This window comes from Scyliorhinus torazame, chromosome 2, assembly GCF_047496885.1.
Source record: "Scyliorhinus torazame isolate Kashiwa2021f chromosome 2, sScyTor2.1, whole genome shotgun sequence".
Taxonomy (NCBI): domain Eukaryota; kingdom Metazoa; phylum Chordata; class Chondrichthyes; order Carcharhiniformes; family Scyliorhinidae; genus Scyliorhinus; species Scyliorhinus torazame.
The window spans coordinates 188777038-189858143 of record NC_092708.1 but is presented as its reverse complement, the minus strand read 5'-3'; the positions used below and the strand labels follow the sequence as shown (position 1 = coordinate 189858143).

At 53.5% G+C, this 1081106-nt stretch overlaps 7 protein-coding genes and 1 pseudogene across 14 annotated transcripts in view; 4 read left to right on the top strand and 4 right to left on the bottom strand.

The window, feature by feature from the left end:
* Nucleotides 1-21808: 21808 nt before the first annotated feature.
* Nucleotides 21809-151661, bottom strand: LOC140394390 (putative methyltransferase DDB_G0268948). The gene is made up of 6 exons (XM_072481626.1): nt 151420-151661; nt 78358-78518; nt 66711-66924; nt 65911-66011; nt 36012-36149; nt 21809-22047 (listed from the first exon to the last, which is right to left on the bottom strand). Exons 1-6 carry the CDS (start codon nt 151528-151530, stop codon nt 21960-21962), a joined length of 813 nt encoding a protein of 270 aa, XP_072337727.1. The 5' UTR covers nt 151531-151661; the 3' UTR covers nt 21809-21959.
* A 35347-nt stretch (nt 151662-187008) lies between these two features.
* LOC140394381 (uncharacterized) lies at nt 187009-581669 on the top strand. Of its 3 annotated transcripts, none has more exons than XM_072481601.1 (27): nt 187010-187935; nt 194038-194304; nt 194886-195033; nt 228497-228685; nt 251865-252085; nt 254323-254491; nt 257083-257225; nt 257963-258146; nt 269894-270124; nt 276020-276250; nt 286255-286485; nt 297549-297722; nt 318625-318753; nt 320743-320811; nt 326632-326700; nt 345037-345105; nt 355289-355377; nt 363116-363167; nt 365281-365499; nt 370563-370677; nt 371527-371680; nt 374741-375083; nt 376324-376625; nt 378461-378660; nt 380111-380283; nt 381022-381241; nt 580598-581669. In XM_072481601.1, exons 1-27 carry the CDS (start codon nt 187849-187851, stop codon nt 580788-580790), a joined length of 4671 nt encoding a protein of 1556 aa, XP_072337702.1. In that variant the 5' UTR covers nt 187010-187848; the 3' UTR covers nt 580791-581669. The 3 variants fall into 3 exon arrangements, with proteins under 3 accessions (XP_072337713.1, XP_072337702.1, XP_072337694.1); XM_072481593.1 differs by having other exon boundaries at nt 276017-276250; XM_072481612.1 differs by lacking the exon at nt 320743-320811 and having other exon boundaries at nt 187009-187935; nt 276017-276250.
* On the top strand, nt 249166-249310 carry LOC140408077 (U1 spliceosomal RNA; annotated as a pseudogene).
* A 1326-nt stretch (nt 581670-582995) lies between the features above and the next one.
* On the bottom strand, nt 582996-702065 carry LOC140394368 (caspase-8-like). 2 transcript variants are annotated; one of them, XM_072481572.1, is made up of 8 exons: nt 701812-702065; nt 700174-700505; nt 697997-698102; nt 697019-697181; nt 685175-685239; nt 682983-683091; nt 682328-682880; nt 582996-583810 (listed from the first exon to the last, which is right to left on the bottom strand). In XM_072481572.1, the coding sequence occupies exons 2-8, from the start codon at nt 700488-700490 to the stop codon at nt 583651-583653; spliced, it is 1473 nt and encodes a 490-aa protein (XP_072337673.1). In that variant the 5' UTR covers nt 700491-700505; nt 701812-702065; the 3' UTR covers nt 582996-583650. The 2 variants fall into 2 exon arrangements, with proteins under 2 accessions (XP_072337673.1, XP_072337682.1); XM_072481581.1 differs by lacking the exon at nt 701812-702065 and adding an exon at nt 701140-701287.
* A 59902-nt stretch (nt 702066-761967) lies between these two features.
* Nucleotides 761968-842688, bottom strand: LOC140394342 (CASP8 and FADD-like apoptosis regulator). Of its 4 annotated transcripts, none has more exons than XM_072481557.1 (11): nt 842594-842688; nt 841496-841609; nt 839197-839630; nt 832261-832366; nt 821864-822005; nt 800063-800172; nt 791259-791358; nt 790594-790676; nt 784821-784899; nt 775993-776500; nt 761968-764468 (listed from the first exon to the last, which is right to left on the bottom strand). In XM_072481557.1, exons 3-11 carry the CDS (start codon nt 839487-839489, stop codon nt 764339-764341), a joined length of 1551 nt encoding a protein of 516 aa, XP_072337658.1. In that variant the 5' UTR covers nt 839490-839630; nt 841496-841609; nt 842594-842688; the 3' UTR covers nt 761968-764338. The 4 variants fall into 4 exon arrangements, with proteins under 4 accessions (XP_072337658.1, XP_072337645.1, XP_072337663.1 ...); XM_072481544.1 differs by lacking the exon at nt 842594-842688 and adding an exon at nt 842443-842583; XM_072481562.1 differs by lacking the exon at nt 842594-842688 and adding an exon at nt 842443-842583 and having other exon boundaries at nt 839197-839625.
* Nucleotides 842689-856864: 14176 nt separating this feature from the next.
* On the bottom strand, nt 856865-864205 carry ndufb3 (NADH:ubiquinone oxidoreductase subunit B3). The gene is made up of 2 exons (XM_072495074.1): nt 864031-864205; nt 856865-857157 (listed from the first exon to the last, which is right to left on the bottom strand). The coding sequence occupies exons 1-2, from the start codon at nt 864141-864143 to the stop codon at nt 857001-857003; spliced, it is 270 nt and encodes an 89-aa protein (XP_072351175.1). The 5' UTR covers nt 864144-864205; the 3' UTR covers nt 856865-857000.
* Nucleotides 864206-887598: 23393 nt separating this feature from the next.
* Nucleotides 887599-1027402, top strand: LOC140394332 (hyccin 2-like). 2 transcript variants are annotated; one of them, XM_072481531.1, is made up of 12 exons: nt 887599-887820; nt 913740-913815; nt 915190-915291; nt 928380-928559; nt 940129-940209; nt 943942-944057; nt 970108-970203; nt 982984-983100; nt 984926-985013; nt 990159-990318; nt 990714-990869; nt 1026400-1027402. In XM_072481531.1, the coding sequence occupies exons 1-12, from the start codon at nt 887636-887638 to the stop codon at nt 1026963-1026965; spliced, it is 1923 nt and encodes a 640-aa protein (XP_072337632.1). In that variant the 5' UTR covers nt 887599-887635; the 3' UTR covers nt 1026966-1027402. The 2 variants fall into 2 exon arrangements, with proteins under 2 accessions (XP_072337632.1, XP_072337623.1); XM_072481522.1 differs by lacking the exon at nt 990714-990869 and having other exon boundaries at nt 887607-887820.
* A 22787-nt stretch (nt 1027403-1050189) lies between these two features.
* The window catches only part of orc2 (origin recognition complex, subunit 2), a 50276-nt gene continuing 19359 nt past the window's right edge, over nt 1050190-1081106 (top strand). The window contains exons 1-6 of the mRNA XM_072494831.1: nt 1050190-1050347; nt 1060599-1060745; nt 1061106-1061201; nt 1069031-1069117; nt 1074479-1074510; nt 1075283-1075337. Coding sequence (XP_072350932.1) covers nt 1050278-1050347; nt 1060599-1060745; nt 1061106-1061201; nt 1069031-1069117; nt 1074479-1074510; nt 1075283-1075337 — 487 coding nt within the window. The 5' untranslated portion in view covers nt 1050190-1050277. The remainder of the gene's footprint in view (nt 1050348-1060598; nt 1060746-1061105; nt 1061202-1069030; nt 1069118-1074478; nt 1074511-1075282; nt 1075338-1081106) is intronic.

Below are 1081106 nucleotides of genomic sequence, written 5' to 3'. Positions count from 1 at the left end.
TTACGGTGCAGGACATAAATAAACGGATGTGGCAAGGGGGTGGGAATCGGAACAGTAAGGCAGCAAGACTGGGGATGAGCATAATACCAGTGCCAGGCTGGCTAAGAGGAAGGGCAAGCTGGGGGAGGTCGATCTCAGTGGGCCTGGAGGTCTGGAGTATATCTGCTTCAATGCACGGAGAAGAGACAGATGAACTTAAAGCCTTGATTAGCTTTGGCAAAGCTTTGACAAAGGGTCATCTGGACTCGAAACGTTGGCTCTTTTCTCTCCCTACAGATGCTGCCAGACCTGCTGAGATTTTTCAGCATTTTCTTTTTGGTTTCAGATTCCAGCATCCGCAGTAATTTGCTTTCATTTTTATTAAAGCCTTGATTCATGCGCAGAACTTGGATGTGGTAACATAGACTTGGTTGAAAAAGGGACAGGACTGGCAGCTAAATATTCCGGGATATAGGTGTTTTAGGCGAGGTAAAAGAGGTGGGGGAGTTGCAACACTGGTTAGAGAACATATTGCAGCTGTTCAGAAGGAGGACACCTTGTAAGAATCAAGTAATGAGACACTGTGGGTAGAACTCACAAACAGGAAGGGGCAGTCACTATGATGGGGGTGTCCCTGCTGATTTCATCTGTGGGAAGTGCACCCATCTCCAGCTCCTCAGAAACCATGTTAGGGAACTGGAGCTGGAGCTGGATGAACTTTGGATCATTCGGGAGGCAGAGGTGGTTAGAGATAGAAGTTTCAGGGATGTAGTTACTCCAAAGAATAAAGATAGATGGGTGACGGTGAGAGGGGCTGGGAGGAAGCAGTCAGTACAGGGATCCCCTGTGGTCGTTCCCCTTTGTAACAAATATACCGCTTTGGATAATGTTGGGGGGGGGACTTACCAGGGGTAAGCCATGGGGTACAGGTCTCTGGCACAGAGTCTGTCCCTGTTGCTCAGAAGGGAAGGAGGGAGAGGAGTAGAGCATTAGTCATTGGAGACTCCATAGTTAGGGGGATAGATAGGAGATTCTGTGGGAACGAGAGAGACTCGCGGTTGGTGTGTTGCCTCCCAGGTGCCAGGGTCCGTGATGTCTCGGATCGTGTTTTCGGGATCCTTAAGGGGGAGGGGGAGCAGCCCCAAGTCATGGTCCACATAGGTACCAACGGCATAGGTAGGAAAAGGGATAGGGATGTAAGGCAGGAATTCAGGGAGCTCGGGTGGAAACTTAGATCTAGGACAAACAGAGTTATTATCTCTGAGTTGTTATCCGTGCCACGTGCTAGCGAGACGAGGAATAGGGAGAGAGAGGAGTTGAACACGTGGCTACAGGGATGGTGCAGGAGGGAGGGTTTCAGATTTCTGGATAATTGGGCTCATTCTGGGGTCGGTGGGACCTCTACAAACGGGATGGTCTACACCTGGACCAGAGGGGTACCAATATCCTGGGGGGAAATTTGCCAATGCACTTCTGGAGGGTTTAAACTAGCTCAGCAGGGGATTGGGAACCTGAATTGTAGCTCCAGTATACAGGAGGGTGAGAGTAGTGAGGTCATGAGTAAGGTTTCAAAGTGGCAGGAGTGTACCGGCAGGCAGGAAGGTGGTTTAAAGTGTGTCTTCAATGCCAGGAGCATCCAGAATAAGGTGGGTGAACTTGCGGCATGGGTTGGTACCTGGGACTTCGATGTTGTGGCCATTTCAGAGACATGGATAAAGCAGGGACAGGAATGGTTGTTGCAGGTGCCAGGGTTTAGGTATTTCAGTAAGCACAGGGAAGGTGGTAAAAGAAGAGGAGGGGTGGCATTGTTAGTCAAGGACAGTATTACGGTGGCAGAAAGGACGTTTGATGAGGACTCATCTACTGAGGTAGTATGGGCTGAGGTTAGAAACAGGAAAGGAGAGGTCACTCTGTTAGGGGTTTTCTAAAGTTCCAGCGATGTAGAGGAAAGGATTGCAAAGATGATTCTGGATAGGAGCGAAAGCAACAGGGTAGTTGTTATGGGGGACTTTAACTTTCCAAATATTGACTGGAAACGCTATAGTTCGAGTATTTTAGATGGGTCCGTTTTTGTCCAATATGTGCAGGAGGGTTTCCTGACACAGTATGTAGATAGGCCAATGAGAGGCGAGGCCATATTGGATTTGGTACTGCGTAATGAACCAGGAAAGGTGTTAGAATTGGAGATAGGTGAGCACTTTGGTGATAGTGACCACAATTCGATTACGTTTACTTTAGTGATGGAAAGGGATAGGTATATACCGCAGGGCAAGAGTTATATCTGGGGGAAAGGTAATTATAATGTGATGAGGCAAGACTTAGGATGCATCGGATGGAGAGGAAAACTGCAGGGGATGGGCACAATGGAAATGTGGAGCTTGTTCAAGGAACAGCTACTGCGTGTCCTTGATAAGTATGTACCTGTCAGGCAGGGAGGAAGTGGTCGAGCGAGGGAACAGTGGTTTACTAAAGCAGTCGAAACACTTGTCAAGAGGAAGAGGGAGGCTTATGTAAAGATGAGACATGAAGGTTCAGTTAGGGCGCTCGAGAGTTACAAGTTAGCTAGGAAGGACCTAAAGAGAGAGCTAAGAAGAGCCAGGAGGGGACATGAGAAGTCTTTGGCAGGTAGGATCCAGGATAACCCTAAAGCCTTCTATAGATATGTCAGGAATAAAAGAATGACTAGGGTGGGAGTAGGGCCAGTCAAGGACAGTAGTGGGAAGTTGTGCGTGGAGTCCCAGGAGATAGGAGAGGTGCTAAATGAATATTTTTCGTCAGTATTCACACAGGAAAAAGACAATGTTGTCGAGAATACTGAGATTCAGGCTACTAGACTAGAAGGGCTTGAGGTTCATAAGGAGGAGGTGTTAGCAATTCTGGAAAGTGTAAAAATTGATAAGTCCCCTGGCCCGGATGGGATTTATCCTAGGATTCTCTGGGAAGCTAGGAAGGAGATTGCTGAGCCTTTGGCTTTGATCTTTAAGTCACCTTTGTCTGCAGGAATAGTGCCAGAAGACTGGAGGATAGCAAATGTTGTCCCCTTGTTCAAGAAGGGGAGTAGAGACAACCCCGGTAACTATAGACCAGTGAGCCTTACTTCTGTTGTGGGCAAAGTATTGGAAACATTTATAAGAGAAAGGATGTATAATCATCTGGAAAGGAATAATTTGATTAGAGATAGTCAACACGGTTTTGTGAAGGGTAGGTCGTGCCTCACAAACCTTATTGAGTTCTTTGAGAAGGTGACCAAACAGGTGGATGAGGTTAAAGCAATTGATGTGGCGTATATGGATTTCAGTAAAGCGTTCAGTAAAGGTTCCCCATGGTAGACTACTGCATAAATTACGGAGGCATGGGATCCAGGGTTATTTAGCAGTTTGGATCAGAAATTGGCTAGCTGGAAGAAGACAAAGGGTGGTGGTTGATGGGAAATGTTCAGACTGGAGTCCAGTTACTAGTGGTGTACCACAAGGATCTGTTTTGGGGCCACTGCTGTTTGTCATTTTTATAAATGACCTGGAGGAGGGCGTAGAAGGATGGGTGAGTAAATTTGCAAATGACACTAAAGTCGGTGGAGTTGTGGACAGTGCGGAAGGATGTTACAAGTTACAGAGGGACATAGATAAGCTGCAGTGCTGGGCTGAGAGGTGGCAAATGGAGTTTAATGCAGAAAAGTGTGAGGCGATTCATTTTGGAAGGAATAACAGGAAGACAGAGTACTGGGCTAATTGTAAGATTCTTGGTAGTGTGGATGAGCAGAGAGATCTCGGTGTCCATGTACATAGATCCCTGAAAGTTGCCACCAGTTTGAGAGGGCTGTTAAGAAGGCGTACGGTGTGTTAGCTTTTATTGGTAGAGGGATTGAGTTTCGAAGCCATGAGGTCATGGTGCAGCCGCATTTGGAGTATTGCCTGTAATTCTGGTCGCCGCATTATAGGAAGGATGTGGAAGCATTGGAAAGGGTGCAGAAGAGATTTACCAGCATGTTGCCTGGTATGGAGGGAAGATCTTATGAGGGAAGGCTGAGGGACTTGAGGCTGTTTTCGTTAGAGAGAAGAAGGTTAAGAGGTGACTTAATTGAGGCATACAAGATGATCAGAGGATTAGATAGGGTGGACAGTGAGAGCCTTTTTCCTCGGATGGTGATCTCTAGCACGAGGGGACATAGCTTTAAATTGAGGGGAGAAAGATATAGGACAGATGTCAGAGGTAGGTTCTTTACTCAGAGAGTAGTAAGGGCGTGGAATGCCCTGCCTGCAACAGTAGTGGACTCGCCAACACTAAGGGCATTCAAATGGTCATTGGATAGACATATGGACGATAAGGGAATAGTGTAGATGGGCTTTAGAGTGGTTTCACAGGTCGGTGCAACATCGAGGGCCGAAGGGCCTGTACTGCGCTGTAATGTTCTATGTTCTATGTTCTACTCCGGGCCTCCCAACAGCCCACAGAAAGTTGAAGAACAAATATGCAAGCAGATTCTGGATAGATGTGGAAATAATAGAGTTGTTGTAGTGGGAGACTTTAATTTTCCTCATATTGACTGGAAATTCCTTAGGGCTTGGGGTCTGGATGGTGAGGAGTTTGTTAAATGAGTCCAGGAAGGTTTTTTGGAACAATGTGTGGATAGTCCGACGAGAGAGGGGGCTATACTGGACCTAGTACTAGGGAATGAGCCTGGCCAGGTCATCAAGGTTGCAGTGGGGGAACATGTGGCGAAGAGTGACCGCAATTCCGTAAGCTTTCGGATACTCTTGGGAAAGGACGAATGTTGTCCTAGGGTTAAGGTGCTAAATTGGGGTAAGGCTAACCACAACCAGATTAGGCAGGATTTGGAGGCTGTTGTTTGGGAGAAGCTGTTTGAGGGTAAATCCACATTTGACATGGAGTCTTTTAAGGAGCAGTTGATGGGAGTGTAGGACAGGCATGTGCCGACGAAAGTCAGGATTCAGGATCCGTGTATGACGGGGAAAAGCGAGTCGAGTCAAAAAGAAAAGATGCATATGTGAGGTCTAGGCAACTAAAAACAGATGAAGCACTTGAGGAAATCAAGGAAAGTAGAAAAGATCTCAAACAAGGAGTTAGGAGGGCAAAAAGGGGTCAGGAAATGTCCTTGGAAGACAGGATTAAGATGAATCCCAAGGCATTTTATACAGATATTGGGAACAAGAGGGTAGCTAGAGAAAGAGTTGGTCCACTCGAGGACAAAGGAGGAAATTATGCGTAGAACCAAAAGAAGGTGAGATCCTTAATGAGTATTTTGCAAAGGTGTTCACAAAGGAGAGGGACACATTGATTGGTGGTGTCTCAGACGGATGTGTAAATACTTTACAACACCAGGTCGTTATTACGAGGGAGGAAATTTTAGGTGTGTTAAAAAGCATTAAGGTGGACTTCCGGTGGCGGCCATGCGCGGGTAGGTTGCGTTTTCGGCAGCTCCCGCCGCTAATGGACCAACGCGCCCTTTCAAGGAGCTTTGATGGCCCCTTTTCGGCAGGCAAACGGCGCTAGAAGGCTCCCCACAGTAGTTTTTGGAAGGGACCAGGAGCAGGACGGCCAAACAAACGAGCAACGAGAAGCGGCAAGAACGGGCGCGGGAACAGAAAATGGCGGCCGGCTTGGATCAGGCAGCACGGGCCCAGTGGTCCCGGGAACAGCAGGAGTTCCTTAGATGTTTCTTTGCTGACCTGAAAATGGAGATGCTGGCTCCAATGAAGGCCTCAATGGAGAAAATGGTTGAGATCCAGAAGATGCTGGAGAAGGCGATCAAGGATATTGAGAAAAAGGTCTGGGATAATGAGGATGAGATACTGGGCCTGGCCGTCAGGGTGGAGGCGCATGGCGCCCTACATAAGAGGTGGCAGGAGAGGCTGGAAGACCTTGAAAACAGGTCCAGAAGGCAAAACCTGAGCATTCTGGGCCTACCTGAGGGTGCGGAGGAGTCGGATGCGAGCGCATTCATGACCACGTTACTGGGGACCCTGATGGGGCCAGGAGCATTCCCTCGGCCTCTGGAACTAGATGGGGCGCACAGAGTCCTTGCAAGGAGGCCCAAAACGAATGAACCGCCGAGGGCCATGGTGTTACAGTTCCACTGCTTCTCGGATAAGGAACGAGTCCTGTGATGGGCTAAAAAGGAGCGGAGCAGCAGGTGGGAGAACAGCGTAATCTGCATCTACCAGGACCTGGGAGCAGAACTGGCCAAGAGGTGCGGTGGATTCGACCGGGCTAAGGCGGCCCTCCACAGCAAAGGGGTGAAGTTCGGGCTGTTGCATCCGGCGAGCTGTGGGTCAAGTATCAAGATTGCCACCGTTACTTTGATACACCGGACGAGGCGTGGAACTTTATCAAGCAAGAAAAGTTGGACTCAACCTAAAGGACAGCCAGACTGGGATGTTACTCTGGTGGGGATGGTAATTGCCGAGTAGCCGGGGGGAGCGGCATTATGTTGTTCCCTCTTATTTTTGTTTGTTCCCTGTGTCTTCAGCCATGTTTTCGGCTTCTGTGAAGCTCGGCCGCAGAGGGAGGAGAGGGGCCTACACGTCGGGCTGCTCTCCTGGCAGCCGGAGCCGTTTCTTTTGTGGGGTTGGGTTTGTGCCCAGGGTTTGCTGTTTGTTTCGTGCGGAGAGGGGGGCGGGAAATGTTCTTTGGGGGCCGTTGAAGCAGATAAGCTGGGCTTTCCACAGGGAGGGAGGGGCCCGAAAAAAACAAGGCATCTGAATAATCGGGGACAGAGGCGGGAGCGGCCAGGATCAGCATGGGTCAGCTGAATCACGGAAGCGTAATAGGGGGCGAGCCAGTGTCAAGCGGGTGCTTGACTTGGGGGTTTGGGATCACGGGGCTGCTCGGGGGTGGGGCGGGGGGGAAGGGGGGGCTGCTGCTTTGCTGACAGAAAAGGAGCCAACATGGGGGAACAGAGGGAGAGTCGGGGAGGGGGGGACCAATGGGAGGGCTCGAGTAAGTGGGGAGATGCGGGCTCGTGGCTGGCCGAAAAAGGCAGATGGCTCATCGGCAGGGGAGGGGGGGGCCAGCCCCCCATCCAGGCTGATCACGTGGAATGTGCGGGGCCTAAATGGGCCGGTCAAGATGGCTCGCATGTTCTCGCACCTAAAGGGGTTAAAGGCAGACGTAACCATGCTCCAGGAGACGCACCTAAAACTTGGGGACCAAACAAGATTGAGAAAAGGGTGGGTGAGCCAGGTGTTCCATTCGGGGCTGGATTCAAAGACCAGAGGAGTAGCAATCCTGGTCAGCAAACGGGTGGCTTTTGAGGCAGGGAATATTGTGGCTGATAAGGGGGGCAGATACATCATGGTTAGCGGGAAGCTGCAGGGGACTCAGGTACTGCTAGTGGATGTTTACGCCCCAAACTGGGATGACGTGGAATTTATGAGATGCAGGCTGGGTAAAATTCCGGACTTAGACTCACACAATCTGATTATGGGGGGTGATTTCAACACAGTCATAGACCCTGTATTGGACCGGTCAAACCCCAGGTCGGGGAAGCGACCAGCGGCGTCTAAAGAACTGAGGGGATTCATGGAACAGGTGGGGGGCGTAGACCCATGGAGATTCGCCCGACCGAGGGCAAAGGAGTTCTCTTTCTTTTCCCATGTCCACAAGGTTTACTCCCGTATAGATTTCTTTGTGATGAACAGGGCGCTAATCCCTAGGGTGGAGGGGACAGAATATTCAGCCATTGCAGTCTCCGATCATGCTCCACACTGGGTGGATTTGCGTCTTGGGGTGGAGAGAGGTCAGCCCCCATTATGGAGGCTAGATGTGGGGCTGCTAGCAGACGATGAGGTTTGTGGACGGATAAGGAGGAACATTAAAAACTACCTGGAAACTAATGATACGGGGGAGGTAGCGCCGTCCACGGTGTGGGAGGCCCTGAAGGCAGTGACCAGAGGGGAGTTGATCTCTATCAGATCTCATAGAGAGAAGAAAGAAAGAGCGGAGAGAGAAAGGCTAGTTGAGGAGATACTCAGAGTAGACAGAATTACGCGGAGACCCCCGTGACAGAGCTAGTGAAAGAGCACCGGAGGCTACAGGTGGAATTCGACCTGCTGACCACTGGAAAGGCGGTAGCACAGCTGAGGAAGGCCAAAGGAGCTGTCTATGAATACGGGGAGAAAGTGAGTAGAATGCTGGCACACCAACTTCGCAAGAGGGAGGCGGCCAAGGAAATTGGGGAAATACGGGATAAGGAGGGCAACACGGTCATAGACCCAGAGGGGGTGAACAAAGTTTTTAGGGCGTTCTACGGTAAATTGTATGAGTCAGAGCCTCCGCCGGGAGGGGACGAAGCAATTCATGGAGCAACTGAAGTTTCCAAAGGTGGAAGAGGATCTGGTGGAGGGACTGGGGGCCCCGATAGAGCTGGAGGAGATGGTAAAGGGGCCAGGGAACATGCACTCGGGCAAGGCCCAGGGGCCGGATGGCTACCCTGTAGAATTCTACAAGAAATTTTCGGAACTGCTGTGCCCACTCCTACTAAGGACCTTTAATGAGGCCAAAGAGAGGGGGACCCTCCCCCCAACAATGTCACAGGCTTCGATTTCACTCATCCTCAAACGAGAGAAAGACCCGCTACAGTGTGGATCTTATAGACCGATATCGCTCCTGAACGTAGACGCCAAATTGCTGGCCAAGATCTTGACTGCTAGAATTGAGGACTGTGTCCCTGGGGTGATAGGGGAGGATTAGACAGGCTTCGTCAAGGGCAGGCAATTGAACTCTAATGTACAGAGGCTCCTAAACATCATCATGATGCCCTCAAGAGTGAGGGGAGGCAGAATTAGTGACGGCGATGGACGCAGAGAAAGCCTTTGACCGGGTGGAATGGGACTACCTGTGGGAGGCGCTAAGAAGGTTCGGGTTCGGTGAGCGGTTCATAGGTTGGGTCCAGCTACTCTACCAGGCCCCCGTGGCAAGTGTGTGCACGAACAGGATGAGGTCGGAATACTTTAGGCTCCACCGGGGGACGAGGCAGGGGTGCCCCCTCTCCCCGTTACTATTCGCCCTTGCAATAGAGCCGCTGGCTATGGCGCTGCGGACTTCAAGGAACTGACGTGGGCTGGTTGGGGGGGGGGGAGGAGCATTGAGTCTCGCTTTACGCAGATGACCTGCTCCTGTACATCTCGGACCCACTAGAGGGGATGGGGGAGGTCATGCAGTTTCTGAGGGACTTTGGCAATTTCTCGGGGTACAAGCTGAACAAGAAGAAAAGCGAGATGTTTGTGATCCAAGCTAAGGGGCAGGAAAAGAGACTGGGAGAGCTTCCGCTGAAGATGGTCGAGCAGAGCTTCCGGTACCTATGGATACAGATGGCTCGAAAGTGGGATGCCCTCCACAAGCTTAATCTATCTCGGCTGGTAGAGCAGATGGAGGGGGACTTCAAAAGGTGGGACATGCTCCTGCTTTCTCTAGCGGGGAGGGTGCAGACCGTTAAGATGACGGTTCTCCCCAGATTCCTGTTCGTCTTCCAGTGCCTTCCCATCTTCATCCCTAAGTCCTTCTTTAAGCGGGTGAACAAGATCATCTCGGGATTCGTATGGACAAATACGACTCGCGAGTAAAGAGACTGTATCTAGAGCGCAGTCCGGGGGGGGGGGGGGGGGGGGGGGGAGTTGGCATGCCAAACCTTTGCAGCTACTATTGGGCGGCTCACATAGCCATGATTAGGAAATGGGTATTGGGGAGGGGTTGGCGTGGGGGCGGTTAGAGGCGGCCTCATGCAAAGGCACCAGCTTAGGGGCACTTGTAATGGCACCTCTGCCATTCTCGCCGGCCCGCTACTCCTCCAGTCCGGTGGTGGTGGCGACATTAAAGATCTGGGGTCAGTGGAGAAGGCAGAGGGGGGTGGAGGGAGCCTCAGTCTGGACCCCGATACGCAACAATCACGGATTTGTCCCGGGCAAGATAGACGGAGGGTTTTAATGCCTGGCATAGGGCAGGTATTAAAAGGATGGGGGACCTGTTCATAGACGGGACCTTTCCCAGCCTGAAAGCGCAGGAGGAGAAATTCAGTTTGCCCCCTGGAAATGCTTTCAGATACCTTCAGGTACGCGCCTTTCTCAAAAAACAGGTGATGTCATTTCCGCTGCTACCCCCATGCAGGATACAGGATAGGGTGGTCTCTGGCACCTGGGTAGGGGAGGGGAAGGTATCGGACATCTACCAGGAACTACAGGAGGTGGAGGAAGCCCCAATGGTGGAACTTAAGGGCAAATGGGAGGAGGAGCTAGCGGGAAGCTAGATGCGGGCCTGTGGGCGGATGCCCTAAACAGGGTCAATTCCTCCTCATCATGTGCCAGGCTTAGCTTAATCCAGTTTAAGGTGGTCCACCGCGCGCACATGATGGCAACCAGGATGAGCAAGCTCTTTTTGGTTGAGGATAAATGTGCGAGGTGTGCGGGAAGCCTTGCAGACCATGTCCATATGTTCTGGGCATGCCCGGCTCTTAAGGGATTCTGGCAGGGATTTGCTGTGACAATGTCCAGGATCTTAGACACGCGGGTGGTGCCGAGTCCAGAGACAGCGACCTTTGGTGTGTCAGACGATCCGGGAGTTCAGGAAGCGAAAGAGGCGATGCATTGACCTTTGCCTCCCTGGTAGCCCGGAGACGGATCTTGTTAATGTGGAGGGACTCGAACCTCCCGAGTGTAGAGACCTGGGTTAGTGACATAGCTGGGTTTCTCAGTCTGGAGAAAATAAAGTCCGCCTTGAGAGGGTCCATGGCGGGGTTCACTCGGAGGTGGCAACCGTTCCACGACTTTCTAGGAGTGCAGTAATGTTCAGCAGCAGCAGCATCCGGGGGGGGGGGATCGTTACGTTGTATTGTTCTTTTCTTTGTATATATGGTTAACTCTTATTTAATTTTGTTATGTTAATGGTTGCGCATGGTTATGCAAAAATTATGTTTTTGACAAAAATTTTGAATAAAAATAATTTTTTAAAAAAGCATTAAGGTAGACAAATCCCCAGGGCCAGATGGCATCTATCCCAGATTTTTGAAGGAGACAAGAGATTAAATCGTTGGGCCTCTAACAGAAATCTTAGTTTCCTCGTTGGCCACGAGTGAGATCCCAGAGGATTGGAGGATAGCCAATGTGGTCCCGTTATTTCAGAAGGGTTGCAAGGGTAACCTGGGTAATTATAGGCCAGTGGGTTTGAAGTCAGTGATAGTGAAATTGTTGGAAAAGATTCTCAGAGATAGGATCAATGCACATTTGGAAGTGAATGGTCTTATCAGCGACAGACAGCATGATTTTGTACAATTGAGGTCATGTCTCACTATTTAATTTGAGTTTTTTGAAGAGGTGACAAAATTGATTGATGAGGGAAGGGCTGTGGATGTTGTCGACATGGACTTTAGTAAAGCATTTGATAAGATCCCTCATAGCAGGCTGGTGCAAAACATTAAATCACATGGGGTCAGCGGTGAACTAGCTGCCATGGATTCAGAACTGGCTTGGCCATAGAAGACAGAGGGTAGCGGTGGAAGGATGTTTTTCCGAATGGAGGTCTGTAACTAGTGGTGTTCTGGGATCAATACTGGGACCTCTGCTGTTTGTAATAAAAATAAATGACTTGGAAGAAAACATAGCGGGTCTGATTAGCAAGTTTGCAGATGTGACTAAGATTGCAGGAGTTGCGGACAGTGATGAAGATTTTCAGAGAATACAGCAGGATATAGATAGGCTGCAAAATTGAGCGGAGAAATGGCAGATGGAATTTAACCCGGACAAATGCGAGGTGATGCATTTTGGTAGATCCAATTCAGGTGGGAGCTATAAAATAAATGGCAGGAGCATAGAGACACAGAGATCTGGGTGTGCAGGTCCATAGTTCCTTAAAAGTGGCAGCACAGGTGGAAATGGTGGTAAAGAAAGCATATGACATGCTTGCCTTCATCGGACGGGTTATCGAGTATGAATGCTCACAAATTATGTTGCAGTTATATAGAACGTTGGTTGGGCCACATTTTGAATACTGTGTCCAATTCTGGTCACCACACTACCAGAAGGAAGTGGAGGCTTTGGAGAGAGTACAGAAAAGGTTTACCAGGATGTTGCCTGGTATGGAGGGTATTAGCTATGAGGACAGATTGGATAAACTGGGATTCTTCTCCCTAGAGAGACGGAGGCTGATGGGCGACCTGATAGAAGTTTATAAAATTATGAGGGGTATAGATAGGGTGAACAGTTGGAGGCTTTTTCCCAGGGTGGAAATGACAATTACAAGGGGGCACAAGTTCAAGGTGAGGGAGGATAGGTTCAGTGGAGATGTGTGGGGGACATTTTTTACACAGAGGGTGGTGGTGGCCTGGAATGCACTGCCAAGTGAGGTAGTTGAGGCAGATACTTTAGTGACCTTAAAGATTTATCTGGATAGGTACATGAACAGACGGGTATAGAAGGATATAGGCGGCTGATCTCGATACATGTGATCGGCGCAAGCTTGGAGGGCCGAAGGGCCTGTTCCTGTGCTGTGCTGTTTTGTTCTTTGAAGAGTAGCCCAGTGTGACTGGGCACACTCACAGTTTTAGTGTCCAGTGATTCACTGTCTCCAACAGCCGAGGCGGAAACCCCCTCCAGCAGCTGCGGAGTCTGCTCCTCATCTAAATCCAAGGCACCCCCTCTGCTCACCTCTCCCCTGAAGATTGGGAGCCCATTTTGCCTGGAGTAGATGGCACTGAGGCTCAAAGACCTGAGGAGACCCACCCCTCCCAGCTGGTAAAGGCACATTTCTGAATCCCATCTGTCTGTCCCAGTCATTTAATTCACTCTATGAAACTTAAATCGAAAGTGCAGAAAGTCAGTGGTTTGCTGTCAGTGGGAATCCTTCAATGTGATTGGCTGCGTACCCTGAGTGATGACATCACTGCTACTGGATGCCTGGAGATCCCCTTGAGATGGTGCAAGGTTCAAACTTATGCTGAGAAATGCGGGATTCTCCCATCGGGTGGTTAAGTGCCGAGGCCAGCGTAAAAACGGGAGTGTTTTACTCCGGCGTCGGCGCCCGTTCCCAGACCCAATTCTCCGGGGGCCGCTCCAGCTGCTGATCCCGGCCTGAACCCGGCGCCGCAGGGTCCACGCATGCGCAGTTGGGCCGGCTCCAACTAGCGCATGCACAGTGGCCTTCTTCCCCACAGCAGCCCCGACGCCAAATGGCGCAGGGCTACAGGAGCCGACGCGGAAGAAAGGAGGCCCCCCGACAGAGAGGCCGGCCCGCTGATCGGTGGTCCCCGATTGCAGGCCAGGCCACTATGGAGGCCCCTTCCCCCAGGGTCGGACCCCCCCCCCCACAGGCCGCCCTGGACCCTTCAACGCCGAGGTCCCGTCGGCTCAGAGGATGTTAGAACTGCACCGGCGGGAATCGGCTTTTTGGTGACGGCCCCTCAGCCCATCCGGGCCGGAGAATCGGCGCGCCGGCCCGGGCCAGAGAGTCGGCGCCAACCCCGACCGCCGCCGCGCCGGCCCCAGTGCCGCCGATTCTCCACTTTGCAGAGAATCGCGTCCTGGCATCTGGTCGGCGTGGCGCGATTCGCGCGGCCCGCCGGCAATTCTCCGACCCAGCGGGGGGTCGGAGAATTCTGCCCGAGAAATCCACAGAGATTGTTCGGTTTGTGTGGGAAATTTTCTTCAAGGTCAGCCTCGAGACACATCACTTTACCACTGACAAAGAACAAGAACAAAGAAAGTACAGCACTGGAACAGGCCCTTCGGCCCTCCAAGCCCGTGCCGACCATGCTGCCCGTCTAAACTAAAATCTTCTACACTTCCGGGGTCCGTATCCCTCTATTCCCATCCTATTCATGTATTTGTCAAGGTGCCCCTTAAACGTCACTATCGTCCCTGCTTCCACCACCTCCTCCGGTAGCGAGTTCCAGGTACCCACTACCCTCTGTGTACAAAACTTGCCTCGTACATCTACTCTAAACCTTGCCCCTCGCACCTTAAACCTATGCCCCCTAGTAATTGACCCCTCTACCCTGGGAAAAAGCCTCTGACTATCCACTCTGTCTATGGCCCTCATAAATTTGTAGACCTCTATCAAGTGTGGCCTAACTAAAGTTCTATACAGCTGCAACATGACTTGCCAATTTTTATACTCAATGCCCCGGCCAATGAAGGCAAGCATGCTGTATGCCTTCTTGACTACCTTCTCCACCTGTGTTGCCCCTTTCAGTGACCTGTGGACCTGTACACCAAGATCTCTCTGACTGTCAATACTCTTGAGGGTTCTACCATTCACTGTATATTCCCTACCTGCATTAGACCTTCTAAAATGCATTGCCTCACATTTGTCCGGATTAAACTCCATCTGCCATCTCTCCGCCCAAGTCTCCAAACAATCTAAACCCTGCTGTATCCTCTGACAGTCCTCATCGCTATCCGCAATTCCACCAACCTTTGTGTCGTCTGCAAACTTACTAATCAGACCAGTTACATTTTCCTCCAAATCATTTATATATACTACAAACAGCAAAGGTCCCAGCACTGATCCTTGCGGAACACCACTGGTCACAGCCCTCCAATTAGAAAAGCATCCTTCCATTGCTACTCTCTGCCTTCTATGACCTAGCCAGTTCTGTATCCACCTTGCCAGCTCACCCCTGATCCCATGTGACTTCACCTTTTGTACTAGTCTATCATGAGGGACTTTGTCAAAAGCCTTACTGAAGTCCATATAGACAACATCCACTGCCCTACCTGCATCAATCATCTTTGTGACCTCCTCGAAAAACTCTATCAAGTTAGTGAGACACGACCTCCCCTTCACAAAACCGTGCTGCCCCTCACTAATATGACCCCTTGCTTCCAAATGGGAGTAGATCCTGTCTCGAAGAATTCTCTCCAGTAATTTCCCTACCACTGAAGTAAGGCTCACCGGCCTGTAGTTCCCTGGATTATCCTTGCTACCCTTCTTAAACAAAGGAACAACATTGGCTGTTCTCCAGTCCTCCGGGACATCACCTGAAGACAGTGAGGATCCAAAGATTTCTGTCAAGGCCTCAGCAATTTCCTCTCTTGCCTCCTTCAGTATTCTGGGGTAGATCCCATCAGGCCCTCGGGACTTATCCACCTTAATATTTTTCAAGACATCCAACACTTTGTCTTTTTGGATCTCAATGTGACCCAGGCTATCTACACACCCTTCTCCAGACTCAACATCCACAATTCCTTCTCTTTGATGAATACTGATGCAAAGTATTCATTTAGTACCTCGCCCATTTCCTCTGGCTCCACACATAGATTCCCTTGCCTAGCCTTCAGTGGGCCAACCCTTTCCCTGGCTACCCTTTTGCTTTTTATGTACGTGTAAAAAGCCTTGGGATTTTCCTTAACCCTATTTGCCAATGACTTTTCATGACCCCTTCTAGCCCTCCTGACTCCTTGCTTTAGTTCCTTCCTACTTTCCTTATATTCCACACAGTCTTCATCTTCCCAGTCTTCAAGCCCTGACAAATGCCTCCTTTTTCTTTTTGATGAGGCCTACAATATCTCTTGTTATCCAAGGTTCCCGAAAATTGCCGTATTTATCCTTCTTCCTCACAGGAACATGCCGGTCCTGAATTCCTTTCAACTGACACTTGAAAGTCTCCCACATGTCAGATGTTGATTTACCCTCAAACATCCACCCCCAATCTATGTTCTTCAGTTCCCGCCTGTTATAATTAGCCTTCCCCCAATTTAGCACATTCACCCAAGGACCACTCTTATCCTTGTCCACCAGCACTTTAAAACTTACTGAATTGTGGTCACTGTTCCCGAAATGCTCCCCTACTGAAACTTCTACCACCTGGCCGAGCTCATTCCCCAATACCAGGTCCAGTACAGCCCCTTCCCTCGTTGGACTATCTACATATTGTTTTAAGAAGCCCTCCTGGATGCTCCTCACAAACTCTGCCCCGTCCAGGCCCCTAGCACTAAGTGAGTCCCAGTCAATATTGGGGAAGTTAAAGTCTCCCATCACAACAACCCTGTTTTTACTCTTTTCCAAAATCTGTCTACCTATCTACTCCTCTATCTCCCGCTGGATGTTGGGTGGCCTGTAGTAAACCCCCAACATTGTGACTGCACCCTTCTTTTTCCTGATCTCTACCCATATAGCCTTGCTGCCCTCTGAGGTGTCCTCCCGCAGTACAGCTGTGATATTCTCCCGAACCAGTAGTGCAACTCTTCCACCCCTTTTACACCCCCCTCTATCCCGCCTGAAACATCTAAATCCTGGAATGTTTAGCTGCCAATCCTGTCCTTCCCTCAACCAGGTCTCTGTAATGGCAACAACATCATAGTTCCAAGTACTAATCCAAGTTCTAAATTCATCTGCCTTACCTGTTATACTTCTTGCATTAAAACATATGCATTTCAGGCCACCAGTCCCGCTGTTTTCAGCAACATCTCCCTGTCTGCTCTTCCTCAGAGCCATAGTGGCCCTATTTCCTAGTTCTCCCTCAATTTTTAAAACTTCTGACCTATTGCTCCCGTGCCCACCCCCCTGCCATACTAGTTTAAACCCTCCCGTGTGACACTAGCAAACCTCGTGGCCAGGATATTTCTGCCTCTCCGGTTTAGATGCAACCCGTCCTTCTTATACAGGTCACACCTGCCCCGGAAGAGCTCCCAGTGGTCCAGATAACGGAAACCCTCCCTCCTACACCAGCTGTTTAGCCACGTGTTTAGCTGCTCTATCTTCCTATTTCTAGAACCACTGGCACGTGGCACAGGGAGTAATCCTGAGATTACAACCCTTGAGGTCCTGTCTTTTAACTTTCTGCCTAGCTTCCTGAACTGCTGTTGCAGGATCTCACGCCCCTTCCTGCCTATGTCGTTAGTACCAATATGTACAACGACCTCTGCCTGTTTGTCCTCCCCCTTCAGGATGCCCGCTACCCGTTCTGAGACATCCTGGACCCTGGCACCAGGGAGACAACATACCATCCTGGAGTCTCTTTCACGTCCACAGAAGCGCCTATCTGTGCCCCTGACTATAGAGTCCCCTATGACTATTGCTCTTCTGCGCTTTGACCCTCCCTGTTGAACATCAGAGCCAGCCGTGGTGCCACTGCTCTGGCTGCTGCTGTTTTCCCCTGAGAGGCTATTCCTCCCGACAGTATCCAAAGGGGTATACCTGTTCGAGGGGGGACAACCACAGGGGATTCCTGCACTGACTGCCTGCCCCTTCTGGTGGTCACCCATTTCTCTGCCTGTACCTTGGGTGTGACCACATTTATATAACTGCTATCTATGACGCTTTCTGCCACCTGCATGCTCCTAAGTGCATCCAACTGCTGCTCCAACTGAACCATGCGGTCTGTGAGGAGCTCCAGTTGGGTGCACTTTCTGCAGTTGAAGCCATCCGGGATGCTGGAAGCCTCCCGGACCTGCCACATCTCACAGTCAGACCACTGCACCCCTCTAATTGACATTGTGTTAATTAATTCATAAATTAAATTTGTAAGTTACTGTTAACTATATGTTTCCTAGCATTAGATTTCTACTATAAATGTGAAAGCTAAATACAGTACTCTCCGATCTCTGGCTTCGATACCCCTCTAAGTTATGATTAAGTAATTAATTAATTATGTTTAATTAGTTTAACAATGTAGGACAGGCATGTCCGTGCAAAAATGAAGACAGGCTTAGGGAACCTGGATGACAGGGGAAATTGAGACATTAGTCAAAAAGAAAATGGATTCATGCATAACGTCTATGCAACAAAAACGGTCAAAGCTTTTGAAGAATATAGGGGAAGTAGGAACAAACTCAAATGGGGAGTTAGGAGGGCTAAAAAACACCATGAAATGTCTTTGGCAAGCAGGGTCAAGGAAAGTCCCATGGCCTTTTATACATTTAGAAGGAGTAAGAGCTGGGGAACGAGTAGGCTAGCTCTAGGACAAAGATATGTGTGGAGGAAGTGGGTGAGATCCTTAATGAGTACTTTGCATCATCGGTATTCACCAAGGGGAGGGACATGATGGATGTTGAGGTTAGGGATGTGTGTGAATATTCTAGGTAGGACATGTCAGCATAATGAAGGAAGTGTTGGATATCTTAAAATGCGTTAAGAGCGATCGGGGCATTCATATCCATAGTTCCATGACAGTGGCAGTGCAGGTGGATAAGGTTGTCAAGAAGGCACACGGCATGCTTGCCTTCATCAGCTGGGGCATTGAGTACAAGAGTTGGCAGGTCATGTTACAATTGTATAAAATTTTAGTTAGGTCACATTTGGAATATTGCATGCAGTTCTGGTTGCCACACTACCAGAAGAACGTGGATGCTTTGGAGAGAGTGCAAAGAAGGTTTACCAGGATGTTGCCTGGTCTGGAGGGCGTTAGTATGAGGAGAGGTTGAATAAACTCTGATTGTTTTCGTTGGAAAGACAGACGCTGAGGGCACACTTGATTGAGGTCTACAAAATTACGAGAGGTATAGACAGGATGAATAGTCAGAAGCTTTTTCCCAGGGTGGAAGACCCAATTACAAGAAGGCACTGGTTCAAGGTGAGAGAGGGAAAGTTTAGGGGAGGTGTGCGTGGAAAGGTTTTCACCCAGAGGGTGGTGGGTGCCTGAAACATGTTGTCAGTGGAGGTGGAGGCAGGCACGATAGCAACGTTTACAATGTATCTTGATAGATACATGAACGGGCAGGGAATGGAGGATGCAGATCATTGGGCAATAAGTAGGTCTAAATAAGGGATCTGGATCGGCGCGGGCTTGGTGAGCCGAAGGGCCTGTTCCTGTGCTGTATTGTTCTTTGTGTACTGGACAGAGACTTGTGTAGAAGTAAGCATGGCGCTAGCTCATGGCTTAAGATCTACCCAAATTATATGTATTTGGTTTTGTGTTACTAATAAATAGTTAATGTTCAAACATACAAGCCTCTTCATAAAACCTACTGAACAGAACATAAATCACAGACTGCAAACTCTGGGCTTTTAGTTTTTCTGTTGGTTTCCCTTTTCCATTTGGGCTCCTCTAGAATAAACCCAAATAATGTAATACAGCATGTCTACTGTACAACAATTAAGGAACAGGCTTGATTTTAACTCTCAAGAGGGCAGTTGTTAACAGTTTAACCTGTTTCAATGGCAAGGGGGGAGGTGAGGACAATTATTTTTTATTGCAGCGCATTGCTGTGATCCAGGATGTACTGTCTGTGAGTGTGATAGAGACAGATTCACACAGCGAGTGGTTAGGATCTGGAATGTACTGTCTGAGAGTGTGGTGACGACAGATTCACACAGCGAGTGGTTAGGATCTGGAATGTACTGTCTGAGAGTGTGGTGGAGACAGATTCACACAGCGAGTGGTTAGGATCTGGAATGTACTGTCTGTGAGTGTGATAGAGACAGATTCACACAGCGAGTGGTTAGGATCTGGAATGTACTGTCTGAGAGTGTGGTGGAGACAGATTCACACAGCGAGTGGTTAGGATCTGGAATGTACTGTCTGAGAGTATGGTGGAGACAGATTCACACAGCGAGTGGTTAGGATCTGGAATGTACTGTCTGAGAGTATGGTGGAGACAGATTCACACAGTGAGTGGTTAGGATCTGGAATGTACTGTCTGTGAGTGTGGTGGAGGCAGATTCACACAGCGAGTGGTTAGGATCTGGAATGTACTGTCTGAGAGTATGGTGGAGACAGATTCACACAGTGAGTGGTTAGGATCTGGAATGTACTGTCTGTGAGTGTGATAGAGACAGATTCATACAGCGAGTGGTTAGGATCTGGAATGTACTGTCTGAGAGTGTGATGGAGGCAGATTCACACAGTGAGTGGTTAGGATCTGGAATGAACTGTCTGTGAGTGTGATAGAGACAGATTCACACAGCGAGTGGTTAGGGTCTGGAATGTACTGTCTGAGAGTGTGGTGGAGACAGATTCACACAGTGAGTGGTTAGGATCTGGAATGTACTGTCTGTGAGTGTGATAGAGACAGATTCACACAGCGAGTGGTTAGGACCTGAAATGTACTGTCTGTGAGTGTGATAGAGACAGATTCACACAGCGAGTGGTTAGGATCTGGAATGTACTGTCTGAGAGTGTGGTGGAGGCAGATTCACACAGCGAGTGGTTAGGATCTGGAATGTACTGTCTGAGAGTGTGATGGAGGCAGATTCACACAGTGAGTGGTTAGGATCTGGAATGAACTGTCTGTGAGTGTGATAGAGACAGATTCACACAGCGAGTGGTTAGGGTCTGGAATGTACTGTCTGAGAGTGTGGTAGAGACAGATTCACACAGCGAGTGGTTAGGATCTGGAATGTCCTGTCTGAGAGTGTGGTGGAGAGAGATTCACACAGCGAGTGGTTAGGATCTGGAATGTACTGTCTGAGAGTGTGATAGAGACAGATTCACACAGTGAGTGGTTAGGACCTGAAATGTACTGTCTGAGAGTGTGGTGGAGACAGATTCACCCAGTGAGTGGTTAGGATCTGGAATGTACTGTCTGAGAGTGTGGTGGAGACAGATTCACACAGTGAGCGGTTAGGATCCGGGATGTACTGTCTGAGAGTGTGATAGAGACAGATTCACACAGCGAGTGGTTAGGATCTGGAATGTACTGTCTGTGAGTGTGGTGGAGACAGATTCGCACAGCGAGTGGTTAGGATCTGGAATGAACTGTCTGAGAATGTGGTGGAGACAGATTCACATGGCGAGTGGTTAGGATCTGGAATGTACTGTCTGAGAGTGTGGTGGAGACAGATTCACACAGCGAGTGGTTAGGGTCTGGAATGTACTGTCTGTGAGTGTGATAGAGACAGATTCACACAGCGAGTGGTTAGGATCTGGAATGTACTGTCTGAGAGTGTGGTGGAGACAGATTCACACAGTGAGCGGTTAGGATCCGGGATGTACTGTCTGTGAGTGTGATAGAGACAGATTCACCCAGTGAGTGGTTAGGATCTGGAATGTACTGTCTGTGAGTGTGGTGGAGACAGATTCACATGGCGAGTGGTTAGGATCTGGAATGTACTGTCTGAGAGTGTGGTGGAGACAGATTCGCACAGCGAGTGGTTAGGATCTGGAATGTACTGTCTGTGAGTGTGGTGGAGACAGATTCGCACAGTGAGTGGTTAGGATCTGGAATGTACTGTCTGAGAGTATGGTGGAGACAGATTCACACAGCGAGTGGTTAGGATCTGGAATGTACTGTCTGAGAGTATGGTGGAGACAGATTCACACAGTGAGTGGTTAGGATCTGGAATGTACTGTGAGAGTGTAGTGGAGACAGATTCACACAGCGCGTGGTTAGGGTCTAGAATGTACTGTCTGTGAGTGTGATGGAGACAGATTCACACAGCGAGTCGTTGGAGACAGATTCACACAGCGAGTGGTTAGGGTCTGGAATGTACTGTCTGTGAGTGTGATGGAGACAGATTCACACAGCGAGTGGTTAGGATCTGGAATGTACTGTCTGAGTGTGTGTTGGTAACAGAGTCAAACTGAAGAGATGATTCTGTCTGTCATGATTAAGTGAAATTCATTGATATGAAAATTATTCAAGTTATGGAGGCTAAGTTGAAGGCACAGATTGAGGTCGACGAAAATCCGAGCTTGAAGCAACACCTGACTCATAGTGTACTAGTTTTCTCTGCACGTGTTCCGACACGTTGTTCCTTTGCTCATGAATGATTGACATTGTTTTGCTCATAAAAACCCTCAACCTGAATAAAACTGTTTTTCTCCCCAAAAGCCTGAAACATATTCACTGCAAGAGATGGAATCTGATGGGCGTGAGCTGTTTAAAAGCGAGGTGTGACTTTTATTATGAGCTACCACATTGAATTGATTTCTTAAATTCATTAACACAGCTCAAGCAATTCATCTGTTTTTATTGTGTTTAAAAATTGGATCCCATTTCTGATTGAAATCCTGAGCTGGGAGATTCAGAGGGTCTTTCAATGGAGGTTAGTCTGAAGGGCGGCTGTGAAAGGCTCTGGGAGACGGCTTGCGAACATCACTCAGGTTTACTGGCCAAGAGACAAAAATATTTGATACTGAATTCCACAATGGTCTCACTCGACCCTCCAAGTGTCTTTAGAAGCCTAGAGGGAGAGAAAATTAATCAAAGTTTAATCTACAGAATGAAACTCTATTCAACGTATCAAAAACAATGTGGCTCTGTACTGAAGTGCAGCCCATCGAACAGACAATAAATGGACTGGATCACAGCATCATACAGCATGAAGGGGACCATTCAACCCATCACACCCTTTGCAAGAGCTACAATTTATCCCACTACCCTGCTCTTTCATAACAGCCTCAAGCTACTTCCCCTTCAAGGTACACAAATGAAGGTTTTGTGGCACGGTGGGAAGTGTCCCTGGTGTCTGGGGCAGAACCTCCAGGTTTGAGTCCCACTCTTAGCATGCAATTCAGTGACCGCGTTGTGCCCAGCGCAGATCCAGGCAGGCCGAGTGAATAGCGGGAGAGGATAAAATCAAGATTTGCGCCAGGTGCAAAGCATTTTGCGATTAACCTGGCCCGCTCATGATGACGAGTTCCGGATCTCATCCAAAAATTATGAGAATATCATTAACCCTCATTTGCATTCATTTCAATCTCATTAACGAGATTGAAGTTGAATGCAGCGACCTCCCAGGAATTACCCGACTCCCCAGTGGGAATCACGAAGGCACCGTTTAGTACTCCTGATCAAAAACGTGTATCTGGCGCAATGGCTGGAGGGGGAGTAAGGAGCCATTTCTATTTACCGGCTTACAGCTCAAGGGTTCTGGTGCTGCTGCCCCATTCTCGGGAAGGGGACCCCTGGGCGTTGGGCTTGGTCAGGGGGATTTTTTTTTTGATTGATTTATTTATTGTCACATAGGTCTTCAGGCGTCTGTACCTACTGCCTGATGGAAGGGTCTGGAAGAAGGCAAGCCTGGGTGGGAGGGGTTTCTGATAATGCTGTCTGCCTTCCTGAGGCAGCGAGAGGTGTATATTTAGCATTCCACGCCGTTGAGGAAATGCTTTTGCAGATTGCTGATGCTTTTGTAGCTGGTGTGGCAGTACTGCATGTAACTGCATGTCACTGCATGTCACTGCAGGTTAAACACGCTGGAAGTCAAGGATGTTCAACTGCATCTTGAGCACCAGTGAAATATGCAGATGCCAGGAATTGAATCCGGTGAGATTGGGCCGTGTGGGAAGGCCTGCATAGAAGCATACATAGAAAATAGAAGCAGGGGGAGGCCATTAGGCCCCTCAAGCCTGCTCTGCCATTCATTATGATCATCGAGTTCAATACCCTGATCCCGCCTTTCCCCCATACCATTTGATCCCTTTAGCCTCAAGAGCTATATCTAATTCCTTCTTGAAATTAGACAATGTTTTGGCCTCAACTACTTTCTGTAGTAGTGAATTCCACAGATTCACCACTCTCTGGGTGAAGAAATTGCTCCTCACCTCAGTCCTAAAAGGTTTATCCCTTATCCTCAAACTATGACCCCTAGTCTTGGACTCCCCCGCCTTCGGGAACATTCTTTCTGAATCTACCCTGTCTAATCCTGTTTCTATGCGATTGCCCCTCACTCTTCTAAACTCCAATGAATATAATTCTAACCAATTTAGTCCCACTATCCCAGGAATCAGCCTGGTAAACCTTCGCTGCACTTCCTCCATAGCAAGAACATCCTTTCTCAATTAAGGAGACCAAAACTGCACACAATACTCCAGGTGTGGCCTCACCAATGCCTTATACAATTGTAATAAAACATCTGTATTCCTATTCGCAAATCCTGTGGCTATGAAGGCCAGTTTACCATTTGGTTTCTTTACTGCCTGCTATACCTGAGCACTTACTTTCAGCCACTGATGCACGAGGACACCAAGGTCTTGCTGAGTATCCACCATTCAAATAATAATCTGTCTTCTGTCATGTGAGAGTACCTTTAAGACATGGATGTTTAAGCAATGGACCTTTAAGAAAACAGTGATGTCAGAGAGTGGGTGGGGCTGAGGTCAGGTCAGCCATTTTGCAGGTTTTGTTTGAAAAGAGCTGGGTGTGTGTCTGTGTTTTGCGGTGAGCTGGATATCTGCCATGAAAGACTATCTCTGGATCATTTGGGTGATTTAAAGTAAAGCCTTTAACCTGATGTGATTTTGTTTAAAGGTGTCAAGTCTCTTGGAAGTTTGAAGGAACATTTTAAGGAATTATTTACTGTTACAATATTTTCTGAGTTATCTTTGAAGTAAGGGATGTTAAGAGATCCAATGTTTATTTAAGATGTTAAGTTGAGTTCATGGAATAAACAGTGTTTTGTGTTTAAAATCCCACGTGTCCATAATTGTAATCCCACACCTAGGGAACAAGCCGTGTGCTAGGAAAAGCAACAAATCCATTAAAAGGAGAGGTTGGTTGAACTCCATGATACATTTTGGGGTTCTGAAAACGCCTCGCCCATAACACTTCCTATTATTGCTATCAAAGTGGATAACCTCACATTTACCCATGTTTTACTGCCATGCATATGCCCACTCACTCAGCCTGTCCAAATCCCACTGAAGCATCTCTGCATCCTCCTCACAGCTCACCCAACTTTGTATCATCTGCAAATTTGGAAATACTACATTTAGTTCCCTCACCCAAATCATTAGTATATAATGTGAACAGTTGGGGTCCTCGCACAGATCCGGCCAGCATCCCACTGGTCACTGCCTGCCATTCTTAAAAAGGCCCATTTATTCCAACATTTTGCTTCCTGTCTGCTAACCAGCTGTCTATCTATCTCAATACACTACCCGCAATCCCATGCACTTTAACTTTACCTAGTAATCGGCCTGCACAGCAGCGGCTCCTAGATGGAGAATGGCACTGATACATGGATCAAGTCACACTTTGATAGACAGATCATTTCTACGACAAAGTTCCAGAAATGATAACACATTCTCAAGCTTATCCTCCATTTCTCTTGAGGAACCTGTGAGGGTGATATGGTGGCCAGGATTCTCCAGTCGCCGACGTCAAAATCGCGTTCGGCAATCGGCCGGAGAATACTCGATTCCGACTAAATCGGGGGGGGGGGCGCCGCTTTCGTGATATTCCGTCCCCCTCCAAAGGACGCCACGCCACGTATTGACGTCCTCAGGCCATTGCCTGAGGCCCGCCCCCCCCCCGCTGCTCCGTCCCCAACCAACCGAGTTCCCGATGGGGTGGGTCTCATGGTCTCACCCGCCAGGAACTCAGCGTGGCAGCTGCGGACTCAGTCCAGCACCGCCACAGTCAGGGGAGGACCGATCCGCGGGCAGGGGGGGACGGGACATTATTCGGGACTGGGGGCACTGTTGGGGGGTGGTCCGGGGCATGCGAGCAGGCCGAAGGGGGACATTATTTCGCGGGCCGGGTCCGCGAGCAGCCTCCCCCATGTAGCACGGCACGGCCGCTGCAAGCCGCCGCCGTGAGCATGAACGGCCTCAGACCCGGCAATTCTCCGGGGCGTATCGGCAGCTAGAGCCGGGTGCTCTACGCTGCCGTCATGCTCGCCCCCAGCAAAACGGGGAATCGGTGGCCGTTTTGCGCCATTTTGTCTGGCATTCCCACGCCGGCGTGGGGACAATAGCCCCAGAACCGGAGAATCCAGCCCCATGTGTTTGTTTTATTTGTGAGAATTAGCTGAGATAGCTTTGTGTTGGTACCAATATGGAACGGTGATGTTTCCTTGTTGTTTAATGGTTAGTGTGACATATGGAATGTTATTTAGTTGATTTTCAAATCAAAGTTACTGTTGACCGTTTAAGAAACAAAATATTCTCAAGTGGCTTCTCGAGGGTACACATGCCATGATTTAGAGGATGATTAATGCATTGCATGTCCAGCAAGCTTTGGCGCCTGAACAGTGTGCCTGAACTCTTAAGTGTCAGCACCACAGAGGCAGCTGTCAACAACACTAATAATAATAATAATCTTTATTATTGTCACAACTAGGCTTACATTAACACTGCAATGACATTACTGTGAAAATCCCCTGGTGGCCACACTACGGCGCCTGTTCGGGTACACAGAGGGAGGATTCAGAATGTCCAAATTACCTAACAGCACATAGAACATACTGTACAGAAGGAGGCCATTCAGCCCATTGAGTCTGCACCGACCCACTTTACGCCCTCACTTCCACCCTACCCCGTAACCCCTACTAACCTTTTTTGGGCACTAAGGGCAATTTAGCATGTCCAATCCACCTAACACGCACGTCTTTGGACTGTGGGCGGAAACCGGAGCACCCGGAGGAAACCCACACAGGCACAGGGTGAATGTGCAGACTCCGCACAGGCAGTGACCCAAACGAGGAATCTAACCTGCGCTAACCACTGGACTACCACGCCGGCCTCATCAGATTGTACATGTGGTCAGTGAGAGGGAAGGGCCGTTTTGTCTGACAGGAACTCACTTGAGACAGGTCATCTGGGTGAAGGAGCAGTGAATGGATCCTCGCCTCTCAGGCGCAGGTCAACATCGCTGTTGGTGACTGCCCACTCCGCAGGCAGCCCCGTGATTTCCAGAGCCCGTTCCTCATAAGCGATGAGAGCTTATAAATCTCTGTGATTCCTCCCAGTCTTGGCCCTTGTCCGGGGACAAAGAGATGTACTGTGAGCTGCACATTTGATGGATCACGGGGCCCGCAGCACAGCTGGACATAAAGGGGTTGTTCTGTGGATGCCAAGGGATACTGAGCAACAAGGGATGTGGGGAGGGTGTGAGGTGTCAGCCAGTGGATTGGTGGGGGGGGGGGGGGGGGGGGAGGTGGTGGAAAGGAGAGGGGGGGGTTTGAGAATTTGAGGGGTGGCAGGCAGGACTGATGCCAGGAGAGACGTGGTAACTTTTCATTGCAGCTCGTTGGAGGTCGTTGGTCTTCTTCCGACATTGGATGGCGTCCTCCTGGTCATGCTGCCGCACTGCCAGCCACTGCCTCCCTGGCAGCATTACTAACCCTGCTGCTGGTTCACTGAGCCCCCAGCAGGGGAACAGGATGCCTCATCTCTTGTCCACAGTGTGAAGAAGCCTGGACAGTTCAGCATCCCCAAAGTGAGAAGCAGGAAAGTGCGCTGCCATGCTTGTATGTTTACTGGGAGTGAGTGGTGAGGGAGCATTTAAAAGCAGCTCCCCCTTGTTAGCGGCAAGAAGCTGAGGCGCGAGTCGGTCGAATCAGGCGGCGAGGGAGCGAGTAATGTTGAGAATCTCATATAGGCTCATTTATGGCACTAAGTGCCATTGCATATGTACCACAAACTAGCCAACGCGGCTGTCGGGAAACTCCCCGGCAAGCATTTATCCAATTCTCCTTTGGAAGCTCCAAATGAATCTGCTTCCACCATCCTTTTAGACAGCGCAATCTGGATCGTAACCCATTTGGTTATCAAACAACTTGCTCCCGTACCAGCCTCCCCGAACAGGCGCCGGAATGTGGCGACTAGGGGCTCTTCACAGTAACTTCATTTGAAGCCTACTTGTGACAATAAGCGATTTTCATTTCATTTTTTCATTTTCATGTCACCCAGCAACCAAAAAATGTCTAAGTGTCATTTTGGGCGGGTGTGGCAGCCTGTTTGCCACCGGCTTTTTGGGTGAGATCCACACCGATACCCAACCACACTTCCTATCGGTCGCAGTGCACCCTAAAAGCAGTGCGGCATGGCTGGTAAGTGCAGGGAAATCCCTCTTCCAGGGTCTAATGGTTTAGCACAGTGGGCTAGACAGCTGATTTGTGATGCAGAACAAGGCCAGCAGCGCGGGTTCAATACCCGTACCACCTTACCCGAACAGGTGCCAGAATGTGGCGACTAGGGGCTTTTCACAGTAACTACATACTTGTGACAATAAACGGTTATTATTATTATTATTATTATTAATGCAATCTCAACAGATGTTGCGAGTGAATCCCACTAATTGTGGGCAGGATCACTTTCTGGCAAATCATATTAGAGTGAAACAGCTAATCTCAATCTAAAATGCATTCCCGAGGTGTACACAAGGCATGGGATCTGACCCCATCGCCTTGGAGACCTTGGGCAGGCGCCATTCAGTGATGGAACCCACAAGCGGGACCAGATGGAACAGCACTTGTGGAGGTTTCCCAGGGTATCGGAAGCCCCCAGGTGAATCCCCTCTGGGTACGGTGGCACCCTGGCACTGCCTGTGCCACCTGGGCACCCTGGCACTGCCATCTGGATGCCAGCTTGGCACTGCCCAGGTGGCACTGGCAAGGGCACTGCCAGGGTGCCAGATTGGCACTACCAAGGTGCAATGTTTTGGTTGGCAATTTTTCCGTGACGGGGATTGGGCCCAGGGGTGCCCTGCGCGGGTGTGGCGTTCACCGAGGACCCCCTTATCGCAGAGATGGGGCTTAGGGGTGTTTCGGGGATCATGTCGGGGCGGGGGGGGGTCATGAAATCAAGATGGCATTTATAAATGGCATCCCATTCTGTCCCTGCATGGAGGAGCTCCGGCAGCAGAACTCCTCAGTGCAGAAAAGGGGACTCGCGCGGCCTTGGCCGCGTGTTCCCTGTTGAGGACCCAAACTACCCGAATGGCCATTCGATAACATAGCGTTTCCTGGCGTGCCGAGCGTCAGAAAATATCTAGCTAATCATACGCGCTATGGGACTCTGTTCCATTCAGATAGATCGCACCCTTAATCATTTTTTCGGGTCCTGGGGAGTTTCTCCCTGAACAAGCCCACACTTCAAAATGTTTTTATCACTGGGAACTCACCAGTCAGACCGGCACCTCAGTGATCGAGCTGCCATTTTGAAAGGATGCCCAATCTCTAAATGATTTTGAAGATCCCCCACCCATGAACAATGTCACCTTCCGCACATATGGGTATTATCCCACACCCCCTAAGTGAGGACACCCGCTATGGGGCCGCTGAGGGGCCCCCCTTTTCAGCCCCCCCCCCCCCCCCACCCCGCCTCCTCCGCTTTCAGGACCTCCATTCTTAACCCTCCCCAACCTTTATGTGACCCTTCATACCCACCCTTCACCCTGCTACCCTTCATAAGCCCCCTCATCCCCCTTTAATGGGTATGGGGGTATGGCCCCCCTCAGCCCTAACCCTGAGCAGTGCCACCTTGCAGTGCAAGGGGGCCACCCTGCCCTGTCCATGACCACCCAGAGGTTTCCAATGGCCTGGGAAACCCCATGAATGTCATTAGATCTGGTCCAGATTGGTGTGGACCAATACCATCCGGCGCCTGGTTCAGGCTTCGCTGGGGAGGTGTTAGTTCTCAGGCGCTGGGAGAATGCAGTGCAGACATATTTAAATGAGCTGTACGGATGAAGATTAATCTTCATCCGTGAAGATTAATTGTGTTGTCGAAGGGCGAGATCCAGATCACGACATCTCTCAGGGTCCGATGAATCTCAAGCGTTGTGAATCTGGCGAGAGACCTCATCGCGTCTCCAAGTCGGGTGTGTCGAGAGCGGTAAATCACACCCCTTCACCTTCTCTACGGAGAACAAGCCCAGCATCTCCAGTCCCTCCAGGTAACTGATTCCACTCACTCCAACTTCTATTCCAGTAAATCTCCTCTATCCACCCCCAAAGCCTCGGACGTCCTTCCTCAAGCATGAACTGAGCACAGTAAAGCAGCCAAGTGATTTAGAATGGGTCAGCATAATTTTCTTACCCTTATACTGTACACCTCTATTTATAAAAAAACAGGATTCCGATGCTCTTTCAACAACTCTCTCAATTTGCCCTGTCACCTTCAAAGTTTTATGTACAGAAACCCACAGAGCTCTTGATTCCTGTAAACCCCTTAAAACAGTACCAATTAATCCTTGACCTTATTCACTGATATTCTGAACAGATAGAACATTAAGATTCAGATAGTTACAACACTGTTCAGTTACATTGTAAGTTGTACAACTCTCACTATCAACTCTTAATACATTTAAAATGTAGGGTCCTGAAATTCTGTCTGGTTACAGTGCCCAAGGTGACAGAGAAGCTGTACTTTATATTCATGCACAGGGTGTGGACAGCACTCGCAAGGCCAGCGTTTATTGCCCATTCCTAATTGCCCTTTAGAGGGTGGCGGTGAGGGGGACTTCCGGTTGCAGCTATGCCTAGGTAGATCGCACGTTCGGCAGCTCCCGCCAGGAACGGACTTTTGGGCTCTTCAGGGGGGCCCCAACGGCAATTGTTCGACAGCTTCCAGTGTGGGAAGGTGACAGCAAGGTCCCCCCGACATTATATGGATTGGACCAGGAATGGAGCGGTTAAAAAAGCGATCCTGGTGCAGCAGAAAGTGCGAGGGAGGAAAAGCAAGATGGTGGCGGGTGGAGACCAAGCAGCGTGGGCGCAGTGGTCGCAGGAGCAGCAGGAGTTTCTTAAACGCTGCTTTGAGGAGCTGAGGACAGAAATGCTGGCGCCAATGAAGGCGGTGATTGAGAAGCTTGTGGAGACCCAGAAGGCCCAAAGGGCGGCGATCCGGGAGGTGCGGCAAAAAGCCTCGGAGAACGAGGATGTGATCTTGGGCCTGGTGGTGAAGGTGGAGGTGCAGCACAAGAGGTGGGCGGAAAAATTCGAGGACCTGGAGAATCGGTCGAGGAAGAAGAATTTTCGGATTCTGGGTCTCCCTGAAGGAGTGGAGGGGCCCGATGCCGGGGCATATATGAACACGATGCTCAATTCGCTGATGGGCGCGGGAGCCTTCCCGTGGCCTCTGGAGCTGGATGGGGCTCATCGGGTCCTGGCAAGGAGACCAAAAGCCAACGAGCCACCAAGGGCTGTAGTGGTGAGGTTCCACCGCTTTATGGACAGAAAGTGTGTCCTGAGATGGGCCAAAAAAGAGCGGAGCAGCAGGTGGGAGAACACGGAGGCCCAAATTTACCAGGACTGGAGTGCGGAGGTGGCTAAGAAGAGGACTGGTTTTAACCGGGCTAAGGCAGTGCTCCATCGGAAGGGGGTGAAGTTCGGGATGCTGCAACCAGCGCGATTGTGGCTCACGTTCCAAGATCGGCACCACTATTTTGAAACGCCTGATGAGGCATGGAACTTTATCCAGACTGAAAAGTTGGACTCAAACTAAGGGTTCGTCGTGGGGGGATGTTTACTGTGTTTACTGCGTTTGGGGAATGTTCTTTTTGTTTTGGTGCTGGGTGGGGTTGGGTGAATGGATTTGATGTGGGGGCTGTGGGAGAGTGTGGGCGTCAGTGTTGGAGGGGCAGGGCCCCGCGGAGGAAGAGGGGGGGTCGAGGCCCAGGGATGGGGAGTTGGGGTAAGGCCGCAAAAAGGAGCTGCGCCAGAGGGGGCGGGGCCGGCTCAGGAAAGCGCGGGCTTTTTCCCGCGTTAGGGAAGGATGGGGGCGGGGCCAGGAGGGGGGGGCGGTGCTGGAGAGGAGCTCACACTGACTGCCAAGGGGTGGGGGGATTCTCACACTGGGGGGTCGACGGAATGGCGAGAGAGGCCGGGGTCAGCAGGAGTCAGCTGACTTACGGGAGTGTCATGGGGGGAGCAAAATGGCTAGATGAGGATCTAGCGGGGGGGGAGGGGGGGGTGGGGGGAAATGGGTTGCTGCTGCATTGGCCAAAGGGGAGCTGGAAGTAGGAGACATAGTCGGGGTGGGAGTCCACCGCCTGGGGGACTGGAGGGTTGGGAGGCGCGGGCACGTGGCTGGCCTAGAAAAGGTGATGGCTAGTCGGCGGGGTGGGGGGGGGGGGGGGGGGCGAGTAGCCCCCCGATCCGGCTGATAACTTGGAATGTGAGGGGCCTGAACGGGCCGGTCAAGAGGGCCCGGGTGTTCGCGCACTTAAAGGGACTGAAGGCAGACATGGTTATGCTCCAGGAGACACATCTGAAGGTGGCAGATCAGGTTAGGCTGAGAAAGGGATGGGTAGGGCAGGTCTTTCATTCAGGACTGGATGCGAAGAACAGAGGGGTTGCAATACTGGTGGGGAAGCGGATGTCGTTCGAGGCACTGAATATTGTAGTGGACAATGGAGGTCGATGTGTGATGGTGAGCGGTAGGTTGCAGGGGGTGCGGGTGGTACTGGTGAACGTATATGCCCCGAATTGGGATGATGCCGGATTTATGAAACGCATGTTGGGTCGGATTCCGGATCTGGAGGTAGGGAGCTTGATAATGGGGGGGGGGGACTTCAACACGGTGCTAGATCCAGCACTGGACCGGTCTAGGTCCAGGACGGGTAAGAGGCCGGCTGCGGCCAAGGTGCTCAGGGGGTTTATGGACCAGATGGGGGGAGTGGATCAATGGAGGTTTGCCAGGCCACTGGCCAGGGAATTTTCCTTCTTTTATCACGTCCATAGAGCCTACTCCCGGATAGATATTTTCATTTTGAGTAGGGAGCTAATCCCAAAAGGGGAGGGAACGGAATATTCGGCCATAGCCATCTCGGACCACGTCCCGCATTGGGTGGAGCTGGAGTTGGGGGAGGAGAGGGACCAGCGCCTGCTGTGGCGCCTCGATGTGGGACTGTTGGCGGATGAGGGGGTGTGCGGGCGGGTGCGGGGGTGTATTGAAAGATATTTGGAGGCCAACGACAACGGGGAGGTGCAGGTGGGGGTAGTCTGGGAGGCATTGAAGGCGGTGGTCAGGGGAGAGCTAATCTCCATTAGGGCCCACAGGGAGAAGAGAGAGGGAGGGAGAGGAAGAGGTTGGTGGGGGAGATTTTAAGGATGGACAGGAGGTATGCAGAGGCCCCCGAGGATGAGCTACTAGGGAGCGATGGAACCTCCAGGCGGAATTCGACCTGTTGACCACGGGGAAAGCAGAGGCACGATGGAGGAAAGCGCAGGGGGCGACGTATGAGTATGGGGAGAAGGCGAGTCGGATGCTGGCACATCAGCTTCGTAAGAGGGAGGCAGCGAGGGAGATTGGTGGAGTTAGGGATAGCGGGGGGAATACGGTGTGGAGTGCAGTGAGAATAAACAAGGTATTTAGGGACTTCTATGGGGATCTGTACAGGTCTAAGCCCCCAGCGGGGGAGGAGGGGATCCGACGATTCTTAGATCAGCTGAGGTTCCCGAGGGTGGAGGAGGAAGAGGTGGCTGGTTTGGGGACACCGATTGGGCTGGAGGTGCTGGTTAAAGGATTGGGGAGCATGCAGGCGGAGAAGGCCCCAGGGCCAGATGGGTTCCCGGTTGAATTTTACAGGAAATACGTGGACCTGCTGGGCCCATTGCGAGTAAGGACTTTTAATAAGGCGAGACCTTGCCCCCGACAATGTCCAGGGCGCTGATTTCTTTGATCTTGAAGCGGGACAAGGATCCATTGCAATGTGGGTCGTATAGACCGATCTCGCTCCTCAATGTTGACGCTAAGTTGCTGGCGAAGGTGCTGGCTACGAGAATTGAGGACTGTGTCCCGGGGGTGATTCATGAGGACCAGACGGGATTTGTGAAGGGTAGGCAGCTGAATACAAATGTGCGGAGGCTCCTCAATGTGATTATGATGCCCTCGGTGGAGGGGGAAGCGGAGGTAGTGGCAGCTATGGACGCGGAGAAGGCCTTTGATCAGGTGGAGTGGGAGTATCTTTGGGAAGTGGTGTGGAGGTTTGGGTTCGGGGAGGGGTTCATCAGGTGGGTCAGGCTGCTATATAGAGCCCCGGTGGCGAGTGTGGCTATGAACCGGCGGAGGTCGGAGTACTTTCGGCTGTACCAGGGGACGAGGCAGTGGTGCCCCTTATCCCCCTTGCTGTTTGCACTGGCAATTGAGCCGCTGGCCATGGCACTGAGGGAGTCCAGGAAATGGAGGGGACTGGTCCGGGGGGGAGGGGAGAACCGGGTGTCGTTGTATGCCGATGACCTGTTGTTGTATGTTGCGGATCCAGTGGAGGGGATGGCGGAGGTCATGCGGATCCTTGGGGAGTGTGGGGACTTTTCGGGGTATAAACTCAACGTAGGGAAGAGTGAGCTCTTTGTGGTGCACTCAGGGAACCAGGGAAGGGGGATAGACGAGCTACCGCTGAAGAGGGCGGAAAAGAGCTTTCGGTACCTAGGGATCCAAGTAGCTAGGAGTTGGGGGGCCCTGCACAAGCTCAATTTGACGTGGTTTGTGAAGCAGATGGAGGAGGATTTTGTGAGGCGGCAGGTGAGGGAATTCCCGCTGCTTCCGGCACGTGGGTTCAGGACAGGGTGATTTCGGGTGTATGGGTTGGAGAAGGCAAGGTTTCGGCAATTTACCAGGAGCTGAAGGAAGAGGAGGAGGCCTCGGTGGAGGAGTTAAAGGGCAAGTGGGAGGAGGAGCTTGGGGAGGAGATAGATGAGGGTCTGTGGGCTGATGCCCTGAGTAGGGTTAATTCTTCCTCCTCTTGCGCCAGGCTCAGCCTAATACAGTTCAAAGTTACTCGCAGAGCGCATATGACAGGGGCGAGGTTGAGTAGGTTCTTTGGGGTGGAGGACAGATGTGGGAGGTGCTCGGGGAGCCCGGCAAACCACGTCCATATGTTCTGGTCGTGCCCGGCGCTGGATGGGTTTTGGAGGGGTGTTGCGAGGACTATGTCCAAGGTGGTGAACGCCCGGGTCAAGCCGAGCTGGGGATTGGCATTATTTGGGCTATCGGACGAGCCGGGAGAGCAGGAGGCGAAAGAGGCCGGTATTCTGGCCTTTGCGTCCCTGGTAGCCCGGTGGAGGATTTTGCTACTATGGAAAGATGCGAAGCCCCCTAATGTGGAAACTTGGATCAATGACATGGCAGGGTTCATCAAGCTGGAGAGGATAAAGTTTGCCTTGCGAGGGTCTGTGCAGGGGTTCCTCAGGTGGTGGCAACCGTTCCTAGACTATCTCGCGGAGCGTTAGGAGCAGGTCAGCAGCAGCAGCAGCCCAGGGGCGGGGGGGGGTCTTTTGGGGTGGCGTTTGGGTGAAGGTGTTTTTTTCCCCCTATTTGTGTTTTTAAATGTTGAATGGGAGGTTATTGAATATGGGGGTAATCCAATGTATGATTTCTGATTGTTATGTCCTTGTTTCTTTCTTTTGTTGGGGGGGGGGGGGGGTTTGTTGAAAATTTGTTGAAAAACTTGAATAAATATATATCTATTTTTTAAAAGAGGCGGTGAACCGCCTTCTTGAACCGCTGCAGTCTCTATGGTGTAGGTACATCCACAGTGCTGTTAGGGAGGGAGTTCCAGGATTCTGACTCAGCGGCAGTGAAGGAACGGCCGATATATTTCCAAGTCAGGATGGTGAGTGACTTGGAGGGGGACCTTCAGGTGGTGGTGTTCCCAGGTATCTGCTGCCCTTGTCCTTCCAGGTGGACATGGGTTTGTAAATTGATGGTTCAGTCAAGGTGACTGTGTGAAGTCTGCACGTTCTCCCCGTGTGTGCGTGGGTTTCCTCCGGGTGCTCTGGTTTCCTCCCACAATCCAAAGATATGCAGGTTAGGTGGATTGGCCATGATAAATTGCCCTTTTGTGTCCAAACGTTTAGGTGGGGTTACAGGGTTACGGGGATGGGGGTGGAGGCGTGGGCTTAAGTAGGATGCTCTTTCCAAGAGCCGGTGCAGACTTGATGGGCCAAATGGTCTTCTTCTGCACTGTAAATTCTATGAAAACGTGACGGTTTGGGGGATGAAGTCTGTTAAAACTGAAGATATTACAGCTGATCAAAGGAGGTTTTGCTGTGGAACATACTTTGTAACAGAGGAAAGGAAAGTTTAAAAAGCAGATGTTCAAAAAATACTTCAGAATTTAAGACGGGTTGGCCTTTAAGTGTAATTATTATCGGTCTCATTTTATGTCTAATGTCTCTAAAATTCAATAAGTGCCTCTGAAATTTACCATCTTGTATCTTCATTATCAGTTATCTGTATATAATTTGCCAGATTACCTATTTGATCAAACGTATCTGTCAGTCCCCAGAATTTAACTGTCTGCTCATCTGACCAGTTCCCTCAGCCTTTCCGAATCTGAGTCATTCACATGAATAAGGGGCCACAGGCCCTGTGGGCCAGCCTCTGCGAGTCACTGGGAGCCCTTAGCTAACCTGGTCCAATTAAACATTAGTAGACAGATCGGCAGAAAGGGTGTGGTTTTCATAGAGTTTTGTACCTTTGTTCAGTTTTTTCCAATGTGGCTTTAGCGTTTTCCGGATCATCCTTCAGGTATGATTTATATAAAATCGAGGAATTCAGATACCCAATGAACCACGAAATAGGTTTCTTCAGCTTAATATAAATGTCTTCAGCTCTGTGTCAAAGAACATATTGTTACTGTAGGAATTAAACACTCATGTAGGACTTTGATCAATTGGGTTTCCCTGGAGGGGTTGGTGTACTATACAAAGTTTATTCCACAAAGGGTTAATTTGGGACTGAGTTGCATCATCACCCAGACAGTGATGTAAAGGAACATATGACACGCACTGAGTATATGGTTGGACAGACCAGTGTCTAGAAGCAAGCATGGAGACAGCTCCTAGCTTGGACTTTTTATTGCACCTATGCGTATAGTTTATAGCAGAGACCAGGTCGAGGCGGAGAACCAATAATGCAGCTCGCATTCGGGTTGAAGAAACGGAGTGAAAAAAACAACTGTGGCATCACAGGAAACTGGTAAGTTGATTGACCAGTAAATGGTTGATGTAAGCGACAGCATGTTAATAGCTAGCTTAGGACATGGGTGTTACAGCATATCTATAAATATAAACAAGTAAAACTTTAAAATAAATAGTACAGTAAAATTCCTAAAACACATACCTATGTAATTAAGGAACGTATAACTTAATACTCACTATTCATAAGCATATTACATTGTAGCACACAAAGGAATTATTCTAAGTTAGTTAAATTAATTTAACTTAATTAACTAAATAAGTAACAGTGGCAGGACAGGTGTTTTGCAGCTGTGGAATGTGGGAGTTTCTGCATACTCGGACTATCCAGGATAATGCAGAAACCATAAGCAGCTGAAGGAATTCCATATCAGGATTATCGATCTGGAGGCTGAACTGCGGACACTGACCAACAGGGGGATAGATAGGAGATTCTGTGGGAACGAGAGAGACTTGCGGTTGGTGTGTTGCCTCCCAGTTGCCAGGGTCCGCGATGTCTCGGATCATGTTTTCGCGATCCTTAAGGGAGAGGGGGAGCAGCCCTAAGTCGTGGTCCACATAGATACCAACGACATAGGTAGGAAAAGGGATAGGGATGTAAGGCAGGAATTCAGGGAGCAAGGGTGGAAACTTAGATCTAGGACAAACAGAGTTATTATCTCTGGGTTGTTACCCATGCCACGTGCTGGCGAGACGAGGAATAGGGAGAGAGAGGAGTTGAACACGTGGCTACAGGGATGGTGCAGGAGGGAGGGTTTCAGATTCCTAGATAATTGGGGCTCATTCTGGGAGAGGTGGGACCTCTACAAAAGGGATGGTCTACACCTGGACCAGAGGGGTACCAATATCCTGGGGGGTAAATTTGCTAATGCTCTTCGGGAGGGTTTAAACTAGTTCAGCAGGGGAAGCTAGGGAGGAGATTGCTGAGCCTATGGCTTTGATCTTTAAGTCATCTTTGTCTACAGGAATAGTGCCAGACGACTGGAGGATAGCAAATGTTGTCCCCTTGTTCAAGAAGGGGAGTAGAGACAACCCCGGTAACTATAGACCAGTGGGCCTTACTTCTGTTATGGGCAAAGTCTTGGGAAGGTTTATAAGAGATAGGATGTATAATCATCTGGAAAGGAATAATTTGATTAGAGATAGTCAACACGGTTTTGTGAAGGGTAGGTCGTGCCTCACAAACTTTCTTGAGTTCTTTGAGAAGGTGACCAAGCAGGTGGATGAGGGTAAAGCAGTTGATGTGGTGTATATGGAGTTCAGTAAAGCGTTTGATAAGGTTCCCCACAGTATGCAGAAAATACGGGGCCATGGGATTCAGGGTGATTTAGCAGTTTGGATCAGAAATTGGCTAGCTGGAAGAAGACAAAGGGTGGTGGCTGATGGGAAATGTTCAGCCTGGAGTTCAGTTACTAGTGGTGTACCACAAGGATCTGTTTTGGAGCCACTGCTGTTTGTCATTTTTATAAATGACCTGGAGGAGGGCGTAGAAGGATGGGTGAGTAAATTTGCAGATGACATTAAAGTCGGTGGAGTTGTGGACAGTGCGGAAGGATGTTACAAGTTACAGAGGGAAATAGATAAGCTGCAGAGCTGGGCTGAGAGGTGTCAAATGGAGTTTAATGCAGAAAAGTGTGAGGTGATTCATTTTGGAAGGAATAACAGGAAGACAGAGTACTGGGCTAATGGTAAGATTCTTGGTAGTGTGGATGAGCAGAGAGATCTTGGTGCCCATGTACATAGATCCCTGAAAGTTGCCACACAGGTTGAGAGGGTTGTTAAGAAGGCGTACGGTGAGTTAACTTTTATTGGTAGAGGGATTGAGTTTCGGAGCCATGAGATCATGTTGCAGCTGTACAAAACTCTGGTGCGGCCGCATTTGGAGTATTGCGTGCAATTCTGGTCGCCGTATCATAGGAAGGATGTGGAAGCATTGGAAAGGGTGCAGAGGAGATTTACCAGAATGTTGCCTGGTATGGAGGGAAGATCTTATGAGTAAAGGCTGAGGGACTTGAGGCTGTTTTCATTAGAGAAAAGAAGGTTAAGAGGTGACTTAATTGAGGCATACAAGATGATCAGAGGATTGGATAGGGTGGACAGTGAGAGCCTTTTTCCTCGGATTCAAATGGTCATTAGATAGACATATGGACGATAAGGGAATAGGGTAGATGGGCTTTAGAGTGGTTTCACAGGTCGGTGCAACATCGAGGGCCGAAGGGCCTGTACTGCGCTGTAATGTTCTATAAGGGAGAGGGAGAAATACCTGGAGACTGTGTTTCAGAAGATCTAAGCTCTGCAGTCCTGCAACATCCAGCCATGAATGGTGGTGGACAATTAAACAACTCACTGGAGGAGGAAGTTCCGCAAATATCCCCAACCTCAATGATGAAGGAGCCCTGCACGTATGTGCAAAAGACAAAGCTGAGGCATTCGCAACAATCTTCAGCCAGAAGTGCCGAGTGGATGATTCATCTTGGTCTCCTCTGGAGGTCCCCAGCATCACAGATGTCAGTCTTCAGCCAATACTGTTCACTTCACGTGATATCAAGAAATGGCTGAAGGCACTGGATACTGCAAAGGCTATGGGCCCTGACCATATCCCGGCAATAGTACGAAAGACTTGTCCTTCAGAACTTTCCGCACCCCTAATCAAGCTGTTCCAGTACAGCTACAACACTGACATCTATCCGGCAATGTGGAAAATTGCCCCAAGTGTGTCCCGTACACAAGAAACAGGACAAATTGAACCCAGCCAATTACTGCCCGATAGGTCTACTCTCCATCATCAGCAAAGTGTTGGAAGGGGTCAGCAAAAGTGCTATCAAACAGCACCTACTCAGCAATAACCTGCTCAGGGACGCTCAGTTTGAGTTCCGCCAGGGTCACTCAGCCCCTGACCTCATTACAGCCTTAGTTCAAACATGGACAAAAGAGCTGACTGCCAGAGGTGAGGCGAGAGTGACTGTCCTTGACATTAAGGCGGCATTTGACCGAGCATGGCATTAAGCAGCCCTAGCTAAACTGGAGTCAATGGGAATCATGGGGGAAACTCTCCGCTGGTTGAAGTCATACCCGGCACAAAGGGTGATGGTTGTGGTGTTGGAGGTCAATCATCTCATCTCCAGGACATCATTGCAGGAATTCCTCAGGATAGTGTCCGAGGCCCAACCATCTTCAGCTGCTCCATCAATGACCACCTTTCCATCATAAGATCAGAAGTGGGATGTTTGCCAATAACTGCACAATGTTCAGCACCATTCGCGACTCCTCAGATAATGAAGCAGTCCGTGTCTAAATGCAGCAAAACTGGACAATATCCAGGTTGGGCTGACAAGTGGCAAGTTACATTTGTGCCACACAAGTGCCAGGCAATGACCCTCTCCTACAAGAGAGGATCTAACCATCGCCCCTTGACATTCAATGGCATTACCATCGCTGAATCCTCCACTATCAACATCCTGGGGGTTACCATTGATCAGAAACTGAACTGGACTAGCCATATTAATACTGTGGCTACCAGGGCAGATCAAAGGCTAGGAATCCTAAGGTGAGTAATTCACCTCCTGACCCCCCCAAAGCCTGTCCACCATCTACAAGGCACAACTCATGAGTGTAATGGAATACTCTCCACTTGCCTGGATGAGTGCAGCTCCAACAACACTCAAGAAGCTCAACACCATCCAGGACAAAACAGCCCACTTGATTGCTCCCCCCTTCCATAAACATTCACCCTCTCCACCACTGACGAACAGTGACAGCTGTGTGTACCATCTACAAGATGCACTACAGTAACTCACCAAGGTTCCTCAGACAGAACCTTCCAAACCCATGACCACAACCATCTAGAAGGACAAGAGTAGCAGATATCTGGGAACACCAACATCTGGAGGTTCCCCTTCAAATTACTCGCCACTCTGACTTGGAAATATTTTGGCGTTCCTTCACTGTCACTGGGGCAACATGCTAGCCCTCACTAACAGCACAGTGGGTGTACCTACAAAGGACTTCAGTGGTTCAAGTGGGCAATTCACCACCACCTTCTGAAGGGCAACTAGGGATGGGTAATCAATGCTGGCCTAACCAGCTTCGCCCACATCTTGTAAATGAATAAAAAATAAGTCGGGGACAGAATACATATGGCATTAACCCTTTGTATTCTGAACATTTCCCATAATGTAACAGAGGGGGGATTGACATTGTTTTCAGCAGCAACGAGCAAGGGCAATAGCTTCCTCAGAGTAGGAATTTGTGGCACATTGCCCTCCATATTGACTTCTTATCTGCATTTAAATCCTTAACCGCCTGACCTTCCTGACTCAGGCCGGATGAGATTCAGGCAGCACAACACTTCCTGGGCTCCAGCAACAAAGTGTAAATGGATCAGAGTGAAAGAGGTCACCCCCCCTTTCTATAGCTTCCGTAAAGCAGGGAAATTTAAATGTCACATTGAAAATAGTAGGGGCAGAAAAGGAGAAGGTCATTGTTTAAGGTAAGTGAATGGGATGTGGGGGATGTTAGTTTGGACATCGACTGGGGTAGTTAGACATGGGGGGTATTGGACATCGGGGGGGGGGAGCTAGCTGGAGTTAGACATCAGCAAGGGTTGGGGATTGGGAGTCGGGCATCGGGGAAATGCAGTCTGGACTTTGGGCGGGGGCAGAATCAGACATGGGGAATGGGATGTTCGGACAGTGGACGAGGAGTCAGACATCGGTGGGGGGGGGGGTGAGTCAGACATCAGGGGTGTGAGGGGTTCGGACATCCGGGGGGGGTTGTCAGATATGGGGTTGGGAGTCAGACATAGGGGTGTTGGGGGGGGGGGGTTCAAACATCAGAGGAGGGAATCAGATGTCGGCGAGTGGTGGGGGCAGGGGGTGGGATACCCAGGAATGCGGAGTCTGGACTTCGGATGGGGGGGTTCAGACATGGCGGCGTGGGGGATTTGGACATTGTGGGGAGAGGCAGATACGGGGAGTTTGGGGGTTTGGAGCTGCGCAGGGAGTTAGACATGGAGGGTGGGGGGTTTAGACATCTGAAGGGGGGTTGGACATCAGGGGGGGGTGGGGCTTGGCCATTGGAGGTAGTCAGAAATCAAGTGGGGGAGTTAGACATCGGGGGTGGGGGTTGGATCAGAGAGCTGGGTCGGGTTGGGTGAGGGTCATTCATCTGGGGGGATAATTGGGTCGGTGGTCCAATTAGGTCAGATCGAGGGGGGAGTGGGGAATCTTGTGAGGGGTTGGATACTTAGTTGTGGCAGATTATAGGGGGGTCTCCAGAAAGTTGGGAGTTTGGGGGGAGTCCTTTATGGGGTTCAGTGTGAGCTTTTAATATAGTAACGCCGAAGTTAGAAATGCTTTATTTCTTTCTAACTCTTTCAGAATAACCACGAGGGTAAAACTGGCAGAACCATCCAAAGTTAGTGATTCAAATCACTCCTGTCAGACGGCTCCCAGATCGGTATAATTGTCTAGAGGAAGTTAATGCTTCTGGACAATTGCCGGGTAAATCCTTACCCCGGAACTTCCTAAAGGGATTCCCCAGCACATCTTTGGAGTACTCCCCAATCCAGCGCTGGGGAGCCAGGATGTTGCAGGCCCAAGAGTCCAGGTGGCTGTGTTGCCCACTGTCAGGGTTTGGCAGCTCAGGGTGGGAGAGGAACTTGCAGTGGGATGAGGAGGATCCAGAAGTCATGGCCCATTGAGGTACCAACAACGTAGGCAGGACAAGAAACAATGTCCTACATAGTCAGCATAAGGCGTTAGGCACCAAATTACAAAGCAGAACCTCAAAGGTAATAGTCACTGGATTATTGCCTCAGCCACGAACAAACTGAAATTGGACAAATAAGATTAAAGACATGAATGCATGGCTCAAAGATTGGTGTGGGAGAATTGGCTTTCAGTTCATGGGGCACTGGCACCAGTAATGGGGAAAGTGGAGGCTGTACCATTCGGACCATGCTGGGGACCAGGGTTTTAGCAAGTGGTATAACTAGGAAGTAAGGAGGGTTTTTAATTAAATGGTGGGGCCAAGGAATCAAATTTGGGAAGATATGGTAAATCAAAGAATAGAACAAGGCAAGTGAGAAAGGTATTAATGTGGGAAATGATAAATAGACCATGACAGGAAGGACAGAGAGTACAAATTTAAGAGTAAATTAGCAGATAAGAGATTGCAAAAATAATAAAAGGACAAAATGTGAGGCTCTGTATCTGGATGAACATTGCATTCGAAACAAAACAGATGAACTGATCGTGTAAATAGAATATTAAGATCTAATAATCATTACAGAGACATGGCTATGGCCCCGTGTACACCACCTTCTCAGGCAGAGAGTTCCAAAGTTGCACAATCCTCTGTGAGAAAATAATTTCTCATTTTTGCCCTAAAAGGGTGACCCCTAATTTTAAAACAGTGCCCCTTGGTTCTGGACACACCCACAAGAGGAAACATCTTTTCCATGTCCACCTTGTCAAGACAATTCAGTATCTTATATACTTCAATCAAGTCATCCTCTCACTCTTCCAAATTCCAATGGAAACAAGCCCGTACACAATGGAGAAGGAAGGGAGACACATAGCTCCATTTGCTAACATCTGGATGTGATTATGTTGTATTATATTGTATGTACTGCACTGCATACAAGGGTATTAAGGTAAGGCCCCTGTACTACAGGTACGGGGGTAGATCCCTGCCTGCTGGCTCCGCCCAGTAGGCAGAGTATAAATGTGTGTGCTCACCGAGCTGCAGCCATTTCGGCGGCAGCTGCAGGAGACTCCACATCTCTGTGTAATAAAGCCTCGATTACTCTCTACTCTCGTCTCGTCGTAATTGATAGTGCATCAATTTATTATACAGAGATTTTACAAAGATGGACCTCTGCATCAAGCTAGATCGCCTGCAGCCGCATCCTCAAGCAGACAATGCCAAAAAGGACTTCGCACATTGGCTAGCTTGCTTTGAAGCATACATCGGATCTGCGACAGACCCAATCCCAGAAGAACAGAAGCTCCAGATTCTGTACACGCGGCTGAGCTCCGATGTCTTTCCCCTCACCCAGGACGCGCCTACCCAAGCAGAGGCCATGGCGCTACTGAAGGAGAACTACGCTCAGCAGACCAACAAGATCTATGCCAGGCACCTCCTGTCCACGCGGCACCAACTTCCTGGTGAGTCTGTGGAAGATTTCTGGCGTGCCCTGCTCGCCCTGGTGAGAGACTGTGATTGCCAGGCCGTTTCAGCCGCTGAACATTCTAACCTGCTAATGAGAGACGCGTTCATTACGGGCATAGGGTCGGCCGACATCCGCTAACGCCTCTTAGAAGGGGCTACGCTTGACCTCGCGGCGACCAAGAAACTAGCGCTCTCACTCACAGTCACCTCACGCAAAGTACAGGCATATGCCCCCGACCGCACGGCCCACCCCTCCTGGGCATCGTGGACCCCGCCAGCGGCCACCCCATCGTGCACCCCATCAGCGACCACCCCCAGCCAACCCCACGCCTGCGCCGCGCGGCAGCCAACCAACCCCGGGGGACCCAAGTGCTACTTCTGCGGACAGACAAAACACCCCCGGCAGCACTGCCCGGCGTGGAGCGCACTCTGCAAGGCTTGCGGCAAGAAAGGACATTTCGCTGCAGTGTGCCAGGCCCGCTCAATCGCCGATATTGTCCCTGCACCCCCGCATGCGGCCAGTGGGCGCCGCCATCTTCCTCGCCTCAGACCACGTGCGGCCCGGGGCACCGCCATCTTGCTCCCTTCACAACACGTGCGGCCCGTGGGTGCCGCCATCTTGCTTGCCTCACAATCAATGGGCGGAGCCATCTTGCCACCCCAGGGCACGTGCGGCCCGAGCACGCTGCCATCTTGCCTGCCTCAGGTACGTGCGGCCCGTGGGCGCCGCCATCTTCCCCGCCTCAGGACCCCTGCACATCAGGCACCACATCGGGCCGCTCATCGCCTGCAACCGCCAACGACCAGTCACGATCTCCGTCACGATCGACCAGTCCCGACCGCACAACCTCGCGACAAAGGTGAAGGTCTATGGGCATGAGATATCCTGCCTTTTGGACTCCGGGAGCACTGAGAGCTTCATCCACCCCGATAAGGTAAGGCGCTGCTTCCTTGCGGTACACCCCATTAACCAAAGAATCTCCCTGGCCTCCGGATCCCACTCCGTGGCAATCTGGGGGTACTGCATCACCACCCTCACAATCCAGGGCGTAGAGTTCAGCGGCTTCCGGCTCTACGTCCTCCCCAACCTCTGCGCTGCCCGGCTACTCGGCCTGGACTTCCAGTGCAACCTCCAGAGCCTAATCCTGAAATTTGGCAGGCCCCTACCACCCCTTACTGTGTGCAGCCTCACGACCTTTAAGGTTGACCCACCTTCCCTGTTTGCGAACCTCACCCCGGATTGCAAACCCGTCGCCACCAGGAGCAGACGGTACAGTGCCCAGGACAGGACCTCCATCAGGTCTGAGGTCCAGCGGCTGCTGCGGGAAGGTATCATCGAGGCCAGCCACAGCCCCAGGAGAGCCCAAGTGATAGAGGTGAAAACGGGGGAGAAAAACAGGATGGTCGTTGACTACAGTCAGACCATCAATCGGTACACACAGCTCGACGCGTACCCCCTCCCATGCATATCTGATATGGTCAATCAGATTGCACAGTGCCGGGTCTTCTCGACAGTGGACCTGAAATCTGCCTACCACCAGCTCACCATTCGCAAGGCGGACCGCCAATACACTGCGTTCGAAGCAGACGGTCGCCTTTACCACTTCCTTAGGGTTCCCTTCGGCGTCACTAACGGGGTATCAGTCTTCCAATGGGAGATGGATCGAATGGTTGACCGGTAAGAACTGCGGGCCACTTTCCCGTACCTGGATAACGTCACCATCTGCGGCCACGACCAGCAGGACCACGACGCTAACCTTTCCAAATTTCTCCACACCGCCAAACTCCTCAACCTAACCTACAAGGAGAAGTGTGTGTTCTGCACGAACCGATTAGCCATCCTCGGCTATGTGGTTCAGAACGGAGTTCTAGGGCCTGACCCTGATCGCATGCGCCCCCTCATGGACCCACTGACCCACTTCACTGACCCAAGGCCCTCAAACGATGCCTGGGGTTCTTTTCGTACTACGCCCAGTGGGTCCCTAACTATGCGGACAAGGCCCGCCCACTCATCCACTCCACCGGTTTCCCACTGACGGCCGAGGCTCACCAGGCCTTCAACCGTCTCAAGGCCGACATCGCCAAGGCCGCGATGCACGCGGTCGACGAGACGCTCCCCTTCCAAGTCGAGAGCGATGCATCAGACGTCGCTCTGGCCGCCACCCTCAATCAGGCAGGCAGACCCATGGCATTCTTTTCCCGCACCCTCCATGCCTCCGAAATTCGGCACTCCTCCGTCGAAAAGGAGGCCCAAGCTATCGTTGAAGCTGTGCGACACTAGAGGCATTACCTGACTGGCAGGAGATTCACTCTCATCACAGACCAACGATCGGCTGCCTTCATGTTTAACAACACACAGTGGGGTAAGATCAAAAATGATAAGATCTTGTGGTGGAGGATCAAGCTCTCCACCTTTAATTACGAGATTTTGTATCGCCCTGGTAAGCTCAACGAGCCCCCCGATGCCCTATCCCGAGGTATATGTGCCAGCGCACAAGTGGACCGATTCCGGACCCTGCACGACGATCTCTGTCACCCAGGGGTCACCCGCTTTTATCACTTCATTAAGGCCCTCAATCTGCCCTACTCCATCGAGGAAGTCAGGGCTGTCACCAGGGACTGCCAGGTCTGCGCGGAGTGTAAACCGCACTTCTACCGGCCGGACCGTGCGCGCCTGGTGAAGGCCTCCTGTCCCTTTGAATGCCTCAGCGTGGACTTCAAAGGGCCCTACCCTACACTGACCGCAACACGTATTTTGTCAATGTAGACGACGAATATTCCAGATTACCCTTCGCCATCCCATGCCCCGATATGACGTCTGCCACCATCATCAAAGCCCTCAACACCATCTTCGCTCTGTTCGGTTTCCCCGCCCATGTCCACAGCGATCGGGGATCCTCATTCATGAGCGATGAGCTGCGCCAGTACCTGCTCAGCAGGGGCACTGCCTCGAGCAGGACGACCAGCTACAACCCCCGGGGAAACGGGCAGGTGGAGCGGGAGAATGGGACGGTCTGGAAGGCCGGCCTGCTGGCCCTCCGGTCCAGAAATCACCCGGCCTCCCGCTGACAGGAGGTCCTCCCCGACGCACTTCACTCCATTTGGTCGCTCCTGTGCACAGCGACTAACGAAACCCACCATGAACGTCTCTTCGCCTCTCAGGAAGTCCACCTCCGGGGTTTCGCTCCCAACGTGGCTGGCAGCTCCAGGACCCGTCCTCCTTCGCAAACACGTGCGGCTCCACAAGGCAGACCCGTTGGTTGATAGGGTACAGCTAATCCACGCAAACCCGCAGTACGCTTACGTAGCGTACCCCGACGGCCGCCAAGACACAGTCTGTCTCAGGGACCTGGTACCAGCTGGGTCCCCACACACACTCTCCTCTGCCCCGGCGCCACCCTCCCTTCCCCCAGCGCACCCCACCACAGCCCCCGCTCCAGGACAATCCGTCCTCCCCTTGGTCCCACCCGGGGATGAAGAGAATGTTGACACGCTCCCGGAGTCACCGACGACCGAGCCGATGCCTGACTCGCCACCAGCACTGCGGCGCTCTCAACGACAGATCAAGGCGCCCGACCGTCTAAATTTGTAACCTTCTCTGAAATTTTAATGACAATATGTATGTATATAGTTTTCCACCACCCCTGCTGGACTCATTTGTAACCGGGGGTGAATGTGGTAGTCACCACTGTTGTATTATATTGTATATACTGCACTACATACGAGGGTATTAAGGTAAGGCCCCTGTACTACAGGTACGGGCGTAGAGCCCTGCCTGCTGGCTCCGCCCAGTAGGCGGAGTATAAATGTGTGTGCTCACCGAGCTGCAGCCATTTCGGCAGCAGCTGGAGGAGGCAACACATCTCTGCGTAATAAAGCCTCGATTACTCTCTACTCTCGTCTCGTCTTAATTGATAGTGCATCACTGGACAGATGTCAGCAAACTGATGAAATAATTGTATGCCTGTACCTAGTTTATTTGAATGAGCATGCATTATGTGGCTTCAAAACAAACACTAGCTTAAACTGCATCATAAAAGCTCGCAGTCTGGACACAGACATCACTTGGGTAGCTTACAAGGGAGCAGGAGAATACTGTCTTGCCACCTCCCTGCAACAGTACCAGTGTGGTGGTATGTATTAGGGGTAATACGGTACACCATGAATGCCGAGGAGCCATTGGAGGACAGATGCTGGATCCCGATTGGATCCGCCGCCTACTGGGATCCACCCAGATAGGCGGGGCATAAGAACCTGGGTTAATCCCCGCAGCTGCATTCTGTGACTGAGCTGCTGGGGAACGAGTCTGAACAAGTCTGCTCAATAAAGCCTCGATTGAAGTTCTTTACGTCTCACCTCGTGTGTGATCGATGGTGCTACAATTTATTGAGCAGACTTAAAAAGGAATATGGAGCCCCAGATCGCCCCGGAGTGCCTGCGAATCGGCCCCCAAGCAGCTAACGCAACATCGGCGTTTAAGCACTGACTGGCATGCTTTGAGGGGTACCTCCGAACGGCCCCCGGCAGACCAACAGAAGACCAGAAGATGCAGGTCCTGCATTCCAGGGTGAGTCCCGAAATCTACTCACTCATCGAGGGCGCGGAAGAATTCCCAGCAGCGCTCAACTTGCTGAAGGAGATCTACATTAAGCCCGTCAACCAGGTCTACGCACGCTACCAGCTCGCGACGAGACGACAAATCCCCGGGGAATCGCTAGACGATTTCTTCAATGCTCTAACGATCCTGGGACGAAACTGCAACTGCCCAGCGGTTACGGCGAACGAACATACGGACCTCCTGATCAGAGACGCTTACGTAGCAGGTTTGGCATCGTCGCAAATTCGCCAGAGACTTTTAGAGAAAGACTCTCTCGGACTCACAGAGGCACGGGTCCTTGCAGCCTCCCTCGACGTGGCCTCCCAAAACGCCCGCGCCTATGCCCCCGACCGCGCTGCAGCCCCTTGGGCTCCGTGGACTCCCGCCGCCACCGACCCCCCGGCAACCCCCACCCCTCCACAAGCGTGCGCAGCCAGAATCCCAGACCACCCGGCGGGGCCCCGCTGCTACTTTTGTGTGCAGCCAAAACACCCCCGCCAGCGCTTCCTGGCCCGCTTGGCCACCTGCAAAAGCTGCGGTAAAAGGGGGCACTACGCAGCGGTGTGCCAGTCCCGTGGGGTCGCCGCTATCTCCGGGGAACAAATGGGACCACGGGCTCAACCCCCTCAGCGACCCACGGGCGCCGCCATTTTGGACCCCGGACACCACGAGGGGGGGACGGGCGCCACCATCTTCCTACCCACGGGCCGCGTGCGATCCATGGGAGCGGCCATTTTGTCCACCCCCGGCCGCGTGCGACTCATGGGAGCGGCCATTTTGTCCACCTCCGACCGCGTGCGATCCATGGACGCCGCGATCTTGGCTGACAGGCAAGGACCCCAGCGTGGAAGGCTCCACACTGTCTGAAGACAACGATCTGATACACCAACCACGTTTGGCATCGGTGACCCTTGACCAGTCGCGGCCCCGGACGCTCCAGACGACAACGACAAAGGTGCTGGTGAACAGGCACGAGACGCCGTGTTTGATCGACTCGGGGAGCACGGAGAGTTTTATTCACCCGGACACGGTAAGACGCTGTTCCCTTGTAATTCAGCCAAGCACCCAAAAAATTTTCCTGGCGGCGGGGTCCCACTCCGTTGAAATCAAAGGGTTCTGCATCGCAAACTGAACGGTGCAGGGGAGAGAGTTCAAAAATTACCGGCTGTATGTCCTTCCCCACCTCTGCGCTCCCACCCTCCTGGGGTTGGACTTCCAATGCAACCTCCAGAGCTTAACATTCGAATTTGGCGGCCCTATACCCCCACTGACTATCTGCGGCCTCGCGACACTCAAGGTCGAACCGCCCTCCCTGTTTGCGAACCTCACCCCGGATTGCAAACCCGTCGCCACTAGGAGCAGACGGTACAGCACCCAGGACCGGACGTTTATCAGGTCCGAAGTCCAGCGGCTGCTGAAGGAAGGCATAATCCAGGCCAGCAATAGTCCCTGGAGAGCCCAGGTGGTAGTAGTGAAGACAGGGGAGAAGCAAAGGATGGTCGTAGACTACAGTCAGACCATCAACAGGTACGCGCAGCTAGATGCGTACCCTCCTCCCCGCATATCCGACATGGTCAATCGGATTGCACAGTACAAGGTCTTCTCCACCGTGGACCTTAAGTCCGCCTACCACCAGCACCCCATTCGCCCCGGTGACCGCAAGTACACTGCCTTCGAAGCAGACGGGCGGCTATACCACTTCTTAAGGGTTCCATTCGGCGTCACGAACGGAGTCTCGGTCTTCCAATGGGAGATGGACCGAATGGTCGACCAGCACGGTTTACGGGCCATGTTCCCGTACCTCAACAACGTCACCATCTGCGGCCACGACCAGCAGGACCACGACGCCAACCTCCAAAAATTCTTCCAGACCGCTAACGCCCTCAACCTCACCTACAACGAGGAAAAATTTAGCACCGACCGTCTAGCCATCCTTGGCTACGTAGTGCGTAATGGAGTGATAGGCCCCGACCCCGAACGCATGCGCCCCCTCATGGAGTTCCCTCTCCCCCACTGTACCAAAGCCCTGAAGCGCTGCCTGGGCTTTTCTTATTACGCCCAGTGGGTCCCCCAGTATGCAGACAAGGCCTGCCCACTAATCCAGTCCACTACTTTTCCCCTGTCGACAGAGGCCCGCCAGGCCTTCAGCCACATCAAAGCAGATATCACAAAGGCCACAATGCACGCCATCGACGAGTCCCTTCCCTTCCAAGTCGAGAGCGACGCGTCCAACGTAGCTCTGGTGGCCATGCTCAACCAAGCGGGCAGACCCGTGGCCTTTTTCTCCCGGACCCTACACGCTTCAGAAATTCGCCACTACTCAGTAGAAAAGGAGGCCCAAGCCATAGCGGAAGCTGTGCGACACTGGAGGCATTACCTGGCCGGTAGGAGATTCACTTTCCTCACTGACCAACGGTCGGTAGCCTTCATGTTCGATAGTGCACAGCGGGGCAAAATCAAGAACGACAAGATCCTGCGGTGGAGGATCGAATTCTCCACCTACAATTATGAGATCTTGTACCGTCCCGGAAAGCTGAATGAGCCGTCCGATGCCCTATCTCGCGGCACTTGTGCCAACGCACAAGTGGACCATCTCCAAGCCCTGCACGAGGACCTCTGCCACCCGGGGGTCACTCGTTTCTACCACTTCATAAAGGCCCGCAACCTCCCGTACTCCATCGAGGAGGTCCGAACAGTCACCAGGAACTGCCAAATCTGCGCAGAATGCAAACCTAATTTTTTCAGGCCAGATAGAGCGCACCTGATAAAGGCTTCCCGTCCCTTTGAACACCTCAGTTTGGACTTCAAAGGCCCCCTCCCCTCCACCGATCGCAACACGTACTTTCTTAACGTCGTTGACGAATACTCCCGCTTCCCCTTCTCCATCCCCTGCCCCGACATGACCGCGGCCACGGTCATTAAAGCCCTCGGCACCATCTTTACCCTGTTCGGTTTCCCTGCCTACATCCATAGCGACAGGGGGTCCTCCTTCATGAGTGACGAGCTGTGTCAATTCCTGCTCAGTAAGGGCATAGCCTCGAGCAGGACGACCAGCTACAACCCCCGGTGGAACGGGCAGGTAGAGAGGGAGAACGGAATGGTCTGGAAGACCGTCCTACTGGCCCTCCGGTCTAGGAGTCTCTCAACTTCCCGCTGGCAGGAAGTACTCCCGGATGCCCTTCATTCTATCCGGTCCCTGCTGTGCACCACCACTAACCAAACGCCTCATGAGCGCCTCCTTGTCTTCTCTAGGAGGTCCGCTTCTGGAACGTCACTTCCGACCTGGCTGGCAGCCCCGGGACCCATCCTGCTCCGGAAACATGTGCGGGCGCACAAATCAGACCCACTGGTGGAGAAGGTACACCTACTCCACGCAAACCCGCAGTACGCCTACGTGGCGTACCCAGACGGCCGACAGGACACGGTCTCTCTGCGGGACCTGGCGCCCGCCGGAGCTCCCCACCCCCCCCCAACACAAATCACCTCCCCCTCACTCCCGCCGGTGCACCCCACAGCCACCCCCTTCCCGGGGGGGTCAGTTCTCCTCCCAGGCCCATCCAGGAGTAAGGAAACAGAGGGGGACAGCGCGATGCTCCCAGAATCGTCCGGACCCGAGCCAGCACCACCACCACCACCCGGGCTGAGACGATCGGAAAGGGCGACCAGAGCACCATCTCGACTCATCGAATCGACTTAAGATGTATATAATTCAGTGGCCCAGCAAAGCGGCATTGTTGTAAATAGTTAACGCTGCAAATCGGGTAAAATGTGAATAATTCGGTGGCCCAGTAAAAGCGGCAAGATTGTATATAGTTCAATGGTTAAGGCACCGACCCTGCAAACCTCTACCACCATACCACCCACCACCCCACCGGGTTCTTTTTTAACAAGGGGAGAATGTGGTGGTATGTATTAGGGGTAATACGGTACACCATGAATGCCGAGGAGCCATTGGAGGACAGATGCTGGATCCCGATTGGATCCGCCGCCTACTGGGCTCCACCCAGATAGGCGGGGTATAAGAACCCGGTTTACTCCCCGCAGCTGCATTCTGTGACTGAGCTGCTGGGGAACAAGTCTGAACAAGTCTGCTCAATAAAGCCTCGATTGAAGTTCTTTACGTCTCGCCTCGTGTGTGATCGATGGTGCTACAACCAGTATGACACAACCTATTGCGACATTACCAACAGCACATTCTGTATTAAATCAGAAAAACCAGTCAGGGTGGGTCTCACCCAGCTAATCGACATACACAAAAGGGAAAGGGTGGATGTAAATGCCACTGACAAGCTCAGACAGACCTTGGGGGAATATTATGAAGAGTATGATACAGAGCTAAAACCCCGATCAGAGGAATTACACCAGTCTGGATAACATTGGCTACTGCACACAAAACATTTACTGAAGTAATCCAACAATCTCAAGAAGTAAAAAGGCAAATTAAAGAAATTAAAGCCACCACTTGGTGGGATGATTTTTGGAACTGGGGCTCAAACATACAAATACACCCATTTGTTCACCTCACATCACACCTGGCTGTAATCCTGATCCTGTTCACTTTAATATATCTCATCATCCTCACAGTCAAATTCCGCCGATGGAAAGCAAAAATTACACAGCAACAGTATATGGGACCTGATGCACGATCAATTAAACTCAAAGACGAGGTTGTAACATAACTGAAGGCTTTAATAGGCTAGATCTGTTCCCCAGCAGCTTCGGTACAGAATGAGGGCTGCTGGGACGGCACCTGTTCTTATACCCCGCCTATCAGGGCGGAGCTACATACCAAACAGCCAATGGTAAACTCCTAGGTTTACCCAATGATCTACAGCTTCTCGGGTACTGCAATACCTGACACTACCACAGGACCCATGCTTGCAGCACGGTCCCCTCTTATTATGTCGAACTAAAGAACCCTCCAGGACTCCTATTTTTGCATAATGTGTAAATGTTATGCATACACCTCAGTCCCATGAATGTATGATGCCAGCTATAATGTATTTTGTAGACAGTGACAGAATATTTCAGCGGGAGCGGAGCAGGTTAGTCAATTTCAGCGGGAGCAGTGCGGAAGTGATTTCTGGGAGGTAAGTCTCTCCTTTAAAAACAATTGCCTTTGCAGGAGCAGGCCAGTCGATTTCAGCGGGAGCAGAGCAGGTTAGTCAATTTCAGCGGGAGCAGTGCGGAAGTGATTTCTGGGAGGTAAGTCTCTCCTTTAAAAACACTTGTCTTTGCAGGAGCAGGCCAGTCGATTTCAGCGGGAGCGGAGCAGGTTAGTCAATTTCAGCGGGAGCAGTGTGGAAGTGATTTCTGGGAGGTAAGTCTCTCCTTTAAAAACACTTGTCTTTGCAGGAGCAGGCCAGTCGATTTCAGCGGGAGCGGAGCAGGTTAGTCAATTTCAGCGGGAGCAGTGTGGAAGTGATTTCTGGGAGGTAAGTCTCTCCTTTAAAAACACTTGTCTTTGCAGGAGCAGGCCAGCCGATTTCAGCGGGAGCAGTGCGCTAGTGATTTCTGGGAGACCTTCACAGGAGCAGGCTAGTCAATTTCAGCGGTAAACACTTACCTGGTCCCGTTTTCGGTCCCTCTTTGCTGTTTTAAAAAAAAAAAAATTTTAGTGTTTAAGGTGGGAACAGGAAGTTCGACCCGCGGACTTCTGGGAAGACCCTCACCAATAAATTCTGGTGGAGAGGAAACCCGAGACACTACACGTGTAGTGTCTCCCACCCGCCCTCCTCCTCTAACCCAATAATAAAACCCATTGGTGTGAGGTAAGTACCATATTTTATTATTATTATTATTTTTTTTAAAAATTTAATTTAGTTGTTAGCCAGATCTTGGTAGAAAGTTAGAGGGATGGCAGGGAAGGGAGTGCAATGTTCCTCCTGCAGGATGTTTGAGGTGAGGGATGCCGTTAGTGTCCCTGCTGATTTTACCTGCAGGAAGTGCTGCCATCTCCAGCTCCTCCAAGACCGAGTTAGGGAACTGGAGCTGGAGTTGGAAGAACTTCGGATCATTCGGGAGGCAGAGGGGGGTCATAGATAGCAGCTTCAGGGAATTAGTTACACCAAAGATTGGAGATAGATGGGTAACTGTAAGAGGGACTGGGAAAAAGCAGTCAGTGCAGGGATCCCCTGCGGTCGTTCCCCTGAGAAACAAGTATACCGCTTTGGATACTTGTGGGGGGGACGACTTACCAGGGGTAAGCCATGGGGTACGGGCCTCTGGCACGGAGTCTGTCCCTGTTGCTCAGAAGGGAAGGGGGGAGAGGAGCAGAGCATTAGTAATTGGGGACTCGATAGTCAGGGGCACAGATAGGAGATTTTGTGGGAGCGTGAGAGACTCACGTTTGGTATGTTGCCTCCCAGGTGCAAGGGTACGTGATGTCTCGGATCGTGTTTTCCAGGTCCTTAGGGGGAGGGGGAGCAGCCCCAAGTCGTGGTCCACATTGGCACTAACGACATAGGTAGGAAAGGGGACAAGGATGTCAGGCAAGCTTTCAGGGAGCTAGGATGGAAGCTCAGAACTAGAACAAACAGAGTTGTTATCTCTGGGTTGTTGCCCGTGTCAGATGAGGAATAGGGAGAAAGAGCAATTAAACACGTGGCTACAGGGATGGTGCAGGCGGGAGGGATTCAGATTTCTGGATAACAGGGCTCTTTCTGGGGAAGGTGGGACCTCTACAGACAGGATGGTCTACATCTGAACCTGAGGGGCACAAATATCCTGGGGGGGAGATTTGTTAGTGCTCTTTGGGGGGGTTTAAACTAATGCAGCAGGGGCATGGGAACCTGGATTGTAGTTTTAGGGTAAGGGAGAATGAGAGTATAGAGGTCAGGAGCACAGATTTGACGTCGCAGGAGGGGGCCAGTGTTCAGGTAGGTGGTTTGAAGTGTGTCTACTTCAATGCCAGGAGTATACGAAATAAGGTAGGGGAACTGGCAGCATGGGTTGGTACCTGGGACTTCGATGTTGTGGCCATTTCGGAGACATGGATAGAGCAGGAACAGGAATGGATGTTGCAGGTTCCGGGGTTTAGGTGTTTTAGTAAGCTCAGAGAAGGAGGCAAAAGAGGGGGAGGTGTGGCGCTGCTAGTCAAGAGCAGTATTACGGTGGCGGAGAGGATGCTAGATGGGGACTCATCTTCCGAGGTAGTATGGGCTGAGGTTAGAAACATGAAAGGAGAGGTCACACTGTTGGGAGTCTTCTATAGGCCTCCAAATAGTTCTCGGGATGTAGAGGAAAGGATGGCGAGGATGATCCTGGATAAGAGCGAAAGTAACAGGGTAGTTATTATGGGAGACTTTAACTTTCCAAATATTGACTTGAAAAGATATAGTTCGAGTACATTAGATGGGTCGTTTTTTGTACAGTGTGTGCAGGAGGGTTTCCTGACACAATATGTTGACAGGCCAACAAGAGGTGAGGCCACGTTGGATTTGGTTTTGGGTAATGAACCAGGCCAGGTGTTGGATTTGGAGGTAGGAGAGCACTTTGGGGACAGTGACCACAATTCGGTGACGTTTACGTTAATGATGGAAAGGGATAAGTATACACCGCAGGGCAAGAGTTATAGCTGGGGGAAGGGCAATTATGATGCCATTAGACGTGACTTGGGGGGGATAAGGTGGAGAAGTAGGCTGCAAGTGTTGGGCACACTGGATAAGTGGAGCTTGTTCAAGGATCAGCTACTGCGTGTTCTTGATAAGTATGTACCGGTCAGGCAGGGAGGAAGGCGTCGAGCGAGGGAACCGTGGTTTACCAAAGAAGTGGAATCTCTTGTTAAGAGGAAAAAGGAGGCCTATGTGAAGATGAGGTGTGAAGTTTCAGTTGGGGCGATGGATAGTTACAAGGTAGCGAGGAAGGATCTAAAGAGAGAGCTAAGACGAGCAAGGAGGGGACATGAGAAGTATTTGGCAGGTAGGATCAAGGAAAACCCAAAAGCTTTCTATAGGTATGTCAGGAATAAGCGAATGACTAGGGAAAGAGTAGGACCAGTCAAGGACAGGGATGGGAAGTTGTGTGTGGAGTCTGAAGAGATAGGCGAGATACTAAATGAATATTTTTCGTCAGTATTCACTCAGGAAAAAGATAATGTTGTGGAGGAGAATGCTGAGACCCAGGCTAATAGAATAGATGGCATTGAGGTACGTAGGGAAGGGGTGTTGGCAATTCTGGACAGGCTGAAAATAGATAAGTCCCCGGGTCCTGATGGGATTTATCCTAGGATTCTCTGGGAGGCCAGGGAAGAGATTGCTGGACCTTTGGCTTTGATTTTTATGTCATCATTGGCTACAGGAATAGTGCCAGAGGACTGGAGGACAGCAAATGTGGTCCCTTTGTTCAAAAAGGGGAGCAGAGACAACCCCGGCAACTATAGACCGGTGAGCCTCACGTCTGTAGTGGGTAAAGTCTTGGAGGGGATTATAAGAGACAAGATTTATAATCATCTAGATAGGAATAATATGATCAGGGATAGTCAGCATGGCTTTGTGAAGGGTAGGTCATGCCTCACAAACCTTATCGAGTTCTTTGAGAAGGTGACTGAACAGGTAGATGAGGGTAGAGCGGTTGATGTGGTGTATATGGATTTCAGCAAAGCGTTTGATAAGGTTCCCCATGGTAGGCTATTGCAGAAAATACGGAGGCTGGGGATTGAGGGTGATTTAGCGATGTGGATCAGAAATTGGCTAGCTGAAAGAAGACAGCGGGTGGTGGTTGATGGGAAATGTTCAGAATGGAGTTCAGTTACAAGTGGAGTACCACAAGGATCTGTTCTGGGGCCGTTGCTGTTTGTCATTTTTATCAATGACCTAGAGGAAGGCGCAGAAGGGTGGGTGAGTAAATTTGCAGACGATACTAAAGTCGGTGGTGTTGTCGATAGTGTGGAAGGATGTAGCAGGTTACAGAGGGATATAGATAAGCTGCAGAGCTGGGCTGAGAGGTGGCAAATGGAGTTTAATGTAGAGAAGTGTGAGGTGATTCACTTTGGAAGGAATAATAGGAATGCGGAATATTTGGCTAATGGTAAAGTTCTTGGAAGTGTGGATGAGCAGAGGGATCTAGGTGTCCATGTACATAGATCCCTGAAAGTTGCCACCCAGGTTGATAGGGTTGTGAAGAAGGCCTATGGAGTGTTGGCCTTTATTGGTAGAGGGATTGAGTTCCGGAGTCAGGAGGTCATGTTGCAGCTGTACAGAACTCTGGTACGGCCGCATTTGGAGTATTGCGTACAGTTCTGGTCACCGCATTATAGGAAGGACGTGGAGACTTTGGAGCGGGTGCAGAGGAGATTTACCAGGATGTTGCCTGGTATGGAGGGAAAATCTTATGAGGAAAGGCTGATGGACTTGAGGTTGTTTTCGTTGGAGAGAAGAAGGTTAAGAGGAGACTTAATAGAGGCATACAAAATGATCAGGGGGTTGGATAGGGTGGACAGTGAGAGCCTTCTCCCGCGGATGGAAATGGCTAGCACGAGGGGACATAGCCTTAAACTGAGGGGTAATAGATATAGGACAGAGGTCAGAGGTAGGTTCTTTACGCAAAGAGTAGTGAGGCCGTGGAATGCCCTACCTGCTACAGTAGTGAACTCGCCAACATTGAGGGCATTTAAAAGTTTATTGGATAAACATATGGATGATAATGACATAGTGTAGGTTAGATGGCTTTTGTTTCGGTGCAACATCGTGGGCCGAAGGGCCTGTACTGCGCTATATTGTTCTATGTTCTATGTTCTATTTGCATTTGTGTGTAATTTTTAATTTGTGTGTGTGTAATTTTTTTAAGTTTAGGATTAATTGGATTGTAAATATGTTGAACTTAGTGTGTAAATGTATTGGCCCTTGCTTGACTGATGAGTGACTGGGAATGATGAGCAGGTATTGGTCCTGAGTCTGTGATCCGCCACGCTTTGCGTTCAGGATCAAGAGGAGGGACATGTGGCCACCTAAAATGGCATCCGGCAAGGGATGCTGGGTAAAGAGGCCAAGTTCAAGGACAAGCAAGCTGCAACTCAGAATAAACAGTTCAGCTGCCCAGACTCTTGCAATACACAGGCAATCAGTCATCTCCAGGCCATCCAGGAACAATAGGACTTGCATGTTAATTTCACACAGCTAACAGACACCACGGGCCTACCTTACTTATTTGGAAGGGCCGACGTGCCCTGGGCACCTACGGACATGGTCGGTAAGGACACAATAAAGGTGGCGGACCTTGATTGGACTTTATCGATCAGGGTGATCGAACCCGGATCGATTGATTGGTGGCCCACTGGGACTGCCCAAAAGAGTGCAAAATCCCCAGGGATAAAAGATGCTACACAAGCCTACGATCTCTCTCTGCAGCAGCAACCAAACAACAATGACCATCACCCAAACAGCAGAAGGAAGACCAGAGCCAGCAACAGACCAGACCAAGGGCCGACCATCGAGGACTGCAAGACTCAGGATCACAGATAAAGGCCAATATCTGTCCGATACTTGTCAGTCACCTCCAAAGTTAAGTCAAGGTCTTGTATGAACTTGTTATGTAATGTAACTTATGTTGTGTGTGTGTGATTGTATAACCTTAACCTTGTGTGCACATGAGCACATAATAATTTTTAATGAAACAGATTTGCAGTCATTTGTCCACTGTATACGGGTTCAGACACACTGGTTTAGCAACAACATCTCCACCCTGACTTGGAAATTTATCACCGATCCTTCACTGTCGCTGGGGCAAAATCATGGAACTCCCTCGCTAACAGCATAGTAGGTGTACCTACACCTGAAGGACTGCAGCGGTTCAGGAAGGCAACTCATCAACGCCTTCTGAAGGGCAACTAGGGATGGGCAATAAATGCTGGTCTAACCAGCGACTCCCACATCCCATAAATGAATTTTTTTTAAGTTTAATAATTGCGCCCTGGAGGCACTCATCAATGTTGTATGGCAACAACAGGGTGTCCTCTAGCCAAGGGATCTCTCCAGGAGGCCCACCAGCCTCCACTTGCCAGCCTAGGGGGCGGTTGCAAGGGAGGTCAGCTCGTCAGGTGTTCATTTGATGTAGACAGACGATGAATGATCTCATCCACTGTAGAAGCCAACTATTTCCTAACACACCTGATAGGTAAAAGATAGCTATTTAGGATAAATATTAAGCCCCAGTTTTACCCATTTTAAATTAAGGATTTCAACTCTCATAACCTCAGTGTCATAATATTCAAACATACATCATAACACATACATAATGATAGACAGACCAACAGACCAATTAGCACACATAACACGACAGCCAATCACAGACAAGAGCAGACACAGAATAAGACAAGAAACACGACACTTCCTGGGCAGTCCATCTGGAGACAGCACAGGGCCAGGACCTCATAGCAAGACACTCACACAGTCACAACGTGCTGAGTACCAAGTCTGATGTATAAATAGTTGGTTGGAATAAAAATGCGTTGTACCAATCGCAACCGTGTTGGTTCGTCTGTACCTCAGAGCACCCAACACTTCATGATACCAGGAGTGAATCGATACCTACCGGCAAATCTGCCATCCTGAGCCATGGACACCCGCAACAAACCGCAGCCGTTGCAAGTCGCTGGGAACCTGGGCACAAATTGGAAGCTCTTCAAGCAGCGCTTCGAACTCTTCATGCAAGCCAATGAAAAACAGGGCGCCTCGGACGAAACAAAGATTGCCATGCTCCTCACTACCGCAGGTCAGCACGCCATCGATGTATACAACTCCTTGGTGTTCGCGGAAGGCAAGAACAAAGCTAAGTATGACACGGTCCTCCTCAAGCTCGACAAGCACTTCAACGTTGAGGTCAACGAAAGCTTTGAGAGGTATGTCTTTCAGCAGCGCCTGCAAGGTAAGGATGAGCTCTTTCAGTCCTTCCTGACGCACCTCCGCATACTCGCGCAGTCCTGCGGTTACGACACCACCTCAGAGTCCATGATCCGGGACCAGATCGTTTTTGGCGTTGCCTCCAGTGGCCTACGCCAGCAGCTTCTAAAAATTAAAGGCCTGACCTTAGCATCTGCAGTTGAAGCCTGTGTCCTGCATGAAAATGCGACCAGCCGCTATGCCCAATTTCAGGCGACCGAATCGGCACGGAGGGGGTCCCACGCGATCGAATCGGCAAGCCAGGCCGCCCACGAGGCCGAACGCATCCAGGCAATTGAGTTTCTCCCGGCCCGCGGCCCGGACGAGGGCGGCCATTTCGCGCGCTTTTTAAAGGCTCCCGCTTTTGTGCGCGCCAAAACCTACGGCAACACTGAGGGACGTGCTGCGCAGGCGCGCCTGACGCAAGACCGAACTGCGCATGCGCAGTGGCGTAACGAACGCCATGACGTCATGACGTGCGGCAACTGTGGAGCTGCACATTTAAAAGGGCAATGTCCTGCAAAAACCCGACAATGCCTACGCTGTGGCAAGATGGGCCACTACGCTGTCTACTGTCGAGCGGCTCAACCTGTTGATCTTCCACATCCCCGACAACCTCGCAGGAACGTGCGGACCATTCAGCCTCCACATCACGACATCCAAACCGACGACACAGATGACCAAGACGCCGCCCGGGTTGCGGTCATTGATGCGAACCAGGTCAACACCATCAATCCGGGCAATGAATGGAGTGCCACCCTAACGATCAACCCAAATTCGTCGCCCACCTACTAGACTGGACTTATGAGACTGTTCACACGTCAAACTTTAGCAACTACTGTTTTGTAACATGTCACTGTTTTATCGTTCCAGGCCTTGTTTGATCATTCCAAATTTCAACGTTGTTCTTCTTTTGTTATGGTACAACCTCGTTAGCATGTCACACCTGACATCGCCCCTTGTATATAGTTAAGCCCCATGTACATGATGTAAATATTACGCACACACACCTTTAGCTGCACTCAGGACACATTTATATTTATAACCACGTAGGCACATAATCTTGTAAAAAAAGGGGGGATGTCATGATATTCAAACATACATCATAACACACACATAATGATAGACAGACCAACAGACCAATTAGCACACATAACACGACAGCCAATCACAGACAAGAGCAGACACAGTATAAGACAAGAAACACAACACTTCCTGGTCAGTCCACCTGGAGACAGCACAGGGCCAGGACCTCATTAGCAAAACACTCACACAGTCACAACGTGCTGAGTACCAAATCAGATGTATAAATAGTTGGTTGGAATAAAACTGCGTTGTACCAATCGCAACCGTGTTGGTTCGTCTGTACCTCAGAGCACCCAACACCTCACTCAGGTCATCTCAAAACATACAGCTTACAAAACAGCATAACACAGCATAATTCACTTTACTCCATTATTCTAGCAAGACAGTACAACATAAAAACAACAGAAACACAAAAAGAATCTGATACATGCAAAAGCAGTAGAGATTAATACATAAACTTTAACTGAACTAATGAATACATTTTTCAAGACAGTGTCCAAGGATAGGGCAGGCTCTTTAGCAACAGAATAGCAACGATACAGTAACATGAAGGCTCTATTGTGATAACAGCTAAGTCAGCAAAAGACCAGTTCAAACTGCTCTTGATAACAGCACAATATCGCATTCCTTAACATACACAAGTATGCAGACACAAAACAATTAAAACTAATGTTGCATATTAAAGATGGACGGCTTGCCATCAAATCAGATGTGTTTGAGTCTAACCCAAACCAATTAGGATTATATTGGGGTGTAATTAGATGCTAAAGACAGATATGATACAATATAACTGAAGTTTCATTTGGCCATTTTTAGCTGGAGCTGGAGCTGGGCTGGATCATTAGCTGGATCTCTCTCTCTTACATGAATCACCTATACTTTGATCTGAACTATTCACTGTCTCCCGGTCTTCGTATTTCATATTGCGAGCTGTTTGCCGAAGCAAGAAGATCATTTCTGTGATTCTTTGAAAGCTTCAAGTTGTCTACGAATTGCCTTTTAAATGACTTTCAATTGTAATCAATAGAAGACAAATAAAACAATTCTCATTTGCACCTGAGAAGTTTTAACTTAAATTTCTACTGAGTTCCAGTAATCGCAAAGTGCTACTGAATCCGCATGGTAAATCTATCATCCACTCCGCCTGAGTAAGGGGAAACCTTCACGTTAAGGATGCTGCCGAGTTGGCAGACAAGGACAGAGACCGTGCCCGTGGGGAGGGTGAAATCATTCTCTTCCACTAATCCAGTGTGCATGAACCCTCCATGAGTTGATAACAACATGACATTCTCAATGAGTGACAGGCAATAATGCATTCAGTCTGTTCATGAACTCAATCTATCTGTTTTCTCCTACAGGAACCAGCAGTTCCAGGCATACCTCTGGATGCAGCATAAGCCCCAGACCTCAGGCCACATCAGACGAGAAAACTGAAGAAGGGGATCCTTCACTGCATTCACCGGCACCTTCCGCCAGCTATACAGCTGTACAGCAGACTCACTAGGGGTCAAATTCTGGGGGACACCTCACAGGAATGGCTCCACAACACTCAGAGGCAGGGACACCTCACTCTGGTACTTGGAGGATTTCTGGAGCTCAGGCACCTGCTGAATCCCTACCTGGGACCCTCCCTGTTCTCCCTCTAAGGTTGGTGAGGCCTAGCCAGACTTCCTGTTCATCCAGCAGAAGTGCAAGCTTCTTTCTTTTCAAAACATTCTGCCCCGTTTGGGACCTTTCTGCGTCTCTGTTTTGTCCTGTATATTTGGGGGTATCTTCAATCACAGAGGGTGGGCTAACTTCAACTGCTGTTCCCTTCAGTTCTTCAACTAAGTTGGGCATCACCCTCACGCTTCCTTGTCCTATATGGGAATTTCTCTGTTCCCCGTTTAAATTTGTAATGAAACTATCAAACCAAACAAACGTTAGCTCATTTGCACCCTCTGTTATCTTGGAACTCTGCATTCTCCCGAACCTCTTCCACACCTCCTGGAACATTACTGCCCCCAAATAAATGTTTACCTCCTGCTGTACTCCCTTGTCGCTCTTCAACCAGGTGAGGCATCTCCCTCACTATCTGCTTGCCTGTTTGGGAACTCCCCTCATCACTGTTTCAATCTACCAGGAAGCTGTCTGCCAAAGAGACCACTAGCCTATCCCACTTTGCCTCTCCAGGTCCCTCAGGGACCTCTTTTATTAATGTTGGTCGAGCTTTGACCTTTTCAACTTGCTCAATTTTTACCTTGTCCCTTTACACTTCTGCTGGCCTCTCTTTGGCATTTTTAACTTCCAGTGTCTCTGCAGGTAGGTGTGGTTCCTCTCTCATGGTCTCCTTTAATTGTTTTGGAACTCCCCTGGTCTCTGTTTAATTCTGCAAAAATGTACCAACTAACTCAATTTCCACATCATCCTCTTTGCCTGTTTTAAGTTTCACTGGTCTTTCCAGGGCCCTCATTAAAATATTTTCACACTTACCTTCTGCCTGGCTTCTCAGAGTGACTGGACCTTTAAACTTACCCGCTTTACGGCAGCTAGTGCTGCAAAAGAAAGGGCGTGACTTCCTCACACTTGACTCTCCTGCCGGTTTAGCAGGCTCAGGAAGCCGCCGCACTGCTCCTTTCTCACACCAATTGGGAATTCCGGAAGGTAAGACAATTGCTGGGGTACAGGGAAGGAGTGGAACGAGCTGTCCTGCAGGGACAGGATGGGCTGAATGGCCTCCTTATGTGCAGTGACCATGCTGTGATGCTCCCAGCCCTGGAAAACTATCTGTTACCTTTCACATTGGTGCCATTGGCACCATTGCAGAGTTTTTTAAAAATAATTTTTATTCTCCTTTTTCACATTTTCTCCCAAATTTACACCCAACAATAAACAATAATCAGTAACGAATGTAATGTCAATCCCCATATCAATAACAATGATCCCATCCTCCCACCAAACCCCAGACATTAGCCCGCATGTTCACATAAACAAATGACAAAAAGGAATCAGGAATCGCCCATAGTCGCCATTAACACACACTGCCCCCCTCCCCCCAACCCTCCCACCACTAATGTTCGACGGGATCCAATTCTCAAAAGTGCATAATGAATAACGCCCATGAATTGTAGAACCCCTCCATCGTTCCCCTCAGTTCAAATTTGACCTTCTCAAGAGTCAAGAATTCCAGCAGGTCCCCCCGCCCCCCCAGGGCACAGGGTGGAGAGGTTGCGCTCCATCCCAACAGGATCCGCTTTCGGGCGATCAACAAGGCGAAGGCTACAACACCTGCCTCCGCACCCGTTTCCAACCCCGGCTGGTCCGACACCCCGAATATGGACTCCCGGGGGCCCAGGTCCAGTTTCATGTGTAGCACTTTAGAGATTACCCTAAACACCTCCTTCCAGTAATCCTCCAGCTTTGGACACGACCAAAACATATGAACATGGTTTGCGGGGCCACCCTCCGCGACGTTCACACACATCTTCCACCCCCCTCACAGAGCCGGCTCATCTTCGCCTTTGTGAGGTGTGCTCTATACACCACCTTCTGCTGTATCAGCCCCAACCTCGCACACAAGGTGGAGGCGTTCACCCTCCGGAGCACCTCACACCAGAACCCTCTCCCAACCATGATCCCTTCTAGCGTCACCTTCTCCTCCTCCAAAATAGCTCCGTAAACCGCTGACACTACCCCCTTCTCCAGTCCCCCTGCCGTCAGCACCTCCCCCAGCAATGTGGAAGCAGCTCTACTGGGAAGCTCTGTATCTCCTTTCTGGCAAAGTCTCAAACCTGCATGTATTTAAATATTTCCCCCTGCTCCAGCCCATACTTCGCTCCCAGCTCCTTCAGTCCCGCAAAACGACCCCCAAGAAACAAATCTTTTAGTGGTCCTCGTTCCTTTCTCCTCCCATCTCCGAAAATTTCCATACCTCTTCCCAGGCTCAAATCTATGGTTCACCCGAATTGGTATTTCGCTTGACCCTGCCCCAAACCCGAAGTGCTGTTGAAACTGCCTCCAAATTCTCAATGAAGCTATTACTACTGAACTCCCTGAGTATCTCCCCGGGGCCGTCGGGAGCGGCACTGTTGCTAGCACCTTCAATCCCGACCCCCTACCCAAACTCTCCTCCATTCTGACCCACTGGGAAACAACCCCGCTGACCCAGCTTCGCACCTTCTCCACATTCGCCGCCCAGTAATAATACATCAGGTTCAGAAGACCCAAACCCCCTGCCTGCCTTCGTCTCTGCAGTAGCACCTTTTTAATTCTGGTCACCTTCCCTCCCCATATGAACGAGGTAATCATCCCTTCAATCTCTCTAAAAAATGCCTTTGGCAGGAAAATCGGCAGGCATTGAAAAATAAACAGGAATCGCGATAGTGCAGGAACCGCCTGTACCTGACCCGCCAGTGACAGAGGGAGACCATTGCATCTTGCCAGATCAGCTTTCACTCTCCCCACCAAACTAGAAATGTTGTACCTACGGAGCCCCTCCCCCCCCACAATCTTGAGCAAACTGCACCCCCAGGTATTTAAAGTGAGTCCCTGCCTTACGGAATATCATTGCAGGGTTAATGTTAAATATAATAATATTTCCCACTCAGGATCCAGGTGAGAGAATAAACTTGTGGTTTAATTGTTGATGGGTGTTGGTGTACATTCCTGTGTACATTATATATTTACCTCTCTTTGTCAGGGAAAGTGATTGCATCAAATATTTCCTGGTATTCAGTCCAAACCGCTTTATTTTCTTTATTTTCATAGGGCTTTAACAGTGCGAACATCTGTAAATGAAAAATACAAGAGAAAGAATGACCACATTGGATCATAGGCCTAATGGATATTACATTAACTCTGTGTTCAAACAAGTTCAAAGTAAACTCTTATCAAAAATAACTCCTTCATTGGAAACCCAGGATACAGCTCCTGTGAAAGCAACTCCCACTGGACCACTGCTGTCAATGAGAATTCTACCACCCAATTCTTAATTGTACAATAAATGCATGAGATACAATTCACTCCTTCACCTTTAAACCAGTGAAATAATTTGCAGTTTGAGTGGAAGTTACTGAGTGCTCTATGTTTCCTATGTCAGCCCATGGCTCAGTTAGTAGCCATCTTATCTCTGAGCCAGATGTCTCACGCCCTGCTTCAGACACGTGGACACAAGATTGAGAGCTGGCATTCTAATTTCTAGTCCAGTATGGAGGGGGTGTTGCACAGTTTCTCAGATGAAATGTCACACATAGTTTCTGTCTGACGATGCAGTTCACTCAGGAATTTCCCATGATGAGCTGCTGATCTCACCATGGTGGCTTGGTCAATGTTTATCCATCGCTAAAACAGATTATCTGATCATTATCACCGTGCTATTAGTGGGATCTTGCTGTGCAGAAATTGGTCACTACAATTCATTGGCTACAAAGCACTTTGGGATGTGGAAGTTGTTACATACATGCAAGTTTTTCTTTCATTTTACTTACCTCTTGTACAATCCGGGCTGGGTTCTCAGGGCAGTTGTCATAACCTAATATACGGGGAACTTCATTGCAATACAGAGCCACACAGCCTCTAGGATTTAGAATCCTCTCAGCCTCCTTCATAAACTTCTCCATGTCAAACCAATGAGCTGCTGCTCCAACTGATATCAGGTCGACGGAACCATCCTCGAAGTCCAGCTCCTCTGCCAGACCCTGTCTGTCGAGTGAATCAACAAACACAAAAATATAGAATCAATACAGTGGAGAAGGAGGCCATTCGGCCCATCAAGTCTGCACCAACTCTACAAAAGACCACCCCACCTAGGCCAAATCCCCCTAAGGGGTTGACCCCCTGGGCACTAAGGGATAATTTAGAATGCCAATCCACCTAACATGCACATCTTTTCAATATCTCTGCAGATTTTGAATGGATGCACCAGACACATCTAATATCTCAGGAGGTTATGTGGCTTGGCCATGTTAAATTGACCCTTAGGGTCCAAAGGTTAGATGGGGTTATGGGGTTAAGGCGGGGAATTGGGCCAAGATAGGGTGCTCTTCCAGAGGGTCGGTGCCTCCTTCTGCACTGTAGGGATTCTGTGAACTTTCAGCAAAGGAAGGGTAATTTGGACCAGTGTATGATTTAAACATGTAAGATTCTTCGGGGGTCAGACAGGTAAATGTTGAGAGGATGTTTCCACTCATGGGAGAGTGCAGGAGCAGAGGGCATAGTCACAGAATAAGGGGGAGCACATTTAAGATGGATTTGAGAAAGAAGTTTTTCTCTCAAAGAGCGGTGAATCTTTGGAATTCTTTACCCCAGGAAGCTGTGGAGACTGAGTCCTTGAACATTGTCAAGTGTGAGATCGATAGGTTTTTAATCAGACGGGGAATTAAGGGTTAGGGAGAGAAGGCAGTAAAGTGGACTTTGAGAGTGTTAGATCAGCCATGATCTTATGAAATGATGCAGCAGGTTCGAAGGGCTGATTGGCCTCCTCCTGTTCCTATTTCTTATGGTCTAATGGTCTTATTGTTGTACTGCCTGGCCAGAGCTTCTTCTGAGTGACCTGCTGATCAAATGGGCAGCACGGTAGCACAGTGGTTACCACTGTTGCTTCATAGCGCCAGGGTCCCAGGTTTGATTCGCTGCGTGGGTCACTGTTTGTGCGGAGTCTGCACGTTCTCCCTGTGTCTGTGTGGGTTTCCTCCGGTTGCTCCGGTTTCCTCCCACAAGTCCCGAAATACGTGCTTGTTGAGTAAATTGGACATTCTGAATTCTCCCTCCGTGTACCCGAACAGGCACCGGAGTGTAGCGACTAGGGGATTTTCACAGTAACTTCTTTGCAGTGTTAATGTAAGCCTATTTATGACAATAAAGATTATTATAATTATGTTAAAGCAGCAAATTGGCAGGCAGCTCAGGAAGGCAATATTAACCTGGCAATCAAACCAGAAACCTACATCGTGCGACACTACATCATCACAAGGTCTTCAACAACGGATGTTAATCCAGTGTCTGGAATTCAGCTCACTCTCCGGGGCCTCCCCGGCACTCTCCGGGGCCTCCCCGGCACTCTCCTCCGGAGCCCGACCCGGCACTCTCCGGAGCCTGACCCGGCACTCTCCGGGGCCTGACCCGGCACTCTCCGGGGCCTGACCCGGCACTCTCCGGGGCCTGACCCGGCACTCTCCGGAGCCTGACCCGGCACTCTCCGGGGCCTGACCCGGCACTCTCCGGAGCCTGACCCGGCACTCTCCGGAGCCTGACCCGGCACTCTCCGGGGCCTGACCCGGCACTCTCCGGAGCCTGACCCGGCACTCTCCGGGGCCTGACCCGGCACTCTCCTCCGGAGCCCGACCCGGCACTCTCCGGAGCCCGACCCGGCACTCTCCGGGGCCTCCCCGGCACTCTCCAGGGCCTGACCCGGCACTCTCCGGGGCCTCCCCGGCACTCTCCTCCGGAGCCCGACCCGGCACTCTCCGGGGCCTCCCCGGCACTCTCCTCCGGAGCCCGACCCGGCACTCTCCGGGGCCTGACCCGGCACTCTCCGGGGCCTCCCCGGCACTCTCCTCCGGAGCCCGACCCGGCACTCTCCGGAGCCCGACACGGCACTCTCCGGGGCCTGACCCGGCACTCTCCTCCGGAGCCTGTCCCGGCACTCTCCTCCAGGGCCTGACCCGGCACTCTCCAGGGCCTGACCCGGCACTCTCCGGGGCCTCCCCGGCACTCTCCGGGGCCTGACCCGGCACTCTCCGGGGCCTCCCCGGCACTCTCCTCCGGAGCCCGACCCGGCACTCTCCGGAGCCTGTCCCGGCACTCTCCGGGGCCTCCCCGGCACTCTCCTCCGGAGCCCGACCCGGCACTCTCCGGAGCCCGACCCGGCACTCTCCGGGGCCTGACCCGGCACTCTCCTCCGGAGCCTGTCCCGGCACTCTCCTCCAGGGCCTGACCCGGCACTCTCCAGGGCCTGACCCGGCACTCTCCGGGGCCTGACCCAGCACGCTCCTCCGGGGCCTGACCCGGCACTCTCCTCCAGGGCCTGACCTGGCACTCTCCGGGGCCTCCCCGGCACTCTCCTCAGGAGCCTGACCCGGCACTCTCCGGAGCCTGACACGGCACTCTCCGGGGCCTCCCCGGCACTCTCCTCCGGAGCCTGACCCGGCACTCTCCGGGGCCTGACCCAGCACTCTCCTCCGGGGCCTGACCCGGCACTCTCCGGGGCCTCCCCGGCACTCTCCTCCGGGGCCTGACCCAGCACTCTCCTCCAGGGCCTGACCCGGCACTCTCCGGGGCCTCCCCGGCACTCTCCTCTGGGGCCTGACCCGGCACTCTCCTCCAGGGCCTGACCCGGCACTCTCCAGGGCCTGACCCGGCACTCTCCTCCAGGGCCTGACCCGGCACTCTCCAGGGCCTGACCCGGCACTCTCCGGGGCCTGACCCGGCACTCTCCTCCAGGGCCTGACCCGGCACTCTCCTCCGGGGCCTGACCCGGCACTCTCCGGAGCCTGACCCGGCACTCTCCGGGGCCTGACCCGGCACTCTCCTCCGGAGCCTGACCCGGCACTCTCCAGGGCCTGACCTGGCACTCTGCTCCAGGGCCTGACCCGGCACTCTCCGGGGCCTGACCCGGCACTCTGCTCCAGGGCCTGACCCGGCACTCTCCTCCAGGGCCTGACCCGGCACTCTCCGGGGCCTGACCCGGCACTCTGCTCCAGGGCCTGACCCGGCACTCTCCTCCGGGGCCTGACCCGGCACTCTCCTCCAGGGCCTGACCCGGCACTCTCCGGGGACTCCCCGGCACTCTCCGGAGCCTGACCCGGCACTCTCTGGAGCCTGACCCGGCACTCTCCTCCAGGGCCTGACCCGGCACTCTCCGGGGCCTCCCCGGCACTCTCCGGAGCCTGACCCGGCACTCTCCAGGGCCTGACCCGGCACTCTCCGGGGCCTGACCCGGCACTCTCCGGGGCCTGACCCGGCACTCTCCTCCAGGGCCTGACCCGGCACTCTCCGGGGCCTGACCCGGCACTCTCCGGGGCCTGACCCGGCACTCTCCGGGGCCTGACCCGGCACTCTCCGGGGCCTGACCCGGCACTCTCCTCCAGGGCCTGACCCGGCACTCTCCGGGGCCTCCCCGGCACTCTCCGGAGCCTGACCCGGCACTCTCTGGAGCCTGACCCGGCACTCTCCGGGGCCTCCCCGGCACTCTCCGGAGCCTGACCCGGCACTCTCTGGAGCCTGACCCGGCACTCTCCGGGGCCTCCCCGGCACTCTCTGGAGCCTGACCCGGCACTCTCCGGGGCCTCCCCGGCACTCTCCGGGGCCTGACCCGGCACTCTCCTCCGGGGCCTGACCCGGCACTCTCCTCCAGGGCCTGACCCGGCACTCTCCGGGGCCTCCCTGGCACTCTCCGGAGCCTGACCCGGCACTCTCCGGGGCCTGACCCGGCACTCTCCTCCAGGGCCTGACCCGGCACTCTCCGGGGCCTGACCCGGCACTCTCCGGGGCCTGACACGGCACTCTCCTCCGGGGCCTGACCCGGCACTCTCCGGGGCCTCCCCGGCACTCTCCGGAGCCTGACCCGGCACTCCCCGGGGCCTTACCCGGCACTCTCCGGGGCCTGACCCGGCACTCTCCGGGGCCTCCCCGGCACTCTCCGGGACCTGACCCGGCACTCTCCAGGGCCTGACCCGGCACTCTCCGGGGCCTCCCCGGCACTCTCCGAGCCTGACCCGGCACTCTCCGGGGCCTGACCCGGCACTCTCCGGGGCCTCCCCGGCACTCTCCGGAGCCTGACCCGGCACTCTCCTCCGGGGCCTGACCCGGCACTCTCCTCCAGGGCCTGACCCGGCACTCTCCGGGGCCTCCCCGGCTCTCTCCGGAGCCTGACCCGGCACTCTCCGGGGCCTGACACGGCACTCTCCTACAGGGCCTGACCCGGCACTCTCCGGGGCCTGACCCGGCACTCTCCTCCGGGGCCTGACCCGGCACTCTCCTCCAGGGCCTGACCCGGCACTCTCCGGGGCCTCCCCGGCACTCTCCGGAGCCTGACCCGGCACTCCCCGGGGCCTGACCCGGCACTCTCCGGGGCCTGACCCGGCACTCTCCAGGGCCTCCCCGGCACTCTCCGGGGCCTGACCCGGCACTCTCCGGGGCCTGACCCGGCACTCTCCTCCGGGGCCTGACCCGGCACTCTCCTCCAGGGCCTGACCCGGCACTCTCCGGGGCCTCCCCGGCACTCTCCGGAGCCTGACCCGGCACTCCCCGGGGCCTGACCCGGCACTCTCCGGGGCCTGACCCGGCACTCTCCGGGGCCTCCCCGGCACTCTCCGGGACCTGACCCGGCACTCTCCAGGGCCTGACCCGGCACTCTCCGGGGCCTCCCCGGCACTCTCCGAGCCTGACCCGGCACTCTCCGGGGCCTGACCTGGCACTCTCCGGGGCCTCCCCGGCACTCTCCGGAGCCTGACCCGGCACTCTCTGGAGGCTGACCCGGCACTCTCCGGGGCCTGACCCGGCACTCTCCGGGGCCTGACCCGGCACTCTCTGGAGCCTGACCCGGCACTCTCCGGGGCCTGACCCGGCACTCTCCGGGGCCTGACCCGGCACTCTCCGGAGCCTCCCCGGCACTCTCCGGAGCCTGACCCGGCACTCTCCGGGGCCTCCCCGGCACTCTCCGGAGCCTGACCCGGCACTCTCCGGAGCCTGACCCGGCACTCTCCGGAGCCTGACCCGGCACTCTCCGGGACCTGAGCCGGCACTCTCTGGAGCCTGACCCGGCACTCTCCGGGGCCACCCCGGCACTCTCCGGAGCCTGACCCGGCACTCTCCGGGGCCTCCCCGGCACTCTCCGGAGCCTGACCCGGCACTCTCCGGGGCCTGACCCGGCACTCTCCGGAGCCTGACCCGGCACTCTCCGGGGCCTCCCCGGCACTCTCCGAGGCCTGACCCGGCACTCTCCGGGGCCTGACCCGGCACTCTCCGGGGCCTCCCCGGCACTCTCCGGAGCCTGACCCGGCACTCTCCGGGGCCTCCCCGGCACTCTCCGGGGCCTGACCCGGCACTCTCCGGGGCCTCCCCGGCACTCTCCGGAGCCTCCCCGGCACTCTCCGGGGCCTGACCCGGCACTCTCCGGGGCCTGACCCGGCACTCTCCGGGGCCTGACCCGGCACTCTCTGGAGCCTGACCCGGCACTCTCCGGGGCCTCCCCAGCACTCTCCGGGGCCTGACCCGGCACTCTCTGGAGCCTGACCCGGCACTCTCCTCCAGGGCCTGACCCGGCACTCTCCGGGGCCTCCCCGGCACTCTCCGGGGCCTGACCCGGCACTCTCCGGGGCCTCCCCGGCACTCTCCGGAGCCTGACCCGGCACTCTCCGGGGCCTGACCCGGCACTCTCTGGAGCCTGACCCGGCACTCTCCGGGGCCTCCCCGGCACTCTCCGGAGCCTGACCCGGCACTCTCCGGGGCCTGACCCGGCACTCTCTGGAGCCTGACCCGGCACTCTCCGGAGCCTGACCCGACACTCTCCTGAGCCTGACCCGGCACTCTCCGGGGTCTGACCCGGCACTCTCCGGGGCCTGACCCGGCACTCTCCGGAGCCTGACCCGGCACTCTCCGGAGCCTGACCCGGCACTCTCCTCCAGGGCCTGACCCGGCACTCTCCGGGGCCTCCCCGGCACTCTCCGGGGCCTCCCCGGCACTCTCCGGGGCCTGACCCGGCACTCTCTGGAGCCTGACCCGGCACTCTCCTCCAGGGCCTGACCCGGCACTCTCCGGGGCCTCCCCGGCACTCTCCGGGGCCTGACCCGGCACTCTCCGGGGCCTCCCCGGCACTCTCCGGAGCCTGACCCGGCACTCTCCGGGGCCTGACCCGGCACTCTCTGGAGCCTGACCCGGCACTCTCCGGGGCCTCCCCGGCACTCTCCGGAGCCTGACCCGGCACTCTCCGGGGCCTGACCCGGCACTCTCTGGAGCCTGACCCGGCACTCTCCGGAGCCTGACCCGGCACTCTCCTGAGCCTGACCCGGCACTCTCCGGGGTCTGACCCGGCACTCTCCGGGGCCTGACCCGGCACTCTCCGGAGCCTGACCCGGCACTCTCCGGGGCCTCCCCGGCACTCTCCGGAGCCTGACCCGGCACTCTCCTCCAGGGCCTGACCCGGCACTCTCCGGGGCCTCCCCGGCACTCTCCGGAGCCTGACCCGGCACTCTCCGGGGCCTGACCCGGCACTCTCCGGGGCCTACCCGGCACTCTCCGGAGCCTGACCCGGCACTCTCCGGGGCCTCCCCGGCACTCTCCGGAGCCTGACCCGGCACTCTCCGGGGCCTCCCCGGCACTCTCCGGAGCCTGACCCGGCACTCTCCGGGGCCTGACCCGGCACTCTCCGGGGCCTACCCGGCACTCTCCGGAGCCTGACCCGGCACTCTCCGGAGCCTGACCCGGCACTCTCCAGGGCCTGACCCGGCACTCTCCGGGGCCTACCCGGCACTCTCCGGAGCCTGACCCGGCACTCTCCGGGGCCTGACCCGGCACTCTCCGGGGCCTACCCGGCACTCTCCGGAGCCTGACCCGGCACTCTCCGGAGCCTGACCCGGCACTCTCCGGGGCCTGACCCGGCACTCTCCGGGGCCTACCCGGCACTCTCCGGGGCCTACCCGGCACTCTCCGGAGCCTGACCCGGCACTCTCCAGGGCCTGACCCGGCACTCTCCAGGGCCTGACCCGGCACTCTCCGGGGCCTGACCCGGCACTCTCCGGGGCCTGACCCGGCACTCTCCGGGGCCTCCACGATGCTCGGCCTCCACTGGAAGGAATTCCGGACAGCCGATGAGGTGGAGAGAGGAGGGAGGACATGCAGAGGCACGGGCTGCCGATTCTGCCGCTGGCGGGGCTGGCTGTGGGTTGGGGCATCTGCCAGGCCCGGGGGGGGCAGCGGGGGACGATGAGGGGTGACCAGGGGGTGGGGCGTGGGATCGTGGTGACCCTCCCACGGGACCGGGGCGTCCAAGCATGACTTGCATACAAGGCATCCATCTTGCTACACACCCCACTGACCGCCCATCATGCCATTCGTTGTGCAGAGTGCCACCGGCCATATAGGTGCACCCATCCCACCACCCCTTGCCTCCACCCACAACCCCATCAACCCCACTCACCCCCCCCCCCACCCTCCACCCCACCAACTCACCCCCAACTGGCCGACACCTGGCGACAGGCATCGGTCACAGTAGCCTCTGCAGGAGGGTTCCGGAGGTGGCACATGGAGCATACCACTGGTATGGGTAGCGCCAGCCACCGGTATCCCTGGCAGCAGGGACTGGCGCCAGGGCCAGAGGGCCCACGGTGTCAGGCACCGACTGGGCCAGGGGTGCAGAGGGCAGAGTGCTGGGGGAACAGCCGGGGTGGGAGTGGATCTGGGAGAGGGACGGGGACATGCAGGGGCAGGGTCTGCAATGCACACTGGGTTAGCCCAGTGGATCTGGTTGGGCAAGGGGGGGGGGGGACACCATGCTAACATGTCTGACTTTCACCAACTGCAGACAATGGACTTCAGAATTCAACCAAGAATGGTGAAAACCTTCATAGTCGTTGCAGCTCTGGGCAGTGCCCTGAGGCTGTACGAGCTGGAGCTGCTCGAGGAGGACTCTGCAGCAGTGGAGCCTGCCCCAGAAGAACAGGAGGCAGCTGGTGAGGATGAGACCAGCTGGGCAACAGGTTGAGGAGAGGGTGGTGAAAAGGGGTAATGAAGCCTTGTGTGTATTGGCAGCGCCTGTTATTCGAATACCTGCCAGACCGGGCTTGCCATCGAAGACTCCCGCAGAGCAGGGAGACGGTGCGACACATCTGCCAGATCATAGCACACCTGGCACCGTGGGGAAATGGGGGAGGAAACCGCACCCAGTGGCCGTCAAGGTGACAATTGCCCTGAACATTTACGCCATGGGCTCCTTCCAGGCGCCGAGTGGGGACCTGTCTGGAATCTCATAGATCTCGGTGCACAAGAGCATCCGTGTCCTCACAGGTGCCCTATATGCCAAGCGTCTCAATACATCAATTTCAATGTGCCCACCAGGATACCCGAGCAGCGGGGTTCGCCACCATCGGCGAGATGCCCCGGGTCCAGGGGTTATGCATGTCCCCCGACGAGTACAAGAAACTTACAGGTCAGGATTTACAAACTGAATGGGGTCCCACTCGATGAACATGAAACTGGTGTGTGACCATGAGCTGCGCATCATGTACATCTGTGTCCAATATGCAGCCAGTATGCACAGCGCCTTCTTCCTGGCGCACTCAATGGTTGCTGCCCTGCGAGGTGCACCCCTGGCTGGGGGTTGACTCCTGGGAATGGATTATCCGCTGCAGCCGTGGCTGGTGGCGACTTTCCGGTGGCCATGGACTGACGCAAAGACCTGCTACAACGATGTCTATTCGCGACCAGGTGCGTGATTGAGCGGTGTTTCAGCCTCCTGAAGATGTGGTTCAGGTGTGTGGGGAGCTCTGGAAAGGCCCTCCAGTATAGCGCTAGGAGCCACATCGTAGTGGCTTGCTGCGCCCTCCACAACATCGCATAGCAGAGGGGTGACATGCTGGAGGAGGATGCACGCCAGGCCTCTTCCAACGGGAAGGATGTGGAGGAGGACCAGAGCGGGAGGGGACCAGCTGCCGATCCAGGTAACGCTATGTGGGGGTGTCCGGGTCTGGGGTCGGGTGAAGGGCGGCCATCTGCAGCCGGGGGTGTGTGGGCAGGACATGCTGGATGTGGGGGAGAGCGGGGTAGGGGGAGATGGGGTGGGGGGGGGGGAGATCAATGGGGGTATGGAGGGTCCCGGGTTGGGAGCCCCCGCTGTTTGTCAGTCTAACACCCTCTCCCAATGCCGTACAGATATTGAATGGGTATAGACAGTATTTTGGACCCCGCAGAACAGGCCCTAGTGGTGCTGCTGGTATGCCGGGTGGCCGGATGGCAGAGACGGCGGCAGCAGCGTCTGCAGAAGCTCGAGACGGTGGCCCATGGGCTGGACCCTGCATCTGGGAGCCTCCCCAGGTCCGGGTCTCCAAACCTTGGGGCTGGGCGTCTCAGTGCCATGGCTGCGAGCTGCTCCACCTGGTTGCGGAGGGCTGGCGGACAGGCCTAGAGAATCAGCTGGTGAGACTTCATTTGCGGCGTAAAGCACTTGGGGCCTCGTTAAGTGGACAAATTAACGTTGTATTGCTGGCCTAGCCAGGCCGAGCACTGGGATGCTCGCAGATTTCCAGCAACCGCAGTATTTTTCCTCTCTCCGTGACTGGACATGACGATTCTTCCTGCACTGAGTCACCTCGCTAGATGGGTTTATATTGATTATAACCAATGATCACTTCAGGAATCAGAGTTCTACTTCCCCAAATCTTTCTTCGCTCCAGCAGCTGCCCTTTGAGGGCAGAATACCCAATCTGAACACCAGCAGTCCATTCTGTTCTTCAAAGGTCCTGAGAGAGTTCAAATAGTGGGCCCAGTTTTACTGTCCTCCCATAGCAGATAAGATTGAGACTTTGGGAATTGTGCAGAAAGCGACGTCAAGAACAATGGTGTTCCACAGGGATCAGTGTTCAGGGCTCAACTGTACGCTATATTTATTAATGACTTAGATGACGGGAAAGAGAGTCACATCCAAATTCAGCAATGACACCGTGACAGTCGTCACTGTAAATAGTGTAGATGGAATCAGAAAATGACAAAGTGACACTAATCAGCAAAATCCATTTGGCTGGTTGAGTGAAGCTCCAACAACGTGCAAGAAACTCGAGATCCTCCCGAACAAAGCAGCCCTCTTGATTGGCACCCCATCCACCACCTTAAGAATTCACTCCCTCCACCACTGACACACAGTAGCAGCCATGTGTACCATCTACAAGATGCACTGCAGGAACTCACCAAGGTTCCTTAGACAACACCTTCAAAACCCACGACCTCCACCATCTAGAAGGACAAGAGCAGCAGACACATGGAACCCCACCACCTGGAAGTTCCCCTCCAAGACACTCACCACCCTGACTTGGAAATATATCAGCTCGGTCAAAAACCTGGAATTCCCTCCCTAACAGCACTGTGGGTGTACCTACACCACATGGACTGTAACAATTCAGGAAGGCAGCTCATCACCACCTTCTCAAAGGCAATTAGAGCTGGACGATAAATGCTGGCCTAGCCAGTGACACCCACATCCAATAAACAAAAAAATACGAAAAGTGTAGCAAATGGATTTCAATATGGACATGTCACCCAGTTTGGACCTAAAAAGGATATATGAGAATGTGTTCTAAATGGAGAGGGTTCAGAAGTGACAACATTTATTCTCAGTTTAAAGCATCTTCATTTCCCAGGATTGGGGTTGGGAACATCAGGAGATTAACATCTACACTTTACGCAATTCCAATTCTCCTCCCACACCTAGTGGTGCACTAAGACAGACTTTCATCTGTTACCATAGTTAGTCATTCCTAGAACATGTCGCTGGTCTGTCACTAGGGGTTTATAGCTTGAGGGGCGCCACTCCACATCGAGCATGTCTGACCAGGAGGAGTGTTGCCCATTCTTACCGCCAGTCATTGGCATGTTTGGAAGGATTTTACAGGTTGGCACGCAACCCGTTTAGCCCATTATAAATGCACCTTCTTTGGTCATCAAGTCCTGGGATGGGACTCAAACCCAGAACTTCTGGCTCAGAGACAGAGGTGCTACCCATTGCACCACAAGACCTCTAGACATGTATAGAGCCTGGGATGAACTGACTGAGGTTTATAAAATTATTGTGCGAGAGTGGACCTTGAATCTATAATCAGATCACCTCAATATAAAGCACAGGGCGTGAATGTTGACAATGGCACCACTTTGACTGGATATTTTGAGTCAATGACCCATAATCACATCCAAATCCTTTTTCAACATTCCTAATGAAACCTCCTTGTATCTGCATCCCAGATCCATATTTCCTGTTGTCACTCAGGTAGTTTTATTAAATCCCATCGAGAATTCCGATCAGCATGAACTTTATTGGTCTCGATCAGTCTGAATGTGATCAATCTTCCTGAACTAAATTGGATCATTTTCAACAAGGCTGTCCCTTCAGTTTTTGTAGTCGCTGCAAAGCCCCGAGATCGCTATGGTTACCTGTAAGAGATGTTATCAGGCCCATCCACCTTCTTGGCTTCTTCAATCTGAGCTTCACTCATATCAATTCCGACCACTTTTTCAAAGTAAGGAGCCAATCCCCTGGTGCTCTGACCCGAACCACATCCAATATCCACTGCGAGGGTGAACGGCTTCCCCTTCTGAGAATAGAATCACACCTTGAGTCAAACACACATCCCCTCCCCCCCTCTCCCCACAGAAATATCTGTGTTCAGTAATTCCATGTCCAATTATTACAACTGCTCAACCTCACATTCAAAATAATTGTTGCATCGACAGATGGTCGCAGCTGAGATGGGAGGAAATTCCTTCCTAGGTTACACAAATTGGCAGAATACTGCCAATTGGGCCCACCTCTGACTGAGATGCTACGTGATAGGTTGGTGTGTGGAATTGACAACATCGCAACTCAAAAGAAATTACTGGCAGAACCAATCTGGACCTGAAAAAGGCCTTTGAGATAGCCTTGTCCCTGGAGAATGCTGAAATTGCGGGCTCAGGAACTTCAAATGTCCTCAGGTTGATGGGAGGGGATTCGCATCGAGAGACCTGCATTCCAGATGTGCTTTGCCCATTACCGACCCAAAATCCGATAGGGACACCCTGGTGGTCTAAAAAACAACATGACAACCCCAAATATACCAGGGAAACTAGTCCCGAGTAATGTCCATGTCAGCCGCTGGACTGTTGTAAGTGCTGCAGAAGTGCTGCGTGGATGGCCATTTCTTAGAGTTGGAGGTAGATACGGAGGGTCACTGTCTCCGTCATTGATGAACAAACATTCAATCGCATCCAAAAAGGTATTCTGCTCTTAAACCTAAGGGATACCAGAGCCAGACTAGCCACGTATAGGGGGGATCTTTGCGAATTATGGTGGCCACCATGACCCCGGTAACCTACAGACAACAGTCGGTCCATTTCCATTCATGATCGTGCGAGGAACAGGACCGAGCCGCCTGGGCAGGGATTGACTCCAGAGAATCCGACTGGACTGGCAGGAAATGTTTTAATTGGGGATTGGAGTTTATTAGTTAATACCCAGACATTTTCCAAGGGGGCCTCAGTAAAATTAAAGGAGCCAGGGCCAGAATCTACATCGACCCCAATGCCATGCCAAAATATTGCTCGAGAAGGTAGAAACTGAACTTGAGCGATTAGAAAACCTCGGGATAAAATGGCCAGTGCAGTGAGTAAATTATCTTATTGTGGTACTGGATGGACAAGAAAGACCTACACCCCATGGAGGACAAGGTCAAGTCCATTAAGGGGGTGCCTAGCCCACGAAATATGATTGAATTGAAGTTTTTCCTGAACTGATGACACATGGGAAATTCATCCCAAATTCAGCGACTCGGCTGTCACTCTGACATCTGCTGCTGAAAAAGCACCAAAAGTGCCCGGTGCAGTCTCCACAAGATAGAATCCCTACAGTGCAGAAGGAAGCCATTCGAGTCTGTAGTGATATCATGGTTGTGTTGTAATTCACCGACTGACCACTAGGAATATAGTGAATACAAGTGACTTCAGACTGACTGGGGAGCTGGAAGAGAGAGGTTGCTTGTACACGTTCATACTGTTATTCATCTGTTGTTTTGTATATAGTTAACCCACAGTTAATGTTGATAAATCATTTATAGCTTTAGCTAAAAGTGTTGTTGCAATACAAATCAGGCCACCCGACAAGAACATTACATGGTACCAGGGTTGGATGGTATTAAACATTAAGAGAGAAAAAAACAAGTCTGCCACGAGGTCCACAGAGGTTTGAAAATGTTGCAGGATGCAAGAATTAACAACATGGAGTCGTTGAAGCCACTGGAAGGAATTGGAGGAGTCTCAGATTTCATAGTAATGTGGACAGCAATGGCGTGTGTTTAAACAGCAATTTAATCTGTTTCTTACTGCAGTAAATTTAGGAGATCAATCAGATTTGCGTAAGGTAGCGATACTCCTAACAGCAGCAGGGCCCCAAGCAATTGCTGTGTTTAATACGTTTAAATTTGCAAACGATGAAGATAGTAAAAATGTTAATGAAGTAATTTGAAGATTTGATGAACATTGCACCCCCAGAAAGAATGAAATTTATGAACACTATGTGTTTAAATCACATTTACAGAAGACAGACGGGTTCATAGATCATTTCATCAATGATTTAAAGTTAAAAGCTAAAACCTGTAATATTTCTACACTGGAATCTTCCATGATTCGGGACCAGATTGTGTTTGGTGTGAATGAAGATAAGCTGAGGGAACGGTTGCTGAGGGAATCGGAGCTGTCTTTGGAACAAACAGTTAAGATTAACCAGGCTCACAAGCTAGCATAATAATAATCTTTATTGTCACAAGTAGGCTTACATTAACACTGCAATGAAGTTACTGTGAAAAGCCCCGAGTCGCCGCATTCCGGTGCCTGTTCGGGTACACTGAGGGAGAATTCAGAATGTCCAAATTACCTAACATCACGTCTTTTGGGACTTGTGGGAGGAAACCGGAGCACCCGGAGGAAACCCACACAGACACAGGGAGAACGGGCAGACTCCACACAGACAGTGACCCCAAGCCGGGAATCGAACCTGGGACCCTGGAGCTGTGAAGCAACAGTGCTAACCACTGTGCTACCATGCCGAGCAGCACATAATTCTAAAATGTTTCTCAGTAATGGCAGCGCGTCTTGGAGGAAATCACTCCGGTTGCTGCTTTTTTTCCAAAAAGGCGGGAAACTTAAAAAAAAAGGCAGGAACGTTCCTGCAGCTCCTCGCACACCAGGATGAAGTATTTCTGTAAAAGATGTGGTCAAAGGTTAAATTAAGTCTGTGTCCAGTGTTTGACAAGTTTTGTTCCAGATGCAAAGGAAAAATCACTTTGCTCAGAATCGTTACACAAAGCTCAACCCCAGATCAGTCAGCACAGTGGAAGACACGTCTCCAATGATGAAACATCATTGTTTGTTGGAGTAATAAGAGAAGAAACTGATACTCCATTTAAAATAAATGTGGTTGATGAGGACAAATGGCTGCTACCACTTAAAGTGAACGGTACAGTGGTCCAATTGAAGTTAGACACTGGGGTCAAATCCAATTTAATCAGCATGATTGATTTTTAAAATCTAAAAATTCAGCCAATTAGAAGAAATCACAAAATATCTCTGAGAGATTATAATATAGTTCAAGCATTAAATGTTATGGTGCTTGTGGCCTGAGTGTGGTGGCGAAGAACATAGTTTATTCCGTCCCATTTTGTATTGGATCCGAGGGTTTGGATTCATTATTAGGTGATCAGTCCTGTGAAGAATTAGGTCTAGTGCAGTTGGTATATAGCATCCACAACGGGTTGGATCAATACTCCAATGATTCTGAGAGCATTATCTGCAAATTCAGCGATGTGTTCACTGATTTTAGTGCACTACCATTCTCCAACGACCTACAATTTAAAGAATATGCATTATCTAAAGCACTAATACTAACTATTAGTAGTAAATTTGCCGAAGGTATAGATCTGCATGTCAATCTAATTTCTACGCTACCACCCATAACAGATCCGAAACCACAAGTTTTCAAGAAGATAAAAGAACCGACCAATGGGGTAAATTCCATGGTATGTGCGAAACAAAAAAAATCGGTGATGCTCGTATAGGCGTAGATCCCAAAGATCTTAACGAAAAAGTGAACATATTGTAAAACAATTGTTACAGAAAGCAATGGACAGCCAATCTGATCCATACCTTGCGAAATCACATTACAAAGCTTTACCATTGTCACATGGTAGATCGCCAGCAGGGTTACGCATGAATCGAAGGTTGTGTACCACACTTCCATACTTGGAAAATGAGGAGGAGAATGCAATGGTACTGCAGGAAATGCAAAACATTAAAGCAAAACAAAAGCAGTTCTATGACAGAGTGTGTAGAACTTTACCATCTCTGGGTAGTGATGACATAGTGAGAATAGAAGATTCAGGCAATTGGTCAAGAAAAGCCATTGTACTTGAAGAATTAGCACCTCGTTCCTTCAATGTACAGACAGAGGATGGGTCGGTTTTAAGAAGAAATCGTCGCGCACTCTGGAAAACCAGAGAAGACTTTCACAACAACGTGCTGGATGGCGAATCTACGTCAGAATCAACACAAGCTGCAGTGTCAGATAGTTCAGCAGTTCCTGAGCATGAGAATGTCAGGGAGAACATTGAATCTACAAGTTCTGAGCAGCATCGTCAAACTTTGAGAAGATCAACTAGAGCCAGAAGAAAACCTGATCGACTCAATTTGCAGATTTGGACGATTTGTACAGACTATGCTTGCTGTTCTTGTATATGTATGCCAGTTGTAAAAATTTTAAAGAAAAAATTAATACTGTTAGACTCACAGGTTAATGATATTACATGTAAATATACTGATGATAATGCATTAATTTATTCCTTCAAAGCAAAGGGGATGAAGTGATATCATGGTTGTGTTGTAATTCACCGCCTGACCACTAGGAATCTCGTTAGTACATAAGTGATTATTATAGTCAGGTGACCTCAGACTGATTAGGGAGCTGGGAGAGAGGTTGCTTGTGCATGTTCACCTGTTGTTTTATATATATTTGACCCACAGTTAATGTTAATAAATCATTTATAGCTTTAGTTACAAGTGTTCTTGTAACATAAATCAGGCCATCTGACAAGAACACTACAGAGTCTGCACCAACTCTCTGAAAGAGCTCCCTGCCTAGACCCACTCCCCCACCCTATCCCTATAACCCTGCAGCCCCAATTAAACTTTTGGACACTAAGAGGAAATTTATCATGGCCAATCCATCCAACCTGCACATCTTTGGACTGTGGAACACCCGGAGGAAACCCACATGCCCAGAACATGTGGACATGATTTGTGGGCCTCCCCGTGCATTGCCCACACCTATCCTCTACCCCCTCAAAAAACCTACTCATCCATGCTACCGTCATATGTTCTCTATGAATTACTTTAAACTGAATCAGGCTTAGCCTCGCACACGATGAGGACGCATTCACCCTCTGCAGGTCCTCAGCCCATGTCCCGGCCTCCATCTCCCCTTCCAGCACCTCCTCCCACTTAAGCTTTATATCCCCCTACGCAGCCCCCTCCCAATCCATTTGCTCCTTTTAGACCTCAGAGAACTTTCCCTCCCCGATCTCATCCTTCGACAGTACCTTACCTTGCAACCCCAAGGGCGGTAACCCTGGAAAAGACTACACCTCTCCCTTCACAAAACCCCAAACCTGCAGGTACCTGAAACTATTCCCCCTGGGCAACTCATACTCTTCCCCCAGGTCCTCCAACTTCCAAAAGTTGCCCCCTATAAGCAGCTCTCCGAATCGTTCAATCCCTGCCTTCCACCACCCCCGAAACTTCAGATCCAGCCCCCCTGGTGCAAAATCTATGGTTGTCACAAATCGGTGTTCACACCAAGTCACCCTCCAGTCCCAAATGCTGCCTCCACTGCTCCATGACCCTGAAAACCGACACCACTATTGGGTTCACGGAGTATCTGGCCGGTGGGAACGGCAGTGGCACCTCAACAATGCCCTTAAGCTTGTTCCCTGACAAGAAGTAGCCTCCATCCGCCCTCATGCTGACCCCTCCCCCACTGCCCATTTCCTAACCATGGTGATGTTTGCCGCCCAGTAGTAGTTTATTATATTCGGCAACGCCAGCCTCCCCCACCCCCCCCCCCCCCCCCCAACTCCAGAAAAGCCCTCTTGACCAGAAGGGTCTTACCTGCCCACACAAACCCAAAGATCAGCATGTTAACCTTTTTAAAGAATGCTTTCGGAACAAAGATCGGGAGATACTGAAAAACAAACAGGAACTTTGACAGCACCGTCACCTTTTTTAAAAACATATTTTTTATCAGAGTATTTGCAATTTTTATGATAATAATATCAGCGACATAAACATGGCACAACAAACATTTCCACCCCATCACAATCATCACCCCCCCCCCCCCAACAATAAAACAACAGTCTGGCTTTACCCCCCCTTTTTTGGAATTCTGCTTCTGCTGACATTTTATTTTCCCCGAGAAAGTCGACGAACGGCTGCCATTGACCCTCTTAAGGCAAACTTCATTTTCTGGAGACTAAGAAACCCAGCCATGTCACTAACCCAGGTCTCTACACTCGGGGGCTTCGAGTCTGTCATGATATGCAGACATGCAGATAATTATATACAGATAGGCACAGGCAGGCAGCTAATGAACACAGAGAACAGGACATGACCAATGAGCAGGCAGGACACTCAGGGGTGGTATCTCACTATAAAAAGCATGAGGCACTCACACTCCGCCTCTCTCCACTGATGAACATCTACAGAGTGAGTCAGGGTGTATGTACAGTATCACACCTCCAGCACGTGGCTAAGAGCTAGTCTGGTTCAGTCAGACAGAGTAACCACACTTAGGTTAGCAGAGAGTCGAACTCATAGAGAACTGTGCTAACTGTGCTACTGGTTCAATAAATCAGATTGAACTAACTTCAAGGTCTGGAGTATCTTTTGGTCAAAGCTGCATCCAGTTGCAGCCTGTGTTATCCCAGCGTACATAACACATCATGCTGCCAGGAGACTGCTTAATCTAGGTGGTTTACCTCAGTTCGTTCCGTGCCGACCAGCGAATGTATCCCGGCACCATGGAGAAGATTCAGGCTCCTCACCAGCTCAGGACCTCCGGCAATCTCAGTGCCAACTGACAGACATTTAAGTAAAAGTTTCTGTTGTACATCGAAGCTTCAGACCTCGTGGGTGCGCCTGATGCAAGGAAGATCGCGCTTCTCCTCTCAACAGCGGGTGATCAAACCATCCAACTCTTCAACTCTTTACACTTCACCGAAGGCCAGGACAAGACAAAGTTTCAGACCATCCTGGACAAGTTTTTTAATGTTTTTATTCTCATTTTCACATTTTCCTTCAAAATTTACACCCCACCCACAAACAGTAAACGGTAACAAATACAAAATCAATCCCCTTAACAATACCAACGATCCCATCCTCCCACCACCCCAAACAACGGCCCACCTGTCAATATATGCATCCAATAAAACAAACCCTCCCACGGTGGCAACAAAAAAACAGAGAAAAAGAAAAAGGAGTCCGGGACCACCCATGGTCACCATTTACCTATAGAGTCCGCTCTCCCCCCACCCCCCCCCCCCCCACTCAACGCCATCCAACCTCTGAAGGAGTACCGTACATGATACCCAAGAGTTGTGCCCCCTCCCCACCCACCCAGTCTCCAGTTCCTCCCATCCACTGCCTCTTGTAAAACTCCTCCTCCCAACCTCGGTTCCTTCCCCCCAACTTTCCACCCCAGCTAGACCACTCGGACCCTGTTCTGTCAGGCTCCGATGGCCGCAGCCTCTCCCCCCACCTCACTCCCGTTCACTGGCCAGCTTAAACCGGCCAGTGTGGCGGCCCCCGCCCGGGTCCCTTTCCCCCTTGCCCGGCCCCAGGAAAGCCCAGAAATCCCTTTTAGCACACAAACCCCGATTATCCACCTACACCCCAAAGAGCCCTCATTTCGAGTGAAAGTCCCATCACTTCCCTTGTCCAAATATATACAACATTGGCTCCTTTAGCCCATACACCTGCACGCAGCGATACAAAAAAGAAGAAAATACAGTCATGAGGTTACATCGGCACATGACCATTCCTCAATTTGTCAGTTCTGCCACAGTCCTTCTGCCTTCGCAAACTCCTCCGCTGCTTCCGCCGTTCCAAAATAAAAGTCCCTGAGCTTATAAGTCACCCTCAGCTTCGCTGGATATACAATGCCGCACTGCACCTTGCTAATGTACAGTGCCCTCTTCACCTTAGCCATCATCAGCCCGCCTCCTCGCCAGCTCCACCGTAAAGTCCTGGTATACACGTATACCAGCTCCAGCCCACTGCACCACCCGCTTCTGCTTGGCCCAGCTCAGGACCTTTTCCTTCACACTGTACCTACGGAAGCACAGAGTCACTGCCTTTGGCGGCTCACTCGCCTTTGGTACAGGCCTCCACGACCGATGAGCTCGATCCAGTTCATATCAGGAAGGATCCTGCCCCTCCAACCCCTCCATTATTTCCTCAATTTCAATTGGGACTCCCAGCCCTTCCACCAGATCCAGATCCACCCTCGGGAACCTCAACTGACCTAAGAACTGCCTCATCCCCTCCACCCCAGCCAGGGATTCCGACTCGTATAATTTACTTTTGAAGTCCTTAAGCATCTCATTCACTCCCGCTGGGTCCAGGACCGTGATCCCACCTCTACTCTTTACTCTCCCTATCTCCCTGGCCGCCTCCCTTTTTCTGAGCTGGTGCGCTAACATTCTGCTTGCCTTTTCCCCATACTTATAGATCGCCCCCCTCAGCTGTTCCACCGCCTTCCCTGTAGTCAACAGCCCAAACTCCGCCTTTACCCTCCACCGCTCCCTCAGTAGCCCCCGTCCGGGGCCTCCGAGTATCTCCTGTCAACCTGGAGTATCTCTTCAACTAACCTATCCCTCTCAGCTCGTTCCACCTTTTCTCTGTGGGCCCGTATCAAGATTAATTCCCCTCTGACCACTGCCTTCAAAGCTTCCCAGACCGTTGCTGCAGAGACCTCCCCCGTATCATTTGTTTCCAGGTAGTTCTGGATGGACTTGTTAACCCGCCCACAGACCGCTTCGTCCGCTAACAATCCCACATCCAGTCTCCACAGCGGACGTTGTCCTCCCTCCAAACTAACCCGTAGATCCATCCAATGTGGGGCATGATCCGATGCTGCGATTGCCGAGTACTCAGTATCCGCCACCCCTCCGGTGGTAGAGCCCGGCTCGGAACAAAAATGTCGATGCGGGAGTATACCTTGTGGACATGGGAGAAGAAAGAAAACTCCGTCGTTCTTGGCCGTCCAAACCTCCATGGGTCTACTCTCCCCACCTGTTCCATCGCGACTGGCACCCTCCCTGTCCTGGATTTAGACCGGTCCAATTCCGGATCAATGACTGTGTTAAAATCTCCCAGCACCGTCACCTTTACTGTCTGCTCCCCTCCCGCCAGTGACAGCGGCAGCATATCCCACCTCTTGAATGATTGAATCCCTACAGAGCAGAAGGAGGCCATTTGGCTGATCGAGTCTGCACTGACCCTTCGAAAGACCACCCTACCTAGGCTAAAGTTAAATACCAACAGCGGACTGTGTGCGGGGTTCAACAGGGCCAAGGCGGTGCTGTATCGACAGCAGAGAGGTTTGGAGTGCTCTACCCGGTGAAATTTGGGTGACCTATGAAAGCTGGGAATACTATTTTGAAACCCCAGAAGCGACTTTATCAAGGACCATAAACTGGGGGAGAACTGAACTGAATAATTTTGGGAGACAGATGTGCTGGCAAATGAGAACAGGGGAAAGTGGGGGTTAGAGAGAGGTTTCTTTTTCTTTTCCTCCGATTTTTTCTTTTCTTTACCGATGGGTTGACAAAGGGTAGCAGGGGTGAAAAGTTTGTAAGGGGACGGCTGTCCCTGTCCCCCTCCTGCTGCCTGGGGCTGTGGGTTTTTTTGTTTGTCTTTGGGGAGGTGACCTGTGGTCCGAGATGAGTCTTTGTTTGGATGGGAGAGGGTGAGGGCGGGGAATGGGTGGGGAACAGTGGGAAAGCCTTCGGGCAGGGGTCGCCATGCTAGCAAGTAATGCTGGTGAACGGAAGTGAGAGGGGGAGAAGGCCGAAAGGTGGCTGTAGGGGGGAGGGGGAGGGGGGCGGGGAAAGGGAGGTTGGTGCAACAAGGCAGTGTTGGAGAAGAAACATAGTCGGGGCAGAGAAAGGGGACATCTTGGATGGGCCAGGTATCGGGTGAAATTAACAAGGGTAGAGCCAAAAGGTGAGGATGACGGATGGTAGAGGGGAATGGAGGCGTGATGCACCAGTATGGCTAATAACATGGAACGTGCGAGGGCTCAATGGACCTGTGAAGAGATCTCGGGTCTTTGTGCACCTTATGAGCTTGAAAGCGGAGGAGGTCTTTCTGCAGGAAAGGATCAGGTTAGGCTGAGGAAGAGATGGGTGGGCCAGGTTTTCCACTCGGGATTTGATTCAAAGTCGCGGGGTGGCCATTTTGATGAATAAGAAAATGGGATTTTGAGCGCGAAGGAAGTGAGCTAACCAGATGGGAGATGTGTGATGGTGAGTGGGGTATTGGAAGGGGCACCGGTGGTGTTGGTAAATGTGTATGCCCCAAATTGTGATGATGTGGGTTTTATGAGGGGGTTGCTGGCAGTGATCCCGGACTTGACCACGCAACAGTTGATTATGGGAGGAGATTTTAATTTTGTCCGAGTGCCAAGGGTGGAAAAGTTGAGCCCCAGGTCAATGGGTTGGATATGAACAGCAAAGGAGCTGGGTGGGTTTATGGAAAAGATGAGGCTGGTGGACCCGTGGTGCTTCAAGAACCCAGAGGGAAAGGGACTGTTCCTTTTACACACGTTTATAAGGTGTATTCAAGAATCAACCTTTTTGTGTTGAGCCAGGAGGTTTTGGTTGAGGTGGAGGGGGTGGAATACATAGGAACAGTCATCTCTGACCATGCACCCCATTGGCTGGAGATTCGGCTTAGACCGGGATGGGAGCAGAGGCCGGGGTGGAGGCTCGATTTGGGGTTGTTGGCAGATAGAGGGTTTTTGTGACAAAGTGTGGGCTGTGATTAAAGATTATGTAGAATGGAACCAGAATGGGGAGGTGCCGCTGCCACATTTTGGGAAGCACTAAAAGCGGTGGTCAGGGGGGAGATTATTTTGTTCAAGGCACTTGCAGATAGGGAAAGGAGGGATGAATATGAACGGCTAATGAACAAGATAGTTGAGGTAGATAGGGAGTACTCAAGGGCGCCCACTACAGAGGGATTGGCGACGAGGAAATAATTACAGGGGTATTTTAATAGGTTGATGACAAGGAAGGCGGTAGGACAGGTGCGTAGGGAAAGGGCGTGTTGTACGAATACGGGGAGCAGGCGAGTCGAATTTTAGCACAACAGCTGTGGAGGCAGGCCACGTCCAGGGAAATATTGAAGATACGGACTGGAGCAGGGGATCTGCTTTCGGAGCTGGGGAAGATAAAGAAGGTATTCAGGGGCTACTATAAGGAGCTGTACAGGGTGGACACGGGTGTGAAGAGGGGGACATGGGATGGTACTTAAATGAACTGGCGTTTCCATAGTTGGAGCAAGACAAGAGGCAGACATTAGAAGAGCCCTTGGGGCTGAGGGAGGTATTGGAAAGTATAAGGCCCCGGGGCCCAATGGTTACCCAGCAGAATTCTATAAGGAGTTCGCGGTGGACCTGGCACCACATCCCTTGGGGGTGCTGAATGAGGCTTTGGAGAAGGGGGAACTGTCGGGGATGATGACGCAGGCAACAATCACATTAAATACCAAAAAAGGTGAAGGACCCGTTGGAATGTTGGATACGCCCATATCGCTGTTAAATACAGATGTGAAAGTGCTGGCTAAGTTGGTGGCCCTAAGGATGGAAGATTGAGTCCTGGGGGTGGTTGCAGAGGACCAAACAGACTTCAAAAAGGGCAGGCAGCTTTCTAGTAACATAAGGAGGCTGTTAAATGTGGTCATGACTATGTCGAGAGCTCAGGTACAGGAGGTAGTGGTGTCCATGGACGCGGAGAAGGCATTTGACCGGGTGGTGTGGCGGTACTTGTTTGAGGTCCTGGGAAAGTTTGAGTTCTGGCCAATGTTTATGGCATGGGTGCGCCTGTTATATGTGGCACCGAGGGCGAGTGTGCGGACTAATGACATGGGTTCACGGAACTTTGAACTGCACAGGGGAACAAGGCAGGGGTGCCCGCTTTCGTCGCTGCTGTTTGCACTGGCTATAGAGCCTCTGGCAATGGCTCTTAGGGGGTCAGCAGAGTGGCAGAGTGGCGAAGGATTACGAGGGGACAAAGGGAGCATCGGGTGTCGCTGTACACGGACGACAGACCCGCTAGAGAGCATGGAGAGGATCATGGGCCTGTTGGGTAAGTTTGGGACGTTCTCGGGATATAAGTTAAATGTAGGGAAAAGTGAAGTGTTCCCGGTGAATGAGTTGGGTCGGCGAGCCGATTTTGGGGGGTTGCTATTTAAGGTGGCCAGAGACAGGTTTAGATACCTGGGGATTCAGGCAGTGAGGGAATGGGCGATGCTTCACAACTGAAATTTAACAAGACTGGGGGAGGAGGTTAGGGAAGATCGGAAGAGGTGGGACATGCTGCACCTGACTCTGGAAGGGAGGGTGAACATTCTGCCGAGGTTCCTGTTCATATCCCAGACACTCCCGATCTTTGTACCGAAGGCCTTCTTTCGAAAACTGGATATGATTATTTCAGACTTTGCCTGAGCAGGGAAGGTGCCAAAGGTTAAGAGGACCCTGTGACAGAGATAGATGGGAGGGTTGGCGTTGCCGAACCTGCTACATTATTATTGGGTGGCAAACGTGGAGAAAATGAGGCGGTGGTGGGAAGGAGAGGGGGCAGAATGGGTCAGGATGGAGGAACAACCTTGAAGGTGGTGCAGTCCATGGTGAAGATCGGGAATCAGCTGCGGAGGCACATTAGGATAGAGGGGATGTCGGTGTTAACACCGTTGTGTGAAAACCGCATTTCTGAGCTGGGTGGGGGAGGGGGGCTGGTAGACAGCATGTAGATGAAATAGAACATTACAGCGCAGTACAGGCCCTTCGGCCCTCGATGTTGCGCCGACCTGTGAAACCACTCTAAAGCCCATCTACACTATTCCCTTATCGTCCATATGTCTATCCAATGACCATTTGAATGCCCTTAGTGTTGGCGAGTCCACTACTGTTGCAGGCAGGGCATTCCACACCCTTACTACTCTCTGAGTAAAGAACCTACCTCTGACATCTGTCCTATATCTATCTCCCCTCAATTTAAAGCTATCTCCCCTCATGCTAGACATCACCATCCGAGGAAAAAGGCTCTCACTGTCCACCCTATCCAATCCTCTGATCATCTTGTATGCCTCAATTAATTCACCTCTAACCTTCTTCTTTCTAAAGAAAATAACCTCAAGTCTCTCAGCCTTCCCTCATAAGATCTTCCCTCCAGACCAGGCAACATCCTGGTAAATCTCCTCTGCACCCTTTCCAATGCTTCCACATCCTTCCTATAATATGGCGACCCAGAATTGCACGCAATACTCCAAATGATGCCGCACCAGAGTTTTTACAGCTGCAACATGACCTCATGGCTCCGAAACTCAATCCCTCTACCAATAAAAGTTAACACACCGTACGCCTTCTTAACAACCCTCTCAACCTGTGTGACAACTTTCAGGGATCTATGTACATGGACACCAAGATCTCTCTGCTCATCCACACTGCCAAGAATCTTACCATTAGCCCAGTACTCTGTCTTCCTGTTATTCCTTCCAAAATGAATTACCTCACATTTTTCTGCGTTATACTCCATTTGTCACCTCTCAGCCCAGCTCTGCAGCTTTTCTATGCCCCTCTGTAACCTGTTACATCCTTCCGCACTGTCCACAATTCCACCGACTTTAGTGTCATCTGCAAATTTACTCACCCATCCTTTTACGCCCTCCTCCAGGTCATTTATAAAAATGACAAACAGCAGTGGCCCCAAAACAGATCCTTGTGGTACACCACTAGTAACTGGACTCCAGGCTGAACATTTCCCATCAACCACCACCCTTTGCCTTCTTCCAGCTAGCCAATTTCTGATCCAAACTGCTAAATCACCCTGAATCCCATGCCTCTGTATTTTCTGCAATAGCCTACCATGGGGAACCTTATCAAACGCTTTACTGAAATCCATATACATCACACCAACTGCTTTACCCTCGTCCACCTGTTTGGTCACCTTCTCAAAGAACTCAATGAGGTTTGTGAGGCATGACCTGCCCTTCACAAAACCGTGTTGACTATCTCTAATCAAATTATTCCTTTCCAGATGATTATACATCCTATCTGTTATAAACGTTTCCAAGACTTTGCCCACAACAGAAGTAAGGCTCACTGGTCTATAGTTACCGGGGTTGTCTCTACTCCCCTTCTTGAACAAGGGGACAACATTTGCTATCCTCCAGTCTTCTGGCACTATTCCTGTAGACAATGATGACATAAAGATCAAAGCCAAAGGCTCAGCAATCTCCTCCCTAGCTTCCCATAGAATCCTAGGATAAATCCCATCCGGCCCAGGGGCCTTATCTATTTTCACACTTTCCAGAATTGCATTTTGGAAGGTCTAATGCAGGAAGGGAATATACAGTGAATGGTAGAACCCTCAAGAGTGTTGAAAGTCAAAGAAATCTAGGAGTACAGGTCCACAGGTCACTGAAAGGGGCAACACAGGTGGAGAAGGTAGTCAAGAAGGCATACGGCATGCTTGCCTTCATTGGCCGGGGCATTGAGTATAAGAATTGGCAAGTCATGTTGCAGCTGTATAGAATCTTAGTTAGGCCACACTTGGAGTAATAGTGTTCAATTCTGGTCGCCACACTACCAGAAGGATGTGGAGGCTTTAGAGAGGGTGCAGAAGAGATTTACCAGAATGTTGCCTGGTATGGAGGGCATTAGCAATGAGGAGCGGTTGAATAAACTCGGTTTGTTCTCACTGGAACGAAGGAGGTTGAGGGGCGACCTGATAGAGGTCTACAAAATTATGAGGGGCATAGACAGAGTGGATAGTCAGAGGCCTTTCCCCGGGGTAGAGGGGTCAATTACTAGGGGACATAGGTTTAAGGTGAGAGGGGCAAAGTTTAGAGTAGACGTACGAGGCAAGTTTTTTACGCAGAGGGTAGTGGGTGCCTGGAACTCGCTACCGGAGGAGGTGGTGGAAGCAGGGACGATAGTGACATTTAAGGGGCATCTTGACAAATACATGAATAGGATGGGAATAGAGGGATACGGACCCAGGAACTGTAGAAGATTGTAGTTTAGTCGGGCAGCATGGTCGGCACGGGTTTGGAGGGCCTGTTCCTGTGCTGTACATTTCTTTGCTCTTTGTTCTTTGTAATTGCTAACACCTCCTCCTTAAGAACCTCACGCCCTTCTAGTCTAGTAGCCTGTATCTCAGTATTCTCCTCGACAACATTGTCTTTTTCCTGTGTGAATACTGACGAAAAATATTCATTTAGCACCTCTCCTATCTCCTCGGACACCACGCACAACTTCCCACTACTGTCCTTGACTGGCCCCACTCTTACTCTAGTCATTCCTTTATTCCTGACATATCTATGGAAAGCTTTAGGGTTATCCTTGATCCTTCCTGCCAAAGACTTCTCATGTCCCCTCCTGGCTCTTCTTACCGCTCTCTTTAAATCCTTTCTAGCTAACTTGTAACTCTCGAGAGCCTTAACTGAACCTTCACGTCTCATCTTTACATACGCCTCCTTCTTCCTCTTAACAAGTGATTCAACTACTTTAGTAAACCACGGTTCCCTTGTGCGACCACTTCCTCCCTGCCTGACAGGTACATACTTATCAAGGACACGCAGTAGCTGTTCCTTGAACCAGCTCCACATTTCAATTGTGACCATCCCCTGCAGTTTCCCTCCCCATCCTGTGCATCCTAAATCTTGCCTTACCGCATCATAATTGCCTTTCCCCCAGCTATAACTCTTGCCCTGCGGTATATACCTATCCTTTTCCATCGCTAAAGTAAACGTAATCGAATTGTGGTCACTATCACCAAAGTGCTCACCTACCTCCAAATCTAACACCTGTCCAGGTTTATTTCCCAGTACCAAATCCAATTTGGCCTCGCCTCTCGTTGGCCTATCTACATACTGTGTCAGGAAACCCTCCTGCACACATTGGACAAAAAAGGACCCATCTAGCGTGCTCGAACTATAGCGTTTCCAGTCAATATTTGGAAAGTTAAAGTCCCCCATAACAACTACCCTGTTACTTTCGCTCCAATCCAGAATCATCTTTGCAATCCTTTCCTCTACATCTCTGGAACTTTTCGGAGTTCTATAGAAAACTCCCAGCAGGGTGACCTCTCCTTTCCTGTTTCTGACCTCAGCTCATACCACCTTAGTAGACGGGTCCTCATCGAACGTTCTTTCTGCCACCGTAATACTGTCCTTGACTAACAATGCCACCCCTCCCCCTCTTTTACCACCTTCCCTGAGCTTACTGAAATATCTAAATCCCGGCACCTGCAGCAACCATTCCTGTCCCTGCTCTATCCATGTCTCCGAAATGGCCACAACATCGAAGTCACAGGTACCAACCCATGCCGCAAGTTTACCCACCTTATTACGGATGCTCCTGGCATTAATGTAGACACACTTTAAACCTCTTTCCTGCCTGCCGGTACACACCTGCAACTTTGAAACCTTACTCCTGACCTCACTACTCTCAACCTCCTGTATATTGGAGCTACAATTCAGGTTCCCAGACCCCTGCTGAACTAGTTTAAACCCTGCCGAAGAGCATTAGCAAATTTCCCCCCCAGGATATTAGTACCCCTCTGGTCCAGGTGTAGACCATCCCGTTTGTAGAGGTCCCACCTACCCCAGAATGAGCCCCAATTATCCAGGTATCTGAAACCCTCCCTCCTGCACCATCCCTGTAGCCACGTGTTCCACTGCTCTCTCTCCCTATTCCTCGTCTCGCTAGCACGTGGCACGGTAACAACCCAGAGATAATAACACTGTTTGACCTAGATCTAAGTTTCCACCCTAGCTCCCTGAATTCCTGCCTTACATCCCTATCCCTTTTCCTACCTATGTCGTTGGTACCTATGTGGACCACGACTTAGGGCTGCTCCCCCTCGCCCTTATAGATCCCAAAAACACGGTCCAAGACATCGCGGACCCTGGCACCTGGGAGGCTACACACCAACCGCGAGTCTCTCTCGTTCCCACAGAATCTCCTATCTATCCCCCTAAGTATCGAGTCACCAATGACTAATGCTCTACTACTCTCCCCCCTTCCCTTCTGAGCAACAGGGACAGACTTTGTGTCAGAGACCTGTACCCCATGGCTTACCCCTGGTAAGTTGTCCCCCCCAACAGTATCCAAAGCGGTATACTTGTTACACAGGGGACCGACCACAGGGGATCCCTGTACTGACTGCTTCATCCCAGCCCCTCTCACCGTCACCATCTGTCTTTATTTTTTGGAGTAACTACATCCCTAAAGCTTCTATCTATGACTACCTCTGCCTCCCGAATGATCCGAAGTTCATCAAACTCCAGCTCCAGTTCCCTAACACGGTTTCTGAGGAGCTAGAGATGGATGCACTTCCCACATATGAAATCAGCAGGGACAATGATGGTGTCCCTCACCTCAAACATTCTGCAAGAGGAACATTGCACTGCCTTCCCTGCCATCCCCTCTAGATAAAACAAGAAGAAGAGAAAAAAAGAAAAAGAAAAGAAGAGCTTACCTTATATTCACTAAACCCCTTAGGTTAGAGGAGGTGGAAGGGTGGGGGACACTACAAGTGTAGTGTCTCGGGTTTAGCAACCGCCCAACTTATATACAGAACCTACCTGATTCCTAAGCTGCACTCCGGCTCCCTCTCTCTCTCCCGCTCCCGGAAATGAAGGCCGCTGGAACCTGGGGGTAAGTTCAAAGAGTTACCTGATTCCCAAGCTGCACACCAGCTCCCTCTCTCTCTCCCGCTCCCGGAAATGAAGAGAAATGGAGAGAAGTGAGGCTTGTTAAGGTGAAGGATTTGTATCTGGGAGAAGGGTTTACCAGTAAAGGGAAACTGATGGAGAGAGTAGAGCTCCCAAGAGAAAGTGAGTTTAGTTAACTGCAGGTAAGGGACTTCACACGGATGGTATGGAAAGAGTTCCCCAGGTTGCCGAGGTACACCATGTCAGGGCAACCACTGCTTCCGGATGTGGAAGGGGATGGCAGGATCGGGGACATATACGGTGGCTAGGAGAGCAGGGAGGTGAGTAGGTGGTGAAGATTAAGGAGAAGTAGGAGGGGGAGCTGGAAGGGGAGCATGTAGTGAGGCACTACGAAGGGTAAATGCGACCTCCTTGTGTGCAAGGATGAGCCTGATAGTGTTCAAGGTGGTACATAGGGTACATATGACTCGGGTAAGAATAGGTGGGTCCTTCCAGGGAGTGACAGAAGAGTGTGAGAAGTGTGGGCGGGGACCAGCGAATCACACACATATGTTCTGGGGTTGAGAAAAGTTGGAGAGATTCTGGGTGTGAGTGTTTGTGGCGCCAACAAGGATAGGGAGGAGGTTCAGCCGGACCCTTTGGTGGCGATATTTGGGATATCGGAGAAGTAAAGCTGATGGACGGGAGGAAGGCGACAAATTCTGCTGGACTGTCGGTCAGTAACTCCACCGGGGGTGGAGGCCTGGCAGGGGGAGCTATATGACTTCCTTCGACTGGAAAATGTGAAGTACAAATTAAGGGGTTCAGTGGAGGGTTTTGAGGCAAGACGGGGGAGGTTTGTGGCTGTGTTTGAGGAGGTGTTTGTCGCGGGTGGCGGGATAGGGGGAGGAAGAAGGAGGGTGAAAAAGGGGAAATTCATACAAACTGTATAGTTGTGTGTTGGGAGTTTGCTCCCCGAATTGCTTATGTTTTATAACCTTTTATATACGTTTGGAAAAAAATACCTTATATTAAAAAAAAGAAACACTTGCACAAACTCCTCCAAAGTTTAATGTTCTCACTCTCCTCCTAGTCCCTCACGAACTCCATCGCCTCTTCTATTGTGCCAAAATAGTACTCTCACTTCTGGAAAGTCACCCAGAGGCAGGCCAGGTACAGCACCCAAACTTCACCCCTTTTTTAAAGAGCGATTAAACCCGCCCTCCTATTCGCCAGTTCTGCGCCCAAGTCCTGGTACACCTGCAGCTCATTCCCTTCCCAGGTGCACTTCCTCATCTACCTCGCCCATTGGAGAATCATCACCTTATCCAGAAAGTGGCACATCCGCACCACCATTGCCCGCCTGCGGCCTCCTCCTCAGCGCCCTGTGCGCTTGGTTGACCTCCAGGGGCCAGTCAAAGGCCCCCTCCCCCATCAGCTTCTCCAACATTGTGGCCACACACACGCCGGCCTCTGCACCTTCGATGGTTTCGGGCATCCCACAATCCTCAAATTATGCCTTATCGAGCGGTTCTGCAGATCCTCCACCTTCTCCTTCCGCCTCTTCTGGGTCTCCTGCATCACCCCCACCTCACCACCAATGAGACCAGCTGCTCCTCATGATCCCGCACCACCTCTTCCACCTTCTGGATCGCCCGGCCCTGGGACTCCAGCTCTCTCGATACCTGCTTTAACCGGCTCCATCATTTTGACCAGGTCTTCCAGGGCCTCCTTCCCCTGCTGGCTGAACTTTGCATTCAAAATCTCTACCAGCTGCTCTGTTAACCACTGAATGAGCAGAACAACCCCCTTGCCCTCCGCAATCTTAGCCTGTGGCGCAGCACGAAGACTCTCCTGCACCAACAGCTCCTTTCTTCTCCACCCACCCCTAGTTCGTGTATCCGTCCACCAGCCACACCAGAGGAGTTACACCTTCTCCAGGTACTCCTACTCCTCTTTCCATCCAAAAACTTCACCCTTTGTGTTGTGTTCTGTGATATAACCACTGTAATGATGTACACAGAACATGTAGTTATTTAACTAGGAAGATGATTTATTAACAAAGGCATGGAAAGATAACACAGGAACTATAATACAGACAAAGGCTACTAAATGAATTCAGTGAATTCTCCTGGTGCGACTATCCTGTTGTATGTCTTACTACCAACTGGTGAATGTCTTTGGTCACATGATAGATCTCTATCACCAGATGCTGGTTGGAGGTCACATTGCAAACTGTATACAGAACTGTGCACAGGCATATCACCACACTTTGGACGGGGAAAAGAGCCATCAAATGTGCGACTGCCTCTGGAAGTCCTTAAAAGCCCTTTCAAGATGGAAATCACAGCAGTTATCTCCACCAATTGGTTAAATCCATTTAAACATTGTTGAATGGTATTATGTCTTAATTAGTCACCAGGAGAGTCATGAATCGCTCACGGATGCTTTAAACAATTGAGTTTTCTAAACACGTATGAACACGCGGTCAGAACGTTATGTTGATCAACTGGGTACGAGACTCGGAGGCGTGTGGAATCGTGCGAGGACTTATCGGGCGTGCACATTCTGATACCATTGCGCTCGTGCGCAACAGTACAGCTAGCAGGCGCATGCGAGATTCTGAAGCCAACCCGCCAACAATTAAATGGACATTTAAGCCCATTGAAGAGGCAATTGGTGACGGTTTTATTTTGGTGTTCGTCCACTATTAGGATTGACGGATGGTCCAACTAACTAGGTGGCCTTTCCATTCACGCGACAAACACATTCCAGCACGGATAAATCGTCTGGGTGATAGAAAATAAAAGCAGACATTTGAGGCCTGAGGGCCTGTGAGGCCTGCTGTCAGTTGCTTGACACAGTGTAGACACAGAGCTTTCAGCATTCCTTTCTGCTCATTTCATTTATACGGTACTACAGCTCCCTGACGGAGCGCCACAGCGACGGTCAGCCTTCAGGGAGCTTGCTGGAAACATCTACTTGCACCTTCACTTCACTCAGCACCCTCCCTCCCCCTTCATGGATGAGTGACTTTAAGTACTGAATTGGGGGTGGGGTTAATTGGCGTGGGGGGGGTTGGTTGAGGGGAGTGAGTTGGGGGCAATGTTACCCAGCTCTATTTCTGGGAATGGGATAGAATTCCTCCTCTGGTCGGACTCCACGATAATGTAAATTGGAGATGTTTCGGGACCATTATCTGCCGTGTGGCCGGCGGAAGACACTTTATAGGTGGCTGCTGTTACCAAAGCTCTCGCTCAACACCCTGGTTTTTATAATATCACATTTATGCCAAATGGAAAGTGTTTCTGGATTTATTGCACAACTGAAAATAGTGTTTTGTTGCTTTTGTAACTTGATAACTTTGTCTTCACGTCCACACCCCTCAATCTCGCTCTCCCTCATTTTCATCAACATGCATTTTCTTGTTCAGAACATGTTCAATTAATTTTCAGATCCACCAGGCCCTGGGAGAATGAAGTGAATAGAAAAGTGGGTTGGGCTGCAGGAACTGAGGCCAAGGTCCTAAAGCCCCACATTGTGAGTTAGTTGATGAATCAAACAGACAGATATTTATGTACATGGTCCAACCTGCCTCACACATGATGCATTCTTAAAACCATGAGTGGTCAGGGTTAGAATTGGGATTTTCTGGCCATCCACTGAGGGTGCCCCCCCACGGCGGGTTCCCCAGTGGTGGGGCGGGCGAGGCATACAAAATGGCACAGGTCTCAGCGGCACCGATAGATCACGACACCAGCCAATGACGAGCTGCCTACACCGCCAGAAAACCCACCACGGTGGGGGGGGCATCCAGTGGCGACATGGAGGTGGAGGTCACACGTTGGTGGCTCCCGCTAAAGCTTTCGTTGTTTTGCACTTTTCACCCAGATTTGGGGTAAAGTTTTACATGATTGATCTTTAGAAAAGTTGCGGTAACTAAAGGATGTCGAAATACCAGGAGAAGAATACGGGAGAAAAAGGTGCCAGCCCCTCAAGCAGTCCCACGATCTGCAGGTTCTGCCTTCGTGACCTGTTCTCCAGGTGCTTCACTTTGTCTCTCAGCCCTTTGTTACTCTCTGCCGGAGAGCACGTGTTCGGTGGGGAGGACAGTTGGCGGGAGCAAGCTCGCCGGGTGGGGCTGCGCCCATTACAGTGGACCAGCTGGCTGAAGTGATGGCTTGGGTGAGTCAGGTGCTCCACTCGGGTGTTGGTGGTAGGCCCGGGGGGAGGGGGGGGGGGGGAGGCGGGGGGGGGGAGGCGGGGGGGGGGGGGCGAGAGACACTGGTGGGTAAGAGGGTGAGGTTTCAGATTGAGAAGGTGGTGGCTGACCAGGGGGGCAGGTACATTATGGTAACGGTGCGTTAGAGGGGAGGATGGTTAGCATGTACGGCCCAAATTGGCACGTCGCAGGGCTTATGAAGTAGATGTTGGCTGCCATACCGAATTTGGATACGCACTTTTTAATACCGAGGTGGGGGGCCTTGAATACAGTGCTGAATCCAAAGGTGGATAGGCCCAAGCCCGTGTGGGGGTGGGGGCGGGGGAGCACAAAGGTGTTGGCTGTATTTATGAAGGAGGTGTGGGGGATCCGTGGAAGTTTCTGCATCTGCGGGACACGGAGTATTCTTTCTTTTCGCCGGTGCATAATGCATATTCAAGGATCAACGTTTTTATTATGGGGAAGGTGTTGTCGGGTGTGAATAAGCGGGAAGCATGGCGATTGTTATCTCGGACCGTAGGACATAGGAACACAGGAATTGGGAGCAGAATTAGTCAATTCAGCCCTTCGAGCCTGCTCCACTATTCAATCAGATCATGGCTGATCTCTTCCTGGTCTGAAATCCACCTTCCTACCCGTTGCCCATGTCCCTTTACCCATTTTTAATCAAAATCCCTCCCTCCCCCTTCATGGATGAGTGACTTTAAGTACTGAATTGGGGGTGGGGTTAATTGGCGTGGGGGGGGTTGGTTGAGGGGAGTGAGTTGGGGGCAATGTTACCCAGCTCTATTTCTGGGAATGGGATAGAATTCCTCCTCTGGTCGGACTCCACGATAATGTAAATTGGAGATGTTTCGGGACCATTATCTGCCGTGTGGCCGGCGGAAGACACTTTATAGGTGGCTGCTGTTACCAAAGCTCTCGCTCAACACCCTGGTTTTTATAATATCACATTTATGCCAAATGGAAAGTGTTTCTGGATTTATTGCACAACTGAAAATAGTGTTTTGTTGCTTTTGTAACTTGATAACTTTGTCTTCACGTCCACACCCCTCAATCTCGCTCTCCCTCATTTTCATCAACATGCATTTTCTTGTTCAGAACATGTTCAATTAATTTTCAGATCCACCAGGCCCTGGGAGAATGAAGTGAATAGAAAAGTGGGTTGGGCTGCAGGAACTGAGGCCAAGGTCCTAAAGCCCCACATTGTGAGTTAGTTGATGAATCAAACAGACAGATATTTATGTACATGGTCCAACCTGCCTCACACATGATGCATTCTTAAAACCATGAGTGGTCAGGGTTAGGATTGGGATTTTCTGGCCATCCACTGAGGGTGCCCCCCCACGGCGGGTTCCCCAGTGGTGGGGCGGGCGAGGCATACAAAATGGCACAGGTCTCAGCGGCACCGATAGATCACGACACCAGCCAATGACGAGCTGCCTACACCGCCAGAAAACCCACCACGGTGGGGGGGGCATCCAGTGGCGACATGGAGGTGGAGGTCACACGTTGGTGGCTCCCGCTAAAGCTTTCGTTGTTTTGCACTTTTCACCCAGATTTGGGGTAAAGTTTTACATGATTGATCTTTAGAAAAGTTGCGGTAACTAAAGGATGTCGAAATACCAGGAGAAGAATACGGGAGAAAAAGGTGCCAGCCCCTCAAGCAGTCCCACGATCTGCAGGTTCTGCCTTCGTGACCTGTTCTCCAGGTGCTTCACTTTGTCTCTCAGCCCTTTGTTACTCTCTGCCGGAGAGCACGTGTTCGGTGGGGAGGACAGTTGGCGGGAGCAAGCTCGCCGGGTGGGGCTGCGCCCATTACAGTGGACCAGCTGGCTGAAGTGATGGCTTGGGTGAGTCAGGTGCTCCACTCGGGTGTTGGTGGTAGGCCCGGGGGGAGGGGGGGGGGGGGGGGGGGGGGGGGAGGCGGGGGGGGGGAGGCGGGGGGGGGGGGCGAGAGACACTGGTGGGTAAGAGGGTGAGGTTTCAGATTGAGAAGGTGGTGGCTGACCAGGGGGGCAGGTACATTATGGTAACGGTGCGTTAGAGGGGAGGATGGTTAGCATGTACGGCCCAAATTGGCACGTCGCAGGGCTTATGAAGTAGATGTTGGCTGCCATACCGAATTTGGATACGCACTTTTTAATACCGAGGTGGGGGGCCTTGAATACAGTGCTGAATCCAAAGGTGGATAGGCCCAAGCCCGTGTGGGGGTGGGGGCGGGGGAGCACAAAGGTGTTGGCTGTATTTATGAAGGAGGTGTGGGGGATCCGTGGAAGTTTCTGCATCTGCGGGACACGGAGTATTCTTTCTTTTCGCCGGTGCATAATGCATATTCAAGGATCAACGTTTTTATTATGGGGAAGGTGTTGTCGGGTGTGAATAAGCGGGAAGCATGGCGATTGTTATCTCGGACCGTAGGACATAGGAACACAGGAATTGGGAGCAGAATTAGTCAATTCAGCCCTTCGAGCCTGCTCCACTATTCAATCAGATCATGGCTGATCTCTTCCTGGTCTGAAATCCACCTTCCTACCCGTTGCCCATGTCCCTTTACCCATTTTTAATCAAAATCCCTCCCTCCCCCTTCATGGATGAGTGACTTTAAGTACTGAATTGGGGGTGGGGTTAATTGGCGTGGGGGGGGTTGGTTGAGGGGAGTGAGTTGGGGGCAATGTTACCCAGCTCTATTTCTGGGAATGGGATAGAATTCCTCCTCTGGTCGGACTCCACGATAATGTAAATTGGAGATGTTTCGGGACCATTATCTGCCGTGTGGCCGGCGGAAGACACTTTATAGGTGGCTGCTGTTACCAAAGCTCTCGCTCAACACCCTGGTTTTTATAATATCACATTTATGCCAAATGGAAAGTGTTTCTGGATTTATTGCACAACTGAAAATAGTGTTTTGTTGCTTTTGTAACTTGATAACTTTGTCTTCACGTCCACACCCCTCAATCTCGCTCACCCTCATTTTCATCAACATGCATTTTCTTGTTCAGAACATGTTCAATTAATTTTCAGATCCACCAGGCCCTGGGAGAATGAAGTGAATAGAAAAGTGGGTTGGGCTGCAGGAACTGAGGCCAAGGTCCTAAAGCCCCACATTGTGAGTTAGTTGATGAATCAAACAGACAGATATTTATGTACATGGTCCAACCTGCCTCACACATGATGCATTCTTAAAACCATGAGTGGTCAGGGTTAGGATTGGGATTTTCTGGCCATCCACTGAGGGTGCCCCCCACGGCGGGTTCCCCAGTGGTGGGGCGGGCGAGGCATACAAAATGGCACAGGTCTCAGCGGCACCGATAGATCACGACACCAGCCAATGACGAGCTGCCTACACCGCCAGAAAACCCACCACGGTGGGGGGGGCATCCAGTGGCGACATGGAGGTGGAGGTCACACGTTGGTGGCTCCTGCTAAAGCTTTCGTTGTTTTGCACTTTTCACCCAGATTTGGGGTAAAGTTTTACATGATTGATCTTTAGAAAAGTTGCGGTAACTAAAGGATGTCGAAATACCAGGAGAAGAATACGGGAGAAAAAGGTGCCAGCCCCTCAAGCAGTCCCACGATCTGCAGGTTCTGCCTTCGTGACCTGTTCTCCAGGTGCTTCACTTTGTCTCTCAGCCCTTTGTTACTCTCTGCCGGAGAGCACGTGTTCGGTGGGGAGGACAGTTGGCGGGAGCAAGCTCGCCGGGTGGGGCTGCGCCCATTACAGTGGACCAGCTGGCTGAAGTGATGGCTTGGGTGAGTCAGGTGCTCCACTCGGGTGTTGGTGGTAGGCCCGGGGGGAGGGGGGGGGGGGGGGGGGGTGGGGGGGAGGCGGGGGGGGGGGGGGGGGGGGGGGGGCGAGAGACACTGGTGGGTAAGAGGGTGAGGTTTCAGATTGAGAAGGTGGTGGCTGACCAGGGGGGCAGGTACATTATGGTAACGGTGCGTTAGAGGGGAGGATGGTTAGCATGTACGGCCCAAATTGGCACGTCGCAGGGCTTATGAAGTAGATGTTGGCTGCCATACCGAATTTGGATACGCACTTTTTAATACCGAGGTGGGGGGCCTTGAATACAGTGCTGAATCCAAAGGTGGATAGGCCCAAGCCCGTGTGGGGGTGGGGGCGGGGGAGCACAAAGGTGTTGGCTGTATTTATGAAGGAGGTGTGGGGGATCCGTGGAAGTTTCTGCATCTGTGGGACACGGAGTATTCTTTCTTTTCGCCGGTGCATAATGCATATTCAAGGATCAACGTTTTTATTATGGGGAAGGTGTTGTCGGGTGTGAATAAGCGGGAAGCATGGCGATTGTTATCTCGGACCGTAGGACATAGGAACACAGGAATTGGGAGCAGAATTAGTCAATTCAGCCCTTCGAGCCTGCTCCACTATTCAATCAGATCATGGCTGATCTCTTCCTGGTCTGAAATCCACCTTCCTACCCGTTGCCCATGTCCCTTTACCCATTTTTAATCAAAATCCCTCCCTCCCCCTTCATGGATGAGTGACTTTAAGTACTGAATTGGGGGTGGGGTTAATTGGCGTGGGGGGGGTTGGTTGAGGGGAGTGAGTTGGGGGCAATGTTACCCAGCTCTATTTCTGGGAATGGGATAGAATTCCTCCTCTGGTCGGACTCCACGATAATGTAAATTGGAGATGTTTCGGGACCATTATCTGCCGTGTGGCCGGCGGAAGACACTTTATAGGTGGCTGCTGTTACCAAAGCTCTCGCTCAACACCCTGGTTTTTATAATATCACATTTATGCCAAATGGAAAGTGTTTCTGGATTTATTGCACAACTGAAAATAGTGTTTTGTTGCTTTTGTAACTTGATAACTTTGTCTTCACGTCCACACCCCTCAATCTCGCTCACCCTCATTTTCATCAACATGCATTTTCTTGTTCAGAACATGTTCAATTAATTTTCAGATCCACCAGGTCCTGGGAGAATGAAGTGAATAGAAAAGTGGGTTGGGCTGCAGGAACTGAGGCCAAGGTCCTAAAGCCCCACATTGTGAGTTAGTTGATGAATCAAACAGACAGATATTTATGTACATGGTCCAACCTGCCTCACACATGATGCATTCTTAAAACCATGAGTGGTCAGGGTTAGGATTGGGATTTTCTGGCCATCCACTGAGGGTGCCCCCCACGGCGGGTTCCCCAGTGGTGGGGCGGGCGAGGCATACAAAATGGCACAGGTCTCAGCGGCACCGATAGATCACGACACCAGCCAATGACGAGCTGCCTACACCGCCAGAAAACCCACCACGGTGGGGGGGGCATCCAGTGGCGACATGGAGGTGGAGGTCACACGTTGGTGGCTCCTGCTAAAGCTTTCGTTGTTTTGCACTTTTCACCCAGATTTGGGGTAAAGTTTTACATGATTGATCTTTAGAAAAGTTGCGGTAACTAAAGGATGTCGAAATACCAGGAGAAGAATACGGGAGAAAAAGGTGCCAGCCCCTCAAGCAGTCCCACGATCTGCAGGTTCTGCCTTCGTGACCTGTTCTCCAGGTGCTTCACTTTGTCTCTCAGCCCTTTGTTACTCTCTGCCGGAGAGCACGTGTTCGGTGGGGAGGACAGTTGGCGGGAGCAAGCTCGCCGGGTGGGGCTGCGCCCATTACAGTGGACCAGCTGGCTGAAGTGATGGCTTGGGTGAGTCAGGTGCTCCACTCGGGTGTTGGTGGTAGGCCCGGGGGGAGGGGGGGGGGGGGGGGGGGGGGGGGGGGGAGAGGCGGGGGGGGGAGGCGGGGGGGGGGGGGCGAGAGACACTGGTGGGTAAGAGGGTGAGGTTTCAGATTGAGAAGGTGGTGGCTGACCAGGGGGGCAGGTACATTATGGTAACGGTGCGTTAGAGGGGAGGATGGTTAGCATGTACGGCCCAAATTGGCACGTCGCAGGGCTTATGAAGTAGATGTTGGCTGCCATACCGAATTTGGATACGCACTTTTTAATACCGAGGTGGGGGGCCTTGAATACAGTGCTGAATCCAAAGGTGGATAGGCCCAAGCCCGTGTGGGGGTGGGGGCGGGGGAGCACAAAGGTGTTGGCTGTATTTATGAAGGAGGTGTGGGGGATCCGTGGAAGTTTCTGCATCTGCGGGACACGGAGTATTCTTTCTTTTCGCCGGTGCATAATGCATATTCAAGGATCAACGTTTTTATCATGGGGAAGGTGTTGTCGGGTGTGAAGAAAGCGGGAAACACGGCGATTGTTATCTCGGACCGTAGGACATAGGAACACAGGAATTGGGAGCAGAATTAGTCAATTCAGCCCTTCGAGCCTGCTCCACTATTCAATCAGATCATGGCTGATCTCTTCCTGGTCTGAAATCCACCTTCCTACTCGTTGCCCATGTCCCTTTACCCATTTTTAATCAAAATCCCTCCCTCCCCCTTCATGGATGAGTGACTTTAAGTACTGAATTGGGGGTGGGGTTAATTGGCGTGGGGGGGGTTGGTTGAGGGGAGTGAGTTGGGGGCAATGTTACCCAGCTCTATTTCTGGGAATGGGATAGAATTCCTCCTCTGGTCGGACTCCACGATAATGTAAATTGGAGATGTTTCGGGACCATTATCTGCCGTGTGGCCGGCGGAAGACACTTTATAGGTGGCTGCTGTTACCAAAGCTCTCGCTCAACACCCTGGTTTTTATAATATCACATTTATGCCAAATGGAAAGTGTTTCTGGATTTATTGCACAACTGAAAATAGTGTTTTGTTGCTTTTGTAACTTGATAACTTTGTCTTCACGTCCACACCCCTCAATCTCGCTCACCCTCATTTTCATCAACATGCATTTTCTTGTTCAGAACATGTTCAATTAATTTTCAGATCCACCAGGCCCTGGGAGAATGAAGTGAATAGAAAAGTGGGTTGGGCTGCAGGAACTGAGGCCAAGGTCCTAAAGCCCCACATTGTGAGTTAGTTGATGAATCAAACAGACAGATATTTATGTACATGGTCCAACCTGCCTCACACATGATGCATTCTTAAAACCATGAGTGGTCAGGGTTAGGATTGGGATTTTCTGGCCATCCACTGAGGGTGCCCCCCACGGCGGGTTCCCCAGTGGTGGGGCGGGCGAGGCATACAAAATGGCACAGGTCTCAGCGGCACCGATAGATCACGACACCAGCCAATGACGAGCTGCCTACACCGCCAGAAAACCCACCACGGTGGGGGGGGCATCCAGTGGCGACATGGAGGTGGAGGTCACACGTTGGTGGCTCCTGCTAAAGCTTTCGTTGTTTTGCACTTTTCACCCAGATTTGGGGTAAAGTTTTACATGATTGATCTTTAGAAAAGTTGCGGTAACTAAAGGATGTCGAAATACCAGGAGAAGAATACGGGAGAAAAAGGTGCCAGCCCCTCAAGCAGTCCCACGATCTGCAGGTTCTGCCTTCGTGACCTGTTCTCCAGGTGCTTCACTTTGTCTCTCAGCCCTTTGTTACTCTCTGCCGGAGAGCACGTGTTCGGTGGGGAGGACAGTTGGCGGGAGCAAGCTCGCCGGGTGGGGCTGCGCCCATTACAGTGGACCAGCTGGCTGAAGTGATGGCTTGGGTGAGTCAGGTGCTCCACTCGGGTGTTGGTGGTAGGCCCGGGGGGAGAGGGGGGGGGGGGGGGGGGGGGGGGGAGGCGGGGGGGGGAGGCGGGGGGGGGGGCGAGAGACACTGGTGGGTAAGAGGGTGAGGTTTCAGATTGAGAAGGTGGTGGCTGACCAGGGGGGCAGGTACATTATGGTAACGGTGCGTTAGAGGGGAGGATGGTTAGCATGTACGGCCCAAATTGGCACGTCGCAGGGCTTATGAAGTAGATGTTGGCTGCCATACCGAATTTGGATACGCACTTTTTAATACCGAGGTGGGGGGCCTTGAATACAGTGCTGAATCCAAAGGTGGATAGGCCCAAGCCCGTGTGGGGGTGGGGGCGGGGGAGCACAAAGGTGTTGGCTGTATTTATGAAGGAGGTGTGGGGGATCCGTGGAAGTTTCTGCATCTGCGGGACACGGAGTATTCTTTCTTTTCGCCGGTGCATAATGCATATTCAAGGATCAACGTTTTTATTATGGGGAAGGTGTTGTCGGGTGTGAATAAGCGGGAAGCATGGCGATTGTTATCTCGGACCGTAGGACATAGGAACACAGGAATTGGGAGCAGAATTAGTCAATTCAGCCCTTCGAGCCTGCTCCACTATTCAATCAGATCATGGCTGATCTCTTCCTGGTCTGAAATCCACCTTCCTACCCGTTGCCCATGTCCCTTTACCCATTTTTAATCAAAATCCCTCCCTCCCCCTTCATGGATGAGTGACTTTAAGTACTGAATTGGGGGTGGGGTTAATTGGCGTGGGGGGGGTTGGTTGAGGGGAGTGAGTTGGGGGCAATGTTACCCAGCTCTATTTCTGGGAATGGGATAGAATTCCTCCTCTGGTCAGACTCCACGATAATGTAAATTGGAGATGTTTCGGGACCATTATCTGCCGTGTGGCCGGCGGAAGACACTTTATAGGTGGCTGCTGTTACCAAAGCTCTCGCTCAACACCCTGGTTTTTATAATGATATCACATTTATGCCAAATGGAAAGTGTTTCTGGATTTATTGCACAACTGAAAATAGTGTTTTGTTGCTTTTGTAACTTGATAACTTTGTCTTCACGTCCACACCCCTCAATCTCGCTCTCCCTCATTTTCATCAACATGCATTTTCTTGTTCAGAACATGTTCAATTAATTTTCAGATCCACCAGGCCCTGGGAGAATGAAGTGAATAGAAAAGTGGGTTGGGCTGCAGGAACTGAGGCCAAGGTACTAAAGCCCCACATTGTGAGTTAGTTGATGAATCAAACAGACAGATATTTATGTACATGGTCCAACCTGCCTCACACATGATGCATTCTTAAAACCATGAGTGGTCAGGGTTAGGATTGGGATTTTCTGGCCATCCACTGAGGGTGCCCCCCCACGGCGGGTTCCCCAGTGGTGGGGCGGGCGAGGCATACAAAATGGCACAGGTCTCAGCGGCACCGATAGATCACGACACCAGCCAATGACGAGCTGCCTACACCGCCAGAAAACCCACCACGGTGGGGGGGGCATCCAGTGGCGACATGGAGGTGGAGGTCACACGTTGGTGGCTCCCGCTAAAGCTTTCGTTGTTTTGCACTTTTCACCCAGATTTGGGGTAAAGTTTTACATGATTGATCTTTAGAAAAGTTGCGGTAACTAAAGGATGTCGAAATACCAGGAGAAGAATACGGGAGAAAAAGGTGCCAGCCCCTCAAGCAGTCCCACGATCTGCAGGTTCTGCCTTCGTGACCTGTTCTCCAGGTGCTTCACTTTGTCTCTCAGCCCTTTGTTACTCTCTGCCGGAGAGCACGTGTTCGGTGGGGAGGACAGTTGGCGGGAGCAAGCTCGCCGGGTGGGGCTGCGCCCATTACAGTGGACCAGCTGGCTGAAGTGATGGGTTGGGTGAGTCAGGTGCTCCACTCGGGTGTTGGTGGTAGGCCCGGGGGGAGGGGGGGGGGGGGGGGGAGGCGGGGGGGGGGGCTAGAGACACTGGTGGGTAAGAGGGTGAGGTTTCAGATTGAGAAGGTGGTGGCTGACCAGGGGGGCAGGTACATTATGGTAACGGTGCGTTAGAGGGGAGGATGGTTAGCATGTACGGCCCAAATTGGCACGTCGCAGGGCTTATGAAGTAGATGTTGGCTGCCATACCGAATTTGGATACGCACTTTTTAATACCGAGGTGGGGGGCCTTGAATACAGTGCTGAATCCAAAGGTGGATAGGCCCAAGCCCGTGTGGGGGTGGGGGCGGGGGAGCACAAAGGTGTTGGCTGTATTTATGAAGGAGGTGTGGGGGATCCGTGGAAGTTTCTGCATCTGCGGGACACGGAGTATTCTTTCTTTTCGCCGGTGCATAATGCATATTCAAGGATCAACGTTTTTATTATGGGGAAGGTGTTGTCGGGTGTGAATAAGCGGGAAGCATGGCGATTGTTATCTCGGACCGTAGGACATAGGAACACAGGAATTGGGAGCAGAATTAGTCAATTCAGCCCTTCGAGCCTGCTCCACTATTCAATCAGATCATGGCTGATCTCTTCCTGGTCTGAAATCCACCTTCCTACCCGTTGCCCATGTCCCTTTACCCATTTTTAATCAAAATCCCTCCCTCCCCCTTCATGGATGAGTGACTTTAAGTACTGAATTGGGGGTGGGGTTAATTGGCGTGGGGGGGGTTGGTTGAGGGGAGTGAGTTGGGGGCAATGTTACCCAGCTCTATTTCTGGGAATGGGATAGAATTCCTCCTCTGGTCGGACTCCACGATAATGTAAATTGGAGATGTTTCGGGACCATTATCTGCCGTGTGGCCGGCGGAAGACACTTTATAGGTGGCTGCTGTTACCAAAGCTCTCGCTCAACACCCTGGTTTTTATAATATCACATTTATGCCAAATGGAAAGTGTTTCTGGATTTATTGCACAACTGAAAATAGTGTTTTGTTGCTTTTGTAACTTGATAACTTTGTCTTCACGTCCACACCCCTCAATCTCGCTCACCCTCATTTTCATCAACATGCATTTTCTTGTTCAGAACATGTTCAATTAATTTTCAGATCCACCAGGCCCTGGGAGAATGAAGTGAATAGAAAAGTGGGTTGGGCTGCAGGAACTGAGGCCAAGGTCCTAAAGCCCCACATTGTGAGTTAGTTGATGAATCAAACAGACAGATATTTATGTACATGGTCCAACCTGCCTCACACATGATGCATTCTTAAAACCATGAGTGGTCAGGGTTAGGATTGGGATTTTCTGGCCATCCACTGAGGGTGCCCCCCACGGCGGGTTCCCCAGTGGTGGGGCGGGCGAGGCATACAAAATGGCACAGGTCTCAGCGGCACCGATAGATCACGACACCAGCCAATGACGAGCTGCCTACACCGCCAGAAAACCCACCACGGTGGGGGGGGCATCCAGTGGCGACATGGAGGTGGAGGTCACACGTTGGTGGCTCCTGCTAAAGCTTTCGTTGTTTTGCACTTTTCACCCAGATTTGGGGTAAAGCTTTACATGATTGATCTTTAGAAAAGTTGCGGTAACTAAAGGATGTCGAAATACCAGGAGAAGAATACGGGAGAAAAAGGTGCCAGCCCCTCAAGCAGTCCCACGATCTGCAGGTTCTGCCTTCGTGACCTGTTCTCCAGGTGCTTCACTTTGTCTCTCAGCCCTTTGTTACTCTCTGCCGGAGAGCACGTGTTCGGTGGGGAGGACAGTTGGCGGGAGCAAGCTCGCCGGGTGGGGCTGCGCCCATTACAGTGGACCAGCTGGCTGAAGTGATGGCTTGGGTGAGTCAGGTGCTCCACTCGGGTGTTGGTGGTAGGCCCGGGGGGAGGGGGGGGGGGGGGGGGGGGGGGGGGAGGCGGGGGGGGGAGGCGGGGGGGGGGGCGAGAGACACTGGTGGGTAAGAGGGTGAGGTTTCAGATTGAGAAGGTGGTGGCTGACCAGGGGGGCAGGTACATTATGGTAACGGTGCGTTAGAGGGGAGGATGGTTAGCATGTACGGCCCAAATTGGCACGTCGCAGGGCTTATGAAGTAGATGTTGGCTACCATACCGAATTTGGATACGCACTTTTTAATACCGAGGTGGGGGGCCTTGAATACAGTGCTGAATCCAAAGGTGGATAGGCCCAAGCCCGTGTGGGGGTGGGGGCGGGGGAGCACAAAGGTGTTGGCTGTATTTATGAAGGAGGTGTGGGGGATCCGTGGAAGTTTCTGCATCTGCGGGACACGGAGTATTCTTTCTTTTCGCCGGTGCATAATGCATATTCAAGGATCAACGTTTTTATCATGGGGAAGGTGTTGTCGGGTGTGAAGAAAGCGGGAAACACGGCGATTGTTATCTCGGACCGTAGGACATAGGAACACAGGAATTGGGAGCAGAATTAGTCAATTCAGCCCTTCGAGCCTGCTCCACTATTCAATCAGATCATGGCTGATCTCTTCCTGGTCTGAAATCCACCTTCCTACCCGTTGCCCATGTCCCTTTACCCATTTTTAATCAAAATCCCTCCCTCCCCCTTCATGGATGAGTGACTTTAAGTACTGAATTGGGGGTGGGGTTAATTGGCGTGGGGGGGGTTGGTTGAGGGGAGTGAGTTGGGGGCAATGTTACCCAGCTCTATTTCTGGGAATGGGATAGAATTCCTCCTCTGGTCAGACTCCACGATAATGTAAATTGGAGATGTTTCGGGACCATTATCTGCCGTGTGGCCGGCGGAAGACACTTTATAGGTGGCTGCTGTTACCAAAGCTCTCGCTCAACACCCTGGTTTTTATAATGATATCACATTTATGCCAAATGGAAAGTGTTTCTGGATTTATTGCACAACTGAAAATAGTGTTTTGTTGCTTTTGTAACTTGATAACTTTGTCTTCACGTCCACACCCCTCAATCTCGCTCTCCCTCATTTTCATCAACATGCATTTTCTTGTTCAGAACATGTTCAATTAATTTTCAGATCCACCAGGCCCTGGGAGAATGAAGTGAATAGAAAAGTGGGTTGGGCTGCAGGAACTGAGGCCAAGGTACTAAAGCCCCACATTGTGAGTTAGTTGATGAATCAAACAGACAGATATTTATGTACATGGTCCAACCTGCCTCACACATGATGCATTCTTAAAACCATGAGTGGTCAGGGTTAGGATTGGGATTTTCTGGCCATCCACTGAGGGTGCCCCCCCACGGCGGGTTCCCCAGTGGTGGGGCGGGCGAGGCATACAAAATGGCACAGGTCTCAGCGGCACCGATAGATCACGACACCAGCCAATGACGAGCTGCCTACACCGCCAGAAAACCCACCACGGTGGGGGGGGCATCCAGTGGCGACATGGAGGTGGAGGTCACACGTTGGTGGCTCCCGCTAAAGCTTTCGTTGTTTTGCACTTTTCACCCAGATTTGGGGTAAAGTTTTACATGATTGATCTTTAGAAAAGTTGCGGTAACTAAAGGATGTCGAAATACCAGGAGAAGAATACGGGAGAAAAAGGTGCCAGCCCCTCAAGCAGTCCCACGATCTGCAGGTTCTGCCTTCGTGACCTGTTCTCCAGGTGCTTCACTTTGTCTCTCAGCCCTTTGTTACTCTCTGCCGGAGAGCACGTGTTCGGTGGGGAGGACAGTTGGCGGGAGCAAGCTCGCCGGGTGGGGCTGCGCCCATTACAGTGGACCAGCTGGCTGAAGTGATGGGTTGGGTGAGTCAGGTGCTCCACTCGGGTGTTGGTGGTAGGCCCGGGGGGAGGGGGGGGGGGGGGGGGGGAGGCGGGGGGGGGGGAGGCGGGGGGGGGGGGGCTAGAGACACTGGTGGGTAAGAGGGTGAGGTTTCAGATTGAGAAGGTGGTGGCTGACCAGGGGGGCAGGTACATTATGGTAACGGTGCGTTAGAGGGGAGGTTGGTTAGCATGTACGGCCCAAATTGGCACGTTGCAGGGCTTATGAAGTAGATGTTGGCTGCCATACCGAATTTGGATACGCACTTTTTAATACCGAGGTGGGGGCCTTGAATACAGTGCTGAATCCAAAGGTGGATAGGCCCAAGCCCGTGTGGGGGTGGGGGCGGGGGAGCACAAAGGTGTTGGCTGTATTTATGAAGGAGGTGTGGGGGATCCGTGGAAGTTTCTGCATCCGCGGGACACGGAGTATTCTTTCTTTTCGCCGGTGCATAATGCATATTCAAGGATCAACGTTTTTATTATGGGGAAGGTGTTGTCGGGTGTGAAGAAAGCGGGAAACACGGCGATTGTTATCTCGGACCGTAGGACATAGGAACACAGGAATTGGGAGCAGAATTAGTCAATTCAGCCCTTCGAGCCTGCTCCACTATTCAATCAGATCATGGCTGATCTCTTCCTGGTCTGAAATCCACCTTCCTACCCGTTGCCCATGTCCCTTTACCCATTTTTAATCAAAATCCCTCCCTCCCCCTTCATGGATGAGTGACTTTAAGTACTGAATTGGGGGTGGGGTTAATTGGCGTGGGGGGGGTTGGTTGAGGGGAGTGAGTTGGGGGCAATGTTACCCAGCTCTATTTCTGGGAATGGGATAGAATTCCTCCTCTGGTCAGACTCCACGATAATGTAAATTGGAGATGTTTCGGGACCATTATCTGCCGTGTGGCCGGCGGAAGACACTTTATAGGTGGCTGCTGTTACCAAAGCTCTCGCTCAACACCCTGGTTTTTATAATGATATCACATTTATGCCAAATGGAAAGTGTTTCTGGATTTATTGCACAACTGAAAATAGTGTTTTGTTGCTTTTGTAACTTGATAACTTTGTCTTCACGTCCACACCCCTCAATCTCGCTCACCCTCATTTTCATCAACATGCATTTTCTTGTTCAGAACATGTTCAATTAATTTTCAGATCCACCAGGCCCTGGGAGAATGAAGTGAATAGAAAAGTGGGTTGGGCTGCAGGAACTGAGGCCAAGGTCCTAAAGCCCCACATTGTGAGTTAGTTGATGAATCAAACAGACAGATATTTATGTACATGGTCCAACCTGCCTCACACATGATGCATTCTTAAAACCATGAGTGGTCAGGGTTAGGATTGGGATTTTCTGGCCATCCACTGAGGGTGCCCCCCCACGGCGGGTTCCCCAGTGGTGGGGCGGGCGAGGCATACAAAATGGCACAGGTCTCAGCGGCACCGATAGATCACGACACCAGCCAATGACGAGCTGCCTACACCGCCAGAAAACCCACCACGGTGGGGGGGGCATCCAGTGGCGACATGGAGGTGGAGGTCACACGTTGGTGGCTCCCGCTAAAGCTTTCGTTGTTTTGCACTTTTCACCCAGATTTGGGGTAAAGTTTTACATGATTGATCTTTTGAAAAGTTGCGGTAACTAAAGGATGTCGAAATACCAGGAGAAGAATACGGGAGAAAAAGGTGCCAGCCCCTCAAGCAGTCCCACGATCTGCAGGTTCTGCCTTCGTGACCTGTTCTCCAGGTGCTTCACTTTGTCTCTCAGCCCTTTGTTACTCTCTGCCGGAGAGCACGTGTTCGGTGGGGAGGACAGTTGGCGGGAGCAAGCTCGCCGGGTGGGGCTGCGCCCATTACAGTGGACCAGCTGGCTGAAGTGATGGCTGTTGAATTTGAACGGCAGTTCGCCAAGCATTTCGATAGGCACCGAACGGAAATGACGGCCTCATGCACGGAGCTGGTAGATGACATACTTGCCTCGATAAAGGAGACTTTGGGAAAGACGTCGACGGTGGTACTGGAGCAAGGAGAGATGTTGAAGGGAGTGGAGGAGGCATTGTCACAGCACAGTGACCAGTTCACCTCGGTGGGTGAGGAGATGCGGAGGGTGGTGGAGAGTAACAAAAGGCTGAGGGTGGAGGATCTGGAGAACAGGCCACTAAGGCTAAATCTGCAGATCGTGGGATTGACTGAGGGGCTGGAAGCCAACAAAGTATATCGCAGAGATGTTTGCCATGTTGTTCGGGGAGGAGGAGGACGCCTCCCTTAATGAGCTAGATTGGGCTTCCCGGTCGCTCCGGCTGAAAGCGAAGGCAAATGATCCACCTAGAGCTGGGATAGTGCGTTTCCATAGCTACCAGGTGAAGGAGAAAGTGCTGAGATGGGCGAAGCTGAATCAAGAGGTGAGTTGGGAAGGTGTTGGTATTCGTATGTATCTGGATCTTATCGTGGAGCTGGCAAGATGGCAGGCGGCCTTTGGCAGGGTGAAGGCGACGTTGTACCAGCGTGACGTGCAGTTTGGGGTGGTCTACCGGGCAAAGCTGAGAGACACGCACAATTCCAGAGATTACTACTTTGAGACAGCAGAGGAGGAGGAGGCGTTTCTGAAGGCTGAAGGACTGAATGGAGTTTGAACTTTGTTTCGATCGTTTTTCTCTCCTTCAGTTTGCGTTTGGGAGGGGAAGGCTTTTGCACTTTACGGTAATATGTTGGGATTTGTTTCTTCTTTGTTTAGGGGTTGATTGTTTTGGGGCGTTTGGAAGGACTGGATGTGAGGGGCCTTTATGTTGGTTTTCTTTTTGGGATTGGGTATGTGGGAGCAGGGGGCTCGGGCAGGGCCAACCATGCTGGCAAACGTAAGTTGGTTAGTGAACGGGAGTGAAGTGGGGCGAGAAGCCACAGCCGTTGGAACCTTTATGGACAGGTCTTGAAGGGCAATGGGGGTGTGTGAATGGTGGAGGGGTGGGGACGATGCAGGGAGATGTGGTTTTGAGGAGAAGTGGTTGCGGGAGTTTCGGGGAAGAGGGGAGGGGGTAGTTGCTAACGGTGACTCGGGGTAGGACTGGATCCCACCGGCCAGGCGGGGCCAGGAGCAGTGGTTATAATTGACAGGTGGGGCAGGAGGCGTGAGAGACCTCCGGTCCTTATGGTAACATGGAACGTGCGAGGGCTGGAGGACTGGTGAAGCGAGCGAGAGTCTTCTCGCAGTTCAAGAGCTTGAAAGCTGATGTGATGCTGCTGCAAGAGACCCATCTGTGGATGAAGGACCAGGTGAGGCTTCGGATGGGTTGGGTGAGTCAGGTGCTCCACTCGGGTGTTGATGGTAGGCCCGGGGGGGGGGGGGGGGGGGGGGGGGGAGGCGGGGGGGGGGGGGGGGGGGCTAGAGACACTGGTGGGTAAGAGGGTGAGGTTTCAGATTGAGAAGGTGGTGGCTGACCAGGGGGGCAGGTACATTATGGTAACGGTGCGTTCGAGGGGAGGTTGGTTAGCATGTACGGCCCAAATTGGCACGTTGCAGGGCTTATGAAGTAGATGTTGGCTGCCATACCGAATTTGGATACGCACTTTTTAATACCGAGGTGGGGGGCCTTGAATACAGTGCTGAATCCAAAGGTGGATAGGCCCAAGCCCGTGTGGGGGTGGGGGCGGGGGAGCACAAAGGTGTTGGCTGTATTTATGAAGGAGGTGTGGGGGATCCGTGGAAGTTTCTGCATCTGCGGGACACGGAGTATTCTTTCTTTTCGCCGGTGCATAATGCATATTCAAGGATCAACGTTTTTATCATGGGGAAGGTGTTGTCGGGTGTGAATAAGCGGGAAACACGGCGATTGTTATCTCGGACCGTAGGACATAGGAACACAGGAATTGGGAGCAGAATTAGTCAATTCAGCCCTTCGAGCCTGCTCCACTATTCAATCAGATCATGGCTGATCTCTTCCTGGTCTGAAATCCACCTTCCTACCCGTTGCCCATGTCCCTTTACCCATTTTTAATCAAAATCTTATCTCTTTCTTGTAACTATTTAATGACTCAGATTCCACAGCACTACAGCACTATTGGGCAGCGAGTTCCGCAAATTCACCACCCTCTGCGAGAAGTAGTTCCTCCTCATCTCAGTTTTAAATCTACCACCTCTCAACCTATATCCGTGACCTCTCGTTCCAGATTATCCCACAAGGGGGAGCATTTGCGGCGAGATTCTCCGTTTCTGAGACTAAGTGCTGACGGCAACACAGCATCCGTGGACATTCACGACAGCAAAACTGGTGCCGCACCTGGACCTATTCCGGTACTGTTGAGGGGCTAGCACCGGTGCCACATGGAACACAATCGATTCTAATGAGAAAATGTGCGGGATTTGCCGGGTCTGAGATCGACACTCAGGAGGCTGCCAATCTGCAGCCACATATACACACTGTACTCGCCACACACATCATGCCAGCCAACAAGATGACAGGAAGACACACAGCCCCACGTTTCACATATGCCGAGCAGGACTGGCAGTGCCAGGTGGCAGGGAAGCCTCAGGGGATGGCTCTGCTCGCACCCCAATCCCATGGAGTAGCCCGGGGTCCATTGGGCACTCCGAGAGAGGATGAGTTGATGGGCCCGTGCCGGTGACTCCCACAGGGGAGCTGCCGCACTCCGCAGCACCTCGTACCCCTATCCCTGGTGCATCTGGTGGGCAGCGGGCGGAACAGGGTGGGCAGCACCATGCCACCTGGGACACCCTTTGTCATCTGTCTTCCCTCTAACGTTCCCCTAGGTAGCCCCAGAAGACAGCCTTGGTCGCCCCAGAAGACAGCGTCAATGGGGACCCAGGTCGCAGGGCAGGAATCACAGCAGGTCGCCACTCCTGCTGTACCATCTGAGGAACCACCTAGGCGTAGCGTTAGGGCCCGTAAGGCCAGGAAGTTAGACACCAGTTGAATTGGCGCGGGTGGAGGATTGGTTCTACCGAATCTGGGCGACTACTATTGGGCCGCCAATGTGGCGATGATTCGTAAATGGATGATGGAGGGAGAGGGAGCGGCGTGGAAAAGACTGGAGAGAAAGTCCTGTAAAGGGACGAGCCTAGAAGCGCTGGTGACGGCGCCGCTACCGCTCTCACCAAAAAAGGTTTACCACGAACCCAGTGGTGGCGGCAACATTGAATATTTGGGGACAATGGAGGAGACAGAGAGGTGCGCGGGGAGCCCTAGTGGGGTCCCCAATCAGGAACAACCACAGGTTTTCCCCAGGAAGGATGGATGGAGGATTTCAGAGCTGGCACCAGTTGGGAATTAGGAGGGTGGGAGATTTATTTATAGATAGGACTTTTGCGAGCTTGGGAGCATTGGAGGAAAAGTATAAGTTGCCCCGGGGAAACTTCCTTAGATATATGCAGGTGAGGGCGTTCACAAGACAACAGGTGAGGGAATTCCCGCTGCTCCCGGCACAGGGGATCCAGGACAGGGTGCTTTCGGGGGTGTGGGTCGGGGAGGGCAAGGTGTCAGAGATATACCGAGAGATGAGGGAAGAGGGGGAGGAGCTGGTGGGCGAACTAAAAAGAAAGTGGGAAGAAGAGCTAGGGGAGGAGATAGAGGAGGGTATGTGGGCGGATGCCCTAAGCAGGGTAAATTCCTCTTCCTCATGCGCCAGGCTTAGCCTGATTCAATTTAAGGTGCTACATAGAGCACACATAATGGGAGAAAGGTTGAGCAGGTTCTTTGGAGTGGAGGACAAGTGTGGGAGGTGCGGGGGAAGCCCGGCAAACCACGCACATATGTTTTGGTCGTGCCCGGCACTGGAGGGGTATTGGAAGGGAGTGACGGGAGTGATCTCGAAGGTGGTGAAGGTCCGGGTCAAGCCAGGCTGGGGGTTAGTTATATTTGGAGTAGCGGATGAGCCGGGAGTGCAGGAGGCGAAAGAGGCCGACGTTGTGGCCTTTGCGTCCCTAGTAGCCCGGCGCAGGATCCTACTCATGTGGAAGGAAGCGAAACCCCCCCGGACTGGAGGCCTGGATAAACGATATGGCGGGGTTCATAAAATTGGAGCAGATGAAGTTTGCGCTGAGAGGATCGGCTCAAGGGTTCACCAGGCGGTGGCAGCCATTCCTCGACTACCGAGGGGAACGTTAGAGGGAAGACAGATGACCAGCAGCAGCAACCCAGGGGGGGAGGGGTGGAGGGGGTGGGGGGGTGGAAAGTTTTAGTTTATGTTAAATGATTAGTTTACCATGTTGATTAGCCATTTGTTCATTGTTAAATTTTCTTTTTTGTTATGTTTGATTTGTAAGGGGAAAAAATTGTGATCGAAAAATTTTCAATAAAATATATTTTTTAAAAAAAGAATTGGCGCGGGTGCAGGGCACAGTTTAGTTTTAGGGGTTAGGGCACAAATCTGTATATATTTGTTCACATTAACCAACTGTCACCACCGTTACAACAAGGGGCTTTTCACAGTAATGTCATTGAAGCCTACTTGTGACAATAAGCGATTATTATTATTTTTATTATTACAACCTGCCTCGGTGCTCTGTCAGATGGGTGTGCGGGATGGGCTGGGCTGGGCTAGTCAGGGCGGGGCTGCACACTCCGCTGCTGCAGCTTCCTCCTCCTCCTTGAGCAGCACCAGCTCGTGCAACTGCAGGCCATCCCCCAGGGCTGCGGCAACCAGCAGGAAGGCCACCAAAACCACATCAATCTCTCCCCCAATGCCGGCAAAAACTAAAGAGCTGGCCATGAGTTCAGGAAGCAAAGTATCGTACACACCCCTGTCTGCATCAACAGGGCTGAGGTGGAGATGGTTGACAGCTTCAAAGTCCTAGGTGTGCACATCACCAATCTGTTCTGGTCTACCCACGTTGACGCTATCACCAAGAAAGCACAACAGCGCCTCTATTTCCTCAGGAAACTAAGGAAATTCGGCATGTCCACACTGACTCTTATCAATTTTTACAGATGTACCATAGAAAGCATCCTATCAGGCTGCATCACAGCCTGGTATGGCAACTGCTCGACCCAAGACAGTAAGAAATTACAGAGAGTCGTGAACACAGTCCAGTCCATCGCACAAACCTGCCTCCCATCCATTGACTCTATCGACACCTCCTGCTGCCTGGGGAAAGCGGGCAGCATAATCAAAGACCCCTACTACCAGGGTTATTCCCTCTTCCACCCTCTTGTCATGTGAGAGTTCCTTTAAGAAATGGGTGTTTATAAATGGGTGTGTATATAAATATCTGTAGTGAGAGTACCTTTAAGAAATGGGTGTTTACTACTGCAGTGATGTCAGAGAGTGGGTGGAGCTGGGCTGTCTGTCAGCTTTTTACTTTAGTTTTAGGCTGTTTGCTGCAGGCTGTGTTTTAGTTTCATTTTCAGTGTTGGAGCTGAAGCCAGACCAAGCAGGTGTACTGTTGATCTCTCTGCCATCAAAAGACTCTCTCTTGATCATTTGGTGAGTTCAGAATTATAAATGTTTTCAGTAGTGACTTTAACCTGATGTGCTTCTGATAAAGGTTTTGTTTTTAAGTAATTTCGATGTTAAAAAGGAAAGCTTAAAGGATTACTTAGTGTTGTTATCTTTGGGGGTTGTATGTGAATTAATGGTTGCTAAGATGTTCACTGTATGTTTGAAAAAGGTTAACTTGAGTTCATAGAATAAACATTGTTTTGCTTTAAAAATTACTTTTCCATTTCTGCTGTACCACACCTGTAGAGTGGGCCGTGTGCTCCCCATACCACAATCTATTAAAAGTTGTGGGTCAGGTGAACTCCATGATACACTTTGGGGATCTCTAAACCCTGGCCCATAACACTCTTCCATTGGGCAGGAGGTACAAAAGTCTGAGAACATGCACAAATAAATTCAAAAACACCTTCTTCCCTGCCGTTACCAGACTCCTAAACAACCCTCTTATGGACAGACCTGATTAATACTACACTCCTGTAAGCTTCACCCGATGCCTGTGTCTATGTATTTACATTGTGCACCTTGTGTTGCCCTTTTAAGTATTTTCTTTTCATTTTAAAAATAAATTTAGAGTACTCAATTCATTTTTCCAATTAAGGGACAATTTAGCGTGGCCAATCCACCTAGCCTGCACATCTTTGGGTTGTGGGGGTGAAACCCACGCAAACACGGAGGGAATGTGCAAACTCCACACGGACAGTGACCCAAAGTCGGGATCTAACCTGGGGCCTCGGTGCCATGAGGCAGCAGTGCTAACCACTGGGCCACCGTGCTGCCTGGATTTTCTTTTCATGTACTAAATGATCTGATTTCACTGTACCTCGATACTCGTGACAATAAACAAATCCAATCCAATCCAATCCATTGCTGGTTGAATTCCAATATCCATTGTCTGCAGTGGGTGAAAGGCCAACATGTTAGCATGGTGTGTATCCCCCGTGTCCAACCAGGTCCTATGGCTACATGGTGGCCCCGGTTGGCACCGCGGGCTGTGCCCCCGCATGCCCCTACCCCCCAATCCGCACACCAAGCCCCATTGGTGGCCAGCACTATGGGGGCGCCTGGCCCTGTTATCCATCCCTGATGCCAGAGATACCGTCAGCGAGCACTACCCTCACCAGGGGTATGCACGATGGCCCCCGTAGGGCCTACTGGTGGGTGTTGCCTGGTTGGGCCAGCCGGGTGCTTGGGGGGGTGCGGGGAGGGGGGTGGGGGGGGGGGGGGGGAGTGTGGAGTGCAAGGGTAGAGGCGTGGGGGGACCCATATGGCTGGTGTCACTCTGCAGAACCATGGGCCAGTGTGGATGCACAGCAAGATGGCCACGGTAATGGCGGTCCGTGCCTGGACACCATCCCAGTTCCGTGGGGGCGTCACCCCGGCCACTCGGCCTATTCCCCCTGTCACCCCCCTTCCCCCGGCCCTGGTGCCCCCCCCCCCCCCCCCCCCCCCCGCTCCCACCCGGGCCAGTTTCCAGCCCAGCAGCCTGTACTCGCTCTCCTCTGCGGCCTACCTCCTCTCTCTCCCTCATCAGCCACCACACCGGTTTCACAATTTTTAAAAGCACAAGTGAACAGCACCATCAAGAAGTTGGCCCACCAGCAGAGAAGAATCGCAAAGGCCCCAGAGAACCAGGTCGGGCCCACTTATGTTATGCAAACAGTGTTTACTGTACGTGCGTTCCGGGACATATTGACGCCGCTGTCGAGGTGATGCAGAATTGTGACTTACCGTTAAATCGGCGCCTGCCGCAATTTTGGAGTCAGAACCTATTCTCCGCCCAATCACCTTTCGCAATTTTGACGCCAGCAAATGGAGAATCCCACCCACAGAATATGTTTATTCTATCAATCCCATTTAGTATTTTATATATCTCGATCAGATCCCCTCTTGTCCTTCTAAACCCCAGTGAGTATAAGCCCATGCACTTTAATCTCTCCTCATACGTCAACCAGAATCAATCTGGTGAACCTCCTCTGAACTGCCTCCAAAGCCACTGTGGTGATATGCATCACTGTAAATACACAAGGGGTTAATGCAAATACACTAAGACTAAGTAAACACTAGAGGGAGCACCAGAGACATCATGACATGCAGACATACAGCTAGTGAACACATAGAATAGGACATGACCAATGGGCAGTCAAGACACCCAGAGGTGACACTACCACAAGGGGGCAACCCATATAAAAGGACAGAGCACACATGCTCTGTCTCTTTCCACAGGCGACACTTAGAGAGTAGGACAAGGGCAGATCAGAAGCATCACACCCACCACGTGGCTTAGAGCAGACTGGTTAGTTAGACTGAGTTACTATAGCAAGATTAGCAGGAGAGTTTAACTCATAGAGAACTGTGCTAATGGTTCAATAAATCACATTGAACTTACTTCAAAGTCTGGAGTATCTTTTGGTCAAAGCTGCATCGAGTTGCAGCCTGTGTTATCCCAGAGTACATAACACAACAGTGGGATCCCAAACCTCTCCCCCACGGGATCCCAAACCTCTCTCCCGCGGGATCCCAAACTTCTCCCCCGCGGGATCCCAAACTTCTCCCCCGCGCGATCTGAGGTGGACTCTTTTCTTTTTTTTATGCTTGTGGTAGCAATTCTTGATGACATCTTTCCTGAAAGCTGGTTTGCTTGTCCGTAGTGTAGCAAACTTAAATTGGTAAGATGCGTTGACATGCCATGGTTTGTTTGCACTCTCACCATTGTTCTGAGCTGAGCAGTAACATTGTCCTTCATGGACAGAGTTGTACCATGTCGTACCAGTTGTTGTTCTATTGTTGTTGTCATTGTTGTTTTGACGGGCTTGTTGTTGTGTTTGTTGCCTCTGGTACACTTCTTGTTGTTGTTTTTGTAGGTTTTGTTGTTATGTTTGTTGCGCTCAATGACCACACCGGGTGGAGAATTCGAGTCCTTCACAAAGTTACTTGTGTCCTTTGTGGCATCTGCTGTTCCATTGAACGTGCCGTCTCTGATTCCTCGGCGCTCCCCGTCTGGAGTCATTTCAGGTTCACCTGAATCACCTTTGGTTACTTGATGTTCCCCGTCTGGAGTCATTTCAGGTTCTCGTGGAGAAGCTCGAGTAGATGGGGTTTGAATTAACGTGGTGTCACTGGAGTCACTAGTAGCCTCACTTTGATTGTCGAGTGCCTCTGTACAGACCAGCTGAGACCTGTCAGTCTCGCTGAGATGTCGCACATCTTGTATGGGAATTGTGAAGCCTTTGTCACTTGTCACACATACAGTGGGTAGACCTTCAGTGTCTTCTTGTCGGTTAGATGAGCTGGGTAGACTGTCAGAGTCTTCTTCTGGTGGCTCAAATAATCTGGGTGGACTGTCATAGCCTTTTTGTTGTTCACGTGAGCATGGTAGACTGTCATAGTCATCTTGCTGTGCACTTGAGCGTGGCAGACTTGCATCGTCTACTGCTGGTTGCTTAGATAAGGTTGCTAGACCTTCATGGTCTTGTTCATGCAAGGACTGCGCTCTGGAGTCTTGCGTTGCTTCCATCGTGGAGTCTGTCAACGAGCTCGCTGTGGAGGCTTGTATCGCTCTCTCTGTGGAGTCTGGCATCGTTCCCTGTGTGGAGTCGTGCAGTGGTCTTGCTGTGGTGTCGATCTGTGCGCTCTCAACGGAGTCGTGCAGTGGTCTCGCTGTGGAGTCTGTGATCGCTTTCTGTGCGTAGTTGGGCACTCTTCGTGGTGCGAGTGGTACAAGGGCCGGGATGTCGTCTATGCTGGGCTGAGGAACCTCAAATCCGAAGAACTCGTCCATGACTGTGTTGGATGCTTCAATGGGCAACACATCTCGTTGCGGTTCGGATTTGGTACTGAGGTCGCCACGTCCAATGATGAAATCATCGTCTGAGTCGTAGTCTTCAAGGACTAAATCATCTCTTAGGGCGGTGCTAACTGCTTGTTGCAGGGTTCTGCGGAGGTTACTTTCAGCTACTGGTCGAAGTTCAGGCATTGTGCTGTCGTTCCAGGTGAAAGAATTGTGTTTTCTGGCTTGAAATCTTTTTTTCACTTTTTTTGGACATTTCCCCTTTAAGTGGGCGTGGTCCGCAGTCTCTGACATCATGATGCTTATGACGTAGAGCGTAGGAATGGATTGCGCATGCGCAGATCGCTTTTCCTTCACTGTGCGCTCCTTTCGCAACTGCACATACGCGGCTTCTTGCCCGTACGCAAAACAATGTTTCGCCAGTTCGCGTCTTCTGGGGAACTGCGCATGTGCGGCTCCTTGCGCAAGATGGCTGCCAATCAAAATTGCCGTTTGCTTCTGTTGCAACCCTACTTGTGCCTCGTGGTGAGTATAGGTGCCAGTTTTACCGATGTCTGTTGTGTTCACCTCGCAGTAGTTTTCAAACTTGTCCAGGACTGTCCGGAAGTCTCTCTTGTCCTGAAGGAGTTGAAGATTCCTGTTGCACTTTCTCCCGCAATGCTGAGTAGAAGATTTATCTTCTCAGCATCGGCCACGCCATTTAGGTCGGATGCTACCATGTAAATCTCAAATCTCTGCTTGAATGCACGCCAGTTGGCACTGAGATTGCCGTGGTACCTGAACTGCTGAGGAACCGGAATCTCTATCATCTCGCCTGGGTGCTGTTGCTGGTAGTCACGGATCTTGCTGAGTTGAACTATATAGATTCAACAGGCACTACTGGTACCATGTTGTGTTATGTATTCTGGGATAACACAGGCTGCAACTCGATGCAGCTTTGACCAAAAGATACTCCAGACTTTGGAGTAAGTTCAATGTGATTTATTGAAACATTAGCACAGTTCTCTATGAGTTCAACTCTCCTGCTAATCTTGCTATAGTAACTCAGTCTAACTAACCAGTCTGCTCTAAGCCACATGGTGGGTGTGATGCTTCTGATCTGCCCCTGTCCTTCTCTCTAAGTGTCGCATGTGGAAAGAGTCAGAGCATGTGTGCCCTGCCCTTATATATGGGTTGTGTAATGTCCCCTTGTGGTAGTGTCACCACTGGGTGTCTTTACTGCCCATTGGTCGTGTCCTAGTCTATGTGTTCACTTGCTGTATGTCTGCATGTCATGATGTCTCTGGTGCCCCCTCTAATGTTTACTTAGTCGTAGTGTATTTACATTAACCCCTTGTGTATTTACAGTGATGCATATCACCACACTCACGGGGGGAGAGGTTTGGGATCTCGCGTGGGACAAGTTTGGGATCCCGCGAGGGAGAAGTTTGGGATCCCACGGGGGAGAAGTTTGGGATCCAGCGGAGGAGAAGCTTGGGATCCCGCGGGGGAGAAGTTTGGGATTCCGTGGGGGAGGAGTATGGGATCCCGCGGGGGAGACGTTTGGTATCCCGTGGGGGAGAAGTTTGGGATCCCGTGAGGGAGAGGTTTGGGATCCCGCGGGGAGAGAAGTTTGGCATCCCGCGGGGGAGAGGTTTGGGATCCCGCGGGGGAGAAGTTTGGGATCCCGCGGGGGAGAGGTTTGGCATCCCACGGGGGAGAGGTTTGGGATCCCGTGGGGGAGAAGTTTGGGATCCCGCGGGGGAGAGGTTTGGCATCCCACGGGGGAGAAGTTTGGGATCTCGCGGGGAGAGAAGATGGGGATGCCGCGGGGGAGAAGTTTGGGATCCGCGGGGGAGAAGTTTGGGATCCCACGGGGGAGAAGTTTGGGATCCGCAGGGGAGAAGTTTGGGATCCCGTGGGGCAGAGGTTTGGAATCTCACGGGGGAGAAGTTGGGAATTCCGTGGGGCAGAAGTTTGGGATCCCACGAGGGAGTGGTTTGGGATCCCGGGGGGGAGAAGGTTGGAATTCAGCGAGGGAGAAGTTTGGGATCCCGCGGCGGAGAAGGTTGGAATTCCACGGGAGAGAAGGTGGAAATTCCACGGGGGAGAAGTTTGGGATCCCGCGGGAGAGAGGTTTGGGATCCCGCAGGGGAGAGGTTTGGGATCCCACGGGGGAGAGGTTTGGCATCCCGTAGGGGAGAGGTTTGGGATCCCGCGGGGGAGATGTTTGGGATCCCTCGGCGGAGAATTTTGGGATCCCGCGGGGGAGAGGTTTGGGATCCCGTGGTGGAGAAGGTTGGAATTCCGCAGGGGAGAAGTTTGGGATCCTGCGGGGGAGAAGGTTGGAATTCCGCAGGGGAGAAGTTTGGGAACCTGCGGGGGAGAAGGTTGGAATTCCGCAGGGGAGAAGTTTGGGATCCTGCGGGGGAGAAGGTTGGAATTCCGCAGGGGAGAGGTTTGGGATCCTGCGGGGGAGAAGGTTGGAATTCCGCGGGGGAAGGTTTTCAGGTACATGCAGGTGCAGAATTATGCGAAGAAGGTTTTCCCGACTTTTCCGGTGGCACTGCCCTCCTCATTGTTGGACGGGGTGCTGTCGGTGATGGGGATGGGGAGGAGGAGGTGTCATCTCAGTGATCTATGGGACTATCCTGGGTGAGGGTTAAGGCCAAGTGGGAGGAGGAGCTGGGGATGGTGCTGGAGGAGGGGTTTTGGTGTGAGGTGCTGCGGCGGGCGAACGCCTCAGCCTCATGCATGAGACTGGGGTTTAACAACTAAAGGTGGTACCTAGAGCACACCTGACAAAGTCGAGGATGAGCTGATTGTTTGGGGGGTGGAGGACATCTGTCAACGGTGTGGGAAGGGTCCGGCCAGCATGTACACATGTTCTGGCCATGCCTGACGTTGCTCAACTTCCGGTGGCGGCCAGGGAGTAGGAGGTCACACATTTGGCAGCTCCCGCTTGTGACAAAACGTTTGGACCTTTACTCCCGTTTTGTTTCGGAATTTTACTGGATATATCAGTGGAGAGTGAGACAGTGAGGAGAAATCCCCCACCAGTGTATGGAGCATTGGATTAGAAGTGTAAGGAGACATAGTTAAGTAAGGAAGACACGAGCAGAGCCGGCAGCGCAGGAAAGCATGGTGGAAGTGCAGGATCCTGGCGTGGTGGCACAGTGGTCGATGGTACAGCTGGTGAAATTCTTTAGGGAGAGCTTCGCCAAGCTAAAGAAAGATACTCTGGACCCGATTAAGGCATCGATTGATCGGTGGAACAGGGTGATTCAGAAGGTGGAGGAAAAGGTGTCCGAGCACGAGGACTATCTAACCGCTTTGGAGGCTGAAGTGGGGCTGATGAAAGACCACCAGAAAAGGTTTCAGGAGAAGCTGGAGGACTTGGAGCACTGGTCCAGGAGACAGAACCTGAGGATCGTCGGCCTCCCCAAGGGCAGTGAGGGATCGGACACGAGGGCATATGTGGCAAGTATGCTGGAAAAGCTGATGGGAGATGGGGCGTTTACGCGACCCTTGGAAGTGGATAGAGTGCATAGAACTCTTGCATGGAAGCCGCAAGCCAATGAACCGCCGAGGGCGATGGTGGTGCGAATGCATCGGTTCCTGGACAAGGAACAGATTTTGCGGAGGGCCAAGCAGGTACGGAGCTGCAAGTGGGAGAATTGTGAGTTGCGCATCTACCAGGACCTGGGCGCGGAACTGGCCAAAAAGCGAGCCGGATTTAATAGCGGAAAATTTGGCCCTCTTCAAGAAGGGAGTGAAATTCAGGATGTTGTATCCAGGGCGTCTTTGGGTCACATTTGAGGGCCAGGAACTTTATTTTGAATCACCGGACAAAGTGATGACCTTTATCAAGGACAAAAGGCGAGCAGGGGATTAAGGTCACTGAACCCTGGGGGAGGACATTATGGTGGCGATTTGGTCAAAATCACTTCTGTGTTGTTCTGAATATATAGTGCTCTCTGTAACAAGGGGTTATTGTTGTTTCTTGTTTTTTTTTTACTTTGGTTGCTTTTGCCCCTTCCTTTTTTCTTTGGGTTTTGTTGTGATAAGATGTTTGAGCAGCTGCTCAGAAATGTAAAGTTAACTGTTCCATTGCAAGATGGGTGGAGGGATTTTTTCTACTGTTTGTTTACTGGGGACTGTGATGCTTTGAATATGTATGTCGAAGCGGGGAAGGGGGGGGGGAGGAGGGAGAACAATAGGGAGGCAGGATGTCTGGTGCCATGGACGGGAGCTACCAGGCTAGCTAGGTTAGCTAGCTCATGGAAGCGCAGTGGGGGGTGAGGCAGGTGATAAGTTTGATATGGGGGGTTGGGTTTCTGGTGCTGTTACTAGGGGGGAGGGAGCGGCTGCTCTGCTGACAGGGGAGGATCTGTTGCTAGGTGACAAAGGGGAGGTCGAGGATGGCGGATGCACGAGGGCAGGCCCGAGGAGGCGAGGGACGCGAACTGGCAGCTGGCCTAAGAAGGGTGATGGCTAATCGGCAGGGGGGGTGGGGGGTGGAGCCCCCCAACTAGGTTGTTTACTTGGAAGGTCAGAGGGCTAAATGGGCCGGTTAAGAGGGCCACGTGGGACGTCCGGTGGAGTATGCGAGCGGGGCAGCCGCATCAAGAAAGGCTCCCGCCGGTGGCCATGATTTATGCCACTTTCGGGGATTTCCCCAATTTATTGATCACCCCTCGACTATTGTCGGCCTTTGGGGCCGTGACGGGCAGGTAGCGGGGCCGGATTGAAAACCGGCGAAGAACCCCGCGCGGGTGTCGGGTGGTGGGGGCTGAGGCGCTGGGCCCAGTGCGCTCGAAGGCTGGAGCAGCAGGGGCGGAGCCAAAAGGAGGCCGAGTCTGCAGGCCCGAGGCCAGGGCGCGATGCAGGTGGGATGTCCCACATCGGGCGGCTCCCACCTAGAATGTAATAAGAAGGCTGAAGTCGGTCCCAGGGGAACTCTGGGGGAATGTAAGAGAGAAGAGAAAGAAGTTTTAAAGAGGTTTGGTGTAAGTTTTTTTTTCTCCCCTTTTTTTGTGTGAAGGAAGAAAAATTGTTTTTTTTTCACAAAAAAAAACAGACTGATGAAGGACAGAAGGGTGAAAAGGGGAAAAAATAAAGGGAAAACAATAAGCCGCTAAAGGATGCAAAGAGCAGCGTCGAAGAAAGGAGGAAACGCGGGCTCGCGGCTGAATGAGAGGACGAGCAAACAAGATGGAGGAAGCTGAACCGCATGGTGGGGCCGCACTACTTACGGTGGAGAAGATGACTGAGGTGATGGCGGTGGAGCTGGAAAAACAGTTTGCGAGGCACATGGAGGCCTTGAGGAAGGGGACGGCGGTCGCATTGAAGTCATTGGTGGAGGAGGCAATCGTCCTGGTGAGGGTAGCTATGGCAAAGACATCAGCCGAGGTGAGAGAGCAGGGCGAGAAGATGGAGGAAGTGGAGGAGGCCGTGTCACAGCACAGCGACCAGCTCACCTCGATGGGGGACGAGCTGCGGAGGGTGGTGGAGGTCAACAGAGGACTCCGAGCAAAGCTCAAGGACTTGGAGAACCGCTCGAGGCGGCACAATCTGAGAATTGTGGGATTGCACGAAGGGACAGAGGGCCCAAGGCCAACAGAGTACTTCGCTAAGAAGTTGGCAGAGTTGATGGGGGAGCGGGAGAACCCCTCCCGGTACGAGCTGGACAGAGCTCATCGGTCATTAAGGCCGAAGCCCAAAGTGAACGAGCCGCCAAGGGCAGTAATTATCTGCTTCCATGAGTACAGCATGAAGGAGAAGGTGTTAAGTTGGGTGAAGCAGAAGCGGGAGGTGCAGTGGGATGGTGCTAGAGTTCGGATCTTCCAGGACTTGACGGTGGAGTTGGCAAAAAGACCAGCGGCGTTCGGGCGAGTGAAGGCGGTACTGTACAACAAGGGGGTGCGATTTGGTATGGTGTACCCGGCTAAGCTGAGGGTAACGCATAATGGCAAAGACTTTTATTTTGAGACAATGGAGGCGGCTGAGGAGTTCGTGAGGGCAGAAGGCTTGGGACAGACATGAGGAGCGGAGCTGGAAGAGAGTCTGTGGACTGTGCTTGGGCAGCTGGAAAATGTATAAATGCTACAACTTTCTTTTTACTGACGTGTATTGTAATTAACTTCACTTCACATTGTTACAGAGTTCAAGTTATTGGTTGGGGTGATTGGCATTCTGTGTTGCAATGGTTATATCTTATTTTAGTGAATTGTATGGGTTGAATTGTTGTTTTTGTTTTTTCTTTCTCTGGGACTGGGTGGAAGGGGACGATATATCTTGGCAGGGGTAGCCACCCACGCTAGCTAACTAAAGTCGGCAAGTGAACGGAGGTGAGGTGAGAGGAGGGCTGCGGACATTGGAGCCTGAATAGCAGGTTTCGATGGGCCTACGAGGCGAGCGAGGGGGGGGGAAGGGATTGATGCTGGGAGATGTTTTTTCAAGGGGAAATGTAGGGGGGTTCTTAGGAGGGGGGGAAGGGGTTCAATGTTAATAATGGACAGGGGCAGGTCAGGCTTATGGGGCAGGGCCCAGTGGTATGTTGATGGTGGATAAGAAGGATGGAGGGGTGAGAGACCCCCAGTTAAGATAGTCACATGGAACGTGAGGGGGTTAAGAGGTCCAGTCAAGAGGTCAAGGGTGCTTGCGCATCTTAAATGTTTGAAAGCTGATGTGGCAATGCTGCAGGAGACTCACTTGAGGGTGAAGGACCAGGTGAGACTTAAAAAGGGCTGGGTTGGTCAGGTGTTTCACTCTGGATTTGACGGAAGGGCTCGAGGTGTAACGGTAATGGTCAGCAAAAGGGTGCGCTTCAAGATGGAGAAAGTGGTGCCAAATCAGGGGGGTAGATATGTGATTGTGACAGGGGCGCTGGAGGGGAGGTTAGTGGCGCTGGTAAGTGTATACGGTCTGTAGCCATCTGAGTTGGCCACTTCCCGACTTAAAATGGAGAACTGCAAAGGCTGAAGGGAAATTCAGCCAACACAGGCAAAGACTAGCAAATAAAGAAATCATGTGTATTGAGATCTGTAAGGAACCAGACAGCACTGAAACCAGCAGCCAGCTGCATAGTAATGCAGCAGCCATCTACATATTAATGAGCGATCCCCGGGAACAATCGAAACATTTTAAGGTAAACAAAGCCAAGCCAGACTCGTCGGCGCCAGCAGGAGCCAACAAAAAAGAGGTTAATGGACACTTAAAGACCGCCCAACGATCAGGGAACTGCTCCAGCATTGGAGAAATTGAACCAAGTGATTGGAACAAAGTCCAATCACTTGAAACCAGGTACGGGGTCCGCCCCGAAGGGCGGGAAGCCCCTGGGGACTATAAAGTAAAGCCCCCAAGTTCAAATAGTCCTTCTTGGCAGGGTCACTCAGCAGCGAATCAACCCTTGACAGTGACCTGCCTCGCTGCCTCCAACCAAGTAAGTCTCAAGTCAACGCTCGCTACGAGATAGGCGCTCCTAGCTACCAGTCCATACCAGCTTTTGAATCCCGTAGACTCAGAATCCGAACGAAAGGCCATTTGTTCCCCTGACCTGGTGGGCCAGTCCGAAGCTAAGTATAGGCCTGTTAGTTATAGAGATCATTTATTATTAAGTAGAATTTATGCATGAGTAGCGATTGACTGTGTATAATAAATGTGTTTTGATTTGAATCTTACTCATTGGTGTGTTGAGTTATTGATCATTAATTGCACTTGTACCTCGTGGCGGTATCATAAAGATACCTGGCGACTCGAGAGCAAAGGTTATAAAACAGAGCCAATTGAACCAACCAAAAGTTAGCAACAGGTCCCAATTGGGACGATGTGGGATTTGCGAAGAAGGTGTGTGGGGCCATCCCTGACTTGGACACACACAACTGATTGTAGGGGGGGACTGGAACTTGGTGCAGGAGCCAAGGTTGGACAGATCACGGCCGCGCTCGCTGGTCCCATCAGGGGGGGCAAAGGCGTTGGCTGGGCCAATGGTGGAAATGGGAGGGGTGGACCCTTGGAGGTTTCTGCACCCGAGGGAACAGGAGTACTCGTTTTTCTCAGCAGTCCATAAGGTGTACTCGCGGATCGACTTTTTCATGGTGGGGAACGCTTTGCTGGCTGGGGTTAAGGGGTCGGAATACTCGGCAATTGCAGTGTCAGATCATGCTCCGCATTGGGTGGATATGGTACTGGAGAAGGGGGTAGCGCAGAGGCCGGGGTGGAAATTAGATGTGGGACTTTTGGGGGACCAAGGGTTCTGTGAGAAAATTGAAAAGGTAATTGAGGAATATGTAGGTTTCAACTGTACGGGTGAGGTGTCAAAGGCAGTTGTCTGGGAGGCTCTAAAGGCAGTGGTGAAGGGTGAGGTGATTTTGTTTAAGGCCAGGGTGGACAAAGAGGCGAGGTTGGAGCGGCGGAGGGTAATAGATGAGATGCAGAAGGTGGGGACCAAGTGAAGTTGGAAAAGCGGAAGGAACTACAGACGAGCTTTGACCGACAATCTACCAAGAAGACGGTGCGCTAACTGAGGCGAGCAAGGGGTGCAGTTTATGAACATGGAGATAAGGCTGGTATGTTAGCAGGACAGCTCCGGAGGGAAGCAGTGGCAAGGGAAATTGTTCAGGTGAGGGATAGGGCAGGGAAGTTGGTGGTGGCTCCGGATCTGATTAACAAGGTTTTTGAGGAGTTTTATGAGAGGTTGTACAGGTCAGAGCCACCCGGGGGAGACCGTGAGATGCAGGAATTTCTAGATGGGTTGGAGTACCCGAGGTTAGGGGAGAGGGACAGGGCTACATTAGAAGGAGCGATAGTGGAGCAGGAGATAAAGGATGCGATTGGGAGGATGCAGTCGGGGAAGGTGGCAGGGCCGGATGGGTTTCCGGTGGAATATTATAAAAAAATTCAAGGATAAGCTGGCACCCCTGATGGTGGGGATGTTTGAAGAGGCGATAGGGAAGGGAGTGTTGCCGCAAACCTTGGGGCAGGCATCGATTTCACTGTTGCTAAAAGATAAGGATCCGACGGAGTGTGGGTCGTATCGGCCCATATCACTTCTGAATGTGGACGTAAAAGTGTTGGCGAAGGTACTAGCGGGTAGGCTGGAGGAGTGCCTTCCGAAGGTAATAGGGGAGGATCAGACGGGGTTCGTGAAAGGGAGGCAGCTGTTTTCAAACGTTAGAAGGGTATTGAACGTGGTTATGGCACCAGCAGAAGGGAAGGAAACAGGTGGTTGTGGCATTGGACGCCGAGAAGGCATTTGACCGGGTAGAATGGGGGTACTTGATGGCAGTTCTGGAGCGGTTTGGGATTGGACCAAGATTTGTGAACTGGGTAAAGCTACTATACAAGGAGCCGAGGGCGAGTGTCCGCACAAATAATATCAGCTCGAGATACTTTTCTCTCTACCGTGGGACTAGGCAGGGATGTCCTATGTCCCCCCTGCTGTTTGCACTCGCGATTGAGCCGTTGGCCATCGCATTAAGAAGTTCGGGGGTATGGAAAGGAATAGTGCGGGGGGGGGGGGGGGGGGGGGGGGGGGGATAGAGCACAGCGTGTCCTTATATGCCGATGACTTGCTGTTATATGCGTCGGAACCGAGTGTGTCGATGGGAATATTGGAGCTACTGCGAGTATTTGGGTCTTTCTCGGGGTACAAGCTGAATCTAGACAAGAATGAGTATTTTGTGGTGTCTTGGCCAGGGGTGGGGGGGCTGCCATTCCGTAGGGCAGGGACTCATTTTAGGTATCTGGGGGTGCAGGTTGCCCGGGAGTGGGGGAGGCTTTGCAGGTCCAACATTTCTAGTTTGGTGGGGAGAGTGAAAGCCGATCTGGCAAGGTGGTATGGTGTCCCTCTGTCACTGGCGGGTCAGGTCCAGGCGGTTAAAATGAACGTGTTGCCGCGATTTCTGTTTATTTTTCAATGCCTGCCGATTTTCCTGCCAAGGCTTTTTTCAGAGAGATTGAGGGAAGGATTATCTCGTTCATATGGGGAGGGAAGGTGGCCAGAGGGGAAGGCAAAAGGGGGTTTGGGTCTTCCGAACCTGATGTATTACTACAGGGCGGCGAATGTGGAGAAGGTGCGGAGCTGGGTCAGAGGGGTTGATTCCCAGTGGGTCAGAATGGAGGAGAGTTTGTGCAGGGGGTCGGGACTGAAAGCACTGGCAACAGCGCCACTCCTGATAGCTCTGGGGAAATACTCAGGGAGTCCGGTAATAATAGCTTCATTGAGAATTTGGAGGCAGTTTCACCAACACTTCTGGTTGGGGGCAGGGCCAAGGGAAATGCCGATTCGGGGGAACCACAGATTTGAGCCAGGGAGGTGGGATGGAAATTTTCGGAAATGGGAGGAGAAGGGGATTAAGACGCTAAAAGATTTGTTTCTTAGGGGTCGGTTTGCAGGACTGAAGGAGCTGGAAGCAAAGTATGGGCTGGAGCAGGGGGAAATGTTTAGATACATGCAGGTTCGAGATTTTGCCAGAAAGGAGATACAGAACTTCCCGGAGGAGCCGGCCTCCACATTGCTGGAGGAGGTGCCGACAACAGGGGGACTGGAGAAGGGGTCAGCAGTTTACGGAGCTATTTTGGAAGAGGATAAGGCACCACTGGAAGGGATCAAAGCAAGTCGGAGGAAGAGTTGGGAGAGGTTATAGAGGAGGGGTTCTGGTGTGAGGTGCTCCTGAGAGTAAATGCCTCCAGGTTGGGACTGATACAGCTGAAGGTGGTTTACAGAGCACACCTCACGAGGGCAAGGATGAGCCGAATCTTTGAAGGAGTAGAAGATGTGTGTGAGCGTTGCGGGGTGGGGGGGCGGGACAGGGGGGGGGGTGGGGGGGCCCCCGCTAATCACGTTCATATGTTTAGGTCCTGTCCAAAGCTAGAGGATTACTGGAAGGAGATTTTTAGGGTAATTTCTAAAGTGGTGCACGTGAAACTGGACCCGGGCCCCCGGGAGGCCATATTTGGGGTGTCGGACCAGCCGGGGTTGGAAACGGGTGCGGAGGCAGATGTTGTAGCCTTCGCCTCGTTGATCGCCCGAAGGCGGATCCTGATGGGTTGGAGAGTAACCTCGCCACCCAGTGCCCTGGTGTGGCGGGGGGACCTGCTGGAATTCTTGACTCTTGAGAAGGTTAAGTTTGAACTGAGGGGAAGGATGGAGGGGTTCTACAATTCCTGGGCATTATTCATTATGCACTTTCAAGAACTAGATAACATCGAACATTAGTTGGGGCGTGTGGGAGGGAGGGTTGGGGGGAGGGGGGCTGTGTGTATTAAGGGTGACTAGGGGTGATCCCTTATTCCTTTTTGTCATTTGTTTATGCAAACACGCGGGCTAATGTTTGGGGGTTGGTGGGAGGATGGGATCATTGTTATTGTTTTGGGGATTGACATATTTGTTGCTGATTATTGTTTATTGTTGGTGGGTGTAAATTTGGGAAAAAATGTGAAAAAGGAGAATAAAAATATATTTTTTTAAAAAGAGGGCTCGTGTGTTCACGCATCTGAGCGTTTGAAAACAGACGTGGCAATGTTACAAGAGACACACCTAAAGGTTTTAGACCAGACCAGATTGAGGAAGGGGTGGGTCGGCCAGGTATTTCATTCAGGGCTGGATTCTAAGACCAGGAGGGTTGCGATCCTGGTTGACAAACGGGTGGCATTTGAGGCAGGGAGAATTGTGTCAGACGGGGGAAGCAGGTGCATTATGGTGAGTGGGAAGCTTGAGGAGATGCGGGTGGTATTTGTGAATGTATATGCACCAAACTGGGATGATGTGGAATTTATGAGACGGGTGTGAGATAAGATCCCGGACCTAGAGTCGCGTAAGCTGATCATGGGGTGGGGACTTTAATACAGTCATTGACCCAGGGTTGGACCGGTCAAAATCTAGGACAGGAAGGATGCCAGCCGTAGCAAAGCAATTAAAGGGGTTTATGGAGCAGTTGGGGGGAGTAGACCCATGGAGGTTCAGATTGCCAAGAGTGAAGGAGTTTCCTTTTTTCTCCCATGTCCACAAAGTATACTCTCGGATTGACTTTTTTATCCTGAGCAGGGCTCTACTGCCGGGGGTGGTGGATACTGAGTACTCGGCAATCGCGGTGTTGGATCATGCCCCACACTGGGTGGATCTACCGGTTAGTATGGAGAGAGGGCAGCGCCCGTTATGGAGGATGGATGTGGGACTATTAGCAGATGAGGGGGTGTGTGGGAGGGTGAGCAAGTTCATCCAGAACTATTTGGAAATAAATGATGCGGGAGAAGTGCCGGCAGCAACGGTGTGGGAAGCTCTGAAGGCAGTAGTTAGAGGGGAGTTAATTTTGATACCGGCCCATAGGGAAAAGATGGAATGAGCAGAGAGGTTGGTTGGATAGGAGATATTCAGAAGCTCCGGACACGGTACTACTGAAGGAGCAGCGGAGGTTACAGGTGGAGTTTGGGCTGTTATCTACAGGGAAGGCGGTGAAACAACCGAGGAAGGCAAGGGGAGCGGTGCATGAGTATGGGGAAAAGGCCAGTAGGATGCTAGCACACCAGCTGAGGAAATGAAAGGAGGCCAGGGAGATAGGGAGAGTAAAGAACAGAGGTGGGAATGTGGTCCTGGATCCAGTGGGGATTGTCATGATATGCAAACACACACATCATGATAGACAGACCAAAAGACAAATCAGCACACATAACACGACAGCCAATCACAGACAAGGACAGAGACAGTATAAGAGAAGAAACACGACACCTGGTGGCCAGTAGATCTGGAGACCAGGACAAGGACAGGACCTGATCAACAAGACACTCAGAGAGTCACCACGTGCTGAGTACCAGGACAGGTCTGTAAATAACAAGTTGAAATAAAACAGCGTTGTACCAAATACAACCGTGTTGGTTCATCTGTACCTCAGAACACCCAACACCACATGGTACCTAGTGAGTGGATCGATACCTGCCGCCATACCTCAGCGTACAGAGACAACCAGCAATACCCAGGCAAGATGTACGAGCTCCCGGTTCCGCAGCCGCTCCAGTGCCACGGCGATCTCCGCGAGAACTGGCAGCGATTCCGGCAGGCGTTTGAATTCTTCCTGGTGGCAGCCGAACTTCAAGACCTGGCCGATGATGAAAAAAATAGAGTCTCTCCTCACCATCGCCCGTCCAAGAGCAGAAGAAATCTTTAAAAAATTCAAGTTCTCCAAGGGGCAAAACAGGTACGATTTCCAGGCAGTCCTGGACAAATTCGCCAAATACTGTGAGGAAAACACACTCCAATCGGCAAGGAAAGGTAAGAGAAGCGCCAGTACTCACCTCGAGGCAGAGGGCTTGGACCAGAGAGAGATTTGGGTCGAGGTCGGCGGCCATCTTGCTAAAGGTATTACACTAGCGCAGTTGGGCGAGAAGTGCGCAGAACCGGAAGGCTTGTTTGCGCATGCGCGAGACGCCGCGAATGCGCAATCAAGAAAACGGCCATCGGTAAAGGGACGTCGATCTGCGCGTGCGCAATCGCTTCCTCCGTGCCTCGTCACGCGCGTCATGACGTCAGAGGCCCCAGACCGCACCAATTTAAAGGGGAAACGTCCCAAATCCAATTTAAAGGGGAAACGTCCCAAATCAAAGAAAAAATCTTTTAAAACTGTAAAACAATCTTCCTTCACCTGGAATGACAGCACAATGCCTCAAATTGAACCAGGAAATGAATTTAACCTCCGAGGAACCCTGCAACAAGCAGTTACCTACGCACAAACCGATGATTCCGACCTCGAATACGTCGATACCGATCTTTACATTTTTTCCGGACCTCGCGAGCCCAATGACAGCTCCATGGTCCTAGACGACTATGACCCGGACGAACCTTTCGTGTTGAAAATTGGCGACCCCCACATTGAATCCGACGCAGATGCGGATTCATTCTTCGGATTTGAGGATCTTCAACCCAGCAGATATGATGTCCCAACTCATCAGTGCAGGATGATGCTGCAGCCTGAAATTAAGAGACAGAGAGCAGTACAAGCCCACAGAGAGCGGCCTGCTGCCACACAGAGCGTGGTCCACGTCCCGCTCAGCATTCCCGACTCTATGAAAGAAGACATGCAAGACTCCACACCCCAGTCCTTGCATGCACAAGAAGTTACTCCAGTATCACAAGACTCCGCAGCGAGCTTGTGGAGGCTCCACAATGGCAGAAACGCATGACTCCGATGCGCAGTCCTTGCAGGAACAAGACCATGAGGGTCTAGCAACCTCCTCTGACCAACTAGCGGCAGACGATGCAAGTCTGCCATGCTCACGTAAACAGCAAGAAGACTATAACAGTCTACCACGCTCCACTGCACAGCAGCATGACCATGACGGTCTCTCATGCTACAGTGAAGGGCACAGCGCTGATGACTGTTCAAGCCCAACTGAAGACAGGCCAAAGGAACCGCCTCTTCCAAGCCCGAACAAAAAAGGATTATGCGCTGACCTTCAGGATCATTATAGCCGAAGAGATATTAATAATGCTGCACAGTCACAGAAGGATGCTGAGGATTTGCTAAAGAAATTACTTGTATGTCTAACTTGCAAGGAGCAGACTAAAAATTGCCATTGTTTTAGTACGGATGAAAAAAATGGACAAGACATTGATCCTCATTTAATGGAAATAACACAACCTGAATCATATCTACAGCAGGGACAACTGTCTCCCTTTAACACAAAACCGCAAAGTCCCAACTTCAGAGACCAGCAGTTAGTCAGTAATGACTCTTCAAACCCTGAGGGGAATATTAATCGCATTGAACCTATGCACACTCCACTGATAAATGAGCAGAACATTGGAGCAAGAATCCTGAGGACACCGACATCGAGTAGCCAGACAAAGCACTTAAAACCCGCAGCAGTTTCAAGTGAACCAATTGTGCTTTCCAGTGATGGTGAAGATGCAGATAAGGTCGACCCGATTATCCATTGTACCACACTAACCCCAGAGATTAAGCATTTATGTCTGGGGAGTAGAATGTGGGCAATTGAGAACAGTAAAAGAGAGACTGTGACTATGCCAGTCCCAGCAAAATCAGACCCAGAGACTATGAAGGCATGTACATTAGAAAAAGATACATATGAAGTAACTGAGAAGAAAATTGAAACGGACTGTTCTTTGGAAACTAGTACAATGACGAAAGAAACATTGGATCCAACATTTGATGCCCTACATATGGGAGAAATTGAGGGAAATGAACAAGGTTCTGCAATGTCTGGGGAAAGACTTAAAATTCCAAAGAAGAAAAGCCCAAATGAAGGACAACGGCAAGACAATGACAGTCCACCGACATGGTTTGCACAACCAGATGAAAACTCTGACAATTTACCCAACCCTAGTGAACAGCAAGCAGCTACTGAGGATCTACCCACGGTATGTGAAACGAGTGACGACAGCATCCCACTTCCCATGCAAAAGGTGCAAAGTGACAGACCTCAGCTAGTGCGTACAGAGGCACTCGACGATCACGGTGAGACCACACTACTTCCACCCTCAATTGCTCGAACCTCTCCACTAGTCAATGCATTCCTGCATGTTCCGACTCCAGAAGTGCAGCTTCAAGAAATCTCAGCTGACTCCAGTGAACCTGCTAAGACTCCGGACGGGGAGCATCAACAAAAAAACAGACCAGACTCCAGATGGGGAGCAACCAAACACCGACTCTGATTCACGTAAGCCAGACTTTACTCCAGACAGGCAGTGTCGCAACCTCAGTGATGGCACGCTCAGGGTGACAGCAGATGCCACAACGACAGGAGATGGATCACGTGACAATCACACTGGGTCAGCAATAACAAGCAGCGGCTACAGTCCAAGAGGAATACACCAATTTTCACCACAGCTATATCCACACATTTGTTCCACACCGGCAGTGCGGCCAATGACAGCTCATGCTGGACAAACCCAGTATTCAAGCCTGCAGCAGCCAGCAGTCTATGCAGCATATTCTCAAACAGGCCAGCACTACGGATTGCCCACTAATGGAATCAAGACCAAAGGAGGACTACCACCAGCGCAATCTGCACTACAGACTGGATGCCTTAGTTACTGCCCAGGATTTGCTGCACCACAGCCTGGCCAGATAGCATATTCCTATCAGATGCAAGGTTCTAGTTTCACACCATCACCAGACATTGATGCGAGCAGCAATTCTGTCTCCAAAGCGACATGCTTCAACGCTTCTCAGCAGAATCACCCTTCCAGCACAGCACGTGGCCAGAACCAGCATGCACAGTCTCATCCAACTTCAACATCTGGCACATCCATGACCTTGAATGATATTGTTGATGGTACCTCTTCAATGTCAACGACCTATCAACTACAAGATGCCATCCGACACCACCACCACAAACATAAAAAGAAAAAGACTCCACCTCGTTCCTGGTACGCATGACGGATGGATCGGTGCGTAGGCGCAATCGGCGAGCCTTTCGCCTACTTCCACGCTCGCAACGGGACCCTACACAGACGCCGTGTCCTCCACTGGTTCCTGATAGTGACTTCGTGGAGCTGCCATATACCATGCCACTTCTGTCGCCGCCCGTGGCCAGGCTCGCACCTCAGCCGGTGGTTCTCGACCCACCCTTGAGGCGGTCAACCCGAATTCGTCGCACACCTACTAGACTGGACTTATGAGACTGTTCACACGTTAAAGTTTAGAAACTATTGTATTGTAACATGTTATTGTTTTATCGTTCCAGACCTCGTTTGACCGGACCACACTTCAAAGTTTTTCTTCTTTTGTTATGGTACAACCTCGTTAGCATGACACACCCGACATCGCCCCATGTATATAGTTACGCCATATGTACATGCTGTAAATATCACGCACACACGCCTTTCGCTACACTCAGGACACATTCATATTTATAACCACGTAGGCACATAATCTTGTAAAAAAGGGGGGATGTCATGATATTCAAACACACACATCATGATAGACAGACCAACAGACAAATCAGCACACATAACACGACAGCCAATCACAGACAAGGACAGAGACAGTATAAGAGAAGAAACACGACATCCGGTGGCCAGTAGATCTGGAGACCAGGACAAGGACAGGACCTGATTAACAACACACTCAGAGAGTCACCACGTGCTGAGTACCAGGACAGATCTGTAAATAACAAGTTGAAATAAAACAGCGTTGTACCAAATACAACCGTGTTGGTTCATCTGTACCTCAGAACACCCAACACCACAGGGATGAGTGAAGTGTTTAAGGACGTTTATAGCAAGTTATATGAGTCGGAGGGGATGAGGCAGTTCTTGGGTCAGCTGAGGTTCCCGAGAGTGGAGGAAGAACTGGTGGGAGGGCTGGGAGCCCCAATTGAAATTGAGGAAATAATCAAGGGGCTGGAGGCCATGCAGTCGGGCAAGGCCCCGGGGCCGGACGGCTATCCGGTGGAATTCTACAAGAAGTTCTCGGAGATATTGGGCCCACTGCTGGTGAGGACATTTAATGAGGCAAGAGAGAAGGGAGCCCTCCCCCAAACAATGTTGCAGGCCTTGATCTCATTGATTCTGAAGCGGGAGAAGGACCCTGAACAATGCGGGTCATACAGGCCAATCACCCTAATGAATGTGGACGCCAAACTGCTGGCTAAAATATCCTCGTGTCTGACCCCTGGAACACAGTCTTCAATCCTCATGGCCAATACCTTTGCTAGCAGTTTCGCATCCACATTAAGGAGTGAAATTGGCTTATACGATCCGCACGGTACAGAGAGTCCTTGTCCCGCTTCAGAATTAGAGAAATCAATGCCCTAGACATCGTCGGGGGCAGGCCCCCCCATCCCTTGCCTCGTTGAAAGTCATAACCAGCAGCGGACCCAACAGGTCCACGCACTTCCTTTGAATTCCACCGGGAACCCATATGGCCCTGGTGCCTTCCCCGCCTGCACACTCCCCAGTCCCTTGACCAGTTCCTCCAACCCAACCGGCGCCCCAAGCCCCGCCACCTGCCCCTCCTCTACCCTCGGGAACCTCAGCCAGTCCAGAAAACAACCCATCCCCCCCTCCTCCGATGGGGGCTCAGACCGATACAGTCCCTCGTAAAAGTCCCTGAAGACCCCATTAATACCCACCGCACTTCGCATCCCTAACTCCCCTGATCTCCCTCGCTGCCTCCCGCTTCCGAAGCTGGTGTCCCAGCATCCGGCTAGCCTTCTCTCCATACTTGTACACCGCCCCTTGTGCCTTCCTCCACTGCACCTCCGCCTTCCTGGTGGTCAACAGGTCGAACTCGGCCTGGAGGCTTCGTCCTGCCTTGAGTAGTCCCTCCTTGGGGGCCTCTGAATATCTCCTAGCCTCCCTTACCATCTCCCTCAATAGCCTCTCCTTCTCCCTCCTCCCCTTCCCCTCTCTGTGGGCCCTAATGGAGATCAACTCACCCCTGACCACCGCCTTCAACGCCTCCCAGACCTACCTGCACCTCCCCATTCTCATTGGCCTCCAGGTACCTTTCTATACACCCCCGGATCCGCCCGCTCACCTCCTCATCCGCCAACAACCCCACCTCCAAGCCTCACAGTGGGCGCTGGTCCCTCTCCTCCCACAGCCCAAGGTCCACCCAATGCGGGGCATGGTCAGAGATGGCTATCGCCGAATACTCCGTGCCCTCCACCCTCGGAATCAGCGCCCTGCCCATTACAAAAAAGTCAATCCGAGAGTAATTTGAAGGAGAAATTTGAACTGCCAGCAGGGAAAGGGTTTCGGTATCTGCAGGTACGGGATTTTTTGAGAAGGCAGGTTCCGACCTTTCCGCCCCTGCCACCACGGGGGTTACAGGACAGGGTAGTTTCCAGAACGGGGTGGGAGAGGGGAAGGTATCGGATGTCTACCAAGAACTTATGGAGGCGGAGGAAACTCCGGTGGAGGAGCTAAAGGGCAAGTGGGAAGATGAGCTCGGAGGAGAGATAGAGGCGGGTCTATGGGCAGATGCCTTAAACAGGGTTAACACATCCTCATCATGTGCCAGGCTTAGCCTGATACAATTCAAGGTAGTCCACTGGGCACACATGACGGTGGCCTGGATGAGCATGTTCTTTGGGGTAGAGGACAGGTGTGCGAGGTGCATGGGAGGTCCAGCAAATCATGTCCACATGTTTTGGGCATGCCCGTAGCTCAGAGGGTTTTGGCAGGGTTTCGCACGGGCAATGTCCACGGTGCTAAAAACACGGGTGGTGCCGAGTCCAGAGATAGCGATCTTTGGAGTGTCGGAAGATCCGGGAGTTCAGGGGGCGAAAAAGGCTGACGTCTTGGCCTTTGCCTCCCTGGTAGCCCGGAGACGGATACTGTTAATGTGGAGGGACTCGAACACCCCAAAATCAGAGACCTGGGTTCGTGACACGGCTGGGTTTCTCAGTCTGGAGAAAATAAAGTTCACCCTTAGAGGGTCAATGTTAGGGTTCACCCGGAGGTGGCAGCCGTTCGTTGACTTTCTCGGGGAAAATTAAAATGTCAGCAGAGGTAGAAATCTAGGGGGAGTTAGGCTATTTTTTCTTTGTTGGGGGTGTGAGGAACGTGTCAGGGATGGAAATGTTTTATATACTATGTTTATGTTGCTGTTATTGTTATTATTGTAAAAACTACAAATACCCTAATAAAATGTTGTTTTTTTTAAATGCCTGAAGTTGCTCGCGTTCGGCGGGACCAGAAGATTCCATTGATGCGAAGTGCTGAAAATTCCTGGCTCATGTTTCCACAAGTGTATTTCTGCTCACACAGAAAGGCTATCCCTGTTTTGGGTATTGGGCCAATCATTGTATATTGGGCGGCACGGTGGCACAGTGATGGCACATTGCTGCAGTGGATACATGTTCGATTCCGACCGCGGGTGACTGTGTGGCGTTCACACATTCTCCCTATATCTGTGTGGGTCTCCTCCGGGTGCTCCGGTTTCATCCCACAATCCAAAAATATGCAGGTTAGGTGGATTGGCCATGATCAATGCACGGGGTCACGGGGATAGGGCGGGGGATTGGGCCCAGGTAGAGCACTCTTTCAGAGGGTTGATGAAGACTCAATGGACCGAATGGCCTCCTTCTGCACTGTAGGGATTCTACGGATTTCCCTGAATTGGAGAATTCCGTCTTGAACATTTCAGTCACTCGCCAGTCACAGGAAAGAAGTGAACAATCCTGGCTTGAAATCACAAGCTGCATTTATCACAAACTATAAGATATGGGACTGGTTTAGCACACTGGGCTAAATCGCTGGCTTTTAAAGCAGACCAAGGCAGACCAGCAGCACGGTTCAATTCCCGTACCAGCCTCCCCGAACAGGTGCCGGAATGTGGCGACTAGGGGCTTTTCACAGTAACTTCCTTTGAAGCCTACTTGTGACAATAAGTGATTTTCATTCATTTCATATGTCAACAGGTCACGTTGAACTTGGGCCTAATGGACCTAATTAGCAGCTTGGCGTCAACCAATAATCACAGACCGTTCTCCACCTTCACCTTCAATCAAAAGCAACGGAAGAAACTTTAACTCCTGGGTGGCACGTTTGAGGTGTGGGGGAGGGGGAAGGGGAGAGGGTTGAAGGCAAGCAGCATGGCGGATTATGCAAGGGAGAGGGACAAGAGGGTAGAAGAGGCAGACAGTGTGGAGGATTGTGGGGAGAAGAGGGTAGAAGAGTCGGCAGTGTGGAGGATTGTGGGCGGAAGAGGGAGAAGAGGTAAAGGGTAGAAGAGGCGGCAGTGTGGAGGATTGTGGGGGAAAAGAGGGGCAGGGGCTGGGGAGAGGGAGAGGTTTGAGGGACATATGGGGTGGGATGGGAATGAGAGTCTACAAACTGACCCTTTAAATCTTGAGGATCTGGGATTATGTCAGGCGGGTCATCATTGTGCCTCAGACCGTCGGGCGGCATGGTAACACACTGGTTAGTGTCATGATATCCACATCAGCATATCATGGTGCAGTCACACACACACTGATGGACAGGCAGTTGGACCAACCAGCACACACATAACATCGCAGCCAATCACCAGTGAGAGCACAAGCACTATAAAACAGGGAACACCACAGTTCCCGTTCATTCTACCAGGAGATAGCTCAGAGCACAGAGCTCACAGCACGCCACTCAGACATAGACCATGTGCTGAGTGCCTCACTAAGATAGTGATAGGGCTGGGTCCACAGGTTAGCTGGTGAAGCACGTACCCAAGCCAGCAGTTAGTTGTAACCGTTGTTAAGATAATAAAACAGAGTTGTACCATCTACAGCCGTGTTGGATCATTTGTGCATCGGAACACGCAACACGACATGATACCAGTAGTGGAAGCTAACCAGCGACTGTGAGACCTACCTGCACCCTTTCAGAAATCCGCCATCCTGCTCCAGGGAAACCATCAGCCCACCGCAGCCACTCCAAATCGCTGGAAATCTTGGCGTAAACTGGAAGCTGTTTAAACAGCACTTCCAGCTCTTCCTAGAAGCCACAGACAGGGAGAATGCATCGGACACCAGGAAGATCGCCCTCCTCCTCTCCACGGCGGGGCAACACGCCATCCACATCTATAACTCCCTGGCATTCGCGGAAGGCGAGGACAAGACAAAATATAAGATGGTGCTTCTGAAGTTCGAGGAACACTTCAGCGTGGAAGTCAATGAGAGCTTCAAGAGGTACCTATTCCAGCAGCACCTGCAGGGTAAGGATGAGCCTTTCCAATCTTATTTGACACACCTCCGTATCCTCGCGCAGTCCTGCGGCTATGAGGCCACCTCCGACTCCATGATACGGGATCAGATAGTTTTTGGGGTCATCTCGGACACCCTACGCCAGCAGCTCCTTAAAATAAAGCGCCTCACCCTAGCGACTGCCATCAAGACCTGCGTCCTCCATGAGAACACGACCAGCCGGTACTCCCAAATCCAGGTGGCCGAAACGGCACGGCACGGGTCCTACGAGGCGGAGCAGGTCCAGTCGATCGAGTTACTCCCGGCCCGCGGCCCGGAAGAGGGTGGCCATTTTGCGCGCTTTCCGAGGGCCTCCCGCGCTTGTACGCGCCAAAAGAGGGGACGTTGATGCAGAGGGACGTGATGCGCAGGCGCGCTCTACGCAGGACCGCACCGCGCATGCGCGGTGGCGCAACGAACGCCATGACGTCACGACGTGCGGCAACTGTGGCTCCGCCCACTTGAAGCGGCAATTTCCGGCCAAAGCGCGACAATGCCTCCGCTGTGGCAGGATGGGCCACTACGCTGCCTGCTGTGGAGCAGCTCAACCTGCCAACTCCCAACAATTCCGCCAGCTTCGCAGGGACGTGCGGGCGATTCAGCCCCCCTACACTGAGTCATATCCAGATAGTATGCAGACCAGCGATACCAAAGACCGGGAGCCCTTCCGCTTTGCGGTAATCCACAAGAACCGGATGTCCCCAAGTCGGAACCACCAGCCGCTGCCAGTGCACAGCATTGATCCGGGCGATGAGTGGTGTGCCACCCTAACGGTCAACCAATCACAGATCACATTTCGCCTGGACACTGGTGCCTCCGCCAATCTCCTCGCATGGTCAGCCTTCCAGACCTTGAAGGTTAAACCACCGATTCTGCCATCCCACTGTCAGCTGGTTGACTACAATGGAAACGTCATCCCGGCCACGGGGTCCCGCCAGCTCGATGTTACACACAACTCACACAAAGCCACATTATCATTTGAAATCATAGGATCCTCGAAGGACTCTCTGTTAGGCGCACAAGCGTGCAAGATCCTCCACCTCGTTCAACGGGTACACACTCTGTCTCCAGAAGGCACGTCCGATTTCCCGGATGCAGACTTTAGGGCGCAGCTCCACTCTCTCCTCACGCACAACCAGGAGGTTTTCGAGGGCATGGGCACACTGCCCTACACGTACAAAATACGGCTCCAACCGGACGCCACCCCGGTCATTCACGCACCTCGTAGGCTCCCAGCACCACTCAAGGACCGCCTCAGTGGGTCAGCTCCATGCTGTGCGTAAAGAAGCCCTCCGGCGAGTTCCGGATCTGTATCGACCCGAAAGATTTGTATCACAACATGATGAGAGAACACTACCCCATACCCAAACGAGAAGAAATCACGAGCGAAATGGCTCGGGCAAAAATATTTACCAAGCTTGATGCCTCCAAGGGCTTTTGGCAGATTCAATTGGATCGGTCCAGCAGGAAGCTGTGCACTTTCAACACTCCATTTGGCAGATACTGCTACAATAGGATGTCGTTCGGCATCATCTTGGCCTCCGAGGTGTTCCATCGCATCATGGAACAGATGATGGAGGGCATCGAAGGGGTACGCGTCTACGTAGACGACGTTATCATCTGGTCCACCACACCACAGGAGCACATCAGTCGTCCCCAGCGTGTCTTTGTACTGATACGAGATCAGGGCCTGCGCCTCAACCGAGCCAAGTGCTCTTTTGGCCAGACCGAGCTCAAGTTTTTGGGGGACCACATCTCCCGGTCGAGTGTGCGGCCGGATGCCGACAAAGTGGCAGCTATTGCAGCCATGCAGCAGCCGTCAGACAAGAAGGCAGTGCTGCGCTTTCTCGGGATGGTCAACTTCCTGGGGAAGTTCATTCCTAACCTTGCTTTACACACGACTGCTCTTCGCCACCTGGTCAAAAAGACAACGGAATTCCAGTGGCTGCCCGCACACCAGAGTGAATGGGAGGAGCTCAAGGTCAAGCTCACCACCGCCCCGGTACTGCCGTTTTTCGATACCACACGGGAAACAAAGATCTCAACTGACGCCAGCCAGTCCGGCATTGGGGCGGTACTCCTGCAACGCGACGACACCGCATCATGGGCCCCGGTTGCCTATGCGTTGCGGGCCATGACCCCCACTGAACAGCGCTATGCGCAGATTGAGAAGGAGTGCCTAGGCCTGTTGACTGGCATCGACAAGTTTCACGATTATGTATATGGTCTTCCGCAGTTCACTGTGGAGACCGACCATCGCCCCCTGGTCGGCATCATTCAGAAGGACCTCAACGATATGACCCCTCGCCTCCAGAACATTCTGCTCAAGCTCCGGAGGTACGACTTCCAACTTGTCTACACCCCGGGGAAGGATCTCATCATCGCAGATGCTCTGTCCAGGGCGGTCAACACACCGCCCGACTCGGAGGGGTTCGTTTGTCAGGTCGACGCACAGGTAGCCTTCACATCAGCCAATCTGCCGGCCACTGATGCACGTCTGGCCCACATTCGCCATGAGACTGCGGCTGATCCCCTTCTACAACGTGTGATGCGCCACATGACGGCAGGGTAGCTCAAGGGGCAGTGCCCACAATTTTACAACGTCTGGGCCGACTTGGCCGTCGTTGATGGTGTCCTCTTGAAGTTGGACCGGATCGTGATCCCACACAGCATGCACCGGCTTGTCCTCGAGCAACTGCACGAAGGCCATCTCGGAGTTGAAAAGTGCAGGCAGAGGACCTGAGAGGCTGTGTACTGGCCGGGCATCAGCAACGACACCGCCAACATGGTGCTCAACTGCCCCACCTGCCAAAGGTTTCAGCCGGCGCAACCCCCTGAGACGCTTCAGCCCCATGAGTTGGTCACGTCCCCCTGGGCGAAGGTGGGCGTCGACCTCTTCCATGCGCTCGGCAGGGACTACATTATTCTGATTGACTACTTCTCAAATTATCCGGAGGTCATACGCCTGCACGACACAATGTCATCAGCTGTCATCCGGGCATGCAAAGAAACCTTTGCTCGCCATGGAATTCCGCTCACCGTCATGTCTGACAACGGGCCTTGCTTTGCGAGCCAAGAATGGTCTTCCTTTGCCACTTCATACAACTTCGCACACGTGATGTCCAGTCCCTTGCATCCTCAGTCGAATGGCAAGGTGGAAAATGGCGTCCACATTGTGAAGCGGCTCCTCTGCAAGGCTGCCGATGCCAGATCTGACTTCGGTTTAGCCCTGCTGGCCTATCGCTCGGCCACACTGTCCACGGGCCTCTCGCCAGCCCAGCTGTTGATGGGTCGCACCCTCAGAACCACTGTGCCATCCATTCATGCTCCTGACCTCGACCATGCTCCAGTACTGCAAAGGATGCGACAGCAGCATGCTCAGCAGGAGGTGGCACATGACGCTCGGGTGACTGATCTTCCTGCCCTGGCGCCTGGAGACAACGTCCGCATACACCTACCGGAGGGTGGCTGGTCGGCAACCGCCGAGGTTCTCCGCCACGTGGCTCCCCGCCATGTGGCGGTTCCTGGTTCGTATGCTTGATGTCTCCATTCGCCGCCGTAATCGGCGGGCCCTTCGGCTGCTTCCGTGCTCGCTACGTGATCATGCACCGGTGCCACGCCCTCCTGTTGTTCCTGATGTCAAATTCGTGGAGCTTCCTGACACTCTGCCTCTTCCTCTATCGCCAGTGGCCAGGCCCATTCCTCAGCCGGTGGATCCTGACCCACCCTTGAGGCGGTCAACCCAAATTCGTCGCCCACCTGAGAGACTTGACTTATGAGCCTGTTAGCACATTGGACTTACTGAATTGTTTTACAGTACTGTTAACGAGTTTCTTTTCTTGTCGCTCATTGTTCCAGAAGTTTTCTTTCGTCATTTGTTGATTGCATTTGTTCTGTTATTGGTACAACCTCGTTGTTCTGTTGCACCTGACACCTTCCTATGTATATAGTTTAGCCTCATGTACATGTTGTAAATATTGCACACACATACTCAGATGCACTCAGTACACATTTCTATTTATTAGCATGTAGGCACATATCCTTGTGAAAGGGGGGGATGTCATGATATCCACATCAGCATATCATGGTGCAATCACACACACACTGATGGACAGGCAGTTGGACCAACCAGCACACACATAACACCGCAGCCAATCACCAGTGAGAGCACAAGCACTATAAAACAGGGAACACCACAGTTCCCGCTCATTCTACCAGGAGATAGCTCAGAGCACAGAGCTCACAGCACGCCACTCAGACATAGTCCATGTGCTGAGTGCCTCACTAAGATAGTGATAGGGCTGGGTCCACAGGTTAGCTGGTGAAGCACGTACCCAAGCCAGCAGTTAGTTGTAACCGTTGTTAAGATAATAAAACAGAGTTATACCATCTACAGCTGTGTTGGATCATTTGTGCATCAGAACACCCAACATGACAGTTAGCACTGTGGCTTCACAGATCCAGGGTCCCAGGTTCGATTCCCGGCTTGGGTCACTGTCTGTGCGGAGTCTGACATTATCCCCGTGTGTGCGTGGGTTTCCTCCGGGTGCTCCGGTTTCCTCCCACAGCCCAAAGGTTAGGTGGATTGGCCATGATCAATTGCCCCTTTGTGTCCCCCCAAAAAAGGTTAGGTGGGGTTACGCGTAGGGTGAAGACTTGAGTAGGGTGCTCTTTCCAAGGGCCGGTGCAGGTTCAATGGGCCGAATGGCCTCCTTCTGCACTGTAAATTCTATGATTCCATGATCAACATCAAACCCAGCAGTAAGATTAGAATCTGAGGTGGAGGCCATTCAGTCACTCTAACCCCTCCTCCATTCAATAAGACTGATCGGCTATCTCAACACCATTTTCCCTGCACTAGCCACATATCCCTTAATACCTTTCATATCTAGAAATCTGTCAATTTCTGTCTTGAATATAGTCAGCGACTGAGCTTTCTATGCCCTCTGGGACGAGAATTCCAAAGATTCAACATCCTCTGAGTGAAGAAATTCCCCATCTCAGTTCTGAGACTGAGACTGCCTCTGGCAACTGAACCGGTCAGAGCTCTCGCTGCAGAGCTCCCCATGTTTATATCTATCACATTGTTACCTTTGCCTTTAGGTAGTTGAGGACGAGCTCGTCGACTTGACTGGGTGAAGAAAGCCTGCTTTTCCGATACATGGCAGCGTGACTGCGCTCCTTGAAAAAGAGGACTGCCATCTTGGTATTGTCACTGTATCGCCGTCAGTTTCTGGTTATAATCACAGGAATATATAACAGGAATAGTATTTAAATAATGAATTGGGCAACTGCCAGAGAGTTCACCCAATAAAAACGCTGTATTCTCCCGAGATTGTTTCTGCCAATGATAACAATCTGTGAACTACGTGGAAACTTGCAGCTGCGAGGGAAGATTATATAGGTGGGGAACAGGGGCGGCTCAGGGAGGATTTAATTCATGTTTTTAAAGTTATGAGGGCCTTTAACAGAGTGGATAGAATCTATTTTTATCAGCAGAGTGCACAATCCTGAGGCACAAAGCCAAGTTCAAAGGAAAATATCCAGTTTTAAATGTATTTGAGAATTGTCTGATGTTTATTGCATTAATATCTCTTTCACTTACTACAGGTTCGGCATTTCAAACATTTTTTTGCAAAAATGTGCACTATTTATTGTTCCGAAACCCCGCTGATGTCATGTGTGAGATTGTTCCAGCTTAAAACATTGGTTTCACGTAGTGTGTTGTTTTTTGTTTTGGATATGAGTGAGAAACGTTTGTGGAAATAGTGAGAACTCAAAGCTCTTTCAATAGACAACAATAAAAGTATTTATTAAAGTAGAAGACAGATAATGAAGCACTACAACAAACAGTCTTCTATTTCGGCACATTAACAGTAAGCACTTAGTCCCTCAAAGACCGAAAATCCAAAACGTCTGTTTCCCCTTCCCATCATACATCACCCATATTTTCGTCAGGTAGAGCACCCCAAACCCTGTCTGCGTTTGATATAACACCGCCTTGGCTCTGTTGAACCCTGCATGCCGTTTTGCCAGTTCAGCTCCAATGTCCTGGTATATTCGGACCTTGTTCCCCTCCCATTCGCGCTTCCGCTTCTCACTGGCAAGATCTTTTTCCACAAACTTGTGGATTCTCACGATCACCGCCTGCGGCAGCTCCCCAGCTCTTGGCTTCTGCCTCAGAGACCTGTGCGCTCCGTCCACCTCAGGGGCCTTGTCCAGCACCCCCTCCTCCACCAGCACACTCGAAACGTACCGCGTGGCATTCGCATCTTCCACTCCTTCAGGCAGGCCAACTATTCGCAGATTCTGCCTCCTCGACCCGTTTTTCTGCTCCTCCACCTTTGCTCTCAACATCCTGCAAAGGTCTCCTAAGAGCCCCACCTCCGCCTCCAGTGTCATCACTTTATCGCTGAGCTCGGGCATCGCCATCTCAATCTCTCGGATCTGTGACCCCTGAGCCTCCAGACATTTCGCCACCCTCTCCATTGAGCCCTTCAGGGGTGTCACAGCCCCTTTGATGGCCTTCGATCGATCCTCCTGCAACTCTTTCCTCTGCTCGGAGAACTCCCTGATGAAGGTCATCAACTGTACCATCTGGGGCCTTCCAACCTGCACTGACCCTTCCCCCTCCACCATCCTTCCACTGGCTGCTGCACCACAAGTCCCTACCAACTCCTTGGCCAAGTCCTTCACCTTCTTCTGCCAGGTTTGATAACCAGTGGACATGCCACTCCAGGGCGGAACTTCTCCAACCTTCAGCTACACGTTTCTGTCGAAGTTACACCCGATTTCGGGTAAAAAGAACTCTTTTCTCGACTTCAAGCAGGAGCCACTCTGTGTGCAACCACTCACACCATGGCCACCACCTGAAGTCCCCTTCTTGCTGCCATCGTGTTGGCTGGGATGGTGTGTGTGGGGAGTGCAGTGTATATATGCGGCTGCAGCTTGTCAGCCTCCCGAGTGTCAATCTGGCACCATTCTCATTGGAATCGATTGTGTTCCATTTGGGGCCGGTGCTAGCCCCTCAACAGTAGCAGAATCAGTCCAGGTGCGGCATTAGTTTTTCTGTCGTGGAACTCCATGAATCCTGCGCCAGCCTCAGGAACGGGATTCTGTGATCCTGAGGTTAAGTGTTGACGGCGTCGTAAACGCCGTCGCGTTTTACAGCGGCATCAACAGGCCCCCAGGAGCAGCAATCCTGCGCCCTACAGGGCGCCAGCACAGCACTGGAGCGCTTCACGCAGCTCCAGCTGCCGATACTGGCATCAAACAGGCGCCTCGGGTCTGCGCATGCGCGCTGCGACCGGCATGAACCTGCGCATGTGGGCTGCGACCGGCGCAAACTCGCGCATGCACACTAGCTTCCTTCTCTGCGCCAGCCCCGACGAAACATGGCATAGAGCTACAGGGGCCGGCACGGAGTAAAAGAGGCCCCCACCAGGAGAAGCCGGCCCACCGATTGGTAGGCCCCGATCATGGGCCCCCCCCCGGGGCCGGGTCTCCTCTCTCCCCACCAGGCCACCCCCCGCACGATGGACGCAGAGGTTCCGCCGGGTAAGACCACATGTGAACGGCGTTGGCGGGACTCGGGCTATCTCAGCGGCCACTTGGCCCATCCCACGCGGAATATCGCCGGGGGGACCAGGTAGAGCGACCTCCGACCGGCGCCACGCCAATCGCGCCGGCGCCGATGGCGCCGATTCTCCGGTCACCGGACAATCGGCGGACCGCCGTCGGGGCGGCATCACGTGAATCGCGCTCCCCACCCCACCCGGCGATTCTCCGACCCGGCCCGGCGTCAGAGAATCCTGCCCCCGCCTCTCTTCTGTGTCAGACTGGCTGGCCAGCCCACAGCCCTCTGACTATGAAAGGCTTCAATTGTCAAGAACAGCATGTTCCCTATTCTTCCTGTTCCTCTCTTTCATTTGGTTGCTGCCCAGAATAGCTATTTTTGTAAAATACCTGGCAGTTTAGGGATGGGCAATAAATGCTGGCCTAACCGGCGACACCCACATCCCGTAAAGTAATTGAGGTACCCTCAATAATGATGCTCAGAGATTAAACTGTAAAGAAGGCTTTATTAGGCTAATAACTATGCTACAGATTTGGACGAGAGCTGACTGCTACACAGACCATGAGGCGGGCCTTTATGTATGGCTCCCAGATGGGCGGAGCCAGAGGCGGAGTCCCCAGGGTTCCAAGCCTGGTCTTAAAGGGGACATCACCTTACATGATGATAAGGCAGTAACCGTTCATCACATTCACCCCCTGTTTAAAAAGGAGTCCGGCGGGGGTGAAGTGCCATCATAGGTCCATCCGTCTCGGCGGCCGGATCATCCTCCTCGATCTCCTCAGTTCGGGCGGCGGTGCGGCGGGCATGGACGTCCTGGTTGAGGGCACATCCGGGAGCACAGCGGTCAGAGCTTCGGTCCGGGTCGGGGCAGAGGAACTAGGCAGGGCCGGGGGTAGTGGAGCCGGGGCAGAGGAACTAGGCAGGGCCGGGGGTAGCGGAGCCGGCGCCGGCGGGGTGTGTAAAGGGGGGGCTCACGGTAGGAGCTCACCCATGGGTGGTAGGGCCGGAAGGGGGTGTGTTGTAGGGGGCGACGGGTCCTGCAGGGGAGCAACGCGGGAAGGGGCGTCTGTGGTGGAGGATCCAGCGGGCGCCAGATCCCGGAGGGAAACCGTATCTTGCCTGCCGTCGGAGTACTCCACGTAGGCGTAACTGGGGTTGGCGTGGAGCAGTCGGACCTTTTCAACTAGGGGGTCCGTTTTATGGCTCCTCGCGTGCCTCCGGAGAAAAACAGGTCCCGGAGCCGTCAGCCAAGGTGGAAGCGAGACCCCGGAGGTAGACTTCCTGGGGAAGCGAAACAATCGCTCATGAGGGGTCTCATTTGTGGCCGTGCAGAGGAGTGACCTAATGGAGTGTAGGGCATCGGGTAGGACCTCCTGCCAGCGGGTGGTTGGGAGATTTCTCGACCGCAGGGCCAGAAGGACAGCCTTCCACACGGTCGCGTTCTCCCTCTCCACCTGCCCGTTTCCCCGTGGGTTATAGCTGGTCGTTCTGCTCGAGGCGATGCCTTTGCTGAGCAGATACTGACGCAGTTCATCGCTCATGAACGATGTACCCCGGTCGCTGTGGATATAAGCAGGGAAACCGAACAGGGTGAAGATGCTGTGCAGTGCCTTAATCACCGTGGCTGAGGTCATGTCGGTGCAGGGAATGGCGAATGGGAAACGGGAGAACTCATCGATCACGGTGAGGAAATAGGCATAACGGTTGGTGGACGGGAGGGGCCCCTTGAAGTCCACGCTCAGTCGCTCAAAGGGGCCCGAGGCCCTCACGAGCCGAACCTTGTCTGGCCGATAGAAGTGCGGTTTGCACTCCGCACAGACCTGGCAGGCCCTGACCATGGCCTTGACCTCCTTAGTTGAGTAAGGTAGGTTGCGGGACTTGATGAAATGGACGAGCCGGGTAACCCCCGGGTGGCAGAGGTCATTATGGATGGCTTGCAGGCGGTCCTCCTGCGCGTTGGCGCATGTGCCGCGGGACAGGGCATCTGGGGGCTCGTTGAGCTCCCCTGGACGATACTTGATATCATACGAGCAGGTGGAGAGTTCGATCCTCCACCTCAAAATTTTATCGTTCTTTATTTTGCCCCGTTGCGTGTTATCGAACATATAGGCGACCGACCGTTGGTCGGTGACGAGGGTAAACCTCCTACTGGCGAGGTAGTGTCTCCAGCGCCGCACAGCCTCCACAATGGCTTGTGCCTCCTTTTCGACTGCAGAGTGTCGAATCTCGGAGGCGGTGAGGGTTCGGGAGAAGAACGCTACTGGTCTGCCTCCTTGATTGAGGGTAGCAGACAGGGCGATGTCTGATGCATCGCTCTCTACCTGGAAAGGGATGGTTTCGTCCACCGCGTGCATGGCGGCCTTGATGATGTCGGCCTTGATGCGGTTGAAGGCCAATTGGGCCTCAGCCGAGAGGGGAAAAGTGGTGGTCTTTAGGAGTGGGCGGGCTTTGTCCGCATACTTGGGGACCCACTGGGCGTAATAGGAGAAAAGCCCCAAGCACCGTTTGAGGGCCTTGAGGCTGCGGGGGAGAGGGAGTTCCTTAAGGGGGCGCATGCGGTCGGGGTCGGGACCTAGGACCCCGTCTTCCACGACATAGCCGAGGATGGCCAGCCGGGTGGTGTGGAAAACGCATTTGCCCTCGTTATAGGTCAGGTTAAGGGCTCGGGCGGTCTGGAGGAACTTTTTGAGGTTAGCGTCATGGTCCTGCTGATCATGGCCGGAGATGGTGACATTGTCCAAGTACGGGTATGTAGCCCGCAAACCGTACTGGTCCACCATTTGGTCTATCGTCCTTTGAAAGACGGAGACCCCATTTGTGACACCAAAGGGGACCCTGAGGAAGTGGAAGAGCCGGCCGGCTGCTTCGAAGGCAGTATAGGGGCGGTCTTTTGGTCGGATGGGGAGCTGGTGGTAGGCAGATTTGAGGTCGACCGTGGAAAAGACTCAGTATTGGGCGATCCGATTTACCATTTCCGCGATGCGAGGAATGCGTGAATCGGTTTATGGTCTGGCTATAATCCACGACCATCCGTTTCTTCTCCCCGGACCGGACTACCACCACTTGCGCTCTCCAAGGGCTGTTGCTAGCCTCGATGACCCCCTCTCCCAGTAAACGCTGGACCTCTGACTTGATAAAAGCCATATCTTGGGCACTGTAGCGCCGGCTCCTGGTGGCGACGGGCTTACAGTCAGGAGTGAGGTTAGCGAATAGCGAGGGGGGTGCGACTTTCAGTGTCGCAAGGCAGCACACCGTAAGGGGGGGCAAGGGTCCGCCGAACTTCAGTGTCAGGCTTCGGTGGCTGCACTGGAAATCCAGTCCGAGCAGCAGGGGGGCACAGAGGTGAGGGAGGATATAAAATTTGAAACGGGTGTATTTGGCACCCTGGATCGAGAGATCCGCAATACAGTACCCCGTGATTTGTACCGAGTGGGACCCAGATGCGAGGGCTATGGTTTGGGATGTGGGATGGGTGCGTAGGGAGCAGCGCCTTACCGTTTCAGGGTGGATAAAGCTCTCCGTGCTCCCGGAGTCGAAGAGGCATGCAGTGTCGTGCCCGTTGACCTGGACCTGCATCATGGAGTTCTGCAGGTGTTTTGGCCGAGTTTGATCGAGGGTGATCGCACCCAGTCGCGGGTAGTCGGAGTCGTAAAATGGCCGCTGCCATTGGTCGCACGTGTCGGGTCGAGAAGATGGCCGCTCCCATGATTCGCACGAGGCTGATGACGCGTCAGAAGAGGACGTGTCGGATCGGTGCGCAGCAGCATTGCGAGGCCTACGGGCCTGGGAGCCCGATTTTCGGGCCGGCTGTTCTTTGTTTTTCTGGCCCCTGGGTCTGGCCAGGCAGACCCTCGCAAAGTGCCCTTTCCTCCCGCAGTCGCTGCAGATCGCGGAGCGGGCTGGGCAGCGTGGGCGTGGGTGCTGGCCCTGCCCGCAGAAGTAGCATGGTGTGCCCTCATGGTGAGCGGGTCGCCGCGTGGCGCAGGCCTGTAATACGGGCGAGTCTGAGGAAGTCCGGGGGGGGGCTGGCAAAGTCCGCGGGGTACGTACCCAAGTTATGTCGGGCCACCTCCAGCGAGGAGGCGAGCGTTAGCGTCTCCTGGAGGTCTTTTGCCCCGTTTTCGAGCAGTCGCTGCAGGATGTAGGTCGAGCGGATGCCGGACACAAAAGCATCCCTGATGTGCAGGTTCATATGGACTTCCCCTGTCACATCCTGATGGTCACAGTCCCTGGCAAGCGCGGTGAGTTTCTCGATGAATTCGTCGAGCGATTGCCTCGAACGCTGCCGGCAGGCAGAGAGCAGGTGCCGGGCATGCACCTCATTGATGGGTTTGACAAACCGCTTGCGGAGCAACTCAATCGCTTCCTCATAAATCGTCGCCTTTTCGAGCGTGGCGGAGATTCTGTGACTCACCCGGGCGTGGAGTAGACGCAGCTTGCATGGCCCCAGGATGGGAGTCTCTGCGGAGTCCAGGTAGGCCTCGAAGCACCGCAGCCAGTATTTAAAGCTTCTCTGGTTTTAGGCCTGCGTCCATCCTGAATCTAGTTTAGCCTAATAAATTGAGGTACCCTCAATAATGATGCTTAGAGATTAAACTGTAAAGAAGGCTTTATTAGGCTAATAACTATGCTACAGATTTGGACGAGAGCTGACTGCTATACAGACCATGAGGCAGGCCTTTATGTATGGCTCCCAGATGGGCGGAGCCAGAGGCGGAGTCCCCAGGGTTCCAAGCCTGGTCTTAAAGGGGACATCACCTTACATGATGATAAGGCAGTAACCGTTCATCACAGTAATTTTTTAAAAAGAGTTTGATTTTACTTGCGCAAAAAACATTTTTTGATAGCATCCAATCATTTTGTGACATTATAAAACATCTGAAAGAACATTAGAAGACTTTTCAGAATGACCGTCACATTAAGATTCAGGTTTTCTATATAGTTCAAGTTGCAATCTGAGGTGCTTCAATATAACTGTGATGTGGAATATTCACCATGTTCTATACAATTCCCCTCCCCCCCCAGTTCACTCTGGCTGAAAGGCCTTAGGCAGCGGCCGGCCCTCATTGTATCTCTGTGGTGCCTGCCCTGATACATCACCTGTTTACGGAGAGGTTACAAGAGTTCATGACTGGCTGCTCCCATTCAGCAGATATGGACTGATATCCTTGGCCATTCTTTCTCTGTTCCACTGTCTACGTTCCTCGGAGCGATCAATAGACGGCTTTCATCCCACACTGCAAGATAACGGCTAGTTCACAATTAACTGGGAACACACAATTAACCGGGAACATTGCCCAACTTGTGACCCACAACCTCTGACCTTGTGTGGTGAGCCACGTATGGCTATTGTATACACTTGCTGTTGTTCTATTATTACTAATGTCATCGACATCCACTGTTGTATATACTTACTGTTGTTCTATTATTACTAATGTCATCGACATCCACTATTGTATATACTTAATGTTGTTGCTGTTACTGTTGCTGTTGAATTGTTGTGTTGATGCTGCTGTTGGCTCCGCCTGTGGCTCCGCCCCTCTGAGGAGGTATATAACCGGCCGATCTGAGACAGGCTCTCAATGCGGGAGAAGCTACAGGTTGGCACACATCTAGTTGATTAAAGCCACTGTTCTTTGGTACAAACTGTCTCGACTGAATTGATGGTCATCAATTTAATCAACTAGTTTTTTTTACAATGGATGCTGCTCTGAAACCTGATCGTCTTGAACTCGACGCACAGGCAGCTGGAGCTACGGCTATCTTCGAGCATTGGCTCAGTTGCTTCGAGGCCTACCTTGACTCCTCAGCCGCCGTGGTCCCCCTGGTACTCAAACAGCATCTCTTCAACGCCCAGGTGAGCCACAGGATTTCTCGGCTAATCAGGGACACGGCCTCGTACACAGAGGCAGTGGAGCTGCTCAAAGGACAGTTTGTGAGGCCAGTGAACAAGGTACTCGCTCGACACCTCCTGACCACGCAGCGCCAGGGTGAGTCGCTGGCTGAATATCTGCGCGAACTGAAGGTACTCGTCCGGAGTTGTAACTGCCAGGCGGTCACGGCTGTACAGCACGCAGAGCTGTTGATCCAAGACACCTATGTGGCAGGAGTCAGGTCCAGCTACATCCGGCAACGGCTTCTCGAGAAAGGGTCCCCCGACCTCAAGAAGATGGTGAAACTAGCTACCTCGCTGGAAGTGGCCTTCCAGAGCATGGACCCCTTTCCATCCGACCACGCGGCATCCTCGGGGGCATCGGAGGCGCAGCCATCACCTGACCCGGGCGTGCCCCATACCTGCGCCGTGCGGCAGCCTGCCAGCTCAGGAGGGCCGTATTGTTACTTCTGCAGGCAGGGCCAGCACCCCAGGCAGCGTTGCACGGCTCGCAACAAGACCTGCAACGAGTGTGGCAAGAAAGGGCACTTTGCTGAGGTATGCAGGTATGCCTGGCCCAACCCAAAGTCCAAAAATCAAAAGCCTGCCAGGCCTGGCCTGAGGCTCACAGACCCCGCAGCATGGCATCGTGCCTGCAGGGCCCGCCCTCTTCAGACGCGTCGTCCGCTTCGTGCGACCCAGTGGGGGCAGCCATCTTGGTCACCATCTTCGATTCCGCCCGCAATGTGCGACCGGTGGGGGCCGCCATTTTGGCCGACATCCTCGATGCCACCCGCCACGTGCGTCTCATCGGAGCCGCCATGTTGGGACCATCCCGCCACTGCCGCTACCAGTCGCCCGCAACTCGGCTCGATTCAGCTCGACCAGTCCCGGCCTTATCCCCTTCAAAACTCCATGATGACCATCCGACTCAATGGACAGGAGACTCAATGGACTCTTCGACTCCGGGAGCACAGATAGCTTCGTCCACCCGGATATGGTAAGGCGCTGCTCCCTCCTGGTCCTCCCAGTCTCACAAACTATCTCCCTTGCTTCCGGATCACACTCCGTGCAGATCCCGGGGTATTACATCGCTAACCTTGCGATACAGGGCGTCGAGTACGCCGATTTCAAGCTTCACGTCCTCCCCCATCTCTGCACCCCGCTGCTACTAGGTTTAGACTTTCAATGCAACCTACGAAGCCTGACCTTAAAGTTCGGGTGACCCCTGCCCCCTCTCAACGTCTGCAGCCTCACGACCCTGAAGGTCACCCCTCCCTCGCTCTTCGCGAACCTCACCCCAGACTGTAAACCCGTCCCCACCCGGAGCAGAGGGTACAGTGCTCAAGACAAGGCCTTCATCAGGTCAGAGGTCCAGCGGCTCCTGAAGGAAGGGATCATTGAGGCCAGTAACAGCCCCTGGAGAGCACATGTGGTGGTTGTCAGGACTGGGGAGAAGAACCGGATGGTAGTTGACTACAGTCAGACAATCAACCGGTACATGCAGCTCGATGCGTACCATCTCCCCCGCATATCTGACATGGTCAATCAGATTGCGCACTACCTGTGCTGATGTGCATCAATGTAAATACATGTAGGCTAGCTAGACACTAGAGGGAGCACAAGAGACATCACACACACACACTCAACCAATAGATCAAGTAGATAGGATGCGACCAATAGAAATTCACGATGCACAAGGAGGTGACACGACCACAGGGGGGCATTACGCCAACCCATATATAAAGGACACCACACACATGATCTGCCTCTTTCGCGTGGAGACAGTCAGTGAGTACAGAGACAGGGTTGATTCAATATTACACCCACCACGTGGATTGCAGCAACTGGTTAGTCAGTCTGGGTAGCTATAGTAGGATTAGCAGTAGTGTCGAACCCGAGTAATAGAAGTGTAAATAGTTTAATAAACGTGTTGAAGTTATCTCCACGTCTGAACCTTCCTTTGTCAAGTGCACCACAAGGAAGTCGCTTATGTTACACCTACAACATAACAAGTCACTACCGAGTCTTTTCTACGGTGGACTTGAAGTCTGTGTACCACCAGCTCCCTATCCGGCGGGAGGACCGCCAATACACTGCCTTTGAGGCAGACGGCCACCTCTTCCATTTCCTCAGGGTCCCCTTCGGCGTCACCAATGGGGTTTCGGTCTTCTAACGAACGATGGACCGAATGGTCGACCAGTACAGGCTGCGGGCCACGTTCCTGTACTTGGATAATGTTACCATTTGCGGCCATGACCTGCAGGACCACGACGCCAATCTTAGAAAATTCCTCCGCACCGCCCAACTCCTTAACTTGACGTACAATAGGAGAAATGCGTTTCCCGCACAACCCGGCTAGCCATCCTCGGCTATGTCATGGAAAACAGAGTCCTAGGGCCTGACCCCGTCTGCATGCACCCCCTCCTGCAGCTCCCCCTTCCCCACTGCCACAAGGCCCTGAAGAGATGCCTGGGGTTCTTTTCTTACTATACCCAGTGGGTTCCCAATTACGCAGACACAGCCCGCCCACTTATTAAGTCCACTACTTTTTCCCTGACGGCTGAGGCCCGCCTGACCTTCAACCGTATCAGAACCGACATTGCCAAGGCCACGATGCACGCTGCGGACGAATCCATCCCATTCCAAGTGGAGAGCGATGCATCTGACTGTGCCCTGGCAGCCACTCTTAACCAGGCAGGGAGGCCTGTCGCCTTTTTTTCCCGTACCCTCCATGCCTCTGAGATTCGACACTCCTCTGTTGAAAAGGAGGCCCAAGCCATTGTGGATGCTGTGCGGCATTGGAGGCATTACCTGGCCGGCAGGAGATTCACTCTGCTCACAGGCCAACGGTCGATTGCCTTCATGTTTAACAACACACAACGGGGCAAAATTAAGAACGACAAGATTTTGTGGTGGAGGATCGAGCTCTCCACCTATAACTACGAGATCTTTTATCATCCTGGGAAGCTCAATGAGCCCCCAGATGCCCTGTCCCGCGGTATCTGCGCCAACGCGCAAGCAGACCGGTTATGGGCTATCCACAATGACCTCTGTCATCCGGGGGTCACCCGGCTTCTCCACTTCGTCAAGGCCCGCAACCTGCCCTACTCCACTGAAGAGGTCAGGGCCATGACCAGCGACTGCCAAATCTGCAGAGTGCAAACCGCACTTCTATCGGCCAGACAAGGCCCACCTGGTGAAGACCTCCCGCCCCTTCGAATGCCTCAGCATGGATTTCAAAGGGTCCCTCCCCTCCACTGACCATAACTTGTACTTTCTCAACGTTGATGATGAGTACTCACGATTTCCCTTTGCCATCCCATGCCCCGACAAGACCTCTGCCAGTCATCACCCTGTTCAGTTTCCCTATCTACATACATCGTGATCGGGGAGCCTCTTTTATGAGTGACGAGCTGCGTCAATACCTGCTCAGTAAGGGCAACGCCTCGAGCAGGACTGCCAGCTACAACCCCAGGGGAAACGGGCAGGGGGAGAGGGAGAATGCTGCAGTCTGGAAGGCCGTCCTTCTGGCCCTACGGTCTAGATGTCTCCCAGTATCCCGCTGGCAGGAGGTCCTCCCCGATGCACTCCACTCCATCCGGTCGCTCTTGTGTACTGCAACTAATGAGAACCCTCACGACCGGCTATTTGCCTTTCCCAGGACGTCGATCTCCGGGGTCTCGCTTCCGTCCTGGCTAACAACACCTGGGCCTGTCCTCCTCCGGAAACACGTGAGGAGCCATAGGCTGACCCCCTGGTCGAGAGGGTCCAGCTCCTCCACGCGAACCTCAATATGCCTACGTGGCACACCGCGACGGACGGCAAGACATAGTCTCCCTCCGGGACCTGGCTCCCGCAGCTAAACCCGCACCCACCATCACCGCGCCCCTTCTGTCTACCTCCCCATCTACACCAACATCCCTCCCTGGGTCCATTAGCTCCGCTCCTGCGCCATCGCCCTGTCCGGGACCCTGTTGTGAGGACGACATGCTCCCGGAGCCGAAGGTCTCGACACCTTTGCCCACACCGCAGCCGGGGCTGCGGCGCTCTCAGCGGACGATACGGGCTCCTGTGAGACTTAACCTATGAGCCCACTTCGCCCCCGCCGGACTTTTGTTTCATAACAGGGGGTGAATGTGGTGAGCCACGTATGGCTATTGTATACATTCACTGTTGTTCTATTATTACTATTGTCATTGACATCCACTATTATATATACTTACTGTTGTTGCTGTTACTGTTGCTGTTGAATTGTTGTGTTGATGCTGCTGGTGGCTCCGCCCCTCTGAGGAGGTATATAACTCGCCGATCTGAGACAGGCTCTCAATGCGGGAGAAGCTACAGGTTGGCACACATGTAATTGATTAAAGCCACTGTTCTTTGGTGCACACTGTCTCGACTGAATTGATGGTCATCACCCTGACCACTGCCCATCCCCCGGTAATACCTGCTCATTACTGAAATGCAACTTCCCAATTAATGCAATCTGCTGGCGAGACTCGGTTTTCCAACTGGACCAGGCGATCAGACCCAGCTACTGCCAATCCGATTTGTTAATTTGTTTCATATGTTTTAAATCAACTTTATCCAACGTATAGGCAGTGATAGCAATAATCTCAAATTAATCCCTAGGGTCTCCCACATTAAATCCTCAGATCTCACACACTAAACCCTGGGATCTCACACACTAAACCCTGGGGTCTCACACACTAAACCCTGGGGGGGGGACACTAAACCCTGGGGTCACACACACTAAAACCTGGGGTCACACACACTAAACCCTGGGGTCTCACATACTAAATCCTGGGGTCTCACACACTAAACCCTGGGGTCTAACACACTAAACCCTGGGGTCACACACACTAAACCCTGGGGTCACACACAGTAAACCCTGGGGTCTCACACACTAAACCCTGGAGTCTCACACACTAAACCCTGGGGTCTCACACACTAAACCCTGGGGTCACACACTAAACCCTGGGAACTCACACACTAAACCCTGGGGTCTCACACACTAAACCCTCGGGTCACACACACTAAACCCTGGGGTCACACACAAAACCCTGGGGTCACACACTAAACCCTGGGGTCTCACACACTAAACCCTGGGATCTCACACACTAAACCCTGGGGTCTCACACACTAAACCCTCGGGTCACACACACTAAACCCTGGGGTCACACACTAAACCCTGGGGTCACACACTAAACCCTGGGGTCTCACACACTAAACCCTGGGATCTCACACACTAAACCGTGGGGTCACACACTAAACCCTGGGGTCACACACACTAAACCCTGGGGTCACACACTAAACCCTGGGGTCTCACACTCTAAACCCTGGGGTCACACGCACTAAACCCTGGGGTCTCACACACTAAACCCTGGGGTCACACACTAAACCCTGGGGTCTCACACTCTAAACCCTGGGGTCACACACACTAAACCCTGGGGTCACACACTAAACCCTGGGGTCTCACACTCTAAACCCTGGGGTCATACACACTAAACACTGGGGTCACACACACTAAACCCTGGGGTCACACACACTAAACCCTGGGGTCTCACACACTAAACCCTGGGGTCACACACACTAATCCCTGGGGTCACACACACTAAACCCTGGGGTCTCACACTCTAAACCCTGGGGTCTCACACACTAAACTCTGGGGTCACACACACTAAACCCTGGGGTCTCACACACTAAACCCTGGGGTCACCCACACTAATCCCTGGGGTCGCACACACTAAACCCTGGGGTCTCACACTAAACCCTGGGGTCACACACACTAAACTCTGGGGTCACACACACTAAACCCTGGGGTCTCACACACTAAACCCTGGGGTCTCACACACTAAACCCTGGGGTCACTCACACTAAACACTGGGGTCACACACACTAAACCCTGGGGTCTCACACACTAAACCCTGGGGTCACCCACACTAATCCCTGGGGTCGCACACACTAAACCCTGGGGTCTCACACTAAACCCTGGGGTCACACACACTAAACTCTGGGGTCACACACACTAAACCCTGGGGTCTGACACACTAAACCCTGGGGTCTCACACACTAAACCCTGGGGTCTCACACTCTAAACCCTGGGGTCTCAAACACTAATCCCTTGGGTCTCACACACTAAACTCTGGGGTTACACACTAAACCCTGGGGTCACTCACACTAAACTCTGGAGTCTCTCACACTAAACCCTGGGGTCTCACACACTAAACCCTGGGGTCTCACACTCTAAACCCTGGGGTCTCACACACTAAATCCTGGGGTCACTCGCACTAAACCCTGGGGACTCACACACTAAACCCTTGGGTCTCACACTCTAAACCCTGGGGTCTCACACACTAAATCCTGGGGTCACTCGCACTAAACCCTGGGGACTCACAGACTAAACCCTGGGGACTCACACACTAAACCCTGTGGTCACACACTAAACTCTGGGGTCTCACACACTAAACCCTGGGGTCACACACACTAAACCCTGTGGTCACACACTAAACCCTGGGGTCTCACACACTAAACCCTGGGGTCTCACACACTAAACCCTGGGGTCTCACACACTAAACCCTGTGGTCACACACTAAACCCTGGCGTCTCACACACTAAACTCTGGGGCCACACACACTAAACCCTGGGGTCTCACACACTAAACCCTGGTGTCTCACACACTAAACCCTGGGGTCACACACACTAAACTCTGGGGTCTCACACACTAAACCCTGGCGTCTCACACACTAAACCCTGGGGTCACACACTAAACCCTGGGGTCACACACACTAAACCCTGGGGTCTCACACACCAAACCCTGGGGCCTCACGCACTAAACCCTGGGGTCTCACACACTAAACCCTGGGGTCTCACACAGTAAACCCTGGGGTCACTCACACTAAACCCTGGGGACACACACACTAAACCCTGGGGCCACACACACTAAACCCTGGGGTCTCACACACTAAACTCTGGGGTCACACACCCTAAACCCTGGGGTCTCACACACTAAACTCTGGGGTCACACACCCTAAACCCTGCGGTCTCACACACTAAACCCTGGGGTCTCACACACTAAACCCTGGGGTCACACACACTAAACCCTGGGGTCTCACACACTAAATTCTGGGGTCACACACACTAAACCCTGGGGTCTCGCACTCTAAACCCTGGGGTCTCACACGTTAAACACTGGGGTCACTCACACTAAACCCTGGGGTCACACACAGTAAACCCTGGGGTCACTCACACTAAACCCTGGGGACACACACACTAAACCCTGGGGCCACGCACACTAAACCCTGGGGTCTCACACACTAAACTCTGGGGTCACACACCCTAAACCCTGGGGTCTCACACACTAAACTCTGGGGTCACACACCCTAAACCCTGCGGTCTCACACACTAAACCCTGGGGTCTCACACACTAAACCCTGGGGTCACACACACTAAACCCTGGGGTCTCACACACTAAATTCTGGGGTCACACACACTAAACCCTGGGGTCTCGCACTCTAAACCCTGGGGTCTCACACATTAAACACTGGGGTCACTCACACTAAACCCTGGGGTCACACACACTAAACCCTGGCGTCTCACACACTAAACCCTGGGGTCTCACACACTAAACCCTGGGGTCACTCGCACTAAACCCTGGGGTCACACACACTAAACCCTGGCGTCTCCCACACTAAACCCTGGGGTCACACACAATAAACCCTGGGGCCTCACACACTAAACCCTGGGGTCTCACACACTAAACCCTGGGGTCACACACACTAAACTCTGGGGTCTCACACTCTAAACCCTGGGGTCACACACACTAAACCCTGGGGTCACACACACTAAACCCTGGGGTCTCACACACCAAACCCTGGGGCCTCACGCACTAAACCCTGGGGTCTCACACACTAAACCCTGGGGTCTCACACAGTAAACCCTGGGGTCACTCACACTAAACCCTGGGGACACACACAATAAACCCTGGGGTCTCACACACTAAACTCTGGGGTCACACACACTAAACCCTGGGGTCTCACACACTAAACCCTGGGGTCACACACACTAAACTCTGGGGTCTCACACACTAAACCCTGGGGTCACACACACTAAACCCTGGGGTCACACACACTAAACTCTGGGGTCTCACACACTAAACCCTGGGGTCACACACACTAAACCCTGGGGCCACACACACTAAACCCTGGGGTCTCACACACTAAACTCTGGGGTCACACACCCTAAACCCTGGGGTCTCACACACTAAACTCTGGGGTCACACACCCTAAACCCTGCGGTCTCACACACTAAACCCTGGGGTCTCACACACTAAACCCTGGGGTCACACACACTAAACCCTGGGGTCTCACACACTAAATTCCGGGGTCACACACACTAAACCCTGGGGTCTCGCACTCTAAACCCTGGGGTCTCACACATTAAACACTTGGGTCACTCACACTAAACCCTGGGGTCACACACACTAAACCCTGGCGTCTCACACACTAAACCCTGGGGTCTCACACACTAAACCCTGGGGTCACACACACTAAACCCTGGGGTCACACACGCTAAACCCTGGCGTCTCACACACTAAACCCTGGGGTCACTCGCACTAAACCCTGGCGTCTCACACACTAAACCCTGGGGTCACTCGCACTAAACGCTGGGGTCACACACACTAAACTCTGGGGTCACACACACTAAACCCTGGGGTCACACACACTAAACCCTGGCGTCTCCCACACTAAACCCTGGGGTCACACACACTAAACCCTGGGGTCACACACTAAACCCTGGGGTCACACACACTAAACCCTGGGGTCACACACTAAACCCTGGGGTCACACACACTAAACCCTGGGGTCACACACTAAACCCTGGGGTCACACACACTAAACCCTGGGGTCTCACACACTAAACGCTGGGGTCACACACACTAAACTCTGGGGTCACACACACTAAACGCTGGGGTCACACACACTAAACCCTGGGGTCTCACACACTAAACCCTGGGGTCACACACACTAAACCCTGGGGTCTCACACACTAAAGCAGGCAGGCACAGAGCCTGTACGTGTATTGGAACCGCAGCTCCCAGACGAGACTGAAACTGCAGGTCAATTAACATATTGATGGCCCATCTCCGGCAACAAAGGGAGATCCTCAGGTAACCGATCTGGCTCCAGACCTCGCGGCGCCCGTTCCCCAAACCGAAAGCACAAACAAAGCGAGGCCAACGGCCACGTAGGACACGCCCAGCCATCAGGGCACCCACCCCTTCATTGGTCAAGATCAATACAAGTGACCGAGATACGGTCCAATTGATTGGGGCCAAGTTCAAGGCCTGCCCAAAAGCGCGCGAAACCCCTTCGGGTATAAGAAGAAGGCCCCAAAAGCGAATCGCTCTCTTGGAATCGGCTCTCAAAGCGGAGAGACCCTTCCACCAGCTACACCAGAAGCAAGTAAGTCCAAGGTCAACGCTCGCTACCAGACGGACGACCTTAGCGGTTCCCTTGTACCACTTCGACCCCAGCAGTCTCAGAACCGAACAACGGCCATTGTTCCTCTGACTGAGTGGGCGCCCAAAGCTAAGTATAGGCTTTAGCAGTAGTGATAGTTTAGTTTGTAGTATTTCGTGCATGAATAGATATTACTGTGTGTGTAAATAAATAGTATTGACTTTGAACTAACTAATTGGTGTATCGAGTCTTTGATCAGTATTCGGTTTGAACCTTGTGGCGGTATCGAAAGATACCTGGCGACTCTAAAGCAAACGTAATTAAATTAAGGAAGGCGACCATATTGACCGCCATATTTAGAAACAACCAAAGAGAGCAACATTTACTGGCGACATCTGACGGGATTCGACCTAGAAGTGGCTTAGCCACTCCGAGAGAACCCAAATTTGAATTGGAATCCAATTGGAAACAGAAAAACCACAAGCGTAAGACCAATACTGATGAAACCTCCGCGATTCGGAAGTGTGTTAATGCATGCGTACTAACAGGGATATGAGGTAAACCTGAGAGATTTTGTTGCGTAAAACTGTCGGGAGTTTTGTAGGCCGGAAATTAGCGTAAGCTGTACCCGTGTTTACATCACCACTTTATCACCCCTTGTTCCAAATTCGGTAGAGAACCCAGAGAGAGAAAATGGCAATGAAGGCAATGGAAGGCCTTATGAATCCCCAGGAATTTGAGGTCGCAGCGATCAGTAGAGTAGGACAGTGTCCCGTATGGGAAGAAGAGATCAAAAAATATCTCAAAGGGAAAGGATGGCCCCTTTGGAGTGAATTCTGCGCCAATGATGAAACAGGTCCCGGGAAAATAGGTTATACTGGGTGGGAGAACCTGACAGAGATCAATAGGAAGAGCTTAGGGAAAGCTCGCAAGCCGATGGCAATCGTGTCCTGCTTGGCACAATTGCGAGGCACAGAGGACGTCGTGAGGACGCTCCGTAGAGAGATTGAGGAGAGAGACAAGAGTAGTGAAGGAGATGTGAACGGATATGAGAGAGAGAACAAGGAACTGAGAGAGCAGTTAGCGGCGAGGGACAAGGAGGTGGAGGATGCCAAGCAGCACACCAGTCTTGTCTCGCCCATTTAAGCAGCTTTCAGTTCCAATATGACAAAGCCGACCAGGACAGGAAACCGAACAACAGGTCGAGCAGTTGCAGAAAGAGTGCAACGACTTAAAAGCAGCCCTACGAGCACTCCACACTTCCACACGTAGATCACGCAAAGTGCCGGAAGCAAATTGCAGAATTGCAATCTCTGCTTTCTGTTCAGAATGGGTTTCAGAGCATGTTTGGACCCCAGTTAGACCAGGAAAACGGCCCCGATTGGCAGGAGATAAATGAGACTGTCCACAGATATGTACATGGGACATGTACACAGGAAAAACCCCAGAAACGAAAAGCACCCCAACCCCCGACTGCACAAACAGAACACACCCCATGAACCCTGTAACCACACATCGCAGGGCCGCAGCAGAAGGAGACTCAGATTTCCTATACACTACCCCCGTTATCCATCACACAATTAAGAGACACATGTGATAAAATAACACCGCTCCTACCCACATCGGACCCACACCAGTTCTTTGCTGGAGTAAAACAGTAGGCGACCATGCACAGCCTGGATGAAAAGGAGCAAGTGAAGCTCACAGTTTTAAGCCTCAACCCTTCAGTCGTGGCAGCCCTTCCCGACCCACAGAATGTAGGAGGAGGCACACTCCAAGAAATGCACATAGTGATCCGAGATGCAATCGGCTATAACAAAGGAGACCCCGTAGAAGGCCTAAACAAGTGTAGGCAAAAGAAGACAGAGCACCCCACAGCATTTGCTGTACGCTTGTGGATACGTTTCACAGCAGTATTCGGAGAATTAGCCCGTACCCATTTGTCCCCAGATAATATGGCCAAATGGACTTGCATCCTAGCCTCTCATGCAATAGAAGCAGGACAGAGAGCTTGCTCAAATTACAACCGCTCAAACGAGGCCCACAATGAGAAATGGGTTTTAAAGACACTGTCCCGCGCTTGGGAACAGTCCATCCAAGGCAAAATCGCATTTGTTAAGGCAGAGGAAGAACAGGCAGACATGCATCCAATTAGGATGCACCAGAACCCCGCATGGGTAAATGAGAGCAGGAACAGCCCACAGCAACCCAAATCCCAGGAGTGTTATAATTGTGGACAATTAGGACACTATGCACGTGAATGCAATGCGCCCCAGGAGCAGCAGAGAAACCAACAGCCAGGCACCCTAAATAATAGGGCAAAGCCAATCCACAGCATTAGCGCCCGTTCTGAGAACGCAGATATGAACGGCACCGACTGACGGTGTTCGGGCTCCCCAACTTGGGACTGCGACACCCTTTGGCACAAGTTCGGTAGACCGGTAGTGGCATGCTCAGTCCGGGGACACCCCGTAGAATTCCTCTGGGACACAGGAGGGTCCCACACCACGTTCAATTCCTCCACGATGTTTCAGCGAGACACGTGGCCCACGACGGACACCATTACACTCAGCGGTTTTACAGGTCATTTGCAGCAAGGACACATCACAGTCCCTGCAGCAATCCAGATTGGGAACATTAAAACTAAACACCCCGTAGTTCTGGTCGATCTGCCCCAGACAGCCGAACACATCTTAGGAATTGACTTCATGAGCTCCCACAGCCTCTCATTTGATCCGGTAAATAAATATGTATGGAAAATGGCAAAGGCAGCACGAGCCCCCGCCATGCTCGCTGTTGGAGAGTATGAAAATAGGATTAGCGCAGTAGGAGACTTCTGGTTCGACCCTCGAGCCATTAGTCGGGATACACATGTTAGGGAAGTCCTGCAGCAACACAAAGCAGCATTTGCACAGCACAAGCACGACTGTGGCAAGATCACTGGCTTAGTGAATATTACAGGTCCCGACCCCAGACCCCAAAAGCAGTACGGTTTTCCCCAAGAAGCAGAAGGAGAAATCTCAAAAGTGATACAGAGTTTGCTTGATCAAGGCGTACTCCGATCAGTAGCCTCCACGAATAATGCACCAATTTGGCCCATCAGGAAACCCGATGGATCATGGCGACTGACCCTTGATTACCGGGAACTGAACAAAGTCACCCCCGCAGCAGTTCCCACCATATCCACGAGTCCCGAGATCATGCTCAAACAGGGACTACAGTCAAAATAAAATTCAGTTTTGGACATTAGCAACGGCTTTTGGTCCATTCCATTGGATAAAGCGTACCAATATAAAATTCGCATTCACATTCCAGGGACAGCAGTATACGTGGACGTGCCGTCCACAAGGCTTCCACAACTCCCCCTCCATTTTCCACCGACAGCTGGCAAATGTATTAGCAAACTTTTCCCGACCCGATTGTCTGGTCCAATATATAGATGATCTGCTACTACAGACGGACACAAAGGGAGAGCACATTTCGCTTCTCGCCAAATTATTAGGACTCCTACAACAAATTGGCTGTAAAGTGAACCCCAAAAAGGCCCACATTTTACAGGAAAAAGTGATTTACTTAGGTACAGTAATCACATATGGCAAACGCGAGATCGAGCAGAAAAAGGTCGACTCGATCGTCAAATTACCTCTGCCCCATAATGTCTCCGCCCTCCGGTCATTTCTAGGACTGGTTGGCTATTGCCGAAACCATATCGACGGTTTTGCCACAAAAGCAGCGCCCCTATCCGAACTTCTCAAGAAACAAGCACCTTGGGAATGGCTTCCACAGCACACGGATGCCGTGGATGCTTTAAAGAGAGCCCTCAGCACAGCCCCCGCATTACAGGTCCCAGGTCAACTTTCCCCGTACGCAATCGAAGTAGCAACTACCGACCAAACCCTTTCGGCCGTACTCCTCCAAGAACGACATGATCACTTAGGCCCCATGGCATATGCATTAGATCCAGTCGAGCAAGGATTTTCTGTCTGCGAAAGGCACCTGCTCGCAGTTTTTTGGGCAGTACAATACTTCGCCTACATTACAGGACTCAACCCCATCACCATTCTCACTGAACACACCCCAACACAGCTACTACTAGATGGTCGACTTAAGGATGGCACAGTCAGCCAAATCCGCGCAGCCCGTTGGACCCTTCTTTTACAGGGACGGGACATCACAGTTAAGAGAACCAAGACCCACACTTTCCAAGCCGATAATTTACAATATGCAGGCACCCCACACGAGTGTGAAATCATCTCCACTAAACACAATACAGGACCCTTTATACCAAAGTCAGCTCCCCAGAAAGCAGGTACTACACCCCAGAGGCCCCAGCCCACAGACACATGCGCACCCCTGACAATCTATGTGGATGGCTCCTCCACAGTTTTAAACGGGAAAAGAATTACCGGTTGCGGTATTTATGTGGAGGACGCGCAGGGACGCGCCCTAGAAGAGATTTCGTTAAAATTGCCAGGACATTTAGGCTCGCAGGCAGCAGAACTGGCAGACATAGCATATGTTGTAGATCACCCCGACTCGTTTCCGACCCCAGCCGACATATATTCGGACAGTTTATATGTCTGCAACAGTTTAACCAAATTCCTACCCCTGTGGGAAACTAGAGGATTTGTTTCCGCAGACGGAAAGCCCCTACCCTCAGCCCCATTATTCCAGCATATCCTAAAAACGGCCAAAGACCATAAATATGGAATCATCAAAGTTCAAAGTCATCATCGTTCTTCCCCCCCCATGTAACGTTAAAGCAGATGCCCTCGCGACAGCAGGTTCCAGACATGGTCACTTTTGGAACCCCCCCGAAAGCGCCCCAGTACACGCGGTTCAGGTCTCACAGACCAACATTCAAGATTTGGCAAAGGCTCAAAAGGAAGATGAGAAGCTCAGGGGAGTTTTAAAAGGCAACTTCCCAGCCCTTTATGATAAGTTTAAAAACACGATAACCACACATGACGGTGTGATTTTAAAAGACTGCAATTATGTAGTCCGCAGCCAGGACAGGAATCAAATTATTTGTCAGTTCCATGACAATTATGGACACCAGGGCATTGAACCCAGCTTAGCCCACCTCAGACCTCTCTGCTGGTGACCTGATTTAAAAGCCAATGTTACACATTACATTGAGAATTGCTTAATCTGCCCAGAACAATCCGGACAGATATGCAAGAAAGGCTCAGCTTAGTCGCACCCGCCCCGTTAATGGCCCCTGGACGAATTTGCAAATCGACTATATAGGACCCCTACCCCCTGCAGAAATGGTTTTAAGTATGTGTTGGTGGTCATCGACACCTTCACAAAATGGGTGGAAGCTTTTCCATCCAGAACAAACACTGCCAAAACAACAGCTAAAATCCTAACCCAGCACATCATCACAAGATGGGGCCTCCCATGCAGTATCGAGTCCCATTTTACAGGACGAGTGATGAAAAACGCCCTCACAATTTTCGGAATAAAGCAAAAGTTTCATATTGCATACCACCCCCAATCAAGCGGCAGTGTAGAAAGGATGAGCAGAACTTTAGAAACCACCCTCAGGAAAATGGTGCAACAGCACAACAGCACCTGGGACACAGTTCTCCCATTTGCATTAATGTTCATTCAAAACACAGTATCCATGTCCACAGGATACACCCCCCACACCCTCATGACCGGACACCCCATGAAAGGGACAGAGTATTTATTAGGACTGGATTTGGCAGCCCCGCAGTCACCGCCCTCACACATCAGAAAGCAGTATGACAGGTTATTGAGAATGTGAAGGCCGCCCAGCTTGCAGCAGCCGTCAGGCTTGGAACCCGCAAGAAACAAAGCAAAGTTTGCTTTGATAAAACACTACACGCCACCGAGTTTGCAGTAGGGCAACAAGTGATGCTATCCCTGTACAACCCGTTCATTCCTTTCCTGCAAATTTTCCGGACCCTACTCCATCTCAGATAAAGTCAGCCCCTCTGTGTATACGATCGCCTATCCGAATGGCAAGTCTGCGTGGTTCCACATAAACCAGCTTAAGGCTTATGGCTCGCAGAACAACCATTCACATCACATCTCGCTTGCAGCAGCAGATGAGCACGTCCTGCCCATGAACGACATAATCCTACCCTCCCCCAACCTGTCCAGCCCGTCCTCAGACACAAATTCAACCCCACCCCCAGAGGCACGACTCCACCTCTCCCTTCCTTCAACCAGCAGCGACAGCGATAGCGATGATGACAGCCCCAGCACACCACGCTACGATTACACCCCTGCACCAGGCCCCCCTCCCAGCGATACTGAACATGATTCCAGCGACCCCTTTGAGATAACGTACGTTAAAGCCCCTGATCCAGACCCACCGCCCGACGATTATGGATTAAACCCTTGCAGCTCCAACCTCGACATAAGATTCTGGCACCGAGTCAATTCGTTCAGGCTCATCCAGAATGATGAGATGGACCCCAATTCGCTCCAAGCAGTTTTAGCAAACCTACTCCAGTCAAGAGTATGGCAGCCGGGAGAAGATGATGACAGAGAGTTTGACTCCCACCAAACAAATCCCTTTGCGACTCCCTGTTCGCTTTGGAGCAATGAGGTGTCCAGATGATGGTAAAAAGGAACCGATGGAGAGTTACGGTGTCCTTTCTGATGGAACCTGCACCATGTTTGTAATGTATGTTTGTTTGTTATTGTGAATGTTAAATGTTGTTTGTCAATTTAAAGTTTTCATGGCCCCATGCCACCACTCTTTTAACGCCCACTGGCTGTTAATGGAACAAGTTTGTCCGTGGAGAACCAATCATAGCTACTCTTCTGATTCGAAGGTAATCATAAGAGGCAGCCCCCACGACGACCACAAATTCTCACCGTTCTTGCTGGTCGCTCAGGCAGTGGAGAAACGGCACTAATCCTCGCCCTGTCTGAGGACGCCCCATCTGGTCAGCTACGTTCGGGTAGAGCACAAACGGCACTGATCACCATCCTACCCGGGGATTCCACCCATTCTTACCCGCCGTGGCCCAAATGCACCCTATTTGGCACTTTAAGTTCAAAACTCTTCTGTTTGTTTATGGCAACCCTTAGGTTGCTTCCAAATGCTATTTACATCCTCAAACACGAGGATGGTAGATCACACAGGCTGCGAGACGGCTCGCACTGTGTCAGTATCTTACTGGATGTCTTGTCCCAAATATTTGGTTTAAAAAAAATGAGGGAGTCACAAATGGTGACCAATTATAATGGGTGATTGGCAATAAAGGACAGACAGACAGACAGACGAGATCTTAAACAAGATAATAACAGAAATTATGCTTGTGTCCATAGAACTCGGGAACCTCAAAAGAAGAAAAGAAGAAGACAGAAAAAAAGAAAGATGAAGACAACGTTCATGCTCTACAGTTGGATCTTAGCGGGATCCCTCCAGTTGCGCGTGGACGCTACCCTCCTGACCCCTACCACACAGGCCATGAATGTTTCCCACCCCAGCCATACACTAAACCCCGAGATAGTGTCCAATACACCGAACTGGTGTGACAAGTTCATCACCTGGTATTCCCTGTCCTACGTTGTGGAAGCACTGTTAGTACTGGCGATACTCTGCAGTGTCGTTCAGACCCTTAGACTCAGGAAATGGCAGAGGAAAGCCTCCCGCACCCCGGTATACACCCTCAGGTCCCCTATTTTCGGACTTCAACAAACCCCACAAACCCCTTTAAGTGAATTAAAGTACATCCGTTTTTTTGTGTGTGTTCGTTTCGTTTAATAAAGAAATGTAAAACTCTGCGCTTGACTGCCAAGCCAGAGAGACCTGTGTTGCTGAGCCTGAATGTCATAGCGCCCCGTAGAATTTTATAATGATGTATGTACATAAAGTAATTTAGGTAAAAGTTGCAATTCATAGGACAGAGCAGTGTAGAGCCTGTCAGTGCTTATGGGTGCCCGACTCGGGAGGAGAACGAAGACGATGCGGTAATGTGATCCTTCACGCTTCGTGTTGAGAATCACAAGCAGGGAGTGTAGCCATCTGGGATGGCCACTTCCACAATACAAAATGGATGTTTGCAAAGACTGTAGGGAACTATGGACAATGCTAAGAAAGCAGGCAGGCACAGAGCCTGTATGCAATTGGAACCGCAGCTCCCAGACGAGACTGAAACTGTAGGTCTATTAGCATATTGATGGCCCATCTCCGGGAACAAAGGAAAGACACTCAAGCAACCGATCTAACTCCAGACACACGGCGCCAGTTCCCCAAACCGAAAGCGTAAACAAAGCGAGGCCAACGGCCACCTAGGACACGCCCAGCCATCAGGGCACCCACCCCTTTATTGGTCAAGATCAATATGAGTGATCAAGATACGGCCCAATTGATCGGGGCCAAGTTCAAGGTCCGCCCAGAAGAGCGCGAAGCCCCTCCGGGTATAAGAAGAAACCCCCGAGAGAGAATCGCTCTCTTGGAATCGGCTCTCAAAGCAGAGAGACCCTTCCACCAGCTACACCAGAAGCAAGTAAGTCCAAGGTCAACGCTTGCTACCAGACGGACGACCTTAGCTGTTCCCCTTCACCACTTCGACACCAGCAGCCTCAGATCCGAACAACGGCCATTGTTCCTCTGACTGAGTGGGCATCCGAAGCTAAATATAGGCGTTAGTGTTAGAGATAGTTTAGTTTGTAGTACTTTGTGCATGAGTAGATATTACTGTGTGTGTAAATAAATAGTATTGACTTTGAACTAACTAACTGGTGTATTGGCTCTTTGATCAGTATTCGGGTTTGAACCTTGTGGCGGTATCGAAAAATACCTGGCGACTCTAAAGCAAACGTAATTAAAATTAAGGAAGGTGACCATATTGACCGCCATATTTAGAAACAACCAAAGAGAGCAACACCACACTACCAGAAGGATGTGGAGGCTTCAGAGAGGGTGCAGAAGAGATTTACCAGGGTGTTGCCTGGTATGGAGGGCATTAGCTATGAGGAGCGGTTGAATCAACTCAGTTTGTTCTCACTGGAACGAAGGGGGTTGAGGGGAAACCTGATAGAGGTCTACAAAATTATGAGGGGCATAGACAGAGTGGATAGTCAGAGGCTTTTTCCCAGGGTAGAGGGGTCAATTACTAGGGGGCATAGGTTTAAGGTGAGAGGGGCAAGGTTTAGAGTAGATGTACAAGGCAAGTTTTTTACACAGAGGGTAGTGGGTGCCTGGAACTCGCTGCCGGAGCAGGTGGTGGAAGCAGGGACGATAGTGACGTTTAAGGGGCATCTTGACAAATACATGAATAGGATGGGAATAGAGGGTACGGACCCCGGAAGTGCAGAAGATTTTAGTTTAGACGGGCAATGGGCAGCACGGGCTTGGAGGGCCGAAGGGCCTGTTCCTGTGCTGTACATTTCTTTGTTCTTTTGTTCTTTGTCACACACACTAAACCCTGGGGTCTCACACACTAAACCCTGGGGTCACACACACTAAACCCTGGGGTCTCACACACTAAACCCTGGGGTCACACACACTAAACCCTGGGGACTCACACACTAAACCCTGGGGTCACACACTAAACTCTGGGGTCTCACACACTAAACCCTGGGGTCTCACACACTGAACCCTGGGGTCTCACACACTAAACCCTGGGGTCTCACACACTAAACCCTGGGGTCACACACTAAACTCTGGGGTCTCACACACTAAACCCTGGGGTCTCACACACTGAACCCTGGGGTCTCACACACTAAACCCTGGGGTCTCACACACTAAACCCTGGGGTCACACACACTAAACCCTGGGGCCTCACACACTAAACCCTGGGGTCTCACACACTAAACCCTGGGGTCTCACACACTAAACCCTGGGGTCACACACACTAAACCCTGGGGACTCACACACTAAACCCTGGGGTCACACACTAAACTCTGGGGTCTCACACACTAAACCCTGGGGTCTCACACACTGAACCCTGGGGTCTCACACACTAAACCCTGGGGTCTCACACACTAAACCCTGGGGACTCACACACTAAACCCTGGGGTCACACACACTAAACTCTGGGGTCTCTCACACTAAACCCTGGGGTCTCTCACACTAAACCCTGGGGTCACACACACTAAACCCTGGGGTCTCACACACTAAACCCTGGGGACTCACACACTGAACCCTGGGGTCTCACACACTAAACCCTGGGGTCTCACACACTAAACCCTGGGGACTCACACACTAAACCCTGGGGTCTCTCACACTAAACCCTGGGGTCTCTCACACTAAACCCTGGGGTCTCTCACACTAAACCCTGGGGCCTCACACACTAAACCCTGGAGTCTCACACACTAAACCCTGGGGTCACACACTAAACCCTGGGGCCTCACACACTAAACCCTGGGGTCTCACACACTAAACCCTGGGGTCTCACACACTAAACCCTGGGGTCTCACACACTAAACCCTGGGGTCACACACTAAACCCTGGGGTCTCACACACTAAACCCTGGGGTCTCACACACTAAACCCTGGGGTCTCACAATCTAAGGTAATGGGAATCATTTTGCATTCCTCCTCACTCACCCAGCAAAAAACTGAACAATCCAGCTTTAACTGTTGTAAAAGGGGTGATGAATGTCCGTGTCAGCTCCCCACTAGTACTGGATCCATCAGCTGCCTTCCAGCCAAAGCTCTAACCTGTGTCATATCTTTTTTTAAAAATATTTTTTAAAATGTTTTTTAACAACATAATTTTTTCCCCTTACAAACAATAACCCCCCCCCCGTCACAAAATAACGCAAATTCTCCCTGAGCAAGATATATACAAGGCAAGATGGTATATTTACATAGCTTGAAACACTGGCTCTTGGCCGCGCGAACCGTTTCCCCCCACCCTCCATGCTATCTCCCGCTCGTCCATCCCCTCAAACAATCTCTCGTTCCCCCCCTCCCCACCACCCCCCCCCCCCCCCCCGCCCCCCCCCCCCCCCCCAGGATTGCTGCTGCTGCTGACCGACCTTCTAACGCTCCGCGAGATATTCTAGGAACGGTTGCCACCACCTGTAAAACCCCTGTGCAGACCCTCTCAAAGCAAACTTAATTCTCTCCAATTTTATGAACCCCGCCATGTCGTTAATCCAGACCTCCAGGCTAGGGGGCTTCGCCTCCTTCCACAATAGCAAGACCCTTCGCCGGGCTACTAGGGACGCAAAGGCCAGAATTCCGGCCTCTTTCGCCTCCTGCACTCCCGGCTCATCCACTACTCCAAATATTGCTAGTCCCCAGCTTGGCTTGACCCGGACTTTCACCACCTGGGATATTACTCCCGCCACTCCTCTCCAGAACCCCTCCAATGCTGGGCATGACCAAAACATATGGACATGGTTCGCCGGGCTCCCTGAACATCTTTCTACCCCAAAGAACCTACTCAGCCTCGCCCTCGTCAAATGCGCTCTGTGAACCACCTTAAATTGTATCAGACTGAGCCTGGCACACGAGGAAGAGGTATTAACCCTACCCAGGGCGTCGGCCCATAGCCCTTCCTCAATCTCCTCCCCCAGCTCCTCCTCCCATTTACCTTTCAGTTCTTCTACTAGCGCTTCCCCCTCTTCTTTCATCTCTTGGTATATTTCCGATACCTTGCCCTCCCCGACCCATACCCCCGAGATCACCCTATCTTGAACTTCTTGTGCCGGGAGCAACGGAAATTCCCTCACCTGTCGCCTCACAAAAGCCCTCACCTGCATATATCTAAATGCATTTCCCGGGGGTAACTCAAATTTCTCCTCCAGTGCCCCTAGACTCGCAAATGTCCCGTCAATGAACAGGTCCCCCAATCTTCTTATCCCCGCCCGATGCCAGCCTTGGAACCCCCCGTCCATCTTCCCCGGGACAAACCGGTGGTTACCCCTGATCGGGGACCACACCGATGCTCCCATTGCACCCCTGTGTCTTCTCCACTGGCCCCAGATCTTTAATGTTGCCGCCACCACCGGGCTTGTGGTGTATTTTGTCGGCGAGAGCGGCAGCGGTGCCGTTACCAAAGCCCCCAGGCTCGTTCCTTTGCAGGACGCCATCTCCATCCTCTTCCATGCCGCCCCCTCTCCCTCCATAACCCACTTATGGATCATCGCCACATTTGCTGCCCAGTAGTAACTCTCTAGGTTTGGCAAAGCCAACCCTCCTCGGTCCCTGCTGCGTTCCAAGAACCCTCTCCTAACCCTCGGGGTCTTATTTGCCCACACATACCCCATAATACTCCTACCTACTCTCTTGAAAAAGCCCTTGGTGATCACGATGGGGAGGCACCGAAACACGAACAAAAACCTCGGAAGGACCACCATTTTAACCGACTGCACCCTACCCACCAACGAGAGCGGGAGCATGTCCCATCTTTTAAAATCCTCCTCCATTTGCTCCACCACCCTCGTCAAATTCAATTTATGTAGGGCCCCCCAACTTCTGGCTATCTGGATCCCCAGATACCGAAAACTCCTCTCCGCCCTCCTCAGCGGCAGGTCCCCTATCCCTCTTTCTTGGTCCCCTGCCTGTAGTACAAAAAGCTCACTCTTCTCTACATTAAGCTTGTAGCCCGAAAACGTATAGCAGCAGGTCATCCGCATATAGCGATACCCGATGCTCCTCTCCCCCGCGGACTATCCCCCTCCATTTCTGAGACTCCCTAAGTGTTCGATCGCCAATGCAAACAGGGGGGACAGGGGGCATCCCTGTCTCGTCCCTCGGTACAGCCGAAAGTACTCCGACCTCCGCCGGTTTGTCACTACGCTCGCCACCGGGGCGCTATAAAGGAACTTAACCCATCTAATAAACCCTCCCCCGAACCCAAACCTGCGCAATACCTCCCAGAGGTACTCCCACTCTACTCGGTCAAAGGCTTTTTCCGCGTCCATAGCTGCCACTATCTCCGCCTCTCCCTCCTCCGATGTCATCGTTATCACGTTTAAGAGCCGCCGCACATTGGTATTTAACTGCCTGCCCTTTACAAATCCCGTTTGGTCCTCGTGTATCACCCCCGGGACACAGTCCTCAATCCTAGTGGCCAGTACCTTCGCCAATAGCTTAGCATCCACATTGAGGAGCGAAATCGGCCTGTACAATCCACATTGCAGTGGATCCTTGTCTCGCTTTAGGATCAGGGAGATTGTCGCCTCCGACATTGTCTGGGGCAGGGTTCCCTCCTGTCTTGCCTCGTTGAAGGTCCTCACTAGTAGCGGGGCCAGCAGGTCCACATATTTTCTGTAGAATTCCACCGGGAACCCATCCGGCCCCGGGGCCTTACCCGCCTGCATGCTCCCCAAACCCTGACTCAACTCCTCCAGTCCAATTGGTACTCCCAAACCAACCGCCTCCTGCTCCTCCACCCTCGGGAACCCCAGCTGGTCCAGGAATCGCCTCATCCCCCCTTCCCCCCCTGGGGGCTGGGACCTGTACAGCTCTTCATAAAAGTCCTTAAATACCTTATTTATTTTTGTTGCACTTCGTACCATGGCTCCCCTTCCATCTTTGATTCCCCCTATTTCCCTCGCTGCCGCCCTCTTACGGAGCTGGTGCACCAGCATCCGACTAGCCTTTTCCCCGTACTCGTAAGTCGCCCCTTGCGCCTGCCTCCACTGTGCCTCCGCCTTGCCCGTGGTCAGCAGGTCAAACTCCGTCTGGAGCCGTCGCCTTTCCCCAAGTAATCTTTCCTCCGGGGCCTCTGCGTATCTCCTGTCCACCCGCAAGATCTCCCCCACTAACCTCCCCCTTTCCATTCCCTCTATCTTCTCCCTATGAGCCCTGATGGAGATCAGCTCTCCCCTGATCACCGCCTTCAACGCCTCCCATACCACCCCCACTCGCACCTCCCCGTTGTCGTTGGCCTCCAAGTACCTTTCAATACACCCCCTCACCTTCCCACACACCACCTCATCGGCCAGCAGTCCCACATCCAGCCGCCACAGCGGGCGTTGATCCCAGCTCCAGTTCTCTCCCAGCTCCAGTTCCACCCAGTGCGGGGCATGGTCCGAAACGGCTATGGCCGAATACTCCGTCCTCCCCACTCTCGGGATGAGCGCCCTGCCCAGAACAAAGAAATCTATCCGGGAGTAAACCTTATGCACGTGGGAGAAAAAAGAAAATTTCCTGGCCTGCGGTCTTGCAAACCTCCATGGGTCCACTCCCCCCATCTGATCCATAAACCCCCTAAGTACCTTGGCCGCCGCCGGCCTCCTTCCCGTCCTTGATCTGGAGCGGTCCAGTGCTGGGCCCAGCACCATATTGAAGTCCCCTCCCATTATTAGTCCTCCTATCTCCAGGTCCGGAATGCGCCCCAACATGCGCTTCATGAATCCAGCATCATCCCAGTTTGGGGCGTATACATTTACCAACACCACCCACGTCCCTTGCAACCTACCGCTCACCATCACATATCTCCCTCCATTATCCGCTACGATAGTCTTGGCCTCAAATGACACATGCTTTCCCACCAGAATTGCCACCCCTCTATTTTTTGCGTCCAATCCCGAATGAAATACCTGTCCTACCCATCCCTTTCTTAACCTGATCTGGTCCGCCACCTTCAGGTGTGTCTCTTGGAGCATTGCCACATCTGCCTTCAGTCCCTTCAAGTGCGCGAACACTCGAGCCCGCTTCACCGGCCCATTCAGGCCCCTCACGTCCCCGTCCCCCCCCCCCCCCCGTCCCCCCCGACTATCCATCTCCTTTTCTGGGCCAGTCCCTTGTCTGCGTCTCCCTCACTCTCCAGTCCCCCAGCTGGGGGACCCCCGACCCAGCCACCTCTTCTGTGTCCCGTTCTCTTTCGGCCAGTGCAGCAGCAACCCTTCCCCCCCCCTTCCCCCCCTCCCTCCTCTCCCCCCCCTCCCGCTAGATCCCCGTCTAGCTTTTTTTGCTCCCCCCATATCCCTCCCGTAAGTCAGCTGACACCTGCTGACCCCGGCTTCCCCCGCCATCCCTTTAACCTCCCCGTGTGGGTCTCTCCCAATCAATGTACATTACTTTGTCCCCTTCCCGCCCTTTTTATTTATTTTTTTTGCCGCGCGCGGGATAAACCCCGCGCTTCCCAAAGCCTGCCCCGCTCCCCATGGCGCTGCTCCTGTCATGGCCTTGTCCCTCTCCCCCAGCCCATATATCCTTTCCTGCGCGTGGTTGACCCCCTATGTACAACAAACATCATACTTCACCCCTCAAACACCCCCCTCCCACACAAACCCTCAATTAGAGTCCAATTTTTCAGCTAATATAAAGGTCCACGCCTCTTCGGGCGTTTCGAAGTAGTGGTGTTGGCCATTATGTGTGACCCACAGTCGCGCTGGCTGCAGCATTCCAGATTTCACCTCTTTCCGGTGCAGCACCGCTTTGGCCCGGTTGAAACCCGCTCTCCGCTTAGCGACCTCCGCCCTCCAGTCCGGGTATATTCTGATCTCCGCATTGTCCCACTTGCTGCTCCGTTCCTTCTTGGCCAATTTCAGGACCCTCTCTCTGTCCGTAAACCGGTGAAATCTCACCACCATCGCCCTTGGCGGCTCTTTTGCCTTGGGCTTCCTCGCTAGCACTCGGTGCGCCCCATCCAGCTCCAGCAATCTCGGGGGGCCTCCACACCCATCAGCGTCCCGATCATTGTGCCCACATATGCCGCGGCATCGGCCCCCTCCATTCCTTCTGGGAGACCCAGGACCCTCAAGTTGTTTCTCCTTGATCTGTTCTCCAGGTCTTCGAGTCTTCCCGCCCACGTCTTGTGCAGCGCCTCGTGCCGCTCCACTCTCTCCGCCAGGCCCACAAGCTCGTCGCCGTTCTCACTCACTTTTTCCTGGATCTCCTGAATCTTCACCTCTTGGGCTTTCTGGGTTGCTCCAAGTTTTTCCACCATTGCCAGTATAGGCACCACCATCTCCTTACGCAGCTCCTCAAAGCAGCCCTTGATGAACTCTTTCATCTCCTCTCTGTCCATGGGCGCCGCCATTTTGTTTTTTTCTTCTTTCTTCTCCCGCTGCTCCAGGGTCGCTTTCCTCGCCGTTTCACTGCGGGTCCGGTCCATGCAGGGCTGTAGGGGGCTTCCTCCGTTCTTCCCCACGGGTTTTTTTTTTTTTAAAAGGTCCGTTGGGGCTCCGTTAGCGGGCCCAAAAGTCCGTTTCTGCGGGAGCTGCCGACTCGCGCGGCTTAGCTCCGCATCGCCGCGACCCGGAAGTCAACCTGTGTCATATCATCATACAACGTAGGCCAAGGTCCCTCAAGCCTGCTCTGCTATTCAGTAAGGTCATGACTGATCTGATTGTAACCTCAACCCCCCCATATTCCTGCCCACCCCTGATAGCCTTTCACCCCCTTGTTAATTGAGAATCTACCTTAAAAATATTCAAAGACTCTGCCTCAGCCAGTGTTTCAGGAAGTGAGTTCACAAGCTCTCGACCCTTGGAGAGAAAACATTTGCCCTCATCTCTGTTTTAAACAGACAACCCCTTATTTTTAAACAATGACCCCCTAGTTCTAGATTCTTCCACAAAAGGAAACATCCTCTCCACATCCACCCTGTCAATACCCCTCACAATCCGCAACGTTTCAACCAAGTCTCCTTGTGTTCTTGTGACCTGCAGTAGGTACAAACCTAGGTCTCCAACCTTTCTTCACAGGACACCTGCCCATTCCTGGTATTAGTCTGGTAAACCTTGTCAGAACTGCTTCCAATGTATTTACATCTTTCCTGAAATAAGGAGACCAATACTGTACACAATACTTCCGATGTCCCCTTTGTAGTGATATGTATATATGCTGCTATATATAAAGAGTTAACAACAACATCATAGTGTAAGACAACCAGTAGATGGCAGCACCAGATTCACGTATAAATATGGGGCTGGATTCTCCATAGCCCCCCGCCAAAATCGCATTTGGCGCAGGGACGGAGAGTCAACTTTCATTCCGTAATCAGCCAGGCGCCGGTCCGGTCGGATCTTCGGGAATGCGGCAGATCGGGGAACCTATATTCTTCAGCTGCCTCCGCAGTCAGAGTCCGCCATGGTGGTCAGCGCAGCCGCTGGAGTCCGCCGCCGTGTGCATGTGCGGACTCCAGACCGGAAGTGCGGGGACCCGTATCCACAGCTAAAGCTGCGTGAATCACTCTGCTTCCCTGCTAGCCCCCTGAAGGTAAGTGAATCGACTAATCTTTTTTACTGGAAACTCGGGAGTGAAACGGCAGCGCTTTTACGTCGGCGTGGGGACATAGTCCCATTTTGGGAGAATCCAGTCCATGGAGCTCAAAGGATCACGGTCATCTTCGAACCAGGAGTGGAGGACAGTAGTTACAGAGAGTTATCGCATACTCATAGTGAAATATAGTTAATACTTATTCTGATTTACGTGATCACCAGTTATGATTCTGTAAGAGTGAACAAACTCATTAGTATTTAATTCATTATTTATTAAACCTATGTTGCTTTGAATTGAAGATTGATAGTTTCTTTGAAATCGAACGATCAGACCATTCTGGAAGGAAAGCAAAGAGTAACGACATATTAAAAACAAGTAATAGAACACTCTACTCAGTAAACACCTCATTGGACTCACAAAGGACCCAGACACAGACAGATCTGACATGTAAAATTACAGACGCTCTCGCTTTGAAATGAGAATAATAAAGGAGTTTAAAATAACACTCTGTTCTCTGTGTTCGGGACGAAGGGTAGTGTAAGCTTGCTCCTTACAAACAACCTGTGGGCTGTTTGTTCTCGCTCAGCTGTGTCTTGCTGTTCCTATGGCAACTGAGTAACACGGCACAGAGCCAGAGGGAGAGACTGTCAGCGGCCACTAGCTTATAGTCTTTAAACTCCTTCATTCCAGTGAAATCCAGGATCCACCCCAGCTCGGCTCCAGGATTCGGGATCTACGGGGACTCGGGATCCACCTGACTTCTGTTCCACCAGGATTGTGTCCGACTGGGACTAGGAATCTACAACAATGCTGTTCCATTAGAATTAAGGATCCACCGAGAGGCTGCTTTACCTAGATTGGGATTCGACTCTGATTCTATTCCACTCGGATTGGGGATCCATTGAAATGTTGCTTCACCCGAATTAGGAATCAATTGGCATTCTGTTCCATCAGGGTTACGGATTCACTGGGACTCTGCTCGATCTGAATTAGAGATCCACTGAGTTTGTCTTCCAGTGGGATTAGAGATCCACTTTGATGGTGCTGAGAATGACTTAGGGATTTACTGGGATCATGTTCTTCCAGGAGTGGAGATCCATGGTGCTGTTCTGTTGGAATTAGGGATGTATTGAGATTCAGGTGTTAGGGATCCATTTTGATGCTGCTACATTTGTATTCGGGGGTCACTAGGTTTGTGTTCCCCTGGGATTCACGGTCTACCAATATTATGTTCCTTAGGAATTAGGGATCTATCAGGATCCTGTGCCAGCAGGATTCTGGATCCACAGGTGCCTTTATGTTGGGATTTTGGATCCACTGGGATTCAGTTTCATCAGGATTGGGAATCCATTGTAATGCTGCTCCATTTGAATTAGGGATCCACTTGGATTTCAGGTACACCGTGCCTTCCAATCAGCACTAGTGGAATTTGCTGAGAGAAATGTAGATTGGATTGGGAGAGGACAAAGGAGGATTTGGGAGTGTGCAAAATGTGGAACTTGTCCGTACTGAGTCGCGGCAGTGGACAGCTGGTGAACAGGGAACACGAGCGATTGGATGTTTACCTTGAAGCACAGGTGAGGCCATAAATGGGATCCTCTGTTCAAAGAGTCGGTAATCTGGGGAAAACCAGCGATCTGCAGGCCTACCCCACAGGCCTGCTGTAAACGAGGTGGGAAGGCTGGGAGTCGGAACCCAGCCTTCCCATCAGGCTAGGGGTAGAGTCGGCCTAGTTGGAGATGGAGGTGCATCTCGGGGCCCAGACCTGGATGGCGACCCGGAGTACCTAAATATACGAAGGGCCCCAACAAGCACCCTCACCCCCAACCCAGCCACTGAGCCCGGAAGCTGTGGTCTCCTCTGGCCTGGAATAGGCTCCTGCTGATGTTACTTCCTCCTGACCTCACCCAGTTTGCTGGGCTCAGTGTTGGGGGCCATCAATTGGCTCTCGCACAGGCCAGTGTCACCAGTGAATTGGTTTTCGAAGAGCCAGTGCCGTTATTGACCAACCGGTCAACCTCAGTCAGAAACATTGTGATTCCTTTATAACTGTGGTGCCACCCAGGAATGGTGACAGAATTGGCACTGCCCCATGAGAATGGCGCCAAGAGGTCAAAGAGAATGGCACAGAAATGCGGTCAGGGTGAAAAAAACAGGGAGGGGGTCAGAGGCAGAAGATTACAGGGGGGGCTGGACCAGGGCAACAGGGAGGGATCGGGGTGGAGTTCATGGAAGAGGATCATTGAGGGGGTCAGAGAGAGAGGTCGGAAAGGGCACAGGGAGTGGGTGTGAGGGGGAAAGCAGTACAGAGAGGGGCCATGGAGTGAGGGGTTCAGGAAGGCGTTCTCCCTGACCCCCTACAGGTCACCCGGCAGTGGCAACAGCAGGCTATGCTAAGCCACTCTGTTGGGATGGTTAAGGGCAGATAGGGAATAATCAAAGGGTTTTGATAATGATATCAGGAGAAACTGTTTCCACTGGCAAGAGAGTCCATATCCAGGGGACGCAAACTGAAGATAATTGGCAAATGATAAACAAATCCCGGTGTGTTCACCAGCTCCTCGGAGGGGTTCTCTTGTTCAAAGGCACAGTACCTGATTGAGGGGCCCAGTAGCAGGAGAGGGCTTGTGGGGGGGGAGGGGGGGGGGGGGGGGGGGGGGGGGGCTGGAGGGATCCGTTCAAAGCCTCCCAACACTCACCCTCGCCCACCATCACTCATGTTTGTCTCCTCGATCTGAGGCCTCAGGTGTGTGTCATACCAGCAGCAGCCACCTGCTCTCCGCTGGCATTGCAGGTACAGAAGAGTTGCCGGTCTCTGATTGGCTGGCAGTTTGTGGTTGGCAGGGTTGCTAGGGCCCAGGGTCCTGTTGGTAGGCCCTGTCGATACCCGGTTGGTAGGCCATCCCAGTGGACCCCCCCAGAAAGGGCCGTCACGGACCTCTCGCCGGTTCTCCAGTCAGTAGCTGACACCCCCAGTGCTCGATTCCGCCCAACATCTGGTGAGTTCATTTTTTTTACCACAGCGAGATATGCCATCTTGAATAGATCGACTGAAAGGGTGCGGGAAGGCGGCATAGAAGTAACTTCTGAAGGGAATTGGATGAAGGAACAACCAACAGGGCTGTGGGCTGGATTTCTCATTCAAAGAGTCAACAGGGGAAGTATGATGGACCGAATGTTTTTTTTCTGTGCCCGTTTCCAATGTGAGTGATGCACTATCAATTACTACAAAGACAAGAGTAGTGAATAACCGAGGCTTTATTGAGCAAAGTTGTGTTGCCTCCTGTAGCTGCTACCAGAATGGCTGCAGCATCGGAGAGCACACACATTTATACACCGTCTACTGGGCGGAGCCAGCAGGCAGGGATTTACTCATGTACCTCTAGTACAGGAGTCTTACCGTACTACATCTAATACAGTTAGTGGTGACTACCACATTCGCCCACTGTTAAAAAAAGAGTCCGACGGAGGTGGTGGAAAAACTTTACATGTTAAGTCTGTCGGGGGCCTTGACCCTCCTCTGCGATCGCCTCAGTCCTGGTGGTGATGTGGGTGCCGACTTGGTCACCTGCGACTCCGGGAGCGTGTTCTCCTCATCTTCGTCGCCCCTGAGTGGAACCAGTGGGAGGATGGATCCTCCTGGGGCAGGGGCTGCGGTGAGGTGCGCTGGGGGGAGGGTGAGTGGCGCCGGGTTGAATGGGGCAACCGGGGGGGGGTGTCGGGTGGGGGCCGTGGGTGGGGATCCAGCGGGTGCCAGGTCCCGGAGGGAGACTGTGTCCTGGCGCCCGTCGGGGTGTGCCACGTAGGCGTACTGCGGGTTTGCGTGCAGTAGTTGGACTCTTTCGACCAACGGGTCTGACTTATGGGTCCGCACGTGTTTCCGAAGGAGGACGGGTCCAGGAACTGTCAGCCATGTTGAAAGCGAGACCATGGAGGTGGACTTCCTGGGGAAGGCAAAGAGACGTTCATGGGGGGTTCGTTAGTGGCGGTGCAGAGGAGTGATCGGATGGAGTGGAGCGCGTCGGGGAGGACCTCCTGCCAGCGGGACACCGGGAGATTTTTAGACCGCAGGGCCAGCAGGACGGCCTTCCAGACTGTCCCGTTCTCCCTCTCCACCTGCCCGTTTCCCCGGGGGTTGTAGCTGGTCATCCTTCTCGAGGCAATGCCCTTGCTGAGCAGGAACTGACGCAGCTCATCACTCATAAAGGAGGATCCCCGATCGCTGTGGACGTAAGCGGGGAAACAGAACAGGGCGAAGATGCTGTTGAGTGCTTTAATGACCGTGGCAGAAGTCATATCAGGGCATGGGATGGCGAAGGGAAATCGGGAGTACTTGCACTCTGCGCAGACCTGGCAAGTCTCTGGTGACAGTCCTGACCTCCTCAATGGAGTAGGGCAGATTGCGGGCCTTGTGAAGTGGAAGAACCGGGTGACCTCTGGGTGACAGAGGCCATCGTGACGAGCCCGGAGTCGGTCCACTTGTGCGCTGGCACATGTACCACGGGATAGTGCATTGGGGGGGTCGTTGAGTGTCCCGGGGCGATACAAAATCTCATAATTATAGGTGGGGCGCTCGATCCTCCACCTCAAGATCTTATCGTTTTTGATCTTGCCCCGCTGTGTATTATTGAGCATGAAGGCATCCGACCGTTGGTCAGTGAGGAGAGTGAATCTCCTGCCTGCCAGGTAATGCCTCCAATGCCGCACAGCTTCCACAATGGCTTGGGCCTCCTTTTCGACAGAGGAGTGCCGGATTTCGGAGGCATGGATGGTGCGGGAAAAAAATGCCACGGCCTGCCCGCTTGGTTGAGGGTGGCGGCCAGAGCCACGTCCGATGCATCGCTCTCAACCTGAAAGGGGAAGGACTCCTCGACCGCGTGCATCGTGGCCTTGGCAATGTCTGCCTTGATGCGGTTTAAGGCCTGCCGGGCCTCAGCCATCAGGGGAAAGACTGTGGACTGAATGAGTGGGCGGGCCTTGTCCGCATAGTTATGGACCCACTGGGCGTAACAGGAGAAGAACTCCAGGCATCGTTTCAGGGCCTTGGGGCAGTGGGGGAGGGGGAGTTCCATGAGAGGGCGTATGTGGTCGGGGTCGGGCCCTAGAACTCCATTTTCCACGACATAGCCAAGGATGGCGAAGCGGTTGGTGCGGAACACGCATTTCTCCTTATTGTACATGAGATTAAGGAGTTTGGCGGTGTGGAGAAATTTGAGAAGGTTAGCGTCGTGGTCCTGCTGATCGTGGCCACAGATGGTGACGTTGTCGAGGTACGGGAACGTGGCCCACAGCCTGTGCCGGTCAACCATTCGGTCCATCTCCCGTTGGAAGACCGAGACCCCATTAGTGACGCCGAAGCGAACCCTAAGGAAGTGATAGAGGTGGTTATCTGCTTCGAACGCAGTGTATTGGCGGTCCACATTGCGGATGGGGAGCTGGTAGTAGGCAGACTTCAGGATCTACTGTGGAAAAGACCCGATACTGTGCAATCTGATTGGACATATCAGATATGCGTGGGAGGGGGTACGCGTCGAGCTGCGTGTACCGGTTGATGGTCTGACTGTAGTCAATGACCATCCTGTGTTTCTCCCCAGTCTTTACCACCACCACTTGGGCTCTCCAGGGGCTGTTGCTGGCCTCAATGACCCCTTCCTGCAGAAGCCGCTGGACCTCCGACCTGATGAAGGTCCTGTCCTGGGCGCTGTACTGTCTGCTCCTGGTGGCGACGAGTTTTCAATCCGGGGTGTGGTTCGCAAACAAGGAAGGTGGATCAACCTGAAGGGTCGTGAGGCCGCATACGGTGAGGGGGTAGGGGTCCGCCGAATTTTGAAGTTAAGCTTTGGAGGTGGCACTGGAAGTCCAGGCCTAGTAACAGGGCAGCGCAGAGGTGGGGGAGGACGTAGAGCCGGAAGTTGCTGAACTCTACGCCCTGGATGGTGAGGGTCAAGATGCAGTACCCCCGGATTTCCGCAGAATGGGATCCCGAGGCCAGGGAGATTTTCTGAGTAACGGTGTGTACCACGAGGGAGCAGCGCCTTACCGTAGTGGGGTGGATGAAGCTTCCCATGATCCCGGAGTCAAGAAGACAGGAAGTCTTGTGCCCATCGATTTTCACCGTTGTCGTTGCGGTTGCGAGGTTGTGGGGCCGGGACTGATCCAAGGTGATCGAGGCGAGCTGCGGCCGATGCTGGGAGGCCCCGGGCTGGTCAGCGGTGGTGGCAGGCGATGAAATGAAATGAAATGAAAATCGCTTATTGTCACAAGTAGGCTTCAAGTGAAGTTACTGTGAAAAGCCCCTAGTCGCCACATTCCGGCGCCTGTTCGGGGAGGCTGGTATGGGAATTGAACCGTGCTGCTGGCCTGCCTAGGTCTGCTTTCAAAGCCAGCGATTTAGCCCTGTGCTAATGAACGGCCAGACGAGCTTCCCGACGAGCAGGGGTCCTGAGGCGCCTTCCAAAATGGCGCCGAAGATTGCGGCACCCACGGGCCGCACGTGGCCTGCGGAAAAGAAGGTGGCGGCGCCCACGGGTCGCATGTGGCTTGCGAGGAGGAAAATGGCGGCGCCCGTGGGTCGCACGTGGGGGGTGTAGGAACGCTGGGCCTAGAAACAGCGGCAAAATGCCCCTTCTTTCCACATCCGTCGCAGGTTGCGCTCCGCGCCGGACAGCGCTGCCGGGAGTGATTGTACTGCCCGCAGAAGTAGCATTTGGGCCCCGCGGGGTTGGCTGGCTGCCGCGCGGCACGGGCTTGCGGTGGGCTGGGGTCGGTAGTTGGTCGATGCCCATGAAGGTGCCGTCGGGGATGTACGACTGGATGTTACAGGAGGCCACTGTTAACGGGTTCGCGAGCTGCCTGGTTCCCGCAAGATCAAGCGTATCCCCTTCCAGTCGGCGCTGGCAGACGTACGCAGACCCCATGCCCGTAACGAAAGCGTCTCTGATTAAAAGTTCTGTGTGCTGGACTGCCGAAACTCCCTGGCAGTCACAGTTCATCCCCAGGATGTGCAGGGCACGCAAGAAATCGTCCAGGGACTCGTGGACAGGAGGTGCCTGGCGTATAGTTTGGCCGAACGTAATGTCCTTTTAGGAGCTCCATTGCTTCAGCGTAAGCTGGCGCATCCCGGATGAGAGGAAAAATATCAGGGCTCACCTGTGAATAAAGGACCTGGAGCTTCTGTGCGTCCAAGGGTTCCTCAGCGGATGTTCGGAGGTAGCTTTTGAAACAGGCTAGCCAGTGGTCAAAAGCGGACGTAGCGTTGGCTGCTTGAGGGCTCAGCTGTAGGCAATCAGGCTTGATGCGAAGTTCCATTGTTTTAAAATCTTTGAACAATAAATTGATGCACTATCAATTACTACAAAGACGAGAGTAGTGAATAATCGAGGCTTTATTGAGCAAAGATGTTGTGCCTCCTGTAGCTGCTACCAGAATGGGAGCAGCACCGGTGAGCACACACATTTATACACCGCCTACTGGGCGGGGCCAGCAGGCAGGGATTTACCCATCTACCTCTAGTATATGAGTCTTACCTTAATACATATAATAGTTAGTGGTGACTACCACAGTGAGCGAATTGATGAGCTGGGTTTAAGTACTCTCATTGGTAAATCCACCTTCTTTGTACTGACCCTCCGTTATTCCGGAATTATATTCCTCTCCTCTTCCTTGCTTCCCTTTCACAGGATTATTTTAACTGGAGGTCCACGAGGAGTTCTGACTGTGTCTCTCTCAAGCTGCACAATCCCAAGGGCTTCCTACACCGTCACCTAAAGCCACCACCTCCCAAAACCTTCAGCACGCGTCGAGGGGCCCTGGTACTCTACTCCGAGGACTTGGCCCTGCAATCCTGGCAGCGCCAGCATGATGCCAAGTGGAGACACATGGCAAGACTCTATTTCACCACTCTGCAGGACCTGGCCATGGCAGTCCTCGCCTACGGACAGAGAACGGTGGGTATGACAGAGTCATCAGAATTTCGATCATCCACATTTATGCAGGTTTGGCAGCCTGTCTACACAGTTTGACTAGTGAATCAGCCTTGCCTAGACAGTTTGGGCAGTGAACCAGCCTTGTCTAGACAGTTTGGGCAGTGAACCAGCCTTGTCTAGACAGTTTGGGCAGTGAACCAGCCTTGTCTAGACAGTTTGGGCAGTGAACCAGCCTTGTCTAGACAGTTTGGGCAGTGAATCAGCTTTGTCTAGACAATGAGGCAGCATCTCCAGATAAGGAATTGTTGCCTCTCAGTGACTGACTTCACCCAGGTGAATCCAATGGTGGAAGCATTTTCAAAATCTGACTCCTACCCCTTCACCTTTCATGCTTCACCCAATGTGGTGTGTGGGCACCATGGGGGATACAGTGAGAATTTTGGTGCGTGGGAATGATTTATTGGGAAGGGATGGCTCAGTTTGGGTTGGCTGAGCTTTGCTAAAAATTAAAATAGAAATGTTTAAACTTGTGTTGACTGCAATTTAGACCCCTCTCCCTGCGTGGAAGTTTCCTAAAGGAAAAATTGATGATTTGTTCCCAGGATGGCTCAGGCCTCAAGCGAGCAGAGCCCTACCTGCATTTCCCCATCGGGCAATCGTGGAATCGTAAAATCCGCCCTGGCTACTCGGCCAAGCGATACCTTGCTTGCCTGGCTGAGACCTGTGGTCCTTATCGGCAACGAGCCTCGGGTAAGTTTGGTCATCTGTTTGTATCCAGGGGACGGGAGTACTCAGGGGAGACATACAGCGTACCAACAACAACAACTTATATTGAGCACCTTTAATGTATTGAAACTTGCCAATGCATTTCACCAAAGCATCAGAAAGCAAAGTATACAGAGCCTCGTTATGAGATGTAAGGTCAAATGTCCAAAACCTTTCTCAAAGAGGTAGAGTTTAAGGAGTGTTTGAAAGGAGCAAAGCGAGGCAGAGATGTTTAAGGGTCATAGAAGCTCTACAGTTCAGAAGGAGGCCATTCGGCCCATTGAACCTGCGCTTACCCTCCGAAAGAGCACTCCACCCAGGTCCACTGCCTCATCCACCCCACCCCCGTAACCTAACCTGCACCAAGGGGCAATTTAGCATGACCAATCCCCCTAACCTGCAAATGGTTGGATTGTGGGAGGGAACCGGAGCATCCGGAGTAAACCCACCCAGACAGAGAAAGTGCAGTCACCCAAGGCGATCGAACCCGGGTCCCTGACATTGCGAGCCAGCAGAGCTTTTTAAAAAAATATATTTTTATTCCGGTTTTTCAAATTTCGTTGCCAACGTCACAGGGCCAGACATTTACAGTAATTTATATACTTTGTGGTTCAGGTGTAATTTGCCATCAACCCGTCTTCTCTTCTGCTTGTCCTGGGTTCATCTTGGGTTCATTCATCCCTACGCCCACTCCTCCCTTGCCACGGACCCCTCCCGTTCCCTCTCCTTCCTCTTTCTTCCTTATTCTGTGACTTGTCCCATGCCCCCCCACCCCTCCTTCCTCCTCCCTATTGAGGCAGCAGGCTAGCCGCCACCGTGTAATGAGGGGTATCCAGAGCATGGAGCCCTGGCTACTCAAGATGTGGTCGCCAATGTTGGAGCCACTAAATTCAGTGATATGTAAGAGGCCAGAATTAGAGGAGAGCAGAGATATCTCTGAGGGTTATGGGGCTGGAGAAGATTATAGAGAAAGGGAGGGGCGAGCACATTGTGGTATTCAAAAGTAAGCATGAAGGATTTTCAGCCAGGCTTCCTGTAATGCAGTGTTCTTCAAACTTTTTTTCAGGGGACACATTTTTACTAACCGGCCAACCTTCGGGACCCAACTCGGCCAACCTTCGCGACCCACGCCAGCCGACCTTCACACACACACTGTACCCCATCCAACCTTCGCGACCCACGCCAGCCGGCCTTCACACACACACACTGTACCCCATTCAACCTTCGCGACCCACGCCAGCCAACCTTCACACACACACACTGTACCCCATCCAACCTTGGCGACCCACGCCAGCCGACCTTCACATACACACACTGTACCCCATCCAACCTTCGCGACCCACGCCAGCCGACTTGCGCGACCCACCATTTTCTCTTACCTTGTTTGCTGCTGACAATGGAGGAAATGGTTTTGGGTCCCTTTGGCCCTCGTACACGCTCCTCCAATGGAACCTGTTGGATGAAGGTGAAGCCTTCTGGTGTCGGAAAGTATGGAGTCTCCATCTGTCCAAAGTTCTGCATTTTTTTCCTGTAGGATTTTATCAAATAAACCCTCCCCCCCGAACTTCTAACAAAAATAATAAAATGAATAAAATAAATGAACAAAATGAATAATGAATAAAGACGAACTTGGAAAACAAAAGCTGCGACCGTTTAAAAAAAGGCGGCGGCGCTGTGCGTGCGCGCCGATGATCGGGCACACATGCGCAGTGCGGCCGCAATTTCTTTACATGATCGTGGCCATTTTGAAGTTATTAACAGATGGCTGCTGAAGCTGTCGTGCGCAGAATTGCGCGACCGGAAGGGCCGCGACGGACGGTTCCGCGGACCTCCCGACATCCGCCCGTGACACACGCACATGTCGCGCCCCCGGGTTTGACAATGCCTGCTGTAATGTATGGGCAGAAGTCCAGAATGAGGAGGTGTGTGTGGGTGGGGAGTTGGATAGTGTACAGTGTGTGTGTGAGGGTGGGGGGGTTGGATGGGGTACAGTGTGTGTGTGAGGGTGGGGAGTTGGATGGGGTACAGTGTGTGTGTGAGGGTGAGGAGTTGGATGGGGTACAGTGTGTGTGTGAGGGTGGGGAGTTGGATGGGGTACAGTGTGTGTGTGAGGGTGGGGAGTTGGATGGGGTGCAGTGTGTGTGTGAGGGTGGGGAGTTGGATGGGGAACAGTGTGTGTGAGGGTGGGGGCTTAGATGGGGTACAGTGTCTGTGAGGGTGGGGGGTTGGATGGGGTACTGTGTGTGTGAGGGTGGGGAGTTGGATAGTGTACAGTGTGTGTGCGAGGGTGCGGGGGTTGGATGGGGTACAGTGTGTGTGTGAGGGTGGGGAGTTGGATGGGGTACAGTGTGTGTGTGATGGTGGGGAGTTGGATGGGGTACAGTGTGTGTGAGGGTGGGGGCTTAGATGGGGTACAGTGTGTGTGAGGGTGGGGGGTTGGATGGGGTACAGTGCGTGTGTGAGGGTGGGGAGTTGGATGGGGTGCAGTGTGTGTGTGAGGGTGGGGAGTTGGATGAGGTGCAGTGTGTGTGTGAGGGTGGGGAGTTGGATGGGGAACAGTGTGAGTGTGAGGGTGGGGAGTTGGATGGGGTGCAGTGTGTGTGTGAGGGTGGGGAGTTGGATGGGGAACAGTGCGTGTGTGAGGGTGGGGAGTTGGATGGGGTGCAGTGTGTGTGTGAGGGTGGGGAGTTGGATGGGGAACAGTGTGTGTGTCAGGGTGAGGAGTTGGATGGGGTACATTGTGTGTGTGACGGTGGGGAGTTGGATGGGGTGCAGTGTGTGTGTGAGGGTGGGGGGTTGGATGGGGTACAGTGCGTGTGTGAGGGTGGGGAGTTGGATGGAGTGCAGTGTGTGTGTGAGGGTGGGGAGTTGGATGGGGAACAGTGTGTGTGTCAGGGTGAGGAGTTGGATGGGGTACCTTGTGTGTGTGACGGTGGGGAGTTGGATGGGGTGCAGTGTGTGTGTGAGGGTGAGGAGTTGGATGGGGTACAGTGCGTGTGTGAGGGCGGGGAGTTGGATGGGGTGCAGTGTGTGTGTGAGGGTGGGGAGTTGGATGGGGTGCAGTGTGTGTGTGAGGGTGGGGAGTTGGATGGGGAACAGTGTGTGTGTGAGGGTGGGGAGTTGGATGGGGTGTAGTGTGTGTGTGAGGGTGGGGAGTTGGATGGGGAACAGTGCGTGTGTGAGGGTGGGGAGTTGGATGGGGTGCAGTGTGTGTGTGAGGGTGGGGAGTTGGATGGGGAACAGTGTGTGTGTCAGGGTGAGGAGTTGGATGGGGTACATTGTGTGTGTGACGGTGGGGAGTTGGATGGGGTGCAGTGTGTGTGTGAGGGTGGGGGGTTGGATGGGGTACAGTGCGTGTGTGAGGGTGGGGAGTTGGATGGAGTGCAGTGTGTGTGTGAGGGTGGGGAGTTGGATGGGGAACAGTGTGTGTGTCAGGGTGAGGAGTTGGATGGGGTACATTGTGTGTGTGACGGTGGGGAGTTGGATGGGGTGCAGTGTGTGTGTGAGGGTGGGGGGTTGGATGGGGTACAGTGCGTGTGTGAGGGTGGGGAGTTGGATGGAGTGCAGTGTGTGTGTGAGGGTGGGGAGTTGGATGGGGAACAGTGTGTGTGTCAGGGGGAGGAGTTGGATGGGGTACATTGTGTGTGTGACGGTGGGGAGTTGGATGGGGTACAGTGTGTGTGTGAGGGTGAGGAGTTGGATGGGGTACAGTATGTGTGTGAGGGTGGGGAGTTGGATGGGGTACAGTGGGTGTGAGGGTGGGGATTTGGATGGGGTACAGTGTGTGTGAGGGTGAGGAGTTGGATGGGGTACAGTGGGTGTGAGGGTGGGAGTTGGATGGGATACAGTGTGTGTGTGAGGGTGGGGAGTTGGATGGGGTACAGTGTGTGTGACCGTGGGGAGTTGGATGGGGTACAGTGTGTGTGTGAGGGTGAGGAGTTGGATGGGGTACAGTGTGTGTGAGGGTGAGGAGTTGGATGGGGTACAGTGGGTGTGAGGGTGGGGAGTTGGATGGGGTACAGTGTGTGTGAGGGTGAGGAGTTGGATGGGGTACAGTGGGTGTGAGGGTGGGGAGTTGGATGGGATACAGTGTGTGTGATGGTGGGGAGTTGGATGGGGTACAGTGTGTGTGTGAGGGTGGGGAGTTGGATGGGGTACAGTCTGTGTGTGTGAGGGTGAGGAGTTGGATGGGGAACAGTGTGTATGTGAGGGTGGGGAGTTGGATGGGGTACAGTCTGTGTGTGTGAGGGTGAGGAGTTGGATGGGGAACAGTGTGTGTGTGAGGGTGGGGAGTTGGATAGGGTACAGTCTGTGTGTGTGAGGGTGAGGAGTTGGATGGGGAACAGTGTGTATGTGAGGGTGGGGAGTTGGATGAGGCACAGTGTGTGTGCGAGGGTGGGGAGTTGGATGGGGTACAGTGTGTGTGTGAGGGCGGGGAGTTGGATGGGGTACAGTGTGTGTGTGAGGGTGAAGAGCTGGATGGGGTACAGTGTGTGTGTGTGAAGGTGAGAAGTTGGATGGGGTACAGTGGGTGTGAGGGTGGGGAGTTGGATGGGGTACAGTGTGTGTGAGGGTGGGGAGTTGGATGGGGAACAGTGTGTGTGTGAGGGTGGGAGTTGGATAGTGTACAGTGTGTGTGCGAGGTTGCGGGGGTTGGATGGGGTACAGTGTGTGTGTTTTAGGGTTGGGAGTTGGATGGGGTACAGTGTGTGTGTGAGGGTGGGGAGTTGGATGGGGTACAGTGTGTGTGTGAGGGTGGGGGTTGGATGGGGTACAGTGGGTGTGAGGGTGGGGAGTTGGATGGGGTACAGTGTGTGTGTGAGGGTGGGGAGTTGGATGGGATAAAGTGTGTGTGTGAGGGTGGGGGGTTAGATGGGGTACAGTGTGTGTGAGGGTGGGGGTTGGATGGGCTACAGTGTGTGTGAGGGTGGGGAGTTGGATGGGGTACAGTGTGTGTGAGGGTGAGGAGTTGGATGGGGTACAGTGTGTGTGTGAGGGTGGGGAGTTGGATGGGGAAGAGTGTGTGTGTGAGGGTGGGAGTTGGATAGTGTACAGTGTGTGTGCGAGGGTGCGGGGGTTGGATGGGGTACAATGTGTGTGTGAGGGTGGGGAGTTGGATGGGGTACAGTGTGTGTGTGATGGTGGGGAGTTGGATGGGGTGCAGTGTGTGTGTGAGGGTGGGGGGTTGGATGGGGTAAAGTGCGTGTGTGAGGGTGGGGAGTTGGATGGAGTGCAGTGTGTGTGTGAGGGTGGGGAGTTGGATGGGGAACAGTGTGTGTGTCAGGGTGAGGAGTTGGATGGGGTACATTGTGTGTGTGACGGTGGGGAGTTGGATGGGGTGCAGTGTGTGTGTGAGGGTGGGGGGTTGGATGGGGTACAGTGCGTGTGTGAGGGTGGGGAGTTGGATGGAGTGCAGTGTGTGTGTGAGGGTGGGGAGTTGGATGGGGAACAGTGTGTGTGTCAGGGTGAGGAGTTGGATGGGGTACATTGTGTGTGTGACGGTGGGGAGTTGGATGGGGTACAGTGTGTGTGTGAGGGTGAGGAGTTGGATGGGGTACAGTATGTGTGTGAGGGTGGGGAGTTGGATGGGGTACAGTGGGTGTGAGGGTGGGGATTTGGATGGGGTACAGTGTGTGTGAGGGTGAGGAGTTGGATGGGGTACAGTGGGTGTGAGGGTGGGAGTTGGATGGGATACAGTGTGTGTGTGAGGGTGGGGAGTTGGATGGGGTACAGTGTGTGTGACCGTGGGGAGTTGGATGGGGTACAGTGTGTGTGTGAGGGTGAGGAGTTGGATGGGGTACAGTGTGTGTGAGGGTGAGGAGTTGGATGGGGTACAGTGGGTGTGAGGGTGGGGAGTTGGATGGGGTACAGTGTGTGTGAGGGTGAGGAGTTGGATGGGGTACAGTGGGTGTGAGGGTGGGGAGTTGGATGGGATACAGTGTGTGTGAGGGTGGGGAGTTGGATGGGGTACAGTGTGTGTGATGGTGGGAAGTTGGATGGGGTACAGTGTGTGTGTGAGGGTGGGGAGTTGGATGGGGTACAGTCTGTGTGTGTGAGGGTGAGGAGTTGGATGGGGAACAGTGTGTGTGTGAGGGTGGGGAGTTGGATAGGGTACAGTCTGTGTGTGTGAGGGTGAGGAGTTGGATGGGGAACAGTGTGTATGTGAGGGTGGGGAGTTGGATGAGGCACAGTGTGTGTGCGAGGGTGGGGAGTTGGATGGGGTACAGTGTGTGTGTGAGGGCGGGGAGTTGGATGGGGTACAGTGTGTGTGTGAGGGTGAAGAGCTGGATGGGGTACAGTGTGTGTGTGTGAAGGTGAGAAGTTGGATGGGGTACAGTGGGTGTGAGGGTGGGGAGTTGGATGGGGTAGTGTGTGTGAGGGTGGGGAGTTGGATGGGGAACAGTGTGTGTGTGAGGGTGGGAGTTGGATAGTGTACAGTGTGTGTGCGAGGGTGCGGGGGTTGGATGGGGTACAGTGTGTGTTAGGGTGGGGAGTTGGATGGGGTACAGTGTGTGTGTGAGGGTGGGGAGTTGGATGGGGTACAGTGTGTGTGTGAGGGTGGGGGTTGGATGGGGTACAGTGGGTGTGAGGGTGGGGAGTTGGATGGGGTACAGTGTGTGTGTGAGGGTGGGGAGTTGGATGGGATACAGTGTGTGTGTGAGGGTGGGGGGTTAGATGGGGTACAGTGTGTGTGAGGGTGGGGGTTGGATGGGGTACAGTGTGTGTGAGGGTGGGGAGTTGGATGGGGTACAGTGTGTGTGAGGGTGAGGAGTTGGATGGGGTACAGTGTGTGTGTGAGGGTGGGGAGTTGGATGGGGAAGAGTGTGTGTGTGAGGGTGGGAGTTGGATAGTGTACAGTGTGTGTGCGAGGGTGCGGGGGTTGGATGGGGTACAGTGTGTGTGTGAGGGTGGGGAGTTGGATGGGGTACAGTGTGTGTGTGATGGTGGGGAGTTGGATGGGGTACAGTGTGTGTGTGAGGGTGGGGGCTTAGATGGGGTACAGTGTGTGTGAGGGAGGGGGGTTGGATGGGGTACAGTGCGTGTGTGAGGGTGGGGAGTTGGATGGGGTGCAGTGTGTGTGTGAGGGTGGGGAGTTGGATGGGGTGCAGTGTGTGTGTGAGGGTGGGGAGTTGGATGGGGAACAGTGTGTGTGTGAGGGTGGGGAGTTGGATGGGGTGCAGTGTGTGTGTGAGGGTGGGGAGTTGGATGGGGAACAGTGCGTGTGTGAGGGTGGGGAGTTGGATGGGGTGCAGTGTGTGTGTGAGGGTGGGGAGTTGGATGGGGAACAGTGTGTGTGTCAGGGTGAGGAGTTGGATGGGGTACATTGTGTGTGTGACGGTGGGGAGTTGGATGGGGTGCAGTGTGTGTGTGAGGGTGGGGGGTTGGATGGGGTACAGTGCGTGTGTGAGTGTGGGGAGTTGGATGGGGTGCAGTGTGTGTGTGAGGGTGGGGAGTTGGATGGGGAACAGTGTGTGTGTCAGGGTGAGGAGTTGGATGGGGTACATTGTGTGTGTGACGGTGGGGAGTTGGATGGGGTACAGTGTGTGTGTGAGGGTGAGGAGTTGGATGGGGTACAGTATGTGTGTGAGGGTGGGGAGTTGGATGGGGTACAGTGGGTGTGAGGGTGGTGAGTTGGATGGGGTACAGTGTGTGTGAGGGTGAGGAGTTGGATGGGGTACAGTGGGTGTGAGGGTGGGAGTTGGATGGGATACAGTGTGTGTGTGAGGGTGGGGAGTTGGATGGGGTACAGTGTGTGTGACCGTGGGGAGTTGGATGGGGTACAGTGTATGTGTGAGGGTGAGGAGTTGGATGGGGTACAGTGTGTGTGAGGGTGAGGAGTTGGATGGGGTACAGTGGGTGTGAGGGTGGGGAGTTGGATGGGGTACAGTGTGTGTGAGGGTGAGGAGTTGGATGGGGTACAGTGGGTGTGAGGGTGGGGAGTTGGATGGGATACAGTGTGTGTGAGGGTGGGGAGTTGGATGGGGTACAGTGTGTGTGATGGTGGGGAGTTGGATGGGGTACAGTGTGTGTGTGAGGGTGGGGAGTTGGATAGGGTACAGTCTGTGTGTGTGAGGGTGAGGAGTTGGATGGGGAACAGTGTGTGTGTGAGGGTGGGGAGTTGGATAGGGTACAGTCTGTGTGTGTGAGGGTGAGGAGTTGGACGGGGAACAGTGTGTATGTGAGGGTGGGGAGTTGGATGAGGCACAGTTTGTGTGCGAGGGTGGGGAGTTGGATGGGGTACAGTGTGTGTGTGAGGGTGGGGAGTTGGATGGGGTACAGTGTGTGTGAGGGTGGGGAGTTGGATGGGGCACAGTGTGTGTGTGAGGGTGGGGAGTTGGATGGGGTTCAGTGTGTGTGTGAGGGCGGGGAGTTGGATGGGGTACAGTGTGTGTGTGAGGGTGAAGAGCTGGATGGGGTACAGTGTGTGTGTGTGAAGGTGAGAAGTTGGATGGGGTACAGTGGGTATGAGGGTGGGGAGTTGGATGGGGACCAGTGTGTGTGAGGGTGGGGAGTTGGATGGGGAACAGTGTGTGTGTGAGGGTGGGAGTTGGATAGTGTACAGTGTGTGTGCGAGGGTGCGGGGGTTGGATGGGGTACAGTGTGTGTGTTAGGGTGGGGAGTTGGATGGGGTACAGTGTGTGTGTGAGGGTGGGGAGTTGGATGGGGTACAGTGTGTGTGTGAGGGTGGGGGTTGGATGGGGTACAGTGGGTGTGAGGGTGGGGAGTTGGATGGGGTACAGTGTGTGTGTGAGGGTGGGGAGTTGGATGGGATACAGTGTGTGTGTGAGGGTGGGGGGTTAGATGGGGTACAGTGTGTGTGAGGGTGGGGGGTTGGATGGGGTACAGTGTGTGTATGAGGGTGGGAGTTGGATGGGGTACAGTGTGTGTGTGAGGGTGGGGAGTTGGATGGGGTACAGTGTGTGTGTGAGGGTGGGGAGTTGGATGGGGTACAGCGTGTGTGTGAAGGTGGGGAGTAGGATGGGGTACAGTGTGTGTGTGAGGGTGGGGGGTTGGATGGTGGACAGTGTGTGTGTGAGGGTGGGGAGTTGGATGGGGTACAGTGTGCGTGTGTGAGGGTGGGGGGTTGGATGGGGTACAGTGTGTGTGTGAGGGTGGGGGGTTGGATGAGGTACAGTGCGTGTGTGAGGGTGGGGGGTTGGATGGTGTACAGTGTGTGTGTGAGGGTGGGAGTTGGATAGTGTACAGTGTGTGTGTGAGGATGGGGCGTTGGATGGGGTACAGTGTGTGTGTGAGGGTGGGGGGGTTGGATGGGGTACAGTGTGTGTGTGAGGGTGGGGAGTTGGATGGGGAAGAGTGTGTGTGTGAGGGTGGGAGTTGGATAGTGTACAGTGTGTGTGTGAGGGTGGGGAGTTGGATGGGGTACAGTGTGCGTGTGAGGGTGGGGGCTTAGATGGGGTACAGTGTGTGTGAGGGTGGGGGGTTGGATGGGGTACAGTGCGTGTGTGAGGGTGGGGAGTTGGATGGGGTGCAGTGTGTGTGTGAGGGTGGGGAGTTGGATGGGGAACAGTGTGTGTATCAGGGTGAGGAGTTGGATGGGGTACAATCTGTGTGTGACGGTGGGGAGTTGGATGGGGTACTGTGTGTGTGTGAGGGTGAGGAGTTGGATGGGGTACAGTGTGTGTGTGAGGGTGGGGAGTTGGATGGGGTACAGTGGGTGTGAGGGTGGGGAGTTGGATGGGGTACAGTGTGTGTGAGGGTGAGGAGTTGGATGGGGTACAGTGGGTGTGAGTGTGGGAGTTGGATGGGATACAGTGTGTGTGTGAGGGTGGGGAGTTGGATGGGGTACAGTGTGTGTGACGGAGGGGAGTTGGATGGGGTACAGTGTGTGTGTGAGGGTGAGGAGTTGGATGGGGTACAGTGGGTGTGAGGGTGGGGAGTTGGATGGGTACAGTGTGTGTGAGGGTGAGGAGTTGGATGGGGTACAGTGAGTGTGAGGGTGGGGAGTTGGATGGGATACAGTGTGTGTGAGGGTGGGGATTTGGATGGGGTACAGTGTGTGTGATGGTGGGGAGTTGGATGGGGTACAGTGTGTGTGTGAGGGTGGGGAGTTGGATGGGGTACAGTCTGTGTGTGTGAGGGTGAGGAGTTGGATGGGGACCAGTGTGTATGTGAGGGTGGGGAGTTGGATGGGGTACAGTCTGTGTGTGTGAGAGTGAGGAGTTGGATGGGGAACAGTGTGTGTGTGAGGGTGGGGAGTTGGATGAGGCACAGTATGTGTGCGAGGGTGGGGAGTTGGATGGGGTACAGTGTGTGTGTGAGGGTGGGGAGTTGGATGGGGAACAGTGTGTATGTGAGGGTGGGGAGTTGGATGAGGCACAGTATGTGTGCGAGGGTGGGGAGTTGGATGGGGTACAGTGTGTGTGTGAGGGTGGGGAGTTGGATGGGGTACAGTGTGTGTGAGGGTGGGGAGTTGGATGGGGCACAGTGTGTGTGTGAGGGTGGGGAGTTGGATGGGGTTCAGTGTGTGTGTGAGGGTGGGGAGTTGGATGGGGTACAGTGTGTGTGTGAGGGTGTAGAGCTGGATGGGGTACAGTGTGTGTGTGTGAAGGTGAGAAGTTGGATGGGGTACAGTGGGTGTGAGGGTGGGGAGTTGGATGGGGTACAGTCTGTGTGTGTGAGGGTGAGGAGTTGGATGGGGAACAGTGTGTGTGTGAGGGTGGGGAGTTCGATGGGGTACAGTCTGTGTGTGTGAGGGTGAGGAGTTCGATGGGGAACAGTGTGTATGTGAGGGTGGGGAGTTGGATGAGGCACAGTGTGTGTGCGAGGGTGGGGAGTTGGATGGGGTACAGTGTGTGTGTGAGGGTGGGGAGTTGGATGGGCTACAGTGTGTGTGAGGGTGGGGAGTTGGATGGGGCACAGTGTGTGTGTGAGGGTGGGAGTTGGATGGGGTACAGTGTGTGTGTGAGGATGGGGCGTTGGATGGGGTACAGTGTGTGTGTGAGGGTGGGGGGGGTTGGATGGGGTACAGTGTGTGTGTGAGGGTGGGGATTTGGATGGGGAAGAGTGTGTGTGTGAGGGTGGGAGTTGGATAGTGTACAGTGTGTGTGTGAGGGTGGGGAGTTGGATGGGGTACAGTGTGTGTGTGAGGGTGGGGGCTTAGATGGGGTACAGTGTGTGTGAGGGTGGGGGGTTGGATGGGGTACAGTGCGTGTGTGAGGGTGGGGAGTTGGATGGGGTGCAGTGTGTGTGTGAGGGTGGGGAGTTGGATGGGGAACAGTGTGTGTATCAGGGTGAGGAGTTGGATGGGGTACAATGTGTGTGTGATGGTGGGGAGTTGGATGGGGTACTGTGTGTGTGTGAGGGTGAGGAGTTGGATGGGGTACAGTGTGTGTGTGAGGGTGGGGAGTTGGATGGGGTACAGTGGGTGTGAGGGTGTGGAGTTGGATGGGGTACAGTGTGTGTGAGGGTGAGGAGTTGGATGGGGTACAGTGGGTGTGAGTGTGGGAGTTGGATGGGATACAGTGTGTGTGTGAGGGTGGGGAGTTGGATAGGGTACAGTCTGTGTGTGTGAGGGTGAGGAGTTGGATGGGGAACAGTGTGTGTGTGAGGGTGGGGAGTTGGATAGGGTACAGTCTGTGTGTGTGAGGGTGAGGAGTTGGACGGGGAACAGTGTGTATGTGAGGGTGGGGAGTTGGATGAGGCACAGTTTGTGTGCGAGGGTGGGGAGTTGGATGGGGTACAGTGTGTGTGTGAGGGTGGGGAGTTGGATGGGGTACAGTGTGTGTGAGGGTGGGGAGTTGGATGGGGCACAGTGTGTGTGTGAGGGTGGGGAGTTGGATGGGGTTCAGTGTGTGTGTGAGGGCGGGGAGTTGGATGGGGTACAGTGTGTGTGTGAGGGTGAAGAGCTGGATGGGGTACAGTGTGTGTGTGTGAAGGTGAGAAGTTGGATGGGGTACAGTGGGTATGAGGGTGGGGAGTTGGATGGGGACCAGTGTGTGTGAGGGTGGGGAGTTGGATGGGGAACAGTGTGTGTGTGAGGGTAGGAGTTGGATAGTGTACAGTGTGTGTGCGAGGGTGCGGGGGTTGGATGGGGTACAGTGTGTGTGTTAGGGTGGGGAGTTGGATGGGGTACAGTGTGTGTGTGAGGGTGGGGAGTTGGATGGGGTACAGTGTGTGTGTGAGGGTGGGGGTTGGATGGGGTACAGTGGGTGTGAGGGTGGGGAGTTGGATGGGGTACAGTGTGTGTGTGAGGGTGGGGAGTTGGATGGGATACAGTGTGTGTGTGAGGGTGGGGGGTTAGATGGGGTACAGTGTGTGTGAGGGTGGGGGGTTGGATGGGGTACAGTGTGTGTATGAGGGTGGGAGTTGGATGGGGTACAGTGTGTGTGTGAGGGTGGGGAGTTGGATGGGGTACAGTGTGTGTGTGAGGGTGGGGAGTTGGATGGGGTACAGCGTGTGTGTGAAGGTGGGGAGTAGGATGGGGTACAGTGTGTGTGTGAGGGTGGGGGGTTGGATGGTGGACAGTGTGTGTGTGAGGGTGGGGAGTTGGATGGGATACAGTGTGCGTGTGTGAGGGTGGGGGGTTGGATGGGGTACAGTGTGTGTGTGAGGGTGGGGGGTTGGATGAGGTACAGTGCGTGTGTGAGGGTGGGGGGTTGGATGGTGTACAGTGTGTGTGTGAGGGTGGGAGTTGGATAGTGTACAGTGTGTGTGTGAGGGTGGGGAGTTGGATGGGGTACAGTGTGTGTGAGGGTGGGGAGTTGGATGGGGTACAGTGTGTGTGTGAGGATGGGGCGTTGGATGGGGTACAGTGTGTGTGTGAGGGTGGGGGGGGTTGGATGGGGTACAGTGTGTGTGTGAGGGTGGGGAGTTGGATGGGGAAGAGTGTGTGTGTGAGGGTGGGAGTTGGATAGTGTACAGTGTGTGTGTGAGGGTGGGGAGTTGGATGGGGTACAGTGTGTGTGTGAGGGTGGGGGCTTAGATGGGGTACAGTGTGTGTGAGGGTGGGGGGTTGGATGGGGTACAGTGCGTGTGTGAGGGTGGGGAGTTGGATGGGGTGCAGTGTGCGTGTGAGGGTGGGGAGTTGGATGGGGAACAGTGTGTGTATCAGGGTGAGGAGTTGGATGGGGTACAATGTGTGTGTGACGGTGGGGAGTTGGATGGGGTACTGTGTGTGTGTGAGGGTGAGGAGTTGGATGGGGTACAGTGTGTGTGTGAGGGTGGGGAGTTAGATGGGGAACAGTGGGTGTGAGGGTGGGGAGTTGGATGGGGTACAGTGTGTGTGAGGGTGAGGAGTTGGATGGGGTACAGTGGGTGTGAGTGTGGGAGTTGGATGGGATACAGTGTGTGTGTGAGGGTGGGGAGTTGGATGGGGTACAGTGTGTGTGACGGAGGGGAGTTGGATGGGGTACAGTGTGTGTGTGAGGGTGAGGAGTTGGATGGGGTACAGTGTGTGTGAGGGTGAGGAGTTGGATGGGGTACAGTGGGTGTGAGGGTGGGGAGTTGGATGGGTACAGTGTGTGTGAGGGTGAGGAGTTGGATGGGGTACAGTGAGTGTGAGGGTGGGGAGTTGGATGGGATACAGTGTGTGTGAGGGTGGGGAGTTGGATGGGGTACAGTGTGTGTGATGGTGGGGAGTTGGATGGGGTACAGTGTGTGTGTGAGGGTGGGGAGTTGGATGGGGTACAGTCTGTGTGTGTGAGGGTGAGGAGTTGGATGGGGACCAGTGTGTATGTGAGGGTGGGGAGTTGGATGGGGTACAGTCTGTGTGTGTGAGAGTGAGGAGTTGGATGGGGAACAGTGTGTGTGTGAGGGTGGGGAGTTGGATGAGGCACAGTATGTGTGCGAGGGTGGGGAGTTGGATGGGGTACAGTGTGTGTGTGAGGGTGGGGAGTTGGATGGGGAACAGTGTGTATGTGAGGGTGGGGAGTTGGATGAGGCACAGTATGTGTGCGAGGGTGGGGAGTTGGATGGGGTACAGTGTGTGTGTGAGGGTGGGGAGTTGGATGGGGTACAGTGTGTGTGAGGGTGGGGAGTTGGATGGGGCACAGTGTGTGTGTGAGGGTGGGGAGTTGGATGGGGTTCAGTGTGTGTGTGAGGGTGGGGAGTTGGATGGGGTACAGTGTGTGTGTGAGGGTGTAGAGCTGGATGGGGTACAGTGTGTGTGTGTGAAGGTGAGAAGTTGGATGGGGTACAGTGGGTGTGAGGGTGGGGAGTTGGATGGGGTACAGTCTGTGTGTGTGAGGGTGAGGAGTTGGATGGGGAACAGTGTGTGTGTGAGGGTGGGGAGTTCGATGGGGTACAGTCTGTGTGTGTGAGGGTGAGGAGTTCGATGGGGAACAGTGTGTATGTGAGGGTGGGGAGTTGGATGAGGCACAGTGTGTGTGCGAGGGTGGGGAGTTGGATGGGGTACAGTGTGTGTGTGAGGGTGGGGAGTTGGATGGGCTACAGTGTGTGTGAGGGTGGGGAGTTGGATGGGGCACAGTGTGTGTGTGAGGGTGGGAGTTGGATGGGGTACAGTGTGTGTGTGAGGATGGGGCGTTGGATGGGGTACAGTGTGTGTGTGAGGGTGGGGGGGGTTGGATGGGGTACAGTGTGTGTGTGAGGGTGGGGATTTGGATGGGGAAGAGTGTGTGTGTGAGGGTGGGAGTTGGATAGTGTACAGTGTGTGTGTGAGGGTGGGGAGTTGGATGGGGTACAGTGTGTGTGTGAGGGTGGGGGCTTAGATGGGGTACAGTGTGTGTGAGGGTGGGGGGTTGGATGGGGTACAGTGCGTGTGTGAGGGTGGGGAGTTGGATGGGGTGCAGTGTGTGTGTGAGGGTGGGGAGTTGGATGGGGAACAGTGTGTGTATCAGGGTGAGGAGTTGGATGGGGTACAATGTGTGTGTGATGGTGGGGAGTTGGAAGGGGTACTGTGTGTGTGTGAGGGTGAGGAGTTGGATGGGGTACAGTGTGTGTGTGAGGGTGGGGAGTTGGATGGGGTACAGTGGGTGTGAGGGTGTGGAGTTGGATGGGGTACAGTGTGTGTGAGGGTGAGGAGTTGGATGGGGTACAGTGGGTGTGAGTGTGGGAGTTGGATGGGATACAGTGTGTGTGTGAGGGTGGGGAGTTGGATGGGGTACAGTGTGTGTGACGGAGGGGAGTTGGATGGGGTACAGTGTGTGTGTGAGGGTGAGCAGTTGGATGGGGTACAGTGTGTGTGAGGGTGAGGAGTTGGATGGGGTACAGTGGGTGTGAGGGTGGGGAGTTGGATGGGTACAGTGTGTGTGAGGGTGAGGAGTTGGATGGGGTACAGTGAGTGTGAGGGTGGGGAGTTGGATGGGATACAGTGTGTGTGAGGGTGGGGAGTTGGATGGGGTACAGTGTGTGTGATGGTGGGGAGTTGGATGGGGTACAGTGTGTGTGTGAGGGTGGGGAGTTGGATGGGGTACAGTCTGTGTGTGTGAGGGTGAGGAGTTGGATGGGGACCAGTGTGTATGTGAGGGTGGGGAGTTGGATGGGGTACAGTCTGTGTGTGTGAGAGTGAGGAGTTGGATGGGGAACAGTGTGTGTGTGAGGGTGGGGAGTTGGATGAGGCACAGTATGTGTGCGAGGGTGGGGAGTTGGATGGGGTACAGTTTGTGTGTGAGGGTGGGGAGTTGGATGGGGAACAGTGTGTATGTGAGGGTGGGGAGTTGGATGAGGCACAGTATGTGTGCGAGGGTGGGGAGTTGGATGGGGTACAGTGTGTGTGTGAGGGTGGGGAGTTGGATGGGGTACAGTGTGTGTGACGGTGGGGAGTTGGATGGGGCACAGTGTGTGTGTGAGGGTGGGAGTTGGATGGGGTACAGTGTGTGTGTGAGGGTGGGGAGTTGGATGGGGTACAGTGTGTGTGTGAGGGTGGGGAGTTGGATGGGGTACAGCGTGTGTGTGAAGGTGGGGAGTAGGATGGGGTACAGTGTGTGTGTGAGGGTGGGGGGTTGGATGGTGTACAGAGTGTGTGTGAGGGTGGGGGGTTGGATGAGGTACAGTGCGTGTGTGAGGGTGGGGGGTTGGATGGGGTACAGTGTGTGTGTGAGGGTGGGAGTTGGATAGTGTACAGTGTGTGTGTGAGGGTGGGGAGTTGGATGGGGTACAGTGTGTGTGAGGGTGGGGAGTTGGATGGGGTACAGTGTGTGTGAGAGGATGGGGCGTTGGATGGGGTACAGTGTGTGTGTGAGGGTGGGGAGTTGGATGGGGAAGAGTGTGTGTGTGAGGGTGGGAGTTGGATAGTGTACAGTGTGTGTGTGAGGGTGGGGAGTTGGATGGGGTACAGTGTGTGTGTGAGGGTGGGGGCTTAGATGGGGTACAGTGTGTGTGAGGGTGGGGGGTTGGATGGGGTATAGTGCGTGTGTGAGGGTGGGGAGTTGGATGGGGTGCAGTGTGTGTGTGAGGGTGGGGAGTTGGATGGGGAACAGTGTGTGTGTGAGGGTGAGGAGTTGGATGGGGTACATTGTGTGTGTGACGGTGGGGAGTAGGATGGGGTACTGTGTGTGTGTGAGGGTGAAGAGTTGGATGGGGTACAGTGTGTGTGTGAGGGTGGGGAGTTGGATGGGGTACAGTGGGTGTGAGGGTGGGGAGTTGGATGGGGTACAGTGGGTGTGAGTGTGGGAGTTGGATGGGATACAGTGTGTGTGTGAGGGTGGGGAGTTGGATGGGGTACAGTGTGTGTGACGGAGGGGAGTTGGATGGGGTACAGTGTGTGTGTGAGGGTGAGGAGTTGGATGGGGTACAGTGTGTGTGAGGGTGAGGAGTTGGATGGGGTACAGTGGGTGTGAGGGTGGGGAGTTGGATGGGTACAGTGTGTGTGAGGGTGAGGAGTTGGATGGGGTACAGTGGGTGTGAGGGTGGGGAGTTGGATGGGATACAGTGTGTGTGAGGGTGGGGAGTTGGATGGGGTACAGTGTGTGTGATGGTGGGGAGTTGGATGGGGTACAGTGTGTGTGTGAGGGTGGGGAGTTGGATGGGGTACAGTCTGTGTGTGTGAGGGTGAGGAGTTGGATGGGGACCAGTGTGTATGTGAGGGTGGGGAGTTGGATGGGGTACAGTCTGTGTGTGTGAGGGTGAGGAGTTGGATGGGGAACAGTGTGTGTGTGAGGGTGGGGAGTTGGATGGGGTACAGTCTGTGTGTGTGAGGGTGAGGAGTTGGATGGGGAACAGTGTGTATGTGAGGGTGGGGAGGTGGATGAGGCACAGTGTGTGTGCGAGGGTGGGGAGTTGGATGGGGTACAGTGTGTGTGTGAGGGTGGGGAGTTGGATGGGGTACAGTGTGTGTGAGGGTGGGGAGTTGGATGGGGCACAGTGTGTGTGTGAGGGTGGGGAGTTGGATGGGGTTCAGTGTGTGTGTGAGGGTGGGGAGTTGGATGGGGTACAGTGTGTGTGTGAGGGTGTAGAGCTGGATGGGGTACAATGTGTGTGTGTGAAGGTGAGAAGTTGGATGGGGTACAGTGGGTGTGAGGGTGGGGAGTTGGATGGGGTACAGTCTGTGTGTGTGAGGGTGAGGAGTTGGATGGGGAACAGTGTGTGTGTGAGGGTGGGGAGTTCGATGGGGTACATTCTGTGTGTGTGAGGGTGAGGAGTTCGATGGGGAACAGTGTGTATGTGAGGGTGGGGAGTTGGATGAGGCACAGTGTGTGTGCGAGGGTGGGGAGTTGGATGGGGTACAGTGTGTGTGTGAGGGTGGGGAGTTGGATGGGCTACAGTGTGTGTGAGGGTGGGGAGTTGGATGGGGCACAGTGTGTGTGTGAGGGTGGGGAGTTGGATGGGGTTCAGTGTGTGTGTGAGGGTGGGGAGTTGGATGGGGTACGGTGTGTGTGTGAGGGTGAAGAGCTGGATGGGTTACAGTGTGTGTGTGTGAAGGTGAGAAGTTGGATGGGGTACAGTGGGTGTGAGGGTGGGGAGTTGGATGGGGTACAGTGTGTGTGAGGGTGGGGAGTTGGATGGGGAACAGTGTGTGTGTGTGTGGGTGGGAGTTGGTTAGTGTACAGTGTGTGTGCGAGGGTGCGGGGGTTGGATGGGGTACAGTGTGTGTGTTAGGGTGGGGAGTTGGATGGGGTACAGTGTGTGTGTGAGGGTGGGGAGTTGGATGGGGTACAGTGTGTGTGTGAGGGTGGGGGTTGGATGGGGTACAGTGTGTGTGTGAGGGTGGGGAGTTGGATGGGATACAGTGTGTGTGTGAGGGTGGGGGGTTAGATGGGGTACAGTGGGTGTGAGGGTGGGGAGTTGGATGGGGTACAGTGTGTGTGTGAGGGTGGGGAGTTGGATGGGATACAGTGTGTGTGTGAGGGTGGGGGGTTAGATGGGGTACAGTGTGTGTGAGGGTGGGGGGTTGGATAGGGTACAGTGTGTGTGTGAGTGTGGGAGTTGGATGGGGTACAGTGTGTGTGTGAGGGTGGGGAGTTGGATGGGGTACAGTGTGTGTGTGAGGGTGGGGAGTTGGATGGGGTACAGCGTGTGTGTGAGGGTGGGGAGTAGGATGGGGTACAGTGTGTGTGTGAGGGTGGGGGTTTGGATGGTGTACAGTGTGTGTGTGAGGGTGGGGAGTTGGATGGGGTACAGTGTGCGTGTGTGAGGGTGGGGGGTTGGATGGGGTACAGTGTGTGTGTGAGGGTGGGGGGTTGGATGAGGTACAGTGTGTGTGTGAGGGTGGGGGGTTGGATGGGGTACAGTGTGTGTGTGCGGGTGGGAGTTGGATAGTGTACAGTGTGTGTGTGAGGGTGGGGAGTTGGATGGGGTACAGTGTGTGTGAGGGTGGGGAGTTGGATGGGGTACAGTGCGTGTGTGAGGGTGGGGGGGTTGGATGGGGTACAGTGTGTGTGTGAGGGTGGGGAGTTGGATGGGGAAGAGTGTGTGTGTGAGGGTGGGAGTTGGATAGTGTACAGTGTGTGTGTGAGGGTGGGGAGTTGGATGGGGTACAGTGTGTGTGTGAGGGTGGAGGGTTAGATGGGGTACAGTGTGTGTGAGGGTGGGGGGTTGGATGGGGTACAGTGCGTGTGTGAGGGTGGGGAGTTGGATGGGGTGCAGTGTGTGTGTGAGGGTGGGGAGTTGGATGGGGTACAGTGTGTGTGTCAGGGTGAGGAGTTGGATGGGGTACATTGTGTGTGTGACGGTGGGGAGTTGGATGGGGTACAGTGTGTGTGTGAGGGTGAGGAGTTGGATGGGGTACAGTGTGTGGGTGAGGGTGGGGAGTTGGATGGGGTACAGTGGGTGTGAGGGTGGGGAGTTGGATGGGGTACAGTGTGTGTGAGGGTGAGGAGTTGGATGGGGTACAGTGGGTGTGAGGGTGGGAGTTGGATGGGATAAAGTGTGTGTGTGAGGGTGGGGAGTTGGATGGGGTACAGTGTGTGTGACGGAGGGGAGTTGGATGGGGTACAGTGTGTGTGTGAGGGTGAGGAGTTGGATGGGGTAAAGTGTGTGTGAGGGTGAGGAGTTGGATGGGGTACAGTGGGTGTGAGGGTGGGGAGTTGGTGGGTACAGTGTGTGTGAGGGTGAGGAGTTGGATGGGGTACAGTGGGTGTGAGGGTGGGGAGTTGGATGGGATACAGTGTGTGTGAGGGTGGGGAGTTCGATGGGGTACAGTGTGTGTGATGGTGGGGAGTTGGATGGGGTACAGTGTGTGTGTGAGGGTGGGGAGTTGGATGGGGTACAGTCTGTGTGTGTGAGGGTGAGGAGTTGGATGGGGACCAGTGTGTATGTGAGGGTGGGGAGTTGGATGGGGTACAGTCTGTGTGTGTGAGGGTGAGGAGTTCGATGGGGAACAGTGTGTGTGTGAGGGTGGGGAGTTGGATGGGGTACAGTCTGTGTGTGTGAGGGTGAGGAGTTGGATGGGGAACAGTGTGTATGTGAGGGTGGGGAGTTGGATGAGGCACAGTGTGTGTGCGAGGGTGGGGAGTTGGATGGGGTACAGTGTGTGTGTGAGGGTGGGGAGTTGGATGGGGTACAGTGTGTGTGAGGGTGGGGCGTTGGATGGGGCACAGTGTATGTGTGAGGGTGGGGAGTTGGATGGGGTTCAGTGTGTGTGTGAGGGTGGGGAGTTGGATGGGGTACAGTGTGTGTGTGAGGGTGAAGAGCTGGATGGGGTACAGTGTGTGTGTGTGAAGGTGAGAAATTGGATGGGGTACAGTGGGTGTGAGGGTGGGGAGTTGGATGGGGTACAGTGTGTGTGAGGGTGGGGAGTTGGATGGGGCACAGTGTGTGTGTGAGGGTGGGGAGTTGGATGGGGTTCAGTGTGTGTGTGAGGGTGGGGAGTTGGATGGGGTACGGTGTGTGTGTGAGGGTGAAGAGCTGGATGGGTTACAGTGTGTGTGTGTGAAGGTGAGAAGTTGGATGGGGTACAGTGGGTGTGAGGGTGGGGAGTTGGATGGGGTACAGTGTGTGTGAGGGTGGGGAGTTGGATGGGGAACAGTGTGTGTGTGTGTGGGTGGGAGTTGGTTAGTGTACAGTGTGTGTGCGAGGGTGCGGGGGTTTGATGGGGTACAGTGTGTGTGTTAGGGTGGGGAGTTGGATGGGGTACAGTGTGTGTGTGAGGGTGGGGAGTTGGATGGGGTACAGTGTGTGTGTGAGGGTGGGGGTTGGATGGGGTACAGTGGGTGTGAGGGTGGGGAGTTGGATGGGGTACAGTGTGTGTGTGAGGGTGGGGAGTTGGATGGGATACAGTGTGTGTGTGAGGGTGGGGGGTTAGATGGGGTACAGTGTGTGTGAGGGTGGGGGGTTGGATAGGGTACAGTGTGTGTGTGAGGGTGGGAGTTGGATGGGGTACAGTGTGTGTGTGAGGGTGGGGAGTTGGATGGGGTACAGTGTGTGTGTGAGGGTGGGGAGTTGGATGGGGTACAGCGTGTGTGTGAGGGTGGGGAGTAGGATGGGGTACAGTGTGTGTGTGACGGTGGGGGTTTGGATGGTGTACAGTGTGTGTGTGAGGGTGGGGAGTTGGATGGGGTACAGTGTGCGGGTGTGAGGGTGGGGGGTTGGATGGGGTACAGTGTGTGTGTGAGGGTGGGGGGTTGGATGAGGTACAGTGTGTGTGTGAGGGTGGGGGGTTGGATGGGGTACAGTGTGTGTGTGAGGGTGGGAGTTGGATAGTGTACAGTGTGTGTGTGAGGGTGGGGAGTTGGATGGGGTACAGTGTGTGTGAGGGTGGGGAGTTGGATGGGGTACAGTGCGTGTGTGAGGGTGGGGGGGTTGGATGGGGTACAGTGTGTGTGTGAGGGTGGGGAGTTGGATGGGGAAGAGTGTGTGTGTGAGGGTGGGAGTTGGATAGTGTACAGTGTGTGTGTGAGGGTGGGGAGTTGGATGGGGTACAGTGTGTGTGTGAGGGTGGAGGGTTAGATGGGGTACAGTGTGTGTGAGGGTGGGGGGTTGGATGGGGTACAGTGCGTGTGTGAGGGTGGGGAGTTGGATGGGGTGCAGTGTGTGTGTGAGGGTGGGGAGTTGGATGGGGTACAGTGTGTGTGTCAGGGTGAGGAGTTGGATGGGGTACATTGTGTGTGTGACGGTGGGGAGTTGGATGGGGTACAGTGTGTGTGTGAGGGTGAGGAGTTGGATGGGGTACAGTGTGTGGGTGAGGGTGGGGACTTGGATGGGGTACAGTGGGTGTGAGGGTGGGGAGTTGGATGGGGTACAGTGTGTGTGAGGGTGAGGAGTTGGAAGGGGTACAGTGGGTGTGAGGGTGGGAGTTGGATGGGATAAAGTGTGTGTGTGAGGGTGGGGAGTTGGATGGGGTACAGTGTGTGTGACGGAGGGGAGTTGGATGGGGTACAGTGTGTGTGTGAGGGTGAGGAGTTGGATGGGGTAAAGTGTGTGTGAGGGTGAGGAGTTGGATGGGGTACAGTGGGTGTGAGGGTGGGGAGTTGGTGGGTACAGTGTGTGTGAGGGTGAGGAGTTGGATGGGGTACAGTGGGTGTGAGGGTGGGGAGTTGGATGGGATACAGTGTGTGTGAGGGTGGGGAGTTCGATGGGGTACAGTGTGTGTGATGGTGGGGAGTTGGATGGGGTACAGTGTGTGTGTGAGGGTGGGTAGTTGGATGGGGTACAGTCTGTGTGTGTGAGGGTGAGGAGTTGGATGGGGACCAGTGTGTATGTGAGGGTGGGGAGTTGGATGGGGTACAGTCTGTGTGTGTGAGGGTGAGGAGTTTGATGGGGAACAGTGTGTGTGTGAGGGTGGGGAGTTGGATGGGGTACAGTCTGTGTGTGTGAGGGTGAGGAGTTGGATGGGGAACAGTGTGTATGTGAGGGTGGGGAGTTGGATGAGGCACAGTGTGTGTGCGAGGGTGGGGAGTTGGATGGGGTACAGTGTGTGTGTGAGGGTGGGGAGTTGGATGGGGTACAGTGTGTGTGAGGGTGGGGCGTTGGATGGGGCACAGTGTAAGTGTGAGGGTGGGGAGTTGGATGGGGTTCAGTGTGTGTGTGAGGGTGTGGAGTTGGATGGGGTACAGTGTGTGTGTGAGGGTGAAGAGCTGGATGGGGTACAGTGTGTGTGTGTGAAGGTGAGAAATTGGATGGGGTACAGTGGGTGTGAGGGTGGGGAGTTGGATGGGGTACAGTGTGTGTGAGGGTGGGGAGTTGGATGGGGAACAGTGTGTGTGTGAGGGTGGGGAGTTGGATAGTGTACAGTGTGTGTGTGAGGGTGGGGAGTTGGATGGGGTACAGTGTGTGTGTGAGGGTGGAGGGTTAGATGGGGTACAGTGTGTGTGAGGGTGGGGGGTTGGATGGGGTACAGTGCGTGTGTGAGGGTGGGGAGTTGGATGGGGTGCAGTGTGTGTGTGAGGGTGGGGAGTTGGATGGGGTACAGTGTGTGTGTCAGGGTGAGGAGTTGGATGGGGTACATTGTGTGTGTGACGGTGGGGAGTTGGATGGGGTACAGTGTGTGTGTGAGGGTGAGGAGTTGGATGGGGTACAGTGTGTGGGTGAGGGTGGGGAGTTGGATGGGGTACAGTGGGTGTGAGGGTGGGGAGTTGGATGGGGTACAGTGTGTGTGAGGGTGAGGAGTTGGATGGGGTACAGTGGGTGTGAGGGTGGGAGTTGGATGGGATAAAGTGTGTGTGTGAGGGTGGGGAGTTGGATGGGGTACAGTGTGTGTGACGGAGGGGAGTTGGATGGGGTACAGTGTGTGTGTGAGGGTGAGGAGTTGGATGGGGTAAAGTGTGTGTGAGGGTGAGGAGTTGGATGGGGTACAGTGGGTGTGAGGGTGGGGAGTTGGTGGGTACAGTGTGTGTGAGGGTGAGGAGTTGGATGGGGTACAGTGGGTGTGAGGGTGGGGAGTTGGATGGGATACAGTGTGTGTGAGGGTGGGGAGTTCGATGGGGTACAGTGTGTGTGATGGTGGGGAGTTGGATGGGGTACAGTGTGTGTGTGAGGGTGGGGAGTTGGATGGGGTACAGTCTGTGTGTGTGAGGGTGAGGAGTTGGATGGGGACCAGTGTGTATGTGAGGGTGGGGAGTTGGATGGGGTACAGTCTGTGTGTGTGAGGGTGAGGAGTTCGATGGGGAACAGTGTGTGTGTGAGGGTGGGGAGTTGGATGGGGTACAGTCTGTGTGTGTGAGGGTGAGGAGTTGGATGGGGAACAGTGTGTATGTGAGGGTGGGGAGTTGGATGAGGCACAGTGTGTGTGCGAGGGTGGGGAGTTGGATGGGGTACAGTGTGTGTGTGAGGGTGGGGAGTTGGATGGGGTACAGTGTGTGTGAGGGTGGGGCGTTGGATGGGGCACAGTGTATGTGTGAGGGTGGGGAGTTGGATGGGGTTCAGTGTGTGTGTGAGGGTGGGGAGTTGGATGGGGTACAGTGTGTGTGTGAGGGTGAAGAGCTGGATGGGGTACAGTGTGTGTGTGTGAAGGTGAGAAATTGGATGGGGTACAGTGGGTGTGAGGGTGGGGAGTTGGATGGGGTACAGTGTGTGTGAGGGTGGGGAGTTGGATGGGGAACAGTGTGTGTGTGAGGGTGGGGAGTTGGATGGGGTACAGTGTGTGTGTGAGGGTGGGGAGTTGGATGAGCTACAGTGTGTGTGAAGGTGGGGAGTTGGATGGGGCACAGTGTGTGTGTGAGGGTGGGGAGTTGGATGGGGTTCAGTGTGTGTGTGAGGGTGGGGAGTTGGATGGGGTACAGTGTGTGTTTGAGGGTGAAGAGCTGGATGGGGTACAGTGTGTGTGTGAGGGTGGGGAGTTGGATGGGGTACAGTGTGTGTGTGAGGGTGGGGAGTTGGATGGGGTACAGTGTGTGTGTGAGGGTGGGGGGTTAGATGGGGTACAGTGTGTGTGAGGGTGGGGGGTTGGATGGGGTACAGTGTGTGTGTGTGGGTGGGAGTTGGATGGGGTACAGTGTGTGTGTGAGGGTGGGGAGTTGGATGGGGTACAGTGTGTGTGTGAGGGTGGGGAGTTGGATGGGGTACAGCGTGTGTGTGAAGGTGGGGAGTAGGATGGGGTACAGTGTGTTTGTGAGGGTGGGGGGTTGGATGGTGTCCAGTGTGTGTGTGAGGGTGGGGAGTTGGATGGGGTACAGTGTGCGTGTGTGATGGTGGGGGGTTGGAAGGGGTACAGTGTGTGTGTGAGGGTGGGGGGTTGGATGCGGTACAGTGTGTGTGTGAGGGTGGGGGGTTGGATGGGGTACAGTGTGTGTGAGGTGGGAGTTGGATAGTGTACAGTGTGTGTGTGAGGGTGGGGAGTTGGATGGGGTACAGTGTGTGTGAGGGTGGGGAGTTGGATGGGGTACAGTGTGTGTGTGAGGATGGGGCGTTGGATGGGGTACAGTGTGTGTGTGAGGGTGGGGGGGTTGGATGGGGTACAGTGTGTGTGTGAGGGTGGGAAGTTGGATGGGGAAGAGTGTGTGTGTGAGGGTGGGAGTTGGATAGTGTACAGTGTGTGTGTGAGGGTGGGGAGTTGGATGGGGTACAGTGTGTGTGTGAGGGTGGGGGGTTAGATGGGGTACAGTGTGTGTGAGGGTGGGGGGTTGGATGGGGTACAGTGCGTGTGTGAGGGTGGGGAGTTGGATGGGGTGCAGTGTGTGTGTGAGGGTGGGGAGTTGGATGGGGTACAGTATGTGTGTCAGGGTGAGGAGTTGGATGGGGTACATTGTGTGTGTGACGGTGGGGATTTGGATGGGGTACAGTGTGTGTGTGAGGGTGAGGAGTTGGATGGGGTACAGTGTGTGTGTGAGGGTGGGGAGTTGGATGGGGTACAGTGGGTGTGAGGGTGGGGAGTTGGATGGGGTACAGTGTGTGTGAGGGTGAGGAGTTGGATGGGGTACAGTGGGTGTGAGGGTTGGAGTTGGATGGGATACAGTGTGTGTGTGAGGGTGGGGAGTTGGATGGGGTACAGTGTGTGTGACGGAGGGGAGTTGGATGGGGTACAGTGTGTGTGTGAGGGTGAGGAGTTGGATGGGGTAAAGTGTGTGTGAGGGTGAGGAGTTGGATGGGGTACAGTGGGTGTGAGGGTGGGGAGTTGATGGGTACAGTGTGTGTGAGGGTGAGGAGTTGGATGGGGTACAGTGGGTGTGAGGGTGGGGAGTTGGATGGGATACAGTGTGTGTGAGGGTGGGGAGTTGGATGGGGTACAGTGTGTGTGATGGTGGGGAGTTGGATGGGGTACAGTGTGTGTGTGAGGGTGGGGTGTTGGATGGGGTACAGTCTGTGTGTGTGAGGGTGAGGAGTTGGATGGGGACCAGTGTGTATGTGAGGGTGGGGAGTTGGATGGGGTACAGTCTGTGTGTGTGAGGGTGAGGAGTTGGATGGGGAACAGTGTGTGTGTGAGGGTGGGGAGTTGGATGGGGTACAGTCTGTGTGTGTGAGGGTGAGGAGTTGGATGGGGAACAGTGTGTATGTGAGGGTGAGGAGTTGGATGAGGCACAGTGTGTGTGCGAGGGTGGGGAGTTGGATGGGGTACAGTGTGTGTGTGAGGGTGGGGAGTTGGATGGGGTACAGTGTATGTGAGGGTGGGGAGTTGGATGGGGCACAGTGTGTGTGTGAGGGTGGGGAGTTGGATGGGGTTCAGTGTGTGTGTGAGGGTGGGGAGTTGGATGGGGTACAGTGTGTGTGTGAGGGTGAAGAGCTGGATGGGGTACAGTGTGTGTGTGTGAAGGTGAGTAGTTAGATGGGGTACAGTGGGTGTGAGGGTGGGGAGTTGGATGGGGTACAGTGTGTGTGAGGGTGGGGAGTTGGATGGGGAACAGTGTGTGTGTGAGGGTGGGAGTTGGATAGTGTACAGTGTGTGTGCGAGGGTGCGGGGGTTGGATGGGGTACAGTGTGTGTGATAGTGTGGGGAGTTGGATGGGGTACAGTGTGTGTGCGAGGGTGGGGAGTTGGATGGGGTACAGTGTGTGTGTGAGGGTGGGGAGTTGGATGGGGTACAGTGTATGTGAGGGTGGGGAGTTGGATGGGGCACAGTTTGTGTGTGAGGGTGGGGAGTTGGATAGGGTTCAGTGTGTGTGTGAGGGTGGGGAGTTGGATGGGGTACAGTGTGTGTGTGAGGGTGAAGAGCTGGATGGGGTACAGTGTGTGTGTGTGAAGGTGAGTAGTTAGATGGGGTACAGTGGGTGTGAGGGTGGGGAGTTGGATGGGGTACAGTGTGTGTGAGGGTGGGGAGTTGGATGGGGAACAGTGTGTGTGTGAGGGTGGGAGTTGGATAGTGTACAGTGTGTGTGCGAGGGTGCGGGGGTTGGATGGGGTACAGTGTGTGTGATAGTGTGGGGAGTTGGATGGGGTACAGTGTGTGTGTGAGGGTGGGGGTTGGATGGGGTACAGTGGGTGTGAGGGTGGGGAGTTTGATGGGGTACAGTGTGTGTGTGAGGGTGGGGAGTTGGATGGGGTACAGTGTGTGTGTGAGGGCGGGGGGTTAGATGGGGTACAGTGTGTGTGAGGGTGGGGGGTTGGATGGGGTACAGTGTGTGTGTGAGGGTGGGAGTTGGATGGGGTACAGTGTGTGTGTGAGGGTGGGGAGTTCGATGGGGTACAGTGTGTGTGTGAGGGTGGGGTGTTGGATGGGGTACAGCGTGTGTGTGAAGGTGGGGAGTAGGATGGGGTACAGTGTGTGTGTGAGGGTGGGGGGTTGGATGGTGTACAGTGTGTGTGTGAGGGTGGGGAGTTGGATGGGGTACAGTGTGCGTGTGTGAGGGTGGGGGGTTGGATGGGGTACAGTGTGTGTGTGAGGGTGGGGGGTTGGATGAGGTACAGTGTGTGTGTGAGGGTGGGGTGTTGGATGGGGTACAGTGTGTGTGTGAGGGTGGGAGTTGGATAGTGTACAGTGTGTGTGTGAGGGTGGGGAGTTGGATGGGGTACAGTGTGTGTGTGAGGGTTTGGTGTTGGATGGGGTACAGTGTGTGTGTGAGGGTGGGGAGTTGGATGGGGTACAGTGTGTGTTTGAGGGTGGGGAGTTGGATGGGGTACAGTGTGTGTGTGAGGGTGGGGAGTTGGATGGGGTACAGTGTGTATGTGACGGTGGGAAGATGGATGGGGTACAGTGTGTGTGTGAGGGTGGGGAGTTGGATGGGGTACAGTGTGTATGTGAGGGTGGGAAGTTGGATGGGATACAGTGTGTGTCTGAGGGTGGGGGGTTGGTTGGGGTACAGTCGTGTGAGAGGGTGGGGAGTTGGTTGGGGTACAGTAGTTTGTGAGGGTGGGGAGTTGGAAGGGGTACAGTGTGTGTGAGGGTGGGGAGTTGGATGGGGTACAGTGTGTGTGTGAGGGTTTGGTGTTGGATGGGGTACAGTGTGTGTGAGGGTGGGGAGTTGGATGGGGTACAGTGTGTGTGTGAGGGTGGGGAGTTGGATGGGGTACAGTGTGTGTGTGAGGGTGGGGAGTTGGTTGGTGTACTGTGTGTGTGTGAGGGCGGGGTGTTGGATGGGGTACAATGTGTATGTGTGAGGATGGGGTTTTGGATGGGGTACAGTATGTGTGAGAGGGTGGGGTGTTGGATGAGGTACAGTGTGTGTGAGAGGGTGTGGAGTTGGATGGGGTACAGTGTGTATGTGTGAGGGTGGGGAGTTGGTTGGTGTACAGTGTGTGCGTGAGGGTGGGGAGTTGGATGGGGTACAGTGTGTGTGAGAGGGTGGGGAGTTGGATGGGGAACAGTGTGTATGTGAGGGTGGGGACTTGGATGGGGCACAGTGTGTGTGTGAGGGTGGGGAGTTGGATGTGGTACAGTGTGTGTGTGAGGGTGGGGAGTTGGATGGGGTACAGTGTGTGTGATGGTGGGGAGTTGGATGGGGTACAGTGTGTGTGTGAGGGTGGGGTGTTGGATGGGGTACAGTCTGTGTGTGTGAGGGTGAGGAGTTGGATGGGGACCAGTGTGTATGTGAGGGTGGGGAGTTGGATGGGGTACAGTCTGTGTGTGTGAGGGTGAGGAGTTGGATGGGGAACAGTGTGTGTGTGAGGGTGGGGAGTTGGATGGGGTACAGTCTGTGTGTGTGAGGGTGAGGAGTTGGATGGGGAACAGTGTGTATGTGAGGGTGAGGAGTTGGATGAGGCACAGTGTGTGTGCGAGGGTGGGGAGTTGGATGGGGTACAGTGTGTGTGTGAGGGTGGGGAGTTGGATGGGGTACAGTGTATGTGAGGGTGGGGAGTTGGATGGGGCACAGTGTGTGTGTGAGGGTGGGGAGTTGGATGGGGTTCAGTGTGTGTGTGAGGGTGGGGAGTTGGATGGGGTACAGTGTGTGTGTGAGGGTGAAGAGCTGGATGGGGTACAGTGTGTGTGTGTGAAGGTGAGTAGTTAGATGGGGTACAGTGGGTGTGAGGGTGGGGAGTTGGATGGGGTACAGTGTGTGTGAGGGTGGGGAGTTGGATGGGGAACAGTGTGTGTGTGAGGGTGGGAGTTGGATAGTGTACAGTGTGTGTGCGAGGGTGCGGGGGTTGGATGGGGTACAGTGTGTGTGATAGTTTGGGGAGTTGGATGGGGTACAGTGTGTGTGCGAGGGTGGGGAGTTGGATGGGGTACAGTGTGTGTGTGAGGGTGGGGAGTTGGATGGGGTACAGTGTATGTGAGGGTGGGGAGTTGGATGGGGCACAGTGTGTGTGTGAGGGTGGGGAGTTGGATGGGGTTCAGTGTGTGTGTGAGGGTGGGGAGTTGGATGGGGTACAGTGTGTGTGTGAGGGTGAAGAGCTGGATGGGGTACAGTGTGTGTGTGTGAAGGTGAGTAGTTAGATGGGGTACAGTGGGTGTGAGGGTGGGGAGTTGGATGGGGTACAGTGTGTGTGAGGGTGGGGAGTTGGATGGGGAACAGTGTGTGTGTGAGGGTGGGAGTTGGATAGTGTACAGTGTGTGTGCGAGGGTGCGGGGGTTGGATGGGGTACAGTGTGTGTGATAGTGTGGGGAGTTGGATGGGGTACAGTGTGTGTGTGAGGGTGGGGGTTGGATGTGGTACAGTGGGTGTGAGGGTGGGGAGTTTGATGGGGTACAGTGTGTGTGTGAGGGTGGGGAGTTGGATGGGGTACAGTGTGTGTGTGAGGGCGGGGGGTTAGATGGCGTACAGTGTGTGTGAGGGTGGGGGGTTGGATGGGGTACAGTGTGTGTGTGAGGGTGGGAGTTGGATGGGGTACAGTGTGTGTGTGAGGGTGGGGAGTTCGATGGGGTACAGTGTGTGTGTGAGGGTGGGGTGTTGGATGGGGTACAGCGTGTGTGTGAAGGTGGGGAGTAGGATGGGGTACAGTGTGTGTGTGAGGGTGGGGGGTTGGATGGTGTACAGTGTGTGTGTGAGGGTGGGGAGTTGGATGGGCTACAGTGTGCGTGTGTGAGGGTGGGGGGTTGGATGGGGTACAGTGTGTGTGTGAGGGTGGGGGGTTGGATGAGGTACAGTGTGTGTGTGAGGGTGGGGTGTTGGATGGGGTACAGTGTGTGTGTGAGGGTGGGAGTTGGATAGTGTACAGTGTGTGTGTGAGGGTGGGGAGTTGGATGGGGTACAGTGTGTGTGTGAGGGTTTGGTGTTGGATGGGGTACAGTGTGTGTGTGAGGGTGGGGAGTTGGATGGGGTACAGTGTGTGTTTGAGGGTGGGGAGTTGGATGGGGTACAGTGTGTGTGTGAGGGTGGGGAGTTGGATGGGGTACAGTGTGTATGTGACGGTGGGAAGATGGATGGGGTACAGTGTGTGTGTGAGGGTGGGGAGTTGGATGGGGTACAGTGTGTATGTGAGGGTGGGAAGTTGGATGGGATACAGTGTGTGTCTGAGGGTGGGGGGTTGGTTGGGGTACAGTCGTGTGAGAGGGTGGGGAGTTGGTTGGGGTACAGTAGTTTGTGAGGGTGGGGAGTTGGAAGGGGTACAGTGTGTGTGAGGGTGGGGAGTTGGATGGGGTACAGTGTGTGTGTGAGGGTTTGGTGTTGGATGGGGTACAGTGTGTGTGAGGGTGGGGAGTTGGATGGGGTACAGTGTGTGTGTGAGGGTGGGGAGTTGGATGGGGTACAGTGTGTGTGTGAGGGTGGGGAGTTGGTTGGTGTACTGTGTGTGTGTGAGGGCGGGGTGTTGGATGGGGTACAATGTGTATGTGTGAGGATGGTGTTTTGGATGGGGTACAGTATGTGTGAGAGGGTGGGGTGTTGGATGAGGTACAGTGTGTGTGAGAGGGTGTGGAGTTGGATGGGGTACAGTGTGTATGTGTGAGGGTGGGGAGTTGGTTGGTGTACAGTGTGTGTGTGAGGGTGGGGAGTTGGATGGGGTACAGTGTGTGTGAGAGGGTGGGGAGTTGGATGGGGAACAGTGTGTATGTGAGGGTGGGGACTTGGATGGGGCACAGTGTGTGTGTGAGGGTGGGGAGTTGGATGTGGTACAGTGTGTGTGTGAGGGTGGGGAGTTGGATGGGGTACAGTGTGTGTGAGGGTGGGGAGTTGGATGGGGCACAGTGTGTGTGTGAGGGTGGGGAGTTGAATGGGGTACAGTGTGTGTGTGAGGGTGGGGAGTTGGATGGGGTACAGTGTGTGTGTGAGGGTGAGGAGCTGGGTGGGGTACAGTGTGTGTGTGTGAGGGTGAGAAGTTGGATGGGGTACAGTGGGTGTGAGGGTGGGGAGTTGGATGGGGTACAGTGTGTGTGTGAGGGTGGGAGTTGGATAGTGTACAGTGTGTGTGCGAGGGTGCGGGGGTTGGATGGGGTACAGTGTGTGTGTGAGGGTGGGGAGTTGGATCGGGTACAGTGTGTGTGAGGGTGGGGAGTTGGATGGGGTACAGTGTATATGTGTGAGGGTGGGGAGTTGGCTGGGGTACAGTGTGTGTGTGACGGTGGGGAGTTGGATGGGGTCCAGTGTGTGTGAGAGGGTGGGGAGTTGGATGGGGTACAGTGTGTATGTGTGAAGGTGGGGAGTTGGTTGGTGTACAGTGTGTGTGTGAGGGTGGGGAGTTGGTTGGTGTACAGTGTGTGTGTGAGGGTGGGGAGTTGGATGGGGTACAGTGTGTGTGTGAGGGTGGGGAGTTGGATGAGGTACAGTGTGTGTGAGAGTGTGGGGAGTTGGTTGGTGTACAGTGCGTGTGTGAGGGTGGGGAGTTGGATGGGGTACAGTATGTCTGTGAGGGTGGGGGATTGGATAGGGTACAGTGTGTGTGTGAGGGTTGGGAGTTGGATACGGTACAGTGTATATGTGTGAGGGTGGGGAGTTGGATGGGGTACAGTGTGTGTGTGAGGGTGGGGAGTTGGTTGGTGTACTGTGTGTGTGTGAGGGTGGGGTGTTGGATGGGGTACAATGTGTATGTGTGAGGATGGGGAGTTGGATGGGGTACAATATGTGTGAGAGGGTGGGGTGTTGGATGAGGTACAGTGTGTGTGAGAGGGTATGGATTTGGATGGGGTACACTGTGTATGTGTGAGGGTGGGGAGTTGGTTAGTGTACAGTGTGTGTGTGAGGGTGGGGAGTTGGATGGGGTACAGTTTGTGTGAGAGGGTGGGGAGTTGGATGGGGTACTGTGTGTGTGTGAGGGTGGGGAGTTGGTTGGTGTACAGTGTGTGTGTGAGGGTGGGGAGTTGGATGGGGTACAGTGTGTGTGAGAGGGTGGGGAGTTGGATGGGGTACTGTGTGTGTGTGAGGGTGGGGGGTTGGATGGTGTACAGTGTGTGTGTGAGGGTGGGGAGTTGGATGGGGTACTGTGTGTGTAAGGGTGGGGAGTAGGATGGGGTACAGTGTGTGTGTGAGGGTGGGGAGTTGGATGGGGTACTGTGTGTGTGAGGGTGGGGAGTAGGATGGGGTACAGTGTGTGTGTGAGGTTGGGGAATTGGATGGGATACAGTGTGTGTGAGGGTGGGGAGTTGGATGGGGTACAGTGTGTGTGTGAGGGTGGGGAGTTGGTCGGTGCACAGTGTGTGTGTGTGAGGGTGGGGAGATGGATGGGGTACAGTGTGTCTGTGAGGGTGGGGTGTTCTATGGGGTACAATGTGTGTGTGAGGGTGGGGAATTGGATGGGGTACTGTGTGTGTGTGAGGGTGGGGAGTTGGATGGGGTACAGTGTGTGTGTGAGGGTGGGGAGTTGGATGGGGTACAGTGTGTGTGTGTGTGTGTGTGGGTGGGGAGTTTGATGGGGTATAGTTTGTGTGTGAGGGTGGGGAGTTGGATGGGGTACAGTGTGTGTGTGCGGGTGGGGAGTTGGGTGGGATACTGTGTGTGTGAGGGTGGGGAGTTGGATGGGGTACAGTGTGTGTGTGTGTGATGGTGCGAAGTCGGATTGGGTGCAGCGTGCTTGTGTGAGGGTGGGGTGTTGGATGGGGTACAGTCTGTGTGAGAGTGGTTAGTTGGATGGGGTACTGTGTGTTTGAAGGTGGAGAGTCAGATTCGGTACAGTGTGTGTGAGGGTGGGGTGTTCGTTGGGGTACAGTGGGTGTGAGATTGGGGTGTTGAATGTGGGGCAGTGTGTGCGAGGGTGGGGATTTGGATGGGTTCACTGCCAGTCTTTAACCTATGGCTTCCCTGTCTAAGGAAGGGAGTATCTTCGGGCCCCGTATCTAAGGAAGGATGTGCTGGCCGTGGAAAGGGTCCAGAGGAGGTTCACAAGAATGATCCCTGGAATGAAGAACTTGTCGTATCAGGAACGGTTGGGGACTCTGTGTCTGTATTCGTTGGAGTTTAGAACGATGAGAGGGTGATCTTATTGAAACTTACAGGATACTGTGAGGCCTGGATAGAGTGGACGTGGAGAGGATGTCTCCATTTCTAGAAAAAACTAGAAGCCGAGGACACCATCTCCGATTAAAGGGACGATCCTTTAAAACTGAGAAGAGGAGGAATTTCTTCAGCCAGAGGGTGGTGAATCTGTGGAACTCTTTACTGCAGAAGGCTGTGGAGGCCAAATCACTGAGTGTCTTCAAGACAGAGATAGATAGGTTCTTGATTAATAAGGGGATCAGGGGTTATGGGAAGAAGGCAGGAGAATGGCGATGAGAAAAATATGAGCCATGATTGAATGGCGGAACAGACTCGATGGGCCGAGTGGCCTAATTCTGCACCTATGTCTTATGGTCTTATGGACTCCTGTCTCTCTACTGTAGGTCTCAATGTTAATAGAAGCTCTTTTGTCTCCACAGGTTGTCCCAACAACCTGGAGCACCTCCCCCGTTCTTCCCTAAACTCACTCCTCCAACAGCAGGCCAATTGTGATTTGTCGAAGATGCCGAGACCCTATCACACCCTCCCCTGTCTTCCGACTGCTCACCTGTACTGGAGTTCGCCATGTTTGCAGGAGGACGAGGAAGTCGAGCCACTCATGGACTCAGGTACTGAACTACCCAGTTAGAGTCAGTCTGCATCTCAGAACAGAGCCTGTGCCCAGTGGTCAAACTCTAGATATTGTGGCCGGTCATAGCTATAGGACATCACGCCAACCCAAGCTGTTCACAATGTGTAATTATAACAGGAGGAGATGGTGGTATCATGGTAGATAAAGCAGTAATGTCACTGGACTAGTTATACAGGGCCCCAGGTACAGGGTGTAGCGCACAAAGACTCCGTGAGACAAATAGAGTGAAGTCGATGAGGCTTTATTAAGCGTGTCTGTTCCCCCGCAGCTCGATAGTAGAATGGCCTGCGGGGGAGGACTCCGACTTCTTATACTCCGCCTTCAGGGCGGAGCTAGAGGTCAACGGCCAACCAGGACCCGGGATCTGTCAGCCAATGACATTAGGGCTTCCAGTCCCACATGACCCCTAATACATACTACCACATTCACCCCTTGTCAAAAATGAACCCGGCGGGGTGATGCTTCACATGGTGGTAAGGGTTTACAGGGCTGGTCCTGGGAGGAAAACATTCATATGGCAATACAGCATGTACAATTTTGTCCTGTTTCAACTATTTACAGAAGGTATCGGGAGAAAAGCAAAATGTTGTTGTGAAAAGTCCATATATTGATTTAGATCGACGCCACGAGTCGGTCGGGCGGTCTGGTCGTCCGTGTCGATCGCCTCGGCCCCGGTGGTGGTGGTGGTGCTTGTACCGGTGTTGTCGTCTCCGGGAGCCTTACGGTTTCAGCTTGGGCTTTATTCTTGGTCGGGCCTGAGGGGAGGGGAACCGATCCTCCTGGGAAGGGGGCGGTCGCGGGGTGTGGCGGTGGCAGGAAGGGGGGGGGTTGGGTGAATGGTGTCGGGGGGGGGGGGGTGTTGCCGGCGGGCGCCAGATCCCGCAGGGAGACCGTGTCCTGTCGGCCGTCGGGGTACTCCACGTAAGCGTACTGCGGGTTCGCGTGGAGGAGGTGAACCCTTTCGACCAACGGGTCCGCCTTGTGTGCCCGCACATGCTTTCGGAGCAAGATGGGTCCTGGGGCCGCCAGCCAGGTCGGCAGCGACGTTCCAGAGGAGGACCTCCTAGGGAAGACAAGGAGACGCTCATGAGGCGTTTGATTAGTGCTCGTACATAATAGCGACCGGATGGAGTGGAGAGCGTCCGGGAGGACCTCCTGCCACCGTGAAACTGGGAGGTCCCTGGACCGTAGGGCCAGTAGGACGGTCTTCCAGACCGTGCCGTTCTCCCTCTCTACTTGCCCGTTCCCCCGGGGGTTGTAGCTGGTCGTCCTGCTTGAGGCTATGCCCTTGCTGAGCAGGAACTGGCGCAGCTCGTCACTCATGAAAGAGGACCCCCTGTCGCTGTGGACGTATGCGGGGCAACCGAACAGTGTGAAGATGGTGTTCAGGGCTTTAATGACTGTGGCCGCGGTCATGTCAGAGCAGGGGATGGCGAATGGGAAGCGGGAGTATTCGTCCACCACATTAAGGAAGTATGTGTTGCGATCGGTGGAGGGGAGGGGCCCCTTGAAATCCAGACTAAGGCGTTCAAAGGGGCGGGAAGCCTTAATCAGGTGCGCACCATCCGGCCTGAAAAAATGCGGTTTGCATTCCGCGCAGATGTGGCAGTCCCTTGTGACTGTACGGACCTCCTCTAAAGAGTATGGGAGGTTGCGGGACTTGATAAAGTGGAAAAACCGAGTGACCCCCCGGGTGGCAGAGGTCCTCGTGGAGGGTTTGGAGGCGGTTAATTTGTGCGTTGGCACATGTGCCGCGGGATAGGACATCGGACGGCTCGTTCAGCTTTCCGGGACGATACAAGATCTCGTAGTTGAAGGTGGAGAGCTCGATCCTCCACCTTAAGATCTTGTCGTTTTTGATTTTGCCCCGCAGTGCATTATCGAACATGAAGGCTACCGACCGTTGGTCGGTGAGGAGAGTGAATCTCCTGCCGGCCAGGTAATGCCTCCAATGTCGCACAGCTTCCACTATGGCTTGGGCTTCCTTTTCCACTGAGGAGTGGCGGATTTCTGAAGCGTGGAGGGTTCGGGAGAAAAAGGCCACGGGTCTGCCCGCTTGGTTAAGGGTGGCCGCTAGAGCTACGTCGGAGGCGTCGCTCTCGACCTGGAAGGGGAGGGACTCGTCGATGGCGCGCATCGTGGCCTTTGCGATATCCGCTTTGATGCGGCTGAAGGCCTGGCAAGCCTCTGTCGACAGAGGGAAGGTCGTGGTCTGTATTAGGGGGCGGGCCTTGTCTCGTACTGGGGGACCCACTGGGCGCAGTATGAAAAAAACCCCAGGCAGCGTTTCAGGGCTTTTGAGCAGTGCAAGAGGGGAAATTCCATGAGGGCGCGCATACGTTCGGGGTCGGGGCCTATTATCCCATTGCGCACTATGTAGCCCAGAATGGCTAGCCGGTTGGTGCTAAAAACGCACTTGTCCTCGTTGTACGTGAGGTTCAAGGCTTTGGCGGTCTGGAGGAATTTTTGGAGGTTGGCGTCGTGGTCCTGCTGGTCGTGGCCGCAGATGGTTACATTGTCGAGATACGGGAACGTGGCCCACAACCCATGTTGATCAACCATTCGGTCCATCTCCCGTTGGAAGACCGAGACCCTGTTTGTGACGCCAAATGGGACCCTTAGGAAATGGTATAATCGCCCGTCTGCCTCGAAGGCTGTGTACTTGCGGTCACTTGGGCGGATGGCGAGCTGATGGTAGGCGGACTGGAGGTCCACGGTGGAGAAGACCTTATATTGGGCAATCCGATTGACCATGTCGGATATGCGGGGGAGAGGGTACGCGTCTAGTTGTGTGTACCTGTTGATGGTCTGGCTATAGTCTATGACCATTCTTTGTTTCTCCCCTGTCTTCACCACTACCACCTGTGCTCTCCAGGGGCTATTGCTGGCCTGGATTATGCCTTCCTTTAGTAGCCGCTGGACTTCGGACCGAATGAAGGTCCGGTCCTGGGCGCTGTACCGTCTGCTCCTAGTGGCGACGGGTTTGCAATCCGGGGTGAGGTTTGCAAACAAGGATGGGGGTTGCACCTTGAGGGTAGCGAGGCCGCAGATAGTGAGTGGGGGTATTGGGCCGCCGAATTTGAACGTAAGGCTCTGTAGATTGCACTGGAAATCTTATCCCAGTAATGTGGGGGCGCAGAGTTGGGGAAGGACGTGTAGTTTGTAGTTTTTGAACTCCCTCCCCTGCACCGTTAGGGTAACTATGCAGAAACCTTGGATCTGTACGGAGTGGGATCCTGCAGCTAGGGAAATCTTTTGTGCGCTGGGATAGGTGGTCAAGAAACAGCGTCTTACCGTGTCGAGGTGGATAAAGCTCTCCGTGCTCCCGGAGGCGACTAGGCATGGTGTCTCGTGCCCGTTTATTAGCACCGTTGTCTTCGTCGTCTGGAGTGTCCGGGGCCGAGCTTGATCGAGCGTAATTGAAGCGAGACGTGGTTGTAGTAGTGGAGCGTCTTCCTCGAACCCCGTGGAGCCGTCGACACTGGGGTCCGTTGTTGCCGTCCAAGATGGCGTCGGGGATGAACAAAATGGCTGCCCCCCTACATCGCACATGGCTGGGGGGTCACAAGATGGCGGCGGGGGTGGACAAAATGGCCGCCCCCACGCGTCGTACAGGTCTGGGGTGGTCCAAGATGGCGGCGCCCTTCCTCCCCTCGTGGTGGCCGGGACCCAAAATGGCGGCGTCTGCGGGTCGCACATGGGGCGCTGGGGGGGTTGGGGAGCGTTGGACCGCGCGGGGCTCCCTCATCTCTGGGGACAGCGGTGGTCGGGACCCAAATTGGTAGCGCCGGCAGGTCATACGTGGGGACGGAGGGGGGGGGGTTGGGGAGCGTAAGCGGCGTGCAGGGCTCCCTGTTCTCCCGGGACCGCGGTGGTCGGGACCCAGAGCGGCTGCGCCTGCGGGTCGTACATGGGGTGCAGGGGGGGTTGGGGAGCGTAAGCGGCTTGCAGGGCTCCCTGGTCTCCCGGGACAGCGGCGACCTCGCGGGACCGGCACACAACCGCGAAATGGCCCTTTTTCCCGCAGCTTTTGCAGATTGCTGCGCGGGCCGAGCAGCGCTGCCGGGGGTGTTTCGCCTGGCCGCAGAAATAGCAGCGGGCGCCCCCGGTGCGACTTGGCGTTTGGACCGCGGGTGGGGTGTCCGGGGGGTGGTGGGTTTGTCGCAACGGGTACGTACGGAGCCCAATGGGCTGCCGCGCGGTCGGGGCCGTAGGCGCGGGTATTACACGCGGCCACGTCTAGGGAGGCTGCTAGGGCCCGTGCCTCTGAGAGTCCTAGCGACTCTTTTTCTAGAAGTCTTTGGCGGATTTGGGAGGAATTCATACCTGCCACAAAAGCATCTTGCATTAACATGTCCGTGTGTTCATTTGCGTTCACCGAAGGGCAGCTGCAGGCTCGTCCCAAAATCAGCAGCGCGGCGTAGAATTCGTCCATCGATTCTCCGGAACTTTGCCGTCTCGTCGCGAGCTGGTAGCGAGCGTAGATTTGGTTAACTGGGCGGACATAGAGACTTTTCAGTGCTGTGAACGCCGTCTGGAAACCCTCCGCGTCTTCGATGAGGGAGAAAATCTCCGTGCTTAACCTCGAGTGCAGGACCTGTAGTTTTTGGTCTTCTGTGACCCGGCCGGTGGCCGTTCTGAGGTAGGCCTCGAAACAAGTCTGCCAGTGCTTGAAGGCTGCTGCCGCGTTCACTGCGTGGGGGCTGATCCTCAGGCATTCCGGGATGATCCTGAGCTCCATAGTCCTTTTTAGGCACGCTTAATAAATTGTAGCGTACAAAGACTCCGTGAGACGAATAGAGTGAAGTCGATGAGACTTTATTAAGCGTGTCTGTTCCCCCGCAGCTCGATAGTAGAATGGCCTGCGGGGGAGGACTCCGGCTTCTTATACTCCGCCTTCAGGGCGGAGCTAGAGGTCAACGGCCAACCAGGACCCGGGATCTGTCAGCCAATGACATTAGGGCTTCCAGTCCCACATGACCCCTAATACATACGACCACACAGGGTCTGCGACCTGGGTTTAAATCCCCCCATGGCAGCTGGTGGAATTTGAATCCAATTAGTAAATTCTGGAATATAAAGCTAGTCTCCGTGATGGTGGCCATGACAACTATCATCGATAGTTGTACAAACCCATCTAGTTCACTATTCCCTTCAGGGATGGAAATCTATATCCTTAGCTGGTCTGGCCTACATATGACTCCAGACCCACAGCAATGTGGCTGCCTCTTAATGGCCCCTCTGAAATGGACTAAGCCACTCAGTGCAAGGGACAATTAGGGATAGGCAACAAATACTGGCCTGCCACAGCCCATGAAAGAATCAGAAATACATGTAGACACATGCTAGAGGCCATAATCTGCATTTCGAGGATTGATTATTGCTTCCATCAACATTTATTTGGTAAATATTTGGTATAACGACCAGAATCGCGATTACACCAGCCGCTTTGCCAGTGACAATATGAATTCAACCTCCACACCTCATCCATCCATGGCTGGGACTCGCTGCTTCAGAGGCTGCTAGAAGTGGAGTCAATGAATGATTTTGAGATGAAACTGGTTTAGCAGGCGAGGGGATTAAACTTACAGCAGTGCAGGGATAGAGCGGGGCAATGGGAATGACTAGATTGTTCTACAGTCTCAATGGGCCGAATGGCCAACTCTTTTGTCGTAATGAATCTTCTCCATTTCTACTCTGCACTGTTCCAGAAGGATGGTCATTTCATGACCTTTTGCCCACTTTCACTATCATTCCCTAATGAGATGTCCCATGGATTGCAAAATATCATAGTGTCGTGATTTCACCGAGTGTATTGATGTTTGGGTTAGTAAGGCATAAAGAGGGAACTGAGATTCCAGTGGGATGATGAGGCAAATCTAAACGTAACCAACATATAAATATAATATAGAAAACAATTATTTCTTAATTTTTTAATAAATTCCCCTATTTCATTCGCATGGGCTCATTCTCTGCAAACTAAAGGAATATGTTCAAGCCTTGCACCATTTTTGAATTACCTGGGAGCTTGGGGAGCCTATAGTTCCCCATTGATTTCTCTATGGTAACACCTCAGCCGATCAGAGTCGACTTGCTCACCAAACAACACCCCTTTCTCCTCTGACATAAATTGTGATTGTTTGAAATTTGGTATTCTTGAATTTGTCCTGATGAGTGCGAGAGGAAAAACTTCAACCACCCATGTCTCTTTTTTAATCCTGATCTCTGACTAAAGTCCATTCCTCAGGTACATGGTAAACTGGATCATACCCTGACTGCTTCATTGTCCCAGACATTTTGAAGGAACATTTCTGGTGGTGGCTCGAGGCAATACTAGGGGCAGTCGGCAATAATGAAGAACAAAGGGCGGAATTCTCCGAGCCAGAAACTAAGTGCTGACACTGGGATTGAATCGATGGTGTTTTATTACATCAATCCAACGGCCGTTAAGGGACAAGCACCGGCGCCACGTGAAACACGACTGATTCCAATGGAAACCGGTGTTTGATTCACCGGAGTTGGGATTGGCACTCAGGATGCTGACACTCTGCAGCCGCATATCAGCATCCTCCTCACCACACACACTCATCCCAGACAACAAGATGGCAGCAAGAAAACTGAACCCCATTTCACCGAATCTAAACTGGAGATCCTGCTAGACGCAGTGGAGGAGAGGTGGGCCACCCTGTACCCCAGGGTGGGGAGGCGGTTGTCACCAGCTATGTTGCACCAAGCCAGACGCAGGTGGGAGAGGTTGTGAGCATCATGGGCAACACTGCCAGGACCGGCCATAAGTGCAGGAAGAAACTGCACAGACTCCTCTGGGTGGCTGGATGAGTAGCCAGCAGTGTGCCCCTGGCACTAACCCCTATCCCACATACCTATAACCCCCACATCCTCCCCCCACCCCGCCCCCGGACAGCAACCGAACCCCCACCCTACACCACTCGCCAGCACCCATACTGGCCACCATGGCCAGGCGACCTGGCCAACAAGGCCACCAGCTACCCAACCCCTGTGCCATGCTGCATGCGTCCGACTCTCGAACACCACGCACTTTCTGTCTCCCCCTCTCCAGCTCGCATGCTGGAATCACCCATGAGGACAGAGGAAAGTGCTACCTTGGGCAGGAGTCAGATGTTGTCCAATTGTGCAGAGTATCAGAGCTCATCTCAGAGAGGGTTGTCATCATTCTCCATCCCATGGGCCAGACCCACTGTTACAGCCAAACCAGAACCCGCACCCCACAATGAGGCAGGTTGGAAGCACGGTGGGGTTTGCAAAGGGGGGGTGTGGAGAGGGGTGTTGAGTAGGGAGGTGTTGCTACCACAGTGTGTCTTAACCCATATACGGTGGATAAATGACTGTACGTCTCCTTGTTTAAATCAAACAATATTTATTTGCATTCATACAATGGCATTGTTACACAGTCACACCATCAACATAAGTTACATTACAGAGTATGATAAGTTTATACGAGACCTTAACTTAAGTTCAGAGTGACTAGCTATTACCAGACAGATATTGGCCTTTATCTGTATCCTGAATCCTGTCGTCCTCAGTGTCCGGTCCTTGGTCTGGTCTGTACCTGGCTTTGGTCTTCCTTCGGTTGGTTGGGTGATGGTCTTCCTCGTGTTGGCCAGTAAAGGTCACTGTTGTTGGTTGCTGCTGCAGAGAGAGATTCTAAGGTGGTGCAGCACCATTTCACCTGCTTGGATTTTGTGCCCTTTTGGGGGGTCTCTGGGTCATTGTCAATCAATTGATCAGGGCTCAATCACCCTGATCGATCAAATCCAATCAGGGGATGCCACATTGATTTTGGGGTGGGCACTCAGTGGCCATGCCTGCAAGTATTGGGGGCAGGTAGGCCCTTCCAAATAAGGAATTTAGGTGCTGCTGTGTCTGGTAAACACGTGTGATTGACAGGACAGTTCTATTGTTCCTGGGATAGCCTGGAGATGGCCTTTTCCCAGTGTATAGGAGAAACTGAACCTGCAGTTTATTCATCAGTGTCTATTTGAGCTGCAGCTTGTTTGTCCTTAAACCAATTCTCCCAGCATCCTATGCAGGACACCATCTTAGGTGGTGGTTTGGCCACAGAGGGTAGGGTATTCATGGGAGGGTGGAAGGCCGGGGGGGTGGTTGTGGGGCTAGGATGCTAGGATGGGATGTCCGTGCCGCTGGCCAGGCCCCCTATTCAATCAACCTGGAGGCGATCAGAGCATCCCATGGCGCACAGGTTGTGCGGCCTCCCGTGCCTGCCCGGGCCCCATGTCCTGCCGCTTTTCACTCTCCTCCACATTCTCTTCATCGGATGAGGCTTGCCGTTCCTCCTCCTCCAGCGCACTGCCCCTCTGCTGCGCGATGTTGGGGAGGGCGCAGCTGGCTGCCAAGATGCGGACAACCCTCTCAGCATCATACTGGAGGGCCCCTCCAGAGCGGTTCCAGCATCTGAACCTCATCTTCAGGAGCCCGAAGCACTGCTCGGTCACGCCCCTGGTCGCTGCATGGACTATAGCGGATCTTCGCGTCGGTCTGTGGCCTCTGGATAGGCGTCATCAGCCACGCCCACAGTGGATAACCCCATGTTGCCCAGGTGCCAACCCCTCAGCTGGGCGGCAGGGAACTTCGAAGAGTGTGCCATTCCATCACAGTCCCATCGATTCCCTGGGGTGATGGTGGTGGGGATGGTCTGACCAGCCCATCCCTCACACCCATCTGACAGAGCACTGAGGCAGGTTGTAACAGTGGTAGCAGGTGTTCAATGTGAACAAATATTTACAGATACGTGCCCTAGCCCCTATAACTAAGCTGTGCCCTGCACCTCTGCCATTGTAACTGATGTCTAACTTTCTGGCCTTACCGGCCCTAATGCTACGTCTAAGTGGATCCCCAGACGGTACAGTAGGAGTGGAGGCGGCCTGCTGTGATTCTCGCCCTGTGACCTGGGTCTCCGTTGGCCGGCGTCTTCTCAGGTGACTGGGCCTGAATGGGTCTGGCTGTTGCTCAGGTGTCGCTGCTGGCTTGGTGCCGCCCTGATCTGCCCGCTGCCCACCTAATGCACCAGGGACTGGTGGGGGGAGTCCGAGGTGCTACGGTGTTCTGCCACCTCCCCTGTAGGAGTCACCGGTACGGGCCCTCACCTCCTCCTCCCTCGGGGTGCCCAATGGCCCCCAGGCTACTCCATGGGACAGGGATGCAAGCGGAGCTAACCTCTGAGGCTTACCTGCCACCTGGCGCTGACAGTCCTGGAGACCCACTCTGGTCCCGACCAGGGTCCGCATTCATGGCCATGGCGCACAGGGAGTGGACCATCTCCATCTGGGACTGCGCCACATCACCCATTTTATTCATAAGAGCAAATTACTGCGAATGCTGGAATCTGAAACCAACGAGAAAATCTCAGCAGGTCTGGCAGCATCTGTAGGGAGAGAAAAGAGCTAATGTTTCGCTTTGACAAAGGGTCATCTGGACTCGAAACGTTAGCTCTTTTCTCTCCCTACAGGTGCTGCCAGACCTGAGATTTTCCAGCATTTTCTCTTTGGACCCATTTTATTCATATGTACAAAGCAAGAACGTGGCCAGGGATAGGATTGGACTACTTAAGGACAGTGGGGGGAAATCTATGTGTTGAGCCAGAGGAAATGGGCGCGTTACTAAATGAGTACTTTGCATCAGTGTTCACACTTTGTGGGAGCTAATTCTTGGGTAGGGTGTGTGGATAGCCTGGTTCATGTTGACATCAAAAAGGAGGAGGTATTGGGTGTTTTAAAAGACATTAAGGTAGATAAGTCTCCTGGGCCAGATGGGATTTACCCCAGCATACTGAGGGAAGCAAGGGAGGAAATTGCTGGGGCCTTCTCTGACTTCTTTGTATCCTTATTGGCCACAGGTGAGGACTGGAGAATAGCTAATGTGGCACCACTGTTTAAGAAAGAGATAATCCTGGGGCGAGATTCTCCGACCCCCCGCTGGGTCGGAGAATCGCCGGGGGCTGGCGTGAATCCCGCCCCTGCCGGTTGCCGAAGTCTCCGGCACTGGAGATTCGGCGGGGGCGGGTATCGCGCCGCGCCGGTTGGCGGGCCCCCCCGCTCGATTCTCCGGCCCGGATGGGCCGAAGTCCCGCTGCTAAAATGCCTGTCGCGCCGGTGTAAATTAAACCACCTACCTTACCGGCGGGACAAGGCGGTGCAGGTGGGCTCCAGGGTCCTGGGGGGGGGCGCGGGACGATCTGGCCCCGGGGGGTGCCCCCACGGTGGCCTGGCCCCCGATCGCCGCCCACCGATCCGCGGGCGGGCCTGTGCCGTGGGGGCACTCTTTCCCTTCCACCTCTGCCACGGCCTCCACCATGGCGGAGGTGGAAGAGACTCCCTCCACTGCGCATGCGCGGGAAACTGTCAGCGGCCGCTGACGCTCCTGCGCATGCGCCGCCCGGAGATGACATTTCCGCGCCAGCTGGCGGGGCACCAAAGGCCTTTTCCGCCAGATGGCGGGGCGGAAATTCGTCAGGCGCTGACCGAGCCCCTCAATGTTGAGGCTCGGCCCTCAAAGATGCGGAGCATTCCGCACCTTTGGGGCGGCGCGATGCCCGTCTGATTTGCGCCGTTTTGGGCACCAGTCGGCGGACATCGCGCCGTTTCCGGAGAATTTCGCCCCTGGAAACTATAGGTCGGTGAGCCTCATGTCGGTAGTAGGTAAATTATTGGAGAGAATTGTCAGGGACAGGATTTATACCCATTTGGAAACAAATTGACTCATTAGCGATAGACAGCAAGGTTTTATGAAGGGAGGTCATGCCTCACTAACCTGATCAAGTTTTTTGAGGTGTGACAAAGACAGATGAGGGGACGGCGGTGGATGTTGTTTGCATGGACTTCAGTATAGCCTTTGGAAAAAAAAGTGCCTCATTGCATACTGGTACAAAAGGCGGAAGTCACACAGGATCAGAGGTGAGGTGGCAAGATGGATACAGAACTGGCTCGGTCACAGAAGGCAAAGGGTAGCAGTAGAAGGGTGTTTTTCTGAATGAAAAGTCGTGAGTCGTGGAGTTCCACAGGGATCTGTGCTGGGGCCTCTGTTGTTTGTAGTGTACATAAACGATTTGGAGGAAAATGTAGCTGGTCTGATTAGTAAGTTCGCGGATGACACCGAGGTTGATTGAGTGGCAGATAGTGTTGAGGATTGTCAGAGGATACAGCAAGGCATAGATAGGTTTGAGACCTGGGCAGAGAAATGGCAAATGGAGTTTAATCCGGACAAATGTGAGGTAATGCATTTTGGTAGGTCTAACGTAGAGGGGAAATATACCCTAAATGGCAAAACTCTTAAGAATATATAAAGTCAGAGATCTGGGAGTACAGGTCCACAGATCTTTGAAAGTGGCAACACAAGTGGACAAGGTAGTCAAGAAAGCATATGGAATGCTTGCCTTCATTGGATGGGGCATTGAGTATAAAAACTGGTAAGTCATGCTACAGTTGTATAGAACCTTGGTAAGGCCGCACTACACCACCAGAAGGACGTGGAGGCTTTAGAGAGGGTGCAGAGGAGGTTTACCAGGATGTTGCCTGGTCTGGAGGGTGTTCGCTATGTGGAGAGGCTGAATAGACTTGGACTGTTTTCATTAGAATGACGGAGGTTGAGGGGTGACCTGATAGTGGTCTACAAGATGATGAGGGGCATGGATAGAGTGGATGGGCAGGCACTCTTTCCCAGGGTGGAGGGGTCAGTCACCAGGAGGCATAGGTTTAAGATTCATGGGAAAATGTTTAGAGGAGACATGCGAGGCAGGTTTTTTACACAGAGGGTGGTGAGTGCCTGGAACGTGTTGCCAGGGGAGATCGTGGAAGCAGATACATTAACGGCATTCACAAGGCATCTTGACAAATACATAGATAGGATGGGTATAGAGGGATACAGCACTAGGGAGTACTGAAGGTTTTGGCCAAGGATGGTATCATGACCTGTACAGGCTTGAGAGCCGAAGGGCCTGTTCCCGTGCAGTATTGTACTTTGTTCTTGACTGTACCGCCACCTTCTGGGCTTCTGTCATATCTGCCAATGACTGCACCATCTCCCTTTGGGACTCCCTCTGCGTCTGTGCCACGTTGGCCAGTGCTTGGGCAATGCCATCGACGTTCCTAGCCATGGCCTGCTGCGACTGTGCCATGCTCAGGAACGCCGCTGCAATGTCCAGTTGGCTGTGGCACATGGTTGCCGGTGGGGCGGTAACCCTGTCCTGAGCCACGGTCAGCCCTGCACAGAATTCCCCAGGTCTTGGACATGCTAATCCATATCCAAAACCGTCGCCCCCAATGCCTCCACCGTGGACGCCTCGCATGCGGTGTTGGCCTGGGTGGCACGCAGTGTTGGCACCACCTCCTGCTCCTGCACGGGGTTGGACTCCTCCAACTGCACCTGAAGGTGCTGATGCTCGCCGACAACCCCTCATGTAGTCCCGGGCTCTGCGACTTCCTCTCCACGATTGATGGGACTGTTCGTTCCAGAAGCCCGAGACCCATCTGGACAGCAGCTAGTCCCTGGGTTCGACCCCCCTCTGACCGTCCGCCCCCTCGGAAATTCCTACCTGCACCTTGTGGTAGTCACCACTGTTTGTATATAGTACACATATGAGATGTAATACGGTAAGGCTCCTGTACTACAGGTACGGGGGTAGATTCCTGCCTGCTGGCTCCGCCCAGTAGGCAGAGTATAAATGTGTGTGCTCACCGAGCTGCAACCATTTCGGCAGCAGCTGTAGGAGGCAACACATCTCTGCGTAATCAAGCCTCGATTACTCTCTACTCTCATCTCGTCGTAATTGGTAGTGCATCAATTTATTAAGCAGAGATTTTACAGCGATGGACCTTCACATCAAGCCAGATCGCCTGCAGCTACACCCCCAAGCAGACAACGCCACGTTGGCCTTTGACCACTGGCTAGCTTGCTTTGAAGCCTACATCGGATCAGCGACAGAACCACCCTCAGAGGCACAGAAACTCCAGATCCTGTACACAGGGTTGAGCTCCGATATTTTTCCTCTTATCTGGGACGCGCCCAACTACACTGAGGCCATGGCGCTTCTGAAAGAGAACTACACCCGGCCGATCAACAAAGTCTACGCCAGGCACCTCCTGTCCACGCGGCACCAACTCTCCGGTGAGTCATTGGAAGATTTCTGGCGCGCCCTGCACGCCCTGGCGAGGAACTGCGATTGCCAGGCAGTTTCGGCCGTTGAACATACCGAATTCCTAATCAGGGACGCTTTCGTTACGGGCATAGGGTTGGCGTACATCCACCAGCGCCGCTTAGAAGGGGGTACGCTCGACCTCGCAGCCTCTTTCCCGGGCCCGTTTCCAGAGTCATCCTCCTCTACTCCACCGCATCCAGGAGGGTCTCAAGTTTGGCATTCATGAACCTTGGTGCCACTCTCCTTGCTGCCATCTTGTTGGCTGGGATGGTATGTGTGGGAAGTGATGCACGATCAATTGCACAAAGACTTGAGTTGGGTACAACTGAGGCTTTATTGCTCTAAGACATGGCCTCCCACAGCAGCTGGCGAAATGGCTGCAGCATGGAGGACACACATATTTATACTCCGCCTACTGGGCGGAGCCAGCAGACAGGGACTACCAACGTACCTGTAGTACAGGTCTTACCATACATCACCTAATCGAGGTGCAACAGTGGTTTACCACATTCACCCCCTGTTAAAATTGAGTCCGGCGGGGGTGGTGGAGAGCTATAGACAACAAATGGTTTTCTTCTTTTTTTTTACATATACATTTACAATATTTGATAGAGAGAAAAAAATGTCTTTTGAAGTCCAGTGGACCAGTTAGAGGTTTAACCGGTCCGGGGCCTTGATGTTCCGCTGGGAGCGACGTAGTGGTGGCGGCGATGCCGATGCTGGTCTGATGTACGGAGCCTCCAGGAGCGTGCTGAAATCCTCTTCATCCTCGGGGTGGGCAGGGGGAGGACGGATGGTCCCGCGGGGGAGGTTGCTGCTGGGAGCGCTGGGGGTGGTGCCGGGCCGGGGGGGGTGGGGGGGGGGCTGTAGAACCTGCTGGTGCCAGGTCCCTGAGGAAAACAGTATCCTGGCGGCCGTCGGGGTACGCCACGTAGGCATACTGGGGGTTTGCATGGAGCAATTGCATCCTTTCCACCAACGGATCCGCCTTGTGGGGTCGGACATGCCTACGGAGAAGGACGGGCCCTGGAGCTGCGAGCCAAGTCGGGAGTGACACCCCGGATGTGGACTTCCTGGGGAAGGCTAAAAGACGTTCATGGGGTGTGTTGTTAGTGGCAGTGCACAGTAGTGACCGAATGGAGTGTAGTGCATCAGGGAGGACCTCCTGCCAGCGAGAGGCTGGGAGGTTCCTGGACCAGAGGGCCAGTTGGACGGCCCTCCATAACATCCCGCTCTCCCTCTCTACCTGTCCGTTTCCCCGGGGGTTGTAGCTTGTCGTTCTGCTGGAGGTGATACTCCTGCTGACCAAGAACTGACGCAGCTCATCACTCATGAACGAGGATCCCCTGTCACTGGATGTAGGCGGGGAAGCCGAACAGAGTGAAGATTGTGTTGAGGGCTTTGATGACGGTGGCAGACGTCATATCGGGGCATGGGATGGCGAAGGGGAATCTGGAGTACTCATCGACCACACTGAGGAAATACGTGTTACAGTCGGTGGAGGGGAGGGGCCCTTTGAAATCCACGCTGAGGCGCTCAAAGGGGCAGAAGGCCTTCACCAGGCGCGCACGGTCCGGCCGGTAGAAGTGCGGCCTGCACTCCACACAGACCTGGCAGTCCCTGCTGATTGTCCGTACTTACTCGACAGGGCAGATTGTGGGCCTTTATGAAATGGTACAACCATGTGACTCCCGGGTGACAAAGGCTGTCGTGCAGGGTCCGGAGTCAGTTTACTTGTGCGCTGGCACATGTACCTCGGGATAGGGCGTCTGGGGGCTTGTTGAGCTTGCCGGGGCGATACAAAATCTCGGAATTGTAGGTGGAGTGCTCGATCCTCCAACTCAAGATCTTATCATTATTGATCTTGCCCCGCTGTGTGTTATTGCACATGATGGCTACCGACCATTGGTCAGTGAGGAGAGTGAATCTCCTGCCGGCCAGGTAATGCCTCCAATGCCGCACAGCTTCAACGATAACTTGGGCCTCTTTTTCAACGGATGAGTGCCGAATTTCTGAGGCATGAAGGGTGCAGGAAAAGAATGCCACGGGCCTGCCTGCCTGATTAAGGGTGGCGGCAAGGGCGACATCTGATGCGTTGCTCTCTACTTGAAAGGGCAGTGTCTCATCTACTGCGTGCATCCCGGCCTTGGCGATATCGCTCTGATACGTGTGGCGATGTGCATCACTGTGGGTACACGGGGGTTAATGTAAATACATGTAGGCTAGCTAGACACTAGAGGGAGCACCAGAGACATCACACACACACTCAACCAATAGATCAGTTAGATAGGACACGGCCAATGGACATTCACGATACACACAGAGGTGGTACGACCACAGGAGGGCATTACACCAACCCATATATAAAGGACACCACACACATGATCTGCCTCTTTCCAGTGGAGACAGTCAGTGAGTAGAGACACAGGGTTGATTCAATATCACTCCCACCACGTGGATTGCAGCAACTGGTTAGTCAGTCTGGGTAGCTATAGTAGGATTAGTAGTAGTGTTGAACCCGAGTAATAGAAGTGTAAATAGTTTAATAAACGTGTTGAAGTTATCGCCACGTCTGAACCTTCCTTTGTCAAGTGCACCACAAGGAAGCCGCTTATGCTACACCTAGAGCGTAAAAAATCAACACGGGCAAAGGCCTGTTGTGCCTCGGCCGTCAGGGGAAAATGGGTTGACGGTATTAGTTGGCGGGCCTTTGTCCACATAGTTTGGGACCCACTAAGCATAGTACGAAAAGAACCCCAGGCAGTGTTTGAGGGCCTTGGGGCAGTGGGGGAGGGGGAGCTCCATGAGGGGGCACATGCGGTCGGGACCGGGCCCCAGAACTCCGTTCTGGACCACATAGCCGAGGATGGCTAAGCGGTTCGTGCTGAACACGCACTTCTCCTTGTTGTAGGTGAGGTTTAGGAGAGTGGTGGTGTGGAGAAATTTGGCACGGTTGGCGTCGTGGTCCTGCTGATTGATGTGTTGGGTAGGCTGGGTCGAGGTGAACTGCACTTGATGCAGTGTAGCGAGAGACAGACCTCCAACACTTGATAAAATGCAACACCATTTTATTCAACATCCAAACTATTATACATGATCAACTGTGGGTTGACACTATGCTGACTTGACTGGAGGCCTGACACTAGCCTGACCAGACTAACCTAGCTACTACATGGTGTAGGCACTGGCTAGCTCACGAGCTCTGACTGTCTCAGAGGCTGGGTCCCGAGAGAGTGGGAAAACTGGTGCCCTCTGGCTTTATAGTGGTCGTGTCCTGTCTGGTGATTGGCTGCTCTGTTCTGTGTGCTTACTGGTCATCCTGTGTGTCAATCACTGCCTGTCTGCACTCCATTGTATACATAGATGTATATTATGACACTGATCATGGCCGCAGATGGTTGTCTAGGTACGGAAAGGTGGCCAGCACACCGTACCGGTCGACCATTCGGTCCATCTCCCTTTGAAAGACCGAGACCCCGTAGGTGACGCCGAAGGGAACCCTGAGGAAGTGATAGAGGCAGCCATCTGCCTCGAAGGCAGTGTATAGACGATCCAATGTACGAATGGGGAGCTGGTGGTAGGCGGATTTGAGGTCTACAGTTGAGAAGACCCGGTACTGTGCAATCTGATTGACCATATCAGATATGCGTGGGAGGGGCTACGCGTCGAGCTGCGTGTACCGATTGATGGTCTGGCTGTAGTCCACGTCCATTCTGTGTTTCTCCCCAGTTTTAACTACTACCACTTGGGCTCTCCAGGGGCTGTTGCTGGCCTCGATGATGCCTTCCCGAAGCAGCCGCTGGGCCTCGGACTTGATGAAGGTCCTTTCCTGGGCGCTGTACCATCTGCTCCTGGTGGCTAATCCGAGGTTAGATTTGCGAAGAGGGAAAGCGGATCAACCTTTAGGGTCGCGAGGCCGCACACAGTAAGGGGTGGTAAGGGCCCGCCGAATTTGAGGGTTAGGCTCTGGAGGTTACACTGGAAGTCCAGGACGAGTAGCAAGGCAGCGCAGAGGTTAGGGAGCACATAGAGGCGGAAGCCGCTGAATTCTACGCCCTGGACCGTGAGTGTGACTGTACAGTACACCCGGATTGCCACAGAATGGGATCCGGAGGCCAGGGAGATTCTTTGGTTGGCGGGGTGTACCGCGAGGGAGCAGCGCCTTACCGTATCCGGGTGGATGAAGCTTTCGGTGCTGCCGGAGTCCAGCAGACAAGAGGTCACGTGTCCGTTGATTTTCACACTGGTCGATGCGGTGGCCAGGTTGTGCGGACGAGACTGGTCGATGGTCACTGAAGCAAGTCGTGGTCAGTCGTCGCTGCTGTAGGATGACGGGGAGCCCGGGGGGCCCTGGTCCTGGAACGCTGGCGGCGCCCATGTGCCGTGGGGGAGACAAGATGGCGGCACCTGAAGATCTTGAGGAGGACAAAATGGCAGCACCCATGGGCCGCACATGACGGGGGTTGAACAAGATGGCGGCGCCCATGGGCCGCACGTGTTGCTCAGGGGGGAAGATGGCGGCGCCCACTGGCCGCGCTTGGTCTGAGGGGGAGAAGATTGCGGCGCCCATTGTCCGTAAATGAGGGGGTGGGGGTGATAGCGGTGACTGCATGGGCCTGGCACACCGCGGCGAAGTGCCCCTTCTTGCCGCAAGCCTTACAAAGGGCAGCGTGGGCCGGGCAGCGTTGGCGGGGGTGTTTCTGCTGGCCGCAGAAATAACATCGGTGACCCCCGGGGTTTGCTGGCTGGCGCGTGGCGCAGGCGTATTGGCTGGGTAAGGCCCCGCTGGGGCGGCCATCTGTGGGGTCCACGATGGGTGGGAGGGGTGGGCCGCGTGGCTGGGGATGTAGGCGACCGTCATGGAGAGCGCTAGTTTCTTTGTCTCCGCTAGGTCGAGCGTGGCCCCCTCTAACAGTCGCTGGTATATGAGGTCCGACCCAATCCCCGTAACAAACGCGTCCCGCATAAGGAGGTTTGAATGTTCAGTGGCCATAACAGCCTGACAGTAACAGTCCCAGACGAGTGGGATTAGGGCCCGCCAGAAGTCTTCTATGGACTCACCAGGGAGTTGAGAGCGAGTGCCGAGTGTGGTGATATACATCACTGTAAAAGCTATCTCCAAGTCTGAACCTTCCTTTGTCAGAGTGCACATCAAGGAAGCAGCTTATGCAACGTCAAGAGCATAACAAAATAACGAGTACTTGCCTGGCGAAGAGCGTGTTCATCTTCTGAGCGTAATTCTCCTTGAGAAGCGTCATGGTTTCGGTGTAGTTCGGCGCGTCCTGGATTAGCGGAAAGACGCTGGAGTTCAACCTTGAGTACAGGATCTGTATCTTCTGAGCCTCCGAGACAGGGGTGGACGCCGAGTTGATGGACGCCTCGAAGCAAGCTAGCCAGTGTTGAAAGTCCTTTTTTGCGTCGCTTGAATGCGGATCCAGCTGCAGGCGATCCGATTTGATACGGAGGTCCATCTTTTGAAAATCTTAGAGCAATAAATTGATGCACGATCAATTGCACAAAAACTTGAATTGGGTACAACTGAGGCTTTATTGCTCTAAGATGTGTGGCCTCCCACAGCAGCTGGCGAAATGGCTGCAGCATGGAGGACACACATATTTATACTCTGCCTACTGAGCGAGCCAGCAGGCAGGGACTACCAACGTACCTGTAGTATAGGTCCTACCATACATCACCTAATCGAGATGCAACAGTGGTTTACCACAGGGAGTGAAGTGTGTATATGCAGCTGCAGTTTGTCAACCTCCCGAATTTCAATCTCGAAACCGGCAAACCCGGCACCGTTTCTCATTGGAATCAATTGTGTTCCATTTGGCACAGGTGTTATCCCCTTAACAGCAGCAAAATCGGTCCAGATGTGGCCCCAGTTTTGCTGTTGTGAAAAACCACAAATTCTGCGATGGTATCAAAACTTAGGGCAGGATTCTCTGTTCCCCAACGCCGATTTCATAATCGGCAATCGGGCGGAGAATCCCTTTTTGCGATCGAATAGGGGGCACGCCTGTTTTCGGATGCTATGCCCCCTCCAAAACAGAGTCATCGGGGAGTACGCCGCATGCCGTTGGGAGGGCCTCAGTGTCGTGTTGGGTGCTCTGCTACACAGACGAACCAACACGGTTGTGGAAGGTACAACTCAGTTTTATTACTAACAATATTAACATTTGTAAACTGGTTACTGTGGTTCGTTCATCACCCTCTAACCTGTGGACCCAGCCCTAACACTATCTTGGAGAAGCACTCAGCACATGGTGTATGTCTGAGTGGCTTGCTGTGAGCTCTGTGCCCTGAGCTGTCTCCTGCTGGAATGAATCGGAAGTGTCGTGTTCCCCGTTTTATAGTGTGTCTGCTCTTGCTTGTGATTGGCTGTGATGTTGTGTGTGTATTGATTGGTCCGTTGATCTGTCCATCAGTGTGTATGTGTGTTTGCACCATGATGTTTATCTGAATATCATGACACTCAGGACCTTACCTGAAGGCCCTCCCCCGATGCTCCACCCCCGACGGGCCAGGTTCACGATGGCGCGGGGCACATGTGCTCTCAGTTTTCATGAACCTGGCGTGGCGGCTGCGGACTGTATCCAGCGGTGCCATAGCCGGGGGTGGGGGGGGGGGAGCCGTGCCGCTGGCCGGGGGGGGGGCTTCGGCGAGGGCTCGGGAGACTGATGGGGGGTGGTCTGGGGGTGGGGAGGGGCTGAACGGGGGGCACTAACTGGCAGGTCGGGTCTGCGCGTGGCCGCCGCCATTTTGTACAGCGTGACCTCTGCAGGTCATCGTCATGCACATCCGCGGCCACGGACCCGGACCCGACCTATACAAACTTTTACAGTCAGTTTTTATCTTCCCCGCAACATTCTCTCGTACTCTATGGGCGCGATCCTCCGGCCACGCTGCGCCAGAAAAGCAGCTCGCCGCAGTGCAGCACGGCCGTTGATAGCCGGGAAACTGTGCTCCCCCGTACACAGCTTGCAACACCTCACAGACTCAACATAATCTCGCGAGACGTTGCAAGGGGAATCCCCCACACAATGCAAATCTGCATATTAGAGCAAGGTAGTAAGCCTCACTCAAAAGTGCAGATGCCCGAGGTACCTGAGGCTTTGGGATTCAATTTCTTCGCCTTGGAGAACTTGGGTGAGCACCAATTGGTTCTGGTCCCCATAATCGAGGGAATGTGTAACTCTGATGGAAATGTACAGTCAAGACAATTCGAAATGTTCTGTAATGTTTATGATAGATTTTATGAATAAAGTATATTTTTTGAGAAAAAAAAGGTTCGCCCAGGACGAGGCTAGCCCATTGCACTTCGGGTGTCCTGACGCCTGCGATGTCCCCAAATGCGGGATACTCGACTGCAAAATTTGTGGTAGTGGGGGACTGCGTTCGCGCTCTCCCCTGATTTATAAACCAAAAATAGAACCACATGTATCACATTTCGTGGAAAACAATTTGCATCCTGCTTGTGCTTGTTTACCAACAATTTATCCACATTTGCCTTAAAAATATTCAAACTCGGAGTCTCATGTCATTGTTTCATCCCGAGCAGCTCGGTGACACAGGACTCTGTGCTCTACGGACTGTTTCCAGGGACACACACCGAGACAAACATCAATTGCTGCTGGAAGGTCATCAACTCGGTGAAAGACACTCTTTGGTCTGCCCGAAACTTGCTGATCTTCCAGTGCAAAGAATTGTCCTCGACCTAGTGTTGCAGACTGGCACATTCCAAGGTCCAGGACTATGTGCTGAGGGAAGCACTCAAGCTTGGGGCAGCTGCCGCCAAGGCGCAATGGAGAAAGACCACTGTGTAAGGTCTTTCCAGCAAATGTACACCGAGGGGCGGGTAACAGTGTAAACCCCCCTCGGTCTGGGTCATTAACACTCCAATGTATAAAACAAACATGACAATGTAAATATTTAAGAAGGAATTGTAACGTAAAGAGCGATATGTGTGTAAGGTTATCAAAATTGAATGGAAGAAAGTCAAGGGAATGTGTAACTCTGATGGAAATGTACAGTCAAGACAATTCGAAATGTTCTGTCATGTTTATGATAGATTTTATGAATAAAGTATATTTTTTGAAAAAAAAAGAAAAGAAAAAAAACTGGTCCCCATAATCAGGGAACAGCTGGAACAGCACTTATGGGGATCTCCAAAAGATTGGTAGTCCCCAGTTGCATGCCCTCTGGGCAGGGTGCTGCCCTGGCACTGGTGGATACCTTGGAAGTGCAAGCTGTGTGCCAATCTGCCATTGTCCAAGTGGTACTGGCAGGGGTGGTGCCAGGTTGTGTTCCATATTGTGGAACCTTCCCATATTGTGTTCGGGATGGGGGCGAGGTTGGGGATTCCTTTGGGGGTCTCGGGATCGGGATGCCTATTAAAATGGCGTCCCGCCCTCTCGCTGCAACGGGGAGTTCCAGCGATTGGAGCTCCCCATTGTAAAAAACGGGGCTATGTGCGGCCTCGGCCGTGCGTTCCCCATTCAGGCCCTTTATTCAAAGTGAGACGTGATGAATAGCCATCCTGGGGGTTACCATTGATCAGAAACTGAACTGGACTAGCCACATTAATACTGTGGCTACCAAAGCAGGTCAAAGGATAGGAATCTTATGACAAATAACTCACCTCCTGACCTCCCAAAGCCTGTCCACCATCTACAAGGCACTAGTCAGGAGTGTAATAGAATGCTCTCCACTTGCCTGGATGAGTGCAGCTCCAACAACACTCAAGAAGCTCAACACCATCCAGGACAAAGCAGCCCACTTGATTGCTCCCCCTTCAATAAACATTCAAACCCTCCACCACCGACGAACAGTGGCGGCCGTGTGTACCATCTACAAGATGCACTGCAGTAACTCACCAAGGTTCCTTAGACAACACCTTCCAAACCCACGCTCACTACCACTAGAAGGACAAGAATGTTGGGAAAACTCTGCTCCTTCCAATCATTGGCTGTTCCCAACAGATACCTGGGAACTTCACCACCTGGAGGTTCCCTCCAATTCACTCACCACCCTGACTTGGAAATATATCGCCGTTCCTTCACTGTCGCTGGGACAAAATCCTGAATCACCCTCCCTAACAGCACAGTGGGTGTACCTACACCTGAAGGACTGCAGCGGTTCAAGAAGGCAACTCACCACCACCTTCTGAAGGGCAACTAGGGATGGGCAATAAATGCTGGTCTAACCAACGATGCCCATATCCCGTAAATAATTTTTTAAAAATAGCCATGTGTTTATCGGCACTGAGAATGCCGGGAGGCACGTGCCAAATGCTCTCGCTCGGGGACTTTGTTCCCTTTTGGGAAGATCGTGCCCTATTTTCCCCATCTTAATCAATCCCTTTGTCCTCCTTTATTGAATTCTAAACTGCTCCCCATGCAGACATGGGGAGAATGTGCAAACTCTACACGGACAGTGACCCAGGGCCGGGTTCGAACCCAGGTCCTCGGCGCCGTGAGATGACAATTTTTATCATATTATGGTCGCTCCTCCCAAGGAGCCTCGCACTATTAGATTGCCAATGATTACCTTTTTCATTGCACAATACCCAGTCTAGGATGGCCTGTTCTCTAGTTGGTTCCTCAATGGATTGATCCAGAAAACCATCCCGTATACACTCCAGGCATTCCTGCTTCGCAGTATTGTTACTAATTTAATAGTGACTAATTTGATTTGCCAATCTATATACATATTAAAGTCATCCATAATCACAGATGTTCCTTTATTGCATGTGACTTTAATTTCCTGTTCAATGCCATTCCCGACATCACCACTACAGTTTGGGGGTCAATATACAACCCCCACTAATTTTTTTTGTCAATTGGTCCTTGAGACGTTGTGACTCCAGTGAGTGTTCCTGCTCATGTTTCAGGAATCTGCTCAAAAGCAGGAAGAGGAACTGAACATAGTGTTTAGATAAAGTGGAGTGTTTTGTTTTCTTGTTAAGGTGATTCCTGCCCTGTCAGTGATGATGGAGGTGGGGGAATGCAGTGTGACAGCAAAAGGCCTGGAACAAGAGAGAGACAGATTGACTTGGAGAGCGGAGGAGAGTGTGAAGACCCGCAGGAGTCTGCCCTCTACGTCCTGATCACTCTCCCAGCCGATGAGCTGGAGCAGATAGCGGAGGAGGCCCAACAGGCGCAAGGCACACAGAAAGCATTAAATAGGGTGAGAGATATGAACATACAAACGGAGAAATTAGGAGCTAGAGTAAGCCACTCGGCCCCTTGAGCCTTCTCCGCCATTCAATAACATCCTGGCTGATCTGACTGGAACCTCAACTCCACATTCCTGCCCATCCCCGGTACCATTGACTCTCTTATTAGTCGGGAATTATCTCTAACCTCAAAAATATTCATGGATTCTCCGAGCTTCCGCGACAAAATCGGCGCGGGGGTGGAGAATGGGCATCAAACCGGAAATTCGCACCAGCGCCGCTCCCGCGATTCTCTGGTCCGCTCGGGAGTCTCTCGCGCGCGAACTACGCGGCGCGGGTAGGGGGCCGTTGACAGAGGCCCCGCGCGATTCTCTGGCGAAACCGGCCGAGTTCCCGATGGCATGGTTCTAATCACCTATCGACCGTCGGGGACGTCGGGTGAGTCCGCGGCCGCCCTGGTGGGGGGCAAGGGCATCGTTCCCGGGGGGGGGGGGGTGCTCATGGACGGCCAGGGGAGCGATCGGGCGTCACAGACCCGCGGGCGTGCGCAATCCCGGGGGAGCCTACATTTTTGGTGCCGTTCCGCGGTGCGCGTCCGCCATGGCGCATGGACCAGCCGCTGCAGGCCTTCGCCGTGCGCATGCGCGGACTCCTGACCGGAAGTGCGGGGCTCCGTATCCGCAGTCGGAGCTGCGAGAAGCGCTCCAGGGCCCTGAAAGCCCCCTGCACATGGGAGAATTTTCCCCTTCATTCTCTCCTGCTGCCCTCTCATTTCTCAATGATGCCCCTCCAATGCCCGGTTCGCTTTAACTCTGAGACTCACAGTAAACAATGGCGGAGAAAGTCCAATCCAGTTGGAGAGTGTTGGGAAAACTCTGCTCCTTCCAATCATTGGCTGTTATGGGCTCCCTTCCCACTGGATCCAATCAATCCTGACCCCACAACTACCACCCCCCCCCCCCCAAAACACCTTATTCCACCAAATCCCTCACTCCCTCCAAATCTCCAACACCCCCAAACCCCTCACCCTCCAAACCCCTCACCTTCCAAATCTCCAACACCCCCAAACTCCTCACCCTCCAAATCTCCAACACCCCCAAACCCCTCACCCTCCAAACCCCTCACCCTCCAAATCTCCAACATTCCCCAAACCCCACACCCTCCAAACCCCTCACCTTCCAAATCTCCAACACCCCCAAACCCCACACCCTCCAAACCCCTCACCCTCAAAATCTCCAACACCCCCAAACCCCACACCCTCCAAACCCCTCACCTTCCAAATCTCCAACACCCCCAAACCCCACACCCTCCAAACCCCTCAGCTTCCAAATCTCCAACACCCCCAAACCCCACACCCTCCAAATCTCCAACATTCCCCAAACCCCTCACCCTCCAAACCCCTCAGCCTCCAAATCTCCAACATTCCCCAAACCCCTCACCCTCCAAACCCCTCAGCCTCCAAATCTCCAACACCCCCAACCCCCTCACCCTCCAAATCTCCAACATTCCCCAAACCCCTCACCCTCCAAACCCCTCACCCTCCAAATCTCCAACACCCCCAAACCCTTCACCCTCCAAACCCCTCACCCTCCAAATCTCCAACACCCTCCAAACCCCTCACCCTCCAAAACTCCAACACCCTCCAAACCCCTCACCCTCCAAATCTCCAACACCCCCAAACTCCTCACCCTCCAAATGTCCAACACCCCCAAACCCCTCACCCTCCAAACTCCTCACCCTCCAAATCCCTCACCCTCCAAATCTCCAACACTCCCCAAATCCCTCGCCCTCCAAATCTCCAACACCCCCAAATTTCTCACCCTCCAAATCTTCAACACCCCCAAACCCCTTACCCTCCAAAAGTCCAACACCCCCAAATCCCTCACCCTCCAAATCTCCAACACCCTCCAAACCCCTCACCCTCCAAATCTCAAACACTCCCCAAACCCCTCACCCTCCAAATCTCCAACACCCCCAAAACCTCACTCCCTCCAAATCTCCAACACGTGCCCAAATCCCTCATCCTCCAAATCTCCAACACCCCTCAAAACCCTCACTTCCCCAAATGCCTAACACCCCCCCCCCAAACCCTTCACTCCACCCAAACCTCTCACCCTCCAAATCTAAATGTTCGCCCGACTCCCTCACCCCTAAAACCCCAACTCGCCTACACAACCCTCCATTTGACTATTTCTGCTCCAACTATGCTTGGTTTGGATCCTCATTTTGAATGTTCTCTGTCCTACAGCCTCTGTCCAGATCCCTAAGCAGATGTCAGCCAGCCCCAGGGAAGGTTCAGGGACAGAGGCCCAACATCCTGAGACAACCAACAATCGACTCCTCTCAGCTCTGCAGTCAGAAATCCCGGATGACCTATTATGGGGGTTCACTAGCTGGGGTGAGGAGAGGCCCAAGTGGTGAGTGCGATATGTGGTGTTTCACTGAGTGTCAGAGTCCAACAGCCCCAGGAAATTGTACGCTGGAGAGAGCAGGATTCAGACAGACTGAGTTACACAGGGAGAGACTGAAGTGCACGGGGAGAGGCTGAGATACATGGGGAAAAGGCTGAGGTACACGGGGAGAAACTGAGGTACATGGGGAGAGAGACTGAAGTACACAGGGAAGAGGCTGAGGTACACGGGGAGAAACTGAGGTACATGGGGGGAGAGACTGAAGTACACGGGGAAGAGGCTGAGGTACAGGGTGGGCAAAGGCTGAGGTCCACAGGGGAGGGGCTGAGGTACATGGGAGAGAGGCTGAGATGCATGGGAAAAGGGCTGACGTATGCAGGGGAGAGGCTGAGGCACATAGGGAGAGGTTAAGGTAAATGGGGGAAGGGGGGAGAAGCTGAGGTACACGGGGAGAGACTGAGGTAAACAGGGGAAAGAGGCTGAGGTATATAGGGAGAGGCTGAGGTACATGGGGAGAGACTGAGATACATGGGGGAGAAGCTGAGGAGCACAGGTGAGAGAAGTTGAGGTACATAGGGAGAGGCTGAGGTACATAGGGAGAGGCTGAGGTACATGGGGAGAGACTGATGTACATAGGGAGAAGCTGAGGTACTTGGGGGGAGAGGCTGAGGTACATAAGGAGAGGCTGAGGTACATGGGGAGAGGCTGAGGTACATAGGGAGAGGCTGAGGTACATGGGGAGAGACTGAGGTAAACAGGCGGAAGAGGCTGAGGTACATGGGGGAGAAGCTGAGGAACACAGGTGAGAGAAGTTGAGGTACATAGGGAGAGGCTGAGGTACATAGGGAGAAGCTGAGGTACTTGGGGGGAGAGGCTGAGGTACATAGGGAGAGGCTGAGGCACATGAGGAGAGGCTGAGGTACATAGGGAGAGGCTGAGGCACATGGGGAGAGGCTGAGGTACATAGGGAGAGGCTGAGGTACATAGGGAGAGGCTGAGGCACATGGGGAAAGGCTGCGATGTATAGGGAGAGGCTGAGGTACATAGGGAGAGGCTGAGGCACATAGGGAGAGGCTAAGGTACATAGTGAGAGGCTGAGGCACATAGGGAGAGGCTGAGGTACTTGGGGAGAGGCTGAGGTACTTGGGGAGAGGCTGAGGCACATAGGGAGAGGCTAAGGTACATAGGGAGAGGCTGAGGCACATGGGGAGAGGCTGAGATGCATAGGGAGAGGCTGAGGTACATAGGGAGAGGCTGAGGTACTTGGGGAGAGGCTGAGGTACATGGGGAGAGGCTGAGGCACATGGGGAGAGGCTGAGGTATATGGGGGCGAGGCTGGGGTACATAAGGAGAGGCTGAGGTACTTGGGGAGAGGCTGAGGTACTTGGGGAGAGGCTGAGGCACTTGGGGAGAGGCTGCGGCACATGGGGAGAGGCTGAGGTATATGGGGGCGAGGCTGGGGTACATAAGGAGAGGCTGAGGTACTTGGGGAGAGGCTGAGGTACTTGGGGAGAGGCTGAGGTACTTGGGGAGAGGCTGAGGTACTTGGGGAGAGGCTGAGGCACATGGGGAGAGGCTGAGGTACATGGGGAGAGGCTGAGGCACATGGGGAGAGGCTGAGGTATATGGGGGCGAGGCTGAGGTACATAAGGAGAGGCTGAGGTACTTGGGGAGAGGCTGAGGTACATGGGGAGAGGCTGAGGTACTTGGGGAGAGGCTGAGGCACTTGGGGAGAGGCTGAGGCACTTGGGGAGAGGCTGAGGCACATGGGGAGAGGCTGAGGCACATGGGGAGAGGCTGAGGTACATAGGGAGAAGTTGAGGTACATGGAGCAAGAGGCTGAGGTACACGGGGAGAGACTGAGGCACGTGGGGGCAGAGGCTGAGGCACATTTGGGGAAGACTGAGTGGAGGTAGACACTATGGGCAGCACGTTAGCACAGTGGTTAGCACTGTGGTTCACAGCTCCAGGGTCGATTCTCCGCTGGGTCACTCTCTGTGTGGAGTCTGCACGTTCTCCCTGAGTCTGCGTGGGTTTCCTCCGGGTGCTCCGGTTTCCTCCCACAAGTCCCGAAAGACGTGCTGTTAGGTAATTTGGACATTCTGAATTCCCCCTCTGTGTACCCGAACAGGCACCGGAATGTGGCGACTAGGGGACTTTCACAGTAACTTCATTGCAGTGTTGATGTAAGCCTACTTGTGACACTAATAAAACTTATTGTTATTATTACAGCAAAAAAAGTTGATGTACACAGAGAGAAGGCCTGAGGTACACGGGGGTGCGAAAGTTGTGTTGGGGTAGGTGGGAGGTGAGGTTGAAGTGGGCAGACTGATATCCTGTACAAGCTTTATACCTCACCTGACAGTGCCCAGGGTGCAGGGGTAACCCCTCCAATCACTCACTCTAATCCTAGTATTTACCAGCAGGGATGAGATAGGAGCAAGGGTAATATATCCATCAAACATTTCCTAAATCAGGCCAGCAGGTCAGATGGCCATCCCCAGTGTTCAGTCTGCGGTTCTGGGGTCCTTTGTGGCATTCTGTCTGTTCATTGCTGCCTTGTCACTGCTGTTTTCTGCCCTGTTCCCCCCTCTCAGTGAAAAACAGCCCCAATAACCAATGTGGTTCAAGACAACAAACAGAGCCACCTGTCTCTCTGAATGGACAGTTACAGCTTCCGCCTCTCAGCTCAAAGATTGGAGCAGGGCTGCGGCCAATGGAGGGTGAAGGCAGTGGTGAGGTAAGACTAGGCATTAGGACCAACTTTAGGGGGTGTCTTTCTTGCAAGTCCAATCAGAATGTTCCCGAAATTAGGGCGGCATGTGGCGCAGTGGTTAGCACTGGAACTGCGGCGCCGAGGTCCCTGGTTCAAATCCCAGCCCTGGGTCACTGTCCGTGTGGAGTTTGCACATTCTCCCCGTGTCTGCGTGGGTTTCGCCCCCACAACCCAAAGATGTGCCGGTTAGGTGGATTGGCCACACTAAATTGCCCTTAATTGGGAAAAAAAATAATTGGTACACTAAAAAAATTTTTTTAAATTTTTTTAAAATGTTCCAGAAATTTACTGATCCCTGGCCCCATCAAGACGCAACATTGCAGAACTTCCAATTCGGCCCTGTTAAAAAAAATATGTATCCGAGTGGGAGCTCTGCTCTGGGACATTCATTCTCACCCAGGACTCCCATGATTGAGGGTTCAAGTCCCATCAGGGTGAGTGAAGATTGTGCAGTACTGCAGGAGTGCTGCAGTACCAATATTCAAGGGTGTACAACTTCGACTTACCAATGAGCGTTTGAAATTTGGCATTTGTCCTAATGAGTGGGAGACGAATATCTTCGGTAACATGTCTCTTTCCAGCTGTGTGTTTTACAAGTGACACTCATTGCCAGATGTTAGTTTGACAGGGGTTATGTATTGGTCTCTTCTCCTTTCTCTTTCTGCTAATTTGACCAATCGTGTGTTTTGATTGTGGAATAGTTGGGCAGGTGGAAATTGCCCTCGATTAAGACGCCGTCAATAGCAGCAGCACGGCATGCTGGGAGACTAAGAGTAGGAGCAAAACCTGAAGCAACACAACTCAAACCGAGATTGGATCTACTCCTATTGAACGACATCAACCATCAAAAGCAGAAGGAGGAAGATATCCATGATGAAACAGCAGGTAGGGAATGACAGATATATTCCGACTGTCAGGAACAACATCAGATGGTAGCCATTACACTACACAATCGACCATTTTTGTCCTAGTCATCAACCCCCAACTCCACACCCAAAATAACATCGACATCCCAAACGACAGCACAGTCCCAAGCCCAGTCCCAAATCGCCAACTATCTCTGCCCAACCCAACCAATCAAACCAGCACCTCATTCTGTGGAATGCTGGATGAGGACAGTGTAGAGGGAGTTTTACTCTGTACCTAACCCCGTGCTGTACCCCGTGTTGTACCTGTCCTGGGATTGTTTGATGGTAACAGTGTAGAGGGTATTTTACTCTGTATCTAACCCCGTGCTGTACCTGTCCTGGGAGTGTTAGATCGGGACAGTATAGAGGGAGCTTTATTCTGTATCTAACCCCGTGCTGTTCCTGTCCTGGGAGGGATTGATGGGGACAGTGTAGAGGGAGCTTTACTCTGGATCTAACCACGTGCTGTGTACCTGTCCTGGGAGCGTTTGATGGGGACAGTGTTGAGGGAGCTTTACTCTGTGATGCACGATCAATGACCACTAAAGCGAGGTTGTAGTCCAACTGAAGGCTTTAATAAGCTAGATGTTTCCCCCAGCAGCTCAGGTACAGAATGAGGGCTGCTGGGACAGCACGGGTTCTTATACCCCGCCTATCAGGGCGGAGCTATTATACACTCGAGCCAATAGCAAGCATACAGGTTCTACCAATGGTACTTTAGCCTCTCAGGTACCGTAATACCTATAATACCACATTCACCCCCTGTTAAAAAAAGTCCGGCAGGGGGTGGTGGCCAGAAACTATAAAACATAACAACATGGTATAATTAGTTATGGAGGTACAGTAATACCTCCGTACAGTGTTTAGTCACTATTTACAAGTCTGGTAGCTATGTACATTCGGTGTTTTATATTTACAGATTACGGTTAAAATGAAGCAATCAGTCGATCGGGGGCCCTGGTCGTCCTCTGTGATCGTCGGAGCCTCCGGTGGTGACTCCGGTGGAGGCTCGGGCGTCTGTGACTCCAGGAGTGTGGCTTCGATCTCCATGGCAGCTTCATCACCCCTAGACGGCGCTGGTGGGGAAAACGGCTGACCTGGGGAGGGAGCGCCTGCTGGGGGCGTCGGTGGGTGGGGGGGCCTAGGCAGGGGCGGCGGAAGGACCGACCCTCCTGTAAGGTGTGCGGTGGGGGGGAGGGGGGGACTGGTGGCTGGAATGTGCGTGGAGGTCCGGCGGGCACCCGGTCCTGTAGGGAGACCGTATCTTGTCGGGGTACGCCACGTAGGCGTACTGGGGGTTAGCATGAAGCAGATGGACCCTCTCGACCAACGGGTCGACTTGTCGCCCGCACGTGTTTTCGGAGCAGGATGGGTCCGGGTGCTGCCAGCCAGGTCGGGAGCGAGGTCCCAGAGGAGGACTTCCTAGGGAAGACAAGGTGATGTTCGTGAGGTGTCTGATTGGTGGTTGTACAAAGTAGTGACCGGATGGAGTGGAGGACATCTGGGAGGACTTCTTGCCAGCGGGAAACTGGGAGGTTCCTGGACCGTAGGGCCAGTAGGATGGTCTTCCAGACCGTTCCGTTCTAGCTCTCTACCTGTCCGTTACCCCAGGGGTTGTAACTGGTCGTCCTGCTCGAGGCGATGCCCTTGCGGAGCAGGAATTGACGCAGTTCGTCGCTCATAAAGGAGGACCCCCTATCACTGTGTATGTAAGCGGGGAACCCGAACAGTACAAAGATGCTATGGAGGGCCTTGATGACGGCGGAGGCGGTCATGTCGGGGCAGGGGATGGCGAATGGGAACCGGGAGTACTCGTCAATCACGTTCAGGAAGTACGTGTTGCGATCGGTGGAGGGGAGGGGGCCTTTGAAGTTCCATGCTGAGGCGTTCAAAGGGACGGGAAGCATTTATCAGGTGCACTTTCTCTGGTCGGTAGAAGTGCGGTTTGCACTCCGCGCAGATTTGGCAGTCCCTGGTGGCAGTCCTGACCTCCTCGATGGAGTAGGGCAGGTTGCGGGTCTTGACGAAATGGAAAAAGCGAGTGACCCCCGGGTGGCAGAGGTCCTCGTGGAGGGCTCGGAGGCGGTCCACTTGTGCATTGGCACATGTGCCGCGGGACAGGGCGTCAGGAGGCTCGTTTAGCTTCCCGGGACAATACAAGATCTCGTAGTTATGGGTGGAGAGTTCGATCCTCCACCGCAAGATCTTGTCTTTTTTTATCTTGCCCCGCTGTGCAATATCGAACATGAAAGCCACCGACCGTTGGTCCGTGAGAAGAGTGAATATCCTGCCAGCCAGGTAATGTCTCCAATGTCGCACAGCTTCTACTATGGCCTGGGCCTCCTTTTCACTGAGGAGTGGCGGATTTCGGAAGAGTGGAGGGTACGAAAGAAGAAGGCCAAGGGTCTGCCCGCTTGGTTGAGGGTAGCGGCCAGAGCTACGTCGGACGCATCGCTCTCGACCTGGAAGGGGAGGGACTCGTCGATGGCGTGCATCGTGGCCTTTGCAATGTCTGCTTTGATGCGGCTGAAGGCCTGGTGAGCCTCTATCGACTGCGGAAAAACTGTGGATTGGATCAGGGGAAGGGCCTTGCCCGCATAGTTGGGGACCCACTGGGCGTAGTAGCTAAAAAACCCTAGGCAGCGTTTTAGGGCCTGAGAGCAGTGAGGGAGGGGCAACTCCATAAGGGGGTGCATGCGTTCAGAGTCGGGGCCTGTAACTCCATTTCGCACTACGTAGCCGAGGATGGCTAGACGGTTGGTGCTAAACACGTATTTATTCTTATTTTATGTTAGGTTAAAGATTTTAGCGGTCTGGAGAAATATTCGGAGGTTGGTGTCGTGGTCCTGCTGGTCGTGGCTGCAGATGGTGACATTATCGAGATACGGGAATGTTGTCCGTAAACCGTACCGGTCAACCATTCGGTCCATCTCGCGCTGGAAGACCGAGACCCCGTTAGTGACACCAAAGGGAGCCCTTAAGAAGTGATAGAGCCGCCCATCTGCCTCGAAGGCAGTGTATTTGCGGTCACTAGTGCGGATAGGGAGCTGGTGGTAGGCGGACTTGAGATCCACCGTGGAGAACACCTTATAATGTGCGATCCTGTTTACCAGGTCGGATATGCGGGGGAGAGGGTACGGGTCCAGCTGCGTAAACCTGTTGATGGTCTGACTGTAGTCGATGACCATCCTATGCTTCTCCCGGTCTTTACCACCACTACTTGAGCTCACCAGGGGCTGTTACTGGCTTCAATGACCCCTTCCCTCAGTAGCCTTTGGACCTCTGACCTAATCAAGGTCCGGTCCTGGGCACTGTAGCGTCTGCTCCTGGTGGCGACGGGTTTGCAATCCGGGGTGAGGTTCACAAACAGGGAAGGCGGGTCAACCTTAAGGGTCGCGAGGCCGCAGACAGTAAGGGGAGGTATAGGGCCGCCGAATTGGAAGGTCAGACTTTGAAGGTTACACTGGAAGTCTAAACTCAGGAGTGTAGCCGCGCAGAGGTGGGGAAGGATATAGAGACGGAAATTTTTGAACTCCCTTCCCTGGACTGTGAGGTTTGCTAAACAAAACCCCTTTATCTCCACTGAGTGGGAACCGGAGGCCAGTGAGATCTTTTGATTAACAGGGTGGATGAGGAGGGAACAGCGCCTTATCGTGTCGGGGTGTATGAAGCTCTCCGTGCTCCCAGAGTCAATTAGGCAGGACGTCTCGTGCCCGTTGATGAAAATGATTGTCGGAGCGGCTGAGTGTGTTCAAGGTCGAGACTGATCCAGAGTCACCGAAGCCAATCGCAGTAGTTGGGAATTCTGTTCAGGCAGTGTGTGGTCGGCCGAGCTGGGGTCCTGGGGGTTCATCCAAGATGGCGTCTCCCATAGTCGCACATGGCCAGGGGTACACAAAATGACTGTGCCCATCCCTCAAGCATGGCGTCCGCGGAACAAGATGGCGGCACCCGGGGTCCGCACGTGGCCCTGGGATATGGGGGTGGTGGCGACCGCTGACCGCACAGGGCCCATGGAGAAGTTTGTGGTGGCAGTCTGGATTCGCCGCTAGAGACCGTGGCCACCGCTTGGGCCTGACATACCCCCACGAAATGGCCCTTTTTGCCGCATCCCTTGCAGGTGGATGCGCGGGCCGGGCAGCGCTGGCGGGGGTGCTTGGCCTGCCCGCAAAAGTAGCAGCGGGGCCCCTCGGGGTTGCCAGGCCACCTTGCAGCGCAGGCCTGTGGGGGAACGGGGGAAGTCTCGGGGTCGGCCGCTGCAGGGTTCCACACTGCCCAGGGGGCTGCCGTGCGGTCGGGCACATAGGCGCGGACGTTCCTGGAGGCCACGTAAAAGGAGCCTGCAAGGGCCCGTGCCTCCCTGAGACCCAGGGTGTCCTTCTCGAACAGGCACTGGCGGATTTGTGACGAAAGCATACCTGCCACGAAAGCGTCCCGGACTAAGAGTTCCGTGTGTTCGCGCGCCGAAACGTGCGGTCAGCCGCAGCTTCTTCGCAGCACCAGGAGTGCGCGGTAGAATTCCTCCAACGATTCCCCAGGGGTTTGCCGTCTTGTTGCAAGCAGGTGCCGGGCGTAGACCTGGTTTACCAGGCGAATATAGTGTCATTTTAGCAGCTCGATTGCTGCATCGAAGTCTTCCGCTTCCTCGATGAGGGTGTAAATCTCCGGGCTCACCCTTGAGTGCAGGACGTGCAGTTTCTGCTCTCCCATGGGTGCGTTTTCGGCCGTCTCGAGATACCCTTTAAAGCACACCAGCCGGTGCTCAAAGATTGCCGCTGAGTTCGCCGCGTGGGGGCTAAGTTGCAGACACTCCGGCTTGATTCGGAGCTCTATCCTTTCTTCTTAAAAATCTGGCTTATTAAATTGATGCACGATCAATGACCACTAAAGCGAGGATGCAGTCCATCTGAAGGCTTTAATAAGCTAGATGTTTCCCCCAGCAGCTCAGGTACAGAATGAGGGCTGCTGGGGCGGCATGGGTTCTTATACCCCGCCTATCAGGGAGGGGCTATTATACACTCGAGCCAATACAGGTTCTACCAATGGTACTTTAGCCTCTCAGGTACCGTAATACCTATTTTGGAGGCCCGACAGGGCTGAGATTGCCGTTGCCGCTTCTGGAACTTCGGTAAGAACATAGAAAATACAGCACAGAACAGGCCCTTCGGCCCACGATGTTGTGCCGAACCTTTGTCCTAGATTAATCATAGATTATCATTGAATTTACAGTGCAGAAGGAGGCCATTCGGCCCTTTCAGTCTGCACCAGCTCTTGGAAAGAGCACCCTACCCAAACTCAACACCTCCACCCAACACCAAGGGCAATTTGGACATTAAGGGCAATTTATCATTGGCCAATTCACCTAACCCGCACATCTTTGGACTGTGGGAGGAAACCGGAGCACCCGGAGGAAACCCACGCAGACACGGGGAGGACGTGCAGACTCCGCACAGACAATGACCCAAGCTGGAATCGAACCTGGGACCATGGATCTGTGAAGCAATTGTGCTATCCACAATGCTACCGTGCTGCCCTTAAGAACAAATAAATCTACACTATATCATTTTCCCGTAATCCATGTACCTATCCAACAGCTGCTTGAAGGTCCCTAATGTTTCCGACTCAACTACTTCCACAGGCAGTGCATTCCATGCCCCCACTACTCTCTGGGTAAAGAACCTACCTCTGATATCCCTCCTATATCTTCCACCTTTCACCTTAAATTTATGTCCCCTTGTAATGGTGTGTTCCATCTGGGGAAAAAGTCTCTGACTGTCTACTCTATCTATTCCCCTGATCATCTTATAAACCTCTATCAAGTCGCCCCTCATCCTTCTCCGCTCTAATGAGAAAAGGCCTAGCACCCTCAACCTTTCCTCATAAGACCTACTCTCCATTCCAGGCAACATCCTGGTAAATCTTCTTTGCACCTTTTCCAGAGCTTCCACATCCTTCCTAAAATGAGGCGACCAGAACTGTACACAGTACTCCAAATGTGGCCTTACCAAAGTTTTGTACAGCTGCATCATTACCTCATGGCTCTTAAATTCAATCCCTCTGTTAATGAACGCGAGCACACCATAGGCCTTCTTCACAGCTCTATCCACTTGAGTGGCAACTTTCAAAGATGTATGAACATAGACCCCAAGGTCTCTCTGCTCCTCCACAATGCCAAGAACTCTACCGTTAACCCTGTATTCCGCATTCATATTTGTCCTTCCAAAATGGACAACCTCACACTTTTCAGGGTTAAACTCCATCTGCCACTTCTCAGCCCAGCTCTGCATCCTATCTATGTCTCTTTGCAGCCGACAACAGCCCTCCTTACTATCCACAACTCCACCAATCTTCGTATCGTCTGCAAATTTACTGACCCACCCTTCAACTCCCTCATCCAAGTCATTAATGAAAATCACAAACAGCAGAGGACCCAGAACTGATCCCTGCGGTACACCACTGGTAACTGGGATCCAGGCTGAATATTTGCCATCCACCACCACTCTCTGACTTCTATCGGTTAGCCAGTTCGTTATCCAACTGGCCAAATTTCCCACTATCCCATGCCTCCTTACTTTGTGCAGAAGCCTACCATGGGGAACTTTATCAAATGCCTTATTAAAATCCATGTACACTACATCCACTGCTTTACCTTCATCCACATGCTTGGTCACCTCCTCAAAGAATTCAATAAGATTTGGAAGGCAAGACCTACCCCTCACAAATCCGTGCTGACTATCCCTAATCAAGCAGTGTCTTTCCAGATGCTCAGAAATCCTATCCTTCAGTACCCTTTCCATTACTTTGCCTACCACCGAAGTAAGACTAACTGGCCTGTAATTCCCAGGGTTATCCCTAGTTCCTTTTTTGAACAGGGGCACGACATTCGCCACTCTCCAATCCCCTGGTACCACCCCTGTTGACAGTGAGGACGAAAAGATAATTGCCAATGGCTCTGCAATTTCATCTCTTGCTTCCCATAGAATCCTTGGATATATCCCGTCAGGCCCGGGGGACTTGTCTATCCTCAAGTTTTTCAAAATGCCCAACACATCTTCCTTCCTAACAAGTATTTCCTCGAGCTTACCAATCTGTTTCACACTGTCCTCTCCAACAATATCGCCCCTCTCATTTGTAAATACAGAAGAAAAGTACTCATTCAAGACCTCTCCTATCTCTTCAGACTCAACACACAATCTCCCGCTACTGTCCTTGATCGGACCTACCCTCGCTCTAGTCATTCTCATATTTCTCACATATGTGTAAAAGGCCTTGGGGTTTTCCTTGATCCTACTCGCCAAAGATTGTTCATGCCCTCTCTTAGCTCTCCTAATCCCTTTCTTCAGTTCCCTCCTGGCTATCTTGTATCCCTCCAATGCCCTGCCTGAACCTTGTTTCCTCAGCCTTACATAAGTCACCTTTTTCCTCTTAACAAGACATTCAACCTCTCTTGTCAACCATGGTTCCCTCACTCGACCATCTCTTCCCTGCCTGACAGGGACATACATATCAAGGACACGTAGCACCTGTTCCTTGAACAAGTTCCACATTTCACTTGTGTCCTTCCCTGCCAGCCTATGTTCCCAACTTATGCACTTCAATTCTTGTCTGACAACATCGTATTTACCCTTCCCCCAATTGTAAACCTTGCCCTGTTGCACGTACCTATCCCTCTCCATTACTAAAGTGAAAGTCACAGAATTGTGGTCACTATCTCCAAAATGCTCCCCCACTAACAAATCTATCACTTGCCCTGGTTCATTACCCAGTACTAAATCCAATATTGCCCCTCCTCTGGTTGGACAATCTACATACTGTGTTAGAAAAGCTTCCTGGACACACTGCACAAACACCACCCCATCCAAACTATTTGATCTAAAGAGTTTCCACTCAATATTTGGGAAGTTAAAGTCGCCCATGACTACTACCCTATGACTTCTGCACCTTTCCAAAATCTGTTTCCCAATCTGTTCCTCCACATCTCTGCTACTATTGGGGGGCCTATAGAAAACTCCTAACAAGGTGACTGCTCCTTTCCTATTTCTGACTTCAACCCATTCTACCTCAATAGGGTGATACTCCTCAAACTGCCTTTCTGCAGCTGTTATACTATCTCTAATTAATAATGCCACCCCCCCCACCTCTTTTACCACCCTCCCTAATCTTATTGAAACATCTATAACCAGGGACCTCCAACAACCATTTCTGCCCCTCTTCTATCCAAGTTTCCGTGACGGCCACCACATCGTAGTCCCAAGTACCGATCCATGCCTTAGGTTCACCCACCTTATTCCTGATGCTTCTTGCGTTGAAGTATACACACTTCAACCCATCTCCGTGCCTGCAAATACTCTCCTTTGTCAGTGTTCCCTTCCCCACTGCCTCATGACAAGCTTTGGCGTCCTGAATATCGGCTACCTTAGTTGCTGGACTACAAATCCGGTTCCCATTCCCCTGCCAAATTAGTTTAAACCCTCCCGAAGAGTACTAGCAAACCTCCCTCCCAGGATATTGGTGCCCCTCTGGTTCAGATGCAACCCGTCCTGCTTGTACAGGTCCCACCTTCCCCAGAATGCGCTCCAATTATCCAAATACCTGAAGCCCTCCCTCCTACACCATTCCTGCAGCCACGTGTTCAACTGCACTCTCTCCCTATTCCTAGCCTCGCTATCACGTGGCACCGGCAACAAACCAGAGATGACAACTCTGTCTGTCCTGGCTTTCAACTTCCAGCCTAACTCCCTAAACTTGTTTATTACCTCCACACCCCTTTTCCTACCTATGTCGTTGGTACCAATGTGCACCACGACTTCTGGCTGCTCCCCCTCCCCCTTAAGGATCCTGAAGACACGATCCGAGACATCCCTGGCCCTGGCACCCGGGAGGCAACATACCTTCCGGGAGTCTCGCTCGCGACCACAGAATCTCCTATCGATTCCCCTAACCATTGAATATCCTACAACTATTGCTTTTCTATTCTCCCCCCTTCCCTTCTGAGCCCCAGAGCCAGACTCAGTGCCAGAGACCTGGCCGCTAGGGCCTTCCCCCGGTAGGTCATCCCCCCCAACAGCATCCAAAACGGTATACTTGTTTTGAAGGGGAACGGCCACGAGGGATCCCTGCACTGTCTGCCTGTTTGTTTTTTTCCCCCTGACTGTAACCCAGCTATTCTTGTCCTGTACCTTGGGTGTGGTTACCTCCCTGTAACTCTTCTCAATCACCCCCTCTGCCTCCCGGATGATCCGAAGTTCATCCAGCTTCAGCTCCAGTTCCCTAACACGGTCTTTGAGGAGCTGAAGTTGGGTGCACTTCCCGCAGGTATAGTCAGTGGGGACACCGGTGGTATCCCTCACCACCCACATCCTACAGGAGGAGCATGTAACTGGCCTAGCCTCCATCCCCTCTTACCTTACAGAATATAGCTGCTGTGTGGACTAACTAGATCTCCGCCCTCCGACTCTGCTCCCAGTCAGCTACACTTCCTGTAAACTCCTGGCTCTCTTCGCACTCTTTGCGGAAATGTCGGAAACAAAATGAAAGGAGTACCTTACTCCCTCCTCACCTAACTCCCTCGGTCACCAAACTCTCACTATCGCACTCAAAAAGCACCAAATTCAGCACTCCCTCGGTCACCAAACTCTCACTATCGCACGCAAAAAGCACCAAATTCAGCACTCAGTGCAAACAAAGTCTGCACTGTAGGGGATCACTTTTATACTGTGAATCTAGCCTCTGAAAAACTGGCCTAATCCAATTAACTAATTAACAAGCTCCAGCTGCAAGTGCCTAGAAGTAGAAGCCTGTTTAAAGCTGATTGAAAATTCACCTTCTTCTAAACCAAACAGCAACTTTTAAGTTAATTAACTAAATAAAAGAAAGACTAAACTTTAGATAAAAAGGAAGCCTTATACTCCCTCGGTCACCAAACTCTCACTATCGCACTCAAAAAGCACCAAATTCAGCACTCAGTGCAAACAAAGTCTGCACTGTAGGGGATCACTTTTATACTGTGAATCTAGCCTCTGAAAACTGGCCTAATCCAATTAACTAATTAACAAGCTCCAGCTGCAAGTGCCTAGAAGTAGAAGCCTGTTTAAAGCTGATTGAAAATTCACCTTCTTCTAAACCAAACAGCAACTTTTAAGTTAATTAACTAAATAAAAGAAAGACTAAACTTTAGATAAAAATGAAGCCTTATACTCCCTCGGTCACCAAACTCTCACTATCACACTCAAAAAGCACCAAATTCAGCACTCAGTGCAAACCCACAGTCTAGAGGGAGCTTTACTCTGTATCTAACCCCATGCTGTACCTGTCCTGGGAGGGTTTGATGGGGACAGTGTAGAGGGAGCTTTACTCTGTATCTAACCCCGTGCTGTACCTGTCCTGGGAGGGTTTGATGGGGACAGTGTAGAGGGAGCTTTACTCTGTATCTAACTCCATGCTGTACCTGCCCTGGGAGTGTTTGATGGGGACAGTGTGGAGGGAACTTTATTCTGTATCTAACTCCATGCTGTACCTGTCCTGGGAGTGTTTGATGGGGATAGAGTAGAGGGAGCTTTATCCTGAATCTAACCCCATGCTGTACGTGTCCTGGGAGTGTTTGATGGGGTTAGTGTGAGGGAACTTTATTCTATACCCAACCTGGGAAAACCAATTTTCCAAATTGTCTTACAGCTGGAGGGTGTGCCATTAGAAAAAGAGAAAGGAAACTTGTGAAATTGGCGGTGACAATAATCTCATTTTTGTTGCTATGTTCTAACACGACTGAAATTAGTGAAGGACGTTGTCCAGGACCTTTCTGGGTTTGTCTGTGTTTATTTGATATTCTTAACTCACTGGTGAATATTCCTGAATACTGGATCAAGTCACTGAGGTGTGGTTGCTGAAGTTTGCTGTCGTCAAATTAGGGAAAGGGAGAAGATACCGTTGTCTGAATACGGAACAGGGTAAATAAATGTAAGGTTGGGAATGAGAATAGAGGAGTGGACCGCTTTCACTTTTTGGTTTCTTCTATAGCAGGAGGGTTAGAGCAGGTGTACAATGATAGAATTCACACAGAAGGAGGCCATTCAGCCCATCGAGTCTTCACCCACCCTTGAAAGAGCACCCTACTTAAGCCCACACTTCCACCCTATCCCCATAACCCAGTAACCCCACCTAACCTTTTGAACACTAAGGGAAATTTATCATGGCCAATCCACCTAACCTGCACATCTTTCACTGTGGGAGGAAACCGGAGCACCCGGAGGAAACCCACGCAGACACGGGGAGGAAGTGCAAACCACACAGACAGTGACCCGAGACTGGAATTGAACCCGGGTCCCTGGTGTTGTGAGGCAGCAGTGCTAACCACTGTGCTACCGTGCCACCTACCATGGTAGGAAAATAGTTGTTAGAGGGTCAACCCGGAACAAGCCGGGACCAGGAATTCGGCCCAGGCACAGTCTAAATCAGGAGCTCGTCCCAGGCACAGGACCAGAAACCAGACCCAGGCACAACTTTAGATCTGGAACTCACCCCAGGCCCACATAGGCCTACCCCAGCCTTTCAGCTGTCAGTGGGGTTTGTGGTTGTAGCTGTTTTCCCCAAGAGGCTCCTTCATAGAATGGGCCAAGGCCCTAACACAAACCTGCCTCGGTGTCTAAGTGGAGAGCAGCAATGCCACTGTGGCAAGTTTCTTGACTGGAATTGTTCTGATTCTATTTATGTCACTCTGCCACTTAGAAATCAAAGGAAAGTCAGAAGCTCCTGATTCTATGGAAACTTCCAGAACGGAAGGACTGGATCAGGCCGCCCAGCTCAATGGGGATTATTCAATCAGCGCAGAGCAGAGGTTGGCACAGGTTGAAGGAAATGTTGGAATTTTACCAGCGATATCCAGCCAGACGGAGATGGAGAGAAGGACGGTCAGGTACATCACGCTCAGGATAAAGGAAGATGGGAATCTGTTGGAAGGTGAGGATGAATTATATTATCTGTGATCGTTATTGTCCCTCTCCCTTCCCCAGTGTGGAGCTCCAGGAGGGGCCTCTCAAAGAACAAAGAACAAAGAAATGTACAGCACAGGAACAGGCCCTTCGGCCCTCCAAGCCCGTGCCGACCATGCTGCCCGACTAAACTACAATCTTCTACACTTCCTGGGTCCGTATCCCTCTATTCCCATCCTATTCATATATTTGTCAAGATGCCCCTTAAATGTCCCTATCGTCCCTGCTTCCACTACCTCCTCCGGTAGCGAGTTCCAGGCACCCACTACCCTCTGCGTAAAAAACTTGCCTCGTACATCTACTCTAAACCTTGCCCCTCTCACCTTAAACCTATGCCCCCTAGTAATTGACGCCTCTACCCTGGGGAAAAGCCTCTGACTATCCACTCTGCCTATGCCCCTCATAATTTTGTATACCTCTATCAGGTCGCCCCTCAACCTCCTTCGTTCGAGTGAGAACAAACCGAGTTTATTCAATCGCTCCTCATAGCTAATGCCCTCCATACCAGGCAACATTCTGGTAAATCTCTTCTGCACCCTCTCTAAAGCCTCCACATCCTTCTGGTAGTGTGGCAACCAGAATTGAACACTATACTCCAAGTGTGGCCTAACTAAGGTTCTATACAGCTGCAACATGACTTGCCAATTCTTATACTCAATGCCCCGGCCAATGAAGGCAAGCATGCCGTATGCCTTCTTGACTACCTTCTCCACCTGTGTTGCCCCTTTCAATGACCTGTGGACCTGTACTCCTAGATCTCTTTGACTTTCAATACTCTTGAGGGTTCTACCATTCACTGTATATTCCCTACCTGCATTAGACCTTCCAAAATGCATTACCTCACATTTGTCCGGATTAAACTCCATCTGCCATCTCTCCGCCCAAGTCTCCAGACAATCTAAATCCTGCTGTATCCTCCGACAGTCCTCATCGCTATCCGCAATTCCACCAACCTTTGTGTCGTCTGCAAACTTACTAATCAGACCAGTTACATTTTCCTCCAAATCATTTATATATACTACAAAGAGCAAAGGTCCCAGCACTGATCCCTGTGGAACACCACTGGTCACAGCCCTCCAATTAGAAAAGCATCCCTCCATTGCTACTCTCTGCCTTCTATGGCCTAGCCAGTTCTGTATCCACCTTGCCAGCTCACCCCTGATCCCGTGTGACTTCACCTTTTGTACTAGTCTACCATGAGGGACCTTGTCAAAGGCCTTACTGAAGTCCATATAGACAACATCTACTGCCCTACCTGCATCAATCATCTTAGTGACCTCCTCGAAAAACTCTATCAAGTTAGTGAGACACGACCTCCCCTTCACAAAACCGTGCTGCCTCTCACTAATACGTCCATTTGCTTCCAAATGGGAGTAGATCCTGTCTCGAAGAATTCTCTCCAGTAATTTCCCTACCACTGAAGTAAGGCTCACCGGCCTGTAGTTCCCGGGATTATCCTTGCTACCCTTCTTACCAGAGGAACAACATTGGCTATTCTCCAGTCCTCCGGAACATCCCCTGAAGACAGCGAGGATCCAAAGATTTCTGTCAAGGCCTCAGCAATTTCCTCTCCAGCCTCCTTCAGTATTCTGGGGTAGATCCCATCAGGCCCTGGGGACTTATCTACCTTAATATTTTTTAAGACACCCAACACCTCGTCTTTTTGGATCACAATGTGACCCAGGCTATCTACACACCCTTCTCCAGACTCAACATCTACCAATTCCTTCTCTTTGGTGAATACTGATGCAAAGTATTTATTTAGTACCTCGCCCATTTCCTCTGGCTCCACACATAGATTCCCTTGCCTATCCTTCAGTGGGCCAACCCTTTCCCTGGCTACCCTCTTGCTTTTTATGTACGTGTAAAAAGCCTTGGGATTTTCCTTAACCCTATTTGCCAATGACTTTTCGTGACCCCTTCTAGCCCTCCTGACTCCTTGCTTAAGTTCCTTCCTACTTTCCTTATATTCCACGCAGGCTTCGTCTGTTCCCAGCCTTTTAGCCCTGACAAATGCCTCCTTTTTCTTTTTGACGAGGCCTACAATATCACTCGTCATCCAAGGTTCCCGAAAATTGCCGTATTTATCTTTCTTCCTCACAGGAACATGCCGGTCCTGTATTCCTTTCAACTGACACTTGAAAGCCTCCCACATGTCAGATGTTGATTTGCCCTCAAACATCCGCCCCCAATCTATGTTCTTCAGTTCCCGCTTATATTGTTATAATTAGCCTTCCCCCAATTAGCACATTCATCCTCGGACCACTCTTATCCTTGTCCACCAGTACTTTAAAACTTACTGAATTGTGGTCACTGTTACCGAAATGCTCCCCTACTGAAACATCTACCACCTGGCCGGGCTCATTCCCCAATACCAGGTCCAGTACCGCCCCTTCCCTAGTTGGACTGTCTACATATTGTTTTAAGAAGCCCTCCTGGATGCTCCTTACAAACTCTGCCCCGTCTAAGCCCCTGGCACTAAGTGAGTCCCAGTCAATATTGGGGAAGTTGAAGTCTCCCATCACCACAACCCTGTTGTTTTTACTCTTTTCCAAAATCTGTCGACCTATCTGCTCCTCTATCTCCCGCTGGCTGTTGGGAGGCCTGTAGTATACCCCCAACATTGTGACTGCACCCTTCTTATTCCTGATCTCTACCCATATAGCCTCACTGCCCTCTGAGGTGTCCTCTCGCAGTACAGCTGTGATATTCTCCCGAACAAGTAGCGCAACTCCATCTCCCCTTTTACATCCCCTCTATCCCGCCTGAAACATCTAAATCCTGGAACGTTTAGCTGCCAATCCTGCCCTTCCCTCAACCAGGTCTCTGTAATGGCAACAACATCATAGTTCCAAGTACTAATCCAAGCTCTAAGTTCATCTGCCTTACCCGTAATGCTCCTTGCATTAAAACATATGCACTTCAGGCCACCAGACCCGCTGTGTTCAGCAACTTCTCCCCGTCTGCTCTGCCTCAGAGCCACACTGTCCCTATTCCCTAGTTCTCCCTCAATGCTCTCACCTTCTGACCTATTGCTCCCGTGCCCACCCCCCTGCCATACTAGTTTAAACTCTCCCTGGCCCAGCATGGAGCTCCAGGAGGGCCTCTCCCTGACCCGGTATGGAGCTCCATGAGGAGCCTGTCCCGGTCCAGGTGTGGAGCTCTGTGAGGGGCCTCCCCCTGCCCCAGTGCACACTCAGTGAGGGGCCTCTCTGCCCTGGTGCGGAGCTCAGGCAATTGGCCATAATGAAATTGAAAATGGAGATCAGAATTCATGGTCTGAAGTTGTTGAACTCAATGGTAAGTCTGGAAGACTGTAACATGCCTAATCAGAAGATGAGGTGCTGTTCCTCCAGTTTACATTGGGCTTCCCTGGAACATTGCAGCAGTCCAAGGATAGACATGTGAGCATGAGAGCATGGTGGTGAACTGAAATGGTAAGCGACAGGAAGGCCGGGGTCACACCTGCAGATTGCGCAGAGGTGTTCTGTAAAGTGCTCACCTCGTCTGCATTTCCCAATGTAGAGGAGAGCGCATTGTGAGCAGTGAATACAGTCGACTAAATTGAAAGAAATGTACAAGTAAATCGTTGCTTCACCTAGAAGGAGTGTTTGGGACCTTGGCCGATGAAGAGGTCAGAGGTAAATGGGCAGGTGCTACACCTCCTGTGATTGCACAGGAAGGTACTGTGGGTAGGGGGATGGGGATGGGGGTGTTAGAGGAATGGATCAAGGTGTCACGGAGAGAAAGGTCCTTTCAGAATGCTGATGGGAGGGAAGTGGTGTTTGGTGGTGGCATCACGCTGAAGGTGGTGGAAATGGTGCAGGATAATCCTTTGAATGTCGAGGCTGGTGGGGTGAAGAGTGAGGACAAGGGAAACCCTATCAGGGTGCTGGGAGGGAGGGGACGGATGAGAGCAAAAGTGTGAGAAATGGGTCAGATACGGTGAAGGAGGCCTGTCAACCAAAGTGGGGGGTGAAAAGCTTTGACAGAAGCATCAGTGTGGACTATAGCATCACCAGAACAGATGCGACATAGATGGAGAAACTAGGAGGGCCTAAGTAGGACTGGAACAGGAAATGTTCCACACGCCCCACAAAAAGACAGGCATAACTGGGGCCCGTACGGGTACCCATAGCCACACTTTTTATTTGAAGTGAAACAAGTTCAAGGGAAAATTGTTGAGTGAGGGATCAAGTTCAGCCAGACGGGGAAGAGTGGAGGTGGACAGGGTTTGTTTGGGCCTTTGCTCAAGAAATAAGCGGAGAGCCCTCAGACCCTGCTGGTGGGGAGGGCAGTGTGGAGGGATTGGAGGTCTACAGTGAAGAGGACGCAATTAGCCCCAGGACGTTGTGAAAATGACATCGGGCATCAGAAGAATCACGAATGTAGGTGGGAAAAGACTGGACCAGGGCAGAGACAAGGGGAGTCAAGATAGGAAGAAATGAGTTAATTGGGGCAGAAACAGGCTGAAATGATGGGAATATCGGGGCAGTCCTGTTTGTGGATTTTGGAGAGGAATATAAGCAGTATTCGGGAACCTGTGGAGGGAAGATCTCCAGAGGAGATGATGTCTGTGACGGCATTTATGTCCGCTTTTGGGGATGTTTGGCAGTGTGTTTCCTGGTGACTGCAGCACCGAGAATCACCCCGCTATTTAAAGGCACTTTGCCGTATTTTTTGGCCTTGGGAAGTTTCACCCTCCCAAGATCGCATTCAGCTGCTCACAGATCAGGGCACTATTTTTAACGGCAGACCCGATCTTTCCCCCCTTTCAGGTCCCCCCCACCCCCACCGCTTTATTGATGCCCCTTCACCCCCCCAACCAACCTTTCCTATGCCCCCGGGAACCCCCTTCCAATTTGCAAGGCTCCCTGGTCCCAACACCCGGCAGTGCCAACCTGGCATTCTGGCAGTGCCCCTAGCACCCTGGAAGTGCCAGGGTGGCACTGCCCAAGTGGCACTTCTAGGGTGCCAGGTTGGCAGTATCCAGGTCCCAGGGGGAGTGCCAGAGTACCACTCCGCCCTGTCCCCGACCACCTGGCAGTCTCATATGCCCTGCGAAGCTCCCTGAGGTGCCAATATGTCTGGTCCATGTGTGTGTAGACCAGTACTAAATGGTGACCTGGCGAGGTCTCGTAGGCGCGGCTGTTGACTCACGAGCCCCAGGTGAATTCAGTGTCGGTTATTTAAATGAGCCTCATGGCTCATTGAAATATGCTATTCTGGATCTTCCCCAGCGAAGACGAGATCCTATCGGAGCGGGCAGAGCGAGCCGGGTGATTCGCCATTAGCCCGGCGCCCAGCATGGGGACCAGTTTTAGAGGCCTCCTGGGATTCATCCGCTATGCCCGGATCCGCGCCAGGAGCAACACGATTGCTGAATCGTACCCTCTATTTCTCTCCCCACAGCTGCTGTCAGACCTACTGAGTTCTTCCTGAATTTCCCATTTTTATTATTAATAAATTGGAATGGGACGTTCCTGGTTGTTATGGGCAGTTTGCCCTTGAATACACTCGATAATATTAAAGAAAAGCCTGGGTGCACGGCCCACGGATAATAATTTGCAGCAAAATTCCAATTCATATTCCTGCACCCAATTTAGGTGCGGACACAGACGGGGTTTGGGGTCAGACATGTTCAAGATTGCAGGACTAATGTGCATTTTTCTCCTGGTAATATTCATCTCTCAGATTTTACCATCTACCTTGGGAAAAAAATCAGCTTGGGATATGGGGAAAGGGTGGGAAAGGGGATTTGAGTAAACAGGTTCAGATAGTACTGGGACAGGTGTGTTGGGCCGAATGGCCCCTTTCCCGGCTGGAATTCCTCTGTTTCTGTTTTTGTCACTCTGCCTAGAAGAAATCAAAGAAAGGTCAGAAATTCCTGAGCCAACAGAAACTTCCAGAATGAAAGAATTGGATCAGGCTGCTCGGATCAACAAGGATTATCCAATCAGCACACAGCAGAGGGCAACCTGGGGTGGAGCGAATGTTGGAATTTTACCAGGGATATCCGACCAGACGGGGATGGCAGGAAGGACGGTCGGATTCATCGGGATCAAGATAGAGGAACGTGGGAATCTGTTTAAAGGTGAGGATGGATTCTGTTGTCCGTGGTTGTCAATGTCCATCTCCTTGCCCCAGTATGGAGCTCCGTGAGGGGCCTCTTTCTGCCTCAGTGCAGAGCTCCATGAGGAACCTCTACCCTCCCCAATGTGGAGCTCCATAAGGGGCCTCTTTCTGCCTCAGTGCAGAGCTCCATGAGGAACCTCTACCCTCCCCAATGTGGAGCTCCATGAAGGACCTCTCAAAGTCCCAGTGTGGAATGGAGTTTAGACCTTCTCTCTGTCACCTCTTTTGGACTCTTCGGCCCTGGATTTTCTGGCCTCACCCTGTTCAGGTTCATTTGCTTAAAACACTGACCACAATCACGTGATTGAAGCGGAATGGGTAAAATAGTGATGTGGCAATAGGTGCTGCAGGTTGCCCCTCCCCCCCTCCATCTCAGAACTGGAAGGTACCAATTCTTTACGCTTAGGAGATTGTCCCGAGGCTCAGCCCCAAACCTAGGCTCAGCCAGATCCATCCGGCCCAGCCATGCAGGCCAAAGCCTTCAGCTGTCATTGTGGTGTTTGGTTTCTGCTCTTTCTCCACCATTAGGCTCCTTCACAGAGGTGAGGACAGAGACTAATATTAGAATCTGCCTCTGTGACTAAGTGTAAAGATTCTGACACAAGGAATTTCCATTTCTATTCCTGCACCCCAGGCAGAGAGGAAGTTTGGGGTCAGTTTAATCCAGGATCAACGTTTTCCTTTGTGTAGCATTCATCTCTCAGATTAAAGAACATGGGAACAGGGGGAGGCCATTCAACCCCTCAAAACTGTCTCACCATTGAATGAGATCATGGCTGAACTGTGACCTGACTCCATATACCTGCCTTTTCCCCATATACCCGCCTTTTCCCCATAATCCCTCAATACCTTTGGCTAACAAAACTCTTATCATTCTCAGTATTAAAATTAATAATTGATCTAGCATTCATTGCATTTGAGGTAAGAGAGTTCCAAACTTCCACCACCCTGTGTGTGTGAATGTGTGTGGTAGCGAGATCCCTTTAAGGGGCAGGCTCATTGGATCACATGAGGCTTGGGGCCAATCAACTCTGGCCATTGGAGAGTTTGCGTGGGGCAATGGGCGCAGGACCCCGGGCAATGTGGACCAAAGAGCTGAAGAGTAAAGATCTGTTGTATAGTTTTCTGTGCCTGTATCTACCTGCCTTTGCCTCCCATCAATAAATCTCTTTGTTAACTACTGGAAGTCTCCAGCGTGTGTCTGGAGCCACCACATTGGCGACGAGGTGAAAGTTTTTGATCGCAGTAGACAGCCGTAGTGAATCAAGGGGGGAAAGAAGGAGCAATTCTGAAAGTAGAGAAGCTCAAGTAAGAATTGGAATCATTTAAGTCGTGAGTGGAAATGCCTATCGTTGGTAAACTGGACCCATTTGACCAACGGGCTGAGTCATGGAGTCAGTGATATTTCTGACTGTTGCGGAACGCCAAATGTAGAATTTGATTCGGAACCTCACCTTCCCAGAGGCACCCAACTCGAAGATCATTGACCAAATAGTGAAATTGGTTAAAGAATATCACAACTCAGGACCCTTGATTATCCTCCAACGTTATGAGTCGTTGCAGCGGGTTTCCGTGTTGGTCTGTACCTCCTGTTGGACGGCCGGCTCTCCAAGTGGGCAGCTGCCTCCTGTTCCTATGGGACAGGCTCCGTTGCTGCAGCACCTCCTCCTCAAGCAGCACCAGCTCGTACAGCCACAGGGTACTCCCCAAGGCTGCGGTGACTAGGAGGAAGGCCACCATTGCTGGATGAATTCCAATATCCATTGTCTGCAGGGGGTGGAAGGCCGACATGGTAGCATGGTGCGTGCCCCCGTGCCCAACGGGTCCAATGGGCTACATGGTGGCCCCAGTTGGCTCTGGGGGCTCTGCCCTCACATGTTCCACCTCCCCCCATCCCTGCACCCCTGGCGCCCATTACTGATGCCAGGAGTACTGTCGGCTGGCACTGCTCTTGTCAGCGGTACACTCCGTGTTCCCCGCCCGGTGCCCCCATAGGGGCTACTGTTGGCTCTGCCCTGGTGGCCACCAGGTACCCCACCAGCGGGTGGCGGTTGGATGAGGGGGTGGGGTGTACAGAGGGTTTGGTGTGGGGTTGGAGGGATGGGGCACCTATACTGCCGGTGTCACTCTGCAGAACCAGGGGCCAAGGTCAGTGGGGTGCGCAGCAAGTTGACTGCCTTGCAGGTTGCGGTAATGATGGTCCGTGCTTGAACACTGCCCCAGTGGTGTGGGGGATGATTTTGGTGCTGGAAGATGCCGATTCTAAGTGGCTATCGGTTCAAGAGATGGGGACCTTGGCAGCCGCAGTTCATGCCTTGTGCTGAGTGTTTGCCATTCATGAGCTTCTCGAGTCAATTATTTCGTACAATGGCACTCGGCTTCACTGGCGAGGATTTCCAGGTTTTTGTGCGAGCAGATGACATACAACACACGGGGACAGCCCCCTACCACCCAGTGCAGTGGTCGGCCTGAGGAGGTCCTTCAGACTTTCAGAATGCAATGAGAAAGCAATCCGATAAACCACTTTGCCAGTGACTGGCTAATGTCCTATTGTACAACTCAACCCCTCATTCCACCACTGGGGTCACGCCCACTGAGCTGCTCATGGGCCTTCGGTTAAGAACCCGATTGGATCTGGTGTTTCCAAATTTGGTGGAGGCACGTCAGGCCTCCCAGAAGAGTCAGTGGTCAGAGCAGAGAGGCGACAGGTCAATCCTGCTTTTGATCCATAATTTCACTTCAGATCCGCCTTGGTTAGTGGGACAGGTTGAGGCCCAGTCAGGGATGATGTTTATGGGGTCAGTGTTGACAGGAAGACCATCAGAAAGCATATTGACCTCGACCATTTGAGGGGAGGTGGGGGGTGGCGGTGACCCCCAGCTTGGAGTCAACAAGTTCCATCAACATCATGAAGACTCTGTCCAGCCAAGGGGTGTCAGGGTCTCCTTACTCTGCTCAATTAGCTGCATCTGTTGAGGCCGGTGAGGAGGTGCCTCCTGATGTGACTGTTGACCCAGGAAGGTGCAAAGTCTGTGGGAAGGCTGGGTAGGTCCAGAAGGACCCAGTGGTCTCCAGACCAACTGACATTTTGCTGGACTCTCTTTCCCATGTTGTGTCTGTTAACATTTGTAACTTCTGGGGAAGTTGCAATAAGGGAATTAAATGGGAAGGGATGTGGTACTGTGGTCCCTTTAAGGGACCAGCTTCAGACTGCCGGTTGCGGCTAAGCAGAGTTGAGTCGCACGTTCGGCAGCTCCCGCTTGGAACGGACGTTTGGGCTCTTTTCAGGGCCCCCAACAGAATTGTTTTGACATTTCCCGGTGTGGGAAGAAGACTGCAACATTCCCCCGACAGTGTATGGCTTGGACCAGGAGCGGGGCGACTAAAAATGTGGTGGTGAAGCCAAAGAAAGCGCGAGGTTAGAAGAGTAAGATGGCGGCGGGCGGGGACCAGGCAGCGTGGATGCAGTGGGCACAGGAGTAGCAGGAGGTTTACATAGATAGACATAGAATTTACAGTGCAGAAGGAGGCCATTCGACCCATCGAGCCTGTACCGGCCCTTGGCAAGAGCACCCCCATTTAAGCCCAGAACACCGCCCCATACCCATAACCCAACAACCCCACCCAACCCCTTTGGACACAAAGGACAATTTATCATGGCCAATCCACCTAACCTGCACGTCTTTGAACTGTGGGAGGAAACTGGAGCACCCGGACGAAACCTACGCAAACACGGGGAGAACGCGCAGACTCCGCACAGACAGTGACCCAAGCCAGGAATCGAACCTGGGACCCTGGAGCTGTGAAGCAACAATGCTAACCACTGTGCTACCGTACTGTCCTGGTTATCCGTCGCTGCTTCAGGGAGCTCAAAGCGGACCTGCTGGAGCCGAAGAAGGCTTCTATTGATAAGCTGCTGGAGACCCAGACGGCCCAGGGGGTGGCGATCCGCGAGGTCCGACAGAAAATATCAGATAACGAGGACGAGATCTTGGGCCATGGGATAAACGTCGAGGCGCTCCACAAGAAATGGCAGGAGCGGTTCGAGAAGATGGAGAATCGGTCGAGGCAGAAGAATCTGCGGATTCTGGGCCTCCCGGAGGGGCTGGACGGGTCGGACGTGGGGTCTATGTGGTCACCATGTTAAACTCGCTGATGGGAGTGGGGTCCTTCCAGGGGCCCCTGGAGCTGGAAGGGGCCCATAGAGTGCTGGCGAGGAGGCCCAAGGCTAACGAGCCGCCGTGGGCGGTGTTGGTGCGGTTTCATCGGTTCGCTGATCGGGAGTGCGTACTCAGGTGGGCCAAGAAAGAGGGGACCAGCAGGTGGGAGAATGCGGAGGTTCGAGGATATCAGGACTGGAGTGCGGAGGTGGCGAAGAAGAGGGCCGGGTACAATCGAGCGAAGGCGGTGCTGCACAGGAGGGGGGTGAAGTTTGGCATGTTGCAGCCGGCGCGACTGTGGATCACCTACAAGGACCGGCACCATTATTTTGAGTCCCCGGAGGAGGCGTGGGCCTTTGTTCAGGCCGAGAAGCTGGACACAAACTGAGGGTCGGGATGGGTGGTCGGGGATTGTTGTTGTTGTGTTACATTTTGAGGGGAGGTTCTTTGTTCTTGTTTAGTTTTGGTTCGGGTGGGTGGTTAGGGTGGGTTGGGCACTGTTTTGGTTGGGTCTGTCGGGTGGGCCCTGGAGGGGGGCAAGTAAACAGGGTAGGGGGTGGATGGCCGGTAGGGGGGATGGAGCCCCGCAGGGGAGGGTGAGGCCCGAGTCGGGGGTGAGGTGACTGGGCCTGTAAAAGGAGCTGCGACAGAGGAGACGGGGCCGGGCAGGTGGAAAGCGCAGGTTTTTTCTCGCGCTGAAGGCTGGAGGGGACGGGGCGGGGAAGCGCGGGTTTTTCCCCACGCTTGGGATGGAAGGGGGAGGTGGAGAGCCTGCTGGTGGGTAATGGAGGGGGAGGGGATGTCCCACAATGGGAGGAGTCGAAGGAGAGGCGGGGCGGCCGGGGTCAGCAGGAGTCAGTTGACTTGCGGGAGTGCAATGGGGGAGCAATGCAGCTAGGAGGGGCCCTAGTTGGGGGGTGGGGGGGTGGGGTGGGGGTGGGGGGGAACAGGGCTGCTGCTAGTATGGTCAAGGGGGAGCTGGAGCGAGTAGAGGGGGTTGGGACGGGGGTATGCCGCCGTGGGGAACGGGCCGGGCGTGGGGTGCGGGCGCGTGGCTGGCCGAGGAGGGGTTATGGCTAGTCGGCGGGGGAGGGGGGCGGGCAGCCCCCTGATCCAGCTGATAACCTGGAACGTAAGGGGGCTGAACGGGCCGGTTAAGCGGGCCCGGGTGTTCGCACACCTGAAGGGGCTGAAGGCGGATGTTGTCATGCTCCAGGAGACACACCTGAAGGTGGCAGACCAGACCAGACCGTAGGATTGAGGAAAGGGTGGGTAGGCCAGGTGTTTCATTCGCGGCTGGATGCCAAAAATCAGGGGGTGGTGATCTTGGTAAGAAAGAGGGTGTCATTCGAGGCGTCGAGCATTGTGACAGGCAATGGCGGCAGGTACGTAATGGTAAGTGGTAAGCTGCAAGGGGAAAGGGTGATGCTGGTCAACGTGTACGCCCCGAACTGGGACGATGTGGGTTTTATGCGGCGCATGTTGGGTCGGATCCCGCATTTGGAAGTGGGGGGCCTGATAATGGGGGGGGACTTTAACACGGTGTTGGATCCGGCACTGGATCTCTCCAGGTCTAGGACGGGTAGGAGGCCGGCGGCGTCGAAGGTGCTGAGGGGGTTTATGGACCAGATGGGAGGGGTGGACCCTTGGAGATTTGCAAGGCCGGGGGCTAGGGAATTTTCATTCTTCTCGCACGTTCATAAGGCCTATTCCCGGATCGACTTTTTTGTTATGAGCAGGGCGCTGATAGCGAGAGTAGAGGATACCGAGTACTCGGCGATAGCCATTTCAGATCACGCCCCGCATTGGGTAGACCTAGAGCTGGGAGAGGAGAGGGACCAGCGCCCATTGTGGTGCTTGGAGGTGGGGCTGTTGGCGGACGAGGAGGTGAGCGAGCGGGTCCGAGGAAGTATAGAGAGATACCTGGAGGCCAACGATAACGGGGAGGTCCGAGTGGGGATGGTCTGGGAGGCGCTGAAGGCGGTGGTTAGGGGAGAGCTGATCTCCATTAGGGCCCACAAGGAGAGGAGAGAGCAGAGGAAGAGGGAGAGGCTGGTGGGGGAGATGGTGAGGGTAGACAGGAGGTATGCGGAGGTGCCGGAGGAGGGACTGTTGAGGGAGAGGCGTAGCCTCCAGGCCGAATTCGACCTGTTGACCACCAGGAAGGCGGAGGCGCAGCGGAGGAAGGACCAGGGGGCGATTTATGAATATGGGGAAAAGGCAAGTCGGATGCTGGCGCATCAGCTTTGGAAGCAGGACGCAGCTAGGGAGATTGGGGGGGTTAAGGATAGGAGGGGGTGTGGTGCGGAGTGGGGTTGGCATCAATGGGGTCTTCAGGGACTTTTATTGAGAACTGTATCGGTCCGAGCCCCCATTGGAGGAGGGAGGGATGGGCCGCTTTCTGGACCAACTGAAGTTCTCGAAGGTGGAAGAGGGACTGGTGGCGGGATTGGGGACCCCGATTGGGTTGGAGGAGCTGGCCAAAGGGATAGGGAGCATGCAGGCGGGGAAGGCACCGAGGCCAGACGGTTTCCCGGACGAATTTTACAAAAAATATGTGGACCTGTAGGGCCCGTTGCTGGTTAGGACCTTCAATGAGGCAAGGGAGGAACAGGGAGCCCCCGACGATGGATCCCCTGCAGTGTAGGTCTTACAACCCGATTTCATTGTTAAATGTAGATGCCAAGGTGCTGGCGAAGGTCTTAGTCACAAGAATTGAGGATTGTGTGCCGCAGATCATCCATGAAGACCAGACGGGGTTTGTGAATGGGAGACAGTTGAACGCGAATGTGCGGAGGCTTTTGAACGTTATCATGATGCCGGCGAGGGAGGGGGAGGCAGAGATAGTGGCGGCGATGGACGCTGAGAAGGCCTTCGATAGGGTAGAGTGGGGGTACTTGTGGGAGGTGCTGAAGAGGTTCGGGTTTGGGGAGGGGTTCGTCAGGTGGGTTAGGCTGTTGTACGAGACACGAACAGGAAGAGGTCCGAGTACTTTCGGTTGCATCGAGGGACGAGGCAGGGGTGTCCCTTGTCCCCCCTGCTCTTCGCACTGGCGATTGAACCCCTGACTATGGCACTGAGGGAGTCGAGGAACTGGCGGGGATTGGTGCGGGGTGGGGAGGAGCATAGGGTGTCGCTTTATGCGGACGACTTGCTGCTGTATGTGGCGGACCCGGTGGGGGGAATGCCGGAGGTAATGAGGATCCTCAGGGAGTTCGGGGATTTCTCAGGGTACAAGCTCAATATGGGGAACAGTGAGTTGTTTGCGGTTCACCCAGGGGACCAGGAGAGGGGGATTGGCGAGCTCCCACTAAAAAGGGCGGAGAGGAGCTTCAGGTATTTGGGGGTCCAGGTGGCCAGGAGCTGGGGGGCCCTGCATAGGCTTAATTTCACGAGGCTGGTGGAGCAAATGGAGGAGGGATTTAAGAGGTGGGACGCGTTGCCGCTGCCCCTGGCGGGTAGGGTGCAGTCAATCAAAATGACGGTGCTCCCAAGGTTTTTGTTCCTGTTCCAGTGCCTCCCTGTGTTTATCCCGAAGGCCTTTTTTCAGGCGGGTTAACAGGAGTATAATGGGGTTTGTGTGGGCGCGAGGGACTCCGAGGGTGAGAAGGGTGTTCCTGGAGCGGAGTAGGGATGAGGGGGCTGGCGCTGCCCTCTGTGGGTACTACTGGGCCGCCAAGTGGGTGATGGAGGGGGAGAGGGTGGCATGGAAGAGGCTGGAGACGGTGCCTTGTGAGGGTGCGAGTCTGGAGGCGCTGGCAACGGCGCCGCTGCCGCTCCCTCCAATGAGGCATACCACGAGCCCGGTGGTGGCGGCTGCCCTCAAAATTTGGGGGCAATGGAGGCGGCACAGGGGGGAAGTGAGGGCCTCGGTGTGGACCCCGATGTGGGGGAACCACCGGTTTGTCCCAGGGAGAATAGATGGAGGGTTTTGGGGGTGGCACAGGGCAGGGATAAGAAGGTTGGGGGACCTGTTTGTGGACGGGAAGTTCGCGAACCTGGGTGAGCTGGAGGAGAAGTACGGGCTCCCCCGGGAAACGCCTTTCGGTATCTAGAGGTAAGGGCGTTTGCCAGGCACCAAGTGGTGGAATTCCCGTTGCTGCCGCCACGCATGGTACACGACAGGGTGCTCTCAGGGGCATGGTTTGGAGAGGGAAAGATCTCGGCAACATACCAGGTGATGCAGGAGGAGGAGGAGGCCTCGGTGGAGGTGCTGAAAGGTAAGTGGGAGGAGGAGTTGGGGGAGGAGATCGAGGAGGGGACGTGGGCAGATGCCCTAGGGAGATTGAATTCTTCCTCTTCATGCGCGAGGCTCAGCCTCATACAGTTTAAGGTGCTGCACAGCGCACACATGACCTGGACAAGGATGAGCCGGTTCTTTGGGGGTGAGGACAGGTGTGTTAGGTGCTCAGGGAGCCCAGCAAATCACACCCATATGTTCTGGGCATGCCCAGCGCTGGAGGAATTTTGGAAGGGTGTAGCGAGGACGGTGTCGAGGGTGGGAGGATCCAGGGTCAAACCGGACTGGGGGCTCGCAATTTTTGGGGTTGCAGAGGAGCCGGGAGTGCAGGAGGCGAAAGAGGCTAGTATTCTGGCCTTTGCGTCCCTGGTAGCCCGGCGAAGGATTCTTCTTCAGTGGAAGGATGCGAGGCCCCCAAGCGTGGAATCCTGGATCAGCGATATGGCAGGGTTCATTAAATTGGAGAGGGTGAAATTTGCCTTAAGGGGATCGGTACAAGGGTTCTTCAGGCGGTGGCAACCGTTCTTGGACTTCCTGGCAGAACGGTAGACATTGGTCAGCAGCAGCAGCAGCTCGGGCGGTGGGGGGGGGGGGGGGGGGGTTCTATTTTAGTTTTGATTGTCTATACTGGGGGATCTGAGGGGGTGTATATGTTTGTTATGTGTTTCGGCGGGTGTTAATATATTATTTATGTATGGGGGAGGGGCACTGGGTTGTTTTGTTTTGTATTTAATTCTATTGGGTTCCTTTTACATTTTGTTGTTGATATTTTGTGAAAACATAAATGAAAATTATTTTTTTTTAAAGAGGGACCAGCTTCAGGCCAATCATGTGAGAGTGTGTGACCACTGGCCAATAGGGAGCTTGCGCAGGGTCCAGGGAACAGGACCCTGGGCAGTGTGGACCAGGGAGCTGAAGAGTAAAGACCTGTTGTATAGTGTTTGTGTCTGTTATCTGACTGTCTTTCAACAATAAACCTCTTTGTTAATTCCTGGCAGCCTCCAGTGTGTGTCTCGAGCCACCACTGAAAGGTCTGGTTCTCATTTGTACACTCCGCACCCTAGTTCAAGATTGCCCAATCAAAGAGAAGAGTTTATCTCGATCGGCACGATCTGTTCCCCTTAATGCCTTGAAATCGTTATCAAGTCACGCCCTGACTGTCTCAATTGCAGGGAGTACACGCTAGCTTGTATGACCATTTCCCATATCTTAACCCAAGGAGTCCAGGTATCATTCTGGTATACCTGGTCTCCACGCCCTCCAAGTGTGGTGTCCAGAACTGAACCCAGTAACTCTAGGTGTGGTCTAACGAGGGCTTTGTTTAGTTGATGTATGTCTCCCATCTACTCCAGTCCCAGCTAGAGGCCAGCATTCCATTGGGCACCGAACATCGGAAATCCCTTTCATCCCCATCTAATGGAACTTGGTAGATTAGCTCGGGATATGGGGAAAGGGTATTTGAGTAAACAGGTTCAGATTGTACTGGGATAGGAGTGATGGGCCAAATGGCTCCTTTCCCGGCTGGAATTCCTCTGTTTCAATTTTTGTCAATCTGCCTTGAAGAGATCAAAGTAAAGTCGGAAACCTCTGTGCTGACGGAAACTTCCAGAATGGAAGGACTGGATCAGGCCTCTCGGATCAATAAGGATTATCCAATCAGCGCAGAGCGGAGTGCGAGCCGGGGTGGAAGGAATGTTGGAATTTTACCAGAGATATCCAGCCAGACAGAGATGGAGGGAAAGACGGTCGGATTCATCGGGATCAGGATAGAGGAGGATGGGAATCTATTGGAAGGTGAGAATGGGTTGTCTGTTATTTTTATTGTCCCTCTCCATGCTCTAGTGTGGAGCTCAGTGAGGGGCCTCATTCTGCCCCAATAGGGAGCTCAGTGACGGACCTCATTCTGCCCCAGTGCGGAGCTCTATGAGGGACCTCTCTATGTCCCAGTATGGAACTCTGTGAGGGGCCTCTCTATGCCCCAGTGCGGAGCTCCGCGAGGGGCCTTATATGCTCCAGTGTAGAGCTCAGTCTTATGGTACAGCCAGTGTAGTCCAAAGCAGAAAATGCCTCCTTGATGTCAAGGGGAGTATTATGATCTCAGTTGGTGTTATAACTGGATGGGAAGATCCCAGAATGGAACCCTGGCTTGAAAGACCGTTACTTTCAATTTTTTATCAAAAGTGGAGGAACAGAGTCACAGGACCACTAATTAATTTTACCAACAAGTAAAAAAGCATTTATTAAACATGGAAAAATTGGGTTTTGTTGCAATACTCCTTTATTCTCCCCTTCGCTTAACAATTACACACCGGTTTTAAGATTAACACTGTTGACAAAGTACATTTGAAGCAGCAATGGTCTCATTCACACACAAAGTCTCTTTTTTAAGGCACACCGATTGGTTGTGGTCAAATACATACTCCGTTCTGAAACCAAATTAGCGTCTGTGGATTTCTTCCTCCCAATGATTGTCCGATGATTGTACTATGAGAGTTTCCAAACTTCACTCTCAAAATATGCTTTAAAACCTCTCATAATCATGCTTTCCATTAGCAGCTTGCAATCCAAAATCTAGTCCATGTTTCCAAAAGACTCTTGTGAACAGAGCTTCCACTCCACTTCTATCAGTGAATCCACTCCAGATGAATCCATCAACCACTATTTTAGGATTTCTTTGTTTTCACTGCTTCCACACACAGAGTGTGGGTGGAGCTGGGCTGTCTGTCGGCTTTTTACTTTCATTATAGGCTGTTTGCTGCAGGGTGTGTTTTAGTTTCGTTTTCAGTGTTGGAGCTGAAGCCAGACAAAACAGGTGTACTGTTGTTCTCTCTGCCATGAAAAGACTATCTCTTGATCATTTGGTAAATTCAGAATTATAAATGTTCTCAGTAGTGAATGTATACCTGATGTGCTTCTGTTAAAAGGTGTTTCTTTGGTCTTCTGGATGTTGTTTGGGAAGTTATTAAGGATTACTTACTGTTGTATTCTTTAGGGGTTGTATTTGAATTAATGGTTGCTAAGGTGTTCACTGTATGTTTCAAAAAGGTTAACTTGAGTCCATAGAATAAACATTGTTTTGCTTTAAAAAATACTTTTCCATTTCTGCTGTACCACACCTGTAGAGTGAGCCGTATGCTCCCCATGCCACAATCTATTAAACGTTGTGGGTCAGGTGAACTCCATGATACACTTTGGGTTCCTCTAAACCCTGGCCCATAACAAATTGGGAGCTTGAGGGGGATAAAAGTCTATCTATTAGATTGGCTTAGTGAACTTGAAGACGGTGAGGGATGAGCATATTGTGGTTGCTTTTCAGGTGCGGTATTCCAGTTTAAGTGGGGAGTATGTTGTGGACAATGGCTCTTTCAGAGGCTCTGAAGTTTTTGGGGGTGGAGACGGTCACACGCGGTGCCTTACGGACAGAGACTAAAAGCAGAGGGGACTTCCGGTGACGGCGGGCGGGAGGCGGCCGCATAATGGAGAGCTCCCGCTCGGGAACAGCATTTTCGGGGCTTTAAGCCCGGTCCCAGGGTCTGCGGAGGCGGCAGAAGAAGGGAGAAGGCACGGAGGAGGCACAGTGAAGACACAGGAGGAAAAAAGGCACAGAGAAAAATGTCGAGGGTGAGCAAGAAAACGGCCAAAAAAAACCCAGCTGGAGGTCCGTTGGGGAGTGGAAAGGTCACCGCGGGGTCACCAGGAAAAATGGAGGCTGGAGCACCAGGGAAGGCCGCACTGCTTACGGCTGAAGAAATAACTAAGGCGATGGCTGCGGAATTTGAAAAGCAGTTGGCGCAGATTGCGAAATGCATGGAGACGGTGAGGAAGGAGATGAGGGAGGTTTTGAGTGTGCTGGTGGAGGAGGCGGTTTCCCCGGTGAGGACGGAGGTGGCGAGCGCAGTGGCGGAGGTGCGAGAGCAAGGGGAGGCGCTGAAGGAAGTAGAGGAGACGTTATTGCAGCACGGTGATCAACTTGCCTCGATGGGGAAAGAGATGCGGAAGGTGATGGATACTAACAAGGATCTGCGAGGAAAAATGGAAGACCTGGAAAACAGATCCAGGCGGCAGAATTTGAGGATTGTGGGGCTGCCCGAAGGAGTTGAAGGACCGAAGCCGACTGAGTATTTTGCCGCGATGCTGGCAAAACTATTGGGGGATGGGGAGGATCTTTCCCGATATGAACTGGATCGGGCTCATCGGTCGTGGAGGCCTATACCAAAGGCAAGTGAGCCGCCAAGGGCAGTGACTCTGTGCTTCCGTAGGTACAGGGTGAAGGAGAAGGTCCTGAGCTGGGCCAAGCAGAAGCGGGTGGTGCAGTGGGCTGGAGCTGGTATACGTGTATACCAGGACTTTACAGTGGAGCTGGCAAGGAGGCGGGCTGCCTTCAACCGGGTGAAGAGGGAACTGTACATTAGCAAGGTGCGGTGTGGCATTGTGTATCCAGCGAAGCTGAGGGTGACTTACAAGCTCAGGGACTTTATTTTGGAACGGCGGAAGCAGCGGAGGAGTTTGCAAAAGCAGAAGGACTTTGGCAGAACTGACAAATTGAGGAATGGCCATGTGCCGATGTAACCTCATGACTGTATTTTCTTCTTTTTTGTATCACTGCGCGCGGGTGTAGAGATTAAAGGAGCCAATGTGGTATATATTTGGACAAGGGAAGGGACGGGACTTTCACTCGAAATGAGAGTTCTTTGGGGTGTAGGTGGATATGCAGGGTTTGTGTGCTAAAAGGGGATCTTTGGGCTTTCCTAGGGCCAGGCAAGTGGGAAAGGGACCCGGGCGGGGGCCGCCACGCTGGCCGGTTTAAGCCGGCCAGTGAACGGGAGTGAGGTGGGGGAGCGGCTGCGGCCATCAGAGTCTGGCAGAACAGGGTCCGAGTGGTCTAGCCGGGGTGGAAAGTTGGGGGGAAGGAACCGAGGTTGGGAGGAGGCGTTTCACAAGAGGCAGTGGATAGGAGGAGCTGGAGACCTGCGGTGGGGGGGGGGGGGGGGGAAGAGAGCTGTGTAGGATTAAGGGTGACTATGGGTAATCCCTGATTCCTTTTTGCCATTTGTTTATGTAAACATGCGGGTTGAGGTTTGGGGGTTGGTGGGTAGATGGGATCTTTGTTATTATGGGGACTGACATATCTTGCTGATTATTGTTTATTGTTGATGGATGTAAATGTGGGAGAAAATGTGAAAAAGGAGGATAATGTTTTCCAAAATTGTTTAAAAGAGACTAAAAGCAGGCTGTTAGATTTGGCAAAAACATTGCAGTTAACATTAGCTGACTAACTACGAAAAGATGAGGTAATTATGGCGGTGGGCTAAGCATTTAAAGTTGCCTGAGGTACAGTTTGACTCATTGGAAATGGCAAAAATTCAATTACAATTTAAACAAATGGAACATGAGAAAGAATTAAAGCAGCTTGAATACAAAAGAGATAGAGAGGAAAAAGAAAGAGAGAGAGAAGAAAGGAGAAAAGAAAGAATAGCCCTACCAGAACAAAAAGAAAGAGAAAGGGAGATGCAGATCAGGGAAAAAGATAAAGAGAGAGAGTTTGAACTTCAGAAAATGGCCATGAAACATGACAGTCAGTTAAAATTCGCAGACGTAAAGGGAAATGTACAGTTGGATGATAGTGATGAGGATAGTGAGAAAGGGTGTCATAGTCGAAGGTTTGGTGGGGATCTATTTAAATATGTCCAAGCATTGCCAAGGTTTGACGAGAAGGAGGTGGAAGCCTTTTTCATATAATTTGAGAAGGTAGCTAAACAAATGAAATGGCCACAGGACATGTGGGTGTTACTGATTCAAACAAAGCTGATAGGTAGGGCTAGTGAAGTGCTTGCATCACTACCGGAGGGGGTATCTGGGATGTATGAGGAGGTGAAAAAATCCATCTTAGGTGCATATGAACTAGTGCCTGAAGCCTACAGACAAAAGTTTAGAAATTTAAGGAAAGAATTTGGTCAAACATACATGGAGTTTGAAAGGCTCAAACAGAGTAATTTTGATAGGTGGATAAGGGCTTTGAAAATAGACCAAACGTATGAAGCTCTCAGAGAAATTATACTTTTGGAGGAGTTTAAAAATTCAATTCCTGATGTAGTGAGAACTCATGTGTAAGAGCAGAGGGTTAAAAATGCGAGGTTAGCAGCAGACATGGCAGATGATTATGAATTAGTTCATGAATCAAAGCTTGGTTTCCGACATCAGTTTCAGCCTGTGAGGGATAGAAACTGGGGACATGAGAAATAGTCAAGTGGTAAAGGTAAAGGTGACCTGATGGGAGATAATAAAGACAGTGTACCTCAGACTAAAAAAGAAATCCAGGAGGGTGAAGAGACATGAAAAGTTTCAAATGTTTTCACTGTAATAAACTAGGCCATGTAAAGTCACCGTGTTGGTGGTTGAAGAAAAGCATTGGGAAGGCTGATATGGTAAAACATGGTCAGACAGTGGGGTTTGTTAAAGTGGTAAAGGAAAGCCCAAGTGAAGCGAAGGAGGTGCAAAAGATTGTACAGCCTGATCAAGAGGTGATTGATAAGAAGGTGCCAGTTCTCTTTAAAGAATTTACTTGTGTAGGTAAAGTTTACTCATGTGTATCAGGAGGAGCAGGTAAAGAAGTCACAATTTTAAGAGATGCAGGAGCTAGCCAATCTTTAATGGTAAGAGATGAGGAGTTATATAGTTTGGGAAAAATATTGCCAGAAAAGGTGGTAATATGAGGAATTCAGGGTGAGAGGAGTAGTGTTCCATTATATAAGTTAAGTCCAATGAAGAGTTGTGAAGTGGTACTAGGAGTAATAGAGAAAGTATCTTGACTAGGAATACAGTTTATCTTGGGTAATGATATAGCTGGATCGCAGGTGGGAGTGATACCTACTGTGGTTGATAAGCCAGTGGAAAATCAGACAACTGAAGTGTTGAAGGACGAATATCCTAGGATTTTTCCGGATTGATTAGTAACAAGGTCGCAAAGTCACACGTTAAGACAAGAGGAGAAATCAAAGAGTGAAGATAAAGGTGAAGTGCAATTATCAGAAACGATTTTTGATCAGATGGTTGGAAAAGAACAAGAACAGCTGGAGGATGAGGCGGATATTTTTAGTTCAGGAAAATTGGCGGAGTTACAACAGAAAGATGTAGAAATAAAACGGATGTATCAGAAAGCATATACAGAAGAGGAATCTGAGTGTATACCAAAGTGTTATTACCTTAAAAGTGATGTCTTGATGAGATAATGGAGACCTTTACATATGCAGGCGGATGAAAAGTGGCAGAAGTTCATCAAGTAGTATTGCTGGTAGGGTATAGAAAGGAGGTGTTGCGATTTGCACATGAGGTACCAGTGGGAGGTCATTTGGGAATAAGGAAAACTCAAGGTAAAATCCAAAAACATTTTTATTGGCCTGGACTACATTAAAATGTAGTTACATTTTGTCAATCGTGTCACACATGTCAAGTGATAGGGAAACCTCAAGCAGTAATAAAACCAGCACCCTTAATAACCATTCCAGCATTTGAAGAACCTTTTACAAGGGTCGTAATTAATTGCGTAGGACTGCTTCCTAAAACAAAAAGTGGGAATCAATATCTTTTGACTATAATGGATGTGTCTACTAGGTTTCCAGAAGCCATTCCAGTACGTAATATTACAGCTAAAAAGATTGTGGAGGAGTTATTTAAATTCTTTACTAGATATGGACTACCCACAGAAATACAATCGGATCAAGGGTCAAATTTTACCTCAAGGTTATTCAAAGAAGTTATGGATAACTTAGGAATAAAACAATTTAAATCAACTGCGTACCATCCAGAATTGCAGGGAGCGTTAGAAAGGTGGCATCAGACATTAAAGACAATGTTGAGGGCTTATTATCACAATTATCCAGAGGATTGGGATAAAGGAATTCCATTCGTACTGTTTGTAATTAGGGATGCACCTAATGAGTCAACCAAATTTAGTCCTTTTGAACTAATTTTTGGTCATGAGGTAAGAGGACCACTTAAGTTGATTAAGGAAAAATTGGTGAGTGAGAAATCGGAAATTACATTATTCGATTACGTGTCAAATTTTAGGGAACGATTAAATAGAGCAGGTGAATTGGCTAGACAACATTTTAAAAGTTGCACAAAAGGTGATGAAATGGGTAGCGGACAAGAAATCCAAAATTTGTAGTTTTGCCAAATGAGATAAAGCTTTAGTGTTGTTACCAGTGGTAGGTGAACCTTTAAAAGCAAGGTTTTGTGGACCTTATCAGATTGAAAGGAAATTAAGTGAGGTGAATTATGTGGTAAAAACACCAGATAGAAGGACGAGTCTCCGAGTGTGTCACGTGAATATGCTTAAAAGGTACTTTGAAAGGGAAGGAGAGAAAAAGGAGGTTTTAATGATTCTAACTCAAAGTGACGAACCAAATCCAGATGACTGAATTTTTTTTCTTTCTTTTTAAAAAAAAAAATGAATTTAGAGTACCCAATTCATTTTTCCAATTAAGGGGCAATTTAGCATAGCCAATCCACCTACCCTGCACATCTTTGGGTTGTGGGGGCGAAACCCATGCAAAAATCTCCACATGGACAGTGACCCAGAGCCACGATCGAACCTGGGACCTCGGTGCTATGAGGCTGCAGGGCTATCCCACTGCGCCACTGTGCTGCCCCCAGATGACTGTGAATTTGAAATACCTCAAATTAAATTGGAAAACGAGGATGTTCTTAAAAATTGGGACAAATTGTTTAGTTACCTTCCAGAGGAAAAACGGACTGACCTGAAAGAGTTATTGATGTCACATTGGCAAGTTTTTAGAGATAAATTGGGAAGTACTAAAATGGCTATACATGATGTAGATGTGAGAAATGCTGTTCCAATCAAACAACGTCCATACAGACATAACCCTTTAAAATTGGCACAGGTTAACAAAGAGATTGAGAGTATGCTTAAAAATGGCATAATTGAAGTGGGTTGCAGCCAATGGAGCTCACCCATAGTGATGGTACCAAAACCAGATGGTACCCAACGGTTGTGTGTGGACTATAGAAAGGTTAATGCAGTTACAAGAACGGACTCTTATCCTATCCCACGTTTGGAGCATTGCATTGAGAAAGTGGGACAATCCGCTTGTATTTCCAAACTGGATTTACATAAAGGTTACTGGCAGATACCTTTATCCGAAAGGGCGAAGGAGATTTCAGCTTTTGTGACTCCAGATGGTATATACCAATTCAAAGTTATGCCATTTGGCATGAAAAACGCCCCAGCCACATTTCAACGGTTAACTAACAAAGTTGCTTCAAGATTACCCAATTGTGCGGTATACATCGACGATCTGGTAATTTTCAGCCAGACATGGACAGAACATTTGAAACATCTGAAACGGGATGTGAAAACAAAAGTTATTGGGGAGTTTCCGATACCCTCGACACGACGGGAAATAATGCGACTTCTTGGTATCAGTGGATTTTACCGGAAACTTGTACCAAATTTTAGCAGTGTGGTTGCCCCACTGACGGACTTGCTCAAGAAGCGTAACAAATTCCAGTGGACAGCAGAGTGTCAACACGCATTTGATGGCCTGAAGGCTGTGTTAACCACTGCTCCTGTGTTAGCCATCCCAAATTATATGAAACCATTCAAAGTGGCTGTTGGTGCGAGCGATGTGGGCGTAGGTGCGGTGCTTCTACAAGACGACGACGAAGGGCTAGAGCGGCCTGTTGGTTATTTTTCAAAGAAATTGAATTCTCACCAGAAAAGTATTCCACGATTGAGAAGGAGACTTTGAGTTTGGTGCTGGCTTTGCAACATTTTTACATTTATGTGACCAGCAATCCGCCTGACACCATTATGTATACTGATCATAATCCGTTGATGTTTTTGGAGGGATTCCGGAATAACAATGCAAGACTGTTTCGCTGGAGTTTATTGTTACAGCCATTTCATTTAAAAATAATACATGTGGCAGGACGAGAAAATGTGGTAGCCGATGCTTTATCACGTATGTGACGAACGGAAGCAGGTTCAGTTGGAGGAACAAGGACAAAAATGGACTATATTATTATACCTGTCGCGTGTTCTGTTTTTTGAAACGAAGATGTATATTTACTGTGTGCATTTCTTAAAGGATAGTGAAAAGGTGAAAAATGAAACCATCTTGAAGTTGATGGGGGGGGGGGTTTCTTGGGGGGAGGTGCCATGTGAGAGTACCTTTAAGAAATGGGTGTTTAAGAAATGTACCTTTAAGAAATGGGTGTTTATCAGTGATGTCAGAGTGTGGGTGGAGCTGGGCTGTCTGTCAGCTTTTTACTTTCGTTTTAGGCTGTTTGCTGCAGGGTGTGTTTTAGTTTCGTTTTCAGTGTTGGAGCTGAAGCCAGACAGAGCAGGTGTACTGTTGATCTCTCTGCCATGAAAAGACTATCTCTTGATCATTTGATGAATTCAGAATTATAAATGTTCTCAGTAGTGAATGTAAACCTAATGTGCTTCTGTTAAAAGGTGTTTCTTTTGTCTTCTGGATGTTGTTTGGGAAGTTATTAAGGATTACTTAGTGTTGTATTCTTTAGGGGTTGTATTTGAATTGATGGTTGCTAAGATGTTCACTGTATGTTTTAAAAAGGTTAACTCGAGTTCATAGAATAAACATTGTTTTGCTTGAAAAAATACTTTGATTTCTGCTGTACCACACCTGTAGAGTGGGCCGTGTGCTCCCCATACCACAATCTATTAAAAGTTGTGGGTCAGGCGAACTCCATGATACACTTTGGGGTTCTCTAAACCCTGGCCCATAACACCAGGCAATCACGTCCTCCACCCACTCTTTGATCGAGGCTGCCATCTCCAGCTGAAGCACCTCCAAATGCTTGGCGAACAGCCTTTCAAACTCCCTCAATGTCACCTCAGACAGAGTTTGAACCGTAATGGGAGTGGCCCCACCTGAGGAACCAGCACCCGCCATCTTTCCGCCTCCTGGACTGACAGCAGCCCTTGACGGCGGACTTTCACTCACCCCTTCCTTCCCTGACCTCTTTCTTCTATGAATTTTTTAACACTCTTTTATCAGAGTTACAAAGCCAAAGCACAGAGTGGACAGGGGTAAACCCCCAATCCAGGTCCCTGCCCGCTGCAAAAACCAACTCAAGCTGAATCCAATTCATGGAACCCAGAAGAGAGACATACAGATCTAGGCATTACACCTGATCTCACACTCAATCTTAACCAAAAGATCGAGAAGCAATTTTCTTCCAGAACTTTGACATTCTACCAAATCCTTAGGACTTCCCACACCCGCTCATCCCAAAGGTACCCCTGAGACTGGGCATAAAGATCTAAAATACAAAGACGCTATCAGGAGTCACCCAATGTGCGACCTCCATCTACATGTCACCACCAGAAGTCTCCCCTATCCTCTAGATTTCTGCCACTAGCTGTTTTAACCATGATTACATGGTATGGCTTTTCTTCCAGCAAAGCTGAGAGAGATTTTCCATCTCTGGTTGCCTGTCACCAACGTCTATAGCTTCCAGCTAAAACGAAAGAGCAAATGAAGAGACTTTTTTTTTCTTACAAGGGCTCCTAGTCACGAAGGAACTATATTTATTCTCCATACCATAGCTCTCTCTATCACAATAGAATCCCAGTTGGAACTCAAACCAACCCCCCCCCCCCGCCTCCACTCCACCCACCCCCCCCCACCCCCACCCCCAAACACACACAAACACCTTTATCCAGCATGAATCTAACTATAGGTCACTTCCAGACTGAGAAATATGAAATTAAACACACCTAAAACAATACCATGGGGCGAGATTCTCCGACCCCCCACCGGGTTGGAGAATCGCCGGGGGCTGGCGTGAATCCCGCCCCCGCCGGATGCCGAATTCTCCGGCACTGGATATTCGGCGGGGGTGGGAATCGCGCTGCGCTGGTTAGCGGGCCCCCCGCGATTCTCCGGTCTGGATGGGCCGAAGTCCCGCCGCTAAAATGCCTGTCCCGCCGGCCTACATTAAACCACCTACCTTACCGGCGGGACAAGGCGGTGCGGGCGGGCTCCGGGGTCCTGGGGGGGGGGGGTGCGGGGCAATCTGGCCCGCGATCGGGGCCCACCGGTCCACGGGCGGGCCTGTGCCGTGGGTGCACTCTTTCCCTTCCGCCTTCGCCACGGTCTCCACCATGGCAGAGGCGGAGGAGACTCCCTCCACCGCGCATGCGCGGGAATGCCGTCAGCGGCCGCTAACGCTCCCGCGCATGCGCCGCCCGGAGATGTAATTTCCGCGTCAGCTGGCGGGGCACCAAAGGCCTTTTCCGCCAGCTGGTGGGGCGGAAATTCGTCTGGCACGGGCATGGCCCCTTAAGGTTGGGGCTCGGCCCCCCAAGATGCGGAGCATTCCGCACCTTTGGGGCGGCGCGATGCCCGACTGATTTGCGCCGTTTTGGGCGCCAGTCGGCGGACATCGCGCCGATACTGGAGAATTTCGCCCCATACTTCTAACACATATAAATTCCTTAAAATTACCTTTGTCCAAGAGTTTGAGGCTTGAAATAAGATGTAGATCTAGATTTTTTACACAGGTTGCCGATCAGAAAAAAGCAACAGATTCAGACTCTTGAAGCCTCTCCAGATTCCATACTCTGCCGCACAATGGCTCAAAACGTAAGTAGCAGGCGGACCTTGATGACACCTGACGTGGAATCTCCATGGAGAGGAACTCTATGTTCTCTCACTAGCTCAATAGACTGTAGCAACATGCAAGGTCAGCGAGACAGAAATCGCTCCTTGGCAATTATAGTTCACACATGTGGGCTTCAAGATTTGATTCCTGAGTGTAATGTAAAGTCCGTTTTGACTAATCCTCCTTGTTTCCCATATATCTAGGGGGTGCTGATCCGAGCCTGAAACCCAGGTCAGTGCTTCAGGTGCTGCCTCCAATTCACAACACAGGAGGCCCAGTGAAGCAGAGGATTAAGGCAGGCGCCCGGCGGAAGGCCCGTAGAAACAAGACTTCATCACCAGGCGCTGTTCGAGGCATTGTACCCAAGGAACTAAAGGGTGTGTACAAACCACTGATGGAGGGGGGAGGGTTGCAGGAGGGGTGGGAACGAGAGGGGCACAGATAAAGACTAGAACAGAAACATGAGGAGGCCATTCAGCCCCACAGCCTTTCTACCATTCCAATTCCACTAACTCATGGCTGATTTGTATCTCAACTTTATCAACACACCTTGGTCCATATCCCATATCCTTCTCAAACATTAATCTATCATGTACCATTTTCATAGAATTCTGACAGTACGGAAGGAGGCCATTCGGTTAGAAGTGCTCGTAAAGGCAGAAACAGATGGGCTGAAGCTGCAGCAGGAGACAGCATGGCGGAGGACCGGATCTCCGGTCTGTCAACCCAGCGGTCAACGGAGCAGCTGATGCAAGTTATCCAGGAAGGCTTTGCTAAGCAGAAACGGGACTGCTTGGACCCGTTAAAAGAGTCGATTGAGCGGTTGGAGGTTAGATTGGATGCCCAAGATCGGGCAATCTGGAAGGTGGAGAAGGCGCTGGCTGAGCAGGAGGAACATCAAACTGCGGTGGAGTTGGAGGTGGGGATGCTGAGAGACCAGCAGAAGAAGCTCCTGGAGAAGGTGGAGGACCTAGAGATTAGGTCCCGCCGGCAGAACTTGAGAATCGTTGGGCTCCTGGAGGGGTCCGAAGGAGCGGATGCTGGGGCCTACATCGCGGACATGTTTGAGAAGCTGCTGAGGGATGGGGCATTCTCCCGACCCTTGGAGGTGGACAGGGCTCACAAAGCACTCACGAGGAAGCCGCGAATGGGAGACCCCCACCCGAGAGCAATGTTGGTGAGATTCCACAGGTACTTGGATAAGGAGTGCATTCTACAGTGGGTCAAGCAGACACGGAGCTGTAAGTGGAACAACAGTATCATGCGGGTCTACCAAGACCTGCGCGTGAAGGTGGCCAGGAGAAGAGCAGGCTTCAACTAGATTAGGTCGATCCTTTTTTAGAAAAAGGTGACGTTCGGACTGTTGTATCCGGCCCATCTCTGGATCACGTACGAGGAACAGCACTTTTATTTCAAGTCGCCTGAGGACGTGCTGTACTTTGTGAAAAGGAAGGGACTGGTGGTGGACTGAGAACTTTTGAACTTTGCTGCAGCGTTTGTGTCTTTTTTATTTTTGTTTCTCTGTTCCTCTTTTTAAAAAGTTTTTTGTTTTGTGGAAGATGTTTGTAATGCCTTCTGTATTGATTTGGGACAGCTGAGTGAGTTAAGGTTTTAATTTGCACTGTTGGGGGATGGAGCTGTGCCTGTTTAGATTTTGATGTTTTTCTGTCGGGCAATTGTGTGGGGATTGTTTGATGTTGGAGTATGTTTGTATGAGTGGGGGGGGAGGGGGGAGGGAACAATAGGTGGGAGACTATCCGGCGCCAGGGATGGGGGCAACCAAGCTAGCTGGGTGGGGTAGCTCATGGAAGCGCAGTGGGGGGGTGCATATGTTTGGTTTACCAAAGGGGTTGGGTTAAAGAGTGTTGTTACTAGGTTGGGGAGGGGGGGGAAATGTTCTGCTGATGAGGGAGAGACTTGGGCCAAGGGACAGAGAGGAGGTTGGGGGCAGTGGCTGCCTGGGGGCGGGCTGGTGGAGGCGTGGAACATGGGCTGGAGGTGGGCCCAAATAAGGGGATGGCTGATCGGCTGGAATGTTTGAGTGTTAAATGGGCCGGTCAAGATGGCACATGTGTTCGCGCATCCTAGCGGACTGAAGGTGGACGTGGTAATGTTGCAGGAGACGCACCTTAGTGTAACTGACCAGATTAGATTGAGGAAAGGCTGGGTCAGTCAGGTCTTTCACTCGGGACTGGGTTCAAAGACTAGAGGGCTCGCGATCCTGATCAATAAGCGGGTGGTGTTTGAGGCGGGTAGAATAGTCTCGGACATGGGAGGTCGGTACATTATGGTCAGTGGGAAACTGGAGGAGGTGCAGGTGGTATTAGTAAATGTGCATGTGCCAAATTGGGATGATGTGGAGTTTATAAAGAGGATGATGGGGAAGATACCGGACCTGGACTCGCACAGGTTGGTTATGGGAGGGGACTTCAACACAGTTATTGACCCTGGCTTGGACCGGTCAAGCTCGAAAACGGGCAGGGTGCCAGCAATGGCAAAGGAACTCAGAGGGTTCATGGAGCTGATGGGAGGGGGTGGTGGATCCATGGAGGTTTGGGCAGCCGAGGGTGAAGGAGTTCTCCTTCTGCTCACACGTGCATAAAGTGTACTCCCGGATTGATTTCTTCATTTTGAGCAGGGCCTTAATGAAATTAAATGAAAATGAGAAATGAAATGGAAATGAAATGAAAATCACTTATTGTCACAAGTAGGTTTCAAATGAAGTTACTGTGAAAAGCCCCTAGTCGCCATATTCCGGCGCCTGTTCGGGGAGGCTGATACGGGACGGGTGGTGGACACGGGGTACTCGGCGATTACAATCTCAGACCATGCTCCGCACTGGGTTGACCTGCAGGTTAGTAAAGACAGTAACCAGCGCCCGCACTGGAGGTTGGATGTGGGGCTTTTGGCGGATGAAGGGGTGTGCGAGCGGCTGAGGAAATGTATTCAGAGCTACCTGCAGGTCAATGACACGGGGGAAATTTCAGCAGTGGTGGTGTGGGAAGCACTGAAGGCGGTGGGCAGGGGGTAACTGATTTTGATCCGGGCCCATAGGGAGAAGGTGGGCAGGGCAGAGACGGACCGACTGGTAAAGGAGATACTACAGATTAATAGGAGGCAAGCGGAGACCCCAGAGGCAGGGCTTTTAAGGGAACGGCGGAGGTTACAGGCGGAGTTTAGCTTGCTGACCACAGAGAGGGCGGTGGAGCAGCTGAGAAAGGCGAGGGGGGGGGCGATCTATGAGTATGGAGAGAAGGCCAGCAGAATGCTTGCACAGCAGCTTAGGAAGAGGGAGGCAGCGAGGGAGATAGGGAAAGTAAAGGACGGCGATGGGAGCTTGGTTGGTGATTCAGTCGGGGTGAATAAGGCGTCTAGGGATTTCTATAGCAGGCTGTATAGGTCGGAACCCCCTGCGGGGCCGGAGGGGATGAGGCACTTCTTGGAGGGGCTGAATTTCCCAAAGGTGGACGGGGAGCGGGTAGAAGGGCTGGGGGCTCCGATCGGTTTGCAAGAGATAATGGAGGGTTTGAAGGCCATGCAGTCGGGTAAAGCCCCAGGGCTGGACGGGTACCCAGTGGAGTTCTATAAAAAGTTCTCTGGGATATTGGGGCCGGTGTTGATGAGGATGTTCAATGAGTCAAGGGAAAGAGGGGTGTTGCCCCCGACGATGTCACAGGCAATGATTTTGCTGATTCTTAAGCGGGACAAGAACCCGGAGCTGTGTGGGTCCTACAGGCCTATCTCCCTTTTAAAGGTGGATGCCATATTGCTGGCCAAAATCTTGTCCTCCAGGATTGAGGATTGTGTTCCGGACGTTATTGGGGAGGACCAGACGGGGTTTAAGGGCAGGCAGTTGGTGGCCAATGTAAGAAGGCTGTTAAATGTGATCATGATGCCCCCGGAAGGTAGGGAGGTGGAGGTAGTGATCGCAATGGATGCAGAAAAGGCTTTTGATTGGGTAGAATGGGATTATCTGTGGGAGGTACAGGACGGTTCGGATTTGGGCGGGGCTTTATCGACTGGGTCAGGTTATTGTGTCAGGCTCCAGTGGCAAGTGTACGGACGAATAGGACAACATCGCACTATTTTAGACTGCACCGGGGGGCGAGACAGGGATGCCCCCTCTTCCCACTGTTGTTTGCGCTGGCTACAGAGCCATTGGCAATTGCTCTGAGAGCCTCAAGGGGCTGGAAGGGGCTGGTCCGGGGGGCGGGGAGGTGGTGGAGTATAGAGTCTCGCTCTATGCAGACGACCTGCTTCTGGATGTATCAGACCCGTTAGAAGGGATGGAAGAAATCATGAGGATTCTAGGTGAATTTGGCCGGTTTTCAGGGTGTAAGCTAAATATGGGGAAAAGTGAGAGGTTTGCGGTCCAGGCGAGGGGACAGGAGAGGCGATTGGGGGAGCTGCTGTTTAGGTTAGTAGAGGGAAGCTTTAGGTACCTAGGCACCCAAGTGGTGCGGGAATGGGACCGGCTGCATAAATTAAATCTGGCCCGGCTAGTAGACCAAATGAAGGACGATTTTCGGAGATGGGACGCGTTCCCGTTGTCATTAGCTGGGAGGGTGCAGACGGTGAAGATGACGGTCCTCCCGAGATTCCTGTTCGTGTTTCAATGTCTCCCCATCTTTATTCCGCGGTCCTTTTTTAAACAAGTCAACAAAGTGATCTCTGGCTTTGTATGGGCGGGCAAGACCCCGCGGGCAGGAGAAGGGAGCGTCTCAGACATTACAAGGAACTTATGGGGTCAGAGGAGATGCAGACCGAGAGCTGAAGTGCAAGTGGGAGGAGGAGCTGGGAGGAGAGATAGAGGATGGTCTATGGGCGGACGCGTTGAGTAGAGTCAACCCATCCGCAACATGTGCCAGGTTCAGCCTGATACAATTTAAGGTTGTTCACCGGGCTCACATGACAGTGGCCCGGATCAGCAGATTCTTTGGGGTGGAAGACAGTGTCAGAATATACACACAAGTATATGATGGTGCAGAGACAGACACTGACTGACACACTGAAATACCAATCAACAAACCGAACACAGCAGCCAATCACCAAACAGGACACGGCCACTATATAGCCAGAGGGCACTAGTTTTCCCGCTCATTCGGGATGCAGCCTCTGAGACAGCCAGAGCCCGTGATCAGTAACAGGAACAGTCAACCTAACATAATGTCAACCCACAGTGCAAATATGTTTAACAGCTCAGCTAAATAAAATATAGTTGTACATCTACAAGTGTTGTTAGCCTGTCTCTCACACTGCTCTGGTAAACGCAGTCCTCGCAGACCCAGCATACCCAACACATCATGGTACCAGTATGTGATGTTAGAGTTTGATGGACCTACCCTGAAATAATCTGCCTTCGACCAGCGATCAGCCATCCGGTAGTATGGACAGCGTCCGCCCTCCCCCGCCGCTCCGCATCACCGGCAACCTCGGTGCGAACTGGAAGATTTTTAAACAAAAGTTTCAACTGTACCTGGAAGCTACCGACCTGGAAGCTGCCTCAGACGCCAGAAAGATCGCTCGCTTTCTCTCCACGGCCGGGGACCATGCCATCCATATTTTCAACTCCCTAACATTCGCTGAAGGTGAAGACAAGTCCAAGTTCAAGACAGTCCTGCTCAAATTCGACAGCCACTGTGAGATCGAAGTCAACTAAAGTTTTAAACGCTTCGTCTTTCAACAGCGTCTGCAGGGTAAGGATGAACCTTTTTAATCTTTCCTCACCCACCTTCGCATCCTCGCGCAGTCCTGCAATTACGGCTCCACCTCCGATTCAATGATCCGCGACCAGATTGTTTTCGGTGTGCACTCAGACCCCCTACGCCAGCAGCTCCTCAAAGTTAAACAGCTCACTCTCGCTATAGCCATCGAGACCTGCGTTCTGCATGAGCACGCCACTAACCGATACTCGCACATTCAAGCGGCAGAGGCGGCGCGGCAAGGCCCCCATGAAGCAGAGCGGGTGCAGGCTGAAAAACAGCTCCAAGGCCTAAGCCTGGATGAGGGCGGCCGCTTCACGCGCTTTTCCCGGGCTCCCGCGCATGCGCGCAACGACCGAGGGGACGGCGAGGCTGAAGACCGAACTGCGCAGACGCGCACTACGTACGACTGCACCGCGCATTCTGACGTCACGACGTGCGACAACTGTGGCTCCTCCCACTTAAAGCAGCAATGTCCCGCGAAATCTCGACGCTGTCTCCAGTGTGGCAAGCTTGGCCACTACGCAGCCCTGTGCAGGTCTGCTCAAGCACCTGCCTCCCGTCGCTCCCACCAGCAGTGCAGGGACGTCCGAACCGTACAACAACCGGTCACCGATTCCAACTCCGACATGGTTCCAGACCCTGACACCGAGGATCTCAAATCCCCATTCCGGCTGGGCATCATCACCAAGCACACGGTGCTTCAAAAGAAAAAGGCCAAGCCCTTCCCAGTGATGAGCATTGATCCGGACGATGAGTGGTGTGCCACCCTCACGGTCAACAAATCTCGCATCCGATTCAGGCCGGACACCGGCGCTTCAGCCAACCTCCTTGGGCGGTCTGACCTGCACAGCCTCCACGTTAAGCCGACCATCCTTCCATCCGCCTGCCAGCTTCTCGACTACAATGGCAATGCCATTGCTGCCAGCGGCTCATGCCAGCTTGTGGTGTCGCACCGTTCCTTAAAGGCCACCCTGCCCTTCGGGATTGTAGCGGCCACTAAAGCTTCCCTGCTCGGTGCTCAGACGTGCAAGATCCTAAACCTCGTGCAAAGGGTTCACTCCATATCACCCGCTGAGGCTTCAGCATCACCGGACGCCGACTTTCAAACACAACTGAAGAACATCATCACTCGATACCACAGCATTTTCGAGGGCATGGGCACACTCCCATACACGTACAAAATTCTTTTTAAACCAAATGCCACGCCTGTGGTTCATGCACTTCGCAGGGTACCAGCGCCCCTCAAGGACCGCCTCAAGCAGCAGCTGCAGGACCTCCAGGACCAAGGCGTCATATCTAAAGTAACAGAACCAACCGACTGGGTCAGCTCCATGGTGTGTGTTAAGAAACCATCCGGAGAACTACGCATCTGCATCGACCCCAAAGATCTGAACCGGAACATCATGAGGGAACACTACCCTATCCCAAAGCGCGATGAACTCACCTGCGAGATGGCTCGCGCCAAATTTTTCACAAAGCTGGATGCATCCAATGGTTCTGGCAGATACAACTTGATTCATCCAGTCGGAAGCTCTACACCTTTAGCACCCCGTTTGGCCGATTTTGTTACAACCGTCTGCCATTTGGCATCATCTCAGCCTCAGAGGTGTTCCACCGAATAATGGAGCAGATGATGGAGGGCATCGAAGGGGTGCGGGAATATATGGACGACATCATCGTCTGGTCTACCACCCCGCAGGAGCACATTGATCGCCTCCAACGCGTCTTCCGGAGAATCCATGAGCTTGGCCTCCGCCTCAATAGGGCCAAATGCTCCTTTGGTCAAACAGAACTAAAATTCCTCGGTGACCACATATCACAGTTTGGTGTGCAGCCGGATGCAGACAAGGTGTCGGCAATCAATGCCATGAAGACACCGGAGGACAAGGTGGTCCTCCGCTTCCTGGGCATGGTCAACTTCCTGGGGAAGTTCATCCCCAACCTCATATCCCACACCATGGCTCTCCACAATCTGGTGAAAAGACAACCGAATTCCAATGGCTCCCCGCCCACGAGCAAGAGTGGCGTGAACTCAGGGCGAAACTCACCAAGGCTCCGGTATTGGCATTCTTCGACCCTGCCAAAGAGATGAAGATCTCCACTGATGCGAGCCAGACCGGCATTGGAGCAGTGCTCCTCCAACGCGACGACGCCTCCTCATGGGCTCCAGTCGCATACGCATCGCATGCAATGACGCCCACCGAGCAACGCTATGCGCAAATCGAAAAAGAATGCCTGGGCCTCCTCACGGGAATTGTCAAATTCCACGACTACGTCTATGGACACCCCACATTTACGGTCGAAACGGACGACAGGCCACTGGTCAACGTTATACATAAGGACCTTAACGATATGACGCCTCGCCTGCAACGCATCCTGTAACCATCTGAGATGGCCACGTCCCGGTTACAAAATGGACACTCGCAAAGAATGCAGGGAAAATTGGACAATACGAAGAAACAAGCAGGTGCAAGGTCTGTCTGTTGATTAGAACCTTAAGCTCTCAGACAGGACAGAAACTGCTAAACAATCTACATACTATTGAGCCATCTCCGGGGACAAAAGGGAAACATTTAGATACACAATGTTAAGGCAGCCACCCAGGCGCCAGAAGGGGCTAAAACAAAGCAGACCAACGGTCACCTAGGACATGTCCACCCCTTTTTTGGAGAAAGATCGATATGAATGATTGGGAAAGGCCCAATTAATTGAAGCCAAGCTCAAGGCCCGCCCAAAAGCCGCGAAGCCCTTTTTAATATAAAAGGTATTCCCCAAGGGAGAATCCTTCTTCGTTGGCTTTGGCTCTCAGCGAAGAGAGAGACCAGCCTAGCAGCTACACCAGACCAAGTAAGTTCCAAGTCAACGCACGCTACGAGATAGACGCTCCTAGTTGATTCCCTGTAAACAGCTCAATCCAGCAGCCTCAGAACCGAGCAACGGCCATTGTTCCTCTGACTGAGTGGGCACCCGAAGCTAAGTATAGGCTTTAGTAATAGTAATAGTTTAGTTTGTAGAGTTTATGCATGAGTAGAGTTGATTGTGTGTAAATAAATGAGCATTGCTTTTGAACTTACTAACTGGTGTATCGAGTCATTGATCAGTATTCGGTTCTGAACCTTGTAGCGGTGTCGAAAGATACCTGGCGACTCTTGAGCAAACGTAATTAAACAGAGCCAAATTAAAAGTCAAACAGCCAAAGTTAGCAACATTTACTGACGACTCTGCCGGGACTCGACTTAGAAGTGGCCTAACCACTCCGAGAGAACCCAAATTTGAATTGAGAATCCAATTGGAAACAGAAAACCCACAAGCGTAAGAACAGTACTGATCAAGCCTCTAAGATTCAGAAGTGTGTTAATGCATGTGTACTAACAGGGATATAAGGTAAACCTGAGAGATTTTGTTGCGTAAAACTGTCGGGAGTTTTGTAGGCCGGAAATTAGCGTAAGCTGTACCCGTGTTTACATCACCACTTTATCACCCCCTGTTCCAAATTTAGTAGAGAACCTAGACAAAGAAAATGGCAATGAAGGCAATGGAACGCATTATGAACCCACAGGAATTCGAGGTCGCAGCGACCAATAGAGTAGGACTGTGTCCTGTTTGGGAAGATGAGATCAGGAAATATCTCAAAGGGAAAGGATGGCCCCTTTGGAGTGAATTCTGCGCTAATGAGAAAACAGGACCCGGGAGTATAGGATATACTTGGTGGGAGAACCTGTCAGAGATACACAAGAAGAGCTTAGGGGAAGCTCGCAAGCCGATGGCAATCGTGTCCTGTTTGGCACAATTGCGAGGCACAGAGGAGGTCGTTAGGACGCTCCGTAGAGAGATAGAGGAGCGAGACAGAAGCAGTGAGGTAGACGTGAGTGAGGTAGAGAAGGAGAATCGAGATTTAAAAGAGAAGTTAGCAGCAAGGGACAGAGAGGTGGATGATGCCAAGGGGGCACATCAGCTTGTCTCACGCATTTGAACAGTTTTCAGACGCAATATGATAAGGCCTACCAGGACACGCAACGTGCGGTGTTGGTAAGACAAGAGACAGAAAAGCAAGTGGAGAAATTGCAGAAACAATGCAATGACTTAAAGGCAGCCCTACGAGCACTCCATACTTCCACGACGGAACAAAGACAGAGCTCCGTAGATCACGCGAAGTGCCGGAAGCAAATTGCAGAATTGCAATCTCTGCTTTCCGTTCAAAATGGATTTCAAAGTACATCCGGACCCCAATTAGATCAGGAAAATGGCCCCGATTGGCAGGAATTGAGCGAGACTGCCCATAGATACGTACATGGGACATGTACACAGGAAAAACCCCAGAAAAGGAAAGCGCCCCAACCCCCAACCGAACAGGCAGAACACACCCCCATGAACCCTGTAACCACACACCGCAGGGCCACAGCCGAAGGAGAAGCAGATTTCCTTTACACAACCCCGTTAACCGTGACCCAATTACGGGACGCGTGTGGAAAAATTACACCGTTCCTTCCCACTTCAGACCCCCACCAATTTTTCGCGAAAGTCAGACAACAGGCTACCCTGTACGGCCTGGAGGAAAAGGAGCAAGTGAAGCTCACAGTTTTAAGCCTCGACCCTTCAGTCGTAGCAGCCCTTCCCAACCCACAGAATGTAGGAGGAGGCACACTCCAAGAGATGCACACAGCGATCCTTGATGCGATCGGCTTTAACAGAGGAGATCCTATAGAAGGCCTAAATAAGTGTAGGCAAAAGAAAACAGAGCACCCCACAGCGTTTGCTGGACGTTTGTGGATTCACTTTACCGCTGTTTTTGGAGAGTTAGCCCGCGCCTATTTGTCCCCAGATAATATGGCCAAATGGACCCGAATTCTAGTCTCCCATGCCACAGAAGCAGGACGAAAAGCTTGCGCAAATTATGACCCCTCAGATGAGGCTCACAATGCAAAATGGGTTTTGAAGAGATTGTCCCGCGCTTGGGAACAATCAATTGCAGGCAAAACCGCATTTATAACACCCGATGAAGAGCAGGCAGAAATGAACCCAGTTAAAGTGCACCAGAACCCCGCATGGGTAAATGAGGGCAGGAACAGCCCACCCCAGCCCAAAGCTCAGGAATGTTATAATTGTGGAGAGTTAGGACACTTTGCACGAGAGTGCAACACGCCCCAGAAGCAGCAGAGAAACCAGCTGACAGGCACCCTAAACAAGAATAGGGCAAAGCCGATCCATAGCATTAGCGCCCATTCAGAGAGTACAGACATGAACGGCACCGGCTGACGGTGTTCGAGCTCCCCAACTTGGGTCTGTGACACCCTTTGGGACAAGTCCGGTAGACCGGTAGTGGCAGGCAAAGTTCAGGGACAACCCGTAGAATTTCGTTGGGACACAGGAGGGTCCCGCACCACACTCAATTCCTCCACGATGTTCCAGCAAGACACGTGGCCCACAACAGACACCATCACACTCAGCAGCTTTACAGGCCATTTGCAACAGGGACACATCACAGCCCCTGTAGCAATACAAATAGGGACCATCACGACTAAGCACCCCGTAGTTTTAGTTGATCTGCCCCAGACAGCAGAACATATCCTTGGGATCGATTTCATGAGCTCCCATAACCTTTCTTTTGACACAGTTAACAAGTGTGTTTGGAAAATGGCAAAGGCAGCACGAGCCCCCGCCACGCTCACAGTAGGAGAGTACGTAAACAGGATTAGCTCAGTAGGAGACTTCTGGTTCGACCCTCGAGCCATTAGTGCAGACAAACAGGTTAGGGCAGTCCTGCAGGAACATAAAGCAGCATTTGCACAGCACAAGCACAACTGTGGCAATTTGGCTGGCTTTGTGAACATTACAGGTCCCGACCCTAAATCCCAGAAGCAGTACGGATTTCCCCAGGAAGCAGAGGGGGAAATCTCCAAAGTAATAGAGAGTTTGTTGGATCAAGGTGTACTCAGATCAGTAGCCTCCACAAACAACGCACCAATTTGGCCCGTCAGGAAACCGGATGGATCATGGCGACTGACCATTGATTACCAGGAACTGAACAAAGTAACCCCAGCAGCAGCCCCCACCGTAAACACGAGTCCCAAGACCATGCTCAAACAAGGACTCCAGTCAAAAAAAAATTTGGTTTTGGACATTAGTAACGGCTTTTGGTCCATTCCATTGGCTAAAGCATGCCAGTACAAATTCGCCTTTACATTCCAAGGGCAACAATACACGTGGACGTGCCTTCCACAAGGCTTCCACAACTCCCCCTCCATTTTCCACCGACAGCTGGCAAATGGATTAGCAAGATTTTCCCACCCCAATTGTCTGGTCCAGTATCTAGACGACTTGTTACTACAGACAGACATTTCGCTTCTCGCCGAACTCCGAGCACCCCTTAAAGAAATTGGTTGTAAAGTCAACCCCAAGAAGGCCCAGATTTTGAAAGAAAAAGCGATTTACTTAGGAACAGTGATCACTTATGATCAATGCGAGATCGGGCAAAAGAGAATTAACTCGTCAAATTGCCCCTTCCCCACAATGTCTCAGCCCTCCGGTCATTTTTACGACTGGTTGGTTACTGCCGAAACCATATTGACGGTTTCGCCACTAAAGCAGCGCCCCTATCCGAACTTCTCAAGAAGCAGGCACCTTGGGAATGGCTTCCACAGCATACAGATGCCGTGGGCATTTTAAAAAGAGCCCTCAGCACAGCCCCCGCACTACATGTCCCAGATCCACATTCCCCGTACGCTATCGAAGAAGCAAGCACCGACCGAACCCTTTCGGCCGTGCTCCTCCAGGAACGCCATGACCAATTAAGCCCCGTAACATACGCCTCACGCGTGTTAGACCCTGTGGAGCAAGGATTTTCTGCCTGTGAAAGGCACCTGCTCGCAGTTTTTTGGGCAGTACAATACTTCGCATACATTACAGGGCTCAACCCCATCACCATCCTCACAGAACACACACTGACACAGCTATTGTTAGACGGCCGACTTAAGGATGGCACAGTCAGCCAAATCCGCGCAGCCCGTTGGACCCATCTTTTACAGGGACGGGACATCACAGTAAAACGAACCAAGACCCACACCTTCCTTGCCGATAATTTGCAGTATGCAGGCACCCCTCATGAATGTGAGATCATCACCACAAAACACAACACAGGCCCATTTATTCCCAAAACACCTCCCAGGAAAACAGATAGTACACCCCAGAGACCCCAGCCCACTGACACGTGCACACCCCTGAAGATTTATGTGGCTGGCTCCTCCACGGTGTTAAACGGAAAGAGAATTACCAGTTGTGGTATATATGTAGAGGATGCGCAGGGACGCGCCGTAGATGAAATTTCATTAAAGTTGCCAGGACACTTAGGCTCGCAGGCAGCAGAGCTGGCAGCAATTGCATACATTGTAGACCGCCCCGACTTGTTCCCGACACCAGCAGACATCTATTCAGACAGCTTGTATGTCTGTAATAGTTTGACAGAGTTCCTACCCCTGTGGGAAACAAGAGGATTTGTTTCCGCGGACGGTAAACCCCTACCCTCAGCCCATTACTCCGCCATATCTTAGAGACAGCGAAGGATAGGAAATACGGCATAATTAAGGTTCGCAGTCATCACCGTTCTTCCCCCCCTGGAAACGGGAAAGCAGACGCCCTAGCGGAGGCAGGCTCAAGGCATGGTTATTTTTGGAACCCCCCCCCCCCAAAGCAACCCAGTACCCGCAGTTCAGGTCTCACAGACCAACATTCAGGATCTAGCGAAGGCACAGAAAGAGGACAAGAAACTCAGGGAAGTTTTAAAGGGAACCTTCCCAGCCCCGGATGATAAATACAGAAATGCAATCACCACACATGACGGTGTGATTTTAAAGGATGGCATTTATATAGTTCCCAGCCAGGACAGGAACCAGATCATTTGTCAGTTCCATGACAATCATGGACACCAAGGAATTGAACCCACCCTAGCCCACCTCAGACCGCTTTGCTGGTGGCCTGATTTAAAAACCGATGTAACGCACTACATTGAGAATTGCTTAATCTGTGCCCAGAACAATCCGGACAGATATGCTAAAAAAAGGCTCAACTTAGCCATACCCGCCCCGTTAATGGACCCTGGACAAATCTCCAGATAGATAATATAGGACCCCTACCCCCGTGCAGAAACGGTTACAGGTATGTGTTGGTGGTCATAAACACCTTCACAAAATGGGTGGAAGCATTTCCATCACGAACTAATACGGCCAAGACAACGGCTAAAATATTAACACACCACATCTTTACAAGATGGGGCCTCCCACTCAGTATAGAGTCCGACCAAGGCTCCCATTTCACCGGACGTGTAATGAAAAACGTCCTCACGATTTTCGGCATTAGATAAAAGTTCCATATTGCATACCACCCCCAGTCAAGTGGTATTGTAGAACCAATGAATAGGACATTGAAAGCCACCCTCAGGAAAATGGTTCAGCAGAATAACAGCACCTGGGATTCAGTACTCCCATTTGCTTTAATGTTTATAAGAAACACAGTATCTACATCCACAGGTTACACCCCCACACACCCTCATGACCAGACACCCCATGAAAGGCACTGAGTATTTACTCGGACTGGATTTGGCCAGCCCCGCAGTTACAGCCCTCACACATGAAAACGCAGTCACACAACTAGTACAGAACATAGAGGCAGCCCAACCCGCCGCAGCAGTGAGACTTGGAACCAGGAAGAAACAGAGCAAGGCCTGTTTCGACAAAACAGTACACACCACTGAGTTTACAGTAGGGCAACAAGTTATGCTTTCCCTTTACAACCCCAGTTTATTCCTCTCCCCAAACTTTTACAGACCGTACTCCATTTCGGACAAAGTCAGCCCCTCAGTATACAAAATAACCTATCCTAATGGTAAGTCTGCGTGGTTTCATACAAACCAGCTCAAGGCTTACGGCTCACAGAATAACCACACACACCACATCCTGCTCGCAGCTGCAGGTGAGCAAGCCCCACCCACAGATGACGTATTCCTACCCTCCCCCACCCAGTCCAGCCCGTTCTCAGACACGACTTCAACTCCGCCCCCAGAGGCACGACTCCGCATCTCCCTTCCTTCAACCAGAAGCGACAGTGACAGTGATAGCAATCACGATAGCCACAGCACACCACGTTACGACTACACCCCTGTACCAGGCCCCACTCCCAGTGAATCCAAGCATGATTCTACTGACCCATTTGAGATTACTTATATCAAAGCCCCTGACCCAGACCCACCACCCGACGATTATAGATTGAAGCATAGTAGCTCCAACCTCGACACACGATTCTGGCACCGAGACAATTCGTTCAGGCTCATCCGGAATGATGAGATGGACCCCAATTCGCCCCAAGCAGCTTTAGCACGGTTACTACAGTCAAGAGTTTGGCAGCCGGTAGAAGATGATGACTTAGAGTCTGACTCCCACCAAACCAATCCCTTTGCGACCCTGTTCACTATTGAGCAGTGGGGTGTCCAGATGATGGAGAAAAAAGGAACCGGTGGAGAGATACGATGTCCTTCCTGATGGAACCTGCACCATGTTTGTTGAATGTTTGTTCGTTAGTGCTCACGTTAAGTGTTGTCCGTAACTTCGAAAGTTTTCACAGCCCCACGTCACCACTCCTTTGACGTCTAATGCCTGTTAATGGAACAAGTTTGTCCCCAGACAGTAGTTCAGAGGAACTAGTTTGTCGACAGAACACGACTCATAGCTACTCTCCTGATTCGAGAGGAAGTCCCCACGACGACCACATTCTTACCCGTTCTTGCCGGTTGCTCAGACAGTGGAGAAACGGCATTGGTCCCCGCCCTGCCTGAGGACCCCCTTCTGGTCAACTACGCTCGGGTAGAGCACATACGGCATTGATCACCGTCCTACCCGGGGATTCCACCCATTTCTTACCCGCCGCGGCCCATACGCACCCCATTTTGGCTCATTACCAAATTCTTTTGTTTGGTTCTGGCAACCCTTAGGTTGACTCCCTGTGCTATGTACATCCTCAAACACTGGGATGGTAAATCACAGGCTGCGAGACGGCTCGCAGTATGGCACTATTTTTCTTAGATGTCTAGTCCAAATATTTGGGTTTCTAAAAAAAATTTAAATGAGGGAGTCACAGATGGTGACCAATTATAAAGGGAAATTGGCAATAAAGGACAGACAGACGGACATACGAGATCTTAAGCAAGATAATAACAGAAACTATGCTTTTGTTCACAGAACTCCGGAACCTCAGGAACCCCAGAGGAAGACATAGAAGTAGACTGACAAAGATGAAGACAGCCTTCGTGTTCACATGAATCTTAGCGGGATCCCTTCAGTTGCACACGGACGCTACCCCCCTGACCCCTACCACACAAACCGTAAATGATTCCCACCCCTGCAATACACGGAACCGAGATAACTAGCCCAGCGACAGCTAGCAATACTCCGACCTGGTGTGATAAGTTTAGCACCTGGTACTCACTCTCATATGTAGTCGATGCACTCTTCGTGCTGGCGATACTTTGCAGTGTCGTGCAAACGTTTAGAGTTAGGAAATGGCGAAACAGAGCATATCGCTCTTGCACCCCGGTATGCAGGTTTAGGCCCCCCATTTTCGGATTTCACCAGACCCCCGAACCCCTTGGGACGGATTAAAGAGCATCCATTTTTCTTTATGTATTCAGTGGAATAAAGAGATGTGAACCTGTGTGTCTGACTGCCAGGCCAGAGAAATTTGTGTGCTGCTATTTTGTACAGGTTAAGATGTATAGATTATTTTTGGACTGTTTGAATAAGGATAGTTTATTGAGAATAGTTAGAGGTTCCAGTTTTTTATTTTTCTGTAATGCATGTATTAATGTCATAGTGCCCCGTAGAGTTTTATGATAATGAATGTATTTAAAATGGTTTAGGTAAAATTGTGTTGCATAGGATAGGACAGTGTAGAGCCTAAGTATGGGTGCCCTGGTTGGTCAGAGAATGAAGACAACGTAGTAATGTGATCCTTCACGCTTCGCGTTGAGGATCACAAGGAGGGTGTGTAGCCATCTGGGATGGCCACGTCCCAGTTACAAAATGGACACTCGCAAGGAATGCAGGGAAAATTGGACAATACTAAGAAACAAGCAGGTGCAAGGTTGGTCTGTTGATTAGAACCTTAAGCTCTCAGACAGGACAGAAACTGCTAAACAATCTACATACTAATAAGCCATCTCCGGGGACAAAAGGGAAACATTTAGATACACAATATTAAGGCAGACACCTCGGCGCCAGAAGAGACTAAAACAAAGCAGATCAACGGTCACCTAGGACACGCCCAGCAATCAGGGAACCACCCCTCTATTGGAGAAAAGATCGATACGGATGATTGGGAAAGGCCCAATTAATTGAGGCCAAGTTCAAGGCCCGCCCAAAAGCCGCGAAGCCCTTTTTAATATAAAAGGTATTCCCCAAGGGAGAATCTTTCTTCTTTGGCTTTGGCTCTCAGCGAAGAGAGAGACCAGCCTAGCAGCTACACCAGACCAAGTAAGTTCCAAGTCAACGCACGATACGAGATAGACGCTCCTAGTTGCTACCCTGTAAACAGCTCAACCCAGGAGCCTCAGAACCGAGCAACGGCCATTGTTCCTCTGACTGAGTGGGCACCCGAAGCTAAGTATAGGCTTTAGTAATAGTGATAGTTTAGTTTGTAGAGTTTATGCATGAGTAGATTTGACTGTGTGTAAATAAATGAGCATTGCTTTTGAACTTACTAACTGGTGTATCGAGTCTTTGATCAGTATTCGGTTCTGAACCTTGTGGCGGTGTCGAAAGATACCTGGCGACTCTTGAGCAAACGCAATTAAACAGAGCCAAATTAAAAGTCAAACAGCCAAAGTTAGCAACAATCCTCCTTAAACTCAGGCGGTATGACTTCGAACTGGTCTACACCCCGGGTAAGGAGCTCATCGTCGCCGATGCACTCTCCCGTTCTGTCACTACGCCCTGCGAGCCGTCGGGCTTCGTGTGCCAAATTGGTGCTCATGTTGAGTTCTGCCCATCTAACTTGCCCGCCACGGACGAACGACTCATCCAGATACGTCGTGAAACAGCCAATGATCCTTTGCTCCAACGCGTCATGCGCCATCTTACAGACGGATGGCTCAAGGGCCAATGCCCGCAATTCTACAACATCAAAGATGACCTGGCAGTGGTAGATGGAATTCTGCTAAAGTTGGACAGGATTGTCATCCCGCACAGTATGCGGGAACTCGTCCTTGAGTAGCTCCATGAGGGTCACCTGGGGGTGGAGAAGTGCCGACGGCGGGCCCATGAGGCAGTGTACTGGCCTGGCATCAACCATGACAATCGCCAACGCCGTTCTCAACTGCCCGACATGCCAACGGTTCCAGCCAGCTCAGCCAAAAGAGACCTTGCAGCCATGTGAACTGGTGTCATCCCCCTGGACCAAGGTTGGCATTGATCTTTTCCATGCACTAGGCCGGGACTATGTCCTCACAGTGGACTACTTCTCCAACTACCCAGAGGTAGTTAGGCTGCATGACCTCACGTCGACAGCGGTCATCTGTGTGTGCAAGGAGACTTTAGCTCGCCATGGCATCCCACTCATGGTCATGTCCGATAATGGCCTGTGTTTTGCTAGTTAGGAGTGGTCCAACTTTGCCCAGCGGTATAATTTCACGCACGTCACCTCAAGTCCCCACTACCCCCAGTTGAATGGCAAAGCTGAGAAGGGGGTGCACGTTGTCAAACGACTCCTGTGCAAAGCGGCCGATGCGGGATCTGACTTTTACCTCGCACTACTTGCCTACAGGTCAACTCCATTGTCCACTGGCCTGTCACCAGCTCAATTGTTAATGAACCGCACATTACGAACGTCGGTGCCTGCAAAACACGCCCCAGACTTGGACAACTTTCCGGTCCTGCGTCGAATGCAACTGTCTCGGACCCAACACAAGTCGGCGTACAATCCCCACGCTACAGATCTCCCTGCTCTCGTTCCTGATGACCAGGTTCATGTACAACTTCCTGAAGGTGGCTGGTCTGCCGCCGCGGTGGTAATCAAGCAAGTGGCCCCCAGGTCATTCCTGGTTCGTATGCAGGATGGCTCTTTATGAACTCTCTAAACTCATAGACTGATTGTTTCATTACCCTGGTTATTTGTTCGCTAGTTTGTACATACTGTTATTCATGTCCCGTGTTTTGTTACATACAGTCTATCTGCACTAGACACCTTCCCGTGTACATATGTTAGAATTTTTGTATATAGTCCTGTAAATATGCTCACATAGTCAGGAACATTCACATACCACATTATTTATTGCCACGTACACATTTTTTTTTTCAAAAAGGGGAAGATGTCATAATATACACACAAGTATATGATGGTGCAGATACAGATACTGACTGACACACTGAAAGACCAATCAACACACAGAACACAGCAGCCAATCACCAGACAGGACGCGGCCACTATATAGCCAGAGGGCACTAGTTTTCCCGCTCATTCGGGATGCAGCCTCTGAGACAGCCAGAGCCCGTGATCAGTAACACGAACATCTACCATGTGCTAGCAGTATAGTCTGGTCAGGTTAGCCTCAGGTCTCCAGTCAACCTAACATAATGTCAACCCACAGTGCAAGTATGTTTAACAGCTCATAGCTAAATAAAATAGAGTTGTACTTCTACAAGTGTTGTTAGCCGGTCTCTCTCACTGCTCTGGTAAACGCAGTCCTCGCAGACCCAGCATACCCAACACATCAAACAGGTGTGCAAAATGTGCGGGAGGACCAGCGAACCATGTTCACATGTTCTGGGCATGTCCAAAGCTTTGGGGATTTCGGCAGGGGTTTGCGGATGTCATGTCCACGGTGTTAAAAACAAAAGTGGTGCTGAGTCCAGAGGTGGCAATTTTCGGAGTGTCGGAAGACCCGGGAATCCAGGAGGAGAAAGAGGCAGATGTTCTGGCCTTTGCTTCCCTGGTAGCCCAGAGACGGATACTATTAGCTTGGAGGGTCTCAAAGCCCCCGAAGTCGGAGACCTGGGTATCGGACATGCCTAGCTTTCTGTGTTTGGAGAAAATCAAGTTTGCCTTGAGAGGGTCACTGTTAGGGTTCGCCCGGAAGTGGCAACCGTTCATCGACTTCTTCGCGGAAAATTAATCGTCAGCAGAAGGGGATTTAGTTTAGCTTCGAGTAGGGGGTTAATAAAGGTGGACCTGTTTTTGCACCATGTTTGTAGTTTCATGTACATTGTTTATTGTGTTGTTGTTATAATACCAAAAAATACCTCAATAAAATGATTATTAAAAAAAAAGAAAGACCACTCTACCCTGGCCCACTCCCCTGCCCCATCCACGTAACCCCACCTCACCTTTTGGACACTAAGGGGCAATTTAGCGTGGCCAATCCACCGAACCTGCACATCTTTGGACTGTGGGAGGAAACTGGAGCACCCGGAGGAAACCCACGCAGACACGGGGAGAACGTGTAGACTCACACATTCAGTCACCCAAGGCTGGAATTGAATCGAGGACCCTGGTGCTGTGAGCCAGCAGTGCTAACCACTGTGCCACCATGCTGCTCATATATAACAAACAATATTTTAGTCACTAGTTATTACATGTTTGTACTCTGCCCGCGCTCTGGGGAGAGCACCACTATTTCTGTCACATGATCTCTTGTAACCACGTCATCATGTAGCCATTGGGCCTACAGAGGAATTAGTTTCTCTCTATTTACCTTAAATATCTGGAACACCTCAATGAGATTACCTCAGCCTTCTATACTCAAGGGAAAGCAAGTTTAGTCTGTGCAACCTGTCCTCATATTTTAACCCTTTAAACCCCACTGTCCTTCTGCTGATCCTATACTGCACCTACTCCAAGGTACATTCACGTATGTACATGCATGCACGTACACACACAGTACATGCACAGATGTACATGCACACAATCACACACACACACATAGATACACACATATATATGCACACGCATAAACGCACATGTACACACATGTACATGCATACATACATAGACACATACATATGCATATACATGCACCTCATTTACAACCAACACCCCATTAATCTTTTTAATTATAATTCCCACCAGACCACTACTCTTTGGTGACATCTGTACTCGGATTCCTAAATTTCTCTGTAAACCAGTTTCTGGTTTCTCACAATTTAGAACATATGCTAATTTATCTTCCTTGGGTCCAAAGTTGATGAGTTCAATTTTCCCTTCAGTTGTCCTCCATCTGCCAGTTTTGCCCTCTCACTGCCCCTAGCAGCTTTCTGCTCCCATCTGCACAAACTGCTGTGCCACCTCACTTGGTATGAGTCAGCAAACTAGGAGAGAGTAATAGAAGAAAATGCACCCTGTGTGAATTTTTTCCATTCACACACGCAATTCCTCAATTAGGAATGGCTGTTGTGGGTGGGACTGTAATGTAGATGGAGTCTTGCTGTGCCCTCGTGCCCAGGTGTTGCGATGCCCTGAGGCCAGGAGACCAGATGTTTTGGGACATTCGGTGGTGTTACTCGGATTGTTGATGGTGTTTTATTCTTTTTTTCTCCAGAGGTTCACAAAGACACCTCGGTGGGTAGCCTCCTCATGGCTCCTGATGGGGAGATTGTGCACCTTTCCTGGTTGGGACCTGTCCAAGGTCCCAATGGTAACTGGCTGGTCAGTGCCCCTCGTCAGCAAGGTGAGTAATTCTCCTGGTTGAGTGCAATTTTGTGTGTCTATCTCTACTGTACAACTTGTGTGTATTTGATCCTCTCTCACAGCCATGTACCCTCGCCCCTAACATGGGCTCTACGCAGGCATTTTAAGTTCATGAAGCAAGTATTGGATATTAATACCCCCCTATTCCTAAGCTAAGATAAACTCTTCAAAGGTAAGGAAGCCAGGTGGAGAGAGAAAGCGAAGATTAATATTTTAGGTCTGTGAGTAACTCCGGATCTGCTGAAAGGTCTTCGACCTGAAACATTGACCCTACGTTGTTTTGGAAGGTGCTGTTAAGGAAGTCTTGGAGAGTTGCTGCAGTGCATCTTGGGAGATGGTACAAACAACTGCCACTGTGCCCGATGGTGGAGGGAGTGAATGTTTGTGGAAGGGGTGCCAATCTAGTGGGCTGCTCTGTTCTGGATGGTGTCAAGCTCCTTGAGTGTTAGTGGAGCTACACTCATCCAGGTATTCCATCACACTCCTGACTTATGCCTTGTAGATGGCAGACAGGTTTTGGGGAGTCACGAGGTGTGTTACACACCACAGAATTCCCAGCTTCTGTCCTGCTCTTGTAGCCAGAGTATATTACTGGTCCAGACAGTTATGGTCAATGGTAACCCCAGGGTGTTGATAGTGGGGGATCTAGTGGAGGCAATGCCATTGAGTGGCAAGGACAGATGATTAAATTCTCTCTTGTTCAAGATGCCCATTGCCTGGCACTTGTGATGCAAATGTTAGTTGCCACCTATCAGCCCAACACTGAACATTGTCCAGCTCTTGCTGCATTTGGACATGGACTGCTTCAGTGGCCTAAGGAGTTGTGAATGGTGCTGAATTTTGTGCAGTCATCCGCAAACATCCCCACTTCTGACCTTATGATGGAAGGAAGTCATTGATGAAGATGATTGGCCTCGGAAACCTTCCTGAGGTACTCCTGCAATGATGCCCTGGAACCGAGGAGTTTGACCTCCAAAAAAGACAACTATCTTCATTTGAGCTAGGTATGACCCCAACAAATGGAGAGTTTTCTCCCAATTCCCATTGACTCCAGTTTAGCTTCCATGGAGGTACAAAGTTACAGACAGAACAAAGAGCAATACAGCGCAGGAACAGGCCCTTCAGCCCTCCAAGCCTGCGGTGACCATGCTGCCCATCTAATCTAAAATCTTCTGCACTTCCGGGGTCCGTATCCGTGTCTTCCCATCCTATTCATGTATTTGTCAAGATGCCCCTTAAACGTCACTATCGTCCCTGCTTCCAACACCTCCTCTGGCAGCGAGTTCCAGGCACCCACTACCCTCTGTGTAAAAAACTTGCCTCGTACATCTCCTCTAAACCTTGCCCCTCACGCCTTAAACCTATGCCCCCTAGTAATTGACCCCTCTACACCGGGAAAAAGTCTCTGATTATCCTCTCTGTCTATGCCCCTCATAATTTTGTAGACCTCTATCAGGTCACCCGTCAACTGCCTCACCTCTGATCCCGTGTGAATTCACCTTTTGTACCAATCTGCCATGAGACACCTTGTCAATGGCTTTACTGAAGTCCATGTAAACAACATCAACCACCCTTCCCTATTTTGTTTTTTAAATAAATCACAGAGTACAGGTTCTTTCATTTTTATGCATCTGGTCATGGAATACTGAATCCAGAAGTCTGTGATGTTTGCATAAAGACATAAAAGCACACCATGATGCCACACTTGCTCAAATGCTACCTTGATGTCAAGGGCATTCACTCTCATTTCACCGCTGGAATTCAGCTCCTTTGTCCATGTATGGAGCAGGGCTTTAATGAGGTCCAATCCTACGGAAGCCATTCCTGGTTCTAAGAATGGAAACCCCTACGAGATCAAGATGCCAGTAATGATTGATTGACAGAGAGGGGACTTTAGCTGTGGAATGCTCTGGCAATAGGCTTCTCCTGACTGGTGTCTCCATGGTAACTGGATTCCCTTTGTTTACAGAGCACCTTCCACTTGAGCACGGTGTCAATCGCAAGAAGGCCGGACTAGTTTCTAACCAGGAACTGGAAGGTAAGTTAGTGAAGGGGAACTGAACACAGAAACCAAACACTTCAGAGACATTTTTAGGACTGGTTAGGACTGGAATGTACATCTGACTTAGCACTGCTGTTTTGTGGGATCGCTATTGGCCAAGATGCTGGGAAATCTCCTCGTTCAAAATAGGGGCTCAAGTCAGTAGAGTGAGGCTTGCAGCCCCAACCTTCTGAGTCCCGATCATTGTCCAGTGGTCTCTGAGATAGACGTGAAGTCCATCTGTACAGCTCAAACCCAAGAATTATGAGAATCATGGAGCACAATCAAATTGAGTCAGATAGTTAGAATCTGGTTGAAACAAAATTGAGATTTGGATAGATATCAAATCCTACACAGATCCCCTGACAATCACCAATTCTGTAAACCATGTAGTTCATTCTGACCCAGGAATTACGAGAGTAAATTAATGACTCAACCAAGGGTTTAAATGCTTAATGAGGGTAATTTACTTGAACACAGGATTATAAATTTAAACTGCAACATAATTCCCTACTCCTGGTAGCTGAATACTCCAGCATCACAATGTTCAAATGTGTGTGACGAATGTAGGAAATTATTATATGTTATATTTTATATTTTGTTGTAGTAACGTTATTAAAATGCCTAGGTTCAAATACATACAGGAGGCATGTCTGCTAAATCTGTGATTAAGGGGCCATAAAGTTAAGGCAATCACACAGTTAGCTGTGAACTAACAAGCTTTTTATGCAGCTCGATCATAACCTTCCTGATCTTATACTCTGTGCCTCGGCTAATAAAGGTATATAAAGGCTAATAAATATCTCATATGCCTTCTTTTAAAAAAAATTTAGAGTACCCAATTCATGTTTTCCAATTACAGGGCAATTTAGCGTAGCCATAATGCATCTACCCTGCACATCTTTGGGTTGTGGGGGTAAAACCCACGCAAACACGGCGAGAATGTGCAAACTCCACACGGACAGTGACCCAGAGCCAGGATCGAACCTGGGACCTCGGCTCCGTGAACAATACTAACCACTGTGCCACCGTGCTGCCCCCCACCCCCACACCCACCCCACATATGCCTTCTTAACCACCTTATCTACTTGTCCTGCTGTCTTCAGGGATTTTGGGACATCCACCCCAAGGTCCCTCTGGTCCTCTGTACCTCCTTGCATCCTACAGTTCATTCTGTATTCCCTTACCTTGTTAGTCCTCCCAAAATACAGTAAGAAGTTTTACAACACCAGGTTAAAGTCCAACAGGTTTGTTTCGATGTCACTAGCTTTCGGAGCACTGCTCCTTCCTCAGGTGAATGAAGAGGTATGTTCCAGAAACATATATATAGACAGATTCAAAGACGCCAGACAATGCTTGGAACGCGAGCATTTGCAGGTGATTAAATCTTTACAGATCCAGAGATGGGGTAACCCCAGGTTAAAGAGGTGTGAATTGTGTCAAGCCAGGACAGTTGGTAGGATTTCGCAGGCCAGATGGTGGGGGATGAATGTAATGTGACATGAATCACAGGTCCCGGTTGAGGCCGCACTCATGTGTGCGGAACTTGGCTATAAACTTCTGCTCGGCGATTCTGCGTTGTCGCGCGTCCTGAAGGCCGCCTTGGAGAACGCTTAGCCGGATATCAGAGGCTGAATGCCCTTGACTGCGGAAGTGTTCCCCGACTGGAAGGGAACATTCCTGCCTGGTGATTGTCGCGCGATGTCCGTTCATTCGTTGTCGCAGCGTCTGCATGGTCTCGCCAATGTACCACGCTTCGGGACATCCTTTCCTGCAGCGTATGAGGTAGACAACGTTGGCCGAGTCGCACGAGTATGTACCGCGTACCTGGTGGGTGGTGTTCTCACGTGTAATGGTGGTATCCATGTCGATGATCTGGCACGTCTTGCAGAGATTGCCATGGCAGGGTTGTGTGGTGTCGTGGTCACTGTTCTGAAGGCTGTGTAGTTTGCTGCAAACAATGGTTTGTTTGAGGTTGCGCGGTTGTTTGAAGGCAAGTAGTGGGGGTGTGGGGATGACCTTGGCAAGATGTTCATCTTCATCGATGACGTGTTGAAGGCTGTGAAGAAGATGTCGTAGTTTCTCCGCTCCGGGGAAGTACTGGACGACAAAGGGTATTCTGTCGGTTGTGTCCCATGTTTGTCTTCTGAGGAGGTCGGTGCGGTTTTTTGCTGTGGCGCGTTGGAACTGTCGATCGATGAGTCGAGTGTCATATCCCGTTCGTACGAGGGCATCTTTCAACGTCTGTAGATGTCTGTTACGCTCCTCCTCGTCTGAGCAGATCCTGTGTATACGGAGAGCTTGTCCATAGGGGATGGCTTCTTTAATGTGTTTAGGGTAGAAGCTGGAGAAGTGGAGCATCGTGAGGTTATCCGTGGGTTTGAGCTAAAGCGAAGTGCTGAGGTGACCGTCCTTGATGGGGACAAGTGTGTCCAAGAATGCAACTGATTTTGGAGAGTTGTCCATGGTGAGTCTGATGGTTGGATGGAACTTATTGATGTCATCGTGTAGTCGTAGGAGAAACAACGACATCTTCTTCACAGCCTTCAACACGTCATCGATGAAGATGAACATCTTGCCAAGGTCATCCCCACACCCCCACTACTTGCCTTCAAACAATCGCGCAACTTCAGAACAGTGACTACGACACCACACAACCCTGCCATGGCAATCTCTGCAAGACATGCCAGATCATCAACATTGATACCACCATTACACGTGAGAACACCACCCACCAGGTACGCGGTACATACTCGTGCGACTCGGCCAACGTTGTCTACCTCATACGCTGCAGGAAAGGTTGTCCCGAAGCGTGGTACATTGGCGAGACCATGCAGACGCTGCGACAACGAATGAACGGACATCGCGCGACAATCACCAGGCAGGAATGTTCCCTTCCAGTCGGGGAACACTTCAGCAGTCAAGGGCATTCAGCCTCTGATCTCCGGGTAAGCGTTCTCCAAGGCGGCCTTCAGGACGCGCGACAACACAGAATCGCTGAGCAGAAACCTATAGCCAAGTTCCGCACACACGAGTGCGGCCTCAACCGGGACCTGGGATTCTTGTCGCACTACATTCATCCCCCACCATCTGGCCTGCGAAATCCTACCAACTGTCCTGGCTTGACACAATTCACACCTCTTTAACCTGGGGTTACCCCATCTCTGGATCTGTAAAGATTTAATCACCTGCTAATGCTCGCATTCCAAGCATTGTCTGGCATCTTTGAATCTGTTATATATATGTTTCTGGAACATACCTCTTCATTCACCTGAGGAAGGAGCAGCGCTCCGAAAGCCAGTGACATCGAAACAAACCTGTTGGACTTTAACCTGGTGTTGTAAGACCTCTTACTGTGCTCACCCCAGTCCAACACCGGCATCTCCACATCATGGCTCCCAAAATACATCATCTCACACTTTTCAGGATTAAATTCCATTTGCCACTGTTCTATCCATCTAACCAGTTTGGCTGCATTATCCTGTAAGCTAAGGCTTTCCTCGTCACTATTTACACCACGGATTTTCATCTGCCAACTTAATGATCATAGGTCATTGATGAAGATGATTGGGCTCAGACACCCTCCTGAGGTACTCCTGCAATGATGCCCTGGAACTGAGGAGTTTGTCCTCCAAAAAAGACAACTATCTTCATTTGAGCTAGGTATGACCCCAACAGATGGAGAGTTTTCCCCAGATTCCCATTGACTCCAGTTTAGCTTCCATGGAGGTACAAAGTTACAGACAGAACAAAGAGCAATACAGCGCAGGAACAGGCCCTTCAGCCCTCCAAGCCTGTACCGGTCATGGCCAAACCTTGGCCAAAACCCTCAGCATTCCCTTCTGCCGTATCCCTCTATACCCATCCTATCTATGTATTTGTCAAGATGCTTTTTGAATGCCGTTAAAGTATCTGCTTCCACAACCTCCCCTGGCAACGCGTTCCAGGCACTCACCACCCTCTGTGTAAAGAACCTGCCTTGCACATCTTATCTAAACTTTGCCCCATGGACCTTAAACCTATGCCCCCTGTGACTGACCCCACCACCCTGGGAAAGCGTGTCTGCCCATTCACTCTATCCATGCCCCTCATAATCTTGTAGACCTCTGTCAGTTCACCCATCCACCTCCGTTGTTCTAATGAAAACAGTCCAAGTCTATTCAGACCCTTCGCATAGTTAACACCCTCCAGACCAGGCAACATCCTGGTAAACCAAAGCCTCCACATCCTTCTGGTAATGTGGCGGCTAGAATTGTGCGCAATATTCCAAGTGTGACAAAGTACAAAGAAGAAAGAAAATTACAGCACAGGAACAGGCCCTTCGGCCCTCCAAGCCTGCGGTGACCATGCTGCCCGTCTAAACTAAAATCTTCAGCACTTCCGGGGTCCGTATCCCTCTCTTCCCATCCTATTCATGTATTTGTCAAGATGCCCCTTAAACGTCACTATCGTCCCTGCTTCCACCACTTCCTCTGGCAGCGAGTTCCAGGCACCCACTACCCTCTGTGTAAATAAACTTGCCTCGTTTATCTCGTCTAAACCTTGCCCCGCACAACTTAAACCTATGCCCCCTCGTAATTGACCCCTCTACCTTGGGAAAAAGTCTCTGATTATCCACTCTGTCTATGCCCCTCATAATTTTGTAGACCTCTATCAGGTCGCCCCTCAACCTCCTTTGTTCCAGTGAGAACAAACCAAGTTTATTCAACTGCTCCTCATAGCTAATGCCCTTCATACCAGGCAACATCCTGGTAAATCTCTTCTGCACCCTCGCTAAAGCCTCCACAACCTTACCAAGGGTCTAGACAACTGTAGCATGATTTGCCAGTTTTTATACTCGATGCCCCATCCAATGAAGGCAAGCATTCCATATGCTTGACTACCTTGACCACTTGTGTTGCCACTTTCAAAGATCTGTGGACCTGCACGCCCAGATCTCTCTGACTTTCTATATTCCTAAGAGTTTTGCCATTTACTGTATATTTCCACTCTATGATACACCCACCAAAATGCATTACCTCACATTTGTCTGGATTAAACTCCATTTGCCATTTCTCTGCCCAAGTCTCCAACCCATCTATGTCCTGCTGTATCCTCTGACAATCCTCAACTCTCCACCAACGTTGGTATCATCCGCGAACTTACCAATCAGACCAGCTACATTTTCCTCCAAATCGTTTACGTATATTACAAACAACAGAGGCCCCAGCACAGATCCCTGTGGAACACCACTAGGCACAACCTTCCATTCAGAAAAACACCTTTTTACTGCTACCCTTTGCCTTCTGTGACCGAGCCAGTTCTGTATCCACCTTACCGCCTCACCTCTGATCCCATGTGAATTCACCTTTTGTACCAATCTGCCATGAGACACCTTGTCAATGGCTTTACTGAAGTCCATGTAAACAACATCAACCACCCTCCCCTATTTTGTTTTTTAAATAAATCACAGAGTACAGGTTCTTTCATTTTTATGCATCTGGTCATGGAATACTGAATCCAGAAGTCTGTGATGTTTGCATAAAGACATAAAAGCACACCATGATGCCACACTTGCTCAAATGCTACCTTGATGTCAAGGGCATTCACTCTCATTTCACCTCTGGAATTCAGCTCCTTTGTCCATGTATGGAACAGGGCTTTAATGAGGTCCAATCCTACGGAAGCCATTCCTGGTTCTAAGAATGGAAACCCCTACGAGATCAAGATGCCAGTAATGATTGATTGACAGAGAGGGGACTTTAGCTGTGGAATGCTCTGGCAATAGGCTTCTCCTGACTGAGGACTCCATGGTAACTGGATTCCCTTTGTTTACAGAGCACCTTCCACTTGAGCATGGTGTCAATCGCAAGAAGGCCGGACTAGTTTCTAACCAGGAACTGGAAGGTGAGTTAGTGAAGGGGAACTGAACACAGAAACCAAACACTTCAGAGACATTTTTAGGACTGGTTAGGACTGGAATGTACGTCTGACTTAGCGCTGCTGTTTTGTGGACTCGCTATTGGCCAAGATGCTGGGAAATCTCCTCGTTCAAAATAGTGGTAATGGGATCTTTCACATCTACCTGAGGGAGCTGTTGGGGCTTTGGTTTAATGCCTGATTCTAAAGATAGCACCTCAGACAGTGCAGCCCTACCTCTGTACTCTGCTGGATAGTCATCCTGGAATAGGGGCTCAAGTCAGTAGAGCAGCCCCAACCTTCTGAGTCCCGATCATTGTCCAGTGGTCTCTGAGATAGACGTGAAGTCCATCTGTACAGCTCAAAACCAAGAATTATGAGAATCATGGAGCACAATCAAATCTGAGTCAGATAGTTAGAATCTGGTTGAAACAAAACTGAGACTTGGATAGATATCAAATCCTACACAGATCCCCTGACAATCACCAATTCTGTAAACCATGTAGTTCAAGCCTGTAGTTCATTCTGACCCAGGAATTACGAGAGTAAATTAATGACTCAACCAAGGGTTTAAATGCTTAATGAGGGTAATTTACTTGAACACAGGATTATAAATTTAAACTGCAACATAATTCCCTACTCCTGGTAGCTGAATACTCCAGCATCACAATGTTCAAATGTGTGTGACGAATGTAGGAAATTATTATATGTTATATTTTATATTTTGTTGTAGTAACGTTATTAAAATGCCTAGGTTCAAATACATACAGGAGGCATGTCTGCTAAATCTGTGATTAAGGGGCCATAAAGGTAAGGCAATCACACAGTTAGCTGTGAACTAACAAGCTTTTTATGCAGCTCGATCATAACCTTCCTGATCTTATACTCTGTGCCTCGGCTAATAAAGGTATATAAAGGCTAATAAATATCTCATATGCCTTCTTTTAAAAAAAATTTAGAGTACCCAATTCATGTTTTCCAATTACAGGGCAATTTAGCGTAGCCATAATGCATCTACCCTGCACATCTTTGGGTTGTGGGGGTAAAACCCACGCAAACACGGCGAGAATGTGCAAACTCCACACGGACAGTGACCCAGAGCCAGGATCGAACCTGGGACCTCGGCTCCGTGAACAATACTAACCACTGTGCCACCGTGCTGCCCCCCACCCCCACCCCCACCCCCACCCCACCCCACCTCACCCCCCCCCCCCCCCTATGCCTTCTTAACCACCTTATCTACTTGTCCTGCTGTCTTCAGGGATTTTTGGACATTCACCCCAAGGTCCCACTGGTCCTCTGTACCTCCTTGCATCCTACAGTTCATTCTGTATTCCCTTACCTTGTTAGTCCTCCCAAAATACATAATCTCACACTTTTCAGGGTTAAATTCCATTTGCCGCTGTTCTATCCATCTAACCAGTTTGGCTGCATTATCCTGTAAGCTAAGGCTTTCCTTGTCACTATTTACACCACGGATTTTCATCTGCCAACTTAATGATCATACCCCAACATACACATCTAGATCATTTGGACCCTATTTGTTGACACAGAGGCAGGTGACATCTAGTTCATGAATGCACATTACAAAAAGCAAGGAACCCAGCACTGATCCTTGAGGAACACCACTGGACACAGGCTTCCAGTCACAAAAATAACCTTTGATCATCACCCTCTTCCATTTGGAGTATTGTGAGCAGTTTCGGGCCCCTTATCTTAAGGGAGGATGTGCTGGCCTTGGAGAGGATCCAGAGGAGGTTCACAAGAATGATCCCCAGAATGAAGGACTTGCCATATGATGTGTGGTTGAGGACTCTGGGTCTGCACTTGATGGAGCTTCGACGGATGGGGGGAGATCTCATTGAAACTTGCAAAATACCGAGAGGCCTGGATAGAGTGGACGTGGAGAGGATATTTCACCTAGTTGGAGAAACTAGAGCCTGAGAACACAGCCTCAGATGAAGGGACGATCCTTTAAAATAGAGATAAGGAGGAATTTCTTCAGCCAGAGGGTGGTGAACCTGTGGCACTCTTTGCCGCAGAAGGCTGTGGAGGCCAAATCACTGAGTGTCTTTAAGACAGAGATAGATAGGTTCTTGATTAATAAGGGGATCAGGGGTTATGGGGAGAAGGCAGGAGAATGGGGATGAGAAAAACATCAGCCATGGTTGAATGGCGGAGCAGACTCGATGGGCCGAGTGGCCTAATTCTGCTCCTATGTCTTATGGTCTTCCGGTCTTATTATTCCTGCCACTAAGTCACTTTTGGACCCAATTAGCCAAATTGCCCTGGATCCCACAGGTTCTTACCTCTTTTTTTTTTAAATCTTTTTATTGACTTTTCTCATATTTAGAAACAGTTGTTACTTATATACAGTACATTTTTCTTGCCCGCGCTAATTTGCTTTATTTTACTGAGAGGTTTGTTTTGTCCTTCATTTGACTAACTGTACGTACATTTTGCTGCCCTCGGTCTATGATATCCCCCTTTTCTCCTACCCACCCACCCCCCCCCCCATTGGTTTCAGTACCCTTCCTCTTCTCTTGTGGTTTCCCCATTTTTCTTTCTCCCCCCTCCCCCTGACTTACTCCTCGTTTTTTTTCCTGACTTACTCCTCGTTGCCAGTCTGCAGCTTTGGGTGGTGCTGCCGATCGCCAGCCGAGCAGGATTCTCCGGTGTGCGATTAGGGAAGCGAAAGCAAGGGCGTTGGCCCCCTTCCCCATGTGTAGCTCTGGCTGCTCCGATAGCCCGAAGATTGCCACTATTGGGCATGGCTTCACCCTCACTCCCACAACTTTGGACATTACCTCGGAGAAGGCTGCCCAGAACCCAGCAAGCTTGGGGCAAGCCCAAAACATGTGGGTGTGGTTGGCCGGGCCCCTCTGGCACCGTTCACATTTGTCCTCCACCTCCGGGAAGAACCTGTTCATTCGGGTTCTGGTCAGGTGCACTCTGTGCACCACTTTGAGCTGCATTAGGCTTAGCCTTGCGCAGGAGGAGGTGGAGCTCACCCTGCTCAGTGCTTCGCTCCAGAGTCCCCATCCTACCTCTGTCCCCAGTTCGTCCTCCCATTTTTGTCTGGTCCCATCCAGTGGTGTTGGGGCTCTGTCCAGTAGCTCTCCGTATATTTTCCCACATAGCCCCCCCTTCTCGCTGCTTGTGCCTATCAGGTCCTCTAGTAGTGTGCTTTCTGGGGCCCCAGGGTACCCCACTGTCTCTTTGCGGAGCAAGTGCTTTATTTGGAGGTGTCTCAATTCCTGTCCTCTTAGTTTCCACTCCCTTGTCAGTTCGTCCAGTGTCGCCAGTTTGGGCCCTACATAGAAGTCCCCGACCGTTAATGTGCCCCCGTCCCGCCTCCATCTTTTGAAGGTGGTATCTAGCATGGCTGGGGGGGAATCTGTGATTGCCGCAGATGGGGGCCATAAGGGACATTTTGGTTATCCCGAAGTGCTGTCTCAACTGGGTCCACGTTCTCAGCGTGGCTGCTACCACTGGGCTTGTTGTGTACCTTGTTGAGGAGGATGGGAGTGCTGCTGTGGCCAGGGCCCGGAAGGTTGTTCCTTTACAGGATGCCTCCTCCATTTTATTATTTTTTTAAAAATATATTTTATTCAAGATTTTTTGGCCAAACATAACAGTACGTAGTTTTTCTTTTAAACAACAATAAAGCAATATAAATAACAGTGGCCAGTTTTAAACAAATAAATAAATAATATATAAACAGAAACAAAAACAAAACTAAATGGCAACTGCCTTGTCAAAAATAGTTACTCTCCAAAGATACAATCCAACAGTCCAATATACATTACCTATAACAAATACCTATACATATACAATAACATCCCTGAGAGCCCGCCCGGATCCTCCCCCCGCCACCCTCCCCCCTGGGTTGCTGCTGCTGTCTTTCTTTCTTTTTAATTATCTCTATCGTTCTGTGAGGTAGTTGATGAACGGTTGCCACCGTCTGGTGAACCCTTGAGCCGAACCCCTTAATACGAACTTGATCCGTTCTAACTTTATAAACCCTGCCATGTCGTTTATCCAGGTCTCCACGCCCGGGGGTTTGGCTTCCTTCCACATTAGCAATATCCTGCGCCGGGCTACTAGGGACGCAAAGGCCAAAGCATCAGCCTCTCTCGCCTCCTGCACTCCCGGCTCTTCTGCAACCCCAAATATAGCCAACCCCCAGCCTGGCTCGACCCTGACCCCCACCACCTTCGAAAGCACCATCGCCACCCCCACCCAGAACCCCTGTAATGCCGGACATGGCCAGAACATGTGGGTGTGATTCGCTGGGCTTCTCGAGCATCTCCCACACCTATCCTCTACCCTGAAAAATGTACTGAGCCGTGCTCCAGTCATATGCGCCCTGTGTAGAACCTTGAATTGTATCAGGCTTAGCCTGGCACACGAGGACGACGAGTTTACCCTACGTAGGGCATCAGCCCACAGCCCCTCCTCAATCTCCTCCCCCAGCTCTTCTTCCCATTTCCCTTTCAGCTCATCTACCATGATCTCCTCCTCGTCCCTCATTTCCCTGTATATGTCCGACACCCTACCATCCCCCACCCATGTCTCTGAGATCACTCTATCCTGCACCTCCTGCGTCGGGAACTGCGGGAATTCCCTCACCTGTTGCCTCGCAAAAGCCCTCAGTTGCATATACCGAAATGCATTCCCTTGGGGCAACCCATATTTTTCCGTCAGCGCTCCCAGACTCGCAAACGTCCCATCTACAAACAGATCTCTCAATTGTACTACCCCAGCTCTTTGCCATGCTCCAAATCCCCCATCCATTCTCCCCGGAACAAACCTATGGTTATTTCTTATCGGGGACCGCACCGAGGCTACCGTCCTTCCCCTATGCCGTCTCCACTGCCCCCAAATTTTTAATGTTGCCATCACCACCGGGCTTGTAGTGTATTTCTTCAGTGAGAACGGCAACGGTGCCGTCACCATTGCTTGTAAGCTGGTCCCCTTGCAGGACTCCCTCTCCAATCTCTTCCACGCCGCTCCCTCCCCTTCTCCCATCCACTTACACACCATTGAAATATTGGCGGCCTAGTAATAATCATTTAGGCTCGGTAGTGCCAGCCCCCCCCTATCCCTACTACGCTGCAAGAACCCCCTCCTCACTCTCGGGGTCTTCCCGGCCCACACAAAACTCATAATGCTTTTCTCGATTCTCTTAAAAAAAGCCTTCGTGACCATCACCGGGAGGCGCTGAAACACAAAGAGGAATCTCGGGAGAACCACCATTTTAACCGCCTGCACCCTACCTGCCAGTGACAGGGACACCATGTCCCATCTCTTGAAATCCTCCTCCATCTGTTCCACCAATCGTGTTAAATTAAGCCGGTGTAAGGTTCCCCAATTCTTGGCTATCTGAATCCCCAAGTACCGGAAGTCTCTTGTTACCTTCCTCAGCGGTAAATCCTCTATTTCCCTGCTCTGCTCCCCCGGATGCACCACAAACAACTCACTTTTCCCCATGTTCAATTTATACCCCGAAAAATCCCCAAACTCCCCAAGTATCCGCATTATCTCTGGCATCCCCTCCACCGGGTCTGCCACATACAACAACAAATCATCCGCATACAAAGATACCCGGTGTTCTTCTCCTCCCCTACACACTCCCCTCCACTTCCTGGAACCCCTCAGTGCTATGGCCAGGGGCTCAATCGGCAGTGCAAACAATAACGGAGACAGGGGACACCCCTGCCTCGTCCCTCTGTAAAGCCGGAAATAATCAGACCCCCGTCCATTCGTAACCACACTCGCCATCGGTGCCCTATACAGCAACTGTACCCATCCGATATACCCATCTCCAAAGCCAAATCTCCTCAGCACCTCCCACAGATAATCCCACTCCACTCTATCAAATGCTTTCTCGGCATCCATCGCCACCACTATCTCCGCTTCCCCCTCTGGCGGGGGCATCATCATTACCCCTAGCAACTTCCGTATGTTCGTGTTCAGCTGTCTCCCCTTCACAAACCCAGTTTGGTCCTCATGAACCACCCCCTGGACACAGTCCTCTATCCTCGTCGCCATTACCTTGGCCAGATTCTTAGCATCCACATTTAAAAGAGAAATGGGCCTATAGGACCCGCATTGCAGCGGGTCTTTTTCCTTCTTTAGGAGGAGCGATATCGTTGCCTCTGACATAGTCGGGGGCAACTGCCCCCTTTCCCTCGCCTCATTAAAGGTTCTCATCAGAAGCGGGGCCAGCAAGTCCATATACTTCCTATAAAATTCCACCGGGAATCTGTCTGGTCCCGGGGCCTTCCCCGCCTGCATGCTCCCAATCCCTTTCACTACCTCCTCCATCTCAATCTGTGCTCCCAGTCCCGCCCTCTCCTGCTCCTCCACCTTAGGGAATTCCAGCTGATCCAGAAAGCACATCATTCTCTCCTTCCCTTCCGGGGGTTGAGCTTTATATAATCTTTCGTACAATGCCTTGAACACCCCATTCACTCTCTCCGCTCCCCGCTCCATCTCTCCCTCCTCATCTCTCACCCCCCCCTATCTCCCTCGCTGCTCCCCTCTTCCTCAGTTGGTGGGCCAGCAACCGGCTCGCCTTCTCCCCATATTCGTACTGTACACCCTGTGCCTTCCTCCATTGTGCCTCTGCATTACCCGTAGTCAACAAGTCAAATTCTACATGTAGCCTTTGCCTTTCCCTGTACAGTCCCTCCTCCGGTGCCTCCGCATATTGTCTGTCCACCCTCAGAAGTTCTTTCAGCAACCGCTCCCTTTCCCTACCCTCCTGCTTTCCTTGATGTGCCCTGATAGATATCAGCTCCCCTCTAACCACTGCCTTCAACGCCTCCCAGACCACTCCCACCTGAACCTCCCCATTGTCATTAAGCTCCAAGTACCTTTCAATACACCCCCTCACCCTTAAACATACCCCCTCATCTGCCAATAATCCCATGTCCATTCTCCAGGGTGGGTGCTGTTCTTTTTCCTCCCCTATCTCCAGGTCCACCCAATGTGGAGCGTGGTCCGAGATAGCTATAGCCGTCCGTGTACTCCGTCCCTGTCACCTTCGGGATCAGCGCCCTTCCCAAAACAAAAAAGTCATACTTTATGGACATAGGAGAAAAACGAGAACTCCTTACTCCTAGGCCTGCTAAATCTCCAGGGGTCTACTCCTCCCATCTGCTCCATAAAGTCCTTGAGCACCCTAGCTGCAGCCGGCCTCCTCCCGGTCCTGGACCTCGATCTGTCCAGGCCTGGGTCCAGCACCGTATTGAAGTCTCCCCCCATTACCAACTTTCCCGCCTCTAGGTCCGGGATACGTCCCAACATACGCCTCATAAAATTGGCATCATCCCAGTTCGGGGCATATACGTTCACTAGAACCACCGCCTCCCCTTGCAATCTACCACTCACCATCACGTATCTACCTCCACTATCCGCCACTATGGTCTTTGCCTCAAACAGTACCCGTTTCCCCACTAATATAGCCACCCCCCTGTTCTTTGCGTCTAACCCCGAATGAAACACCTGCCCCACCGATCCTTTGCATAGTCTGACCTGGTCTATCAGTTTCAAATGCGTCTCCTGCAACATAACCACATCTGCCTTTAATTTCTTTAGGTGTGCGAGTACCCGTGCCCTTTTAATCGGCCCGTTCAGCCCTCTCACATTCCACGTGATCAGCCGGGTTGGGGGGCTCTTTACCCCCCCCCCCCCCCCCCCCTTGCCGACTAGCCATCCCTTTTTTTTAATCCAGCTCCTCACCCGGTTCCCACGTAGCCGTATCTCCCCCCGACGGCGCCCTGCCGCCTCGACCACCCCACCCCGTACCAGCTCCCCCTTCTCCCCAGCAGCAACCCAGTTAAACCCCCCCCCCCCCCCGCTAGATCCTTTTCTAGCGTAATTGCACCCCCCATGTTGCTCCCAGAAGTCAGCAAACTCTGGCTGACCTCGGCTTCCCCCCGTGACCTCGGCCCCCACTGTGCGAGGCCCCCTCCTTCCTGCTTCCCTGTTCCTGGCATGATTACCATAGCGCGGGAACAAAGCCCGCGTTTCCCACTCGGCCCCGCCCCTAATGGCCGGCGCCCACAATTCCTCCCCCCCCCCTCTCCCCCACGACATGGGGAAGAGAGAAAAGTTACAGGGTCGCAAGATTAACAACTTGAGAGATCATCCCTGTGGTGTTGGGTGTTCTGACACACAGATGAGCCAACACGGTTGTATATGGTACAACGCTATTTTATTTAAACTTACTATTTACAGTTTGGTCTTTGCACTCTGCACGTGGGGGTTCCCTGCTTGTGATGTTTTAACAGCTCTTTCTTGTTCCCTTCTCCCCAGACCTACTGACCACCAGGTGTCGTGCTCGTGCTTTTTATGTGGTTGGTGTTCTTGTCTGTGATTGGTTGTGGTGTTGTGTACTCTGATTTGCCTGTTAGTGTGTCCATCATGATGTGTGTGTTTGAATATCATGACAATCCCTTCCCCCTTTTTCCCCCCCTTCACCCCACGTAATCACCCCACCACTTTGTCCCAAACGTTCTTTTTCTGGCCCGCCTATTCCAGCTGCTCCTCCACAATAAATGTCCACGCCTCTTCTGCCGTCTCAAAGTAGTGGTGCTTCCCTTGGTGTGTGACCCACAGTCTTGCCGGCTGCAACATTTCAAATTTGACCTTCCTTTTGTGAAGCACCGCCTTGGCCCGATTAAAACTTGCCCTCCTTCTCGCCACCTCCGCACTCCAATCTTGATATAAGCGGATCACCGCGTTCTCCCACCTACTGCTCCGAGTTTTCTTCGCCCATCTGAGGACCATCTCTCTGTCATTATATCGGAGAAATCTCACCACTATGGCTCGAGGTATTTCTCCAGCCCTCGGTCTTCGCGTCATAACTCGATAAGCTCCCTCCACCTCCAACGGGCCCGTCGGGGCCTCCGATCCCATTAACGAGTGAAGCATCGTGCTCACATATGCCCCGACGTCCACCCCTTCTGCACCTTCGGGAAGACCAAGAATCCTTAAATTCTTCCTCCTCGCATTATTCTCCAGCACCTCCAGCCTTTCCACACACCTTTTATGCTGTGCCTCGTGCATCTCTGTCTTCACCACCAGGCCCTGTATTTCGTCTTCATTTTCAGCGGCCTTTGCCTTCACGACCTGAAGCTCCTGCTCCTGGGTCTTTTGCTCCTCCTTTAGCCCTTCAATCGCCTGTAATATCGGGGCCAGCAGCTCCTTCTTCATCTCCTTTTTAAGTTCTTCCACACAGCGCCGCAGGAACTCTTGTTGGTCAGGGCCACCTTCCGACGCCATCTTGCTTTGTGCTTGCCTTCCTTGCCGCTGCTCTAGAGGATCCTCCGCAATCCGGCCACTTTCCTCTCCTTTTTCCATCCGTGTCCAGGGGGAATTCCCTTCTGGTTTACCGCACAGTGTTTTTAGCCGTTAAAATTGCCGTTGGGGCTCCTATTAAGAGCCCAAAAGTCCGTTCCACCGGGAGCTGCCGAAACGTGCGACTTAGCTGGTCATCGCCGCACCCGGAAGTCCGCCTCCTCCATTTGTACCCCATCTGAGTCGGATTCTTGTACCCATCCCCTCACGTTTTCTGCCGCTGCTGCCCAGTGGTAGTATTGTAGGTTCGGTAGAGCCAGCCCCCTCTGACTCTCCCTCTTTGCAGTGTCGGTTTGGGAATTCTCGGGTTCTTGCACCCCCACACAAATGCCATGATTAGTCTGTCTATGTTTTGGAAAAAGGCCTTGGGGATGAAGATCGGGATGGATCTAAACAGGAAGAGGAACCTTGGCAGTACATTCATCTTGATCGTCTGCACTCTTCCCGCCAGGGAGAGTGGGAGTGAGCCCCACCGTTGAAGGTCTTTTCTTACTTCCTCCACCAGGCTGGTCAGGTTCACTTGTGGATCTGTGTCCAGTGTCTGGCTATTTGGATCCCCAGGTAACGGAATCTGTTCTGGGCCGTTTTGAACGGAGCTCCTTCAGCTCTCTCCCTCCCCCGTTTGGTTCACTGGGAATGCCTCGCTCTAGCCCAGGTTAAGTTTGTAGCCCGAGAAGAGTCCAAGCTCTTTCAGTATTTGCAGTATTGCCTTCAGACCCTCCTGTGGCTTCGAGACATAGAGGAGCAGGTCATCTGCATAGAGTGAGACTCTGTGCTCTCTGTTTCCTCTCCGGATTCTCTTCCAGCTTTTTGCGTCCCGCAGGGTTATCACCAGGGGTTCGATCGCTGGTGCGAACAAGAGTGGGGGCAGGGGGCAGCCCTGTCTTGTTCCTCTCTGTAGCTGGAAGTATTCAGAGCTGGTGGTGTTAGTTCGGACACTCGCTTTGGGAGCGTTGTACAGGAGCCTCACCCAGGCGGTGAATCCCGCTCCAAGCCCAAACCGTTCCAGTACCTCGAGGACGTAGCTCCATTCGACTCTGTCAAAGGTCTTTTCTGCGTCCAGGGAGATGATCACGTCTGGTGTTCTCTCCCCGGGGGGGGCTCATTATCACATTCAGCAGCCGCCTGATGTTTGCTGTGAGCTGCCTACCCTTGACAAAGCCCGTTAGGTCCTCTGCGACCACCTCTGGTACACAGCCTTCCAGCCTTTTGGCCAGGACCTTTGCGAGTAATTCTGCATCCACGTTCAGCAGTGAAATGGGTCTGTATGATCCACATTCCGTCAGGTCTTTATCTTTTTTGAGTATTAGTGGGATTGTGGCCTGCGCTAGCGTTGGGGACAGGGTGCCCCCCGCCAGTGAGCCCGTGAACATTTCCCTTCGGTGTGGGGCCAGGACTGATGCAAAGGTCACGGTGCCTTTCCCGCTTGCATGGAGCTGATGCTCTCCATGATTTCAGGTTCTTACCTCCTTGATCAGTCTCCCATGCAGGACCTTGTCAAAAGCCTTACTGAAGTTCATGTAAACTACATCAACTGCACTACTCACATCTACACACGTAGTCAGCTCCTCGAAAACTTCAATCAAATTTGGGAGACGTGTTCTCTCCCTGACAAAGCCATGCCGACTATCAATATTAATCCTTGCCTCTCCAAATGGAGATTAGTTCTGTCCTTCAGAATTTCTTCCAATAACTTCCCTACCACTGATGTTAGGCTCACTGGCCTATAATTACCTGTTTTTTCCCCAGTTACCCTCTTGAATAATGGTACATTAGCTGTCCTCCAGCTCTCTGACACCGCTCCTGTGGCCAGAGAAGATTTGAAAATTAGCGTCTGAGCCACTGCAATCTCCTCTCTTGTCTCACACAGCAGCCTAGGATACATCTCATCTTGGCCTGGGTTTTTATCCACTTTGAAGCCTATTAGAACCGCTAAAACCTCCTCCCGCTCAATGCTAATTTGTTCAATCATATCACAGTCCTCTTCCCTGCTTTCTGTACCTCGTCATCTTCTCCAGAGTGAACGCAGGTGCAAAATATTCACTTATGTCTTCCACCTCCACACACAGTTTGCCACTTTGGTCCGTAATGGCCCCTATTCTTGTCCTGCTTATCCTCTTGCCTTTAATATACTTATAATACACCTTGTGTTTTTCCTTTATTTTACCCACCAGTGTTTCTTCATGCCCCCTCTTTGCCCTCCGAATTTCTTTCAATACCCCCTGAACTTTCGATACTCCTCTAGGGCATCCATCGTTTTGAGACCATTGTATCTGCCAAAAGCCTTCCTTTTTTCTTTATCCAGTGCTGTATATCCCTTCACATCCAGGGGTCTCTGGACTTGTTGGTCTCGCCCTCTACCTTTATGGGAACATGTTGGCATTGTACTCACTCTTTCCTTTTTGAATGACTCCCACTGTTCTGATGTGGATCTTCCTGCAAGTAGCTGCTCCCAGTCCACTTTGCCCAGATCCTGTCTTATCCTATTAAAATTGTCCCTCCCCCAATTCGGAAACCTCGGGCGGGTTTCTCTGGCCTCCCCGTGGCGGCAGGAGGCAGCCCGCAGTTGGCCGGCGGCGAGATCTTCTGGTCCCACCGCTGTGAAGGGATTTCCAATTGAATCCACCTCAAGCCGCTGGGGAAACCCGCAGTGGTGGGGTGCACCTGCGGGGGACCAAAAGACCACGCCAAGGTAAACAGCCAAAAAAAATCTCAACCCTTATTTCTGGTGCATATTTGTCTTTTTCCATAACCACCTTAAATCTTATTAAGTTATGGTCACTATCACCGAAATGCTCTCCCACTGAAACCTCTACCACCTGCCCCCTCTCTTGTAGGACTTTCTACGTATTGGCTCAAAAAGCTCTCTTAGACACACTTTAAGAATTCCACACCCTCTAAGCCTTTCACACTTTTCCTATCCCAATTAATTTTGGGGAAGTTGAAATCCCCTACTATTATTGCCTTATTATTAATACAATTATTTTATATTTGTCTACATATCTGCTCTTCTATCTCTCCCTGACTGTTTGGGAGCCTATAGTGCACCCCCCCCCCCCACCCAGCTACAAGATTGCCCCCTTTCTGTCTTTAGGTTCCACCTATATGGCCTCAATTGAGGAGCCTACAAAGTTATCATCCTTCCACACTGCAGTAATCGACTCCTTGATCAATATCACAACACCACCACCGTCTCGCCTGAAGATTCTATACCCAGAATGTTGAGCTGCCAGTCCTGCCCCCCCCTCAACTATATCTACGTGACAGCAATAATATAAAAATAATATAATAATATAATCATCAAAGAATTATATAGAAACCCTTCACAGCCTCTCTGAAATGTGGTTACCACTTCCGGTGTGGACCATGGAGTAAGTGGTCACACACAAGGCAGCTCCTGCCCAACGTTACAGAAAAGAGCTCTTTTTTAATCAATACGGGGTGGAATTTTGATGAAAAGACATAGGTGAATGTTGGAGGGGTACTTTCCCCCAGGAATGGTATGTCTCTTGGTTACCAGACCCGGCAGAGACAGTAAAAGATTTGGCTGGAGCTGCAGTAAAGACAAAAGCCTCTTCCAGCATGCAGGTGGGGGAAAGGCAAGCTTAAAGGCTTCAAGCTGACTTGAGGGCCTTTATTAAAGGTGAATTCTAGCAGCAGAGGGAACAACTGTAAAAAGATCTCACCAAGGCCATTGAAGAAGTGGGGACGAGGCTTCCGGTGGCGGCCATGGAGGAGTAGGTCGTGCATTCGGCAGCTCCCGTCTGGAACGGACTCTCAGACATTTTTCAGGAGTTTCCACAGACTTTTTGGTGAAGATTGGTGAAGCGAACACTGCCAAAAGGATTCCCTCTCTGTGGGACTTCCGGTGACGGCGGGCGGGAGGCAGCTGTGCGTTGGAGGGCTCCCGTTCAGGACCGACATTGTCGGGGGTTAACGCCCGGTCTTAGGGCCAGCGAAGGCAGTGAAAGTCGGGAGACAGCACAAAGAAGGGCAATGTCGAAGACCGGCAAAAAACGGCCGTGAAAAAAGCAGCTGAAAGTCCGTCGGGGAGTGAAAAGGTCACCGCGGGGTCAGTAAAGAAAATGGAGGCTGGAGCACCAGGGGAGGCCGCATTGCTTACGGCTGAAGAAATAACTAAGGTGATGGCCGTGGAATTCGAAAGGCAGTTTACAAAACATATGGAGGCAATGAGGAAGGAGATGGGGGCGAATTTGAAAGTGCTGGTGGAGGAGGCGATTACCCCGATCAGGACGGAGGTGGCGAGCGCAGTGCCGGAGGTGCGGGAGCAAGGGGAGACGCTGAAGGAAGTGGAAGAGACAGTACTGCAGCACAGTGGTCAACTTACCTCGATGGGGAAGGAGATGCGGAAGGTGATGGAGATCAACAAGGATCTGCGAGGCAAAATGGAAGACCTGGAAAACAGATCCAGGTGTCAGAATTTGAGGATTATGGGTCTGCCTGAAGGAGTTGAAGGACCGAAGCCGACTGAGTATTTTGCCGCGATGTTGGCGAAACTATTGGGGGAGGGGGAGGATCCCTCCCGATATGAACTGGATCGGGCACATCGGTCGTGGAGGCCTATACCAAAGGCGAGTGAGCCGCCAAGGGCAGTGACTCTGTGCTTCCGTAGGTACAGGGTGAAGGAGAAGGTCCTGAGCTGGGCCAAGCAGAAGCGGGTGGTGCAGTGGGCTGGAGCTGGTATTCGTGTGTACCAGGACTTTACGGTGGAGCTGGCGTGGAGGCGGGCTGCCTTCAACCGGGTGAAGAGGGCACTGTACATTAACAAGGTGTGGTGCGGCATTGTATATCCAGCGCAGCTGAGGGTGACTTACAAGCTCAGGGACTTTTATTTTGGAACGGCGGAAGCAGCGGAGGAGTTTGCAAAAGCAGAAGGACTGTGGCAGAACTGACAAATTGAGGAATGGCCATGTACCAATGTAGCCTCATGAATGTATTTTTTCCTTTTGTGTTTCACTGCGTGCTGGTGTATGGGCTGTAGGAGCCAACATTGTGTATATTTGGACAAGGGAAGAAATGGGACTTTCAGTCGGAATGAGGGCTCTTTGGGGTATAGGTGGATATGCGGGGTTTGTGTGCTAAAAGGGGAATTCTGGGTTTTTCCTGGGGCCGGGCAAGGGGGAAAGGGACCCGGGCGGGGGCCTACACGCTGGCCGGTTTAAGCCGGCCAGTGAACGGGAGTGAGGTGGGGGGAGGGGCTGCGACCATCGGACCATGGCAGAACAGGGTCCGAGTGGTCTAGCTGGGGTGGAAGTTGGGGGTAAGGAACAGAGGTTGGGGGGAGGAGTTTTACAAGAGGAAGTGGAGGGGGAAGGAGTTGGGGAGGGGGTGTTTACAACTCTTGGGTGTCATTTACGGTACTCTTTTGGAGGTTGGATGGTATTGAGTGTTGTCGTGGGGGGGGGGGGGGGGGGCGACTCTATCGGTTAATGGTGGCCATGGAGGATTCCGGACACCTTTCTCTTTTTCGCTTTTGTTTTGGGTTTGTGGGAGGGTTTGGTTTATTTGAGGCATATATTGACAGTTGGGTGGGGTGGTGGGAGGATGGGATCATTGTTGATGTTCAGGGTATTGACTTTGTATTTGTCACCGTTTGCTGCCTGTTGGTGGGGTGTAAACTTTGAAGGAAAATGTGGAAATGGAGAATAAAAACATTTAAAAAAAAAAAGAAATGTGGTTACCACCCAATTCTCTTTATTTTCTCCCAAGTGACCTCAGAGCCCATGTGCTATGCCTCTTGAACTCCATGTGTTAACTGCATTAACTTCTCACCATTTCGGCTTTAATTTATTCATGGAATGTGGTGTCGTTGGTTAGGCCAGCATTTATTGTCCATCTCTAATTGCCCTTGAGAAGGTAGTGGTGAGTTGCATTCTTGAACCGCTGCAGTCCATTTAGCGTAGATACACCCACAGTGTGGTTAGGGAGGGAGTTCCAGGATTTTGACCCAGCGACAGTGAAGGAACGGCAATGTATTTCCAAGTCAGGATGGTGAGTGGCTTGGAGGGGCACCTCAGGTAGTGGTGTTGCCATGTGTCTGCTATCCTTGCCCTTCTAGGTGGTAGCAGTCATGTGTTTGAAAGGTGCTGTCGAAAGAGCCTTGGCGAGTTATTGCAGTGCATCTTGTAGATGGTACACACAGCTGCTACTGTGTGGCAGTGGTGGAGAGAGTGAATGTTTAATGTGGTGGATGGGGTGCTGATCAAGCGGGGCTGCCTTGTCCTGGATGGTGTTGAGCTTCTTGAGTGTTGTTGGAGCTGCACTCATCCAGGCAAGTGGAGTGTATTCCATTACACTCCTGACTTGTAGATGGTTGACGGCTTTGGGAAGGATCTAGCAGACGGGATGAATGTAGGAATTTAGATATATTGTTTTATAGGTATTTGGTGCAATAAGGGTTAAAAGCCTGGGTTAGCGTGTGTGGGTGTGTGAGACTGCTGCAGTCATGTTTTTAAAATAACCTTGGTTTGAAAGGTTTGGAACCAAGGGTGCAATTGAATCATCGTAAAAAACTTGGGCTAATGGAATGTTGTTTGATTAAGGGGATTTATTGTGGAGTTAATTAGATTTCAGCTTGGTAAAGTGATGTCATTGCTGGGTGGAGCCAAGACATCAGGCATTTTGAGAAAGCAGGTCAGTGCAGTTCTGATCTGAATGAATCTGTGCCCAGATGTCAAACAGTTCACTCTCACAGTTAAAAGAGATTCACAGTCTTTAAAGCAGTGCAGATTTGTCTGAGAACAGGGGAGCTGAAACAATCTGAGAAGCAGCTTCTAAAGACATACGGCCAGAATTTCTGCATGGGTCTGACAGGAGTCAGATCTTTTCTTTAAAGCAGTATTAGGAGATCTCACTTTCTCAAAGAACATCTCTGTAAAACAAGTATTCCGATGTGCCATTGGTAGTTAAAAGTGGATTGAGAACTGAGAAGGGGTTTTTCTTGTTGTTTAAGTGGGAATAAAGATAGCAGTTAAGGATATTGTATTCACTGTATTGTGTAGGATTGTTTAAGGGGTAATTGTTACTTATTTTCTGATGTTATGTTAAATATTTTAATATTGTGATAGTAATAAAGATTGTTTTAAAATACAATATCCGTATTTCTTCATGAAATCACTCCTGAAGCAAAGTCTCCTTTCCTCACAGTCTTACAAATTTAAACTAAAATATTAGTATCTATCCAGTATCCTAGCCACTGTGGGGGTTTGGTCCGGGGTTATAATACAGACTGCTGTGATCCAATATTCAGAGAGGGGCTTTTTTTTTAAATGTATTTTATTACAAACATGTATCAAAGCAGGTTACAGCAAATAAACACCCCGGGAAATATACTTCCCAACAATCAACTATACAGTCTGTACAGGTTTTTCCCCTTTCTCACCCTCCCCCCTCCCCTCCCCTCCTCCACCCCCCACGACGAACATCTCCTCAAACATGGTCACAAACATTCCCCGACTTTTCTCAAAACCCCCTGCAGAGACCCTTAACTCATACTTTATCTTCTCCGGCCGCAGGAAGTCGTACAGGTCACCCAACCAAGCCATTACCCCCTGGTGGTGATGCCGACCGCCACTCCAGTGAAATTCGCCGCCGTGCAATCAGAGAGGCGAAGGCCGCGACATTGGCCTTCCTTCTCTCCATGAGCTCCGGCTTCTCTGAGACCCCAAATATCCCCACCAAAGGGTCCGGGTCCACTTCCTCCCCCACTATCCTGGCTAAGACCGCGAACACCCCCAACCAGAATCTTCCCAATTTTTCGGAACCCCAAAACATGTGCGCATGATTCGCTGGCCCCCGCCCACACCTCACACACTCATCTGCTACCCCCTGAAAGAACCCACTCATTCTTACCCCAGCCTCACTCCATACTCCTCAATTGATCTCCTCTCCTATTTTTCTTGATCTTCATCACCCGCTCACCTCCCTGCTCCCCCAGCCACTTGTATACATCCTCAATTCTTCCCTCCCCTTCCACATCCAGAAGCAGCAGTCGCTGCAGCAGGGTGTATCCCGGCAACCTAGGGAACCCCCTCCAGATCTTTCGCGCAAAGTTCCTAACTGCAGATACCTGAACTCACTACCCCATAGCAGCTCTACCCTCTCCCTTAGCCCCTCCAGACTGGCGAACCCTTCCTCCAAATATAAATCCCTCACCTTGACCAGCCCCACTTCCCTCCACCTCCTGTATAAAACTATCCATCCCTCCCGGCTCAAACCCATGATTCTCGCACAGCGGCATTAGCATCAACGACATCCCTTCCACCCTAAAATGCCTCCTCAGCTGATTCACCGTGGCCTGCACCACTGGGCTCCCTGAATACCTACTCGGAGTCATTGGCAATGCTGCCATCACCATATCCCTCAAACTAGACCCCTTACAAGATTCCGCCTCCATCCTAACCCACTCTACCCTTTCTCCTTCCCACCACCGCCGCAACGTGTCCACATTCGCCGGCCAATAATAATGAAGCAAGTTCGGCAACGCTAACCCCCCCTGCTGGCTCTGTAGCAGGGCCCTCCCCACCCTCGGCACCTTCCCCGCCCATATAAAGTCTGAGATGATTGTGTCCATTTTCTGATAAAGGCATTTGGTATAAAGAGCCTGAAGGATAAACAAGAACCTTGGCAGAATATTAATTTTCACCACTTGGACCCTCCCCACCAACGTTAAATGATGTGTGTCCCACCTCTTAAGATCCTCCCTGGCCTCCTCCACCAGCTTCGTTAAGTTCCACTTATGGAGCCCCGTCCATTCCCTCGCTACCTGAATCCCCAAATACCTAAACCTGTCCCTCGCTACCGTAAATGGCATCCCCCCTAAATTAGCCCACTGTCCCAGCTCATTCCCAGAGAGGGGCTTTTGATCTGGGATGGTGTAGGAACAGACACTCCTGTCTGATGTCTCCATGGTAACTGGCTTCCTTTGTTTTATAGAGCACATGCCGCTTGATGGTAACGTCAGTGGCGAGAGGGATGGACCGGCTACTGAGCAGGATCTAGAAGGTGAGTTTGCAAATGGGGCCAAACAGGCAGATACTGAACACCTCAGAGAGACTTTTACACAGTAGATTTATACACAACGAGTGATTAGGATCTGGACTGCATTGCCGGAGACAGGCTTACAAAACAAATTTGGTCAATTAACTGAAGAGAAAATGTTTTCAGGGCTACAGAGAAAAGATGTGGCAGTGGGACTAGGTGAGTGATGCGCAATCAATTGCACAAAGACGCAGATTGGGTACAACTGTGGCTTTATTGCAGTCAGATGCGTGGCCTCCTGCTGCAGCTGGCGAAATGGCAGGGCACTGGAGGTCATGCATATTTATACAGATCTTAGTGGGCGGAGCCAGCCGGCAGGGGCTACCGGCGAACCTTTAGTGCAGGTCCTACCTTACATCCCCTAATACAGAGGTTCACCACATTCACCCCCTGTTAAAAATGAGTCCGGCGGGGGTGATGTGAAACTATATACAAATAGTGCAATTATGTACAGTGTTATGAAAAAGTTCATGTTGACGGTCTGGAGTCCGTCAAAGGTTCAGCCGATCCGGTGCTTTGGTGCTTCGTTGGGAGCGGCGTAACGGTGGCAGCGAAGTCGGTGCTGACGGTGGTGGAGGTGGCACCGATGGCGGTGGTGGCAGTACTGATGCTGGCCAGTCATCGGGGAACTCCAGCGGTGTGCCAACATGCTCTTCGTCCTCTTGTGCGGAAGGGGGGGGGGGTTGGTCTGGTGGGGTCAATGTTGGCGGCGAGGTGGGGGGGGGGGGGCGCATGGGTGGGGAGTGTGTTGGGGTGGAACCTGACGGTGCCAGGTCCCTGAGTGAGATAGTATCTTGGCGGCCGTCGGGGAATTCCACGTAGGCATATTGAGGGTTGGCGTGGAGCAGGTGAACCCTGTCCACCAAGGGGTCCGCCTTGTGGAGTTGGACGTGCCTACGGAGAAGGACCGGTCCTGGTGCTGCGAGCCAAGTCGGGAATGACACCCCGGATGTGGACTTCCTGGGGAAGGTAAAAACAAATTCATGGGGTGTGGTGTTAGTGGCGGTGCACAATAGTGACCGGATGGAATGTAGAGCGTCAGGGAGGACTTCCTTCCAGCGAGAGACTGGGAGGTTCCTGGACCGTAGGGCCAACTGGACGGCCCTCCAAACCATCTCGTTCTCCCTCGCCACGTGCCCGTTTCCCCAGGGGTTATAACTGGTCGTCCTGCTGGAGGCTATACCCCTGCTGAGCAGGAACTGACGCAGCTCATCGCTCATGAATGAAGATCCCTTGTCACTGTGGATGTAGGCGGGGAAGCCGAACAGAGTGAAGATTGTGTTGAGGGCCTTGATGATGGTGGCAGACGTCATATCGGGGCATGGGATGGCGAAGGGGAATCTGGAGTACTCATCGACTACACTGAGAATGTACGTGTTACAGTCGGTGGAGGGGAGAGGCCCTTTGAAATCCACGCTGAGGCGTTCAAAGGGGCGGGAGGCCTTCACCAGGCGCGCACGGTCCGGCCGGTAGAAGTGCGGCTTGCACTCCGCACAGACCTGGCAGTCCCTGGTGACTGTCCTTACTTCTTCGACGGAGTAGGGCAGATTGCGAGCTTTGACCTGATGGTACAATCGAGTGACCCCCGGGTGACAAAGGCTGTCGTGTAGGGCCCGGAGTTGGTCCACTTGTGCGCTGGCACATGTACCTCGGGATAGGGCATCTGGGGCTCGTTGAGTTTGCCGGGGCGATACAGAATCTCGTAATTATAGGTGGAGAGCTCGATTCTCCACCGCAAGATTTTATCATTTTTGATCTTGCCCCGCTGTGTGTTATCGAACATGAAGGCTACCGACCGTTGGTCCGTAAGGAGAGTGAATCTCTTACCGGCCAGGTAATGCCTCCAGTGCCGCACAGCTTCAACGATTGCTTGGGCCTCCTTTTCGACGGATGAGTGTCGAATTTCAGAGGCATGAAGGGTGCGGGAAAAGAATGCCACGGGTCTGCCTGCCTGTTTAGAGTGGCGGCAAGGGCGACGTCTGAAGCGTCGATTTCTGCTTGAAAAGTCAGTGACTCGTCCACTGCGCGCATCCCGGCCTTGGCGATGTCTGCTCTGATGCGGGCGAAAGCATGTTGTGCCTCGGCTGCGAGGGGGAATTGGGTGGACTGAATGAGTGGGCGGGCCTTGTCCGCATAGTTTGGGACCCACTGAGCGTAGTAGGAAAAGAACCCCAGGTAGCGTTTGAGGGCCTTGGGGCAGTGGGGGAGGGGGAGATCCATGAGGAGGCGCATGCAGTCGAGGTCGGGCCTGAGAAGTTTGTTTTGGGCTACATAGCCGAGAATGGCTAACCGGGTCGTGCTGAACACACACTTCTCTTTGTTGTAGGTCATATTGAGAAGAGTGGCAGTGCGGAGGAATTTATCGAGGTTGGCATCGTGGTCCTGCTGGTCATGGCCGCAGATGGTGACATTATCTAAGTACGGAAAGGTGGCCCGCAAACCGTACTGGTCGACCATTCGGTCCATTTCCCTTTGGAAGACCGAGACCCCGTTTGTGACGCCGAAAGGACCCTAAGGAAGTGATAGAGGCGACCGTCCGCCTCGAAGGCAGTGTATGACCGGTCCGACTTCCGGATGGGGAGCTGGTGGCGGATTTCAGGTCAATTGTTGAGAAAACCCGATACTGTGCAATCTGATTGACCATATCAGATATGCATGGGAGGGGGTACGCGTCGAGCTGCATGTACCGATTGATGGTCTGGCTGTAGTCCATGACCATCCTGTGTTTCTCCCCAGTTTTAACCACTACCACTTGGGCTCTCCAGGGGCTGTTGCTGGCCTCGATAATACCCTCCTTAAGCAGCCGCTGGACTTCGGACCTGATGAAGGTCTTGTCCTGGGTGCTGAACCGTCTGCTCCTGGTGGCAACGGGCTTGCAATCCGCAGTTAGATTGGCAAAAAGGGAGGGGGGATCGACCTTGAGGGTCGCGAGGCCGCAAACGGTAAGGGGGGGTATGGGCCCGCTGAATTTGAGGGCGAGGCTCTGGAGGCTGCACTGGAAATCCAGGCCCAACAGGAGTGCAGCGCAGATATTAGGAAGGACATAGAGGCGGAAGTTACTAAATTGTACACCCTGGACCGTGAGGGTGACTGTACAAAAGCCTCGGATCGGGACGGAGTGGGATCCGGAGGCTAGGGAGATCCTTTGATTGGCAGGGTGGACCGCGAGGGAGCAGCGCCTTACCGTATCTGGGTTAACGAAGCTTTCGGTGCTCCTGGAGTCCAGCAGGCACGAGGTCGCATGGCCATTGGTTTTCACCGTCGTCGATGCGGTGGCCAGGTTGTGCGGGCGAGATTGGTCCAGCGGCATCGAAGCGAGCTGCGGGTAATCGTCGGATGCCTTGGATGGCGAGCGTGTGCGGTTCTGATTTCGGGATGTCCGAAGACCCTGTGGGGAATAAAATGGCGGTGCCCATGGCGCGCACATTGCAGGGTCGGGACAAGATGGCGGTGCCCATGGTGCGCACATTGCAGGGTCGGGACAAGATGGCGGCGCCCACGGGGCGCACATGGCCGAAGGGGGACAAGATGGCGGCGCCCATCGGTCGCACATGGCCCTGGGAGGAGAAGATGGTGGCTCCCATTGTGCGCTTGGCGTGGGGGAGGGGACGATAGCGGGCGCGATCACAGCGATGCGCAGGCCTGGCACACAGCCACGAAGTGGCCCTTCTTACTGCAGGATTTACAAACGGCAGTGCGGGCCGGGCAGTGTTGGCGGGGTTGTTTCTGCTGACCGCAGAAGTAGCAGCGGGGACCCCCGGGGTGCGTGGATCGGCGAGCGGCGCAGGCGTATTGGGAAGGCAGGGCTCCAGCTGAGGAGGTCATTGGCGGGGTCCAGGAGGGGTAGGAAGGGGTAGAAGGGTGGGCAGCGCGGCGGGAGGGGTAAGATTGTACATTACGGGATGCGACCATCATGGAGAGCGCCAAGGTTTACGTCTCCGCCAGTTCGAGTGTGGCCCTTTCCAGTAATCGTTCTCGGATGCGGTCCAACGCAATCCCCGTCACAAAAGCATCGTGCATGAGTAGGTTAGTGTGTTCAGCGGCCGTAACGGCCTGGCAATCACAGTCTCAGACAAATGGAATTAGGGTGCACCAGAAGTCTTCGATGGACTCACCAGGTAGTTGCAAGCGGGTGGCGAGTACATGCCTGGCGAAGAACGTGTTCGTCTTCTGAGCAGAGTGTTCTTTAAGGAATGCCATTGCTTTCACGTAATTCAAGGCGCCTTGGATCAACAGGAACACGCTGGAGCTCAGTCTGGAGTACAGGACGTTTATCTTCTGAGCCTCCATTGGCGCGGGGTCCACAGCGTTGATGTAGGCCTCAAAACATGCTAGCCAGTGAGTAAAGTATTTTCTGGCGTCGGGCGAGTGCGGATCCAGCTGCTGGCGATCGGGCTTAATTCTGATATCCATTCTGTGGAAAAATCTGACTGCAATAAATTGATGCACGATCAATTGCACAAAGGCTAAAGTTGGGTACAACTGTGGCTTTATTACAGTCAGATGCGTGGCCTCCTGCTGCAGCTGGCAAAATGGCAGGGCAATGGAGGTCATGCATATTTATAGAGATCTTCGTGGGCAGAGCCAGCCGGCAGGGGCTATCGGCGAACCTGTAGTGCAGGTCCTACCTTACATCGCCTAATACAGTGGTTCACCTCAGTGAGTTGTTCTTGAGGAGAGCAAATGCAAACAAGATAGACTGAATAGCTTCCTTAGCCTTTCGATGATTCCACATCAGGGCCTAACACTAAAAATACATTTCTCAGAATGGAAACAGGCCAAAGGCCCCAAGACAAATCTGTTACCAGGAACCCAGCAAATCGCCTCTCGATTCTATCAAGTCTTCAGTGTCCTGCCCTTGGCCATCCTATGGGTGATGTTCTTCTGGAATTGTTCAATCCCAATCTGTGTTCTCCTGTGCATTGAACCCTTCACCCATAACACCTGAGAATTTCAGTTAGAACATCTCACACTTGCCTCTATTCCCTGGACCCATATCCTTGACCTTTTTCTACATTCCTTCATGGGAAATGCGCATCTCTAGCGAGGCGAGTATTTGATGCCTGCCCCTAATTGCCTTGAGAAGGTGGTGGTGAGCTGTCTTCGTGAAACCCTGCTGTCCACGTGGTGTAGGAAGTGCTGTTAGGAAGGGTGTTCATTACCTCAGAACTGCTGATGACAGAATCCTTCTTGTTCTCCCCCCTGCACCCCCTCCCCCACCTCCCCTGGGCTGTTTAACATTCTGGGAATCATACAGAGCAATTTGACCCATGCCTTAAGCTGTCAATCAGCCACTGCCATCCCAAGAAGTCTTTGATTAGAGAGAGAGGGAAAATCAGCCAGGGCTCCTGCTCCTGATCACTGTCCTGTGACCCCTGGGTTAGAGAGAGAGGAAATCAGCCAGGGCTCCTGCTCCTGATCACTGTCCTGTGACCCCTGGGTTAGAGAGAGAGGAAATCAGCCAGGGCTCCTGCTCCTGATCACTGTCCTGTGACCCCTGGGTTAGAGAGAGAGGAAATCAGCCAGGGCTCCTGCTCCTGATCACTGTCCTGTGACCCCTGGGTTAGAGAGAGAGGAAATCAGCCAGGGCTCCTGCTTCTGTTCACTGTCCTGTAATCCCTGGGTTAGAGAGAGGGAGGAAATCAGCCAGGGCTCCTGCTCCCGATCACTGTCCTGTAATCCCTGGGTGAGAGAGAGGGAGGAAATCAGCCAGAACTCCTGCTCCTGATCACTGTCCTGTGATCCCTGGGTTAGAGAGAGAGAGGGAGGAAATCAGCCAGAACTCCTGCTCCTGATCACTGTCCTGTGACCCCTGGGTTAGAGAGAGAGAGGAAATCAGTCTGTGATCCCCGGGTTAGAGAGAGAGAGGAAATCAGTCAGGGCTCCTGCTCCTGATCACTGTCCTGTGATCCCTGGGTTAGAGAGAGAGAGAGGAAATCAGTCAGGGCTCCTGCTCCTGATCACTGTCCTGTGACCCCCGGGTTAGAGAGAGAGAGACAAAATCAGCCCGGGCTCCTGCTCCTGTTCACTGTCCAGTGACCCCTGGGTTAGAGAGAGAGGAAATCAGTCTGTGATCCCCGGGTTAGAGAGAGAGAGAGGAAATCAGTCTGTGATCCCCGGGTTAGAGAGAGAGAGAGGAAATCAGTCAGGGCTCCTGCTCCTGATCACTGTCCTGTAATCCCTGGGTTAGAGAGAGGGAGGAAATCAGCCAGGCTCCTGATCCTGATCACTGTCCTGTGACCCCCGGGTTAGAGAGAGAGAGAGGAAATCAGCCAGGGCTCCTGCTCCTGATCACTGTCCTGTGACCCCCGGGTTAGAGAGAGAGGAAATCAGCCAGGGCTCCTGCTCCTGATCACTGTCCTGTGACCCCCGGGTTAGAGAGAGAGGAAATCAGCCAGGGCTCCTGCTCCTGATCACTGTCCTGTGACCCCCGGGTTAGAGAGAGGGAGGAAATCAGCCAGGGCCCCTGCTCCTGATCACTGTCCTGTGACCCCTGGGTTAGAGAGAGAGAGAAAATCAGGCAGGGCTCCTGCTCCTGTTCACTGTCCAGTGACCCCTGGGTTAGAGAGAGAGAGAGAGGAAATCAGCCAGGCTCCTGCTCCTGATCACTGTCCTGTGACCCCTGGGTTAGAGAGAGAGAGAGGAAATCAGCCAGGCTCCTGCTCCTGATCACTGTCCTGTGATCCCCGGGTTAGAGAGAGGGAGGAAATCAGCCAGGCTCCTGCTCCTGATCACTGTCCTGTGACCCCTGGGTTAGAGAGAGAGAGAGGAAATCAGCCAGGCTCCTGCTCCTGATCACTGTCCTGTGATCCCCGGGTTAGAGAGAGGGAGGAATTCAGCCAGGGCTCCTGCTCCTAATCACTGTCCTGTAATCCCTGGGTTAGAGAGAGGGAGGAAATCAGCCAGGGCTCCTGCTCCTGATCACTGTCCTGTAATCCCTGGGTTAGAGAGAGGGAGGAAATCAGCCAGGGCTCCTGCTCCTAATCACTGTCCTGTGACCCCTGGGTTAGAGAGAGAGAGAGAAAATCAGGCAGGGCTCCTGCTCCTGCTCCTGATCACTGTCCTGTGACCCCCGGGTTAGAGAGAGAGAGAGGAAATCAGCCAGGGCTCCTGCTCCTGATCACTGTCCTGTGACCCCCGGGTTAGAGAAAGAGAGACAAAATCAGCCCGGGCTCCTGCTCCTGATCACTGTCCTGTGACCCCCGGGTTAGAGAGAGAGAGAGGAAATCAGCCAGGGCTCCTGCTCCTGATCACTGTCCTGTGACCCCCGGGTTAGAGAAAGAGAGACAAAATCAGCCAGGGCTCCTGCTCCTGATCACTGTCCTGTGACCCCTGGGTTAGAGAGAGAGAGAGGAAATCAGCCAGGGCTCCTGCTCCTGTTCACTGTCCAGTGACCCCTGGGTTAGAGAGAGAGAGAGAGGAAATCAGCCAGACGCCTGCTCCTGATCACTGTCCTGTGACCCCCGGGTTAGAGAGAGGAAATCAGCCAGGGCTCCTGCTCCTGATCACTGTCCTGTGATCCCTGGGTTAGAGAGAGAGAGAGGAAATCAGCCAGGCTCCTGCTCCTGATCACTGTCCTGTAATCCCTGGGTTAGAGAGAGGGAGGAAATCAGCCAGGGCTCCTGCTCCTAATCACTGTCCTGTGACCCCTGGGTTAGAGAGAGGAAATCAGCCAGGGCTCCTGCTCCTGATCACTGTCCTGTGACCCGTGGGTTAGAGAGAGGAAATCAGCCAGGGCTCCTGCTCCTGATCACTGTCCTGGGACCCCTGGGTTAGAGAGAGAAAATCAGCCAGGCTCCTGCTCCTGATCACTGTCCATTGATCCCTGGGTTAGAGAGAGACAGGTAATCAGCCAGGGCTCCTGCTCCTGATCACTGTCCTGTGACCCCTGGGTTAGAGAGAGGGGGGAAATCAGCCAGGGCTCCTGCTCCTGATCACTGTCCATTGATCCCTGGGTTAGAGAGAGAGAGAGTGGAGGGGGGAAATCAACCGAGGACCTGATCACCCTCCTGACCGCTGAAACAACATATAGGCAGGTACCTGTAATAACTTCGCCAGGGCCAGTCTTCCAGCACCAAAGTCTTTTTTTCAAGTAACAAGGAAGGCCGCTGCACCATTTACAACACTCTGGCCCAAGCTCGGGGACCCATAGGATACCAGCTCAGGTTGGAGCAGCGGGTTTAAGCTCCCGCTGTACATTCCCTATTTGGCAAGCTACTGACCGCTTCATTGGGGAATTCATGTTCTATTGGGTCCTTCGTGGCCACCATAACATGATCTGAATCCTTTCCTCTACCAAGCTGTGCCTGAATATTTGGTTTAGGAATGTGGTGAGATATTAGTTCTGTAATCTGAGTTTTGATTAAAATAATCACTTATTACAATCTCAGTGTATCTCAGACTGCACTCAGACACACAAATTCCTCTGGGGTGGGTTTTGAAACCCCCAGGGATATCCATTCTGTGCTTTCTGTGTCAGATACTCTCCTGATCTGGGCCTTCTCCCCAGTTTCACCACCCAATTGACAACAGGAGATTGGCAAACCAGCCCACCTGTCCAGCAGGGCCACCTGTCCAGCAGGGCCACCTGTCCAGCAGGGCAGTGTATGGACAACAGTGACAGAGAGAACATTTTAAAAACCTTTCCTTTTTTTGGATAAGGTTTGACTGGAATACCATCAGAGGGGCTGTGGAGAAACTGTTTTAATCAGTGAGTTATCGCAGGAAAGTTCAGTGGTTGTGTGTTTGATTATATGAGCCTGATAACTAATCTATGCTCACTGTGCTTTATCGGTTAAGTCTGGGTGTGGAGTCAGAGCAAAGTAAACAGAGGTTCCTGGAACAGTGGTGGGCAACCTGCTGCCTGGGGACCACATGGGGCCCACGTGGATTCTGAGTCCGGCCCACGAGACATTTTGTTGATCGTTGTCCATGCGCAGGGTCACCGCATTCCATTGATTTCCATCCGGGCTGTCTTTTTCCCCTACCAGTGTGACTGAAGTAATTCACACATAAAGCCAGAGCAAGTGAAGTGAGGTGTGTACTGATTGCTCAAAACATTGACTGTGAGAGCCGTGCACTCCCTCTTTGTCCAAAGTGTCATGATATGCACTCATGCACATAATGAGATACAGACAGGCAGTGACAGACACCCAGTACAGCCAACCAACACACAGGACAGAACACAACCAATCACCAGGCAGAACACTAGAAGGGGGTTTCCCACTATAAAACACACGAGGCATTGGCAGTCTGCCTCTTTCCACTGGTGACAACTGTAGTGACAGTCAGGGTGTATATATCAGTCAGCACTTCTACACATGGATCAGAGCTAGTCTTGTCTAGTTAGTTATAGTAAGCACGCTTAGATTAGTAGTGTCAAACCCACAGTGAACTGTGTGCACTGCTTAACAAGTTCAATAAAGCGTACTGAACCAACATCACAGTTTGGAGTCTACTTTCAAGTACAACTGCATCCAGTTGCAGTCCGTGTTACCCCAGGGTGCATAACACAACACAAAGTGTAAATATTACTTTGGTTTTTCCCATTTGAAGTTGATGATAGCTCCAATAATGTATAAATGATTCAGCATTTTCTATAACGTATGAAATACTCGGCGTGTATTAAATGTATTCAATCCTATTCATGGGGGTCCTGGTTAGTGAACAAGCCTGATTTCCAGTTTGCTGAGGTAAAGGAGGGCTACCCACTGGCCTAGGTTGCCCTTCACTCACCGAGAAGTTGAGCTGTCGGTGTGAGCAGATGCAGTCATTTTGCAATTGCAGAGATATTTTAAAACTCTTGCAGATAAATCAATTGCTCGCTTAGAAACTGGTGTCATCCCTGTAGTGCTGAGATATATAAAATATACAACAGTTGTGATGTGGAAAGCACTGCCTAAAGGAGCAGTGAGTGTGGATTCAACGGGAACTTCTAAAAGAGAATTGGATAAATATTTCACAAAGAAATATTTGCAGGACAGTAAGGAAGGGGAAGGGGAGTGGACCTAATTGGAATGCTCCTTCCAAGAGATAGCACAGAAAAGATGGTGGACTGAATGGCCCCCTTTTCTGATGTACGATTCTTTGGGTCTATTTTGATTCTGCATCCAGTGACAATCCTTCCGCTTGATCCTCCCTGATATAGATGCTGACATTGTTTCCGGGAGTGAAGAAGAGTCTGGTCAGTTCGCAGAGTCAACGCACAGGAACTCGAGGCGAAGGCTTAAGAGGAAGGTCAGTGTCAATTCAGCTTCTCTGAGAACCAGCACACAATTCTACATCACTGGATCCACTGAGCAGAGCTGAGGAAGAAAGAGAGGCTCTGAATCAGCCTGTGTCCCATCACTGTCAAAACACAACACTGCAGATACTCTGCTGAGGGTGTGAATGGCCCCCAATCCCAGTGGGGTCTGATTCCAAACATACTTCAATTACCATACAGGATGTTACAGGATAGGCAGTCACCAGATAAACATGTTAACTTGACATAACTGAGACTCACTGTAGAAGGATCTTTACCCTGTATCTAACCCCGTGTTGTACCTGTCCTGGGAGTGTTTGATGGGGACAGTGTAGAGGGAGCTTTACTCTGAAATGAAATGAAATGAAAATCGCTTATTGTCACTCTGGTAGTCACCACTGATTGTATAATAGTTGTAACGATGATTATTAGAGGTAATACAGTAAGGCTCCTGTACTATAGGTACGGGGGTAAATCCCTGCCTGCTGGCTCCACCCAGTAGGCAGAGTATAAATGTGCACGCACACCCGAGCTGCTTCCATTCTGGTAGCAGCTGCAGGAGGCCACACATCTCTGCTTAATAAAGCCTTGATTACTCTCTACTCTCGTCTCGTCGTAATTGATAGTGCATCAATTTATTAAGCAGAGATATTACAGCGATGGACCTTCGCATCAAACCTGATCGCCTACAGCTGCACCCTCAAGCAGCCAACGCCATGTCGGCCTTCGACCACTGGCTAGCTTGCTTCGAAAGCTACCTCAAATCATCAACTGAACAACCCTCGGACGCACAGAAGCTCTAGATCCTGTACTCACGGGTGAGCTCTGATATTTTTTCCCTTATCCGGGATGCGCCCACTTACACTGAAGCTATGGAGCTTCTGAAAGGACATTATATCCGGCCGATCAGCAAACTCTACGCCAGGCACCTCCTGTCCACGAGGCAGCAACTCCCCGGTGAGTTATTGGGCGATTTTGGGCGTGCCCTGCACATCCTGGCGAGGAACTGCGATTGCCAGGCAGTTTCGGCTGTCGAACATATGGAACTCTTAATCAGGGACGCTTTTATTACGGGCATGGGGTTGGCGTACATGCGTTAGCGCCTCTTAGAAGGGGGTACGCTCGACCTCACGGCGACCAAGCAGCTCGCGAGCTCGCTAACGGTAGCCTCCCATAATGTACAGTCGTACGCCCCCGACCGCACGGCGCCCTCATGGACATCGTGCTGCCGCCCCCAACCCACCCCAAGCCTGTGCCGCACGGCAGCCAACCCCGGGGGGCCCAAATGCTTTTTCTGCGGGCAGACCAAACACCCCCGGCAGCGCTGCCCGGCGCGGAGTGCAATCTGCAAGACCTGTGTGAAGAAGGGACATTTCGCTGCTGTGTGCCAGGCCCAGTCGATCGCTGCCGTATCTAGGCCCAGCACTCCTGGACCCCCAATGTGTGATCCATGGGCGCCGCCATTTTCGTCCCCGCAGACCACATGCGGCCCGTGGGCTCCGCCATCTGTAACGCCGCCCGACATGTGCACTCTGTGGGCGCCGCCATCTTCGCCGCCATTTTGGACGGCGCCTCAGGACCCCTACTCGTAGGGGACTTTGTCTGGCCGTTCATCGCCTGCCACCGCCGCCGACCAGCCCGGGGCCTACCAACACCAGCCGCAGCTCGCCTCCATCACGCTCGACCAGTCCCGGCTGTACAACCTCGCAACCGCGACGACGACGGTGAAAGTCAATGGGCATAAGACCCCCTGCCGTCTTAGCTCATGAGCACAGAAACCTTCATCCACCACTCTACGGTAAGGTGCTGCTCCCTCCCGGTACACCCCATTACCCAGATTTGGCGGACCCCTACCCCCCCCTCACCCTATGCGGCCTCACGACCCTTAAGGTCGACCCACCTTCCCTGTTTGCAAACCTCACCCCCAGGAGCAGACGGTACAGTGCCCAGGACAGGACATTCATCAGGTCGGAGGTCCAACGGCTGCTGCGGGAAGGCATCATCGAGGCCAACAACAACCCCTGGAGAGCCCAAGTGGTGGTGGTAAAGACTGGGGAGAAACACAGGATGGTTATTGACTACAGTCAGACCATCAATCGGTACACGCAGCTCGACGCGTACCCCCTCCCACGCATATCTGATATGGTCAATCAGGTTGCACAGTATCGGGTCTTTTCCCCAGTGGACCTGAAATCTGCCTACCACCAGCTCCCCATCCGCAAGGCGGACCGCCAATACACTGCGTTCGAAGCAGACGGCCGCCTTTACCATTTTCTTAGGGTTCCTTTCGGCGTCACTAACGGGGTCTCGGTCTTCCAACGGGAGATGGACCGAATGGTTGACCGGTACGGGCTGCGGGCCACCTTCCCGTACCTAGATAACGTCACCATCTGCGGCCAAGACCAGCAGGACCACAACGCTAACCTTCTCAAATTTCTCCACACCGCCAAACACCTTAATCTCATGTACAGTAAGGAGAAGTGCGTGTTCCGCACCAACCGCTGAGCCATCCTTGGCTATGTTGTGGAAAATGGAGTTCCAGGGCCCGACCCCGACCGCATGGAACTCCCTCTCCCCCACTGCCCCAAGGTCCTTACACGATGCCTGGGGTTTTTCTCCTATTATGCCCAGTGGGTCCCTAACTTTGCGGACAACGCCCGCCCACTCATCCAGTCCACAGTTTTCCCCCTGATGGCTGAGGCCCGCCAGGCCTTCAACCACATCAAGGCAGACATCGCCACGGCCACGATGCACATGGTCGACGAGATGCTCCCTTTCCAGGTCGAGAGCGATGCATCGGACGTCGCTCTGGCCGCCACCATCAACCGGGCGGGCAGGCCCATGGCATTCTTTTCCCGCACCCTCCATCCCTCCGAAATTCGGCACTCCTCTGTCGAAAAGGAGGCCCAAGCCATCGTGGAAGCTGTGCGACACTGGAGGCATTACCTGGCCGGCAGGAGATTCACTCTCCTCACTGACCAACGGTCGGTTGCCTTCATGTTCAACAACACACAGCGGGGCAAGATCAAAAATGATAAAATCTTAAGGTGGAGGATCGAGCTCTCCACCGACAATTACGAGATTTTGTATCGCCCCGGGAAGCTCAGCAAGCCCCCCGATGCCTTATCCCGAGGTACATGTGCCAGCGCACAAGTGGACCCACGCCGGGCCCTACACGATGATCTCTGTCACCCAGGGGTCACCCGGTTCCTTCACTTCATAAAGGCCCGCAACCTGCCCTACTCCATTGCGGAGGTCAGGGCTGTCACCAGAGTCTGAAAGGTCTGCGTGGAGTGCAAACCGCACTTCTACCGGCCAGACCGAGTGCACCTGGTGAAGGCCTCCCACCCCTTTGCACGCCTCAGCATGGACTTCAAAGGGCCGCTCCCCTACACCGACCGAAACACGTACTTCCTTAACGTAGTCGATGAATACTCCAGACTCCCCTTCGCCATTCCATGCCCCGTCTGCCACGGTCATTAAAGCATTCAACAGCATCTTCGCCATGTTCGGTTTCCCCGCTTATGTCCACAGCGACCGGGGATCCTCCTTTATGAGCGATGAGCTGCGTCAGTTCCTGCTCAGCAAGGGCATTGCTTCGAGAAGGATGACCAGCTACAACCCCCGGGGAAATGGGCAGGTGGAGAGGGAGAACGGGACGGTCTGGAAGGCCGTCCTGCTGGCCCTGCGGTCTAAAAATCACCCATTCTCCCGCTGGCAGGAGGTCCTCCCCGACACGCTCCACTCCTTTCGATCGCTACTTTGCACTGCAACTAATGAAACCCCCCATGAACGTCTCCTTGCCTTCCCCAGGAAGTCCACCTCTGGGGTTTCTTTCCCAACATGGCTGGCAGCTCCTGGACCTATCCTCCTTCGCAAATACGTGCGGATCCAAAAGGCGGATCCGTTGGTCGAAAGGATACAACTACTGCACGCGAACCCGCAGTACGCCTACGTGGCACACCCTGACGGGCGCCAGGACACAGTCTCCCTCCGGGACCTGGCACCAGCTGGATCCCCACCCACGGCCCACCACCCGACAGCCCCCCCCCCCCCCCCCTCCGGTTGCCCCTGCACCACTCACCCTCCCCCCAGCGCACCTCACTACAGCTCCCGCCCCAGGACAATCCGTACTCCCACTGGTTCCACCCGGGAATGAAGACGAGGACAACACGCTCCCGGAGTCACAGGCGACCAAGTCGGCGCCCGCATCACCACCGGGACCGAGGTGCTCACAGCGGAGGCTCAAGGCACCCGACTGGCTGAATTTGTAAATTTTCACCAAACTGTAAACTTTAATTTTCCACCAAACTGTAAATTTTTCTACCCCCTCCCCCCACTGGATTCTTTTTTTAACAGGGGGTGAATGTGGTAGTCACCACTGATTGTATAATAGTTGTAACGATGATTATTAGAGGTAATACGGTAAGGCTCCTGTACTATTGGTACGGGGGTAGATCCCTGCTTGCTGGCTCCGCCCAGTAGGTGGAGTATAAATATGTGTGCACACCCGAGCTGCTCCCATTCTGGTAGCAGCGGCAGGAGGCCACACATCTCTGCTTAATAAAGCCTCGATTACTCTCTACTCTCGTCTCATTGTAATTGATAGTGCATCAGTCACAAATAGGCTTCAAATGAAGTTACTGTGAAAAGCACCTAGTCGCCACATTCCGGCACCTGTTCGGGAGGCTGGTACGAGAATCTAACTCTGTGTTGTACCTGTCCTGGGAGTGTTTGATGGGGACAGTGTAGAGGGAGCTTTACTCTGTATCTAACCCCATGCTGTACCAGTCCTGGCAGTGTTTGATGGGGACAGTGTCGAGGGAGCTTTACTCTGTATCTAACCATGTGCTGTACCTCTCCTGGGAATGTTTGATGGGGACAGTGTAGAGGGCTATTTACTCTGTATCTAACCCCGTGCTGTACCTGCCCTGGGAGTGTTTGATGGGGACAGTGTCGAGGGAGCTTTACTCTGTATCTAACCATGTGCTGTACCTCTCCTGGGAATGTTTGATGGGGACAGTGTAGAGGGCTATTTACTCTGTATCTAACCCCGTGCTGTACCTGCCCTGGGAGTGTTTGATGGGGACAGTGTGGAGGAAGCTTTACTCTGTGTCTAACCCCGTGCTGTACCTGGAGATTATTTTTTTTGTATAAATTTAGAGGACCCAATTATTTTTTTTTTTCCAATTAAGGGGCAATTTAGCGTGGCCAATCCACCTAACCTGCACATCTTTGGGTTGTGGGGGTGAAACCCACGCAGACATGGGGAGAATGTGCAAACTCCACACAGACAGTGACACAGAGCTGGGATTTGAACCCGGATCTTCAGCACCGTAGTCCCAGTGCTAACCACTCGCCACTGTGCTGCCCTGGTACCTGGAGAAATTAAGGTGATATCTCATCTTCAACTTTCCCTTCAGCCTGATAGCTTAGTCTTTATTGTCCTCCACCTCCAGCTGACATCAAAATCTGGTGAAGTTACCCAGCACAATGTTGCAACACAGACCATCATCTGTTCAGAGGCCTTACTGAGCGGCACTCATTGATTTCAATCCTCCCTCATCATCAGCTGCTAGTTTTTAAAAGAAAAGAATGTGATCCAATGACCATGCGGTGTTGGAAAAGCAGCTCGCTGTGGCGCAGCGTGGCCGATTAAAGCCGGGAGACCCTGCTCCCAAGATTTACAAGTTTCACAATGCCTCGCGAGATCCAACACAATCTCACCATTGTGGGCAGGATCACATATTGGAAAATTTGCATATTAGAGCAAGCCAGTAAATTTCACTCTACTGTACAGATTCCCGAGATACCTGAGGCTTAGGGATTCATCCCCTTTGAATTAGACCACGAGTGAGTGCCGTTCAGCCACCAGTCCTCATAAACAGGGACCTGACGGTAAGACATTCATGGGGGTCTCCCAGGGGATCAGAGGCCCCCTGCAGCATGCCCTTTGGCCAGGGTGGTGCCCTGGCACTGCTGGTGCCACCTGGGTGCCAGCCTGGCACTGCCCAGGCGGCATTTCCAGCTGCCATGGGCACTGTCATGGTGCGATGTTGGCACTGCCAAGGTGCCAAGCTGCCATATGTTGTTCACCTGCAATCGGGCTGTGGTGACATGTGTGGGTGTTTGGGGGGGATCCTCCCATAGTGTGTTCAGGCTGGTGGGGCAGGTCGGGGATGGCTTTGGGGGGCCTCTCGCTACACTTGGAATCTCCACTGTATAAAACGGGGCAATGCGTGGCCACAGCCGCTTGTTCCCTGCTGAGGCACCTTATACAACACGAATTGCATTGAATAGCCAAGTGTTTCATGACACTGCAAGCGCCGGGATTCACATGGCTAAACACAGTCGCTGTGGCACTTTGTTCCCATTTGGTTGAATCGAGCCCAAGATTTGTTCTTAGACCGTGGGCCAACACTGCAAGAGGCCATTTACTTCCCATCCCTATTGTCAGACGGTATTAAGAGTTAACCATGTAGAACATTAGAGCGAGGAGCAGGAGTCAGCAATTCAGCCCCTCGAGCCCACTCCGCCAGTCAATATATTCATGGCTGATCTCCTCTTGGCCTCAACTCTACTTTCCTGCCAGACCAATGCTTCAACTCATTACTAATTAAAAACCTGCCTGTTTCCTCCTTAAATTTACTCTCACCGCACTCTGGGTAGTGAATTCCACAGATTCACGACCCTTTGAGAGAAGTAATTTCCCCTCATCAGTATTTTAAATCTGCTAGCCCTCATCCTAAAATGATGACCTCTCGTTCAAGATTGCCCCACAAGAGAAAGCATCTGCTCAACATCGACTTTGTCAAGATGTTTTATCATCTCAGTTAGATCTCCTCTCATTCTTCTAAACTTGAGAGTGTATAGGCCTAAATTGCTCAATCTCTCTTCATAAGACAAACCCCTCATCTCTGAAATCAATCTAGTGAACCTCCTCTGAACTGCCACTAATGCCACTACATCCCTCCTCAATTAAGGATACCAAACTGTGCACAATACTGCAGGTCTCACCAATGCCTAACAGCAACACCTCCTACTGTTTCTTTCCATTTAGATAATAAGTTGCCTTTCCATTTTTCCAACCAAACTGGATAACCTCACACTTATCCACATTAAACTCCATCTGCCAAATTTAGCCCATTCACCTAATCTATCTATACCTATTTGTAAATTTCTTAGCATTTCTATGTTCCCCACGATTAACTCCCCAATCTGTTGCTTCAGGAGGCCAGCATTCACGTTAGCTACTCTCTTCCTTTATACTCACAGAAGCTTTTGCTAGCCTTTTCTATGGGGGAATGGGACTGGAGTCACATGTAGGTCAGGCTCGGTTGAGGGTTGGGTCGGTACAGGCTCCTCATTCTGAATGGCACTCGTGAACCATTTGAGCTTTTCCAACAAACTGGCCAATTGTTTTGATCATGCCCGATTTATTGATTTTAGTTTCATGGTTTCGACCGGTAGGTTTGGAGTTCTGTTTGTGCCCAGATAAACTCTGGCTGACTCATTGAAGTGAGCCAAACGCTCTCCAGGGGACTTGTGTCATTTCACTCTGTGCTGGGCCTAAATCTGGAGGCCTTGCTGCAAGAGAGTTTGGTTAGGCCAAGGCAGTCTGTGATTTTTGTATTCAGGATAATCACTGTTACAAAGCTCTGCTCTGGATATTCTCATCTCCAGTGCGAGAAACCCTTGTGCATCGTTCAATTTCTATTCAATTCTCTTTAGGCTATCAGGCGAGGGGGCCGGAGACAGACTGACCCTGATTGGGATTCCTCAGGTAAGGAACAGACTGACAGGGCGATAGTGGTCTCTGTTGTGTTCTGTGTTGTAACTGTTGTCATGATGTAAACCAAACATGTAGTTGTTTAACTATAAAGATGATTTATTAACAAGCACTTAGAAAAGATAACTGATGAACTATAATACAGACGATAATTACTAAATGAATTCAGTGAATTCTCCTGGAGCTACTCCAAATGTGACTATCTACTTATACGACATACTGCCAGCTGCCTGGGTATCCCGAGTCATGTAATGGATCTCTGGCGTCATCTACTGGTCAGAGGTTGTGCCAATAACTATGTGAACTGTCAGACAACTATATACATTAATGTGTAAATGCATATCACCACAGTCGCCACAATCCAGGCAACCATTCAAACTCTAGCAACAGGCACTCAGAATGTGTTACAGGCTCCCCTCACTAGTCACCCAGCCACCTTGAGAGCCTGTGTGATATTTCCTGTACCATGCAGACAACAGTGGCTCGAGCCCCATCGGCTATTTGATGACGGCTTTAACAAGTGTCAGCGCATTAGACCATAAGACATAGGGGTAGAAGCAGGCCATTCGGCCCATTGAATCTGCTCCGCCATTCAACGAGATGATGGCTGGGAAGGCATTGGGCTGGATTCTCCAGACCTCTCGGCAACACACCGTTCACTGGTGGCGGGATTCTCTGCTCCCGCCACTTGTCAATGGGATTTTGCATTGAAGCCACCCCACACTGCCGGGAAACCCACGGGTAGGGGTGCGCTACCTGCGGGAAGAGGGAATCGGAACGGCTGAAGAATTCCAGCCAATACCCCTAAGGTAACTTTTCTTTAGTGTGCATTGAAAAACCATGCCGATCAGAACTAAAGCGAATTAGGGTAAAGTGGGTGAAGATGAGATTGTGCCTAGGGGTTCAGGAGAGCTGAAGTCAGAGATGTGGGGGGAGAAGGGAAAGCATTAAAAGTGGAGGAAGAGGTTCTTGGACAGGTGCTCCAGTTCTTGGTGTTGGAGAACTGTGTGGCCAGACGACATGAGAGTTAGAATCTTCCTTAAGTAGAAATGCAAGGACGGAAGGGCTAATGACTGAAGAGTTGCTTTGGAGACTGAAGGGTTTGCTGGTGCACAGAACAGGACAGGCAGTACAGGACAGAGTGCCACATTTGTTACCTTGTCAATCCTGCCCAGTATGTTGAACTTTTTTTTTTCGCTGTGCTGGTTTGGATTCCTAGTTGTTTGGGATTTGGCCTCAGGCCTGCCTGGGGCTGAGAATGTGTGAGTCAGTGTCTATGTCACCTCCTTCCAGGGGGCCTCAGTCACATTCCCGGCTCGACTGGTGGTGACTACAGCCAAGGATCTTGTTCCACTTACTTTGAAGCTACTCCACAATGGGTAGGAGGTCCCCACTGGTAAAGTTATGTGCCCTTCTGCCGGTGGGGGAGGGGGCCTGCCCTCCACCCCTCAAGGGCCAGGTGGTACTCGAGTTGTCCTAATTCTATGGTAGCACAGTGGTTAGCACTGTTGCTTCACAGCTCCAGGGTGCCAGGTTCGATTCCCGGCTTGGGTGACTGTCTGTGCGGAGTCTGCACGTTCTCCCCGTGTCTACGTGGGTTTCCTCCGGGTGCTCCGGTTTCCTCCCACAGTCCAAAGATGTGCTGGTTAGGTGGACTGATAATTCTAAATTGTCCTTGGTGTCCAAAAAGGTTAGGTGGGGTTACTGCATTACAGGTGGAGGTGTGGGCTTAAATGGGGTACTCTTTCCAGGGGTCGGTGCAGACTTGATGGGCCGAATGGCCTCCTTCTGCACTGTAAATTCTATGATTCTGTACATCTCATAAAGTACTATCATGCCTAGCAGGTGAAGTGAGAGAGCCAGCGTTGGCCCTCTCTTTACCTGATTGGCTCCAGTCTGCATGGTATAGCCTGAACTGGCTTTTTTAAAAATTTGCATGCGGGTCTACATACCTAATGTTGCTTGCACCCCGTTTTGCACTAATGGAAGCAGAACTGAGCAGATCCAGGAAATCCACAGCTAACTAACTGTCTAAAGGGGTATTTAGGCCAGAGTTTAAACTGGTGACTTGTGTCTTTATTCCACTAAAATCAAATTGAATTGGTAGCAGAGCCAGAGAGCGGAACAGCCAGAGGGACAAAGGTCAGCTCGAACAGAAGGGCAAACGTCAACGGCCGAGGTCGGGAAGATGCTAGTGATCCGGAGGAGATGGAGTTGGATGAAGATGGGAATCCATGTTATTATTCGCCCCGATCCTATCAAAGCTCAGTCTACGATTCCGAACATGAGGGAGAAGTGGTGCAGGGAATGAAGCATACTTCACGCGGTAAGCAGGGAATTATAATCTAATCCTCAGAGCACCACACACGTGGGTTGTGAGAGTTTCTTGTTCAACATGAGAGACTTCTGACTCGCAAAATCTCTTAGTTCGGCAAAGAAGAATGCCCAATTCCTGCTGTGAACATCCAGCTGTCCCCAGTCTGGGAGGTGACCCAAGTGAAAGTACATTTTGCTTGGGGAAGGGTTCTGTCTTTAATTCCTGCTCTGATGACAGCAGTTCAATTGTTCCCAATATCTCAAATGACAGTGATGGTCAGAAGTTTCTGAAACCTGATACTAATCCCTCCATCTTTCCCAGATTAGTGAGGAATTCACTATCAATAGTTACTCTGTTGACTCTGAGGAGAACTAGTAATTCCCATCAGCAGCGCGACCAACAATGGAGGAATCAAATAAGGGATATTTCACCATGGGAGGCAGGGAGTAAGGATTACTGACAAGATTGTAATATCAGGGAGTGGTTCAATCTGGCACTGGTCTGGGGCCAGTGACTGCCTTCAGCATCCATCCTGCACTCCTACACCTCCCTCCCCCTCCCCCCTCCACACCCCACCTCAGTTCCCAGTTAGGTTTGGGACTGTCCCACTGGCTTGGACCCCACTCCTTGGAAACCAACTAGACGGCTGCCAACCTCACCTGCCAAGGTCTCGCAGGGGAGCGGCATGGGCACAGATACAGGAGGGACAGCTGGGAAGGCCAGTATCAGCACATGGGACAGAAAGCCAAATTCCATGACAGTCCCAGAACTCGACTGAAAGACAAGACTTTAATATCAGTCATGGTGAGAGCACTGTCATAACTGATGGAAGAAAAGGGAGATTTACTCTGTAACTATCCTGTGCTGTACCTGTCCTGGGAGGGTTTGATGGGGACAGTGTAGAGGGAGCTTTACTCAGTACCTATTACCTGCTCTGGGAGTGTTTGATGGGGACAGTGTAGAGGGAGCTTTACTCTGTACCGAACCCCATGCTGTACCTATCCTGGGAGTGTTTGATGGGGAAAGTTTAGAGGGAGCTTTACTCTGTATCTAACCCCGTGCTGTACCTGTCCTGGGAGTGTTTGATGGGGACAGTGTAGAGGGAGCTTTACTCTGTATCTAACCCCGTGCTGTACCTGTCCTGGGAGTGTTTGATGGGGACAGTGTAGAAGGAGCTTTACTCTGTATCTAACCCTGTGCTGCACTAGTCCTGGGAATATTTGATGGGGACAGAGTAGAAGGAGCTTCACTCTGTATCTAACCCGTGCTGTACCTGTCCTGGGAATGTTTGATGGGGACAGTGTAGAGGGAGCTTTACTCTGTATCTAACCCCGTGCTGCTCTAGTCCTGGGAGTGTTTGATGGGGACAGTGTAGAAGGAGCTTCACTCTGTATCTAACCCGTGCTGCACCAGTCCTGGGAATATTTGATGGGGACAGTGTAGAGGGAGCTTTACTCTGTATCTAACCCCGTTCTGTACCTGTCCTGGGAGTGTTTGATGGGGACAGTGTAGCGGGAGCTTTACTCTGTATCTAACCCCGTTCTGTACCTGTCCTGGGAGGGTTTGATGGGGACAGTGTAGAGGGAGCTTTACTCTGTATCTAACCCCGTTCTGTACCTGTCCTGGGAGGGTTTGATGGGGACAGTGTAGAGGGAGCTTTACTCTGTATCTAACCCCGTTCTGTACCTGTCCTGGGAGGGTTCGATGGGGACAGTGTAGAGGGAGCTTTACTCTGTATCTAACCCCGTGCTGTACCTGTCCTGGGAGGGTTTGATGGGGACAGTGTAGAGGGAGCTTTACTCTGTATCTAACCCCGTTCTGTACCTGTCCTGGGAGGGTTTGATGGGGACAGTGTAGAGGGAGCTTTACTCTATATCTAACCCGTGCTGCACTAGTCCTGGGAGTGTTTGATGGGGACAGTGTAGAAGGAGCTTCACTCTGTATCTAACCCGTGCTGCACTAGTCCTGGGAATATTTGATGGGGACAGTGTAGAAGGAGCTTTACTCTGTAGCTAACACTGTGCTGTACTTGTCCTGGGAGTGTTTGAGGGGGACAGTGTAGAGAGAGCTTTACGGTGTATCTAACCCTGTGCTGCACTAGTCCTGGGAATATTTGATGGGGACAGTGTAGAAGGGGCTTTACTCTGTATCTAACCCCGTTCTGTACCTGTCCTGGGAGGGTTTGATGGGGACAGTGTAGAGGGAGCTTTACTCTAAATCTAACCCCGTTCTGTACCTGTCCTGGGAGGGTTTGATGGGGACAGTGTAGAGGGAGCTTTACTCTGTATCGAACCCCGTTCTGTACCTGTCCTGGGAGGGTTTGATGGGGACAGTGTAGAGGGAGCTTTACTCTGTATCTAACCCCGTGCTGTACCTGTCCTGGGAGGGTTTGATGGGGACAGTGGAGAAGGAGCTTCACTCTGTATCTAACCCCGTGCTGCACTAGTCCTGGGAATATTTGATGGGGACAGTGTAGAAGGAGCTTCACTCTGTATCTAACCCGTGCTGCACTAGTCCTGGGAATATTTGATGGGGACAGTGTAGAAGGAGCTTTACTCTGTAGCTAACACTGTGCTGTACTTGTCCTGGGAGAGTTTGAGGGGGACAGTGTAGAGGGAGCTTTACTCTGTATCTAACCCTGTGCTGCACTAGTCCTGGGAATATTTGATGGGGACAGGGTAGAAGGAGCTTCACTCTGTATCTAACCCCGTGCTGTACCTGTCCTGGGAATGTTTGATGGGGACAGTGTAGAGGGAGCTTTACTCTGTATCTAACCCTGTTCTGTACCTGTCCTGGGAGGGTTTGATGGGGACAGTGTAGAGGGAGCTTTACTCTGTATCTAACCCCGTTCTGTACCTGTCCTGGGAGGGTTTGATGGGGACAGTGTAGAAGGGGCTTTACTCTGTATCTAACCCGGTTCTGTACCTGTCCTGGGAGGGTTTGATGGGGACAGTGTAGAGGGAGCTTTACTCTGTATCTAACGCCGTTCTGTACCTGTCCTGGGAGGGTTTGATGGGGACAGTGTAGAGGGAGCTTTACTCTGTATCTAACCCCGTTCTGTACCTGTCCTGGGAGGGTTTGATGGGGACAGTGTAGAGGGAGCTTTACTCTGTAGCTAACACTGTGCTGTACTTGTCCTGGGAGTGTTTGAGGGGGACAGTGTAGAGGGAGCTTTACTCTGTATCTAACCCAGTGCTGCACTAGTCCTGGGAATATTTGATGGGGACAGTGTAGAAGGGGCTTTACTCTGTATCTAACCCCGTTCTGTACCTGTCCTGGGAGGGTGTGATGGGGACAGTGTAGAGGGAGCTTTACTCTAAATCTAGCCCCGTTCTGTACCTGTCCTGGGAGGGTTTGATGGGGACAGTGTAGAGGGAGCTTTACTCTGTATCTAACCCCGTTCTGTACCTGTCCTGGGAGGGTTTGATGGGGACAGTGTAGAGGGAGCTTTACTCTGTATCTAACCCCGTTCTGTACCTGTCCTAGGAATATTTGATGGGGACAGGGTAGAAGGAGCTTCACTCTGTATCTAACCCCGTGCTGCACTAGTCCTGGGAGTGTTTGATGGGGACAGTGTAGAAGGAGCTTCACTCTGTATCTAACCCGTGCTGCACTAGTCCTGGGAATATTTGATGGGGACAGTGTAGAAGGAGCTTTACTCTGTAGCTAACACTGTGCTGTACTTGTCCTGGGAGTGTTTGAGGGGGGCAGTGTAGAGGGAGCTTTACTCTGTATCTAACCCTGTGCTGCACTAGTCCTGGGAATATTTGATGGGGACAATGTAGAAGGGGCTTTACTCTGTATCTAACCCCGTTCTGTACCTGTCCTGGGAGGGTTTGATGGGGACAGTGTAGAGGGAGCTTTACTCTGTATCTAACCCCGTTCTGTACCTGTCCTGGGAGGGTTTGATGGGGACAGTGTAGAGGGAGCTTTACTCTGTATCTAACCCCGTTCTTTACCTGTCCTGGGAGGGTTTGATGGGGACAGTGTAGAGGGAGCTTTACTCTGTATCTAACCCCGTGCTGTACCTGTCCTGGGAGGGTTTGATGGGGACAGTGTAGAAGGAGCTTCACTCTGTATCTAACCCCGTGCTGCACTAGTCCTGGGAATATTTGATGGGGACAGTGTAGAAGGAGCTTCACTCAGTATCTAACCCGTGCTGCACTAGTCCTGGGAATATTTGATGGGGACAGTGTAGAAGGAGCTTTACTCTGTAGCTAACACTGTGCTGTACTTGTCCTGGGAGTGTTTGAGGGGGACAGTGTAGAGGGAGCTTTACTCTGTATCTAACTCCGTTCTGTACCTGTCCTGGGAGGGTTTGATGGGGACAGTGTAGAGGGAGTTTTACTCTGTATCTAACCCCGTTCTGTACCTGTCCTGGGAGGGTTTGATGGGGACAGTGTAGAAGGGGCTTTACTCTGTATCTAACCCCGTTCTGTACCTGTCCTGGGAGGGTTTGATGGGGACAGTGTAGAGGGAGCTTTACTCTGTATCTAACCCCGTTCTGTACCTGTCCTGGGAGGGTTTGATGGGGACAGTGTAGAAGGGGCTTTACTCTGTATCTAACCCCGTTCTGATTTGATGGGGACAGTGTAGAGGGAGCTTTACTCTGTATCTAACGCCGTTCTGTACCTGTCCTGGGAGGGTTTGATGGGGACAGTGTAGAGGGAGCTTTACTCTGTATCTAACCCCGTTCTGTACCTGTCCTGGAGGGTTTGATGGGGACAGTGTAGAGGGAGCTTTACTCTGTATCTAACCCCGTGCTGTACCTGTCCTGGGAGGGTTTGATGGGGACAGTGTAGAAGGAGCTTCACTCTGTATCTAACCCCGTGCTGCACTAGTCCTGGGAATATTTGATGGGGACAGTGTAGAAGGAGCTTCACTCTGTATCTAACCCGTGCTGCACTAGTCCTGGGAATATTTGATGGGGACAGAGTAGAAGGAGCTTCACTCTGTATCTAACCCGTGCTGCACTAGTCCTGGGAATATTTGATGGGGACAGAGTAGAAGGAGCTTTTCTCTGTACCTACAAAAGTTCCTTTCGCACTGACTCTGTTATTCTCTACATCCAGGTTCCACTTATAGAAAATCAACGAGGATCTCCTCCCTGTCTGGCTGGTCACAGGCACAACCCAACAGCCTATCAGCAGCTGAGGAGATGGGGGAATTTTGTGGTCTCCATGCAGTGTGAGTGTGATCGGATTAGTGTCGGGAAAGCAGTTCGGGAAGAACAGTTCACACAGGCAGGGGGGTCGATAACCAGATGATACAGGTTGAATTTGAAAGAACTGAGAAGGGATGATAACATTTTGTTTGTTTTACGCAGCGAGTTTTATAATCTCTGATGTTCTGTCGAAAAGGGAGGTGGAAGCAGTTTCAATGGTACTGGATATCTCCTTGATGGGAATTATTTTCAGGGCTGTGGGAAAAAATAAGGTTTTAGTGGGATCTATTGGATAGCTCTTTCAAAGAGCTGGCACAGACAAGATGGGCTGAATGGCATTTCTCTGTGCTACACCAGCGAGAGAGTGCAGGTTTCCCCACATTTTCTCACTTTATATTATGGGGCAGTGAGTGCAGGGAGGCAGATCACCACTGAGGGATTGCCAGTGGTGCAGTGGTTAGCACTGCTGCCTCACGCACTGACCCAGGTTCAATCCCAGCCACTGGGCCACAGTCTGTCTGGATTTTGCACATTCTTCCCGTGTCTGCATGGGTCCCACCCCCACAACCCAAAGATGTGCAGGGTCGGTGGATTGGCCTCACTAAATTATCCCTTAATTGGAATAAAAATGAATTGGCATTCTAAATTTATATATTTTTTAAAACTGAGGGATTGCCCCCACCAAACAGCCTCTGCTTTGGAGAAATAGTTCATTGCCATCTGCATACTCTGTCCGTACTCTTCCCCCACTTCCCCAACCCGCTGCCGCCATCTGAAGGCTGGGGTCAGTACAGCAGACTGCAATCCCCCAGACATTTCCCTTCAGTATCCCTCCTGGTGTCTAATTCTGGGCCATGCTCTGTTCTGTACAGCGACAGGGGGGACCCCTCCAATCCCAGGAGGAGGAAGAGGGGGCATCTTCGAAAGGATGGCCATGTGGTTGCAATGGATTCTGGGTCAGATGCTGAAGACCAGGAGGCCGAACTGTGGAACGAAGTTGACGAGGGAAGCGCTGGAATCAAAACTGTGAGTTCGCCAGAGCATAAAACCTCTCCATGTAAGCCGAAAGAGTTAGCTGTCCTGAAGCCTGAATGGCTGTCTGCAAGAGCCTGGGATAGAGTGGTCTCTCCAGCCTATGGAGCCTGGGAATAGGTTTATCTTCTCCAGCCTGGGGACTGGGAATAGGTTTATCTTCCCCGACCTTAGCCTTTTGAGTAGTTTTTAAAAAAAGTATTTTTATTCTCCTTTTTGACATTTTCTCCCACATTTACACCCACCAACAATAAACAATAATCAGTAACAAATATGTCAATCCCCATATCAGTAACAAGGATCCCATCCTCCCACCAAACCCTAAACATTAGCCGGCATGTTCACACAAACAAATGACAAAAAGGAATTAGGGATCACCCATAGTCGCCATTAACACACACCACCCACCACCCCCCTACCCTCCCACCCACCCCCCCCCCCAACTAATGTTCGATGTTATCCAGTTCTTGAAAGTGCATAATGAATAATGCCCATGAATTGTAGAACCCCTCCATCCTTCCCCTCAGTTCAAACTTAACCTTCTCAAGAGTCAAGAATTCCAACAAGTCACCCCGCCCCCCCAAGGCACAGGGTGGAGAGATTGCTCTCCATCCCATCAGGATCCACATTCGGGCAATCAACGAGGCGAAGGCCACAACATCTGCCTCCACACCCGTTTCCAACCATGGCTGGTCCAACACCACGAATATGGCCTCCCGGAGGCCCAGGTCCAGTTTCACATGCACCACTTTAGAAATTACCCTAAAAACCTCCTTCCAGTAATCCTCCAGCTTTGGACAGGACCAAAGCATATGAACGAGATTAGCTGGCTCCACCGGGAAGCTCTGTTTCTCCTTTCTGGCAAAATCTCGAACCCTCATGTATCTAAACATTTCCCCCTGCTCCAGCCCATTCCTCGCTTCCAGCTCCTTCAATCCTGCAAACCGACCCCTAAGAAATAAATCTTTTAGTGTCCTAATCCCTTTCTCCTCCCATTTCCGAAAATCTCCATCCCACCTCCCTGGCTCAAATCTGTGGTTCCCCCGAATCGGTATTTCCCTTGACCCTGCCCCCAACCCGAAGTGTTGGCGAAACTGCCTCCAAATTCTCAATGAAGCTATTATTACCGGACTCCCTGAGTACTTCCCTGGGGCTATCGGGAGCGGTGCTGTTGCTAGCGCCTTCAATCCCGACCCCCTGCACAAACTCTCCTCCATTCTGACCCACTGGGAATTAACCCCTCTGACCCAGCTCCGCACCTTCTCCACATTCGCCGCGCAATAGTAATACATCAGGTTCGGAAGACCCAAATCCCCTGCCTGCCTTCCCCTCTGTAGCAGCACCTTTCTAACTCTGGCCACCTTCCTTCCTCATATGAATGATGTAATAATTCCCTCAATCTCTCTGAAAAAAGCCTTTGGCAGGAAAATCGGCAGGCATTGAAAAATAAGCAGAAATCACGGCAACACGTTCATTTTAACCACCTGTACCCGACCCGCCAGTGACAGAGGGAGACCATCCCACCTTGCCAGATCGGCTTTCACTCTCCCCACCAAACTAGAAATGTTGGACCTGCGGAACCCCTCCCCCCCCACTCCCGGGCAACCTGCACCCCCAGGTACCTAAAGTGAGCCATGCCCTACAGAATGGCAGCCCCCCCACCCCTGCCCCCGCCCCAGGCAGAGACACCACAAAATACTCACTCTTGTCGAGATTTAGTTTGTACCCCAAGAAAGACCCAAACACTCGAAGCAGCTCCAATATTCCCCCTATCGACACACTTGGTTCCGACACGTATAACAGCAAGTCATCGGCATATAAGGACACCCTGTGCTCTATCCCCCCCCGCACTGTTCCTTTCCATACCCCCGAACTTCTTAATGCGATGGCCAACGGCTCAATTGTGAGTGCAAACAGCAGGGGGGACATAGGACATCCCTGCCTAGTCCCACGGTGGAGAGAAAAGTATCTCGAGCTGATGTTGTTTGTGCGGACACTCACCCTCGGCTCCTTATATAGTAGCTTTACCCAGTTCACAAATCGCGTTCCAATCCCAAACCGCTCCAGAACTGCCATCAAGTACCCCCATTTTACCCGGTCAAACGCTTTCTCGGCGGCCAATGCCACAACCACCTCTGTTTCCTTCCCCTCTGCCGGTGCCATAACCACGTTCAATACCCTTCTAACGTTTGAAAAGAGCTGCCTCCCTCTCACGAACCCCGTCTGATCTTCACCTATCACCTTCGGGAGGCACTCCTCCAGCCTACCCGCCAGTACCTTCGCCAATACTTTTGCGCCAACATTCACAAGTGATATTGGCCTATACGGCCCACACTCCGTCGGATCCTTATCTTTTTTTAGCAACAGGGAAATCGATGCCTGCCCCAAAGTTTGTGGCAACACCCCCTTCCCTATCGCCTCTGCAAATATCCCCACCATCAGGGGTGCCAGCTTATCCTTGAATTTTTTATAATATTCCACCGGAAACCCATTCGGCCCTGCCACCTTCCCCGACTGCATCCTGCCTTTTGAGTAGGTGTATCTGCCCCAAATGGGGCCTGGGGCTGGGAGTAGATTTACCTGCACCAAAGTGGGGCTTGTGAGTAGGCTTGTCTGCCACCAAACTGGGGCCTGGGAGTAGATTTATCTGCCCCAACCTGGAGCCTGGGCTGGGAGTAGGTTTTTGTGCCCCAGCCTGGGGCTGGGAGTAGGTTTTTGTGCCCCAGCCTGGGGATGGGAGTAAGCTTTTGAGCCCCAGCCTAGGATCTGGGAGTAGGTTTATCTGCCCCAGCATGAAACCTGGGACTAGGGTTATCTGCAACTGCCAGGGCCTCCTGGGATGTGGGATGTGGCCTGGGATTGGGAATGTTGACTGGGATGAGGCCTGGGATGGGGAACATAGCGTGCGATATGGCCTGTAATTGGCAGTGTTAACTGGGATGAGGCCTGGGATTGGGAGTGTTGACTGGGATGTGGCCTGGGATCGGGCGTGTAGAAGTCCAGCCTGAGGATAAAGTCAGAACAAATGCCTATATAATTGTTTCCTTTCCACAGAAAAAACAAACGGGCAAAAGAAAGAAAGGACAGAAAAATCTCAACCAGGATCCAAATGCTCAGGACAATAACTTTGTGTCCAGCAGCTCTGAAGAGGCGAGGAGCTCATTGAGGTCAAATCGTGCTACAGGCCTGAACAAACCATTAGGCCAGAGGAGTTCATTGGGGTCAAACCCGGTGTCAGGACTGGACAAACCGTCAGAGTCAAGAAACACTATGAGGCGACTCCAGGAATCAGGGTTTAACAAGACCTCGGGCTCAAGGGGTGCAATAAACAAAAACCAGGCACCAGGACCAGATAATGAAAGAAACAAGAACAGTGGACGTGCTGAGTTTGTTGTCGGTGAGCAATATTAGGAATAATGGTTTGAGTCTTAGGCCTCTCCCCTGGGGCAAGATGTGAGTTGTGGGTGTAAAGTTGCAGCGGTGCTGTGCACTTTGCCTGCCCCCCATTCCCCCTAATCCCTGATCTCCTGATTAATCAATAACCTATCTATCTCTGTGTTAAAGACAATCAGTGATTTGACCTCCAAATGCTTCTGCGGCAAAAAGCTCCACAGATTCACCACCCTCTGACTAAGGAAATTCCTCCTCATCTCAGATTTAAAGGATCATCCCTTCAATCTGAGGCTGTGCCCTCATGTTCCAGTTTCATCACTGGGCAACCATGTGACCTGCCCTGGTGATGTCACTGGTCAACCATGTGACCTGCCCTGGTGATGTCACTGGCCAGCCATGTGACCTGCCCTGGCGATGTCACCAGGTGAAGATGTGATTCCTGACGATGTCCCTGGGCTGTTGTGTGATTCCTGGTGACGTCATTGGCTGATCCTGGATCTCCTGATGTCTATACCGTTAGCAGGCCGGTTATGTTGCTGGGCTAATAATCGGGAGACATGAATTCAAGTCAAACCACGGCAACTAAGAAATTTAAATTCAATTAATTAAACTAATTTGGAATTTAAAAATGGTGACTCTGAAACTACTGGATTATCATTTATAATCCATCTAGTTCATTAATGTCTTATTAATGTCCTACTAATTCACAAAAGGGAATTGGATTGCTATTGGAAAATAAATAATGTGCAAGGTTATGGGGATAGGGCAGAGGAGTGGGATTAGATAGAATGCTCTTTCAGTGAGCCATTGAAAATTCGATGGGCCGAATTGCTTCCTTCTGCACTGTAAAGTTTCTGTCCTTGGAGTAGGAAATCTGCCATCCTTTCCCGGTCTGGCCTACATGTGAGTCCCAACCCACAGCAATGTGGTTGATTCTTAACTGCCCTCTGAAATGGCCTAGTGAGTCACCCGATTAGAGGGTAATTGGAATGGGCAACAAACACTGGCTCAGCCAACGATGCCTACATTCCATGAATTAATAAAAAGGGCGTCACAGTTCCGACATGTGGTCAAACACCTCTAGCCACTAATGCACTGTCACTGATGGCCTTGGTCTGAACGACCCCTGACCTGAATCCCTCCAACACTGTCAATCACTTTTCACCAGCTTAGCCAGATGGAATTGAATGAACATCAGCCGATAACTGAATTCGAAGAGTAAATCAAAACTCTTGTTTGTTTAGGGAGACCTCGGGAGAAGAGGCCGCTGCAGCAGCGACACCTGTCCCAGCTCAAGCAGAATGAAGCCTCCAAACTGAGGAAGAAGGGAACGGTGAGAGGTGGTGCTGGTGGTGAGGATGATTGGGACACACAATACAGCTCCGAGGATGGTGGGCCCCAGCATTCAACGAGGAAAAGGAACACCCTGACCTCAGGGTCAACAGACACGGCCATTGCTGCTGATCGGAATCCCAACTCTCACTTCACTGACGTCGCAGCTAGAGGAGCAGCAAGGGATCAGGCGAGATGGAATGAAGGATATGGAGTAAGTGACACCGTGAGAAAGTCAGGGAGCATCTGAAAGGGAAAGATAGGCTTGCGCACCAGGGAAAGGATTAGGAACTTTAAAACATAAGACCGAGGAGCAGGAGTAGACAATTCAGCCCCTCGAGCCCGCTCCACCATTCAATACAATCATGGCTCAACTCCACTTTTCTGCCCGTTCTCTGTAACCCTTCAACCCATTACCAATTAAAAACCTGTCTGCCTCCTTAAATTTACTCACTGTCCTGACATCTACCACACCTTGGGGTAGTGAATTCCATAGATTCACAATCTAAAGAGGAAGCATCCGCTCTACATTTACTTTATCTATACCTTTTGTCTTAAATATACCTCAATTTGATCTCCACTCATTCTTCTACTTCTAGAGAGTATAGACCTAAACTATTCAATCTCTCTTTATAAGATAATCTCTGGAATCAATCTAGTGAACCTCCTCTGAACTGCCTTCAATGCCGCTACATCTTTCCTCAAACAAGGGGACCAAAGCTGTACAGTACTCCAGGTGCAGTCTCACCAAGTCTTGTACAGTTGCAGCAACACTTTCTTACTTTATATTCTATTCATTTAGCTATAAAGGCCCAAATCCCATTTGCCTACCTTATTGCCTGCTGTACCTGAATACTAGTTTTCTGAGATTCATGCACAAGGCCACCCAGATCCCTCTGCACCAAAGCACTCTGAAGTTTCTCCCCATTTAGATTAATAAGTTGTCTTTCCATTTTTCCAACCAAAATGGATAATCTCACACTTATCCACATTAAACTCCATCTGTCAAATTTTGGCCCACTCACCTAACCTATTTATTCCACCCTGCAAAAGAGTGAGGGGGGGGTGGATCATGTGGGATGTTAAAAAGGATCAAACTTAGCTTAATCTGCTTCAAACCTGCCTCATTTTGCTTCAGATTGTAGCTCCATTTTAGATACAAGTGTGGTCGGCCGGCTGAGTTTCCCAGACCTCGGGAATCTCAGCAGCAGGAAGGAGTTGGCGACAGCAAGGTTAAGTTTCTTTCCAGCACTGCTTGTGGGCCAAGAGGGACATGAATGCCTCCCCACCAATGCCCCCTGAGCTTACTCTGAAACTACTCCCGCAATTGAACCCCAAACCCACCCCCCCCAACCACCACCAGCTGTGGCCTTGGATCTGCCGTGACATTCCTGATCTCCTCCCGTCGGGCTTTCTGATCTGTCTGCCACCCTGGACTCCAACTTTCCTCCCTCCTCCACTCCACCACTCCAACCTCACCACGCCCTCCCCAACCCCATCCGGAACCATTCTTCAGGCTGACCCGGAAATGATCTCCCAACCCCACAGTCTCGGCATCATTGACTCCTCCTATTTCCGCCTCCGCACCTTTGCCTCATTCCACCCCTGCTTCAGCTGCTCTGCTGCTGAAAGCCTCGTCCAGACTCGACCATTCCAACAGACTCCTGGCTGCTCTCCCACATTCTACCCTCTGTAAACTTGAGGTCATCCAAATCTCTGCTGCCTGTGTCTTAACTCACAGAACCTGTCCTGTGGAGCAAATTTGTTTTGCAATTCTCCTGTGAAGAAAGTGCTGTACAAATATAAGTTCTCCTTGAGGTACGGACCGATATTCTTCCTGGTAAAGAAGAAATGCTGTCCGAGGAGCCACCAGAGGAATCTGCCGCTCCAATGGAACATGTCGCAGACGCCCAAGGACCAACCTCAGGCTTTCTTGTTCAGTCTCCAAAATGGGCTGAAAGCCATTTCTCCTCAGCAAGTGTGTTAAGATCGAGTTGGAGCCTTTTATAGAGGGGGTCACATGCTTTAACTGCCTTTGTGTCCAATTAGGAAAACCATGAGGTCCCACAGGGGGCCACACGTGGACCTGGGTCAAGTTACCCTACGAGGTCAGGGAGCAGCAGGCTGGCAAATGGGCAACGGTCCCAGGGGGTACAGCAGGATCGCGGCGAGCAGAAACAGCGGGAGATGGAGCTACGAATCCAACAGGAGCTGGATGATGATCGGAGGCAGAAAGAGCAAGCAACCAGGTAGCAGGAGCATACAGACGTGGATAAGCGAGGGTTTAAATCATTGCTTGTCAGGTTTGTACAGCAGCTCAGTATTCTCAGTCCGAGGCGCCTGCAGGGGACCTGGAGTCCGGAGGTAACAGATTGCACCAAGTGGCTGGGGCTAGCGGGCGAACTTACCCAACTCTGGAGTGTTCACCCTCTCCTCGGGGTCAACTGGGAGCCCCTTTCCTCCAGTGCTTGCATATCCCTGCGACAGTGCAGAGACTTCCTGTAGTACTGGCTATAATTCTGGCCTGTAAAATTAACTCTCTCCCTGGGCGAGATTCTCCGACCACCCCCGCCGGGTCGGAGAATCGCCGGGGGCTGGCGTGAATCCCGCCTCCGCCGGTTGCCGAATTCTCCGGCACCGGATATTCGGCGGGGGCGGGAATTGCGCCGCGCCGGTTGGCGCCCCCCCCCCCCCCCCCCCCCCGCGATTCTCCGGCCCAAATGGGCCGAAGTCCCGCTGCTAGAATGCCTGTCCCGTCGGCGTAGATTAAACCACCTACCTTACAGGCAGGACAAGGCGGCGCGGGCGGGCTCCGGGGTCCTGGGGGGGGGGGGGCACGGGGCAATCTGGCCCCGCGGGGTGCCCCCATGGTGGCCTGGCCCTCGATCGGGGCCCACCGACCCACGGGCGGGCCTGTGCCATGGGGGCACTCTTTTCCTTCCGCCTTCGCCTCGGTCTCCACCATGGCAGAGGCGGAAGAGACTCCCTCCAATGCGCATGCGCGGGGATGCCGTGAACTCCCGCTCCCGCGCATGCGCCGCCCGGAGATGTCATTTCCACGCCAGCTGGCAGGGCACCAAAGGCCTTTTCCGCCAGCTGGCGGGGCGAAAATTCGTCCGGCGCCGACCTAGCCCCTTAAGGTTGGGGCTCGGCCCCCAAAGATGCGGAGGATTCCGCACCTTTGGGGCGGCGCGATGCCCAACTGATTTGCACCGTTTTGGGCCCCGGTCGGCGGACATCGCGCCGATACCGGAGAATTTCGCCCCCTGTCTCTATAATTCAAGATCTCACTATTGCTGAAAAAATTAAACATGCTGTTGATGTTTTTCATCTTGCACCCATCAGGACAAAAATGCCAAATTTCAGAGGAAGCAACAATTTATACCACATGATTGGTTAGCATGTCAACTCTGATTGGTCAATGTGTTGCCATGTAGAATGCACCAGGGAACGATTATTCCCCGCACTTTTATTTAATTTAAGAGCACGGTGCCTGGACATGTTCCTTTTGCCTGTAGAGGACAATTAGCTGTTTCGCCTCTTCCATTCCTAGGGAAATATACGGGGGTACATGTAAACTGGCACAGCAACATATCATACCTCTGCCCACCAACTCCCCCCCTCAACACCATAGACACAACGCATACGGTCCCACTCCGACAACCGGTCACATGTCTGGACTCCGTTTGTCATCCACAGGAATAAAAGACAACAGCTTGAGAGCGAGGCAATGCAGCAGCAGGAGGTGGAGCAGAGCCGACAAAATCAGGAGCAGCGGGAACGGGAACAGAAACACAGGCACCAGGAGGAATACCGGAAGAAGGTTCAGGAAGTGCAGCAGAGAAAGGAGATGGTTCTGGCAGAGAGAGCAGGTGAGTGTGTGGGTGCAGCAGACATCAGCCAGAGGCACCCTCCATCGATCACAGCTCCAACACTGCCTTCAGCTGCCATTGAGCCACCGCGTAGTGTACAAGAACCAACGCTGAGACACACACTGACCACACTGGACAAGAGGAATCATTCCCCATTAACCTGCAGAGCCACAAGAGAGAGAGAAAGGGATCTGGAGCAGGGGAGAGTGAGGGAGCAAAAGGGGGTCTGGAGCAAAGGGAACGAGAGAGTGATTTGGAGCAGGGGGAGAGCGAGAGCGATCTGGAGCAGAGGAAAGCGAGGAGCAAGAGGGGTTTCAGGAGCAGGAGGAGAGAGAAGATGGAGTTAGTTATTGGAGCTGACAGTAATCACAGGCCCCCAGAGTATAGGAAAAGCTGAAATTCCCCTCACTAAACCCTACTGCTTTACTCAGATGGACAGTGCAACAGGTGCCTTCAGTGGAAAGTATGGAAAGGCCCATCAGGGTTGGGCTAGCAGACTGGAAGACAGATGTGACAGTGCTGGAAATTGTGTGTGGGATCGGACTGTGCTCTGATACCCTCACTGTCACATTCAGAGCCGAAGCTGGCCAGCTTGTGGTTCTGGATGGATACTCAGTGCCTTGTATAAATATAGCTCAGACATGCTGCAGCCATGGCAGTGAGGGAAGCAATGGGGGTTTGACTGGACGGTGCACACTGTGTAAATAACCTGTCGCTCTCACTTTGCTGTATCATCAGAGGAGGCAGAGAGACTACAGAGAGAGCGTCGCAAACAGCAGCAGGAGGAAGAAGAACTGCTGAAGGGAATGGATGAACCACAGAGACAGGAGTACTTCAGAATGAAACAGATTAAAGAAGAGCAAGCGAGGGAGGAACTGGCCGAACAACGGAGGAAGGGCGAAGAGAGAAGCGAGATTCTGATGAAGGCGGTGATGCAGGAAGCAATGTTCATGCTGCGGTGAGAGTCACAACGTCTGAAACACACACAGCATTGTAGACACAGGCTGGAGCCAGATACACAGCACTGTAGACACAGGCTGGACCCAGACACACAGCGCTGTAGACACAGGCTGGTCCCAGACAGACAGCACTGTAGACACAGGCTGGACCCAGATACACAGCACTGTAGACACAGGCTGGTCACAGACAGACAACACTGTAGACACAGGCTGGACCCAGACACACAACACTGTAGACACAGGCTGGACCCAGATACACAGCACTGTAGACACAGGCTGGTCACAGACAGACAACACTGTAGACACAGGCTGGACCCAGACACACAACACTGTAGACACAGGCTGGTCACAGACAGACAACACTGTAGACACAGGCTGGATCCAGACACAGCACTGTAGACACAGGCTGGACCCAGACACACAACACTGTAGACACAGGCTGGTCACAGACAGACAACACTGTAGACACAGGCTGGATCCAGACACAGCACTGTAGACACAGGCTGGACCCAGACACACAACACTGTAGACACAGGCTGGTCACAGACAGACAACACTGTAGACACAGGCTGGATCCAGACACAGCACTGTAGACACAGGCTGGACCCAGACACACAACACTGTAGACACAGGCTGGTCACAGACAGACAACACTGTAGACACAGGCTGGACCCAGACACACAGCACTGTAGACACAGGCTGGACCCAGACACACAACACTGTAGACACAGGCTGGACCCAGACACACAGCACTGTAGACACAGGCTGGACCCAGACACACAGCGCTGTAGACACAGGCTGGATCCAGACACACAGCACTGTAGACACAGGCTGGACCCAGACACACAGCACTGTAGACACAGGCTGGACCCAGACACACAGCGCTGTAGACACAGGCTGGACCCAGACACACAGCACTGTAGACACAGGCTGGACCCAGACACACAGCACTGTAGACACAGGCTGGATCCAGACACCCAGCACTGTAGACACAGGCTGCACCCAGACACACAGCACTGTAGACACAGGCTGGATCCAGACCCACAACACTGTAGACACAGGCTGGACCCAGACACACAGCACTGTAGACACAGGCTGGATCCAGACACACAGCGCTGTAGACACAGGCTGGACCCAGACACACAGCACTGTAGACACAGGCTGGATCCAGACACACAGCACTGTAGACACAGGCTGGACCCAGACACACAGCACTGTAGACACAGGCTGGATCCAGACACCCAGCACTGTAGACACAGGCTGGACCCAGACACACAACACTGTAGACACAGGCTGGACCCAGACACACAGCACTGTAGACACAGGCTGGACCCAGACACACAGCGCTGTAGACACAGGCTGGATCCAGACACACAGCACTGTAGACACAGGCTGGACCCAGACACACAGCACTGTAGACACAGGCTGGACCCAGACAAACAGCGCTGTAGACACAGGCTGGACCCAGACACCCAGCACTGTAGACACAGGCTGGACCCAGACACACAGCACTGTAGACACAGGCTGGATCCAGACCCACAACACTGTAGACACAGGCTGGACCCAGACACACAGCACTGTAGACACAGGCTGGACCCAGACACACAGCACTGTAGACACAGGCTGGATCCAGACACCCAGCACTGTAGACACAGGCTGGACCCAGACACACAGCACTGTAGACACAGGCTGGATCCAGACCCACAGCACTGTAGACACAGGCTGGATCCAGACCCACAACACTGTAGACACAGGCTGGACCCAGACACACAGCACTGTAGACACAGGCTGGACCCAGACAAACAGCACTGTAGACACAGGCTGGATCCAGACCCACAACACTGTAGACACAGGCTGGACCCAGACACACAGCACTGTAGACTCAGGCTGGACCCAGACACACAGCGCTGTAGACACAGGCTGGACCCAGACACACAGCACTGTAGACACAGGCTGGACCCAGACACACAGTGCTGTAGACACAGGCTGGACCCAGACACACAGCACTGTAGACACAGGCTGGACCCAGACACACAGCACTGTAGACTCAGGCTGGACCCAGACACACAGCGCTGTAGACACAGGCTGGACCCAGACACACAGCACTGTAGACACAGGCTGGACCCACACACACAGTGCTGTAGACACAGGCTGGACCCAGACACACAGCACTGTAGACACAGGCTGGACCCAGACACACAACACTGTAGACACAGGCTGGTCCCAGACACACAGCGCTGTAGACACAGGCTGGTCCCAGACACACAGCGCTGTAGGCACAGGCTGGACCCAGACACAGCGCTGTAGACACAGGCTGGACCCAGATACACAGCGCTGTAGACACAGGCTGGTCCCAGACACACAGCACTGTAGGCACAGGCTGGTCCCAGACACACAGCGCTGTAGACACAGGCTGGACCCAGACACACAACACTGTAGGCACAGGCTGAACCCAGACACACAGCACTGTAGACACAGGCTGGTCCCAGACACACAGCGCTGTAGACACAGGCTGAACCCAGACACACAGCACTGTAGACACAGGCTGGTCCCAGACACACAGCACTGTAGACACAGGCTGGACCCAGACACACAACACTGTAGGCACAGGCTGGTCCCAGACACACAGCACTGTAGACACAGGCTGGACCCAGACACACAGCACTGTAGACACAGGCTGGACCCAGACACACAGCACTGTAGACACAGGCTGGACCCAGACACACAGCGCTGTAGACACAGGCTGGACCCAGACACACAGCACTGTAGACACAGGCTGGACCCAGGCACACAACACTGTAGACACAGGCTGGACCCAGATACACAACACTGTAGGCACAGGCTGTACCCAGACACACAGCACTGTAGACACAGGCTGGACCCAGACACACAGCGCTGTAGACACAGGCTGGACCCAGACACACAGCGCTGTAGACACAGGCTGGATCCAGACACACAGCGCTGTAGACACAGGTTGGATCCAGACACACAGCGCTGTAGACACAGGCTGGACCCAGACACACAGCGCTGTAGACACAGGCTGGACCCAGACACACAGCACTGTAGACACAGGCTGGACCCAGACACACAGCGCTGTAGACACAGGCTGGACCCAGACACACAGCGCTGTAGACACAGGCTGGACCCAGACACACAGCACTGTAGACACAGGCTGGACCCAGACACACAACACTGTAGACACAGGCTGGACCCAGACACACAGCACTGTAGACACAGGCTGGACCCAGACACACAGCACTGTAGACACAGGCTGGACCCAGACACACAGCACTGTAGACACAGGCTGGACCCAGACACACAGCACTGTAGACACGGGCTGGACCCAGACACACAGCGCTGTAGACACAGGCTGGACCCAGACACACAACACTGTAGACACAGGCTGGATCCAGACACACAGCACTGTAGACACAGGCTGGACCCAGACACACAGCACTGTAGACACAGGCTGGACCCAGACTCACAAGACTGTAGACACAGGCTGGACCCAGACACACAGTGCTGTAGACACAGGCTGGACCCAGACACACAGCACTGTAGACACAGGCTGGACCCAGACACACAGCACGGTACACACAGGCTGGATCCAGACACACAGCACTGTAGACACAGGCTGGACCCAGACACACAGCGCTGTAGACACAGGCTGGTCCCAGACACACAGCGCTGTAGACACAGGCTGGACCCAGACACACAGCGCTGTAGACACAGGCTGGTCCCAGACACACAGCGCTGTATACACAGGCTGGACCCAGACACACAGCACTGTAGACACAGGCTGGACCCAGACACACAGCACTGTAGACACATGCTGGACCCAGACACACAGCGCTGTAGACACAGGCTGGACCCAGACACACAGCGCTGTAGACACAGGCTGGACCCAGACACACAGCACTGTAGACACAGGCTGGACCCAGACACACAACACTGTAGACACAGGCTGGACCCAGACACACAGCACTGTAGACACAGGCTGGACCCAGATACACAGCGCTGTAGACACAGGCTGGTCCCAGACACACAGCACTGTAGACACAGGCTGGACCCAGACACACAACACTGTAGACACAGGCTGGACCCAGACACACAGCGCTGTAGACACAGGCTGGACCCAGACACACAGCACTGTAGACACAGGCTGGACCCAGACACACAACAGTGTAGACACAGGCTGGACCCAGACACACAGCACTGTAGACACAGGCTGGACCCAGACACACAACACTGTAGACACAGGCTGGACCCAGACACACAGCACTGTAGACACAGGCTGGACCCAGACACACAGCACTGTAGACACAGGCTGGACCCAGACACACAGCACTGTAGACACAGGCTGGACCCAGACTCACAGCGCTGTAGACACAGGCTGGACCCAGACACACAGCGCTGTAGACACAGGCTGGACCCAGACACACAGCACTGTAGACACAGGCTGGAACCAGACACACAGCACTGTAGACACAGGCTGGACCCAGACTCACAGCACTGTAGACACAGGCTGGACCCAGACACACAGGGCTGTAGACACAGGCTGGACCCAGACACACAGCACTGTAGACACAGGCTGGACCCAGACACACAGCACTGTAGACACAGGCTGGACCCAGACACACAGCACCGTAGACACAGGCTGGACCCAGATACACAGCACTGTAGACACAGGCTGGACCCAGACACACAGCACTGTAGACACAGGCTGGACCCAGACACACAGCACTGTAGACACAGGCTGGACCCAGACACACAGCACTGTACACACAGGCTGGACCCAGATACACAGCACTGTCGACACAGGCTGGACCCAGACACACAGCACTGTAGACACAGGCTGGACCCAGACACACAGCACTGTAGACACAGGCTGGAACCAGACACACAGTGCTGTAGACTCAGGCTGGACCCAGACACACAGCACTGTAGACACAGGCTGGACCCAGAGACACAACGCTGTAGACACAGGCTGGACCCAGACACACAGCGCCGTAGGCTCAGGCTGGACCCAGACACACAGCGCTGTAGACACAGGCTGGACCCAGACACACAGCGCTGTAGACACAGGCTGGACCCAGACACACAGCGCTGGAGACACAGGCTGGACCCAGACACACAGCGCTGTAGACACAGGCTGGACCCAGACACACAGCGCTGTAGACACAGGCTGGACCCAGACACACAGTGCTGTAGACTCAGGCTGGACCCAGACACTCAGCACTGTAGACTCAGGCTGGACCCAGAGACACAACGCTGTAGACACAGGCTGGACCCAGACACACAGCGCCGTAGACACAGGCTGGACCCAGAGACACAGCGCTGTAGACACAGGCTGGACCCAGACACACAGCACTGTAGACACAGGCTGGACCCAGAGACACAGCGCTGTAGACACAGGCTGGACCCAGACACACAGCACTGTAGACACAGGCTGGACCCAGACACACAGCGCTGTAGACACAGGCTGGACCCAGACACACAGCGCTGTAGACACAGGCTGGACCCAGACACACAGCGCTGTAGACACAGGCTGGACCAAGACACACAGCACTGTAGACACAGGCTGGACCCAGACACACAGTGCTGTAGACACAGGCTGGACCAAGACACACAACACTGTAGACACAGGCTGGACCCAGACACAGCGCTGTAGACACAGGCTGGACCCAGACACACAGCACTGTAGACACAGGCTGGACCCAGACACACAGCACTGTAGACACAGGCTGGACCCACACACACAGCACTGTAGACACAGGCTGGACCCACACACACAGCACTGTAGACACAGGCTGGTCCCAGACACACAGCGCTGTAGACACAGGCTGGATCCAGACACACAGCACTGTAGACACAGGCTGGTCCCAGACACACAGCGCTGTAGACACAGGCTGGATCCAGACACACAGCACTGTAGACACAGGCTGGTCCCAGACACACAGCGCTGTAGATACAGGCTGGATCCAGACACACAGCACTGTAGACTCAGGCTGGACCCACACACAGAGCACTGTAGACACAGGCTGGACCCAGACACACAGCACTGTAGACACAGGCTGGACCCACACACACAGCACTGTAGACACAGGCTGGATCCACACACACAGCACTGTAGACACAGGCTGGTCCCAGACACACAGCGCCGTAGACACAGGCTGGATCCAGACACACAGCACTGTAGACTCAGGCTGGACCCACACACACAGCACTGTAGACACAGGCTGGTCCCAGACACACAGCACTGTAGACACAGGCTGGACCCACACACACAACACTGTAGACACAGGCTGGTCCCAGACACACAGTCCTGTGGACACAGGCTGGTCCCAGACACACAGCACTGTAGACACAGGCTGGACCCAGACACACAGCACTGTAGACACAGGCTGGACCCAGACACACAGCACTGTAGACACAGGCTGGACCCAGACACACAGCACCGTAGACACAGGCTGGACCCAGATACACAGCACTGTAGACACAGGCTGGACCCAGACACACAACGCTGTAGACACAGGCTGGACCCAGATACACAGCGCTGTAGACACAGGCTGGTCCCAGACACACAGCACTGTAGACACAGGCTGGACCCAGACACACAACACTGTAGACACAGGCTGGACCCAGACACACAGCGCTGTAGACACAGGCTGGACCCAGACACACAGCACTGTAGACACAGGCTGGACCCAGACACACAACAGTGTAGACACAGGCTGGACCCAGACACACAGCACTGTAGACACAGGCTGGACCCAGACACACAACACTGTAGACACAGGCTGGACCCAGACACACAGCACTGTAGACACAGGCTGGACCCAGACACACAGCACTGTAGACACAGGCTGGACCCAGACACACAGCACTGTAGACACAGGCTGGACCCAGACTCACAGCGCTGTAGACACAGGCTGGACCCAGACACACAGCGCTGTAGACACAGGCTGGACCCAGACACACAGCACTGTAGACACAGGCTGGACCCAGACTCACAGCACTGTAGACACAGGCTGGACCCAGACACACAGGGCTGTAGACACAGGCTGGACCCAGACACACAGCACTGTAGACACAGGCTGGACCCAGACACACAGCACTGTAGACACAGGCTGGACCCAGACACACAGCACCGTAGACACAGGCTGGACCCAGATACACAGCACTGTAGACACAGGCTGGACCCAGACACACAGCGCTGTAGACACAGGCTGGACCCACACACACAGCACTGTAGACACAGGCTGGACCCAGACACACAACACTGTAGACACAGGCTGGACCCAGACACACAGCACTGTAGACACAGGCTGGACCCAGACACACAGCACTGTACACACAGGCTGGACCCAGATACACAGCACTGTCGACACAGGCTGGACCCAGACACACAGCACTGTAGACACAGGCTGGACCCAGACACACAGCACTGTAGACACAGGCTGGAACCAGACACACAGTGCTGTAGACTCAGGCTGGACCCAGACACACAGCACTGTAGACACAGGCTGGACCCAGAGACACAACGCTGTAGACACAGGCTGGACCCAGACACACAGCGCCGTAGGCTCAGGCTGGACCCAGACACACAGCGCTGTAGACACAGGCTGGACCCAGACACACAGCGCTGTAGACACAGGCTGGACCCAGACACACAGCGCTGGAGACACAGGCTGGACCCAGACACACAGCGCTGTAGACACAGGCTGGACCCAGACACACAGCGCTGTAGACACAGGCTGGACCCAGACACACAGTGCTGTAGACTCAGGCTGGACCCAGACACTCAGCACTGTAGACTCAGGCTGGACCCAGAGACACAACGCTGTAGACACAGGCTGGACCCAGACACACAGCGCCGTAGACACAGGCTGGACCCAGAGACACAGCGCTGTAGACACAGGCTGGACCCAGACACACAGCACTGTAGACACAGGCTGGACCCAGAGACACAGCGCTGTAGACACAGGCTGGACCCAGACACACAGCACTGTAGGCACAGGCTGGACCCAGACACACAGTGCTGTAGACTCAGGCTGGACCCAGACACACAGCACTGTAGACACAGGCTGGACCCAGAGACACAACGCTGTAGACACAGGCTGGACCCAGACACACAGCGCCGTAGGCTCAGGCTGGACCCAGACACACAGCGCTGTAGACACAGGCTGGACCCAGACACACAGCGCTGTAGACACAGGCTGGACCCAGACACACAGCGCTGGAGACACAGGCTGGACCCAGACACACAGCGCTGTAGACACAGGCTGGACCCAGACACACAGCGCTGTAGACACAGGCTGGACCCAGACACACAGTGCTGTAGACTCAGGCTGGACCCAGACACTCAGCACTGTAGACTCAGGCTGGACCCAGACACACAGCGCCGTAGACACAGGCTGGACCCAGAGACACAGCGCTGTAGACACAGGCTGGACCCAGACACACAGCACTGTAGACACAGGCTGGACCCAGAGACACAGCGCTGTAGACACAGGCTGGACCCAGACACACAGCACTGTAGACACAGGCTGGACCCAGACACACAGCGCTGTAGACACAGGCTGGACCCAGACACACAGCGCTGTAGACACAGGCTGGACCCAGACACACAGCGCTGTAGACACAGGCTGGACCAAGACACACAGCACTGTAGACACAGGCTGGACCCAGACACACAGTGCTGTAGACACAGGCTGGACCAAGACACACAACACTGTAGACACAGGCTGGACCCAGACACAGCGCTGTAGACACAGGCTGGACCCAGACACACAGCACTGTAGACACAGGCTGGACCCAGACACACAGCACTGTAGACACAGGCTGGACCCACACACACAGCACTGTAGACACAGGCTGGACCCACACACACAGCACTGTAGACACAGGCTGGTCCCAGACACACAGCGCTGTAGACACAGGCTGGATCCAGACACACAGCACTGTAGACACAGGCTGGTCCCAGACACACAGCGCTGTAGACACAGGCTGTATCCAGACACACAGCACTGTAGACACAGGCTGGTCCCAGACACACAGCGCTGTAGACACAGGCTGGATCCAGACACACAGCACTGTAGACTCAGGCTGGACCCACACACAGAGCACTGTAGACACAGGCTGGACCCAGACACACAGCACTGTAGACACAGGCTGGACCCAGACACACAGCACTGTAGACACAGGCTGGACCCAGACTCACAGCGCTGTAGACACAGGCTGGACCCAGACACACAGCGCTGTAGACACAGGCTGGACCCAGACACACAGCACTGTAGACACAGGCTGGACCCAGACACACAGCACTGTAGACACAGGCTGGACCCAGACTCACAGCACTGTAGACACAGGCTGGACCCAGACACACAGGGCTGTAGACACAGGCTGGACCCAGACACACAGCACTGTAGACACAGGCTGGACCCAGACACACAGCACTGTAGACACAGGCTGGACCCAGACACACAGCACCGTAGACACAGGCTGGACCCAGATACACAGCACTGTAGACACAGGCTGGACCCAGACACACAGCGCTGTAGACACAGGCTGGACCCACACACACAGCACTGTAGACACAGGCTGGACCCAGACACACAACACTGTAGACACAGGCTGGACCCAGACACACAGCACTGTAGACACAGGCTGGACCCAGACACACAGCACTGTACACACAGGCTGGACCCAGATACACAGCACTGTCGACACAGGCTGGACCCAGACACACAGCACTGTAGACACAGGCTGGACCCAGACACACAGCACTGTAGACACAGGCTGGAACCAGACACACAGTGCTGTAGACTCAGGCTGGACCCAGACACACAGCACTGTAGACACAGGCTGGACCCAGAGACACAACGCTGTAGACACAGGCTGGACCCAGACACACAGCGCCGTAGGCTCAGGCTGGACCCAGACACACAGCGCTGTAGACACAGGCTGGACCCAGACACACAGCGCTGTAGACACAGGCTGGACCCAGACACACAGCGCTGGAGACACAGGCTGGACCCAGACACACAGCGCTGTAGACACAGGCTGGACCCAGACACACAGCGCTGTAGACACAGGCTGGACCCAGACACACAGTGCTGTAGACTCAGGCTGGACCCAGACACTCAGCACTGTAGACTCAGGCTGGACCCAGAGACACAACGCTGTAGACACAGGCTGGACCCAGACACACAGCGCCGTAGACACAGGCTGGACCCAGAGACACAGCGCTGTAGACACAGGCTGGACCCAGACACACAGCACTGTAGACACAGGCTGGACCCAGAGACACAGCGCTGTAGACACAGGCTGGACCCAGACACACAGCACTGTAGACACAGGCTGGACCCAGACACACAGCGCTGTAGACACAGGCTGGACCCAGACACACAGCGCTGTAGACACAGGCTGGACCCAGACACACAGCGCTGTAGACACAGGCTGGACCAAGACACACAGCACTGTAGACACAGGCTGGACCCAGACACACAGTGCTGTAGACACAGGCTGGACCAAGACACACAACACTGTAGACACAGGCTGGACCCAGACACAGCGCTGTAGACACAGGCTGGACCCAGACACACAGCACTGTAGACACAGGCTGGACCCAGACACACAGCACTGTAGACACAGGCTGGACCCACACACACAGCACTGTAGACACAGGCTGGACCCACACACACAGCACTGTAGACACAGGCTGGTCCCAGACACACAGCGCTGTAGACACAGGCTGGATCCAGACACACAGCACTGTAGACACAGGCTGGTCCCAGACACACAGCGCTGTAGACACAGGCTGGATCCAGACACACAGCACTGTAGACACAGGCTGGTCCCAGACACACAGCGCTGTAGACACAGGCTGGATCCAGACACACAGCACTGTAGACTCAGGCTGGACCCACACACAGAGCACTGTAGACACAGGCTGGACCCAGACACACAGCACTGTAGACACAGGCTGGACCCACACACACAGCACTGTAGACACAGGCTGGATCCACACACACAGCACTGTAGACACAGGCTGGTCCCAGACACACAGCGCCGTAGACACAGGCTGGATCCAGACACACAGCACTGTAGACTCAGGCTGGACCCACACACACAGCACTGTAGACACAGGCTGGTCCCAGACACACAGCACTGTAGACACAGGCTGGACCCACACACACAACACTGTAGACACAGGCTGGTCCCAGACACACAGTCCTGTGGACACAGGCTGGTCCCAGACACACAGCACTGTAGACACAGGCTGGACCCAGACACACAGCACTGTAGACACAGGCTGGACCCAGACACACAGCACTGTAGACACAGGCTGGACCCAGACACACAGCACCGTAGACACAGGCTGGACCCAGATACACAGCACTGTAGACACAGGCTGGACCCAGACACACAGCGCTGTAGACACAGGCTGGACCCACACACACAGCACTGTAGACACAGGCTGGACCGAGACACACAACACTGTAGACACAGGCTGGACCCAGACACACAGCACTGTAGACACAGGCTGGACCCAGACACACAGCACTGTACACACAGGCTGGACCCAGATACACAGCACTGTCGACACAGGCTGGACCCAGACACACAGCACTGTAGACACAGGCTGGACCCAGACACACAGCACTGTACACACAGGCTGGACCCAGATACACAGCACTGTCGACACAGGCTGGACCCGGACACACAGCACTGTAGACACAGGCTGGACCCAGACACACAGCACTGTAGACACAGGCTGGAACCAGACACACAGCGCTGTAGACACAGGCTGGACCCAGACACACAGCGCTGTAGACACAGGCTGGACCCAGACACACAGTGCTGTAGACTCAGGCTGGACCCAGACACACAGCGCCGTAGGCTCAGGCTGGACCCAGACACACAGCGCTGTAGACACAGGCTGGACCCAGACACACAGCGCTGTAGACACAGGCTGGACCCAGACACACAGCGCTGGAGACACAGGCTGGACCCAGACACACAGCGCTGTAGACACAGGCTGGACCCAGACACACAGCGCTGTAGACACAGGCTGGACCCAGACACACAGTGCTGGAGACTCAGGCTGGACCCAGACACTCAGCACTGTAGACTCAGGCTGGACCCAGAGACACAACGCTGTAGACACAGGCTGGACCCAGACACACAGCGCCGTAGACACAGGCTGGACCCAGAGACACAGCGCTGTAGACACAGGCTGGACCCAGACACACAGCACTGTAGACACAGGCTGGACCCAGAGACACAGCGCTGTAGACACAGGCTGGACCCAGACACACAGCACTGTAGACACAGGCTGGACCCAGACACACAGCGCTGTAGACACAGGCTGGACCCAGACACACAGCGCTGTAGACACAGGCTGGACCCAGACACACAACACTGTAGACACAGGCTGGACCAAGACACACAGCACTGTAGACACAGGCTGGACCCAGACACACAGTGCTGTAGACACAGGCTGGACCAAGACACACAACACTGTAGACACAGGCTGGACCCAGACACAGCGCTGTAGACACAGGCTGGACCCAGACACACAGCACTGTAGACACAGGCTGGACCCAGACACACAGCACTGTAGACACAGGCTGGACCCACACACACAGCACTGTAGACACAGGCTGGACCCACACACACAGCACTGTAGACACAGGCTGGTCCCAGACACACAGCGCTGTAGACACAGGCTGGATCCAGACACACAGCACTGTAGACACAGGCTGGTCCCAGACACACAGCGCTGTAGACACAGGCTGGATCCAGACACACAGCACTGTAGACACAGGCTGGTCCCAGACACACAGCGCTGTAGACACAGGCTGGATCCAGACACACAGCACTGTAGACTCAGGCTGGACCCACACACAGAGCACTGTAGACACAGGCTGGACCCAGACACACAGCACTGTAGACACAGGCTAGACCCACACACACAGCACTGTAGACACAGGCTGGATCCACACACACAGCACTGTAGACACAGGCTGGTCCCAGACACACAGCGCCGTAGACACAGGCTGGATCCAGACACACAACACTGTAGACACAGGCTGGTCCCACACACACAGCACTGTAGACACAGGCTGGTCCCAGACACACAGCACTGTAGACACAGGCTGGACCCACACACACAACACTGTAGACACAGGCTGGTCCCAGACACACAGTCCTGTGGACACAGGCTGGTCCCAGACACACAGCACTGTAGACACAGGCTGGACCCAGACACACAGCACTGTAGACACAGGCTGGTTCCAGACACACAGCACTGTAGACACAGGCTGGACCCAGACACACAGCGCTGTAGACACAGGCTGGACCCAGACACACAGCACTGTAGACACAGGCTGGTTCCAGACACACAGCACTGTAGACACAGGCTGGACCCAGACTCACAGCGCTGTAGACACAGGCTGGACCCAGACACACAGCACTGTAGACACAGGCTGGACCCAGACAGACAACACTGTAGACACAGGCAGGACCCAGACACACAGCACTGTAGACACAGGCTGGACCCAGACACACAGCACTGTAGACACAGGCTGGACCCAGACACACAGCGATGTCGACACAGGCTGGACCCAGACACACAGCACTGTAGACACAGGCTGGACCCAGACAGACAACACTGTAGACACAGGCTGGACCCAGACACACAGCACTGTAGACACAGGCTGGACCCAGACACACAGCACTGTAGACACAGGCTGGACCCAGACACACAGCGCTGTAGACACAGGCTGGACCCAGACACACAGCACTGTAGACACAGGCTGGACCCAGACAGACAACACTGTAGACACAGGCTGGACCCAGACACACAGCACTGTAGACACAGGCTGGACCCAGACACACAGCACTGTAGACACAGGCTGGACCCAGACACACAGCACCGTAGACTCAGGCTGGACCCAGGCACACAGCGCCGTAGACACAGGCTGGACCCACACACACAGCACTGTAGATACAGGCTGGACCCAGACACACAGCACTGTAGACACAGGCTGGACCCAGACACACAGCACTGTAGACACAGGCTGGACCCAGACACACAGCACTGTAGATACAGGCTGGACCCAGACACACAGCACTGTAGACACAGGCTGGACCCAGATACACAGCGCTGTAGACACAGGCTGGTCCCAGACACACAGCACTGTAGACACAGGCTGGACCCAGACACACAACACTGTAGACACAGGCTGGACCCAGACACACAGCGCTGTAGACACAGGCTGGACCCAGACACACAGCACTGTAGACACAGGCTGGACCCAGACACACTACACTGTAGACACAGGCTGGACCCAGACACACAGCACTGTAGACACAGGCTGGACCCAGACACACAACACTGTAGACACAGGCTGGACCCAGACACACAGCACTGTAGACACAGGCTGGACCCAGACACACAGCGCTGTAGACACAGGCTGGACCCAGACACACAGCACTGTAGACACAGGCTGGACCCAGACACACAGCACTGTAGACACAGGCTGGACCCAGACTCACAGCACTGTAGACACAGGCTGGACCCAGACACACCGCACTGTAGACCCAGACACACAGCACTGTAGACACAGGCTGGACCCAGACACACAGCACTGTAGACACAGGCTGGACCCAGACACACAGCACCGTAGACACAGGCTGGACCCAGACACACAGCACTGTAGACACAGGCTGGACCCAGACACACAGCACTGTAGACACAGGCTGGACCCAGACACACAGCACCGTAGACACAGGCTGGACCCAGATACACAGCACTGTAGACACAGGCTGGACCCAGACACACAGCGCTGTAGACACAGGCTGGACCCACACACACAGCACTGTAGACACAGGCTGGACCGAGACACACAACACTGTAGACACAGGCTGGACCCAGACACACAACACTGTAGACACAGGCTGGAACCAGACACACAGCGCTGTAGACACAGGCTGGACCCAGACACACAGCACTGTAGACACAGGCTGGACCCAGACACACAGTGCTGTAGACTCAGGCTGGACCCAGACACACAGCACTGTAGACACAGGCTGGACCCAGAGACACAACGCTGTAGACACAGGCTGGACCCAGACACACAGCGCCGTAGACTCAGGCTGGACCCAGACACACAGCGCTGTAGACACAGGCTGGACCCAGACACACAGCGCTGTAGACACAGGCTGGACCCAGACACACAGCGCTGGAGACACAGGCTGGACCCAGACACACAGCGCTGTAGACACAGGCTGGACCCAGACACACAGCGCTGTAGACACAGGCTGGACCCCGACACACAGTGCTGTAGACTCAGGCTGGACCCAGACACTCAGCACTGTAGACTCAGGCTGGACCCAGAGACACAACGCTGTAGACACAGGCTGGACCCAGACACACAGCGCCGTAGACACAGGCTGGACCCAGAGACACAGCGCTGTAGACACAGGCTGGACCCAGACACACAGCACTGTAGACACAGGCTGGACCCAGAGACACAGCGCTGTAGACACAGGCTGGAGCCAGACACACAGCGCTGTAGACACAGGCTGGACCCAGACACACAGCGCTGTAGACACAGGCTGGACCCAGACACACAGCGCTGTAGACACAGGCTGGACCCAGACACACAGCGCTGTAGACACAGGCTGGACCAAGACACACAGCACTGTAGACACAGGCTGGACCCAGACACACAGTGCTGTAGACACAGGCTGGACCAAGACACACAACACTGTAGACACAGGCTGGACCCAGACACAGCGCTGTAGACACAGGCTGGACCCAGACACACAGCACTGTAGACACAGGCTGGACCCAGACACACTGCGTTGTAGACACAGGCTGGACCCAGACACACAGCACTGTAGACACAGGCTGGACCCAGACACACAGCACTGTAGACACAGGCTGGACCCACACACACAGCACTGTAGACACAGGCTGGACCCACACACACAGCACTGTAGACACAGGCTGGTCCCAGACACACAGCGCTGTAGACACAGGCTGGATCCAGACACACAGCACTGTAGACACAGGCTGGACCCAGACACACAGCACTGTAGACACAGGCTGGACCCACACACACAGCACTGTAGACACAGGCTGGACCCACACACACAGCACTGTAGACACAGGCTGGTCCCAGACACACAGCGCTGTAGACACAGGCTGGATCCAGACACACAGCACTGTAGACACAGGCTGGTCCCAGACACACAGCGCTGTAGACACAGGCTGGATCCAGACACCCAGCACTGTAGACACAGGCTGGATCCAGACACACAGCACTGTAGACACAGGCTGGTCCCAGACACACAGCGCTGTAGACACAGGCTGGATCCAGACACACAGCACTGTAGACTCAGGCTGGACCCACACACAGAGCACTGTAGACACAGGCTGGACCCAGACACACAGCACTGTAGACACAGGCTGGACCCACACACACAGCACTGTAGACACAGGCTGGACCCACACACACAGCACTGTAGACACAGGCTGGTCCCAGTCACACAGCGCTGTAGACACAGGCTGGATCCAGACACACAGCACTGTAGACACAGGCTGGATCCAGACACACAGCACTGTAGACACAGGCTGGTCCCAGACACACAGCGCCATAGACACAGGCTGGATCCAGACACACAGCACTGTAGACTCAGGCTGGACCCACACACACAGCACTGTAGACACAGGCTAGTCCCAGACACACAGCACTGTAGACACAGGCTGGACCCACACACACAACACTGTAGACACAGGCTGGTCCCACACACACAGTCCTGTGGACACAGGCTGGTCCCAGACACACAGCACTGTAGACACAGGCTGGACCCAGACACACAGCACTGTAGACACAGGCTGGTTCCAGACACACAGCGCTGTAGACACAGGCTGGACCCAGACACACAGCGCTGTCGACACAGGCTGGACCCAGACACACAGCACTGTAGACACAGGCTGGACCCAGACACACAGCACTGTAGACACAGGCTGGACCCATACAGACAACACTGTAGACACAGGCTGGACCCAGACACACAGCACTGTAGACACAGGCTGGACCCAGACACACAGCACTGTAGACACAGGCTGGACACAGACACACAGCACCGTAGACTCAGGCTGGACCCAGGCACACAGCGCCGTAGACACAGGCTGGACCCACACACACAGCACTGTAGACACAGGCTGGACCCAGACACACAACACTGTAGACACAGGCTGGACCCAGACACACAGCACTGTAGACACAGGCTGGACCCAGACACACAGCACTGTAGACACAGGCTGGACCCAGACACACAGCACTGTAGACACAGGCTGGACCCAGACACACAGCGCTGTAGACACAGGCTGAACCCAGACACACAGCACTGTAGACACAGGCTGGACCCAGACACACAGCACTGTAGACACAGGCTGGTCCCAGACACACAACACTGTAGACACAGGTTGGACCCAGACAGACAACACTGTAGACACAGGCTGGAGCCAGACACACAGCACCGTAGACACAGGCTGGTCCCAGACACACAACACTGTAGACACAGGCTGGACCCAGACAGACAACACTGTAGACACAGGCTGGTCCCAGACACACAGCGCCGTAGACACAGGCTGGACCCAGACAGACAACACTGTAGACAAAGGCTGGACCCAGACACACAGCGCTGTAGACACAGGCTGGACCCAGACTCACAGCACTGTAGACACAGGCTGGACCCAGACACACAGCACTGTAGACACAGGCAGGACCCAGACACACAGCACTGTAGACACAGGCTGGACCGAGACACACAGCGCTGTAGACACAGGCTGGACCCAAACACACAGCACTGTAGACACAGGCTGGACCCAGACACACAGCACTGTAGACACAGGCTGGACCCAGACACACAGCACTGTAGACACAGGCTGGACCCAGACACACAGCACTGTAGACACAGGCTGGATCCAGACACACAGCACTGTAGACTCAGGCTGGTCCCAGACACACAGCACTGTAGACACAGGCTGGATCCAGACACACAGCACTGTAGACACAGGCTGGTCCCAGACACACAGCACTGTAGACACAGGCTGGACCCAGACACACAGCACTGTGGACACAGGCTGGACCCAGACACACAGCACTGTAGACACAGGCTGGATCCAGACACACAGCACTGTAGACACAGGCTGGTCCCAGACACACAGCGCTGTAGACACAGGCTGAACCCAGACACACAGCACTGTAGACTCAGGCTGGATCCAGACACACAGCGCTGTAGACACAGGCTGGATCCAGACACACAGCGCTGTAGACACAGGCTGGATCCAGACACACAGCGCTGTAGACAGAGGCTGGACCCAGACACACAGCGCTGTAGACACAGGCTGGACCCAGACACACAGCACTGTAGACACAGGCTGGACCCAGACACACAACACTGTAGACACAGGCTGGACCCAGACACACAGCACTGTAGACACAGGCTGGACCCAGACACACAACACTGTAGACACAGGCTGGACCCAGACACACAGCACTGTAGACACAGGCTGGACCCAGACACACAACACTGTAGACACAGGCTGGACCCAGACACACAGCACTGAATACACTGGCTGGACCCAGACACACAGCACTGTAGACACAGGCTGGACCCAGACACACAGCACTGTAGACACAGGCTGGACCCAGACACACAGCACTGTAGACACATGCTGGACCCAGACACACAGCACCGTAGACACAGGCTGGACCCAGATACACAGCACTGTAGACACAGGCTGGACCCAGACACACAGCGCTGTAGACACAGGTCGGACCCAGACACACAGCGCTGTAGACACAGGCTGGACCCAGACACACAGCACTGTAGACACAGGCTGGACCCAGACACACAGCACTGTAGACACAGGCTTTTCCCAGATAGACAGCACTGTCGACACAGGCTGGACCCAGACACACAACACTGTAGACACAGGCTGGAACCAGACACACAGCACTGTAGACACAGGCTGGACCCAGACACACAGCACTGTAGACACAGGCTGGACCCAGACACACAGCACTGTAGACACAGGCTGGACCCAGACACACAGCACTGTAGACACAGGCTGGACCCAGACACACAGTGCTGTAGACTCAGGCTGGACCCAGACACACAGCACTGTAGACACAGGCTGGACCCAGACACACAGCACTGTAGACACAGGCTGGACCCAGACACACAGCACTGTAGACACAGGCTGGACCCAGACACACAGCACCGTAGACACAGGCTGGACCCAGATACACAGCACTGTAGACACAGGCTGGACCCAGACACACAGCGCTGTAGACACAGGCTGGACCCACACACACAGCACTGTAGACACAGGCTGGACCGAGACACACAACACTGTAGACACAGGCTGGACCCAGACACACAGCACTGTAGACACAGGCTGGACCCAGACACACAGCACTGTAGACACAGGCTGGACCCAGATACACAGCACTGTCGACACAGGCTGGACCCAGACACACAACACTGTAGACACAGGCTGGAACCAGACACACAGCGCTGTAGACACAGGCTGGACCCAGACACACAGCACTGTAGACACAGGCTGGACCCAGACACACAGTGCTGTAGACTCAGGCTGGACCCAGACACACAGCACTGTAGACACAGGCTGGACCCAGAGACACAACGCTGTAGACACAGGCTGGACCCAGACACACAGCGCCGTAGACTCAGGCTGGACCCAGACACACAGCGCTGTAGACACAGGCTGGACCCAGACACACAGCGCTGTAGACACAGGCTGGACCCAGACACACAGCGTTGGAGACACAGGCTGGACCCAGACACACAGCGCTGTAGACACAGGCTGGACCCAGACACACAGCGCTGTAGACACAGGCTGGACCCAGACACACAGTGCTGTAGACTCAGACTGGACCCAGACACTCAGCACTGTAGACTCAGGCTGGACCCAGAGACACAACGCTGTAGACACAGGCTGGACCCAGACACACAGCGCCGTAGACACAGGCTGGAGCCAGACACACAGCGCTGTAGACACAGGCTGGACCCAGACACACAGCGCTGTAGACACAGGCTGGACCCAGACACACAGCGCTGTAGACACAGGCTGGACCCAGACACACAGCGCTGTAGACACAGGCTGGACCAAGACACACAGCACTGTAGACACAGGCTGGACCCAGACACACAGTGCTGTAGACACAGGCTGGACCAAGACACACAACACTGTAGACACAGGCTGGACCCAGACACACTGCGTTGTAGACACAGGCTGGACCCAGACACACAGCGCTGTAGACACAGGCTGGACCAAGACACACAGCACTGTAGACACAGGCTGGACCCAGACACACAGTGCTGTAGACACAGGCTGGACCAAGACACACAACACTGTAGACACAGGCTGGACCCAGACACACAGTGCTGTAGACACAGGCTGGACCCAGACACACAGCACTGTAGACACAGGCTGGACCCAGACACACAGCACTGTAGACACAGGCTGGACCCACACACACAGCACTGTAGACACAGGCTGGACCCACAAACACAGCACTGTAGACACAGGCTGGTCCCAGACACACAGCTCTGTAGACACAGGCTGGATCCAGACACACAGCACTGTAGACACAGGCTGGACCCAGACACACAGCACTGTAGACACAGGCTGGACCCACACACACAGCACTGTAGACACAGGCTGGACCCACACACACAGCACTGTAGACACAGGCTGGTCCCAGACACACAGCGCTGTAGACACAGGCTGGCTCCAGACACACAGCACTGTAGACACAGGCTGGTCCCAGACACACAGCGCTGTAGACACAGGCTGGATCCAGACACACAGCACTGTAGACTCAGGCTGGACCCACACACAGAGCACTGTAGACACAGGCTGGACCCAGACACACAGCACTGTAGACACAGGCTGGACCCACACACACAGCACTGTAGACACAGGCTGGACCCACACACACAGCACTGTAGACACAGGCTGGTCCCAGTCACACAGCGCTGTAGACACAGGCTGGATCCAGACACACAGCACTGTAGACACAGGCTGGATCCAGACACACAGCACTGTAGACACAGGCTGGTCCCAGACACACAGCGCCGTAGACACAGGCTGCCTCCAGACACACAGCACTGTAGACACAGGCTGGACCCAGACACACAGCACTGTAGACACAGGCTGGACCCACACACACAGCACTGTAGACACAGGCTGGACCCACACACACAGCACTGTAGACACAGGCTGGTCCCAGTCACACAGCGCTGTAGACACAGGCTGGATCCAGACACACAGCACTGTAGACACAGGCTGGATCCAGACACACAGCACTGTAGACACAGGCTGGTCCCAGACACACCGCGCCGTAGACACAGGCTGCCTCCAGACACACAGCACTGTAGACTCAGGCTGGACCCACACACAGAGCACTGTAGACACAGGCTGGACCCAGACACACAGCACTGTAGACACAGGCTGGACCCACACACACAGCACTGTAGACACAGGCTGGACCCACACACACAGCACTGTAGACACAGGCTGGTCCCAGTCACACAGCGCTGTAGACACAGGCTGGATCCAGACACACAGCACTGTAGACACAGGCTGGACCCAGACACACAGCACTGTAGACTCAGGCTGGACCCACACACACAGCACTGTAGACACAGGCTGGTCCCAGACACACAGCACTGTAGACACAGGCTGGACCCACACACACAACACTGTAGACACAGGCTGGTCCCACACACACAGTCCTGTGGACACAGGCTGGTCCCAGACACACAGCACTGTAGACACAGGCTGGACCCAGACACACAGCACTGTAGACACAGGCTGGTTCCAGACACACAGCGCTGTAGACACAGGCTGGACCCAGACACACAGCGCTGTCGACACAGGCTGGACCCAGACACACAGCACTGTAGACACAGGCTGGACCCAGACACACAGCACTGTAGACACAGGCTGGACCCAGACAGACAACACTGTAGACACAGGCTGGACCCAGACACACAGCACTGTAGACACAGGCTGGACCCAGACACACAGCACTGTAGACACAGGCTGGACACAGACACACAGCACCGTAGACTCAGGCTGGACCCAGGCACACAGCGCCGTAGACACAGGCTGGACCCACACACACAGCACTGTAGACACAGGCTGGACCCAGACACACAACACTGTAGACACAGGCTGGACCCAGACACACAGCACTGTAGACACAGGCTGGACCCAGACACACAGCACTGTAGACACAGGCTGGACCCAGACACACAGCACTGTAGACACAGGCTGGACCCAGACACACAGCGCTGTAGACACAGGCTGAACCCAGACACACAGCACTGTAGACACAGGCTGGACCCAGACACACAGCACTGTAGACACAGGCTGGTCCCAGACACACAACACTGTAGACACAGGTTGGACCCAGACAGACAACACTGTAGACACAGGCTGGAGCCAGACACACAGCACCGTAGACACAGGCTGGTCCCAGACACACAACACTGTAGACACAGGCTGGACCCAGACAGACAACACTGTAGACACAGGCTGGTCCCAGACACACAGCGCCGTAGACACAGGCTGGACCCAGACAGACAACACTGTAGACACAGGCTGGTCCCAGACACACAGCGCCGTAGACACAGGCTGGTCCCAGACACACAGCACTGTAGACAAAGGCTGGACCCAGACACACAGCGCTGTAGACACAGGCTGGACCCAGACTCACAGCACTGTAGACACAGGCTGGACCCAGACACACAGCACTGTAGACACAGGCTGGACCCAGACACACAGCGCTGTAGACACAGGCTGGACCGAGACACACAGCGCTGTAGACACAGGCTGGACCCAGACACACAGCACTGTAGACACAGGCTGGACCCAGACACACAGCACTGTAGACACAGGCTGGATCCAGACACACAGCACTGTAGACTCAGGCTGGTCCCAGACACACAGCACTGTAGACACAGGCTGGATCCAGACACACAGCACTGTAGACACAGGCTGGTCCCAGACACACAGCACTGTAGACACAGGCTGGACCCAGACACACAGCACTGTGGACACAGGCTGGACCCAGACACACAGCACTGTAGACACTGGCTGGATCCAGACACACAGCACTGTAGACACAGGCTGGTCCCAGACACACAGCGCTGTAGACACAGGCTGGACCCAGACACACAGCACTGTAGACTCAGGCTGGATCCAGACACACAGCGCTGTAGACACAGGCTGGATCCAGACACACAGCGCTGTAGACACAGGCTGGATCCAGACACACAGCGCTGTAGACACAGGCTGGACCCAGACACACAGCGCTGTAGACACAGGCTGGACCCAGACACACAGCACTGTAGACACAGGCTGGACCCAGACACACAACACTGTAGACACAGGCTGGACCCAGACACACAGCACTGTAGACACAGGCTGGACCCAGACACACAACACTGTAGACACAGGCTGGACCCAGACACACAGCACTGTAGACACAGGCTGGACCCAGACACACTACACTGTAGACACAGGCTGGACCCAGACACACAGCACTGTAGACACAGGCTGGACCCAGACACACAGCGCTGTAGACACAGGCTGGACCCAGACACACAACACTGTAGACACAGGCTGGACCCAGACACACAGCACTGAATACACTGGCTGGACCCAGACACACAGCACTGTAGACACAGGCTGGACCCAGACACACAGCGCTGTAGACACAGGCTGGACCCAGACACACAGCACTGTAGACACAGGCTGGACCCAGACACACAGTGCTGTAGACTCAGGCTGGACCCAGACACACAGCACTGTAGACACAGGCTGGACCCAGAGACACAACGCTGTAGACACAGGCTGGACCCAGACACACATCGCCGTAGACACAGGCTGGACCCAGAGACACAGCGCTGTAGACACAGGCTGGACCCAGACACACAGCACTGTAGACACAGGCTGGACCCAGAGACACAGCGCTGTAGACACAGGCTGGACCCAGACACACAGCGCTGTAGACACAGGCTTGACCCAGACACACAGCGCTGTAGACACAGGCTGGACCCAGACACACAGCGCTGTAGACACAGGCTGGACCCAGACACACAGCGCTGTAGACACAGGCTGGACCAAGACACACAGCACTGTAGACACAGGCTGGACCCAGACACACAGTGCTGTAGACACACGCTGGACCAAGACACACAACACTGTAGACACAGGCTGGACCCAGACACAGCGCTGTAGACACAGACTGGACCCAGACACACAGCACTGTAGACACAGGCTGGACCCAGACACACAGCACTGTAGACACAGGCTGGACCCACACACACAGCACTGTAGACACAGGCTGGTCCCAGACACACAGCACTGTAGACACAGGCTGGTCCCAGACACACAGCACTGTAGACACAGGCTGGTCCCAGACACACAGCACTGTAGACACAGGCTGGACCCAGACACACAGCACTGTAGACACAGGCTGGACCCACACACACAGCACTGTAGACACAGGCTGGACCCAGACACACAACACTGTAGACACAGGCTGGACCCAGACACACAACACTGTAGACACAGGCTGGATCCAGACACACAGCACTGTAGACACAGGCTGGTCCCAGACACACAGCGCGGTAGACACAGGCTGGATCCAGACACACAGCACTGTAGACACAGGCTGGTCCCAGACACACAGCGCGGTAGACACAGGCTGGATCCAGACACACAGCACTGTAGACACAGGCTGGACCCAGACACACCGCGCTGTAGACACAGGCTGGACCCAGACACACAGCGCTGTAGACACAGGCTGGACCAAGACACACAGCACTGTAGACACAGGCTGGACCCAGACACACAGTGCTGTAGACACAGGCTGGACCAAGACACACAACACTGTAGACACAGGCTGGACCCAGACACAGCGCTGTAGACACAGGCTGGACCCAGACACACAGCACTGTAGACACAGGCTGGACCCAGACACACAGCACTGTAGACACAGGCTGGACCCACACACACAGCACTGTAGACACAGGCTGGTCCCAGACACACAGCACTGTAGACACAGGCTGGTCCCAGACACACAGCACTGTAGACACAGGCTGGACCCAGACACACAACACTGTAGACTCAGGCTGGACCCACACACACAGCACTGTAGACACAGGCTGGACCCAGACACACAGCGCTGTAGACACAGGCTGGATCCAGACACACAGCACTGTAGACACAGGCGGTCCCAGACACACAGCGCCGTAGACACAGGCTGGATCCAGACACACAGCACTGTAGACACAGGCTGGACCCACACACACAGCACTGTAGACACAGGCTGGTCCCAGACACACAGCACTGTAGACACAGGCTGGTCCCAGACACACAGCACTGTAGACACAGGCTGGACCCAGACACACAGCACTGTAGACACAGGCTTTTCCCAGATACACAGCACTCTCGACACAGGCTGGACCCAGACACACAACACTGTAGACACAGGCTGGAACCAGACACACAGCACTGTAGACACAGGCTGGACCCAGACACACAGCACTGTAGACACAGGCTGGACCCAGACACACAGCACTGTAGACACAGGCTGGACCCAGACACACAGCACTGTAGACACAGGCTGGACCCAGACACACAGTGCTGTAGACTCAGGCTGGACCCAGACACACAGCACTGTAGACACAGGCTGGACCCAGAGACACACGGCTGTAGACACAGGCTGGACCCAGACACACAGCGCCGTAGACTCAGGCTGGACCCAGACACACAGCACTGTAGACACAGGCTGGACCCAGACACACAACGCTGTAGACACAAGCTGGACCCAGACACACAGCGCTGTAGACACAGGCTGGACACAGACACACAGCGCTGTAGACACAGGCTGGACCCAGACACACAGCGCTGTAGACACAGGCTGGACCCAGACACACAGCGCTGTAGACACAGGCTGGACCCAGACACACAGCGCTGTAGACACAGGCTTGACCCAGACACACAGCGCTGTAGACACAGGCTGGACCCAGACACACAGCACTGTAGACACAGGCTGGACCCAGACACACAGTGCTGTAGACTCAGGCTGGACCCTGACACACAGCACTGTAGACACAGGCTGGACCCAGAGACACAACGCTGTAGACACAGGCTGGACCCAGACACACATCGCCGTAGACACAGGCTGGACCCAGAGACACAGCGCTGTAGACACAGGCTGGACCCAGACACACAGCACTGTAGACACAGGCTGGACCCAGAGACACAGCGCTGTAGACACAGGCTGGACCCAGACACACAGCGCTGTAGACACAGGCTGGACCCAGACTCACAGCGCTGTAGACACAGGCTGGACCCAGACACACAGCGCTGTAGACACAGGCTGGACCAAGACACACAGCACTGTAGACACAGGCTGGACCCAGACACACAGTGCTGTAGACACAGGCTGGACCAAGACACACAACACTGTAGACACAGGCTGGACCCAGACACAGCGCTGTAGACACAGGCTGGACCCAGACACACAGCACTGTAGACACAGGCTGGACCCAGACACACAGCACTGTAGACACAGGCTGGACCCACACACACAGCACTGTAGACACAGGCTGGTCCCAGACACACAGCACTGTAGACACAGGCTGGTCCCAGACACACAGCACTGTAGACACAGGCTGGTCCCAGACACACAGCACTGTAGACAGAGGCTGGACCCAGACACACAGGACTGTAGACACAGGCTGGACCCACACACACAGCACTGTAGACACAGGCTGGACCCAGACACACAACACTGTAGACACAGGCTGGACCCAGACACACAACACTGTAGACACAGGCTGGATCCAGACACACAGCACTGTAGACACAGGCTGGCCCCAGACACACAGCGCGGTAGACACAGGCTGGATCCAGACACACAGCACTGTAGACACAGGCTGGTCCCAGACACACAGCGCGGTAGACATAGGCTGGATCCAGACACACAGCACTGTAGACACAGGCTGGATCCAGACACACAGCACTGTAGATTCAGGCTGGACCCACACACACAGCACTGTAGACACAGGCTGGTCCCAGACACACAGCACTGTAGACACAGGCTGGACCCACACACACAACACTGTAGACACAGGCTGGTCCCAGACACACAGCACTGTAGACACAGGCTGGTCCCAGACACACAGCACTGTGGACACAGGCTGGTCCCAGACACACAGCACTGTAGACACAGGCTGGACCCAGACAGAGAGCACTGTAGACACAGGCTGGACCCAGACACACAGCACTGTAGACACAGGCTGGACCCAGACACACAGCACTGTAGACACAGGCTGGTTCCAGACACACAGCACTGTAGACACAGGCTGGACCCAGACACACAGCGCTGTAGACACAGGCTGGACCCAGACACACAGCACTGCAGACTCAGGCTGAACCCAGACAGACAACACTGTAGACACAGGCTGGTCCCAGACACACAGCACTGTAGACTCAGGCTGGACCCAGACAGACAACACTGTAGACACAAGCTGGGCCCAGACACACAGCACTGTAGACACAGGCTGGACCCAGACACACAGCACTGTAGACACAGGCTGGACCCAGACACACAGCACTGTAGACACAGGCTGGACCCAGACACACAGCACTGTAGACACAGGCTGGACCCAGACACACAGCGCTGTAGACACAGGCTGAACCCAGACACACAGCGCTGTAGACACAGGCTGGACCCAGGCACACAGCACTGTAGACACAGGCTGGTCCCAGACACACAACACTGTAGACACAGGCTGGACCCAGACAGACAACACTGTAGACACAGGCTGGAGCCAGACACACAGCGCTGTAGACACAGGCTGAACCCAGACACACAGCGCTGTAGACACAGGCTGGACCCAGACAGACAACACTGTAGACACAGGCTGGACCCAGACACACAGTGCTGTAGACTCAGGCTGGACCCAGAAACACAGCACTGTAGACACAGGCTGGACCCAGAGACACAACGCTGTAGACACAGGCTGGACCCAGACACACAGCGCCGTAGACTCAGGCTGGACCCAGACAAACAGCACTGTAGACACAGGCTGGACCCAGACACACAACGCTGTAGACACAGGCTGGACCCAGACACACAGCGCTGTAGACACAGGCTGGACCCAGACACACAGCGCTGTAGACACAGGCTGGACCCAGAGACACAACGCTGTAGACACAGGCTGGACCCAGACACACAGCGCCGTAGAGACAGGCTGGACCCAGAGACACAGCGCTGTAGACACAGGCTGGACCCAGACACACAGCACTGTAGACACAGGCTGGACCCAGAGACACAGCGCTGTAGACACAGGCTGGACCCAGACACACAGCGCTGTAGACACAGGCTGGACCCAGACACACAGCGCTGTAGACACAGGCTGGACCCAGACACACAGCGCTGTAGACACAGGCTGGACCCAGACAGACAACACTGTAGACACAGGCTGGACCCAGACACACAGCTCTGTAGACACAGGCTGGACCCAGACACACAGCACTGTAGACACAGGCTGGACCCAGACACACAGCACTGTAGACACAGGCTGGACCCAGACACACAGCACTGTAGACACAGGCTGGACCCAGACACACAGTGCTGTAGACTCAGGCTGGACCCAGAAACACAGCACTGTAGACACAGGCTGGACCCAGAGACACAACGCTGTAGACACAGGCTGGACCCAGACACACAGCGCCGTAGACTCAGGCTGGACCCAGCCACACAGCACTGTAGACACAGGCTGGACCCAGACACACAACGCTGTAGACACAGGCTGGACCCAGACACACAGCGCTGTAGACACAGGCTGGACCCAGACACACAGCGCTGTAGACACAGGCTGGACCCAGAGACACAACGCTGTAGACACAGGCTGGACCCAGACACACAGCGCCGTAGACACAGGCTGGACCCAGAGACACAGCGCTGTAGACACAGGCTGGACCCAGACACACAGCACTGTAGACACAGGCTGGACCCAGAGACACAGCGCTGTAGACACAGGCTGGACCCAGACACACAGCGCTGTAGACACAGGCTGGACCCAGACACACAGCGCTGTAGACACAGGCTGGACCAAGACACACAGCACTGTAGACACAGGCTGGACCCAGACACACAGTGCTGTAGACACAGGCTGGACCAAGACACACAACACTGTAGACACAGGCTGGACCCAGACACAGCGCTGTAGACACAGGCTGGACCCAGACACACAGCACTGTAGACACAGTCTGGACCCAGACACACAGCACTGTAGACACAGGCTGGACCCAGACACACAGCACTGTAGACACAGGCTGGACCCAGACACACAGCACTGTAGACACAGGCTGGACCCACACACACAGCACTGTAGACACAGGCTGGTCAAAAACACAGAGCACTGTAGACACAGGCTGGTCCCAGACACACAGCACTGTAGACACAGGCTGGACCCAGACACACAACACTGTAGACTCAGGCTGGACCCACACACACAGCACTGTAGACACAGGCTGGACCCAGACACACAGCGCTGTAGACACAGGCTGGATCCAGACACACAGCACTGTAGACACAGGCTGGTCCCAGACACACAGCGCCGTAGACACAGGCTGGATCCAGACACACAGCACTGTAGACACAGGCTGGACCCACACACACAGCACTGTAGACACAGGCTGGTCCCAGACACACAGCACTGTAGACACAGGCTGGTCCCAGACACACAGCACTGTAGACACAGGCTGGACCCACACACACAGCACTGTAGACACAGGCTGGACCCAGACACACAGCACTGTAGACACAGGCTGGACCCACACACACAGCACTGTAGACACAGGCTGGTCCCAGACACACAGCACTGTAGACACAGGCTGGACCCAGACACACAGCACTGTAGACACAGGCTGGACCCACACACACAGCACTGTAGACACAGGCTGGTCCCAGACACACAGCACTGTAGACACAGGCTGGACCCAGACACACAGCACTGTAGACACAGGCTGGACCCACACACACAGCACTGTAGACTCAGGCTGGACCCACACACACAGCACTGTAGACACAGGCTAGACCCAGACACACAGCACTGTAGACACAGGCTGGTCCCAGACACACAGCGCCGTAGACACAGGCTGGATCCAGACACACAGCACTGTAGACTCAGGCTGGACCCACACACACAGCACTGTAGATACAGGCTGGTCCCAGACACACAGTCCTGTGGACACAGGCTGGTCCCTGACACACAGCACTGTAGACACAGGCTGGTCCCAGACACACAGTCCTGTGGACACAGGCTGGTCCCAGACACACAACACTGTAGACACAGGCTGGACCCAGACAGACAGCACTGTAGACACAGGCTGGACCCAGACACACAGCACTGTAGACACAGGCTGGTTCCAGACACTCAGCACTGTAGACACAGGCTGGACCCAGACACACAGCGCTGTAGACACAGGCTGGACACAGACACACAGCACTGTAGACTCAGGCTGGACCCAGACAGACAACACTGTAGACACAGGCTGGTCCCAGACACACAACACTGTAGACACAGGCTGGACCCAGACACACAGCACTGTAGACACAGGCTGGACCCAGACACACAGCACCGTAGACACAGGCTGAACCCAGACACACAGCACTGTAGACACAGGCTGGACCCAGACACACAGCACTGTAGACACAGGCTGGTCCCAGACACAAAACACTGTAGACACAGGCTGGACCCAGACAGACAACACTGTAGACACAGGCTGGAGCCAGACACACAGCACCGTAGACACAGGCTGGTCCCAGACACACAACACTGTAGACACAGGCTGGACCCAGACAGACAACACTGTAGACACAGTCTGGTCCCAGACACACAACACTGTAGACACAGGCTGGACCCAGACAGACAACACTGTAGACACAGGCTGGACCCAGACACACAGCACTGTAGACACAGGCTGGTCCCAGACACACAACACTGTAGACACAGGCTGGACCCAGACAGACAACACTGTAGACACAGGCTGGAGCCAGACACACAGCACTGTAGACACAGGCTGGACCCAGACACACAGCACTGGAGACACAGGCTGGACCCAGACACACAGCACTGTAGACACAGGCTGGACCCAGACACACAGCACTGTAGACACAGGCTGGACCCAGACACACAGCACTGTAGACACAGGCTGGACCCAGACACACAGCACTGTAGACACAGGCTGGACCCAGACACACAACACTGTAGACACAGGCTGGACCCAGACACACAGCACTGTAGACACAGGCTGGACCCAGACACACAGCACTGTAGACACAGGCTGGACCCAGACACACAGCACTGTAGACACAGGCTGGACCCACACACACAACAGTGTAGACACAGGCTGGTCCCAGACACACAGTCCTGTGGACACAGGCTGGTCCCAGACACACAGCACTGTCGACACAGGCTGGTTCCAGACACACAGCACTGTAGACACAGGCTGGACCCAGACACACAGCGCTGTAGACACAGGCTGGACCCAGACACACAGCACCGTAGACACAGGCTGGACCCAGATACACAGCACTGTAGACACAGGCTGGACCCAGACACACAGCGCTGTAGACACAGGTCGGACCCAGACACACAGCGCTGTAGATACAGGCTGGACCCAGACACACAGCACTGTAGACACAGGCTGGTTCCAGACACACAGCACTGTAGACACAGGCTGGACCCAGACACACAGCGCTGTAGACACAGGCTGGACCCAGACACACAGCACTGTAGACTCAGGCTGGACCCAGACAGACAACACTGTAGACACAGGCTGGTCCCAGACACACAACACTGTAGACACAGGCTGGACCCAGACACACAGCACTGTAGACACAGGCTGGACCCAGCCACACAGCACCGTAGACACAGGCTGAACCCAGACACACAGCACTGTAGACACAGGCTGGACCCAGACACACAGCACTGTAGACACAGGCTGGTCCCAGACACACAACACTGTAGACACAGGCTGGACCCAGACAGACAACACTGTAGACACAGGCTGGAGCCAGACACACAGCACCGTAGACACAGGCTGGTCCCAGACTCACAGCACTGTAGACACAGGCTGGACCCCGACAGGCAACACTGTAGACACAGGCTGGTCCCAGACACACAACACTGTAGACACAGGCTTGACCCAGACAGACAACACTGTAGACACAGGCTGGACCCAGACACACAGCACTGTAGACACAGGCTGGTCACAGACACACAACACTGTAGACACAGGCTGGACCCAGACAGACAACACTGTAGACACAAGCTGGAGCCAGACACACAGCACTGTAGACACAGGCTGGACCCAGACACACAGCACTGTAGACACAGGCTGGACCCAGACACACAGCACTGTAGACACAGGCTGGACCCAGACACACAGCACTGTAGACACAGGCTGGACCCAGACACACAGCACTGTAGACACAGGCTGGACCCAGACACACAACACTGCAGACACAGGCTGGACCCAGACACACAGCACTGTAGACACAGGCTGGACCCAGACACACAGCACTGTAGACACAGGCTGGACCCAGACACACAGCACTGTAGACACAGGCTGGACCCAGACACACAGCGCTGTAGACACAGGCTGGACCCAGACACACAGCACTGTAGACACAGGCTTGACCCAGACAGACAACACTGTAGACACAGGCTGGACCCAGACACACAGCACTGTAGACACAGGCTGGACCCAGACAGACAACACTGTAGACACAGGCTGGAGCCAGACACACAGCACCGTAGACACAGGCTGGTCCCAGACACACAACACTGTAGACACAGGCTGGACCCAGACAGACAACACTGTAGACACAGGCTGGTCCCAGACACACAACACTGTAGACACAGGCTGGACCCAGACAGACAACACTGTAGACACAGGCTGGACCCAGACACACAGCACTGTAGACACAGGCTGGTCCCAGACACACAGCACTGTAGACACAGGCTGGACCCAGACACACAGCGCTGTAGACACAGGCTGGACCCAGACACACAACACTGTAGACACAGGCTGGACCCAGACACACAGCACTGTAGACACAGGCTGGACCCAGACACACAGCACTGTAGACACAGGCTGGACCCAGACACACAGCACTGTAGACACAGGCTGGACCCAGACACACAGCGCTGTAGACACAGGCTGGACCCAGACACACAACACTGTAGACACAGGCTGGACCCAGACAGACAACACTGTAGACACAGGCTGGACCCAGACACACAGCACTGTAGACACAGGCTGGTCCCAGACACACAACACTGTAGACACAGGCTGGACCCAGACAGACAACACTGTAGACACAGGCTGGAGCCAGACACACAGCACTGTAGACACAGGCTGGACCCAGACACACAGCACTGGAGACACAGGCTGGACCCAGACACACAGCACTGTAGACACAGGCTGGACCCAGACACACAGCACTGTAGACACAGGCTGGACCCAGACACACAGCACTGTAGACACAGGCTGGACCCAGACACACAGCACTGTAGACACAGGCTGGACCCAGACACACAACACTGTAGACACAGGCTGGACCCAGACACACAGCACTGTAGACACAGGCTGGACCCAGACACACAGCACTGTAGACACAGGCTGGACCCAGACACACAGCACTGTAGACACAGGCTGGACCCACACACACAACAGTGTAGACACAGGCTGGTCCCAGACACACAGTCCTGTGGACACAGGCTGGTCCCAGACACACAGCACTGTCGACACAGGCTGGTTCCAGACACACAGCACTGTAGACACAGGCTGGACCCAGACACACAGCGCTGTAGACACAGGCTGGACCCAGACACACAGCACCGTAGACACAGGCTGGACCCAGATACACAGCACTGTAGACACAGGCTGGACCCAGACACACAGCGCTGTAGACACAGGTCGGACCCAGACACACAGCGCTGTAGATACAGGCTGGACCCAGACACACAGCACTGTAGACACAGGCTGGTTCCAGACACACAGCACTGTAGACACAGGCTGGACCCAGACACACAGCGCTGTAGACACAGGCTGGACCCAGACACACAGCACTGTAGACTCAGGCTGGACCCAGACAGACAACACTGTAGACACAGGCTGGTCCCAGACACACAACACTGTAGACACAGGCTGGACCCAGACACACAGCACTGTAGACACAGGCTGGACCCAGACACACAGCACCGTAGACACAAGCTGAACCCAGACACACAGCACTGTAGACACAGGCTGGACCCAGACACACAGCACTGTAGACACAGGCTGGTCCCAGACACACAACACTGTAGACACAGGCTGGACCCAGACAGACAACACTGTAGACACAGGCTGGAGCCAGACACACAGCACCGTAGACACAGGCTGGTCCCAGACACACAGCACTGTAGACACAGGCTGGACCCCGACAGGCAACACTGTAGACACAGGCTGGTCCCAGACACACAACACTGTAGACACAGGCTTGACCCAGACAGACAACACTGTAGACACAGGCTGGACCCAGACACACAGCACTGTAGACACAGGCTGGTCACAGACACACAACACTGTAGACACAGGCTGGACCCAGACAGACAACACTGTAGACACAAGCTGGAGCCAGACACACAGCACTGTAGACACAGGCTGGACCCAGACACACAGCACTGTAGACACAGGCTGGACCCAGACACACAGCACTGTAGACACAGGCTGGACCCAGACACACAGCACTGTAGACACAGGCTGGACCCAGACACACAGCACTGTAGACACAGGCTGGACCCAGACACACAGCACTGTAGACACAGGCTGGATACAGACACACAACACTGCAGACACAGGCTGGACCCAGACACACAGCACTGTAGACACAGGCTGGACCCAGACACACAGCACTGTAGACACAGGCTGGACCCAGACACACAGCACTGTAGACACAGGCTGGACCCACACACACAACACTGTAGACACAGGCTGGTCCCAGACACACAGTCCTGTGGACACAGGCTGGTCCCAGACACACAGCACTTTCGACACAGGCTGGTTCCAGACAGACAGCACTGTAGACACAGGCTGGACCCAGACACACAGCGCTGTAGACACAGGCTGAACCCAGACACACAGCGCTGTAGACACAGGCTGGACCCAGGCACACAGCACTGTAGACACAGGCTGGTCCCAGACACACAACACTGTAGACACAGGCTGGACCCAGACAGACAACACTGTAGACACAGGCTGGAGCCAGACACACAGCGCTGTAGACACAGGCTGAACCCCGACACACAGCGCTGTAGACACAGGCAGGACCCAGACAGACAACACTGTTGACACAGGCTGGACCCAGACACACAGTGCTGTAGACTCAGGCTGGACCCAGAAACACAGCACTGTAGACACAGGCTGGACCCAGAGACACAACGCTGTAGACACAGGCTGGACCCAGACACACAGCGCCGTAGACTCAGGCTGGACCCAGACACACAGCACTGTAGACACAGGCTGGACCCAGACACACAACGCTGTAGACACAGGCTGGACCCAGACACACAGCGCTGTAGACACAGGCTGGACCCAGACACACAGCGCTGTAGACACAGGCTGGACCCAGAGACACAACGCTGTAGACACAGGCTGGACCCAGACACACAGCGCCGTAGACACAGGCTGGACCCAGAGACACAGCGCTGTAGACACAGGCTGGACCCAGACACACAGCACTGTAGACACAGGCTGGACACAGAGACACAGCGCTGTAGACACAGGCTGGACCCAGACACACAGCGCTGTAGACACAGGCTGGACCCAGACACACAGCGCTGTAGACACAGGCTGGACCCAGACACACAGCGCTGTAGACACAGGCTGGACCCAGACAGACAACACTGTAGACACAGGCTGGACCCAGACACACAGCTCTGTAGACACAGGCTGGACCCAGACACACAGCACTGTAGACACAGGCTGGACCCAGACACACAGCACTGTAGGCACAGGCTGGACCCAGACACACAGCACTGTAGACACAGGCTGGACCCAGACACACAGTGCTGTAGACTCAGGCTGGACCCAGAAACACAGCACTGTAGACACAGGCTGGACCCAGAGACACAACGCTGTAGACACAGGCTGGACCCAGACACACAGCGCCGTAGACTCAGGCTGGACCCAGCCACACAGCACTGTAGACACAGGCTGGACCCAGACACACAACGCTGTAGACACAGGCTGGACCCAGACACACAGCGCTGTAGACACAGGCTGGACCCAGACACACAGCGCTGTAGACACAGGCTGGACCCAGAGACACAACGCTGTAGACACAGGCTGGACCCAGACACACAGCGCCGTAGACACAGGCTGGACCCAGAGACACAGCGCTGTAGACACAGGCTGGACCCAGACACACAGCACTGTAGACACAGGCTGGACCCAGAGACACAGCGCTGTAGACACAGGCTGGACCCAGACACACAGCGCTGTAGACACAGGCTGGACCCAGACACACAGCGCTGTAGACACAGGCTGGACCCAGACACACAGCGCTGTAGACACAGGCTGGACCAAGACACACAGCACTGTAGACACAGGCTGGACCCAGACACACAGTGCTGTAGACACAGGCTGGACCAAGACACACAACACTGTAGACACAGGCTGGACCCAGACACAGCGCTGTAGACACAGGCTGGACCCAGACACACAGCACTGTAGACACAGGCTGGACCCAGACACACAGCACTGTAGACACAGGCTGGACCCAGACACACAGCACTGTAGACACAGGCTGGACCCAGACACACAGCACTGTAGACACAGGCTGGACCCACACACACAGCACTGTAGACACAGGCTGGTCAAAAACACAGAGCACTGTAGACACAGGCTGGTCCCAGACACACAGCACTGTAGACACAGGCTGGACCCAGACACACAACACTGTAGACTCAGGCTGGACCCACACACACAGCACTGTAGACACAGGCTGGACCCAGACACACAGCGCTGTAGACACAGGCTGGATCCAGACACACAGCACTGTAGACACAGGCTGGTCCCAGACACACAGCGCCGTAGACACAGGCTGGATCCAGACACACAGCACTGTAGACACAGGCTGGACCCACACACACAGCACTGTAGACACAGGCTGGTCCCAGACACACAGCACTGTAGACACAGGCTGGTCCCAGACACACAACGCTGTAGACACAGGCTGGACCCAGACACACAGCGCTGTAGACACAGGCTGGACCCAGACACACAGCGCTGTAGACACAGGCTGGACCCAGAGACACAACGCTGTAGACACAGGCTGGACCCAGACACACAGCGCCGTAGACACAGGCTGGACCCAGAGACACAGCGCTGTAGACACAGGCTGGACCCAGACACACAGCACTGTAGACACAGGCTGGACCCAGAGACACAGCGCTGTAGACACAGGCTGGACCCAGACACACAGCGCTGTAGACACAGGCTGGACCCAGACACACAGCGCTGTAGACACAGGCTGGACCCAGACACACAGCGCTGTAGACACAGGCTGGACCAAGACACACAGCACTGTAGACACAGGCTGGACCCAGACACACAGTGCTGTAGACACAGGCTGGACCAAGACACACAACACTGTAGACACAGGCTGGACCCAGACACAGCGCTGTAGACACAGGCTGGACCCAGACACACAGCACTGTAGACACAGGCTGGACCCAGACACACAGCACTGTAGACACAGGCTGGACCCAGACACACAGCACTGTAGACACAGGCTGGACCCAGACACACAGCACTGTAGACACAGGCTGGACCCACACACACAGCACTGTAGACACAGGCTGGTCAAAAACACAGAGCACTGCAGACACAGGCTGGTCCCAGACACACAGCACTGTAGACACAGGCTGGACCCAGACACACAACACTGTAGACTCAGGCTGGACCCACACACACAGCACTGTAGACACAGGCTGGACCCAGACACACAGCGCTGTAGACACAGGCTGGATCCAGACACACAGCACTGTAGACACAGGCTGGTCCCAGACACACAGCGCCGTAGACACAGGCTGGATCCAGACACACAGCACTGTAGACACAGGCTGGACCCACACACACAGCACTGTAGACACAGGCTGGTCCCAGACACACAGCACTGTAGACACAGGCTGGTCCCAGACACACAGCACTGTAGACACAGGCTGGACCCACACACACAGCACTGTAGACACAGGCTGGACCCAGACACACAGCACTGTAGACACAGGCTGGACCCACACACACAGCACTGTAGACACAGGCTGGTCCCAGACACACAGCACTGTAGACACAGGCTGGACCCAGACACACAGCACTGTAGACACAGGCTGGACCCACACACACAGCACTGTAGACACAGGCTGGTCCCAGACACACAGCACTGTAGACACAGGCTGGACCCAGACACACAGCACTGTAGACACAGGCTGGACCCACACACACAGCACTGTAGACTCAGGCTGGACCCACACACACAGCACTGTAGACACAGGCTAGACCCAGACACACAGCACTGTAGACACAGGCTGGTCCCAGACACACAGCGCCGTAGACACAGGCTGGATCCAGACACACAGCACTGTAGACTCAGGCTGGACCCACACACACAGCACTGTAGATACAGGCTGGTCCCAGACACACAGTCCTGTGGACACAGGCTGGTCCCTGACACACAGCACTGTAGACACAGGCTGGTCCCAGACACACAGTCCTGTGGACACAGGCTGGTCCCAGACACACAACACTGTAGACACAGGCTGGACCCAGACAGACAGCACTGTAGACACAGGCTGGACCCAGACACAGAGCACTGTAGACACAGGCTGGTTCCAGACACACAGCACTGTAGACACAGGCTGGACCCAGACACACAGCGCTGTAGACACAGGCTGGACACAGACACACAGCACTGTAGACTCAGGCTGGACCCAGACAGACAACACTGTAGACACAGGCTGGTCCCAGACACACAACACTGTAGACACAGGCTGGACCCAGACACACAGCACTGTAGACACAGGCTGGACCCAGACACACAGCACCGTAGACACAGGCTGAACCCAGACACACAGCACTGTAGACACAGGCTGGACCCAGACACACAGCACTGTAGACACAGGCTGGTCCCAGACACAAAACACTGTAGACACAGGCTGGACCCAGACAGACAACACTGTAGACACAGGCTGGAGCCAGACACACAGCACCGTAGACACAGGCTGGTCCCAGACACACAACACTGTAGACACAGGCTGGACCCAGACAGACAACACTGTAGACACAGGCTGGTCCCAGACACACAACACTGTAGACACAGGCTGGACCCAGACAGACAACACTGTAGACACAGGCTGGACCCAGACACACAGCACTGTAGACACAGGCTGGTCCCAGACACACAACACTGTAGACACAGGCTGGACCCAGACAGACAACACTGTAGACACAGGCTGGAGCCAGACACACAGCACTGTAGACACAGGCTGGACCCAGACACACAGCACTGGAGACACCGGCTGGACCCAGACACACAGCACTGTAGACACAGGCTGGACCCAGACACACAGCACTGTAGACACAGGCTGGACCCAGACACACAGCACTGTAGACACAGGCTGGACCCAGACACACAGCACTGTAGACACAGGCTGGACCCAGACACACAACACTGTAGACACAGGCTGGACCCAGACACACAGCACTGTAGACACAGGCTGGTCAAAAACACAGAGCACTGTAGACACAGGCTGGTCCCAGACACACAGCACTGTAGACACAGGCTGGACCCAGACACACAGCACTGTAGACACAGGCTGGTCCCAGACACACAGCACTGTAGACACAGGCTGGACCCACACACACAGCACTGTAGACACAGGCTGGACCCAGACACACAGCACTGTAGACACAGGCTGGACCCACACACACAGCACTGTAGACACAGGCTGGTCCCAGACACACAGCACTGTAGACACAGGCTGGACCCAGACACACAGCACTGTAGACACAGGCTGGACCCACACACACAGCACTGTAGACACAGGCTGGTCCCAGACACACAGCACTGTAGACACAGGCTGGACCCAGACACACAGCACTGTAGACACAGGCTGGACCCACACACACAGCACTGTAGACTCAGGCTGGACCCACACACACAGCGCTGTAGACACAGGCTAGACCCAGACACACAGCACTGTAGACACAGGCTGGTCCCAGACACACAGCGCCGTAGACACAGGCTGGATCCAGACACACAGCACTGTAGACTCAGGCTGGACCCACACACACAGCACTGTAGATACAGGCTGGTCCCAGACACACAGTCCTGTGGACACAGGCTGGTCCCTGACACACAGCACTGTAGACACAGGCTGGTCCCAGACACACAGTCCTGTGGACACAGGCTGGTCCCAGACACACAACACTGTAGACACAGGCTGGACCCAGACAGACAGCACTGTAGACACAGGCTGGACCCAGACACAGAGCACTGTAGACACAGGCTGGTTCCAGACACACAGCACTGTAGACACAGGCTGGACCCAGACACACAGCGCTGTAGACACAGGCTGGACACAGACACACAGCACTGTAGACTCAGGCTGGACCCAGACAGACAACACTGTAGACACAGGCTGGTCCCAGACACACAACACTGTAGACACAGGCTGGACCCAGACACACAGCACTGTAGACACAGGCTGGACCCAGACACACAGCACCGTAGACACAGGCTGAACCCAGACACACAGCACTGTAGACACAGGCTGGACCCAGACACACAGCACTGTAGACACAGGCTGGTCCCAGACACAAAACACTGTAGACACAGGCTGGACCCAGACAGACAACACTGTAGACACAGGCTGGAGCCAGACACACAGCACCGTAGACACAGGCTGGTCCCAGACACACAACACTGTAGACACAGGCTGGACCCAGACAGACAACACTGTAGACACAGGCTGGTCCCAGACACACAACACTGTAGACACAGGCTGGACCCAGACAGACAACACTGTAGACACAGGCTGGACCCAGACACACAGCGCTGTAGACACAGGCTGGTCCCAGACACACAACACTGTAGACACAGGCTGGACCCAGACAGACAACACTGTAGACACAGGCTGGAGCCAGACACACAGCACTGTAGACACAGGCTGGACCCAGACACACAGCACTGGAGACACCGGCTGGACCCAGACACACAGCACTGTAGACACAGGCTGGACCCAGACACACAGCACTGTAGACACAGGCTGGACCCAGACACACAGCACTGTAGACACAGGCTGGACCCAGACACACAGCAGTGTAGACACAGGCTGGACCCAGACACACAACACTGTAGACACAGGCTGGACCCAGACACACAGCACTGTAGACACAGGCTGGACCCAGACACACAGCACTGTAGACACAGGCTGGACCCAGACACACAGCACTGTAGACACAGGCTGGACCCACACACACAACAGTGTAGACACAGGCTGGTCCCAGACACACAGTCCTGTGGACACAGGCTGGTCCCAGACACACAGCACTGTCGACACAGGCTGGTTCCAGACACACAGCACTGTAGACACAGGCTGGACCCAGACACACAGCGCTGTAGACACAGGTTGGACCCAGACACACAGCACCGTAGACACAGGCTGGACCCAGATACACAGCACTGTAGACACAGGCTGGACCCAGACACACAGCGCTGTAGACACAGGTCGGACCCAGACACACAGCGCTGTAGATACAGGCTGGACCCAGACACACAGCACTGTAGACACAGGCTGGTTCCAGACACACAGCACTGCAGACACAGGCTGGACCCAGACACACAGCGCTGTAGACACAGGCTGGACCCAGACACACAGCACTGTAGACTCAGGCTGGACCCAGACAGACAACACTGTAGACACAGGCTGGTCCCAGACACACAACACTGTAGACACAGGCTGGACCCAGACACACAGCACTGTAGACACAGGCTGGACCCAGACACACAGCACCGTAGACACAGGCTGAACCCAGACACACAGCACTGTAGACACAGGCTGGACCCAGACACACAGCACTGTAGACACAGGCTGGTCCCAGACACACAACACTGTAGACACAGGCTGGACCCAGACAGACAACACTGTAGACACAGGCTGGAGCCAGACACACAGCACCGTAGACACAGGCTGGTCCCAGACACACAGCACTGTAGACACAGGCTGGACCCCGACAGGCAACACTGTAGACACAGGCTGGTCCCAGACACACAACACTGTAGACACAGGCTTGACCCAGACAGACAACACTGTAGACACAGGCTGGACCCAGACACACAGCACTGTAGACACAGGCTGGTCACAGATACACAACACTGTAGACACAGGCTGGACCGAGACAGACAACACTGTAGACACAAGCTGGAGCCAGACACACAGCACTGTAGACACAGGCTGGACCCAGACACACAGCACTGTAGACACAGGCTGGACCCAGACACACAGCACTGTAGACACAGGCTGGACCCAGACACACAGCACTGTAGACACAGTCTGGACCCAGACACACAGCACTGTAGACACAGGCTGGACCCAGACACACAGCACTGTAGACACAGGCTGGACCCAGCCACACAACACTGCAGACACAGGCTGGACCCAGACACACAGCACTGTAGACACAGGCTGGACCCAGACACACAGCACTGTAGACACAGGCTGGACCCAGACACACAGCACTGTAGACACAGGCTTGACCCAGACAGACAACACTGTAGACACAGGCTGGACCCAGACACACAGCACTGTAGACACAGGCTGGACCCAGACAGACAACACTGTAGACACAGGCTGGAGCCAGACACACAGCACCGTAGACACAGGCTGGTCCCAGACACACAACACTGTAGACACAGGCTGGACCCAGACAGACAACACTGTAGACACAGGCTGGTCCCAGACACACAATACTGTAGACACAGGCTGGACCCAGACAGACAACACTGTAGACACAGGCTGGAACCAGACACACAGCACTGTAGACACAGGCTGGTCCCAGACACACAACACTGTAGACACAGGCTGGACCCAGACAGACAACACTGTAGACACAGGCTGGAGCCAGACACACAGCACTGTAGACACAGGCTGGACCCAGACACACAGCACTGGAGACACAGGCTGGACCCAGACACACAGCACTGTAGACACAGGCTGGACCCAGACACACAGCACTGTAGACACAGGCTGGACCCAGACACACAGCACTGTAGACACAGGCTGGACCCAGACACACAGCACTGTAGACACAGGCTGGACCCAGACACACAACACTGTAGACACAGGCTGGACCCAGACACACAGCACTGTAGACACAGGCTGGACCCAGACACACAGCACTGTAGACACAGGCTGGACCCAGACACACAGCACTGTAGACACAGGCTGGACCCACACACACAACAGTGTAGACACAGGCTGGTCCCAGACACACAGTCCTGTGGACACAGGCTGGTCCCAGACACACAGCACTGTCGACACAGGCTGGTTCCAGACACACAGCACTGTAGACACAGGCTGGACCCAGACACACAGCGCTGTAGACACAGGCTGGACCCAGACACACAGCACCGTAGACACAGGCTGGACCCAGATACACAGCACTGTAGACACAGGCTGGACCCAGACACACAGCGCTGTAGACACAGGTCGGACCCAGACACACAGCGCTGTAGATACAGGCTGGACCCAGACACACAGCACTGTAGACACAGGCTGGTTCCAGACACACAGCACTGTAGACACAGGCTGGACCCAGACACACAGCGCTGTAGACACAGGCTGGACCCAGACACACAGCACTGTAGACTCAGGCTGGACCCAGACAGACAACACTGTAGACACAGGCTGGTCCCAGACACACAACACTGTAGACACAGGCTGGACCCAGACACACAGCACTGTAGACACAGGCTGGACCCAGACACACAGCACCGTAGACACAGGCTGAACCCAGACACACAGCACTGTAGACACAGGCTGGACCCAGACACACAGCACTGTAGACACAGGCTGGTCCCAGACACACAACACTGTAGACACAGGCTGGACCCAGACAGACAACACTGTAGACACAGGCTGGAGCCAGACACACAGCACCGTAGACACAGGCTGGTCCCAGACACACAGCACTGTAGACACAGGCTGGACCCCGACAGGCAACACTGTAGACACAGGCTGGTCCCAGACACACAACACTGTAGACACAGGCTTGACCCAGACAGACAACACTGTAGACACAGGCTGGACCCAGACACACAGCACTGTAGACACAGGCTGGTCACAGACACACAACACTGTAGACACAGGCTGGACCCAGACAGACAACACTGTAGACACAAGCTGGAGCCAGACACACAGCACTGTAGACACAGGCTGGACCCAGACACACAGCACTGTAGACACAGGCTGGACCCAGACACACATCACTGTAGACACAGGCTGGACCCAGACACACAGCGCTGTAGACACAGGCTGGACCCAGACACACAGCACTGTAGACACAGGCTGGACCCACACACACAACACTGTAGACACAGGCTGGTTCCAGACAGACAGCACTTTAGACACAGGCTGGACCCAGACACACAGCGCTGTAGACACAGGCTGAACCCAGACACACAGCGCTGTAGACACAGGCTGGACCCAGGCACACAGCACTGTAGACACAGGCTGGTCCCAGACACACAACACTGTAGACACAGGCTGGACCCAGACAGACAACACTGTAGACACAGGCTGGAGCCAGACACACAGCGCTGTAGACACAGGCTGAACCCAGACACACAGCGCTGTAGACACAGGCTGGACCCAGACAGACAACACTGTAGACACAGGCTGGACCCAGACACACAGTGCTGTAGACTCAGGCTGGACCCAGAAACACAGCACTGTAGACAAAGGCTGGACCCAGAGACACAACGCTGTAGACACAGGCTGGACCCAGACACACAGCGCCGTAGACTCAGGCTGGACCCAGACACACAGCACTGTAGACACAGGCTGGACCCAGACACACAACGCTGTAGACACAGGCTGGACCCAGACACACAGCGCTGTAGACACAGGCTGGACCCAGACACACAGCGCTGTAGACACAGGCTGGACCCAGAGACACAACGCTGTAGACACAGGCTGGACCCAGACACACAGCGCCGTAGACACAGGCTGGACCCAGAGACACAGCGCTGTAGACACAGGCTGGACCCAGACACACAGCACTGTAGACACAGGCTGGACCCAGAGACACAGCGCTGTAGACACAGGCTGGACCCAGACACACAGCGCTGTAGACACAGGCTGGACCCAGACACACAGCGCTGTAGACACAGGCTGGACCCAGACAGACAACACTGTAGACACAGGCTGGACCCAGACACACAGCTCTGTAGACACAGGCTGGACCCAGACACACAGCACTGTAGACACAGGCTGGACCCAGACACACAGCACTGTAGGCACAGGCTGGACCCAGACACACAGCACTGTAGACACAGGCTGGACCCAGACACACAGTGCTGTAGACTCAGGCTGGACCCAGAAACACAGCACTGTAGACACAGGCTGGACCCAGAGACACAACGCTGTAGACACAGGCTGGACCCAGACACACAGCGCCGTAGACTCAGGCTGGACCCAGCCACACAGCACTGTAGACACAGGCTGGACCCAGACACACAACGCTGTAGACACAGGCTGGACCCAGACACACAGCGCTGTAGACACAGGCTGGACCCAGACACACAGCGCTGTAGACACAGGCTGGACCCAGAGACACAACGCTGTAGACACAGGCTGGACCCAGACACACAGCGCCGTAGACACAGGCTGGACCCAGAGACACAGCGCTGTAGACACAGGCTGGACCCAGACACACAGCACTGTAGACACAGGCTGGACCCAGAGACACAGCGCTGTAGACACAGGCTGGACCCAGACACACAGCGCTGTAGACACAGGCTGGACCCAGACACACAGCGCTGTAGACACAGGCTGGACCCAGACACACAGCGCTGTAGACACAGGCTGGACCAAGACACACAGCACTGTAGACACAGGCTGGACCCAGACACACAGTGCTGTAGACACAGGCTGGACCAAGACACACAACACTGTAGACACAGGCTGGACCCAGACACAGCGCTGTAGACACAGGCTGGACCCAGACACACAGCGCTGTAGACACAGGCTGGACCCAGACACACAGCGCTGTAGACACAGGCTGGACCAAGACACACAGCACTGTAGACACAGGCTGGACCCAGACACACAGTGCTGTAGACACAGGCTGGACCAAGACACACAACACTGTAGACACAGGCTGGACCCAGACACAGCGCTGTAGACACAGGCTGGACCCAGACACACAGCACTGTAGACACAGGCTGGACCCAGACACACAGCACTGTAGACACAGGCTGGACCCAGACACACAGCACTGTAGACACAGGCTGGACCCAGACACACAGCACTGTAGACACAGGCTGGACCCACACACACAGCACTGTAGACACAGGCTGGTCAAAAACACAGAGCACTGTAGACACAGGCTGGTCCCAGACACACAGCACTGTAGACACAGGCTGGACCCAGACACACAACACTGTAGACTCAGGCTGGACCCACACACACAGCACTGTAGACACAGGCTGGACCCAGACACACAGCGCTGTAGACACAGGCTGGATCCAGACACACAGCACTGTAGACACAGGCTGGTCCCAGACACACAGCGCCGTAGACACAGGCTGGATCCAGACACACAGCACTGTAGACACAGGCTGGACCCACACACACAGCACTGTAGACACAGGCTGGTCCCAGACACACAGCACTGTAGACACAGGCTGGTCCCAGACACACAGCACTGTAGACACAGGCTGGTCCCAGACACACAACGCTGTAGACACAGGCTGGACCCAGACACACAGCGCTGTAGACACAGGCTGGACCCAGACACACAGCGCTGTAGACACAGGCTGGACCCAGAGACACAACGCTGTAGACACAGGCTGGACCCAGACACACAGCGCCGTAGACACAGGCTGGACCCAGAGACACAGCGCTGTAGACACAGGCTGGACCCAGACACACAGCACTGTAGACACACGCTGGACCCAGAGACACAGCGCTGTAGACACAGGCTGGACCCAGACACACAGCGCTGTAGACACAGGCTGGACCCAGACACACAGCGCTGTAGACACAGGCTGGACCCAGACACACAGCGCTGTAGACACAGGCTGGACCAAGACACACAGCACTGTAGACACAGGCTGGACCCAGACACACAGTGCTGTAGACACAGGCTGGACCAAGACACACAACACTGTAGACACAGGCTGGACCCAGACACAGCGCTGTAGACACAGGCTGGACCCAGACACACAGCACTGTAGACACAGGCTGGACCCAGACACACAGCACTGTAGACACAGGCTGGACCCAGACACACAGCACTGTAGACACAGGCTGGACCCAGACACACAGCACTGTAGACACAGGCTGGACCCACACACACAGCACTGTAGACACAGGCTGGTCAAAAACACAGAGCACTGTAGACACAGGCTGGTCCCAGACACACAGCACTGTAGACACAGGCTGTACCCAGACACACAACACTGTAGACTCAGGCTGGACCCACACACACAGCACTGTAGACACAGGCTGGACCCAGACACACAGCGCTGTAGACACAGGCTGGATCCAGACACACAGCACTGTAGACACAGGCTGGTCCCAGACACACAGCGCCGTAGACACAGGCTGGATCCAGACACACAGCACTGTAGACACAGGCTGGACCCACACACACAGCACTGTAGACACAGGCTGGTCCCAGACACACAGCACTGTAGACACAGGCTGGTCCCAGACACACAGCACTGTAGACACAGGCTGGACCCACACACACAGCACTGTAGACACAGGCTGGACCCAGACACACAGCACTGTAGACACAGGCTGGACCCACACACACAGCACTGTAGACACAGGCTGGTCCCAGACACACAGCACTGTAGACACAGGCTGGACCCAGACACACAGCACTGTAGACACAGGCTGGACCCACACACACAGCACTGTAGACACAGGCTGGTCCCAGACACACAGCACTGTAGACACAGGCTGGACCCAGACACACAGCACTGTAGACACAGGCTGGACCCACACACACAGCACTGTAGACTCAGGCTGGACCCACACACACAGCACTGTAGACACAGGCTAGACCCAGACACACAGCACTGTAGACACAGGCTGGTCCCAGACACACAGCGCCGTAGACACAGGCTGGATCCAGACACACAGCACTGTAGACTCAGGCTGGACCCACACACACAGCACTGTAGATACAGGCTGGTCCCAGACACACAGTCCTGTGGACACAGGCTGGTCCCTGACACACAGCACTGTAGACACAGGCTGGTCCCAGACACACAGTCCTGTGGACACAGGCTGGTCCCAGACACACAACACTGTAGACACAGGCTGGACCCAGACAGACAGCACTGTAGACACAGGCTGGACCCAGACACAGAGCACTGTAGACACAGGCTGGTTCCAGACACACAGCACTGTAGACACAGGCTGGACCCAGACACACAGCGCTGTAGACACAGGCTGGACACAGACACACAGCACTGTAGACTCAGGCTGGACCCAGACAGACAACACTGTAGACACAGGCTGGTCCCAGACACACAACACTGTAGACACAGGCTGGACCCAGACACACAGCACTGTAGACACAGGCTGGACCCAGACACACAGCACCGTAGACACAGGCTGAACCCAGACACACAGCACTGTAGACACAGGCTGTACCCAGACACACAGCACTGTAGACACAGGCTGGTCCCAGACACAAAACACTGTAGACACAGGCTGGACCCAGACAGACAACACTGTAGACACAGGCTGGAGCCAGACACACAGCACCGTAGACACAGGCTGGTCCCAGACACACAACACTGTAGACACAGGCTGGACCCAGACAGACAACACTGTAGACACAGGCTGGTCCCAGACACACAACACTGTAGACACAGGCTGGACCCAGACAGACAACACTGTAGACACAGGCTGGACCCAGACACACAGCACTGTAGACACAGGCTGGTCCCAGACACACAACACTGTAGACACAGGCTGGACCCAGACAGACAACACTGTAGACACAGGCTGGAGCCAGACACACAGCACTGTAGACACAGGCTGGACCCAGACACACAGCACTGGAGACACCGGCTGGACCCAGACACACAGCACTGTAGACACAGGCTGGACCCAGACACACAGCACTGTAGACACAGGCAGGACCCAGACACACAGCACTGTAGACACAGGCTGGACCCAGACACACAGCACTGTAGACACAGGCTGGACCCAGACACACAACACTGTAGACACAGGCTGGACCCAGACACACAGCACTGTAGACACAGGCTGGACCCAGACACACAGCACTGTAGACACAGGCTGGACCCAGACACACAGCACTGTAGACACAGGCTGGACCCACACACACAACAGTGTAGACACAGGCTGGTCCCAGACACACAGTCCTGTGGACACAGGCTGGTCCCAGACACACAGCACTGTCGACACAGGCTGGTTCCAGACACACAGCACTGTAGACACAGGCTGGACCCAGACACACAGCGCTGTAGACACAGGTTGGACCCAGACACACAGCACCGTAGACACAGGCTGGACCCAGATACACAGCACTGTAGACACAGGCTGGACCCAGACACACAGCGCTGTAGACACAGGTCGGACCCAGACACACAGCGCTGTAGATACAGGCTGGACCCAGACACACAGCACTGTAGACACAGGCTGGTTCCAGACACACAGCACTGTAGACACAGGATGGACCCAGACACACAGCGCTGTAGACACAGGCTGGACCCAGACACACAGCACTGTAGACTCAGGCTGGACCCAGACAGACAACACTGTAGACACAGGCTGGTCCCAGACACACAACACTGTAGACACAGGCTGGACCCAGACACACAGCACTGTAGACACAGGCTGGACCCAGACACACAGCACCGTAGACACAGGCTGAACCCAGACACACAGCACTGTAGACACAGGCTGGACCCAGACACACAGCACTGTAGACACAGGCTGGTCCCAGACACACAACACTATAGACACAGGCTGGACCCAGACAGACAACACTGTAGACACAGGCTGGAGCCAGACACACAGCACCGTAGACACAGGCTGGTCCCAGACACACAGCACTGTAGACACAGGCTGGACCCCGACAGGCAACACTGTAGACACAGGCTGGTCCCAGACACACAACACTGTAGACACAGGCTTGACCCAGACAGACAACACTGTAGACACAGGCTGGACCCAGACACACAGCACTGTAGACACAGGCTGGTCACAGATACACAACACTGTAGACACAGGCTGGACCCAGACAGACAACACTGTAGACACAAGCTGGAGCCAGACACACAGCACTGTAGACACAGGCTGGACCCAGACACACAGCACTGTAGACACAGGCTGGACCCAGACACACAGCACTGTAGACACAGGCTGGACCCAGACACACAGCACTGTAGACACAGTCTGGACCCAGACACACAGCACTGTAGACACAGGCTGGACCCAGACACACAGCACTGTAGACACAGGCTGGACCCAGACACACAACACTGCAGACACAGGCTGGACCCAGACACACAGCACTGTAGACACAGGCTGGACCCAGACACACAGCACTGTAGACACAGGCTGGACCCAGACACACAGCACTGTAGACACAGGCTGGACCCACACACACAACACTGTAGACACAGGCTGGTCCCAGACACACAGTCCTGTGGACACAGGCTGGTCCCAGACACACAGCACTTTCGACACAGGCTGGTTCCAGACAGACAGCACTGTAGACACAGGCTGGACCCAGACACACAGCGCTGTAGACACAGGCTGGACCCAGACACACAGCACCGTAGACACAGGCTGGACCCAGATACACAGCACTGTAGACACAGGCTGGACGCAGACACACAGCGCTGTAGACACAGGTCGGACCCAGACACACAGCGCTGTAGACACAGGCTGGACCCAGACACACAGCACTGTAGACACAGGCTGGACCCAGACACACAGCACTGTAGACACAGGCTTTTCCCAGATACACAGCACTGTCGACACAGGCTGGACCCAGACACACAACACTGTAGACACAGGCTGGAACCAGACACACAGCGCTGTAGACACAGGCTGGACCCAGACACACAGCACTGTAGACACAGGCTGGACCCAGACACACAGCACTGTAGACACAGGCTGGACCCAGACACACAGTGCTGTAGACTCAGGCTGGACCCAGACACACAGCACTGTAGACACAGGCTGGACCCAGAGACACAAGGCTGTAGACACAGGCTGGACCCAGACACACAGCGCCGTAGACTCAGGCTGGACCCAGACACACAGCACTGTAGACACAGGCTGGACCCAGACACACAGTGCTGTAGACTCAGGCTGGACCCAGACACACAGCACTGTAGACACAGGCTGGACCCAGAGACACAACGCTGTAGACACAGGCTGGACCCAGACACACAGCGCCGTAGACACAGGCTGGACCCAGAGACACAGCGCTGTAGACACAGGGTGGACCCAGACACACAGCACTGTAGACACAGGCTGGACCCAGAGACACAGCGCTGTAGACACAGGCTGGACCCAGACACACAGCGCTGTCGACACAGGCTGGACCCAGACACACAGCGCTGTAGACACAGGCTTGACCCAGACACACAGCGCTGTAGACACAGGCTGGACCAAGACACACAGCACTGTAGACACAGGCTGGACCCAGACACACAGTGCTGTAGACACAGGCTGGACCAAGACACACTACACTGTAGACACAGGCTGGACCCAGACACAGCACTGTAGACACAGGCTGGACCCAGACACACAGCACTGTAGACACAGGCTGGACCCAGACACACAGCACTGTAGACACAGGCTGGACCCACACACACAGCACTGTAGACACAGGCTGGTCCCAGACACACAGCGCCGTAGACACAGGCTGGACCCAGACACACAGCGCTGTAGACACAGGCTGGACCCACACACACAGCACTGTAGACACAGGCTGGACCCACACACACAGCACTGTAGACACAGGCTGGACCCACACACACAGCACTGTAGACACAGGCTGGTCCCAGACACACAGCGCTGTAGACACAGGCTGGACCCAGACACACAGCACTGTAGACACAGGCTGGATCCAGACACACAGTCCTGTGGACACAGGCTGGACCCACACACACAGCACTGTAGACACAGGCTGGTCCCAGACACACAGCACTGTAGACACAGGCTGGTGCCAGACACACAGCACTGTAGACACAGGCTGGTCCCAGACACACAGTCCTGTGGACACAGGCTGGTCCCAGACACACAGCACTGTAGACACAGGCTGGACCCAGACACACAGCGCTGTAGACACAGGCTGGACCCAGACACACAGCACTGTAGACTCAGGCTGGACCCAGACAGACAACACTGTCGACACAGGCTGGTCCCAGACACACAGCACTGTAGACTCAGGCTGGACCCAGACAGACAACACTGTAGACACAGGCTGGACCCAGACACACTGCACTGTAGACACAGGCTGGACCCACACACACAGCACTGTAGACACAGGCTGGACCCAGACACACAGTGCTGTAGACTCAGGGTGGACCCAGACACACAGCACTGTAGACACAGGCTGGACCCAGAGACACAACGATGTAGACACAGGCTGGACCCAGACACACAGCGCCGTAGACTCAGGCTGGACCCAGACACACAGCACTGTAGACACAGGCTGGACCCAGACACACAACGCTGTAGACACAGGCTGGACCCAGACACACAACGCTGTAGACACAGGCTGGACCCAGACACACAGCGCTGTAGACACAGGCTGGACCCAGACACACAGCGCTGTAGACACAGGCTGGACCCAGACACACAGCGCTGTAGACACAGGCTGGACCCAGACACACAGCGCTGTAGACACAGGCTGGACCCAGACACACAGCGCTGTAGACACAAGCTGGACCCAGACACACAGCGCTGTAGACACAAGCTGGACCCAGACACACAGCACTGTAGACACAGGCTGGACCCAGACACACAGTGCTGTAGACTCAGGCTGGACCCAGACACACAGCACTGTAGACACAGGCTGGACCCAGACACACAGCACTGTAGACTCAGGCTGGTCCCAGACAGACAGTGCTGTAGACACAGGCTGGACCAAGACACACAACACTGTAGACACAGGCTGGACCCAGACACAGCGCTGTAGACACAGGCTGGACCCAGACACACAGCACTGTAGACACAGGCTGGACCCAGACACACAGCACTGTAGACACAGGCTGGACCCACACACACAGCACTGTAGACACAGGCTGGTCCCAGACACACAGCACTGTAGACACAGGCTGGTCCCAGACACACAGCACTGTAGACACAGGCTGGACCCAGACACACAGCACTGTAGACTCAGGCTGGACCCACACACACAGCGCTGTAGACACAGGCTGGATCCAGACACACAGCACTGTAGACACAGGCTGGTCCCAGATACACAGCGCCGTAGACACAGGCTGGATCCAGACACACAGCACTGTAGACACAGGCTGGATCCAGACACACAGCACTGTAGACACAGGCTGGTCCCAGATACACAGCGCCGTAGACACAGGCTGGACCCAGACACACAGCACTGTAGACACAGGCTGGACCCACACACACAACACTGTAGACACAGGCTGGTCCCAGACCCACAGTCCTGTGGACACAGGCTGGTCCCAGACACACAGCACTGTAGACACAGGCTGGACCCAGACAGACAGCACTGTAGACACAGGCTGGACCCAGACACACAGCACTGTAGACACAGGCTGGTTCCAGACACACAGCACTGTAGACACAGGCTGGACCCAGACACACAGCGCTGTAGACACAGGCTGGACCCAGACACACAGCACTGTAGACTCAGGCTGGACCCAGACAGACAACACTGTAGACACAGGCCGGTCCCAGACACACAACACTGTAGACACAGGCTGGACCCAGACACACAGCACTGTAGACACAGGCTGGATCCAGACACACAGCACCGTAGACACAGGCTGAACCCAGACACACAGCACTGTAGACACAGGCTGGACCCAGACACACAGCGCTGTAGACACAGGCTGGACCCAGACAGACAACACTGTAGACACAGGCTGGAGCCAGACACACAGCACCGTAGACACAGGCTGGTCCCAGACACACAACACTGTAGACACAGGCTGGACCAAGACAGACAACACTGTAGACACAGGCTGGTCCCAGACACACAACACTGTAGACACAGGCTGGACCAAGACACACAACACTGTAGACACAGGCTGGACCCAGACACACAGCACTGTAGACACAGGCTGGACCCAGACACACAGCACTGTAGACACAGGCTGGACCCAGACACACAACACTGTAGACACAGGCTGAACCCAGACACACAACACTGTAGACACAGGCTGGACCCAGACAGACACCACTGTAGACACAGGCTGGTCCCAGACACACAGCGCCGTAGACACAGGCTGGACCCAGACAGACAACACTGTAGACACAGGCTGGACCCAGACACACAGCACTGTAGACACAGGCTGGACCCAGACACACAGCACTGTAGACACAGGCTGGACCCAGACACACAGCACTGTAGACACAGGCTGGACCCAGACACACTGCACTGTAGACACAGGCTGGACCCACACACACAGCACTGTAAACACAGGCTGGACCCAGACACACAGTGCTGTAGACTCAGGCTGGACCCAGACACACAGCACTGTAGACACAGGCTGGACCCAGAGACACAACGCTGTAGACACAGGCTGGACCCAGACACACAGCGCCGTAGACTCAGGCTGGACCCAGACACACAGCGCTGTAGACACAGGCTGGACCCAGACACACAGCGCTGTAGACACAGGCTGGACCCAGACACACAGCGCTGTAGACACAGGCTGGACCCAGACACACAGCGCTGTAGACACAGGCTGGACCCAGACACACAGCACTGTAGACACAGGCTGGACCCAGACACACAGTGCTGTAGACTCAGGCTGGACCCAGACACACAGCACTGTAGACACAGGCTGGACCCAGAGACACAGCGCTGTAGACACAGGCTGGACCCAGACACACAGCGCCGTAGACACAGGCTGGACCCAGAGACACAGCGCTGTAGACACAGGCTGGACCCAGACACACAGCATTGTAGACACAGGCTGGACCCAGAGACACAGCGCTGTAGACACAGGCTGGACCCAGACACACAGCGCTGTAGACACAGGCTGGACCCAGACACACAGCGCTGTAGACACAGGCTGGACCCAGACACACAGCACTGCAAACACAGGCTGGACCCAGAGACACAGCGCTGTAGACACAGGCTGGACCAAGACACACAGCACTGTAGACATAGGCTGGACCCAGACACACAGTGCTGTAGACACAGGCTGGACCAAGACACACAACACTGTAGACACAGGCTGGACCCAGACACAGCGCTGTAGACACAGGCTGGACCCAGACACACAGCACTGTAGACACAGGCTGGACCCAGACACACAGCACTGTAGACACAGGCTGGACCCACACACACAGCACTGTAGACACAGGCTGGTCCCAGACACACAGCACTGTAGACACAGGCTGGTCCCAGACACACAGCACTGTAGACACAGGCTGGACCCAGACACACAGCACTGTAGACACAGGCTGGACCCACACACACAGCACTGTAGACTCAGGCTGGACCCACACACACAGCACTGTAGACACAGGCTGGACCCAGACACACAGCGCAGTAGACACAGGCTGGATCCAGACACACAGCACTGTAGACACAGGCTGGTCCCAGACACACAGCGCCGTAGACACAGGCTGGTCCCAGACACACAACACTGTAGACACAGGCTTGACCCAGACAGACAACACTGTAGACACAGGCTGGACCCAGACACACAGCACTGTAGACACAGGCTGGTCACAGACACACAACACTGTAGACACAGGCTGGACCCAGACAGACAACACTGTAGACACAAGCTGGAGCCAGACACACAGCACTGTAGACACAGGCTGGACCCAGACACACAGCACTGTAGACACAGGCTGGACCCAGACACACAGCACTGTAGACACAGGCTGGACCCAGACACACAGCACTGTAGACACAGTCTGGACCCAGACACACAGCACTGTAGACACAGGCTGGACCCAGACACACAGCACTGTAGACACAGGCTGGACCCAGACACACAACACTGCAGACACAGGCTGGACCCAGACACACAGCACTGTAGACACAGGCTGGACCCAGACACACAGCACTGTAGACACAGGCTGGACCCAGACACACAGCACTGTAGACACAGGCTGGACCCACACACACAACACTGTAGACACAGGCTGGTCCCAGACACACAGTCCTGTGGACACAGGCTGGTCCCAGACACACAGCACTTTCGACACAGGCTGGTTCCAGACAGACAGCACTGTAGACACAGGCTGGACCCAGACACACAGCGCTGTAGACACAGGCTGGACCCAGACACACAGCACCGTAGACACAGGCTGGACCCAGATACACAGCACTGTAGACACAGGCTGGACGCAGACACACAGCGCTGTAGACACAGGTCGGACCCAGACACACAGCGCTGTAGACACAGGCTGGACCCAGACACACAGCACTGTAGACACAGGCTGGACCCAGACACACAGCACTGTAGACACAGGCTTTTCCCAGATACACAGCACTGTCGACACAGGCTGGACCCAGACACACAACACTGTAGACACAGGCTGGAACCAGACACACAGCGCTGTAGACACAGGCTGGACCCAGACACACAGCACTGTAGACACAGGCTGGACCCAGACACACAGCACTGTAGACACAGGCTGGACCCAGACACACAGTGCTGTAGACTCAGGCTGGACCCAGACACACAGCACTGTAGACACAGGCTGGACCCAGAGACACAAGGCTGTAGACACAGGCTGGACCCAGACACACAGCGCCGTAGACTCAGGCTGGACCCAGACACACAGCACTGTAGACACAGGCTGGACCCAGACACACAGTGCTGTAGACTCAGGCTGGACCCAGACACACAGCACTGTAGACACAGGCTGGACCCAGAGACACAACGCTGTAGACACAGGCTGGACCCAGACACACAGCGCCGTAGACACAGGCTGGACCCAGAGACACAGCGCTGTAGACACAGGGTGGACCCAGACACACAGCACTGTAGACACAGGCTGGACCCAGAGACACAGCGCTGTAGACACAGGCTGGACCCAGACACACAGCGCTGTCGACACAGGCTGGACCCAGACACACAGCGCTGTAGACACAGGCTTGACCCAGACACACAGCGCTGTAGACACAGGCTGGACCAAGACACACAGCACTGTAGACACAGGCTGGACCCAGACACACAGTGCTGTAGACACAGGCTGGACCAAGACACACTACACTGTAGACACAGGCTGGACCCAGACACAGCACTGTAGACACAGGCTGGACCCAGACACACAGCACTGTAGACACAGGCTGGACCCAGACACACAGCACTGTAGACACAGGCTGGACCCACACACACAGCACTGTAGACACAGGCTGGTCCCAGACACACAGCGCCGTAGACACAGGCTGGACCCAGACACACAGCACTGTAGACACAGGCTGGACCCACACACACAGCACTGTAGACACAGGCTGGACCCACACACACAGCACTGTAGACACAGGCTGGTCCCAGACACACAGCGCTGTAGACACAGGCTGGACCCAGACACACAACACTGTAGACACAGGCTGGATCCAGACACACAGCACTGTAGACACAGGCTGGATCCAGACACACAGTCCTGTGGACACAGGCTGGACCCACACACACAGCACTGTAGACACAGGCTGGTCCCAGACACACAGCACTGTAGACACAGGCTGGTGCCAGACACACAGCACTGTAGACACAGGCTGGTCCCAGACACACAGTCCTGTGGACACAGGCTGGTCCCAGACACACAGCACTGTAGACACAGGCTGGACCCAGACACACAGCGCTGTAGACACAGGCTGGACCCAGACACACAGCACTGTAGACACAGGCTGGACCCAGACAGACAACACTGTCGACACAGGCTGGTCCCAGACACACAGCACTGTAGACTCAGGCTGGACCCAGACAGACAACACTGTAGACACAGGCTGGACCCAGACACACTGCACTGTAGACACAGGCTGGACCCACACACACAGCACTGTAGACACAGGCTGGACCCAGACACACAGTGCTGTAGACTCAGGGTGGACCCAGACACACAGCACTGTAGACACAGGCTGGACCCAGAGACACAACGCTGTAGACACAGGCTGGACCCAGACACACAGCGCCGTAGACTCAGGCTGGACCCAGACACACAGCACTGTAGACACAGGCTGGACCCAGACACACAACGCTGTAGACACAGGCTGGACCCAGACACACAACGCTGTAGACACAGGCTGGACCCAGACACACAGCGCTGTAGACACAGGCTGGACCCAGACACACAGCGCTGTAGACACAGGCTGGACCCAGACACACAGCGCTGTAGACACAGGCTGGACCCAGACACACAGCGCTGTAGACACAGGCTGGACCCAGACACACAGCGCTGTAGACACAAGCTGGACCCAGACACACAGCGCTGTAGACACAAGCTGGACCCAGACACACAGCAATGTAGACACAGGCTGGACCCAGACACACAGTGCTGTAGACTCAGGCTGGACCCAGACACACAGCACTGTAGACACAGGCTGGACCGAGAGACACAGCGCTGTAGACACAGGCTGGACCCAGACACACAGCGCCGTAGACACAGGCTGGACCCAGAGACACAGCGCTGTAGACACAGGCTGGACCCAGACACACAGCACTGTAGACACAGGCTGGACCCAGAGACACAGCGCTGTAGACGCAGGCTGGACCCAGACACACAGCGCTGTAGACACAGGCTGGACCCAGACACACAGCGCTGTAGACACAGGCTGGACCCAGACACACAGCGCTGTAGACACAGGCTGGACCAAGACACACAGCACTGTAGACACAGGCTGGACCCAGACACACAGCACTGTAGACTCAGGCTGGTCCCAAACAGACAGTGCTGTAGACACAGGCTGGACCAAGACACACAATACTGTAGACACAGGCTGGACCCAGACACAGCGCTGTAGACACAGGCTGGACCCAGACACACAGCACTGTAGACACAGGCTGGACCCAGACACACAGCACTGTAGACACAGGCTGGACCCACACACACAGCACTGTAGACACAGGCTGGTCCCAGACACACAGCACTGTAGACACAGGCTGGTCCCAGACACACAGCACTGTAGACACAGGCTGGACCCAGACACACAGCACTGTAGACTCAGGCTGGACCCACACACACAGCACTGTAGACACAGGCTGGACCCAGACACACAGCGCTGTAGACACAGGCTGGATCCAGACACACAGCACTGTAGACACAGGCTGGTCCCAGATACACAGCGCCGTAGACACAGGCTGGATCCAGACACACAGCACTGTAGACACAGGCTGGATCCAGACACACAGCACTGTAGACACAGGCTGGTCCCAGATACACAGCGCCGTAGACACAGGCTGGACCCAGACACACAGCACTGTAGACACAGGCTGGACCCACACACACAACACTGTAGACACAGGCTGGTCCCAGACCCACAGTCCTGTGGACACAGGCTGGTCCCAGACACACAGCACTGTAGACACAGGCTGGACCCAGACAGACAGCACTGTAGACACAGGCTGGACCCAGACACACAGCACTGTAGACACAGGCTGGTTCCAGACACACAGCACTGTAGACACAGGCTGGACCCAGACACACAGCGCTGTAGACACAGGCTGGACCCAGACACACGGCACTGTAGACTCAGGCTGGACCCAGACAGACAACACTGTAGACACAGGCCGGTCCCAGACACACAACACTGTAGACACAGGCTGGACCCAGACACACAGCACTGTAGACACAGGCTGGATCCAGACACACAGCACCGTAGACACAGGCTGAACCCAGACACACAGCACTGTAGACACAGGCTGGACCCAGACACACAGCGCTGTAGACACAGGCTGGACCCAGACAGACAACACTGTAGACACAGGCTGGAGCCAGACACACAGCACCGTAGACACAGGCTGGTCCCAGACACACAACACTGTAGACACAGGCTGGACCAAGACAGACAACACTGTAGACACAGGCTGGTCCCAGACACACAACACTGTAGACACAGGCTGGACCAAGACACACAACACTGTAGACACAGGCTGGACCCAGACACACAGCACTGTAGACACAGGCTGGACCCAGACACACAGCACTGTAGACACAGGCTGGACCCAGACACACAGCACCGTAGACACAGGCTGGACCCAGACACACAGCACTGTAGACACAGGCTGAACCCAGACACACAACACTGTAGACACAGGCTGGACCCAGACAGACACCACTGTAGACACAGGCTGGTCCCAGACACACAGCGCCGTAGACACAGGCTGGACCCAGACAGACAACACTGTAGACACAGGCTGGACCCAGACACACAGCACTGTAGACACAGGCTGGACCCAGACACACAGCACTGTAGACACAGGCTGGACCCAGACACACAGCACTGTAGACACAGGCTGGACCCAGACACACTGCACTGTAGACACAGGCTGGACCCACACACACAGCACTGTAAACACAGGCTGGACCCAGACACACAGTGCTGTAGACTCAGGCTGGACCCAGACACACAGCACTGTAGACACAGGCTGGACCCAGAGACACAACGCTGTAGACACAGGCTGGACCCAGACACACAGCGCCGTAGACTCAGGCTGGACCCAGACACACAGCGCTGTAGACACAGGCTGGACCCAGACACACAGCGCTGTAGACACAGGCTGGACCCAGACACACAGCGCTGTAGACACAGGCTGGACCCAGACACACAGCGCTGTAGACACAGGCTGGACCCAGACACACAGCACTGTAGACACAGGCTGGACCCAGACACACAGTGCTGTAGACTCAGGCTGGACCCAGACACACAGCACTGTAGACACAGGCTGGACCCAGAGACACAGCGCTGTAGACACAGGCTGGACCCAGACACACAGCGCCGTAGACACAGGCTGGACCCAGAGACACAGCGCTGTAGACACAGGCTGGACCCAGACACACAGCATTGTAGACACAGGCTGGACCCAGAGACACAGCGCTGTAGACACAGGCTGGACCCAGACACACAGCGCTGTAGACACAGGCAGGACCCAGACACACAGCGCTGTAGACACAGGCTGGACCCAGACACACAGCACTGTAGACACAGGCTGGACCCAGAGACACAGCGCTGTAGACACAGGCTGGACCAAGACACACAGCACTGTAGACATAGGCTGGACCCAGACACACAGTGCTGTAGACACAGGCTGGACCAAGACACACAACACTGTAGACACAGGCTGGACCCAGACACAGCGCTGTAGACACAGGCTGGACCCAGACACACAGCACTGTAGACACAGGCTGGACCCAGACACACAGCACTGTAGACACAGGCTGGACCCACACACACAGCACTGTAGACACAGGCTGGTCCCAGACACACAGCACTGTAGACACAGGCTGGTCCCAGACACACAGCACTGTAGACACAGGCTGGACCCAGACACACAGCACTGTAGACACAGGCTGGACCCACACACACAGCACTGTAGACTCAGGCTGGACCCACACACACAGCACTGTAGACACAGGCTGGACACAGACACACAGCGCAGTAGACACAGGCTGGATCCAGACACACAGCACTGTAGACACAGGCTGGTCCCAGACACACAGCGCCGTAGACACAGGCTGGATCCAGACACACAGCACTGTAGACTCAGGCTGGACCCACACACACAGCACTGTAGACACAGGCTGGTCCCAGACAAACAGTGCTGTAGACACAGGCTGGACCCAGATACACAGTCCTGTGGACACAGGCTGGTCCCAGACACACAGCACTGTAGACACAGGCTGGACCCAGACACACAACACTGTAGACACAGGCTGGTCCCAGACACACAGTGCTGTAGACACAGGCTGGACCCAGATACACAGTCCTGTAGACACAGGCTGGTCCCAGACACACAGCACTGTAGACACAGGCTGGACCCACACACACAACACTGTAGACACAGGCTGGTCCCAGACACACAGTCCTGTGGACACAGGCTGGTGCCAGACACACAGCACTGTAGACACAGGCTGGACCCAGACAGACAGCACTGTAGACACAGGCTGGACCCAGACACACAGCACTGTAGACACAGGCTGGTTCCAGACACACAGCACTGTAGACACAGGCTGGACCCAGACACACAGCACTGTAGACTCAGGCTGGACCCAGACACACAGCACTGTAGACTCAGGCTGGACCCAGACAGACAACACTGTAGACACAGGCTGGTCCCAGGCACACAACACTGTAGACACAGGCTGGACCCAGACACACAGCACTGTAGACACAGGCTAGACCCAGACACACAGCACCGTAGACACAGGCTGAACCCAGACACACAGCACTGTAGACACAGGCTGGATCCAGACACACAGCACTGTAGACACAGGCTGGACCCAGACACACAACACTGTAGACACAGGCTGGTCCCAGACACACAGTGCTGTAGACACAGGCTGGACCCAGATACACAGTCCTGTAGACACAGGCTGGTGCCAGACACACAGCACTGTAGACACAGGCTGGACCCAGACAGACAACACTGTAGACACAGGCTGGTCCCAGACACACAACACTGTAGACACAGGCTGGACCCAGACAGACAACACTGTAGACACAGGCTGGACCCAGACACACAACACTGTAGACACAGGCTGGACCCAGACAGACAGCACTGTAGACACAGGCTGGACCCAGACACACAGCACTGTAGACACAGGCTGGTCCCAGACACACAACACTGTAGACACAGGCTGGACCCAGACAGACAACACTGTAGACACAGGCTGGAGCCAGACACACAGCACTGTAGACACAGGCTGGACCCAGACACACAGCACTGTAGACACAGGCTGGACCCAGACACACAGCACTGTAGACACAGGCTGGACCCAGACACACAGCACCGTAGACACAGGCTGGACCCAGACACACAGCACTGTAGACACAGGCTGGACCCAGACACACAGCACTGTAGACACAGGCTGGACCCAGACACACAGCACTGTAGACACAGGCTGGACCCAGACACACAGCACTGTAGACACAGGCTGGACCCACACACACAACACTGTAGACACAGGCTGGTCCCAGACACACAGTCCTGTGGACACAGGCTGGTCCCAGACACACAGCACTGTCGACACAGGCTGGACCCAGACACACAGCGCTGTAGACACAGGCTGGACCCAGACACACAGCGCTGTAGACACAGGCTGGTTCCAGACACACAGCACTGTAGACACAGGCTTGACCCAGACACACAGCGCTGTAGACACAGGCTGGACCCAGACACACAGCACTGTAGACACAGGCTGGACCCAGACACACAGCACTGTAGACACAGGCTGGACCCACACACACAACACTGTAGACACAGGCTGGTCCCAGACACACAGTCCTGTGGACACAGGCTGGTCCCAGACACACAGCACTGTCGACACAGGCTGGACCCAGACACACAGCGCTGTAGACACAGGCTGGACCCAGACACACAGCGCTGTAGACACAGGCTGGTTCCAGACACACAGCACTGGAGACACAGGCTGGACCCAGACACACAGCGCTGTAGACACAGGCTGGACCCAGACACACAGCACTGTAGACACAGGCTGGACCCAGACACACAGCACCGTAGACACAGGCTGAACCCAGACACACAGCACTGTAGACACAGGCTGGTCCCAGACACACAACACTGTAGACACAGGCTGGACCCAGACAGACAACACTGTAGACACAGGCTGGAGCCAGACACACAGCGCCGTAGACACAGGCTGGACCCAGACAGACAACACTGTAGACACAGGCTGGACCCAGACACACAGCACTGTAGACACAGGCTGGTCCCAGACACACAACACTGTAGACACAGGCTGGACCCAGACAGACAACACTGTAGACACAGGCTGGTCCCAGACACACAGCGCCGTAGACACAGGCTGGACCCAGACAGACAACACTGTAGACACAGGCTGGACCCAGACACACAGCACTGTAGACACAGGCTGGACCCAGACAAACAGCACTGTAGACACAGGCTGGACACAGACACACAGCACTGTAGACACAGGCTGGACCCAGACACACTGCACTGTAGACACAGGCTGGACCCAGACACACAGCACTGTAGACACAGGCTGGACCCAGATACACAGCACTGTAGACACAGGCTGGACCCAGACACACAGCACTGTAGACACAGGCTGGACCCAGATACACAGCACTGTAGACACAAGCTGGACCCAGACACACAGCACTGTAGACACAGGCTGGAACCAGACACACAGCGCTGTAGACACAGGCTGGACCCAGACACACAGCGCTGTAGACACAGGCTGGACCCAGACACACAGCGCTGTAGACACAGGCTGGACCCAGACACACAGCGCTGTAGACACAGGCTGGACCCAGACACACAGCGCTGTAGACACAGGCTGGTCCCAGACACACAGCGCTGTAGACACAGGCTGGACACAGACACACAGCGCTGTAGACACAGGCTGGTCCCAGACACACAGCGCTGTAGACACAGGCTGGTCCCAGACACACAGCGCTGTAGACACAGGCTGGTCCCAGACACACAGCGCTGTAGACACAGGCTGGACCCAGACACACAGCGCTGTAGACACAGGCTGGTCCCAGACACACAGTGCTGTAGACACAGGCTGGACCCAGACACACAGCGCCGTAGACATAGGTTGGTCCCAGACACACAACGCTGTACACACAGGCTGGACCCAGACACACAACACTGTAGACACAGGCTGGACCCAGACACACAGCGCTGTAGACACAGGCTGGACCCAGACACACAGCACTGTAGACACAGGCTGGACCCAGACACACGGCACTGTAGACACAGGCTGGACCCAGACACACAGCGCTGTAGACACAGGCTGGACCCAGACACACAAGACTGTAGACACAGGCTGGACTCAGACACACAAGTCTGTAGACACAGGCTGGACCCAGACACACAAGACTGTAGACACAGGCTGGACCCAGACACACATCACTGTAGACACAGGCTGGACCCACACACACAGCACTGTAGACACAGGCTGGACCCACACACACAGCACTGTAGACACAGGCTGGACCCAGACACACAGCGCTGTAGACACAGGCTGGACCCACACACACAGCACTGTAGACACAGGCTGGACCCACACACACAGCACTGTAGACACAGGCTGGTCCCAGACACACAGCACTGTGGACACAGGCTGGACCCAAGACACACAGCACCGTAGACACAGGCTGGACCCAGACACACAGCACCGTAGACTCAGGCTGGACCCAGACACACAGCACTGTCGACACAGGCCGGACCCAGACACACAGCACTGTAGACACAGGCTGGACCGAGACACACAGCGCTGTAGACACAGGCTGGACCCAGACACACAGCACTGTAGACACAGGCTGGATCCAGACACACAGCACTGTAGACACAGGCTGGACCCAGACACATAGCACTGTAGACACAGGCTGGACCCAGACACACAGCACTGTAGACACAGGCTGGACCCAGACACACAGCGCTGTAGACACAGGCTGCACCCAGACACACAGAACTGAAGACTCAGGCTGGATCCAGACACACAGCGCTGTAGACACAGGCTGGACCCAGACACACAGCACTGTAGACACAGGCTGGACCCAGACACACAGCCCTGCATACACAGGCTGGTCCTAGACACACAGCACTGTAGACACAGGCTGGACCCAGACACAGCACTGTAGACACAGGCTGGACCCTGACACACAGCGCTGTAGACACAGGCTGGACCCAGACACACAGCGCTGTAGACACAGGCTGGACCCAGACACACAGCGCCGTAGACACAGGCTAGACCCAGACACACAGCACTGTAGACACAGGCTGGTCCCAGACACACTGCACTGTAGACACAGGCTGGACCCAGACAAACAGCACCGTAGACACAGGCTGGACCCAGACACTCAACGCTGTAGACACAGGCTGGACCCAGACACACAGCACTGTAGACACAGGCTGGACCCAGACTCACAGCGCTGTAGACTCAGGCTGGACCCAGACACACAGCGCCGTAGACACAGGTCGGACCCAGATACACAGCGCCGTAGACACAGGTCGGACCCAGATACACAGCGCTGTAGACACAGGCTGGACCCACACACACAGCACTGTAGACAGAGGCTGGACCCAGACACACAACACTGTAGACACAGGCTGCACCCAGACACACAGCGCTGGAGACACAGGCTGGACCCAGATACACAGCACTGTAGACACAGGCTGGACCCAGACACACAGCGCTGTAGACCCAGGCTGGACCCAGACACACAGCGCCGTAGACTCAGGCTGGACCCAGACACACAGCACTGTAGACACAGGCTGGACCCAGACACACAGCACTGTAGACACAGGTCGGATCCAGACACACAGCACCGTAGACACAGGTCGGACCCAGACACACAGCACTGTGGACTCAGGCTGGACCCAGACACACAGCACTGTAGACACAGGCTGGACCCAGACAGACAGCACTGTAGACTCAGGCTGGACCTAGACACTCAGCACTGTAGACACAGGTCGGACCCAGACACACAGCACTGTAGACACAGGTCGGATCCAGACACACAGCACCGTAGACACAGGTCGGACCCAGACACTCAGCACTGTAGACACAGGTCGGACCCAGACACACAGCGCCGTAGACACAGGTCGGACCCAGACACACAGCGCTGTAGACACAGGCTGGACCAGACACACAGCGCTGTAGACACAGGCTGGTCCCAGACACACAACACTGTAGACACAGGCTGGACCCAGACACAGCGCTGTAGACACAGGCTGGACCCAGACACACAGCACCGTAGACACAGGCTAGACCCAGACACACAGTGCTGTAGACACAGGCTGGACCCAGACACACAGCACCGTAGACACAGGCTGGACCCAGACACACAGCACTGTAGACACGGGCTGAACCCAGACACACAGCACTGTAGACACAGGCTGGACCCAGACACACAACGCTGTAGACACAGGCTGGACCCAGACACACAGCGCTGTAGACACAGGCTGGACCCAGACAGACAACACTGTAGACACAGGCTGGACCCAGACACACAGCACTGTAGACTCAGGCTGGACCCAGACACACAGCGCTGTAGACACAGGCTGGTCCCAGACACACAGCACTGTAGACACAGGCTGGACCCACACACACAGCACTGTAAACACAGGCTGGACCCACACACACAGCACTGTAGACACAGTCTGGTCCCCGACACACAGCACTGTAGACACAGGCTGGACTCAGACACACAACACTGTAGACACAGGCTGGACCCAGACACACAGCACTGTAGACACAGGCTGGATCCAGACTCAGCACCGTAGACACAGGCTGGACCCAGACACACAGCACTGTAGACACAGGCTGGATCCAGACACACAGCACTGTAGACACAGGCTAGACCCAGACACACAGCACTGTAGACACAGGTCGGACCCAGACACACAGCACTGTAGACACAGGCTGGACCCAGACACACAGCACTGTAGACACAGGCTGGACCCAGACACACAGCACTGTAGACACAGGCTGGACTCAGACAGACAGCACTGTAGACACAGGCTAGACCCAGACACACAGCACTGTAGACACAGGTCGGACCCAGACACACAGCACTGTAGACACAGGCTGGACCCAGACACACAGCACTGTAGACACAGGCTGGACCCACAGACACAGCACTGTAGACACAGGCTGGACCTAGACACACAGCGCTGTAGACACAGGCTGGACCCAGACACACAACGCTGTAGACACAGGCTGGACCCACAGACACAGCACTGTAGACACAGGCTGGACCCAGACACACAGCGCTGTAGACACAGGCTGGACCCAGACACACAGCACTGTAGACACAGGCTGGACCCACACACACAGCACTGTAGACACAGGCTGGACCCAGACACACAACACTGTAGACTCAGGCTGGACCCAGACACACAGCACTGTAGACACAGGCTGGATCCAGACACACAGCACTGTAGACACAGGCTGGACCCAGACACACAGCGCTGTAGACACAGGATGGACCCAGACACACAGCGCTGTAGACACAGGCTGGACCCAGTCACACAGCGCTGTAGACACAGGCTGGACCCAGACACACAGCGCTGTAGACACAGGATGGACCCAGACACACAGCGCTGTAGACACAGGCTGGACCCAGTCACACAGCGCTGTAGACACAGGATGGACCCAGACACACAGTGCTGTAGACACAGGCTGGACCCAGACACACAGCACTGTAGACACAGGCTGGACCCAGACACACAGCACTGTAGACACAGGCTGGACCCAGACACACAGCGCTGTAGACACAGGCTGGACCCAGACACACAGCGCTGTAGACACAGGATGGACCCAGACACACAGTGCTGTCGACACAGGCTGGACCCAGACACACAGCAATGTAGACACAGGCTGGACCCAGACACACAGCACTGTAGACACAGGCTGGTCCCAGACACACAGCACTGTAGACACAGGATGGACCCAGACACACAGCACTGTAGACACAGGCTGGACCCAGACACACAACACTGTAGACACAGGCTGGACCCAGACACACAGCACTGTAGACACAGGCTGGACCCAGACACACAGCACTGTCGACACAGGCTGGTCCCAGACACACAGCGCCGTAGAAACAGGCTGGTCTCAGACACACAGCACTGTAGACACAGGCTGGACCCAGACACACAGCACTGTAGACACAGGCTGGACCCAGACACACAACACTGTAGACACAGGCTGGACCCAGACACACAGCGCTGTAGACACAGGCTGGACCCAGACACACAGCACTGTAGACACAGGCTGGACCCAGACACACAGCACTGTAGACACAGGCTGGACCCAGACACACAGCACTGTAGACACAGGCTGGACCAGGACACACAGCACTGTTGACACAGGCTGGACCCAGACACACAGCAATGTAGACACAGGCTGGACCCAGACACACAGCACCGTAGACTCAGGCTGGACCCAGGCACCCAGCGCCGTAGACACAGGTCGGACCCACACACACAGCACTGTAGACACAGGCTGGACCCAGACACACAGCACTGTAGACACAGGCTGGACCCAGACACACAGCACTGTAGACACAGGCTGGACCCAGACACACAGCACTGTAGACATAGGCTGGACCAAGACACACAGCACTGTAGACACAGGCTGGACCCAGACACACAGCACTGTAGACACAGGCTGGACCCAGACACACAGCACCGTAGACTCAGGCTGGACCCAGGCACACAGCGCCGTAGACACAGGTCGGACCCACACACACAGCACTGTAGACACAGGCTGGACCCAGACACACAGCACTGTAGACACAGGCTGGACCCAGATACACAGCACTGTAGACTCAGGCTGGACCCAGACACACAACACTGTAGACACAGGCTGGACCCAGATACACAGCACTGTAGACACAGGCTGGACCCAGATACACAGCACTGTAGACACAGGCTGGACCCAGATACACAGCACTGTAGACACAGGCTGGACCCAGATACACAGCACTGTAGACACAGGCTGGACCCAGATACACAGCACTGTAGACTCAGGCTGGACCCAGACACACAGCACTGTAGACACAGGCTGGACCCAGATACACAGCGCTGTAGACACAGGCTGGTCCCAGACACACAGCACTGTAGACACAGGCTGGACCCAGACACACAGCACTGTAGACACAGGCTGGACCCCGACACACAGCACTGTAGACACAGGCTGGACCCAGACACACAGCACTGTAGACACAGGTCGGACCCAGACACACAGCACTGTAGACTCAGGCTGGATCCAGACACACAGCACTGTAGACACAGGCTGGACCCAGACAGACAACACTGTAGACACAGGTCGGACCCAGACAGACAACACTGTAGACACAGGTCGGACCCAGACACACAGCACTGTAGACACAGGCTGGACCCAGACACACAGCACTGTAGACACAGGCTGGACCCAGACACACAGCACTGTAGACTCAGGCTGGACCCAGACACACAGCACCGGAGACACAGGCTGGTCCCAGACACACAGCACTGTAGACACAGGCTGGACCCAGACACACAGCGCTGTAGACATAGGCTGGACCCAGACACACAGCGCCGTAGACACAGGTCGGACCCACACACACAGCACTGTAGACACAGGCTGGACCCAGACACACAACACTGTAGACACAGGCTGGACCCAGACACACAGCACTGTAGACTCAGGCTGGACCCAGACACACAGCACTGTAGACACAGGTCAGACCCACACACACAGCACTGTAGACTCAGGCTGGACCCAGACACACAGCACTGTAGACACAGGTCGGACCCAGACACACAGCACTGTAGACACAGGCTGGACCCAGACAGACAACACTGTAGACACAGGTCGGACCCAGACACACAGCACTGTAGACACAGGCTGGACCCAGACACACAACACTGTAGACACAGGCTGGACCCAGACACACAGCACCGTAGACACAGGCTAGACCCAGACACACAGTGCTGTAGACACAGGCTGGACCCGGACACACAGCACTGTAGACACAGGCTGGACCCAGACACACAGCACTGTAGACACAGGCTGGACCCAGACACACAGCGCTGTAGACACAGGCTGGACCCAGACACACAGCACTGTAGACACAGGCTGGACCCAGACACACAGCACCGTAGACACAGGCTAGACCCAGACACACAGCACTGTAGACACAGGCTGGACCCAGACACACAACGCTGTAGATACAGGCTGGACCCAGACACACAGCACTGTAGACACAGGCTGGACCCAGACACACAACGCTGTAGACACAGGCTGGACCCAGACACACAACACTGTAGACACAGGCTGGACCCAGACACACAGCGCTGTAGACACAGGCTGGACTCAGTCAGACAACACTGTAGACACAGGCTGGACCCAGACACACAGCGCTGTAGACACAGGCTGGACCCAGACACACAACACTGTAGACACAGGCTGGTCCCAGACACACAGCACTGTAGACACAGGCTGGTCCCAGACACACAGCACTGTAGACACAGGCTGGACCCAGACACACAGCACTGTAGACACAGGCTGGACCCAGACACACAGCGCTGTAGACACAGGCTGGACCCAGACACACAACACTGTAGACACAGGCTGGTCCCAGACACACAGCACTGTAGACACAGGCTGGTCCCAGACACACAGCACTCTAGACACAGGCTGGACCCAGACACACAGCACTGTAGACACAGGCTGGACCCAGACACACAGCGCTGTAGGCACAGGCTGGTCCCAGACACACAGCACTGTAGACACAGGCTGGACCCAGACCCACAACACTGTAGACACAGGCTGGTCCCAGACACACAGCACTGTAGACACAGGCTGGACCCAGGCACACAGCACTGTAGACACAGGCTGGACCCAGACACACAACACTGTAGACACATGCTGGACCCAGACACACAGCACTGTAGACACAGGCTGGACCCACACACACAGCACTGTAGACACAGGCTGGACCCACACACACAGCACTGTAGACACAGGCTGGACCCAGACACACAGCACTGTAGACACAGGCTGGACCCAGACACACAGCGCTGTAGACACAGGCTGGACCCAGACACACAGCACTGTAGACACAGGCTGGACACAGACACACAGCACTGTAGACACAGGCTGGACCCAGACACACAGCACCGTAGACACAGGCTGGACCCAGACACACAGCACTGTAGACACGGGCTGAACCCAGACACACAGCACTGTAGACACAGGCTGGACCCAGACACACAACGCTGTAGACACAGGCTGGACCCAGACACACAGCGCTGTAGACACAGGCTGGACCCAGACAGACAACACTGTAGACACAGGCTGGACCCAGACACACAGCACTGTAGACTCAGGCTGGACCCAGACACACAGCGCTGTAGACACAGGCTGGTCCCAGACACACAGCACTGTAGACACAGGCTGGACCCACACACACAGCACTGTAAACACAGGCTGGACCCACACACACAGCACTGTAGACACAGTCTGGTCCCCGACACACAGCACTGTAGACACAGGCTGGACTCAGACACACAACACTGTAGACACAGGCTGGACCCAGACACACAGCACTGTAGACACAGGCTGGATCCAGACTCAGCACCGTAGACACAGGCTGGACCCAGACACACAGCACTGTAGACACAGGCTGGATCCAGACACACAGCACTGTAGACACAGGCTAGACCCAGACACACAGCACTGTAGACACAGGTCGGACCCAGACACACAGCACTGTAGACACAGGCTGGACCCAGACACACAGCACTGTAGACACAGGCTGGACCCAGACACACAGCACTGTAGACACAGGCTGGACTCAGACAGACAGCACTGTAGACACAGGCTAGACCCAGACACACAGCACTGTAGACACAGGTCGGACCCAGACACACAGCACTGTAGACACAGGCTGGACCCAGACACACAGCACTGTAGACACAGGCTGGACCCACAGACACAGCACTGTAGACACAGGCTGGACCTAGACACACAGCGCTGTAGACACAGGCTGGACCCAGACACACAACGCTGTAGACACAGGCTGGACCCACAGACACAGCACTGTAGACACAGGCTGGACCCAGACACACAGCGCTGTAGACACAGGCTGGACCCAGACACACAGCACTGTAGACACAGGCTGGACCCACACACACAGCACTGTAGACACAGGCTGGACCCAGACACACAACACTGTAGACTCAGGCTGGACCCAGACACACAGCACTGTAGACACAGGCTGGATCCAGACACACAGCACTGTAGACACAGGCTGGACCCAGACACACAGCGCTGTAGACACAGGATGGACCCAGACACACAGCGCTGTAGACACAGGCTGGACCCAGTCACACAGCGCTGTAGACACAGGCTGGACCCAGACACACAGCGCTGTAGACACAGGATGGACCCAGACACACAGCGCTGTAGACACAGGCTGGACCCAGTCACACAGCGCTGTAGACACAGGATGGACCCAGACACACAGTGCTGTAGACACAGGCTGGACCCAGACACACAGCACTGTAGACACAGGCTGGACCCAGACACACAGCACTGTAGACACAGGCTGGACCCAGACACACAGCGCTGTAGACACAGGCTGGACCCAGACACACAGCGCTGTAGACACAGGATGGACCCAGACACACAGTGCTGTCGACACAGGCTGGACCCAGACACACAGCAATGTAGACACAGGCTGGACCCAGACACACAGCACTGTAGACACAGGCTGGTCCCAGACACACAGCACTGTAGACACAGGATGGACCCAGACACACAGCACTGTAGACACAGGCTGGACCCAGACACACAACACTGTAGACACAGGCTGGACCCAGACACACAGCACTGTAGACACAGGCTGGACCCAGACACACAGCACTGTCGACACAGGCTGGTCCCAGACACACAGCGCCGTAGAAACAGGCTGGTCTCAGACACACAGCACTGTAGACACAGGCTGGACCCAGACACACAGCACTGTAGACACAGGCTGGACCCAGACACACAACACTGTAGACACAGGCTGGACCCAGACACACAGCGCTGTAGACACAGGCTGGACCCAGACACACAGCACTGTAGACACAGGCTGGACCCAGACACACAGCACTGTAGACACAGGCTGGACCCAGACACACAGCACTGTAGACACAGGCTGGACCAGGACACACAGCACTGTTGACACAGGCTGGACCCAGACACACAGCAATGTAGACACAGGCTGGACCCAGACACACAGCACCGTAGACTCAGGCTGGACCCAGGCACCCAGCGCCGTAGACACAGGTCGGACCCACACACACAGCACTGTAGACACAGGCTGGACCCAGACACACAGCACTGTAGACACAGGCTGGACCCAGACACACAGCACTGTAGACACAGGCTGGACCCAGACACACAGCACTGTAGACATAGGCTGGACCAAGACACACAGCACTGTAGACACAGGCTGGACCCAGACACACAGCACTGTAGACACAGGCTGGACCCAGACACACAGCACCGTAGACTCAGGCTGGACCCAGGCACACAGCGCCGTAGACACAGGTCGGACCCACACACACAGCACTGTAGACACAGGCTGGACCCAGACACACAGCACTGTAGACACAGGCTGGACCCAGATACACAGCACTGTAGACTCAGGCTGGACCCAGACACACAACACTGTAGACACAGGCTGGACCCAGATACACAGCACTGTAGACACAGGCTGGACCCAGATACACAGCACTGTAGACACAGGCTGGACCCAGATACACAGCACTGTAGACACAGGCTGGACCCAGATACACAGCACTGTAGACACAGGCTGGACCCAGATACACAGCACTGTAGACTCAGGCTGGACCCAGACACACAGCACTGTAGACACAGGCTGGACCCAGATACACAGCGCTGTAGACACAGGCTGGTCCCAGACACACAGCACTGTAGACACAGGCTGGACCCAGACACACAGCACTGTAGACACAGGCTGGACCCCGACACACAGCACTGTAGACACAGGCTGGACCCAGACACACAGCACTGTAGACACAGGTCGGACCCAGACACACAGCACTGTAGACTCAGGCTGGATCCAGACACACAGCACTGTAGACACAGGCTGGACCCAGACAGACAACACTGTAGACACAGGTCGGACCCAGACAGACAACACTGTAGACACAGGTCGGACCCAGACACACAGCACTGTAGACACAGGCTGGACCCAGACACACAGCACTGTAGACACAGGCTGGACCCAGACACACAGCACTGTAGACTCAGGCTGGACCCAGACACACAGCACCGGAGACACAGGCTGGTCCCAGACACACAGCACTGTAGACACAGGCTGGACCCAGACACACAGCGCTGTAGACATAGGCTGGACCCAGACACACAGCGCCGTAGACACAGGTCGGACCCACACACACAGCACTGTAGACACAGGCTGGACCCAGACACACAACACTGTAGACACAGGCTGGACCCAGACACACAGCACTGTAGACTCAGGCTGGACCCAGACACACAGCACTGTAGACACAGGTCAGACCCACACACACAGCACTGTAGACTCAGGCTGGACCCAGACACACAGCACTGTAGACACAGGTCGGACCCAGACACACAGCACTGTAGACACAGGCTGGACCCAGACAGACAACACTGTAGACACAGGTCGGACCCAGACACACAGCACTGTAGACACAGGCTGGACCCAGACACACAACACTGTAGACACAGGCTGGACCCAGACACACAGCACCGTAGACACAGGCTAGACCCAGACACACAGTGCTGTAGACACAGGCTGGACCCGGACACACAGCACTGTAGACACAGGCTGGACCCAGACACACAGCACTGTAGACACAGGCTGGACCCAGACACACAGCGCTGTAGACACAGGCTGGACCCAGACACACAGCACTGTAGACACAGGCTGGACCCAGACACACAGCACCGTAGACACAGGCTAGACCCAGACACACAGCACTGTAGACACAGGCTGGACCCAGACACACAACGCTGTAGATACAGGCTGGACCCAGACACACAGCACTGTAGACACAGGCTGGACCCAGACACACAACGCTGTAGACACAGGCTGGACCCAGACACACAACACTGTAGACACAGGCTGGACCCAGACACACAGCGCTGTAGACACAGGCTGGACTCAGTCAGACAACACTGTAGACACAGGCTGGACCCAGACACACAGCGCTGTAGACACAGGCTGGACCCAGACACACAACACTGTAGACACAGGCTGGTCCCAGACACACAGCACTGTAGACACAGGCTGGTCCCAGACACACAGCACTGTAGACACAGGCTGGACCCAGACACACAGCACTGTAGACACAGGCTGGACCCAGACACACAGCGCTGTAGACACAGGCTGGACCCAGACACACAACACTGTAGACACAGGCTGGTCCCAGACACACAGCACTGTAGACACAGGCTGGTCCCAGACACACAGCACTCTAGACACAGGCTGGACCCAGACACACAGCACTGTAGACACAGGCTGGACCCAGACACACAGCGCTGTAGGCACAGGCTGGTCCCAGACACACAGCACTGTAGACACAGGCTGGACCCAGACCCACAACACTGTAGACACAGGCTGGTCCCAGACACACAGCACTGTAGACACAGGCTGGACCCAGGCACACAGCACTGTAGACACAGGCTGGACCCAGACACACAACACTGTAGACACATGCTGGACCCAGACACACAGCACTGTAGACACAGGCTGGACCCACACACACAGCACTGTAGACACAGGCTGGACCCACACACACAGCACTGTAGACACAGGCTGGACCCAGACACACAGCACTGTAGACACAGGCTGGACCCAGACACACAGCGCTGTAGACACAGGCTGGACCCAGACACACAGCACTGTAGACACAGGCTGGACACAGACACACAGCACTGTAGACACAGGCTGGACCCAGACACACAGCACCGTAGACTCAGGCTGGACCCAGGCACACAGCGCCGTAGACACAGGTCGGACCCACACACACAGCACTGTAGACACAGGCTGGACCCAGACACACAACACTGTAGACACAGGCTGGACCCAGACACACAGCACTGTAGACACAGGCTGGACCCAGATACACAGCACTGTAGACTCAGGCTGGATCCAGACACACAATACTGTAGACACAGGCTGGACCCAGATACACAGCACTGTAGACACAGGCTGGACCAAGATACACAGCACTGTAGACACAGGCTGGACCCAGATACACAGCACTGTAGACTCAGGCTGGACCCAGACACACAGCACTGTAGACACAGGCTGGTCCCAGACACACAGCACTGTAGACACAGGCTGGTCCCAGACACACAGCACTGTAGACACAGGCTGGACCCAGACACACAGCACTGTAGACACAGACTGGACCCAGACACACAGCGCTGTAGACACAGGCTGAACCCAGACACACAACACTGTAGACACAGGCTGGTCCCAGACACACAGCACTGTAGACACAGGCTGGTCCCAGACACACAGCACTGTAGACACAGGCTGGACCCAGACACACAGCACTGTAGACACAGGCTGGACCCAGACACACAGCGCTGTAGACACAGGCTGGTCCCAGACACACAGCACTGTAGACACAGGCTGGACCCAGACCCACAACACTGTAGACACAGGCTGGTCCCAGACACACAACACTGTAGACACAGGCTGGACCCAGACACACAGCACTGTAGACACAGGCTGGTCCCAGACACACAGCACTGTAGACACAGGCTGGACCCAGACCCACAACACTGTAGACACTGGCTGGACCCAGACACACAACACTGTAGACACAGGCTGGACCCAGACACACAGCGCTGTAGACACAGGCTGGACCCAGACACACAGCACTGTAGACACAGGCTGGTCCCAGACACACAGCACTGTAGACACATGCTGGACCCAGACACACAGCACTGTAGACACAGGCTGGACCGAGACACACAACACTGTAGACACAGGCTGGACCCAGACACACAGCACTGTAGACACAGGCTGGACCCACACACACAGCACTGTAGACACAGGCTGGGCCCACACACACAGCACTGTAGACACAGGCTGGTCCCAGACACACAGCACTGTAGACACAGGCTGGATCCAGACACACAGCACTGTAGACACAGGCTTGACCCAGACACACAGCACTGTAGACACAGGTCGGACCCAGACACACAGCACTGTAGACACAGGTCGGACCCAGACACACAGCACTGTAGACACAGGCTGGACCCAGACACACAGCACTGTAGACACAGGCTGGACCCAGACACACAGCGCTGTAGACACAGGCTGGACTCAGACAGACAACACTGTAGACACAGGCTGGACCCAGACACAAAGCGCTGTAGACACAGGCTGGACCCAGACACACAACACTGTAGACACAGGCTGGTCCCAGACACACAGCACTGTAGACACAGGCTGGTCCCAGACACACAGCACTGTAGACACAGGCTGGACCCAGACACACAGCACTGTAGACACAGGCTGGACCCAGACACACAGCGCTGTAGACACAGGCTGGACCCAGACACACAACACTGTAGACACAGGCTGGTCCCAGACACACAGCACTGTAGACACAGGCTGGTCCCAGACACACAGCACTGTAGACACAGGCTGGACCCAGACACACAGCACTGTAGACACAGGCTGGACCCAGACACACAGCGCTGTAGACACAGGCTGGTCCCAGACACACAGCACTGTAGACACAGGCTGGACCCAGACCCACAACACTGTAGACACAGGCTCGTCCCAGACACACAACACTGTAGACACAGGCTGGACCCAGACACACAGCACTGTAGACACAGGCTGGACCCAGACACACAACACTGTAGACACAGGCTGGACCCAGACACACAGCACTGTAGACACAGGCTGGACCCACACACACAGCACTGTAGACACAGGCTGGACCCACACACACAGCACTGTAGACACAGGCTGGACCCAGACACACAGCACTGTAGACACAGGCTGGACCCAGACACACAGCGCTGTAGACACAGGCTGGACCCAGTCACACAGCACTGTAGACACAGGCTGGACACAGACACACAGCACTGTAGACACAGGCTGGACCCAGACACACAGCACCGTAGACTCAGGCTGGACCCAGGCACACAGCGCCGTAGACACAGGTCGGACCCACACACACAGCACTGTAGACACAGGCTGGACCCAGACACACAACACTGTAGACACAGGCTGGACCCAGACACACAGCACTGTAGACACAGGCTGGACCCAGATATACAGCACTGTAGACTCAGGCTGGACCCAGACACACAACACTGTAGACACAGGCTGGACCCAGATACACAGCACTGTAGACACAGGCTGGACCCAGATACACAGCACTGTAGACACAGGCTGGACCCAGATACACAGCACTGTAGACTCAGGCTGGACCCAGACACACAGCACTGTAGACACAGGCTGGTCCCAGACACACAGCACTGTAGACACAGGCTGGTCCCAGACACACAGCACTGTAGACACAGGCTGGACCCAGACACACAGCAGTGTAGACACAGGCTGGACCCACACACACCGCTGTAGACACAGGCTGGACCCAGACACACAACACTGTAGACACAGGCTGGTCCCAGACACACAGCACTGTAGACACAGGCTGGTCCCAGACACACAGCACTGTAGACACAGGTTGGACCCAGACACACAGCACTGTAGACACAGGCTGGACCCAGACACACAGCGCTGTAGACACAGGCTGGTCCCAGACACACAGCACTGTAGACAAAGGCTGGACCCAGACCCACAACACTGTAGACACAGGCTGGACCCAGACACACAGCACTGTAGACACAGGCTGGTCCCAGACACACAACACTGTAGACACAGGCTGGACCCAGACACACAGCACTGTAGACACAGGCTGGTCCCAGACACACAGCACTGTAGACACAGGCTGGACCCAGACCCACAACACTGTAGACACAGGCTGGACCCAGACACACAACACTGTAGACACAGGCTGGACCCAGACACACAGCGCTGTAGACACAGGCTGGACCCAGACACACAGCACTGTAGACACAGGCTGGTCCCAGACACACAGCACTGTAGACACATGCTGGACCCAGACACACAGCACTGTAGACACAGGCTGGACCCAGACACACAACACTGTAGACACAGGCTGGACCCAGACACACAGCACTGTAGACACAGGCTGGACCCACACAAACAGCACTGTAGACACAGGCTGGACCCACACACACAGCACTGTAGACACAGGCTGGTCCCAGACACACAGCACTGTAGACACAGGCTGGATCCAGACACACAGCACTTTAGACACAAGCTTGACCCAGACACACAGCACTGTAGACACAGGTCGGACCCAGACACACAGCACTGTAGAAACAGGTCGGACCCAGACACACAGCACTGTAGACACAGGCTGGACCCAGACACACAGCACTGTAGACACAGGCTGGACCCAGCCACACAGCACTGTAGGCACAGGCTGGATCCAGACACACAGCGCTGTAGACACAGGCTGGACCCAGACACACAGCGCTGTAGACACAGGCTGGACCCAGACACACAGCACTGTAGACACAGGCTGGACCCAGACACACAGCACTGTAGACACAGGCTGGACCCAGCCACACAGCACTGTAGGCACAGGCTGGATCCAGACACACATCGCTGTAGACACAGGCTGGACCCAGACACACAGCGCTGTAGACACAGGCTGGTCCCAGACAGGCAGCGCTGTAGACACAGGCTGGACCCAGACACACAGCACTGTAGACACAGTCTGGACCCAGACACACAGCGCTGTAGACACAGGCTGGACCCAGATACACAGCACTGTAGACACAGGCTGGACCCAGACACACAGCGCTGTAGACACAGGCTGGACCCAGATACACAGCACTGTAGACACAGGCTGGATCCAGACACACAGCGCTGTAGACACAGGCTGGACCCAGATACACAGCACTGTAGACACAGGCTGGACCCAGATACACAGCACTGTAGACACAGGCTGGACCCAGACACACAGCACTGTAGACACAGGCTGAACCCAGACACACAGCACTGTAGACACAGGCTGGTCCCAGACACACAGCGCTGTAGACACAGGCTGGACCCAGACACACAACGCTGTAGACACAGGCTGGACCCAGACACACAACACTGTAGACTCAGGCTGGACCCAGACAAACAGCACGGTAGACACAGGCTGGACCCAGACACACAGCGCTGTTGACACAGGCTGGACCCAGACACACAGCACTGTAGACACAGGCTGGACCCAGACACACAGCACTGTAGACACAGGCTGGACCCAGACACACAGCACTGTAGACACAGGCTGGACCCAGACACACAGCACAGTAGACACAGGCTGGACCTAGACACACAGTGCTGTAGACACAGGCTGGACCCAGACACACAGCACTGTAGACACAGGCTGGACCCAGACACACAGCGCTGTAGACACAGGCTGGACCCAGACACCCAGCACTGTAGACACAGGCTGGACCTAGACACACAGCACTGTAGACACAGGCTGGACCCAGACACACAGCGCTGTAGACACAGGCTGGACCCAGACACACAGCTCTGTAGACACAGGCTGGACCCAGACACACAGCACTGTAGACACGGGCTGGACCTAGACACACAGCACTGTAGACACAGGCTGGACCCAGACACACAGCACTGTAGACACAGGCTGGACCCAGACACACAGCCCTGTAGACACAGGCTGGTCCCAGACACACAGCACTGTAGACACAGGCTGGACCCAGACACACAGTGCTGTAGACCCAGGCTGGACTCAGACACACAACACTGTAGACACAGGTCGGACCCACACACACAACACTGTAGACACAGGCTGGACCCAGACACACAGCACTGTAGACACAGGCTGGACCAAGACACACAACACTGTAGACACAGGCTGGACCCAGACACACAGCACTGTAGACACAGGCTGGACCAAGACACACAACACTGTAGACACAGGCTGGACCAAGACACACAGCACTGTAGACACAGGCTGGACCCACACACACAACACTGTAGACACAGGCTGGACCCAGACACACAGCACTGTGGACACAGGCTGGACCCAGACACACAACACTGTAGACACAGGCTGGACCAAGACACACAGCACTGTAGACTCAGGCTGGACCCAGACACACAACACTGTAGACACAGGCTGGACCCAGACACACAACACTGTAGACACTGACTGGACCAAGACACACAGCACTGTAGACACAGGCTGGACCCAGACACACAGCGCTGTAGACACAGGCTGGACCCAGACACACAGCACTGTAGACACAGGCTGGACCCAGACACACAACACTGTAGACACAGTCTGGACCCAGACACACAGCACTGTAGACACAGACTGGACCAAGACACACAGCACTGTAGACACAGGCTGGACCCAGACACACAGCGCTGTAGACACAGGCTGGACCCAGACACACAGCGCTGGAGACACAGGATGGTCCCAGACACACAGCACTGTAGACACAGGCTGGACCCAGACACACAACACTGAAGACACAGGCTGGACCCAGACACACAGCGCTGTAGACACAGGCTGGACCCAGATACACAGCACTGTAGACACAGGCTGGACCCAGGCTCACAGCGCTGTAGACACAGGCTGGACCCAGACACACAGCACTATAGACACAGGCTGGACCCAGACAGACAACACTGTAGACACAGGCTGGACCCAGACACACAGCACTGTCGACACAGGCTGGACCCAGACACACAGCACTGTACACACAGGCTGGACCCAGACACACAGCACTGTAGACACAGGCTGGACCCAGACACACAACACTGGAGACACAGGCTGGACCCAGACAGACAACACTGTAGACACAGGCTGGACCCAGACACACAGCACCGTAGACACAGGCTGGACCCAGACACACAGCACCGTAGACACAGGCTGGACCCAGACACACAACACTGTAGACACAGGCTGGACCCAAACACACAACACTGTAGACACAGGCTGGACCCAGACACACAGCACTGTAGACACAGGTCGGACCGAGACACACAGCACTGTAGACACAGGCTGGACCCAGACACACAGCACTGTAGACACAGGCTGGACCAAGACACACAGTGCTGTAGACACAGGCTGGACCCAGAAACACAGCGCTGTAGACACAGGCTGGACCCAGACACACAGCACTGTAGACACAGGCCGGACCCAGACACACAGCACTGTAGACTCAGGCTGGACCCAGACACACAGCGCTGTAGACACAGGCTGGACCCAGAGACACAACACTGGAGACACAGGCTGGACCCAGACACACAACACTGGAGACACAGGCTGGACCCAGACACACAGCACTGTAGACACAGGCTGCACCCAGACACACAGCACTGTAGACACAGGCTGGACCCAGACACACAACACTGGAGACACAGGCTGGACCCAGACACACAGCGCTGTAGACACAGGCTGAACCCAGATACACAGCACTGTAGACACAGGCTGGACCCAGACACACAGCACTGTAGACACAGGTCGGACCCAGACACACAGCACTGGAGACACAGGCTGGACCCAGACACACAGCACTGTAGACACAGGTCGGACCCAGACACACAGCACTGTAGGCACAGGTCGGACCCAGACATACAGCACTGTAGACACAGGCTGGACCCAGACACACAGCACTGTAGACACAGGCTGGACCCAGACACACAGCACTGTAGACACAGGCTGGACCCAGACACACAGCACTGTAGACACAGGCCGGACCCAGACACACAGCACTGTAGACACAGGCTGAACCCAAATACACAGCACTGTAGACACAGGCTGGACCCAGACACACAGCGCTGTAGACACAGGCTGAACCCAGACACACAGCACTGTAGACACAGGCTGAACCCAGATACACAGCACTGTAGACACAGACTGGACCCAGACACACAGCGCTGTAGACACAGGCTGAACCCAGATACACAGCACTGTAGAAACAGGCTGGACCCAGACACACAGCGCTGTAGACACAGGCTGGACCCAGACACACAACACTGTAGACACAGGTCGGACCCAGACACACAGCACTGTAGACACAGGCTGGACCCAGACACACAGCGCTGTAGACACAGGCTGGACCCAGACACACAGCACTGTAGACACAGGCCGGACCCAGACACACAGCACTGTAGACTCAGGCTGGACCCAGACACACAGCGCTGTAGACACAGGCTGGACCCAGAGACACAACACTGGAGACACAGGCTGGACCCAGACACACAACACTGGAGACACAGGCTGGACCCAGACACACAGCGCTGTAGACACAGGATGGTCCCAGACACACAGCACTGTAGACACAGGCTGCACCCAGACACACAGCACTGTAGACACAGGCTGGACCCAGACACACAACACTGGAGACACAGGCTGGACCCAGACACACAGCGCTGTAGACACAGGCTGAACCCAGATACACAGCACTGTAGACACAGGCTGGACCCAGACACACAACACTGTAGACACAGGCTGGACCCAGACACACAACACTGTAGACACAGGCTGGTCCCAGACAGACAACACTGTAGACACAGGCTGGACCAAGACACACAGCACTGTAGACACAGGTCGGACCCAGACACACAGCACTGTATACACAGGCTGGACCCAGACACACAGCACTGTAGACACAGGCTGGACCAAGACACACAGCACTGTAGACACAGGCTGGACCCAGAGACACAACACTGTAGACACAGGTCGGACCCACACACACAACACTGTAGACACAGGCTGGACCCAGACACACAGCACTGTAGACACAGGCTGGACCAAGACACACAACACTGTAGACACAGGCTGGACCCAGACACACAGCACTGTAGACACAGGCTGGACCAAGACACACAGCACTGTAGACACAGGCTGGACCCAGACACACAACACTGTAGACACAGGCTGGACCCAGACACACAGCACTGTAGACACTGACTGGACCAAGACACACAGCACTGTAGACACAGGCTGGACCCAGACACACAGCGCTGTAGACACAGGCTGGACCCAGACACACAGCACTGTAGACACAGGCTGGACCCAGACACACAGCACTGTAGACACGGGCTGGACCCAGACACACAGCGCTGTAGACACAGGCTGGACCCAGACACACAGCACTGTAGACACAGGCTGGACCCAGACACACAGCACTGTAGACACAGGCTGGACCCAGACACACAGCCCTGTAGACACAGGCTGGTCCCAGACACACAGCACTGTAGACACAGGCTGGACCCAGACACACAGTGCTGTAGACCCAGGCTGGACTCAGACACACAACACTGTAGACACAGGTCGGACCCACACACACAACACTGTAGACACAGGCTGGACCCAGACACACAGCACTGTAGACACAGGCTGGACCAAGACACACAACACTGTAGACACAGGCTGGACCCAGACACACAGCACTGTAGACACAGGCTGGACCAAGACACACAACACTGTAGACACAGGCTGGACCAAGACACACAGCACTGTAGACACAGGCTGGACCCAGACACACAGCACTGTAGACACAGGCTGGACTAAGACACACAACACTGTAGACACAGGCTGGACCCAGACACACAGCACTGTAGACACAGGCTGGACCAAGACACACAACACTGTAGACACAGGCTGGACCAAGACACACAACACTGTAGACACAGGCTGGACCAAGACACACAGCACTGTAGACACAGGCTGGACCCACACACACAACACATGTAGACACAGGCTGGACCCAGACACACAGCACTGTGGACACAGGCTGGACCCAGACACACAACACTGTAGACACAGGCTGGACCAAGACACACAGCACTGTAGACACAGGCTGGACCCAGACACACAACACTGTAGACACAGGCTGGACCCAGACACACAACACTGTAGACACTGACTGGACCAAGACACACAGCACTGTAGACACAGGCTGGACCCAGACACACAGCGCTGTAGACACAGGCTGGACCCAGACACACAGCACTGTAGACACAGGCTGGACCCAGACACACAACACTGTAGACACAGTCTGGACCCAGACACACAGCACTGTAGACACAGACTGGACCAAGACACACAGCACTGTAGACACAGGCTGGACCCAGACACACAGCGCTGTAGACACAGGCTGGACCCAGACACACAGCGCTGGAGACACAGGATGGTCCCAGACACACAGCACTGTAGACACAGGCTGGACCCAGACACACAACACTGGAGACACAGGCTGGACCCAGACACACAGCGCTGTAGACACAGGCTGGACCCAGATACACAGCACTGTAGACACAGGCTGGACCCAGGCTCACAGCGCTGTAGACACAGGCTGGACCCAGACACACAGCACTATAGACACAGGCTGGACCCAGACAGACAACACTGTAGACACAGGCTGGACCCAGACACACAGCACTGTAGACACAGGCTGGACCCAGACACACAGCACTGTACACACAGGCTGGACCCAGACACACAGCACTGTAGACACAGGCTGGACCCAGACACACAACACTGGAGACACAGGCTGGACCCAGACAGACAACACTGTAGACACAGGCTGGACCCAGACACACAGCACCGTAGACACAGGCTGGACCCAGACACACAGCACCGTAGACACAGGCTGGACCCAGACACACAACACTGTAGACACAGGCTGGACCCAGACACACAACACTGTAGACACAGGCTGGACCCAGACACACAGCACTGTAGACACAGGTCGGACCCAGACACACAGCACTGTAGACACAGGCTGGACCCAGACACACAGCACTGTAGACACAGGCTGGACCAAGACACACAGTGCTGTAGACACAGGCTGGACCCAGAAACACAGCGCTGTAGACACAGGCTGGACCCAGACACACAGCACTGTAGACACAGGCCGGACCCAGACACACAGCACTGTAGACTCAGGCTGGACCCAGACACACAGCGCTGTAGACACAGGCTGGACCCAGAGACACAACACTGGAGACACAGGCTGGACCCAGACACACAACACTGGAGACACAGGCTGGACCCAGACACACAGCACTGTAGACACAGGCTGCACCCAGACACACAGCACTGTAGACACAGGCTTGACCCAGACACACAACACTGGAGACACAGGCTGGACCCAGACACACAGCGCTGTAGACACAGGCTGAACCCAGATACACAGCACTGTAGACACAGGCTGGACCCAGACACACAGCACTGTAGACACAGGTCGGACCCAGACACACAGCACTGTAGACACAGGCTGGACCCAGACACACAGCACTGTAGACACAGGTCGGACCCAGACACACAGCACTGCAGGCACAGGTCGGACCCAGACACACAGCACTGTAGACACAGGCTGGACCCAGACACACAGCACTGTAGACACAGGCTGGACCCAGACACACAGCACTGTAGACACAGGCTGGACCCAGACACACAGCACTGTAGACACAGGCCGGACCCAGACACACAGCACTGTAGACACAGGCTGAACCCAAATACACAGCAGTGTAGACACAGGCTGGACCCAGACACACAGCGCTGTAGACACAGGCTGAACCCAGACACACAGCACTGTAGACACAGGCTGAACCCAGATACACAGCACTGTAGACACAGACTGGACCCAGACACACAGCGCTGTAGACACAGGCTGCACCCAGATACACAGCACTGTAGAAACAGGCTGGACCCAGACACACAGCGCTGTAGACACAGGCTGGACCCAGACACACAACACTGTAGATACAGGTCGGACCCAGACACACAGCACTGTAGACACAGGCTGGACCCAGACACACAGCGCTGTAGACACAGGCTGGACCCAGACACACAGCACTGTAGACACAGGCCGGACCCAGACACACAGCACTGTAGACTCAGGCTGGACCCAGACACACAGCGCTGTAGACACAGGCTGGACCCAGAGACACAACACTGGAGACACAGGCTGGACCCAGACACACAACACTGGAGACACAGGCTGGACCCAGACACACAGCGCTGTAGACACAGGATGGTCCCAGACACACAGCACTGTAGACACAGGCTGCACCCAGACACACAGCACTGTAGACACAGGCTGGACCCAGACACACAACACTGGAGACACAGGCTGGACCCAGACACACAGCGCTGTAGACACAGGCTGAACCCAGATACACAGCACTGTAGACACAGGCTGGACCCAGACACACAACACTGTAGACACAGGCTGGACCCAGACACACAACACTGTAGACACAGGCTGGTCCCAGACAGACAACACTGTAGACACAGGCTGGACCAAGACACACAGCACTGTAGACACAGGTCGGACCCAGACACACAGCACTGTAGACACAGGCTGGACCCAGACACACAGCACTGTAGACACAGGCTGGACCAAGACACACAGCACTGTAGACACAGGCTGGACCCAGAGACACAACACTGTAGACACAGGTCGGACCCACACACACAACACTGTAGACACAGGCTGGACCCAGACACACAGCACTGTAGACACAGGCTGGACCAAGACACACAACACTGTAGACACAGGCTGGACCCAGACACACAGCACTGTAGACACAGGCTGGACCAAGACACACAGCACTGTAGACACAGGCTGGACCCAGACACACAACACTGTAGACACAGGCTGGACCCAGACACACAGCACTGTAGACACTGACTGGACCAAGACACACAGCACTGTAGACACAGGCTGGACCCAGACACACAGCGCTGTAGACACAGGCTGGACCCAGACACACAGCACTGTAGACACAGGCTGGACCCAGACACACAACACTGTAGACACAGTCTGGACCCAGACACACAGCACTGTAGACACAGACTGGACCAAGACACACAGCACTGTAGACACAGGCTGGACCCAGACACACAGCGCTGTAGACACAGGCTGGACCCAGACACACAGCGCTGGAGACACAGGATGGTCCCAGACACACAGCACTGTAGACACAGGCTGGACCCAGACACACAACACTGGAGACACAGGCTGGACCCAGACACACAGCGCTGTAGACACAGGCTGGACCCAGATACACAGCACTGTAGACACAGGCTGGACCCAGGCTCACAGCGCTGTAGACACAGGCTGGACCCAGACACACAGCACTGTAGACACAGGCTGGACCCAGACACACAACACTGGAGACACAGGCTGGACCCAGACAGACAACACTGTAGACACAGGCTGGACCCAGACACACAGCACCCTAGACACAGGCTGGACCCAGACACACAGTACCGTAGACACAGGCTGGACCCAGACACACAACACTGTAGACACAGGCTGGACCCAGACACACAACACTGTAGACACAGGCTGGACCCAGACACACAGCACTGTAGACACAGGTCGGACCCAGACACACAGCACTGTAGACACAGGCTGGACCCAGATACACAGCACTGTAGACACAGGCTGGACCAAGACACACAGTGCTGTAGACACAGGCTGGACCCAGAAACACAGCGCTGTAGACACAGGCTGGACCCAGACACACAGCACTGTAGACAAAGGCCGGACCCAGACACACAGCACTGTAGACTCAGGCTGGACCCAGACACACAGCGCTGTAGACACAGGCTGGACCCAGAGACACAACACTGGAGACACAGGCTGGACCCAGACACACAACACTGGAGACACAGGCTGGACCCAGACACACAGCACTGTAGACACAGGCTGCACCCAGACACACAGCACTGTAGACACAGGCTGGACCCAGACACACAACACTGGAGACACAGGCTGGACCCAGACACACAGCGCTGTAGACACAGGCTGAACCCAGATACACAGCACTGTAGACACAGGCTGGACCCAGACACACAGCACTGTAGACACAGGTCGGACCCAGACACACAGCACTGTAGACACAGGCTGGACCCAGACACACAGCACTGTAGACACAGGTCGGACCCAGACACACAGCACTGTAGGCACAGGTCGGACCCAGACACACAGCACTGTAGACACAGGCTGGACCCAGACACACAGCACTGTAGACACAGGCTGGACCCAGACACACAGCACTGTAGACACAGGCTGGACCCAGACACACAGCACTGTAGACACAGGCCGGACCCAGACACACAGCACAGTTGACACAGGCTGAACCCAGATACACAGCACTGTAGACACCGGCTGGACCCAGACACACAGCGCTGTAGACACAGGCTGAACCCAGACACACAGCACTGTAGACACAGGCTGAACCCAGATACACAGCACTGTAGACACAGACTGGACCCAGACACACAGCGCTGTAGACACAGGCTGAACCCAGATACACAGCACTGTAGAAACAGGCTGGACCCAGACACACAGCGCTGTAGACACAGGCTGGACCCAGACACACAACACTGTAGACACAGGTCGGACCCAGACACACAGCACTGTAGACACAGGCTGGACCCAGACACACAGCGCTGTAGACACAGGCTGGACCCAGACACACAGCACTGTAGACACAGGCCGGACCCAGACACACAGCACTGTAGACTCAGGCTGGACCCAGACACACAGCGCTGTAGACACAGGCTGGACCCAGAGACACAACACTGGAGACACAGGCTGGACCCAGACACACAACACTGGAGACACAGGCTGGACCCAGACACACAGCGCTGTAGACACAGGATGGTCCCAGACACACAGCACTGTAGACACAGGCTGCACCCAGACACACAGCACTGTAGACACAGGCTGGACCCAGACACACAACACTGGAGACACAGGCTGGACCCAGACACACAGCGCTGTAGACACAGGCTGAACCCAGATACACAGCACTGTAGACACAGGCTGGACCCAGACACACAGCACTGTAGACACAGGCTGGACCCAGACACACAACACTGGAGACACAGGCTGGACCCAGACACACAGCGCTGTAGACACAGGATGGACCCAGACACACAGCGCTGTAGACACAGGCTGGACCCAGACACACAGCACTGAAGACACAGGCGAGACCCAGACACACAACACTGGAGACACAGGCTGGACCCAGACACACAGCGCTGTAGACACAGGCTGGACCCAGATACACAGCACTGTAGACTCACGCTGGACCCAGACACACAGCACTGTAGACACAGGCTGGACCCAGACACACAGCACTGTACACACAGGCTAGACCCAGATACACAGCACTGTAGACACAGGCTGGACCCAGACACACAGCACTGTAGACACAGGCTGGACCCAGACACACAGCACTGTACACACAGGCTAGACCCAGATACACAGCACTGTAGACACAGGCTGGACCCAGATACACAGCACTGTAGACACAGGCTGGACCCAGACACACAGCACTGTACACACAGGCTAGACCCAGACACACAGCAGTGTAGATACAGGCTGGACACAGGCTCACAGCACTGTAGACACAGGCTGGACCCAGACAGACAACACTGTAGACACAGGCTGGACCCAGACACACAACACTGTAGACACAGGCTGGACCCAGACACACAACACTGTAGACACAGGCTGGACCCAGACACACAACACTGGAGACACAGGCTGGATCCAGACACACAACACTGGAGACACAGGCTGGACCCAGACACACAGCGCTGTAGACACAGGCTGGAGCCAGATACACAGGGCTGTAGACACAGGCTGGACCCAGACACACAGCGCTGGAGACACAGGCTGGACCCAGACACACAACACTGGAGACACAGGCTGGACCCAGACACACAACACTGGAGACACAGGCTGGACCCAGACACACAGCGCTGGAGACACAGGCTGGACCCAGACACACAGCGCTGGAGACACAGGCTGGACCCAGACACACAGCGCTGTAGACACAGGCTGGACGCAGATACACAGCACTGTAGACACAGGCTGGACCCAGGCTCACAGCACTGTAGACACAGGCTGGACCCAGACACACAGCGCTGTAGACACAGGCTGGACGCAGATACACAGCACTGTAGACACAGGCTGGACCCAGAGACACAACACTGGAGACACAGGCTGGACCCAGACACACAGCGCTGTAGACACAGGCTGGACCCAGACACACAGCACTGTAGACACAGGCTGGACCCAGATACACAGCACTGTAGACACAGGCTGGACCCAGATACACAGCACTGTAGACACAGGCTGGACCCACACACACAGCACTGTAGACACAGGCTGGACCCAGACACACAGCACTGTAGACACAGGCTGGACGCAGATACACAGCACTGTAGACACAGGCTGGACCCAGAGACACAGCGCTGTAGACACAGGCTGGACCCAGACACACAGCACTGTAGACACAGGCTGGACCCAGGTACACAGCACTGTAGACACAGGCTGGACCCAGATACACAGCACTGTAGACACAGGCTGGACCCACACACACAGCACTGTAGACACAGGCTGGACCCAGACACACAGCACTGTAGACACAGGCTGGACCCAGACTCACAGCACTGTAGACACAGGCTGGACCCAGACACACAACACTGGAGACACAGGCTGGTCCCAGACACACAGCACTGTAGACACAGGCTGGACCCAGACACACAGCGCTGTAGACACAGGCTGGACCCAGATACACAGCACTGTAGACACAGGCTGGACCCAGACACACAGCGCTGTAGACACAGGCTGGACCCAGAGACACAACGCTGTAGACACAGACTGGACCCAGACACACAGCACTGTAGACACAGGCTGGATCCAGACACACAGCACTGTAGACACAGGCTGGACCCAGACACACAGCACTGTAGACACAGGCTGGACCCAGACACACAGCACTGTAGACACAGGCTGGACCCAGACTCACAGCACTGTAGACACAGGCTGGACCCAGACACACAACACTGGAGACACAGGCTGGTCCCAGACACACAGCACTGTAGACACAGGCTGGACCCAGACACACAGCGCTGTAGACACAGGCTGGACCCAGATACACAGCACTGTAGACACAGGCTGGACCCAGACACACAGCACTGTAGACACAGGCTGGACCCAGACACACAGCACTGTAGACACAGGCTGGACCCACACACACAGCACTGTAGACACAGGCTGGACCCAGACACACAACGCTGTAGACACAAGCTGGACCCAGACACACAGCACTGTAGACCCAGAGCGCACAGAGTCACAGGGCACTGTAGAAATGGGTTTGACCCAGACAGATACCACAGTAGAAATGAATGAAATTAGCTTATTGTCAGAAGTAGGCTTCAAATGAAGTTACTGTGAAAAGCCCCTTGTCGCCACATTCCGGCGCCTATTCGGGGAGGCTGTTATGGGAATCGAACCGTGCTGCTGGACTGCCTCTGTCTGCTTTCAAAGCCAGCGATTTAGCCCTGTGCTAAACAGCCCCGACAGATTGGACCCAGACATGCAGCACTGTAGCCACAGATTGGGCACTGACTCACAGCACCGTGGACCCAACCAGACCCTTGTAAAGCCAATCACACACACACAGCCCTGTAAACACAGACACACACACAGCCCTGTAAACACAGACACACACACAGCCCTGTAAACCCAGACACACACACAGCCCTGTAAACCCAGACACACACAGGTCCCTGTAAACACAGACACACACAGCCCTTTAAACCCAGACACACACACACAGCCCTGTAAACACAGACACACACACACAGCCCTGTAAACCCAGACACACACACAGCCCTGTAAACCCAGGCACACACACAGCCCTGTAAACCCAGACACACACACAGCCCTGTAAACACAGACACACACACACAGCCCTGTAAACCCAGACACACACACAGCCCTGTAAACCCAGACACACACACAGCCCTGTAAACCCAGACACACACGGCCCTGTAAACCCAGACACACACAGGTCCCTGTAAACACAGACACACACAGCCCTGTAAACCTAGACACACACACGGCCCTATAAACCCAGACACACACACAGCCCTGTAAACCCAGGCACACACAGGTCCCTGTAAACACAGACACACACACACGGCCCTATAAACCCAGACACACACACAGCCCTGTAAACACAGACACACACACGGCCCTGTAAACCCAGACACACACACACAGCCCTGTAAACACAGACACACACACACAGCCCTGTAAACCCAGACACACACACAGCCCTGTAAACCCAGGCACACACACAGCCCTGTAAACGCAGACACACACACAGCCCTGTAAACACAGACACACACACACAGCCCTGTAAACCCAGACACACACACAGCCCTGTAAACCCAGACACACACACAGCCCTGTAAACCCAGACACACACACAGCCCTGTAAACCCAGACACACACAGGTCCCTGTAAACACAGACACACACAGCCCTGTAAACCTAGACACACACACGGCCCTGTAAACCCAGACACACACACTGCCCTGTAAACCCAGACACACACACAGCCCTGTAAACCCAGACACACACACAGCCCTGTAAACCCAGACACACACAGGTCCCTGTAAACACAGACACACACAGCCCTGTAAACCTAGACACACACACGGCCCTGTAAACCCAGACACACACACTGCCCTATAAACCCAGACACATACACAGCCCTGTAAACCCAGACGCACACGGCCCTGTAAACCCAGACACACACATGGCCCTGTAAACCCAGACACACACACGGCCCTGTAAACCTAGACACACACACGGCCCTGTAAACCCAGACACACACACTGCCCTATAAACCCAGACACACACACTGCCCTATAAACCCAGACACATACACAGCCCTGTAAACCCAGACACACACGGCCCTGTAAACCCAGACACACACATGGCCCTGTAAACCCAGACACACACACGGCCCTGTAAACCCAGACACACACACGGCCCTGTAAACCCAGACACACACACTGCCCTATAAACCCAGACACATACACAGCCCTGTAAACCCAGACACACACGGCCCTGGAAACCCAGACACACACACACAGGGCCCTGGAAGCCCAGACACACACACAGCCCTGTAAATCCAGACACACACACAGCCCTATAAACCCAGACACACACAGGGCCCTATAAACCCAGACACACACACCCCTGTAAACCCATACACACACACACAGCCCTGTAAACCCAGACACACACACAGGGCCCTGTAAACCCTGACACACACACAGCCCTATAAACCCAGACACACACAGGGCCCTGTAAGCCCAGACACACACACAGCCCTGTAAACCCAGACACACACACACAGGGCCCTGTAAACCCAGACACACACACACAGCCCTGTAAACCCAGACACACACACACAGGGCTCTGTAAGCCCAGACACACACACAGCCCTATAAACCCAGACACACACACACAGGGCCCTGTAAACCCAGACACACACACACAGCCCTGTAAACCCAGACACACACACAGCCCTGTAAACCCAGACACACACAGACAGGGCCCTGTAAACCCAGACACACACACACAGCCCTGTAAACCCAGACACACACACAGGGCCCTGTAAACCCAGACACACACACAGCCCTATAAACCCAGACACACACAGGGCCCTGTAAGCCCAGACATACACACACAGCCCTATAAACCCAGACACACACACACAGGGCCCTGTAAACCCAGACACACACACAGCCCTATAAACCCAGACACACACAGGGCTCTGTAAGCCCAGACACACACACAGCCCTATAAACCCAGACACACACACACAGGGCCCTGTAAACCCAGACACACACACACAGCCCTGTAAACCCAGACACACACACAGCCCTGTAAACCCAGACACACACACACAGGGCCCTGTAAACCCAGACACACACACACAGCCCTGTAAACCCAGACACACACACAGGGCCCTGTAAACCCAGACACACACACAGCCCTGTAAACCCAGACACACACAGGTCCCTGTAAACACAGACACACACAGCCCTGTAAACCTAGACACACACACGGCCCTGTAAACCCAGACACACACACTGCCCTATAAACCCAGACACATACACAGCCCTGTAAACCCAGACACACACGGCCCTGTAAACCCAGACACACACATGGCCCTGTAAACCCAGACACACACACGGCCCTGTAAACCCAGACACACACACGGCCCTGTAAACCCAGACACACACACTGCCCTATAAACCCAGACACATACACAGCCCTGTAAACCCAGACACACACGGCCCTGTAAACCCAGACACACACATGGCCCTGTAAACCCAGACACACACACGGCCCTGTAAACCCAGACACACGCGCAAGACCGTGTAAACCCAGACACACACAGGGCCCTGTAAACCCAGACACACACACACAGGGCCCTGGAAGCCCAGACACACACACAGCCCTGTAAATCCAGACACACACACAGCCCTATAAACCCAGACACACACAGGGCCCTATAAACCCAGACACACACACACCTGTAAACCTATACACACACACACAGCCCTGTAAACCCAGACACACACACAGGGCCCTGTAAACCCTGACACACACACAGCCCTATAAACCCAGACACACACAGGGCCCTGTAAGCCCAGACACACACACAGCCCTGTAAACCCAGACACACACACACAGGGCCCTGTAAACCCAGACACACACACACAGCCCTGTAAACCCAGACACACACACAGCCCTGTAAACCCAGACACACACACACAGGGTCCTGTAAACCCAGACACACACACACAGCCCTGTAAACCCAGACACACACACAGGGCCCTGTAAACCCAGACACACACACAGCCCTATAAACCCAGACACACACACAGCCCTGTAAACCCAGACACACACAGGTCCCTGTAAACACAGACACACACAGCCCTTTAAACCCAGACACACACACACAGCCCTGTAAACACAGACACACACACACAGCCCTGTAAACCCAGACACACACACAGCCCTGTAAACCCAGGCACACACACAGCCCTGTAAACCCAGACACACACACAGCCCTGTAAACACAGACACACACACACAGCCCTGTAAACCCAGACACACACACAGCCCTGTAAACCCAGACACACAGACAGCCCTGTAAACCCAGACACACACGGCCCTGTAAACCCAGACACACACAGGTCCCTGTAAACACAGACACACACAGCCCTGTAAACCTAGACACACACACGGCCCTATAAACCCAGACACACACACAGCCCTGTAAACCCAGGCACACACAGGTCCCTGTAAACACAGACACACACACACGGCCCTATAAACCCAGACACACACACAGCCCTGTAAACACAGACACACACACGGCCCTGTAAACCCAGACACACACACACAGCCCTGTAAACACAGACACACACACACAGCCCTGTAAACCCAGACACACACACAGCCCTGTAAACCCAGGCACACACACAGCCCTGTAAACGCAGACACACACACAGCCCTGTAAACACAGACACACACACACAGCCCTGTAAACCCAGACACACACACAGCCCTGTAAACCCAGACACACACACAGCCCTGTAAACCCAGATGCACACACAGCCCTGTAAACCCAGACACACACAGCCCTGTAAACCTAGACACACACACAGCCCTGTAAACCTAGACACACACACGGCCCTGTTAACCCAGACACACACACTGCCCTGTAAACCCAGACACACACACAGCCCTGTAAACCCAGACACACACACAGCCCTGTAAACCCAGACACACACAGGTCCCTGTAAACACAGACACACACAGCCCTGTAAACCTAGACACACACACGGCCCTGTAAACCCAGACACACACACTGCCCTATAAACCCAGACACATACACAGCCCTGTAAACCCAGACACACACGGCCCTGTAAACCCAGACACACACATGGCCCTGTAAACCCAGACACACACACGGCCCTGTAAACCCAGACACACACACTGCCCTGTAAACCCAGACACACACACTGCCCTATAAACCCAGACACATACACAGCCCTGTAAACCCAGACACACACGGCCCTGTAAACCCAGACACACACATGGCCCTGTAAACCCAGACACACACACGGCCCTGTAAACCCAGACACACACGCAAGACCGTGTAAACCCAGACACACACAGGGCCCTGTAAACCCAGACACACACACACAGGGCCCTGGAAGCCCAGACACACACACAGCCCTGAAAATCCAGACACACACACAGCCCTATAAACCCAGACACACACAGGGCCCTATAAACCCAGACACACACACCCCTGTAAACCCATACACACACACACAGCCCTGTAAACCCAGACACACACACAGGGCCCTGTAAACCCTGACACACACACAGCCCTATAAACCCAGACACACACAGGGCCCTGTAAGCCCAGACACACACACAGCCCTGTAAACCCAGACACACACACACAGGGCCCTGTAAACCCAGACACACACACACAGCCCTGTAAACCCAGACACACACACAGCCCTGTAAACCCAGACACACACACACAGGGCCCTGTAAACCCAGACACACACACACAGCCCTGTAAACCCAGACACACACACAGGGCCCTGTAAACCCAGACACACACACAGCCCTATAAACCCAGACACACACAGGGCCCTGTAAGCCCAGACATACACACACAGCCCTATAAACCCAGAGACACACACTGCCCTGTAAACCCAGACACACACACGGCCCTGTAAACCCAGACACACACATGGCCCTGTAAACCCAGACACACACACGGCCCTGTAAACCCAGACACACACGCAAGACCGTGTAAACCCAGACACACACAGGGCCCTGTAAACCCAGACACACACACACAGGGCCCTGGAAGCCCAGACACACACACAGCCCTGTAAATCCAGACACACACACAGCCCTATAAACCCAGACACACACACAGCCCTGTAAATCCAGACACACACACGGCCCTGTAAACCCAGACACACACGCAAGACCGTGTAAACCCAGACACACACAGGGCCCTGTAAACCCAGACACACACACACAGGGCCCTGGAAGCCCAGACACACACACAGCCCTGTAAATCCAGACACACACACAGCCCTGTAAACCCAGACACACACACAGCCCTGTAAACCCAGACACACACACACAGGGTCGTGTAAACCCAGACACACACACACAGCCCTGTAAAACCAGACACACACACAGGGCCCTGTAAACCCAGACACACACACAGCCCTGTAAACCCAGGCACACACACAGCCCTATAAACCCAGACACACACACAGCCCTGTAAACCCAGACACACACACACAGGGCCCTGTAAACCCAGACACACACACACAGCCCTGTAAACCCAGACACACACACAGGGCCCTGTAAACCCAGACACACACACAGCCCTGTAAACCCAGACACACACACGGCCCTGTAAACCCAGACACACACGCAAGACCGTGTAAACCCAGACACACACAGGGCCCTGTAAACCCAGACACACACACACAGGGCCCTGGAACCCCAGACACACACACAGCCCTGTAAATCCAGACACACACACAGCCCTATAAACCCAGACACACACAGGGCCCAGTAAACCCAGACATACACACAGCCCTATAAACCCAGACACACACAGGGCCCTGTAAACCCAGACATACACACAGGGCCATGTAAGCCCAGGCATACACACACAGCCCTGGAAACACAGACACACACACACAGGACCCTGTAAACCCAGAATCACACACAGCCCTGTAAACCCAGACACACACACGGCCCTGTAAACCCAGGCACACACACAGCCCTATAAACCCAGACACACACAGGGCCCTGTAAGCCCAGACACACACACAGCCCTGTAAACTCAGACACACAAACACAGCCCTGTAAACCCAGACACACACAAGACCCTGTAAACCCAGACACACACACACAGCCCTGTAAACCCAGACACACACACAGGGCCCTGTAAGCCCAGACACGCACATGGCCCTTTAAACCCAGACACACACACAGCCCTGTAAACCCAGGCACACACACAGCCCTATAAACCCAGACACACACAGGGCCCTGTAAGCCCAGACACACACACAGCCCTGTAAATCCAGACACACACAGGGCCCTGTAAGCCCAGACACACACACAGCCCTGTAAACTCAGACACACACACACAGCCCTGTAAACCCAGACACACACACATAGGGCCCTGTAAACCCAGACACACACACAGCCATGTAAACCCAGGCACACACACAGCCCTATAAACCCAGACACACACAGGGCCCTGTAAATCCAGGCACACACACAGCCCTATAAACCCAGACACACACAGGGCCCTGTAAGCCCAGACACACACACAGCCCTGTAAACTCAGACACACACACACTGCCCTGTAAACCCAGACACACACATACAGGGCCCTGTAAACCCAGACACACACACAGGGCCCTGTAAACCCAGACACACACACAGGGCCATGTTAACCCAGACACACACACAGAGCCCTGTAAGCCCAGACACACACACAGGGCCCTGTAAGCCCAGACACACACACAGCCCTGTAAATCCAGACACACACACAGCCCTATAAACCCAGACACACACAGGGCCCTGTAAGCCCAGACACACACACAGCCCTGTAAATCCAGACACACACACAGCCCTATAAACCCAGACACACACAGGGCCCTGTAAGCCCAGACACACACACAGCCCTGTAAACCCAGACACACACTCAGCCCTATAAACCCAGACACACACAGGGCCCTGTAAACCCAGACACACACACAGCCCTGTAAACCCAGACACACACACGGCCCTGTAAACCCAGACACACACACACAGGACCCTGTAAACCCAGGCACACACACAGCCCTATAAACCCAGACACACACAGGGCGCTGTGAACCCAGACATACACACAGGGCCATGTAAGCCCAGACACACACACGGCCCTGTAAGCCCAGACACACACAAAGGACCCTGTAAACCCAGACACACACACGGCCCTGTAAACCCAGACACACACGCAAGACCGTGTAAACCCAGACACACACAGGGCCCTGTAAACCCAGACACACACACACAGGGCCCTGGAAGCCCAGACACAAACACAGCCCTGTAAATCCAGACACACACACAGCCCTATAAACACAGACACACACAGGGCCCTATAAACCCAGACACACACACCCCTGTAAACCCAGACACACACACAGCCCTATAAACCCAGACACACACATGGCCCTGTAAGCCCAGACTCACACACAGCCCTATAAACCCAGACACACACAGGGCCCTGTAAGCCCAGACACACACACGGCCCTGTAAACCCCGACACACACACAGCCCTGTAAACCCAGACACACACACACAGGGCCCTGTAAACCCAGACACACACACACAGGGCCCCTGTAAACCCAGACACACACACACGGCCCTGTAAACCCAGACACACACACAGCCCAATAAACCCAGACACACACACGGCCCTGTAAACCCAGACACACACACAGCCCTGAAAAACCCAGGCACACATACAACCCTATAAACCCAGACACACACAGGGCCCTGTAAGCCCAGACATACACACACAGCCCTGTAAACCCAGAAACACACACAGGGCCCTGTAAACCCAGGCACACACACAGGGCCCAGTCAACCCAGACACACACGGGGCCCTGTAAACCTAGACACACACACAGCCCTATAAACCCAGACATACACACAGGGCCATGTAAGCCCAGGCATACACACACAGCCCTGTAAACACAGGCACACACACACAGGACCCTGTAAACCCAGAATCACACACAGCCCTGTAAACCCAGACACACACACGGCCCTGTAAACCCAGGCACACACACAGCCCTATAAACCCAGACACACACAGGGCACTGTAAGCCCAGATACACACACAGCCCTGTAAACTCAGACACACTCACACAGCCCTGTAAACCCAGACACACACAAGACCCTGTAAACCCAGACACACACACAGGGCCCAGTAAACCCAGACACACACACGGCCCTTTAAACCCAGACACACACACAGCCCTGTAAACCCAGGCACACACACAGCCCTATAAACCTAGACACACACAGGGCCCTGTAAGCCCAGACACACACACAGCCCTGTAAATCCAGACACACACACAGCCCTATAAACACAGACACACACAGGGCCCTGTAAGCCCAGACACACACACAGCCCTGTAAACTCAGACACACACACACAACCCTGTAAACCCAGACACACACACACAGGGCCCTGTAAACCCAGACACACACACACGGCCCAGCCCAGTAAACCCAGACACACACACAGCCCTCTAAACCCAGACACACACACAGCCCTTGTAACCCAGACACACACACGGCCCTGTAAGCCCAGACACACACACGGCAATGTAAACCCAGACACACACAGGGCCCTGTAAACCCAGACACACACACAGTGCCCTGTAAACCCAGACACACACAGGGCCCTGTAAGCCCAGACACACACACACAGCCCTGTAAACCCAGACACACACACACAGGGCCCTGTAAACCCAGACACACACACAGCCCTGTAAACCCAGGCACACACACAGCCCTATAAACCCAGACACACACAGGACCCTGTAAATCCAGACACACACACAGCCCTATAAACCCAGACACACACAGGGCCCTGTAAGCCCAGACACACACACAGCCCTGTAAACTCAGACACACACACACAGCCCTGTAAACCCAGACACACACATACAGGGCCCTGTAAACCCAGACACACACACAGGGCCCTGTAAACCCAGACACACACACAGGGCCCTGTTAACCCAGACACACACACAGAGCCCTGTAAATCCAGACACACACACAGCCCTATAAACCCAGACACACACAGGGCCCTGTAAGCCCAGACACACACACAGCCCTGTAAACCCAGACACACACACACAGCCCGATAAACCCAGACACACACAGGGCCCTGTAAACCCACACACACACAGGGCCCTGTAAGCCCAGACACACACACGGCCCTGTAAACCCAGACACACACATAGCCTTATAAACCCAGACACACACACGGCCCTGTAAACCCAGACACACACACACAGGACCCTGTAAACCCAGGCACAGACACAGCCCTATAAACCCAGACACACACAGGGCGCTGTGAACCCAGACATACACACAGGGCCATGTAAGCCCAGACACACACACGGCCCTGTAAGCCCAGACACACACACAGGACCCTGTAAACCCAGACACACACACGGCCCTGTAAACCCAGACACACACAGGGCCCTGTAAGCCCAGACACACACACAGCCCTGTAAATCCAGACACACACACAGCCCTATAAACCCAGACACACACAGGGCCCTGTAAGCCCAGACACACACACAGCCCTGTAAACCCAGACACACACACGGCCCTGTAAACCCAGACACACACGCAAGACCGTGTAAACCCAGACACACACAGGACCCTGTAAACCCAGACACACACACACAGGGCCCTGGAAGCCCAGACACACACACAGCCCTGTAAATCCAGACACACACACAGCCCTATAAACCCAGACATACACACGGCCCTGTAAACCCAGACACACACACACAGCCCTGTAAACCCAGACACACACACAGCCCTGTAAACCCAGACACACACACACAGGGTCGTGTAAACCCAGACACACACACACAGCCCTGTAAACCCAGACACACACACAGGGCCCTGTAAACCCAGACACACACACAGCCCTGTAAACCCAGGCACACACACAGCCCTATAAACCCAGACACACACACAGCCCTGTAAACCCAGACACACACACACAGGGCCCTGTAAACCCAGACACACACACACAGCCCTGTAAACCCAGACACACACACAGGGCCCTGTAAACCCAGACACACACACAGCCCTGTAAACCCAGACACACACACGGCCCTGTAAACCCAGACACACACGCAAGACCGTGTAAACCCAGACACACACAGGGCCCTGTAAACCCAGACACACACACACAGGGCCCTGGAACCCCAGACACACACACAGCCCTGTAAATCCAGACACACACACAGCCCTATAAACCCAGACACACACAGGGCCCAGTAAACCCAGACATACACACAGCCCTATAAACCCAGACACACACAGGGCCCTGTAAACCCAGACATACACACAGGGCCATGTAAGCCCAGGCATACACACACAGCCCTGGAAACACAGACACACACACACAGGACCCTGTAAACCCAGAATCACACACAGCCCTGTAAACCCAGACACACACACGGCCCTGTAAACCCAGGCACACACACAGCCCTATAAACCCAGACACACACAGGGCCCTGTAAGCCCAGACACACACACAGCCCTGTAAACTCAGACACACAAACACAGCCCTGTAAACCCAGACACACACAAGACCCTGTAAACCCAGACACACACACACAGCCCTGTAAACCCAGACACACACACAGGGCCCTGTAAGCCCAGACACGCACATGGCCCTTTAAACCCAGACACACACACAGCCCTGTAAACCCAGGCACACACACAGCCCTATAAACCCAGACACACACAGGGCCCTGTAAGCCCAGACACACACACAGCCCTGTAAATCCAGACACACACAGGGCCCTGTAAGCCCAGACACACACACAGCCCTGTAAACTCAGACACACACACACAGCCCTGTAAACCCAGACACACACACATAGGGCCCTGTAAACCCAGACACACACACAGCCATGTAAACCCAGGCACACACACAGCCCTATAAACCCAGACACACACAGGGCCCTGTAAATCCAGGCACACACACAGCCCTATAAACCCAGACACACACAGGGCCCTGTAAGCCCAGACACACACACAGCCCTGTAAACTCAGACACACACACACTGCCCTGTAAACCCAGACACACCCATACAGGGCCCTGTAAACCCAGACACACACACAGGGCCCTGTAAACCCAGACACACACAGGGCCATGTTAACCCAGACACACACACAGAGCCCTGTAAGCCCAGACACACACACAGGGCCCTGTAAGCCCAGACACACACACAGCCCTGTAAATCCAGACACACACACAGCCCTATAAACCCAGACACACACAGGGCCCTGTAAGCCCAGACACACACACAGCCCCGTAAATCCAGACACACACACAGCCCTATAAACCCAGACACACACAGGGCCCTGTAAGCCCAGACACACACACAGCCCTGTAAACCCAGACACACACTCAGCCCTATAAACCCAGACACACACAGGGCCCTGTAAACCCAGACACACACACAGCCCTGTAAACCCAGACACACACACGGCCCTGTAAACCCAGACACACACACACAGGACCCTGTAAACCCAGGCACACACACAGCCCTATAAACCCAGACACACACAGGGCGCTGTGAACCCAGACATACACACAGGGCCATGTAAGCCCAGACACACACACGGCCCTGTAAGCCCAGACACACACAAAGGACCCTGTAAACCCAGACACACACACGGCCCTGTAAACCCAGACACACACGCAAGACCGTGTAAACCCAGACACACACAGGGCCCTGTAAACCCAGACACACACACACAGGGCCCTGGAAGCCCAGACACAAACACAGCCCTGTAAATCCAGACACACACACAGCCCTATAAACACAGACACACACAGGGCCCTATAAACCCAGACACACACACCCCTGTAAACCCAGACACACACACAGCCCTATAAACCCAGACACACACATGGCCCTGTAAGCCCAGACTCACACACAGCCCTATAAACCCAGACACACACAGGGCCCTGTAAGCCCAGACACACACACGGCCCTGTAAACCCCGACACACACACAGCCCTGTAAACCCAGACACACACACACAGGGCCCTGTAAACCCAGACACACACACACAGGGCCCCTGTAAACCCAGACACACACACACGGCCCTGTAAACCCAGACACACACACAGCCCAATAAACCCAGACACACACACGGCCCTGTAAACCCAGACACACACACAGCCCTGAAAAACCCAGGCACACATACAACCCTATAAACCCAGACACACACAGGGCCCTGTAAGCCCAGACATACACACACAGCCCTGTAAACCCAGAAACACACACAGGGCCCTGTAAACCCAGGCACACACACAGGGCCCAGTCAACCCAGACACACACGGGGCCCTGTAAACCTAGACACACACACAGCCCTATAAACCCAGACATACACACAGGGCCATGTAAGCCCAGGCATACACACACAGCCCTGTAAACACAGGCACACACACACAGGACCCTGTAAACCCAGAATCACACACAGCCCTGTAAACCCAGACACACACACGGCCCTGTAAACCCAGGCACACACACAGCCCTATAAACCCAGACACACACAGGGCACTGTAAGCCCAGATACACACACAGCCCTGTAAACTCAGACACACTCACACAGCCCTGTAAACCCAGACACACACAAGACCCTGTAAACCCAGACACACACACAGGGCCCAGTAAACCCAGACACACACACGGCCCTTTAAACCCAGACACACACACAGCCCTGTAAACCCAGGCACACACACAGCCCTATAAACCTAGACACACACAGGGCCCTGTAAGCCCAGACACACACACAGCCCTGTAAATCCAGACACACACACAGCCCTATAAACACAGACACACACAGGGCCCTGTAAGCCCAGACACACACACAGCCCTGTAAACTCAGACACACACACACAGCCCTGTAAACCCAGACACACACACACAGGGCCCTGTAAACCCAGACACACACACACGGCCCAGCCCAGTAAACCCAGACACACACACAGCCCTCTAAACCCAGACACACACACAGCCCTTGCAACCCAGACACACACACGGCCCTGTAAGCCCAGACACACACACGGCAATGTAAACCCAGACACACACAGGGCCCTGTAAACCCAGACACACACACAGTGCCCTGTAAACCCAGACACACACAGGGCCCTGTAAGCCCAGACACACACACACAGCCCTGTAAACCCAGACACACACACACAGGGCCCTGTAAACCCAGACACACACACAGCCCTGTAAACCCAGGCACACACACAGCCCTATAAACCCAGACACACACAGGACCCTGTAAATCCAGACACACACACAGCCCTATAAACCCAGACACACACAGGGCCCTGTAAGCCCAGACACACACACAGCCCTGTAAACTCAGACACACACACACAGCCCTGTAAACCCAGACACACACATACAGGGCCCTGTAAACCCAGACACACACACAGGGCCCTGTAAACCCAGACACACACACAGGGCCCTGTTAACCCAGACACACACACAGAGCCCTGTAAATCCAGACACACACACAGCCCTATAAACCCAGACACACACAGGGCCCTGTAAGCCCAGACACACACACAGCCCTGTAAACCCAGACACACACACACAGCCCGATAAACCCAGACACACACAGGGCCCTGTAAACCCACACACACACAGGGCCCTGTAAGCCCAGACACACACACGGCCCTGTAAACCCAGACACACACATAGCCTTATAAACCCAGACACACACACGGCCCTGTAAACCCAGACACACACACACAGGACCCTGTAAACCCAGGCACAGACATAGCCCTATAAACCCAGACACACACAGGGCGCTGTGAACCCAGACATACACACAGGGCCATGTAAGCCCAGACACACACACGGCCCTGTAAGCCCAGACACACACACAGGACCCTGTAAACCCAGACACACACACGGCCCTGTAAGCCCAGACACACACACGGCAATGTAAACCCAGACACACACAGGGCCCTGTAAACCCAGACACACACACAGTGCCCTGTAAACCCAGACACACACAGGGCCCTGTAAGCCCAGACACACACACACAGCCCTGTAAACCCAGACACACACACACAGGGCCCTGTAAACCCAGACACACACACAGCCCTGTAAACCCAGGCACACACACAGCCCTATAAACCCAGACACACACAGGACCCTGTAAATCCAGACACACACACAGCCCTATAAACCCAGACACACACAGGGCCCTGTAAGCCCAGACACACACACAGCCCTGTAAACTCAGACACACACACACAGCCCTGTAAACCCAGACACACACATACAGGGCCCTGTAAACCCAGACACACACACAGGGCCCTGTAAACCCAGACACACACACAGGGCCCTGTTAACCCAGACACACACACAGAGCCCTGTAAATCCAGACACACACACAGCCCTATAAACCCAGACACACACAGGGCCCTGTAAGCCCAGACACACACACAGCCCTGTAAACCCAGACACACACACACAGCCCGATAAACCCAGACACACACAGGGCCCTGTAAACCCACACACACACAGGGCCCTGTAAGCCCAGACACACACACGGCCCTGTAAACCCAGACACACACATAGCCTTATAAACCCAGACACACACACGGCCCTGTAAACCCAGACACACACACACAGGACCCTGTAAACCCAGGCACAGACATAGCCCTATAAACCCAGACACACACAGGGCGCTGTGAACCCAGACATACACACAGGGCCATGTAAGCCCAGACACACACACGGCCCTGTAAGCCCAGACACACACACAGGACCCTGTAAACCCAGACACACACACGGCCCTGTAAACCCAGACACACACAGGGCCCTGTAAGCCCAGACACACACACAGCCCTGTAAATCCAGACACACACACAGCCCTATAAACCCAGACACACACAGGGCCCTGTAAGCCCAGACACACACACAGCCCTGTAAACCCAGACACACACTCAGCCCTATAAACCCAGACACACACAGGGCCCTGTAAACCCAGACACACACACAGCCCTGTAAACCCAGACACACACACGGCCCTGTAAACCCAGACACACACACACAGGACCCTGTAAACCCAGGCACACACACAGCCCTATAAACCCAGACACACACAGGGCCCTGTAAGCCCAGACACACACACAGCCCTGTAAATCCAGACACACACACAGCCCTATAAACCCAGACACACACAGGGCCCTGTAAGCCCAGACACACACACAGCCCTGTAAACCCAGACACACACTCAGCCCTATAAACCCAGACACACACAGGGCCCTGTAAACCCAGACACACACACAGCCCTGTAAACCCAGACACACACACGGCCCTGTAAACCCAGACACACACACACAGGACCCTGTAAACCCAGGCACACACACAGCCCTATAATCCCAGACACACACAGGGCGCTGTGAACCCAGACATACACACAGGGCCATGTAAGCCCAGACACACACACGGCCCTGTAAGCCCAGACACACACACAGGACCCTGTAAACCCAGACACACACACGGCCCTGTAAACCCAGACACACACGCAAGACCGTGTAAACCCAGACACACACAGGGCCCTGTAAACACAGGCACACACACACAGGACCCTGTAAACCCAGAATCACACACAGCCCTGTAAACCCAGACACACACACGGCCCTGTAAACCCAGGCACACACACAGCCCTATAAACCCAGACACACACAGGGCACTGTAAGCCCAGATACACACACAGCCCTGTAAACTCAGACACACTCACACAGCCCTGTAAACCCAGACACACACAAGACCCTGTAAACCCAGACACACACACAGGGCCCAGTAAACCCAGACACACACACGGCCCTTTAAACCCAGACACACACACAGCCCTGTAAACCCAGGCACACACACAGCCCTATAAACCTAGACACACACAGGGCCCTGTAAGCCCAGACACACACACAGCCCTGTAAATCCAGACACACACACAGCCCTATAAACACAGACACACACAGGGCCCTGTAAGCCCAGACACACACACAGCCCTGTAAACTCAGACACACACACACAGCCCTGTAAACCCAGACACACACACACAGGGCCCTGTAAACCCAGACACACACACACGGCCCAGCCCAGTAAACCCAGACACACACACAGCCCTCTAAACCCAGACACACACACAGCCCTTGTAACCCAGACACACACACGGCCCTGTAAGCCCAGACACACACACGGCAATGTAAACCCAGACACACACAGGGCCCTGTAAACCCAGACACACACACAGTGCCCTGTAAGCCCAGACACACACACACAGCCCTGTAAACCCAGACACACACACACAGGGCCCTGTAAACCCAGACACACACACAGCCCTGTAAACCCAGGCATACACACAGCCCTATAAACCCAGACACACACAGGACCCTGTAAATCAAGACACACACACAGCCCTATAAACCCAGACACACACAGGGCCCTGTAAGCCCAGACACACACACAGCCCTGTAAACTAAGACACACACACACAGCCCTGTAAACCCAGACACACACATACAGGGCCCTGTAAACCCAGACACACACACAGGGCCCTGTAAACCCAGACACACACACAGGGCCCTGTTAACCCAGACACACACACAGAGCCCTGTAAATCCAGACACACACACAGCCCTATAAACCCAGACACACACAGGGCCCTGTAAGCCCAGACACACACACAGCCCTGTAAACCCAGACACACACACACAGCCCGATAAACCCAGACACACACAGGGCCCTGTAAACCCACACACACACAGGGCCCTGTAAGCCCAGACACACACACGGCCCTGTAAACCCAGACACACACATAGCCTTATAAACCCAGACACACACACGGCCCTGTAAACCCAGACACACACACAGGACACTGTAAACCCAGGCACAGACACAGCCCTATAAACCCAGACACACACAGGGCGCTGTGAACCCAGACATACACACAGGGCCATGTAAGCCCAGACACACACACGGCCCTGTAAGCCCAGACACACACACAGGACCCTGTAAACCCAGACACACACACGGCCCTGTAAACCCAGACACACACAGGGCCCTGTAAGCCCAGACACACACACAGCCCTGTAAATCCAGACACACACACAGCCCTATAAACCCAGACACACACAGGGCCCTGTAAGCCCAGACACACACACAGCCCTGTAAACCCAGACACACACTCAGCCCTATAAACCCAGACACACACAGGGCCCTGTAAACCCAGACACACACACAGCCCTGTAAACCCAGACACACACACGGCCCTGTAAACCCAGACACACACACACAGGACCCTGTAAACCCAGGCACACACACAGCCCTATAAACCCAGACACACACAGGGCCCTGTAAACCCAGACACACACACGGCCCTGTAAACCCAGACACACACACGGCCCTGTAAACCCAGACACACACACACAGGACCCTGTAAACCCAGGCACACACACAGCCCTATAAACCCAGACACACACAGGGCCCTGTAAGCCCAGACACACACACAGCCCTGTAAATCCAGACACACACACAGCCCTATAAACCCAGACACACACAGGGCCCTGTAAGCCCAGACACACACACAGCCCTGTAAACCCAGACACACACTCAGCCCTATAAACCCAGACACACACAGGGCCCTGTAAACCCAGACACACACACAGCCCTGTAAACCCAGACACACACACAGCCCTATAATCCCAGACACACACAGGGCGCTGTGAACCCAGACATACACACAGGGCCATGTAAGCCCAGACACACACACGGCCCTGTAAGCCCAGACACACACACAGGACCCTGTAAACCCAGACACACACACGGCCCTGTAAACCCAGACACACACGCAAGACCGTGTAAACCCAGACACACACAGGGCCCTGTAAACACAGGCACACACACACAGGACCCTGTAAACCCAGAATCACACACAGCCCTGTAAACCCAGACACACACACGGCCCTGTAAACCCAGGCACACACACAGCCCTATAAACCCAGACACACACAGGGCACTGTAAGCCCAGATACACACACAGCCCTGTAAACTCAGACACACTCACACAGCCCTGTAAACCCAGACACACACAAGACCCTGTAAACCCAGACACACACACAGGGCCCAGTAAACCCAGACACACACACGGCCCTTTAAACCCAGACACACACACAGCCCTGTAAACCCAGGCACACACACAGCCCTATAAACCTAGACACACACAGGGCCCTGTAAGCCCAGACACACACACAGCCCTGTAAATCCAGACACACACACAGCCCTATAAACACAGACACACACAGGGCCCTGTAAGCCCAGACACACACACAGCCCTGTAAACTCAGACACACACACACAGCCCTGTAAACCCAGACACACACACACAGGGCCCTGTAAACCCAGACACACACACACGGCCCAGCCCAGTAAACCCAGACACACACACAGCCCTCTAAACCCAGACACACACACAGCCCTTGTAACCCAGACACACACACGGCCCTGTAAGCCCAGACACACACACGGCAATGTAAACCCAGACACACACAGGGCCCTGTAAACCCAGACACACACACAGTGCCCTGTAAACCCAGACACACACAGGGCCCTGTAAGCCCAGACACACACACACAGCCCTGTAAACCCAGACACACACACACAGGGCCCTGTAAACCCAGACACACACACAGCCCTGTAAACCCAGGCACACACACAGCCCTATAAACCCAGACACACACAGGACCCTGTAAATCAAGACACACACACAGCCCTATAAACCCAGACACACACAGGGCCCTGTAAGCCCAGACACACACACAGCCCTGTAAACTAAGACACACACACACAGCCCTGTAAACCCAGACACACACATACAGGGCCCTGTAAACCCAGACACACACACAGGGCCCTGTAAACCCAGACACACACAGAGGGCCCTGTTAACCCAGACACACACACAGAGCCCTGTAAATCCAGACACACACACAGCCCTATAAACCCAGACACACACAGGGCCCTGTAAGCCCAGACACACACACAGCCCTGTAAACCCAGACACACACACACAGCCCGATAAACCCAGACACACACAGGGCCCTGTAAACCCACACACACACAGGGCCCTGTAAGCCCAGACACACACACGGCCCTGTAAACCCAGACACACACATAGCCTTATAAACCCAGACACACACACGGCCCTGTAAACCCAGACACACACACACAGGACCCTGTAAACCCAGGCACAGACACAGCCCTATAAACCCAGACACACACAGGGCGCTGTGAACCCAGACATACACACAGGGCCATGTAAGCCCAGACACACACACGGCCCTGTAAGCCCAGACACACACACAGGACCCTGTAAACCCAGACACACACACGGCCCTGTAAACCCAGACACACACAGGGCCCTGTAAGCCCAGACACACACACAGCCCTGTAAATCCAGACACACACACAGCCCTATAAACCCAGACACACACAGGGCCCTGTAAGCCCAGACACACACACAGCCCTGTAAACCCAGACACACACTCAGCCCTATAAACCCAGACACACACAGGGCCCTGTAAACCCAGACACACACACAGCCCTGTAAACCCAGACACACACACGGCCCTGTAAACCCAGACACACACACACAGGACCCTGTAAACCCAGGCACACACACAGCCCTATAAACCCAGACACACACAGGGCCCTGTAAGCCCAGACACACACACAGCCCTGTAAATCCAGACACACACACAGCCCTATAAACCCAGACACACACAGGGCCCTGTAAGCCCAGACACACACACAGCCCTGTAAACCCAGACACACACTCAGCCCTATAAACCCAGACACACACAGGGCCCTGTAAACCCAGACACACACACAGCCCTGTAAACCCAGACACACACACGGCCCTGTAAACCCAGACACACACACACAGGACCCTGTAAACCCAGGCACACACACAGCCCTATAAACCCAGACACACACAGGGCCCTGTAAACCCAGACACACACACGGCCCTGTAAACCCAGACACACACACGGCCCTGTAAACCCAGACACACACACACAGGACCCTGTAAACCCAGGCACACACACAGCCCTATAAACCCAGACACACACAGGGCCCTGTAAGCCCAGACACACACACAGCCCTGTAAATCCAGACACACACACAGCCCTATAAACCCAGACACACACAGGGCCCTGTAAGCCCAGACACACACACAGCCCTGTAAACCCAGACACACACTCAGCCCTATAAACCCAGACACACACAGGGCCCTGTAAACCCAGACACACACACAGCCCTGTAAACCCAGACACACACACAGCCCTATAATCCCAGACACACACAGGGCGCTGTGAACCCAGACATACACACAGGGCCATGTAAGCCCAGACACACACACGGCCCTGTAAGCCCAGACACACACACAGGACCCTGTAAACCCAGACACACACACGGCCCTGTAAACCCAGACACACACGCAAGACCGTGTAAACCCAGACACACACAGGGCCCTGTAAACACAGGCACACACACACAGGACCCTGTAAACCCAGAATCACACACAGCCCTGTAAACCCAGACACACACACGGCCCTGTAAACCCAGGCACACACACAGCCCTATAAACCCAGACACACACAGGGCACTGTAAGCCCAGATACACACACAGCCCTGTAAACTCAGACACACTCACACAGCCCTGTAAACCCAGACACACACAAGACCCTGTAAACCCAGACACACACACAGGGCCCAGTAAACCCAGACACACACACGGCCCTTTAAACCCAGACACACACACAGCCCTGTAAACCCAGGCACACACACAGCCCTATAAACCTAGACACACACAGGGCCCTGTAAGCCCAGACACACACACAGCCCTGTAAATCCAGACACACACACAGCCCTATAAACACAGACACACACAGGGCCCTGTAAGCCCAGACACACACACAGCCCTGTAAACTCAGACACACACACACAGCCCTGTAAACCCAGACACACACACACAGGGCCCTGTAAACCCAGACACACACACACGGCCCAGCCCAGTAAACCCAGACACACACACAGCCCTCTAAACCCAGACACACACACAGCCCTTGTAACCCAGACACACACACGGCCCTGTAAGCCCAGACACACACACGGCAATGTAAACCCAGACACACACAGGGCCCTGTAAACCCAGACACACACACAGTGCCCTGTAAACCCAGACACACACAGGGCCCTGTAAGCCCAGACACACACACACAGCCCTGTAAACCCAGACACACACACACAGGGCCCTGTAACCCCAGACACACACACAGCCCTGTAAACCCAGGCACACACACAGCCCTATAAACCCAGACACACACAGGACCCTGTAAATCAAGACACACACACAGCCCTATAAACCCAGACACACACAGGGCCCTGTAAGCCCAGACACACACACAGCCCTGTAAACTAAGACACACACACACAGCCCTGTAAACCCAGACACACACATACAGGGCCCTGTAAACCCAGACACACACACAGGGCCCTGTAAACCCAGACACACACAGAGGGCCCTGTTAACCCAGACACACACACAGAGCCCTGTAAATCCAGACACACACACAGCCCTATAAACCCAGACACACACAGGGCCCTGTAAGCCCAGACACACACACAGCCCTGTAAACCCAGACACACACACACAGCCCGATAAACCCAGACACACACAGGGCCCTGTAAACCCACACACACACAGGGCCCTGTAAGCCCAGACACACACACGGCCCTGTAAACCCAGACACACACATAGCCTTATAAACCCAGACACACACACGGCCCTGTAAACCCAGACACACACACACAGGACCCTGTAAACCCAGGCACAGACACAGCCCTATAAACCCAGACACACACAGGGCGCTGTGAACCCAGACATACACACAGGGCCATGTAAGCCCAGACACACACACGGCCCTGTAAGCCCAGACACACACACAGGACCCTGTAAACCCAGACACACACACGGCCCTGTAAACCCAGACACACACAGGGCCCTGTAAGCCCAGACACACACACAGCCCTGTAAATCCAGACACACACACAGCCCTATAAACCCAGACACACACAGGGCCCTGTAAGCCCAGACACACACACAGCCCTGTAAACCCAGACACACACTCAGCCCTATAAACCCAGACACACACAGGGCCCTGTAAACCCAGACACACACACAGCCCTGTAAACCCAGACACACACACGGCCCTGTAAACCCAGACACACACACACAGGACCCTGTAAACCCAGGCACACACACAGCCCTATAAACCCAGACACACACAGGGCCCTGTAAGCCCAGACACACACACAGCCCTGTAAATCCAGACACACACACAGCCCTATAAACCCAGACACACACAGGGCCCTGTAAGCCCAGACACACACACAGCCCTGTAAACCCAGACACACACTCAGCCCTATAAACCCAGACACACACAGGGCCCTGTAAACCCAGACACACACACAGCCCTGTAAACCCAGACACACACACGGCCCTGTAAACCCAGACACACACACACAGGACCCTGTAAACCCAGGCACACACACAGCCCTATAAACCCAGACACACACAGGGCGCTGTGAACCCAGACATACACACAGGGCCATGTAAGCCCAGACACACACACAGGACCCTGTAAACCCAGACACACACACGGCCCTGTAAACCCAGACACACACGCAAGACCGTGTAAACCCAGACACACACATACAGGGCCCTGTAAACCCAGACACACACACAGGGCCCTGTAAACCCAGACACACACACAGGGCCATGTTAACCCAGACACACACACAGAGCCCTGTAAGCCCAGACACACACACAGGGCCCTGTAAGCCCAGACACACACACAGCCCTGTAAATCCAGACACACACACAGCCCTATAAACCCAGACACACACAGGGCCCTGTAAGCCCAGACACACACACAGCCCTGTAAATCCAGACACACACACAGCCCTATAAACCCAGACACACACAGGGCCCTGTAAGCCCAGACACACACACAGCCCTGTAAACCCAGACACACACTCAGCCCTATAAACCCAGACACACACAGGGCCCTGTAAACCCAGACACACACACAGCCCTGTAAACCCAGACACACACACGGCCCTGTAAACCCAGACACACACACACAGGACCCTGTAAACCCAGGCACACACACAGCCCTATAAACCCAGACACACACAGGGCGCTGTGAACCCAGACATACACACAGGGCCATGTAAGCCCAGACACACACACGGCCCTGTAAGCCCAGACACACACAAAGGACCCTATAAACCCAGACACACACACGGCCCTGTAAACCCAGACACACACGCAAGACCGTGTAAACCCAGACACACACAGGGCCCTGTAAACCCAGACACACACACACAGGGCCCTGGAACCCCAGACACAAACACAGCCCTGTAAATCCAGACACACACACAGCCCTATAAACACAGACACACACAGGGCCCTATAAACCCAGACACACACACCCCTGTAAACCCAGACACACACACAGCCCTATAAACCCAGACACACACAGGGCCCTGTAAACCCAGACACACACACAGCCCTGTAAACCCAGACACACACACGGCCCTGTAAACCCAGACACACACACACAGGACCCTGTAAACCCAGGCACACACACAGCCCTATAAACCCAGACACACACAGGGCGCTGTGAACCCAGACATACACACAGGGCCATGTAAGCCCAGACACACACACAGGACCCTGTAAACCCAGACACACACACGGCCCTGTAAACCCAGACACACACGCAAGACCGTGTAAACCCAGACACACACATACAGGGCCCTGTAAACCCAGACACACACACAGGGCCCTGTAAACCCAGACACACACACAGGGCCATGTTAACCCAGACACACACACAGAGCCCTGTAAGCCCAGACACACACACAGGGCCCTGTAAGCCCAGACACACACACAGCCCTGTAAATCCAGACACACACACAGCCCTATAAACCCAGACACACACAGGGCCCTGTAAGCCCAGACACACACACAGCCCTGTAAATCCAGACACACACACAGCCCTATAAACCCAGACACACACAGGGCCCTGTAAGCCCAGACACACACACAGCCCTGTAAACCCAGACACACACTCAGCCCTATAAACCCAGACACACACAGGGCCCTGTAAACCCAGACACACACACAGCCCTGTAAACCCAGACACACACACGGCCCTGTAAACCCAGACACACACACACAGGACCCTGTAAACCCAGGCACACACACAGCCCTATAAACCCAGACACACACAGGGCGCTGTGAACCCAGACATACACACAGGGCCATGTAAGCCCAGACACACACACGGCCCTGTAAGCCCAGACACACACAAAGGACCCTGTAAACCCAGACACACACACGGCCCTGTAAACCCAGACACACACGCAAGACCGTGTAAACCCAGACACACACAGGGCCCTGTAAACCCAGACACACACACACAGGGCCCTGGAAGCCCAGACACAAACACAGCCCTGTAAATCCAGACACACACACAGCCCTATAAACACAGACACACACAGGGCCCTATAAACCCAGACACACACACCCCTGTAAACCCAGACACACACACAGCCCTATAAACCCAGACACACACATGGCCCTGTAAGCCCAGACTCACACACAGCCCTATAAACCCAGACACACACAGGGCCCTGTAAGCCCAGACACACACACGGCCCTGTAAACCCCGACACACACACAGCCCTGTAAACCCAGACACACACACACAGGGCCCTGTAAACCCAGACACACACACACAGGGCCCCTGTAAACCCAGACACACACACACGGCCCTGTAAACCCAGACACACACACAGCCCAATAAACCCAGACACACACACGGCCCTGTAAACCCAGACACACACACAGCCCTGAAAAACCCAGGCACACATACAACCCTATAAACCCAGACACACACAGGGCCCTGTAAGCCCAGACATACACACACAGCCCTGTAAACCCAGAAACACACACAGGGCCCTGTAAACCCAGGCACACACACAGGGCCCAGTCAACCCAGACACACACGGGGCCCTGTAAACCTAGACACACACACAGCCCTATAAACCCAGACATACACACAGGGCCATGTAAGCCCAGGCATACACACACAGCCCTGTAAACACAGGCACACACACACAGGACCCTGTAAACCCAGAATCACACACAGCCCTGTAAACCCAGACACACACACGGCCCTGTAAACCCAGGCACACACACAGCCCTATAAACCCAGACACACACAGGGCACTGTAAGCCCAGATACACACACAGCCCTGTAAACTCAGACACACTCACACAGCCCTGTAAACCCAGACACACACAAGACCCTGTAAACCCAGACACACACACAGGGCCCAGTAAACCCAGACACACACACGGCCCTTTAAACCCAGACACACACACAGCCCTGTAAACCCAGGCACACACACAGCCCTATAAACCTAGACACACACAGGGCCCTGTAAGCCCAGACACACACACAGCCCTGTAAATCCAGACACACACACAGCCCTATAAACACAGACACACACAGGGCCCTGTAAGCCCAGACACACACACAGCCCTGTAAACTCAGACACACACACACAACCCTGTAAACCCAGACACACACACACAGGGCCCTGTAAACCCAGACACACACACACGGCCCAGCCCAGTAAACCCAGACACACACACAGCCCTCTAAACCCAGACACACACACAGCCCTTGTAACCCAGACACACACACGGCCCTGTAAGCCCAGACACACACACGGCAATGTAAACCCAGACACACACAGGGCCCTGTAAACCCAGACACACACACAGTGCCCTGTAAACCCAGACACACACAGGGCCCTGTAAGCCCAGACACACACACACAGCCCTGTAAACCCAGACACACACACACAGGGCCCTGTAAACCCAGACACACACACAGCCCTGTAAACCCAGGCACACACAAAGCCCTATAAACCCAGACACACACAGGACCCTGTAAATCCAGACACACACACAGCCCTATAAACCCAGACACACACAGGGCCCTGTAAGCCCAGACACACACACAGCCCTGTAAACTCAGACACACACACACAGCCCTGTAAACCCAGACACACACATACAGGCCCTGTAAACCCAGACACACACACAGGGCCCTGTAAACCCAGACACACACACAGGGCCCTGTTAACCCAGACACACACACAGAGCCCTGTAAATCCAGACACACACACAGCCCTATAAACCCAGACACACACAGGGCCCTGTAAGCCCAGACACACACACAGCCCTGTAAACCCAGACACACACACACAGCCCGATAAACCCAGACACACACAGGGCCCTGTAAACCCACACACACACAGGGCCCTGTAAGCCCAGACACACACACGGCCCTGTAAACCCAGACACACACATAGCCTTATAAACCCAGACACACACACGGCCCTGTAAACCCAGACACACACACACAGGACCCTGTAAACCCAGGCACAGACACAGCCCTATAAACCCAGACACACACAGGGCGCTGTGAACCCAGACATACACACAGGGCCATGTAAGCCCAGACACACACACGGCCCTGTAAGCCCAGACACACACACAGGACCCTGTAAACCCAGACACACACACGGCCCTGTAAACCCAGACACACACAGGGCCCTGTAAGCCCAGACACACACACAGCCCTGTAAATCCAGACACACACACAGCCCTATAAACCCAGACACACACAGGGCCCTGTAAGCCCAGACACACACACAGCCCTGTAAACCCAGACACACACACGGCCCTGTAAACCCAGACACACACGCAAGACCGTGTAAACCCAGACACACACAGGGCCCTGTAAACCCAGACACACACACACAGGGCCCTGGAAGCCCAGACACACACACAGCCCTGTAAATCCAGACACACACACAGCCCTATAAACCCAGACACACACACGGCCCTGTAAACCCAGACACACACACACAGCCCTGTAAACCCAGACACACACACAGCCCTGTAAACCCAGACACACACACACAGGGTCGTGTAAACCCAGACACACACACACAGCCCTGTAAACCCAGACACACACACAGGGCCCTGTAAACCCAGACACACACACAGCCCTGTAAACCCAGGCACACACACAGCCCTATAAACCCAGACACACACACAGCCCTGTAAACCCAGACACACACACACAGGGCCCTGTAAACCCAGACACACACACACAGCCCTGTAAACCCAGACACACACACAGGGCCCTGTAAACCCAGACACACACACAGCCCTGTAAACCCAGACACACACACGGCCCTGTAAACCCAGACACACACGCAAGACCGTGTAAACCCAGACACACACAGGGCCCTGTAAACCCAGACACACACACACAGGGCCCTGGAACCCCAGACACACACACAGCCCTGTAAATCCAGACACACACACAGCCCTATAAACCCAGACACACACAGGGCCCAGTAAACCCAGACATACACACAGGGCCATGTAAGCCCAGGCATACACACACAGCCCTGGAAACACAGACACACACACACAGGACCCTGTAAACCCAGAATCACACACAGCCCTGTAAACCCAGACACACACACGGCCCTGTAAACCCAGGCACACACACAGCCCTATAAACCCAGACACACACAGGGCCCTGTAAGCCCAGACACACACACAGCCCTGTAAACTCAGACACACAAACACAGCCCTGTAAACCCAGACACACACAAGACCCTGTAAACCCAGACACACACACACAGCCCTGTAAACCCAGACACACACACAGGGCCCTGTAAGCCCAGACACGCACATGGCCCTTTAAACCCAGACACACACACAGCCCTGTAAACCCAGGCACACACACAGCCCTATAAACCCAGACATACACACAGGGCCATGTAAGCCCAGGCATACACACACAGCCCTGTAAACACAGGCACACACACACAGGACCCTGTAAACCCAGAATCACACACAGCCCTGTAAACCCAGACACACACACGGCCCTGTAAACCCAGGCACACACACAGCCCTATAAACCCAGACACACACAGGGCACTGTAAGCCCAGATACACACACAGCCCTGTAAACTCAGACACACTCACACAGCCCTGTAAACCCAGACACACACAAGACCCTGTAAACCCAGACACACACACAGGGCCCAGTAAACCCAGACACACACACGGCCCTTTAAACCCAGACACACACACAGCCCTGTAAACCCAGGCACACACACAGCCCTATAAACCTAGACACACACAGGGCCCTGTAAGCCCAGACACACACACAGCCCTGTAAATCGAGACACACACACAGCCCTATAAACACAGACACACACAGGGCCCTGTAAGCCCAGACACACACACAGCCCTGTAAACTCAGACACACACACACAGCCCTGTAAACCCAGACACACACACACAGGGCCCTGTAAACCCAGACACACACACACGGCCCAGCCCAGTAAACCCAGACACACACACAGCCCTCTAAACCCAGACACACACACAGCCCTTGTAACCCAGACACACACACGGCCCTGTAAGCCCAGACACACACACGGCAATGTAAACCCAGACACACACAGGGCCCTGTAAACCCAGACACACACACAGTGCCCTGTAAACCCAGACACACACAGGGCCCTGTAAGCCCAGACACACACACACAGCCCTGTAAACCCAGACACACACACACAGGGCCCTGTAAACCCAGACACACACACAGCCCTGTAAACCCAGGCACACACACAGCCCTATAAACCCAGACACACACAGGACCCTGTAAATCCAGACACACACACAGCCCTATAAACCCAGACACACACAGGGCCCTGTAAGCCCAGACACACACACAGCCCTGTAAACTCAGACACACACACACAGCCCTGTAAACCCAGACACACACATACAGGGCCCTGTAAACCCAGACACACACACAGGGCCCTGTAAACCCAGACACACACACAGGGCCCTGTTAACCCAGACACACACACAGAGCCCTGTAAATCCAGACACACACACAGCCCTATAAACCCAGACACACACAGGGCCCTGTAAGCCCAGACACACACACAGCCCTGTAAACCCAGACACACACACACAGCCCGATAAACCCAGACACACACAGGGCCCTGTAAACCCACACACACACAGGGCCCTGTAAGCCCAGACACACACACGGCCCTGTAAACCCAGACACACACATAGCCTTATAAACCCAGACACACACACGGCCCTGTAAACCCAGACACACACACACAGGACCCTGTAAACCCAGGCACAGACATAGCCCTATAAACCCAGACACACACAGGGCGCTGTGAACCCAGACATACACACAGGGCCATGTAAGCCCAGACACACACACGGCCCTGTAAGCCCAGACACACACACAGGACCCTGTAAACCCAGACACACACACGGCCCTGTAAACCCAGACACACACAGGGCCCTGTAAGCCCAGACACACACACAGCCCTGTAAATCCAGACACACACACAGCCCTATAAACCCAGACACACACAGGGCCCTGTAAGCCCAGACACACACACAGCCCTGTAAACCCAGACACACACTCAGCCCTATAAACCCAGACACACACAGGGCCCTGTAAACCCAGACACACACACAGCCCTGTAAACCCAGACACACACACGGCCCTGTAAACCCAGACACACACACACAGGACCCTGTAAACCCAGGCACACACACAGCCCTATAAACCCAGACACACACAGGGCCCTGTAAGCCCAGACACACACACAGCCCTGTAAATCCAGACACACACACAGCCCTATAAACCCAGACACACACAGGGCCCTGTAAGCCCAGACACACACACAGCCCTGTAAACCCAGACACACACTCAGCCCTATAAACCCAGACACACACAGGGCCCTGTAAACCCAGACACACACACAGCCCTGTAAACCCAGACACACACACGGCCCTGTAAACCCAGACACACACACACAGGACCCTGTAAACCCAGGCACACACACAGCCCTATAATCCCAGACACACACAGGGCGCTGTGAACCCAGACATACACACAGGGCCATGTAAGCCCAGACACACACACGGCCCTGTAAGCCCAGACACACACACAGGACCCTGTAAACCCAGACACACACACGGCCCTGTAAACCCAGACACACACGCAAGACCGTGTAAACCCAGACACACACAGGGCCCTGTAAACACAGGCACACACACACAGGACCCTGTAAACCCAGAATCACACACAGCCCTGTAAACCCAGACACACACACGGCCCTGTAAACCCAGGCACACACACAGCCCTATAAACCCAGACACACACAGGGCACTGTAAGCCCAGATACACACACAGCCCTGTAAACTCAGACACACTCACACAGCCCTGTAAACCCAGACACACACAAGACCCTGTAAACCCAGACACACACACAGGGCCCAGTAAACCCAGACACACACACGGCCCTTTAAACCCAGACACACACACAGCCCTGTAAACCCAGGCACACACACAGCCCTATAAACCTAGACACACACAGGGCCCTGTAAGCCCAGACACACACACAGCCCTGTAAATCCAGACACACACACAGCCCTATAAACACAGACACACACAGGGCCCTGTAAGCCCAGACACACACACAGCCCTGTAAACTCAGACACACACACACAGCCCTGTAAACCCAGACACACACACACAGGGCCCTGTAAACCCAGACACACACACACGGCCCAGCCCAGTAAACCCAGACACACACACAGCCCTCTAAACCCAGACACACACACAGCCCTTGTAACCCAGACACACACACGGCCCTGTAAGCCCAGACACACACACGGCAATGTAAACCCAGACACACACAGGGCCCTGTAAACCCAGACACACACACAGTGCCCTGTAAACCCAGACACACACAGGGCCCTGTAAGCCCAGACACACACACACAGCCCTGTAAACCCAGACACACACACACAGGGCCCTGTAAACCCAGACACACACACAGCCCTGTAAACCCAGGCACACACACAGCCCTATAAACCCAGACACACACAGGACCCTGTAAATCAAGACACACACACAGCCCTATAAACCCAGACACACACAGGGCCCTGTAAGCCCAGACACACACACAGCCCTGTAAACTAAGACACACACACACAGCCCTGTAAACCCAGACACACACATACAGGGCCCTGTATACCCAGACACACACACAGGGCCCTGTAAACCCAGACACACACACAGGGCCCTGTTAACCCAGACACACACACAGAGCCCTGTAAATCCAGACACACACACAGCCCTATAAACCCAGACACACACAGGGCCCTGTAAGCCCAGACACACACACAGCCCTGTAAACCCAGACACACACACACAGCCCGATAAACCCAGACACACACAGGGCCCTGTAAACCCACACACACACAGGGCCCTGTAAGCCCAGACACACACACGGCCCTGTAAACCCAGACACACACATAGCCTTATAAACCCAGACACACACACGGCCCTGTAAACCCAGACACACACACACAGGACCCTGTAAACCCAGGCACAGACACAGCCCTATAAACCCAGACACACACAGGGCGCTGTGAACCCAGACAGACACACAGGGCCATGTAAGCCCAGACACACACACGGCCCTGTAAGCCCAGTCACACACACAGGACCCTGTAAACCCAGACACACACACGGCCCTGTAAACCCAGACACACACAGGGCCCTGTAAGCCCAGACACACACACAGCCCTGTAAATCCAGACACACACACAGCCCTATAAACCCAGACACACACAGGGCCCTGTAAGCCCAGACACACACACAGCCCTGTAAACCCAGACACACACTCAGCCCTATAAACCCAGACACACACAGGGCCCTGTAAACCCAGACACACACACAGCCCTGTAAACCCAGACACACACACGGCCCTGTAAACCCAGACACACACACACAGGACCCTGTAAACCCAGGCACACACACAGCCCTATAAACCCAGACACACACAGGGCCCTGTAAGCCCAGACACACACACAGCCCTGTAAATCCAGACACACACACAGCCCTATAAACCCAGACACACACAGGGCCCTGTAAGCCCAGACACACACACAGCCCTGTAAACCCAGACACACACTCAGCCCTATAAACCCAGACACACACAGGGCCCTGTAAACCCAGACACACACACAGCCCTGTAAACCCAGACACACACACGGCCCTGTAAACCCAGACACACACACACAGGACCCTGTAAACCCAGGCACACACACAGCCCTATAAACCCAGACACACACAGGGCGCTGTGAACCCAGACATACACACAGGGCCATGTAAGCCCAGACACACACACAGGACCCTGTAAACCCAGACACACACACGGCCCTGTAAACCCAGACACACACGCAAGACCGTGTAAACCCAGACACACACAGGGCCCTGTAAACCCAGACACACACACACAGGGCCCTGGAAGCCCAGACACACACACAGCCCTGTAAATCCAGACACACACACAGCCCTATAAACCCAGACACACACAGGGCCCTATAAACCCAGACACACACACCCCTGTAAACCCAGACACACACACAGCCCTCTAAACCCAGACACACACACAGCCCTTGTAGCCCAGACACACACACGGCAATGTAAACCCAGACACACACAGGGCCCTGTAAACCCAGACACACACACAGTGCCCTGTAAACCCAGACACCCACACACAGCCCTGTAAACCCAGACACACACACAGGGCCCTGTAAACCCAGACACACACAGGGCCCTGTAAGCCCAGACACACACACAACCCTGTAAACCCAGACACACACTCAGCCCTATAAACCCAGACACACACAGGGCCCTGTAAGCCCAGACACACACACAGCCCTGTAAACCCAGACACACACACACAGCCCGATAAACCCAGACACACACAGGGCCCTGTAAACCCACACACACACAGGGCCCTGTAAGCCCAGACACACACACGGCCCTGTAAACCCAGACACACACACAGCCCTGTAAACCCAGACACACACACAGCCTTATAAACCCAGACACACACACGCCCCTGTAAACCCAGACACACACACAGCCCTGTAAACCCAGGCACACACACAGCCCTATAAACCCAGACACACACAGGGCGCTGTGAACCCAGACATACACACAGGGCCATGTAAGCCCAGACATACACACACAGCCCTGTAAACCCAGAAACACACACAGGGCCCTTTCAACACAGGCACACACACAGGGCCCACTCAACCCAGACACACACAGGCCCCTGTAAACCCAGACACACACACAGCCCTATAAACCCAGACATACACACAGGGCCATGTAAGCCCAGGCATACACACACAGCCCTGTAAACCCACAAACACACACAGGGCCCTTTAAACGCAGGCACACACACAGGGCCCACTCAACCCAGACACACACAGGGCCCTGTAAGCCCAGACATACACACACAGCCCTGTAAACCCAGACACACACACACAGGACCCTGTAAACCCAGACACACACACAGCTCTGTAAACCCAGACACACACACGGCCCTGTAAACCCAGACACACACACGGCCCTGTAAATCCAGACACACACACAGGACCCTGTAAACCCAGACACACACACGGCCCTGTAAACCCAGACACACACATGGCCCTGTAAACCCAGACACACACACGGCCCTATAAACCCAGACACACACAGGGCCCTGTAAACCCAGACATACACACAGGGCCATGTAAGCCCAGACATACACACACAGCCCTGTAAACCCAGACACACACACAGGGCCCTGTAAACCCAGACACACACACAGGGCCCTGTAAACCCAGACACACACACAGGCCCCTGTAAACCCACACACACACACGGCCCTGTAAACCCAGACACACATCCAGCCCTGTAAACCGAGACACACACACGGCCCAGCCCAGTAAACCCAGACATACACACACAGCCCTGTAAACCCAGACACACACACGGCCCTGTAAACCCAGACACACACATGGCCCTGTAACCCCAGACACACACACGGCCCTGTAAGCCCAGACACACACACAGGGCCCTGTAAACCCAGACACACACACAAGACCCTGTAAACCCTGACACACACAGGGCCCTGTAAGCCCAGACACACACACAGCCCTGTAAATCCAGACACACACACAGCCCTATAAACCCAGCCACACACAGGGCCCTATAAACCCAGACACACACACCCCTGTAAACCCAGACACACACACAGCCCTATAAGCCCAGACACAAACACAGCCCTATAAGCCCAGACACACACAGGGCCCTGTAAGCCCAGACACACACACGGCCCTGTAAACCCAGACACACACACAGCCCTGTAAACCCAGACACACACACAGGGCCCTGTAAACCCAGACACACACACACAGGGCCCCTGTAAACCCAGACACACACACACGGCCCTGTAAACCCAGACACACACACGGCCCTGTAAACACAGACACACACACAGCCCTGTAAACCCAGACACACACAGGGCCCTGTAAACCCAGACATACACACAGGACCCTGTAAACCCAGAATCACTCACAGCCCTGTAAACCCAGACACACACACGGCCCTGTAAACCCAGACACACACACGCCCTGTAAACCCAGACACACACACGGCTCTGTAAGCCCAGACACACACACAGGGCCCTGTAAACCCAGACACACACACACAGCCCTGCAAACCCAGACACACACACACAGCCCTGTCAACCCAGACACACACACACAGCCCTGTAAACCCAGACACACACACAGGACCCTGTAATCCCAGACGCACACACAGGGCCCTGTAAACCCAGACACACACACAGCTCTGTAAACCCAGACACACACACGGCCCTGTAAACCCAGACGCACACACAGGGCCCTGTAAACCCAGACACACACACAGCTCTGTAAACCCAGACACACTTACAGGACCCTGTAAACCCAGACGCACACACAGGGCCCTGTAAACCCAGACACACACACACAGCTCTGTAAACCCAGACACACACACAGCTCTGTAAACCCAGACACACACAGGGCCCTGTAAACCCAGACACACACACAGCCCTGTAAACCCAGACACACACAGGGCCCTGTAAACCCGGACACACACAGGGCTCTGTAAACCCAGACACACACACAGGACCCTGTCAACCCAGATGTACACACAGGGCCCTGTAAACCCAGACACACACACACAGCTCTGTAAACCCAGACACACACACAGCTCTGTAAACCCAGACACACACAGGGCCCTGTAAACCCAGACACACACACAGCCCTGTAAACCCAGACACACACAGGGCCCTGTAAACCCGGACACACACAGGGCCCTGTAAACCCAGACACACACACAGGGCCCTGTAAACCCAGACACACACAGGGCCCTGTAAACCCGGACACACACAGGGCTCTGTAAACCCAGACACACACACAGCCCTGTAAACCCAGACACACACACGGCCCTGTAAACCCAGACACACAAATGGCCCTGTAAACCCAGACACACACACAGGGCCCTGTAAACCCAGACACACACACAGGGCCCTGTAAACCCAGACACACACACAGGGCCCTGTAAACCCAGACGCACACACAGGGCCCTGTAAACCCAGACACACACGCAAGACCCTGTAAAACCAGACACACACACACAGCCCTGTAAATCCAGACACACACACACAGGACCCTGTAAACCCAGACACACACACAGCCCTGTAAACTCAGACACACACACAGGACCCTGTAAACCCAGACACACACACACAGCCCTGTAAACCCAGGCACACACACAGCCCTATAAACCTAGACACACACAGGGCCCTGTAAGCCCAGACACACACACAGCCCTGTAAACTCAGACACACACACACAGCCCTGTAAACCCAGACACACACACACAGGGCCCTGTAAACCCAGACACACACACACGGCCCAGCCCAGTAAACCCAGACACACACACAGCCCTCTAAACCCAGACACACACACAGCCCTTGTAACCCAGACACACACACGGCCCTGTAAGCCCAGACACACACACGGCAATGTAAACCCAGACACACACAGGGCCCTGTAAACCCAGACACACACACAGTGCCCTGTAAACCCAGACACACACAGGGCCCTGTAAGCCCAGACACACACACACAGCCCTGTAAACCCAGACACATACACACAGGGCCCTGTAAACCCAGACACACACACAGCCCTGTAAACCCAGGCACACACACAGCCCTATAAACCCAGATACACACAGGGCCCTGTAAATCCAGACACACACACAGCCCTATAAACCCCGACACACACAGGGCCCTGTAAGCCCAGACACACACACAGCCCTGTAAACTCAGACACACACACACAGCCCTGTAAACCCAGACACACACATACAGGGCCCTGTAAACCCAGACACACACACAGGGCCCTGTAAACCCAGACACACACACAGGGCCCTGTTAACCCAGACACACACACAGAGCCCTGTAAATCCAGACACACACACAGCCCTATAAACCCAGACACACACAGGGCCCTGTAAGCCCAGACACACACACAGCCCTGTAAACCCAGACACACACACACAGCCCGATAAATCCAGACACACACAGGGCCCTGTAAACCCAGACACACACAGGGCCCTGTAAACCCACACACACACAGGGCCCTGTAACCCCAGACACACACACGGCCCTGTAAACCCAGACACACACACAGCCTTATAAACCCAGACACACACACGGCCCTGTAAACCCAGACACACACACACAGGACCCTGTAAACCCAGGCACAGACACAGCCCTATAAACCCAGACACACACAGGGCGCTGTGAACCCAGTCATACACACAGGGCCATGTAAGCCCAGACACACACACGGCCCTGTAAGCCCAGACACACACACAAGACCCTGTAAACCCAGACACACACACGGCCCTGTAAACCCAGACACACACGCAAGACCGTGTAAACCCAGACACACACAGGGCCCTGTAAACCCAGACACACACACACAGGGCCCTGGAAGCCCAGACACACACACAGCCCTGTAAATCCAGACACACACAAAGCCCTATAAACCCAGACACACACACCCCTGTAAACCCAGACACACACACAGCCCTATAAACCCAGACACACACATGGCCCTGTAAGCCCAGACACACACACAGCCCTATAAACCCAGACACACACAGGGCCCTGTAAGCCCAGACACACACACGGCCCTGTAAACCCCGACACACACACAGCCCTGTAAACCCAGACACACACACAGGGCCCTGTAAACCCAGACACACACACACAGGGCCCCTGTTTACCCAGACACACACACTGCCCTATAAACCCAGACACACACAAGGCCCTGTAAACCCTGACACACACACAGCCCTGAAAAACCCAGGCACACACACAACCCTATAAACCCAGACACACACAGGGCCCTGTAAGCCCAGACATACACACAAAGCCCTGTAAACCCAGAAACACACACGGGGCCCTGTAAACCTAGACACACACACAGCCCTATAAACCCAGACATACACACAGGGCCATGTAAGCCCAGGCATACACACACAGCCCTGTAAACACAGACACACACACACAGGACCCTGTAAACCCAGAATCACACCCAGCCCTGTAAACCCAGACACACACACGGCCCTGTAAACCCAGGCACACACACAGCCCTATAAACCCAGACACACACAGGGCCCTGTAAGCCCAGATACACACACAGCCCTGTAAACTCAGACACACTCACACAGCCCTGTAAACCCAGACACACACAAGACCCTGTAAACCCAGACACACACACAGGGCCCTGTAAACCCAGACACACACACACAGGGCCCTGTAAACCCAGACACACACACACAGCCCTGTAAACCCAGACACACACACAGGGCCCAGTAAACCCAGACACACACACGGCCCTTTAAACCCAGACACACACACAGCCCTGTAAACCCAGGCACACACACAGCCCTATAAACCCAGACACACACAGGGGCCTGTAAGCCCAGACACACACACAGCCCTGTAAACTCAGACACACACACACAGGGCCCTGTAAACCCAGACACACACACGGCCCTGTAAACCCAGACACACAAATGGCCCTGTAAACCCAGACACACACACAGGGCCCTGTAAACCCAGACACACACACAGGGCCCTGTAAACCCAGAAACACACACAGGGCCCTGTAAACCCAGACGCACACAAATGGCCCTGTAACCCCAGACACACACACAGGGCCCTGTAAACCCAGACACACACACAGGGCCCTGTAAACCCAGACACACACACAGGGCCCTGTAAACCCAGACGCACACACAGGGCCCTGTAAACCCAGACACACACGCAAGACCCTGTAAAACCAGACACACACACACAGCCCTGTAAATCCAGACACACACACACAGGACCCTGTAAACCCAGACACACACACAGCCCTGTAAACTCAGACACACACACAGGACCCTGTAAACCCAGACACACACACACAGCCCTGTAAACCCAGGCACACACACAGCCCTATAAACCTAGACACACACAGGGCCCTGTAAGCCCAGACACACACACAGCCCTGTAAACTCAGACACACACACACAGCCCTGTAAACCCAGACACACACACACAGGGCCCTGTAAACCCAGACACACACACACGGCCCAGCCCAGTAAACCCAGACACACACACAGCCCTCTAAACCCAGACACACACACAGCCCTTGTAACCCAGACACACACACGGCCCTGTAAGCCCAGACACACACACGGCAATGTAAACCCAGACACACACAGGGCCCTGTAAACCCAGACACACACACAGTGCCCTGTAAACCCAGACACACACAGGGCCCTGTAAGCCCAGACACACACACACAGCCCTGTAAACCCAGACACATACACACAGGGCCCTGTAAACCCAGACACACACACAGCCCTGTAAACCCAGGCACACACACAGCCCTATAAACCCAGATACACACAGGGCCCTGTAAATCCAGACACACACACAGCCCTATAAACCCCGACACACACAGGGCCCTGTAAGCCCAGACACACACACAGCCCTGTAAACTCAGACACACACACACAGCCCTGTAAACCCAGACACACACATACAGGGCCCTGTAAACCCAGACACACACACAGGGCCCTGTAAACCCAGACACACACACAGGGCCCTGTTAACCCAGACACACACACAGAGCCCTGTAAATCCAGACACACACACAGCCCTATAAACCCAGACACACACAGGGCCCTGTAAGCCCAGACACACACACAGCCCTGTAAACCCAGACACACACACACAGCCCGATAAATCCAGACACACACAGGGCCCTGTAAACCCAGACACACACAGGGCCCTGTAAACCCACACACACACAGGGCCCTGTAACCCCAGACACACACACGGCCCTGTAAACCCAGACACACACACAGCCTTATAAACCCAGACACACACACGGCCCTGTAAACCCAGACACACACACACAGGACCCTGTAAACCCAGGCACAGACACAGCCCTATAAACCCAGACACACACAGGGCGCTGTGAACCCAGTCATACACACAGGGCCATGTAAGCCCAGACACACACACGGCCCTGTAAGCCCAGACACACACACAAGACCCTGTAAACCCAGACACACACACGGCCCTGTAAACCCAGACACACACGCAAGACCGTGTAAACCCAGACACACACAGGGCCCTGTAAACCCAGACACACACACACAGGGCCCTGGAAGCCCAGACACACACACAGCCCTGTAAATCCAGACACACACAAAGCCCTATAAACCCAGACACACACACCCCTGTAAACCCAGACACACACACAGCCCTATAAACCCAGACACACACATGGCCCTGTAAGCCCAGACACACACACAGCCCTATAAACCCAGACACACACAGGGCCCTGTAAGCCCAGACACACACACGGCCCTGTAAACCCCGACACACACACAGCCCTGTAAACCCAGACACACACACAGGGCCCTGTAAACCCAGACACACACACACAGGGCCCCTGTTTACCCAGACACACACACTGCCCTATAAACCCAGACACACACAAGGCCCTGTAAACCCTGACACACACACAGCCCTGAAAAACCCAGGCACACACACAACCCTATAAACCCAGACACACACAGGGCCCTGTAAGCCCAGACATACACACAAAGCCCTGTAAACCCAGAAACACACACGGGGCCCTGTAAACCTAGACACACACACAGCCCTATAAACCCAGACATACACACAGGGCCATGTAAGCCCAGGCATACACACACAGCCCTGTAAACACAGACACACACACACAGGACCCTGTAAACCCAGAATCACACCCAGCCCTGTAAACCCAGACACACACACGGCCCTGTAAACCCAGGCACACACACAGCCCTATAAACCCAGACACACACAGGGCCCTGTAAGCCCAGATACACACACAGCCCTGTAAACTCAGACACACTCACACAGCCCTGTAAACCCAGACACACACAAGACCCTGTAAACCCAGACACACACACAGGGCCCTGTAAACCCAGACACACACACACAGGGCCCTGTAAACCCAGACACACACACACAGCCCTGTAAACCCAGACACACACACAGGGCCCAGTAAACCCAGACACACACACGGCCCTTTAAACCCAGACACACACACAGCCCTGTAAACCCAGGCACACACACAGCCCTATAAACCCAGACACACACAGGGGCCTGTAAGCCCAGACACACACACAGCCCTGTAAACTCAGACACACACACACAGGGCCCTGTAAACCCAGACACACACACGGCCCTGTAAACCCAGACACACAAATGGCCCTGTAAACCCAGACACACACACAGGGCCCTGTAAACCCAGACACACACACAGGGCCCTGTAAACCCAGAAACACACACAGGGCCCTGTAAACCCAGACGCACACACAGGGCCCTGTAAACCCAGACACACACGCAAGACCCTGTAAACGCAGACACACACACACAGCCCTGTAAATCCAGACACACACAAACAGGACCCTGTAAACCCAGACACACACACAGCCCTGTAAACTCAGACACACACACAGGACCCTGTAAACCCAGACACACACACACAGCCCTGTAAACCCAGGCACACACACAGCCCTATAAACCTAGACACACACAGGGCCCTGTAAGCCCAGACACACACACAGCCCTGTAAATCCAGACACACACACAGCCCTATAAACACTGACACACACAGGGCCCTGTAAGCCCAGACACACACACAGCCCTGTAAACCCAGACACACACACACAGGGCCCTGTAAACCCAGACACACACACACGGCCCAGCCCAGTAAACCCAGACACACACACAGCCCTCTAAACCCAGACACACACACAGCCCTTGTAACCCAGACACACACAGGGCCCTGTAAACCCAGACACACACACAGGGCCCTGTAAACCCGGACACACACACGGCCCTGTAAACCCAGACACACAAATGGCCCTGTAAACCCAGACACACACACAGGGCCCTGTAAACCCAGACACACACACAGGGCCCTGTAAACCCAGACACACACACAGGGCCCTGTAAACCCAGACGCACACACAGGGCCCTGTAAACCCAGACACACACGCAAGACCCTGTAAAACCAGACACACACACACAGCCCTGTAAATCCAGACACACACACACAGGACCCTGTAAACCCAGACACACACACAGCCCTGTAAACTCAGACACACACACAGGACCCTGTAAACCCAGACACACACACACAGCCCTGTAAACCCAGGCACACACACAGCCCTATAAACCTAGACACACACAGGGCCCTGTAAGCCCAGACACACACACAGCCCTGTAAATCCAGACACACACACAGCCCTATAAACACAGACACACACAGGGCCCTGTAAGCCCAGACACACACACAGCCCTGTAAACTCAGACACACACACACAGCCCTGTAAACCCAGACACACACACACAGGGCCCTGTAAACCCAGACACACACACACGGCCCAGCCCAGTAAACCCAGACACACACACAGCCCTCTAAACCCAGATACACACACAGCCCTGTAAACCCAGACACACACAAGACCCTGTAAACCCAGACACACACACACAGGGCCTTGTAAACCCAGACACACACACACAGCCCTGTAAACCCAGACACACACACAGGGCCCAGTAAACCCAGACACACACACGGCCCTTTAAACCCAGACACACACACAGCCCTGTAAACCCAGGCACACACACAGCCCTATAAACCCAGACACACACAGGGGCCTGTCCTGTAAGCCCAGACACACACACAGCCCTGTAAACTCAGACACACACACACAGGGCCCTGTAAACCCAGACACACACACGGCCCTGTAAACCCAGACACACAAATGGCCCTGTAAACCCAGACACACACACAGGGCCCTGTAAACCCAGACACACACACAGGGCCCTGTAAACCCAGACACACACACAGGGCCCTGTAAACCCAGACACACACACACAGCCCTGTAAATCCAGACACACACACACAGGACCCTGTAAACCCAGACACACACACAGCCCTGTAAACTCAGACACACACACAGGACCCTGTAAACCCAGACACACACACACAGCCCTGTAAACCCAGGCACACACACAGCCCTATAAACCTAGACACACACAGGGCCCTGTAAGCCCAGACACACACACAGCCCTGTAAATCCAGACACACACACAGCCCTATAAACACAGACACACACAGGGCCCTGTAAGCCCAGACACACACACAGCCCTGTAAACTCAGACACACACACACAGCCCTGTAAACCCAGACACACACACACAGGGCCCTGTAAACCCAGACACACACACACGGCCCAGCCCAGTAAACCCAGACACACACACAGCCCTTGTAACCCAGACACACACACGGCCCTGTAAGCCCAGACACACACACGGCAATGTAAACCCAGACACACACAGGGCCCTGTAAACCAAGACACACACACAGTGCCCTGTAAACCCAGACACACACAGGGCCCTGTAAGCCCAGACACACACACACAGCCCTGTAAACCCAGACACACACACACAGGGCCCTGTAAACCCAGACACACACACAGCCCTGTAAACCCAGGCACACACACAGCCCTATAAACCCAGACACACACAGGGCCCTGTAAATCCAGACACACACAGCCCTATAAACCCAGACACACACAGGGCCCTGTAAGCCCAGACACACACACAGCCCTGTAAACTCAGACACACACACACAGCCCTGTAAACCCAGACACACACATACAGGGCCCTGAAACCCAGACACACACACAGGGCCCTGTAAACCCAGACACACACACAGGGCCCTGTTAACCCAGACACACACACAGAGCCCTGTAAATCCAGACACACACACAGCCCTATAAACCCAGACACACACAGGGCTCTGTAAGCCCAGACACACACACAGCCCTGTAAACCCAGACACACACACACAGCCCGATAAACCCAGACACACACAGGGCCCTGTAAACCCACACACACACAGGGCCCTGTAAGCCCAGACACACACACAGCCCTGTAAACCCAGACACACACACACAGCCCGATAAACCCAGACACACACAGGGCCCTGTAAACCCACACACACACAGGGCCCTGTAAGCCCAGACACACACACGGCCCTGTAAACCCAGACACACACACAGCCCTGTAAACCCAGACACACACACAGCCTTATAAACCCAGACACACACACGCCCCTGTAAACCCAGACACACACACAGCCCTGTAAACCCAGGCACACACACAGCCCTATAAACCCAGACACACACAGGGCGCTGTGAACCCAGACATACACACAGGGCCATGTAAGCCCAGACATACACACACAGCCCTGTAAACCCAGAAACACACACAGGGCCCTTTCAACACAGGCACACACACAGGGCCCACTCAACCCAGACACACAGGCCCCTGTAAACCCAGACACACACACAGCCCTATAAACCCAGACATAAACACAGGGCCATGTAAGCCCAGGCATACACACACAGCCCTGTAAACCCACAAACACACACAGGGCCCTTTAAACGCAGGCACACACACAGGGCCCACTCAACCCAGACACACACAGGGCCCTGTAAGCCCAGACATACACACACAACCCTGTAAACCCAGACACACACACACAGGACCCTGTAAACCCAGACACACACACAGCTCTGTAAACCCAGACACACACACGGCCCTGTAAACCCAGACACACACATGGCCCTGTAAACCCAGACACACACACGGCCCTGTAAATCCAGACACACACACAGGACCCTGTAAACCCAGACACACACACGGCCCTGTAAACCCAGACACACACATGGCCCTGTAAACCCAGACACACACACGGCCCTATAAACCCAGACACACACAGGGCCCTGTAAACCCAGACATACACACAGGGCCATGTAAGCCCAGACATACACACACAGCCCTGTAAACCCAGACACACACACAGGGCCCTGTAAACCCAGACACACACAGGCCCCTGTAAACCCAGACACACACACAGCCCTATAAACCCAGACATACACACAGGGCCATGTAAGCCCAGGCATACACACACAGCCCTGTAAACCCACAAACACACACAGGGCCCTTTAAACGCAGGCACACACACAGGGCCCACTCAACCCAGACACACACAGGGCCCTGTAAGCCCAGACATACACACACAGCCCTGTAAACCCAGACACACACACACAGGACCCTGTAAACCCAGACACACACACAGCTCTGTAAACCCAGACACACACACGGCCCTGTAAACCCAGACACACACACGGCCCTGTAAATCCAGACACACACACAGGACCCTGTAAACCCAGACACACACACGGCCCTGTAAACCCAGACACACACATGGCCCTGTAAACCCAGACACACACACGGCCCTATAAACCCAGACACACACAGGGCCCTGTAAACCCAGAAATACACACAGGGCCATGTAAGCCCAGACATACACACACAGCCCTGTAAACCCAGACACACACACAGGGCCCTGTAAACCCAGACACACACACAGGGCCCTGTAAACCCAGACACACACACAGGCCCCTGTAAACCCACACACACACACGGCCCTGTAAACCCAGACACACATCCAGCCCTGTAAACCGAGACACACACACGGCCCAGCCCAGTAAACCCAGACATACACACACAGCCCTGTAAACCCAGACACACACACGGCCCTGTAAACCCAGACACACACATGGCCCTGTAACCCCAGACACACACACGGCCCTGTAAGCCCAGACACACACACAGGGCCCTGTAAACCCAGACACACACACAAGACCCTGTAAACCCTGACACACACAGGGCCCTGTAAGCCCAGACACACACACAGCCCTGTAAATCCAGACACACACACAGCCCTATAAACCCAGCCACACACAGGGCCCTATAAACCCAGACACACACACCCCTGTAAACCCAGACACACACACAGCCCTATAAGCCCAGACACAAACACAGCCCTATAAGCCCAGACACACACAGGGCCCTGTAAGCCCAGACACACACACGGCCCTGTAAACCCAGACACACACACAGCCCTGTAAACCCAGACACACACACAGGGCCCTGTAAACCCAGACACACACACACAGGGCCCCTGTAAACCCAGACACACACACACGGCCCTGTAAACCCAGACACACACACGGCCCTGTAAACACAGACACACACACAGCCCTGTAAACCCAGACACACACAGGGCCCTGTAAACCCAGACATACACACAGGACCCTGTAAACCCAGAATCACTCACAGCCCTGTAAACCCAGACACACACACGGCCCTGTAAACCCAGACACACACACGCCCTGTAAACCCAGACACACACACGGCTCTGTAAGCCCAGACAGACACACAGGGCCCTGTAAACCCAGACACACACACACAGCCCTGCAAACCCAGACACACACACACAGCCCTGTCAACCCAGACACACACACACAGCCCTGTAAACCCAGACACACACACAGGACCCTGTAATCCCAGACGCACACACAGGGCCCTGTAAACCCAGACACACACACAGCTCTGTAAACCCAGACACACACACGGCCCTGTAAACCCAGACGCACACACAGGGCCCTGTAAACCCAGACACACACACAGCTCTGTAAACCCAGACACACTTACAGGACCCTGTAAACCCAGACGCACACACAGGGCCCTGTAAACCCAGACACACACACACAGCTCTGTAAACCCAGACACACACACAGCTCTGTAAACCCAGACACACACAGGGCCCTGTAAACCCAGACACACACACAGCCCTGTAAACCCAGACACACACAGGGCCCTGTAAACCCGGACACACACAGGGCTCTGTAAACCCAGACACACACACAGGACCCTGTCAACCCAGATGTACACACAGGGCCCTGTAAACCCAGACACACACACACAGCTCTGTAAACCCAGACACACACACAGCTCTGTAAACCCAGACACACACAGGGCCCTGTAAACCCAGACACACACACAGCCCTGTAAACCCAGACACACACAGGGCCCTGTAAACCCGGACACACACAGGGCCCTGTAAACCCAGACACACACACAGGGCCCTGTAAACCCAGACACACACAGGGCCCTGTAAACCCGGACACACACAGGGCTCTGTAAACCCAGACACACACACAGCCCTGTAAACCCAGACACACACACGGCCCTGTAAACCCAGACACACAAATGGCCCTGTAAACCCAGACACACACACAGGGCCCTGTAAACCCAGACACACACACAGGGCCCTGTAAACCCAGACACACACACAGGGCCCTGTAAACCCAGACGCACACACAGGGCCCTGTAAACCCAGACACACACGCAAGACCCTGTAAAACCAGACACACACACACAGCCCTGTAAATCCAGACACACACACACAGGACCCTGTAAACCCAGACACACACACAGCCCTGTAAACTCAGACACACACACAGGACCCTGTAAACCCAGACACACACACACAGCCCTGTAAACCCAGGCACACACACAGCCCTATAAACCTAGACACACACAGGGCCCTGTAAGCCCAGACACACACACAGCCCTGTAAACTCAGACACACACACACAGCCCTGTAAACCCAGACACACACACACAGGGCCCTGTAAACCCAGACACACACACACGGCCCAGCCCAGTAAACCCAGACACACACACAGCCCTCTAAACCCAGACACACACACAGCCCTTGTAACCCAGACACACACACGGCCCTGTAAGCCCAGACACACACACGGCAATGTAAACCCAGACACACACAGGGCCCTGTAAACCCAGACACACACACAGTGCCCTGTAAACCCAGACACACACAGGGCCCTGTAAGCCCAGACACACACACACAGCCCTGTAAACCCAGACACATACACACACAGCCCTCTAAACCCAGACACACACACAGCCCTTGTAACCCAGACACACACACGGCCCTGTAAGCCCAGACACACACACGGCAATGTAAACCCAGACACACACAGGGCCCTGTAAACCCAGACACACACACAGTGCCCTGTAAACCCAGACACACACACAGCCCTGTAAACCCAGGCACACACACAGCCCTATAAACCCAGATACACACAGGGCCCTGTAAATCCAGACACACACACAGCCCTATAAACCCCGACACACACAGGGCCCTGTAAGCCCAGACACACACACAGCCCTGTAAACTCAGACACACACACACAGCCCTGTAAACCCAGACACACACATACAGGGCCCTGTAAACCCAGACACACACACAGGGCCCTGTAAACCCAGACACACACACAGGGCCCTGTTAACCCAGACACACACACAGAGCCCTGTAAATCCAGACACACACACAGCCCTATAAACCCAGACACACACAGGGCCCTGTAAGCCCAGACACACACACAGCCCTGTAAACCCAGACACACACACACAGCCCGATAAATCCAGACACACACAGGGCCCTGTAAACCCAGACACACACAGGGCCCTGTAAACCCACACACACACAGGGCCCTGTAACCCCAGACACACACACGGCCCTGTAAACCCAGACACACACACAGCCTTATAAACCCAGACACACACACAGGGCCCTGTAAACCCAGACACACACACTGCCCTATAAACCCAGACACACACACGGCCCTGTGAACCCAGACACACACACAGCCCTGAAAAACCCAGGCACACACACAACCCTATAAACCCAGACACACACAGGGCCCTGTAAGCCCAGAATCACACACAGCCCTGTAAACTCAGACACACACACGGCCCTGTAAACCCAGGCACACACACAGCCCTATAAACCCAGACACACACAGGGCCCTGTAAGCCCAGGTACACACACAGCCCTGTAAACTCAGACACACTCACACAGCCCTGTAAACCCAGACACACACAAGACCCTGTAAACCCAGACACACACACAGGGCCCTGTAAACCCAGACACACACACACAGGGCCCTGTAAACCCAGACACACACACACAGCCCTGTAAACCCAGACACACACACAGGGCCCAGTAAACCCAGACACACACACGGCCCTTTTAACCCAGACACACACACACAACCCTGTAAACCCAGACACACACACACAGGGCCCTGTAAACCCAGACACACACACACGGCCCAGCCCAGTAAACCCAGACACACACACAGCCCTCTAAACCCAGACACACACACAGCCCTTGTAACCCAGACACACACACGGCCCTGTAAGCCCAGACACCCACACACAGCCCTGTAAACCCAGACACACACACAGGGCCCTGTAAACCCAGACACACACAGGGCCCTGTAAGCCCAGACACACACACAGCCCTGTAAACCCAGACACACACTCAGCCCTATAAACCCAGACACACACAGGGCCCTGTAAGCCCAGACACACACACAGCCCTGTAAACCCAGACACACACACACAGCCCGATAAACCCAGACACACACAGGGCCCTGTAAACCCAGACACACACACAGTGCCCTGTAAACCCAGACACCCACACACAGCCCTGTAAACCCAGACACACACACAGGGCCCTGTAAACCCAGACACACACAGGGCCCTGTAAGCCCAGACACACACACAGCCCTGTAAACCCAGACACACACTCAGCCCTATAAACCCAGACACACACAGGGCCCTGTACGCCCAGACACACACACAGCCCTGTAAACCCAGACACACACACACAGCCCGATAAACCCAGACACACACAGGGCCCTGTAAACCCACACACACACAGGGCCCTGTAAGCCCAGACACACACACGGCCCTGTAAACCCAGACACACACACAGCCCTGTAAACCCAGACACACACACAGCCTTATAAACCCAGACACACACACGCCCCTGTAAACCCAGACACACACACAGCCCTGTAAACCCAGGCACACACACAGCCCTATAAACCCAGACACACACAGGGCGCTGTGAACCCAGACATACACACAGGGCCATGTAAGCCCAGACATACACACACAGCCCTGTAAACCCAGAAACACACACAGGGCCCTTTCAACACAGGCACACACACAGGGCCCACTCAACCCAGACACACAGGCCCCTGTAAACCCAGACACACACACAGCCCTATAAACCCAGACATAAACACAGGGCCATGTAAGCCCAGGCATACACACACAGCCCTGTAAACCCACAAACACACACAGGGCCCTTTAAACGCAGGCACACACACAGGGCCCACTCAACCCAGACACACACAGGGCCCTGTAAGCCCAGACATACACACACAACCCTGTAAACCCAGACACACACACACAGGACCCTGTAAACCCAGACACACACACAGCTCTGTAAACCCAGACACACACACGGCCCTGTAAACCCAGACACACACATGGCCCTGTAAACCCAGACACACACACGGCCCTGTAAATCCAGACACACACACAGGACCCTGTAAACCCAGACACACACACGGCCCTGTAAACCCAGACACACACATGGCCCTGTAAACCCAGACACACACACGGCCCTATAAACCCAGACACACACAGGGCCCTGTAAACCCAGACATACACACAGGGCCATGTAAGCCCAGACATACACACACAGCCCTGTAAACCCAGACACACACACAGGGCCCTGTAAACCCAGACACACACACAGGGCCCTGTAAACCCAGACACACACACAGGCCCCTGTAAACCCAGACACACACACGGCCCTGTAAACCCAGACACACATCCAGCCCTGTAAACCCAGACACACACACGGCCCAGCCCAGTAAACCCAGACAGACATACGGCCCTGTAAACCCAGACACACACACAGCCCACTGAACCCAGACACACACACAGCCCTTGTAACCCAGACACACACACGGCCCTGTAAGCCCAGACACACACAGGGCCCTGTAAACCCAGACATACGCACAGGGCCATGTAAGCCCAGACATACACACACAGCCCTGTAAACCCAGACACACACACGGCCCTGTAAACCCAGACACACACATGGCCCTGTAACCCCAGACACACACACGGCCCTGTAAGCCCAGACACACACACAGGGCCCTGTAAACCCAGACACACACACAAGACCCTGTAAACCCTGACACACACAGGGCCCTGTAAGCCCAGACACACACACAGCCCTGTAAATCCAGACACACACACAGCCCTATAAACCCAGCCACACACAGGGCCCTATAAACCCAGACACACACACCCCTGTAAACCCAGACACACACACAGCCCTATAAGCCCAGACACAAACACAGCCCTATAAGCCCAGACACACACAGGGCCCTGTAAGCCCAGACACACACACGGCCCTGTAAACCCAGACACACACACAGCCCTGTAAACCCAGACACACACACAGGGCCCTGTAAACCCAGACACACACACACAGGGCCCCTGTAAACCCAGACACACACACGCGGCCCTGTAAACCCAGACACACACACGGCCCTGTAAACACAGACACACACACAGCCCTGTAAACCCAGGCACACACACAGCCCTATAAACTCAGACAGACACAGGGCCCTGTAAACCCAGGCACACACACAGGGCCCAGTCAACCCAGACACATACAGGGCCAAGTCAACCCAGACACACACACAGCCCTATAAACCCAGACACACACAGGGCCCTGTAAACCCAGACATACACACAGGACCCTGTAAACCCAGAATCACTCACAGCCCTGTAAACCCAGACACACACACGGCCCTGTAAACCCAGACACACACACGCCCTGTAAACCCAGACACACACACGGCTCTGTAAGCCCAGAGACACACACAGGGCCCTGTAAACCCAGACACACACACAGGGCCCTGTAAGCCCAGACACACACACGGCCCTGTAAACCCAGACACACACACAGCCTTATAAACCCAGACACACACACGGCCCTGTAAACCCAGACACACACACACAGGGCCCTGTAAACCCAGGCACAGACACAGCCCTATAAACCCAGACACACACACGGCGCTGTGAACCCAGACATACACACAGGGCCATGTAAGCCCAGACACACACACGGCCCTGTAAGCCCAGACACACACACAGGACCCTGTAAACCCAGGCACACACACGGCCCTGTAAACCCAGACACACACGCAAGACCGTGTAAACCCAGACACACACAGGGCCCTGTAAACCCAGACACACACACACAGGGCCCTGGAAGCCCAGACACATACAAACAGCCCTGTAAATCCAGACACACACAAAGCCCTATAAACCCAGACACACACAGGGCCCTATAAACCCAGACACACACACCCCTGTAAACCCAGACACACACACAGCCCTATAAACCCAGACACACACATGGCCCTGTAAGCCCAGACACACACACAGCCCTATAAACCCAGACACACACAGGGCCCTGTAAGCCCAGACACACACACGGCCCTGTAAACCCCGACACACACACAGCCCTGTAAACCCAGACACACACACAGGGCCCTGTAAACCCAGACACACACACACAGGGCCCCTGTTTACCCAGACACACACACACGGCCCTGTAAACCCAGACACACACACTGCCCTATAAAGCCAGACACACACACGGCCCTGTGAACCCAGACACACACACAGCCCTGAAAAACCCAGGCACACACACAACCCTATAAACCCAGACACACACAGGGCCCTGTAAGCCCAGACATACACACACAGCCCTGTAAACCCAGAAACACACACGGGGCCCTGTAAACCTAGACACACACACAGCCCTATAAACCCAGACATACACACAGGGCCATGTAAGCCCAGGCATACACACACAGCCCTGTAAACACAGACACACACACACAGGACCCTGTAAACCCAGAATCACACACAGCCCTGTAAACCCAGACACACACACGGCCCTGTAAACCCAGGCACACACACAGCCCTATAAACCCAGACACACACAGGGCCCTGTAAGCCCAGGTACACACACAGCCCTGTAAACTCAGACACACTCACACAGCCCTGTAAACCCAGACACACACAAGACCCTGTAAACCCAGACACACACACAGGGCCCTGTAAACCCAGACACACACACACAGGGCCCTGTAAACCCAGACACACACACACAGCCCTGTAAACCCAGACACACACACAGGGCCCAGTAAACCCAGACACACACACGGCCCTTTAAACCCAGACACACACACAGCCCTGTAAACCCAGGCACACACACAGCCCTATAAACCCAGACACACACAGGGGCCTGTAAGCCCAGACACACACACAGCCCTGTAAACTCAGACACAAACACACAACCCTGTAAACCCAGACACACACACACAGGGCCCTGTAAACCCAGACACACACACACGGCCCAGCCCAGTAAACCCAGACACACACACAGCCCTCTAAACCCAGACACACACACAGCCCTTGTAACCCACACACACACACGGCCCTGTAAGCCCAGACTCACACACGGCAATGTAAACCCAGACACACACAGGGCCCTGTAAACCCAGACACACACACAGTGCCCTGTAAACCCAGACACCCACACACAGCCCTGTAAACCCAGACACACACACAGGGCCCTGTAAGCCCAGACACACACACAGCCCTGTAAACCCAGACACACACTCAGCCCTATAAACCCAGACACACACAGGGCCCTGTAAGCCCAGACACACACACAGCCCTGTAAACCCAGACACACACACACAGCCCGATAAACCCAGACACACAAAGGGCCCTGTAAACCCACACACACACAGGGCCCTGTAAGCCCAGACACACACACGGCCCTGTAAACCCAGACACACACACAGCCCTATAAACCCAGACACACACAGGGCGCTGTGAACCCAGACATACACACAGGGCCATGTAAGCCCAGACATACACACACAGCCCTGTAAACCCAGAAACACACACAGGGCCCTTTCAACACAGGCACACACACAGGGCCCACTCAACCCAGACACACACAGGCCCCTGTAAACCCAGACACACACACAGCCCTATAAACCCAGACATACACACAGGGCCATGTAAGCCCAGGCATACACACACAGCCCTGTAAACCCACAAACACGCACAGGGCCCTTTAAACGCAGGCACACACACAGGGCCCACTCAACCCAGACACACACAGGGCCCTGTAAGCCCAGACATACACACACAACCCTGTAAACCCAGACACACACACACAGGACCCTGTAAACCCAGACACACACACAGCTCTGTAAACCCAGACACACACACGGCCCTGTAAACCCAGACACACACATGGCCCTGTAAACCCAGACACACACACGGCCCTGTAAATCCAGACACACACACAGGACCCTGTAAACCCAGACACACACACGGCCCTGTAAACCCAGACACACACATGGCCCTGTAAACCCAGACACACACACGGCCCTATAAACCCAGACACACACAGGGCCCTGTAAACCCAGACATACACACAGGGCCATGTAAGCCCAGACATACACACACAGCCCTGTAAACCCAGACACACACACAGGGCCCTGTAAACCCAGACACACACACAGGGCCCTGTAAACCCAGACACACACACAGGCCCCTGTAAACCCAGACACACACACGGCCCTGTAAACCCAGACACACATCCAGCCCTGTAAACCCAGACACACACACGGCCCAGCCCAGTAAACCCAGACACACATACGGCCCTGTAAACCCAGACACACACACAGCCCACTGAACCCAGACACACACACAGCCCTTGTAACCCAGACACACACACGGCCCTGTAAGCCCAGACACACACAGGGCCCTGTAAACCCAGACATACACACAGGGCCATGTAAGCCCAGACATACACACACAGCCCTGTAAACCCAGACACACACACGGCCCTGTAAACCCAGACACACACATGGCCCTGTAACCCCAGACACACACACGGCCCTGTAAGCCCAGACACACACACAGGGCCCTGTAAACCCAGACACACACACAAGACCCTGTAAACCCTGACACACACAGGGCCCTGTAAGCCCAGACACACACACACCCCTGTAAACCCAGACACACACACAGCCCTATAAGCCCAGACACAAACACAGCCCTATAAGCCCAGACACACACAGGGCCCTGTAAGCCCAGACACACACACGGCCCTGTAAACCCAGACACACACACAGCCCTGTAACCCCAGACACACACACAGGGCCCTGTAAACCCAGACACACACACACAGGGCCCCTGTAAACCCAGACACACACACGCGGCCCTTGATACCCAGACACACACACGGCCCTGTAAACACAGACACACACACAGCCCTGTAAACCCAGACACACACACAGCCCTATAAACCCAGACACACACAGGGCCCTGTAAGCCCAGACACACACACGGCCCTGTAAACCCCGACACACACACAGCCCTGTAAACCCAGACACACACACAGGGCCCTGTAAACCCAGACACACACACACAGGGCCCCTGTTTACCCAGACACACACACACGGCCCTGTAAACCCAGACACACACACTGCCCTATAAAGCCAGACACACACACGGCCCTGTGAACCCAGACACACACACAGCCCTGAAAAACCCAGGCACACACACAACCCTATAAACACAGACACACACACAGCCCTGTAAACCCAGGCACACACACAGCCCTATAAACTCAGACAGACACAGGGCCCTGTAAACCCAGGCACACACACAGGGCCCAGTCAACCCAGACACATACAGGGCCAAGTCAACCCAGACACACACACAGCCCTATAAACCCAGACACACACAGGGCCCTGTAAACCCAGACATACACACCGGACCCTGTAAACCCAGACACACACACGCCCTGTAAACCCAGACACACACACGGCTCTGTAAGCCCAGACACACACACAGGGCCCTGTAAACCCAGACACACACACACAGCCCTGCAAACCCAGACACACACACACAGCCCTGTAAACCCAGACACACACACACAGCCCTGTAAACCCAGACACACACACAGGACCCTGTAATCCCAGACGCACACACAGGGCCCTGTAAACCCAGACACACACACAGCTCTGTAAACCTAGACACACACACGGCCCTGTAAACCCAGACGCACACACAGGGCCCTGTAAACCCAGACACACACACAGCTCTGTAAACCCAGACACACTTACAGGACACTGTAAACCCAGACGCACACACAGGACCCTGTAAACCCAGACACACACACACAGCCCTGTAAACCCAGGCACACACACAGCCCTATAAACCTAGACACACACAGGGCCCTGTAAGCCCAGACACACACACAGCCCTGTAAATCCAGACACACACACAGCCCTATAAACACAGACACACACAGGGCCCTGTAAGCCCAGACACACACACAGCCCTGTAAACTCAGACACACACACACAGCCCTGTAAACCCAGACACACACACACAGGGCCCTGTAAACCCAGACACACACACACGGCCCAGCCCAGTAAACCCAGACACACACACAGCCCTCTAAACCCAGACACACACACAGCCCTTTTGACCCAGACACACACACGGCCCTCTAAGCCCAGACACACACACGGCAATGTAAACCCAGACACACACAGGGTCCTGTAAACCCAGACACACACACAGTGCCCTGTAAACCCAGACACACACAGGGCCCTGTAAGCCCAGACACACACACACAGCCCTGTAAACCCAGACACACACACACAGGGCCCTGTAAACCCAGACACACACACAGCCCTGTAAACCCAGGCACACACACAGCCCTATAAACCCAGACACACACAGGGCCCTGTAAATCCAGACACACACACAGGACCCTGTAAACCCAGGCACACACACGGCCCTGTAAACCCAGACACACACGCAAGACCGTGTAAACCCAGACACACACAGGGCCCTGTAAACCCAGACACACACACACAGGGCCCTGGAAGCCCAGACACATACAAACAGCCCTGTAAATCCAGACACACACAAAGCCCTATAAACCCAGACACACACAGGGCCCTATAAACCCAGACACACACACCCCTGTAAACCCAGACACACACACAGCCCTATAAACCCAGACACACACATGGCCCTGTAAGCCCAGACACACACACAGCCCTATAAACCCAGACACACACAGGGCCCTGTAAGCCCAGACACACACACGGCCCTGTAAACCCCGACACACACACAGCCCTGTAAACCCAGACACACACACAGGGCCCTGTAAACCCAGACACACACACACAGGGCCCCTGTTTACCCAGACACACACACACGGCCCTGTAAACCCAGACACACACACTGCCCTATAAAGCCAGACACACACACGGCCCTGTAAGCCCAGACACACACACAGCCCTGTAAACTCAGACACAAACACACAACCCTGTAAACCCAGACACACACACACAGGGCCCTGTAAACCCAGACACACACACACGGCCCAGCCCAGTAAACCCAGACACACACACAGCCCTCTAAACCCAGACACACACACAGCCCTTGTAACCCACACACACACACGGCCCTGTAATCCCAGACTCACACACGGCAATGTAAACCCAGACACACACAGGGCCCTGTAAACCCAGACACACACACAGTGCCCTGTAAACCCAGACACCCACACACAGCCCTGTAAACCCAGACACACACACAGGGCCCTGTAAGCCCAGACACACACACAGCCCTGTAAACCCAGACACACACTCAGCCCTATAAACCCAGACACACACAGGGCCCTGTAAGCCCAGACACACACACAGCCCTGTAAACCCAGACACACACACACAGCCCGATAAACCCAGACACACAAAGGGCCCTGTAAACCCACACACACACAGGGCCCTGTAAGCCCAGACACACACACGGCCCTGTAAACCCAGACACACACACAGCCCTATAAACCCAGACACACACAGGGCGCTGTGAACCCAGACATACACACAGGGCCATGTAAGCCCAGACATACACACACAGCCCTGTAAACCCAGAAACACACACAGGGCCCTTTCAACACAGGCACACACACAGGGCCCACTCAACCCAGACACACACAGGCCCCTGTAAACCCAGACACACACACAGCCCTATAAACCCAGACATACACACAGGGCCATGTAAGCCCAGGCATACACACACAGCCCTGTAAACCCACAAACACGCACAGGGCCCTTTAAACGCAGGCACACACACAGGGCCCACTCAACCCAGACACACACAGGGCCCTGTAAGCCCAGACATACACACACAACCCTGTAAACCCAGACACACACACACAGGACCCTGTAAACCCAGACACACACACAGCTCTGTAAACCCAGACACACACACGGCCCTGTAAACCCAGACACACACATGGCCCTGTAAACCCAGACACACACACGGCCCTGTAAATCCAGACACACACACAGGACCCTGTAAACCCAGACACACACACGGCCCTGTAAACCCAGACACACACATGGCCCTGTAAACCCAGACACACACACGGCCCTATAAACCCAGACACACACAGGGCCCTGTAAACCCAGACATACACACAGGGCCATGTAAGCCCAGACATACACACACAGCCCTGTAAACCCAGACACACACACAGGGCCCTGTAAACCCAGACACACACACAGGGCCCTGTAAACCCAGACACACACACAGGGCCCTGTAAACCCAGACACACACACAGGCCCCTGTAAACCCAGACACACATCCAGCCCTGTAAACCCAGACACACACACGGCCCAGCCCAGTAAACCCAGACACACATACGGCCCTGTAAACCCAGACACACACACAGCCCACTGAACCCAGACACACACACAGCCCTTGTAACCCAGACACACACACGGCCCTGTAAGCCCAGACACACACAGGGCCCTGTAAACCCAGACATACACACAGGGCCATGTAAGCCCAGACATACACACACAGCCCTGTAAACCCAGACACACACACGGCCCTGTAAACCCAGACACACACATGGCCCTGTAACCCCAGACACACACACGGCCCTGTAAGCCCAGACACACACACAGGGCCCTGTAAACCCAGACACACACACAAGACCCTGTAAACCCTGACACACACAGGGCCCTGTAAGCCCAGACACACACACACCCCTGTAAACCCAGACACACACACAGCCCTATAAGCCCAGACACAAACACAGCCCTATAAGCCCAGACACACACAGGGCCCTGTAAGCCCAGACACACACACGGCCCTGTAAACCCAGACACACACACAGCCCTGTAAACCCAGACACACACACAGGGCCCTGTAAACCCAGACACACACACACAGGGCCCCTGTAAACCCAGACACACACACACGGCCCTTGATACCCAGACACACACACGGCCCTGTAAACACAGACACACACACAGCCCTGTAAACCCAGGCACACACACAGCCCTATAAACTCAGACAGACACAGGGCCCTGTAAACCCAGGCACACACACAGGGCCCAGTCAACCCAGACACATACAGGGCCAAGTCAACCCAGACACACACACAGCCCTATAAACCCAGACACACACAGGGCCCTGTAAACCCAGACATACACACCGGACCCTGTAAACCCAGACACACACACGCCCTGTAAACCCAGACACACACACGGCTCTGTAAGCCCAGACACACACACAGGGCCCTGTAAACCCAGACACACACACACAGCCCTGCAAACCCAGACACACACACACAGCCCTGTAAACCCAGACACACACACACAGCCCTGTAAACCCAGACACACACACAGGACCCTGTAATCCCAGACGCACACACAGGGCCCTGTAAACCCAGACACACACACAGCTCTGTAAACCTAGACACACACACGGCCCTGTAAACCCAGACGCACACACAGGGCCCTGTAAACCCAGACACACACACAGCTCTGTAAACCCAGACACACTTACAGGACACTGTAAACCCAGACGCACACACAGGACCCTGTAAACCCAGACACACACACACAGCCCTGTAAACCCAGGCACACACACAGCCCTATAAACCTAGACACACACAGGGCCCTGTAAGCCCAGACACACACACAGCCCTGTAAATCCAGACACACACACAGCCCTATAAACACAGACACACACAGGGCCCTGTAAGCCCAGACACACACACAGCCCTGTAAACTCAGACACACACACACAGCCCTGTAAACCCAGACACACACACACAGGGCCCTGTAAACCCAGACACACACACACGGCCCAGCCCAGTAAACCCAGACACACACACAGCCCTCTAAACCCAGACACACACACAGCCCTTTTAACCCAGACACACACACGGCCCTCTAAGCCCAGACACACACACGGCAATGTAAACCCAGACACACACAGGGTCCTGTAAACCCAGACACACACACAGTGCCCTGTAAACCCAGACACACACAGGGCCCTGTAAGCCCAGACACACACACACAGCCCTGTAAACCCAGACACACACACACAGGGCCCTGTAAACCCAGACACACACACAGCCCTGTAAACCCAGGCACACACACAGCCCTATAAACCCAGACACACACAGGGCCCTGTAAATCCAGACACACACACAGCCCTATAAACCCAGACACACACAGGGCCCTGTAAGCCCAGACACACACACAGCCCTGTAAACTCAGACACACACACACAGCCGTGTAAACCCAGACACACACACAGGGCCCTGTTAACCCAGACACACACACAGAGCCCTGTAAATCCAGACACACACACAGCCCTATAAACCCAGACACACACAGGGCCCTGTAAACCCACACACACACAGGGCCCTGTAAGCCCAGACACACACACAGCCTTATAAACCCAGACACACACACGGCCCTGTAAACCCAGACACACACACACAGGACCCTGTAAACCCAGGCACAGACACAGCCCTATAAACCCAGACACACACAGGGCGCTGTGAACCCAGACATACACACAGGGCCATGTAAGCCCAGACACACACACGGCCCTGTAAGCCCAGACACACACACAGGACCCTGTAAACCCAGACACACACACGGCCCTGTAAACCCAGACACACACGCAAGACCGTGTAAACCCAGACACACACAGGGCCCTGTAAACCCAGACACACACAGGGCCCTGTAAACCCAGACACACACACACAGGGCCCTGGAAGCCCAGACACACACACAGCCCTGTAAATCCAGACGCACACAAAGCCCTATAAACCCAGACACACACATGGCCCTATAAGCCCAGACACACACACAGCCCTATAAACCCAGACACACACAGGGCCCTGTAAGCCCAGACACACACACGGCCCTGTAAACCCCGACACACACACAGCCCTGTAAACCCAGACACACACACAGGGCCCTGTAAACCCAGACACACACACACAGGGCCCCTGTTTACCCAGACACACACACACGGCCCTGTAAACCCAGACACACACACTGCCCTATAAACCCAGACACACACACAGCCCTGTAAACTCAGACACACACACACAGCCCTGTAAACCCAGACACACACACACAGGGCCCTGTAAACCCAGACAGACACACACGGCCCAGCCCAGTAAACCCAGACACACACACAGCCCTCTAAACCCAGACACACACACAGCCCTTGTAACCCAGACACACACACGGCCCTGTAAGCCCAGACACACACACGGCAATGTAAACCCAGACACACACAGGGCCCTGTAAACCCAGACACACACACAGTGCCCTGTAAACCCAGACACACACAGGGCCCTGTAAGCCCAGACACACACACACAGCCCTGTAAACCCAGACACACACACACAGGGCCCTGTAAACCCAGACACACACACAGCCCTGTAAACCCAGGCACACACACAGCCCTATAAACCCAGACACACACAGGGCCCTGTAAATCCAGACACACACACAGCCCTATAAACCCAGACACACACACAGCCCTGTAAACTCAGACACACACACACAGCCCTGTAAACCCAGACACACACATACAGGGCCCTGTAAACCCAGACACACACACAGGGCCCTGTAAACCCAGACACACACACAGGGCCCTGTTAACCCAGACACACACACAGAGCCCTGTAAATCCAGACACACACACAGCCCTATAAACCCAGACACACACAGGGCCCTGTAAACCCAGACACACACACGGCCCTGTAAACCCAGACACACACACACAGGACCCTGTAAACCCAGGCACAGACACAGCCCTATAAACCCAGACACACACAGGGCGCTGTGAACCCAGACATACACACAGGGCCATGTAAGCCCAGACACACACACGGCCCTGTAAGCCCAGACACACACACAGGACCCTGTAAACCCAGACACACACACGGCCCTGTAAACCCAGACACACACGCAAGACCGTGTAAACCCAGACACACACAGGGCCCTGTAAACCCAGACACACACACACAGGGCCCTGGAAGCCCAGGCACACACACAGCCCTGTAAATCCAGACGCACACAAAGCCCTATAAACCCAGACACACACAGGGCCCTATAAACCCAGACACACACACCCCTGTAAACCCAGACACACACACAGCCCTATAAACCCAGACACACACATGGCCCTGTAAGCCCAGACACACACACAGCCCTATAAACCCAGACACACACAGGGCCCTGTAAGCCCAGACACACACACGGCCCTGTAAACCCCGACACACACACAGCCCTGTAAACCCAGACACACACACAGGGCCCTGTAAACCCAGACACACACACACAGGGCCCCTGTTTACCCAGACACACACACACGGCCCTGTAAACCCAGACACACACACTGCCCTATAAACCCAGACACACACACGGCCCTGTAAACCCAGACACACACACAGCCCTGAAAAACCCAGGCACACACACAACCCTATAAACCCAGACACCCACAGGGCCCTGTAAGCCCAGACATACACACACAGCCCTGTAAACCCAGAAACACACACGGGGCCCTGTAAACCGAGACACACACACAGCCCTATAAACCCAGACATACACACAGGGCCATGTAAGCCCAGGCATACACACACAGCCCTGTAAACACAGACACACACACACAGGACCCTGTAAACCCAGAATCACACACAGCCCTGTAAACCCAGACACACACACGGCCCTGTAAACCCAGGCACACACACAGCCCTATAAACCCAGACACACACAGGGCCCTGTAAGCCCAGATACACACACAGCCCTGTAAACTCAGACACACTCACACAGCCCTGTAAACCCAGACACACACAAGACCCTGTAAACCCAGACACACACACAGGGCCCTGTAAACCCAGACACACACACACAGGGCCCTGTAAACCCAGACACACACACACAGCCCTGTAAACCCAGACACACACACAGGGCCCAGTAAACCCAGACACACACACGGCCCTTTAAACCCAGACACACACACAGCCCTGTAAACCCAGGCACACACACAGCCCTATAAACCCAGACACACACAGGGGCCTGTAAGCCCAGACACACACACAGCCCTGTAAACTCAGACACACACACACAGCCCTGTAAACCCAGACACACACACACAGGGCCCTGTAAACCCAGACACACACACACGGCCCAGCCCAGTAAACCCAGACACACACACAGCCCTCTAAACCCAGACACACACACAGCCCTTGTAACCCAGACACACACACGGCCCTGTAAGCCCAGACACACACACGGCAATGTAAACCCAGACACACACAGGGCCCTGTAAACCCAGACACACACACAGTGCCCTGTAAACCCAGAGACCCACACACAGCCCTGTAAACCCAGACACACACACAGGGCCCTGTAAACCCAGACACACACAGGGCCCTGTAAGCCCAGACACACACACAGCCCTGTCAACCCAGACACACACTCAGCCCTATAAACCCAGACACACACAGGGCCCTGTAAGCCCAGACACACACACAGCCCTGTCAACCCAGACACACACTCAGCCCTGTAAACCCAGACACACACAGGGCCCTGTAAGCCCAGACACACACACAGCCTTATAAACCCAGACACACACACGCCCCTGTAAACCCAGACACACACACAGCCCTGTAAACCCAGGCACACACACAGCCCTATAAACCCAGACACACACACGGCCCTGTAAACCCAGACACACATCCAGCCCTGTAAACCGAGACACACACACGGCCCAGCCCAGTAAACCCAGACACACATACGGCCCTGTAAACCCAGACACACACACAGCCCACTGAACCCAGACACACACACAGCCCTTGTAACCCAGACACACACACGGCCCTGTAAGCCCAGACACACACAGGGCCCTGTAAACCCAGACATACACACAGGGCCATGTAAGCCCAGACATACACACACAGCCCTGTAAACCCAGACACACACACGGCCCTGTAAACCCAGACACACACATGGCCCTGTAACCCCAGACACACACACGGCCCTGTAAGCCCAGACACACACACAGGGCCCTGTAAACCCAGACACACATTCAAGACCCTGTAAACCCTGACACACACAGGGCCCTGTAAGCCCAGACACACACACAGCCCTGTAAATCCAGACACACACACAGCCCTATAAACCCAGCCACACACAGGGCCCTATAAACCCAGACACACACACCCCTGTAAACCCAGACACACACACAGCCCTATAAGCCCAGACACAAACACAGCCCTATAAGCCCAGACACACACAGGGCCCTGTAAGCCCAGGCACACAGACGGCCCTGTAAACCCAGACACACACACAGCCCTGTAAACCCAGACACACACACAGGGCCCTGTAAACCCAGACACACACACACAGGGCCCCTGTAAACCCAGACACACACACACGGCCCTGTAAACCCAGACACACATACGGCCCTGTAAACACAGACACACACACAGCCCTGTAAACCCAGGCACACACACAGCCCTATAAACTCAGACAGACACAGGGCCCTGTAAACCCAGGCACACACACAGGGCCCAGTCAACCCAGACACATACAGGGCCAAGTCAACCCAGACACACACACAGCCCTATAAACCCAGACACACACAGGGCCCTGTAAACCCAGACATACACACAGGACCCTGTAAACCCAGAATCACTCACAGCCCTGTAAACCCAGACACACACACGGCCCTGTAAACCCAGACACACACACACCCTGTAAACCCAGACACACACACGGCTCTGTAAGCCCAGACACACACACAGGGCCCTGTAAACCCAGACACACACACACAGCCCTGCAAACCCAGACACACACACACAGACCTGTAAACCCAGACACACACACACAGCCCTGTAAACCCAGACACACACACAGGACCCTGTAATCCCAGACGCACACACAGGGCCCTGTAAACCCAGACACACACACAGCTCTGTAAACCCAGACACACACACGGCCCTGTAAACCCAGACGCACACACAGGGCCCTGTAAACCCAGACACACACACAGCTCTGTAAACCCAGACACACTTACAGGACCCTGTAAACCCAGACGCACACACAGGGCCCTGTAAACCCAGACACACACACACAGCTCTGTAAACCCAGACACACACACAGCTCTGAAAACCCAGACACACACAGGGCCCTGTAAACCCAGACACACACACAGCCCTGTAAACCCAGACACACACAGGGCCCTGTAAACCCGGACACACACAGGGCTCTGTAAACCCAGACACACACACAGGACCCTGTTAACCCAGATGCACACACAGGGCCCTGTAAACCCAGACACACACACACAGCTCTGTAAACCCAGACACACACACAGCTCTGTAAACCCAGACACACACAGGGCCCTGTAAACCCAGACACACACACAGCCCTGTAAACCCAGACACACACAGGGCCCTGTAAACCCGGACACACACAGGGCCCTGTAAACCCAGACACACACACAAGGCCCTGTAAACCCAGACACACACAGGGCCCTGTAAACCCGGACACACACAGGGCTCTGTAAACCCAGACACACACACAGCCCTGTAAACCCAGACACACACACGGCCCTGTAAACCCAGACACACAAATGGCCCTGTAAACCCAGACACACACACAGGGCCCTGTAAACCCAGACACACACACAGGGCCCTGTAAACCCAGACACACACACAGGGCCCTGTAAACCCAGACGCACACACAGGGCCCTGTAAACCCAGACACACACGCAAGACCCTGTAAACCCAGACACACACACACAGCCCTGTAAATCCAGACACACACACACAGGACCCTGTAAACCCAGACACACACACAGCCCTGTAAACTCAGACACACACACAGGACCCTGTAAACCCAGACACACACACAGCCCTGTAAAGCCAGACACACACATGGCCCTGTAAACCCAGACACACACACGGCCCTATAAACCCAGACACACACAGGGCCCTGTAAACCCAGACATACACACAGGGCCATGTAAGCCCAGACATACACACACAGCACTGTAAACCCAGACACACACACACACAGGACCCTGTAAACCCATACACACACACAGCTCTGTAAACCCAGACACACACACGGCCCTGTAAACCCAGACACACACATGGCCCTGTAAACCCAGACACACACACGGCCCTGTAAGCCCAGACACACACACAGGACCCTGTAAACCCAGACACACACACAGGGCCCGGTAAACCCAGACACACACACAAGACCCTGTAAACCCAGACACACACAGGGCCCTGTAAACCCAGACACACACACACACACAGGGCCCTGTAAGCCCAGACACACACACAGCCCTGTAAATCCAGACACACACACAGCCCTATAAACCCAGACACACACAGGGCCCTGTAAGCCCAGACACACACACAGCCCTATAAACCCAGACACACACACGGCCCTGTAAACCCAGACACACACACGGCCCTGTAAACCCAGACAGACACACAGGGCCCTGTAAACCCAGACACACACACACAGGGCCCCTGTAAACCCAGACACACACACACAGGGCCCTGTAAACCCAGACACACACACAGCCCTATAAACCCAGACACACACAGGGCTCTGTAAGCCCAGATACACACACACACAGCCCTGTAAACCCAGACACACACACGGCCCTGTAAACCCAGACACACACACGGCCCTGTAAACCCAGACACACACACAGTGCCCTGTAAACCCAGACGCACACACAGGGCCCTGTAAACACAGACACACACGCAAGACCCTGTAAACCCAGACACACACACAGCCCTATAAACCCAGACACACACACGGCCCTATAAACCCAGACACACACACACCCCTGTAAACCCAGACACACACACAGCCCTATAAACCCAGACACACACATAGGACCCTGTAAACCCAGGCACACACACAGGGCCCAGTAAACCCAGACACACACAGGGCCCTGTAAACCCAGACACACACACAGCCCTATAAACCCAGACACACACAGGGCCCTGTAAACCCAGCAACACACACAGGGCTCTGTAAACCCAGACACACACACGGCCCTGTAAACCCAAACACACACACGGCCCTGTAAGCCCAGACACACACACACAGGCCCCTGTAAACCCAGACACACACACACGGCCCTGTAAACCCAAACACACACACGGCCCTGTAAGCCCAGACACACACACACAGGCCCCTGTAAACCCAGGCACACACACAGCCCTATAAACTCAGACAGACACAGGGCCCTGTAAACCCAGGCACACACACAGGGCCCAGTCAACCCAGACACATACAGGGCCAAGTCAACCCAGACACACACACAGCCCTATAAACCCAGACACACACAGGGCCCTGTAAACCCAGACATACACACAGGACCCTGTAAACCCAGAATCACTCACAGCCCTGTAAACCCAGACACACACACGGCCCTGTAAACCCAGACACACACACGCCCTGTAAACCCAGACACACACACGGCTCTGTAAGCCCAGACACACACACAAGGCCCTGTAAACCCAGACGCACACACAGGGCCCTGTAAACCCAGACACACACACAGCTCTGTAAACCCAGACACACACACGGCCCTGTAAACCCAGACGCACACACAGGGCCCTGTAAACCCAGACACACACACAGCTCTGTAAACCCAGACACACTTACAGGACCCTGTAAACCCAGACGCACACACAGGGCCCTGTAAACCCAGACACACACACACAGCTCTGTAAACCCAGACACACACACAGCTCTGTAAACCCAGACACACACAGGGCCCTGTAAACCCAGACACACACACAGCCCTGTAAACCCAGACACACACAGGGCCCTGTAAACCCGGACACACACAGGGCTCTGTAAACCCAGACACACACACAGGACCCTGTAAACCCAGATGCACACACAGGGCCCTGTAAACCCAGACACACACACACAGCTCTGTAAACCCAGACACACACACAGCTCTGTAAACCCAGACACACACAGGGCCCTGTAAACCCAGACACACACACAGCCCTGTAAACCCAGACACACACAGGGCCCTGTAAACCCGGACACACACAGGGCCCTGTAAACCCAGACACACACACAGGGCCCTGTAAACCCAGACACACACAGGGCCCTGTAAACCCGGACACACACAGGGCTCTGTAAACCCAGACACACACACAGCCCTGTAAACCCAGACACACACACGGCCCTGTAAACCCAGACACACAAATGGCCCTGTAAACCCAGACACACACACAGGGCCCTGTAAACCCAGACACACACACAGGGCCCTGTAAACCCAGACACACACACAGGGCCCTGTAAACCCAGACGCACACACAGGGCCCTGTAAACCCAGACACACACGCAAGACCCTGTAAACCCAGACACACACACACAGCCCTGTAAATCCAGACACACACACACAGGACCCTGTAAACCCAGACACACACACAGCCCTGTAAACTCAGACACACACACAGGACCCTGTAAACCCAGACACACACACAGCCCTGTAAAGCCAGACACACACATGGCCCTGTAAACCCAGACACACACACGGCCCTATAAACCCAGACACACACAGGGCCCTGTAAACCCAGACATACACACAGGGCCATGTAAGCCCAGACATACACACACAGCACTGTAAACCCAGACACACACACACACAGGACCCTGTAAACCCATACACACACACACAGCTCTGTAAACCCAGACACACACACGGCCCTGTAAACCCAGACACACACATGGCCCTGTAAACCCAGACACACACACGGCCCTGTAAGCCCAGACACACACACAGGACCCTGTAAACCCAGACACACACACAGGGCCCGGTAAACCCAGACACACACACAAGACCCTGTAAACCCAGACACACACACACACACAGGGCCCTGTAAGCCCAGACACACACACAGCCCTGTAAATCCAGACACACACACAGCCCTATAAACCCAGACACACACAGGGCCCTGTAAGCCCAGACACACACACAGCCCTATAAACCCAGACACACACACGGCCCTGTAAACCCAGACACACACACGGCCCTGTAAACCCAGACACACACACAGGGCCGTGTAAACCCAGACACACACACACAGGGCCCCTGTAAACCCAGACACACACACACAGGGCCCTGTAAACCCAGACACACACACAGCCCTATAAACCCAGACACACACAGGGCTCTGTAAGCCCAGATACACACACACACAGCCCTGTAAACCCAGACACACACACGGCCCTGTAAACCCAGACACACACACGGCCCTGTAAACCCAGACACACACACGGCCCTGTAAGCCCAGACACACACACAGCCCTATAAACCCAGACACACACACAGTGCCCTGTAAACCCAGACGCACAGACAGGGCCCTGTAAACACAGACACACACGCAAGACCCTGTAAACCCAGACACACACACAGCCCTATAAACCCAGACACACACACGGCCCGAAAACCCAGACACACACACACCCCTGTAAACCCAGACACACACACAGCCCTATAAACCCAGACACACACATAGGACCCTGTAAACCCAGGCACACACACAGGGCCCAGTAAACCCAGACACACACAGGGCCCTGTCAACCCAGACACACACACAGCCCTATAAACCCAGACACACACAGGGCCCTGTAAACCCAGCAACACACACAGGGCTCTGTAAACCCAGACACACACACGGCCCTGTAAACCCAAACACACACACGGCCCTGTAAGCCCAGACACACACACACAGGCCCCTGTAAACCCAGACACACACACACGGCCCTGTAAACCCAAACACACACACGGCCCTGTAAGCCCAGACACACACACACAGGCCCCTGTAAACCCAGACACACACACAGGGCCCTGTAAAGCCAGAAACACACACACGGCCCTGTAACACAGACAAACACACAGGACCCTGTAAACCCAGACACACACACACAGGGCCCTGTAAACCCAGACACACACACAAGACCCTGTAAACCCAGACACACACACAGCCCTATAAACCCAGACACACACAGGGCCCTGTAAGCCCAGATACACACACAGCCCTGTAAACCCAGACACACACACAGCCCTGTAAACCCAGACACACACACAGCCCTATAAACCCAGACACACACAGGGCCCTGTAAGCCCAGACACACACAGGGCCCTGTAAGCCCAGACACACACTCAGCCCTATAACCCCAGACACACACAGGGCCCTGTAAGCCCAGACACACACACAGCCCTGTAAACCCAGACACACACACACAGCCCGATAAACCCAGACACACACAGGGCCCTGTAAACCCACACACACATAGGGCCCTGTAAGCCCAGACACACACACAGCCCTGTAAACTCAGACACACACAGCCTTATAAACCCAGACACACACACTGCCCTGTAAACCCAGACACACACACAGCCCTGTAAACCCAGGCACACACACAGCCCTGTAAACCCAGACACACACACACAGCCCTGTAAACCCAGACACACACAGGGCCCTGTAAACCCAGACACACACACAGGGCCCTGTAAACCCAGACACACACACAGGGCCCTGTAAACCCAGACACACACACAGGGCCCTGTAAACCCAGACACACACAGGGCCCTGTAAACCCAGACACACACACAGCCCTGTAAACCCAGACACACACACACAGCCCTGTAAACCCAGGCACACACACAGCCCTATAAACCTAGACACACACAGGGCCCTGTAAGCCCAGACACACACACAGCCCTGTAAATCCAGACACACACACAGCCCTATAAACACAGACACACACAGGGCCCTGTAAGCCCAGACACACACACAGCCCTGTAAACTCAGACACACACACACAGCCCTGTAAACCCAGACACACACACACAGGGCCCTGTAAACCCAGACACACACACACGGCCCAGCCCAGTAAACCCAGACACACACACAGCCCTCTAAACCCAGACACACACACAGCCCTTGTAACCCAGACACACACACGGCCCTGTAAGCCCAGACACACACACGGCAATGTAAACCCAGACACACACAAAGCCCTATAAACCCAGACACACACAGGGCCCTATAAACCCAGACACACACACCCCTGTAAACCCAGACACACACACAGCCCTATAAACCCAGACACACACATGGCCCTGTAAGCCCAGACACACACACAGCCCTATAAACCCAGACACACACAGGGCCCTGTAAGCCCAGACACACACGGCCCTGTAAACCCCGACACACACACAGCCCTGTAAACCCAGACACACACACAGGGCCCTGTAAACCCAGACACACACACACAGGGCCCCTGTAAACCCAGACACACACACACGGCCCTGTAAACCCAGACACACACACTGCCCTATAAACCCAGACACACACACGGCCCTGTAAACCCAGACACACACACAGCCCTGAAAAACCCAGGCACACACACAACCCTATAAACCCAGACACACACAGGGCCCTGTAAGCCCAGACATACAAACACAGCCCTGTAAACCCAGAAACACACACGGGGCCCTGTAAACCTAGACACACACACAGCCCTATAAACCCAGACATACACACAGGGCCATGTAAGCCCAGGCATACACACACAGCCCTGTAAACACAGACACACACACACAGGACCCTGTAAACCCAGAATCACACTCAGCCCTGTAAACCCAGACACACACACGGCCCTGTAAACCCAGGCACACACACAGCCCTATAAACCCAGACACTCACAGGGCCCTGTAAGCCCAGATACACACACAGCCCTGTAAACTCAGACACACTCACACAGCCCTGTAAACCCAGACACACACAAGACCCTGTGAACCCAGACACACACGCAGGGCCCTGTAAACCCAGACACACACACACAGGGCCCTGTAAACCCACACACACACACACAGCCCTGTAAACCCAGACACACACACAGGGCCCAGTAAACCCAGACACACACACGGCCCTTTAAACCCAGACACACACAGAGCCCTGTAAACCCAGACACACACAGGGCCCTGTAAGCCCAGACACACACACAGCCCTGTAAATCCAGACACACACACAGCCCTATAAACACAGACACACACAGGGCCCTGTAAGCCCAGACACACACACAGCCCTGTAAACTCAGACACACACACACAGCCCTGTAAACCCAGACACACACACACAGGGCCCTGTAAACCCAGACACACACACACGGCCCAGCCCAGTAAACCCAGACACACACACAGCCCTCTAAACCCAGACACACACACAGCCCTTGTAGCCCAGACACACACACGGCAATGTAAACCCAGACACACACAGGGCCCTGTAAACCCAGACACACACACAGTGCCCTGTAAACCCAGACACCCACACACAGCCCTGTAAACCCAGACACACACACAGGGCCCTGTAAACCCAGACACACACAGGGCCCTGTAAGCCCAGACACACACACAGCCCTGTAAACCCAGACACACACTCAGCCCTATAAACCCAGACACACACAGGGCCCTGTAAGCCCAGACACACACACAGCCCTGTAAACCCAGACACACACACACAGCCCGATAAACCCAGACACACACAGGGCCCTGTAAACCCACACACACACAGGGCCCTGTAAGCCCAGACACACACACGGCCCTGTAAACCCAGACACACACACAGCCCTGTAAACCCAGACACACACACAGCCTTATAAACCCAGACACACACACGCCCCTGTAAACCCAGACACACACACAGCCCTGTAAACCCAGGCACACACACAGCCCTATAAACCCAGACACACACAGGGCGCTGTGAACCCAGACATACACACAGGGCCATGTAAGCCCAGACATACACACACAGCCCTGTAAACCCAGAAACACACACAGGGCCCTTTCAACACAGGCACACACACAGGGCCCACTCAACCCAGACACACACAGGCCCCTGTAAACCCAGACACACACACAGCCCTATAAACCCAGACATACACACAGGGCCATGTAAGCCCAGGCATACACACACAGCCCTGTAAACCCACAAACACACACAGGGCCCTTTAAACGCAGGCACACACACAGGGCCCACTCAACCCAGACACACACAGGGCCCTGTAAGCCCAGACATACACACACAGCCCTGTAAACCCAGACACACACACACAGGACCCTGTAAACCCAGACACACACACAGCTCTGTAAACCCAGACACACACACGGCCCTGTAAACCCAGACACACACATGGCCCTGTAAACCCAGACACACACACGGCCCTGTAAATCCAGACACACACACAGGACCCTGTAAACCCAGACACACACACGGCCCTGTAAACCCAGACACACACACGGCCCTATAAACCCAGACACACACAGGGCCCTGTAAACCCAGACATACACACAGGGCCATGTAAGCCCAGACATACACACACAGCCCTGTAAACCCAGACACACACACAGGGCCCTGTAAACCCAGACACACACACAGGGCCCTGTAAACCCAGACGCACACACAGGCCCCTGTAAACCCAGACACACACACGGCCCTGTAAACCCAGACACACATCCAGCCCTGTAAACCGAGACACACACACGGCCCAGCCCAGTAAACCCAGACACACATACGGCCCTGTAAACCCAGACACACACACAGCCCACTGAACCCAGACACACACACAGCCCTTGTAACCCAGACACACACACGGCCCTGTAAGCCCAGACACACACAGGGCCCTGTAAACCCAGACATACACACAGGGCCATGTAAGCCCAGACATACACACACAGCCCTGTAAACCCAGACACACACACGGCCCTGTAAACCCAGACACACACATGGCCCTGTAACCCCAGACACACACACGGCCCTGTAAGCCCAGACACACACACAGGGCCCTGTAAACCCAGACACACACACAAGACCCTGTAAACCCTGACACACACAGGGCCCTGTAAGCCCAGACACACACACAGCCCTGTAAATCCAGACACACACACAGCCCTATAAACCCAGCCACACACAGGGCCCTATAAACCCAGACACACACACCCCTGTAAACCCAGACACACACACAGCCCTATAAGCCCAGACACAAACACAGCCCTATAAGCCCAGACACACACAGGGCCCTGTAAGCCCAGACACACACACGGCCCTGTAAACCCAGACACACACACAGCCCTGTAAACCCAGACACACACACAGGGCCCTGTAAACCCAGACACACACACACAGGGCCCCTGTAAACCCAGACACACACACACGGCCCTGTAAACCCAGACACACACACGGCCCTGTAAACACAGACACACACACAGCCCTGTAAACCCAGACACACACAGGGCCCTGTAAACCCAGACATACACACAGGACCCTGTAAACCCAGAATCACTCACAGCCCTGTAAACCCAGACACACACACGGCCCTGTAAACCCAGACACACACACGCCCTGTAAACCCAGACACACACAAGGCTCTGTAAGCCCAGACACACACACAGGGCCCTGTAAACCCAGACACACACACACAGCCCTGCAAACCCAGACACACACACACAGCCCTGTCAACCCAGACACACACACACAGCCCTGTAAACCCAGACACACACACAGGACCCTGTAATCCCAGACGCACACACAGGGCCCTGTAAACCCAGACACACACACAGCTCTGTAAACCCAGACACACACACGGCCCTGTAAACCCAGACGCACACACAGGGCCCTGTAAACCCAGACACACACACAGCTCTGTAAACCCAGACACACTTACAGGACCCTGTAAACCCAGACGCACACACAGGGCCCTGTAAACCCAGACACACACACACAGCTCTGTAAACCCAGACACACACACAGCTCTGTAAACCCAGACACACACAGGGCCCTGTAAACCCAGACACACACACAGCCCTGTAAACCCAGACACACACAGGGCCCTGTAAACCCGGACACACACAGGGCTCTGTAAACCCAGACACACACACAGGACCCTGTCAACCCAGATGTACACACAGGGCCCTGTAAACCCAGACACACACACACAGCTCTGTAAACCCAGACACACACACAGCTCTGTAAACCCAGACACACACAGGGCCCTGTAAACCCAGACACACACACAGCCCTGTAAACCCAGACACACACAGGGCCCTGTAAACCCGGACACACACAGGGCCCTGTAAACCCAGACACACACACAGGGCCCTGTAAACCCAGACACACACAGGGCCCTGTAAACCCGGACACACACAGGGCTCTGTAAACCCAGACACACACACAGCCCTGTAAACCCAGACACACACACGGCCCTGTAAACCCAGACACACAAATGGCCCTGTAAACCCAGACACACACACAGGGCCCTGTAAACCCAGACACACACACAGGGCCCTGTAAACCCAGACACACACACAGGGCCCTGTAAACCCAGACGCACACACAGGGCCCTGTAAACCCAGACACACACGCAAGACCCTGTAAAACCAGACACACACACACAGCCCTGTAAATCCAGACACACACACACAGGACCCTGTAAACCCAGACACACACACAGCCCTGTAAACTCAGACACACACACAGGACCCTGTAAACCCAGACACACACACACAGCCCTGTAAACCCAGGCACACACACAGCCCTATAAACCTAGACACACACAGGGCCCTGTAAGCCCAGACACACACACAGCCCTGTAAACTCAGACACACACACACAGCCCTGTAAACCCAGACACACACACACAGGGCCCTGTAAACCCAGACACACACACACGGCCCAGCCCAGTAAACCCAGACACACACACAGCCCTCTAAACCCAGACACACACACAGCCCTTGTAACCCAGACACACACACGGCCCTGTAAGCCCAGACACACACACGGCAATGTAAACCCAGACACACACAGGGCCCTGTAAACCCAGACACACACACAGTGCCCTGTAAACCCAGACACACACAGGGCCCTGTAAGCCCAGACACACACACACAGCCCTGTAAACCCAGACACATACACACAGGGCCCTGTAAACCCAGACACACACACAGCCCTGTAAACCCAGGCACACACACAGCCCTATAAACCCAGATACACACAGGGCCCTGTAAATCCAGACACACACACAGCCCTATAAACCCAGACACACACAGGGCCCTGTAAGCCCAGACACACACACAGCCCTGTAAACTCAGACACACACACACAGCCCTGTAAACCCAGACACACACATACAGGGCCCTGTAAACCCAGACACACACACAGGGCCCTGTAAACCCAGACACACACACAGGGCCCTGTTAACCCAGACACACACACAGAGCCCTGTAAATCCAGACACACACACAGCCCTATAAACCCAGACACACACAGGGCCCTGTAAGCCCAGACACACACACAGCCCTGTAAACCCAGACACACACACACAGCCCGATAAATCCAGACACACACAGGGCCCTGTAAACCCAGACACACACAGGGCCCTGTAAACCCACACACACACAGGGCCCTGTAACCCCAGACACACACACGGCCCTGTAAACCCAGACACACACACAGCCTTATAAACCCAGACACACACACGGCCCTGTAAACCCAGACACACACACACAGGACCCTGTAAACCCAGGCACAGACACAGCCCTATAAACCCAGACACACACAGGGCGCTGTGAACCCAGACATACACACAGGGCCATGTAAGCCCAGACACACACACGGCCCTGTAAGCCCAGACACACACACAAGACCCTGTAAACCCAGACACACACACGGCCCTGTAAACCCAGACACACACGCAAGACCGTGTAAACCCAGACACACACAGGGCCCTGTAAACCCAGACACACACACACAGGGCCCTGGAAGCCCAGACACACACACAGCCCTGTAAATCCAGACACACACAAAGCCCTATAAACCCAGACACACACACCCCTGTAAACCCAGACACACACACAGCCCTATAAACCCAGACACACACATGGCCCTGTAAGCCCAGACACACACACAGCCCTATAAACCCAGACACACACAGGGCCCTGTAAGCCCAGACACACACACGGCCCTGTAAACCCCGACACACACACAGCCCTGTAAACCCAGACACACACACAGGGCCCTGTAAACCCAGACACACACACACAGGGCCCCTGTTTACCCAGACACACACACTGCCCTATAAACCCAGACACACACAAGGCCCTGTAAACCCTGACACACACACAGCCCTGAAAAACCCAGGCACACACACAACCCTATAAACCCAGACACACACAGGGCCCTGTAAGCCCAGACATACACACACAGCCCTGTAAACCCAGAAACACACACGGGGCCCTGTAAACCTAGACACACACACAGCCCTATAAACCCAGACATACACACAGGGCCATGTAAGCCCAGGCATACACACACAGCCCTGTAAACACAGACACACACACACAGGACCCTGTAAACCCAGAATCACACCCAGCCCTGTAAACCCAGACACACACACGGCCCTGTAAACCCAGGCACACACACAGCCCTATAAACCCAGACACACACAGGGCCCTGTAAGCCCAGATACACACACAGGGCCCTGTAAACCCAGACACACACACACAGGGCCCTGTAAACCCAGATACACACACACAGCCCTGTAAACCCAGACACACACACAGGGCCCAGTAAACCCAGACACACACACGGCCCTTTAAACCCAGACACACACACAGCCCTGTAAACCCAGGCACACACACAGCCCTATAAACCCAGACACACACAGGGGCCTGTAAGCCCAGACACACACACAGCCCTGTAAACTCAGACACACACACACAGGGCCCTGTAAACCCAGACACACACACGGCCCTGTAAACCCAGACACACAAATGGCCCTGTAAACCCAGACACACACACAGGGCCCTGTAAACCCAGACACACACACAGGGCCCTGTAAACCCAGACACACACACAGGGCCCTGTAAACCCAGACGCACACACAGGGCCCTGTAAACCCAGACACACACGCAAGACCCTGTAAACCCAGACACACACACACAGCCCTGTAAATCCAGACACACACACACAGGACCCTGTAAACCCAGACACACACACAGCCCTGTAAACTCAGACACACACACAGGACCCTGTAAACCCAGACACACACACACAGCCCTGTAAACCCAGGCACACACACAGCCCTATAAACCTAGACACACACAGGGCCCTGTAAGCCCAGACACACACACAGCCCTGTAAATCCAGACACACACACAGCCCTATAAACACTGACACACACAGGGCCCTGTAAGCCCAGACACACACACAGCCCTGTAAACTCAGACACACACACACAGCCCTGTAAACCCAGACACACACACACAGGGCCCTGTAAACCCAGACACACACACACGGCCCAGCCCAGTAAACCCAGACACACACACAGCCCTCTAAACCCAGACACACACACAGCCCTTGTAACCCAGACACACACAGGGCCCTGTAAACCCAGACACACACACAGGGCCCTGTAAACCCGGACACACACACGGCCCTGTAAACCCAGACACACAAATGGCCCTGTAAACCCAGACACACACACAGGGCCCTGTAAACCCAGAGACACACACAGGGCCCTGTAAACCCAGACACACACACAGGGCCCTGTAAACCCAGACGCACACACAGGGCCCTGTAAACCCAGACACACACGCAAGACCCTGTAAAACCAGACACACACACACAGCCCTGTAAATCCAGACACACACACACAGGACCCTGTAAACCCAGACACACACACAGCCCTGTAAACTCAGACACACACACAGGACCCTGTAAACCCAGACACACACACACAGCCCTGTAAACCCAGGCACACACACAGCCCTATAAACCTAGACACACACAGGGCCCTGTAAGCCCAGACACACACACAGCCCTGTAAATCCAGACACACACACAGCCCTATAAACACAGACACACACAGGGCCCTGTAAGCCCAGACACACACACAGCCCTGTAAACTCAGACACACACACACAGCCCTGTAAACCCAGACACACACACACAGGGCCCTGTAAACCCAGACACACACACACGGCCCAGCCCAGTAAACCCAGACACACACACAGCCCTCTAAACCCAGATACACACACAGCCCTGTAAACTCAGACACACTCACACAGCCCTGTAAACCCAGACACACACAAGACCCTGTAAACCCAGACACACACACACAGGGCCTTGTAAACCCAGACACACACACACAGCCCTGTAAACCCAGACACACACACAGGGCCCAGTAAACCCAGACACACACACGGCCCTTTAAACCCAGACACACACACAGCCCTGTAAACCCAGGCACACACACAGCCCTATAAACCCAGACACACACAGGGGCCTGTCCTGTAAGCCCAGACACACACACAGCCCTGTAAACTCAGACACACACACACAGGGCCCTGTAAACCCAGACACACACACGGCCCTGTAAACCCAGACACACAAATGGCCCTGTAAACCCAGACACACACACAGGGCCCTGTAAACCCAGACACACACACAGGGCCCTGTAAACCCAGACACACACACAGGGCCCTGTAAACCCAGACACACACACACAGCCCTGTAAATCCAGACACACACACACAGGACCCTGTAAACCCAGACACACACACAGCCCTGTAAACTCAGACACACACACGGGACCCTGTAAACCCAGACACACACACACAGCCCTGTAAACCCAGGCACACACACAGCCCTATAAACCTAGACACACACAGGGCCCTGTAAGCCCAGACACACACACAGCCCTGTAAATCCAGACACACACACAGCCCTATAAACACAGACACACACAGGGCCCTGTAAGCCCAGACACACACACAGCCCTGTAAACTCAGACACACACACACAGCCCTGTAAACCCAGACACACACACACAGGGCCCTGTAAACCCAGACACACACACACGGCCCAGCCCAGTAAACCCAGACACACACACAGCCCTTGTAACCCAGACACACACACGGCCCTGTAAGCCCAGACACACACACGGCAATGTAAACCCAGACACACACAGGGCCCTGTAAACCCAGACACACACACAGTGCCCTGTAAACCCAGACACACACAGGGCCCTGTAAGCCCAGACACACACACACAGCCCTGTAAACCCAGACACACACACACAGGGCCCTGTAAACCCAGACACACACACAGCCCTGTAAACCCAGGCACACACACAGCCCTATAAACCCAGACACACACAGGGCCCTGTAAATCCAGACACACACAGCCCTATAAACCCAGACACACACAGGGCCCTGTAAGCCCAGACACACACACAGCCCTGTAAACTCAGACACACACACACAGCCCTGTAAACCCAGACACACACATACAGGGCCCTGAAACCCAGACACACACACAGGGCCCTGTAAACCCAGACACACACACAGGGCCCTGTTAACCCAGACACACACACAGAGCCCTGTAAATCCAGACACACACACAGCCCTATAAACCCAGACACACACAGGGCCCTGTAAGCCCAGACACACACACAGCCCTGTAAACCCAGACACACACACACAGCCCGATAAACCCAGACACACACAGGGCCCTGTAAACCCACACACACACAGGGCCCTGTAAGCCCAGACACACACACGGCCCTGTAAACCCAGACACACACACAGCCTTATAAACCCAGACACACACACGGCCCTGTAAACCCAGACACACACACAGGACCCTGTAAACCCAGGCACAGACACAGCCCTATAAACCCAGACACACACACGGCGCTGTGAACCCAGACATACACACAGGGCCATGTAAGCCCAGACACACACACGGCCCTGTAAGCCCAGACACACACACAGGACCCTGTAAACCCAGACACACACACGGCCCTGTAAACCCAGACACACACGCAAGACCGTGTAAACCCAGACACACACAGGGCCCTGTAAACCCAGACACACACACACAGGGCCCTGGAAGCCCAGACACATACAAACAGCCCTGTAAATCCAGACACACACAAAGCCCTATAAACCCAGACACACACAGGGCCCTATAAACCCAGACACACACACCCCTGTAAACCCAGACACACACACAGCCCTATAAACCCAGACACACACATGGCCCTGTAAGCCCAGACACACACACAGCCCTATAAACCCAGACACACACAGGGCCCTGTAAGCCCAGACACACACACGGCCCTGTAAACCCCGACACACACACAGCCCTGTAAACCCAGACACACACACAGGGCCCTGTAAACCCAGACACACACACACAGGGCCCCTGTTTACCCAGACACCTACACACGGCCCTGTAAACCCAGACACACACACTGCCCTATAAACCCAGACACACACACGGCCCTGTGAACCCAGACACACACACAGCCCTGAAAAACCCAGGCACACACACAACCCTATAAACCCAGACACACACAGGGCCCTGTAAGCCCAGACACACACACAAGACCCTGTAAACCCAGACACACACACGGCCCTGTAAACCCAGACACACACGCAAGACCGTGTAAACCCAGACACACACAGGGCCCTGTAAACCCAGACACACACACACAGGGCCCTGGAAGCCCAGACACACACACAGCCCTGTAAATCCAGACACACACAAAGCCCTATAAACCCAGACACACACACCCCTGTAAACCCAGACACACACACAGCCCTATAAACCCAGACACACACATGGCCCTGTAAGCCCAGACACACACACAGCCCTATAAACCCAGACACACACAGGGCCCTGTAAGCCCAGACACACACACGGCCCTGTAAACCCCGACACACACACAGCCCTGTAAACCCAGACACACACACAGGGCCCTGTAAACCCAGACACACACACACAGGGCCCCTGTTTACCCAGACACACACACTGCCCTATAAACCCAGACACACACAAGGCCCTGTAAACCCTGACACACACACAGCCCTGAAAAACCCAGGCACACACACAACCCTATAAACCCAGACACACACAGGGCCCTGTAAGCCCAGACATACACACACAGCCCTGTAAACCCAGAAACACACACGGGGCCCTGTAAACCTAGACACACACACAGCCCTATAAACCCAGACATACACACAGGGCCATGTAAGCCCAGGCATACACACACAGCCCTGTAAACACAGACACACACACACAGGACCCTGTAAACCCAGAATCACACCCAGCCCTGTAAACCCAGACACACACACGGCCCTGTAAACCCAGGCACACACACAGCCCTATAAACCCAGACACACACAGGGCCCTGTAAGCCCAGATACACACACAGCCCTGTAAACTCAGACACACTCACACAGCGCTGTAAACCCAGACACACACAAGACCCTGTAAACCCAGACACACACACAGGGCCCTGTAAACCCAGACACACACACACAGGGCCCTGTAAACCCAGACACACACACACAGCCCTGTAAACCCAGACACACACACAGGGCCCAGTAAACCCAGACACACACACGGCCCTTTAAACCCAGACACACACACAGCCCTGTAAACCCAGGCACACACACAGCCCTATAAACCCAGACACACACAGGAGGCCTGTAAGCCCAGACACACACACAGCCCTGTAAACTCAGACACACACACACAGGGCCCTGTAAACCCAGACACACACACGGCCCTGTAAACCCAGACACACAAATGGCCCTGTAAACCCAGACACACACACAGGGCCCTGTAAACCCAGACACACACACAGGGCCCTGTAAACCCAGACACACACACAGGGCCCTGTAAACCCAGACGCACACACAGGGCCCTGTAAACCCAGACGCACACACAGGGCCCTGTAAACCCCGACACACACGCAAGACCCTGTAAACCCAGACACACACACACAGCCCTGTAAATCCAGACACACACACACAGGACCCTGTAAACCCAGACACACACACAGCCCTGTAAACTCAGACACACACACAGGACCCTGTAAACCCAGACACACACACACAGCCCTGTAAACCCAGGCACACACACAGCCCTATAAACCTAGACACACACAGGGCCCTGTAAGCCCAGACACACACACAGCCCTGTAAATCCAGACACACACACAGCCCTATAAACACTGACACACACAGGGCCCTGTAAGCCCAGACACACACACAGCCCTGTAAACTCAGACACACACACACAGCCCTGTAAACCCAGACACACACACACAGGGCCCTGTAAACCCAGACACACACACACGGCCCAGCCCAGTAAACCCAGACACACACACAGCCCTCTAAACCCGGACACACACACGGCCCTGTAAACCCAGACACACAAATGGCCCTGTAAACCCAGACACACACACAGGGCCCTGTAAACCCAGAGACACACACAGGGCCCTGTAAACCCAGACACACACACAGGGCCCTGTAAACCCAGACGCACACACAGGGCCCTGTAAACCCAGACACACACGCAAGACCCTGTAAAACCAGACACACACACACAGCCCTGTAAATCCAGACACACACACACAGGACCCTGTAAACCCAGACACACACACAGCCCTGTAAACTCAGACACACACACAGGACCCTGTAAACCCAGACACACACACACAGCCCTGTAAACCCAGGCACACACACAGCCCTATAAACCTAGACACACACAGGGCCCTGTAAGCCCAGACACACACACAGCCCTGTAAATCCAGACACACACACAGCCCTATAAACACAGACACACACAGGGCCCTGTAAGCCCAGACACACACACAGCCCTGTAAACTCAGACACACACACACAGCCCTGTAAACCCAGACACACACACACAGGGCCCTGTAAACCCAGACACACACACACGGCCCAGCCCAGTAAACCCAGACACACACACAGCCCTCTAAACCCAGATACACACACAGCCCTGTAAACTCAGACACACTCACACAGCCCTGTAAACCCAGACACACACAAGACCCTGTAAACCCAGACACACACACACAGGGCCTTGTAAACCCAGACACACACACACAGCCCTGTAAACCCAGACACACACACAGGGCCCAGTAAACCCAGACACACACACGGCCCTTTAAACCCAGACACACACACAGCCCTGTAAACCCAGGCATACACACAGCCCTATAAACCCAGACACACACAGGGGCCTGTCCTGTAAGCCCAGACACACACACAGCCCTGTAAACTCAGACACACACACACAGGGCCCTGTAAACCCAGACACACACACGGCCCTGTAAACCCAGACACACAAATGGCCCTGTAAACCCAGACACACAAATGGCCCTGTAAACCCAGACACACACACAGGGCCCTGTAAACCCAGACACACACACAGGGCCCTGTAAACCCAGACACACACACAGGGCCCTGTAAACCCAGACACACACACACAGCCCTGTAAATCCAGACACACACACACAGGACCCTGTAAACCCAGACACACACACAGCCCTGTAAACTCAGACACACACACGGGACCCTGTAAACCCAGACACACACACACAGCCCTGTAAACCCAGGCACACACACAGCCCTATAAACCTAGACACACACAGGGCCCTGTAAGCCCAGACACACACACAGCCCTGTAAATCCAGACACACACACAGCCCTATAAACACAGACACACACAGGGCCCTGTAAGCCCAGACACACACACAGCCCTGTAAACTCAGACACACACACACAGCCCTGTAAACCCAGACACACACACACAGGGCCCTGTAAACCCAGACACACACACACGGCCCAGCCCAGAAAACCCAGACACACACACAGCCCTTGTAACCCAGACACACACACGGCCCTGTAAGCCCAGACACACACACGGCAATGTAAACCCAGACACACACAGGGCCCTGTAAACCCAGACACACACACAGTGCCCTGTAAACCCAGACACACACAGGGCCCTGTAAGCCCAGACACACACACACAGCCCTGTAAACCCAGACACACACACACAGGGCCCTGTAAACCCAGACACACACACAGCCCTGTAAACCCAGGCACACACACAGCCCTATAAACCCAGACACACACAGGGCCCTGTAAATCCAGACACACACAGCCCTATAAACCCAGACACACACAGGGCCCTGTAAGCCCAGACACACACACAGCCCTGTAAACTCAGACACACACACACAGCCCTGTAAACCCAGACACACACATACAGGGCCCTGAAACCCAGACACACACACAGGGCCCTGTAAACCCAGACACACACACAGGGCCCTGTTAACCCAGACACACACACAGCCCTGTAAACCCAGACACACACACAGCCCTATAAACCCAGACACACACAGGGCCCTGTAAGCCCAGACACACACACAGCCCTGTAAACCCAGACACACACACACAGCCCGATAAACCCAGACACACACAGGGCCCTGTAAACCCACACACACACAGGGCCCTGGAAGCCCAGACACATACAAACAGCCCTGTAAATCCAGACACACACAAAGCCCTATAAACCCAGACACACACAGGGCCCTATAAACCCAGACACACACACCCCTGTAAACCCAGACACACACACAGCCCTATAAACCCAGACACACACATGGCCCTGTAAGCCCAGACACACACACAGCCCTATAAACCCAGACACACACAGGGCCCTGTAAGCCCAGACACACACACGGCCCTGTAAACCCCGACACACACACAGCCCTGTAAACCCAGACACACACACAGGGCCCTGTAAACCCAGACACACACACACAGGGCCCCTGTTTACCCAGACACACACACACGGCCCTGTAAACCCAGACACACACACTGCCCTATAAACCCAGACACACACACGGCCCTGTGAACCCAGACACACACACAGCCCTGAAAAACCCAGGCACACACACAACCCTATAAACCCAGACACACACAGGGCCCTGTAAGCCCAGACATACACACACAGCCCTGTAAACCCAGAAACACACACGGGGCCCTGTAAACCTAGACACACACACAGCCCTATAAACCCAGACATACACACAGGGCCATGTAAGCCCAGGCATACACACACAGCCCTGTAAACACAGACACACACACACAGGACCCTGTAAACCCAGAATCACACACAGCCCTGTAAACCCAGACACACACACGGCCCTGTAAACCCAGGCACACACACAGCCCTATAAACCCAGACACACACAGGGCCCTGTAAGCCCAGGTACACACACAGCCCTGTAAACTCAGACACACTCACACAGCCCTGTAAACCCAGACACACACAAGACCCTGTAAACCCAGACACACACACAGGGCCCTGTAAACCCAGACACACACACACAGGGCCCTGTAAACCCAGACACACACACACAGCCCTGTAAACCCAGACACACACACAGGGCCCAGTAAACCCAGACACACACACGGCCCTTTAAACCCAGACACACACACAGCCCTGTAAACCCAGGCACACACAAAGCCCTATAAACCCAGACACACACAGGGGCCTGTAAGCCCAGACACACACACAGCCCTGTAAACTCAGACACACACACACAACCCTGTAAACCCAGACACACACACACAGGGCCCTGTAAACCCAGACACACACACACGGCCCAGCCCAGTAAACCCAGACACACACACAGCCCTCTAAACCCAGACACACACACAGCCCTTGTAACCCAGACACACACACGGCCCTGTAAGCCCAGACACCCACACACAGCCCTGTAAACCCAGACACACACACAGGGCCCTGTAAACCCAGACACACACAGGGCCCTGTAAGCCCAGACACACACACAGCCCTGTAAACCCAGACACACACTCAGCCCTATAAACCCAGACACACACAGGGCCCTGTAAGCCCAGACACACACACAGCCCTGTAAACCCAGACACACACACACAGCCCGATAAACCCAGACACACACAGGGCCCTGTAAACCCAGACACACACACAGTGCCCTGTAAACCCAGACACCCACACACAGCCCTGTAAACCCAGACACACACACAGGGCCCTGTAAACCCAGACACACACAGGGCCCTGTAAGCCCAGACACACACACAGCCCTGTAAACCCAGACACACACTCAGCCCTATAAACCCAGACACACACAGGGCCCTGTAAGCCCAGACACACACACAGCCCTGTAAACCCAGACACACACACACAGCCCGATAAACCCAGACACACACAGGGCCCTGTAAACCCACACACACACAGGGCCCTGTAAGCCCAGACACACACACGGCCCTGTAAACCCAGACACACACACAGCCCTGTAAACCCAGACACACACACAGCCTTTTAAACCCAGACACACACACGCCCCTGTAAACCCAGACACACACACAGCCCTGTAAACCCAGGCACACACACAGCCCTATAAACCCAGACACACACAGGGCGCTGTGAACCCAGACATACACACAGGGCCATGTAAGCCCAGACATACACACACAGCCCTGTAAACCCAGAAACACACACAGGGCCCTTTCAACACAGGCACACACACAGGGCCCACTCAACCCAGACACACACAGGCCCCTGTAAACCCAGACACACACACAGCCCTATAAACCCAGACATAAACACAGGGCCACGTAAGCCCAGGCATACACACACAGCCCTGTAAACCCACAAACACACACAGGGCCCTTTAAACGCAGGCACACACACAGGGCCCACTCAACCCAGACACACACAGGGCCCTGTAAGCCCAGACATACACACACAACCCTGTAAACCCAGACACACACACACAGGACCCTGTAAACCCAGACACACACACAGCTCTGTAAACCCAGACACACACACGGCCCTGTAAACCCAGACACACACATGGCCCTGTAAACCCAGACACACACACGGCCCTGTAAATCCAGACACACACACAGGACCCTGTAAACCCAGACACACACACGGCCCTGTAAACCCAGACACACACATGGCCCTGTAAACCCAGACACACACACGGCCCTATAAACCCAGACACACACAGGGCCCTGTAAACCCAGACATACACACAGGGCCATGTAAGCCCAGACATACACACACAGCCCTGTAAACCCAGACACACACACAGGGCCCTGTAAACCCAGACACACACACAGGGCCCTGTAAACCCAGACACACACACAGGCCCCTGTAAACCCAGACACACACATGGCCCTGTAAACCCAGACACACATCCAGCCCTGTAAACCCAGACACACACACGGCCCAGCCCAGTAAACCCAGACACACATACGGCCCTGTAAACCCAGACACACACACAGCCCACTGAACCCAGACACACACACAGCCCTTGTAACCCAGACACACACACGGCCCTGTAAGCCCAGACACACACAGGGCCCTGTAAACCCAGACATACGCACAGGGCCATGTAAGCCCAGACATACACACACAGCCCTGTAAACCCAGACACACACACGGCCCTGTAAACCCAGACACACACATGGCCCTGTAACCCCAGACACACACACGGCCCTGTAAGCCCAGACACACACACAGGGCCCTGTAAACCCAGACACACACACAAGACCCTGTAAACTCTGACACACACAGGGCCCTGTAAGCCCAGACACACACACAGCCCTGTAAATCCAGACACACACACAGCCCTATAAACCCAGCCACACACAGGGCCCTATAAACCCAGACACACACACCCCTGTAAACCCAGACACACACACAGCCCTATAAGCCCAGACACAAACACAGCCCTATAAGCCCAGACACACACAGGGCCCTGTAAGCCCAGACACACACACGGCCCTGTAAACCCAGACACACACACAGCCCTGTAAACCCAGACACACACACAGGGCCCTGTAAACCCAGACACACACACACAGGGCCCCTGTAAACCCAGACACACACACACGGCCCTGTAAACCCAGACACACACACGGCCCTGTAAACACAGACACACACACAGCCCTGTAAACCCAGGCACACACACAGCCCTATAAACTCAGACAGACACAGGGCCCTGTAAACCCAGGCACACACACAGGGCCCAGTCAACCCAGACACATACAGGGCCAAGTCAACCCAGACACACACACAGCCCTATAAACCCAGACACACACAGGGCCCTGTAAACCCAGACATACACACAGGACCCTGTAAACCCAGAATCACTCACAGCCCTGTAAACCCAGACACACACACGGCCCTGTAAACCCAGACACACACACGCCCTGTAAACCCAGACACACACACGGCTCTGTAAGCCCAGAGACACACACAGGGCCCTGTAAACCCAGACACACACACAGGGCCCTGTAAGCCCAGACACACACACGGCCCTGTAAACCCAGACACACACACAGCCTTATAAACCCAGACACACACACGGCCCTGTAAACCCAGACACACACACACAGGGCCTTGTAAACCCAGGCACAGACACAGCCCTATAAACCCAGACACACACACGGCGCTGTGAACCCAGACATACACACAGGGCCATGTAAGCCCAGACACACACACGGCCCTGTAAGCCCAGACACACACACAGGACCCTGTAAACCCAGGCACACACACGGCCCTGTAAACCCAGACACACACGCAAGACCGTGTAAACCCAGACACACACAGGGCCCTGTAAACCCAGACACACACACACAGGGCCCTGGAAGCCCAGACACATACAAACAGCCCTGTAAATCCAGACACACACAAAGCCCTATAAACCCAGACACACACAGGGCCCTATAAACCCAGACACACACACCCCTGTAAACCCAGACACACACACAGCCCTATAAACCCAGACACACACATGGCCCTGTAAGCCCAGACACACACACAGCCCTATAAACCCAGACACACACAGGGCCCTGTAAGCCCAGACACACACACGGCCCTGTAAACCCCGACACACACACAGCCCTGTAAACCCAGACACACACACAGGGCCCTGTAAACCCAGACACACACACACAGGGCCCCTGTTTACCCAGACACACACACACGGCCCTGTAAACCCAGACACACACACTGCCCTATAAAGCCAGACACACACACGGCCCTGTGAACCCAGACACACACACAGCCCTGAAAAACCCAGGCACACACACAACCCTATAAACCCAGACACACACAGGGCCCTGTAAGCCCAGACATACACACACAGCCCTGTAAACCCAGAAACACACACGGGGCCCTGTAAACCTAGACACACACACAGCCCTATAAACCCAGACATACACACAGGGCCATGTAAGCCCAGGCATACACACACAGCCCTGTAAACACAGACACACACACACAGGACCCTGTAAACCCAGAATCACACACAGCCCTGTAAACCCAGACACACACACGGCCCTGTAAACCCAGGCACACACACAGCCCTATAAACCCAGACACACACAGGGCCCTGTAAGCCCAGGTACACACACAGCCCTGTAAACTCAGACACACTCACACAGCCCTGTAAACCCAGACACACACAAGACCCTGTAAACCCAGACACACACACAGGGCCCTGTAAACCCAGACACACACACACAGGGCCCTGTAAACCCAGACACACACACACAGCCCTGTAAACCCAGACACACACACAGGGCCCAGTAAACCCAGACACACACACGGCCCTTTAAACCCAGACACACACACAGCCCTGTAAACCCAGGCACACACACAGCCCTATAAACCCAGACACACACAGGGGCCTGTAAGCCCAGACACACACACAGCCCTGTAAACTCAGACACAAACACACAACCCTGTAAACCCAGACACACACACACAGGGCCCTGTAAACCCAGACACACACACACGGACCAGCCCAGTAAACCCAGACACACACACAGCCCTCTAAACCCAGACACACACACAGCCCTTGTAACCCACACACACACACGGCCCTGTAAGCCCAGACTCACACACGGCAATGTAAACCCAGACACACACAGGGCCCTGTAAACCCAGACACACACACAGTGCCCTGTAAACCCAGACACCCACACACAGCCCTGTAAACCCAGACACACACACAGGGCCCTGTAAACCCAGACACACACAGGGCCCTGTAAGCCCAGACACACACACAGCCCTGTAAACCCAGACACACACTCAGCCCTATAAACCCAGACACACACAGGGCCCTGTAAGCCCAGACACACACACAGCCCTGTAAACCCAGACACACACACACAGCCCGATAAACCCAGACACACAAAGGGCCCTGTAAACCCACACACACACAGGGCCCTGTAAGCCCAGACACACACACGGCCCTGTAAACCCAGACACACACACAGCCCTGTAAACCCAGACACACACACAGCCTTATAAACCCAGACACACACACGCCCCTGTAAACCCAGACACACACACAGCCCTGTAAACCCAGACACTGCACAGCCCTATAAACCCAGACACACACAGGGCGCTGTGAACCCAGACATACACACAGGGCCATGTAAGCCCAGACATACACACACAGCCCTGTAAACCCAGAAACACACACAGGGCCCTTTCAACACAGGCACACACACAGGGCCCACTCAACCCAGACACACACAGGCCCCTGTAAACCCAGACACACACACAGCCCTATAAACCCAGACATACACACAGGGCCATGTAAGCCCAGGCATACACACACAGCCCTGTAAACCCACAAACACGCACAGGGCCCTTTAAACGCAGGCACACACACAGGGCCCACTCAACCCAGACACACACAGGGCCCTGTAAGCCCAGACATACACACACAACCCTGTAAACCCAGACACACACACACAGGACCCTGTAAACCCAGACACACACACAGCTCTGTAAACCCAGACACACACACGGCCCTGTAAACCCAGACACACACATGGCCCTGTAAACCCAGACACACACACGGCCCTGTAAATCCAGACACACACACAGGACCCTGTAAACCCAGACACACACACGGCCCTGTAAACCCAGACACACACATGGCCCTGTAAACCCAGACACACACAAGGCCCTATAAACCCAGACACACACAGGGCCCTGTAAACCCAGACATACACACAGGGCCATGTAAGCCCAGACATACACACACAGCCCTGTAAACCCAGACACACACACAGGGCCCTGTAAACCCAGACACACACACAGGGCCCTGTAAACCCAGACACACACACAGGCCCCTGTAAACCCAGACACACACACGGCCCTGTAAACCCAGACACACATCCAGCCCTGTAAACCCAGACACACACACGGCCCAGCCCAGTAAACCCAGACACACATACGGCCCTGTAAACCCAGACACACACACAGCCCACTGAACCCAGACACACACACAGCCCTTGTAACCCAGACACACACACGGCCCTGTAAGCCCAGACACACACAGGGCCCTGTAAACCCAGACATACACACAGGGCCATGTAAGCCCAGACATACACACACAGCCCTGTAAACCCAGACACACACACGGCCCTGTAAACCCAGACACACACATGGCCCTGTAACCCCAGACACACACACGGCCCTGTAAGCCCAGACACACACACAGGGCCCTGTAAACCCAGACACACACACAAGACCCTGTAAACCCTGACACACACAGGGCCCTGTAAGCCCAGACACACACACACCCCTGTAAACCCAGACACACACACAGCCCTATAAGCCCAGACACAAACACAGCCCTATAAGCCCAGACACACACAGGGCCCTGTAAGCCCAGACACACACACGGCCCTGTAAACCCAGACACACACACAGCCCTGTAAACCCAGACACACACACAGGGCCCTGTAAACCCAGACACACACACACAGGGCCCCTGTAAACCCAGACACACACACACGGCCCTGTAAACCCAGACACACACACGGCCCTGTAAACACAGACACACACACAGCCCTGTAAACCCAGGCACACACACAGCCCTATAAACTCAGACAGACACAGGGCCCTGTAAACCCAGGCACACACACAGGGCCCAGTCAACCCAGACACATACAGGGCCAAGTCAACCCAGACACACACACAGCCCTATAAACCCAGACACACACAGGGCCCTGTAAACCCAGACATACACACCGGACCCTGTAAACCCAGACACACACACGCCCTGTAAACCCAGACACACACACGGCTCTGTAAGCCCAGACACACACACAGGGCCCTGTAAACCCAGACACACACACACAGCCCTGCAAACCCAGACACACACACACAGCCCTGTAAACCCAGACACACACACACAGCCCTGTAAACCCAGACACACACACAGGACCCTGTAATCCCAGACGCACACACAGGGCCCTGTAAACCCAGACACACACACAGCTCTGTAAACCTAGACACACACACGGCCCTGTAAACCCAGACGCACACACAGGGCCCTGTAAACCCAGACACACACACAGCTCTGTAAACCCAGACACACTTACAGGACACTGTAAACCCAGACGCACACACAGGACCCTGTAAACCCAGACACACACACACAGCCCTGTAAACCCAGGCACACACACAGCCCTATAAACCTAGACACACACAGGGCCCTGTAAGCCCAGACACACACACAGCCCTGTAAATCCAGACACACACACAGCCCTATAAACACAGACACACACAGGGCCCTGTAAACCCAGACACACACACAGCCCTGTAAACTCAGACACACACACACAGCCCTGTAAACCCAGACACACACACACAGGGCCCTGTAAACCCAGACACACACACACGGCCCAGCCCAGTAAACCCAGACACACACACAGCCCTCTAAACCCAGACACACACACAGCCCTTTTAACCCAGACACACACACGGCCCTCTAAGCCCAGACACACACACGGCAATGTAAACCCAGACACACACAGGGTCCTGTAAACCCAGACACACACACAGTGCCCTGTAAACCCAGACACACACAGGGCCCTGTAAGCCCAGACACACACACACAGCCCTGTAAACCCAGACACACACACACAGGGCCCTGTAAACCCAGACACACACACAGCCCTGTAAACCCAGGCACACACACAGCCCTATAAACCCAGACACACACAGGGCCCTGTAAATCCAGACACACACACAGCCCTATAAACCCAGACACACACAGGGCCCTGTAAGCCCAGACACACACACAGCCCTGTAAACTCAGACACACACACACAGCCGTGTAAACCCAGACACACACACAGGGCCCTGTTAACCCAGACACACACACAGAGCCCTGTAAATCCAGACACACACACAGCCCTATAAACCCAGACACACACAGGGCCCTGTAAACCCACACACACACAGGGCCCTGTAAGCCCAGACACACACACAGCCTTATAAACCCAGACACACACACGGCCCTGTAAACCCAGACACACACACACAGGACCCTGTAAACCCAGGCACAGACACAGCCCTATAAACCCAGACACACACAGGGCGCTGTGAACCCAGACATACACACAGGGCCATGTAAGCCCAGACACACACACGGCCCTGTAAGCCCAGACACACACACAGGACCCTGTAAACCCAGACACACACACGGCCCTGTAAACCCAGACACACACGCAAGACCGTGTAAACCCAGACACACACAGGGCCCTGTAAACCCAGACACACACAGGGCCCTGTAAACCCAGACACACACACACAGGGCCCTGGAAGCCCAGACACACACACAGCCCTGTAAATCCAGACGCACACACAGCCCTATAAACCCAGACACACACATGGCCCTGTAAGCCCAGACACACACACAGCCCTATAAACCCAGACACACACAGGGCCCTGTAAGCCCAGACACACACACGGCCCTGTAAACCCCGACACACACACAGCCCTGTAAACCCAGACACACACACAGGGCCCTGTAAACCCAGACACACACACACAGGGCCCCTGTTTACCCAGACACACACACACGGCCCTGTAAACCCAGACACACACACTGCCCTATAAACCCAGACACACACACAGCCCTGTAAACTCAGACACACACACACAGCCCTGTAAACCCAGACACACACACACAGGGCCCTGTAAACCCAGACACACACACACGGCCCAGCCCAGTAAACCCAGACACACACACAGCCCTCTAAACCCAGACACACACACAGCCCTTGTAACCCAGACACACACACGGCCCTGTAAGCCCAGACACACACACGGCAATGTAAACCCAGACACACACAGGGCCCTGTAAACCCAGACACACACACAGTGCCCTGTAAACCCAGACACACACAGGGCCCTGTAAGCCCAGACACACACACACAGCCCTGTAAACCCAGACACACACACACAGGGCCCTGTAAACCCAGACACACACACAGCCCTGTAAACCCAGGCACACACACAGCCCTATAAACCCAGACACACACAGGGCCCTGTAAATCCAGACACACACACAGCCCTATAAACCCAGACACACACACAGCCCTGTAAACTCAGACACACACACACAGCCCTGTAAACCCAGACACACACATACAGGGCCCTGTAAACCCAGACACACACACAGGGCCCTGTAAACCCAGACACACACACAGGGCCCTGTTAACCCAGACACACACAGAGAGCCCTGTAAATCCAGACACACACACAGCCCTATAAACCCAGACACACACAGGGCCCTGTAAACCCAGACACACACACGGCCCTGTAAACCCAGACACACACACACAGGACCCTGTAAACCCAGGCACAGACACAGCCCTATAAACCCAGACACACACAGGGCGCTGTGAACCCAGACATACACACAGGGCCATGTAAGCCCAGACACACACACGGCCCTGTAAGCCCAGACACACACACAGGACCCTGTAAACCCAGACACACACACGGCCCTGTAAACCCAGACACACACGCAAGACCGTGTAAACCCAGACACACACAGGGCCCTGTAAACCCAGACACACACACACAGGGCCCTGGAAGCCCAGACACACACACAGCCCTGTAAATCCAGACGCACACAAAGCCCTATAAACCCAGACACACACAGGGCCCTATAAACCCAGACACACACACCCCTGTAAACCCAGACACACACACAGCCCTATAAACCCAGACACACACATGGCCCTGTAAGCCCAGACACACACACAGCCCTATAAACCCAGACACACACAGGGCCCTGTAAGCCCAGACACACACACGGCCCTGTAAACCCCGACACACACACAGCCCTGTAAACCCAGACACACACACAGGGCCCTGTAAACCCAGACACACACACACAGGGCCCCTGTTTACCCAGACACACACACACGGCCCTGTAAACCCAGACACACACACTGCCCTATAAACCCAGACACGCACACGGCCCTGTAAACCCAGACACACACACAGCCCTGAAAAACCCAGGCACACACACAACCCTATAAACCCAGACACCCACAGGGCCCTGTAAGCCCAGACATACACACACAGCCCTGTAAACCCAGAAACACACACGGGGCCCTGTAAACCGAGACACACACACAGCCCTATAAACCCAGACATACACACAGGGCCATGTAAGCCCAGGCATACACACACAGCCCTGTAAACACAGACACACACACACAGGACCCTGTAAACCCAGAATCACACACAGCCCTGTAAACCCAGACACACACACGGCCCTGTAAACCCAGGCACACACACAGCCCTATAAACCCAGACACACACAGGGCCCTGTAAGCCCAGATACACACACAGCCCTGTAAACTCAGACACACTCACACAGCCCTGTAAACCCAGACACACACAAGACCCTGTAAACCCAGACACACACACAGGGCCCTGTAAACCCAGACACACACACACAGGGCCCTGTAAACCCAGACACACACACACAGCCCTGTAAACCCAGACACACACACAGGGCCCAGTAAACCCAGACACACACACGGCCCTTTAAACCCAGACACACACACAGCCCTGTAAACCCAGGCACACACACAGCCCTATAAACCCAGACACACACAGGGGCCTGTAAGCCCAGACACACACACAGCCCTGTAAACTCAAACACACACACACAGCCCTGTAAACCCAGACACACACACACAGGGCCCTGTAAACCCAGACACACACACACGGCCCAGCCCAGTAAACCCAGACACACACACAGCCCTCTAAACCCAGACACACACACAGCCCTTGTAACCCAGACACACACACGGCCCTGTAAGCCCAGACACACACACGGCAATGTAAACCCAGACACACACAGGGCCCTGTAAACCCAGACACACACACAGTGCCCTGTAAACCCAGACACCCACACACAGCCCTGTAAACCCAGACACACACACAGGGCCCTGTAAACCCAGACACACACAGGGCCCTGTAAGCCCAGACACACACACAGCCCTGTAAACCCAGACACACACTCAGCCCTATAAACCCAGACACACACAGGGCCCTGTAAGCCCAGACACACACACAGCCCTGTCAACCCAGACACACACTCAGCCCTGTAAACCCAGACACACACAGGGCCCTGTAAGCCCAGACACACACACAGCCTTATAAACCCAGACACACACACGCCCCTGTAAACCCAGACACACACACAGCCCTGTAAACCCAGGCACACACACAGCCCTATAAACCCAGACACACACACGGCCCTGTAAACCCAGACACACATCCAGCCCTGTAAACCGAGACACACACACGGCCCAGCCCAGTAAACCCAGACACACATACGGCCCTGTAAACCCAGACACACACACAGCCCACTGAACCCAGACACACACACAGCCCTTGTAACCCAGACACACACACGGCCCTGTAAGCCCAGACACACACAGGGCCCTGTAAACCCAGACATACACACAGGGCCATGTAAGCCCAGACATACACACACAGCCCTGTAAACCCAGACACACACACGGCCCTGTAAACCCAGACACACACATGGCCCTGTAACCCCAGACACACACACGGCCCTGTAAGCCCAGACACACACACAGGGCCCTGTAAACCCAGACACACATTCAAGACCCTGTAAACCCTGACACACACAGGGCCCTGTAAGCCCAGACACACACACAGCCCTGTAAATCCAGACACACACACAGCCCTATAAACCCAGCCACACACAGGGCCCTATAAACCCAGACACACACACACCCCTGTAAACCCAGACACACACACAGCCCTATAAGCCCAGACACAAACACAGCCCTATAAGCCCAGACACACACAGGGCCCTGTAAGCCCAGGCACACAGACGGCCCTGTAAACCCAGACACACACACAGACCTGTAAACCCAGACACACACACAGGGCCCTGTAAACCCAGACACACACACACAGGGCCCCTGTAAACCCAGACACACACACACGGCCCTGTAAACCCAGACACACATACGGCCCTGTAAACACAGACACACACACAGCCCTGTAAACCCAGGCACACACACAGCCCTATAAACTCAGACAGACACAGGGCCCTGTAAACCCAGGCACACACACAGGGCCCAGTCAACCCAGACACATACAGGGCCAAGTCAACCCAGACACACACACAGCCCTATAAACCCAGACACACACAGGGCCCTGTAAACCCAGACATACACACAGGACCCTGTAAACCCAGAATCACTCACAGCCCTGTAAACCCAGACACACACACGGCCCTGTAAACCCAGACACACACACGCCCTGTAAACCCAGACACACACACGGCTCTGTAAGCCCAGACACACACACAGGGCCCTGTAAACCCAGACACACACACACAGCCCTGCAAACCCAGACACACACACACAGCCCTGTAAACCCAGACACACACACACAGCCCTGTAAACCCAGACACACACACAGGACCCTGTAATCCCAGACGCACACACAGGGCCCTGTAAACCCAGACACACACACAGCTCTGTAAACCCAGACACACACACGGCCCTGTAAACCCAGACGCACACACAGGGCCCTGTAAACCCAGACACACACACAGCTCTGTAAACCCAGACACACTTACAGGACCCTGTAAACCCAGACGCACACACAGGGCCCTGTAAACCCAGACACACACACACAGCTCTGTAAACCCAGACACACACACAGCTCTGAAAACCCAGACACACACAGGGCCCTGTAAACCCAGACACACACACAGCCCTGTAAACCCAGACACACACAGGGCCCTGTAAACCCGGACACACACAGGGCTCTGTAAACCCAGACACACACACAGGACCCTGTTAACCCAGATGCACACACAGGGCCCTGTAAACCCAGACACACACACACAGCTCTGTAAACCCAGACACACACACAGCTCTGTAAACCCAGACACACACAGGGCCCTGTAAACCCAGACACACACACAGCCCTGTAAACCCAGACACACACAGGGCCCTGTAAACCCGGACACACACAGGGCCCTGTAAACCCAGACACACACACAGGGCCCTGTAAACCCAGACACACACAGGGCCCTGTAAACCCGGACACACACAGGGCTCTGTAAACCCAGACACACACACAGCCCTGTAAACCCAGACACACACACGGCCCTGTAAACCCAGACACACAAATGGCCCTGTAAACCCAGACACACACACAGGGCCCTGTAAACCCAGACACACACACAGGGCCCTGTAAACCCAGACACACACACAGGGCCCTGTAAACCCAGACGCACACACAGGGCCCTGTAAACCCAGACACACACGCAAGACCCTGTAAACCCAGACACACACACACAGCCCTGTAAATCCAGACACACACACACAGGACCCTGTAAACCCAGACACACACACAGCCCTGTAAACTCAGACACACACACAGGACCCTGTAAACCCAGACACACACACAGCCCTGTAAAGCCAGACACACACATGGCCCTGTAAACCCAGACACACACACGGCCCTATAAACCCAGACACACACAGGGCCCTGTAAACCCAGACATACACACAGGGCCATGTAAGCCCAGACATACACACACAGCACTGTAAACCCAGACACACACACACACAGGACCCTGTAAACCCATACACACACACAGCTCTGTAAACCCAGACACACACACGGCCCTGTAAACCCAGACACACACATGGCCCTGTAAACCCAGACACACACACGGCCCTGTAAGCCCAGACACACACACAGGACCCTGTAAACCCAGACACACACACAGGGCCCGGTAAACCCAGACACACACACAAGACCCTGTAAACCCAGACACACACAGGGCCCTGTAAACCCAGACACACACACACACACAGGGCCCTGTAAGCCCAGACACACACACAGCCCTGTAAATCCAGACACACACACAGCCCTATAAACCCAGACACACACAGGGCCCTGTAAGCCCAGACACACACACAGCCCTATAAACCCAGACACACACACGGCCCTGTAAACCCAGACACACACACGGCCCTGTAAACCCAGACAGACACACAGGGCCCTGTAAACCCAGACACACACACACAGGGCCCTGTAAACCCAGACACACACACAGCCCTATAAACCCAGACACACACAGGGCTCTGTAAGCCCAGATACACACACACACAGCCCTGTAAACCCAGACACACACATGGCCCTGTAAACCCAGACACACACACGGCCCTGTAAACCCAGACACACACACAGTGCCCTGTAAACCCAGACGCACACACAGGGCCCTGTAAACACAGACACACACGCAAGACCCTGTAAACCCAGACACACACACAGCCCTATAAACCCAGACACACACACGGCCCTATAAACCCAGACACACACACACCCCTGTAAACCCAGACACACACACAGCCCTATAAACCCAGACACACACATAGGACCCTGTAAACCCAGGCACACACACAGGGCCCAGTAAACCCAGACACACACAGGGCCCTGTAAACCCAGACACACACACAGCCCTATAAACCCAGACACACACAGGGCCCTGTAAACCCAGCAACACACACAGGGCTCTGTAAACCCAGACACACACACGGCCCTGTAAACCCAAACACACACACGGCCCTGTAAGCCCAGACACACACACACAGGCCCCTGTAAACCCAGACACACACACACGGCCCTGTAAACCCAAACACACACACGGCCCTGTAAGCCCAGACACACACACACAGGCCCCTGTAAACCCAGGCACACACACAGCCCTATAAACTCAGACAGACACAGGGCCCTGTAAACCCAGGCACACACACAGGGCCCAGTCAACCCAGACACATACAGGGCCAAGTCAACCCAGACACACACACAGCCCTATAAACCCAGACACACACAGGGCCCTGTAAACCCAGACATACACACAGGACCCTGTAAACCCAGAATCACTCACAGCCCTGTAAACCCAGACACACACACGGCCCTGTAAACCCAGACACACACACGCCCTGTAAACCCAGACACACACACGGCTCTGTAAGCCCAGACACACACACAAGGCCCTGTAAACCCAGACGCACACACAGGGCCCTGTAAACCCAGACACACACACAGCTCTGTAAACCCAGACACACACACGGCCCTGTAAACCCAGACGCACACACAGGGCCCTGTAAACCCAGACACACACACAGCTCTGTAAACCCAGACACACTTACAGGACCCTGTAAACCCAGACGCACACACAGGGCCCTGTAAACCCAGACACACACACACAGCTCTGTAAACCCAGACACACACACAGCTCTGTAAACCCAGACACACACAGGGCCCTGTAAACCCAGACACACACACAGCCCTGTAAACCCAGACACACACAGGGCCCTGTAAACCCGGACACACACAGGGCTCTGTAAACCCAGACACACACACAGGACCCTGTAAACCCAGATGCACACACAGGGCCCTGTAAACCCAGACACACACACACAGCTCTGTAAACCCAGACACACACACAGCTCTGTAAACCCAGACACACACAGGGCCCTGTAAACCCAGACACACACACAGCCCTGTAAACCCAGACACACACAGGGCCCTGTAAACCCGGACACACACAGGGCCCTGTAAACCCAGACACACATACAGGGCCCTGTAAACCCAGACACACACAGGGCCCTGTAAACCCGGACACACACAGGGCTCTGTAAACCCAGACACACACACAGCCCTGTAAACCCAGACACACACACGGCCCTGTAAACCCAGACACACAAATGGCCCTGTAAACCCAGACACACACACAGGGCCCTGTAAACCCAGACACACACACAGGGCCCTGTAAACCCAGACACACACACAGGGCCCTGTAAACCCAGACGCACACACAGGGCCCTGTAAACCCAGACACACACGCAAGACCCTGTAAACCCAGACACACACACACAGCCCTGTAAATCCAGACACACACACACAGGACCCTGTAAACCCAGACACACACACAGCCCTGTAAACTCAGACACACACACAGGACCCTGTAAACCCAGACACACACACAGCCCTGTAAAGCCAGACACACACATGGCCCTGTAAACCCAGACACACACACGGCCCTATAAACCCAGACACACACAGGGCCCTGTAAACCCAGACATACACACAGGGCCATGTAAGCCCAGACATACACACACAGCACTGTAAACCCAGACACACACACACACAGGACCCTGTAAACCCATACACACACACAGCTCTGTAAACCCAGACACACACACGGCCCTGTAAACCCAGACACACACATGGCCCTGTAAACCCAGACACACACACGGCCCTGTAAGCCCAGACACACACACAGGACCCTGTAAACCCAGACACACACACAGGGCCCGGTAAACCCAGACACACACACAAGACCCTGTAAACCCAGACACACACACACACACAGGGCCCTGTAAGCCCAGACACACACACAGCCCTGTAAATCCAGACACACACACAGCCCTATAAACCCAGACACACACAGGGCCCTGTAAGCCCAGACACACACACAGCCCTATAAACCCAGACACACACACGGCCCTGTAAACCCAGACACACACACGGCCCTGTAAACCCAGACACACACACAGGGCCGTGTAAACCCAGACACACACACACAGGGCCCCTGTAAACCCAGACACACACACACAGGGCCCTGTAAACCCAGACACACACACAGCCCTATAAACCCAGACACACACAGGGCTCTGTAAGCCCAGATACACACACACACAGCCCTGTAAACCCAGACACACACACGGCCCTGTAAACCCAGACACACACACGGCCCTGTAAACCCAGACACACACACGGCCCTGTAAGCCCAGACACACACACAGCCCTATAAACCCAGACACACACACAGTGCCCTGTAAACCCACACGCACACACAGGGCCCTGTAAACACAGACACACACGCAAGACCCTGTAAACCCAGACACACACACAGCCCTATAAACCCAGACACACACACGGCCCGAAAACCCAGACACACACACACCCCTGTAAACCCAGACACACACACAGCCCTATAAACCCAGACACACACATAGGACCCTGTAAACCCAGGCACACACACAGGGCCCAGTAAACCCAGACACACACAGGGCCCTGTAAACCCAGACACACACACAGCCCTATAAACCCAGACACACACAGGGCCCTGTAAACCCAGCAACACACACAGGGCTCTGTAAACCCAGACACACACACGGCCCTGTAAACCCAAACACACACACGGCCCTGTAAGCCCAGACACACACACACAGGCCCCTGTAAACCCAGACACACACACACGGCCCTGTAAACCCAAACACACACACGGCCCTGTAAGCCCAGACACACACACACAGGCCCCTGTAAACCCAGACACACACACAGGGCCCTGTAAAGCCAGAAACACACACACGGCCCTGTAACACAGACAAACACACAGGACCCTGTAAACCCAGACACACACACACAGGGCCCTGTAAACCCAGACACACACACAAGACCCTGTAAACCCAGACACACACACAGCCCTATAAACCCAGACACACACAGGGCCCTGTAAGCCCAGATACACACACAGCCCTGTAAACCCAGACACACACACAGCCCTGTAAACCCAGACACACACACAGCCCTATAAACCCAGACACACACAGGGCCCTGTAAGCCCAGACACACACAGGGCCCTGTAAGCCCAGACACACACTCAGCCCTATAACCCCAGACACACACAGGGCCCTGTAAGCCCAGACACACACACAGCCCTGTAAACCCAGACACACACACACAGCCCGATAAACCCAGACACACACAGGGCCCTGTAAACCCACACACACACAGGGCCCTGTAAGCCCAGACACACACACAGCCCTGTAAACTCAGACACACACAGCCTTATAAACCCAGACACACACACTGCCCTGTAAACCCAGACACACACACAGCCCTGTAAACCCAGGCACACACACAGCCCTGTAAACCCAGACACACACACACAGCCCTGTAAACCCAGACACACACAGGGCCCTGTAAACCCAGACACACACACAGGGCCCTGTAAACCCAGACACACACACAGGGCCCTGTAAACCCAGACACACACACAGGGCCCTGTAAACCCAGACACACACAGGGCCCTGTAAACCCAGACACACACACAGCCCTGTAAACCCAGACACACACACACAGCCCTGTAAACCCAGACACACAGAGGGCCCTGTAGACCCAGCTGTGGCCGTTAGTTCCACAGGTACAATTAACTCCATGTGCCTTTCAATATGGCCTGACCGCAACTTTTCATTCGCTGTGACATAACCCCAAACTTTTCGCAAGCACCATCTTACCCTATCCAAATCTCCTCAACCCACCAATCTCCTTTTCCTGCCAATCACCTCACCCTCCGCAATCCTTCCTCTTTCCGATTAATCCTTTCTCTCCTCTCGCCTGGTTCCTACTCTGTCTTGGGTCTCGCGCCCCAGCCCGCCCCACCCCCCCTTCCCCTGGAGCTCTGCCCTGTCCCCCCTCTCGCCCTACTCCCCCAGACCTCTCCCTCACTGATCCCATTCCCACCTCTCTGCCTGATACTAACTGTCTCCTGTCTTCCTACAGTGAGAAGGGGTTGATGCAACATGACCTAATGTTATCTCGGAATCTCTGGGTGGAATTCATCGGTCTTGAGAGAGCTCAAAACATCACCAGGCCCTGGGTCTTCTCTTACGTTGAGCTGATCAAGTTCCTGGGTCTGGAGAGGTCTATCGAGGAGGAGATTGAGGAGAGCAGCCCAAGTGGCCAATTGGACTGAGCAACGGGGATCTCTTTGCTGACCAGACAGCATGGAGTTTGAGGGGGATGTTTGACTATTCCCATATCAGCCAGATATACTGGATTCTCCGCCGGCGGGATGCTCCACTTTGCCAGCAACCCCGGGGGTTTCCCGATGGCGTGGGGCTGCCCCACAATGGGAAACCCCATTGACCAGTCAGCGTAATGGAGCATCCCACCGGCAGGGTGAAACTGAAATGTGGCGCGGCGGGGCGGAGAATCCAGCCCCTTGGTTTCTTTGTTAAATACACATGAACAAGTACAGAAATATACGTGTACGTGGTTTTTAAAAATTAATTAGATATGGGCATCGTTGGCAAGGCCAGCATTTGTTGCCCATCCTTAATTGCCCTCGAGTGGCTTGCTAATCCATTGCAGAGGATGAAATGAAAAGAGTTAATCAGATTGCTGGGGTTTGGAGTCACATGTAGCCAGATCATAAGGATGTCAGGTTTCCTTCCCTGAAGGTTTCATTTATTGAAATTAAATTTCACAATCTGCCATGGTGGGATTCGAACCCAGGTCCCCAGAGCATTACCCCAGCTCTCTGGATCACCAGTCCAGTGCAATACCACAACACCACCTCCTCCCCATGTTCACTTATACACACAAATACTTGCACACTGACATGAATACACATATGAAAGCATATGTAGATTGTGGTGGTATGTATTAGGGGTAGTACGGTACCTGTGACGCCGAGAGGCTATTGGTAGACACTGGGTCCTGATTGGATCCGCCGCCTGTTGGCTCCACCCAGTAAGGCGGAGTATAAGAACCCGGGTTCTCCCAGCAGCCGCATTCTGTAACTGAGCTGCTGGGGAACAAGTCTGCTTAATAAAGCCTTTGAATGACTTCATCTCTTCTCGTCTCGTGAGTAATTGATTGTGCTACACAGATATGCACACGTATATGTATGCACCTGCACAAATAGATGTACACACACATTTACATAAACATACATATATACACAAAACACACATACATACACACAACACACATATGTGTATCGGTTGCACACAAGGTAACTCCTGTTTGGAAGCTTGGATTTTGGCACCTTCTCTCTGGTTAATGGGCACTTTGTGAAAAGGGGCGAATAAGTGGAGGGAGTTGGTTTCTCCCCCAAAGTGGAATGTCGACAGGTGATGACACACAGCAAAAGTCGAGTAAAGCTTTGGCTCGAGATGGAGGATCTGTGTTTTGCAGCAAATGAGAGTATGGTGGAGTTGGGAGCGTCGCCATCGCCTATCCCACTGCCTGTGGAGCAGTTGATGGAGTTTATCAAGGAGGGTGTTTCAGCAGCATCGGAAAGAGATACAAGAGGACTGGTCCAGCGCGGTTGAGGAAGCAGTAGCCCCTCTTCGTGGGGTGACACAGTGGTTAAGCACTGTTGCCTTACAACTCCAGGGTCCCAGGTTCAATTCCGGGCTTGGGTCACTGTCTGTGCGGAGTCTGCACGTTCTCCCCGTGTCTGCGTGGGTTTCCTCCGGGTGCTCCGGTTTCCTCCCACAGTCCAAAGATGTGCAGGTTAGGTGGATTGGCCATGATAAATTGCCCAAAGGTTAGGTGGGGTTAAGGGGCTAGGAGTGGGCCTAGGTAGGGTGCTCTATCAGAGTAAGGGCTGGTGCAGATTCAATGGGCCAAGTAGCCGCCTCCTGCAGTATAAGGATTCTATGATCCTATACATACACACACACACACATATATATATTTTTTATATATATAATATACACACATATATATACACACACGTGTATATATATATATATACACATATATTTATATATATATACACACACAAGCATTTTTACACACACACGTACATATACAAATATATATACAGACAGAAGATAATTCAAGGACAGGTGATATTGTCTCCCAATGTCTCACACAAATGAAAGAAGTTAGAGAAATTGAAGATAGCCATGAGGTGCCGAGAGTTACAAAGGTGGAGAGTGAGAGAGCAAAGAGAACAGAGACAGAGAGAGCGTGAAGAGCAGAGAGCGAAGAGCACAGAGAGAGGGTGAAGGGAGAGAGAATGTTCAGAGGACGAGAGTGAAAACCGAGGGCATCACACCACATCGTGAGTAATGGGGTCAGTCATGCAGATTTCAGTCAGCTAATAAATTTACTCATAAATTTAGGAACCATTGTGCCTATTTTTAAAGGAAGACGCCATTCAAAGTTGTCAGTGGTACAATACTTTAATGTGAATTGTTGCAACTTCAGTGAGAGGGATGTGGTCAGAACACAGCAGCTGCTGTCAGCTCGCTGGGCAAAGAATAGGGATCTCGTTCTGGATCCCTCGCCCTCCGCTGCCGCCACTCCTCCCTATTCCACCCCTTATGGGATAATGGGCAGCAGACAAGCACAGGCTTGCGATGCTAGCCCTGCTGGAAAGACCTTGCCACAGGTGTAGCTGGGGAGAGAAGGCAAGATCCAACAGTAGCCCCAGGTTACCTCACTGCAGGAGAGACAAATGCAACATTGGAGAAGGTGCCAAGAAACTTTTTGTAAAGTTCAATTTTCAACTCCGAGTCCCTCTGACTCACTTCACTTTTTAAAATTCTTATAAAATGTAAAATATCAGCTAGAAAACACAGCCAAGTTGATCGTAGAATAAGTCAGGTTAATGGTGTGATAACTCTTCATTGTGGCTCAGAGCAGACCGTTAATGACCAGCACTGACATCAAAACAAAGAGCCTATCAGACCGAGAGGATTGCACGGACCCAACCCACCCACATCACCCATTCTTTCCACCCACCATCAGGGGCCTTGGTATTCGAGAACCCAGGAACCTCCAGGAGCCACATTATTCCCAGTGCTGGAGTAGGGGCACTATAAGGAGTTTGTGAAATCGGTGAAGTTTTGAGTCACAGGGAAGTAAAGCTTCTTCCTGAGGGTATAACGAGGCTGTGGCATTTGTGTCTTGTCTTGTTTATCCTTCTTCCCGCTGACGTCCCAGTTAACGATGGTCAGAATGCTCAGCAGGTCCTCACTGAAAGGGAATAATGAGGTGTTAGTTACACTCACTCCACTCATCATAGTCATTCCCAGTGACAGCACGAGGGCCAGTACTGGCAGGGGGAGACACAGAATGACAGATCCCTGCACCCCCCTCCCTCCATCCCCCGCTGCTGTGCCTCTGCTACATGTCCCACTCTCCCTTTGTCTTCCACTCTCTCCCCAAATATCTCACTCTCACATTTCTCACTCCATGTGCGCCCACTCTCTCCATGTACGCCGCACTCTCTCTCTCCATGTGTGCCTACTCTCTCCATGTGTACCCACTCTCTCTCTCCATGTGTACCCACTATCTTACTCCATGTGTGCCCACTCTCTCTCCATATGCGCCCCCCCTCTCCATGTATGCCCCACTCTCTCTCTCCATGTGCACCCCCTCTCTCTCTCTCCATGTGTGCCCACTTTCTCTCTCCATGTGTGCCCATTCTCACTCTCCATGTGTGCCCACTCTCTCTCTCCATGTGCGCCCACTCTCTCTCTCCATGTGCGCCCCACTCTCTCTCTCCATGTGCACCCCCCTCTCTCTCTCTCCATGTGTGCCCACTTTCTCTCTCCATGTGTGCCCATTCTCACTCTCCATGTGTGCCCACTCTCTCCATGTGCGCCCACTCTCTCTCTCCATGTGTGCCCCACACACTCTCTCCATGTGTGCCCCACTCTCTCTCTCCATGTGTGCCCACTCTCTCTCTCCATGTGTGCCCCACACGCTCTCTCCATGTGTGCCCCACTCTCTCTCTCCATGTGTGCCCCACACGCTCTCTCCATGTGTGCCCCACTCTCTCTCTCCATGTGTGCCCACTCTCTCTCTCCATGTGTGCCCACACTCTCTCTCCATGTGTGCCCCACACGCTCTCTCCATGTGTGCCCCACTCTCTCTCTCCATGTGTGCCCACTTTCTCTCTCCATGTGTGCCCACTCTCTCTCCCCATGTGTGTCCCACTCTCTCTCTCCATGTGTGCCCACACTCCCCATGTGTGCCCTCTCTCTCTCCATGTGTGCCCCACACGCTCTCTCCATGTGTGCCCACTCTCTCTCCCCTTGTGTGTCCCACTCTCTCTCTCCATGTGTGCCCACACTCCCCATGTGTGCCCTCTCTCTCTCCATGTGTGCCCCACACGCTCTCTCCATGTGTGCCCCACTCTCTCTCTCCATGTGTGCCCACTCTCTCTCCATGTGTGCCCCACTCTCTCCATGTGTGCCCACACTCTCTCTCCATGTGTGCCCCACTCTCTCTCTCCATGTGCCCCACTCTCTCTCCATGTGTCCCACTCTCTCTCCATGTGTCCCACTCTCTCTCCATGTGTGCCCCACTCTCTCTCTCCATGTGTGCCCACACTCTCTCTCCATGTGTGCCCCACTCTCTCTCTCCATGTGCATTCCACTCTCTCTCCATGTGCCCCACTCTCTCTCTCCATGTGTGCCCACTTTCTCTCTCCATGTGTGCCCACTCTCTCTCTCCATGTGTGCCCACTCTCTCCATGTGTGCCCACTCTCTCTCTCCATGTGCGCCCAACTCTCTCTCCATGTGCGCCCACTTTCTCTCTCCATGTGCGCCCCACTCTCTCTCTCCATATGTCCTGCTCTCTCTCTCCATGTGTTCCACTCTCTCTCTCCATGTGCGCCCCACTCTCTCTCTCCATGTGCCCCACTCTCTCTCTCCATATGCGCCCCACTCTCTCTCCATGTGCCCCACTCTCTCCATCTGTCCCACTCTCTCTCTCCATGTGCCCCACTCTCTCTCTCCATGTGCCCCACTATCTCTCTCCATGTGCCCCACTCTCTCTCCATGTGTCCCTCTCTCTCTCCATGTGTGCCCCACTCTCTCCCTCCATTTGCCCCACTCTCTCTCTCCACGTGTCCCTCTCTCTCTCTCAATGTGCATCCCACTCTCTGTCCATGTGTCCCACTCTCTCTCCCCAAGTGCGTTCCACTCTCCATGTGCGTTCCACTCTCTCTCCATGTGCCCCACTCTCTCTCTCCAGGTGTCCCTCTCTCTCTCTCCATGTGTGTCCCACTCTCTCAATGTGCGTCCCACTCTCTCTATCCATGTGCCCCACTCTCTCTCTCCATGCGCCCCACTCGCTCTCTCCATGTCTGCCCACTCTCGCTCTCCATCAGCGTCCCACTCTCTCTCCATTTTTTCCACTCCCTCTCTCTCCATTTGTCCCACTCTCTCTCTCTCCATATGTCCCACTCTCTCTCTCCATGTGTGTCCCACTCTCTCTCTCCATGCGCGCCCCACTCTCTCTCCATGTGTCCCACTCTTTCTCTCTCCATGTGTCCCTCTCTCTCTCCATGTGTCCCACTCTCTCTCTCTCCATGTGTCCCTCTCTCTCTCTCCATGTGTGCCCCACTCACTCTCTCCATGTGCCCCACTCTCTCTCTCCACGAGTCCCTCTCTCGCCATGTGTCCCACTCTCTCTCCCAATGTGCGTCCCACTCTCTCTCCATGTGTCCCACTCTCTCTCCCCATGTGCGTTCCACTCTCTCTCCATGTGCCAACACTCTCTCTCTCCATGTGTCCCTCTCTCTCTCTCCATGTGTGTCCCACTCTCTCTCCATGTGCCCCACTCTCTCTCTCCATGTGCCCCACTCTCTCTCTCCATGTGCGCCCCACTCTCTCTCCATGTGCCCCACTCTCTCTCTCCATGTGCGCCCCACTCACTCTCTCCATGTGTGCCCACTCTCGCTCTCCATGAGCGTCCCACTCTCTCTCTCTCCATGCGCGTCCCACTCTCTCTCTCCATATGTCCCACTCTCTCTCCATGTGTGTCCCACTCTCTCTCTCCTTGTGTGCCAACTCTCCCTCTCCACGAGCGTCTCACTCTCTCTCTCCATGCGCGCCCCACTCTCTCTCTCCATGTGCACCCCATTCTCTCTCTTCATGTGTGCCCCACTCTCTCCATGTGTCCCACTCTCTCTCCATGTGTCCCACTCTCTCTCCATGTGTCCCACTCTCTCTCTCCATGTGCGTCCCACTCTCTCTCTCCATGTGCGTCCCACTCTCTCTCCATGTGTCCCACTCTTTCTCCATGTGCGTCCCCCACTCTCTCCATTTGTCCCTCTCTCTCTCCATGTGCGTTCCACTCTCTCTCCAGGTGTCCCACTATCTCTCTCCATGTGTCCCTCGCTCTCTCCATGTACGTCCCACTCTCTCTCCATGAGTTCCACTCTCTCTCTCCATGTGCGTCCCACTCTCTCTCCATGTGTCCCTCTCTCTCTCTCCGAGTGCGTCCCACTCTCTCTCCATGTGCCCCACTCTCTCTCTCCACGTGTCCCTCTCTCTCTCCATGTGTCCCACTCTCTCTCCCCATGTGCGTCCCACTCTCTCTCCATGTGTCCCACTCTCTCTCTCCATGTGCATTCCACTCTCTCTCCATGTGCCAACACTCTCTCTCTCTCCATGTGTCCCTCTCTCTCTCTCCATGTGCCCCACTCTCTCTCTCCATGTGCGCTCCACTCGCTCTCTCCATGTGTGGCCACTCTCGCTCTCCATGAGCGTCCCACGCTCTCGCTCTCCATGCGCGGCCCACTCTCTCTCTCCATATGTCCCACTATCTCTCTCCATGTGTGTCCCACTCTCTCTCTCCTTGTGTGCCCACTCTCGCACTCCATGAGTGTCCCTCTCTCTCTCCATGCGCGCCCCACTCTCTCTCTCCATGTGTCCCATTCTCTCTCTCCATGTGCGCCCCACTCTCTCTCTTTCTCCATGTGTCCCACTCTCTCTCCATGTGTCCCACTCTCTCTCTCCATGTGCGTCCCATTCTCTCTCCATGTGTCCCACTCTCTCCATGTGTCCCACTCTCTCTCTCCATGTGCATCCCACTCTCTCTCCATGTGTCCCACACCCTCTCGCCATGTGCGCCCCACTCTCTCTCCATGTGCCCCACTCTCTCTCTCTCCATGTGCCCCACTCTCTCTGTCTCCATGTGTCCCACTCTCTCTCTCCATGTGTCCCATTCTCTCTCTCCATGTGCGCCCCACTCTCTCTCTTTCTCCATGTGTCCCACTCTCTCTCCATGTGTCCCACTCTCTCTCTCCATGTGCGTCCCATTCTCTCTCCATGTGTCCCACTCTCTCTCCATGTGTCCCACTCTCTCTCTCCATGTGCATCCCACTCTCTCTCCATGTGTCCCACTCTCTCTCCATGTGCGTCCCACTCTCTCTCCATGTGTCCCACTCTCTCTCCATGTGTCCCACTCTCTCTCCATGTGTCCCACTCTCTCTCTCTCCATGTGTCCCATTCTCTCTCTCCATGTGCGCCCCACTCTCTCTCTTTCTCCATGTGTCCCACTCTCTCTCCATGCGCGCCCCACTCTCTCCCTCCATGTGTCCCATTCTCTCTCTCCATGTGCGCCCCACTCTCTCTCCCTCTACATGTGTCCCACACTCTCTCTCCATGTACGTCCCACTCTCTCTCCATGTGCCCCACTCTCTCTCTCTCCATGTGTCCCGCACTCTCTCTACATGTGCCCCACTCTCTCTCTCCATGTGCCCCACTCTCTCTCTCTTCATGTGCCCTTCTCTCTCTCTCCATGTGTCCCACTCTCTCTCTCTCCATGTGTCCCACTCTCTCTCTCCATGTGTCCCATTCTCTCTCTCCATGTGCGCCCCACTCCCTCTCTTTCTCCATGTGCCCCACTCTCTCTCCATATGTCCCACTCCGTCTCTCCATGTGCGTCCCACTCTCTCTCCATGTGTCCCACACACTCTCTCCATGTACGTCCCACTCTCTCTCCATGTGCCCCACTCTCTCTCTCTCCATGTGTCCCGCACTCTCTCTCCATGTGCGTCCCACTCTCTCCATGTGTCCCACTCTCTCTCTCCATGTGATCCTCTCTCTCCATGTGTGTCCCACTCTCTCTCTCTCCATGTGCGTCCCACTCTCTCTCTCCATGTGCCCCACTCTCTCTCTCCATGTGATCCACTCTCTCTCTCCACGTGTCCCTATCTCTCTCTCCACGTGTCCCTATCTCTCTCTCCGTGTCCCTATCTCTCTCTCCGTGTCCCACTCTCTCTCCCCATGTGCACCCCACTCTCTCTCCATGCGTTCCACTCTCTCTCCATGTGCCCCACTCTCCCTCCATGTGCGCCCCACTCACTCTCTCCATGTGCCCCACTCTCTCTCTCCATGCACGCCCCACTCTCTCTCTCCATATGGGTCCCACTCTCTCTCCATGTGTTCCACTCTCTCTCTCCATGTGTGTCTCACTCTCTCTCCATGTGTCCAACTCTCTCTCTCCATGTGTGTCCCACTCTCTCTCCATGCGCGCCCCACTATCTCTCTCCATGTGCGCCCCACTCTCTCCATGTGTCCCACTCTCTCTCTCCATGTGCATCCCACTCTCTCTCCATGTGTCCCATTCTTTCTCTCCATGTGTGTTCCACTCTCTCTCCATGTGCGTTCCACTCTCTCTCCATGTGTCCCACTCTCTCTCTCCATGTGTCCCTCTCTCTCTCCATGTGTGCCCCACTCTCTCTCTCCACGTGCAACACTCTCTCTCTCCATGTGCGTCCCATTCTCTCTCCATGTGTCCCACTCTCTCTCTCCATGTGCGTTCCACTCTCTCTCCATGTGCCCCACTCTCTCTCTCCATGTGTGTCCCACTCTCTCTCTCCATGTGCATCCCACTCTCTCTCCATGTGTCCCTCTCTCTCTCTCCATGTGCCCCACTCTCCCTCCATGTGCGCCCCACTCACTCTCTCCATGTGCCCCACTCTCTCTCCATGCACGCCCCACTCTCTCTCTCCATATGGGTCCCACTCTCTCTCCATGTGTTCCACTCTCTCTCTCCATGTGTGTCTCACTCTCTCTCCATGTGTCCCACTCTCTCTCTCCATGTGTGTCCCACTCTCTCTCCATGCGCGCCCCACTATCTCTCTCCATGTGCGCCCCACAATCTCCATGTGTCCCACTCTCTCTCTCCATGTGCATCCCACTCTCTCTCCATGTGTCCCATTCTTTCTCTCCATGTGTGTTCCACTCTCTCTCCATGTGCGTTCCACTCTCTCTCCATGTGTCCCACTCTCTCTCTCCATGTGTCCCTCTCTCTCTCCATGTGTGCCCCACTCTCTCTCTCCACGTGCAACACTCTCTCTCTCCATGTGCGTCCCATTCTCTCTCCATGTGTGTCCCACTCTCTCTCCATGCGCGCCCCACTATCTCTCTCCATGTGTCCCTCTCTCTCTCCATGTGTGCCCCACTCTCTCTCTCCACGTGCAACACTCTCTCTCTCCATGTGCGTCCCATTCTCTCTCCATGTGTGTCCCATTCTCTCTCCATGTGTGCCCCACTCTCTCTCTCCACGTGCAACACTCTCTCTCTCCATGTGCGTCCCATTCTCTCTCCATGCGCGCCCCACTCTCTCTCTCCATGTGCGCCCCACTCTCTCCATGTGTCCCACTCTCTCTCTCCATGTGCATCCCACTCTCTCTCCATGTGTCCCACTCTCTCTCTCCATGTGCGTTCCACTCTCTCTCCATGTGCCCCACTCTCTCTCCATGTGCCCCACTCTCTCTCCATGTGTCCCTCTCTCTCTCTCCATGTGCCCCACTCTCCCTCCATGTGCGCCCCACTCTCTCTCTCCATGTGCCCTACACTCTCTCTCCATGTGTCCCACTCTCTCTCTCCATGTGCGCCCCACTCACTCTCTCCATGTGTTCCACTCTCGCTCTCCATGAGCGTCCCACTCTCTCTCTCTCCATGTGTGTCCCACTCTATCTCTCCATGTGCGTCCCACTATCTCTCCATGTGTCCCCCTCTCTCTCTCCATGTGCCCCACTCTCCCTCCATGTGCGCCCCACTCTTTCTCTCCATGTGCCCCACTCTCTCTCTCCATGCGCGCCCCACTCTCTCTCTCCATATGCGTCCCACTCTCTCTCCATGTGTTCCACTCTCTCTCTCCATGTGCGTCCCACTCTCTCTCCATGTGTCCCTCTCTCTCTCTCCATGTGCGTCCCACTCTCTCTCCATGTGCCCCACTCTCTCTCTCCACGTGTCCCTCTCTCTCTCCATGTGTCCCACTCTCTCCCCATGTGCGTCCCACTCTCCATGTGCGTTCCACTCTCTCTCCATGTGCCCCACTCTCTCTCTCCAGGTGTCCCTCTCTCTCTCTCCATGTGTGTCCCACTCTCTCAATGTGCGTCCCACTCTCTCTATCCATGTGCCCCACTCTCTCTCTCCATGCGCCCCACTCGCTCTCTCCATGTCTGCCCACTCTCGCTCTCCATCAGCGTCCCACTCTCTCTCCATTTTTTCCACTCCCTCTCTCTCCATTTGTCCCACTCTCTCTCTCTCCATATGCCCCACTCTCTCTCCATGTGTCCCACTCTTTCTCTCTCCATGTGTCCCTCTCTCTCTCCATGTGTCCCACTCTCTCTCTCTCCATGTGTCCCTCTCTCTCTCTCCATGTGTGCCCCACTCACTCTCTCCATGTGCCCCACTCTCTCTCTCCACGAGTCCCTCTCTCGCCATGTGTCCCACTCTCTCTCCCAATGTGCGTTCCACTCTCTCTCCATGTGCCAACACTCTCTCTCTCCATGTGTCCCACTCTCTCTCCATGTGTCCCACTCTCTCTCCATGTGTCCCACTCTCTCTCTCCATGTGCGTCCCACTCTCTCTCCATGTGTCCCACTCTTTCTCCATGTGCGTCCCCCACTCTCTCCATTTGTCCCTCTCTCTCTCCATGTGCGTTCCACTCTCTCTCCAGGTGTCCCACTATCTCTCTCCATGTGTCCCTCGCTCTCTCCATGTGCGTCCCACTCTCTCTCCATGTGTTCCACTCTCTCTCTCCATGTGCGTCCCACTCTCTCTCCATGTGTCCCTCTCTCTCTCTCCGTGTGCGTCCCACTCTCTCTCCATGTGCCCCACTCTCTCTCTCCACGTGTCCCTCTCTCTCTCCATGTGTCCCACTCTCTCTCTCCACGTGCAACACTCTCTCTCTCCATGTGCGTCCCATTCTCTCTCCATGTGTGTCCCACTCTCTCTCCATGCGCGCCCCACTATCTCTCTCCATGTGCGCCCCACTCTCTCCATGTGTCCCACTCTCTCTCTCCATGTGCATCCCACTCTCTCTCCATGTGTCCCACTCTCTCTCTCCATGTGCGTTCCACTCTCTCTCCATGTGCCCCACTCTCTCTCCATGTGCCCCACTCTCTCTCCATGTGTCCCTCTCTCTCTCTCCATGTGCCCCACTCTCCCTCCATGTGCGCCCCACTCTCTCTCTCCATGTGCCCTACACTCTCTCTCCATGTGTCCCACTCTCTCTCTCCATGTGCCCCACTCTCTCTCCATGTGCCCCCCACTCTCTCTCCATGTGTTCCACTCTTTCTCTCCATGTGCGCCCCACTCACTCTCTCCATGTGTTCCACTCTCGCTCTCCATGAGCGTCCCACTCTCTCTCTCTCCATGTGTGTCCCACTCTATCTCTCCATGTGCGTCCCACTATCTCTCCATGTGTCCCCCTCTCTCTCTCCATGTGCCCCACTCTCCCTCCATGTGCGCCCCACTCTTTCTCTCCATGTGCCCCACTCTCTCTCTCCATGCGCGCCCCACTCTCTCTCTCCATATGCGTCCCACTCTCTCTCCATGTGTTCCACTCTCTCTCTCCATGTGCGTCCCACTCTCTCTCCATGTGTCCCTCTCTCTCTCCATGTGCGTCCCACTCTCTCTCCATGTGCCCCACTCTCTCTCTCCACGTGTCCCTCTCTCTCTCCATGTGTCCCACTCTCTCCCCATGTGCGTCCCACTCTCCATGTGCGTTCCACTCTCTCTCCATGTGTCCCACTCTCTCTCTCCATGTGCGTTCCACTCTCTCTCCATGTGCCCCACTCTCTCTCCATGTGCCCCACTCTCTCTCCATGTGCCCCACTCTCTCTCCATGTGTCCCTCTCTCTCTCTCCATGTGCCCCACTCTCCCTCCATGTGCGCCCCACTCTCTCTCTCCATGTGCCCTACACTCTCTCTCCATGTGTCCCACTCTCTCTCTCCATGTGCCCCACTCTCTCTCCATGTGCCCCCCACTCTCTCTCCATGTGTTCCACTCTTTCTCTCCATGTGCGCCCCACTCACTCTCTCCATGTGTTCCACTCTCGCTCTCCATGAGCGTCCCACTCTCTCTCTCTCCATGTGTGTCCCACTCTATCTCTCCATGTGCGTCCCACTATCTCTCCATGTGTCCCCCTCTCTCTCTCCATGTGCCCCACTCTCCCTCCATGTGCGCCCCACTCTTTCTCTCCATGTGCCCCACTCTCTCTCTCCATGCGCGCCCCACTCTCTCTCTCCATATGCGTCCCACTCTCTCTCCATGTGTTCCACTCTCTCTCTCCATGTGCGTCCCACTCTCTCTCCATGTGTCCCTCTCTCTCTCTCCATGTGCGTCCCACTCTCTCTCCATGTGCCCCACTCTCTCTCTCCACGTGTCCCTCTCTCTCTCCATGTGTCCCACTCTCTCCCCATGTGCGTCCCACTCTCCATGTGCGTTCCACTCTCTCTCCATGTGCCCCACTCTCTCTCTCCAGGTGTCCCTCTCTCTCTCTCCATGTGTGTCCCACTCTCTCAATGTGCGTCCCACTCTCTCTATCCATGTGCCCCACTCTCTCTCTCCATGCGCCCCACTCGCTCTCTCCATGTCTGCCCACTCTCGCTCTCCATCAGCGTCCCACTCTCTCTCCATTTTTTCCACTCCCTCTCTCTCCATTTGTCCCACTCTCTCTCTCTCCATATGTCCCACTCTCTCTCTCCATGTGTGTCCCACTCTCTCTCTCCATGCGCGCCCCACTCTCTCTCCATGTGTCCCACTCTTTCTCTCTCCATGTGTCCCTCTCTCTCTCCATGTGTCCCACTCTCTCTCTCTCCATGTGTCCCTCTCTCTCTCTCCATGTGTGCCCCACTCACTCTCTCCATGTGCCCCACTCTCTCTCTCCACGAGTCCCTCTCTCGCCATGTGTCCCACTCTCTCTCCCAATGTGCGTCCCACTCTCTCTCCATGTGTCCCACTCTCAATCCCCATGTGCGTCCCACTCTCTCTCCATGTGTCCCACTCTCTCTCCCCATGTGCGTTCCACTCTCTCTCCATGTGCCAACACTCTCTCTCTCCATGTGTCCCTCTCTCTCTCTCCATGTGTGTCCCACTCTCTCTCCATGTGCCCCACTCTCTCTCTCCATGTGCCCCACTCTCTCTCTCCATGTGCGCCCCACTCTCTCTCCATGTGCCCCACTCTCTCTCTCCATGTGCGCCCCACTCACTCTCTCCATGTGTGCCCACTCTCGCTCTCCATGAGCGTCCCACTCTCTCTCTCTCCATGCGCGTCCCACTCTCTCTCTCCATATGTCCCACTCTCTCTCCATGTGTGTCCCACTCTCTCTCTCCTTGTGTGCCAACTCTCCCTCTCCACGAGCGTCTCACTCTCTCTCTCCATGCGCGCCCCACTCTCTCTCTCCATGTGCACCCCATTCTCTCTCTTCATGTGTGCCCCACTCTCTCCATGTGTCCCACTCTCTCTCCATGTGTCCCACTCTCTCTCCATGTGTCCCACTCTCTCTCTCCATGTGCGTCCCACTCTCTCTCCATGTGTCCCACTCTTTCTCCATGTGCGTCCCCCACTCTCTCCATTTGTCCCTCTCTCTCTCCATGTGCGTTCCACTCTCTCTCCAGGTGTCCCACTATCTCTCTCCATGTGTCCCTCGCTCTCTCCATGTGCGTCCCACTCTCTCTCCATGTGTTCCACTCTCTCTCTCCATGTACGTCCCACTCTCTCCATGTGTCCCTCTCTCTCTCTCCGTGTGCGTCCCACTCTCTCTCCATGTGCCCCACTCTCTCTCTCCACGTGTCCCTCTCTCTCTCCATGTGTCCCACTCTCTCTCCCCATGTGCGTCCCACTCTCTCTCCATGTGTCCCACTCTCTCTCCATGTGTCCCACTCTCTCTCTCCATGTGCATTCCACTCTCTCTCCATGTGCCAACACTCTCTCTCTCTCCATGTGTCCCTCTCTCTCTCTCCATGTGCCCCACTCTCTCTCTCCATGTGCGCTCCACTCGCTCTCTCCATGTGTGGCCACTCTCGCTCTCCATGAGCGTCCCACGCTCTCGCTCTCCATGCGCGGCCCACTCTCTCTCTCCATATGTCCCACTATCTCTCTCCATGTGTGTCCCACTCTCTCTCTCCTTGTGTGCCCACTCTCGCACTCCATGAGTGTCCCTCTCTCTCTCCATGCGCGCCCCACTCTCTCTCTCCATGTGTCCCATTCTCTCTCTCCATGTGCGCCCCACTCTCTCTCTTTCTCCATGTGTCCCACTCTCTCTCCATGTGTCCCACTCTCTCTCTCCATGTGCGTCCCATTCTCTCTCCATGTGTCCCACTCTCTCCATGTGTCCCACTCTCTCCATGTGTCCCACTCTCTCTCTCCATGTGCATCCCACTCTCTCTCCATGTGTCCCACACTCTCTCGCCATGTGCGCCCCACTCTCTCTCCATGTGCCCCACTCTCTCTCTCTCCATGTGCCCCACTCTCTCTGTCTCCATGTGTCCCACTCTCTCTCTCCATGTGTCCCATTCTCTCTCTCCATGTGCGCCCCACTCTCTCTCTTTCTCCATGTGTCCCACTCTCTCTCCATGTGTCCCACTCTCTCTCTCCATGTGCGTCCCATTCTCTCTCCATGTGTCCCACTCTCTCTCCATGTGTCCCACTCTCTCTCTCCATGTGCATCCCACTCTCTCTCCATGTGTCCCACTCTCTCTCCATGTGCGTCCCACTCTCTCTCCATGTGTCCCACTCTCTCTCCATGTGTCCCACTCTCTCTCCATGTGTCCCACTCTCTCTCTCTCCATGTGTCCCATTCTCTCTCTCCATGTGCGCCCCACTCTCTCTCTTTCTCCATGTGTCCCACTCTCTCTCCATGCGCGCCCCACTCTCTCCCTCCATGTGTCCCATTCTCTCTCTCCATGTGCGCCCCACTCTCTCTCCCTCTACATGTGTCCCACACTCTCTCTCCATGTACGTCCCACTCTCTCTCCATGTGCCCCACTCTCTCTCCCTCCATGTGTCCCGCACTCTCTCTACATGTGCCCCACTCTCTCTCTCCATGTGCCCCACTCTCTCTCTCTTCATGTGCCCTTCTCTCTCTCTCCATGTGTCCCACTCTCTCTCTCTCCATGTGTCCCACTCTCTCTCTCCATGTGTCCCATTCTCTCTCTCCATGTGCGCCCCACTCCCTCTCTTTCTCCATGTGCCCCACTCTCTCTCCATATGTCCCACTCCGTCTCTCCATGTGCGTCCCACTCTCTCTCCATGTGTCCCACACACTCTCTCCATGTGCGTCCCACTCTCTCTCCATGTGCCCCACTCTCTCTCTCTCCATGTGTCCCGCACTCTCTCTCCATGTGCGTCCCACTCTCTCCATGTGTCCCACTCTCTCTCTCCATGTGATCCTCTCTCTCCATGTGTGTCCCACTCTCTCTCTCTCCATGTGCGTCCCACTCTCTCTCTCCATGTGCCCCACTCTCTCTCTCCATGTGATCCACTCTCTCTCTCCACGTGTCCCTATCTCTCTCTCCACGTGTCCCTATCTCTCTCTCCGTGTCCCTATCTCTCTCTCCGTGTCCCACTCTCTCTCCCCATGTGCACCCCACTCTCTCTCCATGCGTTCCACTCTCTCTCCATGTGCCCCACTCTCCCTCCATGTGCGCCCCACTCACTCTCTCCATGTGCCCCACTCTCTCTCTCCATGCACGCCCCACTCTCTCTCTCCATATGGGTCCCACTCTCTCTCCATGTGTTCCACTCTCTCTCTCCATGTGTGTCTCACTCTCTCTCCATGTGTCCAACTCTCTCTCTCCATGTGTGTCCCACTCTCTCTCCATGCGCGCCCCACTATCTCTCTCCATGTGCGCCCCACTCTCTCCATGTGTCCCACTCTCTCTCTCCATGTGCATCCCACTCTCTCTCCATGTGTCCCATTCTTTCTCTCCATGTGTGTTCCACTCTCTCTCCATGTGCGTTCCACTCTCTCTCCATGTGTCCCACTCTCTCTCTCCATGTGTCCCTCTCTCTCTCCATGTGTGCCCCACTCTCTCTCTCCACGTGCAACACTCTCTCTCTCCATGTGCGTCCCATTCTCTCTCCATGTGTCCCACTCTCTCTCTCCATGTGCGTTCCACTCTCTCTCCATGTGCCCCACTCTCTCTCTCCATGTGTGTCCCACTCTCTCTCTCCATGTGCATCCCACTCTCTCTCCATGTGTCCCTCTCTCTCTCTCCATGTGCCCCACTCTCCCTCCATGTGCGCCCCACTCACTCTCTCCATGTGCCCCACTCTCTCTCCATGCACGCCCCACTCTCTCTCTCCATATGGGTCCCACTCTCTCTCCATGTGTTCCACTCTCTCTCTCCATGTGTGTCTCACTCTCTCTCCATGTGTCCCACTCTCTCTCTCCATGTGTGTCCCACTCTCTCTCCATGCGCGCCCCACTATCTCTCTCCATGTGCGCCCCACAATCTCCATGTGTCCCACTCTCTCTCTCCATGTGCATCCCACTCTCTCTCCATGTGTCCCATTCTTTCTCTCCATGTGTGTTCCACTCTCTCTCCATGTGCGTTCCACTCTCTCTCCATGTGTCCCACTCTCTCTCTCCATGTGTCCCTCTCTCTCTCCATGTGTGCCCCACTCTCTCTCTCCACGTGCAACACTCTCTCTCTCCATGTGCGTCCCATTCTCTCTCCATGTGTGTCCCACTCTCTCTCCATGCGCGCCCCACTATCTCTCTCCATGTGTCCCTCTCTCTCTCCATGTGTGCCCCACTCTCTCTCTCCACGTGCAACACTCTCTCTCTCCATGTGCGTCCCATTCTCTCTCCATGTGTGTCCCATTCTCTCTCCATGTGTGCCCCACTCTCTCTCTCCACGTGCAACACTCTCTCTCTCCATGTGCGTCCCATTCTCTCTCCATGCGCGCCCCACTCTCTCTCTCCATGTGCGCCCCACTCTCTCCATGTGTCCCACTCTCTCTCTCCATGTGCATCCCACTCTCTCTCCATGTGTCCCACTCTCTCTCTCCATGTGCGTTCCACTCTCTCTCCATGTGCCCCACTCTCTCTCCATGTGCCCCACTCTCTCTCCATGTGTCCCTCTCTCTCTCTCCATGTGCCCCACTCTCCCTCCATGTGCGCCCCACTCTCTCTCTCCATGTGCCCTACACTCTCTCTCCATGTGTCCCACTCTCTCTCTCCATGTGCCCCACTCTCTCCATGTGCCCCCCACTCTCTCTCCATGTGTTCCACTCTTTCTCTCCATGTGCGCCCCACTCACTCTCTCCATGTGTTCCACTCTCGCTCTCCATGAGCGTCCCACTCTCTCTCTCTCCATGTGTGTCCCACTCTATCTCTCCATGTGCGTCCCACTATCTCTCCATGTGTCCCCCTCTCTCTCTCCATGTGCCCCACTCTCCCTCCATGTGCGCCCCACTCTTTCTCTCCATGTGCCCCACTCTCTCTCTCCATGCGCGCCCCACTCTCTCTCTCCATATGCGTCCCACTCTCTCTCCATGTGTTCCACTCTCTCTCTCCATGTGCGTCCCACTCTCTCTCCATGTGTCCCTCTCTCTCTCTCCATGTGCGTCCCACTCTCTCTCCATGTGCCCCACTCTCTCTCTCCACGTGTCCCTCTCTCTCTCCATGTGTCCTACTCTCTCCCCATGTGCGTCCCACTCTCCATGTGCGTTCCACTCTCTCTCCATGTGCCCCACTCTCTCTCTCCAGGTGTCCCTCTCTCTCTCTCCATGTGTGTCCCACTCTCTCAATGTGCGTCCCACTCTCTCTATCCATGTGCCCCACTCTCTCTCTCCATGCGCCCCACTCGCTCTCTCCATGTCTGCCCACTCTCGCTCTCCATCAGCGTCCCACTCTCTCTCCATTTTTTCCACTCCCTCTCTCTCCATTTGTCCCACTCTCTCTCTCTCCATATGCCCCACTCTCTCTCCATGTGTCCCACTCTTTCTCTCTCCATGTGTCCCTCTCTCTCTCCATGTGTCCCACTCTCTCTCTCTCCATGTGTCCCTCTCTCTCTCTCCATGTGTGCCCCACTCACTCTCTCCATGTGCCCCACTCTCTCTCTCCACGAGTCCCTCTCTCGCCATGTGTCCCACTCTCTCTCCCAATGTGCGTCCCACTCTCTCTCCATGTGTCCCACTCTCAATCCCCATGTGCGTCCCACTCTCTCTCCATGTGTCCCACTCTCTCTCCCCATGTGCGTTCCACTCTCTCTCCATGTGCCAACACTCTCTCTCTCCATGTGTCCCTCTCTCTCTCTCCATGTGTGTCCCACTCTCTCTCCATGTGCCCCACTCTCTCTCTCCATGTGCCCCACTCTCTCTCTCCATGTGCGCCCCACTCCCTCTCCATGTGCCCCACTCTCTCTCTCCATGTGCGCCCCACTCACTCTCTCCATGTGTGCCCACTCTCGCTCTCCATGAGCGTCCCACTCTCTCTCTCTCCATGCGCGTCCCACTCTCTCTCTCCATATGTCCCACTCTCTCTCCATGTGTGTCCCACTCTCTCTCTCCTTGTGTGCCAACTCTCCCTCTCCACGAGCGTCTCACTCTCTCTCTCCATGCGCGCCCCACTCTCTCTCTCCATGTGCACCCCATTCTCTCTCTTCATGTGTGCCCCACTCTCTCTATGTGTCCCACTCTCTCTCCATGTGTCCCACTCTCTCTCCATGTGTCCCACTCTCTCTCTCCATGTGCGTCCCACTCTCTCTCCATGTGTCCCACTCTCTCTCCATGTGTCCCACTCTTTCTCCATGTGCGTCCCCCACTCTCTCCATTTGTCCCTCTCTCTCTCCATGTGCGTTCCACTCTCTCCAGGTGTCCCACTATCTCTCTCCATGTGTCCCTCGCTCTCTCCATGTGCGTCCCACTCTCTCTCCATGTGTTCCACTCTCTCTCTCCATGTGCGTCCCACTCTCTCTCCATGTGTCCCTCTCTCTCTCTCCGTGTGCGTCCCACTCTCTCTCCATGTGCCCCACTCTCTCTCTCCACGTGTCCCTCTCTCTCTCCATGTGTCCCACTCTCTCTCTCCACGTGCAACACTCTCTCTCTCCATGTGCGTCCCATTCTCTCTCCATGTGTGTCCCACTCTCTCTCCATGCGCGCCCCACTATCTCTCTCCATGTGCGCCCCACTCTCTCCATGTGTCCCACTCTCTCTCTCCATGTGCATCCCACTCTCTCTCCATGTGTCCCACTCTCTCTCTCCATGTGCATTCCACTCTCTCTCCATGTGCCCCACTCTCTCTCCATGTGCCCCACTCTCTCTCCATGTGTCCCTCTCTCTCTCTCCATGTGCCCCACTCTCCCTCCATGTGCGCCCCACTCTCTCTCTCCATGTGCCCTACACTCTCTCTCCATGTGTCCCACTCTCTCTCTCCATGTGCCCCACTCTCTCTCCATGTGCCCCCCACTCTCTCTCCATGTGTTCCACTCTTTCTCTCCATGTGCGCCCCACTCACTCTCTCCATGTGTTCCACTCTCGCTCTCCATGAGCGTCCCACTCTCTCTCTCTCCATGTGTGTCCCACTCTATCTCTCCATGTGCGTCCCACTATCTCTCCATGTGTCCCCCTCTCTCTCTCCATGTGCCCCACTCTCCCTCCATGTGCGCCCCACTCTTTCTCTCCATGTGCCCCACTCTCTGTCTCCATGTGCGCCCCACTCTCTCTCTCCATATGCGTCCCACTCTCTCTCCATCTGTTCCACTCTCTCTCTCCATGTGCGTCCCACTCTCTCTCCATGTGTCCCTCTCTCTCTCTCCATGTGCGTCCCACTCTCTCTCCATGTGCCCCACTCTCTCTCTCCACGTGTCCCTCTCTCTCTCCATGTGTCCCACTCTCTCCCCATGTGCGTCCCACTCTCCATGTGCGTTCCACTCTCTCTCCATGTGCCCCACTCTCTCTCTCCAGGTGTCCCTCTCTCTCTCTCCATGTGTGTCCCACTCTCTCAATGTGCGTCCCACTCTCTCTATCCATGTGCCCCACTCTCTCTCTCCATGCGCCCCACTCGCTCTCTCCATGTCTGCCCACTCTCGCTCTCCATCAGCGTCCCACTCTCTCTCCATTTTTTCCACTCCCTCTCTCTCCATTTGTCCCACTCTCTCTCTCTCCATATGTCCCACTCTCTCTCTCCATGTGTGTCCCACTCTCTCTCTCCATGCGCGCCCCACTCTCTCTCCATGTGTCCCACTCTTTCTCTCCATGTGCATCCCACTCTCTCTCCATGTGTCCCATTCTTTCTCTCCATGTGTGTTCCACTCTCTCTCCATGTGCGTTCCACTCTCTCTCCATGTGTCCCACTCTCTCTCTCCATGTGTCCCTCTCTCTCTCCATGTGTGCCCCACTCTCTCTCTCCACGTGCAACACTCTCTCTCTCCATGTGCGTCCCATTCTCTCTCCATGTGTCCCACTCTCTCTCTCCATGTGCGTTCCACTCTCTCTCCATGTGCCCCACTCTCTCTCTCCATGTGTGTCCCACTCTCTCTCTCCATGTGCATCCCACTCTCTCTCCATGTGTCCCTCTCTCTCTCTCCATGTGCCCCACTCTCCCTCCATGTGCGCCCCACTCACTCTCTCCATGTGCCCCACTCTCTCTCCATGCACGCCCCACTCTCTCTCTCCATATGGGTCCCACTCTCTCTCCATGTGTTCCACTCTCTCTCTCCATGTGTGTCTCACTCTCTCTCCATGTGTCCCACTCTCTCTCTCCATGTGTGTCCCACTCTCTCTCCATGCGCGCCCCACTATCTCTCTCCATGTGCGCCCCACAATCTCCATGTGTCCCACTCTCTCTCTCCATGTACATCCCACTCTCTCTCCATGTGTCCCATTCTTTCTCTCCATGTGTGTTCCACTCTCTCTCCATGTGCGTTCCACTCTCTCTCCATGTGTCCCACTCTCTCTCTCCATGTGTCCCTCTCTCTCTCCATGTGTGCCCCACTCTCTCTCTCCACGTGCAACACTCTCTCTCTCCATGTGCGTCCCATTCTCTCTCCATGTGTGTCCCACTCTCTCTCCATGCGCGCCCCACTATCTCTCTCCATGTGTCCCTCTCTCTCTCCATGTGTGCCCCACTCTCTCTCTCCACGTGCAACACTCTCTCTCTCCATGTGCGTCCCATTCTCTCTCCATGTGTGTCCCATTCTCTCTCCATGTGTGCCCCACTCTCTCTCTCCACGTGCAACACTCTCTCTCTCCATGTGCGTCCCATTCTCTCTCCATGCGCGCCCCACTCTCTCTCTCCATGTGCGCCCCACTCTCTCCATGTGTCCCACTCTCTCTCTCCATGTGCATCCCACTCTCTCTCCATGTGTCCCACTCTCTCTCTCCATGTGCGTTCCACTCTCTCTCCATGTGCCCCACTCTCTCTCCATGTGCCCCACTCTCTCTCCATGTGTCCCTCTCTCTCTCTCCATGTGCCCCACTCTCCCTCCATGTGCGCCCCACTCTCTCTCTCCATGTGCCCTACACTCTCTTTCCATGTGTCCCACTCTCTCTCTCCATGTGCCCCACTCTCTCTCCATGTGCCCCCCACTCTCTCTCCATGTGTTCCACTCTTTCTCTCCATGTGCGCCCCACTCACTCTCTCCATGTGTTCCACTCTCGCTCTCCATGAGCGTCCCACTCTCTCTCTCTCCATGTGTGTCCCACTCTATCTCTCCATGTGCGTCCCACTATCTCTCCATGTGTCCCCCTCTCTCTCTCCATGTGCCCCACTCTCCCTCCATGTGCGCCCCACTCTTTCTCTCCATGTGCCCCACTCTCTCTCTCCATGCGCGCCCCACTCTCTCTCTCCATATGCGTCCCACTCTCTCTCCATGTGTTCCACTCTCTCTCTCCATGTGCGTCCCACTCTCTCTCCATGTGTCCCTCTCTCTCTCTCCATGTGCGTCCCACTCTCTCTCCATGTGCCCCACTCTCTCTCTCCACGTGTCCCTCTCTCTCTCCATGTGTCCTACTCTCTCCCCATGTGCGTCCCACTCTCCATGTGCGTTCCACTCTCTCTCCATGTGCCCCACTCTCTCTCTCCAGGTGTCCCTCTCTCTCTCTCCATGTGTGTCCCACTCTCTCAATGTGCGTCCCACTCTCTCTATCCATGTGCCCCACTCTCTCTCTCCATGCGCCCCACTCGCTCTCTCCATGTCTGCCCACTCTCGCTCTCCATCAGCGTCCCACTCTCTCTCCATTTTTTCCACTCCCTCTCTCTCCATTTGTCCCACTCTCTCTCTCTCCATATGCCCCACTCTCTCTCCATGTGTCCCACTCTTTCTCTCTCCATGTGTCCCTCTCTCTCTCCATGTGTCCCACTCTCTCTCTCTCCATGTGTCCCTCTCTCTCTCTCCATGTGTGCCCCACTCACTCTCTCCATGTGCCCCACTCTCTCTCTCCACGAGTCCCTCTCTCGCCATGTGTCCCACTCTCTCTCCCAATGTGCGTCCCACTCTCTCTCCATGTGTCCCACTCTCAATCCCCATGTGCGTCCCACTCTCTCTCCATGTGTCCCACTCTCTCTCCCCATGTGCGTTCCACTCTCTCTCCATGTGCCAACACTCTCTCTCTCCATGTGTCCCTCTCTCTCTCTCCATGTGTGTCCCACTCTCTCTCCATGTGCCCCACTCTCTCTCTCCATGTGCCCCACTCTCTCTCTCCATGTGCGCCCCACTCTCTCTCCATGTGCCCCACTCTCTCTCTCCATGTGCGCCCCACTCACTCTCTCCATGTGTGCCCACTCTCGCTCTCCATGAGCGTCCCACTCTCTCTCTCTCCATGCGCGTCCCACTCTCTCTCTCCATATGTCCCACTCTCTCTCCATGTGTGTCCCACTCTCTCTCTCCTTGTGTGCCAACTCTCCCTCTCCACGAGCGTCTCACTCTCTCTCTCCATGCGCGCCCCACTCTCTCTCTCCATGTGCACCCCATTCTCTCTCTTCATGTGTGCCCCACTCTCTCTATGTGTCCCACTCTCTCTCCATGTGTCCCACTCTCTCTCCATGTGTCCCACTCTCTCTCTCCATGTGCGTCCCACTCTCTCTCCATGTGTCCCACTCTCTCTCCATGTGTCCCACTCTTTCTCCATGTGCGTCCCCCACTCTCTCCATTTGTCCCTCTCTCTCTCCATGTGCGTTCCACTCTCTCCAGGTGTCCCACTATCTCTCTCCATGTGTCCCTCGCTCTCTCCATGTGCGTCCCACTCTCTCTCCATGTGTTCCACTCTCTCTCTCCATGTGCGTCCCACTCTCTCTCCATGTGTCCCTCTCTCTCTCTCCGTGTGCGTCCCACTCTCTCTCCATGTGCCCCACTCTCTCTCTCCACGTGTCCCTCTCTCTCTCCATGTGTCCCACTCTCTCTCTCCACGTGCAACACTCTCTCTCTCCATGTGCGTCCCATTCTCTCTCCATGTGTGTCCCACTCTCTCTCCATGCGCGCCCCACTATCTCTCTCCATGTGCGCCCCACTCTCTCCATGTGTCCCACTCTCTCTCTCCATGTGCATCCCACTCTCTCTCCATGTGTCCCACTCTCTCTCTCCATGTGCATTCCACTCTCTCTCCATGTGCCCCACTCTCTCTCCATGTGCCCCACTCTCTCTCCATGTGTCCCTCTCTCTCTCTCCATGTGCCCCACTCTCCCTCCATGTGCGCCCCACTCTCTCTCTCCATGTGCCCTACACTCTCTCTCCATGTGTCCCACTCTCTCTCTCCATGTGCCCCACTCTCTCTCCATGTGCCCCCCACTCTCTCTCCATGTGTTCCACTCTTTCTCTCCATGTGCGCCCCACTCACTCTCTCCATGTGTTCCACTCTCGCTCTCCATGAGCGTCCCACTCTCTCTCTCTCCATGTGTGTCCCACTCTATCTCTCCATGTGCGTCCCACTATCTCTCCATGTGTCCCCCTCTCTCTCTCCATGTGCCCCACTCTCCCTCCATGTGCGCCCCACTCTTTCTCTCCATGTGCCCCACTCTCTGTCTCCATGTGCGCCCCACTCTCTCTCTCCATATGCGTCCCACTCTCTCTCCATCTGTTCCACTCTCTCTCTCCATGTGCGTCCCACTCTCTCTCCATGTGTCCCTCTCTCTCTCTCCATGTGCGTCCCACTCTCTCTCCATGTGCCCCACTCTCTCTCTCCACGTGTCCCTCTCTCTCTCCATGTGTCCCACTCTCTCCCCATGTGCGTCCCACTCTCCATGTGCGTTCCACTCTCTCTCCATGTGCCCCACTCTCTCTCTCCAGGTGTCCCTCTCTCTCTCTCCATGTGTGTCCCACTCTCTCAATGTGCGTCCCACTCTCTCTATCCATGTGCCCCACTCTCTCTCTCCATGCGCCCCACTCGCTCTCTCCATGTCTGCCCACTCTCGCTCTCCATCAGCGTCCCACTCTCTCTCCATTTTTTCCACTCCCTCTCTCTCCATTTGTCCCACTCTCTCTCTCTCCATATGTCCCACTCTCTCTCTCCATGTGTGTCCCACTCTCTCTCTCCATGCGCGCCCCACTCTCTCTCCATGTGTCCCACTCTTTCTCTCTCCATGTGTCCCTCTCTCTCTCCATGTGTCCCACTCTCTCTCTCTCCATGTGTCCCTCTCTCTCTCTCCATGTGTGCCCCACTCACTCTCTCCATGTGCCCCACTCTCTCTCTCCACGAGTCCCTCTCTCGCCATGTGTCCCACTCTCTCTCCCAATGTGCGTCCCACTCTCTCTCCATGTGTCCCACTCTCAATCCCCATGTGCGTCCCACTCTCTCTCCATGTGTCCCACTCTCTCTCCCCATGTGCGTTCCACTCTCTCTCCATGTGCCAACACTCTCTCTCTCCATGTGTCCCTCTCTCTCTCTCCATGTGTGTCCCACTCTCTCTCCATGTGCCCCACTCTCTCTCTCCATGTGCCCCACTCTCTCTCTCCATGTGCGCCCCACTCTCTCTCCATGTGCCCCACTCTCTCTCTCCATGTGCGCCCCACTCACTCTCTCCATGTGTGCCCACTCTCGCTCTCCATGAGCGTCCCACTCTCTCTCTCTCCATGCGCGTCCCACTCTCTCTCTCCATATGTCCCACTCTCTCTCCATGTGTGTCCCACTCTCTCTCTCCTTGTGTGCCAACTCTCCCTCTCCACGAGCGTCTCACTCTCTCTCTCCATGCGCGCCCCACTCTCTCTCTCCATGTGCACCCCATTCTCTCTCTTCATGTGTGCTCCACTCTCTCTATGTGTCCCACTCTCTCTCCATGTGTCCCACTCTCTCTCCATGTGTCCCACTCTCTCTCCATGTGTCCCACTCTTTCTCCATGTGCGTCCCCCACTCTCTCCATTTGTCCCTCTCTCTCTCCATGTGCGTTCCACTCTCTCTCCAGGTGTCCCACTATCTCTCTCCATGTGTCCCTCGCTCTCTCCATGTGCGTCCCACTCTCTCTCCATGTGTTCCACTCTCTCTCTCCATGTGCGTCCCACTCTCTCTCCATGTGTCCCTCTCTCTCTCTCCGTGTGCGTCCCACTCTCTCTCCATGTGCCCCACTCTCTCTCTCCACGTGTCCCTCTCTCTCTCCATGTGTCCCACTCTCTCTCCCCATGTGCGTCCCACTCTCTCTCCATGTGTCCCACTCTCTCTCCATGTGTCCCACTCTCTCTCTCCATGTGCATTCCACTCTCTCTCCATGTGCCAACACTCTCTCTCTCTCCATGTGTCCCTCTCTCTCTCTCCATGTGCCCCACTCTCTCTCTCCATGTGCGCTCCACTCGCTCTCTCCATGTGTGGCCACTCTCGCTCTCCATGAGCGTCCCACGCTCTCGCTCTCCATGCGCGGCCCACTCTCTCTCTCCATATGTCCCACTATCTCTCTCCATGTGTGTCCCACTCTCTCTCTCCTTGTGTGCCCACTCTCGCACTCCATGAGTGTCCCTCTCTCTCTCCATGCGCGCCCCACTCTCTCTCTCCATGTGTCCCATTCTCTCTCTCCATGTGCGCCCCACTCTCTCTCTTTCTCCATGTGTCCCACTCTCTCTCCATGTGTCCCACTCTCTCTCTCCATGTGCGTCCCATTCTCTCTCCATGTGTCCCACTCTCTCCATGTGTCCCACTCTCTCTCTCCATGTGCATCCCACTCTCTCTCCATGTGTCCCACACTCTCGCCATGTGCGCCCCACTCTCTCTCCATGTGCCCCACTCTCTCTCTCTCCATGTGCCCCACTCTCTCTGTCTCCATGTGTCCCACTCTCTCTCTCCATGTGTCCCATTCTCTCTCTCCATGTGCGCCCCACTCTCTCTCTTTCTCCATGTGTCCCACTCTCTCTCCATGTGTCCCACTCTCTCTCTCCATGTGCGTCCCATTCTCTCTCCATGTGTCCCACTCTCTCTCCATGTGTCCCACTCTCTCTCTCCATGTGCATCCCACTCTCTCTCCATGTGTCCCACTCTCTCTCCATGTGCGTCCCACTCTCTCTCCATGTGTCCCACTCTCTCTCCATGTGTCCCACTCTCTCTCCATGTGTCCCACTCTCTCTCTCTCCATGTGTCCCATTCTCTCTCTCCATGTGCGCCCCACTCTCTCTCTTTCTCCATGTGTCCCACTCTCTCTCCATGCGCGCCCCACTCTCTCCCTCCATGTGTCCCATTCTCTCTCTCCATGTGCGCCCCACTCTCTCTCCCTCTACATGTGTCCCACACTCTCTCTCCATGTACGTCCCACTCTCTCTCCATGTGCCCCACTCTCTCTCTCTCCATGTGTCCCGCACTCTCTCTACATGTGCCCCACTCTCTCTCTCCATGTGCCCCACTCTCTCTCTCTTCATGTGCCCTTCTCTCTCTCTCCATGTGTCCCACTCTCTCTCTCTCCATGTGTCCCACTCTCTCTCTCCATGTGTCCCATTCTCTCTCTCCATGTGCGCCCCACTCCCTCTCTTTCTCCATGTGCCCCACTCTCTCTCCATATGTCCCACTCCGTCTCTCCATGTGCGTCCCACTCTCTCTCCATGTGTCCCACACACTCTCTCCATGTGCGTCCCACTCTCTCTCCATGTGCCCCACTCTCTCTCTCTCCATGTGTCCCGCACTCTCTCTCCATGTGCGTCCCACTCTCTCCATGTGTCCCACTCTCTCTCTCCATGTGATCCTCTCTCTCCATGTGTGTCCCACTCTCTCTCTCTCCATGTGCGTCCCACTCTCTCTCTCCATGTGCCCCACTCTCTCTCTCCATGTGATCCACTCTCTCTCTCCACGTGTCCCTATCTCTCTCTCCACGTGTCCCTATCTCTCTCTCCGTGTCCCTATCTCTCTCTCCGTGTCCCACTCTCTCTCCCCATGTGCACCCCACTCTCTCTCCATGCGTTCCACTCTCTCTCCATGTGCCCCACTCTCCCTCCATGTGCGCCCCACTCACTCTCTCCATGTGCCCCACTCTCTCTCTCCATGCACGCCCCACTCTCTCTCTCCATATGGGTCCCACTCTCTCTCCATGTGTTCCACTCTCTCTCTCCATGTGTGTCTCACTCTCTCTCCATGTGTCCAACTCTCTCTCTCCATGTGTGTCCCACTCTCTCTCCATGCGCGCCCCACTATCTCTCTCCATGTGCGCCCCACTCTCTCCATGTGTCCCACTCTCTCTCTCCATGTGCATCCCACTCTCTCTCCATGTGTCCCATTCTTTCTCTCCATGTGTGTTCCACTCTCTCTCCATGTGCGTTCCACTCTCTCTCCATGTGTCCCACTCTCTCTCTCCATGTGTCCCTCTCTCTCTCCATGTGTGCCCACTCTCTCTCTCCACGTGCAACACTCTCTCTCTCCATGTGCGTCCCATTCTCTCTCCATGTGTCCCACTCTCTCTCTCCATGTGCGTTCCACTCTCTCTCCATGTGCCCCACTCTCTCTCTCCATGTGCGTCCCACTCTCTCTCTCCATGTGCATCCCACTCTCTCTCCATGTGTCCCTCTCTCTCTCTCCATGTGCCCCACTCTCCCTCCATGTGCGCCCCACTCACTCTCTCCATGTGCCCCACTCTCTCTCCATGCACGCCCCACTCTCTCTCTCCATATGGGTCCCACTCTCTCTCCATGTGTTCCACTCTCTCTCTCCATGTGTGTCTCACTCTCTCTCCATGTGTCCCACTCTCTCTCTCCATGTGTGTCCCACTCTCTCTCCATGCGCGCCCCACTATCTCTCTCCATGTGCGCCCCACTATCTCTCTCCATGTGCGCCCCACTCTCTCCATGTGTCCCACTCTCTCTCTCCATGTGCATCCCACTCTCTCTCCATGTGTCCCATTCTTTCTCTCCATGTGTGTTCCACTCTCTCTCCATGTGCGTTCCACTCTCTCTCCATGTGTCCCACTCTCTCTCTCCATGTGTCCCACTCTCTCTCCATGTGTGCCCCACTCTCTCTCTCCACGTGCAACACTCTCTCTCTCCATGTGTCCAACTCTCTCTCTCCATGTGTGTCCCACTCTCTCTCCATGCGCGCCCCACTATCTCTCTCCATGTGCGCCCCACTCTCTCCATGTGTCCCACTCTCTCTCTCCATGTGCATCCCACTCTCTCTCCATGTGTCCCACTCTCTCTCTCCATGTGCGTTCCACTCTCTCTCCATGTGCCCCACTCTCTCTCCATGTGCCCCACTCTCTCTCCATGTGTCCCTCTCTCTCTCTCCATGTGCCCCACTCTCCCTCCATGTGCGCCCCACTCTCTCTCTCCATGTGCCCTACACTCTCTCTCCATGTGTCCCACTCTCTCTCTCCATGTGCCCCACTCTCTCTCCATGTGCCCCCCACTCTCTCTCCATGTGTTCCACTCTTTCTCTCCATGTGCGCCCCACTCACTCTCTCCATGTGTTCCACTCTCGCTCTCCATGAGCGTCCCACTCTCTCTCTCTCCATGTGTGTCCCACTCTATCTCTCCATGTGCGTCCCACTATCTCTCCATGTGTCCCCCTCTCTCTCTCCATGTGCCCCACTCTCCCTCCATGTGCGCCCCACTCTTTCTCTCCATGTGCCCCACTCTCTCTCTCCATGCGCGCCCCACTCTCTCTCTCCATATGCGTCCCACTCTCTCTCCATGTGTTCCACTCTCTCTCTCCATGTGCGTCCCACTCTCTCTCCATGTGTCCCTCTCTCTCTCTCCATGTGCGTCCCACTCTCTCTCCATGTGCCCCACTCTCTCTCTCCACGTGTCCCTCTCTCTCTCCATGTGTCCCACTCTCTCCCCATGTGCGTCCCACTCTCTCTCCATGTGTCCCACTCTCTCTGCATGTGTCCCACTCTCTCTCTCCATGTGCATTCCACTCTCTCTCCATGTGCCAACACTCTCTCTCTCTCCATGTGTCCCTCTCTCTCTCTCGATGTGCGTCCCACTCTCTCTCCATGTGCCCCACTCTCTCTCTCCATGTGCGCCCCATTCGCTCTCTCCATGTGTGCCCACTCTCGCTCTCCATGTGTCCCTCTCTCTCTCTAAATGTGTCCCACTCTCTCTCTCGATGTGCGTCCCACTCTCTCTCTCCATGTTTCCCTCTCTCTCTCTAAATATGTCCCACTCTCTCTCGATGTGTGTCCCACTCTCTCTCTCGATGTGCGTCCCACTCTCTCTCCATGTGCCCCACTCTCTCTCTCCATGTGCGCCCCACTCTCTCTCTCTCCATGCGCGACCCACTCTCTCTCTCCATACGTCCCACTCTCTCTCTCCATGTGCGTTCCACTCTCTCTCCATGTGCCAACACTCTCTCTCTCTCTCCATGTGTCCCTCTCTCTCTCTAAATGTGTCCCACTCTCTCTCTCGATGTGCGTCCCACTCTCTCTCCATGTGCACCACTCTCTCTCTCCATGTGCGCCCCACTCTCTCTCCATGTGCCCCACTCTCTCTCTCCATGTGCGCCCCACTCGCTCTCTCCATGTGTGCCCACTCTCGCTCTCCATGTGTCCCTCTCTCTCTCTAAATGTGTCCCACTCTCTCTCTCGATGTGCGTCCCACTCTCTCTCTCCATGTGTCCCTCTCTCTCTCTAAATGTGTCCCACTCTCTCTCTCGATGTGTGTCCCACTCTCTCTCTCCATGTGTGCCCACTCTCTCTCTCCATGTGCGCCCCACTCTCTCTCTCTCCATGCGCGACCCACTCTCTCTCTCCATACGTCCCACTCTCTCTCTCCATGTGCGTTCCACTCTCTCTCCATGTGCCAACACTCTCTCTCTCTCTCCATGTGTCCCTCTCGCTCTCTAAATGTGTCCCACTCTCTCTCCATGTGCCCCACTCTCTCTCTCCATGTGCGCCCCACTCTCTCTCCATGTGCCCCACTGTCTCTCTCCAAGTGCGCCCCACTCGCTCTCTCCATGTGTGCCCACTCTCGCTCTCCATGAGCGTCCCACTCTCTCACTCTCCATGCGCGACCCACTCTCTCTCTCCATACGTCCCACTCTCTCTCTCCATGTGCGCCCCACTCTCTCTCTCCATGTGCGCCCCACTCGCTCTCTCCATGTGTGCCCACTCTCGCTCTCCATGAGCGTCCCACTCTCTCACTCTCCATGCGCGACCCACTCTCTCTCTCCATACGTCCCACTCTCGCACTCCATGAGTGTCCCACTCTCTCTCTCCATGCGCGCCCCACTCTCTCTCCATGTGTCCCATTCTCTCTCTCCATGTGCGCCCCATTCTCTCTCTCCATGTGCACCCCACTCTCTCTCTCCATATGTCCCACTCTCCCTCTCCATGTGTGTCCCACTCTCTCTCTCCTTGTGTGCCCACTCTCACACTCCATGAGTGTCCCACTCTCTCTCTCCATGCGCGCCCCACTCTCTCTCTCCATGTGTCCCATTCTCTCTCTCCATGTGCGCCCCACTCTCTCTCTTTCTCCATGTGTCCCACTCTCTCTCTCCATGTGCATCCCACTCTCTCTCTCCATGTGTCCCACTCTCTCTCCATGTGTCCCACTCTCTCTCTCCATGTGCGTCCCACTCTCTCTCCATGTGTCCCACACTCTCTCTCCATGTGTGCCCACATTCTCTCTCCATGTGTGCCCACTCTCTCTCTCCATGTGTGCCCACACTCTCTCTCCATGTGTGCCCCACACGCTCTCTCCATATGTGCCCCACTCTCTCTCTCCATGTGTGCCCACTTTCTCTCTCCATGTGTGCACACTCTCTCTCTCCATGTGTGCCCACACTCTCTCTCCATGTGTGCCCACTCTCTCTCTCCATGTGTGCCCCACACGCTCTCTCCATGTGTGCCCCACTCTCTCTCTACATGTGTGCCCACTCTCTCTCTCCATGTGTGCCCCACTCTCTCTCTCCATGTGTGCCCACACTCTCTCTCCGTGTGCCCCACTCTCTCTCTCCATGTGCCCCACTCTCTCTCCATGTGCCCCACTGTCTCTCTCCATGTGCGCCCCACTCGCTCTCTCCATGTGTGCCCACTCTCGCTCTCCATGAGCGTCCCACTCTCTCACTCTCCATGCGCGACCCACTCTCTCTCTCCATACGTCCCACTCTCTCTCTCCATGTGCGCCCCACTCTCTCTCTCCATGTGCGCCCCACTCGCTCTCTCCATGTGTGCCCACTCTCGCTCTCCATGCGCGACCCACTCTCTCTCTCCATACGTCCCACTCTCGCACTCCATGAGTGTCCCACTCTCTCTCTCCATGCGCGCCCCACTCTCTCTCCATGTGTCCCATTCACTCTCTCCATGTGTGCCCCATTCTCTCTCTCCATGTGTTCCACTCTCTCTCTCCATGTGTGTCTCACTCTCTCTCCATGTGTCCCACTCTCTCTCTCCATGTGTGTCCCATTCTCTCTCTCCATGTGCGCCCCATTCTCTCTCTCCATGTGCACCCCACTCTCTCTCTCCATATGTCCCACTCTCCCTCTCCATGTGTGTCCCACTCTCTCTCTCCTTGTGTGCCCACTCTCACACTCCATGAGTGTCCCACTCTCTCTCTCCATGCGCGCCCCACTCTCTCTCTCCATGTGTCCCATTCTCTCTCTCCATGTGCGCCCCACTCTCTCTCTTTCTCCATGTGTCCCACTCTCTCTCTCCATGTGCATCCCACTCTCTCTCTCCATGTGTCCCACTCTCTCTCCATGTGTCCCACTCTCTCTCTCCATGTGCGTCCCACTCTCTCTCCATGTGTCCCACACTCTCTCTCCATGTGTGCCCACATTCTCTCTCCATGTGTGCCCACTCTCTCTCTCCATGTGTGCCCACACTCTCTCTCCATGTGTGCCCCACACGCTCTCTCCATATGTGCCCCACTCTCTCTCTCCATGTGTGCCCACTTTCTCTCTCCATGTGTGCACACTCTCTCTCTCCATGTGTGCCCACACTCTCTCTCCATGTGTGCCCACTCTCTCTCTCCATGTGTGCCCCACACGCTCTCTCCATGTGTGCCCCACTCTCTCTCTACATGTGTGCCCACTCTCTCTCTCCATGTGTGCCCCACTCTCTCTCTCCATGTGTGCCCACACTCTCTCTCCGTGTGCCCCACTCTCTCTCTCCATGTGCCCCACTCTCTCTCCATGTGCCCCACTGTCTCTCTCCATGTGCGCCCCACTCGCTCTCTCCATGTGTGCCCACTCTCGCTCTCCATGAGCGTCCCACTCTCTCACTCTCCATGCGCGACCCACTCTCTCTCTCCATACGTCCCACTCTCTCTCTCCATGTGCGCCCCACTCTCTCTCTCCATGTGCGCCCCACTCGCTCTCTCCATGTGTGCCCACTCTCGCTCTCCATGCGCGACCCACTCTCTCTCTCCATACGTCCCACTCTCGCACTCCATGAGTGTCCCACTCTCTCTCTCCATGCGCGCCCCACTCTCTCTCCATGTGTCCCATTCACTCTCTCCATGTGTGCCCCATTCTCTCTCTCCATGTGCACCCCACTCTCTCTCTCCATATGTCCCACTCTCCCTCTCCATGTGTGTCCCACTCTCTCTCTCCTTGTGTGCCCACTCTCGCACTCCATGAGTGTCCCACTCTCTCTCCATGCGCGCCCCACTCTCTCTCTCCATGTGTCCCATTCTCTCTCTCCATGTGCACCCCACTCTCTCTCTTTCTCCATGTGTCCCACTCTCTCCATGTGCGTCCCACTCTCTCTCTCCATGTGTCCCAATCTCTCTCCATGTGTCCCACTCTCTCTCTCCATGTGCGTCCCACTCTCTCTCCATGTGTCCCACACTCTCTCTCCATGTGTGCCCACTTTCTCTCTCCATGTGTGCCCACTCTCTCTCTCCATGTGTGCCACAGTCTCTCTCCATGTGTGCCCCACACGCTCTCTCCATATGTGCCCCACTCTCTCTCTCCATGTGTGCCCACTTTCTCTCTCCATGTGTGCCCACTCTCTCTCTCCATGTGTGCCCACACTCTCTCTCCATGTGTGCCCACTCTCTCTCTCCATGTGTGCCCCACACGCTCTCTCCATGTGTGCCCCACTCTCTCTCTCCATGTGTGCCCACTTTCTCTCTCCATGTGTGCGCCACTCTCTCTCTCCATGTGTGCCCACACTCTCTCTCCATGTGTGCCCCACTCTCTCTCCATGTGTCCCACTCTCTCTCCATGTGTCCCACTCTCACTCCATGTGTGCCCCACTCTCTCTCTCCATGTGTGCCCACACTCTCTCTCCATGTGTGTCCCACTCTCTCTCTCCATGTGCATTCCACTCTCTCTCCATGTGCCCCACTCTCTCTCTCCATGTGTGCCCACTTTCTCTCTCCATGTGTGCCCACTCTCTCTCTCCGTGTGCCCACTCTCTCCATGTGTGCCCACTCTCTCTCTCCATGTGCACCCCACTCTCTCTCCATGTGCGCCCACTCTCTCTCTCTCCATGTGCGCCCCATTCTCTCTCTCCATATGTCCTGCTCTCTCTCTCCATGTTTCCCACTCTCTCTCTCTCCATGTGTTCCACTCTCTCTCTCCAATGCGCCCCACTCTCTATCTCCATGTGCCCCACTCTCTTTCTCCATGTGCGCCCCACTCTCTCTCCATGTGCCCCACTCTCTCCATGTGTCCCACTCTCTCTCTCCATGTGCCCCACTCTCTCTCTCCATGTGCCCCACTGTCTCTCTCCATGTGCCCCACTCTCTCTCCATGTGTCCCTCTCTCTCTCTCCATGTGTGCCACACTCTCTTCCTCCATTTGCCCCACTCTCTCTCTCCACGTGTCCCTCTCTCTCTCTCCATGTGCGTCCCACCCTCTGTCCATGTGTCCCACTCTCTCTCTCCAAGTACGTTCCACTCTCCATGTGCGTTCCAATCTCTCTCCATGTGCCCCACTCTCTCTCTCCAGGTGTCCCTCTCTCTCTCTCCATGTGTGTCCAACACTCTCGATGTGCGTCCCACTCTCTCCATGTGCCCCACTCTCTCTCTCTCTCTCTCCATGCGCCCCACTCGCTCTCTCCATCTGTGCCCACTCTCGGTCTCCATGAGCGTCCCACTCTCTCTCCATTTGTCCCACTCTCTCTCTCTCCATTTGTCCCACTCTCTCTCTCTCCATGTGTCCCACTCTCTCTCTCTCCATGTGTCCCTCTCTCTCTCTCCATGTGTGCCCCACTCACTCTCTCCATGTGCCCCACTCTCTCTCTCCACGTGTCCCTCTCTCTCTCTCTCTCCATATGTCCCACTCTCTCTCCCCATGTGCGTCCCACTCTCTCTCCATGTGTCCCACTCTCAATCCCCATGTGCGTCCCACTCTCTCTCCATGTGTCCCACACTCCCCATGTGCGTTCCACTCTCTCTCCATGTGCCAACACTCTCTCTCTCCATGTGTCCCTCTCTCGCTCTCCATGTGTGTCCCACTCTCTCTCTCGATGTATGTCCCACTCTCTCTCCATTTGTCCCTCTCTCTCTCTCCATGTGCGTTCCACTCGCTCTCCATGTGTCCCACTCTCTCTCTCCATGTGTCCCTCTCTCTCTCCATGTGTGCCCCACTCTCCCTCTCCACGTGCAACACTCTCTCTCTCCATGTGTTCCCACTCTCTCTCTCTCCACGTGTCCCTCTCTCTCTCTCCATGTGCGTCCCACCCTCTATCCATGTGTCCCACTCTCTCTCTCCAAGTGCGTTCCACTCTCCATGTGCGTTCCAATCTCTCTCCATGTGCCCCACTCTCTCTCTCCAGGTGTCCCTCTCTCTCTCTCCATGTGTGTCCAACACTCTCGATGTGCGTCCCACTCTCTCCATGTGCCCCACTCTCTCTCTCCATGCGCGTCCCACTCTCTCTCTCCATATGTCCCACTCTCTCTCCATGTGTGTCCCACTCTCTCTCTCCTTGTGTGCCAACTCTCCCTCTCCACGAGCGTCTCACTCTCTCTCTCCATGCGCGCCCCACTCTCTCTCTCCATGTGCACCCCATTCTCTCTCTTCATGTGTGCCCCACTCTCTCTATGTGTCCCACTCTCTCTCCATGTGTCCCACTCTCTCTCCATGTGTCCCACTCTCTCTCTCCATGTGCGTCCCACTCTCTCTCCATTTGTCCCTATCTCTCTCCATGTGCGTTCCACTCTCTCTCCAGGTGTCCCACTATCTCTCTCCATGTGTCCCTCGCTCTCTCCATGTGTGCCCCACTCTCTCTCTCCACGTGCAACACTCTCTCTCTCCATGTGTGTCCCACTCTCTCTCTCTATGTTCGTCCCATTCTCTCTCCATGTGTCCCACTTTCTCTCCATGTGCGTTCCACTCTCTCTCCATGTGCCCCACTCTCTCTCTCCATGTGTCCCTCTCTCTCTCTCCATGTGTGTCCCACTCTCGCTCTCCATGTGCGTCCCACTCTCTCTCCATGTGTCTCTCTCTCTCCATGTGCCCCACTCTCCCTCCATGTGCGCCCCACTCTTTCTCTCCATGTGCCCCACTCACTCACTCCATGCGCGCCCCACTCTCTCTCCATATGCATCCCACTCTCTCTCCATGTGTTCCACTCTCTCTCTCCATGTGCGTCCCACTCTCTCTCCATGTGTTCCACTCTCTCTCTCCATGTGCGTCCCACTCTCTGTCCATGTGTCACTCTCTCTCTCCGTGTGCGTCCCACTCTCTCTCCATGTGCCCCACTCTCTCTCTCCACGTGTCCCTCTCTCTCTCCATGTGTCCCACTCTCACTCCCCATGTGCGTCCCACTCTCTCTCCATGTGTCCCACTCTCTCTCCATGTGTCCCACTCTCTCTCTCCATGTGCATTCCACTCTCTCTCCATGTGCCAACACTCTCTCTCTCTCCATGTGTCCCTCTCTCTCTCTCCATGTGCCCCACTCTCTCTCTCCATGTGCGCTCCACTCGCTCTCTCCATGTGTGGCCACTCTCGCTCTCCATGAGCGTCCCACGCTCTCGCTCTCCATGCGCGGCCCACTCTCTCTCTCCATATGTCCCACTATCTCTCTTCATGTGTGTCCCACTCTCTCTCTCCTTGTGTGCCCACTCTCGCACTCCATGAGTGTCCCTCTCTCTCTCCATGCGCGCCCCACTCTCTCTCTCCATGTGTCCCATTCTCTCTCTCCATGTGCGCCCCACTCTCTCTCTTTCTCCATGTGTCCCACTCTCTCTCCATGTGTCCCACTCTCTCTCTCCATGTGCGTCCCATTCTCTCTCCATGTGTCCCACTCTCTCCATGTGTCCCACTCTCTCTCTCCATGTGCATCCCACTCTCTCTCCATGTGTCCCACACTCTCTCGCCATGTGCGCCCCACTCTCTCTCCATGTGCCCCACTCTCTCTCTCTCCATGTGCCCCACTCTCTCTGTCTCCATGTGTACCACTCTCTCTCTCCATGTGTCCCATTCTCTCTCTCCATGTGCGCCCCACTCTCTCTTTCTCCATGTGTCCCACTCTCTCTCCATGTGTCCCACTCTCTCTCTCCATGTGCGTCCCATTCTCTCTCCATGTGTCCCACTCTCTCTCCATGTGTCCCACTCTCTCTCTCCATGTGCATCCCACTCTCTCTCCATGTGTCCCACTCTCTCTCCATGTGCGTCCCACTCTCTCTCCATGTGTCCCACTCTCTCTCCATGTGTCCCACTCTCTCTCCATGTGTCCCACTCTCTCTCTCTCCATGTGTCCCATTCTCTCTCTCCATGTGCGCCCCACTCTCTCTCTTTCTCCATGTGTCCCACTCTCTCTCCATGCGCGCCCCACTCTCTCCCTCCATGTGTCCCATTCTCTCTCTCCATGTGCGCCCCACTCTCTCTCTCTCTCCATGTGTCCCACACTCTCTCTCCATGTACGTCCCACTCTCTCTCCATGTGCCCCACTCTCTCTCTCTCCATGTGTCCCGCACTCTCTCTACATGTGCCCCACTCTCTCTCTCTCCATGTGCCCCACTCTCTCTCTCTCCATGTGCCCTTCTCTCTCTCTCCATGTGTCCCACTCTCTCTCTCTCCATGTGTCCCACTCTCTCTCTCCATGTGTCCCATTCTCTCTCTCCATGTGCGCCCCACTCCCTCTCTTTCTCCATGTGCCCCACTCTCTCTCCATATGTCCCACTCCGTCTCTCCATGTGCGTCCCACTCTCTCTCCATGTGTCCCACACACTCTCTCCATGTGCGTCCCACTCTCTCTCCATGTGCCCCACTCTCTCTCTCTCCATGTGTCCCGCACTCTCTCTCCATGTGCGTCCCACTCTCTCCATGTGTCCCACTCTCTCTCTCCATGTGATCCTCTCTCTCCATGTGTGTCCCACTCTCTCTCTCTCCATGTGCGTCCCACTCTCTCTCTCCATGTGCCCCACTCTCTCTCTCCATGTGATCCACTCTCTCTCTCCACGTGTCCCTATCTCTCTCTCCACGTGTCCCTATCTCTCTCTCCGTGTCCCTATCTCTCTCTCCGTGTCCCACTCTCTCTCCCCATGTGCACCCCACTCTCTCTCCATGCGTTCCACTCTCTCTCCATGTGCCCCACTCTCCCTCCATGTGCGCCCCACTCACTCTCTCCATGTGCCCCACTCTCTCTCTCCATGCACGCCCCACTCTCTCTCTCCATATGGGTCCCACTCTCTCTCCATGTGTTCCACTCTCTCTCTCCATGTGTGTCTCACTCTCTCTCCATGTGTCCCACTCTCTCTCTCCATGTGTGTCCCACTCTCTCTCCATGCGCGCCCCACTATCTCTCTCCATGTGCGCCCCACTCTCTCCATGTGTCCCACTCTCTCTCTCCATGTGCATCCCACTCTCTCTCCATGTGTCCCATTCTTTCTCTCCATGTGTGTTCCACTCTCTCTCCATGTGCGTTCCACTCTCTCTCCATGTGTCCCACTCTCTCTCTCCATGTGTCCCTCTCTCTCTCCATGTGTGCCCCACTCTCTCTCTCCACGTGCAACACTCTCTCTCTCCATGTGCGTCCCATTCTCTCTCCATGTGTCCCACTCTCTCTCTCCATGTGCGTTCCACTCTCTCTCCATGTGCCCCACTCTCTCTCTCCATGTGTGTCCCACTCTCTCTCTCCATGTGCATCCCACTCTCTCTCCATGTGTCCCTCTCTCTCTCTCCATGTGCCCCACTCTCCCTCCATGTGCGCCCCACTCACTCTCTCCATGTGCCCCACTCTCTCTCCATGCACGCCCCACTCTCTCTCTCCATATGGGTCCCACTCTCTCTCCATGTGTTCCACTCTCTCTCTCCATGTGTGTCTTACTCTCTCTCCATGTGTCCCACTCTCTCTCTCCATGTGTGTCCCACTCTCTCTCCATGCGCGCCCCACTATCTCTCTCCATGTGCACCCCACTCTCTCCATGTGTGCCCCACTCTCTCTCTCCATGTGTCCCACTCTCTCTCTCCATGTGCGTTCCACTCTCTCTCCATGTGCCCCACTCTCTCTCTCCATGTGTGTCCCACTCTCTCTCTCCATGTGCATCCCACTCTCTCTCCATGTGTCCCTCTCTCTCTCTCCATGTGCCCCACTCTCCCTCCATGTGCGCCCCACTCACTCTCTCCATGTGCCCCACTCTCTCTCCATGCACGCCCCACTCTCTCTCTCCATATGGGTCCCACTCTCTCTCCATGTGTTCCACTCTCTCTCTCCATGTGTGTCTTACTCTCTCTCCATGTGTCCCACTCTCTCTCTCCATGTGTGTCCCACTCTCTCTCCATGCGCGCCCCACTATCTCTCTCCATGTGCACCCCACTCTCTCCATGTGTCCCACTCTCTCTCTCCATGTGCATCCCACTCTCTCTCCATGTGTCCCATTCTTTCTCTCCATGTGTGTTCCACTCTCTCTCCATGTGCGTTCCACTCTCTCTCCATGTGTCCCACTCTCTCTCTCCATGTGTCCCTCTCTCTCTCCATGTGTGCCCCACTCTCTCTCTCCACGTGCAACACTCTCTCTCTCCATGTGCGTCCCATTCTCTCTCCATGTGTGTCCCACTCTCTCTCCATGCGCGCCCCACTATCTCTCTCCATGTGCGCCCCACTCTCTCCATGTGTCCCACTCTCTCTCTCCATGTGCATCCCACTCTCTCTCCATGTGTCCCACTCTCTCTCTCCATGTGCGTTCCACTCTCTCTCCATGTGCCCCACTCTCTCTCCATGTGCCCCACTCTCTCTCCATGTGTCCCTCTCTCTCTCTCCATGTGCCCCACTCTCCCTCCATGTGCGCCCCACTCTCTCTCTCCATGTGCCCTACACTCTCTCTCCATGTGTCCCACTCTCTCTCTCCATGTGCCCCACTCTCTCTCCATGTGCCCCCCACTCTCTCTCCATGTGTTCCACTCTTTCTCTCCATGTGCGCCCCACTCACTCTCTCCATGTGTTCCACTCTCGCTCTCCATGAGCGTCCCACTCTCTCTCTCTCCATGTGTGTCCCACTCTATCTCTCCATGTGCGTCCCACTATCTCTCCATGTGTCCCTCTCTCTCTCTCCATGTGCCCCACTCTCCTTCCATGTGCGCCCCACTCTTTCTCTCCATGTGCCCCACTCTCTCTCTCCATGCGCGCCCCACTCTCTCTCTCCATATGCGTCCCACTCTCTCTCCATGTGTTCCACTCTCTCTCTCCATGTGCGTCCCACTCTCTCTCCATGTGTCCCTCTCTCTCTCTCCATGTGCGTCCCACTCTCTCTCCATGTGCCCCACTCTCTCTCTCCACGTGTCCCTCTCTCTCTCCATGTGTCCCACTCTCTCCCCATGTGCGTCCCACTCTCTCTCCATGTGTCCCACTCTCTCTGCATGTGTCCCACTCTCTCTCTCCATGTGCATTCCACTCTCTCTCCATGTGCCAACACTCTCTCTCTCTCCATGTGTCCCTCTCTCTCTCTCGATGTGCGTCCCACTCTCTCTCCATGTGCCCCACTCTCTCTCTCCATGTGCGCCCCATTCGCTCTCTCCATGTGTGCCCACACTCGCTCTCCATGTGTCCCTCTCTCTCTCTAAATGTGTCCCACTCTCTCTCTCGATGTGCGTCCCACTCTCTCTCTCCATGTTTCCCTCTCTCTCTCTAAATATGTCCCACTCTCTCTCGATGTGTGTCCCACTCTCTCTCTCGATGTGCGTCCCACTCTCTCTCCATGTGCCCCACTCTCTCTCTCCATGTGCGCCCCACTCTCTCTCTCTCCATGCGCGACCCACTCTCTCTCTCCATACGTCCCACTCTCTCTCTCCATGTGCGTTCCACTCTCTCTCCATGTGCCAACACTCTCTCTCTCTCTCCATGTGTCCCTCTCTCTCTCTAAATGTGTCCCACTCTCTCTCTCGATGTGCGTCCCACTCTCTCTCCATGTGCACCACTCTCTCTCTCCATGTGCGCCCCACTCTCTCTCCATGTGCCCCACTCTCTCTCTCCATGTGCGCCCCACTCGCTCTCTCCATGTGTGCCCACTCTCGCTCTCCATGTGTCCCTCTCTCTCTCTAAATGTGTCCCATTCTCTCTCCATGTGTCCCACTCTCTCTCTCCATGTGCGTTCCACTCTCTCTCCATGTGCCCCACTCTCTCTCTCCATGTGTGTCCCACTCTCTCTCTCCATGTGCATCCCACTCTCTCTCCATGTGTCCCTCTCTCTCTCTCCATGTGCCCCACTCTCCCTCCATGTGCGCCCCACTCACTCTCTCCATGTGCCCCAATCTCTCTCCATGCACGCCCCACTCTCTCTCTCCATATGGGTCCCACTCTCTCTCCATGTGTTCCACTCTCTCTCTCCATGTGTGTCTCACTCTCTCTCCATGTGTCCCACTCTCTCTCTCCATGTGTGTCCCACTCTCTCTCCATGCGCGCCCCACTATCTCTCTCCATGTGCGCCCCACTCTCTCCATGTGTCCCACTCTCTCTCTCCATGTGCATCCCACTCTCTCTCCATGTGTCCCATTCTTTCTCTCCATGTGTGTTCCACTCTCTCTCCATGTGCGTTCCACTCTCTCTCCATGTGTCCCACTCTCTCTCTCCATGTGTCCCTCTCTCTCTCCATGTGTGCCCCACTCTCTCTCTCCACGTGCAACACTCTCTCTCTCCATGTGCGTCCCATTCTCTCTCCATGTGTGTCCCACTCTCTCTCCATGCGCGCCCCACTATCTCTCTCCATGTGCGCCCCACTCTCTCCATGTGTCCCACTCTCTCTCTCCATGTGCATCCCACTCTCTCTCCATGTGTTCCACTCTCTCTCTCCATGTGCGTTCCACTCTCTCTCCATGTGCCCCACTCTCTCTCCATGTGCCCCACTCTCTCTCCATGTGTCCCTCTCTCTCTCTCCATGTGCCCCACTCTCCCTCCATGTGCGCCCCACTCTCTCTCTCCATGTGCCCTACACTCTCTCTCCATGTGTCCCACTCTCTCTCTCCATGTGCCCCACTCTCTCTCCATGTGCCCCCCACTCTCTCTCCATGTGTTCCACTCTTTCTCTCCATGTGCGCCCCACTCACTCTCTCCATGTGTTCCACTCTCGCTCTCCATGAGCGTCCCACTCTCTCTCTCTCCATGTGTGTCCCACTCTATCTCTCCATGTGCGTCCCACTATCTCTCCATGTGTCCCTCTCTCTCTCTCCATGTGCCCCACTCTCCTTCCATGTGCGCCCCACTCTTTCTCTCCATGTGCCCCACTCTCTCTCTCCATGCGCGCCCCACTCTCTCTCTCCATATGCGTCCCACTCTCTCTCCATGTGTTCCACTCTCTCTCTCCATGTGCGTCCCACTCTCTCTCCATGTGTCCCTCTCTCTCTCTCCATGTGCGTCCCACTCTCTCTCCATGTGCCCCACTCTCTCTCTCCACGCGTCCCTCTCTCTCTCCATGTGTCCCACTCTCTCCCCATGTGCGTCCCACTCTCTCTCCATGTGTCCCACTCTCTCTGCATGTGTCCCACTCTCTCTCTCCATGTGCATTCCACTCTCTCTCCATGTGCCAACACTCTCTCTCTCTCCATGTGTCCCTCTCTCTCTCTCGATGTGCGTCCCACTCTCTCTCCATGTGCCCCACTCTCTCTCTCCATGTGCGCCCCATTCGCTCTCTCCATGTGTGCCCACTCTCGCTCTCCATGTGTCCCTCTCTCTCTCTAAATGTGTCCCACTCTCTCTCTCGATGTGCGTCCCACTCTCTCTCTCCATGTTTCCCTCTCTCTCTCTAAATATGTCCCACTCTCTCTCGATGTGTGTCCCACTCTCTCTCTCGATGTGCGTCCCACTCTCTCTCCATGTGCCCCACTCTCTCTCTCCATGTGCGCCCCACTCTCTCTCTCTCCATGCGCGACCCACTCTCTCTCTCCATACGTCCCACTCTCTCTCTCCATGTGCGTTCCACTCTCTCTCCATGTGCCAACACTCTCTCTCTCTCTCCATGTGTCCCTCTCTCTCTCTAAATGTGTCCCACTCTCTCTCTCGATGTGCGTCCCACTCTCTCTCCATGTGCACCACTCTCTCTCTCCATGTGCGCCCCACTCTCTCTCCATGTGCCCCACTCTCTCTCTCCATGTGCGCCCCACTCGCTCTCTCCATGTGTGCCCACTCTCGCTCTCCATGTGTCCCTCTCTCTCTCTAAATGTGTCCCACTCTCTCTCTCGATGTGCGTCCCACTCTCTCTCTCCATGTGTCCCTCTCTCTCTCTAAATGTGTCCCACTCTCTCTCTCGATGTGTGTCCCACTCTCTCTCTCCATGTGTGCCCACTCTCTCTCTCCATGTGCGCCCCACTCTCTCTCTCTCCATGCGCGACCCACTCTCTCTCTCCATACGTCCCACTCTCTCTCTCCATGTGCGTTCCACTCTCTCTCTCTCCATGCGCGACCCACTATCTCTCTCCATACGTCCCACTCTCTCTCTCCATGTGCGTTCCACTCTCTCTCCATGTGCCAACACTCTCTCTCTCTCTCCATGTGTCCCTCTCGCTCTCTAAATGTGTCCCACTCTCTCTCCATGTGCCCCACTCTCTCTCTCCATGTGCGCCCCACTCTCTCTCCATGTGCCCCACTGTCTCTCTCCAAGTGCGCCCCACTCGCTCTCTCCATGTGTGCCCACTCTCGCTCTCCATGAGCGTCCCACTCTCTCACTCTCCATGCGCGACCCACTCTCTCTCTCCATACGTCCCACTCTCTCTCTCCATGTGCGCCCCACTCTCTCTCTCCATGTGCGCCCCACTCGCTCTCTCCATGTGTGCCCACTCTCGCTCTCCATGAGCGTCCCACTCTCTCACTCTCCATGCGCGACCCACTCTCTCTCTCCATACGTCCCACTCTCGCACTCCATGAGTGTCCCACTCTCTCTCTCCATGCGCGCCCCACTCTCTCTCCATGTGTCCCATTCTCTCTCTCCATGTGCGCCCCATTCTCTCTCTCCATGTGCACCCCACTCTCTCTCTCCATATGTCCCACTCTCCCTCTCCATGTGTGTCCCACTCTCTCTCTCCTTGTGTGCCCACTCTCACACTCCATGAGTGTCCCACTCTCTCTCTCCATGCGCGCCCCACTCTCTCTCTCCATGTGTCCCATTCTCTCTCTCCATGTGCGCCCCACTCTCTCTCATTCTCCATGTGTCCCACTCTCTCTCTCCATGTGCATCCCACTCTCTCTCTCCATGTGTCCCACTCTCTCTCCATGTGTCCCACTCTCTCTCTCCATGTGCGTCCCACTCTCTCTCCATGTGTCCCACACTCTCTCTCCATGTGTGCCCACATTCTCTCTCCATGTGTGCCCACTCTCTCTCTCCATGTGTGCCCACACTCTCTCTCCATGTGTGCCCCACACGCTCTCTCCATATGTGCCCCACTCTCTCTCTCCATGTGTGCCCACTTTCTCTCTCCATGTGTGCACACTCTCTCTCTCCATGTGTGCCCACACTCTCTCTCCATGTGTGCCCACTCTCTCTCTCCATGTGTGCCCCACACGCTCTCTCCATGTGTGCCCCACTCTCTCTCTCCATGTGTGCCCACTCTCTCTCTCCATGTGTGCCCCACTCTCTCTCTCCATGTGTGCCCACACTCTCTCTCCGTGTGCCCCACTCTCTCTCTCCATGTGCCCCACTCTCTCTCCATGTGCCCCACTGTCTCTCTCCATGTGCGCCCCACTCGCTCTCTCCATGTGTGCCCACTCTCGCTCTCCATGAGCGTCCCACTCTCTCACTCTCCATGCGCGACCCACTCTCTCTCTCCATACATCCCACTCTCTCTCTCCATGTGCGCCCCACTCTCTCTCTCCATGTGCGCCCCACTCGCTCTCTCCATGTGTGCCCACTCTCGCTCTCCATGCGCGACCCACTCTCTCTCTCCATACGTCCCACTCTCGCACTCCATGAGTGTCCCACTCTCTCTCTCCATGCGCGCCCCACTCTCTCTCCATGTGTCCCATTCACTCTCTCCATGTGTGCCCCATTCTCTCTCTCCATGTGCACCCCACTCTCTCTCTCCATATGTCCCACTCTCCCTCTCCATGTGTGTCCCACTCTCTCTCTCCTTGTGTGCCCACTCTCGCACTCCATGAGTGTCCCACTCTCTCTCCATGCGCGCCCCACTCTCTCTCTCCATGTGTCCCATTCTCTCTCTCCATGTGCACCCCACTCTCTCTCTTTCTCCATGTGTCCCACTCTCTCCATGTGCGTCCCACTCTCTCTCTCCATGTGTCCCAATCTCTCTCCATGTGTCCCACTCTCTCTCTCCATGTGCGTCCCACTCTCTCTCCATGTGTCCCACACTCTCTCTCCATGTGTGCCCACTTTCTCACTCCATGTGTGCCCACTCTCTCTCTCCATGTGTGCCACACTCTCTCTCCATGTGTGCCCCACACGCTCTCTCCATTTTTGCCCCACTCTCTCTCTCCATGTGTGCCCACTTTCTCTCTCCATGTGTGCCCACTCTCTCTCTCCATGTGTGCCCACACTCTCTCTCCATGTGTGCCCACTCTCTCTCTCCATGTGTGCCCCACACGCTCTCTCCATGTGTGCCCCACTCTCTCTCTCCATGTGTCCCATTCTCTCTCTCCATGTGCGCCCCACTCTCTCTCATTCTCCATGTGTCCCACTCTCTCTCTCCATGTGCATCCCACTCTCTCTCTCCATGTGTCCCACTCTCTCTCCATGTGTCCCACTCTCTCTCTCCATGTGCGTCCCACTCTCTCTCCATGTGTCCCACACTCTCTCTCCATGTGTGCCCACATTCTCTCTCCATGTGTGCCCACTCTCTCTCTCCATGTGTGCCCACTTTCTCTCTCCATGTGTGCACACTCTCTCTCTCCATGTGTGCCCACACTCTCTCTCCATGTGTGCCCACTCTCTCTCTCCATGTGTGCCCCACACGCTCTCTCCATGTGTGCCCCACTCTCTCTCTCCATGTGTGCCCACTCTCTCTCTCCATGTGTGCCCCACTCTCTCTCTCCATGTGTGCCCACACTCTCTCTCCGTGTGCCCCACTCTCTCTCTCCATGTGCCCCACTCTCTCTCCATGTGCCCCACTGTCTCTCTCCATGTGCGCCCCACTCGCTCTCTCCATGTGTGCCCACTCTCGCTCTCCATGAGCGTCCCACTCTCTCACTCTCCATGCGCGACCCACTCTCTCTCTCCATACGTCCCACTCTCTCTCTCCATGTGCGCCCCACTCTCTCTCTCCATGTGCGCCCCACTCGCTCTCTCCATGTGTGCCCACTCTCGCTCTCCATGCGCGACCCACTCTCTCTCTCCATACGTCCCACTCTCGCACTCCATGAGTGTCCCACTCTCTCTCTCCATGCGCGCCCCACTCTCTCTCCATGTGTCCCATTCACTCTCTCCATGTGTGCCCCATTCTCTCTCTCCATGTGCACCCCACTCTCTCTCTCCATATGTCCCACTCTCCCTCTCCATGTGTGTCCCACTCTCTCTCTCCTTGTGTGCCCACTCTCGCACTCCATGAGTGTCCCACTCTCTCTCCATGCGCGCCCCACTCTCTCTCTCCATGTGTCCCATCCTCTCTCTCCATGTGCACCCCACTCTCTCTCTTTCTCCATGTGTCCCACTCTCTCCATGTGCGTCCCACTCTCTCTCTCCATGTGTCCCAATCTCTCTCCATGTGTCCCACTCTCTCTCTCCATGTGCGTCCCACTCTCTCTCCATGTGTCCCACACTCTCTCTCCATGTGTGCCCACTTTCTCACTCCATGTGTGCCCACTCTCTCTCTCCATGTGTGCCACACTCTCTCTCCATGTGTGCCCCACACGCTCTCTCCATATGCGCCCCATTCTCTCTCTCCATATGTGCCCACTTTCTCTCTCCATGTGTGCCCACTCTCTCTCTCCATGTGTGCCCACACTCTCTCTCCATGTGTGCCCACTCTCTCTCTCCATGTGTGCCCCACACGCTCTCTCCATGTGTGCCCCACTCTCTCTCTCCATGTGTGCCCACTTTCTCTCTCCATGTGTGCGCCACTCTCTCTCTCCATGTGTGCCCACACTCTCTCTCCATGTGTGCCCCACTCTCTCTCCATGTGTCCCACTCTCTCTCCATGTGTCCCACTCTCACTCCATGTGTGCCCCACTCTCTCTCTCCATGTGTGCCCACACTCTCTCTCCATGTGTGTCCCACTCTCTCTCTCCATGTGCATTCCACTCTCTCTCCATGTGCCCCACTCTCTCTCTCCATGTGTGCCCACTTTCTCTCTCCATGTGTGCCCACTCTCTCTCTCCATGTGCACCCCACTCTCTCTCCATGTGCGCCCACTCTCTCTCTCTCCATGTGCGCCCCATTCTCTCTCTCCATATGTCATGCTCTCTCTCTCCATGTTTCCCACTCTCTCTCTCTCCATGTGTTCCACTCTCTCTCTCCAATGCGCCCCACTCTCTATCTCCATGTGCCCCACTCTCTTTCTCCATGTGCGCCCCACTCTCTCTCCATGTGCCCCACTCTCTCCATGTGTCCCACTCTCTCTCTCCATGTGCCCCACTCTCTCTCTCCATGTGCCCCACTGTCTCTCTCCATGTGCCCCACTCTCTCTCCATGTGTCCCTCTCTCTCTCTCCATGTGTGCCCCACTCTCTTCCTCCATTTGCCCCACTCTCTCTCTCCACGTGTCCCTCTCTCTCTCTCCATGTGCGTCCCACCCTCTGTCCATGTGTCCCACTCTCTCTCTCCAAGTACGTTGCACTCTCCATGTGCGTTCCAATCTCTCTCCATGTGCCCCACTCTCTCTGTCCAGGTGTCCCTCTCTCTCTCTCCATGTGTGTCCAACACTCTCGATGTGCGTCCCACTCTCTCCATGTGCCCCACTCTCTCTCTCTCTCTCTCCATGCGCCCCACTCGCTCTCTCCATCTGTGCCCACTCTCGCTCTCCATGAGCGTCCCACTCTCTCTCCATTTGTCCCACTCTCTCTCTCTCCATTTGTCCCACTCTCTCTCTCTCCATGTGTCCCACTCTCTCTCTCTCCATGTGTCCCTCTCTCTCTCTCCATGTGTGCCCCACTGACTCTCTCCATGTGCCCCACTCTCTCTCTCCACGTTTCCCTCTCTCTCTCTCTCCATATGTCCCACTCTCTCTCCCCATGTGCGTCCCACTCTCTCTCCATGTGTCCCACTCTCAATCCCCATGTGCGTCCCACTCTCTCTCCATGTATCCCACACTCCCCATGTGCGTTCCACTCTCTCTCCATGTGCCAACACTCTCTCTCTCCATGTGTCCCTCTCTCGCTCTCCATGTGTGTCCCACTCTCTCTCTCGATGTATGTCCCACTCTCTCTCCATTTGTCCCTCTCTCTCTCTCCATGTGCGTTCCACTCGCTCTCCATGTGTCCCACTCTCTCTCTCCATGTGTCCCTCTCTCTCTCCATGTGTGCCCCACTCTCCCTCTCCACGTGCAACACTCTCTCTCTCCATGTGTTCCCACTCTCTCTCTCTCCACGTGTCCCTCTCTCTCTCTCCATGTGCGTCCCACCCTCTGTCCATGTGTCCCACTCTCTCTCTCCAAGTGCGTTCCACTCTCCATGTGCGTTCCAATCTCTCTCCATGTGCCCCACTCTCTCTCTCCAGGTGTCCCTCTCTCTCTCTCCATGTGTGTCCAACACTCTCGATGTGCGTCCCACTCTTTCCATGTGCCCCACTCTCTCTCTCTCTCTCCATGCGCCCCACTCGCTCTCTCCATCTGTGCCCACTCTCGCTCTCCATGAGCGTCCCACTCTCTCTCCATTTGTCCCACTCTCTCTCTCTCCATTTGTCCCACTCTCTCTCTCTCCATGTGTCCCACTCTCTCTCTCCATGTGTCCCTCTCTCTCTCTCCATGTGTGCCCCACTCACTCTCTCCATGTGCCCCACTCTCTCTCTCCACGTGTCCCTCTCTCTCTCTCTCCATATGTCCCACTCTCTCTCCACATGTGCGTCCCACTCTCTCTCCATGTGTCCCACTCTCAATCCCCATGTGCGTCCCACTCTCTCTCCATGTGTCCCACACTCCCCATGTGCGTTCCACTCTCTCTCCATGTGCCAACACTCTCTCTCTCCATGTGTCCCTCTCTCGCTCTCGATGTGTGTCCCACTCTCTCTCTCGATGTATGTCCCACTCTCTCTCCATTTGTCCCTCTCTCTCTCTCCATGTGCGTTCCACTCGCTCTCCATGTGTCCCACTCTCTCTCTCCATGTGTCCCTCTCTCTCTCCATGTGTGCCCCACTCTCCCTCTCCACGTGCAACACTCTCTCTCTCCATGTGTTCCCACTCTCTCTCTCTCCATGTGCGTCCCATTCTCTCTCCATGTATCCCACTCTCTCTCTCCATGTGCGTTCCACTCTCTCTCCATGTGCCCCACTCTCTCTCTCCATGTGTGTCCCACTCTCTCTCTCCATGTGCGTCCCACTCTCTCTCCATGTGTCCCTCTCTCTCTCTCCATGTGCCCCACTCTCCCTCCATGTGCGCCCCACTCTCTCTCTCCATGTGCCCCACTCTCTCACTCCATGCGCGCCCCACTCTCTCTCTCCATATGCATCCCACTCTCTCTCCATGGGTTCCACTCTCTCTCTCCACATGCGTCCCACTCTCTCTCCATGTGTTCCACTCTCTCTCTCCATGTGTGTCCCACTCTCTCTCCATGTGTCCCTCTCTCTCTCTCCATGTGCGTCCCACTCTCTCTCCATGTGCGCCCCACTCTCTCTCTTTCTCCATGTGTCCCACTCTCTCTCCATGTGTCCCACTCTCGCTCTCCATGAGCTTCCCACTCTCTCGCTCTCCATGCGCGACCCACTCTCTCTCACCATATGTCCCACTATATCTCTCCATGTGTGTCCCACTCTCTCTCTCCTTGTGTGCCCACTCTCGCACTCCATGAGTGTCCCACTCTCTCTCTCCATACGCGCCCCACTCTCTCTCTCCATGTGTCCCATTCTCTCTCTCCATGTGCGCCCCATTCTCTCTCACTATGTGCACCCCACTCCCTCTCTCCATATGTCCCACTCTCTCTCTTCATGTGTGTCCCACTCTCTCTCACCTTGTGTGCCCACTCTCGCACTCCATGAGTGTCCCACTCTCTCTCTCCATGCGCGCCCCACTCTCTCTCTCCATGTGTCCCATTCTCTCTCTCCATGTGCGCCCCACTCTCTCTCTTTCTCCATGTGTCCCACTCTCTCCATGTGTCCCACTCTCTCTCTCCATGTACGTCCCACTCTCTCTCCATGTGTCCCACTCTCTCTCCATGTGCCCCACTCTCTCTCTCCACGTGTCCCTCTCTCTCTCTCTCCATATGTCCCACTCTCAATCCCCATGTGCGTCCCACTCTCTCATGTGTCCCACTCTCCCCATGTGCGTCCCACTCTCTCTCCATGTGTCCCACACTCTCTCTCTTTCTCCATGTGTCCCACTCTCTCTCCATGTGTCCCACTCCCTCTCTCCATGTGCGTCCCACTCTCTCTCCATGTACCCCACTCTCTCTCTCTCCATGTGTCCCGCACTCTCTCTCCATGTGCGTCCCACTCTCTCCATGTGTCCCACTCTCTCTCTCCATGTGTCCCTCTCTCACTCCATGTGTGCCCCACTCTCTATCTCCATGTGCCCCACTTTCTCTCTCCACGTGCAACACTCTCTCTCTCCATGTGTCCCACTCTCTCTCTCCATGTGCGTCCCATTCTCTCTCCATGTGTCCCACTCTCTCTCTCCATGTGCATCCCACTCTCTCTCCATGTGCCCCACTCTCTCTCTCCATGTGATCCTCTCTCTCCATGTGTGTCCCACTCTCTCTCTCTCCATGTGCGTCCCAATCTCTCTCCATGTGTCCCGCTCTCTCTCCATGTGCCCCACTCTCTCCCTCCATGTGCCCCACTCTCTCCCTCCATGTGCCCCACTCTCTCTCTCCACGTGTCCCTCTCTCTCTCTCCGTGTCCCACTCTCTCTCCCCATGTGCACCCCACTCTCTCTCCATGCGTTCCACTCTCTCTCCATGTGTCACTCTCTCTCTCCATGTGCCCCACTCTCTCTCTCTCCATGCACGCCCCACTTTCTCTCTCCATATGCGTCCCACTCTCTCTCCATGTGTTCCACTCTCTCTCTCCATGTGTGTCTCACTCTCTCTCCATGTGTCCCATTCTCTCTCACCATGTGTGTCCCACTCTCTCTCCATGCGTGCCCCACTATCTCTCTCCATGTGCACCCCACTCTCTCCATGTGTCCCACTCTCTCTCTCCATGTGTGTCCCACTCTCTCTCCATGTGCGCCCCACTCTCTCTCTCCATGTGCGCCCACTCTCGCTCTCCATGAGCGTCCCACTCTCTCTCTCTCCATGCGCGACCAACTCTCTCTCTCCATATGTCCCACTCTCTCTCTCCATGTGTGTCCCACTCTCTCTCTCCTTGTGTGCCCACTCTCGCACTCCATGAGTGTCCCACTCTCTCTCTCCATGCGCGCCCCACTCTCTCTCTCCATGCGCGCCCCACACTCTCTCTCCATGTGTCCCATTCTCACTCTCCATGTGCGCCCCATTCTCTCTCTCCATGTGCGCCCCACTCACTCTCTCCATGTGTGCCCACTCTCTCTCTCCATGTGCGCCCACTCTCTCTCTCCATGTGCGCCCCATTCTCTATCTCCATATGTCCTGCTCTCTCTCTCCATGTTTCCCACTCTCTCTCTCTCCATGTGTTCCACTCTCTCTCCAATGCGCCCCACTCTCTATCTCCATGTGCCCCACTCTCTTTCTCCATGTGCGCCCCACTCTCTCTCCATGTGCCCCACTGTCTCCATGTGTCCCACTCTCTCCATGTGTCCCACTCTCTCTCTCCATGTGCCCCACTCTCTCTCTCCATGTGCCCCACTGTCTCTCTCCATGTGCCCCACTCTCTCTCCATGTGTCCCTCTCTCTCTCTCCATGTGTGCCCCACTCTCTCCCTCCATTTCCCCCACTCTCTCTCTCCACGTGTCCCTCTCTCTCTCTCCATGTGCATCCCACCCTCTGTCCATGTGTCCCACTCTCTCTCTCCAAGTGCGTTCCACTCTCCATGTGCGTTCCACTCTCTCTCCATGTGCCCCACTCTCTCTCTCCAGGTGTCCCTCTCTCTCTCTCCAAGTGTGTCCAACACTCTCGATGTGCGTCCCACTCTCTCCATGTGCCCCACTCTCTCTCTCCATGCGCCCCACTCGCTCTCTCCATGTGTGCCCACTCTCGCTCTCCATGAGCGTCCCACTCTCTCTCCATTTGTCCCACTCTCTCTCTCTCCATTTGTCCCACTCTCTCTCTCTCCATGTGTCCCACTCTCTCTCTCTCCATGTGTCCCTCTCTCTCTCTCCATGTGTGCCCCACTCACTCTCTCCATGTGCCCCACTCTCTCTCTCCACGTGTCCCTCTCTCTCTCTCTCCATATGTCCCACTCTCTCTCCACTTGTGCGTCCCACTCACTCTCCATGTGTCCCACTCTCAATCCCCATGTGCGTCCCACTCTCTCTCCATGTGTCCCACACTCCCCATGTGCGTTCCACTCTCTCTCCATGTGCCAACACTCTCTCTCTCCATGTATCCCTCTCTCGCTCTCCATGTGTGTCCCACTCTCTCTCTCGATGTATGTCCCACTCTCTCTCCATGTGCCCCACTCTCTCTCTCCATGTGCGCCCCACTCTCTCTCCATGTGCCCCACTCCCTCTCTCCATGTGCGTCCCACTCTCTCTCCATGTGTCCCACTCTCAATCCCCATGTGCGTCCCACTCTCTCTCCATGTGTCCCACTCTCCCCATGTGCGTTCCACTCTCTCTCCATGTGTCCCACTCTCTCTCCATGTGTCCCTCTCTCCATGTGCCCCACTCTCGCACTCCATGAGTGTCCCACTCTCTCTCTCCATGCGCGCCCCACTCTCTCTCTCCATGTGCCCCACTCTCTCCACGTGTCCCCCTCTCTCTCTCTCCATATGTCCCACTCTCAATCCCCATGTGCGTCCCACTCTCTCTCCATGTGTCCCACTCTCCCCATGTGCGTTCCACTCTCTCTCCATGTGCCAACACTCTCTCTCTCCACGTGTCCCTCTCTCGCTCTCCATGTGTGTCCCACTCTCTCTCTCGATGTATGTCCCACTCTCTCTCCATGTGCCCCACTCTCTCTCTCCACGTGTCCCTCTCTCTCTCCATGTGTCCCACTCTCTCTCCATGTGTCCCACTCCCTCTCCATGTGTCCCTCTCTCTCTCTCTCCATGTGCTCCACTCTCTCTCTCCATATGTCCCACTATCTCTCTCCATGTGTGTCCCACTCTCTCTCTCCTTGTGTGCCCACTCTCGCACTCCATGAGTGTCCCACTCTCTCTCTCCATGCGCGCCCCACTCTCTCTCTCCATGTGTCACATTCTCTCTCTCCATGTGCGCCCCATTCTCTCTCACTATGTGCACCCCACTCTCTCTCTCCATATGTCCCACTCTCTCTCTCCATGTGTGTCCCACTCTCTCTCACCTTGTGTGCCCACTCTCGCACTCCATGAGTGTCCCACTCTCTCTCTCCATGCGCGCCCCACTCTCTCTCTCCATGTGTCACATTCTCTCTCTCCATGTGCGCCCCATTCTCTCTCACTATGTGCACCCCACTCTCTCTCTCCATATGTCCCACTCTCTCTCTCCATGTGTGTCCCACTCTCTCTCACCTTGTGTGCCCACTCTCGCACTCCATGAGTGTCCCACTCTCTCTCTCCATGCGCGCCCCACTCTCTCTCTCCATGTGTCCCACTCGCTCTCTCCATGTGTGCCCACTCTCGCTCTCCATGAGCGTCCCACTCTCTCTCTCTCCATGCGCGACCAACTCTCTCTCTCCATATGTCCCACTCTCTCTCTCCATGTGTGTCCCACTCTCTCTCTCCTTGTGTGCCCACTCTCGCACTCCATGAGTGTCCCACTCTCTCTCTCCATGCGCGCCCCACTCTCTCTCTCCATGCGCGCCCCACACTCTCTCTCCATGTGTCCCATTCTCACTCTCCATGTGCGCCCCATTCTCTCTCTCCATGTGCGCCCCACTCACTCTCTCCATGTGTGCCCACTCTCTCTCTCCATGTGCGCCCACTCTCTCTCTCCATGTGCGCCCCATTCTCTCTCTCCATATGTCCTGCTCTCTCTCTCCATGTTTCCCACTCTCTCTCTCTCCATGTGTTCCACTCTCTCTCCAATGCGCCCCACTCTCTATCTCCATGTGCCCCACTCTCTTTCTCCATGTGCGCCCCACTCTCTCTCCATGTGCCCCACTGTCTCCATGTGTCCCACTCTCTCCATGTGTCCCACTCTCTCTCTCCATGTGCCCCACTCTCTCTCTCCATGTGCCCCACTGTCTCTCTCCATGTGCCCCACTCTCTCTCCATGTGTCCCTCTCTCTCTCTCCATGTGTGCCCCACTCTCTCCCTCCATTTCCCCCACTCTCTCTCTCCACGTGTCCCTCTCTCTCTCTCCATGTGCATCCCACCCTCTGTCCATGTGTCCCACTCTCTCTCTCCAAGTGCGTTCCACTCTCCATGTGCGTTCCACTCTCTCTCCATGTGCCCCACTCTCTCTCTCCAGGTGTCCCTCTCTCTCTCTCCAAGTGTGTCCAACACTCTCGATGTGCGTCCCACTCTCTCCATGTGCCCCACTCTCTCTCTCCATGCGCCCCACTCGCTCTCTCCATGTGTGCCCACTCTCGCTCTCCATGAGCGTCCCACTCTCTCTCCATTTGTCCCACTCTCTCTCTCTCCATTTGTCCCACTCTCTCTCTCTCCATGTGTCCCACTCTCTCTCTCTCCATGTGTCCCTCTCTCTCTCTCCATGTGTGCCCCACTCACTCTCTCCATGTGCCCCACTCTCTCTCTCCACGTGTCCCTCTCTCTCTCTCTCCATATGTCCCACTCTCTCTCCACTTGTGCGTCCCACTCACTCTCCATGTGTCCCACTCTCAATCCCCATGTGCGTCCCACTCTCTCTCCATGTGTCCCACACTCCCCATGTGCGTTCCACTCTCTCTCCATGTGCCAACACTCTCTCTCTCCATGTATCCCTCTCTCGCTCTCCATGTGTGTCCCACTCTCTCTCTCGATGTATGTCCCACTCTCTCTCCATGTGCCCCACTCTCTCTCTCCATGTGCGCCCCACTCTCTCTCCATGTGCCCCACTCCCTCTCTCCATGTGCGTCCCACTCTCTCTCCATGTGTCCCACTCTCAATCCCCATGTGCGTCCCACTCTCTCTCCATGTGTCCCACTCTCCCCATGTGCGTTCCACTCTCTCTCCATGTGTCCCACTCTCTCTCCATGTGTCCCTCTCTCCATGTGCCCCACTCTCGCACTCCATGAGTGTCCCACTCTCTCTCTCCATGCGCGCCCCACTCTCTCTCTCCATGTGCCCCACTCTCTCCACGTGTCCCCCTCTCTCTCTCTCCATGTCCCACTCTCAATCCCCATGTGCGTCCCACTCTCTCTCCATGTGTCCCACTCTCCCCATGTGCGTTCCACTCTCTCTCCATGTGCCAACACTCTCTCTCTCCACGTGTCCCTCTCTCGCTCTCCATGTGTGTCCCACTCTCTCTCTCGATGTATGTCCCACTCTCTCTCCATGTGCCCCACTCTCTCTCTCCACGTGTCCCTCTCTCTCTCCATGTGTCCCACTCTCTCTCCATGTGTCCCACTCCCTCTCCATGTGTCCCTCTCTCTCTCTCTCCATGTGCTCCACTCTCTCTCTCCATGTGCGCCCCACTCGCTCTCTCCATGTGTGCCCACTCTCGCTCTCCATGAGCGTCCCTCTCTCGCTCTCCATGCGCGACCCACTCTCTCTCTCCATATGTCCCACTATCTCTCTCCATGTGTGTCCCACTCTCTCTCTCCTTGTGTGCCCACTCTCGCACTCCATGCGTGTCCCACTCTCTCTCTCCATGCGCGCCCCACTCTCTCTCTCCATGTGTCACATTCTCTCTCTCCATGTGCGCCCCATTCTCTCTCACTATGTGCACCCCACTCTCTCTCTCCATATGTCCCACTCTCTCTCTCCATGTGTGTCCCACTCTCTCTCACCTTGTGTGCCCACTCTCGCACTCCATGAGTGTCCCACTCTCTCTCTCCATGCGCGCCCCACTCTCTCTCTCCATGTGTTCCATTCTCTCTCTCCATGTGTCCCACACTCTCTCTCCATGTGTCCCACACTCTCTCTCCATGTGTCCCACACTCTCTCTCCATGTGCGCCCCACTCACTCTCTCTCTCCATGTGTCCCACTCTCTCTCTCTCCATGTGTCCCACTCTCTCTCTCCATGTGTCCCATTCTCTCTCTCTATGTGCGCCACACTCTCTCTCTTTCTCCATGTGTCCCACTCTGTCTCTCCGTGTGCGTCCCACTCTTTCTCCATGTGTCCCACTCTCTCTCTCCATGCGCGCCCCACTCTCTCTCTCCATGTGTCCCATTCTCTCTCTCCATGTGCGTCCCATTCTCTCTCCATGTGTCCCACTCTCTCGCTCCATGTGTCCCACTCTCTCTCTCCATGTGCGTCCCACTCTCTCTCCATGTGTCCCACACTCTCTCTCTTTCTCCATGTGTCCCACTCTCTCTCCATGTGTCCCACTCCCTCTCTCCATGTGCGTCCCACTCTCTCTCCATGTGTCCCACTCTCTCTCCATGTGTCCCACAATCTCTCTCCATGTGCGTCCCACTCTCTCTCCATGTACCCCACTCTCTCTCTCTCCATGTGTCCCGCACTCTCTCTCCATGTGCGTCCCACTCTCTCCATGTGTCCCACTCTCTCTCTCCATGTGTCCCTCTCTCACTCCATGTGTGCCCCACTCTCTATCTCCATGTGCCCCACTCTCTCTCTCAACGTGCAACACTCTCTCTCTCCATGTGTCCCACTCTCTCTCTCCATGTGCGTCCCATTCTCTCTCCATGTGTCCCACTCTCTCTCTCCATGTGCGTCCCACTCTCTCTCCATGTGCCCCACTCTCTCTCTCCATGTGATCCTCTCTCTCCAAGTGTGTCCCACTCTCTCTCTCTCCATGTGCGTCCCACTCTCTCTCCATGTGCCCCACTCTCTCTCCATGTGATCCTCTCTCTCCATGGGTGTCCCACTCTCTCTCTCTCCATGTGCGTCCCAATCTCTCTCCCTCCATGTGCCCCACTCTCTCTCTCCACGTGTCCCTCTCTCTCTCTCCGTGTCCCACTCTCTCTCCCCATGTGCACCCCACTCTCTCTCCATGCGTTCCACTCTCTCTCCATGTGTCACTCTCTCTCTCTCCATGTGCCCCACTCTCTCTCTCTCCATGCACGCCCCACTCTCTCTCTCCATATGCGTCCCACTCTCTCTCCATGTGTTCCACTCTCTCTCTCCATGTGTGTCTCACTCTCTCTCCATGTGTCCCACTCTCTCTCTCCATGTGTGTCCCACTCTCTCTCCATGCGCGCCCCACTATCTCTCTCCATGTGCACCCCACTCTCTCCATGTGTCCCACTCTCTCTCTCCATGTGCATCCCACTCTCTCTCTCCATATGTCCCACTCTCTCTCTCCATGTGTGTCCCACTCTCTCTCACCTTGTGTGCCCACTCTCGCACTCCATGAGTGTCCCACTCTCTCTCTCCATGTGCGTCCCACTCTCTCTCCATGTGTCCCACACTCTCTCTCCATGTGTCCCACACTCTCTTTCCATGTGCGTCCCACTCTCTCTCCATGTGCCCCACTCTCTCTCTCTCCATGTGCCCCACTCTCTCTCTCTCCATGTGTCCCACTCTCTCTCTCCATGTGTCCCATTCTCTCTCTCTATGTGCGCCACACTCTCTCTCTTTCTCCATGTGTCCCACTCTCTCTCTCCGTGTGCGTCCCACTCTTTCTCCATGTGTCCCACTCTCTCTCTCCATGCGCGCCCCACTCTCTCGCTCCATGTGTCCCACTCTCTCTCTCCATGTGCGTCCCACTCTCTCTCCATGTGTCCCACACTCTCTCTCTTTCTCCATGTGTCCCACTCTCTCTCCATGTGTCCCACTCCCTCTCTCCATGTGCGTCCCACTCTCTCTCCATGTACCCCACTCTCTCTCTCTCCATGTGTCCCGCACTCTCTCTCCATGTGCGTCCCACTCTCTCCATGTGTCCCACTCTCTCTCTCCATGTGTCCCTCTCTCACTCCATGTGTGCCCCACTCTCTATCTCCATGTGCCCCACTCTCTCTCTCCACGTGCAACACTCTCTCTCTCCATGTGTCCCACTCTCTCTCTCCATGTGCGTCCCATTCTCTCTCCATGTGTCCCACTCTCTCTCTCCATGTGCGTCCCACTCTCTCTCCATGTGCCCCACTCTCTCTCTCCATGTGATCCTCTCTCTCCATGTGTGTCCCACTCTCTCTCTCTCCATGTGCGTCCCACTCTCTCTCCATGTGCCCCACTCTCTCTCCATGTGATCCTCTCTCTCCATGTGTGTCCCACTCTCTCTCTCTCCATATGCGTCCCAATCTCTCTCCCTCCATGTGCCCCACTCTCTCTCTCCACGTGTCCCTCTCTCTCTCTCCGTGTCCCACTCTCTCTCCCCATGTGCACCCCACTCTCTCTCCATGCGTTCCACTCTCTCTCCATGTGTCACTCTCTCTCTCTCCATGTGCCCCACTCTCTCTCTCTCCATGCACGCCCCACTCTCTCTCTCCATATGCGTCCCACTCTCTCTCCATGTGTTCCACTCTCTCTCTCCATGTGTGTCTCACTCTCTCTCCATGTGTCCCACTCTCTCTCTCCATGTGTGTCCCACTCTCTCTCCATGCGCGCCCCACTATCTCTCTCCATGTGCACCCCACTCTCTCCATGTGTCCCACTCTCTCTCTCCATGTGCATCCCACTCTCTCTCTCCATGTGTCCCTCTCTCTCTCTAAATGTGTCCCACTCTCTCTCTCCATGTGTCCCACTCTCTCTCTCCATGTGTGTCCCACTCTCTCTCCATGTGCGCCCCACTCGCTCTCTCCATGTGTGCCCACTCTCGCTCTCCATGAGCGTCCCACTCTCTCTCTCTCCATGCGCGACCCACTCTCTCTCTCCATATGTCCCACTCTCTCTCTCCATGTGTGTCCCACTCTCTCTCTCCTTGTGTGCCCACTCTCGCACTCCATGAGTGTCCCACTCTCTCTCCATGCGCGCCCCACTCTCTCTCTCCATGCGCGCCCCACACTCTCTCTCCATGTGTCCCATTCTCACTCTCCATGTGCGCCCCATTCTCTCTCTCCATGTGCGCCCCATTCACTCTCTCCATGTGCCCCACTCTCTCTCTCTCCATGTGTGTCCCACTCTCTCTCTCCTTGTGTGCCCACTCTCGCACTCCAAGAGTGTCCCACTCTCTCTCTCCATGCGCGCCCCACTCTCTCTCTCCATGTGTCCCATTCTCTCTCTCCATGTGCGCCCCACTCTCTCTCTTTCTCCATGTGTCCCACTCTCTCTATCCATGTGCGTCCCACTCTCTCTCCATGTGTCCCACTCTCTCTCCATGTGTCCCACTCTCTCTCCATGTGCGTCCCACTCTCTCTCCATGTGTCCCACACTCTCTCCATGTGTGCCCACTTTCTCTCTCCATGTGTGCCCACTCTCTCTCTCCATGTGTGCCCACGCTCTCTCTCCATGTGTGCCCCACACGCTCTCTCCATGTGTGCCCCACTCTCTCTCCATGTGTGCCCATTTTCTCTCTCCATCTGCGCCCACTCTCTCTCTCCATGTGTGCCCACACTCTGTCTCCATGTGCGCCCCACTCTCTCTCTCCATGTGTGCCCCACACGCTCTCTCCATGTGCGCCCACTCACTCTCTCCATGCGCCCCACTCTCTCTCTCCATATGTCCCACTCTCTCTCCATGCACGTCCCACTCTCTCTCCATGTGTCCCTCTCTCTCTCTCCATGTGCTCCACTCTCCCTCCATATGCGCGCCACTCTCTCTCTCCATGCGCGTCCCACTCTCTCTCCACGTGTCCCTCTCTCTCTCTCCATGTGACCCACTCTCTCTCTCCATGCGCGCCCCACTCTCTCTCTCTCCATATGCGTCCCACTCTCTCTCCATGTGTTCCACTCTCTCTCTCCATGTGCGTCCCACTCTCTCTCCATGTGTTCCACTCTCTCTCTCCATGCGCGCCCCACACTCTCTCTCCATGTGTCCCATTCTCACTCTCCATGTGCGCCCCATTCTCTCTCACCATGTGCGCCCCACTCACTCTCTCCATGTGCCCCACTCTCTCTCACTCCATGCGCGCCCCACTCTCTCTCTCCATATGTCCCACTCTCTCTCTCCATGTGTGTCCCACTCTCTCTCTCCTTGTGTGCCCACTCTCGCACTCCATGAGTGTCCCACTCTCTCTCTCCATGTGCATCCCACTCTCTCTCTCCATGTGTCCCTCTCTCTCTCTAAATGTGTCCCGCTCTCTCTCTCCATGTGCGTCCCACTCTCTCTCCATGTGTCCCACTCTCTCTCTCCATGTGCGTCCCACTCTCTCTCCATGTGTCCCACACTCTCTCTCTCTCCATGTGCCCCACTCTCTCTCACTCCATGCGCGCCCCACTCTCTCTCTCCATATGTCCCACTCTCTCTCTCCATGTGTGTCCCACTCTCTCTCTCCTTGTGTGCCCACTCTCGCACTCCATGAGTGTCCCACTCTCTCTCTCCATGTGCATCCCACTCTCTCTCTCCATGTGTCCCTCTCGCTCTCTAAATGTGTCCCGCTCTCTCTCTCCATGTGCTCCACTCTCCCTCCATATGCGCGCCACTCTCTCTCTCCATGCGCGTCCCACTCTCTCTCCACGTGTCCCTCTCTCTCTCTCCATGTGACCCACTCTCTCTCTCCATGCGCGCCCCACTCTCTCTCTCTCCATATGCGTCCCACTCTCTCTCCATGTGTTCCACTCTCTCTCTCCATGTGCGTCCCACTCTCTCTCCATGTGTTCCACTCTCTCTCTCCATGCGCGCCCCACACTCTCTCTCCATGTGTCCCATTCTCACTCTCCATGTGCGCCCCATTCTCTCTCACCATGTGCGCCCCACTCACTCTCTCCATGTGCCCCACTCTCTCTCACTCCATGCGCGCCCCACTCTCTCTCTCCATATGTCCCACTCTCTCTCTCCATGTGTGTCCCACTCTCTCTCTCCTTGTGTGCCCACTCTCGCACTCCATGAGTGTCCCACTCTCTCTCTCCATGCGCGCCCCACTCTCTCTCTCCATGTGTCCCATTCTCTCTCTCCATGTGCGCCCCACTCTCTCTCTTTCTCCATGTGTCCCACTCTCTCTATCCATGTGCGTGCCACTCTCTCTCCATGTGTCCCACTCCCTCTCCATGCGTCCCACACTCTCTCTCCATGTGTGCCCACTTTCTCTCTCCATGCGTGCCCACTCTCTCTCTCCATGTGTGCCCACGCTCTCTCTCCATGTGTGCCCCACACGCTCTCTCCATGTGTGCCCCACTCTCTCTCTCCATGTGTGCCCACTTTCTCTCTCCATGTGCGCCCACTCTCTCTCTCCATGTGTGCCCACACTCTCTCTCCATGTGCGCCCCAATCTCTCTCTCCATGTGTGCCCCACACGCTCTCTCCATGTGCGCCCCATTCTCTCTCTCCATGTGCGCCCCACTCACTTTCTCCATGTGCCCCACTCTCTCTCTCTCCATGCGCGCCCCACTCTCTCTCTCCATATGTCCCAGTCTCTCTCCATGCACGTCCCACTCTCTCTCCATGTGTCTCTCTCTCTCTCTCCATGTGCTCCACTCTCCCTCCATGTGCGCGCCACTCTCTCTCTCCATGCGCGTCCCACTCTCTCTCCATGTGTCCCTCTCTCTCTCTCCATGTGCCCCACTCTCTCTCTCCATGCGCGCCCCACTCTCTCTCTCTCCATATGCGTCCCACTCTCTCTCCACGTGTTCCACTCTCTCTCTCCATGTGCGTCCCACTCTCTCTCCATGTGTTCCACTCTCTCTCTCCATGTGCGTCCCACTCTCTCTCCATGTGTTCCACTCTCTCTCTCTCCATATGCGTCCCACTCTCTCTCCATGTGTCCCACTCTCTCTCTCCATGTGCGTCGCACTCTCTTTCCATGTGCCCCACTCTCTCTCCACGTGTCCCTCTCTCTCTCCATGTGTCCCACTCTCTCTCCCCATGTGCGTCCCACTCTCTCTCCATGTGTCCCACTCTCTCTCCATGTGTCCCACTCTCTCTCTCCATATGTGTTCTACGCTCTCTCCATGTGCCAACACTCTCTCTCTCTCCATGTGTCCCTCTCTCTCTCTCCATGTGTCCCACTCTCTCTCTCGATGTGCGTCCCACACTCTCTCCATGTGCCCCACTCTCTCTCTCCATGTGCGCCCCACTCTCTCTCCATGTGCGCCCCACTCTCTCTCTCCATGTGCGCCCCACTCTCTCTCTCCATGTGCGCCCCACTCTCTCTCTCCATGTGCGCCCCACTCTCTCTCTCCATGTGCGCCCCACTCGCTCTCTCCATGTGTGCCCACTCTCGCTCTCCATGAGCGTCCCACTCTCTCTCTCTCCATGCACGCCCCACTCTCTCTCCATATGTCCCACTCTTTCTCTCCATGTGTGTCCCACTCTCTCTCTCCTTGTGTGCCCACTCTCGCACTCCATGAGTGTCCCACTCTCTCTCTCCATGCGCGCCCCACTCTCTCTCTCCATGTGCACCCCATTCTCTCTCTCCATGCGCGCCCCACTCTCTCCATGTGCCCCACTCTCTCTCTCCATGTGTCCCATTCTCTCTCTCCATGTGTCCCACACTCTCTCTCCATGTGTCCCACACTCTCTCTCCATGTGTCCCACACTCTCTCTCCATGTGTCCCGCACTCTCTCTCCATGTGTCCCACTCTCTCTCTCTCCATGTGTCCCACTCTCTCTCTCCATGTGTCCCATTCTCTCTCTCTATGTGCGCCACACTCTCTCTCTTTCTCCATGTGTCCCACTCTCTCTCTCCGTGTGCGTCCCACTCTTTCTCCATGTGTCCCACTCTCTCTCTCCATGCGCGCCCCACTCTCTCTCTCCATGTGTCCCATTCTCTCTCTCCATGTGCGTCCCATTCTCTCTCCATGTGTCCCACTCTCTCGCTCCATGTGTCCCACTCTCTCTCTCCATGTGCGTCCCACTCTCTCTCCATGTGTCCCACACTCTCTCTCTTTCTCCATGTGTCCCACTCTCTCTCCATGTGTCCCACTCCCTCTCTCCATGTGCGTCCCACTCTCTCTCCATGTGTCCCACAATCTCTCTCCATGTGCGTCCCACTCTCTCTCCATGTACCCCACTCTCTCTCTCTCCATGTGTCCCGCACTCTCTCTCCATGTGCGTCCCACTCTCTCCATGTGTCCCACTCTCTCTCTCCATGTGTCCCTCTCTCACTCCATGTGTGCCCCACTCTCTATCTCCATGTGCCCCACTCTCTCTCTCAACGTGCAACACTCTCTCTCTCCATGTGTCCCACTCTCTCTCTCCATGTGCGTCCCATTCTCTCTCCATGTGTCCCACTCTCTCTCTCCATGTGCGTCCCACTCTCTCTCCATGTGCCCCACTCTCTCTCTCCATGTGATCCTCTCTCTCCAAGTGTGTCCCACTCTCTCTCTCTCCATGTGCGTCCCACTCTCTCTCCATGTGCCCCACTCTCTCTCCATGTGATCCTCTCTCTCCATGGGTGTCCCACTCTCTCTCTCTCCATGTGCGTCCCAATCTCTCTCCCTCCATGTGCCCCACTCTCTCTCTCCACGTGTCCCTCTCTCTCTCTCCGTGTCCCACTCTCTCTCCCCATGTGCACCCCACTCTCTCTCCATGCGTTCCACTCTCTCTCCATGTGTCACTCTCTCTCTCTCCATGTGCCCCACTCTCTCTCTCTCCATGCACGCCCCACTCTCTCTCTCCATATGCGTCCCACTCTCTCTCCATGTGTTCCACTCTCTCTCTCCATGTGTGTCTCACTCTCTCTCCATGTGTCCCACTCTCTCTCTCCATGTGTGTCCCACTCTCTCTCCATGCGCGCCCCACTATCTCTCTCCATGTGCACCCCACTCTCTCCATGTGTCCCACTCTCTCTCTCCATGTGCATCCCACTCTCTCTCTCCATGTTCCCTCTCTCTCTCTAAATGTGTCCCGCTCTCTCTCTCCATGTGCGTCCCACTCTCTCTCCATGTGTCCCACTCTCTCTCTCCATGTGCGTCCCACTCTCTCTCCATGTGTCCCACACTCTCTCTCCATGTGTCCCACACTCTCTTTCCATGTGCGTCCCACTCTCTCTCCATGTGCCCCACTCTCTCTCTCTCCATGTGCCCCACTCTCTCTCTCTCCATGTGTCCCACTCTCTCTCTCCATGTGTCCCATTCTCTCTCTCTATGTGCGCCACACTCTCTCTCTTTCTCCATGTGTCCCACTCTCTCTCTCCGTGTGCGTCCCACTCTTTCTCCATGTGTCCCACTCTCTCTCTCCATGCGCGCCCCACTCTCTCGCTCCATGTGTCCCACTCTCTCTCTCCATGTGCGTCCCACTCTCTCTCCATGTGTCCCACACTCTCTCTCTTTCTCCATGTGTCCCACTCTCTCTCCATGTGTCCCACTCCCTCTCTCCATGTGCGTCCCACTCTCTCTCCATGTACCCCACTCTCTCTCTCTCCATGTATCCCGCACTCTCTCTCCATGTGCGTCCCACTCTCTCCATGTGTCCCACTCTCTCTCTCCATGTGTCCCTCTCTCACTCCATGTGTGCCCCACTCTCTATCTCCATGTGCCCCACTCTCTCTCTCCACGTGCAACACTCTCTCTCTCCATGTGTCCCACTCTCTCTCTCCATGTGCGTCCCATTCTCTCTCCATGTGTCCCACTCTCTCTCTCCATGTGCGTCCCACTCTCTCTCCATGTGCCCCACTCTCTCTCTCCATGTGATCCTCTCTCTCCATGTGTGTCCCACTCTCTCTCTCTCCATGTGCGTCCCACTCTCTCTCCATGTGCCCCACTCTCTCTCCATGTGATCCTCTCTCTCCATGTGTGTCCCACTCTCTCTCTCTCCATGTGCGTCCCAATCTCTCTCCCTCCATGTGCCCCACTCTCTCTCTCCACGTGTCCCTCTCTCTCTCTCCGTGTCCCACTCTCTCTCCCCATGTGCACCCCACTCTCTCTCCATGCGTTCCACTCTCTCTCCATGTGTCACTCTCTCTCTCTCCATGTGCCCCACTCTCTCTCTCTCCATGCACGCCCCACTCTCTCTCTCCATATGCGTCCCACTCTCTCTCCATGTGTTCCACTCTCTCTCTCCATGTGTGTCTCACTCTCTCTCCATGTGTCCCACTCTCTCTCTCCATGTGTGTCCCACTCTCTCTCCATGCGCGCCCCACTATCTCTCTCCATGTGCACCCCACTCTCTCCATGTGTCCCACTCTCTCTCTCCATGTGCATCCCACTCTCTCTCTCCATGTTCCCTCTCTCTCTCTAAATGTGTCCCGCTCTCTCTCTCCATGTGCGTCCCACTCTCTCTCCATGTGTCCCACTCTCTCTCTCCATGTGCGTCCCACTCTCTCTCCATGTGTCCCACACTCTCTCTCCATGTGTCCCACACTCTCTTTCCATGTGCGTCCCACTCTCTCTCCATGTGCCCCACTCTCTCTCTCTCCATGTGCCCCACTCTCTCTCTCTCCATGTGTCCCACTCTCTCTCTCCATGTGTCCCATTCTCTCTCTCTATGTGCGCCACACTCTCTCTCTTTCTCCATGTGTCCCACTCTCTCTCTCCGTGTGCGTCCCACTCTTTCTCCATGTGTCCCACTCTCTCTCTCCATGCGCGCCCCACTCTCTCGCTCCATGTGTCCCACTCTCTCTCTCCATGTGCGTCCCACTCTCTCTCCATGTGTCCCACACTCTCTCTCTTTCTCCATGTGTCCCACTCTCTCTCCATGTGTCCCACTCCCTCTCTCCATGTGCGTCCCACTCTCTCTCCATGTACCCCACTCTCTCTCTCTCCATGTATCCCGCACTCTCTCTCCATGTGCGTCCCACTCTCTCCATGTGTCCCACTCTCTCTCTCCATGTGTCCCTCTCTCACTCCATGTGTGCCCCACTCTCTATCTCCATGTGCCCCACTCTCTCTCTCCACGTGCAACACTCTCTCTCTCCATGTGTCCCACTCTCTCTCTCCATGTGCGTCCCATTCTCTCTCCATGTGTCCCACTCTCTCTCTCCATGTGCGTCCCACTCTCTCTCCATGTGCCCCACTCTCTCTCTCCATGTGATCCTCTCTCTCCATGTGTGTCCCACTCTCTCTCTCTCCATGTGCGTCCCACTCTCTCTCCATGTGCCCCACTCTCTCTCCATGTGATCCTCTCTCTCCATGTGTGTCCCACTCTCTCTCTCTCCATGTGCGTCCCAATCTCTCTCCCTCCATGTGCCCCACTCTCTCTCTCCACGTGTCCCTCTCTCTCTCTCCGTGTCCCACTCTCTCTCCCCATGTGCACCCCACTCTCTCTCCATGCGTTCCACTCTCTCTCCATGTGTCACTCTCTCTCTCTCCATGTGCCCCACTCTCTCTCTCTCCATGCACGCCCCACTCTCTCTCTCCATATGCGTCCCACTCTCTCTCCATGTGTTCCACTCTCTCTCTCCATGTGTGTCTCACTCTCTCTCCATGTGTCCCACTCTCTCTCTCCATGTGTGTCCCACTCTCTCTCCATGCGCGCCCCACTATCTCTCTCCATGTGCACCCCACTCTCTCCATGTGTCCCACTCTCTCTCTCCATGTGCATCCCACTCTCTCTCTCCATGTGTCCCTCTCTCTCTCTAAATGTGTCCCACTCTCTCTCTCCATGTGTCCCACTCTCTCTCTCCATGTGTGTCCCACTCTCTCTCCATGTGCGCCCCACTCGCTCTCTCCATGTGTGCCCACTCTCGCTCTCCATGAGCGTCCCACTCTCTCTCTCTCCATGCGCGACCCACTCTCTCTCTCCATATGTCCCACTCTCTCTCTCCATGTGTGTCCCACTCTCTCTCTCCTTGTGTGCCCACTCTCGCACTCCATGAGTGTCCCACTCTCTCTCCATGCGCGCCCCACTCTCTCTCTCCATGCGCGCCCCACACTCTCTCTCCATGTGTCCCATTCTCACTCTCCATGTGCGCCCCATTCTCTCTCTCCATGTGCGCCCCATTCACTCTCTCCATGTGCCCCACTCTCTCTCTCTCCATGTGTGTCCCACTCTCTCTCTCCTTGTGTGCCCACTCTCGCACTCCAAGAGTGTCCCACTCTCTCTCTCCATGCGCGCCCCACTCTCTCTCTCCATGTGTCCCATTCTCTCTCTCCATGTGCGCCCCACTCTCTCTCTTTCTCCATGTGTCCCACTCTCTCTATCCATGTGCGTCCCACTCTCTCTCCATGTGTCCCACTCTCTCTCCATGTGTCCCACTCTCTCTCCATGTGCGTCCCACTCTCTCTCCATGTGTCCCACACTCTCTCCATGTGTGCCCACTTTCTCTCTCCATGTGTGCCCACTCTCTCTCTCCATGTGTGCCCACGCTCTCTCTCCATGTGTGCCCCACACGCTCTCTCCATGTGTGCCCCACTCTCTCTCCATGTGTGCCCATTTTCTCTCTCCATCTGCGCCCACTCTCTCTCTCCATGTGTGCCCACACTCTGTCTCCATGTGCGCCCCACTCTCTCTCTCCATGTGTGCCCCACACGCTCTCTCCATGTGCGCCCCATTCTCTCTCTCCATGTGCGCCCACTCACTCTCTCCATGTGCCCCACTCTCTCTCTCTCCATGCGCGCCCCACTCTCTCTCTCCATATGTCCCACTCTCTCTCCATGCACGTCCCACTCTCTCTCCATGTGTCCCTCTCTCTCTCTCCATGTGCTCCACTCTCCCTCCATATGCGCGCCACTCTCTCTCTCCATGCGCGTCCCACTCTCTCTCCACGTGTCCCTCTCTCTCTCTCCATGTGACCCACTCTCTCTCTCCATGCGCGCCCCACTCTCTCTCTCTCCATATGCGTCCCACTCTCACTCCATGTGTTCCACTCTCTCTCTCCATGTGCGTCCCACTCTCTCTCCATGTGTTCCACTCTCTCTCTCCATGCGCGCCCCACACTCTCTCTCCATGTGTCCCATTCTCACTCTCCATGTGCGCCCCATTCTCTCTCACCATGTGCGCCCCACTCACTCTCTCCATGTGCCCCACTCTCTCTCACTCCATGCGCGCCCCACTCTCTCTCTCCATATGTCCCACTCTCTCTCTCCATGTGTGTCCCACTCTCTCTCTCCTTGTGTGCCCACTCTCGCACTCCATAAGTGTCCCACTCTCTCTCTCCATGTGCATCCCACTCTCTCTCTCCATGTGTCCCTCTCTCTCTCTAAATGTGTCCCGCTCTCTCTCTCCATGTGCGTCCCACTCTCTCTCCATGTGTCCCACTCTCTCTCTCCATGTGCGTCCCACTCTCTCTCCATGTGTCCCACACTCTCTCTCTCTCCATGTGCCCCACTCTCTCTCACTCCATGCGCGCCCCACTCTCTCTCTCCATATGTCCCACTCTCTCTCTCCATGTGTGTCCCACTCTCTCTCTCCTTGTGTGCCCACTCTCGCACTCCATGAGTGTCCCACTCTCTCTCTCCATGTGCATCCCACTCTCTCTCTCCATGTGTCCCTCTCTCTCTCTAAATGTGTCCCGCTCTCTCTCTCCATGTGCTCCACTCTCCCTCCATATGCGCGCCACTCTCTCTCTCCATGCGCGTCCCACTCTCTCTCCACGTGTCCCTCTCTCTCTCTCCATGTGACCCACTCTCTCTCTCCATGCGCGCCCCACTCTCTCTCTCTCCATATGCGTCCCACTCTCTCTCCATGTGTTCCACTCTCTCTCTCCATGTGCGTCCCACTCTCTCTCCATGTGTTCCACTCTCTCTCTCCATGCGCGCCCCACACTCTCTCTCCATGTGTCCCATTCTCACTCTCCATGTGCGCCCCATTCTCTCTCACCATGTGCGCCCCACTCACTCTCTCCATGTGCCCCACTCTCTCTCACTCCATGCGCGCCCCACTCTCTCTCTCCATATGTCCCACTCTCTCTCTCCATGTGTGTCCCACTCTCTCTCTCCTTGTGTGCCCACTCTCGCACTCCATGAGTGTCCCACTCTCTCTCTCCATGCGCGCCCCACTCTCTCTCTCCATGTGTCCCATTCTCTCTCTCCATGTGCGCCCCACTCTCTCTCTTTCTCCATGTGTCCCACTCTCTCTATCCATGTGCGTGCCACTCTCTCTCCATGTGTCCCACTCTCTCTCCATGCGTCCCACACTCTCTCTCCATGTGTGCCCACTTTCTCTCTCCATGCGTGCCCACTCTCTCTCTCCATGTGTGCCCACGCTCTCTCTCCATGTGTGCCCCACACGCTCTCTCCATGTGTGCCCCACTCTCTCTCTCCATGTGTGCCCACTTTCTCTCTCCATGTGCGCCCACTCTCTCTCTCCATGTGTGCCCACACTCTCTCTCCATGTGCGCCCCAATCTCTCTCTCCATGTGTGCCCCACACGCTCTCTCCATGTGCGCCCCATTCTCTCTCTCCATGTGCGCCCCACTCACTTTCTCCATGTGCCCCACTCTCTCTCTCTCCATGCGCGCCCCACTCTCTCTCTCCATATGTCCCAGTCTCTCTCCATGCACGTCCCACTCTCTCTCCATGTGATCCTCTCTCTCCATGGGTGTCCCACTCTCTCTCTCTCCATGTGCGTCCCAATCTCTCTCCCTCCATGTGCCCCACTCTCTCTCTCCACGTGTCCCTCTCTCTCTCTCCGTGTCCCACTCTCTCTCCCCATGTGCACCCCACTCTCTCTCCATGCGTTCCACTCTCTCTCCATGTGTCACTCTCTCTCTCTCCATGTGCCCCACTCTCTCTCTCTCCATGCACGCCCCACTCTCTCTCTCCATATGCGTCCCACTCTCTCTCCATGTGTTCCACTCTCTCTCTCCATGTGTGTCTCACACTCTCTCCATGTGTCCCACTCTCTCTCTCCATGTGTGTCCCACTCTCTCTCCATGCGCGCCCCACTATCTCTCTCCATGTGCACCCCACTCTCTCCATGTGTCCCACTCTCTCTCTCCATGTGCATCCCACTCTCTCTCTCCATGTTCCCTCTCTCTCTCTAAATGTGTCCCGCTCTCTCTCTCCATGTGCGTCCCACTCTCTCTCCATGTGTCCCACTCTCTCTCTCCATGTGCGTCCCACTCTCTCTCCATGTGTCCCACACTCTCTCTCCATGTGTCCCACACTCTCTTTCCATGTGCGTCCCACTCTCTCTCCATGTGCCCCACTCTCTCTCTCTCCATGTGCCCCACTCTCTCTCTCTCCATGTGTCCCACTCTCTCTCTCCATGTGTCCCATTCTCTCTCTCTATGTGCGCCACACTCTCTCTCTTTCTCCATGTGTCCCACTCTCTCTCTCCGTGTGCGTCCCACTCTTTCTCCATGTGTCCCACTCTCTCTCTCCATGCGCGCCCCACTCTCTCGCTCCATGTGTCCCACTCTCTCTCTCCATGTGCATCCCACTCTCTCTCCATGTGTCCCACACTCTCTCTCTTTCTCCATGTGTCCCACTCTCTCTCCATGTGTCCCACTCCCTCTCTCCATGTGCGTCCCACTCTCTCTCCATGTACCCCACTCTCTCTCTCTCCATGTGTCCCGCACTCTCTCTCCATGTGCGTCCCACTCTCTCCATGTGTCCCACTCTCTCTCTCCATGTGTCCCTCTCTCACTCCATGTGTGCCCCACTCTCTATCTCCATGTGCCCCACTCTCTCTCTCCACGTGCAACACTCTCTCTCTCCATGTGTCCCACTCTCTCTCTCCATGTGCGTCCCATTCTCTCTCCATGTGTCCCACTCTCTCTCTCCATGTGCGTCCCACTCTCTCTCCATGTGCCCCACTCTCTCTCTCCATGTGATCCTCTCTCTCCATGTGTGTCCCACTCTCTCTCTCTCCATGTGCGTCCCACTCTCTCTCCATGTGCCCCACTCTCTCTCCATGTGATCCTCTCTCTCCATGTGTGTCCCACTCTCTCTCTCTCCATGTGCGTCCCAATCTCTCTCCCTCCATGTGCCCCACTCTCTCTCTCCACGTGTCCCTCTCTCTCTCTCCGTGTCCCACTCTCTCTCCCCATGTGCACCCCACTCTCTCTCCATGCGTTCCACTCTCTCTCCATGTGTCACTCTCTCTCTCTCCATGTGCCCCACTCTCTCTCTCTCCATGCACGCCCCACTCTCTCTCTCCATATGCGTCCCACTCTCTCTCCATGTGTTCCACTCTCTCTCTCCATGTGTGTCTCACTCTCTCTCCATGTGTCCCACTCTCTCTCTCCATGTGTGTCCCACTCTCTCTCCATGCGCGCCCCACTATCTCTCTCCATGTGCACCCCACTCTCTCCATGTGTCCCACTCTCTCTCTCCATGTGCATCCCACTCTCTCTCTCCATGTGTCCCTCTCTCTCTCTAAATGTGTCCCACTCTCTCTCTCCATGTGTCCCACTCTCTCTCTCCATGTGTGTCCCACTCTCTCTCCATGTGCGCCCCACTCGCTCTCTCCATGTGTGCCCACTCTCGCTCTCCATGAGCGTCCCACTCTCTCTCTCTCCATGCGCGACCCACTCTCTCTCTCCATATGTCCCACTCTCTCTCTCCATGTGTGTCCCACTCTCTCTCTCCTTGTGTGCCCACTCTCGCACTCCATGAGTGTCCCACTCTCTCTCCATGCGCGCCCCACTCTCTCTCTCCATGCGCGCCCCACACTCTCTCTCCATGTGTCCCATTCTCACTCTCCATGTGCGCCCCATTCTCTCTCTCCATGTGCGCCCCATTCACTCTCTCCATGTGCCCCACTCTCTCTCTCTCCATGTGTGTCCCACTCTCTCTCTCCTTGTGTGCCCACTCTCGCACTCCAAGAGTGTCCCACTCTCTCTCTCCATGCGCGCCCCACTCTCTCTCTCCATGTGTCCCATTCTCTCTCTCCATGTGCGCCCCACTCTCTCTCTTTCTCCATGTGTCCCACTCTCTCTATCCATGTGCGTCCCACTCTCTCTCCATGTGTCCCACTCTCTCTCCATGTGTCCCACTCTCTCTCCATGTGCGTCCCACTCTCTCTCCATGTGTCCCACACTCTCTCCATGTGTGCCCACTTTCTCTCTCCATGTGTGCCCACTCTCTCTCTCCATGTGTGCCCACGCTCTCTCTCCATGTGTGCCCCACACGCTCTCTCCATGTGTGCCCCACTCTCTCTCCATGTGTGCCCATTTTCTCTCTCCATCTGCGCCCACTCTCTCTCTCCATGTGTGCCCACACTCTGTCTCCATGTGCGCCCCACTCTCTCTCTCCATGTGTTCCCCACACGCTCTCTCCATGTGCGCCCCATTCTCTCTCTCCATGTGCGCCCACTCACTCTCTCCATGTGCCCCACTCTCTCTCTCTCCATGCGCGCCCCACTCTCTCTCTCCATATGTCCCACTCTCTCTCCATGCACGTCCCACTCTCTCTCCATGTGTCCCTCTCTCTCTCTCCATGTGCTCCACTCTCCCTCCATATGCGCGCCACTCTCTCTCTCCATGCGCGTCCCACTCTCTCTCCACGTGTCCCTCTCTCTCTCTCCATGTGACCCACTCTCTCTCTCCATGCGCGCCCCACTCTCTCTCTCTCCATATGCGTCCCACTCTCTCTCCATGTGTTCCACTCTCTCTCTCCATGTGCGTCCCACTCTCTCTCCATGTGTTCCACTCTCTCTCTCCATGCGCGCCCCACACTCTCTCTCCATGTGTCCCATTCTCACTCTCCATGTGCGCCCCATTCTCTCTCACCATGTGCGCCCCACTCACTCTCTCCATGTGCCCCACTCTCTCTCACTCCATGCGCGCCCCACTCTCTCTCTCCATATGTCCCACTCTCTCTCTCCATGTGTGTCCCACTCTCTCTCTCCTTGTGTGCCCACTCTCGCACTCCATGAGTGTCCCACTCTCTCTCTCCATGTGCATCCCACTCTCTCTCTCCATGTGTCCCTCTCTCTCTCTAAATGTGTCCCGCTCTCTCTCTCCATGTGCGTCCCACTCTCTCTCCATGTGTCCCACTCTCTCTCTCCATGTGCGTCCCACTCTCTCTCCATGTGTCCCACACTCTCTCTCTCTCCATGTGCCCCACTCTCTCTCACTCCATGCGCGCCCCACTCTCTCTCTCCATATGTCCCACTCTCTCTCTCCATGTGTGTCCCACTCTCTCTCTCCTTGTGTGCCCACTCTCGCACTCCATGAGTGTCCCACTCTCTCTCTCCATGTGCATCCCACTCTCTCTCTCCATGTGTCCCTCTCTCTCTCTAAATGTGTCCCGCTCTCTCTCTCCATGTGCTCCACTCTCCCTCCATATGCGCGCCACTCTCTCTCTCCATGCGCGTCCCACTCTCTCTCCACGTGTCCCTCTCTCTCTTCTCCATGTGACCCACTCTCTCTCTCCATGCGCGCCCCACTCTCTCTCTCTCCATATGCGTCCCACTCTCTCTCCATGTGTTCCACTCTCTCTCTCCATGTGCGTCCCACTCTCTCTCCATGTGTTCCACTCTCTCTCTCCATGCGCGCCCCACACTCTCTCTCCATGTGTCCCATTCTCACTCTCCATGTGCGCCCCATTCTCTCTCACCATGTGCGCCCCACTCACTCTCTCCATGTGCCCCACTCTCTCTCACTCCATGCACGCCCCACTCTCTCTCTCCATATGTCCCACTCTCTCTCTCCATGTGTGTCCCACTCTCTCTCTCCTTGTGTGCCCACTCTCGCACTCCATGAGTGTCCCACTCTCTCTCTCCATGCGCGCCCCACTCTCTCTCTCCATGTGTCCCATTCTCTCTCTCCATGTGCGCCCCACTCTCTCTCTTTCTCCATGTGTCCCACTCTCTCTATCCATGTGCGTGCCACTCTCTCTCCATGTGTCCCACTCTCTCTCCATGCGTCCCACACTCTCTCACCATGTGTGCCCACTTTCTCTCTCCATGCGTGCCCACTCTCTCTCTCCATGTGTGCCCACGCTCTCTCTCCATGTGTGCCCCACACGCTCTCTCCATGTGTGCCCCACTCTCTCTCTCCATGTGTGCCCACTTTCTCTCTCCATGTGCGCCCACTCTCTCTCTCCATGTGTGCCCACACTCTCTCTCCATGTGCGCCCCAATCTCTCTCTCCATGTGTGCCCCACACGCTCTCTCCATGTGCGCCCCATTCTCTCTCTCCATGTGCGCCCCACTCACTTTCTCCATGTGCCCCACTCTCTCTCTCTCCATGCGCGCCCCACTCTCTCTCTCCATATGTCCCAGTCTCTCTCCATGCACGTCCCACTCTCTCTCCATGTGTCTCTCTCTCTCTCTCCATGTGCTCCACTCTCCCTCCATGTGCGCGCCACTCTCTCTCTCTCCATATGCGTCCCACTCTCTCTCCACGTGTTCCACTCTCTCTCTCCATGTGCGTCCCACTCTCTCTCCATGTGTTCCACTCTCTCTCTCCATGTGCGTCCCACTCTCTCTCCATGTGTTCCACTCTCTCTCTCCATATGCGTCCCACTCTCTCTCCATGTGTCCCACTCTCTCTCTCCATGTGCGTCCCACTCTCTTTCCATGTGCCCCACTCTCTCTCCACGTGTCCCTCTCTCTCTCCATGTGTCCCACTCTCTCTCCCCATGTGCGTCCCACTCTCTCTCCATGTGTCCCACTCTCTCTCCATGTGTCCCACTCTCTCTCTCCATATGTGTTCTACGCTCTCTCCATGTGCCAACACTCTCTCTCTCTCCATGTGTCCCTCTCTCTCTCTCCATGTGTCCCACTCTCTCTCTCGATGTGCGTCCCACACTCTCTCCATGTGCCCCACTCTCTCTCTCCATGTGCGCCCCACTCTCTCTCCATGTGCGCCCCACTCTCTCTCTCCATGTGCGCCCCACTCTCTCTCTCCATGTGCGCCCCACTCTCTCTCTCCATGTGCGCCCCACTCTCTCTCTCCATGTGCGCCCCACTCGCTCTCTCCATGTGTGCCCACTCTCGCTCTCCATGAGCGTCCCACTCTCTCTCTCTCCATGCACGCCCCACTCTCTCTCCATATGTCCCACTCTTTCTCTCCATGTGTGTCCCACTCTCTCTCTCCTTGTGTGCCCACTCTCGCACTCCATGAGTGTCCCACTCTCTCTCTCCATGCGCGCCCCACTCTCTCTCACCATGTGCACCCCATTCTCTCTCTCCATGCGCGCCCCACTCTCTCCATGTGCCCCACTCTCTCTCTCCATGTGTCCCATTCTCTCTCTCCATGTGCGCCCCATTCTCTCTCTCCATGTGCACCCCACTCTCTCCATGTGTCCCACTCTCTCTCCATGTGTCCCACTCTCTCTCTCCATGTGCGTCCCACTCTCTCTCCATGTGTCCCACTCTCTCCATGTGTCCCACTCTCTCTCTCCATGCGCGCCCCACTCTCTCTCTCCATATTTCCCACTCTCTCTCTCCATGTGTGTCCCACTCTCTCTCTCCTTGTGTGCCCACTCTCGCACTCCATGAGTGTCCCACTCTCTCTCTCCATGCGCGCCCCACTCACTTTCCATGTGCGCCCCATTCTCTCTCTCCATGTGCACCCCACTCTCTCCATGTGCATCCCACTCTCTCTCCATGTGTCCCACTCTCTCTCTCCATGTGTCCCATTCTCTCTCCATGTGTGTCCCATTCTCTCTCCATGTGTCCCACTCTCTCTCCATGTGCCCCACTCTCTCTCTCCATGTGTCCCTCTCTCTCCATGTGTCTCCCACTCTCTCTCTCTCCATGTGCGTCCCACTCTCTCTCCATGTGTCCCACTCTCTCTCCATGTGCCCCACTCTCTCCCTCCATGTGCCCCACTCTCTCCCTCCATGTGCCCCACTCTCTCTCTCCACGTGTCCCTCTCTCTCTCTCTCTCCACGTGTCCCTCTCTCTCTCTCCGTGTCCCACTATCTCTCCCCATGTGCACCCCACTCTCTCTCCATGCGTTCCACTCTCTCTCCATGTGTCACTCTCTCTCTCCATGTGCGTCCCACTCTCTCTCCATGTGCCCCACTCTCTCCCTCCATGTGCCCCACTCTCTCTCTCCACGTGTCCCTCTCTCTCTCTCCACGTGTCCCTCTCTCTCTCTCCGTGTCCCACTCTCTCCCCATGTGCACCCCACTCTCTCTCCATGCGTTCCACTCTCTCTCCATGTGCCCCACTCTCTCTCGCCATGTGTCCCACTCTATCCATGTGCGCCCCTCCCTCTTTCTCCATGTGCCGCACTCTCTCTCTCCATGCGCACCCCACTCTCTCTCTCCATGTGCGCCCCACTCTCTCCTCCATGTGTGTCCCACTCTCTCTCTTTTCATATGTCCCACTCTCCCTTTCATGTGCGCCCCACTCTCTCTCTCTTCATCCAACTCTCCCTCATCATGTGCGCCCCAATCTCTCTCTCTTCATATGTCCCTCTCTCTCTCTGCTCACGGCGCGTCCCCCCCTCTCTCTCTGCTCCTGGCGAGTCCCACTCGCTCTCCTCCCCACGTGTCCCACTCTCTCTCTCTCCACATGCCACAATCTTTCTTCCCTGTATGTCCCCCTCTCTCTCTCTGCTCACGGCGAGTCCCCCTCTCTCTCTCTGCTCCCGGCGAGTCCCACTCTCTCTCTCTCTCTCTCCATGTGTCCCACTCTCTCTCCATGTGCCCCACTCTCTCTCTCCATGTGTCCCTCTCTCTCCATGTGTCTCCCACTCTCTCTCTCTCTCCATGTGCGTCCCACTCTCTCTCCATGTGTCCCACTCTCTCTCCATGTGCCCCACTCTCTCCCTCCATGTGCCCCACTCTCTCCCTCCATGTGCCCCACTCTCTCTCTCCACGTGTCCCTCTCTCTCTCTCTCCACGTGTCCCTCTCTCTCTCTCCGTGTCCCACTATCTCTCCCCATGTGCACCCCACTCTCTCTCCATGCGTTCCACTCTCTCTCCATGTGTCACTCTCTCTCTCCATGTGCGTCCCACTCTCTCTCCATGTGTCCCACTCTCTCTCCATGTGCCCCACTCTCTCCCTCCATGTGCCCCACTCTCTCTCTCCACGTGTCCCTCTCTCTCTCTCCACGTGTCCCTCTCTCTCTCTCCGTGTCCCACTCTCTCCCCATGTGCACCCCACTCTCTCTCCATGCGTTCCACTCTCTCTCCATGTGCCCCACTCTCTCTCGCCATGTGTCCCACTCTATCCATGTGCGCCCCTCCCTCTTTCTCCATGTGCCGCACTCTCTCTCTCCATGCGCACCCCACTCTCTCTCTCCATGTGCGCCCCACTCTCTCCTCCATGTGTGTCCCACTCTCTCTCTTTTCATATGTCCCACTCTCCCTTTCATGTGCGCCCCACTCTCTCTCTCTTCATCCAACTCTCCCTCATCATGTGCGCCCCAATCTCTCTCTCCTCATATGTCCCTCTCTCTCTCTGCTCACGGCGCGTCCCCCCCTCTCTCTCTGCTCCTGGCGAGTCCCACTCTCTCTCCTCCCCACGTGTCCCACTCTCTCTCTCTCCACATGCCACAATCTTTCTTCCCTGTATGTCCCCCTCTCTCTCTCTGCTCACGGCGAGTCCCCCTCTCTCTCTCTGCTCCCGGCGAGTCCCACTCTCTCTCTCTCTCTCTCTGCTCCCGGCAAGTCCCACTCTCTCTCTCTCTCTCTCTGCTCCCGGCGAGTCCCACTCTCTCTCCATGTGTTCCACTCTCTCTCTCCATGTGCGTCCCACTCTCTCTCCATGTGTTCCACTCTCTCTCTCCATGCGCGCCCCACACTCTCTCTCCATGTGTCCCATTCTCACTCTCCATGTGCGCCCCATTCTCTCTCACCATGTGCGCCCCACTCACTCTCTCCATGTGCCCCACTCTCTCTCACTCCATGCACGCCCCACTCTCTCTCTCCATATGTCCCACTCTCTCTCTCCATGTGTGTCCCACTCTCTCTCTCCTTGTGTGCCCACTCTCGCACTCCATGAGTGTCCCACTCTCTCTCTCCATGCGCGCCCCACTCTCTCTCTCCATGTGTCCCATTCTCTCTCTCCATGTGCGCCCCACTCTCTCTCTTTCTCCATGTGTCCCACTCTCTCTATCCATGTGCGTGCCACTCTCTCTCCATGTGTCCCACTCTCTCTCCATGCGTCCCACACTCTCTCTCCATGTGTGCCCACTTTCTCTCTCCATGCGTGCCCACTCTCTCTCTCCATGTGTGCCCACGCTCTCTCTCCATGTGTGCCCCACACGCTCTCTCCATGTGTGCCCCACTCTCTCTCTCCATGTGTGCCCACTTTCTCTCTCCATGTGCGCCCACTCTCTCTCTCCATGTGTGTCCCACTCTCTCTCTCCATGTGTGCCCACACTCTCTCTCCATGTGCGCCCCAATCTCTCTCTCCATGTGTGCCCCACACGCTCTCTCCATGTGCGCCCCATTCTCTCTCTCCATGTGCGCCCCACTCACTTTCTCCATGTGCCCCACTCTCTCTCTCTCCATGCGCGCCCCACTCTCTCTCTCCATATGTCCCAGTCTCTCTCCATGCACGTCCCACTCTCTCTCCATGTGTCTCTCTCTCTCTCTCCATGTGCTCCACTCTCCCTCCATGTGCGCGCCACTCTCTCTCTCCATGCGCGTCCCACTCTCTCTCCATGTGTCCCTCTCTCTCTCTCCATGTGCCCCACTCTCTCTCTCCATGCGCGCCCCACTCTCTCTCTCTCCATATGCGTCCCACTCTCTCTCCATGTGTTCCACTCTCTCTCTCCATGTGCGTCCCACTCTCTCTCCATGTGTTCCACTCTCTCTCTCCATGTGCGTCCCACTCTCTCTCCATGTGTTCCACTCTCTCTCTCTCCATATGCGTCCCACTCTCTCTCCATGTGTCCCACTCTCTCTCTCCATGTGCGTCCCACTCTCTTTCCATGTGCCCCACTCTCTCTCCACGTGTCCCTCTCTCTCTCCATGTGTCCCACTCTCTCTCCCCATGTGCGTCCCACTCTCTCTCCATGTGTCCCACTCTCTCTCCATGTGTCCCACTCTCTCTCTCCATATGTGTTCTACGCTCTCTCCATGTGCCAACACTCTCTCTCTCTCCATGTGTCCCTCTCTCTCTCTCCATGTGTCCCACTCTCTCTCTCGATGTGCGTCCCACACTCTCTCCATGTGCCCCACTCTCTCTCTCCATGTGCGCCCCACTCTCTCTCCATGTGCGCCCCACTCTCTCTCTCCATGTGCGCCCCACTCTCTCTCTCCATGTGCGCCCCACTCTCTCTCTCCATGTGCGACCCACTCTCTCTCTCCATGTGCGCCCCACTCGCTCTCTCCATGTGTGCCCACTCTCGCTCTCCATGAGCGTCCCACTCTCTCTCTCTCCATGCACGCCCCACTCTCTCTCTATATGTCCCACTCTTTCTCTCCATGTGTGTCCCACTCTCTCTCTCCTTGTGTGCCCACTCTCGCACTCCATGAGTGTCCCACTCTCTCTCTCCATGCGCGCCCCACTCTCTCTCTCCATGTGCACCCCATTCTCTCTCTCCATGCGCGCCCCACTCTCTCCATGTGCCCCACTCTCTCTCTCCATGTGTCCCATTCTCTCTCTCCATGTGCGCCCCATTCTCTCTCTCCATGTGCACCCCACTCTCTCCATGTGTCCCACTCTCTCTCCATGTGTCCCACTCTCTCTCTCCATGTGCGTCCCACTCTCTCTCCATGTGTCCCACTCTCTCCATGTGTCCCACTCTCTCTCTCCATGCGCGCCCCACTCTCTCTCTCCATATTTCCCACTCTCTCTCTCCATGTGTGTCCCACTCTCTCTCTCCTTGTGTGCCCACTCTCGCACTCCATGAGTGTCCCACTCTCTCTCTCCATGCGCGCCCCACTCACTTTCCATGTGCGCCCCATTCTCTCTCTCCATGTGCACCCCACTCTCTCCATGTGCATCCCACTCTCTCTCCATGTGTCCCACTCTCTCTCTCCATGTGTCCCATTCTCTCTCCATGTGTGTCCCATTCTCTCTCCATGTGTCCCACTCTCTCTCCATGTGCCCCACTCTCTCTCTCCATGTGTCCCTCTCTCTCCATGTGTCTCCCACTCTCTCTCTCTCCATGTGCGTCCCACTCTCTCTCCATGTGTCCCACTCTCTCTCCATGTGCCCCACTCTCTCCCTCCATGTGCCCCACTCTCTCCCTCCATGTGCCCCACTCTCTCTCTCCACGTGTCCCTCTCTCTCTCTCTCTCCACGTGTCCCTCTCTCTCTCTCCGTGTCCCACTATCTCTCCCCATGTGCACCCCACTCTCTCTCCATGCGTTCCACTCTCTCTCCATGTGTCACTCTCTCTCTCCATGTGCGTCCCACTCTCTCTCCATGTGCCCCACTCTCTCCCTCCATGTGCCCCACTCTCTCTCTCCACGTGTCCCTCTCTCTCTCTCCACGTGTCCCTCTCTCTCTCTCCGTGTCCCACTCTCTCCCCATGTGCACCCCACTCTCTCTCCATGCGTTCCACTCTCTCTCCATGTGCCCCACTCTCTCTCGCCATGTGTCCCACTCTATCCATGTGCGCCCCTCCCTCTTTCTCCATGTGCCGCACTCTCTCTCTCCATGCGCACCCCACTCTCTCTCTCCATGTGCGCCCCACTCTCTCCTCCATGTGTGTCCCACTCTCTCTCTTTTCATATGTCCCACTCTCCCTTTCATGTGCGCCCCACTCTCTCTCTCTTCATCCAACTCTCCCTCATCATGTGCGCCCCAATCTCTCTCTCTTCATATGTCCCTCTCTCTCTCTGCTCACGGCGCGTCCCCCCCTCTCTCTCTGCTCCTGGCGAGTCCCACTCGCTCTCCTCCCCACGTGTCCCACTCTCTCTCTCTCCACATGCCACAATCTTTCTTCCCTGTATGTCCCCCTCTCTCTCTCTGCTCACGGCGAGTCCCCCTCTCTCTCTCTGCTCCCGGCGAGTCCCACTCTCTCTCTCTCTCTCTCCATGTGTCCCACTCTCTCTCCATGTGCCCCACTCTCTCTCTCCATGTGTCCCTCTCTCTCCATGTGTCTCCCACTCTCTCTCTCTCTCCATGTGCGTCCCACTCTCTCTCCATGTGTCCCACTCTCTCTCCATGTGCCCCACTCTCTCCCTCCATGTGCCCCACTCTCTCCCTCCATGTGCCCCACTCTCTCTCTCCACGTGTCCCTCTCTCTCTCTCTCCACGTGTCCCTCTCTCTCTCTCCGTGTCCCACTATCTCTCCCCATGTGCACCCCACTCTCTCTCCATGCGTTCCACTCTCTCTCCATGTGTCACTCTCTCTCTCCATGTGCGTCCCACTCTCTCTCCATGTGTCCCACTCTCTCTCCATGTGCCCCACTCTCTCCCTCCATGTGCCCCACTCTCTCTCTCCACGTGTCCCTCTCTCTCTCTCCACGTGTCCCTCTCTCTCTCTCCGTGTCCCACTCTCTCCCCATGTGCACCCCACTCTCTCTCCATGCGTTCCACTCTCTCTCCATGTGCCCCACTCTCTCTCGCCATGTGTCCCACTCTATCCATGTGCGCCCCTCCCTCTTTCTCCATGTGCCGCACTCTCTCTCTCCATGCGCACCCCACTCTCTCTCTCCATGTGCGCCCCACTCTCTCCTCCATGTGTGTCCCACTCTCTCTCTTTTCATATGTCCCACTCTCCCTTTCATGTGCGCCCCACTCTCTCTCTCTTCATCCAACTCTCCCTCATCATGTGCGCCCCAATCTCTCTCTCCTCATATGTCCCTCTCTCTCTCTGCTCACGGCGCGTCCCCCCCTCTCTCTCTGCTCCTGGCGAGTCCCACTCTCTCTCCTCCCCACGTGTCCCACTCTCTCTCTCTCCACATGCCACAATCTTTCTTCCCTGTATGTCCCCCTCTCTCTCTCTGCTCACGGCGAGTCCCCCTCTCTCTCTCTGCTCCCGGCGAGTCCCACTCTCTCTCTCTCTCTCTCTGCTCCCGGCAAGTCCCACTCTCTCTCTCTCTCTCTCTGCTCCCGGCGAGTCCCACTCTCTCTCCATGTGTTCCACTCTCTCTCTCCATGTGCGTCCCACTCTCTCTCCATGTGTTCCACTCTCTCTCTCCATGCGCGCCCCACACTCTCTCTCCATGTGTCCCATTCTCACTCTCCATGTGCGCCCCATTCTCTCTCACCATGTGCGCCCCACTCACTCTCTCCATGTGCCCCACTCTCTCTCACTCCATGCACGCCCCACTCTCTCTCTCCATATGTCCCACTCTCTCTCTCCATGTGTGTCCCACTCTCTCTCTCCTTGTGTGCCCACTCTCGCACTCCATGAGTGTCCCACTCTCTCTCTCCATGCGCGCCCCACTCTCTCTCTCCATGTGTCCCATTCTCTCTCTCCATGTGCGCCCCACTCTCTCTCTTTCTCCATGTGTCCCACTCTCTCTATCCATGTGCGTGCCACTCTCTCTCCATGTGTCCCACTCTCTCTCCATGCGTCCCACACTCTCTCTCCATGTGTGCCCACTTTCTCTCTCCATGCGTGCCCACTCTCTCTCTCCATGTGTGCCCACGCTCTCTCTCCATGTGTGCCCCACACGCTCTCTCCATGTGTGCCCCACTCTCTCTCTCCATGTGTGCCCACTTTCTCTCTCCATGTGCGCCCACTCTCTCTCTCCATGTGTGTCCCACTCTCTCTCTCCATGTGTGCCCACACTCTCTCTCCATGTGCGCCCCAATCTCTCTCTCCATGTGTGCCCCACACGCTCTCTCCATGTGCGCCCCATTCTCTCTCTCCATGTGCGCCCCACTCACTTTCTCCATGTGCCCCACTCTCTCTCTCTCCATGCGCGCCCCACTCTCTCTCTCCATATGTCCCAGTCTCTCTCCATGCACGTCCCACTCTCTCTCCATGTGTCTCTCTCTCTCTCTCCATGTGCTCCACTCTCCCTCCATGTGCGCGCCACTCTCTCTCTCCATGCGCGTCCCACTCTCTCTCCATGTGTCCCTCTCTCTCTCTCCATGTGCCCCACTCTCTCTCTCCATGCGCGCCCCACTCTCTCTCTCTCCATATGCGTCCCACTCTCTCTCCATGTGTTCCACTCTCTCTCTCCATGTGCGTCCCACTCTCTCTCCATGTGTTCCACTCTCTCTCTCCATGTGCGTCCCACTCTCTCTCCATGTGTTCCACTCTCTCTCTCTCCATATGCGTCCCACTCTCTCTCCATGTGTCCCACTCTCTCTCTCCATGTGCGTCCCACTCTCTTTCCATGTGCCCCACTCTCTCTCCACGTGTCCCTCTCTCTCTCCATGTGTCCCACTCTCTCTCCCCATGTGCGTCCCACTCTCTCTCCATGTGTCCCACTCTCTCTCCATGTGTCCCACTCTCTCTCTCCATATGTGTTCTACGCTCTCTCCATGTGCCAACACTCTCTCTCTCTCCATGTGTCCCTCTCTCTCTCTCCATGTGTCCCACTCTCTCTCTCGATGTGCGTCCCACACTCTCTCCATGTGCCCCACTCTCTCTCTCCATGTGCGCCCCACTCTCTCTCCATGTGCGCCCCACTCTCTCTCTCCATGTGCGCCCCACTCTCTCTCTCCATGTGCGCCCCACTCTCTCTCTCCATGTGCGACCCACTCTCTCTCTCCATGTGCGCCCCACTCGCTCTCTCCATGTGTGCCCACTCTCGCTCTCCATGAGCGTCCCACTCTCTCTCTCTCCATGCACGCCCCACTCTCTCTCTATATGTCCCACTCTTTCTCTCCATGTGTGTCCCACTCTCTCTCTCCTTGTGTGCCCACTCTCGCACTCCATGAGTGTCCCACTCTCTCTCTCCATGCGCGCCCCACTCTCTCTCTCCATGTGCACCCCATTCTCTCTCTCCATGCGCGCCCCACTCTCTCCATGTGCCCCACTCTCTCTCTCCATGTGTCCCATTCTCTCTCTCCATGTGCGCCCCATTCTCTCTCTCCATGTGCACCCCACTCTCTCCATGTGTCCCACTCTCTCTCCATGTGTCCCACTCTCTCTCTCCATGTGCGTCCCACTCTCTCTCCATGTGTCCCACTCTCTCCATGTGTCCCACTCTCTCTCTCCATGCGCGCCCCACTCTCTCTCTCCATATTTCCCACTCTCTCTCTCCATGTGTGTCCCACTCTCTCTCTCCTTGTGTGCCCACTCTCGCACTCCATGAGTGTCCCACTCTCTCTCTCCATGCGCGCCCCACTCACTTTCCATGTGCGCCCCATTCTCTCTCTCCATGTGCACCCCACTCTCTCCATGAGTCCCACTCTCTCTCCATGTGTCCCACTCTCTCTCTCCATGTGCATCCCACTCTCTCTCCATGTGTCCCACTCTCTCTCTCCATGTGTCCCATTCTCTCTCCATGTGTGTCCCATTCTCTCTCCATGTGTCCCACTCTCTCTCCATGTGCCCCACTCTCTCTCTCCATGTGTCCCTCTCTCTCCATGTGTCTCCCACTCTCTCTCTCTCCATGTGCGTCCCACTCTCTCTCCATGTGTCCCACTCTCTCTCCATGTGCCTCACTCTCTCCCTCCATGTGCCCCACTCTCTCCCTCCATGTGCCCCACTCTCTCTCTCCACGTGTCCCTCTCTCTCTCTCTCTCCACGTGTCCCTCTCTCTCTCTCCGTGTCCCACTATCTCTCCCCATGTGCACCCCACTCTCTCTCCATGCGTTCCACTCTCTCTCCATGTGTCACTCTCTCTCTCCATGTGCGTCCCACTCTCTCTCCATGTGTCCCACTCTCTCTCCATGTGCCCCACTCTCTCCCTCCATGTGCCCCACTCTCTCTCTCCACGTGTCCCTCTCTCTCTCTCCACGTGTCCCTCTCTCTCTCTCCGTGTCCCACTCTCTCCCCATGTGCACCCCACTCTCTCTCCATGCGTTCCACTCTCTCTCCATGTGCCCCACTCTCTCTCGCCATGTGTCCCACTCTATCCATGTGCGCCCCTCCCTCTTTCTCCATGTGCCGCACTCTCTCTCTCCATGTGCGCCCCACTCTCTCTCTTTCTCCATGTGTCCCACTCTCTCTATCCATGTGCGTGCCACTCTCTCTCCATGTGTCCCACTCTCTCTCCATGCGTCCCACACTCTCTCTCCATGTGTGCCCACTTTCTCTCTCCATGCGTGCCCACTCTCTCTCTCCATGTGTGCCCACGCTCTCTCTCCATGTGTGCCCCACACGCTCTCTCCATGTGTGCCCCACTCTCTCTCTCCATGTGTGCCCACTTTCTCTCTCCATGTGCGCCCACTCTCTCTCTCCATGTGTGCCCACACTCTCTCTCCATGTGCGCCCCAATCTCTCTCTCCATGTGTGCCCCACACGCTCTCTCCATGTGCGCCCCATTCTCTCTCTCCATGTGCGCCCCACTCACTTTCTCCATGTGCCCCACTCTCTCTCTCTCCATGCGCGCCCCACTCTCTCTCTCCATATGTCCCAGTCTCTCTCCATGCACGTCCCACTCTCTCTCCATGTGATCCTCTCTCTCCATGGGTGTCCCACTCTCTCTCTCTCCATGTGCGTCCCAATCTCTCTCCCTCCATGTGCCCCACTCTCTCTCTCCACGTGTCCCTCTCTCTCTCTCCGTGTCCCACTCTCTCTCCCCATGTGCACCCCACTCTCTCTCCATGCGTTCCACTCTCTCTCCATGTGTCACTCTCTCTCTCTCCATGTGCCCCACTCTCTCTCTCTCCATGCACGCCCCACTCTCTCTCTCCATATGCGTCCCACTCTCTCTCCATGTGTTCCACTCTCTCTCTCCATGTGTGTCTCACACTCTCTCCATGTGTCCCACTCTCTCTCTCCATGTGTGTCCCACTCTCTCTCCATGCGCGCCCCACTATCTCTCTCCATGTGCACCCCACTCTCTCCATGTGTCCCACTCTCTCTCTCCATGTGCATCCCACTCTCTCTCTCCATGTTCCCTCTCTCTCTCTAAATGTGTCCCGCTCTCTCTCTCCATGTGCGTCCCACTCTCTCTCCATGTGTCCCACTCTCTCTCTCCATGTGCGTCCCACTCTCTCTCCATGTGTCCCACACTCTCTCTCCATGTGTCCCACACTCTCTTTCCATGTGCGTCCCACTCTCTCTCCATGTGCCCCACTCTCTCTCTCTCCATGTGCCCCACTCTCTCTCTCTCCATGTGTCCCACTCTCTCTCTCCATGTGTCCCATTCTCTCTCTCCGTGTGCGTCCCACTCTTTCTCCATGTGTCCCACTCTCTCTCTCCATGCGCGCCCCACTCTCTCGCTCCATGTGTCCCACTCTCTCTCTCCATGTGCATCCCACTCTCTCTCCATGTGTCCCACACTCTCTCTCTTTCTCCATGTGTCCCACTCTCTCTCCATGTGTCCCACTCCCTCTCTCCATGTGCGTCCCACTCTCTCTCCATGTACCCCACTCTCTCTCTCTCCATGTGTCCCGCACTCTCTCTCCATGTGCGTCCCACTCTCTCCATGTGTCCCACTCTCTCTCTCCATGTGTCCCTCTCTCACTCCATGTGTGCCCCACTCTCTATCTCCATGTGCCCCACTCTCTCTCTCCACGTGCAACACTCTCTCTCTCCATGTGTCCCACTCTCTCTCTCCATGTGCGTCCCATTCTCTCTCCATGTGTCCCACTCTCTCTCTCCATGTGCGTCCCACTCTCTCTCCATGTGCCCCACTCTCTCTCTCCATGTGATCCTCTCTCTCCATGTGTGTCCCACTCTCTCTCTCTCCATGTGCGTCCCACTCTCTCTCCATGTGCCCCACTCTCTCTCCATGTGATCCTCTCTCTCCATGTGTGTCCCACTCTCTCTCTCTCCATGTGCGTCCCAATCTCTCTCCCTCCATGTGCCCCACTCTCTCTCTCCACGTGTCCCTCTCTCTCTCTCCGTGTCCCACTCTCTCTCCCCATGTGCACCCCACTCTCTCTCCATGCGTTCCACTCTCTCTCCATGTGTCACTCTCTCTCTCTCCATGTGCCCCACTCTCTCTCTCTCCATGCACGCCCCACTCTCTCTCTCCATATGCGTCCCACTCTCTCTCCATGTGTTCCACTCTCTCTCTCCATGTGTGTCTCACTCTCTCTCCATGTGTCCCACTCTCTCTCTCCATGTGTGTCCCACTCTCTCTCCATGCGCGCCCCACTATCTCTCTCCATGTGCACCCCACTCTCTCCATGTGTCCCACTCTCTCTCTCCATGTGCATCCCACTCTCTCTCTCCATGTGTCCCTCTCTCTCTCTAAATGTGTCCCACTCTCTCTCTCCATGTGTCCCACTCTCTCTCTCCATGTGTGTCCCACTCTCTCTCCATGTGCGCCCCACTCGCTCTCTCCATGTGTGCCCACTCTCGCTCTCCATGAGCGTCCCACTCTCTCTCTCTCCATGCGCGACCCACTCTCTCTCTCCATATGTCCCACTCTCTCTCTCCATGTGTGTCCCACTCTCTCTCTCCTTGTGTGCCCACTCTCGCACTCCATGAGTGTCCCACTCTCTCTCCATGCGCGCCCCACTCTCTCTCTCCATGCGCGCCCCACACTCTCTCTCCATGTGTCCCATTCTCACTCTCCATGTGCGCCCCATTCTCTCTCTCCATGTGCGCCCCATTCACTCTCTCCATGTGCCCCACTCTCTCTCTCTCCATGTGTGTCCCACTCTCTCTCTCCTTGTGTGCCCACTCTCGCACTCCAAGAGTGTCCCACTCTCTCTCTCCATGCGCGCCCCACTCTCTCTCTCCATGTGTCCCATTCTCTCTCTCCATGTGCGCCCCACTCTCTCTCTTTCTCCATGTGTCCCACTCTCTCTATCCATGTGCGTCCCACTCTCTCTCCATGTGTCCCACTCTCTCTCCATGTGTCCCACTCTCTCTCCATGTGCGTCCCACTCTCTCTCCATGTGTCCCACACTCTCTCCATGTGTGCCCACTTTCTCTCTCCATGTGTGCCCACTCTCTCTCTCCATGTGTGCCCACGCTCTCTCTCCATGTGTGCCCCACACGCTCTCTCCATGTGTGCCCCACTCTCTCTCCATGTGTGCCCATTTTCTCTCTCCATCTGCGCCCACTCTCTCTCTCCATGTGTGCCCACACTCTGTCTCCATGTGCGCCCCACTCTCTCTCTCCATGTGTGCCCCACACGCTCTCTCCATGTGCGCCCCATTCTCTCTCTCCATGTGCGCCCACTCACTCTCTCCATGTGCCCCACTCTCTCTCTCTCCATGCGCGCCCCACTCTCTCTCTCCATATGTCCCACTCTCTCTCCATGCACGTCCCACTCTCTCTCCATGTGTCCCTCTCTCTCTCTCCATGTGCTCCACTCTCCCTCCATATGCGCGCCACTCTCTCTCTCCATGCGCGTCCCACTCTCTCTCCACGTGTCCCTCTCTCTCTCTCCATGTGACCCACTCTCTCTCTCCATGCGCGCCCCACTCTCTCTCTCTCCATATGCGTCCCACTCTCTCTCCATGTGTTCCACTCTCTCTCTCCATGTGCGTCCCACTCTCTCTCCATGTGTTCCACTCTCTCTCTCCATGCGCGCCCCACACTCTCTCTCCATGTGTCCCATTCTCACTCTCCATGTGCGCCCCATTCTCTCTCACCATGTGCGCCCCACTCACTCTCTCCATGTGCCCCACTCTCTCTCACTCCATGCGCGCCCCACTCTCTCTCTCCATATGTCCCACTCTCTCTCTCCATGTGTGTCCCACTCTCTCTCTCCTTGTGTGCCCACTCTCGCACTCCATGAGTGTCCCACTCTCTCTCTCCATGTGCATCCCACTCTCTCTCTCCATGTGTCCCTCTCTCTCTCTAAATGTGTCCCGCTCTCTCTCTCCATGTGCGTCCCACTCTCTCTCCATGTGTCCCACTCTCTCTCTCCATGTGCGTCCCACTCTCTCTCCATGTGTCCCACACTCTCTCTCTCTCCATGTGCCCCACTCTCTCTCACTCCATGCGCGCCCCACTCTCTCTCTCCATATGTCCCACTCTCTCTCTCCATGTGTGTCCCACTCTCTCTCTCCTTGTGTGCCCACTCTCGCACTCCATGAGTGTCCCACTCTCTCTCTCCATGTGCATCCCACTCTCTCTCTCCATGTGTCCCTCTCTCTCTCTAAATGTGTCCCGCTCTCTCTCTCCATGTGCTCCACTCTCCCTCCATATGCGCGCCACTCTCTCTCTCCATGCGCGTCCCACTCTCTCTCCACGTGTCCCTCTCTCTCTTCTCCATGTGACCCACTCTCTCTCTCCATGCGCGCCCCACTCTCTCTCTCTCCATATGCGTCCCACTCTCTCTCCATGTGTTCCACTCTCTCTCTCCATGTGCGTCCCACTCTCTCTCCATGTGTTCCACTCTCTCTCTCCATGCGCGCCCCACACTCTCTCTCCATGTGTCCCATTCTCACTCTCCATGTGCGCCCCATTCTCTCTCACCATGTGCGCCCCATTCTCTCTCACCATGTGCGCCCCACTCACTCTCTCCATGTGCCCCACTCTCTCTCACTCCATGCGCGCCCCACTCTCTCTCTCCATATGTCCCACTCTCTCTCTCCATGTGTGTCCCACTCTCTCTCTCCTTGTGTGCCCACTCTCGCACTCCATGAGTGTCCCACTCTCTCTCTCCATGCGCGCCCCACTCTCTCTCTCCATGTGTCCCATTCTCTCTCTCCATGTGCGCCCCACTCTCTCTCTTTCTCCATGTGTCCCACTCTCTCTATCCATGTGCGTGCCACTCTCTCTCCATGTGTCCCACTCTCTCTCCATGCGTCCCACACTCTCTCACCATGTGTGCCCACTTTCTCTCTCCATGCGTGCCCACTCTCTCTCTCCATGTGTGCCCACGCTCTCTCTCCATGTGTGCCCCACACGCTCTCTCCATGTGTGCCCCACTCTCTCTCTCCATGTGTGCCCACTTTCTCTCTCCATGTGCGCCCACTCTCTCTCTCCATGTGTGCCCACACTCTCTCTCCATGTGCGCCCCAATCTCTCTCTCCATGTGTGCCCCACACGCTCTCTCCATGTGCGCCCCATTCTCTCTCTCCATGTGCGCCCCACTCACTTTCTCCATGTGCCCCACTCTCTCTCTCTCCATGCGCGCCCCACTCTCTCTCTCCATATGTCCCAGTCTCTCTCCATGCACGTCCCACTCTCTCTCCATGTGTCTCTCTCTCTCTCTCCATGTGCTCCACTCTCCCTCCATGTGCGCGCCACTCTCTCTCTCCATGCGCGTCCCACTCTCTCTCCATGTGTCCCTCTCTCTCTCTCCATGTGCCCCACTCTCTCTCTCCATGCGCGCCCCACTCTCTCTCTCTCCATATGCGTCCCACTCTCTCTCCACGTGTTCCACTCTCTCTCTCCATGTGCGTCCCACTCTCTCTCCATGTGTTCCACTCTCTCTCTCCATGTGCGTCCCACTCTCTCTCCATGTGTTCCACTCTCTCTCTCCATATGCGTCCCACTCTCTCTCCATGTGTCCCACTCTCTCTCTCCATGTGCGTCCCACTCTCTTTCCATGTGCCCCACTCTCTCTCCACGTGTCCCTCTCTCTCTCCATGTGTCCCACTCTCTCTCCCCATGTGCGTCCCACTCTCTCTCCATGTGTCCCACTCTCTCTCCATGTGTCCCACTCTCTCTCTCCATATGTGTTCTACGCTCTCTCCATGTGCCAACACTCTCTCTCTCTCCATGTGTCCCTCTCTCTCTCTCCATGTGTCCCACTCTCTCTCTCGATGTGCGTCCCACACTCTCTCCATGTGCCCCACTCTCTCTCTCCATGTGCGCCCCACTCTCTCTCCATGTGCGCCCCACTCTCTCTCTCCATGTGCGCCCCACTCTCTCTCTCCATGTGCGCCCCACTCTCTCTCTCCATGTGCGCCCCACTCTCTCTCTCCATGTGCGCCCCACTCGCTCTCTCCATGTGTGCCCACTCTCGCTCTCCATGAGCGTCCCACTCTCTCTCTCTCCATGCACGCCCCACTCTCTCTCCATATGTCCCACTCTTTCTCTCCATGTGTGTCCCACTCTCTCTCTCCTTGTGTGCCCACTCTCGCACTCCATGAGTGTCCCACTCTCTCTCTCCATGCGCGCCCCACTCTCTCTCTCCATGTGCACCCCATTCTCTCTCTCCATGCGCGCCCCACTCTCTCCATGTGCCCCACTCTCTCTCTCCATGTGTCCCATTCTCTCTCTCCATGTGCGCCCCATTCTCTCTCTCCATGTGCACCCCACTCTCTCCATGTGTCCCACTCTCTCTCCATGTGTCCCACTCTCTCTCTCCATGTGCGTCCCACTCTCTCTCCATGTGTCCCACTCTCTCCATGTGTCCCACTCTCTCTCTCCATGCGCGCCCCACTCTCTCTCTCCATATTTCCCACTCTCTCTCTCCATGTGTGTCCCACTCTCTCTCTCCTTGTGTGCCCACTCTCGCACTCCATGAGTGTCCCACTCTCTCTCTCCATGCGCGCCCCACTCACTTTCCATGTGCGCCCCATTCTCTCTCTCCATGTGCACCCCACTCTCTCCATGTGCATCCCACTCTCTCTCCATGTGTCCCACTCTCTCTCTCCATGTGTCCCATTCTCTCTCCATGTGTGTCCCATTCTCTCTCCATGTGTCCCACTCTCTCTCCATGTGCCCCACTCTCTCTCTCCATGTGTCCCTCTCTCTCCATGTGTCTCCCACTCTCTCTCTCTCCATGTGCGTCCCACTCTCTCTCCATGTGTCCCACTCTCTCTCCATGTGCCCCACTCTCTCCCTCCATGTGCCCCACTCTCTCCCTCCATGTGCCCCACTCTCTCTCTCCACGTGTCCCTCTCTCTCTCTCTCTCCACGTGTCCCTCTCTCTCTCTCCGTGTCCCACTATCTCTCCCCATGTGCACCCCACTCTCTCTCCATGCGTTCCACTCTCTCTCCATGTGTCACTCTCTCTCTCCATGTGCGTCCCACTCTCTCTCCATGTGCCCCACTCTCTCCCTCCATGTGCCCCACTCTCTCTCTCCACGTGTCCCTCTCTCTCTCTCCACGTGTCCCTCTCTCTCTCTCCGTGTCCCACTCTCTCCCCATGTGCACCCCACTCTCTCTCCATGCGTTCCACTCTCTCTCCATGTGCCCCACTCTCTCTCGCCATGTGTCCCACTCTATCCATGTGCGCCCCTCCCTCTTTCTCCATGTGCCGCACTCTCTCTCTCCATGCGCACCCCACTCTCTCTCTCCATGTGCGCCCCACTCTCTCCTCCATGTGTGTCCCACTCTCTCTCTTTTCATATGTCCCACTCTCCCTTTCATGTGCGCCCCACTCTCTCTCTCTTCATCCAACTCTCCCTCATCATGTGCGCCCCAATCTCTCTCTCTTCATATGTCCCTCTCTCTCTCTGCTCACGGCGCGTCCCCCCCTCTCTCTCTGCTCCTGGCGAGTCCCACTCGCTCTCCTCCCCACGTGTCCCACTCTCTCTCTCTCCACATGCCACAATCTTTCTTCCCTGTATGTCCCCCTCTCTCTCTCTGCTCACGGCGAGTCCCCCTCTCTCTCTCTGCTCCCGGCGAGTCCCACTCTCTCTCTCTCTCTCTCCATGTGTCCCACTCTCTCTCCATGTGCCCCACTCTCTCTCTCCATGTGTCCCTCTCTCTCCATGTGTCTCCCACTCTCTCTCTCTCTCCATGTGCGTCCCACTCTCTCTCCATGTGTCCCACTCTCTCTCCATGTGCCCCACTCTCTCCCTCCATGTGCCCCACTCTCTCCCTCCATGTGCCCCACTCTCTCTCTCCACGTGTCCCTCTCTCTCTCTCTCCACGTGTCCCTCTCTCTCTCTCCGTGTCCCACTATCTCTCCCCATGTGCACCCCACTCTCTCTCCATGCGTTCCACTCTCTCTCCATGTGTCACTCTCTCTCTCCATGTGCGTCCCACTCTCTCTCCATGTGTCCCACTCTCTCTCCATGTGCCCCACTCTCTCCCTCCATGTGCCCCACTCTCTCTCTCCACGTGTCCCTCTCTCTCTCTCCACGTGTCCCTCTCTCTCTCTCCGTGTCCCACTCTCTCCCCATGTGCACCCCACTCTCTCTCCATGCGTTCCACTCTCTCTCCATGTGCCCCACTCTCTCTCGCCATGTGTCCCACTCTATCCATGTGCGCCCCTCCCTCTTTCTCCATGTGCCGCACTCTCTCTCTCCATGCGCACCCCACTCTCTCTCTCCATGTGCGCCCCACTCTCTCCTCCATGTGTGTCCCACTCTCTCTCTTTTCATATGTCCTACTCTCCCTTTCATGTGCGCCCCACTCTCTCTCTCTTCATCCAACTCTCCCTCATCATGTGCGCCCCAATCTCTCTCTCCTCATATGTCCCTCTCTCTCTCTGCTCACGGCGCGTCCCCCCCTCTCTCTCTGCTCCTGGCGAGTCCCACTCTCTCTCCTCCCCACGTGTCCCACTCTCTCTCTCTCCACATGCCACAATCTTTCTTCCCTGTATGTCCCCCTCTCTCTCTCTGCTCACGGCGAGTCCCCCTCTCTCTCTCTGCTCCCGGCGAGTCCCACTCTCTCTCTCTCTCTCTCTGCTCCCGGCAAGTCCCACTCTCTCTCTCTCTCTCTCTGCTCCCGGCGAGTCCCACTCTCTCTCCATGTGTTCCACTCTCTCTCTCCATGTGCGTCCCACTCTCTCTCCATGTGTTCCACTCTCTCTCTCCATGCGCGCCCCACACTCTCTCTCCATGTGTCCCATTCTCACTCTCCATGTGCGCCCCATTCTCTCTCACCATGTGCGCCCCACTCACTCTCTCCATGTGCCCCACTCTCTCTCACTCCATGCACGCCCCACTCTCTCTCTCCATATGTCCCACTCTCTCTCTCCATGTGTGTCCCACTCTCTCTCTCCTTGTGTGCCCACTCTCGCACTCCATGAGTGTCCCACTCTCTCTCTCCATGCGCGCCCCACTCTCTCTCTCCATGTGTCCCATTCTCTCTCTCCATGTGCGCCCCACTCTCTCTCTTTCTCCATGTGTCCCACTCTCTCTATCCATGTGCGTGCCACTCTCTCTCCATGTGTCCCACTCTCTCTCCATGCGTCCCACACTCTCTCTCCATGTGTGCCCACTTTCTCTCTCCATGCGTGCCCACTCTCTCTCTCCATGTGTGCCCACGCTCTCTCTCCATGTGTGCCCCACACGCTCTCTCCATGTGTGCCCCACTCTCTCTCTCCATGTGTGCCCACTTTCTCTCTCCATGTGCGCCCACTCTCTCTCTCCATGTGTGTCCCACTCTCTCTCTCCATGTGTGCCCACACTCTCTCTCCATGTGCGCCCCAATCTCTCTCTCCATGTGTGCCCCACACGCTCTCTCTATGTGCGCCCCATTCTCTCTCTCCATGTGCGCCCCACTCACTTTCTCCATGTGCCCCACTCTCTCTCTCTCCATGCGCGCCCCACTCTCTCTCTCCATATGTCCCAGTCTCTCTCCATGCACGTCCCACTCTCTCTCCATGTGTCTCTCTCTCTCTCTCCATGTGCTCCACTCTCCCTCCATGTGCGCGCCACTCTCTCTCTCCATGCGCGTCCCACTCTCTCTCCATGTGTCCCTCTCTCTCTCTCCATGTGCCCCACTCTCTCTCTCCATGCGCGCCCCACTCTCTCTCTCTCCATATGCGTCCCACTCTCTCTCCATGTGTTCCACTCTCTCTCTCCATGTGCGTCCCACTCTCTCTCCATGTGTTCCACTCTCTCTCTCCATGTGCGTCCCACTCTCTCTCCATGTGTTCCACTCTCTCTCTCTCCATATGCGTCCCACTCTCTCTCCATGTGTCCCACTCTCTCTCTCCATGTGCGTCCCACTCTCTTTCCATGTGCCCCACTCTCTCTCCACGTGTCCCTCTCTCTCTCCATGTGTCCCACTCTCTCTCCCCATGTGCGTCCCACTCTCTCTCCATGTGTCCCACTCTCTCTCCATGTGTCCCACTCTCTCTCTCCATATGTGTTCTACGCTCTCTCCATGTGCCAACACTCTCTCTCTCTCCATGTGTCCCTCTCTCTCTCTCCATGTGTCCCACTCTCTCTCTCGATGTGCGTCCCACACTCTCTCCATGTGCCCCACTCTCTCTCTCCATGTGCGCCCCACTCTCTCTCCATGTGCGCCCCACTCTCTCTCTCCATGTGCGCCCCACTCTCTCTCTCCATGTGCGCCCCACTCTCTCTCTCCATGTGCGACCCACTCTCTCTCTCCATGTGCGCCCCACTCGCTCTCTCCATGTGTGCCCACTCTCGCTCTCCATGAGCGTCCCACTCTCTCTCTCTCCATGCACGCCCCACTCTCTCTCTATATGTCCCACTCTTTCTCTCCATGTGTGTCCCACTCTCTCTCTCCTTGTGTGCCCACTCTCGCACTCCATGAGTGTCCCACTCTCTCTCTCCATGCGCGCCCCACTCTCTCTCTCCATGTGCACCCCATTCTCTCTCTCCATGCGCGCCCCACTCTCTCCATGTGCCCCACTCTCTCTCTCCATGTGTCCCATTCTCTCTCTCCATGTGCGCCCCATTCTCTCTCTCCATGTGCACCCCACTCTCTCCATGTGTCCCACTCTCTCTCCATGTGTCCCACTCTCTCTCTCCATGTGCGTCCCACTCTCTCTCCATGTGTCCCACTCTCTCCATGTGTCCCACTCTCTCTCTCCATGCGCGCCCCACTCTCTCTCTCCATATTTCCCACTCTCTCTCTCCATGTGTGTCCCACTCTCTCTCTCCTTGTGTGCCCACTCTCGCACTCCATGAGTGTCCCACTCTCTCTCTCCATGCGCGCCCCACTCACTTTCCATGTGCGCCCCATTCTCTCTCTCCATGTGCACCCCACTCTCTCCATGAGTCCCACTCTCTCTCCATGTGTCCCACTCTCTCTCTCCATGTGCATCCCACTCTCTCTCCATGTGTCCCACTCTCTCTCTCCATGTGTCCCATTCTCTCTCCATGTGTGTCCCATTCTCTCTCCATGTGTCCCACTCTCTCTCCATGTGCCCCACTCTCTCTCTCCATGTGTCCCTCTCTCTCCATGTGTCTCCCACTCTCTCTCTCTCCATGTGCGTCCCACTCTCTCTCCATGTGTCCCACTCTCTCTCCATGTGCCTCACTCTCTCCCTCCATGTGCCCCACTCTCTCCCTCCATGTGCCCCACTCTCTCTCTCCACGTGTCCCTCTCTCTCTCTCTCTCCACGTGTCCCTCTCTCTCTCTCCGTGTCCCACTATCTCTCCCCATGTGCACCCCACTCTCTCTCCATGCGTTCCACTCTCTCTCCATGTGTCACTCTCTCTCTCCATGTGCGTCCCACTCTCTCTCCATGTGTCCCACTCTCTCTCCATGTGCCCCACTCTCTCCCTCCATGTGCCCCACTCTCTCTCTCCACGTGTCCCTCTCTCTCTCTCCACGTGTCCCTCTCTCTCTCTCCGTGTCCCACTCTCTCCCCATGTGCACCCCACTCTCTCTCCATGCGTTCCACTCTCTCTCCATGTGCCCCACTCTCTCTCGCCATGTGTCCCACTCTATCCATGTGCGCCCCTCCCTCTTTCTCCATGTGCCGCACTCTCTCTCTCCATGCGCACCCCACTCTCTCTCTCCATGTGCGCCCCACTCTCTCCTCCATGTGTGTCCCACTCTCTCTCTTTTCATATGTCCCACTCTCCCTTTCATGTGCGCCCCACTCTCTCTCTCTTCATCCAACTCTCCCTCATCATGTGCGCCCCAATCTCTCTCTCTTCATATGTCCCTCTCTCTCTCTGCTCACGGCGCGTCCCCCCCTCTCTCTCTGCTCCTGGCGAGTCCCACTCGCTCTCCTCCCCACGTGTCCCACTCTCTCTCTCTCCACATGCCACAATCTTTCTTCCCTGTATGTCCCCCTCTCTCTCTCTGCTCACGGCGAGTCCCCCTCTCTCTCTCTGCTCCCGGCGAGTCCCACTCTCTCTCTCTCTCTCTCCATGTGTCCCACTCTCTCTCCATGTGCCCCACTCTCTCTCTCCATGTGTCCCTCTCTCTCCATGTGTCTCCCACTCTCTCTCTCTCTCCATGTGCGTCCCACTCTCTCTCCATGTGTCCCACTCTCTCTCCATGTGCCCCACTCTCTCCCTCCATGTGCCCCACTCTCTCCCTCCATGTGCCCCACTCTCTCCCTCCATGTGCGCGCCACTCTCTCTCTCCATGCGCGTCCCACTCTCTCTCCATGTGTCCCTCTCTCTCTCTCCATGTGCCCCACTCTCTCTCTCCATGCGCGCCCCACTCTCTCTCTCTCCATATGCGTCCCACTCTCTCTCCATGTGTTCCACTCTCTCTCTCCATGTGCGTCCCACTCTCTCTCCATGTGTTCCACTCTCTCTCTCCATGTGCGTCCCACTCTCTCTCCATGTGTTCCACTCTCTCTCTCTCCATATGCGTCCCACTCTCTCTCCATGTGTCCCACTCTCTCTCTCCATGTGCGTCCCACTCTCTTTCCATGTGCCCCACTCTCTCTCCACGTGTCCCTCTCTCTCTCCATGTGTCCCACTCTCTCTCCCCATGTGCGTCCCACTCTCTCTCCATGTGTCCCACTCTCTCTCCATGTGTCCCACTCTCTCTCTCCATATGTGTTCTACGCTCTCTCCATGTGCCAACACTCTCTCTCTCTCCATGTGTCCCTCTCTCTCTCTCCATGTGTCCCACTCTCTCTCTCGATGTGCGTCCCACACTCTCTCCATGTGCCCCACTCTCTCTCTCCATGTGCGCCCCACTCTCTCTCCATGTGCGCCCCACTCTCTCTCTCCATGTGCGCCCCACTCTCTCTCTCCATGTGCGCCCCACTCTCTCTCTCCATGTGCGACCCACTCTCTCTCTCCATGTGCGCCCCACTCGCTCTCTCCATGTGTGCCCACTCTCGCTCTCCATGAGCGTCCCACTCTCTCTCTCTCCATGCACGCCCCACTCTCTCTCCATATGTCCCACTCTTTCTCTCCATGTGTGTCCCACTCTCTCTCTCCTTGTGTGCCCACTCTCGCACTCCATGAGTGTCCCACTCTCTCTCTCCATGCGCGCCCCACTCTCTCTCTCCATGTGCACCCCATTCTCTCTCTCCATGCGCGCCCCACTCTCTCCATGTGCCCCACTCTCTCTCTCCATGTGTCCCATTCTCTCTCTCCATGTGCGCCCCATTCTCTCTCTCCATGTGCACCCCACTCTCTCCATGTGTCCCACTCTCTCTCCATGTGTCCCACTCTCTCTCTCCATGTGCGTCCCACTCTCTCTCCATGTGTCCCACTCTCTCCATGTGTCCCACTCTCTCTCTCCATGCGCGCCCCACTCTCTCTCTCCATATTTCCCACTCTCTCTCTCCATGTGTGTCCCACTCTCTCTCTCCTTGTGTGCCCACTCTCGCACTCCATGAGTGTCCCACTCTCTCTCTCCATGCGCGCCCCACTCACTTTCCATGTGCGCCCCATTCTCTCTCTCCATGTGCACCCCACTCTCTCCATGAGTCCCACTCTCTCTCCATGTGTCCCACTCTCTCTCTCCATGTGCATCCCACTCTCTCTCCATGTGTCCCACTCTCTCTCTCCATGTGTCCCATTCTCTCTCCATGTGTGTCCCATTCTCTCTCCATGTGTCCCACTCTCTCTCCATGTGCCCCACTCTCTCTCTCCATGTGTCCCTCTCTCTCCATGTGTCTCCCACTCTCTCTCTCTCCATGTGCGTCCCACTCTCTCTCCATGTGTCCCACTCTCTCTCCATGTGCCCCACTCTCTCCCTCCATGTGCCCCACTCTCTCCCTCCATGTGCCCCACTCTCTCTCTCCACGTGTCCCTCTCTCTCTCTCTCTCCACGTGTCCCTCTCTCTCTCTCCGTGTCCCACTATCTCTCCCCATGTGCACCCCACTCTCTCTCCATGCGTTCCACTCTCTCTCCATGTGTCACTCTCTCTCTCCATGTGCGTCCCACTCTCTCTCCATGTGTCCCACTCTCTCTCCATGTGCCCCACTCTCTCCCTCCATGTGCCCCACTCTCTCTCTCCACGTGTCCCTCTCTCTCTCTCCACGTGTCCCTCTCTCTCTCTCCGTGTCCCACTCTCTCCCCATGTGCACCCCACTCTCTCTCCATGCGTTCCACTCTCTCTCCATGTGCCCCACTCTCTCTCGCCATGTGTCCCACTCTATCCATGTGCGCCCCTCCCTCTTTCTCCATGTGCCGCACTCTCTCTCTCCATGCGCACCCCACTCTCTCTCTCCATGTGCGCCCCACTCTCTCCTCCATGTGTGTCCCACTCTCTCTCTTTTCATATGTCCCACTCTCCCTTTCATGTGCGCCCCACTCTCTCTCTCTTCATCCAACTCTCCCTCATCATGTGCGCCCCAATCTCTCTCTCTTCATATGTCCCTCTCTCTCTCTGCTCACGGCGCGTCCCCCCCTCTCTCTCTGCTCCTGGCGAGTCCCACTCGCTCTCCTCCCCACGTGTCCCACTCTCTCTCTCTCCACATGCCACAATCTTTCTTCCCTGTATGTCCCCCTCTCTCTCTCTGCTCACGGCGAGTCCCCCTCTCTCTCTCTGCTCCCGGCGAGTCCCACTCTCTCTCTCTCTCTCTCCATGTGTCCCACTCTCTCTCCATGTGCCCCACTCTCTCTCTCCATGTGTCCCTCTCTCTCCATGTGTCTCCCACTCTCTCTCTCTCTCCATGTGCGTCCCACTCTCTCTCCATGTGTCCCACTCTCTCTCCATGTGCCCCACTCTCTCCCTCCATGTGCCCCACTCTCTCCCTCCATGTGCCCCACTCTCTCTCTCCACGTGTCCCTCTCTCTCTCTCTCCACGTGTCCCTCTCTCTCTCTCCGTGTCCCACTATCTCTCCCCATGTGCACCCCACTCTCTCTCCATGCGTTCCACTCTCTCTCCATGTGTCACTCTCTCTCTCCATGTGCGTCCCACTCTCTCTCCATGTGTCCCACTCTCTCTCCATGTGCCCCACTCTCTCCCTCCATGTGCCCCACTCTCTCTCTCCACGTGTCCCTCTCTCTCTCTCCGTGTCCCACTCTCTCCCCATGTGCACCCCACTCTCTCTCCATGCGTTCCACTCTCTCTCCATGTGCCCCACTCTCTCTCGCCATGTGTCCCACTCTATCCATGTGCGCCCCTCCCTCTTTCTCCATGTGCCGCACTCTCTCTCTCCATGCGCACCCCACTCTCTCTCTCCATGTGCGCCCCACTCTCTCCTCCATGTGTGTCCCACTCTCTCTCTTTTCATATGTCCCACTCTCCCTTTCATGTGCGCCCCACTCTCTCTCTCTTCATCCAACTCTCCCTCATCATGTGCGCCCCAATCTCTCTCTCCTCATATGTCCCTCTCTCTCTCTGCTCACGGCGCGTCCCCCCCTCTCTCTCTGCTCCTGGCGAGTCCCACTCTCTCTCCTCCCCACGTGTCCCACTCTCTCTCTCTCCACATGCCACAATCTTTCTTCCCTGTATGTCCCCCTCTCTCTCTCTGCTCACGGCGAGTCCCCCTCTCTCTCTCTGCTCCCGGCGAGTCCCACTCTCTCTCTCTCTCTCTCTGCTCCCGGCAAGTCCCACTCTCTCTCTCTCTCTCTCTGCTCCCGGCGAGTCCCACTCTCTCTCCTCCCCACATGTCCCACTCTCTCTCTCGCCACGTGTCACAATCTCTCCTCCCTGTATGGCCCCCTCTCTCTCTGCTCACGGCGAGTCCCCCTCGCTCTCCTCCCCATGTGTCCCACTCTCTCTCTCTCCACGTGTCACAAACTCTCCTCCCTGTATGTTCCCCTCTCTCTCTCTGCTCACGGCGTGTGTGTCCATCTCTCTGTCTCTCTGCTCACGGCGAATCCCCCTCTCTCTGCTCACGGCGAGTCCCCCTCGCTCTCCTCCCCATGTGTCCCACTCTCTCTCTCTCCACGTGTCACAAACTCTCCTCCCTGTATGTTCCCCTCTCTCTTTCTGCTCACGGCGTGTGTGTCCCTCTCTCTCTCTCTCTGCTCACGGCGAGTCCCCCTCTCTCTGCTCACGGCGAGTCCCCCTCGCTCTCCTCCCCACGTGTCCCACTCTCTCTCTCTCCACGTGTCACAAACTCTCCTCCCTGTATGTTCCCTTCTCTCTCTCTGCTCACGGCGTGTGTGTCCCTCTCTCTCTCTCTGCTCACGGCGAGTCCCACTCTCTCTCCTCCCCACGTGTCACAAACTCTCCTCCCTGTATGTTCCCCTCTCTCTCTCTCTGCTCACAGCGAGTCCCCCCCTCTCTCTCTCTCTGCTCACGGTGAGTCCCACTCTCTCGCCTCCCACGTGTCCCACTTCCTCTGCTCCCTGTGTGTCCTGCTCTCGCTCTCCCTGCGTGCCAAATCTTTCTCCTCCCCATATGTGCCCCTCTCGCTCTCTGCTCCGCGCATGTCTCAATCCCTTTCCTCCCCATATTTCCCCCTCTCTCTCTCTGCTCCCCGTGTGTCCCACTCTTTCTCCCCACGTGCCCCACTCTCTCTCTCCCCCCGCGTGTCCCAATCTTTCTCCTCCCCGTATTTCCCCCCCTCTCTCTCTGCTCCCCGCGTGTCCCACTCTCTCTCCCCACGTGCCCCACTCTCTCTTTCCCCGTGTGTCCCAATCTTTCTCCTCCCCGTATTTCCCCCTCTCTCTCTCCTCCCCATGTGTCCTGCTCTCTCTCCTCCCTGTGTGTCCCCTCTCCCTCCTTCCCACATGTCCCACTCCCTCTCCTGCCCATGTATTCCGCTCCCTCTCTTGCCCACTCAACATTCTCCCACTGCCCCATTTCCCCTCTCCCTGAGGGTTAGTGTTAGTACCTGGTGCAGTGTTTCTCCAGGTTGTCACAGAGTGATTGAATATACCAGGCGCCCTCTTGTATGTGCCGATAGGAGACATATCCCTCCACCGTCGCCATGCCCAGGAGAAAGTCCGCCTCATCCGGGATGGTGGCACTGGTGCTGACAGCATCCTCCTCTAGCGGGGAGTTGCTGGGCTCGGCCCTAACACTGCTGGACAAGCTCCCAATGCTACGAGACTTGAGCTCGAAGATTCTAGGCTCAATCTCCACACAATCCTGTTTCTTCTTGCCCTGGCACGCCTGAATGAAGAAGAGCTTGGGTTTCTCCAGGAGGGTCGGGCACTGTGTGCCCGAGAAGAAGGAGGTGATTTCGGAAATGGCGACTTGCTCACCATCCGTGCCGCACATCACGCCCCTCTCGCCGTGGGTCAGGATGCAGCAGACGAAGCAATCGTGGAGCGTATGGTCCATTTGTTGGTAGACTTTCATTGTGTCTAGCATCTCTAAAGCTGAGAGGTCCTTGTATAGAGTCACCATAAACCCAAGCCATCTGAAGATCCGATCGAGCCGTTCTGTGGAAACATAAATTACGCCGATGGTGACACAGATTCCAGCTTCACCTGCCGGAGCCAGAGCTACAAGTCCAGGGACAAGATGGTGATTGTAATCTTTACCTGCATCCACGTTAGTTCCTCTGCGATCGTTCATTGTTTTGAATTTGCTGTTGTTGATTATGACACAGTAACCTCTTGGGTTGCTCTCCATTTTGTACTTCTCCAGACTCTGTCACAAAGAAGAGAGTGTGAAGTACAACAGGGAACATTATTGCACTCAGTCCCCAATATTGTCCTTCACAAAGCATCAGCCATGCAGCAAGGCTGTCTTGGTTTCATATTCCTTAATCCCCTCATCCAAACTCAATCTCTCAGTTTTCTTTCATTAACGGGCAATTTAGCGTGACCAATCCACCTACCCTGCACATCTTTGGGTTGTGGGGGCGAAACCCACTCAGACACGGGGAGAATGTGCAAACTCCACACGGACAGTGACCCAGAGTCAGGATCGAACCCGAGTCCTCGGTGCCATGAGGCAGCAGGGCTAACCACTGTGCTACCGTGCCGCCCCCTCAATCACTCAGTTTTGAAATGTTTAATTCACCAGCCCCAAAACACAGCAGCTTTTTGGGCGGGGTGTTGCAGCGGTTAGCACTGCTGCCTCATGGCACCGAGGACTCGGGTGGGTCCAATTTGAAGGTTCTGCCCCATTGTTGCAAACTCCACACCTCCCAACAGAAGGGATAAATTCTCTCTGTCGGCCCAATCAACTTCCTCAAGCATCCTCAGTGAGATTACCTCTTTAATTTTACATGCTGAAAAGGAACACAAACCCAGTCTTCTGCAACCTGTCCTCGTCAGTTAACCCTTTTAGCCCCAGTAACAGTCTGATGAATCTGGTCTGCAGCCGCTCCACGGCCAATACCCACGCACTGAGACACCGTACAAGGGCTAGCAAGCTTTCAGACCAAGTGCTCGAAAAGGGGATTCAAATAGATAAATGCTTGATGGCCAGCACAGACACAATGGGCCGAATGGCCTCTTTTCGTGCTGTAAAACTCCCCGACTCCATGGGGCCCTGAACCATAGAATCCCTACACTGCAGAAGGAGGCCATTCGGCTCATCAAGTCTGCACTGACCCTCTGAAAGAGCACCCCGCCTAGGCCCACTTCTCCGCCCCACCCTTAACCCCACCTAACCTGCACATCCTTGGACACTAAGGGCAATTTAGCCCAGCTAATCCACCTAACCTGCACATCTTTGGACTGTGGGAGGAAACCGGAGGACCCGGAGGAAACCCACGCTGACACAGAGAGAATGTGCAAAGTCCACACAGTCACCCAAGGCTGGAACCGATCCCGGGTCCTGCCGCTGTGAGGCAGCAGTGCTAACCACTGAGCCACCCACAAAATAGGAACATGAAATGTTTTTTTTTAATTCATTCATGGGATGTAGGCGTCACTGGCTAGGCCAGAATTTGTTGCTCATTCCTGACTGCGAATTCCTTGAACTTAGTAGATTGCTCGGTCATTTAAGAGTCAACACTTTGATGTGGATCTGGATCACAGGTAGGCCAGACCAGGTAAGGACAGCAGATTTCTATCCCTAAAGCACATTAGTGAACTAGAGTCATAGAATTTACAGTGCAGAAGGAGGCCATTCGGTCCATCGAGTCTGCATCAGCCCTTGGAAAGAGCACCCTACCTAAGCCCACACCTCCACCCCATCCCCGTAACCCAGTAACCCACCTAACCTTTTTGGAAACCAAGGACAATTTAGCATGGCCAATCCACCTAACCTACATATCTTTGGACTGTGCGGAGCACCCGGAGGAAACCCACACAGACACGGGGAGAACATGCAGACTCCGCACAGACAGTGACCCAATCTGGGAATTGAACCTGGGACCCGGAGCTGTGAGGCAACAGTGCTAACCACTGTGCTACTGTGCCGCCCATGGGCTAGGTGGGCTTTTATGCAAATCGACAATGGTTTCTTTAGACTTTTAATTCCTGATTTTGATCGAGTTCCACAGTGGTGGGATTTGAATCCGGGTCCCCAGAGAATTCTTGTAAAACTCTGGATTACTAATCCAGTGACAATGCGAATAGCACCATTGAATACTGACTCCACAGGGAGTCTTATAGGAAATTTATGTAAATAACACTACATAATGTCCACTCTGTTGTGATCTATCCCTTTGCAGATACATTCAATTAACATTTTTAATCGTCAGGATCCAATGAAAACCATGGAGGGAAAATAACACCCAGAAAAGTGTGAACTATGGGGACGAGTGAATCTCTCTTACTTGTTGCTCCGAGTTCATCTCAACACTCTGACTGTGGAAGGCATTGCTATCTTGTTCCTTTATATCTGTGAAAACAAATGGACAGACTATCAGTAAATGCAGCGTCTCTGGCTGGATGCACATCATCACCAGATAAATTCAACTAAACTAAAGGGGGGGGGTAGACAGACCCCAGAGGTTACAACACAAACTGTTTGAAACTGGCAGTTCAAATTTATACAGTTGTCTATAAAATAAAAATGCAAACCCAAATCCAAGAATCTAAAAATTCACTATTCTGTCTGGTGATTTTAAACTCTGCATCTTAGCGTTTGAAAGCTGCATGCAGGCTGCAGGGAAACCAGCCATTCAGCCCCTCAAGTCATCTCCATCACCTCCGTCATTTAATGAGATTGTGGCTGCTCCTGAACTCCGGCCACCTGCTTCCTGCCCTTGTCCATCAAAAAAACAATCAACCTCAAATTTAAAATAATTACTGGAGCCCCCGCCCCCGCACAGCAGCTATTGCTTTTTGTGGGAGAGTATTCACACGTCTACCAGTCTGTATGTAAAGAAATAGGGCAGAATTCTCCCATTGATGGTGGGTGGGTTGCTAACGAGTGCCGTGCACAAGGTGGCTCTCAGTCTACCAGAGACTTTGAGGTGAGTGCAACACTGCGGTAGTCCTGTGGTACTCCTGATGCGCTGTTCACCACTCTGCCAGGTGAGGGGCCTGGTATTTCATTATGGCACCAGGACCTTTGAACCCGTCAGCTGAGGGTGGGCGGACGAATCAGCTGCCGGCCTGCCAGGAGAGTGGGAGGGGAACTCGCCTGTGCATAATTAACGAGCTTCCAAGCAGGAATCTGGTGCGGGATCCTCGCCATTTCGGCTAGTGGAACAGGCGCTACCGGAGCCGCCCGCCACCGCACTTAGTCTCAGAATGAGAGAATTCTGCCCATGGTTCCAAAATTGAATAATTTAGACGGGATTTTAAGTTTATGCCCCCTTATGTCTTATTCTCCCCGTGTTTGCGTGGGTTTCGCCCCACAACCGAAAGATGTGCAGGATAGGTGGATTGGCCATGCTAAATTGCCCCTTAATTGGAAAAAAAGGAATTGGGTACTGTCAAATTTTTTTTTTAATTTTTTTAAATGAGATCTGCCATAATCTTACTAACGGAGCAAGCATGAGGGGCTGAAAGGCCTACTCCTGGCTCCTAACTCGCACATACTATACCCCAGTGTTTTGCTGAACATGACTACATATTTCAGATTGATATAATCCAGTAAGAGGGTAGATTAAAAACTACCACGTGAATGCTGGTTGTTGGGACACACACCATAAATGCAGGTGTATTCTGCTGATACTGGATTGCGGGGTTGGTGCAACCTGGGTGCTCCTGACCGTCCCCGTATTGAAGAGAAAGCAATCACGTCTTCGGGCAGGATCATTATCAAACCATGAATATCAACTTCCCCTGAAACAGCCAGCCAGTGTTCAGGCTGGAAACTGTGACTAACTGGGAAGCCCCCTCCCCCATCCTGGAGAATCTCGACTCTGAGAATAAGGGGGCAGAGGTCGGGGGACTGCCGGTGGGGGCCATGGAGTGAGTGGTCGCACATTTGGCAGCACCTGCTCGAGACAACTTCTTTTGGTCCTTTTCCCCAGTTGTTGGGGGGGATGTTTTGGAGGAAAAAGGTGTAGAGATGATCATACGACCATAAGACATAGGTACAGAATTAGGCCACTCGGCCCATCGAGTCTGCTTCACCATGCAATCATGGCTGATATTTTTCTCATCCCCATTCTCCTGCCTTCTCCCCATAACCCCTGATCCCCTTATTAATCAAGAACCTATCTATCTCTGTCTTAAAGACACTCAGTGATTGGCCTCCACAGCCTTCTGCAGTAAAGAGTTCCACAGATTCACCATCCTCTGGCTGAAGAAATTCCTCCTCATCTCTGTTATTAAGGATCGTCCCTTCAGCCTGAGATTGTGTCCTCTGCTAGTTTTTCCTACAAGTGGAAACATCCTCTCCACATCCTCGCTATCCAGGCCTCGCAGTATCCTGTAAATTTTTAATAAGATCCCCACTCATTCTTCTAAACTCCGACGAGTACAGACCCAGAGTCCTCAACCATTTCTCATACGACAAGTTCTTCATGCCAGGGATCATTCTTGTGAACCTCCTCTGGACCCTTACCAAGGCCAGCGCATCCTTCCTTAGATACAGGGCCCAAAGCTGCTCACAATACTCCAAATGGAGTCTGAACAGAGCCTTATACAGCCTCAGAAGTGCATCTCTGCTCTTGTATTCTAGCCCTCTCAACATGAATGCTAACATTGCATTAGTCTTCCTAACTGCCGACTGAACCTGCACGTTAACCTTATGAGAATCGTGAACAAGGACTCCCAAGTCCCTTTGTGCTTCTGATTTCCGAAGCATTTCCCCATTTAGAAAATAGTCTATGTCTCCATTTCTCCCTCCAAAGTGCATGACCTCACACTTTTCCACATTGTATTCCATCTGCCACTTCTCTGCCCACTCTCCTCACCTGTCCAAGTCCTTCTGCATCCCCCTTGCTTCCTCAATACTACCTGTCCCTCTACAGATCTTTGTATCATCTGCAAACTTAGCAACAGTGCCTTCAGTTCCTTCTTCCAGATCATTAATGTATATTGTGAAAAGTTGTGATCCCAGCACAGACCCCTGAGGCACACCATTAATCACCGGCTGCCATCCTGAAAAAGACCCCTTTATCCCCACTCTCTACCTTCTGCCAGTCAGTCAATCCTCTATCCATGCCAGGATCTTACCCTGAACACCATGGGCTCTTAACTTATTCAACAGTTTCCCATGCGGCACCCTGTCAAAGGCCTTCTGGAAATCTAAATAAATCACGTCCACTGGTTCTCCTTTGTCTAACTTCCTTGTTACTTCTTCAAAGAACTCTAACAGATTTGTCAGACTCGACCTCCCTTTGACAAAGCCATGCTGACTCAGTCCTATTTTATCATGCACTTCCAAGTACTCCGCAATTTCATCTTTAATAATGGACTTTATAATCTTACCAATGACCGAAGTCAGGCTAACCGGCCTATAATTTCCCATCTTCTGCCTCCCTCCTTGTTAAACAGTGGTGTTACATTAGCCCCTTTCCAGTCCTCTGGGACCCTTCCTGCCCCCAATGATTCCTGAAAGATCACCACCAATGCCTCCACAATCTCCTCAACTATCTTTTTTAGAATCCTGGTGTGTAATCAATCTGGTCCAGGTGATTTATCCACCTTCAGACCTTTCAGTTTCCCCAGAACCTTCTTCTTAGTGATGGCCATTGCACTCACCTCTGCCCCCTGATTCTCCTGGAGTTCTGGCACCCCACTGGTGTCTTCCACCGTGAAGACCTAGCCTACATATCTTTGGGTTGTGGGGGCAAAACCCACGCAAACACGGGAAGAATGTGCAAACTCCACACGAACAGTGACCCAGAGCCGGGATTGAACCTGGGACCTCGGCGCCGTGAGGCAGCAGTGGAAACCACTACACCATCGTGTTGCCCTGCCATTTCTTTTTTCCCATTATTACTTCTCCAGCCACATTTTCCAGTGGTCCAATGTCTATTTTTGCCTCTCTCTTACCTTTTATATATTGAAAAAATCTCTTCCTATCTTCTTTTATATTACTAGCTAGCTTGCACTCGTATTTCATCTTCTCCCCCCTTATTGCTTTTTTAGTTGTCCTCTGCTCGCTTTTAAAGGCTTCCCAATCCTCTGGCTTCCACTAATCCTCGCCACTTTGTATGCTTTTTCTTTTGCTTTTATGCTGTCCTTGACTTACCTTGTCAGCCATGGATGCCTTGTCCTCCCCTTAACATGTTTCCTCCTCTTTGGGATGAATTTCTGTTGTGCCTCCCGAATAACCCCCCAAAACTCCTGCCATTGCTGTTCCACTGTCTTCCCTGCTAGTCTCCTTTTCCAATCAGCTCTGGCCAGCTCCTCCCTTATATCTTTGTGGTTACCCTTATTTAATTGTAATACCGTTACATCTGATTGCAGCTTCTCCCTCTCAAACTGCAGGGTAAATTCTATCATATTGTGGTCACTGCTCCGTAAGGGTTCCTTCACCTTAAGTTCCCGATTCAAGTCTGTCTCATGACACATCACCAAATCCAGAATTGCCTATTCCCTAGTAGGCTCTGTCACAAGCTGCTCCAAAAAACATCTCTTAGACATTCCACAAATTCCTTTTCTTGGGAAGTTAAACTAGTGGTGCTGGGATAAAATACATTTTTTTTAAACCTGGTGGTGGTGGTGGGTGGATCCATGGAGCAGAAGTGGGCCGAGAAGGAAGGAGCGGTTAGAGCAAGAAATTCTTTGTGCGCCGCAGGTGAAGATGCGGAGGGCAAGGGGTCAGCCCTGCCTGCCCAGTGGTCAACGGAGCAGCTGGTGGACCTCTTAAATGAGAAGTTCAGCCAGCAGAAGAGGGAAGTCCAGGAGGACCCAGCCAGGGTAGTGGACCCGCTAAAAGCAGGGATTGATTGGGTGGAAGAGAGGCTGGAGTCCCAGGGCCAGGCTTTTCGGAAGGTGGAGGAGGCCGTGGGGGAGAGAGCACGAGGAGTAGCTTACCTGGTTGGCGGCCGAGATCGGGATGATGCGGGAGACCAAGAAGCGGCTAAAGGAGAAGGTGGAGGATCGGGAGAACCGCTCCCAGAGGCAAAACCCAAGAATCGTGAAGATGCCAGAGAGCATCGAAGGAGTGGGCGCTGGCTCATTTGTAGCCAAGATGTTGAGGCAGTTGATAGGGGAGGGGGCCTTTGACCAGCCCCTGGAGGTTGGCCGGGCGCATAGGACACTGATGAAGAAGCCGCAGGCAAACGAGTTGCCGGGAGCGCCATCGATTCCTCAACAAGGAGAAGATATTGCGGTGGGTTAGGCAGACGAGGAGGTGCACCTGGGAAGGCTTTGAGCTCCGGGTGTACCAGGACCTGGCAAAGAGGAGAGCCGGGTTCAACCGAATGAAGGCTGCCCTCTTTAAGAAGGGGGGAAGTTTGAATGGCGGAACACAGGGCCGCCGAAACCGGAGGTTTAGGTGAGTGACCTGGCAGAGTTCCTCAGGCTGGAGAAGACAAAGTTTGCCTTGAGAGGGTCTGTGGAGAGGTTTGCCCGGAGATATCAGCCGTTCATCAACTTCTTTGAAAATAGTTAAGATGTCAGCAGCGGAGGACAGGGGTAAGAAAGGAGGTAGGGGAGTTGGGAAGTGGGAGGTGGGATGGTGGGGTGTTAGGTTTGGGAAGTTTGGGATTCTGCACCCAGCCCGCCTCTGGTTGACTCACAACGGCTGAGAACATTATTTTGGGACACCAGAGGAGGCGACGGAGTTTTTAAGGGACAATGGACGGGCAGGAGAAGGTGGACATTGAATATGGAGGAGGTGTGAGGAGTTTTTTTCTACCTTTTTCGTTTTTGTTGCCTTTTGTTTGTTATGGGAAAACCTCTCTTTTTTGAGGGGTCTTGTTGGGTTCTGTGGCAGGGTATTTGGGAAACATGGAGGGTGAGTGCACCTTTTCCTTATTTCATTGTTGTTTTTGATATGAAGGTGTGTGAGCAGGGGGAGGGGAATCAATGAAGGGAGTTAGGAGGTTTGGTGCCAGGGTCTGCCTGGCAAGCTAGTTAACGGGAGCGCAGTGGGGGTGAGCAGGTGGTTAGTGTAGCAGAGGGGGATGGCAGGGCTATGGCAGGACCTACACGAGATCACAGGCTACAAAGCAAGGCCAGGCGGAATCTCTGGGGCTGCAGCATCCCTACCCGATGAACTGAACAAGTCCTATGCCCGCTTTGAGCAGTCAGCCAATGCATCAGTGCCACCTGCCCCGACTGCACTGGACACACCCATACACATTATTACAGCCTCAGAGGTAAGAGCTGCCTTCTTAAAAGTGCATCCGCGGAAAGCGACAGGCTCCGAGGGAGTCCCTGGGCGAGCACTCGGAGCCTGCGCAGACCAGCTGGCAAGTGTATTCGCAGATATCATCAACACCTCACTCCTCCGCTCCGAGGTCCCCACCACCTTCAAGATGACCACCATAATACTAGTAGTAAAGAAGAACAAGGTAGCGTGCCTCAACGACTACCGACCGGTGGCCCTGATGTCTGTTATCATGAAATGCTTTGAGCGGCTAGTCATGAGACGATCACTGCCAGCCTCCCAGACGGTCTTGATCCTTTGCAGTTTGCCTATCAACGCAACCGGTCCACAGCAGATGCTATCTCCCTGGCTCTACAATCAACACTCGAACACCTCGACAACAAGGATACGTTCATAGACTACAGCCCCGCCTTCAACACCATTATCCCGACAAGACTTATAACCAAACTCTACAATCTTGGACTTGACCCCTCCCTGTGCAGCTGGATCCTTGACTTCCTCACCAACAGACCGCAATCTGTCAGGATAGGTAACAGCACCTCCTCCATAATAGTCCTCAATACCGGGGCCCCGCAAAGATGTGTGCTCAGCCCTCTACTGTACTTCCTATACACGCATGACTGTGTGGCTAGATTTAACTCCAACTCAGTCTATAAGTTTGTGGATGATACGACTGTGGTGGGCCGTATCTCAAACAACGACGAATCAGACTACAGGAGGGAGATAAATCCCATGGTTGCATAGAAAATAACCTCTCTCTAAATGTCGGAAAGACCAAGGAACTGATCATTGACTTCAGGAAGCGTAGCATAACACACATTGTCTGCATCAATGGCTCCGAAGTGGAAATGGTCGGTAGCTTTAAGTTCCTGGGGGTCACCATCACCAACAATCTGTCCTGGTCCATTCACGCTGATGCAACAGTCAAGAAAGCTAAAGAAATTCGGCATGTCTGCATCGACTCTCGCAAACCTCAACAGATGTGCAATAGAGAGCATCCTATCCGGCTGCATCACAGTTTGGTATGGCAACTGCTCGGCCCAAGATCGCAAGAAACTGCAGAGTGTGGTGAACTCAACCCAACGCATCACACAAGCTTGCCGTCCTCCCATTGGTTCTGTCTACACCTCCCGCTGCCTCAGGAAGGCAGACAGCATTGTCAGAGACCCCTCACTCCCAGGCTTTGCCGTCATCCAGACCCTTCTACCAGGCAGAAGGTACAGAAATCTGAAGACCCGCACATCCAGACATAGGAACAGCTTATTCCCCACAGCTACAAGACTCCTCAACGACTCCCCCTCAGACTGATCTGTTCCCTGTAAGAACACTATTCACGACACCCTATGCTGCTCTTGCTCATGTATTTGCTTTGTTTGTCCCCTTTTATCATAGATCATAGAATTTACAGTGCAGAAGGAGGCCATTCGGCCCATCGAGTCTGCACCGGCTCTTGGAAAGAGCACCCTACCCAAAGTCAACACCTCCACCCTATCCCCATAACCCAGTAACCCTTGTTCTGCACTGTAACCAATCACTGTCTGTCGATGTACCAATTGTCAATGCACTCTGTCGATTATTCTTTTTTGTACTGTGTACGTTCCCTCGGCCGCAGAAAAATACTTTTCACTGTACCTCCGTACCTGTGACAATAAATCAAATCTAATCAAAATGGGAGTGGGGATGGGGAGCTGCTGACAAAGGTGTGGTTGCTGCGGTGCATCAGGAAGGGAGGTGGTGATGGTGGACATGGGTGGGGAGGGGGGCTCCCCAGCCAGGTTGGTCACATGGAATGTGAGGGGCTGAATGGGCCAGTCAAACGGTCGCGTGTGTTCGCGCACTTGAGAATCTTGAAGGCGGACGTGGCCTTTTTGCAACAAACACACTTGAAGACCGGGGTCCGAGGCTAAGAAAAGGGTGGCTAAGGCAAGTCTTTCATTCAGGATTAGATTTGAAGACAAGCGGGGGGTGGCGATGCTGGTACATAAACGGGTAGCGTTTGAGGTGGGGAATATTGTGGCAGATTCAGGAGGGAGTTTCGTGATGGAGAGTGAGAAGCTGGAGGGGATGCCAGTGGTCTTGGTGAATGTCTATGCCCCAAACTGGGACGATGTGGTGTTTATGAGACGGGTGCTGGGGAAGATCCCGGACCTGGACTCGCACCGGTAGATCATGGGAGGGGATTTTAACACGATCATTGAATCAGGTTTGGACTGGTGGAGCCTGAGGTCGGAGAGGGGGTTGGTGGTGCCGAATGAGCGGAAATGGGTTCATGGAGCGCATGGGATTTTGGGGGGGGGGGTATAGATCCTTAGGGTTTTGGGAGACCTAGTGGAGACTGGATGTACGGCAGTTAGCGGATGAGGGGTGTGCGAGTCACCATTCGGGGGTACGGGGAACTGAACGATACAGGTGTCGGCCGCAACGCAATGGGAGGCACTTAAGGCAGTGGTCAGGGGGGAGTTTATATCGATCCAGATGCATTGGGAAAAGGAGGAACGAGCAGCGACGGCAAGGTTGGTGGATGAGATTCTGCGGGTAGCCAGGAGGTATTTGGAATCCCCAGAGGTGGCATTGTTGAAGGAGAGGCAGAAGCTCCAGATGGAGCTTGGGTTGGGAAGGCAGTAGGGCAGTTGAGGAGGGCCAGAGGGGCAGTGTATGAGTACAGGGAGAAGGCGAGTAGGATGCTGGAACACCAACTCGGGACGCAGGTGGCGGTGAGGGAGATCGGAAGGGTGAAGGACGGGAGGGGAAGAGTGGCACTGGACCTGGTGGGGGTGAATGGGGTTTTCAAGGAAATTTATAGGAGGCTGTGGACGCTAAGTCGCTGGCAAAGATCCTGGCCTCGGCTATCAAGGACTGTGTGCCGGGGGGTGATAAGACAAGACCAGACAGGGTTCGTAAAGAGGCGAATGTCAGATTACTGAATTATGATGCCGCCCGGATGGACAAGATGCGGAGGTGGCGGATGCTATGGATGCGGAGAAGGCGTTGGATTGGGTGGAATGGGAGTATCTGTGGGAAGTGTTGGGACGTTTTGGGTTCGGGCAGGGATTTGTGGACTGGGCCCGATCGTTGTATGGGACGCTGGTAGCGAGTGTGCGGATGAATCGGGTGAGCTCGGGGTACTTTGGGTTACACCCTGGGGCAAGGCAGGAGTGTTTTTACCTCGGCAATAGAGCCACTGGCAATGGCGCTCAGAGCATCAAGGAGTTGGAGAGGGATTGTGGTTGGGGGGGGGGGGGGGGGGGGGGATGGGTCGAGCACAAGGTCTTGCTATATGCGGATGACCTATTGCTTTATATTTCAGACCCACTGGGAGACATCGGGGGAATTATGGGTATCAGAGGAGTTTGGCCGGTTGTCCGGATATAAGCTAAACATGGGGAAGAGTGAGTTCTTCCCGATCGAGGCCATGGGGGCAGGAAAGGTTGGGCGAGATGCCGTTTAGAGTGTTGGGGGTGAGCTTCAGATGTTTGGGTATCCTGTGGCGCGGGATTGGGAACAACTTCACAATTTGAATCTGGTGCGGTTGGTGGAATGAGCGGGAGATTTTAAGAGGTGGGATGTGCTGCCGTTATCGCTGGCGGAGCGGGTGCAGACAGTGAAAATGACAGTGCTCCCGAGGCTTGTATTTGTTTTTCAGAATCTCCCGATCTTCATCCCAAAATCATTCTTCAGGAAACTTAATGCTTTGATCTTGGGGTTTGTGTGGGCAGAGATATCCCCACAGGTAAAGAACGTCCTGTTGGAGAGGGGGCTGGCCTTGCCAAATATAATGAATTATTATTGGGCAGCGAATATTGCTATAGTGAGGAAGTGGGTAGTGGGGGAAGGGTCGGTGTGGGTGCGGATGGTGGCGGCTTCTTACAGGGGTACAAGTCTGGGGGCATTGTTGACAGCTCCTCTGCCGTTCTTGCCAGCCAAGTACTTCATGAGCCCAGTGGTGGTGGTGGCGACCCTGTGGGTGTGGGGACAGTGGCTGCAGCAACTGAGGTTGGAAGGTGCCTCGCTGTGGGCACCAATTTGCGGTAATCATAGATTTGCACCGGGGGGGTTGAATGTGGGGTTTCGAGGGTGGCGACGGGCAGGGATTGAGGGTTTGGAGATCTGTTGAGGGGGATGTTTTTTGAGTTTAGATGAATTGGAGGAGAAACATGAGCTGCTGAGAGGGAACAGGTTCCGTTATTTGAAGGTACGGGACTATGTGAGAAAGCAGGTGGCGTGTTTTCCCGATCTGCCACTTCGGGACTACAGGACAAGGTGGTGTCAAAGGAGGGCAGGTTGTCCAAGATTGACAAGGAAGTTAATGGACTGGGAGGGAGCCCCGATAGGAGAAGTCAGGAGGAAATGGGAGGTGGGGGCGGGAATGGAGGCTGGGTCGTGGGATAAGGCTCTGAGGAGGGTGAATGCATTTTTGTCATGTGCAAGGCCTTATCCAATTTAATGTAGTTCACAGGGCGAATATGACGGTAGCCAGAATGAGTAGGTTATTTGAGCGGGTGGATGACCGGTTTGGGTGGTGCGGGGAGGCCTGCAAATCATGTCCACATGTTTTGGGCATGTCCGAAGCTGAAGGTGTTCTGGCAGGGGTTCGTGGATGAAATGTTCAAGGTGGCGAAGGATCTTGCTAATGTGGAAGGAGGCAAAGCCCCCCAGCCTGGAGGCCTGGATAAATGATATGGCTGGGTTCATAAAGTTGGAGAGGATTAAGTTCGCCTTGAGAGGGTCTGCACAGGGGTTCTACAGGCGGTGGCAACCGTTCCTAGACTATCTTGCGGAGCGTTAGAGGAAGGTCGGTCAGCAGCAGCAGCAACCTTGGGGGGTGGAGGGGGTGGAGGGGGGTGGGGGTGGGGGGGGGGGGGGGGGGGGTGGAGGGGACGGACGTCCTGGGAGGGGGGGGGGAAAGGGGGGACTGCCTGGGAGGGTGGATGAGCAAGAGATAACATGAAGGGTTGGGGAAACTGGCATGTACGGGTGAGGGCCAGTGTACAAAGCTGTGTAAATATATCATTTTGCCATGTATATATCTTGCTGTGTGCGATTTCTCGGTTTTTTTTGTTACGGGGGGGGGGGGTTATTGTTTGTAATGGAGAAAAATTGTGTTAAAAAACTTTAATAAATATATATTTTAAAAAAAAAAGAAATGTTCGAGGTGTTGAGAGTAAAGGTGGGGTCCTGAAGTGGCGATATTTGGTGTGTAGGAAGACCCGGGAGTCCAAGGGGCGAGAGAGGCCGATGTTCTGGCCTTTGTCTCTCTGGTAGCCCAGAGATGGATTTTGCTGAAGTGGAGGGACTCGGAGCCACCAAAGCCGGAGGGGGGTGGGTGAGCAGTCTGGCTGAATTCCTAAAGTTGGAGAAAATCAAGTTCGCCTGAAGAGGGTCAGTTGATGGGTTTGCCCGGAGATGGAAGCCGTTCATCAACTTTTTCAAGGAAAACTGAGGTGTCAGTAGGAGGGGTGCAGGGTGATAATGGGGTTAAAATGGGGAAGGCAGGTCGTGAGAGGGGGGGTGGCAGGGAAATGAAATGAATGAAAATGAAAATCGCTTATTGTCACAAGTAGGCTTCAAATGAAGTTACTGTGAAAAGCCCCTAGTCGCCACATTCCGGCGCCTGTTCGGGGAGGCTGATACGGGAATTGAACCGTGCTGCTGGCCTGCCTTGGTCTGCTTTCAAAGCCAGCTATTTAGCCCTGTGCTAAACAGCCCCAGAAGGGAGGTCGGGTGTTGGGGTAGTTATTTATTTTATGAGATTTTTGTTTGTTCTTACTCTTGTGATGGTTCGTGTTTAATGTTTATATAAATGTCTTAATAAAACTATTTATTTTACAAAGGGGGCAGTAGTCAGTCTGATGGATTGAAATCACTGATCTAGGTCATGCAGCAGAACGTGAATCGGTGTTGTGGCTGCAGATTCTCTCTCACTGACCGTCCTCACCTTTTCCCCCAGTCGCATACCGGGCTGAGACTGAGGATGTGTAATGGTCAAACTTCTTCAACAAATGCTCCCCAAGTTCGGAGCAGATCTTCTTCAGAAGCTCCATATTGTTTTCTTCCAGTAGTCCCTCCTTCTCCATTTCGATAAAGACATCCAGCATTGTCTAAGAGAGAGGTGACCGAGTGACACAGCAAACCATTAGTAAAGAGTTCATCCAATAAAGATGCTCCTGATTGCCCTGTGTTTACTCGTTTTAGTAACGCTTCAGTAATACAGTAGCGGGGTTGGATGGGTAACAGAATTATTGGCTTTGGTGAAAGGTTTTACAGGAGGAGAAGGGGGTGGGGTGAAGAAATGGAAAAGTTTAAGGAGGATTAGAGTGTAAGGGCCCAAGTACATCAAGGCAGAGCCAACAATATGCAGCAAAGAGGAGGAATGATGGAGAAAGGCCAGAGTTTTCAGAGAGTTGGGTAGGAGTAATAGGGCTGGGAGTGGTTATCCAGAGAGGAATGGGGAGGCTCAGGTTGGGACTTGAACATGAGGATGAGTATTTTCACCTGGAGACTTTGAGGGACCGGAATTAATCAGTAGATCCACTGGTTTCTGTCTCATTTTACAATCAGTGCTAAAAGATTTCCATTGTCTAGTGAGTCAATAACTAGATCCCAACAGACCAGCACTGAAAGATCAAAGAACAATTTTGGATATTTTTTTCTATGGATGATTGTGAGGACATGGAACATACATGGAAAGAGTGGGAGAAGCAGAATCCGTCAGGGCTTCTAAAGGGGAAGTGAATAGATATTACTTCCAAAGAAGATTAATAAATGGGGGAAGGAGAGGCAAAGGTGACTAAGAGTATGGTTCTTTCAGAGAGAAGATACAGAAGTGATGGGCTGAATGGCCTGCTTCAGTGCTACCAGGGTCTATATGGGCTGGAGTCAGTTCGACCAATACCAGCACATGCAATGTACTCACTGTGATATTCTCCAGCTTAGATTTTGATAGTTCGTTGTGTAAGAAATGTTTCACAGTCTCCAAGTCCTTCGTCGTGATATCTTCCGACACTTCGAACAAAAGCTGCCTGCAATTAGAAGCAAGTTCTGGATCTCGGTGACAGATACCAGTCAGGAATAGATAAACAAGAGTGGAATCCTCTCCAAATCTCCACAAGATGATTCTGATTCATCAGAAGGCTGCTCAGCGATTAGCAAAACTTTACAAAAATGGAAGTGAAAATATGGGGCTGGATTCTCCGCTGGTCGGGATTCTCTGTTACGCCGACAGCGCACCCATGCCCGTGGATTTCCCGACAGCGTGTGGCTGCTCAAAATGGGAAATCCCATTGGTTGGTCGGCAGGGGTACGCACGGAGGGAGAATCCCACCCATGTTGTTTAAAGCTTTTCAGAGAGGGCTCTGTTCTTCCAGGACAGGTACAACATGGAGTTAGATACAGAATAAAGCTCCCTCTACATTGTCTCCATCAAACACTCCCAGGACAGGTACAGCACGGGGTTAGATACAGAGTAAAGCTCCCTCTACATTGTCTCCATCAAACACTCCCAGGACAGGTACAACATGGAGTTAGATACAGAGTAAAGCTCCTTCTACATTGTCTCCATCAAACACTCCCAGGACAGGTACAGCACGGAGTTAGATACAGAGTAAAGCTCCTTCCACACTGTCCCCATCAAACACTCCCAGGACAGATTCAGCATGGGTTAGATACAGAGTAAAGCCCCTTCTACACTGTCCCCATCAAACCCTCCCAGGACAGGTACAGCACCGGTTAGATACAGAGTAAAGTTCCCTCTACACTGTCCCCATCAAACACTCCCAGGACAGATTCAGCACGGGTTAGATACAAAGTAAAGCCCCTTCTACACTGTCCCCATCAAACACTCCCAGGACAGGTACAGCACGGGTTAGATACAGAGTAAAGCTCCCTCTACACTGTCCCCATCAAACCCTCCCAGGACAGGTACAGCACCGGTTAGATACAGAGTAAAGTTCCCTCTACACTGTCCCCATCAAACACTCCCAGGACAGATTCAGCACGGGTTAGATACAAAGTAAAGCCCCTTCTACACAGTCCCCATCAAACACTCCCAGGACAGGTACAGCACGGGTTAGATACAGAGTAAAGCTCCCTCTACACTGTCCCCATCAAACATTCCCAGGACAAATACAGCACGGGGTTAGATAGAGAGTAAAGCTCCCTCTACACTGTCCCCATCAAAGACTCCCAGGATAGGTCCAGACATTTTTGACCACTGCAACCATATTATTTTAAACAAAGTATTTAGCCCGTTAATTGGATCAACAGTGGTCTTTCTGCTCAGCTTCCAGGCCTCAATCAGAGACCAGGTGCAAGTTTCAGGCACAGATGGGATCACAGATTTGTAAATGTTTCGGGGAATACCCACCCCACCTGGTGCATGATTGACATCTGAAGCTGAACTGCGAATGAACAGGCTGTGGGTGTCGCTGACTAGGCCAACATTCATTGCCCATCCCTGGTTGCTCTCGAGAAGATGGTGGTGAGCTGTCAACTTGAACCGCTGCAGCCCATATGCTGTAGGTACACCCACAGTGCTGTTAGGGAATGGGTTCCAGGATGTTGCCCGAGCGACAGTGAAGGAGCAGCGATATATTTCCAAGTCAGGAGGATGCATGATTTGGAAGGCAACTTCCAAGTGGTGGGGTTCCCAGGTATCTGTTGCCCATGTCCTTCTAGATGGTAGAGGTCCTGGGTTTGGAAGGTGCTGTCCAAAAAGCCTTTGGTGAGTTCCTGCAGTGCATCTTGTAGATGGTACACACTGCTGCTACTGTGCGTCGGGAGTGGAGGGGGTGAGTGTTTAAGGTGGTGGATGGGGTGTCAACCAAGAGGGCTGCTTTGTCCCGGATGGTGTTGAGTTTCTTGAGTATTGTTGGAGCTTTATCCAACCAAGCAAGTGGGAAGTGTTCCATCACACTCCTGACTTCTGCCTTGTAGATCATGGACAGGATTTGGGGAATCAGGAGGTAAGTTACTCTCCGCAGAATTCCCAGTCTTTAGGGTGCTCTAGTTTTTCCCTTCATTTCACACCTTCCGAGAGGAATAGAAAGGGTGGTTAGTGGAAGTGCTGTTAATCACGAGTGAGATATTGCTGACCTGTACGATGAGATCCTGGCTTTGTGTGGATCTTTGAGCTGCCCACAAACCTCCTGTCTGTCATAATGCAGTCTCTTCAGGAGTTTGAACAGCTTTGTCCGATACAGTAGCTCTGCCACGATGAAGGTATCACCCATATCGAGCAGTCCCTTCTCCTGCAAAGCAGTGAAGAGTTTGAGCCCCGAATCAGCCCTGTTGAGCTGGTTACTGTTTAATAAATCTTGGCAAAAAAACTTCATTGCCTTCAGCTCGTCGGAGCCCAGATTCTCGCTGATCTCATGAAGGAGAACTTGGAACTGGAAACTGCTGCCATCCATGGTGGCTTCGCACACCTGTATGAACAGAAATGCATGGGCGTCAAGACCCCCGGTGCAAACAAACACCCTCTCTAATACACCCCCTTCCCCCATCCAATCTGCAACAAACCATTCATCCACACCCCATACTTTCCTATCACTGATTTCCACTCTCTCTAACCCACGGGTCACTGGACAGTGCTCAGGAGCAGGAACCCTTGCTGATTTCCCCCCTCTATCTCTAACCCACGGGTCACTGGACAGTGATCAGAAGCAGGAACCCAAGCTGATTTTGTCTCTCTTTGTAACCCAAGGATCACTGGACAGTGATCAGGAGCAGGAACCCTGGCTGATTTCCCCCCCCCTCTCTCTCGCCCAGGGATCACTGGACAGTGATCAGAAGCAGGAACCCTGGCTGAATTCCTCTCTCGAACCCAGGGATCACTGGTCAGTTATCAGGAGCAGGATCCCTGGCTGATTTCCTCTCTCTTATCCGGGGATCAATGGACAGTGATCAGGAGCAGGAACCCTGGCTGAATTCCTCTCTCGAACCCAGGGATCACTGGTCAGTTATCAGGAGCAGGATCCCTGGCTGATTTCCTCTCTCTTATCCGGGGATCAATGGACAGTGATCAGGAGCAGTATCCCTGGCTGATTTCCTCTCTCTTACCCGGGGATCACTGGACAGTGATCAGGAGCAGGAACCCCGGCTGAATTCCTCTCTCTCGCCCAGGGATCACTGGACAGTGATCAGGAGCAGGAACCCCGGCTGAATTCCTCTCTCTCGCCCAGGGATCACTGGACAGTGATCAGGAGCAGGAACCCCGGCTGAATTCCTCTCTCGAACCCAGGGATCACTGGACAGTGATCAGGAGCAGGAACCCCGGCTGAATTCCTCTCTCTCGCCCAGGGATCACTGGACAGTGATCAGGAGCAGGAACCCCGGCTGAATTCCTCTCTCTCGCCCAGGGATCACTGGACAGTGATCAGGAGCAGGAACCCCGGCTGAATTCCTCTCTCGAACCCAGGGATCACTGGACAGTGATCAGGAGCAGTATCCCTGGCTGAATTCCTCTCTCTCGCCCAGGGATCACTGGACAGTGATCAGGAGCAGGAACCCCGGCTGATTTCCTCTCTCTTATCCAGGGATCACTGGACAGTGATCAGGAGCAGGAACCCCGGCTGATCTCCTCAGTTTGTTACATTGTGGTCAGGTTGTGATTGGTCCTCCAGTCGAGGTTACAATGTATCCCGGCGGGGAATGTGTCGCTGGGGCCGGGATTGATCCCCGGTCCGGGTCGCTGTGCTTGGATCGCGGCTGCGGACAGGGAGCGGCACTAACCTGGGAGCGAGCCCGGCGAAACCTCCGGCCTCCAGCGGCTGGTCTGCGGCCTGGGCGGATACGGAAATGTTTATTATTCGGTGCCTGGGAGCTGAGTCACTGCGGCAGGGTCGGATTCCCGGAAACCGGGGAGTACCCCGAGTAACAGACTGAGAGGGCAGTGTAAATATCCCGAAAAACACAGGGAAAATACCCCTCCAAACAGTGTAAATATCCTGAAAACACATGGCAAATACCCTCACAGAGTCTCAATTTCCCACAAAAAAATAAATAGCTCCAAAAGGGCAGCACGGTAGCCTTGTGGATAGCACAATTGCTTCACAGCTCCAGGGTCCCAGGTTCGATTCCGGCTTGGGTCACTGTCTGTGCGGAGTCTGCACATCCTCCCCGTGTGTGCGTGGGTTTCCTCCGGGTGCTCCGGTTTCCTCCCACAGTCTAAAGATATACAGGTTAGGTGGATTGGCCATGATAAATTGCCCTTAGTGTCCAAAAAGGTTAGGTGGGGTTACAGGGATAGGGTGGAGGGTGCTCTTTCCGATGGCCAGTGCAGACTCGATGGGCCAAATGGCCTCCTTCTGCCCTGTAAATTCTATGAAAACAGTCAAAATACACCAAAAACACAGGGCAAAATCAAAACGGTCCAAATGCCCTTCAAACACAGGGCAAAATACTCCTCAAACAGTGTTAATACCCTCAAACCTGTCCAAATAACCCAATGAAAACTACCCCAGAAAACACAGGACAAATACCCTTCAAAACATGCAATCCCAATGCCCCTCAAAAATACCCCTCTGCCCCAGAAAAAAAACAGGGCAAATGTCCTCCCAAAAAGTGTAATTATCCTCAAAACACAAGGCTAATACTGTGGAAAATAGTGCAAGTACTCTCAAAACACTGGAAACACCCTTCAAGCAGTGCAATACCCCCGAAAACAGAGTGTAAATATCCCAGAAACATTATGACTCATACACGGAAAACATAGTGTAATGCCCCAGTTAGAACAATGCAAATTGTACCCCCCCCAAAAAAAAGTGCAAATATCCCAGAAAACACAGTGCAAATGCCCAGAATCACCGATATGTTTCAGCACAGAATGAGGCCATTCGGACCATTTTGTCTGTACCGGCTCTCAATTGAGGAATGCATTTAGTGCCATTCTCCCACCTTCTCCCTGTAACCTTACACATTCTTCCTTTCTTAACAATAATCCAATTCACTCTCGTTTGAAACCTGCCTCCACCACACTCTGAGGAGGCACATTCCAGATCCTAATCACTCGCTGTGTGAAAATGTTCTCATGACTTGAAGCTGAAACCTCACCACTATTTTTGGCTCTCCCGAATGTGTCATACCCTTCGCTTATTTGCCAAATTTTTGCTTTGGGAGTTACGTGTGATAACCCCAGCAGTTGTGTAGAGTCAATTTGTTGACTTCCTCCTAATATTTCTCCTATCGTAAGTCCCCTAGATATGACTTCTTTATTCCATCCTTTCTGATCTCTACTGTGTACATTTTGTGCTACCGGATTATACATATAATACGGTAATTCCTCATTTACTGGTTGGTGTGTGGGAGACTGCCGCTGCTTCCAGAAATCGCTGTAATCCTCTATTTCCACTGGTTTTGAATTCCTTCTATTCCCTGTTCTTTTTCTCGGTTTCATTTTTTCCTCATTCTCTGAAGATACCTTTCTGATGAAGATTTCCTCATTCATCCTGTTCCAATAAAGGGAGCACAGCAATCCCTGCTATGCTTTGTTCTTCCTCACTTTCATGAGGATTAAAATAATCTATGAAAGCTCCTTCTTTATGTGAGTTAGATTGACTGGGCCAATTATCCTTTCTAAACTATCTAAATCTGGGTATTGATACTGGTATCCTTCTGGAAAATCCTCAAAGGGGCTCTGATTCTCTTGGTTGTCTGGGGCACTGGGGTGTATTTCATCTATCTCTGCCAGGGGTGGTAGTACTTGTCTGAAGTGCTGTTCAAACCGCTGCCTTTGTCCTGTGTCTAAAAGGACTTGTGGCCAGCGCTGTCTCCAAATCCTGATTATCTGACCCATACTAACCGGTGGCGATAACGCACACACCCTCATTATTGCTCTCAGTGATTCTCCTGAGTTATTTCGGAATATTCCGTCTCCTAACAATGTCATGTCCACATCTCTCCCTACGCTATGTCTTAGGATACCTTCCATGTTTGTTTGATTTATCACTGACTCGTCTGCTATAGTATACATTTGTCCATAATTGTCCAATGATACTACAGGTATCATCTTTATCCCGCGGCTTAGGACTGTGGTTCTCGCTATCCCTTCTCCAAACTTTCTCTTTCTGCTAGTTCCTCATCCATTTCCTGCTGTAGCTCCGGATTTAACTTGTGAGCTAATACCCCCGATGTTCCTGCTCCTAATTTCCCCTTTATTGGAAGGATTGACCTGCACATTCTCTTTGGCATTCACAAAATCCCCTGCCACTAATTGTATTTGCTTTCCTCCTTGGTGTAGGATTTTTAAAATCTCCATCTGCTCCTTTTCGCCTCTGTTTTCATGTAGCACACTCGTTTGCAGCCCGACTGTTTTCTCAGTGCTATCTGATTCTAAAGCTGTTTTCTCAGTGCTATCTGATTCTAAGAATCCCGATCGGATCTCTATTCTGTCGGGCTTTAAGTACTCTTAACAAAGAATGAGATGTCTCCTTCCTGATAAATCGTTTTCTCCCAAGAGTTCTTTTGCTTTTTTAATTTTTCCACTCCTGTTCTATTGCTCCATCTCTCTCGCCCGTATTCCAGGGCAAGAGTATTACCTTAATTGTCATTTTTCAGATTTTTAACTGTTTTAGTTTTTCTGTTCCTAGTGGTCCCTTCCAGACGCGACTTGAAATTAAGGGATAAGTACCCGTAGTGGGTCGTTATCGCAAAGGTATCTAAGGCACTATCCTCCTGTGTTTGTTAAGGGTCGATTGATTGGTCCCCAAAGGTTTCTAGGCATCCCTATTTCTCCAGGATTTACCCTCACAATCTGCCTGACTCCAAGGAGGATTTATTTTTGGCCTACTTCTACCAGTGATGGATGCAGGACACTCGGTACTTGTTACTGAGCCGTCCTGCAGACTTTTACTCAGGGTTAGTATCTTCTAGTCTACTAACACTCGCACCTGTAGCCGGTTAAAATGGCTAACTCCCGATTAGAATGGCCAAACCCCGATTTAAAATGGCGAACGGAAGAGGCTGATGGGAAAATCAGCCAACAGGACTCACACAGGCAGCTGCAGGCAAAACTGGGGAGGCCAGACAGAATCGATACCTGCAGCCATCAACACAACAACACACCAGCCATCTGTATAGTAAGTAGCAATCCCGGGAACAATATGCTACAAATTAGACACACAAAGCCAACCCAGGCTTTTCGGCGCCAGCAGGAGCTTACACAAAGAGAGGTGAATGACCACCCCTCGATCAAGGAATCGCTCCAGCATTGGAGAATATCGAACCAAATGATTGGGACCAATTCCAATCACTTGGGACCAGGTACAAGGTCTGCCCCGAGAGGCGGAAGCCCCTGGGGACTATAAGAATAGGGGCCAAGTTCAAATCGACCATTCTTCTCCTCTCCGCACCCTTCGAGACCCTTCTGCTGACCATCTACAACAGTCGCAAGAAACAGTAAGTCTTACTCCAACACTCGCTACGAGATAGGCACTCCTGACTATCGACCTGTACCAGCTTTGAATGCCGCAGGCTCAGAACCCATACAAAAGGCCATTTGTTTCCCTGACCTGGTGGGCCATTTCCAAAGTTAAGTATTGGCCTGTTAGTTGTAGGAAGTAGCTTAGAAGTAGAATTAATGTATAAGTATTGATTACTGTACATAATAAATGTGCGTTGATTTAACTTTTACTAAGCGGTGTGTTGGATTATTGATCATTACTCGGACTTGAACCACGTGGCGGTATCAGAAAGATACCTGGCGACTCAAGAGCAAAGGTGATAGAACAAGAGCAATCAAACTAAGGCTAAAACGAGCAACATTTTGGCGACATCCTGACGGGACTCGATCTAGAAGTGGAAAACCACTCCGGGAGAACCCAAGAAATTTGAATTAGAAACCCAATTGGAAACAGAAAACCACAAGTGTTCAAGCGGTTCTGATCAATTGTCATAATTCGGAAGTGTGTGTATGCATGCGTAACTAACAGGGCTATAAGGTAAAACTGATAGATTTTTGTTGCGTCAAAACTGTTGGAAGTCTGTATTTTCGGAAAGTAGCGAAAGCCGTACCCGCATTTACAACACCGCCTTAGCCCCCTATTCCAAATTTAGAAGAAGCAGTCGGATAGGAAAGATGGCAATGCAGGCAAAGCAGCGCCTCAGGAACCCTGAGGAATTTGCGGTCGCAGCGACCAGCAGCAGTAGAGTGGGACAGTGTCCCATTTGGGAGGAGGAAATCCGGAAATATCTCAAGGGCAAAGGATGGCCCCTGTGGAATGATTTCTGCGATAATGGGGAATCAGGTCCCGGAAGTATAGGGCATACTTGGTGGGAGAATCTGAGCGAGATACACAAAAAGAGCTTGGGAAAAGCTCGCAAGCCGATGGCAATCGTGTCCTGTTTGGCACAATTGCGAGGCACAGAGGTGGCCGTCAAGACGTTCCGCAAAGAAGTTGAGGGCATACATCGGATGAGTAAAGTCGATGTAAGCGAAGTTGAGAAAGAGAATTTAGAATTAAGGAGGAAATTGGCAGCAAAAAATGGAGAGGTGGCTGACGCCAAACGGGCTCACCAGTCTTGTCTGGCGCATTTAAGCAGTTTCCAGTCGCAATATGAAAAGACCTATCAGGACACGCAACGCACGTCCTGGTAAGAGAAGAAACAGAAAAACAGGAAGAAGCGTTACAGAGACAGTGTAGCGATCTAAAAGCAGCATTAAGAGCACTCCATGCTGCCACCACAGAACAAAGACAGAGCACCTCAGATCACGCAAAGTGCCGGAAGCAGATTGCAGAGCTGCAATCGCTGCTTTCTGTTCAAAAGGGTTTTCAGGAAACCTTTGGGGAAAAATTAGACCAGGAGGACGGCCCTGATTGGGAAGAGTTACACGAAACAGCGCAGAGATATGTTCAGGGAACATGTGCGCAGGGAAAGCCCCAAAAGAGAAAAGCACCCCAACCCTCCACACAGCAGGTAGTTCAGGCTCCAATGAACCCAGTAACCACCCTCCGCACAGCCACACCGGACGATGCGGAATATCTATATTCCACCCCCTTAACAGTGACCCAATTACGGGACGCGTGCGAGAAGATCACACCGTTCCTCCCCACCTCAGACCCCCACCAGTTCTTTGCCACAGTTAGACGCCAGTCGCACATGTACGTCCTGGACGAGAGAGAGCATGTAAAGCTCATGGTTTTAAGTTTAGATCCGTCGGTAGCAGCAGGCCTTCCCGACCCACAGAATGTAGGAGGAGGCACCCTTGCAGAAATGCATACCGCGATCCTGGATGCGATCGGGTATAACCGGGGTGACCCCGTAGATGGCCTCAACAAATGTAGGCAGAAGAAATCCGAACACCCCACAGCGTTCGCTGGACGCCTGTGGATTCACTTCGCAGCAGTCTTTGGAGACGTAGACCGTGCCCATTTGTCCCCAGACAACATGGCCAAATGGACCCGCACCCTTATCTCCCATGCCACAGATGCAGGACAGAAAGCCTGTACGAGTTATGATCCCTCAGAGGAGGCCCATAACGAGAAGTGGGTAGTGAAAAGATTGTCCCGCGTTTGGGAGTAATCTGTTCAGAGCAAACCCACAGCTAAAAACACCGAAGAAAAGCAGGCCGCCGCAGACATGCAGGCAGTAAAAAGAACACATCACAACCCCGCCTGGGTAAATGAGAGAAAGAACAGCCCCCCACCCAAGTCACAAGTTACAACTGCGGACAGTTGGGACATTTCGCAAAAGAGTGCAATGCCCCTAAAAAGCCACAGAGAGCCCAGCAGACAGGCACTCTGATTAAGAAAAAGACAGAGCCCATCCATAGCGTTAGTGCCCGTTCGGATCAGACGGACTTGACCGGAATGGACTGACGGTGTACGGGCTCCCCCAGTTGGGTCTGCGACACCCTTTGGGATAGGTCAGGACGACCCGTAGTTGCAGCGAAAATTCGGGGACAGCCTATCGAATTTCTTTGGGACACAGGAGGGTCCCGCACCACCATAAATTCCTCCACCCTATTTCAAAAGGACACGTGGCCCACTACAGCCACTATCACCCTCAGCAGCTTTACAGGCCACTCACAGCAGGGACACATCACAGCCCCCGTACCCATTCAAATCGGCACCATCACCACCAAGCACCCCGTGGTTTTAGTACACCTGCCCCACACAGCAGAACATATTCTGGGAATTGATTTCATGAATTCCCACAACCTATCATTCGATCCAGTCAACCAGTGTGTCTGGAAGATGGCGAAATCCGCAAGAGCTCAACATAGGCGAATATATGAACAAAATTAGCGCCGTAGGCGAATTTTGGTTCAATCCGACCACGCTTCGTACGGACAAGCAGGTTAGGGCAGTTCTGCAAAAGAACAGGGCAGCATTCGCGACCCACAAGCACGACTGTGGCCGGATGACTGGCTCCGTACAAGTAACAGGACCTGATCCTAGACCCCAAAAGCAATACGGATTTCCCCAAAAGGCAGAAGGAGAAATCTTAAAAGTAATAGAGAGCTTATTAGAGCAGGGCGTACTTAGATCAGTAGCCTCCACTAATAATGCCCCGATTTGGCCAGTGAGAACGCCCGGTGGATCATGGCGACTGACCATTGATTATCGGGAACTCAACAAAGTCACCCCCGCAGCAGCCCCCACCGTAGCAACAAGTCCTGAGACCATGCTCAAGCAGGGACTCAATTCCCGCTACTTCACGGTTTTGGACATCAGTAATGGATTCTGGTCCATTCCATTGGCAAAGGCGTGCCAGTACAAATTTGCCTTCGCCTTTAAAGCACAGCAGTACATGTGGACATGCCTGCCACAAGGATTCCACAACTCCCCCTCCATTTTCCACCGACAGCTGGCAAATAGATTAGAAAAATTCTCTCGCCCCGAATGTCTGGTACAGTATGTAGACGACCTACTACTGCAGACAGACACCAAGGAAGAGCACATTGAGCTTCTGTCCGAACTCCTGGAACTATTACACTCAATCGGTTGTAAAGTCAACCCCAAAAAGGCCCAGAGTTTGGAAGAAAAAGTGATATATTTGGGAACAATTATCACGCACGGTAAACGCGAGATCGAGCATAAAAGGATTGACGCGATCGCTAAATTGCCCCTTCCCCAGAACGTTTCAGCCCTCCGGTCGTTTTTAGGACTGGTTGGATACTGCCGAAACCACATTGACGGTTTCGCCAGCAAGGCAGCGCCCCTCTCAGACCTCCTAAAGAAGGGAGCCCCCGGGAATGGCTTCCGCAGCATACGGATGCTGTGGACTCTTTAAAACAGGCACTCATAGCAGCCCCCGCACTACAAGTTCCAGACCCACTTTCCCCTTACGCCATAGAGGTAGCGACCACAGACCGCACCCTTTCAGCCGTGCTCCTCCAGGAACAGCACGACCGGTTAAGGCCCGTAGCTTACGCCTCCCGACTTTTAGATGCTGTGGAGCAGGGATTTTCAGCCTGTGAGAGGCACCTGCTCGCAGTTTTCTGGGCAGTCCAGTACTTTTCATATATTACCGGACTGAACCCCATCACAATTCTGACCGAACACACCCCCACCCAACTTTTACTGGACGGACAACTCAAGGACGGTACAGAAAGCCAAATAAGAGCAGCCAGATGGACCCTTCTCTTGCAGGGACGGGACATCACTGTGAAAAGGACAAAGACACACACCTACTTAGCTGACAATTTACAGTACCCCGGAACCCCCCATGAATGTGAGATTATCTCTCCACACCACAACACAGGCCCCTTTATCGCTAAAACACCCCCCAGAAAGATAGGTAATTCAACTCAGAGCCCCCCGCACACGGACACGTGTGAGCCCATTAACATTTACGTGGATGGATCTTCCACAGTCTTGGATGGGAAGTGCAGAACAGGTTGCGGTATCTATGTCGAGGACGCGCAGGGGCACGCCCTCGAGGAAATATCGTTGAAACTACCCGGACACTTAGGCGCGCAGGCAGCAGAGCTTGCAGCCATTGCATATATAGTAGAGCACCCAGATTCCTTCCCCAGCCAAGCAGACATATACTCGGACAGCCTCTATGTCTGTAACAGCCTCACGGAATTTCTGCCCCTGTGGGAACAAAGAACAAAGAACAAAGAAATGTACAGCACAGGAACAGGCCCTTCGGCCCTCCAAGCCCGTGCCGACCATACTGCCCGACTAAACTACAATCTTCTACACTTCCTGGGTCCGTATCCTTCTATTCCCATCCTATTCATGTATTTGTCAAGATGCCCCTTAAATGTCCCTATCGTCCCTGCTTCCACTACCTCCTCCGGTAGCGAGTTCCAGGTACCCACTACCCTCTGCGTAAAAAACTTGCCTCGTACATCTACTCTAAACCTTGCCCCTCTCACCTTAAACCTATGCCCCCTAGTAATTGACCCCTCTACCCTGGGGAAAAGCCTCTGACTATCCACTCTGTCTATGCCCCTCATAATTTTGTATACCTCTATCAGGTCGCCCCTCAACCTCCTTCGTTCCAGTGAGAATAAACCGAGTTTATTCAATCGCTCCTCATAGCTTATGCCCTCCATACCAGGCAACATTCTGGTAAATCTCTTCTGCACCCTCTCTAAAGCCTCCACATCCTTCTGGTAGTGTGGCGACCAGAATTGAACACTATACTCCAAGTGTGGCCTAACTAAGGTTCTCTACAGCTGCAACATGACTTGCCAATTCTTATACTCAATGCCCCGGCCAATGAAGGCAAGCATGCCGTATGCCTTCTTGACTACCTTCTCCACCTGTGTTGCCCCTTTCAATGACCTGTGGACCTGTACTCCTAGATCTCTTTGACTTTCAATACTCGTGAGGGTTCTACCATTCACTGTATATTCCCTACCTGCATTAGACCTTCCAAAATGCATTACCTCACATTTGTCCGGATTAAACTCCATCTGCCATCTCTCCGCCCAAGTCTCCAGACAATCTAAATCCTGCTGTATCCTCAGACAGTCCTCATCGCTATCCGCAATTCCACCAACCTTTGTGTCGTCTGCAAACTTACTAATCAGACCAGTTACATTTTCCTCCAAATCATTTATATATACTACAAAGAGCAAAGGTCCCAGCACTGGAAGCAAGAGGATTTGTTTCCGCAGACGGAAAACCTCTCCCCTCAGCCCCATTACTCCGCCATATTTTAGACAAAGCCCAGAACAGGACATTTGGGATCATCAAAGTCCGCAGCCACCATCGTTCCTCCCCCGCTGGAAATGTAAAAGCCGACGCACTGGCTAAGGCAGGTTCCAGACATGGGTATTTTTGGAAACCCCCCGAAAGCGCGCCAGTGAGTGCAGTTCAGGTCACACAGACAAAGATCGAGGATCAAGCAGAGGCCCAGAAGCAGGACAGCAATCTCTCGGAGATTGTAAAAGGAAAGTATCCCGCCTCTTACGAGAGGTTCAGAAATACACTGACCTCACATGGTGGTGTGGTGTTAAAGGACAGGAACCAATTAATTTGTTTGTTCCATGACGGTCATGGACATCAGGGAATCGATCCCACTACAGCCCATCTCAAACAGCTTTGTCGGTGGCCAAATTTAAAGGAAGATTTAAGCCATTACATAGAAAATTGTCTTATCTGTGGGCAGAATAACCCCAACAGATATGCCAAAAAGGCCCAACTCAGCCACACCCGACCCGTTAATGGCCCCTGGACTAACCTCCAGATTGATTTTATAGGTCCATTGCCCCCTTGCAGGAATGGCTATAAATATGTACTGGTGGTCATAGACACATTTACAAAATGGTTGGAAGCATTTCCAGCCCGCACAAACACTGTAAAAACCACAGCCAAGATTCTAACCCACCACATCTTTACAAGATGGGGACTCCCCCGCAGCATTGAATCGGACCAAGGTTCCCATTTTACGGGACGTGTCATGCAGAACGTCCTCACGATATTTGGCATCACCCAAAGATTCCACATTGCGAACCACCCACAGTCGAGTGGTATCATGGAGCGCATGAATCGGACCCTAAAAACCACCCTCAGAAAAATGGTCCAGCAGAACAACACCACTTGGGACTCAGTCCTCCCTTTTGCGCTGATGTTTTTGTGTAGCACTATTTCTACATCCTCAGGTTACACCCCACACACTCTCATGACCGGACGCCTCATGAAAGGCCCAGAATACTTGTTAGGTTTAGACCTGACCAGCCCTGAAGTAACGGCCCTCACACACGAGAAAGCCGTGGAGCAATTAGTTGCAAATGTTAAAACGGCTCAGTTAGCAGCCGCAGTAAAATTGGGCACCAGAAAGAAACAGAGCAAGGCTTGTTTCGACAAGACAGTGCATGCGACTGAGTACGATATCGGACAGCAAGTGATGCTTTCTGTATATAACCCCAGCACATTCCTGTCACCTAAATACTCGGGTCCGTATTCCATTGCGGACAAAGTAAGCCCTTCCGTTTACAAAATAAAGTACCCCAATGGTAAGACTGCGTGGTTTCATATAAACCAGCTGAAGGTTTATGGAACACAGTCGAACCACACACACCACGTCATGCTCGACGCAGCACACCACACCCCGCCCACAGCCAACGTAACCCTATGAACCCCCACCACGTCCAGCCCAGCCACGGACTCATAGAACATAGAACATAGAAAATACAGCACAGAACAGGCCCTTCGGCCCACGATGTTGTGCCGAACCTTTGTCCTAGATTAATCATAGATTATCATTGAATTTACAATGCAGAAGGAGGCCATTCGGCCCTTTGAGTCTGCACCAGCTCTTGGAAAGAGCACCCTACCCAAACTCAACACCTCCACCCAACACCAAGGGCAATTTGGACATTAAGGGCAATTTATCATTAGCCAATTCACCTAACCCGCACATCTTTGGACTGTGGGAGGAAACCGGAGCACCCGGAGGAAACCCACGCAGACACGGGGAGGACGTGCAGACTCCGCACAGACAATGACCCAAGCCGGAATCGAACCTGGGACCATGGATCTGTGAAGCAATTGTGCTATCCACAATGCTACCGTGCTGCCCTTAAGAACAAATAAATCTACACTATATCATTTTCCCGTAATCCATGTACCTATCCAACAGCTGCTTGAAGGTCCCTAATGTTTCCGACTCAACTACTTTCACAGGCAGTGCATTCCATGCCCCCACTACTCTCTGGGTAAAGAACCTACCTCTGATATCCCTCCTATATCTTCCACCTTTCACCTTAAATTTATGTCCCCTTGTAATGGTGTGTTCCACCTGGGGAAAAAGTCTCTGACTGTCTACTCTATCTATTCCCCTGATCATCTTATAAACCTCTATCAAGTCGCCCCTCATCCTTCTCCGCTCTAATGAGAAAAGGCCTAGCACCCTCAACCTTTCCTCATAAGACCTACTCTCCATTCCAGGCAACATCCTGGTAAATCTTCTTTGCACCTTTTCCAGAGCTTCCACATCCTTCCTAAAATGAGGCGACCTCGACTCCACTCCCGAAATATACACTCCGCCCCGGAACGCCCACAGACTACCGCAGCAGAGACAGCGACTGTGACTCGGACGATAGCCACAGCACGCCTCCCTACTATCCCCATGCACCAGGACCCACATCCAGCGACTCCGACTTCGATCCAAGTGATCCCTTCATGATCACTTTTCTGAACAAACCCCACCACCGACCACCGAACCACACCGACGACCCCGATTTTGTCCCCACACAAGTAGACACCAATTATTGGCACCGTGACAACTCATACAGACTCGTCCGCAACGACGAGAGCAACCCCAACTCACACCATGCAGCCCTTTCCGCCCGAATCCACTCCAGAGTTTGGCACCCGGGAGAAGAGGACGACCTTGGGTCTGACTCCCAAACCGCCAACCCCTTTGCGACCCTGTTCGCAACCGAGAACTGAGGTGTCCAGATGATGTTTTAAAAGGAACCGCTTGGGAAAAGTGTTGTCCTTCCTGATGGAACCTGCAGAATGTTTTATGATGTTTTGTAAGTTTGTTACATGTTGTATGTCCGACAGGAGAATTTTTCTCACTGCCACACGCCCATTCGGCCGAAGTCTCTGAGGACTTGCCCGCAGAGACCCACCGTTGCCACACGCTTGTTCAGCGGAACTAGCTTGTCTGCAGAGACTGGTCAAGAGACCCACCGTTGCCACACGCCTGTTCAGAGTGTAGCGCACAAAGACTCCATGAGACGAATAGAGTGAAGTCGATGAGGCTTTATTAAGCGTGTCTGTTCCCCCGCAGCTCGATAGTAAACTGGCTGCGGGGGAAGACTCCGGCTTCTTATACTCCGCCTTCAGGGCGGAGCTTGAGGTCAACGGCCAACCAGGACCCGGGATCTGTCAGCCAATGACATTAGGGCTTCCAGTCCCACATGACCCCCAATACATACTACCACATTCACCCCTTGTCAAAAATGAACCCGGCGGGGTGATGCTTCGTATGGTGGTAAGGGTTTACAGGGCTGGTCCTGGGAGGACAAAACATTCACATGGCAATACCGTATTGGACAATTTCGTCCTGTTGCAACTATTTACAGAGGGTATAGGAAGAAAAGCAAAATGTTCTTGTGAACAGTCCATATTTGTTTTACATCGACGCCACGAGTCGGTCGGGCGGTCTGGTCATCCGTGTCGATCGCCTCAGCCCCGGCGGTGGTGGTGGTGCTTGTACCGGTGTTGTCGCCTCCAGGAGCCGTACGGTTTCAGCTCGGGCTTGATTCTTGGTCGGTGCTGAGGGGAGTGGGACCGATCCTCCTGGGAAAGGGGCGGTCGCGGGGTGCGGCGGTGGTAGGAAGGGGGGGGGTTGGGGTGATGGTGTCGGGGGGGTGTGCGTGTTGCCGGCGGGCGCCAGATCCCGTAGGGAGACCGTGTCCTGTCGGCCGTCGGGGTACTCCACGTAGGCGTACTGGGGGTTCGCGTGGAGGAGGTGAACCCTTTCGACCAACGGGTCCGCCTTATGTGCTCGCACATGCTTTCAGAGCAGGATGGGTCCTGGGGCCGCCAGCCAGGTCGGCAGCGACGTTCCAGAGGAGGACCTCCTAGGGAAGACAAGGAGACGCTCATGTGACGTTTGATTAGTGCTCGTACATAATAACGACCGGATGGAATGGAGAGCGTCCGGGAGGACCTCCTGCCACCGTGAAACTGGGAGGTCCCTGGACCGTAGGGCCAGTAGGACGGCCTTCCAGACCGTGCCGTTCTCCCTTTCTACTTGCCCGTTCCCCCGGGGGTTGTAGCTGGTCGTCCTGCTCAAGGCTATGCCCTTGCTGAGCAGGAACTGGCGCAGCTCGTCACTCATGAAAGAGGACCCCCTGTCGCTGTGGACGTATGCGGGGTAACCGAACAGCGTGAAGATGCTGTTCAGGGCTCTAATGACTGTGGCCGCGGTCATGTCAGAACAGGGAATGGCAAAAGGGAAGCGGGAGTATTCGTCCACTACATTAAGAAAATATGCGTTGCGGTCGGTGGAGGGGAGGGGCCCTTTGAAATCGAGACTGAGGCGTTCAAAGGGGCGGGAAGCCTTAATCAGGTGCGCTCCATCTGGCCTGAAAAAATGCGGCTTGCATTCCGCGCAGATGTGGCAGTCCCTTGTGACTGTACGGACCTCCTCTAAAGAGTATGGGAGATTGCGGGACTTGATGAAGTGGTAAAACCGAGTGACCCCCGGGTGGCAGAGGTCCTCGTGGAGGGTTTGGAGGCGGTTAATTTGTGCGTTGGCACATGTGCCGCGGGATACGGCATCGGACGGCTCGTTCAGCTTTCCGGGACGGTACAAGATCTCATAGTTGAAGGTGGAGAGCTCGATCCTCCACCTTAAGATTTTGTCGTTTTTGATTTTGCCCCGCTGTGCATTATCGAACATGAAGGCTACCGACCGTTGGTCCGTGAGGAGAGTGAATCTCCTGCCGGCCAGGTAATGCCTCCAATGTCGCACAGCTTCCACTATGGCTTGGGCTTCCTTTTCCACTGAGGAGTGGCGGATTTCTGAGGCGTGGAGGGTCCGGGAGAAAAAGGCCACGGGTCTGCCCGCTTGGTTAAGGGTGGCCGCTAGAGCTACGTCGGAGGCGTCGCTCTCGACCTGGAAGGGGAGGGACTCGTCGATGGCGCGCATCGTGGCCTTTGCGATATCCGCTTTGATGCGGCTGAAGGCCTGGCAAGCCTCTGTCGACAGAGGGAAGGTCGTGGTCTGTATTAGGGGGCGGGCCTTGTCTGCGTACTGGGGGACCCACTGGGCATAGTACGAAAAGAAGCCCAAGCAGCGTTTCAGGGCTTTTGGGCAGTGCGGGAGGGGAAATTCCATGAGTGCGCGCATACGTTCGGGGTCGGGGCCTATTATCCCCTTGCGCACTACGTAGCCCAGAATGGCTAGCCGGTCGGTGCTAAAAACGCACTTGTCCTCGTTGTACGTGAGGTTCAAGGCTTTGGCGGTCTGGAGGAATTTTTGGAGGTTGGCATCGTGGTCCTGCTGATCGTGGCCGCAGATGGTTACATTGTCGAGATACGGGAACGTGGCCCGCAACCCATGTTGGTCAACCATTCGGTCCATCTCCCGTTGGAAGACCGAGACCCCGTTTGTGACGCCAAAAGGGACCCGTAGGAAATGGTATAATCGCCCGTCTGCCTCGAAGGCTGTGTACTTGCGGTCACTTGGGCGGATGGGGAGCTGATGGTAGGCGGACTTGAGGTCCACGGTGGAGAAGACTTTATATTGGGCAATCCGATTGACCATGTCGGATATCCGGGGGAGAGGGTACGCGTCTAGTTGTGTGTACCTGTTGATGGTCTGGCTATAGTCAATGACCATCCTTTGTTTCTCCCCTGTCTTCACTACTACCACCTGTGCTCTCCAGGGGCTATTGCTGGCCTGGATTATGCCTTCCTTTAGTAGCCGCTGGACTTCGGACCGAATGAAGGTCCGGTCCTGGGCGCTGTACCGTCTGCTCCTAGTGGCGACGGGTTTGCAATCCGGGGTGAGGTTCGCAAACAAGGACGAGGGTTGCACCTTGAGGGTAGCGAGGCCGCAGATAGTGAGTGGGGGTATGGGGCCGCCGAATTTGAACGTAAGGCTCTGTAGATTGCATTGGAAATCTAATCCCAGCAAGGTGGGGGCACAGAGTTGGGGAAGGACGTTTAGTTTGTAGTTTTTGAAATCCCTCCCCTGCACCGTTAGGGTAACTATGCAGAAACCTTGGATCTGTACGGAGTGGGATCCTGCAGCTAGGCAAATCTTTTGTGCGCTGGGATAGGTGGTTAAGGAACAGCGTCTTACCGTGTCGGGGTGTATAAAGCTTTCCGTGCTCCCGGAGTCGACTAGGCATGGCGTCTCGTGGCCATTTATTAGTACCGTTGTCGTCGTCATCTGGAGTGTCCGGGGCCGAGCCTGATCGAGCGTAACCGAAGCGAGCCGTGGTTGTAGTAGTGGAGTGGGGTCCGTTGTTGCCGTCCAAGATGGCGTCGGGGATGAACAAAATGGCCGCCCCCATACATCGCACATGGCTGGGGGTCACAAGATGGCGGCGGGGTGGACAAAATGGCCGCCCCCACACGTCGTACAGGTCTGGGGCGGTCCAAGATGGCGGCGACTCTCCTCCCCTCGTGGTGGCCGGGACCCAAAATGGCGGCGTCTACGGGTCGCACATCGGCGCCCCTCCTCCCCTCGTGGTGGCCGGGACCCAAAATGGCGGCATCTGCGGGTCGCACATGGTGTGCTGGGGGGGCTGGGGGGCGCTAGGACCGCGATCGCTAGGACCGCGAGCGCTAGGACCGCGCGGAGTTCCCTCACCGCGAGCGCTAGGACCGCGAGCGCTAGGACCGCGAGCGCTAGGACCGCGCGGAGCTCCCTCACCGGGGACAGCGGTGGTCGGGGCCCAAGTCGGCGCGCCGGCGGGTCAGGCGTGGGGCCGCGAGCGCTGGGACCGCGCGGAGCTCCCTCACCGGGGACAGCGGTGGTCGGGGCCCAAATCGGCGGCGCCGGCGGGTCAGGCGTGGGGCCGCGAGCGCCGGGACCGCGCGGAGCTCCCTCACCGGGGACAGCGGCGGTCGGGGCCCAAGTAGGTGGCGCCGGCGGGTCAGGCGTGGGGCGCGCGGTGGGGGTTAGGGTGGCGTTAGGGACGCGAAAAACTCCCTCCTCTCTGTGGAGAGTGTTGGCCGGGACCCAAAGCGGTAGCGCCGGCGGCGGGCCATATATGGGCTGCGGGGAGGGGGGTTGGGGGGCGTAGGCGGCGTGCAGGGCTCCCAGTTCTCCCGGGACCGCGGTGGTCGGGACCCAGAGCGGCTGCGCCTGCGGGTCGCACATGGCGTGCTGGGGGGGTTGGGGCGCGTAGACTGCTTGCAGGGCTCCCTGTTCTCCCGGGACAGCGGCGACCTCGCGGGATCGGCACACAACCGCATAATGGCCCTTTTTCCCGCAGCTTTTGCAGATTGCTGCGCGGGCCGGGCAGCGCTGCCGGGGGTGTTTCGCCTGGCCGCAGAAATAACAGCGGGCGCCCCCGGTGCGACTCGGCGTTTGGACCGCGCAAGCCTGTGGGGGGGTAGGGGGTTTGGCGCGACGGGAACGTACGGGGCCCAATGGGTTGCTGCGCGGTCGGGGCCGTAGGCGCGGGTATTACGCGCGGCCATGTCTAGGGAGGCTGCTAGGGCCCGTGCCTCTAAGAGTCCTAGCGACTCTTTTTCTAGAAGTCTTTGGCGGATTTGGGAGGATTGCATACCTGCCACAAAAGCATCGCGCATTAACATGTCCGTGTGTTCGTTTGCGTTTACAGACGGGCAGCTGCAGGCTCGTCCCAAAATCAGCAGCGCGGCGTAGAACTCGTCCATCGATTCTCCGGGAGCTTGCCGTCTCGTCGCGAGCTGGTAGCGAGCGTAGATTTGGTTAACTGGGCGAACGTAGAGACTTTTCAGTGATACGAAGGCCGTCTGGAAATCGTCCGAGTCTTCGATGACGGAGAAAATCTCCGTGCTCACCCTCGAGTGCAGGACCTGCAGTTTTTGGTCTTCTGAGACTCGGCCGGTGGTCGTTCTGAGGTAGGCCTCGAAGCAAGTCTGCCAGTGCTTGAAGGCTGCTGCCGCGTTCACTGCGTGGGGGCTGATCCTCAGGCATTCCGGAATGATCCTGAGCTCCATAGTCCTTTTTAGGCACGCTTAATAAATTGTAGCGCACAAAGACTCCATGAGACGAATAGAGTGAAGTCGATGAGGCTTTATTAAGCGTGTCTGTTCCCCCGCAGCTCGATAGTAAACTGGCCTGCGGGGGAAGACTCCGGCTTCTTATACTCCGCCTTCAGGGTGGAGCTTGAGGTCAACGGCCAACCAGGACCCGGGATCTGTCAGCCAATGACATTAGGGCTTCCAGTCCCACATGACCCCCAATACATACTACCACACAGAGGAACTAGCTTTTCAGCTGATACTTGTTCGGGTATCAGACGCCCGCTCGTAACTGCCCTTCTGGTTCGAAGGATTGAACCACTACGGCAGCCCCACCACGATGACTACATTTTTGCCCGTTCTTGTCGGTTGCTCAGGCAGTGGAGAAACGGCTTGAGACCCGCCCTGCCTGAGGACCTCCCCCGCTGGTCAATCATGCTCGGGTAGGAGAGATACGGCATTGGTCGCCGTCCTACCCGGGGTCTCCATCCAAATCTTACCCATCGCGGCCCATACGCACCTCATTTGGCATTTTTCATTTTAAAAAGTTTTGTTTGTTTAGGTAACCCTTAGTTTGCCAGCCATCTGCTATTTACATCCTGGAACATTTGGATGGTAAATCAGCACTGGTCCGTCATTGGGAAGTGTACTGTGTCCTAAAAATTGTTTTTGGAAAAAAAAAATGAGAGAGTCACACATAGTGACCAATTATAAAGGGAATAATTGGCCCCAAAGGACAGACACACTAGCAGACCAGATATTAAACAAAGATAGTTACAGACACTATGCTTGTTTCTACAGAACTCCAGAAGCTCCAGGACCGGAGAACACAAAGAAAGAAAAGGAACGAGAACAGCCTTGAGGACTTCCTTACTGAACTTTTGGTTGCACGTGAACGCGAACCCCATGACTTCAAACCCCCCAGCCGTTAATGTTTCACTTCCCCGCAGTACCCAGAGCCCAGTCACCAGCGACACTGCATCTTCCTGGTGTGCCAGGTTCATAACCTGGTACTCCCTGTCCTATGTGATTGAAACACTGTTAGCATTGGCGATACTCTGCTGCATTGTGCAGACTATGCGCCTACGGAAATGGAGAAGAAGAGCCTACCGCACTCGAACCCCGGTATATAGGATCAAATCCCCTATGTTCGGTTACGACCAGACCCCCAACCCCCGCGATCTATTATAAAATAATAAAGTGCATTCAATTGCATTTATTGTTGTTGTAAATAAAGAGATGTAAAAAAAAAACTTTTTCATGAGCAAAGAAATTGTATGATCCCGAGCTTGACTGCCAAGCCAGGAAAGACTGTATGATATACTATGATTTTGTTGTATGATTGAGGAAGGTAGGATAATGGAATGTTTAGCGAGGGTAGTATATTAAGGATAAGTTAGATGTTCCAAGTTTGTTGTTTTGTAATGCATGTCCCTGTCTGACATAGCGCCCTTAGAATCGTGAGTTAAAATTTTTTGTGCATAGCTATGGTCAGTGCAGAGGCCATGTAGGAGGTGTTCCCCCCGGTCAGGGAATGGAAAGTAACAATCATGATGTGATCCTTCACGCTTCACAAGGAGGGAATGTAGCCAGTTAAAATGGCTAACTCCCGATTAGAATGGCCAAACCCCGATTTAAAATGGCGAACGGAAGAGGCTGATGGGAAAATCAGCCAACAGGACTCAAACAGGCAGCTGCAGGTAAAACAGTGTATTCGCCTCTGGGGAGGCCAGACCGAATCGATACCTGCAGCCATCAACACAACAACACACCAGCCATCTTTATAGTAAGTAGCAATCCCGGGAACAATATGCTACAAATTAGAAACACAAAGCCAACCCAGACTTTTCGGCGCCAGCAGGAGCTTACACAAAGAGAGGCGAATGACCACCTTGAAACCGCCCATCGATCAAGGAATCGCTCCAGCATTGGAGAATATTGAACCAAGTGATTGGGACCAAGTCCAATCACTTGGAACCAGGTACAAGGTCCGCCCCGAGAGGCAGGAAGCCCCTGGGGACTATAGGAATAGGGGCCAAGTTCAAATCGACCATTCTTCTCCTCTCCGCACCCTTCGAGACCCTTCTGCTGACCCTCTACAACAGCCGCAAGAAACAGTAAGTCTTACTCCAACGCTCGCTACGAGATAGGCACTCCTGACTATCGACCTGTACCAGCTTTGAATGCCGCAGGCTCGGAACCCATACGAAAGGCCATTTGTTTCCCTGACCTGGTGGGCCATTTCCAAAGTTAAGTATTGGCCTGTTAGTTGGAGGAAGTAGCTTAGAAGTAGAATTAATGTATAAGTATTGATTACTGTATATAATAAATGTGCATTGATTTAACTCTTACTAAGCGGTGTGTTGGATTATTGATCATTACTCAGACTTGAACCATGTGGCGGTATCAGAAAGATACTTGGCGACTCAAGAGCAAAGGTGATAGAACAAGAGCAATTAAACTAAGGCTAAAACGAGCAACACACCCAACTGAGTTTTATGTCCCCTCGGTCCACAGAATATCCTTCTAAGTCAATCACACATGACTTTCCAAACTAAACTCGGCTGGTAAAGTTTGACTCACACACAGACTAAAAACTTCTAATATTTTAGCCTCTGTGCTGATTAGAAACTTCTAATATTCTAACCGTTATTTGGGAACTAGAAACTTCTAATATTCTATTCCCTGTGTCGGTCAGAAACGTCTAATATTCTAACTCCACCCGCTTAACTAGAAACTTCTAATATTCTAGCCTCGCTTTACCTAGAAACTTCTAATATTCTAGACTCTCTTCACGTAGAAACTTCTAATATTTCAGGCCTCCACGCTGGGCACCATGAAGTTGAAACCTCACCACTATTCTTAGAATTCCCCCTATACCAAAAAAGGGTCAAGATATTCTAAATGGTGAACAGGGATTCTCACTCCCTGACTCCTATGCAGACTTAGGTGGGTGCTATTCGGGTCAAACTAGTGTTAAGTTATCCCCCGGCATTACCCATATCTTCATAGAAGATATTTTATCTACTTACCACTTAGTAGCTTACACACGGGTCCGGCTTGCTAAGTAAAGTAAACGTTCTAATAATAATAATAACCACTCTTTCACGTTATCAATTCAAACTCAACTTTATTTTCAAGTTAAAAGGATAAAAACTACTTTTACAGAAAGGTAAAAAGATCTTGGGTGAAATTCTCCGGTATCGGCGCGATGTCCGCCGACTGGCGCCCAAAACGGCGCAAATCAATCGGGCATCGCGCCGCCCCAAAGGTGCAGAATGCTCTGCATCTTGGGGGCCCGAGCCCCAACCTTAAGGGGCTAGGCCCGCGCTGGACGAATTTCCGCCCCGCCAGCTGGCGGAAAAGGCCTTTGGTGCCGCGCCAGCTGGTGCGGAAATGACATCTCCGGGCGGCGCATGCGCGGGAGTGTTAGCGGCCGCTGACGGCATCCCCGCGCATGCGCAGTGGAGGGAGTCTCTTCCGCCTCCGCCATGGTGGAAACCGTGGCGAAGGCGGAAGGAAAAGAGTGCCCCCACGGCACAGGCCCGCCCGCGGATCGGTGGGCCCCGATCGTGGGCTAGGCCACCGTAGGGGCACCCCCGGGGCCAGATCGCCCCGCGCCCCCCCCACCCCCAAGGACCCCGGAGCCTGCCCGCGCCGCCTTGTCCCGCCGGTAAGGTAGGTGGTTTAATCTATGTCGACGGGACAGGCATTTTAGCGGCGGGACTTCGGCCCATCCGGGCCGGAGAATGGCGGGGGGTGGGGGGGGGGGGCCCGCCAACCGGCGCGGTGCGATTCCCGCCCCCGACGAATATCTGGTGCCCGAGAATTCGGCATCCGGCGGGGGCGGTATTCACGCCAGCCCCCCCGCGATTCTCTGACCCGGCGGGGGATCGGAGAATCCCGCCACTTGTCTTGTTCGGACCAGTTGCAGACTTTCAAGTCTATCTTGACAATCAGTTTTCTTTAACTTTGGGTCTTCTGCTGAGTTCTCTGGGCTGCTCGGTCTGTCGATGCTGCTTGTCCCATCACCGAGGAAGATGCTCTTTTTCTGCTCACTTTTCAGAGCTTTTATAGCAATTTGTGCAGCTTGACCTTTACAAATGACACCCTTCTGTTGTTTGAGCCTAACAGTTGAAGGTTAGTTTCTATCAGTTAGAAGCGTGGCGCCTTTGCAACAGCGCGGCTTCATTCCAGCTCGCCCTTACTTACTTTGAACTTTCTCACTTTGCTTGACATGTAATAAATTTGTTTGTGTCTTTGTCTGCACCCTTCCAGATTTATGTCTTTTTAATGATTCTTTCAGTCTCAACCCGGGTCATCTTTGGGTCAAGCTAATGTCATGAGCTGAACAGTTGTTCCTTATTTTAAACTTTAGATCCTGGCTGTTTTTCTTAATGGTTCAATAAAACAATTAATTGCTTAAAGAAATGTGAAATACTGTTCCCTTTCATATAACTTAAGAATTTAAGTCGATCAAATTACTTTTTTTAAAAACTTGTAAATCAGAATGAATTGTTCCTATCTGTTTTCCTTCCCGTCTGTGAAGCTGTCTGCATTTCAAACAGGCTGCTGTAGTTAACCCCTTGTGGGATTTCTCCCTTTCATTAAAAGTCTCAGGCATTCTCAGTGTTACTTTCATGTTTCAAATGTCATATTTTTCCAATTTTCCATTACAGGCTCCATTGCTTCTTTTGAGGATTACCTTAAATCTGAGTCCTCTTGTTCTCGACCCTACCACAGTTGGGAACGGTTTCTCCCTGTCTCCTCTGTCCAGACCCCTCGTGGTTTAAAAAAACCCTCTATCAAATCTCTTAACCTTTTCTTCTCCAAGCAAAACAGTCCCAATGTCCCCCATTTATTCTCATAACTGTAATTCCTCATCCCTGGGACCATTCTTGTGAATCTTTTCTGCACCCTCTCTCATGCCTTCACATCCTTCCTAAAATGTGGCACCCAGAACTGAGCACGGAGGATGAACTAGTGTCTGATACAAGTTTAACATAACCTCCTTAGTCTTGTACTCTATGGCCCTATTAATAAAGCCTATGCTTCATTATCTGTACATTAGCATGTCCTGCAGCTTTAATACTTACCCACATATACACATAGGTCCCTCTGCTCCTGCACCCTTTAGAATTGTACCCTTTATTTTATATTGTCTTCCCATGTTCTTCCCATCAAAATGAATCACTTCACATTTCTCTGCATTGAACCTCACCCACCAACTTGTCTATGCCCTTTTGAAATTTTACACTATCCTCCTCAAAACACTCCCAAGTTTCAAATCATCTGCAAATTTTGAAATTGTACCCTGTACACCGAGGTCTAGTCTAGCCTAGAAAACATCCATTAATCATTACTCTGTTTCCTGTCACTAAGCCAATTTCGTATCCATATTGCTATGTCCCTTTTTTAAAAAAATATTTTTGTTAAGGCATATATCATTTTAACAATTTTCAAGAAGAAAAACAACAAAGTAAATAATACCCACCCAACCAACCACCAAACCAGCCAACATGGCTTACATACATAATGCCCCAATCCCGCTTTCCTACTAACTATTTCCGACCTTAACCAGCCTCCATGCCTCCCTCTTTCCTTTTATCCACCCCCCCCCCCCCCCCCCGCCCCCCCTCTGCTAACAGCTTAATTTTCCCCAAAGAAGTCGATAAACTGCTGTCACCTCCGGACAAACCCCAGCATCGATCTCCTCAGGGCGAACTTGATCTTCTCCAGCCTGAAAAACCTGGCCATGTCACTGACCCATACCCCCGATTTCGAGAGTTCTGAGTCCCTCCATCCAATAAGTTCTGTCTCCGGGCTACCAGGGAGGCAAAGGCCAAAACATCAGCCTCTCTTGCCCCCTGGACTCTTCTGACACACCAACAATCGCAACCTCTGGACTCGGAACCACCCATACCTTCAATACCTTTGACTCAGCAAATCCCTGCCAAAATCCCCTAAGCCTCGGACATGCCCAAAACATGGACATGATTTGCGGGCCCTCCCACATGGGGTGATATGCATCACTATAAATACACAGGGGGTTAATGTAAATACACTAAGACTAAGTAAACACTAGAGGGAGCACCAGAGACATCATGACATGCAGACATACAGCTAATGAACACATAGAATAGGACACAACCAATGGGCAGTCAAGACACCCAGAGGTGACACTACCACAAGGGGGCAACCCATATAAAAGGACAGGGCACACATGCTCTTTCTCTTTCCACAGGTGACACTTAGAGAGAAGGACTGGGGCAGATCAGAAGCATCACACCCACCACGTGGCTGACTGGTTAGTTAGACTGAGTTACTATAGTAAGATTAGCAGGAGAGTCGAATTCAAGTAGGAGAATTGTTAACTGTTCAATAAATGTGTTAAACCTATCTCCAAGTCTGAACCTTCCTTTGTCAGGCATACATCAAGGACGCAGCTTATGCTACATGAAGAAGCATAACACAACATGTTACCAGTGAGTGCCTGTTGAATCTATATAGTTCAACTCAACATATCCGTGACTACCAGCAACAGCACCCAGGCGAGATGATAGAGATTCCGGTTCCTCAGCAGTTCAGGTACCACGGCAATCTCAGTGCCAACTGGCGTGCATTCAAGCAGAGATTTGAGATTTACATGGTAGCATCCGACCTAGATGACGTGGCCGATGCTGAGAAGATAGATCTTCTACTCAGCATTGCGGGAGAAAGTGCAACAGAAATCTTCAACTCCTTCAGGTATTCAAAAGAGCAAGACAAGAGAGACTTCCAGACAGTCCTGGACAAGTTTGAAAACTACTGCGAGGTAAACACAACAGAAGAAATGGGTAAAACTGGCACCTATACTCACCACAAGGCAAAGGTAGGCTTGCAGCAGAGGAAAACGGCAGTTTTGATTGGCAACCGTCTTGAGAAAGGAGCCGCACATGCGCAGTTCCCCAGAAGACGCGAACTGGCTAAACAATTGCAAAAAGGGCGCACAATACAGGAAAAGCGATCTGCACATGCGCATTCCTACGCTCTACGTCACAAGCATCATGACGTCATAGATTCCCAGACCACGCCCACTTAAAGGGGAAATGCCCTAAAATAGAAAAAAAAAATTAAAGCCAGAAAACACAATTCTTTCACCTGGAACGACAGCACAATGCCTGAACTTCGACCAGTAGCTGAAAGTAACCTCCACAGAACCCTGCAACAAGCAGTTAGCACTGCCCGAAGAGATGATTTAGTCCTTGAAGACTACGACTCAGACGTTGATTTCTTCCTTGGACATCACGAGCACAATGACAGCTCCGGCACAAAAAGTGATAATATGGTCCTTGAAGACTACGACTCGGAAGATGATTTCATCATTGGACGTGGCGACCTCAGTACCAAATCCGAACCGCAACGTGATGATGTGTACATTAAAGAATCCGACACAGACATGGATGAGTTCTTCGGATTTGAGGATCCTCAGCCCAGCATAGACGACATCCCGACCTGTGATACAGGATTCTGCTGCGGCCTGACACCAAGAGACAGAGAGCAGTACAATCCCACAGAGAGCGGCCTGACGCCACACCAGTGGTCCACGCACCACAAACAGTGCTCCACGCACCACGAAGAGTCCCCGACTCCACACAGAGAGTGGTCCACACACCACGAAGAGTTCCCGACTCCGCACAGAAAGCGATGACCGACTCCACAGCGAGAGCACTGCACGTCTCCACACAGAGAACACAGAAAGACTCGACAGCGAGACCACTGCACGACTCTGTTGAGAGCGCACAGATCGACTCGACAGCGAGAGCACTGCACGTCTCCACACAGAGAACACAGATCGACTCCACAGCGAGACCACTGCATGACTCCACACAGGGAACGATGCCAAACTCCACAGAGAGAGTGGTCCTAGCCTCCACAGTGAGCTCGTTGACAGACTCCACGATGGAAGCAACGCAAGACTCCAGAGCGCAGTCCTTGCATGAACAAGACCATGAAGGTCTAGCAACCTTATCTGAGCAACCAGCAGCAGACGATGCAAGTCTGCCTCGCTCAAGTGCACAGCAAGATGACTATGACAGTCTACCACACTCACGTGAACAACAAAAAGACTATGACAGTCTACCCAGATTATTTGAGCCACCAGAAGAAGACTCTGACAGTCTACCCAGCTCATCTAACTGACAAGAAGACACTGAAGGTCTACCCACTGTATGTGTGACAAGTGACAAAGGCTTCACAAGCATAGAAAAAAATAATCCAAATCAGACAATGAAGTGATTTGACCATTTGCACACCTCCTGATGACTTCTTGGTTCCTTAAGCACAGGGACACTGACGGTGTTCACAAGGAAATGACAACATCAACATCGACACTTCAATAACAAAACAAGAAAGCCACTCGACCATATAAATTCATGAACTTGGGACTTGTACATATTATTTGGTATTGTATAATTATCACTGTCATCATGATTTGTACATGACATCACTTATCTACTTATTTTGTTCAATTTTCTTTAACACTGTACAGAAAATATGTAACACGAAAAAAGGGGGAATGTGGTGATATGCATCACTGTAAATACACAAGGGGTTAATGTAAATACACTAAGACTAAGTAAACATTAGAGGGAGCACCAGAGACATGACATGCAGACATACAGCTAATGAACACATAGAATAGGACACGACCAATGGGCAGTCAAGACACCCAGAAGTGACACTTCCACAAAGAGGCAACCCATATAAAAGGACAGGGCACACATGCTCTTTCTCTTTCCACAGGTGACACTTAGAGAGAAGGACTGGGGCAGATCAGAAGCATCACACCCACCACGTGGCTGACTGGTTAGTTAGACTGAGTTACTATAGTAAGATTAGCAGGAGAGTCGAATTCAAGTAGGAGAATTGTTAACTGTTCAATAAATGTGTTAAACCTATCTCCAAGTCTGAACCTTCCTTTGTCAGAGCATACATCAAGGAAGCAGCTTATGCTACATGAAGAAGCATAACGCAACATGGTACCAGTGAATGCCTGTTGAATCTATATAGTTCGAGTCACAGTCGCTGTCTCTGCTGCTGCAGTCTGTGGGCGTTCCGGGGCGGAGTGTATATTTAGGGGGTGGAGTCGAGGTTGAGTCCGCTGCTGGGCTGGACGTGTTGGGGTATGGTAGGGTTACGTTGGCTGTGGGCGGGGCGTGGTGTGCTGCGTCGAGCATGACGTGGTGTGCGTGGTTAGAATGTGTTCCATATGCCTTCAGCTGGTTGATATGGAACCACGCAGTCTTACCGTTGGGATACTTTATTTTATATATGGAAGGGCTTACTTTGTCCGCAATGGAGTACGGACCTGAGTATTTTGGTGACAGGAATGTGCTGGGGTTATATACGCAGAGCATAACTTGCTGTCCTATACTGTACTCAGTCGCATGCACTGTCTTGTCGAAACAAGCCTTGCTCTGTTTCTTTCTGGTGCCCAATTTTACTGCGGCTGCTAGCTGAGCCGTTTTAACATTTTCAACTAATTGCTGTACTGCTTTCTCGTGTGTGAGGGCCGTCACCTCGGGACTGGTCAAGTCTAAACCTCACAAATATTCTGTGCCTTTCATGGGGCGTCCGGTCATGAGAGTGTGTGTGGAAGTGGAAATTGTGATACGCAAAAACATCAGCGCGAAAGGGAGGACTGAGTCCCAAGTGGTGTTGTTTTGCTGGACCATTTTTCTGAGGGTGGATTTTAGGGTCCGATTCATGCGCTCCACGATACCACTCGACTGTGGGTGGTATGCTATGTGGAATTTTTGGGTGATGCCAAATATCGTGAGGACGTTCTGCATGACACGTCCCGTAAAATGGGAGCCTTGGTCGGATTCAATGCTGCAGGGGATCCCCATCTTGTAAAGATGTGGTGGGTCAAAATCTTGGCTGTAGTTTTTGCAGTGTTTGTGCGGGCTGGGAATGCTTCCACCCATTTTGTAAATGTGTCAATTACCGCAAGTACATATTTATAGCCATTCCTGCAAGGGGGCAATGGTCCTATAAAATCAATCTGGAGGTTAGTCCAGGGGCCATTAACGGGCCGGGTGTGGCTGAGTTGAGCCTTTTTGGCATATCTGTCCGGATTATTCTGGGCACAGATAAGACAATTCTCGATGTAGTGGTTTACATCATCCTTTAAATTCAGCCACCAATAAAGCTGCTTGAGATGGGCTGTAGTGGGATCGATTCCCTGATGTCCATGACCGTCATGGAACAAACAAATCAGTTGATTCCTGTCCTGTTCAGGAACCACATAAAGGGTGTCTTTTAACACCACACCGTCATGTGTGGTCAGTGCATTTCTAAACCTCTCATAGGGTGCTGGATAGTTTCCCTTTACAATCTCCCTGAGATTGCTGTCCTGCTTCTGGGCCTCCACTAGATCCTCGATCTTTGTCTGTGAGACCTGAACTGCACTCACTGGTGCGCTTTCGGAGGGTGTCCAAAAATATCCGTGCCTGGAACCTGCTTTAGCCAGTGCGTCAACTTTCACATTTCCAGGGAGGGAGGAACGATGGTGACTGCGAACTTTGATTATCCCAAAAGTCCTGTTTTGGGCTCGCTCTAAAATGTGACGGAGCATTGGGGCTGAGGGGAGGGGTTTTCCGTCTGCGGAAACAAATCCTTTTGCTTTCCACAGGGGCAGGAATTCCGTGAGGCTGTTGCAGACATAGAGGCTGTCCGAGTATATGTCTGCTGGGCTGGGGAAGGAATCTGGGTGTTTCACTATATATGCGATGGCCGCAAGCTCTGCTGCCTGCGCGCCTAAGTGGCCTGGAAGTTTTAACGATATTTCCTCAAGGGCGCGTCCCTGCGCGTCCTCGACATAGATACCGCAACCTGTTCTGCGCTTCCCAACCAAGACTGTGGAAGATCCATCCACATAGATCTTTATGGGCTCACACGTGTCCGTGTGCTGGGGGCTCTGGGTTGAACTACCTATCTTCCTGGGGGGTGTTTTAGCGATAAAGGGGCCTGTGCTATGGTGTGGAGAGATAATTTCGCATTCATGGGGGGTTCCGGGGTACTGTAAGTTGTCGGCTAAATAGGTGTGCGTCGTTGTCCTTTTAACAGTGATGTCCCGTCCCTGCAAGAGAAGGGTCCATCTAGCTGCTCTAATGTGGCTTACTGTACCGTCCTTGAGTCGTCCGTCCAGTAAAAGTTGGGTGGGGGTGTGTTCAGTGAGAATTGTGATTGGGTTCAGTCCGGTAATATATGAAAAATAATGCACTGCCCAAAATACTGCGAGCAGGTGCCTCTCACAGGCTGAAAATCCCTGCTCCACAGCATCTAAAATTCTGGAGGCGTAAGCTACGGGCCTTAACTGGTTGTGCCGTTCCTTGAGGAGCACAGCCGAAAGGGTGCGATCTGTGGTCGCGACCTCTATGGCGTAAGGGGAAAGCGGGTCTGGAACTTGTAGTGCGGGGGCTGCTACGAGTGCCTGTTTTAAAGAGACCACAGCATCCATATGCTGCGGAACCCATTCCCAGGGGGTTCCTTTCTTTAGGAGGTCTGAGAGGGGTGCTGCCTTGCTGGCGAAACCGTCAATGTAGTTTCGGCAGTAGCCAACTAGTCCTAAAAACGACCGGAGGGCTGAAACATTCTGGGGAAGGGGCAATTTAGCAATCGAGTCAATCCTTTTATGCTCGATCTCGAGTTTACCATGTGTGATAATTGTTCCCAAATATATCACCTTATCTTCCAAAATCTGGGCCTTTTTGGGGTTGACTTTACAACCGATTGAGTGTAATAGTTCCAGGAGTTCGGGCAGAAGCTCAATGTGCTCTTCCTTGGTGTCTGTCTGCAGTAGTAGGTCGTCTACATACTGAACCAGACATTCGGGGCAAGAGAATTTTGCTGAACCATTTGCCAGCTGTCGGTGGAAAATGGAGGAGGAGTTGTGGAATCCTTGTGGCAGGCATGTCCACGTGTACTGCTGTGCTTTAAAGGTGAAGGCAAATTTGTACTGGCCAGCCTTTGCCAATGGAATGGACCAGAATCCATTACTGACGTCCAAAACCGTAAAGAATTGGGAATTGAGTCCCTGCTTGAGCATGGTCTTGGGACTTGTTGTTACTGTGGGGTCTGCTGTGGGGATGATTTTGTTAAGTTCCCGGTAATCGATGGTCAGTCGCCATGATCCATCGGGCTTTCTCACTGGCCAAATCGGGACATTATTAGTGGAGGCTACTGATCTAAGTACACCCTGCTCTAATAAGCTGTCTATTACCTTTGAGATTTCTCCCTCTGCCTCTTGGGGAAATCCGTACTGTTTTGGGGGTCTAGGGTCAGGTCCTGTTATTTGTACGGAGCCAGTCACCCGGCCACAGTCGTGCTTGTGGGTCGCGAATGCTGTCCTGTTCTTTTGCAGAACTGCCCGAACCTGCTTGTCCCTGCTAAGCGTGGTCGGGTTGATGAAAATTCGCATACGGCGCTAATTTTATTCGCGTACTCTCCTATGTTGAGCGTTCTGGGGGCTCTTGCAGATTTTGCCATCTTCCAGACACACTGGTTGACTGGATCAAATGAAAGATTATGGAAATTCATGAAATCGATTCCCAGAATGTGTTCTGCTGTGTGGGGCAGGTCAACTAAAACTATGGGGTGCTTGGTGGTGATGTTACCGATTTGAATGGGTACAGGGGCTGTGATGTGTCCCTGCTGTGTGGGGCCTGTAAAGCCGCTGAGGGTGATAGTGGCTGTAGTGGGCCACGTGTCTTTTTGAAACAGGGTGGAGGAATTTATGGTGGTGCGGGACCCTCCTGTGTCCCAGAGAAATTCGATAGGCTGTCCCCGAATTTTCGCTGCAACTACGGGTCGTCCGGACCTATCCCAAAGGGTGTCGCAGACCCAACTGGGGGAGCCCGTACACCGTCAGTCCATTCCGGTCAAGTCCGTCTGATCCGAACGGGCGCTAACGCTATGGATGGGCTCTGTCTTTTTCTTAATCAGCGTGCCTGTCTGCTGGGCTCTCTGTGGCTTTTTAGGGGCATTGCACTCTCTGGCGAAGTGTCCCAACTGTCCGTAGTTGTAACACTCCTGTGACTTGGGTGGGGGGCTGTTCTTTCCCTCATTCACCCATGCGGGGTTCTGGTGTGTTTTTACTGCCTGTATATCTGCTCCGGCCTGCTTTTCCTTGGGATTCTTGAATGCGGGTTTGTTTTGTATAGATTGCTCCCAAGCGCAGGACAATCTTTTCACTACCCACTTCTCGTTATGGGCCTCCTCTGAGGGATCATAACTCGCGCAAGCTTTCTGTCCTGTTTCTATGGCATGGGAGATAAGGGTGCGGGTCCTTTTGGCCATGTTGTCTGGGGACAAATGGGCGCGGCCTAAGTCTCTAAAGACTGCTGCAAAGTGGATCCACAGGCGTCCAGCAAACGCTGTGGGGTGCTCGGATTTCTTTTGCCTACATTTGTTGAGGCCATCTACCGGGTCACCCCAGTTATATCCGATCGCATCCAGGATCGTGGTATGCATTTCTGCAAGGGTGCCTCCTCCTACATTCTGTGGGTCGGGAAGGGCTGCTGCTACTGAAGGGTCTAAACTTAAAACGGTGAGCTTTACATGCTCTCGCTCATCCAGGCCGGACATGGTCGCCTGATGCTTTACTGTGGCAAAGAAATGGTGGGGGTCTGAGGTGGGGAGGAACGGTGTGATCTTCTCGCACGCGTCCCTTAATTGGGTCACTGTTAAGGGGATGGAGTATAGAAATTCCGCATCGTCCGATGTGGCTGTGCAGTGGGTGGTTACTGGGTTCATTGGAGCTTGAACTATCTGCTGTGTGGGGGGTTGGGGCGCTTTCCTCTTTTGTGGCTTTCCCTGCGCACATGTTCCCTGAACATATCTCTGCGCTGTTTCGTTCAATTCTTCCCAATCAGGGCCGTCTTCCTGATCTAATTTTTCTCCAAAGGTTTCCTGGAAACATTTCTGAACTGAAAGCAGCGATTGCAGCTCTGCAATCTGCTTCCGGCACTTTGCGTGGTCTAATGTGCTTTGTCTTTGTTCTGTGGTGGCAGCATGGAGTGCTCTTAATGCTGCCTTGAGGTCACCACACTGTCTCTGTAATGCCTCTACCTGATTTTCTGTTTCTTCACGTACCAGGACTGCACATTGCGTGTCCTGATAGGCCTTTTCGTATTGAGACTGGAAGCTGCTTAAGTGCGCCAGACAAGACTGGTGAGCCATTTTGGCGTCATCCACCTCTCCGTCTTTTGCTGCCAACTTCCTTCTCAATTCCAGATTCTCCTTTTCTACCTCGCTTACATCGACCTTACTCATTCGATGTATGCCTTCAACTTCTTTCCGGAGTGTCCTAACGACTTCCTCTGTGCCTCGCAATTGTGCCAAGCAGGACACGATTGACATCGGCTTGCCAGCTTTCCCTAAGCTCTTTTTGTGGATCTAGCTCAGGTTCTCCCACCAAGTATGTCCTATACTCCCGGGACCTGATTCCTCGTTGTCACAGAATTCATTCCAAAGGGGCCATCCTTTCCCTTTGAGATATTTCCTGATCTCTTCCTCCCAAATGGAACATTGTCCCACTCTACTGCTGCTGGTCGCTGCAACCGCAAATCCCTCAGGGTTCATTAGGCGCTGCATTACCTGCATTGCCATCTTTCCTATCCGACTGCTTCTTCTAAATTTGGAACGGGGAGCTAAGGCGGTGCTGTAAATACGGGTACGGCTTTCGCTACTTTCCGATATACAAACTTCCAATAGTTTTGTCGCAACAAAAATCTATCAGTTTTACCTTATAGCCCTGTTAGTTACGCATACATACACACACTTCCGAATTATGAGTATTGATCAGAACTGCTTGAACACTTGTGGTTTTCTGTTTCCAATTGGGTCTCTAAGTCAAATTCTTAGGTTCTCCCGGAGTGGTTTTCCACTTCTAGATCGGGTCCCGTCAGGATGTCGCCAAATAATGTTGCTGATTTTCTCCTTGGTTCAATTGCTCTGTTTTATTACCTTTGCTCTCGAGTCCCCAGGTATCTTTACGATACCGCCACGAGGTTCAAGTCTGAGTAATGATCAATAATCCAATACACCGATTATTAAATCAAAGCACATTTATTAGACACAGTAATCGCTACTCATGCACACATTCTACGTCTAAGCTACTTCTACAACTAACAGGCCTATACTTAACTTCAGACTGGCCCACCAGGTCAGGGGAACAAATGGCCTTTCGTTCGTGTTCTGAGTCTGCGGGATTTGAAGTTGGTACGGATTGGTAGCTAGGAGCGCCTATCAGGGAGCGTTGAATTAAGACTTACGAGTTTGATGATCACAGGAGTCACTGCACCGGTCACGGTCAATGTTGGTTCCTTTTGCTGGGTGACCCGGGCAGGAAGAAGAGAGCGGTGAAGAGAGCAAAGAGGTGGAGAAGAGAGCGATTTGAAATTGGGGCTCAATTCTTATAGTCCCCAGGGGCTTCCCGCCTTTCGGGGCGGACCCTGTACCTGGTTCCAAGTGATTGGACTTTGTCCCAATCACTTGGTTCGATTTTCTCCAATGCTGGAGCGGTTCCCTGATCGATGGGCGGTCTTGATGTGCTCGTTCACCTCCTTTTGTGGAGGCTTCTGCTGGCGCCGAAGAGTCTGGTTTTGCTTTGTGTGTCTAAATGTTACTTATTGTTCCCGGAGATTGCTCATTAGTATGCAGATGGCTGGTGTTTTGTTATGCTGATGGTTGCTGGTATCGATAGTGTCTGGCCTTTCCAGAGGTAAATACACAGCCAACCTGCAGCTGCTGTTTTTTGTCTTGTTGGTGACTTTCCCATTGTGGTAGGATGCATTAGGGGTCATGTGGGACTGTGAAGCCGTGATGTCATTGGCTGACAGATCCCGGGTCCTGGTTGGCCGTTGACCTCTAGCTCCGCCCTGAAGGCGGAGTATAAGAACCAGGAGTCCTCCCCCGCAGGCCAGTCTACTACTGAACTGCGGGGGAACAGTCAAGCTTAATAAAGCCTCATCGACTTCACTCTATTCGTCTCACGGAGTCTTTGTGCGCTACAATTTATTAAGCGTGACTAAAGGACTATGGAGCTCAGGATCATCCCGGAATGCCTGAGGATCAGCCCCCACGCAGTGAACGCAGCAGCAGCTTTCAAGCACTGGCAGACTTGTTTCGAGGCCTACCTCAGAACGGCCCCCGGCCGGGTCACAGAAGACCAAAAACTACAGGTCCTGCACTCAAGGTTAAGCACGGAGATTTTCTCTCTCATCGAAGACGCAGAGGATTTCCAGACGGCGTTCGCAGCACTAAAAAGTCTCTATGTTCGCCCAGTAAACCCGATCTACGCTCGCTATCAACTCGCAACGAGACGGCAAAGTCCCGGAGAATCGATAGATGAATTCTACGCCGCGCTACTAATTTTGGGATGGGCCTGCAGCTGCCCGCCGGTGAACGCAAATGAGCACACGGACATGTTAATGTGCGATGCTTTTGTGGCAGGTATAAATTCCTCCCAAATCCGCCAAAGACTTTTAGAAAAAGAGTCGCTAGGACTCTCAGAGGCACGGGCCCTAGCAGCCTCCCTAGACGTGGCAGCGCGAAATACCCGTGCCTACGGCCCCGACCGCGCGGCAGCCCATTGGGCTCCGTACGCACCCGTCGCGACAAACCCAACCCCCCCTCCGGACACCCCACAGGCTTGCGCGGTTCAAAAGCCAAGTCACACCGGGGGAGCCCGCTGCTATTTCTGCGGCCAGGCGAAACACCCCCGGCAGCGCTGCCCGGCCCGCGCAGCGATCTGTAAGAGCTGCGGGAAAAAGGGCCATTTCGCGGCTGTGTGCCGGTCCCGGGAGGTCGCCGCTGTCCCAGGAGAACAGGGAGCCCTGCACGCCTTTTACGCTGCCCAACCCCCCCCGCGCCCCATGTATGACCCGCCGGCGCTACCACTTTGGGTCCCGGCCACCGCTGTCCCCAGAGAAGAGGGAGTCCTGCGTGTTCCTAACGCTCCCCAACCCCCCCCAGCGCCCCATGTGCGACCCGCAGGTGCCGCCATTTTGGGTCCCGGCCACCACGAAGGGAGGAGGGGCTTTGCCATCTTGGACCACCCCAGACCTGTGCGACGCATGGGGGCGGCCATTTTGTCCACCCCCGCCGCCATCTTGTGACCCCCCAGCCATGTGCGATGCATGGGGGCAGCCATCTTGTTCACCCCCGACGCCATCTTGGACGGCAACAACGGACCCCAGTGTCGACGGCTCCACGGGGTTCGAAGAAGACGCTCAACCATTACGACCACGTCTGGCTTCACTGACGCTGGACCAAGCACGGCCCCGGACGCTCCAGACGACGACGACAACGGTGCTGATAAACGGGCACGAGACACCATGCCTGGTCGACTCTGGGAGCACGGAGAGCTTTATCCACCCCGACACGGTAAGACGCTGTTCTTTGACCATCCGTCCCAGCGCACAAAAGATTTCCCTAGCTGCAGGATCCCACTCCGTACAGATCAAAGGCTTCTGCATAGTTACCCTAACGGTGCAAGGGAGGGAGTTCAAAAACTACAGGCTCTACGTCCTTCCCCAACTCTGCGCCCCCACATTACTGGGATTAGACTTCCAGTGCAATCTACAGAGCCTAACCTTCAAATTCGGCGGCCCAATACCCCCACTCACTATCTGCGGCCTCGCAACCCTCAAGGTTCAACCCCCATCCTTGTTTGAAAACCTCACCCCGGATTGCAAACCCGTCGCCACTAGGAGCAGACGGTACAGCGCCCAGGACCGGACCTTCATTCGGTCCGAAGTCCAGCGGCTACTGAAGGAAGGCATAATCCAGGCCAGCAATAGTCCCTGGAGAGCACAGGTGGTAGTAGTAAAGACAGGGGAGAAGCAAAGGATGGTCATAGACTATAGCCAGACCATCAACAGGTACACACAACTAGACGCGTACCCTCTCCCCCGCATATCCGACATGGTCAATCGGATTGCCCAGTATAAAGTCTTCTCCACCGCGGACCTCAAGTCCGCCTACCATCAGCTCCCCATCCGCCCAAGTGACCGCAAGTACACAGCCTTCGAGGCAGACGGGCGATTATACCACTTCCTAAGGGTCCCATTTGGCGTCACAAACGGGGTCTCGGTCTTCCAACGAGAGATGGACCGAATGGTTGATCAACACGGGTTGCGGGCCACGTTCCCGTATCTCGACAATGTAACCATCTGCGGCCACGGTCAGCAGGACCACGACGCCAACCTCCAAAAATTCCTCCAGACCGCTAAAGCCTTGAACCTCACGTACAACGAGGACAAGTGCGTTTTTAGCACAAACCGGCTAGCCATCCTGGGCTACGTAGTGCGCAATGGGATAATAGGCCCCGACCCCGAACGTATGCGCCCCCTCATGGAATTTCCCCTCCCCCACTGCTCCAAAGCCCTGAAACGCTGCCTGGGGTTTTTTTCATACTACGCCCAGTGGGTCCCCCAGTATGCAGACAAGGCCCGCCCCCTAATACAGACCACGACCTTCCCTCTGTCGACAGAGTCTTGCCAGGCCTTCAGCCGCATCAAAGCGGATATCGCAAAGGCCACGATGCGCGCCATCGACGAGTCCCTCCCCTTCCAGGTCGAGAGCGACGCCTCCGACGTAGCTCTCGCGGCCACCCCTAACCAAGCGGGCAGACCCGTGGCCTTTTTCTCCCGAACCCTCCACGCTTCAGAAATCCGCCACTCCTCAGTGGAAAAGGAAGCCCAAGCCATAGTGGAAGCTGTGCGACATTGGAGGCATTACCTGGCCGGCAGGAGATTCACTCTCCTCACGGACCAACGGTCGGTAGCCTTCATGTTCGATAATGCACAGCGGGGCAAAATCAAAAACGACAAGATCTTAAGGTGGAGGATCGAGGTCTCCACCTTAGAGATCTTGTATCGTCCCGGAAAGCTGAACGAGCCGTCCGATGCCCTATCCCGCGGCACATGTGCCAACGCACAAATTAACCGCCTCCAAACCCTCCACGAGGACCTCTGCCACCCGGGGGTCACTCGGTTCTACCACTTTGTAAAGTCCCGCAACCTCCCATACTCTTTGGAGGAGGTCCGTACAGTCACAAGGAACTGCCACATCTGCGCAGAGTGCAAACCGCATTTTTTTAGGCCGGATGGTGCGCACCTGATTAAGGCTTCCCGCCCCTTTGAACGCCTTAGTCTGGATTTCAAAGGACCCCTCCCCTCCACCGACCGCAACACATACTTCCTTAATGTGGTGGACGAGTACTCCCGCTTCCCATTCGCCATCCCCTGCCCTGACATGACCGCGGCCACAGTCATTAAAGCCCTGAACACCATATTCACACTGTTCGGTTGCCCCGCATACGTCCACAGCAACAGGGGGTCCTCCTTCATGAGTGACGAGCTGCGCCAGTTCCTGCTCAGCAATGGTATAGCCTCGAGCAGGACGACCAGCTACAACCCCCGGGGGAACGGGCAAGTAGAGAGGGAGAACGGCACGGTCTGGAAGACCGTCCTACTGGCCCTACGGTCCAGGGACCTCCCAGTTTCACGGTGGCAGGAGGTCCTCCCGGACGCCCTCCACTCCATCCGGTCACTACTGTGTACTAGCACTAACCAAACGCCTCATGAGCGCCTCCTTGTCTTCCCCAGGAAGTCCTCCTCTGGAACGTCGCTGCCGACCTGGCTGGCGGCCCAAGGACCCATCTTGCTCCGAAAACATGTGCGGGCGCACAAGTCAGACCCGTTGGTCGAAAGGGTTCACCTCCTTCACGCGAACCCGCAGTACGCTTACGTGGAGTACCCCGACGGCCGACAGGACACGGTCTCCCTGCGAGATCACACACACCCCCCCGACACCAATCACCCCCTCCCTGCCACCGCCGGACCCCGCGACCGCCCCCTTCCCAGGAGGATCGGTCCTCCTCCCAGGCCCGACCAGGAGTGAAGCCCAAGCTGAAACCGTAAGGCTCCCGGAGACGACAACACCGGAACAAGCACCACCACCACCACCGGGGCCGAGGCGATCGACACGGACGACTAGACCGCCCGACCGACTCGTGGCGTCGATCTAACACTACAATATGTGGACTTTTAACGAGAACATTTTGTCTTTTTCTCCTGACGATTACTGTAAATAGTTCGAAACAAAAAAAAACCTTGTACATACTGTAATAACACGCGAAAGTTTTCCTCCCAGGACCAGCCTTGTAAACCCTTACCACCATGCGAAGCATCACCCCGCCGGGTTCATTTTTAACAAGGGGTGAATGTGGTAGTATGCATTAGGGGTCATGTGGGACTGTGAAGCCGTGATGTCATTGGCTGACAGATCCCGGGTCCTGGTTGGCCGTTGACCTCTAGCTCCGCCCTGAAGGCGGATTATAAGAACCAGGAGTCCTCCCCCGCAGGCCAGTCTACTACTGAACTGCGGGGGAACAGTCACGCTTAATAAAGCCTCATCGACTTCACTCTATTCGTCTCTCGGAGTCTTTGTGCGCTACACCCATCAGCCTTGCCGTTCGCCATTTTGAATCGGGAGTTGGCCAATTTAAGTGGCTACACCCATGAACTGGCTAATTTCCCCTAGGATCCGCATAATCTCGCCAATCCCCCAAGCGGGTCAGAAATATACAGGAGTAGGTCGTCCGCATATAACGAGACCATATTCTCCACCCCCTCCCGGCACTATCCCCTGCCAGTCTTTTGACGCTCTCAGCACCATCGCCAGTGGCTCAATAGCCAAGGCAAATGACAGTGGGGTGAGTGGACATCCCTACCACGTCCCCCGGTGCAGCCTGAAATAGTCCGAGCTCACTCGGTTCATCCACACCCTCGCCATCGGTACCTGGTACTGCAGCCGGACCCAGTCCACAAAACCCTGCCCAAACCCAAACCGCCCCAGGACGTCCCACAGGTACTCCCACTCCACCTGATCAAACACCTTCTCTGCATCCATAGCAACCACCACCTTCACCTCTCTTCCCTCAGAAGGCATCATTATAACATTCAACAGCCTTCTAATGTTCGCAGCCAAATGTCTCCCCTTCACAAACCCCGTCTGGTCCTCCCCTATCACCCCGGCGCACAATCCTCTATTCTCAAGGCCAAGATATTGGCCAATAGCTTGGCATCAACATTTGATAGGGAGATTGGTCTGCACAACCTGCATTGTTCCGGGTCCTTTTCCCACTTCAGGATGAGAGAGATTGACTTTGTCGGGGGGAGTACCCCTTGCTCCCTAACCTCATCAAAGAACCTTACCAGCAAGGGCCGCAGCACTCCTGAAATCTTTTTATAAAATTCCATTGGGTACCCGTCTGGCCCCGGGGCCTTGCCTGGCTGCATTACCTCCAGCTTCTCCACCACTTCAACCAGCCCAATTGAGGCCCCTAGGTCCTCCACCAGTTCTTCTTCCACCCTCAGAAACTCCAACCCCTCCAAAAACCATCTCACCCCTCCACCCCGGCTGGGGGTTCCGACTCATATAACCTGCTGTAAAAGTCCTTAAACACCCCATTCACCCCCACCGGGACCAAGATCGTATTCCTCCATTATGCTGGCATACTACTAGCCTTCTCCCCATATTCGTACACCGCCCTCTCACCTTTCTCAACTCCCCCACCGCCTTCCCCGTAGGTAGCAACCCAAACTCCATCTGCAGCTTCTGCCGCTCCTTCAACAGTCCCGCCTCCCGGGGCTTCCGAATACCTCCTGTCCACCTGGAGAATCTCCTTTACTAACCTATCCATTTCCACCCGCTCCACCTTCTCCCTGTGTGCCCGTATCGAAATAAACTCCCCTCTCACCACTGCCGTCAACGCCTCCCATACCGTAGCTGCCGAAGCCTCCCCCATATTGTTTATCTCCACATACCTCCGAATGGCATCCCTCACCCGCTCACACACCTCTTCCTCTGCTAACAGCCCTACATCTAACTCCAATACGGGCGCTGCCCATCCCCCCCCTTACTCACCCGCAATTCCACCCAGTGCGGGGTGTGATCAGACACCACAATCACTGAGTACTCAACGTCCACCACCCAGTCAGCGAAGTCTTATCCATAATAAAGAAGTCAATTCGGGAATTCACATTGTGTGCATGGGAGAAGAATGAGTACTCTTTCGCTCTTGGCCGCCCAAACCTCCACTGATCCACCCCCCCCATGTGTTCCATAAACCCCTTTAGCTCCTTCACAGCTGCCGACACCCTCCCTGACCTCAAGCTCAACCGATCCAGCCTTGGATCTATAACATATTAAAGTCCCCTCCCATAATCAGCCGATGCAAATCCAGATCAGGAATCTTCCCCAATATCCACCTCATGAACTCGACATCATCCCAGTTCAGAGCATAAATGTTCACCAGTACCACTGGCATCCCCTTCAACTTCCCACTCACCATAACATATCTACCCCCCCCCCCCACCTCCGAGTCCGCCACTACGCTTCCCACTTCAAACGCTACCTGCTTGTTAATTAGAATCGCCACCCCCCAGCCTTGTTTTGGAATCTAGCCCTGAATGGAATACCTGCCCTACCCACCCTTCCTCAGCTTAGTCTGATCCACCACCCTCTGGTGTGTCTCCTGTATCATTGCCACATCCGCCTTTAAGCTTTTTAAATGCGCAAACACGCGGGCCCTCTTGACTGGCCCATTCTATCCTCTCACATTCCACGTGATCAGCCCGGTCGGGGGGACCACAGCTGGTCGGGGGGCCACCCCCCAACCCCCCCTCCAACCCCCACCCCCCAACCCCCACTCCCCAACCCCACCGCTCACCTCCCGCACCCCACTCCCCCACCACAACGCCCCCCCAACCCCACACCCCCAGCTCCCCCACCCCACTCCCCTCCCCCTCCCCCGCCGATCAACCATAGCCCTTCCTGGGCCAACCTCCAGCCCGTGTCCCGCACCTCCTTAGGCCCGCCCTCTGGCGCCCACCGTCATTGACCCTCCCCATGTCACCGTTAACAACCCCACCCCTTTCAGACGTTTCCCCCCTCACCCCCACACAATAGCAAAATAACAACCACCATCAACACACTAACCACCTGCTCACCCCCAACTGCGTTTCTGTGAACTAGCCCGCCCAGCTAGCCTGGTAGCCCCCACCCATGGCACCTAGCATCCGACCCACCACTGATTCTCCTCCCCTTAACTCAACCATCCTCCCAGTGCAAACTTTACAATCCCACCAAAGACAAAGAAAAGAGCAACCTACCATCCCCCATCAAGAATAAAACAAATCCAGAACAAACTAACGGCCCCTAACCAGTGCAAAAGTGATTCAGACAAACCACAAAAATACAAAACAGGAACATCTCCTCCAGAGTTCAACTTCCTCCTTCAATGTCCTCCTAGACACGCAGCTCACTCCTTTCCCAGGTGCAGCGCCTCGTCTACCTGGCCTTCCTCAAAACCCATTCCTTGTCCAGCAACCGGTGCAGGCGCACCACCATCGCCCTTGGCAGCTCGTTCCCCCGCAGCTTCCTCATCAGCGCCCTGTGCACCCGGTCCACCTCCAGGGGCCGAGCAAATGCCCCTTCACCCAGCAGCTTCCGAACATCCACGCCACATATGCGCCGGCGTCCGCTCCCTCACTGCCCTCCGGCAGGCCCATGATCCTTACATTCTGATTGTGCGATCTATTCTCCAAATCCTCCACTTTCTCTTGCAGCCTCCTTTGTTGATCTCGCATCAGCCCCATCTCCGCTGCTATCGAGGCAAGCTCCACCTCCTCCAGAAGCGTCCCTACTACTGAAGTTAAACTGCCTGGCCTGTAGTTGCTAGAATTTTCTTTACACCTTTTTTTGAACAAGGGCATAACATTTGCTCCAGTCCTCTGACATCACCTCTAAGTCTAAAAATATATGGCCAATGCCGCTCACTTTTCCACTCTCACATTTCTCAGTATCCTTGAATGCATCTTTTTTTTCATTAATGGGATGTGGGCATCGCTGGCTAGGCCAACATTTATTGCCCATCCCTAATTGTCAATGAAAAGGTGGTGATGAGCTGTCTTCTTGAATCGCTGCAGTCCATATCGTGTAGGTACACTTACAGTGCTGTTAGGGAGTTCCAGGTCCTGGTCCTAGTGTCTTATTAACTTTAAGTACAGACAGCCTTTCTAATACCAATCCAGTATCTCATTTTCAATTTTAAACCCTTCAAGGTAATTGAATTACTTTCTCTTTCACCGTGACCTGGGCAGCATCTTTTCCCTTGGTAAATGCAGGTGCAAAGTATGCATAAAGGGCAGGATTCTCCGTTCCCTGACAGAGATTTCATAATTGGCGATCGGGCGGAGAATCCCTCTCCACGATGAAATCGGGGGCGGCGCCTGTTTTCGGATGCTCCACCCCCTCCAAAACGGCATCATCGAGGAGCGTGCCACACATCGTTGGGGCGGCCTCAGGACGTCAGCTAAAGGCCCTCCCCGAAGCTCCGCCCCCGATGGGCCGAGTTCCCGACCGCGCGGGGGGGGGGGGGGGGTGGTCTCAGCGGTCGGGAACCCGGCGTGGTGACTGCGGACTGTGGGAGTCATGCTGCTTGGGGGGCTTCGGCGAGAGCTGGGGGTACTGGTGGGGGGGGGGGGGGTGTCCAGGGGGGTGTCCAGGGGGGTGTCCAGGGGGCACTATCTGGCAGGGCGGGTCCATGCACGGCCAGCGCCATGTTGTACGACACGACCGCTGCAGGTCGTCGCCATGCGCATGCACGGCCATGGACCCGGCAATTCTCCGGTCGTTTTTGCCGTGGAGGCTGGGCGTTTTACTCAGTGCGGCTGCTAGCCCCTCACTGGTCGGAGGATCGGTGCTGGGGCGACACTGATTTTTTTTTGACGTAAAACACCACGGATCCTCTGGACGTAGCCTGGAAATCAGAGAATCCAGCCCAAAATCCTTTTCATACAGCGGGTGGTTGGGGTCTGGAAGGCGCTGCCTGGAAGTGTGGTGGAGGCAGGTTCAATAGAGGCAGTCAAGAGAGCATTAGATGATTATTTGAATAGAAACAATGTGCAGGGGTACGGGGAAAAGGCAAGGAAATAGGACTAAACTATGCTGTTCATTTGGAGAGCCGGTGATAGCACGATGGGCCGAAAGGCCTCCTTCTGCACTGTAACCATTCTGTGAAATACCTCAACTATGTCCTCTGCCACCATGTATGAATCCCTTTTATTGGGTCCCTAATTGGGTCCACTCCTTTCACTATCCATGCACCTAGCTGCCAATCTCTTTTCATACTCTCTCTTCTCTGCCTTATTGCTTTGTCATTTTCCCTCTGAACCTTCTATATTAATCAGGTTCTCGACTGTTTCATCCTCCTGATATCTGTCACAAACTCACGTTTTCTTCTTAATTTCTATCTCTTTCATCATCCAGGGAGCTCTGGATTTGTTTTTCCTATCTTTCTCCTTTGTGGGAACATACCTTGACTGCGCCCAAATTCCATCTTCTTCTTATTGTTCAGTTACTGTTTTGCCGCTAATCTTTGATTCCAATTTATTCGGCCCAGAGACATCCTTATTCCATTGAAATTGGCTTTTCCCCAGTTAATTAAACCTGCTTTGAATTGTTCTTTGTCCTTTTTCACAGTCAGTCTAAACCTGATGATACAATGATCACCGTCCCCTAAATATTCTCCTGCTGACACTTGATCCATGTGGCCCAGCTCATTCCCTTTTTTAAATAAATTTATTTTATTAAAGTTTTCAAACACAATTTTTTCCCTTACAAATCAAAAAAAAAAGGTAACATGATAACTGCAATATAACATTGTTTAACTAACATGGTAAACTAACCAAATAACACAAAGTAATACTCCCCCCGCCCCCTCTCCCCCTCCAAAAACCCAAACAATTTACCCCCCTCCCCCTGGGTTGCTGCTGCTGGCCACCTATCTTCCCTCTAACGTTCCGCTAGGTAGTCGAGGAACGGCTGCCACCGTCTGGTGAACCCTTGAGCCGATCCTCTCAGCGCAAACTTCATCCGCTCCAGTTTTATGAACCCCGCCATATCGTTTACCCAGGCCTCCAGTCCGGGGGGTTTCGCTTCCTTCCACATGAGTAGGATCCTGCGCCGGGCTACTAGGGACGCAAAGGCCACTGTGGTGTTGGGTGCTCTGGTGCACAGATGAGCCAACACAGTTGTATGTGGTACAACTCTATTTTATTATAACTCTTATAATACAGTTCGTTCTGGATACTCTGCACGTGCTGTCTCCCTGAGTGTGTTTGGCAATAGATGTGTCCTGGTTCTCCTCTGCAGCTAATACTGACCACCGGGGGTCGTGTCTGTGCTTTTATATCTTTCTGTCATTGGTTGTGGTGTTGTGTGTTCTGATTCGTCTGTTGGTGTGTCTATCATGATGTGTGTGTTTGAATATCATGACATCCCCCCTTTTTACAAAGATATGTGCCTACGTGGTTATAAATATAATTGTGTCGTGAGTGCATCGAAGAGTGTGTGTGTGTGTTATGTACAGCGTGTGTATATGACGTAACTATTTACATGGGGCGATGTCGGGTGCGTCACACTAACAAGGTTGTACCATAACAAAACTTGGATGCGAGAGAAAAAAAAAAACTTGAACATTGGTCTGGTCAGACGATATCTGGAACAATAAACAACAACAGGTTATAATACAGAAGTGTTTGACTTTTTGAACGTATGAACAGCGTTATAAGTCCAGTCTAATGGGTGACCGCCTCAAGAATGGGCTGGTCCTCAAGCCGGTTCAGCTGTGGAGATTTGGGGTCACACTGGTTCACCTTGGACTGTTGGAGGTGATGCTGTTGCCGAAGTCTCTACTTTACCATTTGTTGTACTTCGTGCAGTTCTTGGTTTTTTTCATTCGTGCAAATATAACATTCAACATCTTTGTTAGTGGTGCCTTGGCTGTGGTTTGGTTCTGGTGGCGATGGAAGGGGCATGATCCGTGGCATCTCCACGAAGTCATCCTTGGGAACCAGTGGAGGATCCGGCGTGTGCGTACGGTTCAGTTGCGAGCGTGGAAGGCGGCGCAAGGCTCGCTGATTGCGCCTACGCACCAATCCATCCGCCCTGCATGCCAGGAACAAGGTGGAGTCTTTTTCTTTTTATGTTTGTGGTGGACGGCATCTTGTAGCCGATGGGTCGTTGCCATCGAAGTGGCACCATCACTAATATCATGCAAGGCGATGACTGTGCCAGATGTGGAAGTTGGCCGAGACCGTGTACGCTGGTTCCGGCCACCTGCTGTGCCGGAAGGGCGACTCCGCAGAGAAACGTCGAAGCATGTCGCCTTGGAGAGAGAATTGTTGCTCGCATCTACGTCTGGCGATGGCGCGAATTGGTGTGTCCATCTTGGACCGCCGGTGCTGGTTGCCACTGCCGACCCAGTGGGACTGCCACGCGATCCATTCCCTGTCGCCGTGGCATCCGCCGTCACCCTGAGCGTGCCATCACGGAGGCCGCGACACCGCCCGTCCGGAGCAAGGTCTGGCGTGCGCGAATCAGAGTCGGCGCTTGGCTGCTCCCCATCTGGAGTCCGGTCTGCCTTCCGTCGATGCCCCCCGTCCGGAGTCCCAACAGGTTCACTGGAGGCAGCCGAGATTCCCTGAAGCTGCACTTCTGGAGTCGGAACATGCAGGAATGCACCAACCAGTGGAGAGGGTCGAGCCATCGAGGGTGGAAGCGGTGCGCTGCCACCGCAGTCGTCAGTGGTCCCACCGTGATCGTCGAGTGCCTCGGTACGCACTAGGCGAGGTCTGTCACCTTGCACCTTTTGCATGGGAAGTGGGATGCTGTCGTCACTCGTCTCACATCCCGTGGATAGATCCTCATTAGCAGCTTGCTGTTCACTAGGGTTGGGTAAATTGTCAGAGTTTTCATCTGGTGGTGCACACCATGTCGGTGGACTGTCATTGTCTTGCCGTTGTCCTTCATTTGGGCTTTTCTTCTTTGGAATTTTAAATCTTCCCCCAGACATTGCAGAACCTTGTTTATTACCCCCAAATTCTCCCATAGGTATGGTCTCGAATATAGGATCCAATGTTTCTATCGACATTGTACTATTTTCCAAAGAACATTCCGTTTCACTTTTCTTCTCAGGTGCCTCATATGTATCTTTGTCTAATGTACATGCCTTCATGGTCTCTGGGTCTGATTTTGCTGGGACTGGCATGGTCACAGTCTCTCTTTTACTGTTCTCAATTGCCCACATTATACTCCCCATACATAACTGCTTAATCACTGGGGTTAGTGTGGTACAATGGATAATCGGGTCGACCTTATCTGCATCTTCACCATTAGTGGAAAGCACACTTGGTTCACTTGAAACTGCTGTGGGTTTTAAATTCGTTATCTGGCTACTCGATGTCGGTGTCCTCAGGATTCTTGCTCCAATGTTCTGCTCAATAATCAGTGGAGCGTGTATAGGTTCAATGCAATTAATGTTCCCCTCAAGGTTTGAAGAGTCATTACTGACTAACTGCTGGTCTCCGAAGTTGGGATTTTGCGGTGTTGTGTTGAAGGGAGACATTTGTCCCTGCTGTAGATATGATTCAGGTTGTGTTATTTCCATTACCTGAGGATCAATGTCTTGTCCATTTTTTTGATCCGTACTAAAACACTGGCAATTCTCAGTCTGCTCCTTGCAAGTTAAACATTCAATTAATTTCGTTAGCAAATCCTCAGCATCCTTCTGTGGCCGTGCAGCATTATTAATCTCTGTTCGGCTATAATGATCCTGAAGGTCAGCGCATAAACCTTTTTTCTTCGGGCTTGGACGAGGCGATTCCTTTGGCTTGTCTTCAGTTGGGCTTGAACAGTCTTCAGCGCTGTGCCCTTCATTGTAGCATGAGAGACCGTCATGTTCATGCTGCTGTGTAGTGGAGCATGGTAGGCTGTTATAGCCTTCTTGCTGTTCACGTGAGCATGGCAGACTTGCATCGTCTGCCGCTGGTTGGTCAGGAGAGGTTGCTAGACCCTCATGGTCTTGTTCCTGCAAGGACTGCGCTCTGGAGTCTTGCGTTCCTTCCATCGTGGAGTCCGTCCACGAGCTCTCTGTGGAGGCTTGTGACACTGGAGTCACTTCTTGTTCGTGCAAGGACTGCGCTCTGGAGTCTTGCGTTGCTTCTATCGTGGAGGCTGTCCACGAGCTCTCTGTGGAGGCTTGTGACACTGGAGTCACTTCTTGTTCGTGCAAGGACTGCGCTCTGGAGTCTTGCGTTGCTTCTATCGTGGAGGCTGTCCACGAGCTCTCTGTGGAGACTTGTGACACTGGAGTCACTTCTTGTCCGTGCAAGGACTGCGCTCTGGAGTCTTGCATTTCTGCAATTGTGGAGTCTGTCCACGAGCTTGCTGTGGAAGCTTGTGACACTGGAGTCACTTCTGGTTCATGCGAGGACTGCACTCTGGAGTCTTGCATGTCTTCTTTCATAGAGTCGGGAACGTTGAGCGGGACGTGGACCACGCTCTGTGTGGCAGCAGGGCACTCTCCGTGTGCTTGCACCGCTCCCTGTCTGTTAATGTCAGGCTGCAGCATCATCCGGTACTGATAAGTTGGAACGTCATATCTGCTGGATTGAAGATCCTCAAATCCGAAAAGTGAATCCGCATCTGCGTCGGATTCAATGTGGGGGCCGCCAATGTGCAACACGAAAGGTTCGTCCGAGTCATAGTCATATAGGACCACGGAGCTATCATTGGGCTCGCGAGGTCCGGAAACACTGTAAAGATCGTCATCGAAGTATTCAAGGTCGGAATCATCGGCTTGTGCGTAGGTAACTGCTTGTCGGAGGGTTCTTCGGAGGTCAAATTCATCTCCTGGGTCAATTTGCGGCACTGTGCTGTCATTCCAGGTGAGGGAAGGTTGTTTTACAGCTTTAACAGATTTTTGTTTTTTTGATTTGGGACGTTTCCCTTTTAAATTGGATTTGGGACATTTCCCTTTTAAATTGGTGCAGTCTGGGGCCTCTGACATCCTGACGCTTGGTATGTAGCACGTAGGAAGCGACTGCGCATGCTCAGATCGCTGTTCCTTTACCGATGGCCGTTTCTTGACTGCGCATGCGCAGCATCTCGCGCATGCGCAAACGAAACTTCCGGTTCTGCGCACTGCTCGCGCAACTGTGCTAGCGTGATACCTTTAGCAAGATGGCCACCGACCTCGACCCAGCCCTCTCTCAGGCCCGGGATTTCGGCCTCTGGGAATTCGGGCTCCGGGATCCCAGCCACGAGGTGAGTACTGCCGCTTTTCTTACCTTTACTTGCCGATTGGATTGCGTTTTCTTCACAGTACTTGGAGAATTTGTCCAGGACTGCCTGGTAATCGTACCTTTGCTGCCTCCTGAAGAACCTGAACCTTGTGAATATTTCTCTTGCCCTTGCACCGGCGATGGTGAGGAGAAATTCAATTTTTTCGCTATCATCCAGGTCTTGGAGTTCAGCTGCCACCAGGAACAATTCGAACATTTGCCGGAATCGCCGCCAGTTTTCGCGGAGATCACCGTAGCACTGGAGCGCCTGCGGAACCGGGAGCTCGTACATCATGCCTGGGCACTGCTGGTTGTCTGTGTACACTGAGGTATGCCGGCAGGTATCGATCCACTCCTGTACCATGTGGTGTTGGGTGCTCTGGTGCACAGATGAGCCAACACAGTTGTATGTGGTACAACTCTATTTTATTATAACTCTTATAATACAGTTCGTTCTGGATACTCTGCACGTGCTGTCTCCCTGAGTGTGTTTGGCAATAGATGTGTCCTGGTTCTCCTCTGCAGCTAATACTGACCACCGGGGGTCGTGTCTGTGCTTTTATATCTTTCTGTCATTGGTTGTGGTGTTGTGTGTTCTGATTTGTCTGTTGGTGTGTCTATCATGATGTGTGTGTTTGAATATCATGACAGCCACGACATTGGCCTCTTTCGCCTCCTGCACTCCCGGCTCATCCGCAACTCCAAATAAAGCTAACCCCCAGCCTGGCTTGACCCGGACCTTCACCACCTTCGAGATCACTCCCGTCACTCCCCTCCAATACCCCTCCAGTGCCGGACACGACCAAAACATATGTGTGTGGTTCGCCGGGCTTCCCTCGCACCTCCCGCATTTGTCCTCCACTCCGAAGAACCTGCTCAATCTTGCTCCCGTTATGTGTGCTCTATGCAGCACCTTAAATTGGACCAGGCTAAGCCTGGCGCATGAGGAAGAGGAATTTACCCTGCTTAGGGCATCAGCCCACAAACCCTCCTCAATCTCCTCCCCGAGCTCTTCTTCCCATTTTCCCTTCAGTTCGCCCACAAGCTCCTCCCCCTCTTCCCTCATCTCCCGGTATATCTCTGACACTTTGCCCTCCCCGACCCACCCCCCCGAAAGCACCCTGTCCTGGATCCCTTGTGTCGGGAGCAGCGGAAATTCCCTCACCAGTTGTTTCGTGAACGCTCTCACCTGCATATATCTAAAGAAATTTCCCCGGGGCAGCTCATACTTTTCCTCAAGCGCTCCCAAGCTCGCAAACGTCCCGTCTATAAATAAATCTCCCACTCTCCTGATTCCTACCCGGTGCCAGCTCTGGAATCCTCCGTCCAGCCTCCCTGGGGCAAACCTATGGTTGTTCCTGATCGGGGACCACACCGAGGCTCCCAGCACACCCCTCTGTCACCTCCATTTCCCCCAGATACTTAATGTTGCCGCCACCACTGGGTTTGTGGTAAATTTTTTTGGGGAGAGCGGTAGTGGCGCCGTCACCAGCGCTTTTAAACTCGTCATCCCGAACTTCACCTTCTTCTTGTGTAGCACCTCCTTGGCTCGATTAAAACTCGCCCTCCTTCTCGCCACCTCCGCACTCCAATCCTGGTACACTCGTACCACCGCATTCTCCCTTCTACTACTTCGTACCTTCTTGGCCCATCTCAGAACCACCTCTCTGTCATTGAAGCGATGAAATCGCACAATCGTCGCCCTAGGTGGTTCTCCCGCCTTTGGTCTCCTCGCAGGGACCCGATGGGCCCCTTCCACTTCCAAGGGGCCCGAGGGGGCCTCAGCTCCCATTAGCGAGCGTAGCATCGTGCTCACGTAAGCCCCGCCGTCCGCTCCTTCCACTCCCTCGGGGAGACCCAGGATCCGAAGGTTCTTTCTCCGTGATCTGTTTTCTAGGACTTCAATCCTTTCAATGCACTTTTTGTGGAGCGCCTCGTGTGTCTGCATTTTGACCGCCAGGCCCAGGATCTCGTCCTCGTTGTCCGTCACCTTCTGCTCCATCTCCTGGGTCTTTTGTGTCTCCTTAAGCCCCTCAATTGCTTGTAGCATCGGGGCCAGCACCTCCTTCTTAAGCAGCTCCACACACTGTCTCAAAAATTCGTCTTGGTCCGGCCCCCATGTCGCCTGGGCTCCCTCCGCCGCCATCTTGCTCCTTTTTCCTTCTGCCCCTGTCCTCGAGGATTCTTCGCGATCTGGCCGCCGCCGCCGATATTTTTCTTTTTCGTTGGGGGGGGACTCCCTGTTGTCTCACCCCACACCGGGTTTCGTCCCGAAAAAATTCCCCGTTGGGGCTCTTAAAAGAGCCCGAAGGTCCGTTCGAGCTGGAGCCGCCGAAACGTGCGGCTTAGCTGATCATCGCCGCAACCGGAAGTCCCGGCCCAGCTCATTCCCCGAGGATCAGGTCTAGCAAGGCCTCCTTTCTCAGGCTGGAAGCATACTGCTGTGGAATATTTTCCTGAATGCGCTCTAGGAACTCTTGCCCTTTCCACTACTCCTCCTCCAGTCAATATTCAGATAAAGCCCTCCATTGTAACTATAGTTCTTGCACCTCTCTGTAATTTCCTTGGATATTGATTTCTGTATATCTTTCCCACTATAGACTACACTGAACAATGTAATTGCACCTTTTGTCTTCCTTAGCTCTAGCGAAAGATACTGTCCTTGACCCCTCTGGGTCAATCTCTCTCTCCCTCCAACACTGCAATATTCTCTCTTTTTAAAAAAAAGTATTTTTATTAAGGTTTTGCAGAATTTTTCATAATAAAATAGTAACAATAATAACAAAACAAACTAGAGTGAACATTAACATAGTGCAGAAAGAGAATATACAATAACTAAATAGACATTACCCCATGCGACTCAGTCTTCCCACACCATCCCAATGAAGCACTCACCGCCTCCCCCCCCCCCCCCCCCCCCCCACTACGGATTGCTGCTGCTGACATTTTAATTTTCCCCGAGAAAGTCGACGAACGGCTGCCACCTCCGAAAGAACCCTAGCAAAGACCCTCTAAAGGCAAACTTTATTTTCTCGAGGCTGAGAAACCCAGCCATGTCACTAACCCAAGTCTCCACACTCGGGGGGCTTCGAGTCCCTCCACATTAACAAGATCCATCTCCGGGCTACCAGGGAGGCAAAGGCCAAGACGTTGGCCTCTTTCACCCCCTGAACTCCCGGCTCTTCAGACACTCCAAAGATCGCTACCTCAGGACTCGGCACCACCCGTGTGTTAAGCACCTTGAACATTGCACTCGCGAACCCTTGCCAGAACTCTCTAAGCTCCGGGCGTGCCCAAAACATGTGGACATGGTTTGCAGGGCTGCCCTTGCACCTCATACAACTGTCTTCTACCCCCAAAAACTTGCTCATTCTCGCTGCCGTCATGTGTGCCCGGTGGACCACCTTAAATTGAATTGGACTGAGCCTGGCACATGAGGAGGAGGAATTAACCCTGCCCAGGACCTCTGCCCACAGACCCGCTTCCAACTCCTCACCTAGCTCCTCCTCCCATTTGCCCTCGAGCTCCTCCACCGGGGTTTCCTCCGCCTCCTGTAGTTCCTGGTAGATATCCGACACCTTCCCCTCCCCCGCCTAGGTGCCGGAGACCACCCTGTCCTGTATCCTAAGTAGCGGCAGTGTCGGAAAGGCCACTCCCTGTTTTTTCAGGAAGGCTCGTACTTGCAGCACCGGACTTGTGGAGTAACGGGTCGGTGAGAACGGCAAAGGAGCCGTTAACAAAGCTCCCAGACTAGTTCTCTTTACATGACGCCACCCCCATCGCCCACTTCCTAGTCATAGCTATATTGGCCGCCCAGTAGTTGCGAACGTTTGGCAGCGCCAACCCGCCCACCCCCCCGACTGCACTCCAACAGCGATCTCCTTACTCGCGGGGTATTATTCGCCCACACAAAGCCCGTAAAGATCCTACTCACCTGCTTAAAAGCGGCCTTGGGGATGAAGATGGGAAGGCACTGAAAGACAAACAAAAATCTGGGCAGGACCGTCATTTTCATGGTCTGCACCCTCCCTGCCAGTGACAGCGGGAGCATGTCCCACCTTTTAAAGTCCCCTTCCATTTGCTCCACCAACCGGGTCAGGTTGAGCCTGTGCAGGGCATCCCATTTCCTGGCCACCTGGATACCCAGGTAACAAAAACTTTTCTCTACCATCCTGAGCGGCAGCTCTTTCAGTCCCTCCTCCTGCCCCTTGGCCTGGATCACAAACAACTCGCTCTTTCCCATGTTCAGTTTGTATCCTGAAAAACTACCAAAATCCCTCAGGATCCGCAGAACCTCCCCCATCCCCTCCACAAATGTACAGGAGCAAGTCATCCGCGTGTTGCGAGACCCGGGTTCCGCCCCCCCAGAACCAGTCCCCACCAGTTCCTCGAGGCTCTCAGCGCCATAGCTAGTGGTTCTATAGCTAGGGCAAATAGTAACAGGGCGAGGGGACACCCCTGCCTCGTTCCCCGGTGAAACTCGAAGTACCCCAACCTCAGCTGGTTTGTACATACACTTGCTATAGGCTGGTACAGCAATTTCACCCAGCCAATAAAGCCCTCACCAAACCCGAACCTCCCCAGCGTTTCCCACAGGTACTCCAACTCCACCCAGTCAAAGGCTTTCTCTGCGTCCATCGCTGTTACCACCTCCGCCTCCCCTCCCTGAGGGCATCATAATAATATTCAAAAATCTCCGGACATTGGTCTGGAGTTGTCTGCCTTTAACAAACCCAGTCTGGTCTTCCTCTATCACCCCTGGGACGCAATCCTCAATTCTTGTAGCCAGAATTTAGCTGGCAATTTGGCATCCACGTTTAAGAGCGAAATCGGCCTGTATGACCCGCAATGTTCCGGGTCCTTCCCTCGTTTAAGAATAAGTGAGATCAAGGCCTGTGACGTTGTTGGGGGGAGGGTTCCTTTCTCTCTAGCCTCATTGAAGGTCCTAACATTGCAATATTCTCGATCAATATTGCCAACTCCTCCTCCTTTTCTTTCTTATTTTTTTCAAATCCTCATGTCCAGTTCTTTTTTTTTTCAATTAAGGGGCAATTTAGTGTGGCCAATCCACCTAACCTGCACATCTTGGGTTGTGGGGGTGAGACCCACGCAAACACGGGGAGAATGTGCAAACTCCATATGGACAGTGACCCAGGGCCGGGATCAAACCCGGGTCCTCGGCGCCGTGAGGCAACAGTGCTAACCACTGTGCCGGTCCTTAATACCCAGTCCAACCCTTTTTTGAGCTAGATCTCTATTTTAGCCACATGATTCCATTTGGCAATCTGTGACTATAACTCACCAATCAAATTTCCCACACTTCCTGCATGCACAAGCGTGCATTGTAAACCTGATTTCGATGATATTCCATCCTCCCTTACTCTGAACTCATCTGAACAACTTACTATTCCCTATTCTAGTACTGTCTCTCAGTGCTCTTGTGCACCTTGGTATTCCTCTCTGATGTTACCTCCTGGTTTGCACACCCGTCTAGTTTGTTTGAATCCTCCCCAATCGCACTAGCATATCACCCCACATGGCACTCAGTCCCCGCTTTGTGTAGGTCATAGAATAGAATCAAAGAATCCCGACAGTGCAGAAGGCCATTTGATCTGAGTGTGCACCGATCCCCTGAAAGAGCACCCTAACCAGGCTTCCGCCCTATCTCTGCAACCCCGTAACCCCACCTAACACGCACACTCCATGGACACTATAGCGCAATTTAGCATCCACCTAACCAGCACATCTTTGGACTGTGGGGGGAAACTGGAGCACCCGGAGGAAACCCACAGACACAGGGACGATGTGCAAATTCCAGTCACCCGAGGCCAGAATTGAACCTGGGTCCCTGGCGCTGAGGCAGCAGTGCCACCCCTGGTCTGTACAGGTCCCATCTCCCCAGGGCAAGCAATTAGGAAGGTGAATGCTTTGTTAGCCTACATTGTAAGAGGATCAGAATATAACAATGACATTTTTGCTGCAGTCATATCGGTATTTTGTGAGACTATACCTAGAGTACCATGTATAACATTTTACTCCCCTTACCTTGAAAGTTTTAGAGGTAATTTGCATTGGTTAGAGAGGCGAGAGCTGCGGATTACCAGTCTCAGGATCAGCCATTTTGGACTGAGCGGAGGAGAAGTGTCTTCACTCAGAGGATTATGAACCTTTCGAAACAGAGTTTTGGGCACTAAGGGAATCAAATGGATCTGGTGAATGGGCTGGAAAATGCAGTTGAGGTTGTGGTGTTGGGTGCTCTGGTGCACAGATGAGCCAACACAGTTGTATGTGGTACAACTCTATTTTATTATAACTCTTATAATACAGTTCGTTCTGGATACTCTGCACGTGCTGTCTCCCTGAGTGTGTTTGGCAATAGATGTGTCCTGGTTCTCCTCTGCAGCTAATACTCACCACCGGGGGTCGTGTCTGTGCTTTTATATCTTTCTGTCATTGGTTGTGGTGCTGTGTGTTCTGATTTGTCTGTTGGTGTGTCTATCATGATGTGTGTGTTTGAATATCATGACATCCCCCCTTTTTACAAAGATGTGTGCCTACGTGGTTATAAATATAATTGTGTCGTGAGTGCATCGAAGAGTGTGTGTGTGTGTTATGTACAGCCTGTGTATATGACGTAACTATTTACATGGGGCGATGTCGGGTGCGTCACACTAACAAGGTTGTACCATAACAAAACTTGGATGCGAGAGAAAAAAAAAAAAAAAACTTGAACATTGGTCTGGTCAGACGATATCTGGAACAATAAACAACAACAGGTTATAATACAGAAGTGTTTGACTTTTTGAACGTATGAACAGCGTTATAAGTCCAGTCTAATGGGTGACCGCCTCAAGAATGGGCTGGTCCTCAAGCCGGTTCAGCTGTGGAGATTTGGTTCTGGTGGCGATGGAAGGGGCATGATCCGTGGCATCTCCACGAAGTCATCCTTGGGAACCAGTGGAGGATCCGGCGTGTGCGTACGGTTCAGTTGCGAGCGTGGAAGGCGGCGCAAAGCTCGCTGATTGCGCCTACGCACCAATCCATCCGCCCTGCATGCCAGGAACAAGGTGGAGTCTTTCTCTTTTTATGTTTGTGGTGGACGGCATCTTGTAGCCGATGGGTCGTTGCCATCGAAGTAGCACCATCACTAATATCATGCAAGGCGATGACTGTGCCAGATGTGGAAGTTGGCCGAGACCGTGTACGCTGGTTCCGGCCACCTGCTGTGCCGGAAGGGCGACTCCGCAGAGAAACGTCGAAGCATGTCGCCTTGGAGAGAGAATTGTTGCTCGCATCAACGTCTGGCGATGGCGCGAATTGGTGTGTCCATCTTGGACCGCCGGTGCTGGTTGCCACTGCCGACCCAGTGGGACTGCCACGCGATCCATTCCCTGTCGCCGTGGCATCCGCCGTCACCCTGAGCGTGTCATCACCGAGGCCGCGACACCGCCCGTCCGGAGCAAGGTCTGGCGTGCGCGAATCAGAGTCGGCGCTTGGCTGCTCCCCATCTGGAGTCCGGTCTGCCTTCCGTCGATGCCCCCCGTCCGGAGCCCCAACAGGTTCACTGGAGGCAGCCGAGATTCCCTGAAGCTGCACTTCTGGAGTCGGAACATGCAGGAATGCACCAACCAGTGGAGAGGGTCGAGCCATCGAGGGTGGAAGCGGTGCGCTGCCACCGCAGTCGTCAGTGGTCCCACCGTGATCGTCGAGTGCCTCGGTACGCACTAGGCGAGGTCTGTCACCTTGCACCTTTTGCATGGGAAGTGGGATGCTGTCGTCACTCGTCTCACATCCCGTGGATAGATCCTCATTAGCAGCTTGCTGTTCACTAGGGTTGGGTAAATTGTCAGAGTTTTCATCTGGTGGTGCACACCATGTCGGTGGACTGTCATTGTCTTGCCGTTGTCCTTCATTTGGGCTTTTCTTCTTCGGAATTTTAAATCTTCCCCCAGACATTGCAGAACCTTGTTTATTACCCCCAAATTCTCCCATAGGTATGGTCTCGAATATAGGATCCAATGTTTCTATCGACATTGTACTATTTTCCAAAGAACATTCTGTTTCACTTTTCTTCTCAGGTGCCTCATGTGTATCTTTGTCTAATGTACATGCCTTCATGGTCTCTGGGTCTGATTTTGCTGGGACTGGCATGGTCACAGTCTCTCTTTTACTGTTCTCAATTGCCCACCTTATACTCCCCATACATAACTGCTTAATCACTGGGGTTAGTGTGGTACAATGGATAATCGGGTCGACCTTATCTGCATCTTCACCATTAGTGGAAAGCACACTTGGTTCACTTGACACTGTTGTGGGTTTTAAATTCGTTATCTGGCTACTCGATGTCGGTGTCCTCAGGATTCTTGCTCCAATGTTCTGCTCAATAATCAGTGGAGCGTGTATAGGTTCAATGCAATTAATATTCCCCTCAAGGTTTGAAGAGTCATTACTGACTAACTGCTGGTCTCCGAAGTTGGGATTTTGCGGTGTTGTGTTGAAGGGAGACATTTGTCCCTGCTGTAGATATGATTCAGGTTGTGTTATTTCCATTACCTGAGGATCAATGTCTTGTCCATTTTTTCGATCCGTACTAAAACACTGGCAATTCTCAGTCTGCTCCTTGCAAGTTAAACATTCAATTAATTTCGTTAGCAAATCCTCAGCATCCTTCTGTGGCCGTGCAGCATTATTAATCTCTGTTCGGCTATAATGATCCTGAAGGTCAGCGCATAAACCTTTTTTCTTCGGGCTTGGACGAGGCGATTCCTTTGGCTTGTCTTCAGTTGGGCTTGAACAGTCTTCAGCGCTGTGCCCTTCATTGTAGCATGAGAGACCGTCATGTTCATGCTGCTGTGTAGTGGAGCATGGTAGACTTGCATCGTCTGCCGCTGGTTGGTCAGGAGAGGTTGCTAGACCCTCATGGTCTTGTTCCTGCAAGGACTGCGCTCTGGAGTCTTGCGTTCCTTCCATCGTGGAGTCCGTCCACGAGCTCTCTGTGGAGGCTTGTGACACTGGAGTCACTTCTTGTTCGTGCAAGGACTGCGCTCTGGAGTCTTGCGTTGCTTCTATCGTGGAGGCTGTCCACGAGCTCTCTGTGGAGGCTTGTGACACTGGAGTCACTTCTTGTTCGTGCAAGGACTGCGCTCTGGAGTCTTGCATTTCTGCAATTGTGGAGTCTGTCCACGAGCTTGCTGTGGAAGCTTGTGACACTGGAGTCACTTCTGGTTCATGCGAGGACTGCACTCTGGAGTCTTGCATGTCTTCTTTCATAGAGTCGGGAACGTTGAGCGGGACGTGGACCACGCTCTGTGTGGCAGCAGGGCACTCTCCGTGTGCTTGCACCGCTCCCTGTCTGTTAATGTCAGGCTGCAGCATCATCCGGTACTGATAAGTTGGAACGTCATATCTGCTGGATTGAAGATCCTCAAATCCGAAAAATGAATCCGCATCTGCGTCGGATTCAATGTGGGGGCCGCCAATGTGCAACACGAAAGGTTCGTCCGAATCATAGTCATATAGGACCACGGAGCTATCATTGGGCTCGCGAGGTCCGGAAACACTGTAAAGATCGTCATCGAAGTATTCAAGGTCGGATTCAATGTGGGGGCCGCCAATGTGCAACACGAAAGGTTCGTCCGAGTCATAGTCATATAGGACCACGGAGCTATCATTGGGCTCGCGAGGTCCGGAAACACTGTAAAGATCGTCATCGAAGTATTCAAGGTCGGAATCATCGGCTTGTGCGTAGGTAACTGCTTGTCGGAGGGTTCTTCGGAGGTCAAATTCATCTCCTGGGTCAATTTGCGGCACTGTGCTGTCATTCCAGGTGAGGGAAGGTTGTTTTACAGCTTTAACAGATTTTTGTTTTTTTGATTTGGGACGTTTCCCTTTTAAATTGGATTTGGGACATTTCCCTTTTAAATTGGTGCAGTCTGGGGCCTCTGACATCCTGACGCTCGGTATGTAGCACGTAGGAAGCGACTGCGCATGCTCAGATCGCTGTTCCTTTACCGATGGCCGTTTCTTGACTGCGCATGCGCAGCATCTCGCGCATGCGCAAACGAAACTTCCGGTTCTGCGCACTGCTCGCGCAACTGTGCTAGCGTTATACCTTTAGCAAGATGGCCACCGACCTCGACCCAGCCTTTTCTCAGGCCCGGGATTTCGGCCTCTGGGAATTCGGGCTCCAGGATCCCAGCCACGAGGTGAGTACTGCCGCTTTTCTTACCTTTACTTGCCGATTGGATTGCGTTTTCTTCACAGTACTTGGAGAATTTGTCCAGGACTGCCTGGTAATCGTACCTTTGCTGCCTCCTGAAGAACCTGAACCTTCTGAATATTTCTCTTGCCCTTGCACCGGCGATGGTGAGGAGAAATTCAATTTTTTCCCTATCATCCAGGTCTTTGAGTTCAGCTGCCACCAGGAACAATTCGAACATTTGCCGGAATCGCCGCCAGTTTTCGCGGAGGTCGCCGTGGCACTGGAGCGCCTGCGGAACCGGGAGCTCGTACATCATTTTGCCTGGGCACTGCTGGTTGTCTGTGTACACTGAGGTATGCCGGCAGGTATTGATCCACTCCTGTACCATGTGGTGTTGGGTGCTCTGGTGCACAGATGAGCCAACACAGTTGTATGTGGTACAACTCTATTTTATTATAACTCTTATAATACAGTTCGTTCTGGATACTCTGCACGTGCTGTCTCCCTGAGTGTGTTTGGCAATAGATGTGTCCTGGTTCTCCTCTGCAGCTAATACTCACCACCGGGGGTCGTGTCTGTGCTTTTATATCTTTCTGTCATTGGTTGTGGTGTTGTGTGTTCTGATTTGTCTGTTGGTGTGTCTATCATGATGTGTGTGTTTGAATATCATGACAGAGGTGGAAGCTCAGCCACAATCTTACTGAACAGCAGAGCAAGCTTGAAGGGCCAAATGGCCACTCCAGCTCCTATTTCATATATATTCTAAGCCACAGCAGTAGCCAGAATTATAGTCAGACCCAGATGTCAGGGTACCATGGCCCAGAATTGTCGCCAGTAATCCAGTAAGTCTTATTATCTACACTACATATTGTGCACCTTGCCAATATGCCACTTCCCGATTACAAAATGTACACTTTGCAAAGATTGCAGGGAAAATGGACAATACTGAGAAAGCAAGCAGGTTCAGGGTTTGTCTGCATATTGGAGCCGCAGCTCCCAGACAAGACCAAAACTGCAAACCCATTAGCATACTAATGGCCCATCTCCGGGAACAAAAGAGTAACATTTGAGGAATCGATACTAAGGCAGACACCCCGGCGCCAGAGGAGGCCAGGACAAAGCCAGGCCAACAGCCACCTAGGACCCGCCCAGCCATCAGGGCACCCACACCTTTATTGGAGGAAATCGATAGGAACGATTGAGAAACGGCCCAATTAATTGGGGCCAAGTTCAAGGCCTGCCCAAAAGCGCGCGAAGCCCCTTTGGGTATAAGAAGGATCCCCCAAGAGAGAATCGCTCTTTTGGCTCTGGCTCTCACCGAGGAGAGACCTGCCTCTCACTGAGGAGAGACCTGCCCAACAGCTGCACCAGAACAAGTAAGTCCAAGGTCAACGCACGCTACCAGACAGACGGTCTTAGCTGTTTCCCTTCACCACTTCGACCCCAGCAGCCTCAGAACCGAACAACGGCCATTGTTCCTCTGACTGAGTGGGCGCCCAAAGCTAAGTATAGGCTTTAGCAATAGTGATAGTTTAGTCTGTAGTATTTCTGCATGAGTATATTTAACTGTGTGTGTAAATAAATAAGCATTTGACTTTGAACTAACTAACTGGTGTATCGAGTCTTTGATCAGTATTCGGTTTGAACCTTGTGGCGGTATCGAAAGATACCTGGCGACTCTAGAGCAAAACGTAATTAGAATTAAGGAAGGCGACCATATTGACCACCATATTCAGAGCCAAATAAAGAGAGAAAACAAATAGCAACAATATAAAGGGACTTTTCACAGTAACTTCATTGCAGTGTTAATGTAAGCCTACTTGTGACAGTAAAGATTATCTCACTCTGGGATACTTAATGGAGTCTTTTCATATTATCCATCAGGACCCAGAACTGAAAAACACAACGATGATGGTGATAGTTGCAAGACTTCAAAGTGAACACATTGAGTAAGTTATTTTATTAAGTGATGAAGCATAATACAGCATTCTAGGCTTCCGATGGCCCACACAACAATCCTTAACTCCTCCTGGACATATGTTCTAATTCCTCCCTGCATTAACCCCCTGACCCAGTCTAGATTTTTCCTGCATCAGCGCCCCCCTCCAACTCCCCCGACCCTGGTCTAGAACCCACCCTGCATTAACCCCGACCCTGGTCTAGAACCCACCCTGCATTAACCCCGACCCTGGTCTAGAACCCACCCTGCATTAACCCCGACCCTGGTCTAGAACCCACCCTGCATTAATCCCCTGACCCCAGTCCAAATTCTTCCCTGCAGTAGCCCCCCCCCCCGACCCTGGTCTCGAACCAATCCTGCATTAATCCCCAACCCTGGTCTAGATCTCTTTTTGCATTAATCCCCTGACCCCAATCCCCTATGTTAACCCCACTACCCCAGGCTAGATCTCTCCCCTATGTTAACCCCACTACCCCAGGCTAGATCTCTCCCTGTGACAATCTCCTACCCCAGTCTAGTACGTTCCTTGTGATAATTCCATATCCCAGTCTAGTACTCTCCCTGTGATAATTCCATATCCCAGACTAGATCTCTCCCTGTGTTAATCCCAGTACCTCAATCTAGATCTCTTCCTCTGGTAATCCCTCTCCCCCAGTCTAGACCACTCCCTGTATTAATCCCCTTTACCCCAGTCTAGACCTCTTTGCATTAATCTCTCTACCCAAGTCTAGATCCCTGCCTGTGTTAGTATTAATCCTTCTACTCCGTCTTGGTCTCTCCCTGTATTAATCCCGTCTACCCCAGTCTAGATCACTCAACATTAATCTCTCTACCCCAGTCTAGATATTTCCCTGTGTTAATCCTTCTACCTCAGTCTAGATCGCTCCCTGTATCAATCAGTCCAGTGTAAATTCCTGTGTTAATCGCTCTACCCAGCCTAGACCTTTCCGTGTTAATCCTTCTACCCCAATCCAGATCTATTTCCCATGTTAACCCCCCTACCCCAGGCTAGATCACACCGTGTTAATCCACTACCCCAGACTAGATCTATCCTTGTGTTAATTTCTCTATACCAGACTAGATCTCTCCATGTGGTAATCCCTCTACCCCAGTCTAGACCACTTCCTGTGTTAATCCTCTCTAGCCCAGTCTAGACCACTCCCTGTATTAATCCCTTCTAGCCCAGTCTAGATCTCTCTGCGTTAATCTCTCTACCCGCCTGGATCGTTCCCTGTGTCAATCCTACCTCAGTCCAGATCCCTTTGTGTTAATCGCTCTACCCCAGTCGAGATCTCTCCCTGTATTAATCCTTCTACTCCTGGCTTGGTCTCTCCCTGTATTAATCTCTTCTACCCCAGTCTAGATCACTCCACATTAATCTCTCTACCCCAGTCTAGATCATTCTCTGTGTTAATCCTTCTACCTCAATCTAGATATCTCCCTGTATTAATCCGTCTAGTGTAGATTCCTGTATTAATATCTCCACCCAGGCTAGATCTTTCCGTGTTAATCCTTCTATCCCAATCCAGATCTCTCCTCCGTGTTTTTTTTAAATTTAGAGTACCCGATTATTTTTTTTCCAATTAAGGGGCAATTTAGCGTGGCCAATCCACCTACCCTGCACATCTTTGGGTTGTGGGGGTGAAACCCACCTCTCCCCCATGTTAATCCCCCTACCCCAGGCTAAATCTCTCCCTGCGATAATCCCCATCCCCTGGATAGATCATTCCCTGTGGGTAATCCCTCTACCCTTGTCTATATCTTTCCCTCTATTCACCCCTCTACCCCAGGCTACATCTCTTCCTGTGTTAATCCTTCTACCTCAGTCTAGATCTGTCCTTGTGTTAATCTCTCTACACCAGACTAGATCTCTCCATGTGGTAATCCCTCTATCCCAGTCTAATCTCTCCCTGTGATAATTCTCCAATCTCAGACAAGATCTCTCATTGTGTTAATTCCACTACCTCAGTCTAGATCTCTCCGAGTTAATTCCGCTACCCAGGCTAGATCTCTCCGTGTAAATCCTTCTACCTTAGTCTAGATCTCGCTCTGTATTAATCCACTACCCCAGTCTAGATCTCTTCCTGTTAATCCCTCTACCAGTCTAGATCTCTCCCTGTGATAATCCCAGACTCAGTATAGATCTCATCCCATGTTAATCTCTCTATTTCAGTCTATATTTCTTCCTGAGTAATCTCTCTACCCTAGTCTAGATCGCTCCGTGTTAATCTCTCTATACCAGACTAGAGCTGTTAATCTGTCTACCCCAACCTAAATCTCTCCCTGTGATAGTCCTCATTAATCCCACTGCCTCAGTCTAGATCTCTCCATGTGTTAATCTCTCTACCCCAGTCTAGATCGCTGTGTTAATCTCTCTATACCAGACTAGAGCTCTTCATGTTAATCTCTCTGTCCCAATCTAGATCCCTCCCTCTGATATTCCTCGTTAATCCCACTGCCTCAGTCTAGATCTCTCCATGTGTTAGTATCTCTACTCCAGTCTAGATCTCTCCCTGTGTTAATCCCCCTTTACCCCAGTCTAGATCTCTCCCTATGTTAATCCCCTATCCTGTTCTAAGATCTCTTTTGCCCATCCTAGATCCCTCTGTGGGCCTGATTATCCTCTCCTGATTGAGACGATGCCTCAAGCCTTGCTTGTTTAAGTGGTCAGGCTCCATTGCTAGGAGATTTCTATCTAGTGGTGAAGACAGTCTCATCTTATGATCAAACATGAGTAATGTGCCAGCTGTGAGTGCCCTCAGGGGAAGATGAGCTTCTTCCTCAGGGTGTGTCGGAGGACCAGGGGTGCAGGCTCTTCACCGGCTAGTTGACGGTTTCTCAGCATTGTTTGCCTGTTCACCTCTGTTAGCATCGATACCAAATCACATCTGCAGAATGGGAGAGAGAGACGTACAGCTGAGATACAAACCGTGATACTTGCTCCATAAACACCTGGACCACACACTGTTACAGCACAATAAATCTCAGCACCGTCTCTAACACCTTGTCATCCTTCCTGGAGACCGGCGCCAAGCATTGCACACAATATTCCAGCTGACACACAATCAATGTTTTATAAAATGGTTAATATAACTTGCTGCTTTTTGTACTCTATTCATAAATCAAGGATTTTGATGCCTTTTTTCAACCGCTGTGTTAGCGAAGGGCTGATCAATTTGGAGGGGCTGATTTGCCCTGGGTTTACCTGTGATGGATGGCGGGAGTGGGGGGCTCTGGGTTAACCTGTGATGGTGAGGGGGGGGGCGGGAGGGGGCTCTGGGTTAACCTGTGATGGTGAGGGGGGGGCGGGAGGGGGCTCTGGGTTTACCTGTGAGGGAGAGAGGGGGGGGCGGGAGGGGGGGGCTCTGGGTTTACCTGTGAGGGAGAGGGGGGGGCGGGAGGGGGGCTCTGGGTTTACCTGTGAGGGAGAGGGGGGGCGGGAGGGGGGCTCTGGGTTTACCTGTGAGGGAGAGGGGGGGGCGGGAGGGGGGCTCTGGGTTTACCTGTGAGGGAGTGGGGGGGGGGGGGGCGGGAGGGGGGCTCTGGGTTTACCTGTGAGGGAGAGGGGGGGGCGGGAGGGGGGCTCTGGGTTTACCTGTGAGGGATGGCGGGAGGGGGGGGCTCTGGGTTAACCTGTGATGGTGAGGGGGAGGCGGGAGGGGGCTCTGGGTTTACCTGTGAGGGAGGGGGGGGGCGGGAGGGGGGCTCTGGGTTTACCTGTGAGGGAGAGGGGTGGCGGGAGGGGGGCTCTGGGTTTACCTGTGAGGGAGAGGGGTGGCGGGAGGGGGGCTCTGGGTTTACCTGTGAGGGAGAGGGGATGGCGGGAGGGGGCTCTGGGTTTACCTGTGATGGAGAGGGGGGGGCGGGAGGGGGCTCTGGGTTTACCTGTGAGGGAGAGGGGGGGGCGGGAGGGGGGTTCCGGGTTTACCTGTGAGGGAGAGGGGGGGGCGGGAGGGGGGCTCTGGGTTTACCTGTGAGGGAGAGGGGGGGGCGGGACGGGGGCTCTGGGTTTACCTGTGAGGGAGAGGGGGGGGGCGGGAGGGGGCTTTGGGTTTACCTGTGATGGTGAGGGGGGGGCGGGAGGGGGGGCTCTGGGTTTACCTGTGAGGGAGAGGGGGGGGCGGGAGGGGGGCTCTGGGTTTACCTGTGAGGGAGAGGGAGGGGGCGGGAGGGGGGCTCTGGGTTTACCTGTGAGGGAGAGGGGGGGGCGGGAGGGGGGCTCTGGGTTTACCTGTGAGGGAAAGGGGGGGGCGGGAGGGGGGCTCTGGGTTTACCTGTGAGGGAGAGGGGGGGCGGGAGGGGGGCTCTGGGTTTACCTGTGAGGGAGAGGGGGGGCGGGAGGGGGGCTCTGGGTTTACCTGTGAGGGAGAGGGGGGGGCGGGAGGGGGGCTCTGGGTTTACCTGTGAGGGAGAGGGGGGGCGGGAGGGGGGCTCTGGGTTTACCTGTGAGGGAGAGGGGGGGGCGGGAGGGGGGCTCTGGGTTTACCTGTGAGGGAGAGGGGGGGGCGGGAGGGGGGCTCTGGGTTTACCTGTGAGGGAGAGGGGGGGCGGGAGGGGGGCTCTGGGTTTACCTGTGAGGGAGAGGGGGGGGCGGGAGGGGGGCTCTGGGTTTACCTGTGAGGGAGAGGGGGGGGGCGGGAGGGGGGCTCTGGGTTTACCTGTGATGGGTGGCTGGAGGGGGGGGCTCTGGGTTAACCTGTGATGGTGAGGGGGGGGCGGGAGGGGGGCTCTGGGTTAACCTGTGATTGTGAGGGGGGGGCGGGGGCTCTGGGTTTACCTGTGAGGGAGAGTGGGGGGCGGGAGGGGGGCTCTGGGTTTACCTGTGAGGGAGAGGGGGGGCGGGAGGGGGGGCGGGAGGGGGGCTCTGGGTTTACCTGTGAGGGAGGGGGGGGGCGGGTGGGGGGCTCTGGGTTTACCTGTGATGGAGGGGGGGGGCGGGAGGGGGGCTCTGGGTTTACCTGTGAGGGAGGGGGGGGCGGGAGGGGGGCTCTGGGTTTACCTGTGATGGAGAGGGGGGGTGGGAGGGGGTCTCTGGGTTTACCTGTGAGGGAGGGGGGGGGCGGGAGGGGGGCTCTGGGTTTACCTGTGACAGAGGGGGGGGGGCGGGAGGGGGGCTCTGGGTTTACCTGTGAGGGAGGGGGGGGCGGGAGGGGGGCTCTGGGTTTACCTGTGATGGAGAGGGGGGTGGGAGGGGGCTTTGGGTTTACCTGTGATGGACAGTGGGGGTGGGAGGGGGCTTTGGGTTTACCTGTGAGGGAGAGTGGGGGGCGGGAGGGGGGCTCTGGGTTTACCTGTGAGGGAGAGGGGGGGCGGGAGGGGGGCTCTGGGTTTACCTGTGATGCGTGGCGGGAGGGGGGGCTCTGGGTTTACCTGTGAGGGAGAGGGGGGGCGGGAGGGGGGCTCTGGGTTTACCTGTGATGGGTGGCGGGAGGGGGGGCTCTGGGTTTACCTGTGATGGGTGGCGGGAGGGGGGGCTCTGGGTTTACCTGTGAGGGAGAGGGGGGGCGGGAGAGGGGCTCTGGGTTTACCTGTGATGGATGGCGGGAGAGGGGGCTCTGGGTTTACCTGTGAGGGAGAGGGGGGGATGGGTTCTGGGTTTATTTGTGACGAGGAAGGGGCTCTGGGTTTACCTGTGACAGGGTTTCTGTCTTTACTGTGATGGAGGGGGCTCTGGCTTTAAACCCAGAGCCCCCCCCCTCCATCACAGGTAAACAGAGCCCCGCCATCACAGGTAAACCAAGAGCCCCACCCCTCCTACAGGTAAGGCAGAACCCCTCCTGTCATAGATAAACCTAGAGTCCCCCTCCATCACAGGTGACTGGGATTACCTGTGACTGGGGGGGGGGGCTCTGGGATTACCTGTGACTGGGGGACGGGGACTCTGGGATTACTTGTGACAGGGGGGGGGGTCTGGGATTACCTGTGACTGGGGGGGGGGTCTGGGATTACGTGTGACTGGGGAGGGGCGGGGACTCTGGGATTACGTGTGACTGGGGGGGGCTCTGGGATTACGTGTGACTGGGGGGGGGGCTCTGGGATTACGTGTGACTGGGGGGGGGCTCTGGGATTACGTGTGAGTGGGGGTGGAAACTCGGATTACCTGTGACTGGGGGGGGGGGAGACTGGGATTACCTGTGACTGGGAGGGGGGGAACTGGGATTACCTGTGACTGGGTGGGGGGGGACTGGGATTACCTGTGACTGGGGGGGGCGGGGGCTCTGGGATTACGTGTGACTGGGGGGGGGGGCGGGGGCTCTGGGATTACGTGTGACTGGGGGGGGGCTCGGATTACCTGTGACTGGGGGGGGGACACTGGGATTACCTGTGACTGGGAGGGGGGGAACTGGGATTACCTGTGACTGGGAGGGGGGGAACTGGGATTACCTGTGACTGGGGGACGACGACTCTGGGATTACCTTTGACTGGGGGGGGGACTGGGATTACCTGTGACTGGGGGGGGACTGGGATTACCTGTGACTGGGGGGGGACTGGGATTACCTGTGACTGGGGGGGGACTGGGATTACCTGTGACTGGGGGGGGGACTGGGATTACCTGTGACTGGGGGACGGGGACTCTGGGATTATCTGTGACTGGGGGGGTGGTCTGGGATTATCTGTGACTGGGGGGGGCACTGGGATTACCTGTGACTGGGGGGGGGACTGGGATTACCTGTGACTGGGGGACGGGGACTCTGGGATTATCTGTGACTGGGGGGGTGGTCTGGGATTATCTGTGACTGGGGGGGGGCTCTGGAATTACGTGTGACTGGGGGGGCGGGGACTCTGGGATTAAGTGTGACTGGGGGGCGGGGCTCTGGGATTACGTGTGACTGGGGGGGGACTCGGATTACCTGTGACTGGGGGGGGGGACTGGGATTACCTGTGACTGGGGGGGGACTGGGATTACCTGTGACTGGGGGACGGGGACTCTGGGATTATCTGTGACTGGGGGGGGTCTGGGATTATCTGTGACTGGGGGGGGCTCTGGAATTACGTGTGACTGGGGGGCGGGGACTCTGGGATTACGTGTGACTGGGGGGCGGGGCTCTGGGATTACGTGTGACTGTGGGGGGGGGCTCTGGGATTACGTGTGACTGTGGGGGGCGGGGCTCTGGGATTATGTGTGACTGTGGGGGGGGGGGCTCTGGGATTACGTGTGACTGGGGGGCGGGGCTCTGGGATTACGTGTGACTGTGGGGGGGGGGCTCTGGGATTACGTGTGACTGGGGGGGGGACTCGGATTACCTGTGACTGGGGGGACACTGGGATTACGTGTGACTGGGAGGGGGGGAACTGGGATTACCTGTGACTGGGGGGGGGACTGGGATTACCTGTGACTGGGGGGGACTGGGATTACCTGTGACTGGGGGGGGGGGCGGGGGCTCTGGGATTACGTGTGACTGGGGGGGGCACTGGGATTACCTGTGACTGGGGGGGGGACTCGGATTACGTGTGACTGGGAGGGGGGGAACTGGGATTACCTGTGACTGGGAGGGGGTGAACTGGGATTACCTGTGACTGGGAGGGGGGGAGCTGGGATTACCTGTGACTGGGAACGACGTCTCTGGGATTACCTGTGACTGGGAACGACGACTCTGGGATTACCTGTGACTGGGGGGGGGGCTCGGATTACCTGTGACTGGGGAGGGACTGGGATTACCTGTGACTTGGGGGGGCACTAGGATTACCTGTGACTGGGAGGGGGGGAACTGGGATTACCTGTGACTGGGGGGGGGGACTCTGGCATTACCTGTGACTGGGAGGGGGGGAACTGGGATTACCTGTGACTGGGGGGGGACTCTGGGATTACCTGTGACTGGGAGGGGGGGGAACTGGGATTACCTGTGACTGGGGGGGACTCGGATTACCTGTGACTGGGGGGGGACTGGGATTACCTGTGACTGGGGGACGGGGACTCTGGGATTATCTGTGACTGGGGGGGGTGGTCTGGGATTATCTGTGACTGGGGGGGGGGGCTCTGGAATTACGTGTGACTGGGGGGGCGGGGACTCTGGGATTAAGTGTGACTGGGGGGCGGGGCTCTGGGATTACGTGTGACTGTGGGGGGGGGGCTCTGGGATTACGTGTGACTGGTGGGGGGCTCTGGGATTACGTGTGACTGGGGGGGGGACTCGGATTACCTGTGACTGGGGGGGGACTGGGATTACCTGTGACTGGGGGACGGGGACTCTGGGATTATCTGTGACTGGGGGGGGGGCTCTGGAATTACGTGTGACTGGGGGGCGGGGCTCTGGGATTACGTGTGACTGGGGGGGGGCTCTGGGATTACCTGTGACTGGGGGGGAACTGGGATTACGTGTGACTGGGGGGGGGAACTGGGATTACCTGTGACTGGGAGGGGGGGAACTGGGATTACCTGTGACTGGGAGGGGGGGAACTGGGATTACCTGTGACTGGGAGGGGGGGAACTGGGATTACCTGTGACTGGGAGGGGGGGAGCTGGGATTACCTGTGACTGGGAACGACGACTCTGGGATTACCTGTTACTGGGAACGACGACTCTGGGAATACCTGTGACTGGGGGGGGGGGCTCGGATTACCTGTGACTGGGGAGGGACTGGGATTACCTGTGACTTGGGGGGGGCACTAGGATTACCTGTGACTGGGAGGGGGGGAACTGGGATTACCTGTGACTGGGGGGGGGACTCTGGGATTACCTGTGACTGGGAGGGGGGGAACTGGGATTACCTGTGACTGGGGGGGGGACTCTGGGATTACCTGTGACTGGGAGGGGGGAACTGGGATTACTTGTGACTGGGGGGGGGAGGGGGGGACTCTGGGATTACCTGTGACTGGGGGGGGCGGGACTCTGGGATTATGTGTGACTGGGAACGACGACTCTGGGAATACCTGTGACTGGGGGGGGGCGCTCGGATTACCTGTGACTGGGGAGGGACTGGGATTACCTGTGACTTGGGGGGGGGCACTAGGATTACCTGTGACTGGGAAGGGGGGAACTGGGATTACCTGTGACTGGGGGGGGGACTCTGGGATTACCTGTGACTGGGAGGGGGGGAACTGGGATTACCTGTGACTGGGGGGGGGACTCTGGGATTACCTGTGACTGGGAGGGGGGAACTGGGATTACCTGTGACTGGGGGGGGGGGACTCTGGGATTACCTGTGACTGGGAGGGGGGAACTGGGATTACCTGTGACTGGGGGGGGAGGGGGGGACTCTGGGATTACCTGTGACTGGGGGGGCGGGACTCTGGGATTATGTGTGACTGGGGGGGGGCTCTGGGATTACCTGTGACTGGGGGGGGGCTCTGGGGATTACGTGTGACTGGGGGGGGCCTCTGGGGAATACGTGTGACTGGGGGGGGGGCTCTGGGATTACGTGTGACTGGGGGGCGGGGCTCTGGGAGAACGTGACTGGGGGGGGGCTCTGGGATTACGTGTGACTGGGGGGGGCCTCTGGGGAATACGTGTGACTGGGGGGGGGGCTCTGGGAATACGTGTGACTGGGGGGCGGGGCTCTGGGAGTACGTGACTGGGGGGGGGCTCTGGGATTACGTGTGACTGGGGGGGGCTCTGGGATTACGTGTGACTGGGGGGGGCTGTGGGATTACGTGTGACTGGGGGGGGGCTCTGGGATTACCTGTGACTGGGGGGGGACTGGGATTACCTGTGACTGGGGGGGGAACTGGGATTACCTGTGACTGGGGGGGGCGGGGGGAACTGGGATTACCTGTGACTGGGGGGGGACTGGGATTACCTGTGACTGGGGGGGGACTGGGATTACCTGTGACTGGGGGGGGGGGTCTGGGATTACCTGTGACTGGGGGGGGGGACTGGGATCACGTGTGACTGGGGGGGGGACTGGGATTACCTGTGACGGGGGGGGACTGGGATCACGTGTGACTGGGGGGGACTGGGATTACCTGTGACTGGGGGGGGACTGGGATCACGTGTGACTGGGGGGGGCGGGGGGAACTGTGATTACCTGTGACTGGGGGGGGGACTGGGATTACCTGTGACTGGGGGGGGCGGGGGGAACTGGGATTACCTGTGACTGGGGGGACTGGGATTACCTGTGACTGGGGGGGGGACTGGGATCACGTGTGACTGGGGGGGGACTGGGATCACGTGTGACTGAGGGGGGGAACTGGGATTACCTGTGACTGGGGGGGGACTGGGATCACGTGTGACTGGGGGGTGGCGGGGGGAACTGGGATTACCTGTGACTGGGGGGGGACTGGGATTACCTGTGACTGGGGGGGGAACTGGGATTACCTGTGACTGGGGGGGGGTGGCGGCTCTGGGATTACCTGTGACTGGGGGGGAACTGGGATTACCTGTGACTGGGGGGGGGGGACTGGGATTACCTGTGACTGGGGGGGGGGTGGCGGCTCTGGGATTACCTGTGACTGGGGGGGGACTGGGATTACCTGTGACTGGGGGGGGGGGAGACTGGGATTACCTGTGACTGGGGGGGGGACTGGGATTACCTGTGACTGGGGGGGGGACTGGGATTACCTGTGACTGGGGGAGGTGGCGGCTCTGGGATTACCTGTGACTGGGGGGGGACTGGGATTACCTGTGACTGGGGGGGGGAGACTGGGATTACCTGTGACTGGGGGGGGGGACTGGGTTTACCTGTGACTGGGCGGAGGGGGGGGTGGCGGCTCTGGGATTACCTGTGACTGGGGGGGGGAGGTGGAGACTGGGATTACCTGTGACTGGGGGGGGCGACTCTGGGATTACCTGTGACTGGGAGGTGGAGACTGGGATTACCTGTGACTGGGAGGGGGGAACTGGGATTACCTGTGACTGGGGGGGGGGGGGGAGGGGGGGACTCTGGGATTACCTGTGACTGGGGGGGGCGGGACTCTGGGATTATGTGTGACTGGGGGGGGGCTCTGGGATTACCTGTGACTGGGGGGGGGGCTCTGGGGATTACGTGTGACTGGGGGGGGCCTCTGGGGAATACGTGTGACTGGGGGGGGGGGCTCTGGGATTACGTGTGACTGGGGGGCGGGGTTCTGGGAGAACGTGACTGGGGGGGGCTCTGGGATTACGTGTGACTGGGGGGGGCCTCTGGGGAATACGTGTGACTGGGGGGGGGGGCTCTGGGATTACGTGTGACTGGGGGGCGGGGCTCTGGGAGTACGTGACTGGGGGGGGCTCTGGGATTACGTGTGACTGGGGGGGGCTCTGGGATTACGTGTGACTGGGGGGGGGGGCTGTGGGATTACGTGTGACTGGGGGGGGACTGGGATTACCTGTGACTGGGGGGGGAACTGGGATTACCTGTGACTGGGGGGGGCGGGGGGAACTGGGATTACCTGTGACTGGGGGGGGACTGGGATTACCTGTGACTGGGGGGGGGACTGGGATTACCTGTGACTGGGGGGGGGTCTGGATTACCTGTGACTGGGGGGGGACTGGGATCACGTGTGACTGGGGGGGGGACTGGGATTACCTGTGACTGGGGGGGGACTGGGATCACGTGTGACTGGGGGGGGACTGGGATTACCTGTGACTGGGGGGGGACTGGGATCACGTGTGACTGGGGGGGGCGGGGGGAACTGGGATTACCTGTGACTGGGGGGGGGGACTGGGATTACCTGTGACTGGGGGGGGCGGGGGAACTGGGATTACCTGTGACTGGGGGGGGACTGGGATTACCTGTGACTGGGGGGGGGACTGGGATCACGTGTGACTGGGGGGGGACTGGGATCACGTGTGACTGAGGGGGGGAACTGGGATTACCTGTGACTGGGGGGGGACTGGGATCACGTGTGACTGGGGGGGGTGGGGGGAACTGGATTACCTGTGACTCGGGGGGGACTGGGATTACCTGTGACTGGGGGGGAACTGGGATTACCTGTGACTGGGGGGGGACTGGGATTACCTGTGACTGGGGGGGGGGACTGGGATTACCTGTGACTGGGGGGGGGGGTGGCGGCTCTGGGATTACCTGTGACTGGGGGGGGTGCTCTGGGATTACGTGTGACTGGGAGGGGTGGGAACTGGGATTACCTGTGACTGGGGGGGGACTGGGATTACCTGTGACTGGGGGGGGACTGGGATTACCTGTGACTGCGGGGGGGGGACTGGGATTACCTGTGACTGGGGGGGGGGGTGGCGGCTCTGGGATTACCTGTGACTGGGGGGGGGTGCTCTGGGATTACGTGTGACTGGGAGGGGTGGGAACTGGGATTACCTGTGACTGGGGGGGGACTGGGATTACCTGTGACTGGGAGGGGTGGGAACTGGGATTACCTGTGACTGGGGGGGGTGGCGGCTCTGGGATTACCTGTGACTGGGGGGGGGGGTGCTCTGGGATTACGTGTGACTGGGGGGGGACTGGGATTACCTGTGACTGGGGGGGAACTGGGATTACCTGTGACTGGGGGGGGAACTGGGATTACCTGTGACTGGGGGGGGACTGGGATTACCTGTGACTGGGGGGGAACTGGGATTACCTGTGACTGGGGGACGACGACTGGGATTACCTGTGACTGGGGGGGGGGGGTGGCGGCTCTGGGATTACCTGTGACTGGGGGGGGACTGGGATTACCTGTGACTGGGGGGGGGGGAGACTGGGATTACCTGTGACTGGGGGGGGGACTGGGATTACCTGTGACTGGGCGGAGGGGGGATGTGGCGGCTCTGGGATTACCTGTGACTGGGGGGGAGGTGGAGACTGGGATTACCTGTGACTGGGGGGGGCGACTCTGGGATTACCTGTGACTGGGAGGTGGAGACTGGGATTACCTGTGACTGGGGGGGGCGACTCTGGATTACCTGTGACTGGGGGTCGGACTCTGGGATTGCCTGTGACTGGGGGGGGGGGAGACTGGGATTACCTGTGACTGGGGGGGGGGGAGACTGGGATTACCTGTGACTGGGGAGGGGGAGGCTCTGGGATTACCTGTGACTGGGGGGATGACTCTGGGATTACCTGTGACTGGGGAGGGGCACTAGGATTACCTGTGACTGGGGAGGGGGAGGCTCTGGGATTACCTGTGACTGGGGGGATGACTCTGGGATTACCTGTGACTGTGGGGGGGGGAGACTGGGATTACCTGTGACTGGGGGGGAGGGGGCTCAGAGATTACCTGCGACTGGGGGGGGTACTCTGTGATTACCTGTGACTGGGGGCGGACGACTCTGGATTACCTGTGACTGGGGAGGGAGGGGGCTCAGAGATTACCTGCGACTGGGGGGGTACTCTGTGATTACCTGTGACTGGGGGCGGACGACTCTGGGATTACCTGTGACTGGGGGGGTGGCGGGGGCTCTGGGGTTACCTTTGACTGGGGGAGGGGCTCTGGGATTACCTGTGACTAGGGGGAGGGGCTCTGGGATTACCTGTGACTGGGGGGAGGGGCTCTGGGATTACCTGTGACTGGGGGGAGGGGCTCTGGGATTACCTGTGACTGGGGGGAGGGGCTCTGGGATTACCTGTGACTGGGGGGAGGGGCTCTGGGATTACCTGTGACTGGGGGTTAATCTGGAATATCTGTGACTGGGGGGAGTGGCTCTGGGATTATCTGTGACTGCGGGGGGGGCGGCTCTGGGATTACCTGTGATTGGGGGGGGGAACTGGGATTACCTGTGACCGCGGACGACGACTCTGGGATTACCTGTGACTGAGGGGGGGACTGGGATTACCTGTGACTGAGGGGGGGACTGGGATTACCTGTGACTGAGGGGGGGACTGGGATTACCTGTGACTGAGGGGGGGACTGGGATTACCTGTGACTGGGGACGACGACTCTGGGATTACCTGTGACTGAGGGGGGGACTGGGATTACCTGTGACTGGGGACGACGACTCTGGGATTACCTGTGACTGGGGACGGCGACTCTGGGATTACCTGTGACTGGGGGGGGGACTGGGATTACCTGTGACTGGGGACGGCGACTCTGGGATTACCTGTGACTGAGGGGGGGACTGGGATTACCTGTGATTGGGGGGGGGGAACTGGGATTACCTGTGACCGCGGACGACGACTCTGGGATTACCTGTGACTGAGGGGGGGACTGGGATTACCTGTGACTGGGGACGACGACTCTGGGATTACCTGTGACTGAGGGGGGGACTGGGATTACCTGTGATTGGGGGGGGGGAACTGGGATTACCTGTGACCGCGGACGACGACTCTGGGATTACCTGTGACTGAGGGGGGGACTGGGATTACCTGTGACTGGGGACGACGACTCTGGGATTACCTGTGACTGAGGGGGGGACTGGGATTACCTGTGACTGGGGACGACGACTCTGGGATTACCTGTGACTGAGAGGAGGGGCTCTGGGATTACCTGTGAATGGGGGGCGGAATCTGGAATATCTGTGACTGGAGGGGGGGGGTACACTCTGGGATTACCTGTGACCAGGGCTCAGAGTTCAGTTGCTGTACCTGATAGCTCTCCAATACTCACTTGTGTTGATGCAGACATTCCGACAGCGAACGCATGAATGATGATGGTTGTTGGGGTGCCTGAATGAGTACATGCTCAGACACACGGCAGCAACTCCACAAGATGTCTGCTTCCTGAGGAACTACTTCTTCCCAAGGGCGACTGTCAGCCTGCACCATCTCTCTGTTACTCTGAGCAGTGTCTGTCTCCAATAGACTGTCAGGATTGGCCGTGGCTGTGAGGAAATCTTGAACAAAGAAAAGGCGGGGCTTGCCCAGCAAGGCCCGACAGCTCTGCCCTTTGAAGTACTGTTGGATTTGGTCAAACGGGAGGCCGGGGCTGATCCCATCAATCGCCAATACACAGTCCACTGTCCCTCGACTCACAATACAGCACACAAAACAGTCAAGGGCGACCAGATCCTCCCGCTGCGCAGTTTCTCTCAGAATCTCCTTCAGCTCGTCCAGCTCTACGCACAGGTGGAGGAGGACCCGGAATTGTAGCGCCTCAAACGTTTTCTTCAATAATTCTGGAAAAAACAACCGAGAGCAGGAGCACAAAATCAATACACAGGAATGGGAGCATTATATATTTTTTTTAATAATATATTTTATTCAACTTTTTCGGCCAAACAAAACAGGACAAAGGTTTTTCCCCTTTTTACAACAGCAAAACAATATAAATAACCGTGACCGTATTTCAACAAATAAATAAATAATATATAAACTAAATGGCAACTGCCATAACAAAAATAATAACTCTCCCAAATAATAAATTCAGCAATTCAATATACATAACCAAGTACCAATATCTTTACAAAAACACCCCTGAGGTCCCACCTGGGCCCTCCCCCCCCCCCCCCCCCCCCCACCCACCCCTCCCCCCTGGGTTGCTGCTGTTACATTCCCATTTCCTTTTTCGTTCTGCGAGGTAGTTAATGAACGGTTGCCACCGCCTGGTGAACCCCTGAGCCGAACCCCTTAGTGCAAACTTTATCCGTTCCAGTTTTATAAACCCTGCCATGTCATTTATCCAGGCCTCCACGCCCGGAGGCTTGGCTTCCTTCCACAGAAGCAGTATCCTTCGCCGGGCTACTAGGGACGCAAAGGCCAAAACATCAGCCTCTCTCGCCTCCTGCACTCCCGGCTCTTCTGCAACCCCGAATATAGCCAGCCCCCAGCCTGGCTCGACCCGGACCCCCACCACCTTTGAAAGCACCTTCGCCACCCCCACCCAGAACCCCTGCAGTGCCGGGCATGACCAAAACATGTGGGTGTGGTTTGCTGGGCTTCTCGAGCATCTCCCACACCTATCCTCTACCCCGAAAAATTTACTGAGCCGTGCTCCGGTCATATGTGCCCTGTGCAAAACCTTAAATTGTATCAGGCAAAGCCTGGCGCACGAGGACGAAGAGTTTACCCTATGTAGGGCATCTGCCCACAGCCCCTCTTCAATCTCTTCCCCCAGCTCTTCCTCCCATTTTCCCTTCAGCTCATCCACCATGATCTCCCCCTCATCTCTCATTTCCCTGTATATATCTGACACCCTACCATCCCCCACCCATGTCCCTGAGATCACTCTATCCTGAATCTCCTGCGTCGGGAGCTGCGGGAATTCCCTCACCTGTTGCCTCGCAAAAGCCCTCAGTTGCATGTATCGAAATTCATTCCCTTGGGGCAACCCATATTTTTCCGTCAGCGCTCCCAGACTCGCAAACGTCCCGTCCAGGAACAGATCCCTCAGTTGCACAATCCCAGCTCTCTGCCATGCTCCAAATCCCCCATCTATTCTCCCCGGGACAAACCTATGATTATTTCTTATTGGGGACCGCACCGAGGCTCCCGTCATTCCCCTATGCCGTCTCCACTGCCCCCAAATTTTCAGTGTTGCCACCACCACTGGACTTGTGGTGTATTTCTTCGGGGAGAACGGCAGCGGTGCCGTCACCAGTGCTTGTAGGCTGGTTCCTTTACAGGACGCCATTTCCAGTCTCTTCCACGCCGCTCCCTCCCCTTCTCCCATCCACTTACACACCATTGAGATATTGGCGGCCCAATAATAATCACTTAAGCTCGGCAGTGCCAGTCCCCCCCTCTCCCTGCTACGCTGCAAGAACCCCCTCCTCACTCTCGGGGTCTTCCCAGCCCACACAAAACTCATGACGCTTTTCTCGATCTTCTTGAAAAAAGCCTTCGTGACCACCACCGGGAGGCACTGAAACACAAAAAGGAATGTCAGGAGGACTACCATTTTGACCGCCTGCACCCTCCCCACCAGTGACAAGGGCACCATGTCCCATCTCTTAAAATCCTCCTCCATCTGTTCCACCAATCGTGTTAAATTAAGCCTATGTAAGGTTCCCCAACTCCTGGCTATCTGGATCCCCAAGTACCGGAAATCCCTTGTTACCCTCCTCAGCGGTAAATCCTCTATTCCCCTGCTCTGCTCCCCCGGATGTACCACAAACAATTCACTCTTCCCCATGTTCAATTTGTACCCCGAGAATTCCCCAAACTCCCCGAGCGTCTGCATTATCTCAGGCATCCCCTCCACCGGGTCCGCAACATACAGCAATAAATCATCTGCATACAATGATACCCGGTGTTCTTCTCCTCCCCTGAGTACTCCCCTCCACTTCCTGGAGCCCCTCAGTGCTATGGCCAGGGGCTCAATTGCCAGTGCAAACAGTAACGGAGACAGGGGACACCCCTGCCTCGTCCCTCTATAAAGACGGAAGTAGTCAGACCTCTGCCTGTTCGTGATCACACTTGCCACCGGGGCCCAATATAGCAGCTGTACCCATCCAATAAACCCTTCACCGAAACCAAATCTCTTCAACACTTCCCACAGGGAGTCCCACTCCACCCTGTCAAATGCTTTCTCGGCGTCCATTGCCACCACTATCTCCGCCTCCCCCTCTGGTGGGGGCATCATCATTACCCCTAGCAACCTCCGTATGTTCGTGTTCAGCTGTCTCCCCTTAACGAACCCAGTTTGATCCTCGTGGACCACCCCCGGGACACAGTCCTCTATCCTCGTCGCCATCACCTTGGCCAGGAGCTTAGCATCTACATTCAAAAGGGAAATGGGCCTGTAGGGCCCACACTGCAGCGGGTCTTTATCCTTCTTCAAAAGTAACGATATTGTCGCCTCCGACATAGTCGGGGGCAACGTCCCCCTTTCCCTGGCCTCATTAAAGGTTCTCGTCAAGAGCGGGGCCAGTAGGTCTATATATTTCCTATAAAATTCCACCGGGAACCCATCCGGTCCCGGGGTCTTCCCCGCTTGCATGCTCCCAATCCCCTTTACCACCTCCTCCACATCCATCTGTGCTCCCAGTCCCGCCATCTCCTGTTCCTCCACCTTTGGGAATTCCAGCTGATCCAGGAAATGCATCATTCCCTCCTTCCCTTCCAGGGGCTGAGCCTTATACAACCTCTCATAGAATGTCTTAAACACCCCATTCACTCTCTCCGCTCCCCGTTCCATCTCTCCCTCCTCATCCCTCACCCCACCTATCTCCCTCGCCGCTCCCCTCTTCCTCAATTGTTGGGCCAGTAAACGACTCGCCTTCTCTCCATACTCATACTGCACTCCCTGTGCCCTCCTCCACTGTGCCTCTGCCTTACCCGTGGTCAGCAGGTCAAATTCCACATGTAACCTTTGTCTTTCCCTGTACAGTCCCTCCTCCGGTGCCTCTGCATATTGCCTGTCCACCCTCAGAAGTTCTCTCAGCAATCGCTCCCTTTCTTTACTCTCTTGCTTCCCTTTATGTGCCCTTATGGATATCAGTTCCCCTCTGACCACCGCCTTCAGCGCCCCCCAGACCACTCCCACCTGAACCTCCCCATTGTCATTAAGCTCCAAGTACCTTTCGATACACCCCCTCACCCTTAGACATATCCCCTCATCCGTCAACAGGCCCATATCCATTCTCCAGAGTGGGTGCTGTTCTTTTTCCTCTCCTACCTCCAGATCTACCCAGTGTGGAGCGTGGTCCGAGATGGCTATGGCCGTGTACTCCGTCCCTGTCACCTTCGGAATCAGTGCCCTTCCCAGGACAAAAAAGTCTATCCGTGAATATACCTTGTGAACATGGGAGAAGAATGAGAACTCCTTACTCCTAGGTCTGATAAATCTCCAAGGATCTACTCCTCCCATCTGCTCCATGAAGTCCTTAAGCACCCTGGCCGCTGCCGGCCTCCTCCCGGTCCTGGACCTCGATCGGTCCAGCCCTGGATCAAGCACCGTATTGAAATCTCCCCCCATTATCAACTTTCCCGCCTCCAGATCTGGGATACGCCCCAACATACGCCTCATGAAGTTTGCATCATCCCAGTTCGGGGCGTATACGTTCACCAGAACCACTGCCTCCCCTTGCAGTCTGCCACTCACCATCACATATCTACCCCCACTGTCCGCCACTATGGCCTTTGCCTCAAACAGTACCCGTTTCCCCACTAAGATAGCCACCCCCCTGTTCTTCGCATCCAAACCCGAATGAAACACCTGCCCCACCCATCCTTTGCGTAGTCTGACCTGGTCTATCAGTTTCAGATGCGTCTCCTGCAACATAACCACATCTGCCTTTAATTTCTTTAGGTGTGCGAGTACCCGCGCCCTTTTAATCGGCCCATTCAGCCCTCTCACATTCGACGTGATCAGCCGGGTTGGGGGGCTCTTTACCCCCCCCCCCCTTGTCGACTAGCCATCCCCTTTTTTAACCCAGCTCCTCACCCGGTTCCCACGTACCCGTATATCCCCCCGACGGCGCCCTCCCGCCTCGACCACCCCCGCCCCATAACAGCTCCCCCTTCCCATTAGCAGCAGCAACCCAGTTAGCTCCCTCCCCCCCTCCGCTGGATCCCCCTATAGCGTAATGACACCCCCCATGTTGCTCCCAGAAGTCAGCAAACTCTTGCTGACCTCGGCTTCCCCGTTTGCTCTCGGCCTCTCACTGTGCGAGGCTCCCACCTTCCTGCGTCCCTGTTCCCGCCTTAATTACCATAGCGCGGGAACGAGGCCCGCGTTTCCCACTCAGCCCCGCTTTCCTACCCACCCTCGCCCACAGTTCCTCATACTCCCCCCCCCCACCCAAACGAGGGGAAGAGAGAAAATTTACAGGATTAAAGAGTTAACAATTGAAAAATCATCCCCCCCCCCTTCCTCGTCCCACATAGTCACCCCACCACTTTGCCCCAGAAGCTCTTTCTCTCGCCAGACTATTCCAGCTTCTCGTCCACTATGAATGTCCACGCCTCTTCTGCTGTCTCAAAGTAGTGGTGCTTCCCTTGTGTGTGACCCACAGTCTCGCCGGTTGCAGCATTCCAAATTTCACCTTCTTTTTGTGAAGCACCGCCTTAGCCCGATTGAAACTTGCCCTCCTTCTCGCCATCTCTGCACTCCAATCCTGGTATACACGGATCACCGCGTTCTCCCACCTGCAGCTCCGAGTTTTCTTCGCCCATCTGAGGACCATCTCTCTGTCATTATAGCGGTGAAACCTCACCACTATGGCTCGAGGTATTTCTCCTGCCCTTGGTCTTTGCGCCATAACTCGATAAGCTCCCTCCACCTCCAAAGGGCCCGTCGGGGCCTCCGATCCCATTAGCGAGTGAAGCATCGTGCTCACATGTGCCCCGACGTCCGCCCCCTCTGCGCCCTCGGGAAGACCTAAGACTCTTAGATTCTTCCTCCTCGAATTATTCTCCAGGGCTTCCAACCTCTCCACACACCTTTTGTGCTGTGCCTCGTGCATCTCTGTCTTCACCACCAGGCCCTGAATTTCATCTTCATTTTCAGCAGCCTTTGCCTTCACGATCCGAAGCTCCAGCTCCTGGGTCCTCTGCGCCTCCTTTAGCCCTTCAATCGCCTGTAGCATCGGGGCCAACACCTCCTTCTTCAGTTCTTCCACACAGCGCCGCAAGAACTCTTGTTGCTCCGGGCCCCATATCTAACTGCCACCTTCCGACGCCATCTTGCTTCGAGCTTCCCTTCCTTCCCGCTACTCCGAAGGATCCACTGCAATCCAGCCGCTATCCTCTCCTTTGTCCATCAACGTCCGGGGGGGATTCCCTTCTATTTCACCGCACAGTGATTTTGGCCGTTTAAAATTGCCGTTGGGGCTCTTATCAAGAGCCCAAAAGTCTGTTCCAACGGGAGCTGCCGAAACGTGCGGCTTAGCTGGTCATCGCCGCACCCGGAACCGAATGGGAGCATTATAAAGGGAGTGGGTGTAATATAATGAAAATGAAATGAAAATCGCTTATTGTCACAAGTAGGCTTCAAATGTTACTGTGAAAAGCCCCTAGTCGCCACATTCCGGCGCCTGTTCAGGGAGGCTGTTACGGGAATTGAACCGTGCTGCTGGCCTGCCTTAGTCTGCTTGCAAAGCCAGCAATTTAGCCCTGTGCTAAACAGCCCCTGCTCGAGGGAATATAGAGGGAATGGGGAGAGATACACACAAAATGGGGAATATTACACAAGGAATGGGGTGTTAGACACAGAGAATGGGGTGTAATACACATGGGGGTGCCATACACAGGGAATGGAGAATAAAACAATGGGAATGAGGTACTATGCACAGGGAACGGGGTGCAATGCACAGGGAACGGGGTGCAATGCACAGGGAACGGGGTGCAATCCACAGGGAACGGGGTGCAATCCACAGGGAACATGGTGCAATCCACAGGGAACTGGATGCAATACACAGGGAACGGGGTGCAATACACGGGGAATGGGGTGCAATACACGGGGAACGGGGTGCAATACATAGGGAACAGGGTGCAATACACTGGGAACAGGGTGCAATACACGGGGTGCAATACACAGGGAACGGGGTGTAATACATAGGGAATGGGGTGCAATACACAGGGAACGGGGTGCAATACATAGGGAATGGGGTGCAATACACGGGGAATGGTGTGCAATACACGGGGAACGGGGTGCAATACATAGGGAACAGGGTGCAATACACTGGGAACGGGGTGCAATACACAGGGATCAGTATGCAATACACGGGGAATGGTGTGCAATACACAGGGAACGGGGTGCAATACATAGGGAACAGGGTGCAATACACTGGGAACGGGGTGCAATACACAGGGATCAGTATGCAATACACGGGGAATGGTGTGCAATACATAGGGAATGGGGTGCAATACACTGGGAATGGGGTGCAATACAGAGGGAACGGTGTGCAATATACAGGGAATGGGGTGCAATACACTGGGAACGGGGTGCAATACACTGGGAATGGGGTGCAATACACAGGGAATGGGGTGCAATACACAGGGAATGGGGTGCAATACACAGGGAACGGGGTGCAATACACTGGGAACGATGTGCAATACACATGGAACGGGGTGCAATACACAGGGAACGGGGTGCAATACACGGGGAACGGGGTGCAATACACAGGGAACGGGGTGCAATACACGGGGAACAGGGTGCAATCCACAGGGAACTGGATGCAATACACAGGGAACGGGGTGCAATACACAGGGAACGGGGTGCAATACACGGGGAACGGTGTGCAATACATGGAACTGGGTGCAATACACGGGGAACGGGGTGCAATACACGGGGAACGGGGTGCAATACACGGGGAACGGTGTGCAATACATGGAACTGGGTGCAATACACAGGGAACGGGGTGCAATACACGGGGAACGGGGTGCAATACACGGGGAACGGTGTGCAATACATGGAACTGGGTGCAATACACGGGGAACGGGGTGCAATACACGGGGAACGGTGTGCAATACATGGAACTGGGTGCAATACACGGGGAACGGGGTGCAATACACGGGGAACGGGGTGCAATACATGGAACTGGGTGCAATACACGGGGAACGGGGTGCAATACACGGGGAACGGTGTGCAATACATGGAACTGGGTGCAATACACGGGGAACGGGGTGCAATACACGGGGAACGGGGTGCAATACATGGAACTGGGTGCAATACACGGGGAACGGGGTGCAATACACGGGGAACGGGGTGCAATACAGAAGGAAAGTGATGAAGTGGACAGGAAACATGGTTCCTGAACTGTATTGAGGAAGAAGTCACTAATCATAGAATCCCTACCGTGCAGAAGGAGGCCATTCTGCCCATCAAGTCTGCACTGACCCTCCGAAGGAGCACCATACCTAGACCCACGTGCCTGCTGTATCCCTGTAACCCCACCCAACATATTGGACACTATGGGAAAGTTTAGCATGGTCAATCCACCTAGCCTGCACAAATTTGGTCATGGGGAACATTAGCTATAAATCTTTTGTTCCATCCGAGCCAGAGAGAAAACATCAATTGGTCTTTTCGGTCTGTAAACTGTTCTCAAATTACATTCCCTTAGCTTTGGCCCACCACCCATCATAGAGCACGCTGGGCATCACCCCTGGCAGTGACCACTGGCAATGCCAGGTGGAAGTGCCAAGGAGGCTCTGGCAAGGGATAACTCTCCTCCATTGGGGTACGGGTTCCTCTAATGTGTGGTGGGTGGGGGGGTCTGTAACTCAGAACCCCGGCTTTGTCGGGGTGTTTACGGTGTGTTTGTCGGCTGTGAGATCTTCGCCAGCACTTTGAAATCAAAGAAAACGCACAATGGGCCGAAGGGCCTCTTTACATGTTGTAAAAACTCTGTGACAAGAGCTTCTCATTACCAATCTGCTGTCCGTAAAAAGCTCCTAACCTTCTGTTCTTCCTGTCAGAAGCACTATTATGTAGAAGAATTCGGGTCAGCATGGATGGATGCTGAGCTCATCCCGTGTATCTCTCAGCCAGCGCCACCTTCACGGTGTGCCCACGAGTGACCTCCCACACGGTCCAGGTTAACAGTATCTTACCTGCATCGGTCCCGATACAATCAACGATTAAACAGAGTCCAAGGGGTGTACTCTGCACCCTGTACATCTCCAGGCCATTCTGTAACACAGAGCAGAGTGTCGCAAGGAATTAATTGCACTTATATAACGCCTTTTACAACCTCAGGAAGAATTTTGCAGCCACTCTCGTGGGATTGGCACAGATTGCAATGAGGTGAATGACAAGGTACACTGCTTTACAGATGTTGGTTGAGGGATAAATGTTTGCCAGAACATGACGAGGAGAGAGCGCCCCTGCTCTTCACTAAATTCTGCCGTGCGTGAACATGGACCTGTGTTTAACATCTCATCTGAACGACGCCACCTCCGGCAGTGCAGCACTCCTTCAGTGCCGGACCCAGGAAGCAGCAAGTCTAAAAGTTGGGCTCAAAACTTTGCGAATTACTTTTTGAATCCACAAACATTCCGGCTCAGAGACCTGAAGGTTAGAGTTGGGAAGACCGAGCGCTGAGGTGGAACTGGAGCGCCAAGGGGGAGGCGGTGGGAGGGATGGGTGGTAAAGAAGAATGAATCCCTAATCCCCGCCTCACTCAGAGGGCTTGGCTCACGCTGCTCTGAGGCAGACTTGCCACCTCACACATGCAGCCCTGGAGTCCGCGGACAGGGGAACCTTGGCAGGGATATTTGCGGGTGATCCTCTTCTCGTCTTACCACCTGCCAAGGTTGCACGTCGAATTGGGATCTTCCTGCAAAAAGAGCTCCACCTACACTGTGTGGTAGTCAGTATTAGGGGTTTTACGGTACCCAGGTTGATGCTGTTAGACCATTGGTGTGGGAGGTACCTGAGACAGCAATATCATTGGTGAAGCCTGCCTGCTGGTTCCGCCCAGTAAGGCGGAGTATAAGAGTCTGTGTCTCCCTAGCAGCTGCATTCTGTACCTGCGCTGCTGGGGGAAACATCTAGTCCAATAAAGCCTTCAATTGTCATCCAATCTCGCTTCTGGAGTTATTGATCGAGCATCAATTTATTGGACGAGATTTTAAAGCATGGAGCTCCGAATCAAGCCAGAGTGCCTGCAACTCAGCCCCCACCCGGCAAACTCAGCGGCAACCTTCAAACACTGGCTGGCGTGCTTCAACGGATACCTCAGGACGGCCACAACTACGCCCACGGAGGACCAGAAGATGCAAGTTCTTCATTCGAAGGTGAGCCCCGGGATCTACACCCTCATCGAGGACGCAGACGATTTCGAGGCCACAATGACCCTGCTGAAAGGACACTATATTCGCCCAGTAAACCAGGTCTACGCCCGACATCTGCTAGAGACGAGGCGACAAATCCCCGGGGAATCGCTGGAGGAGTTCTACCATGCACTCCTGGTGTTAGGTAGGAACTGTGACTGCCCGCAAGTTTCAGCCAGCGACCACACAGAACTTTTGATCCGGGACGCACTCGTTGCAGGTATGCTGTCCTCCCAAATCCGCCAGCGACAGCTAGAAAAAGAGACACTAGGCCTCAAGGAGGCACGGGTCCTTGCTAGCTCCCTGGATGTGGCCTCCCAAAACGCCCGCGCTTACGTAACCGACCGTGCGGCGACCCCATGGGCAGCGTGGAACCCCCCCCACGGCCGACTCCGATGCATCCCCCATAAGCTTGTGCTGCGCGACTACCAGGCAACCCCGGGGGGGCCCCCGCTTCTATTTTTGCGGGCAAGCCAAGCACCCCCGGCAGCGCTGCCCGGCCCGATCCTCCACCTGCAACTGGTGGGGCAAAGAGGGCCATTTTGTGGCGGTATGCCAGGCCAGGGCGGTCGCCGCGGTCTCCGGGGGCGAACCGGGACCGCCACTCCAACTCTCTCCACGAGCCACGTGCGGCCAGCGGGCACCGCCATCTTCCTGTTCCAGAGCCACGTGCGGGCCCCGGGCCCCGCCATCTTGTTCCCCAGGGACTACGTGCGACAGATGGGCACCGCCATCTTGCACACCCCCAGCTATGTGCGACCAGTGGGCGCCGCCATCTTGGCTGGTGTCTCAGGACCCCGATTTGGATGACCACACACCGCCCGAGGAAAACCTCCAACTTTTGCCACGACTTGCCTCGGTGACCCTGGACCAGTCTCAGCCCCGAACGCTTTCGACCGCGACGACGACCATGCTCATCAATGGGCACAAAACATCCTGCTTGATCGACTCCGGGAGCACAGAGAGCTTCATACACCCCAACACGGTAAGGCGCTGTTCTCTCCCCATCCACTCAGTTAATCAAAAAATCTCCCTGGCCACCGGGTCTCACTCTGTAGAGATCAACGGGTTCTGCGTAGCGAACCTCACGGTGCAGGGAAGGGAATTAAAAAATTTCCGCCTCTACGTCCTCCCTCACCTCTGCGCTGCCACGCTCCCAGGGCTAGATTTCCAATGTAACCTCCAGAGTTTAACCTTTAAATTCGGCGGCCCTATACCCCCCCTCACTGTCTGCAGCCCCGCGACCCTCAAGGTCGATCCGCCTTCCCTTTTTGCGAACCTCACCCCGGATTGCAAACCCGTCGCCACCAGGAGCAGACGGTACGTCCAGCGGTTACTGAAGGAAGGTATTATTGAGGCTAGCAACAGTCCCTGGAGAGCTCAGGTAGTGGTTGTAAAGACCGGGGAGAAGCATAGGATGGTCATTGATTATAGTCAGACCATCAACAGGTATACGCAGCTTGACGCGTACCCTCTCCCCCGCATATCTGATCTGGTCAATCAGATTGCACAATACAAGGTCTTTTCCACAGTGGATCTAAAATCCGCCTACCACCAGCTCCCCATCCACCCTAGCGACCGCAAATACACTGCATTCGAAGCAGATGGGCGGCTATACCACTTCCTAAGGGTTCCCTTCGGTGTCACAAATGGAGTCATAGAATTTACAGTGCAGAAGGACGCCATTCGGCCCATCGAGTCTGCACCGGCTCTTGGAATGAGCACCCTACCCAAGGTGAACACCTCCACCCTATCCCCATAACCCAGTAACCCCACCCAACATTAAGGGCAATTTTGGACACTAAGGGCAATTTATCATGGCCAATCCACTAACCTGCACATCTTTGGACTGTGGGAGGAAACCGGAGCACCCGGAGGAAACCCACGCACACACGGGGAGGATGTGCAGACTCCGCACAGACAGTAATCCAAGCCAGAATCGGACCTGGGACCCTGGAGCTGTGAAGCAATTGTGCTATCCACAAGGCTCCGTGCTGCCCCTCGTCTCGTTCTTCCAACGGGAGATGGACCGAATGGTTGACCGGTATGGTTTGCGGGCCACGTTTCCGTACCTCGATAACGTCACCATCTGCTGCCACGACCAGCAGGACCACGACACCAACCTCCGAAAATTCCTCCATACCGCAAAAATCCTTAATCGAACCTACAAGGACAAATGCGTGTTCAACACCGACCGTCTAGCCATCCTCGGCCAAGTAGTGCATGATGGAGTTATAGGTCCAGATCCCGAACGCATGCGCCCCCTCGTGGAGTTTCCCCTCCCCCACTGCTCCAAGGCCCTGAAACACTGCCTGAGATATTTTTCATTTTATGCCCAGTGGATCCCCAACTATGCGGACAAGGCCCGCCCACTAATTCAATCCACGATTTTTCCCGTCGGCAGTGGCCTGCTAGGCCTTCAGCCGCATCAAAGCGGACATTGCAAAGGCCACGATGCACGCAATCGATGAATCCCTTCCCTTCCAAGTTGAGAGCGACGCGTGCGACGTAGCTCTGGCGGCCACTCTCAACCAAGCGGGCCGACCCGTGGCCTTCTTCTCACGTACCCTCCACGCTTCAGAATTCCGCCATTCCTCAGTTGAAAAGGAGGCCCAGGCCATAGTAGAAGCTGTGCGGCACTGAAGGCATTACCTGGCCGGCAGGAGATTCACGCCTCTCACTGACCAACGGTCGGTAGCTTTCATGTTCGATATTGCACAGTGGGGCAAGATAAAGAACGATAAGATCTTGCGGTGGAGGATCGAGCTCTCCACCTACAACTATGAGATCCTGTATCGTCCCGGGAAGCTAAACGAGCCTCCTGATGCCCTGTCCCGCGGCACATGTGCCAACGCACAAGTGGACCGCCTCCGAGCCCTCCACGAGGACCTCTGCCATCCGGGGGTCACTCGATTCTTCCATTTCATGAGGACCCGCAACCTGCCCTACCCCATCGAGGTGGTCAGGACCGCCACCAGGAACTGCCAAACCTGCGCGGAGTGCAAACCGCACTTCTACCGGCCAGAGAAAGCGCACCTGATAAAGGCTTCCCGTCCCTTTGAACGCCTCAGTATGGACTTCAAAGGCCCCTTCCCCTCCACCGACCGCAACACGTACTTCCTGAACGTGATTGACGAGTACTCCGGTTCCCATTCGCCATCCCCTGCCCCGACATGACCGCAGCCACTGTCAAAAAAGCCCTCCACAGTATCTTTACAATGTTCGGGTTCCCCACCTACATACACAGCGATGGGGGTCCTCCTTTATGAGCGACGAACTGCGTCAATTCCTGCTCCGCAAGGGCATCGCCTCGAGCAGGACGACCAGTTACAACCCCCGGGGAAACGGACAGGTAGAGAGGGAGAACGGAACGTTTTGGAAGACCGTTCTACTGGCCCTACGGTCCAGGAATCTCCCAGTCTCCCGCTGGCAGGAGGTCCTTCCGGATGCTCTCCACTCCATCCGATCACTGCTGTGTACCACGACCAACCAAACCCCTCACGAACGTCTCCTTGTCTTCCCCAGGAAGTCCTCCTCTGGGACCTCGCTCCCAACCTGGCTGGCAGCTCCTGGACCCATTCTGCTCCGCAAACACATGCGGGCGCACAAGTCAGACCCATTGGTCGAGAGGGTCCACCTCCTTCACGCTAACCCTCAATACGCCTACGTGGGGGACCCCGACGGCCGACAGGATACGGTCTCCCTCCGGGACCTGGTGCCCACTGGGTCCCCACCCCCACCACCAACCCCACCCTCCCTCCCACCGGTGCACCTCACAGCCGCCCCCTTCCCAGGTGGATCGGTTCTCCCACTGGTCCCATCTAGGGGTGATGAAGCTGCCGAAGAAGCCAAAGCCACGCTCCTGGAGCCACGGATGCCCGAGCCGGCGCCTGCATCACCGCCGAAACTGCAACGATCACAGAGGACGACCAGGGCCCCCGAACGACTAATTGCTTCATTTTGAATGTAAATAAATACTGTAAATAGTTGCAACATGTAACGAGGCAAAACACTGTACTAATGTATACCGGGTACCACCATAACCTCAACCTCTACCACTGTATAACGCAAGACCACCACCCCCTCCGGACTCTTTTTTTTTAAACAGGGGGTGAATGTGGTAGTCGGTATTATGGGTATTACGGTACACAGGTTGATGCTGTAAGACCATTGGTGTGGGAGGTACCTGAGACAGGAAGATCATTGGTGAAGCCTGCCTGCTGGTTCCGCCCAGTAAGGCGGAGTATAAGAGTCTGTGTCTCCCTAGCAGCTGCATTCTGTACCTGCGCTGCTGGGGGAAACATCTAGTCCAATAAAGCCTTCAATTGTCATCCAATCTCACTTCTGGAGTTATTGATCGAGCATCACACTGTCCCTGGACGTGATCCTCCTCCCGTCTCCAACCCTCCTTCCCCTGCTTGATATTCCCCCCACCCACCACACACACACACACACACACACACACACACGTGCACTGCATTCAACATTGATTCACCTTCCCTTGACAGGTGTGAACACCTCCCCCAGCCCATCAATGAGTGTCTTCTCTCACCTGTGGAGCTGCATATCCTGTTGCTGCAGCCTGGGCCAATTCTCCCACCGGGTTACTCAATGTCTCTGAATGATGCTCTGCAGCTGCAGGGTAAGAGTGGATATGGGTGAGTGGAGCAGCTAATCCCACTTTGTAATTAACTCTTCAGTCAATCCCCAAATCCCAGTTAAATGGGGAATAAAGCTAGACTGTCCTTGAGGTGGCCGAGATTGTTTCGGAAGGAGATTCTGCTCCAATCACTAGAGGTGGCAGTGGCAGAGCATGTTGACATCACTGCCGACTGAACAGTGGGTCAAAACCTGCCAGGCTAAGACTGAGAGAGTCTGAAGCTTCACTCTGTGGTCCCAACTAAAAGGTCAGGTATTCTCCCCATTTCAGGTTCTGTGCAATTTCATAATTACTTCATTAGCCAGTGTGCAATCGGTATGTGGATGGGATTTGCTCATCTGGCCCCAAGGGGTGATTGGAGCACAGGAGATAGGCCAACATCACAGCACAGAGGCTCCTAAGCCATTGTGTAGTTCTCTCTCAGGACACAACCCTCAAAGCCTTAAATTCTAAATAGAGCTTACAATCCTGAATTATAACACAGGGGTTGCTAAAAGGCAACAACTGCTATAGACCAGGTACAGAGATTATGTCATGATTCAGTTTGTGTTACTTACACGAGGCAAATGATGATCTTCGGAAGTTTGAGTGAACAGGGTATCTCAATAATTGACTGGTGTGACAGCCTGCAAACGCTGGCAGCAGAGTGCTCACCGGCTGGAGGTGAGAATGACAGCGACATAAAGATTGGCAGAAACCCTCACACAGCCGCGGCTTTCCCACCAGTACACACACCTCTTAATCACACACACACATACACATCCTCACCCCGCTAACCACACCGGCACATACAACACAGGCACACTCCCCCACTAACTACGCACAGGCCCCCCACTAACTACGCACAGGCCCCCCACTAACTACGCACAGGCCCCCCACTCGCTACGAAAAGGCTCCCCCACTCGCTACGAAAAGGCTCCCCCACCCGCTACGCACAGGCCCCCCACTCGCTACGCACAGGCTCCCCACTCGCTACGAAAAGGCTCCCCCACTCGCTACGAAAAGGCTCCCCCACTCGCTACGCACAGGCCCCCCACTCGTTACGCAAAGGCTCCCCACTCGCTACGCAAAGGCTCCCCCACTCGCTACGCAAAGGCTCCCCCACTCGCTACGCAAAGGCTCCCCCACTCGCTACGCACAGGCCAGCCACTCGCTACGCACAGGCTCCCCACTCGCTACGCAAAGGTTCCCCACTCGCTACGCAAAGGCTCCCCCACTCGCTACGCAAAGGCTCCCCCACTCGCTACGCACAGGCCAGCCACTCCCTACGCACAGGCTCCCCACTCGCTACGCAAAGGTTCCCCACTCGCTACGCAAAGGCTCCCCCACTCGCTACGCAAAGGTTCCCCACTCGCTACGCACAGGCCCCCCACTCGCTACGCACAGGCTCCCCACTCGCTACGCACAGGCCCCCCACTCGCTACGAAAAGGCTCCCCCACTCGCTACGCAAAGGCTCCCCACTCGCTACGCAAACGCTGCCCCACTCGCTACGCACAGGCCCCCCACTCGCTACGCAAAGGTTCCCCACTCGCTACGCAAACGCTCCCCCACTCGCTACGCACAGGCCCCCCACTCGCTAGGCACAGGCCCCCCACTCGCTACGCACAGGCCCCACACTCGCTACCCAAAGGCTCCCCCACTCACTACGCACAGGCCCCTCACTCGCTACCCAAAGGCTCCCCCACTCGCTACGCACAGGCCCCCCACTCGCTACGCACAGGCTCCCCACTCGCTACGCACAGGCTCCCCACTCGCTACGCACAGGCCCCCCACTCGCTACGCAAAGGCTCCCCCACTCGCTACGCAAAGGCCCCCCACTCGCTACCCAAAGGCTCCCCACTCGCTACGCACAGGCCCCCCACTCGCTACGCACAGACCCCCACTCGCTACGCAAAGGCTCCCCCACTCGCTACGCACAGGCTCCCCACTCGCTACGCAAAGGCTCCCCCACTCGCTACGCAAAGGCTCCCCCACTCGCTACGCACAGGCTCCCCACTCGTTACGCAAAGGCTCCCCCACTCGCTACGCACAGGCCCCCCACTCGCTACGCAAAGGCTCCCCCACTCGCTACGCACAGGCCCCCCACTCGCTATGAAAAGGCTCCCCCACTCGCTACGCACAGGCCCCCCACTCGCTATGAAAAGGCTCCCCCACTCGCTACGCACAGGCCCCCCACTCACTACGCAAAGGCTCCCCACTCGCTACGCAAAGGCTCCCCACTCGCTGCCCAAAGGCTCCCCACTCGCTACGCAAAGGCTCCCCACTCACTACGCAAAGGCTCCCCCACTCGCTACGCAAAGGCTCCCCACTCGCGACGAAAAGGCTCCCCCACTCGCTGCGCAAAAGGTCCCCACTCGCTACGCAAAGGCTCCCCCACTCGCTACGCAAAAGGTCCCCACTCGCTACGCACAGGCCCCCCACTCGCTACGCACAGGCCCCCCACTCGCTACGCAAAGGCTCCCCCACTCGCTGCGCAAAGGCTCCCCACTCGCAACGCAAAGGCTCCCCCACTCGCTACGCACAGGCCCCCCACTCACTACGCAAAGGCTCCCCCACTCACTACGCAAAGGCTCCCCCACTCGCTACGCAAAGGCTCCCCACTCGCGACGAAAAGGCTCCCCACTCGCTACGCAAAGGCTCCCCACTCGCGACGAAAAGGCTCCCCACTCGCTACGCAAAGGCTCCCCCACTCGCTAGGCACAGGCCCCCCACTCGCTACGCAAAGGCTCCCCCACTCGCTACGCAAAGGCCCCCCACTCGCTACGCAAAGGCTCCCTACTCGCTACGCAAAGGCTCCCCCACTCGCTACGCAAAGGCTCCCTACTCGCTGCCCAAAGGCTCCCAACTCGCTACGCAAAGGCTCCCTACTCGCTACGCAAAGGCTCCCTACTCGCTACGCAAAGGCTCCCCCACTCGCTACGCAAAGGCTCCCTACTCGCTGCCCAAAGGCTCCCCACTCGCTACGCAAAGGCTCCCTACTCGCTACGCAAAGGCTCCCCCACTCGCTACGCAAAGGCTTCCTACTCGCTACGCAAAGGCTCCCCACTCGCTACGCAAACGCTCCCCCACTCGCTACGCACAGGCCCCCCACTCGCTACGCAAAGGTTCCCCACTCGCTACGCAAAGGCTCCCCACTCGCTACGCACAGGCCCCCCACTCGCTACGCAAAGGCTCCCCCACTCGCTACGCACAGGCCCCCCACTCGCTGCCCAAAGGCTCCCCACTCGCTACGCAAAGGCTCCCCCACTCGCTACGCAAAGGCTTCCTACTCGCTACGCAAAGGCTCCCTACTCGCTACGCAAAGGCTCCCCCACTCGCTACGCAAAGGCTCCCTACCCGCTACGCAAAGGCTCCCCCACTCGCTACGAAAAGGCTCCCCCACTCGCTACGCACACTGCCCCACTCACTACATAGACACACTCCCTCACTCACTACACACACTCTCCCACTCACTACACACACACACTCTCCCACTCACTACATACACAAACTCCCCCACTCACTACACACACTCCCTCACTCACTACACACACTCTCCCACTCACTACGCACACACACTCTCCCACTCACTACACACACTCCCCTACTCGCTACATACACACACCCTCACTCACTACACACCCTCTCCCACTCACTACACACACACTCTCCCACTCACTACGCACACACTCTCCCACTCACGACACACATTCCCCTACTCACTACATACACACTCCCTCACTCACTGCACACACTCTCCCACTCACTACGCACACACTCCCACTCACTACACACTCCCCTACTCACTACATACACACTCCCTCACTCACTACACACACTCCCCCACTCACTACACACTCTCCCACTCACTACACACACACTCTCCCACTCACTACGCACACACTCTCCCACTCACTACACACTCCCCTACTCACTACATACACACTCCCTCACTCACTACACTCTACCACTCACTAAGCACACACTCTCCCACTCACTACACACTCCCCTACTCACTACATACACACTCCCTCACTCACTACACTCTACCACTCACTAAGCACACACTCTCCCACTCACTACACACTCCCTCACTCACTACACACACTCTCCCACTCACTACGCACACACTCTCCCACTCACTACACACTCCCCTACTCACTACATACACACTCCCTCACTCACTACACACACTCTCCCACTCACTACACACTCCCTCACTCACTACACACACTCTCCCACTCACTACGCACACACTCTCCCACTCACTACACACTCCCCTACTCACTACATACACACTCCCTCACTCACTACACTCTCCCACTCACTACGCACACACACTCTCCCACTCACGACACACTCCCTCACTCACTACACACTCCCACTTACTACGCACACACACACTCTCCCACTCACTACATACACACTCCCTACACATACTCCCCCACTTACTACACACTCTCCTACTCACTACACACACTCTCCCACTCACTACATACACACTCCCTCACTCACTACACACACTCTCCCACTCACTACACACACACTCTCCCACTCACTACACACACTCTCCCACTCACTACGCGCACACACTCCCACTCACTACACTCCCCTACTCACTACATACTCACTCCCTCACTCACTACACACACTCCCCCACTCACTACACACACTCTCCCACTCACTACACACTCCCTCACTCACTACGCACACACTCTCCCCACTCACTACACACACTCTCCCACTCACTACACACACACTCTCCCACTCACTACACACACTCCCTCACTCACTACACACTCTCCCACTCACTACGCACACACACTCCCACTCACTACACACTCCCCTACTCACTACACACTCCCCTACTCACTACATACTCACTCCCTCACTCACTACACACACTCCCCCACTCACTACACACACTCTCCCACTCACTACACACACTCCCTCACTCACTACACACTCTCCCACTCACTACGCACACACACTCCCACTCACTACATACTCTCCCACGCACTACACACTCCCTCACTCACTATGCGCACACACTCTGCCACTCACTACACACACTCTCCCACTCACTACGCACACACACTCTCCCCACTCACTACACACACTCCCTCACTCACTACACACACTCTCCCACTCACTACACACACACACTCTCCCACTCACTACGCACACACACTCCCACTCACTACGCACACACATACTCTCCCACTCACTACACACTCCCTCACTCACTACACATACTTTCCCACTCACTACACACACACTCTCCCACTCACTACGCATACACACTCCCACTCACTACGCACACACACACACTCCCACTCACTACGCACACACACACACTCCCACTCACTACACACACTCCCTCACTCACTACACATACTCTCCCACTCACTACGCACACACACTCTCCCACTCACTACACTCCCCTACTCACTACATACACACTCCCTCACTCACTACACACACTCCCCCACTCACTACACACACTCTCCCACTCACTACGCACACACACTCCCACTCACTACACTCCCCTACTCACTATATACTCACTCCCTCACTCACTACACACACTCCCCCACTCACTACACACACTCTCCCACTCACTACACACACTCTCCCACTCACTACACTCCCCTACTCACTACATACTCACTCCCTCACTCACTACACACACTCCCTCACTCACTACACACACACCCCCACTCACTACACACACTCTCCCACTCACTACACACACTCTCCCACTCACTACACACTCCCTCACTCACTACGCACACACACACTCTCCCACTCACTACACACACACACACGCTCCCCACTCACTACACACACTCTCCCACTCACTACGCACACACACTCCCACTCACTACACTCCCCTACTCACTACATACTCACTCCCTCACTCACTACACACACTCCCCCACTCACTACACACTCCCCTACTCACTACATACACACTCCCTCACTCACTACACACACTCCCCCACTCACTACACACTCTCCCACTCACTACACACACACTCTCCCACTCACTACGCACACACTCTCCCACTCACTACACACTCCCCTACTCACTACATACACACTCCCTCACTCACTACACTCTACCACTCACTAAGCACACACTCTCCCACTCACTACACACTCCCTCACTCACTACACACACTCTCCCACTCACTACGCACACACTCTCCCACTCACTACACACTCCCCTACTCACTACATACACACTCCCTCACTCACTACACACACTCTCCCACTCACTACACACTCCCTCACTCACTACACACACTCTCCCACTCACTACGCACACACTCTCCCACTCACTACACACTCCCCTACTCACTACATACACACTCCCTCACTCACTACACTCTCCCACTCACTACGCACACACACTCTCCCACTCACTACACACTCCCTCACTCACTACACACTCCCACTTACTACGCACACACACACTCTCCCACTCACTACATACACACTCCCTACACATACTCCCCCACTTACTACACACTCTCCTACTCACTACACACACTCTCCCACTCACTACATACACACTCCCTCACTCACTACACACACTCTCCCACTCACTACACACACACTCTCCCACTCACTACACACACTCTCCCACTCACTACGCGCACACACTCCCACTCACTACACTCCCCTACTCACTACATACTCACTCCCTCACTCACTACACACACTCCCCCACTCACTACACACACTCTCCCACTCACTACACACTCCCTCACTCACTACGCACACACACTCTCCCCACTCACTACACACACTCTCCCACTCACACACTCTCCCACTCACTACACACACTCCCTCACTCACTACACACTCTCCCACTCACTACGCACACACACTCCCACTCACTACACACTCCCCTACTCACTACGCACACACACTCCCACTCACTACACACTCCCCTACTCACTACACACTCCCCTACTCACTACATACTCACTCCCTCACTCACTACACACACTCCCCCACTCACTACACACACTCTCCCACTCACTACACACACTCCCTCACTCACTACACACTCTCCCACTCACTACGCACACACACTCCCACTCACTACACACTCTCCCACGCACTACACACTCCCTCACTCACTATGCACACACACTCTGCCACTCACTACACACACTCTCCCACTCACTACGCACACACACTCTCCCCACTCACTACACACACTCCCTCACTCACTACACACACTCTCCCACTCACTACACACACACACTCTCCCACTCACTACGCACACACACTCCCACTCACTACGCACACACATACTCTCCCACTCACTACACACTCCCTCACTCACTACACATACTTTCCCACTCACTACACACACACTCTCCCACTCACTACGCATACACACTCCCACTCACTACGCACACACACACACTCCCACTCACTACGCACACACACACACTCCCACTCACTACACACACTCCCTCACTCACTACACATACTCTCCCACTCACTACGCACACACACTCTCCCACTCACTACACTCCCCTACTCACTACATACACACTCCCTCACTCACTACACACTCCCCCACTCACTACACACACTCTCCCACTCACTACGCACACACACTCCCACTCACTACACTCCCCTACTCACTATATACTCACTCCCTCACTCACTACACACACTCCCCCACTCACTACACACACTCTCCCACTCACTACACACACTCTCCCACTCACTACACTCCCCTACTCACTACATACTCACTCCCTCACTCACTACACACACTCCCTCACTCACTACACACACACCCCCACTCACTACACACACTCTCCCACTCACTACACACACTCTCCCACTCACTACACACTCACTCACTCACTACGCACACACACACTCTCCCACTCACTACACACACACACACGCTCCCCACTCACTACACACACTCTCCCACTCACTACGCTCACACACTCCCACTCACTACACTCCCCTACTCACTACATACTCACTCCCTCACTCACTACACACACTCCCCCACTCACTACACACACTCTCCCACTCACTACACACACTCTCCCACTCACTACACTCCCCTACTCACTACATACTCACTCCCTCACTCACTACACACACTCCCTCACTCACTACACACACCCCCACTCACTACACACACTCTCCCACTCACTACACACACTCTCCCACTCACTACACACTCCCTCACTCACTACGCACACACACACTCTCCCACTCACTACACACACTCTCCCACTCACTACGCACACACACGCTCCCCACTCACTACACACACTCTCCCACTCACTACACACACACTCTCCCACTCACTACACACTCTCCCACTCACTACGCACACACACTCCCACTCACTACACACTCCCCTACTCACTACATACTCACTCCCTCACTCACTACACACACTCCCCCACTCACTACACACTCTCCCACGCACTACACACTCCCTCACTCACTACGCACACACACTCTCCCACTCACTACGCACACACACTCCCACTCACTACGCACACACACACACTCCCACTCGCTACACACACTCCCTCACTCACTACACACACTCTCCCACTCACTACGCACACACACTCTCCCACTCACTACACTCCCCTACTCACTACATACACACTCCCTCACTCACTACACACACTCCCCCACTCACTACACACACTCTCCCACTCACTACGCACACACACTCCCTCACTCACTACACACACTCTCCCACTCACTACGCACACACACTCCCCCACTCACTACACACTCCCCTACTCACTACGCACACACACTCCCTCACTCACTACACACACTCTCCCACTCACTACGCACACACACTCCCCCACTCACTACACACTCCCCTACTCACTACGCACACACACTCCCTCACTCACTACACACACTCTCCCACTCACTACGCACACACACTCCCCCACTCACTACACACTCCCCTACTCACTACGCACACACACTCCCTCACTCACTACACACACTCTCCCACTCACTACGCACACACACTCCCCCACTCACTACACACTCCCCTACTCACTACGCACACACACTCCCTCACTCACTACACACACTCTCCCACTCACTACGCACACACACTCCCCCACACTTCTATTTTCAGCAAATACACTCACCGCTAACCACACAGACACATTTTTACCAACTCAATTGAGTACTGGTTCTGACATAAATCACCCTCTCGATTATTAAAGATTGGGTGAGGGTCAGCATAATGAGAAAGAGATTGAAAAGTGTGGCTGGAAGGCTAAAACTATGTCCATTTATTTTTAAACATTTCCAAGGCGCTGCTGGTTGAGCACTGTTAGAGATACTCACCCGGTTTCGTTCCACATTTTCTGGGCCAATTCCCAGCTCCCGACAGGGAACAGAAATTGGGATAACATTCTGATACGCATCAGATCTTCGCGTGGAATGAGCTCCTGGAGCTGAGGAGAAGAGAGATTACAAACAGTAACATCACTAACAACATAAATGCCTCTAACTCCCTCGAACCAATCAAACCCCAGCAATAGCATTTAACTCCCTCTAGCTAATCTAGCCTCTGAAATAACCTGTAGCTTCCTCTAATCCGTCTAACCTAGAAATATGAGGAAGCCATTTTGCCACTTGGGCGTGTTCCACCAGTCAGTGAGGTTACAGGCCTGTGTATACTCCACCTTCGTCCCATATTCTTCAATAGCTTTGTTGACAAACTCTCTCCATCCTGGGTTTAAAGCTATATAGTGACTGTATAAATTACCACATCTTTTGCATGAAGAAGTGTTTCTTAATTTCTTTCCTGAAAGTTTGGCCCATTTTTTAATGATGCTTCCTGACCCCAGACTCCTCAACTAGTGGAAAAGTGACTCTCTATCTACACTATTTCTTGAAAAGTTCAATTAAAGGATTATCCTTTAACCTTCTGAACTCCAGGAAACCCTATTTTGTGTGATCTCTCCTCTTCAACCCTTGCAATCCAGTTATCATTCTGGTAAATCCTCACTGCATTCCCTCGAAGGACAATATAGCCGTCCTCAGACTGAACAGGACTGAACACAATAACTCCAGGTGTGGCCGAACTAAGCTTTGTATACCTGAAGCATGACTTCTGCTCTCTTGTATTCTCTCCAGATATAAAGGCCGACATTTCATCAGCCTTTCTTTTTTTTTAAATAAATTTAGAGTACCCAATTCATGTATTCCAATTAAGGGGCAATTTAGCGTGGCCAATCCACCTACCCTGCACATCTTTGGGTTGTGGGGGTGAAACCCACGCAAACACGGGGAGAATGTGCAAACTCCACGCGGACAGTGACCCAGAGTCGGGATCGAACCAGGGACCTCAGCGCCGTGAGGCAACTATGCTAACCACTGCACCACCCTGCTGCCCTGATCATCAGCCTTTCTGATTAGTTTCTCTATCTGTTCATTGCATTTTTTTTTAAAATATATTTTATTGACACATTTATATATATTTACACATCAAAGACAATCACAAAATAAAACAAGCCAACAGGGCTGCAAATAACCAAATCAACTAAGTACCTAACACCCCACCATCCCGCACCCCACTCCCCCAGCTCCCCTACCTCCGCATTTTATTTCCCACCCCCCCCCCCCACTGCTGACATTTTAACTGATCTTAAAGAAGTCGATGAACGGCTACCATCTCCGGGCAAACCCCATGACAGACACTCTCAAGGCAAACTTTATCTTTTCCAGCCTGAGAAACTCTGCCAGGTCGCTCAGCCACACACCCCCATGTTTCAGTGGCCCCGAGTCCCTCCATTCTAATAATATCTGTCTCCGGGCTATCAGGGAGGCAAAGGCCAAAACATCGGCCTCTCTCGCCCCCCTGGTCTTCTCACACTCCAAAGATCACCACTTCTGAACTCGGGACCACATTCACCTTCAGCACCTCCGGCATAACATTGGCGAACGCCTGACAGAATCCCCAAAGCTTCAGACAGGCCCAAAACATGTGGATATCATTTGCGGGCCCACCCGCACAACACCCTCACCTATCCTCCTCACCTTCAAAAAACATGCTCATCCTGGCCACGACATGTGCGCCCTGTGGACCACCTTAAACTGAATAAGATAAGGCTACCGCATAATAAGGATACATTCACTCTCCTCAAAGCCTCCTCCCTCACCCCAGCCTCCAACTCCCTACCCAACTCTTCCTCCCACTTGCACTTCACTACCCGATCGGGGTTCCCTCCCCATCCATCAACTCCTTGTAAATTTCTGAACTTTACCCTCCCCTACCCCTGTTCTTATCACCACCTTGTCCTGCAGCCCCTGGGGCGGCAGGTGAGGAAAGGACGGTACCGACAAAATCCCTCACCTGCCCATTCCCGGTGGAAACTCAAACTCCTTCACTAAGCTCGGAAAGCTGCCCTCAATGAAAAGATCCCCAAACTGCTCAATCCCCGCCCGTTGCCACGCCCAAAATCCCCCATCCAGCACCCCCTGGAACAAACCTGTGATTCCCACAAATCGGTGCCCAAACCGAGGCCCCCTCCAGCCCCAGGTGCTGCCACCACTGTCCCCTCACCCCCAGGGCTGCCACCACCAGCAGGCTTGTGGAATATCAGGCCAGCAAGAATGGCAAAGGCGCCGTCAACAGTGCCCCCAAACTAGAGTGTTTACAAAAGGCTGCCCCCCCCCCCCCCCGACCCCGCTCCAGCAGCACCACCTTCACCCGCGGGGCTTTATCCGCCCAAACAAACCCCAAAATCAGCGCATTCGCCCTCCTGAAAATAAAGCCTTGGGAATTAAGATCGGGAGGTTCTGAAACACAAACAAGAACCTCGGGAGAACCGTCATCTTCACCAATTACACCCGTCCCGCCAGTGGCAGCGGGAGTACATCCCACCTCCTGAAATTCCCTTTCATCTGTTCCACCAACCGAGCCAAATTCAGCTTGTGCAGCTGCTCCCACCCCCACGCCACCCCAATACCCAGATATCGAAAGTTCCCCCACACCACTCTAAACGGCAACTCCCCCAGCCTCTTCTCCAGCCTCCTTGCTTGAACCACGGTACAACCTGAAAAATTCCGAGCTCACCCGGTTCATTCCCACACTTGCTACCAGTGCCTGGCACAACAGCCGGACCCAGTCCACAAACCCCTCCCAAACCGCCCCAGCACCTCCCACAAATAGTCCCACTACACTTGGTCGAAGGTCTTCTCCTCACCCATGGCGACCACCACCTCCACACTTTGTCCCTTCGGGGGCATCATTATATCATTCAGCGGGGCAATACGGTGGCGCAGTGGATTAGCCCTGCTGCCTCACGGCGCCAAGATCCCAGGTTCGATCCCGGTTCTGGATCACTGTCCTTGTGGAGTTTGCACATTCTCCCCGTGTTTGCGTGGGTTTCACCCCCACAACCCAAAGATGTGAAGGCTAGGTGGATTGGCCACGCTAAATTGCCCCTTAATTGGAAAAAATGAATTGGGTACTCTAAATTTATATTTAACATTTTTTTAAAAATTATATCATTCAACAGCCGCCTGATGTTGGCTGACAGATGCCTGGGCCTCCCCTATCGCACCCGGCACAGTCCTCAATCCTTGAGGCCAAGATCTTGGCCAGTAACTTGGCATCCACATTGAACAGCAAAATTGGCCAGTAGGGCCCACACTGGCCAATTGGCCAGGATCCTTGTCCCTCTTTAAAATTAAGGAAATCGAGGCTTGCAATAGCGTCGGGGGAGCACCCCCTGCTCACTCATCTCATTGAACGCCCAGGCCAGCAGGGGCCCCAGGCCCCCCAAAAATTGTTTGTAAAGTTCCACTGGAAACGGGTCCTGGCCCGGGCCTTCCCCGCCTGCATCGCCCCCATATCCTCCACCACTTCCACCAGCCCAATGGGGGCTCCCGGTCCCTCCACCAGGTCCTCCTCGGGAACTCCAATTCCTCAAAAAAACACCTCATTCCCTCCACCCCGGCTGAGGGTTCCAACTCATAAAGCCTCTTTTAAAAAAAAATTTTACAAAAAAAATAAATTTAGAGTACCCAATTCATTCTTTCCAACTTAACGTGGCCAATCCATCTTTGTGTTGTGGGGGCAAAACCCACGCAAACATGGGGAGAATGCACGGTAGCATTGTGGATAGGTGCATGCACGGTAGCATTGTGGATGGCACAATTGCTTCACAGCTCCAGGGCCCCAGGTTTGATTCCGGCTTGGGTCACTGTCTGTGCGGAGTCTGCACATCCTCCCCGTGTGTGCGTGGGATTCCTCCGTGTGCTCCGGTTTCCTCCCACAGTCCAAAGATGTGCAGGTTAGATGGATTGGCCATGGTAAATTGCCCTTAGTATCCAAAATTGCCCTTAAGTGTTGGGGTGGGGTTACTGGGTTATGGGGATAGGGTGGAGGTGTTGACCTTGGGTAGGGTGCTCTTTCCGAGAGCAAGTGCAGACTCGATGGGCCGAATGGTGTCCTTCTGCACTGTAAATTCTATGATAATCTATGAATGTGCAAATTCCACACGGACAGTGACCCAGAGCGGGATCGAACCTGGGACCTCAGCGCCGTGAAGAAGCAGAGCTAACCACTGCGCCACCGTGCTGCCCTGCATACAGCCTCAAAATCCCCAAACACCCCATTCACCCCCACCAGGCCTCCGATTATCTCCTATCCACCTGCAAGATCTCATCCACTAACCTCGCCATCTCCGCTGCTCCGTCTTATCCCTGTGTGCCCATGTCAAAATAAACTCTCCCCTTACTACTTCCTTCAATGCCTCCCACAGCGTGGCGGACAAAACCTCATCCGTGTCATTCAGCTCCACGTACCCACGAATGGCAGCCCTCACCCACTCACATACCTCCTCATCTGCCAACATCCCCCATCCAGCCTCCACCGCCGATACTCTCCCCAACCTCGGACTCGACCGATCCAATTTTGGCTCCAAAACTGTGTTACAATCCTCTCCCATTATCAACCGGTGAGTGTCCAGGTCTGGAATCTTCCCCACCACCCGCCTCATAAACCCAGTTCGGGGCATAACCATTCACCAATACCACCGGCATCTCCTCCAATTTCCCACTTACCATAACGAACCTTCCCTCAGAGTCTACCACTATGTTCCCCACTTCAAAAGCGACCCATTTATTTATCAAGACTGCTAACCCGCTTGTCTAAAAAATCAAATCATAGAATCATAGAATTTATAGTGCAGAAGGAGGCCATTCAGCCCATCGAGTCTGCACCGGTTCTTGGAAAGAGCACCCTACCAAGGCCCACACCACCCTATCCCCATAACCCAGTAACCCCACTCAACCAACCCTGAGGCCAATTTTTGGACACTAAGGGCAATTTAGCATGGCCAATCCACCTAACCTGCACGTCTTTGGATTGTGGGAGGAAACCGGAGCACCCGGAGGAAACCCACGCACACACGGGGAGAACGTGCAGACTCCGCACAGACAGTGACCCAAGCCGGAATCGAACCTGGGACCCTGGAGCTGTGAAGCAATTATGCTATCCACTGTGCTACCGTGCTATCCAGAGTGAAATACCTGCCCTGCCCCTTTCCTAAGCTTAGCTTGATCCCCAATCTTCAGACGCGTTTCCTGTAAAACTGTCACATCCCACTCCCCCGTGTTACCCCACACCCCCGTGTTACCCACTCTCCAGTGGTACCCCACTCTCCAGTGGTACCCCACTCGCCAGTGTTACCCCACTCTCCAGTGTTATCCCACTCCCCAGTTTTCATCCACCCCAGTGTTACCCCACTCCCCAGTGTTACCCCACTCCCCAGTGTTACCCCACTCCCCAGTGTTACCCCACTCCCCAGTGTTACCCCACTCCCCAGTGTTACCCCACTCCCCAGTGTTACCCCACTCCCCAGTGTTCATTCTCCCCAGTGTTACCCCACTCCTCAGTGTTCATCCTCCCTAGTGTTACCCCGCTCCCCAGTGTTACCCCACTTCCAGTGTTACCCCACTCTCCAGTGGTACCCCACTCTCCAGTGGTACCCCACTCTCCAGTGGTACCCCACTCTCCAGTGGTACCCCACTCCCCAATGTTACCCCGCTCTCCAGTGTTACCCCACTCTCCAGTGTTACCCCACTCTCCAGTGTTACCCCACTCCCCAGTGTTAGCCCACTCCCCAGTTTTCATCCACCCCAGTGTTACCCCACTCCCCAGTGTTACCCCACTCCCCAGTGTTCATTCTCCCCAGTGTTACCCCACTCCCCAGTGTTCATCCTCCCTAGTGTTACCCCACTCCCCAGTGTTACCCCACTTCCAGTGTTACCCCACTCTCCATAGAACATAGAAAATACAGCACAGAACAGGCCCTTCGGCCCACGATGTTGTGCCGAACCTTTGTCCTAGATTAATCATAGATTATCATTGAATCTACAGTGCAGAAGGAGGCCATTCGGCCCCCTGAGTCTGCACCAGCTCTTGGAAAGAGCACCCTACCCAAACTCAACACCTCCACCCAACACCAAGGGCAATTTGGACATTAAGGGCAATTTATCATTGGCCAATTCACCTAACCCGCACATCTTTGGACTGTGGGAGGAAACCGGAGCACCCGGAGGAAACCCACGCAGACACGGGGAGGACGTGCAGACTCCGCACAGACAATGACCCAAGCCGAAATCGAACCTGGGACCATGGATCTGTGAAGCAATTGTGCTATCCACAATGCTACCGTGCTGCCCTTAAGAACAAATAAATCTACACTATATCATTTTCCCGTAATCCATGTACCTATCCAACAGCTGCTTGAAGGTCACTAATGTTTCCGATTCAACTACTTCCACAGGCAGTGCATTCCATGCCCCCACTACTCTCTGGGTAAAGAACCTACCTCTGATATCCCTCCTATATCTTCCACCTTTCACCTTAAATTTATGTCCCCTTGTAATGGTGTGTTCCACCTGGGGAAAAAGTCTCTGACTGTCTACTCTATCTATTCCCCTGATCATCTTATAAACCTCTATCAAGTCGCCCCTCATCCTTCTCCGCTCTAATGAGAAAAGGCCTAGCACCCTCAACCTTTCCTCGTAAGACCTACTCTCCATTCCAGGCAACATCCTGGTAAATCTTCTTTGCACCTTTTCCAGAGCTTCCACATCCTTCCTAAAATGAGGCGACCAGAACTGTACACAGTACTCCAAATGTGGCCTTACCAAAGTTTTGTACAGCTGCATCATCACCTCACGGCTCTTAAATTCAATCCCTCTGTTAATGAACGCGAGCACACCATAGGCCTTCTTCACAGCTCTATCCACTTGAGTGGCAACTTTCAAAGATGTATGAACATAGACCCCAAGGTCTCTCTGCTCCTCCACAATGCCAAGAACTCTACCGTAAACCCTGTATTCCGCATTCAGATTTGTCCTTCCAAAATGGACAACCTCACACTTTTCAGGGTTAAACTCCATCTGCCACTTCTCAGCCCAGCTCTGCATCCTATCTATGTCTCTTTGCAGCCGACAACAGCCCTCCTTACTATCCACAACTCCACCAATCTTCGTATCGTCTGCAAATTTACTGACCCACCCTTCAACTCCCTCATCCAAGTCATTAATGAAAATCACAAACAGCAGAGGACCCAGAACTGATCCCTGCGGTACACCACTGGTAACTGGGATCCAGGCTGAATATTTGCCATCCACCACCACTCTCTGACTTCTATCGGTTAGCCAGTTCGTTATCCAACTGGCCAAATTTCCCACTATCCCATGCCTCCTTACTTTGTGCAGAAGCCTACCATGGGGAACTTTATCAAATGCCTTACTAAAATCCATGTACACTACATCCACTGCTTTACCTTCATCCACATGCTTGGTCACCTCCTCAAAGAATTCAATAAGATTTGTAAGGCAAGACCTACCCCTCACAAATCCGTGCTGACTATCCCTAATCAAGCAGTGTCTTTCCAGATGCTCAGAAATCCTATCCTTCAGTACCCTTTCCATTACTTTGCCTACCACCGAAGTAAGACTAACTGGCCTGTAATTCCCAGGGTTATCCCTAGTTCCTTTTTTGAACAGGGGCACGACATTCGCCACTCTCCAATCCCCTGGTACCACCCCTGTTGACAGTGAGGACGAAAAGATAATTGCCAACGGCTCTGCAATTTCATCTCTTGCTTCCCATAGAATCCTTGGATATATCCCGTCAGGCCCGGGGGACTTGTCTATCCTCAAGTTTTTCAAAATGCCCAACACATCTTCCTTCCTAACAAGTATTTCCTCGAGCTTACCAATCTGTTTCACACTGTCCTCTCCAACAATATCGCCCCTCTCATTTGTAAATACAGAAGAAAAGTACTCATTCAAGACCTCGCCTATCTCTTCAGACTCAATACACAATCTCCCGCTACTGTCCTTGATCGGACCTACCCTCGCTCTAGTCATTCTCATATTTCTCACATATGTGTAAAAGGCCTTGGGGTTTTCCTTGATCCTACCCGCCAAAGATTGTTCATGCCCTCTCTTAGCTCTCCTAATCCCTTTCTTCAGTTCCCTCCTGGCTATCTTATATCCCTCCAATGCCCTGTCTGAACCTTGTTTCCTCAGCCTTACATAAGTCACCTTTTTCCTCTTAACAAGACATTCAACCTCTCTTGTCAACCATGGTTCCCTCACTCGACCATCTCTTCCCTGCCTGACAGGGACATACATATCAAGGACACGTAGCACCTGTTCCTTGAACAAGTTCCACATTTCACTTGTGTCCTTCCCTGCCAGCCTATGTTCCCAACTTATGCACTTCAATTCTTGTCTGACAACATCGTATTTACCCTTCCCCCAATTGTAAACCTTGCCCTGTTGCACGTACCTATCCCTCTCCATTACTAAAGTGAAAGTCACAGAATTGTGGTCACTATCTCCAAAATGCTCCCCCACTAACAAATCTATCACTTGCCCTGGTTCATTACCCAGTACTAAATCCAATATTGCCCCTCCTCTGGTTGGACAATCTACATACTGTGTTAGAAAAGCTTCCTGGACACACTGCACAAACACCACCCCATCCAAACTATTTGATCTAAAGAGTTTCCACTCAATATTTGGGAAGTTAAAGTCGCCCATGACTACTACCCTATGACTTCTGCACCTTTCCAAAATCTGTTTCCCAATCTGTTCCTCCACATCTCTGCTACTATTGGGGGGCCTATAGAAAACTCCTAACAAGGTGACTGCTCCTTTCCTATTTCTGACTTCAACCCATACTACCTCAATAGGCTGATACTCCTCGAACTGCCTTTCTGCAGCTGTTATACTATCTCTAATTAATAATGCCACCCCCCCACCTCTTTTACCACCCTCCCTAATCTTATTGAAACATCTATAACCAGGGACCTCCAACAACCATTTCTGCCCCTCTTCTATCCAAGTTTCCGTGATGGCCACCACATCGTAGTCCCAAGTACCGATCCATGCCTTAAGTTCACCCACCTTATTCCTGATGCTTCTTGCGTTGAAGTATACACACTTCAACCCATCTCCGTGCCTGCAAATACTCTCCTTTGTCAGTGTTCCCTTCCCCACTGCCTCATTACATGCTTTGGCGTCCTGAATATCGGCTACCTTAGTTGCTGGACTACAAATCCGGTTCCCATTCCCCTGCCAAATTAGTTTAAACCCTCCCGAAGAGTACTAGCAAACCTCCCTCCCAGGATATTGGTGCCCCTCTGGTTCAGATGCAACCCGTCCTGCTTGTACAGGTCCCACCTTCCCCAGAATGCGCTCCAATTATCCAAATACCTGAAGCCCTCCCTCCTACACCATTCCTGCAGCCACGTGTTCAACTGCACTCTCTCCCTATTCCTAGCCTCGCTATCACGTGGCACCGGCAACAAACCAGAGTTTGTACCCCACTCTCCAGTGGTACCCCACTCCCCAATGTTACCCCGCTCTCCAGTGTTACCCCGCTCTCCAGTGTTACCCCACTCTCCAGTGTTACCCCAATCTCTAGTGTTACCCCACTCTCCAGTGTTACCCCACTCTCCAGTGTTACCCCACTCCCCAGTGTTACCCCAATCTCTAGTGTTACCCCACTCTCCAGTGTTACCCCACTCCCCAGTGTTACCCCACTCCCCAGTTTTCATCCACCCCAGTGTTACCCCACTCCCCAGTGTTACCCCACTCCCCAGTGTTCATTCTCCCCAGTGTTACCCCACTCCCCAGTGTTCATTCTCCCTAGTGTTACCCCACTCCCCAGTGTTCATTCTCCCCAGTGTTACCCCACTCCCCAGTGTTACCCCACTCCCCAGTGTTATCCCACTTCCAGTGTTACCCCACTCTCCAGTGGTACCCCACTCTCCAGTGGTACCCCGCTCCCCAATGTTACCCCGCTCTCCAGTGTTGCCCCGCTCTCCAGTGTTACCCCACTCCCCAGTGTTACCCCACTCTCCAGTGTTACCCCACTCCCCAGTGTTACCCACTCCCCAGTGTTACCCCACTCCTCAGTGTTCATCCTCCCAGTGTTACCCCACTCTCCAGTGTTACCCCACTCTCCAGTCTTACCCCACTCCCCAGTGTTACCCCACTTCCCAGTGTTACCCCACTCCTCAGTGTTCATCCCCCCAGTGCTACCCCACTCCCCAGTGTTGCCCCACTCCCCAATGTTACCCCACTCCCCAGTGTTCATCCCCCCAGTGCTACCCCACTCCCCAGTGTTGCCCCACTCCCCAGTGTTACCCCACTCCCCAGTGTTCATCCTCCCCAGTGCTACCCCACTCCCCAGTGTTACCCCACTCCCCAGTGTTACCCCACTTCCCAATGTTACCCCACTTCCCAGTGTTACCCCACTCCCCAGTGTTCAACCCCCCAGTGCTACCCCACTCCCCAGTGTTGCCCCACTCCCCAGTGTTGCCCCACTCCCCAGTGTTACCCCACTCCCCAGTGTTCATCCCCCCAGTGCTACCTCACTCCCCAGTGTTACCCCACCCCCCAGTGTTCATCCTCCCCAGTGTTACCCCACTCCCCAGTGTTCATCCTCCCCAGTGTTACCCACTCCCCAGTGTTACCCCACTCCCCAGTTTTCATCCACCCCAGTGTTACCCCACTCCCCAGTGTTACCCCACTCCCCAGTGTTCATTCTCCCCAGTGTTACCCCACTCCCCAGTGTTCATTCTCCCCAGTGTTACCCCACTCCCCAGTGTTACCCCACTCCCCAGTGTTATCCCACTTCCAGTGTTACCCCACTCTCCAGTGGTACCCCACTCTCCAGTGGTACCCCGCTCCCCAATGTTACCCCGCTCTCCAGTGTTGCCCCGCTCTCCAGTGTTACCCCACTCCCCAGTGTTACCCCACTCTCCAGTGTTACCCCACTCCCCAGTGTTACCCACTCCCCAGTGTTACCCCACTCCTCAGTGTTCATCCTCCCAGTGTTACCCCACTCTCCAGTGTTACCCCACTCTCCAGTCTTACCCCACTCCCCAGTGTTACCCCACTTCCCAGTGTTACCCCACTCCTCAGTGTTCATCCCCCCAGTGCTACCCCACTCCCCAGTGTTGCCCCACTCCCCAATGTTACCCCACTCCCCAGTGTTCATCCCCCCAGTGCTACCCCACTCCCCAGTGTTGCCCCACTCCCCAGTGTTACCCCACTCCCCAGTGTTCATCCTCCCCAGTGCTACCCCACTCCCCAGTGTTACCCCACTCCCCAGTGTTACCCCACTTCCCAATGTTACCCCACTTCCCAGTGTTACCCCACTCCCCAGTGTTCAACCCCCCAGTGCTACCCCACTCCCCAGTGTTGCCCCACTCCCCAGTGTTGCCCCACTCCCCAGTGTTACCCCACTCCCCAGTGTTCATCCCCCCAGTGCTACCTCACTCCCCAGTGTTACCCCACCCCCCAGTGTTCATCCTCCCCAGTGTTACCCCACTCCCCAGTGTTCATCCTCCCCAGTGTTACCCACTCCCCAGAGCTACACCACTCCCCAGTGTTACCCCACCCCCCAGTGTTCATCCTCCCCAGTGTTACCCCACTCCCCAGTGTTCACCCTCCCCAGTGTTACCCACTCCCCAGTGCTACCCCACTCCCCAGTGTTACCCCACCGCCCCAGTGTTCATCCTCCCCAGTGTTACCCACTCCCCAGTGTTACCCCACTCCCCAATGTTCATCCTCCCCAGTGTTACCCCTCTCCCCAGTGTTCATTCTCCCCAATGTTCATCCTCCCCAGTGTTACCCCACTCCCCAGTGTTCATCCTCCCCAGTGTTACCCCACTCCCCAGTGTTCATCCGCCCCAGTGTTGCCCCACCCCCCAATGTTCATTCTCCCCAGTGTTACCCCACCCCCCAGTGTTCATCCTCCCATGTGTTACCCCACTCCCCAGTGTTCATCCTCCCCAGTGTTACCCACTCCCCAGTGTTACCCCATTCCCCAGTGTTAATCCCCTCAGTGCTACCCCCCTCCCCAGTGTTACCCCACTTCCCAGTGTTACCCCACTCTCCAGTGTTCATCCCCCCAGTGTTACCCCACTCCCCAGTGTTGCCCCACTCTCCAATGTTACCCCACTCCCCAATGTTGCCCCACTCCCCAGTGTTCATCCTCCCCAATGTTGCCCCACTCCCCAGTGTTCATCCCCCCAGTGCTACCCCACTCCCCAGTGTTACCCCACTTCCCAGTGTTCATCCTCCCCAGTGTTAATCCACTCCCCAGTGTTCATCCTCCCCAGTGTTACCCCACTCCTCAGTGTTCATCCTCCCCAGTGTTACCCCACTTCCCAGTGTTCATCCTCCTCAGTGTTCATCCTCCCCAGTGTTACCCCACTCCTCAGTGTTCATTCTCCCCAGTGTTACCCCACCCGCCAGTGTTCATCCTCCCCAGTGTTACCCCACTCCCGTGTTCATCCTCCCCAGTGTTCATCCTCCCCAGTGTTACCCCACTCCCCAGTGCGCATCCTCCCCAGTGTTACCCCACTCCCCAGTGTTCATCCTCCCCAGTGTTACCCCACTCCCCAGTGTTCATCCTCCCCAGTGTTCATTCTCCCCAGTGTTACCCCACTCCCGTGTTCATCCTCCCCAGTGTTACCCCACTCCCCAGTGTTCATTCTCCCCAGTGTTACTCCACTCCCCAGTGTTCATCCTCCCCAGTGTTACCCCACTCCCCAGTGTTCATTCTCCCCAGTGTTACCCCACTCCCGTGTTCATCCTCCCCAGCGTTACCCCACTCCCCAGTGTTCATTCTCCCCAGTGTTACTCCACTCCCCAGTGTTCATCCTCCCCAGTGTTACCCCACTCCCCAGTGCTACCCCACTCCCCAGTGTTACCCCACCGCCCCAGTGTTCATCCTCCCCAGTGTTACCCACTCCCCAGTGTTACCCCACTCCCCAATGTTCATCCTCCCCAGTGTTACCCCTCTCCCCAGTGTTCATTCTCCCCAATGTTCATCCTCCCCAGTGTTACCCCACTCCCCAGTGTTCATCCTCCCCAGTGTTACCCCACTCCCCAGTGTTCATCCGCCCCAGTGTTGCCCCACCCCCCAATGTTCATTCTCCCCAGTGTTACCCCACCCCCCAGTGTTCATCCTCCCATGTGTTACCCCACTCCCCAGTGTTCATCCTCCCCAGTGTTACCCACTCCCCAGTGTTACCCCATTCCCCAGTGTTAATCCCCTCAGTGCTACCCCTCTCCCCAGTGTTACCCCACTTCCCAGTGTTACCCCACTCTCCAGTGTTCATCCCCCCAGTGTTACCCCACTCCCCAGTGTTGCCCCACTCTCCAATGTTACCCCACTCCCCAATATTGCCCCACTCCCCAGTGTTCATCCTCCCCAATGTTGCCCCACTCCCCAGTGTTCATCCCCCCAGTGCTACCCCACTCCCCAGTGTTACCCCACTTCCCAGTGTTCATCCTCCCCAGTGTTAATCCACTCCCCAGTGTTCATCCTCCCCAGTGTTACCCCACTCCTCAGTGTTCATCCTCCCCAGTGTTACCCCACTTCCCAGTGTTCATCCTCCTCAGTGTTCATCCTCCCCAGTGTTACCCCACTCCTCAGTGTTCATTCTCCCCAGTGTTACCCCACCCGCCAGTGTTCATCCTCCCCAGTGTTACCCCACTCCCGTGTTCATTCTCCCCAGTGTTCATCCTCCCCAGTGTTACCCCACTCCCCAGTGCGCATCCTCCCCAGTGTTACCCCACTCCCCAGTGTTCATCCTCCCCAGTGTTACCCCACTCCCCAGTGTTCATCCTCCCCAGTGTTCATTCTCCCCAGTGTTACCCCACTCCCGTGTTCATCCTCCCCAGTGTTACCCCACTCCCCAGTGTTCATTCTCCCCAGTGTTACCCCACTCCCCAGTGTTCATCCTCCCCAGTGTTACCCCACTCCCCAGTGTTACCCCACTCCCCAGTGTTACCCCACTCCCCAGTGTTACCCCACTCCCCAGTGTTCATTCTCTCCAGTGTTACCCCACTCCCCGGTGTTCATTCTCCTCAGTGTTACCCCACTCCCCAGTATTCATTCTCCCAGTGTTACTCCCCAGTGTTACCTCACTCCCCAGTGTTACCCACTCCCCAGTGTTCATTCTCCCCAGTGTTAACCACTCCCCAGTGTTATCCCACTCCCCAGTGTTCATTCTCCCCAGTGTTCATTCTCCCCAGTGTTACCCCACTCCCCAGTGTTCATCCTCTCCAGTGTTAACCCACTCCCCAGTGTTCATCCTCCCAGTGTTACCCCGCGCCAGTGTTACCCCACCCCCCAGTGTTACCCCACTTCCCAGTGTTCATTCTCCCCAGTGTTACCCCACTCCCGTGTTCATCCTCCAAGTGTTACCCATCCCCCAGTGTTCATTCTCCCCAGTGTTACCCCTCTCCCCAGTGTTCATCCTCCCCAGTGTTACCCCACTCCCCAGTGTTCATCCTCCCCAGTGTTACCCCAGTCCCCAGTGTTCATCCTCCCCAGTGTTACCCCACCCCCCAGTGTTCATCCTCCCCAGTGTTACCCCACTTCCCAGTGTTCATCCTCCCCAGTGTTACCCCACCCCCCAGTGTTCATCCTCCCCAGTGTTACCCCACTTCCCAGTGTTCATCCTCCTCAGTGTTACCCCACTCCCCAGTGTTACCCCACTCCCCCGTGTTCATCCTCCCAGTGTTACCCACTTCCCAGTGTTCATCCTCCCCAGTGTTACCCCACCCCCCAGTGTTCATCCTCCCCAGTGTTACCCCACTCCCCAGTGTTACCCCACTCCCCCGTGTTCATCCTCCCCAGTGTTACCCACTTCCCAGTGTTCATCCTCCCCAGTGTTACCCCACCCCCCAGTGTTACCCCATTCCCCCGTGTTCATCCTCCACAGTGTTACCCACTCCCCAGTGTTCATCCTCCCCAGTGTTACCCACTCCCCAGTGTTACCCCATTCCCCAGTGTTAATCCCCTCAGTGCTACCCCACTCCCCAGTGTTACCCCACTTCCCAGTGTTACCCCACTCTCCAGTGTTCATCCCCCCAGTGTTACCCCACTCCCCAGTGTTGCCCCACTCCCCAATGTTACCCCACTCCCCATTGTTGCCCCACTCCCCAGTGTTCATCCCCCCAGTGCTACCCCACTCCCCAGTGTTACCCCACTTCCCAGTGTTCATCCTCCCCAGTGTTAATCCACTCCCCAGTGTTCATCCTCCCCAGTGTTACCCCACTCCTCAGTGTTCATCCTCCCCAGTGTTACCCCACTTCCAAGTGTTCATCCTCCTCAGTGTTCATCGTCCCCAGTGTTACCCCACTCCTCAGTGTTCATTCTCCCCAGTGTTACCCCACCCGCCAGTGTTCATCCTCCCCAGTGTTACCCCACTCCCGTGTTCATCCTCCCCAGTGTTCATCCTCCCCAGTGTTACCCCACTCCCCAGTGCGCATCCTCCCCAGTGTTACCCCACTCCCCAGTGTTCATCCTCCCCAGTGTTACCCCACTCCCCAGTGTTCATCCTCCCCAGTGTTCATCCTCCCCAGTGTTACCCCACTCCCCAGTGTTCATCCTCCCCAGTGTTCATCCTCCCCAGTGTTACCCCACTCCCCAGTGTTCATCCTCCCCAGTGTTACCCCACTCCCCAGTGTTACCCCACTCCCCAGTGTTACCCCACTCCCCAGTGTTACCCCACTCCCCAGTGTTCATTCTCTCCAGTGTTACCCCACTCCCCGGTGTTCATTCTCCTCAGTGTTACCCCACTCCCCAGTGTTGCCCCACTCTCCAATGTTACCCCACTCCCCAATATTGCCCCACTCCCCAGTGTTCATCCTCCCCAATGTTGCCCCACTCCCCAGTGTTCATCCCCCCAGTGCTACCCCACTCCCCAGTGTTACCCCACTTCCCAGTGTTCATCCTCCCCAGTGTTAATCCACTCCCCAGTGTTCATCCTCCCCAGTGTTACCCCACTCCTCAGTGTTCATCCTCCCCAGTGTTACCCCACTTCCCAGTGTTCATCCTCCTCAGTGTTCATCCTCCCCAGTGTTACCCCACTCCTCAGTGTTCATTCTCCCCAGTGTTACCCCACCCGCCAGTGTTCATCCTCCCCAGTGTTACCCCACTCCCGTGTTCATCCTCCCCAGTGTTCATCCTCCCCAGTGTTACCCCACTCCCCAGTGCGCATCCTCCCCAGTGTTACCCCACTCCCCAGTGTTCATCCTCCCCAGTGTTACCCCACTCCCCAGTGTTCATCCTCCCCAGTGTTCATTCTCCCCAGTGTTACCCCACTCCCGTGTTCATCCTCCCCAGTGTTACCCCACTCCCCAGTGTTCATTCTCCCCAGTGTTACTCCACTCCCCAGTGTTCATCCTCCCCAGTGTTACCCCACTCCCCAGTGTTACCCCACTCCCCAGTGTTACCCCACTCCCCAGTGTTACCCCACTCCCCAGTGTTCATTCTCTCCAGTGTTACCCCACTCCCCGGTGTTCATTCTCCTCAGTGTTACCCCACTCCCCAGTATTAATTCTCCCAGTGTTACTCCCCAGTGTTACCTCACTCCCCAGTGTTACCCACTCCCCAGTGTTCATTCTCCCCAGTGTTAACCACTCCCCAGTGTTATCCCACTCCCCAGTGTTCATTCTCCCCAGTGTTCATTCTCCCCAGTGTTACCCCACTCCCCAGTGTTCATCCTCTCCAGTGTTAACCCACTCCCCAGTGTTCATCCTCCCCAGTGTTACCCCGCGCCAGTGTTACCCCACCCCCCAGTGTTACCCCACTTCCCAGTGTTCATTCTCCCCAGTGTTACCCCACTCCCGTGTTCATCCTCCAAGTGTTACCCATCCCCCAGTGTTCATTCTCCCCAGTGTTACCCCTCTCCCCAGTGTTCATCCTCCCCAGTGTTACCCCACTCCCCAGTGTTCATCCTCCCCAGTGTTACCCCAGTCCCCAGTGTTCATCCTCCCCAGTGTTACCCCACCCCCCAGTGTTCATCCTCCCCAGTGTTACCCCACTTCCCAGTGTTCATCCTCCCCAGTGTTACCCCACCCCCCAGTGTTCATCCTCCCCAGTGTTACCCCACTTCCCAGTGTTCATCCTCCCCAGTTACCCCACTCCCCAGTGTTACCCCACTCCCCCGTGTTCATCCTCCCAGTGTTACCCACTTCCCAGTGTTCATCCTCCCCAGTGTTACCCCACCCCCCAGTGTTCATCCTCCCCAGTGTTACCCCACTCCCCAGTGTTACCCCACTCCCCCGTGTTCATCCTCCCCAGTGTTACCCACTTCCCAGTGTTCATCCTCCCCAGTGTTACCCCACCCCCCAGTGTTACCCCATTCCCCCGTGTTCATCCTCCACAGTGTTACCCACTCCCCAGTGTTCATCCTCCCCAGTGTTACCCACTCCCCAGTGTTACCCCATTCCCCAGTGTTAATCCCCTCAGTGCTACCCCACTCCCCAGTGTTACCCCACTTCCCAGTGTTACCCCACTCTCCAGTGTTCATCCCCCCAGTGTTACCCCACTCCCCAGTGTTGCCCCACTCCCCAATGTTACCCCACTCCCCATTGTTGCCCCACTCCCCAGTGTTCATCCCCCCAGTGCTACCCCACTCCCCAGTGTTACCCCACTTCCCAGTGTTCATCCTCCCCAGTGTTAATCCACTCCCCAGTGTTCATCCTCCCCAGTGTTACCCCACTCCTCAGTGTTCATCCTCCCCAGTGTTACCCCACTTCCAAGTGTTCATCCTCCTCAGTGTTCATCGTCCCCAGTGTTACCCCACTCCTCAGTGTTCATTCTCCGCAGTGTTACCCCACCCGCCAGTGTTCATCCTCCCCAGTGTTACCCCACTCCCGTGTTCATCCTCCCCAGTGTTCATCCTCCCCAGTGTTACCCCACTCCCCAGTGCGCATCCTCCCCAGTGTTACCCCACTCCCCAGTGTTCATCCTCCCCAGTGTTACCCCACTCCCCAGTGTTCATCCTCCCCAGTGTTCATCCTCCCCAGTGTTACCCCACTCCCCAGTGTTCATCCTCCCCAGTGTTCATCCTCCCCAGTGTTACCCCACTCCCCAGTGTTCATCCTCCCCAGTGTTACCCCACTCCCCAGTGTTACCCCACTCCCCAGTGTTACCCCACTCCCCAGTGTTACCCCACTCCCCAGTGTTCATTCTCCCCAGTGTTACCCCACTCCCCGGTGTTCATTCTCCCCAGTGTTACCCCACTCCCCAGTATTCATTCTCCCAGTGTTACTCCCCAGTGTTACCTCACTCCCCAGTGTTAACCACTCCCCAGTGTTACCCCACTACCCAGTGTTCATTCTCCCCAGTGTTACCCCACTCCCCAGTGTTCATCCTCCCCAGTGTTACCCCACTCCCCAGTGTTCATCCTCCCAGTGTTACCCCGCGCCAGTGTTACCCCACCCCCCAGTGTTACCCACTTCCCAGTGTTCATTCTCCCCAGTGTTACCCCGCTCCGGTGTTCATCCTCCCAGTGTTACCCATCCCCCAGTGTTCATTCTCCCCAGTGTTACCCCTCTCCCCAGTGTTCATCCTCCCCAGTGTTACCCCACTCCCCAGTGTTCATCCTCCCCAGTGTTACCCCACCCCCCAGTGTTCATCCTCCCCAGTGTTACCCCACTTCCCAGTGTTCATCCTCCCCAGTGTTACCCCACCACCCAGTGTTCATCCTCCCCAGTGTTGCCCCACTTCCCAGTGTTCATCCTCCCCAGTGTTACCCCAGTCCCCAGTGTTACCCCACTCCCCCGTGTTCATCCTCCTTAGTGTTACCCACTTTCCAGTGTTCATCCTCCCCAGTGTTACCCCACCCCCCAGTGTTCATCCTCCCCAGTGTTACCCCACTCCCCAGTGTTACCCCACTCCCCCGTGTTCATCCTCCCCAGTGTTACCCACTTCCCAGTGTTCATCCTCCCCAGTGTTACCCCACCCCCCAGTGTTCATCCTCCCCAGTGTTACCCCACCCGCCAGTGTTCATCCTCCCCAGTGTTACCCTACTTCCCAGTGTTCATCCTCCCCAGTGTTACCCCACCCCCGTGTTCATCCTCCCCAGTGTAACCCCACCCCCCAGTGTTCATCCTCCCCAGTGTTACCCCACTCCCCAGTGTTCATCCTCCCCAGTGTTACCCCACCCCCCAGTGTTCATCCTCCCCAGTGTTACCCCACTCCCCCGTGTTCATCCTCCCCAGTGTTACCCCACTCCCCAGTGTTCATCCTCCCCAGTGTTACCCCACTCCTCAGTGTTCATTCTCCCCAGTGTTACCCCACTCCCCAGTGCGCATCCTCCCCAGTGTTACCCCACTCCCCAGTGTTACCCCACTCCCCAGTGTTCATCCTCCCCTGTGTTACCCCACTCCCCAGTGTTCATCCTCCCCAGTGTTACCCCACTCCCCAGTGTTCATTCTCCCCAGTGTTACTCCACTCCCCAGTGTTCATCCTACCCAGTGTTACCCCACTCCCCAGTGTTCATCCTCCCCAGTGTTACCCCACTCCCCAGTGTTACCCCACTCCCCGGTGTTCATTCTCCCCAGTGTTACCCCACTCCTCAGTATTCATTCTCCCAGTGTTACTCCCAAGTGTAACCCCACTCCCCAGTATTAATACTCCCAATTTTGCCCCACTCCCCAGTGTTACCTCACTCCCCAGTGTTACCCCACTCCCCAGTGTTCATTCTCCCAGTTTTGCCCCACTCCCCAGTGTTCATTCTCCCTAGTGTTCATTCTCCCCAGTGTTACCCCAATCCCCAGTGTTCATCCTCCCCAGTGTTATCCATCCCCCAGTGTTCATTCTCCCCAGTGTTACCCCACTCCCGTGTTCATCCTCCCCAGTGTTACCCCACTCCCCAGTGTTCATCCTCCCCAGTGTTACCCCACTCCCCAGTGTTCATCCTCCCCAGTGTTACCCCACTCCCCAGTGTTACCCCACTCCCCAGTGTTCATCCTCCCCAGTGTTACCCCACCCCCCAGAGTTCATCCTCCCCAGTGTTACCCCACCCCCCAGTTTTCATCCTCCCCAGTGTTACCCCACTCCCCAGTAGTCCCAGGTTCGATTCCGGCTTGGGTCATTGTCTGTGCGGAGTCTGCACGTCCTCCCCGTGTCTGCGTGGGTTTCCTCCGGGTGCTCCGGTTTCCTCCCACAGTCCAAAGATGTGCGGGTTAGGTGAATTGGCCAATGATAAATTGCCCTTAATGTCCAAATTGCCTTTGGTGTTGGGTAGAGGTGTTGAGTTTGGGTAGGGTGCTCTTTCCAAGAGCTGGTGCAGACTCAGGGGGTCGAGTGGCCTCCTTCTGCACTGTAGATTCAATGATAATCTATGATTAATCTAGGACAAAGGTTCGGCACAACATCGTGGGCCGAAGGGCCTGTTCTGTGCTGTATTTTCTATGTTCTATGTTAATCCCCTCAGTGCTACCCCACTCCCCAGTGTTACCCCACTTCCCCGTGTTACCCCACTCCCCAGTGTTGCCCCACTCCCCAATGTTACCCCATTCCCCAATGTTGCCCCACTCCCCAGTGTTCATCCCCCCAGTGCTACCCCACTCCCCAGTGTTACCCCACTTCCCAGTGTTCATCCTCCCCAGTGTTAATCCACTCCCCAGTGTTCATCCTCCCCAGTGTTACCCCACTCCTCAGTGTTCATCCTCCCCAGTGTTACCCCACTTCCCAGTGTTCATCCTCCTCAGTGTTCATCCTCCCCAGTGTTACTCCACTCCCCAGTGTTCATTCTCCCCAGTGTTACTCCACTCCCCAGTGTTCATCCTCCCCAGTGTTACCCCACTCCCCAGTGTTACCCCACTCCCCAGTGTTACCCCACTCCCCAGTGTTACCCCACTCCCCAGGTTACCCCACTCCCCAGTGTTACCCCACTCTCCAGTGTTACCCCACTCTCCAGTGTTACCCCACTCTCCAGTGTTACCCCACTCCCCAGTGTTACCCCACTCTCCAGTGTTACCCCACTCCCCAGTGTTCATTCTCCCCAGTGTTACCCCACTCCCCAGTGTTCATCCTCCCCAGTGTTACCCCACTCCTCAGTGTTGATCCTCTCCAGTGTTACCCCACCCCCCAGTGTTCATCCTCCCCAGTGTTACCCCATCCCCCAGTGTTCATTCTCCCCAGTGTTACCCCACTCCCCCGTGTTCATCCTCCCCAGTGTTACCCCACTCCCCCGTGTTCATCCTCCCCAGTGTTACCCCACTCCCCCATGTTCATCCTCCCCAGTGTTACCCCACTCCCCCGTGTTCATCCTCCCCAGTGTTACCCAACTCCCCCGTGTTCATCCTCCCCAGTGTTACCCCACTCCCCCGTGTTCATCCTCCCCAATGTTACCCCACTCCCCCGTGTTCATCCTCCCCGGTGTTACCCCACTCCCCCGTGTTCATCCTCCCCAGTGTTACCCCACCCCCCAGTGTTCATCCTCCCCAGTGTTACCCCACTCCCCCGTGTTCATCCTCCCCAGTGTTACCCCACCCCCTAGTGTTCATCCTCCCCAGTGTTACCCCACTCCCCAGTGTTCATCCTCCCCAGTGTTACCCCACTCCCCAGTGTTCATCCTCCCCAGTGTTACCCCACTCCCCAGTGTTCATCCTCCCCAGTGTTACCCCACTCCCCAGTGTTCATCCTCCCCAGTGTTACCCACTCCCCCGTGTTCATCCTCCCCAGTGTTACCCCACTCCCCAGTGTTCATCCTCCCCATTGTTACCCCCCCCCCCAGTGTTGATCCTCCTTTGATTGTGCATTTCCAAGTGCTTACTCACATTCACGCATCTGAGTGTATTTTAAGATTTTCTTTCTCAGATCGATTCTCCCAATAGTCTGCAGACAATCCTCCACCACTTTCAAATTATTCACATCAATCTTGGCGAGTTTCTCCAGTTCGACGATTAAATCTAAGAAAGTCTGACAGATAAAAGCCTTCCATTAGCTCAGGAATAAATCCCAAGTTGAGTGGTAAACAAGGAGAAACCCGCTCAAATCATAACCCAATTCACAGGACACGATTGAAAGGCCCGTGAGGAGAGGTGTGTCGAACGGATTCTATAATAATCTTTATTACTCTCACAAGTAGGCTTACATTAACACCGCAATGATGTTACTGTGAAAATCCCCTCGTCGCCACACTCTACCGCCGGTTCAGGTACATTGAGGGAGAATTCAGAATGTCCAATTCAACTAACAAGCACATCTTTCGGGACATGTGGGAGGAAACCGGAGCACCCGGAGGAAACCCACGCAGACACAGGGGGAACCTGCCGACTCCACACAGACAGTGACCCAAGTCGGGGATCGAACCCGGATCCTTAGCGCTGTGAAGCAACAGGGCCAATCACTGTGCTACCGTGCTAACTCTCCCGCAGCACAAGAGATGATGCCATTAAAACGTATATAATTCAGGAAGAGCATGGCAGGGTAGAAACAGAGGGATAGTCTCAGGATAAAGGGTTAGCTATTTTGGGCGGAATTGAGGAATTCCTTCACTCGCGGGTTGTGAATCTTTGGAATTCTTTACTCAGAACTGTGGATGCTCAGTCGATGAGTATATTCAAGACTGAGATTGAAACAGATTTGGGAATTAAGGGAATCAAAGGATAGGAGAATGGAGTGAAGTTGACATCAAACATCAAAGTTCAATCTTTCTTACAGTCTTGCTAGCAGTCCAATTCCCTCTGTTGACACAATAGCATTGAAACAGTTAAGTGGAAGCTACATAGGTTAAAGGGAGCTGAAAGGGTTAAAAATCTTACACGTTTAAAAGAAACTTGAAAGGCTAGCGAAAGAGAAAATGCTGGAAAATCTCAGCAGGTCTGGGCAGCATCTGTAGGGAGAGGAAAGAGCTAACGTTTTGAGTCTGATGACTCTTTGTCAAAGTGGCTAACACTGGGCTACTGCTCACTGTGGTTGGTGGATTCCCACAGACAGAAATCAGTTGCCACAGCAACAGATAAGCATTCAAGGATTTTTAATTGCATCAAGGATATAGTCACACAAGTATGCAGCTGCTACCCATATGGGTCTCACAGAACACCGGACAATGGGATGGGAGTACAGGTACAAAGCTCAGGCATACACGTAATCTTATGTTTTTTTTTAAATCTTACCAATTCATTTTTTCCAATTAAGGGACAATTTAGCGTGGCCAATCCACCTACACTGCACATCTTTGGGTTGTGGGGTGAAACCCACACAAACTCAGGGAGAATGTGCAAACTCCACACAGACAGTGACCCAGAGCTGGGATCGAACCTGGGACCTCGGCGCCGTGAGGCAGCAGGGCTAACCCACTGCGCCACCGTGCTGCCCACTTTATTTTATGTATGCCTAGCAGCTAATAGAGAAGTAGAGACAGACAGGTGCTTGCCGATATTATACTACGTACGTGCCTTGATTATGATTGGTGATTATACTCAAATGTAATACATTATGTAATACTAATTATTAGTTGTGAATGGACATAGATAATTTCACAACAAATGTATTGTTTTGATTGGCGTATGTCAATTACCTGAAAGATAAGAAAAGATATAACTACTTTGTATTTTCTGCGATTGGGGAGCTGGTAAGTCACCTAGTGGATGCTTGGCTCCTTGCTACAGCTGGAACAAAGTTTGTGAACTGAAACCCTAAACTGTGGTCTGATCAGTTGGAGAGTGAGGAACACTGTAGGTGTGAAGCTCCCGCAACAGTAGGTGTACGAGGGAGAAAGGAAGAGAAGATTATGCTAATTGGTTGAGATGCAACAGGGCGGGAGGAAATCTTTTTTTAATAAATTTAAAGTGCCCAATTCTTTTTCTTCCAATTAAGGGGCAATTTAGCTTGGCCAATCCACCTACCCTGCACATCTCTGCATTGAGGGGGTGAAAGCCATGCAGACATGGGAAGAAAGTGCAAACTCCACATGGGCAGTGACCCGGGGCCACGATCGAACCCAGGTCCTCAGCGCTGTGAGTCAGCAGTGCTAACAGGGCGGGAGGAAATGGCGTGAAGCAAAGTCACCAGCGTGCAGCAGTTGGGTCAAATGGACTATTTCAGTGCTGTACGTTCAACGTAATACTTAACCTTGTTTAAAACATTTTGTTTAAAGTATTCATAAGAGCTCGGAGCAGGGTTAACAGCCCCTCGAGCCTGCTACACAATTCAATTAAAGTCGCCATAGTCCCAGAGGACCATAGGCGACACAGTGGTTAGCACTGCTGCCTCACAGCACCACAGGCCCGGATTCAATTCCGGCCTTGAATGACTGTCTGTGTGGAGTTTGCACTCTCCCCGTGTCTGCGTGGGTTTCCTCCGGTTGCTCTGGTTCATCCCACAATCCAAAGATTTGCAGGTGAGGTGGATTGGCCATGATCAATGTGCAAGGTTACAGGGACTGGGCCTAGGTCGGGTGCTCTTTTGGAGGGTCCACAATAGGCCGAACGGCCTCCTTCTGCACTGTGAGGATTCTGTGGATTTTAAGGCTGCTCTCCCCTTTTAAGAGAGCTGGCTGGTGGTGATTTAACCTCGGGGTCACCACCTCAGTCAAGAGGCAAGATTGAGAAGGCTTTCATGGATAACCTCAGCAGGTACAGGAATTGAACCCACACAGTCATTATCCAGACTTTCAGCCAACTGAGCTAACCAGCCCCCAAAATTCAATATGGTCATGACTGATCCACATGTCACATGCATTAGACAGAGCTAAGCGATCCATCCCACTATCACCTCTATTTTGAAATTTTCAGCTGACCCCAGCATTGTTTATTGGAGGAGAGTTCCAGATTTCCTCTGCTCTTTGTGTGAAGAAGTGCTTTCTAACATCACCCCTAAACAGATCTTTGTTCTGCTACATCTGGCTATGAATGGTGGTGGACAATTCAACAATTAACCAGAGGAAAAGGCTCCACAAACATTTCCTTCCTCAATGATGGGGGACTCCAGCAGGTGAATGTGAAAGGCAAGGCTGAAGCATTGGTAACAATCTTCAGCCAAAAATGCAGAGTGGATGATCCATCTCGCCTCCTCCAGAAGTCCCCAGCATCATTGAGGCCAGCCTTCTTTCATTTTACATGATACCACGAAACAGCTAAGTGCACTGGTACTGCAAAGGCAGTTTGGGCTTTGTATGGGCCCTGACACTATTCCGTCAATACTACCGAAGACTTATGCTTCTGAACCAGGCACGCCCCTAACCAACAATACTGGCTTCTACTTGGCAATGTGGAAAATTACCCTGGTACTTTCTGCCACGAAATGGCAGGACAAATTCAATTCAGTCAACCACTGCCCCATTGAAATATGGTGGCGAGCTGCCTTTTTGGCAGTCCATGTGGTGTAGGTATATCCACAGTGCTGTGAGGCAGGGAGTTCCAGGATTTTGACCCAGCGACAATGAAGGAACAGCGATATATTCCCAAATCAGGATGGCTGAGTGGCTTGGAGGGGAACTTTCAGGTGGTGGTGGTGTTCCCATGTATCTGCTGCCCTTGAAGGTAGTGGTTGTAGAGTTGGAAGATGCTGTCGAAGGAGCCTTGGTGCATCTTGTAGGTAGTATACACTGCTGCCACTGTTTGTCGGTGGTGGAGGGAGTGCCAATCAAGCAAGCTGCTTTGTCCTGTAAGGTGTTGAGCTTCTAGAGCGTGGATGGAACTGCACTCATCCAAGCAAGTGGGGAGTATTCCATCATACTCCTGACTTGTGCCTTGTGGATGGTGGATATGCTTTGGGGAGTCAAGAGGTGAGTTACTCACCACAGGATCCTTAGACTCTAACATGCTCTTGTAGCCACTGTATTTATATGGCTGGCCCAGTTCAGTTTCTGGTCAGTGGTAACCTGCAGGATGTTAATAGTGGGGGATTCAGTGATGGTAATGCCATTGAATGTCAAGAGGTGATGGTTAAATTCTCTCTTGTTGGAGATGAATATTGCCTGGCACTTGTATGGCACAAATGTTACTTGCTGACTTCCGGGTGCGGCGATGACCAGCTGAGTCGCACGTTTCGGCAGCTCCCGGTGGAACGGACTTTTGGGCTCTTAATAAGAGCCCCAACGGCAATTTTAACGGCTAAAAGTACTATGCGGTGAACCAGAAGGGAATCCCCCCTGGATACGGATGAAAAAGGAGAGGAAGGTGGCCGGATTGCGGTGGATCCTTTAGAGCAGCGGCAAGGAAGGCAAGCAAAAACCAAGATGGCGTCGGAAGGTGGCAGTTTAATATGGGGCCCTGAACAACATGAGTTTTTGAAACGCTGCGTGGAAGAACTCAAAAAGGAATTGAAGAAGGAGCTGTTGGCCCCGATATTACAGGCGATCGAAGGGCTAAAGGAGGAGCAAAAGACCCAGGAGCGGGAGCTTCGGGTCGTGGAGGCAAAGGCTGCCGAGAATGAGGACGACATACAGGGCCTGGTGGTGAAGATGGAGATGCACGAGGCACACCATAAACGATGTGTGGAAAGGCTGGAGGCGCTGGAGAACAACGCGAGGAGGAACAACCTAAGGATTCTTGGTCTTCCTGAAGGTGCGGAGGGAGCGGACGTCGGGGCATATGTGAGCACGATGCTGCACTCGTTAATGGGAGCGGAGGCCCCGGCGGGTCCGCTGGAGGTGGAGGGAGCATACCGAGTGATGGCGCGAGGACCGAGAGCAGGAGAAATTCCTAGAGCCATAGTGGTGAGATTCCTCCGTTTTAAGGACAGAGAGATGGTCCTTAGATGGGCAAAGAAAACTCGGAGCAGTAAGTGGGAGAACGCGGTGATCCGCGTATACCAAGACTGGAGTGCGGAGGTGGCGAGAAGGAGGGCGAGCTTTAATCGGGCCAAGGCGGTGCTTTACAAAAAGAAGATAACATTCGGAATGCTGCAGCCGGCAAGACTGTGGGTCACATATCAAGGGAGGCACCACTACTTTGAGACGGCGGATGAGGCGTGGACTTTTATCGTGGAAGAAAAATTGGAATGAGCGGGTTATTAAAAAAAGAAAGTTTGAAACAAAGTGGTGGGGCGAGCATGGGGGGCGAAGAGGGGGGCAAAAAGGGGGGAAAGAGGAGTTTTATGTTATTAATCCTGCGATGTGGTAACTTTTCTCTCTTCCACAGGTGGTGGGGGGAGGAAAGGAGGTGGAAGAGATGGGGCGTTGGCCATTGGGGGCGGGGCCAAGGGGGAAGCGCGGGCTCGGCTCCCGCGCTATGATAATCATGGCGGGAATAGGGAAGCAGGAAGGAGGGGGCGTCGCACGGTGCAAGCCGAGGTCACGGGGGGAAGCCGAGGTCGGCCAGAGTTTGCTGACTTCTGGGAGCAACATGGGGGGTGTAACTACGCTCGTGGGGGATCTAGCGGGGGGGGTGGGAGGGTGGAATTATTGGGCTGCTGCTGCTGGGGAGAGGGGGGAGCTGGTATGGGGTGGGATGGGCGGGGGGGCACCGCCTGGGGGGACACAGCTGCGTGGGAACCGGATGAGGAGCTGGAAAAAGGGGATGGCTAATCGACATGGGGGGGGGGGTAAAAAGCCCCCCAACCCAGCTGATCACGTGGAACGTGAGAGGGCTGAACGGGCCGATAAAGAGGGCACGGGTACTCGCACACCTTAAGAAACTTAAGGCAGACGTGGTAATGTTACAGGAAACGCACTTGAAACTGATAGACCAGGTGAGACTACGCAAAGGTTGGGTGGGGCAGGTGTTCCATTCGGGGCTCGATGCGAAAAACAGGGGGGTGGCTATATTAGTGGGGAAGTGGGTAATGTTTGAGGCAAAGACTATAGTGGCGGATAGCGGGGGCAGATACGTGATGGTGAGTGGCAAACTACAGGGGGAGACGGTGGTTTTGGTAAACGTATATGCCCCGAACTGGGATGATGCCAATTTTATGAGGCGTATGCTAGGACGCATCCCGGACCTAGAGGTGGGAAAGTTGGTAATGGGGGAGATTTCAATACGGTGTTGGAACCAGGGCTGGACAGGTCGAGGTCCAGGACTGGAAGGAGGCCGGCAGCAGCCAAGGTGCTTAAAGATTTTATGGAGCAGATGGGAGGAGTAGACCCGTGGAGATTTAGCAGACCTAGGAGTAAGGAGTTTTCGTTTTTCTCCTATGTCCACAAAGTCTATTCGCGAATAGACTTTTTTGTTTTGGGAAGGGCGTTGATCCCGAAGGTGAGGGGAACGGAGTATACGGCTATAGCCATTTCGGATCACGCTCCACATTGGGTGGACTTGGAGATAGGGGAGGAAACAGAAGGGCGCCCACCCTGGAGAATGGACATGGGACTAATGGCAGATGAGGGGTGTGTCTAAGGGTGAGGGGGTGCATTGAAAAGTATTTGGAACTCAATGATAATGGGGAGGTCCAGGTGGGAGTGGTCTGGGAGGCGCTGAAGGCAGTGGTTAGAGGGGAGCTGATATCAATAAGGGCACATAAAGGAAAGCAGGAGAGTAGGGAACGGGAGCGGTTGCTGCAAGAACTTCTGAGGGTGGACAGGCAATATGCGGAGGCACCGGAGGAGGGACTGTACAGGGAAAGGCAAAGGTTACACGTAGAATTTGACTTGCTGACAACGGGTACTGCAGAGGCACAGTGGAGGAAGGCACAGGGTGTACAGTACGAATATGGGGAGAAGGCGACCAGGTTGCTGGCACACCAATTGAGGAAAAGGTGAGCAGCGAGGGAAATAGGGGGAGTGAGGGATGAGGAAGGAGAGATGAAGCGGGGAGCGGAGAGAGTGAATGGAGTGTTCAAGACATTTTATAAAAAATTATATGAAGCTCAACCCCCGGATGGGAGGGAGAGAATGATGGGCTTTTTGGATCGGCTGGAATTTCCCAAGGTGGAAGAGCAGGAAAGGGTGGGACTGGGAGCACAGATCGAGGTAGAAGAAGTGGTGAAAGGAATTAGGAGCATGCAGGCGGGAAAGGCCCCGGGACCGGATGGATTCCCAGTCGAATTCTATAGAAAATATGTGGACTTGCTCGCCCCGGTATTGACGAGGACCTTTAATGAGGCAAAGGAAAGGGGACAACTGCCCCCACTATGTCTGAAGCAACGATATCGCTTCTCTTAAAGAAGGAAAAGGACCCGCTACAATGCGGGTCCTATAGACCTATTTCCCTCCTAAATGTAGATGCCAAGATCCTGGCCAAGGTAATGGCAATGAGAATAGAGGAATGTGTCCCGGGGGTGGTCCACGAGGACCAAACTGGGTTTGTGAAGGGGAGACAGCTGAACACGAATATACGGAGGCTGTTAGGGGTAATGATGATGCCCCCACCAGAGGGGGAAAACGGAGATAGTAGTGGCGATGGATGCCGAGAAAGCATTTGATAGAGTGGAGTGGGATTATTTGTGGGAGGTGTTGAGGAGATTTGGTTTTGGAGATGGGTATGTTAAATGGGTGCAGCTGTTGTATAGGGCCCCGATGGCGAGCGTGGTCACGAATGGACGGGGATCTGCATATTTTCGGCTCCATAGAGGGACAAGGCAGGGATGCCCTCTGTCCCCATTATTGTTTGCACTGGCGATTGAGCCCCTGGCGATAGCGTTGAGGGGTTCCAAGAAGTGGAGGGGAGTACTTAGAGGAGGAGAAGAACACCGGGTATCTTTGTATGCGGACGATTTGTTACTATATGTGGCAGACCCGACGGAGGGGATGCCAGAAATAATGCGGATACTTGGGGAGTTTGGGGATTTTTCAGGGTATAAATTGAACATGGGGAAAAGTGAGTTGTTTGTGGTGCATCCAGGAGAGCAGAGTAGAGAAATAGAGGACCTACCGTTGAGGAAAGTAACAAGGGACTTTCGTTACCTGGGGATCCAGATAGCCAAGAATTGGGGCACATTGCATAGGTTAAATTTAACGTGGTTGGTGGAATAAATGGAGGAGGATTTCAAGAGATGGGATATGGTATCCCTGTCACTGGCAGAGAGAGTGCAGGCGGTTAAGATGGTGGTCCTCCCGAGATTCCTCTTTGTGTTTCAGTGCCTCCCGGTGGTGATCACGAAGGCTTTTTTTAAAAGGATTGAAAAGAGCATCATGGGTTTTGTGTGGGCCGGGAAGACCCCGAGAGTGAGGAAGGGATTCTTACAGCGTAGCAGGGATAGGGGGGGGCTGGCACTACCGAGCCTAAGTGAGTATTATTGGGCCGCTAATATTTCAATGGTGAGTAAGTGGATGGGAGAGGAGGAGGGAGCGGCGTGGAAGAGATTAGAGAGGGCGTCCTGTCGGGGGACTAGCCTACAGGCTATGGTGACAGCCCCATTGCCGTTCTCACCGAGGAACTACACCACAAGCCCGGTGGTGGTGGCTACACTGAAGATTTGGGGACAGTGGAGACGGCATAGGGGAAAGACTGGAGCCTTGGGGGGGTCCCCGATAAGAAACAACCATAGGTTTGCCCCGGGGGGGAATGGATGGGGGATATGGAATGTGGCAAAGAGCAGGAATAACGCAACTGAAAGATCTGTTTATGGATGGGAAGTTTGCGAGTCTGGGAGCGCTGACCGAGAAATATGGGTTGCCCCAAGGGAATGCATTCAGGTATATGCAACTGAGGGCTTTTGCGAGGCAACTGGTGAGGGAATTCGCGCAGCTCCCGACATAAGAGGTGCAGGACAGAGTGATCTCAAAGACATGGGTGGGGGATGGTAAGGTGTCAGATACATATAGGGAAATGAGGGACGAAGGGGAGACTATGGTAGATGAACTAAAAGGGAAATGGGAAGAAGAGCTGGGGGAGATCGAGGAGGGGCTGTGGGCCGATGCCCTAAGCAGGGTAAACTCGTCGTCCTCGTGTGCCAGGCTAAGCCTGATTCAGTTTAAGGTATTACGCAGGGCGCATATGACTGGAGCACAGCTCAGTAAATTTTTTGGGGTGGGGGTCCGGGTCGAACCAAGCTGGGGGTTGGCTATATTTGGGGTTGCACAAGAGCCGGGAGTGCAGGAGGCGAGAGAGGCCGATGTTTTGGCCTTTGCGTCCCTAGTAGCCCGGCGCAGGATATTGCTAATGTGGAAAGAAGCCAAGCCCCTGGGGGTGGAGACCTGGATAAATGACATGGCAGGGTTTATAAAGCTAGAGCGGATTAAGTTTGTTCTAAGGGGGTCGGCTCAAGGGTTCACCAGGCGGAGGCAACCGTTCGTCGAATACCTCGCAGAAAGATAGATGGAATGGAAAAAAGAAGGCAGCAGCAGCCCAGGATGGGGGGGGGGGGGGGGGGGGGGGGGGGGTGGAGGATCCATAAGGACTCTCAGGGTTGTTAATATATACTGTATAATATGTATAGGTCGTTGCTACAGATAATTATATATTGGACTGTTAAATTATATTTTTGGAGTGTTACTTGTGATAAGGCAGTTGCCAATTAGGGTTAGTTTTCATTTTTGTTATTTATTATTTATTGATTTTTTGTTTATAAAATAGGTCATTGTTATTTGTGTTGTTATAATATTGTGTAAAGGATGCACAATGTACTGTGTTGGTTGACCAAAAATTTTCAATAAAATATTTTATTTAAAAAAAAGGGTACTCAGGGATGGGGAATTCCAGGACAGCAACGCACACATCCTCCGCAATAATTTTTTTAAAACTGGTGCTATGAGATGGGAAAATTAGATTAAGAAAGAGAGAGTGTAAGGATGAACGACTGTGAGAAAGGAATGTGTTCAGGATGGTTCTCTGAATCGGGATATTTTAAATCCAACAAATGGTGAATCAAATGCTGGATCTAGTTCTCGGATACAAAGTCAGCAGCGCGAGAGGTTTTATGGAAAATGGCAATATCATGGATGCTGCGTATTTGGACTTTCAAAGAGGTTCCAGATGGTGCCAACAATACATGTTTTCCTGCTGCAGATTAGATGGCCTTCATTTTTATACAAGTGTGTCTTTGGGATCTTGCAGTGCAGAAAAATGACTGCAGCATTCAGTTATCCAATCGCTCTGACTTGACTGCAGCTCATCTGGGGCATTGCTGAGAGTGATGTTAAGATGCTGCCCAGCTGCAATTCCTTGTTCTGCGGTATGAATTTGAGAAGAAAAGCCATCGGCTGTGTTAATGAAGGGACGCTGCGGTTTACAATGTTTGCATGGGCAAACTTGGCACACAAAACATTATCTTCCCCTTTAACAAGCTGAAGCCTGCACCTACAATCCATGGGCTCGAGCCCAGGGCAGAACCACTATAATATTCAAATTACCTTCATTGCTTCCTGGTGACCTTTCGGTATTTGACAGCGTAATATAAAGAAAATAGATTGCAAATCTTCTTGAGAGAGATTTTCACTGATGTCCACCAACAACTGCCTATGTTAAAGGGAGACAGGGATAAAAAGCATCAATTAGTTTCCCTGAACACATCAACAGTCCATTGTCCTGAATCCCTAAAATAATTAAATAGGTAATAGAAAGGTGGCACGGTGGCACAGCGGTTAGCACTGCTGCCTCGTAGCACCAGGTTCAATTACGGCCTTGGGTGACTGTCTGTGTAGAGTTTGCACGTTCTCTGTGTCTGCGTGGGTTTCCTCCGGGTGCTTGGGTTTCCTCCCATTGTCCAAAGATGTGGTTAGGTGGATTGGCCATGATAAATTGCCCATTAGTGTTGAAAGGTTAGGTGGGGATATGGTGTTAGGGTGGGGCCGTGAGCATGGGTAGGTCGATCCAGACTCAATGGGACTGAATAGCTTCCTTCTGAACTGTAGGGATTCTCTGATTCTACGAAAGGGGGCAGAAATATAAAGGGGTGCAAGTTCTGTTACAGATATTAGAGCCTTGGTCAGAATACTGTGGTTAGTTTCAAACACTGTAGAAATATGTAATGGCATCGAAAGGAGTGCCTTACAGATTCACCAGTCACACCACTGCGAAAATGGTTAAATTATGAGGAAAGATTGCACATACAAGGCTCATATTCCATTGTAACAAGTCTTAGAACACCAGGTTAAAGTCCAACAGGTTTGTTTCGAATCACTCGCTTTCGAAGCACAGTTCCTTCCTCAGGTGAATGAAGAGGTGGGTTCCAGAAACAGACAAAGTCAAAGATGCAAGAAGATACTTTGAATGCGAGTTTTTGCAGGTAATAAAATCTTTACAGGTCCAGACAGAGCAACTACAGAGAGGAATAATCACTGGTTAAAGAGGTGTGAATTGTCTCAAGCCAGGACAGTTGGTAGGATTTTACAAGCCCAGGCATGAATGTAATAGAACATAGAACAATACAGCGCAGTACAGGCCCTTCGGCCCACGATGTTGCACCAAAACAAAAGCCATCTAACCTACACTATGCCATTATCATCCATATGTTTATCCAATAAACTTTTAAATGCCCTCAATGTTGGCGAGTTCACTACTGTAGCAGGTAGGGCATTCCACGGCCTCACTACTCTTTGCGTAAAGAACCTACCTCTGACCTCTGTCCTATATCTATTACCCCTCAGTTTAAAGTTATGTCCCCTCGTTCCAGCCATATCCATCCGCGGGAGAAGGCTCTCACTGTCCACCCTATCCAACCCCCTGATCATTTTGTATGCCTCTATTAAGTTTCCCCTTAACCTTCTTCTCTCCAACGAAAACAACCTCAAGTCCATCAGCCTTTCCTCATCAGATTTTCCCTCCATACCAGGCAACATCCTGGTAAATCTCCTCTGCACCCGCTCCAAAGCCTCCACGTCCTTCCTATAATGCGGTGACCAGAACTGTACGCAATACTCCAAATGTTGCCGTACCAGAGTTCTGTACAGCTGCAACATGACCTCCCGACACCGGAACTCAATCCCTCTACCAATAAAGGCCAACACTCCATAGGCCTTCTTCACAACCCTGTCAACCTGGGTGGCAACTTTCAGGGATCTATGTACATGGACACCTAGATCCCTCTGCTCATCCACACTTTCAAGAACTTTACCATTAGCCAAATATTCCGCATTCCTGTTATTCCTTCCAAAGTGAATCACCTCACACTTCTCTACATTAAACTCCATTTGCCACCTCTCAGCCCAGCTCTGCAGCTTATCTATATCCCTCTGTAACCTGCTACATCCTTCCACACTATCGACAACACCACCGACTTTAGTATCGTCTGCAAATTTACTCATCCACCCTTCTGCGCCTTCCTCTAGGTCATTGATAAAAATGACAAACAGCAATGGCCCCAGAACAGATCCTTGTGGTACTCCACTTGTGACTGTACTCCATTCTGAATATTTCCCATCAACCACCACCCTCTGTCTTCTTTCAGCTAGCCAATTTCTGATCCACATCTCTAAATCACCCTCAATCCCCAGCCTCCGTATTTTTTGCAATAGCCTACCGTGGGGAACCTTATCAAACGCTTTGCTGAAATCCATATACACCACATCAACTGCTCTACCCTCGTCTACCTGTTCAGTCACCTTCTCAAAGAACTCAATAAGGTTTGTGAGGCATGACCTACCCTTCACAAAGCCATGCTGACTATCCCTGATCATATTATTCCTATCTAGATGATTATAAATCTTGTCTCTTATAATCCCCTCCAAGACTTTACCCACTACAGACGTGAGGCTCACCGGTCTATAGTTGCCGGGGTTGTCTCTGCTCCCCTTTTTGAACAAAGGGACCACATTTGCTGTCCTCCAGTCCTCTGGCACTATTCCTGTAGCCAATGATGACATAAAAATCAAAGCCAAAGGTCCAGCAATCTCTTCCCTGGCCTCCCAGAGAATCCTAGGATAAATCCCATCAGGTCCCAGGGACTTATCTATTTTCAGCCTGTCCAGAATTGCCAACACCTCTTCCCTACGTACCACAATGCCATCTATTCTATTAGCCTGGGGCTCAGCATTCTCCTCCACAACATTATCTTTTTCCTGAGTGAATACTGACAAAAAATATTCATCTAGTATCTTGCCTATCTCTTCAGACTCCACACACAATTTCCCATCCCTGTCCTTGACTGGTCCTACTCTTTCCCTAGTCATTCGCTTATTCCTGACATACCTATAGAAAGCTTTTGGGTTTTCCTTGATCCTTCCTGCCAAATACTTCTCATGTCCCCTCCTTGCTCGTCTTAGCTCTCTCTTTAGATCCTTCCTCGCTACCTTGTAACTATCCATCGCCCCAACCGAAACTTCACACTTCATCTTCACATAGGCCTCCTTCTTCCTCTTAACAAGAGATTCCACTTCCTTGGTAAACCACGGTTCCCTCGCTCGACGCCTTCCTCCCTGTCTGACCGGTACATACTTATCAAGAACACGCAGTAGCTGATCCTTGAACAAGCCCCACTTATCCAGTGTGCCCAACACTTGCAGCCTACTTCTCCACCTTATCACCCCCAAGTCACGTCTAATGGCCTCATAATTGCCCTTCCCCCAGCTATAACTGTTGCCCTGCGGTGTATACTTATCCCTTTCCATCATTAACGTAAACGTCACCGAATTGTGGTCACTGTCCCCAAAGTGCTCTCCTACCTCCAAATCCAACACCTGGCCTGGTTCATTACCCAAAACCAAATCCAACGTGGCCTCGCCTCTTGTTGGCCTGTCAACATATTGTTTCAGGAAACCCTCCTGCATACACTGTACAAAAAACGACCCATCTATTGTACTCGAACTACATCTTTTCCAGTCAATATTTGGAAAGTTAAAGTCTCCCATAATAACTACCCTGTTACTTTCGCTCATATCCAGAATCATCTTCACCATCCTTTCCTCTACATCCCTAGAACTATTAGGAGGCCTATAAAAAACTCCCAACAGGGTGACCTCTCCTTTCCTGTTTCTAACTTCAGCCCATACTACCTCGGAAGAAGAGTCCCCATCTAGCATCCTCTCCGCCACCGTAATACTGCTCTTGACTAGCAGCGCCACACCTCCCCCTCTTTTGCCTCCTTCTCTGAGCTTACTAAAACACCTAAACCCCGGAACCTGCAACATCCATTCCTGTCCCTGCTCTATCCATGTCTCCGAAATGGCCACAACATCGAAGTCCCAGGTACCAACCCATGCTGCCAGTTCCCCTACCTTGTTTCGTATACTCCTGGCATTGAAGTAGACACACTTCAAACCACCTACCTGAACACTGGCCCCCTCCTGCGACGTCAAATCTGTGCTCCTGACCTCTATACTCTCATTCTCCCTTACCCTAAAACTACAATCCAGGTTCCCATGCCCCTGCTGCATTAGTTTAAACCCCCCCAAAGAGCACTAACAAATCTCCCCCCCAGGATATTTGTGCCCCTCAGGTTCAGATGTAGACCATCCTGTCTGTAGAGGTCCCACCTTCCCCAGAAAGAGCCCCAGTTATCCAAAAATCTGAATCCCTCCCGCCTGCACCAGCCCTGTAGCCACGTGTTTAAATGCTCTCTCTCCCTATTCCTCATCTCACTATCACGTGGCACGGGCAACAACCCAGAGATAACAACTCTGTTTGTTCTAGTTCTGAGCTTCCATCCTAGCTCCCTGAAAGCCTGCCTGACATCCTTGCGACATGATGCGACATGAATCCAAGGAACTTGGCTATAAGTTCCTGCTCGGCGATTCTGCGTTGTCGCGCGTCCTTAAGGCCGCCTTGGAGAATGCTTACCCGAAGTGTAGCCATCTGGGATGGCCACTTACAAAGGATCCCGGGAAATATGGCCACCTGCAAAAGACCATGGGAAATATGGTCAACCCAGGACTCAGATGCTCAGAGCTTATGTATACTGGCAACTCATAACTAGACGCTATCAAAACCCCCAGCTACTTTGCATTCTAAAGGCCCATTTCCCCAGAACAAAACACCTGTACTCAGGTAACAGATACAGAAACATCGGCGCCACTCCCTTTGCTCAGGGAGCCCAAACAGCCACGGTCAATGACCGCTTAGGACACGCCCAGCCATCGAGGCACCCACCCCTTTATTAGCCAAAATCGAAGGCAGTAATCAAAGCCTGCCAAATTATTGGGTCCAAAGCTAAGGACCGCCCAAAAGAGCACGAAACCCCAGAAGGATAAAGAGAGACACAGCCATGTGTTCGGTCTCTCTTGGCCCTGACATACGCCTAAAACCAAGTGTAGCATCACGACCAGAAGACAAGTTCAAGACCAACGATCGCTACCAGACAGTGGAGCCCAGCAGAAATGAAGTCATTTCTCCAGACCCAGCCACGCAAGATCAGAACAAAGGCCTTGTTCCTCTGCATAAAACCGGGTGCCTGAAGTTAAGTACAGGTTGTTGTAGTGTTAGGTGTAATTTAGCTTGTAGTGTTTTATGTTGCATGTCGAAGTAATTCTTGTGTGTAAATAAACTATCATTGAACTTAAACTAACTAACTGGTTGTTTGGTCTTTGATCGATATCCGGTAAAACCTTGTGGTGGTATCATTTGATACCTGGCGACTCTGAAAAGCAATATCATCATTAATAACTGTCATATCAGTATCCAGTTAAAAAGAGCAACAGAAGATCAGAGGCTGATTGCCCTTGACTGCTGAAGTGTTCCCCGACTGTATATATGTTCCTGGAACCCACCTCTTCATTCACCTGAGGAAGGAGCTGTGCAAGGAGCTGTGCTCCGAAAGCTAATGATTCGAAACAAACCTGTTGGACTTTAACCTGGTGTTGTAAGACTTCTTACTGTGCTCACCCCAGTCCAACGTCGGCATCTCCACATCATTTTCCATTGAGTAGAGAAGGTTAACGGGTGATCCAATTGCAATGTTTAAGATGATTAAAGGAATTAATAGATGAGGTGAAACAAATTCCTCTGGTGGAGAAAATCCAGAACAAGGGAGCTGAAGCCTAAAATTCAGGGGAAGCACTTCCTCACATGAAAGATTAGAGGATACAGACCCAAGGCAGGTAGATGGAGTCAAGAGACAGATGAACCATAGACTAAATGAATGGTGGAACGGGCTCAAAGAGGAGTGAACGGACAATTGCTGTTCCGATGGACAGATCGACGTTTTGATTAGGCCCACAGTCCGTCACCCGGCTGAGTCACTAACATTGCAGCCTCACCTTGACAATAAAGGGACACAAAGCAGCCCAAACACACAAAACAAAATCATTTGAGCACTGTGATATTCCGTGAGTATGAGCATTGTAGCCTGAGGAATAAGACTAGTTTCCATGCTGATGCACTTGAATTTAATCACTACGGCCTATTGCGTACTGCAACAAAAAACTGCTTTGCACAGGGACCCAGGTTCAATTCTCGGCTTCGGTCACTGTCTGTGCGGAGTCTACACGTTCTCCCCGTGTCTGCGTGCGTTTCCTCCGGGTGCTCCGGTTTCCTCCCACAAGTCCTGAAAGACGTGCTGTTAGGTGAATTGTACATTCTGAATTCTCCCTCTGTGTACCCAAACAGGCGTCGGAGTGTGGCGACCAGGGGCTTTTCACAGTAACATCATTGCAATGTTTTCTTTTTATAAATTTAGAGTATCCAATTAATTTTTTCCAATTAAGGGGCAATTTAGCACGGCCAATCCACCTAACCTGCACATCTTTTGAGTTGTGGGGGCAAAACCCACGCAAACATGGGGAGAATGTGCAAACTCCACACGGACAATGACCCTGGGCCGGGATCGAGCCTGGGACCACGGCGCCGTGATACTGCAGTGCTAACCACTGTGCCATTGTGCTGCCCTCATTGCAATGTTAATGTAAGCCTACTTGTGACACTAATAAAGATTAATCAACCTCACTTTTCTGTCTGTGCCCCCCCACCAAATCACCCTTTGATTGTCAATCAAGAATCTAACCCAGCCTTAAAAATATTCAATGACCCTGTCTCCTGCTTCCTGGGGCAGGGAGTTCCACAGACTCGAGAAGAAAATATATCTCGTCTCCGTCCTGAATGGGAGACCACTTATTTTTAAACCCCTCCCCGCACCCCAGTCGCTAATCTCTCCCACAGGGGAAACATCCTTTCAACATTCACCCTGTCAATTCCCCTCAGAATCTTATATGTTTCTACAAGATGACCTCTCAATCTTCCAACACAAAGGGATACAGGCCCAACTTATCCAACCTTTCCTCATAAGATAACCCCCTTCGTCCCAGGAATCAGGCGAGTGAATCTTCTCTGAATTGATTCTAATGCATTTATATCTTTTCTTCAGAAAGGAGACCAAATAGGAGGATAAATAGAAGCCGTTATTCGGAGATTAGTTTTACCTGTACGAAGATATGTATCCATGACCATCCTTAAAAGACACCGGGTCAGCCTTCATTTTTTTCAGAATATCGAACCTTTTTATTCGGTAAATCAGTTCCGCTAGGAGCTCAAACCTCAGCAGATTCTGCTTGCTCAAGATCTCAAACAGGTCTTTCACTTCCTCAATGGCTGAGTAATCTTTGAGTACATCCAGGCACAAAAACGCTACGGTGGCCCTTTCGTCCTGGGACAGTTCGCCAGATATTTGCAAAGCTAATGGTCTGATGTCCTTATTGCACTGGCTCAACATCATAGAACGTTGAAGCAAGCAGCCCAAAGTGTTCCTCACATGAAGCTAAGGTTCCACCAACTGATTATCTCGTGCTGTGATCTCATCTCTGATGACACCACCAACTTCTTCTTTCCAACACCCAACGAAACTCAGAGACCTAAACTAGGAGATGAACATCAGTGAACTGATCACAAACAATTTCTGGTTATTACACTGAGTCACGGAACCCAGGATTAAGGGTAATGCTCCAGATTTCATTCTAAAGCTGTGCTTGCTGCGCTGATCTGTCATTGCTACATTTCAGCATCCGCAGGTCACAGCACCCAGCTCATCAAAGCCTCAGTCATTGTACACAGTCATTGTCAACAACAAAGCAGACAACAACAGCAAGAGAATACATTAATTTTTTCAGAGTTTTCATTAGGATTTTGAATTCTAGGTCATAATATTAATGGGTAATGCAGAGGGCGCTTTACTCTGTATCTAACCCCATGCTCTACCTGCCATGAGAGTGTTTGAAGAAACAGTGCAGAGTGGCTTTACTCTGCATCTAACCCCGTGGCTGTACCTGCTCGACAAGTGTTCGATGGGGACAATGTAGAGGGAACTTTACTCTTCATCTAACTCCATGCTGTACCTGCCCTAGAGTTTTTGATGGAGACAGTGAAGGGGGAACTTTACTCTGCATCTAACCTCGTGCAGTACCTGTCCTGGAAGTGTTTGATGGGGATAGTGTAGAAGGAGTTTTACTCTGTATCTAACCCTGTGCTGTACTTACCCTGCGAGTGTTTGATGGGGACAGTGTAGAGGTAACTTTACTCTGTATCTAACTCTGTGCTGTACCTACCCTGCAAGTGTTTGATGGGAAGAGTGTAGAGGGAGTTTTACTTTGTATCTAACCCCATGCTGTACCTGCCCTGAGAGTGTTTGATGGGGACAGTGTAGGAGTTTTACTCTGTATCTAACTCTGTGCTGTACCTGCCCTAGAGTTGTTGATGGAGACAGTGAAGGGGGAACTTTACTCTGCATCTAACCTCGTGCAGTACCTGTCCTGGAAGTGTTTGATGGGGACAGTGTAGAGGAAGCTTTAGTTGTATCTAACTCCATGGTGTACCTGCCCTGGGCGTATTTGATGGCATCAGTGTGGAGAGAGCTTTACTCTGTATTTAACACATGACAATTAGATAAAATGTATTTATACTTAACCATTTTCTATTAATTCCCTACTGCTTCTCCCCTCCCCCTCCAATATCTCATATCCAGTTTCAGTCAATTCCGCCATCCTAACTAATATTGTGGCCTTCTTTCAATAACTCCCTACACCCCTCCACATCTCCCTTTCCCCGCCAATCTGCTTCCTCATCTCCCCCCAATATCCTGTACCCTGTTTCAGAATTTTGCTATCCGTCTGCCCAGTTTTGCTCTCTCTCTAACACCCCCATTTCCTATATTCAGTAAAACCCAACACCACTCCCCTGTCTTGCTCCTTTTCATTAGACTCTGAGAAGTGGGCCATTCTTTTTTTCCAATTTCATTCCTCAATGATCAGTTTTGGAGTCAGTTTATTTTGTCCCTATTATTTCTTTTTTAAAATAAATTTAGAGTACCCAATTCATTTTTTCCAATTAAGGGGCAATTTAGCGTGGCCAATCCACCTAGCCTGCACATCTTTCGGTTGTAGGGGCGAAACCCACGCAAACACGGGGAGAATGTGTAAACTCCACACGGACAGTGACCCAGAGCCGGGATCAAACCTGGGACCTCGGCGCCATGAGGGAGCAGTGTGAACCACTGCGCCACCGTGCTGCCCTATTTTGTCCCCATTATTATTTGTTGTGTGGTTGTTTATCCTCTTTATTCAGTAGAACAATTTTATTCTGGCCCTGGTCTCCCTCCGTCTCATTAACAACTACCTCAGTAATAACTCGTGTTGGTTTCAGCTAATTCATTAGACCTTTTCCCCATGACAATCTTTTACAAGTACCCTGTTCCTTGCTGGTGCTGATGTTTAGCCACATTCTACTCACCAACTCCCAATGTTGCACTGCCTTCGTCAGGATGGTTGCTCTGCCCATTGCATGTGTGAACAGGCTATGAATCAGAATCCCCCTTTGGATCTGATAGTTGGTTAAATGGGAAACCTAAATGGGAGTCAAAAGAGAGATTTGATTTAACCCGTTTACAGCGATGATGGCGAATGGAGGGTGTAGTCTGCCTGGGGCTCTCCAACAGGACATTCCCAGTTTGGAGTCAGGGAAGTGAAGCTTCCCATTCCTCTGCAGCCTGCCCATATTCCTTACCCTATCCTCTACACCGTCCTTTTCCAGCCAGCCTCAGTCTCCCATGATAATTACCAGTACATAGGATATATGGCACAGAAAGGCCAACCTTTCTACGCCAGAGTTTATGTTCCACTTAAGCCTCCTCCTATCCTTCCTCATCTAAATATATCTTTGTAATTCTGTATTCCTGTATCTGCCTTCACGGTAGAAGGCACTGAAAGCATTGCAATAATGGCAGAATATCAAGTGTAAAAAGAATGGAGGAAGAGAAAACCATCAGTGTCACTGGACAAAAAAACAGGGAAAACTAATGGGACTTGACTGAAGCCCCGTGGTCTGTATCCGAGGGGTTTTCAGACCATTCGGCCCATCATTTGTCCATCAAGTTTCACTCTACACATTGCGTTTTGCGTCATTAGGGTTGCCGCCTCCCCAAATGGGGGTAGGAAAGGCCTTTTGGCCCTCCAACCTGTTCTATCTCTATCTGTACTCAACTCTGCCCACCCTCCCTTCCCCGACTCTAATTTTAAAGGTCATATCCCCTTATCCTGGGCTCTCCCACCAGTTCCTACCCCATCAACTCCTTTAATTATCTTAACCCCCTTTGAGGCTCCAGGAGGGGAAGCGGCCAGTCCGTGTAGCCTGGCCTGAGGAAGGAGCCTCCAATCTCTAGGCCAGCGGCTTCTCATCACCTCCCATCCCCGCAACCCGTCAGCGGAATAGGAGGGTCCCCGGGTCCGGGTCTCGATCCGTTCTGCCGTGAGGTGATCGCGGGGCTGCTGGAGTTACCGCGCCCGGTCCCGCCCCAGGGCTGGGTTCCGTCATCACCCGGCCCAGCCTCACCCCGTGTCACCCTGGCCCCGATCCTCCAGCTGCCGCACAAAGTGAAACCGAAAGCTTCACATCAAAGTCCGAACCCGAACCGACCCCGCTCAGCCCCGAACCCAGCTCACCGAGACCCAACCCAGCTCAGCCCGAGTCCCAACCCAGCTCACCCGAGACCCAACCCAGCTCAGCCCCGAACCCAGCTCACCCGAGACCCAACCCAGCTCAATCCGAGTCCCAACCCAGCTCACCCCGAGTCCCAACCCAGCTCACCCCGAGTCCCAACCCAGCTCACCCGAGACCCAACCCAGCTCACCCGAGTCCCAACCCAGCTCAGCCCCGAACCCAGCTCACCCGAGACCCAACCCAGCTCACCCAAGTCCCAACCCAGCTCAGCCCCGAACCCAGCTCACCCGAGACCCAACCCAGCTCAGCCCGAGACCCAACCCAGCTCAGCCCCGAACCCAGCTCACCCGAGACCCAACCCAGCTCAGCCCGAGACCCAACCCAGCTCAGCCCGAGTCCCAACCCAGCTCAGCCCGAGACCCAACCCAGCTCACCCGAGACCCAACCCAGCTCAGCCCGAGACCCAACCCAGCTCAGCCCCGAACCCAGCTCAGCCCGAGTCCCAACCCAGCTCAGCCCGAGACCCAACCCAGCTCAGCCCGAGTCCCAACCCAGCTCAGCCCCGAACCCAGCTCACCCGAGACCCAACCCAGCTCAGCCCGAGACCCAACCCAGCTCAGCCCGAGACCCAACCCAGCTCAGCCCGAGACCCAACCCAGCTCAGCCCGAGTCCCAACCCAGCTCACCCAAGTCCCAACCCAGCTCAGCCCCGAACCCAGCTCACCCGAGACCCAACCCAGCTCAGCCCGAGACCCAACCCAGCTCAGCCCGAGTCCCAACCCAGCTCACCTCGAGTCCCAACCCAGCTCAGCCCGAGTCCCAACCCAGCTCACCCGAGACCCAACCCAGCTCAGCCCGAGTCCCAACCCAGCTCAGCCCGAGTCCCAACCCAGCTCACCCGAGACCCAACCCAGCTCACCCGAGACCCAACCCAGCTCAGCCCGAGTCCCAACCCAGCTCACCCGAGACCCAACCCAGCTCACCCGAGACCCAACCCAGCTCAGCCCGAGTCCCAACCCAGCTCACCCGAGTCCAAACCCAGCTCACCCGAGACCCAACCCAGCTCAGCCCGAGTCCCAACCCAGCTCACCCCGAGTCCCAACCCAGCTCACCCGAGACCCAACCCAGCTCAGCCCGAGTCCCAACCCAGCTCAGCCCCGAACCCAGCTCACCCGAGACCCAACCCAGCTCAGCCCGAGTCCCAACCCAACTCAGCCCGAGTCCCAACCCAGCTCACTCCGAGTCCCAACCCAGCTCACCCCGAGTCCCAACCCAGCTCAGCCCGAGTCCCAACCCAGCTCAGCCCCGAACCCAGCTCACCCGAGACCCAACCCAGCTCAGCCCGAGACCCAACCCAGCTCAGCCCGAGTCCCAACTCCGCTCACCCCGAGTCCCAACCCAGCTCACCCCGAGTCTCAACCCAGCTCAGCCCGAGTCCCAACCCAGCTCACCCCGAGTCCCAACCCAGCTCACCCCGAGTCCCAACCCAGCTCACCCCGAGTCCCAACCCAGCTCAGCCCGAGTCCCAACCCAGCTCAGCCGAGACCCAACCCAGTTTAGCCCGAGTCCCAACCCAGCTCAGCCCGAGTCCCAACCCAGCTCAGCCCGAGTCCCAACCCAGCTCAGCCCGAGTCCCAACCCAGCTCACCCGAGACCCAACCCAGCTCAGCCCGAGTCCCAACCCAGCTCACCCGAGTCCCAACCCAGCTCAGCCCGAGTCCCAACCCAGCTCAGCCCGAGTCCCAACCCAGCTCAGCCCGAGTCCCAACCCAGCTCAGCCCGAGTCCCAACCCAGCTCAGCCCGAGTCCCAACCCAGCTCAGCCCGAGTCCCAACCCAGCTCAGCCCGAGTCCCAACCCAGCTCAGCCCGAGTCCCAACCCAGCTCAGCCCGAGTCCCAACCCAGCTCAGCCCGAGTCCCAACCCAGCTCAGCCCGAGTCCCAACCCAGCTCAGCCCGAGTCCCAACCCAGCTCAGCCCGAGTCCCAACCCAGCTCAGCCCGAGTCCCAACCCAGCTCAGCCCGAGTCCCAACCCAGCTCAGCCCGAGTCCCAACCCAGCTCAGCCCGAGTCCCAACCCAGCTCAGCCCGAGTCCCAACCCAGCTCAGCCCGAGTCCCAACCCAGCTCAGCCCGAGTCCCAACCCAGCTCAGCCCGAGTCCCAACCCAGCTCAGCCCGAGTCCCAACCCAGCTCAGCCCGAGTCCCAACCCAGCTCAGCCCGAGTCCCAACCCAGCTCAGCCCGAGTCCCAACCCAGCTCAGCCCGAGTCCCAACCCAGCTCAGCCCGAGTCCCAACCCAGCTCAGCCCGAGTCCCAACCCAGCTCAGCCCGAGTCCCAACCCAGCTCAGCCCGAGTCCCAACCCAGCTCAGCCCGAGTCCCAACCCAGCTCAGCCCGAGTCCCAACCCAGCTCAGCCCGAGTCCCAACCCAGCTCAGCCCGAGTCCCAACCCAGCTCAGCCCGAGTCCCAACCCAGCACAGCCCGAGTCCCAACCCAGCTCACCCGAGTCCCAACCCAGCTCACCCGAGTCCCAACCCAGCTCAGCCAGGAGCCCGGACCCCAACCCAGCTCAGCCCGAGTCCCAAACCAGATCAGACCGAGTCCCAACCCAGCTCACACGAGTCCCAACCCAACTCAGCCCGAGTCCCAACCCAACTCAACCCGAGTCCCAACCCAGCTCACCCAAGACCCAACCCAGCTCAGCCCGAGTCCCAACCCAGTTCACCTCGAGTCCCAACCCAGTTCAACTCGAGTCCCAACCCAGCTCAGCCCGAGTCCAAACCCAGCTCACCCGAGACCCAACCCAGCTCAGCCCGAGTCCCAACCCAGTTCAGCCCGAGTCCCAACCCAGCTCACCCGAGACCCAACCCAGCTCAGCCCGAGTCCCAACCCAGCTCACCCGAGACCCAACCCAGCTCACCCGAGTCCCAACCCAGCTCAGCCCGAGTCCCAACCCAGCTCACCCGAGACCCAACCCAGCTCAGCCCGAGTCCCAACCCAGCTCACCCGAGACCCAACCCAGCTCACCCGAGTCCCAACCCAGCTCAGCCCGAGCCCCAACCCCAACCCAGCTCAGCCCGAGTCCCAACCCCAACCCAGCTCAGCCCGAGTCCCAACCCAGCTCAGCCCGAGTCCCAACCCAGCTCACCCGAGTCCCAACCCAGCTCAGCCCGAGCCCCAACCCCAACCCAGCTCAGCCCGAGTCCCAACCCAGCTCACCCGAGACCCTAACCCAGCTCACCCGAGTCCCAACCCAGCTCACCCGAGTCCCAACCCAGCTCAGCCAGGAGCCCGGACCCCAACCCAGCTCAGCCCGAGTCCCAAACCAGCTCAGCCCGAGTCCCAACCCAGCTCAGCCCGAGTCCCAACCCAGCTCACCCCGAGTCCCAACCCAGCTCAGCCCGAGTCCCAAACCAGATCAGACCGAGTCCCAACCCAGCTCACACGAGTCCCAACCCAACTCAGCCCGAGTCCCAACCCAACTCAGCCCGAGTCCCAACCCAGCTCACTCAAGCCCCAACCCAGCTCAGCCCGAGTCCCAACCCAGTTCACCTCGAGTCCCAACCCAGTTCACCTCGAGTCCCAACCCAGCTCAGCCCGAGTCCCAACCCAGCTCAGCCCGAGTCCCAACCCAGCTCAGCCCGAGTCCCAACCCAGCTCACCCGAGACCCAACCCAGCTCACCCGAGTCCCAACCCAGCTCAGCCCGAGCCCCAACCCCAACCCAGCTCAGCCCGAGTCCCAACCCAGCTCAGCCCGAGTCCCAACCCAGCTCAGCCCGAGTCCCAACCCAGCTCAGCCCGAGTCCCAACCCAGCTCACCCGAGTCCCAACCCAGCTCAGCCCGAGCCGCAACCCAGCTCAGCCCGATCCAAACCCAGCTCACCCCGAGTCCCAACCCAGCTCAGCCCGAGTCCCAACCCAGCTCACCCGAGTCCCAACCCAGCTCGCCCGAGTCCCAACCCAGCTCACCCCGAGTCCCAACCCAGCTCACCCCGAGTCCCAACCCAGCTCACCCCGAGTCCCAACCCAGCTCAGCCCGAGTCCCAACCCAGCTCAGCCCGAGTCCCAACCCAGCTCAGCCCGAGTCCCAACCCAGCTCACGCGAGTCCCAACCCAGCTCACCCGAGTCCCAACCCAGCTGACCCGAGTCCCAATCCAGCTCACCCGAGTCCCAACCCAGCTCGCCCGAGTCCCAACCCAGCTCACCCCGAGTCCCAACCCAGCTCACCCCGAGTCCCAACCCAGCTCAGCCCGAGTCCCAACCCAGCTCAGCCCGAGTCCCAACCCAGCTCACCCGAGACCCATCCCAGCTCAGCCCGAGTCCCAACCCAGCTCACCCGAGACCCAACCCAGCTCACCCGAGTCCCAACCCAGCTCAGCCCGAGTCCCAACCCCAACCCAGCTCAGCCCGAGTCCCAACCCAGCTCACTCGAATCCCAACCCAGCTCACCCGACTCCCAACCCAGCTCACCCGAGTCCCAACCCAGCTCAGCCCGAGTCCCAACCCAGCTCGCCCGAGTCCCAACCCAGCTCACACCGAGACCCTAACTCAGCTCACCCGAGTCCCAACCCAGCTCACCCGAGTCCCAACCCAGCTCAGCCAGGAGCCCGGACCCCAACCCAGCTCAGCCCGAGTCCCAAACCAGATCAGACCGAGTCCCAACCCAGCTCACCCGAGTCCCAACCCAGCTCACCCGAGTCCCAACCCAGCTCACCCGAGTCCCAACCCAACTCAGCCCGAGTCACAACCCAGCTCACCCAAGACCCAACCCAGCTCAGCCCGAGTCCCAACCCAGTTCACCTCGAGTCCCAACCCAGTTCACCTCGAGTCCCAACCTAGCTCAGCCCGAGTCCAAACCCAGCTCAGCCCGAGTCCCAACACAGCTCAGCCCGAGACCCAACACAGCTCAGCCCGAGTCCCAACCCAGCTCACGCGAGTCCCAACCCAGCTCAGCCCAGTCCCAACCCAGCTCAGCCCGAGTCCCAACCCAGCTCACCCGAGTCCCAACCCAGCTCACCCGAGTCCCAACCCAGCTCACCCGAGTCCCAACCCAGCTCACCCGAGTCCCAACCCAGCTCAGGCCGAGCCCCAACCCCAACCCAGCTCAGCCCGAGTCCCAACCCCAACCCAGCTCAACCCGAGTCCCAACCCAGCTCACTCGAGTCCCAACCCAGTTCACCCGAGTCCCAACCCATCTCACCCGAGTCCCAACCCAGCTCAGCCCGAGTCCCAACCCAGCTCGCCCGAGTCCCAACCCACCTCACCCAGAGTCCCAACCCAGCTCACCCCGAGTCCCAACCCAGCTCACCCCGAGTCCCAACCCAGCTCAGCCCGAGTCCCAACCCCAACCCAGCTCATCCCGAGTTCCAACCCAGCTCAACCCGAGTCCCAACCCAGTTCACCACGAGTCCCACCCCAGCTCAGCCCAAGTCCCAACCCAGCTCAGCCCGAGTCCAAACCCAGCTCAGCCCGAGTCCCAGCCCAGCTCAGCCCGAGTCCCAACCCCAACACAGCTCAGCCCGGGTCCCAACCCAGCTCACCCGAGTCCCAACCCCAACCCAGCTCAGCCCGAGTCCCAACCCAACTCAGCCCGAGTCCCAACCCAGCTCACCCAAGCCCCAACCCAGCTCAGCCCGAGTCCCAACCCAGTTCACCTCGAGTCCCAACCCAGTTCACCTCGAGTCCCAACCCAGCTCAGCCCGAGTCCCAACCCAGCTCAGCCCGAGTCCCAACCCAGCTCAGCCCGAGTCCCAACCCAGCTCACCCGAGACCCAACCCAGCTCACCCGAGTCCTAACCCAGCTCAGCCCGAGCCCCAACCCCAACCCAGCTCAGCCCGAGTCCCAACCCAGCTCAGCCCGAGTCCCAACCCAGCTCAGCCCGAGTCCCAACCCAGCTCAGCCCGAGTCCCAACCCAGCTCAGCCCGAGTCCCAACCCAGCTCACCCGAGTCCCAACCCAGCTCAGCCCGAGCCCCAACCCAGCTCAGCCCGATCCAAACCCAGCTCACCCCGAGACCCAACCCAGCTCAGCCTGAGTCCCAACCCAGCTCAGCCCGAGTCCCAACCCAGCTCAGCCCGAGTCCCAACCCAGCTCAGCCCGAGTCCCAACCCAGCTCACCCGAGTCCCAACCCAGCTCGCCCGAGTCCCAACCCAGTTCACCCCGAGTCCCAACCCAGCTCACCCCGAGTCCCAACCCAGCTCAGCCCGAGTCCCAACCCAGCTCACGCGAGTCCCAACCCAGCTCACGCGAGTCCCAACCCAGCTCACCCGAGTCCCAACCCAGCTGACCCGAGTCCCAATCCAGCTCACCCGAGTCCCAACCCAGCTCGCCCGAGTCCCAACCCAGCTCACCCCGAGTCCCAACCCAGCTCACCCCGAGTCCCAACCCAGCTCAGCCCGAGTCCCAACCCAGCTCAGCCCGAGTCCCAACCCAGCTCACCCGAGACCCAACCCAGCTCAGCCCGAGTCCCAACCCAGCTCACCCGAGACCCAACCCAGCTCACCCGAGTCCCAACCCAGCTCAGCCCGTGTCCCAACCCCAACCCAGCTCACCCCGAGTCCCAACCCAGTTCACCGCGAGTCCCAACCAGGCTCAGCCCGAGTCCCAACCCAGCTCAGCCCGAGTACCAACCCAGCTCAGCCCGAGTCCCAACCCAGCTCAGCCCGAGTCGCAACCCAGCTCAGCCCGAGTCCCAACCCAGCTCAGCCCGAGTCCCAACCCAGCTCACCCGAGTCCCAACCCCAACCCAGCTCAGCCCGAGTCCCAACCCAGCTCAGCCCGAGTACCAACCCAGCTCAGCCCGAGTCCCAACCCAGCTCAGCCCGAGTCGCAACCCAGCTCAGCCCGAGTCCCAACCCAGCTCAGCCCGAGTCGCAACCCAGCTCAGCCCGAGTCCCAACCCAGCTCAGCCCGAGTCCCAACCCAGCTCACCCGAGTCCCAACCCAGCTCACCCGAGTCCCAACCCCAACCCAGCTCAGCCCGAGTCCCAACCCAGCTCAGCCAGGCACCCAAGTCCCAACCCAGCTCACCCGAGTCCCAACCCAGCTCACCCGAGTCCCAACCCAGCTCACCCGAGTCCCAACCCAGCTCACCCGAATCCCAACTCAGCTCTGCCAGGATCCCGGACCCTAACCCAGCTCACCCGAGTCCCAACCCAGCTCACCCGAGTCCCAAACCAGCTCAGCCAGGAGCCCGGACCCCAACCCAGCTCAGCCCTAGTACCAAACCAGATCAGACCGAGTCCCAACCCAGCTCACCCGAGTCCCAACCCAGCTTACCCGAGTCCCAACCCAACTCAGCCCGAGTCCCAACCCAGCTCACCCAAGACCCAACCCAGCTCAGCCCGAGTCCCAACCCAGTTCACCTCGAGTCCCAACCCAGCTCAGCCCGAGTCCAAACCCAGCTCAGCCCGAGTCCCAACACAGCTCACGCGAGTCCCAACCCAGCTCACCCGAGTCCCAACCCAGCTCACCCGAGTCCCAACCCAGCTCAGCCCGAGCCCCAACCCCAACCCAGCTCAGCCCGAGTCCCAACCCCAACCCAGCTCAGCCCGAGTCCCAACCCAGCTCACTCGAATCCCAACCCAGCTCACCCGACTCCCAACCCAGCTCACCCGAGTCCCAACCCAGCTCAGCCCGAGTCCCAACCCAGCTCGCCCGAGTCCCAACCCAGCTCACACCGAGACCCTAACTCAGCTCACCCGAGTCCCAACCCAGCTCACCCGAGTCCCAACCCAGCTCACCCGAGTCCCAACCCAGCTCAGCCCGAGTCCCAAACCAGATCAGACCAGTCCCAACCCAGCTCACCCGAGTCCCAACCCAGATCACCCGAGTCACAACCCAGCTCACCCAAGACCCAACCCAGCTCAGCCCGAGTCCCAACCCAGTTCACCTCGAGTCCCAACCCAGTTCACCTCGAGTCCCAACCTAGCTCAGCCCGAGTCCAAACCCAGCTCAGCCCGAGTCCCAACACAGCTCAGCCCGAGACCCAACACAGCTCAGCCCGAGTCCCAACCCAGCTCACGCGAGTCCCAACCCAGCTCAGCCCAGTCCCAACCCAGCTCAGCCCGAGTCCCAACCCAGCTCACCCGAGTCCCAACCCAGCTCACCCGAGTCCCAACCCAGCTCACCCGAGTCCCAACCCAGCTCACCCGAGTCCCAACCCAGCTCAGGCCGAGCCCCAACCCCAACCCAGCTCAGCCCGAGTCCCAACCCCAACCCAGCTCAGCCCGAGTCCCAACCCAGCTCAGCCCGAGTCCCAACCCAGCTCACTCGAGTCCCAACCCAGCTCACCCGAGTCCCAACCCATCTCACCCGAGTCCCAACCCAGCTCAGCCCGAGTCCCAACCCAGCTCGCCCGAGTCCCAACCCAGCTCACCCCGAGTCCCAACCCAGCTCACCCCGAGTCCCAACCCAGCTCACCCCGAGTCCCAACCCAGCTCAGCCCGAGTCCCAACCCCAACCCAGCTCATCCCGAGTTCCAACACAGCTCAACCCGAGTCCCAACCCAGTTCACCACGAGTCCCACCCCAGCTCAGCCCAAGTCCCAACCCAGCTCAGCCCGAGTCCAAACCCAGCTCAGCCCGAGTCCCAGCCCAGCTCAGCCCGAGTCCCAACCCCAACACAGCTCAGCCCGGGTCCCAACCCAGCTCACCCGAGTCCCAACCCCAACCCAGCTCAGCCCGAGTCCCAACCCAGCTCAGCCCGAGTCCAAACCCAGCTCAGCCCGAGTCCCAGCCCAGCTCAGCCCGAGTCCCAACCCCAACCCAGCTCACCCGAGTCCCAACCCAGCTCACCCGAGTCCCAACCCAGCTCACCCGAGTCCCAACCCAGCTCACCCGAGTCCCAACCCAGCTCAGCCCGAGTCCCAACCCAGCTCAGCCCGAGTCCCAACCCAGCTCACCCGAGTCCCAACCCAGCTCAGCCCGAGTCCCAACCCAGCTCACCGGAGTCCCAACCCCAACCCAGTTCAGCCCGAGTCCCAACCCAGCTCAGCCCGATTCCCAACCCAGCTCAGCCCGAGTCCCAACCCAGCTCAGCCCGAGTCCCAACCCAGCTCAGCCCGAGTCCCAACCCAGCTCAGCCCGAGTCCCAACCCAGCTCAGCCCGAGTCCCAACCCAGCTCAGCCCGAGTCCCAACCCAGCTCAGCCCGAGTCCCAACCCAGCTCAGCCCGAGTCCCAACCCAGCTCAGCCCGAGTCCCAACCCAGCTCAGCCCGAGTCCCAACCCAGCTCAGCCCGAGTCCCAACCCAGCTCAGCCCGAGTCCCAACCCAGCTCAGCCCGAGTCCCAACCCAGCTCAGCCCGAGTCCCAACCCAGCTCAGCCCGAGTCCCAACCCAGCTCAGCCCGAGTCCCAACCCAGCTCAGCCCGAGTCCCAACCCAGCTCAGCCCGAGTCCCAACCCAGCTCAGCCCGAGTCCCAACCCAGCTCAGCCCGAGTCCCAACCCAGCTCAGCCCGAGTCCCAACCCAGCTCAGCCCGAGTCCCAACCCAGCTCAGCCCGAGTCCCAACCCAGCTCAGCCCGAGTCCCAACCCAGCTCAGCCCGAGTCCCAACCCAGCTCAGCCCGAGTCCCAACCCAGCTCAGCCCGAGTCCCAACCCAGCTCAGCCCGAGTCCCAACCCAGCTCAGCCCGAGTCCCAACCCAGCTCAGCCCGAGTCCCAACCCAGCTCAGCCCGAGTCCCAACCCCAACCCAGCTCAGCCCGAGTCCCAACCCAGCTCAGCCCGAGTCCCAACCCAGCTCAGCCCGAGTCCCAACCAGCTCAGCCCGAGTCCCAACCCAGCTCAGCCCGAGTCCCAACCCAGCTCAGCCCGAGTCCCAACCCAGCTCAGCCCGAGTCCCAACCCAGCTCAGCCCGAGTCCCAACCCAGCTCAGCCCGAGTACCAACCCAGCTCAGCCCGAGTCCCAACCCAGCTCAGCCCGAGTCCCAACCCAGCTCAGCCCGAGTCCCAACCCAGCTCAGCCCGAGTCCCAACCCAGCTCAGCCCGAGTCCCAACCCAGCTCAGCCCGAGTCCCAACCCAGCTCAGCCCGAGTCCCAACCCAGCTCAGCCCGAGTCCCATCCCAGCTCAGCCCGAGTCCCATCCCAGCTCAGCCCGAGTCCCAACCCAGCTCAGCCCGAGTCCCAACCCAGCTCAGCCCGAGTCCCAACCCAGCTCAGCCCGAGTCCCAACCCAGCTCAGCCCGAGTCCCAACCCAGCTCAGCCCGAGTCCCAACCCAGCTCAGCCCGAGTCCCAACCCAGCTCAGCCCGAGTCCCAACCCAGCTCACCCCGAGTCCCAACCCAGCTCACCCGAGTCCCAACCCAGCTCACCCGAGTCCCAACCCAGCTCACCCGAGTCCCAACCCAGCTCAGGCCGAGCCCCAACCCCAACCCAGCTCAGCCCGAGTCCCAACCCAGCTCAGCCCGTGTCCCTACCCAGTTCAGCCCGAGTCCCAACCCCACCCAGCTCAGCCCGAGTCCCAACCCAGTTCAGCCCGAGTCCCAACCCCACCCAGCTCAGCCAGGAGCCCAAACCCCAACCCAGCTCAACCAGGTGCCCAAACCCCAACCCAACTCAGCCCGAGTCCCGACCCCACCCAGCTCAGCCAGGAGCCCAAACCCCACACCAGCTCAGCCCGAGTCCCGACCCCACCCAGCTCAGCCAGGAGCCCAAACCCCACACCAACTCAGCCCGAGTCCCGACCCCACCCAGCTCAGCCAGGAGCCCAAACCCCACACCAGCTCAGCCCGAGTCCCGACCCCACCCAGCTCAGCCAGGAGCCCAAACCCCAACCTAGCTCAGCCAGTAGTCCCAACCCCAACCCAGCTCAGCCAGGAGCCCAAACTCCAACCCAGCTGAGAGGAGCCCGGACCCCACCCAACTCAGCCTGAGTCCAAACCCCCACCCGGGTCAGCCAGAGTCCCAGCTCAGCCTGGACCCGTATCCCAGATACCCCACAAACTGTAACCCTAAATACCCCTCCCCAAATTTCCCCTCACCCAAAACACTCCTCCCCAAATTCCCTACTCTGAATACCTCACCTGAAATAACCACCACCTCTAATACACACTCACCTAAACACCCCTCCCCAAATACCCTTTGTAAATACCCCATCATGCTAAATACCCCTCCCCAAATACCCCCTCACCGAAAACACTCCTCCCCAAATTCCCTACTCTGAATACCTCATCTGAAATAACCACCACCTCTAATACACACTCACCTCAACACCCCTCCCCAAATACCCTTTCTAAATACCCCATCATGCTAAATACTCTACCTAATTACCTCCTCTCCAAATACTCCTTTCCCCCAAATACCCCCTCACCCATACATTTAATCTGTCCATATCCCTTTGCAGACTCCTTGTATCCTTCGCATGACTTAGTTTACTATCTGTTCTGCATTGTCTGCAAACTTAGCTACAGTAGTCTGTCCCTTAATCCAAGTCATTAATATAGATTGTAAGTAGTTGAGGTCCCAGCCCTGATCTCTGTGGCACTCCACTAGTTAGTTTACTAGCCTTCAAATTACTAATTTATCTCCAACTTTCATTTACTCACATAACTGATCTCTACCTCAACTCCATCTACCTGCTTTTGTTCCAACATTGTGGTGGCCAGGCCCCCTCACTGCAGGAATGGAATTCCATGCCTCGGTGATCTTAGGGTCACTGCATCCACACCACAGCCACCACTTCAGGCCAGTCAGAAATATCCAAGCAACTGCAAAGTGGTGATGACACCCTTCAGTCACCCTGTACTTCATTTATTTTTTTTCATGTATTTTATTACATGTACCAAAACAGGTTACAACACAAACACCCCGGGAAATATACTTCCCAGCAATCAACTATACAGTTTGTACAAATGTTTTTCCCTTTTTCACCCTCCCCCCTCCGACGACCTGTACTTCATTTCTATTGTATGCAGGGAGCAGGATCCACTCAATAATCTTGCATATAGCTTGCTGTCACCTCACTGATTTGCACGAAAAGATTAACAGGTGTGCAGACACTTTCTTCCTCCAAACGCTGAGCGTGATGGCTTCATTATTTTATTCCCTCTCTCAATCAAATGGCTGGACATCTTGTAGCCAGAATAGCCAATGCACTTAACAAACTCCCACATTCAATATACTGATGCAGAACTGGGAAGCACTTGAGTCAACGATATAACCAGTTTTGTGAAGGGGAATTCCATTAAAGTGAAAGAGGAAACTTGCAAAGTTTCCGTCAACGTTTGTCTTCCTGCAGTAACTGAGCATAGAACATAGAACGATACAGCACAGTACAGGCCCTTCGGCCCACGATGTTGCACCGAAACAAAAGCCATCTAACCTACACTATGCCATTACCATCCATATGTTTATCCAATAAACTTTTAAATGCCCTCAATGTTGGCGAGTTCACTACTGTTGCAGGTAGGGCATTCCACGCATGTTTCAAAAACACAGCTCAGAAAGCTATCAGTTTAAGTGGCATGTAGGTGGCACTCTGGTCAGCATTGCTACCTCATAGTGCCAGAGACCCAGGTTCAATTCCAGCCTTGGGTGACTGTGTGCAGAGTTTGCACGTTCTCCCCACATCTGCGTGGTTTTCCTCCGGGTGCTCCGGTTTCGTTCCACAGTCCAAAGATGTGCGAGTTAGGTGGATTGGACATGCTAAATTGGCCCTTAAGTATCCAGGGATGTACAAGTTAGGTAGGGTTGTGCGGATAGTGTGGGAGGTCTTTCAGAGGGTTGGTGCAGACCTGATGGGCCAAATGGCTCCTTCTGCACTGTAGAGATTCCATGATATTCTACGAAGTGGTCTTGAGGTGTTATCAATGGACATCAGGTGACATTGGCAGGAGCAGCAATGTTCAAATAGTGATTTTAATGTCACAAAAAGTACCAAGCACTTCGCAGAAATGTCAAACAAAATGATTGACAAAAACAAAGAAATTACAAGGATCAGTGACAAAAAGATTGGGCAAAGACTTTTGAGTTTATCAGGAGGTGAAAAGGCAGAGGCTTACGGTGGGAATGAAGGCCCAGATAGCTAAGCACTGGGGTGAAGGTAAATGGTTGTGGACAAGAGGCCAGAATTGGAAGTGCGCAGAGATCTTGCCCAATTGTCAGGTTCAAGGAGCTTAAAAGTAAAAGGGAGGGCAGCACAATGGTGTAGTGGTTAGCACTGCTGCCTCATGGCACCAAGGGCCCAGGTTCAATCCTGGCTCTGGGTCACTGACCGTGTGGAATTTGCACATTCTCCCCGTGTTTGCGTGGGTTTCGTCCCCGCAACCCAAAGATGTGCGGGGTAGGTGGATTGGCCACACTAAATTGCCCCTTAATTGAAAAAAATTAATTGGGTACTCTAAATATTAAAAAGTAAAAGGGCCGAGCCAAGAGAAGAATTTGAACATAAGCATTAAATATTTATAGAAGGTGCCTTCAGGGACTTGGTTTCAATGTAGGTTAGTAAGCACAACGTAATGGCTGAATGGAACTTGATGCATGTCGGGAAATAGGCAGTTCTGGGTAAACGGACGCTTATGTAGCATGAAAGATGGGAGGCCAGGCAGAAGGGCATTGGAATAGACAAATCTGGAGGCAACAAAGGCATGGAAGAGGGTTTCAGTAGCAGTTGAACTGAGGCAGGGGATGAAACGGATGATGCTGTGGAGGTGGAAGTAGACGGTTGGTGCTGGAATGGATTTGGGGTGTGAAGTTCACCCCAGGGTCAAATGGGAGACCGATGATGTAAACAGCCTGGTCAGTGGCTACAGAGGGGTTGAGCCGGTGACATGGACTGAAGACAATGGTCTCAACACTTCCAAATGTTTAACTGGAGGAAATTACAGCTCATGGAGTACTGGTAGTACTCTGACAGCACATTGGAGGGGTCAAGAAAGGTACTGCCAAGGTATAAGTCGGCTGTCATCAGTGTATATGAACCTGATTCATCTTTGGATGATATCTCTGAGAAGCAGCAATGTAAATGAGACACAGGAGAGGGCAAAGGATAGACACCGGAACCCCAGAAGTATTGGTGCAGTTCCCTCTCGTTAAACAAGAATGAGCACTTGGAACAGGTATAGGATAGTCACCAGATGCAGGAGAAAACATGCAATAGCAGATAAAATCAATGGAGAAAAAGCTTCAAAAGAAACACGATTGAGATCACAAATACTGATTCAATACATTACTTTATTCTCAAGAGGTTTGCTTCTCATCTCATACAATAGTTACAGACCACCCGAAGTTGAAAGGTGGGGAGATGCGGAAAGTTCCTCAGAATTTAATAATTCTTTAGCCTTCATTCTCTAGTGATGTCCTCCATTCTTCTTGGGTGAAAATAGCGCATATTCAACTCCCAAAGCCACAACAAATGCTGCAAATCCCCACTTGAAGCCTCGAAAGAAGATTTCACCGAATGCAATTGGTTTAGCAAAGCCTCCGCTGAACCGCCAGGCCTCATTGCTGTGAAGATACAAGACAAAGAAAATGGTTAAAGGGTTGGCTATGAACTCTGTCAATCTTGGTTGGTGCAACCCTACTATCACTCAAGTTCTTTGTTCAAACAGCTGACAAGAAAGGCAAAGAGCATATGGAGTTCCCCACTGCTGAAGGCTGTCTAGAAGTTTGTGTCTGAAAACTTGAATATCGGTGAGGTCAGCACGAAATTTGGCAATGTCACCCCCCCCCCCCCCCACTCCCACTCCACAAACGGGCAGTCAGTCAAGGGCTCACCTAAGCGAGACACCACAGTGCGATGAAGGAATAATTCTCCACTTTCATGACCCAAAATGTAGCAGTTTGTCCAAAAAGCTCCTCTGGATAGAGACTTAATGAGACTCTTAATCTGCTTGAACTGACAAAGAATCAGCAACCTGGGTTGGTCAGTACATGTTCACAGGAAGAGGAACAGCCGCAAATGCTCACAGCAGCTCGGCAACCAGCAACTCGGTCACCCCAAATATGCCAAACAAAATTTCAGTATTGATAGTCAATCAGAATCTCAAGCTATGGATACCATCCAGGACAAAGCAGCCTCCATGAGTGGCATCTCACCCACCACGTTAGAACATCCACTCCCCTAACCACACAATAGCAGCAGTGTACATTATATGCAAGATGCACTTATATACAAGATGCATCTTACCAAGGCTCTTTCAATAGTACTTCCTAACCCGCAATCTGTACCACCTACAAAGACAAGTGCAGCAAACGCATGGGAACACCAGTGCCTGCAGATTCCCAAACCACACACCATCCTACTTGGAACTGTATTTCCGTTCCTTCATTGCCGCTGGGTCAAAATCCTGGAATTCCCTCCCTAACAGCACTGTGGGTGTACCTACACACATAGACTGCAGCGGTTCAAGGTAGCATCTCATCACCACCTTTTCAAGGGCAATTAGGGACGCGCAACAAAATACTGGCCTTGTCAACTGGGGCCCACATCCCATGAAAGAATAAATTGGAACAATTTAAAAGCAGAGAACTGATGCTAAACTTGGAATGGAACCTGGTAGATCACACTTAAAATCCCTTCATCCAAGTAATTTGTATAAATTGTAAGGCCCTAGTGCTGACGCCTGTGGTACACCACTCATCACATCCTACCGACCAGAAAAAGACCATTTATTTATTTATAAAATAAATTTAGAGTACCCAATTCTTTTTTTTTTCCAATTAAGGGGTAATTTATTGTGGCCAATCCACCTTCCCTGCACAACACTGAGTTGTGGGGAGAGACCCAGCAGACACGGGGAGAATGTGCAACTCCACATGGACAGTGATCCGGGGCCAGGATCAAACCCGGATCCTCGGCGCAGTGAGTCAGCAGTGCTAACCACTGCGCCACCCCAGAAAAAGACCCATTTCTGCCTTTTTCTTGTTAGCCAGCAAATCTTATCCATGCCAATATATGACCCCTACACCAAGAGCTTTTATCTTTCACAATAACCTTAGATGTGACACTTTATCAAATGCCTTCTGGAAATCCAAGTACAGCACATTCACCGGTTCCCCTTTATCCACAGCATATGCAACTCCTTCAAAGAATCCAATAAATTTGTTACATATGATTTCACTTTCACAAAACCATGTTGACTCTGCCTGACTGAAAAGATCTATCATTACATCTTTTAATAATGGCTTCCAACATTTACCCTATGGCAGATGTTAAGTTAACTGGCCTGTAGAGTTCTGTTTCTGTCTCCCTCCCTTTTTTAATAAGAGTTACATTTTCTATATTCCCATCCAGAAATCATTCCCGAATCCAGGGACTTTTAGAAAATTAAAACCAACACATCAAATGTCACTCGCCACTTGATTTAAGACCTTGGGGTGAAGTCCATCAGACCTCTGGGATTTGTCAGCCTGCAGCTCTGAAAGATTTTAAATGGGTTGCTGTAAAGATGTTTCCAAATAGAACCCTAGAATCTCTGCAGTGCAGAAGGGGGCCATTTGGCCCATCTTATCTGCACCGACCCTCTGAAAGAGCGCCCTACCTAGGCCCACTCTCCTGTCCCATCCCTGTAACCCCACCGAACCTGCACATCTTTGGACTGTGGGAGGAAACCGGAGCGCCCAGGGGAAACCGACAGACATGGGGAGAATGTGCAAACTCCACACAGTCACCCAAGGGTGGAATTGAACCTGGGTCTCTGGCGCTGTGAGGCAGCAGTGCTAACCACTTTGCCGCTGCGCTGTGCATTTGTGGAACACTAAGGACCATGGTCATCAGATAGTTATCAATAAATCCAAGCGAGAATGCAGAAGAAACATCCTTTCAGAGAGTAATTAGAAATTGGAACTTGCTACCGCAGGGAGTGGCTGCGGTGTTTAATGGGAATCTTGATGAGGACAAGGGAGACGTGAGTAGGAGGATGTGCCGAAAGGGCTAGATGATTGGATTGGATTTGTTTATTGTCACGTCTACTGAGGTACAATGAAAAGTATTTTTCTGCGAGCAACTCAAACAGATCATTAAGTACATGAAAGGAAAATAAAATAAAATAAAATACATAATAGGGCAACCCAAAGAGAGTGGGAAGCGGCTCACACGGAACATAAACAGCGGCATAAAAAGAAAATTAAGTCTCACATTAACATATTACTTTTCTCCATCTCAAAACACTTTGCAGACAATGGAGTATCTTGTGTTGTTGTAATGTAGGAAACAAACAGCTAATTTGTACACAGCCGGATTCCACAAGCAGCAAGAGATAATGACCGGATAAAGCTTTTTTGTTTATTTTTATAAATTAGAGCACTCAATTTTTTTTTCCCAATTAAGGGGCGTGGCCAATCCACCTAACCTGCACATCTTTGGTTGTGGGGGTGAAACCTACGCAGACACGGGAGAATGTGCAAACTCCACAGACAGTGACCCAGGGCCTGGATTCAAACCAGGTCCTCAGTCGTGGTCCTAGTGCTAACCACTGTGCTACATTCTGCCCCCATGTTTTTTTATGATGTCAATTCACGGGTAAATATTGGCTAGAACAGCAGGAAGAGCTCCCCAGCACTTCTTCAACATAGATCCATATGATATTTAGTTTCCACCCAAGTGGGGCAGAAGGGGCTTCAGTTTACCATCTCAGACAGCACTTCTGACAGTGCAGCTCTGCACTGCATGATTCAGCATGGATTAGGAGTGGACTTCAACCCACAACCTGGAATTCAGAGACGATTTGACCCAGAGATGAAAGTGCCAGCCCACTCAGCCAGGGATGACATTCTTTAGAGTGTGTTCTTTATTCTCATGGGATGTGGTGTTACTGCCTGGGTCAGCATTTGTTTTTTTTTAAATAAATTTAGAGTAACCAATTCATTTTTTCCAATTAAGGGGCAATTTAGTGCGGCCAATCCACCTACCCTGCACATTTTAGTTTGTAGGGGCGAAACCCACGCAAACACGGGGAGAATGTGCAAACTCCACACAGACAATGACCCAGAGCCGGGATCGAACCTGGGACCTCGGCACCGTGAGGCAGCAATGCTAATCACTGCGCCATCATGCTGTCCAGGGTCAGCATTTGTTGCCCACCGTTGACTGTCCTTGAACTGTGTGGCTTGTCACTCAGAAGCAGTTATGGGTCAACCACATTGCTGTGGGTCTGGAGACCTGGACGGAGAATGGGGAGAATTTGTTTTTCTCGGAGGGTTGAGAGTCTTTAGAACCACTTCTCCGGAGAGAAGCACGGTCATTGATTTATCTTAACTAACAAAGGAGTAAATGGTCACTGGGGGACAGGTACGAACGTGGAGTTGAGGCCCCAATCAGATGGGCCTTGATCTGATCAAATGGTATAGGCAGCCTGGGGCCGAACAGCCGACTCTGCTCCTAATGTATGTTTACATAGAGTCGCATGTAGGCCAGAACAGGGAAGGACGGCAGATTTCCCCCCCACCCCAACAAAGGACATTAGTGAACCAGGTGCGTTTTATAACAACCAATGATAATTTCATGGTCACCATTTCTATTCCAGATTGTATTAATGGAGTTCAAATTCTAACAGCTGCCATGGTGGGATTTGAACCCGTGTCCCCAGAGCGTCAGCCTGGCCCTCTGGATGCCTAGCCGAGATGGGGGGGTTGGGGGGATGGGGGGGGGGGGGGGGTGAAGAGTTGGAGGGGGAATGGGGATGGGGGGGGGGAATGGGGATGGGAGGGGGGGGGGAGAGATGGGGATGGGGGGGGGGAATGCGGATGCGGATGGGGGGGGGGAATGGGGATGGGGGGAGAATGGAATTGGGGGAAGAATGGGGATGGGGGAAGAATGAGGATGGGGGGGAATGAGGATGGGGGGGGAAAGGGGATGGGGGGGGAAAGGGGATGGGGGGGGAAAGGGGATGGGGGGGGAAAGGGGATGGGGGGGGAAAGGGGATGGGGGGGGAAAGGGGATGGGGGGGGGGAAGAGGATGGGGGGGGGAAGAGAATGGGGGGGGGAAGAGAATGGGGGGGGGAAGAGAATGGGGGGGGGAAGAGAATGGGGGGGGAAGAGAATGGGGGGGGGAAGAGAATGGGGGGGGGGAAGAGAATGGGGGGGGGAAGAGAATGGGGGGGGGAAGAGAATGGGGGGGGGGAAGAGAATGGGGGGGGGGAAGAGAATGGGGGGGGGGAAGAGAATGGGGGGGAAGAGAATGGGGGGGAAGAGAATGGGGGGGAAGAGAATGGGGGGGAAGAGAATGGGGGGGAAGAGAATGGGGGGGAAGAGAATGGGGGGGGAAGAGAATGGGGGGGGGAAGAGAATGGGGGGGAAGAGAATGGGGGGGGGAGAGAATGGGGGGGGGAGAGAATGGGGGGGGAAAGAGAATGGGGGGGGGGAAAGAGAATGGGGGGGAAAGAGAATGGGGGGGGAAAGAGAATGGGGGGGGAAAGAGAATGGGGGGGGAAAGAGAATGGGGGGGGGAAAAGAGAATGGGGGGGGAAGAGAATTGGGGGGGGAAGAGAATTGGGGGGGGAAGAGAATTGGGGGGGGAAGAGAATGGGGGGGGGAGAGAATGGGGGGGGGGGAGAGAATGGGGGGGGGAAGAGAATGGGGGGGGAAGAGAATGGGGGGGAAGAGAATGGGGGGGAAGAGAATGGGGGGGAAGAGAATGGGGGGGAAGAGAATGGGGGGGGGAAGAGAATGGGGGGGGGAAGAGAATGGGGGGGGGAAGAGAATGGGGGGGGGAAGAGAATGGGGGGGGAAGAGAATGGGGGGGGGGAAGAGAATGGGGGGGGGGAAGAGAATGGGGGGGGGGAAGAGAATGGGGGGGGGGAAGAGAATGGGGGGGGGGAAGAGAATGGGGGGGGGGGAAGAGAATGGGGGGGGGGAAGAGAATGGGGGGGGGGAAGAGAATGGGGGGGGGGAAGAGAATGGGGGGGGGGAAGAGAATGGGGGGGGGGAAGAGAATGGGGGGGGGGAAGAGAATGGGGGGGGGAAGAGAATGGGGGGGGGAAGAGAATGGGGGGGGGAAGAGAATGGGGGGGGGAAGAGAATGGGGGGGGGGAAGAGAATGGGGGGGGGGAAGAGAATGGGGGGGGGGGAAGAGAATGGGGGGGGGGGAACAGAATGGGGGGGGGGAACAGAATGGGGGGGGGGGGAACAGAATGGGGGGGGGGGGACAGAATGGGGGGGGGGGAACAGAATGGGGGGGGGGGGAACAGAATGGGGGGGGGGGGAACAGAATGGGGGGGGGGGGAACAGAATGGGGGGGGGGAACAGAATGGGGGGGGGGAACAGAATGGGGGGGGGAACAGAATGGGGGGGGGAACAGAATGGGGGGGGGAACAGAATGGGGGGGGGGGAACAGAATGGGGGGGGGGGAACAGAATGGGGGGGGGGGAACAGAATGGGGGGGGGGGGAACAGAATGGGGGGGGGGGAACAGAATGGGGGGGGGGGGGAACAGAATGGGGGGGGGGGAACAGAATGGGGGGGGGGGGAACAGAATGGGGGGGGGGGAACAGAATGGGGGGGGGGGGAACAGAATGGGGGGGGGGGAACAGAATGGGGGGGGGGACAGAATGGGGGGGAACAGAATGGGGGGGGGGGAACAGAATGGGGGGGGGGGAACAGAATGGGGGGGGGAACAGAATGGGGGGGGGAACAGAATGGGGGGGGGAACAGAATGGGGGGGGGGGGAACAGAATGGGGGGGGGGGAACAGAATGGGGGGGGGGGGGAACAGAATGGGGGGGGGGAACAGAATGGGGGGGGGGGGGGAACAGAATGGGGGGGGGGGAACAGAATGGGGGGGGGGAACAGAATGGGGGGGGGGAACAGAATGGGGGGGGGGGAACAGAATGGGGGGGGGGAACAGAATGGGGGGGGGGGAACAGAATGGGGGGGGGGAACAGAATGGGGGGGGGGGAACAGAATGGGGGGGGGAACAGAATGGGGGGGGGGGAACAGAATGGGGGGGGGGAACAGAATGGGGGGGGAACAGAATGGGGGGGGGAACAGAATGGGGGGGGGAACAGAATGGGGGGGGGAACAGAATGGGGGGGGGAACAGAATGGGGAGGGGGAACAGAATGGGGGGGGGAACAGAATGGGGGGGGGGAACAGAATGGGGGGGGGGGGGGGGAACAGAATGGGGGGGGGGGGGGAACAGAATGGGGGGGGGGGGGGGAACAGAATGGGGGGGGGGGGGGGAACAGAATGGGGGGGGGGAAGAGAATGGGGGGGGGGAAGAGAATGGGGGGGGGGAAGAGAATGGGGGGGGGGGGAGACGGGCTGTTCCTGTACTACACTCGGTATAATCATCTCACAACCTTACAGCACTTTCCCATCGGAGACAACACACAGAGATCAGAGACTGTGGGCGGGAAGCCCCGGGCCCTCTCTCTGTTACCCACCGGGCCCAAGGGTCCCTCAGGCCCCGCCGCTGCAGTTTCTGCTGCACTGTCTCCAGCGGGGTCCCCTCCGCGCTCCAGCTCCGAGGATCCGGCAGCTCCGGCCCGGTTCCCATGGTGAGAGTGACCTCCAACTGACCCGGAAACACTGCCCACAGCAAAGATACACGTCCGGTCGACCCCACGCCTGCGCACTGTGGCCCACTCATTCAACAGTGTTGGATATTGGGAATGAGATTTGGGGCAGGGATTGGGAATAGTGTTGGATAAAGGGAACAGGATCAGAGCAGGGATTGGGAGTGGTGTTGGATAAAGTGAATGGAACTAGAGCAGTGATTGGGAATGGTGTCGGATAAAAGAAATGGGATCGAGGCAGATATTGTGAATAGTATTGGATAAAGAAAATGGGTCGGGGCAAGGATTGAGAATGGTGTTGGATAACATGGGACTGCACGGTAGCATTGTGGTTAACACTGTTGCTTCACAGCTCCAGGGTCCCAGGTTCGATTCTGGCTTGGGTCACTGTCTGTGCGGAGTCTGCACATCCTCCCCGTGTGTGCGTGGGTTTCCTCCAGGTGCTCCGGTTTCCTCCCACGGTCCAAAGATGTGCAGGTTAGTTTGATTGGCCATGATAAATTGCCTCTAGTGTCCAAAAATGATTAGTTGGGGTTACGGGGATAGGTTGGAAGTGTGGGCTTAAATGTGGTGCTCTTTCCAAGGGCCGGTGCAGACTCGATGGGCCAAATGGCCTCCTTCTGCACTGTAAATTCTATGATTCTATTCTAAAGGAATAGGGTTGGGGGCAGGGATTGGGAATGGTGTTGGATAATGTGATTGGGGCAGGTGTTGGATATAGGGAATGGGATTGGGAATGGTGTTTGACATAGGGAATAGGTTTGGGAATTGGGTGTAGAAAATAGGTTGGAGGGTGCAATGGGATTAATATGGAATGTAATTAGAAATGGGAATAGGAATTTGGAGCCTGGAATGAGATTGACACCTGGAAAAGAATTGGGACATTCTCTCTGAATGGGAAATTGGAGAATAATTGAGAATTGTCATTGGAGAATAAATTTGAATAGATAAGGGAATGGGAGCAGGAAAATGTCAGGGAATTGAAATAGCAACAGGCAATGGGGTTGGGGAACAGATGGCACTGTGACCTTCTCAGTGCTACAACGTTCTAAATGTCTCCACTAGTATAATAATAATAATCTTTATTGTCACAAGTAGGCTTACATTAACACTGCAATGAAGTCACTGTAAAAGCCCCTAGTTTCCACACTCCGGTGCCTGTCGAGCTGTTTTTTTTTTAATAAACATTTTATTGAGGTATTTTTGGTATTACAACAACAAAATAAACAATGTACATGAATCTATAATCATAGTGCAAAAGACGTCTCCCTCTCTTACAGGTCTCACCTTTATTAACCCCCCTATCTAAACTAAACTAACCCCCTCCCCCCCGCCCCCCTTCTGCTGACGATTAATTTTCCGCAAAGAAGTCGACGAACGGTTGCCACCTCCGGGCGAACCCTAACAATGACCCTCTCAAGGCAAACTTGATTTTCTCCAAACAGAGAAAGCTAGCCATGTCCGATAGCCAGGTCTCTGACTTTGGGGGCTTTGAGTCTCTCCAAGCTAATAGTATCCGTCTCCGGGCTACCAGGGAAGCAAAGGCCAGAACATCTGCCTCTTCTCCTGGATTCCCGGATCTTCTGACACCCTGAAAATTGCCACCTCAGGACTTGGTGCCACCCTTGTTTTTAACACCGTGGACATGACATCTGCAAACCTCTGCCAAAATCCCCTAAGCTTCGGACATGCCCAAAACATGTGGACATGGTTCGCTGGTCTTCCCGCACACTTTGCACACTTGTCTTCCACCCCAAAGAATCTGCTCATCCGGGCCACTGTCATGTGAGCCCGATGAACAACCTTGAATTGTATGCCTGTCGAGCTGTTTGCAAATCTCTATATTCCTCCAGTGATCGTCATCTTCTGTCCTGTAACAGATTCTCCATCCCCTTCTAGATCTTCACCCAATGGGAATTCATCAATCAGTGCATCCACCTTCCCCTTCAAATGGTCTCTTGACCTCACTTGATGCCACTGCTGTCTCCGAACTTGAACAATGATTTGTCAATACTCCACACTGACTCAAGTCATCTATTTTCAACTTTAATCCATAATGGAACTTGGGATTTTAACTCCTATTATCTCCTCTCTATTCCCTGCTCAATACTATGGTTTTATCTGAATTAATGCTACATAACCACCCTACATCACTTATATTTCACCATATCCATTCATGTGCTCACATTGGCTGCTGTTTCTTTTCTTAAATTTAAATTTAGAGTAGCCAATTATTTTTCTCTTACAATTAAGGGGCAATTTAGCATGGCCAATCTACCTAACCAGCACATCTTTGGGTTGTGGGGGTAAAACCCACTCAGACATGGGGACAATGTGCAAACTCCACACGGACAGTGACCCAGGGCCGGGATTCGAACTCGGGTCCTCAGCGCTGCAGTCCCAGTGCTAACCACTAGGCCACATGCCGCCCTCGGTTGCTGCTCTTGACCCCAGCCCATCGCTTCCATTTCCAAATTACTATTTTCCTCCCTCTTTTTTATTTTCTCTCTGATCCTTTTCAATCTCTCTCTCTCCTTTCATATCTTCCTCCCACGTACTCTGCCCTCCCACATTCCTCGCCCCAACCCTTCATTGCTGCTCGACTGCTGCTCTCCGGCCACTATCTCAGGCTTGATTCCATGTTAGATGAATCCACAACTTCCCGCTGGGCCTACCTTGCCATTCGCCGAATGGGCCATCACCAAATTACAAGGAATAGGAGGAGGTCATTCAGAGCCCGCTCTGCCATTCGATAAGATCATGGCTGATCTGATTGTGGTCTCAATTCTACTTTCCCCCATAACCCTTGACTCTTTTGTTTTTTTAAATAAATTTAGAGTACCCAATTCATTTTCCAATTAAGGGTCAATTTAGCGTGGCCAATCCACCTAGCCTGCACATCTTTGGATTGAGGGGGCGAAACCCACGCAAACACGGAGCGAATGTGCAAACTCCACATGGACAGTGACCCAGGGTCGGGATCGAACCTGGAACCTCGACGCAGTGAGACTGCAGTGCTACCACTGCGCCACCGTGCTGCGAGGGAGCAATGCTAACCACTGCGCCACCGTGCAGCCCTCTTGACTCCTTTGTTGATCAAAAATCTGTCTCACTCAGCTTTTTGGGTTTTAGAGAAAAATATTCTCAGCATCCCAATCATAAATGGGAGATCCCTACTTTTAAAGTGTGCCACCTAGTTCTAGATTCCTTTCCTAGTGCGGCACGGCGGCACAGTGGTTAGCACTGCTGCCTCACAGTGCCAGGGACCCGGGTTCAAATCCGCCTTGGGTCACGGTGTGGAATTAGCACTTTCTCCCCGTGTCTGCGTGGGTTTACTCCAGGTGCTTTGGTTTCTTCCCACAGTCCAAAGGTGTGAAGGTTAGGTGGATTTGCTGTGCTAAATTGCCCCTTAGTGTCCAAAAAAATGTAATGGTTTGATGAAGGAGTTAATGAGATAGGGCGGGGGAGTGAGTTTGGGTGAAATACTCTGTCATAGGGTTGGTGCAGATTTGATGGGCCGAATGGCCTCCTGCACTGTAGGGATTCCTTGGATTGCCACCTTGCCGTGGTGGAGAGCCTTGAACGTTCTGTTGATCCCGAGAGCAATGCTGTTGCGAGACTTAAAGCAGTGTCTCTCATGACGGTAAAGTCAGAGGGGTGAACCAGACAAAGCGCAATCCAAAACAAGTCCTCAACGGCGGATCAGGCGGAAGATACCCGTATGATATCAATGGCTGTGATGGCAGATGAAGGTTGCAGCAGCAGGGAGATTCCCAGTCATCGAGGTTCCATTTGCTCCTGCAATTGGATCTAGTCTCTGTCAAGGACCTTGTGTCTGCTGATGTGCAATGGGATTCTCACATTAAAAGATATCCCGCACCAGGTGTTTACCAAGAATAAACCAGCACACCCCTAAACTAACAAGCCCAGGGGTGATCGGCAGGAATTGATGGAGACAGAATCGTGAGATCTGGAAGTCCCTAGCTTCGGACCAGCATGTCCATGGTGGAGTTTGATTCAGTTGTCTCGCTCTTGGAATAGGAACGGGAGAGCATTTCAGCAGCTTTCTTCACGACTGAGAAGCCCTCTTCAGGATCCACTCTGCTCACCCCACATGGGGAAAGGGCTCGTAGAGGTGTCCTGAAAATAGTCTGTTCCATTCCCACCCTGACTGGAAATCCACATCCAGCCGGCTCACCTACCTGCGGTCAGGAAATCAAAGTTGAACTGAATTTCAGAACCTGGAATGAATGAACCCTCATGGATAATGAGCAAAACAATCAACTGGAATGGAGAACTTCTCTCGTTGCCCATGAACTCAGGCACTTCAACATTAACATTCCTGCTCTGCAAGAGACCTGAAGAGAAGGCTAAGGGCAGCTGAGGGAAGATGGCGGTGGTTACACTTTCTCATGGAAAGGAAAACCCGAGCATCACCCCATGCCGCATGGAATTGGTTTTGCCATCAAGAACAAACTCGTCAACTGACTCTCGGAGCTCCCTGATGGCATCAATGAGCGCCTCATGACCCTCCGTCTACAACCTGCCAAGAACCAGCAGGTAATGATCGTGAGTGCCTATGCTTGTCATCACTAGCACTTCTGCCAAAAAGACAAGTTCAAGACTTCTTGGAGATATCCACAATCAAAGCACCGGCACATGATCGACCTCATCATCATCTGATCCCAAGATTAAAAGGATGATGCGCCCATCAATTCACACGAGACAGAGTTGAAGTGAACAGTGGCTTTAATCAGCTAGAACAGTGCCTGCCTGCGACTGCTCTGCACTGAGAGCCGCCTACAGGGCAGCTGCTCTATATACCTCCCCTCAAGGGGGCGGAGCCAGGGGCAGAGCCCACAAGGGCACCAACATGATACAAGCGGTGTAATACAATACAGTGGTCCATAGGTGGAGCCCACAAGGGCAACAACAAAGTACAATGCAATGCAGTGGTGAATGGTTGCCATAATACATTCACCACAAAGGATACCCTCAATATCAAAGCAATGATCAATGCAGATGAATGCTGGACAGTCTACCAGCTCATCCACTCCTCTATGACCATCAAACTCTGCCAGAAGCAGGGAAAGATGAAGAAACAGCTCAGAAAAAAAAACAGTTTTGAGGGGCTTCAAGAACCAAGCACGCTACTGAACATCCAAAAATGTCTTCACCAAAATGTCCATTCTAACGGAGTGGAGGAAAACTGGAAAGAGCTGAACACAGCCATTATGTCAAGCTGTGAGGAAACCATCGGCTACAAGACCAGAAAACACCAAGACTGGTTCAACAGTAACGACCACACCATCCAAGACCTCATTGATAAGAGGTAAGCCTCCACGCCTGGCAAAATGGCATAACCAACAAGGCAAAGAAGAGATACAAAGAAGAATTAGGGAAATCAAGAACAAATGTTGGACTGAGAAAGCTAAGGAGTGGCACGGTAGCACAGTGGTTAGCACTGTTGCTTCGCAGTGCCAGGGACCCGGGTTCGATTCCCGCTTGGGTCACTGCCTGTGCGGAGTCTGCACGTTCTCCCTGTGTCTGCATGGATCGCCTCCGGGTGCGCCGGTTTCCTCCCACAAGTCCTGAAAGATGTGCTGTTTGGTGAACTGGACATTCTGAATTCTCCCTCAGTGTACCCGAACAGGCGCCGGAGTGTGGCGGGCTGGTTTAGCACACTGGGCTAAATCGCTGGCTTTTAAAGCAGACCAAGCAGGCCAGCAGCACGGTTCAATTCCCGTACCAGCCTCCCCAAACAGGCGCCGGAATGTGGCGACTAGGGACTTTTCACAGTAACTTAATTGAAGCCTACTTGTGACAATAAGTGATTTTCATTTCATTTCATTTCACTAGGAGATTTTCACAGTAACCTCACTGCAGTAAGCCTACTTGTGACATTAATAAAGATTATTATAAGCTGCAACTCCTTGCCGACAAGCTCGACACCCAGGACTTCTTCAGTGCCACAAAGGCAATATATGGACCCAACACCCTAGACCTCAAATTGGTGCAGAGTAAGGATGGGAACCCTCTTGAGAGATACAGAAAACATCGGCCTTCGATCGAGAGAACACTTCAAAGAACTCCTAAACCGTGATACAACCATAGATGAGGACGTGGTTTGAGGAAATCCCCCAACTTCCCATCAAAGATGATCTTGGACTCTCACCAAGCATGGATGAAGTCGAAGCCGCCATTAAACACATGAAGAGTGGAAAAGCCTCAGGAGTGGATGGGATCCCAGTGGAGATTTTTTAACTTGAAGAAAAAGAGATCACCCATCATCTCCACCAGCTGTTGCTGAAAATATGGGACAGAAAATAAATTCCTCAGGAACGTCGTCATCGCCACCGTCTTCAAGAAAGGAGACAAAACGTACTGTGGGAATTACCAAGGAGTCTCCTTACACTCCATCACTGGGAAAATTATCACCTGAAACCTTGCCATCCACCTTCTCCCAGTCTTGAAGAAATCCTTCCAGAAAGTTAATGTGGCTACCGACCACATTGTGGAACAATGGACATGATTTTCACTGCTTGGCAACTTCAAGAAAAATGCCAGGAAACATTAACCACACTACATGGCCTTCATCGATCTGACCAAGGCTTTTGTCAATCGGAAAGTGCCATGGAAGACTCTGTCAAAGGCTGGAAGTTCGGAGAAATTCATTCGCATCCTCTGACTCCTCCAAGACAAGATGCCGACGACAGTCCTCACCGTTGCAAATAATTTTCTTTTCTTCTTTTTCTTTAATAAATTTAGAGTATCCAATTTATTTTTTCCAATTAAGGGGCAATTTAGTGTGGCCAATCCACCTATCCTGCACACCTTTTGGATTGTGGGGACGAAACGCACGCAAACACGGGGAGAATGTGCAAACTCCACACTGACAGTGACCCAGAGCCGGGATCTCAGCTTTGCAAATAAGACAGAAAGCTTTAAGGTCAAGCCTGGAGTCAAAGGACTTCCGGTGGCGGCTATGAAGGAGTATGTCACACATTTGGTGGCTCCCACTTGGTCGGACTTTTGGACCTTTACCCCCGATTTTCTACCGGACTTGAACTGTAAAACTGAAGACAGAGGCAATTACGTACTGAATTCCCACATCGGTGCATGGAGAGAAGGACTAGAAGTGCCTGTAAAGGCAGAAACAGAAAGACAGAGAAGGCTTGGGCTGAAGCTGCAGCAGGAGACAGCATGGCGGAGGACCGGACCTCTGGTTTGTCGACCCAGCGGTCAATGGAGCAGCTGAGGCAAGTTATTCAGGAAGACTTTGCTAAGCAGAAACGGGACTGCTTGGACCCGATAAAAGATTCGATTGAGCGGCTGGAGCTTAGATTGGACGCCCAAGATCAGGCGATCCAGAAGGTGGCTGAGCAGGAGGAACATCAAACTGCGGTAGAGTTGAAGGTTGGGATGCTGAGAGACCAGCAGAAGAAGCTCCTGGAGAAGATGGAGGACCTAGAGAATAGGTCCCGCCGGCAGAACTTGAGAATCGTTGGGGTCCCGGAGGGGTCCGAAGGAGCGGATGCTGGGGCCTACATCGCGGACATGTTTGAGAAGCTGCTGAGGGATGGGGCATTCTCCTGACCCTTGGAGGTGGACAGAGCTCACAGAGCACTCGCGAGGAAGCAGCGAACTGGAGAACCCCCCCGAGGGCAATGTTGGTGAGATTCCACAGGTACTTGGATAAGGAGCGCATTCTACAGTGGGCCAAGCAGACACGGAGCTGTAAGTGGGACAATAGTATCCTGTGGGTCTACCAAGACCCGAGTGTGGAGGTGGCCAGGAGAAGAGCAGGCTTCAACCAGATTAGGTCGACCATTTTTAAGAAAAAGGTGAGGTTCGGACTGTTGTATTCGGCCCATCTCTGGGTCACGTACGAGGAACAGCACTTTTATTTTGAGTCGCCTGAGGACGCGCTAGACTTCGTGAAAAGGAAAGGACTGGTGGTGGACTGAGAACTTTGCTGCAGCGTCCATGTTTTTTTTTCTTTCTGTTTTTCTGTTCTTTAAAAAAATGTTTCTCGTTTTTTGTTTTGTGGAAGATGTTTGTAATGCCTTCTGCATTGATTTGGGACCAGTGGCAGAGCTGAGTGAGTTAAGGATTTCATTTGCACTGTTGGGGGATGGAGGTGTGCTTGTTTAGATTTTGGTGTTTTTCTGTCGGGCAATTGTGTGGGGATTGTTTGATGTTGGAGTATGTTTGTATGAGCGGGGGCGAGGGTGGGGAGGGAATAGCTGGAAGACTATCCAGCGCCAGGGATGGGGGCCACCAAGCTAGCTGGGCGGCGTAGCTCATGGAAGCGCAGTGGGGTGGGGGGTGTATATGTTCGGTTTATCAAAGGGGTTGGGTTACGGGGTGTTGTTACTCGGGGGGGAGTAGGGGGGAAATGTTCTGCTGACGAGGGAGGGACTTGGGCCAAGGGGCAGAGAGGCGGTTGGGGGCGGAGGCTGCCTGGGGGCAGGCCGGTGGAGGCGCGGAGCATGGACTGGAAGCGGGCCCAAAAAAGGGGATGGCTGATCGGCGAAGGGGGGGGGAGGCAGTGAGTCCCCCAACTAGGCTGATCACCTGGAATGTTCGAGGGTTAAATGGGCCGGTGAAGAGGGCACGTATGTTCGCGCATCTTAGGGGACTGAACGCGGACGTGGTAATGTTGCAGGAGACGCACCTTAGAGTAACTGACCAATTAGATTGAGGAAAGGCTGGGTCAGTCAGGTCTTTCACTCGGGGCTGGATACAAAGACTAGGGGGGTTGTGATCCTGATCAATAAGCGGGTGGTGTTTGAGGCGGGTAGAATAGTCTCGGATGTGGGAGGTCTGCACATTATGGTCAGTGGGAAACTGGAGGAGGTGCAGGTGGTATTAGTAAATGTGTATGCGCAAAATTGGGATGATGTGGAGTTTATAAAGAGGATGCTGGGGAAGATACCGGACCTGGACTCGCACAGGTTGGTCATGGGAGGGGTCTTCAACAAAGTTATGAACCCTGGCTTGCACCGGTCAAGCTCTAAAACGGGCAGGGTGCCAGCAATGACAAAGGAACTAAAAGGGTTCATGGAGCAGATGGGGGGTGGATCCATGGAGATTTGGGCAGCTGAGGGTGAAGGAGTTCTCCTTCTGCTCACACGTGCATAAAGTGTACTCCCGGATTGATTTCTTCATTTTGAGCAGGGCCTTAATGAAATGAAATGAAAATGAAAAATTAAATGAAAATGAAATGAAATGAAATGAAATGAAAATCGCTTATTGTCACAAGTAGGTTTCAAATGAAGTTACTGTGAAAAGCCCCTAGTCGCCACATTCCGGCGCCTGTTCGGGGAGGCTGGTACGGGAGGGGTGGTGGACACGGGGTACTCAGCGATCACAATCTCAGTCCATGCTCCGCACTGGGTTGACCTGCAGGTTAGTAAAGACAGTTACCAGCGCCCGCACTGGAGGTTGGATGTGGGACTTTTGGTGGATGAAGGGGTGTGCGAGCGGCTGAGGAAATGTATTCAGAACTACCTGCAGGTCAATGACACGGGGGAAATTTCAGCAGCGATGGTCTGGGAAACACTGAAGGCGGTGGTCAGACGGGAGCTGATCTCGATACGGGGCCACAGGGAGAAGGTGGACAGGGCAGAGACGGACCGACTGATTAAGGAGATACTACAGATTGATAGGAGATATGCGGAGACCCCAGAGGCAGGGCTTTTAAGGGAACAGCGGAGGCTACAGGCAGAGTTCAGCTTGTTAACCACAGGGAGGGTGGTGGAGCAGCTGAGAAAGGCGAGGGGGGTGATCTATGAGTAAGGAGAGAAGGCCAGCAGAATGCTTGCACAGTAGCTTAGAAAGAGGGAGGCAGCCAGGGAGATAGGGAAAGTAAATGACGGAGATGGGAACCTGGTTGGAGATTCAGTAGGGGTGAGTAAGGCATTTAGGGATTTCTACAGTCGGCTGTATAGGTCGGAACCCCCTACGGGGCCGACGGGGATGAGGCACTTCTTGGGGGGGCTGAATTTCCCAAAGGTGGACGGGGAGCTGGTCGAAGGACTGGAGGCCCGATCAGGTTGGAAGAGATAGTGGAGGGTTTGAAGGCCATGCAGGCAGGAAAAGCCCCAGGGCTGGACGGTACCCAGTGGAGTTTTATAAATTGTTCTCTGGGATATTGGGGCAGGTGTTGATGAGGATGTTCAATGAGGCAAGGGAAAGAGGGGTGTTGCCCCCGACGATGTCACAGGCCACGATTTCGCTGATTCTTAAGCGGGACAAGATCCCGGAGCTGTGTGGGTCCTACAGGCCTATCTCCCTGTTAAATGTGGATGCCAAACTGCTGGCCAAAATTTTGTCCTCCAGGATTGAGGATTGTGTTCCGGACGTTATTGGGGAGGGCCAGATGGGGTTTGTTAAGGGCAGGCAGTTGGTGGCCAATGTAAGAAGGCTGTTAAATGTGATCATGATGCCCCCGGAAGGTAGGGAGGTGGAGGTAGTGATCGCAATGGATGCAGAAGAGGCTTTTGATCGGGTAGAATGGGACTATCTGTGGGAGGTACAGGACGGTTCGGATTTGGGCGGGGCTTTATTGACTGGGTCAGGTTACTGTATCAGGCTCCTGTGGCAAGTATACGGACGTTAGGACCACATCGGGCTATTTTAGACTGCACCGGGGGACGAGACAGGGATGCCCCGTCTCCCCACTGTTGTTCGCGTTAGCTATAGAGCCGTTGGCTCTGAGAGCTCAAGGGGCTGGAAGGGGCTGGTCCGGGGTGGTGGGTGGAGGGGGCGGGGGGGGGGGGGGGGGGGGGGGGGGGCTGGAGCACAGAGTCTCGCTCGATGCAGACAACCTGCTTCTGTATGTATCGGACCCATTAGGGGATGGAAGAAATCATGAGGATTCTAGGGGAATTTGGCCGGTTTTCGGGGTATAAGCTAAATATGGGGAAAAGTGAGATGTTTGTGGTCCAGGCGAGGGGACAGGAGAGGCGATTGGGGGAGCTGCCATTTAGATTAGAAGGGGGAAGCTTTAGGTACCTAGGCATTCAAGTGGCGCGGGAATGAGACCGGCTGCATAAATTAAATCTGGCCCGGCTAGTGGACCAAATGAAGGACGATTTTCGGAGATGGGACGCGTTCCCGTTGTCATTAGCTGGGAGGGTGCTGACCTCAGTGAAGATGACGGTCCTCCCGAGATTCCTGTTCATGTTTCAATGTCTTTGTTCCGCGATCCTTTTTTAAACGGGTCAACAAAGTGATCTCTGGCTTTGTTTAGGCGGGCAAGACCCCGTGGGTAAGGAAGGTAATGCCTGAGCAGAGTCGGGGAGAGGGCGGGCTAGGGCTGCCAAATTTTAGTAACTATTACTGGGCGGCGAATATAGCCATGATCAGGAAGTGGCTGGTGGGGGAGGGGTCGGCATGAGAGCTTATGGAGGCGGCTTCATCCAAGCTCACCAGTTTGGGGGCGTTGGTAACCGCCTCTGCCGTTCCCGCCGGCACGGTACTCCACCAGCCCCGTGGTAGTGACGGCCCTGAGAGTCTGGGGGCAATGGAGGAGACATGTGGGAGCAGAGGGAGCATCTGGTCCCCAATCTGTAATAATCACCAGTTTGCCCCGGGAAGTATGGATGGGGGGTTCCGGATATGGCAGAGCGTAGGGATTGAGAGGATGGGGGATATGTTTATAGAGGGGAGCTTTCCGAGTATGAGGGCGCTGGAGGAGAAGTTTGGCTTGGCGAGGGGAAACAGATTCAGGTACCTGCAGGTGCAGGACTTCATTCGTAAACAGGTGTCAACCTTCCCGTTCCTACCGCTAAGGGGGATTCAGGACAGGGTAGTTTCCAGAGGGTGGGTAGGAGAAGGGAGAGTCTCGGATATTTACAAGGAACTTATGGGGTCAGAGGAGACGCAGACCGAAAGCTGAAGCGCAAGTGGGAGGAGTGGCATGTCCGAAGCTTAGGGGATTTTGGCAGGGGTTTGCAGATGTCATGTCCACGGTGTTAAAAACAAGGGTGGCGCTGAGTCCAGAGGTGCCGATTTTCAGGGTGTCGGAAGACTCGGGAATCCAGGAGGAGAAAGAGGCAGACGTCCTGGCCTTTGCTTCCCTGGTAGCCCGGAGACAGATACTATTGGCATGGAGGGACTCAAAGCCCCCAAAGTCAGAGACCTAGCTATTGGACATGGCTAGCTATCTCGGTTTGGAGAAAATCAAGTTCACCTTGAGAGGGCCACTGTTAGGGTTCGCCTGGAGGTGGCAACCGTTCGTCGACTTCTTTGCGGAAAATTAATCATCAGCGGAAGGGGGGGGGGGTTAGTTTAGCTTAGAGTAGGGGATTAATAAAGGTGGGACCTGTAAGGGAGGGAGACGGCTTTTGCTCTATGTTTATAGTTTCATGTACATTGTTTATTGTGTTGTTGTTATAATACCAAAAATACCTCAATAAAATGCTTATTAAATAAAAAGACTGGAGTCAAAGGGCAGCACGGTGGCACACTGGTTAGCACTGCTGCCTCATGGCGCTGAGGTCCCAGGTTCAATCCCGACTTTGGGTCACTGTCCGTGTGGAGTTTGCACTTTCTCCCAGTGTTTGCGTGGGTTTCGCCCCCACAACCCAAAGATGTGCAGGTTAGGTGGATTGGCCACGCTAAATTGCCCCTTAATTGGAAAAAATGAATTGGATACTCGAAATTTATTTTTCTTAAAGACTGGAGTCAAGCAGGAATGTATCATCACCTCCACCCTTTTTTCCAACTTCATCACCGCCATCCTTCACCTTGTCAAGAGCAAGCATCCCAGTGGAGTGGACATCATCTACACGACAGATGGAAAATTTTTCAATCTCAACCGGTAGTAATCCAAGAAGAATACGACACTAACATCGCTTGTGGAACTTCAGTATGCGGATGACATCACCACCTCACTCTCTCAGAAGAGAATCTCCAAGTAGTGCTTGACATCTTTGTGGAAGCATACCAAAGAATTGGTCTCAGCCTCAACCTCAGTCCTTTACAAACCCTCCCCAGGGCAAGATCCAATCTCTCCCTCCATCATGATCGATGGACAAACCCTTCCACACGTGGAATATTTCCCTTATCTGGGGAGCCACCTCTCCTCTAAGGCTGACATTGATGCGGCGATTCAATCGACGAGGGCCTCTTTAAGACGCCTATGGACGAGAGTCTTTGATGACTGTGACATTTATGCTGACACCAAAATTCTCGTGTACAAGACGGTCATCCTCTCAACTCTTCTATACGGCTCAGAAACGTGGACTACGTACAGATGCCACCTAATATCAGTGTCCTTGAAGGAGCCAAGAGCACCTGCACCGAGGCCATGATCATCCAAAACCAACTTCGCTGGGCCAGCCGTGTGCTTAGGATGTCAGAGTCCCGACTGTCAAAGAAAATCTTCTTCGCCTAGCTCAAGGAAGGCTTCCGAACAAGACGGGGACAAAGGAAGCGCTTCAAAGGCCCCTGAAGGTTTACCTCAAGAAATGCAACATAGACATCAACGCCTGAGACCCTTGCTCAGAAGAGACCTACTTGGAGGAACCTCCTGATTGAAAGGGCACAATTCTTCAAGAACACCCGACGGCAAGAGGAGGCTCGGAAAAGGAGCCTGAGAAAGAAATACCAAGGACCTATCCCACCTTCCTGAAACACCTGCCAAGTATGCAGTTGAAGATTCGGCTCTAGGATCGGGCTCATCAGCCACACAAGGACCAACAGAACCCATGATCAGTGACACTGAGTTTCTTAGGTGGACAATCATACTTGTTAGTGAGTGCTCGCCGAGGAAGGAGAAGCGTTCCAGATTTTCCCAGGAGAGGAAACGTCCTCTCAGCATCCATCCTGTCATTTCCCCTCAAGATCTTATACATTTCAATAAGATCATCTCAACTCATCTAGGTATAGGCCCAATCTACTTAAACTTGCCTCATTAGCTAAACCTTCATCCCAGGAATCCGCACAAGTGAACCTTTTCCGAACTATTTCTACTTCAGTCTTAAGTAAGGAGACCAAAACTGTACACAGTATTCTAAATGTGGTCTCACTAAGAGCTGGTACAGCGGTAGCAGCACTTCCCTACTTTTATATTTACTTCCCCTTGCAATAATGGCAACACCTCATTTGCCTTCCTTTTTTTATAAATTTAAGAGTACCCAATTCATTTTTTCCAATTAAGGGGCAATTTAGCGTGGCCAATCCACCTACCCTGCACATCTTTGGGTTGTGGGGGCGAAACCCACGCAAACACGGGAGAATGTGCAAACTCCACACGGACAGTGACCCAGAGCCGGGATCGAACCTGGGACCTTGGCGCCGTGAGGCAGCAATGCTAACCATCATTTGCCTTCCTAACCACTTGCTGTAGCCATCGAGACACTAGACGCACCCTCCTCACGTGCAGCAAACCCAACTTCCCTTTCCTATTCTCACCGATCCTCCTGCCTGGGGGATAACCTTATCAATCTTCTCCCAGTTCAACTCACTCTTCCCATGGCTGATCCTGTCATCTCTGCAGGTGGATCTGCTCTCGCCGCCCCTCACAGCATCTCCCTCCAAAATGTCCATTCACTTGTGAATAAGACCCGTCTCATTTCTGAGTTTAATATTGGGAAGTCGTCTTTAGTCCCTATCACAATCTCTGCTCCTGTCACCGCCACCCTCACCCCACAACAGCATGGGCGAGGAGCTGATGGACTTCTTGTTTACTGAGATCAAAACCATGCAATCAACTCCCTCTGTCATTTCCATCCTATTCCCTAGCCCACAGGGCCAGATTTCTGCTTAACCTCCCTGTACCTTAGGCCCGAACTTGTATTTCTCTTGTTTATCTCCCATCTCCCTCATGTTCTCTCTGAGCTCATCTTGTCCATGAGTCCCACCTCCTGTTCCTTCGATGCTATTCCCACTAAATTGCTGGTCCCCAACTTTCCCCCAGGTCCCCATGTTAGCTGATATTGTAAATGATTCTCTCCCTTCAGGTGTTGTCCCTCTCTCCTTTAAATCTGCCATCGTCACCCCTCTCAAAACAAAATCCTTGATCTCATCATTCTGGCAAACTACTGACCCATCTCCAACTTTTCTTTCCTTTCCAAAATCCATGACGGCAGCACAGCGGTACAGTGGTTAGCACTGCTGCCTCACAGCGGCAGGGACCTGGGTTCAATTCCGGCCTTTGCTCACTGTCTGTGTGGAGTTTGCACATTCTCCCCGTGTCTGGGTGGGTTTCCTCCGGGTGCTCCAGTTTCCTCCCACAGTCCAAAGATGCGCAGGTTAGGTAGGGTTACGGTGTTACGACACCCATGGCCAGGGCATGGTCAATTCCAGCCCCCTTGACCCGGAGTCTCAGCATAAGTGAACTAACCAATAATTGTTTTAAAGGTTTCTAGATCTTTGGCCTTATACTGCTCCAATGACTTGCATGCCCAGATTTGTAAGTAAAAACACAATAACTGTTTATTTATAACAAGAAAAGAGTTAAAACATGCAAAGATTAAACTAGAATAATGGCCTGCTAATCTACTATTTTCCTCTTTGACCGTCCCACCCTCTACCCAAACACACACAAGACAGATGGACAAAGAGGAAGAGAAAGTGGTAAAATGATAGAGGATTAAAATATGGGAGTAAGAGAGATTTGTTCTTCTGGCTGATGTCAAAGTCTTTGTAGTCAGCTATCTTCTCCGGATGCGATTGTTGAAAACCACCAGTTGGAGTGGAGTTTCTGATATGTGCAATCAGAACTTGCAATTATCAGCCTTACTGAGGTAAGATTAGAGTTCTCCAATTATCAGATTTTAAAAGGAGGTTTTCAATAGCCCAGCCTTCTTGGTGCTGGTCTGGATCTTCATGAAGGTTTAACTTACTGTTGAGAGAGAGAGTGAGAGAAAGGCCTTTTCTTCAGGACCTTAGCGAGGTCATCAGGAGAGAAAAACGAGAACTGCGGCTCACTAAGCCTCTTCGTCAAAAGTGAACTTCACTCTACAAAATGGAGCCTGTCTGAGTTTGGCAGAACATTCCGGAACACCAACATTAATCATCATCGCGAGCCAGTCGAGTCCTGGGGAATCAAAGTAGCCAACTGGCTGTTAGCCAAATCCATCAAAATCATAGAATTTACAGTGCAGGAGGAGGCCATTCAGCCCATCGAGTCTGCACCGGCTCTTGGAAAGAGCACCCTACCCAAGCCCACACCACCGTATCCCCATAACCTAGTAACCCCACTCAGAGCAATTTTGGACACTAAGGGCAATTTGGCATGGCCAATCCACCTAACCAGCACATCTTTGGACTGTGGGAGGAAACTGGAGCACCCGGAGGAAACCCATGCACACACGGGGAGAACATGCAGACTCCGCACAGTGACCCAGACAGGAATCGAACCTGGGACCCTGGAGCTGTGAAGCAATTGTGCTAACCACTATGCTACCGTGCTGCCCAAAATATATCATCGCTGGGCCAGACCAAATAGCACATCTGCCCGGGGGTGTCCTGAGGTCAGACCAAATAGCACCTCTGACTGGGGGCGCACGGGGTTCAGTAATCATCCAGCTACAAAAGTTATAACAGTCAAGGTAACAAAGGAAATAAAAGAAATACATGAAGGGGAATCAAGTTTAAAATGGAGGATCCTTACAACGTGGATAGGACACAGGAATGGGCCTAGTTAGGGTGCTCTTTTGGAGGGTTGATCAGACTTGATGGGCCGAATGGCTGCCTTCCGCATTAGGGAATCTATTTTCTAATATGTTGTCGGCTCCCAAATCCGATCCCCTCTCTCCCTGAACTCTGTGTTTGAATCCCTCCAATCAGGTTTCTGCCCGTCACAGTACAAAAATGACTCCTATCAAAGTTACAAATGACATCCTGTGTGAGTGTGACAAAGGGAAACTTTCCTTCCTCATCCTTCTCGTCCTGTCTTCAATCTTTGACACGGTGACCACCCCATCCCCCTCCAGCAACCCTTCACTGTCGTCCAGCTGAGTGAGACTGCTCTCATCTTGTTCCTTTCTTGTCTATCTAATAATAGTCAGAGAATCACATGCAATGGCTTCTCTTCCTGCTCCTGCTCTCTGGTATTCCGTCCCACCTCCCACCTTCATGCTGCCCCTTGGCAATATCCTCATCTGAAAACACAACATCAGCATCCACATGCACACTGATGACACCCAGCTCTACCTCAGCACCGCCTTTCTCGAAACCTCCACTAGCTTATCCCGACATCCTGTATAGGATGAGCAGAAATTGCCTCCAATTAAATATCAGAATGATTGAAGCAATTGTTTTTAGTCCCCATCGCAACCTCTCCACCCTTGCCAGTTTCATCTCCCTGGCAACCATCTGAGGCTGAATCAGACTGTTTGCGACCTCAAAGTCATATCTGACTCCAAAATGAGTTTCCGACCACATATCTGCACCATCACTAAGATCACCAATTTTCATCACTGCAACATAGCACATGTCCACTCCTGCTTCAGTTCATCTGCTGCTGAAACCCTCATCCAGGCCTTTGTATCCATCAGGTCTGACTACTCTAAGGCACTGCTGGCCTCTCTCCCATAGTCTACCTTCCATGAACTTCAGGTCATTAAAACTCTGTCCTCACTCACACCAAGTCCCTTTCTCCTATCACCCCATGCTGGCTATCTACATTGATTATCTACAGGGTCCCAGGTTCGATTCTCCGCTGGGTCACTGTGCGGAGTCTGCACGTTCTCCCCATGTCTGCGTGGGTTTCCTCCGGATGCTCCGGTTTCCTCCCACAGCCCAAAGACGTGCAGGTTAGGTGGATTGGCGATGATAAATTGCCCTTAGTGTCCAAAAAGGTTAGGAGGGGTTATTGGGTTCCAGGTGTAATGATATGTAACTAAAGGGTTAATCAGAACACCCAGCTGTGGCATAACCACGAGACGGCATTACACAACCACTATAAAACCACAGCTCACACAAGCTCTCGCCCTCACTCCCAGCAGAGACTGGAAGAACAACACCAGTGTAGCAGAGATCTCAGTCAAGCCACCACATGTGGCTTAGATACTGTTTGAACAGCTAGTCAAGTTTACTGTGTTGCTGGAGTTAGATCAGCAGAATGTCAAACTTATTTATTAGTTTTGTCATTACTAAATACATACTTTCAACTTACTTCGAGGGATGGAGTATTTTTCAACATCGTCTACAGTTAGTAGCGACTTATGTTACTCAAATAACATAACATAATAACGGGGGTAGGGTGGAAGTGAGGGCTTAAGTAGGTCGGCGCAGACTTGACGGGCTTCCTTCTGCACTATATGTTCTGTGGCTCTTGGTTAAACAACTAAAATTCTCATTCTTGTTTTCAAATCCCTCCAGGCCTCGCCTCTCACTATCTCTGCCGTCTCTTCGAAGCGCTCAACCCTCTGAAATATCCGCACTTCTTTCATTCGGATCTCTTGTGCATCCAGAATTTTAATCGTTCCACCATTGCCGGCTGTGCCTTCAGTTGCCTGGACCCAAGCACTGGAATTCCCTCCCTAAACTCCCTCTGTACCTCACTTTTTTATTTTAAGACACTCCTTAAAAGCTACCTCTTTGACCAAGCTTTTGACCATTTGCCCGAATACCTCTTTGGGTGTCATATTTCATTTTATACCTCCCTGAAGCACCAGGAAATGGTTTACAATGTTAACGGTGGTTTATAAATACAAGTTGTTGGTGCTAGCTTGTTCTTTGCACCACCCCAATGGGAAACTGCAGTGGCACTCTGGTACTGTCGAGCTCTGCAGTGCCTTATCTAGTGCTGTATAATCCAACCATTCTTTCTTTCTGTTCTGATGGAGAGACTTATGACATCCAATCCAGTCCTGTGTAGTGCATGAATTCCCTCTATACCCAGTTACTTATTTTTTATAATTTTTTTCCAATTAAGGGGCAATTTAGCGTGGCCAATCCACCTACCCTGCACATCTTTGGATTGTGGGGAGAAACCCACGCCAACACGGGGAGAATGTGCAAACTCCACACGGACAGTGACCCAGAGCCGGGATCGAACCTGGGACCTCGGCGCCGTGAGGCAGCAGGGCTAACCCACTGCACTGCCCCCAGTTACTTTTTAATACTACCATGCGACATGCCCTTCCATAGTAAGGTTTATGAATCATGTTGTCACTGCAGAGGACTTTGTCTTAACCATGGCTTACTCGGTAGCCCCCTCCACACCTCTGAGTCAGAAGGCGGTAAGTTCCCAGCCTTCTCCGGATACTTGAGTACAGGATTCACGCAAACACTCCCAGTCCACCACTGAGGAAGTGCTGCGGTGTTGGAGGTGCTGTCTTTAAGAAACTTAATTGCAGCCCTTTCTGTTCTCTCAGGTCGGCGTAAATTATTTTTAATGAGACTTGCATTTATATATCGCCTCTCACAAATCAGGATGTCCCAAAGTGCTTTACAGTCAATAAAGTATGTTTGAAGGGGACTGCCGGTTGCGGCTATGCCTAGGTAGGTCGCACGTTCGGCAGCTCCCGCCAGGAACGGACTTTTGGGCTCTCTAGAGGGGCCCCGGTGGCAAGTGTGATCACGAACAGGCAGAGGTCCGACTACTTCCGTCTTTATAGAGGGTCAAGACAGGGGTGTCCCCTGTCTCCGTTACTGTTTGCATTGGCAATTGAGCCGCTGGCCATAGCACTGAGGGGCACTAGGAAGTGGAGGGGAGTACTCAGGGGAGGAGAACACCGGGTATCATTGTATGCAGATGATCTATTGCTGTATGTTGCGGACCCAGTGGAGGGGATGCCTGAGATAATGTGGACACTCAGGGAGTTTGGGGAATTTTCGGGGTACAAATTGAATATGGGGAAGAGTGAGTTGTTTGTGGTGCATCCGGGGAGCAGAGCAGGGGAATAGATGATTTACCGCTGAGGAGGGTAACAAGAGATTTCCGGTACTTAGGGATCCAGATAGCCAGGAACTGGGGAACCCTACATAGGCTTAATTTAACACGATTGGTGGAACAGATGGAGAAGGATTTTAAGAGATGGGACATGGTGTCCCTGTCACTGGTGGGCAGGGTGCAGGGGGTCAAAATGGTAGTCCTCCCGAGATTTCTTTTTGTGTTCCAGTGCCTCCCGGTGATGGTTACGAGGGCTTTTTTCAAAAAAATTGAGAAGAGTGTTATGAGCTTTGTGTGGGCTGGGAAGACCCCGAGAGTGAGGAGGGTTTTTTTTCAGCGTAGCAGGGATAGGGGGGGACTGGCACTGCCGAGCTTAAGTGATTATTATTGGGCCGCCAATATTTCAATGGTGTGTAAGTGGATGGGAGAAGGGGAGGGAGCGGCGTGGAAGAGACTGGAAATGGCATCCTGTAAAGGAACCAGCCTACAAGCATTGGCGACGGCGCCGTTGCCGTTCTCCCCGAAGAAATACACCACAAGTCCAGTGGTGGTGGCAACGCTGAAAATTTGGGGGCAGTGGAGACGGCATAAGGGAATGACGGGTGCCTCGGTGCGGTCCCCGATATGGAATAATCATAGGTTTGTCCCGGGGAGAATAGATGGGGGATTTAGAACATGGCAGAGAGCAGGGATTGTGCAACTGAGGGATCTGTTCCTGGACGGGACGTTTGCGAGTCTGGGAGCGCTGACGGAAAAATAAGGGTTGTCCCAGGGGAATGCATTTCTGCATATGCAATTGAGGGCTTTTGTGAGGCAACAGGTGAAGGAATTTCCACAGCTCCCGACGCAGGAGATTCAGGATAGAGTGATTTTGGGGACATGGGTGGGGGATGGTAGGGTGTCAGATATATACAGGGAAATGAGAGACGAGGGGGAGATTATGGTGGATGAGCTGAAGGGAAAATGGGAAGAAGAGCTGGGGGAAGAGATCGAAGAGGGGCTGTGGGCAGATGCCCTACGCAGGGTAAACTCTTCGTCCTCGTGTGCCAGGCTTAGCCTGATACAATTCAAGGTCTTGCACAGGGCGCACATGACCGGAGCAAGGCTCAGTAAATTTTTCGGGGTAGAGGATAGGTGCGGGAGATGCGCGAGAAGCCCAGCGAACCACACCCACATGTTTTGGTCATGCTCGGCACTGCATGGGTTCTGGGTGGGGGTGGCAAATGTGCTTTCAAAGGTGGTGGGGGTCCAGGTCGAGCCAAGCTGGGGGTTGGCTATATTCGGGGTTGCAGAAGAGCCGGGAGTGCAGGAGGCGAGAGAGGCTGATGTTTTGGCCTTTGCGTCCCTAGTAGCCCGGCGAAGGATATTGTTAATGTGGAAGGAAGCAAACCCCCGGGCGTGGAGGCCTGGATAAACGACATGGCAGGGTTTATAAAACTGGAACGGATAAAGTTCGCACTAAAAGGTTCGGCTCAAGGGTTCACCAGGCGGTGGCAACCGTTCATTGACTATCTCGCAGAACGATAAAGGAACTGGGAAAGTAGCAGCAGCAACCCAGGGGGGGAGGGGGGGGGGGGGGGGGGGGAGGGCTCGGGTGGGTCCTCAGGGGTGTTTTTGTATAGATATTTTTACTTGGATATGTATATTGGCTTGTTTGACTTTATTATTTGGGAGAGCTATTATTTTTGTTATGGCAGTTGCCATTTAGTTTATATATTATTTATTTATTTGTTAAAAACGGTCACTATTATTTATATTGTTTTATTGTTGTAAAAGGGAAAAATTTTTGTACTGTTTTGTTTGGCCGGAAAAAAAAAATTTGAATAAAATATATATTTTTTAAAAAGTATGTTTGAAGTGCACCCACTGTGAAAATGTGACTGCAGGAAATGTGACAACGCATTTACACTCAGCAAACGTGCACACACACACCAGTGCAAGAATGACCAGATAATCTGTTTTTGTGAAGTTGATTGAGGGTTGAATGTTGACCAGGACAGCAAGCATTCCCCTGCTCTTGTTCGAAATAATGTCATGGGATCTCTCTCATCCAATTTGAGAGGGCTGAAGGGGCCTCAGTTTGATATCTTATCTCATTATGCTATTTGAACAAGCAGGGAAGTTCTCACTATTGTGTTTGGTCCTTTATACCTTACGAAGGAATCGACCAAACATTTTGACTTCTCCAAACCAGAATCTTTTATTGAGTCTTGTGTGGTAAGATAGCAATCTGTCAGGTCAGAGCACGTTATCATGGAGTCTGCTGATGACTCCTCTGGAACTTGCACCTAGCACTGACCATTCACTTGTATGTCTTATTACCCTCTCAATCTTCTTTTCAAGATGGCCAGATGTTGGAGTCACAGGTCACATGACCTTGGTCGAGAGACCACATGGTGTATCTGTACCGCCAACTGCTGGTTGGAGATCGCACACCATCCATCTATGATATAGCCCATAGGCATATCATCATACTCACCAGTGTCCAAGCCAATATATATCCTTCCATTAAAGTCACGAAGACCCAGCCTTCTCAATCTTGCTCCTTACCTGAGGTATGATGATTCTCAGGTTATATCACCACCAGTCAGCGCTCCCCAACAAAGGGGAAAACAGCATGTGATCATCCGGGACTACGGTAACTTTACTTTATGAGGTGGTGAAACCTGTTAACAGATCTTGTGGGCCAGTGGGTAGCATCCCGTCCCACTCCAGGACTTGACAGTCAAGGAAGCTGTGTTCATAACGGGGCCGAACAGGTTGATTATCAGCCTGCAAATCACACACCTGCGGCAGGCAGTAGGAGCGGGAGGGTCTCCAAGTCAGCCATGTGTAGTGATATCCCCGAGGCTATAGCCTCCAGTGACAGGCTGACTTGACGACTTGTTCTGGGGAGAGAATGAGCCACGGAGAACAGACTTTGCAGCATGTGCTTAGTCTACCTCAACATCAGCACAGTGGTTAGCACAGCTGCCTCACAGCACCGGGGACCAATCTTTTGATTCCAGCTTTGGGTGACTGTGTGGAGTTTGCAAGTTCTCCCCCTGTCTGCATGGGTTTTCTTCGAGTTCTCCAGTTTCCTTCAACAGTGCAAAGATGTGCAGGTTAAGTGGGAACAGGGTGGAGGAGTGGGCCGAGTCGGATGCTCTTTCAGAGGGTCGGTGCAGACTCGATGGGCCGAATCGCCTCCTTCTGCATTGTAGGGATTCTATGTGTGGAGGGAAGAGAAATCTTTTGAGGATAATTCCGTGGGGTTTTTGAAAAAGGGAACCGCTGTGCGAGGCGATGGGGGTAATGCTCCCTCTGAGCCGCCCGGTTTCCCTGCGGCTCCGGCCGGCAGCTATGGCGGCGCTGGGCGCCCAGAATGCAGTACGCGGGTGAAGCTGCCCAATGCCGACCGCAGCGGCGCCGAGAAAGGCCCGGCTTCGCCCACCCTTCATCGCAGCCCCTGGCTGTGAAGGCGGGGACCGGAGGGAAGCTGCAGGCTGTGGATGGCGGGGCGGGCGTTGCCGGGTAACTCCGCAGGCAGGGCCGCGCGGAAAGGCCGGAGGGTGTAGGGTGAGACACCGCGGCCGCCCGGACGGCTGAGAGGATGACACCGGCCCGGTCCACCGGCCAATGGGCGGCGCGGATGGGGCTGGGTGGCGGACCAATGGCAGAGGCGGATGGAGCTTTGGGGGGGCCCGGCTCCAGGATGTTATTGAGCGAAGGCGGAATGAAGCCGGGAGGCCGGAGCGGGGCTTCCCGCCGGGTCTGAACGCCCCCCCCCCCCCCCCGAGCAGGGAGGTGGCCGGCAGAAGCAGGTAGGACTCGGGGTCCGGGAGGGGATTGTCCGCGAGAGAGGCTGAAGAGAGAGGGCTGGGGCCTAGAGCCAGAGAGAGAGTCACAAGGACAGAGACGGCCTGTAATGCGGGATGTGTGTGTGTCTGTAATGCGGGATGTGTGTGTGCCTGTAATGCGGGATGTGTGTGTGCCTGTAATGCGGGATGTGTGTGTGTCTGTAATGCGGGATGTGTGTGTGCCTGTAATGCGGGATGTGTGTGTGTCTGTAATGCGGGATGTGTGTGTGTCTGTAATGCGGGATGTGTGTGTGCCTGTAATGCGGGATGTGTGTGTGTCTGTAATGCGGGATGTGTGTGTGCCTGTAATGCGGGATGTGTGTGTGTCTGTAATGCAGGATGTGTGTGGCCTGTAATGTGGGATGTGTGTGTGTCTGTAATGCGGGATGTGTGTGTGTCTGTAATGCGGGATGTGTGTGTGTCTGTAATGCGGGATGTGTGTGTGTCTGTCATGCGGGATGTGTGTGTGCCTGTAATGCGGGATGTGTGTGTGTCTGTAATGCGGGATGTGTGTGTGTCTGTAATGCGGGATGTGTGTGTGTCTGTAATGCGGGATGTGTGTGTGTCTGTAATGCGGGATGTGTGTGTGTCTGTAATGCGGGATGTGTGTGTGCCTGTAATGCGGGATGTGTGTGTGTCTGTAATGCGGGATGTGTGTGTGTCTGTAATGCGGGATGTGTGTGTGTCTGTAATGCGGGATGTGTGTGGCCTGTAATGCGGGATGTGTGTGTGCCTGTAATGCGGGATGTGTGTGTGCCTGTAATGCGGGATGTGTGTGTGCCTGTAATGCGGGATGTGTGTGTGCCTGTAATGCGGGATGTGTGTGTGTCTGTAATGCGGGATGTGTGTGTGTCTGTAATGCGGGATGTGTGTGTGTCTGTAATGCGGGATGTGTGTGTGCCTGTAATGCGGGATGTGTGTGTGCCTGTAATGCGGGATGTGTGTGGCCTGTAATGCGGGATGTGTGTGGCCTGTAATGCGGGATGTGTGTGTGTCTGTAATGCGGGATGTGTGTGTGTCTGTAATGCGGGATGTGTGTGTGCCTGTAATGCGGGATGTGTGTGTGCCTGTAATGCGGGATGTGTGTGTGCCTGTAATGCGGGATGTGTGCGTGTCTGTAATGCGGGATGTGTGTGTGTCTGTAATGCGGGATGTGTGTGTGTCTGTAATGCGGGATGTGTGTGTGTCTGTAATGCGGGATGTGTGTGTGTCTGTAATGCGGGATGTGACTGTAATGCGGGATGTGTGTGTGTCTGTAATGCGGGATGTGACTAATGTGGGATGTGTGTGTGTCTGTAATGCGGGATGTGTGTGTGTCTGTAATGCGGGATGTGTGTGTGTCTGTAATGCGGGATGTGTGTGTGTCTGTAATGCGGGATGTGTGTGTGTCTGTAATGCGGGATGTGTGTGTGTCTGTAATGCGGGACGTGTGTGTGTCTGTAATGCGGGACGTGTGTGTGTCTGTAATGCGGGACGTGTGTGTGTCTGTAATGCGGGACGTGTGTGTGTCTGTAATGCGGGACGTGTGTGTGCCTGTAATGCGGGATGTGTGTGTGTCTGTAATGCGGGATGTGACTGTAATGCGGGATGTGTGTGTGCCTGTAATGCGGGATGTGTGTGTGCCTGTAATGCGGGATGTGTGTGTGCCTGTAATGCGGGATGTGTGTGTGCCTGTAATGCGGGATGTGTGTGTGCCTGTAATGCGGGATGTGTGTGTGTGTCTGTAATGCGGGATGTGACTGTAATGTGGGATGTGTGTGTGTCTGTAATGCGGGATGTGTGTATGTCTGTAATGCGGGATGTGTGTGTGTCTGTAATGCGGGATGTGACTGTAATGTGGGATGTGTGTGTGTCTGTAATGCGGGATGTGTGTGTGTCTGTAATGCGGGATGTGTGTGTGTCTGTAATGCGGGATGTGTGTGTGTCTGTAATGCGGGATGTGTGTGTGTCTGTAATGCGGGATGTGTGTGTGTCTGTAATGCGGGATGTGTGTGTGTCTGTAATGCGGGATGTGTGTGCGCCTGTAATGCGGGATGTGTGTGCGTCTGTAATGCGGGATGTGTGCGTCTGTAATGCGGGATGTGGGTGCGTCTGTAATGCGGGATGTGGGAGCGTCTGTAATGCGGGATGTGTGTGCGTCTGTAATGCGGGATGTGTGTGCGTCTGTAATGCGGGATGTGTGTGCGTCTGTAATGCGGGATGTGTGTGCGTCTGTAATGCGGGATGAGTGCGCGTCTGTAATGCGGGATGAGTGCGCGTCTGTAATGCGGGATGAGTGCGCGTCTGTAATGCGGGATGAGTGCGCGTCTGTAATGCGGGATGTGTGCGCGTCTGTAATGCGGGATGTGTGCGCGTCTGTAATGCGGGATGTGTGCGCGTCTGTAATGCGGGATGTGTGCGTGTCTGTAATGCGGGATGTGTGCGCGTCTGTAATGCGGGATGTGTGCGCGTCTGTAATGCGGGATGTGTGCGCGTCTGTAATGCGGGATGTGTGCGTGTCTGTAATGCGGGATGAGTGCGCGTGTGTGTCTGTAATGCGGGATGAGTGCGTGTGTGTGTCTGTCCGTAATGCGGGATGAGTTTGCGTGTGTGTCTGTCCGTAATGCGGGATGAGTTTGCGTGTGTGTATGTCTGTAATGCGGGATGAGTGTGCGTGTGTGTCTGTCTAATGCAGAATGAGTGCGCGTGTGTGTCTGTCTGTAGTGCGGGGGTCGTGCGCGTGTGTGTGTGTCTGTAATGCGGGGTGAGTGCGCGTGTCTCTAATGCGGGGTGAGTGCGCGTGTCTGTCTAATGCGGGCTAAGTGCGCGTGTGTGTGTCTGTAATGCGGGGTGAGTGCGCGTGTCTTTCTAATGCGGGCTGAGTGCGTGTGTGTCTGTCTGTAATGCGGGCTGAGCGCGTTTGTGTCTGTCTAATGCGGGCTGAGTGCGTGTGTGTCTAACACGGACTGAGTGCGCGTGTGTCTGTCTAATGCGGGCTGAGTGCGTGTGTGTGTCTGTAATGCGGGATGAGTGTGCGTGTGTGTCTGTAATGCGGGATGAGTGCGCGTGTGTGTGTATGTGTGTGTGTGTCTGTAATGCGGGGTGAGTGTGCGTGTCTGTCTAATGCGGGCTGAGTGCGCGTGTCTCTCTGTAATGCGGGCTGAAGCCGTGTGTGTCTGTCTAATGCGGGCTGAGTGTGCGTGTGTGTCTGTAACACGGGCTGAGTGCGCGTGTGTCTGTCTAATGCGGGCTGAGTGCGCGTGTGTGTCTGTCTAATGCGGGCTGAGTGCGCATGTGTGACTGTCTGTATTTGCGGGCTGAGTGCGCATGTGTCTGTAATGCGGGGTGAGTGTGCGTGTGTGTCTGTCTGTAATGCAGGCTGAGTGCGCGTGTGTCTCTGTCTGTAATGCGGGATGAGTGGGACCGTGCCTGGAATGCGGGATGAGTGGGACTGTGCCTGGAATGCGGGATGAGTGGGCCCATGTCTGTAATGCGGGATGATTAATCCAGGATTGCGTTCAATCCGGGACATGTGTGCATGTATGTAATCCTGGATGTCTGTCACCTGTGTGTGTTACCACAGTGATTAGCTATGCTACCTCACAGCGCCAGGGACCCGGGTTCGATTCTGACCTTGGGTGGCCATCTGTGTGCAGTTTGCACGTTCTTGACGTCTGCCCGAATTTCCTCCCACAGTCCAAAGATGTGCAGGTTAGGGGGACTGGCCATGCTAAATTGCCCCTCCGTGTCCAAAGGGTAAGTGGGGTTACAGAAAATGGGCAGGAGAATGGTCCTAAGTAGGACGCTCTTTCAGGGGTTGGTAAAGACTTGGTGGGCCAAATGGCCTCCTTTAGCACTGCAGGGATTATTGGATGTATGTATATGTTAGGATCTGTAATAGTGTGTGTGTGTGTGTGTAATCAAGTGTTCCAGTGGGTCTGTAATTGTGCGTGTGTCTAATTGGCAATGCATGGTCTCTACAACACAGCACTGTTGCTTCGCAGCACCCGGGACCTAGGTTTGATTCCCGGCTTGGGTAACTGTGCGGAGTCTACATGTTATTCCCGTGTCTCCGTGGGTTTCTTCCGGGTGCTCCGATTTCCTCCCACAAGATCCGAAAGACGTGCTGTTAGGTGAATTGGACATTCTGAATTCTCCCTCTGTTTACCCGAATAGGCGCTGGAGTGTGGCAACTAGGGGATTTTCACAGTAACTTCATTGTAGTGTTACTGTAAACCTACTTGTGACAATAATAAAGATTATTATTAATCGAGTGAGCATGTGTGTAGGTCTGTAATCAAGTACACATGTGGGTGTGTATGTCTGTAATCTAGTGCATGTGTGTCTGGATCTGTTAATGAGTGCGCACGTGGGTGTGTGGATCTGTTAATCGAATGTGTGCATGGATCCAATTAAGATTATTTTGTGGAGGTCTGTAATTGAGTGTGCCTGTGTGTATGTGTCTAGGCGAGTGTGCCTGTGTGTATGGGTCTGTACGCCAGTGCGCCTGCGTATATGGGTCTGCACGCCAGTGTGCCTGTGTATATGGGTCTGTACGCGAATGTGCCTGTGCGTATGGGTCTAATCGAGTGAGCCTGTGTGTATGGGTCTGTAATCAAGTGCGTCTATGTGTTATGGGCCTGTAATCAAGTGTGTCTGTGTGTTATGGGTCTGTAATTGAGTGTGCCTGTGTGTATGGGTCTGTAATCGATTGAGCCTGTGTGTATGGGTCTGTAATCAAGTGCGTCTATGTGTTATGGGCCTGTAATCAAGTGTGTCTGTGTGTTATGGGTCTGTAATTGAGTGCGCCTGTGTGTAAGGGTCTGTAATCAAGAGCATGTGTGTGTATATGTGGCTCTGTGATCGTGTGTGTGTGAGGCTCTGCAATAGTGTGTGCGTGAGTCTGTAATAGAATTCACCCGTGTGTGTGGGCCTGTGTGTATGTGGGTCTGTATAATCGAGTACACCTGTATTTGTAATCGGGGGTCCGCGCGAGCGTGGGCCTGTAATCGGGGGTCCGCGCGAGCGTGGGCCTGTAATCGGGGGTCCATGCGAGCGTGGGCCTGTAATCGGGGGTCCACGCGAGCGTGGGCCTGTAATCGGGGGTCCACGCGAGCGTGGGCCTGTAATCGGGTGTCTGCGCGAGCACGGGCCTGTAATCGGGTGTCCGCGCGTGAGCGTGGGCCTGTGATTGGGTGTTTTGGGGACTGTATTCGAGTGCGTCTGTGCGTGGGGGTCTGTAATCGCGTGCGCCGTGAGTGAGGGTCTGTAATTGAGTGCTTGTGCACGGTGCGCGCACGCCGGTCCTCTTGTCCCCGAGCGCGCATGGGGGCCTCTTGTCCCCGACCTCTTGGCGCGAGTATAGGCATTGTAATCCTGTACGTGCAAGGTTCTGTTATCGAGTATGTAGGAAGCTCTCTAATCGCACATGTGTGGATCTGTAGTTGAGTGTATGTGCATGTGTGCCTGTAGCCCCGAGCAAGTGAACGCAGAGAGGGGCCTGTAACCCTGTGCACGAGAGGGTGGGATGCTCTGACCCTGTGCAAGCAGGAGGGGGTGCTTGTAACACTGTGCACACAGGTACACAAATGTATCTGTTTTTTGACACTTTGTATGTTGTGTCCTGACCATCCATCTTTCTTTCTCGTTTGTGGTTACCATTCTGTGCCTTTCTAGGGTGACCATATGCTGCCATACGTTTAATGATATGTTTATCTCTGGATCACAGTCGGTGTTCTCACACACTGCTGCAAATTAATTGTGATTCCTTGATTTCCACTCGGGGCTTGGAGCAGTGAAGCTGCAGCAGTGGTCACACCCACAGGTGCAGTGTCGAGTACAACCTGCTCGTGACCTGTTATCTGCATACTCCTGCTCTGTTATCTAATCCCAGGATTGTGCTGCCAACTCTATTGTAGATTTGCAGATTGTAGTAAGGTGCTGACTGTGCTTTGGAAGTTTCTTCTGTAGATTGAGAATCTTTAAAGATTTGCTCCTAGTTTTCTCCATACCCTCTCCCTGCCTTGGTGTGAGACCTACGATTCAATCTCCAAGTGCCCTCTCTATTGCACCAACCTCGCCCAGTTTGTATTCTGGTCCATCTGTTCTGCCATAAAGCTGAGGCATTTATTGGCGGATTGGTAGCCGACGATAGCAGGTGCACATCATCTTGTCACAGATTGGTTACAGTGCAGAATGAGGCCATTCATCCCATCGTGCCTGCTCTGGCAATCCGAATGACCAATGCACCGAGTGTCACTTTCCCGTCTCCTGTGATCCTTTTAAAAAATAAATTTAAAGTTCCCAATTCTTTTTTTCCTAATTAAGGGGCAATTTAGCATGGCCAATCCACCTACCCTTCACGTCTTTCGGTTGTGGGGTGCACATGGACAGTGACCCCCCCCCCCCCGGGGCTGGGATAGAAACCCAGGTCCATGGCACCTTGAGGCAGCATTGCAAACCACTGAGCCACCATGCTGCCCTCCCCTCCTGTGATCCTATAGGTTCTTCCTTTTCAGGTAATGATCCAAATTCCCTCTTGAAACCCTCAATTGAATCTGTCTCCATTACACTCTCAGACAGTGCATTCCAGATCCTAACCACTCGCTGTGTGAATCTGTCTCCACAACACTCTCAGACAGTACATTCCAGATCCTAACCACTCGCTGGGTGAATCTGTCTCTACCACACTCACAGACAGTACATTCCAGATCCTAACCACTCGCTGTGTGAATCTGTCTCCACCGCACTCACAGACAGTGCATTCCAGATCCTAACCACTCACTGTCTGAATCTGTCACCACCACACTCTCAGACAGTACATTCCAGATCCTAACCACTCGCTGTGTGAATCTGTCTCCACAACACTCTCAGACAATACATTCCAGATCCTAACCACTCGCTGGGTGAATCTGTCTCTACCACACTCACAGACAGTACATTCCAGATCCTAACCACTCACTGTGTGAATCTGTCTCCACCACACTCTCAGACAGTGCATTCCAGATCCTAACCACTCGCTGTGAAGCTGTTTCGAGTTCAAATCCCATCACAAGTAACTGGGTGGGCCACATGGATAGAACAGGGGAATGGGACTGATTGTGTTGCCCCACAAAGAGCTGGCATGGATTCAATGGGCTGATTAGCCTTCTCCTGTGGCATAAATGATTCTAACTTTACCCCTTCCCTGGTGGTGCTAAATCCTGGTACGCCTGGATGCCCCTGCCACGTGTCAGCCTCCGTGCTGAGTGTCAGAGGGCTGCTTTACAAGAGGTGTCACCCCAGAACCTGTTCTTCTCCCAGTCTACAACAGACTCCCTTCCAGCAGAGCAGTGACCAGACTAATTCTGGGGCCTAGGGGCCAGTTGTCATCTCTGTCCTGCCTGGAATTAGCTGACTGAAAATGTCTGCCTTCAATGCACGAGAGGAGCTTTTATAATGGAAATGGTCTGAGTTTCCCCTCTGTTACCAATATGTGACTGATACAACCCTTCACCTTCATTTCTGCATTGTATCAGCCTCTGTTTGTCCTCCTGCAATCAGTATACTTTGATGTTCTGTCAATCCCCTATTGCTGTCTAACTGCTATACATTAGAACTGCCTAACCTCCTGTTTGGACTGTCTCTGGAGGCAGTCCCTTATTGAGATTCTAATAATCTGGGCTCACACCCAGTGCTTTGAGCTCAAGTTCAGTGCAAGCATTGCCTTCCACAGGCAGGGAACCCTTCAACTATTGATGTAATAAATAGACTTGAGAGCATTTTTTAAAAAAAATTGCTGCCAGCATATTTTACACAGGCTAAAAATAACCTTACTTTTATTGCAGGATGTAAATTGTAAAGCATGAGTAATGAATAAATCAGAAAGACTAAAAGGAAATAGTAACATAGTTCTTAATTCTCAATTCCACTTTAAAAATGGCAACACTTAAAACCAGAATAAGAGGGGATTTTATTTTTGGAGGGTGCTCTCTCGATGTAAAAGCAGACTCTGATTTCTCAAAGAATGAAGCTTCTGTCACAGCAAGTTTCCTTGGCTTGCATTGCAGTTTGTGGAGGTTTTTTTTGTCACTCGTTCATGAGATGTGAGCGTCGCTAGCTAAGCCAGTATTTGCTGCATATCCCTAATCGCCCTTGGCAAGTTGGTGGTGAGCAGCCACCTTGAACCGCTTTTTATCTGTACCAGTTTTATACACCTGAGCATCTCACTGGGCCACTTCAGAGCAGCAGTTCGAGTCAACCACATTGCGGTGGGTCTGGAGGACTTCCGGTGACGACATATAGGTGGAGCTCGCACCTTGGCAAGATGTTCATCTTCATCGATGACGTGTTGAAGGCTGTGAAGAAGATGTCGTAGTTTCTCCGCTCCGGGGAAGTACTGGACGACGAAGGGTACTCTGTCGGGTGTGTCGGTTTATTGTCACAAGTAGAGGACAGCACGGTGGTGCAGTGGATTAGCCCTGCTGCCTCACAGCGCCGAGGTCCCAGGTTCGATCCCGGCTCTGGGTCGCTGTCCGTGTGGAGTTTGCACATTCTCCCCGTGTTTGCCTGTGTTTCACCCCCACAACCCAAAGATGTGCAGGATAGGTGGACTGGCCATGCTAAATTGCCCCTTAATTGGAAAAAATGAATTGGGTTCTCAAATTGTCACAAGTAGGCTTACACTGCAATGAAGTTACTGTGAAAATCCCCTGGTCGCCACATTCTCGCGCCTGTACGGGTACACGGAGGGAGAAGTTTGAATGTCCAAATAACCTAATGCAAGGTTCCAGGGATAGACAGAGAGGGGGATTAAGGAAATGAAGGATCTGTTTCTGGGAGGGCTGTTTGCGAGTTTGGACAAGTTAAGCGAGATGTTTGGTAGGCGTGGGGGGTAACGTTTCGATATATGCAAGTGCAGTGCAGGACTTTGCAAGACAGGTTTTCCCGATAGCGTCTGCCTCATCGTTGTTGGAGGTGATGCTGTCATCGGGGGGTGGGGGGATGTCTCATCGATTTATGGGAGGATTTTGGAGGGGGTTAAGGCGAAGTGGGAGGAAGAATCTTTGTTACAGTCATAAGTAGACTTTCATTAACACTGCAAGGAGGTTACTGTGAAAATCCCCTTGTTACCACATTCCGACGCCTGTTTGGGTTAACGTAGGAAAAATTCAGAATGTCCAAATTACCTAACAGCACATCTTTCAGGACTTGTGGGAGGAAACCGGATCACCCGGAGGAAACTCACGCAGAACTGGGGAGAACGGGCAAACTCCACACGGACAATGACCCAAGCTGGGAATCGAACCTGGGACCCTGGTGCTGTGAAGCAGCAGTGCTAACCACTGTGATACCGTGCCGCCCTTGGGGACGGCGCTGGAGGAGTGATTGTGGTGTGAGGTGTTGCAGAGGGTAAGCGCCTCGACCTCGTGTGTGAGGCTGGGGCACATACAGCTGAAGATAGTGCACAGGGCGCACCTTACAAAGTCTCGGATGAGCCGGCTGGTGGGGGGGTGAGTTGGAGGATGTCTGTGAGCAATGTGAGAGGGGCCCTGCGAATCATGTACATATGTTTTGGTCCTGCCCGAAGATGGAAAGGTTTTGGAGGACGACGTTCAGCACCATTTCTGGGTTTCTGCATGTGGATGTGGATCCTGGTCCTAGAAGCCATATTCGGGGTGTCGGATTGGCCGGAGCTGCAGGCTGGTGTGGGGGCAGATGCTTGAGCCTCCGCCTCGCTGATTGCTCGGAGACGGGTCTTGTTGGGTTGGAGGTCAGATTCTCCACCCTGAGTCTCAGTTTTGCGTGGGGGACCTTCTGGAGATTCTGATCCTGGAAAAGGTGAAATTTGCTCAGAGGGATGAATGATGGATTCTACAATAATTCGGGTTTGTTTATTTTGGATTTTGGGGTGTGGTAACAAAGAACAATACAGCACAGGAATATGCACTTCGGCCCTCCAAGCCTGCACGGATCACGTATCCTATCTAGACCAGCTGCCTATATCCTTCTATACCCTGTCTGTTCATGTGTCTATCCAGATAAGTCTTAAAGGTCGCTGACGTATCTGCCTCAACCACCTCACTTGGCCCTGCATTCCAGGCCACCACCACTCTGTGTAAAAAAAAAACTTGCCGTGCACATCTCCACTTAATCTATCCCCCCTCACCTTGAACTTGTGCCCCCTTGTAATTGTCATTTCCACCCTGGGAAAAGTCCTCCAACTGTTCACCCTACCTATACCCCTTACAATTTTATGAACTCCTAACAGTTCACCCTGCAGCCTCCGTCTCTCTAGGGAGAACAATCCCAGTTTATTCAATCTCTCCTCATAGCTAAAACCCTCCATACCAGGAAACATCCTGGTAAACTTTTTCTGTACTCTCTCCAAAGCCTCCACGTCCTTTTGGTAATGTGGTGACCAGAATTGGACACCGTATTCAAAATGTGGCCCAACCAACGTTCTATATAACTGTAACATAATTTGCAAGTTTTTATACCCGATACCCCGTCCGATGAAGGCAAGCATGTCATATGATTTTTTTTTACCACTATTTCCACCTGTGCTGCCACTTTTAAGGAACTGTGGACCTGCATGCCCAGATCTCTGTGTCTAAGCTCCTGATGGTTCTGCCATTTATTTTATAGCTCCACCTGAATTGGATCTACCAAAATGCATCACCTCGCATTTGTCTGGGTTAAATTCCATCTGCCATTTCTCCGCCCGATAGCACAATTACTTCACAGCTCCAGGGTCCCAGGTTCAATTCCGGCTTGGGTCACTGTCTGTGCGGAGTCTGCACATCCTCCCCGTATGTGCGTGGGATTCCTCCGGGTGCTCCGGTTTCCTCCCACAGTCCAAAGATGTGCAGGTTAGGTGGATTGGCCATGATAATTTGCCCTTAGTGTCCAAAATTGCCCTTAGTGCTGGGTGGGGTTACTGGGTTATGGGGATAAGGTGGAGGAGTTGACCTTGGGTAGGGTGCTCTTTCCAAGAGCCGGTGCAGACTCGATGGGCCGAAAGGCCTCCTCCTGCACTGTAAATTCTATGATAATCTATGATCTATATCCTGCTGTATTCTCTGACAGTCTTCATCATTGTCCGCAACTCCTCCAATCTTAGTATCATCTGAAAACTTGCTAATCAGACCAGCTATGTTTTCTTCCAAGTCATTTTTATGTATATATTACAAACATCAGAGGTCCCAGACCGATCCCTGCGGAACACCACTAGTTACAGACCTCCATTCGGAAAAACACCCTTCCACTGCTACCCTCTGTCTTCTATGGCCAAGCCAGTTCGAAATCCATACAGCTAGTTCACCCCTGACACTGTGTGATTTAATCTTTTGACCAGCCTGCCATGGGGGACCTTGTCAAATGCTTTACTAAAGTCCATGTAGACCACATCCACAGTCCTTCCCTTGTCAATCATTTTTGTCATCTCTTCGGGCAGCACGGTGGCGCAGTGGTTAGCACTGCTGTCTCACGGCGCCTAGGTCTCCGTTACCTCAACCACATCCAAGTTCCGTGCATGAATCAAGGCTTTACGTTCATCTGTCTTACCTGTTATATTCCGTGCATTGAAGCAGATACACTCCAGACCTCCAGGCCCACTAATTTCGACCTCCCGCAGCTTGCCCTTCCTCTTAGCCAGCCTGGCCCTGGTACATGCTCATTCCCAGTCCCTACACTTGCTGACTTACTGTTCTGATTCCCACCCCTCTGCCACATTAGTTTAAACCCACCTGAACCATACTAGCAAACCTCCCAGCCAGGATATTGGCGTCATTGAACATTACAACGCAGTACAGGCCCTTCGGCCCTCGATGTTGCGCCGACCTGTGAAACCACTCTAAAGCCCATCTACACTATTCCCTTATCGTCCATATGTCTATCCAATGACCATTTGAATGCCCTTAGTGTTGGCGAGTCCACTACTGTTGCAGACAGGGCGTTCCACGCCCTTACTACTCTCTGAGTAAAGAACCTACCTCTGACATCTGTCCCTCCAGTTCAGGTGTAACCTGTCCTTCGGTTACTGTTGACTGCTGAGGGAAGGGCAGCGGGTGGAGGCTTAATGGGTTGGGGCTGCTTGTAAATTGTAAAAATGTTGAAAATACGTGGAATAAAGATACATTTTTTAAAAGAGGTTGCTGTGGGTCTGGAGTCACATAGGCCAGACTGGGTAAGGACGGCAGATTTCCTTCCATAAAGGACAATAGGCAGCAAGACGAGTTTCTATGGTAGTCTGGTAGTTTCCTGATCACCGTTAATGAGACTTGCATATTAATTTAATTTAAATTCCACCCAGTTACTTGTGATAAGATCTGAACTCGAAACAGATTCACACAGCGAGTGGTTGGGATCTGGAATGCACTGTGTGAGTGTGGTGTATTATAATCCCAGACCAGACACCAACAGTGCCTGGGATACGGGACTGAAATGCCAATATTTTATTTTTTAAGACTGCGGAAAAAATGATTCACTCCAGGAGTGAAGAATGAAGCATGAAGAAAAAGGGCTTGGTTGTTTTTAAAACAAAACTTTACTGTAATTACAATATTAAACTTCTTTTAACTTCACACCCGAAAAGAACTGCTTACAATTTACACCTTAAACAGTACTACTCAATTTCCCATTGAACAATAAGAAAAGAAACATAAGCTCTCAGTCTATCTTACTGTGGGAGAATTATGGACTCAGTGTCAGGCAGATCAGAATATAGCTCCTTTCTCCAAAACTTTCTCCAAAAACTGCCTCTAAAGCTTTTCAAAAAGTCTCTCTGCATTCCTGGGCTCCACCTAGCAATGACCTCATCTCCCCAAGCTGAAAAACAAATTAACTCTGCAGGCTGCCAAGCACATTAACTTCCCAGGAGCTTTCCCAGTCAAACCAAAGTCCATTAGACAAGATTGAAAAACACATTCATTTGTCAATTTCACCTTCTGGAGGTTAAAAGCACCCAGGCCCTGCAAAACGGATTTTTTAATAAAAGAAAACCTGACCACTACAGTCAAACACACTCGAACACCAGACTTTTAACTCTTAAATTGCCCAATACTTAGATACCAATATTCCTAACGTTTTCCAGTCATCACAGGTGGAGACAGAGTCACACAGCGAGTGGTTACGATCTGGAAGATGCTGTCTGAGAGTGTGATGGAGACAGATTTGTACAGCGTGTGGTTAGGATCTGCAATGTACTGTCTACGAGTGTGGTGGAGATGCATTCACACAACAAGTGGTTAGAATATGGAATGTACTGTCTATGAGTTTGGTGGAGGCAGATTCACACAGCGAGTGGTTAGGATCCGAAATGCACTGACTTTGTGGTGGAGACAGATTCATAGAATCATAGAATTTCTGCAGTGCAGAAGAAAATGAAAAAAATGAAATGAAAATCGCTTATTGTCACAAGTAGGCTTCAAATGAAGTTACTGTGAAAAGCCCCTAGTCGCCACATTACAGCGCCTGTTCGGGGAGGCTGGTACGGGAATTGAACCGTGCTGCTGGCCTGCCTTGGTCTGCTTTAAAAGCCAGCGATTTAGCCTTGTGCTAAACCAGCCCCTGGAGGCCATTCAGCCATCAAGTCTGCACCGACCTTCTGAAAGAACACTCTACCCAGGCCTTTCTCCCACCCTATAGCCGTAACCCCACCTAATCACATCTTTGGACACTACGGGACAATTTAGCGTGGCCAATCCACCTAACCTGCACATTTTGGACTGTGGAGGAAACCGGAGCACCCGGAGGAAACCCACGCAGACACTGGAAGAACGTGCAAACTCCACACAGTCACCCAAGGCCGGAATTAACCTGGGTTGCTGGCACTGTGAGGCAGCAGTGCTAACCACTGTGCCGCCCATTCAACTGAGGCTTTCAAGAGGGAATTGGATTCTTATCTGAAAAAGAAAAATGTGCAGGGTTGCAGGATGAAGGCGGGGAAATTACATTAGGTGCATTGCTCATTCGGAGAGGCTATGCAGATATGATGGGCTGAATGACCTCGATCATTCTGGGCTGGGCTGCGGGTCCGGGAACATTGTAACTTCATAGGCAGCAGCTGTCCTCATCGCTGTCAGTTCCAATACTGGCGGAGAACCGCACAGTTAGGTCACTCCAATAGTGTGTATTCACTCTGCTTTGTGTATGTATGCATCTTTGTGTTTGAAGGACATTGTGTGTCATGAGGATCAGGAACGTCAATTAACTGCTTGAGCATTGCTCTTGTAATCTATTATACCATGAGCTCTCTGAATTGCTGGCTTCTAACAGACTGTGAACCAGAATACTGCTAGAGTACAATTCTCCTGATACCCTGCCTTTCTGGAGTATATTTTCTGGTGTCCCTGAGCCTAGTTACTAGCCCCAGTGCTATCACACATGAGATCAGTGTGCTGAGCTTGGCTAAACATAATTTTTGCAGAATGTAATGTGGTTGGTGTTCGAGGCTGAAACTGGTCTATTGGAAAACCAATATTAAAAACTAGTCTGGTTACAGTCTGAAGATCACACTTTCTTGCTGAGGCAAAGGAATCTCAGGAATAGAAAAGCCAGTCATTAATGATAATAATCGCTTATTGTCACAAGTAGGCTTCAATTAAGTTATTGTGAAAAGCCCCTAGTCGCCACATTCCGGCGCCTGTTTGGGGACGCTGGTACGGGAATTGAACCCGCGCTGCTGGACTTGTTCTGCATTAGAAGCCAGCTGTTTAGCCCGCTGTGCTAAACCAGCCCCCTTAATCTTCAGACTGAAATTTCCCCTGCTCTCTGATGGATCGCAGTATATTAAGAGTACAGGGGCGGTTGTTGAAATCCCCATAAGAGACTAATAACTTTTATAAATATATTTAAATTTGCTAGTGACTGACTTAAAGGAATTGCACAACAAGATTTCAAGTTTTAAGACTTTTACTGTAACAAACAAACTAAAAATAACAGTGACTAACCATTACTTTGTAGACAACTTATATATTAAACTACAGAAGAGATAACCCTTGTTAGTTTCTTAATGTGGCTGAAACCCCATGCCACCTTTATGCATTGCATCATGTTCTCTACAGGATTACAGTTTTTACAGGATCCAGTGCAAGGTTTTTCTCCAGTGGGATCACTTCGCCCCGTTTTGCCGAGTTGTGATGTCCAGTGACCATAAAAGGTCCCTTCCTGCAGTCTGCCGGGTTGCTCATCCACCCCCTCGCTTTCGACGGCTCCGAGTCCCACCACCCAAGCAAAATCCATCTCTGGGCTATCAGGGAGGCAAAGGCCAAATCATCGGCTTCTCTCGCCCCCTGGACTCCCAGGTCTTCCGACAAGCCAAATATCACCAACTCTGGACTCTGAACCACCTCCACACCCAGCAACCCGGACATCATATCCGAGAAATCCTGCCAGAACGCCTTCAGTCTTGGACCCATCCAGAACATGTGGACGTGATTCTTGGGCCCCTGCACACCACTCACACCTATCTTCTACCTTCTAAAAGAGCCTACTCAGCCTCTCCACCGTCACATGAGCCCTATGTATCACCTTAAGCTGGATGAGGCTTAACCTCGCACACGACGAGGACACATTCATCCTCCGCAATGCCCACATCTCAGCCCCCACCTCCCCTCCCAGCTCCTACTCCCATTTCCTCTTAATGTCCCCCACCAGGGCTCGCTCCCACTCCATTAACTTATAAACATCCAACACCTTCCCCTCTCCTATTTTGTCCTTCGACAGAACCTTAACTGCAACCCCAGGGGAGGACAGCACCTCTCTCCTTACAAAGTCCCAAACCTGCAGGTATCTAAAGCCATTCCCCCTTGACAATTCATATAAATCCTCCAGGTCCTCCAGCCCTGCGAATCTGCCACATATGAATAAGTCATCAAAGCGCTCAATCCCTGCCTGCCATCACCCCTTAAACCTCGCATCCAGTCCCGCTGGCACAAACCTATGATTATTACAGATCGGTGCCACACTGGGCTCACAGATATTGCCTCCACTGCCCCCAGACCCTCAAAGCTGGGTCACGGAGTACCTGACCGGCGAAAACGGTGAAGATGCCAACAACAAAGCCCTCAAACACATACCCCTGCATGATGCCGCCTCCATCCCTGTGTAACCAAGGTTTGTCTTTGGGTAGAACTTGTATCAGGTAACATGATCCTTCTCATTATCCTCATTGTACCTTGGATTAGAGAGCCAGCTTAAAATATCACCCTGTAATAAATCCTTGCATTCATTACATCGTTACCAATAAATCACGATAACCAGAGTCCTGATTAGATATAAGCAGCATTAGCCTACATGTTATTACAGTGCTGTTTGCTATTATTTATGGTAATAGCCAGTTTACAGTATATTACAGTAGTTTTCCTTTTTGTTGTACTGCTTATGTACAGGATGTATATTGAGTATAAAATTGCTTCAAGTGGCGTTCCACAGGGCTCGGTGTTGGGACCCTTACTGTTTGTGTTATATATTAACGATTTGGATGTGCACGCCGGAAGCACAATTGGGAAATTTGCAGACAACACAAAGGTTGGCCGAGTGGTGGACAGTGTAGGGGATAGCTATAATCTCCAAAATAATAATACAGATGGGTTGATGGAGTGGGCAGAAAAGCGGCAGATGGAATTTAACACACAAGAAGTGAGAGGTTATGCATTTGGGGAGATCAAACAGTTGTAGGGAATACACAATAAATGGGAATATACTAAGAAGGGTAGATGAACAGGAGCTGGTTTAGCACAGTGGTCTAAACAGCTGGCTTGTAATGCAGAACAAGGCCAGCAGCGCGGGTTCAATTCTCGTACCAGAATGTGGTGACTAGGGGCTTTTCACAGTAACTTCATTGAAGCCTACTTATGACAATAAGCAATTATTATTAAGTAAGAGATCTTGGTGTACAAGTATACGGGTCCCTAAAGGCAGCAGTTCAAGTAGAGCAGGTTGTAAAGAAAGCATCTGGAATTCTCTTCTTCATTGACAGAAGTATAGAAGATAAAAGTAAGTGGCGGCGCAGTGGATAGCTGCTGCCTCACAGTATCGAGGACCCGGGTTCGATTCCGGCCCTGGGTTACTGTCCATGTGGGGTTTGCACATTCTCCCCATGTTTGCGTGGGTCTAACCCCACAACCCAAAGATGTGCAGGGTAGGTGGATTAGCCACGCTAAATTGCCCCTGAATTGGAAAAAAAAGAATTAGGTACTCTAAATTTATTTTTAAAAAGAAGATAAAATTAAGGATATAATGTTGGAATTGTATAAAACACTAGTGAGGCCACAACTGAGTATTGTGTGAAATTCTGGTCGCCACATCGCAGGAAGGATGTAATTGTTCTGGAGAGAGTGCAGCGGAGGTTTAGATTTAGATTTATTTTCACGTGTACCGAGAAACAGTGAAAAGTATTGTTCTGCGTACAGTCCAGGCAGATCGTTCCATACATGAAAAAGATAGGACGTACGATAAATACACAATGTGAATACATAGACGAGACATTAGGTGAAGCATACAGAGTGTAGTACTACACCGTAAGGAAGATGCGTAGAGAGATCTGTTGCCAGGGCTAGAAGAGTGTACCTATGAGGAGAGATTGACTAGGTTGAGGTTATTTTCCTTGGAACAAAGAAGGCTGCGGGATGACTTAATTTAGGTGTACAAAATTATAAGGAGAAGAGATAGAGTGGACAGGATAAAAGTGTTTCTCTTGGTGGCTAATTCTAGAACCATGGGGCATAGATTCAAGATAAGTGGCAGAAGGTGTAGAGGGGACATGAGAAAGGACCTCTTTACAAGGAGGGTAGTTGGAGTCTAGAACTCGCTGCCCTCGGTAGTGGTGGAGGAAGAGACCCGAAACTCTTAAAATTAGCTGGATCTGCACCTTAACCGCTGTAAGATACAGGGCTATGGACCAGGTGCAGGAAGATGGTGTAGGAGCATTTTCAAGGCCTGAGTATTGAGCTAGCCTTAACGTGGGGTTCTAACCTCATTGTTAGGCCTTAGCTTAATAAACAGAGCAGACACACAACCTGGTTAAGATAGCTATTTATTATCCCAAGCTTGGTTTTGTGTACACTGAGATGAGATCTGGATGCTTGCCAAAATCTATCTACCAAACACTGATAAGAGCATTAATTATACAATTTCCAAAAATCAATAGCCCACCCCAGTTGGACTCGATCCAATCCCTGAAGCTGTCATGTTTAAACTTTATCCAATAAAATTGCGATCAACCCATGATTGAGCCTCATCCTATCACCTGTGTTTACAAAAGGCTTTACGTCAATTTTAAGTTGTTTTCCCCATCCAAGCATCCTACTGACACTTTGTTCAGTTAAAAACAGGATGGCAGAACTGGCATCCTTTTTACTCCATGAATTGTTTCTGAGAACCAGGATATCAGAAGTGGCTTCCTTTTCACTCCCAGAGGCTATTGGGAGCCATTGATTAAAAACTTGCTTGCTATGTAATCTGCTGATCACACATCCCCGTGTCTCAAAAACATGGGCAAGTTAGCAAGCCTAAATCCCATCATGCATTGTAGCCACTGCTTGTAGCCAAAGTTTACATGATTATCACTGCTGTGTTCTAAAATACAGGTTTAATAGTTAATAATGTACATTTTCTATAATTAATCTCAATCCTTAATAAACTAATTTATGTAAAAGTACTCTAGTGGCATCCTAGCTATTCAGTTTTAAGAGGCCTCATCGCTGACCCCCCCCGGCCTTTCAGGTGGGATTAGAAAGGGCACCTGGGTGACCTCGGGCAGGCATGGGCTGATGGGACGAATGGCCATCTTCTGTGCTGTAACTTTTCTATGATTCCACTCTATAAAGATATCTGAAGGGCATAGTGTATAAGAAAGGAGAACAGACGGTGCAGTCAAGGAGAAGGGAAATGTGTTGCCTTGTTGAACCCTTTGTACTGTGACTGACCGCACACGCTGGTGTCAATTGTGCAGTCCAGCAATTAACTCAAACCAGTTCATTGTCAGAGTACATCATTGTTGGATTGCCTGTCTTATTTTTTGTGGCATTAATTTCTAGAATAGACATTAATTCCCCACCCCATTCGCCGGTCCCTTTATTTTCTTCCACTTTTCTTTCGTAGACTCTGACTCTCACTGCAGGCAGCGGTTCCACACATACAACTTCTCACTGGGGTACAAGTTTCACACACACACTGACTCTGACTAGGTTATGGGCCCTACACACACACTGACTCCCTCTGGGCTACAGGTCCACACACACTGACTCTTACTAGGGTATAGGCTCCACACATACTAACTATCACTGGGCTACGGATCCCACATACACTGACTCGCACTAAATGGGCCCACATACACTGACTCTTACTGGGGTACAGGTTTCACACACAAAATCTTACTAGGGTATATGCCCCACACACACTGACTATCGCTGAGCTACGGATTCCACACACACTGACTCTCACTAGGCTACGGATCCCACACACTAACTCTCACTCGAGTTTGGACTCCACACATACTGACTCACTGGAGTACAGGTTTCACACACACTGACTCGCACTAAAGTATGGGCCCTACACACACTGACTCTCACTGGGGTATGGGTCCCACACGTACTGACTCTCACTGGGCTACGGGTCCCGCACACACTGATTCTCACTGGAGTACAGATCCCACACACACTGACTCACACTAGAGCTTGGGCCCCACACACACACAGACGGACAGACTGGTTAAGGAGATATTACAGATCGATAGGAGGTATGCGGAGACCCCGGAGGCAGGGCTCCTGAGGGAACGGCGGAGGCTGCAGGCGGAGTTTAGCTTGCTGACCACAGGGAGGGCGGTAGAGCAGCTGAGAAAGGCGAGGGGGGCGATTTATGAACATGGGGAGAAGGCCAGCAGAATGCTTGCACAGCAGCTTAGGAAGAGGGAGACAGCGAGGGAGATAGGGAAAGTAAAGGACGGTGAGGGGAATCTGGTTGGCGATTCGGTCGGGGTGAATAAGGCGTTCAGAGATTTTTACAGCAGGCTGTACAGGTCGGAACCCCCGACGGGGCCGGAGGGATGAGGCACTTCTTGGAGGGGCTGAATTTCCCAACGGTGGACGGAGAGCGGGTGGAAGGGCTGGGGGCCCCAATAGGGCTGGAAGAGATAGTGGAGGGCCTGAAGGCCATGTAGGCGGGTAAGGGCCCAGGTCCAGATGGGTACCCAGTGGAGTTCTATAAAAAGTTCTCGGGGATACTGGGGCCAATGTTGTTGAGGATGTTCAATGAGGCAAGGGAAAGAGGGGTGCTGCCCCCGACGATGTCAGGCAATGATTTCGCTGATTCTGAAGCGGGACAAGAACCCGGAGATGTGTGGGTCTTGCAGGCCGATCTCCCTGCTGAATATGGATGCCAAGTTACTGGCCAAAATCTTGTCCTCCAGGATTGAGGACTGTGTTCCGGATGTTATTGGAGAGGACCAGACGGGGTTTGTTAAGGGCAGGCAGTTGGTGGCCAATGTGAGAAGACTGTTAAATGTGATTATGATGCCCCCGGACGGTAGGGAGGTGGAGGTAGTGATCGCAATGGATGCAGAAAAGGCTTTTCATCGGGTAGAATGGGACTATCTGTGGGAGGTACAGGACGGTTCGGATTTGGGCGGGGCTTTATTGACTGGGTCAGGTTACTGTGTCAGGCTCCAGTGGCAAGTGTACGGACGAACAGGACAACTTCGGACTACTTTAGACTGCACCGGGGGGCGAGACAGGGATGCCCCATCTCCCACTGTTGTTTGCGCTGGCTACAGAGCCGTTGGCAATTGCCCTGAGAGCTTCAAGGGGCTGGAGGGGACTGGTCCGGGTGGGGTGTGGGGGTGGTGGAGCACAGGGTTTCGCTCCATGTGGATGATCTGCTTCTGTGCATTTCGGACCCAGTAGAGGGGATGGAGGAAATCATGAAGATTTGGGGGGAATTCGGCCGGTTTTCGGGGTATAAGCTAAACATGGATAAGTGTGAGATGTTTGTGGTTCAGGCGAGGGGACAGGAGAGGCGATTGGGGAAGCTGCCGTTTAGATCATTAGGGGGTAGTTTTAGGTACCTGGGCATCCAAGTGGCGCGGGAATGGGACCGGCTGCATAAATTGAATCTGGCCCGGCTAGTGGACCAGATGAAGGACGATCTCCGGAGATGGGACACGCTCCCGTTGTCGCTGGCCGGGAGGGTACAAACTGTGAAAATGACGGTCCTCCCGAGGTTCCTAATTGTATTTCAATGTCTCCCCATTTTAATTCCGCGGCCTTTTTTTAAGCGGGTGAACAGGGTGATCATGGGCTTCGTCTGGGCGGGCAAGACCCCGCGGGTAAGGAAGGTAATGCTCGAGCGGAGCTGGGGAGAGGGCGGGCTGGCGCTGCCAAATGTTAGCAATTATTACTGGGCGGCCAACATAGCCATGATCAGGAAGTGGGTGGTGGGGGAGGGGTCGGCGTGGGTGCGTATGGAGGCGGCTTCTTGTAAGGGCACCAGTCTGGGGGCGTTGGTAACTGCGCCTCTGCCACTCCCGACGGCGCAGTACTCCACCAGCCCATTGGTGGTGGCGGCCCTGAGAATTTGGGGCCAGTGGAGGCGGCATGTGGGAGCATCGGTCTGGGCCCCAATTTGTGATAATCACCGGTTTGCCCCGGGGAGTATGGATTGGGGGTTCTGGGTATGGCGGACAGCAGGGATTGAGAGGATGGGGGATATGTTCATAGAGGGGAGCTTTCCAAGTATGAGGGTGCTGGAGAAGTTTGGGCTGGCAAGGGGAAACAAATTCAGGTATCTGCAGGTGCGGGACTTCCTTCGTAAACAGGTGGCAACCTTCTCTCTCCTACTGCTGAGGGGGATTCAGGATAGGGTAATTTCCAGAGGGTGGGTAGGGGAGGGGGGCGTCTCGGACATCTATAAGGAGCTTATGGGGTCAGAGGAGACGCAGACCGAGGAGCTGAAGCGTAAGTGGGAGGAGGAGCTGGGAGGTGAGTTAGAGGATGGTTTATGGGCAGACGCGTTGAGTAGAGTCAACGCGTCCGCAACATGTGCTAGGTTCAGCCTCATACAATTTAAGGTTGTGCACCGGGCTCACATGACAGTGGCCCGGATGAGCAGATTCTTTGGGGTGGAAGACAGGTGCACAAAATGCGCAGAAGGGCCAGCGAACCATGTGAATGAAATGAAATGAAATGAAAATCGCTTATTGTCACAAGTAGGCTTCAAATGAAGTTACTGTGAAAAGCCCCTAGTCGCCACATTCCGACGCCTGTTCGGGGAGGCTGTTACGGGAATCGAACCGTGCTGCTGGCCCATATGTTTTGGACATGTCCAAAGCTCCGGGGAGTCTGGCAGGGGTTTGTGGACGTCATGTCCAAGGTTTTAAAAACAAGGGTGGCACTGAGTCCAGAGGTGGCGATTTTTGACATGTCGGAAGATCCGGGAATCCAGGAGGAGAAGAGGCAGACGTTCTGGCCTTTGCTTCCCTGGTAGCCCAGAGACGGATATTATTGGCATGGAGGGACCCAAAGCCCCCGAAGTCGGAGACCTGTCTATCGGACATGGCTAGCTTTCTCTGTATGGAGAAAAGTACGTTCGCCTTGAGAGGGTCACTGTTAGGGTTCACCCCGAGGTGGCAACCGTTCGTCGACTTCCTTGCAGAAAATTAATCGTCAGCAGACCGGGGGAGGGGGGTGGGGTGTAATTTAGGTTAGAGTAGGGGTTGAATAAGGGTGGGACCTGTATGAAAGGTAAAATGTTTTTTGCACTATGTTTATGGTCTCATGTATCTTGTCTATTTTGTTGTTGTTTCTATACCAAAAATACCTCAATAAAATGTTCATTAAAAAAAAAGAAAGCATCATGTCTGGCTGCATCACTGCTCGGCCCAAGACCACAAGAAACTTCAGAGAGTCGTGACACAGCTCAATCCATCACAGGTACCTGCCTCCCATCCATCGACTCTGTCTACACCTCCCGCTGCCTGGGGAAAGTGGGCATCATAATCAAAGACCCCTCCCACCCGGCTTACTCACTCTTCCAACTTCTTCCATCGGGCAGGAGATACAAAAGTCTGAGAACACGCACGAACAGACTCAAAAACAGCTTCTTCCCCGCTGTTACCAGACTCCTAAACGACCCCCTTATGGACTGATCTGACTAATACTACACTCCTGTATGCTTCACCTGATGTCTGTGTCTATGTATTTACATTATCTACCTTGTGTTGCCCTATTACACTGTTTTCTTTTCATGTACTAAATGATCTGTTTGAGCTGCACGCAGAAAAATACTTTTCACTGTACCTCGGTACACGTGACAATAAACAAATCCATCCATCAGAATTTGCACGCTGCTCGGACTTGCGATACTGGATATCATAAGTGTGTGCCAACAATATAAATTACCATCTTTGCAATCTACTAGCTGCCAAAGAAGGTATACCTTTATATGGTCCGAAGATTGTCGTCAAAAGGGTAAAATGACGGCCATAAAGGTAATTGGGGAACCTTTTTACGCTGAAAATGATGCTCAAAGCTGCTGCTTCTAGCTGAGTGTAACTTGTTTCTGCGCTAGTAAGAGTGGGTGAAGCAAATGCTATCGGTCGTTCCTCCCCTGAAGGCATAATGTGCAAGACGACTACACCCACCCCAGAGGGTGAGGCATCACAAGCTAATTGCAACTTCATTTTTGTATGATGATGAACCAACAGCTCTGACTTCAGTAAAGCTTCTTTCAGTTCATTGTTTGCATTTTCACATTCTTCTGATCAGTGCCATCCCTGTTTGACACATAGCAAAGTGTGTAAAGGCTTCAATTGTATTGTTAAATTTGGCACAAATTTCCCATAATAATGGAGCAATTTAAAAAATGACCTTAATTGTGCCTCGTTTTGAGGACATGGTGCTTCTAAGATTGCTGACATTTTCTTTGGTTCTTTGTATAAACCGTCTTTGTCGATGATATGACCAGGGTAATTCATGGATGACTTGAAAAAAATCACACTTTTCCTTCTTAACTCTCAGGTTGTGGTTCTGTAACTGCTACAGGGTAGCTTCCAAATTCTCCCATGTGTTTCTGCTCACTTGAACCAGTGAGGAGTATGTCACCTAAATAATATTGCACTCTATTCCACCAACTTAGAATTTGATCCATGGATCTTTGAAAAAGAGCAGGCGCAGATGTTATTCCAAAAATAAGTCTTCTCTAACAAAACAGATCGGTGAGCATTATGATGGTGTGTAGTGGCGCAACTCGGCAACCACATTCATCTGCAGATATGCCTGTGAAAGTTCAATTTTACTGAATTTCTGTCCTCCAGAATGTCCAGTAAACAAATCTTCAATCAGCGGCAGTGGATAATGATCCATACACAAAACTGGTTAATAGTAGTTCTAAAATCTCCACAAATTCCCCGTTCCCCACAGCCCGTGTAGCTTCATGTGCATTGCGATCCCTGCAGCCCAGACTCCATTCACTTCAACGCAAACAAGTCTTCCCCGACTGTCGGTCGTCATACTCGCAGTTGCTGTGGAAACTTTTGTTAAACCTTCACATTGGCAACAATGCACTTCGTCCGACGTATGTGTGTGTGTGTGCAAGTCCGGTCCAAAGAATATTTTCTTGTTCCTGATGCAGTTCCACAGTTAGATGATGATGAATCTTCTTCCCAGTGATTTTTCTGCCTCAAATCTCATCGCCAGATTTCTCTCATGCTATAGTGTACCCCATTCATTTTTTCCAATTAAGGGGCAATTTAGCGTGGCCAATCCACCTAGCCTGCACATCTTTGGGTTGTGGGGGCGAAACCCACGCAAACACGGGGAGAATATGCAAACTCCACACGGACAGTGACCCAGAGCCGGGATCGAACCTGGGACCTCAGCACCGTGATGCAGCAGGGCTAATCCACTGCGCCACCCTGCTGCCCTTTCGTGTTATATTTATTTGTTGCTGCAAAGAGAAAAGGTATGGAAGTGACCAGACTCTGGACTCTTGTAAACACGATGAGAGGTTTATTAAGGGTGTTCCTCAATTTGATCAAGATGGTGATCTACCCAAAGCCCACGCAAACTCTTTGTTATGCCACTACACATCACATGAAGCAAGAATGTATTCCCAGATACATAACTGCTCCCATGTTCTGGATTACTCCCCCTACCGCCCCAGAGGAAATAGTTTCTCTCTCCAGTCTTTAAACATCTTAAACACATCAATTAGAACATTCTTTAGTCTTTTATTGTCAAGAAATGCAAGCCGAGTGCATGCAACCTGTTCTCATAATTTAACCATTTTCACCCCAGGATTATTCTGCCCAGTCAGCACTGCACTCCCTCCAAGACCATTCTCCCCTTCCTGAGCTGTGATACCCCAGAGCTGAGTGCAATTGCTCCAGATGGTCTGACCAAAGTTTCATATAATTATATATCTTAACACCCCTCCCCCCCCCCCCCCCACACTTTTGAGGTGAAGATTAGCATTCCATTAATCTTTTAAATCATATTTTCTTCCTCCTCACTGCAGCTCTCAGTGATTTCTGTATCCTCAATCTCTCTTGTCTAACCTCAGTTCCTGGATTCTCACCATTTAGAGACTCTGATCTTTCTTAGGTCAAAGTGGGCGACTGTACACATGCCCACGTGAAACTCCATCTGCCACAGTGTTACTCACTCACTCAACCTATTACGGGAAATGCTGGAAAATGGGATTAGAATAGTTCAGTGGCTGTTTTTGACCAGTGCAGATGTGATGGATTGAAGGGCCTTTTCTGTGCTGTAGACCTCTCTGACTCTGTCCCTTGGGAACTCCCTGTGCTCATCAACATTATTTACACAGCCACCTAACTTAGTCTCTGTTGTCCGTGTTGCTCTACTTTTTATGTGTGTAATGTGGAGCTCCTGAAAATTTTGAGATTGAAGTCTCCGTTTCCTTCTCAGGTACCTCAGACTGAGCAGTGGGAAGATGCTGGACTCTGATATCGGAGTGGTGGAGGATTGGCTCTCCCAGTTCAAGGTAATGTGCCCAGAAATGCCTAGGCCGTTCCCAGTTTATCTGAGCTTTGCTGCGGAGATCTCTTGAGTAAACTGGAAATATTTAGCCATGCCCTCCCACACACTAACCTAGCATACAAACAAACAAACACAACGTGCCCCACACACCTACACCCTGACCCGTGATGAATGTAAGAAATTGTTATATTTTATATTTGTTGATGTAACGATGTTTATAAAAATAGGTTTAAAATGCATACAACCAGTATGTCTGGTAAAGCTGTGATTAATGGGTCGTAAAAGTGAGATAATCCTTGTTTTGAGAGGCATTTACTTATTTGCTGAAAGGTAGCTAATGAAATATTTGGTTTGGAGGTCCCTGAGGTGTAGAGATACTGTATTTGGTGCTGGCTAACTAGTCATGAGACAGCTTGTGGGAGGGGGCAAAATAATGCCTTGTGCTTTGAGTGCAGATGATGCAATTAAGGGGAAGAGCCAGGTCTGTCTGTAGTTTGTTTGTCAGTCAAGAAGTGTCTTTCAGTTTGCTCCTGAAAGGTTCTCTCCAAGGACTCTGCTCAGAGAACAGCAAGTAAACCTGATTGTTAACTTTATTTATAAGCAGTCTTTGAACTATAATGGTTTGCTTAATTGGAATATATATAGTGGCAGGTGTAGGGAGTAAGCTAAAGTTCTTCATTTTACTTAAGAACTGTTGTAATGTTATCTGTAAAACTATTTCTTTGTTGCTAATGTGGTTAATTCTGTGTTTAAATTAAAGTTTGTTTTAACATAATCGATACCTATTGGTAAGAATCATCACACCTTTCCTCTCAGTTTTACAAATTTGAAATGGTTGGGTTCTCATCCAGGCTCTTAACAGAGCACAAACTCATACAGACCTACACTTTCACTCATGCACACACTCACCCATACATGTACACACACACGCCCACACATATCCAGACACACACGCACAAACAGAGAGACATGCATCCACAACCACACATTCACAGATCCATTCACACCTACACCCCGGTGCACCCACAACTGGACATACACCCACACACGCATGCACTCAAATACAGACACACCCACTCACAGCCGCATACCTTTATGCACACGCCCACACACACATAGACACACCAGCCATTCAGGCACGCAACCGCATTCATGGTGAGGGTGTGTATGCATGTTTTTGAGTGTGTAAGATGCCCATCATCACTCATTCCCTCACCCGCACACACGTGTGTGATTGGACACTGGCCGATCCGCTAAGAGTAACTAAGCTTTGATGTGATGGTCCCAGTGCCCAGTGTTGTTTGTTTTCACTATGCCCAAAACTTTAAGACTGTGGCAGACTTTGAAACCTCTCCCTTTCTCCCTCTGTCTTTTATAGACTTTACCTGAAAATCAGATATCCTGTTATGCAGCAACCCTCCACCAGAAGACAAATATAGTACCGGCTCTCTACAAGGTCATCCAAGATCCCAATAGTGAGGTAAGTCTCCTGTCAGCTAAGGCAGGTGAAGTTCTTAATCTGCACGGTGGAACGTGGATCCTGACACCTGCTGCCTGTGCCTCAGGGGCTCCAGCTGGTGAGCTGTGCTCTGTTGGAGTGGTTCCCTGGCTCTGTACGCAGTTGTTTCCTGGAGTTATCCTGCTTGTGTTCATTTTCATGGTTTTATTTTTTGGTGTATTTAAATAAGTTAATTAAAAGATGAAAAGTATTGACTTAATTCCTGATTCCAACGTCCAGTTCGCCTGACTTTGCAGCAGAGCCAGGTGTGACTGTTATAATGGAAACGCATTTATGTTGGAGGGTGCAGAGTTTTTCAAGGGAAATTTGGGATTATCATTTTGCAGATGAGGATGCTTGCATGTGCTTCATTCTTCGAGGAAAGAAACAGTGGCAAAGTGGTACTTGGACTAGTAATTCAGGGGCTCAGGCTGATGCCCTGGGGATACGGTTTCAAAGTGCAGCATTGGTGGAATTTGAATTCCGTTTCTGGAGTTGAAAGCTAGTCTCAGTAAGGGCGACCATTAGAATATCATCTCTTGTTGTAAAACCCTGTTGCTCGTTTTAGCCTTAGTTTACTTATTCTTATTCCGTCACCTATGCTCATGAGTCACCGGGTATCTTTCTGATAACGCCACGTGATTCAAGTCCAAGTAATGATTAATAATCCAACACACCGCTTAGTAAGAGTTAAATCAACGCTCATTTATTATATACAGCAATTAATACTTATACAATAATCCTACTTCTAGACTACTACCTACCACTAAAGGCCAATACTTAACTTTGGAAATGGCCCACCAGGTCAGGGAAATGAATGGTCTTTCGAATTGGTTCTGAGCCTGCGGGATTCAAAAGCTGGTACAAGTCGATAGTCAGGAGCGCCTATGTGGCAGCGATCGCTGGAGTAAGACTTGCAGTTTTCTTGTAGAAGGGTCTCGAAGGTTGCGAGCAGGAAAAGAAGGGTCGAGTTGAACTTGGCCCCTATTCTTATAGTCCCCAGGGGCTTCCCGCCTCTCGGGGCGGACCTCGTACCTGATCCCAAGTGATTGGACTTGGTCCCAATCACTTGGTTCGATATGCTCCAATACTGGAGCGATTCCTTGATCGGGGGGTGGTTGTTTACCTTTCTTTGTGTTAGCCCCTGCTGGCGCCGAAAGGTCAGGGTCGGCTTTCAATTGCTAATTTGTAGCAATTGTTCCCGGGGATGGCTGATTAAAATGCAGATGGCTGGGTTGTTGTGATGTTGATGGCTGCAGGTATCGGTCTGGACTGACTTCCCCAGAGCCGAATACACTGTTTTACCTGCAGCTGTCCGTTTGAGTCCTGTTGGCTGATTTTCCCATCAGCCCCTTCCGTTCGCCATTTTAGATCGGGGTTTGACCATTCTAATCGGGAATCAGCCATTTTACGTGGCTACATTCCCTCCTTGTGATCCTAACGCGAAGCGTGAAGGATCACATCACTTTGTTACTTTCCATTCCCTGACCGGGGGGGACACCTCCTACATGGCCTCTGCTCTGACCCTAGCTATGCACAAAAATTTTTACCTAACAATTCTAAGGGTGCTATGTCAGACAGGGACATGCATTACAAAATAACAAACTTGGAAACTCTAACTTATCCTTATTACACTACCCTCGCTAAACATTCCATTATTCTATCTTCCCTAATCATACAACAAAAAAAATCACAACATTTCATATACTCTTTCCTGGCTTGGCAGTCAAGCTCAGGATCATACATTTTTTTGTTCATGAAAAGTTTTGTACATCTCTTTATTTACAGCAATAACGCAAGTGAATGCACTTTATTGTTTTATTATAGATCGCGGGGGTCTGGCCGTAACCGAATATAGGGGATCTGATCCTATATACCGGGGTTCGAGCGCGGTACGCTCTCCTTCTCCATTTACGTAGGCGCATAGTCTGCACTACACAGCAGAGTATCGCCAACGCTAACAGTGCTTCGATCATGTAGGATAGGGAGTACCAGGTTATGAACCTGGCACACCAGGAAGATGCAGTGTCGCTGGTGACTGGGCTTTGGGTACTGCGGGGCAGTGAAACATTAACGGCTGGGAGGTTTGAAGTCATGGGGTTCGCGTTCACGCGCAACCAAATGTCCATATGCACAAGGGTGATCCACTTGAAGGAAGTCCTCATGGCTGTTCTCTGTCCTTTTCTTTCTTTTGTTCGTTGTTTTCTCCGGTCCTGGAGCTTCTGGAGTTCTGTAGAAACAAGCATAGTGTCTGTAACTATATTTGTTTAATATCTGGTATGCTAGTGTGTCTGTCCTTTGGTGCCAATTATTCCCTTATAATTGATCACTCTGTGTGACTCCCTCATTTTTTTTCAAAAACAATTTTTAGGACACGGCACACTTCCCAATGACTGACCAGTGCTGATTTACCATCCAAATGTTCCAGGATGTAAATAGCAGATGGCCGGCAACCTAAGGGTTACCTAAACAAACAAAACTTTTTGAAATGAAAAATGTCAAATGAGGTGCGTATGGGCCGCGACGGGTAAGATTTGGATGGAGTCCCCGGGTAGGACGGCTACCAATACCGTATCTCCCCTACCCGAGCATGATTGACCAATGGGGGGGGTCCCCAGGCAGGGCAGGCCTCACGCCGTTTCTCCACTGCCGGGGTCGTCACCTTCTCCTGGGTGCCAAACTCTGGAGTGTATCAGGGCTGAAAGGCTGCATGGTGTGAGTTGGGGTTGCTCTCGTCGTTGCGGACGAGTCTGCAGGAATTGTCGCGGTGCCAATAAGTTGTTTTGAGTTGTGTGGGGACAAAATCGGGGTTGTCCGTGTGGTTCAGTGGTCGGTGGTGGGATTTATTTAGAAAAGTGATCAGGAAGGGATCACTTGGATCGAATTCGGAGTCGCTGGGTGTGGGTCCAGGTGCATGGGGATAGTAGGGAGGCGTGCTGTGGCTATCGTCCGAGTCACAGTCGCTGTCTCTGCTGCTGCAGTCTGTGGGCGTTCCGGGTGGGGAAGCGTATATTCCGGGTGTGGAGTCGAGGTCAAGTCCGTGGCTGGGCTGGACGTGGTGGGGGTTGGTCGGGTTACGTTGGCTGTGGGCGGGGTGTGGTCTGCTGCGTCAAGCATGACGTGGTGTGCGTGGTTCGACTGTGTTCCATAAGCCTTTAACTGGTTTATATGAAACCACGCAGTCTTGCCATTGGGGTACTTTATTTTGTAAACGGATGGGCTTACTTTGTCCGCAATGGAATACGGACCCGAGTACTTGGGTGACAGGAATGTGCTGGGGTTATATACAGACAGCATCACTTGCTGACCGATATCATACTCCGTTACATGCACTGCCTTATCGAAACAAGCCTTGCTCTGTTTCTTTTTGGTGCCCAATTTTACTGCGGCTGTTAACTGAGCCGTTTTTACATTTGCAACTAATTGCTCCACGGCTTTCTCGTGTGTGAGGGCCGTTACTTCAGGGCTGGTCAGGTCTAAACCTAACAAGTATTCTGTCCCTTTCATGGGGCGTCCGGTCATGAGAGTGTTTGGGGTGTAACCTGTGGAGGTGGAAACAGTGTTACGCAAAAGCATCAGCGCAAAAGGGAGGACTGAATCCCAAGTGGTGTTGTTCTGCTGGACCATTTTTCTAAGGGTGGTTTTTAGGGTCCGATTCATGTGCTCCACGATACCACTCGACTGTGGGTGGTTCGCAATGTGGAATTTTTGGGTGATGCCAAATATCGTGAGGACGTTCTGCATGACACGTCCCGTAAAGTGAGAACCTTGGTCCGATTCAATACTGCGGGGGAGTCCCCATCTTGTAATGATGTGGTGGGTTAGAATCTTGGCTGTGGTTTTCGCGGTGTTGGTGCGGGCTGGAAATGCTTCCACCCATTTTGTAAAAGTGTCTATGACCACCAGTACATATTTATAGCCATTCCTGCAAGGGGGCAATGGACCTATAAAATCAATCTGGAGGTTAGTCCAGGGGCCGTTAACGGGTCGGGTGTGGCTGAGTTGGGCCTTTTGGCATATCTGTCGGGGTTGTTCTGCGCACAGATAAGGTAATTCTCAATGTAATGGCTTACATCTTCCTTGAGATTTGGCCACCAACAAAGATGTTTGGGGTGGGCTGTAGTGGGATCGATTCCCTGGTGTCCATGACCATCATGGAACAAACAAATCAATTGGTTCCTGCCCTGTTCAGGAACTACATAAAGGGTGTCCTTTAACACCACACCGTCATGTGTGGTCAGTGTATTTCTGAACCTCTCGTAGGAGGCTGGAAACTTTCCTTTAACAATCTCCGAGAGATTGCTGTCCTGCTTCTGGGCCTCTACTAGATCCTCAATTCTAGTCTGTGTGACCTGAACTGCACTCACTGGCGCGCTTTCGGGGGGTTTCCAAAAATACCCATGTCTGGAACCTGCTTTAGCCAGTGCGTCGGCTTTTACATTTCCAGGGGGGGAGGAACGATGGTGGCTGCGGACTTTTATGATCCCAAAAGTCCTGTTCTGGCCTTTCTCTAAAATATGGCGGAGTAATAGGGCTGAGGGGAGGGGTTTCCCATCTGCGGAAACAAATCCTCTTGCTTCCCACCGGGGCAGAAATTCTGTAAGGCTGTTACAGACATAGAGGCTGTCCGAGTATATGTCTGTTGGGCTGGGGAAGGAATCTGGGTGATCTACTATGTATGCGATGGCCGCGAGCTCTGCTGCCTGCGTGCCTAAGTGTCCGGGTAGTTTTAACGCTAATTCCTCGAGGGCGTGTCCTCAACATAGATCCCGCAACCTGTTATGCGTTGCCCATCTAAGACTGTGGAAGATCCATCCACATAAATCTTAATGGGTTCACACGTGTCCGTGTGCGGGGGGCTCTGAGATGAATTTCCTATCTTTCTGGGGGGTATTTTAGCTATAAAGGGGCCTGTGTTATGATGTGGAGAGATGATCTCACATTCATGGGGGGTTCCGGGGTACTGTAAATTGTCCGCTAAGTAGGTGTGTGTCTTGGTCCGTTTTACTGTGATGTCCCGTCCCTGCAAGGGAAGGGTCCATCTAGCTGCGCGTATTTGGCAGACGGTACGGTCCTTGAGTCGTCCGTCCAGTAAAAGTTGGGTGGGGGTGTGTTCGGTCAGAATGGTGATGGGGTTCAGTCCAGTAATGTATGAAAAGTACTGCACTGCCCAGAAAACTGCAAGCAGGTGCCTCTCACAGGCTGAAAATCCGTGCTCCACAACATCTAAAAGTCAGGAGGCGTAAGCTACGGGTCTTAACTGGTCGTGCCGTTCCTGGAGGAGCACGGCTGAAAGGGTGCGGTCTGTGGTCCCTACCTCTATGGCGTAAGGAGAAAGCGGGTCTCGAACTTGTAGTGCGGGGGCTGCTATGAGTGCCTGTTTTAACGAGTCCACAGTATCCGTATGCTGCGGAAGCCATTCCCAGGGGGCTCCTTTCTGTAGGAGGTCTGAGAGGGACGCTGCCTTGCTGGCGAAACCGTCAGTGTGGTTTCGGCAGTAGCCAACCAGTCCTAAAAACGACCGGAGGGCTGAAACGTTCTGGGGAAGGGGCAATTTAGCAATCGAGTCAATTATTTTATGCTCGATCTCTCGTTTACCGTGCGTGATAATTGTTCCCAAATATATCACTTTTTCTTCCAAAATCTGGGCCTTTTTGGGGTTGACTTTACAACCAATGGAATGTAACAATTCCAGGAGTTCGGACAGAAGCTCAGTGTGCTCTTCCTTGGTGTCTGTCTGCAGTAGTAGATCATCTACATACTGTACCAGACATTCGGGGCGAGAACATTTTGCTAGTCCATTTGCCAGCTGTCGGTGGAAAATGGAGGGGGAGTTTCATAGAATTTACAGTGCAGAAGGAGGCCATTCGGCCCATCGAGTCTGCACTGGCTCTTGGAAAGAGCACCATACCCAAGGTTAATACGTCCACCCTATCCCCATAACCCAGTAACCCCACCCAGCACTAAGGGCAATTTATCATGGCCAATCCACCTAACCTGCACATCTTTGGACTGTGGGAGGAAACCGGAGCACCCGGAGGAAACCCACGCACACACGGGGAGGATGTGCAGACTCCGCACAGGCAGTGACCCAAGCCGGAATCGAACCTGGGACCCTGGAGCTGTGAAGCAATTGTGCTATCCGCAATGCTACCGTGCTGCCCGGTAGTTGTGGAAGCCTTGTGGCAGGCATGTCCACGTGTACTGCTGTGCTTTAAAGGTGAAGGCAAATTTGTACTGGCATGCCTTTGCCAATAGAATGGACCAGAATCCATTACTGATGTCCAAAACCGTGAAGTAGCGGGAATTGAGTCCCTGCTTAAGCATGGTCTCGGGACTTGTTGCTACGGTGGGGGCTGCTGCGGGGGTGACTTTATTGAGTTCCCGATAATCAATGGTCAGGCGCCATGATCCGTCGGGCTTTGTTACTGGCCAAATCGCGGCATTGTTAGTAGAGGCTACTGATCTTAGTACGCCCTGCTCTAATAAGCTCTCTATAACTTTTAGGATTTCTCCCTCTACTTCTAGGGGGAATCCGTATTGTTTCTGGGGTCTAGGGTCAGGTCCTGTTACTTGTACGGAGCCAGTCATCCGTCCACAGTCGTGCTTGTGGGTCGCGAATGCTGCCCTGTTTTTTTGCAGGACTGCCCTAACCTGCTTGTCCGTGCTAAGCATGGTCGGGTTGAACCAAAATTTGCCTACTGCGCTAATTTTGTTCGTGTAGTCCCCTATGTTGAGCGTTGCGGGGGCTCTAAAGGATTTCGCCATCTTCCAAACACGCTGGTTGACTGGATCGAATGATAGGTGGTGGGAATTCATAAAATCAATTCCCAGGATGTGTTCTGCTGATTGGGGCAGGTCTAAGAACAAAGAACAAAGAACAAAGAAATGTACAGCACAGGAACAGGCCCTTCGGCCCTCCAAGCCCGTGCTGACCATACTGCCCGACTAAACTACAATCTTCTACACTTCCTGGGTCCGTATCCTTCTATTCCCATCCTATTCATATATTTGTCAAGATGCCCCTTAAATGTCCCTATCGTCCCTGCTTCCACTACCTCCTCCGGTAGTGAGTTCCAGGCACCCACTACCCTCTGCGTAAAAAACTTGCCTCGTACATCTACTCTAAACCTTGCCCCTCTCACCTTAAACCTATGCCCCCTAGTAATTGACGCCTCTACCCTGGGGAAAAGCCTCTGACTATCCACTCTGTCTATGCCCCTCATAATTTTGTATACCTCTATCAGGTCTCCCCTCAACCTCCTTCGTTCCAGTGAGAACAAACCGAGTTTATTCAATCGCTCCTCATAGCTTATGCCCTCCATACCAGGCAACATTCTGGTAAATCTCTTCTGCACCCTCTCTAAAGCCTCCACATCCTTCTGGTAGTGTGGCGACCAGAATTGAACACTATACTCCAAGTGTGGCCTAACTAAGGTTCTATACAGCTGCAACATGACTTGCCAATTCTTATACTCAATGCCCCGGCCAATGAAGGCAAGCATGCCGTATGCCTTCTTGACTACCTTCTCCACCTGTGTTGCCCCTTTCAATGACCTGTGGACCTGTACTCCTAGATCTCTTTGACTTTCAATACTCTTGAGGGTTCTACCATTCACTGTATATTCCCTACCTGCATTAGCCCTTCCAAAATGCATTACCTCACATTTGTCCGGATTAAACTCCATCTGCCATCTCTCCGCCCAAGTCTCCAGACAATCTAAATCCTGCTGTATCCTCAGACAGTCCTCATCGCTATCCGCAATTCCACCAACCTTTGTGTCGTCTGCAAACTTACTAATCAGACCAGTTACATTTTCCTCCAAATCATTTATATATACTACAAAGAGCAAAGGTCCCAGCACTGATCCCTGTGGAACACCACTGGTCACAGCCCTCCAATTAGAAAAGCATCCCTCCATTGCTACCCTCTGCCTTCTATGGCCTAGCCAGTTCTGTATCCACCTTGCCAGTTCACCCCTGATCCCGTGTGACTTCACCTTTTGTACTAGTCTACCATGAGGGACCTTGTCAAAGGCCTTACTGAAGTCCATATAGACAACATCTACTGCCCTACCTGCATCAATCATCTTAGTGACCTCCTCGAAAAACTCTATCAAGTTAGTGAGACACGACCTCCCCTTCACAAAACCGTGCTGCCTCTCACTAATACGTCCATTTGCTTCCAAATGGGAGTAGATCCTGTCTCGAAGAATTCTCTCCAGTAATTTCCCTACCACTGAAGTAAGGCTCACCGGCCTGTAGTTCCCGGGATTATCCTTGCTACCCTTCTTAAACAGAGGAACAACATTGGCTATTCTCCAGTCCTCCGGGACATCCCCTGAAGACAGCGAGGATCACTGAAACTACCGGGTGTTTGGTGGTGATGGTTCCGATTTGAATGGGTACAGGGGCTGTGATGGGTCCCTTCTGTGTGGGGCCTGTAAAGCCGCTGAGGGTGATAGTGGCTGTAGTGGGCCACGTGTCATTTTGAAAAAGGGTGGAGGAATTTATGGTGGTGCGGGACCCTCCTGTGTCCCAAAAAAATTTGATAGGCTGTCCCCGAATTTTCGCTGCGACTACGGGTCGTCCTGACCTATCCCAAAGGGTGTCGCAGACCCAACTGGGGGAGCCCGTACACCATCAGTCCGTTCCGGTCAAGTCCGTCTGATCCGAAATGGCGCTAACGCTATAGAATTTCATAGAATTTACAGTGCAGAAGGAGGCCATTCAGCCCATCGAGTCTGCACCGGCTCTTGGAAAGAGCACCCTACCCAAGATCCACACCTCCACCCTATCCCCGTAACCCAGTAAACCCACCCAACATTAAGAGCAATTTTGGACACTATGGGCAATTTAGAATGGCCAATCCACCTAACCTGCACATCTTTGGACTGTGGGAGGAAACCGGAGCACCCGGAGGAAACCCACGCACACACGGGGAGGATGTGCAGACTCCGCACAGTGACCCAAGCCGGAATCGAACCTGGGACCTTGGAGCTGTGAAGCAATTGTGCTATCCACAGTGCTGCCCACAATAGGCTCTGCCTTTTTCTTAATCAGAGTGCCTGTCTGTTGGGCTCTCTGTGGCTTTTTGGGGCCATTGCACTCTTTTGCAAATGTCCCAACTGTCCGCAGTTGTAACATTCTTGTGACTTGGGTGGGGGGCTGTTCGTTCCCTCATTTACCCAGGCGGGGTTGTGATGTGTTGTTTTTACTGCCTGCATGTCTGCGGCGGCTTGCTTTTCTTCGGTGTTTTTAACTGTGGGTTTGCTCTGAACAGATTGCTCCCAAATGTGGGACAATCTTTTAACTACCCACTTCTCGTTATGGGCCTCTTCTGAGGGATCATAACTATTACAGACTTTCTGTCCTGCATCTGTGGCATGGGAGATAAGGGTGCGGGTCCATTTGGCCATATTGTCTGGGGACAAATGGGCACGGTCTACGTCTCCAAAAACGGCTGCGAAGTGAATCCACAGGCGTCCTGCGAACGCTGTGGGGTGTTCAGACTTCTTCTGCCTACACTTATTGAGGCCATCTACGGGGTCACCCCGGTTGTACCCGATCGCATCCTGGATCGCGGTATGCATTTCTGCAAGGGTGCCTCCTCCTACATTCTGTGGGTCGGGAAGGGCTGCTGCTACAGATGGATCTAAACTTAAAACCATGAGCTTTACATGCTCTCTCTCGTCCAGGACGTACATGTGCGCCTGGCATCTAACTGTGGCAAAGAAATGGTGGGGGTCTGAACTGGGAAGGAACGGTGTGATCTTCTCGCACGCGTCCCGTAATTGGGTCACTGTTAAGGGGGTGGAATATAGATATTCCGCATCGTCCGGTGTGGCTGTGCGGTGGGTGGTTACAGGGTTCATTGGAGCCTGAACTACCTGCTGTGTGGGGGGTTGGGGTGCTTTTCTCCTTTGGGGCTTTCCTTGCGCACATGTTCCCTGAACATATCTCTGCACTGTTTCTTGAAACTCTTCCCAATCAGGTCTGTCTTCCTGGTCTAATTTTTCCCCAAAGGTTTCCTGAAATCCTTTCTGGACAGAAAGCAGTGATTGCAGGTCTGCAATCTGCTTCCGGCACTTTGCATGGTCTATGGTGCTCTGTCTTTGTTCTGTGGTGGCAGCGTGAAGGGCTCTCAAGGCTGAATTGAGATCACTACCCACTGTTTCTGTAGCGTCTCCACCTGCTTTTCTATTTCTTTCCTTACCAGGACTGCACGCTGCGTGTCCTGGTAGGCCTTTTCGTATTGTGATTGGAATCTACTCAAATGCGCCAGACAAGACTGGTGAGCCCGTTTGGCGTCAGCCACCTCTTCATCCTTTGCTGCTAATTTCCTCCTTAACTCCAAATTCTCTTTCTCGACCTCGCATACATCGACTTTACTCATCCGATGTATGCCCTCTACTTCTTTGCGGAGCGTCTTGACGACCTCCTCTGTGCCTCGCAATTGTGCCAAACAGGACACGATTGCCATCGGCTTGCGAGTATTCGCTAAGCTCTTTTTATGTATCTCGCTCAGGTTCTCCCACCAAGAATGCCCTATACTTCCGGGACCTGATTCCTCATTATCGCAGAAATCATTCCACATGGGCCAATCTATCAGTTTTACCTTATAGCCCTGTTAGTTACGCATGCATACACACACTTCCGAATTATGACTATTGATCAGAACTGCTTGAACACTTGTGGTTTTCTGTTTCCAATTGGATTCTAATTCAAAATTTCTTGGGTTCTCCCTGAGTGGTTTTCCACTTCTAGATCGGGTCCCATCAGGATGTCGCCAAAATGTTGCTCGATTTAGCCTTAGTTTACTTATTCTTATTCTGTCACCTTTGCTCATGAGTCGCCAGGTATCTTTCTGATACCGCCACGTGGTTCAAGTCCAAGTAATGATTAATAATGCAACACACCGCTTAGTAAGAGTTAAATCAATGCTCATTTATTATATACAGCAATTAATACTTATACAATAATCCTACTTCTAGACTACTACCTACCACCAAAGGCCAATACTTAACTTAGGAAATGCCCCACCAAGTCAGGGAAACGAATGGTCTTTCAAATTCGTTCTGAGCCTGCGGGATTCAAAAGCTGGTACAAGTCGCTAGTCAGGAGCGCCTATCGGATAGCGATCGCTGGAGTAAGACTTACGGTTTTCTTTGTCGAAGGGTCTCGAAGGTTGCGAGCAGGAAAAGAAGGGTCGAGTTGAACTTGGCCCCTATTCTTATGGTCCCCAGGGGCTTCCCGCCTCTCGGGGCGGACCTCGTACCTGGTCCCAAGTGATTGGACTTGGTCCCAATCACTTGGTTCGATATTCTCCAATACTGGAGCGATTCCTTGATCGAGGGGTGGTCATTTACCTCTCTTTGTGTCAGCCCCTGCTGGCGCCGAAAGGTCTGGGTCGGCTTTCAATTGCTAATTTGTAGCAACTGTTCCCGGGGATGGCTGATTAAAATGCAGATGGCTGGGTTGTTGTGATGTTGATGGCTGCAGGTATCGGTTTGATCTGGCTTCCCCAGAGGCAAATACACTGTTTTACCTGCAGCTGTCTGTTTGAGTGCTATCAGCCCCTTCCGTTCGCCATTTTAAATCGGGGTTTGGCCTTTCTAATCGGGAATCAGCCATTTTACGTGGCTACAACCCATTTTAGGGAATGTAATGAATGTAGGAATTTTAGATACAATGTATTAGATGTATTTGGTGCAGTAAGGGTTAAAAGCCTGGGATAGTGTGTGACTGCTGCAGTCCTGTTTTTAAAAATCCTGGTTTGAAAGACAGCTCTGCTTTTTGGAGCCAGAAATGCAATCAATGCATCATAAAAGTTTTGGCGAATGGACAATTAGTTATATTAAAAGAGTTCCCTGTGGAGTAGTTAATTAGAGCCATTGTATTCAGTTTAGTGAGATGATATAGTTATTGGGCGGAGCCAGGCATTGAAGCAGTCAGGTTTTGAGGTTTTCAGAGTTAGTTTCTGCTGAGAATCCTCTGCATTATTCTGACAGGGCCTTTTTCTTTAAAGCAGCCTCTAAAGATCTCTCTTTCCCAAAGTGGAGTATTCAAAACTCGTACAGCAAGTATCCCTTCGTGCTAACTATATTTGAAAGTGGTTTGGGGTCTGAGATGATTTTGTTGTTCGATTGGGAATAAAGATAGCAGTTAAGGGTTATTGTTTTTACTATTGATTAGCATTGTTTAAGGGGTAATTGTAAACTATTTTATTGTGTCATGTTAAAGATATTTTACACTGTTAGTAATAAAGTTTGTTTTAATATACCAGATCCTCACGGTAGCACGGTGGTTAGCACTGTTGCTTCACACCGCCAGGGTCCCAGGTTCAATTCCCAGCTTGAGTCACTGTCTGTGCGGAGTCTACATGTTCTCCCGTGTCTGTGTGGGTTTGCTCCGGTTTCCTCCCACAAGTCCCGAATGTTTGTTAGGTGAATTGGATATTCTGAATTCCCCCTCCGTGGCTGTACCCGAACAGGCACCGGAGTGTGGAGACTAGGGGATTTTCACAGTAACTTCATTGCAGTGTTAATGTAAGCCTACTTGTGACAATAATAAAGATGATTATTAGATCCCTATTTGAGTGAAATCACTCCGAGAATGAGGTATCCTTTCCTCACAGTCTTACAAATTTAAAATAAAATATTGAGGTTTCTGTCCAGTATCCCAGCCACTGTTAGAGTCTGGTTCGTGATCATAATAGGAAGGAAATCTGCCCTCCTTACCTGGTCTGGCCTACATGTGACTCCAGACCCACAGCAATGTGGTTGCCTCTTAACAGCCTTATGAAATGGCCGGACAAGTCACTCAGTTCAAGGGCAATTAAAGATGGACAATAAATGCTGGCCGTGCTAGTGGCACCCACATCCCATGAAAGGATTAAAAAAATGTTCATCACCTGGACATGGTTGAGTGCCAGAGAGTAGGGGGAACTTCATGTCCTAAGGCAGTGAGGGGAATCAAACCCGGCACTTCTTCCACTTGGTGATTGTTGTGCGGAAAACTGTTGAGATCTTTCCTGTTTCTACCTCTGCTTTGTTGCTCTGTTTCCACAGTTACTAGAACCAGTCTGTCACCAGCTGTTTGAGTTGTATCGCAGTTCGGAGGTCAGGTTGAAGAGGTTCACGCTGCAGTTTCTGCCTGAGTTGACCTGGGGATATCTGTGCATCACAGCAAGCAGAGAAAGACAGAGCAATGGCTGCATTGAAGCCCTGCTACTGGGGATCTACAACCTGGTAAGATCCATGTCTGTGTGTCAGCCTGTCTCCCGGTGTGTCAGCCTGTCTCCCGGTGTGTCAGCCTGTCTCCCGGTGTGTCAGCCTGTCTCCCGGTGTGTCAGTCTGTCTCCCGGTGTGTCAGTCTGTCTCCCGGTGTGTCAGTCTGTCTCCCGGTGTGTCAGTCTGTCTCCCGGTGTGTCAGTCTGTCTCCCGGTGTGTCAGTCTGTCTCCCGGTGTGTCAGTCTGTCTCGCGGTGTGTCAGTCTGTCTCGCGGTGTGTCAGTCTGTCTCGCGGTGTGTCAGTCTGTCTCGCGGTGTGTCAGTCTGTCTCGCGGTGTGTCAGTCTGTCTCGCGGTGTGTCAGTCTGTCTCCCGGTGTGTCAGTCTGTCTCCCGGTGTGTTGATGGGCTTCAATGAGAGAGCTGATGTTCAGAGTGTTTAGATTTGCTCTTTCTCATTTTTCAGGTTTGTTTTAATTCTTTCATAGGAAGTGGGCATCACTGTCTAGTCCAGCATTTATTGCCCTTGAGAAGGTGGTGGTGAGCTGTCTTGGTGAACCCCTGCAATCCATGTGGTGTAGGTACACTCACAGTGCTGTTAGAAAGGGAGTCCCAGGATTTTAGCCTAGCGGCAGTGAAGGAACGGCGATATATTTCCAAGTCAGGATGGTGAGTGGCTTGGAGGGGAACCTCCAGGTAATGGTTTTCCCAGGTATCTGCTGCTCTTATCCTTCTAGGTGGTGAAGGTCAGGAGTTTGGAAGGTGCTGTTGTAGGACCTTTGATGAGCTCTTGCAGCCTTATGAAATGGCCGGACAAGTCACTCAGTTCAAGGGCAATTAGAGATGGACAATAAATGCTGGCCTTGCTAGTGGCACCCACACGACTGCTAATGTGTGCCAGTAGCGGAAGGAGTGAATGTTGAAGATGATGTATGAGATGCCAATCAAGCAGGGTGCCAATCAAGTGGGCTGCATTGTCCTGGATGGTCTTCAGTGTTGTTGGAGCTGCACTCATCCAGACAAGTGCAGAGTATTCCATTACACTTCTGACTTGGGCCTTGTAGTTGGTGGACATGCTTTGGGGAGTCAGGAGGTGAGTTACTCTCTGCAGAATTCCTCCCTGACTTTCTTCCTATCGTTCTATCTTCTTGGATTTTGTGTGATGTTTATAATGATAGAGAACCCTGTCCCAGCCCCCTTTCCTCTCCCTTGCCATACCCCTGATCCCGGTAAGAATTCAAAATAATTTGAAGGCAGTAGACTGACCCCACTTTCAGCAACAGTGCGAACAACCGGAGCGCCAAGGGGAATAACAAATATGGAAACTGCACAAGGAGCGTGTAGAAGGACTAAAGCTTCCCTCAGCAGGTTGGGACATCAGGCTTGATAACTGGGCCAAAAACACACGCACAATGTATCACCTTTTACCAAGCGCATTGCTTAATACCCAACAGAACATACATTGTCACAGTGCACATAAACACTGCTCAGAATATTACATCTCAGCTTATAAATCACCCTTAGCTTATAAATCATCCTCTGTAATTGACGTAAAATGGAACGTGTACGATATCTGAAAATGTTGAAACAATGTACAGAACTGTTAGCACTTGAATTATTCGTATCATTAAATATGAATAGAATGTCACCTCCTAAGCAGTATCACTGAATGAACAGACACTGCCTGATCTCAGGGCAAGCTGTAACAAGACAGGGTAGTAATTTGCTGCTGTTTGGCAGTTTTATGTAGGGTCAATGGCCACTTTCCTTTTAGCTGGACCAGTGACTCAGTTTGAGCAATGCTTCTGCAGGTGTGAGTAGTTCAGCTACATTTGGCACTGATGAAATTCTTACCCCTTACCCAAGAGTGGAGGCTGAATAGCCATAAGTTCCAACCTTGAACTGGTGATTACCAATTTTGGAGGCTTTGGCCATATCTAGTCAGTGAGAGATATTTATGGGGTCTCGTTTCCCTGCTCCTGCGCTTAAATTCATCCCTCTCCTACATGTGGTAATCTTATAGCCAGCTGTCATCTCCTTGCTGATCCTTACTTACCAAAGGAAACATAAGCCTCACACTTCCACAGTCTGAATATTGCAGTTTCCTGTAGCTGCAGTGTTAACAGAAAATACTGTCATTGTACATACGCTGTCCTGTAGCTGCAGTATTAAATTGGTATACCACTGTCAGTGTATGTATGGTTATGTATCTGAACTGTTAACAGGGTATACTGACAATGTACTTAGTGTGTATCTGCACTGTTTTTTAAAAAAATATGTTTATTCACAATTTTCAACCAAACACTCCAGAAAGAGAGAAAGAAAAACAAAATTGTACATAGGAAATCAAACAAGGATTCATTACCCCCATTTAACCAATCAATACCAAAGTGGGGAAAACACCAGCTGTTTCGACCTCCACCTAACGTTCCGCGAGAAAGTCTAGGAACGGTTGCCACCACCTGGAGAACCCCTGCACAGACCCTCGCAAGGCAAACTTTATCCTTTCCAACTTAATGAACCCTGCCATGTCATTGATCCAAGCTTCCACGCTCGGGGGCTTTGCATCTCTCCACATTAGTAGGATCCTCCACCGGGCTACCAGGGACGCAAAGGCCAGAACTCCGGCCTCTTTCGGCTCCTGCACTCCCGGCTCATCCGATACCCCAAATAGTGCTATCCCCCAGCTCGGTTTGACCCGGGTGTTCACAACTTTGGACATAGCCCTCGCAAAGCCCCTCCAGAACCCCTCCAGCGTCGGGCACGTATAGAACATATGGGCGTGATTCGCTGGACTCCCCAAACATCTCACACATCTGTCCTCCACCCCAAAAAACCTACTCATCCTTGCCCCTGTCATATGTGCCCTATGTACTACTTTGAACTGTATTAGACTGAGCCTGGCGCATGAGGAGGAGGAATTGACCCTGCCCAGGGCATCAGCCCACAGAACCTCATCCAGCTCCTCCCTGAGCTCCTCCTCCCACTTGCCCTTCAACTTCTCCACCGAGGCCTCCTCCGCTTCCTGCAGCTCCTGATAAATCGCCGAGACCTTGCCTTCTCCAACCCATACACCCAAAATCACCCTGTCCTGAATCCTTCGTGCTGGAAGTAGCGGAAATTCCCTTACCTGCCGTCTCACAAACGCCCTCACTTGCATATATCTAAAAGCGTTTCCGGGAGGCAACCCAAATTTCTCCTCCAACGTCTCCAGGCTAGCAAGAGTCCCATCTATAAACAGGTCCCCCATCCTTTTAATTCCTGCCCGATGCCAACTTAGGCACAAACCTATGATTATCCCATATTGGGGACCAAATTGAGGCCCCCACCTCACCCCTATGTCGCCTCCACTGCCCCCAGATCGTCAATATCGCCGCCACCACCGGGCTCATGGCGTACCGCGTCGGCGGTAGCGGCAACGGTGCCGTCACCAGCGCCTCCAAGCTAGTACCCACACAAGACGCCACCTCTAGCCTCTTCCACGCCGCCCCCTCTCCCTCCATTACCCATTTAAGGATCATCGCCACATTAGCTGCCCAATAATAACCACACAGATTTGGCAGCGCCAGCCCGCCCCTGTCCCGACTGCGCTCCAGAACCCTCGGGGTCTTGCTCGCCCATACAAACCCCATAACACTCCTGCTTACCTGCTTGAAAAAAGCCTTGGGGATTAGGATGGGCAGGCACTGGAACACGACCAAGAACCTCGGGAGGACCGTCATTTTGACCGACTGCACCCTACCCGCCAGGGAAAGTGGCAACACATCTCATCTCCTAAAGTCTTCCTCCATCTGGTCCACCAACCAAGTCAAATTAAGCTTATGCAGGGCCCCCCAACTCCTAGCTACCTGGATACCCAGGTATCGAAAGCTCCTCTCCGCCTCTTCAACGGCAGCTCCTCTAGGTATCTGCACTGTTAACAGGGTATACTGTCAATGTGTATAGTGTGTATCTGAACTGTTAACAGGGTATACCGACCGACAATGTACATAGTGTTGTGTATCTGCACTGTTAACAGGGTATACTGTCAGTGTACAATTTCCTGTAGCTGCAGTGTTAACAGGGTATACTGTCAGTGTACATAGTGTTCTGCAGCTGCGGTGCGGTGTTAACAGGGTATACTGTCTGTGTACATAGTGTTCTGTAGCTGCGGTGTTAACAGGGTATACTGTCAGTGTACATAGTGTTCTGTAGCTGCGGTGTTAACAGGGTATACTGTCAGTGTACATAGTGTTCTGTAGCTGCGGTGTTAACAGGGTATACTGTCAGTGTACATACAGTGTTGTGAAGCTGCGGTGTTAACAGGGTATACTGTCAGTGTACATAGTGTTGTGTAGCTGCGGTGTTAACAGGGTATGCTGTCAGTGTACATACAGTGTGTAGCTGCGGTGTTAACAGGGTATACTGTCAGGGTACATAGTGTTCTGTAGCTGCGGTGCGATGTTAACAGGGTACACTGTCAGTGTACATACAGTGTGTAGCTGCGGTGTTAACAGGGTATACTGTCAGTGTACATAGTGTTCTGTAGCTGCGGTGTTAACAGGGTATACTGTCAGTGTACATAGTGTTGTGTAGCTGCGGTGTTAACAGGATATGCTGTCAGTGTACATACAGTGTGTAGCTGCGGTGTTAACAGGGTATACTGTCAGTGTACATAGTGTTGTGTAGCTGCGGTGTTAACGGTATACTGTCAGTGTACATAGTGTTCTGTAGCTGCGGTGTTAACAGGGTATGCTGTCAGTGTACATACAGTGTGTAGCTGCGGTGTTAACGGTATACTGTCAGGGTACATAGTGTTCTGTAGCTGCGGTGCGATGTTAACAGGGTACACTGTCAGTGTACATACAGTGTGTAGCTGCGGTGTTAACAGGGTATACTGTCAGTGTACATAGTGTTCTGTAGCTGCGGTGTTAACAGGGTATACTGTCAGTGTACATAGTGTTGTGTAGCTGCGGTGTTAACAGGGTATGCTGTCAGTGTACATACAGTGTGTAGCTGCGGTGTTAACAGGGTATACTGTCAGTGTACATAGTGTTGTGTAGCTGCGGTGTTAACGGTATACTGTCAGTGTACATAGTGTTCTGTAGCTGCGGTGTTAACAGGGTATACTGTCAGTGTACATAGTGTTGTGTATCTGCGGTGTTAACAGGGTATACTGTCAGTGTACATAGTGTTCTGTAGCTGCGGTGTTAACAGGGTATACTGTCAGTGTACATAGTGTTGTGTATCTGCGGTGTTAACAGGGTATACTGTCAGTGTACATAGTGTTGTGTATCTGCGGTGTTAACAGGGTATGCTGTCAGTGTACATAGTGTTGTGTATCTGCGGTGTTAACAGGGTATACTGTCAGTGTACATAGTGTTCTGTAGCTGCGGTGTTAACAGGGTATGCTGTCAGTGTACATACAGTGTTCTGTAGCTGCGGTGCGATGTTAACAGGGTATACTGTCAGTGTACATACAGTGTGTAGCTGCGGTGTTAACAGGGTATACTGTCAGTGTACATAGTGTTCTGTAGCTGCGGTGCGATGTTAACAGGGTATACTGTCAGTGTACATACAGTGTGTAGCTGCGGTGTTAACAGGGTATACTGTCAGTGTACATAGTGTTGTGTAGCTGCGGTGTTAACGGTATACTGTCAGTGTACATAGTGTTCTGTAGCTGCGGTGTTAACAGGGTATGCTGTCAGTGTACATACAGTGTGTAGCTGCGGTGTCAACAGGGTATACTGTCAGTGTACATAGTGTTGTGTAGCTGCGGTGTTAACGGTATACTGTCAGTGTACATAGTGTTCTGTAGCTGCGGTGTTAACAGGGTATACTGTCAGTGTACATAGTGTTCTGTAGCTGCGATGTTAACAGGGTATACTGTCGGTGTACATACAGTGTTGTGAAGCTGCGGTGTTAACAGGGTATACTGTCAGTGTACATAGTGTTCTGTAGCTGCGATGTTAACAGGGTATACTGTCGGTGTACATACAGTGTGTAGCTGCGGTGTTAACAGGGTATACTGTCAGTGTACATAGTGTTCTGTAGCTGCGGTGCGATGTTAACAGGGTATACTGTCAGTGTACATACAGTGTGTCGCTGCGGTGTTAACAGGGTATACTGTCAGTGTACATAGTGTTCTGTAGCTGCGGTGCGATGTTAACAGGGTATACTGTCAGTGTACATACAGTGTGTAGCTGCGGTGTTAATAGGGTATACTGTCAGTGTACATAGTGTTCTGTAGCTGCGGTGTTAACATAAGTACATAAGAACATAAGAACTAGGAACAGGAGTAGGCCATCTGGCCCCTCGAGCCTGCTCCGCCATTCAATGAGATCATGGCTGATCTTTTGTGGACTCAGCTCCACTTTCCGGCCCGTACACCATAACCCTTAATCCCTTTATTCTTCAAAAAACTATCTGTCTTTATCTTAAAAACATTTAATGAAGGAGCCTCTACTGCTTCACTGGGCAAGGAATTCCATAGATTCACAACCCTTTGGGTGAAGAAGTTCCTCCTAAACTCAGTCCTAAATCTACTTCCCCTTATTTTGAGGCTATGCCCCCTAGTTCTGCTTTCACCCGCCAGTGGAAACAACCTGCCCGCATCTATCCTATCTATTCCCTTCATAATCTTATATGTTTCTATAAGATCCCCCCTCATCCTTCTAACAGGGTATACTGTCAGTGTACATAGTGTTCTGTAGCTGCGGTGTTAACAGGGTATGCTGTCAGTGTACATAGTGTTGTGTATCTGCGGTGTTAACAGGGTATACTGTCAGTGTACATAGTGTTCTGTAGCTGCGGTGTTAACAGGGTAGACTGTGATTGGGCATGCAATATCCTAAGCTGTGGTGTTAACTCCACAGCCCCAACGGCTGAGTTGATAACGGAGAGAAAGAGGCTTCCAATGGAGCTTGTGCTTGAATTGATGAGCGAACTTTGCTGCCTGCGAGGGGCATTTTATGGTTATGGAGATAATGCCAGCCGTCTATTGGCTCACCAGCTTGAGGTGACAGGTAGCCCATGGAAGACAGCCCATGTGAGGGGGGAGGGTGGTTACTGCTCCGGAATAGTTTGATGAAGCGTTTAAGGCTTTCTATCGGGCTGTACAAGTCTGAGCCACTAGAGGGTCGCTCTGGATGGAACAGCATTTGGGCAGGTTGGACTTCCCGGTTGTGGAGAAGGTGAAGAGGCAGCAGTTGGAGACACCGTTGGGGTTGGAATAGGTTATGGATTGTATCGGTTCCATGCAATCGGGGAAGACACTGGGACTGGGCAGTTTTCCAGTGGAATTCTACAAGCAGTTTCAAGCTTTGTTGGCGCCACAGTTACTGGGGATGTTCAATGATTCTCTGTCAAGGGGGCTGCTGCCGGCCACATTTGTGCAGGCGTCAATCTCCCTGATCCAGAAAATGGACAAGGTTCCCGTGGAGTGTTGGTCTTACAGGCCTATTTCACTGTTGAATACGGATGCTAAGGTATTAACTAAGGCTCTGGCAAAGCGTCTAGAGGTGTGCTTGCCAGTGGTGATCTCTGAGGATTAAACGGGGTTTGCCAAGGGCCAACAGTTGTTGATCAATATCAGGAGACATTTGAACGTTGTCCTGTCACGCACAATGGGGCAAGTGCCTGAGGTAATCATCACCGTGTGGGGAGGTGGGTGGGAGGGGTGCGGGCGCGGGGGCGCACATTTCGGGAGGCTGTCGTTTAAGTTTCCCAAGAAAATGTTTTGATATTTAGGGATTCAGGTGGCGCACGACTGGGTTCTGTTACATAAACTGAATTTGGTCAGCCTGGTAGAGGGGGGGAAGAGGGACTTGAAGAGGTAGAGTGCCCTCCCGCTTTCCTTGGCGGTAGAGTACAGACGGTCAAAATGAACATTCTGCCGAGGTTTTTATTTGTGTTCCAATGTCTCCCGATCTTCCTCCCTAAATCTGTTTTCATTAAGGTTGATAAATTAATCTCAGTCTTTGTTTGGGCGAATAAGACTCCCAGGATTCGAAGCACCTTCCTACAGAAAGGGTGAAAGTCAGGTGTGCTGGCACGATTAAATTTAATGTAAATTGCAGTCTGTTACAAGACAGAAACTGCTCATTGAATCCCAGTCCGTCTGCCTCCTCCTGTTGGCACTTTTTTTTGTGTCACCCGTTCATCTTGCTCCGAGAGCTTGAGGGATTGCATGATTGAGGCCCTGGTCATATCCTGGTGAATGTGTCGGATTAAACCCTGCCCGCCTTGGAACACAAATAGTTCACTTGTGAACTTGTTGTGAACTATGGAGGAATGCTGTAATTACAGTGTTGAAAGCCTAGACTCCGTGGAAAGGGAGGGAGAGAGAGAGAAAGGAGGACGTGAGCGTCACTAATGAATGAAATGTAAAGGCAGAGCTTAACTGAAAGGCTGTAGTCCACTCGAGTCCAATGAGGGTCAGAGTTCAAGTTTAGAAATAATTGAAATGTCTGAGTTGCTGAGCCGCTTGACAGAGGGTTCAAGGACATTGGCTGCTGGGGATTACACTTACCATGACTGATTGTGCTGCCAGAGATTACATGGGCCTGGGCCTGTGCTCAGGTTGAGAGCCAGTGTCAGAAACCTGGAGAACCAGCCCGGGTTTCAGTCTCTCTGCTCTGAGCGACATTGTTCTCTGAATGTCCACAGCGTGCGCAAGTATCTCGTTAAATTTATTCTTGTAAGTGTCGCTGACAAAACCAGCATTTGTTGCCTATCCCTAGTTGTCCTTGAACCAAGTGGCTTGCCACCAATTCCGAGAGCAGTCACATGTAAGGTAAGGACGGCAGATTTCCTTCCCAAAGTGGAAATTATTGAACCAGATGAGTTTTTCCAACAATTGACAATCGCTTTATGGTCACCATTACTCTGGTTCTCAATTCAGATTTATTTTATTTATTTTTAAATTTAGAGCACCCAATTCATTTTTTTTCCAATTAAGGGGCAAAGGGGCAATTTAGAGTGGCCAATCCACCTACCCTGCACATCTTTGGGTTGTGGGGGTGAAACCCACGCAGACACGGGGAGAATGTGCAAACTCCACACCGACAGTGACCCAGAGCCGGGATCGAACCTGGGACCTCGGTGCCGTGAGGCCGCAGTGCTCACCACTGCGCCACCATGCTGCCCTCAATTCCAGATTTATTAATTGAATTTGAATTCCACCAGCTGCTATGGTGGGGTTTGAACACATGTCCTCAGAGCATTAACCTGGGTCTCTGGATTACTAGTCCAGTGACATTACCATTACGCCACTACCTCTTGTGAATATTACTCACTCCACTTCTAATGAACAGCCTATCGCCATGTAACCACCTCCATCGCAGCAAGCTGTTACTGTAAATGGTTCAGCACCTCACCACTTCAGTGTCATTGTGATCATTCCTCAACTAGTTGACCCCAATAACCCTTCACCCCATGTGCAACAGGGAGTCTACTTTTATATGGCCTCTGTCACAACCTGAGCATTTACAGCCAGCAAAGTACTTTTGAAGTGTAATCAGTGTTATTTTCTGGGAGGAACTGTGACACAATTTATGCACAGAAAGATCCCACAAACAGCAATGAGATAAATAACTAGATGTTCTGTGTTAGTTGTGCTCTGGGGATGTGGGCATCGCAGAAAGACCAGCGTTTGTTGCCAATCCTTAATTGGCCATGAGAAGGTGGTGGTGACCGAGTGAGAGTACCACTGTCACTACATCAGGTACCATGTGGAGTCCTTGCCCCACTCTAACTTGTGTCATTGCAGTCACACAGTGGCAGAGTTCCACAGCTGTTGCCTGTCGTGGAATTTACACAAGGCCTTTCTTCTCCGGTTTTAAGCTCGTCCTCAAATTCCTGCTTCTAGTCACAGTGTGGGAATTGCCACTGTTTTTATTACTGACCGGGTGCTGCTCTAACTGGTCCCCAGATGTCTCCATGTGACCATGTGTGCCAGCTTTCTGACTCTCATTCTAGAAACTGGTTGTCCTGCACTGCCCCATGGCTGTGAACGTTTAGGTACAATCAGTATCATTTCAGTCTTCAATCAGTCACTCCTTTAGTAAAACATTGAAATGGTGTTATGTTTCTAATCTCCTCGTCGTTCACCCACATTCTCTCTATCAATCTCTTATTTTCATTATTCCCCTCTTTCCCTGAGTGTTATTCTCTTCCAGTTATAGCCTGGCTGAGTTTGGAACATAGAACTTAGCAGCAGAAGTAGGCCACTCGCCCCATCGAACCTGCTCTGCTATTCAATAAGATATGGTTGATGTGGTTGTGGTCTCAACTTCATTTTCCTGTCTGTCCCCCAAAACCCTTGACTCCCTTGTCTATCAAAAATCTATCTAACTCGAGCCTTAGATTCGGTATCCACCCTGTCCAGTCCCCTCAGGATCATATCTGTTTCAATAAAATCACCTCGCTGTCTTCTAAACTCCAATGGGTATCGGCCAGCCTTTTCTACCTATCCTCACAGGATGAGCTCTTCATCCCAGGAATGGGAAAGGATTTGGGTGTCTGCATGAAGGTTCAGAATTTATTTTTATTCGTTCATGGGATGTGAGCATCACGAGGCCAGCATTTATTGCCCATCTTTAATTAGACAGATAATTACTTTGTTGGAAAATCATCAAGTTGCAATGACGATACAAATAAAACAAGTAATTATAATGCATAACATAGTTATAAACAATCATTAAAATGAAGTATAAAAGGACTGAACAATTATAAACGTTCCAGTATACAAACAATTCCACAGTGGTTAGCACTGCTGCCTCACAGCAATAGGAACCCGGGTTCAATTCCGGCCTTGGGTGACTGTCTCTGTGGAGTTTGCACATTCTCCCCGTGTCTGTGTGGGTTTCCTCCGGGTGCTCCGGTTTCCTCCCACAATCCAAAGATGTGCAGGTTATGTGGATTGGCCATGATAAATTGCCTCTGTGTCCAAAAGGTTAGATGGTTTATGGGGTTAAAGGGATAGGGCGGGGGAGTGGGCTCGGGTAAGGAGTTCTTTCAGCGGGTCAGTGCTGACTCGATGGACTTAATGGCCTCCTGAACTGTTGGGTTTCTATGCATTGCAATATGTTGCGAAATGCAAGTCTCCCTAATTTAAAGAATAAAAAATTAAAGGTCTACTGCATTTTGTATTAAAGCCTATAGATCATGTTTGTCCTTGAGAAGGTGATGGTGAGCTGCCTTCTTGAACTGCTGCAGTCCATGTGGTGTAGGCAGACCCTCGGTGCTGATAGGGAGGGAGTTCCAGGAGTTGAGCCAGCGACAGTGAAGGAACACCGATATATTTGCAAGTCAGGATGGTGAGTGGCTGGATTGGTTGAGGCCTGAGGTCGAGCTAGACGAGGTTGGGTGTCCTCCGGCTGCATTCACTAGTTTCACGCTGTCTTGGCAGATTGCGATTGTCCCCTGATTTATAATGTGATTACTGGAGTAGTCAGACTGGTTTGTGGAGTTCGTTGCTTTGCTGCAGTCGGTTCAAGCCCTGTCACTCTCTCATTTGTATATATAATAAAAAGTGACAAGACATGTCAAATTAAATTGTTTTGTGTGAAATGAGAGCTAATAACACCAGCCTATTTTATTTTTCTTGCAGGAGATAGTCGATAGAGATGGAAACAATAAGGTGCTGTCTTTCACAATCCCGTCACTGTCCAAACCATCAGTTTATCATGAGGTAAGCGCCTTTGATGGAGCCATCATTCACCCCCTCTCCTCTGCTCTGTACCCCTGGAGGTTTCTGTAAACTGGGATTGTGCTTTGAATGCAACAGTTTCAGCTTTGGGGAGATTCTTTTTTAAACTTGGTGAGGGACTTCCTCTGGGAAGTTGATAAAAGAACAGCCACTCTTCTCTTCAACTGTGCTGACCACAAGAGCCCAGTCTACACCTCATCAAAGCAAGTTGGCTAGCCCTCCATCAGGTCGGCATCTGGAGTCTCAACCAAACCTAAATATGCGGGGGGGGGAATAATCCAGTTGGGAATCCAACTCTGTCCACTAACCCTGGCTGAGCAGTATAGCTTGTGGGGTTTCCAGGGCCACATTGATCCTGTCTCTCAATGGGCATGTCCTAGACTCAGTGTCTGGGCCACAGGGCAGCAGTCTGCTACTTTGGAGACCTACTCAGCGAATCAGTGACTTCAAGAGGGTGTGAAGGGAGAGAGAGTAATCTGCAGGAACTATCCAAACACCAGGGGGACGTTTCATAAGGACTTATCCTGAATATAGGAAGAGTTAGGATCAGTTAGACACTTGGGTCTGTTCTTCCATTCAGTTCAATATGTCTGCATCTTTCCAATACCCCTTATTACATAAAATAGAATCCTATAGTGCAGAAGGAGGCCATTCGGTCCATCGAATCTAAACCAACCCTCTGAAAGAGCATCCTAGCCTACTCACCTGCCCTATCCCCATAACCCCACCTAACCTGCACAAACGGACCAAATTAATTGCCATTTGCAGAAGAGAGTTCCAAACACCAACCATGTTTAGAAATGTTTCCTAATTTCCCGCCTGAAAGGTCCGGCTCTGATTCTTAGACTCTGCCCCCTAGACTTGCCAACCGAATGGAAACGGCTTCTCTCCAGCTCTTTATCGGTTCCCGTGTATATCTTGAAAACATTGTCCATGACTTGTGGTTCTGTAAGATAGCAACAGTCTTGTGATCAGACTAAAACAATTTGCGGCAGTGGAACTTGCACCATTTGATAGGATTATCGAGATCAGGATAAGATTTCCCCCCCCACACACACACACAAATAACAGACGTGGACTAACAAAAGTTCATTGTGTGCTGCACAAGCTGAACACTGCCTAGCATGTAACCTCAGAATTTCCGACGAAGGGCAGCGGAATTATACCCAGAATCCTAGCCAATATTTAGCCCCTCAATCAATGTCATTAGAAACAGATGATTAGCTCACTATATCCTGGAGGTTTGTGGGACCTTGCTGTATGCACTTTGGCTGTTGTATTTCCTATCTTAAAACAGGGGAGGGGCACAACTACACTTCAAAAATATTTCATTGACTTTAACATGTTTGGGGGGCTTTCTGAGGTCCGTGAAAGCTGCTATAGAAATGCACCTTTAATTTTATTGCTATTTAGTGAGGTGAACGCACTAGTGGAGTGCCGGCCAAGTATAGGCTGAGGGAGTGCTGTCAGAGGTGCTGCCTTCTTTCGAATGAGGTGTTGATCTGTCCTCTCATATGGCTGTTGAAAACACACACAACATGGGCTGGATTCTCTGTCATAAACGGCCACAGTCTTTACGACGGTGTGGAGGCATAGTCCCAAAAACGGAGAATCCAGCCCCACGTTTTTATGATTTTTAAATCAAGCTATTTTTCTCTTTGTGGTGATTAGGTTTACAATAATTGTATTCTTGCCTGCATAGCCAAGACCATATAAAGTGCCAGCTTAGCGAGCAGTAGAACTCATATCTGAAACAAATATAATGGCTTCAAAATGAGCCACTCTCTATCCTGTCAGGTGGACAGGTGGGTCTGGATTCTCCATTCTGAAGATTAAGTGCTCCCGCCAATGGATACTCGCTCCTGGTCTCTGCTCGTGCTTCCCTGCAAATTTATGCATGAAGGGGAACTCGCAGGATTCTGTCTGAATCCCGGTATTGGGCCGCCATTTTGAGCGTGCGGCCTGATACTGTGGTCCGGCGGCTGCCCCCTCCCCCACAATTCAAATCCTGCCCCTCCTCTGCTGCACGTCAGGCCTCCCACCACCACAGGAATAATGGGTCACCCCCCCCTCCACTTCCTGCATGAGAGTAATCCAACAATGACCCATTTGCATGGTGCTGCTGGCGTGGGGAGTGTAGCTCACTATCTCTGCCAGCCGGGGAATGGAGCACGGAATGGAATTGAAATCCACTGTCGATCCCATTTTTGGCCAACATTTGATTCTCCGCTACCGGGTTACCCGATCGAGGCACTATTTCAAAAAAGAGCTGGGCAGGGTTTTCCATGATCAACATTAATTCTTCAACCAACAGATTAATTTGGTCCTGCTATTTGTGGATCCTTGCTGTGTCAAAAATGGCTACCGCTTTTCCTTCATTACAGCAGTGATGAAACTTGAAAAAGTATTCCATTGACTGTTAAGCGCCGGTAATGAGAACTGCTGGCCTCTGATTAGGGGACATCTCTTGGGGTTGGTATTTCTGGCCCACTGGGGTAAATACAGGAATTAAATGTCAACCATGGGAAGCCCCATTGGCAGGATTCCCACTGTCAATACAAAATTTAATTCTCTCGGGGCTCACACAGATCGACCTGTCAAGAGTGTCACAGTTTTCGGCAGTAGGTGTCAGCCTGCCCACCACCATTGCTGACCTCATTCAATTCCACCCAATGTGTGGTGGTAGTGAAGGGAATAAATGTTTACGATGACAGTGGATGACAGTTGGCTGCACTCTTCTGGATGATGTTGAGCCTCTTGAGTGTTGTTCTCCTCACTCTTATTCTGTACTTGGCCAGGAATAAATATTCACTAGCACATTGGAATAATTCCCTACACTTCTTCAGATAGTGCAATGGAATTACTTGCATTCCATCTGAACAGACTGGTGAGGACGTTGGTTGAACATCTTACCTGAAAGTCATGCCGCTTTTCCTTAGTACTTCGGTGTTTTATTTATGTGGTTGGGCCCAAGAGTGAGGCTTGAAGCCATTATATTTTTTTCAGATATGGGAGTTCTACTGCTAGCTAAGCTGCCACTTTATATGATCTTGGGTATGCAGACAAGAATACAATTATTGGAAACTTGATCATCATAAAGAGAAAAATAGCTTGATTTAAAAATCATAAAAATGTGGGACTGGATTCTCCGTTTTTGGGACTATGTCCCCACACCGTCGTAAAAGCTGTGGCCTTTCACGACAGAAAAACTGTGCTGGGAATGTTGGTTTTTATTATGGACTCAAGTCTCTGGAGTGAGACGTGAACGCACGTCATTCTTACTCATAACATTTGGACACTGGATGGGGGACAGAGTTGGACATGGTAGCACAGCAAACCCCCCACCCCCACACCCACTCCTCATTGAGTGGATGGAGTGACTACATGATATCTGAGTTTAGACAGGTGGTTAAGCTATGAATCTGCTCGAGTCAGCCTCTGAAGAGAGAGAAACTGAGCTGCTGGGAAACGAGCATGAAGTATTTTCATTCTCGGGATGTAGCCAAGTGGGCTTTTATGAAAGTCCAACAGCTAATGCTCACCGCTGTTGGGACCAGTTTTTCACTTTTGTTGTTTCTTCTTCACCTGAATTCGAATTGTCAAACTGCCCAGGTGGGATTTGACCTTGCACTCTCCGGATGTTAGTCCGATGATAATCCATGCTCGGAGCTTAACCGAAAATGTGAAAGCCTCTTGCTTTGTGTTAACACACAGCCTTCAAGTATTGGCTCCATGGCCCTGACAGAAGGAGCACTCAGCCAGCACGATCTAATCCGGGTGGTGTACAGTGACCTGCACCCTCAGAGAGAGAACTTCACAGCACAAAACAGGTAAGTGAAGCAGCACAAACTGAGTCTTCCGCTCTTGTTTCCACTCATTGCATCCTGACAACCCCACCCCAACAATCATGGACACACGATTCTCCATTAGCCGACACCGAAATCGGGAAAGGCGATTGGGCGGAGAATCGGTTTTGATGCTGAAAATGTGGCGAACGCTGGGTTCACGCCACATTCGCAATTCTCCAGTGCCTCGACACGGCGTCAGTGCGTTCAGTACAGTAACCACCATTTGCATTGTCGTGTTAAGCACACTGAGATAACACGGGCTGCAACTGGATGCAGCTATGACTGAAATAGACTCCAGACCTTGAAGTTAGTTCAATTTGATTTATTGAACTTGCCACACAGTTGGCACTGTTCTCTGTGAGTTTGACTCTCTGCTAACCTAAGTGTGATCTCTCTGTCTGACTGGACCAGACCAGCTCTTAGCCACGTGCTGTATGCGTTACGTGATATATACACCGGACTCACTCTGTAGATGTCCCCAGTGGAAAGAGGCGGAGTGTGAATGCCTCGTGCCTTTTATAGTGGGAAACCACCCCCAAGTGTTCTGCCTGCTGATTGGTTATATCCTGTTCTTTGTGTTCATTAGCTGCCTGCCTGTATCTCATTATGTGCATGTCTGCATATCATGACATCTCCCCTTTTGAAATGTGTTTCTGCAGCCTCTGTGAAAGTATTTACATGCGTCGGCCGAAAAACTAACGTATTTACACGAGATGGCAGATGGGAACATATGTACATGTGAAAACAGGTGTCTAATGTGCGAAAACAAAACACAGCAAACAAAACAAATGTTCATAAGTCCAGTCTCTGGGGCTTGCGTCTGATCCTGGTTGACCACCGGAGAGGTGGTGGTGGGGACGACTGCGCCTTAATGGGCGGGACTGCAGCCAGACTGGTGGCCTCGTGGTTCGAGGTGTCAGGAGGTGGCACAATAACAGATGGAAACAACGAAGAATGTGGTTGCTGGCGGGCAACTGTGCGCAGTGCCCGTCTGTTTTGCCGCACAACAGAGCCATCAGCCATACGCACAACGCACGATCGAGGAGCAGCCTGTCAGACAACAACCGCTGGAGCTGACCAGCCTCCATCAAGTAGTTTGAACTGAACAGCATCCGCCGGGGATAACACCGGCAAATCGGTGGCATGAGCATCATAGCCCTGTTTTTGCCGGTCCCTGGGTTTCTGCACCTTCCGCAGCACCGGGTGGTGATCCAGATCAGGCAAGTGTATGGCTGGAAGAGTCATCCACAGGTCCCTGTTAATCAGGAGTTGAGCTGGTGACATGCCGGTAGACAGAGGGGTTGCCCTGTACGCAAGCAGTGCAAGGTTGACGTCAGAAGCAGAATCCGCAGCCTTGCAGATGAGCTGCTTCACTGTGTGCACCCCTTTCTCAACCTTCCCGTTGGACTGTGGGTAATGTGGGCTGGAAGTGACGTGATGAAACTGATAAAACTGGGCAAATCTTGACCACTCTTGGCTGCTGAATCAAGGACCGTTGTCACTCATGACAGTGAGGGGAATACCGTGCCTGGAGAACGTCCCCTTCCAGGCCTTGATGACGGTCTTGGATGTGAGGTCCGAGAGCTTCACAACTTCTGGATAGTTGGAAAAATAATTGAGGAGTACATAACCACGACCATTGGCGTGAAAGGGGTCGATGTCCACCTTGGACCACGGGGAGTTCACGATTTTGTGCTGCTGAAACGTCTCCTTGCTCTGTGCTGGATAGAAGCGTTGACAGGTCGGACAATTGAGGACCATATTTGAGATGTCCTGACTAATCCCAGGCCAGTAGACAGCTTGCCTGGCTCTGCGCCTGCACTTCTCGACACCCAGATGCCCCTGGTGGATTTGCCGGAGCACCAAGCTCTGGAGACTGCGTGGAATGACAATGCAATCCAGCTTGAGGAGGATACCATCTAGCACCGTCAGGTCGTCCTTCACATTGAAGAATTGAGGGCACTGCCCTTTTTGCCAGCCATTGGTGAGGTGGTGCATGACACGCTGCAGAAGCGGGTCTTTTGCTGTCTCGTCGCGAATGCGGATCACCTTTTCATCCGACGCCGGGAGGTTGCTGGCCCACAGCTGCACCTGTGATTCGATCTGTTGGATGAATGCCGGCGGGTCGGCAGGCAAGGTTATGGAGCGGGACATGGCATCCGCAATAATGAGCTCCTTGCCAGGCGTGTACACAAGCTCAAAGTCATACCGTCTGAGCCTGAGGAGGATGCGCTGCAGCCAAGGTGTCATGTCGTTCAGATCCATGTGGACCAGAGGCCTGTGGTCCGTCTCGACGGTGAACGTCGGCAGGCCGTAGACATAATCGTGGAACTTGAGAATTCCAGTAAGAAGGCCCAGGCATTCCTTTTCAATTTGGGCGTACCGCTGCTCGGTGGGTGTCATTGCCCGTGAAGCATAGGCAACCGGTGCCCATGATGAGGTGTCATCGCGCTGGAGCAACACCGTGCCGATGCCACTATCCTGGCTCTCATCTGACGAGATTTTTGTTTCCCTGTCAGGGTCAAAAAATGACAGTACAGGTGCAGTGGTGAGCTTGGCTTTCAGCTCCAACCACTCTGCCTGATGAGCTGCCTGCCACTCAAAAGCAGTGGACTTTTTCACCAGGTGTCTGAGGGCCGTGGTGTGTGAGGCCAGGCTTGGGATAAACTTGCCCAAAAAGTTCACCATTCCTAGGAAGTGCAGCACTGCCTTCTTGTCTTCAGGAGTCTTCATGGCTTCGATGGCCTTGACCTTGTCTGTGTCCGGGCACACACCCTGCTGAGGTATCTGGTCACCGAAGAACTTCAGTGTCGACATGCCAAAGCAACACTTTGCCCTGTTCAGCTTGAGGCCATTGGCATGGACACGGCGGAATACCTGCTGGAGAGAGAGATGTGCTCTTCAGGGGTTGTGGACCAAATGATAACGTCGCCTACATACACACACACCCCTTCAATGCCCTCCATCATCTGCTCCATGATTCTATGGAAGATCTCCGAGGCCGAGACGATGCCGAACAGCATACGATAATAGCAGTACCTGCCAAACAGTGTGTTGAAGGTGCAGAGCCTTCTGCTGGACTCATCCAGCTGGATTTGCCAGAACCCGTGTGATGCATCTAACTTTGTGAAAAAACAGGCGTGTGCCATCTCACTCGTTAGTTCCTCCCGCTTCAGGATGGGGTAGTGTTCCCGCATTATATTCTGGTTGAGATCCTTGGGATCAATACAGATGCGCAGCTCCCCCGCAGGCTTTTTTACACAAACCTCAATTGAGGAGATGATGGTGTAGTGGTAATGGCATTGCACGAGCAAGCCGGAGGCTAATGCTCTGGGGACATGGGTTTGAATCCCACATGCGTCAGCAGGAATTTAATTCCTTTGATAAATTTGGTTTATAAAGCGGTGACTATGAAATTATCATAGGTTGTTGTAAAAATCTATCTGGTTCACTAATGCCTTTTAGGGAAGGAAATTCGCCATCCTTATCTGGTCTGGCCTACATGTGACCCCAGACCCACAGTTGAGTGGTTCTCCCTTAGCTGCCCTCTGTAATGGCAGAGCAAACCATTTTTATCTGCAGCACGGTAGCATTGTGGATAGCACAATTGCTTCACAGCTTCGGGGTCCCAGGTACGATTCCGGCTTGGGTCACTGTCTGTGCAGAGTCTGCACATCCTCCCAGTGTGTGCATGGGTTTCCTCCGGGTGCTCCGGTTTCCTCCCACAGTCCAAAGATGTGCGGGTTAGGTGGATTGGCCATGATAAATTGCCCTTAGTGTCCAAAATTGCCCTTAGTGTTGGGTGGGGTTACTGAGATATGGGGATAGGGTGGAGGTGTTGACCTTGGGTAGGGTGCTCTTTCCAAGAGCCGGTGCAGACTCGATGGGCCGAATGGCCTCCTTCTGCACTGTAAATTCTATGATAATTCTATGATCTATGACCCAGTCAGTCGGTTCTGTGAATTTGGAGATGATACCCTGGTCCAGAAGATCCTTCAACTGCACCTTCAGGCGCTCCTTCAGTGGAGCCAGGACCCGGAGTGGAGCGTGGACCACAGACGTGGCATCAGGCCACAGCAGGATCTTGTACCGATATGGCAGAGTGCCCATCCCATCAAACACATCCAGATACTGAGCGAGGATGTCGTCAATGCCGGCTTGAAGATCCACTTTGGGGGAGGTCATTGTGTAGACCCGCTGCACAATGTTTAGCTGCTAGCATGCATGTGCGCCGAGCAGGGAGGCCCTGTCTGGCTTGACATTTCAAACCTTAGCTTGCGTGAATGCTCCTGTTGGAGACAAGCAGATGGCAGGATCCCAATGCTGTGATGGCATTGCCGTTATAGTCCAGGGGCTGGCAGACTGCTGGAAGGAGCTTAGATGGCTGCTTGATGCGGTTGAAATCTGCCTGTGAAAAGAGATTGGCAGAAGCACCTGTGTCCAGCTTGGACTGGATAGAGCATTGATTAACTTGCATCACCGCACGCCATTCATCTGCAGAGTCCACAGTGAGGATGGGCAGGCTCCGTGGTGATGTTGGTGAGGCATGTTCATGTGTGGTGATGATGCCCACATGATAGGGGGACTCCAGGCCTAGTATCCAGGTCCTCTGGATCCGTAATGCTGCCAGAATCAGAATCCTGTAAACCTTGCTGGACACTCCGAACGCGCCTGTGTTGGAGTTGGGAACGCTGACCCTTGACTGGTGGTGCAGACCTGCACAAGGCTGCATAGTGTCCAGGCTTCCCGCAATTTAAACAGCGCCTGCCTCTTGCAGGGCAGTGTTTCTTTAAGTGGGCGGTGCCACAATTTGGGCACGTCATGACGTCATTACGCTCCTTGCGTCGTCGCACATGCGCAGTACGGTCGGCAGACGTTCGCACCTGCGCAGTGTAGCGATCGGCCGCTTCGTTATCCCATGCGTCGGGCTCCGGGAAGAGCGCGCGAAATGGCCGCTTTCGTCAAGGCTGAGGCGCTGCATCCGGGCGATGGCCTACACACACTCTGCCTTGTGGGAGGCAAGTTTCTCAGTTTCAGCCGATTTGTATTGGGAATACTGATTTTTGGCGTGCTCATGCACTGTACATGTTTCAATCGCGACTGACAGGGTCATATGCTTGATTTTCAAAAGCTGCTCTCTCAGAGGATCAGAGTGAATGCCAAAAACGATTTGGTCCCTGATCATGGAGTCACAATATCACCAAAGTTGCAGGACAGCGCCAGTAGACGGAGATGAGTTAGGAAGGAATTGAAAGATTTGCCTTTACCTTGCAGGCGTTGTTTAAATATATAGCGTTCAAAGATTTCATTGGTGTCCACTTCACAAAGACTATCAAACTTGTCCAGGATGGTCTGAAACTTTGTCTTGTCCTGGCCTTCGGTGAAGTTAAACGAGTTAAAGATTTGGATGGCTTGATCCCCCGCAGTTGAGAGGAGAAGCGCGATCTTGTATCAGACGCACCCTCGAGGTCTGAGGCTTCGATGTACAGCAGAAACCTTTGCTTGAATGTCCACCAGTTGGCACTGAGATTGCCGGAGGTCCTGAGCTGGTGAGGAGCCTGAATCTTCTCCATGGTGCCGGGATGCATTTGATAGTCGTCACGGAACAGATTAAGTTGAACCACCTAAGGATAGCGGTCTACTGGTACTATGTCGTGTTCAGCACATTGAGATAACACGGGCTGCAACTGGATGCAGCTATGACTGAAATAGACTCCAGTCCTTGAAGTTAGTTCAATTTGATTTATTGAACCTGTCACACAGTTAGCACCGTTCTCTGTGAGTTCGACTCTCTGCTAACCTAAGTGTGGTTACTCTGTCTGACTGAACCAGCCTAGCTCTTAGCCACGTGCTGTATGTGTTACATACACCGGACTCACTCTGTAGATGTCCCTAGTTGAAAGAGGCGGAGTGTGAGTGCCTCGTGCCTTTTATAGTGAGATACCACCCCCAAGTGTTCTGCCTACTGATTGGTTATGTCCTGTTCTTTGTGTTCATTAGCTGCCTGTCTGTATCTCATTATGTGCATGTTTGCATATCATGACATGCATATTATTAGCGGGCCTGATCCGGTATTCTCTGGGCCTCCGCGATTCTCTGCCTCCGCTGGGGGGGGAATTCCTGACGGTGAGGTTCACTTGTGCTTTTAAAAATCGAGAAACCGGAACCGTGGCTGATGAGGGAGAGAGAGGAGGTAGGGCACAGAAAGGCACGATCATGGGCTGCCGGGCCTGACACTGGCTGGGGGAGGGGCCGGGGTGATCCCCCACGGGACTGGGTCAGTGTCTAGGCATGGACTGCCATTTCCGTGGCCTGCAAGGCAGCCATCTTGCTGCCCACCTCACTGACCTTGGCCCTTGGTTCTGCAGTGTGACACCGGCCATATGGGTGCAATCACCCCGCAATTCCCTTCCTCCATCCCACACTCTCCCTTCCCCGACCGGCCGCCATCCGCTGGCGGGGCATCTCGCAGCCCGCCCGAGGGCCAAGCCCACAGTAGCCTCTACAGGGGGGGCGCCGGACGGTGGACATGGAGCGTACCGCTGGCGAGGGTAGTGCCAGCTGACGGTACCCTTGGCAGCAGCGCCAGAGGCCCCCCCACGTGCCGGGCACCAACGGAGCTGGGGGAGGGGGGGTATGCGGGGGAGGGGGGGGGGCAGGCAGAGTCCACAGTGCCAACCGGGACCACTGTAGCCTGTGGAACCTGGGTGGGTATAGGGGTACGTACCATGTCAACATGTTGGCCCCCTGCAGACAATGGATATTGGAATACAACCAGCAATGGCGTCAAAGTCGCCGCACCCCTGGGGGATGCACTATGGCTGGATGAGCTGGAGTTGCTCGATGAGGAGGAAGCTGCAGCAGCGGAACGTGCAGCAGCAGAGCCTGCCCCAGAGCACCAGGAGCCAGCCGCTGAGGATGGAGAGCCAGCCTCCCAACAAGCTGAGGAGGGGGTGCAAAGGAGGCACCGCATGAGGCCTCGTGTGTTCCGGCAGCACCTGTCATTAGGGCATGCGTCAAAGACTCCAGCTGAGCAGGCTGACCGTGCAACATATCCGCCAGATAATCGCTCACCTGGCACCGAGGGGGAATGGGGGAGGACACCCAATTCTGGTGGCCGTCAAGGTGACGGGTCGCCCTGAACTTTTACACCACGGTCATTTCAGGTTCTGAGGATCTTTCCAAGATCTCACAGAGCCCTCTGTGTACAGGTGCATCCGTGTCGTCAGAGGTGCTACATGCCCAGTAGGCACAGTACATCCATTTCAGTGTGGACCAAGCCCAACAGGATGCCTGGGCAGCAGGGTTCGCGGCCATCGCCAAGATGCCCCCGGACCAGGGGGTGATCGATGGGATGCATGTCGCCCTACGAGCACCTGCAGATGACAGGCCGATCTTCACAAACCGAAAGGGGTTCCACTCGATGAACATACATCTGCGCCCGGTACCAGGGCAGTGTGCACGACACCTTCATCCTGGCACACTCGATGGCTCCTGGACTCTTCAAGGCGCATTCACGGCTGGAGGACTGGCTCATGGGCAGCAGGGGTTATTCGCTGCGGTCGTGCCTGATAATGGCTATCCAGAGGCCACAGACCGACACGGCAACCTGGTACAACTACCATGCCACGACCAGGGAAGCGATCGAGCGATGCAGCGACATCCTGAAGATGCAGTTCCGGTGCCTGGACCTCTGGGCTGGTCGCCCGCATCATGGTGGCCTGCTGCGTTCTCCACAACATTATGCAGCAGAGGGGCGACATGCCGGAGGAGGAGGATGAATGACAGTCCTCGTCCGATGAGGAGGATGCGAGGGAAGGACACGGGGTCCAGGCAGGCACGGGTGGCCACACAACATTTGCGCCAGGGCCAACGCACATGGGACGCTCTGATCGCCTCCAGGTCCACCGACTGGTGGTTGAGGTGAGGGGGAGAGGAGGGGGGGCATTGCCAGGGCACAGACACCACCCCCGCTTGCAACCTCCTTCATGATATATACCTGCTGCACTACGAGGTCTGGGCCCTGAGTTGGCAATAACAGCAGCCTAGCCCACACCCTTCTGACAGAGCACCGAGGCAGGTTATAACATTGTGGGCAGGTATTTAATGTGTTTACGTTTCTGGCCTTTTTGGCCCTAATGCTACGTCTAGGTGGATCTCCAGACGGTACATCAGGAGTGGAGGCGGCCTGCTGTGATTCACGCCCTGGGGAAACTGGTCCTGAATGGGCCCGGCTGCTGCTCGGGTGTCCTAGGTGGTGCCGTGCCGCCCTGTTCTGCCCGCTGCCCATGTGATGCACCAGGGACATTGGGTGGAGGACATTGCTGCGGTGTTCCGGCACCTCCCCTGCGGGAGTCACCGGCACCCGCCCCATCACCACCTCTCTCTGGGTGCCCGGGCTGCTCCCTGGGGCGAGGGTGCGAGTGGAGCTAGCCTCTGAGGCTCCCCCGCCACCTGATGCTGCCTGTCCTGAAGGCCCACTGCCACCTCGACCAGAGTCTACATACCCGTGGCCATGGAGCATAGGGAGTAGACCACCTCCGTCTGGAGCTGCGCCACATCATTCTGTGACTGTGCCACCACCTTCTGGGCCTGTGCCACATCAGCCAGTGACTGCACCATCTCCCTCTGGGACTGGGCCACCTCCCTCTGTGTCTGTGCCACGTCGGCCTACGCCTGGGCAATGCCGCCGAAGCTCTATGCCACGGCCCACTGTGACTGGGCCATGCTCGGGAGCGCCACTGCAATGTCCAGGAGGCTCTGGCACATGGCTGCCTTGCAGAGGGCAGCCCTTTCCTTCGCCTTGGCAATCGCCTACACAGAGTGCTCCAGACTTGCTGATCCATAGCCAAAACTCTCGCCCCCAAGACCTCCGCCATGTGAAGTTGGCCTGGGTGGCACTGCCATGGAAATAATAATAGTCAGAGGCTTCGAGCTTCGTTTCAGGTAATTTATTTTGACACAATAATGTGGAGGGGCTGTAATGGTCGAAGACCACCTCAAGCACCCTGGCTTACAAGTTTAAGAGCATGCTTTATACCCTGCAATAAACAGCATAGAGGAGAAAAACAGCTTCTGGCTAGCCATGTTTACATTAAACAAACCTTGAGGATGTTCTTCGTTCATTATCTAGCACGCTTTTCTGTCCCTCGCTAAAACAACTCTAAAGCATCCAGTCAGCAGAATAAGGCTTCAGCTGCACAGCATCAGTATTTGTTTACGTTATTCGACCTTCCAAGTTTTGTACCGAAGCAGTTAGAAAATATAGCCAAGCAGTCACATCATGCTTTTAGCAAGTGCCTTTTCTTTAATAGCAACTAGATATTAATGAATCCTCTAAGTGGGCAGCTAATCCTCATACTAAATTTCCTTCTACAGGCACGCATGACTGGCACCACGTCCTGCTCCTGCACGTGGTTGGACTCCTCCAACTGCACCTGCAGGTGCTGGATGCTCGCCGACAACCCCTCATGTAGTCCCGGGCTCTGCGACTGCATCTCCACAATGAATGGGACTGTCTGTTCCAGAAGCCCGAAACTCATCTGGATGACAGCTAGGCTCTGGAGTCGGCCTGCTCTCCGACCATCCACCCCCTCGGGAGTTCCTACCTCCACCCGCTGTACCGGAGCATGTGTGTGGTGCGCACTAGATAGTGCCTCAAAAGGCTCTTCACGAACATGTTCAACTGAGGCGACTGTCTCTTGGGTGGTGGAGGGTGTTGGAGACAGCTTTGATGGGAAATCGGGCTCCGAGGTGTCCTGGAATTTGGGTCGATGTACCCCGCCCTTGTCGGTGTTATCCTCTTTACCTCTTTGTCAGCACATAGGGTTCTGGCAGTAGCAGTGGCTGGGGTCGGGCGGGGCGGGGAAAAGCGGATGGATCCGCCCCATCACCAGCAGCTCCTGCAAGACACAAGACCAGACCACATGGTTAGACCGCGGGCCGGCAGGGGGGCAGTGGGAGTGTTTGTGTTGGGGACATGGGAGTGGGGGTGGTGGTGGAACGGGGGGTGGGGCTGATGTGTGGGGGTGGGGGGTATGCACGTTTCATGGGGAACCGCAACTCAGCGGGATCTCACTTTCTCGCCCGGTGCTGACCTCCACCCCGGCGACTGCCCTTTCTTCGGGCCCGCCCACCACATCCAGGGCCCTCTGGTCCCCCTCCGGTCTTCTCCAGTTCCCAGCGGTTATGGGTGGCTGGGGAGGGAGGGTGTCGGAGAAGCAGAAAATGCACAGTGTTAGACTGTCCAATGCATGCAGCCCGGGGGGTGGGCAGCTGGCGACTTCAGTGGCCAGGGCACCCGGCTCTGGCGGCCGGTATGGGTGCCGGCATGTGGTGCAGGCTGGGGATATGGGCGCCCTACGGGTGTGGGTTGGGTGGTGTTGTGAGTTTGTGGGATCGAGGTTGGTGCTAGGGGCACAGTGCTGCCTACTCACCCTGGATGCCCTGAGGAAGTCGTGCAGTTTCTTCCGGGGTCGGATTGTATTATTCACGGCGCTGACCACCTCTGCCACCTGTGTCCAGGCGGCAGCTGGTAGCCTCTTTCCTGGGCCGGGGTTCAGGCTCACCCGCCTCTTCACGCCGTCTTGGAGCTCAGCGTCTGTAAAACGGGGTGTCGCTCTCATTGCTGCCATCTTGTTGGCTGGGATGAGTGTGTGTGTACATTTGGCTGCAGCTTGTCAGCTTCCCACGTGTCAATCGCAAATCCGCACCGTTTCTCATTGAAATCGATGGTGTTCCACATGGCGCCGGTGCTCGCCCCTTATCCATGAATCCTGCACCAGCGGCAACACTTAATCTCAGGAATGAAGAATTCAGTTGATCTTTTCTTTGGGGATGGCAGTGAAGACATTATTAAGTAGGGGTTTGTCGGGGGACGCAGTAAGGGCTGGGAACTGTGGGGGGGGGGGGGGAGTCCTGGGAGCGGTGGTAGGGACGCGGTAAGGGTTGGGAGCGGTGGTAGGAGTGCAATAAGAGGTAGGAAATGTGGGGGAGGCACGGGTGAGAGTGGTGAGAGGGCACGGTAAGGAGTGGGGAGAGGGCACGGTAAGGAGTGGGGAGAGGGCGGGGTAAGGAGTGGTGAGAGGGCAGGATAAGGAGTGGTGAGGGGGCACGGTAAGGAGTGGTGAGGGGGCACGGTAAGGAGTGGGGAGAGGGCAGGGTAAGGAGTGGGGAGAGGGCACGGTAAGGAGTGGTGAGAGGGCAGGATAAGGAGTGGTGAGGGGGCACGGTAAGGAGTGGGGAGAGGGCACGGTAAGGAGTGGTGAGAGGGCACGGTAAGGAGTGGTGAGAGGGCACGGTAAGCAGCGGTGAGAGGGCACAGTAAGGAGCGGTGAGAGGGCACAGTAAGGAGCGGTGAGAGGGCATGGTAAGGAGTGGTGAGAGGGCACGGTAAGGAGTGGTGAGAGGGCACGGTAAGGAGTGGTGAGAGGGCACGGTAAGGAGTGGTGAGAGGGCAGGGTAAGGAGTGGTGAGAGGGCACGGTAAGGAGTGGTGAGAGGGCAGGATAAGGAGTGGTGAGGGGGCACGGTAAGGAGTGGTGAGAGGGCACGGTAAGGAGTGGTGAGAGGGCACGGTAAGGAGTGGTGAGAGGGCACGGTAAGGAGCGGTGAGAGGGCACGGTAAGGAGCGGTGAGAGGGCATGGTAAGGAGTGGTGAGAGGGCACGGTAAGGAGTGGTGAGAGGGCACATAAGGAGCGGTGAGAGGGCACGGTAAGGAGTGGGGAGAGGGCAGGGTAAGGAGTGGTGAGAGGGCACGGTAAGGAGTGGTGAGAGGGCAGGGTAAGGAGTGGTGAGGGGGCACGGTAAGGAGTGGTGAGAGGGCACAGTAAGGAGCGGTGAGAGGGCACGGTAAGGAGTGGGGAGAGGGCAGGGTAAGGAGTGGTGAGAGGGCACGGTAAGGAGTGGTGAGAGGGCAGGGTAAGGAGTGGTGAGAGGGCACGGTAAGGAGTGGTGAGAGGGCGGGGTAAGGAGTGGTGAGAGGGCGGGGTAAGGAGTGGTGAGAGGGCACGGTAAGGAGCGGTGAAAGGGCAGGGTAAGGAGTGGTGAGAGGGCAGGGTAAGGAGTGGTGAGAGGGCACGGTAAGGAGTGGTGAGAGGGCGGGGTAAGGAGTGGTGAGAGGGCAGGGTAAGGAGTGGTGAGAGGGCAGGGTAAGGAGTGGTGAGAGGGCAGGGTAAGGAGTGGTGAGAGGGCAGGGTAAGGAGTGGTGAGAGGCCACGGTAAGGAGTGGTGAGAGGGCACGGTAAGGAGTGGTGAGAGGGCATGGTAAGGAGTGGTGAGAGGGCACGGTAAGGAGTGGTGAGAGGGCACATAAGGAGCGGTGAGAGGGCACGGTAAGGAGTGGTGAGAGGGCACGGTAAGGAGTGGTGAGAGGGCACGGTAAGGAGTGGTGAGAGTGCACGGTAAGAAGTGGTGAGAGGGCACGGTAAGGAGTGGTGAGAGGGCAGGGTAAGGAGTGGTGAGAGGGCAGGGTAAGGAGTGGTGAGAGGGCACGGTAAGGAGTGGTGAGAGGGCACGGTAAGGAGTGGTGAGAGGGCACATAAGGAGCGGTGAGAGGGCACGGTAAGGAGTGGTGAGAGGGCAGGGTAAGGAGTGGTGAGAGGGCAGGGTAAGGAGTGGTGAGAGGGCGGGGTAAGGAGTGGTGAGAGGGCACGGTAAGGAGTGGTGAGAGGGCACGGTAAGGAGTGGGGAGAGGGCACGGTAAGGAGTGGTGAGAGGGCACGGTAAGGAGTGGTGAGAGGGCACGGTAAGGAGTGGTGAGAGGGCAGGGTAAGGAGTGGTGAGAGGGCACGGTAAGGAGTGGTGAGAGGGCATGGTAAGGAGTGGTGAGAGGGCACGGTAAGGAGTGGTGAGAGGGCACATAAGGAGCGGTGAGAGGGCACGGTAAGGAGTGGTGAGAGGGCACGGTAAGGAGTGGTGAGAGGGCACGGTAAGGAGTGGTGAGAGGGCAGGGTAAGGAGTGGTGAGAGGGCAGGGTAAGGAGTGGTGAGAGGGCACGGTAAGGAGTGGTGAGAGGGCACGGTAAGGAGTGGTGAGAGGGCACATAAGGAGCGGTGAGAGGGCACGGTAAGGAGTGGTGAGAGGGCAGGGTAAGGAGTGGTGAGAGGGCAGGGTAAGGAGTGGTGAGAGGGCGGGGTAAGGAGTGGTGAGAGGGCAGGGTAAGGAGTGGTGAGAGGGCACGGTAAGGAGTGGTGAGAGGGCATGGTAAGGAGTGGTGAGAGGGCACGGTAAGGAGTGGTGAGAGGGCAAGGTAAGGAGTGGTGAGAGGGCACGGTAAGGAGCGGTGAGAGGGCGGGGTAAGGAGTGGTGAGAGGGCACGGTAAGGAGCGGTGAGAGGGCACGGTAAGGAGCGGTGAGAGGGCGGGGTAAGGAGTGGTGAGAGGGCAGGGTAAGGAGTGGTGAGAGGGCACGGTAAGGAGTGGTGAGAGGGCATGGTAAGGAGTGGTGAGAGGGCACGGTAAGGAGTGGTGAGAGGGCAAGGTAAGGAGTGGTGAGAGGGCACGGTAAGGAGTGGGGAGAGGGCAGGGTAAGGAGTGGTGAGAGGGCACGGTAAGGAGTGGTGAGAGGGCAGGGTAAGGAGTGGTGAGAGGGCAAGGTAAGGAGTGGTGAGAGGGCAGGGTAAGGAGTGGTGAGAGGGCAGGGTAAGGAGTGGTGAGAGGGCACGGTAAGGAGTGGTGAGAGGGCACGGTAAGGAGTGGTGAGAGGGCACGGTAAGGAGTGGGGAGAGGGCAGGGTAAGGAGTGGTGAGAGGGCACATAAGGAGTGGTGAGAGGGCACATAAGGAGTGGTGAGAGGGCACGGTAAGGAGTGGGGAGAGGGCACGGTAAGGAGTGGTGAGAGGGCACGGTAAGGAGTGGGGAGAGGGCAGGGTAAGGAGTGGTGAGAGGGCAGGGTAAGGAGTGGTGAGAGGGCACGGTAAGGAGTGGTGAGAGGGCAGGGTAAGGAGTGGTGAGAGGGCAGGGTAAGGAGTGGTGAGAGGGCACGGTAAGGAGTGGTGAGAGGGCATGGTAAGGAGTGGTGAGAGGGCACGGTAAGGAGTGGGGAGAGGGCACGGTAAGGAGCGGTGAGAGGGCAGGGTAAGGAGCGGTGAGAGGGCACGGTAAGGAGTGGGGGGAGGGCAGGGTAAGGAGTGGGGAGAGGGCACGGTAAGGAGTGGTAAGAGGGCACGGTAAGGAGTGGTGAGAGGGCGGGGTAAGGAGTGGTGAGAGGGCGGGGTAAGGAGTGGTGAGAGGGCAGGGTAAGGAGTGGTGAGAGGGCAGGGTAAGGAGTGGTGAGAGGGCACGGTAAGGAGTGGTGAGGGGGCACGGTAAGGAGTGGTGAGAGGGCAGGGTAAGGAGTGGTGAGAGGCCACGGTAAGGAGTGGTGAGAGGGCGGGGTAAGGAGTGGTGAGAGGGCACGGTAAGGAGTGGTGAGAGGGCACGGTAAGGAGTGGTGAGAGGGCACGGTAAGGAGTGGTGAGAGGGCAGGGTAAGGAGTGGTGAGAGGGCAGGGTAAGGAGTGGTGAGAGGGCACGGTAAGGAGTGGTGAGAGGGCACATAAGGAGCGGTGAGAGCAGGGTAAGGAGTGGTGAGAGGGCAGGGTAAGGGGTGGTGAGAGGGCACGGTAAGGAGTGGTGAGAGGGCACGGTAAGGAGTGGTGAGAGGGCGGGGTAAGGAGTGGTGAGAGGGCAGGGTAAGGAGTGGTGAGAGGGCACGGTAAGGAGTGGTGAGAGGGCACGGTAAGGAGTGGGGAGAGGGCAGGGTAAGGAGTGGTGAGAGGGCACGGTAAGGAGTGGGGAGAGGGCAGGGTAAGGAGTGGTGAGAGGGCACGGTAAGGAGTGGTGAGAGGGCACGGTAAGGAGTGGTGAGAGGGCAGGGTAAGGAGTGGTGAGAGGGCACGGTAAGGAGTGGTGAGAGGGCATGGTAAGGAGTGGTGAGAGGGCACGGTAAGGAGTGGTGAGAGGGCACGGTAAGGAGTGGGGAGAGGGCACGGTAAGGAGTGGTGAGAGGGCAGGGTAAGGAGCGGTGAGAGGGCACGGTAAGGAGTGGGGAGAGGGCAGGGTAAGGAGTGGTGAGAGGGCACGGTAAGGAGTGGTAAGAGGGCGGGGTAAGGAGTGGTGAGAGGGCGGGGTAAGGAGTGGTGAGAGGGCAGGGTAAGGAGTGGTGAGAGGGCACGGTAAGGAGTGGTGAGAGGGCACGGTAAGGAGTGGTGAGAGGGCACGGTAAGGAGTGGTGTGAGGGCACGGTAAGGAGTGGTGAGAGGGCAGGGTAAGGAGTGGTGAGAGGCCACGGTAAGGAGTGGTGAGAGGGCGGGGTAAGGAGTGGTGAGAGGGCACGGTAAGGAGTGGTGAGAGGGCACGGTAAGGAGTGGGGAGAGGGCGGGGTAAGGAGTGGTGAGAGGGCAGGATAAGGAGTGGTGAGGGGGCACGGTAAGGAGTGGTGAGGGGGCACGGTAAGGAGTGGGGAGAGGGCAGGGTAAGGAGTGGGGAGAGGGCACGGTAAGGAGTGGTGAGAGGGCAGGATAAGGAGTGGTGAGGGGGCACGGTAAGGAGTGGGGAGAGGGCACGGTAAGGAGTGGTGAGAGGGCACGGTAAGGAGTGGTGAGAGGGCACGGTAAGGAGCGGTGAGAGGGCACAGTAAGGAGCGGTGAGAGGGCACAGTAAGGAGCGGTGAGAGGGCATGGTAAGGAGTGGTGAGAGGGCACGGTAAGGAGTGGTGAGAGGGCACGGTAAGGAGTGGTGAGAGGGCACGGTAAGGAGTGGTGAGAGGGCAGGGTAAGGAGTGGTGAGAGGGCACGGTAAGGAGTGGTGAGAGGGCAGGATAAGGAGTGGTGAGGGGGCACGGTAAGGAGTGGTGAGAGGGCACGGTAAGGAGTGGTGAGAGGGCACGGTAAGGAGTGGTGAGAGGGCACGGTAAGGAGCGGTGAGAGGGCACGGTAAGGAGCGGTGAGAGGGCATGGTAAGGAGTGGTGAGAGGGCACGGTAAGGAGTGGTGAGAGGGCACATAAGGAGCGGTGAGAGGGCACGGTAAGGAGTGGGGAGAGGGCAGGGTAAGGAGTGGTGAGAGGGCACGGTAAGGAGTGGTGAGAGGGCAGGGTAAGGAGTGGTGAGGGGGCACGGTAAGGAGTGGTGAGAGGGCACAGTAAGGAGCGGTGAGAGGGCACGGTAAGGAGTGGGGAGAGGGCAGGGTAAGGAGTGGTGAGAGGGCACGGTAAGGAGTGGTGAGAGGGCAGGGTAAGGAGTGGTGAGAGGGCACGGTAAGGAGTGGTGAGAGGGCGGGGTAAGGAGTGGTGAGAGGGCGGGGTAAGGAGTGGTGAGAGGGCACGGTAAGGAGCGGTGAAAGGGCAGGGTAAGGAGTGGTGAGAGGGCAGGGTAAGGAGTGGTGAGAGGGCACGGTAAGGAGTGGTGAGAGGGCGGGGTAAGGAGTGGTGAGAGGGCAGGGTAAGGAGTGGTGAGAGGGCAGGGTAAGGAGTGGTGAGAGGGCAGGGTAAGGAGTGGTGAGAGGGCAGGGTAAGGAGTGGTGAGAGGCCACGGTAAGGAGTGGTGAGAGGGCACGGTAAGGAGTGGTGAGAGGGCATGGTAAGGAGTGGTGAGAGGGCACGGTAAGGAGTGGTGAGAGGGCACATAAGGAGCGGTGAGAGGGCACGGTAAGGAGTGGTGAGAGGGCACGGTAAGGAGTGGTGAGAGGGCACGGTAAGGAGTGGTGAGAGTGCACGGTAAGAAGTGGTGAGAGGGCACGGTAAGGAGTGGTGAGAGGGCAGGGTAAGGAGTGGTGAGAGGGCAGGGTAAGGAGTGGTGAGAGGGCACGGTAAGGAGTGGTGAGAGGGCACGGTAAGGAGTGGTGAGAGGGCACATAAGGAGCGGTGAGAGGGCACGGTAAGGAGTGGTGAGAGGGCAGGGTAAGGAGTGGTGAGAGGGCAGGGTAAGGAGTGGTGAGAGGGCGGGGTAAGGAGTGGTGAGAGGGCACGGTAAGGAGTGGTGAGAGGGCACGGTAAGGAGTGGGGAGAGGGCACGGTAAGGAGTGGTGAGAGGGCACGGTAAGGAGTGGTGAGAGGGCACGGTAAGGAGTGGTGAGAGGGCAGGGTAAGGAGTGGTGAGAGGGCACGGTAAGGAGTGGTGAGAGGGCATGGTAAGGAGTGGTGAGAGGGCACGGTAAGGAGTGGTGAGAGGGCACATAAGGAGCGGTGAGAGGGCACGGTAAGGAGTGGTGAGAGGGCACGGTAAGGAGTGGTGAGAGGGCACGGTAAGGAGTGGTGAGAGGGCAGGGTAAGGAGTGGTGAGAGGGCAGGGTAAGGAGTGGTGAGAGGGCACGGTAAGGAGTGGTGAGAGGGCACGGTAAGGAGTGGTGAGAGGGCACATAAGGAGCGGTGAGAGGGCACGGTAAGGAGTGGTGAGAGGGCAGGGTAAGGAGTGGTGAGAGGGCAGGGTAAGGAGTGGTGAGAGGGCGGGGTAAGGAGTGGTGAGAGGGCAGGGTAAGGAGTGGTGAGAGGGCACGGTAAGGAGTGGTGAGAGGGCATGGTAAGGAGTGGTGAGAGGGCACGGTAAGGAGTGGTGAGAGGGCAAGGTAAGGAGTGGTGAGAGGGCACGGTAAGGAGCGGTGAGAGGGCGGGGTAAGGAGTGGTGAGAGGGCACGGTAAGGAGCGGTGAGAGGGCACGGTAAGGAGCGGTGAGAGGGCGGGGTAAGGAGTGGTGAGAGGGCAGGGTAAGGAGTGGTGAGAGGGCACGGTAAGGAGTGGTGAGAGGGCATGGTAAGGAGTGGTGAGAGGGCACGGTAAGGAGTGGTGAGAGGGCAAGGTAAGGAGTGGTGAGAGGGCACGGTAAGGAGTGGGGAGAGGGCAGGGTAAGGAGTGGTGAGAGGGCACGGTAAGGAGTGGTGAGAGGGCAGGGTAAGGAGTGGTGAGAGGGCAAGGTAAGGAGTGGTGAGAGGGCAGGGTAAGGAGTGGTGAGAGGGCAGGGTAAGGAGTGGTGAGAGGGCACGGTAAGGAGTGGTGAGAGGGCACGGTAAGGAGTGGTGAGAGGGCACGGTAAGGAGTGGGGAGAGGGCAGGGTAAGGAGTGGTGAGAGGGCACATAAGGAGTGGTGAGAGGGCACATAAGGAGTGGTGAGAGGGCACGGTAAGGAGTGGGGAGAGGGCACGGTAAGGAGTGGTGAGAGGGCACGGTAAGGAGTGGGGAGAGGGCAGGGTAAGGAGTGGTGAGAGGGCAGGGTAAGGAGTGGTGAGAGGGCACGGTAAGGAGTGGTGAGAGGGCAGGGTAAGGAGTGGTGAGAGGGCAGGGTAAGGAGTGGTGAGAGGGCACGGTAAGGAGTGGTGAGAGGGCATGGTAAGGAGTGGTGAGAGGGCACGGTAAGGAGTGGGGAGAGGGCACGGTAAGGAGCGGTGAGAGGGCAGGGTAAGGAGCGGTGAGAGGGCACGGTAAGGAGTGGGGGGAGGGCAGGGTAAGGAGTGGGGAGAGGGCACGGTAAGGAGTGGTAAGAGGGCACGGTAAGGAGTGGTGAGAGGGCGGGGTAAGGAGTGGTGAGAGGGCGGGGTAAGGAGTGGTGAGAGGGCAGGGTAAGGAGTGGTGAGAGGGCAGGGTAAGGAGTGGTGAGAGGGCACGGTAAGGAGTGGTGAGGGGGCACGGTAAGGAGTGGTGAGAGGGCAGGGTAAGGAGTGGTGAGAGGCCACGGTAAGGAGTGGTGAGAGGGCGGGGTAAGGAGTGGTGAGAGGGCACGGTAAGGAGTGGTGAGAGGGCACGGTAAGGAGTGGTGAGAGGGCACGGTAAGGAGTGGTGAGAGGGCAGGGTAAGGAGTGGTGAGAGGGCAGGGTAAGGAGTGGTGAGAGGGCACGGTAAGGAGTGGTGAGAGGGCACATAAGGAGCGGTGAGAGCAGGGTAAGGAGTGGTGAGAGGGCAGGGTAAGGGGTGGTGAGAGGGCACGGTAAGGAGTGGTGAGAGGGCACGGTAAGGAGTGGTGAGAGGGCGGGGTAAGGAGTGGTGAGAGGGCAGGGTAAGGAGTGGTGAGAGGGCACGGTAAGGAGTGGTGAGAGGGCACGGTAAGGAGTGGGGAGAGGGCAGGGTAAGGAGTGGTGAGAGGGCACGGTAAGGAGTGGGGAGAGGGCAGGGTAAGGAGTGGTGAGAGGGCACGGTAAGGAGTGGTGAGAGGGCACGGTAAGGAGTGGTGAGAGGGCAGGGTAAGGAGTGGTGAGAGGGCACGGTAAGGAGTGGTGAGAGGGCATGGTAAGGAGTGGTGAGAGGGCACGGTAAGGAGTGGTGAGAGGGCACGGTAAGGAGTGGGGAGAGGGCACGGTAAGGAGTGGTGAGAGGGCAGGGTAAGGAGCGGTGAGAGGGCACGGTAAGGAGTGGGGAGAGGGCAGGGTAAGGAGTGGTGAGAGGGCACGGTAAGGAGTGGTAAGAGGGCGGGGTAAGGAGTGGTGAGAGGGCGGGGTAAGGAGTGGTGAGAGGGCAGGGTAAGGAGTGGTGAGAGGGCACGGTAAGGAGTGGTGAGAGGGCACGGTAAGGAGTGGTGAGAGGGCACGGTAAGGAGTGGTGTGAGGGCACGGTAAGGAGTGGTGAGAGGGCAGGGTAAGGAGTGGTGAGAGGCCACGGTAAGGAGTGGTGAGAGGGCGGGGTAAGGAGTGGTGAGAGGGCACGGTAAGGAGTGGTGAGAGGGCACATAAGGAGTGGTGAGAGGGCAGGGTAAGGAGTGGGGAGAGGGCAGGGTAAGGAGTGGTGAGAGGGCACGGTAAGGAGTGGTGAGAGGGCACGGTAAGGAGTGGTGAGAGGGCAGGGTAAGGAGTGGTGAGAGGGCACGGTAAGGAGTGGTGAGAGGGCATGGTAAGGAGTGGTGAGAGGGCACGGTAAGGAGTGGGGAGAGGGCACGGTAAGGAGTGGTGAGAGGGCAGGGTAAGGAGTGGTGAGAGGGCACGGTAAGGAGTGTGGAGAGGGCAGGGTAAGGAGTGGTGAGAGGGCACGGTAAGGAGTGGTGAGAGGGCACGGTAAGGAGTGGTGAGAGGGCAGGGTAAGGAGTGGTGAGAGGGCACGGTAAGGAGTGGTGAGAGGGCATGGTAAGGAGTGGTGAGAGGGCACGGTAAGGAGTGGGGAGAGGGCACGGTAAGGAGCGGTGAGAGGGCAGGGTAAGGAGCGGTGAGAGGGCACGGTAAGGAGTGGGGAGAGGGCAGGGTAAGGAGTGGGGAGAGGGCACGGTAAGGAGTGGTGAGAGGGCACGGTAAGGAGTGGTGAGAGGGCGGGGTAAGGAGTGGTGAGAGGGCGGGGTAAGGAGTGGTGAGAGGGCAGGGTAAGGAGTGGTGAGAGGGCAGGGTAAGGAGTGGTGAGAGGGCAGGGTAAGGAGTGGTGAGAGGGCACGGTAAGGAGTGGTGAGGGGGCACGGTAAGGAGTGGTGAGAGGGCAGGGTAAGGAGTGGTGAGAGGCCACGGTAAGGAGTGGTGAGAGGGCGGGGTAAGGAGTGGTGAGAGGGCACGGTAAGGAGTGGTGAGAGGGCACGGTAAGGAGTGGTGAGAGGGCGGGGTAAGGAGTGGTGAGAGGGCAGGGTAAGGAGTGGTGAGAGGGCACGGTAAGGAGTGGGGAGAGGGCACGGTAAGGAGTGGTGAGAGGGCAGGGTAAGGAGTGGTGAGAGGGCAGGGTAAGGAGTGTGAGAGGGCAGGGTAAGGAGTGGTGAGAGGGCAGGGTAAGGGGTGGTGAGAGGGCACGGTAAGGAGTGGTGAGAGGGCGGGGTAAGGAGTGGTGAGAGGGCAGGGTAAGGAGTGGTGAGAGGGCACGGTAAGGAGTGGGGAGAGGGCACGGTAAGGAGTGGTGAGAGGGCAGGGTAAGGAGCGGTGAGAGGGCACGGTAAGGAGTGGGGAGAGGGCAGGGTAAGGAGTGGTGAGAGGGCACGGTAAGGAGTGGTAAGAGGGCACGGTAAGGAGTGGTGAGAGGGCGGGGTAAGGAGTGGTGAGAGGGCAGGGTAAGGGGTGGTGAGAGGGCAGGGTAAGGAGTGGTGAGAGGGCACGGTTAGGAGTGGTGAGGGGGTACGGTAAGGAGTGGTGAGAGGGCAGGGTAAGGAGTGGTGAGAGGCCACGGTAAGGAGTGGTAAGAGGGCGGGGTAAGGAGTGGTGAGAGGGCACGGTAAGGAGTGGTGAGAGGGCACGGTAAGGAGTGGTGAGAGGGCACGGTAAGGAGTGGTGAGAGGGCACGGTAAGGAGTGGTGAGAGGGCACGGTAAGGAGTGGTGAGAGGGCACGGTAAGGAGTGGTGAGAGGGCACGGTCAGGAGTGGTGAGAGGGCACGGTAAGGAGTGGTGAGAGGGCACGGTAAGGAGTGGTGAGAGGGCAGGGTAAGGAGTGGTGAGAGGGCAGGGTAAGGAGTGGTGAGAGGGCAGGGTAAGGAGTGGTGAGAGGGCAGGGTAAGGAGTGGTGAGAGGGCACGGTAAGGAGTGGTGAGAGGGCACGGTAAGGAGTGGTGAGAGGGCACGGTAAGGAGTGGGGAGAGGGCAGGGTAAGGAGTGGTGAGAGGGCACGGTAAGGAGTGGTGAGAGGGCACGGTAAGGAGTGTTGAGAGGGCAGGGTAAGGAGTGGTGAGAGGGCATGGTAAGGAGTGGTGACAGGGTACGGTAAGGAGTGGTGAGAGGGCATGGTAAGGAGTGGGGAGAGGGCACGGTAAGGAGTGGTGAGAGGGCAGGGTAAGGAGCGGTGAGAGGGCACGGTAAGGAGTGGGGAGAGGGCAGGGTAAGGAGTGGTGAGAGGGCACGGTAAGGAGTGGTAAGAGGGCACGGTAAGGAGTGGTGAGAGGGCGGGGTAAGGAGTGGTGAGAGGGCAGGGTAAGGAGTGGTGAGAGGGCAGGGTAAGGAGTGGTGAGGGGGCACGGTAAGGAGTGGTGAGAGGGCAGGGTAAGGAGTGGTGAGAGGGCACGGTAAGGAGTGGTGAGGGGGCACGGTAAGGAGTGGTGAGAGGGCAGGGTAAGGAGTGGTGAGAGGCCACGGTAAGGAGTGGTGAGAGGGCGGGGTAAGGAGTGGTGAGAGGGCACGGTAAGGAGTGGTGAGAGGGCACGGTAAGGAGTGGTGAGAGGGCACGGTAAGGAGTGGTGAGAGGGCACGGTAAGGAGTGGTGAGAGGGCACGGTAAGGAGTGGTGAGAGGGCACGGTAAGGAGTGGTGAGAGGGCACGGTAAGGAGTGGTGAGAGGGCACGGTAAGGAGTGGTGAGAGGGCACGGTAAGGAGTGGTGAGAGGGCACGGTAAGGAGTGGTGAGAGGGCACGGTAAGGAGTGGTGAGAGGGCACGGTAAGGAGTGGTGAGAGGGCACGGTAAGGAGTGGTGAGAGGGCAGGGTAAGGAGTGGTGAGAGGGCAGGGTAAGGAGTGGTGAGAGGGCAGGGTAAGGGGTGGTGAGAGGGCACGGTAAGGAGTGGTGAGAGGGCACGGTAAGGAGTGGTGAGAGGGCACGGTAAGGAGTGGTGAGAGGGCACGGTAAGGAGTGGTGTGAGGGCACGGTAAGGAGTGGTGAGAGGGCACGGTAAGGAGTGGTGAGAGGGCACGGTAAGGAGTGGTGAGAGGGCACGGTAAGGAGTGGTGAGAGGGCACGGTAAGGAGTGGTGAGAGGGCACGGTAAGGAGTGGTGAGAGGGCACGGTAAGGAGTGGTGAGAGGGCACGGTAAGGAGTGGTGAGAGGGCACGGTAAGGAGTGGTGAGAGGGCAGGGTAAGGAGTGGTGAGAGGGCAGGGTAAGGAGTGGTGAGAGGGCAGGGTAAGGAGTGGTGAGAGGGCAGGGTAAGGGGTGGTGAGAGGGCACGGTAAGGAGTGGTGAGAGGGCACGGTAAGGAGTGGTGAGAGGGCGGGGTAAGGAGTGGTGAGAGGGCAGGGTAAGGAGTGGTGAGAGGGCACGGTAAGGAGTGGCGAGAGGGCGAGGTAAGGAGTGGGGAGAGGGCAGGGTAAGGAGTGGTGAGAGGGCACGGTAAGGAGTGGTGAGAGGGCAAGGTGAGTGGTGAGAGGGCACGGTAAGGAGCGGTGAGAGGGCACGGTAAGGAGTGGGGAGAGGGCAGGGTAAGGAGTGGTGAGAGGGCAGGGTAAGGAGTGGTGAGAGGGCAGGGTAAGGAGTGGTGAGAGGGCACGGTAAGGAGCGGTGAGAGGGCACGGTAAGGAGCGGTGAGAGGGCACGGTAAGGAGTGGGGAGAGGGCAGGGTAAGGAGTGGTGAGAGGGCAGGGTAAGGAGTGGTGAGAGGGCAGGGTAAGGAGCGGTGAGAGGGCACGGTAAGGAGTGGTGAGAGGGCACGGTAAGGAGTGGTGAGAGGGCACGGTAAGGAGTGGTGAGAGGGCACGGTAAGGAGTGGTGAAAGGGCAGGGTAAGGAGTGGTGAGAGGGCGGGGTAAGGAGTGGTGAGAGGGCGGGGTAAGGAGTGGTGAGAGTGCACGGTAAGGAGCGGTGAGAGGGCACAGTAAGGAGCGGTGAGAGGGCATGGTAAGGAGTGGTGAAAGGGCAGGGTAAGGAGTGGTGAGAGTGCACGGTAAGGAGTGGTGAGAGGGCATGGTAAGGAGTGGTGAAAGGGCAGGGTAAGGAGTGGTGAAAGGGCAGGGTAAGGAGTGGTGAGAGTGCACGGTAAGGAGCGGTGAGAGGGCACAGTAAGGAGCGGTGAGAGGGCATGGTAAGGAGTGGGGAGAGGGCAGGGTAAGGAGTGGCGAGAGGGCGAGGTAAGGAGTGGTGAGAGGGCAAGGTGAGTGGTGAGAGGGCACGGTAAGGAGCGGTGAGAGGGCACAGTAAGGAGCGGGGAGAGGGCAGGGTAAGGAGTGGTGAGAGGGCACGGTAAGGAGTGGTGAGAGGGCAAGGTGAGTGGTGAGAGGGCACGGTAAGGAGCGGTGAGAGGGCACGGTAAGGAGTGGGGAGAGGGCAGGGTAAGGAGTGGTGAGAGGGCAGGGTAAGGAGTGGTGAGAGGGCAGGGTAAGGAGTGGTGAGAGGGCACGGTAAGGAGCGGTGAGAGGGCACGGTAAGGAGCGGTGAGAGGGCACGGTAAGGAGTGGTGAGAGGGCAGGGTAAGGAGTGGTGAGAGGGCAGGGTAAGGAGTGGTGAGAGGGCAGGGTAAGGAGCGGTGAGAGGGCACGGTAAGGAGTGGTGAGAGGGCACGGTAAGGAGTGGTGAGAGGGCACGGTAAGGAGTGGTGAGAGGGCACGGTAAGGAGTGGTGAAAGGGCAGGGTAAGGAGTGGTGAGAGGGCGGGGTAAGGAGTGGTGAGAGGGCGGGGTAAGGAGTGGTGAGAGTGCACGGTAAGGAGCGGTGAGAGGGCACGGTAAGGAGCGGTGAGAGGGCATGGTAAGGAGTGGTGAAAGGGCAGGGTAAGGAGTGGTGAGAGTGCACGGTAAGGAGTGGTGAGAGGGCATGATAAGGAGTGGTGAAAGGGCAGGGTAAGGAGTGGTGAAAGGGCAGGGTAAGGAGTGGTGAGAGTGCACGGTAAGGAGCGGTGAGAGGGCACAGTAAGGAGCGGTGAGAGGGCATGGTAAGGAGTGGGGAGAGGGCAGGGTAAGGAGTGGCGAGAGGGCGAGGTAAGGAGTGGTGAGAGGGCAAGGTGAGTGGTGAGAGGGCACGGTAAGGAGCGGTGAGAGGGCACAGTAAGGAGCGGGGAGAGGGCAGGGTAAGGAGTGGTGAGAGGGCGGGGTAAGGAGTGGTGAGAGGGCGGGGTAAGGAGTGGTGAGAGGGCGGGGTAAGGAGCGGGGAGAGGGCAGGGTAAGGAGTGGTGAGAGGGCGGGGTAAGGAGTGGTGAGAGGGCGGGGTAAGGAGTGGTGAGAGGGCGGGGTAAGGAGTGGTGAGAGGGCGGGGTAAGGAGTGGTGAGAGGGCGGGGTAAGGAGTGGTGAGAGGGCGGGGTAAGGAGTGGTGAGAGGGCAGGGTAAGGAGTGGTGAGAGGGCAGGGTAAGGAGTGGTGAGAGGGCGGGGTAAGGAGTGGTGAGAGGGCGGGGTAAGGAGTGGTGAGAGGGCGGGGTAAGGAGTGGTGAGAGGGCAGGGTAAGGAGTGGTGAGAGGGCGGGGTAAGGAGTGGTGAGAGGGCGGGGTAAGGAGTGGTGAGAGGGCGGGGTAAGGAGTGGTGAGAGGGCAGGGTAAGGAGTGGTGAGAGGGCACGGTAAGGAGTGATGAGAGGGCACGGTAAGGAGTGGTGAAAGGGCAGGGTAAGGAGTGGTGAGAGAGCGAGGTAAGGAGTGGTGAGAGGGCAGGGTAAGGAGTGGTGAGAGGGCGGGGTAAGGAGTGGTGAGAGGGCGGGGTAAGGAGTGGTGAGAGGGCGGGGTAAGGAGTGGTGAGAGGGCAGGGTAAGGAGTGGTGAGAGGGCGGGGTAAGGTGTGGTGAGAGGGCGGGGTAAGGAGTGGTGAGAGGGCGGGGTAAGGAGTGGTGAGAGGGCAGGGTAAGGAGTGGTGAGAGGGCGGGGTAAGGAGTGGTGAGAGGGCACGGTAAGGAGTGATGAGAGGGCACGGTAAGGAGTGGTGAAAGGGCAGGGTAAGGAGTGGTGAGAGAGCGAGGTAAGGAGTGGTGAGAGGCAGGGTAAAAGGTGGGAGCAGTGGAGGGGCGGGGGTGCGCAGTGGGGAGAGGAGCAGTAAGGGATGGGAGCTATGGGTGGAACGGTGGTGGGGGGGTAGCGAGCGGAATGGGGAAGCAGTAAGGGGCGGGAGCAGTTGAGCGGGGGTGGGGGTCGGTATGGTCCGTATCCCAGTTTCTTTATTCTCTGTGCCGGAGAAATGGTAGCTCATGATGGCCTGTCCTCTCGCAATGCCCCACACTTGCTGAGTGCCACCTCAAGCTATCTGTAACCAATGATGATCTCCTCCGTAACGGAGAGAGATGGCAGTGGCATTTTGTGTACAATAACAAATGAGCAGTTAATATTCCATCTGGTGAGGTGCCAGCCATTTGCCAGTCATTGCTCTACTAATGCCCAAGGCACATTGTTTGAGGCTGAAAGTAGTAATGTAACTGACTTTGGGAGCTAGTGACACCACAGATATAAAACCTGTAAGATAAGGTCCAGGAGCCTGTTGATATCAGGGTTCACTGGATAAGTATATTTCCAAGACAAGATATCTTCTGTACATCTATAAAGTTTGGTGTTTTTCCCCCCCAGGTTCGAAGTGCTGAGTTTCCTCATGCTGTGTTATAATTCTGCAGTGGTCTCCATGCCGAACTCTTCCTACCAATCCTTGTGTAATGTGTGTTCGAGGTAAGTGATGTGAGTGAAGCAATAATAGTGGTTTATTTTAAAGCTTATTTTTCAAAGGGTTTTTCTTTGTTAATTTTTGTCATTTAGTTGAGGGGTGGCATAGTCTGTAGGCTGATGATGTCACCATGGCACAGTGTGGTGGAGGGTGAGGGTGGCACAGTGTGGTGGAGGGGTAAGGGTGGGACAGTGTGGGGAGGGGTGAGGGTGGCACAGTGTGGTGGAGGGGTGAGGGTGGCACAGTGCGGTGGAGGGTGAGGGTGACAGTGTGGGAGGGGTGAGGGTGGCACAGTGGTGGAGGGTGAGGGTGACAGTGTGGGGAGGGGTGAGGGTGGCACAGTGTGGTGGAGGGGTGAGGGTGGCACAGTGCGGTGGAGGGGTGAGGGTGGCACAGTGCCATGGAGGGGTGAGGGTAGCACAGTGCGGTGGAGGGGTGAGGGTGGCACAGTGCGGTGGAGGTGTGAGGGTGGCACAGTGCGGTGGAGGGGTGGGGGTAACAGCGTGGGAGGGTGAGGGTGGCACAGTGCGGTGGAGGGGTGAGGGTGACAGTGTGGGGAGGGGTGAGGGTGGCACAGTGCGGTGGAGGAGTGGGGGTAACAGTGTGGGAGGGTGAGGGTGGCACAGTGCGGTGGAGGGATGAGAGTGACCGTGTGGGAGGGGTGATGGTGGCACAGTGAGGTGGAGGGGTGGGGGTAACAGTGTGGGAGGGGTGATGGTGGCACAGTGCGGTGGAGGGGTGAGGGTGACAGTGTGGGGAGGGGTGAGGGTGGCACAGTGCGGTGGAGGGGTGGGGGTAACAGTGTGGAGGGTGAGGGTGGCACAGTGCGGTGGAGGGGTGAGGGTGACAGTGTGGGGAGGGGTGAGGGTGGCACAGAGGTGGAGGGGTGGGGGTAACAGTGTGGGAGGGGTGATGGTGGCACAGTGCGGTGGAGGGGTGAGGGTGACAGTGTGGGGAGGGGTGAGGGTGGCACAGTGCGGTGGAGGGGTGGGGGTAACAGTGTGGAGGGTGAGGGTGGCACAGTGCGGTGGAGGGGTGAGGGTGACAGTGTGGGGAGGGGTGAGGGTGGCGCAGTGGAGGGGTGAGGGTGGCACAGTGCAGTTGAGGGTGGCAGTGCGGTGGAGGGGTGAGGTTGGCACAATGCGGTGGAGTGGTGAGGGTGGCACTGGTAAGTGTGACATGGTGTAGGTTGAGGCCGCGATGAGTGAATCCGTGTGCATTAAACAGACAGACTGAGTAGGGATTAGGAAGAAGGGAACTGAGTTACACCTTTAAGCAGGACTGGAGAGACAATGGCAGCTGTGTCTAGAGTTGAAGTTCTGGATGAGAGCTCATGTCAAGTTGTCTTGGGCCTGAGAGGCCTCACCTCAATAAACAGAAGCTGTGGAAAGTATTTCAGGTGTTGTCAGTTGGAAATTGCAATATAAAACAATGTATGATCCTGTTCTACCACTTATATAAGACAGACTTGCATTTAAAGATCTTTATTAGTGTCACAAGTAGACTTCCATTAACACTGCAATGAAGTTACTGTGAAACACCCCTAGTCATCACATTCCGGCGCCTGTTCGGGTACACAGAGGGAGAATTCCAAATGTCCAATTTACCTAACAGCACATCTTTTGGGACTTATGGGAGGAAACCAGAGCACCAGTCGGAAACCCACACAGACACGGGGAGAACGTGCAGACTCCGCACAGACAGTAACTTCATTGCAGTGTTAATGTAAGCCTACTTATATCAATGTAAGATTATTATATCATTATTTTTATTATGACATCACGCAATCGTTCTCTTAAAGTGCCCCTGTTCAGCTGCCTGTGAGGAAACACTAAAAACACCATGAATACACAACATTTCCTCCCCCTTTAAAGCAAAGGTCCCTGACACAATAAACAGTATAACATTAACAATCTGGTGTCTTTGGCTTGGTGTGAGTGTCTTAATTGTTTATCTTAAACCAGAGTTGACGTAATGATCTGAGGTTGAATCAGTGTTTGATTTGCAATTGAGGAGCTTTTTTCCCAAATTTGTCCGATCAGTGTCAGGTTTTCGGGAAGGTCCGGGGCATCTCCTGGCACGGCTGGAGTCGATTCTGCCGCTAGTGGATTGGTTCTTGTCACCAAAAGTTGATCTGCATGTTGTCTCCATGTTACATCGTCTCGGGTTTGTGACCAGTCCGGTTTGTGCTAAAATGGTGGCAGGTATCCACCTTTCACTTGTGGTATAATTTCTTACCAGAACTTCTTGACCCTGGTGAAAACCACAACGTTTTGTCTTGTTCTCTTGCTGAGTGACGTGATCCTGCTGCTTTTTCTCAACAATTTATTTTGCCTTGGTGGTTTTAGCAAATCGAATGCTGTGTGTAGTTGATGTCCAATCACTAGCAACGTCAGATAGAACTGGGATGTTGAGTGTGCGGTGCTCCTGTACCTGAGCAGGAATTGAATCAAACGTTTAGACAATGAACCTTGTTCTCTGGTTACCTTTACCGGATGTTTCATTGTCTGTACAAAACGTTCTGCTTGCCCATTTGTGGCAGGGTTATAAGGAGCAGACCAGATGTGTTGAACCCCGTTCTCCTTCAAGTAGTTTATGAACTGCAGCCCATTATCGCTTATGAGTTTTTCATGGCAGCCAAATCTGCTGAAGATTTCACTCAATCTCTCAATTGATTTTCCTGAGGATTGTTATGGGTCCGGGTTTACAGAACCCCAAAGTGTTTCATGGAGTTCAACCGACCCACAACTTTTAATAGATTGTGGTGTGGGAAGCACACGGCGTACTCTCCAGGTGTGATACAGCAGAAATGGACAAGTGGTTTTTAAAACAAAACAATGTTTATTCTATGAACTCAAGTTAACCTTTTAAAAACAAACATTGAATATCTTAACACCCATTACTTCAAAGATAACCTCAAACGACTACAACACTAAATAATCCTTCAAACTGTTCCTTTAAACATCCAAAAGACTTCAAACCTTCAAAAATAGGAGCACATTAAGTTACATTCAATATATTTATAGTCTTTGGATTGCAGAAATCAACAGACCAGCTCTGTATTTCTTCCTGCAGCTCACAGCAAAACACACAAACACTCCCAGCTGCCTTCTCAAACTGAAACTCAAAAAGCAGAAGTGAGCTCAGCTCCCCCCACCCTCTGACATCACTTCAGTAATATGATCAGCTCCATTTTCTTAAAGGTACATTGCTTCAACATCCATTTCTTAAAGGTACACTCACATGACAGGATGTTGACTTATGGTGACAACTTCATTTTGAGAGAGCATTGATGAGAATGAGACACATAATCTATTAGTGTCACAAGTAGGCTTACATTAACACTGCAATAAAGTTACTGTGAAAATCCCCTAGTCGCCACACTCCAGGCCCTGTTCGGGTACACAGAGGGAGAATTCAGAATGTCCAATTCACCTAACAAGCACACCTTTCAGGACTCGTGGGAGGAAACCGGAGCACCCGGAGGGAGAATGTGGACACTCTGCACAGACAGTGATCCAAGCCGGGAATCGAACCCGGGTCCCTGGTGCTGTGAAGCAGCAGTGCTAACCACTGTGCTACCGTGCCACCTTTCCATGGGCCCTCCCAACGTCCTAGCATAATCAACATGTGCCAATTGCCAGGCCTCTTCTGGCCATTGACACGGGTGCAACGGGGCTAATGGCTGCAGGTTCTGCACTTTTGCACAAGGCAAACACATTCCTACCTTCTCCTCGATTCCGGCATCTAGCCCCGGCCACCAAAAATAGATCCTGGCTATCTCATTTACTCTTACAATATCACAGTGACCTTAGTGTAACTAGTTAATACACATGTTTGCTCCTAAAGTCTTGCCTCGAAGCACCATGTCAATAACCTCTGATAGTACAGGATCTCTTCTGGTACGCTTCTATACCTGTGCTGTAGTTACAGGAGTGTTATTTACTTGTTTGAAGTCGAAAATGTTTCCACTCGAGCTGCTTATCGACAAACGTGTTTGGTAAGGGTAGCCAGGAGAGTCCATCTGCATTCCTAAGAAGGGAAGTGTGTGCTGACTAGAGCAATGCCCACTTCTGCATTCTGCTCGCTGTCAGCGATGGAAACACGGTCCAAGAATCGTTGTTGGTGGACGATGGTCCGTTAATAAAGTGAATTTCTCCCCCACACAGGGATTGGTAAAACCGTTTTATTCCAAAAATGATTCCTAGGGTTTCTTTCTCTATCTGCATGGAACTGATTTATTCAAGCTTCTCAATGCGAAGGCTATCGTCTTCTCTTCACCTGTGGGCAAAATGTGGGAAAGCACAACCCCATAAGGTGATGCGTCACATTCCGGTTGCAGGGATAAATTTGGATCAAAATGTGTCAAGACCTCTGACTTGAGTCGCTCCCCTTTGGCTTGCACGAATGCTTCCCCACATTGATACTCAATTTCCACTATTCACACAGTAGATTATGAAAGGATTTTAGAATAGTTGTCAGATTAGAAACAAACCTTCTGCAGTAATTTAGTAAGCCTAAGAAAGAACGAAGATGATTGACATTTTGAGGTGTGGGTGCCTCGGTAATGGTTTTGACTTTCGAAGGCGACTTATGTAGTCCCTTGTCATCGATTATTTTCTTTGAAAATATTTTTGTTCGGTTTTTCACATCTGTAACATTTTACACAAAAAGCAAAACAATTCCCAACAAAAAGAATAACAAAAGAAACCCACCCACCAACCTCCATCTAACTCTGAGAATGACCCCACTCATCCCAAACACCCCCTTAGCAATTGACAGTAACCAACTCTTTAAAGTAAAGAATAAGTAGACCCCATCTCTTATGGAACCCCACTATCGCCCCCCTCAAGGAGAACTTCAACATTTCAAGATACAGGAACGCTGTCGGGTCCCCCATGATGTGGAGATGCCAGCGTTGGACTGGGGTGAGCACAGTACAAAGTCTTACAACACCAGGTTAAAGTCCAACAGGTTTGTTTCGATGTCACTAGCTTTCGGAGCGCTGCTCCTTCCTCAGGTGAATGAAGAGGTATGCTCCAGAAACATATATATAGACAGATTCAAAGATGCCAGACAATGCTTGGAATGCGACCATTAGCAGGTGATTAAATCTTTACAGATCCAGAGATGGGGTAGCTCCAGGTTAAAGAGGTGTGAACTGTGTCAAGCCAGGACAGTTGGTAGGATTTCGCAGGCCAGATGGTGGGGGATGAATGTAATGCAACATGAATCCCAGGTCCCGGTTGAGGCCGCACCCGTGTGCGGAACTTGGCTATAAGTTTCTGCTCGGCGATTCTGCGTTGTCGCGCGTCCTGAAGGCTGCCTTGGAGAACGTTTACCCGGAGATCAGAGGCTGAATGCCCTTGACTGCTGAAGTGTTCCCCGACTGGAAGGGAACATTCCTGCCTGGTGATTGTCGCGCGATGTCCGTTCATTCGTTGTCGCAGCGTCTGCATGGTCTCGCCAATGTACCACGCTTCGGGACATCCTTTCCTGCAGCGTATGAGGTAGACAACGTTGGCCGAGTCACACGAGTATGTACCGCGTACCTGGTGGGTGGTGTTCTCACGTGTAATAGTGGTATCCATGTTGATGATCTGGCATGTCTTGCAGAGATTGCCATGGCAGGGTTGTGTGGTGTCGTGGTCACTGTTCTGAAGACTGGGTAGTTTGCTGCAAACAATGGTTTGTTTGAGGTTGCGCGGTTGTTTGAAGGCAAGTAGTGGGGGTGTGGGGATGACCTTGGCAAGATGTTCATCGTCATCAATGACGTGTTGAAGGCTGTGAAGAAGATGACGTAGTTTCTCCGCTCCGGGGAAGTACTGGACGACGAAGGGTATTCTGTCGGTTGTGTCCCATGTTTGTCTTCTGAGGAGGTTGGTGCGGTTTTTCGCTGTAGCGTGTTGGAACTGTCGATCGATGAGTCGAGTGCCATATCCCGTTCGTACGAGGGCATCTTTCAACGTCTGTAGATGTCTGTTACGCTCCTCCTCGTCTGAGCAGATCCTGTGTATACGAAGAGCTTGTCCATAGGAGATGGCTTCTTTAATGTGTTTAGGGTGGAAGCTGGAGAAGTGGAGCATCATGAGGTTATCCGTGGGTTTGCGGTAAAGCGAAGTGCTGAGGTGACCGTCCTTGATGGAGACGAGTGTGTCCAAGAATGCAACTGATTTTGGAGAGTAGTCCATGGTGAGTCTGATGGTTGGATGGAACTTATTAACGTCATCGTGTAGTCGTTTCAGTGATTCTTCGCCGTGGGTCCAAAGGAAAAAAATGTCATCGATGTATCTGGTGTATAACGTCGGTTGAAGGTCCTGTGCGGTGAGTAGGTCCTGTTCAAACTTGTGCATGAAGATGTTGGCGTATTGGGGTGCGAATTTGGTCCCCATGGCTGTTCCGTGCGTCTGGATGAAGAACTTGTTGTCGAAGGTGAAGACGTTGTGATCCAGAATGAAGCGGATGAGTTGCAGAATTGCGTCTGGAGATTGGCAGTTGTCGGTGTTGAGTACTGAGGCTGTTGCAGCAATGCCGTCGTCATGGGGGATGCTGGTGTAGAGTGCCGAGACGTCCATTATGACGAGGAATGTTCCTGGTTCAACTGGTCCATGGTTGCTGAGTTTCTGTAGGAAGTCCGTCGCGTCGCGACAGAAGCTGGGCGTACCTTGTACGATGGGTTTCAAGATGCCCTCGATGTAGCTAGAGAGGTTCTCACACAAGGTCTCATTGCCTGAAACGATAGGCGGCCTGGTGTGTTGGCCTTATGTATTTTCGGGAGGCAGTAGAGATCTCCAATGCGGGGAGTACGTGGGATGAGAGCACGTAGGGTGCTCTGAAGATCTGGATCCAAGGTCTTGATCAGTCTGTTAAGTTGGCGGATGTGTTCCTTGGTTGGATCTGCGGGTAACTGTCTGTAGTGTTCTTGGTTGTTCAGTTGTCGGTATACTTCTTTGCAGTAGTCCTTTCTGTTCAGTACGACAGTGGCCCCTCCTTTGTCTGCTGGTTTGATGACGATGTTGCGGTTGGTCTTGAGAGCGCGGATGACATTGCGTTGTGCTTGGGTGACGTTCGGGGCTGTCTTGTGAATGCGACTGATGAATCTGGCATTGACGCGACTCCTGACGGCTTGAGCATACATGTCGAGTCTAAGGCCTTCCGGAGGGGTCCAATTCGACTCTTTCCTCTTCGGTTGCCGCACCGCAGATCTCTCGGTCTGCTGTTCTGGTTCATTGGTAGTCTGCTTGGGTTCGCTGTTGGCCTCTTGAGGTCTGTGGAAGAATTCCCGGAGCCTCATTCGCCTGATGAATTCCTCCGTGTCTGCCGCGAGACTGATGGGGTTCATTTTGGTGGTGGTGCAGAAATTGAGCCCTCTGCTGAGGACTTCGATTTCGTCTGGTTGAAGGGTGTAGTCTGACAAGTTGACAATAGATTTCCCTGTATTTTCTACTGTGGCACCGGGGGTGGCTTGGTTGCTGCCGGTGCTGATGCCAAGTTTCTCAAGCTTTCTGTTCTTGGTGTGTATATAGGTGGCGTAGTACTGTTGTCTCATCTGTTTGGCGGTGTTCCGCAGCTGGTCTGCTGCATCCTGAGCGCAAGTTGAGAATATGGCCTCTATCTTGGTTTCCAGGTTGCGTCGTCTGCTGTAGATCTGGCGGACGAGGTGGTTGAGGAGTGTGAGAGAGGTGCGACGGCAGAGTCTCTCAGCGTAGTCTGTGTTGTAGGTCGACTTGAGTGGGTCCCCCAGCCACACTGAGGCACATGGTGGAGAAGCTGATGTCCACCTGCAAACAATCAACGAGGTAAAGGCTGAAACATCCACCCCCATCTGCAGTTCCGGCAGGTCTAACACCTCAAATATGGCCCACAGGGGACAGGGCTCCAAGTCCAAGTGCAAGATTGCCGACATGGTGCTGAAAAAGGACCTGCAAAATTTCTCCAACTTAAGGCAGGACCAGAACATATGTACATGGTTGGCCGGACCTCTCCCACACTGCTCAAAAATATCCTCCGCCCCCTCAAACAACCGGCTGACCCTCAACCTCGTCAGGGGCGCCCTGTGCACCATCTTTAACTGTATTAACCCCAGTCTTGCACACAAAGTCAAGGCGTTCACCCTCCGCAGTATCTCACACCGCAACCCTTATTCCAGCTCCATCCCAGCCACTCCTTCCATTTGGCCTTTATCTCCTCCAAATGACACTGTATCCTCCTCCGGAATCCTTCCATAAATCGGCAAGATGCCCCCCTTCCCCCAAATCCCATCACCGACAACACCCCCTCCAACAAATAGGAGGGCGGTGTCACTGGAAATTGCAGGAACACCTTCCTTGCAAAATCCCACACGTGCATGTACCTAAAGGGATTCCCCACCCCACCCCAAATGGAATCCCAAACTTCTCTGTCAACTCCAAGCTCGCAAACTGCCCTTCCAGGGACATATCCTTCATTTCAACCACCCTCCCCATCCCCGAAACCTATCATCCAGTCTCGCTGGCTCAAAATCATGAATCTCTCAGATCGGCATCAGCCTCGAACCCGTCCCTAACTTAAAATCTTGGTGAAATTGCCTCCATAGCTTCAGCGTGGCCACCACCACCGGACCACCCGAGTATTTTCCCGGGGCAAACTGAAGCAGCGCCGTTGCCAGCGCCCACAGCCTCCACCCCCAACAAGACCCTGCCTCCATCCTCACCCACTTTGCCTCAGCTCTCTACCCCAACCCCACACCTTCTCGCCGTGCGCCGCCCAAGAATAACAGAGCCAAATCCCCTGATCGTCAATCTCTCTGAAGCACAGTCTTCCGAATCCTCACTACTATACCTGCCCAGACAAACTTAGGCCCAATCCCAAACTGTTCCAACACCGTAAACAAATAACTCCACTTTACTCGATCAAAAGCCTTCTCCACATCCAGCGCCACCACCACCTCCTGCTCTTCCACCCCCCTTCTGATGGGGAGGGTATCACATTTAACAAGCGGCACACATACAAGGACAACTGCCTATCCTTTACAAACCCTGTCTATCCTCCCCAATCACCTGTGGAAGACACTCCTCCAACCTCAGCACCAACACTTCGGTAAGAATTTTGGCATCCTCGTTCAACAGAGATATTGGCCGATACGACCCACACTTGACCAGGTCCTTATCCTATTTTAACAACAGTGAAATAGATGCCTGTCTCATCGTCTTCGGAAGTGCCCCCTCTACCGCATCCTCAAACAACTCCACTAACAGCAGGGCCAGCTTATCAAAAAACTTATTTTAAAACCCCACCGGGAACCCATCGGCCCGGGTGGTTTAACCGCTTGCATCTTCCCTACCAGCGTCTAAACCTCCTCAATCCCCACTGGCTCCTCCAAACCTGCCCTATCTTCCTTTCCTATGGTGGGTACACCAGTTCCTCCAAAGCCTCCGTCATATCTGACTCATCGCCTGTGGACTCTGACCTATACAACCTCTTATAAAACTCCTCAAATGCCCTATTCACCTGCTCCGGCGCAACCACCAGCCCCTCGCCCTGTCCCGATCCTGAACAATCTCCCAGGAGGCCACCTGCCGGCGGAGCTGTCCCGCCAGCAAGCGGCTAACCTTTTCCCCGTACTCGGACACCATACCCTTCAACTGCCTCACCTGGCGCACTGCTTACCCTGAAGACAAAAGAACAAACTGCGTCTGAAATTCCTTTCTACTAGCCAAAAGGTCCGGAGTGGGATCTTCTCCTACTTCCCATCCAATTCCAAAATTTTTGTCTACCGACCGCAACGCTCCACTCTTGCCTCCCTATCCACCGGTGCCTTAAATGAGATGATCTCGCCCCTTAACACCGCCTTCAATACCTCCCATATCACCGATGAAGATATCTCCCCAATTTTATTGAACCCATTTGAATCTTTGCCATCCTCACATAATAATAATCGCTTATTGTCACAAGTAGGCTTCAATGAAGTTACTGTGAAAATCCCCTAGTCACCACATTCCGAACTCGGATCAGCAAGCGACCCCACATCCAACCTCCACACCGGCTTCTGTGCAGGCCCCTTCTCCAAGACCACATCCATCAAGTGCGGGGCATGATTTGAAATAACGATCGCTGAGTATTCTGCCTTCCTCACCCGCGACACAAACAACCTCCCCATTATAAAGAAATCAATCCTTGAACGTACATTATGCACTGGTGAGAAAAAGGAATCTCTCTGCCCCCTGGATGTAAGAACCCCCCCCGAAGGGGTCAATGAGCAAAGCTTAGCTCGAATCATCTTCGGATGCAACACTGTGTTTAAATCCCCACCTAAAATTAACTGATGTCATCCAGGCACTGAATGGTCGCCAACATCCTCTTCAAAAACTCCACATCATCCCAATTCGGGGCATAGCCCCCACAACCCAATGATGTGCAGGGTAGGTGGATTGGCCACAATATATTGCCTCTTAATTGGAAAAAATGAATTGGGTATTCTAAATTTGTATTTTTTAAAAAAGTTTGCTAGTGAGGTAGCCCCCACCGGAGCCCCCTCGCCCCACATACTTGATGCCAAGACCAACAGAGAAAGCCCCCACACCAGCCATCTAAACAACCAAACATGCTAAACACTAAACCAAGGGGGAAATACCCCAACCCACTGTCCCACCGTCCCCAAACCATCCCTCCCAACCACAACATAAGAAAGCAAAGTCCAAACTCAGTCTAGTCCCAGTCCTTCAGCCCTCATGAGCCCCTCCACTTCCTTTGCCATTTGAAAGAAATGGTCCTTGGAGTTATACGTAACTCTCAGCTTCGCTAGGTAGACCACCCTGAACTGCACATCGCTCTTATACAGTGCTGCCTTCTCCCTATTAAAGGCTACCCGCTGTCTTGCCAGTTCCTGGTATATACAAATACCACTGCCTTCCCACCTCACCTCCTGATTCTGCTTGACCCATCTCAAGACCCTCTCCTTCATCTGATAGCTGTGAAAATAGACTAGCACAGCTCTTGTAGGATAATTCGCCGGAGCAATCGATGAACCCTACACAACTCAAAAAGGGTGTTCTCCTCCTCTCCCAATAACTTGGCGAACATCCATGAAAAGTGCTCCATCAGCTTCGGGCCCACCAGCCTCTCAGGCAGTCCCACAATCCGAAGGTTCTGCCGCCGTGACTGGTTCTCCAGGTCCTCCACTTTGGCTCTCAGCCCTTTATCACTCTCCTTCACCTTCCGCAGCTCCTCTCCCATCGAGGCGAGCTGGTCGCTGGGCCGCGACAATGCCCCCTCCTTCCCATTCAACACCTCACCATACTCCTGCACCGTCTCCGACGACTTTCCAAGAGCCTCCTTTATCGGGGCCAGTGTATCCTCCACCAGCTGTTTGAGCGTTCCCATCTTCTCCTTCCCAAGCCGCTCAAAATACTTCGCAAACTGTTACTCACACTCCAGCGCCATCACCTCGGCCAGCGTGTCCACCATAATGGCAGCAGGCCCACCCAGCGAGCTTTCTCCCACCATCTTCCCTCCCACTGAACTCAGACCCGCGGGTGGACTAGCACTCTTTCATCTTCGTGCCGTATTCTTTCGTTGGGATTTTGACATCCACTAATTCCCATAACTTTACTGAAGACAGCTCATCTAAAGGTCCCCCCCACAACTGGGTGAAAAGAGCCAAAAACAAGAACTCTAGCATGAGCCACCAAGCGTGCAATCTGCACTGACATGTCGCCACCGGAAGTCGTCCCTTGGTATCGATGACATGACCCAGATATTCAATTGAAGATTGGAAAAATTCATATTTGTCTTTTCGGACTCGGAATCCATAATCTTCTAATCTCTCGAGTGTGACAGGTGTGACATCTAGGTTGGGAAGAGGTTTTTCCTCGTTCTTCCCTTAACCAAGGTGCCATCCAGGCAACACTGGACTCCGTTTAATCCATTTAAGTTTTGGTCCCATAGCTCATTGGAACAACTGGCGCTGAAGTGGTGCCAAATGGTAATGTTTCGTATCAAAATAACCCTTTTGTGTGCCAGTAATTGTTGTGAATACAGATCCACGTTCATTTGAAGATATGCTTGACTGAAGTCGATTTTACTGAAGTGATGGCCTCCAGCCAACCCAGCGAATAGGTCATCAATCAGGGGTGGAGGGCACTGCTCTGCACACAGCACAGGATTAATAGTGACAGGGCAAAGTACAAGCGGTGGGGATTGAGGAGTGAGTGAGGGACTGTAAGGGGGTGGGGTAAAGGGGTCTCGGAGTGGGCCACAGGAACGACAGGGAAAATAGCTCCTCTCCCTCTTGGCTGTAAGGTTGCAGGTGGTGATAATTGGGAACCTTGATAGTTTGGAGCAGGTCCCAACTTAGATCTATGTTGCACCCAGAGTTCTCCTGATTTGTGATCCCTCAGGCATGGCTGCTCACTCATTAAACCCATGGGGGTGCCTTTTGTACAAATATTTATTGAACTGTGGCTTCTATCCCTGGTCCAGACTGTGTTGAAAAGGTTCTGATGTGGCGATGCCGGCGTTGGACTGGGGTGAGCACAGTAAGAAGTCTTACAACACCAGGTTAAAGTCCAACAGGTTTGTTTCGATGTCACTAGCTTTCGGAGCGCTGCTCCTTCCTCAGGTGAATGATTCTCCTGAGGAAGGAGCAGCGCTCTGAAAGCTAGTGATTCGAAACAAACCTGTTGGACTTTAACCTGGTGTTGTAAGACTTCTTACTGAAAAGGTTCTGCACAGCCACCACCAAGTGAATTTCTGTCGTATCAGGGGTAGGATGCCATTCGCTAACAGCGCCTGTTCTCTGCCATTAGGTTGTGTATTACTGGATTCCCCCGACAGCGGCAGAAGGCATGGAGTGAGACTTGTGGCCGGGTGATGCTGGACCCCGAGTTTATGGTGCAGCTGTTGACTGGTGTCTACCATACCATGTGAGTAAGCAAGTTAGCTCCTTATTACTGTCATTACCATCAGTAAACCCATTGTGTAAAGTCCTTTCTCTCTGTTCACTCTCAAACATTGCCATTATTATGGAACAGTGTAAACCAAACTCCACGAATGTCCCCAGTGGTGTGCCCTCACCCCTGAACGGTACAGCCCTGCCTTGCCTTACACCCAGTCTCACGTTTCAGACAGCTTGACCTTCCCTGTTTCAACCTTGCCTCATGCGCACTGTTGTGACAATATTAATGTTCCCTCTGGCATCCCCTTTGTCGAATGGTTACGTACAAAAAGAGAGCATCTCAGCTAGTCCTGCACTGCATGCCCTTGTCCCATCGCACTGCACTATTTTGTTGCTCTTCAGAGAATTATCCTCAGTTCTGGGTAATAATTGAAAGCCATCTGTCTCCACAACACTCTCAGACAGTACATTCCAGATCCTAACCACTCGCTGTGTGAATCTGTCTCCACCACACTCTCAGACAGTACATTCCAGATCCTAACCACTCACTGGGTGAATCTGTCTCCACCACACTCTCAGACAGTACATTACAGATCCTAATCACTCGCTGTGTGAATCTGTCTCCACCACACTCTCAGACAGTACATTCCAGATCCTAACCACTCGCTGTGTGAATCTGTCTCCACCACACTCTCAGACAGTACATTCCAGATCCTAACCACTCGCTGTGTGAATCTGTCTCCACCACACTCTCAGACAGTACATTCCAGATCCTAACCACTCACTGGGTGAATCTGTCTCCACCACACTCTCAGACAGTACATTACAGATCCTAACCACTCGCTGTGTGAATCTGTCTCCACCACACTCTCAGACAGTACATTCCAGATCCTAACCACTCGCTGTGTGAATCTGTCTCCACCACACTCTCAGACAGTACATTCCAGATCCTAACCACTCGCTGTGTGAATCTGTCTCCACCACACTCTCAGACAGTACATTCCAGACCCTAACCACTCGCTGTGTGAACCTGTCTCCACCACATTCTCAGACAGTACATTCCAGATCCTAACCACTCACTGGGTGAATCTGTCTCCACCACACTCTCAGACAGTACATTCCAGATCCTAACCACTCGCTGTGTGAATCTGTCTCCACCACACTCTCAGACAGTACATTCCAGATCCTAACCACTGGCTGTGTGAATCTGTCTCCACCACACTTTCAGACAGTACATTCCAGATCCTAACCACTCGCTGTGTGAATCTGTCTCCACCACACTCTCAGACAGTACATTCCAGATCCTAACCACTCGCTGTGTGAATCTGTCTCCACCACACTCTCAGACAGTACATTCCAGATCCTAACCACTCGCTGTGTGAATCTGTCTCCACCACACTCACAGACAGTACATTCCAGATCCTAACCACTCGCTCTGTGAATCTGTCTCCACCACACTCTCAGACAGTACATTCCAGATCCTAACCACTCGCTGTGTGAATCTGCCTCCACTACTTGTCATTTTCTGTTGTTTTGCTTTAATCGGTGTGCCCTAGTTTGTGCTCCTTTTGTAATTGACAAAAATGGATCGTGGTCAACCTGTAAGCTGACAGTAGCCAGCTGTGCCTCATCCGCTCGGTCCCTCTGGTAGTCTGGGCCTGGTGTGGATTTGCTGCCGAGACGTGCGGTGTGGAGAGGAGTTTGAGCTAACAGTAATTTGTCTACTGCTAGTGGGCCTGTTCGCAGAACCCTGCCTCTCCCCACTCCCAGTTGCAGACCTCAACCAGCTGGACATCCCCTGTTTCAACCTCGTCCCTTGCCCACTTTTCAGCCTCTTTTTCATTTCTCTGCAGATACAATGGAGAGTGGGAGCTGGGTCAAGAGGCACTGGAGGACCTCATGTACCGGGCACAATTAGAGCTGTACTCTCAGCCACTACTGGTAAGTCAGTTAGTATATCGAAACTCCCCGTTAAATCCACATCTCAGCCCTCTGACAGGTGCTGCGGTACTGTCTGTGGCACTATAAATGCCTGTGGAATGACTTCCTTGAAACATAGAAAATGGGAGCAGGAGTAGGCCATCTGGCTCTTCGAGCCTGCACCACCATTCAATGTGATCATGGCTGATCATGCAAATTCAGTATCCCACTCCCACTTTCTCTCCATACCCCTTGATCCGTTTAACCGCAATCGTCACGTCCAGCTCACTCTATATCCAATGAACTGACCCCCACAGCAAATTCCGTGGTTGCAAATTCCATAAGTTTGCAACTCTCTGAGAGAAGATGTTCTTCCTCATCTCAGTCCTGAATGGCTTACCCCTTATTCTTAGGCTGTGAAAAAAAACCCTGAACCTCCTACCCCTCACTTTGAACTCGTGTCCCCTGGAATCAGCGGAGCAGCCTCGATGGGCCGAGTTGCCTAATTCTGCTCCTATGTCTTATAACTGACCTATCAACTAACGGGAACAGCTGCTCCCCGTCCACCCTGTCCATATCCCTCATAATCTTGTACACCTCAATCAGGTCATCCCTCAGTCGCCTGATCCAGCGAAAACAATCAAAGCCTATGCAACCTCTCTTCATAACTTATATGTTCCATCCCAGGCACCATTCTGGTGAATTTTCTCTGCACCCCCTCCAGTGTAATTACATCCTTCCTATAATGTTGTGACTAGAATTGCAAACAATACTCCAGCTGTGGCCTCACCATGCCTCCTCTTTGGCTTTAACACTATCCCTGATCTCTCTTGTTTGCCACGGTTGAACCACCTTCCCCCATCTTACTCTTGCGTCAGACAAGGATATACAATTGTTGAAGTTTATCCATGTGTTCTTTAAATGTCTGCCATTGCCGATCCACCGTCAACCCCTTAAGAATCCTTTGCCAGCTTATCCTAGCCAATGCACGTCTCGTAACATCAAAGTTAGCTTTCTTTAAGTTCAGGACCCTAGTCTCAGACTTAACTGTGTCACTCTCCACCTTAATAAAGAATTCTACCATATTACGGTTAATCTTCCCTAAAGGATCTCGCACCACAACATTGCTAATTAATCCTCTCTCATTGGACATTATCCAGTCTAGGATGGCCTGCTCTCAAGTTGGTTCCTTGACATATTGGTTGAGAAAACCATCCCTTATACTTTCCAGGGAATTCTCCTCCATCGCATTGTTACCAGTTTGATTAGCCCAATCAATATGCAGATTGAAGTCACCCGTAACTGCTGTACCCTTACTGCACGCATCTCTAATTTCCTGTTTGATGCCATCCCCAATCTCACAACTACTGTTTGGTGGTCTGTACACAACTCCCACTAATGTTTTTGCCCTTTGGTGTTCCGCAGCTCCACACCTACAGATTCCACATTGTCCAGGCTAATATCCTTCCTTACAAGTGCGTTAATCTCCTCTTTAACCAGGAACACTACCTACTCCCTTTCTTTTCCTTCTATCTTTCCTTAATATTGAATATCCCTGAATACTGAGTTCCCATCCTTGATCACCGTGAGCCTTGGTCTCCGTGATACCAAGTACATCATATCCGTTATTGATTGTCAGTGCAGTTAATTCATCAACCTTATTACAAATGCACCTCACATTGAGACACAGCCTTCAGGCATGTTTTTTTAATATTTACTGCCCTTTTAGAATTATGATGTAATGTGGCACTTTTTGATTTTTGTCTTTGGTTTCTCTGCCTTCCACTTTTCCCTTTAGTGCCTTTTGTTTCTGTCCCACCTTACTTCCCTCCGACTTCCTACATCGGTTCCCATCCCCCAGCCATATTAGTTTCGACCCTCCCCAACAGCACTAGGAAACATTGGTTTCCCTCTATGACATTGGTTTCCCTCTTTGACATTGGTTCTGGTCCTGCCCAGGTGCAGATCATCCGGTTTGTAATGTTCCCACCTCCCCCAGAACCAGTTCCAATATCCCAATAATTAGAATCCCTCCTTCTTGACCACCCCGCAAGCCACGTATTCATCTTAGCTATCTGCCATTCCTACTCTGACCCCCCCACCCCCCCACCAGAATGTCCTGCAGCTGCTCCAAGACATCCTTGACCCTTGCACCAAGGAGGCGTCCTGGAGTTTGCGGCCTCAGAAACGCCTCTCTATTCCCCTTACCATTCAATCCCCTATCACTGTCACTCTGCCACTCTTTTTCCTGCCCTCTGGTGCAGCAGAGCCAACCATGAACCTGGCTGCAGCTGCCTTCCCCTGGTGAGCCATTTCCCCCAACAGTATCCAAAACGGTATATCTGTTTTGGAGGGAGATGATCGCAGGGGACCCCTGCACTGTCTTCCTACTCTTCCTCTGTCTAGTGGTCACCCATTCCCTATGTTCCTCAGTAATTTTTAACTGTGGGGTGACCAACTTACTGAATGTGGCTATCCACAATTTCCTCAGCATCACGGATGCTCTGAAGTGAATCCACGTGCAGCTCCAGAGCAGTCAAGCGGTCTGACAGGAGTTGCAGTTGGGCATACTTCCTGCATGCGAAGGAGTGAGGGATAGGGAAGGGTACCTGAATTCCAACATTGCACAAGAGGAGCATGACACAGGTCTGTGATGTCCTTCCATGACTTAACCTTGATGTGAACTTTACAACAATGTTAAGAGAGAATAAGAAAAATTAAAATGGAAAATTAAAATAAAAAAATAAACTACTTACCAGTCAGCAGCCAATCGCTTACCTGCTGGCTGATGTCACAGTGACTGAACATAAGAACTAGGAGCAGGAGTAGGCCATCTGGCCCCTCAAGCCTGCTCCGCCATTCAATGAGATCATGGCTGATCTTTTGTGGACTCAGCTCCACTTTCCGGCCTGAACACCATAACCCTTAATCCCTTTATTCTTCAAAAAACTATCTATCTCTATCTTAAAAACATTTAATGAAGGAGCCATAACTGCTTCACTGGGCAAGGAATTCCATAGATTCACAACCCTTTGGGTGAAGAAGTTTCACCTAAACGCAGTTCTAAATCTACTTCCCCTTATTTTGAGGCTATGCCCCCTAGTTCTGCTTTCACCCACCAGTGGAAACAACCTGCCCGCATCTATCCTATCTATTCCCTTCAGAATTTTATATGTTTCTATAAGATCCCCCCTCATCCTTCTAAATTCCAACGAGTACAGTCCCAGTCTACTCAACCTCTCCTCGTAATCCAACCCCTTCAGCTCTGGGATTAACCTAATGAATCTCCTCTGCACACCCTCCAGCACCAGTACGTCCTTTCTCAGGTAAGGAGACAAAAATGAACACAATACTCTAGGTGTGGCCTCACTAACACCTTATACAATTGCAGCATAACCTCTCTAGTCTTAAACTCCATCCCTCTAGCAATGAAGGACAAAATTCCATTTGCCGCCTTAATCACCTGTTGCACCTGGAAACCAACTTTTTGCGACTCATGCACTAGCACACCCAGGTCTCTCTGCACAGCAGCATAATTTAATATTTTATCATTTCAATAATCTCTTTTGCTGTTTTCCTACCAAAATGGATAACCTCGCATTTGTCAACATTGTATTCCATCTGCCAGACCCTAGCCCATTCACTTAACCTATCCAAATCCCTATGCAGACTTCCAGTATCCTCTGCACTTTTTGCTTTACCACTCATCTTAATCTCATCTGCAAACTTGGACACACTGCCCTTGGTCCCCAACTCCAAATCATCTATGTAAATTGTGAACAATTGTGGGCCCAACACTGATCCCTGAGGGACATCACTAGCTACTGATTGCCAACCAGAGAAACACCCATTAATCCCCACTCTTTGTTTTCTATTAATTAACCAATCCTCTATCCATGCTACTACTTTACCCTTAATACCATGCATCTTTATCTTATGCAGCAACCTTTTGTGTGGCACCTTGTTAAAGGCTTTCTGGAAATCCAGCAATACCACATCCATTGGCTCCCCGTTATCTACCGCACTGGTAATGTCCTCAAAAAATTCCACTAAATTAGTTAGGCACGACCTGCCCTTTATAAACCCATGCTGCGTCTGCCCAATGGGACAATTTCCATCCAGATGTCTCGCTATTTCTTCCTTGATGATAGATTCCAGCATCTTCCCTACTACAGAAGTTAAGCTCACTGGCCTATAATTACCCGAGACTGTGTTGACTTCTCCCAGAATCCTCTTCTGCCGCCTCTGCTGGATGCCATTTGATGGATTCTCCGGTCGTTTCGACGGATGAGTGTTCAGCAGGAAGACCAGTTGTTCACCATCTTGGTTGTTGTAGTCTCGTGTGTGATGTTGAACCAATTGTTGATATGCAGTTGTAAGTATTACATATGAAGTCACTGTTGGAGGAGTGAGTGGAGGCACTGACTTTGCAGCGTGCTCACTTGTCCCAGAGGGACCTGGCTCTGTTCTCTAAATGTTGAGATTGGTCGATTAACAAGACGTTTCCATTTGGATCTGTCCAGCCCAATTTTTTTTCTATCCCCTGTGGTGAGGTCCAACATGCAACATGGTCTGAGAAGGCCTTTCAGAATGCCTTTATATCTTAGTTTGGAATGTCCTGTGGTGCAGGCTCCTGTGCTCAGATGGCTGTAGAATACAGCCTTTGGTATTCGGGAATCCTCCATGCTACCTGCATGGCCAACCCAGCGAAATTGAGCTTGAATGAGCATGCTCCCAATGACAGGTATGCAGCACCTTGCAAGAGCCTTGTATTGTGGGTATTGTCCCACCACCTGAGGTTGAAAATAGATCTTTAGAAGTGAGGGTGGAATGCATTTAGTTGCTTTATGTGGCGCTGGTAGGTTGTCCGAATTTCATCGCCGTTGAGAAGTGGGGTGAGGACCACTGCCTGGTAGACTTGAGGCAAACTGCATGCTCTCTCTGAAGTCTATGGGAGAACCAGCCAAATATCTTAAGAGGAGCAGCACTTCGCCCTGACGGCACTCTGTAAATATAAGTATTTTCTTCCTGGTACAGTACCGCCTTTTGTATTACTAAACATGTAATACTAATCTGGTGTGTGGGTACTTGCAATATGAATGAACTGCAGTTCCTTGTCAACCTGTCCTCTCTGCGCCATCCTTGACTTTGCTTTTACTTTTACAGGTGGCTAATGCAATGAAGAGCTCATTGCCTTTTGATGCTCCCGACGTTTCGAAGGTGGGTCAGAAGTGTCTGCAGGTGGAAGTGACGCCAACAATACCCAGGATTTCCCGCACCGCCATCACCACTGCCTCTATACGAAGGCACCGCTGGAAAAGAGAAGGTAAAGCTACTTGGGAAAACCTCGACTTTGATCTTGGTGTTACTTCAGATGGAGAACATTAAATTTCCCCATATTTCCTGCGGTCTGTCTTCTGCCGCATCACAAATGGGAAAACTGTGCCATTGCCCGTTAAACCTCGAAATTCAATTTGAGAGCAAAGCCTATTAAGTGTCATGGCGGCTCCTCTACCCGGGAAAAGCTGCTCTTAGGAACTGTGGCTCTGCCGGTGTTGGTATTACCATTGTCCTGAGCTATGTTGACGTTCCCTGTTGCTGTATGTTCTCTTGTCTCCTGTATCATGTGACCTTCATGCTGTCTTTTTTCCCCCCATCTTGGCTTGTAACAAGTCCCTGCTGGATGGGGGAAAACACTAAATGTTTTGTGTTGAATCCCAGATTGTGTAGACTACACAGTTGAGGTTGTGTCAAGCAACCCTACCTTCCTAATCTGTGACTCGTCTGGATTGGCCAGGGAGCGCGAGAGGAATGGCGAGGGGAGACGTGAACCTTCCTGGCTCTGTCAGCAGGAGGCGGCGTCATTGGCAATATCGGGTAGGCCTGAGATGAGGAAGTGGTGATCGATGAGAATGCTGGAAGGCAGCCATGGCTCTGCGTCCATCTCCCCTCCCCTCCAAGCATGGCCACTACCTATCCCATTGGCTGTACCCATGACCCCTGGGTGTTAGCAGCAAGCCAGATAGTATAATTCTCATTTTGTGCTGCGATGACCCCCCAGATCCCCAGTTTATGCGTTCATGCACTCTGCTGCTGTGACGAACAGGCATGCAAAAGTGGTGATCTGATTTGAAGGTTCTCGGATGAGACTGCGCTTGTTGTCTGACTGCATGCTTTCTCTATCTCGCTCTCCATCCCTCGCTCTCCACCCTGCCTGTTCATTTGGGGAGGCCTTTGAAAGCCAAGACAGTTCCTCTCTCCTGGCTTTCTGTTGTAATTCCTCACATCTCCGCATTGCTGTTGTTTCTGAATGAGGGGCAAGATTCCCAAGAGTATTCTCTTTGAATGTGACACAACTGCAGTGAGTGTGGAGTGTAGCCAGCGAGATGAGACGCCTCCTTTCCCCCCATCCCCAACCCTCAATGCCTGTACCTATCATTACACCCTCTGCCTTCCCCTCCTTTGCACCCACAGTCAGCCCCCCTCCTTCATGCTCTCTATCTCCATTCCCTACCTCCTCATGTTGGGTGACATGCAGATCCTAACCCCAATTGGCGTGAGCCCATGCAGTGAGGATTGTGGTGAAATTTAAATGGCGCACTTCAAGCCTCATCCAGCAACAACATTGTCTCGCAGAATTCACTGGGCAGTGATCAGAAGCAGCAATGCTGGCTGATTAACTCTCTCACACACTTTGAGACCAAAGATTGTGCTCCTGAAATCAGCAAGAAGTGGGGCTCTGATCTTGGCTGTTCTGTGCGTGGGTTAACTGATCAATAAACGCAGTTTGTAACATCCCACCAACACAAAAAGTGTTGGGGTCATGAGGGAGTGAAAGGTTGTGAGGTGAAGTAGGCACGTGGCAAGTCAATAATGGGACAGGGCAATGCGGTAGCATAGTGGTTAGCACAGTTGCTTCACAGCTCCAGGGTCCCAGGTTTGATTCCCGGCTGGGTCACTGTCTGTGTGGAGTCTGCACGTTCTCCCCGGTTTCCTCCCACAGTCCAAAGATGTGCGGGTTAGGTGGATTGGCCGGGCTAACTTGCCCTTGGTGTCCAGAAAATGTTAAGTGGGGGTTTTTGGGTTATGGAGATTGAGTAGATACGTGGGCTTCAGTAGGGTGCTCTTTGTAAGGACCGGTGCAGACTCGATCGGCTGAATGACCTCCTTCTGCACTGTAAATTGTATGATTCTACAATAAAGAGTCAGTGACGGGACAGTGCGGAGAGAGAGAGTCAGTGGCGGGACAGAGCGGAGAGAGAGAGTCAGTGGCGGGACAGTGCGGAGAGAGAGAGTCAGTGACTGGACAGTGAGGAGAGAGAGAGAGTCAGTGACGGGACAGTGCGGAGAGAGAGAGTCAGCGACGGGACAGTGCGGAGAGAGAGAGTCAGTGGCGGGACAGTGCGGAGAGAGAGAGAGTCAGTGATGGGACAGAGCGGAGAGAGAGAGAGTCAGTGACGGGACAGTGCGGAGAGAGAGAGTCAGTGGCGGGACAGTGCGGAGAGAGACAGTCAGTGACGGGACAGTGCGGAGAGAGAGAGAGTCAGTGACGGGACAGTGCGGAGAGAGAGAGTCAGTGACGGGACAGTGCGGAGAGAGAGAGTCTGGTGGGACAGTGCGAAGGGAGAGAATCAGTGACGGGACAGTGCGGAGAGAAAGAGTCAGTGACAGGACAATGCGGAGAGAGAGAGTCAGTGATGAGACAGTGCGGAGAGAGAGAGAGTCAGTGACGGGACAGTGCGGAGAGAGAGAGTCAGTGACGGGACAGTGCAGATACAGACAGTCAGTGACGGGACTGTGCGGAGAGAAAGAGTCAGTGATGGGACAGTGCGGAGAGAGAGAGAGTCAGTGACGGGACAGTGCGGAGAGAGAGAGTCAGTGGCGGGACAGTGCGGAGAGAGAGAGAGTCAGTGACGGGATAGTGCGGAGAGAGAGAGTCAGTGGCGGGACAGTGCGGAGAGAGAGAGTCAGTGACGAGACAGTGCGGAGAGAGACAGTCAGTGACGGGACAGTGCAGATACAGACAGTCAGTGACGAGACAGTGCGGAGAGAGAGAGTCAGTGGCGGGACAGTGCGGAGAGAGACAGTCAGTGACGGGACAGTGCAGAGAGAGAGAGTAAGTGGCGGGACAGTGCAGAGAGAGAGAGTCAGTGACGGGACAGGGCGGAGAGAGAGAGTCAGTGACGGGACAGTGCGGAGAGACAGAGTCAGTGACGGGACAGTGCGGAGAGAGAGAGTCTGGTGGGACAGTGCGGAGGGAGAGAATCTGTGACGGGACAGTGCGGAGAGAAAGAGTCAGTGATGAGACAGTGCGGAGAGAGAGTCAGTGAGGGGACAGTGCGGAGAGAGAGAGTCAGTGACGGGACAGTGCAGATACAGACAGTCAGTGACGGGACTGTGCGGAGAGAGACAGTCAGTGACGGGACAGTGCGGATAGAGAGACAGTCAGTGACGAGACAATGCGGAGAGAGACAGTCAGTGACGGGACAGTGCAGAGAGAGAGTCAGTGACGGGACAGTGCAGAGAGAGACAGTCCGTGATGAGACAGTGCGGAGAGAGAGAGTCTGGTGGGACAGTGCGGAGAGAGAGAGTCAGTGACGGGACAGTGCGGAGAGAGAGAGAGTCAATGATGAGACAGTGCGGAGAGAGAGAGTCAATGATGAGACAGTGCGGAGAGAGAGAGTCAATGACGGGACAGTGCGGAGAGAGAGTCAGTGACGGGACAGTGCAGAGAGAGAGAGAGTCAGTGACGGGACAGTGCGGAGAGAGACAGTCGGTTACGGGACAGTGCGGAGAGAGAGAGTCAGTGACGGGACAGTGCGGAGAGAGAGAGAGTCAGTGACGGGACAGTGCGGAGAGAGACAGTCAGTGATGGAATACTGCGGATAGAGACAGTCAGTGACGGAACAGTGCGGAGAGAGAGAGTCAGTGACGGGACAGTGCGGAGAGAGACGGTCAGTGACGAGACAGTGCGGAGAGAGAGAGTCAGTGACGGGACAGTGCAGAGAGGGAGAGAGTCAGTGACGGGACAGTGCGGAGAGAGAGAGTCAGTGACGGGACAGTGCGGAGAGAGACAGTCAGTGACGGGACAGTGCGGATAGAGACAGTCAGTGACGGGACAGTGCGGAGAGGGAGAGTCAGTGACGGGACAGTGCGGAGAGAGACAGTCAGTGATGGAACACTGCGGAGAGAGACAGTCAGTGACGGGACAGTGCAGAGAGAGAGAGAGAGTCAGTGACGGGACACTGCCGAGAGAGAGAGAGTCATTGACGGGACACTGCAGAGAGAGATAGTCAGTGACGGGACAGTGCGGAGAGAGAGAGAGACAGTCAGTGACGGGACACTGCCGAGAGAGAGAGAGTCATTGACGGGACAGTGCAGAGAGAGATAGTCAGTGACGGGACAGTGCGGAGAGAGAGAGAGACAGTCAGTGACGGGACAGTGCAGAGAGAGAGAGAGAGTCAGTGACTGACAGTGCGGAGAGAGACAGTCAGTGACGGAACACTGCAGAGAGAGAGTCAGTGACGGGACAGTGCGGAGAGAGACAGTCAGTGACGGAACACTGCGGAGAGAGACAGTCAGTGACGAGACAGTGCGGAGAGAGACAGTCAGTGACTGACAGTGCGGAGAGAGACAGTCAGTGACGGAACACTGCAGAGAGAGAGTCAGTGACGGGACAGTGCAGAGAGAGAGAGAGAGTCAGTGACGAGGCAGTGCGGATAGAGACAGTCAGTGACGAGACAGTGCGGAGCGAGAGAGTCAGTGACGGGACAGTGCGGATAGAGACAGTCATTGACGAGACAGTGCGGATAGAGACAGTCAGTGACGAGACAGTGCGGAGAGAGAGAGTCAGTGACGAGACAGTGCGGAGAGAGACACTGACGAGACAGTGCGGATAGAGACAGTCAGTGACGGAACACTGCGGAGAGAGACAGTCAGTGACGAGACAGTGTGGAGAGAGACAGTCAGTGACGGGACAGTGCGGAGAGAGACAGTCAGTGACGGAACACTGCGTAGAGAGAGAGTCAGTGACGAGACAGTGCGGAGAGAGACAGTCAGTGACGAGACCGTGCGGAGAGAGAGAGTCAGTGACGGGACAGTGCGGAGAGAGAGACTCAGTGATGAGACAGTGCGGAGAGAGAGAGTCAGTGACGGGACAGTGCGGAGAGAGAGAGTCAGTGACGGGACAGTGCGGATAGAGACAGTCAGTGACGTGACTGTGCGGAGAGAGACAGTCAGTGACGAGACAGTGCGGAGAGAGAGTGAGTCAGTGATGGGACAGTGCGGAGAGAGAGAGTCAGTGATGAGACAGTGCGGAGAGAGAGAGAGTCAGTGATGAGACAGTGCGGAGAGAGAGAGTCTGGTGGGACAGGGCGGAGGGAGAGAGTCAGTGACAGGACAATGCGGAGAGAGAGAGTCAGTGATGAGACAGTGCGGAGAGAGAGAGTCAGTGATGAGACAGTGCGGAGAGAGAGAGAGTCAATGATGAGCCAGTTCGGACAGAGAGAGTCAATGATGAGACAGTTCGGAGAGAGAGAGTCAGTGACGGGACAGTGTGGAGAGAGGCATTCAGTGACGAGACAGTGCGGAGAGAGACAGTCAGTGACGGGACAGTGCGGATAGAGACAGTCAGTGACGGGACAGTGCGGAGAGAGACAGTCAGTGACGAGACAGTGCGGAGAGAGAGAGTCAGTGACGAGACAGTGCGGACAGAGACAGTCAGTGACGGGACAGTGCGGAGAGAGACAGTCAGTGACGGAACACTGCGGAGAGAGACAGTCCGTGACGAGACAGTGCGTAGAGAGAGAGTCAGTGACTGGACAGTGCAGAGAGAGAGAGTCAGTGACGAGACAGTGCGGAGAGAGACAGTCAGTGACGAGACAGTGCGGAGAGAGACAGCCAGTGACGGGACAGTGCGGAGAGAGACAGTCAGTGACGGAACACTGCGTAGAGAGAGAGTCAGTGACGAGACAGTGCGGAGAGAGACAGTCAGTGACGAGACAGTGCGGAGAGAGAGTCAGTGACGAGACAGTGCGGAGAGAGACAGTCAGTGACGGAACACTGTGTAGAGAGAGAGTCAGTGACGAGACAGTGCGGAGAGAGACAGTCAGTGACGAGACAGTGCGGAGAGAGAGTCAGTGACGAGACAGTGCGGAGAGAGACAGTCAGTGACTGAACACTGTGTAGAGAGAGAGTCAGTGACGAGACAGTGCGGAGAGAGAGTCAGTGACGAGACAGTGCGGAGAGAGACAGTCAGTGACGGAACACTGTGTAGAGAGAGAGTCAGTGACGAGACAGTGCGGAGAGAGACAGTCAGTGACGAGACAGTGCGGAGAGAGAGTCATTGACGAGACAGTGCGGAGAGAGACAGTCAGTGACGCGACAGTGCGGAGAGAGAGAGTCAGTGACGGGACAGTGCGGAGAGAGGGTCTGGTGGGACAGTGCGGAGGGAGAGAGTCAGTGACGGGACAGTGCGGAGAGAAAGAGTCAGTGACAGGACAATGCGGAGAGAGAGACTCAGTGATGAGACAGTGCGGAGAGAGAGAGTCAGTGACGGGACAGTGCGGAGAGAGAGAGTCAGTGACGGGACAGTGCGGATAGAGACAGTCAGTGACGGGACTGTGCAGAGAGAGACAGTCAGTGACGAGACAGTGCGGAGAGAGAGTGAGTCAGTGATGGGACAGTGCGGAGAGAGAGTGAGTTAGTGATGGGACAGTGCGGAGAGAGAGAGAGTCAGTGATGAGACAGTGCGGAGAGAGAGAGAGTCAGTGATGAGACAGTGCGGAGAGAGAGAGAGTCTGGTGGGACAGTGCGGAGAGAGAGAGTCACTGCTGGGACAGTGCGGAGAGAAAGAGTCAGTGACGGGACAGTGCAGAGAGAGAGAGTCAGTGATGAGACAGTGCGGAGAGAGAGAGAGTCAGTGATGAGACAGTGCGGAGAGAGAGAGAGTCTGGTGGGACAGTGCGGAGGGAGAGAGTCAGTGACAGGACAATGCGGAGAGAGAGAGTCATTGATGAGACAGTGCGGAGAGAGAGAGTCAGTGATGAGACAGTTCGGAGAGAGAGAGTCAGTGACGGGACAGTGCGGAGAGAGACAGTCAGTGAGGGGACAGTGCGGATAGAGACAGTCAGTGACGGGACAGTGCGGAGAGAGACAGTCAGTGACGAGACAGTGCGGAGAGAGAGAGTCAGTGACGAGACAGTGCGGACAGAGGCAGTCAGTGATGAGACAGTGCGGAGAGAGACAGTCAGTGACGGGACAGTGCGGAGAGAGACAGTCAGTGACGAGACAGTGCGGAGAGAGACAGTCAGTGACGGAACACTGCGGAGAGAGACAGTCAGTGACGGGACAGTGCGTAGAGAGAGAGTCAGTGATGAGACAGTGCGGAGAGAGAGTCAATGATGAGACAGTTCGGAGAGAGAGTCAGTGACGCGACAGTGCGGAGAGAGACAGTCAGTGACGGAACACTGCGGAGAGAGACAGTCAGTGATAGGACAGTGCAGAGAGAGGGAGAGTAAGTGACGGAACAGTGCGGAGAGAGACAGTCAGTGACGGGACAGTGCGGAGAGAGAGAGAGTCAGTGACGGGACAGTGCGGAGAGAGACAGTCAGTGACGAGACAGTGCGGATAGAGAGACAGTCAGTGACGGGACAGTGCGGATAGAGACAGTCAGTGATGGGACAGTGCGGATAGAGACAGTCAGTGACGGGACAGTGCGGATAGAGACAGTCAGTGACGGGACAGTGCGGATAGAGACAGTCAGTGACGGGACAGTGCGGATAGAGACAGTCAGTGACGAGACGGTGCAGAGAGACAGAGAGTCAGTGACAGGACAGTGCAGATCGAGACAGTCAGTGACGAGACACTGCGGATCGAGACAGTCAGTGACGGGACAGTGCGGATAGAGACAGTCAGTGACGGGACAGTGCGGATAGAGGCAGTCAGTGACGAGACGGTGCAGAGAGAGAGAGTCAGTGACGTGACAGGGCGGATAGAGGCAGTCAGTGACGGGACAGTGCAGAGAGAGAGACAGTCAGTGACGGGACAGTGCGGAGAGAGACAGTCAGTGACGTGACAGTGCGGATAGAGGCAGTCAGTGACGGGACAGTGCGGATAGAGGCAGTCAGCGACAAGACAGTGCGGAGAGAGAGAGAGTCAGTGACGAGACAGTGCGGAGAGAGAGAGAGTCAGTGACGAGACAGTGCGGAGAGAGAGAGTCAGTGACGGGACAGTGCGGATAGAGAGACAGTCAGTGACGGAACACTGCGGATAGAGACAGTCAGTGACGAGACAGTACGGAGCGAGAGAGTCAGTGACGGGACAGTGCGGAGAGAGACAGTCAGTGACGAGGCAGTGCGGAGAGAGACAGTCAGTGACGGGACTGTGCGGAGAGAGAGTCAGTGACGGGACAGTGCGGATAGAGACAGTCAGTGACGAGACTGTGCTTAGAGAGAGAGTCAGTGACGGGACAGTGCGGATAGAGACAGTCATTGACGAGACAGTGCGGAGGGAGACAGTCAGTGACGGGACAGTGCAGAGAGAGAGAGAGTCATTGACGGGACAGTGCAGAGAGAGAGAGAGTCATTGACGGGACAGTGCGGAGAGAGACAGTCAGTGACGGAACACTGCGGAGAGAGACAGTCAGTGACGGGACAGTGCGGAGAGAGACAGTCAGTGACGGAACACTGCGGAGAGAGACAGTCAGTGACGGGACAGTGCGGATAGAGACAGTCAGTGACGGGACAGTGCAGAGAGAGGGAGAGTAAGTGACGGAACAGTGCGGAGAGAGACAGTCAGTGACGGGACAGTGCGGAGAGAAAGAGAGTCAGTGACGGGACAGTACGGAGAGAGACAGTCAGTGACAAGACAGTGCGGATAGAGAGACAGTCAGTGACTGGACTGTGCGGATAGAGACAGTCAGTGACGGGACAGTGCAGATAGAGAGAGTCAGTGACGGGACAGAGCAGAGAGAGAGAGAGTCAGTGACGGGACAGTGCGGAGAGAGACAGTCAGTGACGAGACACTGCGGATCGAGACAGTCAGTGACGGGACAGTGCGGAGAGCGAGAGAGTCAGTGATGAGACAGTGCGGAGAGAGAGAGTCAGTGACGGGACAGTGCGGATAGAGAGACGGTCAGTGACGGAACACTGCGGATAGAGACAGTCAGTGACGAGACAGTACGGAGAGAGACAGTCAGTGACAAGGCAGTGCGGATAGAGACAGTCACTGACGAGACAGTGCGGAGAGATAGAGTCAGTGACGGGACAGTGCGGAGCTAGACAGTCAGTGACGAGGCAGTGCGGATAGAGACAGTCACTGACGAGACAGTGCGGAGAGATAGAGTCAGTGACGGGACAGTGCGGATAGAGACAGTCAGTGACGGGACTGTGCGGAGAGAGAGAGTCAGTGACGGGACAGTGCGGATAGAGACAGTCATTGACGAGACAGTGCGGAGAGAGACAGCCAGTGACGGGACAGTGCGGATAGAGACAGTCAGTGACGGGACAGTGCAGAGAGAGAGAGAGTCAGTGACGGGACACTGCGGATAGAGAGAGTCAGTGACGGGACACTGCGGATAGAGACAGTCAGTGACGAGGCAGTGCGGATATAGACAGTCAGTGACGGGACAGTGCGGAGAGAGGCATTCAGTGACGAGACAGTGCGGAGAGAGACAGTCAGTGACGGGACAGTGCGGATAGAGAGAGTAATTGACGAGACAGTGCGGATAGAGACAGTCAGTGACGAGACAGTGCGGAGAGAGAGAGTCAGTGACGGGACAGTGCGGAGAGAGACAGTCAGTGACGGGACCGTGCGGAGAGAGACAGTCAGTGACGGGACAGTGCGGAGAGAGACAGTCAGTGATGGGACAGTGCGGATAGAGACAGTCAGTGACGGGACAGTGCGGATAGAGACAGTCAGTGACGGGACTGTGCGGATAGAGACAGTCAGTGACAAGACAGTGCGGATAGAGAGACAGTCAGTGACGGGACTGTGCGGATAGAGACAGTCAGTGACGGGACAGTGCGGATAGAGACAGTCAGTGACGGGACAGTGCAGAGAGAGAGAGTGTCAGTGACGGGACAGTGCGGAGAGAGACAGTCAGTGACGAGACACTGCGGATCGAGACAGTCAGTGACGGGACAGTGCAGAGAGAGAGAGAGTCAGTGACGGGACAGTGCGGATAGAGAGAGTCAGTGACGGGACAGTGCGGATAGAGACAGTCAGTGACGGGACAGTGCAGAGAGAGGGAGAGTAAGTGACGGAACAGTGCAGAGAGAGACAGTCAGTGACGGGACAGTGCGGATAGAGACAGTCAGTGACGAGACAGTGCGAAGAGAGACAGTCAGTGACGAGACTGTGCTTAGAGAGAGAGTCAGTGACGGGACAGTGCGGATAGAGACAGTCATTGACGAGACAGTGCGGAGAGAGAGAGAGTCATTGACGGGACAGTGCAGAGAGAGAGAGAGTCATTGACGGGACAGTGCGGAGAGAGACAGTCAGTGACGGAACACTGCGGAGAGAGACAGTCAGTGACGGAACACTGCGGAGAGAGACAGTCAGTGACGGGACAGTGCGGAGAGAGACAGTCAGTGACGGAACACTGCGGAGAGAGACAGTCAGTGACGGGACAGTGCGGATAGAGACAGTCAGTGACGGGACAGTGCAGAGAGAGGGAGAGTAAGTGACGGAACAGTGCGGAGAGAGACAGTCAGTGACGGGACAGTGCGGAGAGAGAGAGAGTCAGTGACGGGACAGTACGGAGAGAGACAGTCAGTGACAAGACAGTGCGGATCGAGACAGTCAGTGACGGGACAGTGCAGAGAGAGAGAGAGTCAGTGACGGGACATTGCGGATAGAGACTGTCAGTGACGGGACAGTGCGGAGAGAGACAGTCAGTGACGGGACTGTGCGGAGAGAGACAGTCAGTGATGGGACAGTGCGGAGAGAGACAGTCAGTGATGGGACAGTGCGGAGAGAGACAGTCAGTGACGGGACAGTGCGGATAGAGACAGTCAGTGACGGGACAGTGCGGATAGAGACAGTCAGTGACGGGACAGTGCAGAGAGAGAGAGTGTCAGTGACGGGACAGTGCGGAGAGAGACAGTCAGTGACGAGACACTGCGGATCGAGACAGTCAGTGACGGGACAGTGCGGAGAGAGAGAGAGTCAGTGATGAGACAGTGCGGAGAGAGAGAGTCAGTGACGGGACAGTGCGGAGAGAGAGAGAGTCAGTGACGGGACAGTGCGGATCGAGACAGTCAGTGACGGGACAGTGCAGAGAGAGAGAGAGTCAGTGACGGGACATTGCGGATAGAGACAGTCAGTGACGGGACAGTGCGGAGAGAGACAGTCAGTGACGGGACAGTGCGGAGAGAGACAGTCAGTGATGGGACAGTGCGGAGAGAGACAGTCAGTGACGGGACAGTGCGGATAGAGGCAGTCAGTGACGAGACAGTGCGGAGAGAGAGAGAGTCAGTGACGAGACAGTGCGGAGAGAGAGAGTCAGTGACGGGACAGTGCGGATAGAGAGACGGTCAGTGACGGAACACTGCGGATAGAGACAGTCAGTGACGAGACAGTACGGAGAGAGACAGTCAGTGACGAGGCAGTGCGGATAGAGACAGTCACTGACGAGAGAGTGCGGAGAGATAGAGTCTGTGACTGGACAGTGCGGAGCTAGACAGTCAGTGACGAGGCAGTGCGGATAGAGACAATCAGTGACGGGACTGTGCGGAGAGAGAGAGTCAGTGACGGGACAGTGCGGATAGAGACTGTCAGTGACGGGACAGTGCGGAGAGAGACAGTCAGTGACGGGACAGTGCAGAGAGAGAGAGAGTCAGTGACGGGACACTGCGAATAGAGAGAGTCAGTGACGGGACACTGCGGATAGAGACAATCAGTGACGAGGCAGTGCGGATATAGACAGTCAGTGACGGGACAGTGCAGAGAGAGAGAGTCAGTGACGAGGCAGTGCGGATAGAGACAGTCAGTGACGAGACCGTGCGGAGAGAGAGAGTCAGTGACGGGACAGTGCGGATAGAGACAGTCAGTGATGGGACAGTGCGGAGAGAGACAGTCAGTGACGAGACAGTGCGGATAGAGACAGTCAGTGACGGGACAGTGCGGATAGAGACAGTCAGTGACGAGACAGTGCGGAGAGAGAGAGTCAGTGACGGGACAGTGCGGAGAGAGACAGTCAGTGATGGGACAGTGCGGAGAGAGACAGTCAGTGACGGGACAGTGCGGATAGAGACAGTCAGTGACGGGACAGTGCGGATAGAGACAGTCAGTGACGGGACAGTGCAGAGAGAGAGAGTGTCAGTGACGGGACAGTGCGGAGAGAGACAGTCAGTGACGAGACACTGCGGATCGAGACAGTCAGTGACGGGACAGTGCGGAGAGAGAGAGAGTCAGTGATGAGACAGTGCGGAGAGAGAGAGTCAGTGACGGGACAGTGCGGATAGAGAGACAGTCAATGACGGGACAGTGCGGAGAGAGAGAGAGTCAGTGATGAGACTGTGCGGAGAGAGAGAGTCAGTGACGGGACAGTGCGGATAGAGAGACAGTCAATGACGAGGCAGTGCGGATAGAGACAGTCAGTGACGAGACAGTGCGGAGAGAGAGAGTCAGTGACGGGACAGTGCGGATAGAGACTGTCAGTGACGGGACAGTGCGGAGAGAGACAGTCAGTGACGGGACAGTGCGGAGAGAGACAGTCAGTGACGGGACAGTGCGGATAGAGGCAGTCAGTGATGAGACAGTGCGGAGAGAGAGAGTCAGTGACGGGACAGTGCGGAGAGAGAGAGTCAGTGACGAGGCAGTGCGGATAGAGACAGTCAGTGACGAGACAGTGCGGAGAGAGAGTCAGTGACGGGACAGTGCGGAGAGAGGCAGTCAGTGACGAGACAGTGCAGAGAGAGAGAGTCAGTGACGGGACAGTGCGGATAGAGAGAGTAATTGACGAGACAGTGCGGAGCGAGAAAGTCTGGTGGGACAGTGCGGAGGGAGAGAGTCAGTGCGGAGAGAAAGAGTCAGTGACGGGACAGTGCAGAGAGAGAGAGAGAGAGTCAGTGACGGGACAGTGCGGAGAGAGAGAGTCAGTGACGGGACAGCGCGGAGAGAAAGAGTCAGTGACAGGACAGTGTGGAGAGAGACAGTCAGTGACTGGACAGTGCGGAGAGAGACAGTCAGTGACGGGACAGTGCAGAGAGAGACAGTCAGTGACGGGACAGTGCAGATAGAGAGAGTGTCATTGACGGGACAGTGCGGAGAGAGACTGTCAGTGACGGGACAGTGCGGAGAGAGACAGTCAGTGACGGGACAGTGCGGAGAGAGACAGTCAGTGACAAGAAAGTGCGGAGACAGACAGTCAGTGACGGGACAGTGCGGAGAGAGAGAGAGTCAGTGATGAGACAGTGCGGAGAGAGAGAGTCAGTGACGGGACAGTGCGGATAGAGAGACAGTCAATGACGAGGCAGTGCGGATAGAGACAGTCAGTGACGAGACAGTGCGGAGAGAGACAGCCAGTGACGGGACAGTGCGGATAGAGACAGTCAGTGACGGGACAGTGCAGAGAGAGAGAGAGTCAGTGACGGGACACTGCGGATAGAGAGAGTCAGTGACGGGACACTGCAGATAGAGACAGTCAGTGACGAGGCAGTGCGGATATAGACAGTCAGTGACGGGACAGTGCGGAGAGAGGCATTCAGTGACGAGACAGTGCGGAGAGAGACAGTCAGTGACGGGACAGTGCGGATAGAGAGAGTAATTGACGAGACAGTGCGGATAGAGACAGTCAGTGACGAGACAGTGCGGAGAGAGAGAGTCAGTGACGGGACAGTGCGGAGAGAGACAGTCAGTGACGGGACAGTGCGGAGAGAGACAGTCAGTGACGGGACAGTGCGGAGAAAGACAGTCAGTGATGGGACAGTGCGGATAGAGACAGTCAGTGACGGGACAGTGCGGATAGAGACAGTCAGTGACGGGACTGTGCGGATAGAGACAGTCAGTGACAAGACAGTGCGGATAGAGAGACAGTCAGTGACGGGACTGTGCGGATAGAGACAGTCAGTGACGGGACAGTGCGGATAGAGACAGTCAGTGACGGGACAGTGCAGAGAGAGAGAGTGTCAGTGACGGGACAGTGCGGAGAGAGACAGTCAGTGACGAGACACTGCGGATCGAGACAGTCAGTGACGGGACAGTGCAGAGAGAGAGAGAGTCAGTGACGGGACAGTGCGGATAGAGAGAGTCAGTGACGGGACAGTGCGGATAGAGACAGTCAGTGACGGGACAGTGCAGAGAGAGGGAGAGTAAGTGACGGAACAGTGCAGAGAGAGACAGTCAGTGACGGGACAGTGCGGATAGAGACAGTCAGTGACGAGACAGTGCGAAGAGAGACAGTCAGTGACGAGACTGTGCTTAGAGAGAGGGTCAGTGACGGGACAGTGCGGATAGAGACAGTCATTGACGAGACAGTGCGGAGAGAGAGAGAGTCATTGACGGGACAGTGCAGAGAGAGAGAGTCATTGACGGGACAGTGCGGAGAGAGACAGTCAGTGACGGAACACTGCGGAGAGAGACAGTCAGTGACGGGACAGTGCGGAGAGAGACAGTCAGTGACGGAACACTGCGGAGAGAGACAGTCAGTGACGGGACAGTGCGGATAGAGACAGTCAGTGACGGGACAGTGCAGAGAGAGGGAGAGTAAGTGACGGAACAGTGCGGAGAGAGACAGTCAGTGACGGGACAGTGCGGAGAGAGAGAGTCAGTGACGGGACAGTACGGAGAGAGACAGTCAGTGACAAGACAGTGCGGATCGAGACAGTCAGTGACGGGACAGTGCAGAGAGAGAGAGAGTCAGTGACGGGACATTGCGGATAGAGACTGTCAGTGACGGGACAGTGCGGAGAGAGACAGTCAGTGACGGGACTGTGCGGAGAGAGACAGTCAGTGATGGGACAGTGCGGAGAGAGACAGTCAGTGATGGGACAGTGCGGAGAGAGACAGTCAGTGACGGGACAGTGCGGATAGAGACAGTCAGTGACGGGACAGTGCAGAGAGAGGGAGAGTAAGTGACGGAACAGTGCGGAGAGAGACAGTCAGTGACGGGACAGTGCGGAGAGAGAGAGAGTCAGTGACGGGACAGTGCGGATCGAGACAGTCAGTGACGGGACAGTGCAGAGAGAGAGAGAGTCAGTGACGGGACATTGCGGATAGAGACAGTCAGTGACGGGACAGTGCGGAGAGAGACAGTCAGTGACGGGACAGTGCGGAGAGAGACAGTCAGTGATGGGACAGTGCGGAGAGAGACAGTCAGTGACGGGACAGTGCGGATAGAGGCAGTCAGTGACGAGACAGTGCGGAGAGAGAGAGAGTCAGTGACGAGACAGTGCGGAGAGAGAGAGTCAGTGACGGGACAGTGCGGATAGAGAGACGGTCAGTGACGGAACACTGCGGATAGAGACAGTCAGTGACGAGGCAGTGCGGATAGAGACAGTCACTGACGAGAGAGTGCGGAGAGATAGAGTCTGTGACTGGACAGTGCGGAGCTAGACAGTCAGTGACGAGGCAGTGCGGATAGAGACAATCAGTGACGGGACTGTGCGGAGAGAGAGAGTCAGTGACGGGACAGTGCGGATAGAGACCGTCAGTGACGGGACAGTGCGGAGAGAGACAGTCAGTGACGGGACAGTGCAGAGAGAGAGAGAGTCAGTGACGGGACACTGCGAATAGAGAGAGTCAGTGACGGGACACTGCGGAGAGAGGCAGTCAGTGACGAGGCAGTGCGGAGAGAGACAATCAGTGACGAGGCAGTGCGGATATAGACAGTCAGTGACGGGACAGTGCGGAGAGAGGCAGTCAGTGACGAGGCAGTGCGGATAGAGACAGTCAGTGACGAGACCGTGCGGAGAGAGAGAGTCAGTGACGGGACAGTGCGGATAGAGAGAGTAATTGACAAGACAGTGCGGATAGAGACAGTCAGTGACGAGACAGTGCGGAGAGAGAGAGTCAGTGACGGGACAGTGCGGATAGAGACAGTCAGTGACGGGACAGTGCAGAGAGAGAGAGTGTCAGTGACGGGACAGTGCGGAGAGAGACAGTCAGTGACGAGACACTGCGGGTCGAGACAGTCAGTGACGGGACAGTGCGGAGAGAGAGAGAGTCAGTGATGAGACAGTGCGGAGAGAGAGAGTCAGTGACGGGACAGTGCGGATAGAGAGACAGTCAATGACGGGACAGTGCGGAGAGAGAGAGAGTCAGTGATGAGACTGTGCGGAGAGAGAGAGTCAGTGACGGGACAGTGCGGATAGAGAGACAGTCAATGACGAGGCAGTGCGGATAGAGACAGTCAGTGACGAGACAGTGCGGAGAGAGAGAGTCAGTGACGGGACAGTGCGGATAGAGACTGTCAGTGACGGGACAGTGCGGAGAGAGACAGTCAGTGACGGGACAGTGCGGAGAGAGACAGTCAGTGACGGGACAGTGCGGATAGAGGCAGTCAGTGATGAGACAGTGCGGAGAGAGAGAGTCAGTGACGGGACAGTGCGGAGAGAGAGAGTCAGTGACGAGGCAGTGCGGATAGAGACAGTCAGTGACGAGACAGTGCGGAGAGAGAGTCAGTGACGGGACAGTGCGGAGAGAGACAGTCAGTGATGGGACAGTGCGGAGAGAGACAGTCAGTGACGGGACAGTGCGGATAGAGACAGTCAGTGACGGGACAGTGCAGAGAGAGGGAGAGTAAGTGACGGAACAGTGCGGAGAGAGACAGTCAGTGACGGGACAGTGCGGAGAGAGAGAGAGTCAGTGACGGGACAGTGCGGATCGAGACAGTCAGTGACGGGACAGTGCAGAGAGAGAGAGAGTCAGTGACGGGACATTGCGGATAGAGACAGTCAGTGACGGGACAGTGCGGAGAGAGACAGTCAGTGACGGGACAGTGCGGAGAGAGACAGTCAGTGATGGGACAGTGCGGAGAGAGAGAGTCAGTGACGGGACAGTGCGGATAGAGAGAGTAATTGACGAGACAGTGCGGAGCGAGAAAGTCTGGTGGGACAGTGCGGAGGGAGAGAGTCAGTGCGGAGAGAAAGAGTCAGTGACGGGACAGTGCAGAGAGAGAGAGTCAGTGACGGGACAGTGCGGAGAGAGAGAGTCAGTGACGGGACAGCGCGGAGAGAAAGAGTCAGTGACAGGACAGTGTGGAGAGAGACAGTCAGTGACTGGACAGTGCGGAGAGAGACAGTCAGTGACGGGACAGTGCAGAGAGAGACAGTCAGTGACGGGACAGTGCAGATAGAGAGAGTGTCATTGACGGGACAGTGCGGAGAGAGACAGTCAGTGACGGGACAGTGCGGAGAGAGACAGTCAGTGACGGGACAGTGCGGAGAGAGACAGTCAGTGACAAGAAAGTGCGGAGACAGACAGTCAGTGACGGAACACTGCGGAGAGAGAGAGTCAGTGACGAGACAGTGCGGAGAGAGACAGTGCGGAGAGAGACAGTCAGTGACGAGACAGTGCGGAGAGAGACAGTCAGTGACGGAACACTGCGGAGAGACACAGTCAGTGACGGAACACTGCGGAGAGAGACAGTCAGTGATGGGACAGTGCAGAGAGAGAGAGAGAGTCAGTGACGAGGCAGTGCGGATAGAGACAGTCAGTGACGAGACAGTGCGGAGCGAGAGAGTCAGTGACGGGACAGTGCGGATAGAGACAGTCATTGACGAGACAGTGCGGAGAGAGAGAGTCAGTGACGAGACAGTGCGGATAGAGACTGTCAGTGACGGGACAGTGCGGAGAGAGAGAGTCAGTGACGAGACAGTGCGGATAGAGACTGTCAGTGACGGGACAGTGCGGAGAGAGAGAGTCAGTGACGAGACAGTGCGGATAGAGACTGTCAGTGACGGGACAGTGCGGAGAGAGAGAGTCAGTGACGGGACAGTGCGGATAGAGACTGTCAGTGACGGGACAGTGCGGAGAGAGAGAGTCAGTGACGAGACAGTGCGGATAGAGACAGTCAGTGACGGGACAGTGCGGAGAGAGAGAGTCAGTGACGGGACAGTGCGGATAGAGACTGTCAGTGACGGGACAGTGCGGAGAGAGAGAGTCAGTGACGAGACAGTGCGGATAGAGACTGTCAGTGACGGGACAGTGCGGAGAGAGAGAGTCAGTGACGGAACACTGCGGAGAGAGACAGTCAGTGACGAGACAGTGCGGAGAGAGACAGTCAGTGACGAGACAGTGCGGAGAGAGACAGTCAGTGACGGAACACTGCGGAGAGAGACAGTCAGTGACGAGACAGTGCGGAGAGAGACAGTCAGTGACGGGACAGTGCGGAGAGAGACAGTCAGTGACGGAACACTGCGTAGAGAGAGAGTCAGTGACGAGACAGTGCGGAGAGAGACAGTCAGTGACGGGACAGTGCGGATAGAGACAGTCAGTGACGGGACAGTGCGGAGAGAGACAGTCAGTGACGAGACAGTGCGGAGAGAGAGAGTCAGTGACGAGACAGTGCGGAGAGAGAGAGTCAGTGACGAGACAGTGCGGAGAGAGACAGTCAGTGACGAGACAGTGCGGATAGAGACAGTCAGTGACGAGACAGTGTGGAGAGAGACAGTCAGTGACGGGACAGTGCGGAGAGAGAGAGTCAGTGACGGGACAGTGCGGATAGAGACAGTCAGTGACGAGACAGTGCGGATAGAGACAGTCAGTGACGAGACAGTGTGGAGAGAGACAGTCAGTGACGGGACAGTGCGGAGAGAGAGTCAGTGACGGAACACTGCGTAGAGAGAGAGTCAGTGACGAGACAGTGCGGAGAGAGAGAGTCAGTGACGGGACAGTGCGGATAGAGACAGTCAGTGACGAGACAGTGCGGATAGAGAGAGTCAGTGACGGGACAGTGCGGATAGAGACAGTCAGTGACGAGACAGTGCGGAGAGAGAGAGTCAGTGACGGGACAGTGCGGATAGAGACAGTCAGTGACGAGACAGTGCGGATAGAGACAGTCAGTGACGAGACAGTGTGGAGAGAGACAGTCAGTGACGGGACAGTGCGGAGAGAGAGTCAGTGACGGAACACTGCGTAGAGAGAGAGTCAGTGACGAGACAGTGCGGAGAGAGACAGTCAGTGACGAGACAGTGCGGAGAGAGAGGGTCTGGTGGGACAGTGCGGAGGGATTGAGTCAGTGACAGGACAATGCGGAGAGAGAGACTCAGTGATGAGACAGTGCGGAGAGAGAGAGTCAGTGACGGGACAGTGCGGAGAGAGAGAGTCAGTGACGGGACAGTGCGGAGAGAGAGAGTCAGTGATGAGACAGTGCGGAGAGAGAGAGTCAGTGATGGGACAGTGCGGAGAGAGAGTGAGTCAGTGACGGGACAGTGCAGAGAGAGAGAGTCAGTGATGAGACAGTGCGGAGAGAGAGAGAGTCAGTGATGAGACAGTGCGGAGAGAGAGAGTCTGGTGGGACAGGGCGGAGGGACAGAGTCAGTGATGAGACAGTGCGGAGAGAGAGAGAGTCAATGATGAGCCAGTTCGGAGAGAGAGAGTCAATGATGAGACAGTTCGGAGAGAGAGAGTCAGTGACGGGACAGTGCGGATAGGGACAGTCAGTGACGGGACAGTGCGGATAGAGACAGTCAGTGACGGGACAGTGCGGAGAGAGACAGTCAGTGACGAGACAGTGCGGAGAGAGAGAGTCAGTGACGAGACAGTGCGGACAGAGGCAGTCAGTGACGGGACAGTGCGGAGAGAGACAGTCAGTGACGAGACAGTGCGGAGAGAGACAGTCAGTGATGAGACAGTGCGGAGAGAGACAGTCAGTGACGGGACAGTGCGGAGAGAGACAGTCAGTGATGGGACAGTGCGGAGAGAGACAGTCAATGATGAGACAGTGCGGAGAGAGACAGTCAGTGACGAGACAGTGCGGACAGAGGCAGTCAGTGATGAGACAGTGCGGAGAGAGACAGTCAGTGACGGAACAGTGCGGAGAGAGAGTGAGTCAGTGATGGGACAGTGCGAAGAGAGACAGTCAGTGACGAGACAGTGCGGAGAGAGACAGTCAGTGACGGGACAGTGCGGATAGAGACAGTCAGTGACGAGACAGTGCGGAGAGAGAGTCAGTGACGGGACAGTGCGGAGAGAGACAGCCAGTGACGGGACAGTGCGGAGAGAGACAGTCAGTGACGAGACAGTGCGGACGAGAGACAGTCAGTGACGGGACAGTGCGGAGATAGACAGTCAGTGACGAGACAGTGCGGAGAGAGAGTCAGTGACGGGACAGTGCGGAGAGAGACAGCCAGTGACGGGACAGTGCGGAGAGAGACAGTCAGTGACGAGACAGTGCGGACGAGAGACAGCCAGTGACGGGACAGTGCGGACAGAGACAGTCAGTGACGAGACAGTGCGGAGAGAGACAGTCAGTGACGGGACAGTGCGGAGAGAGACAGTCAGTGACGGAACACTGCGTAGAGAGAGAGTCAGTGACGAGACAGTGCGGAGAGAGACAGTCAGTGACGGAACACTGCGGAGAGAGACAGTCAGTGACGGGACAGTGCGGATAGAGACAGTCAGTGACGGAACACTGCGTAGAGAGAGAGTCAGTGACGAGACAGTGCGGAGAGAGACAGTCAGTGACGGGACAGTGCGGAGAGAGAGAGTCAGTGACGAGACAGTGCGGAGAGAGACAGTCAGTGACGAGACAGTGCGGAGAGAGACAGTCAGTGACGAGACAGTGCGGAGAGAGACAGTCAGTGACAAGACAGTGCGGAGAGAGAGAGTCAGTGACGGGACAGTGCGGAGAGAGACAGTCAGTGACGGGACAGTGCGGAGAGAGACAGTCAGTGACGGGACAGTGCGGAGAGAGACAGTCAGTGACGAGACAGTGCGGAGAGAGACAGTCAGTGACAAGACAGTGCGGAGAGAGAGAGTCAGTGACGGGACAGTGCGGAGAGAGACAGTCAGTGACGGGACAGTGCGGAGAGAGACAGTCAGTGACGAGACAGTGCGGAGAGAGACAGTCAGTGACAAGACAGTGCGGAGAGAGAGAGTCAGTGACGGGACAGTGCGGAGATAGACAGCCAGTGACGGGACAGTGCGGACAGAGACAGTCAGTGACGGGACAGTGCGGAGAGAGAGTCAGTGACGAGACAGTGCGGAGAGAGAGAGTCAGTGACGGGACAGTGCGGAGAGAGAGAGTCAGTGACGGGACAGTGCGGACAGAGACAGTCAGTGACGGGACAGTGCGGAGAGAGAGAGTCAGTGACGGGACAGTGCGGAGAGAGACAGTCAGTGACAAGACAGTGCGGAGAGAGACAGTCAGTGACGAGACAGTGCGGAGAGACAGTCAGTGATGGGACAGTGCGGATAGAGACAGTCAGTGACGGAACACTGCGTAGAGAGAGAGTCAGTGACGGGACAGTGCGGAGAGAGAGAGTCAGTGACAAGACAGTGCGGAGAGAGACAGTCAGTGACGAGACACTGCGGAGAGAGACAGTCAGTGATGAGACAGTGCGGAGAGAGAGTCAGTGACGAGACAGTGCGGAGAGAGAGAGTCAGTGACGGGACAGTGCGGAGAGAGACAGTCAGTGACGAGACAGTGCGGAGAGAGACAGTCAGTGATGAGACAGTGCGGAGAGAGAGTCAGTGACGAGACAGTGCGGAGAGAGAGAGTCAGTGACGGGACAGTGCGGAGAGAGACAGTCAGTGACGGAACACTGCGTAGAGAGAGAGTCAGTGACGAGACAGTGCGGAGAGAGACAGTCAGTGACGGGACAGTGCGGAGAGAGAGTCAGTGACGAGACAGTGCGGAGAGAGACAGTCAGTGACGGGACAGTGCGGAGAGAGACAGTCAGTGACGGGACAGTGCGGAGAGAGACAGTCAGTGACGGGACAGTGCGGAGAGAGACAGTCAGTGACGGAACACTGTGTAGAGAGAGAGTCAGTGACGAGACAGTGCGGAGAGAGACCGTCAGTGACGAGACAGTGCGGAGAGAGGGTCTGGTGGGACAGTGCGGAGGGAGAGAGTCAGTGACGGGACAGTGCGGAGAGAAAGAGTCAGTGACCGGACAATGCGGAGAGAGAGACTCAGTGATGAGACAGTGCGGAGAGAGAGAGTCAGTGACGGGACAGTGCGGAGAGAGAGAGTCAGTGACGGGACAGTGCGGATAGAGACAGTCAGTGACGGGACTGTGCGGAGAGAGACAGTCAGTGACGAGACAGTGCGGAGAGAGAGTGAGTCAGTGATGGGACAGTGCGGAGAGAGACAGTCAGTGACGAGACAGTGCGGAGAGAGAGAGTCAGTGACGAGACAGTGCGGAGAGAGAGTCAGTGACGCGACAGTGCGGAGAGACAGTCAGTGACGGGACAGTGCGGGGAGAGACAGTCAGTGACGAGACACTGCGGATAGAGACAGTCAGTGACGGGATAATGCGGAGAGAGACAGTCAGTGACGGAACACTGCGGAGAGAGAGAGTCAGTGACGAGACAGTGCGGAGAGAGACAGTCAGTGACGAGACAGTGCGGAGAGACAGTCAGTGACGGGACAGTGCGGGGAGAGACAGTCAGTGACGAGACACTGCGGATAGAGACAGTCAGTGACGGAACACTGCGGAGAGAGAGAGTCAGTGACGAGACAGTGCGGAGAGAGACAGTCAGTGACGAGACAGTGCGGAGAGAGAGAGTCAGTGACGAGACAGTGCGGAGAGAGAGAGTCAGTGACGAGACCGTGCGGAGAGAGACAGTCAGTGACGAGACAGTGCGGGGAGAGACAGTCAGTGACGCGACAGTGCGGAGAGAGAGAGTCAGTGACGAGACAGTGCGGAGAGAGAGAGTCAGTGACGAGACAGTGCGGAGAGAGACAGTCAGTGACGAGACAGTGCGGAGAGAGAGAGTCAGTGACGAGACAGTGCGGAGAGAGAGAGTCAGTGACGAGACCGTGCGGAGAGAGAGAGTCAGTGACGAGACAGTGCGGAGAGAGAGTCAGTGACGCGACAGTGCGGAGAGACAGTCAGTGACGGGACAGTGCGGGGAGAGACAGTCAGTGACGAGACACTGCGGATAGAGACAGTCAGTGACGGGATAATGCGGAGAGAGACAGTCAGTGACGGAACACTGCGGAGAGAGAGAGAGTCAGTGACGAGACAGTGCGGAGAGAGACAGTCAGTGACGAGACAGTGCGGAGAGAGAGAGTCAGTGACGAGACAGTGCGGAGAGAGACAGTCAGTGACGAGACAGTGCGGAGAGAGAGAGTCAGTGACGCGACAGTGCGGAGAGACAGTCAGTGACGAGACAGTGCGGAGAGAGACAGTCAGTGACGCGACAGTGCGGAGAGACAGTCAGTGACGCGACAGTGCGGAGAGACAGTCAGTGACGGGATAATGCGGAGAGAGAGTCAGTGATGGGACTGTGCCGGGCGAGAATTTCAGTAATGGGATTTGAATCATAGAGTTTACAGTGCAGAAGGAGACTGGCGGTCTGCTGTTAGTGTGACCCCTCCGTTGCTGTGGAAGTAACTGGGACAGTTTTGAGCTGGTTTATTTTATGGGGTTTGTGGCATAATGTGACATGCTTAAGTTTAACTTAAGTTTAGTTTAAATTTACGCCTGAAAATTGCTGACTTTAGTCATCATTACATCCCATGGCATGGGTGGCGCGGTAGCCCAGTGGTTAGCACTGTTGCCGCACCGCGCCAGGGTCCCAGGTTCGATTCACGGCTTGGCTCACTGTCTGTGTTGAGTCTGCACGTTTTCTTCGTGTCTGCGAGGGTTTCCTCCAGGTGCTCCGGTTTCCTCCCACAGCCCAAAGGTGTGCCGTGTTAATCATTGTGCTACCGTGCTGCCCTTTATTGGGAATCACTAGCTATTGTAGCACAGCTCCTTCATCAGGTGAGTCGCACTGCGCTCTGAAAGCTAGTGATTCCTAAGAAACCTGTTGGACTTTAACCTGGTGTTGTAAGACTTCCTACTGTGCCCACCCCAGCCCAACACCGACATCTCCACATCATACATAAAAAGAGTGATAGATGCTGCGGTTAGAAGTGCAGGTTGCATCGCAGTTCTGTACTTGGCCATTGGAACGAGATCGTTTATAAAATGTTTAGGCTGCTTCGTTTCTAATTTGATTACTGCAGGTTCTGGGTGTTGGGATTGCAATCTCCACACCGCGATCTTGAATGCTTTACTGCATGACAATGTATCTGCTTCTCTGCTGGGCTGTGTGCGGTATTGAGACCGTAGCAATGCATGGACTGCAAATATAGCCGCTTGGTGGGCAGGAATGCTGCATTACTTCATCTTGCCTCTCTGTTTCGCGGCATGTATGTCAAAATATGTGTGTTGATCAGCTGTTATCATGACTTTGAATGTTCGTTGTCCTGTGGGCTTCCCAGAGACAGTCTTAAAATGAAACTTAGCTAAGTACTGGCATTGCGCTGGAGTTATCTGTACTGCAGTTTCACGCTGCGTTTTTGAGGAGAAGTTCTGCTTTGGTATTTGAGTGCTTATGACAAGTTTGAGCATTCAACGCAAGTAAACCCTTCCAGAATTTTTTAATTTTAAACCTCCCCTCAAAGATAGACTGCTGTAAACTCGGAGGAATTACTTTCATTGCATTCACGATCAAAGAGTTGAACTGATGGTCTCTATTCCCAGGTGTTTGCTGGAGGAGACCTCGGGTAGTTGCTGGCTGAGGGAAGGGTTTGGGTGTGGGGGAGGGGTTGCAGGGGCTTGGAGGAGCACTCCCTCTCCAACTCCTTTGAATATAGAACATAGAACATACAGTGCTGAAGGAGGCCATTCGGCCCACCGAGTCTGCAACGACCCACTTAGTGGAACTCCCTCTGAAATTATTTATTTAGGCTCCCAGAAAGTTTTAAATCAAGTTTTGCATGAAGGACTTCAAGTAAATTGTATAAAAAGACAAACTTGCTTTTATATATCACCTTTTATGACCTCCGGTCGTCCAGAACACTTTTGAAGCATTGTCTCTGTTTGGAAATCTGGCAGCCAGTTGGTACGCAGCCAGTGAGCGCACAGCAAGCTCCCACACACAACAGTAACATAATGACCAGATAACCATGTTGGCTTTGGGGAAAGAATTGGCCAGGACAGCTGGGAAAACAAAGCAGTCCCATCAAATAATTGCTGTCCACTCGGGGGTGGGGGGGGCAGATGGAGCCTGGGTTAAGGTCTCATCTTAAAGATGGACCCTCTGACAGTGCAGCACTCCTCCAATACAACGCAGGAGAGTCAGCTTGTTTCTGCGTTCATATCTCGGATCGGGATTTTAAACCTGACCTTTTGAATCAAACATGTGGCAGATTCTGCGTCGTCGTCCCCCACCAGACACACACACACCCCACACCCACAGGCACATCCACACACAAGTACCCCCCATACACACCTCGCACATACATCCCCCCCCCCCCCCCCACACGTAGACATTACCCCAACATGCAGACATTCCCCCCCGCACGCAGACATTCCCCCCCCGCACGCAGACATTCCCCCCCGCACGCAGACATTCCCCCCCGCACGCAGACATTCCCCCCCGCACGCAGACATTCCCCCCCGCACGCAGACATTCTCCCCGCACGCAGACATTCTCCCCGCACGCAGACATTCTCCCCGCACGCAGGCATTCTCCCCGCACGCAGGCATTCTCCCCGCACGCAGACATTCCCCCCCGCACGCAGACATTCCCCCCCGCACGCAGACATTCCCCCCCGCACGCAGACATTCCCCCCCGCACGCAGACATTCCCCCCCGCACGCAGACATTCCCCCCCGCACGCAGACATTCCCCCCCCGCACGCAGACATTCCCCCCGCACGCAGACATTCCCCCCCGCACGCAGACATTCCCCCCCGCACGCAGACATTCCCCCCCGCACGCAGACATTCCCCCCCCGCACGCAGACATTCCCCCCGCACGCAGACATTCCCCCCCGCACGCAGACATTCCCCCCCGCACGCAGACATTCCCCCCCGCACGCAGACATTCTCCCCGCACGCAGACATTCCCCCCCGCACGCAGACATTCCCCCCCGCACGCAGACATTCTCCCCGCACGCAGACATTCTCCCCGCACGCAGACATTCTCCCCGCACGCAGGCATTCTCCCCGCACGCAGACATTCCCCCCCGCACGCAGACATTCCCCCCCGCACGCAGACATTCCCCCCCGCACGCAGACATTCCCCCCCGCACGCAGACATTCCCCCCCGCACGCAGACATTCCCCCCCGCACGCAGACATTCCCCCCCGCACGCAGACATTCTCTCCGCACGCAGACATTCCCCCCCGCACGCAGACATTCCCCCCCGCACGCAGACATTCCCCCCCGCACGCAGACATTCCCCCCCGCACGCAGACATTCCCCCCGCACGCAGACATTCCCCCCCGCACGCAGACATTTCTCCCCGCACGCAGACATTCTCCCCGCACGCAGACATTCCCCCCCGCACGCAGACATTCCCCCCCGCACGCAGACATTCCCCCCGCACGCAGACATTCCCCCCCGCACGCAGACATTCCCCCCCGCACGCAGACATTCCCCCCCGCACGCAGACATTCTCTCCGCACGCAGACATTCTCTCCGCACGCAGACATTCCCCCCCGCACGCAGACATTTCTCCCCGCACGCAGACATTCTCCCCGCACGCAGACATTCCCCCCCGCACGCAGACATTCCCCCCCGCACGCAGACATTCCCCCCGCACGCAGACATTCCCCCCCGCACGCAGACATTCCCCCCCGCACGCAGACATTCCCCCCCGCACGCAGACATTCTCTCCGCACGCAGACATTCTCTCCGCACGCAGACATTCCCCCCCGCACGCAGACATTCCCCCCCCCGCACGCAGACATTCCCCCCCGCACGCAGACATTCCCCCCCGCACGCAGACATTCCCCCCGCACGCAGACATTCCCCCCCGCACGCAGACATTCCCCCCCGCACGCAGACATTCCCCCCCGCACGCAGACATTCTCTCCGCACGCAGACATTCTCTCCGCACGCAGACATTCCCCCCCGCACGCAGACATTCCCCCCCCCGCACGCAGACATTCCCCCCCCCGCACGCAGACATTCCCCCCGCGCGCAGACAATCCCCCCGCGCGCAGACATTCCCCCCGCGCGCAGACATTCCCCCCGCGCGCAGACATTCCCCCCGCGCGCAGACATTCCCCCCGCACGCAGACACTCCCCCCGCACGCAGACACTCCCCCCGCACGCAGACACTCCCCCCGCACGCAGACACTCCCCCCGCACGCAGACACTCCCCCCGCACGCAGACACTCCCCCCGCACGCAGGCACTCCCCCCGCACGCAGGCACTCCCCCCGCACGCAGACACTCCCCCCGCACGCAGACACTCCCCCCGCACGCAGACACTCCCCCCGCACGCAGACACTCCCCCCGCACGCAGACACTCCCCCCGCACGCAGACACTCCCCCCGCACGCAGACACTCCCCCCGCACGCAGACACTCCCCCCGCACGCAGACACTCGCCCCGCACGCAGACACTCGCCCCGCACGCAGACACTCGCCCCGCACGCAGACACTCGCCCCGCACGCAGACACTCGCCCCGCACGCAGACACTCCCCCCGCACGCAGACATTCTCCCCGCACGCAGACATTCCCCCCCTGCACGCAGACATTCCCCCCCGCGCGCAGACAATCCCTCCGCGCGCAGACATTCCCCCCGCGCGCAGACATTCCCCCCGCGCGCAGACACTCCCCCCGCACGCAGACACTCCCCCCGCACGCAGACACTCGCCCCGCACGCAGACACTCGCCCCGCACGCAGACACTCGCCCCGCACGCAGACACTCGCCCCGCACGCAGACACTCGCCCCGCACGCAGACACTCGCCCCGCACGCAGACACTCGCCCCGCACGCAGACACTCGCCCCGCACGCAGACACTCGCCCCGCACGCAGACACACGCCCCGCACGCAGACACTCGCCCCGCACGCAGACACTCGCCCCGCACGCAGACACTCGCCCCGCACGCAGACACACGCCCCGCACGCAGACACTCGCCCCGCACGCAGACACTCGCCCCGCACGCAGACACTCGCCCCGCACGCAGACACTCGCCCCGCACGCAGACACTCGCCCCGCACGCAGACACTCGCCCCGCACGCAGACACTCGCCCCGCACGCAGACACTCGCCCCGCACGCAGACACTCGCCCCGCACGCAGACACTCGCCCCGCACGCAGACACTCGCCCCGCACGCAGACACACGCCCCGCACGCAGACACTCGCCCCGCACGCAGACACACGCCCCGCACGCAGACACTCGCCCCGCACGCAGACACACGCCCCGCACGCAGACACTCGCCCCGCACGCAGACACACGCCCCGCACGCAGACACTCGCCCCGCACGCAGACACTCGCCCCGCACGCAGACACTCGCCCCGCACGCAGACACTCGCCCCGCACGCAGACACTCGCCCCGCACGCAGACACTCGCCCCGCACGCAGACACACGCCCCGCACGCAGACACTCGCCCCGCACGCAGACACTCGCCCCGCACGCAGACACTCGCCCCGCACGCAGACACTCGCCCCGCACGCAGACACACGCCCCGCACGCAGACACACGCCCCGCACGCAGACACTCGCCCCGCACGCAGACACACGCCCCGCACGCAGACACACGCCCCGCACGCAGACACACGCCCCGCACGCAGACACACGCCCCGCACGCAGACACACGCCCCGCACGCAGACACTCGCCCCGCACGCAGACATTCCCCCCCCCCGCACGCAGACAATCGCCCCGCACGCAGACACTCGCCCCGCACGCAGACACTCGCCCCGCACGCAGACAATCGCCCCGCACGCAGACACTCGCCCCGCACGCAGACACTCGCCCCGCACGCAGACACTCGCCCCGCACGCAGACACTCGCCCCGCACGCAGACACTCGCCCCGCACGCAGACACTCGCCCCGCACGCAGACACTCGCCCCGCACGCAGACACTCGCCCCGCACGCAGACACTCGCCCCGCACGCAGACACTCGCCCCGCACGCAGACACTCGCCCCGCACGCAGACACTCGCCCCGCACGCAGACACTCGCCCCGCACGCAGACATTTCCCCCCCCCACACGCAGACATTCCCCCCCCCCGCAGGCAGACATTCCCCCCCCCCGCAGGCAGACATTCCCCCCGCGCGCAGACATTCCCCCCGCGCGCAGACATTCCCCCCGCGCGCAGACATTCCCCCCGCGCGCAGACATTCCCCCCGCGCGCAGACATTCCCCCCGCGCGCAGACATTCCCCCCGCGCGCAGACATTCCCCCCGCGCGCAGACATTCCCCCCCGCGCGCAGACATTCCCCCCGCGCGCAGACATTCCCCCCGCGCGCAGACATTCCCCCCGCGCGCAGACATTCCCCCCGCGCGCAGACATTCCCCCCGCGCGCAGACATTCCCCCCGCGCGCAGACATTCCCCCCGCGCGCAGACATTCCCCCCGCGCGCAGACATTCCCCCCGCGCGCAGACATTCCCCCCGCGCGCAGACATTCCCCCCGCGCGCAGACATTCCCCCCGCGCGCAGACATTCCCCCCGCGCGCAGACATTCCCCCCCGCACGCAGACATTCCCCCCCCCGCACGCAGACATTCCCCCCGCGCGCAGACATTCCCCCCGCGCGCAGACATTCCCCCCGCGCGCAGACATTCCCCCCCCGCGCGCAGACATTCCCCCCCGCACGCAGACATTCCCCCCCCCGCACGCAGACATTCCCCCCCCGCACGCAGACATTCCCCCCCCGCACGCAGACATTCCCCCCCGCACGCAGACATTCCCCCCCCCGCACGCAGACATTTCTCCCCCCCCCCCCCCTGCTGACAAGTAGCAAGTTACATTCGCGCACACTATTGCCAGGCAATGACCATCTCCTACAAAAGAGAATCTAATCATCGCCCTTTGACATTCAATGTCATTACCATCGTTGAATCCCCCACTATCAACATCCTGGGGTTACCATTGCTCAGAAACTGAACTGGACGAGCCACATGGACTCCTTCGACATGTAACTCACCTCCTGATCCCCCAAAGCCTGTCCACCATCTACAATGCACAAGTCAGGAGTGTAATGGAATACCCCCCAAGTGCCTGGATGAGTGCAGCTCCAACAACACTCAAGAAGCTCAACACCATCCAGGACAAAACAGCCCACTTGATTGCTTCCCTTTCCACAAACATTCAAACCCTCCACCACCGATCTACAGTGGCAGCCGTGTGTACCACCAACAAGATGCACTGCAGTAACTCACCAAGGTTCCTTAGACAACACCTTCCAAACCCACGACCACTACCATCTAGAAGGACAAGAGTAGCAGATATCTGGGAACCCCACGACCTGGAGGTTCCCCTACAAGTCACTCACCACCCTGACAGTGAAATATATCGCTGTTCCTTCACTGTCGCCGGGGCAAACACCTAAATCTCTCCCTAACAGCACAGTGGGTGTACCTACACCACAAGGACTGCAGCAGTTCAAGAAGGCAACTCACCACCAGCTTCTCAAGGGCAACTAGGGATGGGCAATAACTGCTGGCCTAACTAGTGATGCCCACATCCCATAAATGAAGAAAAAAAGTACAACCACCCCACACACACCGCCCCCACGCACACACAAACTGCCCGCACGCGCACGCACAAACCGCCCCCGCACGCACGCACAAACCGCCCGCACGCACGCACAAACCGCCCGCACACGCACGCACAAACCGCCCCCACACGCACGCACAAACCGCCCCCACACGCACGCACAAACCGCCCCCACACGCATGCATAAACCGCCCCCACACGCACGCACAAACCGCCCCCACACGCGCGCCCAAACCGCCCCCGCACGCACGCACAAACCGCCCCCACACGTACGCACAAACCGCCCCCGCACAAACCGCCCCCACACGCACGCACAAACCGCCCCCACACGCATGCATAAACCGCCCCCACACGCGCGCCCAAACCGCCCCCGCACGCACGCACAAACCGCCCCCACACGTACGCACAAACCGCCCCCGCACAAACCGCCCCCACACGCACGCACAAACCGCCCCCCCACACGCACGCACAGACCGCCCCCCACACGCACGCACAGACCGACCCACACGCACGCACAGACCGCCCCCAACAGCACGCACAGACCGCCCCCACACGCACGCACAGACCGCCCCCACACGCACGCACAAACCGCCCCTACACGCACGCACAGACCGCCCCCACACGCACGCACAAACCGCCCCCATACGCACGCACAAACCGCCCCCACACGGACGCACAAACCGCCCCCGCACGGACGCACAAACCGCCCCCGCACGGACGCACAAACCGCCCCCCCACGGATGCACAAACCGCCCCCGCACGGACGCACAAACCGCCCCCGCACGGACGCACAAACCGCCCCCCACACGCACGCACAGACCGCCCCTGCACGGACACACAGACCGCCCCCACACGCACGCACATACCGCCCCCACACGGACGCACAAACCGCCCCCACTCGCACACACAAACCGCCCCCACGGGCACGCACAGACCGCCCCCACACGCACGCACAAACCGCCCCCACACGCACGCACAAACCGCCCCCACACGCACAAACCGCCCCCGCACGGACGCACAAACCGCCCCCGCACGGACGCACAAACCGCCCCCAGACGCACACACAAACCGCCCCCCACACGCACGCACAGACCGCCCCCACACGCACGCACAGACCGCCCCCACACGCACGCACAAACCGCCCCCACACGCACGCACAAACCGCCCCCGCACGGACGCACAGACCGCCCCCGCACGGACGCACAGACCGCCCCCACACGCACGCACAGACCGCCCCCACCCGCACGCACAGACCGCCCCCACACGGACGCACAGACGGCCCAGTTCACCACTGCCCCCAGAATCCTCCACACTCCGCCAATTGCTGATCTATATTGACTCCTAGTTTTGCAACATCTTGAATTTTTATTTCTCATACTCATGTTCAAGTCTGTTCCTGGCCTCGACACTCCATAACAGTGAACTTCCTCCAGCCTCAGCTCTTTCTGAAATAGACTCAGTCATCCCTAGCTTCTCATCACTGGTGGGTGGCCCTGTGGATTAGCCCTGCTGCCTCATGGCGCCGAGGTCCCAGGTTCGATCCCGGCTCTGGGTCACTGTCCGTGTGGAGTTTGCACATTCTCCCTGTGTTTGCGTGGGTTTCGCCCCCACAACCCAAAAGATGTGCAGGCTAGGTGGATTGTGCAGGGTAGGTGGATTGAGCCATGCTAAATTGCGCCTTAATTGGAAAAAATGAATTGGGTACTTTTAAAGGGTGGCATGGTAGCACAGTGGTTAGCACTGTTCCTTCACAGCACCAGGGTCCCAGGTTCAATTCCTCGTGTCTGTGTGGGTTTCCTCCGATGCTCCGGTTTCCTCCCACAAGTTCCAAAAGATGTGCAGTTAGGTAATTTGGACATCCTGAATTCTCCCTCCGTGTACCCGTACACGTGCCGGAATGTGTTATTTTGTTTTGTAAACTGTGATCCTGCAAAGAGCCTGGGAACATTTTAATATTTTAACGGTGATGTTTAATGCAAAATGTTTTTGCGTATGTGAGTGTCTGAAAGCTGGAGCTATGTATGTGTGTGAATACAGAGGTTTGTGATGTGTGCTTAATACTGGCATTTATGATGTGTCGCTGAATACTGGGATTTGTTTTTCTTTGTTTATTTTTGAGACGTGGGCGTTGCAGGCTGGGCCAGCATTTATTGCCCCTGAGGGTGCTGCTAAGAGTCAACCACATTGCTGTGTGTCTGGAGTCACATGTAGGCCAGACCGGGTAAGGGTGGCAGATTCCCTTCCTCAAAGGACATTCGTGAACCAGATGGGGTTTTAACAACAATCGACACTGTTCCATGGTCATCATTGGACTTTTAATTCCAGATTTTTGTTGAATTCAAATGTCACCATCTGTAGTGCTGTCATTACTCTGGGTCTCTGGTTTACGAATCCATGTGATGTGTGTGTTTAATACTGGGGATTGTGATGTGTGTGTTTAATACTGGGGATTGTGATGTGTGTGTTTAATACTGGGGATTGCGATGTGTGTGTTTAATGCTAGGGTTTGCGATGTGCGTGTTTAATACTGGGGATTGCGATGTGTGTGTTTAATACTGGGGATTGCGATGTGTGTGTTTAATACTGGGGATTGTGATGTGTGTGTTTAATACTGGGGATTGCGATGTGTGTGTTTAATGCTAGGGTTTGCGATGTGCGTGTTTAATACTGGGGATTGTGATGTGTGTGTTTAATACTGGGGATTGCGATGTGTGTGTTTAATGCTAGGGTTTGCGCTGTGCGTGTTTAATACTGGGGATTGTGATGTGTGTGTTTAATACTGAGGTTTGTGATGTGTGTGTTTAATACTGGCATTTGTGATGTGTGTGAATACTGATGGTTTGGATGTGCGTGTTTAATACTGGGGATTGTGATATGTGTGTTTAATACTGGGGATTGCGATGTGTGTGTTTAATACTGGGGATTGCGATGTGTGTGTTTAATGCTAGGGTTTGCGCTGTGCGTGTTTAATTCTGGGGATTGTGATGTGTGTGTTTAATACTGGGGATTGCGATGTGTGTGTTTAATACTGGGGATTGCGATGTGTGTGTTTAATACTGGGGATTGTGATGTGTGTGTTTAATACTGAGGTTTGTGATGTGTGTGTTTAATACTGGCATTTGTGATGTGTGTGAATACTGATGGTTTGGATGTGCGTGTTTAATACTGGGGATTGTGATGTGTGTGTTTAATACTGGGGATTGCGATGTGTGTGTTTAATACTGGGGATTGCGATGTGTGTGTTTAATGCTAGGGTTTGCGCTGTGCGTGTTTAATTCTGGGGATTGTGATGTGTGTGTTTAATACTGGGGATTGCGATGTGTGTGTTTAATACTGGGGATTGCGATGTGTGTGTTTAATACTGGGGATTGTGATGTGTGTGTTTAATACTGGGGATTGCGATGTGTGTGTTTAATGCTAGGGTTTGCGCTGTGCGTGTTTAATACTGGGGATTGTGATGTGTGTGTTTAATACTGGGGATTGCGATGTGTGTGTTTAATACTGGGGATTGTGATGTGTGTGTTTAATACTGGGGATTGCGATGTGTGTGTTTAATACTGGGGATTGTGATGTGTGTGTTTAATACTGGGGATTGTGATGTGTGTGTTTAATACTGAGGTTTGTGATGTGTATTTAATACTGGGGATTGCGATGTGTGTGTTTAATATTGGGGATTGCGATGTGTGTGTTTAATACTGTGGATTGCGATGTGTGCGTTTAATACTAGGGTTTGCGCTGTGCGTGTTTAATTCTGGGGATTGTGATGTGTGTGTTTAATACTGGGGATTGTGATGTGTGTGTTTAATACTGGGGATTGTGATGTGTGTGTTTAATACTGAGGTTTGTGATGTGTGTTTAATACTGGGGATTGCGATGTGTGTGTTTAATACTGGGGATTGCGATGTGTGTGTTTAATGCTAGGGTTTGCGCTGTGCGTGTTTAATTCTGGGGATTGTGATGTGTGTGTTTAATACTGGGGATTGCGATGTGTGTGTTTAATACTGGGGATTGCGATGTGTGTGTTTAATACTGGGGATTGTGATGTGTGTGTTTAATACTGGGGATTGCGATGTGTGTGTTTAATGCTAGGGTTTGCGCTGTGCGTGTTTAATACTGGGGATTGTGATGTGTGTGTTTAATACTGGGGATTGCGATGTGTGTGTTTAATACTGGGGATTGTGATGTGTGTGTTTAATACTGGGGATTGCGATGTGTGTGTTTAATACTGGGGATTGTGATGTGTGTGTTTAATACTGGGGATTGTGATGTGTGTGTTGAATACTGAGGTTTGTGATGTGTGTTTAATACTGGGGATTGCGATGTGTGTGTTTAATATTGGGGATTGCGATGTGTGTGTTTAATACTGTGGATTGCGATGTGTGCGTTTAATACTGGGATTTGTGATGTGTGATTAATACTGGGGTTTATGATGTGTGTGAATACTGATGGTTTGCGATGTGTGTGTTTAATACTGGGGATTGTGATGTGTGTGTTTAATGCTAGGGTTTGCGCTGTGCGTGTTTAATTCTGGGGATTGTGATGTGTGTGTTTAATACTGGGGATTGCGATGTGTGTGTTTAATACTGGGGATTGTGATGTGTGTGTTTAATACTGGGGATTGCGATGTGTGTGTTTAATGCTAGGGTTTGCGCAGTGCGTGTTTAATACTGGGGATTGTGATGTGTGTGTTTAATACTGGGGATTGTGATGTGTGAGAATACTGATGGTTTGCAATGTGCGTGTTTAATACTGGGGATTGTGATGTGTGTGTTTAGTACTGGGGATTGCGATGTGTGTGTTTAATGCTAGGGTTTGCGCTGTGCGTGTTTAATACTGGGGATTGTGATGTGTGTGTTTAATACTGGGGATTGTGATGTGTATGTTTAATACTGGAGTTTGTGATGTGTGTGTTTAATATTGGGGATTGCGATGTGTGTGTTTAATACTGTGGATTGCGATGTGTGCGTTTAATACTGGGATTTGTGATGTGTGTGTTTAATACTGGGGATTGCGGATTGCGATGAGTGTGTTTAATATTGTGGATTGCGATGTGTGTGTTTAATACTGGGGTTTGTGATGTGTGTGTTTAATACTGGGATTTGTGATGTGTGTGAATACTGATGGTTTGCGATGTGCGTGTTTAATACTGGGGATTGTGATGTGTGTGTTTAATACTGGGGATTGTGATGTGTATGTTTAATACTGGAGTTTGTGATGTGTGTGTTTAATATTGGGGATTGCGATGTGTGTGTTTAATACTGTGGATTGCGATGTGTGCGTTTAATACTGGGATTTGTGATGTGTGATTAATACTGGGGTTTATGATGTGTGTGAATACTGATGGGTTGCGATGTGTGTGTTTAATACTGAGGATTGCGATGTGTGTGTTTAATACTGGGGATTGCGATGTGTGTGTTTAATACTGGGGATTGCAATGTGTGTGTTTAATACTGGGGATTGCGATGTGTGTGTTTAATACTGGGGTTTGTGATGTGTTCCAGTTTCATCCCACAAATACTGAAAGACGTGCTGTTCGGTGGATTGGAGATTCTGAATTCTCCTCCGTGTACCCGAACAGGCGCCGGAATGTGGCGATTAGGGTCTTTTCACAGTAACTTCATTGCAATGTTAATGTAAGCCTATTTGCGACAATACATATTATTATTATTATTAAAACTGGGGTTTGTGATGTGTTTTCCCCTCAATGTGGTCTGTGAAGCTGCTCAGCCTGTGTCGCCTCTGGAGAGTAACTGTTCCCTTAAACGACTGTGCTTGTTGTTTCACAGATCAACAAGGTGCTGCTGGGGGAGATGAGACCGTCCACCTGACAGACGCAGATGAGGGCTTCTCATCGGGGGCTTCCAGCATCAGCCAGCCCAGTGGCTCAAAGAGCAGCAGCTTGAAGAAAGCGCCGAGTAGCCTAACAAGCAGAGATAAAGATCGTGCCGTGACCACGCCCAAGGCCGAGGGTGCAGTTGATTGCATCTGGGACACAAGCAGCCGCAAGCTGGCACCAACCCGGTCTGCAACAGATGCCATGGAGCTAACTCCGGTGAAGAAGCACCTGCTGATCACAAGTGGTCAGCCTGTACCCGCTGCATCGGCTGTCGGCCTTGTGCGGACAGCCAGCACTTCCTTGACAAAGTCCTTTGATCGGGTGAACGGGAGCCAGACCTTGGATGGCAGCTCCAATCTGGTGCATGGTAACGCCAACCGCTATTCCACCATCAGCCTCCAGGAGGAGCGTCTGGGCCGGGGGGCGGAGGCCATAGACCTGCTCTCCCCGGGGGCTCCTCTGACCAAACAGTCTCGATCGCCCAGCTTTAACATGCAGCTCATTTCCCAGGTGTAGGCAGGTACTGCCACGCCTTTCCTAATGGCTGCTGTTTGGATAAATCCCTCCGCCCCCCCAACCCTTTTATAAACTCCGTCCTCTCTGGAAGGAACTCCTCCCGCATTCCCCCCTCCTCCTCCTCCTCCAATCTCAGCCCTTTATAATTCCAACTGACAATTATTGTGAGGTAGAAGGAATTATTTTGTACTGGGAGAGCAATAAAGGGAGCCTGTGGATGACGGGCTGTGTAGACTCACGTCTTCCCACACAGTCCGTTCCCTCCCTCATTCTCGGGTGAAGTGCAATCCGTTTTGATGTCTGTCCTGACCGAAGAGATCTGGTTTGATCAGACCTTCAGTCTCGGGCAATCTTCCGACATTCCGAGCCTGGCCTTGACCGCCCCAATACCACTCCCCCGCCCACCCTTCCCACTAGCCTGTCCCTGATTCTACCCCCCCCCCCCCCCCCCCCAACTAGCCTGTCCCTGATTCTACCCCCCCCCACAACTAGCCTGTCACTGATTCTACCCCCCCCCCAACTAGCCTGTCACTGATTCTACCCCCCCCCCAACTAGCCTGTCACTGATTCTACCCCCTCCCCCCCAAACTAGCCTGTCACTGATTCTACCCCCCCCCCAACTAGCCTGTCACTGATTCTACCCCCCCCCCAACTAGCCCATCACTGATTCTACCCCCCCCCCCAACTAGCCCATCGCTGATTCTACCCCCCCAACTAGCCTGTCACTGATTCTACCCCCCCCCCAACTAGCCTGTCACTGATTCTACCCCCCCCCAACTAGCCCATCACTGATTCTAGCCCCCCCCCAACTAGCCTGTCACTGATTCTAACCCCCCCCCCAACTAGCCTGTCACTGATTCTAACCCCCCCCCCAACTAGCATGTCACTGATTCTAACCCCCCCACTAGCCCTACACTGATTCTAACCCCCCCACTAGCCTGTCACTGATTCTAACCCCCCCCCCACTAGCCCTACACTGATTCTAACCCCCCCACTAGCCTGTCACTGATTCTAACCCCCCAACTAGCCCAACACTGATTCTACCCCTCCCCCCAACTAGCCCAACTCTGATTCTACCCCCCCCCCCAACTAGCCCAACACTGATTCTACCCCCCTCGCTAGCCCAACATTGATTCTACGCCCCCCCCCCCCCCCCCCCCCACAGCCCAACATTAATTCTAACATCCCCACTAATTGTAACCCCTCCCCACTAGCCCAACACTGATTCTAACCCCTCCCCGACTAGCCTACCCCTAATTCTGCCCCTTACCCCTACGGCCTGACCCTGTACGCACCCCACCTCCCGACCCATTTCTTCAGATCCTATTGCACTGCCTTCAGAAAAGCCCAAATCATTTTGTGCTCACAGTTACCAGAATACATTTATTCAAAGAAAGTATGTGGGGAAATGCCCCTCACCAAAGAGAGATTATTTTGTCAAGTGCAGGGATCGCCTTGAAAGGGGCGCTGATGAACTGAACAGGGAACGCCTCTAAAAGAGCACCGCAAACCATAGCAGGGAGCGACCCTATTAGGGAGCATTGATAAATGGAGCAGGGAACATTTCTAAAGAAGCACTGGAAATTTCGGGAACGTCTCTAAAGGAGCACTGAATGTCAGCGAGCCTGTCTGAAGGAGCACTAAGAAACAAAATGTTTAAAAAGATGTTGCAACTATTCAATGAACATGGAGTGCCTATAAAGCACTGTCAGGGCAGAGTGTGTATACCGCAGCGATTTCAGACCCACTCTGCACTCATCTCCTTATCCTGTGAGAAAAGCTTGTCTTTGTGTTTGCTAAGCTTTCTCTTTGTGATGTGTGTGGTGGGTATTGCATTGGAGTAGTTATCTATCTACAGTTAACTTAACCCCTACACTGGATGGCAGTCTGTAAAAGGTATCACGCTCCCGAGGAGCTGTTCAGTGTGGCCACTTTATTCGGGTTACACTGTGTCATGTGATGGATTGGATAGTGTTCCTATTGGTTGAGAAAAGCTCATTCTCCACCTTGTGAAATCATTAGAAATTATCATTTGTGCACCAAGGCTGGGTTTTGTTAAGTGGCGATTGTCCATGGCGATTTTGGGAGTAGGGGGGGGGGAACACATTCAGGACTCAACAGCAACAAGAAATTCCATTTGCTTTTATTCTGCCTCCTTTTTAAATCTGATTTCTCCCACACTGCAGGTAAGCATCCCGGGGGGGCCTCGGGCATCCCCGGGGGGGCCTCGGGCATCGTGGGGGGGTTCTGGCATCCCGGGGGGGCCTCGGGCATCCCTGGGGGGGCCTCGGGCATCCCTGGGGGGCCTCGGACATCGTGGTTGTGGAAAGTTCCCAGTAGTTGTTTGTGGACCTGGACAGTGAATTGACAGTGTGTGACTATGGGAGTTGTCAGAGCTCAACGTTTGCATTCTCTCCAGCACTGGTTACTGATCTTGTTCCTTACCTGACCCAGAATGTGTCTGTCTGCGTATATGTGTGTCTGTCTGTTTCTGTCTGTATGAGTGCACATGTAAGTTTGTATGTGCGTGTGCCTCTAGCTCTGTCTCTTTGTGATTTTGTGTCTGTACTTGTGTTTCACACACTGGACAGTTGCTGACACAGTTTTCATACACGCATATACACACAAATAGACACGTACATGTACACACTTTCCCCCAAGTTCCTGGGTGACGTTGAGGGAGCTGGCAGCCTTGTCTTGTCTGTGTTCAACACAGCTCAATGCTGGGACCCACTGCTTTATAGAGGTGCTGTTGATTTTGTTGGGCAGTGCTCAGCACTGCGTATAAATCATTTCACCACCTTGTACCTTTTTAATTAGGAAATAATGGTGCCAACCTGGTTCCATTGAATCTAACATCGAAGTGCCTCCGGAGTGGGGTTAGTTAGGATTGGAACACTCTAGGGCAGCACGGTGGCGCAGTGGGTTAGCCCTGCTGCCTCACGGCGCCAAAGTCCCAGGTTCGATCCCGGTTCTGGGTCACTGTCCGTGTGGAGTTTGCACATTCTCCCCATGTCTGCGTGGGTTTCGCCCCCACAACCCAAAGGTGTGCAGGGTAGGTGGATTGAACACGCTAAATTGCCCCTTAATTGGAAAAAAATTAATTGGGTACTCTACATTTTTTTTTTTTAATTTTAAAGGATTGGAACACTCCTGGAGTCCCATTTGCATTTCCTGGAACATAAAGCTAGTCCTGGGTCCATAGCAGGGCCGGACTTAGTCGAGACATTTCAAAGCAGAAAAGACAATATTTCCACATCAGCAACAAGGGTCCAGTATCTCCATAGTGACACCTGGGCCAGGTATACGGATCTGATCCCTGTGTAAAACCCTGGAGCAGATATATGGATCTCACTTGTGCCTCTATGTTCAGTCGCAGTATAAACCCCCTGACCAGTTACTGAGAGCTGCAGGTGTCTGAATTTCCAGTGCTGGTAGACGGTTTATTGGTTTCTGTCTCCCACCCCTTCCCCACCACCTCCTCCATTCAAATCAGGCACAAAAACCACACCAGCCTCCAATCTCAGCAGCAATGCTACGCTGGCTCCAATAGCCAGGGATGGCGTTCCCTCCTGGCTCTCTCTCCTCAGGATCTACCTACCCCCTAAAGGAATATTTGAGATCTTTGGGGCTTCACAGCCTCTCAGACAGAGTAGACTGCCAGGCGAGGAAAGTTTCCCCTGGACAGCAGGGGCCAGCTTCCACTTTGGAGACCGACAGTGAGGGAAATATAAGGGTTGGGAATTTGCTGCCTCTGCTGACCTTTAACCTCGGTTTAGATTAAGCTGCAGTTTCACCTTCAAAGGCACTGGGATCAATTCTTGGTGAATGTACAAATTCAAATCATTTGGGGTTTTTTTTGCACATTTTGATTTTACAATCCTACATGGGCTTCCAACTGCCCTTTTTCCCTGTAGCCATACTTCAAGAGTGAGCATGGTGTGATCTGGTGACCCCCCAGGTGTGGTTGCAGGGGTTCTGAAACCTTCCCACTCTTTGTCTGATCCCGCAACATGGAGATGCTGAACTCTGGTTAACTGGACCCATTTCTCTATTAACGGTGCACCCAGCTACCTTGCCCCCACTCCCTCCAATGCTCCACAAGTGGGGACAGCCGTATATCCTCATTCTCTATGGAAATTTAAACTGCTCGGTGTGTGTGTGTGTGTGGTCCTCAGTCTTGGTGCTCGTGAACAATAAAATCAACCCCGTTTTGCCCAAAGAATGTTCAGCTGAAGCCAGAGTGATTAGAGAGGTGGATGTGATTGGAGCCTGTGTCTGCCTGACTGCTGACTTCACTGGGGGGGGAAGCCAGTTACCCACCTTCCTCAACCATACCCCCCAACTTGGCTGAAGTGATGAGCAGCAGATCCACACATAGACTCCCCACTCTCTTCCCAAAAGATTATGTCCAGACCTGAATGTTTCCTGTGTTCCCGACAGATGCTCAGAGACTAGGTGTTGCATTTTGGAGTGGGTGATTGGTGGAGCAGCGAAAGTGCCACCTAGCGGGAACTCAGCTGTTGACCGATGCATGTAAATCCGTCATTCTTTGAACAAAAAAGCTTTTTTTTTTAAATAAAAATGAACTATACTGTTAATGTAAGAGATGTGAATGTGATCTCGATCCTGTAAATACCTGTCACAGATTAAAGATTTTAAATGTGTAAATACAGGTGTATAAACATTCAGATCAGTCTGCAATGCAGAGAAATTATCTATCTGTAATCTCAGTACCTGGAATAAATACTGTGCTGTTTCTTGACACTGGGTTGCTGTAGTTTCTATTTGGCTGTGTTTTTTCCCCAGTTGAATCTTGTCTCCCTCGGAGCAGTGCTGGACAGAATTACGCTCCCGGACCAGACTCCCAACAGTGGCTGGAATACCCCAATATTTCATTTTAATTTTGTAAGACTGTGAGGAAAGGATACTCGCTACAGGAATGATTTCACCCAAAACAGGGATATGCTAGATTAAAACAAACTTTATTACTAACACAGTGTTAAAATATCTTCAACATCACACAGGAATTACCCCTTCAACACTGCTAATCAATGCAGTGACACAATAACCCTTAACTGCTATCTTTACTCCCATTCAAACAACAAAACCCTCCGATCCCAATCCACTTTAAAATACAGTTAGCACTCAGAAATACTTGCTGTACAGAGATGTCTTGGATACTTTACTTTGAGAAAAAGAGATCTTTAGAGATTGCTTTAAAGAAAAAGATCTGACCCTGCCAGAATAATACAGTCTTTGGCCCACTGCGTCTGCACCGGCCAGTGCCATTCCTCTGACTTCCATTTTGTCTGTAGCCTGGCGGTCTCGGTCACTGAACTGGTAAACCACAAACCTAGAGCAATGCTCTGGGGTCCAAGGCTTGAAATCCCACCGCAGTAGATGGTCAACAGTCCTGTGGCAGACATTGGTGAGCTGAAAAATTAGCAGCGGCCATGGCTCAGTTGGTAGCACTCTAGTCCCCAAGTCAGAAGGTCGTGGGTTCAAGTCCCATTCAAGAGTGTTTTTCTCACGGAAGTGCCCTTTCGCGCTGCACGTGACGAATGTGATATAAAATAGTTACTTTCAAGATATTAGTTTCTGTAATGTAGATTATAGGCCGGTCTAATTCATGTTAGTTCACAGACAAAGGATTTCAGAGAGCATGGCAAAGGAGGGGGGATGGGGTGTTTAGAGTATGAGGAGAAAAGGATGCTGGGTAATAAGAGGCTAGGGGAAGGAATGAGAAGTGAGCCAATTAGGATGTATGGCCAGGTCAGGAGGGGTAGAGGATGATCTATGGGAATCGTGTATGTGAAACTTGATGCCATTTGAATGTGTTGGTAGAGATTTCTTTGTTCTTCAGAAGCACTCGATTCTGGAGACCTAGGAGACTGCTTGTGTCCTGGGTGTCTGTGAAACGAGTCAGACTTGCAAGTCGAATTAAAATAACTAATGCTATGCCTACAAATCCATCTCGAGTTTTATTGAGGCCAGACTGACGGGTAAAGAATTTATAATTTCTCACACGGAGGGGCTTTCTGCATGTGCTGCTGCTGCGCACCATTCCTCGCCCTCACCCACACCTGGGCGCACTTTGTTGCCATCTGGCAGCGGAGGTCCCTCTATGGAGGGGTCCTCCCCGTTAATATCAGGGGCCTGGGGTAGAGGGAATTGCATGCAGCAGTCTCATACAACCATAGATTGGATCGGTTCATGGACTCCCAAGATAACTGCCCTTTTTGTGGCTTGTGGAGTCTGTGGACCATGGGTATCTAGGTTGCTTTAAACTGAACTCCCTATTAATAAACGGTTGGGGTTCTTATTTTACTTTCTAATGTAGCCATCTGGGATGGCCACTTCCTGATTACAAAATGGACACTTTGCAGGGAAAATGGACAATGCTGAGAAAACAAGCAGGTTCAGGGTTTGTCTGTATATTGGAGCCGCAGCTCCCAGACAAGACCAAAACTGTAGGCCCATTAGCATACTAATGGCCCATCTCCGGGAACAAAAGAGTAACATTTGAGTAACTGATACTAAGGCAGACACCCCGGCGCCAGAGCAGACCGAAACAAAGCAGGCCAACGGCCACCTAGGACACGCCCAGCCATCAGGGCACCCACCCCTTTATTGGACGAGATCAATATGAATGATCAAGAAACGGCCCAATTGATTGGGGCCAAGTTCAAGGCCCGCCCAAAAGAGCGCGAAGCCCCTTTGGGTATCAGAAGGAGCCCCCAAGAGAGAATCGTTCTCTTGGACCCGGCTCTCACCAAGAAGAGACCTGTCCACCAGCTGCACCAGAAGCAAGTAAGTCCAAGGTCAACGCTCGCTACCAGACGGACGACCTTAGCTGTTCCCCTGTACCAGTTCCACCCCAGCAGCCTCAGAACCGAACAACGGCCATTGTTCCTCTGACTGAGTGGGCGCCCGAAGCTAAGTATAGGCTTTAGCAGTAGTGATAGTTTAGCCTGTAGAGTTTCGTGCATGAGTATATTTAACTGTGTGTGTCAATAAATAAGCATTGACTTTGAACTAACTAACAGGTGTATCGAGTCTTTGATCAGTATTCGGTTTTGAACGTTGTGGCGGTATCGAAATACCTGGCGACTCTAGAGCAAACGTAATTAGAATTAAGGAAGGCGACCATATTGACCGCCATATTCAGAGCCAACCAAAGAGAGCAACACTAATGAGAGTCGATAGTCCGGTAATCGGAGGTATTAAAATACGATTTTATTACTAATTATTCAGTTGAATACACTTGGTTAAGAACTGAATCAAAACTTTAGAAATGAAATATAAAACGATACATCGAAAGGTCGAACTCATGCAAAAAGCATAAAACATAAAAGCATAAAGAAATCACTTTGAACACCACCCAATATGATTCAAGAATTCAGGCATGCAGGAAGTCAAGAACAGGACCTCAACCATGAGGTCTGACTTTTGAGGGAATTCATATCTCTGGTTTAATCCCTCATTTATTCTCATTGGTTTCTAATTCTCAGCTGAGACCTCTTGGTTTGTTCAAATGGATGTCTGTTACTTAGAGGATGATTTATTAATCAAACATTGGATATCACTTAAGATTGACTGATGCCTAACAAGACTAGCTCAGTGTCTGCGAGCACAGTCTTAGGAAAATTACAGGATATGTTTCTCACGCACAGCTCGGCCCAGAGCCTTTGCTGTAACTGATTAGTTGATACATTCTTGTTGCTGAATACACTGGCATACAATGGCTGATTCATCATGTGAAATATTGATTGAAACAATGTCTGGATTCCCACGGTCAAGACACTTTTAATAATTTTTACCATCAGCTACATGCATTAAATTAGCACCTAAAACTATGAATAAATCAATACTCTATCACACACATACACACACACACACAAGTTAATTACATTCCACAGCGTGCAGCCTGGGGTCAGCAATGGCCCTTGTACATCTCAGCCAATGATTTGGGAGGTATTCAGCTCATGGGCCGAAGCATTTGGGGATTGTTAGAAAATCACTCCAGTACCTCCCTGTCCCATCTAATCCCTACAATGCAGAGGGAGGCCATTCGGCCCATTGAGTCTGCACTCACCCTCCAAAACAGCATCCCAGCTAAGCCCTATCCCTGTAACCCCGCCTAATCTGCTGATCTTTGAACCGTGGGATGAAACAGGAGCACCTGGAGGAAACTCACCCAGACAAGGGGAGAACGTGCAAACTCCACACACACAAGAAAAAAACAATAATCAGAAATAAGAACAGAGGGCAGCACGGTGGGGCAGTGGTTAGCATTGTTGCCTATGGCTCTGAGGATCCGGGTTTGATCCCAGCCCCGGGTTACTGCCTGTGTGGAGTTTGCACATTCTCCCAGTGTCTGCATGGGTTTCACCCCCGCAACCCAAAGATGTGCGGGTTAGGTGGATTAGCCACACTAAATTGCTCCTTAATTGGAAAATAATGAATTGAGTACTCTAAATTTATATATTTTTAAATAAGAGCAGAAAATGCTAGATTTTTGCCACCGACTTCCAGTGGTGGCCATGGAGTGGTCATGATTACACACTTGGTGGTTTTTGTTCAAGGTGGTGTGTGAGTGCCCAGGGAAGGTAATACTCCTCTGGTGAGTCTGATGCATGGATCAGAGAACAAGAAGTGCCACGAGAAAGAGAGTGCAGCTCGAGCAGGGCAGTTTTCATGGTGCGCCACAGTTTAAGATGGTGGAGGGTGAGAGGGAAGCACTGTCCACCCAGTGGTTGACGGAGCAACTAGTGGAGTTTTTAAATAATAAGTTCCAGCAGCAAAGGAAGGAGGCCTCAGAAGACCTGGCTAAGGTAATGGAGCCACCTATGGCGGTGATTGAGAGAGTCGAGCAGAGGTCGGTGGCTCAGGATCTGGTGATACAGAAGGTGGAGGAGGCTGTGAGGGAACATGAGGAGCAGATGACCTCGCTGGTGGAGGCATTGGGGATGGGGGTGGACAGCCAGAAGAGGCTAAGAGAAGTTGGAGGACCTGGAGAATCACCCAAGGCGGCAGAATCTGATGGTATCGAGAGAGCAGGCATCACCAAGTATGTGGTGAGGATGTTGAAGCAGTTGATGGGGAAGGAGCCTTTGATCGGCCCCTCGAGGTGGACTGGGCACACAGGGTGCTGAGGAGGAGGTGGGGGAGCCGCCCAGGGCGATGGTAGTGCAGTTGCACCGTTTCCTGGACAAGGAGAAGATTTTGCAGTGGGCGAGGCAGACCAGGAGGTGCACCTGGGAAGGGAGTGAACTGTGGGTCTATCAGGACCTGGGTGCGGAGCTGGGTTCAACTGGGTAATGGCTGCCCTCTTCAAGAAGGGAGTGAAGTTTGAGGTTTTGTACCCTGCCCGCTTGTGGGTGACTTATCAGAAGCAGGAGTTTTATTTTGACTTGCCGGAGGAGGCGATGGTCTTTATGATAGATCGTGGATTGGGAGGAGTGTGAGGACACTGAACTTTGGAGAGGAGCTTTCTGTTTATGGTGCCTGGGGTGTGTATTTGGGGTGAGTTTCGACGGGTGGTGGTGAGTGTGCTATTTATTGTTCTTTGTTTGGGGGGCACCATGGTAGCTGGGCGGGCTAGTTAATGGAAGTGAAGTGGGGGATTGCCAGGAGGAAGGCGTTGGGGGGGTGGGGTGAGTTCTTTGTTTGGGGGGGGAAGGGGGGGTTGCTGACATGGGTGTGGCTGGTGAGGCACAGTTGAGAAGGGCGAGATGGCAATGTACATCCCAGGGTGAACCTGGAGGGGCAAGTGACGCGGGCCAGGGGCTGGCCCAAGAAGCAGTATGGCTGATCGGCAGGGGAGGGGTGCGGGGAGCCCCCGACCAGGCTGGTCATGCGGAATGTGCAAGGGTTGAATGGGCCTGTTAAACAGTTGCATGTGTTCATGCACCTGATGGGTCTGAAGGCAGCCATGGTAATTCTGCAGGAGACGCACCGGAAGTTGAGGGATCAGACGAGACTAAGGAAGGGATTGGTGGGGCAAGTGTTCCACTCGGGGCTGGGTATGAAGGCAAGGGGAGTGACGCTGTTGGTCAATAAGAGGGTAGCGTTTGAAGTGAGGAGCATCGTGGCTGATCCTGGGGGATGTATGTGGTGGTTAATGGGAAGCTGGAGGAGATGCCAGTGGTCCTGGTAATTGTTTATGCCCTGAACTGGAATGATGTGGATATCATGAGGTGGGTGTCAGGGAGGATTCTGGATTTAGACACACGCCGGTTGATTATGGGGGGGGGGTATTTTAATATGGTCCTGAACCTGAGCCTGGACCGGTCGAGTCCGAAGTCGTTGAGGTCGGCAGTGGTTAGGGAGCTGAGGGGATTCATGGAGCACATGGGCGGGTGTGAACCCATGTGCACTGGGTGTATCACTGGATCGATTTTTTTTCGTCATGGACAAGGCGCTGTTGGCAGATGTGGCCGACTCGGGGTATTTGGCGATCGTGGTCTCTGACCATGCGCCTCGCTGAGTGGATTTGCAGGTGGTTCAGGAAGAGGCCCAATTCTGGCAGAATTCCTGAGCTTAGAGAAGATCAAGTTCACTCGGTAGATGGGTTCATTTGGAGGTGGAAACCGTTCATCAATTTCTTCAAGAAGGATTGAGGGGTCAGTGAGGGGGGTAACGGGGTTACAAAGGGGAAGGCGGGACGTGGTTGAGGGCCAGTGTCAGGGGGGCTGGAGATTGGGGTTGTTTGTTGGGTTGATGTGATGTTCTCTTCGGTTGCTTTTTGACATTTTGTATATATATATATATATATATATATTTTGTTGAAAAGCCTTGAATAAAAATATTTTTAAAAATAATTTCACATTCTCCCCATGTCTGCGTGGCTTTTGCCCCCACAACCCAAAGATGTGCAGGGTAGGTGGATTGGCCACGCTAAATTGCCCCTTAATTGGAAAAAAAATAATTGGGTACTCTAAATTTATATTAAAAAAAGAATTTTGCCACCTATCCCCCAACATAGAATCCATAGGATCCTTACAGTTCAGAAGGGCAGCACGGTAGCATTGTGGATAGCACAATTGCTTCACAGCTCCAGGGTCCCAGGTTCGATTCCGGCTTGGGTGACTGTGCGGAGTCTGCACATCCTCCCAGTGTGTGTGTGGGTTTCCTCCGGGTGCTCCGGTTTCCTCCCACAGTCCAAAGATGTGCAGGTTAGGTGGATTGGCCATGATAAATTGCCCTCAGTGTCCAAAATTGCCCTTAGTGTTGGGTGGGGTTACTGGGTTATGGGGATAGGGTGGAGGTGTTGACCTTGGGTAGGTTGCTCTTTCCAAGAGCCGGTGCAGACTCGATGGGCCGAATGGCCTCCTTCTGCACTGTAAATTCTATGGTAACCTAAGGAGGTCGTTCAGCCCATCGAGTCTGTTCAAAAAGCGCAGGGAGAGAGGAGAAAGCTCAGTTGAAAAAGTGTGGAGAGGAGAGAGTTCAGTTCAAAAAGCGCAGAGAGAGAGGAGAGAGTTCATATTGAATAGTGGGGACAGAGAAGAGAGTTCATTTCAAAAGGTGCGGGCAGAGAGGTGACAGTTCATTTTAAATATCACCCCGGCCACAAGTGTTCTCCTGGACTCGTTTTGATTGTCACGGAGTCGGAGAGGAATTTTCCCTGAATTTTCTCCCATATTGGCCCTGGGTTTTTAACTCTGGGATTTTCACCTCTCCCTGGAGATCACATGGTCTGGATTGGGGGGGGGGGGGGGGGGGGGGGGGGGGGGTGAGGGTGGAAATTAGTCTGCTGGATTAGAAGGAGAACACTGCAAAACTAATTGATAAATTAACTACCTAGATAGAGATAGCAGGGCAGGTGGTGTGCTGTAGCTGTATGATGTAGGAACTGGCAGATCCCATTGCGAGCTGCAGTGACCAAATCTGCAGCAAATGTTGGTTGCTCGAGGAATTTCGGCTCAGAATTGACAAGCTGGAATCTGGAAGCTGGAATCGGTCAGTGGTCAGGGACAGCAGGGTGGGGACCACAGGTAGATGGATCCTGAATTCAGGAATGGAGGAGCATCAGCTCTTGATCTTGTCCAACAGTTAAGAGGTACTTACTTGCTCCCTGTGTGGATGAGGAAAGGGCTGGAGGGAGGATGAGCGAGCTGACCACTGCACTGTGGTACAGGAGGCCATTCAAGCGAGCGGAGCAAAAAGACAAGTGGTAGCTGTAGTGGATTCTGTAATTAGGGGGATTGATAGCATCTTTTGTGAGCAGGATCGAGAGTCCTGCATAGTATGTTGCCTGCCCGGTGCCAAGGTGAGTGTCATCTCTGAACAGCTTAAAGGAGAGTGGGAGAATCCAGTTGTTGTGGTCCACTTTGGGCTAAACAACATAGGCAAGAATAGGAAAGAGGACCTGGTGGGGATTATCAGGAACTAGGGACAAAATTAAACAACAGGGCCTCAAGGGTGAGAATCTTAGGATTACTATCCGGGCCATGTACGAATTGGCATAGGGATGGGAAAATTAGGGAGTAAACACGTGGCTGAAGGAGTGATGCAGGAAAGAGGGGTTCCTTTTCGTGGGGCATTGTCATCAGTGTTGGAACAGGAGGGACCTGTAACGTTGGGATGTCTTCACCTGAACCGATCTGGGACCAGTGTTCCAGTGGAAAGGGTAGATAGGGTGGTAACGAGGACTTTAAACTAGCAAGTGGGGAGTGGGGGGGGATGGGTGAAACTACAGGAAGAATAATGGTTAATGAGAAGCAAATCAGCAGGTTAGCATGTGGGGAGGAGGGTTCAACTACAGGGAAAGTTATGAAAAAAGTTCAATGGAAGAACTCAGGAAATGTTACTAATGGAGGTGTTAGGATTCAAAAAGTAGTTTAAAAAAAACTAGCAGAAGGGCAGTTTACTTGAATGCTCGGCGCATTCGGAACAAGATAAATGATTTGACAGCAAAAATCATCGCGAATGATTACCGGTGATGGTCATGGTGTGAGTGGTTGCACATTTGGTAGCTCCCACTCAAGGTTTTTTTTTTGGTCCTTTTTCCCGGTTGCCGGGTGGATGTTTTGGAGAAAAAAGGTGCAGAGGTGCTGGAGGAAAGCTGTACTCCACTGGTGAGGCCGGTGGGTGGATCCGCGGACCAGAAGTGGGTCTAGAAGGAAGGAGCTGCCGGATCTAGAAACTCTGGGTGACACAGGGGAAGATGGCGGAGGGTAAAGAGCCGGCCCTACCAGCCCCATGGTCGACGGAGCAGCTGGTGGACTTGGTGAATGAAAAGATCAGCCAACAGAGTAGGGAGGCTCAGGAGGACCTGGCGAAGGTGGTAGACCCGCTGAGAGCGCGATTGACCGTGTGGAGCTGAGGCTGGATACCCAGAGCCAGGCGATCCAGAAGGTGGAGGAGGCGGGTGGGGGAGCAGGAGGAGCAGCTTACCTCGTTGGTGGCTGAAGTTGGGATGCTGAGGGAGACTCCGAAGCGGCTCAAGGAGAAAGTGGAGGATTTGGTGAACTGCTCCTGGAGGCAGAATCTGAGAATAGTGGGGATGCCAGAGGGCATTGAGGGAGCCGACGCAGACTCTTATGTGGTCAAGATGTTAGAGAGGTTAATGGGGATGGGGGCCTTCGACCGGCCCCTGCAGGTCGATCGAACGCATATAGCGCTTATGAGGAAGCCGCAGCGAATGAGCCGCCGAGGGCGATGGTGGTGAGGCTACACCTGTTTCTTGCGGTGGGCCAGGCAGACGAGGAGATGTACCTGGGAAGGCAACGAGCATCGTGTGCATCAGGACCTGGGCACGGGACTGGCAAAGAGGAGAGCCGGATTCAACTGGGTCAAGGCTGCCCTCTTTAAGAAGGGGGTGAGGTTTGGGATGCTGTACCCGGACCACCATTGGGAGACCCACAACGGCCGTGAATACTACTTTGGAACACCGGAGGAGGCGATGGAGTTCTTGAGAGACAATCAACTGGCAGGAGAGGGAGGACATTGAACTGTGGAGGGAATGTGAGGTGGTGTTGTTCTCCCTGCTCCTCTTTTTGTTGTATTGTGCTGGGTCTTTTGTTTTTGGTGATGGCCAGAGGAGAACTTTTCTTTTCTTAGGGGCTGTTTTGTTCTGTCATGGGGTGGGAGTCTGGAGGACGGTGGAGGATGAGTGCACCTTTTCTTCCTTCTTAACAGTGTTATTTGTAGCCATCTAAAATGGCTGATTCCCGATTAATTTGGCCAAAACCCGATATAAAATGGCTAACCAAAAAGGCTGATGGGAAAAGCAGCCAACAGGACACAAACGGACAGCTGCAGACAGAATAGCGTATTCGGCTCTGGGGAAGTCGACCCAGATCGATACTCAAGACTATTAGCAGCACATCAACCCAGACATCTGCAGTTTAATCGGCTATCCCCGGGAACAATTGCAACATATTAGCAATTGAATGCCGGGCCAGACCTGTCGGCGCCTGCAGTGGCCGAAACAAAGACAGGTGAACGACCACCCCCCCCGATCGAGGAATCGTCCCATTATTGGAGCATATCGAACCTAGTGATTGGGAACAAGTCCAATCACTTGGGACTCAGGGTCAAGGGCCGTCCCGAGAGGCGGGAAGCCCCTGGGCCCTATAAATTGAGGGGTCAAGTTCAGATCTCTCTCTCTCCCTTCTTCTCCTGCTCGCAACCTTCGCAAGAACACCGACCAGAAATCGTACGTTTGACTCCAGCCATCGCTACCCGATAGAGACTCCTAGCCATCGGCCCGTATCCGCCTTTTGAATCCCACAGGCCAGATCCAATTCGATAAGCCATTTGTTTCCCTGACCTGGTGGGCCGTCCCCAAAAGTTAAGTATTGGCCAGTAGTGGTAGGTAGTGGCTGGGAGAGCTAGTTCACAGGAGCGCAGTTGTGGGGTGGGGGGGGGGGGGGGGCGGTGCGATCAGGCGGTTAGAGTTGTAGAGGTGGGGCAGCACGGTGGCACTGTGAGCAGCACTGCTGCCTCACAGCGCCGAAGTCCCAGGTTCGATCCCCGCTCTGGGTCACTGTCCAGGTGGAGTTTGCACATTCTCCCTGTGTTTGCGTGGGATTTGCCCCACAACCCAAAGATGTGCAGGGAAGGTGTATTGACCATGCTAAATTGCCCATTAATTGGAAAAAATTAATTGGGTACTTTAAAAAAAAATTTTTTTAATGGAGAGGGGGATGGGATTGTTTTGTTCACGGGAGTTGGGGGGGGGGAGAACTGCTGATGGGGGTGGGTTTGTCAAAGTGCAATAAGGAGGGAGTTGGTGACTGTGGACATCCGAGGGCGGGCCTGGCGGGCCACAGGCCGCAGGCTGGCCCACGAAGGCTTATGGTTGATCGGCAGGGGAGGGGGCAGGTGCCTCCCCCATTAACCCCAGCCAGATCAGGTTGGTTACATGGAATGCAATGGGGCTAAATGGGCCAGTCAAACGGTTGCATGTGTTAATAATAAAAATCTTTATTAGTGTCACAAGTAGGCTTATATTAACACTGCAATGAAGTTACTGTGAAAATACCCTAGTCACCATATTCCAGGTACACTGAAGGAAAATTAAGAATGTCCAAATTACCTAACAGCATGTTTTTCAGGACTTGTGGGAGGAAACCGGAGCACCCGGAGGAAACCCACGCAGACACGGGGAGAACGTGCAGACTCCGCACAGACAGCGACCCAGCGTAGAATCGAATCTAGATGCTGTGAAGCAATAATGCTAACAACTGTGCTTCCGTGCCGCCTATCGTGAACAGATGTGTTCGCACATCTGAGGGGTTTAAAGTTGGATGTGGCATTTCTACAGGAATCACATTTGAAGATTGGAGACCAGATTAGGCTGAGGAAGGGTGGGTTGGACAGGTTTTCCATTCGGGATTGGATTTGAAGACACGGGGAGCAGTGATGCTAATAAATAAGCGGGTAGCGTTTGAAGTGGGGAACATAGTGACAGATCCAGGGGGAAGGGTTGTGATGGCGAGCGGTAAATTGGAGGGGATGTTTATGCCCCAAATTTATGGTGAATGTTTAAGCCCCAAATTGGGATGATGTCCCCAAAATTGGGGGGAAAGGGAATGCGGCATTTTTTGGATGGGCTGGAATTCCCCAAAATGGAGGAGGATTTGGTAGATGGGTTGGGAGCACCCATTGGACTGGTTGAGGTGCTGGAGGGTGTCATAATATGCAGACACACACATAATGATATACAGACAAGCAGCTAATGGACACAGAGAACAGGACATGACCAATAAGCAGGCAGGACACTCAGGGGTGGAATCTGACTATAAAAGACACGAGGCACTCACACTCCGCCTCTTTCCACTGATGAACATCTAGAGAGTCAGTCAAGGGTGTTGTTACAATCTCACACCTCCACTACGTGGCTAAGAGCTAGTCTGGTTCAGTCAGACAGAGTAACCACACTTAAGTTAGCAGAGTCGAACTCACAGAGAACAGTGCTAACTGTGCTATTAGTTCAATAAACCTGATTGAACTAACTTCAAGCTCTGGAGTGTCTTTCTGATCTAAGCTGCATCCAGTTGCAGCCAGTGTTATACCAGTGTACATTACACGACAGAGGCTATGGGGCATTGCAGGCAGGGAAATCTTAGATTCCGGATGGGTCTCTGCTGGGATTTTGTAAGACGTTTCCGGGAGACCTGGGGCCCCTGCTGGAAGGGCGTTTAATGAAGCGAGGGGGAAAGGTAAGCTCCCCCACCCCCACGTTATCGCAGGCCTCAATATCTCTGATCCTGAAGAATGATAAGGACCCGGAGCAGTGTGGGTCCTACTGTAGTAATATAATCAGGGCCTAGTTTTTAGGCTGCTTAATTTGGATAACTTAAATTAAAGAATTGGGCACTTTAAAAACCACAGTCTGCAGAATCCGAATGTACAGAATCAGACAGGCTGCCGGGGCCTGTCTGAAGCAGTCCCTGATACCTCAAGTGATTATCGCTCCTACTTGAGGTGCATTGGCCTGTTGTCCACAGTTCCTGATACCTCATCAAGTGATTATCGCTCCTCCCAGGGCGGGCTCCGATGCCCTGTCAACAGGTCATCAACCAGACCATTGGGCACTGAGACCCTGCTTCCTGAGACTCCATTGGCTGAAGGCCAAGGGCAGGTGGAGAAAGGAGGTGGGTGGCGACAGGAGGATAAAAATAGGCATTCCAGGCATCTATGGGGCAAAAACTCGAAGCAAAGACTTGATGTGTGAGGTTACCTTGATCAGACCAGAAGGAAGGCAGAAGGCAAGCAAGGAAGAAACAGCCATCAAGAATCACCTTTGCAAAGAGGGACTCGGGGATCGGATCTATAGCTTACCAACCACCTTTGCGGGTAGTATAGTCGAATCCTGGGTGTTTCTTGTATGTATAGTGGGTAATTTACAGGTTAACTTTTTTAATAAAGTGTGTTGCATTATATCTGTGTTCTACTTTGTTCTACTCATAAATAAAGACACCTGGGTAAACTTTAAGGAGCTGGTTGAAGTATCTGAATTAGAATAGGCTGGGTTTGTAAAAGGGATACATTTGTCAGCTAACATCTGGCATCTGTTAAATGTCATAATAATGCCCTCGGACGGACGGAATGTGGAGGTGGCGGTCGCAATGGATGCGGGAAGACCTTTGATCGGGTAAGGTGGGAGTATTTGTGGGAGGTATTGGGCGGTTCGGGTTTGGGCAGAATTGTGGGTTGGATTTGATTGTTGTACCAGGCGCTGGTGGCGAGTGTAAGAATGAATCGGGTGAGTTTGGGGTGTTTTATGCTGTACCGTGGGACGAGACAGGGATGCCCACTCTCCCCATTGCTCTTCGCCTTGGCGATAGAGCCACTGGCAATGGTGCTTAGAGAGTCAAGCGGTTGGAAAGGGATAGTGGGGGGGGGGCATAGAGTTTCGCTATAGGCGGACGACCTATTGCTGTATATATCGGACCCACTGGAAAGCATAGGGGATAGTATGGACATTTCGGTGGAATTCGGTCAATTTTCAGTGGGTAGCACAGTGGTTAGCATGGTTGCTTCAAGCGCCAGGGTCCCAGGTTCAATTCCTGCTTGGTCACTGGCTGTGCGGAGTCTGCACATTCTCCCCGTGTCTGCGTGGGTTTCCTCTGGGTGCTCCCGTTTCCTCCCACAGTCCAAAGATTTTTTCTTTTTATACATTTTGTGTACCCAATTCATTTTTTCCAATTAAGGGGCAACTTAGTGTGGCCAATCCACCTAGCCTACACATCTTTGGGTTGTGGGGGCGAAACCTATGCAAACACAGGAAGAATGTGCAAACTCCACACGGACAGTGACCCAGTGCCGGGATCGAACCTGGGACCTCGGCACTGTGAGGCTGCAGGGCTAACCCACTGCGCCACCGTGCTGCCCCACAGTCCAAAGATGAGCATGTTAGGTGCATTGGCCATGCTAAATTGCCCTTAGTGTCCAAAACAAAAGGTTAGGTGGGGTTACTGGGTTACGGGAATAGGGTAGAGGTGTGGGACTTAAATGGGGTGCTCTTTCCAAGGGCCGGTGCAGACTTGATGTGCCGAATCGCCTCCTTCTGCACTGTAAATTCTGTGTTCTGGGTATATGTTCTGGGTATAATTTAAACATGGGGAAGAGTGAGGTCTTCCCGATCCAGGCGAGGAGGCTGGGCGAGCTGACGTTTAAGGTAGTGGGGGTGAGTTTCTGGCGCGGGGGTGTAGCAACTACACAAATTGAATCTGGCCCGGCTGGTGGAGTAAATGAAGGGGGATTTTAAGAGGTCTACATGCTTCCACTGTCACTGGTGGGGTGGGTGCAGTCCGTGAAGCTGATGTGCTCCCGAGGTTTTTGTTCGTATTCCAGAACTACCTGATTTTTACCTCAAAGGCCTTCTTTAGGAATCCCGTTGATCTTGGGATTTATGGAGTGGGTAAAGCCCGGCGAATAAAGAAGGTGCTGTTGGAGCAGGGGTGATGGGGAAGGGGGGGTCTTGCCAAATGTTATGAATTATTACTGGGTGGTAAATATAGCCATGGTATGGAAGTGGGTTGAGGGGGAGGGTTCGGTATGGGAGCTGATGGAGGCAGCCTCATGTAAGGGCACGAGCCTGGGGGCACTGTTGAAGGCACCTCTGCTGTACTCCACAAGACCGGTGGTGGCAGCAGCAGCACCTGTGGCTGGAGGGGGCCTTGGTTTTGGCTCCAATAGGATGCTACAGTTTCTCCCACAGTCCAAAGATGTCCAAAGATGGGAATAGGATGGAAGAGTGGACTTGGGTAGGATGCTCTTTCCAACGGCCGGTGCAGACTCGATGGGCCGAATGGCCTTCTTCAGCACTGTAAATTCTATGAAATGGGTGTTTTTCTAGTTGGCGATCTGTGGATGGTGGTGTGCCTCAGGGATCAGTTTTGGGACCACAATTGTTAACAATTTACATAGATGATTTGGAATTGGGGACCAAGTGTATTATGTCAAAGTTTTTTTAACAATTTAGAGTGCCCAATTCATTTTTTCCAATTAAGCGGCAATTTAGCGTGGCCAATCCACCAACCTTGCACATCTTTGGGTTGTGGGGGTGAAACCCACGCAAACACGGGGAGAATGTGCAAACTCCACACGGACAGTGACCCAGAGCCGTGATTGAACCTGGGACCACGCTGCCATGAGACCGCAGTGCTAACCACTGTGCCACCGTGCTGCCCTATATTGTGACAAAGTTTGCAGATGACACTAAGATGAGTGGTAAAGTGTGCAGAGGACACTGCAGAGGGATAAAGATAGGGTAAGTGAGTGGGCAAGGGTCTGACAGATGGAGTTCAATGATGGTAAATGTGAGGTCATCCATTTTGGCAGGATAACAGCAAAATGGACTATTGTTTAAATGGAAAAAAATTGCAGCATGCTGTTGTGCAGAGGGTCCTGGGTGTCCTTGAGTATTATTCACAAAAAGTTGTTTTGCAGGTGCTGCAGGTAATTCAGAAGGCAAATGGAATTTTGTCCTTCATTAAAAAAAACAGGGAGGTTATATTGCACCTGTACAGTGTGCTGGTGAGGCCACACCTGGTTCTGGTCTCCTTACTTGAGAAAGGATGTACTGGCACTGGAGGAGTGCAGAGGAGATTCACTAGGTTGATTCCAGAGTTGAGAGGATTGGCTTATGAAGAGAGATGAGTGCATTGGGACTATACCCATTTGAATTTAGAAGATTGAGCAGGGATCTGATAGAAACATATAAAATTATGAAGGGAATAGTTTATGAAGGGAATAGTTAAGATAGAAGCAGGGAGGTTGTTTCCACTAGCAGGTGAAACTAGAACTAGGGAGCATAGCCTCAAAATAAGGGGGAGCAGATTTAGGACTGAGTTGAGGAGGAACCTCTTCACCCAAAGGGTTATGAATCTGTGGGATTCCCTGCCCAGTGAAGCAGTTGAGGCTACCTCGCTGGATGTTTTTAAGGCAAAGATAGATAGATTTTTGACCAGTAAAGAAATTAAGGGTTATGGTGAGCGGGCGGGTAAGTGGAGCTGAGTCCACAAAAAGATCAGCCATGATCTTACTGAACGGCGGAGCAGGCTCGAGGGGCCAGATGGCCTACTCCTGCTGCTAGTTCTTATGCACTGACCCTCTGAAAGAGCACCCTACCTAAGCCCACTCCCCGACCCTATACCCACAACCCTAATCTAACCTGCAGAACTTTGGACTGTGGGAGGTAACCGGAGTACCCGGAGGAAACCCAAGCAGAAACGGGGAGAAAGTGCAAACTACACACAGTCTCCCAAGGCTGGAATTGAACTCGGGTCCTTGGCCAATCAGTCTACTCCCATCATGAGCAATTAACAATGAGATGGCGGTACGGTGGCGCAGTGGTTAGCGCTGCTGCCACACTGCGCTGAGGACCCAGGCCACTGTCCGTGTGGAGTTGCACATTCTCCCCATGTTTGCATGGGTCACAACCAAAAGAAGTGCAGGGTAGGTGGATTGCACCTTAATTGAGAAAAAAAAGGAGTGGATACTCTAAATTGATTAATAAAAAGCAATGAATAATGAGATGGAAGGTGTGATCAATAATCAATTCCCCTGGAGTTTCCCTGTCTGTGTCGCTCCCTCACACACAGCTCCACTCCTAAGCCACAGCTGGTCCTTTCATACAGCCCCGCCCCTCACCGAGCCTCACCTCCCTCACACAGCCCCGCCCCCTCTCACCGCCCCGCACCTGGCACTAAGCCCCGCTCCTAACACAGCCCCGACCCCTGGCACCGCCCCGTGACACAGCCTCACCTCCCTCACAGCCGCGTCCCCTGACGCAAATGCCCGCCCCCTGGCACGCAGCCCCGCCCACTGACACAGCCCCGCCCCTGTCACCGCCGACCCCCCCCCCCCGGGCACAGCCCGCCCCCTCGCACACAGTACCGCCCACTGACAGTCCCGCCCCTCCACAGAGCCCCGCACCCACACACTGCCCCGCCCCCTCACTGCCCCGCCCGTCTCTCACATACCCGCCCCCTCACACGTAGCCCAACCCTGTTACAGTCCGCCCCCTCTCACAGTCCCGCCCCCTTGGACACAACCCCGCCCCCTTGGACACAGCCCCTCCCCATCACACAGACCCGCCCCCATACAAAGTCCCGCCCCCTTGGATACAGCCCGCCCCTCACAAAAGCCCCGCCCCATCACAGCCTCGCCCCATCACACAGCCCCGCCCCTCACACAGCCCCGCCCCCTCACACGCAGCCCACCACGTCACGCAGCCCCGCACCCTCACACACAGACCCGCCCCCCCTCAGCCCCGCCTCCTCACACGCAGCCCGCCACGTCACGCAGCTCCGCACCCTCACACAGCCCCGCCCCCTCACACTACCCGCCCCCCTCAGCCCCGCCTCCTCACACACAGCCCGCCCCCTCACACAGCCCCGCCCCCTCACACAGCCCCGCCCCCTCACACAGACCCGCCCACTCACACACAACCCGCCCCCTCATAGCCCCGCCCCCTCACACAACCCGCCTCCTTCCACCGCCCGCCCCCTCACACAGCCCCCCCCTCACACACAGCCCCGCCCCCTCACACAGCCCGCCTCCTTCCACAGCCCGCCCCCTCACACAGCCCCCCTCACAGAGAGCCCCGCCCCCTCACACAGCCCGCCTCCTTCCACAGCCCGCCCCCTCACACAGCCCCGCCCCCTCACACAGCCCGCCCCCCTCAGCCCCGCCCCCTCACACAGCCCCCCTCACACACAGCCCCGCCCCCTCACACAGCCCGCCTCCTTCCACAGCCCGCCCCCTCACACAGCCCGCCCCCTCACACACAACCCGCCCCCTCATAGCCCCGCCCCCTCACACAGCCCCGCCCCCTCACAGCCCCCCCTCACACACAGCCCCGCCCCCTCACACAGCCCGCCCCCTCACACATAACCCGCCCCCTCATAGCCCCGCCCCCTCACACAGCCCCGCCCCCTCACACAGCCCCCCCTCACACAGCCCCCCTCACACAGCCCGCCCCCTCATAGCCCCGCCCCCTCACACAGCCCCGCCCCCTCACACAGCCCCGCCCCCTCACACAGCCCCCCTCACACACAGCCCCGCCCCCTCACACACAACCCGCCCCCTCATAGCCCCGCCCCCTCACACAGCCCCGCCCCCTCACGCAGCCCCCCTCACACACAGCCCCGCCCCCTCACGCAGCCCCCCCCCACACACAGCCCCGCCCCCTCACACAGACTCGCCCCCTCATAGCCCCGCCCCCTCACACACAACCCGCCTCCTTCCACAGCCCGCCCCCTCACACAGCCCCGCCCCCTCACACACAGCCCCGCCCCTTCACACAGACCCGCCCCCGCACATAGCCCGCCCCCTGACACAGACCCGCCCCCCCCTCACACAACCCGCCTCCTCACACACAACCACGGCACCTCACACAGCCCCGCCCCTCACACAGCCCGCCCCCTCATACTCAGCCCCGCCCCCTCTCACAGGCCCGCCCCCTCATACAGCCACGCCCCTCATACAGCCCCGCCCCCTCATACTCAGCCCCGCCCCCTCACACACAGCCCCTCCCCTTACACAGCCCCGCCCCCTCACAGCCCGCCTCCCCACATAGCCCCGCCCCTCACAAACTGCCCTCCCCTCACATCCCGCCCCCTCAAAATTCTCCGCCCCGCACACAGTCCCGCCCCCTCAGAGCCCCGCCCCATCACACGCAGCCCCACGCGGAGCCGCCCCTTACACAGCCCCTCCCCCTCACATACAGCTCCGCCCCCTCACCGCCCCGTTGTCATTGGATGGTTGGAGCCGGGTGTTGGGCTGTGATTGGTTAATGTTTGCCGCTTGCTGATTGGCTGCTCCTGACTGCAGGCGGCGGGAGGAAGATGAAGCCTCACCAGCTCCGGTTCATCGGTGACCGGGAGGTTGTGGAGCTGATCCGGGAGCGGCGGCAGGGTGAGGCCCGTTCTATCCTGGAATTTCGATAGTGTCTTCCCGCTGGATACAACATACCGGATTCCCCATCCCGTCCCCTTGTGCGCCCCCCACCCCAGCACCTGTCTGTTATAAACCATGTAGCTTTGGTGTTTCAAGTGCTCGTCTGAATGCTCCTTAGCGCGGTAGCACAGTGGTTAGCACAATGGCTTCACAGTTCCAGGATCGATTCCCGCTTGGGTCGCTGTCTGTGAGGAGTCTGCACGTTCTCCCCGTGTCTGCGTGGGTTCCCACCACCATCTGGGTGAAAGGTTTTCCTCAAATCTCTCGGTCTAACTCCAGATAACTTGCTTCCACACTCTTTCCAAGGGCAAAAAGGTGGAGTCCCTCGAACCAGGATAGATCATTGTGCTCTGGATGTGGTTTAACCCAGGCTTTGTGTAGCTGTATATATTCTATATATTCTACCCCTCTAGGTATTGTTATAGGCGAGGTGTTTTCAGAACCCCAAAATGTATCATGGAGTTCAACCAACCTCTCCCTTTAATGTTTTTGTTGCTTTCCCTAGCACGTGGCTTTTTCCCTGGTTGTGGGATTACAATTATGGACACGTGGGTTTTTAAACACAAAACACTGTTTATTCCATGAACTCAACTTAACATCTTAAATAAATGTTGGATCTCTTAACACCCCTTACTTCAAGGATAACTCAGAAAATATTGCAACAGTAAATAACTCCTTAAACTGTTCCTTCAAACTTCCAAGAGACTTAACACCTTTAAACCGTATCATGTCAAGTTAAAGGCTTTACTTTAAATCACCCAAGTGATCCAGAGATAGTCTTTTATGGCAGACATCCAGTTCACTGCAAAACACAGACACACACCCAGCTCTTTTCAAAACCTGCAGCTCTCTGGAAACACACAGACACAAGCTCCTCCCCTTATACAGCTTCAGGCACTAGCTCATATGCACTTCAGATGGATTTCTTCACCTCCTCATATGTTCCAGATACCTCCTCCGGTAGTGATGCAAACACTTCACTAGCTCTACCTACCAGCTTTGTTTGAATCAATAACACCCACAAGTCCTTTGGCCATTTCATTTGTTTAGCTACCTTCTCAAATGAAATTAAAAAGGCTTCCACTTCCTTCTCGTCAAACCTTGGCAATGCTTGGACATATTTAAATAGATTCCCACCAAGCCTTCGACTATGATGCTCTTTATCACTATCCTCATCACTATCATCCAACTGTATGTTTCCCTTTACGTCTGCCAATTTTAACTGATTGTCATGTTTCATGGCCATTTTCTGAAGTTCAAACTTCCTCTCTATCTTTTTCCCTGATCTGTATCTCCCTTTCTTTTTCTTCTGCTAGGACTATTCTTTCTTTTCTCCTTTCTTCTCTCTCCTTTTCTTTTTCCTCTCTTTCCTCTCTCTCACTCTCGTATTCCAGCCACTTTTAATTCTTTCTCATGTTCCATTTGTTTAAATTGCAACTGAATTTTTGCCATTTCCAATGAGTCAAACTCTATCTCAGGCAACTGTAAGTGCTTAACCACCGCCATAATTACCTCAGCTTTTCGCATTTTGTCAGGTAATGTTAACTGCAATGTTCTTGCCAAATCTAACAGTCTGCTTTTCGTTTCTGTCTGTAAAGTACTACGTGTAACATTCTCCACCCCCAAAAACTTCTGCACCTCTGAAAGGGCCTTTGTTCACAACACTCTCCCCACTTAAACTAAAATACCACACTGGAAAAGCAACAATCCTTCACTGTCTTTACGTTCACAAAAGCCAATGCAATAGATAGACTTTTATCCCCTTCAAGTCCCCAATTGTTATGGCTGAGGCATTTTCAGAACCCCAAAATGTGAGTCCAACCTACCTCTCCCTTTAATGTTTTTGTTGCTTTTCCTAGAACATGGCTTTTTCCCTAGGTGTGGGATTACAATTATGGACACGTGGGTTTTTAAACACAAAACACTGTTTATTCCATGAGCTCAACTTAACATCTAAAATAAACTTTGGATCTCTTAACACCCCTTACTTCAAAGATAACTCAGAAAATATTGCAACAGTAAATAACTCCTTAAACTGTTCCTTCAAACTTCCAAGAGACTTAACACCTTTAAACAGTATCACATCAGGTTAAAGGCTTTACTTTAAATCACCCAAATGATCCAGAGATAGTCTTTTATGGCAGAGATCCAGCTCACTGCAAAACACAGACACACACCCAGCTCTTTTCAAAACTTGCAGCTCTCTGGAAACACACAGACACGAGCTCCATTTTAAAACAAACTAAAAACCTGCAAAATGGCTGACCTAAAGCCCAGCTCCACCCACTCTCTGACATCACTGTTTTCTTAAAGGTACATTGCTTAAACATCCATGTCTTTAAAGGTACTCTCTCATGACTGTATACTGGCTAACATTCCATTCCATCTCCCAGGTTTCGGGCATTGGCAACTATGGACCTCCACTTGATTGGTCCATGTTGATGCTTGGCAGCATACTTCAGTGGTTTGCTGATGTTTTTGCAGAATGGGTGATCAGACAACTCTCCCTCTCTTGCTGCCTGCCAGGTGTGTTGGAAGGATTTACGAGCTGATACTCAACCTGTTTCGCCATGTAATGAACGCACCTTCATAGAACATCGAACGATACAGCGCAGTACAGGCCCTTCGGCCCACGATGTTGCACCGAAACAAAAGCCATCTAACCTACACTATGCCATTATCATCCATATGTTGATCCAATAAACTTTTAAATGCCCTCAATGTTGGCGAGTTCACTACTGTAGCAGGTAGGGCATTCCACGGCCTCACTACTCTTTGCGTAAAGAACCTACCTCTGACCTCTGTCCTATATTTATTACCCCTCAGTTTAAAGCTATGTCCCCTCGTGCCAGCCATTTCCATCCGCGGGAGAAGGCTCTCACTGTCCACCCTATCTAACCCCCTGATCATTTTGTATGCCTCTATTAAGTCTCCTCTTAACCTTCTTCTCTCTACAACGAAAACAACCTCAAGTCCATCAGCCTTTCCTCATAAGATTTTCCCTCCATACCAGGCAACATCCTGGTAAATCTCTGCACCCGCTCCAAAGCCTCCACGTCCTTCCTATAATGCGGTGACCAGAACTGTACGCAATACTCCAAATGCGGCCGTATCAGAGTTCTGTACAGCTGCAACATGACCTCCTGACTCCGGAACTCAATCCCTCTACCAATAAAGGCCAACACTCCATAGGCCTTCTTCACAACCCTATCAACCTGGGTGGCAACTTTCAGGGATCTATGTACATGGACACCTAGATCCCTCTGCTCATCCACACTTCCAAGAACTTTACCATTAGCCAAATATTCCGCATTCCTGTTATTCCTTCCAAAGTGAATCACCTCACACTTCTCTACATTAAACTCCATTTGCCACCTCTCAGCCCAGCTCTGCAGCTTATCTATATCCCTCTGTAACCTGCTACATCCTTCCACACTATCGACAACACCACCGACTTGAGTATCGTCTGCAAATTTACTCACCCACCTTCCTCAGCCATCAGGTCCTGGAGTGGCACTCGAACCTGGAGCTTCTGGCTCAGAGGCAGGGACGCTAACCCCTGCTCCACAAGGCAGCCCTAACTTTCTATCAGTCTTTTCAATTTTTCTATCGGCCACTATGTTTAGTCATTTGTGTGGAGACAAATCTCTTGACCCCACTGTTTCCAGCTTCTCGTCATTTAACAGAAATTTAGATTTATCTTTCCTTAATCCAAACCCATCTCTTTCCTCTGCAATCCATCTGCCACATATCGACCCACCCACTGTACATCTCATTGTCTCTTTGAAATTTTCTACTCCTCCGCGGTACTTATTAGTGTCCCCAATCTGTGTGCTATCAGCAAACATGGATGTGGCGTTCTTTCATTTTACACAAACCATTAATAAATATGGGTAAAGGGCAGCACGGTGACGCAGTGGGTTAGCCCTGCTGCCTCATGGCGCCAAGGTCCCAGGTTTGATCCTGGCTCTGGGTCACTGTCCGTGTGGAGTTTGCACATTCTCCCCGTGTTTGCGTGGGTTCCGCCCCCACAACCCAAAGATGTGCAGGGTAGAAATTGCCCCTTAATTGGAAAAAATGAATTGGGCACTCTAAATTTAAAAATAAATCAATATGGGTAATTTTTGAGGCTCCCATCACAGAACTTTGGTGGGATGTGTCTAATCCCTGGCTTCCAATTTGAGCGTTATCCAGACTTGATGCCTGATCAGTCTCCTAACAATAAATTCCATCAACTGTAATTTGAGCAATCAGAAAGTGGACCCACTGTGACCATCTTCTGGCTATAAACTCTGTTCACTGGCATGCCTGCTGATTTAGTCACTATTCAAATTCAGTTATACTCATTGAACATGACATGCCCCCTTTCACAAAGTAATATTGGTTCTCGCCAATCACCACGCATTTCACTCAATTGCTCTGTCTTTATTCCAGTGCTTTCCCACGAGAGGTGCTGGGCTTAACTGGTTTGTAATTTCTTGCTTCATCTTTCTCACCTTTCTCTTTTTAAAAAAATATATTTTATTAAAGTTTTCAAACACAATTTTTCTACCTTACAAATCAACATGAAAGATAACACAATAACTAATAAGTAACATTATTTAAATAAAATAGTGAGCTAACAAAGTAACAAAAAATAGTGCTGCCCCCCCCACCCCTCTCTCCACCCCAACCAGAACAAAACAGGTTGCCCCCCCCTCCCCCCCCCCCCCCCCTCTGGGCTGCTGCTGCTGGCTATCTACTTTCCCTTAACGTTCCGCGAGATAGTCAAGGAACGGTTGCCACCGCCTGGAGAACCCCTGAACCGATCCTCTCAACGCAAACTTCATCCGTTCCAGTTTTATAAACCCTGCCGTATTGTTTATCCAGGCCTCCACGCCGGGGGGTTTCGCTTCCTTCCACATGAGTAAGATCCTTCGCCGGGCTACCAGGGACGCAAAGGCCAGAATATGGGCCTCTTTCGCCTCCTGCACTCCCGGCTCCTCCTCTACCCCAAATATAGATTTGGCAACGCCAGTCCACCTCTGTCCCTGCTGCGCTGTAGGAACCCCCTCCTTACTCTCGGGGTCTTCCCTGCCCACACGAAACTCATAACACTCCTATCTATTTTCTTAAAAAAGGCCTTAGTGATCAAAATGGGGAGACATTGAAACACAAAAAGAAACCTTGGGAGGACCATCATCTTGACCGCCTGCACTCTGCCCGCCAGTGAGAGCGGCAGCATATCCCACCTCTTGAAATCCTCCATCTGCTCCACCAGCCACGTCAGATTGAGTTTGTGCAATGTTCCCCAGCTCCTGGCTACCTGAATCCCCAAATATCGGAAGCTCCTTTCCGCTCTCCTGAACGGCAGGCCATCTATCCCTCTTCCCTGATCCCCGGGGTGTACTACGAAAAGCTCACTCTTCCCCATATTAAGCCTATATCCCGAAAAATCTCCAAACTCGCTCAATATCTGCATGACCTCTGTCATCCCCTCCACAGGATCCGCCACATACAGCAGTAGGTCATCTGCGTAGAGTGACACTCGGTGTTCCTCTCCCCCTCTAACCACCCCCCTCCATTTCCTAGAGTCTCTCAACGCTATGGCCAGTGGTTCAATTGCCAGCGCGAACAGTAATGGGGACAGAGGGCACCCCTGCCTTGTTCCCCTATGTAACCAAAAATACTCCGATCTCTGCCGATTTGTGACTACACTTGCCACTGGGGCCCCATAGAGGAGTTTAACCCAACTGACAAACCCCTCCCCGAACCCAAACCTCCTCAGCACCTCCCATAAATACTCCCACTCTACCCTGTCAAATGCCTTCTCTGCATCCATCGCTGCCACTATCTCTGCCTCCCCCTCTGCTGGGGGCATCATTATCACCCCCAACAGCCGTCGCACGTTAACATTCAATTGTCTCCCCTTTATAAACCCTGTCTGGTCTTCATGCACCACCACCGGGACACAATCCTCTATCCTCGTCGCTAGCACTTTTGCCAGAAACTTGGCGTCTACATTCAGGAGCGAGATAGGCCTATATGACCCACATTGCAGCAGATCTTTATTTCGCTTCAGGATTAGTGATATCGTCGCCTCCGACATTGTTGGGGGTAGAGTCCCCCCTTCTCTGGCCTCGTTAAAGGTTCTTGCCAACAGCGGGGCCAACAAGTCCACATACTTCTTATAAAATTCCACCGGGAACCCGTCTGGTCCCAGGGCCTTCCCTGCCGCCATGTTCCCCAGCCCTTCAGTCACCTCGTCCACCCCGAGTGGCTCCCCCAGACCTGCCACCTCCTGCTCCTCCACCCTCGGGAACCTTAGTTGGTCCAAAAACTGTTGCATCCCCTCTTTTCCCTTCGGGGGTTGGGACCTATATAGCCTCTCATAAAAGGTCTTAAACACCTCATTTACCTTCCCTGCACTCCGCACCGTAGTTCCCGTTTCATCCCTAACACCCCCTATTTCCCTCGCCACTATCCTCTTACGAAGCTGGTGGGCCAGCAGCCGGCTCGCCTTTTCCCCATATTCGTATCTCATCCCCTGTGCCTTCCTCCACTGTGCCTCTGCCTTCCCTGTGGTCAGCAGATCAAACTCCATCTGAAGTCTTCGCCTCTCCCTGTATAGTCCTTCGTCCGGGGCCTCCGCATATCTTTTATCCACACTCAAAATCTCCCCCACTAATCTCTCCCTTTCTTTGCCCTCTTTTTTCTCCTTGTAAGCCCTAATGGAGATCAACTCTCCCCTAACCACCGCCTTCAGCGCTTCCCATACTACCCCCACCTGGACCTCACCATCATCATTGGCCTCCAGGTACCTTTCGATACATCCCCGCACCCTTCCACAGACTCCCTCGTCCGCCAATAGTCCCACATCCAGTCGCCAGAGTGGGCGCTGTTCCCTCTCCTCTACTAGTTCCAGATCCACCCAGTGCGGGGCATGATCTGAAAAGGCTATGGCCGAGCACTCCGTTCCTTGCACCCTCGGAATCAGTGCCCTACTCAAAACAAAGAAATCTATCCTTGTGTAAGGTGTGGGAGTATACCTTGTGAACATGGGAGAAAAAGGAAAACTCTTTGGCCAACGGCCTAGCAAATCTCCACTCCCCCATTTGCTCCATAAACCCCCTGAGCACCTTGGCCGCTGCCGGCCTTCTTCCGGTCCTGGATCTAGACCGATCTAACCCTGGATCCAGCGCAGTATTAAAATCCCCCCCCATTACCAGGTTTCCTACCTTCACGTCCGGGATACGTCCCAGCATCCGCTTCATAAATCCCGCATCATTCCAGTTCGGGGCATATACATTTACCAGCACGACCTCCATTCCCTGCAATCTACCACTCACCATCACATATCTACCACCGTTGTCCACTACTATGTTCCTAACCTCGAACGACACCCGTTTCCCCACCAATATGGCCACCCCTCTATTCTTTGCGTCCAACCCTGAGTGGAACACCTGTCCCACCCATCCTTTCCTTAACCTAACCTGATCCGCCACCTTCAGATGCGTCTACTGCAGCATGACCACGTCTGCCTTCAGTCCTTTTAATGCGCGAACACTTGGGCCCTCTTGACCCCCCCCCTCCGGCCGACTAGCCATCACCTACTCTAGGCCAGTGCCACGTCCAGGTCCCGCGCAGTCACCCGTCCCCCAGGCGGCGCACTCCCGTCCCGACCACCTCTTCCCTTGCCAGCTCCCTTTCGATCCCAGCAGCAGCAACCCAGTTATCCCCCCCCCCCCCCCCCCCCCGCTAGATCCCCATCTAGCATGGTTACTCCCCCCATAATGCTTCCGAAAGTCAGCTGACTCCAACTGACCCCGGCTTCCCCCGCTCTCTCCTTGACCCCCCCCGTGTGTGGCACTCTCATCCTCCTTGCGCCTATCTTCCCACCATCATCTCCCTAGCGCGGGAAAAAAACTGCGCTTTCCTAGATCAGCCCCACCCCCTATGGCACAGCTCCCCCGCCAGCCCCATTCCCATCCCCCACCTATGTCCCTTTTTCCACCGGCGCCCACATTTCTCGGTGTCCCCCCCCCCGTCAAGAAAAAATTACATTTCTGTACATCAACATCGTCATCTCCCCCACATCATCAGTCCCTCCGTTCTGGTCCAATTTCTCTTTTTGGATGAAGGTCCATGCCTCTTGCGACGTTTCAAAATAGTAGTGTCTATATTGGTACGTGACCCACAACCGTGCCGGCTGCAGCATCCCAAACTTTACTTTCTTCTTGTGCAGCGCCGCCTTGGCCCGATTAAAACTCCCTCTCCTTCTCGCCACCTCCGCGCTCCAGTCCTGATACACTCGTATCACCGCATTCTCCCACCTGCTACTCCGTACCTTCTTGGCCCAGCTCAAAACAGCCTCTGTCGGTGAAGCGGTGAAATCTCACCACTATCGCCCTTGGTGGTTCTCCAGCCTTTGGTCTCCTCGCAAGGACCCGGTGAGCCCCTTCCACCTCCAGGGAGCCCGAGGGGGCCTCAGCTCCCATTAGCGTATGGAGCATCGTGCTCATATAAGCCCCAATGTCAGCTCCCTCCACTCCCTCAGGGGACCCAGAATCCGGAGGTTCTTTCTCCTCGAGCTGTTCTCCAGGACTTCGAGTCTTTTGATACACCTCTTGTGTAGCTCCTCATGCGTCTCCATTTTTACCGCTAGGCCCAGAATCTCATCCTCGTTCTCAGCTGCCTTCTCCTTCACCCCACGGAGCTCTATCGCCTGGGCCTTTTGCGTTTCTTTGAGCCCTTCGATTGCCAACAACATCGGCGCCAGCACCTCCTTCTTTAATTCCTCCCCACACCGTCTAAGGAATTCCTGCTGATCCGGGCCCCATGTCGTCTGGGCTCCATCCGCCGCCATCTTGCTTCTTCCTTCTCTTCTCTGCTGCTGCTCCAAAGGATCCTTCGCAATCTGGCCACTACCACCAATCTTTTCCATACACACCCGGGGGAACTCCTTACTTCGTCACCCCACACTGGGTTTGGTCAAAAAAAATTCAGTTGGGGCTCCCAAAAAGAGTCCAAAAGTCCGTTAGAATGGGAGCTGCCGAAACGTGCGGCTTAGCAGTGCATCGCCACAACCAGAAGTTCCATCTTTCTCACCTTTCCCAATATTGTCATGTGAAAGTCCCTTTATGAAAAGTGTGTTTCATCAAGCGGCTGCAGTGATGTCATTGTGTATTGGAGCTGGAATGTGATTCTGTCCTTTACTTTCATTTTGAGCTGGGAGCTGCTGAGTGTCTTAGTTTTGCTTTCAGTTAGAGAACTGCATTCAAATAAGGAGCTGTATGTCTCTCTCTCTCTAAAGAATGTCTCCAGATCACATGATGATTTGAAACTAATACTTGTTTCTGTAGAGAATTCAAACCTACTGTTTTTGCTAACAGGGTATTTGACTTATGGATGTTGTTTGGAAAGCTATTAAGGGTTACCTATTGAGTGTTGTATCTGGGGATTATCAGTGTTGGTAGTTGGTAAGATGTTTCTAAAATGTTTACTGGATTCATAGAATAAACATTGTTTTGTTTTAAAAACACTTTTAGTTCTCTGTTGCATCGCACCTGTAAATTGGGCCCTTGTGCTCCCCATAAGCAAAATCTATTAAACATGGGTCAGTTGAACTCCATGATATACTTTGGTGTTCTCTAAACCCTGGCTCATATCTCCTTAATAGCTTTGTCAGGTTTTTGTTTTACATTTTATTGCAGTTTATTCACAGGTCGTGCGACATAAACGTTGCTGTTACATAGTGTGTTTTCTGTTTTTCTGTATAAATCTGTTTCTCTGGTGTGCATTTCCGTGTCAGGCTTGTGTGCTATCTCCCCCACCCCCATTACCCCTTAACTGTAATTCTCTTGTACGTATTTGCCCTTACCGCCTATCTCTCCCTGTGCTCTCTCCTTGTGTTCTACTTCTCTGCTCCTGTTTACCAGTTTACTGCAATGACTGTATCGCTTTTTAAAATAAATTGAAGAGTACCCAATTATGTATTTTCCAATTAAGGGGCAATTTAGCATGGCCAACCCACCTAACCTGCACATCTTTTGGACTGTGGGGGTGAGACCCACGCAGACACGGAGAATGTGCAAACTCCACACGGACAGTGGCCCAAGGCTGGGTTCGAACCAGGGTCCTTAGCACCGCTTCATTATAAAGGGACTCAACTGTACCACAGTTTCTTGATGACTTTTCGGGTATTAATGAGTTTCTTGACTCCTTTTCCAGGTATTACCCAGAAAAACAGAGTGCCTCGGGCACTGGTAATTGTGAAGAAAGCTTCCCAGAAATGGGAGAAGGTGGAGGAAGATCTGGAGAGTTTGGAAACCTTCAGAGAGCGTGATTATGTGGAGGCCCTTGGAGTAGACGACTCAGGTACTGGGTATACCTTGAGCTGTTCACACATTTTTGCCAAGGCAGCTGGTGGTGTAACCAATAGTGTCTCTGTAGTAGATTTGAGGTTGTTGAGCAAGACCAGGTTGGAAAGCAGTTATTCTAGGTTCAGAGGGAGGGGTCAGTGTGCTGAAACAGGGGTTCACAGCTGTATACAATGTCATGTTTCGGTAACAAGAGTTCTGCAATCTGATAGAAACACCAGGAGACTTGAAGCAGAATCTGCTCAACACCTTATTTCTGAAGCTGCTGCATTTGCAGAAACTGAGCTGCTGACAGTCAGTGACTGAGAGGCCACGTGTCCATGGACATTGAGAAAACCTGAATGGTTTGTGTTTGCAGGTTGCCAGGGTGACTCCGCTGATGGGTTAGCTGCAGCCGGCCGTGCTGTATTTACCTTTCAAACCATCAAAAAGGCAGACAAGATGGCCAAGCTGGGTGAGTTTGATCTGTTTCATCGAGGTGTGTGGGAGAGACGTGATGAGGAAAGCCAGACTCCCCAGGCCAGGGACGAGTGACTGAGCTGTCAGTCTGCAACCAGCCAATAAAATCATTTTGCTGGTCTTAGCTCATCGCAGGGACATTACCAGCTTTCAATATTCAGATTCAGCATAGAACATTACAATACGGACGCCAAGGTGGTGCGTGGTTAGCACTGCTGCCTCACGGCGCTGAGGACCTGGTTTGATCCCAACGCCGGGTCACTGTCCGTGTGGAGTTTGCACATTCTCCCTGTATCTGCCTGGGTCTTGCCCCCACAACCCAAAGATGTGCAGGATAGGTGAATTGGCCACAGTAAATTGCCCTTTTTTTAAAAAAAAAGAACATTACAATACAGCACAGGCTTAGATACAGAGTAAAGCTTCCTCTACATTGTCCGATCAAACACTCCAGGATAGGTACATCACAAGATTAGATATAGAGAAACCTCCCGCTACACTGTCTCCATCAAACACTCCCAGGGCAGGTACAGCATGGGGTTAGATACAGCGAAAATTTCCCTTCATATTGTCCCCAGCAAACACTCTTAAGGACAGATACAGCGTGGGCTTGGATACAGAATAAAGCTTCCTCTACACCAGTGTTTTACAAACTTCCCCCCCCGAGACCTACGCTGGCCGACCTTCGGGACCCACTCCACATTCGCTATCCCAGTCTATCCTGAGTCAAGGCCGTGTTTAGGACACTAAAGTATTCTTGCCCTAGGCGAAGGAAGGAAAACCATCTAGTTTTTAATTACTATGCAGTAATCCCTGGGGCATGGAATTTATGTCAGCATTGAGTGAGGACAGGATCAGACATGCACAGCTGTGATTGATGCCCTCCTGTCGATGAAAATTCACTGTCCAGGGCTACACATGAAAGATACTGGAGGTATGATATGAATCATTAATCCTTGGGGGAAGGACATTTTGTATACATTAAATGAATGGCCTATTGTCACTGGGTGCTCTATCTTGGACACTGAGTATTTCATAGTTTTCATAGAATTTACAGTGCAGAAGGAGGCCATTCGGCCCATCGAGTCTGCACCGGCTCTTGGAAAGAACACCCCACCCAAGGTCGACACCTCCACCCTATCCCCGTAACCCCACCCAACACTAAGGGCAATTTATCATGGCCAATCCACCTAACCTGCACATCTTTGGACTGTGGGAGGAAACCGGAGCACCCGGAGGAAACCCACGCACACACAGGGAGGATGTGCAGACTCCGCACAGACAGTCACCCAAGCCGGAATCGAACCTGGGACCCTGGAGCTGTGAAGCAATTGTGCTACCATAATGCTACCACTTGCATGTCTCTTGACGAAGGCGCCCATGAAGCAGAGGACCAACCTCAACTTCTTGCTGGGTATTTTCTCTGGGGCTCATAAGAACATTCACCTTTTCAAAGTCAAAGATTCAGGTCACCAGCAAGCGACACCAATATTCCTTTCCCCAGACCAGTCTAGGTTTTACAAGGTTCCGATGTTCACAAATCAGCTCCACACACCTTGTTGAAAACATCCTGTCCAAATACAAACCACCAGCTGCATCATTTCCCATCATCAATACGCGGGGAACTGTGCAGAATTTGCGCCTTCCCCACCCGGCATGACCAGTGTATATTGCCCGTCGGAATTGGTTTTCAGAAGACTTTCCAATTATATGGAACAAAACCCAAAGCACTGAAAAGGAAACATTTTTGGAAATGTTGCTTTATTCCAATGTGTTGTAAGTGAAGCTTGTTTTTAAAAAAAAAAAAACAACTAACTGCCAATGGCGGAGTGATGCACGATTAATTACAATTAAAGACGAGGTAGTACCATAACTGAAGGCTTTAATAGACTAGAACTGTTCCCCAGCAGCTTCGGTACAGAATGAGGGCTGCTGGGACGGCACCGGTTCTTATACCCCGCCTGTCAGGGCGGAGCTACATACCAAACAGCCAATGGTAAACTCCTAGGTTTAACCAATAGTCTTCAGCCTCTCGGGTACTGCAATACCTGATAATACCACATTCATCCCCTGTTTACCACCTGGGGTGGTGGCCAGTGGTTACAATTGCATCTAACATGGTATGATCAGATATGGAGGTACCGTGATACCTCCTTACAGGGTTGTCGAGAATATTTACAAGCGTGGAAGATATATGCATTCAGTGTTTATTTACAGTTACAGTGAAGCAATCAGTCGGTCGGGTGGCCTGGTCGTCCTCCTGGATCGTTTGAGCCTCGGTGGTGATTCTGGTGGGGGTCCGGGCATCTGCGACTCCGGGAGCGTGGCTTCGGCCTCCATGGCAGCTTCGTCACCCCTAGACGGCGCTGGTGGGGCAAACGGTTGACACGAGTGGGGGCGCCTGTACGAGGCATCGGTGGGTGGGAGGGCCTAAGCAGGCGCGGCGGGAGGACTGACCATCCTGTGAGGTGCTGTGGAGGGGGGGGGGGGGGGGGGGGGGGGGGGGGGGGGGGGGGGGGGGAGGAAATGGTTCGGGTGCGCGTGGGGTTCCGGCGGCGCCAGGTCCCAAAGGGAGACTGTATCTTGCCAGCCGTCAGGGAATGCCACATAAGCGTACTGGGGGGGTAGCGTGCAGCAGGTGGACCCTCTCGACCAACGGGTCCGACTTGTGCGCCCGCACGTGCTTCCGAAGCAGGATGGGTCCGGGTGTTGCTAGCCAGGCTGGGAGCGAGGTCCCGGAAGAGGACTTCCTGGGGAAGACAAGGAGATGTTCATGAGGTGTCTGGTTGATAGTTGTACAGAGCAGCGACCGGATGGCATGGAGGGCCTCCGGGGGGACTTCTTGCCAGCGGGAGACAGGGAGATTCCTGGATCGTAAGGCCAGTAGAACGGTCTTCCAGACTGTTCCGTTCTCCCTCTCTACCTGCCCATTTCCCAGGGGGTTGTAACTGGTCGTCCTGCTTGAGGCAATGCCCCTGTTGAGCAGGAATTGACGCAGTTCGTCGCTCATAAAGGAGGACCCCCTGTCACTGTGTATGTACGCGGGGAAACCGAACAGTGTAAAGATACCCTGGAGGGCCTTGATGACGGTGGTTATGGTCATGTCTGGACAGGGGATGGCGAATGGGAACCGGGAGTACTCGTCAATCACGTTCAGGAAGTACGTGTTGCGGTCGGTGGAGGGGAGGGGGCCTTTGAAGTCCATGCTGAGACGTTCAAAGGGACTTTATCAGGTGCGCCCTCTCTGGCCGGCAGAAGTGCGGTTTGCACTCTGCGCAGATTTGGCAGTCCCTGGTGACTGTCCTGACCTCCTCGATGGAGTAGGGCAGGTTGCAGGTCTTAATGAAGTGGAAAAAACGAGTGACCCCCGGGTGGCAGAGGTCCTCATGGAGGGCTCGGAGGCTGTCCACTTGTGCAGTGGCACATGTGCCACGGGGCAGGGCATCAGGAGGCTTGTTTAGCTTCCCGGGACGATACAAGATCTCGTAGTTGTAGGTGGAGAGTTCGACCCTCCACCGCAAGATCTTGTCGTTTTTTATCTTGCCCCACTGTGCATTATCGAACATGAACGCCACCGACCGTTGGTCAGTGAGGAGAGTGAATCTCCTGCCGGCCAGGTAATGCCTCCAATGTCGCACAGCTTCTACTATGGCTTGTGCCTCTTTTTCGACCGAGGAATGGTGAATTTCGGAAGCATGGAGGGTACGGGAGAAGAAGGCCACGGGCCTGCCCGCTTGGTTGAGGGTGGCGTCCGGAGCTACGTCGGACGCATCGCTCTTGACCTGGAAGGGGAGGGACTCGTAAATGGCGCGCATCGTGGCCGTTGCAATGTCTGCTTTGATGCGGCTGAAGGCCTGGTGGGCCTCCGTCGACAGGGGGAAGGTTGTGGACTGGATTAGGGGTCGGGCTTTGTCTGCGTAGTTAGGGACCCACTGGGCGTAATAACTGAAAAACCCGAGGCAGCGCTTCAGGACCTTGGGGCAGTGAGGGAGGGGGAACTCCATAAGGGGGCGCATGCGTTCAGGGTTGGGGCCTATAACTCCATTTCGCACTACGTAGCCGAGGATGGCTAGACGGTCGGTGCTAAATAAGCATTTATCCTTATTATATGTTAAGTTAAGGATTTTCGCGGTCTGAAGAAATTTTCTGAGGTTGGTGTCGTTGTCCTGCTGGTCATGGCCACAGTTTGTGACGTTATCAAGATACGGGAACGTTGCGCGTAAGCCGTACCGGTCAACCATTCGGTCCATCTCGTGTTGGAAGACCGAGACCCCGTTAGTGACACCAAAGGGAACCCTTAAAAATTGATAGAGCCGCCCATCTGCTTCCAAGGCAGTGTATTTGCGGTCACTAGTACGGAGGGGTAGCTGATGGTAAGCGGACTTGAGATCCACCGTGGAGAAGACCTTGTATTGCGCGATCCTGTTTACCAGGTCAGCTATACGGGGGCGAGGGCACGCATCCAGCTGCGTAAAACTGTTGATGGTCTCACTGTAGTCAATGACCATCCTATGTTTCTCCCCGGTCTTTACCACCACTACTTGAGCTCTCTAGGGACTGTTGCTAGCTTCAATGACCCCTTCCCTTAGTAGCTTTTGGACCTCTGACCTGATGAAGGTCCGGTCCTGGGCACTGTACCGTCTGCTCCTGGTGGCGACAGGTTTGCAATCCGGGGTGAGGTTCGCAAACAGGGAAGGCAGGTCGACCTTAAGGGTCGCGAGGCCGCAGACAGTAAGGGGGGGTATAGGGCCGCCGAATTTGAAGGTCAGGCTTTGCAAGTTACGTTGGAAGTCCAGCCCCAGGAGTGTAGCCGCGCAGAGGTGCGGCAGGACATAAAGGCGGAACTTGTTGAATTTCCTGCCTTGGACAGTGAGGTTTGCTAGGCAGAACCCCTTTATCTCCACCGAGTGTGACCCGGAGGCCAGGGAGATTCTTTGGTTTACAGGGTGGGTAACAAGTGAACAGCGCCTTACCGTGTCGGGGTGTATAAAGCTTTCCGTGCTCCCAGAGTCGATCAGGCAGGACGTCCCGTGACCGTTGATGAAGACCGTCGTCGTTGCTGTTGTGAGTGTCCGAGGTCGATTTTGGTCCGGAGTCACCGAGGCCAGACAAAGTAGTTGTGGGTTTTGATCGGGCAGCGTGTAGTCGGCCGTGCTGGGGGCCTGGGGCCCCATCCAAGATGGCGTCTCCCATGGGTCGCACATGGTGGTCGGGGATGGACAAACTGGTGGCGGGGATGGACAAAATGGCGGCGCCCATCCGTCCAGCGTGGTGTCCGAGGGGCAAAATGGTCACGCCCATGAGTCGCACGTGGCCCTAGGATAGGGGGGTGGTGGTGAGTGCTGGCCGCCTGGAGCCCGAAGGGAAGGTTGCCGCGGCGGTCCAGAGTCGCTGGAGACTGCGGCCACGGCTCTTGCCTGGCAGGCCCCCCTTGCCGCACCCTTTGGAGGTGGAGATGCGGGCCGAGCAGCGCTGGCGGGGGTGCTTCGCCTGCCCGCAGAAGAAACAGTGGGGCCCGACTTAGTTAGCGGGCTGTCTTACAGCGCAGGCCTGCGGGGACACGGGGAAGGTCTGTGGGGCTGCCGCTGCGAGATGCAGCGTTAGTGACACCAAAGGGAACCCTTAAACATTGATAGAGCCGCCCATCTGCTTCCAAGGCAGTGTATTTGCGGTCACTAGTACGGAGGGGTAGCTGATGGTAAGCGGACTTGAGATCCACCGTGGAGAAGACCTTGTATTGCGCGATCCTGTTTACCAGGTCGGCTATACGGGGGCGAGGGCGCATAGGACTGCGCGTTTCTGGAGGCGACGTCCATGGACCCTGCCAGGGCCCGTGCCTCTAAGTCCCAGGGTGTCTTTTTCTAAGAGTCTTTGACGGATCTCTGAGGAGCTCATACCTGCTACGAAGGCATCCCGGATTAGGAGTTCCGTGTGCTCGCTCACTGAAACTTGCGGGCAGCCACAGTTTCTGCCCAGCACCAGTAGCACACGGTAGAGCTCCTCCAACGATTCCCCGGGGCTTTGCCGTCTAGTTGCAAGCAGGTGACGTGCGTAGACCTGATTTACAGGGTGGATATAATGTTCTTTTAACAGTTCGATCGCAGCATCGAAGTCCTCCGCCTCCTCGATGAGGGTGTAGATCCCAGGGCTTACCCTTGAGTGCAGGAGATGCAGTTTCTGTTCTCCTGAGGGGGTGCCTCCGGCCGTCTAGAGGTAGCCTTTAAAACACGCCAGCCAGTGCTTAAATATCGCCGCCGAGTTCTCCGCGTGGGGGCTGAGTTGTAGACACTCCGGCTTGATTCGGAGGTTTATCCTTTCAGCTTAAGAATAGTCTATTAAATTGATGCACGATCAATTACTATTAAAGCGAGGTAGTAACATAACTGAAGGCTTTGATAGACTAGAACTGTTCCCCAGCAGCTTCGGTACAGAATGAGGGCTGCTGGGACAGCATCGGTTCTTGTACCCCACCTGTCAGGGCGGAGCTACATACCAAACAGGCAATGGTAAACTCCTAGGTTTAACCAATGGTCTTCAGCCTCTCGGGTACTGCAATACCTGATAATACCACATTGAGTAAGTTATTCACTGTCAGGCAAACCTTTGACCGGTGAGAAGTGAAAAACCAAGTGGGTCCTTTGAATTTGATATTCAGTCCCAAAATCTGGCACAGTTGCAAGGACAAGGAAATGAAAGATCTTTCTACCTGCCTTTCAATCAAAGATTCCTTTGTGCTTACAGAAAAAGTGCTCTAGGGATTGTTGCTATGCTAACAGAGAAAGGGTGGTGCTGTTGGGAAGAGAATGGATTTTGAAGCAGCATTCATGTGGCAGCTGGAGCTGGGCGATTGCTGAGAAACCTTTGGAGCTTGTCGGGTAGCTTGATGCCAGGGCGTGTGTGTGCTGGGGCTGGGGCACACTTGCACCCTTCAGTGGTGTTACCTCTGAGCTTGGATCTTTTAAAATAATAAATTTAGAATACCCAATTCTTTTGTTTTCAAATATGGGGCAAGTTAGCGTGGCCAATCCACCCAACCTGCACATCTTTCGGTTGTGGGGGTGAGACCCACGCAAACACTGGAAGAATGTGCAAACTCCACAGGGACCGTGACCCGGGGCCGGGATCGAACCCGGGTCCTCGGTAGCGTGAGGCAGCAGTGCTAACCACTGCCAGCCAGCTTCATACTGAGTCAATGGCTTGTTAAATTCGTGCCCTTGCAGGGGAGCGGCTTCTCTCTGATATACAGTAAGAAGTCTTACAACACCAGGTGAAAGTCCAACAGGTTTGTTTCGAATCACTTGCTTTCGGAGCACAGCTCCTTCCTCAGGTGAATGAGGAATATACAGAATTGTTACCGGCCGTGTGTGTTCCGCGACCCTTCTGTCACCCCAGGTGGGTCGCGTCTCACACTTAGAAAACCCCGGCACTACACTGTCCCCATCAAACACTTCCAGGACAGGGATAGTTACAGAGTAAAGCTCCCTCTATACGGTCCCCATTAAACACTTCCAGGGCAGGTACAGCACGGGGTTAGATACTGAGTAAAGTTTCCTCTGCATTGTCCCCATCAAACACTCCCTGGCTGCACGGAGTCAGATACTGAGTAAAGCTCCCTCTCACTGTCCCCATCAAACATGGAATGCTGGGCTAGGTACAGGTAGGAAAGTCGGTGGGGGACACATGGGAGTTGTGGAGAGTGACCACTTTCTTTCTATGGGTGGGGATGGAGGGGTCTCTAACAACCCTCTTTCCTCGGATTGGGTCATAGGTGGATGATTGAGACCATTTGATATTTCAGTTGCTCATCCATCCGGTTTTGACTCGCAGCTTCTGAACTCGCCCGGACCCCTGGGAAAAGTGTCAAGTTCTGTGCAGCCGCGAGGCGATTGGCAACAGATCAGGCTGGAAAACGAGGTGAGTCAACCGATCCTGACTAACTTTGAATCGCATTAGACAACTGGGACAACAGGCTGTAGCAATGTTTAGTAACCAGGGTAATGACTGCATTGTAATAAATGCCGCTGTCCTTACTCCCTGCTTGTATAGATATCACCTTTTCTCAGAGTCTGGGCACTGTTGACAGGCTGCTCAACTGTTTTTTTTGTTTTTAAAAAAAATATTTTTATTGAAGTATTTATAAAATTTTATAACAAAAACAGAAAAAGAAGAATAAGCGTTAAACATTAACATAGTGCAAAAATAGAATTTTCCCCGAACGGCTCTGTTTTCACAGACCACCGAAAATAACAAAAAACTGACAAACACAACACTTACACCCCCCCCCCCCCCCCCCCCCCCCCCCCCCACGCACACACACACCCTCGGAAAGCTGCTACTGCCAACATTTTAAATTAAATTTCCCCAAGAAAGTCGACGAACGGCTGCCACCTCCGGGAGAACCATAACATTGATCCTCTTGAGGCAAACTTTATTTTCTCGAGGCTGAGAAACCCAGCCACGTCACTGACCCAGGTGTCTACACTCGGGGGCTTCGTGTCCCTCCATATTACCACATTAATGTCTCCGGGCTACCAGGGAGGCAAAGGCCAGGACGTCGGCCTCTTTCACTCACTGAACTCCCGGGTCTTCTGACACCCCAAAGATCGCTACCTCTGGACTCGGCACCACCCAGGTTCCTAGCACCGTGGACATTGCCTTTGCAAACCCCTGCCAGAACCCTCCAAGCTTCGGGCATGCCCAGAACATGTGGACATGGTTTGCTGGGCTTCCCGCACACCTCGCACATCTGTCTTCTACCCCGAAAAACTTGCTCACCCTCGCCGCTGTCATGTGTGCCCGGTGGACCACCTTAAATTGTATTAGACTGAGCCTGGCACAGGATGAGGAGGAATTGACCCTGCTTAGGGCAGCCGCCCATAGACCTGCCTCTAACTCCCCACCTAGCTCGTCCTCCCACTTGCCTTCAAGCTCCTCCACCGGGGTTTCCTCCGCCTCCAACAGCTCCTGGTAGATATCCGACACCTTCCCCTCCCTCACCCAGTACCGGACACTACTCAATCCTGTATCCCCCGTGGCAGCAGCAGCGGGAAGGCCACCACCTGCTTCCTCAGGAAGGTCCGCACTTGTAGATACCTAAAGCCGTTCCCTGGCAATTTAAATTTGTCCTCCAGCGCCTGCAGGCTGGGAAAGGTCCCATCTATAAACAGGTCACCCATCCTTCTAATACCCGCCCTCTGCCAGCTCTGGAGCCCGCCATCCATCCTACCCGGCAGGAACCTGTGGTTATTACATAACGGGGTCCAGACCGACGCGTCTTCCACCCTCTTGTGTCTCCTCCACTGCCCCCAGATCTTCAGTGCCGCCACCACCACCGGACTTGTGGAGTAGCGGACCGGCGAAAACGGCAGAGGTGCCGCTACCAGCGCTCCCAAACTGGTGCCTTTGCAGGCTGCTCAACTGTGAAGGCACCACAACTGACTGCCTTCACTCTGAGCTTTGCCTTTCACTCTTTTGCCTCCCATATCCCCATCAGCGTAGCATCTACCTACATTCTCATCTCAAGCTCCCACCTTCAGTATCACAGGACGGCGATCAGGTTCTGGACTCCAGGCTGACACTGGCTTTTCTGTCTCTGTCCTAACCTGGGGCACCAAGGTCGGTATTACCCCAGTTGCTTCCACCCGGCTCAGGTGCCCCAATGGCTATGCTGAAACTGGGACTGCTTGGTCTCTTTGCTTTGTAAGAAGTCTTACAACACCAGGTTAAAGTCCAACAGGTTTGTTTCGATGTCACTAGCTTTCGGAGCGCTGCTCCTTCCTCAGGTGAATGAAGAGGTATGTTCCAGAAACACATATATAGACAGATTCAAAGATGCCAGACAATGCTTGGAATGCGAGCATTAGCAGGTGATTAAATCTTTACAGATCCAGAGAGAGGGGTAACCTCATTCACCTGAGGAAGGAGCAGTGCTCCGAAAGCTAGTGATATCGAAACAAACCTGTTGGACTTTAACCTGGTGTTGTAAGACTTCGTACTGTGCTCACCCCAGTCCAACGCCGGCATCTCCACATCTTTGCTTTGTGAAACGGCTGCAGTGTGGGGAGCAGAGGAGCCCGCTCCTTCCCTGGCGGGGGGCGGAGGGGCCCGCTCCTTCGCTTGCGGGGGGCGGAGGGGCCCGCTCCTTCGCTTGCGGGGAGCGGAGGGGCCCGCTCCTTCGCTTGCGGGGAGCGGAGGGGCCCGCTCCTTCGCTTGCGGGGAGCGGAGGGGCCCGCTCCTTCGCTTGCGGGGAGCGGAGGGGCCCGCTCCTTCGCTTGCGGGGAGCGGAGGGGCCCGCTCCTTCCCTGGCGGGGAGCGGAGGGGCCCGCTCCTTCCCTGGCGGGGAGCGGAGGGGCCCGCTCCTTCCCTGGCGGGGAGCGGAGGGGCCCGCTCCTTCCCTGGCGGGGAGCGGAGGGGCCCGCTCCTTCCCTGGCGGGGAGCGGAGGGGCCCGCTCCTTCCCTGGCGGGGAGCGGAGGGGCCCGCTCCTTCCCTGGCGGGGAGCGGAGGGGCCCGCTCCTTCCCTGGCGGGGAGCGGAGGGGCCCGCTCCTTCCCTGGCGGGGAGCGGAGGGGCCCGCTCCTTCCCTGGCGGGGAGCGGAGGGGCCCGCTCCTTCCCTGGCGGGGGGCGGAGGGGCCCGCTCCTTCCCTGGCGGGGCGCCGAGGGGCCCGCTCCTTCCCTGGCGGGGGGCGGAGGGGCCCGCTCCTTCCCTGGCGGGGAGCGGAGGGGCCCGCTCCTTCCCTGGCGGGGGGCGGAGAGGCCCGCTCCTTGCCTGGCGGGGAGCGGAGGGGCCCGCTCCTTTCCTGGCGGGGAGCGGAGGGGCCCGCTCCTTCCCTGGCGGGGAGCGGAGGGGCCCGCTCCTTCCCTGGCGGGGAGCGGAGGGGCCCGCTCCTTCCCTGGCGGGGAGCGGAGGGGCCCGCTCCTTCCCTGGCGGGAGCGGAGGGGCCCGCTCCTTCCCTGGCGGGAGCGGAGGGGCCCGCTCCTTCCCTGGCGGGGAGCGGAGGGGCCCGCTCCTTCCCTGGCGGGGAGCGGAGGGGCCCGCTCCTTCCCTGGCGGGGAGCGGAGGGGCCCGCTCCTTCCCTGGCGGGGAGCGGAGGGGCCCGCTCCTTCCCTGGCGGGGAGCGGAGGGGCCCGCTCCTTCCCTGGCGGGGAGCGGAGGGGCCCGCTCCTTCCCTGGCGGGGAGCGGAGGGGCCCGCTCCTTCCCTGGCGGGGAGCGGAGGGGCCCGCTCCTTCCCTGGCGGGGAGCGGAGGGGCCCGCTCCTTCCCTGGCGGGGAGCGGAGGGGCCCGCTCCTTCCCTGGCGGGGAGCGGAGGGGCCCGCTCCTTCCCTGGCGGGGAGCGGAGGGGCCCGCTCCTTCCCTGGCGGGGAGCGGAGGGGCCCGCTCCTTCCCTGGCGGGGAGCGGAGGGGCCCGCTCCTTCCCTGGCGGGGAGCGGAGGGGCCCGCTCCTTCCCTGGCGGGGAGCGGAGGGGCCCGCTCCTTCCCTGGCGGGGAGCGGAGGGGCCCGCTCCTTCCCTGGCGGGGAGCGGAGGGGCCCGCTCCTTCCCTGGCGGGGAGCGGAGGGGCCCGCTCCTTCCCTGGCGGGGAGCGGAGGGGCCCGCTCCTTCCCTGGCGGGGAGCGGAGGGGCCCGCTCCTTCCCTGGCGGGGAGCGGAGGGGCCCGCTCCTTCCCTGGCGGGGAGCGGAGGGGCCCGCTCCTTCCCTGGCGGGGAGCGGAGGGGCCCGCTCCTTCCCTGGCGGGGAGCGGAGGGGCCCGCTCCTTCCCTGGCGGGGAGCGGAGGGGCCCCGCTCCTTCCCTGGCGGGGAGCGGAGGGGCCCGCTCCTTCCCTGGCGGGGAGCGGAGGGGCCCGCTCCTTCCCTGGCGGGGAGCGGAGGGGCCCGCTCCTTCCCTGGCGGGGAGCGGAGGGGCCCGTCTCCTTCCCTGGCGGGGAGCGGAGGGGCCCGCTCCTTCCCTGGCGGGGAGCGGAGGGGCCCGCTCCTTCCCTGGCGGGGAGCGGAGGGCCCGCTCCTTCCCTGGCGGGGAGCGGAGGGGCCCGCTCCTTCCCTGGCGGGGAGCGGAGGGGCCCGCTCCTTCCCTGGCGGGGAGCGGAGGGGCCCGCTCCTTCCCTGGCGGGGAGCGGAGGGGCCCGCTCCTTCCCTGGCGGGGAGCGGAGGGGCCCGCTCCTTCCCTGGCGGGGAGCGGAGGGGCCCGCTCCTTCCCTGGCGGGGAGCGGAGGGGCCCGCTCCTTCCCTGGCGGGGAGCGGAGGGGCCCGCTCCTTCCCTGGCGGGGAGCGGAGGGGCCCGCTCCTTCCCTGGCGGGGAGCGGAGGGGCCCGCTCCTTCCCTGGCGGGGAGCGGAGGGGCCCGCTCCTTCCCTGGCGGGGAGCGGAGGGGCCCGCTCCTTCCCTGGCGGGGAGCGGAGGGGCCCGCTCCTTCCCTGGCGGGGAGCGGAGGGGCCCGCTCCTTCCCTGGCGGGGAGCGGAGGGGCCCGCTCCTTCCCTGGCGGGGAGCGGAGGGGCCCGCTCCTTCCCTGGCGGGGAGCGGAGGGGCCCGCTCCTTCCCTGGCGGGGAGCGGAGGGGCCCGCTCCTTCCCTGGCGGGGAGCGGAGGGGCCCGCTCCTTCCCTGGCGGGGAGCGGAGGGGCCCGCTCCTTCCCTGGCGGGGAGCGGAGGGGCCCGCTCCTTCCCTGGCGGGGAGCGGAGGGGCCCGCTCCTTCCCTGGCGGGGAGCGGAGGGGCCCGCTCCTTCCCTGGCGGGGAGCGGAGGGGCCCGCTCCTTCCCTGGCGGGGAGCGGAGGGGCCCGCTCCTTCCCTGGCGGGGAGCGGAGGGGCCCGCTCCTTCCCTGGCGGGGAGCGGAGGGGCCCGCTCCTTCCCTGGCGGGGAGCGGAGGGGCCCGCTCCTTCCCTGGCGGGGAGCGGAGGGGCCCGCTCCTTCCCTGGCGGGGAGCGGAGGGGCCCGCTCCTTCCCTGGCGGGGAGCGGAGGGGCCCGCTCCTTCCCTGGCGGGGAGCGGAGGGGCCCGCTCCTTCCCTGGCGTGGAGAGCCCGCTCCTTCCCTGGCGGGGAGCGGAGGGGCCCGCTCCTTCCCTGGCGTGGAGAGCCCGCTCCTTCCCTGGCGGGGAGCGGAGGGGCCCGCTCCTTCCCTGACGGGCAGCGGAGGAGCCCGCTCCTTCCCTGGCGGGGCGGGGAGGAACCGATTAAATCCCTCAGCAGTCACCCAGTCTCAGCATCGCAGCCATTCAGATGTCTTCTTACTGCCCTCTGTGTTATTGTTGCTGAGATTGAACAAATCCCCTTTTTTTCCCCCAGGACCTTCGATCCAGAGCAAGACCCCGACAAAGGTGAGCAAGGAGCAGCCCGCCAGCTTTTCTGCCTGCATTGCCCTGGAGTTAGAGAGTAACAAATTTCAGAGCAGCATGTGATCAATCATGGCAACCTGCAGAATCGACCTTGCCCCATGTGTCCATAGGCTGTGCCTGTCCTGGGAGTGTTTGATGGGGACAGTGTAGAGGGAGCTTTACTCTGTATCTAACCCCGTGCTGTACCTGTCCTGGGAGGGTTTGGTGGGGACAGTGTAGAGGGAGCTTTACTCCGTGTTTACCCTGTGCTGTACATGTCCTCACCCCTGTCCCAGGGCCTGACATTGTGAATTGTACCGAGTGCCATGCACTGTACTGTGTGACCTGTAACTGTGTTTGATAAGCTTGGCACAGACTGTCATGGTTTCTGATCTGCATGATGTATCGCTGATCCTGTGACCCAGTCCATATTGATCTGCGATTTGTATCCAATGAACTGTCGTCTGTAATTTTTCAATGAAGGGACAATTTAGCGTGGCTAATCCACCAACCCTGCACATCTTTTTGTGTGTGGGGGTGCGACCCACACAGACTCGGTGAGAATGTACAAATTCCACACAGACAGTGATCCAGGGCCAGGATCGAACCCGGATCCTCTGCGGCATGAGGCAGCAGTGCTAAGCTGCGCCACCGTGCCCTCTTTTTTCTGTGATTACTATGTGATTGAGGAAGTGGTGTCCTGGCTGTTTGACTGTTTGAGAAGGCTGCTTTGTGTCGGTTGTCTGTGTTCTGAGTTGAGATTTGTTCCCCACAGGGGAAGAGGCAATATATGTCAACAACCCCCTACAGACTGAGGAAGCGGCTCACTGGTGAGTGTGGGGATAGTGGGGGAGGGTAGGGAGAGCGGTGGGGGGGGGGGGCAGTGTTTGGGACAGTGCTGTGGGGAGCATGGGGCCTGCGATAGTTGTGTGTTGGGGTGTGTGTGTGTGTGTGTTGGGGTGTGTGTGTGTGTGTGTTGGGGTGTGTGTGTGTGTGTGTTGGGGTGTGTGTGTGTGTGTGTTGGGGTGTGTGTGTGTGTGTGTGTTGGGGTGTGTGTGTGTGTGTTGGGGTGTGTGTGTGTGTGTTGGGGTGTGTGTGTGTGTGTGTTGGGGTGTGTGTGTGTGTGTGTTGGGGTGTGTGTGTGTGTGTGTTGGGGTGTGTGTGTGTGTTGGGGTGTGTGTGTGTGTGTGTGTGTTGGGGTGCGTGTGTGTGTGTTGGGGTGTGTGTGTTGGGGTGTGTGTGTTGGGGTGTGTGTGTTGGGGTGTGTGTGTGTGTGTGTTGGGGGGTGTGTGTGTGTGTGTTGGGGGGTGTGTGTGTGTGTGTGTGTTGGGGGGTGTGTGTGTGTGTGTGTGTTGGGGTGTGTGTGTGTGTGTGTTGGGGTGTGTGTGTGTGTGTTGGGGTGTGTGTGTGTGTGTTGGGGTGTGTGTGTGGGTGTGTTGGGGTGTGTGTGTGTTGGGTGTGTGTGTGTGTTGGGGTGTGTGTGTGTTGGGGTGTGTGTGTGTTGGGGTGTGTGTGTGTGTGTGTTGAGGTGTGTGTGTGTGTGTGTTGAGGTGTGTGTGTGTGTTGAGGTGTGTGTGTGTGTGTTGGGGTGTGTGTGTGTGTGTTGGGGTGTGTGTGTGTGTTGGGGTGTGTGTGTGTGTTGGGGTGTGTGTGTGTGTGTTGGGGTGTGTGTGTGTGTGTGTTGGGGTGTGTGTGTGTGTGTGTTGGGGGTGTGTGTGTGTTGGGGGTGTGTGTGTGTTGGGGGTGTGTGTGTGTTGGGGGTGTGTGTGTGTTGGGGGTGTGTGTGTGTTGGGGGTGTGTGTGTGTTGGGGGTGTGTGTGTGTTGGGGGGTGTGTGTGTGTGGGGGTGTGTGTGTGTTGGGGGTGTGTGTGTGTGTTGGGGGGTGTGTGTGTGTGTTGGGGGGGTGTGTGTGTTTGGGGGGGTGTGTGTGTGTTTGGGGGGGTGTGTGTGTGTTTGGGGGTGTGTGTGTGTTTGGGGGGGGGTGTGTGTTGGGGGTGTGTGTGTGTTGGGGGGGTGTGTGTGTGTTGGGGGGGTGTGTGTGTGTTGGGGGGGTGTGTGTGTGTTGGGGGGGTGTGTGTGTGTTGGGGGGGTGTGTGTGTGTTGGGGGGGTGTGTGTGTGTTGGGGGGGTGTGTGTGTGTTGGGGGGGGTGTGGTGTGTTGGGGGGGTGTGTGTGTGTTGGGGGGGTGTGTGTGTGTGGGGGGGTGTGGGTGTGTGTGGGGGGGGGTGTGTGTGTTGGGGGGGGGTGTGTGTGTTGGGGGGGTGTGTGTGTGTTGGGGGGGTGTGTGTGTGTTGGGGGGGTGTGTGTGTGTTGGGGGGGTGTGTGTGTGTTGGGGGGGGTGTGTGTGTTGGGGGGGGTGTGTGTGTTGGGGGGGTGTGTGTGTGTGGGGGGGTGGTGTGTGTGTGGGGGGTGTGTGTGTGTGTTGGGGGTGTGGGTGTGTGTTGGGGGGGGTGTGTGTGTGTTGGGGGGGTGTGTGTGTGTTGGGGGGGGTGTGTGTGTGGGGGGGGTGTGTGTGTGTTGGGGGGTGTGTGTGTGTTGGGGGGGTGTGTGTGTGTTGGGGGGGTGTGTGTGTGTGGGGGGGTGTGTGTGTGTTGGGGGGGGTGTGTGTGTGTTGGGGGGGGTGTGTGTGTGTTGGGGGGGTGTGTGTGTGTTGGGGGGGGTGTGTGTGTGTTGGGGGGGGGTGGGTGTTGGGGGGGTGTGTGTGTGTTGGGGGGGGGTGGGTGTTGGGGGGGGGTGGGTGTTGGGGGGGGGTGTGTGTCGGGGGGGGGGGGTGTGTCGGGGGGGGGGGGTGTGTGTCGGGGGGGGGGGGGTGTGGCGGGGGGGGGTGTGTGTGTCGGGGGGGGGGGGGTGTGTCGGGGGGGGGGGGTCGGGGGGGGTGTGTCGGGGGGGTGTGTGTGTCGGGGGGGTGTGTGTGTCGGGGGGGGGGGTGTGTCGGGGGGGGGGGGGGTGTCGGGGGGGGGGTGTGTGTCGGGGGGGGGGTGTGTGTCGGGGGGGGGTGTGTGTCGGGGGGGGGGGGTGTGTGTCGGGGGGGGGGGGTGTGTGTCGGGGGGGGGTGTGTGTCGGGGGGGGGTGTGTGTCGGGGGGGGGGGTGTGTGTCGGGGGGGGGGTGTGTGTCGGGGGGGGGGGGTGTGTCGGGGGGGGGGTGTGTGTCGGGGGGGGGGTGTGTGTCGGGGGGGGGGGTGTGTGTCGGGGGGGGGGTGTGTGTCGGGGGGGGGTGTGTGTCGGGGGGGGGGTGTGTGTCGGGGGGGGGGGTGTGTGTCGGGGGGGGGGTGTGTGTCGGGGGGGGGTGTGTGTCGGGGGGGGGGGGGTGTGTGTCGGGGGGGGGGTGTGTCGGGGGGGGGGTGTGTGTCGGGGGGGGGGTGTGTGTCGGGGGGGGGGGTGTGTGTCGGGGGGGGGGTGTGTGTCGGGGGGGGGTGTGTGTCGGGGGGGGGGTGTGTGTCGGGGGGGGGGGTGTGTGTCGGGGGGGGGTGTGTGTCGGGGGGGGGGGTGTGTGTCGGGGGGGGGGGGGGTGTGTCGGGGGGGGGGTGTGTGTCGGGGGGGGGGGTGTGTCGGGGGGGGGGTGTGTGTCGGGGGGGGGTGTGTGTCGGGGGGGGGGGGGTGTGTCGGGGGGGGGGGTGTGTGTCGGGGGGGGGGTGTGTGTCGGGGGGGGGGTGTGTGTCGGGGGGGGGGTGTGTGTCGGGGGGGGGTGTGTGTCGGGGGGGGGTGTGTGTCGGGGGGGGGTGTGTGTCGGGGGGGGGTGTGTGTGTCGGGGGGGGGTGTGTGTGTCGGGGGGGGGTGTGTGTGTCGGGGGGGGGGGTGTGTGTGTCGGGGGGGGGGTGTGTGTGTCGGGGGGGTGTGTGTGTGTCGGGGGGGGTGTGTCGGGGGGGGTGTGTGTCGGGGGGGTGTGTGTCGGGGGTGTGGGTGTCGGGGGTGTGGGTGTCGGGGGGGGGGGGTGTGTCGGGGGTGTCGGGGGGTGTGTGTGTCGGGGGGGTGTGTGTGTCGGGGGGGGGTGTCGGGGGGGGGGGGGGGGTGTCGGGGGGGGGGGGGGGGTGTCGGGGGGGGGTGTGTGTGTCGGGGGGTGTGTGTGTCGGGGGGGGGTGTGTGTCGGGGGGGGGGTGTGTCGGGGTGTCGGGGGGGTGTGTGTGTCGGGGGGGGTGTGTGTCGGGGGGGGGTGTCGGGGGGTGTGTGTGGGGGGGTGTGTGTGGGGGGGGTGTGTGTGTGGGGGGTGTGTGTGTGTCGGGGGGTGTGTGTGTCGGGGGTGTGTGTGTCGGGGGTGTGTGTGTGTCGGGGGGTGTGTGTGTGTCGGGGGGTGTGTGTGTGTCGGGGGGTGTGTGTGTGTCGGGGGGTGTGTGTGGTCGGGGGGTGTGTGTGTGTCGGGGTGTGTGTGTGTGTCGGGGTGTGTGTGTGTGTCGGGGGTGTGTGTGTGTGTCGGGTGTGTGTGTGTGTCGGGGTGTGTGTGTGTGTCGGGGTGTGTGTGTGTGTCGGGGTGTGTGTGTGTGTCGGGGTGTGTGTGTGTGTCGGGGTGTGTGTGTGTGTCGGGGTGTGTGTGTGTGTCGGGGTGTGTGTGTGTGTCGGGTGTGTGTGTGTGTCGGGGGTGTGTGTGTGTGTCGGGGTGTGTGTGTGTGTCGGGGTGTGTGTGTGTGTCGGGGTGTGTGTGTGTGTCGGGGTGTGTGTGTGTGTCGGGGGGGGGGTGTGTGTCGGGGGGGGGGTGTGTGTCGGGGGGGGGGTGTGTGTCGGGGGGGGGTGTGTGTCGGGGGGGGGGGTGTGTGTCGGGGGGGGGGTGTGTGTCGGGGGGGTGTGTGTCGGGGGGGGTGTGTGTCGGGGGGGGGGTGTGTCGGGGGGGGTGTGTGTCGGGGGGGGTGTGTGTCGGGGGGGGTGTGTGTCGGGGGGGGGTGTGTGTCGGGGGGGGTGTGTGTCGGGGGGGGTGTGTGTCGGGGGGGGTGTGTGTCGGGGGGGGTGTGTGTCGGGGGGGGTGTGTGTCGGGGGGGGGGTGTGTGTCGGGGGGGGGGGGTGTGTCGGGGGGGTGTGTGTCGGGGGGGGTGTGTGTCGGGGGGGGTGTGTGTCGGGGGGTGTGTGTCGGGGGGGGGGTGTGTCGGGGGGGGGTGTGTCGGGGGGGGGTGTGTCGGGGGGGGTGTGTGTCGGGGGGGGTGTGTGTCGGGGGGGGGTGTGTCGGGGGGGTGTGTGTCGGGGGGGGGTGTGTGTCGGGGGGGGGTGTGTGTCGGGGGGGGTGTGTGTCGGGGGGGGTGTGTGTCGGGGGGGGGTGTGTGTCGGGGGGGGTGTGTGTCGGGGGGGGTGTGTGTCGGGGGGGGTGTGTGTCGGGGGGGGGGTGTGTGTCGGGGGGGGTGTGTGTCGGGGGGGGGTGTGTGTCGGGGGGGGGTGTGTGTCGGGGGGGGTGTGTGTCGGGGGGGGTGTGTGTCGGGGGGGGTGTGTGTCGGGGGGGGTGTGTGTCGGGGGGGTGTGTGTGTCGGGGGGGGTGTGTGTGTCGGGGGGGGTGTGTGTGTCGGGGGGGGGGGTGTGTGTCGGGGGGGGGGTGTGTGTCGGGGGGGGTGTGTGTCGGGGGGGGGGTGTGTCGGGGGGGGTGTGTGTCGGGGGTGTGTGTGTCGGGGGGGTGTGTGTCGGGGGGGGTGTGTGTCGGGGGGGGTGTGTGTCGGGGGGGGTGTGTGTGTCGGGGGGTGTGTGTGTCGGGGGGTGTGTGTGTCGGGGGGGTGTGTGTGTCGGGGGGGTGTGTGTGTCGGGGGGGTGTGTGTGTCGGGGGGGGTGTGTGTGTCGGGGGGGGTGTGTGTGTCGGGGGGGGTGTGTGTGTCGGGGGGGGTGTGTGTGTCGGGGGGGGGGTGTGTGTCGGGGGGGGGTGTGTGTCGGGGGGGTGTGTGTGTCGGGGGGGTGTGTGTGTCGGGGGGGGTGTGTGTCGGGGGGGGTGTGTGTCGGGGGTGTGTGTGTGTGTCGGGGGGGGTGTGTGTGTGTCGGGGGGTGTGCGTGTGTGTCGGGGGGTGTGCGTGTGTGTCGGGGGGTGTGCGTGTGTGTCGGGGGGTGTGCGTGTGTGTCGGGGGGTGTGCGTGTGTGTCGGGGGGTGTGCGTGTGTGTCGGGGGGTGTGCGTGTGTGTCGGGGGGTGTGCGTGTGTGTCGGGGGGTGTGCGTGTGTGTCGGGGGGTGTGCGTGTGTGTCGGGGGGTGTGCGTGTGTGTCGGGGGGTGTGCGTGTGTGTCGGGGGGTGTGCGTGTGTGTCGGGGGGTGTGCGTGTGTGTCGGGGGGTGTGCGTGTGTGTCGGGGGGTGTGCGTGTGTGTCGGGGGGTGTGCGTGTGTGTCGGGGGGTGTGCGTGTGTGTCGGGGGGTGTGCGTGTGTGTCGGGGGTGTGCGTGTGTGTCGGGGGTGTGCGTGTGTGTCGGGGGGTGTGCGTGTGTGTCGGGGGGTGTGCGTGTGTGTCGGGGGGTGTGCGTGTGTGTCGGGGGGTGTGCGTGTGTGTCGGGGGGTGTGCGTGTGTGTCGGGGGGTGTGCGTGTGTGTCGGGGGGTGTGCGTGTGTGTCGGGGGGTGTGCGTGTGTGTCGGGGGGTGTGCGTGTGTGTCGGGGGGTGTGCGTGTGTGTCGGGGGGTGTGCGTGTGTGTCGGGGGGTGTGCGTGTGTGTCG

What these genes read in the sequence shown, in the direction of transcription:
- LOC140394332 (XM_072481531.1), top strand. Translation starts at nt 887,636, where the DNA reads ATGGGCGGCGCGGATGGGGCTGGGTGGCGGACCAATGGCAGAGGCGGA. An exon ending in AACTTCACAGCACAAAACAG is followed by an intron (nt 944,058 to 970,107) that starts GTAAGTGAAGCA and finishes TTTCCCCCCCAG; the next exon opens with GTTCGAAGTGCTGAGTTTCC. An exon ending in TTGTGTAATGTGTGTTCGAG is followed by an intron (nt 970,204 to 982,983) that starts GTAAGTGATGTG and finishes CTCTGCCATTAG; the next exon opens with GTTGTGTATTACTGGATTCC.
- LOC140394368 (XM_072481572.1), bottom strand. Translation starts at nt 700,490, where the DNA reads ATGGATGGCAGCAGTTTCCAGTTCCAAGTTCTCCTTCATGAGATCAGC. An exon ending in CTAAGCTGGAGAATATCACA is followed by an intron (nt 697,182 to 697,996) that starts GTGAGTACATTG and finishes CCTCTCTCTTAG; the next exon opens with ACAATGCTGGATGTCTTTAT. An exon ending in CTGGAGAAACACTGCACCAG is followed by an intron (nt 583,811 to 682,327) that starts GTACTAACACTA and finishes ATTCCCTTTCAG; the next exon opens with TGAGGACCTGCTGAGCATTC.
- LOC140394390 (XM_072481626.1), bottom strand. Translation starts at nt 151,530, where the DNA reads ATGGCAGTCCTCTTTTTCAAGGAGCGCAGTCACGCTGCCATGTATCGG. An exon ending in ACTTTCCCTGACAAAGAGAG is followed by an intron (nt 36,150 to 65,910) that starts GTAAATATATAA and finishes TCTTTGACACAG; the next exon opens with AGCTGAAGACATTTATATTA. An exon ending in TTGGAAAAAACTGAACAAAG is followed by an intron (nt 22,048 to 36,011) that starts GTACAAAACTCT and finishes CTCTCCCTCTAG; the next exon opens with GCTTCTAAAGACACTTGGAG.
- LOC140394381 (XM_072481593.1), top strand. Translation starts at nt 187,849, where the DNA reads ATGTGGAACTTGTCCGTACTGAGTCGCGGCAGTGGACAGCTGGTGAAC. An exon ending in GGCGAAGGCTTAAGAGGAAG is followed by an intron (nt 355,378 to 363,115) that starts GTCAGTGTCAAT and finishes AATTCTCTTTAG; the next exon opens with GCTATCAGGCGAGGGGGCCG. An exon ending in AATGAAGCATACTTCACGCG is followed by an intron (nt 365,500 to 370,562) that starts GTAAGCAGGGAA and finishes CTCTACATCCAG; the next exon opens with GTTCCACTTATAGAAAATCA.
- ndufb3 (XM_072495074.1), bottom strand. Translation starts at nt 864,143, where the DNA reads ATGGGAACCGGGCCGGAGCTGCCGGATCCTCGGAGCTGGAGCGCGGAG. An exon ending in CTGAGGGACCCTTGGGCCCG is followed by an intron (nt 857,158 to 864,030) that starts GTGGGTAACAGA and finishes GTATCTTCACAG; the next exon opens with CAATGAGGCCTGGCGGTTCA.
- LOC140394342 (XM_072481557.1), bottom strand. Translation starts at nt 839,489, where the DNA reads ATGATGTTGAGCCAGTGCAATAAGGACATCAGACCATTAGCTTTGCAA. An exon ending in TTGTATCGGGACCGATGCAG is followed by an intron (nt 776,501 to 784,820) that starts GTAAGATACTGT and finishes TGTTTTTTCCAG; the next exon opens with AATTATTGAAGAAAACGTTT. An exon ending in GAATGTCTGCATCAACACAA is followed by an intron (nt 764,469 to 775,992) that starts GTGAGTATTGGA and finishes CCCATTCTGCAG; the next exon opens with ATGTGATTTGGTATCGATGC.